The 1,153,433-nt window shown below is 37.5% G+C and overlaps 4 protein-coding genes, 2 long non-coding RNA genes and 1 other non-coding gene across 15 annotated transcripts; 4 read left to right on the top strand and 3 right to left on the bottom strand.

Annotated features, from left to right (window-relative positions):
* Nucleotides 1–35,441: 35,441 nt before the first annotated feature.
* On the top strand, nucleotides 35,442–177,727 carry NOX4 (NADPH oxidase 4). Of its 2 annotated transcripts, XM_057553476.1 has the most exons (18): nucleotides 35,442–36,036; nucleotides 38,392–38,487; nucleotides 61,420–61,530; nucleotides 63,092–63,176; nucleotides 67,405–67,502; nucleotides 70,870–70,897; nucleotides 77,404–77,476; nucleotides 79,423–79,503; nucleotides 93,672–93,888; nucleotides 96,155–96,319; nucleotides 96,442–96,504; nucleotides 112,650–112,710; nucleotides 142,228–142,309; nucleotides 160,491–160,610; nucleotides 162,164–162,272; nucleotides 166,608–166,676; nucleotides 168,061–168,161; nucleotides 170,665–177,726. In XM_057553476.1, the coding sequence occupies exons 1-18, from the start codon at nucleotides 35,980–35,982 to the stop codon at nucleotides 170,783–170,785; spliced, it is 1,737 nt and encodes a 578-aa protein (XP_057409459.1). In that variant the 5' UTR covers nucleotides 35,442–35,979; the 3' UTR covers nucleotides 170,786–177,726. The 2 variants fall into 2 exon arrangements, with proteins under 2 accessions (XP_057409459.1, XP_007168536.1); XM_007168474.3 differs by lacking the exon at nucleotides 35,442–36,036 and having other exon boundaries at nucleotides 38,405–38,487; nucleotides 61,424–61,530; nucleotides 170,665–177,727.
* Nucleotides 95,699–95,805, top strand: LOC114236140 (U6 spliceosomal RNA). The gene has a single exon (XR_003622155.1). It is a non-coding gene; the product is annotated as a U6 spliceosomal RNA (small nuclear RNA).
* Nucleotides 177,728–196,044: 18,317 nt separating the features above from the next.
* TYR (tyrosinase) lies at nucleotides 196,045–303,641 on the bottom strand. The gene is made up of 5 exons (XM_007168475.2): nucleotides 302,823–303,641; nucleotides 286,932–287,148; nucleotides 243,892–244,039; nucleotides 205,620–205,801; nucleotides 196,045–196,271 (listed from the first exon to the last, which is right to left on the bottom strand). The coding sequence occupies exons 1-5, from the start codon at nucleotides 303,639–303,641 to the stop codon at nucleotides 196,045–196,047; spliced, it is 1,593 nt and encodes a 530-aa protein (XP_007168537.2).
* An 88,895-nt stretch (nucleotides 303,642–392,536) lies between these two features.
* On the top strand, nucleotides 392,537–931,715 carry GRM5 (glutamate metabotropic receptor 5). 3 transcript variants are annotated; one of them, XM_057552874.1, is made up of 10 exons: nucleotides 392,537–392,619; nucleotides 407,571–408,432; nucleotides 597,180–597,429; nucleotides 783,330–783,565; nucleotides 833,986–834,232; nucleotides 841,753–841,921; nucleotides 846,699–846,825; nucleotides 868,706–869,645; nucleotides 911,315–911,410; nucleotides 926,848–931,715. In XM_057552874.1, exons 2-10 carry the CDS (start codon nucleotides 407,772–407,774, stop codon nucleotides 927,743–927,745), a joined length of 3,624 nt encoding a protein of 1,207 aa, XP_057408857.1. In that variant the 5' UTR covers nucleotides 392,537–392,619; nucleotides 407,571–407,771; the 3' UTR covers nucleotides 927,746–931,715. The 3 variants fall into 3 exon arrangements, with proteins under 3 accessions (XP_057408857.1, XP_057408858.1, XP_007168538.2); XM_057552875.1 differs by lacking the exon at nucleotides 911,315–911,410; XM_007168476.2 differs by lacking the exons at nucleotides 911,315–911,410; nucleotides 926,848–931,715 and adding an exon at nucleotides 870,095–870,176.
* Nucleotides 676,007–927,479, bottom strand: LOC103017033 (uncharacterized). 4 transcript variants are annotated; one of them, XR_009009248.1, is made up of 9 exons: nucleotides 927,398–927,479; nucleotides 919,982–920,032; nucleotides 903,560–903,658; nucleotides 780,143–780,208; nucleotides 777,702–777,763; nucleotides 749,649–749,738; nucleotides 740,864–741,012; nucleotides 696,546–696,609; nucleotides 676,007–676,299 (listed from the first exon to the last, which is right to left on the bottom strand). It is a non-coding gene; the product is annotated as an uncharacterized LOC103017033 (long non-coding RNA). The 4 variants fall into 4 exon arrangements; XR_009009249.1 differs by lacking the exon at nucleotides 927,398–927,479 and adding an exon at nucleotides 926,824–926,939; XR_009009250.1 differs by lacking the exons at nucleotides 676,007–676,299; nucleotides 696,546–696,609 and adding an exon at nucleotides 738,463–738,871.
* Nucleotides 931,716–1,022,587: 90,872 nt separating the features above from the next.
* Nucleotides 1,022,588–1,106,243, bottom strand: LOC103017678 (uncharacterized). Its single transcript, XR_009009252.1, has 3 exons — nucleotides 1,106,161–1,106,243; nucleotides 1,069,588–1,069,718; nucleotides 1,022,588–1,023,883 (listed from the first exon to the last, which is right to left on the bottom strand). It is a non-coding gene; the product is annotated as an uncharacterized LOC103017678 (long non-coding RNA).
* A 72-nt stretch (nucleotides 1,106,244–1,106,315) lies between these two features.
* CTSC (cathepsin C) lies at nucleotides 1,106,316–1,147,124 on the top strand. 3 transcript variants are annotated; one of them, XM_007168478.2, is made up of 7 exons: nucleotides 1,106,316–1,106,739; nucleotides 1,108,937–1,109,082; nucleotides 1,126,713–1,126,879; nucleotides 1,129,922–1,130,077; nucleotides 1,132,301–1,132,416; nucleotides 1,139,258–1,139,389; nucleotides 1,146,171–1,147,124. In XM_007168478.2, the coding sequence occupies exons 1-7, from the start codon at nucleotides 1,106,316–1,106,318 to the stop codon at nucleotides 1,146,671–1,146,673; spliced, it is 1,644 nt and encodes a 547-aa protein (XP_007168540.1). In that variant the 3' UTR covers nucleotides 1,146,674–1,147,124. The 3 variants fall into 3 exon arrangements, with proteins under 3 accessions (XP_007168540.1, XP_007168541.1, XP_007168542.1); XM_007168479.3 differs by lacking the exons at nucleotides 1,126,713–1,126,879; nucleotides 1,129,922–1,130,077; nucleotides 1,132,301–1,132,416; nucleotides 1,139,258–1,139,389; nucleotides 1,146,171–1,147,124 and adding exons at nucleotides 1,114,341–1,114,425; nucleotides 1,126,593–1,126,705; XM_007168480.2 differs by lacking the exons at nucleotides 1,126,713–1,126,879; nucleotides 1,129,922–1,130,077; nucleotides 1,132,301–1,132,416; nucleotides 1,139,258–1,139,389; nucleotides 1,146,171–1,147,124 and adding exons at nucleotides 1,114,341–1,114,425; nucleotides 1,116,084–1,118,462.
* Nucleotides 1,147,125–1,153,433: the final 6,309 nt, after the last annotated feature.

Here is a 1,153,433-nt window from a genome sequence, read left to right as displayed (position 1 = left end):
TAGAATAATATGTAAGAATAATCCTTGAAACCTTATAGTAAGTATATCTTATCTAGCACACAAAAATTATAAGTTCCCAAAACTGATAAATTTAACTTTAACATAATTTAAAACTTTAGCTCCTCAAAGACACCATTAAGGAAAAGATATTTATAGAACATATCTCATGAAGGACTTTTATCCACAATACATGAAGAACTCTTTCAACACATTAAGACAAACAGCACAATATAAAAATGGGCAAAATATTTTAAGTGATGCTTTACAAAAGAAGATTTTAAATGGTTAATAAGCACATAAAAAGTACTCAACTTCAGGGAAATGCAAATTAGGACCAAAATGAAATACCTATGGATATAGCCATTAGGATGGCTAAATTTTTTTTAAATAAAAATACTAAATATTTGCTAGATATAGAGTAAATAAAGCTTTTATTCACTGCTGGTGCAAATGGAAAACCATTTGTCTTATGAAGTTTCTTATAAAGTTAAATATACATCTATAATATTACCCAGCTATTCCACAGGTAGACATTTAACCAAGAGAATAAAAAGATATGTGCACATAAGGATTTTTACACAAATGTTCATAAATTTTTATTTGTAATAGTTCCAAACTGGAAACTAGGACTAATCTAAATATTGAGCCAAAGGTGATTATATTAAAAATGCAGTATATCCATATGATAGAATACTACTCAGTAATTAAAAAGGACAAATTTCTTATACAGGTAGCAGTATATATTAATTATAAAATGATTATGCTGAATTAAAGAACCAGACACAAAAGAATGTGATTTTATTCATATTCGTTTTGAATATAAAAGCATGCATATTCAGTATAAAAATACAAAAATTTATATTCAATATAAAAATATAAAAGTTCGCATATAAGAAATTATAAACTATTCTATCATGAGAGAAATAAGGTTAGTGATTGACTAGGGCCAGGCATTGAAGCAATTCATAAATGGCATAAAAGAAATGTTTGGTGTAATGAAAATGTTCTATATGTTGCTTGTGATAGTGATTGCATGAGTAGATAAATCCATTAATTTTCACTGGAATGTGCACTTAAAATGGGTACATTTTACTATACATAACGTGCCCTTCAACATGTTAAGTAAGCAAATCTTACATAGGAATATGAGGCAGTTCTCTGCAACGATCTGAAAGCCAGAGGAAATCAGATAAACTTTCTGAGCCTTGGGTTTTTTCACTTATAATATAGATTAAATTAGACATATTTCATTGAAATAAATGATATAGCATAAGTAAACATTTATACTTAATAGCTAATCAGTCCTTGTTAATTTCTTTCCCCTTAGGTTCTTTTAAATAATTATATCTCTTGCCTTTAATAAGTATCCTCTCAAATACTGTTCAGGAAAATAATACTTAGAACTTGAACGTACTTGACCTTTTTAGTAACTAGGCCTTAAACAGTGCTCTGCTTTGTGTTTAAGGTTAACAAATTTTCAGAAATACTTTTTGGGTTTTTGGGTCTTTTTTCGCTTTTTCTCTTTTTTTAAATTGAAGTACAGTTGATTTACAATGTTGTGTTAATTTCTGCTGTACAGCAAAGTGATTCAGTTATATATATATATATATATATATATATATATATATATATTTATACACATTCTTTTTTATAGCTACTTTATTTATTTATTTATTTATTTTTGGCTGTGTTGGGTCTTCGGTTCGTGCGAGGGCTTTCTCTGGTTACGGCAAGTGGGGGCCACTCTTCATCGCGGTGCGGGGACCGCTCTTCATCACGGTGCGCGGGCCTTTCACTATCGCGGCCCCTCCCGTTGCGGGGCACAGGCTCAAGACGCGCAGGCTCAGTAGCTGTGGCTCACGGGCCCAGCTGCTCCGTGGCATGTGGGATCTTCCCAGACCAGGGCTCGAACCCGTGTCCCCTGCATTAGCAGGCAGATTCTCAACCACTGCGCCACCAGGGAAGCCCTACACATTCTTTTTTATGTTCTTTTCCTTTATGGTTTATCACTGGATATTGAATACTGCTGCTTGTGCTATACAGTAGGACCTTGTTGTTTATCTGTTCTATCAATATATATACCAGTTTGCATCTGCTAATCTCAAACTCCCAATCCACCCCTCTCCCATCCCCCTCCCCCTTGACAACCACCAGTCTATTCTCTATGTCTGTGATTCTGTTTCTGTTTTGTAGATAGGTTCATTTGTGTCATATTTTGGATTCCACATATAAGTGATATCATATGGTATTTTTCCTTCTCTTTCTGATTTACTTAGTATGATAATCTCTGTTGCATCCATACTTTGATTTTTATATTCTCATTTATGTCTCTTCCCTCATCATGGGGGTGTCTTTTGTCCTTCCTTGTGGTTATCAATATGCCTGCCACTTGACAGTCTCTACTTTCTCATATTGGGTCTAATCTATTTTTTCCAGGTAATCCATGCACATAATTTAGTTAAGCTCATTATAAGTGATGCTAATATAAAGACATGAAACTCTAAGTGAGGCTTTCCTGTTACCCAAGAGCACAAGTTCCAGAGATATCTAGTTTACTTTCTTGAAAGACTGTTTTTCTTTTTCCTACTTTCTGGGTAATTGGTTGTTGAGAAGTACCCTGTGATAAACTGTGGATAAACCACCATGGATTGATCCTACTTTCCTTAGTAGATATTATTGTTACATTCAAGAAAATTAGGAATTTACTTTTACTTTGTGGAAAACATTTAAAAAATCCTTCAATCAATTTCTTAAGTATTTTTAACGGCTCTCATTCAAAAGCTCTAATAATTTCATCTCATTTTTTAGTGTTTTTCAAACATTTTCATCTCCCATTTTATTTATAGAATTCAAACCATTCTTTTACATCTGGAATGTGTGTTTATGTTTGCTGATGGGGTGAGAGATATATGTTTTGGAATATAATTCCTAAATATTTTGTTTTGATGGGGTTATGTAACAAAATGTTATTAAATGCTAGACATTTAGGGGAATTATTAGTATGTTTCTTTTTAAATCAGTAAATATTTATCAAGCACTGACATGAGAGTATGTACTTTTACATGTAGCAAAGGGGAAAATAAGGCTTTTTACCAAAATTTTTTTCTCAAATCCTCAGGGCAACAACTGTAGGGTATAAGTCTTTTTGTCTAGTCAGAATCACCCTTCTGTTAGAGAGCTACCCCTTCCTCAGCACTTCCCAATTCTAAAGATGCCATCAGTCACAATGCACTGTCTGTAGTAGTCCTGTTCCTTATTTCAGGATTTGGTAAGTGACATTGTTGGCCACTACTTAGCTCTGGAAATTTTGGCTTCATAAATCTCCTCTTTCAGGAGTGCTTCCCCTTGTCCTTTGAATATCAGCTGATATGCCACAGCTTCTTTGAAGATACCTTGATTTCCTTAGTTGGAGGAAATTTCCTCTTTTAAAATGATAAAAATTTGTATAGGTCACTTTTTATGTCACTTTTTACTTTTTATCCAATGTTTCATTTACCTACATTTTATCTTCTGTTCAAAACCATAATCACCTTAAAATTAGGGTGTTTTTTTGTTGTTGCAACATCTGCAAATCTCTCCATAGAACATAGCACAGTTTTATACAGAAGATATCATTTGCCTTGAAAAACTTTCCCTAATTTCCTGAAAACCAAGTGAAGTGATTTTCTTTTGTGCTTTTACAATACTTTGCATTTATTCAAGTCATAACACTTCTTATAAGGTTCAAAATTTTTCTGTTGGCCTGTCTCCCTTATTTCTTTATAATTTAATTGAAAACTTGAAATGTGTTGATTACCATTTTATACCCACAGCCTAACCCAGTACCTAGGAACATAACAGACACTTAATAAGTATGTACTGAATTTATGAATAAATGCAACGCAGTGTAATCCTATGTAAGGACTACAAGATATTCTTTACAACCTTATAATTTTAAAAAGTTACTCCAATACTCATCTTTTTGGTAAAGTTTTAGATCATAATCACAGGTGGATCTTTAAGTGGAAAATTATTTGAATGACAAATTAGAAAATTATAAAATACGGAATGAGTTCAGGAAGTTTGCAGGGTAAAGTATCACTGTATAAATATCAATTAAAATTCCATACACTAGCAATGAATAATCTGAAAATGAAATGAAGAAATCAATTCCATTTACAATAGCATCCTAAAAATAAAATACTTAGAAATAAATTTTACAAAGCACACTTGTATACTAAAAATTATAAAACATTGTTGAAAGAAATTAAAGAAAATCTAAATAAATAGAAAGATATTCCATGTTCATACATCAGAAGACTTAATATTTTTAAGATGACAATATTCTCCAAATTGATTTACAGATTTAATGTGATCTGTATCAAAATCTCAGCTGGTTTTTTTGCAGAAAATGACAATCTGATCATAAAATTCATATAGCAATGAAAGGAACCTATTATAGTCAAGACAATTTTGGAAGAGAACAAAACTGGGGGCCTCATACTTTCTGAATTTAAATCAAGATAATGTGGTACTGCCATATGGATAGACATATAGATAAATTCACTAGAACTGATAGTATGGAAATAAATTTATGGGCAATTGATTTTTAACAAGGTTGCCAAGAAAAATTAATGGGGAAAGAATATTCTTTTCAAGAAATAGTGTGAGGACATCTGGCTACCCACACACAAAAGAATGAAGTTGGTCCTCTTGCTTATACTGTACACAAAATTTAATTCAAATGAACCATAGACCTAAATCTAAGAGTTAAGGTTATAAAAACTCTTTGAAAATAGGAGTAAATCTCCATGACCTTGAGTTAGACAATTGTTTTGTAGACATGACATCAAAAGCACAAGTGGTAAACATGTACACATGTATACATACATACATAAACATACATATATACATAAATTGAACTATATTAAATTAAAAACAAATGATCCCATCAAGAAAGCAAAAAGACAGCCTGCTGAAAATATCTGATAAGGGACTGATGTCCAGAATATATGAAGAAATTTTACAACTCAATAATAAAAAGACAACTAACTCAATTAAAACTGGGCAAAGGATTTGAGTAGATATTTTTCCAAAGAAAATGTACAAATGACCAAGAATCATATGCAAGGATACTCAACATTATTATACATTAAAGAAATGCAAAAGAGATTTCACATTCAGTTGGATGACTATAATAAAAAAGACAGATAGCAATGTGTTGGCAAGGATGTGGAAAATTGGGAACTTCATACCTTGTTGGTGGGAATGAAGTGGTGTAGTCACTTTGGAAATAGTTATAGCAGTTACTCAAAATATTAAACATAGAGTTGTTGTATTACCCAGGTACCACTATAGGTATCTATCATTAATTTTGGGAAATTCACAGTCATTAATGTTTCAAATTATTTCTTCTGTTCTTTTCTCCCTTTTTTCTCCTTCTAGCATTCCCATTACATGTATGTTACCCAATTATAATTGTCCCACAGGGCTCGGATATTCTGTTCTGTCTTTTTCACTTTTTTTTTCTCTTTGCATTTCAGTTTGGAAATCTTTATTAACACTTCTTCAAGCTCATTGATTTTCTCTTTGACCATGTCCAGTGTATTAATGAGCTCATCAAAAACATTCCTCATTTTTGTTACAGTGTTTTTGATTTATAGCATTTCCTTTTCATTCCTTCTTACTTTCTATTTCTCCACTTATACTGCCCATCTGTTCTTGCATGTGTCTACTTTCTCCATTAGCGCCCTTAGCATTTCATCATAGTGGTTTTAAATTCTCAGTCTGATAATTCTAATATCCCTGCCTTATCTGAGTCTGGTTCTGAGGCTTGCTCTATCTCTGCAAAATTTTTTTTTGTCTGTTAGTATGTTTTGTAATTTTGGGTTGAAAGCCAGACATGATGAACTGGGTAAAAGTAACTGAATTAAATAATCTTTAGTATGAGGTTTTATGTTTATCTGCCTACGGATTAGACTATGTTTACTGTTTGCTGTAGCTGTAGATGTCAGAGGTTAAAATTTTCACAGGTGTCCTTGTTATTGTCTCCCTATTATCTTTGGGTTTCCCTAGAGACTTCTCAAATAAAACCCGGGACATGTGGTTCTTTTAGCTGTATTCCCTGTTATCATACAGGAACCATATCGATGTTGTGATAAGGTGTAGGGGGAAGATAAGTCTTCCATAGCCTATGGCTTGGTCTCAGTCTTTTAGTAAGCCTGTGCCCCTAGGCTGTGACTTTCACAATTGCTTTTCAGTCCCCTGCACCTTTAATTGAGACAGGAAGGCTATAGAGGACTAGAGTTGGATATTTGCCAGCTTCATGTCGAAGGGTAGAGTAGGCTTCAGTTGGGTATTTCCCTTCCCCGAAGTCGCTTAGGCTCTGGTAAAATCCCAGTTGGTTAGGCTCTGGTAAAAGTTTCTTTTGAGGGATGGTCTTGTTAAGAACAGAATTCTCCAGGAGTGTTTCAAAAAGGCAACTGTCCCCCTCCCCCTGCTAGAAGTGTGAGGAAACGTTTTCCTTCATTGTGAGAACTTTGCAAGACTTCTGGATGTAAAATTTACCCAAGTGGGGGAATCCCTTTAAGACTAGGACCTCCTGAAGTTTTTAACTTTCAGATTTGTCCACACTGAGCCTCTAGCAATTTAACAATTACAGTTTAGGTTTACCCACCCTGGTACCAGTTCCCAGAGATTTCAGCTCATGGGTTTCTGCTCCACTGAATTGTGATTCTCTATATCTACCTGCCTGTCCCTCCAATTTTGGAGTTAGTTGTTTGCCCTGAGAGCTCAGTTCTCCAATGGATGCAAAAAGAGTTGTTAATTTTTTGTTTGCTCAGCATGTTTCTTGCTGTGTGGAGAAAAGTGACAACTTCCAAACTCCTTACCTGATGGACAGGAAAGTGTAATTCTCACTCTAAGTATTATACCCTAAAAGAAACAAAACATATATGAATGTTCATAGCAGCATTAGTCATAATAGTCAAAAAGTGGAAACATCTCAAATGTCCAACAAATAATGAATGGATAAATAAAGTGTGATACATCTATACAGTAAAATACTTCACAATAAAAAGGAATAGAGAACTGATGCATACCACAACATGGGTGAATTTTCATTTATGGTAAGTGAAATAAGCTTATTCCAAAAGACCATATATTGTATGATTCCATTTAGATGAAATGTACAGAGTAAGTAAAAAGTAAACTAGTGTTTGTTGAGGTCTGGGGGTGGGGAAGCTGGGGAAAGAGTAAAGATAGGGACTAATTGCTAATAGGTATGGGATTTCTTTTTGAAGTGATAAAAATGTCCTAAAAATAGAGTGTTATAATTGTGGCACAACTCTGTGAATATACTAAAGACGTTGAATTGCATGCTTTAAACAGCTGAATTTATGGTTATGTATTATATTCAATAAATATGTAAAATTTTAAAAAGTGAACAAATAAAACCATCTTAATGACTTCCTGGAACCAGGAGCAGAGGAGGATTGACTGCAAAAAGGCATGAGGAAACTTATGAGGATACTACTAATATCCTGGAACAATTATCCTGGAAATATCTTAATTGCGGTGATGGTCCCATGGGTGTATATATTTACCACAGCTCATTGAACTGTACTATTAAGTGAGTGGATGCAGTTTATTGAACATAAATTATATCCCAATAAATTTAATTTTTAAAAACCTTTTGAGTAGCAGAAAAAATTGAATATGTTGACAGAAACACAGATTTATACCACGGCATATTTATTTAGTGATCTTGGGCAGATTACTTACCCACCTTGTACTTGTTTTCTCCTCTGTAAAATAGGGATACTAATATATACCTCACAGAATTGTTCTGATGATTAAATAAAATAAAAATTTTAAAGTGCCTCATTTATCTTATGTCAAATAGGAGGGACTTACAAATTGTATTTTTTCCCCTAAGAATGTCAGTTTGTGTTTCAGGACAATTTATTTTTAACCAGCATTCAAGTAATTGCAAAACTTAAGGTCTTTAATCAGGTTCTTTTTATGATGATGGATGTTAATGCGTCTTATTGTGGTGATCATTTCCCAATATATACAAATATTGAATCATATGTTGTACACCTGAAACTAATATAATGTTATATGTCGACTATATCTCAATAAAAAATCTAGAAGTTCTAACTTAAAATGAACTGCTTTAATGACTGAAAACGCATGGAATTTCCCTGCCTGACATCATAAACTTTGTATTCTTCAGAAAATATGTAATTGAGTTATGGAAACCTTAAACATATGACTTGATAGTGATATTCTTACCAAGAAGTTTTTCAATTTCCCATATGCAATGACTAACGAATTTCTTAATAAAAAAGATCATGTTGAAACCACAGCCAAGTTTGAATAGCACTAATACAAATCATTATATTGAGGGTTTTTATAAAGTCTCCAGCTTCTTGGATAAGGAAAGTAATGAGAAATTCCGTCTGGTATTTTTATAAGTAATTAATATGTGGTACCACCTATGCCTTACATATCACCAAAATATCAGCCTATACTTTGTGATCAGTCATTTGTATACACTGCAGGGAATGTTGCAAGGATCTAGGGTCTCTTGAACCAACCCTCTGAAAATTATAGTTTTTGTGATCCAAATGACCTGTAAATAATCAATATCACCTAAGGGACAGTAATATTACCTGCCACTATAATCCTAAACCTTACTCTAATGAAGCAGTTCTTAACATTTTTGACTTAGAAACTGAGACAAGGAAGCCATGGACTTTCTCTGTAGTAGAATGTACTTAGACACACTCGAAATTTTTGCTCAGAATTTCAGGAAGTTTATGGACTTGATGAAGCTAATCCGTGACCCATCACGTTAAAAATTCCTGTTATAAAGAAATTTGAGCATCATTTTCTCTAAAGATAGCCCTTAGGTTGGAAAAATATCTGTTCTGCAGTCTTAAATCTATGTCACATAAATATGTAATCATCCAGAACCTCAATAGGGATTTATAATGTCTGAAAAATCTACATTTCTTTTGCAGTCTATTTTATTTATTCAGCTGACTGCATTGCAAAAATTGTTTTGCTTATGTTTGAAAAATTATAAACAGATCCCTTAATTTCTGTGGCATGTCATTGTAAAGTCTCACTGTCTAGAGAGCTTTTCATTGTTTTGAATTTTTGTTTTGTGTTTGGTTTTCAATGAGATTTGAAGTCAAGTTTTCCAGGGGACCCAGTGAATTAAGACAAAGCTCTTTTGAAATTCCTTTCATCAGTGTGGTAGTATAATAACAGAGTTTCACAAATATTTCTCTGAAGGTTTCAGTAAATTCATTTATTCAGTATATTTTCAATGTCAAGTATGTTCTGGGCACTTTGCTAGATGATGGTCATGCAGTGGTGCACAAGTCAGGACAGAGCCCTACCCTAATGGTACTTGAGACCTACTATATAGCACAGGGAACTATTGTCAATATTTTGTAATAACCTATAAGAGAAAGGAATCTGATGGCACTTGCATATCTGTGGTGCTTATATACAGACCAGAACTGGCAAGTGTGATTAGTGGGAAGGAATCGTAGAGTGATTTAGAGACACATGGTAGGTTAGGAAAAGATTCAATGGTCAAGGGGTGTTTAACTTGAGATTAAAATGAACATATTGGTTTAATCAAGAAGAAATAATGCAATATATAATGAAATCCTACAACATATCAAGTAAAACAGTTCTTTTTAAAAGTGCTCTGTTGAGCTCAGTGTCAAGCTCAGCAGTAAAAACACCTACTAATGATATTTATAATCTCCAAACGAAGAAGATTGGTGGTCTTAGTGAGAAGATGTTCCTTTTATATGTTTATGAGTTCATTAAACTGTGATGATCTTAAGAGAAGTAGGGTCTGTTTGGAAACAAGTCTGAGGTATGTGTGGACCCCACGGAAAATCTGGAGAGTGGTTCTTCTCTTTGGAAAACTTTCCTTTGTCCAAATAAATGCAAGCCTCAGAGAGTATGAATCCTGGAGAATACTTTAAGTGGTTCTAAATCCTTAAATGTGCTCCAAAGAAGCAGTTTTAGGAAGGCTCTACTCCAGCTTCAAAGTTGATCAAATTCAGTATTATTTGAGAGAGGACTGTCTTCTGATACACAGGTATTTGTAAACAGGAGCCTGCCCAAATGATGTTTGCAATTAGACAGCCTGAAAAGGACTAGCCTTAAACAGTAACCCTTACTTATGAAGTTTATACCAGAAAAACCTTCCCCAAACTCTGCACTAAAAGGCGACATGGACTCCAAAAGAGCCTTGGTACCATCGCTGCATACTAACATAACACAAATAGTTATTTCTAGAAAAAAAATGATGCTACATCAAATAATCCAAAAATGTTTACCTGGGACCAGTGAAGCAGCAGCAGAGGAAGGACTGTATTAAAATTAGATGAGACTTTATCTACCCTGAGATACTGTAGGGAGTGGACTACAAACCCAAAGAGAGGCAATCACTTATTGATTTCTTTTAGGAGTGAACAAAGTTTAAATCCTGGAGTAGAATTTTTGCAAGTTAAGCACTTCCTGGATCCAAGTCAGTATTCCTCAAATAATGTGCCTACACAGCAGGTAAACCAGATGCATCTTACTGCTAAGATGGAAAAATGATCCTTTTTCAGAAAAATGTATCAAACATTTCAGACTTATGGAATGTTCTTATTTTTTTTATTTTCTCTGAATTTTTCTTAAACTGTTGGTGTCTGCTGTTATACATCAACACTATACTCAAGTATAAAACAACATCTGATTCAGTACAAAACTACATGGTTTGATAGCAATTAAACATACAATCTTTCATGTTCTTTTGTAGGAAGTACTATGATTTTGGGGCACTCTCCCATCTACACAATTTTGAGAAGCATTGATCTGGAGCTGTAGTAGTCTCTGTCTATCACACTCATAGGCAAAATGGGATCCCAGGTATACGGAAGAACATTCTGTAGCCTTCACATTTTTGTCTAGGGTGAGTTTACCTACGTTCAGCCTAGGCAAATAGAAGCTACATCCCGGGATATTTTTTATCTCTCAACAGCAAACATAGGCTTCTTTGCTCTGCATGATTTATGAGGAATGTTCCTTGTCTTCTTCCCTAAGTATCTCAAATGGTCATTCTATGTAGAATCGTAATGAAGAGGGCACCTCCTAGGATAAACCTGAGGGTGTGATCACTTTGGCAAGCCTGGCCATCTCTATCCCAGCTAGAGTCCCAATAGGTGCATTGCAGGTGGCTCTTCATGCCTTCTGATTAAACCAAGGGTCCACAGGTTCCTAGGAAGAAAGCAGGAAGCTGTCTCTCTATTTACCGCTCTGTAGATTCTAATTATCTCCATTACAGAAGGTTGTGGCATTTCTACTACCAATCACCCCCAGGTCATCTCTTTGATTTATGAAGCCAGCAGAGTCTACCATAATGGAGGTAGAGAATTGTGAGTCAGCGTTGTTCATCTTTATACAGAGTAACATCAGAGAAGGGCTGTTGGTTAAAATCAGGAGACACTGACAGATCCGAGGATTAGTTCTCCCCCAATCCCTGAACGAAAGTGTGCCCTTGGGCAAGTTACTAAACGCTGCTTAGTCTAAAATTGGTCACTTTCTGTCCCAGCGGATCCTTTCTCCATGCTTTCAAGGCTGACTCTGACTGATACATTATTTCTTCAGATATGTTGTAAAATTTAGCTTACATTCAGTAACAAACACAGTTCCAGAGGTCACGATGGTTCTCCAGGGTGGTTTTGCACACTTCTATCCTGAATTGTTATGTATTTGCTTTACAGTTGCTACTCATTTCCCTAGTGTGTGAATTCTCCATCCCCCACCCCACTTTTATCTCCATCTAATGCAAGTTGGGTCCCGCAGAGCCAGCACTAGGCAGAAGGATTTTGTCTTGCTTTGTCATTCCAGACAATTGCTGCTTCTACAAGAACGTTTACAAATGGCATTTGGGGCTGGGCAAGGCAGGCAGCCCACACTGGCCCCTGACATTATATGACACTGACCTTTTGTTCCTTTGTAGTCTATTTTTATTGGAGATTGAGACTATTTTCAATTAATTGTGCTAGTTAATGTCTAAGAGACACTATCTGTTATATTAGTAATCAAGATATATTGTTTCTTTTATACTTCCATTATCTTTTGGCCATGTAATTCTGTTGGAAGAAAGAAAGTAATTAGGTTTGCTCAGAATGATTTATTCTTTATAAATATATTCTGCTTATTGTTTCTGATTCTATTATTTCTTTTTTTGAGGAGCAGAATCATGTCATTCATCATTTTAAAAAAATAAAAGCAGTATAAGAGACATATTTTCATAAAGTCCTCAGTGACATCGTGATCTGAATTTGGATCTGAATTATGCTTCTTGAATAATATGAAAACACTCAATTTTTCCTCTATGCTGGATCTTTCTGTCTGGGAGTTTGGATAGTATGGTGGAAACCCTATGCAGTCATACAACCCTGGGTTTAAATAACAACGTTACTTTGTTGCCTTCTGAATTTGGCAACTGGCTTAACATTTCATAGCCGCAGTTTTTCTGTCTATAAAATAGGGTTAACGATAGCTACCTTACAGAATGTTGTGAGTATTGTATAATACAGCATCTATAACAGGCCTGGCATGGTGCCTGGTAGACTGTTGATATTAGTTTCCTGTCCTCACTCCTTGACTTCACCCTCATAAATCTTTGCAAAGAAATGTCCCTACGTCGGCAGTCTCTGGTCAAGTCTGAGAGAATGGGAATCTTATGACATGTCATTGGTCATATGATTATGCCTGTTTCAGTAGTTGGAATCTGGTTCAGTCCTAGGTGTATAACAATCATAACAATATAACAATCATTTTAAAAATATACATTACTACCTCTATTTTCTCAACATGAGTAATCTTAGGGAGGCTAAAGAAAAAAATGGTTCAGAGGTGACTAAATGACTAAAGTTACCATCAGGTGTATTTGCAAGCTCTGGGCTGTCTGCCCCCAGGCCAGCCAGAAAGCAGCACTTTTCAGAGAGATAGCGCTCACTCATGGGACACATCACATCTGTAGTACAGACAGGCCAACTGTGGGACCTTGGGCAAGTCACTTCTGAGCCTCGGTTTGTTCTTCTACATAATGAAGGTTTGGACTGGTGGCCTGTAAAACTGCATGTTATTAAGATTCTTATATCTAACAGTATCTTCGGGGTTAGGGAAAAGTTAATTTGTACATCAATAATTATTGCATTGTACCATTTTAAAAGCATGTTTATGTGATCTCCCTGGCTTTATACATTCTAAATGAGTGGGTGCTTAGTATAAAAATAAATCTCCCTCTATATAAACTATGAAGGCAGATACAAGGTTTGAATTGGTTTAAGTGAGAGAGAATGCTTAACTATTTGGATTTTATTTTCAAGTTATTTAGATTCTTTGACCTTTGAATTAACTGTGATTTTTCTAAGAAATCATTTTTGTTTTTAAAGTCCCATCATTGCTGTTCTTGGGAGAGAAATAATTCCCTCTAGAAGCTTACTTCTACTGAACTCAACTATGAACTCTCTAACACTTACCATGTGCAAAACACTAACTTGAGCACTGCAGAAAATGAGAGAAGAGTAAATGAAAGTAACTGCAATAAAGCAGACTATTACATAAGAGACATTCAAAGTGAGGTAGGCCCATCCATTTAGATACTGATTTGCAGAGAGGGATAGATTTGAGGATGATTTTTAACACAAAGTCACCTATATACCTATACACATATCTTTAATCTCCTTGTAATACATATACAGGCATACCTCGAAGATATTGTATGTTTGGTTCCAGACCACCGCAATAAAGCGAATATCTCAATAAAGTGAGTCACATGAATTTTTTGGTTTCCCAGTGCATGTAACAGTTATGTTTACGCTATAGTACAGTTTATCAAGTGTGCAATGGCATTGTGTCTGGAAAAACAATGTACATACCTTAACGTAAAAAAATGCTTTATTACAAAAACTGCTGACCATCATCTGAGCCTTCAAAAATCAGAATCATTTTGCTGGTGGACGGTCTTGCCTCCATGTTGATGGCTGCTGACTGATCAAGGTGGTGGTTACTGAAGGTTGGGGTGGCCGTGGCAGTTTCTTAAAATAAAGCAAAAATGAAGTTTGCCACGTTGATTAACTTTTCCTTCCACGAGTGATTTCTCTGTAGTGTGCAATGCAGTTTAACAGCATTTTACCCACATTAGAACTGCTTTCAAAATTGCAGTCAATCTCCTCAAACCTTGACACTGCTTTGTCAACTAAGTTTATGTAATATTCTAAGTCCTTTGTTGTCATTTCAACAATCTTTGCAACATCTTCACCAGGAGTAGATTCCATCTCAAGAAACCACATTATTTGCTCAACCGTAAGAGACAACACCTCATCTGTTCAACTTTTATCATGAGACTGCAGCAATTCAGTTACATCTTCAGGCTCCACTTCTAATTCTAGTTCTCCTGCTATTCTCACCACATCTGCAGTTACTTCCTCCACTGAAGTCTTGAATCCCTCAAAGTCATCCATGAGGGTTGGAATCAACTTCTTCCAAACTCCTGTTCATGTTGATATTTTGATATCTTCTCATAAATCACAAATGTTCTTAATGGCATCTAGAATGGTGAGTCATTTCCAGAAGGTTTTCAAGTTACTTTGCTCAGATCCATCGGAGGAATCGCCATGTATGGCAGCCATAGCCTTATGAAATGTAAGTCTTAAATAACAAGACTTGAAGGTCCAAATTCCTCTTTGATCCATGGGCTGCAGAATGGATGTTGTGTTAGCAGGCATGAAACCAACATTAATCTCATTGTCCATCTCCATCAGAGCTCTTGGGTGACGAGGTGCATTATCAAAGAGCAGTAATATTTTGAAAGGAATCTTTTCTTCTGAGCAGTAGGTCTCAACAGAGGCTTAAAATATGCAGTAAATCATGTTGTAAACAGATGTGCCGTCATCCAAGCTTTGTTGTTTCATCTATACAGCACAGCAGAGTAGATTTAGCATAATTCTTAGGGTCCTAGGATTTTCAGCATAGTAAATGAACACTGGCTTCAACTTAAATCACCTAACACGAGAGTCGGTATGTCCTTTGAAGCTTTAAAGCCAGGCATTGACTTTTCCTCTCTAGCTATGAAAGTCTTATATGGAATTTTCTTCCAATAGAAGGTTGTTTCATCTACATTGAAAATCTGTTGTTTATTGTAACCACCTTCATTAATGACATGATACTATACATAGAGAATCCTAAAGATGTTACCAGAAAACTAATGGAGCTAATCAATGAATTTGGTAAAGTAGCAGGATACAAAATTAATGCACAGAAATCTCTTGCATTCCTATACACTAATGATGAAAAATCTGCAAGAGAAATTAAGGAAACAATCCCATTTACCAATGCAACAAAAAGCATAAAATACCTAGGAATAAACTTCCCTAAGGAGACAAAAGACCTGTATGCAGAAAACTATAAGACACTGATGAAAGAAATTAAAGATGATACAAACAGATGGAGAGATATACTGTGTCCTTGAATTGGAAGAATCAACATTGTGAAAAAGACTATAGTACCCAAAGCAATCTACAGATTCAATGCAATCCCTATCAAACTACCACTGGCATTTTTCACAAAACTAGAACAAAAAATTTCACAATTTGTATGGAAACACAGAAGACCCAGAATAGCCAAAGTAATCTTGAGAAAGAAAAACAGAGCTGGAGGAATCAGGCTCCTGGACTTCAGACTATACTACAAAGCTACAATAAACAACACAGTATGGCACTGGCACAAAAACAGAAATATAGATCAATGGAACAGGATAGAAAGCTCAGCGATAAACCCATGCACCTATGGTCACCTTATTTTTGTTAAAGCATGCAAGAATATACAATGGAGAAAAGACAGCCTCTTCAATAAGTGGTGCTGGGAAAACTGCACAGGTACATGTAAAAGAATGAAATTAGAACACTCCCTAACACCATACACAAAAATAAACTCAAAATGGATCAAAGACCTGAATATAAGGCCAGACAGTATAAAACTCTTAGAGGAAATGATAGGCAGAACACTCTATGACATAAATCACAACAACATCCTTTTTGACCCACCTCCTAGAGAAATGGAAATAAAAACAAAAATAAACAAATGGGACCTAATGAAACTTAAAAGCTTTTGCACAGCAAAGGAAACCATAACCAAGACGAAAAGACAGCCCTCAGAATGGGAGAAAATATTTGCAAATGAAACAACTGACAAAGGATTAATCTCCAAAATGTACAAGCAGCTCATGCAGCTCAATATCAAAACAACAAACAACCCAATCCAAAAATGGACAGAAGACCTAAACAGACAGTTCTCCAAAGAAGATATACAGATTGCAAACAAATGCATGAAAGGATGCTCCACATCACTAATCATTAGAGAAATGCAAATCAAAACTACAGTGAGGTATCACCTCACACCAGTCAGAATGGCCATCATCAAAAAATCTACAAACAATAAATGCTGGAGAAGGTGTGGAGAAAAGGGAACCCTCTTGCACTGTTGGTGGGAATGTAAATTGATACAGTCACTATGGAGAATAGTATGGAGGTTCCTTAAAAATCTAAAAGTAGAACTACCATGCGACCCAACAATCCCACTACTGAGCATATACCGTGAGAAAACCATAATTCAAAAAGAGTCATGTGCCACAATGTTCATTACAGCTCTATTTACAATAGCCAGGACATGGAAGCAACCTAAGTGTCCATCAACAGATGAATGGATAAATAAGATGTGACACATATATACAATGGAATATTACTCAGCCATAAAAAGAAAGGAAATTGAGTTATTTGTAGTGAGGTGGATGGACCTAGAGTCTGTCATTCTGAGTGAAATAACTCGGAAAGAGAAAAACTAATACCGTATGCTAACACATATATATGGAATCTAAAAAAAAAAAAAAAGTTTCTTAAGAACCAAGGGGCAGAACAGTAATAAAATGCAGATGTAGAGAATGGACTTGAGGATACGGGGAGGGGGAAGGGTAAGTTGGGACGAAGTCAGAGAGTGGCACGGACATATATACGCTATCAAATGTAAAATAGATAGCTAGTGGGAAACAGCTGCTTAGCACAGGGAGATCAGCTCAGTGCTTTGTGACCACCTAGAGGGGTGGGATAGGGAGGGTGGGAGGGAGACACAAGAGGGAGGGATATGGGGATATATGTATATGTATAGCTGATTCACTTTGTTATAAAGCAGAAACTAATACACCATTGTAAAGCAATTATACTCCAATAAAAATGTTAAAAAAAAATTTGCCATCTTATATGGGCATGGTTCATGTTCCTCAAAACAAATACAATAGCAACATCACAGACCACCATAACAAAAAAAAAGAATAATAATGAAAAACGTTTGATGTGTAGTAGTATTTCACTGATGTTTTACTTATGTTATAAACTCCACACTACATTTTTCATATTTTTGTTCAAAGTAGCCATTTATATTTTAAAGATATTTAAATAATATGAAAAAATTTTTATACTTACCCATAGAGTTCTCATTTCCAATGTTTATTATTCTTTGGTATAGACATATTTCCAATTGGTATCATTTTTCTTCTGCCTGAAGGCCTCCAATAACATTTACTGTAGTGTGGGTCTGATAGTGATAAATTCTTTCAGCTTTTGTGTATCTGAGTAAGTATCTATTTCACCTTTATTTATGAAAGGTATATTTGCTAGGTATAGACTTGCATGCCTGGGTATTTTATATTAGATGCTATACATTTTATTTTACCTTATTTGATATTGGACAGTTTTATATTCCTAAATATATTCTTGAGGATTTTTTCAAGATCACAGTTAAGTTACATGGAAATAGTGATTCTTTTGTAGATTGACTTTGTTCTGTTTTGTGGAGCAACATGGCATTTAATCTAAGGCTAATCCACAACTGATCCTTCTGTGTACTCTACTCAAAATCTTGTGCATTACATATTTTCCAGACTGATTGTTGGGAAGAGGCACTATTCCTGGCTCTGTTTGACCAGTGGATATTGTTCCCTTTATCTTTTTGTAGCTCTTTTCCCATTCTCATGTGGTTTCTTTACATGCATACACTGATGAGTACTCGAGGGTGGCCTCTGAAGATTTCTGTAATTCTCTATTTGTGCAACTTCTCTTCTATGTGAAACCCCTTGGTCTCCCAGACTCTCAGTTTCATCCTGTCAATTCAAGAAGTCTCTTGGGCTCCATCTGTATCCTCACTCCCCACATCTCAACCTAGAAACTTTCTGAAGGGAATGGCTGGGGCAATCATAAGATTGACCTTGCATTGTTTCCCACTTTTAGAGATCACTACCCTTCATGACCTCATGTCCAATATCTTGAAAGCATTGTCTCATATATTTTTTCTGGTTTTTCAGTTGACTCAGCAGGAAAGCTAATTCTATTCCTTGTTTCACCATTTTGGCTGGAAGCAAAAGTCCAATGAATTGTATTTTAATATTTTTATGCTGATTACAAATGGTGACCCTATTTGTAGAACTGATAATCAGTCAAGTTTTTGTTGCACTAGTAAGTTATCCAGTTTCAAGATCCCTCTGCTTTCCTAACTTTACACTTCCATCAAATAACACAACATGCTCTCTCTCTTCACTGAACATTCTCTCCAGCTGTCTCCTTACTAGGTGAACTCTAGCCATATTAACATGCTAACCCTGAGACCTCTCCCATGCTATCCTCTCTTTCTGGAATATCCTGAATCAAAATTTTCACCTAACTAAATTCTACTTAGTCTCAGCTTAAATATCAGGTTTTTAGAGAGACTTTTCCTGACACTTGCTTCCCATTATTCCCATATTACTCTTGATCAAGCATTTTCATTTTTATTATGATCTATGCCATTTCTAATTTTATTTGTTTACTCATTTAACAGTTATCTGTCTCATTTGAGTTTAATCTTTGTCTACCCAGTGATTTTTGTTTGTATTCCCCCCTTGTGGGCCCAATTCTCTTAAAGTACTTTATGTCTAGCAGGGAAGACAAATATTAACAATTCTAACCTAAAAAGCACCGTGAAGGAAAAAATTAAGGTGATACAGGAGTTTATAATGAGGGAACTTAATCTTCCTGTGTTAGGCTTTTCTGAGAGAGTAGTAGTTAATCTAAAAGACCTAAAAGATGAGTAACAGCTAGTAAAGAGTGACTGAAGAAAGGAAGAAAGAATTCCTATACTTAGCCTGGGGAAAAGAGGCTTGTTGTGGAAGCAAGGTGGGCATAGAAGGAAAGGCGATATGCAATATTTCTACCTTGTTATGTTTGAACTCTTGCCATGTCAAAGAGGAATTAATCATAGTCTCTATTGTTTTGAAGTTCAGAGATAAGACAAGGGAATTAATTAAGATGATAATTAAAGTCAGGGGATTTTGACACAATATCAGTAAGATCTTTCTAACATCTGGAAATGTCCAAACCAACTGTCTTTAAAATGAAATAAATTCTCTGAAATTTGAGGTGCTCAAAGATTGTATGATCATTGTTTAAAGGTATAAATAAGCATAGTTTTGCAGTAGTTCCAAATGTAATATTCTAATCACAAGTACCCTGAAATACAATTTATGCTGGGACTCAGACTAGCAGTTGAATTTATTCATTCTTTTATTTGACAATTATATAACAAATACCTCCTAGACACCAAGTATTGTTCTAGGTACTAAGTGAACAGAGGCATTTAAAATAAGTCTGGACCCCATCCCTAAACCTGTAATCTAGGAAGTATCAGTCCAGATATAATAGCAAGGCTTCACATTCAATATTCCTCATTTGAGCACTGTTCTGAAACATCTTTGTGTTGCTCAGGGTGGCTAGTATAAAGCTTTCCTGGAATGGAAGAACAGTTTATAAATGAATGCTAGATTTAACTATCTCTCCCATGCCTGTTCTTTTGTCTGGAACTTTTCCTTACAACTCCTTTTACCTTACTAACTAATACTTACCCTGTAAGACTCAGCTCACATGTCACGTCCTTCAGAAAGTATTCATTGAACAACTGTCAATACTCCTAGCAAATACTTTAGTGTTTTCTCCTCCTTGGTCATTGCTGTTCCAGGACAAATGGTCATCCTGGGCAGGATGATTTGGCATCGCTTCAAAATAAGCTCTAATTTTTTGTTAAACTTTTGTTTAAGGCTAGGAGAGACTGAGCACTTCATGAGGCAAGAGTGAAGACAGAAGATCCTTCTCTTATCCAGTGGTGTTCTTTTCCATTTCATTGCCACCCTTACTATGTCCACCAACTGGTTATTTACACTGCTCAAAATTGCTCTAAGTAGAAAAACTAATTCTGTAATCCTCTGACCACAACCTCCATTGTTTTGGAGATTAGCTTCCTAATTATTTATATTACATCTCTTCTGCTATCCAGAATTCTACAGTATCCAGTTAATTGTCCTATTTTTTCTTTATCCATCAGCCTCCTCTTCTTCACTTATATACATGGCATACATTCTTTAGTCCCCTGTTTCAAGCACTTTTGCCATCTCTATATTTCCTTGCCCCTTTGCCCAGAAAAAAACATCACACTTGAGTTAATACAATTCTCTCCCTGGGTTAATGGCTCCATGTTCCTGAAATTCATTTAACTACAACTGCACAATGAAGCAGAGAGGTTGTTTTATGATTCAAGACTACCTATTTTAACTGTCTCAACAGGGACTGGCAGTATTCCTGTGTTTCTCTCATTAGCTGTCTTTCCTACTTTCTAAAACTACTATTTTAAACCTTCTCTATTCTCTTCAAACCTCTGATCTTTTGTCTCACTTTCAGCAGGTAAAACTTTTTCTATTTTGCAGAAAAAAATGGAAGCCATCATAGGGAGACGACTTCAACTTCCTGTTTCCAACTTTATAAATCTTCCTGTGTCTTTACCATCTTTTCCTCCTTCCCTTCTGTTAAAAGATGTATCCTTTCTCCAATTAAACTCTACCTGTGTTATGGATCTCATACTCTTCTATCTTTTTAGGAACATTTCCTATCAACTAGCTTCTTAATTTCTTCTGTTTTTTTTTTTTTTTTTTGTACCACCTACCTTCTATTGGATCCTTACATTGCCATTTAAAAATATCCTGCCATCATTAAAAAAAAAAAAATCCCTGAAATTTATCACCCCTTTCAGCTACTGTCCAAATCTCTTTTCAGCACTTTATAGCCAATTATCTGAAGAGGTACCCATCTCCATTTCTTATCTTCAATTAATTTCTCAGTCCACTCACTTTTGTTTTCTACTACCCAACCCGGACTACTCCTCTGAGCACTCCAATGACCCCTGTGTCAATTATATTAGTAGGTACTTTCAGTCCTCACTTTATTTGACTTTTCTGCAGCTCTTCATATAAGTGATTGTACACTATTTCTAGAAGTACCATCTTACTTTGGCTTCTTGACACTAAGTGCTTCTATCCCACCTCTACCCCCACCAGCCTCTGCCACTTCTCTTATCACTTCTCCATTTTCTTGGTTTTTCTTCCTCTTTTCTATGAGTCTTATATGTTAAATATCCTCAGTGCTCTGTCCTGGGCTTTTTCCCATTCCCTTTCCCTCCTTCTCTCTTCTCCTCTCTTTTCTTGTTATGCTTTCTACCTTGAAAACTTAATCCACTCTCATCATTTTAAATACCATATGTGCTATATGGAATCTAAAAAAATAAAAAAGGTTCTGACGAACCTAGGAGCAGGACAGGAATAAAGACGCAGACATAGAGAATGGACTTGAGGACACGGGGAGGGGGAAGGGTAAGCTGGGACGAAGTGAGAGAGTAGCATTGACATATATACACTACCAAATGTAAAATAGATAGCTAGTGAGAAGCAGCTGCATCGCACAGGGAGATCAGCTCGGTGCTTTGTGGCCACCTAGAGGGGTGGGATAGGGAGGGTGGGAGGGAGACTCAAGAGGGAGGGGATATGGGGATATATGTATACATATAGCTGATTCACTTTGTTACACAGCAGAAACTAACACAACATTGTAAGGCAATTATACTCCAATAAAGATGTTAAAAAATAAATTAATTAATAAATAAATACCATATGTGTGTTAACTGCTCACTTTATAATACATAAAACAATATATATTATACATCCCAAAAATGTCTATTAATATTTAGACCTCTGTATCCAAATGCTATTTAACATTTTCTTTACGTATTGCATAGGCAGCACAGACTCATTATTCCAAATTGAAATCCTAATTCCTCCCTTCTCCACAGTGATCATTTCTCTGGTGTAATCTAGTTTAGTATACGTTATCCACATCTGCTGGCTGCTGAAGGCTGAGAATACAGTATGACCTTTGAAATCTCATGATTCTTCAATACCAATATCCAAATTAATCACAATTTTGGTAGTTCCTAGCTTCTAAATATATGTCAAAAATCTATTCATTTATTTCCATGTAAACTATAAAATCCCTGTTAAATTCACCATTATCTCTCACTTATCTGCTACAGTAGCCTCTGATTTGGTCTTCTCATATCCACAGTTGCCACCTCCAATATTCCCCAATGATAGAGTAATGTTTTAAAAGCAAATCTGATCAGATTGCATCCTTACTTGAAATCCTTCTATCTCTTTCTGTATGTCTTTGTAGAGTCCAAAATTCATACTATGCTTATCTTTAAGGCTCCAAGTGACCTGACCTTGCCTCCAACTCCAATCTTATTTTGTACCACTTTGTTCTCACTCTGTTTGCTCCAGCAACACTGGTTTACTTTCAGCAGCTTAACTGGATGGAAAACTCTCTTCCATCACAGGGAATTTGCTCATGCTATTTCCTTTGTCTGGACTTCCCCTCCGATCCCCCTCCTTTTTGCCTGGCTATTATCCTTCAGGTATCAGCTTAAATACTTCTTAATCAGAGAAGATTCCCTAGCACTGTAGACTACAGTAAGTTTGTTTACTTTATATCTTACAGTATTGTCTACCTTTCTCGGTAGAAATTCCCACAAATGCAATTAATTATTTAATGTTATAATTATGTGTATATTTTTCTTTCCACTTCACTGTAGTTCCAGAAGGACAGAGATCATGTCTGTCTTAGTCCTTTATCTTCAGCTTTGATATAATGTGGTATCTAACACAAAATATATTAATGTGTATGTCAGAGGAGTTTTTAATGTTACGGGATAGACTAGGAAATTTATAGAATCAAAAAACTCTAAAACCAGAAAATACCTTAGTAACCATCTAGCCCACCCTACTAATCTTATATATTAAGAATATAAAGCTTGGAAAGGTTAAATTACTCATCCAAAGACTTCTAACTCCAAATTCACTGCTCTGTCCAGAATATTAGACGGCCTTCCTAACATAACATTTTCAGTTTCACAATCTGATTTTTTTACTTACTGAGGAAAACAGTACAACATCTAATACTAATGAGCTTGAAGGAGGAAATACAATTTGGTAATAATCAAAAAAATGAGCATCACTTTTCCTTCTACTGTGTTGAATATTATGGCCCAGTTATATTATTCCAGTGTTCTCCACACGTATTTCTTATTTATATTCTGTTAGAGACCATATTAATGAGTGTTGCCACTCAGATAATTATCACAAATTGAATTGGCTGCTTTTCTTATTTGAATTAAGTCTGTGTGGGAGAGATTATTTGAGGACTTATTTCTGTGTGACCTCATAATATTTTGGAATACTGCACTGTAGTATGGAATTTGCCACTGAAAATTTGGCTGTGGGTCTACAAAAATATAAAAAGGAAGTTTTAAATCTTCTACTAACAAAGCACATCTCCACAATTACCAAATACTTAGCCTACTGTTGTTGTTTCTGAATTTGCTGTTAAAATAAATGATTAGAATTTTACAGAACAAATAAATAGGGGTCAAGGGCATTTTTCATTTAGATAGAACAGATAACATGAGTAATATAATTCAATTCAAATCTAGCCCAGGGTTAGACACTAGGGAAACAAGTTCAATTAACAGGTAAAGGAGGCAGAATTAACATTCATTTAAAAAGCTGTTTGAATCATACAACCATTCTTACTTTGCCATTGTCATTATGTGAATTATTTAATTAATAAATGAAAGCAATGTGTGTTATCATGTCAGGCATTAGGATAAATATTAGGAATATGAAGATTAAGATGCAGTCCCTTACTTATCAATAAATTAAGATGCAACAGAAACATTTAGAATGTTAATATGGCTATGTTTCTCAATATCAAAAATATTCCTCCATAATCAAGCCATGTTTTTACAATCCAATTATAACACTTAGGGTATAGACTAAGCTACTGTAACAAAAACACAGTGAATTCATCAAGGTGGTAATTTTTTTTCTCTCTCATATAGGAGTCCATCCAATCTTGGTTAGCAAAGATTTTGCTCCAGGAGGTCATTCAGGGACCAAGTTTCTCCTGTTGGGTTACTCAACTATCGCTTAGAGTATGGTCCTCATTCTCCTGGTAAAAGACAGTTCATAGTTCATTGCCCATTTTGTTCTAGTTCTGAGAAAGTGGAAAGGGAGAGGAAATGAAAGGTAAGTGATTTCCTATTTAGTGAATGTGACTAGAGTTTTAACACATTACTTCTACGAACATAAAGTTGTCCAAAACTTAGTCACATGCTCTCTCCTACCTCAAAGGTAAGCTGGGAAATGCAGTCTCTTGCTGGACAGTTCAATGTTTAGATAAAAGCCTGGAGGTTCTGTTATTAAGTAGACTAGGGGAGAATGAATATCCATGGACAATTAGCAGTTTCTTTTAGTCACCCAGGTATCTATGCACCCTCATCTTTCCTCACAAATATACTCAAACCTTCTACAAGGTATACAAGGTCTACACCTAAAATCCTATCCAGTAACTGCAAGCAGCTGAAAATCCACAACCATAGGTAGTCTTTTGTATCAGGTTCTGGAAGTGGTTCCTTTTAATCTGATAACCCATCAGCTAAACACAACTCATATGTCTGCTCTAACTCCAATATACAATGATAGAATAGAAACAGGATAACTGAATTAAAAACACCCCAGTTGTGATACCCTGAGAAGGATCACAACATCACTTATGGAAATTCCAGTCAAGAACACACACAAAGGAATATTATTCAGCCATAAAAAGGAATGAAATTCTGACATATACTACAAAGTGGATGAACATTGCTAAGGTTGAATTATGCTACGTGATGCTATGAATGAATTATGCTAAGTGAAATAAGCCAGACACAAAAGGACAATTATTGTATGAGTCCACTTATATGAGGTACTTAGAATAGTCAAATTCAGAAAGAAAGGAAGTAGAATGGTTTTTACCAGGTTCTGAGGCGAGGGGAAGAGAGAGTTATTGTTTAGTAGGTACAGAATTTCAGTTCAGGAGGATAAAAACGTTCAGGAGATGGATGGTGGTAATGTTTGCACAACAGTGTGAAGGTACTTAATGCCACTGAATTGTACACTTAAGAATGGTTAAAATGGTACATTTGTGTTATATATATTTTACCACAATTAATTTTTTAATTAAAGAAGGAAGAAAGAAAACCATCCTTTCAGAAATGTATAAAATGGAAAGCTCACGGTAGTTTTTGTCATAGCAGATGTTAAATTATCCTGGGCAGGAACTGTGAAAGCTTCTTGCAAGTGGAGTAGGTTCCTTGGTTAATTCATCTGCCAGCCCTGAAATGTCTCCCCTGTTCATTGGCCCCTGAAGCTTTGCTTTTGTGTGTGGTGGGGAGGTTTTTCCCTGTCCACTATCTATATCAGAAAGCAGCAAGAAAGAGTGTGCTCCACTTAGGGCAGCTTTAGGAGACTGAGTATTGTGTTAGAAATTTAACAATCATAGGCTCTTGTACCCCAGGCTTGTGGTTTCTTTGGTAATGAAATTCCCTCAAAACCTTAGTAGAGAAATAAAAACACTAACTCAAAAAGATATCTGCACCCTCATGTTCATAGCAGCATTATTTACAACAGCCAAGACATGCAAGCAACCTAAGTGTCCATTGACAGATGAATAGATGAAGAAGTTGTGGTATATAGATACAATGAAATATTATCCAGTCATGAAAAAACAAGGAAATCCTGCCATTTGACATAACATGGATGGATCTTGATGGTGTTATGCTAAGTGAAGCAAGTCAGAGAGAGAAAAACAAATACTGTATGTGATCTCATTTATACATGAAATCTAAACAAAACCAAAACATGCACAAAAAGCAAACTCATAGAAAACTCATAGGTGGGGGGGGGGTGGCAGTGAGGAGGAGGAGTGCACATTGGCTGAAGGTGGTCAAAAGGTACAAACTCCAGGTTATAAGATAAATCAGTACCAGGGATATAAGTATGACATGATAAATATTATTAACTCTGCTGTATGTTATATATGAAAGTTGCCAAGAGAGTAAATCCTAAGAGTTCTCATCACACACACACACATGTTTTTGCTTTTTCTTTTTATTGCATCTACATGAGGTGATGGACGCTAATAAACTTCTTTTAGTAATCATTTCACAATATACAGTAGTAAAACCATTATGCTGTACACCTTAAACTTATACAGTGATGTATGTCAATTATATCTCAGTAAAACTGGAAAAACACAAGAAAAACATTAGTTAGGTTTTTTGTTTCTAGACAGTTCCATGTGGAATAGCCACACTCGAAGACATCTGCTGGACAAATTTCTGTAGCGCCTATAGACACTATTTAAAAATTTTATTGTCTCCTTTGCTATACTCAGCTCTCTTTCCCTTAACTTAATATCAGCCACCCTAATGCCATCTGAAACTAAAGTCTTGGCAAGTTGGTTGGGAAGCTAATACTCTTAAACTGATCTTTGCCCCTCGTCTGGCTCTGATGAAAATGTTACGTCATGCTCTTTGAGGAATAGAAGCAGTTGACTTTTCCAACCCTGTAGGGGCCCCAATTAATGGCATTTTAATTCATTAAAGCGCAGGTCAAGGGTAAAAAGACTCTCCATTAGTAGAGCTATATTCCCTTTCATCTCTTTGCAAATGGGCCATTTCTTGTCTAACTTTATCCCATGTCTCTTGTAGCACTTTGCTAAAAATTCCAAGCAGCAGCCGACATGCACCAAAAATCTGATATCTTTTTAGCCTATTCCTCTAGAGCTACAAGCTTGGTAGTAATGTGGTCTGTTTTCAAGTTAGCGTGTATTTTCTCTTTTTTTTTGGCTGAAATCTTGAGTGTTACATCTATTTTTTTTTTTTTAACTTTGGGTTTTAATTAATTAATTTATTTATTTTTATTTATGGCTGTGTTGGGTCTTCGTTTCTGTGCGAGGGCTTTCTCTAGTTGCGGCAAGTGGGGACCACTCTGCATCGCGGTGCGCGGGCCTCTCATTATCGCGGCCTCTCTTGTTGTGGAGCACAGGCTCCAGATGCGCAGGCTCAGTAATTGTGGATCACGGGCCTAGTTGCTCCGCGGCATGTGGGATCTTCCCAGACCAGGGCTCGAACCCGTGTCCCCTGCATTGGCAGGCAGATTCTCAACCACTGCGCCACCAGGGAAGCCCAGCTTGTATTTTCTAATGGCATGACAAAGGGCACTTCTTTCTAGCCTGGATATCTCTCCACCTACTACACAACTTGCTAAACTAATGCCACATATTTTGATTTTTATAATGATGGTGTCCCACTTCCAGGAGCCAATTTCTATAAAAATAGTGTACAAGCCAAGCAGATGTAACCTAAACTATAGTGTGTCAGAATTTTATTTCTTTCTCTCACAACAATCAAGAAGCAAGCTATATAGGTGGGCAGCTGTGACTCACCTACAAGGTAATCAAGATTCTTAATATCTTATTTCTTCGTTATCGTTCAAAGTGTCATCCGTACCTTCATTATTTGAAGTGTATTTCCAGCTGTGGGAAAGGGGAAAAAAGAAAGTGGAGAGAAAGCAATTTCCTTTGTGATAGGGATGTACACATCCCTCTGCTCACCTCACATTTGCAGAAACTTAGTACCTACTACTGACTGCAAGAGAGGCTGAGACATGTAATTGCTAGCTGGGTGGGTTTGATCCAACTGAAAATCAGGGTTATTTACTACGAAAATGAAGATGAGGAGAATAGTGGAAGATTTGCCAATCCTGCCACTCCAATGAAATCCATTGATATGGAAATATTTGGTTAGCAAGTAATTGCGTCACAGTTCAGTAATTGAACATATGTAAATTACTGAGCATATGTAAATCTGAACTAAGGACTATGAAAGACCAGTGGAGGCATTGTGCTGCCTTCAGGGGGAATCTGATTCAAAAGAGGCTCCAGATAAAGAACTGATAGAACTTGGAGAAAAAGGGAAAAAGGAATTAAGGATGTAAACCTTTTCTCTTCACCAAAAGTTCCAATTGTAGAGCATGAATCTGGCACTCCAAGACATCAGATCATTTTGCTTTTTAACATGTGATCCCATACAATATTTTTCCAAGCTATTGATTACTTCTAATCAGCTAAGCAATACATAATTGCATATGGACATAGAGACATTTAAGTTGCTTTGTCAGTATAAGCAAGAGTGAGTCACTAGGTGAGCGTGAGAATAAGAACAAGAAATGCTTTTGAAATTTCCAGCCTCAGATATTTGTAAAGTAGGAAAAGAGTTTGTCTGAAGGTTAAATTCCATGGAAAGTTGTTGAGGAGGAAGAAAAGACAAAAGCCAATTTGTTTTTCTATCATGTTCCTGAACTTGTTTTCCATCAAGTCTAGCATAAGATCTTTGCTACTGTCAACTGAAAAAAAATGCACAACCTAAAAGTTGGGAATTATGTTTTATTCAGCGGATTTTCTGAGGACTTAAGCCCAGAAGACAGCCTCTCAGATCACTCTGAGGGACTGCTCCAAAGAGGTAAGGGAGGAGCCGGGATATATAGGAGTTCACACATACAAAAAAACCCAGGTAGTTGAACATCAAAAGACTACTGCTAATTAGAGAAAACCAGGCATCTCAAGTTAATGAACTTGGTGCTTTTCTCTGTATGGGAAGATGCAAGAGTCTGGGCTCATTGAAATCATTACTTTGATATGCACCCTAACTATCTAGGGACAGTATCCTGCTTTTCTCCATCCTGAATCCCCTCAGGGTGCACAGTGGCTACTGGCTTGATGGCCGCCACATCCTTTGTTTACTGACATGGCAGGCAACATTTTTCATCCATACTATACTCTGGGCAAATAGAGTAAAATTTTGTGAGTGCTGATTTTTCCATTTGGAAAATAACCTAAACTATTACTGCATACTAGAGTTTCATTCATTGATTCATTCACTAAATATATTTTGAGCTCTTACCATACCCCAGGATTTAGGTAATGAAGAAAAATTTCCTGTTTTCAAAGCGCTCACAGTTTTAGTTGGAGAAACAACCTAGAAAATGCATCAACAAATTCAGCCTAACTACCCTGAGAGAGGGCCACACACAGTGGACACAGGCTCACAAACAAGAGGTTCCTGATCCCCCTGGGAAGAATCCATGTGAGCCTCTAAGAAGGAAGGGTTCTCATCTTGACATCTTGAGTCTGGAAACTAAGTGAGTATCACTAGGTCTGGTATGCCAGGAAGCAAGAATAGCACGCACGCTTGGATGAGACTGTGAGTAAAGAGGATATATTTGGGGAAGAGAAAGAATTCGAGAAGTATGAAATCCCATGTCAGTGTACAAAAGGAAATAGTGTGTAAAGATTATTGGAAGAGAAGTTTGGAAATTTATTGTCCTCCGGGCTTTCATTTATTTCCCTCAAAATAATTACTGAGAACCTACTCATGTTTCAAGCCCAGGGAAATAAGAATGAGCAAAAACAGAAATGTACCTGCCTTTGGGGAGTTCACATTTTATGAGAGAAATAGTCATTAATCAAATAAACTCATGAAAAAATGTATAAATACAGGCTATCAGGCTGTGCAATGGCCCAGGGGTAGGGGTTGATGGGGGAGGCTGGTGAGCTCAAAGGGCTGAGAAAAGGGTTTCAATCTCCTCTCTAACAAATTCAATGGAAGTTATAATGCTCTCCAAAGACTTTCTTATCCTGATGTTTTTTATGACTCGACTCTAAAACTCATATCATTTAGTATGGATTGCAATAGTTACGGCTTAAGATTTTTATGATATGTTTAGAAAGTGAAGTGAGACTAGGAAAGAAGTACAATCTTATTTCCTTAGCATTTCAAAGCTGAAGTGAGACTAGGAAAGAAGTCCAATCTTATTTCCTTAGCATTTCAAAGCTGTTTGAGGATGCAACCAGAAACATGCAAGCAGGTGTTAAGATAATTTTTTGGGCCTCCTGGGACACTTCTATTTAAAACTTTAAGAACAATAAAATAATGCAAACATCCAGGAATTATTCTGTTAATGGCTGCATTCAGGAAATGCCACACAATAAAAAGACAAATAATATAAATAATAGACAAGCCCGTCCTTTGAGAATGTGTACTGTCTTAGCAGCACATTGGTAAGTTCCTACACCCCTCAGATTATTGGGGGGAGTTGCCACCCATGGCTCCATTTGGGGTCTAAAGTTTTACAGCTCAGAACACAGGGAAATTCTAGTTCAACAATGACTAAATGGTGCAGAGGAGGAGCATGGGTATTGGCTTCTGGGAATCTACTACTTAGTGCCTCCGAGACCTTGGGCAAATTTGTACTAGTATCCATGTGCTTCAAATTCCTCGTGTATAAAATTAGGGTGAAGTCAAGAATGGGCCTACCTATCTTACAGAATAGATCTGAGGATAAAATAATGAAAAATAATCAGAGAGGGGAGAGAGAGAGAGGGAGGTGGGGGGGGGGGAAATGTAATGAGTTTCTGTAGAAGCTGAAGGTAATCAGTATTTCTTACAATTATTTTTGTGTAAAAAGTAAATTTTCTTTAATGAGCACAGCAATGGTATTTTTGTTTATGTTTGTTTTTCATTTTAAAAATCGTCCTTACTTGCAGTAAAATTTGCATAGTCTGTGTTGGTTTCCATTTAGTTTTTGCTTTTTGAAATTTTATTTGTCTATGATATTCAGAAGTTTGGAAAAGGGTTCTATGTAGGGCAATTTCGAACAAAAGTTCATTATCATTCAGTTTTATTCAACAAACTTTTATTAAGCCTCTTCAGTCTAGCATTCTTAAATTGCCTTCACATTAGCAAGCCTTATTTTCCAACAAAGTATCTGATCCTTGAGGGCTTCAGCTTCTTCAGTATTTCTCAGGGAATTGACCCAGCTGTGTGAGTGCACAGTAGACATTCCTAAAGGCCTGAATCAGAAGATGGTCTACACTTGTTTTTGTGTAGAAATGACAATGAGTCACTGTCTGGAACTTGTCCCCAGACTTGTGAATGTTAAGCCTTTGGGCCATTTCTTGCTGGTTCCCTGGGGGGCCCTTCTTCCTTGCCAAGGGTCCCAGGGATAAAATGTAGCTTCCTTTTCTCTTTAATATGGCCGTCAGTTATTCACAACTTTAGGATTCTCTTGCTCACTTTACCAGTTATGCTGCATACTGGGACAGAGTTTTCCTACTTTCTTCTTTTCTGTTTGTAAGAAAAACACACAGGCTCTTTTCCATTTTTGAGTTTAATACTAATGACTCCTGATAATCAGATATGGGATAACCAAAATACTAAACTCAGTCTAAGTCACAAAGGTTAAGAAAGCTTGCTGAGTTCTATCTGGCATGATTCCTGGTCTATAATTTTTGACTTCTTGACAGAAAAGCTTAGTAAAAGTTCCAACTTTTATGTCTTAAGGTGAATTTCCTCAGAAATCCTTCTCTCAGGCTGGGAAATCAGGGAAAGAAAATTAAAGTCATTTAAGTAACTTCAGGTAATAGAGTAGTCTGAATAATGACCATCCAGATATATCACATCTTAATCGCAGGAACCTGTAAATATTACTTCTTATATAAGGCAAAAAGAGTTTTGCAGGTGTAATTAAGTTAAGGCCCTTGACGTAGGGTGATTATCTTAGACTATCTGTTGAGCCCTAAGTACAATCACAGGAGTCCTTATAAGAGAGAGGCAGAGGGTAATTTGACATACACACAATGGAAGAGGCGAGGCCACGTGATCACTGAGGCAGAGAGTGGAGTGATGCAGCCATAAATCAAGGTATGCCAGCATCCAGCAGAATTGGGAAGAGGCAAGGAACAGATTCTCCCCAAGACTCTCTGAAGGGATTGGGGCCCTGTCAACACCTTGATTTTGACCCAATCGCCTGATTTGGGATTTCTGACCTCCAGAACTGTGAGAGAATAAATTTCTGTTGTTCAAATCCACTAAATTTGTGATAGTTACCACAACCCCAGGAAGCTAATATAGGTGCTCACTTGTCCCAGCTGCATATCCTGTGACTAGTGGCATAGGTGACACCCATAGCAAGAGTTCTTGCCCCGTTGGTTCTTTTCTGGTAGTTAATTATCGAGCTAAGCAGAAACTTTTCTTACATTATTGGAAAGTTACACTTGAGACACTGGAGTTTGAGGGAGGCACAAAAAGAAGGATAATATACTTAACTATTATTCATTCATATATCAAACATGCTAAAGTTCCTACTATGTAACAATCTTTGTCCAAAGTCCTGGAATAAAAATTGAATAAGACAAGATCCCTGTCCTTGAGGAGGTCAGTTGATGAGGGGAATTAGACACACACACTCACATGCATACAACTAAAATAATATGTGGGAAATGGAGTAATGATCATGTGTTAGGAGTATTATAAACACACTGAAGACTGCAGACTACAGGATGAGTCTGTGTGAGCACAGAGGTGAGGTGGGCCAGGGAAAGCTTCATGGCAAAGGTGTGCCTCTGAGCTGGTACATAAAGAAGCCGACTAATAAAGCAGACCAAAGGGGGAAACTTTTATCAATTTTTCCCCATGGATTTCATATTTTTGAGGGACACGGTCTACCAAGAAACAAAGCTTCTATATTTATTAAGTAATAAACAATAGACCAAGAACATCTCTAACTGCCAAACAGAGTTTATAATCAATGTAGGATGATCACTACTATTTTACCATTATTTCAGCCAAGAGCAAAGGTATTTGTCATTTGAATTTTTCCTGTGAAGTTTTTTCCTGGTAAAAGTGTGATTTTTATTCTTCTTGTTGTTGTTGCTATGATTTTTGGAATACTGATACAGCTACAGGATTCTCTCTTCATTACTTTCAAGGACAGCCTTCCTTATCTTGGGAAAGACAGTATCTACTCGCACTAAACAGTCGGGCCTAGAGAAAATTATATTGAAAAGAACCTCATTAATGAGAGTTCCTGCACAACACGGCAATAGCTCTGCCCCCTGGGGATAGCTTGCAGTACTGTTTCCTTGTAAGGCAACATAAACAGTTAGGACCTAGTCCCCTGTTACAGAGCTCCTATAAAATAATAGCGATAAATATAATAATCAATGTTTGTATAGCATTCTATCATGGTACAAAAGAGTTCAGAAAAGGATCTGATTATGGGCTTTTTTGAACTATAAGCAAAAGCCTGTTTTGTCATCTCAGACAGATTTCTCCTCTCTTTTAATTTATTGTTTTTCATCTTCATTGCGATGTTCGTATTCTTCCAGTTAACAATGTTTTTCCAGCTTTGTTGAGATATAATTGACATGCAACATTGCCTAAGTTTAAAGTGTACGTCATGTTGATTTGATCCATTTATATACAGGGAAATAATTATCATCCGAGCTTTAGCTAACACCTCTATCACCTCACATAGCTACCATTTGTGTGTGTGTGTGTGTGTGCGTGCGCGGAGAGAACATTTAAGATCTATTCACTAAGCTACTGTCAAGTATATAATACAATATGGTTAACTATAATCACCATGCTGTGTATTGGATCTCCCCAAACTATCCATCTTAGAACTGGAAGTTTGTACCTTTTAACCAACGTCTGCTCATTCTCCCCACCTGCTCAGGCAAGTTTCTTAGTCTCTTTAGCTTCGGTTTCCTCAACTCTGGAGTAAGGGCACTGACATCCACATGCAGAGCTGTTATGAGAATGAAGTGAGATTTTGTACATGAAGTACCCAGGACAGTGGCTGACACAGTAAGTACATAGTAAGAGCTGGATCCATTATTTTTGTCTATTTTTTTTTTTTGGAAGTAGTTAAACTTTTTAAAAAATTGTCTTTTATTCTACTGTTCTTCAGTTGCGTCCCTCCTCTCAACTCATGAGAAGAACCAGACCATTGTGCCAGTATCTCCCCAACTCCCATCGATTGAAATTGTGACTGGAGGATGGTTTCTTACGGGGGAATTTGAGGAATACCAGCGCGTCCCAGAATCTGACCTGCCTCCAGTGGTGACACCCCTGGGTGCCCCCTGTGCTCTTTTTCTTGTCCTCAGGTATCACATGGTCAATAAGAACAGGGTGTTATTCATAAATAACACACTCCCTAGCCCCAGAAAGATCTGAGGCAGTTTTCAGGTTCAGATCATGCCTGAAACAGGAAAGTCATATGTCAAAGAGATGGCAGGACTGTTAGAGAACTTTGTGAATTCTAACTGGGATCTGATACTGATTTATTCGTGTTTTGAACTGGGGGTTGCAGTCGTTAATCAGTTCACGAAATTAATTGAGATAAGTACATTGCATGTAGTAAAGGAAGTATGATTTTTATGAAATTATACATTATATATTATAATTTCATATAATTATATATCATAGCACGTGTTGTAAAATGTATTCCGCTAAAATAAAAAAGAGCTTGAAAGCCATGAGATTAGGCTACTAGTGGTTTACTTTTTCTGCCACTTATTAGTTGCTAGAGTTGAGAAAGTTCCTGATTTAACAAACATTTATCCAACACTTACTTTGCATTGGACATTCTTTCACATGCATGATTTTTTGTTTTTTCCCTACTACTGATATGCTGCAGTGTAGGCTAGGTAGCCTGTGAAAATTCCACACTTTAATCACCCTTCACCGGGCCTCTGGTACAAGTCTGAGAGGATTCTTATTACTTAACAGACTCTGATACTAGGTAGTAAAACGCACATTTCTAAATAGAGTGAATCTGAGCTTCCCTAGAGCCCCTGAGAATTACGTCAGTTTTAACCATTAACTCCCCTTTATTGAGATGTAATTCACATACCATAAAATTCACATGTTTAAAGTGAACAATTTAGTGGTTTATAGAACATTCACAAAGTTGTGCAATCATTACCACTGTCTCATTCTCCCCAGGACTCTTTATTCAGAAGTTTCTTAAAAGCTTTGCATCGGTGTTAGGGATGGGGGGTAGGAAGGCGGGAGGTAGAGGGAGGCTTTAGGTAAGGGTTGTGACGGGGGCGTTTGTTTGGGGGTGGGATGAGTTGCTGAGGATGGGCGGGAGAAGGGGGACGCTAGTACACAAAAGACAATTTCCGGCTCAAATTTCCTTACCAAGGCTCTCTGAGAGGAACCTTTGGGGGCGGGGGGAACGACCAGTCCAAAAGGACTAGGTGTGGTGTGTGTGTGTGTGTGTCCAAGGGGGCAGCGAGGGTGTCCACTCTATGTCTGAGTACCAGTCTCCACATCTTGGTGGGTCTTTCGGAGCCAGGCAGGCCGGGCTGAGGCTGCTGGGGAACGCCTCCTAGATCCCAGCCCAGGACATCCTGCCCTGCGGCAGCGACAGCAACAGGCTCGCCCCCAGACAAAGGGGCCGGCGCGGCGGGGCGGACTCGCGCAGCCGGGGAGCGCGCGCTCGGCGCAGGGGGTTCTGGCGGCCGGAGGGCGCAGCGCAGACCCAGCGAGGGCCGAGTCCGCGGCGCTCGGGAGACCCGGCACCGGGGCGCATACCCCGCCCGGCCTGGCGCGGCGCCGGCGCCGGGCTTCCATTCAGTCTTTGACCCTCCGTCCCCACCCTGCACCCCCCCCCTCCACCCCCGCCCCGCAGGCCGCACCACTGTAACCGCTGCCCCGGCGGCCGCCGCTGCTTGTCGGGCTGGCGGGCGGAGAGCGCGGCGCGGCGGGGCCGGCGGCATGGCTGTGTCCTGGAGGAGCTGGCTGGCCAACGAAGGGGTTAAACACCTCTGCCTGGTAGGATGGCGGGCGAGGCTCTCCCGGCGTTTTGTCTCTGGGACAGCGATTTTGATTCATTCTCTGAGCGAGCGCGGGTGGGAAGCTGGAAGTTTTGCCTCTAACGCAAACATTCTCAACTAACAAAAACTTTCTGCCGGGAATACCTGGAGATAATAACCATCCGCTTCCTCCCTTCCTCCAAGTGCTGGGCAACTTTCCTACACTTTGATGGGAGAGCGGATGTGGAGGAAGGGAGAAGAGATCGCTGTTAGTGAACACAGCTTCTTCCTTAACCATTTAAACATCTTTCCCCCCACTTTGCTCTTCTTCCAGATTGCTTCTGTTGGTTTTATTTTATACAGCAAAGTCCTATTTTTCATTATCTATTGTTCATACAACTGATATTTTTGAAGTTTAACAACATGCAACGCCCGGGACGTGGTGATGTCGCTCATTTCTTAGTCTCATTTTGTCCTGCAAGGGGATATCTGCGATCTTTAGGAGACCTGTTTGCATCCCAAATGCTTAATCTCAGGTGTGCAGGGGCTGAGTGAGGTCAGATAGGTTTTCCTCTGAGTGGTTTTCAGCTTGCTGGTCAATTGAGAATGCTCTCCAAAGCCTTTCCTATTCTGATGTTTTTTATGACTTTAAAACTCATATTATTTAACATGGATTGCAATAGTTATGGCTTAAGATTTTTATGATATGTTTAGAAAGTGAAGTGAGACTGGGAAAGACCATCTTCTGATTCAGGCCTTTAGGAATGTCTACTGTGCACTCACACAGCTGGGTCAATTCCCTGAGAAATACTGAAGAAGCTGAAGCCCACAAGAATCAGATACTTTGTTGGAAAATAAGGCTTGCTAATGAGAAGGCAATTTAAGAATGCCAGACTGAAGAGGCTCAGTAAAAGTTTGTTGAATAAAACTGAATGATAATGAACTTTTGTTCGAAATTGCCCTGCATAGAACCCTTTTCGAAACTTCTGAATATCATAGACAAATAAAATTTCAAAAAGCAAAAACTAAATGGAAACCAACACAGACTATGCAAATTTTACTGCTAGTAAGGACAATTTTTAAAATGAAAAACAAATAAATAAACCAAAATACCATTGCTGTGCTGATTAAAGAAAATTTACTTTTAACACAAAAGTAGCTGTAAGAAATACTGATTACCTTCAGCTTCTACAGAAACTCATTACATTTCCCCCACCACCACCACCTCCCTCTCTCTCGCTCCCCTCTCTGATTATTTTTCATTATTTTATCCTCAGATCTATTCTGTAAGATAGGTAGGCCCATTCTTGACTTCACCCTAATTTTATACACGAGGAATTTGAAGCACATGGATACTAGTACAAATTTGCCCAAGGTCTCGGAGGCACTAAGTAGTAGATTCCCAGAAGCCAATACCCATGCTCCTCCTCTGCACCATTTAGTCATTGTTGAACTAGAATTTCCCTGTGTTCTGAGCTGTAAAACTTTAGACCCCAAATGGAGCCATGGGTGGCAACTCCCCCCAATAATCTGAGGGGTGTAGGAACTTACCAATGTGCTGCTAAGACAGTACACATTCTCAAAGGACGGGCTTGTCTATTATTTATATTATTTGTCTTTTTATTGTGTGGCATTTCCTGAATGCAGCCATTAACAGAAAAATTCCTGGATGTTTGCGTTATTTTATTGTTCTTAAAGTTTTAAATAGAAGTGTCCCAGGAGGCCCAAAAAATTATCTTAACACCTGCTTGCATGTTTCTGGTTGCATCCTCAAATGGCCGTGAAATGCTAAGGAAATAAGATTGGACTTCTTTCCTAGTCTCACTTCACTTTCTAAACATATCATAAAAGTCTTAAGCCTTAACTATTGCAATCCATGTTAAATAATATGAGTTTTAGAGTCATAAAAAACATCAGAATAGGAAAGGCTTTGGAGAGCATTATAACTTCCATTGAATTTGTTAGAGAGGAGATTGAAACCCTTTTCTCAGCCCTTTGAGTTCACCAGGCTCCCCCATCAACCCCTACCCCTGGGCCATTGCACAGCCTGATAGCCTGTATTTATATATTTTTTCATGAGTTTATTTGATTAATGTCTATTTCTCTCATAAAATGTGAACTCCCCAAAGGCAGGTACATTTCTGTTTCTGCTCATTCTTATTTCCCTGGGCTTGAAACATGAGTAGGTTCTCAGTAATTATTTTGAAAGCCCGGAGGAGAATAAATTTCCCAAGTTCCCTTCCAATAATGCTTTTTTGCAATGACTAATTGAGGTTCCATTGGAAGCACTATGTCCAATGAATGTACTTGAGGTTTCCATTCATCAGGTAATGTTTATTTTTAATTTTTTCCTCTCACCCTTCGTATGATTTAGCTTATCTGGCTGTCCCTGAATGTCCTGCTTTTCTGGAAAACCTTCCTGCTGTATAACCAAGGGCCAGAGTATCACTACCTCCACCAGATGTTGGGGGTAAGTGGGACTTGGGTGACCTGTGGAATGGCTTTAATGTGGGCAGACGATGCTACAAAGCTTGGTCAGTTTTTACATTCATTAAAGAAACATTGTGTGGGTTGTTCATTTCAGAAACGTTTGTTACTCTCTAAAGGGGTCAAGTTTTCATGATTTATCGTTTACAGGGGTCCAAGTTAAAACAATTGACTCTTTTAAGAGCCAAAGATAGTATCTTCTAAAGTGAACTGTTGGGCTAGTAGTATCTGAGAAAAGTGCTACTCCTTGCCAGCTGCAAAGTGTCCTGAGGTCTCCTTCACTTGGAGGACCAACCCATGACAGGATTTTAGTTTTCACTAATCAAGACTTCAGCCCGCCCATCAACTTACAGAGAATTTCTGCACTGCTTCCTTTTACTGTCAGTTCTCGCAAAGTATGTGTCTCAGGCGGTTATTCACTGCTGGGCATTTCTCAGCTGCTTGCCCTAGGTTAATGGCTTATTATGGTGCCGGTGTTCTGGTCTAATAGGAGAACGATACTGTGCAAAACTTTGCTCTGATTTATCTCATGTCGATATTTTTCTTTTCTCCATTCCATGATGTTTCTGTTCTTATTCTTCCTCTCCTTCCCCTTCCTACTTGTCTCCTGAACAAAAGGCAGTGGCACTGAAGACATCTTTTTTGTACAATACAAGGAGACAGCTTTTTCTAAGCAAAAGCAAAAGATATAAAACATATTGAAAAATCTTAGGGCATCTGAAAAAGCAGATTTTGTCATTCCTTTTCATTGGGGAAGAAAATACATTCTAAAGAGGAGATGCATTTTTTTTCATGGTTTAATGACTATTTAAAATTCTGATTAGTTCAGATGAATTTAGTGGAACCAGCCTTCCATTTCCTGCTTTACAGTTATAGATCTCATTTATCTTTAAACCTCAGCTCCTATAGTAGTGCTTGGCACATATTAAGATTGCAATCAATTGAGGCTGAATTAATTGATTTATATTTCATTTTATACAGTAAGGTACTGTCTTCGTTATCGGTTGTTCACACAGTTGATATTTTTTTTTTTTTTTTTTTTTAGATTTTTTTTTTTTTTAATTTTATTTATTTATTATTTTTGGCTGTGTTGGGTCTTCGTTTCTGTGTGAGGGCTTTCTCTAGTTGCGGCGAGCGGGGGCCACTCTTCATCGCCGTGCACTGGCCTCTCACTATCGTGGCCTCTCCCGTTGTGGAGCACAGGCTCAGTAGGTGTGGCTCACGGGCCCAGTTGCTCCGCGGCATGTGGGATCCTCCCAGACCAGGGCTCGAACCCGCGTCCCCTGCATTGGCAGGCAGACTCCCAACCACTGCACCACCAGGGAAGCCCACAGTTGATATTTTTAAAGTTTAACAACTGTTTTTTTAAAGAATTTTTTTTTAGAGCTGTTTAAAGTTCACAGTAAAATTGAGGGGAAGGCACAGAGATTTCCCATATGTTCTCCTATCCCCACACATGCATAACCTCTCCCATTATCAACCTCCCACACCAGAGTGATACATTTGTTACAATTTGATGACCTACACTGACACATCATAATCACCCAACATCTGTGTTTTCAACTGATGGATTGATAAAAATAGTCTCAAAGATTAAACTCATTTTATTGCAGATTCCTAAATCTGAACATTTCTTTCTTTTGTCCAACTAACCTGACATCCAGCCATCCAGAAAACTGTCATGAAACCTTTACTTTTCAAATGGGCACATAGAGAGTAACACCTCCCCTTTGCCCTCAGGTTGCTTACAATCAAATGGAAACTCCAACAACTAATTCAATAAACAAGTTAAGAAAAAATTTTCTCTAAGGAGCACAGGAAGTTTTACTGGCCTATCATGTTACTTTGTTTCCTAGAAATTCCCCCTTAGGTATAAATTAGCAAACATGAGGTTTTTCAGTGAGAGCTATATCTGACCTATTATATAACTTATGAACAACTTGGAGAAAACTCTTGAGAGTTACGATGGTAAAATTTGCCTTTAAAAAATGGTAAATCTTGATCAGGACGTAGTTGTAATAATATAAAATCTAAGCCTAGACAACTTGGAACGTCATAATTGAACTTTGGATTTCAGCTCTATGACATTGTATAAGCTAAAATGATAACTTATTGAAAAATTAATTATGTTGGAAACCAACAAGTTAATTTTTTATGAATTTGGATGCTGTGTAACAGCTTCAAATTTATTTTGGTGACAAGTCAGATATGAAGAATACACACACACACACATATATAACCCAACTAATTAAAAAAATATATGTTTCACCTCTCTCTACCTCATCCCACTTCAGTGGTTTTGTTTGAATAATATGACAGGCTAGTGAGGTTCAATGGTGAGGCCTACAGAATAGCTGGCACATAGTAGGGGCTCAATAAATATTAATCAGTTGAATGAAGACAAAAATGATAAAAGGATTCAATGGAAGACTATGAGTAAAAAATGCAAGAGGCAGACTGAAGGAGAGAAAGGTCGTAAATTAGTTTTCATGGAAACATAAGAATGATCATAGTGAGTTGACCCTTAACCCATCAAGTCAGGAGTCAACATTTTATGAAGAGTCATAGTGGAAAGGAATAGCTTTTCTTCTTGTCATCATGGCGAAGGAAGAAAGATGACTTACAAACGTCTCACTTTTCAGTAATCACCTATCTGAATTTTCTAGTCATTAATTTATCTACACCATTTGGAATAGATATCATCCATACTTTTACTGAAAAAGGAACTCTATGTATAGTTTGACTATTTGTTTAATGAAGGAGTATTTAATTTTATTTGTCCTTGGCTTATCTTTTCTAATCTTTTGATGATTGTGGCATTGTTGCATAGTATAAGAATTTGCAGGCATTTTTCAAATTGCAAAGAAATACAGTATAACAATGAGATATAATTAATTTTAAAATAAATATTGCAAGCTCCCATGTTTTGCATGTTTAATAACTATATATTATGAACTTAATGCCTTAGAGCAGTTTTTCTTAGAGCCTACCAAACACTCACAAGAACATGGTCCCACCGTGATAGAGCTGTAGAAATCCTGAAAAGGACATAGGTACTCTGATATTATAAGTCCCTTTTAGGTAAATTTTAAGTTCATAAAAATTATGATGGTATTTCTGGAAATGAATTTGATTGCTACCACTTTAAAACACAAATGGAAACAGTACTTCCATTTGTTGAACATTTTGATAATGGCCTTTAGTCTAAGGTTGCTGTTATTCATCTGTAAAATGTAAGGTAATAATAAAGTTGGACTAGTATTATAGGAATAAAGGGTCCACAGGATATAGCTCATTTGCAGGAAGACATAGACATTCAGAAGCAGTAAATTCTTTGTAACGGTGGTCTGACATCTCTGCTTTCTATTGAAAGATGATTTAGTCAACTGTTTATTTATACTGATGATATACTAGTCACTTTACAAATGCTGTGTTTAAGCTAGGAAACTATTCTTCCCATTTGCACCTGGGGAAGTATAGGCTGAGGAATCTGAATGAATGATTTGCTCAGGTTCCTTTGGATGGTCAGTGTCAAAGCTAGAATTTGAATGCGGTGCTGTCTGGCCTTTTGCTTTTTCCTCATTCTACACAGATTTTCTAAACCACTTCACTGGCCCATCTCAGATATTTATGTCACTGGTTAGTATTACTCTTTATCAGTGCTGCCCAATAGATATATAATGTGAGTCATATGTAACTTAAAATTTTCCAGTAGTAATTCAAAAAAGTAAGAAGCCAGTGGCATTTAACTTTAACAATATATTTTATTTAAAATAATATATCCAAAGTACTGTAATAGACTGAAGCATTCAACATGTGGTTAGTATTTTTTAAAACTATTCCTGAGATATTTTACAATATTTTTGCCTGTTCTTTGAAATATAGTGTCTATTTTACACTTACGTACATCACAATTCAGTCACTAAATTTTCATCAGAAATACTTGACCTGTGTTTAAATTTCATAAAATTTTACAGATGAAAAAGTGGATTCACATACCCAAGTTGTTCCAAACATATTTAAATATTTTCCTATAACACAAATGAATATCAGCTTTTAAATTTGAATTAAGGGACTTACCTGGCAGTCCAGTGATTAAAGACTTCGTCTTCCAGTACAGGGGGTGCGGGTTCAATCCCTGGTCAGGGAGCTAAGATCCCACATTCCTGGCAGCCAAAACACCAAAGCATAAAACAGAAGCAATATTGTAACAAATTAAATAAACACTTTAAAAATCGTCCATATGAAAAAAATCTTCAAAAAAAATTTAAGTTAATGAAATCAATGAACCTAAAAATTCAGTTCTTTTGTGGCCCTAGACATATTTCACATGCTCAATAGCCATGTGTGGTTAGTGGCTACCATTTTGGACAGTATATGTGTTGGCTGTGGTGAGGGGAGATTTTCCTACCTTCATGGCCAAATGCATTTATCGTTTTGCTTTAAGGCAAGCAACTAGTCACCAATCAGCCCAATAAAAAGACATCAGCATATGGGTAGTCCTCTTGTTCCCTCTCTCCTGAACAGGAATTAATATTGGGTAGGAAGTTGTGCACTCTAGTTATTGGCATTTAACTATAAAAATATCTCTGACTTCTCCCTAATCTTCCTAGCTTTCTGGGGTGGGAGGCTTTGAGAATGAAGGTAAAATTCAGAACTGGAGTATCCATTTTTATTACTAGTAGCCTTGGTGACTGTCCTCAGACCAAAATTAAGGGTTAAGGGAAAAGAAGATCTTAAATGATGGAAGACAAAATAATGTTGGGATTTAATATGTCCTAGTAGGAGTTTTCATCAGAATTGTTTTTTCCCAGACTAGGCTGACCCAGGCCTGGAGGCAACATGGTCACGGCTGGTTTATGCCTGAGTTAATGTGCTAATCAGACTGTGCACTTCCTAGGAGATGTTTAATTATGACATGCTGTGAATATTGGAATCTTAAAATTAGCTAAGAGGGAAAAAGAAGTCTTTTGAGGAAAGCCAAAACAAACACCCAAACAAACAAACCAGACAATAACTTTCCTTACCTTCCCATAACGATGTTTTAAACAAAGGACTCCATTGATTACTTAAGTTGAAATCTGTCTTTGATTTATTTATTTTCAAAGAATGGAAAATGTGTATTTAGTACTTTAATAGCAAATACTAATGTGTTGTGACAGACTGAGAAATTCAGTTTCCTAAATTTTTTGAAATGTTGGGGCAGTTTAATTCAGGATGCTACCTATAGAAGCCTTCATATTCATGTTCACCTATTTCTGAGTTCTATTTCTGACATTTTAACAATTAAAGGATATAATTTAATTGATATAAACATTTTAGTTTGCGAAGAGAATGCATTTTATGGTACCAGATTCAATTAGTCTTTGTTTTATATATTTTTCCCCAAAGCTAACATTTGGGGGAAAAAACCTAGTTTTTCTCACGGTGCCATGATGAGAATTTAATTTTTTTGCTTCATCTCACAATTATTCTTTTAGATTTGCTACATGGTCATGAAGATCTTTTCTTTCTTGTTTTTAAACTCTTATTGAGATACCTATGTTGATTGGTATCTCAGTAAGAAGTTGTGAAGAAGAAAGTTGTGAGCATTGAGGTTTTTTCTAATCTTACAATGATGATCTTTGGTCAATCATTATGCTTCAAGTGATTTAGAAACATTAACAATTTACCCTCTCAAGAGTCCTAAGAGTTGTATCATAATTAACATTTTTCAGAGACAGAAGTCTGCTGTCATGTGAGTTTCTTAAGGTTGGAGATTGGACAAACAGACCTAGGATTTTAAGTCACCGTTGGTTTTACAGCTGGCAGAATTTAATTCTGCTGAGAAGGGATATATGCCTCCTGTATGCCTCCTGTCATTTTCAGAAAAGGCTTGATCATTAACTCTTTCCTTCTATTGCACAGAATACTGTGGTTTCAATTCAGAGGATACTTTTAAATAAGTTGGTTTTGTTTGTTTATTTGTGTTTATTCTTAACATTCTGCGATTTAAAACAATTTACTTCTTGTTTATTGACAGGTGAAATGAGTTACATTACATTGATGCAATCGTTATGTACTTAATCCACTTACAATAGAGACTCATATAATTTTAGACTTGAAAGAGAGCTTTGTAATCTTTACTTAGATTTCTTCCTCATTTTCCCAAATAGAAATATGAGGTTGAAGTGATTTGCTCATTATTACTCACTCAGTTAGTGGCTTGGTCACTATCCTGGTTCATTGCTTCTCTCAGTCCAATATTCAGCCTGTTATAATTAACAACTCTATAGATATATGCAAGACACATTAAACCCCACACTCTGTAGACCACTAGTTTTTCATCTTATGTGAAATGATATTTAGCAATGACGTTTAGCAATTTAAGAAGTTATGGAAAATTATTGATTTACACCCAAGATAACATATATTTCCAGTATTACAGTTGTTTTTGACAAATTGTTAAGGGTTATGAGATTTATTTTTATTTAAATTTTTTCTGATTCCATGATGTTTGGCAGAATTTTAGCACAATGATTAACCTCTTTGTTATATTCACCTAAATACCCACTGTATAATTCTCTTTTATCAATACCATCCAAAATAGCATAGAATTGGAATTTGGAATTAATTTCTGAGATTTTCAAATCTACTTCCTTCATTTTATTATTAATAGTATCAATTACATTGGTTACATTCATTGAGGACTAAGTACCAGGTATTAGTCTAAGAGCTTTGCTTGGATAAATTTATTTAATCTTTTCATCCATCCTATGGAGTAGATATTTTTAATTCTTAATTTTGCAGCTAAGAATTGAATTAAAGAAGCTCTGTAACTTGCTAGTGAGTGACAGAGCCAGATCTCTAGCCCAAACATCCTAATTCTAGAACTTGTACTCTTAACCATTGGGCTCTTCTGCCTCTAGGCAACATTAGTATTACTGTAGGCTGAACCATATGGAATTGTCATTTCGATAGAACAAAAATAATCCAATAGCAGCCATTGATGTGATTCAACCTAATAACAACTATAACCATTTGTTAATCACATATTATGTACCAGACACAGTTAGTTCTTTGCTCTTTTATAATCTCATTTAATCCTTACATATTTAATTTAATCCTTATAATAACACTGGAGGCTAAGAATGATCACTTTTTACAGAATTGAGAAACAGGTTCTGAGTGGTTAGGTAACTTCCCCCAGGTCACACAACTAACAGCTGGAGAAGCCCAATTTGAGCCCACATTTGTCTCATACTAAGACCACACCCTCAATCACACTGCTCCTCCAGGGAGGTTTCTGAGACACAGAGGGTTAGAGCCTGCAATTTTCTACTCCTATCCAAGGTTCTTATGCATCTCACCACAGTGGCTCTGGGTAAGACTGTTTGTATGTATGTTTGTGTGTTTTTGTATTAATAAGTAAATGTAAGAATATAGTGTATAGATTATTCTTAAACCTGAAGCAGACTTATACACCTCATCCTAACTGATTCCTACTGCATTAATTTGCTCAGGCTTCCATAACAGGACCACAGACCGGGTGGCTTTAACAACAGAAATTTATTTCCTCATAATCCTGAAGGCTGTATGCTTTTTCCTAGGGATCACCCAGCCTGAGGGAATGAAGCTTGTAGAACTGCAGAATGTTATAGGTACCTTAGGTATTGTTCTAGCTCATTTATCTCATTCAATAGACAGATTTAGTATTGGGAAATGCCTTCTTTATGGACTCAGTGCAAAGTTGAATGTGGACAGTAGGTCTTCAAACTCTAGTCAGTGTTTCTAGTTCATCATGCTAAGCATTGTGTTGATCATAAAATTGACTTTAAAAATGCCTAGGTAATTCTGTGGAGGAAAATTAATCATCCTTAATTCCTTATTGACAATATCATAAGCTTTGGAGCTATATGGATATGAGTTTGAACCCTGGCTCAGGCATTTATCTCCCTTTATGATTTTGGCAAATTACTTCTCTGAGGCTAAGTTTAATTCATCTTCCTCTTTGGTTAGTTGTGAAGATTCCCTGAGAAAATGCAAGTGAAATGTTTAGCACTTGGTGCATATGTGCTTAGCAAAATATAGCATTACTATAAATATTAAGTAATATTATTTAGCATTAATGGTATTAATACTATTAATAGTAAATAGTAATAGAAATTATTTATGTTTATCAATAAAAATATTAAAAGGAATTCAGAGAAATATAAAGATGGAAGGAATTTGCTGAGCATCTGGCAGATGGCATTAAGACAGAGAGACTTTTCCTTTCCTTTGATTGACCTCTGGCTGCCCCCCTGATCCTTGTGGACAAAGGAAGCCTATCAGTTGCTATTTGTAATTGGCACAAAATTTGTAGCAACTTGGTTATGATTGCTGAGTGGAATTTTATCTTGAGGCTGAACGCATTTCATTCAGAAAAGCTTGTATTAATCTTCATTGAATTTTGGAGTCTTCAGCAGATAAACAGGGAAATAATGCCTATTTCACAAGATTACTGTGAACCTTAAAGAAAATTAAAAGAAATAACCGCAATAATAGCTAGAGCCAACATTCACTGAAATGTTCTCATGGGCCAGACATGATAAATTCTTTATACATTCAGTGTCAGAGTCCTGACTAATCTACAAGGTAGGTTCTATTACAAAAGAGGAAGCTAAAGCAAGAAATTATAAATAGTTTGCTCATGGATTAAAGTACCTTGCACAAAGCCTATTATGTAATGAGTTCCAAAAATGCCAGCTTTCCTCTTTCCTCCCCTTTTCTCTCATCCTTCATATTCATATACAGCAATTCACTTAACTGTTCTGTACTCCCATTAAAACATGATGAAATGATCCCACTTATCTCAGAGTGTTGTACTGAGGATTAGGTATGACTTAACAGGCAACTACTTTGAAGAACTGAAAGCATCACAGAGGTAAAAAATAATGGTTATTATTACATATTATTTCTGTCTCCTATTCATTCCTCCCAGCTTTTAAGGCTCCAGCCATTGGTACTCTAACAGAGCTCCTTTGGGAGTCGTAAAGGACAGTTTGGACAAAGAAATGAGAAGATTTCATTTTCATGACAGAAAAGCAACAAGTGGCCCTTAACATCTAATATGCTTTACTCCAGTATTGATTATTGAAGTGGGATCTTAAAGGGCTGTGACACGTTGTAATTAATAATTACCGAGGCATGAACTAAGAGTGAGACTTTAGTATAAGAGTAAATTACCTAGAGTCGGAGTGAGCTTACTTTACTTCTTAGTATCCATGTCTTTTTTTTTTTTTTTTAAATTAATTAATTTATTTATTTATTTTTGGCTGTGTTGGGTCTTCGTTTCTGTGCGAGGGCTTTCTCTAGTTGTGGCAAGCGGGGGCCACTCTTCATCGCGGTGCGCAGGCCCCTCACTGTCGCGTCCTCTCTTGTTGCGGAGCACAGGCTCCAGACGCGCAGGCTCAGTAGTTGTGGCTCACGGGCCTAGTTGCTCCGCGGCATGTGGGATCTTCCCAGACCAGGGCTCGAACCCGTGTCCCCTGCATTGGCAGGCGGATTCTCAACCACTGCACCACCAGGGAAGCCCAGTATCCATGTGTTAATGCAGCTTTGTGATGTGATAAATGTCGATGTAATAAATAGTCTTGTGAAATGTAGTTTCTTTTCAGTTCTGGCAATGGGATTAAAGAAAAAGTAGATAAAGAAGAAGATGGTGTTTCCATGATCAGTAGAATTTGTTTACGTTTTTAGAAGCTGGGAAGTTGAATTTGACAATGACTCCTATCTGCGGATAAATGAATCCAACACATATTTTATAGGGAAAAGTTGCATGCTTTGATGATTTTCATGGATTTGGAAATTGTTAGAGTCTCCAGACACATATCAGGAATACCAGAGGTCTGATATAGTTTAAGGCAAGAAGAGATGAATGATGTACATAAAGTGAAAGCATCTTATACACCTGAGATTTTTTAAAAATAGGTACATCAACACCAAGATAAATTTAAGAAATGATCTATGGCAAATGCCTTTCTGACTATAGTCATTTTTCCTGTGATAGTGCTATCAAATAGCCGATTTCAAATTTCAAGTCCCCCCCCCCCCCAACCCGTGCTATACTTTTGGTTCTCTTTGTTGACTTCCTTTCCCCCAGTATACTCTCTGTTATGCGCCTTTCAATTAGCATTTTATCCTGAGTGAACTCCCTGTCACCCCACCTCATATAGAAACATGGATTTCAAGGATGCCCTAAGAAGAGACAGTTGTGGAGCAAGAAAATAAGAACTGTCTATTGAAAATACTGATGAGATAGGGTGATGAGCGAGTTTTTAGTTCTCACTGATTTTCCTTGGCCAAGTTACTTTTGTTAAGTTACTTTGAGCCTTTGAGCTTTGTTAATTCTCTTGGTTTGAAAAGCACAGGCTCCAAAGCACATTTGTAAAGTGCTTAGAGTTATGCAAACATAGGTGAAGATACATTTTTCTTTTCTTCTTTTTCCATAGCTCAGAATATCTAAAGGGAAAACCAAGCAAATATCATCAGTGGTCTATACTAATGGATTCCAACTGGAAAAAAAATGACATATTAAGCCACAAGAATGTAGAGCTTCAGTAAGAAAGTTCTTCTCCCACCTGAGAAATGGCATTTGTTGTTGGGCATTCTCTGTATTACATTTGTTACCTACAATAGAATTTTCTGGGGTTTGGGCCTTAGCTTGGACTACGTAGAACCCATCATTGAACTGTTGTTATTTTGATCTTGTTTGTACATTTTTTAAAACTTAAGAGAGTGATAAATGAGTCAAATGAAAATCTTGGAAAAGTTTAGTTTCCTGGATCATAATGGATCTACAAGGTTTCCTTAATTTTGGTTTGCCTGAAGAAAACTAGTCTTAGACTTATACTGTTTTTTTTTTTTATGTTTTTATTTTTTTTTAATGTGTAAATGCTCCATTTTACAGGGTACATTTTCTAAAGCTGTGGCTCTAATAACCCATGAGCAGTGTATAGGTTTTCCTGTTGGCTTCCTTTTTTTTTTTTTTAATTTTTATTTATTTATTTATTTATTTATTTATTTATTTATTCATGGCTGTTTTGGGTCCTCGTTTCTTGTGCGAGGGCTTTCTCCAGCTGCGGCAAGTGGAGGCCACTCTTCATCACGGTGCGCGGGCCTCTCACTATCGCGGCCTCTTTTGCTGCGGAGCACAGGCTCCAGACGCGCAGGCTCAGTAGTTGTGGCTCACGGGCCTAGTTGCTCTGCGGCATGTGGAATCTTCCCAGACCAGGGCTCGAACCCGTGTCCCCTGCATTGGCAGGCAGATTCTCAACCACTGTGCCACCAGCGAAGCCCAGACTTGTACTGGTTTTAAAGCTTGAATGTGTCATGTTAAAGAAGAAAATGTACTTTGTTCAACCACAAATTTTATATATATAAAACTTAATTTGTTAAAGTCTTGTGTGACATTCATTCTAATTCTTATTAAAACCAAGTGCCTGCTATTGCTTTTTCCTAGCACGGAGCAACTATTAGCTTAAATTTCAAATAAAAAGTAATATCTGTAAAAATTTCAGAGTATCAATGGCAAAAGTATAATGTAGTGAAAAGAACATGGATTTTGTGGACAAATTGACCTAAGTTGAAATCTTGACTTTACCTCTCAATAATTGTATCTTTATTGAAATCTTCAAAACCTAGTTTCCTCAATTTTAAATTGAGAATTATATTATTAGATTGAACTACATGAAAATTTCAATATTGAAACATTTTGACTTACAAAAATGGCAATTTGGCCTAGTTTAACCTAATTTCCCTCTTTTCGGATTATTATTATTATTATTATTTTGAGGAGAGGATTAAGTAAGACGAAAAAGACATGAGTGTAAAGACCACAGATTGTGTTACTTCCCTTCTTTCTAATGGCAAGTTATAGTAGACAAATTCATGACAATTCTAGACTCATTTCTTTCAGGAAACACTGTTGAAGTTAAGAATGTTTTGATATTGCAATCTCCTTGTAAATGTTTGCTAATGACTAAAAGTTTCCAGTAACTAAGAGAAGTGTTAATGTCTAATTTTGTGCAATGTATAAATTCTGAAGTATTTAAAAAGATAGTTTGCAAATTACAGTATACATTTTTTCTTCATTATGGTTTCGGAAATATTTAAGCTCACAATTAATTGCTTTTCAATTGGCAGTAGTTTTCAAATTTTAGCTCCAAATTTCTTGGCCTTTTTTAAACTTTCCATCAAGCAAACCAAAGATTGAGGTTCACATGAAGAGGACAAATTTTATAGGACACTAGCAGTGAATCCTCTCTGTAAAAACAAAGGCGTTAGAAAACTACGTTTCTGATGTTAGGTACAGAGTGTTTAAACATGTACCTCAGTTCACAGCACACTGTCTTCATGGGTCTGTGCAAGGCCCCTGTTTGCTTTCTTCACCATTTATTTGGCAAATTTTTTAATAATGTGTGGACATGTATCATTCTATATTGAATGCTGATGACACAGAATTAGAAACTTCACTTCTAAGAGATAACCAACTATATATATAAAATCTATGTCAATTTCTCTATCTATATTTATGCCTGTATATGTAGATAAACATTTATATGCATGTATATTATTAATTCAAAAATATGTCACAGGGGCTTCCCTGGTGGCGCAGTGGTTGAGAATCTGCCTGCTAATGCAGGGGACATGGGTTCGTGCCCTGGTCTGGGAAGATCCCACATGCCACGGAGCGGCTGGGCCCGTGAGCCACAACTGCTGAGCCTGCGCGTCTGGAGCCTGTGCCCCGCAACGGGAGGGGCCGCGATAGTGAAAGGCCCGCGCACCGCGATGAAGAGCGGTCCCCGCACCGCGATGAAGAGTGGCCCCCACTTGCCGCAACTAGAGAAAGCCCTCGCACGAACCGAAGACCCAACGCAGCCAAAGATAAATAAATAAATAAATAAAGTAGCTATACAATTAAAAAAAAAAAAAACAAAAAAAACAAAAATATGTCACAGATATTATTATTTCATTTCCGTTACACAAGTTTAATTTATCTTATTTTTAATGGCTACATAGTATCCCATAATGTGTATGATAATTTGTTTTATATTTCTCCACTGTTGGCCTTTTTAATTCTATTCTTTGTATCACAGATTGTACTGCAGTGAGTATCTTAGAAATTTACCCTTGGTTTGCTATTTTCCTTTTTTAAGAAAGTCCAAGATGTGATATTTTGGTCTTATTTAATGTTAGTATTTAGGGAAAAAAAGATTAAACTTTATTTACATCTTCTCTCTTATACCAATATATCATCTTGTATTTGATTTAATGTATTGTTCTACCAGCAGATGAACTAGTGTGGCCACTCAAAGTTGACCAATTAAACACTGAAGACTTTGTCAGAAGAGTCTAATCCTTAAATTTGTGTGTATCAGGAAGTTTAAGTAAATGGTCTGTAACAAATGATCCATCCATCCAGTCCATTGTTACTTTACCTACTCTGTTAGGTATTTGGGCCATTTTAATGCATCCAGAGTTCTTACTCTTAGAATTGATAACTTCTTGGAGACAGCGTATATATATATATATATCTTTATCTTTATATTTACATATATATATATTTTTTCCTCAAAGAAAGACTGAAAGAAAGTGAACTTGATTCAAACTTGGAAGTTATGGTTAAAAGATGCTGAGTTAGCTAACAGTGCTAGTATTTCAAAGACAAAGGCAGAACTTAAAGACACTTTTATAGTTTCAATTAAAAATGTTATTAACTCATAGGATTGAGTTCGGCAGTTATAAAATAGATATGTTTAAAAGTAGGTTATGCTTGACAGACATGCGAGAAAAATCTTAATTTTGAATATCCTATATTCAATATATGAGTTTTAATACATGTCATTATGGATATTCTGATTAAAATTCTAACCAAGTGAATGGGTGCCATTGCTATGAGTATTGTTTCCTTCCAAAAATTACTCCATATGCTCAGGTTACTACTATTATATCTGTTTTGGCTTCCAAATTTTAGGAGGAATATTGAGAAATTGAAAGTGGTGTGAAGATGAAGAAGAAAGATAGAAGAATGATTGTTTCTGATGAAGAGTAGCTTAGAGGTGGCTAAATACTCAGTAATTGTGATCAGATATGCTGGACCTGTGATGTAGGAGAAACAAGGCCTTTCTCAGCTTTTTAGCCAACCAATCTCTGCAAAATACATTTCACTCCTCAGTGCTTTCCCCTGTGCATGGATCATTTCTGTAGGAGGAGGAAAATGTAACAATGACGTCCAATCAAATGCTCTGTAACTCTTGAGGCCCTTGTTGCTGGGCCTTAGAAAGGAGTAGAGGAAAAGGGATAGGTGTGAATATCCACAGGGATGTCATAGATGAATTTTTAAAATTCCATTTTAATAATGTTTGTCAGCTAAAGAGGTCAGATAATTTTTGCTTTATATGTTTTTACCTTTTAGAACAATTCCATGAGGGAAAGTGGAGGACATTTTTATTACTGTTCTGTTAAATTCTTCAGTGCTAGGTTTTGGAGACAAGTGACCTTGGTAGAGGTCACAGGTGTTAGCTGTGGTAAAAATTTCATACCTTTTAATCTGGTGACTGTTCACTAGACAGCGTTGCCTTTAGAAACCCATGAACGTGTCTATATGCAGTTCTGACTGCCATTTATGTTGAAGTTTAACTTTTCCAGACAGACATATAGTCTAGAAGTGAATCTCTTCTGCTCTCTGGGCTTTTGGTACAGGAAAGGCAAGGTAGACAAAATCAGGACAGAACTATCATGTATCCATCTTGCTTTCTTCTCTCTCTGTAATAGCTACATTTCCTTCCAATTCATAATAGATTTCTAAGGAAAGACCACATTCCCACTGAAAATGGAAGAAAGTTCATCTCTAGAAAAGGTAGAATGATGATGACATATAAAAGGGAAGATTTGAGTTAAGCATAAGGATATCTGGATAAAGTATCAGGATGGACACTCTACTTTTGGTGGTCCCTTGAGCCATATGGAAAAAAAAATTTTCCCCCAGCTTCCTTCTTTGGAACTGATAGCTTCTTTTAGAGACAGTGTTTTTTTTTAAAAAAGCAGTTTATAGATGGGAAGAAAGGTCAACTTGAGTCGAAAATTACATCATAGTTAAAAGTCTCCAGGGCAGTTAGTTGACAGAAACCAGCTAGGATCATTTGGAATGAATTACAGTTTTTTATTATGGCATGAAGGGACATTCATGAGCTTTTGGATATACCCCAAGAGCACTGAATTGGTAGTCTATATTGGGATTATGTTAAGAAATAATTACTCCAATTATTATTAACGACTTTCTGGTTGCTCATGACATGTTATTCATTATTGTTTCCGTATGAAACCTTATCAAAATAGGTAATCCACTTTTGAAGTAGCCTTTCATTGAAATGTCATTTTTTTATTCATAAGTGCAATCTTGCTCCCATGGAATGCTCATCATATTCTAAATTCATATCCCTATCATAATATATTAATGGTGCAAACTAAACATTTAAATTAGAACCACAGTTTTGATTTACAGATAGAGGAAAAATAAATTGTTCCGATTTTCTGCCATGAACCCTTTTGGTTACTCTAAAGACAATTTAAAAATTCCTACCATTGCCTTGGAAATCATATAGACTACTTTATGGGGTTGTCTCTTCTTGCTCATGTATTTGTCTCATGACTACTTTCTTTGGCTTTCACTGCTAAGGGAATATTTTCCCCAAGGAGTATTTTTTTGAAGTAATTTTCTTTAGTATTGACCATGCGTTTTTGAGGTTCCCAAGGGTAAGAGGCAGTTTGGGTTTGTCCACTTACTATGCTGCCACTTGCTAGCTTTGTGGGGGAGATAAGGATAGGATAAATAGGTAAACCATTACAATATAGTGGGTTAAGTGTTCCAGAGGAGGTATGGTGAAAGGCAGAAGGGAACCTTTGAGAAGGATGCTCCAAATTTTTCAGGGTATTTGAAAAAGGGAAAAAGGTGGAGGTGTAAATGAGGATACTGTCAGGGATGTGGCCCTAGCAAGGCCTAAGAGAGAAAATGACCCTGGGCTGAGACTTGAAGAATAATAAAGAGTTCATCTGGTAGTTAGCACGGAAGTGGGTGGAAGAGGTGGAAAGCCATCACAAAGCGAAGTAATGGCCACAGCACGAGCTGTGGGTAGGCAACTGAGATACGCAGGGAAAGCTTGGAATAGCTGGTCTGGATAATGCATCCAGGAGCTGAACTGAGTCATATAATAGAAAAGTATAGCTGACTGGCCTTATGGTGTCATCAATTTGGCTTATTTACAGGCTTCTGACACAAGTTGGATCGAAAAGAAGGTTGGACTAGATGACTTATCCAGTCTTATCAGAGAGCTACAGTGACCCTGAGGGTTTCCTTCAAACTGGGTGTTGCTCAGTTCCATACAGTTGATCCCAGTCTCTAGAAGGGTGGGTGCTGGGGGAGTGGAGGTAGAGTTGGTATCCTGGGAGATGTGGTGTGCAGGAAAGAGCAGGTCCTGTGCTCTGGTCCTGGATGTTAACCAGATCTCTTGGGTAATCACTTTTGGTTTTGATTCTTTTTTCGTTTATTTCCAAAATGAGTGCATTGAAGGATCCTCTCAGAGGCTCACTCACATCCACCATATACTTATTGCACACCTACTAGATACCTAGAACTCTCTTTGACTTCTTTAGATACAGTTGAGTGGAATAAAGCTCAGCTCCCATAGCTCCAACTATAACGAGAGCTGAGGATGAAAAGACAGGCTTGGAAAGACTGATTTTCAGGAAACTATACCATAAGAGCATTTAAATTCTGTAACTAGACCTAATTTGTGGATGGCCAGGGACCAGGATGATAGCTTCTATTTACTTCTTACTATATGCTGGGTACCACACTTCATATATATATGTTCATTGAATACCATTACCCTTTGGGGTGATTATTTTCATTTTATAGATGAGGAAAATGAGACAGAAAGGGTAAGAAAATTACCTAAGGCCTCACAGCTAATAAAAGTGCTTAAAACTCAGGTTTGTCTGACTTCAAAGTGGATTCTAAAACAGTGATTGCCAAGCCTGCTTGTACCTCCTGAGGGCCCCACTCCAGATCTAAGGAATCAGAATTTCAGGTAGTACAACAGAGATATGTTTATTTTTAAATAGTCCATCAAGTGATTTCAATGTGTAGTTAGATTATGGAAATCTTAGATAAAGATTTACACAAAATGACAGGAAAACCTACTGGTTGGATAAGAGGCTAAGCAATTGAAAGAGTAAGAAAGTATTATGGTTTGGAAAGAGTTATACAAGGCATCTGAATTCACATCTCTTTTCTGGAGAGTGACCTGTCCTGTTCTGTTCTCAGGGAAGTAACAGCGAGGATAAACGGAGGCCTGGGTTCTAGTGCTTTGTGTCTTTACGAACTAACAGTGCAAATAGAGGCAAAAACGTTGGCCTGGATGATATGTAAGGCCCCATGAAAGAGCTAAGTTCTATGATTATAAAATATGTAAGAATTAGGTGTTGTATTGGCTTCATTTGGTTTGATTAAAAATATTTCCTTGGAGGAAAAGAGTCAATAAAATTGAGCTTAATGAATACAAATTTACATACTTTTTGACAAACATAAAATGCCAAATCAGAATGTAAACTCTTTAATAAACCTCTATGGTAATATTTATTTTTATTTTTTCCTGGAAATGACTAATTGTTGACCCACCAAGAGGTAGCTAGAAAATGGACCAATTATTAAAGCTTACTATTAATACTACTCTGGCCTTTTCAAATCCCTTTGAATACCAGTTTTGCGTAGATATTTACATGTAGAATGTCATTTTATATTTCCCTAAAATTGCTGAGAAAATTCCCAGCTGAGAGCAAAATGTTCATTTGAAAGTTAATTTACCAGAAAAGGTAGTTTTCAAGTCCTCTCTAGAGTCAACTATTTCAACAGAATTTTGTTACAATTTAATAGCTTTGTCAAGAACTTGGATGAAGATGAGGAAACGTGAATTTGTAAAATTTTCAGCTAAGGTAAAATTGGGAAGGAAAAATATCAAAATACAGCATTCACACCCAATATAACATAATGGGCTGACACCAATAAATTCCTACATTTATGTACCTGCTCTCTCACACCTCCGTTTCTTTGTTGCTTGATAGCAAGTCATGTGAGAAAATTGTTGTAAACACAAGATGAGCCATTATGCCGCATGGTTGCCCCACAATATAACACTGTCTTAGAATCAGCAGGTCTTAGAATCAGCAGGTCTTAGAATCAGCAGGCCTTGGACCGTGTCCTTGGTGAGGGAGAGCATGATCTTAAGTACTGAATTCTGGTGAATGGGGAAAGGTCACTGAGATGATGAGGGAGTCTTAAATGTATATCAAGAATTTTAGAGGCCTAAAGAATTGTGTTTAGCCTGAAGAAAACAAGATTGAACTAGGAAACCATCCTACTTTTACCTTCAGTTTTTTAATGTCTATTTAGGAATATTGTTATCCAGAGTAGCCTGGTGGGTAGAAGTTATAGAGACACAGATTTCATGTAAGTGTAAGAAAACAAAATAGAAGTTCTTGACAGTAGAACAGTCTGCTGTCTCTGGACACATTCAGCAGAGGGTGGGTTACCTTTGGTCAAGTGTCATAGAGGAGGTTAGTCACTGGGTGGATGGTGGGATGTGGGTTAGACCCTTTTAGTTCTCCAATCTTAGATGTATATGTTTTAGGAAATTATTTAGCAAAATAAATGTACTGACAAATAAATATTTAGTTGAAACTGAATCCCTTCTATATGTAAGGCTCAGATATAATTACCATAAAATGTAGTCCCCGTCTCAAACACAATTTCACTTCTGTGATGATTAACTACACAAAGTACTGTCATTGCCCAAATTATGTCCTTCCGATTTGTTCTCCACACTTCATTCAGAGTTATCATTACCAAATACTAATCGCTCCTTACTACCTCCCTACTCAAAACACAATGCTCTGCATTGACTTTAGGATAAAAAGATGCACATTCTTAATATGACCTACAAAGTCCATCAAGGTCTAGCCCTACCTGCTTTTCTGGTTTTATGTTGTACCCTCCTCCACTTCCAATCCAGCCATATTGGCCTACTATTAATTTCTCGTGTATACACCATGCTCCCTTTGCCACACATCCATTCTCATGCTGGTTTTTTCTGCACAAATGTCCTTCTCATTCCTAGATGACTTCTGCTCACCCTCTAGATCTCAGTTCACTTTTCACTTATCAAGGAAGCCTTCCTGACCTTCCTATTTAGATTGCATTTCCTGTTCGGCACACTCATACTCTGTATTTCTCATTCACAGCATTGGTCACTGTGTATTGGTTACAATTTACATTTGATTATGTAGCTATTTGATTAATATCTGTTTCCCCTACTAAAATATACTTCATCCTAAGGAAGAAGGCATTTTTTGTTTTTAGTTCACTATTGAACTCCTGGTGCCTTGTGATATGTGCATATCATAATAAATATATCTTGAATGAATAATGTAAGTGGAATAGATAACACTTATTATGGAAGCACAGAAGAGACCATTTAGAGAAAGGATGTGATACAGTGACCCTAATCAATAAATTAATTTTATATAGTGCTTGCATTTTTTAGACCAGTTTTACTTTTCACAAAAGTCTTGCAAGCTAAGATTATTATACCATATCATATTATATTTATTTTATGGAAAAGAAAATTTTATTCCTCTCAACTTTACGGATAAGGACAGTTAACTAGCCCAAGAAGAATAGTTATTAGGTAACAGATTTAGGATTAAAAAAAAAAAAAGTGTTTGAGATTTTAAGAAAATGACCATGCACTTGTTATACCCAGATATTACATTCTTTTATAACTTGCTTCAAATGGCATACTTTCTTATAGGACTGTCTTAGTTCAAGCTGCTACAACAAAATACCATAGACTGGGTGGGTTAAACAACAAACATTTATTTCTTTCGGTTTTGGAGGCTGGGAAGTCCAAAATCAAGGTGCCAGCAGAGTTGGTGTCTGTTGAGAGCCCTTTTGCTGGTTTGCAGATGGCTGCCTTCTTGCTGTATCCTCACGTGGAGGAGAGAGAGCGAGCTCTGGTCTCTTCCTCTTCTTAATAAGGGTGCTAATCCCATCATGGGGCTCTACTCTTATGATCTTATCTTAACCTAATTACCTCCCAAAGGCTCCACCTCCAAATACCATCATGTTAGGGTTTCAACATATGAATTTGGGGGAACGCAAACACTCAGTCCATAGCAAGGACCAAACTGTGTATTATTTATACATATTCATCTAAAATATATTTATAGTTTAAAAAAATTACGCTTGGAATTTTCAGTTAATTATGTTTGAGACCTTCACAGGTAAGATGTGAAAGGAACGCTGCCATCTAGTGATAACTAACCTGAATGAGATTTGAAAACTAGAGTAGCAGGTTGCGCTCTCTAGGAATGGTAGAACACGTCATCCACATAGAATGGGCTGGGCACATAACGTAGGCAGTCATTTCTTTTTAGTGAACATTTGAAGTAGCTGATTCTTATGAAGGTCATGAATTAATAATGACTAAATAAAACAAATCTTAGCTGTAGACTATTACCCATCTAGTAAGTAGATAAAATGGTTTCCTATGATTTTGTCACTTAACTGAGATCTGTCTCCGTTTCCTTACCCTCTTGACTGCTTCTGAATGAGGGAGTTTTGTACTCTGATAACCTAATAAAAAGAATTTTTCATCTTGGTTTAAAGAGCTAAATATATTCAGGAATAAATATACATGAGGAGATGAGTCCTTGGTAAAATTTCCAGTTAGATTTTTCAGCATCATAAGGAAGAAGTGGAATGCCAAAATAAACTCCATTCATCCTAACAGGACACTTAAAGCCACTTTGAATTAAATTACTGTATGAGTTAATGTAAGCACAGCAATAAAACACTTCCAGACATGCAATAAATGGTTAGAAAATGCAAAAATATAGGAATGCTCTTTAAAGCACTAAACTGCAAAGATAATTTGGATAATTTATTTGTAGCTCTTAAGTCCTGAACGTATATGGTAGAATTTAGCTGATATATTTTAAGTGAGTTATTGTCTTAGTACATTAAAGTTACAGATAAAATTATTATCCAAAATCCCTCGAGCTAAAATTTTCTTGTTACATGCAGATGCCATATCAAAAAGATACAATTATTCCTTCTCTGGAGGCCTAAACAACAAAACCTATCACTTTGAAATGATATTAATTTTGCTCATTGAGGTGAGAAAATTATACTTAACATTTTTTTAGATAGTCCAGTAAGGATTATTTCTACTTGTCTACTGACTGGTATACTCATTGAACTGTATCCTTGAGGTGTTCACATTTGTGGTGTAGAAATAGTCTAACTGGAAATATCAATTACTTTTTATATAACTCAATGAAAATTATGGCTTTCCTGACATGAGTTATTACTCCGTCTCCCTTTCAGGAATAATAGTTCGTATGCTGACAATAAACACTGTGTAACAGAGTTGCTATTTTGCCAAGGGTTTAGCTAGGAATCTCAGGGGCATGAACAATTTTAAGATAAGAAAAGCATCTGACTTACACCTGTTTCTTAGTTGATATCCTTAACATAAAGTAGTTTTGTGTTTATTTCAGGACAAGTGCACAGATATGACCCCATCTCTTGTTTTTGTGTGATACATTCATCATATGAAGAATGTACGAGACAACAGTAGATGTCAATCTAGCAAGAATTTGATTTAAAATTAGTTGCCAAAAGTATTGGATCATACCAAGGGGACTGATTCTTTGAAAAATATGTTGTACAGTGTGATTATGATCAGCTTTGTATGAGGCACAGCTGATCTGGGATCTCTCTTGGTTTTGGGTTGGGGAAGAACTTTTTAATTTATTTTGTTAGTTGATTTACAATGTTGTGTTAATTTCTTCTGTACAGCAAAGTGATTCTGTTATGCATATATGTTATACATATATATGTATTCTTTTTCATCTTCCTTTCCATTATTTTTTATTACAGGATACTGAATATAGTTCCCTGTGCTATACAGTAGGACCTTGTTGTTTATCCATTCTATATATAATAGTTTGCATCTGCAAGTCCCAAACTCCCAATCCATCCCTCGCCCACTCCTCTCTGCCTTGGCAACCACAAGTCTGTTTTCTGTCTGTGAGTCCATTTCTGTTTCGTAGATAATTTCATTTGTGTCATATTTTAGATTCCACATACAAGTGATATCGTAGGGTATTTGTCTTTCTCCTTCTGACTTACTTCACTTAGTGTGATAATATCTAGGTCCATCCACATTGATACAAATGGCATTATTTCATTTTTTATGGCTGAGTAATATTCCATTGTATATATGCACCACACCTTTATGGGTCAGGGGAGAACTTTAGAGGAGGAGTGCTTAAGATGAGCCCTGAAAGATGGGTAGAGTCAGTAAAGTGAAGAGCTTAAAGGTGGGTGCTGGTGTGGAAGGGAGTTGTGGGGAGGCTCAGAGTGTTCTAGAGAGAACACAAATGAAAAACCTTTGTTTTAAATTCTTGGTACCCTACCAGTGAACAAAGGATTCAACACTGCACCTGTGTGGAGGTACAGAATATACTGAAGCTCTCTAGGGCTCTTAACACCCAGAACAGTCCAGTGTGGGTACAATAAGAAACTGACCTTGCACTGAAACAATGTAGTGAGGTGATTGGAACACTAGTAGAAATGAGAGGAGGCTAAGTTTTATGGCAGTGCGGAGCAGAAAGAGACCGGTTTCTCTTTTGGTGAGAGAGAAAGTGAAGGGTTATTCAGGTCTCTTGAAGGAGTTGGCACTTGCCACAGTCCTGCAGGGTGAGGTCTGCAGCATGCTTGTAGTTTACTTTTGTCCTTGACTGTGTTTTGCCCCTTGCCTTATTCGTTCAGCTAGGATTGTGTCTAAGCAGAGCCTCCGCATCAGTTCTTAACCTCAACTGCAGCCTTATCCTCTTACCCATGTGCCGGACGCTCCTGGCTTACCTTCGAGGATCCCAGAAGGTAAGAAAAAAATCCGTCACTGATTCCAGCATAGAAATCAAGTGTAAAAGTGGCATGTTAGTCCTACTTAGTTTTCATGGTCTGACTTTCTGCTGGAGTGATTTCTTCAAAGATGATAGTAAAGACCACGTCACATGTCAAGGTGATCAGTGAGCTCTTCTACAACAGTAGATAAGGGCAGAGGATAACAGAGTATCAGGCACTGTGCTAACATCTATAATATTCACATATATTGAATACTTGTGAATCCTCACATGATTTGGTGGGTACTGCAGATGAAGAAACTGAAGCCTAGGGAGTTTAAGTAACTTGACCATGACCTTGAGACTAGTGAATGGTAGAGCCAAGATCAGCCCCAGTTCTGAGCTCCTTCTTATTCTTCACTGAGAGCTTGTAGTTTCATTTAATTAAATTCAAGTGAGCAAACTAGAGCTGTGTGGACTTTGATTAATATACAGGATGACTGCTGGTATTGGTGTTAGTTTCTTAAAACACATACCTGTTTTGAGCTATGTAAAAGGCTTGGAATAGATTTCTTGATTAAGATGTGATGTCATATATGATATTTAGTATAAAACAAAGGATTTAAGAAAACAGAAAAGCCCTTTGAAAGTTAAAATTCATCTGAAATTGTTTTTTGTTTTCTCTTATCCTCGTGTGTGTGTGTGTGTGTGTGTGTGTGTGTTTGTGTGCTATATGTGTGTTTCTTCCTTTCTTCAGTAAGATAGTTAGGCACTGCTGGATCGATACTGATATTTTAAAAGGAGTTGTTAACATGAGGTCATTTTGATGTTCTGTGAAGTTCATGTGAGTGGATTTTCTGTGGTAAAACTTCTCAACCTTTTCACGTAATTATATTTAGAAACTCTTTGCTTTTAATGCAGTAATTTGTGGAAATAACTCTTTCTGTAGGTTGCCAACTATTGCAAAATGCTAGGTTTTGATCCCTGTGGCTGGCCATTGGCTTGGTGTGAAGAAAGAGAAGATAAATGGCAGGAAATGAAAAGTGCCCACATAAGTCTCTCAGTATTTAATAAGTCTTAAAGAATTATCCCCCAGTGTGAAAGCTAGGTATTTTATTTTTGTGTAAGATCAAGCAGGCATTTAAACCTGTAGATAAAATTGCTTCATTTAAAAATAATCTTATTTTTTGACCACAAAAGGAAATTGTATATATTGTAAAATTAAAACATTCCAGAAATATGCAAAGTAATCAGTGACGGTTCCCCTAAATGTTACTCTGCCAGAACAACCACTATTTGAGATAAATGCCTGCAAATATGTTAACATACATAATGTCATTAATTTTAAACAATATAGGATCATAGTTTAGTTTATGTGTTGTAACTTTTTTTACCTAACAATATATCTTGTGTATGTTTCCAAATCAATAATAAGCCTTCTCACATTCTCTTTAATGATTTGAGTGTTCCATTGACTAAATATAGTATACTTCATCTCACCAATTTTTAATTGATAAGCCTCTGCCATATTTACAAAGACTCATGCATATATCTTATTTTCTGCATCATTTTTATCATATTAAATGATATTTATTTAGGTTCCAAGCAGGAGAACCAGAAGATTGTTGGATAAAAGCAGAACATTCCATACAACCTGTGGTGTGACTATCTGTATTTTCTCAGGTGAGAAAACCAAAAGATATTAAATATTATGTTAGAATAGCACATTTTATGAATGGTATTTTTATTGTTTATGGTTTACTTATTATATAATTTAATTTTCTCTTCTGTGTATTCATCTAGTGGTGCTACAGAAAATGGGTGTGTTTTATATATATATATATATATGTATATAAATGTGCAAAGTTTGGCCCCCAAGCTGGTAATGATTATTTTCTAAAAGTAAGTAATTTCATTTAGAAAGATTGGAAGAAAGTGATTAAAAGTTTTTAACCTCTAAAAGTAGTGATATGATAGAAAATTAAATGTGTGAAAATTAGAGTGTGAAATGTGCATTCACAGAATATGATTCTATCAAAATTATACTTGTTAAGTGTTTCTTTGATATTAACACTTGGGCAGAAAAGCAAATGTCAAAATTTGTGGAAATTTATCCTGATCAATTCCAAGTTAAAATATAAAGTGAGAACCTTGTGGTTTTTAAGAGTCATTTTAAAATAAATATTTATCCTGAGCATTTATATGATACTTTTCAAATTTTTGAAACAGAAATTAATTAACATATTAAGTACAGAAGGGACTCTGGAGACAGATTTTGTTGGATCTATCCCCAGCCGCCCTTCTGCCTTACCGAGTGACATAATCTCTCTGATCTTCAGTTTGTTGTTAACTGTAAAATGGATCGACAGTAGCACCTATCTCATGGTTTTAAGACTAAAGTAAGAACATGCCTATGAAGTTCTTAGGATAGAATTAGTTATTATAATTTACAACCTCAGGGGTAAATTATCTCAGTGGCATAGCACCTGACATTTTCATCTGTTCATTATTTGATAGGACATAGGTGTTTTGATACTTGGGACATTTGATCTGGATATGTGTGTATGGCCATTTTGAATCACAAGTGTTTCGGTATAGCTATTGCCAAGAAATCATTAAACTTTAAGCTTTTTAAAAATTGCCAAGTATTGTTGAAACAGGCATCTTCCCAGTGTTTTATCCCTCAACATCTTCCCACTGGTAGTGAGAGATGGGGAGAGGCTCAGGCATGGGCTGAAGATTCCAGTATAGCTCAAGGCTAAGAACGGAGTAAGAGTCCAGGATATGATGAGGACCAAGGGTGGGGTCAGGGTTAGGGTTGGATTAGAGCTCGAGAGAGTGAAAGGTCAAAATGGAGGAGGATCGGGAAACGCTGGCACATTCATAACTTGATTTGTTCTAAATGGTAGTTGTGTCCAAATATTCTGTTCAGTTGGAGAACAGCTGAAAGACTCAGATAGTGTGGAGTATTGCCATGAATGAGTATGTGTTCCAGAGGAATGGCCTTCTGCCATTCACTAGGGGTCTGACTTTAGGTAAGTCACCTTTCTTAACCTTAGTTTTCTTATCTGTAAAATAGGGTTGAGGGAATTCCCTGGCAGTCCAGTGGCTAGGAGTCCATGCTTCCACCACAGGGGGCCCGGGTTCGAACCCTGGTTGGGGAACTGGGATCCTGAAAGCCGAGAGGTGCAGCCAAAAAAAAAAAAAAAATAGAGAGGATTCTACCTACCTCATTGTTTTGTTATGAGAATTAAATGGGGAAATCCATGCAAAGTGCAATGCTTTCTCTCTCTTGCCTAAAATTAGAAGCCCTGAAGTCTTTTAACCTAAAAAGCCTTTTAAGGAAGGTGAATGTATCCCTTAAGGCTGTATCTCATACAGCTGTTACCTAGGACTTTTTTTCAGGAGAATTCAGAAAGAATGGTAATTCCTCTAAGGATGCCCTTGCACTTTTGAGCCATATAATATGTAATGAACATATCAACCTTGCATTTAAAATGAAGGAGTTTTTTTCCTATAGATTTTAGAAGTGCTGAAGCTACAGGACACAGGCAGTTCTGCTTCTATAATGTTTTATATCTGTGCCATAGTTGAGTCTCACCTAGACACCCTTTGTTTATTTCTTTGGAACCCTGTCCTTGCTTGTTAGTTAACCCACTTTCAGTTTCCTGTCCATTTTTCTTTTTAACATCTTTATTGGAGTAGAATTGCTTTACAATGTTGTGTTAGTTTCTGCTGTATAACAAAGTGAATCAGTTATGCGTATGCATATATCCCCATATCCCCCCTCCCTCTCGCGTCTGCCTCCCACCCTCCCTATCCCACCCCTCTAGGTGGTCACAAAGCACCGAGCTGATCTCCCTGTGCTATGTAGGTCCTTCCCACTAGCCCTGTCCATTTTTTATGGGACCCTTTTCCCTCCTCTAATTTGGTCACTGACAGGAGTTTAATCCTTTAAATAACTTTTAGGTTATTTAGCATTCTAGCCCTTCTCTCTCACTTTCATTTGTCTTTGTGTGTAATTTGGAACTCTTGGCTTACCTATGTACATCTCGTATGTTAGGTTGGAGGAGTCATAGAATTTTCTAGTTTCCAGGCCATGTCTTCTTTTGAATCTCAACACTCCATATATCAGTGTAAATTGTAATAGTTTCCTAAGCAATTTAGGTTCACTTATCTCATTAAGTCTCTTATTTCTGTCATCACCATTTTACAGAGAAGTAAACTGAGGCATTAGTAGGCAAGCAATGTGGCCAAGAAAACAGGTTTTCTAACTAATTAAATATTGTTCTTTCCCATACATTACAATGTGCTGTTAATGTTAACTTTATTTCACCTACAAGGAAAGGTTGGGAAGGGAGGAGGGTATTACATTTCTGTGCAAAATGTCATTAGCTTCTCTCTTGTCCAGGCTTCTCAAGATAATTTACTTTTCCCTGACCATGCCGAAATGAATTTGTCTTCAACTCTCTAATAACTTCCTAACACTTTTATCTCTAAGTCAGTTGACTACTCATTACTGTGCCATTGTAGGTAGGTTATTAAATGCTGGTCATCATCTTCCTGAGTTTTTGTCCCATGAAGTGGTTACCAACACTTTTGCTATTGGGTTTAAACACTATGACTTGAATCTGTGGATTGTGAAAAATGTTAACTGGTTAAAAGCCTTTTCATGGGCCTATATTTTAGGTTGAGTGTCAGTGAAGTATACAAGATATATAACAGGTTTGGAACTATGGGAGAAGTGAAAGATGTGGAAAATCTACAGTACAGCGGTTCCCCCTTATCCATGGGGGGATGCTTTCTAAGACTCCCAGTGGATGCTTAAAACTGAGGACAGTACTGAATCCTATATACTGTTTTTTCCTATACAAACATACCTGTGACAAAGTTTAATTTATAAATTAGGCACACTTAGAGACTAACAACAATTACTAATGATAAAATATAACAATTGTAATAAAAGTTACTTGAACCTGGTCCCTCTTCTCTCTCAAAGTATCTTATTGTACAAATTTAATGCCTTTTCCATCTTAACTAAACATGAGTTGCAGTTTGAGGTGTGACAGCAAAGTGAGCACGAATTTCTTTTTTCCTTCCCACTTTCCCGGATAGACGATTCATTCTTACCAAGGATCTTAGCAACCTCAACATACGAAATTTTGTCCTTTCCTTATTAAGTCAAGAACTTTCACCTCTTCATTTAAAGGAAGGACTTTATGGCTTCCTTTGGCATAAATGAATTGCCAGTATCACTACTCTTGCAGTTTGGGGCCATTATTAAGTAAAACCAGGACGACTTGATCACAAGCACTGCAATACCCCAGAAAGTTGATCTGATAACCAAGCCAGTTACTGAGTGACCAACGGGTAGGATGTGCTGGACAGAGGGATGATTCACATCCCGGGTGGGATGGAATGGGATGGGTGGAGATTTCATTACACTCAGAACAGCATGCAATTTAAAACTCATGAACTGTTTATTTCTGGAATTTTCCACTTAATGTTTTCAGACCGCAGTTGACCACAGGTCACTAAAGCTGCAGAAAGTGAAACAGTGAATAAGGGGGGATTACTGTATTCAGGAGCTGCTTAAATGAATAAATAATTCCCATATTATTATACACATACGTGTGTGCATGTGTGCCAGTGTGTGTATGTGTGTTTCTAACTCTTGACTTACTAGGGTTATTTTATTCCAGCCTTTGAAAGTTCTGTTTCTTTACATGATTTCTCATACTAAAACTGTCTATAATTAAGATTCTTTGTGCTTTTAAATCTTCCCTTTTAAGTGAACATTTTATTGCGCCCACAGCTGTCAAATTGTGACCCTGTGTTTACTTAAGGAGAGGAACTGACTCCCTTTTATAGAGCATATCTGAAAATCCCAGTGACTGGTGTGATTCTATAGGTGTGCACGTGGCCGCCCATCTGGTGAATGCCCTCAACTTCTCAGTGAACTACCGTGAGGATTTCGTTGAACTGAACGCAGCAAGATACCGAGATGAGGTGGGTAGTCTCTGTCTTCTCATTTTCCTTTCACTCGTCTTGAGATGACTAATGAGGGTCTGTGATTTTCACAGAAAATTTGTACCTTGCTGCTCCTTTTGTGTGCTTTTAAAATGCACTTGTCCAGTTGAGTTTTATTCTTTTCAGTAGAAAATATAGGTAATTACTATTTCACAGTCTCTCCTGCTGACAATGAAAGTTCGGAGAGGGTCTACTTTTTATATTCTGCAGTGTTCAGCAGGTTGCCACTCAGATCTGCCTTCTGCCTCCCAACAGCTTTTGTCCAATTGCTGTCGCTCAGTGGAGACTGTTGACAGTGCCATTACAGGGTAAAAATCCTTCAGTAACTCACACAGTGCTTGAGGGAAAAAAGGCAGAAAAGAAAGTTGACTATTTGAGGATCCTGGACCATCAGTTGATTTGACTTAAAAATATTATTGAGTTTTAGTGCTTTACTCTGTTTTATTTTGTGTTTAATCCTTATAGTAGGTGACCTTGAGCTGAATTCTATAGTGGGCAGTATCTAACTTAGGGGTGCTTTTCTCCATGTGAAGCTGCCCATGAAATGAAATTATATGTGCAGGGTGCTGGGCTGGACCAATGAGCAACACACGCACAGCCCTAGTTAGGCGTGTGTTGCTCGGCATTTTCATTATGTCCTCAGGCTGCCTCTGATTCCCAAAGCCAGGATTGCATCAACATCGAAATGTTCAGGGTCCCATGTGATCAGAACCCCACCCCGTTCTGCTAAGTGTGGTAGTGACTTAATGGATTGTTCTCCATCTTCCCCTTACATATCACCAGAGTTCTCTAGATTAATACTGCTGTGACCATGTGCTTGACCTCCCTCCCAAAACAAAACAAAGGTCAAAGTAACAACAAACAAGCGTAGACATAGATCACGAAACTAAAATAACAAGCAGCCCTGGATAAATCCCATAACTATGTCAGTATTTTTTAAGACACCAATGTAATTTCATTGATCTGGGTTAGGGCCAGGCACTAATATTTTTAAAAAGCTCACTAGTGATTGTAGAGTGTACCTAGCATTAAGAACCATGGAAAAGTCTAGCTCCTTAGTATGCCGGTGGAAGCTCTTCACATGTAATGATTTCAGAGCAGAGCTTCCATCTCCCCCTGTCTCCCATCACTTCTCTCATTCCTCTATCCTCCTCTGCCCAAATCACGTGGGGTTACTTGTGTCTTACTCCCGCCATGCAGTTTCCTTTTTTATCTTTTCCTTCTTTGCTTCTCTCGCTTTCTAAATTCTTGTCTTCAGTAACTACAATAATCTTATCATTTTATTACAATATACTTTTGTTTAATGTTCCAATATTTTAGTCATTTTAAGATTTCTAGTTATTAAATTTATTTCACTTTAAGAGAGATATAGGCTCAATGGAAAATATTTTAAAACTCCCAAGTAAATGAAAAGCAAAAGCTTCTCTTCCAAAGCTAGCCACAGTTAATGATTTTATGTTTTCTTATAAGATATTTTGAGTGGTATTTTATGATATATATGCTTCAGCAAATTGTAAATATATGTATTGTGGCTTGCTGTATCAGAAAGAATACATCTACCTCATCCTCTTCATATGAATATACCACAATTTATTTTTAGCCTTTTCCTTATTCACAGATGTTTAGCTTGATTCCAAGTTTTTGTCATGCACTGCATGCCAATAAATTTATTTTTTTGTACACTTCTGCTAGGCAGATTCATGGAAGTAGAATTTTGGTTTCAAAGTTATGCACATTTTTAGTTTTGATGGACAAATTACCTTCCAAAAAAGCTTCACCGGTTGATACACTCTACCAATTTTATCAGAATGCTTATTTCTACACTTCACTTGTTTGTAAAAAAACGTTGCTGATCTGATGGATGAAAAATGCTAACTCATTTAAATTTACATTTTCCCTTTTTTCCCCTTCCTTCCTTCCTTTTCTTCCTTCATATCTTCCTTTTTTCCCCCTCCCTCTCTTCTTTCTTGTAATAAATATTTTTGAGTACCTAGTAGGTACCAGGCCATGTACTAGATGAAGATGAAAAAATACACACATACACAAACACACACTCACACACACAGATATTGCGTATATAAATGGTTATATTCTTCTGTGAATTGTCTTTGAAAATGATGGGTTTATGACATGCACCTTATTGTTCTGTTCTGTGCTTTCATTCTGTCTTCTCCACATCTCCAATGACCCCTCCATCCTCCAGTTTGTGATGGTGGTGCACTCCTGATGGCCTAGCTCAGTTGGCCTCATCTTGTCATCTGTGAAACAGTCTCTTACTCTTCTTCTATTCTATCTTCATTCCCTGGCAATATTAATTGTTCCATCTTCTGAGTTTCCATAGTTATTTATTCATATTTCTGGTATTACCACTTTGTTCAGCCCATCTTGTATTTTTACTAATTTTTTATGTATTAGGTTACTCTAGATTAGCCTTTAGTCATGTTTCTAACATCAGTGGTAGAATTCAGTTGACCTAAACTGGATGAGGAGCTATTCTTGGGCAGATGGTCCTCGTTCAAGACCCCTAAAATTGTATCGTATAAATGGCTTCCTACTTTGTATATAGCCTGGCCTGACCCCAGATTCAATGGAGGCATGAGGAAAGAAATTCAGAAGTTGTGCAATATTAGGCACCCTTAGGATGAAAAATTAATCCATATTCTACTGGGAATTGATCTAAAGTTTTCCAGAAGACAGAAAGGGAGTTGACTTCAGTCCATTATACCACAAGAATGTAGTTTAAAGGAAATACTACAATAACAATATTAATGTGTTATATTTCTGAGTAGCAGGAACCTGTCTTCCTTATTTGAATATCATCACTTCTTTTTACAGTAGCCTTTGAAACATTTTAGTTCTCAGTATTCTCTGTACTGAATTTACACAGTACAACCCCCCCTACATATTTTATCATTTTTGATTCTCACTGTCTTGACACTTGTTAGGTGCAGTTTGGCAGTTGTGGTAGATAGAGTATATATTAACGTTTCCACAATATAGGTAAGGTATTGAGCCCCAAAATGGTCAAAGGGTGGGCTTCAGGCCAATGCCACTAGCTTATAATAGCTTATAACTGGCCATGAAGATGAAAGCCTAGGCCTTCTGACTCTTCGTCCAATATTCTTCCTTTTTCAGATAGCTAAACTTCTTGGAATTGGGTTTTGTATGTATTATAATCTCCTGTGACATTGTAAAAACATTATGAAATTCAATTGCATCTTATTTCCATTGGGAGAACAGTCTCTTACATACCTAATACATGGCTCTTATCTCTCTCAGACTCATTGCAGAATTTTATGTTATCAGTGTTTTATTCTTCAGTCAATTTTTTTTCCCTTTTTCTCAGGATCCTAGAAAACTTCTCTTCACAACTGGTAAGTTGTTACTCATTTCTGCTTCTGAAGATTCAGGGAAATCTTGGAAAATAAGCATCATCAAATTACACAACATTTCGATATATGCTAAAATATAACATGGAAAATTTGCATATGAGAACAAATGATTAGGAGTTCAAGCATAAAGTTGCAATGAAAACAGTCAGGGTTCAGATGAATGAAGAATAAAAGTAAGCAAATGCATTTGCCTTTCATATATTCTTTCAAAGAAAATAACATAATGCCTTATGCTTATTGAGGGCCTGCTATGTGCCCACTGCTTTGGCAAGTACTATTGGAGATAATACATATGGACCAGTTCTCTGTCCTCAAGGGTTAGAAAGAAACACCAAGCACTCTGAGTGTCAGTGTAGTTCTTCTAATTCAGTAATTTAGTAGGATATTTTGTGATCTTAAAACCCATGGAAAAAGAGGAGAAACAGTCATTAAAATAAGTTATCTTTCTTGAAATGTCTTCTTTCTCATTTCTAATTTACTTTTCCTTCTCAAACATATTGTCCATGAAATCTCAGTATAGACTATTCATTTGTTAAAGCACATTTGAACATCTCAAAATTTTGCCCTGATGTTAGTACAGTTCTTACTATTTTCTTCTTTTTCTCAACCTTACACTTATAATAATGAAAAGGAAACTGTATTTGAGGGATTTTTAACTTGTATTTCAGGGACAAGGACGATTGTGTAGCGGAAATGGTCTATCATAAAGGCTTGGCTGTACTCCCTTATTAAGGATCAGAATTGCATATGGGACTGAGGCATGGCTCTGTCAAATGCATTGTTTTTCTTTTGAATCAATTTTATGATGAAAATAAGAATAATTGGGGTGTTTTCCCCCTCCATGTCGCAACTACATATTTAGATTGATAATATATATATATATTTTTTCTGCCTATATTTAGATTGATAATATATATATATATTTTCTGCCTATCAATGTATGATGCTTACCAGTTGCAAAGTACTCATTTCAGTTTTCTCTTTAGGAACACAATTTAGTTTTGTTTACAAATTTGCTCATTGAAAACATGTTTTTATTTAAACCTTAAGAATTGGGTGAGAAGTAGAAGGGAGAAAAAGCAGAAAAACAAAACTTAATGTATGAATCAATGTATTTTTTGTTCATATGAATCATTTTAAGAGAAATAAACAAGAATTTTGTTTTAATATTATCTTGTGCAGCACAGAGTATAGTTGAAGACTTGGAACATTTGAAATGCTTAAAAAAGTTTAGTTTACAAAGATATAAGAGGATTTCTTATATGACAAAGATATTACATTAAGAAACTTAGTAAAATTAATACTTCTTTATAAGTAGGTGATCTCTCCACCTAGCTTGAAACACCATCATCCTATGTTCTTTCCCAGAAGTGACCATGAGTGTATTGGGCTAGGTAAAGATGATACTTAAAAACACAAATTCCTGATTCCAGCCTAGAGAGAGTCCAGGTTGGGACCTGCCAATATGTTTTATTAACCTTCCCACTACTGTTTTACCCTTTAGTGAGCATCTCATTATACTCTAGAGCATAACTTCTCACCACTACCTACCTTTTACCTACCCTCTTACTATCTTTTTCTCACCTGGTCAACTCTTGCCTATCCTTTAAGCCTCAGTTGACATGCCTATCATGCACAGATTTCTGCCAAATTTCACTAAGTAGAGCTGGTCTCTTCTTGCCCTGGGTCCCTAAAGATACATAGTGAAAATACTATGAATAATTTATTTCCTTGCATATACTGTAGAATAATTATTACCTTACATATACTGTGTTTTCCACTCAAAGGTGAGCTTCTCCAGGGTGGAAAAGGGATGCCCGTAGGGCATGCAAAGAAAATATTTTGTGTGGCATTTCTGTCAATACAAACAACTTGAATTATCCAAAATCAGCATGTCAGTATCACTTTAGTGGCCTAGTTCCATAAAATTTCATGAAAGAAGTACTGTGCTCGCCATCAGGAGCCATCTACTTCACAGGGACACAGACCCCCCTTAAGTATGAGGCTAGAGGTCATCAGGCATCTGGTCGACCCCACTGAATAGTAGCAAGTGAGAGAGCAAAGCAGAATCTAAGGATGGTAATGGGATGAGTGACACTGTTCACTTAGTCCAACTTTGAATTCACTTAGTCCAACTTTGTGTTATGAATACATCTCTGACTTGAGTCTATTTCACAGCTCTCTGAATATTGTCAGGCACAATACCTAGGAAGAATAAAGTTCCTGATGAAGAAATGCATGCATGTTTTTAGATGTTCTGATGATAAAGCATATTTTCTATTAGTTGATATAGTTCTTGAATTTTAATTTGTTTAATGTTACATAGAGTCTTCTCTCTCTGTCTTTAAAAGTTTTTCCACGTAACCTAGGCCTAAGAAATAAGGTTGTCTTGTAGAAAATAAAGCCTGTGGCAGCACAAGTGACATAAAATATGGGATTTAGACTCACTAAATAAGAAATGTTAAAGACATTTCAATTAAGAATTTATAGAATAAAATAAGTTTAATAGATTGAATTATTCAAACATTTTATAATGCTTACTACATATCTCCAAATTTGGTAGTACTTGTATGATGAGAATAAAATGCACAGTATCTAATTTTAATTAGAAAAACCCTCACAAACAAATACAATTATGTCTCTAATTATGTTCATAAAAACAGGATAATGAATACAAGATGGTATATTTCTGGCTGTATCTGGGTATGGATGAAAATGATCTTTCAGTTTCATCTAGAAATGGCAATATAGTGCAATTATTCATTTGAAGGGCTACTAATTAATTAACCTAATATGCGTAGATAAAAGAGTAATAAGAGTAAACATAACAAGCATGTTTTTTCCTAAGGAAACAAATATAGGTTTTGCTTCATAACTTGAAGACTGAGAGTTCGCAGTGTACTTCACTTTGGCAAGCAACTTCCCCCAGTGAGCTTAGACTAGTGCAGTAATTTCTAACCTGTGCTTCCTGACTCTTGGAATATGTGTGGTAATAGAGACTAATTTATTGGGACTTGGCTGCGCTGTCGTCCAGCGCTAGGTTAGGATGCCCTTTGATGTACCTCGAAAACACTCAATGCTTAGCATTCTTTCAGCACTTAATACCCTATGTTGCAGTTGCCCGCTTACCCTGTCTCCCACACTGGACTGGGATTTCTTTTAGAGCAGTATTCATTTTTTCCTCTAGCACTTAACAGTACAGTACAGATGCCTAGAAAATATTCACTGAATGGATAAAAGTCATTTATTTTTAAACTCTACTACTTGTTGCATAGATATTCTCTACAACATTCCAGATAATTGGGTGGCCAACCTGTTCGTTTAATTCCAGTAAAGAAAACCATAGCTTTTTTTTCTTTTTTTTACTGAAGTATAGTTAATTTACAATGTTATGTTAGTTTCAAGTAGACAACGAAGTGATCCAGTTATACATATGTATACACGTATATTCTTTTTCAGATTCTTTTCCATCATAGGTTATTACAAGATATTGAGTATAGTTCTTTGTGCTCTACAATAGGTCCTTGTTGTTTACCTATTTTATTCAATATATATATAGTAGTGTGTATATGTTGATCCCAAACCCCTAATTTATCTCCCCCCCAGAATCCCCTTTGGTTTTTAAGTTACCCACCCCACCCTTTTTTTTTGACCACCATAATTGTAATTTTTTTTTCATTGCTAATTATGTCAGTTTTTCTTCTTCATCGCTCTGAAGTCTGTTACTCTATAAATTACAAACTCTGTTCCTTTTGTACTTCTGGGAGACAGAAGGGAAAAGGAAAAATGAATTCTTTAGATAAAAAAGTTAACTTCATAAATCTGAAAGAACCTTAAGAAACATTGAATTGATCCTCAGTTTACAGGTGAGATTCAGTGAGCTAGGGGTTTGGCCTAAGGGACACTAACAGGACCGCAATCCCAGAATATACATACATACCCCAGGCTGTCTGGGGCCTCTACTTCATGTTGAATTCAAATGACTGAGGTCAACTATTTCACCGTCTCTAAGTCTTTCCTTTCCATGTTCTGCTGTAAAAGGTGTGCTCTAGTTAAATGTTTGAGGACGTATCTGTTCATCTTTACACTGGTTTCTTGACTTTAGTACTTCTCAGAAGCTTTACATTAATGTGCCCTGTGACTCTTCAAGGAATGGTTATAACATTTTTGAGTAAGATAAATGAATACCTCAAGGAATTAATGTTTAGATAATACCCTTTAGAAATTATAACTTTGTTCTAAACATACTCCGTTTTTTCAGGTGCCCTGATGAAGTGATTTGCAGACATTCTGTAACTAATCTTGGCATGTTCAGGACTACATAGGAAACCTTGTGTGTAGACACAGTTGACATTCATGAAGCTTCAATAAAATTACTGGAAAGGCCTCTCCAACCACAAATTTTACATTTTAGTGAAATTAGTTGAAGCCAGAGAGACAGACCTCCTTTTTTTTTTTCTTTAAATTTCTTCAGTTACAGTTGAAGCACTCTGAATTATACATATGTAAAGCATGCTACTTGATTGGTTTTGATATATGTGTACACATGTGAAACCATGATCAAAATCAAGGTAACAAATATGTCCATCATTCTGTCCTGCTCTCTACCCCTCCTAACTACAGATCTGCTTTCTATCACTAAAGAATGCTCTGAATTTTCTAGAATGTTGTATAAAAGAAATCCTAGAGCTTATGTTTTTTCAGGTTTTTTTGGTGGCGGAGGGCAGTCTGGCTTTTTTCACTAAGTCTAATAAATTTTGTGATTCATCTGTGTTGTCATGTATGCATAGCTATGTATCAGCAGTTCTTTTCTTTTTAAACTGCTGGTTAGTTTTCCAGGTACAGATAAACAATTATTTATCCATTCATCTGTTGATGGAAATTTGAATTGTTTACAGGCCTTGAGTATTAAAAATAAAGTGGTTATGCACATTTTTGAACAAATTTGGGGTGGATATATGTTTGTGTTTTGGGGGGGGTAAATTCTTGGGAGTGGAAAGGCTTGGTCATTTTGTAGGCATGCTGTTCTTTTTAAACAGTGTTTTGCTGTGCTATTTGCCCTATCGTGTGAACTAGTGTAGTTATCTTGCTCTTCTCTTACCCCCTAGGAAGTAAGTACTCACCTGGGGCAATGGGAAAGACAATGGGAAAGGGAGTACCCTACGAAAGAAGTGTAGAGAAGAGATGATTTGGATTAGGCACATCTGGGAAAGGCAAGGATTGTTAGGCTTCCAAATCTGTGTATTGGGAAGAGTGAAAGGAGAGCATACTCCAGTATTAAGTTCCAGAGACCAACTGCCTTATTTCTCATGTGTCCCTTTACAAGTGGAAACTTGTTTCTATTGTACTGGGATTTCTAACGTTATTTTCCAATGGTTCTAAACCCTCTGTGATCCTAATGGTGCACATCACTGTTGCTCTTATATTGTCCCCAGCTTGTTTGCTTCTGCTGGTGGCTTACAGTCCCTGATGGTCCTTCTGTTTCATAGGTGGTTCCTTGTCAAGAAGAAGAGTGGAGGGATGTCTATACTTTTGGAGGCAGAATTGTTTCAATACCTTTTCTACAAAAATTTAAGATGGAATCTCTCAGCTAGGTCATTTAGTACTTATTGTTGCTTGTATGATTATAAGAGTAAATAAAGGTGACTTACAGACAGAATATTTTATTTGGTAGTAATAAGATAATAAGAAATGAGGCTATTGTGATTTTCACTCTTTGATAAAGCATATCACCTATTCATCTTGGACATGCTGTATGAGCTAACACTAGATTTGTAGCAATCTATTATGTCAGTATTAATTTTGAAAATTGACATGTTTGCACACTTTAAAAAATGTTATGTACTATCAGAAGCACTGATTTCAAAATGTTTTCCATTCTGAGGGGAAATAAGCCTGCAAGTGTTCTTAAAACATCAACTCTGTAACTTTTTTCTTCAAATTCACCATTGTTTGTTCTACACTCGAAGTTGCAGTTTTTAGAAAGGTTCAGGTTTTGTTTATTTTTTCTTGAAAATTATTCTAGATAGCGAAGCCCAAAAGAAATTATTTGACATTGAAACTGAAGGAGCTACTAGTTTCGTTAAAGCGGGGAGGTGAGAGTAAGGAGGGTTTAGTACTATGGTGGAGAAAACCAAAACAACAAGGGAGTTGAATGTCAACCCTGTCCTGTTGTATTAATTACTGACTTTTGTTATAGTATGTACCTATAAAAGTATGCACATATTCACCATTCTGAGTGGAATATTTGAAAACACCAAAATGGACTCTTCTGTTAAAGGTGGAAAAGACTCTGCTTTGTCCTAAGTACCTTGAAACGTATGCTAATTCAAAAAAGGCTTTTTTAAGAGGGAACATACAAGGAGACATACAATTTGAATTGGGCTTCCCACAGATCAGCCTAGTACTTTGAATTTTAAGGTAATAACTTTTTGTACATTTTTTCTCAGCATGACTTAAGTTAAACATACTTATGTACATTTTTATAGTTCCTGGCCTGACAGGGGTCTGCATGGTATTGGTGCTATTCCTGATGATTACAGCTTCGACATATGCAATACGGTGAGTGTCAGAGCCACTATTTTGATGTTTCTTGGTCAGATTATTTAGACTTCCTTAAGATTATCTTCATTTTCATATGTAGAAAATGTCTTGATTAACCCGAATGTTTAGCCAATGCAATATTCTGGTTACTGGACTGTTCTGTGTAACTAAGAGGGAAATAGAGAGGCATTTCTAGATATCATTTCCTGTTTTTGAAAAATCTCTTTCTTTCAGTCAAATATTCTGGGTTGTAAGGAATTGTGTATGGAGACTTTCCAAATACATGTTCCAAAGTGGAATAAAAGGGGGCGGGGTGTGGCTTACTAAATATTAAAATGATTGTGCTTCAGTAACTTAAAACAGGATAGGGAATTACTATATTGTACACCTGAAACCAATATAATATTGTAAGTCAACTATACTTCAATGGAAAAAAACCAACCAGAATAGGACTTACTTGCAAAAAATGGCCAAGACGTTGAACTAAATGATAGTAGACAGAAAGTGCTGTAAAAGACTTAGCTATATGTAAGAACCTGCTAAATAATAAAGGTGCCATTACAAACTTATGAGGAAAGTAAGGCTTAAGTGAATTAAATTCTAGATAAATTACAGAGTTCACTGTAAAAAATTATACCACTAAAGATTTAGAAGAAACTTTAAGTGTATATTTATCAGCTCTCATAATGGACAAGGAAAAATATAGGAAATATTTGGCTACCTAAAAATATGAAAACTAAAACTCCTGAATGTCAATATACATTATAAAAATTGAAAAATAAACATGCTATTGTGAAAATTATTACACTCATATGGAAGTAGTACATTCTTAAATTTGAATAGTTTAACCCACAGCAATTGAGAAATATACTATAGAAATGGGTAATTGTTATGAACAGATAAGTCACAGAAGAATACAAAGTGAGTAACACAAAAATGAAATAATACCTAATTCCACTTATACAAAATACTGAAGATGTATAAAGTGGAGTCTGGGTTTGGGGAAACAGGCCCTCCTGCACTATGATTGGGTTCGTAATTTATAAACATGTTTCAGAGAGCAATAGGTAGTGTGTATCAAAAGCCTTACAAAATGTGTGTCCTCTGATGTCATAATTCCACTTCTAGAAATTTAGATTCAAAAAGAATCAGATCTGTGCAAAAACGCATACGTTACAAGGATGCTAATGATCTTGTTTATGATAGCAAAAACTGTGACCCATGTAAATGTGACTCTATTGGCTCTTGCCTAAATTGGGGGTTCCTAAAGTTTCTAGGGGTTGTTATCAGAATCATCTAAGCTTTTACGAATACCTGCCCACCACCTCCAAGATTCTAATACATGAATATCTACCGAGATATATGAAATAAAATAACTGTTAGTCTTTTTACTTATCTCAAACATTCTAGGTTGTGTTTATTATACCCATTCCTCTTCAGACTCTTTGTCCTTCCCCAGGACAATAACACAAAGTGTTACTTTAAAGTTATACACTGTCCAGGAAGATAAGAGAAAATTTTAATGAACACTTATTTAGTTTATCTCCACCTGAGTTTCCTTTGAACTACTCTCAAAATATATATTGGGACAGAAACATTGGTTGTCTTAGAAGTCATTTGCAAATTGAGAATATTGATAAAAAGGACAGCAGAAGTACGTATTAACAGACTATTGCCTGCACCTTCGCCTTACATCATAATAACTTTAATATAAACAGCTGATTTTAATTCTTTCTGTGTATCTTTATTTGAAATACAAAGAACCTTCAAAATGATAAAGCGTTACTTATAATTTTTGTCAGTTCTCTCTGCAGTGGTATGTTAATACTTTGATATTAATAGATAAATCTCAGACGAACTCATATTTTAACTTTCAATTGTGACATGTATTTGAAAGGATGCACGATATTTTTAGTGAGATGGAGCGTAAAGTGGAATTGAAATTAAGTTATTTGTTTTTTCAGAGTTTCTAACTATGACATCTTCTGGTACACTCATAATCTCTTCTTGGTCTTCTACATGCTGCTGATGTTACATGTATCAGGGTAAGTTTAAAAAAGTGTTTTCAAAGCTATGTGTGCCTAAAAATGGGGTAATAAAAGAGAAATCTATAGAAATTTTCATAGGAAATGGTAAAATTATTTGGTTACTTGGAACTGAGGGTAGTGTCAAGAGTGGAATAAATAGTTCTATTTTCGACATAGCATGTTTTAACAAAACTAGCATAAAAGTATATTAAAATGGAAAGACAGAGTTACTTCTCCCTCAATGTTGTAGTTTTTAAAGCCCCCTATAGTTATATCCTGATAAGCCCTAAAAGAAAGTGAGTAGGAACTGAAGAACTTCAAGAAGATATTTAGTGTTTGAATTTTCAGGAATGTATTATGTCTTGCTGCTGCAGAGTTTGTAACAGTGGAGTTACCAGTTTACTAATATTTGCAGAGACAGCCAAAGATTTATAAGACCCAGAGACAAGGATCTGTCAAAAACACCAGAAAATCACAAAGGGAAGAGAGATAGCATCCCAAGTTGTTACAAAGAATTTACCCCAAATACTCTGAAAAGTATGTGGACCCAAGCAGTATACTCAAATGTATGGCGCTTAAAATAATTCATTAGGTCAGAGGATGTAAATAAATAATATATTTTTGTGTATGTATATGTCTGCATGTTTACAGAGTGGACCTGTGGTTTTGTCTTGACACTCATACTAATGTGACACAATAGGCTATTGTCTGGCATCAGGTTCACTTGGTTTAGTAGAAGGATACAGGACAGGAAACATGGAATGTCAACAGGATAATGTCAGGTGCTTCTTCAGTAGGGCTCCCTCTAGATGCACAGTGACCATTTTCCACCTTCTCTCCCTTACCTTGCATGTAGTAACTCAGTTTTAAGATGAGGAGACCATATGGATACACAAGGACTACCTTGCCTTGGGAAGGCTCATGCCCCACAGGAACCAGTCTCTTGGTAACAGTCCAAGTCTCCTCAAGGGATGCCCTCAGTTGCTAGAACACACTGCATCTGGAAGCTGAGGTCACTCAGTATCCTCCAGGTCCAGATGCTTTCCATCAATAATAACCAATGCTGGCTGGTAACACAGCTGGCACTCCCTGTTTATCTTAACTCAAAATGTTTCCAGGGAAACAGTATTTGGAGAAAAGTTCAGACCTGCTGTTAATTTTTTCTTTGGAATGTTTTCTAATGTACTTTGTCAGTACAGTAAATCTTATCCATAAATTATATATTTATTTCAAGGTGCATGTTCAAAATGTTGTTCCCCCAGTTTTGGAGGCCATTGATTTAAACATCAGTATTATGTGGATCTCTGTCTCCTACGTCCCGGTTCAATTTGTTCTGTATCATGGTTCTAGAACATATAATTGTAGAGCATTAGACACATGGCCACACATAATCCCGACTTCCAGCTAGCCATGGCTGCCACACAGGGAAGAGGGCCACAGTCAGTGGAACCTCTGGGTTCTGTTCTTTTCCCTTCGTGGGGCTAACACATTCTGTAGAGCATTAGGACACCGAGAAAGCCCTTGGTAGAGAAAATCTGCTTTATATTCTGTTCTTTAAATGGCTTGCATGCCTGTCCAGGGCTATTATCATAAAAATAGACTATGAGTAAACAGATGTGCTACTAATGATAATACTAAATTAAAACATTTGCAAAGTGCTTACTATATGCCAAGCATAAATTCAAAATGATTTAGATGATTTATATTATTAAAGGATTATAGTTTTATAAGGATAAATAATATTGTTAAACCCTTTTTGTGGGTGGGAAAACAGATTTAGAGAGAGTACATAATTTGCTAAAGTTTGCTTAACTGATGTATCCTGGATTGAAATCCAGGCATTCTGACTCAAAAACTTATATTGTTATACTTTTTTTTTTGAGAGTTCAGTACTTCTAAGAATTTGGTCTTAAGTTTTTTTAAAAAGGTTAATATCTTGATTTATCTGGAATTGTTCTCTCTTCCTCTCTCTCTCTCTAGCTATAACAGATGAGAGAAAAATATAATAATTTGTTAGTATAATTTGTTATGCATTCTTTTGCCTTTATGTTGTACTAAATTAAAACTGAGAAAATCTGTTTCTTTGTAATTCAAAGTAGAGTTATTTTTCAAAGTTTCAGGAGTTCTAACAGGCTTCTGAAGGTAAAGAGAGTATTAAGAGTCCTTTCTCCATTTTTTTGGAAGTAAAAGAAGATATATTTAAAATTTGATTTTACTTCTGTAGAACAGGGGTCATAAACAGAAAGTGACTTTATTTTATGTAAAGAAATAACCAAAGACATCAACAGAATGAGTTAAATATAATCACTCTATTATACCAACGGAATTAATAGTTCTTTACATATGATTGATAAAAATGAAGAAAACAATTATTAAAATACTGAAATAACTGCTGTGCAACAAATATGCAATACTCTAAGCTTTCTATAGTGCACATTTTTTATAAAGTTTAATTTTTTAAATTGAAGTATAATTGGCAAATGAAATTGCATATATTTAAAGTGTACAAGTGAATTAACACATCTATCATTTCACATAGTTTCCTCTTTTTTTTTTTTTCTGGTGTGAACTTTTGAGATCTACTCTCTTAGCAAATTTCAAGTATACAATACAGTATTATTAACTGTAGTCACCATGCTGTACACTAGATCCTTAGAACTTATTCATCTTATAACTAAAAGTTTGTAACTCTGTGAAGTTTAATTTTTAATAAAGCTACATAGATTATGCTTCTGGTGTAGGAAAAATTATTACTGATAAATCTTACAGCTTTCTTAAAATGGAACATTTCTCAAAATGTTCCTTTTTATCTTTAAAGGATCTATCCACAAGTAAATCTATTGAAGCTATTATTTGTGCCAATGTAGAAGACTTAGACATATCTTTATTTATGAAATACCTTGATAATGTCATTCTCTAGCTTTTGGTTATACAAGTAAAGTGCAGCTATTCAAAACAAGCTTCTTGAATTTATATTGAGATTTCTGTTAAACGGTATGATTTAGGTTTGAACAGAAAAGCACTATATGTTGGGCATTTGCTTCTTTCTCTATCAATGTGGTAAGTACTCTAATAAGGTATGAAAGAACGATATAATATATGATACTTAGTCTCCCAGAATTAGTAATTGGTTTGACATTAAAAAAAAAGAGTTGAAAGAGCTAAAGACAATTTTAAACTGCATAATTTCCAAGTGTGAACATATTTTATTTTCAAGAATTCTGGTAGCCTAGAGAATTGAAGGATCAATGTGGGCTAGAAATTTTAGAAAATTTTTGACTTCAACAATGAAGCAGTTTGAAATTGTCAACTGGTTTCCTTATATAAGCAGACTTCTGTAGTAAGGAGGAACAATTTCTTCATATGATTTTGTAAAGTCAATTTTATTTTTATAGAATCTCAAACTTTGAAGGAAGCTCAAAAGATGATTTTGACCAAGAATCTTTGAGTCTCCCTACAATATTTCTAAGTAAATATATAATTGTGAAAAGCCCGTTCTGTTTTTGGAAAGCTCTCACTTTCACAAAGTCATTTCTCTTTTGAAACAGAATCTATTTTACTTTAATTTCTACCCAATGATTTAAAAGTCTGTGACTCTGGAGGCCATGGAAATTGAGTTCTTCTCCTTCTTTAAATTCTGTTCCTCTGTTACTTTCTCCTTTGAATAAATTAATAGTTAATATTCATTGAGTACTTATCTTACTAATGGTTGATTTCATTAAGTCCTCCCAACAACTCCGGTAAAATTTGCTATTATTATTATTATTATCATTCTCATTATTATCATTCCCATTGTCCACGTGAGAGAACAGGGGCACTGAGAGGTGAAGAAACTTGCTGAAAGTCATGGCTAGTAAATAGAAGAGCTTGGGTTTGAACCCAGGTATCAGATTCCAGAGCCCGCATTCCTAACCAGTAGATCAAACTGGCTACAGTTTGGCATGGCTTCCCTGTATCCCTTTCAAATCTGGAAACCAAAATTAAATACGGTGTTCTTGGGGTGTGCAATCTATATTGGCAAAGTGGAAGTCTTACCTTCTTTGCTCAAAATATTACAACTCAGTATTATTTAGGATCCAATTATCATGTTCCACGATTATGCATGCCTTTAGCTTAACCTAGTTTTCATTCCTATTACCTATGTTTTAGGTTTTTTCCATTAGTATAAGCAATTGTATTGCATGACACCCTAAAAAACCCACATTTCATATATGCTAAATTCAGATGTTCTATCAGTGTTCAAATAGATCTTTAAAATACATTAATTTTGAAAATAAAAATAAAATAAAATAAAATAAAATAAAATACATTAATTTTGGGCTTCCCTAGTGGCGCAGTGGTTGAGAATCTGCCTGCCAATTCAGGGGACACGGGTTCGAGCCCTGGTCTGGGAAGATCCCACATGCCGCGGAGCAACTGGGCCCGTGAGCCACAACTACTGAGCCTGCGCGTCTGGAGCCTGTGCTCCGCAACGAGAGAGGCCACGATAATAAGAGGCCCGCGCACCGCGATGAAGAGTGGTCCCCGCTCGCCGCAACTAGAGAAAGCCCTCGCACAGAAACAAAGACCCAACACAGCCATAAATAAAATAAATAAATAAATTAATTAATTAATTTTTAAAAATACATTAATTTTTTTTTCCTAGGAGGTCAGTATAACATGGCAATTAAGAGCTACATCACTTAATAGCTGTATGACCTTGCCAGATAATTTGCCCTTTCTTTTTCATCTATTTTATGGGATTAATAATAAAATATCTATATCATAGGGTTGTCTCGTGTTTAAATAAGTGAATGCAGCAATGTAGGCAGAATATAGATATACTCAATAAATGTTAGCAGGAAAAAAAATTATACTAGTACTAATACTAATAACTGTGTAAGGAAGAAACTCCACATTTAATTTGTTGAAGAATCGTTTTTGTTTTGATAAAGACACTGCACTTTTGAAGAGGCCAGATTTTCCTATCAGCAAAGTAATTTGATAAACATATAATGAAAACTGCTTAGCAGATCAAAAGAATAATCCTAAAGGGCAACAGTTTTTGTAATGTTGTTAGGTCTCAAAGGTTCAACTGATTTTAATGATAAAGGTTTATTTTGGGATTTGCAAGACAAGCCTTCCCCTGAGGAATTTTTTTCTGATTTTTAATACACCTTTCTAGGAGGTTGCCATTTGTTCACTGTACTGAAGATATTTCAATTCAGAAGACATTCAGAAAAAAATTTTAAAAGCCAAAAATGTTTCCTCTTTCCAGACATGAATGTAACTGTCCGTTTCTTTCTTCATTTTCATTTGAAAAACTCGTCAGGAGGCGAGATGTACTGCCATTCTCACTTACTGATAAAAGGGTATTGGATGGAAAAGCAATTATGAATGTCACAGTCTCAGCCCAGAGCCTAAGCCCACTCCTTTGAAAGGCATGTGGAGGGAAAGCATCGTAAATGAGATTTGACACCCTAGCCTTTCAATTTTAAGACAGTCAACACTCCCACTGGCTTTAGCTCTCGGAAGTGTTGCGTGGGTAGTAATTGTATTTTATTTTTTATTTACATAAGAGAGGAAATATAATGTGAGAATTCTGGGAAAGAAAGGGGGAAGGTCCTTCTCAAATGTGTAGATGGCAGTGAGAGCCAAACAATAGTGAATAACTGAGCCAGCTGGATTTCCCAGACTATATTTTGTTACAAAAATGAGACCTGGATTATTCTTTTAAACAGAGCTTTCTGCCATTTGGGACTACTGCTGGCAAGAGTTCCTTGTAGAGCATGATTTATATTCTGCTTGAATCATTTTTTTCAGAGAATTTTAAAAGGAATGATTTTCTAGGTGCATGTTTCTAAAAACATTTGTTCTTTAAACCCGAGGAACACAGTGAGCCTCCTTTGTCAACAATGACAATGAACCAGAGGTGCTGTCAGCTTCATAGGTATTGAAACTCAAGAAATTAACCCGAGGTAGACAAATACTTATGAGATTAGGCTTATTGTGTTGGTTTATCTTCCCTCTACTATGCCCTTAGGAAGAGAAAATTAAGAATATACTCTTGGGGGATGGAGGTATTTATGCAATATAGTTAAGTGTTAGAAGTTGCCGATTCCCAAGAATCTTCTCTTTTAGAAGCACTTGTACTGAGGGCTCCTTTTACCCACACTGATGTGGAAGGAGGAGGGGCTTGTGGGATTTTCCTACTGGGGAGAGGCACCAGCTCTTCTTAGAATGTCAAATGGAAACTTGGTGAAGCCAAGGGAAAGGAAGGCCCAGAAGCTGTATGTTAAGCCAAAAGTACAGAATATTAAACACTATATAAAACCTTAGGTAAAAGGGAGAAAGTCAGGTTATAGCTGAAGTTGTAGTTGAATAGTAGAAAATTCCAGTGTTCTCTGCAGCCTACCCCCATTACGCATCTGCGAGTTGCAGTATGAAAGAGAAAAGAAAATATAGCAGAGTGACATATCCTAGGTAAATTATAGTGTTTTTGAGGGTAGGACTGTTTCTTACTTATCTTCATCAGTGGAATCCCTTTCATCATCGATCCTAAGTCATCATTCACTCAGTGTTTGCTGGATTACATGGAACTGTATTAATTGGCTTTTAGCTAGGAATGTGTTATTCTTCTAGGCCCTTCCAATTTTCCTCAAATATTAAAGTATTGCAGATAGCAATAAAAATAATCTGTGTATTTATTTAAATGTAACTTGGATTACCATTTTGGGCCTGTCACTTACATTTAGTGTTATCTAGGTAATAAGTTATTTTGGCAACTGGAATATCAATTCCTGTGCCTGAAGAATTAACTTTTAAGTCTTAACTATTTTCGTTGTATTGTAGACTGGCACATTTTTGCTGGAGATTTTTGTGTGCTTCTGTGGCTAAAAATTCTTTGGATCATGGAGGAAAATTTTTCATCTCTTTTTATTTGTCTTCTTTCACTTTTTTGGTTTTTTAATTTTTTACTTAAAATATGTAGGGTGAATAAAATTCCTGAGGAATTAAGTCTTTGTTATGTGGAACTTAAATCCCCCTCCCATAATATTTACATATTTTCCATATGTTAATAAATATAGTGTTCTATACAACTACGATCTTTAGACATGTATGTGTTTTTTCCCATTTCTAATTTCCCATTCATAGGATTAATTTTCCTTCTTGTGTAAAAAATGATTTTTCTATGTAATAATTCCTGACTAAAGTCTTATGATTTATTTATTTTTGCTGATATTTTATCCTGAAAGCCAGGTAGGGGTGGGAATTGAGATCGTGGGGTATTTTCTCCCATAAGGATGCCATTTGTACAGATAGAGATGTGTAGTATATTTGAAGCATTTTCATGTAAATGAATTAATTTATGCTATAAGCTATACTTATTAATGAATTTTTAGTCTTCTAAATTGTGAGTTAACTTTCTCCCCACTTTGAGGATAGAAGTAGTGAGCTTCAGCCCAAATACTTTCTCACATAATTTTAACCTCAGTTTTTCTCCTGGGACCTTATTTATAATAACAAGGGGTTCTGGCTAGAGGTACAGGGTGAGAAAGTTGGGGAGGAAGGAGAAGGAACTAGGGCTAAATTTATTGTAAGAAATATTTTCAGTACATTAGTGTTTTTTCTGAAATGTGGAGTAATCCTTTTCTCTCCCACTGCCCTTTTAGTAAAGCCTGAAAGCAGAGGAAATAGTAACAAATATTAGATGCTTACATATTTTTTCCTTCCCAAGAGATCAAAGTCCTTTCCTTTATATACCTGTGAAGTAGAGGGTAACAGGCACTGTCTCTCTCTTTGAGCTGAGAAAACATATTAAAATGACCTATTTTACTTCACACACTTAGGGAAGGTTGGGATCTTGATCCTATGTCCTTAGATTCCAAGGCTTTGTTTTGCCAGCTGCATAGTGTCTGTGGCAGGGTGCTTAATTGCAGGGCTCACTGCAAAATGAAAATGCGGGGCCCTTTGATAGAAGATTATTAAGCATTTCAAGATGATGGCAACAGAGCATTGAACCAATTACAGTGCCCTTCTAAGATCAGGGTCCCGTGAGAGCACACAGGTCACACACCCATGCTGCTGGCCCTGTCTGTGTGGCCCAGTCTCGTACCTTGGGCATCACCACCAGCAAGAGCTAGACACGATACGTGCTCCAGTCAAGCTGCAGGTTGCGAGTACACTCAGGTATCTGTAGCAAGAGCCCAGCAAAGAATGCAGAGGCAAGTATCTGGCAAGAATCTGGCTAGACCCGACAAAGTGGGGGTGAGAGTAGAAGCTTTGGTTGGATGGGTATCCGATGCTTAGGGTTTCCCTGAGGCACGCTGGATCCTTAGTTTAGGAAAGCACTCTTATTTCTAGACGCTGCTAACAGATAGGCTTGACTCTCTCGATGACTTGTCTACCTAGGTTAGGATGGGCTCAGGTTCAGGGCAGGGCTGAGATCTCAGGTTGGACTTTGCGGTACTCAAGGGTGAAGAGGGATGCTGTAAGTTGCAGCCCTATTTAATGCTATTCCCTGCGAAGCTGAATGAACACACATGGTTTATTTTACTAAATGCCATTTGCTAAAGTCTAGACATCTTTATTGAAATTAGAATGAGTTCAAACTAACTTCTGTGTTTGTTAAAACCGGGTGACTCTTCAATCACGTGTTTCAAAAATAACCACAACAAAAAATTGTTTATATACTTCTAGCCATTTATTAATCCATTCAGTGAATATTTATCGAACACTTGTTACAGATTATAGGCACTGTTCTAGACACCAGAAAAATAGAGGCACAGGACAAATCTTTGATCTTAAGTAGTGTATATTCTAGCGGATTCCTCAGAATCCAGTGAATTCCAGTGGGTTTTGCAATATTGAATTTGGATGTATTTTCTTAAGCTCTTTTTTTGTACTTGAAGCAAAGTAAAAAGAATGGTCAGAAACAAGTTGTTATATTTTTTCTGTAAAGAAAAGAAATATTTTGTATGTTATAGAATACAAGGTAAAAAATAGATTCCTCGTGGGACAAGGATTTTTTTCTCCACTTTAAAAAAGGATTAAAATCACCACAAACATAAAGGTCTCATAAGCGACACTGCATTTGTTAGAAATTTGTAACTTGCAGTTGAAGTAGATATGATTTTGTGATTCTCTTTTTGGCAGGCATAGTGTTTTGTAATATTTAACTTTTGCCGTAAAAAGTTCTTATGATTTCTATGTTTTAACCTGGTAGGATTTATTCTGTGTACTATATTATTTTCTATGACTTTGTCACAGCCAGGCATTAAAAAATAGTAGTATAACTATAATGCCTAGGGAGGAAAAAAGGAAAGAAAGAAAGAAACCTATTTTGTGGAAACACTGTTGAGTGTTGAAAGTACATCTTGAAATCCTTATGAGTGCAAAAACAATAGTGTCCACAACCATGTGTTTTGATACACCATAAAATCCTTGATCTCTCATGATTGAAGAATGCTAGACATTCCAGAGATACTTCAAAATCTCTCTTTCAGAACATAATGCAATATACCTAAAATAAATTAGTAATAAGTGTTCCTATTCCCACATAGGCCATGTGCGCCTTCCCCAAGCCCCTGTCACACCACTGTCTTAACTTGGCAATATTCTCTGCTTACCATTCACTAACATCTTTTTCTTTTTTTTCACTTTCAAATGATTTTTCACTTAATTATGAAAGGTACAACAATATAAGAATGTTCCCTTTATTTTAACTTTTAGATGCTGTATTCAAACAAATTATGTAGTTATTATTTGCTTTTAAAATCAATTCACTAGAAACGCACTGAAGACTTACTACACACAAGAAACTTGCTGGAGGGCTGATGATATTTGGCAGTGACTGTGGTTATAAGGGGGATATATAAATGCACAAGATATTATCCCTTCTACTAATTTGGGAATAAACAATGTGCTTTTGTTCATACTACTCCCTCATATTGGAATGCCATTTCCCTAGTCTCTAACATTGGAATTTCCACATCCTTCAGTTACTTCCCCGTGAAGCCCTTTCCAGAATGTCATAATCAGAGTTCATCATCTCTATGTACTCTCCAGGGGTCACTATACATCTATATAGCATTACTCATTTTGGTTTTTAGTTGTTGTTTTTGCTTTCATGCCTAATTATACCCATTAAAGTCGTGCTATTCAATTTAGATTAATTACAATGAAATAATAAGAAAAATTCCATTTTTTGCCTGCACTACTACCTTTCAATTGCTCAATAGCCACATGTGGCCCATGGCTGGACAGCACAGATTTAGAACATTTCCACCACCACAGAAAGTTCTGTTGGATAGAAGTGCACTAAATTCTAAGCTTCTTAAAGACAGAGGCCATATCGTTTAAATTAATAAATTTCAAAACTTAAATAATAATAAATGTGAAATAGGTATATCTCAGTGGTGATGTGGGGCAAGGAAGAAGATCAGGATTATTCGTCAGATAGACACAGCTGTGCATTATTTAAAGTGTTAATTAAAGTGGGCTCTGTTGTATTTGAAAAGATTGCATTAAGCTCTAAAGAAAGACAAGTATATTATGTTTGCTGAAATAAATATAGGTACTAGGGATTCAAAGAAATCACAAAGACCACATGTAATATTGAACTCAGTTTTAACAAATGTGGTCACAGTGAAGTAATTGGATTAAAAAGATGATATCTGATTTTTATCTGTCAATCTAATATCTATAATATCTAATATACATTCCTATTCAAAATTCTTCAGAGTAAAATTATTTTACGGACTTGAAATATAATTTTTAAAGAAATATTATATTCTAGGGTTGCAAATTCTAAGAATTTCTTCAGTAGTACCAAGGAAATTTCTAAAACTTCTAAAAAGTTCTGTACCAGTACTAAAAAAGTTTTATTTTTTACTAGTACAATGAAAAAGTAAGTTACTGCATTTATTTGAACTTGAAAAATAACATAAAATTATTGGTTTGGTAGAAATATACTACCTCCTTTTCCAGATATATAACCATGTAGAGCCATAAAGTTTATTCATTCATTGCACACATTGGCCTTCAATTTCAGAATATTGTTCATAAGTAGAATGGGAATTCTGCAGGGAGAGCAGGTCTAGTACCTGGGAAGGTGTATGGCCTTTGTACTCTCTGACTTGGCTACTGACTGACAGTGTGGTCTTGGGCAGATTACTTAACAGTTCTGAATGTTTTCACTCATTCTGAGATGGGGCTACCGACCTTTACCACACAAATGTATTATGAAGTTTGTGGAAATAGGTATTGAAACATCAAGTACCTGTCTGGCATGTACTACCTATCCTTCCAATACTAAGTTCAGTACCTGCCAGTGTCCTTCCTTTTGAACCCGTCAGTATCTTTACCACCTAGTTTATCCAAAAACCCCATAGATTCCATGCTTGATTTTTTTCTGATGAATGATATTTTTTGTTTCTTATCATTGTTTGCCTGTAGATCTTTTCTCTCTTATCCATGTTTCTTCAATAGCAACAATTACAATCTGAGACAAAGAAAATACCATTTTAATGGGCATAGACAGAGGTAACCTATGCCATTAAGCTTGATAAGCTTAAAATAACATAAAACTCTCAAAATTAAAAGTGATTTTAGAATATTATATGCTACTTTATATACCAAGAATGGCAACATTGTTTATTTGATTGGGCTGTCCTGAAGGTTTGTACTGCATAGTAAAAACATTTGTCATTCTAAGGACCATTAGCGCATGGGGTGATGTCCACCTGAATGCTGTGATGACTTAGGAGAAGGAATAAATAACATTTCTTTGCCTGATGTGAAGCAGCCCCTTCACACACACACACACACACACACACACACACACACACACACACTCTCTCTCTCTCTCTCTCTCTCTCTCTCTCTCTCTCTCTCTTTGTCTGACCTAATTTCCAGGCTTTTGTTCGTTTTGAACCCCTTCCCTTGATGTTTACTTCTTTAACCAACTGATTTGCTATGCACGATATAGGTTTTTGGAGTGAGGGAGCTCAGGTTTCTGAATCCCATGCTTTGACTACTACTTAATTAATCTCTGACCTAAACAATAGCCTTGTGTTTCTCATCTGTGTAATGGGAATAAAAACACCTGGTATGTTATTTTGCTTTGAAGTTTAAGCGGGAAATAGATGTTTACAAAATTCCTGACATACTTTCTTAATAAATATTGATCTTCCCCTCCCTTAACCTTTTCAAAGGTATGTTGTGAGGATCCAATGATCCAATGGACTAACATGCTGTATAGTAAGAGGTGAAGAGCTTAGAATTTGAGTCAGACCTGTGTTCAGATCTTGGCTCTGCCACTTATTAGCTGTGTGACCCTAGGGTATTAATTTATTAAAATAGTTTCTTAATTTGTAAAATGGGAATAATAATTTGTATTTCATGTAGCTGTGGTGAGGGTAATGTGAAATGTATACAAATTGCTCTGGACTGGACCTCATGTCTTCTATACATTACTAAGCTCTTACTAAATCACTCTACTCAAATTATTATTTGTGGTCTCAGTTATGTTCACCTTCTCTAAAGATATCTTCTAAACTGGATTTTAAGTATTTGGAGGGTTAGGGGCCAGATCTGACTATCTGTAGCACCACCTAGGATAGTGCCAGTTGCATTATGCCAATGTTTGTTCAACTTAACAACCAATAAAAAAAAATGCTCGAGATTTTTGGCCTGCCCACCCGTCAGCCACTACCCTTGGGATAGTTAATAAGAGCAACAGGTTTGGGTAACTCATTACTTGTAATAAAAGCTGCATCAAATTAATGGATTTTTCAAGTATTAAAATGGCACAATTGTATTATATGACTAGAACTCTATAAAAGATTATGTACTTGGCTCACATTTATATAATATGCATTCATTTATTAAATACCTAGGCCATATCTACTGCATTACTGAAAAAAAAATGTGTGTGTGGTCTACCATGGATGTTATGTAATACAGCCACTACTTAGGTGCTCCTGACGTGTTCTCTGTGCTCTCCAGTGACTTCATAATGACTGGTTTTAGGGAAGAGAGTAAAATAAAGTGAGGAGAGAAAGGGAATTGAACATAAGCAAAAGGGGTAAAAGGGAGAATGATCAGGTTGAGTAGATGGTACATTCCACCAAAGACTACCTTAGTCATTGCTAAATCATTGACCTATTTAGTATCATTTTTCTTGTTATAGTTTTTGTTGTTTGAAAATATCATCCTTGTAAATCATTTGTAAAATTATAGCTGTGGTGAACTTAAAGATGTACTTTTTTAATGTACTAAAATTGATTATTTGAGAGCATGAAGAGTAATTTAAAAACACACTCAGACAACGAGGAAAAATAATTTTGGAAACCAAAATTTTAATATCTCAAAATTAAAATAAACATTTTCAATGCTTTTCAAATTCTTACTTTTTTTTTCAAGATTTGCTTATGCAAAAAAAAAAATTTTTAATATAATCTATGGTTTCATGCACTATCCCTGTGGGGTAGATCTTACTTAACTCCTTGTAAGAAATAAAGAGCACAGAAAGTTGAAGGCTTATCTTAAATCTCACAAAATATGAAATAATAAGAATGGTATTTTAGGGTTTTAAGTTCTGCTTCCTGATTCATTATTTTGAGCCTTTTATGTGGTCCTGTTTATGGAGAAATTGAAAAGTAAGCAGGTTTAGGGCCTGATTGCTGTGTATTGTTTTCAGATCACAGGAGATGCAAGCTTCCAGTTTCTGTTATTATGTTTGTTTAACGTTTCTCTGTAAATCAACAAGGCTTGTTTTATCTAGTCTTAGCCAAGTCAAATATGATCCCCATACTTTTCCATTTGTGTTTGAAATTATAGTGAAAGTACTCATCATTATAGTGTTTATTGAAGTGAAAACTTGTATGTGAATGTATGAATGCCTAATAGACTTGAAGTAAAGGCTGTCAAATTCAAGAATATTTGGAAAGATTGCATGTGTCTTCTCTACCATGTATTTGTGGCATTTGTGGGGGGGGTCTAAATTTTTTTATTTAGTTCCATAGTAAAGAATTTATTAAAAATTTTAAGATTTCTCAATTGCTCTTAAGTAAGATATATGAGAAGCATTTTTTTGGATAAATGCTATGTAAAGTTAACAAGAAAATAAGGTTTTTTCTTGTACTGTGTTCTCTGATTTCAATCTCTTTTTCATCTCCTTGTTTTTATTTTTTTCTTAACTTTAGAGGGCTGCTTAAGTATCAAACTAATTTAGATACGCATCCTCCTGGCTGCATCAATCTTAATGGAACCCGCTACCAGAATATTCACTTACCAGCGTATCTCTCAGAACATTTTCATGAATCTTTCCCTGGAGGATTTTCAAAACCAGATGAGCTTACCCAGAACACATTTGTGAAGATTTGTATGGAAGAGCCCAGGTTCCAAGCTAATTTTCCACAGGTCAGATTAATTCTATGTCTTTACTGGTCTCTGCAAAGTCCATGTTTCCATAACAATTGATCAACATTGTATTTAGACATGTTTTTGAAGGTAATGAAGCAATTATTCTTGCAGAAGAGAATGTTTCAGGATGTTTCAATAGCAAGTTATTACCTATTGTTTCATTATAGGCAGCCGACAGCTCAACGAGAAAGACCTACGATATTACAGAATATAGAAAATCCCTGCTTAACTGATCATATGATCTTTGCATACTGTGGCACTGGTACTTGCCACAAGAAAGGTAGCAAAGATATTTTCCTTATGCATTGAGAAAAATAAGTTGAATAAGGAAAACAATAGTGAAAGAACTAGTACTACTACTAATAATTATTATGGTATAATATTATGGTACAATATTATATATAATATTATAAATACTAAGCTGTAAAATCAATTTATTGAATGCTTAATATCATCTGCTAGGAACTATGCTAAAATATATAATATGCATAATTTTTTCAATATTCACAACTCTTTGAAGTAATTACTATCATCCTCAATTTTCTGATGAGGAAATTGTGGCTTAAATACATAAAATACCTTGACCAAACTCTACAAACAAACACGTGGGAGAAGTAGAGTGTAAAACCAGGTTGTTGATTTGCTCTTAGAAAACTTCTTTCCCAAATACCCAGCCAGTAGTTTGATAAAGGTCCTAATCTTCCCTTGTGGCCGTGGGAGCTGCCCACATGGGTATTACACCCTGTATTCTTTGTAGCAAGTGAAAATCAGGGAATAGTGATGTTGAATGTCTGTTTTAAGAAGAAGAAAGGGGGGTCAAAAGGTAGAGTTTGTAGATGACTTTGGAGTGAGTGAGTGTTAGTCTTATGTTTATTATTAATAATAACCCTCTAGATTTCTATTAGACTTTACAACCTTCATTGCTTTTCTGGGATTCACACAATGCTATATGTTAGGGAGGGCAGGTATTGGGACTCCCATTTTACTTGTGTGTGACCTGATGCCCAAACGTTGACTGTCCCAAAGTTGCAGAGCTTGTCCTGTGATACTTATTCTTCACACAGTTTCTAACCAAATGTGAGGAAGAGGCATGATTTGCGTGGAAGAATAGAATTCTGGAATAACTCCATAAATAAGATTTAAAAAAGTGACCATGAAAATAAGTTTGGGTTGGAGGCTTCCAGGTGTTGAGGGAGATAAAGTATGCAGCTGTAGGAGAAAGGTTGGCTACACAGGTTATGCAGTTATCCTGGGATCAGGGCTATCCCTCCAGCACACATGCAAAATTGTCATGGTTTCCAAATTCTAAATATTATCTGCTGTTCATATTATGTAAAAGTAAGTTGTGAACAACACATGTGGTATACCCATATTTAAAAATATGTGCATATACATATTTTACATTAGGTATACATTTTGTATATGTACATTATGCATATACATTGTGTGCATTAACAATATCTAGGGTTCTCATTTTTTTAACAAACATTGAACTGGTACATTTTTGTTAAAATCATCTTCAGATTTATTTGAGCTTTTACTTCCCTTTCTTCTCTCGTTAGAGTAAGATATTGTGTATATATACATTATATATTTCTGGTGTGCACAGAAGGATATATGAAACAATGTATGCTTACCTGTTAATGGTAGTTATACCCTTAGCAATGGCTAGAGGGTAGGGTCTTGATATTACTTCCCCTTTTATTTTATACTTTACTCTTGTTTAAGTTGCAGTGAGCATCTGTTGTTTTTTACGCATTTTTCTTTACACTTTGTTATTTAAAATACAGATTAAAATATTATTACTGTTCTCGCTTCAGCAGCACATATACTAAAATTGGAACGATACAGAGAAGATTAACATGGCCCCTGAGCAAGGATGACAGGCAAACTCATGAAGCGTTCCATATTTTTGGCCATGTAACTTGCTTTAGTCAATGGGATGCTAGTGGATGTGATGTGAGCAGAGGATATGATGTGTGTGCTTGTCTGACTGGGCTTGTCCTCTTGTACTTCTACCAGCACCATGGCAAGAGCATACCTGGGGTAGCCACTGCTCCTCAAGCTTTGGTCCTATGATGTAACACATGGAACAAACACCCCAGTTGTCCTACAGATATGTTACCAAGAAATAAGTGTTTATTATTGAATGCTAAAAAATATATATTATTACTGTAATGTGTCAAATAAGCAGTTGGGCAGGATATAAAGATTCTTATGATACAAGTGTTTCTTAAAGTGTATTTCAAAAATTCTCTGTTAGACCTGGCTTTGGATTTCTGGACCTTTGTGCCTGTATTGTGCTGAAAGGCTTTACAGGTGTATCCGGAGCAATAAGCCAGTCACCATCATCTCAGTCATAAGTCATCCCTCAGATGTCATGGAAATCCGAATGGTCAAAGAAAATTTTAAAGCAAGACCTGGCCAGGTAAGTCAGTGTCCAGAAACTTTTAAAATACCCTTTATCTTTCCATATTTTTTGAAAATTAGCACCATTAGACTATTTGAATTTCTTTTTTGGTCATTTAAAAATTGTTTGTTGCTTTTTAGTATATTATTCTACATTGTCCCAGTGTGTCTGCATTGGAAAACCATCCGTTTACTCTCACAATGGTAAGAAACTTGTTTTTGATTTTTTAATTTTTAGAATGAAATGTGTCTTTTTCTTTTTGTGTGTGTACACTCCACCTCATTCTAAAAATCATTCAAACCTGTCACAATATCCTTAATGTTTAAGTAAGCCATCTTTTTACAAAGAAATATAATTATTCAGAAACTTTTAAACTATTTTTTATTTTCTACAACTTTAAACTTCAGGAAATAGTATATTTAATTTATTAAACCTTGTTGATTCAAAATGCAGAAAATTTCCTGAATATTTGGACTCTTCCTTTTATGAAGTATGTACCAAAATATAATATGTGCATGATTTTCTTTAGAGAGATTAAAATTATAGAAAAAGAAAGTACTCTGGGTTGAGGTGGAAGCATAAGAAAATGTTCAGAAAAGAAAAAGCCCAGTATAATTGGCACCCAGGTTGTGTATGGAGAAAGGAAAGGAAAATAAGGTCAGAAAAATAAAATGGAATAATAATGAGGGGAAATCTAGCTAAATAACGGCATTATCAAATATTGTTAGCCCATTGTTTAACGTTATTTTTTTCCATTATACAAATGGCATGAGCCCATTATAAAAAAGTAAACAATTCACAAGCATGTAAGATCACATTATAACTTTTCCTCATTTCCCCACTCCCCAGTCCTTTTCTTGAGTTTGACCTATAGTCTTCCAGATATTTTTCTGTATACTTTGGCATATATAGGTGTCTGGCATTTGTTTGCTGGATCCTTTGTTTTATCATTTTCTCTTTTTACACAACAATATGTCATGGACAACTTTCCATGTTACTGTGTTTGTGTATGCCTCATTCTTTTTGATCACTGTATAATATTTCACAGTAGGAATGTACAGTAATTTATTTAACATTCCCCATTGATGATAGAGGTTAAGATTTTATTCAGTTTCTAACAAAGGTAACTGAGACAGGGACCACATGTTTAAAATATATGCTAAGATATGCAAATAAAATTGAACAAATTATGGGGGAGAGGACAGAAAAATAACTAGTGTCAAAGTGCTGAGGTTTTGGGATGAGGCTGTGCTGGGATTGGAACCGCTGTTAAATTTGATGTATTAGTCAAGTTGAAAACTTGGAAACCTTGGCCAAGTTACTTCATCTTTTTGTACATTCATTTCTCAGTGTAATATTGTGATAAAAGCAACAGCTATTCACACATTTATGAGTTTAAGTGAACTACTACAAATAAAGTATGTAGAACACAGCCTGGAACGTGAAGTGTCAGGTACATGTCGATACGTGTTAGCAAGTATTATGATTTTTATTTTCAGTGTGAACTTGCCCCTTGAGAACATGTACTTGTGAAGACGGCTAGACCAGAAAATTTTGTATTTAAAGGATAAAACAAGCAGAAAGGAAGTGTCAAACGGTTAGAGAAAAAAACAGAAGTTATTTATCCAATAACAATTCCTTAAAAAGAAAGAGAATTTTTTGCTTCATTTGCTCCAAATTTTGCATTCCGTTTGTATGTAGCAAATTTATTTATCTATTTATTTATTTTTAATTTGTCTTCCAGTTTTATTGAGATATGAATGACATATACTACTGTGTAAGTTTAAGGTGTGCAGCATAATGATTTAGCTTACATACATCATTTCATTGAAAAATGAAAATTGTATATATTTAAGGTGTACAACATGAGACTCTATTTTGAAAATCGTTTCTTCATCATAGCATTAAGTAGAGAATATGGAATAAGAAAAGAAGGCCGTTGCTGAATGTCAACTACAGAGAAGAGAGGGATTTTTTATAAAAATGTTTTTCAACATACACAAAAGTAGAGCGAATAGTATAATGAACTCCCACATTCCCAACACCCAGCTTCAACAACAAAAAAAAAGATTTTTTACTTTTTAGTATATATTCTGTCACTGAAAACTTTTATGTTTTCTCAAAACAGAAAATCCAGGAACTTTTCACCTGTGTTACACACTGAGTAGATGCTTCTAGATCTAGTCTCTTTCAGCTGGCCTAGAACTTTTTTACAGGGCAAAGGAGAAATAAAATAAAGTGTTGTGTAGAATCTGAAGGGCTTTAAGCAAATGCTTTATGTGGCCTGGTCTGCTTCCTGAAAGCTGATTGGGGAAGAGCTGTGATAACCCTGTAGCTGGCTTGAGGCACGGATGGGAGGAAAAGAAAAGAGGAGAAGGGAACGGAGGGAACAGACAGAAGAGCAGCAACTGGAAATAGGAGAGAGAGCTAAGAAAGGGAGAACAAATTACATGTGAGGTAAAAGGTAGTAAATATTCACACAAATGACAGGAACTTTAGAATTCAGTCCCAACTCTGTCACTTATTAGTTCTGTCTGTGAGTGAATCTCTGCTCTCATCAACTCCCAAATAGTAGTGTTTGGCTATGAATCAAAAGAAAAGATAGGGATAGCAGTCTAAAGATAAAACAAGCTAAAATGATATAAGAATTTTCTCAGGTACTTTACATTTTGTTGTGTGAATGAAGGACTATTTACATTCCCCACCGCCCCCCCGCCATGGAATCCTAAGGTGTAAGAATAGGAATAACAGTACATTATTCTTGGAGAAAGAATATTGGTATAGTGACTACTTTGAGAAATAGGATGTATTTGGCCGGGTGGGGAGACGGAAGAGCTTCTGCTCACCTCAGTGAAGCGCTATTAGGTATACAGTCCTCCTGAGTACCCTATGAGCAGCTTCCTACAGCAAAGGACCATCACCCTGACTCTAAAGGAGGTCTGGTAAGTCCTCAGCACTGTGTCCAGTACAAGCTTGTTTCAGAAGATTCAGGGTCAGAGTGTGTTGGATGGAGGCAAAGAGGTTGGATGCCTGGGATTCTGTATCCATCATAGTTTTTCTTCTTTCTTACTTTCTTCAATTAAGAAAAGATTTTTCCTTTTTCCTTCTGCTTCTTCCAGGCCAGTCTTCAGTTCTCTTCAAGGAACATGGTTCTCTGAAAATTCTCTAAGAAAAACAAGAAAGAAAAGACCTAAAATAGTTTGGAAAATAGTGCTTAGTGTATATCGCTTTTAAAAATTCATAGTTTCTCTTACCATATTAATGGTTTTAAGACATTCTTTAATAAATAATCCCATTAAATTTTATTCACCCATTTATTTAACCCTTTTCTACTTTCTCACTTTTAGATCTTTGTCTAGACTAATCTCTTTGCCCTAGAAACCAACCACTGCTTCTTCCACTTATTCACTCTCCAAATACCATACATTCTCTTGACCTTTTCCTTTTATAAGACCCTGTATATTCTCTTCAGCAATTAGTGCCATTAAATTACCTGTTTAATACCTGTCTTCCTCCTAGACCATAAGCTCCAGGAACCCTTTCAAAGTTATGTTCATAGCACGGCATCTGGTACACAGAGTAACCCAATATATATCTGTTGAAAGAGTGAAAAACACTTAATATATAATTCGTGTTTGGGACTTAACCTTGAGAAATACTTCATAGGTGAATTTTCTTTTCCTCCCATCTCTCACTTGGAAGGTGAAGCGAGAGAAAAGGAAAAGCTAGAGGATTTAAGGAGAAAGAGGAAATGCTTATGGCTGATGTGGCTCTCAGTCAAAGAGCAGGTTTCCAGTCAGGTTCTGAGTCTAATCTTTAAGGTCATGATGACTATTTCTCTAGCTGATAAGAGGAACGGGAAATGTACTTACGGCGGAGGTAGTTTGGGAAGAACCACCAAAGACAAAGGGAAACAATTTACTGAGAACATCTGGTTAGAGACAGCAGGTCAATTTTTCACCTCCACTTCCCCATTCTCAGGGCTAACAATGGAAAATTACTTGCTCCTAATTTCTGTTGCTTATTTGACAAATGTTATCAATATATCTTAGGTTTGCCTAGCAACCTGCAGGTCAAAATGGATCTTGACTTTGCAAGTTTAGGTTTTGTATTCACATTTATCCTTATTTTAAACATCATTTTTTGTATGTTTTGATTATGCCCTATTAAACCTCAAATAAAGGTTTAATTGTTTTAAAAAGAATTATATCTCATAGATATTTTAAATTGCAACAATAGTTGGCTTCCAAAAGAAATTTTAAGGCAAAGGAAGATTCTTTTCACCAGACCATCTGTGTACCTTGTACTTTGTGTAGGCTTAGGAAATGGTTTATAGCCCTCCCACATTTGAGGGAATTGCTAGCTGTCTCACTCATACCATGCCCCAAGGGAGTCGCTGTTTTTGTAAGAGGGAAAAGAGGTGAATGGTACTGCTGCCTGGAAATGAATTTGAGTAAAGCAAAAACATTTCTAAGCTAAATTTTACATTATGCTATTATGTTAATTTACTGTCTTTTCCTGCCATTTCCTTCTTTTTGTCCAATTACTTCTGTTTGGCACTTACATGTAAAATACATGCTTTTCAAGCATTTTCACTGGATAGTTTTAAGGGTTCCTTTGAAATAAAACAAAGCAAAACAAAGTGACTTCCCATATGCCAATTCCCACTAAAATTGTATATACACCCCATCTTTGTCAAGGATAATAGTACCTACTAATTAAATGCCTAAACAAACTTTGAAAATATTATATTATTTAGTTCTACTATATTCCTATGAGATGTGTATTGTTAGCTCTCTATGATGCAGAAAATAATGTGACTCAGAAATATTAGATAACACACAACTAATTAGTGGCACAGGTGAGATAGAAACACAGACTGCCTGGCTGAAAGGTGTATTGTCAGCTATTTTGCCCTGTCTCTCTCATGCCTCACCACCTAGCCATGTTCAGGGCATTCATATTTCTAAAACTCCTATTGCTCTTAGACATACTTGTTGGAGTCAACAAAAAAGAATTACCATTTAAAAGAGAAATTTACTGAAACTATAAAAATGTATTTTCAAGAGAAATATGAAGTTGAAAGTTTTATATTGCCCACACTACTAAGCTCTTCAAATACTGTGTAGAGTTGAAAGTCAAATTCCCCTGCTAGAAAAGTCTAATATTTACTTTAATATATTGTGTCAGTATAAGGAAAAATCAAATCTATAAAATATACATTGATCCCAAATTCAGTAGCTTGAATTTCAACTCATTTTTTAAACAGAGATGAAGCTTTTACAACTGAAAATAACAAAAAAAAGTTGGTGCAAAGATAAGGTACAGAAGCACTATAATATTTTTCATAATTTCAGTCAAAGTAAGGCTAAGTTTTGACTACTGATTTAATTAGGAACTCAAAGGTTGGACTTTTCATTACTTAAAGTGCTTCAGCATTTCTTATACTTGACATTGACTTTGCTACATATGGAAGCCATGCTAATTTGGTGGGTGTTCCCAGAAAGTTGTGATTGTATTCTGCGATAGCACTTGCATTCTCTCAGGGTGTAACCAGCAGGAACGTTTGCTGACAAAGGTTGTTGGAGATCAGAGGGCACTGTACAGTATTAGACCATAGATTTTGGAATCCTGGACAGCTGATATTGGAGACCTGAATACCCCACTTATTAGTATTGTGACCTTGGACAAGATAATTAACACACTTACCTTTGGTTTACTTCTTTATAAAACATGGATAATAATAGTAACTTCTCTATGAAGCTTTGAATATGAATTAAAAAGATATAATCAAGTGCTAAGCATGGTGCTTGGCACACAGTAGATTCTCAGTCAGTTAGAAGTTGTTTTTGTTGTTGTTGTTGTTTTTCTCACTCCAATCCCACAATTTAAAAAAATTTTTTTTTTATTGGAGTATAGTTGATTTACAATGTTGTATTAGTCTCAGGTGTACAGCAAAGTGAATCAGTTATACATATACATATATCTACTTTTTTTTTAGATTCTTTTCCCATATAGGCCATTACAGAGTACTGAGTAGAGTTCCCTGTGCTATACAGTAGCTCCCTATTAGTTATCTATTTTATATATAGTAGTGTGTATATGTCAATCCCAATCTCCCAATTTATCCCTCCCCCCGCTTATCCCCTGGTAACCACAAGTTTGTTTTCTACATCTGTGACTCTATTTCTGTTTTGTAACTAAGTTCATTTGTACCTTTTTTTTAGATTCCACGTATAAGCATTGTCGTATGATATTTTTATTTCCAATAATGAGTGGACAGTCAAAACAGGATTAAACTGACTTTTTTTGTTTTTGTTTTCTCCTTCTCCAGCATGCAATAACTGACTAAGCTCTGCCCATAGACTGGTTTAGAAACAGTCATTTGGGGGACTGATGATTTGCCTCTTGTGGTTTACTAGCCCGTGGGATGAAGGATGTTTCAGGTTGGGTTTCCAGGGAAACAGACTGGGAGTAGAGATTTGCGTGCCACAGGTTTGTTGGTTAGTGTGCTCAGATCAACACCTGGTAAGGAGTGAGGGACTAAGGAGGCAGGGCAGAAGTTGAACTGTGATATAGTCTCCGCAGAGGCCTCAGTAGCTCACACAGGAGATCTGCAGGTAAAATGATAGTTCAGAGTTGTCCTGTCTTGAAGTCAGGAGGACAAATCTTTGTACTCCCAAATTACAGTCATTGGATTTGACGCTTAGACATGGGTGGGGAAGCGTTTGTCTGTGGATGGCAATTCCTGGGGAGGGTCTCAGAAGTAGCTCTCAGCAGGCAGCACTTTGAGCAGCTGGGAGATTGAGGAAATGAGTGTTTTAATACTGAAAATTGGGAAAAGGGAGAAGGGAAGAAGACCTGAACAGTGCACCACAGTTTCCACTACACACAACACTTAGATAGATGTATTTAAATTTATATATTTATATACATTTATATACCTATAAATATATAAAAGGTGTATTAAAATATAGCTTTTGTGAGATAATTCTATTTTTAAAACTTAAACTTGAGACACATATAAATTCTAATAGTTTATCTAAAGTTATTGAACTTTACAAATTTGTAGTCCAAACAGCAGATTTACTTGTTTCTTTGCTGTGAGGGAAGGAGGTATCTAAAGCATAAATTGTTTAAAAAATCAAAAAAACCAAAGTAACACAACTGATGACAAAGTTGGAACCAAAATTCAAGTTTTCTGATTCTTCTCCTTCTTTAAACCTTTATTGACTTAAAACCTGGGTAGATTTTTCTTTCCTTTTCTTTTTTTTTTTTTTTTTGACTATGTAGTTGATCTCTTAAAGTGTTTTCTAGCTGTGCTCTGTAATTACCAAACTTTGGATTTTCTGCCAAAACAAATATATTAAGGTATGCTCTCACCTAATTTGATATGTAAATCAGAGATGATTTTAAAAAGCCAAACTTAAGAAAGCATGAAACCTATTGCTTACTACAGAATGTAACATCTCTTAGTATTTAACTGAGGTAGATATTAATTATGTTTATTAATATTTTTCATGGATTCTCAAATAAAGAATGCAGAATCTGCTTTTGTATATCAGTAATTGATTGAAGTTTGCATAAGTATCTCTGTATCCTTTCATTATTATTTTTATTCAGAAACACACATGTGCTTTCCTGACATCTGTATTTTAAATTGTATGATTCATTATTTTTAAACTTGGATAACCTGATTTCACATATTTTTCCATGAGTCACAGGAAAGTCTAGTTGTTAGTTTGTTATTGTCTGTACTTTTACATAGCATGCCTGCACTTGCCATTATTTTTCTGATTTTTGTTTTTCATCTCTCAACCAGTCACTTTGGGAATAGTCCTTCCAGTTTTCAATGAAAACCAGACAAGAATGGCCATGGATTTCTCAAGACTGGCAAACTATTTTTGTTATTATTTATTTAATTCCATGGGTTTAAATATAACCAGGAAGTCTGGATCAGTTGTTTTGATCTTGGGTCTTGATCTCATCTATTTAACTCTTAAAAATTACTTTTCTCTAGGGTTTCACAAATCTTTTGCTTGCACAATTTAGAAGCTCAGCTGGGATGGATGATAGGCAAGGACCTATAAAACAGGACCTATACCTATAGGCAAAGGACCTATACCTACAGGCAAAGGACCTATACCTATAGGCAAGGCAACAATGTGTCTTAACCACAGAGCAGGCACAGTGGTGGAAATTGCTCCAGAAGGTCACTAATGTTCAGGAAACTTAACAGGGCATCTGAATTCTCTGAAAATTAGACATTATTTAACTGCTCTAGTTTGACTTTTTTCCAGGGGAAAAGAAAATATTCCTTCAGTGCCTAATGTGATCCTACATGATAAATATGAACTTAAATAGGTCAATGTATTCAGAGCAAACCTGTTGTTTAATATTAAACTTGGTTTATTCAATTGGTATTTTTGGATGCCTCCTTTTACCTAGATACCAAAGAGAAGATGATCAACAAAAGCTCCTTTCTTGACTTAACATCTCCTTTCTGCTACTGCCCCATTTCTCAGTTCTTCCTTTCCTCTTATTCGCTGTTAAATCCACCAACTTTGTCCATACCACTCTACTTAAACATTTCTGAGGTCAACAGTGACCATGTTATTGCTAGGTCCGAGGGTCATTTCCCAGTCCTCAGTTGGACTGACGTCTCAGCTCCATTTGGCACAGCTGATCACTTGCTTTATCGACACCCTGCTTTCATTTTGCTTCCAGGACATCCACTCACCTGGCTTGTCTCCTAGGTTTCTGGGTACTTTTACTCGGTCTTTCTTTTTTTGCTATTCCTTGTCATCCCATGACCTCTAAATATCAGAACCCTCCAGCATCCATTCCTTGAACTACTTTTCCTCTCCAGCTAAATTCATTTCTCTGGTGATCTTTCCTTTTGATGTATCTGTATGCTATCATCTCCCAAATTTATATTTCCAGCCCAGGCCCCATCTCTGAAATTCAGGATCCTGTATCCAATCGTCTACCGGGAACTTCCACTTGGATGTCTAATAGACATCTTAAATTAACATGTCTAAAATTGAACTAACCTTTGGCCTTCCAACCTATCCCACCCACCATCTTCTCCCACTTCAGTTAATGACAACTCAATTGTCCATGTTGCTCGGGCTGAAAACCTGAACATCATTCTTGACTTTTATCAGTTTTTAAAAATATAGACAAAAATCCATCCACAAATTTTCTTGGTTCTACCTTCAAAATATGTCCACCATTTCCACCGTTGCCACCCCGGTCCAATCTACTACCATTGGATGGCCTCCTGACTGCTCTGCATCTGTCTGCCCTTACTCAGCTACCATTTAATCTTAACAAGCTGCCAAGGTGATTATTTTGAAATGAAAATCAGATTATGTCATTTTTCTGTTAAAAAACCAGGCAGTTTTCACCTTGAGCTATACTTGATATCTGTTGACTTGTATCTGTGTGAGTGGGTGGGTGTGGGGAGGGGTGTGAGTGGAGAAGGGAGGTCAGAGGTCAGAGTGTCTGGAATAGACTAAGGAAAAGGAAGGATGGTAGGAAATAATGTCAGAGAAGTCATGAGGAGTCAGATTATGTAAGGTTTATATGACACTGCAAGGGCTTTGGTTTTTACTTTGAGTGAGGAAGGAGCCATTGGATGGCTCTGGGTAGAGGAAGGACATGACCTGGCTTAGTTTTTAGCAGGAGCACTCCGGATGCTATGTTAAGGTTAGATGAAGGGCAGAGCAGAGAGACCAGTTAGGAGGCCGTTGTGGTCATCCACTTGGGGTATGATGATGCTTGGACCAGGATGGTGACAGTGAAGCTGGTGAGAAGTATCAGGTTCTTAATATATATGAAAGAGTTAGCAGGATTTCTTGATAGACTGGGTATGGAATGTGAAGGAAATACAAGAGTGAAGGTTTTTATTTTATTTTATTTTATTTATTTTGTTTTGTTTTGTTTTTTGGTCTGAGCAACTGGAACTGCATTATCTGAGATAGGGAGGGCCCTCCCTATCAAATTCTCATCTACAAAAACTCTCATTCTGATGAGAATTTGTAGAGCTCAGTTTGGGATATGTAAATGTGATATGGCACTTAGTCTACTTTTATCAAATATTTCCTGAGCAAATGAATGACATCTCAGCCCTACTTTCCACTGTACAGGTTATTCCTGTATCTTGAGCCCTCTTTTTCCCACCTCTACTTGTCCTACTTGTGTTTGGATTTGTGGGAGCATAGCTGCCTGACTTGTGCTTGAGGTGAGGTAATTTGGGGGTCAAGTTATCCCATATACAGACATGAACACATTTCTTCTCTTCTTTAAAATTATAAGTCCAACCTCAGCTTTCTTCTATTGTCTGTGAGGTCTCTGAGATGTAGGTTTTCCCAATGAGGTGTGAGAAAGATGCGCTTGCTTCTCAAGGTGATCCCCTTTTTGAAGGTTGTGCGATTTCAGCTTTGGAATTTTTTTCAGTCAGTTCCCAAACCACCATGTCACCCACATTTCATCTTTCAAAATATGTTGACACCTCTCTATTGTTGTTATCATTCCCTGTGTTACCTTTGATATTGTCATGTGTATTTTTATATTCATAAATTGTTATTTCAGTGTTTTGGTTTTTTTCTTTTGAGGGAGTTGAGATAAATGCACATATTCCATTGAAGTTAGCAAAAATCTCACTTACATACTTTTCCAGGATCTTTCTGTTTAATATTTAGCATTTTTTTCATGAAACCATACAAGTAAACACTAACTTTTTCCTTCAAGTAAACCAGTAAATATTGAAATGTTATGTTTGTCAAAACGTTTAGGGTCACGATGCTGCACTAATTGTGATGGATTTTGCGCTCCTGGCTCATTATCTCCTCTCTTACTTTTAGAACAGTCCTCATTTGTGAAGTTACATGAGCTCCTAGTATAGTCTGTGAAACTTTTTAATACTCAATACATGTTTGTTGAATGTTTGAATAAATTGTAGAAGAATTGCCCATTGCTGAAGTCCTTATTCATTCTCAGGTTAATTCTCCAATATTTTATTAACTGATATTTGAATGCACACCCAATAAGGGTAAGATGTTATGGAATATATGATAATGATTTAGAAATCGTTCTTGATCTCAAGACACTTATAGTATATTAATACTGGAAAAATTACACAAAATTAAAGAGGTAAACTGTAATAAAGGGCATAAAAGTCAAGTAATTTGGAATTTCAGAGAAGAGAGGGATTTTTGTAGCATGGGAAATCAAGATTTCTTCATGAAAGTGGTAGCATTTGAGATGGGCCTTAAAGAATTACCAGTGTCCAATATGAGAAATGGGAATGAAGTCATTCTAAATGAGTATACTAGTAAGTGGGAAAATGAAGAGACAAGAAAATATATTAGTTGATCCATGTTGGCTTAGCTGGATTAGAGTGAATCAAAGAGGAAAAATAGAATATAAAATTGGAAAGAATTTGGAACAAATGTGGTTGGTCAGGGACCGTAGGAAAGAAAGAATGTGCGTGTTTTCCCATAAGAGGATACGAAAGGTTAATCAGTAGGAGATTGCTGTGATCAGATGTTTTCTTTGGTAATATTATTTGAAAGGACTTGAAAATTGATTGAATGCTGGCAGGAAGAGAAATACCTGGTATTACTCTGAGATTTGAACCTCTGTTCTGGTGGGATGTAAGTTCCATGTCCAGACCTAGGGGAATTAGAAGGAGAAGATAATTTGGGAAAGAAGATAACAGCAATTTTAGATATATTACATTTAGAGCAAATTTCAAGTAGAAATTATCTAGCAGGCATAGAAAATGTGAAACTAGAGCTTTGGAAAAGAGGGTTAAAAATAAAGACCTGACAATAATGATTAAAGAACATCATATTCTGTGATCATTTTCTCTGGTTTAAGAAATTTGTTCCATTGAAAATTTAATATTTAACATAGTAACATCCATTTTAGAATTATTTTTATTTATTGTTGCAAAGCTCTTGATTTAAAATAAACACATGGTGGCTTTTAAATTCATTTTCTGTGTTGAATGAATTCCTGTGCAGTGACATCATTTTTACATTTTGTTCTCAGATGTAAGATGATTATGTAATATCTGTTTATATTTTTGTGGGACTGTTATAAAATCATTAGTCATTTGAGCACATTAAAAACCCAATGCCATTTTGAACAAATAATTTGAAAGAAAAGGTTGTTTTTCTCCAGGATATCAAAGTACACATTCCCCCAGGTCTCTTGCAAATTCTGTCATTTTATTTTCTTCTCCTTAAACTAGGTGATGTGTATTCTGCTACTTATATTAAGGTCAACATCAGCCAAACTCCATTCTCTTTATATAGGAAACTTAAGTGAGACTAAAGTAAGACTCAGGAATGTTTTAATGTTTATATTTTAAATTAAACTTTTAAAGTATTTAAAATTATAAACATTAAAAAGCTTAATAATAAATTTTAAAAATAGATGTGTATGAAATGAGTTATTTTCTCTGTCTTCAATTTTACTTCCCAGAAATTAATATTCTTAACAATGTATCATATAGTCTCATCAATGTATTTCTATGTATAGAGGGAAAACACTAATATCTGTTTTTTTTTTTTTTTTTAAATATAAGCAACTTTTTTTTTTTTTTTTTTTTTAAGATTTCTTTATTGATTGATTGATTGATTGCTATGTTGGGTCTTCGTTTCTGTGCTAGGGCTCTCTCCAGTTGTGGCAAGTGGGGGCCACTCTTCATCGCGGTGCGCGGGCCTCTCACCATTGTGGCCTCTCTTGTTGCGGAGCACAGGCTCCAGACGCGCAGGCTCAGCAGTTGTGGCTCACGGGCCCAGTCGCTCCGCGGCATGTGGGATCTTCCCAGACCAGGGCTCGAACCCGTGTTTCCTGCATTAGCAGGCAGATTCTCAACCACTGCGCCACCAGGGAAGCCCTAATATCTGTTTTTATAAATTTTATTTATTATTTATTTATTTATTTCTTTATTTATTTATTTATTTATGGCTGCGTTGGGTCTTCGTTGCTGCATGTGGGCTTTCTCTAGTTGCGGAGAGTGGAGGCTACTCTTCATTGTGGTGCGTGGGCTTCTCGTTGCGGTGGCTTCTCTTGTTGCGGAGCACGAGCTCTAGGCGCGTGAGCTTCAGTAGTTGTGGCACGTGGGCTCAGGAGTTGTGGCTCTCAGATTCTAGAGCACAGGCTAAGTAGTTGTGGCGCACGGGTTTAGTTGCTCCACGGCATGTGGGATCTTCCCGGACCAGGGCACGAACCCGTGTCCCCTGCATTGGCAGGTGGATTCTTAACTACTGTGCCACCAGGGAAGTCCCCTAATATCTGTTTTAATTTTAATAATGTGAACTTTACTACATGTCCTACAACATTTTTTAACTGAAAATTTGTCATTAGCATATTTATTTTTAATGTTCTAAGAGAAACAAGGTAGCCAAAGATATGAATACTTTATTATTTCTTCCCTTTGAGAAGTTTTCTAAACACTTTTAAAAAGATAGTGAAACAACATTAAGGAATCACTACACTGTGCTTTAGACAACATTAATGAATCTGAACATTATTTGTGCAAAGGTACTAAAATGTGATTCTAAGATTTTCAGTCATGTTTTCAAACCACACATGCTGAAGTCATTCTGTGTGCTATTCTGTGCAGGCCCCCTTCAAATCTGGGGTGATATGATTGGGCAAAGACTCTGTTAAAATCTGTCTTCTTAATTCCTAGCTAGTTTGAGGAAGTATCAGTAATTTATAAAGGCATCATTCCCAAGAGTTTGAGAGGAACAATATTGTGTTCTACCTGTTCACAACCAGATCAGCCTTAAAAGCTATCCTGATACATTTGGCCAACACTTAGAAGAAGGAGGTTTATAGGCTCCTACAAGGCCTGAGGGAATGTTAAACATCATATGTAATTATCTTTTACAATGTCTGCACTGAAAGAATAGAACAGAGTTATGAATATTTGGCAAAATGTACATTTTCCTTTAGAATACATTATAAGATTAAATCAAGCCAGATGCGCACTCAGGCATAGAAAGACTAACTTTGTTGCTCCCTATTCTATCTTCTTGGCTTAGATCTTCTTTTCGTAACCTAAGATTTAGTTCACAATAAGGGAAACATCAAGAGACATGGGAACAATCAGATTGGTAGCTTGGAACTCTGTTGGGATTCTTGCTTTCTGGCAGCTACAACTTTTACAGCATAGAAGCTCTGGCCAGCGTTAAGTATTGATAGTACGAAGTAAAAGTGGTGGTGGGTTTTTACAGATCACATCATCTTATTTGGAGATTTACTAATGACAAAACATTGCTCTTGGAGTTATTAAAAACTAGAATGTAAATTAAATAATTAAACGTTAGAGTCAGAATTATAAATGAAGTAATATCATTTTAATAATATAAATAATATTTAAGTAATATGATTTTTATATTCTTTTCATTTATTTCAATATTTTAAACTACAGTTAGTAGTAATAATCCTATTAGAAACACTGATTGTGGAATAGTGGTTTGGAAATTCCATGTTACAATAAATCTCAACCCTGAACATGTGCTTTTTAGTTTGTTTATGATTTGTCATGAAGAAATGATTAATACCTAACTTTTTATTTAGTGTTTTCACTGACCTCCAAGCTACTTATCTGCTTTGATGAGTTGTTTACATATCTCCATGGTGTCTTCACCTTCCTTTATTTCTTTTCCTTAGAGCATCCCTATGTGACCTACGTTAATTAGTCAACATAGTGAGCTCGAGGATCTTCAACTTACTTCATGTAACCCATTCTCTATCACAAGGCCCTCAGAGCCACTGGCATATTCTTTCATCTGTGCTTTAACTTCAGCCCATATTTCCCCTTAATTCATATTGTTGTACATTGATTCCACTAATTTTCAACAAATCCTTTTTTTCCCCCTACTCCATTTGACTTCTCATGCAATCCTTAGCCATTTTCCATATCTTTGCTTTAGTGGAGACAGTGGCCTGCCATAGTTACGAACTGTGTAGTCAGACAAACCCAGACCCAAACTCTGTCTTGGGCAAGTTGATTTATTTTTTTCCTTTAAAAAAATTTTTTTTATTTTTAAAAATTTTTATTGGCATATAGTTGATTTAAAATGTTATGTTAGTTTCTGCTGTATAGCAAAGTGAATCAGTTATATATATATCCACTCTTTTTAAAATTCTTTTCCCATAAAGGTTGTTAAAAGTTGATTTTAAGTCTTAATTACTCAATTTCCTTAACTATGAAATACAACTCACCAGGGTTATTGTGAACTTTTAGAAATGAGGCACTTAGCCCTGCCCTTGGTACATGATATTCAATGAACACTGGCTAGTCACATGCAGATGATCCCTTACCCATAACCCTTATGCTAGATGTATTTTCGGAATTCAGAATTTTGAGGGTTGTAAAAGGTATGCATAATTAATATATTACCTAAGATCTCTAGTAGGATATGAGGCAGCATTCTTAAACAAATGGGTATTTCTGTAGGAAAATAGTTCTGTATGAACTTTTATACAGAAGTATTAACCTCCCATCATTACCTTCCCATCAATTCAGGTCTGATAGTGCCACCAAATGTGTTATGAAAAAACTCATTTTTGAAAATTTCTGAATTTTAGAATTGTGGAAAGGGATTGGTATTCTGTAAAATAAAGGGAGATACTGCATTTTCTTATTGTGAACTAAAAATTATTCTCTCATTTTTACTATGTGGTTGTTTCCTATATTTGCTAAACACGGGACCACAGGTACTTTTTCTTACCTCCAGTACCACAGCTCACTCCCCTCCTCAGGTACCCTTGCCACTTTACTCCAGATTTCTTCTGAGAATTATGGGAGGGAATGAAATAAAACTCTTTCAGTAGGAGTTTCTTCATTGGACACAGAAAATTCAGGTCACATTGATAATTATTTTTTTCATTTCCCCGGAATTTGTTAGGATGTGAAGCATATAAGAATATCTGCAAAGAAAAAGACACTAAAATCATCAGTCTCCATTTCTTCCTTCGTGGTTAAAAGCTGTGTCCTCTTAAATACTTTAACTCAAAATATATTTAAGCAAGATTTATGGTTAGATGGAATATACTAGCCATTTTAGACTATGTGTATTTTTTGTTTTATATAATACATATGGGCTTTTCGAGAAACGTATAGTGTCTTATTGACTGGTTGGCATTGCTTTTTTTCTCCCACTAATGAGGATCTGTATAGATTTTTTTTAGTCCATTCCTTTCTATTTCTTATTGATTTTGGAGATTTTCTATGAGAATAAAAGTAGTAATTGAATCATACTCTGGTACTATATAATTATTATTCAGAATTGATTCCAGTATTTATTTATTTTTTTAGTGTCCTACTGAAACCAAAGCAACATTTGGGGTCCACCTTAAAATAGTAGGAGACTGGACAGGTATGTAGAACATAGAGTTTTAAAATATACACTTTGAAAATAATGGGTCATAACAATAATTTTGATGTCTAAGTAGTGGAATGACCAGCATGTATAGAAATGTGTATGTGTTCTCAAGCTGTTGTTTTGTTTTCCTTCTTTGCTTGTACAGTTTTAACATTCATGTGTCTTTTTTTCTTCTGTAAGATGCATTTTTGGAATTGGAATACCTTGGATATCAGTAATTAATAGTGTGTTGTTCATGTGATTGCAAATCATAGATTTCTACCTGCTTGTCAGATGTACTGGAAATAGTGGGAACACTGAAATGTCTTTTAGAAAATGTCATTTTAAAATTAGTGGTTGGTTTTACTTTCAAAATAATCGACACCTGGGATTGAGATCACACAAATCTTCCAGTTCTTGCATGACTGTCTGCATGGTATTATCTGTATATATAGCAACTCTACAACATCTTTTGAATAGTGGTCATTTATAATAGCAGGTCTGTTGGTGATGTTTTACTCTTTTATTGATAAGATTTTTTTTATTATCTGAAAGGTGCATTGTATTAAGAGTTCTGAGTAAATAAACATTATTCATTCTTATATTCCCTTTGCCCAACAGAGTGACTGACAAGTGAGTGCTCAGTAAATGTGAGCTTGTTGGCTGGTTGTTTACTTTGACTATTCAAAGGAAACGATGCAAATGTAAATAAAAAATAATTTTTAATTGAATGCTAAACTAGGAGTTGGTTTGTGAAAACTATACAGAATCAGAAAAAGGCAGATTCAGTGTAATCTCGGGCAATAAGAGAAGCTTCACAGAGAAGATAAAATTTGAACTGAACATTGAAAATTAGACAAATGAAGAAAGAAGAAGGTCATTTAAGTGAAATCCACAGCACTGTCAAAAATCAAGGAAGGTAATGATTAAACCTTATTTGAGAAGTGTGAGTCAGTCAGCCTAGCAGAAGCAAAGATATTGTTCTGGGGAGTAGTATGGAAAAACCATTTAGGGTCAGCATGGTAAAGATCTTGAATGCCTTGACAAGAAGTTAGAACAACTTAGAGATGTTAGGGAATCTTTGAAGGATTTGGAGCATCATAATGTAAATGGTATTGATAACTTGCTAGTTGATTAGATTAGGATCAAGGGAAGACTTATTGGTACTGGAAGGCAGAGGAGAAGGAGTCAATAAAGGAGTGAGGATGGAAACTGAGGACTAGAAGAAATGTATTTGCAAATGCAGCTTAAGAAGTTAGTACTGGAAAGGGGGGGACTAATTATTGTAAAAATTAGGAAAGGACAAGATGTTATGTAATAGAGAAGAGATATTTTAGAAAGGACAGTTGAAAGAGCTTATATTATACAGTTAAATAATAATAGTATGTATAAAATCCTTTGTCTCTAGAAAGAGCACTCAGCTTGGAAATGGAGATGAGAAGAAAATGGGGAAAATATGCAACATAGGATTTAATGGGCAAACAAAGAAACTAATCCAAAGATCTTTGAGCAGTGATGACCTATTTGGAATCATGAAAAATCAGGCTTAAATTCATATTATTCATTTGATAGCTTTCGGAAGAGATCATTGTAGTCCATTGTTAGAAGAATACTGGTGTAGTATACAAATAGTAATTCTCATAAGCTCAGAACTAGTTGATATAATAAAAATTGTTCTGCACTGTTTGGCAAATAAAGAATGAGCTGAAATTCTTCTCTGGTAAGAATCCCAATATAATAAGAATTAACTTCAATAATGAATGGTAATTGATAGAATTCTATATCTGAAGGGTAACAAGCATAATGAAGTCATAATTTAATTCATCAGGGTAAGCAGAAAGTTTATCAGGGCTTATTTTTTATTTTTATTTTTTAAACAACTTTATTGGAGTATAATTGCTCTACAATGGTGTGTTAATTTCTGCTTTATAACAAAGTGAATCAGCCATACATATACATATATCCCCATATCTCCTCCCTCTGGCGTCTCCCTCCCACCCTCCCTATCCCACCCCTCTGGTGGTCACAAAGCACCGAGCTGATTTCCCTGTGCTATGTGGCTGCTTCCTACTAGCTATCAATTTTATATTTGGTAGCGTATATATGTCCATGCCACTCTCTCACTTCGTCCCTGCTTACACTTCCCCCTCTCTGTGTCCTTAAGTACATTCTCTATGTCTGTGTCTTTATTCCTGTCCTGCCCCTAGGTTCTTCATAACCTTTTTTTTTTTTTTTTTAGATTCCATATATATGTGTTAGCATATGGTATTTGTTTTTCTCTTTCTGACTTACTTCACTCTGTATGACAGACTCTAGGTCCATCCACCTCACTACAAATAGCTCAATTTTTTGTCTTTTTATGGCTGAGTAATATTCCATTGTATATATGTGCCACATCTTCTTTATCCATTCATCTGTCGATGGACAGATGTCTGGGCTATTGTAAATAGAGCTGCAATGAACATTGTGGTACATGACTCTTTTTGAATTATGGTTTTCTCAGGGTATATGCCCAGTAGTGGGATTGCTGGGTCATATGGTAGTTCTATTTTTAATTTTCTAAGGAACCTCCATACTGTCCTCCATAGTGGCTGTATCAATTTACATTCCCATCAACAGTGCAAGAGGGTTCCCTTTTCTCCACAGCCTCTCCAGCATTTATTGTTTGTAGATTTTTTGATGATGGCCATTCTGACTGGTGTGAGGTAATCCCTCATTGTAGTTTTGATTTGCATTTTTCTAATGATTAGTGATGTTGAGTACCCTTTCATGTGTTTGTTGGCAATCTGTATATCTTCTTTGGAGAAATGTCTATTTAAGTCTTCTGCCCATTTTTGGATTGGGTTGTTTGTTTTCTTGATATTGAGCTTCATGAGCTGCTTGTAAATTTTGGAGATTAATCCTTTGTCAGTTGCTTCATTTGCAAATATTTTCTCCAATTTTGATGGTTGTATTTTCGTCTTGTTTATGGTTTCCTTTGCTATGTAAAAGCTTTTAAGTTTCATTAGGTCCTATTTGTTTATTTGTGTTTATATTTGCATTTCTCTAAGAGGTGGGTCAAAAGGATCTTGCAGTGATGTATGTTATAGAGTGTTCTGCCTATGTTGTCCTCTAAGAATTTTATAGTGTCTGGCCTTACATTTAGGTCTTTAATCCATTTTGAGTTTATTTTTGTGTATGGTGTTAGGGAGCGTTCTAATTTCACTCTTTTACATGTAGCTGTCCACTTTTCCCAGCACCACTCATTGAAAAGGCTGTTTTTCTCCATTGTATATTCTTGCCTCCTTTATCAAAAATAAGGTGACCATATGTGCCTGGGTTTATCTCTGGGCTTTCTATCCTGTTCCATTGATCGATATTTCTGTTTTTGTGCCAGTACTATACTCGCTTGATTACTGTAGCTTTGTATTATAGTCTGAAGTCTGGGAGCCTGATTCCTCCAGGTCCGTTTTTCTTTCTCAAGATTGCTTTGGGTATTCGGGGTCTTTTGTGTTTCCATACAAATTGTGAAATTTTTTGTTCTAGTTCTGTGAAAAATGCCATTGGTTGTTTGCTTGGGATTGCATTGAATCTGTAGATTGCTTTGGGTAGTAGAGTCATTTTCACAATATTGATTCTTCCAGTCCAAGAACATGGTATATCTCTCCATCTGTTTGTATCATCTTTAATTTCTTTCATCAGTGTCTTGTAGTTTTCTGCATACAGGTCTTTTGTCTCCTTAGGTGGGTTTATTCCTAGGTATTTTATTCTTTTTGTTGCAGTGGTAAAGGGGAGTGTTTCCTTAATTTCTCTTTCAGGTTTTTCATCCTTAGTGTATAAGAATGCAAGAGATTTCTGTGCATTAATTTTGTATCCTGCTACTTTACCAAATTCATTGATTAGCTCTAGTCGTTTTCTAGTAGCATCTTTAGGATTCTCTATGTATAGTATTATGTCATCTGCAAATAGTGACAGCTTTTCTTCTTTTCCGATTTGGATTCCTTTTATTTCTTTTTCTTCTCTGATTGCTGTGACTAAACCTTCCAAAACTATGTGGAATAATAGTGGTGAGAGTGGACAACCTTGTCTTATTCCTGATCTTAGAGGAAATGGTTTCAGTTTTTCACCTCTGAGAACGATGTTGGCTGTGGGTTTGTCATATATGGCCTTTATTATGTTGAAGTAAGTTTCCTCTATGCCTACTTTCTGGTGGGTTTTTATCATAAATGGGTGTTGAATTTTGTCAAAAGCTTTTTCTGCATCTATTGAGATGATCATATCGTTTTTATACTTCAGTTTATTAATATGGTGTATTACATTGATTTATTTGCATATATTGAAGAATCCTTGCATTCCTGGGATAAACCCCACTTGATCATGGTGTATGATCCTTTTAATGTGCTGTTGGATTCTGCTAGTATTTTGTTGAGGATTTTTGCAACTATGTTCATCAGTGATATTGGCCTGTAGTTTTCTTTCTTTGTGACCTCTCTGTCTGGTTTTGGTGTCAGGGTGATGGTGGCCTCGTAGAATGAGTTTGGGAGTGTTCCTCCCTCTGGTATATTTTGGAAGAGTTTGAGAAGGATAGGGGTTAGCTCTTCTCTAAATGTTTGATAGAATTCACCTGTGAAGCCATCTGGTCCTGGACTTTTGTTTGTTGGAAGATTTTTGATCACAGTCTCAATTTCAGTGCTGTGATTGGTCTGTTTATATTTCCTGTTTCTTCCTGGTTCAGTCTCAGGAAGTTATGCTTTTGTAAGAATTTGTCCATTTCTTCCAGGTTGTCCATTTTATTGGCATATAGTTGCTTGTAGTAATCTCTCATGATCCTTTGTATTTCTGCAGCGTCAATTGTTACTTGTCCTTTTTCATTTCTAATTCTATTGATTTGAGTCTTCTCCCTTTTCTTCTTGATGAGTCTGGCTAATGTTTATCAATTTTGTTTATCTTCTCAAAGAAGCAGCTTTTAGTTTTATTGATCTTGGCTATTGTTTCTTTCATTTCTTTTTCATTTATTTCTGATCTAATCTTTATGATTTCTCTCCTTCTGCTAACTTTGGGGTTTTTTTGTTCTTCTTTCTCTAATTGCTTTAGGTGTAAGGTTAGGTCGTTTATTTGAGATGTTTTTTGTTTCTTGAGGTGGGATTGTATTGCTATAAATTTCCCTCTTAGAAATGCTTTTGCTGCATCCCATAGGTTTTGGGTTGTCATGTTTTCAGTCATTTGTTTCTAGGTATTTTTTGATTTCCTCTTTGATTTCTTCAGTGATCTCTTGGTTTTTTAGTAGTATATTGTTTAGCTTCCATGTGTTTGAATTTTTTACAGATTTTTTCTTGTAATTGATATCTAGTCTCATAGCGTTGTGGTTGGAAAAGATACTTGATACAATTTCAATTTTCTTAAATTTACCAAAGCTTGATTTGTGACCCCAGATATGATCTATCCTCGAGAATGTTCCATGAGCACTTGAGAAGAAAGTGCATTTTGTTGTTTTTGGATGGAATGTCCTATAAATATCAATTAAGTCCATCTTGTTTAATGTATCATTTAAAGCTTGTGTTTCCTTATTTATTTTCATTTTGGATGATCTGTCCATTGGTGAAAGTGGGGTGTTAAAGTCCCCTATTATGACTGTGTTACTGTCGATTTCCCCTTTTATGTCTGTTAGCATTTACGTTATGTATTGAGGTGCTCCTATGTTGGGTGCATATATATTTACAATTGTTATATCTTCTTCTTGGTTTGAGCCATTGATCATTATGTAGTGTCCTTCTTTCTCTCTTGTAATAGTCTTTATTTTTAAAGTTGATTTTGTCTGATATGAGAATTGCTACTCCAGCTTTCTTTTGATTTCCATTTGTATGGAATATTTTTTTCTATCCCTTCACATTCAGTCTCTATGTGTCCCTAGGCCTGAAGCGGGTCTCTTGTAGACAGCATATATACAGGTCTTGTTTTTGTATCCATTCAGCCAGTCTATTCATTTTGGTTAGAGCATTTAATCCATTTACATTTAAGGTAGTTATTGATATGTATGTTCCTATTACCATTTTCTTAATTGTTTTGGGTTTGTTATTGTAGGTCTTTTCCTTTTCTTGTGTTTCCCATCTAGAAAAGTTCCTTTAGCATTTGTTGTAAAGCTGGTTAGGTGGTGCTGAATTCTCTTAGCTTTTGCTTGTCTGTAAAGGTTTTAATTTCTCTGTCGAATCTGAATGAGATTCTTGCTGAGTAGAGTAATCTTGGTTGTAGGTTTTTCCCTTTCATCACCTTAAATATGTCCTGCCACTCCCTTCTGGCTTGCAGAGTTTCTGCTGAAAGATCAGCTGTTAACCTTATGGGGATTCACTTGTATGTTATTTGTTGTTTTTCCCTTGCTGCTTTTAATATTTTTTCTTTGTATTTAATTTTTGATAGTTTGATTAATATGTGTCATGGCGTGTTTCTCCTTGGATTTATCCTGTATGGGACTCTCTGTCCTTCCTGGACTTGATTGACTATTTCCTTTCCCATATTAAGGAAGTTTTCAATTATAATCTCTTCAAATATTTTCTCAGTCCCTTTCTTTTTCTCTTCTTCTTCTGGGACCCCTATAATTCGAATGTTGGTGTGTTTAATGTTTTCCCAGAGGTCTCTTAGACTGTCGTCAATTCTGTTCACTCTTTTTTCTTTATTCTGCTCTGTGGTAGTTATTTCCACTATTTTATCTTCCAGGTCCCTTATCCGTTCTTCTGCCTCAGTTATTCTGCTATTGATTCCTTCTAGAGAATTTTTAATTTCATTTATTGTGTTGTTCATCATTGTATGTTTGCTCTTAATTCTTCTGGGTCCTTTTAAAATGTTTCTTGTATTGTCTCCATTCTATTGCCAAGATTTTGGATCATCTTTACTATCATTACTCTAAATTCTTTTTCAGGTAGACTGCCTATTTCCTCTTCATTTGTTTGGTCTGGTGGATTTTTGCCTTGCTCCTTCATCTGCTGTGTGTCTCTGTCTTCTCATTTTGCTTAAGGGGTGTCTGTGACCTTATTACGATTTTAGGCAGCCTCTCTGCCAATAGGTGGGGTTGTGTTCCTGTCTTACTAATTTTTTGGCATAGGGTGTCCAGCAGTGTAGCTTGCTGGTCGTTGAGTGGAGCTGAGTCTTAACGTTTAGATGGAGATCTCTGGGAGATCTTTCGCCATTTGATATTACATGGAGCCAGGAGGTCTCTGGTGGACCAATGTCCTGAACTCGGCTCTCCCACCTCAGAGGCACAGGCCTGACACCCAGCCGGAGCACCAAGACCCTGTCAGCCACCCAGCTCAGAAGAAAAGGGAGAAAAAAAGAAAGAAAGAAAGAAGAAAATCAAATCAAACAAAATAGAAAGTTATTAAAATTAAAAATTAAAAAATTATTTAAGATAAAATTTAAAAATTAATAAAAAAAAGTAAGTAGGAAAGAAGAAAGCAACCAAACCAATAAACAAATCCACCAATGATAACAAGTGCTAATAACTGTATAAAAAAAAAAAAAACCGGACAGACAGAACACTAGGTAAAATGGTAAAAGCATAGATATATAGACAAACTCACACAAAGAAGCATACACAGCACAAGATCTATAATCCTCCCAATGCAGACCACTAGCGTTCTCAGCCACACATGCACTTATAAATGTTATTCACTGGCTTCACCTACACGCTTGTCTGAAATTTGTGCGACATGGACATCTTCTTAGTAATCTTCCAATTACTGGCAATTTTCAAGTACACTGAAGAAGGTAAAACATGTGGCAGGTGAAGTAATGGTCCCCCAGAGCCACGGACATCCAAATCCCTGGCACCGCCTGGCTGCTGTGCAGCGATGGGGACCCGGAGCCCCATCATGGCTTATTACTAGCTATTGTTACTGAGTTTCTTCATAAAGTTATTTTCTATTGTCAGTGGCTCATTAAAATAAATGATTATCTGATTATCTCATCATTTATTTCAACCATCTCTATTAGGAACACTTAATAGTTTTAATTTTATCCTCTTTTTTAATATACAGTGCCATTGAGGGAGAAACAAGATCATTCTCTTCAGAGAGTTCAGTTCCAGTTAGATGCTTTTCAATTAATAGACTTTCTTGGTTGTTGACTTTAAATATTTGTTGATTTGTAAAAAACTGTCAGGCATTCATGCAGAGAACCACTAAATAGTTCTGCCACTATCTGGCACTTTAGTTCAAAAGACGTTTTAGCTGTCTTAAAAAAATGGAATTATAATTATCAAAGGAAAATTGGGAATATCATTGCTGAAATCAATGATTATTGGGTTTTTATTCTAAAAGAATTGATTATTAAGTCTTACTCAGTGTTAAGAGTAATAAGTATAGAAAATTCCAAAGAGATGCTTAAGAAGTTGAGTATCAAAGGTTTACTTCTCTAAACTGACTGAGAGATATTTTACAGTGACTATTTCTTCCCTGAAATATGTTCTGCCTGGGCACATCTAAAGAACAGCTTTAATACCACCTCATGGGTCTAATGTAAGGCTAATCAGCTACACCGAGCTGTAGAGTACCCAAGAAGCAAATGAAGCAGCCTAAAGAAGAGACCTGTAGTGACCTGAAATACACTTCTTGTTGTTGTTGTTTTTGTTGTTTCTATGACTAGCAAATTATAATGGTCATATCTGTGGAAGATAACATTTAAACTATGTGTAATTTTGGGTAATAATCAAATATTTATTAAGCACTTATTCTATGCCAGACACTGCACTAGTCTCTGGAGATACAGCACTGACCAATGCTGTGTTCTAGCCAGTAGAGACCTCCAAGAAACAGAAAAGCAAATCAATACATAGTGTGTTAGATAGTGATGAGTGCTATGAAAAAAATAAAGAAAGGTAAGGGAGTAAGAATGATGAAGGGTAGTAGTGCTATTTAGATAAGGTATTTAGTTATGGACTTTCTGAACAGACATGTAAGTAGATGAGGGAATAAATCAGGTGGATTTCAGGAAGAAGTGTGTTTAGGCAAAGGAAAGAGTAAGTGCAAAGTCCCTGAGGTGGGGGTAACTTTGGATAGTCAGGGAACTGCAAGGATCCCAGTGGGGCTGGAATACAGTCAGTGAAGGGGGATAGTAGTGGGAAATGAGATCAGAGAGGGGAGTTGGGGATCAGACTCTGTGGGTTACAGGAGGACTTGAATTTTAATCTGATTGAGATAAAAGGCATGATTTTGAAGTCTACATTTGAATGATTAGCCATTTTGTTCTAATATATACTACCTAGTGTTTGCCAACCCAAGGGTTTTGTGTGTGTGTGTGTGTGTTTTGTTTGTTTGCTTTGTTGTTTCAAAAAAAATACTGAGTTTAGGGAGAAGGAGGAAAAGGGGATACTTCTGAGCACTGTAGAAAACAGATCAAAAAAAAAAAACAGGTCAAATTTTTTTGGTGAAGGGGAAGGTGTATCATCATTTTGAGATGCCTTGCCTTAGTGGTGGTTCTATCTTCTGCCATATGGGCCTGGTTTATGGGTTCTGGTAGCCTCACCTACACCCTATATCCCACTAGCTTGTATGGATGATAGTAGCTTCCTGCTACTCTTTGGATTTCTCCCCTATCTTTAATATAGCTTCCCAATTCTTACCTCACCTGAGTTCCTTATATCAAATTCCTTTAATTAAATCATATAGAGCCCTTCCTGGTTTTGGCTGGACCCAGACTTAGAAGGTCAGCAGATCCTCTCTGAACAAAGCATTGAATCACTGAGAGGAGTGATATATGGGAAAGATAAGAGAAAGTGTAAACGTCCTGAAGCAGTAAAATGTTTACGTCCAAGGACCAGTAAGAAGTGCAATGTTGCTGGAACTGAGTAAGTGGAAATGTTATAAGGAATAAAGTCTGAGAAATACCCGTGGACCAGATATGATAGGCATTTGCAGACTTCAATTTTATTATAAATGTTATGGAGAACCATTGGAGGATTTTGATTAGGGGATGATTCATATTTTAAAATGGTAATTCTGGCAGCTATGTAGAGAATATGTTGGGGGGTGTCAAGAGTGGAAATCAGGAGATAAGTTGAGAAGCTCTTGCTGATGTCTAGACAAGAGGAAATGCTAGTTAAGCATAGGGTGATAGAGACTAGGTCTTGAGAAGTGGATGTATTTTGAAGGTGTATCTGACAGGTTTTGTGGACGCATTGGAGGTGGAGTGTAAAAAAGTTAGGAATCAAAGATAACTCCAAGGATTTTAGTTCAGTAAGTAAGTGGACGGTATTGCTGCTTATTGAGATATAGAACACTGTGGCATACTGGGGGGACAAGAGTAGACATTCAAAGTTCAGTTTTGTACATTTTACATTTGAGAGGTCTAAACTAGAGATCTAAACTTGGGAATCATTAGTATCTTCATGGATTTAAATCCTTGAAGCTGGACAGGGTCACCTAGGGCAGTAATTCTCAATCGTGTAAGATCCAACACCTTGTTTTATAACATTTTATATGCCCACTTTGCATTCTTAAAATTCAATTTACAGGTATTATATACACAAATGATTTATAAAAAATCAATATACCTTAGTATAAAGGAGCTATGTAAATAACTTATAGTAAATGATTTACATTCAATATTTAAATTCTTAAGCATGACTACACTAGAAGTCATAAGAAATAGGTGACTTGTACCCATATACAGAATCATCATGAATAAAACAGTTCTAAATGCAGGCTCCCAATGCAAGTCAAATACTGTGAGCCCCAGTTCTTTTATGATGTGCTTTTCCAAAATGGTGAACATCTTTTGGTTAAGTTCTAGACACAATAGAGTACAATAATATTTAGTTTACAGGGTAGTTACAATCCCAGAAATTCCAGTGCATATTTAAATCGTGCAAAAACTTTGCATCTTTTATAATTATAAATGAGTTTTTCATGTACATGAATGTCCAGAAAGTCATTTGAAAAGCATACGGGGAGTGAGACAATTTCTTGTTGCACAGTATTCTCCACAAATTGCAGGATGTCTGCTGTCTCTGACCCCTACTCTCTAACCATCAGTAACTTCTCATCATCATTGTGAGAACCAAATTGCCTCCACAAGCTCTCAAAAGTCCCCCTAAGAGGTGGTATTCTTCCATCAAGAGTAACTAGTTTAAGAAACGTGTATAGATAGAGAAGAAATCTAACAGAGGACTGAGTCCTGAGGCATTTCAACACGTAGAGCTCAGCAAAGGTGACTAAGAAGGAGTGGCCACTAAGGTAAAAGGAGAACCAGGCAAGTCTGAGTCCTGGACACCACAGGACAGTGTTTCAAAAATGAGGAATGGACCAGTTGAAACAAATGCTGCTGAAAGTCGGAGTGAAATGAAGGCTGAATTAATGACCTTAGGAATCGTGTTTTTAGTGGAGTGCTGGGAACAGAAGCCTGATTGAGGTGGGTTCAAGAGATAATAATAGTAAGAGAAGAACTGGAGATGGTAAGTATAGATAAATCCAGTGTGTTGGGGCCAGCTCCTATGAGCTCACTGGGTTATAGGGTGCTTATTTTCCAACTCAGCGTTCAGTGAAGTCAAGTTTGATAGCTTTAAATCATCCACAATGTGAGTATTCATTCCATAGAGATTGACAAACACCATAAGGTAGGGATTAAAAACATTTTTTAAAGACCCGTCTATTAAATATTTGCCAAAATACCTCTGGACAAATTCTAAGGAGTTGGGATATAAAATGAAGTAAAGAAATAGGGCAGTAGTTGAAGGGGCGGAGGATATAGGGACAAGGCACATATGAGTTTGGAGTACATATAAAATAAATATATACATGTATTTTATATATTTTTATATATACACTTATATATTTAATGTGAACTATTATGTTTATATATGTCTAAGGGCAATATGAATAATAAGATTAAAGTAGAGATGGAAACATTGATAATGCTGGAGAGATAGAGGTTATAATTGTAGGAGCAAAGCCCATGAGGGTCTCCTAATGGGTTCCAGAAGGACTGGATTACAATGTGCAAGTGGAGGAGTTGACCTCAGGTAAGGCAGCTGGGCAGTTCATGCTTTATAGGAAGACAAGAGAAGATGGTTATAGAGCATGGCTACTGATTGGTTGGTGGACTTGGAGTGAGAAGAATGGGATTTGTCTTCTGATTCCTTCTTTTTTTTTTTTAATAAATTTATTTATTTATTTAGTTTTGGCTGTGTTGGGTCTTAGTTGCTGTGTGCGGGCTTTCTCTTGTTGAGGCAAGAAGGGGCTACTCTTCGTTGCGGTGCACAGGCTTCTCATTGTGGTGACTTCTCTTGTTGCAGAGCATGGGCTCTAGGGGCGCAGGCTTCAGTAGTTGTGGCATGCGGACTCAGAAGTTGTGGTGCACAGGCTTAGCTGTTCCGCGGCGTGTGGGATCTTCCTGGACCAGGGCTGGAACCCGTGTCCCCTGTTTTGGCAGGTGGATTCTTAACCACTGCACTATCAGGGAAGTCCCTCCTTCTGTGTTCTTAGTGAAATAAATAGTAAGGTTTTCACTGAGAATGAGGAAGGGGAGAAGTACTTTGAATTTTGAGGAGAAGGAAGAAAGTGTAATGTATCATTTTAAATAGTAAATTCATGAGTGAAGCATGATGGCCTTTCTGAGTTGTGCCAAGAGTCCTACTGGGATATGTGGTCCAAAATTTAAAGTGAGAGAAGTCAGAATAATTGTGAGTTTTTTCCTGGCATGGTCCACTTCTTCAGATTAGCTATTGAGCAGGTGGGGAGTTGGATTTAACCAGCATTGGTCCACTCCTGATTAAATTCACTATAGTTGTCACTTCCAATCTATTCTCTGCACTGTAACCATAGAAACTTCAAAGCATGAATCCAATTAAATCACTGCTTTTGCCTCAAACACATTAATAGCTTTCCATTGCTCCTCAGATAAAGCAAAAAACCCTTACAGTGGCCTAGAAAGGCATCCCTGCTTGGACCCTGACCTACTCTTATCTTGATTCAGTTTTTTCTTCTCTGCACAAGAGCACCTTGGCTTTTCTGTTCCTTTTGTTTCCCTTGTTACCTCCCACCATATATATATCATGATCCATATACCCATACTGCTCTCCACCACTTCTTCCCACCCCTACCCGCGTAGGTACCTAGCATCTTTAAATCATAGCCCAGGAGCAACTTCATCTGAGAAGCCTTCTAGACACCTCAATTTTGGATGTTGTTTCTTATATGCTGCCATCACTGTATTTCTGTTTTTGAGAGCACTTATCTCCATCGGTAACTATATATTCAAAGTGTGATCATTGGTGTAACAAGTTTTCTTCGATATACTCTAAGCATTATCATGATAGAGACCTGTACCTCTTTTTGCTCACCGTTGTACTCAAGGGTGCATTAAAATGGTTGTTCCTAATAAATGTAAATATTTGTTAAGTGAAGAGAAGAAGGGAGGGAGAGAGGAAGGAAGGAAGGAAGGAAGGAAGGGGAGAAGGCAGGTAGGCAAGCAAGAAGGTGTATCCTCTGATTTGTGAAAAATCACCAGTAAGTGGGGCAGGGGTCAGATACATAATGCCATACTGTATTCACCAAAATGGAGGGTGCAGATGCATTGGGAGGGAGATTTGGGAGGCTTTCTGGGCCAAAGTGAGTGTAATGGAAAAATAGGACTTGTCTAGAGTGGGAGATTTTTCCAGGGAGAAAAATAGCTTGACTAATAGCACAGAGGGGTGAATTATCATGGAAAGTCAGGAAAATGTCATGCTGTTGGAAGGCAGGCTGGGACGGTATCCAGAGGTCATGTTATGGAGGAGCTTGTAGGAATTACTAAGAAGCTTGGTCTTTTTTCCTAAAGATGTTGGTGAAAATTGAAGGGTTTAAAACAGGAACTGAAATCAAATTTGTACTTTATATGGGTGCCCCTGCTGGTTTTTTATACGGATTGGAAAGGAGAAAGACCAGGTTAGAAACAAAGACACCAAATTAAAGGATTGTCATAGCATCAAGGAAGCTGAGGAGATAAAAAGTTCTGTGGAGGGAATGGTCTATGGTGACCAGAGAAGTAGGACTGAACAATAATTTTGGGAGGGCATCACTGCTAACTTGATAAAAACCACCTTTTTGGGAAAATGCAGAGAAGAGGTTTGAGGATGGTAGAGGTTGCTGTGAATTACTGAGTAAAGTGGAGACCAGTAAGTAGACAGAGTTAGTGTACAAAGAGAAGCACATAGCAAATGGGCCTATTTCTAAATTCTTCCTATTTCTAAATTGCCCCAGAACTCTGATAGGGATTGAATTTATATTGATCTGTCCTTTTATTAGCGGGGGGTGATGAGTAGCAAATACATATGCAATTACTTGTGTATCTATCTAGGTAAATAGATAGATACCTATTTACTTAGGGAAGGGTGAGGATTAACATATTATGTCCTAAAAAGTATGTATTATTTGTATAATGAAACACTATAACTCTAGCGCCATGTAAGTCTATGTGGAAATCATTGAGGACTATTAATTAGCTAATATAATGGAATTTAACATAACTTATTTGCTATCACAATATAATAAATCATTCGATAAATATGAGCTGTGGTTAAATTGCATATTTCATAGTCTCAGAAGTCAAGGAAATTTTTCTATCAGGGAAATGAGAAATTTGTATTACCATATAAATGCCCATCTTTTCTCAGGAGAGAGAATAAATTGTTTTCCCCTTGGTTTCTTGGTGTATGAACATGAAATCTATGCTGTCATTTTTTTTTTTTTAATTAATTTATTTATTTATTTTTGGCTGTGTTGGGTCTTCGTTTCTGTGTGAGGGCTTTCTCCAGTTCTGGCAAGCGGGGGCCACTCTTCATCGCGGCGCGCGGGCCTCTCACTGCCGCGGCCTCTCCCATTGCGGAGCACAGGCTCCAGACGCGCAGGCTCAGCAGTTGTGGCCTACAGGCCCAGCCGCTCTGCGGCATGTGGGATCCTCCCAGACCAGGGCTCGAACCCATGTGCCCGGCATTAGCAGGCAGATTCTCAACCACTGTGCCACTAGGGAAGCCCCAATATGCTGTCATTTTTTAGTAGATGATAGTTCACTTATAATGCCACAGAAAATATAGAGATTGCTTAGTAAGTGATTGGAATTCACTACTCATTAAGTTTTATTCTAGTTCAGTTATCTTACAACACCAAAGATAGGGAAAATACAAAACTTGGGGGTTTTTATCCAATAAAAAGTTTTACTTCTTATTTTTGAAAATAAGCAAATAATATAATTTCTGGACCTGGAAGTAGAGTTATTATAGCAAAGTGGTTTTTTTGCATGGATTGTTATGTTTTTATTATGAACTGTTTGTTCCAAAGTTTGGATTCTCTGTTACCGACTATTTTCTGCTTGATTTACTATATAATATTAAGGAAAATAAGAATAGTGATGGACTTCCCTGGTGGTCCAGTGGTTAAGACTCTGTGCTTCCACTGCAGGGGGTACAGGTTCAATCCCTGGTCAGGGAACTAAGATCCCACCTCCCACGCAGCCAAAAAACAAAAAAAAAGAATAGTGAGGAATTTTCTTGGTAACATAATTTCTTAAGCAATGTCAAAAATATGACAGTAATGTACTGGGTGGTCAAGAAAGAATAGGTCGGGCTTCCCTGGTGGCGCAGTGGTTGAGAATCTGCCTGCTAATGCAGGAGACACGGGTTCGAGCCCTGGTCTGGGAAGATCCCACATGCCACGGAGCAGTTGGGCCCGTGAGCCACAGCTGCTGAGCCTGCGCGTCTGGAGCCTGTGCCCCGCAACGGGAGGGGCCGCGATAGTGAAAGGCCCGCGCACCGCGATGAAGAGCGGTCCCCGCACCGCGATGAAGAGTGGCCCCCACTTGCCGCAACTAGAGAAAGCCCTCGTACGAACCGAAGACCCAGCACAGCCAAAAAAAAATATATATATATATATATATATATATATATTCTCTAAAAAAAAAAAAAAAAAAAGAAAGAATAGGTCATTTTGCCAAGCTAGTCTGGTGGTAAAGGACTAAATAATTCCAAAGCCAAAAAGACAAGGATTCTGTGCCATTATCATTATCATGAGGAACATTTTTAAGTACTCATTTGTTTGATGCGATTGCTAAGCACTTTATAAAGGAAGCTAACTGCATATAGTTCCTGTATTCTAAACAAATTGTAATTTTTAAAGCAAAATTGTAACTTAATGGATTATAATCATACAGACAGTGTTCTTTAGGGTCATCCAAATGAACACACCTAAGACATTAAGTATGTTAATCCCGAAGGAATATACTTATCTTCCATGGATTCAAAGGCAATCAAGTAAGGGAACTTTGGGAATAGAGTCTAGTAAAAATGCTATTGCCCTTATTATGATTTTTGAGCTTTAACAGAGAAGAAGGGTGGGATTTCATAAACAAATATAAATAGAATGGAAAAACTAAACTCTTCCATGAAATGAGATTTTGAGAAAATTTGGAGGTGACAAATTATGGACATGGAATGCTAGGGAACACTAAGAGATGTACTTTGGATAGATAATAAAGTGAAAAGTTAAAATGGTCTGTCGTAGAGTGATGAAGAGCTTAATAACAGAAGGCAATCTTATTTTTTGTTGGCACTGTATTGAGAAACTAGTAAAATGTCTTGAGATGTGGCCACCCACATAGTTAGAAGGAAGGGAAAGCCAAGAAGGTCCACGTAGAAAACTTGGCATATCCCAATATTTTCAATGACAATATCTAGCAGAACGTTATGCCTCTGATTGGAGCAAATAAGAAAATACATTTTAAGGGTTCGACTGTCCTTCAGGAATAGTCAAGTGACTTGTCATCCTTTCTTCGCCCAGCCCCTTCTTCTTATTTGTGATGTATTCCTCTGACATTACAATTTCACAATAACAGTGAAAACCTTTTGCTGCTGCTAGCATGGTGGACTGTTCAGTGGTGGTTTGGAATATCGTGTCCTTGCTGGTTGAGATATAGTACTCAACCATACAGACTTGCAGAGTTTTCAGCGAACATAGTGGAAAAGACAAACAAGGTTAAGATGCAAACTCAGTAGAAATGAGAATTTATCTTTTTCTTTTTTTTTTTAGGTCTGGGAATCAATTTACATAAATAAATATTCCTATTCTTGTTTCTTCCACGGAGCAGAAACAGAGGCAATATTTTTCAAATCATCCTTTAAAAAGAAGTTCTTAATTGTATTTATTATTTCTTTCTTTGAGGTCTTGGCCTGTATGATGTAAACTTCTAACAAAAAATTTCCTAAGCCTATCAAAGGCATCCATTTGGTGTTCACTACTTTTCCATATTAAGAGGAAGTCACAGAGGAAAAAGAAATGATATAACTTCAGTGAGAACTGAGAATCAAGTGATGTAAAGAAAATTAAAGATTTATTTTAAAGAATAGAAAAGTTGAAAGGGACATGCAGTTTTTTTAGATATAAAGGCAAAATATTTAAAACTCTTAATTCTTCCCAAAATAATTTACAGCCTTAATATAATTTCAATTAAAATCAGAACTCAAGATCAAAAATAATATTATTTGAAGAAAACTTCAAATATTATTTGAAGAAAAATAATTTTTTTTTTTTTTACTTTTTCAACCACATTTACTGGCTCACATGAATATCTGAAAACAAATCCATCTGTCTTCCCTTTTTGTCTCCTTGGCACAATTTCCCCTAGTTCTTAGAAAACAAACTACTATAAATATTCAGAAGGGGAAAATAAATTTATAAGGTGAAAGAGGTCAATAAATAGCCAAATATGTCAACCATTGGAAGGACTTTTTTTTTTTTAAGATTAAGCCACTGATTTGCAACTTTTATTAAAATAAATTGAACTTCTAAACACAAGATAATTGATACCTTGATCTCAACTCAAGTTTTTTTTTTTTTTTTTAATGCTATTCTTGTCTGCTTACATTCTTTTTTTTAATGTATGTATGTATGTATGTATGTATGTATGTATGGCTTTGTTGGGTCTTCGTTTCTGTGCGAGGGCTTTCTCTAGTTGCGGCGAGCGGGGGCCACTCTTCATCGCGGTGCGCGGGCCTCTCACTATCGCGGCCCCTCTCGTTGCCGAGCACAGGCTCCAGACGCGCAGGCTCAGTAATTGTGGCTCACGGGCCGAGTCGCTCCGCGGCATGTGGGATCTTCCCAGGCCAGGGCTCGAACCCGCGTCCCCTGCATTGGCAGGCAGATTCTCAACCACTGCGCCACCAGGGAAGCCCAACTCAAGTTTTGATAGCACTTGAAGTTTTACATAAACAAACTGAATAAGAAAACAATTAAAAATGAGTAACAAGAAAATCTAGAAAAATTTGAATAACAAGATAGGACTGGCTCTATTTAAACATGTTATAAAGTGAAATGAATTTTACAAACAAGCTAAGAATTTACAAGGCTAAATAATATGCGTAGGAACATGAAACTATTAAGTGGATGAGCTGAGATTTGAACTCAGGCTCATATTATGCTAAAGGATGTGCTAATTTATAATTTACTACACTGCCTCCTATAAAGTTCAAGAAGTTTAAGCACTGTGGCACTAGAGCAAAAGTGACAAGAAATATATTAACGAAGGAAAATAGCCTAGAAGCAGACCCTTTGATACATGAAAATATATATCATATGATAAAGGAAGCTCCGTAAATCAATATGAAGTGTTAGTTTGTAAATAGTTAAAGCATTTGGCACTTAACTATTTAAAAAAATTAAATCTTTACTTCAGACGACCAAAAATTACTTCCAGATAGGTTAAGTACTTTAACATAAAAATGTTAATCTGTAAAGGCATCAGAAGAAAATATAGAAATTAAACTCTCCATATGAAAGAGCATTCTATTGTGGAAGAATTCACAGAGAAAAGTAAGTAGATTTAACTACATAAAAATTTTAAAATCATGCCAAAAAATAAAAGGAAATTGAACCAAAAAATATTTATAGTAAATAAAACCTTCAATATATAAAGAGCTTGTTTAGTTCAATAAGAAATAAGCTGCAAAAAGAAATGGATAAACTATGTGAACAGAGTAGATCATAATAATATTCAAATAAATGTTAATTAGAATAACTGTAATACCATATTTCATCTATCAATTAACAAAGATTTTCTTTATTGATAGTATCTATTGCTGGTGAGGATGCAAAATATTGACATTTTCTCTCATGGATATATAACTAGGGTTCTTTAAGAGGATTTAACTTATTCTGCCTTAGGAAATCAGAAAATTTATGTGGGCATGATGAGGTGCATTTGAGCTGGAACACAGAGGTTAAAGTAGGAGCTTTCTATGCAGAAAAGGGCACTGTTGGAAGAAAGAACACATTGCCATAAAAGGCATGATGTCATAGCAAACAATAAGATGTTAATGCAGCTGAGCTTAGAATTCATAGTTAGAAATATTAGGAGATAAGGCTGCAGAGATATGTAGGAGCCAGTTGTTTAAAGAATATTCAACACCCAGCCAAACAAATTAGACTTCATTGTATAGTCCACAGGAGATTAAGAATCTCTGCTCCAGTACCTAACCTTATTATGCTGAAAATGAAAACAAAGGTTATCACTGGTAGGCATAGTTTGTGCAGGCCTCTTCAAGGAATGGGAATCTTAGCTGGTCCTGAAATCTTGGACAGGATTTGGTTAAAAGAAGGACAAGCAATCCTGGCATCGGAAATGCACATGCAATAACAAAGCCAGAGAGATGGAGGGAAACTCAAATTTACCCAATGAAACAACCTCATGAAGGAAGTGAATTCATATATTTGCTTGTTGCTCTTCCCTAATCCATCATTTCATGGGCTTGGTCTTTGACCAGGCGGTTCCTGTATTTAAGAACAGAGAAGATTCCCACTGGAAGGTTGGTTTTGATAGGTTTCAAAGGACCATGTATTTCATGCCAGTAATTTTGTTTGCCCAAGGTTTTAGGTTAGAACTTCATAAAAACATTAAAAAACCCTCCAGTTTCTTTGGATAAAATTGCCTATTCCTCCTTGAATATGCACCCAGGGGGTATTGAGTTTGTGCAGAAAGCAGGGACTGAATTAGTATCAAGCTGAGCCTTGATCACTTTGAGGTGTTTCTTTTGTTGAACGCCAACGTTGTCAAAAAAGTGCATTTGCTGTGACAAATGAAAAGAAAACATTCTCCTTAAGAGGTAGATTGTGGAAAGCTTAGTAGCAATAATGTGTGCAACTGAAAATGCCTCTGTTACTTGCTTTCACCTTCCTTAAACCTCTGTTCTTTTTTTTTTTTTTTTTTCACCCTGTCAATTTCTGTATTTAGCTTCAGTGGCAATAGAACTCATATTTTATAAGAAAGCCAGTTACAGACATTGATTCATTGATGTATTTAGAGGCCAACAAGTCTGTTTGCAGTTCTTTCAAAAGCTGATTTTTTTTGATTTTTTTTAAAAATAGTATGTTTAACAAGTAGGAACTAGAATAATGAATATTAAAGGAATAGACTTTTATCACTGGGCTTGCTCTGAAAATAAAAGCATCCATTAAATAGTTTTTCTTTGTGTGATACTGCATGGCCTACCTCCAGACCTTACACTGCTGAAAGTACCAGGTGTGGAGGCACGCAGATTGTATATGACCTTGCTGCGTTTTTCTCTTATTATGTAATCCTTAGGCAAGAAGAAAATAAGAGAGGGGGGGAGGCCAGGAAAGGGAGTACAGTATTTTCTCTCCCAAGAATGAGGCAATATAATGCAGTGGAAAAAACACTTGACTGTGAGTTTTGGGGGTTTGTTTTTGTTTCTGTTTTTGTTTTCTTTTTAAATCTCTTTGCCTCTTGCTAGCCATATGGCCCTGGGCCAGTCAGTCAGGCAGTGTGGTTTTTAGTTTCCTCACCTACAACCTGTTGCGTTGATATAATTTTCTCATTTACCAGCTCATTGCTGATGGAAGGCTGTATAATTCTTTTCAGAGAAATATATCCTAAAACGTGGATAATTTAATTCCACATAGGGTAGGAATGATAACAGATTAATTGAGGGATAGTTGAGAAAATCTCACAGGGAATATTGTGGAGGATAAATGCCAAATATGGGATTTTTATGTTTGTTTTCTTTCTAGCACCTATTAGTGTTTGTATTCATTTATTAACTCTGGTTGTATGTATTGTGCTCTATGTTCTTATCTTCTGAGTTACAAGTGTGGACTTGTTTTTTCCCCACTTGGATAAGACAAGTATAAAATTCTGTTTTTTTGTATTCCTTTGATATTGGCCTTAATATTTGTGGAGAAGGTAGTTTTATATAACCAGAGCATGCAGCTGATTGTTTTTTTCTTCTAAAATCTCAGTCCATTTCCATTTGAATTTTATCAACAGAAGATTTGTCTATATCTTTAATAGGAAAATATTCTTGCTCTGCAGCTAGATTTTCTGATTTATCTAAAATGGTATTAATGTGAATGCCTTTGATGTTGCTTTGAAAGCAATATTTTAAATAGCAACTATTGTTATTCAATACTGAGTTACCATGGTAATAAAGAACATTTACTTGATTTAAACTTTTCAGAAAAGGAAAATTTATACTCCGTATCTTTCTAGTTGGTTTGGATGTACTTCTCTCTAAGTTTGCCCTTTAATTCTCATTTTTTGAAGTCATTTGTTTCTTCTAAGATTAGTGTGCATATTTCTTTTCCTCAGGAAAATAAAACACCAAATTTTGACAAACCATTAATTTCTTTGAATCCCTAGGAGAACAGCTTTTCTTTCCCTCTTTAAGTAATGTTGTAATTACATTCTAAAATCTTTTTCAAGTAGATAGGGGGAGGAAAACTTTTTCCTTCTTCCCTTCTAGATTCTTTGGCTGGCCTAATAATTAAATTGACCTTAGCCAGATTAACAAGAAAAAAAAATTTAATTTCATATGTATGGGAACCCCAAAGAGATTAGGCTTCTTGGCAGTTAGGCAATTGAGGCTTATATGCCATGCTGAGCTAAGGAGAAGCAGGTAGGGGTCCTCAAAGGGGAGGAAGACAATCCACAGGAAGGTGGGAAGAGCAAATGTTTGGTAAATAAATGTTTCCCATGCCATGCAGATAAGTCTTTCTGTTGTGAAAAGTTATGGCTGGTCATACCTCTCTTCCTGGTAAGGCCCGTTATCTAAATTCTTTTAGGTAGTTAAGCGGGAGGTAAGAAGCTCTTCTTGCATCTTTTGGGCCTTGATTGTCTTCAGCTTGGAATAATCCACATGCCAAAGTAGCACACTCTGGGGCAGCCTGCCTTGAGCCCCATCATGGCTGTAATTGCATTGCAGTTCTTTCGTTGTCCTGGCATTTCCTTGTGATAAACAGGGCTGCCCTTGAGAATTGCAATTTGTTTTGTTCATAGTGTGTGACAAATAATAGGTACTTAATGGAAGTTTGTTGAGTGAGTGAATAAATGAATAAAGGATGCTTTAACTGATTATATAGAAGACAGCAAAAATGCTAGCAAAATTATTCATTTCATCTAACGTCATGGATAAGAAGGAATTCTTTTTGGTTTCTTTCACTTTTTTATAAAACCTCTCTGCCTCTTTTGCTTTTTATTACCGATGTATCCAGGCAAAGTTGGTGGTTCTATTCTTCTGGACTGTTAGAGTACATGTTTATCACTTATTTATTTGCAGTATACATCTCTTTTGATAACACATATGTCTTCCTTACTAGACTTGTAGTTTATTGAGGACCTAACTTGGTGCCTTATGTTTAGTACATGATCATAAATGTTTGCTGAAAAAAATATTTTCAAATATGCAAATGTTGTTTGTATATTTAGGTAGTACTTCCTAAATATTATGGGAAATATTAATTTGTACCTTCTCTTTTAAGCAGCATGTGTGTATGTGTGTGTGCATGCATGCATGCTGTTTCTGCATCAGTGTTATGTCTTCCTCAGGAGGTAGAGGAGTGGATAGTGTTACAAAAGCTGTATTGTAGGGAATGTAAATGACAAGTACCCCTGAAGGCATGTGTGTATGTGTGTGATAGTATGCACATCTATCTTTTTAAAAATGATTACTCTTATATAAGTTCTCTTTAAAATACAAACAAGATACAGATAAAATAAAAGTTAATGTCTTTTAAACTTCCATCTCAAATCCTTAACCATATTTATTCTCAACTCTTTGGTATATATGCTTATAGACGTCTTAGATATATTGTAGATGAAGTTATCCAATACCTTAGAGAGATTGGAAAGCTGAAGAGAACTTATTATATATGACGGCTATCAACCCCTTAACTAAATGCCCATGAACGATGCTTTCACTACAGATTTGAGAAGTACATTGGTGGTAGGCATTCTAGAACCCTTGAAAAGCTCTATGGTGACAGTTTGCAGGCTGAGAATGACAAACGAGAGAGGCTATCATTGGGCTTCTTGAACTCAGTGGAGATGATGAGGTCCCTGAGAGGCAGGGGTTATGAGGCAGCACTTAACTGATAAAGTCAAGCTGGGTGTGGTTACCATTATGGGCAGCATGTCCAGAGCAGTGATCAGAATGGATTGACCTGTTGAGATCTTTAGTGTTGACTGATCATGGTGTCCTTAGGACTCAAGTAGATGGACAGCCTAGTAAAGTCTTATTTGATTTGTACAAATGAAAAGAAAACTCAAGGATTGGCAAACAGAGGCATAACCGGAATCATCTCAGTAGAGAGTCACAGCCCTTCATCCAATTCCTAGATCTGAGTCAGTTCATAGATTGTGAACACCTTTAGTAAAGGGATGGTTAAGTCCCTTTGAGAAAAAACCCTTCTACATGTCAAAAATTAAACTATTAAATGATCCTCTTACCCTGTAGCCATTTGGCAGGGTGCTTGGAGCCATTTGGCAGGGTGACTGTGCATGGGTGAAAGAAATATTCCACTTTGGGGGAACTAAACATTGACTCTAAGGTGACACCATTTTCTTAGGAACCAAAACCTTACTACAGTAGACCAGTAAGGTCTTATAGGAAGTTAATAGTTTTGGCTTTAGTCTGTATCACCATAGGCCCAGTGGGTCTTTGAATCCACCTTAATTCCAGAATGCATGAATTGAATAAATACACTTAGCCACTGTCAGAATCCCCTTATCAATATAATCTCCTTTTTTTCTCCTCTTTTGTTTTTTTTTTTTTCATAATTTACTCTTGGTGTTTTGTACTTCTAGGTAAAAAGGAACATTTCTCATGTCTTATTGCTAGTCCTAAATTTACCTCTTCATCCATGCCATTGTTTCTTCTTTAACTCCAATAGGTAGACCCCATTCTTTTGTATTTGTATAAAAGTTGTCAAAGTGTATGTGTTTGAAGAGCTCGCCTCCAGTCCCTACCTCACTAACCAGAACATGGACTTGACCAGCTTACTTTCTTCTGTATAATTTCCTTTCCAAAGAAAAGGATGTCTTTGGGAACTATTGATATTATTGGGTTTTTGTGATACAGTAAATGGAGTGGGTAGAAAATGACTAGAGAAGTGAGAGAGAAGAATTTTCATTGGAAGGGATTAAGTTTCATTTTTTAAAAAAAGAGCAAGAAGAAGAAAGAACAGGAAGTTGAGTGTAGAAAGGAAAGTTAGGAGAGAAAAAGAAAAATGAAACAAGTACCTGTTCTTCCTAACATGAAAATACAAGTTAGAGACCCTTAGGGGATAAACTCTGCCTTGCAGTAGAGAATGTTGAGATAGACAATCAGTGGAAGGAGGGTAAGAGAGTTTAAGATGTTTGTGGACACTTCGAATATAATCTCTTCTCACTCCAACTCACCTTCCCATGTATTAATGGTCAGTTTTTGGGCAATTCTATAAAATTAGAATAGCTTTATTATCTTTTGATGAATAGCTTGGCACTATGCACAAAGACCAAGCCACCTGGATTCCAGTTATTGTCAAGTTATTTTTTTTCATGACATTGATCACCTACTGCACCTTCTACATATTTATGTGTTAAATTATCATCATTGGACCAGTCTTTTCATAAAACAATGAATAACTTTTGAAGTAGATGCTGATTCATTATCAACAGATTTGAGTGTTTTCATGTGTTCAGTGAAATTGTTATGGCTTCCAGGGTGGATGGCAAAATACAAACACTTTGTTCAAGTTGCATGTTCATCATCAACTTTCTTGAAAAAGACAAATAAATTTAATATTTACTTTTATTTTTAATTTTTTTAAATGTTTATTTATTTATAAATTATTTTATTTACTTATTTTGGCTGCACCGGGTCTTAGTTGCGGCATGCAGGATCTTTAGTTGCGGCATGCGGACTTCTTAGTTGCGGCATGTGGACTTCTTAGTCGCAGCATGCAAACTCTTAGTTGCGAGCTCTAAGTACAAAGTGGAGGTCTGTCAAGCCCACCTGTTGCAGGTTGGGTTCACCAGAAACTGATTCTGAGAATAATTTGTGAATATAAAATGCTTATTAGGGATCAACACCTGTGAAGGGAAGAGGAAGGCAGTGAAATTGGGTAGAGGAAGAACTTGAACCACCATGTAGTCTCTATGAAGCCTCAGCCAAAGTGGCAGGAAGTTTTGGAGGAAATTTTGCCCATCAGAGTTGCCTGTGTACAGCTAAACTACCCCTGCCTTGTTCAGTCACTGGATTTGAGCTGTTCTGGGAAAGGCATTTCCCCTGCAGACCTAAGGCAGACTCTGAAGTAACTGACAGCTGGAGGCTACCTGCTGACTGTGCTTTTTGCTTTTTTTCTTCCTTATTATTATAGTGGTAGAGAGAAGACTTTATTTTTTCTCATTCCAAGAATATATATGCATACTGTTTGTTGTTGCTATGCAAATTTTTATTGCTTTTGTTACATTCTGCATGTTGGGGAGGATTGCAGATTGCCTATTTTCCACTAAAGGGAAAATAAAGAATTTGAGTCACAGTAAATGTACAAAAAAGTTTGTTAAAATTGGAAAGAGTATTTTAGTTTTCTCATCTTTGTTTTCAAATAAATAAGTATATTGTCTCACAGTTGGTTGTCCAGGGAACCCAAATTAATGTAATTGTGTGCAGCATGTCATCCAGGTCTGGTTGCCTGAGAATCCTTTTGTTCATTGAATGAGAGAAAGAAACAGTGGGTGAAAGGCTACAAAAGCTTGTGTTAATTAAGATATATCCCCTACTGGTAGAAAATTATGGTCAGACATTATCACATCATTAGTCAACTCATCAAAATATCACTTTGCAGAAAATCCTCTGGTTCTTTTCAGTGGCTTTAATGAAATTGTTCTAAGAAGCCCTGTGAAAGGACTGAGCTCTAGTTTTTGGATAACTGCCATTTTCTTAAGAAACAGACTTTGGGCCTACTGAGAAAGCAGATCAGCTGGTGTGACATTTTACTCTAAGAAAAGAAGCATTATTTTAGAATTTTTGCTATTTAACAAGGAAACGTCAATTTATTTTGGTCTTTTCCTTAGCATCAGATAAAGAATGGGATGCTAATTAAATAGCTGAAATTTAGGAGACTAAAGAAGGATTAATGTAAGCATTTGAAACAATTTTTCATTCACTTGGACTTTTCTAAAGATAATTTTTATCATTTATTTTTATTCACATAAAAAAAAGCAATCATTATACTTTTATGGGAAAAAGTTAATTATTCTCATTTAGGAATTTATAAATATGGTATAAAAATAGAAAATTTTAAAAGGACAGTTTTAAGGTACTGTGTATATTTTCTGTTTGTGTATATGTGAGCTTTTTTTTTTTTTGACAGTCGTACTAGCTACTCAAGAGCCTTCACGTTCACTTGGTATTCCTTGAATTTATGATACTCAGATTAAAGGATGCTCCAGATGTAGGAATACTAATTATATATTTCATAGTTTGGGTAGCTTAATAAATGATCTCTTATATGCTACTTTTGCTGTGTGTGTAGGGGGTGGTTTTTTGTTTGTTTTTTAGTCCTATCAGTATAATGTCATCTCCAGAGATTTTCTTCCAGATTTACAATCAAGTGAGTTTTATGATTATATAAGCAAGGATAATCTATAGCTGTATTATATTATGGTTATTTTTATTAATAATTCTGGTTTTCCTTTGCATTTAAATCAGTTTGGAAAACATTCAGTAAAACTTGAACTGATATTAATTTTCAGCACCCAAGGATATATCATATTGAATATAGCTGTTTGATTGAACAGTTCTTTACTTGATGTGTAAAGTTCATATTTGCTGTTGGGTTTTGGTTTTATTTTTCAAGACCCATTTTAGGAAAGGCATAAATGGGGGGCAAAAGAAGGAAAAAGAGAAACACTGCAAATCACTCATTTAATGGGATGCTACATAAATTGGCAAGTAGACTGAAAAGCATGGGTCATGTTGTCAGAAAAATTGACTAGTCGTTCATTAAAATAATCATTAATTTTGTTGATGAAAAATAGCAGCATATCAGTTAATAATAGAATTTAATTTTAAAAAATATGAACTCAAATTAAAGAGTAAGTGTGCCTAAAGGAGAAAAAAATAAAGTATGCTTTCTTGGATTTGTAGACTGTAGGATACAGCCACCTCTGTTTGAATTTTCTTAGTTCCTCTCCAAGCGTACTGTAAGAACTGTCAGAGTGGTGAAAACAAAATGCAGAGTAGAGGTCAGCTAAACATCTGATTCGATCTATTTTAATAAATATTAGGATAAAATCCACATCCCGCTTCTCAGCCATACTTGGTAACCCCTGTACTCACAAATGTTTAACGTCTGGCTATTCAGTAGCCTGGAAAGGGTGAGTCATCATCAAGTGTAGATTTTCAGTATTTTGTGGAAATTGCTCACCTTCTGTTAGTGATGGATTTACTGCAGTGCAGCGTTTCAGCTTTGTACTCTGTTCTCAGCCTGATGGTGTGAGTCTGTCAAGGCTAGAGTACAGGTCCCCTGGCTTTTTATGGTTGATCGATGACCAGTGGGGCTCTTCTAAAAGGCGTTAAGGTTAACCTTGGCAAGCAGTTTTCTGTATCCAGTAAAAATGGAAGTCGGAAATAGTCTTTCAACAAATATTTATCTAACACCTTAATATGTATCAGATAGTGTTCTGCATCCTGGTGGCACAATACCCATCTACTAGGAGGAGGGAGAGGGGTGGATAGACAAATGTATATAACAGTAAAAATGTAATATGATAGATTCTATGAGAGCGTAGCACAGAGTGTACTAGGAGTACCCAGCAGGGCCATCTATTCCAGATTTGGCAGGAAGAAAGAAAGAAAGAGGAGGGATCAAGGAAGCCTTCCCTAGGGATGACTCTAGAGATAGTGACTATCTAATCCTAGAAATGTGGGATCAGTATTAAAGTGATAGATTACTCTATCAGTGCAGATAGCTTTTCGTTATAACTATTTCTAAGGTAGAACTGAGGATTCTTCCTTTCTCCACACTCCTTTTTTTCCTTCTCTTCTTTTCCGTTTCCTGTCTCACTTCTTCCCTCCCTGTCTCTTTCTCTTCCTCTTTCTTTTCCTCCCTTTCTCCCTCTTTCCTTCATTATGAATTCATGAGTACAGAATTGTATTAATCAAATTCTTGGTTCATGACCCACTGTCATCATTGGACAATTTCTGGCTCTCATTCATTCATTCATAAACTGATTTATGATGCTATAATGAATACATATGACTTTATTAACAATTTCTTTCACCTGCCTTTTTGCTTTTCTCCTATTTCATCCCCTCACTCCTTCTAAAAGGTAACCATTGTCCTGGATTGTTTATATCATCCCTTTTTTCACTGGTTTTCTTTGTTTCATATATAACATACCCAAATAACACATTGCTTAGTTAGTTTTTAACTCAACAAAAAATAATATTCTTGTATATGTAATCTGCTGGTATTTTTTTCACTCAACATCATACTAATATGATTCACTGTGTTTTTATTTGTAACTGAATTCATTGTTTCACTTCAACGAATATTCTATTGTGTGAATATACCACAAATTATCCATTCTCCTGTTTCTAGGCAATTGAGTTGTTTCCATTTATGTTGTTCTGACCAGTGCTGCTATGAATATTCTTTTTCTTGCTGCCTGAGACATATTTCAAAGTTTCTGCAGAGTATATACCTAGGGAAGGAAATATTGGTTCATAGGGTATGCAAAAGTCAAACTTAAAAGATAATACTGAATTGTTCCCCACAGCTATTGCACCAACTTGCATTTCCACCAGAATTATATAAGAGCTTATGTTGATACAATCCTAACACTTGGTCTTGTGAGATTAATTTCTGTCAATTGAATGCCACATAATGTGAATGCTACCTTATGGTGTGTGGTTTTAATTCTCATTTCCCAGGTTACTAATGAGTTTGTGCATCTCTTGGTATATTTATTGGTCATATATGTTTCCTCTAACCTTTCAATTATAAGATTTTAGTATTAGTTTATACTAATGAATACTTGCTATTTTTATATATGCAGTTGTTATGATATCTTAATTAGAAAAATATGCATAGTCATTAAAGTGAAATAAAAACCTATTTTGGTAGTACATAAAATAGTGGGTAAATTTCTAATACAAGATATGCAGTCAATATAGTTAACAAATTAAAAGAATAGGAAATAATTCTATTTTGAAATTATTTTATGACCTTTTTCATAGCCTGTTGTTTATTTTTCTTTTGACAGAACGATTTCGAGATTTACTACTTCCTCCATCTAGTCAAGACTCCGAGATTCTGCCCTTCATTCAATCTAGAAATTATCCCAAGTAAGCAATAGGAGTTCCCTAGGTATTGTGAAGGGAATGGGCGTAATGATGGGCGAGCTTTGGGAGGGCAAAGAAAAAATGTTTCCTTTTTAGGATTTCTGAAAAGGCCTGAAAAACCTAACCTAACTAACTAGAGCATCTCCTGCAGTATAAAGTCTCAGGCTCTTCACAGCTAATCCCTCATCTGGTTTCCTGTTTTCTATCCTTTAAATGTAAGGATTTATATATATATATATATATAAACATCTTTATTGAAGTATAATTGCTTTACAATGATGTGTTAGTTTCTGCTTTATAACAAAGTGAATCAGTTATACATATATACATATACATATATCCCCATATCTCTTCCCTCTTGTGTCTCCCTCCCTCCCACCCTCCCTATCCCACCCCTCTAGGTGGTCACAAAGCCCCGAGCTGATCTCCCTGTGCTATGCGGCTGCTTCCCACTAGCTATCTATTTTACATTTGGTAGTGTATATATGTCCATGCCACTCTCTCACTTTGTCCCAGCTTACCCTTCCCCCTACCCATATCCTCAAGTCCATTCTCTAGTAGGTCTGCGTCTTTATTCCCATATTGCCCCTAGGTTCTTCATGACCCTTTCTTTTTTTTAGATTCCATGTATATGTGTTAGCATACAGTATTTGTTTTTCTCTTTCTGACTTACTTCACTCTGTATGACAGACTCTAAGTCCATCCACCTCACTACAAATAACTCAATTTCGTTTCTTTTTATGGCTGAGTAATATTCCATTGTATATATGTGCCACATCTTCTTTATCCATTCATCTGTTGATGGACACTTAGGTTGCTTCCATGTCCTGGCTATTGTAAATGGAGCTGCAATGAACATTGTGGTACATGACTCTTTTTGAATTATAGGTTTCTCAGGGTATATGCCCAGTAGAGGGATTGCTGGGTCGTATGGCAGTTCTACTTTTAGATTTTTAAGGAACCTCCATACTATTCTCCATAGTGGCTGTATCAATTTACATTCCCACCAACAGTGCAAGAGGGTTCCCTTTTCTCCACACCCTCTCCAGCATTTATTGTTTCTAGATTTTTTGATGATGGCCATTCTGAATGGTGTGAGGTGATCCCTCATTGTAGTTTTGATTTGCATTTCTCTAATGATTAGTGATGTTGAGCATTCTTTCATGTGTCTGTTGGCAGTCTGTATATCTTCTTTGGAGAAATGTCTATTTAAGTCTTCTGCCCATTTTTGGATTGGGTTGTTTGTTGTTTTGATATTGAGCTGCTTGTAAATTTTGGAGATTAATCCTTTGTCAGTTACTTCATTTGCAAATATTTTCTCCCATTCTGAGGGTTGTCTTTTGGTCTTGTTTATGATTTCCTTTGCTGTGCAAAAGCTTTTAAGTTTCATTAGGTCCCATTTGTTTATTTTTGTTTTTATTTCCATTTGTCTAGGAGGTGGGTCAACAAGGATCTTGCTGTGATTTATGTCATAGAGAGTTCTGCCTATGTTAATAAGTGGTTTTCAAAATAACCACATGCTAGATATGATTTTAGGAATTTATTCTTCTTTAGCATCTTGATAACTCTTTCTTAAATGGGATAGACTTTTTCTTAGATGCCACAAGTGTACTAATTGGTTGAAGCAATGTGCCTCATCTTCCCAGAGAATAAGGAAATACCAGGTTTTTATTAGGTATTCTCTTCCCTAAAAGCTGATGTATGCTGGTATCTTGATCCTTCCTGTGAAAGCTTGGAGTACCCTCTACTTTTTGAGTAATCTGACTCTCTTTACTAGCTAGTATGCAACAGGCTAAAGAATGAATAAACTGTTATCTGAAATAGAAAAAACGGTCACCAAATTAAAGAATTAGAGCTTGGCTTACACATATTTAATCAAAACTCATCATGATGCTAAATGATTCATTCTTTGCTCAGTTTGGCAGTTTATTCAAGTATTTACTGAACTTCACCTGAGTTAGTTTTTCCCTGATTACATAGCTATGATAATATTTACTTAATTCTGGTCACAAAATAAATATATAATCTGAATTATCTGTTCATTGTTTCAGATATTAATCCAGGTTTAATCTCTAGCAATAATCTTCCAATCTCCTCCCAGTACTCACAGGGACATACATGTGCCTGGACAAGCCTTGCATGGGTACATTACTCATGTTCATGTTGGCAGGGAGCATGGAGGTGCCTGAAGAGATCCATGCATGTCTATCAGTATTTTTGCCCACAGCTGCTATTTGCAGGGGCCAGTGATACTTGCTTTTCTGCCTCTTAGGCCTACTCTCTGACTGACACCATTGTTTAAAGGAGACTTACAATGGTTTCTAAACTGGTAATCTGTCTGCAGTTGTTTCCCTAGGTTTCCTTAGCTGTATCATTTTACAAGTATCCTTCTTGTTTTCTTAGATTGCTTTTCTGATAGTGATGTGATCCATTCTAATATTTAACAGACATCATGTAACAATCCTTTGTCAGTGTCTAACCCTTGGAGTAGATATACTTTTTGACATCTGCAGATTAAAGAAATAAAAATCATCCATTGATGCCACACACACCGTATTACGGCAGTTAAGTGTGCAGACTCTGAAGCAGATTGCCTTCCCTGCTGACTTGGTGACCTGGGTGACCTAACCCTCTATGCCTCAGTTCCACCTGTGTGAAAGGAGGAAGATAATAATACTTACCACTCAAGCATGATACAAAGATTAAATGAAGTAATAAAAAAATATTTTGAACTGAGCTTGACACATAGTAAATACTGCATTTTAGCTGCAGATGTTATTTATTGCTATTTATTTAAAATTGCATCTAGAATTAACTAGATTTACATGTTTCCAAACACCGTAGGAAATAGGTTGTTCATTTATCTTGCAGGATAGCTTTTATGTCAAGATACTTTCGTCAACCCACCCTTATTAATATTTAAGGAAGTACTATTTATTCAATATTTCTAAATTACTGCGAGATGCTGATGTGAGGCACTGCTTAGGTGACCACTTAACATCTTTATGAGCTTCAGTTTTCTAAACTATCAAATGAAAATATGCTAATTAAAGGTTTCTGGGGCTGAAAATATTTACATAAAATTCTGGATTAAATACAATTAGTTTATTTAAGTTACAGAATATTAAGCATTTTCATCTTCCCATAGCTGATTTAATGTCTAGTTTGGCAGAATTTTAGGAGATGCTGGGGGACAGAGAAGGGATAATATAACTCTGTTTGTGCTGTGCCTAGGCAGTGTTGAGTTGGTCCAGGGAAGGGCCTAGGAGCAAAAACTCTGTGCGTGTAAACAATGCCCACTTAAAGAATGTTGGGGTAGAAGAGAAAGTTGTGGTAAGGGCCAATTAGTAAATGCAAGTGGGCAGGGAATCTGTGTGTTTAGACCTAATTTAAACTAATTTTGTATTATTCATGGTTTTTAATACTCTCATTTTTTCTCTCATTTATATTCACTCTCAGATATACTCTCATTTATTCATTATTGAAGATCACTAAAAGTCAAGGAATTTGTAATTTTGTGACACACAAAGATTTCTAGAAAGCTGAAAGTTTAATCAAACCGTTAGTATTTGTTGCTTTTATTCACAGTGCAGTATACCTATTTATATTAAGTTTTTTTTTTAGTAATTGTTTGAGAGTTTAATTTATTTGTATCTCATTAAAATTTCAGCAGCCAGATCTGCTTTATAGTAAATGACATTATGTTTTTATATTAATAAACATAGAATTGGCTGCTGAATTCTACCAGATAAGTTTTTGGCACTTACAGATATAACCATATTATTTTTTTTTAACATCTTTATTGGAGTATAATTGCTTTACAATGTTGTGTTAGTTTCTGCTGTAAAACAAAGTGAATCAGCTATATGTATACATATATCCCCATATCCCCTCCCTCTTGCATCTCCCTCCCACTCTCCCCATCCCACCCCTCTAAGTGGTCACAAACCACCGGGCTGATCTCCCTGTGCTATGTGGCTGCTTCCCACTAGCTATCTATTTTACATTTGATAGTGTATATATGTCAGTTCTACTCTCTCACTTCGTCCCAGCTTACCGTTTCCACTCCCCGCGTCCTCAAGTCCATTCTCTACCTCTGCGTCTTTATTCCTGTCCTGCCTCTGGGTTCATCAGAACCTTTTTTTTTTTTTTTTGGATTCCATATATATGTGTTAGTATACAGTATTTGTTTTTCTCTTTCTGACTTACTTCACTCTGTATGACAGACTCTAGGTCCATCCACCTCACTACAAATAACTCAGTTTTGTTTCTTTTTATGGCTGAGTAATATTCCATTGTATATATGTGCCACATCTTCTATATCTATTCATCTATTGATGGACACTTTGGTTGCTACCATGTCCTGGCTATTGTAAATAGTGCTGCAATGAACATTGTGGTACATGACTCTTTTTGAATTATGGTTTTCTCAGGGTATATGCCCAGTAGTTGGATTGCTGGGTCACATGGTAGTTCTATTTTTAGTTTTTTAAGGAACCTCCATACTGTTCTCCATAGTGGCTGTATCAATTTACATTCGCACTACATTAAGATTATTCTGATTCTTTTATTGACTCATTGAACATAGACTCCATTTGTGAGAAATACGTTCTAAGAGCTAAAATATGGGTTAAGAAGTGACTTATGTGCCCTGTATTACGTGGTGTCACAGAGTGATATTTACAGAGGATAATGTAGCTGACCTTCTTTAAGTGAGACTCACTCTACACTGGTTAATATAGGCTGATGAATGGACTGTGGTAATTTGGATTGGGGGTGGGTTCTCTAGTGAGCATAGTGTCCCTATAATCTTGAGCATCTTATCGAGACACCTAACGGATAATGAAACATGGAAAAGGGTGTCTTTTATTTAGGGAAAATATTCATGAAGAGAACTGACTAGTTCTTGAAATGTGTGTGTACGTGTGTTTTTTAAGGGAAAGCCATTTTTTAAAAAATGTTACCTGCGATGGTGCTGGGGAACATTGTTCTAAAATATAATAATGCTAATTAGTCACATTCTTACATTCCTGAATTCAAAGTTGACCCATTGCCAAAACCGGGCACATCCATTCTCATCAGAATGTCATAGAAGACGCTGCACCATGAAAATTCGCAGAGCAGGAATAGATGTGTCAGAAATAGACAGATGAGTGAAAAGCAGGAAATGAATGCGTACTTAATACAAAGTAAATATTGATTCATAGGTTAGAGGAAAGAAATGGAGATAATGAGCTTAAGTTTTGTTGCTCATTTCTTAGCTGTCATCATCGTTATTAACTGTGAAGGCTTTAGGTTTATAATGTATTTAGAATAGAGGGTAGCTATAAATATTCTTATCCTTGTAAATGCAGCTTCGGGATGTAAAATGGTTGAAGACATTTGGCATAATTTTACTCACAAATGACTTGCAACCATGTTGGCAATTAGGCCAGCTAAACATATTCCAATGGCTCTGAAAGTTTAATCATAATACGTATAAAAATATTGTGGAAAACAGGAATAAAATGTCACGTATCTCTATTTGGTTCTCATAAAGATCAAATTCTCTGGAATGCTTAATGTCAGAACTGCTTAGAGAGGGGAATACTATTTATGACAAAATTCAGAGCTCTTTCTTTTTGGCTTGGTTTGCCACCAGAGGACAACCTTGATTATTTGGACAATAAAAGCAATGTCTCAACTCAATGTCATTTCCAATGGGCTGTTTAAAAATGGCTTAAAACAGTGATATTGAGTAATATACTTAAATTGCAGAGCCTCAGATGACCTTTCCAGATGTCATCTATTCTCCAAATTGTCTTCCTTTCTCTTCCCAAAGAAAGTTTTGAGTTCCTCTTCTTCCAGAGACCCTCCCTCCCACTTCAGTAATTTTTGTTCAATCTGCACATTTGTAATATATTTGTTACCTGAGCGAAGTTATTCTCACTCATAATAAAAAATAGCAACATTTAACACTTTTTACATGCCAAGATTGTGTTATGTGCTTTATATGCATTATTTCATTTAATCTTTACCATCCCCTATGAGCTAGGTAGGACCATTTTCCGAATTTTACAGATTTTACAGATTAAGGGACTAAAATTTAAAGGGGTTAAGTGACTTATCCAAAGTCACATGGCAGAGCTGGGTCTCAAACCCAGGTCTGTTTGGCCCCCAAATTATACCTAATTGTGCTATACTGCCTCTCATTTATTCATCTGTCCATTTTTCCATTCTTCAAATATTTATTGAAAAACTACATGCACCAGAAGCAGTCATAATTACTGAAAATACAAAAATGATTAGGACATAGTATATGGCTTTGAGGGACCTAGAGTCCCATGGGGGAAAAGTAGAATCAGAGTTTAATGGAGAAATTAATTATAACAATATGATAAGTCTTATAAATTATAGAGAAGTACTAAATTCAATGGGAGAAGAGAAGATAAAGTGCCTTCCTGTCTAGGCAATTCATGTAAAGTTTAATTTTCCCTTTGGGGAAAATCTTGACAAGTGCTATGGAACCAGATGAAGAGGCTTTTTATAGATGGAACAAAGAGCATAACAGCATATGGAACCGTGAAAGTGGGTGGTTCATTGAGAGATCGTATTTCATATTCAGGGGAGAAGTGATAAAGGATCAATTCTGTCATAATAGTAATAGGGAAAAGCAGATAGATGTCTGAGAATGTTAGGAGGCACAGTCAGCAGAATGGGATGATTATTGGGCAAAAAGAAGAGGGGGGAGAGGATGAAAGGGTGAGGGGAGGGAAGGGAAGAGGAAGGACTTCAAGGAAGGAATTCAAGCAGTTTCACTTGTATCGCATGCTGGCTTACTGTCCCCATGACTGAGGACAAGTGGGAGGTCTTTCTGAGCATGATTTTTTTTCCCCTCTCTTTCAAATACAATATTAGCACTACAGGAAAAACTCCCTGTTTCTCCTTTACTCTCACATACCATACTTCTAACACCAGGTACGTGGGAGTTTTTCCCGCACCAGCCAATTCTTTGATACCAGATGGGTGTCTGGCAATTCAATTCAATTCTGACACTCACCAGAGTTAGTTGCAGACCCTACAGGTTAAGGGTTCAGTCCCATATGATTGCTCATTCCCACTTCAGATGCCAATCACAAGTAGTAGGTTCCCAAGTTACTTACAGCTTCTGCCCAAATTAGCTACAAATCAGGGTTCCCAGGACCCTCTCCTTGGATTCTGTCCTTCGTTCACAGAACTCAGGGAAACACGTAGGGATTTATTATACAATAAAGGATATGAAAAAGCATACAGATGAACAGCCAGATGAAGAGATACATAAGGTGAAGTCTGGAAGGGTCCCAAGTGCAGGAGATTCTGTCCCCATAGAGTTGGCGTGCACCACTCCCTTGGCATGTAGATGTGTTCATCAACCTGGGAGCTCTCTAAACCCCTTTATATGGAGGCTTCGTCACAGAGGCATGGTCATTTATTAACTTCATTTCCAGCTCCTCTCCCCTCTCCAGAGAATAGGGAGGTGGAGCTGAAACTTCCAAGCTTCTAATCATGGCCTGGCATTTCTGGTGACCAGCTGCATCCTGGAGCCCACCAAGAATTGTCTCATCAGAACAAGAGACATTCCTAGAATCAGGAAATTCCAAGAATATAGGAACTCTGTGTCAGATGCGCCTATCATGGAGGAAATTACAAAGGTCTTAGGAGCTCTGTGCCAGGAATAAGAGTCAAAGACTAAATACTAGAATAAAAGGTTTTCCTAGTACCCATATGTACAAGAGTTTAGGAGCTCTGTGTCAGGAACTAGGGATGGGTGGGTAGATAGACAGATAAGTACCATCCCTCTAACGTTGCTTTGAGGAACACACAGTGCCTGGCATAATTCTACCTCGTAAAGCTTTGTGATTGTTAAATAAAATGATGTAAAGTACCTGACCTTTTGCAAATGTGAATTCTCATTAGTATCCCCATTCCCAGCTCTATTCTACCTTTTCCCAAAGCTATGCCTCACCTCAGGGCAGGGTGAAGTTCTACCTCATGGTCTGCTTTAATGTCTTCATTCCAGTCTAGATCCTTCCAGAACGGACATGTTCTGCCCAACAATGATGGCTCTGGGTGATGGGATCTGATTGCAGAGTGATTAATCAGGAAGGGACTCTTTCTATTGTGGGCCCGCTTATGACGGATGCACAGCTGTTCTAGTAGTTTCCACAATCACAGCTAGTCATAACATTCTTCATAATGTACATAATATTAAAGGATTACTGTCTCTCATTTTCTCATCCCTAAACTTAGGTTTTCTTTTATTTAGTAGATGATATTCCAACACCTGGCTGGCAGGAGATCTAAAAAATTTGATATTTTTAGGATTCTTAATTCTTGAATATTTTCGAACCTAGGCAAGCATAATGTCGAAATTAAGCTGATCTATCCATAGATAGTAGGTCCCAGCCCCTGGGCTGGGATTCACAAGTAAAAACCCTGCCATCAGGACTGCAAAAGCAAGGTGGACCACCAAAAAAAAAAACATCGAACAATTCTACAAAAACTGAGGCACTGCTGAAATTATGAAGATTCTTCTCAGACATATGATAAGTCAAAGAACTCTGTTAGTGCAAGACTAATGGACAAGGAAGAAGGATGCGTCAGTGCCGAGTGAGAGAATAACTGGTTCTGGACTCAAATAAGAACTGGTTCAAGGATGGGGCCAAGATGAACCTGTAGCTGGGAGGTCAGGCAGCTGAAATCTTAGAACAAGTTGACGAAGTAAACACTTTCTAGGAGACTAAGTTAAGCATATTGGATTCTCCATCTAGTGCCTCTGAGAGCTATTTACTTTCTTTGTTCTGCCTCATCTTGCATTCTCAGCTGTCATACATCTTCTCAGACATCAGCTGTTTTTAGTTTTTTAATTTTTTATTTGTCTTTGACTCAGAAATTGTCTATCAGTTGAGAGAGAAAGTGGCCTGAAGTTCTTCCTTTGTTAAAAATCTTAAAATCCTATCTTAACATCCTTGGATAGAAACAACCTCCTTTTTGCATAAGGTGATATATAGCTCCTCAACAATATTCTCAGCTCTAGAAGAGTGAGATATTATCAAAGTTAAGCCATGATCTTAGAAACAGTTTATGAACCTATAGTAAAAATGAATATTAAAAAAGCAGTTAAAAATTAATCAATTCATAATGGTTACGGTAGTATAATTTTGATAATATACTTGTTTTATGGGAACTTCTTGCCAAAGAAGTTTTGTCTTTGCAACCCCTAAATTAATTAACAGTTTCTGTTGGAAAATCTTGATTAAATGATTCAGAACTCCAAGAAACAGACATCAATCAAAGCAGTTTTTCGAACAATGTTGCTTTTATTTATGCATGAGATTGTATTATGTATTAATCACTCACTCGTTAATTACGGAGATTTCTTAGCCCTCTACTGGTGAAGTTTTCTTCCTTAAGTTGTTCCTAAAGTCTAAGCAGTGTGGACCACTACCCACCACCTCCCACCAAGTCTTAACTTAAATGTTAAGGGCCTGCCTGGGTCACCATATTTAAAATCCCCACCTGCACCAGCTTACTCTCTATCCTCCTTACCTGCTCTTCTAGCACCATCAATGTCACATGGGATATTGTTAGAAACACAAGTTCTCAGACTTTACCCCAGACTTACTGACCCAGAAAATCTGGGGGTGGAGGCCAGCACTCTGTGTTTAGCAAGCCCTCCAAACAATTCTGATGCACACTAACATTTGAGGACCATTAGAGAAAGATAGAAAGATTTCAAAGACTTTCTCAGGCTTTTTAACTCCCTCCCACTCCTTGTTGTTCTTATTGATATGATTACTTCCTGGGAATGGAATAGTCTAAAACTGCAACTGTCCTTTCGAGGGAAACAGTTAATCACATTCACCTTTTTCCCAGAAACAACTGTTATATGAAGGCTGGCTCTGAACCCTACCATCCTGCAAAGCAGGAATTTCCAGGAGTTCCTTGACACAATGTGCCCTTTTCATATTTTGTTTTGCCTTTATGTATTATCCCTAACCAAAATAATTTCTAATTGACTGTAATCATTAATATGTGATCATTAAGAAGATGAGCTTTGGAGTCAGTCTTACAAGAAATTTAGTAACGCTTCTTAATAGAAACGTGGCCTTGAGGAAATTATGTAACATTTTGAGTTTTGGTTCCCACCCCAGTAAAAGGGAGATTATACCTTCCTGTGAAGGTTGTTGTGTGAATTAAGAGTGAAGGTGTATATAGAACATTTAGGTAGGTCCTGGGTTAAATTAAATGTTCAATGAGGAGTATCTATTATTATGATACCTTATTTTAGGTTTTGGGAGGTAAGGGTCTCAGATAGTTTTTTATTTTTTTTTAAATTAGAATCATTTTTAAAGTAAAAGTTAATCAGATGAAGATAACAAAGGCAAATAATTTTCCAGAAATGTACATTTGCACCAGCATTAAATGTATGTAAATTATAACTCTTTATTATTAATAATAAAATCTAACATTTATCACACGCTTACTATATCCAGGCACCATGTTAAAATATTTTATCAAATATTTGCATTCAGCTACATAAAACAGAAACATAGCTAAAAGTGATGAGGGCTTGTTTTTCTCATGTGACAAGAGGTACCAGGGTAAGTGGTGGCTTATATTAATTCAGGGTCAGCATATTACATCTGAGGTGTCTGCAACTCCCCTTTCCTTCTCTCGATTGCAAGATGCCTCTTTCAGCTTCAGCCATCGTATTCTCTTTCCAGACAGAAGAAAGAAGAGCAGAGGGCATAACAGGTGCAGGCACGCTGAGTCAGCGTCCTCCTGTTCAAGGAGCTGCTCAGAACCCCAACCCCAAACGTCTTACATCTTATTACCCTGAAGTGGGTCTTATGTCTTTGTAAGAAAGGGGGGGAAATATAGTCATTTTTTTGTTCTTAAATGGATACGTTACTGTAACGCCACCACCAATTGGGAATAAGGGAGAGAAAACAGATAAAGGGTAGACAACCAGTGGTCTTTACCTTGCCTGAATTATCTCATTTAATCCTTACAATAACCAGTGAGGTGTGTATTATTTACATCACCTTCTGTTTACAAAGAGTGTAATTGAGGTACAAAGTGATTGGTAACTTGCTCAAGGTTACACAGCTACTAGCTGGTGAAGCCATGATTTAAACTCGATTTAGAGCCTACATTCTAATTTACTATATTACTATATAGTAAACACATAGTTTTATTCATCTTCCTTAAATTTTCTTTAATAACTCTTTTAAGTTGCAATTTTCCCTCCTACTTGGATTTTAAAAGGCTATTTTTTGCTGTTAAAATCTCTGTACTGAAAGTAATTGCTGAGAAAGTTTTGAGAACAGAAAATTTTACCCTACTGTGAGCATTCTCCCCTCTAGTGAACGAGGTTGCAAGCGTATTGTCTCTAAATTAAAGGCAAATGAATGTGTTGAGCATATTTTATTCTTTCAGTACTTCTTTCAACCAAAATTTTTTAGTGCCTATTGTACGCCAGCAACTGGAGATAACGACTGAGCTAAACTATTTTAACAGTGTCCTGGGTTTTGAGTTAGTAGTAAAACCCAAGGAGGAAATCTGGTGATTCCTAGACAATAGGGCTAGCTGTATTTATAAAATATGTTTTATTTTTATGGCATTTTATTGTTTTCAAAGCACTTTCATGTGTAGTATTTTGTTTGTTTTACCCATTTATTCTATGAGTTTATCTTACTTATATAATTTACCTCTTGTTTATTAATAGCCTCTAATCAATCAAAGAGTAAGCCTAGAAGCTAGAATGATAGAAACTTATAACAGTAGAGTGATTATTTCTTTCTGTCTGAAAAATGTTGCACCTGGTAAGTTGTGTCACAGCTGAAATCCAGCATTTTTGGGTTCTGTTATTCCAGAATCACCTAGGGAGGAGAAAAATGATGGCAGAGGAAGGTGAGACAAAACATTAAAATCCATATACTCACAAAATATGGTAATATTACACTTAATTCCCAAAGGCTGTCTAACTTTATAGGTTGAGATTTTGTTGATGGTATTTCTGAACTTTTACTTTCTTGGATTATATTTTTAAATATAGTTCTGTGTCATTGTTTTGGTTTTGATTTCAGAGTCTACAGTTATATATATGTATGTATATATATATATATATATATATATATATATGTATATGACATTACTTGCCTGTCTTCCTTTTCAACCACTTTTTTTTTCTGTTGGTATTTAGTGATCATTTATCTACAATAGTTATTCTCTGTCTACTGGTAATGCTGATATGAATTATGTGTGATTTTATTTGCATTCCTTATTGATTGTACAATTTTGGGGAAGATTCACATTCAGGTAGCAGACATTACCCTCCAGATCTTGAAATAACTAAATCATCGCTTTCTATAAAGTCTCGAAGAAGATAATATTCACAGAATACAAAAGAAAAATAGGGGGGAAAATCTCACTTTATTATCAACATTAACGGAATTCTCTGGAAAGACGCGTTAGAGAAGTGCTTCTCAGACTTTAATGTGTTTACAAACCACCCAGAGGCCTTATTAAAACACAGATTCTGATTCAGTAAGTCTGAGGTTGGATCTAAAATTCTGTCTTCTAACAAGTTCTCATATAAAATTAATGCTATTGGTCCAAGAACCACACTTTGGATGGAAACATACCACATATTAGTCAAAGCCTAATGGAAGGCTTTTCATTCCTTTCAAGGTCAAATTTTATCACATCTGTAACCAGGGAAGAGAGGAGTGCTCAGCATGCTGAACAGAAAAGAAGAGAGTAGAATAAAGAAGTCTCTCGCCTCATGGTCACCCATCTTTGATAACAAAGGAAAATCTGAAAGCACACCCCACCGAGCTGAATTACCAATGATTAGTAACATCATATCTGTAACAATGTTTTTTCCTTAAAGTCTATTTTATCTGAACTAAGTGTTGACTACAAATATTTTGCTTTCGAATAAATTTTCCTCCTATATCTTTATTCTTTAATACCCTACTTTTTGGCTGAGTCTCTTGAAAAAACCCATGACTCAATTTTATTGTCTTATTTTAGTCTGACAGTCTTTCCCGTTGAGCTGAAGATGTTAGTTCATTTACGTTGAATTACATTCTACAGAATTATTTTGTGCTCATTATTTGTCCCACGTTTTGTTTCTTCCCCTACCCTCTCTTTTTTTTTTTTTTTTTTGGTCTGTGAAGACAAGATGCATAATAATGACATTTTACTTCTATTTCTTAATTGAATTGAGCTCTCTACACTAATGGAAAAGAAATGACAAAACAAAACATAGCATAAATAAATCTGAGGTTTAAGAGTTTATTCACACTAAAATTAGCCAGCAACTAAGCCAGCGAGCTATACACCTTGCTTTCAGCAGGAGGATAAGTTGCCATGTGGGAAAAAGAAGAAAACTAGGAAAGGGATGGAATGATTTGTTTGAGAAAAAGAAATTGTAAAATATTTGCACCTAAATGCAGATAAGTGGACAGAAAATAAAAAGATTCGGTTATCATCTTAATAAATAACATTCCAGAGTAAATACAATTTAAAAAATAACACTCTTTGTTGGAAAGGCTGATGTAGTATAAAAGTCTAAACTCAAAGTGTTTATTTTAACGGAATATATTCCCTCTAAAAGCTTTCAGAGGTAATTTTATTTTAGTGTGGCTTGCAGCTGGGTTTAAATATATGTTGGAATGGGGTGTGAAATTTGGCTAGGTGTTTTACTTGAAGATTCACTAGGGGTTGGTCAGCTTATAATTCGTGTTTCCTGTTAACTACCTAGTGTGTGCACAGTTTGAAGAGCTTGGTAGCTTTTCTTTTATATTATTTGAACTAGTTTTTGCATAGTAATAAACATTTCAAGTCACATATTAGCAGATCAAGCCTAAGTTAGCCAGCACAATAAAAAAAAAACAAAATCAAAGGGCAAAAACAAATTCTCCTTAACTTTCTATAGGAACTAATTCCAATAGTGGGGATCCACCTATATGTTTATGTATGTGTATGTGTGTATTTAAGAGTGAAAAATAAACATAATATAGCATACTAGATGCTCAATAATAATCTTACTAGTATAGAAAGCCTAAAAATCTAAGCACACAAACATTAGTAATTTTAATACATGTTTGATATGGTAGGAGATAAAAATAATTGCTTGGGGTCGTAACTCATAAGGAATGTCCTACCTAGATGAATAAGTGAAGTGAGTGCTAAAGCTTCTATTTGCTCCTAACATTGTAGGTATTTATCCCCCAAAGTTAGAGCTGGTTTTAACAGGCCATATGTGTGATGGACAAGAGATAAGTCCTGGGCTCTGAGGAGGGTTGGAGAGCAGATCAGAGACCCCTGCAAATGGCCCAGTGGATAAACTAGAGATTAAATAGTCGGCTCGGCAGAAGGAGGTGGTAGAGATAATTGACTTATTTTGTCCTTGGTTCTTAGGGGAATTAGAAAAGAAATCTCCCCTGATATTTAGTAACCACAAGCTTCCTCTCACTTGAGTTGAAACAGTGAATTCACAATATGTATATAGCCCACTAAACACAGAGACAAAAATTTAGTTTAAAGTGATTCCAGATTCATGGTGTCCTTTTGTGGCCTGGAAGAGGAAAATGAAAATGCTCTTTTGGAGGGACACATTTTAATCCTCAAAGTATTCCTATACATGAGGCACCAAAGAGCTCGTATTTTTTAAAACATGAAACAAATCACGTTAGTAAAATTGTATATTTAAAAAGTATAAAACAAATGTTTAATATGTCAAAAGAAATAAAAGAGAGTATTAAAATAATGATTAAGAGACGAAGGACAATCAAATTCCTCAAAACACTTTTGAAAAAGAGCCAATAGACCTTCTAGAAGTGAGAGATACAATATCATAAACTTGAGCAGTTTATCGCAGCCATGGAGAGAATAATGAATTGTCAAGTAAAACTGAAATAATTATCCAGAATGCAACACACAGAGACAAAGGTATGGAAAATATGAAAGAAAGGTTGAGGTATGGTGGATGGAGTGAGAAGTTCATGCATTCCTTTACATTAGAGGTTCAAAAGGAGAAAAAGAGAGAGTGAAGGAGATGTAATATTTGAAGAAATAATAGCTCAAATTCAGGGATCTCAATGAATCTCAAGCAACATAATAAAAATAAATTCACCCTAGGAAAAATCATAATTTACTTACAGAAAGGTAAAAGCAGAGACCAACACTTAAAAGTAGTCAAAAAAAAAAAGGGGGGGAGGGGAAGAAACAAAACGTTGGACAAACAGTACAGGTGATATTGTGGTACGTAATTCAACATCATTGAACTAAATTCTACAGTTCAAAGAAAAAGGCTGTCAGACTGGAATAAGAAAATGAAATAGGGCAATAAGCTGTTTTCAAGAGATTTGCTCAGAACATAAAGGTAAAGACAGGCTGAGAAGTTAAAGAAGGTGAAGAATACAGCAGAGAAATTCTAACCAAAGAAATATTGTTTCAGATAAAATAGACTTTAAGGTAAAAATACTTTCAGACATAAAGAGAGTTAATATTCAGTGAAAAAAGGGTTCAATTCATTATTTCTCTGGTTGAAAGGATTAGAATGAACTCCTTTTTAAGAAGACAGTTTTGATTTGTTTGGTTTCATAAATAGAAATGGAGTTCATTCTGGTGGTCAATATAAACCACTTCTTAGATGTGTGACCTTGAGAAAATATTTAAACTTCTAGAACCTCAGCTTCCTAACTGAGGAAGTAGAATAATACCACTTAACTCTTGTTTAATAATTACAAATAATTCATCTAAAGCATGTAGCACTATGCCAGTCACATAGCTCTATTGATGTCAGAATAGTCAAGGAAAAAGCTGTTGGTTTTACATTGTACTATCTTTACATAAACAGAAAGATTAGGCCTATAAATTTATTTTGGTTAGAAAAATAACCCTTGGGCTGTCTAATTTAGTTCAAAGATAGCTATTCTCTTATAGAAACCTCACTACCCCAGAGGCTTGTTATATTCTGAAATTTCATTAAAAGTAACATTTCCTTTGACATCAACCCAGATAGAATATGTGGAGGAATGTCCATTTTTGCCAAACACAGGATTGATCTGAGATCAAATCAGACATTTATAGAGATGTGTTTTGTAATCTTTAAAACACTATGAAGTTGTTCAGTTTTATTATCCACTTAATGCCAACTAAGAAAAATTATTTATTTTTTTTACCTTTATATACTGTTCTTTTAAATTAAATTGCTAGGTTTTAAAAATTTTTTATTTTACTTTTTATTTTACTTTTACTTTTTTTATTTTTATTTTTTATTTATTTATTTTTGGCTGTGTTGGGTCTTCGTTGCTGTGCTCAGGCTTTTCTCTGGTTGCAGCGAGCAGGGGCTACTCTTCGTTGCGGTGCACGGGCTTCTCATTGTAGTGGCTTCTCTTGTTGCAGAGCACGGGCTCTAGGCGTGCGGGCTTCCGTAGTTGTGGCTCGCGGGCTCTAGAGCGCAGGCTCAGTAGTTGTGGTGCACGGACTTAGTTGCTCCAGATCTTCCCAGACCAGGGCTCAAACCCATGTCTCCTGCATTGGCTGGCAGATTCTTAACCACTGCGCCACCAGGGAAGCCCTGGACAGTTACTATTTTTTAAGAAAGTTTTTTTTTTGTAATAGGAAAAAAGCTTTAAAATGGCAGTGTTTTATATATATGGGTCTTTTTTTTAACATAAAGATATCTGGAACTAGGCAGTCCATAGAGGGTATGGCAATTTTATAGTCATCAAAGATAAGTGTTTAGACCATCAAGTCAACATTTCAGGCACCAGGAAGGAGGAAAGAAGGGGACAAGGATAGAGATGCAACTTTCAACTGAGACAGCTTCCTTCAAGGAGCCTTCCAGTTTTCGTAACTACACTTCCATTTATATCACATTAGGCAGAACATAGTCACACAACCGAAATAGATGCAAGACAGTCTGGGAAATGTCGTATTTTGGCTGGGCAGTTTGCTTCCCTGAATAACGTTAATGTTTTGTTACTAAGCAAGAATGAGACCTAAATGTCCATCGACAGATGAATGGATAAAGAAGATGTGGTATATATATACAATGGAATATTACTCAGCCATGAATAATGGCTCAGAATGAAATAATGCCATTTATAACAATATGGGTGGACCTAGAGATTATCATACTAAGTGAAGTAAGACAGACAAAGACAAACATCATATGATACTGCTTATATGTGGAATCTAAGAAAATGATACAAATGAACTTATTTACAAAACAGAAATAGACCCACAGACATAGAAAACAAACTTATGGTTACCAAAGGGGAAGGAGGGAAGGGATAAATTAGGAGCTTAGTATTAACATATACACACTACTATATATAAAGTAGGTAACCAACAAGGACTTACTGTATAACCCAGGGAACTATACTCAACATTGTGTAATAACCTATAAGGGGAAATAATCTGAAAAAGAATAGATATATGTATATGTATAACTGAATCACTGGAAACTAACACAACATTGTAAATCAACTATACTTCAATCAAAAAAAAAAGCAAGAAAGAATGGGAGGATGAATACTGAGTGAATGATTTTCAAGTTTCATTGTAGTTAAGAAGGATTTCACACACATACACACACATACACACATACATTTGAATATACAATCACAAGTAGAGTAATCAGAGATTCCTTTGAGATTGTGCTCTGGCTATTTCTATACTAATAAACCTAACCAGGGCAAGAAGAGGAACAGGCTTAGTTTCTTTTCTGTTCACATGGTAAAGGTTTCAGGAAATATTTCTGCTGCTGTCTTTACCATGGAGAATAATATTATTGAATTTAGACACAATAAAACAAGATATTTTAATTTAGTCCAATATAGTAATAAAATAGATCAAAGCTTTAACTAGTCCTTAGCTAACTATCATGGTCCTATATACATTTCCCTACACTTTAAATGAATGTTTCCCTCAAAATAGGCATGCTTTGAAACAGATGTGCTTGTGTTAATATTGACAGTTCATAAACAACACTTCTTGTTCCTTTAAGCTTATCACTATGAGAAACAATGAAATGAGGCCCGAGCCATCACAAAGCCTAGACACTAGATTTATCATGTTTGCCACATATTATAGAAATGTAACTCATTTTCATTTTTTCCACCTTTGTCTGCCTTGCCTACAGGCTCTACATTGATGGTCCCTTTGGAAGTCCATTTGAAGATTCACTGAACTATGAGGTTAGCCTCTGCGTGGCTGGAGGCATTGGAGTAACTCCTTTTGCGTCAATACTCAACACTCTGCTGTATGTCATTTTGATCCATTATGTTAGTCCAAGTAGAGAACTGTCAATATTTCAGACAGCTCTCTTTCAGTAAGAAGTAATTCCTTCCAGAATTCTTTCACTTATTGTTCAAGGAACTCCATTTACTGACTGATAAGTGGAATAACTGAGTGATTCTCAATACATGGTCTGTGGCTTTCAGCGTGTTTTCTTGTAGAATAACGTCAGTATCACAATTATGCATCCCTCTGTCCTTTTCCTCTGTTAAAGTCATTCCACCAGCCTCTGTTTCTTTACTTTCTCATCAGGGGCAAGTGGCATTACTAATGCATTTAGTCAACAAATATTTTTGAGCACCTATGTGCCGATTGATCTTATAGTTTCTGGTAATACAGCAATGACTAAAGAGAGTCTCTGCCCTTACAAAGTTTACATTCAAATGGGGCAGGAAGAAAATAAACCAGTGAAAAATTCATAAATAACATTATTTCAGAAAATATTAGAACTATGATGAAGAGAAGAGAGATTAATGGGATATAGAAATAAAGGGCCCAGGTTATTTTAGAAGTATGGTCAGGGAAAGCCTTTCTGAGGAGATGACAAATGAGCACATCATTCCTTGGTCTGTTACTCAGCAAATTTATAACAGACTGAAGAATAAAAATTTCAAAGGTAAGATTGCTTAACCAGGATATACTTATTCAGTTATTTTAGTTCTAGGATTATAAGCAAAAATTAATGGACAGTAATTGTCATGAAACCCACAAACAAAATATATTCTGTTCACTTTTCAAGAAAACACAATTTGCATTAAAAGTTTGTTTTATGAAGTACTAAAAAAGAAGTAATAAGTTGAAGTGATGTGTTTGAATGATATTTTATTTCAATTTTAAATACTTGATATAAATTTGGGACTTTTTTGGAGGTTCTTAGAAAAAAAACTATATTCCAAACCAGAAATTGTTTCTGAAAACATTTTGCAAGTTATTTGGACACCTAAAGTTTAAAAAAAGGAAGAGTATTTTCTTAACCTCAAGTCTACTTCATAATTATAAGGAGGAATCCAGACTTGGAATTGTGAGTTGCTAGAATGCATTACATAGTAAGTGGTTGTGAAATCTCTTTCTTTAACAATTATTAAGAAGGGGGTAAACAACCAACTTTCTGGAATGGTTTTGGTTCATTTTGCCTGGAAGCCAGGGCAAGATGACCATTGGAGCCCTGTTGAGTGATAGAATTCGCTGAAAATAGAGAACTTTTTTTTCCTGAGATGCAGAGCTGATATTATTCTAATCCAGGAGTTTAGTTTATTGCCTTCAAATGGAAATGGGTGATATGCATATAATATCCACAAGCATGAGCACTTAAATTCATGGAGTATAGCATATCTTTGAGTCAGTATATTGCATTTTAAATAAATTTGGGAGTTAAAGTAAATGGTATGTCAGATGCTAGAATGTAAATGACTGTTTTTTCTATAGGTTACTTACTAATGAGAAGCAAAATTTCAAGTATATAGGGATTCTTAATTTTTTTGCCATCATAATCATTATCATGTTATTTTAATTTTAAAGGGATGACTGGAAACCATACAGGCTTAGAAGACTGTATTTTATTTGGGTGTGCAGAGACATCCAATCCTTCCGTTGGTTTGCAGACTTACTATGTGTGTTGTATAACAAGGTAAAATTAGGTTTGTTTTTACTTTTGCGGCTTTCTAAATTTAAAATAAATTATTTTATTTCAAATTGTAAAAGTAATAAGTGCTCACTATAGAATAAACCAGAAAATATGCAGATAAGTTGGGAGGAGGAAAAAAAAATCCCTTAAACTTAAAAAAAAAAAAGAGGTAACATCTGTTAATAATTTGGTACACATCTTTTCAGATATTGGTATCTGTGAATTTGTGTATCTAGAACATGTTTTAACATGGAATGTTTTAACATAGAAATGTATGCATATGGCTGGTGATGTGTGCATATAGGATACATATGCATGCAAATGTGAATGCATATGAGATTGTAACAGAGGACAGATAGAGGAAAACATCAACAGGCAATTACTATTACACCTTTCATCCTTTGTTCTAGTAGGTCTTATCTCTTATCTCCACCTTTGATATTCCAAGTTAGATCATCAGCAGACTTCTGGCACAGTATACAGACTTTCAAAAATCCCAAATTCTAAGTTTTATTCCTTACAGAGATGAAAACAGGCATTTTCGTCTATCCTACGTGTAACCTGTTACTTATCTATTAATGTATCTATCTTTATTTTTTAAGTTATTCAAGTAATACACATATGCATCTTTGCTACAAATTTTTCTAATAATCCACATGAAGCAAAATCCCCACCCAATCTGTGTAACCAGATGTAACTCACGAGCATTCTATACATTCTACCATACTATTTGTTTGTATTGTTCTGCACATTGCTTTCTATAAACTTATTACTATCTAACCAGACACAAAAGGACAACTGTTGTGTGATTCCTCTTATATAAGGCACCTAGAGTAGTCTAATTCATAGAGACAAAAAGTAGAGTGGTGGTTGCCAGGTTTCCAGGAAGGACAAATGGGGAGTTACTGTTTAATGGGCACAGAGTTTCAGATTGGGAAGATGAAGAAGTTCTGAAAATGGATTGGTGGTGATGGTTGCACAACAATGTGAATGTATTTAATGCTAATCAACTGTATACTTAAAAAACGGTTAAAATGATCAGTCTTATGCTATGTATATTTTACCACAATTAAAAAAAAAAAGTGCAGATTCCTGGGGCTCACCAAGGGCCTGCTAAATCAGGAGAAAAAAAAAGGGAGAGATGAGAAGCCATTGATTGGATTTGAGCATACGTATATGATTGTAGATCATCTTGAGAGTGTGTGTGAATATACCAAGCCTCGGGGTACTGCAGTTTCTAGAGGGGCAGAAGATGAGTGATCTTCTGTAAAGGAGATTGGTCAGTAAAGGAGATTGGTCAGAGTGGCCAGTGAGGTACTAGGAAACCAAGAGGTAGTTCTGTCCTTGAGGTAAGGGAGAAAAATCTTTCAAGAAGAGCATACCACTCTCAAATGTGTGGGTATTTTTTCTAGGTTAATGCCTGAGGCTGGACATCCTGAGTTGGAGGCTCTGAGGACTTTGGGAGTGAATTTAAATTTTTAATGTATACCAAAAAAATGTCCCCCAAGGAGGCTAAAACAATTTACATTTCCACCAAAGAATATAAGAGAAATTTATTCCAAACATTACATTACCAATCTTTCAAATTTCTATCCATCTCTTAAACAGTGGCGTCTCACTGTATTTTTCCCTGAATGTTACTGAGATTGAACTTCTCTCCCTGTGCTTACCAAACACTTGTATTACTTCTCAGATTTCCTAATTCTACCTTTGCCTGTTTTTCTAGTTTAAAAAAATTGTTTTGAACTGATAGAGAGCCTATACATTTTTAAATAAAAGGCTATAATTGGATCCAAGATGTGGAAAGGCACATTTGAATAATAGATGCTTTATAAGGCAAGTAGCAGGGCAGGAAAGGAATAAAGGAAAGAAAAAAATATAAATTGCTGGACATTCGAAGTAGTTCAATCTTAAGATTTCTTCTCAAATTTTTTGGTGGATATGCTTTACCCTTAGGATTCCATGGAGTAAATAATATGAAAGATTAAAACTAGTGTAAATAATGTGGTGATGATTATCTCTACACACACCTCTGTATACCTGTTTCGATTTTTCACATCAAGAGGATGAACACTGGTCCTTCAATTGTGCCTCTGAGGAAGATGTTAAAAAGAAGTCTTTTTTTATTTTCTGTGTTTGCAACTGAGTTACCAAGTTCAGTGTGTTGTGCGTGTGTGTGTGTGTGTGTGTGTGTGTGTGTGTGTGTGTTTCTTTAGTAGATACTATTGCTTGTTTTCAATGAGGGATAAGTTAAAATGGAGACATTGAAATCATTAAATACATTGTTTAAGTCTGCATACTTCTCTCTGGAGGCTGTGGGCACCAAACACGTTATTTTTTTTCTTTTTGTTTAAATTAATTTTTATTGGAGTATAGTTGATTTACAGTGTTGTGTTAGTTTCTACTGCACAGCAAAATGAATCGGCTATACATAGACATATATCCCCTCTTTTTTGGATTTCCTTCCCATTTAGGTCACCACGGTGCATTAAGTAGAGTTCCCTGTGCTATACAGTATGTTCTCATTAGTTAAGAGAAAAACAAATCTCGTATATTAACATATGAGCATATATGTGGAATCTAGAAAAATGGTATAGATGATCTTACTTCCAAACAGCAGTTATTGATGCAGGAGTTATTGGGGTGATCTCAGAGGAGGATCCTGGTAGACATTTAAGACAAAAATCAATGCAAGTCATGTGTTTTGTGAGGTGCTATCCATTACTGGCACCTGGAAGTTCCTGTTTCCTCACAATTAAAATTCATAAACCCTGATTCAATTCCTGAAGGACTTTAAAATTACTTTAGTGTTTAGGTATAACTTGAGGCAGCTGTGGTATGGAATTTAATGATTATATTTTAAGACTATTATGGGTGCTGAGAATCATCACTTATCACTTTAAAAGTAAAATATGTTTTTATTGGGATTTTATAACTTAGAGTTGCCACCTGTCAGAAAATGTATAGTTTTAGATCTGGAAGAAACCTGTAGGATAATGTCATTCAACTCTATCATTGTCCTGATGAAGAAACTGAGGCCTTTATAAGTTGAGTAACTCCCTAGAAATCTCAAGGTCAGACAGTGATGGCAGTAGAAACAAGTCTCTAGCCACCTGCCAGGTGCCCTTACTATTATAAAGGGTTCCAGAGGAGTGATGTAACCTCACTTAGTTACTCCCTGTTTGCAAAATGACTTCTTTTGCATTCCTGAACCTTCTATTTTGAGCCCCAATATATATTCATTAAAAATTATTACTTTCACACTCTGTAAAAACAGTACTTGAAATCAATTGATCCTTTCGCTGCAATAAGGTCCAGCAAAGCCATACCATCTCCAGCAAACCTACTACGCCCACTGATGCTCAAGAAATAGTTTGGCTGTTGAAGAAGTGCTGGTCTCTGCTAAGCCTTTCCTCAGGTTCTACACATCAGATACTCACCTCTGTTCTCCAGAGCACACCATGATTATTGTGTTCCTTCCTTCTCTTCTACGTTTTTTTGTTTTTTTTTGACTTTTTGACTCCTTTTTCTTATCTTTCAGCATCTCCTTATTTCAGGGTGGTGAAAGGAGGCCTTAAGAAGATTACTATTTTTTTAAATGTAGATTTCAGAAGTCAGGATTCAGTCAGAGCAAGGCCAGAGTCATTAGCAGATTCATTTTTGCCTTCTGGTAAAAGGATGCCTATGCGGACAGAACGCTTTTACCCCCTTTGCTGAATTCATTTTTCTTCAGATAGTTTTCTTTGTCAGTTTATTTTTCAAGATTTCAAAATGTTTGAGAGCTTTTCCAGACTATTTTATTTTGGCAGGTATATTTGCTGCCTCATACATTTTTATACAAGGGAAACCAGTGCTGAATAGGAAGAAGGTAGGAACTGGAACCAGGTTTTGTTTGTTTTGTTTTTTGTGATTCCTAGCATGCCTATTAAATATCACTTTTTACTTTTAAAAATTCATATTCTTTCTGAGTGAACTTTTGAGTAAAATTTAGAGGCTCTTAGGGAATCAAATAAGAAAGAATTGGGGAGGATTTAGGGGAATATTAGGGTAACATTTAACGTGTTTGATTTTGTATCTATGAAGATAACAGAGAACTAATCCTGTCCACTACCTCCATCATAACTAATTAAACCAGTAGGTGACAGGTTATTAATGTTAGAATCTACCTTGTCTGTGGTACATATATATGTATGTATATATGTACATTTGCTCATAGATGTTGGCTGTGATAAGACACGATACATCTTAACATATCGTAGAATCACGTATGTTAGGATAGGAGAGAGTCTGTGTATACAGAACAAATTTTAATGTCTATTTACTTTCATGTCCTGTCAGTTTTGGCAAGAGAACAGACCTGACTATGTCAACATCCAGCTGTACCTCAGTCAGACAGATGGGTTACAGGTATGTGATTGGATGTTATTGTAAATTAAACAAGCCTCTTGAGAATAGAAGATTTACTGTAGGGGCTGTGTGGAAGAAAATTTCTGCAGGTGGTTTGAAGAGACGTTTCCCAGAGGAAAGCCTGTTTTGGAATGTGTCCAGCAAACTCATGGCTTGTCCTTGAAGTCAACCGTATTCTCCCTTTCACAGGGAGCTGGAACAGACCTTTGAGTTCATCTCTCTTCTCTCCACAGTTGCCTCATCTAGAGATGAGGACATAAGCGAATAGTCTTGTGATTATGTTCATCGAGGGGAGGTTTTATGTGGAGAGAGAAGATAAGATCATACACAATTAAGCTTGTTTCTCTTCAAGGGTAATTAAATAAAGTAACAGTCATCACGCATTATTTACTTCACTGCTAGACGCTGTGCTCAGCATTTCATATACAGTATCTCATGTAATTCCAACATATTCAAGAGGTAAATGATCTTGCAATCCCCATATCATAGATGAAGAAACTGTTTACAAACAACATTGAAGAGCTGTATGGCCGTATAAACCTGAGCATGAATGCTTTCACAAGTTTTACTGTAGTATTTTCCATCATACGTTTTCTATAATAGTTTGAATACAAAACATGAATGCTTGTCAGTTACTTTGAAACTAATCTAAGCCTATTTTTTTAGTCAGATTTCTACCCTACTTGGTATGTAAAAACATTTTATTTTATACTCTCATGAAGCAAGTCAGTATCATTATTCCTCATGGTTTCGCTGTAATTAAGGTACAGAGCATATATTACATCTGATTCTCAGTTTGTCTGCCTGGGACTCAGACACTTTCTCCTCTCTTCTCACTTCACTCTCTTTATCACCAATTCAGATCTAATAGTCTGTTAATTGCAAGCACCAGTACATTAGAAGTTGTTTCTTGATAGATCCCAAATTTGGAGCTCTTCTGTTTTAGGCTATCATGTCCAGGATCATTTCCCCAAATTTATGGTGAAAATTTACAGTATTTTACTCATATAATGAGCCAAATATGATAACTTTGCAGTACAAAAACGCCTCAATAAAGCTTATGTGCTGCGCCTTTTTTGAGAGTAGGCAATTAGAATGCATTCTTTAACGCTGCAGTTGCTTAAAAATGATGCAACTAACTGAAGTCTAGGAAAATCAGCCATTTGTAATAATGGCATTCAAGAAGGTAATGGATTTTAAAGGGGAAGAGGGAGGAAATGATGCTTGTAAATGACTTTACCTAATAGGTTGCCATATGATACTTATATTCTTTATATCACAGCAATTTGTTAGAAAGCCACAGCACCAGCAAAGATGATGTTAGAGAAATGGGTTATTTGTCCAACTCTGTGTCATATAAAATATAGTGCTTTCTTTTTGGCAGAAGATAATTGGAGAAAAATATCAAGCACTGAATTCGAGACTTTTTATTGGACGTCCTCGGTGGAAACTTCTGTTTAATGAAATAGCAAAATATAACAGAGGGTAAGTACTATTCCTCAAAAAATTTATGTGGCTAATGATCAAATTAAAATATTCCCAAGTCATCACGTGACGTTTTTAAAGATTACTTAGTAATGTGTTTACAAATTACAGAGTCACTTAAACCCTCAATTATCACTACCAAAGGAGGGAGCAAGGCAGGAACCACCACCTTAAGCATCTGTAATGCCAAATACTTAAAATTTGGCTTAAAAATAGTCTATTTATGAACTAGACTCTCCTACCTACTTTTAAATTTACATAGATCCATATTATAAAGGGTGTTTATTCCAATAGCATAAATCAGGTAATCATTGGGAAAGTTTTTTTAAATCACGTTAGCAAGCGAGGGAGCTCTTCAAGTAGTTCTAACAGTGAATGCACTTAAAAATCGGATTTTTGGGGCTTCCCTGGTGGCGCAGTGGTTGAGAATCTGCCTGCTAATGCAGGGGACACGGGTTCGAGCCCTGGTCTGGGAAGATCCCACATGCCACGGAGCAACTGGGCCCGTGAGCCACAATTGCTGAGCCTGCGCGTCTGGAGCCTGTGCCCCGCAACGGGAGGGGCCGCGATAGAGAAAGGCCCGCGCACCGCGATGAAGAGCGGTCCCCGCACCGCGATGAAGAGTGGCCCCCGCTTGCCGCAACTGGAGAAAGCCCTCGCACGAACCGAAGACCCAATACAGACAAAAATAATAAACAAATAAATAAATAAATTAAAAAAAAAAAAAAAGAAAATCCTTAAAAAAAAAAAAAAAAAAAAAAAAATCGGATTTTTGGCGGCATGTGGGATCCTCCCAGACCAGGACTCGAACCCGTGTCCCCTTCATTGGCAGGCAGATTCTCAACCACTGCGCCACCAGGGAAGCCCAGCAGGTGGATTCTTAACCACTGTGCCACCAGCGAAGTCCGTCAGTTTGATCTTTTCAAGGCTTGCTTTTAAGATTTGTTAGTATGAGTCCAGAGCAGCCACCAATCTGGGCTAATTTTACCAACATCCTCCCTACCCTTTGCAAATAAGGTAATAACTTTTTGAGTACACTATCCATTGCCAATGTATTATATAGAGAGCTTTCCATTTTGGCTTGTGGGACTATGAATTGTTGACAGCCTTGCGTAAACTCAGAATTGTTTGGCCTACTGCTCCTTGGTAGTTCTCTACCCAGTTTCACATGGTTTCCTCTAACACATGAGGAGATTAGTACTCAGCCAAAGACTTGAGGATACTTCTCTGCAGATCTCCAGAGCTTCTTTCTTTTGATATCAAGTTCTAGCTGCTTTGGCCTTCGTGAACTCCATTCTTTTTCTCTTTAACTCAGTAAGACCGCCAGTCTCTGCATGAGTTTCCCTCTTCTGTGCTACAGCTTCTAAATTGCCTTCAGGCAACAAGAAGATTTAGCTGTCTGGCTCGCCTTGTTTTTTCTTTTTTTCTCAGGGATCACAGTTCTGTGCTGCCTGTTGTCCAGTATCTGAAAATAATTGTTTCATATGTTATTTGTTTTGTCCTATTTTTTTAATGCAGGAGAGTAAATCTCGTCCCTATTTCTCCATCATGGCTACAAGTAAAAGTTTATTTTGTAGTTCTTTGTTTCATTTTTCAAGGTGAAAAGTTTTAATAAAACTTTTTTCAGTATTTATTATAAATTTTGGTACCCATTTAAATGGATTCGCTGTCTTTTTTTCAGCAACAATTATTCTCAGATAATGAATACATACTGGATTTGTCCAAGATATGATAAGAACTGTCAATCATTTTGATATCATAGGAAGAATTCAATGCAAATCAACAAACTTTGCAGGAAATCAATGTGAAATAGTAATCATTTTGTGGGATTTATTTATTCTATTTGTTAGGGATATGTATAATTTATCTACCAAAATTTTATGTTAGCAAATAATAAAACCTGCTTGGTATTTGTTACAATTATTGTGGCACATAAATTAAAAAAAAAAATGTATCCAGATTAGTATGCTTTTTGTTTTAATGTAGATATAAAATAGTCACTTAAAATTATCCTTTCAAATTGGTAATAGCTTTCCTTTCTTTATGCTTATTCACCACTTCCCATGAAAATCCATGGGATCTTTAGGGGGAAAAAATGTCTGTAAAACATTTAGCATGAGAAGAACTGATATGGTCCAGGGTGGATAGAAATCTATTCATATGTCAAATGTGGAGCAGTTGACATCTATCAATTGCTGCTCTTGACTTCGTTTCTGCCCTCATCAATGACATGCAGACTGCTCACTCTGTCTGATAACAAACAAATATGTGCTCATAGTTATATTCTTTGAATGATCTTGATCTCTAGCATGAAAAGCATGAGGTAAATAAAATATCTTCCCAGTGGTCACTTATATTTGGTAATAATTGGAAAATTATTTGTATGCAAAGCAGCAAGAAATTAACTTTGTTAACACCTTAAACATGCTACTAAAAGATACTTCTTGTCATGTTCTGCCTAATTTTCCACCTGATTTTCCATTTTCTCCCTTTGTCTTTCCAGGAAAACAGTTGGTGTTTTTTGCTGTGGACCTAATTCAATTTCTAAGACTCTTCATAAACTGAGTAATCAAAACAATTCATATGGGACAAGATTCGAATACAATAAAGAATCTTTCAGCTGAAAACCTTTGAGATGAACAAGGACTTTAAAGAAGGAATGAGTGCAATTTCTAAGACTTTGAAATGCAGCTGGATCAAACAACTGTGTCATGCCAAAGTGTAGCAAGGTTTTCTTATTTATGATTATTTAAAATGGAAATGCAGAGAATGTGGCAAGATGACAGGTCACATTACATGTTTAATCTGGAAACCAAAGAGGCCCTGAAGAATATTTGATGTGATTATTCACTTTTCACTGCTCAAATTAAAAGAAAACTATTAGATGCACACTATTGATTTTTATGGCAGATTCAAGAACTCCCTAGTAAGTTGTTGCTCACTGAGAGGCTGATAGCTTTGGTCCTCTTTAAATTGTTTTTGGTTGAACAAATGCAAGATTGAACAAAATTAAAAATTCATTGAAACTCAGATTACATTTTCTACATGAGTATAAACAGAGAAGCTTTGATTTAGAAAAGCTCCAGGTAATTATACTAGAAGTCTGAAAATACAGCACAGGACGCCATTGATACGGGTACTTTGTGTCAGTATCTAATCTTGCTCACTACTGATGCTAATACCTCTACTTAATATCCGTAGACTTTATGCTCAATGAACCTTTTGCAGATGTTGATATAATACCTATATTTATATTTTTCTTTCTTCTTTGTTCCTTAGTCTAGGGAAATCTGCCCTCCCTTGGCATGTGTTAGACACAATGATTTAATCTGTCCTTTCTATCCCCAATTTATTTAATCTATTACTATTGCATTTTAATGAGGAAAATATCATTACTATAAATTATAAAGGAACATATAGGCTAATAACTTTTTTCCTTTTTCAGCATTTTGGCCTCTATTATTTTTATTTACCTTTTTTCCCAGTGCAGTTTATCATAGCCTCTTAAGGGGCTTTGTTTAGTTTGCACTTTGAAGACCAAAGGGTGTTATGTCTGCCAGGGTCACTGAGATATAATTTCTCTCTCTTTTGTCACACATTGGTTTATGCTGGAGACATTGAAAGTGTAGTCACAACCCTGAATAGGAAATCTATATTTTACTCTTTATACAGGAGGGAATACTTTATTTGCTTATTGAAATTTAAGTGCAGAATCAAGAATATTATTGTTGCACTGCCTGGTATTCTGGGTCCTGATAAAGAATTACTGAGTTTAAAGTCACTGTTAGGACCGTGCTGTGTGATCCTATCAGTTTATGCTCCCTGGCCATTATATTCTCAGCTCAGAGAATATAACTCACTACCTTAAAAATTAAGGCATTTTTACAATTTAGTGATTTTCTTTTGTAGACATCTATCAATTGCTATCAAATATAGCACATTGCTGAAATCAGCAGTGTAGCTTGTCGTGCCTTTGTTAAAATTTTGCATGATATAGCATAACATGATAGATGCTACTGTCATTTTTTAGCTCTGATTCACCAGTAGCAATCAAGCATGTTAAACCATCTAGCATTAAATGCCCATGAACATATTACTTACAGCTATTTCTTCCTCTCCTTGGAACTCTTTCTTCTCCTTCTCCGGAAGGAAAGTGAGTCAGAAAAAGATATGGGAAATGTGCAATGTTCCTGCAGATTTAGCTCTGAAGGCATATTTAATAACCAGTACATCTTGGCAACACTTTCTAAAATAAAAATAATTTTCATTAAAACACATAACAGGAAAAACTAGTAAAAAGAAACTTAAGTTAGTACAGGCTTGATATGCAACACTCTTTACTAATTATAATTTATTTATGTGATTATATTAATACACCTCATTTTAGTAAAACTGGTGGAAAACTTTTCAAGAAGAATGATCTTTCCAAGTAGGTCTGCTATACTAGATGAGCTTCTTTGCCTATTTTAAATTCTAGTGGATGTTCCAACGTTGAGTGTTAAACATAGGTAATTTTTGCTTCTGTAAGTAGGAATGAAACTAAGACTTCGTCATGCATGTACAAGAGAACTTTGTTTTGTTTTGACGGATTCTTTCTCTGGGGCTAATTCTTGTTGGACCAATCTTAACACAGTAATTTTAATGGCAATAAATGTTAAAATTGAAAAGGTATCCTTGAAATCTCTATAAGCTGACTTTACATTTGCAACAAATAAAGCAGGCAGAGTTTCTTCACAAGATGACACAAGTTTAAGAAACATAATTTATTTGAGTGTGCACTAGCATGAGTGGCCATAAGGATCTCAGTTCTGGGGCTGTCGATGACACTGGCTAGTGGTGTAACTGTGGCAATTGCTCCTCACTCTGGGATGAAGACTTCTCATTCGGACAAGGTCAGTAGTTAGCAGTCTTTTTAGTAATGTATATTTTTGAGAACCTGATTAAAATGAATACTATGACACACCTACAAATTATTACATATAATTTTGGGGGGCCCACAATCTCCAAAAGCAAGGATTCCTTTTTAAGAAACTCTGAACAAATAATCATCATTATAGATGTTTTTTTTATCCTATGCCTTTCTGTTCTCTGATTTTTTGGATGAAACTATCCTTTTTTTATAGGATTATACTAAGACATGAACTATATGGACAAAGGAAAGGAAATTATATGCCCCAAAACAAAGAATCCAATGGAATCTTCCATGCAGTTTTTAATCTTTTTTGGGTCTCCTGTTTTATGTAAGGGAATGCTGTGGTTTTTACATATCAATAATAATACTAAACTCAGATTCACATACACACACACCCCAGACATACACTTAGGGCTTGTTTTCTGGAGTTGTTTTTTTTTTTTTTTTACTTTTTTTTGTTTTTTTTAAATTCAAGTTAAAAGTAAAATGACTGATAGTTTTTTTATTTAGTGACTTTAAATGCCAGTAGGGTGATTGTGATAGTGCAAGCACTTAAAACAAAAAAATAAAAGCAATGTAGACAAAGCATAGGCTGAATTGACTTAATCCATATGTCCATGTTACTTGTAACCCCCCAAATCAATGTTTACTTGGAGCATTCACAGCAGGTAATGGATTTAAATTATAAGTCATTGTTAAAGTGGCTTGCTAGAAGTAAGCAGGCCATGGTTGTCATCAACAGATAATGTTAGTGCTAAAGAATGTTCATTATATTAAGGAGAAAAAATTTTAAGTAAAAAAAATTTTGTTTCTTTTTTCCTTAAGGATGATAAACTCAGCTGAACAGTGATTTTTTTTCTAAACAAACAATGAGACACATTTTAAAGTGCTACTCATGACAAACAGATTCCTTTTCTTGTGCTGTCCAGGATACTTTCATATCTGGTTATATTATAGAAACATAAAATGCTGAAGTTGGGAGTACTCTTATTTTGCAGTTGAGGAATCTGAGACCCAAAGGGAGATGGAAGCTTGCTTCAAGTCATCCACTGAGTTTGTCACAGTGTGGAAACTGGAGTCCAGCTTTTCTAATCTCTGCTACTGAAAAGGCCTTTCCCCCTCCCTGTGACATAAACATCTATTAAGTCACAGCTGTTAGTTTGAATCTCCTATAAACTCTATTTAGTGCTACATGGAAAATAAAGTATGAGTGTTAATTCCAGATTCAGATACAGAAAATAAGTCTTTTTCCCTATATATCTTCTGATTATAATTTGTTAGTCTTATATGTTTTGCTTATTAGAACCTATTTCTAGATAATCACTTTTAAAATATGACAATTGTGATAAAGGGATTATATTCTCCAGAAGTTTGTAGTGGAGAAATATGTAATAGTATAGTTTCTAGGAAATGCTAATATTGTAATTTTAAATTGATTGATAGATAGAAGTCATAACCTCACCAGCTTTCTAACCACCCAGGGAAATGTTGATATTAAAACAAATGACTGTTGTTCTCTATTCACATGACCATAACATGCTTCTTGTTCAGGAGAAGAAAGTCAACTTTTTGTAAGCTCTTGAGACTATAAATAAATGAAATCAAGCATAGTGAGATCGACATTTACTTCAGCTACCACAGAACAATGAGAACTCTCCATTTCCTTCTGTCTAAATCTCCCCTCCATTACCCCAACTTCTTTATTTCATTCTGTAGTATTCTCAAAGGACAGAGTTGCAAAAGCTAGCTAGATGAGGTTTTGCAAAGAAAAGAAGCAGACTTCCAATACTTAGCAAAGAAAGGTCCATTAAGGGAAAAGAGAAAAAAGGCCATGTGAATCACTTAAAATTAGCAGAGTTAAGCAATGTTGTTTTAGAACACACACCAGTAATTTTTTTGAAGCAAATACACAGAATTTTTATTTTCTGCTATACAAAAGTTTGATATTCTTCCTTATAGAATCTGAAAATAGATTTTTTTTATTGTATTTTATACTGTTGCAAAATCCCCAATAATGTTAATGCAGTATCTTAATACTGCAATTTAAGAATCAGTAAGGGCAGGAAATGCCTCATAGGAGCAAAACTAGGAGGGAAAAAAAGGGAGTCAGAGAAAGAGAAATTGTTTAACAGATCAGGACACGATTATGCTTTTTTTCATAACATAGATTCTCAAATGTGGGCAAAACTAGCTATTACTCTGGTTTGGGAAAATGTAGAGAATGTAGTGTTTGGTTTGTTTTTAGGAATCCTTTCACATTTTCATTGCTACTAGAATTTTAGCAGAAGCTTTACTTTTGATCAGAATTATATTTGGCTTCTATACGAATTAGAGTTTGATGAGCTACTGGTGGGCCTGGAGACAACCCCAATATTTAGGTGAGGACCAGCACCACGTAAATGCTCTAGTATATGTGGCAATAAAGAAGCCGAGGCGGCCATGCACTGGTGCAGCTACATACACTGCACATTGATGTTCTGTCATTGCAAGGTCATATTTCTCAGCGCTTATCCTTCCACCCAGGGAATGAAATCTTCCCAACAACGCAGATGCTGAGAAAGATATTCTCTCTGCTGTAGCATAACAGTGTATCTGTTCAGTTATATCAGCACATTCATCTGAACCTAGTTATCATTTTAGGATGACTATATAATTCATTTTACTGGTGAGAAATATCCACAAGGCATAAAATGGGAGCCTTGCTTGCTCCACTGGCTAGGGAGAAAGCAGTTAAATCTTCCAGCGTATCCTCTCCAGCTGAGCCTTAAGGAATGCAAAATACCTTACCACACATGCGTTGGAATGTGACCTGGGTTGCACTCCATTCTCCGTGATTGATTGGATGTGCTACACAGTTTATTCTACAAACTCCCAGGGACTATCCAGATCAGGAAAATACCAGCTCTTGAGTCAGCTTGGCGTCTTTAATCACATAACTTGGTACCCAGTAGGTACAATTACATCCGTATTTAAAGATGGCGATTATCTGCTTGCCAAATGGCGTTAGCAGGAAACTGTCTTTATGTTCTTCTCTTTTCATTAAAATTTAATTTAAATTCAGAGTTGGGAAACGTAGAAAGCACTTTAAAAAGTGGAAACAATTGGCGGCAGTTCTTCCCAAGAGTGTGCCAGTTTCATCATTTTATTCAGCCACCTCCAATGTGTGGAGTGAACAGGATCCTGGGTTAGAAATCAGAAGACTTGTAGCCTTTACCCCTGGAAAGTATTAGACCATGTGCACAAAAATAGGAATAACATTTACCTCTGCTAAACTTACAGGGATGCAGTAGGGCAAGAATGTGGGAGAGGGGAGGAAAGGGTGGTGAAGAAGGATACACTTCCTGAGCAAATCTTTAATAGGTTTTTTGATAGCACAGTCAAAATAAAACACTACAAGAGAGTGAAAACACAGGCTTTTCTGAGTCGCACTCCATTGTAACTGAAAGAACTAATATTTGTATTTTCAGGGCAAGTAAAGAAGTACTCACAAGCCAACTGGCACCACTATCTCTCTTTGTTCTTCTGAGATTTCCATAAACAAAAGTCACCTGTTTGTCCAGTATAACTGCCCTCTGAATTCTTCTTGACTATTTTTGGTCAGGCCCAATGTGGCTGGAGATAGCTGTATTGATCTATGACAGTTGAGCTAGGAATTGCTGGAGGATGCTATAAGTCACTTGCTTATTTAAGGTTTGATGGAGAAAAAAGCAGGTGTTTTTCAGACATCCTACTGGATTAAAACCAAGGCCTTTATCTTAGAACTAGAAATAATTCTAAAAAAGAAAAAAAACACTGCATCATAGCTATTTTTTCCTAGATGGAAATAAATTAATTTATCTTTTTCTTACTCTTAACAAAGATACTTTGTATCATATATTTTCATCAAAGCTTACACTATTTTATAGATATTTGTATTTAAATTATGAATGTGCATGTGTATGTGAGAGAGAGAATATTTTTACGATGGATTGAAGGAAAATTGCCTATATGAAAATTACATTCTGCAATAATGTGTAATGATACTTTCCATCTTTCATTGATAAGCATTCAATGGTGGCAGGTTCACAATTGGAGGACGTATAGTCCACTCATCACAATATGAGACACTCAGCATTCTAGGTGTGGCATTTGATTCTTGTTGGGCTAAATGGAAGTGTGAGTTTACGCGGTGCTGGGGAAGAAGCATTAACTCAGATTCAATATTTGTAAAGAATTGGAAAAAATAATGCTTACTTTTATATGTAATTGTATTGTTGTAAAGTTATGGTACGTTTGTAGAAAACCTTCATTGTTTTGCTAAACAAATAAAGCTTGGATAAATATTCTTAAAATTCCTTTCATTGTAAACTAATTGCTCACCTTTGGCAGTAATAATCAAGAATTTTTCCAGGATTTTGAGTGTGTTAGTATTGTTTTCATCCTAATGAAAGACCAAATGATCACACCAGTCTTACTTGTGAAGATATTAAACAAGTAATATTTAAGAAATGTCACTTTGAAAAATTTTGAACGTGGTATAGTAACAAGCTTGTCAACACTCTTGTAACTTTCAGTTCAGCAGGATGTATAATTGGGAATTATGGAATTCTAATCTCTAAATTTACTATGCTGGGTTTGGGATTTGGATTTTATCTTTGGTTTCTTTGTTTTTTGGTATTATTCTCAAATCTCATAATTGTGCTTATTAAAACATTGAAATATTTATACAATTTTAAGATGTCAAAACTATACATATTTCTCTTCATAAAAATTAATAAAATATAATATGTTCATTATGAATTCTAAATGTTGAGTTTTCATAGTTGATCACTGAGGATTTCTATTTTACCTAAACATTGACTATACTGTAAATATTTACACTTATATAGAAGCTTCTGCTTAAAGGATTTTGTTTATTTTTTCCAATATATCACCATCTCCCTTTTTTGAAATTTGTACATTACACAAAATAAAGAATAATAAGATAATAACTCACAGGTATGTCTGACATTTACATAGGTGGAATATGAGCCGTTTGCTCTGTCTTAGTTTTTACACCTGTGTTCCAGTACCATCTGAAAACTAGCTGTGTGACTTCCCCATCAGAAAAATGCACACCAGAATTTTCTCTAAGATTTATTCCATTTTGTGTTTCTGTGTTGGCTGTGAACACAGAATTTATTCCATTTTAGAGTGGACAGAATGAGTAAAAATGCTTCAGTACACATGATCATGGTCACATTTAGATCCTAAGGTATGCATAATTGGAAAAACTTCCTGCATCAGCAGGATGAAAAGATATTTGCTTCAGAGTAAAAGACATTATGCTATCTGCATCTCTAAATGTATGCTCTTGATATTAAATTATTTTTCATTGTCTTCTTTAATCTAAAAGTCATTCGTGGATCACATAAGATGCCACAGTGCTCTAATTTATAGAGCTTTTAGGAGTGGTGACTTGTTTGTAGGGTTTAAGCAGGTTACTTCACTACGTGGTACTGCATTTTTCTCAGTCAATTGCTACCACGTTACAATCTTTCAAGTGATTTATTTTCAGGGAATCTGCTTTCCTGAGGTGGTGTCTTGCCTCCTGTATTTTGCCAAGCTGTCATGCGTACTGTAATGGGCATTCCAATAGGTCAAGTTCAAATGCATTTAAAAAGCAAAATTAGCAGTTATGTGCTTGCATTCCCCGTGTGCATTATTTGCTTTGTGTCACAATGGGGTCATGAGTGCATGTTTTAATAGCATTAGTGTTGTAAAATTACTCATCAGCAGTGGCCAGTGGGGAAAGAACACAAAAGATAATTGGGAAAAAATATTTTGGGGCGTGTGCAAATCAAGGAGACTTTGATGCAAACCTCAATTCTGAAGATTAAAAGTTCCTCTAAAATGCCTTCCCTTATTCATATTGATTACCTTGTTGTCAGGAATGTGTTTGCCAGAGCTCAAAAATATGAAAATGTGTGACAGTAAAAGTTTCTCATCAGACTTTTTATTAGGCAATGAAATATATAAGAAATCTTTTTTAAGTGGCTTGTGTTGCAGAGGCCGTTTGCAGCTTGGATAAATATGTCATCAACCGGGAGATATAAGCAAATATCCAAAGCTGGTTTTGCATTTCACATATGGACCCTAAGGTATTATGTAAAAAATAATTTTTGACTTAGAGTGACTGTTAATTGTGACAGATTTCCAAGTTACCTTTTATGCATTTTGACAGGGTGATTTCTGAAATTAAATTCCAGGTTTGTTCTGACAAAAGACTTTGGTGGGAGGTTTTGTTTAGTAAACAAATTGAGACTTCAAGTTTTTAGAATAGCTCTCTATTTGCCTTGGGTTTCCTTTATGGTGTTGGTGAGAAATGGTTAATTATTTATTCAAATCTCTAGCAGGATACTTGGGGAAAAATACATTTGGTCTCCCAAAGTAGATGGAAATAATATGTCTAGTAATGTGCTACAACTGTGTAGGCTCTGTTAAGCTTTGCCTTTGGAGTAGTTGCCTGTACCCTTTAACCCTTATCTGTTAGTAACAGGAAGTGTGTCCCAAATTAGATTAGCTGGCAGACGAGCCATGAGAGCCACAGCCATACTCCAAAGTTGTACTGTGACTACAATTTCTCTCCTCAGTTGTCCAATATAACTCATTTCCTCACCTGTTTCCTTTTTTTAAAATTTATTTTATTTATTTATTTTTAACTGTGCCTCACAGCATGTGGGATCTTAGTTCCCCAACCAGAGATCGAACCTGCACCCCCTGCAATGGAAGCACAGAGTCTTAACCACTGGACCATGAGGGAAGTCCCTCACCTGTTTCCTTGAACTCAGCTTTAACCTGGAACATGTATCAGGAATCCTGTATATATATTTTTTCCTGTTGGTTCCTTAGCTCAGCTATAGACCATAGAACCTTGAGGTCCTATGCTATACTCAGCATAGCCTATTTGTGTGGGTCCTTAGATGAACCCAGGCTCTGCTTCTGTCTGTTTCCCACTCAGCTCCTGAATTAATTTATTATCCTTGGTTCTGAGGTTTCCTTTGCCTCAGGGCTTAGGCAAATCATCCATGCACTGGCTCTGTTCAGTCACAGCCCTTCTGTGCCCCTGGTTGTTGTAGCTGCCCATCACATACCAATGTCCTAAAGAAACAGGAGTCTTTATGGCAGGCTTTTTGGCAGTTAAATTACATAGGAAGTGATGCCTGCAGGTACAATTGAGTCCTGTTTTTTTTCTGGTAGTTCTGTTCTCTGAAGACCATACACACACACACACACACACACACACACACACACACACACACACACACTGAATTAGTGAATATTGAACCATTGCTCCCAATTAGGTTCTTGTGAGCCTCTGATCACAATATTTTTATCAAACAATCAATACATGACCTTGTTTATGTGTGTTTCTGATTGAAGACACCTTATTTAATATATATGGTTGATTCGTTAATGTTGAATTCACAGCCAACACCACTACAACTCATGCCTGAATGAAGCTTGTCTAACACACGTATATTCTCCAGAAGGCACATCATGGGTAGAGTGTGAAATTTTTATTGGTCAGCATTTATTAATAGTAGATACGGTTATTATGTGTAAAAAAAACATGCCATACACTTGTGTTCAGAAAATGTTAGAATACCAGGCCTGAGACTGCTATTTTTCTTAGGAAGTCCTTCTTGCAGGATTGGCCATCTGGGAACATAGATTCAGGAGCATTCCCACCAACCTAACAGCTAAGAGTGGCTCAGCGTACCTAAACTTTTGTGCAAACAATGAGGTTTATTCTGAACACCTGCTTTCCTTCTGAGAGTCTGGAATTTTGATGAGTGCTAGGCAGAGGGTGTCTATATGATCAACCCCCAGTAAAACCTTGGACACCAAGTCTCTAATGAGCTTCCTTGGTTCATAACATTTCACAAAGTTTGTCACAACTTATTGCTGGAGGAATTATGTATGTCTTATACGATTCTGCTGGGAGAAAGTTCTTGGAAGCTTGTGCCTGGTTTCCTCTGGACTTCACCCCACACACCTTTTCCCTTTGCTCATTTTGCTTTGTATCCTTTTGTTGTAATAAATCTTAGCTGTGAGTGCAATTATATGGGGAGTCTTGTGAGTCCTCCATAAGAATCACCAAACCTAAGTCATATTAGGCTCCCCTGACACAATCTGCATGACTTTTACTACAGTTGGCCCTCTATCCACAGGTTTTGCATCTGAGGATTCAACCAAGGTTGAATCAAGGTTGGCTTAGACTCAAGGTTGGCTGAAACCGTGAATGCATATCCCACAGATTTGGAGGGCTGACTGTATCCATTGTTTTGTGTTATTATACATAAGGGACTTGAGCATCTGCAGATTTTGGTATCCATGGGGGCTCATGGAACTAATCTCCCAGTCAAACTGAGAGACCACTGTACCTGTTCTCTCACTGTTCTTTTATGTGCCTGGGAGGGAAGTGGATGCAGGACCTTATCCCATACTTTCAGCCCTCCCTTCTATTTCTTGTATTGCATTCATATGGCTGAGCCCTTAAAGCAGGTTGCTGTGTTCTTTGTTATGTCTCTTTTCTCTCTTTGATATCTTTTCTCCATTTGACAGACCAAGGGCAGTAAGAGCCCTGATTTGGACTCATCCTTTACTAACAGCTGAAAGTTCCATTTGGAAGTATTTCTTAAGCCTCATGCACCAACCTAGGTTTACCAGAGAACCCCAGATTGGGATTAGGCACTGGCCTAGTTACTAATACCACTTTATCTCCTCTTCTAATGCTGTGTATTGTATATACCTCTTATATAATATGAGACACACAGAAGTAAGGGGTACCTGACACAAAACAGGGGCAGGGCAGGGTTCAAACATTCTTTGATTCCCTTTTTAAAGTACCATTAAAATACTATCCCAAACCCTAATATGCCTCATCTGTTTCTCTCTTTTTGCTACTCTTCTTCAACCTATCTGTTCCCATCTTTCCCCTGAGTGGATCATGGTGAATGTGGTCTGTGTTGGTAGAATTGACTGTTCTCTAAGATATTCCTTTTTCTCTTTGTTATCTTCCCTGCATTCTCCAGCCCATCACTTTTCATCAAATCTCACAGTTCCAACAATAACCTACAGAACAGGTTATATTCCCAAGAAAAACAAATTTTACTCCATCAGTCGTTCTTTATTACACTTCTGAAAACTATCACTTACCAGTTTTCCCACCAATATTTGGTTTATTTCAACACAGAAGAATCACTATACCTGAGACAGTAGTTTTAGAGTCAATACACAACACAGTGATAACGATTTGATTGCTTATCGGGTGTCATATTTTTAGTATTATACTTTATAAAGGAGCCTTTAGGTTTCTGTCAAGAGGAAGGCTGAGGATTTGTTTCAGCTGACTTCATAGATCAGTGTCTTTCTGGACCTACAGAATTCCAGCATTGGCCATATAATGCAATAGTTAGAATTCCTTTTGAGGCAAACCCTCTGGATTTTAGATTCTTACTGCTTAAGTTAAAATCTTGCCTCCACTAATGTGAGCTCTGTTATGTGTGCCATTTTTTTAAAAAAACTTTTATCAGCTTTAGTTTTCTTATCTGTAGAATGAGGGTTACGTGAGTTAATAGATATGAAGTATTTAGGGACACAAAGTAAGTACTCATTGCTATTAATAACAATGATAATTTTAATAAATACAGAAAAGTAAGTATGAAAGTCTGGAAACGGTATGGTATAGCAGGCAGGTATGAATTAAAAGTCCTAGTCCTACACTTTTACTAGTTTTGTGAACTTTGGGCAGATTTATGTTCTTCAAGTTTTTTCCTTATTAAAATTAAGATAATATATCCATTTAAGGGTATATGAGAACTAACAATTATAAAATAATGGTGTTTAGAATTATGTCTAACATATAATAGATAAAGAGATAACTATTACAATTATTATGGGAGAAATTAGGCCAACCTGAAGAAATCTGGTAGTAAATCATGGATAATTCATTACTTTTTCTGTATTATGATCTTATTTATGAAAGTGTGTTTTAAAATATTGCTCTGAGGTGATTATATTTCCATTACAATTTTGTAGTTATTTGCTTGCCTGTAACCTCCACTAATTGTTCATTTCTTCAATGAAGTGCACAGTCTTAGGGTCTTAATCATCTTTATATTCTGGTTCTTAGCAAGATATCTGATTCTCAATAGGTTCTCGGTAACTGCTAAATTAAATCTAGTTCTCATTGTGCTATTACAACTAAGGAGCATAACTAATAGGAAATATTGGGTACTGTTATAGGTACTTACAAGCATAGAAAGAATCTTAAAATTGTTGTCCTCAGGAAAGAAAACTATTTTAAAGAAAAGCTAGAAGGAATCAGTTAAGAATTCATATGATCAAAAGATTATTTTTTAGCACTTACACATTAATTACTTGACTAGCTAGGGAAAAGGTAATATCAGACTTAAAAACTTGAATATTAATTAGTTTTCTCTGTTACTTATGCCAGCAAGTCCTCTTAATTTTTCCTTTTTGGAATTTCTTGCATCTGTCCTTTTCTCTTCCCATATCCACCATCTTAGTTGTAGATACAACCTCAACACCAGCTCATTGATTCACTGGCCAAACTATAGAATAGCATTAAATTTGAGACTGCTCACATTACATAATAGAAATGATTTTTCCATGTGTATTTGAAAACATTTTTATTAAAAAATCAATATCACTAGCTCTTGGCTTTCTTTTTGACTTAATACTAGTGGCTACACTCAAAATCCTTTTAGGCAGCAACTGGGATGCATCTCAAAGAAAAGTTTCCAGGATGCTCATCCCAGTGATCTATAGTCATTTGAGGAGCAGGAAAGCATTGTTTCCTTTTGCTTTACTAGAAAATATCTCTTATTGTCAAAGGAAACAAATTTAACATTCTCAACCACACTCTTTTCTGTCTTGTCTTCAAACATTGATTCAAGACATACTAGTCATATAAATAACCAGAAAGATTACCTTAAATGTATTTTCTTCCTTGAACTTTTCTTGATGCTACCACCAGATGCACACACATACACAACACACAAAAACACACATATGGCAATAGCTATGAACATGGTATATTAGAAAAGTACATGAACTTTGGAGTCAGATGTAGGTTTGGATCCCAACTTCACACCAGCTGTATGACCTTGGGCATGGCCTCTTGGCATTCTAGTTTCCTTATCTTTCAAGGAAAGTGAGGATAATACTAAACTCAGAATTTTAGTGACAGTGGAATGAGATCAAATGCATTAAACACCAAATTCTGACATGTCATAAGATAAAACTCTACCTAAATATTAAGTCCATAAAAACTTTCAACTTTTATAATTCTTCTCCTTTGACCGTAAGCCAAATCTGCTGTATTTTTATTGTTTGTATGTGTACTTCTTACATTTCTTCCTGGACTCTAAGCATCTGAAGGGCAGAACTTCTGTCTATTCACTTCTGTATCCCCTCAAATCCAAGTCTGGGGATGCCTAATTCCAGCTCAAGCTTTCAACCACTGCTTTCTACCAAGAATGGTTCTGAACTAAACTTTTTTTTTTAAATAAATTATTCCACTGCTGTCTATCATTAATGGCCTTTTCATCATGATTTATCATGCTATGGAAGCTCTAATGGGAATCTTCACCATCTGCATCTAAGAACATTGTCTTCTAGAGCCACTAGCAGACTTATCACATTGTTATGCTTTCACCTCCTATCAAGGATTTTTTTCTATGAACAATTTCTCTCTTCTCAGGGTCACTCTTTTCACTAGCTTCAGCTCTCCATCTTCTTTTATTAGGAGTATTCCCTAGTTTTATGCAAGTGTGACTTTTTCCAGTACTATAAGCAGTCCTTACTTTTTAAAAGTCCTTGATATGCTGAGGTGGATCTGATCTTATTATTTTCTAAGTATTAACTGTGCTTATTCTATTTTTTTATTTTTATCTATTTGCTGAAGCCTAACTTCTGTGAGTTGAACTTTCATTCTTCCATTTACTATTCATCACATGCTTCCTAGGGGTCAGGCACTAGAAATATCATGTCTGAAAATCACTGCAGGACTTGTCTTCATGGAGCTTATAGTTTAGTGGAAGAAAATACATTAAACTTTATACACACAAATAGGTATATAATGAAAAGTGTGGTAAATTCTATGAAAGAAAAATAAAATACATAATGAGAGGTTATAAAAGAAAGATCTGAGTTAGATTAGGAAGGCTGTTTAGAGAAAGTGGCACTTAAGAAGAGATCTAAAAATATGAATAAGAATTTGGGGCAAGCTTGAAGTGAAGTCAGAGGGAGGTCCTAAAATGGCAGAAAGAATCACGCTTTTAATGAGCTAAAAATGTGTTATATGGCTAGAGCACTTCTGGTAAGATGCAAAGTGGCATGAGGTAGACTGGAAAACCTGACAGGGACCAAAATGGGAGGCCTTGGTTGAGGATTTGGAATTTAACTGGAGAGGAAAGTTAACTTTCTTTTTTTTTTTTTCCCCCCCTTAGGAAAACCACATGTTTATTTCTCCATGATCAACTTCCAACCTACATCCATATGTGTACACACCTTTACATGGCTGTAGCAACAGCAAATCTTCTATTTTATGCTTTTGTTTGCCTTCTAAAGGGTTATAAACATGCTTAAAAACAGCCACTTCAGTTGCTATGTGGATTAGAAAAAGGCAGTTGAAGCAAGTAGAATCCAGACAAGAGGTTATTGTAGTAGTTTCAGCAACAGATGATGATGGCTTAGACCAGAACTAAAATAGAGAGATTACTGTAATACCAAGGGCAGGTTAGACTGCAGTGGAGGTATTACAAACTTACTGTATTTTGAAGGTAGAATCAAGAGTACCACTCATAGATTAGATGTGGATTGTAAAGGAGCATGAAGTATTAGAAGGGATTTCAAGTTTCTTGCATGAGAAATGGCTTGGGTATAGGTGACTTTTATTGACTTGTGGAAGTCTGGAGGAGGAATTAATCTTTAGAAGGACATTAAGACTTCACTTTTAGATGTAAGTTTTAGTTCTTCTAGGATATTGGAGTAAATTTAAAAATAAGCAGCTAGATATATCATTCAGGAACTCTGAAAAGAAGCTTGGCCTAGAGGTGAAAACTTGAGAATCATCAACAATTATGAACATTTTGGAAAAGAAGACTCCAAAAAAAAGTAGAATGGGAAGATAAGAGAATCAATGTGTAGTAGATGCTGTGAACAGATTGCTCCTTCAGGACTGAGGCACTGATTTCCCCAGCTACTGTCAGTGTTGGCTATTAATTGCTCAGAGCTGAGTTCTTCCTCAGGAATTGTGCTCACAGAAAGGAATCCTTTGTTCCAGTTTACATCTCTTTCCTTGGGACAGCTCACATGCAATGTAGAGAAAAACAAAAGCTGAAGCCCCTTTGAAGGACTATCCCAGCTCCAGATAGCTGTTTGATCAGCTAAGATCTGAGAGGAAATCAGATGAAGACTGTTGGTTCCAGACATGGTCTTAGGAAGCAGCCTCTGAAATAGGATCTTGCTGCTGGATAACCTACCAATTAATTGGCAATGAAGACTCCATCACTAGTAGTGGTTGAAGTGTGGATAGGTCCTAGCATGCTGCAGTGGGCAGTTGTTACAAACTTCACCAGTCTTTACTGGAATAGGCTGCCAGTAGAATGGAATGTACTTGTAACTAAAGCATAACTTAGGAGTTTGAGAAGTTCAAGGCAAATGGCTCTTGTTAAGTACTGTTGATACTTTGAAAGAAGACAATGAAAGGCTGGAGATAATTATTTTAAGGTGACTTGTGAGAGCCAATGACCTTACAATTTGAGCTGAAATGTGAAAGCCAGAGATCCTCCTCGACAGAATAAAGAGAATCTCATTTCCTACAACCACAGGAGAGAAACACCTGATGATCAGTCCAGGACTTAATTATATGGGGAGCTGAGTTGCTACAAAGTTTGCATCTTCAAACTTATCAATTCTGATACCTGAAGATCAGGGTTCTGGTTAGAATAAAGTGGGATCCTGAGTCAAGAGGGAGACATTACGATTGATGCACTTGGAAATCTTGAACCATCAGCTTCCCTTTAACCTGCTGGCTGCAGAAGTGACCTACTCATCCCTCTTAAGGGCTAGCCCTCCTCTCTTGCTTGAAAATGATGCCAAATTTGCTTTGCAAGACTACACACACCTCTTTCAGTATTGCCCCCAATTCTCTTCATAGACATCAGACCAATAAGTAGGGTCAAGTGACAACATAAACTACTTGGGGAAGTCACTAGGTCATTTAAAAGGGGGAAAAGATACAGGGTGTAGCTAATATATACCCAGGGAGATCTGGAATAATATATATGGGTCTGGATCTTGAGGGAACTGGAAAGATGGGAAGAAACGTAAAGTTGGATAAGGAAGAATTCATTGAAATGGGAACATCTCCTGCAACACAGAATTTAACATCTTTGAAAGAATCCCAGAAGATGGTGCTTACATACTGCTAGGATCACTCTTGGATATTTGAGAAATTTATGGCCCACACTAAATGAAAGAGCAATGTCAGAATGTCCATGGCTGATGGTGAAGGAAGGATCGAAGAGCAGGTCAGAAAGGATATCATAGATAAGGCGTGGAAAACCACCTGCTGATTATGTTGCATGGTAAGGTTTCAAGAAACCTCTATTTACAAAAGTGATAAGGAATTGCTGATGAGAAGGACACCAGTATTTCTGAGAAGCTCAGTGACGTCTTTCTCTAAGTCAGGGCTAATTGTAGGATATATAGTTTTAGAACTGGGATCACTGATTCCAGTGGGGATCATTGTATACTAACACTATATGGCAAAGAGTATGGGACAGTGGGCACATGACCATGGAATCCAATGGTTCACCACTAAGAAGCTGCTGGTTTGTCCATTTGATGGTAAATTAACAAGTACGGCAGCTGTGTCTTGAGAATGGTTCAGAGTATGGAGGGCTCGGTCTTACCACGTGTGATGTCTTTTGCTGTGTCGACATGGCTATGATAAACTATAGTTCCCAGAATCTCCTTTCTAGTATGGACCAAGAGGAATGTTCTCTCACAAGAACTGGAGGAAGCATTTTGTAGCATACATACATTTTCTCCAGTTATTCAGTCAAACATTAATCTAAGTGCTGCTGTGAAGGGATTTTGCAGATATGATTAAAGTTTCTAATCAGTTAATTTTGTGTTAATCAAAAAGGAGATTATTCTCAGTGGACCTGACAATCAGTTGTAAAGCTCTTTAAACAGGGTTTTGGCCTTTGCTGAGTAAAGAAACTCCCCCTTGTAAACAAGTTTCACTTCATGCTCTTGGGGTTCCAGTTTGTTTATCTTCCCTTCCTAACTGCTTGCCCTAAGGACTTCAGATTTATTTTATCAGCCTCCCATAGTTGTGTCAGACAATTCCTTATAATAAACAAGTAGATAGATAGATAGATAGATAGATAGATAGATAGATAGATATAGGTATAGGTATAAATATAGATATAGACATAGATATAGATATTCATCTTAGGTGTAGAGCTCCCTGTAGGGTTGGCTGAGGACTCTATTGTATCACATTTTCTCTTACTTCCACACCCTGCTTCCCTTACTCCTTTAGCTGTGTTAATCCTGCAAGTACTTCCTAACAAATATCCTGCATGAAAATTTCTGCCTAGTCTGTTTCTCAGAGAACCCCAACTAAGAATCCTCCAATATTCAGAGGTAGAAGAGTTGAACCTATAAGAGATGCTGAGAAGGAAAAGCCGGGGTGGGGAAGAAGGAAACCACAAGGGGATTATCTCCCAGAAACCAAGAGAAAAGTGTTAACGAAGAAAGCAGTAAGAAGTTTATGATGGTGCCCAAGGGTCAAGTAAATGCGTCACAAAATGTCCTCTGATTTGGCAACATAGAGACCATTAGTGATCTTGGTAAGAAAAGTTTCATGGAGAGATGGGGACAGAAAACAGATTGGGTAGGTTGAGTAGTATGTAGGAGACAAAGAGATAACAAACACAAATTTAAAACAGTTAAGAAGCTTGACTATAAAAAAGAAATAGTGCAAAAGCTGTGTGGAAATGATATCGGTGGAGAAAATTTTCTTTTTAAATCAGCATGTCTAAATGCTGAAATGGTAAGGATCCTACAGAGTGGGAAGAGCTGAAGACACAGGGAAGGATAAGAAAAACTAATGAAGTAGAGGTCCCAGGAAGTTCAGAAGGGTTGGGATCCCAAGATTACAGAGAGATGGGACAGGAAGGACACGTCCATGGAGACAGCAGGTAATAAAAATATGAGTAAAACTGAAATACAGGACTTTTATAGAGTCTCTGGCAGAAAAATAGATTTCCTATTTCGCAGTTTCATAGACATTATTCACAAAATTCAATATTGCAACCTTATCAATAGTTCCTAATCCACATATGTATGTATATGTTTATATACATACACCTGCACCTGCATGTATATATTATATATATCTGCATCTGTAACTGTAGCTATATCTATGGCTATATCTATATTTCTATCTGTACCAAAGGACTTTATACCTTAATAAACTGGCAAAACAGTGGAATAAAAAGAACACTAATGAACTATTGTTGTCACAATTGTTAAGGTGGAATTCTTTCATGGTTTTATAATTACCTTCATCTCTCTTCAGCTACTCTGAATTTCTTGATTTACTTTAAGGCCAGGGGGCAGCAAACCTTTTCAATAAAGGGCCAGATAGTAAATATTGTAGGTTTTGTGGGCCATATGGTTTCTGTTGTTTCTGTTGTTGTGGGCCATATGGTTTCTGTATGTTTCTGTTCAATTCTAACATTATATCATAAAAACAGCCATAGACAGCATGTAACATAAATGAACGAGTGCAGCTGTGTTCCAATAATACTGCACATACAAAAACAGGTGGCAGGCAGGAGTTAGGCCATGGGCCATCATTTGTCCACACTTGCTTTTATCCATGCCATGATTTTGTTGAGACTATCAATCACCTCATCTCATGGGTGAACTTGATGAATTCAAATCAATGATCAGTTTATCTTCGAAATCTTCTATACCTCCCATGATCATATTAGCTGTACCTCTATGGTATTATTATAGTATTCCTAAAGTACCTACAATATTCCTTTGTGATAATACTTATTACGCAATAATTTGTTTAGGTATTTTACTCTGATTTCTCTGAGAATGGAGATCAAATCTTATTAACCTTCATATCGCCAGCACAGTACCAACATAGAGCAGAAATCTTATAAATATTTGTTCATTGAATAAATGAACAAACAAAGTATGAATCATTACTGTCCAACTCAAAGAGAAGTCTTTCCTGCTAGGGCAGTTGGCCTAACATGTTTATTAGATTCAAGTTCAGTACCACATTCACAGGTCGTTTAATAGCCAGCTTTTGTTTGTGAGCTGTGAGCCTGTTACTGGCATGATTTGTATTTCTATGTCTCAAGTCTTTCTCTGTCTTAAATGTATTGATATACACTTGTATTTATCGTGATATCATTTCATTAAATAGGTATGTTATATTAATGTTCATGATTATGCAAAACAATTTTGCACAAAATGTATGATTATATTTCATCTCTCTTTTTTAAAGGCAGTTTTGCTAAGTTAACGTGCTCTATGAGAGTTTATTAAATCACACTTGCTGAATATTACCTACATTTTAAAGATGCAAAAACTGACAAACAGAGAGGTAAGATAATTCACACAAGGTCATACAGCTAATGAGAGACTGAGCCAGGAATCGAATTCATAGAGTCCAACTTCAGATCCCACATATGTTAAAGGTTTTCTCGTATCTTTAATGTACTGATTATCTCAGTCTGTGGCATGTTAATCACACAGGAAGAGCAATTTATCAGCTGGCCAATTGTTACTACTTTTTAGGTCAGTACTAGGCAGAATGATGCTCTTCCCCATCTCCCCACCAAATATCCCTACCCTAGTCTCCAGAACCTGTGAATATGTTATAATACGTATATGGCAAAAGGGGCTTTTCAGATATGATTAAAGGTAAGGACCTTGGGATGGAGGCTCTAGGAGTACCAGGTAGGCCCAAACTAATTACATGAATGCTTAAAAGCAGAAAACTTTTCCTGGCTGCAGTCAGTCAGAGAGAGATGTGACAGCAGACTAACGATCAGAGTGATACAACCTTATCTGGCTTTGAAGATGGAAGAAGGCCATGTGACAAGGAATGTAGGTGGCTTCTAGAAGCTGACAAAGACAAGGAAATGAATTATTTCCTGGAGTCTCCACAAAGAACATAGCCTCACTGCCACTTTGATTTCAGCCATTTGAGACCCATATCAGATTTCTGGTCTACTGAATTACAAGATAATGGTTTGTAGTGATTTAAGCCACTGTGTTTGTGGTAATTTATTGCAGTAGCAAGAGAAATTCTATATAGTCAGCAACAAAGTTCTCTCCAGTATCAGAGAGAAAAAGATTTTCATTCTTTCTGTATTTTCTCGCTGTCTCCCTTTCTCTCTCTCCACACACATACACACTCACACAGACACATCTACTGTTCATAATTCCTCTGGCAAGAGTATTTAAAAATGACATGGTCCAATAATGAAGACTGACCAAATCCCAGGCAGAATGCAGTACTTTCTCAAAAAGCACTAAAAATAAATGGTGCAAACTTGACTTGGGCTTGGTCTTCAGGGCCTTTCCAGCCTTCCCTACCCCTGTCTCATGATCTCCTGTCCGTCCTAATAGCTGACACTGAGTCCGCTTTGATTCAGACTATTTTGATGCCTTGTGCTTATTCTTCCAAGTGTGGATTTCTGGTTTTGCTGTTTTTATTCCTGTATGATTCTGAAAGGTACTCACACGCTTCTACCTAGACAAGATGTACACATATCTTATTTGAGAACCAAGTTACATGAGTGTTATTCCCTGTCTTTCTGAAATGGCTTCAGTCTATTTTCTTCTAATTTTAATAAGAGAAAATGCTCATTAAATAGATGTTATAATTTGAAAAAGATAGATTTATGAAAAGAAGCAATACGTGAAGTGGCAAGTAGGGTCTTCAGTTCCTCTCAAAGAGACTTGCAACTCCTCTTCCTTCTTCTAAGTTCTTCACCTTTTCATTTTCTTCTTCATTCCTTTTGATCTCTTATTGTTTGGCTCCATCTCTTTGCATTCTTTAATCTATGCAACCCTTTTCAAAAGCACCATGGCAGTTCATTACAAAAGCCATGAAAGTCTTCATATGCTTTGACCAGAGATTCTACTCCTAGAAAATAATTTAAGTGAAGTCAGATGCCAAATGCACCAGGATTTTCATTACAGCACTAACCATAATTTAAAAAGTAGATGACACCTGAACATTCAGTAACAGTGAATTGGTAAATTATGACATGTCAACATAATTGAACAACAAACAATGAAATTTATAATCATGAAGAAGAACTGGATGCAAATCCCAGCTAAATTACCTAAACTACTGAACAGACATGTAAACAGGGAAGGTGCCTCTCCTATTTAAGTCACAGTCTCCTCATTTGAAAACATGAATAATACTTATTCTCATATTGATAACATGAAGATGAAATGAGTTAACATATATGATGTGTTTAGCACAGTTCTTGGAACATCATGACCACTCACTGCATTTAACATCTTTGTTATTTATTTTTAAATAAGAAATTAGAAATCACCGTAATAATGCATACAAGACTTGGTAGATTAACATGAAGTTACAAGAATAATTTCTTACACTGCTATTAAGACAAGAACTCATAAAACAATTAGATAAACATGGGCTATATAGAGTTTTAATAAGGCTTTTATTTAAAAGAACATACTTAAAATATTTCTATATGGTTTTAAATAGCTGAAGGATTTGAAAGCCTTTAAGGCCTCCAGTGGATGCCAAAGGCAATTTTATATTCATTATATTGTACAAACTGGCAAATGCTTTTGAAAATAAGCAACACAAAGTTAAAAAAAAAAAAAAAAGCTCTTTTTACTTGCATTTTAGCAGCTTTCAGAAGGAGTCTAATCAGAAAGTGAGTGGACCTTTGTTCTACTGACATGCCCCCCAAATAGCACAGGATTACAATAGGTGACCCCAATGTGGTCTTTTTTTATGATGACAAAGAAAACTGTCCCTACATATCAAAGCCCATATAAACAAGGAAAAGCCTATTTAAAAACATTCACAATCAATGCCAGTTGTCAGTTTGCTAGAGACACTGGTTGAAATGACTTGTACCCATCACATATTTATTTCTACAGATGGAGAATTATATATTTGACTTGTTGGAAAAGTTGGATTCTAAAAATACTCTTTTTTTAAAAAAAAAGTAAAACACAGAAAGAGGAACAAAAAGAGTGGCAGCTGCTTATTTCTTTCTCTGTAACAAAATGTGACATATATGTAGCAATGGAAAAAGAGCAGAGCTGAAATGAAGCAATTCAAAATATGCACACTATAAAACAATGCCACAGAATATAATGTTGATTAGAATTTAATGAAACTGCTAAGTATCTTGAAATATGTCATGTCATTTTGGTACCTTATTGAGAAAACCACAGAATGAATGTGGTGGTGGTTTTATCACAGATGTTTCTGCTACTCAAGTAGATAACTTGAGCCTCTAGAGAAACAAAATGATAGTCTATGTTGAAGCTCAGTGATAAAGGAGGGAATTGCCTTGTGATAAGGAAGAGAATAACTTTATACAGATCCCTGTCAGTAACAATGAAAATTCCCTGGGTAGACTTTTATTCTAGATGTTTTGTAAAAAATGATTTAAACACCACCTGGTCTGAAATTTTGCCTTCAGATCAAACCTAGCTAAGTAATTATTTTGCGTTCTGAGGTCAGACTGAAGGCAACCACAATCACTATTACTGTTTCTCCAGAATCTTCTTCAGGCCTTATCCAAATTTATTTTCCTACTCCTTGCTCTCAGGTTTACTAGTTCCTATTCTCAACTAAATTGAATCCAGTTTTCAAATGTCCTTGTTAATTTATTTTAAATCTTGTATTTCTGGTTATGTACCAAGTGGAGGATATAACCCCTAGTATTTGCCCTCTAATCCCACAGACCTCTTCTGTGTCAATAAATATGCTACTCCCCACCCCTTGCCTGACTTTTCTCCTCTAGGCATCAGAAATTAGATAAGCCAGCAAATGTTGACTGACAACTAAAGAGAGTTAGAAGATGAAAGTTGCTCTATAACTGAATTTCTTAACTATTAGTAATCTCTGAGAGTTGATGGCATTACTTCAACAAGAATTGTAAATTTTTATTTGTTCTAGATGAAAATTAGCCAAAATCATTTGACCAAAGTTTATAATAAGATGATTTTTGCTTTCCTCTTAATTTCTAAATGTATTCATAAACAGTCTGAATCCTACACTGCAGGCCTTATAGGAACTGTAAGATATTTTAATAAAAATGTACCATACAGGTCGGTGGGTCTTCTTTTAAATATCATCCCAGAGATGTAGAGGTTTAGGTGTCAGACCCAGGCAGGTTTCTGGGAGCTAGAATTGGACAAGTCTGTCTTAAAAGCATGGCCATCTTGAGAAAGTGAAAAGATAGTGTTTAGGGATGAGGCTGGAAATATAAGTCAAGTAGTCAAACTGAGATACGTATTTGAAAATGCTGAGCAGATACATACAAACTAAACATAAGGGAACTAAAGAGACTGGGGATACCAGGACAGAGTGATTGAGTTTGGATGAGAGAGTGAAAGTTGGTATCTGGTGAAACATCCTGAAATACTGTGGCAGAATCACAGGAACTTTTTACAGAGCATGTTTGGCCTCGCTTCTGAATGGGGAGTTGTTATGAGCCCTGAGCCAAGAATGACTATAGACTCAATACTTAAATTCTCTTTACAGAATTCAAGTCAAATTAGCCATCCAACCTCTATGTGAAGAATTCTAGAGTCAACCACTTATTATTTTCCAAGAATGTCCATTTTGGTTTTGGAAAGCTCTGAATATTGGACAGTTTTTCCTTTTATTACACCAAAATGGGTCCTCTATAAATTCCACCCACTGGTGCTAATCTTTTATGCTCTACATAGTGATAATACAAATGGAATATCAATTGGACTATTTTTAGAAATTCAACTGGACCTAAAATTTCAAGTAGCAAGATTATCTAGACATTCTAATTTAAGGTCTTAATAGCCAGGAAAAATAGAAATAAGTTATTTTACTAGAACTGCAGACAGGCTGATATTCACATAATTGTTCTCTACCATGAAATGTTTTATAGCATTTTAAACATTCTCTAATAAAGTTCTTCTTAGAAGATAAAAAAAGGCTCTATAATAAGATTATTATCATCTTCATCAACATAATTAATGAGCACATCTTGAGACAGGTACTTAGCCAGATTCTCTTCAGGCGAAGGGCCCTTGATTTCAGTGGCCTTAAAATGTACAGTCAGAACTATGGCAGGAAAGAGTTGAAGATTGTTTTCTATTTGAAGTCCATAACATATTTTGGAGCAGGAATGTAAAACATAAGGGAAACATGCTTTCTTAGGAAAATTAAAATGTATTTCTCGAGCTCAAAGGAGTCAATTAGTGTAAATTTGTTACTATTTTATTAAAATCAAAGAAAGGGGATAATAAAAGAAACATGTCATTAAACAATCCAGAGGAAAATAATCACAATTGTTCTCATATTTTATAAGAGCACTTTCATCCAGATATGACTAGCAGACCAGCACCTCCATTACCAAATGGCATCCTTTCCTTGGAAATATGGGCTTGAGGAAAACTATTAAGGGAATGATCAAAATACAGCAAAGCAAGCACAGGTGGCTTCTACCTGAGTTGGAGGAGGGGTATATTTTGTATTAAGATAACAATTCTAATAATGATCTTCATGGACACATGCCAAGGATTTCTGCTGGGACAACACCTAGGGACTTTGACACCATTTAATTTAGAGTGAGGTCAGGTTTTTTGGCCCAACTCTATTGCTTAAGCCTTTTATAACTGGCTTTGATACAACAAGCTGTGGTGGTCCTCCTTGTCCATAAGGAGTGGTTGCTTTTCTTCAGGAAGCTGCTTTCTCTTTCGATGACACAACAGGCTAGTGAGTCCTCCCAGCACGGCAGTGAGGACAGACCCTACCACGGCTGCCCCAATGAGCCATGGCCAGATCTGACTTGCTTGTTCTAAGTAGGGTTTAATGTAATCTTGAGAACTGTCTGGTCCTGAAATAGAAAGACATCCCAATGTTTTTACTATCATCATCATCATCATCATCATCATCCTTGCATAGTACTTTGGAGTCAGACGCTTGGGTTTGAAGGCCAGCTCTGCTACTTACTAGCTATAAGATCTTGGGAAAGTTACACCTAATACTCCTAAGCTTCAGGTTCTTCATCAGGAAAATAGGAAAACAATACCACCTTGTTGGGATGTTTTAAACTTCATAGATATTATCTGATCTGTAAATGGTACAGTGCCTGCACCCAAGTCAGCTACTGTAACTCTTTTAGTTATTTATTCTGTTATTTGACTCCATATTTCTAAATAATAAGCAAATATTACTACTTATTAATTCGTCAAGTTTATCTCTGGAGTTCCTCAGGTATAAACAATGATTTGGGCTCTCTTACAGTTTCCCTTTTCTTTCCTCCATATTTTCAGCATAATAATACCATGATCTGGGGTCAAATCCACATCTCGGATTTTCATTATTTTTAGTATTTAAATATTATTCACAATTGAACCAAATATTATTCTATGATTACATTTCCTTTCTTACATTATTTTCCACTTGGAATTAATAATTTATTATATCTATTTGCTTGATTTTAAAGTTCCTATCACTATTTACAAGACACTCTAAGATATTCTATATCCATTTTGTGATACAAAGGAAAGAAGAGAGTGCATCTTGGGCTTACCTAGTAGCAAATTATGGCTATGTGACTTAAGTCTTGAGCAAAAGTAATACATGTAACTTTGGGGCAGTTCTCTTAAAAAGAAAAGGTATGCCTTTTCCTTTTCCCTTTTCCCCTTTCATCTAAGGCAGATAGTATGTTGGTGAGCCACCATAGATCATGTGATCAAGGGTAAACCCTAGGTCTTATAGAACTACAAGAAACAAGCAGCTCTGGTCCCTGAAATTATGGAGCTTGTATTTGACAACATACCAAGACTGCCATTTGAGCAATAAATAAACTAACTTATTTAGGCCATGGATATTTGAGCCTATATCTGCTCCCCATCCCTATCTTCCCCCTGTTGCTGATGTGGGAACTACAACATTTTTTTATGACTTATTTTCTAGGCTACTGTTGATTAGTTCATAGTGAACCACTGACTCAAGTTGGGCCAGTCAGAATCATTACTCAGAATTCACTGTGCTGGAATTGAGAGTCAGATGACTCAGGAGCTGATAACAGTCTTAGAGCTAGAGAGGGGGTAGGGAGGGGGGAAAGAGAGAGAGGGGGAGAATGAATCTTTAGCTAGCTTAGTTTCCTGGTTCCTGCTGTTCCTCAGTCTCAGCTGCATTTTTGTCTTTCTTACATTTCAAATGTTCATTCCTTCCTTGGATTTTGTAAACCAATAAATTATCTTTTTATCTAATCTTGTTTCCTTGGAGTTTCTGCCTTTTGCACTTCAAAAAGTCCTAATTATTTTTAAAGGTTAGTTAGATTCCTACAACAATAAAAGATAGAGTAAGTACCTTAGTATATTCTGAAATTACAGTTATATGTAAGCTTCATATATCATAAAAATTAGATCAACAATATAAAAAGAAAATTAATATTTATTTAATAAAATATCTTGGAAAGAATGGGTAGCAACATGAAGTGAAATGTAAAGTGGGAGCTTCACTGATCACCATAAACTCAAGCACTCAAAACAGTTAAAGCAGGAGAATTTGTCAAAAATTAATTTTATATTAAATTCCAATCTTCATTCAAAGAAGGTAACAGTGGCGCTTCCTTGGCTTAAGTGGGGCTACAGAGCTCAAACCCCATTTCTCCTGTTACTTTCTCCTTTTTTGTCCTTAGTACTGTCCTTTTGCCAGCTGTCACTAAGATACCTCTAAAATTCTTAGAATCCATTAAGCATAATTTGAAACAATAGAGCAGATTTGTGTTTCTCTTCATCAAGAGGGGACAATAAGTTGCAAAGAACTAACATTATAAAATAAATTATAATAAAAAAGATTTATAACTTTGGATTAATATTAATTTAAATCTAAGAAATGAAAACTAACAAAGCTAAAATAAAGAAATTAAAAATGTGAAAAGTATTTTCATCAAACATAAAGGTTACCATTCTAACACATTTAAAAGTTATATTGAAAATGAAATTACAAATGCTTAGTTTGCATTGCTATTAGTCACTTCAATATATAGTGCATTTTACATGCCTGACAAAATGCAGATTACATAGAGGTTACATAATAAGTATGATTTCTTTATTGCTTAAGGCTCAGCTCAAATTCTTTCACAATTTTAAAACACTGTTTCTTTGTCTGTCCTTCTGTTCTCCAGCTTCTCTTATTATTTCTCTACTTCAGTTCATTTCAAGTGGTCTTAATTTTACTGTCACCAATGGACTGTCTTCTTTGAAACACGCTGTATTTCTCAATGGCTTCAACCTAAAATTTAGACTTGTCTTCCTCAGTTATTTGCTTTTGAGCCTCAATAGTGTATCTTTAAATTATTTCTTAATATCAAAAGTTTTCTATTTTTTTACCTACTTAAAATTCCATTTTTCTTGTTACCCATTCTCTTCAGAATAATCATATACTCTTTTCTTTTTCTGGTGCTCTGTCATTTCCAAAGCACATTCATATGCCCATTTATCCACACAACAAACACATGAGGTAGTTAGGAATCATTACCCTAATTTAACCAATTCAAAATCTGTAACTTAGAAAGTTTGCCTGTAATATTTAAACTCTACAATGTATGTATAACCTTTGGAATGATGTCTTTCACATAAAAAAGTAATTTATAACTGTTATCGATTCTTCTTACTCCATAGTAATGCCATCAATATTTCAACGGAACCAGCTTCCAGTAAGAGTTTTTCTCTCTCACTCCTGCTTTGATCACTGATTCTGCTCAGCTCTCTCTTCTGGATTCCCAGACTCTTTCTTTCATTGCTCCTTTGCGACACTTGGCACAATTGTCTACGTGTTGTAATTATTTATATGTATGTCTTACTTTTCAGGCTTCATCATGAACCCTTGAGAGCAAGTAGTATGTCTTATTTATCTTTCATTCTTCTATTCATTCATTTATTCATTCATACAGCAATGTTTACTGAGACACAATCAATGTCAGGTGGTGGTCCAGGAACTGCATGTGAAAGGCTGAGTAAGCAGAGCCCCTGGCCTGAAGGAAATAATAACTGGAAGAGGAGACTGACAAGTAAACAAATGATTTTAAGAGCAATGCTGTTCCAATGCAAGTATATAAAAGATACAATGGGATCATGGGGAAAAGACCTCCTATAACTGCCTGGGGAGTCAGAGGAGGCATCCCAGGAGACTATCCCACTGAGTAGAAGAATAAATTAGGACTTGAGTGTGGGATGCTGATGGCAAGCCATCCCAGGCAGAAGGAACAGTATGCACCTGTGTATACACATAGGGAAGCACTAGTGAACAAGTCCTCATCAAACCCCATGTGCAGAATGAGACCCTCCAGTTACTGTGAACATGCCTCCTCCTCTCATTTTTAAAATCAAATGTCCAGGTCTTTTGGAATATATTGGAAGAAGGAAGCTCTTAACAAAGTAACACCAGGCAGAAAGCAGGATTACATTTGCCAACAGCATCAAGGACTCAACCCTTCATTGCCAAAGGTTTTTGGTCTCACCTTTCAATCAGTTATGCACGCAAAAAAATCACCTGCTACTCACTTTTGAAAAACATCACTAAGTTCAATTATAAGAGAAAATGTTTGACTAAAGCAAGAAGACATCAGCTGCCTTTTACGGAAAATAATTAAGTAATTATAAACGTGAGTGCCTAAATGATGAATAATTAACTGCCTGAACTAAATTATATCAAGAAATTTTAAAGAATTTTTTAGTAAGTTTAAAGTTTAGCTTACTCTATTCTGGCATTGTGTCTCAGTATTATTGTGTCTCAGTAAACATTGCTGTATGAATGAATAAATGAATGAATAGAAGAATGAAAGATAAATTTTAAACTCCTTGAAAGTACAACAGAGGGAGAAATCGAATAATTCATAAAATAGAAAATAAGTAATTGCTGTTGCTTATTTTAAAGCAAAACTTCTCTAAAATTAGTGGCGTAAGCTCACAGCTATATGAAAAGGACTCTAAATAGATAAAACATTTTGAATCAATTTTATTTTTAAAAATTTAACTATAAATAAATAATAAATACCTTTAATTCCCTAATGTGACTCTTTGAGCCTACTTTCCCTTTTCTCCTCCAGTGGTTTCTGTTGCCTTTTCAGTAAAAAGTACCCATTTAGGACACTAGGGAAGGGACAATGAGGTGGAACATATGTGTACAAGGCAAGTATAAAGAGAACCCTCTCTTCTGTGGAGTCATGGAGAAAGGATTCATTTGGGATTCTATATTTGCCACTTACGAGCTTTGTGACTTAGAATTTGTCACTTTATCTTTCTGTTCTCAATCTACTTACCTATAAAACAGAATAAAATCACTGCTACGCAAGATTATAAAGACTGGCAAAGATAACAATTTATAGTCTGATGTCTCTCACATTAGTATCTGCAGGCAGAATCTTTTCTGAGGCTCAAGGCTACCCAGCTGCCTCAGAGATATATTTACCCTGATGTTCCATTCACCCCCTTTCACTGTGTAACAGATATCACCATGAGATTCACTCCATGTCTGGCCCTGCTCCTATTGTTTCTATCTCAATGAATTCAATCACCATTCATCATTTGCACAGGCCAGAAAGCTTAAGGGCAACTCTAATATCTACTTCTTTCTCACCTATTATATGTAATCATTTTCCAAGTTCTATAAATTTTGTTTTCAAAATAATATCAAATTTTTTTGTCCTTTCTGCCTTGCCTCTTACCACCACTGCAATTCCAACTTCCTTCGCCTCTCCCCTGGATACTCGTAACAGCATTTTCACTGGCCTCCCCAAATGTGCTTTGCAACTGACTCAAAACTTGCATCTTTTCGGATTTTATATGAATATAAGCATCAGTATATATTCTATGATGTCTGGTTTCTTTGGCTCAACATTATGTCTTTAACATAGAGGACAGACTTGTGGTTGCCAAGGGGGATGTGGGGGAGGTGGGGGAGGGATGGATTGGGAGTTTGGGATAAGCAGACACAAACTATTATATATAGAATGGATAAACAAAAAGGTCCTGCTGTATAGCACAGGGAACTCTATTCAATATCCTGTGATAAACCATAATGAAAAAGAATATGAAAAAGAATGTACATATATGTATAACTGAATCACTTTGCTGTACAGCAGAAATTAACACAGCATTGTAAATCAACTATACTTCAATAAAATAAAATCGAAAAAAAAGAACTTCCTACAAGCTGCAGCAACCATAATCTTATGAAAACTCAAATTTGATCCTTATTTGTTTAAAATTCATTAATGGCTCTGTTATCCTAGCAATATGGCCAAAATTCATAATCAAGACCTCCATTTCAACTAATTAATTCTTCCTGTTACTGATATTCTCTGAAATGTCACTTCATTGACCCCTAGAGATATGCACATCTCTAAACAAACGAGTCATTAGGTAAGTAGTGGTTTAAGGTCTTTCTCTTTCATTAGGATGTAAGCACTGTGAAGAAGGAGACTACATTGTTTACCACTGTATCCATAGTATCTAAAAGAATGCCTTGAACAGGTAGTTACTAAACATATGTATGCAGAAAGAATAAATAAACCAATAAAATCACCTAGAAAATATCTAGTGCAATAGAAGACTTGAAATACGTTAAAAATATCTAAAAATGCAAATCAAAACTACAGTGAGGTATCACCTCACACCAGTCAGAATGGCCATCATCAAAAAATCTACAAACAATAAATGCTGGAGAGAGTGTGGAGAAAAGGGAACCCTCTTGCACTGTTGGTGGGAATGTAAATTGATACAGCCACTATGGAGAACAGTATGGAGGTTCCTTAAAAAACTAAAAATAGAACTACCATATGACCCAGCAATCCCACTACTGGGTATATACCCTGAGAAAAGCATAATTCAAAAAGAATCATGTACCACAATGTTCATTGCAACACTATTTACAATAGCCAGGAAATGGAAGCAACCTAGGTGTCCATTGATGGATGAATGGATAAAGAAGATGTGGCACATGTATACAGTGGAATATTACTCAGCCATAAAAAGAAATGAAATTGAGTTATTTGTAGTGAGGTGGATGGACCTAGAGACTGCCATACAGAGTTAAGTAAGTCAGAAAGAGAAAAATAAATACTGTATGCTAACACATATATATGGAATCTTAAAAAAAAAAAAAGGTTCTGAAGAACCGAGGGCAGGACAAGAATAAAGATGCAGATGTAGAGAATGGGCTTGAGGACACAGGGAGGGGGAAGGGTAGGCTGTGATGAAGTGAGAGAGTGGCATGGACTTATATATACTACCAAATGTAAAATAGCTAGCTGGTGGGAAGCAGCCGCATAGCACAGGGAGATCAGCTCGGTGCTTTGTGACCACCCAGAGGGGTGGGATAAGGAGGGTGGGAGGGAGACGCAAGAGGGAGGGGATATGGTGATATATGTATATGTATAGCTGATTCACTTTGTTATAAAGCAGAAACTAACACACCATTGTAAAGCAATTATACTCCAATAAAGATGTTAAAAAAATTTTTTTTAAATTTAAAAATGACCTGAGTATTAAGAGGTGTGACATTTTTCTAGCAAGCTTTACTTATATGTATTGGTTAAGAGACACCACCCTTCATGCTAAATATCACTTGCATTCAAGTTAATTCATTGGTTTAGCCCCATACCAGATACCATTTGGAGAAGACTGGAGAAGCTTGCAAGGTATCAGTTCTGATTTTGTAGGGCTCACAGCCAAGGTGGAGGGGGGAAAGATTCATATGTAGAAAAATTACCATGTAACTCTAATAAAGGAGTGATTAAACATGACTACGTATATGTACACAATGATTTCATATCTGAGAGTGTGACAAATGGATATGGATCAGAATTTAGCCAGAGAGAATAGTGTAATAAAAGCATGAGCCCGTGAAAGAGTCTGTTATGTTCTGAAAATGGAAATTATAAAATCCTGGTGGTGAATCTCTGAAAAACCATTACCAATATTCTCCTTCCTTTATGAGCCGTGGGTGTTTTTAGAAGGAGAGAAAAACACGTTACTTGAGACTGCCCCTATTTTTGACTCACTGGGAGCCCCTCCCCTTACCATACCTCCACCCTCTGCAAAATCCTCTGTTCTTAGTGATCTCCAGGTTTTCAAAGAACTCATCTCCTCTACCAACCATTTTAGTATTCCTTCCACTGGCTATGGTCTTCAGATAAAGCAAAACAGGTATCGAACCCAAATCTGTCCAACTAATGGTTCCCCAAAGGGCAGGAAAAGGTTGATAAAATACAGTTTCTCCTGTTGGCCTTAAAATGTGGTTCTGCTATGCCACATACTAGCTAGATGGCCCAGGACAAGTTATTTATATTCTTTAAGCCTCTGTTTTCTCATCTATGATCAGGAAAAAGAAATAATAGTGCCTACTTCACAGGGTAATTATGAAAATTAAAGGAAATAATGCACACAGCATACCCAGAAGAGTTCCTGGCACATGAAAAGATCCATAATATATTAGCTATTATGAAATAACTCAATTTATCTCTTCAGTGTAATTTTTCATTGCTCATACTACTCAAATAGGAGAATTTAGCATCTCAGAAATACATAGTACACTTTACACCTCTATCTTTGTTATTCTATTAGTTTAGAATATTCCCTCCCCTTTTCTATCTGCCACCTGCCTGCTCATCCTTCAAGGCTTTGTCTTGTCTTTTGAGGTTGAACTACTCTGAAGTCATTGCTTTCTCCTCTGTGCTCTTATAAGATTTGGTTTATGACTCCATTATTGCACTTAACACAGCCTGATGTTTCACACTTTTTTGCACAACTGTCTGACATCCATACTGAATTTAACGCTCCTTGCGGTCTGGAGGTATGTCATTCATTTATGTGTCACTAAAGTCTAACAAGAGGTAGGAAATTGGTAAATGTCATTCATGTGTTCATTTTATTTTACTAATCTGTTTATGTTTCCATGAATTATCAGTGAATATAATGAAACATCAGTGCTTGTCGAATACCTCGTATCCACAAGCTCTGTGTTGTTTAACCATTTTTTTAGCTGTTGACCATCTTGTGTTGCAGTGGAGAGGACCCTGTAGTGTTGAAATCTGGCTCTTCCACATACTGGTGTTTGCTATTGGGAAAGTCATTTAAATTATTTTAGCATCAGTGTCCTTACATCATTCTAGGGGTAATAATACTTCCCCTAATATATGGTTGATTAACAATGCATGTATGGTATGTAGCAGGCTCACAGGTAGGGAGAGACATTACTACCTGTTCCGTATTTATCAAAAAGATACTGACATACTACTACTAAGGAAGATTACTTAAAGCCTAGATCTAGTTACAATCCTAGACTTAGTCATAGTCAGAGCAAGTATTATTATAATAGCTATTATCATTATTATTATTAACTGTGTTTAACATCAAAATGTTCACAGATTTTCTTGGTAACCCTAGCAGGAAGTTCCCAAAGATGATTTCAAAACTGCTAGATGGGGGCTTCCCTGGTGGCGCAGTGGTTGAGAATCTGCCTGCTAATGCAGGGAACACGGGTTCGAGCCCTGGTCTGGGAAGATCCCACATGCCGCGGAGCAACTAGGCCCATGAGCCACAACTACTGAGCCTGCGTGTCTGGAGCCTGTGCTCTGCAACAAGAGAGGCTGTGATAGTGAGAGGCCCGCGCACCGCGATGAAGAGTGGCCCCCGCTTGCCACAATTAGAGAAAGCCCTCGCACAGAAACGAAGACCCAACACAGCCAAAAATAAATTAATAAATAAATTAATTTTAAAAAACTGCTAGATGTTTAACTTGTGCTGACTGCCCTAGGCTCTTAATGCATTTAATTATCAAATATCTCTTTGAGGTATTCTATTCTCAATATTTTAGGTTAAGAAACTGAGATTCAGGGAACTGAAGTCAAATTTCCCAAGGTCACACAAAAGTCAGTTTATAGTGTCACGTCTCACACCCATTTTTTTTTTCTGATTTTAATTTTAGTGCTCTTCCCATGGTTGCCATATGCAAAATGCTCTATATTAAGCAGAAAGGACAGAAATTTAAAGATTCTTGCAACTTGGTCCATGTAATAATGAATCAGTGATGAGTAAAGGATCGTAATGCATTTTCCCAATTTAAATAATTTGGGGATAACATTGTAAAAACATAAGGTTTTGCACTCTCTCAAAAGAAATTGGTCACACCAGACTCAGCAATTCACCTGAAAGAAACTGAGCTTTACCTGAATCTTGTAGGTAGCTATAGTCGTAACCCAGATCTCTGGATGAAATAAAGAAATCACCATTTCTGTAGAGAGGTATAAAAGGAACCATGTAGGATTCCCGGTTGTGCCCAATGGGTGCATTGGCTTCTGGATAAACTTCTTGAAGAGGATGGTGCCTTCGAAGCCACTGTTCAAAAATACTGCAGAGGAAAGGATTATTCAAGGTCAGAAACATATGGTTAGTAAAAGAAATATTTGGAATTCTTAAAGTAAAATAACAAGGCATATCTTAAAACCTAAAGCCGTGGAAAGATGCCAAATATAGTTTTCACGCTTTGAAAATATTTTGTAAGTCACCAGTTCATGCTGTCAGGCCCTGATGAAACTCATTCATTTGAGAGAAATATTAGAGGATAACTTTGAAAGAGAAATTTCTTAGAAGATAAATGAAACTTACATGACAAGTTTAGACCCTTCAGAATGCTGCAGAGCAAGTGTAATTATTGGTTGAGTGACAATTGAGACATAGTTGTAAATTAAATATGTCTCTTATCTCAAAGAAAGTTCACCTAAAGAAAGAACATGCAAAACTAAATTGGAATCAGTACTAGAATCTGGCCATTTTTTGGTCATGGTAGGGGACTTTCAATTATTTCAACCTCCTTGTTATGTTTGGTGCAGTGTATGCTTAATGAATCTTGGTGGGAGAAAGAGCTCACCTTCCATGATAGAGGCTAAAAATACTTACTTGGAAACTTGTGGTTTCCAAACTTCCCTGGAAGCTAGAGTATGACCACATGATCAATACTCAGCCAATCAGACATACCCATCCAAGACTTTGAAACAGGAGACACTGACACAAAGAAGCAAGGACAATGGAAAACCAACATCCTGTTTTTAAGGGCAGCGAGGCCAGAGGTATTAGTAAAGGTGTCCAGGGGTACCCTGTGTTCTAGAGCAGCGGTCCCCAAACTTTTTGGTACCGGGGATCAGTTTCGTGAAAGACAATTTTTCCATGGATGGGATGGGGGGGGAGATGGTGGGGGGGATGGATGGTTCAAGCAGTAATGTGAGCCATGGGGAGCAATGCGGAGCTGCAGATGAAGCTTCGCTTGCTTGCCCGCCGCTCACCTCCTGCTGTGTGGCCCAGTTCCAACTGGGGGTTGGGGACCCCTGTTCTAGAGCATGGTTTTGGCAGATGATTGACTGCTGCCCTCCTCCCTTGTTCCCATCTGTTTCTCAACCTGCTTCTCCATGATCTCCTCACCTATCCAATATCCTTTCAGCAAATTTGTTTCCTGTTGAATCAGCCAGAGTGAGTTTCTGCTGCATGCATTTAAAAACTATAACTGGAACAAAAGCTAAAAAACTATGGGATCAAAAAGGTCTAGTAAGAATGGAAGCAAAACTAAGCTACAGCAGAATTTATAGTGGATCATTAAAGGTGTGATAAAGAGAATAGCTTTGTGTTATCAGACCATATAACATAGAGAGAAGAACACTATATTTGGAGTCAGAGAACTCCCCTTGAGTCCTAGATCTGTGGTTTAAGAGCTGTATAAGCTGTATAAGCTCATAAGCAAATCACTGAACCACTTGAAGACTTAGCCTTCTCATCCTTAAAATGAAAGTAATAATATCTGTCCTGTTTCCAAATTATCCAATGTGATAATTTTTATGAAAGTGCTAGATATATAAGCTACTGTTGTTTAGCTCTAGAATTTAAGTTCAGAGATAAAAGGTTAGTGCATGGTCAAGAGGATGGGTCTAAAAAAGAAAGTGATAATACTTCAAGCAAACAATTATTTTGAGAAACATTTTGAAGTACAATAAAGAAGAGAACAAGGAAGTCAGATGGCAGCAGTGGTGATCACTTTTTCTGTGATGAAAAGCAATTCTATTTGCTTAGAGAATCTGGACTTCAAATACTAGTTGTGGTCAAAGTTGTTTTTAATTGTGAATTAACTGAGAGATCAGCAAGCTGCTGATAAACACTGCAAATCTGGTCCATGAATACCAAATGGTCCCTAAATAGCTCAATTCTTAAATATGTTTCCTGAGTACTTACTATATGTTAAGTTTTGGAGAAATTTGAACCTGTGCAAAAACCTGAATTCTGTGGGTTGTGACAAAGGAAACTTGTAAAAGGTCTTAACCTGTTTAATTTTCCTTTTATTCATCTGCAAAATGGGAGTAGTATTTATGTCTTGAAGGTATTGTAAGGATTAATTAAGCAACCTAAATGTCCTTTGACAGATGAATAGATAAAGAAGATATTGTATGTATATACAGTGGAATATTATTTAGCCATAAAAAGAACAAAATAATGCCATTTGCAGCAACATGGATGGACCTAGAGATTATCATATTAAGTGAACTAAGTCAGACAACAAATATAATATGATATCACTTACATGTGGAATCTAAAACACAACACAAATGAACTTATTTATAAAACAGAAATAGACTCAGAAGACATAGAAAAAAACTCGTGGTTACCAAAGGGAAAGGGAGGGGAGGGATAAAATAGGAATTTGGGATTAACAGATATACACTACTATATATCAAAGAGATAAACAACAAGGACCTACTGTATAGCACAGGGGACTATATTCAATGTCTTGTAATAACCTATAATAGAAAAAAATCTGAAAAAGAATATGTATATATGTATGTATATACGTATATGTGTATAAGCAAATCACTTTACCCGGAAACATTGTAAATAAAAAAATTAAAAACTGATTAATTAAAATAACATAAGTAAGATATATGGTTAAGTGTTGGACAGATGGTAAACAGAAGCCATCCTCATCCCCATAGCATTTCTTCCTCTTTTTCCTTCTACTCATGATTCACGTTATACTGGAAGAACTCTACAACTGGTGAGAGACATGAGACATGCATAGAAATGCCAAAGCCATGTATATTTGAGCTGGTTCTTTAAAAATGGTTATTATTCTTTAAGCGGAAATGGGGAAGCAGAGGATTCAAGAAGATTGTTTTTTCTGTGTGTACCTCCATTTCTTCAACTGAAGAAATTAGGAACTGGCTTAAGTCTATTCAAGTCCTATAATTTCATGAATTATCCTTTTTATTTTAACATCTATAGTTTTCTTTTTTTCATGAAAGCATTACTTGTTCATTATATACAATTCAGAAAATATAAACAAGCAAAAAGGAGAAAAGAAAAAAATCATATGTACTTGCTCCATATTTTTGTTGCAGTTTTTAAAATATACAAGTATAACATTAAATACATATTTTAATAAAAGAATTTTATTATAGACAATATTTTATGAGACATTTTATTTGTACTAAACAATGTTTAAATGATATTTAAACATGTTTAAACAATGTTCACCAGTTTTCAAGAGGTAAACCTATTTTTTAATGAGAAGGAGACCCTCTGATAATTAATCTCTTCCCCATCCCTATTAAACTTTGACTGACTTAGAAACAGCCTAATATACAATGAGCTACTAGATAAGAGCTTGATGCAAACATTGTGCGTTTTGTTAATTGAGAAAAATTACCCCTATAGTTCAATTTATAAATAATCTTATTTCTGCCAAGAAGTAAAAATTCTTTACCTAGGTAGGACAAGGACATCAATTCTCAGCACCAAAAGATGTAATGGATGAAACCAATAATGTGCTTACCCACCTTACCAACCTTTTAAAATGAAGGTATTAATCTTGCTTAAATTCTTCATCAGTGCGTCTCATCTTCAGTTAATTTCATCAAACCATGTCTAGAATGGCTCACATCGGAATACTAATGTTTAACGTGGATAATCACACTGACATTTTGGGAAGAAAATTATCTTCTTACCAAAGATTCATTTAAACTGTATTTAGATGGTTTTCTAGAAGTCTGAGCAACAATGAAATGCACAACAGAGAATTTAGGAAAAGGTTAAGATGATCACAGATGGAAACAAGAAGGGATGTGTTTTATGTATGAAAGTAACATGGACGTCTGGTCACACCCATCCTTAAAACAAGACAAAGCTGGACAAGTAGAAAATCAACAACTTTTCTTGGACCCATGAGAGAACTGGGCAAACTGCTTCCCCCAAAACTGTAGAGATACTCTCTACAGTTTTGGGGGAAGCAGTTTGCCAGAGGACCTGCTACCAGAGGAACTCAACTGAAATTTGCTAACCAAGAGGAGAAACAGCTGGATCCATAAACTTAAACACTTTGATGAATGGCTGGAGGTTGAGTACGGACAACTTGTGATGTGAGAAACTCCTGGGAGCCATAGTCTTAGGGGGATATTCCCACACATTTGGGGGTTTTACCTCCAAGAACTCTGCCAGATTTTCACAATGAAGACCTGAGAAAGATCCTCTCCTGGCTCTGTAGGGGGAGGGAGAGAGTGACCATTGTGAAATATGCCCAGAGTCTTCTCCACACCAAAGCCCTTTAATCCAGAGGAAATAACTACCAGAGACTTATCCCGGTAGGAGGAAGGGAATTCCTCTCAGTCCAGTCCCTTTCAGCCTTCCTGTCTCACCTAAGGGGAAATAAAACATAGGCCATGGGTCAGGGCTTCAAGGAAATAGATTGGGAATGCTACAACTGGAAAAAGGAGTAGAGGACAGAGGGGGCAAAGAAACCAAAAAGCTATACCATTGGAGAAACACTCATGAAGGTCACAGCCCCAAGACACTGGCCAACTAAAAGACTGAAATTTAATCAGAATATTGTAGAACACTTTCTTCCCCTGTACTTTACCATGATACCAACAGAGCTCTAGTATAATTAGGTAGACACACTGAGTACATAAAACAGCAATACACAACTCCCTACTCCTTTTGTGTGGGCTGTGCATAGTAACTTTCCTCCAAAGAGCACAATATGGAAGGGTGGTAGAATCGTTTAGGAGTTTGAGAAACCTGAGAAATATGACAACTGCCAAGTGATCAAGGTTAACATCAACGATGGTAAGCCATGTTGATAGCATGTTCCCTTGATATCATGTGAAGAGAATAGTGCTTTGCCTCTCTCGTCTTCCTCCCCAAAACATGTAATTGCAGTCTGCAAGAGAAAAACATCAGACAAATTCGAATAGAGGGGCATTCTATTAAATACCTGAGCAGTACTCCTCAAAACTGTCAGGGTCATCAAAAACAAGGAAAGTCTGAAAAATTGCCACAGCCAAGAAGGAGGCTAAGGAGACATGATAGCTAAATGTAATATGACATCCTGGATGGGATCTTGAAACACAAAAAGATATTAGATAGCAACGAAGTAATCTTAAAGTATAGATTGTGGTTAATAATAATGTATCAATATTGTTTCATTAATTGTGACAAACCTTCCATACTGAAGTAAATTGTTAAGAATAGGGGAAACTGGATGTGGGGTATATGCAAACTCTGCAACATTTATGTAAATAAAAAATTACTCTTGAAGTTTCTTTTTAAAAACAGAACTAACAAAGAAGCCTAGTGTAGTTGGATATTAGGGAACTGATTTGATTTAGTACATTCACTGCTACAGTAAAAAATGCACAAATACTATAGAATTCTTTCTCATTCATTTATTCAATCATTTCATAAATAGTTAAATACACATATTATGAGCACCTATAATAAACTGGTTCTCTGCCAGGTATTGATGTATCTCTCTGTCCTTGTGGTACTTAGATCTATTGATGGAGATAGATACTAACCAGTAATTTCAGAAATGCATCTGTAATTACAGACTGGCAAATACTATAGAAGGAAGCAACATGGTAATGCAATTTAGTGAGGAGGCCTCATTGATTCTGCAGCCTTTGGGAAAGTCTTTGATGGTGTTGAAAGAGTATTTAGAGAAGTGGTACAAGAGTGTTTCTGAAAAAATAATAGAATTTGCAAGGGCCTTTGATGGGAGGTCAGATTCTCTCATCTGTCTCACTACTCCCATAGCTTCACTTATTATCTACAGGCTGATGGCTTCTCAACTTATAGTTACAGAGTAAATCCTGCTCTGAAATCTCGGTCCAAATACCCAGCTGCCTAAGTGGCATCCCCATTGAAATGCCTCAAAAGCATCTTCAAGCACAGCACACAGTATCTTGAAAAATCATGATATTAGCACCCCTTCTTCATGCTACACTTCTCCACTGATCTATGTCTTTGGAATAAAAATATCTGTCCAGCCAGAAAATGTAAAAAAATGACTGATGTATCTATGGAGAGAACAGTTTGAGATGAAGCTAGAGAGGAAATGGGGGCCAAATCAAGAAGGGCAGTTGAGAACATGTGAGAAATATTTTTAATTTTTCCTAAGAGCAATAGGAAGTCACTGTTTATATCTGTGATGGCAAGAGATAACATGAACAGATAACTTTTTAAAAGAGTACACACATTGCACTATGGAGAAGGGACTGAAGGACAGTCAGAATTGATGTGCAAGGAACAAGGGATGAAGAAATCAGCAAGAAAATTATATCCAGGTAAAAAGATGATGTGTGGCTATCCAAGTAGTACAGCTCAGTGGTGAGATGTCACAGAAGACTCCACATTTTCTGGTTGAAGTGAAATAATAATAATAATAATAACAGAAAAAAGGAAACAGTGAACAAAGTTGGTAAGGCGCTTAAGGTAGATGAGAACCCAGATCTTCTGGCTGATGTACCTGGGCTTCTTCCTCTGACACTGCAGTTGTCCCTGCCTGTGATTCTGTTTTCTCCTTCCTTATTCTCCCTGAGTGGGTCCTGAATACTTCTGTTACTCTCTGACTAAGCCTTGTATCTGAGGGTAGGGTTTGTCAACAGGGCTGGAAAGGTACAGAAAAACAGATGCTAGAATATCAATTAAACACTCCACTTACTTCAGAAATTATCTCACATCATCCTGTTTTCTTTCACTGTGGGAGGAACAAATCCAAACTGAGGCAGAGACATTGTTTTCAGAGCAGGCACAAGTACGTTGGAGACTATCAGTGCTACCAACTAGCTGAGAAACCACATCTTTTTTATCTTCCTTTTCTCTGTGCAGAGCACATAGTTGCAATATTTACATGATAATTGGTGCTACTCTTTTGAGTTAATAATCTAACCCAGGAGAATGTGTTCATAATAAAGCAATTTCTGTAACGCAACCTCTTGATATATCTTGCTTATTGATTTAAGCCTCAGCAAATCAAGGAGGTAACTATTTTATTGATTCCATTTTACAGAAGAGAATATTGAGTCAAAGAGCTGAAAGTTTGCCAATGCTCACTCAACTAGAATGCAGTAGAAAATCTGGCATTTCATGTCAGATTTCTGTGAGTTTTACCATTATACCCAGCTTGCAGAGCTAGGGCCAGAGCCCAGGTGTTCTATTCCAAGTTAAATACTCTTCCACTAATAAGCAAAACGTTAGCAATTAGTACTTAAAGCAGAAAGATGGACAAAGCATTAATGTTTTTCTCCAAGCATTTTAGAGTCATGCACATAAGTGGGAACTAGGCATCCTTTGTCATTTCACTTTACCTGAGAAATGAACATTTGATTATAAAATCTCTCAAGTGCAGAGAAGAGATAAATGCAGAGTTATGAAATATTAACATCGCTAGTCTAAAGACTTGTGATTTTTCTTTCTGGAACTGAAACCCTTTTTACTTCCCTCCAGAGGCCATGAGGACCCATAGACCAGCACAAGCTTAGTAGGTAACAAGTGGCAACAGAGAAGGGGACCAAAGAGAATGGCCTCTACGTGGGATTCTGGGTCTAGGCCTTGACCTAGGCATGAGGACCAGCTTAGAATTCCTCCTGAGGGAGGCCAGTGAGCACCCATGAAGTGACTCTGAAAGTGCTGAGTCTTATCTAGGCAGCTGACATTCACAGCAGGTGCGTGGGAGAGAGAGGAGCTGAGGGAAGAGGTACAGTACATGCTGTGAACATAGGACAGCCCTGCAGGATATGCAGACAAAAGGGCAAAATCCACCTTCAACCTGTTATAAGCAAAGGTTTAATAACGAGTCCTAATTTTCACCCTGGGATTTGAGGGCACAAAAAGAAGCCAGAAACATAAAACTTCTTCTCGAGAAACCTGGATAAATTTCTGGTATTGGTTTGTGAAGGGTGAGAGGATAATCCGTGTGAGCCTCAGTTTATTCATCTGCCAAATGTGGATAATAACAAACTTCAAAGTGCCATGAGATATAACTGAGATAAAGTGTACAATACACCCAGGACAGTGCCAACACACAGTAAGCACCCAACAGTGGTTAACTGTTGCTGTTATTCTTGCATACATCAGAAACCATCATTTCTGCAGTTTAATACCAGGAGCCCACTTTAATTCCCTTAGAGCAGAGGTTTTAGATTTCTGCTCCGTGGGAATTTTGGTGTACCACAAGCAGGATGGAGGTGTCTTAACAAATAAATATGTCAATGAATTTTATTTCTCATTTTTAAAGAAATTATATAAACAGAGAGTGAATAAATTGTAGAGGTTAGCTTCATAGATTCTGAAGCTAGATTGCTTGGATTCAAATTTTGGTTGTGATACTCAGTAGCTGTGCAAACTTGGGCAAACTACTTAACCATTTTGTGCTTCAGTTTCCTTATCAGTAACATGGCAATTATAATCTGGGTTGAATTATGTCCCCCCTCCAAAGTTCATATGTTGAAGTTCTCAGAAATTGGTTTTGTATTTGGAGATAGGGTCTTTAAAGAGTTAATTAAGTTAAAATGAGATCCTTGGGGTGGGTTCTAATCCAATATGACTGGTGCCCTTATAAGAAGAAGAAATTTGGACACAGGCACGTACAGAGGGAAGACCCTGTAAAGACGCAGGGAGAAGAGGGTCATGAAGAAATCATGGAGAGAGGCCTCAAAAGGCACCAACTCTGCCCACACCCACCTTGATCTTGAATTTCAAGCCTTCAGGATTGCAAGAAAATTTCTGTTGTTTAAGCCACCTAGTCTCTGGTACTATGTCATGGTAGCCCTAGAAGACTAATACATAATTGTACTTATCTGAAGGGATTCTTGTAAGTATTAAGTGAATTAATATATGTAAAACCATTTAGAATAATGTATAGAATAAAATACAGAATACTGTTATTAATATTGATATTAAAATGATACTTCCTTTGTTTTTGAGTTTTTCTTCCTTAGGATTTCCTTAAACTTTTATTCTCTACTACATTTTTTTTGCTTCTTCAAGGCTTAGGTCAAATGCTACCTCCATGAAAACACCAATCAGATTTACTGTTTCCCTCCTTTGATCATTACATTTGTCATGCTGTATTGCAATTATTTGATTATGTGTCATTCTCCAACAGTATATGGGGAACCTATTGAGAACAATGATGTTGTCTTATTGATCACTGCAAACCAAATGTCCATCACAGTGCCTACTCACTAACGAGAGGGCTAGATTCGGGTAGTTCAAAAATATGTAAAATTTATGAGAATTGTATAGTCTCCTTGGGAGAGAGCCCACATTTTTATTAAATTCTCAAAGGGAATGTGAATTAAATATTAAAGAATCATTTACTTAGCAGTTAGCTATTAGAACTGAGAGAAGGAGAAATCCAAGAGATGCTGATGATTTTGAGTTGGATATATCTATAGGTGGTGTTACTCTCTTACCCACACCAGTTAGCACAGTGTCTGGCATATATTAATAATAAGCATTTTGCCAGGAGTTGGAAATACAAAATTGTATGAAGACTTGTCCCAGTCCTCAAGAGAGTTGCGGTCTGGTCAATCACACAGCACAGTATAGTGTGAGTGCCATGGGAGAAGCAGAGGCATTAATGACTTGCATCTTGGTAGAACCGAGAAAGAGGGAGAGAGGAGATAGCATCTGATTAGGTAGGGGATGGGCAGTGTATCACTCAGAGTTCTTCAGGAAAACAGAACCAACAGGATGTGTGTGTGGTGTGTGTGTGTGTGTGTGTGTGTGTGTGTGTGTGCGAGTGATTGTGTTTACAGATTAAGGGAGAGAAAGAAAAAAAAACAGACAGAAAGAGAAAGACACAGAGAGAAACAGAGAAAGAGACAGAGAGAGGCTCAAACATTTGTGGCAACTTGGCAAGTCAAAAATCTGCAGGGTAGGTAGATAAGCAGGCTGGAAACCCAGGTAAGAGTTGCAGCTAAAGTCCAAAGGCAATCTGCTGGCAAAATTCCTTCTTACTTGGGGAGGTCAGTTTTTTCCTATTGAAGCCTTCAATGTATTGAATGAGGCCTACTCACATTATGGAGAATAATCTACTTTACTCAAAATCTACCAATTTAAATGTTAATATCATCTAAAAAATACCTTCATGGAAACATCTAGAATAATGTTTGATCAAATGGCTGGGTACAATGACCTAGTCAAGTCGACACATTAAAATTAACCATCACAGGTGGTATCAGGTAAGGCCCTTCACCTTAAGTGACACTTGAACCTAAGTTTTGAAAAAACGAGTAGCAGAAGTATGGGCAAAGTGATAGAAGGGAAAGAACAGGAATGTTCTAGGAAGCATGAAGAAACAGGGGTATGCTCTGGGGGTCTTGCAAGTGGTTCAGAAGGGCTGGAAGGAAGAATATATGTGGCTACATGTGGCTGAACCCATATACTGTTGGAGAATGACACATAATCAAATAATTGCAATACAGCATGACAAATGTAATGATCAAAGGAGGGAAACAGTAAATCTGATTGGTGTTTTCATGGAGGTAGCATTTGACCTAAGCCTTGAAGAAGCAAAAAAAATGTAGTAGAGAATAAAAGTTTAAGGAAATCCTAAGGAAGAAAAACTCAAAAACAAAGGAAGTATCATTTTAATATCAATATTAATAACAGTATTCTGTATTTTATTCTATACATTATTCTAAATGGTTTTACATATATTAATTCACTTAATACTTACAAGAATCCCTTTAGATAAGTACAATTATGTACTAGTCTTCTAGGGCTACCATGACATAGTACCAGAGACTAGGTGGCTTAAACAACAGAAATTTTCTTGCAATCCTGAAGGCTTGAAATTCAAGATCAAGGTGGGTGTGGGCAGAGTTGGTGCCTTTTGAGGCCTCTCTCCATGATTTCTTCATGACCCTCTTCTTCCTGTCTTTACAGGGTCTTCCCTCTGTACCTGCCTGTGTCCAAATTTCTTCTTCTTATAAGGGTACCAGTCATATTGGATTAGAACCCACCCCAAGGATCTCATCTTAACTTAACTTTTTAAAGACCCTATCTCCGAATACAAAACCAATTTCTGAGAACTTCAACATAAGAATTTTAGGGGGGACATAATTCAACCCATATTATAATTGTCAACAACAGCCAATTTGGGGTCTCAAAGGAAGTAGCCAGGTAATAGTTATATGACCTACTTGTGTCGAGACCACTGGAAAATCTTGGAGACTTTCTCTGGGTTTGAAATAACAGTGTCCCAGTAATTCCTTTTCTTCATGTTCCTGGCTAATGATAGAACTCATTTAAAGAAGATTTGGAAATTTTTACTGAAAAACAACACTTTTAAAAGAAATGGATACTTTAAGAGCATGAATTGTCAGGAATGAATAGCTGCAAATGAAAAGCCAGTTATACAGCTAAGTAATTCAACTTCGATTGACTATAATTCCAAATATATACTTTACAACTTCTTAGCTTAGTTGAGGAAAGGGCAAACAGGTCTTTGGGGAACGGGTAAGGGAGCAAAAACCAGATTGAAACTACTTAAGCTAGTGATGAAACTTGAAAGAACTTAGTGTACAAAACCAAAATATCAATGATAATGAACCGAAAAGAACCAATGAACTAGAAGTCTAAGAAAGAAAGGCAGTTTCAGAAGTTATTTTTTCTTTTCCCATACTTACGGGTATCATTAAGTGGCCAGGCACCCTACTAGGAACTATTTTGAGAGAGGATTAAAAGCAAGCTATAGTGCTTCCCATGCAATCATAAGGTGCACCCAGGATTGAGAGCCACTACATTAGGCAGAAATTGACTCAAATCAAATGAGCCAGGCTGCACTCACAGACCACAGCTAGTCAGAGTGAATTTGTGAAAAGGTATCTTAAAGGGCCAGCCCTCCCAGATGAGGTTCAGTGTATCTGGGAGGCAGCCTATTCATTTGGTTCTCAGTAGATGTTACTGACTGACCTTCAGATTCTCAGTGTTCTTACCTGTGAAGTGATGATAAGAGGGTTTACCTCGTTCCCTTCACTATGTTACCCATTTAATGATTGCATTAAATATTCCATCTTGAACCCACTACATGTCAAGCTCCAAGGATGGATAAGAATGGTTCCTACCCTCATGGATCTCACTCCATGTCATGATAAAGAGATACATGCAATTTCAATGCAAGGTAAACAACGCTCTTGGGGGCTTGTGTTTAAAACCTATGGGATTACAGCAGAAGCAGTTAACTGTTGGAGTCAAGGAAATCTTCACAGCAGGGCTGGTCTTTAAACTGGATAAGTAGATTATGAGGAAGGCACTGCACTCAAAGCACAGACCCACAGGGAGCCTAGGCACTGATACAACTGACAAATGAAAGTGGCTTGGTGTGTAGAAATGGAATGTAGATTAGTGAAGGATCAATAGGAAGTGAGACCAGAAAGGTGAGAAGGGTCAGATTGTGAAAGATCATCTCTCCACCGAGGAGATGGAGGGTAGTGGGGATGAGGAGGTAGTTTGAACTTGATCCTCAGAGTTAATTTGCCATCTAAGTACATTACATAAGGAGTGACCATGATTGGATTTCAATTGTAGAAATACAATTATAGTGGATATGTATATTAAAATAAATAATAATAAATCAACATCTATTACTTCCATCTGTTGGAGATCACAGTGTATCAACATCTATTACTTCCATCTGTTGGAGATCACAGTGTATCAACATCTATTACTTCCATCTGTTGGAGATCACAGTGTATCAGTGGACCAATAGTGAAACATATGCAGACAGTTATTACTTTTCTCCAGATAGCTATGCTGCCTCTCTTCCATTCAAAATTTCTCTTCCTTTAGTTCAGAATTTTCCATCACTTCCTACTATTCATCATTAGAGTGATGCTTCTGAGGTTCATAAAACGATGAAAAACAGCTAATCAATTCAGTAACGATTCCCATTTATTAGGTAGCTATGTATCTGGTACTAGGCTGGGGATTTTGACATATATCATCATATTATTTCTCCACCAGTACTGCATGAAAGGTATTAGTAATAGTAGCAGTAGTGAGAGTTAGCTTATATAACACTCACTATATGTCAGGTACCATTCTTAGTACTCCTATATAGGAACTCATTTAATCCCCAGAATAATTCTATGAGGAATGTTCTGTTGTTATCCCTATTTCACAGATGAGAAAACTGAAGCACAAAATGGTTATGATACTTGCCCAAGTTTACACAGCTAATAAGTGGCAGGATTCAAAACCAGGCAGTCTAATCTCAGTACCTGCTCTTAGCCTTAGCAAAGTATGGCCTCATGATGGTATTCACATTAAAACACACAAAAAACAAGCAACCAAAATGCAGGAATTTAAATAACTTTCTACAGTTCATGTAGTTAATAAATGTAGCAGCAGGAATCAGACTCAGATTTGCTGCACTCAGTGCTTTGCATAAGTGCTTCCAATTGTGTGTTTTGCAAACAAACACACACACACACACACAGAGGAAACCTGTGTGACTTGCACATTTTCCAATTTAGTCAGGAAAAGAAAAAGAATGTTGGAAAAGAGCTTTTGAGTGGAAAAACCTGTGGCATTATGTATTAGAAATGAAAGCTCAATCTGTTCACTGCTATATTCATAAAACCTAGAATAGCACCTGTATACAGTTGGTACTCAATAAAGAGTTGATAAGTAACTATCCCAGAAGGGTTCTAGAATCTGTCCCCTGGGGACAAGGAGACTATATATTATACATATTCAGTGAATAGTTATTGAGTATCTCTCAGTGCAGGCAAGTACAGGCAATATATATGGTAAAATTGGAGATAAAAGTTTGCAAAAGGCAGAGCCCTTCCTATAAGCAATGTTTAGGGAGGATTTATACCACTTATATATATTTTTTGTATCTTTACTTTAGCCAAGGCACTAAGACCTGTATCTGACGTGGAAAGGTGTTTTTAGGTACTTTAAAGTAAAAGTCATCATTCATGGTAATAACAGTAAGTTCAAGGTGGGCATAATTAGTATAAATACAACTTCACTGACCCAACAGTCCTATCAGGAGCACCAGACAATACTCTGTGGTTTCCAACATCCTCTGTAAATTATGCTTTTAATACCATATCTTTTTGCTGTAAGCATCACCTTTCAATATGATGTTAGCAGCTTTACTGCTTTCCCCCAACCATGATAGGATTCCCCTGATTCTTACGATTACAGTGGAAAGTCCTTCATACTTCTATTACCTGTACAGACGGAGAACTCCTTTATTTGGAATGATAACTCTTTCGACAAAAGGATATTACTACCATTTTGGCAGATTGCCCTTCAGACACAGCTTCTACATGTTCAGCCTCTCAAGGTATTGGTATTGGTTTGATGGGAACTCAGAGAAGTTATGGAATTATTCCTTCACCTAACAGCCTACATCACAACCTAGAGATACCTGCATTCACAGTTACACAAAGGCTATAATTCCATTAATCAACTTTATTTCCCTTGCTGGCTCTAAGAGTCCCTGTTAATAGAAATCACTAAGAACTTCATTCTTCATCTTGGATCACTAATAGGACATTTGTCAATTTATCAATACCCATACCTGGCCTGCATATCTCCTGGTCTCCATCTCTTCTCCAGAACATATGATGAGAAAAATGAATAGGTTACTTTGGTACATATGGATTAAAAAAACGAGTAGTGAGGACAGTGAACAGATGGGAACAAAATAGCAAAAACCTATGGATGTCAGCCTAAGGTGTGTGCATTTATTCCATACGTAATGAGAGTCTCTGTTGCCATTTGAGAAGGTGAATGACAGGAAAAAAACCTTGTGCATAGAAGGATTTATATGAAAGTGTTGTACTTTTTTTAGTTGGAGAAATTAGAGGATTTTTGGTTGGAGAGTTTGGAGGCGAAGGACTAACACATACTTATGGGTAGTTAAGTACCTAGAGCCTCTACTAAAAAGGTAAGAAAAATCAAAGGTAATGTCTGTAAGTGAAATAAGAGAGCAAAGAAGGTCACAAATGTTTGAACACCAGGGATGCCATCTGGCAGAAAGAAAATTCAGTATGAGCTTAAATGCTTCTTTTCAATGAACAGCAAATATTCCATGCATGCCTAAGAATATTTATGATGTACAATTATAGAAACACATGGAACACAAATACATAAATAATTTATGAAGTAATAATACTAATATCATTAGAAATTTAGATGAGAAAAATATATAATGTGTTCAAGTCTAGCCTAATGAACAAAGAAGATAATGTAAAACATCCTTCAGAAAGCAAATTCATCTGGAGCTGACAACCTGACATCTTAATCACAGCAAATGATTCTGACTGTTGGAAGGAAAGAGCCCAGGAAAAGATAGTTCAAGGACTGAAAAAGAGATTACTTTCTGTGTTACTTTCTCTAAAATAGTAGTTATATACCCACCTACTCACTTTTTTTTCTGTAGCTCAAATCTTCATCTATGAGTATTTCCAAATCTCTGTCCTTTTCTACTCCTCTAATCTTCTATTCCATTTGAGAAAAATTGACAAATGTATTTCTTACAAAGGTCAGTGATCTGAGTGTCACCCAATCTGGAGTCAAAAATGTAAACTGCCACTTCAGGCAAAGGAAAAATCTGTTGGATCTTGGATCTTCACTATGGGGAGGGAGCTAATACAAAAAAAATAATCCCTATCTTCTGTGCTAAGCAATGATCTATAAAAAGGTGAGATATTATTGAAACCCCTTCTGAAACCAATGAATAACGGAGTGTAAAAGACCAAAGGAGCAAATGTAGACAATTTCAGGAAGAGTCAGGAATATAAACCAAAGGGTCTATGGCAGTAAAACTTAGGAATCTCTATAAATGTCCCAAGTTATCACTTATTACCTATTTTCCCCAAGTGATTAACAGTAAAATTCATGAAATGAGAGGGACCCTATTTGCGAACATCAGGGAAATAGGAGCTCTGGAGATACATTCTGCTTAACAGTCAAGTAGCAAAGAGAGAATAATTCTGCAGGGTGGAACGAACATGACAACCATATTTGCAAACTCTTCCTTGGGTCCAGTTGACAATCCCTCTCTTCTTTTCGAAGGTTAAAGGAATGAACTTCCTGTTTGAAGCCTTTCCCCATACTACTTATACACTCCTAGACAGTGAGGGTTAATCATTCCATTTAACCCTCATGTCCCTGAGTTCTTACGATTTCCTTGTTTCCTTTTGAAAGTTGGGCTTTCCTGTGTAAGTGAGGGTTTATCACTTTCTCTTTGTGATGAACAACACATGTGAGAATCTCTAGCTATTAAGAAAATATTACTAGATATAATCATCCAAAAAATTTAAAAATTTCTCAGAGACCTGATTACCTAATGGATCCGAACTCAAAATTAATAATATAAGGATAAAGGAAGTTTGAAGAAAAGTAACATACACTAAACACATAGATATCATTCACTGAAGACTCACATGAGTGAGAAGGGAAGAAAAAGGTATTTAGCTGATTTCTTGAAGCAGTGGCAATAAAATGGCACTTTAGGAAAAGTGATTTTCCTTAGAAAGGAGAGAGAAGGTTTCACAGATGTAGAAATCACATGTTATCCCCATGTTAATATGATACATATTAGGACTTGAAAGAATGTTGTGATCTAACTCAGGAGTTGATAAATGAGTAGCTTAGAGTCATTGCAATGTTTGAAGTCTTGCCATCCAAATGGGCTCAATCACAATTAGAGCAGTTCCACTTGTATCTTGTTTTACATATAGAAATGCCACTTTAATATGTTATAATATAATAACTGACATGCCATTTAATTTTTTAAAGGGTTCTTGACTTCTGCTTTTGGAAGGATAATGGGAGGACTTCTGTGGTGCTGCTCCCCAGCAAAACAAACATAACTGGTGAAAATTATGAAAAACAGCCCCAACCATTTAAAGTTTCTGGAAATTTTTCTAAAAGCACAGCATAACACTTATGCAAGAAAATCTTCTAAACTGATAAGAACAGCGAGAGTATGTAGTATTTGAGTCATGACCCTCTCACTCCTCACTTGACAGAGATTGTTTTGAATCTGTAGATTAATTTGGAGAGTGTTGACATTTTAACAATGAGAAGTCTTCCAATTCATGAACAAGGAATGTCTTTCCATTTATACAGATCTTAAGTTTCATTCAGCAATGTTTTGTAGTTTTCAGTGTACAAGTCAAACTTCTTCAGTTAAATTTATTTCTAAGTGTCATATCCTTTCTGTTGCTAATGCAAATGGAATTGTTTTCTCAATTTCATTTTCAGATTGTTTATTGCTAGTTTACAGAAATACAATTGATTTTTATATGTTTTGTATTGTGCCACTTTGCAGAACTCCTTCATTAACTCTACTTTTTTAAGATTCATTAGGATTTTCCATATATAAGATCATACCTTATGTACATAAGGTATAAAGGAATGAACTTCCTGTTCATTCAGAAGGACCAAATTTAGTGTGAGATCTGTGGGTCAGGGACAGATGGGTGCTAAAGTTTATAGTTTTAGGTAGTCTGTCTGCTTGACATTTCTTTATCAGTGATAGAGGTTTTAAATAGTGTCAACCTTCTTGGAAAAAGAGGCTAGGAAGAGTTAGGCAAGGTACTAGTGTACTGGCCAAATATCCTTCACAACAGGGAAGAATTTGATTCTCAATATGAAGAGTGCTAAGCTTGAAAGAAAGAAGTCCAGCTGTATAGAGAAGAGGTTAATAGAATACTGTATATTGGTGGATATCTGTTCTTAAAATTCACTTTTGGCATGTCTGTGGTTATGTAAATGTTGCTAATTCTAACCCACTCATTATGGGCATGAACATAGTGGTTCTCAACCCATTAAAATGCTGATGCCCAAGCCTCCATATTTATTAAATAAGAAGTTCTGTGTCTGGGGCCTGCACCTAGGTATTTTTAAAAAGTATCCCATGGATTTATGCAGCAAGGATTGAGAACCACTTTCATAGTAGATTACCTATTCTGTCAGGTCTGATTTAAGAAATGAATGAGATAGACACTGAGCAGAATGTATTGAGTATCTCAAGCTGAGCAGGGCTGGAAAAATTATTGGCTAATTGATATTTTAAAAATAAGACATTCATGGTTCTCAAAACATTAAAAATGTGTAATTGTGTTTTGGTGAAAACAAAATCCCAAGACACTGCTCTAATTGTTTCCACAGTATTTATTTTTATGCCTTTTAATTCATTTTGAGGGTGTGGCATTGTGACAATTGGGTGCAGATTGATTGCTGTGGTGAAAAATAAAAAATCTCCTTGGATGGACTCTACCTGAACACAGATGGAAAATGTTGGGGGTTTTTTGTCTTTGTTTATTTTACTATTTATAACTTGAGGAATTATGACACCTTATATCTTGAAGTCAATAAAGAGGAAAAATTTTGTTTTCATATTAGCTGTCTGGATCAAATCAAGCAAGAATAAAAAGAAAATTAATTTATTTGCTAAAAGTCTGATGGATATAGTAACCTGTTTTAAAGAAGAAAATAAGGAAAACTTTCCATCACCTATATGTCAACATCTGGCCAAAGAAAATGTGCAAAATGGAAAAACAGTAAAATAAGCTGGAGGTGTTACTTTTTTAGTGTGAAAAATGAAAAGATTTTAAATTTAGATATTAGACTAGAAAAATATGAGGACGAGGACTTAAGTGTCACCTCCTTTGGCACCTTTGATGATGTGCATCACAGACTATATTGGGGGGGGGAATCTCTTGAAATTATGATTGGGATACTGAATCAATCAATCAATCAATAAACAAAAGCAAAACATAAGTGGGTGGATACTGGATGGATTTAAGAAAGACAGAGTGTTTTTAAGTAGAGACTCAACAAGCCCCTTTTACCCACATCTTGTGTAATTTCCACCCTGGGTTTAGGGTTGTCCCAGTTTTGAGGAAGAACTGATCTCAGTAGGAAGAACTGGTAGATCACCACAGTAGTCCTTAAGTCCTATCATGGACTGACCCTGATCATTTATATCCATTCCAGTAACTGTGCTTCTTCTTTTCTGCCATGTTTCCTTGATCTGGCTAATAACTTATTAACTTGTGAAATTCTTCTAGAATTGAGTCTCTACATATCAAAATAAAACTTCTCTTGACATTTGGGTGTCTTGCCCCAAATTAAACCTGCTTGGGTAAGCAATTTTCATTTCCAGACTGTCCCTTTCAACTGTAGCTAACAGTATGGTATCTGGCCATCCCCTGCCTAGAATAGAAGCCTTAAATTCGGCACAGTCTCCTTCTGAAATTAAGGGTCAGTGTTTGTTAATCCCCAAACTCAATGTCCCCACTGAAAATTCAGCAAATACTTCTGAGTGGCTACTGTGATTCTTGCACATAAAGACCTCAAAAAATATTGTCCCTGCACTTAAAAACACCACAGTCTGGAGAGGAGGACAGATACACGAATATGCAATTTTAATGCACACTAGGATAGAGATAAGTAAAAGATAGTAAAAAACAGAGGATGTGATCAGCTATAATTGTAGGGAAGGAAAAAGAGAATAACAATGTTTGAGCTAGAGCTCAAAAGGTTGCTAGAAGCCCAGGTGGTGAATGAAGACAGAGAGAGAAGCTGGTAGAGAATTTCAAGGAAGAGATAACAGTTTACACAAAGGTCCCCTGGAGTAGGGCACATTTGTGATGATTCCACTTAAGGATATCTTGATTCTCCATAATTGAGAGGTAGGTGCATATACTTTGCCTTCAACTCTCAGTGCCTTGAGTTAAGGTATCTACTTTTCACTCTGTCCTCAAACGTTGTATACTGCCCTTCTCTGCATTTAGAGGCCTGTAGGCAAATAAGAAGCATCATGATTCATCATGACATACCAAAATCTCTGGGGTCTGTCAGTCTAAGAGGGAGTGAAAGACGCTTTGAGAAATATTTTACTTGCCTTTCTCCATAGAAATAATTCTCAAGGGAGGAGTCTCTGAGGGAATTTATATTTGGGGGTGGTGGTGGAAACAATGCTATAGAATAATGGAATTTTATATTTAGAACCTGTGATTGTTATTAAGCTATTGCTTTACAGACCCAAATACACCCTACCACTATCAGTAATAAGGTGGACAAATCGATACATTCTATTGATGTCATTCAGCCTCTTTCCCAAGTTGCAACAATGTTTGCTCAATAAATCCATGTACAAAGTAGCCATAGTGACAGAGATGGAGGCCTGGCATGGGTTCAGCAGTATAGCTTCTCTTCTCCCTAAGGCTGACCTAGCTACCACCACTGAGTGCCAAATCTGCTAATACCGGAGATCAACTATGAGGTTCTGATAAAGTAACATCCCTTTGAAGCAGAGGATAATTCACTCACCTGGTACATTGGTTATATTGGACTCCTATCATCATAAAGCACAGCACAATTGCTTTCATCAGAATAGATGAAAATCTGCATATGGATTTGCTTTCTGTGTATTCCTTCTGCCAGTACCACCACCCATGGACTCATGAAATGTTTCTTTATTGTCACATTCTCCACTCAACATTGCTTCTGACTACAGAACTCATCTCACAGCAAAAGCAGTGCAACACAGCTATTTCCTATGGAATTCACTAGTTTTACCATGCACTCCTACCTAAAAGCAACTAGCCTAATAAAATAATGAATTGGCCACTGAAGATTCAGTTAGGGTACCAATTAGGAGAAAATATCCTAAAGAGTTGAGGTCTTGCCTTACAAAGACAGTATATACTTTGAAATACTGACCAATATTTCTCCCGTGTACATTCTCTACAGGTGCTAGAAATAAGAGTGGAAATGGGAATGGTTCTTTTCACAATAACATCTTATAACCCACTTACAAAGTTTTTTCCTGTCACCATTGTTTTGAAATTGTCTGGTTTTTAGGTATTAACTTCCAAAGTAGAAGGACTGCTTCGACATGGGTACACAGAAATATTGCATTGAATTGGAAATTTAATTGAAGAATATTTTAGATGCTTCATGCCACTGAGCATATATATATGAAATAAGGATACTCTCTTGATTAATGATTCAGTGCTGAATGATCCTGATTATCAAGGTGTATTTGGGTTTCTGCCACACTGTAGTGCAGGAAATACTATTTAAGAAATTCAGGGAATTCTCTGGAGAGTTTTTAGTGTTTCTATATTCAATAGTAAAATTTAATGGAAGACCTTAGCAACCAAAGAAAAGCAAAATAACTTAAAATTCAGATCCTCTAGGAATAAAAGTTTGATGCTGAATAGCCAATGGGTGGACTCTGCTAGTTAATAGTCGGTGTTTCTCAGTCCCAAAGATGTCTTACTCTACTTTGTGATTCTCAGGCTGAGACTCTGTAAGCTGCACATCTCCTTTGCTAGCTGGATCTCTGACAGACACTAGCAGTAGACTGGAAGAAGAAAAAGGGACTTGCTCCCTCCTGTGTATTTCAGCAACTTCTCCTTACCTTCAGAAGGGCAGTGGAGTTCAGCCTCCAGCTTTTTGTATCTAAGCTCCCAGAATCATCATCATTCCCTCTAAGAAGTTTCAACATAGTTGGTCTATAACCCCCCCACAGAAGTCTGTCTGATACCCAGTTCTGTAAAATGCTGCTGAACATTTGAAGTTATCAGGACCAGCTGACTAGAGCCCCCCACTCAGAGGTTTGAATTCCTGCTCTATGAGGCCCCTCTTCCAATGTCAAAATACCACGAGGTACTTATACTAACTGAACATTATCTCCCCATCAGAAGTCTGAATCTGCTTCTGTGAAGGCCCTCCAAATGCCACTCATCTCTAACCACTCCTTATCTCTCCCCAGCCTTAGAGGGGGTACGGCTTCCTCCAGTTCCTATCCCTGTATATATTCTTTCAGTTCCTTTTTTCACTTTTTAATTCTCTAATCTATTTAACCTATTATTTGCATTCAATTACTTCTGTTAAGATAACTGGCATTGTTTCCAATTTCTGTCACTGAATCTTGACAGCTGATATGAAACACACATACACACACACAGCTCCCTATCATTTTTGATAATAAACTACAGAAGATAAAGTTCTTCTTGGCTAATTGGTTATAGGTTAATTTTTTTTCATACAAAGTTAAGAAAAATCCAGTCAGTTATTATAGAGTATGCTTTGAGGGCATAAGACATAGGACAGTACCAGAAATACTGGAGATGTATTTAGATATCATATATTTTACAGATGAAAACATATATTCACATATTCAAATTGTTCCAGACATACAAGTTTTTCAGTAACCAATGCACACATCCATTTTTAAATTTAAATTAAAAATTACAACCTGAGTTGCACAAGCGAAATTTCGAGTGCTCAATAGCCACATAGGCAGACTAGATCATTAGCTTTCTTCCTCATATTAAACTATGATGATATAACAACCTCTGAATATAAAATTGGAGCCATATGTGGCAGTTGCATGATGCTAAGGACCAGAATACAAATTCAATCTCACTATTCAATGATATTTCCATTTTTCATCTTTGTTCTGATTTTTCATGTGCCCACAAGACAGACGGAGGAGGGAAGCACAGCCCTCCCACGTCAATCCCACAGTAATAACAGGGCTCCACGAGGATTATTCTGGATGGAAAACGGGACCACAGCAGTACCTGAGCCTTTTTTTCTTTATTTATTTCTGAGCTCTGCTACTTAACTCATGAACTTTGATTCCTAGGTTTACAGCACTCCGCTTCAGCAGTTCCTCTGACATCAATTCTGTCTCAGCGTGTGAACAAACTTTTATGTCTTAGCTATTATGCACTGCTCTCTCAGGATCCATTCCTCACTCCCTATTCTTTGCCCCAAGGTTTTTGCTTGATTACTTCCATCTTGACACTTACCACTGACACTAGTATTGTTTTCACTTTGTGACTGGGAAGAGAGGAGAAAATTAATGCTTGTCAGCAATCAGTTCTGTTTCTGCTTAAGAGGTAAAAATGTTGCAAGAGAATGTCATTCCTAATTTAACAATAAGAAAAAGTCATAATTTTTAAAAAAGATATTTTTGCCTCATCCAAGAGCTAGAGTCACAGTGAAACCAGGCAAACTGATTCCAATGGGTGACAAAACGTGTTGAGGAGGGACAGGATATGTGAACTGCTTCAACTTGGCAAAATATGAGAGGAAAGGGTAAAAGCCATAAAACTGGGTAAGAAGGAAACCACTGAAATTGTAACAAATTGATGAAGCTACATGTGGGCTATGGAACAGCTTAGGATTCCTGAGAATCCAAGACACAGAGGAATACACAACCACTTCCCACCTCTTTTCCCCAGACCTCTACTGGACATCCATGGAAAGACTGGGAGCCTTGCCTCAGCCTAAGGTGAAGGAGGTGTACCTGGAGAGGCCCATTGTTCTCCTGAGCATAGGGTGTTAATTGGTTGCTGGTGAGAGACGGGCAGGAAATCTACTCAGACCACAGGTGCAGATCTTTCTTTCACATGAAGAAAAGATGTCAGCTACTGGGAAATGGGAAATGTTGGTTCACAAACCACCAGGGGAACTTCCCAGCTGTAATCTGAAGCCAGCCCCCTTAGTAGAGAGCAGGGGGGGAGACAGAAGAAAGAGGCAGACCACTTCTGATTGGTAAGTGGCAAGTTTAATAAGCAAGGGAACTTACATTGGAGGTTTGTCTTGGGTGGCTGCAAGATGAGTAGATCTCTGCATCTGCCCACCAGAATCTTAAAATTTATAGAGGGCTTCCCTGGTGGTGCAGTGGTTAAGAATCCGCCTGCCAATGCAGGGGACACGGGTTCGGGCCCTGGTCTGGGAAGATCCCACATGCCGCAGAGCAACTAGGCCCGTGAGCCACAACTACTGAGCCTGCGCGTCTGGAGCCTATGCTCCGCAACAAGAGAGGCCGTGATAGTGAGAGGCCTGCGCACCGCGATGAAGAGTGGCCCCCGCTTGCCGCAACTGGAGAAAGCCCTCGCACAGAAACGAAGGCCCAACACAGCCAAAACTAAAATAAATTAAAAAAAAAAAAAAAAAGTTTATAGAGAGGCTTTTTTAAAAAATTTTTTTATTACTGGGCTGGCCAAAAAGTTCCTTCTGTTTTTAAGTAAAAATAAAAGACACATTTTTCATTTTCACCAAGATCTTTATTGAACAACGTATTCACCATTTTTTCTCACTACTTTCTGCCATTTTTCAGGCAACTTCATAATTCCTTCTTCCCAAAACTTTTTGTCTTTGTGAGCAAAGAACTGTTCCAGGTGCCTTTTACAGTCTTCCAGGGAATTGAAGTTTTTTCCATTAAGAGAATTTTGTAAATGGAAATCCAAATGTTCAATGTCTGGTGAATATGGTGTATGAATCAGAACTTCCCAGCCAAGCAGTAACAGTTTTTGCCTGGTCATCAAACATGCGGTCTTGCATTATCCTGTTGGAAGGTTGTGTGTTTTCTATTGACTAATTCTGCACGCTTTTCATCGAGTGCTGCTTTCAGTTGGTCTAACTGGGAGCAGTACTTGCTAGAATTAATCGTTTGGTTTTCCGGAAGGAACTCGTAAGAGAGGACTCCCAATCCCACCATATACACAACATCACCTTCTTTGGATGAAGACAGGCCTCTGGTGTGGTTGGTGGTGGTTCATTTCCCTTGCCCCACAATCTCTTCTGTTCCACATGATGGTACAGTATCCACTTTTCATCATCTGTCACAATTTGTTTTAAAAACGGAACTTTTTTTTACGTTTAAGTAGAGAATTATATTCAGAAATATGGTCAAGAAGGTTTCTTTTTCTCTTAATTTATGTGGAACCCAAACATCAAAGCAATTAGCATAACCAAGCTGGTACAAATGATTTTCAGTGCTTGGTTTGGATATTTTGAGTATGTCGGCTACCTCCAGCGTGGTATAATGTTGACTGTTCTCAATTAATGTCTCAATTTGATCGCTGTCAACTTCAACTGGTCTACCCGACTGTGGAGCATCGTCCAGCAAGAAATCTCCAGCACGAAACTTCGCAAACCACTTTTGATACATTCGATCAGTCACAGCACCTTCTCCATACACTGCACAAATGTTTTCTTTTGTTTCTGTTGCATTTCTATCTTTCTTGAAATAATATAGAGTAATATGCTGAAAATGTTGCTTTTTTTCTTCCATCTTCAGTATTAAAATGGCTACACAAAAATTCACCAATTTTGATAAGTTTTTTGTAAAATGCATGCTTGTATGTCAGCTGTCACAATACAATCTAACAAAATTGGTTCGAATGATGTTAAAGACAACTAAGCGCTACTAGAGCTATCGTATGGAAAAACTGAACGAACTTTTTGGCCAACCCAATATTTTTATTGGAGTACAGTTGATTTACAATGTTGTGTTACTTTCAGGTGTAGAGCAAAGTGAATCAGTTATTCATATACATACATCCACTTTTTTTTAGATTCCTTTCCCATATAGGCTATTGCAGTGTACTGAGTAGAGTTCCCTGTGCTATACAGTAGGTCCTTAGTAGTTATCTATTTTATGTATAGTAGTGTAACTGGATTCAGTCACATATGCTGTCCAGATGGTCTCAGTAGCACCTCACTCTCTCAAGGCTAGATCTTTGGAATAATTCCCACTGTGGGAATGAATGGTAGGCAGACTGTACGTTCCTAAGACAGGGGAGTAGGTTAGGAGCCTCTGATTGCCAGGGTTCAGCTCAAAGTTCAAACCACAGCAGTCATATCTTCTCGATGACCTCCTTCATCAGGGGGAAACATTTCACCTGCACCGCCCCACCTCATCTCTGCCTTGTTGCTAGACAAAAATTAGCTGCCTCTGAGAGAGAAAGAAGAATTTGCCACAAAACTCCATGTTGTACTGACACTAGCACAGCCCCATGATATGAATCTGGAAGCTTGTTCTGCTATCTTTTTTATCCCTGAAATTAAAGGGGCTCTGCTGCTTCTTCTTTTTTTGAAGGAAAAGAACTTTTCTTAAAAAACTGTTTTTCTTTTGGTAAATATTTATCTTTCTCCTGATAGTTTGCTTTGTATAAGGACACAGCTACAGAAAACTCTTTTCATTATGGCCGTTTGATGTCGTGAATACAGTAATGTGTCTTTCCTGAGATTCCAACAGATTCGCATCCCCATTATTATTTCTAGATTATTGTGACATTTTGTACTTGACAACAGCTATCTTAGGCCTTGTTGACTCCAGGATGGAAATAGCATTTGTATTGTACATCCTTGGTTTTCTCTGTTCTCTGCTTTGCCAATCCTATATGCAGAAATTTTGTTTTGATATTTCCAGAAACCCTCATATTATCTAAATTACCTTAATAAAACAAAGTCATATGATAAAAAGACATCTTATGAATGTTTTGACAAATGAGGTTCTGAATATAGCATTTCCTATGGATATTTTGTACATCAGTTAACATTCTTTAATTTTTCCTCTGGGGAAAATATGGGATAATTTCCCCTAGATAATGATCTTTTAGAATTGAAACCATATATCATTTTTCTTAGTTTACTTTTTAGAGCATTTCAATGTTCTTCACTTTTAATGCTTTTTTTTTCTCATTTCCTTAGCAATAACTCTCTTAAATTATAAATTCAGGCATGTATCTCTTATTGTTAAAGGGGAAAAAAAGCCTCTCCAAAAAGCTCTTTTTCTTAATTCTTCTCCTCAAACAATTTGCTGTCCTTTCTATTTTAGTTTGTCATCACACTTTTAAAACTTTGGTCTAATTTGACATTTTCAATTCCTATTCTGTTTTCATTCTACTACAGTTTGACTTTCATCCTCACCACTTGTTATGAGTTGAATTATTCTCCTCCCACCCCGAATTCATATGCTGTAGTTCTAATCCACAGGACCTTAGAATGTAACTATTTGGAGATAGGGTCTTTGAAGAAGTAATTAAGTTAAAATGAGGTCATGAGAGTGGTCCTTTATCCAATCTGACTGGTGTCTTTATAAACAGAGGGAATTAGGACATGGACATGTACAGAGGGAAGACCATGTGAAAATACTGGGAGAAGACAGACGTATGCAAGCCAAGGAGAGAGAAGCTAATTCTGCTGCTATTGTGATCTCAAACTTCTAGCTTCCAGAAATGTGAGAAAATTAGAAAGTATCTTAATGGCAAGGACCTTTTCTGTTGTGTAATTGTGTGCTAAGAACTTTAATACATATTTATAAAAATATCATATTAATTATTAAAGCTACAACTTCAGATAGGTACTAGTATTAGCAGAATTTTATGGCTGAGAAAAAGAAGGCTTAGGGGAGAATAAGCAGCTTGCCAGAGATCATTTAGCTAGATGTGGCAGCCTTGAGATTCAAAATGAAGCATGTCTGATGCTAAAATCTGTGATCTTAATCATGATTTACTGCCTCCTAGTCTCCCGATTTCTGGCCTTTTGATTAATTTTAAAGTCCTGTTCATCCCTTGAATCTGATATTTGGTGCTATTTCAGCAGATCTGAACTCTGGATCTCTAAATGATGATGGTAAGGACCTTCCTATAGTCACACTGCAAATGATGATGGTAAGGACCTTCCTATAGTCACACTGCTTCTGCCTTCCTTAGTTAAATACCCTCTGTCATGTTAAATATTCAACTCTGTCTCTGAAAGCTCCCACCTGCCCCACAAGGCCTTGAAACACTCTTTCCTCTACTTTGCAGAAACCTGTGTCCTTGGGTAGGTCACCCTTTCTGGGCCTCAATTTCCTTATTTGTTAAATGAGGGGTTAGATTATGATCTTAAAATTTTCTTTCAGATTTAAAAGTTCAGCAAAAATAATGACGACTCATGTTTCTTTATCCTCTTTCATTTGGGATTTTAAAGTTATCAACACTTCAATTTAAGCAATTTAATTTCCCTCGTACTAAGACATATTAATCCTGCAAAGAGCTGGGAGATTCCCCACACTGTAGGAGGACTAATTTTTAGGTTATTAGTTATAGTACATGGCCTCTTCATCAATTAATCAAGTGCAGCAACACTTTAGTCTAAAGTGTTTAATGATGTCTCCTATGTGCCAGGGTCTTTGTTAGGTGCTTGGATCTGTGTTTAGGTGCTACAGATGATCAATACACAAACACAACCTTAAAGGAGCTCAAGATTGAATAAGAGAGACAGTCAAACCTACAAATACATCTAGCCAAAGCAGACTGGCATCAGAGCTAAATCCACTGATGACAACACAAAATCAGCTGTGGATATATGGATAAGTACAACTATAACGGTATAACTGCTACTTGTTCTAGGGAGTTAAGTCTAGGGAGCATTTTTAAAGCTGGTCAGAATCCAACAGTATGAAAAGAAACCAAGAAACAAAGGGGTCCTCCTCTGCCATCCCGTCTGATTCCCAGAGCAGACTTTAAGACATTTCTCTGGTTTCTGAGTTCACCTCCTTCCCTAACCCTGGGACTTCTGTCTTTTTTAGCAAGCTTCGGCCTTGCTATCACCAGCAGGCAGGCAATCTGCTGTTCATTCCTGAAGCTCCAGGGAGCTGCCTTCTGCCTGGACTATTTCTGAGCTGCCTAGTTGGCAAGGCATTTAGTTTGCAGGCATGTGGGTCAGGGCAGCCTTCTTAGCAGGATGGCCCAGGGGAGGCTTGGGGAACAGAATGGAAAGGAAGCCTCATCAGCAATGACAGCCAAGAAGTCACTCCAAAAGATGTAATTAATCTGTAGCTGAGGAGTGAGGCAGACCTGCCATCCATGGAATGTTTTGCTTCAGGTTTATACCTAGCTGGGATTCCCATGCACTCAAGAGACAGGTTACAGGAGAACTGAGGAAGTGTTGTTGATCCTGGAGGGCGCTTGCAAATAGTGAGTACAGAATAAAAGTATCGCATATGCTTTATAAAAGTCCCTTATACTCTACTCTCTTTACAAGAAGCCAGTTGTCATATTATGAGTTATAAACTGTAAAGTCACATTCCTATGAGAAAAGTAATAATATTACCGCCATTTTGTTAGTGAGGAAACTGAGGCTGGGAGGAATTCAGCAACCTTCCCAGGGTCATATAAGTATCTCAAAACAGAGCCAGGATGTGCTCACAGGTATTCTGCCCCCAGGTCTCATGGTTCTTCCACCAGAGGACTTCTTATCCACACTTGGAATCTAGAAACTAGACTATGAGCTTCTAGAGGTGTCCCTTCCTGCCCTCTCTACCTCAGCCTCACTTAGTTCCTGAGTCAGTGCCTGCTCAGCCAAGGTGAGCCCAGCCCACATCAGAGGAGGGTTTAACATGAATGGATAAAGAAGATGTGAGATATATACAAATTATATATATATATATATATATATATATATATATATTATATATATATATATTATATATATATATATTCATGCAAATGACATCTTAGATGCATGGAATGCATAGAAACCTAGCATCAAAATATATTAAAATAATGATATGCCACAGGATATGTCCAAAGGATGTTTGAAGAATTTGGAAATGACATTGGAAACCTTTGCAAAGTTAAGGATCAGTTGTTCTATTTTGGGCAAGAACTAATGTGGTTGAAAACTTCTGTGTGTATATATATACATGCACACAATGGAATATTACTCAGCCATAAAAGAATGAGATAATGCCATTTTCAGCATCATGCATGCAACTAGAGATTATCATACTAAGTGAAGTAAGTCAGACAGAGAAAGATAAATATCATATGATATAGCTCATATGTGGAATCTAAAAAAATATGATACAAATGAACTTAGTGATAAAACAGAAATAGACTCACAGACAGAGAAATCAAACCTATGGTTACCAAAGGGGAAAGGAGGGGAGGGATAAATTAGGAGTTTGGGATTAAAATATACACACTATATAAAATAGATAAACAACAATGACCTACTGTAGAGCACAGGGAACTACACCTGTTTGCTGTACACCTGAAACTAACACAGTACTGTAAATCAACTCTATTTCAATAAAAATTTAAAAATCAGTTCATACTGCAGGCTTAAGCTTCTGGGCACTCTAAACTGTAGAACTTACTCCAAATATTGGCCCAGTTTTTGTTCCCCTTCACATTCCCCACCCCTCACTGCCTAGCCCCTGCTTGCCCCCTGCACTCCTCCTCCCCCCTCCACACACCCCACCCAACTGGAGCTTGCTAAATTTTTCACCAACCTGTTCTGCTTGGTCAACCGGCCTCCTGCTGCAGTAACCATGCTGGTGACTAGTGTTCAAAATAACCGCCTACCCTGTTAGCTCTTGCTCTTGTGTTGGGGTAAGAGTATATTCTCTCTATATATAGACATGCATTTCTTCTGCTCTCCAAACACTTTATGAAGCAGCATATAGTACAGTTTAAAAACATGGGTTCATATCCTGACAGGTTATTTAACCTCTCTGTGCTTTAGTCTATTTGTCTCTAAGATAGGGGTGATAATGCCACTTAACTGGTAGGATTGTTAACTATTAAATGGTTCGGTCCATTGATGCCCTTAGCTTTTGGTGTACAGTAAGCACTCAAACGTTAGCTGTGCTTTCAGTATTTTAGTTGGGTTTTAATTATGGCCTATTTCCTGAAGTTTCTATTAACCTCACACTTCTGAGGTTTTCTTGTTTTGTTCCACATGAATTGAATGTTGTTACTACCAAACTTCACGAATCAATATCCTACTCATTCTTCATAAAGCCACCGGTCATAAGAGAATTCCGAACACTGGAATCTAACAGCTATTCATTGAATATCCACTCTGTGCCAGGCAGGCTGCTAGGTGCTACAGATCCAGGGGATGAGGAGGACCATTCTTATGGTCCCCACTTCCTTGATGCTCTTTTCTTCACTCCCGCGGACTCTGGCCTATTAAACCACTACTCTTGCAGAAGTTACATTTTGTTTTATGTTACTTAGTTTTTTACATATCTGGACCAGGAAGCATTAGGTGGGGAGAAATAGTATTAGTGACTGCTGAATCCCCATGGCCTAATAGAGCACACAGAGCATAGAGAGGACTTAATGTTTGTTGAATTAACAGCTGAATGAATGCATGCATGCAGAGATGTGCTTGCTTTTGTCCACGTGAGCCCTCCTTGAGCAATGAAGTATTAAGGAAAAGGAAGTATTTCTAAAGCCCTCTCTCTGTTGCTCTGACATTTATCCATAGTGTACCATCCAGCACCAATGCTCGTCTTCCTTCCTAAGGAATTTATAAGCATAAAAGTTCCTGATTCCATGGCTAAAGCATCAGCTTTGCTTGATGGGTGTTGTAGTGTTAGGTTGGTTTAAAGTTTCAAATGTCTCCGCCTTTAGCATGACCCAAATCTGATCTTCTTGGACAAAAAGAATAAACATCCCAACACATGCGTTCTTTTAGGGTGCCCACTGTTCAATCCTCTCTTCTTGCCAGAAACTTTTTTACAAATCTGAGAAAAGCTTAGAGTCCTGTCAGACCTTAATCTGAATAGCAGAGAAAAATAATTTATACTATGAATTGGATTTATCTATATGTCAGTTACCTATTAATCATAACTAAAAGCATGATTAAGCTGTCACTAAGAAACCTGCTAAAGCCCTGTAATTGTACTAATGCATTCTACTGTCATTTCTTCAAAAACACATTATCCAGAGGATTGTAAAGTCCAGAAAGAACCATGGAGCATTAGATCAATCCACTCTTTTTACAGATGAGAATACTGAGGAACAAAGAGTTAAAGACTCTGAAGCTGTGAATAGAGATTGAATATAAAAGATGATATAAAAGATCATACATTGGGCTTCCCTGGTGGCGCAGTGGTTGAGAATCTGCCTGCCAATTCAGGGGACACGGGTTCGAGCCCTGGTCTGGGAAGATCCCACATGCCGCGGAGCAACTGGGCCCGTGCGCCACAACTACTGAGCCTGCGCGTCTGGAGCCTGTGCTCCGCAACAAGAGAGGCCGCGATAGTGAGAGGCCCGCGCACCGCGATGAAGAGTGGCCCCCGCTCACCGCAACTAGAGAAAGCCCTCGCGCAGAGACAAAGACCCAACACAGCCATAAATAAAAAAAAAAAAAAAAAAAAAGACTCAAGGGGCATCCAATCATAGGGCCTCTCACAATACTGTGAGATTTATCACCAGGAACTCAACGAGGGTCCACAGTAAATATCAGAGAAAAATCCCCTTGTAAAAAAAAAAAAAAAAAAAAAAAAAGATCATGTATTAATTTCTGAATACCAAGAAACATACCATAATATTTAAATGATGACTAAAACTGCAGAAAATATTTGTAATGTTTATGACAAAAAAGGTCAACTAAAAATTTATGAGGACTCTATACAATTCAATAATAAAAAGACCAATTAACCTAACATAAAATAGCAAAGAATGTAAATAGACATTTTAGAAAAAAGTATAATTAATCTATAACATGCCTAGGAAACAGAAAAATACAAATAAATATTTTTCTACTTTTCAGAGTTAAAAAGATTAATACATTTGATGACATCTAGTGCAAATGAGGGTACAGGGTGGCAACACACTTTCATTCTCTATTTGTGGAAATGTAGCAAGCACAATCATTTTTAGAAGGCAGTTTGGAAATATCAACAAATTTTAAATGTATTTAACCTCTCACCTTTCAATTCCAATGTGAAAAATCTATTCTTTAGCTATACTCACAAATGTTCACAATTATATATATATATACATAATATAAACACACACAAACATACACATATATATATAGTTTAAAAAAGAAAAGATAGAAAAAAAAGAAACAATCAAAATGCCTGTTAATACGTGACTAAGTGATTACTAAAGAATGGTGCATTCATACAATGGAATTCTTTTTTAAAAAAATATTTATTGACTCATTTAAAGATAAACAATGACTACCTTTATTAACACTGCATGTTAATAACATCTTAATGTTATAATGAAATTAGTGCTCATCTGGTGGAGCCCCTAAAATCTGTCTTAAAGTGCCAGTATGTTCTAGGATATGAAGGAGCCAATGAAGGATGAAATTTGGAAAGTGAATTTTATTTGACCTGGTTTATAATACCTAAGTTTGAAAAATAAGTTATAAAATTTGTTTAAAAACCTTAAAATATTCTCAATTTTGATGGCCTTACTGACTTCGCTTACTTACTGACTTTTTATTTATTTATTTATTTACTTACTGACTTACTGACTGATATATTGCTTATGGCCCTTGCCTACAATATAAAGGTTTTTTGTTGTTTTTTTTTTTGCTTTTTAGATAGCAGATATTTTCTGTCTAACTAGAATAATTTCCTGAGCTTTTTGTTGCCTGTATTATACTCTTGACTGTTTAAGAAAGAAAAAAAGAGCAAAGGTTTCTTGTTCCTCACTTATAAAAGAACTAAGGTTCTTTACAATCCTGTTACCTTCTTTTCTTTTAACTTTAAAATGCTTTATTGACACTTTCATTAAAAATATAATGAAATATTATTTCTCAGGCACTCATAATCTTACTTAATCGTGTCCAAGTTTCCTCTGACAACTTCTTTGATTTTGCCTTGCCCAAATCAGATCCTAAATATAGAAAAAGTGACATAAATCTTGTAGACTATCTTTTAAATTATCTTTGTGATTTCTGGAAAATTACAAAGGTTTGTTATTTCACCCTACAAAGAGAGAGATGCTAGAAATACTTAGGTTCATTTATTAGTTACCATTGATGAGTAACATGGGAAGAGTACTCAAATAAGAAGAGCTACTCAGCCTTCCCTAGGTTAAATTTGTATAAGTAAATGTCGTTAATTTTTTTCTAAATTGTATGCTTTACGACAAGTTCTTAGAGATTCATCAATGCCCTCACTGTCCATATCACATTTCTATTTATCAGAGTCCTGATGGTGCACTATCTGATATTAGGCAACAACAGTATAGTGTTACCACTCATAATTTCAGTTATTTAAAAATGTTAAGTAGGTCACAACCATACTTATCTCTCTTTTTAAGACTTTTTTTTAAAAGAGATGTTTTAGGCTTACAACAAAATTAAAGGAAGATACAGAGATTTCCTAATATCCCCTTCCCCCCCCCCCCCACATGCATAACCTCCCCCTTATCATCATCCCCCAGCAGAATGGTGCATCTGTTATAACTGATGAACCTACAGTGTCATATCATAGTCACCTAAAATCCATAGGTTACCTTAGGGTTCACTCCTGGTGTTATACATTCCATGTGTTTGGACAAATGTATAATGACACATCCATCATTATGCTATCATACAGTTTTTTCACTGCCCTAAAAATTCTTTGTGTTCTGCCTATTCATTCCTCATGCCCTCAACCCTGACAACTGATCATTTTATAATCTCCGCAGTTTTGCTCTTGCCAGAATGTTATATAGTTGGAATCATGCAATATATAACCTTTTCAGATTGGCTTCTCTTACTTAGTACTATATATTTAAGTTTGTTCCATGTTTTTTCATGGCTTGATAGCTCACTCATTTCTTTTTAGTACTGAATAATATCCCATTGTCTGGATGTACCACCATTTATTTATCCACTTACATACTGAAGGACGTTTTGCTTGCCTCCAAGTTTTGGAAATTATAAAGTTGTTATATACATCCATGTGCAGGGTTTTGTGTGGACATAGGTTTTCAACTCCTTTGTGTAAATACCAAGCAGCGTGATTACTGGATCGTATGGTAAGAATATGTTTAGTTTTGTAAGAAGCTGCCAAACTGTCTTCCAAATTGGTTGCACCATTTTGCATTTCCACCAGCAATGAATGAGAGTTCCTGTAGCTCCACATCTTCACCAGCATTTGATGTTGTCAGATGCTTCCAGTTTTGGCCATTCTTATATAATTTAAGCTCTTCCTTCTCTGGATTCATATACCTCTTACACTTCTTTTATAGACAGTGCTACATTGCTATTTTTTTTTCCTTTTCTGTCTTTTTTGAAGAACTATAAGCATCTGGAGGTCATTCATACCAATAAATTAAAAAGGCATGGTACCTGGCATGGGATCTAGAATATAGAAGAAACTTAAAATGTTTGATGAATGAATGAATTTTTAACGAAAATGATTTCTCCTCAGTCTAAGAGCAGTCAGAAGGAAAACTCGTCTTTGCATTTTCCAAGGAATTCTCCACAGTGGTTAGGAACATGTCTCTGTAGTAAGACTGCATTGTTGAACTCTCAACTCCACCCTTTACTAGCTGTGTAATCTTGGGACAGTTACTGAACTTCTCCAACTCTCTTTTTTAATCTAGAACATTATAGACTTGTTGGTGTGGATTAAATGAAATAAAACTTGTAAAGAGTTTATAACAGTGCCTAGCACAGAGTAAAAACTAAATACATATTCTCTTTTAAAATCATTGTATTAGATCCATTCTCTGATTTTTCCTTTTTTTTTTTTTTACTTAAAAGTGGTAGAGATAATTGAAATTACTTTATGTCTTTATTTGCCCAACAATGGCACATTTTGGTGGTGAGCTAACTGGCCACTGGAATCATCACTTTCTCTGCATATGAGACTTGAGGCATATTTCCTTATTTTGGACCCTAAGCTTCATTTTCTTCTTCAGTTCATATTTTGAGCTTGTGCTTGGTTTCAATGAGGTAAGACTTACGTTCCCAATCCTTGAATATCCATTCTTGTCTTGTAGGCCTGCTGCTCTTCAGGGCTCAGCTCATATATCATCATTTTTATGTAGCTTTCCAAGAATGTCTCCTATGACTATGCGTGAATTATAATGTACTATAGTTGTTTACTTGTTTGTATTTCCCACTAGACTAAGCTTTTTCAAGCCAGTGATCTTGTCTCATTATTCTGTTCAATTAGTGCCTAATCTAATGGTCTAGACCTTGCTAAATCTAAAACATGCTAAATCTTAAAACATATTTATATCATTGAATGATTTGTGTTTTACAAGACTTGCAAAAAGTTTTTTTTAGTTAAAATGATTTCTCTGCAGTTTCCTTTGTAGCTATGATAAATGTAACTTGCTAAGGTTGTTTTCAATCATTTATTCATTTAATAAATGTATTACACATCTACTAATTACAAGCTAAAGAAAACATTGTGAGAAAAGCAAATAGAATTCAAGGCGTGGGTCCCACCATTAAGTAGCTCAGAGATTAGTCATAGAGACAAAGCACAAATAATCAGTAAGGAAAGCACATAATCAATAAGAACGATATAAATGATGTGTCCAAAATAAGAAGTAGAGAGAGAAAGTGATGTGAGTTAACAGATGGGAGCAGCGGTATGCCGGCCATTATTTTAACAACCAGCTCTCTCAGAGTGAAAGCCCTGATTTGTAGCGCTTGCCAGTTTCCTGATGTAAATACTCCTACCAATACTGGTTTCAAGCTACAGCCTGAGGTCACTGAATGCAAAGTTGGGAAAATATGTACATAATTCAATCTTGCTAGCCAATTTGGGCTGGCTCCAACACACCGTTGGATGAGAGAAATGGTTTTAGATAGGCATGGCCATTTATCATGGAAGAGTTAAAAATTGAAACTAGTCTTGAAGATTGTATAGAAATTAGATAAGTCAAGGAAAATATGTTCCAGATTTGGAGACTGGTAAATGCAATGCATAGAAGCAACAATGAATATGGAATATTCAGGCAAATGTACTCAGCACATAGTAGGTGCTCAATAAATATATTTGTGACTAACTGAACAGCAGTGAAAAGACCATCTGATTGAAGAAATGCATCTCTATAAGAAGAGACTTGAGAGGAAAGCTCAGATGCCACAGTACTTTGTGGCAATCCGCAGGTCTCTATCCTTTATAATGATGCTTTTTCTTCCCTCTGCATCCCCAGAATCTTCATCAGCTTGCCTACAAGGGCTGAATGAGAAACTACTTTGACATTTGCTTATTATTTTTGAGTTACTTTAATAATCATGCAGGTATCTAATAGTAAGATAGGATTAACAGAGAATTCTAAGAAAGAGAAAATTTTAATTTTCAAAAGTGGGAAAGTGGCTTCTAAAAGCCGTATATCTTCATAATAGCTTTATCTCTATTAAAAAAATGCCTCCAGACATTGAATTAAATTATAGCATTTTCTGTAAATATAGATATAGGTGGGCTAGATAAAGATCAACCTTTTTCTCTTACCTGGCATATAAATATGGAATTCTCTGGTTTGGCAGGGGTCAGGAAACTTTCTCTGTAAAGGGCCAGGAACTAAATATTTTCTATTTTGTGCACTATATGGTCTTGGTTCAACTTGGCCATTGTAGCGTGAAAGCAGCCATAGACAATATGTAGATGAATGATTGTGGTTGTGTTCTAATAAAACTTTATTTACAAATAAGGTAGGAGACAGATTTGGCCTATAAGCCATAGTTTGCATATTCCTTGTCTGGGGCATCAAGGTATCTAGGAAATCTAGCTTCTTTAAAGTTCATAGGATGGCACTAAAGATCAAAAAAATGCCAAAAATTCACAAAGACAATATGATATAAAAATGACTCAGTAAACAGAGTTCAGTCTATCTGTTCTGGTAAGATGTTTTCCCCCACAATCTTCCTCCCTCCTTGATGTATAGTTTTGATGGTTTTGATGTTATAATAATTTTGGTGCTTATATACTTTCTTAAAAACTAATTTCTAAATAAAACTTGACTTGGGATATTATTTAATTCTTATAATATTAGAGTTGCCAAGAAGGCAATAAAAACCTGCCTAATAATCTTCCAGGCTAATAGTCACTTAGTTATTTGATATTATGTCCATGTTCCTGAAACATGAGTGAGGTGGAGATGGTGATAACTTCTTCAGCCATTCATCCATTGATGGACCCTTATGTTGTTTCCATATCTTGGTTATGTAGATAATGTGGCTATGAAAATGGAGCTGTCCTTTTCAAGTTAGCGGTTTTGTTTCCTTTGGATATATTCCCAGAATTGGAACTGCCAGATCATTTGGCAGTTTTATTTTTAATTTTTTGAGAATCCTCCATGTTGTTTTCCATAGTGGCTATACCAGTTTACAATTTCACCAATAGCACACAAGGATTCTCTTTTCTGCACATCCAGGACAGCATTTATCTCTTGTCTTTTTGATGATGGCCATTCTAACAAGCATGAGGTACTATCTCATTTTGGTTTTAATTTGTGTTTCCCTAATGACTAGTGATGGTGTGCATATCTTTATGTGCCTGTTGGCTTTTTGTATATCTTCTTGCCATCCGCTACATTTAAAACCAATAAGCACATAATTTATGAAGAAGTGCCAACCAACCTGTCAACAAATGCATGATGAAGAAGGAAAATGGGATCGTTGGCAGATCCCGGTACTTGGGACATCGTTCCATTCATGTAGATGTGCAAGGCATTGTGCATACTGCTTTGTGAGGCATCTGCTATCCCAGTAAGTGGACTAGCAAATCCTGTTGGCAAAAAGAAAATTGAAAAAAAAAATTAGTTTGTCTTAATGATTGAAAATCTAAATGATTTTCTCATTTGGTTTACAACTACAATTGAAAACCTGATTCAAAGTAATAACATCAACCATAAAATTCATTCTGTATTGGGATTCTGTACATTCTAGATGCCCAGTGAGTATTTAATAAATCTTTGTAGAGTTGAATGGTGTCAATCTGGTCACAACGGACTGATTAACCAATGGAATAGGCTGAACCAGTCTGTGATCCATTCTGTTGCTTCTGCCTATTATTCCTCCTTTAGATCCTGAAAAGTAGTAAAACCTTTTTATAATAATCGGCACAGTCACTCTCACTTCAGTCTGTAACAGCATGTAGAAACAGATCTTTCCAGCCTTTATGTGTCCCCTTGCTTTCCAGTTCTGGTGGTTACTTTTCATTTTTGTTTCTGGTTCCAGAGAAAACGTGAAATTTGTGACTTTTGACATTACAATTCATCTTCAACTGTCTAGAGGACATCAGGTAATGTGTTTTATTTTGCAAAATATTTATTTCAGAGTTAAGCAGGATTCCATTAAATGACTCCATTCATTGCAAAAGGAATAGTAAATATAATAAGAATTATTATTTTCTGAATGTTAATTGAGCTATTGCTTTTTGTGACATAAATCTTTCAGCCTTTATAGCAACTCTGTTGATTAGAAATTATCCCCATTGAAAAAAAGAGAAAACTGAGGCTCAGGCAAGTTCTGAGTTTCCCAAGCCTACACAGGTCGTGGTTGAGTTGGGATTTTAACCCGTATCAATTAGACTTCAACATCTGAGCTCTTGATAGTTTGTGTTCTCTCCCACATACTCCCAGGGAAGAGGTAGAGTATGATATCATTTCAGAGTCCATTCAGGGAAAACACAAAACATAAGTAGAACTCAGATTCAGAGCCAGACAAAGAAGTAGGAGTAACAGAGTTAAACTGTAAGTAGCAGCCAAGTTGAGGGACTATGGCCAAGGACATGCTGAATTTCAAAATCCAGAAATATAAGAAAACAGAAACTGTAAGATTATAACTTTTTTAAAAAAGGTAGGATAGAAACAGTGCAGGCATTAGGGCTTGGGCAGAGGAAATCTAGCTTCATTTCATACAATTAGGATTATTTTGTTGTCAACTTCATTTTTAAAGTGCAGCTCTTCATTTTTGCATTTGAAGCTTTGTGCTCTCCCACCACTGTGGCTCATAGTATTTCTGCCGCCTCAGCTGATGATTTTTTTTCCCTCCTTTTGAGCTTTATGTACTCCTTCTCTGAAACCATACCAAGCCCCATTCCCTCTGGAACCATAGCCCAAGAACATACACTTATCTCCCCTCTGAAATCTCTTGTCTATGAAAACTTTTATGACTGTATATACATGGCACTTACTATGTGCAGGAATTTTTCTAAAAACTTAACATGATTAATTTCATGTAATCTTCACAATGATTCTACAGCTTATCTTCATAATTTCCATTATACAGATTTGGATAAAGCAGTTTAGAGAGCTTAAGTAACTTGTCTAAGATTAAAAAGATTAAGATTAAAAATAAGAGAAGGCTGGAACACCAGTGTGTTTTATTCCAGAGCTTAAGCTCTTGAATGAACTAGTATACTGTCTTTCTTATTAGCAATGAGTCATATCATGGAGGGAAAAGGTCTGTAGAACAATGTCTTTAAGCTTTTATCGTTGAGTAGCACCAAATGAAAGTTTTAAAACCAAGTTTTCTGTATGCTCTCACATATTTTTAAGTAGATTCTAAGTTGCTTTAATCATAATTGTATATAGTTTCAGAGAATATAAGTTCAGGGATAGATGTTGCAAATAGTATAAGTTTTAAAGTAAAAATTTATTATCACTTTATAAAAATGTACGCACATTAAATGATCTGATATTTATCAACATCCATATCAAAAGTACCTAAACAAACTCTTCTATTATAGCCTAAGATTTTATAGTATTTCCTTTTTCACTTGATCTCATGGTTTTATTCTATTTTCTTACAAAATTATACCTAAATGTTATATGTTATTCTTGAAATGTTTTTTTAAAAAACTCATCAGCCTATCATACTTTTCTACAACAAAATAGGTATAAAAATTAAAATTACTTTTTAAAAATTTCATGAGACCATTAATATAATCTGGATTGTTATCATTATGTTTTTTAGTAATACACAATTTATTAGAATGACATAAACATTAAATATTTTACAAAATAAGCTATTAAATATAAAAAGTAAAATTTTATTGAAAATTTATTTCTTAATAATATTTGTGAAAGATTGTTAATTAAAAATTATTGCATGTATCCATGGATGAATATTACTCATTTATAGAAAAGATAAGGCTCAGCATATTTTCTATTCTAAATTTTAAAAAATAAATCACAGTCCTGAGAAACTTTATTCTCATAAAAAACTAGATGGTAATGAAAAGATTTTTGTAGGAATTCCACTTAATTACTTGAACTCCTTTTTTAGTTATATATGCCAAAAATGACATAACTGATTCAGCATCAAAATAATCTGATCCATCAGTGACAACACAATCAAGAATTCTTTGATGAAAGCAATCTTATAATTTATGGATCTATTTACAAAGGACCCAAATTTCAAGACATTTGCTACCTAGTCATTAAAGTCATTCACTTCAGCGACAATGACACCAATATTTTGAGTTCTCCACTGCTTTGGTACCTTGTAAGATTTTACCCCTTCTGTGAGTGCATAGTGATGAGAATGGATCCAGTTTAGGTGAGAGGTATGACTTTCTTCTGAAAAGTCGAAGGGAGATTGTGAAAGGGGAGGTGGTAAAGAAGAACATTCAGGAGGCTTCTCATTCAGATTCATTTTAGAAAACAATAGATGGGAGGAAGATCTGGAAATAAATTTCTTTAAAACTCTCTGTGCCATGTACCCTTTAGAGAGTCTTAACGAACCTATAGTAATGTCTATCCCAATTTGAAGATACTGCTGTATAGAAATGATTTTTAGAGCTAAGCAACCTGGGTTTAAATTCTGTGTTACTCAGTGAAAGTATTACCTTTGTCAAGTTATATTTTGTGAGCCTCAGTTTCTTCATTGGTAAGAGAGGGAATAATTAATGCCCATCTCTCATATTCTGATGAGGACTTTTTTGATAACAGGTGTGATGCATCTAGTATAGAATCTGGCACAAAATGAGGGCTTCCTGAGTAATAGTTATCATTTCTCTAAGCTTGCTGCATTTGATAAATGAGTGCCTATCATGAGAGCTGCTAGCCAAGAAGATGGGACACTCCCACTGCAGAAAAGCCTCTTTTGCCACAAATCTCCACCACCAGGGTCCATCCTAGTACCAGACACTTCTCTCCTCCTGAACTCCATTTCTCTGCAGAAACCTGCCTGCTGCTTGCCCTCAGCCAACAATAGATGCTTCAGGGTGATTCTGGAAACTAGAATTTCTATTCTAAGAGTGTTTTCAGCAGGGCTAGTGTTTCTTTACTCACTTCTTTTGCTAACTTTCCAGATGTTGCACCTAGGAAAGTCTCCAATGTTATTATGAAGGATATGTGAATAAGAAGCACATGGGGGAGAGACCTTCAGGATGGCAGAGGAGTGAGACGTGGAGATCGCCTTCCTTCCCACAGATACATCAGAAATACATCTACATGTGAAACAACACCTACAGAACACCTACTGAACGCTGGCAGAAGACCTCAGACTTCCCAAAAGGCAAGAAACTCCCCACGTACCTGGGTAGGGCAAAAGAAAAAAGGAAAAACAGAGACAAAAGAATAGGGATGGGACCTGCACCAGTGGGAGGGAGCTGTGAAGGAGGAAAGGTTTCCACAACTAGGAAGCCCCTTCACTGGAGGAGATGGGGGGTGGTGGGAGGGAAGCTTCAGAGCCATGGAGGAGAGCACAGCAACAGGGGTGCAGAGGGCAAAGTGGAGAGATTCCCGCACAGAGGATTGGTGCTGGCCCGCACTCACCAGCCTGAGAGGCTTGTCTGCTCACCTTCCAGGGCGAGTCTGGGCTGGGAGCTGAGGCTCAGGCTTTGGAGGTCAGATTCCAGGGAGAGGACTGGTGTTGGCGGCGTGAACACAGCCTGAAGGGGGCTAGTGTGCCACAACTAGCCAGAAGGGAGTCCGGGAAAAAGTCTGGAGCTGCCAAAGAGGCAAGAGACCATCGTTTTGGGGTGTGCGAGGAGAGGGGATTAAGAGTGCCGCCTAAATGAGCTCCAGAGATGGGCGTGAGCCGTGGCTATAAGCGTGGACACCAGAGACGGGCATGAGACGCTAAGGCTACTGCTGCAGCCACCAAGAAGCCCGTGTGCGAGCACAGGTCACTATCCACACCGCCGCTCAGGGGAGCCTGTGCAGCCCGCCACTGCCAAGGTCCCGTGATCCAGACACAACTTCCCCCGGAGAACACACGGCACGCCTCAGGCTGGTGCAACGTCAGGCCAGCCTCTGCCGCCGCAGGCTCACCCCGCATCCATACCCCTCCCTCCCCCCGGCCTGAGTGACCCAGAGCCCCCGAATCAGCTGTTCCTTTAACCCCATCGTGTCTGAGCGAAGAACAGACGCCCTCAGGAGACCTACATGCAGAGACAGGGCCAATCCAAAGTTGAACCCCAGGAGCTGTGCGAACAAAGAAGAGAAAGGGAAATCTCTCCCAGCAGCCTCAGGAGCAGTGGATTAAGTCTCCACAATCAACTTGATGTACTTGCATCTCTGGAATACCTGAATAGACAATGAATCATCCCAAAATTGAGGCGGTGGACTTTGGGAGCAACAATATATACTTTTCCCCCCTTTTTCTCTTGTTGTGAGTGTGTATGTGTATGCTTCTCTGTGTGATTTTGTCTGTATAGCTTTGGTTTTACCATTTTTCCTACGGTTCTGTCTGTCCATTTTCTTTTTTTTTTTTAGGTATTCTTTTTGGTGCTTATTATCATTCATGGATTTGTGTTTTGGTTTGGTTGCTCTCTTCTTTCTTTTTTTCCTCTTTTTAAATTATTTTTTAATTTTTTAAAATAATTCTCCTTATTTTTTTTTTTAGAGAGTATTTGATGTGGACCATTTCTAAATTTATTTATTTATTTATTTATGGCTGTGTTGGGTCTTCATTTCTGTGCAAGCACTTTCTCTAGTTGTGGCAAGCAGGGGCCACTCTTTATCACGGTGCACGGGCCTCTCACTATCGCGGCCTCTCTTGTTGCAGAGCACAGGCTCCAGAGGCGCAGGCTTAGTAATTGTGGCTCGCGGGCCCAGCTGCTCTGAGGCATGTGGGATCCTCCCAGACCAGGGCTCGAACCCATGTCCCCTGCATTGGCAGGCAGATTCTCAACCACTGTGCCACCAGGGATGCCCCCAATAATTATTTTTTATTTCAATAACTTTATTTTATTTTATTTTATTTTTGTCTTTCTTTCATTTTTCTCCCTTTTCTTCTGAGCCGTGTGGCTGACAGGGCCTTGGTGCTTCAGCCGGGTGTTAGGCCTGTGCCTCTGAGGTGGAAGAGCTGAGTAGGACACTGGTCAACCAGAGACCTCCCAACTCCATGTAATATTAAACAGCGAAAGCTCTCCCAGAGATCTCCATCTCAACACTAAGACCCAGCTCCACTCAATGACAAGCAAGCTACAGTGTTGGACACCCTATGCCAAACAACTAGCAAGACAGGAACACAACCACACCTATTAGCAGAGAGGCTGCCTAAAATCATAATAAGGTCACAGACACCCCAAAACACACCACCGGACATGTTCCTGCCCACCAGAAAGACAAGATCCAGCCTCATCCACCAGAACACAGGCACTAGTCCCCTCCACCAGGAAGCCTACACAACCCACTGAACAAACCTTAGCCACTGGGGGCAGACACCAAAAACAAAGGGAGCTACAAACCTGCAACCTGTGAAAAAGAGAACCCAAATACAGTAAGTTAAGCAAAATGAGAAGACAGAGAAATACACAGCAGATGAAAGAGCAAGGTAAAAACCCACCAGACCAAACAAATGAAGAGGAAATAGGCAGTCTAGCTGAAAAAGAATTCAGAGTAATGATAGTAAAGATGATCTAAAATCTTGAAAATAGAATGGAGAAAATACAAGAAACGTTTAACAAGGATCTAGAAGAACTAAAGAGCAAACAAACAATGATGACGAACACAATAAATGAAATTAAAAATTCTCTAGAAGGAAACAATAGCAGAATAACTGAGATAGAAGAACGGATAAGTGACCTGGAAGATAAATTAGTGGAAATAACTACTGCAGAGCAGAATAAAGAAAAAAGGATGAAAAGAATTGAGGACAGTCTCAGAGACCTCAGGGACAACATTAAATGCACCAACATTCAAATTATTGGGATCCCAGAAGTAGAAGAGAAAAAGAAAGGGACAGAGAAAATATTTGAAGAGATTATAGTTGAAAACTTCCCTAATATGGGAAAGGAAATAGTTAATCAAGTCCAGGAAGTGCAGAGAGTCCCATACAGGGTAAGCTAAAGGAGAAACACACCAAAACACATATTAATCAAGCTATCAGAAATTAAATACAAAGAAAAAATATTAAAAGCAGTAAAGGAGAAACAACAAATAACATACAAGGGAATCCCCATTAGGTTAACAGCTGATCTTTCAGCAGAAACTCTGCAAGTCAGAAGGCAGTGGCAGCACATATTTAAAGTGACGAAAGGGAAAAACCTACAACCAAGATTCCTCTACCCAGCAAGGATCTCATTCAGATTGGACGGAGAAATTAAAATCTTTACAGACAAGCAAAAGCTAAGAGAATTCAGCACCACCAAACCAGCTTTACAACACATGCTAAAGGAATTTCTCTAGGCAGGAAACACAAGAGAAGGAAAAGACCTACAATAACAAACGTAAAACAATAAAAAAAACGGTAATAGGAACACACATATTGATAATTACCTTAAATGTAAATGGATTAAATGCTCCAACCAAAAGACATAGACTGGCTGAATGGATACAAAAACAAGAGCCGTATATATGCTGTCTACAAGAGACCCACATCAGACCTAGGGACATATACAGACTGAAAGTGAGGGGATGGAAAAAGATATTCCATGCAAATGGAAATCAAAAGAAAGCTGGAGTAGCAATTATCAGGCAAAATAGACTTCAAAATAAATACTACAACAAGAGACACATAAGGACACTACATAATGATCAAGGGAGCAATCCAAGAAGAAGCTATAACAATTGTATATATTTATGCTCCCAACATAGGGACACCTCAATACATAAGGCAAATGGTAACAGGCATAAAAAGGGAAATCGACAGTAACACAATCATAGCAGGGGACTTTAACATCCCACTTTCACCAATGGACAGACCAACCAAATTGAAAATAAATAAGGAAACACAAGCTTTAAATGATACATTAAACAAGATGGACTTAATTGATATTTACAGGACATTCCACCCGAAAACAACAGAATACACATTTTTCTCAAGTGCTCTTGGAACATTCTCCAGGATAGATCGTATCTTGGGTAACAAAACAAGCCTTGGTAAATTTAAGAAAACTGAAATCGTGTCAAGTATCTTTCCTGACCACAACACTATGAGACTAGATATCAATTACAGGAAAAAATCTGTAAAAAATACAAATACATGGAGGCTAAACAATACACTACTTAATAACCAAGAGATCACTGAAGAAATCAAAGAGCTAATCAAAAAATACCTAGAAACAAATGACAATGAAAACACAATGACCCAAAACCTATGGAATGCAGCAAAAGTGGTTCTAAGAGGGAAGTTTATAGCAATACAAGCCTACCTCAAGAAACAAGAAACATCTCAAATAAACAACCTAAACTTACGCCTAAAGCAATTAGAGAAAGAAGAACAAAAATACCCCAAAGTTAGCAGAAGGAAAGAAATCATAATGATTAGATCAGAAATAAATGAAAAAGAAATGAAGGAAACAATAGCAAAGATCAGTAAAACTAAAACCTGGTTCTTTGAGAAGATAAACAAAATTGATAAACCATTATCCAGACTCATAAAGAAAAAAAGGGAGAAGACTCAAATCAATAGAATTAGAAATGAAAAAAGGAGAAGTAACAACTGACACTGCAGAAATACAAAGGATCATGAGAGATTACAAGCAACTATATGCCAATAAAATGGACAACCTGGAAGAAATGGACAAATTTTTAGAAAAGCACAACCTTCCAAGACCGAACCAGGAAGAAAGAGAAAATATAAGCAGAGCAATAACAAGCCCTGAAATTAAGACTGTGATTAAAAATCTTCCAACAAACAAAAGCCCAGGACCAGATGGCTTCACAGGTGAACTCTATCAAACATTTAGAGAAGAGCTAACACCTATCCTTCTCAAACTCATCCAAAATATAGCAGATGGAGGAACACTCCCAAACTCATTCTGCGAGGCCATCACCCTGATACCAAAACCAGACAAAGATGTCACAGAGAAAGAAAACTACAGGCCAATATCACTGATGAACATAGATGCAAAAATCCTCAACAAAATACTAGCAAACAGAATCCAACAGCACATTAAAAAGATCATACACCGTGATCAAGTGGGGTTTTCCCCAGGAATGCAAGGATTCTTCAGTATACGCAAATCAATCAATGTGATACACCATATTAACAAACTGAAGGATTAAAAACCATACGATCATCTCAATACATGCAGAAAAACCTTTCGACAAAATTCAACATCCATTTATGACAAAAAAAAAAAAAAAAACCTCCAGAAAGTAGGCATAGAGGGAACTTACCTCAACATAAAAGAGGCCATGTATGACAAACCCACAGCCAACATCGTTTTCACTGGTGGAAAACTGAAACCATTTCCACTAAGATTAGGACAAGGCAAGGTTGCCCACTCTCACCACTATTATTTAACATAGTTTTGGAAATTTTAGCCACAGCAATCAGAGAAGAAAAAAAAATAAAAGGAATCCAAATCAGAAAAGAAGATGTAAAGCTGTTACTGTTTGCAGATGACATGATACTATATATAGAGAATCCTAAAGACGCTACCAGAAAACTACTAGAGCTAATCAATGAATTTGGTAAAGTAGCAAGATACAAAATTAATACACAGAAATCTCTTGCATTCCTCTATACTAATGATGAAAAATCTGAAAGAGAAATTAAGGAAACACTCCCATTTACCATTGCAACAAAAAGAATAAAATACCTAGGAATAAACCTACCTAAGGAGACAAAAGACCTGTATGCAGAAAACTGTAAGGTACTAATGAAAGAAATTAAAGATGATAGGAACAGATGGAGAGAAATACCATGTTCCTGGATTGGAAGAATCAACATTGTGAAAATGACTCTACTACCCAAAGCAATCTACAGGTTCAATGCAATCCCTATCAAACTACCAATGGCATTTTTCACAAAACTAGAACAAAAAATTTCACAATTTGTATGGAAACACAAAAGACCCCGAATATCCAAAGCAATCCTGAGAAAAAACGGAGCTGGAGGAATCAGGCTCCCGGACTTCAGACTATATACTACAAAGCTACAGGAATCAAGACAGTATGGTACTGGCACAGAAACAGAAATATAGATCAATGGAACAAGATAGAAAGCCCAGAGATAAACCCACACACATATGGTCACCTTATTTTTGATAAAGGAGGCAAGGATATATAATGGAGAAAAGACAGCCTCTTCAATAAGTGGTGCTGGGAAAACTGGACAGCAACATGTAAAATAATGAAATTAGAACACTGCCTAACACCATAAACAAAAATAAACTCAAAATGGATTGAAGACCTAAATGTAAGGCCAGACACTATAAAACTCTTAGTGGAAAACATAGGCAGAACACTCTATGACACAAATCACAGCAAGATCCTTTTTGACCCATCTCCTAGAGAAATGGAAATAAAAACAAATGGGACTTAATGAAACTTAAAAGCTTTTGCACAGCAAAGGAAACCATAAACAAGACAAAAAGACAACCCTCAGAATGGGAGGAAATATTTGCAAATGAAGCAACTGACAAAGGATTAATCTCCAAAATATACAATCAGCTCATGCAGCTCAATATAAAAATAACAAACAACCCAATCCCCAAATTGGCAGAATACCTAAATAGACATTTCTCCAAAGAAGATATACAGACTGCCAACAAACACATGAAAGGATGCTGAACATCATTAATCATTAGGTAAATGCAAATCAAAACCACAACGAGGTATCACGTCACACCACTCAGAATGGCCAGCATCAAAAAATCTACACACAATAAATGCTGGAGAGGGTATGGAGAAAAGGGAACCCCCTTGCATTGTTGATGGGACTGTAAATTGATACAGCCACTATGGAGAACAGTATGGAGGTTCCTTAAAAAACTAAAAATAGAGCTACCATACGACCCAGCAATCCCACTACTCGACATATACCCTGAGAAAACCACAATTCAAGAAGAGTCATGTACCACAATGTTCTCTGCAGCTCTATTTACAATAGCCAGGACATGGAAGCAACCTAAGTGTCCATCGACAGATGAATGGATAAAGAAGATGTGGCACATATATACAATGGAATGTTACTCAGCCATAAAAAGAAACGAAACTGAGTTATTTGTAGTGAGGTGGATGGACCTAGAGTCTGTCATACAGAGTGAAGTAAGTCAGAAAGAGAAAAACAAATACTGTATGCTAAAACATATATATGGAATCTAAGAAAAAAAAAAAAAAGGTCATGAAGAACCTAGGGGCAAGACGGGAATAAAGACACAGACCTACTAGAGAATGGACTTGAGGATATGGGGAGGGGGAAGGGTAAGCTGTGACAAAGTGAGAGAGTGGCATGGACACATATACACTACCAAACGTAAAATAGATAGCTAGTGGGAAGCAGCCGCATAGCACAGGGCGATCAGCTTGGTGCTTTGTGACCACCTAGAGGGGTGGTATAGGGAGGGTGGGAGGGAGGGAGACGCAAGAGGGAAGAGATATGGGAACATATGTATATGTATAACTGATTCACTTTGTTATAAAGCAGAAACTAACACACCATTGTAAAGCAATTATCCTCCAATAAAGATGTTAAATAAATAAATAAATAAATAACAAATACCATATGCTGACAGACATATATGGAATCTTTAAAAAAAATTTGGTTATGAAGAACCTAGGGGCAGGACAGGAATAAAGAGGCAGATGTAGAGAATGGACTTGAGGACACGGGGAGGGGGAAGGGTAGGCTGGGATAAAGTGAGAGAGTGGCATGGACATATATACACTACCAAATGTAAAATAGCTAGCTAGTGGGAAGCAGCCGCATAGCACAGGGAGATCAGCTCGGTGCTTTGCGACCACCTAGAGGGTGGGATAGGGAGGGAGACGCAAGAGAGAGGAGATATGCGGATATATGTATATGTATAGCTGATTCACTTTGTTATAAAGCAGAAACTAGCATACCATTGTAAAGCAATTATACTCCAATAAAGATGTTAAAAAAAAATAGCGCATGGGGTTTGTCAGAACACATTGTGTTATGTGCTCAGAAATAGTTCAAAGGTACACGTTGGACAAATAGCCGACCTCTTTGTGATGTACCCAATTGTTAATATAGACAATCTGATTATATTAACAATTTTTAATGAACTATGTATATCTTGTCTCTTAAAATAGACTGGAAATGCCTCAGAAGCATAGACCAAAGAGTTTGCTTTGATTTTCCACAGTCAAAAACAGAGCCTTGCATATCTTTGTATTTAAAAGAAAAGTAAATATAAAATACTTCTCGATGTGTGCTATATATATATATATATATATATATATATATATATATATATATACACACACAATGGAATACTATCCAGCCATAAAAAGAGAACGAAATTTTGCCATTTGCAGCAACATGATGTACTTGGAGGGCATAATGCTAAGTGAAATAAGTCAGACAGAGAAAGACAAATACTGTATGATATCACTTATATGTGGAATCTGAAGAAAAAATACAAGCTAGTGAATATAACAAGGAATAAGCAGAAACAGATATAGAGAACAAACTAGTGGTTACCAGTGGGGAGAGGGGAGGAGGGAGGGCCAACATAGGGGTAGTGGAATAAGTGGTACAAACTATTGGTATAAAATAAGCTACAAGGATATATTTTACAACATGGGGAATAAAGCCAATATTTTATAATAACTATAAATGGAGGATAACCTTTAAAAGTTGTGAATCACTATATTGTACACTTGTAACTTATATAATATGGTACAGAAAATATACTTCAATTTTTAAAAAAGGATTGAAAAAAATACTTCTCAATCCTTCACTAATACCATGCTATAAAGATTGCGAGTAGGAAAGATAACATTTCTTTCCATAAAATCTACAAGGGACCTTTAAAGAGCTCTACTCTGCTGCTTGTTAAGTGACAAAATAAAGAAAATGTCATGGATGTGAATAATGTAAAAATGTGAATAAATTATTTTCTATTTTACTTCTTCACACAATTCATTTTTTGGCTGGTAAATCACCTTGAAAAAATAGAAATGATTACACCAACATCAGTAGTTTCTCTTGCTGAGATTTTATTCCCTTTTGGAAGCACAAGTCAAAAAGGAAATTCTAGGCACAAATAATAATAATTTCTACATCAAACTTTTCAAATGTCTTTCATGTACATGATCTCATTTGAATCCCAGGGCTACTTGTGATATGAATATTATCATTGTCCTAATTTTACAGTGAGAAGACTTAAGTTTATAGAAGTTAAAAAACACACTTAAATTCAAGCTAGAAACTGAGGCAATCAAGGAATTGACCATGGCTCTGATCGATTTCAAATCCCATACTCTTTTCTGTACACTAGAGTGGTGTAGTGTTTATACTGACTTGCTGACACATCTTGGAAACCTCCTTTTATTATGCACTATGAAATGAATTTAGTGACTTGCTATTTTCATCCATTGAATATCAGCAAGGCACAGAATGCATTATTGGGTCTCTCTTGTCCAAGGATTCCCCACAGATGGAAAGTCTAATAAGCCAGCAGGGACCTTGTTAGCAGTCACAGATGCCAAAATGGCTCAGAGTTCTTTGTGAAGGGCAGTGACAGTTGCCCAAATTACGCTGTGTTATGCCTTCAAGACTGTGTGCTACATTCCTATGGGAAATTAATAAACATAGTTTCAGGCTGATGATAAAAATAGGAAACTTCAACTTGTCCCTCCATTTCTTTTTCTCTTTCATTTCTTACCAATAGCACTCTGGAGACTTTTTGTATTTGTTTGTTTGTTTGTTTTTAATATTGATGCCTATCTCTGACCCCTGGAGATCCAGATTTAATTGGTACAGAGTGGGGCTCAGGCACTTGGAATTTTAAAAACACCTCAGGTGATTCTAATGTGTAACCAGGGTTGAAATTCACTGATGTAGGCAAAACTGCTCTCTATCTCTAAACTTGAACTTGCACTTTAAAAACTTTACCTCTGAATATATTATTTCCTTCACCTGAAATGTTCTCTCCTATATTCTGACAGTCTAAAAATGTTTCTTTCTTTAAAATTCCACATCATGAACTTCTGCCTTGAAATATTTTCCTATTGATAACTGCTCCAACGTGTACCCTTGAAAATGATGTTTAAAAACATTGAGCAACTACTACATGGCAGGCACTGGGTAGGCATTTTCACATATATCATCTTTTTAAATTCAGAATACTCCTTTCTAGGAAACCGGGCTATATAGTTGTTGCACTTTATCATGCCTGTTGGAGTTTGAAATGTGAAAAAGTACATGGTTAAATCTTCAGAACAGAGTACATTTAATTTACTTGATTTAATTTTAAGTGCAACTCTAACTTATTTTAACATTTCATAGAGTTTCAGGGACATAATTGGAGAAAAGAAACCTAAAAGAAGTTAGAAAAATGTACATTGATGCATCTAAAGATTGAAGAGAAGGGACTGTTAGGCCCCCTGGCTATATTCCCTTTAGTTCACTCTCCTAATGTGCAACTTTATTCTGGAACTGTGAAGTGCATATCCTCACAAGGTTACACACAATGATTTTATGAGGTTGTATTTAATGGCTGAGTACTTTTTAAAAGCTTATAATTTAAGCTACTCGCAGCAGAAATATAATATTGCAGATCAAAAAAGATCCTTGGATCTAAGCAAGTCCCTAGGTGTAATGGAAGCCTTAACTTTCACTCCACCTTCAAGGTCTCTCAAATAAAGTGCTAGCTCTACAGCCATAGATGTAATTAATTAGCATTTATGTTTATTAGAGAATACTTTTAATTTGACTCAGGAAATTCCTTCAACTACTGGGAACAAAGCAGTGAAGCAAATACTGTGGTGGGTGATCATTTCTTATCATATAATTATTAGATGACATATAATCACAAATGCTCCACAAATTACATGGTTTTCAAAAGTGTGGTCCCAGAGCCTGTAAATTTGTTAGAAATGCAAATACTCTAGCCCTACCAAAAACTACTGAATCAGAAAGTCACTGAGATTCATCATTTGTGTTAACAAGTCTTCCAGGTGATTCTAACGCACACTAAAGTTTGCATTAGAGAATCACTGCTCTGACTATTTTCATTGTTTGCCCAAAGACAATGGTGAATTAGTCAAAATTATAGTCATCTCCATAAACTCAATGAAAAAGAACAGAATTATTTCATGTGTTATCAGTTGAAATTATTTATTATTTTAAACATCAGACTAATTTCTCCTCTTGGTAACATCAATGTTTGTGTGTGTGTTTGTGTGTATAAAGAACATGATGTGTAATTACATGCTAAATACACAGTATATACATGATTTACACCATCCAGTGATTTTTTTCAACATTTCTTAAATCTTATTTCCAGTTTATAAACACATCTGTAAAGTGATCTTACACATTCAGAATAATGGTCCATTCTTCATTTAAAATTTGTCTGAAACTTGTTTTAAGGTAAAACTTTATAACGGCTTTCTATATTCTAAGATTAGATTTGTGCATTTGGGAAGAGTCAGGAGTCAAAGCAGAGTCATTTAGTTCACTAAATTGCACAGACTGAACCAAGCAAAGATCTTTAAAGACAAAGTGTTATTCAAGCTATATTCTCTTCCCTGCTCTTACTTATGACTGAATTGATAGTACTTGCTACAGTTGGTATATTTCACTAGGTGTGCTAAATCTTTGATAATATATTAATATTAATGCTAACTATTTTTGAAGCAAAAGTAGGGTCACCAACCATCTTAGTCCCTGTTTGGCCCAGACTGTTCTGATTTTAGCACTGAAAGCCATGGGTCCTAGGTGGAGCCAGCTTCATAAGCATGCAACTGAGTGTTCCCCACCCAGACCTGCCCATACGTGGTTTAGTGCTTTGCTGTTGCTATCTTGAAATTTTTAATAATTTTTGAACAAGCTGTTTCATGTTTTCATTTTGTGCTAGACGCTGAAAATTATATAGTTCATCCTAGTTCTGGGAAACTCCATCGTCCTGGGAAAACAAGGATGGTTAGTCACCCTGCAAAAATTCTATATAACATCCCTTCATTGGCTTGATTTGATAGGGCATTTCTATCATACACAAGTCTATTAAATCATTTAAATGTGTCCTACAAGCTCATTCATGTCTTTGCTTTTTAATTAGACAAGATCATTTAATGATATTTTCATATGCAAGTCACAGATTGTCTCTATATCCATAATTTTCCATAATGAATATTATAACATATTTGCATTACACGTTATATTTCACAAAGCACTTTCTGGCACATTTTTTCATCTGACATTCCCAGTAGTGTACTAACAAAATATTAACCAGATCTCAGAGGGAAAATGGGGTTGGTAGTGGAGAATATGTTGATTTGTAGCATCTGTCAATTTCCATAGTGTAAATATTCCCATGATTATTAATTTCAAAGTGCCAACTTGTTGTCATTGAGTAAAGGGTTGGGAAAAGACACTGTCAACTCTCAGAGCAGATATGAGTCAGCACACTTTTGGATGTTCCTCACATAAAGGAGATAGAGTAAATATCAACATGCTTATACTACAAATAAAGATACTGAAATTGGGAATCTAGATGACATAAAAAGTCACATGTCTTCTGAGTGGCTAGTTCCAAAACTGTATCAATCATCTCATTCCAAATCCCATGTTTTTCTCCTTTTGCCATTCTGTTTTTCTTATCTCTCATGTCTATAAATTTGTATATAGTGGTTATTGCTGTGAATGTATAAGAGCGCACATATGCATGGATTAAAAAAATTAACATCAAATAAAGTTAGCTACAGGGAAGCATAATTAATAAAGATTCTACTTAAATTAAGGGTAATTATTTTTTAAATGCTTTGATTAAAATCACTTGAAAATATGTTTGAATTTTTCACAGGTGTGTTTGCATTCATCAACCTTCAATTTCAAATATGGTATTCCCTATGCTAACAGATTACAAAGCTTCAACTTCACAGTTTAATTATAAATGGAAATATGATTCATACATTTTCTTATTTCTCTTTGTTACAACTTAGATTACTGCTATTACTACACTCTCAACTCCTGCATAGTAGGCATTAGGCTGTTTTATTACATCCTTACAGAACTTAATCCTCATAGTAACTCTGTAAAGAGGATACAATTAAAGCAATTTTCAGCTGGTGAAACTAATGCTCAGAAAGGCTAGGCGGTTTATCCAAGGTCATTCAACTGGTAGGTGGTGAAGCCAAGATTTGGACTAATTATCTACCAATTTCTGCTCTCAATCATTGTTACACTCTCTTAGCTGGTGTAGAGCTATTAATTGTACTAAAATATAAAATCATTAAGATGACAACAGATCTTGTTTTTAACTACAACAACACCCTTGTTTCCCTTAATTGTTTTTATGAAAAGAGATGAAAAACTACTGAGGCATCTTATCCAGCCCAGCTTTCTATAATATACTCTTTCAGGGTAGAGAAGGCCCTTAATATTATGGAGGTTCCCACTCTCCATCTTCTTTTGGATGAGTACCTTATAAGCTTCCTATCACAGGACTTCAAATATATGAAGTCAGCAGGATCAATCAGATTCCTGTCATAAAACACAGAGAAGGTTGAAATTCTTTGGCAATGCCGCCAATACATAAGGCCAGAGGTTTACCCAATGTTTGTCTCTGTCAAATTCCCTTACTGAATGTCAAAAGTTTGTAGAATATAGATATAATTGCATCTCAAAGTTTACTTTTATGAGTCTTCTAAGTAGAAAGTACTATCCTTTTGTTACACTTTGGATGTCAGCTCAATTTAGGACTAATGCTTCTCTGAAATATTTTTATCCACTGGAGGTCTCAAATACTGGTCTACTCCATTGTTTAGAATTTGGTTTCTATATGGAGCTAGAAAATTAGACTATGCATTGATATGCAAGACAGTGACTTTATTATTTAATGAAAATTTTCCATTACAAAGACTGTTCTAAGTCATTTACAGATATCTGTAAAGATCATGTAATCTTTATAACAACACATGAGGTAGGTATTGTGATTACACTCACTTTGTAAATGAAGGATTTCAAGATAGGTTAAAGTGACCAAAAGTCATCCAGTTAGTAAGTGATATTATCAGGATTTTAACCCAGGTAATCTGACTGTTAACCACTATTCTCTGTTTCCTCTGAAACTTTCTCTATTTAGAAGACTTGAGGACATGACGGACCCTGGTGATCTAATTTTTCTACCTATTAGCTGTGTGACCTTGTCAAGTTATTTAAATTCTCTGAATCTCAGTTCCTTCATCCATGGGTATAAGAATAAATATGTTATAATATATTTGAGAGGAGTAATATTTTTTAACATCTTTATTGGAGTATAATTGCTTTACAATGGTGTGTTAGTTTCTGCTTTATAGCAAAGTGAATCAGCTATACATATACATGTATCCCCATATCTCCTCCCTCTTGCTTCTCCTTCCCACCCTCCCTATCCCACCCATCTAGGTGGTCGCAAAGCACAGAGTTGATCTCCCTGTGCTATGCAGCTGCTTCCCACTAGCTAGCTATTTCACATTTGGTAATGTATATATGTCAATGCCACTCTCTCACTTTGTCCCAGCTTACCCTTCCTCCTCCCCGTGTCCTCAAGTCCATTTTCTACATCTGTGTCTTTATTCCTGTCCTTCCCCTAGGTTCTTCAGAACCTTTTTTTTTTTTTTTAGATTCCATACATATGTGTTAGCATACGGTATTTGTTTTTCTCTTTCTGACTTACTTCACTCTGTATGACAGGCTCTAGGTCCATTCACCTCACTACAAATAACTCAATTTCGTTTCTTTTTATGGCTGAGTAATATTCCATTGTATATATGTGCCACATCTTCTTTATCCATTCATCTGTCGATGGACACTTAGGTTGCTTCCATGTCCTGGCTATTGTAAACAGAGCTACAATGAACATTGTGGTACATGACTCATTTTGAATGGTGGTTTTCTCAGGGAATATGCCCAGTAGTGGGATTGCTGGGTCATATGGTAGCTCTATTTTTAGTTTCTTAAGGAACCTCCATACTGTTCTCCATAGTGGCTATATCAATTTACATTCCCACCAACAATGCAAGAGGGTTCCCTTTTCTCCATACCCTCTCCATCATTTATTGTTTGTAGATTTTTTGATGATGGCCATTCTGACCAGTGTGAGGTGATACCACATTGTGGTTTTGGTTTGCATTTCCCTAATGATTAGTGATGTTGCACATCCTTTCATGTGTTTGTTGGCAGTCTGTATATCTTCTTTGGAGAAATGTCTATTTAGGTCTTCTGCCCATTTTTGGATTGGGATATATGACAAACCCACAGCCAACATCGTGCTCAATGGTGAAAAACTGAAACCATTTCCTCTAAGAGCAGGAACAAGACAAGGTTGCCCACTCACACCACTATTATTCAACATAGTTTTGGAAGTTTTAGCCACAGCAATCAGAGAAGAAAAAGAAATAAGAGAATCCAAATTGGAAAAGGAGAAGCAAAACTGTCACTGTTTGCAGGTGACGTGATAATATACATAGAGAATCCTGAAGATGCTACCAGAAAACTACTAGAGCTAATCAATGAATTTGGTAAAGTAGCAGGATACAAAATTAATGCACAGAAATCTCTTGCATTCCTATACACTAACAATGAAAAATCTGAAAGAGAAATTAAGGAAACGCTCCCATTTACCATTGCAACAAAAAGAATAAAATACCTAGGGATAAACCTACCAAAGGAGTCAAAAGACCTGTATGCAGAAAACTATAAGACACTGATGAAAGAAATTAAAGACAATACAAACAGATGGAGAGATATACCATGTTCTTGGATTGGAAGAATCAGCATTGTGAAATGACTCTACTACCCAAAGCAATCTACAGATTCAATGCAATCCCTATCAATCTACCAATGGCATTTTTCACAGAATTAGAAAAAATTTCACAATTTGTATGGAAACACAAAAGACCCCAAATAGCCAAAGCAATCTTGAGAAAGAAAAACGGAGCTGGAGGAATCAGGCTCCCTGACTTCAGACTTTATTACAAAGCTACAGGAATCAAGACAGTATTGTACTGGCACAAAAACAGAAATATCGATCAATGGAACAGGATAGAAAGCCCAGAGATAAACCCACACACATATGGTCACTTTATTTTTGATAAAGGAGGCAAGAATATACAATGGAGAAAAGACAGCCTCTTCAATAAGTGGTGCTGGGAAAACGGGACAGCTACATGTAAAAGGATGAAATTAGAACATTCCCAACACCATACACAAAAATAAACTCAAAATGGATTAAAGAGCTAAATGTAAGTCCAGACACTATCAAACTCTTAGAGGAAAACATAGGCAGATCACTCTATGACATAAATCACAGCAAGATCCTTTTTGACCCACCTCCTAGAGAAATGGAAATAAAAACAAAAATAAACAAATGGGACCTAATGAAACTTAAAAGCTTTTGCACAGCAAAGGAAACCATAAACAAGATGAAAAGACAACCCACAGAATGGGAGAAAATATTTGCTAAGAAGCAACTGACAAAGGATTAATCTCCAAAATATACAAGCAGCTCATGCAGCTCAATATCAAAGAGAGGAGTAATTAAGATAATGGATGTGGCAAGTTTTTAGGAACTAAAAAAGTAGGGGTATATTGATGTCAGCAGTTGTTTTTAATTACAGGGACTCTCTGGGAATTTGCAAGACTATTTTATTCGGAAATTGGAAAGAATTTGTGCTTTTCTCCTTTTTCTTCTATTGACTTTGCCTGACCTACTCCAACTCACTCTTGCGGATATCAGAACCTCAGAGTTTCTCTGACAATAAACACTCGGTTAGGTCCCTCTACTTAATAACACTTATAATTCCCTCTTTTTAATCATTTATTTCCTTTAGATATTAATTACTTGTTCATGGTCCAGTTCTCAATTAGACTGTAAATTCCAAGAGAGAAAGATCTGCATCATATTCACTAGTTATTCCTAGTATATTGCAAAGTGCCTGCACACAGTAGATGCTTTATAAAAGTTTGTTCAATAAATAATTATGGAATATTTATTTCTCTTTCTAAGACATGTAACTCCAGTTGCTAGCATAATTTTAAAATCAATTAAGCTAAAATTTTTTGGAACATGCCCTTAATGTTGCAAGGTTTATGACTGAGTAAAATGGATCATGGCCCTGAATCTGGTTCTTATGCTTTTATTTAATAGGTAATTCTCTCAATATTCTCCTGATGGAGTAATTAATTACATATAGAGAAAGCCCTGAACAGCTTGTATGAAAAATAGTTATGGTGTTGCTCAGCATAAAGGAGATGATAATAGATGTTAGGAGAGAAGAGATAGGCAATTCTTCATTCAAACAAAGCATGTTAATGGAAATAATTATTCACCCATAAATCAAGGAATATATTTTGGGAGGTGTCATTGGAAAGAAAAATATAGAATGGCTAAGGAAAACAGAATTTCTTTGCTTTTTCATACTTGGTGGAAAATGAGATAAACAGGGAAAATATTATAGGAAAGAAAACAATGGCAAGTGAGAGAAAATCAATAATTTTTCTTAGCCAAGAATAGAGGCTTCAATGTAAGTGAAGCATCCTAGCCGAAAACTAAAGCTCCCAGCAATCACTGGATCCTAGAGGGGAAAAAAAATTGAAAAGACTCAAACAGAAAGACCTAACACACTTCCATTTAATATGTTCACAAAACCCATTTCCTCAAACTCCTTTATGCATAACCAAACTCATATTTAGATGTGGCCCTGTTAACGAATCGTAGACAGTGGAATGTGGGCAGAGGTAGATGGACTACCTCCAGGCTTGACCTGTATATTCCTCCTGTAGGACCCTCCAAACACTCTCTTCTCTTGTCTCCCAGAAGATGCAGAAGATCCATCAGAGAGCTGGGGGACAGTGGAGTCACTAAAAATACCATGTGAGAGGCCACTCACCAACCATTAACATCCAAACTGGACTTGGTGTGAGCAAGAAATCAACCAATTTTTATTAGGTTAGGCCACTAGATTTGGGGGTTTGCTTGTTACAGCGTCTGTATCTTGTCAGTATGGACTACTATAAAAAAGTACCATAGATTGAGTGGCTTATAAACAACAGAAATCTATTTCTCACAGTTCTGGAGGCTGGAAGTCTGAGAAAAGGGTGCTAACATGGTCAGATTCCAGTGAGGGTCCTCTTGCAGGTTGCAAACTGCTGAATTCTGGTTGTATCCTCACATGGTAGAGATCAGAGAAGGGGAGCAAGCTCTGCTGTGACTCTTATAATAGCACTAGTCCAATTCATGAGGGCTCCACCCTCGTGACCTCATCTAATCCTACCATCACACTGGGGAAGAGGTAGGTTTCAACATATGAATTTGGAGGGAACACAAACATTTAGTCTATAACATCCTAGCATGTTACTCTGATACATTCTAATTTCTTGTTATAAAAAAAGTACTCATAAGTTTAATAACTTGAGAGGTCTGGAGTAAAAGAATATTTTGACACTTCATTTACCACTACAGAATTCATGTTGTTTTATATGAAACGTAGTAGACATAATACTGTGGTAAAGGTATATGATTTTAATTTTACGCATTTCAATGAACACTAGGAAAAGGGATTGTGACAGAAACTGCTACTTTTTTCACCAATACTAATTCTCCTCTTTTTCCAAACAATGAATATACTAAATGTAGGGCACGTGGCCACTAGATGGAGACCACATTTTCCAGTTTCCATTTAGAGCAAATGTGGCCATGTCTGTGTGACCATAGGGATAAAATAGAATTGATGAGAGACACTTCCAACTTAGGTCTTTAAAGAGAAATGGGCATGTACTCCTTTCTCCATTTTGTGTTCTTCCTACTGATTGGAATAAAGACATTAGAATGAAAATCTAGAGATGGAAGTTGGGAGTTGAGGACCATAGAATTGTACCACCAGTTCTGGGTCATCTACCTCCTCATTGTTTCATGAGAACAAAATAAATATCTACTTTTTTAAAGCCACATTATTTGGGTTTTCTTTCTTACAATATTTTAACAGAAGGAGAAATAGACTAATTCAACAATGTCCTGCGAAACAAATGGCATGTGGAATCTCGGAAGGAATACTTAGAACCACAGTTTCTTTTGGTGTATATACAAGTGATGCTTCTTATCCTGATTAATTACCATATTTCAAGTATTTATTAAAACTGATCCCTTTATTAATACACTCTCTTCTACTTATTAAGCACTAAAGTTATAATTCCAAGTTCGCAAGCTTTCAAAGCTTTTATTGTCAAGTCACCTACTGTGAGGTCACTGTCACAAGATTCTGAACTTACTCTAGGATGAAAGAGAAAAATAAATACAGTTTGGGGTAAAATTAGTGACAAAAGATAACAAAATTCTAATACTTTGAATAAATCCTAAGAAGTACTTTCTTCATTGTAATATAACAGCAGTTTCCCACTTTTAACAAACATTATCTTATTTGATACTCACATGAACACTAAGAGATAGTACAGAACTATTATCTCCATTTTATAGATGAAAAAGATGTGCTATGTGAAGTTAAATGACATACACAGGGTTTCGAGTCTTGAGTTCAAGAGAGCAGAGAGCGTGTAATAGGGGCAGGGTGGCCGCCTGTGAGGTAGCTACCTTGGCTTGTAAAATCTCCCGGACAGCAGTGCCCTCAGCGACAGCTGGTGGGCAGCCCCAATGGGGAGCAGTGGCCTGTGGGCTACTGTGAGGAGAGATGGGCTACTGTGAGGAGAGATGACAATGGCGGAGGTGACCTCAGGCCTCGCCCCACACCAGCCGTCCAGCAGGTGCGACATGAGCCTGGTCTGACATCCAAGGGATGCTCTGTGAGCCCCTTCTCTGGCTGTTAACCTTTAAGAACATGACACTTTTAGATAAAAATTTGCAGAACAGAGAATAATATTTGTTTTGTTGGAGGTTTACAGGAACATCATAACCTGACCGTGACCTGACCTACGTGGACAGCTGCAAGAATAAAGGATCCAACACCAAGAAGTTTGCAACAACTAACCATGGCCCTCCCTCACCTTGCCTTTAAAAGGGCTTTCCTGAAAGCCTTTGGGGAGTTCGGGGTTATTTTAAGCCATGAGCCACCCATCTCCTGCAATAAACCTCTCTCTGCTCCAAAGTCCGACGTTTCGGTATCATTTGGCTTCACTGTGCATCGGGCACATGGACTTGGCAGTTGGTAACAGTCGCTCTTCAAGGATCTAAGTATCCTTATTATATTTCTAAGCATTTCCTGATGATATTATGAGCTCAGAATTTGGTATTGATTTTGGATTCCAGCTTTTATGATCTATGTTTGGATTTCAGCTCTTATGATCTATGTGCTGTAAGCAGATGACTTTGCCTTTTGACATATTTTTTTCATCTATAAAATGGGGGTAATTAATAGAACTCACCACTTAGGGTAAGGTTGATACAAGGTAGATAAATTGGATACTGAAATAACTAACATTTAGTAACCTCTCAATAAATGTTAGCTATTAGGTTTTTTTAAGTTTTAATTTTTAAGAGAGAATAGATTTATAGTACAGTAAAAAACACACCCCTAGGGAGTACCATTTACATTATATTTTATGATAATTTCATTCCCTAGAGCACAGTACAATAAAATTTTGATGGTGTCCCTAGAGTTGTACAATGCAGTAAACTTAATGAATTTTTTTTAACAATGGAATGGCTTTCATCTTGAGGAAAGTGGTATCTCAACACATACTCAAGCTTCTATTTCACATGTATTCCCTTGGATCCAGCTAAAGCTGTAACAGAAATTTCTGCTGAAACTGATACCTACATAAATAAAAATCACTTTGATCCTCCTAAATTTAACTGTAAAGAAGGAAAGGATAATTATTCATAGTCTCTGGCATGAAATTGATTGGCTCAAAAAAGATGGAGACTAGAGTTAACCATTGGTATTTGCAACTGTGATCTTTTAAGAGCAGATTTTCCTAAGTAAGTTTCTTGAGATTTATAAATCAAAAGTTTATTTTATTTTTTAAAATTCATTGAGGTAACATTGGTTTATAATGTTATATAAGTTTCATATGTACAACATTATATTCAACTTCCGTAGACACTATAGCAAAAGTTTAGCACCATCCATCACCATAAGTTGACCCCATTTACCCATTCTGTCCTCCTCCCACCCCTTCCCCTCTGGTAACCAATACTCTGTTCTCTCTATCTACCTGTTTGTTTTCCTTTGGTTTTGTGTGTTCATTTATTTTGTTTTTTGTTTGTTTTTTTTTTTTTAGTATAAAATCATAGAGTATTTGTCTTTCTCTGTCTGACTTATTTCATTTAGCATAACACCCTCAAGGTCCATCCATGTTTTTGTAGATGGCAAAATTTTATATTTTTTATGGCTGAGTAGTATACCATTTTGTGTGTGAGTGTGTGTGCATGTGTGTGTATGTGTGTTTATCTCATCTTTATTGCACAACCACTGATGGACACTTAGGTTGTTTCCATATCTTGTAAATAATGCTAAAATGAACATATGAACATAGGGGTGCATATATCTTTTCAAATTAGTGTTTTCATATTCTTCAGATAAATACTCAGAAATGGAATAGCTGGTTCATACAGTAGTTCTATTCTTAATTTTTGAGGAATCTCCATACTGTTTTCCATAGTGGCTGCACCAATTTGCACTCCCACCAGCAGTTGTAGAGGGTTCTCTTTTCTCCCCATCTTCTCCAACGCTTTTAATTTCTTGCTTTTTTGATAACAGCCATTATAACAGGTGTGAGGTGATATCTCACTGTGGTTTTGATTTGTATTTTACTAATAATTACTGATGTTGAACATCTTTTCATGTGGTGTAGATCATCTTTGAAAAAGTGTCTATTCAGCTCCTCTGTCCATTTTAAAATTAGGTTCTCTGTTTTTTGTTGTTTTTGAGTTGTATGAGTTTTTGTATATTTTGGACATTAACCCCTTATCAGATATATGATTTGCAAATATCTTCTCCCATTCAGTAGGTTGTCTTTTCATTTTGTTGACTGTTTATTTTTTTGCTGTGCAGAAGCTTTTTAGCTGGAGATAGTCTCATTTTTTATTTTTGCTTTTGTTTCCTTTAACTGAAGCAACATATCCAGAAAGATCTTGCTAAGACTGATGTCAAAAAGCAGAGAGGAATAAGGAAAAGTATGTCTAATCTACTTTCCCAGAAGTGGAAAACTGTGTACATTTATTAGTATATTGACTATGATTCTTCTGCTTTTTGGACATCTAAAACATCCATCATCTTCACACAAATATTACTTCTAAGATTCCCACATAGAGTGATTAGTGCTGGGCATTATAACAGATGCAGGATTGGAAGTGTATCAGAGATCTAAGTTCTGCTCTGGCAACCTAAGGAAGCCAGAATGGGACACAAAAACATAATATTTCTGCTGCATTTTGAAGTATGATGGTTACTTAAAGAAAAAGCACTTGTGTTTGTTTTGAGAGCTGAAATAACCATACTTTTCATGGAATGCCATTTTTACCTGAATGCACAATTGAGAAGTAAAATATTGTAATTCAGATTTAAGCATTTGGCAGACAATTTCTTGAAAGTAACTATGTCACTTAAAATAAAACAACTGATGATATTTTTGCCTATAGAAAATTTGAACTTTTAAGCAAAAACTAGAATTCTGGAAAATTTTATTCAATCACTGTAAGTTTGCCAGATTGTCAGTATTTAAAGACACTTCTGATGAGATTGTTGGTGATATTAATAAATGTGACTTTTTAATATTGTATAATGAGATATTACAACATTTGAAGGATCTGCATATCTCAGTGAACCAGTATTTTGTAAATGATCCAAGCTTGATATTACAAACTAACTATAGGAAAAAATTTATTCATAATGTAGATAGATCAATGAAATTTAATGTAACAAATACAGAAAGTTTATTGATATGCTTTCAGCTTTGACAGTGCAACTAAACATTTAAGAAATTACCACTAGGTTGTTTGGCCTGAAGTGACCCAGGAGTGTAGCCTACAGACTCTTTGGTGGGGCTGATGGTGGACTCCGGGAAGGCTCATGCTAAGTAGTACTTCCCAGAACTTCTGCTGCCAGTGTCCTTGTCCCCATGGTGAGACACAGCCACCCCCCACCTCTGCAGGAGACCCTCCAACACTAGCAGGTATTTGAAAAGAGGATGTATCTTCTCTTCAAGGACACAAACTAGACTCATTACTGATGCATATTAAGAAGATATTTCAAATAAAATATTGAAGTTAGAGAGGTCAGACAGCAGAAGCAAGAAGAAATATAATCCTGCAGCCTGTGGAACAAAAACCACATTCACAGAAAGAGAGACAAGATGAAAAGGCAGAAGGCTATGTACCAGATGAAGGAACAAGATAAAACCCCAGAAAAACAACTAAATGAAGTGGAGATAGGTAACCTTCCACAAAAAGAATTCAGAATAATGATAGTGAAGATGATACAGGACCTAGGAATAAGAATGGAGGCAAAGATCGAGAAGATGCAAGAAATGTTTAACAAAGACCTAGAAGAATTAAAGAACAAACAAACAGAGATGAACAATACAATAACTGAAGTGAAAACTACACTAGAAGGAATCAATAGCAGAATAACTGAGGCAGAAGAACGGATAAGTGAACTGGAAGACAGAATGATGGAATTCACTGCTGCGGAACAGACTAAAGAAAAAAGAATGAAAAGAAATGAAGATAGCCTAAGAGACCTCTGGGACAATATTAAACCAAACAACACTCGCATTACAGGGGACCCAGAAGGAGAAGAGAGGGAGAAAGGACCTGAGAAAATATTTGAAGAGATTATAGTCAAAAACTTCCCTAACATGGGAAAGGAAATAGCCACGCAAGTCCAGGAAGCACAGAGAGTCCCATACAGCATAAACCCAAGGAGAAACATGCCGAGACACATAGTAATCAAATTGGCAAAAATTAAAGACAAAGAAAAATTACTAAAAGCAGCAAGGGAAGAATGACAAATAACATATAAGGGAACTCCCATAAGGTCAACAGTTGATTTCTCAGCAGAAACTCTACAAGCCAGAAGGGAGTGGCATGATATACTTAAAGTGATGAAAGGGAAGAACCTACAACCAAGATTACTCGACCCGGCAAGGATCTTATTCAGATTCGATAGAGAAATCAAAAGCTTTCCACACAAGCAAAAGCTAAGAGAATTCAGCACCACCAAACGAGCTCTGCAACAAATGCTAAAGGAACTTCTCTAAGTGGGAAACACAAGAGAAGAAAAGGACCTACAAAAACAAACCCAAAACAATTAAGAAAATGGTCATAGGAACATACATAGTGATAATTACCTTAAACATGAATGGATTAAATGCTCCAACCAGAAGACACAGGCTTGCTGAATGGATACAAAAACAAGACCCATATATATGCTATCTACAAGAGACCCACTTCAGACCTAGGGACACATACAGACTGAAAGTGAGGGGATGGAAAAAGATATTCCATGCAAATGGAAATCAAAAGAAACCTGGACTAGCAATACTCATATCAGATAAAATAGACTTTAAAATAAAGATTATTACAAGAGACAAGAAAGGACACTACATAATGATCAAGGGATCAATCCAAGAAGATATAACAATTATAAATATATATGCACCCAACATAGGAGCACCTCAATACATAAGGCAACTGCTAACAGCTCTAAAAGAGGAAATCGACAGTAACACAATAATAGTGGGGGATTTTAACACCTCACTTACACCAATGGACAGATCATCCAAAATGAAAATAACTAAGGATACAGAAGCTTTAAATGACACAATAGAGCAGATAGAATTAATTGATATTTATAGGACATTCCATCCAAAAACAGCAGATTACACTTTCTTCTCAAGTGCACATGGAACATTCTCCAGGAGAGATCACATCTTGGGTCACAAATCAAGCCTCAGTAAATTTAAGAATATTGAAATCATATCAAGCATCTTTTCTGACCACAACGCTATGAGATTAGAAATGAATTACAGGGAAAAAAATATAAAAAACACAAACACATGGTGGCTAAACAATACGTTACTAAATAACCAAGAGATCACTGCAGAAATCAAAGAGGAAATCAAAAAATACCTAGAGACAAATGACAATGAAAACACGACGATCCAAAACCTATGGGATGCAGCAAAAGCAGTTCTAAGAGGGAAGTTTATAGCTCTACAAGCCTACCTCAGGAAACAAGAAAAATCTCAAATAAACAATCTAACCTTACACCAAAAGGAACTAGAGAAAGAAGAACAAACAAAACCCAAAGTTAGCAGAAGGAAAGAAATCATAAAGATCGGAGGAGAAATAAATGAAATAGAAACAAAGAAAACAATAGCAAAGATCAATAAAACTAAAAGCTGGTTCTTTGAGAAGATAAACAAAATTGATAAACCATTAGCCAGACTCATCAAGGAAAAGAGGGAGAGGACTCAAATCAATAAAATTAGAAATGAAAAAGGAGAAGTTACAACAGACACTGCAGAAATACAAAGCATCCTAAGAGACTACTACAATCAACTCTATGCCAATAAAATGGACAACCTGAAAGAAATGGACAAATTCTTAGAAAGGTATAACCTTCCAAGACTGAACCAGGAAGAAATAGAAAATATGAACAGACCAATCACAAGTAATGAAATTGAAACTGTGATTAAAAATCTTCCAACAAACAAAACTCCAGGACCAGATGGCTTCACAGGTGAATTCTTTCAAACATTTAGAGAAGAGCTAAAACCCATCCTTCTCAAACTCTTCCAAAAAGTTGCAGAGGAAGGAACACTCCCAAACACATTCTATGAGGCCACCATCACCCTTATACTAAAACCAGACAAAGATACTACAAAAAAAGAAAATTACAGACCAATATGAGTGATGAATATAGATGCAAAAATCCTCAACAAAATACTAGCAAACAGAATCCAACAACACATTAAAAGGATCATACACCATGATCAAGTGGGATTTATCCCAGGGATGCAAGGATTCTTCAATATACGCAAATCAATCAATGTGATACACCATATTAACAAATGGAAGAAGAAAAACCATACAATCAACTCAATAGATGCAGAAAAAGCTTTTGACAAAATTCCACACCCATTTATGATAAAAACTCTCCAGAAAGTGGGCATAGAGGGAACCTACCTCAACATAATAAAGGCCATACACCACAAACCCACAGCAAACATCATTCTCAATGGTGAAAAACTGAAAGTATTTCCTCTAAGATCAGGAACGAGACAAGGATGTCCACTCTCGCCACTATTATTCAACATAGTTTTGGAAGTCCTAGCCATGGCATTCAGAGAAGAAAAAGAAATAAAAGGAATAAAAATTGGAAAAGAAGAAGTAAAACTGTCACTGTTTGCAGATGACATGATACTATACATAGAGAATCCTAAAGATGCCACCAGAAAACTACTAGAGCTAATCAATGAATTTGGTAAAGTTGCAGGATACAAAATTAATGCACAGAAATCTCTTGCATCCCTATACACTAATGATGAAAAGTCTGAAAGAGAAATTAAGGAAATACTCCCATTTACCATTGCAACAAAAAGAATAAAATACCTAGGAATAAACCTACCTAGGGAGACAAAAGACCTGTATGCAGAAAACTATAAGACATCGATGAAAGAAGTTAAAGATAATACCAACAGATGAAGAGATATACCATGTTCTTGGATTGGAAGAATAAATGTGGTGAAAATGACTATACTACCCAAAGAAATCTACAGACTCAATGCAATCCCTATCAAATTACCAGTGGCATTTTTTATGGAACTAGAAGAAAAAATCTTAAAATTTGTATGGAGACACAAAAGACCCCGAATAGCCAAAGCAGTCTTGAGGGAAAAAAACAGAGCTGGAGGAATCAGACTCCCTGACTATATACTATAAAGCTACAGTAATCAAGACAACATGGTACTGGCACAGAAACAGAAACAGATCAATGGAACAAGATAGAAAGTCCAGAGATAAACCCACACACCTATGGTCAACTAATGTATGACAAAGGAGGCAAGGATACACAATGGAGAAAAGACAGCCTCCTCAATAAGTGGTGCTGGGAAAACTGGACAGCTACATGTAAAAGAATGAAACTAGAACACTCCCTAACACCATACACAAAAATAAGCTCAAAATGGATTAGAGACCTAAATCTAAGACTGGACACTATAAAACTCTTAGAGGAAAACATAGAAAGAACACCCTTTGACATAAATTACAGCAAGATCTTTTTTGATCCACCTCCTAGAGTCATGGAAATAAAAACAAAAAAGCAAATGGGACCTAATGAAACTTCAAAGCTTTTGCACAGCAAAGGAAACCATAAACAAGACAAAAAGACAGCCTTCAGAATGGGAGAAAATATTTGCAAACGAATCAACGGACAAAGCATTAATCTCCAAAATATATAAACAGCTCATGCAGCTCAATATTAAGAAAACAAACAGCCCAATCCAAAAATGGGCAGAAGACCTAAACAGACATTTCTCCAAAGAAGACATACAGATGGCCAAGAAGCACACGAAAAGCTGCTCAACATCACTAATTATTAGAGAAATGCAAATCAAAACTACAGTGACATATCACCTCACACCAGTTAGAATGGGCATCATCAGAAAATCTACAAACAAAAAATGCTGGAGAGGGTGTGGAGAAAAGGGAACCCTCTTGCACTGTTTGTGGGAATGTAAATTGGTGGTGGGGTTGATGGTGTGATGAATTGGGCGATTGGGATTGACATGTATACACTGATGTGTATAAAATTGATGACTAATAAGAACCTGTTGTATAAAAAATTTTTTCTAAAAAATTCAAAAATTTAAAAAAAAAAAAAAAAAGCTAAGCAGGAGGGTGTGCTACTGACCCACTGGTAGAGGCCAGGGATGTTGCTAAACAACCTGCAATGCACAGGACAAACCCACACCCCCAACAAAGAATAAAAAAAAAAATTGAAGTTATATTATGGAGACAAACTTATTTTAGAATTTAGAATATTTTGTTTTTTCTGGAATTAGTCTTTGTGATTATATAAAAAGAATTGCCAAGGAAAACTGTTGCCCCTCAGCTAATACAGGCTAAGAGATTAGACATTCATAGACTTAAATTACCTGCTTCTCTAGCCCGACAACAATTAAAACAATACCATTTATAGTTATAATATGCATTTCATCTATTGGTTAAAACCTAGAATTAATAACACTGAACCTAATACTTAGAAGGAAAGATACTCATCCTTTTGTTTTATGTTAATACTTCTAAAGAGATCTAAACCAATCCAGAAAAATAAAGTCTAGACAATTTGAAAAGCTGGACGATTGTCTCCATTTTCACTTTACTACTTCAATAAACCTAGTCACCCCATAGTGTTACTCTTTGAAAGCCTATTTCTCAAATGTACATTATAGAATCAAATCTTTGAAAGTTTAGATTTTTCTTTCTACTATATATATATTTAGATTAATCAACTCTGAAATATAATACAGCTATTTCCTACAAAGTTTGCTACCTAAAGAAATTGTATTAAATTATATTGTATAATTTCTGTCTTCCTGAATGCCACCTTCCAATTTTCTTAATCTCAGACTCTGAAAATTCCTCTCATGCTGCTTATGAAACAGTTACTATCATGAATGAAAGTGTTTTGAAAATCTTATAAAGTATAAGCTGTCTTAATGTACAATTTACTTGGATTAGTAACAACTTGCCCACATGCTTGTCTGTGTTTTGCATGCGTATTTTCGTAAAGTGCCTAATACAGAATAAGTCATGATATTTGCTGTGTTGTGTGCTATTGCCAAGACATGACTTGTAAACACTAGCAGAATTTCTGATGCAAATGACAGTGTCATTTGGAAAGACTTCCAAGTTGATATCTTTGCAGTTTTATAGATAAAGTTATATATACATATTGTATATGTAATATGTATATGTTTAATATATAGACATATGTATACATATATATAACATGTATATGTTTAATATATGTATACATTATTTTAAATTATTTAATTATTACTTTAAATTAATTGCACATATATACGTGCATATATATGCAATTAAAAACTTTTGCTCTGTGAAGGACTCTGTTAGGAGAATGAAAAGACAAGCTGCAGACTGGGAGAAAATATTTATAAATCATATATCTGACCAAAAATTTGTATCTAAAATATGTAAAGAACTCTCAAAACTCAACAGTAAAAAAAACTAAATCCAATTAGAAAATGGGCAAAAGATATGAAGAGGCGTTTCATCAAAAAAGATATACAGATAGCATGGCAACTAAACAAATGAAAAGATGTTTAACATCACTAGCTATTAGGGAAAATCAGATTAAGTCCATCGTGAGATAGCACTGTATACCTATTAGAACAGCTAAAATACAAAGTAGTGAGAATACCAAATGCTGCTGAAGATGCTGAGGAAATGGGTTTCTCGTACATTGTTGATAGGAATGTAAGATTGTACAGCCACTCTGGGAAATAGTTTAGCAGTTTCTTAAAAATCTAAACATATACTTACCATACAAGCCAGCCATTGCTCTTCTGGACATTTGTGTTGGAGAAATAAAAACTTGTGTCCACACAAAAATCTGTACATGATTGTTCGTAGCTGCTTTATTTGTAGTAGCCCCAAATTGGAAACAACCAAAAGGTCCTTCAATAGGTGATAGTTAAACAAACTGTGGTATATCGAACATGGAATACTACTAGGCAATAGAAAGTAGACTGTTGATACAGGCAACAACTGGGATAGGTCTCAAGGGCATTATGCCCCTGAAAAAAGCCAGTCCCCTAAGGTCCTATACTCTACGATTCTGTTTAATATTTTCAAAATGACAGAATTATAGAGATAGATAATAGTGCTTGCTAGGGGTTAGGGATGGTAAGAGAATGGGGGCAGATGTGACTCTAAAGAGGTAGCACAAGGGAAATCTTCCTGGTGATGGAATAGTTCTGTGTCTTGATTGTCGTGATGATTACCTGAATCTCCAAATGTGATAAAATGACATAGAATTTGGGACTTCCCTGGCGGTCTGGTGAGTAAGACTCCACGCTCCCAACGCAGGGGGCCCAGGTTCAATCCCTGGTGGGGGAACTAGATCCCTCATGCCGCAGCTAAGAGTCTGAATGCCACAACTAAAGATCCTGTGTACTGCAACTGAGACCCGGTGCAGCCAAAAATAAATAAATAAATGAAAGAAAAGGGGAGAAAGCAAAACAAACAAACAAAAAAACTCACAAGTTAAAAAAACAATGACATAGAATTTCCAGACATATGTATCAATATTAACTTCCTGGTTTTGATATTGTACTATAATCATGTAAAATGTACCCATTGGAGGAAACTGGGTGAAGGGTACCTAGGAACTTTCTGTACTTCTGCAACTTCCTGTATAATTGTTTTAACACAAAAAGTATTTTTAAAATCCTCCCGGAGTTATGTAGAATCCATAGACTATATATTAGTTATTCTTAACAAGGTGAAAAACATTGTTTTAATGAATTTATGTCCTAAAATGCATGTTAAGAGCCTGGGTTCTGGTGTCAAGTAGCCTTGAAACTCAGCTCTTTATTTAGCAGCCATAGGTCATGAAAAATAACTTATTGTCTCTAAGTCTCAATTTCCTTTCCTGTTAAAATATAATCATGGCAATAATAATAATAATAATACCTACCTTGTGGCATCTTTACAAAGATTAGAATGAATAATATATATATTGATCTTAGCACAGTGTCTGACATCTAAATATACCTCAATAAATGGGAGTTGAAATTAAAAAAAAAAAAGAAATTATCACTAATTAAGTTTCGGTAGAGAAAGAAAAAGAAGATCCAGAGTTATCAGAAGATATTTTTTAAAATACTGCTCCTATTCCAATTTTATATGTGTGAAGATGTATTTTCTTCAAGTTCTTCAATCAAACACCACATCATAATATGTTGAGTATAGAGGCAGACATAGAATCCAGATCTCTTCTTTTTGCAAATATATAAATCAGTGCCATACCATTTACTATTTTTTGAAAATATATTGTAATTATGTTATCTATACTAGCATGTAATGATTAATATTTATAATTTTAATGAATCAATAAATATTTTCAAATCTTCTCAGTTTTAGTTTTAAAAATGCTAAGTAGCCATCAATATAACTCACATAAACAAAAGCTTTGTGGAGTTCTCCAAAGAGCTGTAAATAGATACTGAAATCAAAATATCTTATTGAACAGATCAATTGCTGTAGAAGATTATAAAGCAGTCCTACGTATACATGACACATAGCCAATTTGTCTTTGGTTCCTGAAGTCTCTCAACTCATATTTGTTAAGTGAATAAATGCATAAAATAGAATTCTGCTTTTTCTTTGCAGTGTTTATCGCTAATGAGTGGTGGTATTTTCACCAAGATTTGTCCCAACGAAGTGAAATCTCCGAAGACCAAATGCTTGACTCTATATTTAGAAGAGGTACATTATTAATTTGCTCCTTAAAGATCTTCTAGGACCTTAAGTTGAATTATTGGAAAATTATATCATCCTTTAGCAAACAGCCATTTTCCACAGCAGTGAATTCAAATGATGAAAAACTGAATGAAAGCTGTCTATTATGAGTAAATACATATCATGAAGACTAGTAACTTTTGCCAAATTATAAGGGAAGTTGGGATGACTATTGAAGATTGCAGAGAAGACAGGAGTGGGGAAAAATGGAAACATATCTTGCGTATATAGTAGGAGCTAGGTATGCATACATCCTCACAATAGTCTAAATATGTAATTATTAAATACATTTTTTAAATGAGGGAGAAGATACTCATAATGTTAGAATTGATGCTCAAATATATTGCTATATGCCTTGAAAATTAGTATTTCAATCCACTTTAAAGGGCCCTGTCCCAATATGGGATGTTTTTCCTCTCTATTTCTCTAGTGTTGCTTTCTAAAGTGGTGTTTGCCAGTACATAATACCAGCACCTTTTAATTCATAGCGCAGCTGACATGTGTCTTAAATAAATCACTTTACTTTCTCAACATTCACATTTGGCAAGAACAATTTGCATGCCAGTACAACTGGTAGAAGTGGGAAGAAATGGAAGAGTCATTTAAAAATGTATAAATACATGGGGACTGACCTTTTTCTTTTTTTACAGAGAGAGCTCCAGGGTATATTACTAACACATTTGTTGCTAAAAATTTACTGAGTATCAAGCAATAATATCCCCAAACTTTAAACTACTTATTCTGTTTTTAAGGGTTTTTTTCTGAAAAAATATACAACTGTGAGTTTCTACCACACAGATGTCTGAACAATGTCAATGGGTCTAAAAAAATTGTTTCTGCAAAAAATTAAAATGCTCAAACAGTCATAGTTTCTAGCAGGCTCTCACTGCACCCTGACTAGAGAGCTTCTAGTGGCCAGATAAAATGAATATATTCTGGTCTTGCCACCCTTCAGCTTTGGGAAGCAAAGCACTCAGTAAGAATTTAAAAGGCATTTGTATATATAGGAATTAAGTTTGACTTGTTTTTTGTGAACCTAACACATAAGTATTAACTCATCCCTGAGAGCAGCTTCTTCCCTAGAAATCTTAAAAACATGCTTGCATATCCACAAAGCCTTCTCCATAATATAGCACTCCGTATTATTTCAGGCTTTTTAAAAAGGTAACATTATCTCCTAATAAAAGAATCACAGTTCAAAGCAAACCCATTTGGAAAATAATATGCAGGACACTTGTTCGAATTTCTTACATGTAATAGGAAGGGTCCTATTTACCCTAAGAACTTGGAGTAAAGAGAAAAAATGTTATTCTTCAAGTCAAATGAGTTGAATCAGCTCATTCAACTAGAAGACAGGTTGTCTCCTAAACTCATTAGAATAACTACTTCACTGAAGATGGTGCATCAGCTTAATCAGTGAATATTAAATATCTCAAGACTGTTGTGAGGATTAAGTAATAAAACACGTGGGAAATGAGAATGTCTAGCACATAGAGGTTTTTGTTATTATTATGATCAGGGTCATTGCCTGTTCAGAATATCAACAAGGTTGGCAAGGTGATAATTCTGGGGAGCTAAGTAACCCAGGCTCAGAAAGGTTCTCCTGATCTGGATGAACTCTTTCTCAAAACCCTCCACCTCATTCTGAGTCAGTGTACACCAAACTACACCAAGCTACTCAGCTTTCTGATTCTCTTAGAATTGGTAAAGAAGGTGTGTAGGGGAGGGCTTGAGCCTTCCCATCACTAGAATGTCTCACCTCACTTAAACAATCTCCTTAGCATTCTGGTTTATACAACAGTTGTCAATTTAATTTATCTTTGAGTTTGTGTGACCATTTCTGGATATGCTAAGAAAGTCCATTTCTTAGGCAGGAAGACTGGAGACTAGATCATCCTTTGAGACGTCACTGTGCCTGGCCACTGACCTTTCTCTTCAAGTATGCATACTGTTACCTTAAGACTTTATTCAAAATTTCAAAACCCCAGTTAACTTTCATGAAAGCCCAGAGCTCATTTACCCATTTCCTAGACTGCTCCTCAAGAAATTCTGGCAAATAAGGAGGTAAGATACTTCCCAGGTAGTCACAATAAAATAGAAAGGGTGGAAGGGCTACATGAAAAAATGTTCTAGAGAATCATAATAGATGGATTTTTTTAGAAGAGCTATTACATAAAGATAAACTAGATTTTTTAGTGGTGTATACTTAAGAGGACAAAACAAGGACCAATTATTAGATGTCAGTGGCAGACATTTCATAATTCTCCTCAATGTGATGCTTACCTTTCTGCCTCCTATTTAGTCATCAAGAGTTTCTGATACTCCATACTCTAGAGTCTAGAAGACTTTCTGTACTCTAACCAACTCATCTTCATCTCATTCTCCCTGCCTTGGATAAAGCCCTCACCATTCATCATCCTCCCACAGCTCATTAGTTAGTCTTTCTGCATTCTGCTAAGGGCACTAGATTCACATCTTTCTGAAACATAGATAGAATCATATCAAGTTCCTGCTTAAAAACCTCTCTTGACTCCCATTGTCTATAGCAGTGTTTCACACAAGGTATTTAGACATGTTCTTGAAGATATGAACATTATATCATGACTTTTAAACTTTGGGTTTTCAAACATATCTCTTCTACAGAGAAGATATGAATGATATTTACAAAGAATAAACGTTAGTTTCTTAATTCCTTAGGGATCTGTGGACATATTCTTAGGAGCCTATTTTTTCCCTCTCTGGAGAAGTTTTAGAAACATGGGTATTCACGGCATATTCTAAACCTTCTATACCTCTTTGTTATTTCCCACTACAAACTTAATATTCTAGCCATATACATTTTCTCATTTTGTTGTATCTAATCTTATGCTTTCAATATTTCTATTCCACTGCATATGTTGTTCCCACAGCTAGAAGTGCCTTTCCTTCTCTGCTCTTCTTGGTGAGAAATTATTGATATTTCAAGATCCAGTTCCAATTTCTCCAGGTTGGGAGATGTTTCTGGTTTAGCTCTGGGTTCCTACCTCATTTTATATTGAGCATCATATTGTGTTTTCCTTATGGCTTTGTGTGATGTTTTCTCACTAGCTGGTGAGCTCCTCAAGGTCAGAAACTGTGTAATAGTCATCTTTTCATGTCTTTGGACTTTTATAATTTCACAGAGTACCAGGTTCATGGAGGACTCTTTAAGTTGAATGCAATTAGATTTTGTCTTAACCTAAAGAACATCCTGTTCTCCCTTACGAGGTAGGTTGATCTCTGTTCTTGAAAGACCACATAGAGATACTATTATAGTGGGCATCTCAGCAAAATGAGAGATGTTGAACTGAATACATTGAGAAATGTCTTCCAACTATATGTTCCATGGTTCTAAGTTGCACTGTGCTTGGGGCTGAGAACATACCATTAAATTAGAGTTGTTCCTTGTTCCTGCACCTTCTTCTATTTTAGGTAACAGGAGCTGCCTTTGCTCTTGACTCCTTGCTTCTGGGAATTCACTCTGAAAAGCAGTAGCTTTTACCTTCAGAAATGCTCCCTCCCTGGGTCTGTCTCAAGAAAGTTCCTCTTCTATCTTTCCTCCTCCCCATTTTTTTCTCTGCACCTAGCACATCATGATTTATTTTCTCAGGATGCAGTCTATACTTAGTGTGTAAGCTAATTGTCACAGAAATTAATGACTGATAACTGAGTTGTCAAAAACTAATTCCAGTTTAACATAATAATAGCTGCCATTTTTTGAAGGAATGTTATATGTTCCTTACATGTACTATATTATTTAATCCTTACAGGAACCCTCTAAGTTATTAATTATTCTTATCTACATTTTCCAGATGATGAAATTAAGGCCCTGAGAGTTAAATAGCTTACTGAAGGTAACAGATGTAGGAAGTGGTAGAGTTTAGATCAAATTCCAGTCAGTTTGGTTGTCTTTAACCACTTCCCTAAACTGCGAGCCCACCCCATTCCCCAATACCCACAGCAGTACAATTTTTGCATTATCATTATTATAAAGTGTGAAATACGGGACACCATGGGTAGTCAGAGATTTGCACATGAGAAGATTCTTCTTTGAACCGAATAGCCCATACTCCACAGGGACCACCTAATCAGAAGACTACCTTTTATAATGTATACTAATTCTTCTTTGCTTTATGTGTCTCTTCTATACAATTCATAAATCACACATTTTCAATCTTTACTTCAGCATTTAAATCCAAGAGGAAAGCTGAGGTTACATAAATAACTTCAGTAGACAAAAATGCAACAGTTCCTCCATCCCAGGGCTGGCTGTGGGAGCTTGTTGTATGGGAAATACATCACATACTTCTCATGAGACCCAAAAGAAAAAAAGGGCAGCAATAACTGTGAGGTTCAATCAAAACTGACAATTCAATTCCACCTGCATTTATTGAGAGAGGAGAGTGCAGTGTTTGCCAGTGCTCGTGCTTCTCCAGTCCTGCTTTCCTGGCAGCTGTACTCACTTGAGCACTCCTCGTAGACCAGACATCCCACATCCCCACCTCCCATCCTGGTTTTGAGATCAAATGTGTCTCTCGAGTGAGCAAAATGTTCTCTCGACCTTTGTCTTTGTCCTTCCCCACTGAAAGGAATGAATGTTTCTTGGAGATATGGCTGATTCCAGGCTTTGGGCAGTGTAGGTACAAGGTGACTCTAGAATATTTTGTTGTACCAGAAAAAAAGAAAGAGCTAAAAAAATGATAGGGTCATGAAACAGAGACATAAGAATTGGCTTGAAGGTGTGCCCAATGGTGAAATCTGGGACCGTTTTTGTACAGTGGGGAATCTGGTCCACACGTAAAACAGGTGATCAAATTAACATCACCAAAGTGAGACAGAGGGTCATCGTGTGCCTTCAGATGTTATATGCTCTTAGAAAGACACGAAACCACTTCTGTAAAATTCTGGCTAAGAATACATTACCTGGATCCATTCTACTAAAAATTCTATTAAAAACAGGAGCATTCTGTTAAAAATGGGGGGACTGTATTCTCCAAAAATGTGAATCTCATCAGAAAAAAAAAGTCTGTGGAAATATTTCACAGTAAAAGAAGGCTAAAGAGACATGGCAACTCAATGCCATTTGACCCTAGACTGGACTCTTTTACAGAGAAGAAAATGCTGTAAAGGATATTATTAGTGTATTGGGAAAAAATGCAATATAAACAGTAAATTAGATTAAAGCATTACACCTATATAGAATTTACTGAAGTTGGTAACTGTTCTGTGGTTATGTAAGAGAATATTCTTGTTCTTAGGAAAAACACACTGAAATATCCAAGGGTAAAGGGTTCTGATCTATGCAATTTACCCTCAGATGGCTCAGAATGAGAGAGAGAGAAAGAAAAAAAACAAGATAAAGTGTAAATGGTAAGTGAATCTCGGTAGAAGGTATATGTGTGGTTTTGTACAGTTTTTATTGTTGTAATTTTTCTGTAAGTTTAAAATTATTTCTAAAGAATAGAGTAAATAAATGTGTCCCTGATCAGGAAAAGCTCTTTTTGGTGGCTCAGATCAATGTTTTCTAACATTTTACTACCAGTAAATAGGCTTCATACGACAGGTATAGACTAAGTGATGGGTTAGGTGCAATTGGAAGAGCCCTAGATATTATTTATGTTTTCATTTATCAGACACATACTGAACACCTATTATGTGCCAGATAATGTGCTACAATGTCTTTTCTCTCCTTCTCAAGAAAACGTACTAGACTAAGAGTAAATAAGGATAGTTTATTGGAAAAAAAAATAATTCACAGATATAACTTATTAGTATTCGCAAATTATTGACAATAAATGTGATGTCCTCTACTGACTTTGTGCATTAGAAACTCATTTGAAAGCCACTGGCTGAGTTGACATGGCTCGAGACAGTTTTCTTCTTTGACTTGAGGCCCAGAGAAGTGAGGCTCCCCTACCTTCTTTCCGTGATCAGCCCATGTTCCTTAATAACAAAGTTTATGCTTCCTCACTGTTAGAAAATCTGCCTGAATAACCTATAATGTACTATAATTCCCTTAAGGATGGAGCCCCACTTTATAAAGTCATTAAGTCAGCATCTGGAATCCTGCTATTAACCCCTGCACAGTCCAACAGGACGCCCAATGCACCCACGTGGTGAACACCAACTTGTCTGTGTGCCTTCGTCTAAGTCTGTAGGCTCAGAGACTCCTGGGCAGCAGGCATTGCCTTCTCGTGTTATATTATTGAAGGACTAGCTTGATATTTTCAACCTTCAAGAAACGCTCAACTCACTCAGGGTCATCAGAGTACAATGGAAAGGACTATTGGATTTTGGCACTTGCCAAATCTAGGAACAGATTTAGCTCTGCCACTTACCGAATGGGTGGTAGCCAAATTATTGATATCACTGATCCTGTTTCCTCTCTTTAAGTTGGAAATAATGATGCTATCTTCCTCAGAGGATGGTTGTAAGAATTAAGTGAGATGGTACGAGACAGAATCTTTGGCACGGTGCCTTGCACATAGAGATTACTTGGAAAACGTTAATTACTAATATTATTTAAGGAAAATAAACACAATTTTTATTCTAAAAATAAAATTTTAGAATTTTAAAATTCTAAACCTCGGCTGCGCCGAGGTTCCTCTTTAGGGTGATACTCTCCTTGTTTAAATTGCTTCTGAGGTAGAGCAAGGCCCTAAGACCTTCTGGATTAGAAAAATATAAGGAAATGAAAGAGACAGAGACACTATTCTGCACAGCTGAGCAACAGAAATTAGAGGACAAAGCAACAATCACAATGACAAGAAACAAACAAAAAAAGTTAAGGAGGAAGAAATAGGAAAAGAGAAAGTTTTGTCTCCATGGTAGGGTGCCAAAGAGTTTTTAGGAGGTGAAATGTCTAGTGTTAAATTTTGAGTTATCTGCCTTGCCAGAATTGGTCCCCTATGTCTCCCCGGAACTCAGATTAAATCTGTAACTTGAGTGACTATTCCTATTTTTTGTTTGTTTGTAGGTTTGTTTCCATAATGAAAATTGAGGTGGCAGAGATGGGTTTCATGACTGGGTCAGCGCTGAGCAGAGAAGAATGAACAGGTGCTGAAGGGAAGATGCAAGTAAAGTTGAAAGCTTTTCAGGAGAAGTAGGTAGACCTTAGAAGAGACTATGAGAAGGAATCTCTGACGAAACACAGAAATCTTGAGGGATAACGGGATGGGGCCTTAACCTTACATGGGGATTTTACCCTTATTATAGTTAAAAGAACGGACTTGTCTCAAAGAGGCTAGCATGCAGAATATTTTATTTTTTCTTTTCTTTTATTTATTTATTTTTTTACTAGCTCACCTGTTTATTGTAAAAGGATGTAACCCAGGAACAGCCAGATGGAAGAGATGCAGAGGGCAAGGTGCAAGCTACAGAATATTTTAAACTAGATAAAAATACTAAAAGTTAGAAAAATATGATAGGTCCACAGTCCTATATCTATAATTCCAAAATACAAAAAGGTCAAAAAATGTATTATTTTGTTTGGCGCCAATATTTTTTTAGTGGAAAACCTGACTTTATTCTCCATTAGGCTGCCTCTTGTCTCAATTTATTGACCTGGTGGGTACCTTCCTACATTTTGCTGAAGAGTTATTCATGTTTCAGATTATGTGTGCCCCCCACACTCTCCTAGGGTTATTGGTCATATATATACACATGCACATGCCCTTACTCAACTCAGAAAATTCTGAATTCTCAAACACTTCTGGACCCAGGATTTTGGATAAGAGATTATAAACATGAATTCAGAAAAAAAGAAAATTTAAATGAGTGGATAAAAGGGGATTACCTTCCAGTGTATTTCTAAAGCTGAAGTTGGCAGCTTTATCCATGGAACCCGATTCATACTGGGTCAAACTCAGGCAAAATTCCACATCAGCTGAGGAGGGGAGCCTTGGGGTCCTGGCTTTGTCGTGGTTTCCAGGATTGCGCAGTATCGGTCCCTCGGACGTCCCGTTGCATAAAGCGTGACGGCTGTTGTACTCCTCCAATTGGCTGCAGATGACCTGCACAAAACACCTTTATGTTAAAGGAGTGTTGTCTCCACCTCTAAGTCAAAGGGGGAAGGTAGGGAGGTTGAGGTTCCTGATTATCATATTTCTAATTATCAGGAGATTAATGTTTTAAAGTAAATTGTTGAAGGAAGCAGCTTTCTGAGGGTTGCAGAATAACCCATGAATGTTAAAATTCAGAACAGAGTTCTAGTCTTGCATCTACCACTTGAGAAAATAAATTAAATACCATAGGTCTCATCTAGCAAATGGGGATAATAATAACTACTTCATATAATTGTTGTCAAATATTTATTTGGTGGGAAAATTAATTTGACAATCATCTGTTAAATATCCATTGTGTGACTTTCATATGCCCTTGAAGCTAGCCATGGCCCAGAGTTTAGGTCTGTACCCTCTTCTTTTATTTCTCTCTGTATCTTCTTCTTTGGCTCTGACGACCAGTTTCATGGCTTACAGGCCACTATATGACAGGAACTTCCTAATTCCTATCTGAAGTCCAAAAGCACTCCTCTGAACTCTAACCCTGTATATCCATCTCCAACTTCATATTTCAATGTTATCTCACAGGCATCTCAAATGGAACACTTAAAAATCAAAAATTCGTTCCTTTGTAATAGCCTATAAGGGAAAAGAATCTGAATAAAAAAACATATATAGGTATGTATAACTGAATCACTTTGCTGTACACCTGAAACTAACACAACCTTGTAAATCAACTATACTTTAATTTAAAAAATTAAATTAAAAAAGAATTTTTAAAATAAAAAAACTTAAAATAAAAAGATTAAAAAAAAATTGTTCCACTCCCTCTGTTTCCTATACATCAACTATCCTGCAACTTAAACCAGAAGCCCATGAATCTTCATTTTTAAGCCAGAGACTGTTACCATTTGTATTTTGTTCCCCTTTATCTTTCACATTAAAACCATCAGCCAATCTTGTCAATTCTGCCTCCAGAATACATCTTGAATCTTTATTTGTTTACAAATTCTGTGATCCAACTGCTGAAGTCAGACTGGCTACTCTTCTCTGGGCATCACTCATGCTTCTCCATCCCACATCTTTGTTCTTGCCTAAGCGTGTTCACTCCTTGCCATTTATCTGATATTCTACCTAAACTTCAAGGCCAAACCAATATTCTGAAAAAAACAGACATTGTCAACTCTGACTTAAAAAGTAAATCAAAAGAGTCCAACTCTAAAATATGAAGAAATTTTAGAAATCCTTCACCAAATTATTTTGCTTACAGTTTCACTTATATGTAGGCAGAAGATTGAACTATGATAAAATTATTTGACTAAATAAGTCAAAAGGAGCTCTTTCAATAAATATGAAATTAAAATGCTAAGTGATTTAAAAAAACATTATAATTTAACTGGCAGATTTTTTCTCAGTGGTTTATAAGTTAATTCTTCATCTTAAAATCATTGATGCCTTAGGTTCCATGATGGCAATTAAGCAGGTAAGCAAGATATCAGCCTTAAACAAAAGCATAAAATGCAGGAGAGGCCACACTGCCATCCGTGACTGTTCACCGTGGGCACTTACTCTGTAGGAGGCCTGTGCCCACTGAGTAGATAAAGTGGTTGTTTGTCAAACTCAAACTTGACTCACTTTAATCTCCCTTGATAAACAGTCAGTATCACTTCCTTTAAAAAAAAAAGTAATCTCTATGAGGATAACTTTCTTTTTTTCGTTACTGTTTATTCCCAGAATCTATAATAGAGGCTCTATAACAATTTGATGGGAGAATAAACAAGTCAATGGATGAACCAGTGAATCTTCAACTACCAACACGTGTTGCACATCGTTTTTAGCCAGTCCTATTACTGATACCAACATTTGCCCTAGAAGATATTTCCAAAAATATATCGTTTGTATTAAATATATACAGAGGCCCCATTCTCAATAGGGAAGGCATCTCTGTGTACATTTTTTTAAATTCACAAATGACCTTGTAGGTTTATATGATTTTATCCCTATTTTAATGACGAGGAAACTGAGTGTGGAAGAGTATAAAAGGCTAGTAGGATCTAAAACCCTGTATTATGATTAATAATTTTATGGCAACAGGCAAGGCACATGGAACAATATTTTAAAAGTGAAGTCTTCTTGGTCAACTGCTTGCACCACAGTTAGGAATAATCAAAAAAATCCTATCAGTCTCCCGCTCCAGTGAGTTGGCAATCTATAAGAATGTAAAAGCAAATTAAATCACCATCAGATGGAACTGAATGAGCCTTGCCCCCCCGGGAATGGCTGCCACTGTGTTATACAACAGACACTTAGAGAAGTTTTTAATTTCTGGTCACTAAGATATCATTTATGAATTGAAGGGTTGTGTGTTGGAAAAGAATTAGTTTCCAAAGTCATGTAGGTGTGGGCTTCAACTCTGGCTCAGCTACTTACTAGCAATGGGGCAATGAGTATGTTATTTAGGCTTGCTGAGTCTCAATTTCTTCAACTGTAATATGAAATAATAAATATTACATATTAATGTATAATTTATTATATTTATTATTATTATATTAATAAAATAATAAAATGCAGTTTCTGGCTCAACAGATGTCAGTTTCTTCATACTTCATGACATTCCTCAATCCTTTTACCCATGCATAATTGAGAACTTGAATTGTTGGGTGACTTGTCTAAGGTCATATGATGTTCAGAGCCAGGACTAGAACATTAATCCACAGTCCTCCTGACTCCAAAGCTACATCCAGTAGATTTATGACTGCCTGTAAATGGCTTAGGGATGGTTGAATAAAGCTAACTTAACTTTTGCATTGAGTGTAATATATTGGATTCCTTTAAAATGTCGATTAACTAGACATCACAGCAGGGATATAGATGAAATCATTGTCATTCCTGTTTGAATAATAAACCATATCAGGATATTTTCAAAATATCCTACTGCCTAAAAGACTCCTACAGCAGACTCAGTTAAATTAGAGAGGATTGAATGAAACTATTTTTGCGGAAATGCCAACAACCAAGTGGCTAAATGTTCAGATGACAATGTATTAGTAACAAGGAAGAAATCTACCCCAGTTCCAGAAATAATTTGAAAAACTTAATCTCAAATTATTGTTTTTATATTTGATACAGAAGGAGAGGCAGGGTAGGAGAAAGTGTTATCACTATGGTTATCATGGAGATTGCAGTCAGACATGGTTTCCAAATTGAGCAAATTACTTAAGCTCTCTGAATATCAAGGTTTTTCATCTGTAAATGGGGGCTATAACAACTTTTTATGAAGGATCAAATAATTTTACCCAAGTAAAGCATTTAGTATATAGTGCCAAGTACAGAGTGTTTAATAATGGCAGCTATTATATTATTATTGAATACAAGACCATTGGGCAGGCCACCAAATTGTTAACCCTGACTCTGTAACACTGGATGAATAGTCATTATTATAATAACTATCATCAATATATCATGTAAAGATATATTATGATAATTTCCATACATGGAACTCAAAGAATATGTCAGATACTAAACTAGTCATTTTACATTAACAGATTTCATTGAATCCCTTTACTATAATGCTTTAAGATATGTTATTCTAATTTTAAAGAAAAAAAGGTCTCAGAATAATTAAGTAACTTGTCCAGGATTTTGTAGCTAAGTAAGTTACAAAAGTCATGTTTTTATGACTCAAAAGACTATACCCTTTCCACTGCATTATTCTACTTTCCATTCCATTTAGTATTTTCATCAACACAGAAAACACACACATATGATAATTGCACCCCATTTTTTTCTGTTGAGAAAAAAAACAAAGGTCAAAGATTCCAAATAACTTGTCCTATAACATCTGGTAAGTAGCAGAGGTAGAATCTGGTAAGTGGCAGAAGTCTTCTGATGAGGAATTTGTTCTTTTTCTGTTTCAACACAGGTGACTTATAACATATGATTTGGGGGAAACAGATCAAGCTGTCCCAAGTCAAATGAAAAAAAGGAGATATAGAAAGAAGAAACAGATGTACTAATGGAGAAAGTGAACTTAGTGCTCTCTTAAACATAAAGAAATAGCAACAAACAACCAGTTATTAAAAGCTTTAGGAGCGGGATCTTGGGGCAAGATGGCGGAAGAGTAAGACGCAGAGATCACCTTCCTTCCCACAGATACATTAGAAATACATCTATACGTGGAACTGCTCCTACAGAACACCCACTGAACGCTGGCAGAAGACGTCAGACCTCCCAAAAGGCAAGAAACTCCCCACATACCTGGGTAGGGCAAAAGAAGAAAGAAATAACAGAGACTAAAGAATAGGGACGGGACCTGCACCAGTGGGAGGGAGCTGTGAAGGAGGAAAGGTTTCCACACACTAGAAGCCCCTTCACTGGTGGAGACTGCGGGTGGCGGAGGGGGGAGGCTTCGGAGCCACGGAGGAGAGCGCAGCCACAGGGGTGCGGAGGGCAAAGCGGAGAGATTCCCACACGGAGGCTCGGCGCCGACCAGCACTCACCAGCCCGAGAGGCTTGTCTGCTCACCCGCCAGGGCGGGCGGGGCTGGGAGCTGAGGCTCGGGCTGCGGTCGGATCGCAGGGAGAGGACTGGGGTTGGCTGCGTGAACACAGCCTGAAGGAGGCTAGTGCGCCACAGCTAGCCGGGAGGGAGTCTGGGAAAAAGTCTGGACCTGCCGAAGAGGCAAGAGACTTTTTCTTGCCTCTTTGTTTCCTGGTGCGCGAGGAGAGGGGATTCAGAGCGCCGCCTAAACGAGCTCCAGAGACCGGTGCGAGCCGTGGCTATCAGCGCGGACCTCAGAGACGGGCAGGAGACGCTAAGGCTGCTGCTGCTGCCACCAAGAAGCCTGTGTGCGAGCACAGGTCACTCTCCACACCTCCCCTCCCGGGAGCCTGTGCAGCACCCCACTGCCAGGGTCCCGAAATCCGGGGACAACTTACCCGGGAGAACACATGGCACGCCTCAGGCTGGTGCAGCGTCATGCCGGCCGCTGCCGCCGCCGCAGGCTCGCCCCGCCTCCTCTGTACCGCTCCCTCCCCGCGGCCTGGGTGAGCCAGAGCCCCCGAAGCAGCTGCTCCTTTAACCCCGTCCTGTCTGAGCGAAGAACAGACGCCCTCAGGCGACCTACACGCAGAGGCGGGTCCAAATCCAAAGCTGAACCCTGGGAGCTGTGCGAACAAAGAAGAGAAAGGGAAATTTCTCCCAGCAGCCTCAGAAGCAGCGGATTAAAGCTCCACAAACAACTTGAGGTATGCTGCATCTGTGGAATACCTGAATAGACAATGAATCATCCCAAATTCAGGAGGTGGACTTTGGGAGCAGGATATATTAATTTTTCCCCTTTTCCTTTTTTTGTGAGTGTATATGTATATGCTTCTAGGTGAGATTTTGTCTGTATAGCTTTGCTTTCACCATTTGGCCTAGGGTTTGGTCCGTCCGTTTTTTTTTTTGTTTTTTGTTTTTTTTTTACTTAAAAATTTTTTTTCTTAATAAATTTTTTCTTAATAAATTTTTCCTTATTTTTTATTTTAAAAAATTAAAAAACTTTTTTTCTAAATAAGTTTTTTATTTTTTATTTTAAAAAAATTAAATATTTGTTTTCTTAATAAATTTTTTTCTTAATAATTTTTTCTTATTTTTTATTATAAAAAATTAATAAATGTATTTTAAATTTTTTTAAATTTTTTCTTAATAAATGTTTTCTTAATAATTTTTTTCTTATTTTTTATTATAACAGCTTTATTTTATTTTATTTTATCCTCTTTCTTTCTTTCTTTCTATTTTTTCTCCCTTTTATTCTGAGCCGTGTGGATGAAAGGCTCTTGGTGCTCCAGCCAGGCATCAGGGCTGTGCCTCTGAGGTGGGAGAACCAACTTCAGGACACTGGTCCACAAGAGACCTCCCAGCTCCACGTAATACCAAATGGCGAAAATCTCTCAGAGATCTCCATCTCAACATCAAGACCCAGCTTCACTCAACGACCAGCAAGCTACAGTGCTGGACACCCTATGCCAAACAACTAGCAAGACAGGAACACAACCCCATCCATTAGCAAAGAGGCTGCCTAAAATCATAATAAGGCCACAGACACCCCAAAACACACCACCAGACATGGACGTGTCCACCAGAAAGACAAGATCCAACCTCATCCACCAGAACACAGGCACTAGTCCCCTCCACCAGGAAGCCTACACAACCCACTGAACGAACCTTAGCCACTGGGGACAGATACCAAAAACAATGGGAACTACGAACCTGCAGCCTGTGAAAAGGAGACCCCAAACACAGTAAGATAAGCAAAATGAGAAGACACAAAAACACACAGCACATGAAGGAGCAGGATCAAAACACACCAGACCTAACAAATGAAGAGGAAATAGGCAGTCTACCTGAAAAAGAATTCAGAATAATGATACTAAAGATGATCCAAAATCTTGGAAATAGAATAGACAAAATGCAACAGACATTTAACAAGGACGTAGAAGAACTAAAGAGGAACCAAGCAATGATGAAAAACACAATAAATGAAATTAAAAATACTCTAGAAGGGATCAATAGTAGAATAACTGAGGCAGAAGAACGGATAAGTGACCTGGAAGATAAAATAGTGGAAATAACTACTGCAGAGCAGAATAAAGAAAAAGAATGAAAAGAACTGAGGACAGTCTCAGAGACCTCTGGGACAACATTAAACGCACCAACATTCGAATTATAGGGGTCCCAGAAGAAGAAGAGGAAAAGAAAGGGACTGAGAAAATATTTGAAGAGATTATAGTTGAAAAGTTCCCTAATATGGGAAAGGAAATAGTTAATCAAGTCCTGGAAGCACACAGAGTCCCATACAGGATAAACCCAAGGAGAAACACGCCAAGACACATATTAATCAAACTATCAAAAATTAAATATAAAGAAAACATATTAAAAGCAGCAAGGGGAAAACAACAAATAACACACAAGAGAATCCCCATAAGGTTAACAGCTGATCTTTCAGCAGAAACTCTGCAAGCCAGAAGGGAGTGGCAGGATATACTTAAAGTGATGAAGGAGAAAAACCTACAGCCAAGATTACTCTACCCAGCAAGGATCTCATTCAGATTTGATGGAGAAATTAAAACCTTTACAGACAAGCAAAAGCTGAGAGAGTTCAGCACCACGAAACCAGCTTTACAATAAATGCTAAAGGAACTTCTCTAGGCAAGAAACACAACAGAAGGAAAACACCTACAATAACAAACCCAAAACATTTAAGAAAATGGGAATAGGAAGATACATATTGATAATAACCTTATATGTAAATGGATTAAATGCTCCCACCAAAAGACACAGACTGGCTGAATGGATACAAAAATAAGACCCATATATATGCTGTCTACAAGAGTCCCACTTCAGACCTAGGGACACATACAGACTGAAAGTGAGGGGATGGAAAACGATATTCCATACAAATGGAAATCAAAAGAAAGCTGGAGTAGCAATTCGCATATCAGACAAAATAGACTTTAAAATAAAGACTATTACAAGAGACAAAGAAGGACACTATATAATGATCAAGGGATCAATCCAAGAAGAAGGTATAACAATTGTAAATATTTATGCACCCAACATAGGAGCACCTCAATACATAAGGCAAATACTAACAGCCATAAAAGGGGAAATCGACAGGAACACAATCATAGTAGGGGACTTTAACACCCCACTTTCACCAATGGACAGATCATCCAAAGTGAAAATAAATAAGGAAACACAAGCTTTAAATGATACATTAAACAAGATGGACTTAATTGATATTTATAGGACATTCCACCCAAAATCAACAGAATACACATTTTTCTCAAGTGCTCATGGAACATTCTCCAGGATAGATCATATCTTGGGTCACAAATCAAGCCTTGGTAAATTTAAGAAAATTGAAATCGTATCAAGTATCTTTTCCAACCACAATGCTATGAGACTAGATATCAATTACAGGAAAAGATCTGTAAAAAATACAAACATATGGAGGCTACACAATACACTACTTAATAACGAAGTGATCACTGAAGAGATCAAAGGGGAAATCAAAAAATACCTAGAAACAAATGACAATGGAGACATGACGACCCAAAACCTATGGGATGCCGCAAAAGTAGTTCTAAGAGGGAAGTTTATAGCCATACAAGCCTACATCAAGAAACAGGAAACATCTCGAATAAACAACCTAACCTTGCACCTAAAGCAATTAGAGAAAGAAGAACACAAAAACCCCAAAGCTAGCAGAAGGAAAGAAATCACAAAGATCAGATCAGAAATAAATGAAAAAGAAATGAAGGAGACAATAGCAAAGATCAATGAAACTAAAAGCTGGTTCTTTGAGAAGATAAACAAAATTGATAAACCATTAGCCAGACTCATCAAGAGACAGAGGGAGAAGACTCAAATCAATAGAATTAGAAATGAAAAAGGAGAAGTAACCACTGACACTGCAGAAATACAAAGGATCATGAGAGATTACTACAAGCAACTCTATGCCAATAAAATGGACAACCTGGAAGAAATGGACAGATTCTTAGAAATGCACAACCTGCCGAGACTGAACCAGGAAGAAATAGAAAATATAAACAGACCAATCACAAGCACTGAAATTGAAACTGTGATTAAAAATCTTGCAACAAACAAAAGCCCAGGACCACATGGCTTCACAGGTGAATTCTATCAAACATTTAGAGAAGAGCTAACACCTATCCTTCTCAAACTCTTCCAAAATATTGCAGAGGGAGGAACACTCCCCAACTCATTCTACGAGGCCACCATCACCCTGATACCAAAACCAGACAAAGATGTCACAGAGAAAGAAAACTACAGGCCAATATCACTGATGAACATAGACGCAAAAATCCTCAACAAAATACTAGCAAACAGAATCCAACAGCACATTAAAAGGATCCTACACCATGATCAAGTGGAGTTCATTCCAGGAATGCAAAGATTCTTCAATATATGCAAATCAATCAACGTGATACATCATATTAACAAATTGAAGGAGAAAAACAATATGATCATCTCAATAGATGCAGAGAAAGCTTTTGACAAAATTCAACACCCATTTATGATAAAAGCCCTGCAGAAAGTAGGCATAGAGGGAATTTTCCTCAACATAATAAAGGCCATATATGACAAACCCACAGCCAACATTGTCCTCAATGGTGAAAAACTGAAACCATTTCCACTAAGATCAGGAACAAGACAAGGTTGCCCACTCTCACCACTATTATTCAACATAGTTTTGGAAGTCTTAGTCGCAGCAATCAGAGAAGAAAAAGAAATAAAAGGAATCCAAATCGGAAAAGAAGAAGTAAAGCTGTCACTGTTTGCAGATGACATGATACTATACATAGAGAATCCTAAAGATGCTACCAGAAAACTACTAGAGCTAATCAATGAATTTGGTAAAGTAGCAGGATACAAAATTAATGCACAGAAGTCTCTTGCATTCCTATACACTAATGATGAAAAATTTGAAAGTGAAATTAAGAAAACACTCCCGTTTACCACTGCAACAAAAAGAATAAAATATCTAGGAATAAACCTACCTAAGGAGAAAAAAGACCTGTATGCAGAAAATTAAAAGACACTGATGAAAGAAATTAAAGATGATACAAATAGATGGAGAGATATACCATGTTCTTGGATTGGAAGAATCAACATTGTGAAAATGACTCTACTACCCAAAGCAATCTACAGATTCAATGCAATCCCTATCAAACTACCACTGGCATTTTTCACAGAACTAGAACAAAAAATTTCACAATTTGTATGGAAACACAAAAGACCCCGAATAGCCAAAGCAATCTTAAAAACGAAAAATGGAGCTGGAGTAATCAGGCTCCCTGACTTCAGACTTTATTACAAAGCTACAGTAATCAAGATAGTTTGGTACTGGCACAAAAACAGAAACATAGATCAATGGAACAGGATAGAAAGCCCAGAGATAAGCCCACGCACATATGGTCACCTTATCTTTGATAAAGGAGGCAAGCATATACAGTGGAGAAAAGACAGCCTCTTCAATAAGTGGTGCTGGGAAAACTGGACAGGTGCATGTAAAAGTATGAAATTAGAACACTCCCTAACACCATACACAAAAATAAACTCAAAATGGATTAAAGACCTAAATGTAAGGCCAGACACTATCAAACTCTTAGAGGAAAACATAGGCAGAACACTCTATGACATAAATCACAGCAAGATCCTTTTTGACCCACCTCCTACAGAAATGGAAATAAAAACACAAATAAACAAATGGGACCTAATGAAACTTAAAAGCTTTTGCACAACAAAGGAAACCATAAACAAGACCAAAAGACAACCCTCAGAATGGGAGAAAATATTTGTAAATGAAGCAACTGACAAAGGATTAATCTCCAAGATTTACAAGCAGCTCATGCAGCTCAATTACAAAAAAACAAACAACCCAATCCAAAAATGGGCAGAAGACCTAAATAGACATTCCTCCAAAGAAGATATACAGATGGCCAACAGACACATGAAAGAATGCTCAACATCATTAATCATTAGAGAAATGCAAATCAAAACTACAATGAGATATCATCTCACACATCACACATTCTGATGATGGTCAGAATGGCCATCATCAAAAAATCTAGAAACAATAAATGCTGGAGAGGGTGTGGAGAAAAGGGAACACTCTTGCACTGTTGGTGGGAATGTAAATTTATACAGCCACTATGGAGAACAGTATGGAGGTTCCTTAAGAAACTAAAAATAGAGCTACCATACGACCCAGCAATCCCACTACTGGGCATATACCCTGAGAAAACCATAATTCAAAAAGAGTCATGCACCACAATGTTCGTTGCAGCACTATTTACAATAGCCAGGACATGGAAGCAACCTAAGTGTCCATCATCGGATGAATGGATAAAGAAGATGTGGCACATATATACAATGGAATATTACTCAGCCATAAAAAGAAACGAAATGGAGGTATTTGTAGTGTGGTGGATGGAGTTAGAGTCTGTCATACAGAGTGAAGTAAGTCAGAAAGAGAAAAACAAATACAGTATGCTAACACATATATAAGGAATCTAAGGAAAAAGAAAAAAAAAAGGTCATGAAGAACCTAGTGGCAAGACGGGAATAAAGACACAGACCTACTAGAGAATGGACTTGAGGATATGGGGAGGGGGCAGGGTAAGATGTGACAGGGTGAGAGAGTGGCATGGACATATATACACTACCAAATGTAAAATAGATAGCTAGTGGGTAGCAACCGCATAGCACAGGGAGATCAGCTCTGTGCTTTGTGACCACCTAGAGGGGTGGTATAGGGAGGGTGGGAGGGAGGGAGACGCAAGAGTGAAGAGATATGGGAACATATGTATATGTATAACTGATTCACTTTGTTATAAAGCAGAAACTAACACACCATTGTAAAGCAATTATACTCCAATAAAGATGTTAAAAAAAAAAAAAAAGCTTTAGGAACAAAACTTCTATCATGACATTAGAGGTTTAGCTAAATAAAAATGTAAACCCTATGACATTCCACAGAATCTTTTTCATAAGGAAAAAAGAGGAGCTGTTAATTCACTGAGCTGTTGCCATGGTTACCTAAACCCATGACTCTCTGCTGAAATGTACCTTTTTTTTTCTTCCTACTGTTTGCTTCCATGTGATATGCTTTTCACCTGATGAGTGAATTCCCTGGTCACACTTCACTCATGCCCATCATCTTGGAAAAGTTTTTTCTCTTTATTTTGATCCATCATGACAGCTACCCTTTCATTTTTGCAGCTAGCTTATCTGCTGCTTGCATAACATTGGATCTAACTGTGTTGAGCACAGGTATTTGTACTTTAATGTTCACCCCCCACCTCCAAAAATAATGGACTGCTTTAATTGACGACAAACATGCTTCTAGTTTAAAAGCTCTTGGCATTAAACAAACCAAAAAATCAAGGAACAAATATTCAAAAAAAGCATGTGAGTTCTGAATATAGGCTTTCTATGAAAACTAACATTAAGCACATAATTTTTAATATATTATTTTATTGAATAAAAAACCTTATCAGTAAATATTATTAATCTCACTTAAGTAACACTCAGGTTGTAACTTGCCTGATCTTCTCTATGTGTGCTTTCATTTTTTGCATGCACACACACACACACACACACACACACACACATAAGCCTAGAGAGAGCTACACAAAATGTTTTATTCCAGACAATAAGTTACTGCTTATTTTGGCATAATTGTGTCCTTGGTCTTGGGGATCCAGTGCTGTAAATTATGGCTTAATGTTCTAGAAATCTAGCTATGTCTATGCAGAGTTTAATTTTTTATGTGTGTTAGCACTGGAGCTAACATTTCTATGATTTTCAATTTTGTTCAATTCAACATATATTGACAAAGCCCGTTCCATGTATATATTATGTTCCTGACTCTGTGGACATAAAGATAAATTAGAAATGGTTTCTACATTGGAGCAGATGGCAGTCTGTTAGACAAAGATAGGTTTGAAAACAATTACATGTATTGAAGAATTATAGGTACTATGATATAAATCTGTACAAAGTATAATGATAGTGCAAAAGGGTGAAGGTCAATTCTACCTGAGTAAGGGATGTGGATAAATAAACGTCTAATGGAATAATTTCACTCTAACATGAATGAAAAGGACTACATCAGAATATCTGCCCCAGTTGTCTGTGCAACTGAATTTTAAGGGAGTTAAAGTGTCTACAAGTCAGAATTTACATCCATAAATCAGTGGCTTGTTTTATCCCTTCCAAGCCTAAATGGCTCCTTAAAAATAGGAAACAACATGGTTAACTTGAAATAGCATTGGAGTCAAAGGCACTAGGGTATAGTCCTCAGCTGTGTGACCTTAAACAAATCATCCTACCTTTTGGGGGTCTCACTATCTTCTTTTACAGAATGTAGGCAGTACACTACACATCACTGAAGGTCTCTTAGCTCAGAGTTAATAAATCTTATGAGTTAATAAATCTAAAAACTCTATTTTTTTGTGTGTCAAGTAAAAGATATCTGAAATCAAGAAAAAGCAGGAGGCCTTGTACCTAAGGGGCTGAGTCTAACTAATTAAGAAGATATTAATGAACTCACCAAGTCTGGAAGATATTTGGTCTCATCATCTCACGTAAAACAGTCTAGTTCTTGATCTGAGTGTTCAATTCAGGCAAAAGCATTTAAACTAGTGGTGTGTTTATTATAGAACCTGAGTTTGTAAAGTGAAAGAGATACCAAAACAATTTCCATATTAATTAAATCAATGATTCTTAGTGGGGGCTGTGCATTAGCATTACAGTAGAAGTTTTTAAAAATACAGACACTTGGACTTCACAGTGGACCCCCTGACTATGATTTTCTGGCAGAGGGTGGATGGGTGGAGCACATGCAATTTTTTAAGCTCCTATGTGATTTAGAAGATACTGAGAACTGCTGAATTAAGTCAATATAAATAACTGATCTTCATTTTTAAAGGACTTTAACCAGAGATGCTCTGCAAAGGAATGGAAACAGCCAACTAGAATTGGGTTTGACTGTCACCTCACACAATGACACCACTCACGGTAGGTGAACGTAAATGTTCACTCATTTCACCTTCCTTATTTAAATCGTCGTTTGCTCATTTTTCTTCAGTGGTCTTTGTCCTCTGTATTTCCTAATCTTATTTTTACCACCAGTTACTACACAGTAGTTTAATCATAGAACAATATCGAATCTAATGTTGTAACAATTTCAACTTAGTGTTTACCTACTAGACCCAAAAAGTTTTATTTAGAAGTAAAACTGGACACAATTGTAAAGGAGAAAAAAAACAGAAAAAAATGTCCACTCAATAATCAATAAATGAATAGAAAAAATTAGAAACATAATTTAGGTACTTCCAAGAAGCCTACATATAATGTAATTAAGATCAATTAGTATTTGCCTATTAAGCTTCAGTGTGGATGTTGTAACTTTTTGGTAATTTAGATAATCCTCCAGTTTTTCTGGGTCAAGAAAAGCAATTAAGGAAAGCATTATAACTGACTGAAAATCCCACATCCAAGCTTAACCGTATTTTAAGCAATAACGGAGGATGTGAGAGTTAGATGAGAGTTTTGCACTTTATAGATTAAGGTAGGAGGTCTGAAGACTTATTGAAATAGATTTTTATTTTTTGAAGTAGAATTTTTCCAGCCTTTCCTGCACAAATACACTCCTTTCTCTTGGTAAATAGCTGACATTAGTGACACAAGACATTACAGTGGTCATTTTCAATGAGCTTCAATAGGCTCTATTTGGAAGGTGTGTGAACTTAGTGCAAGGGGGCGGATGGGAAGCCATCCACATTTCAAAATTGCAGAGCGCCGGGTAAGAATGCAAGATTCTTCCCATCTCATTTAAATATTGGGGTTTAGTTCCATAAAGCACTGCTAGTCAAAAGTGCTGTATTAGAAATGTTTGGAATACAGGCAGAAAAACATTCCTTCCACCTATGGTTTTAAAATGATAAATAATTAAAAGCATGTTTCTTTGGCTACCTTTTGCCCCTAATCCAGAGTGAAAAAAATCAGAATAGGAGAAACAGAAATTAAACTTCAAAATAACAATCCCTTATCTTGTACCTCAAAAGTTTGCACATATTTTGCAAAAAATTATAATTTCTTCTGCATCTTATTGAAAAAAGTGAGGTAGGTTGGCCAGATCCTTTAGACATCATAGCAGACATGTCCTTGGAAATATTGGGTTGGCCAAAAAGTTTGTTCAGGTTGTTCCATAAGATGTTACAGAAAAACCCGAATGAACTTTTTGACCAACCCAATATTATAGGGTTGTCATGCAGCCAAAGATTATCTGAGAACAAATCTTGTCTGCTACTTACTAGTTCTGCGATCTTGTACAAGTTACCTAATGTCTTTATACCTCAGGTTAGTTTTTTTAAATCTTTGAGATGGGGAATGATTAGTAAGAGTATTAAATGAATTAAGGCACATAAACACAATAGGGGCTCATACATGCTCGTTGATTGATGAATATTAGCTATTTTCATTATTTACCTGTTTGAGCCTCAGGGTCTTCATATTTTTTTAAAAGAAAATTTAATCTAAGTAATATTCCCCAAATTTTGCTGATGGTGATAATCACCATAGACATTTAGTAAATGAGGTCTTCCCAGGATCCTCCTTTGAAGATTCTTATCAATGGGATTCCTGGGATAAGGATAGGAATTTGTATTTTTAATTTGTACAATGTATAAATTTTATTGTGAAGAAAATTTCAGGAACATTGACCTAAATCATTTATTTACCTAATCATCTAAGTATTCATTCATCAATTGGTTCAACAGATACTTCATGAGCTCTTACCATTTGCCAGGTACCATCCCAGGTGCTAGGAGATACAGTGATGAACCAAGTACTTTTTATTCATTAGATTAAAATGAATAAAGGAACCAAGTAGAGGATATTAGACAAATAGCCACACAAATCTCTTTGGAACTACAATTGTGAAGTGTGCTATAAAGGGAAAATACAAGGTATGTTGAGAGCTCTTGACAGGGAAAATTTTCTAGGCTTGGCAGGAGATGGAGAGATGGAAAAGGTGTTTATGAAGATCTTCCAGAAGAAGTGATTGCTATGGTTCTTTTATTCTCTGATATTATATGTCCAGCACATCTTACCTGCCAAGAGGAGAAGAAGGATGCTGGGCTGAGTAGATTAGGGTTTGCAGGGTTGCGCCCTCCCATGTACTCATCTGTGCAAACGTCACAATTTTCTGCATCTCGCCAATCCCAGTATGGAATAGTGAAGTTCTCATCCCTTGTCAGCTTCTGGATTTCTTTTTCCCACAGCAGCAAGAAGAGTCTATGCCAAGGCAGGAAACCTGGTGCTTCATGAGCAAAATCAATGTCTCTCCAGATTTCAGAGTCCCCAAGTAGTGCGTCCCTTGACACATAATAATGCATCCAGACAAAGAGGTCATAAACGTTGATGTCATTAAACAGAGGTGTTGATCCATTATTCATTTGGCCGTAGGTGCCTGTGGGGATGACATAGTCTGGGCTGGTAGTATGTTTCGCTAAAGTGAGGTAGGCAAGAAATTTGTTCTTCTCTGGGACACTCAAATCAAAGATGTTTTTTCTCACTAAAAGTCGCCTCTCTGTGCAGGTGGGTCCCCAAAAGCCAAACTTACAATTTCCGCAATTGAATCCCATGAAGTTGCCAAAGCACTGGCAGGTCCGATTATAAAAGACGGAGGGCCAAGACTCCCGGTCGTCCACCCCTGAGAAGGGGAACTGAGGTCCAAGTGGTGCCTTGGACAGAATGATGTCCTGACAGGAACCCCGGCTTGAAAGCTGGCCACAGGGACTCCCGTCACCCTCCCATGGTGGGCAGCATTCCTTCTCCATCAGGTTCTTAGAGGAGGTACAGGCTCGAGGGAAATGGCCAGCAGAGGTCTGGAAAGTCCACAGCAGGCAGTACAAAGCAGTCAGGAGCATTCTTCCTCTAGTTCTCACAAGGTCTGCCTGAGCTGGTTAATTGAGCCACACACTTCTCTTTCCAGCTACCCCTTCAGTGACTATCACATGTTTTGGCTAAGACCTATATAATACCACTCCCACCTCCAGCATCAAACACTCTCAGTCTTTATCTTAAGCTTTCATCTTCTGAAACCCACATGACTAACTTTTCCTTGGAGTTGGCATGTATCCCACCAGTGGGATAGGCCTATGTTAAAGTGAGAAACACTATTCACCATTAATAGTTTAATTCTTATGGTTAGGATAATAATACCACTTGATCTAAATAAACCCAGTTAATTGACTATAAAATTAGTGATGCTTTACATTTGCAAATGAAAAGCCATGTCAGGAATAGAGCTTCTTTTATTAAGAAAAGTCAAGCAGTGTTAGAGATTTTGGGTGCAAGATGGTTTGTTTCTCAAAGACCGTATATAGGCCACAGCATTGGTAGAATTTGTCTTTGCAGAAAGAGACACTTTTCAGAGCCTAGAGATTATTTCTTACATCTGAAGGTTATTTATTTTATACAAAGTATCAGAAGAAAATTTTTTTTCTGATACACTTCCTGATTATCTTGATGCTAGCTGCTTGCTTGCTGTCTAATCGCTCATTTTCTGACTATTATTAATGAGAGGTCACTTTGATAGCTGGGTGGTCTGCTTTATTTTAGAAACATTTACTAGTGAATATTCCAAAGGAAACTCTTTTTTTTTTAATTGAAGTATAGTTGATTGTCAATATTATATTATTTTCAGGTGTACAACATAGTGATTCAATATTTTTATAGATTATACTCCACGTAAAGTTATTATAAAATATTGGCTATATTACCTGTGCTGTACAATATATCTTTCTGGTTTATTTATTTTATAATAGTAGTTTGTATTTTTCTTATTTTAATGCTATAATGATCTTGTTTAGCCCATAAGTTCTGGAAATCAGGAATTCATTTGAAATTTTGTTTGCAATATGGTCTTGCAAAGGAGTTCTCAATGTAGTGAGTGAATAAGGACTGATATATTCATTCAACAAATATTTATTGATCATGCAAATTTTTTCAAGATTTTTTTCTCTGTGTGTATAGTGAGCTAGATAAATTGAAATACATGGATAAAAATATTATTTTACCACTACACCAGTTTTCAAATGAGTAGTATAGAAAATAAGCACATCAGACTTTTAATGGAGGGACATATTTGTGAACTGAGGATACTGGAAAGGACTGCATAATTTTGGATAATAGTATGCAAATTTTATTATGGGAGTACCCCTTGAGCCAAACCTTGAAGGATAGACATAAGTTGGAAAGACAAATGAGAATGGAGACAATACTTCAGGCAGGGGAAACTGTAGAGAGGTGAGAGCTGTACTTCATCTGCTGAGTTGGAGCATTGGCTTCAGATACGCCCCCATGCTATAAGGAATTAAACCTGAGCCCAATCCATGGAGGGGCTTAAAAATCAAGTGGTTTGTACTAAGGTGAGTTGAAGAGTTACAGGATGAGAGTAGTCAAGTCAAAGTTGCCCCTGTGAGACTTCCTTCCTTATCCTGCTCCATACTTAAAGCTGGTGGTCCCCTGAACTTGAGGAACAAGTGAGAGAAAGTGAAAGCTCTGAGGAAAGCAGCAGTGTCTGCAGTCTTAGCTGTAGGGATCCAGGGAAGGTCATCGCTACATGTGATGCTGGAATGTCAGCCTTTCTGCTCTCTACCCATTCTGCTGGAATTTTTCTCATTATTCAGAAGAAACATCAAGTCTCCTCCCTACAACTCTCTTGAGACTCAAAGCAGCCTTTTTAGGTAGAAGGAGCAGTGTGTGTGAGAAGAAGAAGAGAAGAGAAGTTTCCATGGAAATGCCGCCTCTGGCTGGGATCAGGAAGTCATCACATGATCTCCACAAGGAGGCTTAATCTTTTTTCTTCCTTCTTTCAGAGCCACAGAGAGATTAACACAGGGCTTCTTGTCCCTGGGGAGTCTTGGTTCTTGTTACTTATAACCACATGTGGCCTTTTATAATTCTGTTGCATCTACTTGCAGACAGAATTTAACTTCTCATGTTCAGTTTAATTAAGAAGTTTGCTTTATATTTGCCTTCCGTCAGGCTTCCCAGTGAATAACTTAGAAAGCCTCCATCACACCACTGGGCTTCTGTGTCTACTCTCCCAAGTCTCTTTTTCATAATCTTCAGAGCATGCTTAGAGGAATGGCTAAAATGTACTTTGTCCTCTTAGTTTCCTTCACAAAGTTGATATCCTGACATCGACAGACCTCCTTATTACTCTCAAATATAGGACAGTATCTCCTCTGGCCTATTTGTAAAACTGTCTTATTGTTAATACAAACTTCTTTAGAGAAATGTCTATTGGTACAGCCACTATGGAGAACAGCATGTATGTAGGTTGCTTAAAAAACTGAAAATAGAGCTACCATATGATCCAGCAATTCCACTCCTGGGCATATATTCGGAGAAAACCATAATTCAAAAAATACATGCACCCCAGTGTTCACTGCAGCACTATTTACAATAGCCAAGACATGGAAGCAACTTAAATGTCCATCAACAGATGAATGGATAAAGAAGACGTGGTATACACACACACACACACACACACACACACACACACACACACACACACACACTGGAGTATTACTCAGCCATAAAAAAGAATGAAATAATGCCTTTTGCAGCAACATGGATGGACCTAGAGATTATCATACTAAGTGAAGTAAGTCGGACAAAGACAAATATTATATGATATCAATTATATGTGGAATCTAAAAATTAAAAAAATGATACAAAGGAACTTATATACAAAACAGAAATAAACCCACAGACATAGAAAACAAACTAATGGTTATCAAAGGGGAAAGGGGGTGGAGGGATAAATTAGGAGCTTGGGATTAACATATACATACTACTATATCTAAAATAGATAAACAACAAGGACCTGCTGTATAGCACAGAGAACTATATTCAATAATTTGTAATAACCTATAAGGGAAAAGGATCTGAAAAATTATCTATCTATCTATCTATATCTGAATCACTTTGCTGTACACCTGAAACTAACACAATGTTATAAATAAACTCTATTTCAGTTAAAAAAAAAAGCACAAACTTTAAAAATGTCAAACCGCATTTAGATTGCTTCCTCCCTGAACTCTAGATGTACATTCACTAGGTGTCTCTAGTTTTCAGAATTTGAAAGTGTTCTGTCCTATCCTGGGAGATTATTGTACGTGTTAACACCCGAGCTAATGTGAGACTCTATTAACCAGAATAAGGACCTCTGTAAATATTCTGCAATTATTTGTGGAACATCAATTATCAAGCATACAACGAGAGGTAGGGATGCTATGGTAAGCACAACAGAGAGGTTTCTACCCTCATGCAACATATAGCCTATTAAAATAACGTCTTAATTTTAGTAATTTTGATAATATTTATAACTATGCATATTTTAAATAACTTTTTACTTGATTAAATTTACTGTATATTGTTGATTCATTGATATTGAATTCCTGGCCAACAGCACTATGACTCATGCCTGAACAATGCTTACCTAACATGTATTTTCTTTAAGGCACATTCCTTGTGCTTAGAAACACTAGACAGCACATAAGCACCATGCTTGGAGTCAATTTTGGACCATAAAAATTACCAACAAAAAGCACAGACATGACACTAAATAGATCATGGGAAGAACATTTGTTTATAGTATGAGAGCTGAAATGAGAAGGCAGTGCATCACTTTGCAGACCTCATGCACATTGAGTGACTCCAAATTCTTTGTGTCTCTGCATATATCTGTGAATGAGTGTAAAAATGTTGTAAATATTGATTTGAAGTTTTCCAGTTTTAGCAAGTAGGAAAATATACTTCTTAAATTGATATAAAAAAATTTTTTTTAACCTATTAGGAAAGATAGCAAAGGGACCTATTTCGTCTCTTGAGGCATAGTTGAGGAATGCTTTCTGGCAGAAGTTATATTTCAAGTGACAGCCGAAAGATTAGTAGAAGTCTGTTTGGTGAAGAGAATAGTAGGAATGTGAGCATTCCAGGCCCAGGGAACACAATATGCAGAGGTTCCAACTTGGAAGCAGCATGGCATGTTCAAGGATCCTAAGGAGTTAAAGTGGCTATAACCTCCAAAGCTACGGACATGCGATATAAGTATAGAAGTGTATATATGGATGACATCATAGTCCTTGAAGCATTTGAAGCAGAGTCTTGATGTAATCATATGCACATTTAAAACATTTCACTCAAGCTGCTGAGATAAGAACAGATATGGGGTGGGAGCAAGCGTAAATGTAGAAATAATTCTTAGGAGATTATTGGAGTAACCCAGGCAATCAATTATGTGGCTTAGACCAGAGTGATGATCCCTGTGATGAATATAAGTGAAGGAATTTAAGAGATAGATAAGTGATGAATTCAAGAGGAGTGAGAGGTGAAGAGAAAGAGATTTGGGGTTGACTTCTAGGTTTCTGGTTTGTGCCAATAACTAAAATAAGAAACAATAGAGGGTAAAATGTTTGTGGGAATTGAATATGGGTTCAATTTTTGACATATTGAATTCTAGAGTTTAAGTTACAGTCTAGCCTCAAACAATTGTCCTCTCTTTTCTGCTGTTCGCACTGATAATTCACCTACTCACAGGTTTTGATCTAGTCAACCTTATTCTTTTCCCTCCCTCTGATCATTTGCCTTTGCTTTTTTATTTGATGATGGTTTGAACCTTCTTCTCCAGCTTTTTTAGCCCCCATTCTCTCAATTTTAACAGTAGCTACCATTTATTGAGTATAAGTAACATAATTAGCTCAGTTTGAGTAGCTACCATTTTTAAATAAATGTAACTATGCAAAAATGTAAAATAGATAGCTAGTGGGAAGCAGCCGCATAGCACAGGGAGATCAGCTCGGTGCTTTGCGACCACCTAGAGGGGTGGGATAGGGAGGGTGGGAGGGAGACGCAAGAGGGAGGAGATATGGGGATATATGTATATGTATAGCTGATTCACTTTGTTATAAAGCAGAAACTAACACGCCATTGTAAAGCAATTATACTCCAATAAAGATGTTTAAAAAAAAAAGAGTTAAATATATTCAAACTAGGAAAAATAATATAAGGAATTAATGTGTACACATCATCAAGCTTCTTCAACCATCATCTTTTTCTAGGCACTGTTTCTTCAGTCCCACCCATTAAAAAAAGCAAAAAATTCTTTAGTGTTTTAAAACACATCTCAGATAACATATCTTGTCTGTAATATCTCGTGTAAACTGTTAACAATTAAGGACTTAAAAATACAACCACAGTAGCAGTACAACACCTCAGACAAAAAGAGAGAAAAATAATTCATTGATATCATCTGATTTCAAGTTTATGCTCAATTTAATTATCTTAAAAGTGTTTGTTTTCAAGATCCAAACAAGGTCTATACATTGCTTTGGGTTCATATATTTCTGAGGTTTGTTTTTTTAAAATCAATGTTTCTCTTCTTGTTTTTTTTTTTTAATGTAATATACTTAAGGAACAAACCAGATTGTGTCCTAACAGAATTCCCCACGTTTTAGGATTGACTAATTTTATCCTTGTGGCATAATTTAACATGCTTCTTTATCCTATATTTCCTATCACTTCATGAATATTCAATAATAATTTCATATTTTCTATAATTAGGGAATTAGATATAGGAGATGATTAGATTCAGGTTCAATTTTGCTTTTGTTTTTGTTTAGAATGACTTTATAGTTGTTTCTGTGTACTACTTATTCAAAGACACCAGAGGAACATATTGTCTGGTTTTTGCACTATTAGTTTTTAAATTGATCAGTGGTTTGAGGTGATGTCAGACCATCTTGTCTATTATATAGTTCTCTAACAAACTTTTACCTCATGGTTTTATCATTCACTGATAATTGTTTCTTACATCCAGCATTTCAATGAAAGATTACAAAAATAGTGAATTTTGTAATTCTATCATTCTATTTACATTTATCAACTGCGATTCTTTCGTAAAGAATAACCTTTCCTCATCAACTATTTGGCTACTCTGAAATACATTCTGTACAAGAAAGGTGGGATAAATGTTCAGTTCTTACCCTTTATTTATCAATTTTCAAAATGATGATGTGATGCCCTATCAACCTCTAAACAGAACCTATGTATATATTTTAGCTATCATGAAGACTTCTGGAGTTTTATGTATTTGGTGTGTTTCTTTTAGAGGTTAAAATTGATGCAGTAGTCAGCTGATTAGTGACCGTTGGCCAAGCTACATTATGATATGTTGAGCAATGATTATTATGATATGTTGAGCAATGATTATTATGATTGTGTTTAGGTGTGTGCTCGTGTGGAGTTGAAGGCAGAAAAATGTAGCCACTAACTCTCTACAGTTTTAGTTTAAACTCATTAAATTTATTCAGTAAATATTGAGCATCTACCATGCACAAGACCTTGCACTAAATACTTGAGGGATGCAAAGTTGTATAAGTCACAGGCCTCAACTGCCCCTGGATTTGATGCCCTGGAGTCAGACTCTAAATTTTTATCTAAGGTCTATGAATTATTAGTTCTTAAGCCTTACGGTAAGAGAAAAGGGGGAAAAGAATAAGCATATACTTAGAACTTGTTCAGTAATTCCACTTATCACAGCTTCTGTGTACTCAGTCATACCACATAGGGCTCTTGAGTTTTAAATGATATAACACATGTTAAACACTCAGCACAAGGTCTGACACTTATTAAGTACTCAATAAATGTTGAAACTGTTATTATTAAAGACCACAAATTGGGTATGGATTATGTTCATTGTTATAGGTCTTACTTCTATGTCTTTTCAGTGTAAAGAGCTAGAAAATAGCATTTTTATTAGATATAATTAAATATCATTATTATAAATTGGTCCCTTCTTCTCTACCCAGTAAGCTCACTTGCTCTTTTCCTCCAATTAAAACCTTATGTTCTAAGATACTGAACTTTTGCCATTATACTGAGATGTCATGCTTCCTTAGGATTCTGAGCTTAGCACATGCTCTTTCCCCTACTAAGAATGCTTCCTTTTTTAATTCACTTCCATAATCTAGTTACACTATAAGACTCAGCTCAGCTGTTAAGGAAGGCTTTGCTGACGTACAGGCCTCCTTCAAGGGTAGGTTGGGGATCTTTCCTCTATTCTCTCCTTTTACCATGGGTTCACCTTTGTCATTGTACTCATCACACTCAACACTGGATTAGAAGGTTCATCCTGGTAAAGTGGAAAGCACTGGGCCACAGATTAGTTCAAATTAATTATGGTGCTGCCAAGTTCTGTGTGACTTTGGGCAAAACACTTAACCTCTCTGATTTGAACCTTCCACAATTGAAAGTGATAGTGCCTGCCTATCTACTTCCAAAGGTTGTTAATATGCTGTTGCTTTTGTATAGCTTTAGATAACAAAAACTCAATCTCATTGTCTCTTAAACTATTTCACCCAAAATCTGAGCCCTCATCACAGCCCACAATTTCTGATTGGCCATTTTAAACCCATTGTCTTTTGCTGAGCAGCTCCTGGGTATCCCATGATTCCTGTGATAAATAAAGAATGTAATTCCCAACATTAGTCTTACCCCACCAAATTAATATAATTAGCATATCTCTTACGGTAAAGAGAAAAAAGTAACCTACTGATGATGCTTCAACTGATATCTTTCCAAATGGATACACCAGAATAATGTTCTATGCAAGACAATGGTTGAAAAAATGTTTACCTAAATGATCTATAGAATGCTTTCCTTCTCAATTCACTTTTCTCCAAATAGTTGCATAGATTACTAAACTAAGTACGGCTTTATGAACATATTCACCTAATCTCAAATTTTGTGCCCTCTCTTTAGAGTTCAAAGAGTCCTGACTATCCTTTTTTTTTTAAAATAAATTTATTTATTTATTTGTTTTTATGTTTGGTTGTGTTGGGTCTTCATTGCTGTGTGCGGGCTTCTCATTGAGGTGGCTTCTCTTGTTGCGGAGCACGGGCTCTAGGCGCGGGCTTCAGTAGTTGTGGCACGTGAGCTCAGTAGTTGTGGCTCACGGCCTCTAGAGCTCAAGCTCAGTAGCTGTCACGTACGGGCTTAGTTGCTCCACAGCATGTGGGATCTTCCCGGACCAGAGATCGAACCCATGTCCCCTGCATTGGCAAATGGATTCTTAACCATTGTGCCACCAGGGAAACCCCTGACTATCTTTTTAAACTAATTTTATATGACACTTAACCTGATAGCCCTTTGACTGCTCCCAAGATTAATTTGCCCAGAAACATTCCTTTTAATCATCTTATGCTCTTATTTCTGGACAAACTCACATTCATTGCAGCAAACATTTATTTATATTACGCAGTGTGAAGCTTTGTACTCAGAAGAATAAAGGGCAGTGCCTACTTTTAAGGGGTCAGAATAACATGCATTCCTTACTTTTTTCATTTAATCAACCAACAAACATTTATTAAGTGTTTATATTTTGCCAAGCAACGTATGTGACAATGTAGGATAACAGTGACAAATGAGCCACAGTCCCTGCTCTGAAGTAGTTCACAGTTTGGCAAGGGATTCAAAGAAATCAAGAGACAATTACAGAACAGTCTGTTAAGTGCATATTGTTAATAATACTGAATGTGGTGTCTGTCAGGGCCCTGGCAGGAAACAGCTGACACACTCAAGTTGACTCAAGTTGACTTTCTGAGGAGGGTTTAATAAAGGAACTATTTACAATGTTGGCAGCAGGGTTAACGGAAATGAACGTAGGATAATGCAGTACCCTGGGCATCAAGGGCAAAGGGAGGGAACAATTTCTGGAAGACAGAGAAAGTCACTGTATTGACTGAGCCAGCTGGCGGGAGCTGCGGCCTTGTAGAAAGATGCAGGCAACCCCTGGCTACGTGGCAAAGAAGAATTGGGAGATTAAATACCCTGACCCCTGACTCCAATTGCCTTCTGCTTTCTGATCTTTCTGTCTGTGAACCTCTGTGGATGAAGCCAAGCTCAAGCCAGAGGAGCAAGGAGCCCATTAATACAGATCTTATAAATCAGCTACTTGGGGCCCAGAACAGGGTAGAGAAGGCAAAGAATGGGCCTGGGAGGCCAAAGGAATGATATTTAGCACAAATTCCTATTCTGTGCTTTTCACATAATGTCATTCATTTTTACAACAAACCTGCATTAAGTGGTTGCTCTAATCCTGCAGATAAAAAAAATGAGGTTCAGAAATTATAGAGGACGTATCCAAGGGCATGCAACTAATAACTGGTAGATCAGGGCTTGAACACACCAGTGTGCTTACACTATCTCTGTTCTTTTCACCAGGTCTATATGTTGGTATTTATGTGCAGGGAATCATGGGAATACAGTGGAAACACATGACCCATACTATCTTGTGAAAAGGCCTGTGGAGACAAGATTGTCAGGAAAGTCTTCCTGGGGAAAGATGATGCCTGAACTGAGATTTGAAGGAAGACTGGTATAAGTAAACAGAAGAAGGGAAGAAAGTGCAGTGCAGGTAGAAGTAGCAGCAAAATGCAGGGATGACAGATGCAATTAATTGATTATGGTTGAATCAGACAGAGCAGAAATAATGAGAAAATATGACTTCTATACAAGCAGTGTGAAAAATTGATAGGATTTAGGGTCTTTTAGGTGAGTTAAAGACTGGATGCTATTACCTCATTGTATATAGATAGTGGGGTTCATATGGACAGATGAACAGGATTATTTTCCATGAAAATAAAAGAAAAGACGATATATAGAAAGATCATCACAAATAATGACAGAGCATGCTTCCTCATTACTGAAACCCAGTTCTTTCACCATTCCTCAATTCATCACCCTCAAGGACAAGGCCATAATTTTCTAGAAGCTTCATCATGATAAAATTTATAATTCTTATTAATGCCCAGAGTATAATAATTTGTGCTATTAATGTGGCTGACTGACCTAAACTCATTAAAATATTACATAGGTGAAAAAATCAATCAATAATGCTAGGTCTATAAGGAGATTAATAAGACTTCTGGTTCCAAAGTTCTATAATAGCACATTTGCTATAGCTTGGTCCCCATACCACTTAGATATAAACTTTATGATTTTTGTCAAATGTTTCCCTTTTATCCAGTGGCCAATGATATATGGTCTTCTATATAGAGTCGATCATGATACATAGCAAAATCCAACATAAAAACAAAAATAGGCTTTGAAACAAGTGAGTCCACCATACAAGACCAAAATTTTGTCTTATACAAGCCATTGACCTCATTTTGAGCCCTGGTTTGTTTGTTTCTTTGTTTGTGGTAAAACAAGGGTAATAAAATCAGTTCACAGGATTACTGTGAGAACCAAATTAGACAATGTCTTTCTTTTCTTTTCTTTTCTTTATTTATTTTTAACATCTTTATTGGAGCATAATTGCTTTACTAGACAATGTCTTTAAAACAGAAGTCTTCCATCCCTCAACACCTCAAAATTTCCATAACTTTTCCCTTTGTATTTTATCCATTTCTTTTCTGGAGGACATGCCATTACTTGACTTATAAAAGACAGATAAATGTTTTAAAATGTAGAATTTGTATACATTCAATTTTTTCCTCTTATTAAGCAATTCTAAAAGATTATTAGGCAAAGAATATGAAAGAATTATACAGAATTTTGAATTATCAACTTCTCTCTCATCTCACATTACCTGAATTTATTAATAACTGAGCTTAGTGATAAATATGTCTTTATGCTACTAAGATTATACATCACATTATTTCTATTTTATTTGCTAGGAATCAGACAGTCTAAAGGATTAAGAAACTTTTTTCTGATCCTCTGTGTATTTCATAGTTGTAACTAAATTCCCAGGCATAGAATCCCCCATTCTTTCTGATCACTTTACTCCTCAAGGATCTGATATTTGTAAAGCCCTTTGATAGCATCAGATGAAAATCACTAATCTACACAAAGGCATATTTATGTCATATGATCAAAAGAGTGAAACACGGAGAAAACATGCTTCATGCCAAAGGTAAGCAATTCTGATGCAGCCTCAACTTTTTGGCCTGGAAGAAGCTGGAGATGAAGCAAATGCCTCACATCCAATTCATGTTATGAACTAGTTCAGAAGAAAGAGAAACTGGGAAAATCTGCTAGTTTTCCATAGAAGCAGGAACTTCCACCTACACCATGTTCTACGCACTTCAATGCAAGTGTGTCTTCCCGATGGCTTGACTGTAAAACCAACCCACTTCCTTTCTTTCATCCTGTCAAGAGATGATAGTTTGTTGTAAACTAGGAACATATAGACGCTTTCAGACAGACTTTCATGCCAACTATATGACTGAGTTTCACTTCGTTGAGTAATAATGATTAAATGCAAAGCCAAAAGAAGGCCATCCTCTGCGAAGTGTGAGTGAAGGACATCAGGGCTGTGTCAGAATGACTGAAGAAAGGGCAATTTTCCTTTGATTTGACAGCCTAAGCCCTACCTCAGAGTCAGGCTACCTTGTCTACTGTGCTATTTAGTGACTTAGAATCTTTTCAGCCAAGAGCTGGCCTAACAGACTTATCTTCCTAGTGAAATTCATATGATTTTCAATACAAAAGAAATAAGAGAATGTCAGATGTAAGCTTTTTGTTATTAGACTCCTTGGGATACATGTGGTTATTACCTTCCTTTTTTTTTCCAGATTATACATATATATTTATAGAAACATGAAGTAAAAACCTGATGCAGACCCTCAGCTTACTTTAAAATAAATTTAAATTTTGAAAAAAAATGTTTAAAAATACATTAAATGGTAGAAGTAGAAAGAAAGAAGGAAAGAAAGAAAGAAAGAAAGAAAGAAAGAAAGAAAGAAAGAAAGGCAGAGAAGAAAAAAGAAAAGAAGGTGGAGGGAGGGAGGGAGGAAGGAAAGATGGAAGGAAGGAAGAAGGAAGGAAGGAAGGGAGGAAAGAAGGGTGGAAGGGAAGGAGGGAAGAAAGAAAAAGAAAGAAATGAATGTAGGATAGGAAAACTTTTCCCTTTTTCCTTTCTAGTTTCTTAGGGTGAGTTAGATTGATGTGAGACAGATTAACAGGAGAAAAACAAATTTAATGTTGTACATATAGAAGCTCATAAAGATATGAGACTCAAAGAAGTGACCAAAGCAGGCAGCTTTTATACATTTTAGAGAAAGAACCAATTATTTGTGAAGATTTGACAAAACAAAGGGATTTGGGCTTGGAGTAGCAAATTAATTATGAAGTAACAAAGTTTGTTTATACAACATTCTTGGCCTTGAACTTCCTATCTCTAGTGATAAGGTATAGGTAGAATACCTTTACATAGGAGACTTATTTCATGCTTTCAGGGGACAAAGGAAGGTCAGAGTGTCCTTCCTGCATTGGCTATTTCTTAAGTAACTTTAATTCAAAATAACATGTCAAAGTGGCATATTTTGGGGTGGTGCATTTTGCTCCCCCTCAGAAAGAGAGAAAGTAAAGGAGGGAGGAAGGATAGATGGAGAGAAGGCAGAAAGGGAAATACTTGGTTCCAGAAATGAATAGAGAATTAAAAGCCAGTGTGGTAATCTATGAATCTGATGCACTTAGTGCCCATGAGGACAATAATACAGATATGGACTTAATGCTAGGAGATAAGGTTTTAACACCCAAGTAGGACAGGAAATTTGGCCTTTGACTTATAAAAGAAGAAGAGATGAAATGAAAAACCTTGTAACAAAGTTGGCAATGTGAAAAGGTTGCCCCTCAGGGAGAGGTTGGATGAGACATCACACCCACCAGCACAGGGAAGTTGCAAAGATGACTAACAATTACAAATGACTGTAACTTTTACAGAATTATAGAACAACGTGAGTCCTCAACTTAAGAAGAACATTGAACTGCAAGCAGAATAAATAAAATAAACTTCTAAAAATATTATAGTAAAGTAAAAGAAAATCAAAGCAAAACACAAATCCTGAAAAAGAACTTTATAAAAAAAGACAAATTACTTTTAACCATAAAATACTTAGGCAATTATAAAGTACAGAAAATAATAAAAGGATATATCCAAAGTACTAAAATAACATAGTCCAAAACATAGAATTTCATAGTTTAATTTATTATAAGAATAAAATCAAATAAAGCCATTTTGGGGGAAAGGCTGAGAATATTTACCATCAGAGCTTTTCAGTGAAAAAAATGAGTAAACAATGAATGTATGTCACTTAGAGGGGAAAACCCAGAAAAATGCAATGGTGGCCAACTGGGTAAAAGATGTGGGGAATTATAAATGCACTGACCATAAAATTAATCACAATACTGAATAATTTGAGTGGTTTAAAAATGAGGTAGAACTATAATATTATATCACAAACAACATGAACTTTAAGCTAAAAGCTTTATTAAGGATAGTCATTTCTTAAAGATGGAAGAGTCAATTCATTTACCAGAAAGCTAAAAATTTTCTCAATTTAAATACACCTATTTATTACTGAAACCAAAATCCCAAAAGTGAAGTTACCAAAAGGTTGAAATACAGAGAAAAGAAGAAGAAAACCAGGGAATTATTAACCAAAATAAATCTGTTGTAACTTTATTATTATCAGATAAAATAGAGTTTAAGCCAAAAAGATTTATTAAGGATAAAGAAAGCTGTTGTTGACAATAAAAGGAACAATTTCTTACCATATAAATTCAGGATTATTATTTATATTTAGTAGCATCTTATTTGTATAATATAAATTTTAATTGTAGTGTTTTTGTTGTATAATTTTAAATATTTTATAGTTTTGTACCAGCAACACACAAATTCTCTGTACTTTTATACTCCCCCAAATTTATAGAGTGAGCACTGACCAAATTGAACATTGATATTGAAATGTCCAAAAATCATAGCAGAGATCTCTCAGAAACAATGACACCAAAGTTCACCATTTTAGTAAAATATGGAACATTTGAATAATTGACCATCAACCAGGCCCAAAATTAAATCTCAACAAATATTGAGTAAACAAAATCATACAGAAGTCTTTTCTGACCAAATTGCAATAAAAGTAATTAGATACAAAAAGCCAAAACTACATAACGTATATTTATAAATGTGCAAATTATAGAAGAAATCAAAATAGACCTTACCTTATATTTAGAATTGAACACACAAGCTTTATGTAACAAAATCTAGAGGATGCAGGAAAAAATGTTTCTTAGAAAGAAATTTATAGTTCAAAATGCATATATTACAGTACAGGTAACATGGGGAATTAGTGATTTAAGTGTTCAGTTGAAGAAGTTAGAGGAAAAAAAGGAAGCCGAAGAAAGTAGAACAAAATAAATAAGAATAAATTAGTGATTTTGAAGACAATGAAACAATAAAGAGCTTCCTTTTTGTTTGTTTGAGAACTAGTAAGGTAGTGAAATTTCTAAGATTGATAAGAAACTCAAGTGAAATCACAAGTTAACTCTATTAAATTATAAAGGAAGCATAACTTAAATGCAGAAGGCATTAAACAAAGTCACAAAAAGAATTATATAAACATTTGTGATCAAAAATTTTAAGTTATAGATGAAGTGTATACATTTAGGGGAAAATACAATACAGAAAACTGACTTTATAAGAAATAGAAAATCTGAATCAACTCTAAAACCATTAAATTTAGTCAGTAATAAAATATCTATGTAGTTGAAGAAAGCAACATGCCCAGATGGTTTTATAATTGTTTTGTTAAAACATCCAGGAACACATATCCCCTATATTACATTACAGATAATAAAAATGGGAAACAATGCTATAACTTATTTTATGAGTCTAGTTCAGTTCATTTCAAAACCAAACCAAGACAATATGAGACAGGAAGACCGTAGGGGAATATCACCTATGGGAATCATGCAAAAATTGCAATTTTAGCAAAGAAAATTAGCAAAGTAATTGTAATTAAAAAACAACACATTAGTAATTAGTAATTAGAAGACAATTTCAAATTATCTTAGTAATTAGAAGATAATTTCAAATTATACATTCATTACTAGTTTTGGCTAAAGCATACTTAATTTCACTTACTGCTAAAGTTAAACACAAATAAATGATAAAAGGGATTCTTAAATGAATGAATTCACAAGGACATGACTAAAAGAAGAGACAGTGACACGTCTGGGAAGGGGGGATGTAAAGGATGGAGGGTAAAGGCAGCAGACCCACCAAGTTGAATCTAAGCCAGAAGAAAGGAAATCAACAAAGCTATGGAATATGGACTGTAGAAGTTCTGCAAGTTTCAAGAATTGACAACACAATGCATCTCTGGAAGTGGGTGTGGAGGGTAACCTGAAAACAGCGTGATTATGTGAAAGTCTTTTGAAGATGCAGTTTAATTCCAAGATCTTTAACCCCAGTTCTGAGAGACTTGTCTCCTCTGTGCTCCACTGTGGTGCCAGCAGAAGCCCGATGATTTTTTGAGAAGGGAGTCAAGCAGCTTCTGCATTGAGGCAGCAAGTGCACAGTTGAGAGTGGAGTATTGTATTGAAAACAGAAGAAATAGGAAAAGCCCAGCTACTTATTGAAAGACGAGCCCCCAACCTCTCCTTGGCTCATAGACTTTGAACAGCTTTTTTTTTTTTTCCTTTTAGAGAAGAGATTAGATATATTCTCTGAAAAATCTGACCAGCCCTAGAAAACAACTCAGCGTTTCCAAATGAAAATCTCCTTCAGACTCCCTGTGATTAATCTTACAGGCTACAAGCCCCTCCCAGGGGCTCATGTTTTCCAATTAGCGTTTTTTTTTTTTTTTTAATTCAAGTTGAAGTGTGAGCAAAGATCACACAATACCCAAAGAAATCTTTAATGTGAAAGAGATGAAAGCAAAGAAGTGACAGTAACTGTGAACCTAAACTAACTGATACAAGATTCTATCTTCCAGAAACTCTCAATGTCAGAAGATTTCCCCATCAGAATATAAAGATGAATATCCATGAACTTCAGACATTAGCTTTTACAGAGAAATGTGAGGCCAACCTCATTTTTATTTCTTTACAGATAACTTATTTTATCTGTTTGGAGTCTTACAAGATTCTTTTTATCTTCATAGGAAGGATCAGAATTTTATAAATATTTTATAAGAGAGGAAAAAAAAGAAATATCATTGAGTATTTGCTAAAAGATCTTTCAGGAAATTTTTGGTAAAGAAGGTTATTATGAAGTCTTGCAAGGTAATTTTCCTTTTGCTGCCTCTTTAAAATACTTCAATAAAGATATATAATTTTTTGAGATTTTGACATCAATGCTTAGTTCTTTTTGATGGAATATTATGTCTCTAAGACTGTTCACAAAGTGTCCCACTTATATTTGGGTAACAGGTGCAAGTAAGTGCCAATAATTTTTTTAATGTTTCCTTGGAATTTTTATATCTTTATGGATATTTCCATATTTGGGGGCATGGAGAGTGGAATGGTAATCTTGCATGTCGAATATAGCCTCCAACAAGAGATGGCGGCTCATTGTCCTCTCTGACAAAAACCTGGGGCTCTAAATGGGAGAATTTTAAATCAACAGGAGTGAGAAATTACCTCCCTAGCTTCTTCAGATGGATAGGACTGCCTACTTCAAGAGGTGAATCAGGAACAGGACACAATGATATTTGTTTGTGTATTGGTTTATCTTACCCAACTCTATCAGTCTTATAATTAGTGGAAATTCTTAGCTCTTAAACTGTCAGAGCCCATTAAATGATGGTATGAATATCTGTCTTTGTTCATGTCCCTATAAGTACTTTGGTGGTAAGTTTAAGAGGCTATGTCTGGAGCCTGCTAGTCTAGTGCCACTTTAAAGGAGAAGTCTAAATCATTGTTTAATAGAATTGGCAGTTCAAATTAAACATTCTAAATTAAACATTTATCTTTCTTACTAGAACTCTCTAACTCTCCAGTGGAAGAAAATGATTTGAAGTATTCATCCATATAGCGTATTTATTTTTTATCACTATGTCTCAGACTCTGTGTTTGGCCCTAGGGAAATAATTATTAATATGGTGTACGTCACGTCCCAAAGGGATAACAATCTAATGTGAAGACAGCCATGTAACAGATTAAATCCTATACGAATGGAAGGAGCTATAATAGTGGTCAGCACAGAGTAGCCTCACATACCCCAAACATAGGGAATCAGAGAGGATTTCTTGGAAAGAACAACCAGGGCCAAGCATGGATAGAGGGTTCTGAGTAGGACAAAAGGCTCCCACATACTTCTTTCTTTTTTTTTTTTTAGTGTGATGAAAATATGTTTCCCCATAATTTTTAACACCTTTATTGAGATATAATTCATATAGCATACAATTCACCTAAAGTGTACAATGTGTTGGTTTCTAATATATTCAAAGACATATGTAACCATCAGCACAGTCAATTTTAGAACATTTTCATCGCTTCAAAAAGAAACCCCATACTCTTTAGCCATTAATCCCCTGTCCTCTTCCCTCCACTTTCAGCCTTATGCAATCATTAATATACTTTCTGTCTATAGATTTCCTTGTTTTGTACTTTCAAATGAGTGAAATCATATAGTACGTAGTCTTTGCACCACTTAGCATAATGTTTCCATTAAACATAGAGTTACCATATGACCCAGCAATTTTAATCCTAGGTATATACCTAAGAGAAATGAAAACATATGTTCCGAACAAAATATGTACATGAATGTTTATAGCAGCATTATTCAAAACAGCCAAAAAAGTGGAAACAAACCAAATATCTATTATCTCCCCCACCCCCTCTGTGCCCTTCTTTGTCTCTCTGTATTCCCTCTCTCTTTTTCTCTCTCTCTCCCTTTCTCTCTCTCTCAGAAATATTTATACTTATTGAGGTTAACAGAATTCCTTAAGATTTTGCTGTCCATTTTCTAAAGCTTAGTGACACATTTCTTATTCACCTGAATCTCAGTTTCATGTACCTCACATTTGGTATAAATACCAAACATTTTTGAAGCACAGATTTTTTTTTTTTTGGAACAGTAAAGGATCTTAAAGATGATTTAGTTCCATTCACTCACATAGAGCAGGAAAATAAGGATGAAAGAGATGTAATAAAATAACCAACATTACAGTCAGATAGGAACAGAGCAAGCAATAGAACCCAGTCTTCTTGACCCTTATTTAATGCTCTTTATCCCCCGCTTGTTGTGAGAAACGTGAAAGAATTCAAGATATGAGGGCTTCAAAAATTGCCTGTCTCCCATATCTATAAACCAAGAGAAAATTTCCCATGTATGTTTTCTTATGAGGCACCTCCAGAGCCCATTTCATTGTGAGATTTTTCTCCCACACCCATTTATTCCTCCCTCTAACCCGTTAATGATGATTAACTCAGTGTCACTGCTATGCATGCAGTCTTTTACTTCTTCCCAGAGACCTCTCTGCTCACCACCAGATGTTGGTCTGGCAACAATCTGATTCCATGTGCAGTGGCTATCGCATGGCCACTCCCAACAAGTTTGTGAGACTCTAGATTCAATACAAAGAATAATTTTAGAGTGATAAAAAATAGAGCAGTATTGAAAACCAGGACCTTCCAAATACCCTCTTCCTTCTTAGTTCCTACCCTTTCACTGGTGCTTACTGTGAAAACATTCTGTTCGAGTCAACATTTACTTATTGGATAAAGGTATCTGCTAAAGAAATGCTCAAGAGGTACTTGATACGAAGAAAGAGGGAGTAAAAGCCTCTTTTCAAACTAATACAAAAAATAACCCCACTTTAGTTCAGTGATGTACAACACTTGTACCCGAATGCAGACATGACTGCAGGAGAATCACCTGCAAATTATGGCAAAATGAAGATTCCCAGGCTCCTTTTTTTTTTTTAATGAATTTATTTATTTATTTATTTATTTTTGGCTGTGTTGGGTCTTCGTTTCTGTGCAAGGGCTTTCTCCAGTTGCGGCGAGCGGGGGCCACTCTTCATCGCAGTGCGCGGGCCTCTCACTGTCGTGGCCTCTCCCGTTGCGGCGCTCAGGCTCAGTAGTTGTGGCTCACGGACTTAATTGCTCCGTGGCATGTGGGATCTTCCCAGACCAGGGCTCAAACCCTTGTCCCCTGCATTGGCAGGCAGATTCTTAACCACTGCGCCACCAGGGAAGCCCCCCCAGGCTCCATTTTTAAAGGTTCTCATTCAGGAGAACCAGGGAGAAGTCAGGAAACTTTATTTTTGAAAAATTCCCCAGATGATGCTGATATGAAGCCAGATTTGATTTCTCTCAACAATATTCTTCAGTTTTGGGCATACTAATTTTGCACATCCTTCTTGCACATATTCTGTTAGATTTATCCATAAGAAGTTCATACATTTTGATACAGTTGTAAATGGTACTGCTTATTTAATTTCATTTTTTTCAAATGCTCATTGCTATTGTATAAATATTAAACAAATATTTTTCGTGCATCTTTGAGATTTTCTGTATAATTAATCATGTCATTTGTGGAAAAAACAGCAGCTTTTATGCCTTCCTTCCCAATCCATATGTTTTTATCTCTTTCACTTGCTGTACAATTAAACCTTATATTCCTAGGATAAACTCCACTTGATGTATTTTACTATTTATAAGTTACTGTACTTGATATGCTTATATTGTCTTAGGAATTTTTGCATCCCTGTTATATACATGATAGTAGAGTTCATAGGTTAAATGTTATAGAATAAGAAAAATATTAAGTTCTAGGCTAAATTCTGGCTAAGAATATGAGATATGATTCATTCTAAGCCATCACTGCTCATCCTAACAATATTAATATAAATCCCTTGCTTTTATCATCCATTTACACTTTAAAATTTCTCTCATAAGCATTATTTCATAAGATTGTCACAGTAACTCTGTGGAGAAATATTCTTTTTCTCATTTTTCAGATAAAACAACTGAAATTTGAGAAGATAAAGTTATTTGCTCAAGTTCTCACAGTTTATTGATTTTATTAGTAATTAGTGGATTACACTTTACTATAGCTATTATTTTTGGAATATAACATTTCTAACTTCGAGTCAGTGTTTTTAACATCTTACCTTCTTACAAACACTTTGGCTTATAAGTTTAACCAGATATGTTGGTGCAAATTGTTTATTATTATGCTCCTGGCCACTGTACTCAGTACCTTTCTCTTTTTCCTACCCATGTTCAGTCCTGAAAACCTAGCTATTTAGGGTATCCATAATCTATTTATCAAATCCTCCTCACACATCACAACACATCGCAACCGTCTCAACTATTAAACCTTTCATTCATAGTTCCTTAAAAGTTATATTTCATTGAATCTAAGACACTACTGGTTATCATATGCCTTATCAGTAGCACCACTGTTTTATGTACTACCATGAGAGAAATTTATTATTGCAAATTACACTATGAAATGATGCCTCTTTATCACATTCATTATGATCCCAAGAGTAGAAATTTTAAAATACGAAAAAGGCTACTTCAGTTATTTATTGCTGTGTAATGATCCACCCCCAAATTTAGCGACTTAATATAAAAATTCATTAGTAGATTTTATGGTTCTGTGCGTTGACTGGACTCAACTGAGGAATCCTCTCTTGAATTTTCTCAAACAATTGCATTCAAATGAGACTTAAAACTATAGTAATTCAAGGGCATCCCTGGGATGGATGTCCCAGCTGCCGCACTCACATGGATGGCAGATGATCCTGACTGTTGGATGAGATATTAGCTGGGACTATGGAATAGACTACCTACACATAACCTCTCCACATGGCATGTGCTTCTCACAGCCTAGAAACTGGGTTCACAGAGAGAGCTTTCTGAAGTGTGTCCCAAAAAGAGAAAGTAGAAGTTGCCAGTCTAATAAAGGGCTGAGCCTGTAACTAGAATAGCATTATTTGACTTATAATCTATTGGCAAAAGAAGTCATAAGGCCTCGCTGATTCAAGTGAAGAGAGAAATAGACTATCTTGATGGAAGATCAGCAACTATGAATATTGTGTTGGCCAAAAGGTTCATTCATTTTTTTCCGTAAGATGGCTCTAGTAGCACTTAGTTGTCTTTAACTTCATTCAAAACAATTTTGTTAGATCATATGTGACAGCTGTCACGTCAGTTTACGTTTAAACAGACTTATCAGGGCTTCCCTTGTGGCACAGTGGTTAAGAATCTGCCTGCCAATGCAGGGGACAGGGGTTCAAGCCCTGGTCTAGGAAGATCCCACATGCCATGGAGCAACTAAGCCCATATGCCAAAACTACTGAGCCTGCGCTCTAGAGCCTGTGAGCCGCAACTACTGAGCCCATGCACTATAACTACTGAAGCCCGCGCTCCTAGAGCCCGTGCTCCACAACAAAGAGAAGCCACCACAATGAGAAGCCCGCACACCGCAACAAAGAGTAGTCCCCACTCGCCTCACCCACGTGCAGCAACAAAGACCCAAAGCAGCCAAAAAAAAAAAAAAAAAGACATCAAAATTGGTGAATTTTTTTTTTTTCCACACACACACACTGTATTTTATTTTTACAAGAGATAGATAGACTGACACCAAGCATTGTACATGGATGACCACAACAAAAATTGGTGAATTTTTGTGTAGGCATTTTAATATTAAAGATGGAAGGAAAAAAAGCAACATTTTCAGCATATTATGCTTTATTATTTCAAGAAAGGTAAAAATGCAACCAAAATGCAAAAAGAAGATTTGTGCAGTATATGGAGAACATGTCAAAAGTGGTTTGCGAAGTTTTGTGCTGGAGATTTCTCGCTGGATGATGCTCCACGGTCTTGGGTAGACCAGTTGAAGTTGACAGCGATCAAATCGAGACATCAGTTGAGAACAGTCAACATTATACCACGCAGGAGATAACGAACATGCTGAAAATATCCAAATCAAGCGTTGAAAATCATTTGCACCAGCTTGGTTATGTTCATCACTTTGATGTTTGGGTTCCATGTAAGTTAAGTGAAAAAATCCTTCTTAACCGTATTTCTGCAAGCGATTCTCTACTTAAACGTAATGAAAACGTTCCATTTTTAAAACAAATTGTGATGGGCAATGACAAGTGGTTACTGTACAATAATGTGGAATGGAAGAGATCGTGGGGCAAGCGAAATGAACCACCACCAACCACACCAAAGGCCGGTCTTCATCCAAAGAAGGTGATGTTGTGTATATGGTGGGATTGGAAGGGAGTCCTGTATTATGAGCTCCTTCCAGAAAACCAAACGATTAATTCTAGCAAGTACTGCTCCCAGTTAGACCAACTGAAAGCAGCACTCGATGAAAAGCGTCCAGAATTAGTCAACAGAAAAAGCATAATCTTCCATCAGGATAATGTAAGACCGCATGTTTCTTTGATGACCAGGCAAAAACTGTTACAGCTTGGCTGGGAAGTTCTGATTCATCTGCCGTATTTACCAGGCATTGCACCTTCGGATTTCCATTTATTTTGGTGTTTACCAAATTCTCTTAATGGAAAAAACTTCAATTCCCTGGAAGACTGTAAAAGGCACCTGGAACAGTTCTTTGCTCAAAAAGATAAAAAGTTTTGGGAAGATGGAATTATGAAGTTGCCTGAAAAATGGCAGAAGGTAGTAGAACAAAAGAGTGAAGAATATGTTGTTCAATAAAGTTCTTGGTGAAAATGAAAAATGTGTCTTTTATTTTTACTTAAAAACTGAAGACACTTTTTGGCTGACCCAATACATTACATATATAAATGTACCTCTATGAGTTCAAGAAAAATTTGAGAATATACACTGAGCTTGTTAATTGTGACTGCTGCTGGGTATAGTGTATTAGAAGGGATCACCTTAACATCTTTATAGAACTAAAACTTGAATGTTGGAATTATAACAGATTTTCACCTTTTGTGTTTTCTCCATGTTTTCCAAATACATTTTAAAGAGTATTAAAGGAACATGTTCTGAATCAGTGCTAACTGCCCTCTCCCAAGTTTTCCATGACTCTTCAAGGGATAGAAGTGAATATCACTACTGGAACTATAGTTTATCTGGATATTCCTAAATTCTTTCTCTTTTTTTAAAAAAAATTGTTTAGAACACCATTGTTGCATTGTTAGCCCTCACCCTTCCACGGGAATCAACCCATCAAAGAAGTAACACATAGTTCTTTGTTCTTCAAAGCCCAGTGCCTACATTCTTGATAAAGGAGTAAGTCTTGGAAAGATGAGGAGAGGCGAGTCTTGGAAAGATGAGTTAGGGTTACAAATCTTTGCTCCTGGGCTTCCCTGGTGGCGCAGTGGTTAAGAATCCACCTGCCAATGCAGGAGGCACAGGTTCAAGCCCTGGTCCGGGAAGATCCCACATGCTGTGGAGCAACGAAGCCCATGCACCACAGCTACTGAGCTTGCACTCTAGGGCCCGCGAGCCACAACTACTGAAGCCCGCGTGCCTAGAGCCTGTGCTCCACAACAAGAGAAGCCACCGCAGTGAGAAGCCTGCGCACCACAATAAAGAGTAGCCCCCGCTCGCCGCAACTAGAGAAAGCCCGCGCGCAGCAGCAAAGACCCAATGCAGCCAAAAGTAAATAAAATAAATAAATTTAAAAAACAAAAAACAAATCTTTGCTCTTAATCCTTTGCATTATATGGATTTCCACCATAATGAGAAGATGAAAGAATTGGAGAGGCGGGATCCTGGTGGTATTATTTAGCTATTTCAATAAATCTACTCTTTCTCAATTAGGCTTGGTCTAGGCAAGGCCATTTATCAAGAAAACTTCCTAAGATCTGCCAGGAAAATGACTTCTATTTCTTTCTAGATTATTTTTCCATCTCAGGATGTCCCCTTCCCTTCAAAAAGGCTGTATCTACTAAAAAGGGAAGGGATGGAGTGGGTACTTGTAACAGAAACACACTTGGTTCCTAGTTAGTGGAAAAAACAAGTGCTTAATTCTGTAACCACTATAGGCTCACTATAGGCATCAATATTACTATTAAATCAACTTTAATTCTTCATCTTATTTTTAGTAAAACCTCATCAGGTGAAAGAACTGAGCATTGGAATGGAGGCTTCTGAAGACTTCAAACTGAAATCTCTGAGAGTTTAAAGACTGATATGCCCCAAATCTGTCACAGAGGGCCCTGTGTTTTTTTGTTTTTTTGTTTTTTTCATTTACTGTGATGCTCTTGGCCACACTACTTTCTGAACTTCTTTCAAGCATACTACAGCAGTAGACACTGGAGCAACAAAAAATAAATTTTGCAATATTTATAGTTAACTCCCCCTTTCCTGATTTTCTCTCTCCCTGACCATGAAACCTCAAGAGCACCCACTTATCTTCTACAGATAATATTGACACTGAGTAAGGTGTATTCAGAGTCTGAGGCTGAACCTGTTATGACAGATAATAAATCACTCGAAATTCTTACTGTGTTTGAGGAGGTGTTAAAATCACTTTTATAGCAAGTTGATGACAGGGATTATTTTTCCCTCAGACAGCAAGAACTTTCACACTCACACCAATTTTAGAATGGTTACTGAACAGATGATCCATTCTCCATCAAATACTTATGATATTTCTTGTCATCTGATTTGTGGTCATGAAGAAGGCAGACTGCTGAAAGTACTGATATTGGGGGTTTTTTTTCATATCTTTTAATATACAGAGAAAGCATTCTTATTCATCTCCTAAGTACTTCCTCCCTTTTGCTTTTCTACTCAAAATCCAGTGAGATTCATTAATAATATTTCTCTCTTAGATTCCCAGAGTGACATCACTAGGGAAAACAATCCACAGGCCTGTGACCCTCTAGTCAAATACAAGTTAAATTTGTTCAGCTGGACCTTCAGTATTCCTATTCATTTTTCCTACAAATACTCCAAACCTTTTTTTTTTTTTTTTTTTTTTAATGCTTCTTCTTGGCAGAGGACTTGATCTTTTACTTTAGCTAGAAAAGTCCTCCTTTTTTTCAGAGGAAGAAGACTTTGTACCCTTCTTCCCATTCCTTCTTGCAACTTGCACTTTTGCTCTTTTGTACCTTCTCCCAAGCCCTGCCCCCATTCTCATATTGTACCCTATGGCAGTCTTTGCATTCCACCCTGAAACTCATCAAATCTTTCTTTCTTCAGTTGTAGGAGAAACTGATGAAAGAAAAGCTTTCTCTGGACTCTCTCAGGATGGCTTTTCCTTGTCTTCATTTCACAGCTCACTTTCCTTCATCCTCTAATCTGACTATAGTTTCCTTCAAGGTAGTAAACACATCTCTCACAGGTCAGCAGTAGATCCCTAGTAGCTACAACAATGAGCTTCCCCTAGTTCTCATTCTTTGACATCTCTCTGCCCACTGATCTGTTATCTTCCTCCTCTCTATTGAAAATCTCCCCACTTTGGTTTTCCGTAGTTTCTTCCCTCTCTGATCATTCCACCCACTCCTTCATTTGCTTTTCTTCCTCTTGTCATCACTTATGGGGAGGTTTCTCAAGGTTCTAGTCTCAGCTTTTTCCTTTAATCTACTTATTTTCTCTCCCTGGGAGGCTATCTAAACTTTTATAGTTTTAAGCACCTATTCTTTACAAGATATTTCCAAATCTATATATCCTAAATTGTTTCTCTTGTATTTTAGCTTCCTAAGCAAAAAAATCTAGAAGCAAGTTGTAAAACTTTCCACTCTCTCATTCTTTCCATTTAGAACAATAAACATTGAAGGGGAGCAGAACTTGCCACCCCAAAATATGTCTCTGTGCACAAAGCTTATCTTAAGCTGGCTATATTTTGGAAACAGCAGACACAGAAAAGCTCTGAAAACCAAGTAGAATTTATCTTTTTGTAAGGATAGGAAACTTACATTATAAGGGAAGTCTCTGTTTGTAAGGGTGACTGCCTCTGTAATGGGAAGAGGAGGATGACAAATTCTCTAGAAACTCTTATCGATAGTGAAGTCTAGGACTTAAACCTATGTAATAACCATGCCCTTGTTAACTGGATTTTCCTGATAGCCCTCCATAACTGGCTCTTCCCACCCCTCAACATCTTCTTTTATCTTTCACTGGAGATTGTATTTAAGGTGGTGGCTTGGGCCATTTCAGTTACTCAGTTTTCCTGGGTATCTCTCATGTATACAGGAGGTATACATGTTAATAAATTGCTGCTCGTTTTTCTCCTGTTAGTCTGTCTGTTTTTGTTTTTTCTTTTAACATCTTTATTGGAGCAAAATTGCTTTACAAAGGTGTGTTAGTTTCTGCTTTATAACAAAGTGAATCAGTTATACATTTTTTTAAATTAATTAATTAATTTGTTTGTCTGCGTTGGGTTTTCGTTGCTGCACACAGGCTTTCTCTAGTTGCGGTGAGCGAGGGCTACTCTTCATTGCGGTGCGCAGGCTTCTCTTGTTGCAGATCATAGGCTCTAGCCAAGTGGGCTCAGTAGTTGTGGTGCACGGACTTAGTTGCTCTGTGGCATGTGGGATCCTCCCAGACCAGGGCTCGAACCCATGTCCCCTGCATTGGCAGGTGGATTCTTAACCATTGCACCACCAGGGGAGTCCCAGTCTGTCTTTTTATTGTGGGAGAGATAGGGTCTTAGCCAAGAATCTAGAAGGGGGGGTTATTTTTCCTCCCCTACAACATCTAATCAAGACTCTAGCTCAAAAATACTCCTCCTTGGGATTGACATACACACACTAATATACATAAAATAAGTAACTAATAAAGACCTACTGTATAGCACAGGGAACTTTACTCAATACTCTGTAATAGCTTATGTGGGAAAAGAATCTAGGAAAGAGTGGATGTATGTATATGTATAACTGATTCACTTTGCTGTACACCTGAAACTAACACAACATTGTAAATCAAGTATACTCCAACAAAAAATTTTAAAAAAAAATACTCCTCCTTGATTCATTTCCTTTATCCTGAGTGCATTGCTTCCTCTTTAAAAAGTCATAATCTCTTGTCTGGACATGTGAAATAGTCACCTAACTGTTCTCCATACCTTTACTTTCTCATCCCTGCATCTGTTTCTCTAACAGATACTTTGCTAGAGTAGTCTTTCTAAAAATATGCTTAAACCTGTCTTTCGTTTGCTTGTAGAGCTTTTTGCAGTGGCTCTTCAAAGTGTGCTCCACTAAACAAATGTAAGATATATTTCTCTTTCAAATTATTATTATCATGTGATAAATCAGTGCCTGCTTATTTTGTCATTTCTCCAATCGGAAAAATGAAACTTGAGAGATATAAGCCTGCGTTTGCTCTCAGATCTGAAAATAGATAAGAAAATATGATTATAATCCAGATTTCATTTTTTTTTGTTTAACATGTTGATTAGTTACACTTATTCAAACTCAGACTGCTTCTAAATAAGTAAATAAACAAACAAAAAATAAGTAAATCCCACTGGCATCTGTCTTGATACATGGATACTCATTAAATAAGAAGCAGTCATAATTCAAAACAGTTGCCGTCCATCTGGCTGGGTATTAAAATCACCTAGGGAGTTTGTTTTTTTTTTAATGTTGATCCATAAGCTTCACCAGAATCTCCAGAGGTGGGTCTCTGACACACACACACACACATTTTTTTAAGATTCCCAGTTGATTCTAATCACAGGCAAGGTTGAGAATTCAGCAGTCTCCCTTGCTAGTTAAAGTGTGATTCTCTCACCAGTAGTAATGTTCCCAAATGCAAGTGAGGCCAAACAAACCAAAATGTCAGAGTTTGGAGCAGAGAAAGGTTGATTGCTGGGCCAAGCAAGGAGAATGCATGACTTGTACTAAAAAAAACTCAGACTCCCCAATGGCTTTTAGGGAGAGATTTTTATAGGCAAAATTTGGGGTGAGGGCTGCAGGATGTATGGCTTTCTTCTGATTGGTTGGTGGTGAGGTAACAGGGCGGTGCTCCAAGAATCGTGTGCTCAGCCTGAATTTACCATCCTCCACCTGCATGGGGCCCTTTGTTCTGCAGAAGAACTCAAAGATATTGCTATGTATATTTTGTCAGGAAGAACCAGGACCTTGCCCCATTGCTGCAATTGACTGCTCCTCTTTTGTGTCTGCATTCCCTCACTTCCTTGATTAGCGACTCTTGGAATCTGCCCTTTGGAACTCAAGGAACGTCTAGGAGGCTGAATGAAGCCTATTTCCTACAAACAAGAAATTGGGACATGGATAGGATTTGTACCCGGGAGAGCCCCATAGGGTCCTGCTTGGTTTCTGTAACAGTATTACTCTCAGAGCTAGTTAGAATTGCAAAATCTGGAACGTGGTCTGTGATTCTGTATTTCTGAAGCAATTTCTGAAAGTAGTCCGAGGGATGTTACAGAGAAATATATTTAAGGAGTATTGAATTATACAAAGTTAAACAGAACTGTTTAGTGCTTTTAATATGCAGATGTATGAAATGCCTCTCTAAGCACTGGTATGGTATTCAGAACTGAACAAACTCACTTATCACAGATTACTATTATTTTGTTTTTTGAATTGTTGGTTTGTTTTTCATAGAGTTTCCTCAGACTAAAATGTTCCACAGAATACACTTTAGCAAATATTGATATAGCCATGTTTCTCACAGAGAACTACTGGTATTTTGGGTGGTATAGTTATAATGGCAGTTATTATTAAAGGCCTGTCCCACACTTCTCAGGAAGTTTTGCCTCCCTGATCCTTGTTCACTAAAAGTCAGCAGAACTCCCTAGTGATTTTGGTAATTTAAAATATCCTGATAAATTACTAAACACTCTCAGGAAGGTGGTATTACCCCAGGTTGAGAGCTATCTTATAGTTAGTTGGTCATTAGGCACAAAGAATAGGAGAGATTAAGTTTACCAGTTGGGAATAATTCTCACTGCAAATCTCTGGTCTTGTTAACATTGGTCTATATCTTTCTTGTTGTCTTTGCTTGCCCATTATGTAAAATATTGATCCCTGCTAGTGCCTTATATAGATTTGTTGAGCCCTCCTTCAGAGCATTTCCAAGAGCTATAGAGGCTCAAACTTCTCAGAGGGGTTTTTGCCCTATGAAAAGATCACAAATCTTCATAGCTGATGGGGAGCGTTGCACCAATGATGCAGATGGGATTACCTGGGCCACGTCACAGTTGAGTTGCGATCATATCAACTTTAGCCTTCCATCCTCAACTTCCACGTGTTCACCAGAGATATTTCTTCCTAAATCACTAATTAGATTATGTCATTCCTCTACTAAAAAATACTTTATTGGTTTCCCTTTGCTAAAGATTAAAATCTAGATCCTTAGTGTGACATTTAAAAAAGAACAATAATATGTGAAAAATTTTCCTTTTTCACACACATTCATACACTCACACACATATACTCTCTCCATTTCCCTGTCAATTCCAGTAACATGAGCCTTTTCTGACTGAATTTTTACTATTTGTCAACTGACATATACTCTATATCTCTAAGTTTTTGCTCTTGTGACTTGGAATGTCTTTTTCAACTTGACTGCCTAATAAAATTCTTACTTAACTTTCAAAACATCTTACAAATGTCAAGTGTCACCTCCTCTGCAAAAAATTCCCCAAAATTGCTACCTATCAGTCACTTCTTTCTGTTCATGGCTTCAGACTCATACCACTCATGGCAGCAATCCGCTTGGAATTATAATGAATGGTGGGTATGGTAGTGGTGTCAGAAGGGGAACCCCTACCAGGGCCCAAGAGTGGACTCTTGTCTAACACTTAGACATGAATTGTCTGAGGAGACACATTTGCCGACAAAGCAAGAGACTTTATTGGGCAGGGGCGCTCGAGCAGAGAGCAGCAGGGTAAGGGAACCCAGAAGAACTGCTCTGCTACGTGGCTTAAAGTCAGGCTTTATGGTGATGGGGTTAGTTTCCAGGTTGGCTCTGGCCAGCCATCTTGCTAGTGCCCATATTTGGTCTGACTCAGGGTCCTTCCTAGTGGTGTGTGCGTCTCTCAGCCAAGATGGATTCTGGCGTGAGGGTTTCTGAGAGGTTGTCAGGACATATTATGGGCTGGTGTCTCCTCCTTCCTTTTGGCCCCTCCCGAATTCTCTGGGTTCGTTTTCGGCAGTAGCACTGTGTTCCTTATCGGGACCTCCTGTTGTGAGACAACTCACCCAAGCAGTTATTATCCTGCCTGGCTGAGGTGGGTGGTTTAGGTCATCGGTTCCTTAACAGTAGGAGATATTTTTTTCCCTTCCCCACATTCTTATCTGGGCTCTTAGACGAGAGTACTTCTGTAGACTGGGTGTCCTCCAGCATCATGCTGAGAAGGCAGCTTCCATCAACTGTGAATGGCTCTACTTGTCCCAACTCAGAAGAGAAAGAGTAGTTAATCTAATTTGTGAGACTCTGGCATGTAATGAGCAACACGGTTCTACTAGCACTTAGGATGACTTTGCCTAAATATTAGAAAAGACACTATTCATTTTTCTCATCTCTTCATAGACGAGAAGGAAGATCAGAGGACGAACTCTCCTCTGTTTCCTCCATGTGGTAAGAATCTTGGGTCAACGTCCAAAAACTGCCTTCCAAAAGTAGTAATCTCAACCTCTCTTTGTCTCTGTCTCTCTTTCTCTTTCTCTGTCTACCTGTGTTTGTGTGTGTGTGTGTGTGTGTGTGTGTGTGTGTGTGTGTGATTCTCTTTGCTTCCTCTTTCTCCTTGCCTCCACCTTCTCCTTGCCTGTTTGTGTATTCTCTGTCTCTACATCTTCCTCCCTCCTTTCCCTGTGAGTAACTGGTAAGTGTGGAAGGCCTCAATTATTTGCAGCTGGTGAAGTCAACTCCTCCCATAGGTTCCAGGCTGTAAATATGGGTGGGTTATAAAAGGACTCTATTTGACTTATACCTAAGCCACCATCTTCAGTATAATTTTACCTTGAGAAACTTGTTCTTTGGGGCTATTGGGGACTTTGCTTCACTGATTGAAAGGTTTTTACTTTGTTTTTATTTTCATGATTATTGTTTCAATTTTCCTCATAGAACTTGTAGAGAACCCTCCCAACTTGGTCTCCAGCACGTTGGTATATTGATGGTCACAGGGAGTGCTGGGAAAGAGGATGGCAGTAGCCCTATTTTGGTTATATTGATCCTGATTCTTTGGAAATGCAGAATAAATAAGAAAGCTTGGGTCTTCAGGAGACAACTATTATAAAGGAAACCATGTTCCATTTAAATAAGACCTGCCTTGGATGAGACTAGGAAAACTAAGATATTGATGCGGGAAGACATTTGGGCTTGATGGAGGAAGACACCGTGGGGCAGACTCAGTAAGATCTGGTGTCTAAATATGACACTATTGCCAATTTTTGTTTTGAAAGAATACAAGAGCCTTTGAGATTCCGCATATGGTTTTCCTTTTTAATTCCCGTCTCCCCAAATATCACCTATATATCTTTGTTATTTTTTTTGTAATGACAGTCTGAACGGCTCCTAGTCCTAGTTGCTAGAAGCAAAATTTTGCTCAGCATAATTTTTTTAAAGTACTATATTGTTTTTGCAATTTTTTAGAGAGAAAATGCATGTCTAGTTGTAGAGCTGATTATGGATATTCTTTGAGTCCTACTGACTTTTTAGACTCTTTATAAAAGTGGAACTTACAAGTCTTAGAGTAGGATTAATATAACTCTGAAGATGCTGAAGGAGTTATAGCTATGCTGAGGACCCCAGATATTATTTGAGAGAAATTCTTTGAGTTGAAACTGAACGTATTAAGATATTAAGTTGTTGAAAAGCTCTGATTTGAATTTTTTTAAGCCAGAAAGAGTGGGCAATTTCATTTTTTGGACTTAAACTTTCTTACTGAGAGGAGAGAATTAATAATGTTTAAACATGAATTTTTTATGTTGTAAAAACTCTGTTATTTCAAATAATCTTATGCTGCTTCACAGCAGTCACTGTCCTACATGCCCTGTGAGACCCCCTTGACTCCATGACAAGGAAAATTTAAGATTGAAAACTAAATTGGAATAAAATGTAATTAATATCCTTTTCTCACCCATTTTAGATTCATCTGAATATAAACACTGAACTACAGGCAACTCGATCTAGGAGAGTAGAGATTAGGGAACAACATGATGAAAGTGAGCACAGACCAAGCATGATTTGTTGCTGGTCTTTTTCCTTGATGGGCTTACGAATACTCCTGGTTGACCATAGATGTCGCTATTGACTATTAGGAAGAAAGAACAAAATCTGAAGAATGTGAAAGGAAACGCTTTTTTCTGATATTCTCACTTCAGCCCCTCTGGAGAAGGACTGTTGGGAAATTTGTCTTATAACCCCACTTTTCCTTCTCATTCTTTCCTGTATCAATAAGAACAAGTAATTGGACTGGTGAGAATTTGTCATTCATTCAATAAGCTGTATTCTCCTCTACAAGTTGGTGTTCTGTATCCAAACTCACTGCTCATGTAAGAGATGGTCTCTTACTTGGATTATATTTGTTTTCAAGCACAGTGGGTACTCATATTCTCTTTTCTTCTCAAATATGCATTTTTTCCATGCAATAAACATACCATCAGACAAGGACAGAGCCATCTCCTGACTTTACTATCTCCCCCTTAGAATGTGGCCAGCCATTCTTGAACTCTCCATTTTGCACTAAATTTGGCACAAGAGAAGATACCTGACAAACTGGATAAAGCTTGTGCTACAGATACCTGATCCGCATCACTGTGCCCCAAGGTTTAGATTCAAGGAGGGAGTAAGCTGGCCCACTATAACACCAATTTAAATCCATACACTCTGATCCAGTATTCCAGAAATCCTGCATTTGAGGATAACTGAGCATTAACTTCTCTGTTAATAAATTTATTCTTTGATCTCCATTTAGACTGCCTCTGTGTGTATTGTTTCTATTATTTACAACTTGGATAAGAGGAGGGCTGAAGACAGGCTTTTGTTCCCTCTGTCTGAAGTGCTTGTGTCCTAGATATTACTTGGCTTACTCTTGTCTTCATTCTGTTCTCTGTTCAAAAGTCCTTTTTCAGAATATCTTCATCTGACAGTTCTCTCCAAATTCATATGTTTGTCTTGCTTTGGCCTCTTCTTTTGTTCTAATTTTCTAGCCTTGATTAATTGGTCAATTTTGTATAGCCATGCTGTGACATTTTTCTTAATTTTTGTTGTGCACTTAATTCTATTAAAACTTTATATATATAAAATTATATTAAAAGTATATAATTATGTAATACCTGAAAAGAAATTATGATATACGTACATACACATATGTAAACACAAACACACACATGCACATTTACTCAATTAGGTTTGAGTTGAGAATATGTACAAAGACCTTAAATAGATCATGCTTAGGGTTTGAATTGTTAGTAATTACTGACAGCAGTATCTCTAACTTGCAGGAGACTCTCTCTCTCTCTCTCTCTCTTTCTCTCTCTCTCTCTCTCTCTCTCTCTATATATATATATATATATATATATAAAATTCATATATCAGATTATAGTTTGGGAAATGGTTTACACTCTAAGTCATACCCTATTTAAGGTCTTTATGCACAGCTCTCAACTCAAACCTAATTGATAGAGAGAGAGAGAGACAGAGTGTGTATGTGTGTGTGTGTGTGTTTGTGTGTGTATGTACATGTGTATTACATTTTTCTTTTCAGGTATTATATACAGATAATGTAGTATACTATATTTCTTATCTTATTACATGATAATTTATTATGAAACATATGTAATCATATAGTATACCTTACATAAATCAACCTTCATCATAAGAGCACATTTTTTTTTCAGAAATAGTGCTGAATATTTTAAAAGTTTATGTTATTCTCATCAATTTTCACTTTTTATTTATCTTCTCACTCTGAGTCTTTGGTTGGAGTCTTTTTGATTGGTTTGACTTTAATCTTTGGTTTTATGAAAGAATTATAGAATTTCAGAGCTGGAAGGCCTTGCTGAACATCAAAGGACTAGAGCCGCTTGTCTTTGAAGCAGTCAGGCTCTGTCCACCCAGCCTGGGTTGTCTGACCTAATCACGGGGAAGGTTTTAATTCATTTTTCTGCCCCACTGCCCTCAGAGAACTGTTACTTTCTCTATATTCTGCATTAAGAAAACAGAAAGAAAAGGAAGAGAAATAGAATTCAGACTCCATGTGTTTAGCTGTTATGACAAGCACTCATATTACCCCTACCAACTTGTCTTTGCTCTGATAAATTTTACCAGGTCATTCCTAGCAGCAGCTCAGAATTCCCATAGAGCTTGGTCTTTGGAGCAGCAATACAATGGAAGGATGGACAAAGGTGGTCTTAAATCTGCATGTGCATAGAATGCACACAGTTTTTATTTAGATTATATAATACAAATACACAAGAAAGGAAAGTATACTTTCTAAAAATGGCTTTTTTCAGTTTTTACATAAAGTTGAGAAAATATCCATTGTCTATATAAATTAGTATTTGGTGTTGTGATTTGGATGTTCTTGGAAATTATTTAGGCGTGGGTGCTAAGGCCCTCCACAAACTATTTTTTGGCACTGTCACTAACCAAGTAATTTGACTTATTTATTCAAAAACAGTGTAAGTTTTAATGACCAATTTCTTGCAGTATCAACTGTCAAGTCTTGACAGATAAGGGTAGTCAGGATTAGTTTTTTTTTAAGGAAATATTTGTAAATGGGAAAGCCATCCATTATACCAATAATTCATAGCTTGAGATCCAAGTGCAGATGGACAGATTTCAGCTCATCCAGGGATACCTAAAATTTGAGCAAAATTCATATGGATATGCACTTTTCTGTAGAGAGGATCTATAACTCCATAGACCATAGGATATATATAAAGCTAAATATGAGAGAAAACCAACACTTTGAAATCTTAACATGATGGAAATTTATCTCTTTCTCACTTGAAATTCCAGGCTGATATGGTGACCTTTCATCCTGAAATGGTCACAGACACAGGATCCTTTCATCTTTTGTTCCACCATTCTATGATATTTATTTCCAGATAGTTCATAAATAGATCAGTGTTTCAGCCAATAAAGAGATCCCTTCCCTTTAAAGGCAAACATGAAAATTATACCATGCTTTCAATGAACACCCTATTAATTAAAACTTAAAGTCCTCATTCTGGGTTACCATGTATCTACCCAAATATCAAGTGTTCTATTACCTTACAGGAAGAAAAAAATGGATATTAGGGAGAATCAATAGTCTCTGCCACATATATACATTGTAAAGTGCTTAGAACAATACTTGGTACATAATAAATGTATAACAAATAAATATTAGCTATTTTAACCATGGATTCTTTTAAAGAGATCTATCTTATAAAGGCTGGAAAGAAAGGGGTAGAAGCAGAGGAGCCAAGATAATATGATTTATAAATTACTCCACAAAGAATTGCCTTCTCTGTCTCATATATAATTTGTTTGAATTCTGTCTTGATAAGAATCATCTAACAGAGTGGGATCCATAGCTGTTTCTCCCACAGCGCTAGGGATGCAATAAAGGACTTGCTAGTTGACACAATTCCAGAGTGCTAACTTTAGTCTGTGATCACTGAAAAGCATTCTGCCTGGTGTGAGACTTCAGCCCTAGATATTATTTTTTCTCTACTACATGGGAACAGATATTCTAGATTTGAACTAAAGAAATCATTGTTCTTCAGTGATTATTTTTATGCCACCCACATTGTTCTATTTAATGCAAGAAGCAGGGTTCTTAACATTTTGAAAAAATTTCTCAGACCAAAGAAATACAGCTTTGTATATCTCAAAGTAGAGATATGGGGTATTATATGTCACTATGTCTAAACTCTCTTAGGAAATTATTTTTATATAAGTATTATTATTACCATTATCATTATTGATATTGTTTCTTCATGAGGAAGAAATTAGCCATCTAATCGAGAAGATGACACATCTTAGAAGATTCTGAATGTCAAAAAATCTATTTCTAAGCCCCAGGAGAAATCAGATCCATTACTTTACAAACACACTACATGTTTGGCATCAAATAGCATTACTATTTCCCTTATTCAGTACACTTAGAATTAAATATGATTTATTATTCCCAATCACTATGAAAAACATTATAATAAACACGGCACGTTAATTTGGTATTTGTTAGAGATTTTATCAAAAGCATTTAAGTGTTATATTGGGAATTAGAATGGGTGAGTTTTATTGCTCCTTTCAGCTCCAAAAGTTCATTAATTTGTTATTTTATCAGTTACAAGTCCTAGATTCGAATTCTAATTCCACTCCTAACTGTGTGATCATGGATAAATCATCCAAATTTCCAATTCTGTAAGGCCAAATGATCCACCTCTAAAATCTAAGATTTATAATCTACATGTAACCATTAGAAGTATTAATTTGAAGGGAAAATTTTTTAAAGAATGTATTGATGCAAACTTTGAAATTTTAGTTGCAAGTAACAGAAACACAGTTTTAAATAAATTAATAAAATAGGTGGAAGAGGGATTTCTTGGAAGGCAACGGAGACATTTATCTTTGAACATTTTCATGACCAGATGAATCATATTGACTAGGTTCAGGGGATAATATGATTGCTAAGCCTTGGGCACAGGTCCAGCTTTGTGCTTGCAGTAGAGTCTTGGTCTATAACCAGAGAAGAAGGAAAAGTATTAGTTGCCTTGGCTTGTCGATGGCCATCTTCATATTCACATGGAATTCTCTCTGTATTCATGTTTGTGTCCCAATTTTTCCTTTTTATAACACCAGTTATATTGGGTAAAGTTTGAACCAAATGATCTAATTCTAACTTGATTACCTCTGTAAAGATCCTATCTCCAAATAAGGCACTGAGGTATTGGGGGTTAAGGCTTCAACATATGACTTTTTGAGGGACACAATTCAACCCATAACAACTAGAATAGGTCCACATTTAAACTTCAGTTACAGATATATAAACTTCACATCTTTTTAGTAATTCACTTTTCTCTCTACCTTTCCTATGTTAGTAGAAAAACATACTATCTCTTTTAGCTTAGATTCCTCCCTTAAGTTGCATAGTATAAGAATCCCACAGTTTATTCAGTGCCAGGGGCCAGTCTGCTGGAGAATACTCAGAACAAGAAACCCAATGATTTTGATCAGTCTAGTAGGTAGCCTATTTTTCCTGCTGCCATTTGTTCTTTCACTGGCACACAATGTCACTGCTGTAAGGAGACCCCGGATAGTAAGGATGTTCTCATCACCCACTACTACAGTGGCTCCACCACTGGTCAGACAGGAGTTTCTAAAGTTATAAGATGGGAAAGAAAATGTTTCTACAAAGTATTACGCTTGGCAGTCGTGGCCATATGGACAGTTTGGGCTGTCAAGCTGACTGTCCTTGAACAACCCATGTGGATGTAGATCCCTGCACAGTCTGTAGTGACTCTTAGTTGGAGAATAGCCAGAAGCACGCTGCCTTTGGGTCTCCAGAATTACTGATTTTTATTTGGCCTTATATGCTGTGTGACTATTCCCAGAGTACTCCCTCTGGACCAAAGTAATTGGGGTGTTAGGGGTGGGAGTAGAGGGTTTTCAGCCTTATCCACACAATTTTTTTTCTTTGTGACACTCCTTTTCTCCATGAACGTTCAGTTTTGGAAGTGAGCCGGATTCACTTGCCTGGACAATTCCAAGTGAGTAGCCCTTGGATGACCTTGATTTCCTTTCTGCCAGCATTCCTCACCTGGTTGATTTCAAGCCATGGGACCAGAGAGATTTTAATAAAATTGAGCCTAAGAAGGAGAGGGATTGAATATAGGCTCTAGCTTATGTTTTTCTCTCTGAGGCTCCTTGCCTCTATGTAGATATTTTTTGACCCACTTACCAGTTATATGAAATAGATAGATGTTAACAGTTCACCACCACAACTTACCAATAATGGTTTAGTCCACTTTTTTTGCTAGAGTGATTTTTGAAAGGGCCCCCTTTCCTTTTGTGACCTTAGCTGGAGGAGAGCATTCAAGAGATTATTCCTAGAACAACAATGACATCAAAAAGGTCCACTCTGTCAAAATAAAATTTTTTAAATGTTAAAAAATGGTGATTCTTGTACAAATATATATCAAACACATTTCAAAAATTTAATTCTTTGAGGGAGCCAGCAGGGTGGTAAAGCCGGTTCAAAGAACGTTTGTTCTTTGAATCTCATGGATACAGAGAACAGACTGGTTGTTGCCAGAGGCAAGGGGTGCAGGGTGAGCAAAATGGGTGAAGGGGATCAAAATGCACAAACTCCCAGTTATAAAAAATCTAAGTCATAGTGATATAACCTACAGCATGGTGACTGACTATAGTTAATAATACTGTATTGCATATTTGAATGTTGCTAAGAGAATAGTTCTTAAAAGTTCTCATCACAAGAAAAAAATTGTAACTATGTATGGTGATGTATGGTGATGGATACATTACTGTGGTGATCATTTCACAATATATACAAATATTGAATCATGTTGTACATATGAAACTAATATAATGTTATATGTCAATTATACATCAATAAAAAGGATTCATACAATAATAAATAATAAATAAGTTATATACATAACTTGGATGAATCTCACAAATTTAATGTTGAATTAAAGCAGTCAGGAAAGAGCACATCCTCTGAGACTATATATATAATAATAATATATAATGCATATAATATAGACAAGTTTTACATATTATTTGTACTTTATATATACACATTCATTATATACATATGTATGTGTATGTATATATAAACATGTATGTGTATATATATATATATATATATATATATATATATATAATGGAAAACTAATCTACATGACTAGAAGTCAGGTAGTGGTTATCCTTTTGTGTCTAAGCTGTGATTGGAGGGGCTTCTAGGATATTTGCCATGGTCTGCATCCTGATTTGAGTGCTGGCTACATTGGGTGAGTTCAATTTTTGAAAATTCATTGAATTGACATTTATTCTTAAAACACCTTCCCCCAAAAAACCAAAGAACATTTGTAGAACATATTTATTTATGCAGTTAGAAGAGAAATGTGAAAATACATTTGCTAAGTTAGATATAAAACTGGCTAATATCCTACATGTCAATAGTACTATAACCTTTGGGGTTATCTTTTCTACTGGACAACAATTATTTTATCTTTTATGAACAAAAAATATTTTCAATTTAGGAAATTTCTGATAGTTTAAAAAGTTTACAACTGTATTTTACAGAATCTATGAACAGAGCCCTAATCAATAGTAAATAGTAAGTCAAATATACATTCACCTAGGAAATAAGATAATCCTGGGTTTTGTGTCTAATTTAGCAAACTTATTTTTGCATTCTTTTCCTTACTGACTATGTAAGTCTTTATTTCTCAAATACTCTTTGAATTCTTGGATTCAAAGTTAGTGCCTGAGTATGACATTTAAAAATATGAAATAACCTTTTTGTGTTATTTCCACATTTTGAATAATTTTATCTTAATTACTCTAAAGTCATATGCTGCATAAATAATAGCCTTTGGAAGGAAATCAATCTTTAAAATGGTAAATTCTCTCACTTAAATATAACTTAAAAAATTTTACATCACCATTCACCCAGCTATATGCTAATTATTATAAACAACCAAGGCCTTAAACTTTCTCGGTATCTACATATATTATCACTTCTCTTTCAACAAGTTAATGAACAACAAAAAAATGAAAACTTAGTTTCCTCTAAAACATTCATTGAACATCAAAAATATGCCGATTTATCATGATAGAAGATTAATCCTCATGACAATTTGGCAATGTTGGTATTAATGTGTCACTAATTCACCAAAATATTTAAGTAATTAGTCCAAGATCACTTGACCTATAAGTAGTGGATTGGGACCATAAGCCCTCAATCTTTTTCCAATATCACCTCAGAGATGACTTCTCAACAATCTGCAAGGGGGCTTGTTGGAAGAGTGAAATTTAATGAGGTGATTTTCAAGAGTTTACTCTAAAAGGTCTAATAGGATGAAAGCAATTTTGTTTGAAACGGCTAAGTGAGCGTTAAAGAATGCCAACTATTCTAATTCCACATAATGGAAAACCAATGTCTGCTTCTTTTCTGTCTCACACTACATGTCAGATATGATAAATGTGGAAAAAGAAGGGCAGAAGGTGATGTCATTAGGGTTAGGGTTACAATCATTGCTACTGGCTTGAATTGATGATCTTTAAAAACCCAGGAAGAGACTGTTAATGAAAGGAATGCAGCATGAACATGTGGACTAAGTCTGGAGTCCAAGATTCTAATCGTACTCTACCACCAAATCTGTATGGTCTGATCATGTTAATGGTCCTCTCTGGGCTTCAGTTCTTTATTGTGTAAATTAAAATAGTTGAGCTAGGTGGTCTCTAAGGACCATTTCAGTTTTAATATCCCTTGAACCCATTAAGGAGTTAATAATAGAAGACAAACAATATTTACACAGTAACATTATTTTCTTGCTTAAAATCTTTCAATGACTCCCCACTGCAGTATAGCATTGTAGTTAAGAAATTAACTTCTCTGTGTCCCAGTTTTCTTACATGGGTTGTGAGGATTTAAGTAAGATCAAGTATGTAAAAAATACCACCGTGTTTAGAAAATGGTAAACATTCGATAAGTACTGGCTATTATTGTTGACTACAGGATTAAGTTAATTTTTCACCTGACTCACCTAACAGCCTTTAATCTGGATTTTATCCACCTCATTAACATTGTCTCTCACCATTCTCTGCCTTATACACAATGCCGAAATACACAAGTCTTTATTTTTCATTCATTTTTGAAGGATCATTTTCCAGAGTAAAGAGTTCTACATTAATAGTTTTTGTCTCTCAACACTTTAAATTATTCATTCTACTCTCTTCTCACGTGCTTGGTTTCTGAGGAGAAGTTGGATGTAATTGTCTTTTTCCTCTGGCTTCTTTCAGGATTTTTTCTTTATGTGTGATTTTCTTCAATTTAAATATGATATGCCTAGGTGAAAGTTTTTGGGTTTTATCCTGTTTGATGTTGTTCTCTGAATTCCTGGATCTCTGATTCGATGTCCGACATTAAATTGGGGAAATTCTCAGTCATTATTGCTTCAAATATATTTAATGTTCCTTCTTTGTTTTCTTCTCCTTCTGGTATTCCCACTACAAGTATGTTGCAACTTTTATAATTGTCCCACAGTTTTTGGATATTCTGGGGTGTTTTTTTTTTTTTTCAGTCTTTTTTTCTCTTTGCTTTTCAACTTTGGCAATTTTTATTCAGATGTTCTCAAACTCAGAGATTCTTTCCTCAGGGGTCCACTCTATTAATAAGCCCATTAAAGATATTCTTCAGCTTTTTTTAAATCTCTAGCATGTCTCTTTTATTATTTCTTAGAATTTCCATCTCTCAGCTTACATTACCCCATCTATTCTTGCTCACTGTCTACTTTATCAATTAGAGTTCTTAACATATTAATCATAGTTGTTTTAAATTCACGGTCTGATAATTCTAACATGCCAGCTGTATCGGAGTCTGGTTGTGTTGCTTGCTCTGTCTCTTAAAACTGTAAAATTTGTTTGCCCTTTTTTATGTTTTGTAATTTTTTCTTGGTACCTGGTCACAATGTATTGGGTTAAGGAACTCCTATAAATAGGCCTTTAGTAATGCAGTAGTGAGGTAACAGGGGATGGGAAACATTCTAGGGTCCTATGATTAGGTTTTTTTTTTTTTTTTTTAAGATCTCTGTGCTCATTTGCAGGCAGTCCCTGTTTTTTTTTTTAATTATTTATTTATTTGTTTGTTTATTTTTATTTATGGCTGTGTTGGGTCTTCGTTTCTGTGCGAGGGCTTTCTCTAGTTGCGGCAGGTGGGGGCCACTCTTCATCGCGGTGCGCGGGCCTCTCACTATCGCGGCCTCTCTTGTTGCGGAGCACAGGCTCCAGACGCGCAGGCTCAGTAATTGTGGCTCACGGGCCCAGCTGCTCCGTGGCATGTGGGATCTTCCCAGACCAGGGCTCGAACCCGTGTCCCCTGCATTGGCAGGCAGATTCTCAACCACTGCGCCACCAGGGAAGCCCAGGTCTTGATCTTTTAATGAGTCTGTGCCTCTGGGCTGTGTACTTCACAAGTGCTTCTCAGTTCCCCCTGACCGCAGGTGGGAAAGGATGGCTCGAATGGGCTGGAGGTGGGTATTTCCTGTCTCCCATGTGGAAGGCGAGAAGGGTATGGAGGTAGGTATTTCCCTTCCTTCCTGTGGAAGCTAGAGCTGGGTATTTCCCTTTTCCCAGGTCAGTTAGGCTCTAATAAAAACCCCAGCACATTAGCCTCTGGTTAAATAGGTTCTCCTGAGGCAGAATGTCTTAAGAAAAACAGAACGCTCTTTCATCTTTCAAAACGGTAACTTTTCCCCTTCCTCTCCAGAAAGCGGGAGGGAATTTTTCTCCCATATTTACTGTGAAAACCTGGTTGAGCTTCTGAGTTAAAACTTATAAAAGTGTAGGGCCCTCCCTTCTCCATGACTGGGGCCCCTGGAGTTTTCTACTCAAACTTATCCACACTGAGACTCCAGTAATTCATCAATTAACAGTTTAGTTTTTCCTATCCCAGTGCTTGTTCCCTCAGAGGTTTCTGCGCATGCGTTTCTGCTCTGCTAAATTGTGATTCTCTGTATCTGCCTGTCTGTCTCTCCAGGTTTGGGGACAACAGTTTTCCCTGGGACCTCACTTTTCTGATGGAGGTAAAAGGAGTTGTTGGTTTTTCAGTTTGTTCAGCTTTTTGTATGTTGTTAGGATGAAATGACAATTTCCAGGCTCCTTACATGCCAGACCAGAAACTGGAAGTCGCCTTAGTGAAATTTGATGGCTTTGCTTGGTACACAAGTGAAGCTATCCATCAAACAACTAAAAGTTGGTGTTGATAGCTCACAAAAATGTGAAGCCTAAAGCTATCAATTTGGAAGATGGGATAGAAGTAGTATTAAGTGGATAAGCTTTCATCCTCTCTGTTTTAAAGGTTTGATCCTGAAGTCGTTTAGAATACTGGGTGTGTAAACATGATCGTGGCTATATGTGGCAATTGCACATGTCATTTTAAGACACCATTTACATGGAAAATCAACAACTCTCAGATAATAATTTCACCACAAAAGACTTCGAAATCTTGATTTCATTGACACTTTAATTATCAAGTGACATGTCTAGTCCTAAAGAAGCAAGTCTGCATAATCACTCATTTGGCTTCATGTGCTTTTACTAATCTTCAATCTGCATGCAACAATTTGAAAACCTGCCCTCTGCCATGTGGGGAGCACAGACAAGAAGATTAATACACTTATCATTTAACATTTTGACTAATTCTTTTCCAGCGGATTCAAAGCCTAGAGCAATTTTGCCTTATGAGAAAGATTTTTTATACAGTGACGTTGGCCTTTAGGTGTGTTGACTCTGTTGTGTCAAAATAATCAATTTGTTGGGGCTTCCCTGGTGGCGCAGTGGTTGAGAATCTGCCTGCTAATGCAGGGGACACGGGTTCGAGCCCTGGTCTGGGAAGATCCCACATGCCACGGAGCAGCTGGGCCCGTGAGCCACAATTGCTGAGCCTGCGCGTCTGGAGCCTGTGCCCCGCGACGGGAGGGGCCGCGATAGAGAAAGGCCCGCGCACCGCGATGAAGAGCAGTCCCCGCACCGCGATGAAGAGTGGCCCCCGCTTGCCGCAACTGGAGAAAGCCCTCGCACGAACCGAAGACCCAACACAGCCAAAAATAAAAATAAATAAATAAATAAATAAATAAGAAAATCCTTTAAAAAAAAAAAAAATCAATTTGCTTAATTTCACCTTTCATGGTCCATTTAATTTTCTTTTGGAAGATTTCTTTCCTTAATCTGCTACCATTCCACTCCTCTCAGTGATTATTGTTAAAAAAAAGGAATATTTTCCTATTTCCAGTTAGCATACACAGGTACATTTATTTATTTGGTTGGTTGTTTCATATCCCATGCCCCCTGCTCCCCACCCCTCCAAAAATTTTTGATATAGCCTCTGAGGTAATCTGTTTATATACAATACATCTGGTCTTGGAAAGAGCAAATATTTTTTCCTGACATTGAATATCAACAAGAATTTAATGCATGGGTTCTTAGACACTGAACAACAAAATAGAAAATACCTAACACCTTATCTAAACAACCTATATTTCTTCCATGACGCTTGTGATGCCAACCAATATTGCAGAAGGGAACGCCACAGCCTAGATTATCTTTGCTGCTTAATATCTTGCTAAATTGACCACTCCCTTTTTGCTTGCTAACAACTAAAGACACAATTGCATCACCTATCAAAGAATAAATGAACAAAAGTCATTTTGAGTCACGTGTCCAGATTTTCACTCCCTTTACATCTGTACCACCCAAAAGAGAAAATCTGTGGGGTCACCACTTCAAATTTTATTTCAGCATCAAAGCACTAGTCCTGAATTTTATGGGTGAGAAATCCTTGCTGGATAAAGGCTGAACCGCTGAGAGCTATGCAATGATGTTGAGAAGAGAAAAGTATATAACTTAAATACTAACAAGGCCACTTCACCTGAGAAAAGAATTCCTTCCATGGTTAACTGGTTTTATTGTAAAGTAATTAAATTACAGGATTGCTATGTTTTAGTATCTCAGTGACTCACCTGGAAAAGAAAAGGAAGAAAACAAGTAAAATGTTAAATTTTGGATGTAATTTTATAGCAGTAAACTCAGTGAAGACATTTTCATAGGTCAGTGAAAAAAGGTAAAATCTTTCGTATATGAGGCATAAAATCATGTGTTAATGTAAATTGACAGAATGTGTGGTACTGGAACAAGAATAGAGAGGACTGTGAAATAGAATAAAATTAAAAGTAAAGCCCCAATAATGTGGAACCCTAGTACATGATAAAAGTGGCATCTCAAACCACTGCTTCAAAAACGGGCTTTTTTAAAAAAATTAATTAATTAATTAATTAATTTTTGGATGCGTTGGGTCTTCGTTGCTGCACCCGGGGTTTCTTTAGTTGAGGCGAGCGGGGGCTGCTCTTCATTGCAGTGCACTGGCTTCTCATTGCGGTGGCTTCTCTTGTTGCACAGCACGGGCTGTAGGCGTGTGGGCTTCAGTAGTTGTGGCTCACTGGCTCTAGAGCACAGGCTCAGTAGTTGTGGTACAGGTTTAGTTGCTCCGCGGCATGTGGGATCTTCCCGGACCAGGGCTTGAACTCGTGTCCCCTGCACTGGCAGGCAGATTCTTAGCCACTGCACCACCAAGGAAGTCCCAAAATGGGTTTTTTAATAAATGGTGCTAGAACAATTGGTTAACCATTTGAAAAAAAATTATAAACTTCAATCAATCCTTCACCCTATACACAAAAATGTCTAAATGAATTAGCAGTATAATAGCAAACATCAAAGAAAACAAGTATTAGAAGAATAAATCCTTTTTAAATGTTTTATTCACCCTTAATTTAAAATTTTAAAATTTAAAATGCATTCCTCTTTAACCTAGGTGCAGAGAAATGCATTATAACTACGAATCAAATCCGAATACAAAAAAGTAGATAAATTTGACTGCACACAATTTAAAAAAATTGTTCATGACCAAAAAATACATCATAAACAAAGATAAAAGTCTGTTTATAAAACAAACTGGGAGAAAATGTTTGCAACACATAATAAAGATCCTTTCTTCATACCACTTGCAAAAATTAAGTCAAAATAGATTATAGACCTAAAATTTAAGAGCTAAAAACTAATAGCTAGAAGAAAACATAAAAGATCTTGGATTCAGCAAAGATATTTTAATAGGACAAAAGGAAACATGAGATATCAAAGAATAAATTTGACTTTATCAAATTTTAGAAGTTTAACTATTTAGAAGACTCATTGACAAAAGGAAAAAAAAATAAACCATGGGCTGGGAAAAAATATTTGCAAAACATGCATTTGACAAAGAAATTTACATCTAGAATGTAAAAAGAACACTTCAATTAATAATAAACAAACCAGTTTTAAAATAGGCAAAAGATTTGAACAGACACTCCATAAAAGATGTACAGACGGAAAATAAATGCATAAAAAGACACTTAATATCAATCATCAGGAAAATGCAAATTAAGACCACAATGAGTTAACACTACACAGCTGCTCAAAAGCTTACAGCTTTAAAGACGAGCCATGCGAAGTGTGGATGAACAGCCACAACTCTAAGACACTGCTGATAGAAACATAAAATGGAACAACCATTTATTTATTATTTCCTTTCCTCTGATTCTTATGGACTTAATTTGCTCAACCTTTCCAAATGTCTTAAGGTGAAAGTTGAAGTCATTATCTGAGACCTTCCTTCTTATCTAACACAGGCTTTTATGCTCTAATTTTACCCCGATTACTGCTTTAGCTGCATCCACAAATTTTAATATATCATGTTTTCATTCAGTTTAAAATGCTTTCTAAATTCTATTTTGATGTCTTTGAACCATGATCATTTTTAAGTGCGGTATTTAGTTTGCAAATATTTGGTGATTTTCTAGATACCTTTCCATTGCAGATTTTTATTGAAATTTTTATCATAGTCAAAACACATATTTATAAGACTTATTTTATAGACCAGAATATGGTCTATCTTAGTAATGTTTCATGTGCATTTATAAAATATGTGTATACTGATGCTGTTGAGTGGAATGTTATATAAATGTCAAACAGGTCATGTTAGTTGATAATGAAGTGAAAGTCTCCCATATCTCTACTGATTTCCTGTCTCCTTGTTCTATAAAATATTGAGAGACATTTGTGGACTTGTTTCTCTCTTTACTTGTATAAGTTTATGTTTCAAGTGTTTTGAAGTTCTATTGTTCAGTGCAGAAGCATTTAAAACTGTTATATCTTCATGATAAATTAACTCCTTTATCATTATAAAATGATCCTTTTATTCATGGTTATAATCTTTATCCTGAAATATACTTTTTCTGATATTTAGTTTGCCATTCTACCTTCCTTTTGATAGTGTTAACATGACATATCATTTTCCATCCTTTCATCTGATTTGTGTCCTTACAATTAAAGTGAATTTTCTTTTAGTCAGCATAGAGCTGGGCCTCTTTATAAAATTTAATATGCCTTTCATAGTTTTGATTGCTTGTTTACATCATTTAAATTCAACATGATTGTTGATGTGGTTTGGTTTAAATCTCCCATCTTGTTATTTGTTTCAATTGGTCCTCTTTTTGTTTATCACAATTTCCCTCAGTTTCTTCCTCATTTTGGATTAACTGAATATTTTTTGTCATAATTTCACTTTATCTTCTTTGCTAATATATTCGTTTTACCTATTTATTTGTATATTCAGTTGTTCTTTTAGGGTTGATATTATGCATCTTTAGCTTTCTTGAACTATTTTAGTCGTGTAAATATGTAAAGTGATAACACCAGAGCACTCCACTTCACCTCTCGGTTTCATTTTTGATTGTTTCTTTTCTATGCATCAAGTCACTATTTTCCCTCAGAGTGTATTCTCTTAACCCAATCTAATATAGTTTTCATCTCAGACAGTATATTTTTTGTCTCTAGAAATTCAGTTTTGCATATTTCTGTTTTCTGTGTCTCTCCTTAACATGGTCATGGTTTTGCCTACTTTCTTGAACATATGAGATGTACTCTCATTATATCCTTGTTTACTTATGCTATTATCTGTGCCTTTTTCATTTCTATCAATCAATTTTCCTTTGTATTAGTGGTCATATTTTCCTGCTTCTTTCATATTTTTTCTTAGATGGCAGACATAGTGGATTTTATCTTTTTGAATACTAGAAAATAGATTCCTTAAATATCCCTGACTTTTATTCTGTGGTGCAGTTAATTTTCTTAGGATCAGTTTCAACCTTTGAGGCTTGGTTTTTAGCTTTGTGAAGCCGGTCTAGAGCAAGGCCAACTTTTTCCATACTATTCAGTTAATACCCTCCTGAGTCCTCTACCCGATGCCTCATAAAGTATAATGTTTTCCATTCTGGCTAGTGGGAAGACAAACTATTTCTGGCCATTTGTGATCACCACAGATTCTTTCGCCTGCTCCTGTATGGCAGCCCTTTCCCTGGCCCTGAATAATTCTTCACACTCATGCACAGCTTTGTACTCAGCTGAAGATTCTGAGGAAACCCTCTGCAGAGGTTTTTTTTAGCTCTGTATATAGTTTTTTCCACTTTGGGCAGCTTTCTTTGCTCTGGTACCTGCCCCCAAAATTACATCTTCAAGTGTAAAATGAAGGTAAGGGGTATCATTACCTTACTGGGTTGTTGTGATGATCAAATGAGATTGACCATGATATAGATAAGGTATAATGTCCCTACCTACCAAGGGTTTACCAAATATTAGTTCCTGTCCTCTATTTTTTCTCCTTACTCAAGAATAAACGAGGATAGATTGAGTATGCACTTTAGCCTGTAGGGTAACATTATTTTTAGAAGGAAGAACTAGAGGACGATTCACCTGCTTAAAAGCTCTGTCATAAAAGTATAGCAGCAAGACATACTTTCCACTGTGCTTTGCTGGATTAGACTCACAGCTTCCACCTTTCTCCCCAAATTGCACAGAAATTAAACAGAATGAAAGTGGTTAATTGCTTATCTGTGCTCTATACATCACGTGGGCTGCCTTCACATATAAAGGTATTGAAAGTAGTCTATGACTATGTAACAGCCAGCCTCTAAGATGGACCTCAAGGATCCTCCCTCCTGATACTCAGAACCTTGTTTACCTGCCTCCAACGATATATCAGGTTTGGTAGTATTTCCAATAGAATAAAGCAGAAATAAAGAAATGACAACCTCTGACTCCGGAGACCATAGGTCATAAAAGACACTAAAGCTTCCTGCTTGCTTATTCTTTCTCTCTCTCTTTCTCAAATCATTCGCTCTGGGGGAAAGCCAGCTGCAATTGTTTGAGAAGTCATATGGAGAGGTCCATGTCACAAGGAACTGAGGTCTCCTGCCAACAGCCGTATGAGTGACTTGGAAGTGGATCCTTCTGCCCCAGTCAAGCTTCCAGATGACCGCAACTTCAGCATACACTTGACTGCAACTTCACAAGTGTTCCTAAACTAGAGCCACGCAGGTAACCTTCTCCTAGAGTCCTGATCTTCAGAAACTGTGTTAGATATTTAATGTTTAATGTTTTAAATCACCAAGTTCTGGAGTAATTTTTTATACAGACTGGATAACTAATGCTGATTTTGGTATTTGGATGTGGGAGTGCTGTAACAAATACCTAAAATATTGGGAGTGGCTCTGGAACCAGGCAGGGGGTAGAAGCTAGAATGATATTAAGAAGATTATTAGTGAGGAAACTGTCTGCCAAACATGATGGACTTTGAGAAGGCTTCTTGTGATGGCTTAAAGGGATGTGAGGATAATACTGGAAAACAGGAAGGAAGATCCCAGTTATGTGGTAGCTAAAATTTTAGCAAAATTTTTGTCTACAGTAATGTGGAAAGTAGAAAATATGTTTGTTGAACTGAATGACCCAGTTAGGGAGATTCCTGGACAAAATGTTTTTCTCCCTGTTGCTTATAGTAAATGAGAAAGAAAACAAAAGCAAAGACTGTTATACATGAAAAAGTTGGGATTTGATTGTTTTGAAATGTTTAAGCCTCTGAAGATAGAAAAGGATGTTAAAATTAATAAAATGATTTCTTAATTTTAAAAATTAAGCAATCCAGGGCACTTCCAGGAAAGCCAAAGATACAACAAATATGGTAACTGAAAAATATTCTGATAAGGTTTCAGAAAGATTGAAGGTGGTGTAAGTCAGGCAGAAGACCCTCCAGAGAGAATGGGGCTTCTAGGAAAATTAAGGGAGTTGTCCCTCAGCATTACCCAGGATTGTACAGGGACCCACAGTAGAGAAAGGCTTATCCCAAAGGGATTTGCAATTGTAGCTTTTGTAAAATGGAGTGAACTCCAGGAAGATTCACAGGGGATCCAAGAAGTTTTTAAGAGGATTATATCAGTAGAAACAATGTCAGCTTGGAGCAAAAGGGACAGAAAGAGGACAAAATGAAAGGCCTTTGGACTCCCAAACTCTATGAGTAGGAAATAGGCTGATAAGACTGCTTACCTGTAAATACACAGTAAGTCTCATAGAAAAGGAAGAACGGCTCAGTGTAAACAAGAGCCTAGAAGGCAAACCCAAGTGCTATAGAGAATAACTCCTGAACAGGAGTAGGACTATTTATATTAAAAAAACTTTCAACATTTTCCCAGCTGGATCTCAGAACTTCCAGGAAATATGACTCCTATGTGCCACTCATGTCTCCCTTTTGTGAAAAGGGATGTAAATGTATGTAGAAATTGTTCTATGCTTCTGTTGGATGCATGAGGGCAGATAACTAGTTTCATTAATTTATAAGACCTCAAATTGAAAGGAAATAACTTTAGGATTTTAACATATGAAATTATATCCAAGGATCCTTATTGGGCTTTAGTTAGATGACAAGATTATGTACTTCAAGCAGATGCTATAATTGAATGAAGCTCTGGGGGGCCTTGAATGTGTTTTGTGTATTTTTCATGTTAAGAGTGATGCGAATCATTGGATCCAGAGGGCAGACTGTGGTAACCAGCTTGTGAGATAACCTCTACTGATCCCCACCTCCTAGTACTCATGTCCCTGTATATTCCCTACTTACATTATATCACAGATGCTCTGTGTGTACAATAGAACAAAACAGAAGAGACATTGTGAAACTTTGGAAACTGTAGGTTATAAAAGACATTGAATATTCTTCTTTTTTTCTCTCTCCCCCTCTTTCTCTTTTTCCACTAGGGGAAACCACCTACTATGTCATGGGCAATGCTATGGAACTGATATTTGAATGAGATTCTCTAGCCCATGTCAAGCCTCCAGATGACTACAGTCCTACCTGACAGCTTGACCGAAACCTCATGACAGCCCTTGAATCCAAAATATTCACTTAATCTGCTCCAGGATTTCTGATTGTCAGAAACTGTGTGGGAAAAAAAATGCTGATTTAAGTTGATAAGTTTGGGAGTACTTTATTAGCCAAAAATAGATAATTAATACACCACTTATGCAAAGTAATGGTGTGTGGTATAGCTGGTCTGAGCATCACCCTGTCTTATTGCTTCACCAGATAAAAATCAAAGCAGGAGATGGGAGAATCCATTATAACCATTGAACAACAGTAGCAACTAAACATGGCTTCTGCTGTTTGATTTGCACTCAGTTATTCCTTAGAGCACTACAGGAACCTTAACTGGGTAAGTGAGATGTACTGTGATTTATTGCCCACCTGCTAAGTCAACTCTGCTTCCATCACTCTCGTGTTGCAATCCATACTTTACCCACAAAGAATTACTCATATGTCCCCAATGTGTCATATTTTTGATATGTTTCTATATGATTTTTCCTTTATCCTATTGTCTTCTTGTACAGCTAACAAATTCCTTCTCATCCTTCTTCAAATATGTCGTCTTCTATAATGGCTTCTATAATGTTTTCAAGAAAATTGGCTCATTCCTTTGCCTACTAATGTACCTTGAATATAATTCTTCCTGATATCTGTAATACTACAATATCTCTTTATTTCCAGTGCTTCCTATAGTGTCATGTACAGAATAGGTGTTATTAAATATTTTCTGGGTTAAGGAAAGAATGAACAGATGAGACAGCACTCAGGATATCTGATGGATAGGAAATATACAATAAACACTTAATAAACTTCAGTTCTAGAATAAAGAGATGTAACATGCAACTAGAAAGTGACAATTTTTATGATACTGTTTCTAAATGTACTGTTACCTTAAAATACAAATATTTAACATATCACAAAAACAGACCCCTTGATTTAATATATGGGACTGAATTTTTATTTGTGCAGAAAAAAAAAAAGCTGTATTTTCCACTCTGGAGATTATTGGTTGGGCTAGTTGAATATTATAAAGTTGCTGAATCCCATTTATATTTCCAGAGATTATAAATTATGTTTCATGACCAGCACATCTAGCAATGGCAAAAGAGAGGCCAAGCAATTGGACTCAGCCAAACTGAATCCCAGATTCCAGCACACTTCATAAAACAGCAGGCAGCAGGGCCAGGGAGAGAGTTTCAGTTGACTTCTCAGCACACATTGACTAAACACCTACCACAAGCTTGAGCTTAATAATGGGTGTGGACCCTGTTCAATAGGTTCTTACAACAGAATATAAGAAATAAGGAAATGTGGCAAATGACCCTAATAGAATGATGGATAAGATGCCATAGAGATGTAACAAATAAACAGAAATTGAAAAGAGGGAAAGAGGAATCTTAAAAGAATGGTGGATCATGAACGGCGTGATGGAGAATGTGGCATCTGAAAGAGGTTTTGAAGTATAGTTACACACCAATATATTCAATCACTCATTCAATACTCATAAAAATCAGTACAGCATAGGATTAAGAGCATCACAGTGAGAGCCAGAAAGAACAGATCTGGAACTGTGCTTTTCCTTCTTACTAACTATATGACCTTGAAGGTATGATGTTACCTTTCTGGGTCTCAACCTTATCATACGTAAAATGAAGATAATAATATTTGTTCCTAGAATTGTCAGAAGGAATATGTAAGAAAATCTGTGGAAAAATATTATACAACCTACCACATGTGCAGCTACAAATGCATCAAAGTTATTATTGCTGGTCTTATTATAGTTATTAATATTAATATTATTACTCTTATAGCCACCTGGAGACCCACAAAGATGAACTTATCTCTTTACTCATTCATACTGTTATGGATGCCAATATGATGCCTGAAGTTGAGGTAGCTTCCATGTGAAGATGAGAAAAAGCCAGGAGAATGATACAATGACAGAGATGTTCACTCTGTTTTCATTGAGTCTTTGAACCATACCATCAGCATCTTATTACAAGATGCTTGTTATATGAGAGTCACAATTCATGTATTTTAAGTCACTAGTTAACAAATTTTATTTACTTGCATCCCAAAACACTCATGGCTGATCTATTAACCATCCAACAAAGCCCTTCCAGAATGATTAAGATATAGGAGATGCTACATGGCAGGATGATTTTGGTAGGTGAAAGTAGCCGCATTCATTCTAGAAGATAATACTAATACAAAGGCTCACTAGATTCCAGGCTGGGAGTAAAGGGGACTGTTGGCTCCTGGATTCAGACTGCAAGCCCTTCCCTCCTCTTCCCCTTATCTCCATGCCCATGACAGAATCTCTTTCTTCATTGGTAAAATGGAAATAAATAATAAAGACTTTATAAAGCTGTCATGAAGAATATATACAATAATATAAGGAAATTTTCTTCCTTAGTGCCTGGCAATAGAAATCACTCATTCATTGGTAGTTATTTGTGTTATTTTAGCATCATATTATCATTTCCTAGTGGATTTTCTTGAAAAATTCCCCAGTTATTTAATATGTAAGCAACTAGGCTTCTTATTTGAAGTATAAATTCCTCCTGGAGAGGACCCAAATATTCTACTTATTTATTTATTTATTTTAATTTTTATTCATTTATTTATTTATTTTTTGGCTGTATTGGGCCTTTGTTGCTGCGCACGGGCTTTCTCTAGTTGTGGAGAGCGGGGGCTACTCTTTGTTGCTGTGCGTGGGCTTCTCATTGCAGTGGCTTCTCGTTGCGGAGTACGGCTCTAGGGGTGTGGGCTTCAGTAGTTGCGGCACACGGGCTCAGTAGGTGTGGCTTGCGGGCTCTAGAGCGCAGGCTCAGTAGTTGTGGCTCACGGGCTTAGCTGCTCTGTGGCATGTGTGATCTTCCTGGACCAGGGCTCAAACCTGTGTCCCCTGCACCGGCAGGAGGATTCTTAACCACTGAGCCCCCAGGGAAGCCCCTCTATTTATTTTTGATCCCTTTCTCTTATCACCAATCCCACCTGCCAATCAGTCAGAGCCCAGCTCAAAGGCCAGCTTATTGAACTGAATATTTCCAAATTACCTTTAGGTATAAAAGCATCACTATCCCTTTACATATTTGAGGCTGCTTCCATGATATAAATGCAAAAAAAACCTGAGAGTTTTTTTTAACATAATTCTATCATACTAATTTATCCTTGGAAGTTAAAATTTCTAAAAGTTAAATAGGAACCTAAGCTTTTCCTTGACATATACAGTTACTTCCTGGGTATAATGAAGAGAAGTTTGCAAACTGTGGGAGAATTTCATTAGAATAACTTGTTTTGATTATATTTTAAATGGTGATAATAAGGAAGCATTCTAACTAATGGCTCTATTAGCATATTTCTTGGAAGTCATGTTAACATTTTGTGACAGAGTTGAATCTAAATTAATGAATAACTTAGAGAGAAAAAGTTTCTGCTCTAACTATAATTATATTTGCAAGTTCTTGAAATTATGGAGTAGAACAGTTTCTAAGGTCACAGTCACCGGGATCAAGTAGACCTATCTGATCCTATCCTGATTCTGATTATTTCCCATGGGCTTTTGAGAGAAATTACATAATATCTCTAAGTCTCATTGTTCATTTGTAAAATGTTGATGATCCTTTTATTCACTTAATAGAGTTATGAGAATTGGATAAAACCATGTACGGAAAATACATTAAACAAAGCTGACACATAGTAATTGCTCAATAAACACTGGGACGTCATACTGTGGACTGCAGGTATAATCTAGACATTAGTTAGGCTCTCCTTTCTTCTTAATACCTGGATTGAATTAACTTGACAAGCCCCCCCCCCCGCCCCCCATTGCATACCAAATTTCTTCTCCAATATTTCTGAAATTCTGAGGGAGGTCAATTGTTATAGTCACATTTCACCTTGGACTTCGTCTATTCAATATAGTTCTCTGTGTGAATTTCAGGATTTTCCCTTTGTTGCTGTTTAGTGTTAATTCAAGCAAAACAAAGCACAGTCCCTGATTTTCTTCTGTAACAAATTTAGTTCTTTTTAGACCCTACTGCCAAACTCAGCCTCAAATTTCAGGTTTGTATAACCTTATCATTAAAAATTCATTAAGGTACTCCACCAAACAACTGGACTGCCCCACCACTTGGTTTCTGTTGCTCACCTCCTTATCTGATAATAATGTCACCGCCACCTCCCTCCCCATCCCCTCCACACATGTTAGAAAGCAGCAAGGACCGTGATTATTTTGTGTTTATTTTTTGATGTCTTTTCAGCATTTTGAGTAAAGGAAATGCAATATTGTATGTTTTTAATCACCTTATGTATGGGCAGGTTGAGTTGCTATTAAGCACCCATCTAACTAAAAGGACAGATCTTATCTTGTAAAGACCTGTTGGTCTGTTCTTAGTTATAAGTTGAGCAGCCTGACCTACTCTACAAGGGCAGGCCATCTGTTTAAAGAAGATAAGATTTATAGTCAAAATTCATATGCTCCCATTCTGGCCTTAGTATCCTCATCTGTCCAAAGAGAGAACTAATATTTTATCTGTCCAATATAGTGCTTGTGATGAATAAATTAGAAAATCAATATTAATATATTTTGTAAATTTTAAAACATGACACATGGGTTACTTTGTACTGAAGCATGGAGGAATAGAAAAAAACATGGACCCTAACATCAATAGACCTGGTAAGTGACCTTGAATGAGTCTTTTTATCTCTCTTTACTGCCTCCTAAGAATGAGAAAAATAATAATATCTTTCTACAGATGTGTTATAAAAACTAAGCATGGAAAGCATGGAAAGAAAAAGATCAATGAATTCTAGTCCTTTGCCTTTCTCATATATTTGGCCCTGGGAGTCAAGAATATTATCTTGCTTCTTGCCCAGCATTCTGTTAGTTCTCGTCCTGGGAGAGATGTTGGTAAATTTGCTGTAGCTGACGGGCGGCAGTATCCTAGCAATCAGGAGCACAGAGGATACTACTGACTTTTGGCCTTGTTTGGACCAAGGGTCAGGGGGATGATCATTTTAAGGACATTCTGCTTTCCTCTAATGCGTCTGAATCTTCATTTGTTCAGTGTCACTGTCAGGTTGCTGCCCAAAGAGATCAGTAGGTGAGAGGCTTCCTGCTTGGTACTACTGACAAAGGATGCTTTATGTCTGGTTTCTGCTGAGCATAAGGTAGAAATGAAATTTGTCATACCACATCCCCTTTTTAGAGAGAAGAACTTCAAAAATTGCCATCTGTGCTAATTGCCTTTTGTAATAATATGAAGTCTTGCAAAAAATAACAATGAGTGTCTCTAAGGTACCAGGCACTGGGCTAGTTGCTGGGATTGCAGAGAAGAACCCCACACAGTGGTCTTATTCCTGCCTTCATGTTATTCTCAAATAAGGGGAGGCTCTGAGACTCCAGTTTTAATTCTGTATAGGCTCAACTTAAGCTGGGACTCAAGATGAATAAATGTTCACCAGAGAATGAAAAAATGTTTGAGTCTTAAGCTCTCTCAGAACACTTAGAAGCCATTGTGTTGTTAATGGGGTGGAATTTAACAGGGAAGGAGTAAAGAGGGGCCACAGTAGGGATAGACATTTATGTCATGGCATCTATGTTACTTAGCAAGAAATTGAATGTTTGTTAGTAGGTAAGAGAGCTTGTTAGAAAAGTGTATCAAAATTGTCACTTTGATATACTATGCTCTCTCTTTTTTTCCAGGGCATGTGCAATTCCATACCAGTCCCAGCTCTTATAAAAGATGTTGCTGAGGCCAATGCTTTCCGCAGTGAACTCACCTCTTGACTTTGACTACCTTAGTGCTTTGTTTGAACAAGAGCTGTGGGGGAAGATCTAGGCTGGCAGCAGCTTTTACTCTGCAACCCTCTGCTACCCTCTTCTGGTAGGAGTCTATCACTGCAATTAGCCCATCAAATCCAGGTGACTCTATCATCTCTAGGTAGGGTTGGTAATGGCCAAACTGAGAAAAATGACATGGGGCAGACCTCATAGCCAGACCCAGCTCCAGGCTTTAGGAAAGCAAGTCCCATCCCAGAATTTGACATCTGAAGGCTATGGTGAGAGACTTCAGGTGGAGGGCTTAGACAAACAGTCCACATCAGGCAGTGACCCATTCAATTATTGGCATGCTCCCCAAAAAAGTGTAGGCAGGACATTAGTAACAAAAGGATTATTTTTCATTAGACCACATTAGGAAGCTAAGGCAGCAGGTCGATCAACACCTTCTCATTACACCTTTCCCGATCATCCTATTTAAAATTAGAATCTTCCCACTTCTATTTCTTTTAGTGTTTCATTTTTCTCCATAACGTTTAGTCATCTAACAGGCTATATTTAATTGCTTAATTTTGTTAATTGTCTGTATATGCTATTAGAAAACCAGGAAAGCATGGCTTTTTCTTTTTCTGTTGTCACTGCTGTATCCCTAACACTTAGATTAGTTGCTCCATAAGCACTTTCAGAATAAAGAAATATCAGTAGGAATCAGAATCTGGTCACTGGACCATAGGTTGGGGCCAGAATCTTCCATTACAAATACAATGAAGTCCTCCATTCCTGCTGCTTAGAAGTGAGAACCAGACACAAGACAGTAGATATGAATTGAATTAGCAAAACTGGGCCCAAGATTAGTCTCGCTTTTGGTAAGTGTGATTGCTGAGTTTGGCTATAGTTCTCAAAGTTTATAAGAACTACCTAGGAAGCTTGTTTAAATGCAGATTTCTGAATTCCTATCCCCAGAAATTATAATTCAGAGGGAATGGATTGTGGTTCAAACATCTGGATTTTAAACAAGCACCCCCAAGATATTCTAATACAGGAAGTCTACTAATGACACTTAGAGAAAAAAAAAAAAAAGTCCTTCATGATTCAAGATTAAAATCATTCTTAGAGATTGAGGAAGATCCTTCAGGTGGGAATTTTGCTTGGTTGCAGAGGCTGGGAACAAGTGGGGCCTGAGGGTATCACAGTAACACTGTAAGCTTGATTTCGGCACTTGTTAAAATGTACTTTCTGCAATCTTATTCTCAGGGGTTGCATTTTAATATACAACAGGTGATTTTGATGCTAGAAGTCCAAAAGTCATACTTTGAAAAATACTGGCTTAAAGGGAAGGGAAGGGAAATTAGAAAAAAAAATCTATTATGTGCAGATGTCAAACACTGGGCCAAAAGAGCTCTACACAGAGGTAAATTTTATGACCATTATTTTACAGATGAGAAAAATGAGAACCACACACTATATAAGACCCTTGAGGTCACACTGATTGGAAAGAGGTGAGCTTTGACTCAGATGAAGGAATTCCTGAATTCGCTGTCTATGATCCTTCAACTGCTGTTAGGTTTATCTAGTATTCACAGGGATTGTCTTGTAGTATTTATATAATTTGGCCAACTGTATGTAGTTGTGTAAACCCTGCCACAATCAAGATATAGAATCTTACTACATCCCAAAACGTTCCCTGGTGACGTTTTGCAATTATTCCCTTCTCCCCTCACTGGCAACCACGTTTCTATTTTCTGTTTCTATGACTAATTTAAATACCTCATATAAGCGGAATCTTGCAACTTTTGTCTTTTAGCTACGGGATTATTTCACTCACCGTAATGTCCTTAAGGGTCATCCATGTTGTAGTATATGACAGGATTTCCTTTTTGAAGCCTGAATAATAGTCATATATATGTATATATATACACACTAGATATATAATGTATATAAAATATTAGGTTGGCCAAAAAGTTCCTTTGGTTTTAAAGAGGGGGGGAAAAAAAAGATACATTTTTCATTTTCACCAAGATCTTTATTGAACAACGTATTCACCCTTTTGTTCCACTACCTTCTGCCATTTTTCAGGCAACTTCATAATTCCATCTTCCCAAAACTTTTTATCTTTTTGAGCAAAGAACTGTTCCAGGTGCCTTTTACAGTCTTCCAGGGAATTGATGTTTCTTCCATTAAGAGAATTTGGTAAACACCGAAATAAATGGAAATCCGAAGGTGCAATGCCTGGTAAATACGGCAGATGAATCAGAACTTCCCAGCCAAGCTGTAACAGTTTTTGCCTGGTCATCAAAGAAACATGCAGTCTTGCGGTATTCTGATGGAAGATTATGCATTTTCTGTTGATTAATTCCAGACGCTTTTCATCAAGTGCTGCTTTCAGTTGGTCTAACTGGGAGCAGTACTTGTTGGAATTAATCATTTGGTTTTCCGGAAGGAGCTCATAACAGAGGACTCTCTTCCAATCCCACCATATACACATCACCTTCTTTGGATGAAGACAGGCCTCTGGTGTGGTTGGTGGTGGTTCATTTCGCTTGCCCCATGATCACTTCCATTTAACATAATTGTACAGTATCCACTTTTCAATGCCCGTCACAATTTGTTTTAAAATGGAACATTTTCATTCCATTTAAGTAGAGAATAGCATGCGGATATAAGGTCAAGAAGTTTTTTTTCACTAAACTTTTGTGGAACCCAAATATCAAAGCAATGAACATAACCAAGCTGGTACAAATGATTTTCAACGCTTGATTTGGATATTTTGAGTATGTCGGCTACCTCCAGCGTGGTAAAATGTTGACTATTCTCAGTTAATGTCTCGATTCGATTGCTGTCAACTTCAACTGGTCTACCCGACTGTGGAGCATCATCCAGTGAGAAATCTCCAGCACGAAACTTCACAAACCACTTTTGACACATTCGATCAGTCACAGCACCTTCTCTATACACTGCACAAATCTCTTGTGTTTCAGTTGCATTTTTACCTTTCTTGAAAAAATAAAATAAAATATGCTGAAAATGTTCCTTTTTTTCTTCCATCTCCAATATTAAAATGGTTACATAAAAATTCACCAATTTTGATAAGTTTTTTTAAAAATACATGCTGATATGACAGCTGTCACAATACAATCTAACAAAATTGTTTCGAATGAAGTTAAAGACAACTAAGTGCTACTAGAGCCATCTTACGGAAAAAACTGAAAGAACATTTTGGCCAACCCAATATATATTTTCTTTATCCATTCATTCACTGATGGACACTTAGGTTGTTCCATGCTTGGCTATTTTAAATAATGCTGTAATGTACATGGATATGCAAATATCTCTTTGAGATTCTTTTTTTTATTATTCTTTTGGATAAATACCCAGAAGTGGGATTGCTGGATTATATGGTTATTCTATTTTTAAATTTTAAAGAAATCTCCATACTGGTTCCCAAAGCAGCTGCACCATTTTACATTCCCATCAACAAGGGTTCCAATTTCTCCACATCCTCAACAACACTTATTATTTTGTTTTTTTGATAGTGGCCATCCAAACTGGCATGAGGTGATACCTCACTAGGGTTTTGATTTGCATTTCTCTGATGATTAGTGGTGTTGAGCATTAAAGAAAATGTTTTTAACGTCTTTCGTCCCACTGGGGGTCCAGCACTCTTTTGGCACCACAGACCAAATCCCTGACTCTGGTGCCACCTCTGTGGCTGTGCCCGCCCCAGCTCCTCCCGGCACCTTTAGCGTATTTAATGGCCATATTTATATCTTCTTTGGAAAAATATCTACTTAAATCCTTCTTACTTTCTCCTAGGGATGTTCTTATCCAGCTGATCTCTCAAAAAATTCTTAGAGGGGGGACCACGGACACCTAAGGGGACGGGAGGAACCACCAGTGACCGGGTAGGACGTGGGGCGTGGGGGGAGTGAAGGGGGAGGAGAAGTGGAAGCGGAACGGGACTGGCGCCCCTGAGGGGCGGCTGGGGGAGGGGAAGGGTTCCCACACCCGAAGGGGGAAATTGGGGGACCATTGGGAGGGCAGAGGATCAAAAGGGAGCGTGGCCAGGTTTCCCCTGCTCCTTTGGGCACCCGGGAACCTGCTGAGATCCCAGGCCTGATCCTCTGCCCACCGAGGCCCCCTCCAGCCGCGCGGGTCCTGAGGGAGTGGGAGGGAGGGAAGGGGGAGCAAAAGTAAAGACCAGACCTCTGGAACCGGCACTCCTGAGGGGGGCGCTGGGGGAGGAGAGGAGTTCTACACCCAGCGGGACCCACCCATGGTTAGGGGTCCAGTGGGGAGGTGGGAGACCCTGGGGGAGATGGTGGGGGGGCACGGAGGAATGGAAGGGAAGCGTTTTCCCTGTCCACTTAGGCACCAGGGAGCCTGTTGGGCTCCTGGGACTAATTCTCTGCCCTCGGAGCCTCCCTCCTGCTGCACAGAGCCCAAGCCCTGCCCCTACATCCCCAGCCAGGGCCCTACCTCTACACTCGGAGACCCCCTTTGAGACCCCCTACAATGCGCTGGGACTAAACCCCACCCACACACCCTCACCCAGGGCCTTACCTCCAAACTCCGGACCTCCACACTCCGGAGGCCCTCCTTTCCACATGCTGCCTCTCCTCTTCTGCACAGGTCCTAAGCAGAGGCCCCACCCCACCTAAGCCCCGCCCCCAGGGCTTTATCCAGCCATGTGGGTGCTGAGCCTAGGCCCTGCCCCACACTCAAACGACACCCTCCCCTGCCTAGGAAGTGCCCCACCCTAAACCCTGCCCCTGCCTATGTTCCACCCCCACCTAAACTCCACCCCCATAGCCAGAGCTTTTTTTCTTTTTTTTCCCCCCCTCTTTTACATTAAGGTTCTGTTTTACCTTGTTGATTCATTGCTGTTGATTTTTTTTAAAGTTTATTTTTCCTAATAAATCTTTTATTTTTCTAATTTTATTTTATTCTTTATACTTTGTTAGTGATTTCTCCTTTTGGCTTGTTCCCCACACCCTCTATTTTTTTTTTTTCTGTTACTGTTGTGATTTTATTTTACCTTGTTGCTGTTTTTTCAATTATAGTTTTATTTTTCCTAATATATTTTTTATCTTTCTAATTTTACTTTGTCTTTTATTCTTTGATATTGTATTGCTCATTTTTCTCTTTCTTTCTTACTTTTTTTCTTTTTTAACTGCACCACGAAGCTTGCAGGATCTTGGTTCCCAGGCCAGAGGTCAAGCCTGAACTGCTATGGTAGGAGCTCCAAATCCAAACTGCTGGACTAACAGAGAACATCAGACACCAGGGAATATCAATCAGAGTGAGGCCTCCTGGAGGTCCTCATCTCAGCACCAAGAGAGCTCTATCCAACTGCCTGAAAACTCCAGTGCTCGACATCTCAGGCCAAACAACCAGTAAGACAGGAATACAGCACCACCCATCAAAAAAAAAAAAAAAAAAAGAAACGACAAAAAAAATATGTTATAGATGAAGGAGCAAGGTAAAAACCTACAAGACCAAATAAATGAAGATGAAATAGGCAACCTACCTGAAAAAGAATTCAGAGTGATGATAGTAAAGATGATCCAAAATCTCAGAAACAGAATGGAGAAAATACAAGAAACATTTCACAAGGATCAGAAGAACTAAAGAGCAAACAAACAAGTGATGAACAACATAATTACTGAAATTAAAAATACTCTAGAAGGAATCAATAGCAGAATAACTGTAGCAGAAGAATGGATAAGTGAACTGGAGAAAAATGGTGGAAATAACTGCCAAGGAGAAGAATAAAGAAAAAAGAATGAAAAGAATTGAGGACAGTCTCAGAGACCTCTGGGACAACATTAAACGCACCAACATTCAAATTATAGGGGTCCCAGAAGAAGAAGAGAAAAAGAACGGGCCTGAGAAAATATTTGAAGAGATTATAGACGAAAACTTCCCTAACATGGGAAAGGAAATAGTCAATCAAGTTCAGGAAGCACAGAGAGTCCCATACAGGATAAATACAAAGAGAAACACACTGAGACACATATTAATCAAACTATCAAAAATTAAATACAAAGAAAAAATATTAAAAGCAGCAAGGGAAAAACAACAAATAACATACAAGGGAATCCCCATGAGGTTAACAGCTGCTTTTTCAGCAGAAACTCTGCAAGCCAGAAGGGAGTGGCAGCACATATTTAAAGTGAGGAAACGGAAAAAACCTATAACCAAGATTACTCTACCCAGCAAGGATATCATTCAGAACCGAAGGAGATATTAAAACCTTTACAGATAAACGAGAGTTAAGAGTTCAGCACCACAAAACAAGCTTTACAACAAATGCTAAAGGAACTTCTCTAGGTAGGAAACACAAGAGAAGGAAAAGACCTGCAAAAACAAACCCAAAACTATTAAGAAAATGGTAATAGGAACATACATGTCAATAATTCCCTTAAATGTAAATGGATTAAATGCTCCAACCAAAAGACATAGACTGGCTGAATGGATACAAAAACAAGACTCGTACATATGCTGTCTACAAGAGACCCACTTCAGACCTAGGGACACATACAGGCTGAAAGTGGGGGGATGGAAAAAGATATTCCATGCAAATGGAAATCAAAAGAATGCTGGCATAGCAATTCTCATATCAGACAGAATAAACTTTAAAATAAAGACAAGAGACAAAGAAATACACTACATAATGATCAAAGGATCAATCCAAGAAGAAGACATAACAATTGTAAATATTTATGCATCCAACATAAGAGCACCTCAATACATAAGGCAAATGCTGACAGCCATAAAAGGAGAAATCGACAGTAACACAATCATAGTAGGGGACTTTAACACCCCACTTTCACGAATGGACAGATCATCCAAAATGAAAATAAATAAGGAAACACAAGCTTTAAATGACACATTAAACAAGATGGACTTAATTGATATTTATAGGACATTCCATCCAAAAACAACAGAATACACTTTCTTCTTAAGTGTTCATGGAACATTCTCCAGGACTGATCATATCTTGGGTCACAAATCAAGCCTTGGTAAATTTAAGAAATTGAAAATGTATCAAGTATCTTTTCTGACCGCAATGCTATGAGACTAGATATCAATTACAGGAAAAAAAAACTGTTAAAACTACAAACACATGGAGGCTAAACAATACACTACTAAATAACCAAGAGATCACTGAAGAAATCAAAGAGGAAATCAAAAAATACCCAGAAACAAATGACAATGAAAGCACAACAACTCAAACCTATGGGATGCAACAAAAGCAGTTCTAAGAGGGAAGATTATAGCAATACAATACTACCTCAAGGAACAAGAAACATCTCAAATAAACAACCTAACCTTACACCTAAAGCAATTAGAGGAAGAATTTTTAAAAACCCAAAGTTAGCAGAAGGAAAGAAATCATAAAGATCAGATCAGAAATAAATGAAAAAGAAATGAAGGAAATGATAGCAAAGATCAATAAAACTAAAAGCTGGTTCTTTGAGAAGATAAACAAAATTCATAAACCATTAGACTCATCAAGAGAAAAAGGGAGAAGACTCAAGTCAACAGATTTAGAAATGAAAAAGGAGAAGTAACAACTGACACTGCAGAAATACAAAGGATCATGAGAGATTACTACACGCAACTATATGTCAATAACATGGACAACCTGGAAAAAATGGACAAATTCTTAGAAATGAACAAACTGCCAAGACTGAACCAGGAAGAAATAGAAAATATGAACAGACCAATCACAAGCACTGAAATTGAAACTGTGATTAAAAATCTTCCAACTAACAAACGCCCAGGACCAGATGAATTCACAGGCGAATTCTATCAAACATTTAGAGACGAGCTAACACCTATCCTTCTCAAACTCTTCCAAAATATAACAGAGGGAAGAACACTCCCAAACTCATTCTACGAGGCCACCATCACCCTGATACAAAACCAGACAAAGATGTCACAAAAAAACAAAACTACAGGCCAATACTTCTGATGAACATAGATGCAAAAATCCTCAACAAAATACTAGCAAACAGAACCAACAGCACATTAAAAGGATCATACACCATGGTCAAGTGAGGTTTATCCCAGGAATGCAAGGATTCTTCAAAATATGCAAATCAATCAATGTGATAAACCATATTAACAAACTGAAGTATAAAAACCATTTGATAATCTTAATACATGCAGAAAAAGCTTTAGACAAAATTCAACTAGAGAATCCTAAAGACTCTACCAGAAAATTACGAGAGCTAACCAATGAATTTGGTAAAGTAGCCGGATACAAAATTAGTGCACAGAAATCTCTTGCATCCCTATACACTAATGATGAAAAATCTGAAAGACAAATTAAGGAAACACTCCCATTTACCATTGCAACAAAAAGAATAAAATACCCAGGAATAAACCTACCTAAGGAGACAAAAGACCTGTATGCAGAAAACTATAGGACACTGATGAAAGAAAGTAAAGATGATACCAACACATGGAGAGATATACCATGTTCTTGGATTGGAAGAATCAACATTGGGAAAATGACTATACTACCCAAAGCAATCTGCAGATTCAGCGCAATCCCTATAAAACTACCAATGGCATTTTTCACAGAGCTAAAACAAAAAATTTCACAATTTGTATGGAAGCACAAAAGACCCCGAATAGCCAAAACAATCTTTAGAAAGAAAAACGGAAGTGGAGGAATCAGGTCTCTGGCTTCAGACTATACTACAAAGCTACAGTAATCAAAACAGTATGGTACTGGCACAAAAACAGAAATATAGATCAATGGAACAGGATAGAAAGCCCAGAGATAAACCCATGCACATATGGTCACCTTATCTTTGATAAAGGAGGCAATAGTATAAAATGGAGAAAAGACAGCCTCTTCAATAAGTGGTGCTGGGAAAACTGGACAGCTACATGTAAAAGAATGAAATTAGAACACTTCCTAACACCATACACAAATATTAACTCAAAATGGATTAAAGGCCTAAATGTAAGGCCAGACACTCTAAAACTCTTAGAGGAAAACATAGGCAGAACACTCTATGACATAAATCACAGCAAGATCCTATTTGACCCACCTCCTAGAGAAATGAAAATAAAAACAAAAATAAATAAATGGGACCTACTGAAACTTAAAAGCTTTTGCACAGCAAATGAAACCATAAACAAGATGAAAAGACAACCCTCAGAATGGGAGAAAATATTTGCAAATGAAGCAACTGGCAAAGGATTAATCTCCAAAATTTCCAAGCAGTTCATGCAGCTCAATATCAAAAAAACAAACAACCGAATCCAAAAATGGGCAGAAGACCTAAATAGACATTTCTCCAAAGAGATATACAGATTGCAACAAACACATGAAAAGATGCTCAACATCACTAATCATTAGAGAAATGCTAATGAAAACTACAGTGAGATATCACCTCACACAGTTCCGAATGTCTGTCATCAAAAAATCTACAAACAGTAAATGCTGGAGAGGGTGTGGAGAAAAGGGAACCCTCTTGCACTGTTGGTGGGAATGTAAATTGTTACAGCCACTATGGAGAACAGTATGGAGGTTCCTCAAAAAACTAAAAATAGAACTACCATATGACCCTGCAATCCCACTACTGGGCATATACCCTGAGAAAACCATAATTCAAAAAGAGTCATGTACCACAATGTTCATTGGAGCAATATTTACAATATCCAGGACATGGAAGCAACCTAAGTGTTCATCAACAGATGAATGGATAAAGAAGATGTGGCACATATATACAATGGAATATTACTCAGCCATAAAAAGAAACGAAATGGAGTTATTTGTAGTGAGGTGGATGGACTTAGAGTCTGTCATACAGAGTGAAGTAAGTCAGAAAGAGAAAAACACATACCATATGCTAACACATATATATGGAATCTAAAAAAAAATGGTTCTGATGAACTTAGGGGCAGGACAGGTATAAAGACACAGAGGCAGAGAATGGACTTGAGGACACGGGGAAGGGGAAGGGGAAGTTGGGACAAAGTGAGAGAGTCGCATTGACATATATACACTACCAAATGTAAAATAGCTAGCTAGTGGGAAGCAGCTGCATAGCACAGAGAGATCAGCTCGGTACTTTGTGACCACCTAGAGGGGTGGGACAGGGAGCGTGGGAGGGAAACGCAAGAGGGAGGGGATATCGGGATATACGTATGCATATAACTGATTCACTTTGTTATACAGCAGAAACTAACACAACATGGTAAAGCAATTATACTTCAATAAATATGTTAAAAAAAAAAGTTCTTAGACAAAGTTTCCTCTCTGGAGACCACAAGGTAGAAGCGACCTTGCTGTCTTGCTGGCTTCATAAATATCAGCGTTCATGCTGTGTGTGCACTGATTCAGAGCTTTTAGACACCTACAGTTCTATGCCAAAAATAAGATGAAATCATCGTTTCCTAGGCAACAATTTCATGGAAAATACATAGTTTTCCTCTGAAGGTGTCTTAAATGGTAAAATTTACTATTTACTATTTTAATGTGTTCACTTTTTAAAGGAACACTCTATAAACCAAATGCTTTAGCATGCGTGGATTGTTAAATTAGGCAACTAGACTCTGACCAAGTTCTAACTTGTGCACAAGGAGGGCCAGATATACTTTTTTGTGTAAACTCTACATGGCAGATAAAAATGGGGCAGGGTGTTAGGACAGAAGGAAGGATGGAAGAAAAGAAGGAAAGAGACAAGGAGGGAGGGTAGGAGGAAGAATTTACTAATGAACACCCGTGGGATTGTTTTGAAATTTAAAACAAAATGCTCTTCATGATGCTAGTCACTTAGTACATGCTCAGTAAATGGTAACATTATTATTTTTTTATTTTGTTAAACTAAAAACAATTCTTTCTGTGTCAAAAACTTAGGCAAGCACTCAAGCGTTAACTGTATCCGGAAACATGTTCTGGAGTGTGCCTGAGATGGTATATTTTGGACTATGACATCAATGATGGTAAGGCATTGATAGACTGGGACAGACAAATCTGTCCTTTGTTGACCTAAATTGATATTAAGATGTAGAAATGTGCAGTCTGGGTGAATTTCACCCCAATTCCTCCAACTATTTAACACCTCCTGTCTAGAAGGTTTTATATGAAGTATTTTGTACGCATTAACTTTTAAAATTCTGACACCCCTAGAGAAGAAAGATATCATTGTTAATACTTTAAAGGTATGAAACAGATGCTCAAAGATTTTAAGTGATCAGATCAAGCTTGCAAGAGCTGTTTAAGTCTAGGATCCAGAATTCAAAACCAGGTCAGCTCCTTGATGTCCATCTGCACACTAATCTAGAGGTCCTTTACTTTCTCCTTTCCCCAGGTAAATTGGTGTGGCATTTCCGTAAAAGCAAAAGTAGCTAAATAATATTTGAGAAAAATGGCTTATCTAGTAGACTGAGGAGTCAGTACTACCTAATACTCCGGGCTGTAATTAGTACACAAATCAAAATTATAAATTATTTTGGTAGTACTTTCCCACCAGAGATCTTTCTTTAGAGCTAGGTTAATAATACAATGATAAGTATATTTCACAGTAATTCATGGTGTTATTATTTCAAACCTGAAACCTCCCTGGGGTCATACAGATGCCTCAGAAACACAATTGCTACAGAATAGGTTCATGGCAAACTCTAGCACAGAACCATATCCTGTCCCATTTTTCCTTCCCTCATCTTAAGTCACTTCAAAACAAAACTCAGAAAAGAATGCACTGAAATAAGACATGAATGAAGCTATTCAATGAACTGGCACCCAGCCTTCAGCTAGTTTCATAAACTGCAAAATTATTTCATTTAGTTTGCATTAGATTTTCTTACTTTGATACACTTATACTCACATATTTTAGAGGGAATAGCTTACAACAAACTTCAGGGAAGTCTTCTTGATGTACTTTTCAAACTATCAAAATATAAACGTTCTCGTCAGTTAAAAACATATTTTCCTCTATGTTTTCCAGAGTTGAGTGCAATCCTCCTATAGGCTGATGACATTGCACGTGTTTTCATTTAAGGACTGGCTTGGACAGAGACATTCAACTGGTTCAACTTTTCCAGCTCTCTCCCTTGGATAATAGATGAAAATGTTTGTTTCCCTTGTCCGTTTGGATCCATACTATTAGTGCTATATTGCCAAATAAGATGCTCTGAGAGTTGTCAGTGGATTAGACTCTGAAACTGAATATGCTTTTGCTGAAAATGGATCAAACATTTATATACCCTTTTAACAGTGTTTTAACCATATTACCTTGGGTGAGGTATGGTGAGGGTAGCCACAGATCAAGAGAGAGAAACCGGAAAGAGTTTTACCATTTTGTTACTCACAGTTCCCTGGGAAGAACACAGCAGGACACACAGTGCCATTCAGGGGAAGACCCAGAGTTGGTCATGAGGCAAAAGGAAAGAGGGGAGTTGTGGATAGTGTCTTTGTTGTGGTCTCCATGGGTAAGCAAATTTAGGATTAGCTACTTTGAATAATTTCAGCAGGCTTTAGGACACAGGAGCTGCCCCTGGTTGACTGGAATCTGGTCTTGGGACAATTAGGACAAGTGTATAGTGGCCCGGATTATGAGAACTCGATATGGGAGCAGGTTGGGGGTGTGGACTTAATTGTCTACTGAAGCGGAACTGACTGGCCTCTCCTCAGGACCTCAAAATGGGGTCAAGACAGCATTTCAAAAAATATATCAAGAACGGACATAGGGGGGCTTCCCTGGTGGCGCAGTGGTTGAGAATCTGCCTGCTAATGCAGGGGACACGGGTTCGCGCCCTGGTCTGGGAAGATCCCACATGCCGCAGAGCAACTAGGCCCGTGAGCCACAACTGCTGAGCCTGCGCGTCTGGAGCCTGTGCTCTGCAACAAGGGAGGCCACGATAGTAAGAGGCCTGCGCACCGCGATGAAGAGTGGCCCCCGCTTGCCACAACTAGAGAAAGCCCTAGCACAGAAACGAAGACCCAACATAGCAATCAAGCAATCAATCAATCAATTAAAACTTTAAAAAAAAAAAAAAAAGAACGGACATAGGAAAGAAGTTAAGGTATGTACCTTATTTGTTGTTGGTGGTGTTTGTTTGTTTAGTTATTGCCTCTCAGATCCTTCACTTCTCTTGTGGGTTAGATGATAAAGTTTCCTTGCCAGGAGTTCTACCACTCATTTCATTTTCCTCCTGGGTATAAAGGAAGATTATGTTCTTCCAACTTCCCTTATAATTAAGTTGGTCCATTTGACTTAACTCTGGTGACAAGAATGTGGGTAGAATTGATACCACTCCACTCCCTAGATATTTGGGGATTATGTACTGAAAATAAATGTTACAAGATGGAATTTACTTGGGTCCTATATTAATATTCAGCAGAAAAGACACCATTTCCTGCACCTCAATCCACAACTGCCTTGCTGTCCCTGCTAACGTGAGCAACCAATAAGTCTTTTTGAGGTTTAAGGACTTATCTGTTACAGGAGCTGGGCTTAGTCATGCGAATGATAATTAACTTGTCTATGGATTCTTGTTTTTTTTCAGAGCAATGACATTGTTAGATAGGAAAACTCACAGTTCAAATCTCATAAGGTAGAAGTTATGATGCTAGTAACATATGACACCAGCACTGTAACATTCCTACATAGTACAATGAAAACAGTATTTTTCTCAGCAAGTTTAGAGAGCTTCCTTTTTCTCCCTTGTTATTATTCTCTAATTCCTTAGTTTGCAAAAGTCACTTTGAGATAGGAATTCTCGAGACATAGAAAGGTTTTCCTGGGCCTTAGATTAGGAGATTCTAGAAGGCAGAAACTTTTCTTTTCTTTTTTTCTTTTTCTCTTTTTTTTTTTTTTTATACCCTGTATGCCAACCCAATCTCTCTCTAACCCACAAACACACTGGTCAGCATGGAGTCATGTATATAGTAGTTTTGTATTATATAGTTGTGGGTTTAATTTTCTGGACACTTTGTTAATGTTGTTTGAGCCATTTAAAGGTCTGTTTTATATCTTAGCTAGCCTGACAAGCATACTTGTGGAAAACACTACAAAGCATCACCTGCTAGATTTTAAAGCATGAGGCTATAGGAAACCCCCATTACACATCCTCTGTCATCTGTGGGGCCTATCATTGCTCCCCATGGTCACCTTTTAGATTATAAAAAAAAAACCCTGCTTCCAGGAACTATGCTTATAATTAAAATTGATTGATCTGGTAAAGCTAGGCAAAGCCTGAAAACTTTGATGATAGCTTTTCAAGTCTAGGTTTCCCGTTACTCGAAGGTTCTGAGAAGCAAAGGAACCCTTGAGAGATTATATAATATGCTCATTCCCCAGATTTTAAGACAGTTTATGTGTGTTTGTGTTATATCTGATATATATTATGCATATAATAAGATCAGTTTTCTTTGTTTATATTTAAATTCTCTAGAGCTCCTTCTCCATTCTTGTTAGAAATGACACGTATTGTTGAAGGAACAAAGCTGGCTAACCCCATTTCTCATTTTTCCTACTGGGGAGACTGAGCCAGCCAAACCAATATCCTTTCCATCTGCCTCAAAGAACCTGTTATTTCCTCGCTTGCACACATACCATTATCACTCTGTCCTTTCCAAGTCACAATTCCTTGCTCCTTCAGAAGGTAAAAGTATTTTCCGAAAAATATCATGTCACTCTGGTGTATTAATTGGATCTGTAATTTATATCTCTGTACCATTTGGATGCCTCTGCATGTTTCACAGTCCTGAGATGGAAGTGTCGTTCAGAGTAAATGTGTAATGAAAGTTTATTGAGTGGTTATTGAATCTACTTCACAGGAATATCCCCTGCATCCCTGACCACGAATACTACAAGGTAAAAACTGTGTCTGTGTAACTTGTCTCTTACCACTGCCTCAGTCCAGGACTTTATGGATTATGGATACTTCACTTATTTAATTTCTGTACTAGATTCTGGAATATTAATGATATACTAATAATATGTAAAACTAATAGTATACTATATAATAATATATAATATATATCATCATGTATTAACCAGAATCACACTATTTGTATGAGTCACAAATAAATAAATAACAATACAAAAGCTTATTTAGTTTCTATTGTAAAAAGGGTTTTAAAAGTAATGAATAGAGTATACAGGAGTATGTAACACGGAGGCCTCGCCTGGCCTGAAGAGTTATGAATGGTTTCCCTGTTGAAGTAGTACTTTAAGCTGAGACCTGAAGAATGAATAGGCCTGAGTCAGTAATTATTTTGCCTGACTTCAATATTATTCACCAAATCCCTAAATATTATTTTAATTATTTACTGTCATTTACATTGTTTTTATTGGGTAAACCTATCTGGGGCATCAGATAGTTTTTAAATTAAAAATGTGACTCAAGGATAAAAAGTAGAATGCTGTACAGGAACATAATATAAGAATTCTAAATTCCTGATTCTTTCCAAAGAACTTTCAGTGAAAGACTACATGTAATTATATATTTAGTCTATTTCTAGTGAATATAAAGGAATTTTAGGAACGTAGCAATGTCCATGTTAGTGCAGCACTTACAGCTGTGCTATGTTTGTCTTCAAGTTAAGTCGATAAATTCAGTTTTTTTTTAAGCAACTAGTTAAGAAAAGGTTTGTTTTTATTGCACGTTATCCAAATATGACCATATGCACTGCAATCAGTTACATCACATGTACAACAATGAACCACTGTTTACAACAGGCATCCTACATGTACTACAGGGACTGTTTTGAGATTCAAATAAGAAAATAAATGTGAAAGAGACATGAAAAGGATAAAATACCAGACAAAGGACATATACTATATTTGTGACATTCTTTTCCACTCTTCTGGTTACTTCAATGTACAAATGTGAGAATTTAGGAATGATTCATAAGTTTAAAGGATCAAAGTTAATCAGAAGAAAAGAAAGAAAACAAAAAGGAAAGAAGAAAAACATTCACATAAATTTTTTAAAAATTAGCAATAGATAATTTCAAGGATTACATCAAAATTATGACTAGCAGGATTAAAGTGATTATATAGCACAAAAATGGGAATATACTTAATGCCAATGAATTTTAAAGTGGTTTAAATAATACATTTTATGTGCATTTATCACAACATAAAAATGATTATATAGTTGATAGTAGTTTAAATACTAGTTTAAAGTGTTTGATCAGATACAATATGGTATTGATACAAAAATTTTAAATAAAAGATTAATAAATAGAATCTAACAGAATAATTAAAGTATAATAAACCATTACCAAATGAAACCTAGTCCAGAAGGAAAGAATGTTTTATTGTTGGGTAACCTGTTACCTAATTTTACCAAGAGTGACAAATCACAAATAATCTCCAAAAATGTTATAAAAATTATCAGAATTAAGCATCTGTTTTTGATAAAGTAGCAATAGGTAGAGATGTACCATGTTTATTAGAAAACAGTTTTCTCATTAAAACCAGGAACAAAATAAGACTACCCTTTATTGCCACTATTTTGTAGCATCATTTGTGAGTTATTGGACAATGCAGTTGGACAAAGGAAAGAAAAAGTCATACAAATTAGAAAGGATACAAAACTCTTATTCTCTATAGATCATATAATTGTTTACTATAAAAACAAATAATTTTTCCAGAATTTTTTAAAGTCAAATAAAGGTATTTACAAAGGATAAGAGAATGTATTAAGCTGAAAGTTAATTTACAATAATCAATTAGTTTAAAACAAAGTACATTAAGAAAATATAATGAAAGATTCCCATTTCACATAAAAATTAAAAGAAAGTAAATTTTATATTTTATTTATTTATGTCATTGAAGTATATTTGATTTTCAATATTGTGTTAGTTTCAGGTGTACAGCAAAGTGATTCGGATATATACATATATAAATTTTTATATTCATTTCCATTATAGATTATTACAAGATATTTAATATAGTTACCTGTGCTATACAGTAAAGCCTTGTTTATCTGATTTATGTATGGTAGTGTGTATCTGTTAATCCCATGCTCCTAATTTATCCCTCCCCTGCCCTTCCCTTTGGTAAACATAAGTTTGTCTTCTATGTCTGTGAGTCTGTTTCTGCTTTGTATATAAATTCATTTGTACTATTTTTTAGATTCCACATGTAAAGGATATCATATAATATTTGTCTTTCTCTGTTCGACTTACTTCACTTAGTGTGGTACTCTTTAAGCCATTTTGAGTTTATTTTTGTGTATGGTATGAGGGTGTGTTCTAACTTCATTGATTTACATGCAGCTGTCTAGCTTTCCGAGTACTGCTTGCTGAAGAGACTGTCTTTTCTCCATTGTATATTCTTGCCTCCTTTGTCGAAGATTAATTGACTGTAGGTGTGTGTGTTTATTTCTGGGCTCTCTATTCTGTTCCATTGATCTATATGTCTGTTTTTATGCCAATACCACGCTGTTTTGATTACTGTAGCTTTGTAGTATAAAATGATTTTATATTTTATACTTGCTATTTGAAAATAAATATTGAGGCAGACATCATGGGGATAAATAAGAACGATGTAGGACTTTTTGCCCTGTTTTAACAGATAGTTACTTGTTTTGGGTATTATATGAGTGTGTACATTAATCATTTGATTCTTTGGGGGCCTCTTAATTCATCCTGGAATAAATCTGTCCCAGTGTCCAGTACCCCTGGATGGCACTCTTTCCCTCCCCCTTTCTGTCGTATTAACCATATAGTATCCACACTGAAGTTTCTTCCTAGGGTTGAATCTTATGAACCTCAGCACAGTTGTCTTACAATGAAAATTGCATGACCTTGGTCTGACAATTTCCACTGGAGGCATACAGGATGTTTGCTTCTCTTAGAGCCCCAGCAGATCAACTGGAACTAAAATGTGTCCATCTACCTGACTTCAAGGATCATCAGCCACTACCACGTCCTTGTGTATATATCAGACTGCTTCCTATAGATGGTGATGCACACCCAAACCCAGTACAGCTTTGCCACCCTTCTTTGGTCATTGTGGACAGAGAGTCTAGTTGTATTTACTCCTTGAAGCAAGATCTACAGTGTGGTCATTTTCCATAGTATCCATGAGTTTGCATCTTGGCTGAGAATCCCAGTTAGCGTAAGAAAGGAACCAAGAAAGAGACAAAGCAGAGAGGATAAGCAGAATAACTAAAAGAGGTATTCATTAATTTATTCTAAAAATATGTTTTGATTGCTCAGTGTAAGGCACTGTACTATGTTAGAAACATTGAGAGGAATAAAGCCTGGTTGCTCTTCTCAAGCACTCAGATATTATTAAAGCAACTTTCATCAAAATTGTTTCCAAATTTTCATAGAAAGTGCCAGAGGCTTCATAACTGATGCTTTCATGCATTTTAAAAAACTCCTCAATGGCTATGTTGTATTAGTCTAGGTGTTGCTATTTGGTGGTGCCTCTTTGATATCCACTGTTAGTAATTTCTGCAGGATTACTTTGATATCATGAACCAAAGGTCCATGAGGCACTTTAAGGAAGAGAATGGGCTGTTTCAAAACCCTGAAAGGATTTTGTCATGATCCTCTTTTGTGATACTGCTCTTGCTTCCCAGTTTTATGTATTTGACTTTTAGTATAAGAAATTATGTGTACCAGTCGCTTTCTGACATTTGATCACAACATCTTAAATATGTTCTCCTGGATACCTTTGGGTAGCAGCTTTACATTGTTCTATCCTGGCACTCACCTGACCATATTGTCTCTGTTTTCTCCCTCATGTTGCCTACTAGACTGTGAGATTCCCAGAACAAAGGGTAGTTTGAATATATGGCTTAAAATTAAAATTGCCAGATTTATTAAATAAAAATATAGGACACCTGATTAAATTTGAATTTCAGAAAAAAAATGTAGCGTGCGTCCCATGAAATATTTGGGGCCTACTTAGATGAAAAAAATGATTTATTAATCTGAAATTCAAATTTAACTCAGCTTCCTGTATTTTGTTTAGCAACTCTACTTTAAAAATGTCTTAAAATCTGAAGAGCCTGTAATTCTGTTTTTAAATATTATTTAATAATAAAGAACATGATTTAATCAGTAGCAATGGGAATTTTATAAATTACATGAATCCTATTATCGAATACTGTATTCTGGGACATATAAGTATATAAAACATGGAAACAAGTCTTTACAGGCAGACAGATAGGCTTTCACATACATTGGCTTTTAGAACACTGGGCTTAGTGCACCATAAAGTAGCCTGTAGAAAAACTAATGTTCCGGGCCTGTTAAACAATTCAAGATGTATCACACATTGGGTTTAAGTCCATTCACCGAAAAAACACTGTGCCAAAATTTTCTTTCACATAGCTATAGATTTCATATTACAGGGTCTGTTTTGTTTGTTTTTTTGGGTTTTTTAAAATTAATTAATTAATTTATTTTTTTGGCTGTGTTGGGTCTTCGTTTCTGTGTGAGGGCTTTCTCTAGTTGTGGCGAGCGGGGGGCCACTCTTCATCGCGGTGTGCAGGCCTCTCACTGTCGCAGCCTCTCTTGTTGCGGAGCACAAGCTCCAGACGCGCAGGCTCAGTAGTTATGGCTCACAGGCCTGGTTGCTCTGCGGCATGTGGGATCTTCCCAGACCAGGGCTCAAACCCATGTCCCCTGCATTGGCAGGCAGACTCTCAACCACTGCGCCACCAGGGAAACCCCAGGGTCTGTTTTTTAACCATAGTATTAATAGGCATTAATTTCAGTTTCTTCATGAATCATCATTTATCAAAGTCAATGAAAATCAATACATGTATTCATTTCAGTAAAGATTTGTTAAGCTGCTAAAATGTGCCAGTCCTAACCTAAGCAAAGCCCTAACCAAACATGGTGGCATAACAGTGAGAAGAAAATGAGCATTCATAGAAATAAAATTAGCCATATGTTCATAGAAATAACATCAGATGATCCAAACAATAAACAGTTAATACCTATATTGTGGAATTCTGTGATTATAAAAATTTGTGGAACTTTGGGAACAAAATAGGAGGTCCACTAAGCACTTCAGAGCAGGAAAGTGGTCAAGTGATATGAGTGAGTTGGGGATACCAAGGTTACATAAGAAAGCCTTTAGTTTTTCCTATTATTCACATCTAAATTCAATGTATTATTTACCAGTTTTCAATTGGTAATTGATTCTTTATAATAAAATATACAGATTAAATTAAAAAATAATCGGATTAAAATATTGAACTATTATGAATCCAAAAAAATTGACATCTTAAATTTAGATAGAACATGTTTATAGTAGAAAATACCAAAGTTTCTAGGGAACTTTCTTAATTGTATTTTGCATATTATTTGATGCAGGAGAGCCATATTCAGAATGTTTTAAATTAAAAAGTTGATTATAGGTTATTAACTTTATCCTCCTGAAGCACAGCTTATGCCCTCAATATAGTTCTGTTTCCTGACTCTTTACTGTAGTTACTATGTTTCTGTGGAAGAAGGGCATCTAAGCTTAAATGCATTTCATGAGAGAAAGAAACACAAGGCTACTCTACTCTGTCTACTGTCTATTTAACTAAAAATTTAACTTGTAGAGCTCCTTACCTCTTGTTTACTTCACTGTCTCATACTTTTTTTTTTAATGAGATGATAATGTATTGCCTAAGTTAAGGGCATTTAAGTTAAAGATAATCTTCTTTGGGATGCCAAGAAGGGAAGAAAGATTTTAATTCTAAGATTCTGAAAATAAGTGATGAGAGAAGATAGATTTTTCTTATTGTTTAAAAGACTAAGAAAATAGCCACCATGGAAACCAGACATGAGTCCATGGAACATCAAGAGATCAGAAGAGAGGTCTTGAGCTGAGACTCTGAGTCTTAAATTTGGAATGCTGACATAGATTTTAACCCTCATTTGAGGATAACTTCTTCATAAACTGTGTGATTTATTTTAGATTACACAGTCTTGGAATTTGATTTTTGTGTGTGTGTGTGAAATTCTACTCTGTGCTATTTTCTCTTTTTATTTCTCCTTCCCTCTCTCTTTCTCCCTTCCTTTTTTCTTCTCCCCCTATATCACTCTTCCTCCCTTCCTCCCTCCTCTTCTTCCTTTCTTTCTTTCTTTTCTTTCTTTTTTCTTTCTTTCTTTTTCTCTTTCTTTCTTTCTTTCTTTCTTTCTTTTCTTTCTTTCTTTCTTTCTTTCTTCATTCATTATTTTTTCTGTTCTTTCGCCTCCTCCTCTATCTGTTTCTTCTTTTCTTCTTCCTCTTCTTCATTTTTTGATTAATGACCTATGGTAGGACATGTGAAAAGAAAGAAGATGAGAGAAAACTGTGGAAAATAGTACAACATATTAAAATCTAAATGAGAGTAATACTTGGAAAATATATCACTTAAATATTCTGACCTAGTGAATATTCTAGCTAGCTCAGAGTGAACTCGTAAATTTTTGTTAAATGTTTAACTTTTTTTTTTGAGGATCTTCTTATATAATTACATACGAATAAATAATAATATGTAGTGAAAAATAATCATCAGTCAGCATATTTATAAATACAGGAAATTGTTTAGAAAACAATCTCAAGTAAAACAATCAAAATACAATTTACATACATGTACAATATAAATGTAACTAGACTCTCAGAAGGTTGAGGTTATTGCACTTTGTAACCTCTGTACTTAGTGCAAGAACTTATATGTAACAGCTGCTCAGTTGATATTTGCTTAAGAAGTCTACAGATACATCAAAATACACACACACACACAGACACACACACGTATAATTTTAAGAAGTTGAAAATAAAATGCAAAAAAATAAATAAAACCTACTTTATTTCAAGTTGCTGGACGATAAAATATTTTTCTTCATTTTTTTGTTTTTACTTAGGACATTGAATCAATGATCCTGCAATATTTTGAACACTGTTATTCCTGAACATATTTTCATAAAATGTATTGTTAATGACTTTGTTTTCTTTCACTTTCCCAGAAATGAAATACCTATTTAGTTGAGATTTTATACTAAACCTATTTTATTCTAGAATACATGAACCTAGTATGTCAATATTTAAAATTTATACAATTTATGTGTCAAAAGGTAGGGGTGTTTACAGGGATAAAAGGCAGCATAAAATAATGGAAATAGCATGTTTTGGGTTTCAGGATGTTATTTTACTTTTTAGAGTTCCTATTTTAAACTTGTGTGATAGGGCAAAACTACTTCACCTCTCTGGGTTTTACCATCTACTTCCCACTATTGATATGAAGAATATTTGGAGATGATATGTGTGTTTCTGATTTAAAGTATGCCTTTAAAGTGTTTATAAATGTGAAATGTGGGAGTTCATTTTAAAAGATTCCAATACTCCAAAGAAGCTAAAAGGGCATTGATCTCATAAAAGTCATTTTATTTTCTTGTGGTCAAATTATGCTTTGCTTAATAACTTGGCACCTACACACTTATTTGATATAATTTATGCCAAGTTAGTTTAAAATAAACACAAAGGGTTTAACTAGACTGGCAGTTGTTCTGAATATTAGCTGCCCATTAGAATCATCTGTGAAGCTCTCTAAACAGCTAATTCCCTGGCTCTCCACCTGATACCAATTAAGTCAGTGAATTTTAAAAGCTATAGATGATTCTAATGTTTATCCAAAGTTCAGAACCCCTAAACTAGAAAGTCTACAGATCTGAACTCATTTTAACTTACTTTAGAATCTAGCTTATGAGAATCTGGATTGATTGATAGAATGTATTCATTAATTTATTCATTAACTATATGTCTGGTAACCACTGCATGCTAGGCACAATTCTAGGTATAGGGAATGTTTAAAATATGGTGCCTACCCCTAAAATGTTTGCATTTTATCAGAGAAGGTGGGGAGCTAAATGAGTAATTATGATTTAATATTATACATGTTATGCTAGGGCTTTAAAGCAAAGCTGTATGGTAGCACAAAGAAATGGTGGGTAGTCCTTCAAGAGGATCGGGCAGTGTTTCATTGGAGCTGATTTTGAAGCATTGGTATGCATTCATTAGGAAAAGAGGAGGATAAAAATAAGAGCCTTTCAAAAATATTTTTTACAAAGTCATGATAAAAATACATACTGTGCTAGGGAATGGCAAGCCAGTTATGAAGAGATTAAAAAAAGAGGATGGGGCCAAACAAGGAGGAGACCCAGGTGCTGTGCTTCAGAATTTGAACTCTATCCCATGGGCATTGTAGAAATGAGAGTACACAGCAGTTTGTTAAAAAAAAATTGGATTAGTAAGACCTTCTATTCTTTCTGAGTGTCCTGAAGATACCCAATCTAATACAAAATTTAGAAAGCCCAGTGTTTCATAGTTCCTTGGATTACAAATTGCAATATAATTATAGGAAGCTTTTTCAGTTGAATGATGACTGGATCTAAAGTACTTACTAAATTATTATATGCTAATAATAGCTAATATTGCATGATAACTGTGTGCAAAGCACTGCTCTAAAGACTTAACAGTAGTTAACTCCTTTAATACTAACAAAGACCTTAGGAAGTAGTTGTCATTGCCCTCTGTTTACTTATAAATAAGGAAACTAAGGCACAGAAGGTTAACTAATTGGTTCACACACACCTGGTAAGCAACACAAGCAAGAGTCAAATCCACGTAGATTGGCTTCAGAGAGCATGCTCTTATGTAGTATACTGCTTCTCATCTACAATAATTATAACTAACAATGTTTCATATGCTTACTGTGTACCAAGCTCTGTGCTTTACAAATATAACTTATTTAGTCTTCACAATTAACTTATGGAACTAGGATTTTCCCCATTTTACAGATAATCAGGTTAAGGAACAGAAGTGAATGCTGTATTACTTCAACTGCAGCATGTGCTCTTGGTCCATCAGTCAGGATTCTTGATGGATCCATGTGTCTAGCACAGCTCAACATCCCTGCTAAATCTTAAAGAAATGTAAAAAATGAATATTTAGTAACATAATTTTAATTTTTTAGTATTACTAAACAAATTTTTAGTAACATAATTTAATTTCATAGTAAACACCAATTATCAAGTTTGTCATTGCGCTGATTACTATATAACTTTAAATCATTTACTTTAGCTCAATAAGCTACTTCTAAGAAAATGAAACATTGAAAACAACAGAAATCTCCTAAATCACTACAATGAATGTTAGATATAGTGTTGGATTTCAGGTGGTTAAGATTCTTTATAATTAAACATATGAATAGATGCAACAGCTGTATGTATACCATTGACAGCATAATTGTCTCATGTATACAGTGTGACGTTTCCAAGGATTCTATTAAGCAATGATTCCAAGGCTCTGTTTTGAAGAATAAAATCCTCTGTATAACCTTACTTGGTCATTTAAATGCAAAACAATGTTGCTGCATTAAGTTTAATCTATTTTTAATTGTAGATGAAAAAAATCACTGCCTTTGCCAAAAGTATTGACTAAGAATACCACAAGACTTTGCACTGCAATTTATATGCATCAACAAAGAGATGAACTCTAGTAGACTGGAAGGTGTTTTTCAAATTCCCAAGTGTCTCAAAGAATAGACCTCAAGTCCCAAGCTACATGTCGAGTGCCTTATCCATTCTAATGTATTGATGTAAATAGCTGGAAATTTAAATAAACTAATCCTCATTCCCATCATTATCATCACCAGATATCATGCACTTACCACATTTCAGGGGCTAGACAATTGCTTCACATCCATTATTGCTTATCTTAGCAGCAAACCCACTACATAGATACTATTATTTATGTTTTAGAGAAGGAAAATAAGACATTTCTGGCCAATTTGAAAACAAAATTGAGAGGAATTTCCTTTTGTTATTTATGATCCTAATAATCCAACACCATTATCAAAATTCTTGCCTCCACATAGTATTGTACGGGAACAACAGAGCCAGATTGTGAGCGAATGTGAGAAAAAAGAAACCATGATTCACCTGAGATCTCTATAACACTGTTTTAGTTGACAAAGTGACTTTATATATAACCAAGAGAAATAGGCATTTTTAAAATTATACTTTTCATTTTCCCATTTTCAGATAAGGAAATTAGGTTTTGAGACTCAATAGATTGGCCAAGTCCCCTAGTCAAGTAAGAGCCAGAACTAGTTTTCAAATGCCCATCTGTTAGGCTTGAAATCCAGTAGGCACGAAATCCGGTAGGCACTATGATACACCCTTTGGGTTGGGGCTCAGAATCTAAGTGGATCTGGCTATTCATTCTGGGCTATCAGGGAAGTGCTTTGCCTATTGTAATGACAGTTAAGCATGGCCAAGGATCACAGAGTGAAAATGAGGACCTGTGTTTGCCACGCGTATGACCTGGTTGGACAAGGGCTTTATCCTGGAAAACACTGACTGAAGTACTTGTAGTTTCCCAAGTATTGAGAGAAAAAAAGCTCTTTTATTATTGTATTTTAACCCAGTATCAAGACAAACTAAACAATTCCCAGGGTGATATTCTAAATTTGTCCTGCCTGGAGAATAGAGACATAAGTGACACTGGACCTATGGGTAACAACTTCTTTGAGTTAAATTTCCATGTTATGCCTGGAATTATTTAGTTTAGATTGAAGTTTTATATAAGATAATGTAACATGAAAAAGGTTTTTATTTTTGCTGTAAAATCTTCACTGAAGGCATTGAGTTTTTAAGGGTCATTTATGTAAGGGTCTATGTAATAATATTAGCATTTAGAGACAGCAAGAACAACACAATTCTTTTTCTAATAATAGATGCTTTTTCTTATATTAGATAATGATAATTAGTTAAGACATTTTCCCTTTTCTTTTTGTTTGCTAGTGAACTCATCACTAAATATTTTCCGTAGACCACAGATACTACATTAGTCAAAACCACTTGGGTGTCAGCTCCTCTTTCTGCATGGTTTTCATTTTATATTTCTAATGACTTTTATATATAGTTGTTTCACATTTAGAAAGTAGGCAGATTAAAAGTATTGAATAAAATCAGATAAAATAACAAGCTCCATTTGCAGCTGAGCAAACTGAGATATACTGAAGATTGTCCAAGCTCTACTTCATTGACACCAATGTCTTTTCAGTTTTCAAAACATGGCAAGTGTTGTATTGCCTCAGAAGTTCCAACTGTCGTTCCCTATGCCTGTAAACATCCTTCCTTTCTTCCTTCGCTCTGGTCAACCATACCTCCCCATCACCAACCCACATAAACACAAGCACACACACAACATTCTCTGCATAGTTGCCTCTAATGGATCTTTACCTGTTATTAAGGCCTCAGAGAGAATTTTTTTTTTAATGTTCTATACAAACAAGATACCCAGGCCCCTCGTCATGCCCTACTATTCTTTATAACTTACCTTGTCCAATTCTTCATTGCCTTCCACCCACAAGTTGCAAGACAAATTAGTTAGTTTGTGTGTTCCTAACTTGACTTTAAGCTCCATTAGGACAGGGACTAATTCTATTTCAATCATCATTGTATCCCCAATATCTAGCTATGACTGGCACATAGTAGTTTAATAAATACCTAATCAATGGCATGAACAAACCAATAAATATATAAATGCTCATATGCACATACCTAATAACTATAGGTTTTCTAAAGTTAAGACAGTATTTACTTATTCAGTTCATCATTCTATTACAGTCCCTTGTATAGTAACTGGCAAGAAAAAGAAAGGAAAAAGTCTTGATAAGTATTCATTAAATGAATGAAAATAAAATTCCCTCAAATAAATTATTTTAGGAAGCCACTTATAATCTGTTATTTGGTGGCTGCAGATAAACATATAGTTGCAAGACCTTTAGAATCGCAATAACCCCTTTGTAGTCTAGAACATGAGCTGGTTATGTCGAGGAAGCACAAATGCAAAAACAAAATGCAAAAGGTGGGTAAGTGTGCCCAGGTTGGAAAAAAGTGTTGTCGCTTAGTAGTAGTATTGCAGACCTCCTACAAACATGATTTACTGTCAGTGATGTCAGCTGGGAAAATGAAGGGCAGCATGTAACATGTATACCTCTATTTTCATAAATATTCATTTAAACATACTTACTGAGTGGCCTCTAGGTGCTAGAATTATCTTCTGAGTGTTCGGAATACATCAGTCAAACAAACAAACAAACAAAGATTCCTTCCTTGAGGAGTCTACATTCTAGTGGAAGGGAAGGGAAGACACAGACAATAAACAATAATAACACTGAGTACATTATATAGTACATTGGACTGTATTAAGAGATAATGGGGGAAAATAGAGCTGGGTAAAAGGGATCAGGAGCACTGAGACTGTAAGGGAAAATAGTTTACAGTATTAAATATGCTAGTCTGGGAAGGCTTCATTAGGAAGGTAAGATTTTAGCAAAGATCTGAAGGAGAGGAGTTAGCACAATGATTACTTGAGAAAGAGCGTCTCACGCAGAAGAAACAGCTAATGCAAAGACCACTATGTTGGAGCATGTCAGGCTTGTTTTAAGAAATAGCAAGGGAGTCCTGGTGGCTGGAGTAGAATGAGCAAAGAGGATCATAAGTAGGAAATGAGGTCAGAAGGGTACTGGAGTGGGGACAGATTCTGTAGAGTAATGGTAAAGATTTGGGCTTTGACTCTGAGAGACATGGAAAGTTACTGGAGGATTTTGAGTTAAGCTAACTTCTTAAAAAGAACACTCTGGCTGCTGTGTTGAATATTAGCCTGTAGAGAAAAAGTGAAGAAGCTGAAAGACCAGTTTGGAAGCTACTGCTGTACCCAGATAAAAGATGATGGTGGCTTGATTCAACGTGGTATCTGTGAAGGTGGTTAGAAGTTGAAGGATTCTGGATATATTTTGAAGGTAGAGCCAACAGGATTTCCTGACAGATGGTCATGTGTGAGAAAAAGAAAGGAATCAATGGAGACTCCAAGTTTTGAACTTAATTATAAGTATAAATAGCTTTTTCATTCTTTTTTACTATTCTACATAAGAATTAAAATATTCTGATTACTAATAGCTCATCCTAAGGCAAAAGTCTTACCCTTGAGCAATTTATAATCAGAATTTGCTTTTGGGACTGAAAACAATGCTCCTTTTAATTTTAATTTTTACCTAATTCAGCACTTTACAATTATGAGATAAAGCTGTATGATAAATGTCACTGAACAATTTAAGATTATATAATATTGTTTTCCTTCTCACCTGAAAATATCACTGTTGTTCAACATGGGGAATATTCTTTGCATTATAGCTTTTAGAGCATAGGACATGGATATGTCTTGATAAACTATATAATACATTTATGGGGTGCTTTATCATTTCTGACATGCTTTGAAATATCTTATTGCATCCCATCCTCTCCATAACCCTGGGAGACAGCTGGGCTGGAAATATGTGTAGGAAATTGAAGAATTTAAGTGACTTGAGTAGCCACCATGAGAACCCCTTCTTACATAGGCTCAGCCCACTCACTTGTGTGCTTTGAGCTAGTTCCAAATGATGAAAAAAGATGCAGAACTTATTGTGTTCCATGCTCATTCAAAGCTAAGTGGTCCACCCAGGGATCAAATCTATGATCGTCTTTATCGCCAATGCCTCAGTCAGTTGGGCTAACAAATCATTTTACACATCAGACTTAATCACATTTCCAGAATCATCTAGTCATTAGTTCCCCTTTTTATTCCTATTTTTGTATTTTCTCATCTATACCATCTTTCTCATCTTTCTTATTCAGGAAGGTCAACCAGAGCTTTACTGGCCCCTCTACAAAGTACTAAAGCTTGCTTTGCGGATTGCAATCAAAGAATATCAAAAATGAACAACGCCACCATCAGAGTACACATGAAAACGGGGAGAAGAAAGATGCCATTGTAAAGATCAACGAGGTGTGATAGATGCATGTCTTTTTCTTGTTGAATCCTGAAGCTATCAAAGAACGACTTGCCTTGCTTTCAAGGGCCTTGTGGGAAACCTACATTAGCAATGAATACATTGTAACCAACCTCCTGACTTCAGTGTCCTGCTCGTTTAACCTTTCACCCAACTGCTGCAAGCACATGGCTAGGGAAATATAATGAGAAATAATAATAATTATATTGTGCAATGTCTTTCTTTAAGTCATGCGATTAATTTATACCAATCTCTTTTTTCAGAGGCAGAAATGAAGTCTGATTTCGGAATTTAAAGATAACCTCAGCATTTTTTTACAATCTTGGTCAGCTACGGGGGAAGTGGGGAAAGAGAAGCAAAGTCATTTAAGGAAGTAAACAGATATTTAATTGCTACGGAGGAAGAAATTTTAATAGACGCAGAAAGACTCGTTTGTAAGAAATGGAGACAAATGCAAAATGGCATTATTAATAAGTAATGCCATTAAAGAGACAGTTCTTTCTAACCACTCACACCTCTGAATCATCTTGGGGTTCCCTGACTTCCTGGTTTTCTCTACCCTCCAGCAGTGACGCCCCTTCTCCCAATCACTGTCAGGGGTTTAAGTGCCATCGTTAGAGAGAAGCTTATTATCTACCTGCTCCCCCAGCTTCTCTATGACTGACACGCTACCCACGCCTCCCCGCACAGCTCTTCTCCTTCCGCGGCTCCCGGAGGGAAGCCGAGGAGCTGCAGAGGGAGCCCGAGGCTACCCTCGCCCGAACCCCAAGACTACGAGCCTTCAAGACCCTCGTTACCCAGTGTGTGCGCGCCTGGCCGCTCTCCCGCCCCCGCCGCGCGCTGCAGGAGTAGGAGCCGGCCGGGCGCTGCGCTTCCAGCTGCGTCTACTTAAGCGCAGCACGCGCTCCCCGTGCTGGCGCGAGAGCGCGAGCGCCAACGCCGCGGGCCGCGAACGGAGCCGCTCCGCCTGCTGCCGCCGCTGCCTCCGTCGTCGCCACTAGCGCCCCAGCTGCAGCCCAGGCCGCTCCGCGAGCGCGGGGAGCCCGCGAGGAGCGGCTGGCTCGGGGCGCCAGGCTCCGGGCGCGCACCTGGTAAGCACCGCGCGTTTTTCTTTCTTTCGGCTCTTGGGTCGCCGCGGCAGTAGGAGCCCTCCGGAGCCCCTCCCCCAGCGCAGGGATGGAGAGCAGTCAGGCAAGGGGCGGGAGCTTAGGCGAAGGGACCCGGGAGGGCAGGTGGTGGGCAGGTGGAGAAGTGGTGGAGCCAGGGACGCTACGAGGTCCTGCAAGTTTAGGAAAGTCACCCCACAAGGACGTGTGCTGTGTGAATCAGACATGAATCTCTAGTCGGGAGCCCAGGCTACCGCGGCGTCGCTCCAATGAGAGGTTTATGAATATCATTTTGCTTGTATTTGCATAAGTGAGGAATTTAAGTGGGCTCGTTTCCATAGAAAATGAACTAAAAAAAAAAAAATTCAGAGGAGAAAAAATAGAGCTCTGAGCCAAAGGGAGCGTTTGGACACCTCTCTTCCTCTCTCTCTCTTTTCTTGCATACTGATACATGTGCACAAAGGGGTGCATTTACCAAAGGAGGAGGGCTTCTCTATTTCTGAAGCCATTAGGTGTCGGTGGGAGGCTAATAAGAGCATTTGCTGGTGCTTCACCCTGAAAAGAGACAGCAAAAGAGGGACCTGGTTGGGTGTAAATGCCAGTGTTCCATTTCTAAAATGACACTTCCATGACTACACTACCGAGGAGAGGTTTTTGAGAACAGGGGCCATTTTAAGGGGGTACACCTGCAACTCTGCACCTTTAAGCTCAAGTTTATGTACTCCAGTTGGGGCTAGGAAGATGTCCTTACCCTAGGTTCCTTTATGGGACTTTGGCAAAGGATGGGGTCAGAGAGAGGGATATGGAGGGAGAGGGAAGAAAAGAGAGCTAAATATGACTGAATGGGCTGTGTAAGGTGGTATAAGGAGCAGGAGCCTGGAAGTCAGGTTTGGCATAAATGTGTTCGTTTAGTATCACCTGGGTAGTCTCTGGGCTGTCTCTAGGAAAGTGTGTGACCTTGAACAAGTCCCTTTACCTCTGTGTACTCCGTTTCTCCATCTGCAAAATGTAGAGGCTCTTCTGTGTTTTGGGTCACTAAGGTCCCATGCAGTAGCAGTGTCTATGATTTTATGGGTTTGACGATCTGCATACAAGGAAGGAAGAGCGCCCAGAAAATCTGGATAAAAGAAGCTTCAACGTATTTTCCCTCAAAGTATCAAAGGCATTTGTAAGCTGTTGGCTTTGCTGTTGGTGTAATGCATTCTAAGAGGTCTGTAGAGATGGGTGAGAAGGACAGTCAGACACCTAGCTTGTAGCCAGGAGAACCTGGAGTCCTGAGTGCTGTCTGGAGAGGTTTGGATCCACAGAGTCTAAAGTCACATGCTTTTTTTTTTTTTTTTAAATTAATTTATTTATTTATTTTTGGCTGTGTTGGGTCTTCGTTTCTGTGCGAGGGCTTTTCTCTAGTTGCGGCAAGCGGGGGCCACTCTTCATCGCGGTGTGCGGGCCTTTCACTGTGGGGGCCTCTCTTGTTGCGGGGCACAGGCTCCAGATGCGCAGGCTCAGTAGTTGTGGCACACGGGCTTAGTTGCTCCGCGGCATATGGGATCCTCCCAGACCAGAGCTCGAACCCGTGTCCCCTGCATTGGCAGGCAGACTCCCAACCACTGCGCCACCAGGGAAGCCCATCACATGCTTTTTTAAAGGTAGCAATTAAAGAAGGAGGTTTGGTGGCAGGCTGTGATGGTCTTTGAATGAGGGTTTGGTAAAGAATCTGGAATTGATTCCAACACAAGGAAAATGAATGGCATCGTACTTTAAAGGTTGGACACTCAGGATGGCAGGACGGCTTAAGAGTGATATTTGAGAAGACTGTAATCTGGACAGAAGGGTTAGGGGAGAGAAGGAAACATATTCTTCCTGAGACAAGGGTTCCTAGACTCCTAGGAGACTACTGGCATCTGCCCAGTGTCCTTGACACCTCTGTCACTTGTCTGAAGGAGGCACAGGTACACATTCCCCCTCAATACAAGCTCCTTCTTAGAATTTAAGGATCTGAATCCCAGCCATTGAGATGAGAAAGTTCACATGGGAAAACTCAAGTCCAAGGGGATGTCCCCCAACCCTCCCACCATGTGAGCATCTGGCCGTGGAGCCGGTTTGCCCATCCAGATTCGACCCGAAGTCTGTGTTCCTAAAGGAGCTCACTGTGCCACTTGGTGGCACCAAAAAGTTGCGCTGAGAACTGTTCTCTATAAATACAAACTACCACCCCTCCCTCCGCCGCGCTCTCCCCTTCCCCCCTTCTCCCCTTTCTCAGCAGCAGGGAGAATTGCTGCACACGCCGCCCTCAGCTCTGCTGTTCTGCGCGCACGGAGCGCAGGAGATGAGCTTAAGATCATCTTGGGGGGGAGCCCGGCACTGGAGAGGCCGGCTCTGCCCCGCTGATCCGCGCGGCCCAACTTTATGGGGGGCTAGCTAGACCGCGCCTCACTGCCTGCTGCGCCGCCAACAGGGGGGTAAGCTTGCTAAGTGTCTGTTTACCCAAGTGTCCCCGGGCCCGGGAAGGATGTATGAGCTATAAGCTTGCTGGGAGCTTACAGTTTGGTTTGGGGGAGGGGGACAAGGGTGGAGCAGCGGGGGTGCCAGAACCTCGAGGATGAAGTCCGCTCCATTTGCGGATGGCTTCAGTTAAACCTGTTGGGGAGAAAGGGCGAGAGCAATGGAGTAAATGAGGGAATGGCCGCAAGGGTTGAGAAGGGGATTCTGCATGCCTTCGGAGGCGAGTTCCCGCTCCCTGAGGGCCAGGTGCGTGCTTTTAGAATTCAGACTGGGCTCCTCCAAACCACCCGAGGGCTCAGAATTCAGAGAAGCGAAGGTGGAGAGGAAGAGGAAGGAGAATCGCTTCCCAGTAGATCGGTTAGCCGCGGTGACCAGGCGCCTGCTGCAGGAAAAGGGGGGACAGCGGGTGGTGCTGAAAGCACAGCGCTTTCGCTCAGGCTAGCGTGCTTCTTTCTGAACCCCAGTCTGCGCCCTCCCGCTCTTTCCTCTCCCGTGGATGTAGCTTTCCCTTCGGACACAAAGCCTGCTAGTTACCCCGGAGTGGCAGGCAGCATGAGCGGCATGCCAAGGAGAGAGCCCCGGCTACAGCGACTTGGGGAAAGAACCTGGGGCAGGCCCACGAGCTAGCCGGGTGACCAGAGCCTACCTTGGCACTTGGGACCTCGAAGAGGGAAGTGAGGAATCTGCCTGGGGGGCTCTGGAACTGGTGCTGGATTTCCAACTGCCCCCATTTCCCTCCGGAGCGGGCGCTGTGGGAAAGGGAAATCGAGGAGAGGTTAACAAGTGCTTGTGCTTATTTAGGCACTATCTTGGTGCTGCCTCAGCTGAATCGAAAAAGCTTGAGTGGCCAAGCAGGTAGATTCTCCCACACTTTACTTTCCGCTAAGAAACTGACACAGGTCAGTGGGAAGGCAGTGGCTTCCTCCCACTTTCTTCATTCTCTACATACTGTTTCATTGTTCTACGTCCCTTGAGAGTGATCTAGAGCTAATCAGTATCCTTAATGCTAACTGCTGGCCTTTTCAGGCAGCCAAGGAAGCACTGCCTTGTGCTATGTGCAGCCCCCCACCTTAGCTGCCGTGGGGCGAAGCTTAGGTTTTCTGTAGAATCCTCTTTATACAACATTCTAGACATCCTTTTGCGTTTTGGAGTGTTCAGGTATGCTACCTCTTGTTAGGTGTGCCTTGAGCTCCTCATTCCTTTCACGGAGTTTCCTCCTTTAATTTCTCTCTTATATCCATGCAGTTACACATTTAAGAATCAGTTGTGACTATTTTTGTCCTTTATGGATGTCAATTTCTGGTTCAAAGGATCTTTGGTTGGGACTTGAAAATACTGCTTTGTGAACTCATCAGGTTAATGCACAACCCAGCCTCCACCCTTCTCCAGTGGAAACCTTTTCAGCACTCCGGACAGATCCCACAAGGTTTGGTTTTTTTGTTTGTTTTGTTTGTTTTTGAAGAATGTGAATAGAATATAGTACTTTCTACATAATTGCTTTACTGCTTCTTTAAGAGAAAAGCTTTCCCTGGTCATTTAGAATCTGCTTGACAAAATATATAATTTAGGTATTTTCACTGCACCCGCTAGATCTTTGCTATTCCATGGTAATATTTTGGCTGTAGGCTACATTCAAAAACAAACCAAACTCTTGTTTGTTTGTTTGTTTTTTTGTCCTTGAACTTTTTATTCAATATTGTACTGGAAGTCTATGATGGACAGATTCCAAGGTAGTCCCCACGGTCACCACCTCCTGATATCCTTGCCCTTGCATAATCCCCTTCCCCTTCAGTGTGCACAGGACCTGTGATTTGCTTTTATTTTTATTATGTTTTTTTGAATGTTATTTTATTTTTTTTACTATAGCAGGTTCTTATTAGTTACCTATTTTATACACATTAGTGTATATATGTCAATCCCAATCTCCGAATTCATCCAAGAAACCAAACTCTTTAATGTTCATTTATTAAAGGGCATATTGAGATTATTTGGAGGAGAGGAGTAGTATTTGAATATTCAAGTACTTGCCCAGTTCTTCACTTTACTTTCATAGGTAGACATAAGCCTCTGCCATCACATCATGGTACACATTATGGACATGATGACAAATGCCAAGGTGAAAACTGAAAAATTCACTCATAGGTATTATGTCCAACCAGTACAAAATATACAGACTTTGAGAATATTTAAGTAGCTACATATTATCTTCAGGTTACACTCTGCTTGTTGACATTGTTTTGTTCCCTAGTCAATAATTTATCTCATTAAACATGTTTACTTTCATGACTAAAAGATTTTACTAATTCTAAGTTTTTTTACATTTCTTCAAAACATGTTGAAGATTTTATAGGAGTCGTATTATATTGTCTCTTATGGAATTGTCAGAGCATTTTAAATAGAAAAACTAAATTAAGTGCCAATGAAAGGTAGGTGAAATTACAGGAAGAAAAATATGAGATAAAGTTAATCGTGAAAAATATTGCACTTATTTGTGTACCATTTTCTCCCGGGATTTCTATCCTCATGAGATGAAGAGACACATCCAACTATTCCTCCTTATACTTTTTGCTGTGTTATTTTGGTAGATAGAGTTTAAACTAACTTCATAAAATAGTGAAGACTACCTTTTGATATATGTTGATATATGCTAAAGCTGATCAGTTTGGCATTTGGATAAACTGAAGGTGTATTACTACAAAGCAGGAACATTCTACAATTGAGAAATATGTGTTATTTTTAATATTCACAGAAATGTTAATCCTAGTCCCAAGGCATCATTTAGTCATCACTTTTATTGCGTGGAGTTTGGAGAATATAAGAATATAGGAGCCGCAAAAGAAATATTTTTTAGTTTATGATGTGCTTGTATAACCCAGGATAATTTAAATTTTGAGTTTGCATTTCAACTGTCTGTAACTGAGAAAATATTTTCTTGATATTCCTTTCTCTCAGTTGGTTAAAACGTAGTTCTAAAAAACATTATGCCATAAGCTTGCTTCCATTTCCTTTAAATTCTCAAACAAGAGAAAAAATATCGAGATTTTATCAGTTCTAATCTCATTTAAATTGTATGTACCTTTAGTCGTGTATGTACCTTTGCTTGGGAAACAGGCAAAGGTCTTGGTGTGGGCTCTTCTCTGCTCTAATAACTATCATTTATTGAGCACATCAGGCACCGTGCCAAGCATTACATATCTTATTTAATACTCATAACAATCATACAGGGCAGTGATTTTTCTGTTGTTAAAATTGAGGGTTGTTTCCTTCCACTGTCATGTAACAGGGAAATGGAAAAATAAAATTATATGTATATATAATTTTATACACATACACACACACGTGTGTGTGTGTGTGTGTGTGTGTGTGTGTGTGTATACACAGATACATACATACGTCTGATTTGTTTGGAACCCAGACTTATCCTTTTTCCATTATATTAGATAACCTTTCCATTGTATTAGGTAAACACCATGGAATTGTTTCATTGTGGTTTCCAGTGACTTGTGATATGGTTGGGAGTACAGACCCTTGCACAAGATTGCCTGAGTTTGAATCCCAGCTTTGTGGCTTATTAGCTATGTAACCTCGGGCAAGTTACTTAACATTGCTGTGCCTCTCCTCCTCATTTTTAAAATGGGGAACAGGTTGTAACACTATTAGCCTCACTGAGTGATTATGGTGAATTAGTTACACAAATATAAGTGAAGTGCCAGACCCAGAGTGAAAAGTACAGAACTGGTCGTTTCGACTATTAATCACATCTAGGCCTTTGAATATCAGATGTTTCCTAGGTTTCCTATCTTATTGAGTTTAATCTTCTCAACAACCGTATGGTTGATACATAATTGCTGTTTCAAGTAGCTTCTTTTATTTTAGTCAAACTATTCAGGAAATTTAAAGGAAAAAGTTAGATGCAAGAAAATGTATTTTACGTTGATGTGATTCTGTTGGTCATATAAAGACCAAAGAATAATTCCCTAATGATTAGTTTTTACAGCTCTAGGTATAGGCCACTGACTTTAAACTTCTGAGCATAAATGTTCTGAGGAAAATTAAAAGTTCATAGTCATGGGGGCTTCCCTGGTGGCGCAGTGGTTGAGAATCTGCCTGCTAATGCAGGGGACACGGGTTCGAGCCCTGGTCTGGGAGGATCCCACATGCCACGGAGCGGCTGGGCCCGTGAGCCACAACTACTGAGCCTGCGCGTCTGGAGCCTGTGCCCCGCAACGGGAGGGGCCGCGATGGTGAAAGGCCCGCGCACCGCGATGAAGAGCGGTCCCCGCACCGCAATGAAGAGTGGCCCCCACTTGCCGTAACCGGAGAAAGCCCTCACACGAACCGAAGACCCAACACAGCCAAAAATAAATAAATAAATAAATAAAGTAGCTATAAAATGTAGCCTTTAAAAAAAAAAAAAAAAAAAAAAAAAAAAAAAAAAAAAAAAAAAAAAAAAAAAAAGTTCATAGTCATAATGGCACTAATGGGCCCTGTAATAATAATGCAGCCCATTGCATCATAATATTTTGCAGAAGAATAATTTTAAAATATTAAAAAAAAATCAATTTGTTTTAATACAAAGTATTACATAATACAGGTAATGTAGTAGAATCCTTTAAAGACCCAGAAGAACGGTAGAATAATATTACTTTTTTAAAAATAAAAATGATTTTGAAAAACCAACATGAAAATTACTATATAAAGTTATTATTCTTTATCTTTAAAAAATTATAATGAATTTTGTATTTCACATAGCCTTTGAAATGGTGACATGTACCATAGGATACTCTTCTCACATTTATTTTTTGTAATTTGTGAATATTCATAACTATGCTTAGTTAATGTAAGGCAGTGTCTTCTTTGACTCTGACAGTTTAACCTGTACTTCTCAAGTTGAAATTCCAAGCTCCAAAACAAGATAATGCAGCCAGAAACAAGTGGCAGTGTAAAGAAGGAGTAAGGCAAATCTACTTGCCTACTACTCTCCAAACTACTCTCCTTAGAATTAATAGGACATTTCAGAAAAACGCTTTGTGGGACTGACACAGCCAGATGACTCTTAGTTGTCTTCTTTTTTGATGATTACATAGACTTTGACAAGGATGAGTTTTAAGTAAATCAGCAGTTTTCAATTGGGAATGACTTTGACCTGCAAGGAACCTTTGACAGTGTCTGGGGACATTTTTATTCATCACAACTAGTGGAGGTGTGTGCTGTTGGCATCTGCAGATCAGGGATGATTCTAAACATCCTGCAATGCACAAGATGGCAGCCCCCCAAAACCAAAAAATTGTCTAGTCCAAAATGTCAACAGGTCTAAGCTTGAGAAGCGCTGATCTAAATGATTCCATGAGACAGAACTGTTACCTATATTTATTTGGTTTGTTTGTACAGCTTCCTAATGAAGCTGACTAACATTACATAAGAATTTAGTGGAAAGCAGAGTCTCCAGAATGTTTTGCAGCCAGTGCATAAGGTTTAACTAACCAACCCATTTGGTCGGATGGGAAACAGTATCATCTGATTATGTTGAGTGTGAGCTTTGGAGCCAGAGAGAATTGGATTCATGTCCTGACTCTGCCATTTATTATATGTATGAGACTTCTGGCAAGATTCTTCACCTCTAAACCTCAATTTCGAGAGATATTTAATGTAGGTAGTAATCATACCTACCCCTCAGGGTTGTTGTGAAGCTTACATTAAATTATGCTTATATATTATTTAGCACAAAGTAGGCACTCAATAAATATTAGCTATTAATAAGTAACTAGAGATTGAGTTAAAAATGCAAAACCACATTTTCAAGCACCTGATGATAGGCAATATACTATGCACCATAATGCTTTACAGTCTTGAGAGGTGTGACATAAATAACAAGAAAGCAGCTGAAGGCTGCAAAATGGGAAGAAATTTAGAATCCCTGCATGATAATTAAATTGAGACTAGTTAACAGTGGATTACATCATTTTTATTGCTTTGCTGTAGAAGGCTGTTTTAGGTCTTCATGGACTACTAAACCAGTCGTGTAATGATTTACAATGATTTAGTGAGCTTTATTCTACTGCCAGCACCTTTTAATTAATGCACAAAATTACAGATTTCACTTTGGTACAATGTTATTTTATGGCCCTTTTTTGCTTTAAGGGGGTTTCAGTTAAAATATGGCATATTTTTTGTCCTGGGCTAAATGGAGGGGGTGCTGGGATTTCTTGTTTACGAGGTCACAGATGTGTGCTTGAGATAGCTACAACAGTGGAGCTTTCCTCGGACTATAACGCTCTCGGTATCATTATACCTCAGAGTGTCTCTTATCTATGGGATGCACTGGTTTTCAGGAAAATGTATCAAAGCCATCCATGGCATATGCAACATTGACACCCCTATATGTGATCAGGTTATTGCTCAGGCAGAAGGAATCATTTTAGTGTTGATGTCCTGAGCTGTATGATTTGCTTGTGTGGGGATTAAGTTATATAAGAGAAATTTGTGCCAGAAAGATGGTCAGCGTTTGAGAAGATTGTTGAAAATAAAAGACAATGCAAGCTGTGAATCTGATTACTATGTAAGTTGTCATTTATGGTAAATTCTACCCACCAATACTTCTTTTTCATATTCATTTATTTATTTTTTTATTTAAAAAATTGTTTTAACATCTTTATTGGAGTGTAATTGCTTTACAATGGTGTGCTAGTCTCTTCATATTCATTTAGGGTACAATATGAGACCGTATGATTACCTGAGGCAAAGTACTTTCATGCATATTAAATATATATTATTTTTTATAATGGGGTAGTGATTAATTTTATTATGCTATGAACCCAAAGTATATGATATAGAACATTGAATAAAGTAGCCTAGTGCTTCTGAAAATAGGACCCTGAATTGAAATATCATTTAAGTTATACTATTTATATAAACTCCTATCATTTACTACTTTTGATCATAGATCTATAACATTTTGAAAGCTTTTAAAAATTATTGTATTAATTTCTTCCCATTATCTATACAAGAATATACATGTATAGAATATATATATTCACCTATATATGATGAATTAAAAAACATAGCTACCAACCTCTAACACCTACCACATCAGAGTTATAACCTAAAGCGAATAATTTATTATCTTGGAGACTCTGTTTTCTGATATATGAAATGGGGATAATCAGACTTTCTTAGTGGTAATTTTGTTTTAGTTTGAAATGGGAGTAAAAGGGAAAAGGCTCTGTACACTGAAAATAAAATAATATGGTTTTACTATTCCTCCTCCTTTTTTTTTTCTACCAGACTTTTGTTAAATGAATGAATGAACCTCCTGGTGAGATATCTAAGGAGAAATGGCCTCACTCAGGAACTTGTATAGAAGCAAGAGAAAGCAGGTTCATATGGAAAGAACATTGTGTGGTACCCAGAATTGACAAGCTTAAGGAGAAGGGACTGAGAGTGAAGTTAATGCCACCTCTTACAATCTAAATTAATAGATTGTAAAATGTGGAAAGATTCATGCCAGCAGTATTATGCATTTGTCCTATAGAAATAGTTTTAAAAGTAATTAAAGTGCAACATTGTTTATGATAGTAGTAAAATCGATAAACAATCTAAATATCCAAAAATAGGGAGTAATTAAATAAATATTTGTGCACTCATATAATTGAATACTATGCAACTGTTAAAAGGAAATAGAAGCTCTAAATGTGAATCTTGGCTCTGCTACTCACTTGCTTTAGAATCTTAGCCAAACTGTTCTCTCTCTCTCAGTCCCAGATACTTCAAGCATAAAATATACATAAAATGATCTATCTTACAGTTTTTATAAATGATAGTTAAATGACGTTTCATGTGAAACGCTAAGCACAGTGCCTAGAACATGGTAAGCTCTCTGTGAATTTTAATTATTCTTATCATTAACCCCATCATCAAAATGAACTAATCTCAAAAGGTATTTATAATACATTATGTAGAGAAGAATAAAAATATATTGCAATATAGATTTCATACTAATATTCCATTTAAATAAAAAATCTACGTATTAAAGGTTATATGCTTAGAAAATTGTAGAAGAACAGACACCAAGTTGCAGGATGTGATTAAATGTGGGTTTTGAGACGAGATTTTCTGGGTTCTGGTCCTAGGCCTGCTAAAAGTCATTTATTCTCCATGGGTCTCAGTTAAACTGAATCATCTACAGGACTCTTTCTATTTCTATGATGCTATTTTCCTTAATATATCGAAAAGCCATGGGGAACACCAAAGGTTTCTCCCTCCTACTTTGTTAGTCCGTACTTCTCTTTTTGATGTCCCCTGTTGCCTGGACCCATTTGAGTTTCAATATCCATTTTCCAGTTTTCCACAGTGGGGCAGGGGGCACTATCTTTACATCTCAATCAAGTAACTGACCAGAAAGCCGAAGTGCAGGCAACTCCCTTTACTTATTCGTTCATTCAGCAGGATTTATTGAATATCTGTTAATACTAGGTGTTGTGTATGGCACAGATTTAATCTTTAAAGAGTTTGAAGTCTCTTGGAAGACAAAACATGTATAAATAGCTATAATATTAGCTTAGTAAATAACATAAAAAAGTATGGACAAAAATGCCACTTGCATTCAGAATAGAGCACATACTGCAAGGTGAGGGACCTGGGAAGATTTTATAAAGGGACTATTGAAAAATATTACTTCATTCAATCCTCATTAAAACTCTCTGAAGTAGGTACTATTCTCATTCTAGTTAGGCTCAGAGAGGCTAAGTGACCAAGGGCACACAGCCAACAGATGGCAGTGCCAGGATTCAAACCCGGGTCGACTTGACTCCAAGCCAATACTCTTAAAACCTCTGCCTTAAGGCCATGAAACAAGAGCATATCAGGGCTAAGAAGCAGCGTGAACAGAACCACTGGGGCAAAGGGGTTCAAGATATATTCAGAATACCTAAAGGAGACCCAAATTTAACTTGACTAGCAGACTTCCAAGGAGGGGCAGATTGAGAGGAGATAAGACCGTAAGAGAGACTGGGGCAGAAATTTAGAAAGTAGATCCCTCAGTCCCACACTTAAAAAAATATCACAAATAACAAATAGCTTTGACAGTAGAAATTCAGAAACTTAGAAAACACAGATAAAAGCAAAGAAGAAATTAAAAATTGTGCATATTCCCATCACCCAGAGGACATCTCATTAATGTCAGTGTGTATGTTTCCCGACTGTGTGCATACACACACACTCATAATATTTCTTGTGAAAACACAGCCACATCTGTTTTTATTTTTGCTTCAATAGAACTTGAATACTTCACATTTCATCCCCCTCCCCACCACACATACACTTTACAAGATAAGGTTTCTGTTCAAAAAGTTTTTCAGTCTCCTTTGCTGGTTTTTCCTTGTGTCTGGGTCTTTGGGAGTTTAAACATTGAAATTCCCCGGGCCTCAGTCTCAGAACTAGTTTTTCTCTTTCCAATTCCTAGGTGATTTCATGCGGTTTTATGTTTTACAAAAAAGAACATCTACATTACTGATGCCTCCTTCATTTATATCTCCTATGCAGACCTCTCTCCAGAATTTCAACCTCTTATATCAGATGCTTATTAAATATCTCTTCTTGAATTTCTAACAAGTATTAAAAATTGATGTATCAAAACTGAATTTCGGTTATCTCCACCCAGATCTGTTCCTCCACAGTTTTCTCCGCCTCAGTCAACATGTCGCCATCTTTTATTTGCTCAGACTGAAAACCGTAGTGTCCTCATTGATCCTTCTCTTTCCTTCACAGCCCAAGTCAGATCTGACAGCAAACCCTTTCACTCTATCTTCAAGATACATTCAGAATCCTACCAGTTCTCACTACCTATACTACCATCTTCCTGATCCAGGCCACTGTCATCTCTCTCACCTGAATTATTGCAGTAGCTTCCTAATTGCTTTCTTGGTTCTGCCTTTGTGCCCTTATTCTTGTTGAAAAGTTGGTCGTTGTGTGTCCCTCCCCTATTGAAAACTCTTCCAGAAAATCACTCTCACACAATGTTAAAGCCAAAGTCTTTTAAAGTCCAAAAAGACTTTGATCATCATAACTAGCTCTCAAACCTCCCTTCTTCCTCTCTCCCCACTTTTACTTCACTGCAGTCACACTGGCCTCCTTGCTGTTTCTCAACACACTAAGCATAAATCTGCCTCAGGGACTTAGCATTTACTTTTTTTTTTTAAACCTGGAATGTTCATCCCCTTGTTATTTGCATGACTCATTCTCTTACTTCTTTTAGTTATTTACCCAAATTTTACTTTTACAGTTTAAACTTCTTTGGCTACATTATTAAAAATTTTTTCCATATCTCTGATACTTTCTATCTTCCTTCCCTGCCTTCTTGTTTCTCTTTAACCCTTATTACTGTATGGCATACAATATTTTACTTCCTTATCTTGTTTATTGTCTGACAAACCACCTTGGATTACAGGCTCCATGAGGGCATGAATTTGTGTCTGCCTTGCCCATAATTGAATCCTCAGGGACTGCAAGAGTGCTTAGTACAGAAGAGTTACTTAATAAAGACTTACTGAACAAATGAGTGATGCTGATAGAGCTAGGGTATACTCTACTGGCCTATTTAGAATTTATGCTGTATTGATTTCTTGGATTTTGGGAGCACGTGGGATGACTTGTTGTTTAACCTTATAATAATCTGAGTAGTTGTAGCACAATTCTGTCAAACTTCTAAGTCATAATTTATTTCAAAATATACTTTCCAGGTATCTGAGCTTCAGAGCTAGTATCAGTAAAATATAGTCACTGTGTGTATTCAAGGCAGATTATGAAACAATCATTGATTTATAAGCTGGCAGGTCGTAATCTAGTAGGGGATGCCAGGGCAATAAAAATACATTTGTGCCAGATAGTCGTACACATTTGTACCTTCTCTGTATGAATCATCTCTTTTCCTGAAATGTCCATCACTCTCTGTTTTTTAAGCAAACTCCTGTTAGATTCTATCTCCCTTGGAAGTTCAAACTGTGTTTGGGTGGCCCCTCTCACTTTTCATGGACTTTGGAAATACCTCTCTTGACAGAAGGGGTGGTAAGGTGACAAAAGATGGTAATAAGAGTATGTTATGGAGTCACTAGGCATAGACATGATTTCTAGCTCCATCATTCCATGGCTTGTTTTTAAGTTATTAAAACCCATTACATCATTAGGAAAATAGAATAAAATAATGCCTACATCTCAGAGTTGTTATAAGGATTATTGACACACACATATCACACAGACAGAGACATACCCACGTACAGACGCAGATACACAATACACATAGAATATAATATCTTCTGGGGGAATGAGAAGCATGAAAGCCTTGCATATGTCTGCAACTATAAAGTGCCCAGGACATTCTCTTTTGGCTTCTCTGACATCACATGTTCTTGCTTTCTCTCCTTACTTTCTGAGCTGCCTCTGTTTCCTTAGCTGGCTTTCCCACAACCTTACCTCTCTGTGGGGCTTACTTTTCAGCCCCACCTTTTCTTTATTTATACTTGCTCTCTAGGTAATTTTATTCATTTCAAAGGGTTTATATATTGGTGACCCTTAGTTTACATCTTTAAGCCAAAAAACTCCTCTCGGTGCACGCTTACATATCTTCTTTCCTCTTTGACAGCTATACCTGGATGCTTCCAAAGCATCTCAAATTTAACATGTTCAAAAGAAAATCATTGTTTTCCCTTGACCCCATCTGTTTCTGTTCCAGTCAATCCTATCCCTTTTAATGATACCAGAATATACTAGTTTCTTAGACTCAAAACCTAGGAGTAGACACTGATTCCTCTCTACCTTACCCACATCCAGTCCATCAGCAAGTCCAGTTGATTCTACTTGCAAAAGATAGGTGACTGTGTCCACTTCTCTCCATATCCACTGTCACCAATCATAGCCAAGCCACTATCATCTCTTACCTAGAGTATTATAAGAGTCTCAGATTTCTCAAGTCCATTATCCAGAACAATGAGCAGCTAGGAGAATCTCTTCTAAGACTGGATTGTGCCAGTCATTTGTTTACACTTCCTCAATGGCTTTCTGTTGCACTTAAGCTCCAAATTCCTTAAGAGCCTCCAAGGTCCTACATGGTCTGGCCCTTTCATATCTTTCCAACCTCATTTTGTACCATAATTGCACTCATTATTTATGCTCTAGCCACACTTTTCACATGACTGACTTCATTCTTCATTTTATTGTTCTTTGCATTCATCAGGTTCCAGTTCAAGTCACCTTTTAGAGCGGGGGTCCCCCACCCCTGGGCCTTGGACTGGTACCAGACAGTCCTGTTAGGAACCAGGCCTCACAGCAAGAGGTGAGCGGCGAGCAAGCGCAACTTCATTGCCGCTCCCCATCGCTCTCCATTGTTCGCATTACCGCCTGAACCGTCATCCCCCCCATCCCCCCCCTTCCGTGGAAAAATTGTCTTCCAGGAAACCGGTCCCTGGTACCAAAAAGGCTGGGGACCGCTGTTTTAGAGTACTGATTTGTAAGCCCCATGAGTGTAGGGAGCGTGTACACTCTGTTTTCTCTTGAATATTTGATTCCCAGGAGAGAGTCATAGCATAGGCAGGCCATAAATATATGCTTAATGAGTTAGTGAATAAACGCCTGGTGTATGATGGGCACTCAATGAAAGATAATGATGGTAATTATCAATGTACATCACTGTACTTCTTTGTTATATTAGTCTCTCCCACTCTGTAGTTAATAGATATTTGTTGGATGAGTGAAGTAATTAATTTAGCCTGTCATAGGAAGTTACATATATATATATATGTGTGTGTGTATATATCTATATATATTCTCAATACATGGGGCTTGCTGGAAATAACTCTAACAAATAAAATGCATGAGATCGATATTTTAGGTTCATCAGTTTGATGGGCCACTTCTAGTCTCTCATGTCGCTTTGATGCTCTTACATAATGAAAATGAGTCCTGTTTTGTTACTGGATTTGCTTACTAACATTCTGGATTTAATGAGAAATTGTGATTCCTTTTACTTCAGATTTTTTTTTGTCTGAAGTAGAATTCACATGACCATGATAATAAGCATTGGTCCCCAAGTCTTTGGTCTAAGTAAAGTGAAGGGAAAGCTTGAGAATATTCAGATAATTTCCCAACGAGAAAATTAATGTCTTTGCTTCCTTCCCCCTTGTCTACGATGCCAACTTCCATACCAAAGCTGATTTTTCCCCTAAATATTGCTAAAAATCTAGTTATTCTGGAACATGTAGCTATTTGATGAGGGGTGTGTGTGTGTGTGTGTGTGCATGCGTGCGTGTGTGTGTTTTAGTGTTTGGCACTGTACAGAGGGAGCATTTCTCTGTTGCCATTGGAAACAGTGGAAGGAAATGGTGAAAATGAGGGTAAGAGTGATTAGAAATGTGATTCAGGTTATATTCATTTTGTGTCTGGATTAGAATTTTTGCAGATCTCATGAGTCTTGAAAACCATTGGTATTCTTAAAGAAACATCATAATTGCATAAATTCCTGAAGCAACATCACCCGTCTTTGAAAGGTGGTGCTTAGGGAGTTAGTCACTTTAAAACAATTTGAGATCTTTGGCTGGCAGAGCTGATAACTTACAAAAAAAGTCTCTTAAACAATCCTTTAAGTAACCCAGATCACTAATTGGTCAGTTCTCTTTTACAAATCATGCTAGAATTTGCTGTAGGCAACCTGGGGCAAAATTTTCTTCTTCCCCAGGAGTTTAAACTGAAATAGATGACTATATTCATAGCTATACTAAGTTTCTACTTGGAAGTATAGTTCCGAATATGCATCCCTCCAGCCCTTTGAATCTTCATGATGTGGAAATTTTTCCTGGATCAGGGGTAAAGGACTGATTACTGTCAATTTTATTACAAGACTCTGTAATTACTTTGAAGACTCTGGAGAACTGAGTGTGTTGCCAGAGAATTTTCTGTCCTCACCACCTAGCCACAGAAGGCCCTTGGAAATTTAACAACAGAAAAAAATCATGTCTTGAATATATATAGCCATTTTCAATATAGAAAACATTTGCATAGTTGGTATCTTATATTGATTCCCATAAGGGCAGCCTAGCACATATGATCCCCATTTTTCAGATGACAGAATTCTGGTAATGAGAGGTTAAACAATTTACTAATAGTTCTTTGTAGCAGAACTGGAATTTGAACCTGAATATTCTTTTCTGCAAAAATTGGTACCATTGCACTATGTCTTTGTATTTGGGGGCATTTTACTTTGTAATCTTCCAACCCTCTTCTATCCTATAGTTCATTTAACGTGAAAATACTGATCTGGCCTCATTTGCCTTTGGTCTATATTGTATGGAAACTAAGCTCAATATTTGTTGGGGAGATTATTCAACTTGCTTTACATTGCATTTGAAGATGGGGTATGTAGGCTTTTTTTAAAGTAACTTTATTTTTTAATTGCATAATCAGTACATGCTTAATGCAGAAAATTTGGAAGGACACAAAGAGCATTTCTAAAACAAACAAAGTTACCGTCATTATTATTGGGATCACCAAAGTCTAATATTTTGGGTTTTTTTGAAGATTTTTGTTCATGGCATACTTCTTTTAGGTGCTTTCCCTCACCTTCGCGTCAGAGTATAGTTGGGCCTCCCACACATGAGATTTGGTTTTGTGTACTCCAGATGAACAAATGAAAAAAATATTAACCTAAGCCAGGTAGGATCAAGAAGCTGTATCAGCTGCTTTTATCAAATCACAGAATCACAAAGGAGACAGGCAAAGAAGAGTCAGAAAGATTTTTGGATTCTTTTTTTCAAGTTACCTACATCAGAATGACCTCTCTTTCTCTATTAGCATAGACTGTTCGAGCTTCCCAAACCGGTTGCACTTAACGTTGTTAAATCCCCATTCTATTTTTTTTCCCCAGGTTTTGAAGATCATGATCACATGGATGCATCTAACTAAATGGTCCCCGGGGACATGGTGGTCCTTTAGAGAGCACGTCTAAATCACTGGCTGATTTTTTGGCCTGCCACTCACCCTAGGACATCCCTGGATTCTATCTCTCAGAACTCTCCTAAATTTTCCCCACCATGCTGTCTTTATTAGCTTGAACTCCTTTCCTAAAATGGTCCTTCTGTTGATCCTGTCAGTCCTGCTTTTGAAAGAAGATGTCCGTGGGAGCGCACAGTCCAGTGAGAGGAGGGTGGTGGCTCACATGCCTGGTGACATCATTATCGGGGCTCTCTTTTCTGTCCACCACCAGCCCACTGTGGACAAAGTTCACGAGCGGAAGTGTGGGGCGGTTCGTGAACAGTATGGCATTCAGAGGGTGGAGGCCATGCTGCACACCCTGGAAAGGATCAACTCAGACCCCACGCTCTTGCCCAACATCACCCTGGGCTGCGAGATCAGGGACTCCTGCTGGCATTCGGCCGTGGCCCTAGAGCAGAGCATTGAGTTTATAAGGGACTCCCTCATTTCTTCAGAAGAAGAAGAAGGCTTGGTGCGCTGTGTGGATGGCTCTTCCTCTTCCTTCCGCTCCAAGAAGCCCATAGTAGGCGTCATCGGGCCTGGCTCCAGTTCTGTGGCCATTCAGGTCCAGAACTTGCTCCAGCTTTTCAACATACCTCAAATTGCTTACTCGGCAACAAGCATGGATCTGAGCGACAAAACTCTGTTCAAGTACTTCATGAGGGTCGTGCCTTCAGATGCCCAGCAGGCACGGGCCATGGTGGACATAGTGAAGAGGTACAACTGGACCTATGTGTCAGCGGTGCACACAGAAGGTAAGTTCTCTTTACATCGAGTATGTCTTGTGCACCTGATAGCTTCCCAGTTAAACTTTCACGTTTTGGAGGGCTAAAATTGTCCTAATTATTTGAGATCTTTTGAGTGGCTCAGTTATACCAGTTATACAAGAAGGGACGGGATGGCAGATGTCTAGAGCAACATAGATATAAGCTAATATGAGTGATTATGTGACCATCAGTTGGCAAAGTGGATATTTTTTTTTGGTTTACGTATTACATTATTTGTACATCTTCTATAACGATGATAGGGATTTTTAAGATTTCTAGATCTTCTTTGAACTCCTTACATTTTAACACTGTCAGGTTGCTCTGAGTACCTGAGGGTTTCTGATAGTTAAAGGGAGGTACACATAAATACACATAAGGCCTGAAGGCAGCCAGTTCTGGCCCAGGTATGTTGTAATAGAAAATTACCAGTTTAGTCTTACAACTATTTTTCAATAGAGTGTATAGTTAAATCTGAAATGGAGATGTGTATGAATTAGTTCTATCCTTCTATAGGACATTCTCAGGAAGTATAAGTTTTAATAATTCAACATTAGTTTGCTTTGAAATTTATTGCTTCTTTATGTGGAAATCATAGTGAGGAAGGAAAATATGACTGAAGTTCTATACCAGATAATAACAATATTAGCCCTTATTATTGTTGATGGTGCTTTTCAAATGCGTTTGTATACATTATTTGTTAGTTCTCAACCAACGCTGTTTGGGATAGGTTTGATTTGACCTACAGAGGTTAAGATACCCAAATTGTGAGGCTTACTCATTATGTAGCACTCTTTCTGGGACAGCATACTGCCTATGCTAAACACTACAGTATACCAAAGAAGGTACACAAGACTTTGTATAGCTCATTAGATCATTGTTAGCATTAGTTGAGATTTTTACTTTATTTTTTTAATTTATTTATTTTTTTCTGTTTTTTAAATTTTTTTATTTCTTAAAATCAAATAATAATATATTCATATCATTTAATCTCTTGTGTAAGTATATTTCATCCAGTAGAGCCAATATGGACACATTGATACATTATACAAAGTCATTTCAGTTGGATCAATTGACCTGAGAATAACGTTGAAAGTTAATTATAGCTATCAACTACTGAGGCACTATGAAAAGGGTTTTTTCATATATATATTCTATAAAGATATTTATTGATAGTACTCAAACAAACAAACCTATGAGATAGATTACATTTTGATCCCCACTTTACAAATGAGGGAACTGAAGCATAGAAAATGTAAGCCACATGCCTAATGTCAAGAATTAAGTGAAAGAGCTGAGATTCGAATGTTCGTGAGGTTCAGATCTCAGTTGAGATTTTTAAATTCTGCAATAATACTGTCAGTGTGTTCCAAATGATCTAATCTTGTAATGTGGGATTGAGTTATTGGGAAATTAATGAAATGACCAGAGTAAGACTACTTCAGAGATTGGGAGCCTGTCACCAATTAGATATAGCAAACTTTTCGTTATCAAGTGACATAACATGGATTTCACTGTATGGCCACTCTTAACAATATTCAGAGCTGCACAAACATAAAATGGCCTTCTATACTGGATTGGGACTTCTATGCCTCTGGAAATTTTCATACATAAGTTTATAGTTTACGTACAAAGATGTTGATATATAGAGATTTTGATCAATGGATAGGTCATGGGACTAGGAGACCTTTGATTTTTTTTCCTAATGCTGAGATTTTTCTTATAAAACCACTATTTCATTTGATTCTCACAACAAGCAGTGATCTAGATAATCCAGATATTTTATTCCTTTTTAAAAATACGAATGTTTTACGAGTTTATATAGTTCATCCAATAACTACCTGATAGCAACTTCAGAGACAAGAGGAGGGCTCATAGCTACTAACTGCTAATTCAGTGCCCTATTATAATTCAGCAGAATCCAATAGAATCACACCCAGAGGATATATATTTATGCAGCACATATTTATTAAGTCAAAATATACAAAAGGCCCTCTAATAGTCCTGTGAAGGACAGCCCTATGTTTTATACATTACCACCCTCAATGGGCATGCAGTCTGGCAAAGGAGATGGAACATGCACTAATACTTCCATAACCATAATTCAAGATGACACGGAGTTACAAATGTTTCTAAAGTAAATTGAAGGAGAAAAAAATCACATCCTGCTCTATGGTGGTGGAGGCCATAGTAGAAGTCTTAGAGAAGGAAATGAATTTGACAGTGGAATTTTAATAGGAAGAATACTGACAACTGGTGAAAATTAAGAAGGCATGGGTTTCCAGTAAAGGGCATGAGGAAATATGAGAAGGTGAGAAAGTAAAAAAATACGTTTGCAAGAGACCAAGGATGAAGGTATGTTTGGTTTACCTCAGATCAATCATAAATTTCATTAGGAACTTCCATCTAGCTTCAGAAGAGTAGGCCTTGGTCAGTCTGTAGGAGATGCTAATCCAAGATTGTGTTCAAAGAGAAACTCATCATCATGACCTTTGACTCTTACTAATTTAATCTGTTTTTTTTCAACCTAATTATATTCCCGTACTGAGTGATACAATAAAATAAAAATGCATCCATAAAGTATATTATTAGGTAGCTATTAAAATGAATGAGACACTCTATAGGTAATGAGATCATAATGATCTCCGAGATCATTTTAAGTGCAAAAAGCAAAGCACAGTTCTATGTAAATGGTATGTTATTTGTATAAAATGGAGTTTGTAAAAATCATTTGGTTGAATATTCATAGAATTGTTCTCAGAGAAGAGCAAAACTGGTAACAGTTGCTCCTCCTGGGTAGGAATTCTAAGGAGTTAAGGAATAGGGTGGAATGGAAGAGACTTTCTTTTATATAATTTCTACATGCAAACATTTGAAGTTGTGTATTACAAGCATAGACTACCTATTGCAACATAATAATTAAAAGAAAATATTCTATTTGTGGGCAAAAAAAGTCAATAAAAACTTGATTGCCAAATTCAGGCAAATTTAATTATTTTTTCAAAAATAGGCCAATAGAAATTTTGTTGACAAATTTGGGCAGAATATTTGGAAGATACCACCAGAATTTAGGAGAGAACAAACTTTGAATACAAACATTGAAGATTGGAAGAAATGCTTTTTGGTTTATTGTTTTATGTGGTTTAATCAAGAGGTATTTATATTGCTTGCATCCTCAGCAAGTAAGTGGCTAGTGAGGTTACATGGTATTATGTCTTAAAATTTATCGGCCTAGGAGCAGTGGAGTGGGAAGTTTTACAAGGTAAAATTTACCTCCAGGATCAGAAAAGTGCTTGAGTGACAAGATACAGCTCTGCTGGGTACCGTGGAAGTCCCCAAGGTGATGCCTGGGTTTCTGCTGTCTGGCCCTTCAGGAAGCCCCTGCGGGATTTCCCATGAAATGACAATACCAGTTCTTACTTGAGCCTCTTTCTATGGCTGGATTGGGACAGTTCTCTTTAGCCCTAGATCACCCTACCTCAGTATCTCAACCTTATGCCCATGTCTGTATAATTACCTTTTTTCACTCAGTTGATATTCTTCTTTCTTGAAGAGTATGGAAATTTCCAGATGCTTTCACACAGGCATTGAGGTCTATAAAAAGACACTGTCTTATTTTCAAAAAAGCTCTTTGTTCCCCCCACGTTGCCCATTTACTTTATACCTAAACGTGCAGTACTTTGTCTCTCAGTCCTCTTGGCAGCGAACACAAGATGTTCCTTTGAGAACGTGTGTGGCATCACAGAATTTCAGAGGAGGGCACAAGCACAAGGAGCCTTGGGTTTCAGCTTCAAGGTTAATCTCCTCCACTTGCATTTCCTTGGTTTATGTTTTTCCGTAGGCTACAGGACTATATATTTATGGTGGCTTGTTATATTATGCACACATATTGTCTAGGCCTTCAAGGCAAGGGGATTAAATGTATGAAAACAAAAAAAGAAAAAAAATACAAACCACTCTAGCTCTGCAGCTGTGAAAGGAGCGTGCAGTAACTGAGAAGAAAAAATTGTATTCTTTGTAAAGGAGACAGTCCAGCTGCCACTGTCTCTGCTCTAAGAAAATTTAAGGGGTCCTTTGCCTCCATACATTGGGAAACCTTGGTTCATGTGCCCATGATAGTACAGAGTCTATGGTGCTTGCCTGTTCAGGGGTGTGGCAGATCCATTGCTTTGGCTCTGATGATTTCCATTGATGACCCCTTTGCTTTGCAACTTAATAGTTCCCTTCCACTCTCATGCAGCACTAGCCATGTGACTGCTTTGGTCAATAGAATTCGGTGGAAATGAAGACTTTTTTCCTAGTCTGTCTGTCTTAGAACCCTGTCATCACCTCGTGAAGGATGAGTGCTGCCAGGTTTTCCAGATGAGGCCGTCTCAGACCACTTGACCTCAACTATGTGAGAGCACCCAGTGAAGAGGCACACAGTTGCCTACCTGACCCACAGTCAATTCCAATCAGATCCTAACTGAAACTATAAACATTACCTACCTAACCATAAATTCATGTGCAACAATAAATACCTTCAAGATAGAGTCCAGTATAAGCATTTTCATCCCAATGACTTTAAACTTGAGCCCCCCCCCAAATAGGATACTACGACAATGTTTAAAACTTCAAAATCAAAACAAAATAAATGTATTAACATGCGTTAATATTTTTGAGATTTCAATGGAATAATTGCTGTGGGCAAGAAAGAACATTTAAAATGCTTCACCCATACTTCTGGTTCAAAGCTAGAGGTTTGATAATTTCCTTAAAGTTTGGATGCTTTAAGTAGTCAGACACTTGTATACATTCCATTATTACATGCTTCCCCTTGATATAGCTCAGTTTCATTGAGGAAAGTAATTACAAATCGGCACAAACCATATGTACTGTACTTTATGGATGACTTACAGGATTTTCACACTTCACAGTTTTTGCTGACTTTAGTTGAAACTCCACTGTACCTGCCCAGGGCCTGTCAGAGTGCCTAGCACATAATAGGTGCTCAAAGGCTATTTGGTGAATGAATGTATTTGTGTTAAAGTGGTATCCAGCTCACACTTAATGAATATATAGCATGTGGATAAATAGCAGTCACTTGTAGTTGTTCACAGTTTTGCTTCTTTATAAAAATGAGGTACCAAAATGCCTCCCTTGATTAATTGTAAAATGCTGTTCACACCCAACTCCCTTTTTTGTTTGCACTGGTTCTTGAATTTGTTACTTCCACCTAATGAGAAATGAATGCTAATTTTTTCTAGCCAAAAAAAATCTCAGTGATGCCCTGGGGGAAAAATGTACCAGTAAGTGGTACTGGTAATGTGACATCATTAAAACATTGTCTAACTTTCAGGTTATGATACGTTTTTTCCATCGATTATTTAAAAAGTTGATAACAATCAAGCTTTGGTTGAAAGACCTTGAATGTGATTCATAGTCTATGTGTTTAGTTTACCTTCTAAAAAGTGGGAACACACTTTTTCCATCACACCTTTTCTACTAACTGTGATTATATCAAGATAACAGTTTAGTTTGGAAAGATGTGAAACGTCAGTATGGGCCCTACTGGGTACTTTTTAAGGGGATTTCATTTTGTTTCTTCAGGGGTTGAATAGTGTTGAGAGTTGAGATGACTTCAGATGGTCATGATGATAATTCAGACACAAAAACTACTGTTAGCTCTATAGAATGTTAACACTGTGTTAACAGCGTGAAATGTCTTAGGTAAGCATTTAATAACCCCTTTATCTTACATTTGAGGAAACAGTATGGACAAGTAATTTGGCCTTACTTGTACATGATTGTTAACAAAGTTGGGTCTCACAACTCAAGATTCCTGTCCAAAATTTTGTTTCCACATTCAGTGAAAGAATTGCCTCTCTTAGGAGGGAGGTAGTGAGTTAAATTCTTGGTAACTCCTGTGCACAAGCCTGGAATACAAAACCACGTGGAGGGGATGTGGAAAAATGAACTTAAACCTCAGTTGGGAGATGAGGGAGTTGGATTATTTGTCCTTTTGGTAACTCCCTTTCTTGACAACCAAATGTTGTTTAATTGAGATTCTATTATTCTGTGTGTTAAAGCATGGTCATTTATACTATATGTCATTAATTTTCTACTTGATTCATTTATCGCATAACACAGTCTGATAAAGTTACCATTTTTTAAGTTAGAGAATAGGTATGGAAAGAGAAAGTGATTTTTTTCGCATAATACTGTAGCTACTTAGTGACAGAGCAAAAATTGAACCCAAGGCCAACTCTTTTTAATTAAGTCCAAACTCCCTCCCTGTATACTGGGGTAGTTGTGGCTTCAAGGAAAAGTAGAACGCACATCTACTGATTCTCTTCCCTCCATAGGAAATAAGAAGACACTATTCGTTTCCCTTCTGAGAAAATCTTTTGAGCATATTTCATGTGTCTTTTTATCTGGCTTTGAAAGCAACACCATTCCTTGTTCCCATGGAAGGATTTAATTACAGTAAAAAGAAAATAAATTAAGGAGGAGGCATGTGGCAACAAGTTAACCTCATAGAAGACCTTTTTGTGAGCCCGATGATAAGTACAGACTGTAGGTTGTTTCTATTCTCATCTCCACTGCAGACGCCACAATCCGTCCTTCAGATGCCAATTATGGGAGGAAGCCGTATGGTATGAAGTTTTTAAGAGCAGGAAGACATATTGTTAAATGCTGTAGCCTTATGTATAAAAAACTTCTTTGGAATTCATCAGAACTAGGAGTTATAAAATCTCATCTTGGCACATTTGCAAATACTCCAGAAAGACTTCTCAATTTAAGCAAATGTTGAATTGAGGATACTTTTTGGCAAGAGATGTGATAGATATGTTCATCTTAGGGGACTTTAAAACCAGAGATCATGCCCCAGTGATGCATTTTATGCATCATTTTTCACACATACACAAAGGATTTTTTAAAAAGAGAGAATATCTAGTCAGTGTTGTTTCAAAAAGTACATCACAACCCATGAATTAATTGTGAAACCAATTTAGTGGCCTGAGACCAGCAGTTAGTATACAGTAGAATAAAATAGGATAGAGTAGAATATAAATATCAGTATATTACATGATAGTAAGAGTAGATATTGCTCTGTAAATTTTTATTTTAGTTGCGTATAGCCATATGTGTACTATGGTTACCATTTACAGTGTTTTTCTTACTATGTCTTACAGCTTAAAAAAAAGCTTAAAAGCAACTTACTGTACTTTTCTCTTTAACATTGTTAATTTTTTTATTTGCTAGAGAAATGCAAGTCACATACAAAGGTTAATTCTTCTGTGACAATGTCATTTGGTTTGTCTCTCCTAGATGGGTGGATCTTAAGCCTTATTATTAAGAACAAGCAAGAATTCTAAAGTATCCATGGTGGGAAATGGTAGAGACTTTGAGCAAAATAAAAATAATTCATATATGGTTAATGATAAATGGCATAAGCATCAATATAGGACAGTGTCGAGGACACTAGTACAGGAGGTTGAAGGCAAGTTCCCAGTCCTAGTTTTTATCAGAGATCAAGACAAGCACAGAAACATTTTATTTTTTGAGTGTCCCAATCCAGTATATTAAGAAATAAATGCCAAAAGGTATTATATAATTTTGGTTTTAAAAGTTTATATATAACACATTAACACATCTAACCCCCTCCAACACATGCATACACATAAACGCATAAAATACAATGTGATATAGTTACACTATTTATAAGGTGATTCCTTGGTTATATAGAATAAGTCATGATGCACCACGTGATGTGGTGTGTAATAAAGCACAAGTTTAAACATATAAAGTGACAGTCTTATTTAAGTTTTCTGAGTTTCCAATGATTATATGTCTTTCGATTTGATAATATAGTCAAGTCTAAATTTAAGGTCTCTTTAGAACGTGAAGATCAGGCCAAATACCATTAGTAAAATAAAGTGAGCTAAGACGTGAGACAGCGCTTTTAGGAGTAAAACTTGTTTCATGAAATAGGCAAGCTACAGTGGAGTCATGACCTTAAATTCAGTTTGTTGCAAAGACATCGACATCTCAGGAATTGAGTTTCTTAACCCTGTGGAATCACTTTAAGTAGTAGTATGAACACAGGCAGCTTTGAATGAAAATCCTGATTAATATTCTTGCTAGTTGGAGGGGACTTTGCACAAATAAGTTAATTTAATTTCATCATTATTAAACTGAGATAATAATACCTGCCCCATAAGACCGTTGTGAAAAGTAAATACAAAGCAGTTATTGTTAAGTTTGGCACAAAACAAAGTGTTCAATAAATACCTTGTAAATTAGCCTGCCAAGGACTTGCCTTGCCTTCTCTTGGACATGAAGAAAAACTCATCAATAATGTTTCAGTTTGGCTTTTTTTTTTTTTTTAAAGGATTTTCTTATTTATTTATTTATTTATTTATTTATTTATTTTTGGCTGTGCTGGGTCTTCGGTTCGTGCGAGGGCTTTCTCTGGTTACGGCAAGTGGGGGCCACTCTTCATCGCGGTGCGGGGACCGCTCTTCATCGCGGTGCGCGGGCCTTTCTCTATCGCGGCCCCTCCCGTCGCGGGGCACAGGCTCCAGACGCGCAGGCTCAGCAATTGTGGCTCACGGGCCCAGCTGCTCCGTGGCATGTGGGATCTTCCCAGACCAGGGCTCGAACCCGTGTCCCCCGCATTAGCAGGCAGATTCTCAACCACTGCGCCACCAGGGAAGCCCCCTCAGTTTGGCTTTGCTTAGTTAAAATTGATTATTGAATGAAATGGAAAATTAGCCAGGAAAATGACCAGTAAATGTAGTGAGTTTTAGATTCCTCCCAATTTTCCTTTTGGAAATTGAGCCTGTAATCATATATTACAACATAGGATGCTTAGTGCTTTGGAACAATTATAACTAGATCCCAACACCTCTCCTCCAACTGCTGAGATGCATTATGGTGTAGTAAAATGAGCAAGGTCTGGAAAGTCCCAGAGCTGCTAGACTGTTAACACCATAATCTTCAGTGTGTGTGGGGAGGGGAGGGGGGTATGGAAACAGGAGGTTGAAGATGGAAAATTAATGCTGTACTTTAAGCACTTCTGAATTGTCACTTTTATAAAAAGCATGAATATCTTTTGTAGTAAAAAAAAAATTGCACAATGGTTATATAACTTCTTTGTAAATTTCAAATTGGACATGCTCCAGCCCCATCACTAGTCAGTGACTGCAACTTTGTTAATGAAAGCTAAGTTGTAGCACATTGAGGCATGCCATAGGCTTGAGTTTAAAGACAAAAGGATATAATATGGACCTTGGAAATAAAACAGACTATATTTAAGAGCTATACTAGTTTGAAAACAAAACTGATGCTCTCTTACACATCATTATAGCTCAGATATAACAATGACAGTAATAATAACTTATTCATCAATTATTTAATGTGTTATCAGAAATTATCTGTTTTTTATAATCTATGAAGTGGTATCAAGATATAGATGTTTATGCTATCATTAGTATATTATTATTAATATTATCTGAAAGTCAGCCCTACCCGTAGCTACAATGAAAAGTAGATAGACTATAAATAGAGTAAAAAGGGTATGTCTTTGTTCCTTTTCTCAAGGACTCTAAAAACAGAAGTATTTGTGTCTTTGACAATTTCTTCATAAACCTTCTTCATATTTCTTTGGTTATATAACTTCTTTTCCAAAGTTCTATATCTGCTTTTCACCAGATGTGGGTTAGGATTTCAAGCCTTGATTCTCCTTTATGAGAGTAGAGGGCCATTTATTATTAAGGAAAACTGTATTATTGCGTTGTCATATGGTGGCTTTTTATCCCTTAGAGAAGCTGGAGAAATATATAAGTAAGACATATTGAAGTATCGTGTTAGTTTAATTTCAATTTCATGGAATTTGAAAACAATTAAATTAAAAATGAAGCTGATAATATGTTTTATTGAAGTAAATTGAGAAAAGAGAGAAAAACTATATCAAGACACTGAAAAATATTAAACAAGCTATCTGGCTATATTATTTGTAATCAAATTTAATTTGATTGTTTTCAGTTCCCAAGTTAGTACACTCATCCCTTATTACATGAGCATAATTAATTCTCACTTTTTGTTCAGAGTGAGAATATAAACAATAATTAATTTTCCTTACATTTAATGTTGAAACCTTAGGTTTTATTAAAAAATATATGCTGAAGAATCAAGCTGGCAATATTAATTACATAAATTTATATTTATATATAATTGATAACAGTAAACTGTTATTGATAACTAATAAAATGAGAAAATTCCAAATTATTTGGCGGTTTGGGAGCACTTTCATTTGCTGAATTGCATGAAATTATAAAAATAATTGAAAACTGGTAGCAAAATTGTTGATGATTTGAGAGAAAATTTTACACAAAATATATTATAAATTTTTGACAAAGTGCAGTATGTTTCAATACAACTATGTAGTATATAAAAGCATGCCTAATAGAGCTTGAGGTCCATGTGATGCTACAACAAGTGAATTAATTTACTCATTAGTTTAAACATATCTATTGGGAATATGTTATATGCTAGACTCTGTTGTACACACTATGAAAAAAAGTAAGATGGAAACACTTGTCAGCACATGGCTTTTCTCAGATGCATACCAAGCCCTGGTCTCATACTAATATAAAATGTACCTTTATAGAAAGAATAGGGATATGTGTAAGCAGGAACCCATAAAGTGACACCTGTATGGCAAGGGATGAGTGTATTAAGCAACTAGATTGTAAGAAAGAAGTCTTTATTAAGTGTAATTTGGAAAATTATAGAGAGTTTAAAGATTTTTCTCTCAAAACAATCTCCACTTCCCAGTCCTTACCAAATAATACAAGTGAGATTGTGCTCCTAGAAGCAGGACGTTTACATGACTAAGGTGACTAGGGATGGATATCTCTGTTGGAAGAAAAAAAAATAAGAAAAAGAAACAAGCAGTGTGTCATCCTTTTGTTTAACGCAATATGATTTTATAATTGCCTTGTGCTTAATATTCTGGAATTGAGAGGAGCCATGTGAAGCATCACAGGTGACCTAGTTATGCTTTTGTTTATACTGTTTAATGCCCTCTGGTCTAGTATGAAGTTTTTGTTCCATTCAAGATAGGAAGCCTGATTTAGGTGCCAATAAAATATTTTTTTTTATGAAAAGGAAAGATTTTAATCTTCCTCACTAATGGATATAGCAGGCAACCTCAAACAATAAATTATAAAATACATTGTCACTAGTAATTAAGACATTCTCTGGCTTGTTTAACAAAATTGAGATAATTTCTTTTTTTGAATTTTAGACTTCTGAAAATTACCTAATTATTTCTGTGGAACCCTAGGAAAACTTAAACACTTTTTGTCCCTTTTAATCATACTACATTTTTCTTGGTACAAACTTAACATTCTTTGATTGAAATTATTCATAATCTCATACCTATCTCTGATTTTGATGTTACTTGGTATCTGCTTTCTTGAAATTCTCAAACCTCTCCCCCTTCTCTGAGTCTTTTCTGAGTCTTAAACTCTTCTAAAATGTTTCAAGTTCTTTTGAGTAATCAGTAGAATTAATGATTGTACTGAATTGGTTTCACTTACTTGAAAAACACCTTCCTTGAAGGAGGCTGTGTTACTTTATGACTATAGGGAATAGTGATTTGGGTTTACTTGTCAGGAAATTTCTCTCCTAGCCTCAAAGTCTATTACGTGCCTTTGTTTTACCTTCACTCTGTCAGAAGACGGCAAATTATTGCATCTGATTAGAAGGTTTAAAGAGTCTGAGGACAGTGTAACACTTGTTCCATCAGTAGAAAGAAAGAGTATCATTTAGAAACATGAAGAAGAAAAATAAGCTCTCAAGTTTTTAATATACAATAAAGTGGCCATGAGTGTACTTTCAGAAATTGTACAAATTTCTGATGAAAGGCAACTGAAATAAGACTTACACATTCCGGAAGAAGAGCAGAAACTCATGCTGAAGTGACTGAATTTGAATATGGAAAACTTGACTTTTGATCCAGGTAGCGCATCGAAGAATTGGTTTTGAGATCAGTGGAAAGAGCATTAATCTTGGAATTATTCCAGAGACCATATTTGACTTCCCACTTTGGGATGACCTTGGGCGGTTCATTGAACCTTTCTGAATACACGGATCCTCATTTGCAAGATTTTAGAAGGCTATATCTGCACTTTCTGTACTCATGTTTTGTTATGATGGTCAATTGAATAATCAGTTAATGCACTTTGTAAATCTAAAGCTGCCTGATACATTAATTAATTAAATATTAAATGAACACTCACCATGTGCCAAGATCTATATGCTTGGACTATGCTTTTACAAAATATTGAGTACAGTACTGTGAAAATTAGATGCTAATCAAAAAGTTCATTAATGATATTTTCACCACGATAAAAACAGTAACAATAACAGTAACAATAACAGTTCAAAAAATCTTGGCTGTTGTTATTTTGCATTCTTTTTTCAACATCAGTTTTTGAAAAGAGAAACTCAGGTTTCAGAAATTTAAGTAACTCACCTAAGGTCTCAGAGCTCCTGGTGCCAGGACACCAATTGGGAAGTAAGCTTAATATTCAGAGAATCTTTATTTTAAAGACACTCAGTTTTATAAGCAGCTGTCTTTTCATTATAATTGAAAGCTTTATTTATTTACTGCTTTTATCATTGAGTTTAAGGGCTTAGACTCTGTGGTTAAAGGGACCAAAATTTGAGCAAGTTACTTAACCTCTGTAAATCTCAGCTTCATCAATTGTTCAATGATTGCCGATATTGATGGTGATGATGATGATAGAGAACAGTTGCAGGGCATTCACCAGGTGTCCAGGCACTTTTCTGAGTACTTGTACGTACATGGATTCATTTAATACATCAATCTTATGAGGTAGTACCATTATTATCTCAGTTTTATAGATGAGGAAACTGAGTCACAGAAAATGAGAATAATGGTTGACCTTCATCAACTATCTATTGTGCAAATTATATGAGCCTTTTAAAATATAAAAACAATTATTTATGGTGTGCAGTTCATAGTAGGCCGTCAATAAATATCATCTGTTAATACTAATTTGGTTATTATAATAATTTTTTTTTTGGCCTAGTGATGGGTTCAAATGTAACTCCTTGGGTTACATTTGCACTTTGAAGTATTCCCATCCTATCATTCTGGTGTCTAAAAACAACCTAAATGATACTAAGTGAAAATAAGGAGGGCACAAATGATATATTTAAAAACATACATTATTTCCAAATACAAAAGTAATACATAGATATTATTTAACATTTGGAAAAGAAAAAATAAATTTAAAGATCATTAATAATGCAACAGAAATAAAACATTTTGATTTCTTTTTATCTTTCTTATGCACAATGTTAATAACTAGTTATAACCAATTTTAAAACTAGTTATACATAATTTTGTATTTTTTGTTCACATTTTTTTAAAAAAAATAATTAATTAATTAATTTATTTTTGGCTGTGTTGGGTCTTCGTTTCTGTGCCAGGGCTTCCTCTAGTTGCGGCGAGCAGGGGCCACTCTTCATCACGGCGCGCGGACCTCTCACTATCGCGGCTTCTCTTGTTGCGGAGCACAGGCTCCAGACGCGCAGGCTCAGTAATTGTGGCTCACGGGCCCAGTTGCTCTGTGGCATGTGGGATCTTCCCAGACCAGGGCTCGAACCCGTGTCCCCTGTATTGGCAGGCGGATTCTCAACCACTGCCCCACCAGGGAAGCCCAACACATTTTTAAACTTAGCATTGTAAAGAGAACATTTTCCATGTCCTTTTTGAACATTATTAACCATGGCTATCTAATATCCTTTTTTCCACAGATTACAGATTTGGGGGGCCTTAGACTGTTTTTATTTTTTACAATTATAAAGAGCATATAAATGAACATATTTTATGTGGTGTTTACCTTTGTGTTTAAAAAAATTTTCTTAGCTAAATTAACAACAACAACTATAAAGACCACAGTAAGAAGGAAGATTAAATTCCTGTATTAACTTGAAAGGGTATGAACAATTTTTAAGATTCAATATTTATGACTCTTTATATGTATAATACAGCAAGAGTATAAATTTTTTAAATAAATAGTTGCTGGCATAAAAGTTCAGGTAATATAAGTATATTTTAACTAACCACTAGCTTGCTTAGGAAGCAAAACATTGCATTTCTCCCTGCCCATGTATAACCCTATCAAAGTTGCATCCAAAATAAAGTTTTAGGTACTGTAAAATAAATTTTGAAGATTTAAATATATAAAGTGTTCATGCACCAAGTATGAGGTTGTTATTAAACTATCATAGAGACCTTACCTCTATGGTAAGTCATCCTTTAATCTTCCTTCATGAGTCCCACTCTTAACCATACACATACATATTATTAAAACTCCTAGAAGAAAACATAGGCAAAACACTCTTTGAAATAAATTATAGCTATTTTTTTTGATTCTGTCTCCTATGGCAAAAGATATAAAAGCAAAAATAAACAAATGGGACCTAATTAAAGTTAAAGGCTTTTGCACAGCAAAGGAAACTATTTACAAAATGAAAAGACAACCTACTGAATGAGAGAAAATATTTGCAAATGATATGATCAGTAAGGGATTAATATTCAAACTATATAAACAGCTCGTACAACTCAATATCAAATAGACAACAACCGGATTACAAAAATGGGCAGAAGACTTGAATCAACATTTTTCCAAAGAAGACATTCAGATGGCCAACAGGCTCATAAAAGTTGCTCAACGTTGCTAATCGTCAGAAAAATGTGAATTGAAACCACAACTAGATATCACCTCACACCTGTCAGAGTGCTATCATCAAAACGAACACAAATAATAAATGTTGGTGGGGATATGGAGAAAAGGGAACCCTTGTACGTTGTTGGCGGAAATGTAAACTGGTGCAGCCCCTGTGGAAAAAAGTATGGAGGTTCCTCAAAAAACTAAAAGTAGGACTACCATAAGATCCAGCAATTCCACTCCTGGATATGTATGCAAAGAAAAGGAAAACAGTAATTGAGAAAGATACATGCACCCCAATGTTCATAGCAGCATTATTTACAATAGCCAAGATATGGAAGCAGCCTAAGTGTCTACCAACAGATGAATGGCTAAAGAAGATGTGATATATGTATACTCACACACACACAGGGATATTATTCAGCCATAAGAAAGAATGGAATTCTGCCATTTGCAACAACATGGCTGAACCTAGAGAGTATTATGCTCATTGAAATAAGTCAGATAGGGAAAGAGAAATACTGTATGTTATCACTTATATGTGGAAACTAAAAAATAAATGATTGTAAATAACAAAACAGAAACAGACCCACAGATATAGAGAACAAACTAGTGGTTACCAGTGGGGAGAGGAAAAGGGAACAGGCAAGACAGGGTATGGGATTGAGAGATACAAACTAATATATATATATATTAGTGCTATATATATATATATACACACATACACATCCTTGTAGCATATATATATATATATATATACGCGCCCAGGGAAATACAACCATTGTTTTGTAATAACTCTAAATGGAGTATAATCTATAGAAATATTGAATTACTGTGTTTACACCTGAAAAAAAAATCTTTGTAAAATTAGAACTTGGATTCATCTTCAGAAAAAGGAATCCCAAACCTCACTCATCTATAAGGCATATTTATTATTGAAAAAGCAGTTTGCATATCTGCATATAATATTCTAAATAAGAACCATCTGCTCATAAGAAAGCTAAGACAAGGCATAGCTCGCATGAAACAAAATATCCCTTTACTAAAAAATGCATGAAAAATTGAATGTTACCTGTGATCAAATGGTATCGGACTCTCAGGAATAAATCACTAATTATTAAGGAAGTCTAAGTTTTCTATTAACTTTCCCACTTATTAGGGGTGGGTTAATATATCTAACTTTCTTATATGTCACTAATTCTTTCCACATTGTTTCCTTCTTGTATTTTATTATTCCTCAAAAAATACTCTACTGACAGAAGAATCCAAAAGTATTTTAATAGTACTTTTTTTTTTAAATTAAGTAATTTATTTTTTATTTTTGGCTGCGTTGGGTCTTCGTTGCTGCACATGGGCTTCCTCTAGTTGTGGCGAGCAGGGGCTACTCTTCATTGCAGTGTGCGGGCTTCTCATTGTGGTGGCTTCTCTTGTTGCCAAGCATGGGCTCTAGGCGTGCGGGCTTCAGTAGTTGCAACACGCGGGCTCAGTAGTTGTGGCTCACGGGCTCTAGAGTGCAGGCTCAGTAGTTGTGGCACATGGGCTTAGTTGCTCCTCGGCATGTGGGATCTTCTCGGACCAGGGCTCGAACCCATGTCCCCTGCATTGGCAGGCAGATTCTTAACCGCTGCGCCACCAGGGAAGTCCTTTAGTAGTGCTTTTACCAAATAATTTTTAGCTCTCTTTTCCTCATTACCTTCTTAGGTTTATTCCTGTTATAAATTCTATAATGTTTTGATCAGAAAAAACTCCATTAGAGATGTACCAGGGCCCTTTTTTCTCTTTAACACCTGACATTATGTTGCGTGTTTATTTAATGCCACTAAATACTTTGGTCATTGATATATAAGCTAAAAAGTATGGTAGTTCAATTCTGGTATTTGAATTGTTAAAAATTCTATTGGAGTAAGGTGTTACATAGATGTTAATTGTAATTAATGAGAGTGGAATCTTCTTTCAGTAAAGGATGACAAACTTCTTTGATGTCTTTCATTGCATAGTTCTGAGTATATGATGTTGCATGAATACTTGTTGAGATTCATTTATTCAAAGTTGAATTTAATCACCATATAGTCTAATAAATATGCTAAATAATACAGAAATTTTTTCCTTTTAGGACCTAACTTGGCAACTAATTTATGAAAGCCTGGTCTGTATTGCAACCTCAGGGTTTTTGGTTTCTTACCAGTATGAAAATCTCAAACTTTGTCATAAGCTAATTTTATCTAATAAACCAACTGTTCTTGGCTTTCTTTGTTACAGTAGCCTGTTGGGCACTCTTAACTCGGTTACTAATTGCTACTAGGCTTTGAGATAGTTGAGTGAGTGGCCAGAGGTGGTATAGAACAATTAAGTATTTCCAGGCATGGCTAGTGAGCAATCATCCATTATGAAAGAGAAAGTGAAGGATGAGGAGTGAGAGTAAGCTGGTCCCTGCCCCTTGAAGGAGTATGATGAAGCCCTTTTCCTTTTATCCATTGTACAATCACTTGACCATTCTTTACTTCAAGACTTCTACTTTGTCCTGTGGGTTACTTGCAACATATGGCTTCAGTAGTATATGAAATATTGTAAGAATACTTATGACATTTAACTAGTCATAAAAACTGATTTGCCCAGATGACCGTGCATGCTACCTTGTGGATTTCTTTTTTCTTAAATTGTATTTAATTCACAGGGAAAAAAAGAATGATTATTCTACTGTATTCTTCTTGCTTTCTTCCAACAGGAACTGAGAATATGACAAATAATAATAGATCACACATTGAATGACAATCATAAGTATAGTCTTTCTTGTGTATGATCTCATTTGATATTCCTATTGACTTGTAATGCACATACAATGATTGTCATTTTAAGGAACCAAGGAAACTAAAGTATAGAGGAAACAAATAATTTTATAAGGTTACAGTATGGCTGAGGCAAAATTTCATTTTTAGGCATTTCTGATTCCCAAGACTCTTTTCATTAAATCATGCTATATTTAGTGTTCCAAATTAAAAAGCTGCAGAAGTATAAAGTATATCTATGAAAGCCTGACCCTCCAATTCCACTCACAGAGGTAACTACGATTGACTGTTTTGTGAGTAATTTTCCAGCTTTTCTTTATAACTTTTCAAAATCAATTTCTTTTTCTCCTTCTCTCTTTTTCTCTATACTTTGTTAAGTAATATTTTTAACAAAAATTCAACTCTGTTTACCTTCTTTTGTAGCTTAATTTTTAAAGCAACAACAATATATTATGGACACATTTTCAAATCATTTGATGCACCTTTTAAGTGTAAACCACTTCCAGGGCATCGTCCAGGCACTATTGCATTGCTCCTTTGTAATTTTTTTTTTTTAATTTTATTCATTTATTTATTTATGGCTGTGTTGGGTCTTCGTTTCTGTGTGAGGGCTTTCTCTAGTTGCGGCAAGTGGGGGCCACTCTTCATCGCGGTGCGCGGGCCTCTCACTATCGCGGCCTCTTTTGTTGCGGAGCACAGGCTCCAGACGCGCAGGCTCAGTAGTTGTGGCTCACGGGCCTAGTTGCTCCGCGGCATGTGGGATCCTCCCAGAACAGGGCTCGAACCCGTGTCCCCTGCATTGGCAGGCAGATTCTCAACCACTGCGCCACCAGGGAAGCCCGCTCCTTTGTAATTTTATTGACTACATTCTTTATGTCTGTATTACCTGTCTCATATTTTCACTTTTTTTTTCTTGGTTTTTTTTTTTTTTTGTTTGTTTTTTAACATCTTTATTGGAGTATAATTGCTTTACAATGGTGTGTTAGTTTCTGTTGTATAACAAAGTGAATCAGCTATACATATACATATACATGTATCTCCATATCCCCTCCCTCTTCTGTCTCCCTCCCACCCTCCCTATCCCACCCCTCTAGGTGGTCACAAAGCACCGAGCTGATCTCTCTGTGCTATGCAGCTGCTTCCCACTAGCTATCTGTTTTACATTTGGTAGTGTATACATGTCCATGCCACTCTCTCACTTCGTCCCAACTTACCCTTCCCCCTCCCCGTGTCCTCAAGTCCATATATATGGAATCTAAAAAAAAAGAAAGGTCATATTTTCACTTTTGATGAAATCCTTAGCATTTTACCTACACTTTCCTTTCCACTATGTTTCTTGTTGCCATCCTCAGCAACTTCTAAACGTATGTTTGTGTCCATCTCAGGTACTGAGCTCACAATTCATCTTTGGCCAACAAAGTATTATCACTTGAGCAGAGTACATTTTTTCCCTGGCAGTCAGGGACACAAACAGAGGTTTACCCTTCAGAACAGGAAAGCATTGTTCATGTTCCTTTTTCCCATAGCCCGCTACTCTACACATCCTCACATCTGAAGATGCAGAAGGATAAATGGAAGCCTATATAACATAAATAAGACTTTCTAGATATATTCTCACTATACTTGAATTTCAGCTTTCAGTGACTCCTGCCAATGTCTTATAGATTTCTGGCTAAAGAAAGACATCAAGAGGAGAGAAATTAATCTTTCTTGGTGGAGGATTTGCCTAATCATGGTGTAGAATTGATTTGATTACTTGTCATTTGAAATAGTCATCCATAGAGCAGCTAGTTCTGGTTATTTAGGGGATCTACTCTAAAGCAGGGCTGGGCCAAGGTGTAGAAGATAATTTATAAGTGAGTGTTAGGGCCCAATATTAGGTTTCAAGGCTTGATTCATAAATTTCAAGCTTATAGATAGCCCAGGCTATTTGATTTGTTCTTTCCAGTTATACAAACAACAATTGAAAATATGTCATTAAAAAGCTGAACAAAGTAGAACACATTGTTTTTCCAATATTGTTGGCCATAGTATATTGGAATAGAATAGAAATACTTTGTGATTTTGATTTTGAGATCTTTGAGCTAAAAAAGCGATACAGTGATGGGAGTGAACATGTCTGCTGGTATTTTGTGTTTAGTAAGTTCTATATCAATTGAAAAAGAAAATACTCTTATTGGAACAATTAAATCAAATAACTAATTTAATGCTGAAACAGGCTATATCTTTAATTGGTAAAATATCATAATTATTTGTGATATATGAATTCTGAAATCAGAGACAGACTGGGGGATATTTTAAAGTAGTGATGGTGCTGTCAGGGGCCCATTCAGCATGCCCCTCCCCCAATATCTCTAGCATGGCAGGACTAGCTGCCTGAGTCTTTATTTGTATAATGTTTCAATGAGTATCATCGGTTTAAGAGGAAAGACATTTTGTATGAGAGGGGCAACCTCAAGAGTAAGATGAATATTTTAAAATTTATTAAGGAATCCACCCTAGGGAAAAAGAGCATCAAGGAACTGATGGAACATATATGGCTGGTCAAGGAAAGACCCTGATGTGTGTGTCTGGGACTGGAGTTCCAAACTAGGCTGTGTCACCTTGAGACTAGAGAGTTTCTAATGACCTCAGTGGCTCTTGATCCCAATTTAACAGCAATATTCTATTTCTTTAATGTTATGGTAGGTAGTATGAGTCTGGGAAGTAGACGGAAGAGGACAGAAGAGTTGATAGGTCCATGTTGTATACAATGGAAATCAGAGACATGAAAGGGGTAACATTTTCCCCTAGTAGTGTAGTATGGACCATTCTCCAACTTTATTCCAATATTCTGCATCTACCCACATAATGAAAACACACACACACACGACCCCACATATCTCTTACATCCCTTTTGTTCATGCCCCATGATAGAACGGGGGCGATGCAATGACATCAGCCTGGGATACCATACATCACTGTTTGGGAGAAATACCTGGAGACTTTCATGAGAATCACCTGGCAACTTGTCAGAAATACACATTCTTGGGCCCTACCCCAGACTTAGTGAATCAGAAACTTTGGGTACGGGGGCCAGCAATCTGTGTTTTAAGCATTCCAATGCAGGCTAATGTTTGAGAAGTACTGAATTAAGCTTTTGGGAATTTCATTTTAACAATTCTTGAGAAGCATTTGCTCCTATATTTTCATTTTTATATCTTTCCAGACCCAGTTCAAAACTCACTTCTTCCTTCAACCTTCCTGTAACCGCATTACAGGAAGAGCTCTTCTTCCTCTTGATAAACTGAGAGCATTTCATACTAAAAGACCTTATAAGGCACTGTCTTGTATTAGAGTTCTGTTTGCACATATTTCATGTCCCTAGCCAGACTAATGAGTGCAACTTTGTCTTACTTACTGTGTATTTTTTTTAACCTTGTATAGCTCCTGGCTTGTGATGGATCATATTAAATAGTTGATGAATGGTGATTATGGAGTCAAGGTTCTGTAATACCAGAATGCTTGAATTTTCAGTTAGCCTGTATAGTGTACATTGAATTCTTTAGGCCATGGAAACCAGCTTTCACAAGTATAGAAAGAAAATTCATGAAGTGAGCTCCTATTGGGAGCCAGGCACAAATTCATTTAAAATTTATACTGAATAACTGCTACAAACCAGGCCTCATGTGACATACTGGGGAAAATTACGATATGGCATCTGCCCTTAAGAAACATACAGCCTATCTTTACTTATAGCTCTCATGTAGCTTTCTCAGTACCACTCCATCCATCCATGCCAGGCCACACCCAATCTAACCAAACCCTCAAGACACTATCTACCACCTAACCTTGTTTTCTTTTCTTAAGAACATTTACCATTATCTCAAAATTTCATGTGGTTTTTGTTGTTGTTGTTCTTTTATTTATTGTCTACCCCACTACCAACTTCATCAGAGTAGAGACTTTGCCCGGTATATTCACAGCTGTATCCCCCATGCCTAAAAGAGGACCTGGTCCATAATAGCCATTCATTAAATTTTTTTTTTTTAAAGTATTTATTTATTTATTTATTTATGGCTGTGTTGTGTTGGGTCTTCGTTTCTGTGCGAGGGCTTTCTCTAGTTGCGGCAAGCGGGGGCCACTCTTCATCGCGGTGCGCGGGCCTCTCACCATCGCGGCCTCTCTTGTTGCGGAGCACAGGCTCCGGACGCGCAGGCTCAGTAATTGTGGCTCACGGGCCCAGCTGCTCTGCGGCATGTGGGATCTTCCCAGACCAGGGCTCGAACCCGTGTCCCCTGCATTGGCAGGCATGTTCTCAACCACTGCACCACCAGGGAAGCCCCATTAAATATTTTTGAATGGATGAATGGCTTCCAGGGTGAACAACATTGTGAGGAAGACATCATAACTCCCATCACAGGTAAGGAAGCTGAGGTTTCAAGAATTTAAATGATGTAGAGCCTAGAATTCAAGTTAACTTGTTTCTGATTCAAAAGCTTATATTCCTTACCCGCACCGTCTGTCTCCACATGATTTTTCTCCTTTAGTGTCTGTCTCTCTTTTTTCAAGGGTGCACAGGAATTTGAGCTGTGGTTCTCATTACTGATTGCCTATCCTTGAAAACTCTCTGCTCAAAATGTTAGAGGGCTTTGCAAGGTAGCATTTCTATGAATTAAAGTACTACCTAGGAATGCCACGACCTTGCATAGAATCAGTTCTTCCAATAGTTTTGGTATATGTGCAGTCCCAGCTTGTGGAAGCTTCCTTGAACTGAATGAAGGAAGCAGAAAGATGGGATTCAGGAATCAGCTAGCCAGTGTATTGCCAGTCCAGTGAACTGACAGCAGGAACCTTGGATATGGGGTTGTTTTTAAAGAGGCCTGTGCAGGTGATGGGGTGACCTTCTTGGTGGTGATAATTTTTTCCCCTTTTCTGAATAGCTTGCTTTCTGTCCATGATACTGAGAGAAGAAGGCTTATGAAGAACTTTAGGAAGTTTTTTTTTTTTTAATAGAACTTCAAATATCCATTGAATATCATTCATTTTTGTCCTTTTATAGTATAGGCTTTATTTTTTTTTAATTTAATTTATTTTTTTGGCTGCATTGGATCTTCGTTGCTACGTGCGGGCTTTCTCTAGTTGTGGCGAGCGGGGGCTACTCTTCATTGCAGTACGTGGGCTTCTCATTACGGTGACTTCTCTTGTCGCAGAGGATGGGCTCTAGGCATGTGGGCTTCAGTAGTTGCAGCACGTGGGCCCTAGAGTGCACGGGCTTCAGTAGTTGTGGTGTTCAGGCTCTAGAGTGCAGGCTCAGTAGTTATAACGCACAGGCTTAGTTGCTCCTAGGCATGTGGGATCTTCCTGGACCAGGGCTCGAACCGTGTCACCTGCATTGGCAGGCGGATTCTTAACCACTGCGCCACCAGGGAGGTCCCTATAGTATAAGCTTTCAATCTGACCTTTTTCTCCATAGCTTCAAAATATTGAGTATCAGGTTGTTATAGTAACAGATTCACTGATTATAAACTGATGGGGTTGTGTAAAGATAACTACGACAGGGAAGTCAGGTGGTGAAATGAAGCAATTCCTTCTTCATGGGACTCTCACAGTGCTTTGGGCAGGGAATAGGCTTAATAGGACGATGTCCTGGATTTGAATCCTAGTTCTGCCACCATCGGAAAGCCATTATCCTCACTAAGCCTTAGTTTTTCTGTCAAATGAGATTCATCATGATTATATGGCAGGAATATTTGAGAATTAAGTGAAATAATGATTGTGAAGGCCCTTAGGACGATGCTTGACACATAGTAGTTATGGCATAAAGGTGTGTTGGACTTATTATTTTAACATAGGATAGTATGTAATGAATGAGCTCCCAGGTAGAACGGGTCGGTAATCCTTCAAACCTAGACTGGGGCCTGGAGCTGGAATTGATGCTATATGCAGTTCTGTGTCAAGGTCATGTAGACCGAATTACCTTCAGGTCCTGAAAAAGGCTACCTACTAGTCTAATTGAATGAGGATCATCATGGCCATACTTTGGTTTGGTTTTACTCCTCTAGATAATTGGATTTTTCTAGCTGTTAACATCCGCTAATCTTTTGTAATTCCAAGAGTCTATCGCTAAATTGTGCTCTGGTTTGCATTCTCAATATGAACCTCTATTATTTTTCTCCACTCACAGGAAAGGTGAAGGCTTAGCTTAAGAATGTTTCTTACGAGTGAGCATGCTGTACAATTTCTATGGTGGTAAAAAGAATGGAATAAATATATTATTATTAATAAAGTTGGGTCTTTGCTTAAAATATGTTTTGGTGCTAAACACATGGGACTGGGACTCCAAACACCTGGGTTCTGCCACTTGCCATCTGGTATGATCTGAGACTTGCACTACTTTGCTATAAAATAAGTCCAGTAATGCCTACTCCACAAGGTTATTATGTAGGTTAAATTAAATAAGATAATGTATATTCATCACCTTGGAAGTGAGAAATTAACAACTTAATGCTTTTGCTTACCTCCTTCCACAAACCATGGATAGCTGCACACCACCCCCTCTATGCACAGATTTTGCACTGATGAGATTGTGAGGCACGTCCTAAGGATGCTGCAGCTGCAGCCCATAAAACAGAGCTCTGTGTCTGTGTGAAGAAAATTGTAATAAGAGGGGCTTCCAGAGTCACTTCACTTCTTTCAGGCAATGCACCATCTTCCATTAAATCATACGAATAGTTAAACCAAAGGTCACCAATTCATCATTCTATTTTATGGCAGAAAAATTTCTGCAGATTCCAGCATCAGATAATTCTCCCACTTGGAAATTTGGGAAGTATCGGGGAATGTTTTTAAGATGGCATTTTCCTCTGTACTAAGCCCATATAGTATGAAATGGTAGAAGAGAGTAACTTTACAGTGGGAAAACCTAACAAACACTACTTCAGCCAGGTGATCAAGTTTAACATGAAAAGTCATAAATCGTGTTGATAATATGTTCCCTTGATATGATGCAATGAGAATGGCAGTTTCTTCTGTGGTCTTCCAAAAACACATAACCCCAGTCTAATCATGAGAGAAACAGTGGAAGAATCTCAATTGAAAGGCATTCTACAAAATACAGTGGAAGAATCTCAATTGAAAGGCATTCTACAAAATACCTGATTAGTACCCCTCAAAAATGCCAAGGTAATAAAAAAAAAGAAAAATCTGAGAATCAATCAGTCATGAGGAGCCGAAGAAGACATAGCAACTAAACATAATGTGGTATCCTGGGTGGGATCCTAGAAAACAAAAAGGAAACTAGGTAAAAACTAAGGAAATCTGAGTAAAGTATGGACTTTGGTTAATAATAATGTAGCAAATTTGTGACAAATGAACCGTACTAAAGATGTTAACAATAGGAGAAACTGGCTATGGGACATATGGGGTTTCTCTGTACCATCTTCACAATAATTCTGTAAATCTAAAACTATTCTAAAAATCATCATTATTCTAACTTATCCTTCAAAATTCAGATCACTCCTTTAGGAAACTCTCCTTTTAAGTAATCCTATAATCTCACATCTTCCGCCTCTCCCCTACCACCATGGTTTTATGAGCGTCTCCTGTCTATTCCATATTACATTGTATTATAATTGTTTCACGGGACTAAATGCTCCTTAAAGACGGAATTTGGTATTTTATCTCCATATTCTAGTGCTTTCCACAGTATTTGGGATCCATGATAGATAAATGCTCAGTAAGTGGTACAATAGATGAAGAAAATTAAACAAATCAATGTTAAAATAAATAGATGAGTTTTTAAAGTGAATGAAAAAGTGAAGGGGCAGGGACGGTACAGCCAGTAGCTGCCATGAGCTGTGATGTGCTGAGATGATGTTGGAGAAAGACAGTGACTGACAGTCCTGGTCACAGCACATTTCACATGTTATTATATCACTGATACTGTCATTACTAACAAGTGGTTCATTTCCGAGGGGCAAGGCTTCAGTCTAGGGATTGGAAATGGTACACAGATGCCTGTGGGTATTAAGCACAGATGTTTCATCTATAGATACTCTGTGTGTCCTGCCTGTGGGCTTCATTCATTAATTCACACATTCATTCAACAAATGTGTAATGACAAAGCACTACTAACTAGCATTTATTGAATACTTGCTGTATAAATATGTACAGCCATATACTGTGTTAGTTGCTGTAGTGGAAGAGCTGATTTTATCCATGCAACAACTTTGGGATATAGATTAATACTATTAATCCTATTTTATACATGAGGAAATTGAGGCAGAGAAGATAAACAACTTTGTCTCAGGGTACATATGAAGCGTCTACTATGTTCCAAGCACTGGATATACAACTGGAAGAGTGGGAGGGAGGAAATGGGGAGAGGGGTGGTAAGAAGCAGAAACAAAGCGCTACTGATAGACATGCTGACTTGGACTTTCACCTGAAAATTTGGATCACTTATGCCCTTTCTTTGAAGGAACTGAGAAACCAAACCTTCTGTAGATTTTCTTCTCAAGCTTTTCTTTTCCTTCTTCAATAGAAATTCAGTATTAAGTACTCAAGAAATACCAGGTAACAACTATGCATCTGACAGTGCTTGCAAGAGAAAGCTCATTGTTATTTTACAGGGTTCAAGCTAGAGTCCAATCATCATTCTAGTATCCAGAGTCTGCAATTAATAGCTTTGTTACCTTGGCCAGTCAGCTTCCGCCTCCTCTTTGTAAGTGGAAATTCTCATTCTTCTCTTGCAAGGTTATTGGGAGGATTAGAGATATATGTCAAACACTGGGTATATGGTAGGTATTTAATAAATGGTAAAATGGATTTTTATTATACATAGGGAGATAAGAAAAGCACAGTGGCTGGTGGAGGAGTTGTGCTGAAAGCCAGCCTTCAATTTCCATATGTTTTGCTAGGCCTTGTTTGAATTTTAATTTTATTGAATGAGCCTACCCCGTGAACAACATTCTCAATAGGGTTTATTTTGTAGGGAGAAAGTAGTATTAACAGACATGTCAACTTATCTTTTATTCACTGTACATTGTTTGCAGATGGGAGCCATGGTCATGTCCAGAAGTCCAGTAGTTCAGCATAGACGATCTGAGGGTCATACTAGAACCAGGATGTACTGATGAGTTCTTTATTGTCAATAGAGTCAACCACAGGCTTACTCTTACATATAGTCTATTCTGTAGTGACGGAATATTAAAGGTGGAAGGGACTTGATTGCTTATCAAGTTCATTCTCCTTATATCCACCTCTGTGTAGTCATCCATATGAGAATATGAATGACGTCTTGGTGTTCATTGATAGTGCCAGTCTTGCTACTTATATCTGGTAGTAAAAGTATGTAGCTTCGCTTTCTACCAGCAATTTTAAATACCCTAATTTTATAATCTCATCAGAAAGTTTATCTGCAGATGGCTATTATCCAGTTCCTGTTTGCCTGTGAAAAACTGAGTGGAAGCAATACTTACTTTAGGATGGTATGTTCAAGACTATTTTATCCTTGTATCCCTCTAGTAGAACTTGGTATCCATGTACCAAATCTCTATATGTTCCTCACTGGCTTGGCCTCTCAAAAGGAGCATGTTTACTGATATGGAAACAGCCACATGATAATGGCTTTATATTCCACCAGCTCATTGACTATAAGCCAAATGCTGGTTTCTTCCTTTCTAGAAATGGAGAAGACAATATCTACTTTTCAGAGCTATTTAAATGACTATAGAGTATATGTAAAGGACTACACATTGGCCAGCAAATGCCATGCCCTCAAAGTATTGAAATTTTGTTAATAATTTCTTTCTATAAGACTATATTTAAAGACAATATAAATCTTGTTGTTCAAAGTTTCGTATAAAGGAACATCAGTATGAAAAAATTTTGACTGGAACAAATTTTATGAAAATATGTCTATGTGGAAAACCAATATTTTTCCAAGCACATAACATATAAATATATGTATAACAAATATATATAATAAATGTAACATATGTTATCTATTATTATGTTCTATATACATGGTATATGTTATATATAAGTATATAAGTATATAAATATAGCATATAACCTATAAATAATGGTGATAGAGAGTTAAAGAGAGATTTTTTTTTTCTTTTTACCTAAACTTGCAGGGAACTCAGTGCTAAAATAAATTTTTAAACATACTATTATTTTTCCATTAGATGATTGATGCCTTTAATTCTTTTTCCTTCTAGCTGAATTTTGATTGTTCAATTTCAGCAATCTGCTCCTTTTATTATAAGTCACATTAGATCACTTTTAGAAGCAGGAAGACCTCAGCTGCAAATATGTCATACCTGATATTTCAAGGTAAAAAATGAAAGCAGTGAGGTTAAGTGACATGCTTCTGAAATCACATTGTTAGCTAATGGTGGCTTCAAGGTGAGAATAGCCAGGTTCTGCCTGGTCTTCCAAACTAGTCTGTGTAGTCACACTCAGAGTTTTAATGAAAGCTCATGAAGCTATTTTCAATCAAATAACTTCTATCCAGTCAGGAAGCTATTCTAATGCAAAGTTCAATGAACATCCTCCAAAGTACTTAACGCCTATACTAGGAAATGGCAGTTAGTGCTATCTGTGCTTTTAAAAAATACGCAGAAGAAAGTATTTGCGTATGTTCTATTTAATAGCTTCAAAAAAAAGAATTAAAGAACTGACAGTTGCCTGATGCAGAACTAGGCTCTGAGATATCCACATGAGGGCAGACTCATATCCAGAAAACTTTCTGTTTGCCCATGAGTAGCTACCTCTAAATATCACCTATAGTATACGCCTTCTGAATCCTGCCAGTGGAGCCCCATTGATTTCTTTTCAGTCATGAAGTGGCAGGAAGAAGCACAATAAAATAAACAGCCAACACATTCCCTCAGAGCTGGCACCAAAGTGATACATGAGTTATCTCACAGTGAAGGGAAACAAAAGTAATGAGATGTCTGTCTATAAATTTCATCCTGTGCACTTCATTATGAATTATTTTCCCAGGCTTATCATCAGTGCTGTTAGCTTAGTTTTCTGAAGTACCTATTCTTTTTTAAAAATTTTATTGAAGTAGAGTTGATTTACAATGTTGTGTTAATTTCTGCTGTACAGCAAAGTGACTCAGTTATACATATATATATATTCTTTTTCATATTCTTTTCCATTATGCTTTGTCACAGGATATTGAATACAGTTCCCTGTGCTGTACAGTAAGACCTTGTTGTTTATCCATCCTATATATAATAGTTTACATCTGCTAATCCCAAACTCTCATTCCTTCCCTCCCCTCCCTCTCCTATCTGTTCTCTGTATCTGTGAGTCTGGTTTTGTTTCGTAGATAAGTTGATTTGTATCGTATTTCAGATTCCACGAATAAGTGATATCATATGGTATTTGTCTTTTGTCTATAAATTTTAAATTATATGATCTGATATCACTGACTTTTTTATAATGAAGTTTACAAAATTATATAATGTAGCAATCTCATGAAGTGGATTTATGGAATTTTAGATTGGTGTTCATTTAACCAGTAAGGAATTTGAGGTTTAGACAAGCTAAGTGGCCAATCCAAGTTCAAATAAATATTAAGTTATGGAATGTTATTAAAACCCAGATCTTTTGACACCTAGTTCTGTGCTTTCTTTTTTTTTTTTTGCTATTAGCTCATTTTTAAAAAAAAAATTTATAGTAATCTTTAATTTCTATTTTTATACAATTTTTAAAGGTATACTCCATTTACAGTTATTACAAAATATTGGTTTATATTACTCGTGTTGTACAGTATATCCTTGTAGCCTCTCTTACACCCAATAGTTTCTCCCACTCACCAACCCCTATATTGCCCCTCCCTCCCTCACTGGTAACCACTAATTTGTTCTCTATATCTGTGAGTCGCCTTTTTTGTTATATTCACTAGTTTGTTGTAATTTTTAGATTCCACTTATAAGTGATATTACATAGTATTTGTCTTTCCCTGTCTAACTTACTTCACTTAGCATAATGCCCTTCAAGTCCATCCATGTTGCTGCAAATGGCAAAATTCATTCTTTTTTATGGCTGAGTAGCATTCCTTTATATACACACACACACACACACACACACACACACACACACACACACACACACAAACACACACACACACCACGTCTTCTTTATCCATGCATCTGCCAATGGACACTTAGGTTGCTTCCACATCTTGGCCATTGTAAATAATGCTGCTGTGAACATTGGGGTGCATGTATCTTTTCGAATTAGTGTTTTCGTTTTTTTCTGATATATACCTAGGAGTGGAATTGCTGGATCATATGGTAGTTCTATCTTCAGTTTTTTGAGGAACTTCCATACTGTCTTCCACAGTGGCTGCACCAATTTACAATCCCACCAACAGCGTAGGAGGGTTCCCTTTTCTCCACATCCTCGCTGAGCCATGTTATATTATGTTTCGTGTGATTCGGTTGATTGACATGAGCCACAAGCTATGGTTCTTAACAAGGTACTGGCCATGCTGGGAACCAGCCTTGGTGAAAGATGAATGGGTGCAGGTTACCTGAATGAACACCTGCAGTGGGCAGTCTGCTCACAAAAAGTTAGCCGCGCCAGAACCAGATATTCAAGAGTAATTGAAGCAAAGAGGAAGAGGCAGCCCCATTATCAGGAAAAATTAATTTAGACAACAACTTCTAAGTCACGTTCCTATCAGCTTAGCAAACTTTCTTTGTGCTCTTATGACATGCCATCATTGTTGGCCAGGGGTACAAATCATTTTCTTTACCAGGTGTTGCGATACTGTATCCCAGAAATGGTCCATGACCTTCGCAGTTTTATTTCCTTAAGCAGGCGAAATGTTTGATTAAAAAATAGAGGTTGAGTTACTAGCAGCTGTTGTGAAATGATAAGGAAAGATGTCTGTGGTGCTGTGTGTGGGTATATGTGCATGAGTGTGATGCACGCATACATATGCACTCGTGTGCATGTATATGCACGTGGTACGAGTGACTGCTAGCAATTGCCTCCAGTAGAAAGCCTGATTTATTAACGTTGGCCACTGTATCTTTCCTGAACTAGAATAAAAAATATATATAGCCTTACTAAGTCAAATCAGTTCATACGTTTCACATATAACGTACTTTGTAAGGACTGAGGGATCCCTCAGATATCTATCACATCACCTCTACTCACTAGACGTACTCATTCTAGTCACTGACCAAAGCACATACTCAGGTAATTTCAATAATCATCTGGCAGGTTGTTATAAGTGCTATAAAAGGGTTACAATTGCCGAAGGATCACAGAAGAAGGACATTAAATTTAGACTTGGGTGTGAAAACCATTTCTCAGTAGAAATGACATTTGGCTCAACCTTAATTGTGAGAAAGATGTTGACATGGGTTGACGTGCCGCCTTCACAGTTTACAGCTATTGCTGCAACCAGAAGCTGAAGGAGTCCTGCCTGAAAGTAGCGTGGGGCTAATTCTGCCCTCATAGAGCAAAGATTCGCCAGCATTTCAAAATATTTTGAGTTGTTGGGGGATTAGGGTGGCGTTTTGGTACCTGATTTTTATTATTCTCTTCTCCACTAGTATCCTGACCAAAATATGGTGCCCATAGAGTTCAATGCAGAGATCCATAAATCAGCTTTATTCAAGGTGTCAAGGTTCTACCCTCCCCGCTCTGGTGCTATTTTAAAAAATAAAAGATGAATTAGAGACAAATATAGATATTTCCTTCTAATATCCCCCAGAAGACAGAAGTATTCGTGGACGTTTTGTTCCCCTTGGGCCAAGGCAGGAACCTGGGTGAGGAGAACCTAAATATTTTTCCCTAAAATAGCTATTGACAAATATAGAAAAATGATAAGTGGCTGTTTCACTTCTTATGTTTTTCATTTATCTTACCACATTTACAAAACTCTCACATAAGGTGAGCTGACATGTCATCCTAAAGACTAATCTAATCTGAAATGAAAAGGGAAATAAAACTTCATGTATCAACTTGGTCCATAGGCACTTAGAGTCAGTGAAATATGGAAATGGATCATATTACATTTGTAATGATGCAGCTAATGAATAATGAATGTTCTGATGCTATCTTTGGGTAATCATCTGCAAACATATGTTTTTTTTTTTCAGGACTTCAAGAGATGTTGATTTTATGCAAACTAGAAATTCTCCACCATCTGTAATGGTAAACAAGTTCTCAGTGCTTCGGCTAATAATAGAGCACCAAGTGAATTTATGAAATTATTCAAACAGTATGGAATGATTTCTTTTAAGTTGTTCTTGAGCATTGCTTTCTAGCTCTTTGACCATTTGGGCTGGCTGGAGTGCTGATGCACTGAAAACTTTAAAAAATTTTAATGTTTGGTCTATGTAGGGTCTTCAGATTTTGTTCAATATTGTGTATGCTTTGAGTGCATGTCTCCTGCACATTTCCTTCTTTTTAATGTTAGGATGTGGGTTGTCAGAAGTTTCTGTGCAGCAGTAGCTCTTGCTTCTTGTAGTAGACTTGGCCCTACTGGAGATAGAATTCTGTATGCACTCAAGGTAGAATTGTAAGGAACTTATATCTTTCCACTTACCATGGATTGTACCAAATAGGCCCCAATTTGCAATAAGCCGGATAACCAAATTCTCTTAGCATGCTAGGTTAAATGGTCCAGACTCTGCTCATGGTAATTTGATGACAGAGCTCACTGGATTGGATCTGAATGCTCTGACCCAGAGAATGTGAGCCAGTTTGTTAAATTCCTGCTACCCCTACAGTTATTCACTTGCAAATATTATTTGCAGGCATATTTGCCTTCTTTTGCCCAAAACTCCATTGCAACAAAAGTCTAACTCAGCTCTATATCTGCAATTTCTTCTCCTTTGATCATAGATTTCCCACTTTACTTACTTTAAATTTATGATAATCTATCCCCCTTCCTTCCTTCCTTCCTTCCTTCCTTCCTTCCTTCCTTCCTCCCTTCCTGCCTCCCTCCCTTTCTTCCTTCCATCCATCCATCCATCCATCCATCCATCCATCTTTTTTAACCAATATGGAAAATACATTAGTTAACCTATGCATTACTGCTATCAGATAAGTAATGTGGAAGACAAAATAACTTGGTGATTAATAGAACTAACTTTGGAATCAAAGTAATTTGGAGTCTAATCCAGACTCTATTCCTTACTAGTTATGTAAGAAGTTTAAATGATTACTAGTTATGTAATCATTTAACCTCATTAAATGCAAGTTTCTTCATCTATGAAAATATCTATGAAATGGTAGTGCTATTATGTACATGTTAATAGGAGTGATAGCATATATGTAATAGCAATGTCATGAATGTGATATGGAATAAGGTATGCAATACATTTAGCAGAGTGGCTCACAGTAAAATCTCAATTAGTGGTTAAGATGCTGTGACTACTATTGCTGCTCTGGTAGTAGTGTTGATGATAGTGGTGGTGGCAATAATGGCAAAGATGGCAAATTGTGCTATTTCAAGTGTATCATACCTAGTACCATTTGAAAGTACTTTGCAGAGTCCAAGTCATCAGCGTTGGGATGCCATCATGACTGAAAAGATGAGTTAGGATTAATTTTTACGTGTGGACAAGCTGAAGCATTCTTCAGCAGCTCCTGCCAATTTCTTTGCAATTCAGAAATACTCAACTAGACACCACTGAGCTGATAATGGAGATGTCATCTCGTCTTTAAGTCATTCCTGTAAAATCTATAACTGTGTTAGCCTGAAAACCTTAATGAATATCTCCATTTTAAAAAAATTGCTTTTCCCATCCTCTACCATCAAAAACCAACATCCAAATTAACACTGCACTATAAAATAAGATAAGAAACCTGACTGTGAATTAGTGAAAGTAAAGCTAATGAAGGATTACAGGAGCTGTAAAGTGGGAAAAGAAGACTAATCCATTAGGAAAATTAAGCAGAGACACTGTGAACATTAATTACAGCTCACTGAGGTTTTGTTTACAGAGGTTAGCAAGTTCTAAGTCATTGAGTTTTCTTAGAAAATGGCCACAGTTAGCTTGGCACCATAACTTATAAAGCAGAAGATATTGTTTCTCTCTACAAATTGAACCACGTGAAATCGAACACAGATTTTCTTATTAGTCTCTTGAAAAGCAAAGGAAGGAGGGACCAAGAGTCCCTCCAGGATCCTTAACACCACTGAGTCTTCTCACTTTCTCATATCTGCGTGCCATCCTCTGCAGATACCACCTTAAATTTTGCAAACTCATATTGTGGGGTATTACATGTGGCCCTATGATATGGGAAGGAGTATTGGAATAGGAAGGAAAAGACCTGTGTTCTAGTACTGTTCTTCCACTGTCCAGCTGTTCAGCACCCCCATAGTCACTTTAGCTGTCTCTTCCAATTTTTCATCTATTAAAAAGTTGCTTGTTTTTTAATCACTATTTCTTAAACATTTTCAAAGAGAACCCCCTTTGAGAGTACCATGGGATCTATGAATTTTCATGCCCCAAATGTAGAAATTTTACAAAATATATCTATATAGAGTTTCAGTACTTCTGTGCCACCCTAAAGCTTCTACAACTGCATAGACCTTGGGCTAAGAACCCTTACTTTAGGTGATTGCTGTTATCCATTGTAACCTCATAATTCTGTGATCGTTGGGCATTTAAATTTTTTCCCTCAAATAACTTATGCTCTTTAGGGTCTGGTGGAAAAAAATGTTTGTAAAAAGGCTCCAGCAGAGAATTTTGAGACTTGGGTAAGTCCATTTTGTACTTCCTCTAGCTTTGGATTTACTGTGAGATTCGGGCAAGTTACACAGTTTCTCTGGGTTGTCTTCATAGGATAATATAGTTGTGGAAAAATCTTGGACTTCAGGATCAGACAGATCTCAATCCAAATTCTGGTTCCTTCACATATTCACTCTGCAGCTTTAAGGGAGAGTACTCTGTGGGCATGTTTTCACTGTATATAAATCTGTCTAATAGTTTGTGGTCTTGAGGCTTAAAAAATTCTCACTTAAAAACTATTTGCCCAATATTTTCTCAATCCCTTGCAACTGATCCCCTCTCAAATCTAAGAAGGTACTTACAATGGTTAGCCCTGCATCTGCTTTTCCTCCTCTTTCTTTGCGTCTCTAATCCCAGTCCTCTCTCAACTCATCACAAGTCATCCTCAAGTCACCACCTTCTATTTTGTTTTCTGTTTTGGGGGGTTTTTTGGCCTCTCAGCTTGTGAATCTTAGTTCCCTGACCAGGGATTGAACCTGGGCCCTGACCAGGGATCGAACCTGGGCCCTTGGCAGTAAAAGCGCGGAGTCCTAACCACTGGACTGCCAGGGAATTCCCAGATCACTTTCTATTTTGGATCAAGGTGTAGACTGTGATATGGTGTGCTTGCAGCAGCTCTGAATTCTTAGATAGGAGAAATAATACACATCAAAGCCATCATAAGACATTTGTAAGCCTTGGGCATCCTTACATGTAGAACTGCTTTTCTCAAAATAATATTCATAGTATAATACATTTACAGTCCACATTTAAAAAAGTTTTCTGTTTCTAAAAATGTGGAAGTATTTTTATATTTTATAATTCTGAGGTTTGAGTTTTAAAAATTTATTTTTTGTTGCCTTAATATGTGCATGCATACAAGTGTATACAGATATATATAATATGTGTGTGTGTTTGTGCAGAGAGAGAGAGTTGTAGCTAATTACTTGGTGTATATTTCAATTTGCAGATATTTCATGAAAATCATAAATTTCTGCTTTCACATTTTTATTTTATGGCTTAGAGACGATAGTTGTTTTTGTTTAGGTCTTATGCACTTTTAGTAGTCTCTACAATTTTATATGTGTTTTATTGTTACCTAATGGATACAATGGCTATGTTTTTTTCCAGCTTTATTGAAGTATAATTGACAATTAAAATTATAAGAGATTTGAAGTGTACATCATGATGATTTGATATACATATACGATGTGAAAGGATTCCTTTGATCTAGTTAATTAACAAATACATCACCTCACATACAATGACTATGGTTTGAGTCCTAGTTTTGTTATCTATTAAGTTAGTTGATCTTGGGTAAATTCTTGCATTTCTCTGAGCTTTAGTTTCCTTAATGGACTGCTCTTTGTCATTCAAGGAAGCTTAGGTTAATTAGTGATTAAAATGAAGCTGAATATAATGATCTAATTCTTGACTCTTCAGTTTTTTTTCCAAAATTAAAATGAGTTCATTCAACTTGAAAAGTCAAATATCAAAGAAGGAAAAGAGTTAAGAATAAAGCCTGTAATTATTTGATTTACAATTTAGTGTCTTCCATCTGTGTATGCTAACATGCTAACATGTCAGTTTACCTTTCTCTTGATGAATTAATTCATTTTAGAAGCTTAATTACATTTATTAACACTGAGAGTATCCTATAAATTTTAGCTTTGTTCGTATTTTGTTTTTGGTTGGGGGATGCAAAGGAGGAAGAGATACATAAGGGGGATTAGACATTGACAGTGTCTTTTATAAGGTGTTTAAAATGATAGGGCTAAAGACAATTTAGACTCTTCATTACTGATACAGTAACTTACTGTACAGTAAGTACAGAGGTATCCTTTGTCAGTTACTTATAAAAAATTATGCCAGTGCCTTTAATTGGGAAACAAACTAAAGAAATAACAGAGGCAAATGAAAGTGCAGGGGTTTTAACCTGTGCACATTTATTCCTTCTATCCTCTTAATGTACTTTCTCTTGATTGCTTTTACTGAAACCCTTACTTCCAACCCAGTTGGAAATCATAACGTATTGTGTAATGTGAAGAAACAAAATTTGTCTTGAGTTTGAATCAGAACTTTAAACTTAAACCAGGAAATATAAGAGAGTGGAGTACATCAAACTAGTTTTCTCCAGCATCAGAAATTACAATGAAATTTTATGAAAACAATAACAGCAACAAAACTATTGTGTTTTTTGACTTCAGTTACTACTGAAAAGACTAACAATTGGTGAATTATCATGTCTACTCTAGCTGTAGTTTTGAGTATATGCTATTATCAAAAACAAATCTTTTATAACCTTGATGTCTATACAATCATAGCCATGAAGAATAGCATTTAGATGTTTGAATACAGACTGTGTAGTAAAACAGTTTTACAGGAAAACAGTTCTTGTTTATTCACATATAATGGAGAGAAATAACAAGATAGAAAATGTGTTACTTATGATAGAAATCCTAGCATAGTCAAATTTAATTTTACTTGAAACATTTGCATAATTATCCAGCTAACCATAACTCTTATTTTAGTTAGTAAAATCAGCAGTTTAAGTAGTAAATATTTGCTTACTTATCAGCACTGGATAAGGGTTTTTTGCAACATAGGATCTCAAAGAATAAATTTTGATCCAAAGAGATTTCCTCTTCTCCATGCAGTACTATTTTTCTACAGATTCCTTTTTAATCAAGACTCACAAAAAGAAAAATACTATTTTATTCCATATCTAATAGCAAAGATAGGTATTTTATGAGTATATAGTAATCATACTAAAGTTTGGAATTCTGTTTTCTGAATGGTCCCAGGACTGCTTTTCCTTATTTGAAGTTATAGATGCTTTCATATTGTAAGTAATAGCTCAATTAATGAATGAAAGATCACCACTTTAACCATCCAAGTGCAGTTATTAATGACACAGCAGTTAGTCCAGGGTGATTGGAGAATTGAAAAACTCAGGACCCACAGCCCTAGTTCAGCACCTTCTTTTACTTCTCACTTTGATTCCGTAATAGACTTCTAACTGGCCTCCCTTCCTTCCCTTTGTCCTTCCAACCAGTTTTGTACTCTGAAACCAGGAAGTTCTTAAACATTGATCTGCTCACAACACTATTCTGCTTTAACCCCTTAACTGCTTCCTCTTATACACCTGGATAAAACTCATATTACTTAACAAGGCATACAAGATGCTCCATTATCTGTTCCCTTCCTACTTCCCCAAGCATTATTTTTCCTCCTTCATTGACTTGCATCTGTGTTTTATTTATAAAAAAAACTAAACGTGAAATAACAGCAGAAAAATAATAGTAACAAAACCCACACCCATTGATTCATTACCAACAATGTGATCAATCACTGGATTTGGAGTTTTCATTTATTCATCCAATCAAAAAATACTTCCTGAATGCCTATCATATACTTGGCCATATACTTAGCACAGATCCATTGGCAAGCAAGGAACACTAGTTATACAGGTCAAGCAACAGCACGTACATTCCCTGCGCTCCTGGAGTTGCAGTCTGAGGGGGTGGGGTCAGCGAGAGAATGTTATCACACAAGCAAATGCAAAGTTTCGTTTCTGTTGGGTGCAAGTCCTGGGAGATTCAATGATGGGGCATGTGACTAATCAGAAAGGATGGGGAAGATACATTTGATACAAAAGTTGAAGAATGACTAGAAATTATGTAGGCAGAGTGGGAGGTACAGGAGTGCAGTGTAGAGGTAATATGCAAAATACAGAGTAGGAGAGGGAATAGATATGTGTGAACTGAAAGAAGGCCGGAGTGGCTAGAACACAGAGAATGGGGAAAGGCGGGACATGAAAGTGACTTTTGGGAGACAGGGGACAAATCATGCAGAGCCAGTAACCCCCTCATTAATAATTTGGTATAATTTGGTTCGGGGGGCAATGGGAGGTCATTTGGGGCTTTTAAATGGAAGTGCAACTTTTTCTGGTATTTATTTTGAAAGACCCCTCTGCCTGTGTGGTGAATAGGTGAGAAGCAGGGGTCCAGTTGGATACAGGAGAGAGTTAGAGATAATGGCTAGAGTCCAACAGGGAGGATGTCAGCTTATACTTATGCTAGTTTGGAAATGATGAGTGTAAAAAGAAACATGTTTCTGGAGTAAAATATATGATCTCATTTAAGCCTCACAACAATGCTATGAAGTAGATCTTATAAAGCCCATTTTACAGGTCAGTTGAGGCTTAAAGGTGTTATATAAATTTACTTTAGTCCCATAGGGATGTGTGGCATAGTCAGGGCACAGAAACCAGGTCTCTTAATTCTAAATCATATTCTTTTTCAACCATGCCGTTCTTTTTCCGTATGCTGCCGTGCTGGGCTTCTCACATTGCTGTAACTCCTAATTTACTGCTTTCTCAAATTGTAATGCCCTTCCTTTTAATGAATTCCTGGAAGCCTTCTCCAACCACTTGCTACTTCATACTCCCAGTCTCTGTTAATATCTGTCCTTCATGATTTCATAGCACGTTTTGCTTCCCTGCTGTTTCCTTATTTCTTTCCCTAATAGTTTACAAGCTCCTAAAGACAGGGAGTAGAGCTTTTATTTTTATAGCCCTAATGCCTAGCAAGATGCCAAGTGTATAGTAGGTGAGCAAAAACATTTAAATTAAGGGAATGCTCATGATAATCATCCTAGATCAAGCACTCAAACACCTGGTGGATCCTCTGTACAGCATTCCTGCCAAATGGGCACTAAAGACATCTGCCATTACCCTTGATAATACATTATTCAGCACTTTCTAAGTCTCAAGCACAAAACTAGACACTTAGTACGTTATATTTAATACTCACAAAGTCTTTATGAAATACTAGCTATGATTACATCCATGTTACAGATAAGGAAACTGAGTAACTTATCTAAGGTCACCAGCTCCAGAATTCAAACTTAAATGGCTCTGAATTCAAACATCCTTGACCTAGATTACAATGCATCCATTCCTATTATACTTGTTTGGTCTTTTTAGCTATCCAGTGCTAGATGGGATATAACACCTTGACTTGCCTGACCCTAGTCTCACAAATTACATATCTTCTTCATGCCAAACAAACCTGATAGAAACACGGGGTTCTTTCTGACCCCTGTCATTTCTGCTCTTTCCAGCTCCTTCCACTTTTGGAATGGATAGCCTGCTTTAGGTATACAATGACATGCATTCAACTTCTGCTGAAATGATGGGAAATCTTTCAATAAGCTCTGGGCACCAGCTGTTATAAATCTCTGCCTTTTATAAATGCATTTAAAAATATAAGACATAGTAAAATATTTTAAAAACCAATTGTGGAATCTTACTTGTCAGCGTAAATCTAAAGATTGATTTCACCTGTGTAAAAGTTTTGCTAAATGTTGGCCCTGCTCCCAGCACATGAAATCCTGCAGTCATAGAAGGAGTACAGTGTCCTAAACCCAGAAGCAGTCTAGTCTGCCAGAGTGTGTTTCAGTTTCAGAGGTGGAATCATTGAGTTCTCAATTGCATGTAACCCACATATTCTCTCTCCAGGATCAAGAGCGTTCTGATGGGACTGAGGAACCGGGCAGAGCTCTGTTTGCAAGACAGCATCTCTCTATGAAAGGGAACAGGCTTCTAGTCTCAAAACATGAATTTTGCACCCAGTGTATCAAGGCATTGTAGATTTGGAGTGGATCTTAAAATTCACATAATCAAACTCCTTTTTTCATCAACCTTATAAATGGCTTCCTTGGCCATGTTTTATAGAGGAGGAAAATGATTCCTAGAAAGATAAGTAACTTGCCCAAGTTGTAAAACTGGATTTCAAAGGTAGGTCTGAATGATTCCAGAACCTAAGCTTTTAAACATTAAGACTTTGTCCTATATGTGCTTTTTCCTTCAATATCTTAGGACTATTATATTTTCCCTTTTGGTTTCAGGTTAAATATTGCCATATCCTATCAGTTTTTCTTACCTGATGTGTCTTTATTCTGTCCTCACCAGTGGTCCCCAATCCTGGTTAACTAAGGGGGGAAGAAAACGATAGCCCTCCAACCTGAGTGCAGAGATTTTTAAGAGAAACAATCAAAACTATAAATATAAAATAATGTGAGAAATTTAATTTTATTTAAATTGCAGACTGTAAGTGTCAATATTAGAGACTTTTTCAGGCTTCTTTGCATTTAATAATGTATCCCTGATAAAATCGTATATCAAAATATTGCAAACCACATTTTCTTCCTGAGTGAAGTGAGAAATCTACCTTAGAAATCTCTCTTGCAATTTAGCACAAAGGGTAATAGATCATTTGGTCCAACCTCTGGCATTTAGGAGAAAATTGTGGTATATTCATTCATAAAAAGTAGCATTTAGCACCTACTAATTTGTCAGGACCTCTGATACCTTCTGTCTTTCTAGTTGTATTCCTCTAGTACTCCCAACTCCAATAATTCTTTGGTTCCATGAGGACCTACAACTCATGACCTTACTTACCTTTTAACGTCCATTATCCTTCTCAAGTCCTCATTTCCATCTTATTTAACCTATATTTCAAGTTCAACTTTATAATCACTCATTGGCAGATCTTTATTTTCCCTTGTACATTATTCCTACCACCATACTTGACTGGCATGACTCCAGCCTTGGCTAATCCTGATTTCTCCTGTTTAACACCTGCGCCTGAACCTCTGAACAGGGCTGCAGAAAACACACAATGATACTGACTGGTTTCACTTTAACTTATGATCATCAACCTTATGTGGCCTCAATTTACTGCCTGTCAATCCTGCAACTACATTTTGTTAGTCAATTCACTCTCCCACTGTCCTAGGTTACCATTTCACACCTGTTCCTCTCTTCTGGAATCTGTACTATTTCTCTTACTCCTTATTCTCAATAATGACCTTGATTCTTACTTCACTGAGGAAGTGGAGAAAATCCGGAGAAATCTTAATTCACTCACCAACATATCCATCAGGCCCTCTGGAATTCTACCCATGGATTTTGCTTTCCCTTCTGTTATGATAGGTGAACAGTGCATAAGGTCCTAAGGATTATGTTCCTAGAGGTAGGAACATTCCTCTCCTCATGGAATGTGCCAGCTAATGGGGATGGTAGGTATTAAACAGATGACTTTGCATGACTTGATGTCAGAGAAGTTGGGCAGAAATTGTACATCTGTCATCAACTAGCTATGTAACTTTGGAAGTGGGTAAACGTAAATCCTTTAAACCTCAGTTCCTTGTCTTTTAAGAAAGAGGCAGTGACATCTATTGCCCATATTATAAGATTTAATGAAATAACAAGTGTGAATGTGTTTTGTAAATTATGGAACGTGTAGGCATGAAAAGTAGTACTGCTTTGTCAGAACGAGGGCTCCATGGTCAGCTGCATGGGCTGTGCCCTGCACTGATGAGGTGGAGAGTGGGGAAGGAGGCTTTCTCATAGATTTCAATATGATGACACCACTAAGACTTGTGCTGCCCTGACTAATCCATTCAAATAACAAGTTGTTTAAATGTTCAGGGAGAGTGTCTCAGCAGCTTCCCTTTGCAGCTCATTCTAGCTTTACAATTTGCAGAGCACTGGTAAAAATGTGTCATTAACCCTTTAAGGCCCAGTTCAAGTGTTACTCTTAGAGCTGCCCGTGCCATCTAGACAGTCCTTCCTCCATACTCCAAGAATCCCCATTTTTTTTGCATTCCTATTAATGCACACAATGTTGTCTTGTGTTTTTTTTTCAATTTTTCCTCTCTCTCTCTCTCTCTCTATACCATTACACAGTAGACAGTTTGATCCCTAAGGGTAAGGGTTTTAAGGGCTATGTTGTGTTCTGTTTGTGTTTATATCCCAGGATTTAGCAAGACGAAGAAGTCTGGCACTATAGCACATGTTGGACTGAAGTACTGCAGCTGTCTGTCTGTTTTCAATACCCTCCCCTCACCCAACTCCAGCTATTCTTCCACCATAAGAACCATGAGGGCAAAGGCTGTGTCAAGCACGTAGTTGCTTCCAAGGCTAGTATGATGCCAGGAACATAACAAGTACTAAGCAAATATTTGTGGAAATATAGCAAGGCAAGAAAAACATAAGTTCTTCCATTTAACACATTTTTTCAAGGACGTGATGTGTTCCTAGTTATGAAAAAAACTACTGAAGATAGAGCAGTGAACAAAAACATATAAAAATGCCTGCTTTTTGGAGCTTATATGCTAGTGGTGAAGATGGACAATAGAGGTAATATATGAACGCTGAAGTATATTAGCGTGGGATAGGTCAGATCAAATGTTAGACAAGGTTCCCAGGGCAGGCCTCGGTGGGAAGAGGGCTTTGGAGTTTAGTTCAAGGAGGAGAGGGAGTGAGGTATGTGGCTATCTGGGAAAGAGCATTCTGAAAAGTGGGGAAAAGTGCAGAATCCTTGGTAGAGATGGGAAGCCTTTGGAGGGTTTTAAACAGAAGACTGAGATTATCCAATTTATGCTAAAATACATATTTATACATATATACATATGTACATTTATTATATACAGATATATAAATGAAAATACAGGAAAGTACATTGATTGTAAAAATGTACAATGGTTGATTTTATTAAATACCAATTTCTGTTGCTTCTGTGTATTTTACTGATGCTGGACACATGCAAAACAAGGTTGCTCTTGTTGCAAATAATATATTTGGTGCATACATTCACCAAATACATTCATCATAAAATTGAAGAATAAAGGAGCTAGTGAACTTGAGTGAGAGGCTGTCAAAGGGATGGTCTACCAGGATTCATTGCAAAAGAGTTCTGTCTTTATGTAAGAATCAGAGGCAACAAATCTCGTTATTAACATTAGCAGCGTCTCATTTTTCAGTATTTTTTAGGAAGTAAGGACTCCAGAGCAGGATTTTCTGCATACTTTACCTAATGTTCTTAAATGGCAAGATCAATGCACATCCGGTTGGCTAAATATATCCACCAGCTCTTTCCTTGATGCAAATAACTTACACATTTTCATAAAATCCCTCAGCGCCTTGTTATGACTTTATATAAAGTATAATCTTTTGGAATTCTTAATTGTCCCTACTTTGGCATCTTACGTTTTTCTTAACCTAAATCCAGTTTTTTAAAAAAACAAGCCAAAAGTAGATAAATTTGAAATAGAAGTCAATGCACTGAAGCCAAGAGGTTTAGAAGACAATATGCATGCCAGGCACTTGCTTTACGTCCACATGCCTTTTAAAATGTTATCACCATATTTCCAGAACTCTCCTGGGGGAGAATATAGCTCCAGTTCCAAGAAATATAGGTGCTTCTTGTTTTAATATAAGTAAAAGTCTCACTGAAGTGAGAACATGAAGAACAAATAGATGTGATATTTTTGTTTTAATAACGAGTCTTCCTAAAATATATACTGTGTTTTGCTGACATTATTATGATTACTGTGTTGTTATTTAAAGTCTTTGCATGATTTATTTTTAATAAAGCAGATGCTGATGTTAGGGGCTTTGTAATATAAACTTTTAATTTTGGGATAATTGCAGACTCGCATGCAGTTGTGAGAAATACACAGAGAGATCTTCCGTACTCTTTACGCGGTTTCCTCCAACGGTGACGTTTTGCACATATCACCAGAATAGTGATATTAATGCAGTCAAGATACAGTGAAGTTCCACCACCACAAAAATCTCTCATGTTTTTTTTTCTAGCAGCATCTACCTTCCCACTTTCACTTCCTGGCCCCTGGCAACCGCTAATCCGTTCTCCATTTCTGTAATTTTGTCCTTTCAAGAATGTTATATAAATAGAACCATACAGTATGTGATCCTTTGGGATTGGCTTTTTTTTTCACTTAGCATAATTCTCTGGGGATTTATATAGGTTGTTGGATGTGTCAGTAGAGTGTTCCTTTCTATTGATGGCAGGATTCCATGGTATAGGTATATCAAGTTCCTTTAACTGTTCACCCATTGAAGGACATCTGATCTGATTCCAGTTTTTGGCCATGACTAGTAAAACTGCTACAAACATTCCAGTACAGGTTTTTGTGTCAACGTAAGTTTTCATTTCTCTAGGATAAATGCCCAGAGGTGCAATTGCTGGTTTGTATGATAATGGAAAGTTTAGTTTAGTCTTTTTTTTCCCCCAAGAAACCTCCAAACTGTTTTCCAGAGTGGCTGTACCATTTTACATTCCCGCTAGTAACATATAAATAATTAGTTGTGTCATTATTCATTTTTTTCCATTTTAGCCACTCTGTGAAGTGTGTAGTAATGTCTTAATGTTTAATAAGCATCTCCCTGATGGCTGTTGATGTTGCACATCTTTTCATATGCTTATTATCAGTATACCCTCTTCAGTGAAATGCCTCAGCAGGACTTTTACCCATATTCTAACTGGAATATTTAGTTATTTATTTAGACTGTTGAGTTTTGAGAGTTCTTTATATATTCTAGATAGTATTCTTTGGTTGGCTATGTGGTTTACAAATATTTTCTCCAGCCTATAGCTGTCCTTTTTAAAAAAACCCTTTTAATAGGATCTTGTGAAGAGAAGAGTTTTTAATTTGATGAAGTCCCATTTAGCAATGTTTCCTTTAATGTTTTCCATTTCAAGTTTAAGCACTTTTTGCCTAATACTAGGTATGAAAAAATTTTCCTATTTTTTTTCTAAAATGTTTGTAGTTTCAGGTTTTACTTTAACTTCATGATCCATCTTGAATTATTTTTGTGTGAGGTGTGGGGTTTAGGTGAAAGTTCTTCCTCTTACCCCTCCGCCGCCTCCTCCTCCTTCTTTTTTGCCTATGGGTGATGACTTACTCCAGCATCATTTGTTGAAAAAGCTCTGTTTCCTTCATTTAATTGCTCTACCCCTTTCTCACAAATCAGTTGGCATATTTGTGTTTGTGTGGGTTTATTTCTGAGTTCTCTTTTCTGTTCCATTGATCTATGGGTTTATCCCTCTGCCAGTACCAAACGTTGTTGATTACTGTTACTGTATAATAGATCTTGAAACCAGGTAAACTGACTTTATTCTTCCTCTCCAAAATTGTTTTAGCTATTCTAGTTCCTTTACTTTTCAATATAAATTTTAGAATTATCTTGCCTGCATCTACAAAAATTTGTACGTTTTGTTAGATATATACCTAAGTACATCATTTTTTGAGTGATTAGAAATGATATAGCATTTTTACTTTTTGTATCCACATATTCATTGCTAGTATATAAAAATCCAATTGATTTTTGATGTTTATCTTATATCCTGTAGCCTTGCTAAACTCACTTAATAGTTTAGGCGTATGCTTTTAGATTCCTTTGGATTTTCTATTTAGACAATCATGTCATCTTCAAATAGGAACAATTTTATTTATTCCTTTTCAATCTTTCTACCTTTTATTTACTTTTATTGCCTGTTGCATTGGTTAGAGCATCTAACTCTATGTTGAGTAAGAATGGGAAGATTGGACATTTTGCTTTGTGCCCAATCTTAGAGGAAAGCATTCAGTCTTTTACCATTAAGTATAACATTAGCTGTTTTTTTTTTTGTAGATGCTCTTTATCAAGATGAGGAAATTCCCCTGTATTCCTGTATTCCAGAGAGTTTTTTTTGTTTGTTTTTAATGAATTGATTTTGAATTTTGCCAAATGATCTTTCTGCATTGATTGATATGATCATGTCATATGCTGTATTACATTGATTGATTTTCAAATACTGTACCAGCTTTGCATCCCTGGAATAAACACCATTTGGTCATGGTCTTTAATTCTTTTTATATATTGCTGAACTCTATATGCTAATATTTTGTTTAAACATTTTTTGTGTATATTTATGAGGGATATTAGTCTTTAGTGGGTTTTTTTTTTTCTTTTTAATTTTGACACTGGTTTTGGTATCAGAGGAATACTTTCTCTGGCTTGGGTATCACAGATTCATAGATTACCAGATTCATAAAGCAAATTGGGAAGGGTTTCCTCCTCGTCTCTTTTCTGGAAGAAATTGTGTAGACTGTGTTTTAATTCTTCCTTAAATGTTTGGTAGAATTCTTTAGTGAAACCATCTGAACCTGGAGATTTCCTTTTTGAAATTTTAAATTATATCTTCAATGTCTTTAATCGAGTATTCAAATTATCTACCTCCAGTTGGCTGAGTTGTGTTTTTTTGTGTGTTTTTTTGAGGAATTGATTCATTTCATCTAAGTTGTTAAATTTATGTTTATAAAGTTGTTCATAGTATTCCTTTATGACCCTTTTGATGTATTCAGGTTTTGTGCTGATATCCCATATGTCATTTATGGTATTGATAATTTGCATCATCTCTTTTTCTTTTTTCTTTTTTTTTTTTTGGCTGTGTTGGGTCTTCGTTTCTGTGCAAGGGCTTTCTCTAGTTGTGGCAAGCGGGGGCCACGCTTCATCGCGGTGCGCGGGCCTCTCACTATCGCGGCCTCTCTTGTTGGGAGCACAGGCTCCAGATACGCAGGCTCAGTAGTTGTGGCTTACAGGCCTAGTTGCGCCGTGGCATGTGGGATCTTCCCACACCAGGGCTCGAACCCGCGTCCCCTGCATTGGCAGGTAGATTCTCAGCCACTGCGCCACCAGGGAAGCCCTGCATCATCTCTTTTTATCAGCCTTCTTAGAGATTTGTCAATTTTATTGATTATTTTAAAAGAACTAGTTCTTTGTTGCATTGATTGTCTCAATTTTTCTGTTTTCAGTTTCATTGATTTTTGCTGTTATTTTATTTCTTCCTTTTGCTTGCTTTGGATTTACTTTATACTTCTTTTTCTTCTTAAGGTAGTGGTTAACATGATTGATTTGAGACTTTTCTGCTTTTCTAATGTAAGCATTTAAGTGCTATGCATTTCTCAGCACTCCATTAGCTGTGTCCCACAAATTTTGATTTGCTGTATTTTCTATTTGATTTTTCAATGTATTTTTAATTTCTCTTCAGACTGCTTTTTGGCCCTTAGATTATTTAAAAGTGTGTTATTTGGTGTCTAAGTGTTTGAAAATTTTCCTGTTTTCTTTCTGTTATTGATTTCTAGCTTGATTTCTTTATAATCAAATAATAAATTGTGCATGATTTCAAGTCCTTTATGTTTGTTGAGGTTTGTTTTATGGATCAGAATAAGGTCTATCCTGGTATATGTTCCAAGGGCACTTGAAAAAAGAAAAGTTTATTCTGCTGTTGTTGAGTGGAGTGTTTTATAAATGTTCATTAGATGCTTGATATGTTCACTGATGGTGTTGTTAATTTCTTCTCTGTCCTTACTGCTTTTCTGTCTGGTTGCTTTATCAGTTGCTCAGAGAGGGGTGTTGAAGTCTTCTACTAAAATTGTGGATATGTCAAACTCTCCTTTCAATTCTGTCAGTTCTTGCTTTACATAATTAGTAGCTTCACTGTTTGTTGCATATGTATTTAGGATTGTATTGCCCTCTTTATTATTATATAATGTCCTGCCCTCTCTCTCATAATTTTCTTTGTTTTGAGTTCAGAGTTCTTTTCTTTCAGCCCTTGAAAAATATTTTTTTACTTCTTTCTGGCCTCCTTGGTTTCTGATAAGAAATCTACTGATCAGATTACTTTTTCTTCTTAGGTGAGTTGCCCTTTTTTAAGAGTTTTTGTCTTTATTTTCCAGGTTTCATTGAAATGAATGTCATTGGCTTTATAATGTTCGGAGTTTGCTCCAATGAGGTTTCCTGTTAATGGAGACCATGAATCTCTTTTTGATGTGTAGGCTTCTTGAATCTGTACACTTAGTTTCTTGCCAAATTTGGGAAGTTTTAAACCATTATTTATTTCAATACTTTTTCTGCTCCACTCTCTTTCTTGTCTCTTTCCAGGACTCCACTCCAGTGACATGAATGACAGGGGGATTAGGTCCCTCCTTACAGCTTGGCAAGGGTGGAGGTGTAGTCTTTCACATGGCCTTTGCTAGCGTAGATGGGGGAGTGGGGAGCAGTTTTTGCTGTAGATTTTTGCATGGAATAGAGTGATTATCGTCTAAAATTTTTCTGTTTTGTCAGGCTACCCCTTTTCTGGTCCAAGGGCTAGAGAGAGAAGGCTTTTGTTAAGGCTTTTTTGACTGTGCCCACTGGCATTTCTAGGTTTCCACCTTCTTCAGATCCAAATCTGGGATACATGAGGCAAAAAGAAAACCCAGGGAACTCACCACCATGTTCTTCCTTAAGTCTTGATGTCCACAGCAAATCTTTCTTCCTCTCTCTACTTTTAAGATTCTTTTTTATATTTGTTTTTTATATGATTCCTAAGGTTTTAGTTTTACCTAGTGAGATAAGTAAGAAAAAGTACATCTATTCCATCTTTCCAGAAGCAAAAGTTGGGACTTGGTTTTGAAAAATTTGACAGTTTGAATCATTTAGGAAAGTATACATCTTTGTAGTGCTATACAAGTTCATGTGTAAAGTGAAGAATCTCATTTGACTGGGAAGATGAAAATGGATGAAATTAAGAATTAAGATTTGTATTCTCATAACTGGTAAGACAATAAATTATATGATCTATGGGAAGGCACCATCTGAAACTTAAATTTGCGTGCTAATTCTCTTCTTGAAACTCTTCCTTTATGTAGTGGCTATGAAACATTATTCTGTTATTTCTGATACTCTACTTCATCTTTCACTATTTTTTAGCCCTAGTATTTAGTATAATCTCTAGAATATATTAGGTGCTCGAAAAAAGGTAATTAAATAATCTGAACTTCTCTGATCATATAGGCCCTGCCTTGGAACTCTGGTTGCAAGAGTTTGCCCTGCCTTTGAACTCTGGTTGCAAGTGTTTGCCCTGGTTCAGTTGGTGTGCTCGGTTTGTTTCAAAACATTTATTCTCAAAGAGATCTTATCCATTTTAATGCCTCTCAAGTGTTCAAACCCATGCCATTTCTAGGCTTTCACTTAAAAGACATATACATTATGAAAACATGGATAAATCTGAAGGACATGATCTAAGTCACAGAAGGACAAATACTGCATAATTCTACTTATATGATGTATCTAAAATAGTCAGACTCACAGAAGTAGAGAATTTCTGCTTCTGTGAGTGGTTTCCAGGGGCTTGGGGTTGGGAGAAATGGGGAGTTGTTGTTCAGTGGGTATAAAGTTTCACTTATGCAAGATGAATAAATTCTGCAGTCTGCTGTACAACATGATACCTGTAGCTAACAGTACTATATTGTGTACTTCGAATTTTGTTAAAAGGGTAGGTCTCACGTTAGGTGCTCTTACTGCAATAAATAGACAAACAAAAACAAAAGGGACATAAGGAAACTCTGGGAGGTATTGGGTATGTCCATTATATTGACTGCGGCAATGGTATCACAGGTTTTGCATATGCCCAAACTCATCAAATTATACACTTTAAATATTTTACACTTTACCATTTTACACTTTTATTTTAAAAGTGTATAAAATATTATATACTTTTAAGTATTTTTCTATCAATTGTAACTCAAGAAAGCTGTTAAAATGGCATATATACTAGATATCTTTCATCACCCCTAAATCTGCACATCTTAAGGCTTAACCAATCATTTCTTTATTAAAAACAACATGTTTCTTTTCCTTATTCCAACTTTAATGTCAAAGATACCACTTTATCCCTGCCATCAAAACTTGAAATATCAGTCAGAACGAATTCTACGCTCTCCCTCAGGCTTTGTACCTCATTACCAACCAAGTTTTGCAAATTCTTTCTTCATGATGCTCTGTCATCATTGTTTTCCCTTACCATTCTACTTCTGTCAATCAGTGTAACCCAGGTCCCTAATCTTTTGTTCCTGGAATACTATAATTGCCTAATTGGTCTTTCTGTCTCATTGCTTATCAGTCCACCCACATGAAATTGCCACATGTATCTTATAAACACAAAAATTTTCATATGATTTCCCTGCAGATAACTGTTTAATGCCTTGCTATTACCCACAAGATTGAGTTCAGCATGCTTTAACTTGGAATTCTGTGGCCTTTTAAATGTAATTCCAATTCATCCTTCCTTGCTTCTCTTTGAAACTTCTTAGACAAACATGCATATATACCTAAAGTGGAAAGAGTCCCAGAAGACAGTCAGTTTGAGTTTTAAATACAGCTCTGCCATACAGTTCTGTCCCTGAGAACTTGGACAATTGACTTCATTTGGCGACTTTTTTTTCATCTGTCAAATCAAGGCTGTAATTAGAAAATCCCTAAGGCCAATTTTAAATTTTACATTCTAAAAGAATATACAAATATAATAATATATCCTTCACCTTATTACATTTCCTCTTTTTCCTCTAGAAAACCACGTTTCTTTCCTACATTTGGATATTCAATTTGCTTTTATTTCTTTTAACCAGGAGATATGCTAGGTGAAGCCCATTAGTGGGTTTGGAAACTATTTTGTGAACAAAACCAGAATTTTTTAATGAACCAAAAAAGTATAGAACAGAACAGCATAGAAATATCAGAGTTCATTAAATGTAGTAAAAATAAATATATTTCATAAATTTTTGTTCTAAATACACACACACACACACACACACACACACACACACACTCACTCCATGAACATGATGTAAAATATATTTCTTACCATGGGTCAATGAAGTTGCAAGTCACAGCTTTAAGCCATACACCACGCATTCATAAATGCAGTGTTTAAACCATAGCAACCCTACTGGACAGTTCCACTAGATTCTAACATTTACCCTTCTTCCCATTGTCCTGTGCTTCCATCTCAGTAGCATTTGTTTCCTTCATCCTGGCCCTGACTCTTGGCTTCAGACCCCAGCTTTAATATCTGTCTCTGGCACCCTTTGGTTTGATACCATGTGGATTCTTTCCTGGCTTCTAGCATCGTTACTTTCTTGTGTAGCCTGTGACCACTCTCTCAGTTTTTGACATTCGACATATCCCAATATAGCCCCTGTCCTGATACAGCTTCTGTTACATGTCAGACATGCCCCAGAAAGCTTGAAATAGACAAATAGAGCAAGTGAGGAAAGATAAGGGGGAAGATTCAGATTTTTGAAAAAGGTAGAGGTTTCCTTTTATTATTTTTGTCTTCAAGTGCAAAGAGAAATAGTTAGCACCTGTTTATGGCATTTTGAATCCATTACCATTCACATTTGTTCAGTAATTAGTTCCAGTCACGCACAATGTTTGAGCGTATGTGTCTATGTGTGTTTGTGTGTGTTAAGGGTGTGTCGTTTCAACTTGAGCTATCCTGAATGGTTTATGAAGCCCAGGTGCACCAAATACCATCATTTTGTCTCTTCAGAGGTGCTCAAAGGAGTCCTTTGGAAGTTCATCAGCATTTTTCTTTTTGTTTTTGAAGATGGAGTATTTTTTCCAAATGGAGATAGCTTTTCTCTTGGACTTCAGAGACAAAGCCATAGCTGTAATCAAATTTTGTGCATAGAAAATAGGCCATTTTGTAGTAAGACTCTCCCACAGGGTTTTTCATGCTGAATTGAGCTGTGAAGCTAATAAATTGAATGATAATTAAAATTTCCCTGAAAAATGTGAGGCTATAAGTTCTCAACAAGTGTATATTTACTCTGACTAACAACTACATATGATTGTCCCTCTGATCTGTGAGGTTTGTTTTTGTTTTTTCTGTCTTTGGTTTTAAAGACCATGTCTGAGGTAGATGTCAATTTCTAGAATGTCTCTGGGTGAAGAAATTCAGGTAAAGAAAGCAATCATATATTTTCTCCCCCAATTCCATGCCCAAGGCTCCAGTTTATGATCACTCGTGCATTTGTACATGTTTTATCATTTGGAATTTCAAGATCTAGGACTTGCTGGGTACCCTTCCCATATTGGTACAGCTTATAAACTATTTTTCAATCATATTATTAGAAATGAGAACTGTGTTTAGAAAATGCCAAATGATTTGCACCCTGTTTATCTTGATATTTCAGTAGCCATCATAGTTTTAAACCAAGCCAGTCCTGAGGTTAAATCGTCTCTGTCTGAACTATGTCCTACAACAGTAATGCATTAAGCATCTTTTACAACATGTGGCCTACACACCCCTTCCATACTTTGCACTATATACTTCCCTGGCCTTATTTTAAGTCACATGTTCACACATAGCCTTTGCTCTGTCCAACCATTTCTTGGTTCTCCTGTTTTAGGTCCTTTCCCATGTAGGTGTCAGTTGTTTCCTATTCTCTCTGCTTAAAGGCCCGTCTCTCTACACTCACTCTCAAATCTCTCCAAGTTTTTAAAATCTTGATTGTAGTGTCATTTTTCTGAGAAATTTTGACTATCCTCATACCCACAAATCTCAAAGTTTAGGTGCTCTACAGCTAGACAGGATTAGTTTTGTTCATTTATGTATCTCCATAGTCTGGCAAATTATAGAGACATAATTAACATCCTTTAAATGATTTAATTTTAATAATGGTTATGGGAATAAATGAAAAAATAGGTCAATGTTCTGAGTATTATTAAGAGGCAAGTTATTGGTGAAGCATTTCCCAGGATAATTAAGATAACTTAAGTCATAACTCATTGCAGCTGGGGAGCTTCATGGCTCTCAGTTGAACACTACCTTGCCAGTCCTTGTATCTTGCTCCTATGGAACCTAATGTACACCTGGGACACTGGAGTAATAAACAAAGCCTTATGACATAAAGTAAATTCAAATTCTAATCCTAATCAAATCCTAATCATACCAAGAACACCAACAGAGTGCTTTCTTGTTTTATTTAATTTCCTATTTTATATAATGGTCATGGACACCTGGAAGGGTCCTGAAGACCCTTTCAGAGGATGTACAATGTCAAAATTATTTTTCTAGCAACACTTAGACATTATAAAAATATATAATAGTGACAATAATTTAAAAGTAACAATAGAAATTGATAGTAATATAATTGAATTTTTGTGTCAGGCATCTTACAGGCACTTTAAGTATTTTCTCTCATTTAATTTCACAGCAAATCTATAAAGTAAGGATAATAGTCCTTTTTTCTAATAGAAGAAGAAATGGCGGCTCAGAGTCAAGTGTCATACATCAGGTGACAGAGTTAAAATATGTGTGAAGGAGAAACTCAAATCCAGGTGTATTTTAATCCAAAGCCTATGCTTTTCCCCCTATACTACTTAACTGCTTCATCACAGTTTTGTGGAGAAGTAAACTGTGGTAACAAATCATTAGTCATGTAAGAGTATAGTATTGTTTCTGTGTAAGGTAAAGAAGCTAAAGAGTCATCAGCACTGCTGTGAACATGGTCAAGGACTAATTTATGAAAAAGATTTTGTCTGAGCTGGATGTTTAAAGGTAACTAGGTTTTATCAAGTGTAAAGAACAGGAAGAACAGAAGATCACTCTTGACAGAGTGACTAGTCCAAAGGCATAAAAGGGTTGACCCAGCAAAACACATTTGAGGAACTGTAAGGCATTCTGTACTGATAAAGGTTCAAGGGCAGCAAACCAACTGCTGGAGATGAGTTTGGAAAAGAGACAGGTGCTAAATCACAGAGTACCTTGTATGCCTAGATAAAATACTTAGTATTTGACTAGAAACAATGGGTAGGGGACAACTCTTTTTTATTTTTAATTAATTTTTATTGGTGTATAGTTGATTTACAATGTTGTGCTAATTTCTGCTGTACAGCAAAGTGAATTGGTTGTACATATACATATATCCACTCTTTTTGAGATTCTTTTCCCATATAGATCATTATAGAGTTCCCTGTGCTATACAGTAGGTTCTTACTAGTTATCTATTTTATGTGTAATAGTTTGTATATGTCAATCCCAATCTCCCAATTTATCCCTCCCCCTCTTTCCTCCTTGGTAACCATAAGTTTGTTTTCTACATCTGTGACTCTATTTCTCTTTTGCAAATAGGTTCATTTGTACCATTTTTTTTAGATTCCACATATAAGTGATGTCATATGATATTTGTCTTTCTCTGTCTGATGTACTTCACTCAGTATGACAATCTCTAGGTGCATCCATGTCACTGCAAATGGAATTATTTCGTTCTTTTTTTATGGCTGAGTAATATTCCATTGTATATATGTACCACATCTTCTTTATCCATTCCTCCATTGATGGACTTTATGTTGCTTCCATGTCCTGGATATTGTAAATAGTGCTGTAGTGAACATTGGGGTACATGTATCTTTTCAAATTATGGTTCTCTCTGAATATTTGCCCAGGAGTGGGATTGCTGGATCATATAGTAGCTCTATGTTTTAGTTTTTTAAGGAACCTCCATACTGTTCTCCATAGTGGCTGTACCAATTTACATTCCCACCAACAGTGTAAGAGGATTCACTTTTCTCCACACCCTCTCTGGCATTTATTGTTTGTAGATTTTTTGATGATGGCCATTCTGACCAGTGTGAGGTGATACCTGATTGCACTTTTGATTTGCATTTCTCTAATAATTAGTGATGTTGAGCATCTTTTCATGTGTTTCTTGACCATCTGTATGTCTTCTTTGTAGAAATGTTTATTTAGGTCTTCTGCCCATTTTTTGATTGGGTTGTTTGTTTTTTTGATATTGAGCTGCATGAGCTGTTTGTATATTTTGGAGATTAATCCCTTGTTGGTTGCTTCATTTGCAAATATTTTCCCCCATTCTGTGGGTTGTCTTTTCATTTTGTTTATGGTTTCCATTCCTGTGCAAAAGCTTTTAAGTTTAATTAGGTCCCATTTGTTTATGTTTGTTTTTATTGTCATTACTCTAGGAGGTGAATCAAAAAAGAGCTTGCTGCAATTTATGTCAAAGAGTTTTCTGCCTATGTTTTCCTCTAAGAGTTTTATAGTATCCAGTCTTACATTTAGGTCTTTAATGCATTTTGAGTTTACTTTTGTGTATGGTGTTAGAGAATGTTCTGATTTCATTCTTTTGCATGTAGCTGTCCAATTTTCCCATTACCACTTATTGAAGAAACTGTCTTTTCTCCATTGTATATTCTTGCCTCCTTTGTCATAGACTAGGTGACCATAGGTCTGTGGGTTTATCTCTGAACTTTCTATCCTGCTCCATTGAGCTATATTTCTGTTTTTGTGCCAGTACCATACTGTTTTGATTATTGTAGCTTTGTAGTATAGTCTGAAGGGCACCTGATTCCCCCAGCTCCATTTTTCTTTCTCAAGATTGCTTTGGATATTTGTGATTAAAAAAACTCTCCAGAAAATGAGCATAGAGGGAACATACCTCAGTATAATAAAGGCTGTATATGACAAACCCACAGCAAACATCGTTCCCAATGGTGAAAATCTGAAAGCCTTTCCTCTAAGATCGGAACAAGACAAGGATGTCTACTCTTTCCACTTTTATTCAACATGGTTTTGGAAGTCCTAGCCATGGTAATCAGAGAAGAAAAATAAATGGAATCCATATTGGAAAAGAAGTAAAACTGTCACTGTTTGCAGATGACATGATATTATATATAGAAAATCCTAACGATGCTACCAGAAAACTAATAGAGCTCATCAATGAATTTGGTAAAGTTGCAGGATACAAAATTAATACACAGAAATCTCTTGCATTCCCATACACTAACAGTGAAAGATCAGAAAGAGAAATTAAGGAAACAGTATCATTTACCATCATATCAAAAAGAATAAAATATCTAGGAATAAACTTACCTAAGGAGACAAAAGACCTGTACTCAGAAAACTATAAGATACTGATGAAAGAAATCAATGATGACACAAACAGATGGAGAGATATACCATGTTATTGGATTGGAAGAATCAATATTGTCAAAATGACTCTACTACCCAAGGCAATCTACAGATTCAGTGCAATCCCTATCATATTACCAATAGCATTTTTCACAGAATTAGAACAAAAAAATTTACGATTTGTATGTAAACACAGAAGACCCCAAATAGGGGACAACTCTTAACCATAGATTTTTGTTAAAATCTTTTTGGGGGATAATTTTAATTTTGTAGAACAGATGCAAAGATGGTTCCCACATACCCTTTACCCAGCCTCCCCTAATGTTAACATTTTACATATTCCTGGTACATTTGTCAAAAGTAAGAAATTTACTTGGGTTTAATATTGTTAACTAAATGACAGTCTTTATTTGGATTGCAACTGTTTTTCCACAAATGCGCTTTCTTTTCCCCATTTGAGGATCCAATTCAGGATATTATGTTGCATTTACTAGGGTTTACGAGTGTTGATACCTCCTGTGTTTGATGGTTTCTTAGTATTTCCTTGTTTTTATGACCTTGCCATATTTTTGAAGAGTATTACTTCCCCATAGATTTTAAAAATTAAACTCTTTATTTTGTGATAAATATTAATTCACATGCCAGTGTAAAAAATAATACAAACAAAAATCCTGTATCCTTTCCACCGTTTCCACCAATGGTAACATCTTGCAAAGCTATCATTTCAAATTCCCACTAGCAATGTATGAATGATTGGGGTTGTTATTTTCTATTTTAGACATCCTGATAGTTGTGTAGTGATAACACATTATGGTTTGAATTTACATTTCCCTGTAACTGATGGTACTGAGCACCTTTTCATCTGCATACGCTCTTCAGTGAAATTCCTTTGCCCATTTTCTAATTGCATTATTATTATTTTTTACCATTCAGTTTTGAAAATTCTGTATGTATTATAGATACTAGTCCTTTGTCAGGTATGGATTGTAAATACTTTCTCCCAGTCTATAGATTTTCTCTTTATTTCCTTCACATGGGTTTTTACAAAACAAAAGCTTTTCATTTTGATAAAATCCTATTTATCAATTTTCATTTTATGGATCATTTGTTTGGTGTCAAGTCTAAGAGCTCTTTGTCTAGCCCTAGATAATGAAGATTTTCTCCTATGTTTGTGGTTTGTTGCCTAAAAGTTTTATAGTTTTGTGTTTCGCGTGTAAACCTCTTATCTATTGAATTAGTTTCTGAATAAGGAATGAGGTTTAGATTGAGGTTCATTTTTATGCTTATGGATGTCTACTTACTCCAGCATCATTTGTCAAAAAGACAGTCCTTCCTCAATTGAATTGCCTTTGCATTTATGTCAAAAATTTGTTGGATGTATTTGTGTAACTCTGTTTCTGAGTATTCTGTTTCATTGACCTATGCGTCTATCCCTCTACCAATACCACTCTGTCTTGCTTACTGTAGATAAAGAGTAGATCTTAATATCATTAGCCATAGATTTTTAAAGAGATAAATCAAAAACTATCTTTATATTCTTGTTTATTGTGTATTATGAATTCACACCAAATGCAAATGATTTTTACTAACTTTATAAATCTGAAATTAGACAACAAGTTTTCTATAATGAAAGGATACAAACGGCAGCTTCTAAAAGGTTAGTTGCAATATAGCATCTGATAGGCATAGCAATGAAAGTTTTGTGCTCTTTGACATTAAATCCATTGGCCAGTTTTGTACTTTGAATGAATATTTATCCTTGCATGCTTTTGTAAGTCCATCCATTCATCATTTGGAAAATATTTGTTCACTGAGTTGTGGAGATTTTCCAAGTGTTGACATATTTTGTTATATATGTTCAAATATCTCATTTGTTAATATCACCATTGATCTCATTAGAATAGTATTTAAGTATTGAGAAGTTGTCAAGTTCTTAGCAGTGGATAAAAGTTTTCCAAATTAATTTTTTTCTTTTAATCTCAAGTTTTATTATTGGCATAAAATATGGTCAGTTGTTTTCTTTGAAATGATAGAGTCACTTTGTTAAACTTGGAGAAAATACCGACTAAATATCCAAGTCTGAATAACCATCATTTGTATATTGGTCATTCTTTCAAATAAAGTTACACTGCCATGAAAAAAGTGGCTAGTTCATCTCACAATTCAGTCTCACAGGTGCTGTTCCTAGAGATAACTGCCTTACTTTGGTATGCAGCAAAGTGCCTTATGAGTACCTGCCATTTCATTATACAGAATATTTAAAAGATGTGTTTTGAAAAGGAGGATTGATATGAATAAAACTGGAATTTTCTTTAAAATTTTTATTACAAGTATATGGTGGTAGAAAAACCAGACTTTTCCAGTTTCTTCTACTGTCTTGATTCATATTAATGCCCTAACAGTTTTACCAACCACTGCTTTTGTACCATCAATGCAAGTGTCCATATAGTGGAAAAACACTTAGTAATATTATGAAAATCATTTCAATACTGTGGATCCTCTGAAAGAGTCTTCAGGACCCCCCAGGGGTCCATGGCCATTCTTTGAAAACTGCTGAATTAAAGCACTATATAAAACAGGAGAGCACTGTGTTGGTGTTCTTAGTATGATTAGAATTTGATTAAGATTAGAATTTGAATTTACTTTGTATCAGATGGCTTTGTTTATTAAAACCATTGTCCCAAGTGTGCATTAGTTTCCTTGAGATCCAGATCCAAGGACTGGTGAGGTAGGGTTTGACTGAGAGCTATAAAGCTCCCCTGATAAAATGAGTTATAGCTTTAATTATCTTAGAGAACTGCCTTAGTTTATGCTTTGGACATTCACCTATTATTTTACCCACTCCCACAATCATTATTAAAATGAAATAATTTAGAGGATGTTTATTACGTACTTACAACTTGCGAGACTCTGGGGATACACAAATAAATAAAATGAGTCCTTTCTTGCTGTGGTGAGGTGAGATGGGGCACTTAACCTTTGGAAGCTGCGGGCGTGTGAATAGTCAGAAAGTAATTTCCAGAAAAATGATGACACTGCAACCAGGTCTTAAAAACATGTGGGGCTAAGAGAATTGAGGGTGAGAGTGGGATAGCAGATCTTCTCCCTGGAGGGAAGCATTTATGACTCTTTGTGTACTTAATCCTTAGACAGGGCCTAGTGTCAAAAGCACTCAATAATTAAGTTGAATTGAGTCAAATTGAATACCAGATGCTAAGTTACAAATAATCATGCAATCAGAAAGAAAATGAGTCAAATTGTTAAAATGGCAGTTTGACAGAAAATCTTAGATATAAATGAAAAATTTTCTTTTCATGATATCATGAGGCAAGTGCCTGATCTAAAGAAATAAAATGGAATGTTTCTTTGAGATGTTATGCCCTAAAGTGCCTAGAGGCTGTCTTTAGGTTTTCCCAGTAGTACTGCAATTCAGATCTTAGCCTTCCTTTCTCTTAGTGCTTTCAATAAACAGTCTTGGTATTACATAGATTTTAAACCCTTTCCATTAAAAAAAAGTCTCTCTTACAAGTGTAAAGTGAACTTCATTTAGTTGGGTTTTATGAACTTTAAGTTTAGGGAAGTAACTCTCTTATAGTTAAGAGAATAAAGATATTGCTAATTAGTTGCATAATAGACATATAGTTGCTATGCACCTGGAAACTTTAGGTGATAATTAAGATAAATTGAGAAAACAACCAAGGAGGAAGCAGAGTTTTGTGTGTCAGTTTAAAGCAGGCAGAGAATTGCTTTCAGGAAGAAAAGTTTATAATGAATTAATCCAAAAGTTACTATGTTCACAGTGCAAGACTCATCTGTTACTATTATAGCATACACTTAAAAATGTAAATGTGAATGCCTTGCAAAGGAAGAATTGAAAAAGCAGGCTGTACCATGGTTGTGAAGGTTAGCTAAAGTTTTAATTTCTTTGGAAGAAGAAAATCAGCAGAGAAAGGTGTAGGAGAACTATGTCCTTTGACTCAAGCTAAAACAGTGTGGATTAACTTGGACTCTACTATAAATTGTTCATTCATTCAAGACTTATTTATTGAGTACGTACTATGTGCTAGGCATTATTCAAGGGATATAAAAGCAAGTAAGTTGGATTCAGTGTCTAGCCTCAAGGTGCTTCCCCTATTGGCTCATGAATCTTTACTCTTCCAAATTGCCCCAGAATTAGTTTACTTAAAACCAACATACTGCACCAACCTAACACTATCTCATTTGTCTTCAAGCCCTTGCTCACATATACCCTAAAAGAATTACATACACTCACACACACACACAATACATACACGGACATCTTTGAGCACTTTTATGTTGTTCTCTGAAATATTTAATTATAAGTTTGAATAGTTACAAAGGATGTAATTTCTGTGATATTTTATTTATATTTTAAAATAAACCAGAACATCATTGATTTAAATGTAAGCAGTGAAATCTAAAAACTATAGTGATTTGATATACAACGTTGAGCCATTTAAAAATACAAGTACAAATTTTTATTTATATCCATAAAATTAACATTGCTCCATTTCTTCTTGAGTTTGTATTTCCATTCTACTTCTTTCACAAAATTTTATCTTAATGTAGTATATTTTTATTTTTAATCTATTTTATGTCTCTAAAACAACAAAATATGCAGATTGTGTGTGTGTTTTTCTGTGATTAAAAATTATCCACGTTTGAGTTATTCTTATAAATATTTTAGTATTAAATTTATCAGAACATCATAAATATATTATAAATTATGAAATATAATTATTACACATATAAAAGAATAATTTATTGGAAATGTTAATTTTTTTAAGATGGATGAAGTTTTTTTCCCCTTATTCATGAGACTGAGGCTAAATATTACTGAATGTTAGGATTGAGATTTACGTTAGCAAAATATTTATGCATCATTTTTTTCCTATTTTTAAATTTTATAAAGATAAGGACTATGAAATACTGTTTACATAAATAAAGAGATGGGCTAGAAGTTTTGTTATTACAATGACAGTAAATTCTTTGAACTCACTCTGAATTATTTGCCAAAAACCACGTGATGAACATAAGAAAGTAGTTTTAATGGCCAACTGATCTGATAAATCCTTCTTCAGTTTTGATAAAAGCAGAGAATTGTAATCCATTTGAGTTGCAAAAATATTGGTTCCCCAACACCAACGCCATGATTTTGAAATGCCATTTTGCTTTCCCCAAGGTCTTTACACCTTGGGGCAATACATCATGGTAAATTTAGGAAAGAAAATGCTATGTATCTTGCATTGTAGGAATACTAAGGGGAAGAAGAAACCAGCATGACTGATCAATATCAGAGTCTAGCTCAGGTGCAAACTTAATTCAGCCTCCCAGATGCCAATTTCTCCCTAAACACTTCACCTGTGTGTTCTCATTTAACCCTCATATCCATTTAAGATACAAGATCTTATCCTAATTCTACAAATGAAGAGAGTGAGGCCTACAGAAGGTAACTGCCTGTCACAAATTAAGGGCAGAGCCCAGGTTTGAACTCAGCTCTTTTCACTTAAACATGTCGCCAGTTACCACTTTCAATTCTATAATCTTAAAATAAGAACCTGATGAGTATATGGCGGCACAGTGACCTGAGAAAGCTTTTAGTTCTACATACTCTTTGAGAATAATAAATGTCTAAATCATCCAGAACAAATGACTGTCTTGGTTCATTGTTTGGATAGCAGTCCTTTGATAATTCATTCCAGTGTTATATGTATAAATGGTAAAAGATCACTATTATCTAGAATAATCTTTCGTACAAAATGTATGCCATTTAAAAAATTCAACTTTAAGGTGTACTGGTTCATTACCATTTCAAGATGGACAGTTTTCGAATCTAGGATTTGAAGTCACACAGACTTGCACATGTTAATGCTTTATTGAATATATGAGGCACCGAGCAAGTTACCTAATCTCTCTGAGCCTTAGTTTCCTCATCTGTAAAATGTAGCTAATAATAATTTCTAATTTTAAAAATTAAAAATTTTTAATGAGATGACATATCTAAAATGTCAACAAAGTGAAGGGCATAGAATCCGCGCCTGCATGTATTGACGAGGAGACAAGGGCAATCAGGCACTGATGGGAGATGGGGCTGAAAAGGCAGCAGAAACTGGATCCCAGAGTACCTTGTAGTCCTAAACAAAAGGCTTAATCTTTGAGTAGACAATATGGGTAAGGAATAGTTCCTACTCATAGATTTTAAAAAAATAAAACTCATTTATTTGGGAATAATTTTAGATTTATAGAAAAGTTACAAAGATAGTACATACAGTTCTGGTATACCTTTCACCCATTTTCTCCTAATATTAACATCTAGCATTTGTCAAAACAATGAAAGAACATGGTACAATACTACTGACTAAACTACTACTGGTCATATCATTTTTATAATGTAGGGACTACTAGGCAAGGCAAGAATCCTCTACTTTTATCAAGATAACTCTTTTGGGATGTGTTTCTTAGACCTTCATTTTTCACCAACATCAGGTGGCCATTTCAGCTGAGTATGTCAGGACTCTTCTGCCCCGCTCAATGCTCAGAAAGCAAATTCAGTAAGAATCCTCTTAATTACATTAAAAATTGTCTAAATGTAATTTAGGTCTTGTTAGTTAATCAGGCAATATTTATCTAAATTTAAATCCTTGTTTTTAACTATTTCAGTTGAGTGGGCAATTGAGATATTATATTTGTCATTAATGTTTCCAATGTCTTTAGTTTTTTTTTTTTTTAATATAAAGCTAGGAGGTAATTATCAATGTGCACAGAAGATTTAGTCAGTGGATAGAATAGTAAGTGTGCAGGATTCATACTTCTGCACAGGAAAAGCCTCCTCTTTTCACTTCCCACATTCGTATCTCCAGAATCTCCCAACTCTCTTTACCCAACATGTAAAATTTCATAGTCCTTTATCAACCAAATAACCTATACAGTAGAATGCCTTTGATTTCTGAGCTTTTTGCCATGGTTAGGCCAATGTAGCTCCACAGGAAGCGGTTGGATTGGAAAATACGTTCATGTTTGTTACAGACCTCCATGTGCCTGCTTAGTTACCCATCAATTTCAGCCCAAATCCCTATCAGGAAGTGAGTTTTCCCACAAAAGAAGTTTAAAACGGCTCCTCTATACTGTAGTGCAGGAGAGCGACAGAAGGGAATACACAAGAACCATCAGAGTTGAGCACAGAGAATGGCAGAAGCAGAGTATTTAACACATGAACTAAAAGACAACTTTGAGCAAAGCTGAAGGCCTTTCTGCAAATAGTAGGCAAGTCCCTGAGACAGTAGAAATGGCATGGGGACCTCAAGAGATGACCGGCAATAATCAGACATGTATAAAAATGAATGTCAACCCAAAGAAAACTTTATCCTAGCAAGGATTATTGTTTTTTCAAATATCTTTAAGGAAATGATTTGGAAATTTATATCAGACTCACACAACATTTATGTTTGGTACGTGTATTTATATTTAAGTTAAAGAATAAATATTTAGCTCCTTATTCCAGTACATGGCTGGTCCCTGTGTCTCAAAAAATCATTTGGTTTATTTTTTGGAATCAAGAGTTAGATCCTCCAGGTGCTATGAAAGCATGATGGTGAGACTAGTTTGACCCTCCATGATGTCAGAGGCTTCTGTTGCTTTAACAGACTGATTGCTGTCAGGGTGAGCAAAGCAGTCATCACAGAACTCCAGGGCCCTTATTCTCTTTGTCACCTGCCCATGATTCCTGCCACCACTGAAAGTCATTCATTAGGTTTAGATTGCTTAGGAGTTCCTAGCAGCATCAGGAATGAAATTGCACTGCTGAACAAGAAAATGAATTTCTTTCAGGTCTTTGTGAAACGGATTTTTATTAGACCTGGGACTGTTTTAGAGAAAGTAGGAGGTACATGAAGGAGCTTGAGACACCCTATTGTGGTGATGCCTTCTCTAACACAGTAAAAAGCTTGCAATTTTAAAGGTCTATAAGTTGAAGTTAGGAATCACGCAGTGAATCTCAGCTCTTCCACTCACTGGGTTGGCGTCTTTCGACAAGTTGCTTACTCTCTCTGAGCCTCAGTTTCCTCATCAGTAAAATGGAGATAATATACTCCTAATAGAGAATGTGAGGATTCTAAGACATAAAAGATCTGCAGCTCCTTGTATGGTAACTGACACATATAATGCACTCAAAGCATTAGCTATCCTCTTCCTTCTCTCCACCATCAAGCTTTTAGAGCAGACTAATTGTGAGGAAGATTGATCTGCTACAAGTGAAGGAACTTAACTACTACAGATGAAAATGTGCAGAATTTTCTATACAGTGGTAAATAAAGCAGATGATCTAAATTATTATAAACCAAAGAATTTATAAACAGAAATAATAAATGTCTAGAAATTACAAACTCCGTGCAAGATTTCTATGAGATTGAATGTCTTGGCAGTGGAGTTATGTTGATGGGCGAGAGAAAGCAAATCTTCTGTTTCTTACAGGGCATTCTGAAGTCAGATAACACTCCCATCAAATGCTGATACAGAGCCTAAGAGTTTTGAGGGAATTCTATGCATATTAAATGTCTTCCTATGCAAGATTTCCCTCCCTAGCAAATGACCCCTACTTAAACTCTGAAAGTGACACAGTGTGATAGTTTAAATTAAAATCTCAATCTTGTAACTGCAGAAAGTGTGCTTCTTTCCTGCTGTGGTCATTTACTAGAGCTAGTCTCAACCTAGCATATGACACTACTTCAGATATGCAAGACCTTCATATCTGATAGCAAGTAGATAATACCCTTGAAATTGAAACTTGTGCATTCTGAGTGGAACTTATTTTTTAAAAATTGAGCCCGGTTTTTTAAAGACTTTAGCTATCAATAATTATCAGATATTTAAAGGTGTCTTACTTATATTTGAAGCATCTGGGGTGAATGTCTCCAGTTCATTTAAAACCCTCCTTCATTTAGCAAAGAGACTTTTTAATATGTTCAAAGGTATTTATTGTTTGAAAATACAGTTTTGCTGGACTCTCATTCTAGGCACACCAGAAATAATATTTCATTCAATCTATAAGAAAATTATAAAACAAAGAGTGCTCCAATACTGACTAGTTTACTAGAGATAAAATTATTCATTTAATCTTTCCAAGCAGGATTATTTAGGGTTAATATGCTAAGCCTAGAGGAAAAAATCAGCATACTTAAGTATTTTTAGTGTATTTATAGGAAAACTTTAGTGGGAATAAGTCTTCACTAGCAGTTCACTAAAAGAACTTCCATTTTTATCTCTGGAAAAAGAGAAATTTATGTTTGGATTTACTGCTAAATTGCACTGTGCAATATAAAAACTTTCTCTGAATTAAGATTCAGCAAACAATTATTGTGTTGCTTCTATGTATAATAGAGTGGTACTAATAAAGAATGTAGTGTTGAAAAACTTAGCACCATCAGTTTCTTCACAGATCTATTGTGGGTGAAATTTACATAATAACAGCTATTATTGATTCCTTTTGTGCCAAGCCCTGTGTTCAGCACTTGGATTTTTAAGTGTATTTCTTATAACAACCCAATTCATTAGATGTTATTATCCCCACTTATTAGATAAAGAAACCAAGTCTTTGGAAAATAAAATTCAGGCTACCAAAGTCCTATTAAAGATATTAGAGTTTAAAAAAGGAGAGGTTATAGTAGATTCACAAGACTCATAAGACTGAATTACATTTCAATAAGAATTTAGAGCTTATTTAGAGGTTATTGTGTTGATTACAGGTACTATATAAGAAGTATGTGACATATAATTGGGGCTCAACAAATGATATTATACTTTCATTGTTATTGTTGTTATTACGTCTAATATTTTTAATGTCTAAGATCTCAAAGATTTGAATCTTTTCAAATTTCATCTGCATTCTATCTCTGCTAGTATCCAAATCAATAACGCAAATGTCCAGCAGGACATGGCTGAGATTAGAGTTCATGGTGTACAACTAGATAATTTACAGGTTGTCCTAGATTATTTAATCTAAAATAGTATCTCACATGTATTGATTCTTAGTAAAATCCAGAACAAATGTGTTACAACCGTTCAATAAGGGAGGGAGGTACCATAACGATTTTACAAAGAAACTGAGGCATAGTAAGGAGGGCAATTATGATTCTGGATATGGAACCCAACTCCTAACCACTACAGACTCTCGATGTTTCTTACCACTAGCAAACAACTTATGAATTTACCTGATTCTTCCATCTCACATTTTGACATCTTAGATGTGAGAATATTATATCTTGTTAAATGCCCTGCCAAAATCCAGGTATATTTTGCCTACAGATACTCATAATGTTGTATTTCTAAACGTTCTATTAGACGTATAATAACAACAATGAAAGTATAATATCATTTGTTGAACCCCAATTATATGCCACATACTTCTTATATATTACCTGTAATCATCACAATAACCCAGAAGGGTAAACACTATTGTCCTCCTTTTATATATGAAGGACTTGAGGCACAGAGAGGTCAAGGAACTGACCTCCAATCACACAGCCAGTTCATAGCAGTCCTGGGGAACAAAGGCCCGGGTCTATTTCACACCAAAGCTCAGATCTTTCTGTTACATTCTGCTGCCCCAATGAGATGACATTTTATAGATATAAATTAAAAGATTTTATTTTATGTTAAAACATACTATGCTTGAATATGAATAGAGTAAGTTATCTGTGGCTTCCTAAAGTTCTCATTAAAAAAATCATAAAGACTTTAATTTACTGTACATTAAACCTGAATCAATACTATGGTGGTAATTTCATGATAACCACGGAAGGCTCTAGGAATGATAAAAGATGTACTCTGTAAAGGATCTGTCTACCTTAGGCCTGGGTTCATGGGAGACAATTAATAAGTGGTAGTGATGATGATGATGATAATGATGATGAGGGTTCTTTACACTGAGCAGCCAGTGTAATTGTATTTCGTTTTGAGTTCAGGGGCTCTTATTTAAGAAGGACCCAAACAAATTGGTAATGTCTCAGAGAAGAGTAACTGGACAGGTTTCAATACTATGCCACTTAAATAAGGTTGAAGAAACTAGAGGTATTTGGCTTAAAGAAGAGTTGATTAATGGGTGTCATGATAGAGCCGTGAGAGAGACTGACTCCCAAACATCAGTAGGCTAACTTCAGTTTAAGATTAGAAAGAAAATTTGTGGAATTGGAATACACTGTCTCATTCTGGAAACATTCAAGCAGATATTAGATAGCTATCAAAAATGTGAGAAGGTTGAGGGTAAATAAACATTGGAGAGATGGCCCTACTTCATGTTACTTTCTCTCTGAAAATTTATACACATTTATATACAGTATTTACATTACACACATGTATACTCATACATGTACACACACACATCCTAGAAGTATGTATAGATTAAAATTATACTGTTTGACCAGCTTAAGGCCATGGGGGAAAGCAGTGAATTATTAAAATGTAAATTTTGCACAGCAGTACCTTCTATATCTTTAAAACTAAAAGATAATTCACTTTGAATTCCTGGTAAACCTCCTGTATCATTTCAGAACTTCAGCTGGCACAATGATAATCTAATACTGTGAAGTTTACATACAAGTTATTAAAGAGCATGAATGCAGTTATCACTGGAACAGAAGAGACAATGCATTCTATAAGCAGTGGCTGTGACTGAACCTTGTAAAACACAGAAATAATTTTAGGAAACCTCCTAGATTTAATTTGATGAGTGTAATACCCTTGAGTCTAACAGCATTGACTCAATAAATTGTTCTTCAAGGAGATCATCAGTAGTCTTGTAATCTGCCCCTGCCTTAAGCGATGGCAGGCTTCACCTATCAGGCACTTGAGCATTTTTGTAATATTATCTATATCCGTGGTTCCTTCAAGCAATATAAAATTTGAGGGGGCAAGTGAAGGCAAACAACTACTGAGTTAGGGTCAGCTTTGCTTAACTTTCCTTCTAGCACTTTTACTAACTCCCTTACCTCATGAGACCCTGAAGCTTGTCAACCCATGAGATCTAGAATGAGCCAGATCTCCCAGGTCTTGGGTGCTTTTTCTGATGTGACCCCCTAGCAGGATTACACTTGGGATCGTCATCAGAACTATATTCCTTAGCTGGCCTCCCATTTTGGCTTCTACTACACAGTCTTCCAGACTACTAGGGCAAAGCTTGTCCTAGACCCTGTCCTTTTACTATCTTTAACTCAGCCTGTGGTCATCTTTTGTGTTTTTTACCCAATTATGGGAACCTTCAGAGAAGCAGTATTTAGATATAAACCATCAGGATCTTTGAGCAGGTAAAAATGACAAAACATGGAATAAGATACCTTTAGGGTAATTACACTTGAAGTATTCAAGCAGAATCTGAATGATCATCTGACAAGAATAAAGTAGAAAATGAGACAATCTAAAAATTCCCTTTCAATTTTATAAGGCCAAAATAGCATGATGTTTCCAGCAGTACCATTCCTTCTAAGCCCAGTCCAACTGTATTCCTCTCTGACTCTTCCTTATTAGACAACAGGAAGTCAGGGTGGGTGACTCAAGAGGCAGTTCTCTCATCATTGCCCTGGTAATGTGCTGATCTATCCTGGTAATGTATTCAGTGCCATAAATGTGTTAATTAATGTAGCAGAGAGTTGTTTAGCTTTGGTGGGGTGTTTTGCATAATAAGTTTTGCTTTGATAATAGTAGTAGGCAAAAAGCTTGTAACCTTATTTGACTAATTCCTCAGGGATAAGAGGTTCAAAGTACACCTTCAGGGGACTAACTAGAGCTAAGATTGAGATGTTACTGCAGTTGTTTTTCACTGTGTAAATTAAAGGTCCATTTCTATAGAAACGGATGGTATGTTAGAGATGTGGGGGACTATGGAGTTCATCACAGCCCAATGCTTTCATTTAGGGTTAGGAAACTGAACACAGAGAAGCTCAAAGTCAGACTGCAGAAGCAGAATTGGAAAGCAATTTTTAAAATTCAATATTAAATTTAAGTCTGTAGTCTTCTGAAATTAATTGAATACTTGTATTTCCTATTTCATGAAATCCATTTTAACTGGTGAAATCCCATCTCTTAAGTCTTGGAAGGACTTGCACATTTATTGAGGAGTGAATGTGCTATTTGGGGCTTGGATGCCATTTTTTAAAGATAATGATTGATTCAATTACTCTGTGATTTGTGAGCCAACAAGAATATCCTAAACCCCTACTTTATGTCAAGTGTCATAGTGTTATTTTCAGATATTAAATCGTTCTTAAAATATGGTTGTTTTTTGAGGCAATTGATGTAAAAAGTGAAGACTAAAAGCATCAGGAGGGGGAAAGTCCTATGCATTGCTTCTTCAAGAAACAGTCAAAATATAGAAAGTGTTAAGAGTTATCAATTATCTTGATCACTTCAAAGAAAACCAATTGTTGAGGGTTTGTATCAGTTTTCTACTGCTGTGTAACAAATTACCCCAGATTTTGCAACTTAAAACAAAAAAACAGAATTATTTTCTCACAGTTTCTCTAGGTCAGGAGTCTGGGAGCAGCTCAGTTGGCTGATTCTGGCCCAAGGGTCTCTCATGAGTCTCATATGAAGGCTTGGCCGGGGGAGCAGTCGCTCCCAAGCTCATCCATGTGTTTCTTGGAAGGTCTCAGTTCCTCAGTGACTGATGTCTGGAGATTTCAGTTCCCTACCACATGGGCCTCTCCATAGGCTTCCTGAAGATCCTTACAAGTGTCAGCTAGTTTCTGGGAGACATAATGTGCCCAAGATGGAAGCTTCAGTCTTTTTATATCTTAATAATGGAAGTGACAGATCATCACTTCTGCTGCATTCTACTTGTTAGTTATGAGTCAGTCAACATTCAAGCAGAGGGTAACTAAGCTCAATTTATTGAAGGGAGGAGTATCAAAGAATTTGTTGACATATTTTAAACCATCACATGGACACCTTTGGGGAGAAACATTTGTAGACCAATATGGCTTAGTTAGGGCAGCTAATTCCAGCTTTGGGAGAAACAGTCTGGTATATAGGAAAAAGCACTGCTCAGAAGAGTGAGGAGAAGCAGTCTGGTATATAGGAAAAAGCACTGCTCAGAACATAGTTTCTTGTTCTGATATTAATTCAGTGTGCAATCTAAGTTAATGCTTCTCGAATTTTAGTGTGAACACGAATTACCTTGAAGCATTGGTAAAACATGCATTTCCAGGTCCCATGCCCAGATATTCTAATTCGGTGGGTCTTAAGTAAGGCCAGAGAGTTTGGATTTCTAAGAAGGTCTCAGATCACACTGATGCTGCCATTCTGGGACCAACTTTATATCTCAAGACTCTAATGAACTAGCTTCCTCAAAATGTGGCCCATGGGCCAGCAACAACAGCATTACCTGATAGCTGGTTGGAAATGTGAAATCTTATACCCTAGCCCAGATCTACTGAATCAGAAACAGCAGTTTAACATTATCCCCAGGTGATTCATATGGGCATTAAAGTTTGACAAGCACTTCGGTCTAGAAGGTAGGGCTCAGCATATCAGGACCTCAGTTTTATCATCTGTTGAAGTGGCAGTATTGATCTTATTTTGAATCCAACCTACTGTGGGGTGAAAAATTAGGACTTGAAGCCAGACATGTAGGAGTGAATTGATCTTCCACTAGCCTTAGTTCCCGCATGGATAAAATGGGGATTTATAATAGCATCCTCTCTTGGTTATGGTAAATAATGAAGTAACCCTATGACTGTAATGTACCTAGCTTCCATTTAAACAGTCTGACATTCATTTTTACATGAATATTCAGGACGCAGCTATCACAGAACTGTTTGTGAAATTGCTTGTTTGTTATGTTGGTTCCACCTATTTGATTAGTTAATTTGGTAAATTTAATGATGCTTTAAGTGAAATGATTCCAGTTAATGATTATTGATTTGAACCTCAAGAAGAGGGAAATAAATTGATTCCTAGGTAATTACAACTTAAAATACATACATTGAGTGTGTGCAGATGCTGGCTGATTAACGACAATGAATATTTAAAAACTGTTATAAAATTGGGGCCAAGTTGGAGGGAGGCAGATTGTGACTCAGAGAGTAATTAAAACAAAAATGAGAGATGACTGACCAAAAATTAAATGGGTTCGCCTGTCAAGTGGGGTGTTCTTCAAGCTGAGGTTAGATGCCCTGAGAATGTATGCGGTAGAGGGTATTTTACTTTGAGAGAAAGTTTAAAATAGATGATTTCCAAGGTCCCTGAAATTCTAAATTCTAATTTATAGCATCTGCACTTCTTTCTCCTGCTTATGAGGGAAGTGCATATTTTGATCTATAATTATTGTCTTCTGAGAGTTATTAATGAGGTCCCAATACAAATAGCAGGTTGTATTGTTGAGTAATTAAGAGTACATTATCAAGAGCCAGTCAGGCCAGAGTTATAATCAGAGCTCTGCCACTTAACAAGCTATGTAACATGGGCAAGTTATTATATACCTGTCGGCATTAATTTCCTCATCTGTTCATAGGCATGAGAATAGTACTTGAGTCGAAGGATGCGCTGAAGGCCGTATAAAATAAGCCATAGGAGGGATTTAACAAAGTGTGACACATGGTAAACTTTTAATAAATTCTAGCTATTCTTTTTTTTTTTTTTTTAAACAAGGCTGAGAGAGTGTTCGTTTCTTTTTCTTTTTATTTATTTATTTTTGGCTGTGTTGGGTCTTCGTTTCTGTGCGAGGGCTTTCTCTAGTTGCGGCGAGTGGGGGCCACTCTTCATCGCGGTGCGCGGGCCTCTCACTGCCGCGGCCTCTCTTGTTGCGGAGCAGAGGCTCCAGACGCGCAGGCTCAGTGATTGTGGCTCACGGGCCTAGTTGCTCCGCGGCATGTGGGATCTTCCCAGACCAGGGCTCGAACCCTTGTCCCCTGCATTGGCAGGCAGATTCTCAACCACTGCGCCACCAGCGAAGCCCAATTCTAGCTATTCTTATCTGAAATATTTCTCTGGGATATGTATCTCTTTTCAACTTTCAGAACCCTCACTTCTCTTACTGGTCTTGATAAGGAAAACACATACATTACAAGCTAAGTCTTTTCCTGCATTACATTCTGACCCTGCAAATTTCACCATGGCATTATTCTGCTGTGTCCTCATTTAATATAGCCAGGTACCCAGAAATAAAAGTTCACATTCAGCGGAACCCACAAATTTATTTCCAGTGATGAGTTTTATTTGAGTTGGAGATTTTTTAGTTAGTTTGCAAGAGGATATACTTGAGCAAACACGCTAAACTGAATTTTAGCACATATGCCCTTTCTCTTCCCAAGGCATCTCCTCATTTCCGCTCCCACAAAATATCGCCCTTTCTCTTTTTTTTCTCATATCATGCACCATTGTTCCAACTAATGTATTTCATAATCCAATCTGTGACCATATGTTACATCTTATCCTCCCATTCAAACCTAAAATCCTGTAAATTCCTTTTTAGAGTTTATATAACTGCTTCACGTATTTTCAACTGACATTTCATGGGCAAATATCATCAATGGTTTCCAAATTTCAGATCCAAGGCCTCTTTTTGATCCTCAGCCTCCAACATCCTTGTACTATTTGAGTGGTTAAGAATCCCTAAGCTCTTTCTTCTTGTGGCATTCATGGCCTCCTTCTGTTTCAGTGTTCCTTCCTTTGTTCAAGTGACAATGGCTGGTGGACTGTCAACTCTATCTCTAACCAAGGACAAATAACTTATACTTTCTGGCTTCTTTTTCCTTACTTGTAAAACTGAGACAGTGACAGTAATCTCGTACAGTATATAAAAGATCTGTACCTAAATCTAGCATCATGGTGCTTTCTATATAGTAGTAATGGCGGCTCTTGTTATTATTTCCTTATCATTTCTCTTTCAGTTCTCTACCTGCCGTTAGGGTTTGTGAATCTTCAGGGTTTTATTAAAAATTTTTTTCTTCACACTTTTCATGGTTTCTTTATCTTCTCTGTTCACAAGCATCAGCTATCACTTACATGCAGAAGAATGGCAAATTTGTATCTCATGTTCAAACTTCTCTTAGTTTAAGACCCAAATGTCTAATTCTTAACTATCTGTTTATAGAAGGATGTCCCACAAGCAAATCAAACTTCTTCTGCCTAAACATCACTCATCAACTTTACATAATCTGTTTCTTATCAATTAATCTCTTTTCCTGTGTTTGGTATTCCCATCCACTTAGTTATCAAGGACAGGATCTTCAGAATATTTACTGAGTACCTTATTAATCACTTCTTATACTTAACTGTTTACCAGGATTTGCCTTTCCCTTTTCCCCTCTCCTTTATGTGCCTACTTACTTGCCTCATTTAATGGGGTGAGAGACAAGACATTGAAGAAGTGAGAGCTAAGACAGTATTTCAACAATTCAGGAAAGAATTTAATATGGTTTTAATCTGTACCATAACAGTGGGCACAAAAAGTGAATCTATAGACAAACTGTCATGTTACAATATAAAACTTAACGTAACAAAAGGCAGATGATAGCATAGGTGTAAAAGTATTCTGAAATATCAATGCTTTTAAAATGATTCTGCATTGGGAACTATGTTCTAATAAAGCTGATATTTACTTACATGGTTAACATGATCTCAGAGTATCAGATTCATTAATCTATTCATTCACATATTCTTTCATACATGCATGAATTAATTCTGTAAGCATTTACTGAGCACATATTTAAAGCATGTGGCAGGGTCTTTAAATACAGATATAAATATTTTCAAGGAGCTAACAATCTAGAAGGGGAGATAGGCAACTACATGTAAGATACATGGTTTATTAGCCAACTCAACAGACATTTTCAATGTTTTTCTCCATTGTAATATCCACTCAAGAAGCTGGGAAAGTGAATGCTCACCTCCACAGGCACTCTTCAGCTAGATACAGTTCTAGCTACTGAGATTGAAACAGAAATTTTCTGGGGATAGCTAGAAAACTTCTGCTTTTCTGATCAAAACAATAGACTCAACTGGGATGATGCCGTTTCCTCTTTCACCACACTGCTAATCTTGAAGACAAATATGATATCTGTAGGTATTACAGCCACCTCATAAAGAGGAAGTAAAGAGCTTTTGGATAAAGGCCAAGATTCCAAGGATGAAACAGTAGAAATTTAGGAGTCTGAATCTCTCTAGAATTTTTTTTATCTTCCTCAGTTTTCATATTACTTGAGTAATAGCTCTTAACCTTCACCAATTTAATCTTCTAATTGTTAAAGGTTTTTAATTTAAAGCAGTTTCAAATTTATTAAAAAGTTGAAAAGATATACAGAGGTCTTGTGTATCTTTTACCCAGGTATGTTTGTTAATATTTCTCTTACTCTGAAAAAGTTGAGGACAAGTTTCAGATATGATGCTGTTACCCCTTGTGGGGTGGTTGCCTGTGGCTGCCATAACAAATCACCACAAACTTGGTGGCTTAAAACAACAGAAATCTATTCTTTCACAGTTCTGGAGGCCAGAAGTCCAAAATTAGCACTGCTGTGCTGACATCAAGATGTCAGCAGAATAGCGGATGCTTCAGAGGCTGTAGGGGAGATCTGTTCCTTGCTTCTTCCAGCTACTGGGGCTGCCAGCTTCCCTTGGCTTGTGTCCACATTGCTCCAATAAATGTCTCTGTCTTCACATTGTCTTATCCTCTTCTGTCTATGCCAAATTTTTCCTTTCCTCTCTCTTATAAGAAAACTTGTAATGTCATTTTAGGGCTCACCCGGATAATCCAAAATAATCTCCCCATCTCAAGATAATTAATTTAGTCACATCTGCAAAGACCCCTTTCTGTTATAAGGTGATACTTACAGGTTGTAGGTATTAGGACCTAACTCCTGTAGAAGATCATTATTCTCTCTACCATACCCTTTGATTCTCTAATATATGTTTCCTATATATAAGAACATTTTCTCATGTAGGCACAAAATATCCATAAAAATGAGGAAATATATATTGACTCAATATTATTATTTAGTCCACAGACCCTGTTCAGATTTTTATATTATTTTTTTAATTTTAATTTTATTATTTTATTTTTTTAGCATCTTAATTGGAGTATAAATGCTTTACAATGGAGTGTTAGTTTCTGCTGTATAACAAAGTGAATCAGCTCTACATATATCCCCATATCCCTTCCCTCTTGCGTCTCCCTCCCACCCTCCCTATCCCACCCCTCTAGGTGGTCACACAGCACCGAGCTGATCTCCCTGTTCTGTGTGGCTGCTTCCCACTAGCCATCTATTTTACATTTGGTAGTGTGTATATGTCCATGCCACTCTCTCACTTCATCCCAGTTTACCCTTCCCACTCCCTGTGTCCTCAAGTCCATTCTCTATATCTGCATCTTTACTCCTGTCCTACCCCTAGGTTCTTCAGAACCATTTTTTTTTTTTTAGATTTCATATATATGTGTTAGCATGTGGTATTTTTTTTTCTCTTTCTTACTTAACTCTGTATGGCAGTCTCTAGGTCCATCCACCTCACTACAAATAACTAAATTTTGTTGCTTTTCTTGGCTGAGTAATATTCCATTGTATATATGTGCCACATCTTCTTTATCCATTCATCTGTCAGTGGACACTTAGGTTGCTTCCATGTCCTGGCTATTGTAAATAGAGCTGCAATGAACATTGTGGTACATGACTCATTTTGAATTATGGTTTTCTCAGGGTATATGCCTAGCAGTGGGACTGCTGGGTTGTACGGTAGTTCTGTTTTTAGTTTTTTGAGGAACCTCCATACTGTTCTCGATAATGGCTGTATCAATTTATATTCCCACCAACAGTGCAAGAGGGTTCCCTTTTCTCCACACCCTCTCCAGCATTTACTGTTTGTAGATTTTGATGATGGACATTCTGACCGGTGTGAGGTGATACTTCATTGTAGTTTTGATTTGCATTTCGCTAATGATTAGTGATGTTGAGCATTCTTTCATGTGTTTTTTGGCAATCTGTATATCTTCTTTGGAGAAATGTCTATTTAGGTCTTCTGCCCATTTTTGGATTGGGTTGTTTGTTGTTTTGATATTGAGCTGCATGAACTGCTTGTATATTTTGGAGATTAATCCTTTGTCTGTTGATTCATTTACAAATATTTCCTCCCATTCTCAGGGTTGTCTTTTTGTCTTGTTTATGGTTTCCTTTGCTGTGCAAAAGCTTTGACGTTTCATTAGGTCCCATTTGTTTATTTGTGTTTTTATTTCCATTTCTCTAGGAGGTGGGTCAAAAAGGATCTTGCTGTGATTTATGTCATACAGTGTTCTGCCTATGTTTTCCTCTAACAGTTTTATAGTATCTGGCCTTACATTTAGGTCTTTAATCCATTTTGAGTTTATTTTTGTGTATGGTGTTAGGAAGTGTTCTAACTTCATTGTTTTGCATGTAGCTGTCCAGTTTTCCCAGCACCACTTATTGAAGAGGCTGTCTTTTCTCCATTGTATATTGTTGCCTCCTTTATCAAAGACAAGGTGACCATATGTGCATGGGTTTATCTCTGGGCTTTCTATCCTGTTCCATTGATCTATATTTCTGTTTTTGTGCCATTACCATACTGTCTTGATTGCTGTAGCTTTGTAGTATAGTCTGAAGTCAGGGAACTGGTTCCTCCAGCTCTGTTTCTCTTTCTCAAGATCGCTTAGGCTATTCTGGGTTTTTGTGTTTCTATACAAATTGTGAAATTTCTTGTTCTAGTTCTGTGAAAAATGTTTGTATCGTCTTTAATTTCTTTCATCAGTGTCATAATTTTCTGCATACAGGTCTTCTGTCTCCTTAGGTAGGTTCATTCCTAGGTATTTTATTCTTTTCATTGCAGTGGTAAATGGGAGAGTTTCCTTAATTTCACTTTCACATTTTTCATCATTAGTGTATAGGAATGCAAGAGATTTCTGTGCATTAATTTTGTATCCTGCTACTTTACCAAATTCATTGATTAGCTCTAGTAGTTTTCTGGTAGCATCTTTAGGATTCTCTATGTGTTGTATCATGCCATCTGCAAACAGTGACAGCTTTACTTCTTTTCCCATTTAGATTCCTTTTATTTCTTTTTCTTCTCTGATTGTTGTGGCTAAACAGTTTTTCACCATTGAGAACGATGTTGGCTGTGGGTTTGTTATATATGGCCTTTATTATGTTGAGGAAAGTTCCCTCTATGCCTACTTTATGGAGGGTTTTTATCATAAATTGGTGTTGAGTTCTGTCGAAAGCTTTTTCTGCGTCTATTGAGATGAACATATGATTTTTCTCCTTCAATTTGTTAATTTGTTAATATGGTTTATCACATTGATTGATTTGCATACACTGAAGAATCCTTGCATTCCTGAGACCCCACTTGATCATGGTGTTTGATCCTTCTAATGTGCTGTTGGATTCTGTTTGCTAGTATTTTGTTGAGGATTTTTGCATCTATGTTCATCAGTGATATTGGCCTGTAGTTTTCTTTCTTTGTGACATCTTTTTCTGGTTTTGGTATCAGGGTGATGGTGGCCTCCTAAAATGAGTTTGAGAGTGTTCCTCCCTCTGCTATATTTTGGAAGAGTTTGAGAAGGATAGGTGTTAGCTCTTCTCTAAATGTTTGATAGAATTCTCCTGTGAAGCCATCTGGCCCTGGGCTTTTGTTTTTTGGAAGACTTTTAATCACAGTTTCAATTTCCGTGTTTGTGATTGGCCTGTTTATATTTTCTATTTCTTCCTGGTTCAGTGTCGGAAAGTTGTGCATTTCTAAGAATCTGTCCATTTCTTCCAGGTTGTCCATTTTATTGGCATAGCGTTGCTTATAGTAATCTCTCATGATCCTTAGTATTTCTGCAGTGTCACTTGTTACTTCTCCTTTTTCATTTCTAATTCTGTTGATTTGAGATTTCTCGCTTTTTTCTTGATTAGTCTGGCTAATGGTTTATCAATTTGTTTGTCTTCTCAAAGAACCAGCTTTTAGTTTTATTGATCATTACTATCGTTTCCTTCATTTCTTTTTCATTTATTTCTGATCTGATCTGATCTTTATGATTTCTTTCCTTCTGCTAACTTTGGGTTTTTTTTGTTCTTCCTTTCTAATTTCTCTAGGTGTAAGGTTAGGTTGTTTATTTGAGATGTATCTTGTTTCTTGAGGTAGGATTGTGTTGCTATAAACTTCCCTCTTAGAACTGCTTTTGCAGCATCTCATAGGTTTTGGGTTGTCTTGTTTTCATTGTCATTTGTTTCTAGGTATTTTTTGATTTCCTCTTTGATTTCTTCAGTGATCTCTTGGTTTAGTAGCGTATTGTTTAGCCTCCATGTGTTTGTATTTTTTACAGATTTTTCCTGTAATTGATATCTAGTCTCATAGCATTGTGGTCGGAAAAGATACTTGGTACGATTTCAATTTTCTTGAATTTACCAAGGCTTGATTTGTGACCCAAGATATGATCTATCCTGGAGAATGTTCCATGAGCACTTGAGAAGAGAGTGTATCTGCTGTTTTTGGGTGGAATGTCCTATAAATATAAATTAAGTTCATCTTTTTTTTTTTTTTTTAAAGTTTTATCTTTTTTTTCTTTTTTTAATAGCTACTTTATTTATTTATTTATTTTTGGCTGTGTTGGGTCTTCGTTTCGTGCGAGGGCTTTCTCTAGTTGCGGCGAGCGGGGGCCACTCTTCATCGCGGTGTGGGGGCCGCTCTTCATCGCGGTGCGCCGGCCTTTCACTATCGCGGCCCCTCCCGTTGCGGGGCACAGGCTCCAGATGCGCAGGCTCAGTAGTTGTGGCTCACGGGCCCAGTTGCTCCGCGGCATGTGGGATCTTCCCAGACCAGGGCTCGAACCCGTGTCCCCTGCATTAGCAGGCAGATTCTCAACCACTGCGCCACCAGGGAAGCCCAAGTTCATCTTGTTTATTGTATCATTTAAAGTTTGTGTTTTCTTATTTATTTTCAATTTGGATCATCTGTCCATTGGTGAAAGTGGTGTGTTAAAGTCCCCTACTATGATTGTGTTACTGTCGATTTCCCCTTTTATGGCTGTTAGCATTTGCCTTATGTATTGAGGTGCTCCTATGTTGGGTGCGTAAATATTTACAATTGTTATATCTTTTTCTTGGATTGATCCCTTGATCATTATGTAGTGTCCTTCTTTGTCTCTTATAATAGTCTTCATTTTAAAGTCTATTTTTTCTGATATGAGAATTGCTACTCCAGCGTTCTTTTGATTTCTATTATGCATGGAATATCTTTTTCCATCACCTCACTTTAAGTCTGTATGTGTCCCTAGGTCTGAAGTGGGTCTCCTGTAGACAGTATATATATGGGTCTTGTTTTTGTATCCATTCAGCCAGTCTGGGTCTTTTGGTTGGAACATTTAATCCATTTATATTTAAGGTAATTATTGATATGTATGTTCCTATTACCATTTTCTTAGTTGTTTTGGGTTTGTTATTGTAGGTCTTTTCCTTCTCTTGTGTTTCCTGCCTAGAGAAGTTCCTTTAGCATTTGTTGTAAAGCTGGTTTGGTGGTGCTGAATTCTCTTAGGTTTTGCTTGCCTGTAAAGTTTTTAATTTCTGCGTCGAATCTGAATGAGATCCTTGCTGGGTAGAGTAATCTTGGTTGTAGGTTTTTCCCTTTCATCACTTTACATATGTCCTGCCACTCCCTTCTGGCTTGCAGAGTTTCTGCTGAAAGATCAGCTGTTAATCTTATGGGGATTCTCTTGTACGTTATTTGTTGTTTTTCCCTCGCTGCTACTAATATTTTTTCTTTGTATTTAATTTTTGATAGTTTGATTAATATGTGTCTTGGCATGTTTCTCCTTGGATTCATCTTGTATGGGACTCTCTGTGCTTCCTGGACTGGATTGACTATTTCCTTACCCATATTAGGGAAGTTTTCAACTATAATGTCTTCAAATATTTTCTCAGTCCCTTTTTTTTTCTCTTCTTCTGGGACCCCTATAATTCGGATGTTGGTACGTTTAATGTTGTCCCAGAAGTCTCTGGAATTGTCCTCAATTATTATCATTCTTTTCTCTTTATTCTGCTCTATGGTAGTTATTTCCTCTATTTTATCTTCCTGATCACTTCTCCATTCTGCCTTAGTTATTCTGCTATTGATTCCTTCTAGAGAATTTTTAATTTCATTTATCGTGTTGTTCATCATTGTTTGTTTGCTCTTTAGTTTTTCTAGGTCCTTGTTAAACATTTCTTGTATTTTCTCCATTCTTCTTCCAAGATTGTGGATCACCTTTACTGTCAGTACTCTAAATTCTTTTTCAGGTAGACTGCCTATTTCCTCTTCATTTGTTTGGTCTCGTGGGTTTTTACCTTGCTCCTTCATCTGCTGTCTATTTCCCTGTCTTCTCATTTTGCTTAACTTACTGTGTTTGGGGTCTCCTTCTCAGAAGCTGCAGGTAGATAGTTCCCGTTGTTTTTGGTGTCTGCTCCTAGTGGGTAAAGTTGGTTCAGTGTGTTGTGTAGGCTTCCTGGTGGAGGGGACTGGTACCTGTGTTCTGGTGGATGAGGCTGGATCTTGTCTTTCTGGTGGGCAGGACCACGTCTGGTGGTGTGTTTTGGGGTGTCTGTGACCTTATTATGATTTTAGGCAGCCTCTCTGCTAATAGGTGGGGTTGTGTTCCTGTCTTGCTGGTTGTTTGGCATGGGGTGTCCAGCACTGTAGCTTGCTGGTCATTGAGTGGAGCTGGGTGTTAGCGTTGAGATGGAGATCTCTGGCAGATCATTTGCTGTTTGATATTACATGGGGCTGGGAGGTCTCTGGTGGACCCATGTCCTGAACTCGGCTCTCCCACCTCAGAGGCTCAAGACTGACCCCCGGCCAGAGAACCAAGCCCCTGTCAGCCACACGGCTCAGAAGAAAAAGGAGGAAAAAAGAGAGAGAAAGAAAGAAAGAAAGAAAAAATAAATAAATAAAATAAAATAAAGTTATTAAAATGGAAAAAATTATTAAAAATTAAAAAATTAAAAAGTCATAAAAAGAGAGAGAAAGAAAGAAGAGAGCAACCAAACCAATAAACAAATCCACCAGTGATAACAAGCGCTAATAACTATACTAAAAAGAAAGGAAAAAAACCACAGACAATTAGAACCCTCGGACAAATGGCAAAAGCAAAGGCATACAGAGAAAAATCACACAAAGAAGCATACACATACACACTGAAAAAAGAGAAAAAGGAAAAAAAAAATATATATATATATAATAGGGAAGAGAGCAACCCAATCAATAAACAAATCTACCAGTGATAATAAGCTCTAAATACTAAACCAAGATAAACATAAAACCAGAAACAAATTAGAGGCAGAAAGCAAACCCCAAGTCTACAGTCGCTTCCAAAGTCCACTGCCTCAATTTTGGGATGATTCATTGTCTACTCAGGTATTCCACAGATGCAGGGTACATCAAGTTGACTGTGAAGATTTAATCAGCTGCTCCTGAGGCTGCTGGGAGAGATTTCCCTTTCACTTCTTTGTTTGCACAGCTCCTCGTGTTCAGCTTTGGATTTGGCCCCACCTCTGCGTGTAGCTCGCCTTAGAGCATCTGTTCCAGGCCAGACAGGACGGAGTTAAAGGAGCGGCTGATTCGGGGGCTCTGGCACACTCAGGCTGGGGGGAGGGAGGGGTACAGAATGCGGGGCAAGTCTTCGGCGGCAGAGGCCAGCGTGACGTTGCAACAGCCTGAGGCGTGCCGTATGTTTTCCCCAGGGAAGTTGTCCCTGGATCACGGGACCCTGACAGTGGCGGGCTGCACAGGCTCCCGGGAGGGGAGGTGTAGATAGTGACCTGTGCTTGCACACAGGCCTCTTGGTGGCAGCAGCAGCAGCCTTAGCGTTTCATGCCCGTCTCTGGGGTCCGTGCTGATAGCCACGGCTCATGCCCATCTCTGGAGCTCATTTAGGCAGCGCTCTGAATCCCCTCTCCTCGCGCATCCCGAAACAATGGTCTCTTGCCTCTTAGGCAGGTCCAGACTTTTTCCCGGACTCCCTCCCGGCTAGCTGTGGCGCACTAGCCCCATTCAGGCTGTGTTCACGCAGCCAACCCCAGTCCTCTCTCTGGGATCTGACCTCTGAAGCCTGAGCCTCAGCTCCCAGCCCCCACTCGCCCCAGAAGGTGAGCAGACAAGCCTCTCAGGCTGGTGAGTGCTGGTTGGCACTGATCCTCTGTGCAGGAATCTCTCCGCTTTGCCCTCTGCACCCCTGTTGCTGCGATCTCCTCCGTGGCTCCAAAGTTTTCCCCCCACCACCCGCTGTCTACACCAGTGAAGGGGCTTCCTAGTGTGTGGAAACCTTTCCTCTACAGTTCCCTCCCATAGGTGCAGGTCCCATCCCTATTCTTTTGTCTCTGTTTTTCCTTTTTCTGTTACCCTACCCAGGTACGTGGGGAATTTCTTGCCTTTTGGGAATTCTGAGATCTTCTGCCAGCGTTCAGTAAGTGTTCTGTAGGAGTTGTTCCACGTGTAGATGTAGTTTTGATGTATTTGTGGGGAGGAAGGTGATCTCTACGTCTTACTCCTCTGCCATCTTGAAGGCGCTCCCTCCAGATTTTTATAATAATACCAAATGTATGCTTTTTAAAGTCTATTACTCAATCCAGGGTCAAGTATTCCATTCATTGTCATATCTCTTTAATGTCCTTCAATTTGGAATAGTTCCTTGGTCTTTTCTTGTCTTTCATGTTCTTAACATTTTTGAAGCATATAGTCCAGTTACTGTGTAGGATGTCCTCCCACTTGGGTTTGTCTGATGTTTGTTATGATGAAAGAATTTGTATATTCTGGGTGAGATTACCACAAAAGTGATGCTGAGCTCTTGTCAGTGTATCTTATCAGGATGCACACAATGTTGATATGTGCCATTATTGATGATGTTAACATTTATCACATGATTAATGGTGTCTTGTCAAGTTTTCTCACTAGGAAATTCATTAATAAGTTTGTGATATTTATTAATTAATAAATAACCAAAATGTATCATTTAAGACTTACTTTGAAAGCGCATGAATGTCCTCTCATATCAATCTTTCACACACCAGATTTAGTGTCCATTGATGATATTTGTCCAAATCAGTTATCACTCCGATGATTGTTAAATGGTGATCTTCTAATTCCATAATTCATTTATATCTATTAGTTGGCATAGAAGCATTCCATTCTCTCCCATTTATATGTGTACCCATTTATGTTTTTATATTAATCTAGTTTCATGGATTCTTATTTTACTTAAAAGATTGCAACCTATCATCATCATTATTTATTTGATGTTCAAATTGTCCCAGAGTTGGCCACTGGGAGTTGCGACAAGTTGGTCCCTGTGTGCTTTTGACATGCCTCTTGAGTATTTCTGGCACAATAAGATGTTCTCAGATTATCTTGTATTTTTCCTGCTTCAGCCCTGGGGTCAGTTACATATCTTCAGGAAGCTCTTCATCTTTGGCATTTAGAAACAAATACTTGGACACTGTGTATGGTCTTTGTGACTGGGATGTCATTGTATCCATGCCTTTTCAGCAGAGTGAGATAAGAAAAAATTGTATGTAAGTTATATGTGTGTATGCATATATCTGTATGTTTCTATACCTTACCTTAATTTTAACTGGGGCTATACCATATTGGATCATATTTCACATTGATACTTCCAGTTGCTTTCCAACATCACCTCTTTTCCATATTCATAAACCCCATTTTCAGTAGTGAGAAACTTGTCTTCCATTATCCTTAATGGATTTACTCCTTTGTTCAGTCCTGTCTCTATGTTACCAAACTCCTCACCATGACAGCAGAAAGCTTGTTCTTGGGCTCACTGTCTTCCCCACAGGGTATGTTGGCTGCCCTAATTTAGGTCCTCATTGTCTCCCACCTGGGCTAACCAACTATCTTGCCTTTCCAGTTGTCTTATGCTCTCTACACGGATGCTAGAGTTTTCTTTTTAAAAATCCAATCTGACTGTTCCTACCTCTAAAAACCCCTACAGTGGCTACCCATACCCTCTAGAAGAAATTCAGTATCTCTTGGCATAGCATATAAGCCCTTTGATTACATGCCTCTTGCCTACTTATTTTTTAATTTATTTTTTAAGTGTATAATTCAGTGGTTTTTGGTTTATTCACAAAGCTGTGCAACCATTACCACTATCTACTTCCAGAACATTTCCATCACTCCAGAAAGAAACCTTGAACCCGTTAGCAGTCAGCCCTCCTGGCCTCTGGAAGCCACTAGTGCCTACTTTCTTTCTCTGGAGATTTATCAATTCTGGACATTGCATAGGATTCCATACAATATGTCCCTGCCTGCTTTTAAACTCCCTTTCTTTTATACCCCATCTCTCATACCCTTCTTTCCATCTATGCAATTCTAATTGTAACACACCATATTAATTTAGGTTAAGTACTGGGTAAGACATTCAAAATTAACAATGGCTTTAACAAGACATATGTGTATTTCCTTTGCTCGTAAAAGACTGGGCTGAGCTTTTTCACATAAAAGCCTCCATTAAATTGTCAGGGGCCCAGGTTCTTTCTATCCTGTTGCTCTACCGTCAAAGGTGACTTCCCATCGCATCCAAATTCCAACTCAAAGGAAAGGCAAGACCCAAATATGCCTTTCATGTATATTTGTTGGTCATTCATTTAATGCTTTAAGCTGCATTCCTTTTTCCCCTGTTCTGCTGTGTAATCTGGTAGATGACCTTGGCAGATAGGGTAGTTCTCCCCTCCCTGTCTGCCTTGAGTGGCATTCATACTGCTGCACTTCCTCTTGTTCCTGGTCATACTTTATATGACTTTTCCTTTTGTAAATTTAAGGTTTATTGAATTTATAGTCTATGTTGGTGAAAGCTCTGTGTGTACCTTTGAGCAATATGTACTCTCCTGTTTGGAGGCAGAGCATTCTATGATATGTAAATTAGGTCAGGTAGGTGACAAGTGTTTTTGAGGTCTTCTACAAGTGTCCTGATTTTTTGCCAACTTGTTCTATAAATTATCGAGAGGAGTATGGAAGTCTCTAACCACAATTGTAGATGTGTCTAGTTCTCCTTTCTATAATAAGTTTTTTTTATTTTTGTATTTTGCGGCTATCATATATACTTTTGTCATATATAAGCCTTTATATTTAACGTGTTTCTTGTAGATAGTATATAGCCATATGACTTAGATTTTTATCCCATATGACAGTCTTTTAACAGATGTTTTTTATTTTTTATTTTAAAAATTTTTTATAAATTTATTTATTTATTTTTGGCTGTGTTGGCTCTTCTTTGCTGTGCATGGGCTTTCTCTAGTTGTGGTGAGTGGGGGCTACTCTTCATTGCGGTACAAGGGCTTCTCATTGAAGTGGCTTCTCTTGTCATGGAGCACGGGCTCTAGACGCGCGGGCTTCAGTAGTTGTGGCATGTGGGCTCAGTAGTTGTGGCTCGCGGGCTCTAGAGCGCAGGCTCAGTAGTTGTGGCGCATGGGCTTAGTTGCTCCACAGCATGTGGGATCTTCCCGGACCAGGGCTCAAACCCGTGTCCCCTGCATTGGCAGGTGGATTCTTAACCACTGTGCCACCAGGGAAGCCCTAATTGATGTTTTTTTAGAATATTCCCACTTAATATTATTATTGTTAAGGTTGAATTAAAATCTACAAATCTGCTAGGTATTTTGTATTTGTTCCATCTGTTCTTTGCTTGATTTTTCTTCCTTTTTCTGACTCCTCTTGGGTTAACTGTGCATTTTTTAAGGGAATTTTCAGGTTTTTTTCTTTCAGCACTTGAAAGATGTCACTCCATTGTCTTCGAGTTCACATGATTTCTGAAGAGACATCATCTATAATTCTTACTCTTATTCCACTGTATATAATTTGACCTTATTCTTTGGCTACTTTGAAGAAATTGTCTTTGGTTCTCAGAAGCTTGAATATGATGTGCCTAAATATGATATTTTTGGTTGTTATCCTGCTTGTTATTCTGAGCTTCTTGGATCTGTGATTTGTTGTCTGTCAATAATTCTGGAAAATTATTATGTTTCACTTATGTCTGCAGGTATCTGTCTATTTGTAGATTTCGGGACAGCTGGTTGCCCTGTAACCACAGCACCTAGATGAGTTCAACAGAATTTGTGAACTTGCTATTTGCCTGGCTTGTTGCTGTTAGATTGAGAGTTGTGCACACTCTAGCTCTCTACATCCTTGAGCAAAATGTGGAATTTAGTGTAGTTGTAAGTCTTGGAAAATTTGGTCTTCTTTTAATCCTCTAAAAGTCCTGTCCATCCCACTCTCTCTTAAAATAGTACAGCTATCTTGGAGTCATCTGAAATAACGGTTTGGATGGGAAAATAGTTCCCTTAATTGGACTTTTACTACTGTAGCGGCTCCAATGTCACATTTTTTCATTAAAAAGATTTGGTGCCATATTCTTTTCTCCACTAAGGTGTTTTTGAAGCTTCCTAATAGGACTATTTCAGTCTAAGATAAAAAAATCAATTCAGCTTTCCAATCCATAAGGCCACAAATTACCAGATTCTCTATCAAATTAGATTGCAAGCTGCATAAACAGAATGGCTCACTTAGCATATCTGTATAGTCTTCAGTCTGTGCAAACTGTTTAGCTCTAGCTCAGCGTCATGCACCTCTCCTGGGCCTTTAGTAAAATATTAAAGAAGAAACTGATACCAATATTCTGAATACTTCCAATCATTTCCTTTTAAGCATGGACTCTCAGAAAGTGGTCTTCTTTCTAGGTACTGGGGCAAGTTTCACCAAATATTTTACCACAACATGCTGAGAGTTACCAGCTTTCCAGAATGTATTATCTGTGCCTTCACAGCCTATTCGACTACCTCAAAGACAGTGCCACACATTTTATATTCTGTTAGAGAACCATCTCGTTATAGGGTACCAAAGTATAAATTATTTAGAATATAGGTTCACATACCTTTAAAAAAATCTGCATTAGTAAATTACAAGCGGCATAAGGCAAAAGCCCAAGCTAGAAGATGTTCAAAAGCACAAAGTCATCAGGGGCCCTGGATTTTTCTATCCTATTACTCTGTCATCTCTAGCAGATTGCTTTTAATCTGCTTGATCCAGGATGGTTCAATAGTACAACGGTATTCCAGCCAAAAGGAATACAAAAGAGAAGGATATGATTCTCTCCATTTAAAACATAATATAGATATTGCATACATCACTTCTGTTCACATTCAGTTATCAAAATTTATGTAAGTGGCAGTATTTAACTGCAAGAGAGGCTAGAAAATGTAAATTTGATTTTATGTAACTATTTGCATAGCTTCCATATTTCCCATTGCCTGAAATGATCGTTTCCCTTGTTTTCAAACTTGTCAACTCATATTTCTTTTGAAACTTCATTTGTATATCACCTACTTCGAGAAATTTTTTATTAAACCACCTCTTCTCTCCATACAACATAGTTATTTTCTCCTCTGCTACCCAGTACTTTTTCTAGATTCTTTAAATTAGAGCAGAGACTATGTCTTACTCATTCTGGCATTCTATGTGTCTAGCAAAGATATGCTACAAATAAAGAGCTTAATAGTGGTAATGCATGAATGTATTTTTAATTAATAGATGAATATGTGAGTGTATCATGTGAGTGAATGAATAGACAGATTAGAAATAGGTAAATTAATACATGAATGGGTGACTGAATAAATGGACAGATTTGCAAGAGGTTCAATATACAGATGAGTGGTGGAATTAATGAGTGAGTTAGGGAATAATTAGATGGGTGAGTAGATCAATGAATTAATGGATTGTTTAGTGTGTGCATAAATGGTTAGATGAAAGGATGGGTTAGATGAATGGATGGGTGAGTGAATGGATGACAGGGTGAGTGGATGCATGAATAGATGAATGGATGAATGTATGGGTAGAAGGGAAGGTGGTGAATGATGAATCATTAAGTTGATGGATAAATGGACACATAAGTGTATTGGTGAGTGAATGGTGAATGAATCATAGCTATAGTTATAGCTACAGCTATACATATATCTAAGTTGACACTTCTGTCGTGTTGGATCAGTTTGGGAGATAGAAAAATCTGGCTGGATTTTGATCACGCCTCTGCCACTTTCTCTCTGATTTTCCCAAGTTACTTAAACTTATGCATCTTAATCTCTTCACCTCTAAAATCAAATTATAATAGATACCTTGAAAGTTTTTTGTGAAGGGAAAATAAGGCATTGTATAATGTGATTGGTACAAAGCATATGTGCCATAAACAGTAATTGCTATTGCAGTCATCATTATCATCATCAAATACTTAACTAACTCTTGTTTCCTGCACAGCATTTGACTGATCCCTGGACATATGTGGACATGTGTATGTAATCTTGGCTCTGCCTTCTAGGATCTCCCAGTTACCTTGGGTAGATAGGACATATGCATTAAAGGATAACCACCATTAAAATGAAGGGAATGCTCAGTGCCAGATGACAGATTTATGAGGAACTGAAAAAAGAGAAAGATCATAAAAAGTCAAGCAAGTCTTGGAATGTTATGTTGGAGTTTGGAAGGTAGAGAGAAGGAAGATTAAATTAGCAGGGAGCAGATGATAATATCTTGCCCATATTTCTCATTATATTGCAACTTATCTCAAGAATCTAAGAGTAAAAATGAATAAGTAGCAGGAGTTTCATTTAACTGTGCAAAAAAAATGAGGTCTCAAAACAGTTGAATGAATAGCCCAAGGACAGACAGTGACTTTGACCCTGGCACAGTTGCGAATGGCAGCGTCAGTTCTTGGCTGCCAGTGTCTCTTTGGATTTGCCAGTTTTCTTAAAATAAGCAAAATTTTTTTTAATGCTGTAACATTTCTCAAAGGACAACTTGGCTGAATTGTTTTGACTTAAAAAAAGTAAATCACTGAGAACAGCTGAGGTGCTTATACATTGTACCCATTTGTTTACCTACCTGTCTGGATGCTAAGAACAATATTCTAAAACAGTGAATTCAGATATGCTGCCTAGGCTCAGTGTTCTCCTTTACTTCCACCTGGTTCTGGTTAAGCCTCCTAGATTAACTTGACTTAATTTATTTACTTAGGTTATTCCTGAAAAATTTCTCACCCAGAGATCCTGAGGCTCCTGAACAACTATAAATCAAAGGGTTAGTGATATAACTGAGCAGTTATTTTAGGCCCTGAAGTCTAACCCAAATGGGTTCAAATCCAAACTCTGTAAGTTGTTACCTGTGTGTCCTTTAGTATATACTGCCTAATATCTCTGAGCCTTATTGGTATCCTTATAAGTATCACAGAAATGCCAGTATCTGTTGACTCACTTACTCTGATGGGTCTAGAATATTTTTTTTCATACACTAATGGAATCAGAAGTAAAAGGTGACTACCTGAATCCACTCTGGGTTTATCATTTATACTAACTACAGTCTGTAGGCTCACTTGGTTTTAGATCTGGGCTCTAATTCTCCTGGATTCCTTTACTGTTGTTTTTGTCCTGTGCCCTCTATCAAGCGCAACTAACTCTATTAGGTCACCAGCAGTGATAAACAATCCAGGATAAATAACTCTCACAGTTTCCCAATTATCCCAAAATTCTTGGATATTGTTTACCAAATTTTCTTTCTGATTCCACATTTGTTCTGCTATTGTCTAGTCTCAACATACAGTGTGTTCCTTTTATATTAGAAATTAGTTCTGTTGCATTGAAACATTAACCAGAAATCAACTTTAGTTAGCAGTGGATGTTCCTTCCTAGAAAACTTCATCCAACTGTCTAAAGGTGGTTTAGAAAGGCAATCTTGAGAACCCTATAAAGCTCTTTTTAATATTTAGCAATATTCTTTTTTTAAAAAATTGCATATATTTAAGATGTACAAGATGATTTTCTGTGTGTATATGTATATAAATGATTACTAAAGTCCAGGTAATTAACAAATCTCCTCACATAGTTACCTCTTTTATTGTGATAGGAGCACCCGAACCCTACTCTCTTAGCAAACAAAGTTGCAGTTATTTATCAATATTGTTATTGTGCCTACTTCCTAGGGTTGTTGTGAGAATTGGATAAGCTTATATAAAGTACTTGGAATAGTGCCTGACACACAGTAATTGTTATATGTGTTAATTATTGATAATATCTCTGCTCTGTTTATAATCTTTCAGTATTTCCCAAACTCATTCTTAGTAAATATAAATCAACCCACATTCTGATCCCTTCTACTTCTCTGACCTCATGCCCTCACTCCACTCATTCACCCACTTAGTCAGATTAGTCTACTTGGTCTTCCTGAAAAACTCCAAGTACAGGTCTGCCTCAGGTCCTTTGCAAGTGAAGTTTCCTCTGCCTACAACATGCTTTCTTCCAAATAGTCTGCTTGGCTTCCTCTCTTCCCTCCTCCAGATGTTTACTCACATGTCATCAATGAAAGCCTTTGTTGAACTCTGTATTTTAAGATGTTCTATGGAAAATAAGAGAAGAAAATCTTTCCAAGTTCCAACTGTATTTTTTTTTCTGGTCAGGAAGACTTCATTTGCTTTTATGATTTATTCCACCACATCTCATCTAGGCATAGAAGTCAGTACTATGATTAATAGCAATCCACTGACCTCTTATCACATTTCCTTCTTCTTGGCTGGGCAGTGGTTCTAACCCAGAGCTCTATGTCTCTGGCTGACTCAACCAAGGTCAATACCTCAACACTCTCCCAAATAAGAGGTAAAACCTTGTGTGTGTGTATGTGTTTCTGTGTGTGCATGTATGGGAGGAGTGTAGCCTCTTGATCCATTCCCAAAATAAGAATATCTCAGAACTGCTGTAAAAGAACTGCAGTTTTGAAATGAGTGTCTGTTTTTCAATTCATACCTGTAAAACTGTGTTTTCTCTGGGACTTAACATTTTAAAATTGAAATTTAAAATGCATGTGAAATGTAAAATTATTTCTAAAAATAACATGTATTCATGTACATTAAAGGTAATTAAAAATTTATATTGAGTATCTGAACATTAAAAATTATATAAGCTGAATAACTATTATTGGTAAAATTTTATATAATTTTATCGGTCTTACTCATATCTGTCTTTAATAGAGTCACTGATATTTTTCTGAGTATATTTATTTATTTCAATGTGATGTCACTGTTTTGAATTTTTCTGTAAAACTGCTACAGTCGTCTCAAAATTGCATTTTGGGTTACTGAAGTTTAAATTGTTGATACCTTCAATTGACTTTTCCATGAAGAGCAACAATTACCAAAATGTGGTCCAAAAACTTCTGGGGAGTCTCAACAATCCTTTCACAGGGTCCATGAGATCAAACCACACACACACATACCCATATATATATATATCATTACCTTTTTTGTTTTCATTCCCTCATGAATACATGCTAGAGTTTTCTACAGGCTTCTCGACGTGGTATCACAATAGACTGAATCAGAAGCAAATATGAGAATCCAACTATCTTCTGTAAATCAGATACGTTACAAAAATTGAAAAATGTAAAAAAATCCACTCTTCTTACTAAAAAGTCTTCTGTAGAAACATGCCAATCTTTATCAAAATATTTATGGTAACATGTAATGGTTTTATTATTATTTTAAGTAAGCTAATAAGTAAATATTTTGTTTAAATTTCTAATTTGGTAAATATCAATACATATCACCCACATAAACAAAAGTCATTCTTGGTACTCAACAGTGGTCCTGGTAGACATCAGAACAAATTCTGCTAAATGAAGGACATGTTCAGTTATATTATATTGAAATGTGTACATATTTAAGCCCAAATAGTCGTAGAGGTATGGTCTTTTCCCTTTCTTAAGAATATTTTCTTCAAAAAATATTTTTATAAGACAAACTCATCAAACAAGTTCTTTCTATGATTCTTTTAATTATTTTAGCAATTTTAGATTCTGAAAAACTCTATATCTTCTCAATTTCAATCCTTTGTGTTATAAGGTATAAATTTCTGAAATTAAAATAGGAATCCTTAAAAATATTCTCCCCACAATTTGAGATAGGACAAAACACAATTATAGAATTTAAAAATTAGAACATTATGTATAGTTTGAGCTTTCTTCCTCATCTTTTTTGCTTTGGTAGGATAAAGTTAAATACTTGTTTTGGTAAGCTTTATTGTCATTTGCAGCTCTACTAAAAATTTTAAAAGTCAATATTTTTGGTTCTCCAGTAATTGAATCACAAATTCTAAACTGGCATTGAACAAAATGTAACCAAAATTTATATAACTCATTTATAAAATTCATTCAGTATCAAGGAAGGAAATGGAGATTTATGTAAAATTAGTTCTTTAAAAGTTGAAATATTTCCAAATCAGATTGATGGTGGGCAGCAAAAAGACAAAGGACATTCTGCAATATGTTGAAATTTTTAGAATTCAGTATCAGCTACAATTACAAATATTTTGAAGTTCAGTTACCGTTTGAATATGTGGTTGTGCTAGTGACCACTGTAGATTGTATTGAACTGGTAGAATATAGTAGCTTGTTTTCATGCTCGTATAATTTATGTATATATCACAACAACTTGCAAGTATATTACTGATCCTTACTTTTCTTTATATAGCAAGAATATTGTTTTTCCATGGTACTGTGCTCCATCAAAATTTATACTTTCATTAGCATCATAGAAACAAGCCATTTTATCTTCAAATGCTTATCTTTCAAACTGAATTTATATCACTCACAGTACTGCCAAATAGTTCCCCTTCAGTGGAAAGAACTTTGAAAAGTTTATTCCATGAAGTGGAAGAAAAAAATAAGAAGCCTCTGATGATTCTGCTGTGAACTGCATCATTTAACTATTGCAGTTAACCTATTTACCACTACCATTTTATTTTTCTTATCTACACAAGACAACTTGAAATGAAAATGAGCAAAATTAATATTGAACACAGTTATTTGATCTAAATGAAAAGTCATGCACCTTCTGTGTCTATATGTAGGTTGCATTATTAGCTCAGGCGTAGTGTTCTTAAATTAATGACTAACTTGGGAAGCAGGTGCTGGCTTCTTCAGAAGGTTTGTGTCATCAGGTTTTCATCTGGTCAGTGATAATGACTGACTGTCATGTCAGGTGGTAAACGTTCAAAAAAGTTTAAGTAAGTTTCTATTATACATCAGTTTCTATAGAAATGGAAACCCAGTAACTTTTCAGTAAACGTGCCCTTCTATTTTTTTAGGTCATTGCTGCTGAAAGCTTACTTACAAAATAAAAAAGCATTACAGTATAAATAAATGCATGCATAGTTGTACATCGATCCCATTCACAAATGACCAAACCACTGCAGAAAAGGAGTTCAAATTACTGTCTTACACTCATCAGCAAGACTGCTTGACCTCTGTTTACTGAACATATCCCACATACACTTATTCATTTTCTACTTTTCCCCAACGCAGCTGACTGGCACAACAGACATCAGACAGCATCAAACATATCCCCTACAGCCACCCCAGACCAGAAAAAGTTATCTATCCTTAGCCACTCATGTCAAAATATGCTGTGTGTTGTCAACCAGGGTCCTGCATGCTACCCTTGAAAGAAAAGTTAATTAGTTATATTGAGTCTGAAAAGTCAACAGAGGAGAGAGGAACTGTTTTCTTTCCTATTTAACCACCTGTTACGGTGGAAACTGTTAACTGCATGTTTTTTAAAACACTTTACTAGATGAGATCATGGACAAAGGTAGAAGTACAAAATAGAGATCTGTCAAAACCATCCCAACTCCTTTAATATAGGTTTGTTTTTTTTTTTTTTCAAACAAGAAAGATGCTTTCTTTTTTCTCATGCAGGTAAGAAAGATATTCAAAGGTTGCTAGGCAGTTTGGAGCAAGTAGGTGTCTCTGCCCTGTGAGATTACTGGGGGACATAGGTTGTGTCTGTCTTGCTGCCCTCCAGTCTCTTAGGGTGTTGCCTTTATCTCACGGCTGAAGCTGGCTGATGATCACCATCCGCATTTGAGCCTGCAGGAAGGGAAAAGAAAGAAAGTGCAGGACGAGCAGTTTCCTCCTAAGGAGGTAATACTGAAGCTCTGCACCTCTTTTCTGCATACGTTCCATCTGAAAGAATATGGTCATGGACCCCTGTAGCTGCAAATAAGATTAAGAAATATACGCTGGGAAATGGTATGGGGAAAATACCACCAACTTACTACTTGAAACCAAGACTTTGCTAATTAAATGAACCACCTTATCAAAAGGAAGGAAGGAGAATTCTCACCAGCCAGGCCTCAGAACCATATTAAATTAAATATCTTACTTTATGTATAAATATGCACAAGGGCCCCTATAATATTTTCCTTGAGGTTTAGTGCAATCATTAAAATAATACTTTATTAAAAAATGAAAAATCCGAAGGAAATACTAAACCAAGGACACCAGGGTAACAAGTATGTACTGGGACAGTTTTGGGGAAACTGGGATAGTGGTCTCTGTATAATGGGTGATGGTAGAAAAGGGACTTACATTTATATAGCACCTAATACGTAGCTGGACTATGCCAGTTACTTTAAATTTGCAGCTTACTTTGGCCTCTTAGCCATCTAAGTGTGTCAGTATTATTACCCTCAATTTCTATATGAATGAACAGGAAGGGTAGGTGACCTCCTCAAAGGTCATGTACTCACTAACATATTCAAGTCTCCAAATCATGCTCTTTCCACTAGACCAAACTCTCTCAATTCTTAAATAGATTCTAAATAAGTGCTTATCAGAAAACTGAAGAGTATTACAGGATTAGATAATGCTTTAAAAGATTTCCCCCATGGGGATGATATTGCTTTTTCTTTTCATTTTGAGTAATCTTAGTATTTTGTTACTTTCAATATTTAAGTCCTGGTAACCCAGAAAATATGTCTTATTTTTTGTGTATACTACTTGAGAAAATTCTCAGGCAGCAGCATACATAGTAACCTAACCCATCTTATTGCACTAAGTTCTCCCCACTGTTTCTAACATGATCTAGTTAGGTCCCAAGCAATGATTGAAATATACTATTTATCATTAGTAATTGCCATTCAAGCATTTGTATGTCCACTTTCATTATAGTAAATGGGTGAAAAAAAGCTCATTTGAGGAATATACTTTCTTCCCATGTGTTATTATGGTGATGTCTCAACCGCTGTTACCATCATTCCATCATTTGACTCTTCCTCATCCCTCCCTCATCTCCAACCATGTAATCTATAACTAAATTTGAAGTTTTATCATAAATGGCCTGGCATCATTGAAGTAACCTCCTAACTTATTTTCGCATTTAAAACTTCAGCTCTCTAAAGTGTATTTTGTAAACTGTAGCCATACTGATCTTTGTAAAATGGAAATCTGTTCACAGCCCTCCTCTTCTGAATGTTTCTTGGATCCCTTTACCATGCATGTTCTACAGTTCCTTCTCCATATGCCTCCTGCTCCAGCTCTCCTGTGCTGTTTACAGATCTCTGAATATATTCTCCTGTGTATGTTTCCTTAATGGAAAACAGCCATCCCTTTCCCAGTGATGTCACCTGGAAAATTCCTACTCATCTTTCAAGTCTTAATTTCAACCTTGCTCCCTCTGAGAAGCCTTCTTCCACTCAGTCTGACAGAATGAGGTCCTTGTGCTTTCACTTTTGCATAGCAGACTCTGTATTCCTTGGTCATAGCACTTTTCACCTTGAATTGCAATTATTATTACTAATAATTACAGAGAACTTGTTAAATTCCAAACAATGGACTAAGTATTGTATGTATTTATGTACTTTGGCTTATTTAATCCTCACAATAACCCAATGAAGGTTATTCTTTTAGTATCCCTCATTCTAATAGATGAAGAAATAGGCTCAAGAGAAGCAAAGGGAGTTGCCCAAAATTAAATGATTAGTTGATCAAGCCAGGAAAGAAATGGAAGTCAGTGTACTTAAAGTTGTGTTTTGAACTATTATGTGATTCTGCCTCCCCTACCAGATTTTGAGTTCTTGAGAATGGGACAATGTAATACTTATAATCAATCTCTAGCCTAGCAGAGTGCCTACCATATGAATGCATGCTTAGTGAACATTTGTGGAATAAATGAAGAAAATATTTATGAAAGAAATGAAGAAAGTCATGGTAAATATGTTTCTTAGAATAATAACTGAGCAATCAAGTAATTCACTTAATTAGAATAAGTTTTATTATGATAAATGTCACCTCTCACTAAGATTTATTTTATTCTTTGCCTGCTTTACTTAAGAGTTCTGTTAAGGGAGTTGCATCCTGAACACTTTAGTTTTTACTTGCAAAGATTGTTAAGGCAAAGTGTTAGGTGATTATTTATGCTGACAGAATTATCAAGCTGAGGGAAGGGATCCTGTGCCAACCTGCTACTCGAAGCGTTGCACTTTCACATTCTCACTGAGGAGTAGTATCAAATGCTTGAGTAGAGGTTTGAATTTCTTTTGATGCTGTTTTGTGAAACTGATGGTCTAGGGTCAGTAAGACAAAAACAAGTGAAATGCAAGTGCTGTTTTCACATCTTGATTTTTAAAAATATTTTTTAATTAATTAATTAATTAATTTTGGTTGTGTTGGGTCTTCGTTGCTGTGCGCGGGCTTTCTCTAGCTGCGGCGAGCGGGTGCTACTCTTCGCTGCGTGCCTGGGCTTCTCACTGCAGTGGCTTCTCTTGTTGCGGAGCACAGACCCTAGGCGTGCGGACTTCAGTAGTTGTGGCACGTGGGCTCAGTAGTTGTGGCTTGTGGGCTCTAGAGTGCAGGCTCAGTAGTTGTGACACATGGGCTTAGTTGCTCTGCGGCATGTGGGATCTTCCCGGACCAGGGCTCGAACCCATGTCCCCTGCATTGGCAGGCGGAGTCTTAACCACTGTGCCACCAGGGAAGTCCCCACATCTGAATTTTAAAAAAATTCCTTACAACTGGTGCTGTATAAGAATCAATTTTATAGGCAGGAATTTTGGAGGGATTTCAATGGTCCTCACCTCAAGGTGCTTTTCGACTACTAACTAGTAACAAGTGCATTCAGACATATATTTATTGTGCAAAACATGATGTCAAGGTCAGAATTGCTAAGGAAACACTGAAGAGGGAGTGATGAATTCTGATGACGGAAAAGACTTTCTCTTCGTGGGAGGCATCTGATCTAGGTGCTGGAAAATGTAAGATTTAGTAGGTGGAGCACCGGTGGGAAGAGAACTCCATATATAATGGCAAAAAAGCAAGAGAGTTCAGGATAAACTTGGAACATGGAGAGGAACAAGGTGTGATTAGAGAGTAGGTGAAATGTGTAGAAATTTGATAGAAAGCATATAAACTTTTAAACTAATGAAGAAGTTGAAGGTAGAGGAAGAAGGGTGGCAAATTATTTTTTATGTGCTGGGAAAATGCAGATATTTTAAAATTTTATAATTACGTATTATATATATATATAGAGAGAGAGAGAGAGAGAGTTTTAGTTATCAAGAGGTAATATGTGTGACATACAAAATTTACTGATTTTCAAGATAGAATAATTAAACATACATACCATTCCTGTTAAACCTGAATACTTGGCATGAGATTTTCCAGTATCATCATTTATGCACAGCAGTGATCAATGTACAACTCTAAAACTTAAGTTGCACTGTTCAAAATATTTTGTAGAGCTGAGTTTTAAAGATTTTTCTCCATCCCTCCTATTCTTCCAGAATTATGATATTGCACCCCTTGTGGTTATGTCCCTGAACAAGTTCTCTTATCTTAGCTTTAGTTTACATCTGTAGGAAAACAATACAAAGTTGCTTGTTTGCTGGCTTTTTTGTTACTGTTGTTGTTGTTAATGTACAATTAAAGTGTGGGGAAGGCCATAAATCATTACAAAATTTGTCCACATCATTTTTCAGAAACTTGGTGAATAGAAAAGGCATACAATTTTACTTCAAGCGCTCAATAGCCACTGATATTGGACAGCTCAGATTTATAGGACATCCATCATTGTAGAAAGTTCTATTGGACAGTGTTAGACTCTAACATTAGGCCTGACTGCAGTACTAAGTTGTTAAGTAATCATTCATCAATTATCTATTCTCTCTGGGCATCATTTCTCTTTATATAAAATTATGATAAAATAATAACACTGGCTTTACTTACCTGAGGGAGAATACAAAGAAATATTAGCTAAAAACCCTTTTAAACATTATATTAAAAATCACTATAAAGTGTCAGGTATCACTGCATCATTTGGGGGGGACTCATGAGCTTGATGGTGGTTTTTGAGTCCTGCACTGATTTCCTTTCAGCTCTGCATAATTATATCTTAAATGGAACATTTTTGGTACAGGTAATATGAAAGGTACCAACAGGATTTGCTATTGTGCTTTCTTCACTGTTCAACTGGGAAGGGAAAGCATTTTAGCTAAACTACAGATTCATATTTAACTTTGAATAAAACTGCTGGAAAAAGGCTGAAATGTGAGCCTACCCTAACAAAGTTGAACAGCATGTTGATAACCATTCTTTGAATAGTAACTTTGTGAACACCATTTATGACCACAAAGACTGAATTAACATGAAACAGGATGTGTTTCTTTCAGTGGTATTTACAGAAGCCTTTGCTCTATGGCATGCGCATTTAGGTGAAAACACTCTTGAAACCTTGCAAGGCAGGATGCCACCTTACAAAGGTCGTATGCAAATGGTCGCTGAAATACCTTTAGTAGCCTGAAACGTCCAATTTTATAATTTTCTGCCTCGCTGTGCATTCGGACCTTTTTCTTTCTCCATAAAATGACATTTTGTATTTTTTTCCCATAAGTGATATGATTAAACAGCGTAGATTTGGGATCAAATTGCCAAGTTAGGCAACGTTGGTACTGTGGATACTGAGGATTCTGTGGATATTGTGCTCGCCTGCTGGAGGCTGGCTGACAGTGTTTATTCAGGGGCTAGAGCATCCCTTGGAGCCCTGTAGTAATGCCCATAACAAGGGGGGAGGAAGGGAAGCGAGTGAGGGCACAGGCTCATATGGTCTTATGGCTTATAAGGGATCAGGATATGTGACTTTAAGGAACCATCAGAATATATATATTCAGGTTATACTTCTGCTTAGCACACCTTCTTGTAATCCTTTAAAATACTCTATTAATGAAGAAAATATGATACAATAGGCTTTTGCAATTTAAAAAACAGGTTAGTTCTTCTTAAGTTGTCATTCCAAGAACTTATTTCCTGCCCAATTTTGAGCTAGGAGCTTTTGATCCACTTGCAGAGATGTGTGAGTGCATGCACACCTGTGTGTGTGTATACATCACAGTGACTGAATAAAATTAGTTTAGAAACTGGAGTGTTGATGGTCATGTCTTGATCCTTCCTCTTTTCTCATAGCCTTCAATCAGTAAACATGGGACTCTTACAAACTGCAAGGTGCTATAATGGGCTACAACAAATTTTATCTAAATATAACATCCAGGGGTTTTATTTCATTTTCTTTGTAGCAGTGGAAATGGTAATTCAGAAACCTGGGTGCTTTCTGAACTTTCTATTCATTTTGTCTATTACTATAAAGACAATTTAAAATTATAAGAAGTTAGGAGAACATAAGGAAAAAAGATCATCCATAGTCCTAACACTCAAATACAGTGACCATTACAATTTTACTTCTCTTTCCATCTTCTCTCTATTCCTGTTAGGAGATATTTTACAGATAAAAACAATCATGGGATAACGGATGGAAATAGATATCTATTCCTCTGTTTTGTTTTTATTCTCATGTAAGAAATGGAAACAGGTGCCCAAGGCTGTAGAGGAATTTTTCTGATTTATTTTTTTTGAAGAGATACCTATTATCTGATTTTCCTCTAGACACATGCATTGATAAGATAGAGAAATTCTTACAGCACCTGAGCCGCCATGACTTTCCAGGTTAGAACTGCTGGTGAAAAGAGCTCTCTTTCCCCAGTGGTCCTTTTCCCACTTACCATGGAATTTAGAGGAGGTAGTTGACTGAGAAGTTGATGATAGAAGTTTTTCTCCACGTTCTGGAACAGAAATTGTGCATTAGAATGTTAATTTATTTGTTCAGCCATTCAACCAATATTCATTGAGTGCATACCACATACCATTTACCGGTACAATTCACTGGCAATAAGATGGTGGGAGAGGGAGAAAAATCTCTGTGCTTGTCTAGCCTCCAGCCTTGTGTATGAGACGCACAATTAAACAGGCAATTACAATCCAGTGCAATCAGTGCTACTGCAGGGACAATAGAAGTCCACGAACTATATGGGCCCCTTAAGGAATTTAGGAGGTCAGAAAAGCCTTCAGCGAAGAAACCTGAAAAATGAACAAGAGATTTTTCAGAGAAGAAGCAAAAAGGTGCTTGGTGTTCCAGGAAGAGAAGATAGTGTGAGTGAGCTCAAAGGAAAAGCAGACAGCATGGTGCATTATACTGGTGTGTGTGTGTGTGTGTGTGTGTGTGTGTGTGTGTGTGTGTGTGTGTGTTGGAGAGGTAGACTTTGCTGAGAGCTAATACTGGAGACACTGGCAGGGCATAACCCAAAGGCCCTCCCATGAAGTTCTATCACCTTATTAAAAAAGCATGCAAAGGAAGCTGGGAAAGTTTAGTGAGTTCTAAGGAGGGAAGTGGCAGGAACAGTATTGCATTTTAGAAAGATCATTTTGCCAGAAGTGTCTTCTGTTATTTCTAGACAGTGATAGGAAAGGTTAATCCAGAGCAATCAAATCTGAATAGACTGAATGAAGCTGCCATGTTTGGAAGATGAGGTAATACATAGTCTGTTTAATGATGCATAAATACATACACACACAATGCAGACATAGATCTAGGTCAGAATCCGTAATCTGTAATCATAATGGCACTTAGTTATTGAGCATTTAATATGTGTACCAACAAATACAAATAGAATAACTTTAGCCTCTCCAAATCCCTGCAGTATAGATATCACTGTTTATAATTCAGAGAAGACTGAAGCTCAGCGGGCCTCTTGCCTGGGCCTCTCTATTAAATGAATGACACAAAAACGCACATTGTGTCAACCATACCATGATCCTTCTCTATTTAAGTGTTGACCCAAGAGAACCAATATGAACCATTGTTGAGATTTGACAGATTGGAAAAGCAAACACAACATGAGAGTAAAGAAAGGGATCAACCAGCTAAGGGGCAGAGACATGCTATCCAATCCAGGGAGGCCTGAGCTTCTGAGGAAGGTAAAAGTTCTTTCCCTTTAACCTCTCATGCTTCTCAAAATCTGATTTTTCAACACCCTGATTAGTCCACAGATAATGTCCTTATATTCCAACCTTAGCTCTTACCTCACAGTTCTTGAAAGCTGAGGCAGTTCTGGAAATGGAATTGATCCTGGAAATGTTAACCACTCTCTTTCTGGTTTGGATTCAACACAGTTTGCCTGCAAAGGAGAAAAGAAATAGATATGAATCTCTATTCACTGGTTTAAAAGAGGAGGCAAACTCATTCTCTGTCTCTCATTCTCTCTCTCTCTCTCTTTCTCTCTCACACACACACTCACACACACACACACACACACGCCCGCCATTTGAGGAAGAGAAATTGTGAAGCAGAAATCCCTAGACCAATTTTCTGTAGTAAAGAAATTTATTTTCTGGTTTCAGTCCTGGCCCTTTGTCAACAGTGGTGATATCAAATAGCTGGAATATCATTCGTGGGCGCATTTGTACACTTAGACATTTCCAACTTCTCTCACAAGTAACATCTCCTTTGATCCTAACAATAAACCTGTGAATTGAATGTGAGTTAGACCTGTGAGGTGAAAATTCTCCTCAGTGATCACAATAGAACTGGGTTTGCTACAAAATAGCTTTTTAGCTAGGTACTCAGAAAATAATGCCAAAAGAAGAGTTTTCTTGTAATAGGACAGGATGGTATTTTGGACTATATGGTGAAATCCACACTAGCTTTTCTTAGTATTTTTCTAATATCTCAGTCTTGCTCTTCTATTTGCCATTGTAACAAAAGACTGTCCCATGTCAAAGGATAGCACCTTATAAACAGTAGTGTTGTTTTCAAGGGTTGTAACTCATTTTCTGAGTCTTTATTTTTTCCTTAAAATTAATGTCTTCATTACAGAAAATTTAGAAGTTATTTTTGATTAAAATAATAAAACAAAATAAAATTTCCTCAGGGGTAGTTTTGCTACTATGTCTCTCTTTTTGACTTTCTCTCTCTCCCTCCCCCTGTCTCTGTCTGTCTCTGTCTCTCTGTGTCTCTGTCTCTCCATGCATATTATACACACACACACACACACACACACACACACACATCTCTCATACATACATAGCTCTATATGCACACACATGCATATATCACATACATATGTCTTTTGATAGGCTCTTTTTATAAATTTTTTTATCTATATTTTTCAATCGACAACACTACATAGATTCAAGTGAGCTACAACTATGTGCCAGGAATTTTGCTGAACAGTTATAGAATTGTAATTGAGAAAAAGTAGTCGTTCTAATGGAGTCCAATAGATAACAAACAGAAGACATACTGAATCATAAGCGATACATATATCATTTTAGGCTTCTAAAATATTGCTTCTGATGATTATGTGCTATCGTTGTGTGGGTATATGCATTGGATATATATATATATATATATATATATATATATATATATATATATATATACTGCTATTTTTTAAATGTTGCGATGAATATCCTTATAGATAACTCTTTAACACATCCACAATTATTTTAAAAATAATATATTTCAAAGGTTTCCTTAAGGTTAGCCTTAAGTTTCTTTAAACTAAAAGTCTGTGCCCTGTTATTTTTCTATCTGGTATCTTATAATAACTAACTGGTACTTCATGAATTGCCCACGTTACAGGGCCTCAGGCTCAACCATTATTCTGATCAATTGCTTGAAATAGTTCTTCAAATAGAATAATATTTCATGATTATACTTTCTATGGTAAAATTTGTTCATCTAACAAATGTTTATTTAGTATACCTACTACAGTTCAATAACTGGGATACACACTGGAGGTGTAATGAAAATCAACTAGAACAAAATATTTCCCTCATAGAGTTTATGGTAATGGAAGAGACATAGTAAACCAGCAGTTACGACAGTGTGATGGTTGTACTGATGGAAGACATTCAGAGCTGAAGGAGCACACAGGTAGAAAAGGACAACAGTGAAGGGAAAACAATTGGAAGAGTGTGAGCTCATACATGAAAGAAGGCAAGTTCACTCTGAATAGCACTCAGATTTAAACTGGGTTCTGATGCCTTGTCTGTTGTATTTTTATTATAAAACCCTAACCATAGTGGCCAGAGATTGCTCATACGTCTTAGGAGGGTAGCTTCAAGGGACAGCCAGGAAATCAGGTATCTGTACATCAGTCGTCATCCACACAGTAATGAAGGGGCAAAGAAAGCTGATTCTGGGCTTGATATTTAGTTGGGCACAAAGTAATGTCATTCCAGCTATAAAATGGGAAGGCAGCCATGTTTCATTTCACATCACTTGCCCCAATGGAAAGCAGTCATTCTTTTTTACTCCCTTTTCACTTTATTTGCACTTTGCCTTGATTGCTCTTCTTTCTTTTTTGTATTATATTACTTAGGTTAAATCTTATTTCCCCTTTTATTCTGCTCTTTGAATGATTTACCTGATTAACTCCCATCTCTTTGAGATGTGTTATTTTGCACATAATAGGAGACCAATAGGTATTTCTTGAATTCATGTTGTCTTTTGGAAATTAGCCTGTTCCTAATGATAATAAAAAGGAGGTGTGTTCATATTAGTGGACAGGGTACAGGGGTGAATAATAGTCTTGAAAAAAATGTTTGCTCCATGTAATAGAGACTCAAAACTTCTGGGAACTTTGTGAGATCTTTGAGACTTGGATTCTGAGTCCAGCCAGGTTAAACCTAAGTTAACCAAGAAAAATAACGCTTTCCCTCTGTCAGGTGAATTTCATTAATGTGCAAAAGAAGGAAAGAATTACTAAGGTTTCATTTTTTTCACTGTCATGGGTAAAATTTTGCTTCTTGTCATTGGAGAATTGTGTAAACTGGAAGCAGCATGTCATCCTTAACTGAGGCTCTGAAACTGTAGCCATCTGTCTCTTGTGAACCCCACTGGGAGCTTAATTAAAGAAACCTGCACCTGACACAAACTGCTTTGAATACCAATTCCTGATTCATTAATTGGGGAATGAAGTTCCTAATGCTTTGAACCACTCATGTGGGAAGTCAGAATGTTAATACGAGTAATTTAAAAAAAATCAGCAGTTTTTTTCCTTTTCTTTCTTTTTAGAAAGGGAATCTTACACAGAATGTCAATATGTAAAACAGATAAAAGTGGAACTTCTCTGCTGAGACGGAATTGGGTTGTCCCAAGGCCCCCTCCTTTGTCCTCTACCCATCATTTTTGGCCTCCCTCCTCCTTTCAGTCTTGCAGTCACCTCTGAGCATTTCCATGGAATCAGGGTTTCTTCTGATCACATTTGAAAGCCAAGGGCTGCACAATCTAATTTTTTGGCTCTGACTCCAGAGTTTAGCCCTTAAAATTATAGTCGTTTCCAAGGGCCATCTTCACACTCACGCAAATTATTGATATTATCATTGGTAGGTTTTGGATAGAGGTGGGGTGATTTGTAATAGTAGACTATTTATTTACTGCTTTTTCCTTAGCTCTGAACAAGGTTGCTAAGAAAGAGGAGACGAGCCCTGGTGTCCCCACCCAACTCCGCTCACGCAGTAAAAGCAGGTCTTCTCCTATGTTACTGATGGATGATATTGATCTGTCAACCCACCAGAACTACACCAACAGCAGAATGGGTAGTCGACTTAAAAACAAGAGATGATGTTTGAAAGTTAAAGCAGAGACTTAAATGATGATTTCACCCAGGGAAGAGTGTGTAAGAGATACTAGGAAAAGGGAGTACCAGTTGCAAGGGCACAGAGGTAAAAATAACACATTATATGTGGCTAAAACTCCGTGGTGTGCATGTGCGTTGGTAAGTACAGGAGTTCAGTCAGGAGGTAAGGCCTGTGAATGACTTTACTGTCCTAATGATAAGTTTGCATTTATCTCTGTATGGGAGGCACTGGCATGTGAGTAAATATGATTTTTTGGAGACCATTGCTGAATGTTAGCTCAGCAAACATTTTCTACAAAAAGAACAGACATACTCAAAATAGAGATTTCTATCAACTTTAACTTGCAAGAACATCAAAATATTAATGCAGGTGGTAGGATGAAATGGAAAAGCTGTATATTTAAGTCAGACGTGAGGCTTCACAAGTGATACAATCAAAGGGAATCACTTTTCAGAATTCTAGTTATAATCTCTCATTTAGTCATCCTATTAAAAGTCTTGTTAATAATGCTTTCTATTTCTTTGCTTAAAAAATTCAGTATGTTCAATCCATTTTTAAAGCCAAAGAGCATTTTACTGATGGAGTTGTAAGATTTTTCAGTGAGTCTACCTGTGCAGAGACTTTTCCCATAGGTAAACATTCTCTCTCCTATTAAAGCACAAGAAGTAATAAAGCAGTTAGATTAAGAATGCTCCAGGTGATAACATTTCATTGATTGGCATTCCATCAGCAGTGTGAATGCCATCCTGCTCTCAGCTGCTCCCAGAACCCTGTAGAGGAGCCAGATTGAATAACTAACCCAAAACAATAATAGTATTTTTTTTTAAAGCAGATATTCATTTAAAATTATTATTAATTTATTTATTTATTTTTGGCTGTGTTGGGTCTTCGTTTCTGTGTGAGAGCTTCTCCAGTTGATGCAAGCGGGGGCCACTCTTCATCGCGGTGCGCGGGCCTCTCACTATCGTGGCCTCTCTTGTTGCGGAGCACAAGCTCCAGACACGCAGGCTCAGTAGTTGTGGCTCATGGGCCCAGTTGCTCTGCAGCACGTGGGATCTTCCCAGACCAGGGCTCGAACCCGTGTCCCCTGCGTCGGCAGGCAGATTCTCAACCACTGCGCCACCAGAGAAGCCCCCAACAGTATTTTTTAAAAGGTCATGACAGATTGGTCCCTAAGATAATTGATTACTTTGTTTGCATGTACAAAACCAGAATAGATGACATAGAAAATTTAAGGAAGCCATTGCACATATATTTGGTGTTTGTATTTAGTTAACTGATAATTTACAAATTCTAAGCATCCTCATGAATTGCAGTCTTTGTTTTTTGGCTCTTTATAATCCAGTGCATCTTCTGTCTGGAATTTGAGTCAAAATGGCTAACAAGAATTATAAAATTGTTAGAGTAGAAATGTAGCTACAAGCCACACACAGCTGTCTTCTTTTAGAAAGTAAAGGAATAATTAAACAATTAATTTGTTCTCCCACTCTGATCCAACACACGTACACATACACAGACACGCACACACATAGATGTACACAATTTGACCATGCTCCTTTCCCACGTATAAACCTTCAATGGTTCTCTGTCATCCAAAATCCTGAGTTTGTCATAGAAGATCCTTTATAACCTGGCCTCTCCCTATCTTTCCAGCTTCAAGTTTAGCCTCTGTGTCTCTGCCTCCTTTGCACCTATCAAAGTAAACTCCTTGCTCACCCTGTCACAAGATAAGCCTGTAAGGATGGAACGCTCCCCTCCTAAAGAGCCTTTTCATGAGGTCACAGCAATGATCAATTTAACCTTCACCTGTATCTTGCTTCAGGTCACACGACTTTAGGAACATCTGTTCTCTGCCCGACACTCTCCAAGTGCCAAGCGTTTGACACTGATTATTCATAGTTATGATTCACAACAACTTCTTGAGTTAAGGTTTGTCATGTCCATTTTAGAAAAGAGAAATCTGAGGCCCAAAACAAGTAAGGGTGTGGGCTCAGTTCAAGATGCAGCCAGAATTTGAATGCATATCTATTGACATGATTCTAGATCTATCAACACCTACTGTTTTGCTCTTTCCTCTACACTAAGCTTCTTCCCATAATGGGTGAGAGAGAAAGAGAGGGCATCAAGAGTTCTCACTTGGAATCCTGGTGAAACATCATTCACTGATGAAGAAATCACAGAACAAAGAGCATTTCCATGGGAAGAAAATAATCTTTGTGTTTATTTTGAAATGTTTTCAGCGAGTAATAACAATATTACATACTATTGTCAAGATGGATACAGACAATAGAAAATTGGCCATATCCAGTCAGACATCAGCTTTCAAATTTCAGAATTAGTAGCCTTTATGCATTTATGTGGTGGAAGAAATGGCTGAGATTATCCGATTGCTGCTAACTCAGAGGGTAATGTAGAGAAGAGAGACCCAGATCCATTTTGTGATGATTTCTAGTTGTCTGGATAAATTTTCACCACATGGAATTTTCACAAATGAAAGTTAGGTTGGATCAGATGACTACTATAAATTTTAAAACTGTACAGAATCAAAGTTATTGCCTAATATATGAGAAGAGAGATCATATTGGTCATAGAGTTCGAGTTCTTTACTAATGACACCTATGAGAAGCCGTGTCAGACTACTTAATCTCTCTAAACCTCAAAGTAATAACAGTTATTAATAACAACAGACATAATGTGCTCACATGATACCACTTGCCCCTTGCTTCCTAGGAGATTGTAAGGATTCAAGAAATGATGCCATTTAATAGGGCAATTGGAGGTGCTTACCTGATACATGTATTAATCTAAAATTTTTGACTTAGGCCTCTACTTTGCATCCTGCAATTTATTAGAACAAAAAAATGAGAGACCCGGGATGACAACGATGTGGAAACCTATTTGTTGAGATACTAAACGAGCGAATGGCCTAGTATGAAAATCAATTAAACTCAAAACATCAAAGTACTTTCAAAGTTCAGCAGTGTCATGTTATGTTTTTGAATTTCAGTACTGTCATTTTAAAGGAAAAATGAGATATCTAGGTCATCCATCAGATCTTCAAACGGAAGATCTTGTATGCTGTGTTAAGCTTAAAAGTTGTCCAATGGGGCAACAGAAGTCCTGAAAGTGTTTTAAATAGGTCAGTGACATGTTCAGATTTAATTTATGAATAAATAATTCTGAGAGAACCTTTGAGGGACATAAGAAACTGGTGATGGGGGAGACAAGCAACCAGCCCCTAGTGCAGTTCTCATTCGAGAAGGAAATAGATGACGAACATATACTCTGGGATTTAGGATGGACAGTGATTGCCCAAATATGGCCTCTAACTTGTTTTTTTTTTTTTCATTTTGAAAAATATCAAACTAAAAAAAGTTGAAAGAATGGTACAATGTATACTCACATCTCTCTCACCAAATTCACCATCTGTTAACATCTTGCCCTGCAATTCCCTTTTGCCAAATCATTTGAAAATATCTACAGATGTCGTAGCATTTCACCCATAAGTACTTCAGCATGCATATTTCAAGAATGAGCAACTTCAGCCAACCTCAGCACCCTATGACACCTGAGAAAGTCAACATTAATTCAGTGACATCACCAGTACACAGGCCATACAAATTTCCCCAACCGTCTAAAAAAATGTTCTTTATGGCTATATTTGGTTTTGTTTTTATATTCTTGTTTTTTATTTTTGTTTTTATTTGTACTATCCCATCAAGTTTCATATATTCACATTATTTCTCATCAGTCTCTCTTGATCAAGCAACCGTCTCCTTCAGTTGCATCGTTTCTCATATCACTGAATTACTGAGAAAGTCCAGGCCAGTGGTCCTGCCAAATATCTTGTAGTCTAGATACGTCTGTCTCCTCATGAGTAAACTTAAGGCAGACATTTCAGGCAAGAACACTAATGGTGACGTTGCATGTCTCTCACAGTATGACATCACATGCACAAGATGCACTGCTCTTTGGTTAGGATGAAGACCATTAGGTATCTCCATTGCAAAGGTGTTTTTCCACTTTGTAAAATTAAAATTGATATTGTGTTCCCCAGCAATATTTCAGCCTGTGGTTTAATGATCTTGTCTGAAGTAATTATTACTACATTGGTTCCGCATTTATAGTTGGCATGTTTCTGTAAAGGAACTTCATTCTCTTCTCTTCCCTTCCCATCTCTTTTCTCTTCTCTCTCTCTGTCTGCCTGTGTCTCACTCATTGCTATGTACACATGATTTCTTTTTTCATTCAAATATGTTATATTCCATTATCATCATTATTCTTTTTGACGTTCAGTTTGTTCCAGTTTTGTTAGTGGAATCTCCTTTAAACTGTGCTTCCATGTCCTCTGTAATGTCCCCATTAGACTTTCAGCAGCTCCTAATTTTCTGGCACAACAAGGTGTTCCAGGCTCATATTGTACTTTTCCTGCCCCAGAGTGGGATCAGCCATTTCTCCAAGAAGCTCTGGTTTTATTATTAGAAAATGCTGATTAGAAACAAAGATCTAAGTTCTGGATGTTTATTTCCTCTGGTGTGTCATTGCTTTTTGGCCCTTGCAAGGGTTAGGGAACAAATGTGTGTGCACACATGTGTGCATGTGAGCACACACATGAATGTGTTTATACTGATAGTTAATGCTGAAATCCAATACCACAGGGTTCTTTTTCCCCTGCCTCCATTTGATATTTGTGTTTCTCCCCTACAGTTAATACTATCGCTCCCCAAAATATCCATATGTAGTCATATTTTTAATCCCACAATGTGCCCAAAATAGGTTCAAAATTAGACCACCAAGACCAGTACAATGAATTATCTAAATAAAGCCTAAAAGATTGTTTTTCAGTTCTTTTTATTCTTCTGTTATATTTCACATAGGTTTCACAGTCAAAATACTGTGATCATAAGTTACTTATAAAATTAATTTTTTCCTGGGTGAATATTTCATCAATTTTGCATGGAATTAGAATTACCTATTTCTATTTTTATTCACTTTTGGAGTTTTTCTTTTCATTTTACATTTACTGTATTTTTGAACAATTAAGCCATTTCCATTGTTCAAAAGTTACAACTATGTAAAATGATAAACTCAGGGAACTCTTTTTCCCTTCCTTGTTCCAATCAAAAACATCTCCTTTTTCCCAAGAAAATGAAGTAAAAAATAATTCCTGACTCTCCCTGGAGAGAGCCCTGGAGGCTGAAATGCTTTTAACAGTTGTTCCAAAAAGACAGAAACCTGGGATGAGATCACAGTATATGATCACAGTGATTTCAGATGAGGAAAAAAAGGGCCACTCAAATAATGCTGCAGATTGAAGCTAAAGCACAAGAAGAAAGAAAATTACAATCAGTTTATTTTGGAGAATTTTGGAGTGTGTCAGCTAAGGCCTGAGCCACTAACAGGGCCTGTTCTGGTATATCCAGACAGGCTTTTTAAATTTTGTGTTAAGAAACTAAGGCACCCAGGTCTGAGAGAAATGATTAAACCTCACTGAATGGTATTTGACCAAGTCAACACAAAATACACCACCTTCTACAATCTGGCTCCTTCTATTTCTGCATTTCAACTCTTCATGTTATCTTACTGCTCTTTCCGCTCAGCCACTCCAACTTATGTTCTGGTCCTTGCACACACTCTTGTATTTCTCATTTCTCTGCTTCTATCCATTGCTTAGAATGCCCCTCCTCTGACTTATATTTTCAACTGGGAGGCTACTACTTTTAAGTTCAAGTATTAATTTAGACATCAGATATTTTGTTTCCTTCCTATCTCTCAATATGTGTTTACCCAGTGGCTACTAAATGACAGGTGTGTTCATTTTATTTCAGCAAACACACACATACTCACAATTACTGTAATTTGTTTTTTTAATATTTATTATTTATTTATTTATTTTGGCTGTGCTGGGTCTTAGTTGCGGCACGTGGGATCTTTAGTTGCAGCATGCATGCGGGATCTAGCTCCCTGACCAGGGATCAAACCCGGCCCCCCTGCATTGGGAGCACAGAGTCTTACTCACTGGACCACCAGGGAAGTCCCTGTATTTTGGTTTTGTGTTTGTTTATCTGTCCTAAACTATGAACTCCTTGAGGGCAGGCCTTTAGGGCCTAGCATAATGCCTAACACATGGGGGTGTCCAATAAATATTTGTTAAAAGACCAAGTGAAAATTACCAAAGAGAAATGATCATGATTTCTTCCTTTGGATCCTGCATGTGGAGATAAAATACCCGAATTACAAGTTTCGAAAGTCCTTAGCTTCAACTGTCCTTTGATCATTTTTGGCCCTTTTTTTCTCTGGTGCTATCCCCATGAGCCATGATGGCATAATATTGGTATAATCTTGTTTGTTTGAGCTTCATGAAAATACAAATCAATGTGGGCAAACTTGGCTATTTGATGTGAAAATTAATTGTTTTGTATTCTAAAGACACTATTTTAAAGTAGGTGCACCTGGCACCAAAGTTGTGATGATTCAAAATCAAACCAAACCAAGTACAATTTTGTAAACACTTCAGACCTTAGCAGTGGCATTTGGGGAATGAAATTGGAATATATGATGTGGTGATCTCAAGAGAAGAGAAATTATTTCAGATGTGCCAGAATAAAAAGGAATTCTTGAGTCGTCCACGGATGAATTAGTCATCAACTAAAACTACAGACCATGCAGGGAAAATTATTGCAGAAGATGAAAACTGGAGCAATTGTGAATTTAAAATATAGTGCAATCAAGCACTTTTTAGGCAAATATCAGTAGGGTAGCAAACACAGCACAACTTCACAGTTATGGGGATAAAAGAGAATATGGACTAGAATTCCTGCTGCAAAGTGTTGACGGGGATGGTTTGTTTTCAAGGTGCAAAGCTACTACAACTTAAGAAATCTAGAACAAATTTAAACTACGTATTTGATGCCAACATGCGGATGTAACAATATAAGCAAGTTTAATGTCGGTTAATAAATCCCATTCACATGACCACACGGTTTTGTTGCAGGTGGGATAAGAAACAGGAAATACTGAAGGTTTTGTACAGAGGTATTGGAGAATCAGAAAGACTGGATTTGGTTCTACCACTTATTGAATTAGACAGATTGCTTCTCTGAGGCATACTTTTTTCTTTTAAAAAAAAGGAATAATAAAAATTCTCTCACAAGATTATTGTGTGAATTAAATTAGGAAATTTGTGAAAAGCATTTGTATACGACTTGTAATACCTAATACATGCCCAGTAATGATCATTTTATTTTCTTGTTGAAGATCAGGCTCTTTCTTTTAGGTAAATTTTCTAAATAAAGGATGTTCAAGCCTTCAAAGATCAAAAATATTTTTCACCATTTAAATAATAACCTATTTCTTAAAATGCAAAATAATATATTGCAAACTTGCCTGTCTTCCTAAAATGAGTAAAAAAGAGCAAAGGCTAAAATCTTATTCATGAGGCTCCTTGCTATGATTATTTGGAATCACTTTTTTTTTTTAACAACTTTATTATTAGTTAACAACTAATTGCTTTACAATGCTGTCTTATTTCCGCTTTATAACAAAGTGAATCACCTATACATATACATATATAACCTATCTCCTCCCTCTTGCGTCTCCCTCCCACCCTTCCTATCCCACCCCTCTAAGTAGTCACAAAGCACCAAGCTGATCTCCCTGTGCTATGCGGCTGCTTCCCACTAGCTATCTATTTTACGTTTGGTAGTGTATATATGTCCATGCCACTCTCTCACTTCGTCCCAGTTTACACTTCCCCCTCCCCTTGTCTTCAAGTCCATTCTCTACTTCTGCGTCTTTATTCCTGTCCTGCCCCTAGGTTTTTCAGAACCTTTTTTTTTTTTTTCTTAAATTCCATATATATATGTCAGCATACAGTACTTGTTTTTCTCTTTCTGACTTACTTCACTCTGTATGACAGACTCTAAGTCCATCCACCTCACTACAAATAACTCAATTTCGTTTCTTTTTATGGCTGAGTAATATTCCATTGTATACGTGTGCCAGATCTTCTTTATCGATTCGTCTGTTGATGGACACTTATGTTGATTCCATGTCCTGGCTATTGTAAATAAGGCTGCAATGAACACTGTGGTATATGACTCTTTTTGAATTATGGTCTTCTCAGGGTATATGCCCAGGAGTGGGATTGCTGGGGATTATGGTAGTTCTATTTTTAGTTTTTTAAGGAACCTCCATACTGTTCTCGATAGTGGCTGTATCAATTTATATTCCCACCAACAGTGCAAGAGGATTCCCTTTTCTCCACACCCTCTCCAGCATTTATTGTTTGTAGATTTTTTGACGATGGCCATTCTGAATGGTGTGAGGTGATCCCTCATTGTAGTTTTGATTTGCATTTCTCTAATGATTAGTGGTGTTGAGCATCCTTTCATGTGTTTGTTGGCAATCTGTATATCTTCTTTGGAGAAATATCTATTTAGGTCTTCTGCCCATTTTTGGATTGGGTTGTTTGTGTTTTTGATATTGAGCTGCATGAGCTGCTTGTAAATTTTAGAGATTAATCCTTTGTCAGTTGCTTCATTTGCAAATATTTTCTCCCATTCTGAGGGTTGTCTGTTCATCTTGTTTATGGTTTCCTTTGCTGTGCAAAAGCTTTTAAGTTTCATTAGGTCCCATTTGCTTATTTTTGTTTTTAATTCCATTTCTCTAGGAGGTGGGTCAAAAAGGATCTTGCTGTGATTTATATCATAGAGTATTCTGCCTATGTTTTCCTCTAAGAGTTTTATAGTGTCTGGCCTTACATTTAGGTCTCTAATCCATTTTGAGTTTATTTTTGTGTATGTTGTTAGGGAGTGTTCTAATTTCATTCTTTTACATGTAGCTGTCCAGTTTTCCCAATACCACTCATTGAAGAGGCTGTCTTTTCTCCATTGTATATTGTTGCCTCCTTTATCAAAGATAAGGTGACCATATGTGTGTGGGTTTATCTCTGGGCTTTCTGTCCTGTTCCATTGATCTATATTTCTGTTTATGTGCCAGAACCATGCTGTCTTGATTCCTGTAGCTTTGTAGTATAGTCTGAAGTCCAGGAGCCTGATTCTTCCAGCTCCGTTTTTCTTTCTCAAGATTGCTTTGGCTATTTGGCGTATTTTTTGTTTCCGTACAAATTGTGAAATTTTTTGTTCTAGTTCTGTGAAAAATGCCATTGGTAGTTTGATAGCGATTGCACTGAATCTGTAGATTGCTTTGGGTAGTATAGTCATTCGCAATGTTGATTCTTCCAATCCAAGAGCATGGTATATCTCTCCATCTGTTTGTATCATCTTTATTTTCTTTCATCAGTGTCTTATAATTTTCTGCATACAGGTGTTTTGTCTCCTTAGGTAGGTTTATTCCTAGATGTTTCATTCTTTTTGTTGCAGTGGTAAATGGGAGGGTTTTCTTAATTTCACTTTCAGATTTTTCATCATTAGTGTATAAGAATGCAACAGATTTCTGTGCATTAATTTTTATCCTGCTACTTTACCAAATTCATTGATTAGCTCTAGTAGTTTTCTGGTAGCATCTTTAGGATTCTCTATGTATAGTATCATGTCATCTGCAAACAGTGACAGTTTTACTTCTTCTTTTCCGATTTGGATTCCTTTTATTTCTTTTTCTTCTCTGATTGCTATGGCTAAAACTTCCAAAACTATGTTGAATAATAGTAGTGAGAGTGGGCAACCAACCTTGTCTTGTTCCTGATCTTAGTGGAAATCTTCGTTTTTCACCATTGAGAATGATGTTTGCTGTGGTTTCGTCATATATGGCCTTTATTATGTTGAGGTAAATTCCCTCTATGCCTACTTTCTGGAGGGTTTTTATCATAAATGGGTGTTGAATTTTGTCGAAAGCTTTTTCTGCATCTATTATCATATGGTTTTTATCCTTCAGTTTTTTAATATGGTTTATCACATTGATTGATTTTAGTGTATTGAAGAATCCTTGCATTCCTGGGATAAACCCCACTTGATCATGGTGTATGATGCTTTTAATGTGCTGTTGGATTCAGTTTGCTAGTATTTTGTTGAGGATTTTTGCATCTATGTTCATCAGTGATATTGGCCTGTTGTTTTCCTTCTTCATGACATCTTTGTCTGGTTTCAGTATCAGGGTGATGGTGGCCTTGTACAGTGAGTTTGGGAGTGTCCTCCCCCTGCTATATTTTGGAAGACTTTGAGAAGGATAGGTCTTAGCTCTTCTCTAACTGTTTGATAGAATTTGCCTGTGAAGCCATCTGGTCCTGGGCTTTTGTTTGTTGGAAGATTTTTAATCACAGTCTCAATTTCACTGCTTGTGATTGGTCTGTTTCTATTTTCTATTTCTTCCTTGTTCAGTCTCGGAAGGCTGTGCTTTTCCAAGAATTTGTCCATTTCTTCCAGGTTGTCCATTTTATTGGCATATAGTTGCTTGTAGTAATCTCTCATGACCCTTTGTATTTCTGCAGTGTCAGTTACTTCTCCTTTTTCATTTCTAATTCTATTGATTTGAGTCTTCTTCCTTTTTTTCTTGATGAGTTTAGCTAATGGTTTATCAATTTTGTTTATCTTCTCAAAGAACCAGCTTTTAGTTTTATTGGTCTTTGCTATTGTTTCCTTCATTTCTGTTTCATTTATTTCTGATCTGATCTTTATGATTTCTTTCCTTCTGCTAACTTTGGGATTTTTTTGTTCTTCTTTCTCTAATTTCTTTAGGTGTAAGGTTAGATTTTTTATTTGAGTTGTTTCTTGTTTCTTGGGGTAGGAGTGTATTGCTATAAACTTCCCTCTTAGACCTTTTTTTGCTGCATCCCATAGGTTTTGGGTCGTCGTGTTTTCATTGTCATTTGTTTCTAGGTATTGTTTGATTTCCTCTTTGTTTCTTCAGTGATCTCTTGGTTATTAAGTAGTGTATTGTTTAGCCTCCATGTGTTTGTATTTTTTACATTTTTTTCCCTGTAATTGATATCTAGTCTCATAGCGTTGTAGTTGGAAAAGATACTTGATATGATTTCAATTTTCTTAAATTTACCAAGGCTTGAGTTGTGACCCAAGATATGATATATTCTGAAAATGTCCCATGAGCACTTGTGAAGAAAGTGTATTCTGTTGTTTTTAGATGGCATGTCCTGTAAATATCAATTAAGTCCATCTTGCTTAATGTATCATTTAAAGCTTGTGTTTCCTTATTTATTTTCATTTTGGATGATCTGTCCATTGGTGAAAGTAGGGTGTTAAAGTCCCCTACTATGATTGTGTTACTGTCGATTTCCCCTTTTATGGCTGTTACCATTTTCCTTATGTATTGAGGTGCTCACAAGTTGGGTGCATAAATATTTACAATTGTTATATTTTCTTCTTGGACTGATCCCTTAATCATTATGTAGTGTCCGTCTTTGTCTCTTGTAATAGTCTTTGTTTTAAAGTCTATTTTGTCTGATATGAGAATTGCTACTCCAGCTTTGTTTTGATTTCCATTTGCGTGGAATATCTTTTTCCACCCCCTCACTTTCAGTCTGTATGTGTCTGCAGTGGGTCTCTTGTAGACAGCATATATACAGGTCTTGTTTTTGTATCCATTCAGCCAATCTGTGTCTTTTGGTTGGAGCATTTAATCCATTTACATTTAAGGTAGTTATCAATATGTATGTTCCTATTACCATTCTTAATTGTTTTGGGTTTGTTATTGTACGTCTTTTCCTTCTCTTGTGTTTCCTGCCTAAACAAGTTCCTTTAGCATTTGTTGTAAAGCTGGTTTGGTGGTGCTGAATTCTCTTAGCTTTTGCTTGTCTGTAAATGTTTTAGTTTCTCTGTCGAATCTGAATGAGATCCTTGCTGTGTAGAGTAACCTTGGTTGTAGGTTTTTCCCTTTCATCACTTTCAATATGTCGTGCCGCTCCCTTCTGGCTTGTAGAGTTTCTGCTGAAAGATCAGCTGTTAACCTTATGGGGATTCCCTTGTTCGTTATTTGTTGTTTTTCCCTTGCTGCTTTTAATATTTTTTCTTTGTATTTAATTTTTGATAGTTTGATTAACATGTGTCTTGGTGTATTTCTCCTTGGATTTATCCTGTATGGGACTCTTTGTGCTTCCTGGACTTGATTGACTATTTCCTTTCCCGTATTAGGGAAGTTTACAACTATTATATCTTCAAATATTTTCTGTCCCTTTTTTTTTCTCTTCTTCTGGGACCCCTATAATTCGAATGTTTGTGCATTTAATGTTGTCCCCAAGGTCTCTGAGACTGTCCTCCATTCTTTTTTCTTTATTCTGCTCTGCCATAGTGATTTCCACTATTTTATCTTTCAGGTCACTTATCCGTTCTTCTGCCTCAGTTATTCTGCTATTGATTTCTTCCAGAGAATTTTTAATTTCATTTATTGTGTTGTTCATCATTTTTTTTTGCTCTTTTGTTCTTCTAGGTCCTTGTTAAGTGTTTCTTATATTTTCTCCATTCTATTTCCAAGATTTTGGATCATCTTTCCTATCATTGCTCTGAATTCTTTTTCAGGGAAATTACCTATTTCCTCTTCATTTGTTTGGTCTGGTGGGTTTTGACCTTGCTCGTTTATCTGCTGTGTGTTTCTCTGTCTTCTCATTTTGCTTAACTTACTGCGTTTGGGGTCACCTTTTTGCAGGCTGCAGGTTCGTAGTTCCCATTGTTTTTGGTGTCTGCAGCAGCAGCCTTAGCGTCTCATGCCTGTCTCTGGGGTCTGCGCTGATAGCTGCGGCTCACACCCATCTCTGGAGCTCATTTAGGTGGTGCTCTGAATCCCCTCTCCTCGTGCACCAGGAAACAAAGAGGGAAGAAAAAGTCTCTTGTTTCTTCGGCAGTTCCAGACTTTTTCCTGGACTCCCTTTTGGCTCGCTGTGGTGCACTAGCCCCCTTCAGGCTGTGTTCATGCAGCTAACTGCAGTCCTCTCCCTGGGATCTGACCTCCGAAGCCAGAGCCTCAGCTCCCAGCCCCCGCCCGCTCCGGCGGGTGAGCAGACAAGCCTCTCAGGCTGGTGAGTGCTGGTCGTCAGCAATCCTCTGTGCGGGAATCTCTTCGCTTTGCCCTCTGCACCCCTGTTGCTGCGCTCTCCTCCGTGGCTCTGAAGCTTCCCCCTCGCCCACCCCCCCGTCTCCGCCAGTGAAGGGGCTTCCCAGTGTGTGGAAACTTTTCCTCCTACACAGCTCCCTCCCAGAGGTGCTGGTCCAGTCCGTAATTTTGTCTCTGTTTTTTCTTTTTTCTTTTGCCCTACCCAGTTACAAATCATGTTATTTTTATTACAACTACGCTGTGAAGATTTTTCGAGTTATTGTTGCTGTTTGCCCCTTTTGTAAATGACACTGATTGTATGTCATATAGATTTATTCATTACTCCCCATTTGGTCCACATATTCATTTCCTTTGCTTATAAATATAGTGTGTGACTCTAACAACCATCCCTTCTAATTTTCTACTTCTATCCCACAGTATGCTTGGACTGGATTTGCTTTAAAATCTGTTTATAAAATAAGAGGACATATACTTAATGTGAGTCTGGAGAGTTCTCTCAAAAGAGGTGTGCAGAGTTGAAGGATTTTGTGGCACAGAATTTGTTTAGAAATATTTTTTTCTTTTAGCTACTGAGAGTCTATTTCCTTTAATTTAGTGTTTGAGACATACTGGTGCTAGATAAAAGAAGCATTACTATGGATATGTTCATTTGGTTTATTTATTATATTACTGTTCATTTATTATATACTGATAAATGATGATATACAAATTCATATCAGAAATAAAGAAAGCTCTGTTGTCATTGTTTGTTTTGAACATGAGAAATCTATCAATTAGATTTCCAAGTCATTGTAAATGATGAAAGGAGAGAATTGTTACGAACAGCAAGTGTAAATATTGCTTTATCAGATACTCAGATTACTTTCATGTTGTTCTTGTTCTACTCAGAGAATATTATGATAATGTCATTTACTGTTTGATATTAAGCACCTTAGAGGCAAGCATATATGATAACTACCATGTTTGGTACAAGAAATCATGAGGACATTTCCATGCATGAAGGTTGAAGCAATTTGGTTCCTCTGTGCTCAAATGAAGCTCAGTACTTACCTTCTTTCTTAGAGATTTCGTGTCCAAATAAACATTCTTCTTTTTAGATGACTTTGAGTATTGGGTGTGTGTGTGTGTTTGTGTGTGTTTAACCACTCATACCAATGTCATTTATTTATTATCTTCTATAATAAATTAGAAATTATAGTATGGCCAAGATTGGAACTACTCTTTCTTTCTTTAGTAATCTTCCTGATTCGAACTTCTCCAACTCCCCTTACTTTTACTTCAAATTCTAGAAGAGTTAAGTATACCATTAATGCTCAAACTGACTAATATTTAATAAACTGTGTCTGAGCTACCTCCTTCTCTCAATGGTAGGTTTAAATTTTAATAGTCCAGTTGGTTCAAATAAAATGAACTGACTGAATGAAGTGATTGAGCTCTTTAGGTGCCTATGGCTTGTTAATTGTTTGTGAACAAATGGATTAATGATATTTCTATTACCATTCATAAGTATGATTTAAAATTAACAAGTTAAAATATTGCAGGTAGGGATCTTTAATTTAATTACAGGTAGGGATCTGGCTTTAATATCCATAAAAGCTAAAAATATATTTTTTCATCCTTTGTGTAAAGTACTTTTTCTTACCACGCGTCTCACCTAGTTATGTCAGCTTTCCTTGGTTGTATGTTAAACACCATTTTATTTCACATTGTTTTTCATGTTTTCACAACTTTCATTTCTTTCTTTGACATGATAGTAAACAGAAGAAAGTGTGAGAGACAATAATGGGAAAGAGCTGGATGACTCAGATGTGTCTTACTGCTACTGGCCTTGATAGCCAAGCCTCTGTTGCCTTCCACAAGGGCTTTTATTCATTAAGTTTTGACTTATGCTTAAAATAATGGTCTCCTGACCAATAACAATAGTCACTATATATTGACTTCTTGCCAATCCCAGGCACTTGGTTAAATACTTTACATATGTCATATTTAATTTCTGCAATCACCTCACAAGGATGGTGCTATCTGGTTGAGGAACTTAGATCTTAGGGAGTTTAAATAACCTAATCAAGTCATAGAGCTACTAGGTAGCTGAGATGGGATTTGAACACTGGTCTTTCTGACCGTTTCCACAACTGCCTACAGTCTTGCTGCTTGTATCCATTAATAATCAGCAGTTCCTCCTAACTGCCAGTAGTCAGAAAAAGGAAATCTTGGATTTACTTTGAGGAGGAAGATGTAAGAAAACCTTAAAATAGATGTAATCATTATGTCATCTAAATATTGCCAAAAGAGATCAGGATTAGTTGGAGTTTATTTTTATTTTTAATTATCCCTATCCAAAATATATGTTATACTAATCAGCCAACACTGTTTTTCCAGGAATCATAGAATGTATGCTTTTTTTTTTTTTTGGTATGTCAGGCTCTTCTCTTTTATTTTATTTTATTTTTTTCTTAACATTTTTATTGAAGTATAATTGCTTTACAATGGTGTGTTAGTTTCTGCTTTATAACAAAGTGAATCAGTTATACATATACATATATCCCCATATCTCTTCCCTCTTGCATCTCCCTCCCTCCCACCCTCCCTATCCTACCCTTCTAGCTGGTCACAAAGCACTGAGCTGATCTCCCTGTGCTATGCGACTGCTTCTCACTAGCTATCTATTTTACATTTGGTAGTGTATATATGTCCATGCCACTCTCTCACTTTGTCCCAGCTTACCCTTCCCCCTCCCCATGTCCTCAAGTCCATTCTCTAATAGGTCTGCGTCTTTATTCCCATCTTGCCACTAGGTTCTTCATGACCTTTTTTTTTTTTTTTTTTAGATTCCACATGTATGTGTTAGCATATGGTATTTGTTTTTCTCTTTCTGACTTGCTTCACTCTGTATGACAGACTCTGTGTCCATCCACCTCACTATAAATAACTCAATTTCGTTTCTTTTTATGGCTGAGTAATATTCCATTGTATATATGTGCCACATCTTCTTTATCCATTCATCTATCGATGGACACTTAGGTTATTCCATGTCCTGGCTATTGTAAATAGAGCTGCAATGAACATTGTGGTACATGACTCTTTTTGAATTATTGTTTTCTCAGAGTATATGCCCAGTAGTGGGATTGCTTGGTCGTATGGTAGTTCTATTTTTAGTTTTTTAAGGAACCACCGTACTGTTCTCCATAGTGGCTGTATCAATTTACAGAATGTATGTTTTTAAAAAATCTTTTTAGAAAGAGTATAACAGAAAATAATAGCATATGAGAAACATGAAATATATAGTTTACATATAAAGGTTATTCATCCTATAAAATTTCTATTTCCTTGAATGTTTTTGATTAGAGCATCTCCCTTTCCATTAATCCAGTGAAAGAGTGAGACTTGAAATGAGACCCATCTACTTTTCGCTCTTGGGGAGGGGCATCTGCCCATCACACTTTAGTAATGGGAGAACTTAACACCTAAACCCCATTGACAGCTTGCAGGAATCCCTTCCTATTTATTTGGAAGCATGTTTGCTCATAATAACTAGAGTGCCACTTTAGAGCTAGATCAACATGATTAATAATTCCTACTCTACGTCTTAGAACCATATAGCTTTTTCAGCCTTGTTTCCTTATTTGCAAAATGGGAAGTCATTACAAGGATTGGATGAGTGATCATTATATATATATATACATATATATATATATATATATATGTATATATATATATATATATATATGGTTACTTATCATCATCCATGTCATCTTCTCTCTCCACTATTCTATTCACACTTGTCATCTTATACACTTATTTTATTTTTGGCACCCTCTAACCTGAAAATTGACAGCCAGCATAGTTCCTTTGGAGTAAAACATGGGCTTGTAGAAAAATAAAATCAGAGTTTGAATCTCAGCTCTGTCTTTTCCTAGGTTGGGACCTTGGTGAAGTCACCTAATCTTTCTATACTCCAATTTCCTCTTTTGTCACATGGGAATATTAATAGTTGCAGATTTATGGTGTTGATGTGAATGTTAAATGAAGTTGTTAATTATAATAGAAGTTAGCACAGTGTTTGGCACATAGTAGGCCTATAGTAGGCAATTGACATATGTTAATTTGCCTCTTCCCTTTCCTTCACCAGAGCTTTAAATTGTAGAGTTTGGCAAAGCATCTTGCATATTGGTGGTCTGTTTCTGTAGCCCAGTGTTTTTCAGACTTAATGTTCAACTCCTTTAAAAGGAAAAGCATTCACCTGGGATCTTACCATTGACTTAAATTTTTAAAACTTATAATAATATTTAAAATATAAAAGCAGTCCATTATGAATTAAATACTAATGTTTATAATGCCTATTCAATCATAAGTAGAGCAGATTTTCAAATAAAGCTTAAATGAGATTAACAGCCAATAAAATTTAAATAAAATCATTTATTGTGATTGATGATGCTGTTTTTCTGAAAGGAAATCATGGTGTGCTACATGAGTATAATACTGGATATAATTTTGCATTTAGCATGATTCTATCTCATTGTTTTATGTGATAACTTGAGTCTCCTGTTACTTTTCTTTAATTATCCAAATTCTTTATTTGGGCATTAGGTCCTAGTATGACAAATTTGTAGACTTTATTGTGAACACTATTAGCATAGAATAGCAGATCACTGTTTGAAAATCCTTCCTTATTCAAAGACCAATGCAAGAATAAAAAATAAAGCCTCTCGTAATTGCTTTGATAAGATAGGAAAAACTAGACAAGCAGCAAGTTGTAGGGCAGTGTAAAGTGAAGGGCTTTTTGTTTGTTTGTTTTCTTTTGGTTTATTTTTTTTTAGTCATGCTAAAGGAAACATGACTTTTATTATGTTAAGCCTCTTTTTAAAAGAAGAAAAAGAAAATTATCAGTAAGATAAAAACCAATCTTATTACCCTAGACCTGAAAAGCCCTTTCCTTTTTTGCTAGTATCTCAGGGTACATTTTTATTTTAATAGGTCCAGGTCTGGTGCACTTTTATATTCCCTTTAATGCCTAGCACATGTAATAGATGTTCCAAGCCACTTACTGAAAGAAGTAGTGATTTTAATCTCTGTAGAATATTTTAAAAGAGGCTTTATTCTTATCTCCCTGGAGCGGTTTAGGCAGCCTATGTATAAGGAAATGAATGAATTAAATAATGTTTTTACACATGTATGATTTCTAGGTTTTGTGATTTGGATCTAATGCAAGAGTAAGTAATGAATAGGATTAGGAAAAATGTCAAATTTGATGGAGGCCATTGTGTGGTGTTAGACTGATTTTAAGACTCAGACTAAATAGATCCAACAAGTGAAACTGAGTGGAATATATGACATGGGATGATAAATGAGAACATTAATGAAAGTATTTAAAATTTTAAAAGTGAGGGGAAATGTCTAAAGAATAGCATGTTCATGGATTTTGAGAAATGAGAAAGTACAAACAGTTGAAAAGGAAGTTTGGTAATGAACAGTGAGACAGGAGAGTCACAGATAAGGTAGCAAAGACATTTGACAAATAGAAAAACACCAGCTTGTGGACTTTCACTTCACCATTCATTGCTGTTATTTAATTTTTTATTCTTGAGCCCCGCATTTAGTTAGATGTTAGTTGAGGGGAATAAAAGACACATTTCTTTTCCACTGGCAAATCGAAGCATGTGTTTAGCAAAAAGAATGGCCAAAAACATTTGAATTTCAGAGGTGAGGTATTTTCTGAAAACCTCTCAAGTTTTCTAGTTTATTAAAAGATAGGAAGTAATATGTAAAGTTTAAATGTTAATTACCTATGAATGACCTTTCTGAATTGCCCATTTGGGAGGCTTGTATCTGAGACAACTTAAAGGAATCTCAAAGAGTATGTTTTTCCAAATAAAATTGATTTGTAAAAAGGTCATCTACACGATTTAGAGACACATGAGTCAAGGCAAGTAGGTAAGTAATTGCAAATTAAATGTTAACAGTTTAGGCGGTCTTTAAGAAAAGCCTACCTGGCATTTTGGCAACATCGGGTTTTAAAAGACTTTTTATCTAAAGAATCAACAGGGCACTGAAACTTCCATGAAACACTGCTTTTTCTAGAGTGGATTTCAATTTGAAGTGAGCCAACGTGATTTAAAAATATCGGTAACCTTAGAAAATATCTAGAGAGTACCAGCTATTTATAAAACAACGAATGATTTTTAAATCACTGTAATATCATGACATAAATATAATGACACCTAACATGTTATTTATATGGCTATTTATCTCTCTATGGTCATCCTGTATATACAGATATAAAACTTGCTTCTTATTATTTATATGTTTTACATTTTGCTACTAATAGAACGATAACAACAGCTAAGCAAGATCAAATGGTCACTATGCAAGGAACTCTGATAAGCATCACTTACACATATCATGAACATTTCCATGTCACTAATTATAAGTATATACATTGTAATTTAATATCTGCATAGTAGTATGTCAGTATGGTACAGATGACCCTAACACAACTATCTCTAGACATTTATTGTATTTCTAAATATTCTGTGATAAATATATCATAAATATGTACATAAGATGATTTTTTTCAGTCAAATCTTTCATGCATCTTAAATCATTACTTGGGATAAGTTGTTAGAAGCATAACTGAATCAAAACACTTACATATTCCATTGAAACATCATTATTTTATTGTTGTGTCAGAAAGGTATAAAAATAGTGAGGTTTTGATATGATTGATGAATTATCATCCAATAATCTCATGCCAGTTTACACCCACCTTAGTAGTTCATGACAATTCTTTCCCTACATCCTTGCTGACACTGGTATTATCATGTGTTTCAATCTTTGGTGAGGCTGATCAGCCTTGAAGCCCATCCAGGTGGATATGTTTTGGAGGCACTGAATTATTACTCTTTCTCCTAATAGGTGGGTGTATATATTAGGACATTTTCATAGATGGATGAAGTAGTGGGCCCTCACAACATACACAGTGTTGTGTATCTGGAGACAGAAGGGAAGATTTAAACAGTATTACCAATTTAGTTCAAATGTGAACCGTGAAAAAAGGCTCAAGAATATTTCAGCATACTTTTTGTATAAACACAAATAACAAATGACAATAGAAGTAAGATATAAGGGTATTTATTCCTCAGATGGGGTATGATGTTGTACACAATACAATTCTCAGGTTATAATATAGAGCTAGTACAGGGGAAAAAAACAACAGCAATAACAACTGCAACTTATGTCTTCAAGAGCCCAGATGAGGGCTAAGAATGTGCACCTTTCTGTCTTTGCTCACAGTTTCCTTGGTTTTCCAGGCCTGCTCTAGGTTCCTTCCTTGTCTATTTACATTCTACTTATCAAGGGGATAAAATTAAAGATTAAATACCAGTGTCTGCTTTGTTGCTTTCTTCATCTTCCTAATTAGCACTGTTTTTTTCCCTTTTGATTTACTGATAATATTTTTCTGTCTGTTTGCTTTAGTTTTAATTTTGTATGGTTCATTGTTAACAAGGTCTTTTCTCCTACTTTGATGAAGATTCCTTGAAATAGGATCTATCTCATTCACCTTTGCAGTATAACCAGAACTTTGCCTGGCAAAACACATACTTAAAAATATTTGTTGAATGATGAACTTATATAAGAAACAGAAACAGACTCACAGACATAGAGAACAGACTTGTGGTTGCCAAGGGAGAGGAGTGATGGGGGAGGAATGGATTGGGAGGTTGGGATTAGCAGATGCAAATTATTATATATAGAATGGATAAACAAGACAGGGAACTAGATTCAATATCCTGTGGTAAACCATAATGGAAAACAATATGAAAAAGAATGTATATATATGTATAACCGGATCACTTTGCTGTACAGTAGAAATTAACACAACATTGTAAATCAACCATACTTCCATAAAATAAATTTTAAAAGAGTTATTAAATGAATAAAATATATTCAATCGCATTTATTTATAATGCTTATTTTTACAGTGCCTATAATATGCTAAAGTTCTTGGATTTTTCTTAACTGAATTATTTTCAGGAAAAGTTTTCAATTTGTTCTTTGACTACTTTCAAAGAAGAGTACATCTGTAGTATTATAGCACATCTATACATCTGTTGTGTATGTAATAGCATTTTTCTCATTCTGTCATTAGAACAATATCCTAAATGTACTTGGCCTAAATTTTCACAGCTAGAAATAATTAAATCAGAAATCACACTCCTTAACCTTTTTTTTTTTTAAAAGAAAACCTACCACCATTTCATTTCATCTATAATTGAAATGGCTTTTATGTCTAGTTGTCTACTTGCTTTTGTTCTCTACCTTCAAAGAGTTAGGAATATGACATGAAATCATACCTGAGGGCCAAATAATCCAAGTTGTCTTTCTATTCCTTTGTGTACTGTGCCAGATTATAATTTAATCATCATTTCTCTTTCCCTGAGTTAACACAGCCAGTCCTTCTTTGGCATGTCTTATTTGGGGGGGTCTTGACAAACATGGACAGCAGTAAAGTTTGGAGAGATGATAGTCTCTTCTTTGTGTCTAACAACTTTACTCAACTATTTATATATAATTTATTTATTTGAAATATAAGTCTGACGCAATTATCTTATTTTAAGGAAAATTCATGTAATAAAACAAACTAAGATTCTGGGTGTGTTTAAACATAACAGAAGTGGGTGAGAATAATGCTTGTATCACTTATACATATAATGAATCAGTCCAGATGAACTGGGGAAATTTGTTCTCATTTTTTATTCTTTTTTATTCTCTTGATCAGATTATTTATATTTAATTAGAAGACATTTATAGCACTAGCAAATGATAAATACAGTTAATTTGTTATCATTTGTAACCTATTTAAAAATAACCTGTGAAGTCTCCTTGATAAATATAGGCTAACTTTACCAGGTCATAAAATACTTACTGATAAAGAGACAAGATGTCAATGTCACAAAAAGAAACATTTATAACCCTAAATTATGTTGCCAGGCTCTTTAGTAGCTTTAAGTAGGCCATTAGCCTGAACAAAAATGTTTCATGATTAATTAGAATGACTTCAAAATTTTGATCTTGCTTTTGGTATACATAGGAAAATCTGAGTCTGAATAAATGAATTTCCTAATTAAATTTGTGTAATCCCAGTAGTTTTTTAACATCTTTATTGTAGTATAATTGCTTTACAATGCTGTGTTAGTTTCTGCTGTATAACAAAGTGAATGAGCTGTATGTATACATATATCCCCATATCCCCTCCCTCTTGCATCTCCTTCCCACCCTCCCTATCCCACCCCTCTAGGTGGTCACACAGCACCGAGCTGATCTCCCTGTGTGGTGCAGCTGCTTCCCACTAGCTATCTATTTTACATTTGGTGTAATACCAGTATTTAGCTCATGTTTAACAATGGTTAAATATGAGTGGTAAAGGAAATTGTACATGGTTGTTTGTTTTCTTTAAGTCTTGCTTTAGAAATCATCTTTTTCATTTATGGGTTTTATTGATATGAGTAATTAACTAGTTACAATTTCATTTTAAAAGGATAATTGAGTATAAGAACTTACTTGTGTCTTAGTTGGGTACATATATCCATGGAAGTGGAGATTGAACCAGTAATCCAGAACAAAAGACCTATTAGAGGTAGGCTGTAGAGTCTAATTTTTGAGCAACTACTATGCCATGATTTGGTTATTATCATCTCAGTTTCACATGATGAAACTGAAATTAGAAATGTTTATTTACTTAGTCACTTTTTTGGCTAGGAAAAGAGCTAGAGTGTAAATTTAGGTTTGTCTGACACTCAATCTTATATTCAGCAACCAAAATACCTAAGAAATAAACTCTTGAATGTATATAACATAGTTACACACCTCCAGATAACATTAAGGGAAAAAAATGTTTCCATCTACAACTCCTAATATCCTTTTACTGCAATCAACAAAAGCACATGCTAGCAAATGGTCTAAAATTTAGAGTCATATCAATGTATGTTAAACAGAAACTTTAAATTTAAAACCCCAAATTATAGGTCTTACATTTGGAATATTTAGTTACATGTTTGAACATCATGCTTATTGAGCTGTACGTAGCTAAGGGGTTATCTGGGCTAGTTCTTCCAGTATGTTTTGTCAGAGCCCTCACTTAGCTGTCATTTTTTTTTGCAGTATTTGTTGATTCAGAAAACATGTAGTGATCAAAAACTAGACTGAACTGAGGGATGCTTTTAAATGTTTTTGTATTTTATGAATTGCAGTACAATCACCATTCATTAGAAACATGTATGGGTGAGATCAATTGTCAATCCATAAATGGAGCTTGGTGCACATATGGATTCATACACTCACAAGTCCTCTTTTTAGTGCTACAGTTGATTGTAGCCCACAGCATGGAATCACTGTTACAGCCTGTTATTCTCATTTCAGATGAAGTAACTGTGGCCCAGAGGGGAAGTGATTTTTCACATTTACATCACTTGTGAGCATCCTACTACAGTTACAATCCAGAATTGCTAAATTTTGGTCTTACATGCTTTTCCCCACACTAAAGTGTCTCATCATTTTTGCTCATGGCTCTTTTAAGAGTTTGATGGACTGTTAGCCCAGGAAAATGTACCTGTGCCCATCCACATGAAGCGCTGCACGTAATCCTGAGAGAAGTCACGAACCTCTTAGAGGACAGTCGCAAGCCCAGGTAGTAACCCTCATCAAAACTACATCTTCATTTCTGAGTCAAAAACCAAGTAGTCTGGGAGGCAGAGTGAGAGCGGGCTCGTAGAACCTGGGTCTGAAGTGAAATCCCAATGATTGAGGGAAGTTTTTAGATCGTATTTTTAAGTATATTTTTCCCTCGATTTTAACAGGAAGCACTTGATATAATGTGCATTTATTAGAGACTTCATTTGAACTATAAGTAGTGTCTTGGAGAATGTTTTTAAGAAATTTAAATCTCACTCTCATTTCATTAAAGTCAATTGAACACACACACAAACAAAATCAACAACGAAAACAAGAGAAAATAAAGAGTGAAAATCCTTCCTGACTATGTTGGTGGCTTAACTTTGTGGTGTTTTCGATAATAATGCCAGCCTTTAGTGGAGGAAAGATGGAGGAGTTAACACTGTAGCTTGTAAATATTGAGAAGCACGATCTTCCTCCAGAAACAGTGCCTACCAATTCGTGTGGATTCTGGTTGCCAAGAGACAAAGTTTGGCCCATTTAAATTAAGTTTAGTGGCCTGACAAATGCCAGATTTATGATAAAATGCTAAGTCTTTTGTGGTAGAAAAATTTCTGTTTAAAACATTTAGGCCTTTTAAAATATAATCTTTCTAAATGATGACAAATATGGGCAGCTTTCAAACTGAGGGTTTTTTTCCTTTTCTCTGTCTTTTTTTGGGTTAGCATTCACATTGCAAATTCTAAATAATGATGCCTTCTCCCAGATAGTCAAAACAACCTAACACTGAGGTCTTACTTCTAGACTACATTCCTGCTGCCAAAAATTCTGAAAGCTTGAATTTTCAATCCTGGGGTATTTGGCTTTGTGCAAAGAGCTAGTAGAACTGGGGGAGGGCCAAGAGGAGGACAGAGCTTCCTGGACCACTATACTGACTTCCTTCCTTTTGGTACTTCCTCTGTCCTGGTGGACTCAGCTAAGCTCTTCCAAACCACTGAGGGATAAAGAGGGCTTTCTTTGTTCAAGACATCATGAGCCTGAAAACGAATTAATATGGTATGCCTTAAGGTTCTAGCCTTCTGAAAAGAAAGGCTAAAAGAACGGCTACAGGAAATAGGAAAGCGATAGTTCATAGCATTTTAGTATAAATGGTTTAAATACGTAAACAGTTCCATCATTATATTTAACTGTTAATTAAATATTAAATAGTTGAAATATAAGTGCTAAATATCCAATTATTTCAAGCAGAGAGGCCAGATTTACTTATTCATTGTACAATATTTGCTGAGGTGAAGAGCCATTCTAGGCCTGGGATCAACAGTGAACAGACCATGGGGCTGCCCTCATGGAACTTATGTTTTTGTGGGTTCAAGATTGAGGTACTGGGCTTCCCTGGTGGCGCAGTGGTTGAGAGTCTGCCTGCCAATGAAGGGGACACGGGTTCGCGCCCTGGTCTGGGAAGATCCCACGTGCCGCGGAGCAACTAGGCCCGTGAGCCACAACCACTGAGCCTGCGCGTCTGGAGCCTGTGCTCCGCAACAAGAGAGGCCGCGACAGTGAAAGGCCTGCGCACTGCGATGAGGAGTGGCCCCCGCTCGCCGCAACTAGAGAAAGCCCTTGCGCAGAAACGAAGACCCAACACAGCCAAAAATAAATAAATAAATAAATAAATTAATTAATTAATTAAATTTAAAAAAAAAAGATTGAGGTACTATAAGGAGTGGATTGCTCTACGATGTGTGTGCACACCCACAACCTGAGGTTATTTTAGAAAAGCGTTACAGGGCAGTTTGGAGAATTGCTTCAGAGAATAGCTGTTGATATTTCTTCTCCTCCTCTTCTTCCTCCTCCTCCTCCTGCTTCTTCTTCTTTTACATTTCTTTTGCTCTCAACATAATTTGAGATTAAGATTTTTTATTCTGTCAAGAGGAGGCGGTGCTAGCCATACCCGATGTTGTAAATATTATAATGATCAACTATTCTATCCTCTGAATAATGTGGACATTCTCTTTTTCTTAAAAGTTGATTTTTTGAAAAGCCATTATAAATCTTATGGAGGAAACTTTGATTATCTGAATATTTCCTTACTCTTACCTGAACATTGAGACCAATTAAAGATGATAATCTTTTTATTTCATTTTAGACAATTTTCAATGACTAATTCAATAAAAGGTTTTTCATTTGCCTTGTATTTTTAATTTTGTCGTGGCCCCTAGGCAGCCAGTTATAATTTCATTTTCTTATGTTTGGGAAGAGAAAAAGTAATAAATATTGCTAAGCAAAAGGAAAATTATTTTCCTTGTCCTTCTGAAGTGTGCCTTATTGACCTTTAATCAAACTATTCATACCTTGTTTGAAGTAAACAAGTAAAGTGCAGATGCGGTATAGATCCTACCTTTGGACTGAGTGGAACAAGGCAATAGAGTCGGTAAGATGGGTGCTGAGGCCCAGAACTAGCCTTAGCAACCCTGCTGCCATGACCTTGGTCTGAGCTGCCATGACCTTTCACCTGGATTTTTCTAACTGTTCTTCCTGCTTCTGCCCCTGGCTTCTGGCAGTCTGTTCTCAATACAGCAGCCCGAATGATTCTTCTAAATTGGGTCAGTCATATCACTTAGCTGCTCAGAGGCCTCTGGTTTATTATGTCACTCCTCACAAGAATATAAGCTCCATTAGGGTAAGTGAGTTCTATGTGCTTGGTCATTACTATATCCCCAGCTTTTGGAAGAATGCTTGGCATATAATAACTGTTTCTTCATATTTGTTTAAATGAATGAATTCTGGAAACAATTTGTTCCAAAGATAGAGATTTGAGTATTATCAGCCTAAAGATGATGATTGAAAACATGGAAGGAGACAGAGCAGCTACTGAGTGAATCAAAGAAAGTCAACTTTAGCCTTCCAGAGAAATTTCCAAAAACATATGCGAACTGGTTACATTAATTGATGCATGGTCTCTACACGCCATATGGTTTATCATTTTGCGTCTTGGCAGAATTTATCTCATAAGGTTGAAATGAAAATACTTTAATGAGGGGACTACATAGTGATGTGTGATCAGGGTTAAGGGACCAGCAACAACTGGAAACCAGTACCACCCACTAGAGCTGATGGGACAAGGAGAGGACTAGTAATACAAGCCCAGTGAGATATGGAGCTGTGGAAGAGGGGCCAACCAGTGGGAAGTCTACTCAAGAAGGGATGCAGCTTCTATTAGAGGTGCAGCTCTGAAATGGGAAAGGAGGAGAAAGAAATATCCTACACTCTCTCTTCTACACCCCCGTCCCCTATTGCCTCCCATTAGCCAAACCCAACTAGAAGCCAAGCAAGAAGGGATCCCAGTCGCTGCCCCCTTCAGGGGTCAGCCTTCTTGGTCACAGAGCAGGGGTATAGAGACTGGACCTGGAGTGGGGGGTCAGGGAGACCCAGCGGATATCCACCCTGGAACATAATTCTGCTTCTAATTTTCTCACTGATCAAACCACACCTGGGACACTCTGCTTAATTCTGAGCACCACTTTCCTACGTGGTCATTGACAAGCAAACACAAGCTCTTTAGTTCAAGTCATTGTGAATGTAGGAACTGGGGTTATTGAGTTTGAGAATACATAATTGAAGAGAATATACAGAACTGGCTATGTAATTTGCAAGGCCCACTGCAAAATGAAGTAGTGGGATCATTGTTCAGAAATCATTAAGACTATCAGGACAGTGACAGCAGAGAATTAAACCAAGCATATTGCCATTCTAAGTCAAACTCCCAGATTGTATGCCCATGTAGGCAGCCCTGGGAACATGTTAGCCTCCATCAAACATTTGAAGGATTGGCATGTGGATGATGGGGTCAATGGGTAAAGCTTAGTGTGTGTCTTAAGATGGTATGACCCAGATCCAAGGAAGGGCGTTTTATCAAATAGTCTTTGTTTGCTTGTTGTTGCTGTTGTTTTTCTTTTTTTAAGACAAGTTGATCTGTTTAACAGCAGAATATCCTTCCTATAAGCTGGAGTTGTCTGTTCTGAATTAAGCTATGATCTGTCAGAGGTGCTATGGAAAGGACTTTGTGTTAAGCAAGGTGTTGGACATAATGAACAACATGGATGTTTCCAACTCCAAGGATTATAAATCTAACATATTCACGTGATGAAAATATTATCAGGAGATGACGTGTTATCCTAATTAGAGACAGACTAACTTGAGATTGATATAGATAGATAGATAGATAGATAGATAGGTAGATATCAGCAATGAAGTATGCTTTTGTGGTCTTATTCCTATGGAGAGGTCTTGTAGGTTTTTACTTATATAGTCATGATGCCAACATTTTAGACATTTCCTGTCACATTATTATTGTTCTAATTTATTATATTCATATAATTAAGCCATGGCAAAAAGTGACAATGTACAGAAATATAGGATAAATGCTTAGAGGGGGAATGCCAGCCTTTGACTGTAAAGTTAGTTGAGGGACCCAAGACCAGAATCAGAGGATCTTGATTTCCAGCCTAAAGTTATTTCCACAAAATATAAGGGAGCAAAGAAGTTCCTCAGGATAAGCCAGACCCTTTTTGAAAATAATAAACATGGATTTGTTTGATGACAGTAAATTGTCCATATAGCATTATCATTACTTTAGTTATACTAAAGTAAATTTATAATTTAATGTGTTACCTTGATGCAAAAAACAAACAAATGAAACTATTGAAGAACAGAATTGTGACTTGTACTCCACAGTCTCAACTTTTTTTTTTTTTAACATCTTTATTGGAGTATAATTGCTTTACAATGGTGTGTTAGTTTCTGCTTTATAACAAAGTGAATCAATTATACATATACATATGTTCCCATATCTCTTCCCTCTTGCATCTCCCTCCCTCCCACCCTCCCTATGCCACCCCTCTAGGTGGTCACAAAGCACCGAGCTGATCTCCCTGTGCTATGCGGCTGCTTCCCACTAGCTATCTATTTTATGTTTGGTAGTGTATATGTGTCCATGCCACTCTCTCACTTTGTCACAGCTTGCCCTTCCCCCTGCCCATATCCTCAAGTCCATTCTGTAGTAGGTCTGTGTCTTTATTCCCGTCTTGCCCCTAGGTTCTTCATGACCTTTTTTTTTTTTTTTCTTAGATTCCATATATATGTGTTAGCATATGGTATTTGTTTTTCTTTTTCGGACTTTCTTCATTCTGTATGACAGACTCTAGGTCCACCCACCTCACTACAAATAACTCAATTTCGTTTCTTTTTATGGCTGAGTAATATTCCATTGTATATATGTGCCACATCTTCTTTATCCATTCATCTGTTGATGGACACTTAGGTTGCATCCATGTCCTGACTATGGTAAATAGAGCTGCAATGAACATTTTGGTACATGACTCTTTTTGAATTATGGTTTTCTCAGGGTATATGCCCAGTAGTGGGATTGCTGGATCGTATGGTAGTTCTATTTTTAGTTTTTTTAAGAAACCTCCATACTGTTCTCCATAGTGGCTGTATCAATTTACATTCTGACCAACAGTGCAAGAGGGTTCCCTTTTCTCCACACCCTCTCCAGCATTTATTGTTTGTAGATTTTTTGATGATGGCCATTCTGACTGGTGTGAGGTGATACCTCATTGTAGTTTTGATTTGCATTTCTCTAATGATTAATGATGTTGAGCATTCTTTCATGTGTTTATTGTCAATCTGTATATCTTCTTTGGAGAAATGTCTACTTAGGTCTTCTGCCCATTTTTGGATTGGGATGTTTGCTTTTTTGATATTGAGCTGCATGAGCTGCTTGTAAATTTTGGAGATTAATCCTTTGTCAGTTGCTTCATTTGCAAATATTTTCTCCCATTCTGAGGGTTATCTTTTCATCTTGTTTATGGTTTCCTTTGCTGTGCAAAAGCATTTAAGGTTCATTAGGTCCCATTTGTTTATTTGTGTTTTTATTTCCATTTCTCTAGGAGGTGGGTCAAAAAGGATCTTGCTGTGATTTATGTCATAGAGGTTCTGCCTATGTTTTCCTCTAAGAGTTTGATAGTGTCTGGCCTTACATTTAGGTCTTTAATCCATTTTGAGTTTATTTTTGTGTATGGTGTTAGGGAGTGTTCTAATTTCATACTCTTACGTGTACATGTCCAGTTTTCCCAGCACCACTTATTGAAGAGGCTCTCTTTTCTCCACTGTATATTCTTGCCTCCTTTATCAAAGATAAGGTGACCATATGTGCGTGGGTTTATCTCTGGGCTTTCTATCCTGTTCCATTGATCTATATTTCTGTTTTTGTGCCAGTACCATGCTGTCTTGATTACTGTAGCTTTGTAGTGTAGTCTGGAGTCCGGGAGCCTGATTCCTCCAGCTCCTTTTTGCTTTCTCAAGATTGCTTTGGCTATTCGGGGTCTTTTGTGTTTCCATACAAATTGTGAAATTTTTTGTTCTAGTTCTGTGAAAAATGCCAATGGTAGTTTGATAGAGATTGCATTGAATCTGTAGATTGCTTTGGGTAGTAGAGTCATTTTCACAATGTTGATTCTTCCAATCCAAGAACATGGTATATCTCTCCATCTATTTGTATCATCTTTAATTTCTTTCATCAGTGTCTGATAATTTTCTGCATAAAGGTCTTTTGTCTCCTTAGGTAGGTTTACTCCTAGATATTTTATTCTTTTTGTTGCAGTGGTAAATGGGAGTGTTTTCTTAATTTCACTTTTAGATTTTTCATCATTAGTGTATAGGAATGCCAGAGGTTTCTGTGCATTAATTTTGTATCCTGCTACTTTACCAAATTCATTGATTAGCTCTAGTAGTTTTCTGGTAGCACCTTTAGGATTCTCTATGTATAGTATCATGTCATCTGCAAACAGTGACAGCTTTACTTCTTCTTTTCAAATTTGGTTTCCTTTTATTTCTTTTTCTTCTCTGATTGCTGAGGCTAAAAATTCCAAAACTATGTTGAATAATAGTGGTGAGAGTGGGCAACCTTGTCTTGTTCCTGATCTTAGTGGAAATGGTTTCAGTTTTTCACCATTGAGGACAATGTTGGCTGTGGGTTTGTCATATATGGCCTTTATTATGTTGAGGAAAGTTCCCTCTATGCCTACTTTCTGGAGGGTTTTTATCATATATGTGTGTTGAATTTTGTCGAAAGCTTTCTCTGCATCAATTGAGATGATCATATGGTTTTTCTCCTTCAGTTTGTTAATATGGTGTATCACATTGATTGATTTGCATATATTGAAGAATCCTTGCATTCCTGGAATAAGCCCCACTTGATCATGGTGTATGATCCTTTTAATGTGCTGCTGGATTCTGTTTGCTAGTATTTTGTTGAGGATTTTTGCATCTATGTTCATCAGTGATATTGGCCTGTGGTTTCCTTTCTTTGTGACATCTTTGTCTGGTTTTGGTATCAGGGTGATGGTGGCCTCGTAGAATGAGTTGGGGAGTGTTCCTCCCTCTGCTATATTTTAGAAGAGTTTGAGAAGGATAGGTGTTAGCTCTTCTCTAAATGTTTGATAGAATTCGCCTGTGAAGCCATCTGGTCCTGGGCTTTTGTTTGTTGAAAGACTTTTAATCACAGTTTCAATTTTAGTGCTTGTGATTGGTCTGTTCATATTTTCTATTTCTTCCTGGTTCAGTCTTGGTAGGTTGTTCATTTCTAAGAATTTGTCCATTTCTTCCAGGTTGTCCATTTTATTGGCATAGAGTTGCTTGTAGTAATCCTCATGATCCTTTGTATTTCTACAGTGTCAGTTGTTACTTCTCCTTTTTCATTTCTAATTATATTGATTTGAGTCTTCTTCCTTTTTTTCTTGATGAGTCTGGCTAATGGTTTATCAATTTTGTTTATCTTCTCAAAGAACCAGCTTTTAGTTTTATTGATCTTTGCTATCATTTCCTTCATTTCTTTTTCATTTATTTCTGATCTGATCTTTATGATTTCTTTCCTTCTGCTAACTTTGGGGGTTTTTTTGTTCTTTCTCTAATTGCTTTAGGTGCAAGGTTCGGTTGTTTATTTGAGATGTTTCCTGTTTCTTGAGGTAGGATTGTATTGCTATAAACTTCCCTCTTAGAACTGCTTTTGCTGCATCCCATAGGTTTTGGGTCGTTGTGTCTCCATTGTCATTTGTTTATAGGTATTTTTTGATTTCCTCTTTGATTTCTTCAGTGATCACTGGGTTATTAAGTAGTGTACTGTTCGGCCTCCATGTGTTTGTATTTTTTACAGATTGTTTCCTGTAATTGATATCTATTCTCAAAGTGTTGTGGTAGGAAAAGATACTTGATATGATTTCAATTTTCTTAAATTTACCAAGGCTTGATTTTTGACCCAAGATATGATCTATCCTGGAGAATGTTCCATGAGCACTTGAGAAGAGAGTGTATCTGCTGTTTTTGGATGGAATATCCTATAAATATCAATTAAGTCCATCTTGTTTAATGTATCATTTAAAGCTTGCGTTTCCTTATTTATTTTCATTTTGGATGATCTGTCCATTGGTGAAAGTGGGGTGTTAAAGTCCCCTGCTGTGATTGTGTTCCTGTCGATTTCCCCTTTTATGGCTGTTAGTATTTGCCTTATATATTGAGGTGCTCCTATGTTGGGTGCATAAATATTTACAATTGTTATATCTTCTTCTTGGATCAATCCCTTGATCATTATGTTGTGTCCTTCTTTGTCTCTTGTAATAGTCTTTATTTCAAAGTCTATTTTGTCTGATATGAGAATTGCTACTCCAGCTTTCTTTTGATTTCCATTTGCATGGAATATCGTTTTCCATCCCCTCACTTTCAGTCTGTATGTGTCCCTAGGTCTGAAGTGGGTCTCTTGTAGACAGCATATATATGGGTCTTGTTTTTGTATCCATTCAGCCAGTCTGTGTCTTTTGGTGGGAGCATTTAATCCATTTACATTTAAGGTAATTATTGATATGTATTTTCCTATTCCCATTTTCTTAATTGTTTTGGGTTTGTTATTGTAGGTCTTTTCCTTCTCTTGTGTTTCCTGCCTAAAGAAGTTCCTTTAGCATTTTTTGTAAAGCTGGTTTGGTGGTGCTGAACTCTCTCAGCTTTTGCTTGTCTGTAAAGGTTTTAATTTCTCCATCAAATCTGAATGAGATCCTTGCTGGGTAGAGTAACCTTGGTTGTAGGTTTTTCTCCTTCATCACTTTAAATATGTCCTGCCACTCCCTCTGGCTTGCAGAGTTTCTGCTGAAAGATCAGCTGTTAACCTTATGGGGATTCCCTTGTGTGTTATTTGTTGTTTTTCCCTTGCTGCTTTTAATATGTTTTCTTTGTATTTAATTTTTGATAGTTTGATTAATATGTGTCTTGGCGTGTTTCTCCTTGGATTTATCCTGTATGGGACTCGCTGTGCTTCCTAGACTTGATTAACTATTTCCTTTCCCATATTAGGTAAGTTTTCAATTATAATCTCTTCAAATATTTTCTCAGTCCCTTTCTTTTTCTCTTCTTCTTCTGGGACCCCTATAATTCGAATGTTGGTGCATTTAATGTTGTCCCAGAGGTCTCTGAGACTGTCCTCAGTTCTTTTCATTCTTTTTTCTTTATTCTGCTCTGCAGTAGTTATTTCCACTATTTTATCTTCCAGGTCACTTATCCGTTCTTCTGCCTCAGTTATTGTGCTATTGATCCCTTCTAGAGAATTTTTAATTTCATTTATTGTGTTATTCATCATTGTTTGTTTGCTCTTTAGTTCTTCTAGGTCCTTGTTTAACGTTTCTTGTATTTTCTCCGTTCTATTTCCAAGATTTTGGATCATCTTTACTATCATTATTCTGAATTCTTTTTCAGATAGCACAGTCTCAACTTCTGAGCACTCTGCAACTGTTCGTTTTTGTCCTTTTAGAAAGTTACGTAGACACATGATCCTCTGAACCTCACTTTGCACACTTACGGTACGGCACTTACTTATCACTGCTCATCAGCCCCCCGCAACTGGTAGATGCTGTCACTTCAGCTGGTGTATATTAAGTGAATAAATGAAGTTTACACTTGGATAACAAATAATTTATTATTGCTAAATAGTTCATATTTATAGGTTCCCCGCTACTACCTCCAGTAAGAGCTTTTTCTTCTCCTGAAGCAAAATTGTGCCCAGACTCCAAAAGCACAGGATAAGTAAAAGTAAAACCACTGTGTCTGAAGTAAAGATAAGGAGCCCACAGCCCCCACCAATTTACCAACCCCTCACAACTAATTTTAACATCTGAGATAACCCAACATTTAAACCAACAATCCAGTTCAAGCTCCTCAATTTATAAATAAGGAAACACAGCCCAGAGAGATTTTGGTGGCTCATTTAGCATCACACAGCTAAGTAGAAACATAACCAGGATAAAAACCAAGGCTGTGAACCTCAGTGCTTTTTTGAGTATAGTATGCCACCTGGGCTAAAGTCCTGACGGTACATGAATGAACTACTCACTGTCAATCAAACAGATAGAAGAGTTTAGAGTATTACAACAGTGAGGGAAAGCTTCACCTTTAAGTGCCAAAAATCTACATGCCTTCTAATTTGTTTGTGTTCATTTCACTTGGCTTATTTCATTATTCTTTTTTTCAGTAGGACATGAGAGGAAACAGGATAGATAAATAAATAAAGATACAGACACCCACACAAGCTATGCAATTACAGTACTGAGTAGGTGAAGGACTTGTTAAAAATGGATCTTTTTTTATGAGTCCCCAGGGAGTTCATCCACTTATCCCTGTACCTGAAATTGAGTTGTGTACACAATGGGGACCAGTCCCTTTTTATTGTTATTAGACTCTATATTGTGGATTTTAATCTTTTTCATCTCTTTGGGAGCAGGTGTGTCACATGGAAAAATCAAGTGGCTGGGGAAAAAATGTGTTCCTATTTATAAGGAAACCGTTTTGTTCCAAATATTACATGAGGTATTTACTTGTTTAGGGTGTGTGCTCATTCTGGTAGAAGATTTAATCCTTAAGGGTCAAGAGGACTTTGAATTTTTCTTTCCCTCACCATCCCCTAGCCATCAAAAATGACAGAAACCAGGAATTCCAAAGCATTTCTTAGATTTCAGGTTGCATGGGATTTATGACTTTTATTTGAAACTGAAATAAAATATGTTCTGCCAAATATCTATATATTTATATCTATAACTGTATCTATCTATATCTGTATACACACTTCTGTGCATGGGTATTTCAGCTACTGGGTTCCTGCTTAAAATAGGTCTTGAATACCTCTGCTGGTTTGTCATGTCTTTGCTTATAACTGCCACTGACTCAAATATCATAGGTGGCAATATTTCACTTTGTCTAACTGCTTGACAATTTTAGACATATATATGAGGAATTGCTTCAAGCTTTTGTTTGATTCATCCCCACCTCACAATCTCAGTTAAAGGAAAAGCCAATCTAAATTACACCCACCACAATGTAAAATGGTGCAGCTGCTGTGGAAAACAGTTTGGTGGTACCTCAGAAAGTTAAACGTAGAGTTTCCATATGACCCAAATATTCCACTCTTAGGTATGTATCCAAAAGTAAAGAAGGGATTCAAAATGATACTTGTACACCAATATTTGTAAAAGCATTATTTTACAACACCTAAAAGGTGTACATAACTCAAGTGTCTATCAGCAAATGAGTGGAGAAACAAAATATGGTATTCTGTCCAATGGAATATTATTCAGCCATAAAAAATTGAGTTTTGATACATGCTGCAACATGGATGAACCTTGAAAACATTATATTAAGAGAAATAAGCTAGACACAAAAAAATCAAATGTTGTGTGATTCTATATAAAATATCTAGAATAGGTATATCGATAGAGACAGAAAGATTAGTGGTTACCAGGGACAGGGGAAGGGGGAATGGGAAATTATTGCTTAATGAGTAAAGAGTATCTGTTTGGGGTAAAAAGATTTTGGAGTTAGTGATGATGGCTGTACAACACTGTGGATGTAATTAATGCCACTGAATTTTACACTTAAAAATACCACAATTTAAAAGAAAGATTGAAGTACACCCACAATCTCTAGAGCAAAAAGAAGGAAAAACACCAAGGAAAATCTTATTTGCCCTCAAAACGACTATGATTGAAATACCTGGGGCTGCCCACTGCAGAGCTCTGAGTGCCTGATATCACATGAAAATATATTTATTTGTGTTCCTTATCTATGTGAGGCATTGCTAATGGGGACTCTGGATACAGAGGTGAATAAGACACACCTTCTGCCCTCTTGGAACTTATGTACCAGTGGGGAAAGCTGAGAAACATCAAGCAAACAGACACAAAAAGAGAAAAATGTAAGTTGTAGTAATTGCCATGAAGGAAAGAAGTGGGGGATTGAAATAGAGCATGTATGTGTGTGCTGGTGGGGCTGGGGGTAGAGGAGGATTCTCTTTCTAAAGAAACATAGGATTCAGAGTGAAACGAAAAATCAGAGAAACCACAAAGTCAGAGGAAATAGGACAGGCAAGTCGGTAGAGCCATTCAGCCACATGGTAGTGGCAGGTAAAATAGAAAGAATAATAGTAACCGACCTTGGGACTCAGTGTACCTCACACATCAGCCACATTGAAGGAGGAGGTAGGTGAGCAAGAGCAAGATGCCAGCTTCAGTTATACGTTAAGTGTAAGTGTAAGATGTGTAAGTGTAAGATGAGTTTTAGATTTCCATTAAATAGTATTTGGCCAGAGGAACCCAGGATCGCTAGAACCATGTCTTATAAATAATCTATTTCCCTTGAGGCTTCCAAGGCAATTATATACTCAACGAACAATGAATGAGAAATCAAAGTTCCACTTTAATTTTACTTAAGCTAGTGCATATAACTGCCAATTAAACTTGTTGAAAAAGCTGGATTGGAGTACGTGAATTGGTCTCAATATTCCCAAGCTAAGCTTCCTACCTCAAAGTCCAAGTCTTACCAAGCCAAATCTGGCTGCCAAGTTCAAAGTGATTAGAGTTCCTGAGCCCCAAGGTAGTGAGAAAAGGCAAAGAAAGCTAGGGTGATGGGCTTGCTTGGGAGAGTGGAGAGAAGCAAGAACCGCATGCTTTGGGGTGACCTTAACTCTTTGTTGATGTGACCCATTCAGTGGGTATCCTGAAATCTAACCTATGAGTTTAGAATCTACTCTTTGATGGCATGTTAGGTTAATCTGAGATATGAAAAGGATTTTCACAGGCAAATAAAAGGAGAAGGATAATGCATACCAGTCAGAGGGAGAAAATGACCAAAGGTTTGGGGATATATACCTAGAAAATAAAATATGGTGGTAAAAGAAAGTATAATAAGATAAGAAGCTGAAAATGGGATTTAAATCCATATTACTTTTGAAAAATAGGCCAAAAAATTAGCCTCCTTATCTTTACGCTTTGGGCAAGCATTTTCAAGTTCAGAGGAAAATAGTTACCTGACCTGGGGGTTATATGTGAAAGAGGGATTGCAGGGGAACAAGACTACGGCAGGAAGTGTAGTAAGGAAGCGGTCACTATTGACCAGACCTGAAAGGATCATTGTTATTCATATTACTAGGAAAGAGTCTAATAATTTGCTTTCTCTTTCATCATGTAAGAAGAGATGGTGAATCATGATCATTACTTTCAAAAACCTATCGTGCAGTCCTAGGCTTTTCAGGAGAAATCCCTCCTGTTGCAGGTGCCAGACAGCAGGCAGAGAGCAGCAAGTTTACTCGACTCTGAATAGCACTGCAAAATGGGCAGTGTTCACATGGGACTCTATTCACAATTATTTGTATTGCATATGCCATTTGCTCAAATACTGAAGATACGGTATTTGTAGAAAGATGACAAAACGTGGAAAAGTATAAATAAGAAACATTGCCCCAAGTTTTGTCTCATTTTGATAACCACAGTTAGTATTTTAGGGCATATTCTATTTTGTGTGTGTGTGTGTGTGTGTGTGTGTGGTATTGTTTTGTGATAGTTTTACCAGTAGTGGTCTTATTTCGCTTTTACCTCAGATAATATTGTTTCTAGTAGTGGTGGGATATTGTTTCTAGTAGTGGTCTTATTTCGCTTTTACCTCAGATAATATTGATTCTAGTAGTGGTGGGATCATGTGTAAATGGTACCAGTCACAACAGGCAGAGCATGTGAAATACTTCTGAAGCTGTGAGGACCACCACAGCCAAATTTTCTGCTATCAGATTCTGTAACGATGTATATGTACCCATACAAGTTTCTTTATATCTTTAACAGTTCCACGAGGAACACTTCATAATTACTACTCTCCAAATGAAGACACTGGGGCATAGAGAAGTTAAGCGAAATTGCCCAGATTACACAGGGAGTAAATGGCAGAACTAGGATTTAATCCATATCTGCTTGATTCCAGAGCTCTAGTAAAACCTAAATGGTAAAACCTAATACAAACACTCCATGTAATTATAATGATGTCAAATATCCGGATGAACGAAAACAGCTGCAGCCAAGTTGTGACATTTTCAAGTCATACAAACATTTAGTGATAAGATAGAGCACTAGAGGCCAGGTCTTGAGCTGTGGGCTGGCACTCTGCCTTCTATGGTGATGAAATAGCATTTTTTTCTATTTCCACCGTTGTCTCCTCTCTCTCTCTGTCAGTCTTCTCTCTCCCGGTCTCTCTCTATGTCCATGCATGGCATGAGCTACTACTACTAGCTGACATTAATGGGGCTAGCACTGTATGCCAGACAAGCCTCTAAGCATGTTATGTGTAGTTACTCAGTTCTCATAAACATCCCCATTATACAGATGAGGACACTAGTACAGAGAAGCCAAATAACCTGTGCAAGGTCTCACAGCTGGAAAAGTGGAACAGCCAGTACGTGAACTCTGGCATCTGCTTCCAAGCCAGCATTCTCCACCCATTAGCCGAACTATCTCAACTCCTCAGAGTAATTCTTAAATTACTAGAACAGCCAGACAAAATAAAGGTTCTAACTGGCAGTTATAAGTGTTCAAAATAGTAATGAGCACCTGGAATTACTTACTGCCTCTTTTTATGAATAATAAGTAACTGATTATCTCCTACCTTAACCTCATCTGGTGCGATTCCTTTCCACTTGCAAACGTGACAGCGTGTTTTAATCAGTCTAACTGTGCCATGCTAATGCACCCAGTTTTGAGCAGAGGAAGATGATGTTTAAGCAGGATTAAGTGATTTGCACAAGGTCACATAGCTAATATGTGACAAAGCTCAAAATGTATGCCACATTTCCCAACTCCAAGTCAGATGTTATAATCATTATACCCTGATTGTGGTCATTTTTAACAAAGGTAATTTCCAGTATTTGGCATATATTTATTTTTCAAAAACTTACTGACATCTGTTTCTCATAGGAATGTGGGTTTGCCTCTGCCTAGAAGGTGAAATGAAAACAGACAAAAAGAGCTTTTACAAAGGTTTTTCTCCCAAGTGGAAAGCATTGTTTCTAATGCTACTAATACCCCAGCGAGATATCTAGTGAGATAATCTCTTGACAATAACTCTTGGATTTATGTAGAAATATCCCCAAAATTTGGAGATAGCAAATAAAGTAATAAAGTGGGTCTCACCTGCTAGAAAAATCACTTGAGAGACATTCAAGTTTCAACTGCCCTATCTGTTGTGTCTTTCATCAAACTGGCCCAGTGTAAATGCTGGAAACTCCAATGTCAGAGGCAAGAGTAGCTGAAATTAACAAGCTAGTAATCTTAAATGTCTTTGATTTGATTGTCAATAAATATCAGTTATTTTATCTGCTTTACAGTGATGCTTTCAAATTAATTCATGTTTAGCAAACGTGGAGGGCCAATATAATTCAATTTCTACTTTTATATATTAAGTAGATTTAAGGGTACTTCAGAATTTTGAATGTATTTTTAAAGTTCCTTAGCAGTCTTTAGATAATGCTCTTTGTTTCTACCTTCCCTTCTTTTTATTTTTGATTTTCGGAAAAAATTACAATATACTAAGATTTGAATGTAGTGAATGTGTATGTTTCTCACCGAGACCCCACCACCGCCTTCAGCCCTGCCCACTCCATGCTTTATTATGTTCCCTTGGAGACAAGGACTCTGTTGTGTTCATTTGTTCATCTCAGCATCTGGCATTTAGTAGGTGTCTAATAAAAGCCTTCTGGAATGAGATTTTGAGAGACAGTAAAAGAGCCCTGCACTCAAAGACAGATATCACTAAGACAATCCTCCAGGAGAACCAACCTAACAAGAGATCCTGACCTCTCTAATACCGATACATTATCTTCTTGGTTCTCTGGCATGTCTTCTGCTCTCTGGCAACCTCTGCTCTCAGGCCCCTTATACATAAATATTGCCCTATCGTTGGGAATATATATACCCAGACATACTTTTTCTACTCTTTCCTACCTTCTAATCTTCCTCCAACTGAGAATGGTTTATCTGCAAGGGTAACATTTTCTTTTCCTCACAGAGTTTTCGTCAGATCAACAGATAAGACATATAAACACAACAGGCCTGAATCTTCTGATTGGATGCAGATGTATGATACATTCATTGTCCCAGTGGAACCCGTGTTTCAGTCACATAATCATATACCAATAAAAGATGACAACATTATTAATATAATAATCCTAGATGCTTAACATGTAATGCAGCCTGGTAGCTCTCCTTTGCAATCCACTTTCCTAATATATATATTGGGAGAGATATATATTAGATCTATATATATATATATCTATAAATATCTATCTATCTATCTATCTATCTATATATGTAGGAGTTGAGTGGTGGTCCCCAAAAGATATATCCACATCCTAACCCCCAGAACCTGTGAATGTTACCTTATTTGGAAGCATTATATGTACAATATGAACATGTTCTAGAGATACAATGTATTGTATACATACTACATACATGTGATTTAATAGGACATATAATGCATTACACAAGACGCAGGTATATATATATTTGCAGGCTTACATGCATATTGAGTCTCAAACCTATGGTTCATAGATTCCTAGGATTCCACCGAAGAAGTAAAGGGAGTGCAAAGTTTTTTTCAATATTTAAAAGAACCCATGAGATAGCATATGATACTTGTGATTAGGTAACACAGGTTGATGACAATCGAAGATTCATTTGCTCTTGCTTGGATTTGCTCTGGGCTAGAATGGTGATTCTGGGAGGGGGTGACATTTGTTTGCTCCCAACAATCAGAAGTTCAGATTGATGGTTACTTATGGCTTTGGTGAATAAAATATGGTAGCATGAATTAATTATAAATTCTTTTTGGTGAATAAAATGTTTTAAAGTATGGGCTCCAAGAGGAAGATAAAATAAATGGTCAAAGGTTCTCTAGGTGGTGCAGGCTTGATATCTAAACCCAGACATGCATACATACACTCACAATCTTGCACTGATCACAGTGACTTTGTCTTAATTTTCCTTTACACAAATTCAGTCTAGTTCTACTATTAATATCTCATTCGTCAATTCATCACCCTTTCCTGAACTTCATCTCTTTCAATGCATCCTTTTTATCAGCTGGCTACCAGACACTTGATTGTCTATCTGAAGCTGCCCTTCTTCCCAATTATTTATTTTATTCTCAATTGAAGCATCATCAGTTCATGTCATAATCTTACTCCAGACTCCGAAATGGCTCTCCATCTCAGTCAGAATGAAATCCATAGTTCTTACCTGGCCAACAAGCCCGAAAGGTCTGTCACACTATCATGCTCACCCTCTCCTTCTAGCATACCTAACTTCCCACCTAAACTTCCCTCCCATCACTTTCCTTCTACCAGGTGCAGAATTGTATCAGGTGCAGGAGCTAATCTGGTTAATAAAAACTCTTCTCTGCTTTTAGACAGCCTATAGCTTTACGAGAGAAAGAGAAAGCAGCATGTAATATAATAGGATGAGGGTTACAACAGAGTTAACATGGGGACCCTTTGGGAGCTTCTCAGAGGATCATCTGAATCACACAGAATAAAGAGAATTTAGCCATGTAAAGAATGAGCAAAAGGATGGGACCACTCCCAGAAGTGGGCACAGCCTGTGTAATTCCAGAGTTGTGGGAAAACATGGCTCATTTGTAGAATTCATTTTGGCTGTCTGCATAGGAGGTGGGGTAACAAATTGAAGCATTCAGCTTGTTTAGCCCTAGATTTAAGATGCATTCAGAAGAGGAGGTTTCAAAAATGTGAAGTAATTAAAAATAAATAACCCAGAAGAGATAAAAAGAAAATATCAGAAGCTATGGGAAGATCTCTGATGAGAGCAATCAAGCCGATGATCACTTTTCAAAGGCCGAGGAGAAGATGGACCTCCCTCCTAATTAGTAAGCTGGGGAATATTGCTGAAAAGTTAATGCGAAGACTTGATGGCAAAATTCCCTGCCATTTCCAGAGCTCGTTCACAAGGATGCATGTACCTGACAGGGCACAGCCTGGATCCTTGGTTACCACTGGCTTTGCTGTATTGCCAATACAGTAATTAAGAGAACATTCCGGGATGGCTCAGAGATCAAAAAACATTAAGGCTAGGAACTACCTCAGGAGATGTCTAAGCGATTTGAGTCAGAAAGAACTAGATTGGAATTCTACTTCTGTCCATTCTTAATTTGGGGATTTTATGTAGCTTACAGTCATCTCAAATTTCTTGAATATAAAAAGAGAAAAAAAGATATCCACTTTATAGGTTTGATGAGAGAAGTGAATTAATGTATGTGAAGGACTGAACAACATTGAAATCACACAATAAAAATAGCTGCTATTTTGTTATTATCCAGCCCAAACCATTTATTTCACTGATAAGGAAACAGATAAGGGAAAAATGACTTGACTTAAAGCTCACTAAGTTCACACATGGAACTCATTAATTACCTGGTCCACCAACCTCTCCATCTCACCATCACCCCAAATGGCTTTAGGTTCATTAAGGATCTTATATATGATCTAAATTTCTATTTGATTTTCAGCCTATGTTTATCATCCTTACAAAATCATGGACTTGCTTCATCTTCAAGTAAGTCTTCAGAGATCACTTCAAATATGAGGGCCGGGTGTGGTTGACAATACTAGAATGATTCTAAAGTAACAGAATCTGTTTCATAAAGTGGCTCTGGCAACACAATTTTTCCCAGAAAGCCATCCTGAACCAGACTAAGCTAAATATCCCTTCTCTGTACTGCAGGACAGGTGCTTACCTCCATGTTACTATTTGTTCCATTACCTACTGGGATTACGTATTTCACTAGTGACCTTCTCTCGAATGTCAAGGCAGATGCAATGCCCAACTCATCTCTGAATTGCCTGTTCATAGCACTGTGTCAAATACATAGTATGTGTTCTATGTAATTTAATATTACCTAATATGTACTTTGTTGCAATTATTATGAGCTCCAAAGAGAAAGTCATTACAGTGTTTTAATAACATCAGTATTACAAGAATGACTATGCAAATGTAGATATTCAAAATGATAATTTTGACCACCATTCTTTTGGATGTATAGAATATTCTACATAGACTCCTTAATATTATATCTGGCAAAATAATCATACCCTCTACACATTTATATCTAAGCAGTGGTGCATTGCAGTTTGTTCACCCCAGCTCACAAGGTCCAATTGTTCTTCTCTTCCCAATTCCATGTTCAGTGACTTCATGTTGACAGCTTGAAATTGGCAATGGTGGGAGTATTTTATGCCATAGAAATCAACAAATGCTGCATATCAGGGCCTTTTATTTTCCAGAGATCAGGTTGTTGTACATTTACCAGAATATCACTGTATATAAGATTCTTAATCCACTATAATTTGTGTAGTTTTGTGTTTAACGTTTTATCTATCTAAGGTAAAAGCTATGTCTAGTTTTCTGGCTCCACCTCATTCTTTATACCACCTAGATACCCGTAAATAATTCCCAGCAGAGTTGTTTGCATATATAGCAGACACCCATAAAATAAACAATGAATTAATATGGAAACAGTCTCCGTATTACCTTGCTCTTTTCCTAATATATCTTTTAAAGTCTCTTAGGTTTATTAAATGGCAGTCGGGAGGATCAGCTTTGTGAGTGGATCAAATTCAAAGTTCAGTGAACTGGACAAAAAAACTTTGTGGAACTGGAAAACAGTGATATTGCTAAAAGTGTAGATAAATTTAATTAGCTGACCAAACCTTTTCTTGGCCTTGTTTATTTGGACCAAAAAATGTGGAGTTAAGGTGGTTCTTTGGATTTTTTTGGAAAATATAAAACTGAGATTGTTTTACACCCCTTTACATAGGAAAGGGGTGAGGTTTTCCTCCCTTAACTTCAGATTTGTATGCAGGATAATACAAGATTATTTCAGGCTATTCCAGTATTATGAATAATTGATTCATGTCGCTAAATGAAGCCTGGATTTTGAACTGTAGGTCATTATTATAAAGCAATCTTTAGTGAAAAATCAGTCCATTTCCTCTGTCGTTACTTCAAGAATATGGGTGTGTTTTAAAATTCTATTACAATGCTGTTCTCAGTCCTTTTACTCATAAATAATCAGTGAACCTAATAGATTTTTCTTCCAAATATAGTAAATGGGAAAGAAATAATTTTTATTGCAAAATGTAAATTGGTTCCATATCTCCGCCATCTCAGAGAGTGTGAGATAGCATTTAACTGTGATTGATAGACGTCTGAATTAACCAGCAACATTACTGATGAGATGTCTCCCCATACACCCTCCTGCACAGAGTGTTGATGTCTTTGAAGATGAATTAACCTGAGAGAACAATAAATTATTTTGGCAGATATTCTAAAAGGAAACTCCTGGGAAACTGCAGTGGATACTATTAGGATTTTAAAAATCTAAGCTCATAGAATAGTGAAAAGATCTGAAGATCTCAATCAGTTAACTAGGAAACTAAGTAGTGAAGAGAAAAGAATATAAACAAAGAAATAACAAAGGAAAACATGTATATTCCTAAGATTACTTTGATACTACCTAAACTCTGACCCACCAAGAGAAACTGAGGTTGAAAGGAGACAATTTTGGTAAAGCACAGGCATGTTTCATCTATCCATCCATTTGTTCATTCCTCCTTCTATTTAATCAATAAATCCTTAGTGAGTAGACTAAGTTATGTATTGGGTATCTAAAAATTACTCTGACAGTCTCTAAGCTCAAAAATAGTAGCAAACTAGACAGACAAATAGATATGCAGTTTTAGTATAATGTAATACATGGAAATAAAGTTGCATCATGCTTTATGTGAACACCAAGGAGATATAAATATCTGGGAGAAATGTAAATGAAAGGGAAAATTATATATATTTGAGCACCTGTGATACACCAACTGCTTTGCTAGTTGGTTTTCTATATCTTATTTCTTTCACTCTTCTCAATAATACTGCAGACAGTACTATTTGCATTTTACAGATGAAGAAACTGAAGCTTAGGGAAGTTAACTAAGTTGATGTTTGTGTGTTGAATTGTGTCCTTTCCAAAAGATGTGTGGAAGTCCTAACCCCAAGTGTCTCAGAATGTGACCTTATGGAAATAGTCTTTACAGAGGTAATCAAGTTAAACGTAGGCTATTAGGGTGGGCCCTAATTCAATATGACTGATACTCTTATAAATGGGAGAAATTTGGATACAGAGACAAGCATGCACAGAAGGAAGTCAATGTGAAGACATACATGTAAGATGGAGGATTGGAGTAATACATTTATAAGAAAAGGAAACGCCAAAGGTAGCTGTGAAACCACCAGAAGCTAGAAATAGGCAAGGAAGGATTTCCCTGCAGATTTCAGCAGATCATGGCCCTGACATTTTGGACTTCTAGTCTATTGTGAGACAATAACTTTCTGTTGTACTAAGCTGCTCAGTTTGTGATACTTTGTTATGGCAACCTAGGAAACTAATAAAGTTGGGCAAAAAACATAAGGCTAGTAAGTAATGACTCACAGTCATCCTTTACTGGCTCCGAAGCCCACATGTTTCCTCCTACACAGAGGAAGTGATTTCTACCCAAATCTGAGTTTAAGGTGGAAAAGTAAAGATAGTGCTTTCCTTTATTAGAAAACTGTGAGTTCAGGCTAAATCTAAAGGCCTTGAAGAATGACCCAACTATGAAATCAGTTCTGTCTTAAGGAGTCTTTGAAGATCTCAGTTTAATTTGAACAAGTTGTTAACATGGCTGTTATTAACCCCTAGAGTTGTCATTTTGTTTTGTTTTTGTTTTTAAATTTATGAAGATAGGGACTCAGTTGACTGGTATGTAGGATGGTAAAGCTTAAAAACAAGATATTTTCTGACCATTCCAGGCAATCATCGATAGCGACCTGACCCTCAGCACTCAAGTACTTATTGTCTAAATGCCACAATTTTGACTACAGCATCCTACCTTGTAACTGTTCTGAAAATGGATGTATCTGGCTTCCTATCCATGTTTTACTGAGCACTTATCAAATGTTTCCAGACTGTACTTATATATCTCATTTTCCTATTCAGAGTCCAACTAGTGAAATTTAAAACCCAGGTTGATTGCGTGGCAACGAGTCTAGCAATTTTTTATCATCAGTGCACTTGTGTTCAGTGTCCTGAAATACATATAGGATTCATTATTCTGAGGAAGGGAAGAATTTCTTCCCCTTTATTCCTATTGATAATTAGATAAAGCCAAATGCTTCTACTCAGCTTTATATCCAAAAATAGAAGAAATTTTAAAATCATATAAGAATGAAGACTTAAAACAACTTCTGTGAGACCACATGAAGGAAATATACAATTATGTATAAAAATATATAGGCACAATTTTAGGATTCCCATTGTACTAATACTATGCTTTACATAAAAAACAAAATACCAAAACACATACGCTTTTGGTATTTTGATTTATTTTTTAAATCTTCCTTTAAAATGCAAATATTTAGCAATATTCATGCTTAATTAACATAGAAATAAATTTATAAATGAGGAAATTATCACAGACTCTATTCTTACTACCCTAGCAGGTATTGTTCTTTTAAGATGGCAAAATATTTCTTAATATATTAAGCTGCAGAAAAAAAAAAAGACATCTTAATTATATTTAGTTTTCATCAATATTTGGAAAATACACTAAAGTTTTATCTTTATATTTTCTTTCTATTCTATAGAAAAAAATCACAATTTTTAAATAATAATCTTTATTACATTTTTGACCATTTAATAAGATGTTTCACAGCTTGTTCTGGTTATTACAATAGCAATATGACCAATTAGAACATACGTTTCTTATTTTTTTCTTTCTGTCATCTCTTTGGTTCTCTGCAACCATTGGAAAGGTTCTCCACTTTTAAGGACTCATGTGATTTGATTGAGACGACCTGAATAGTCCAGGATAATCCCCCATCTAAAGGTCCTTAACCTTAATCACATCTGCAAAGTCTCTTTCCCCAAGTAAGGTAACATATTTCTTGGATCTGAGGATTAGGGCATGGACATATTTGAGGGCCATTATTCTGCCTTTCACAGGCAGAAAACAAGTTTAAATGCCAACACAAATACAGAGGTGAAAGAAGCATTTTATAATTTCTCAAGATTTGAGTTGTGAAACCTCAAACAACAAACAGAAGTTGAAGTGAAATAATATTTATTTGAAAGGCAAATAAATGAGGACAATAATGTTAACTTGGGAGGAAAATTTCTATGTCTTATGGGAATTAAGTTAATATAAATCTGAAGTCGATTTTGACGTGTTAAGGTGTATATTGTAAGTCTTACAGGAACCACTAAAAAACAAACAAGCAAAACTCACAAAAAATAAAGGAAAACTGAGTTGATTTATTCTTTTTAGATGCCAATGATTTTAGATTGGGGAAATTTATATCACAGAATTACATAACAAACTCTGTGATGTACTTTCATCATCTGTAAAGTGGAGATAATCCTGAAAACCACTTCTCAGCTAGGTTGCAGGGGTGATGAACTTGAATGAGCTTTGGCAATAGGCAGACTGGTATTTTGAATCCCAGTCTGCAGCTTTGTGACCTTGAACATACCATTTAACTTCAGGACGGCTGTTTCTTTCATTGTAAAGAGGGGATAATAACCATACCCATCTCTTATTTATACCATGAGGATTAAGTAAAATAATACATTAAAGAATTTTGCACAGATAACAATACATTTTGACTATCATAATTGGGTTGTAAAAACATTTTTGAGGGCTTCCCTGGTGGTGCAGTGGTTGAGAATCTGCCTGCTAATGCAGGGGACATGGGTTCGAGCCCTGGTCTGGGAAGATCCCACATGCCGTGGAGCAACTAGGCCCGTGAGCCACAACTACTGAGCCTGCGCGTCTGGAGCCTGTGCTCCGCAACAAGAGAGGCCGCGACAGTGAGAGGCCCGCACACCGCGATGAAGAGTGGCCTCCGCTTACCACAACTAGAGAAAGCCCTCGCACAGTAACGAAGACCCAACATAGCCAAAAATAAATAAATAAATAGAATACCATGGCCAAAAATTAGTAAAAAAATAATAATAAATTTAAAAAAAAACATTTTTGAGCTCTAAAGAGTATGAATATTGCTATTCACCGTTATTATTTTTCCACAAGCTACTTTGCTTATCATTCAGGCAAAAATGGACAGAGGCAAATCTGAGGAACCAACGTATAGTTATTACTTGGTTTCTTGGCATTTGTGCTAATCTTTAATTAATAACAATGCCAGCATTCTGAACTATTATAAATTGTCTCTGCTGTGAAAATATTTGCTGCTCAATGGCATGTACTACACAGTAATATATATCTCACATCTGTTATAGAAACCATGTGTAGGAGGTCTGCGTGATCAGATGTAATTCAACAATATTTTTGGCATCTGCTATGTGTCAGGCACTATGCTAGATTCTGAGGATGTAGAAGTAAAAACGGTATGCCTCTATCCATAGCCTTGTGAAGGAAACAGCACTAAAATTGCAGAATATTAGGATAGCATTAGAATTTGACTTGAAGGATGAATTGGAATAAGCAAAGGCATTCTAAAATGTATTACCAGCTGCCTGTTAGAGAGTACCTACAATGTACTGGGAGTATTGTACATAATATATCACTTAGACAATGACTACTCCAGTTTCATAGGTGAAGACATAAGAATTCAGAGAGGTTAAGGAATTTGGTCAGGTAACTACAGCTAGTAGATGGTGAGCCAAGGTTAAAATCTAAGCTTGCCCATCTCCAACATGTGTACATTGAACCACTGGCATACCTACAGGAATAAGGCAATTTTCAAAGAAGTATTTTAAACCTCCCCGAACATTCTAAAAGGAAAAAGGCATCACATCATGGAGACTCTGAGTTCCAGTGCACCATGCTCCAATCAACTGAACTAACCAACTAGTGCTACCGAAATCTAAGATGCCGGCATCAGTTCAATCATGACGGCTAAAGCTAAACAGTTCTTCCTTAGTGATTACCTTCATGTCTGGAAGGAAGCAGCCTTACCAAAATGACAAAGTTGAGGAGCTGCAAAAGGAACTTCAAACTTCTCCTAAATACTGAACAGGCAAGAAAAAAAAGATGTAGTTTAACAAATTAACACTTAAAAATGTTTAAAATTTTAAAACAAAGGGTTTTCAGTCCTTTTCTTCCACCTAGAACTTCTAGCTGGAAGTCAGTACTTAACAGGAAAGCCCATGACTTTCCCTCCTGGGCCCATAGTAGATATGATTAACTGATAACAAAATCTTTCCCCACTAGTCTGTAAAAAAGTCTAATAATCCTTTTTAGTACCATATGTCAGGCAACTACTACTTATCAGGTAAGATGACAGATGAAATAAATTTTTCTTCCAATACTGTTACCAAGTGAACATCAGCTATTGCTTTATGGCAGTGGTTCTCAATGGGGAGTCCTTGCTCTCCTATGGATATTTGTCAACTGGAGACATTTGTCGTAGCTGAAAGGGGTGCTACTGACATCTATTGGGTTGAAGTCAGGGATGATGTTAAACATGCTACAATGCACAGGAGAGACCCCCATAACAAGAAAAAAATTATCTGGCCCAAAATACCAGTAGTGTCAAGGTTGAAAGACTGAATTTATGGACAGTTCATTAAAGAAAAACATCATGCGATCCTATTAAGTTAATTTGTTGAAATATAGAAAGAGGTTTTGTTCTTAAAGGGCTGTGACAAGAATTACAGTGGTAACTGGAATACATAAAAATGAAGACACAGATGAGAGCTGAATTTCACAGCATCATTGTCCTACCAGCTGGGACCAAGACTCTCTTTCCCAGTACCAGTGACCTGACTGATTTTTTATAAAAGCAGACACTCCCAGTTCCTGACAGCAGTATATCAAAAGACAGCACCCATGTCAGATATTGCAGAGTCAGCCCAGTGATTTTTCTTCCACTCCAGAGCCCACGAAGAAGTTGCCTGGATAAGTGGCTGCCATTCATTTCTTCACCTAGAGAAGCTGACATATAACAAATGGCTTTTTGTACTCACTTTATAAACTAAATGAGTTTTTGTGTGTCCTGCAGCAGACAGTACATTACAATTTGCATGTATCATAAATACGATACATATTCTAATTCCCTGAGTTACACACAGCTTTCTGAATTATTCTGAATCTACAAAAGTTTTCCACAGTGTGTTCAAATTTACTCTTTAATTTCTAAGCAAGTAAAAGGGGAACATATAGCTTAGCTCACCAGATAAAATTAGGTTGATTAATAGTATTAAAGTATTAAACTTTTTGGTATTTCTATTCAAAATTTTTGCCAATTAAAAAATTGACTTGTTTGTTTTCTTATTGTTGGTTTTGAGAGTACTTTCTATATCCTGGATACAAGTCTTTTGTCATATTTATAGTTATTCAGATACTTTCTCCAAGTCTATGTTATTTGTAACACAGGAACTTTTTACATTTTGATCCATTTAAATCTATTCATGATCCTTTTTATTGTGCTTATATTTAGAGAGTCCTCGGTTAAATATTTAGGGGGAAATTCCCTTACTTTTCATGTTTTTATTTGTATTTTACATTGTACTCCTTATCCCATTACTGGCTTCTAAATTTATATCCAGTAAAATATATTCATTTTGATAAAATCATTCTTTATAAGTTTTGACAAACGCACAGATTTCCATCACCAGAATCAAAGCACAGAAAAGTTTCTTCACTCCTTAAAAATTGCCTCATGTGACTCGTGACCATCCGCTTTCCTTGTCCCTCACAAGCACTGATCTGATTTCTATCCTCATAGTTTTACCTTTTCCAGAAAGTCATAAGTGGAATCATATATTATGAACACTTTTGAATCTGATTTCTTTCACTTAGCATACTACACTTGAGATTAATCCAAGTCATTCCATGTATTCATAGTTTGATCCGTTTTATAAATGATTGGTCTTCCACTGTATGGATGTACCACAGTTTGTGAATGGATTCACATGTTAAAGAATATTTGTGCTACTGGCGATTATATGTACTTGGTGTAAATAAACATTGCATAAATTTCTATGAACATAAATTAGCAATAATCTTGGACAAATAGAGTGGGATTGCTGGGTTGTACAGTATGTTTCTTAATGATAAACTGACAAACCTCTGTCCAGAGTGGCCGTACCATTTTGTATTCCCACCAGCAGTGTATGAGAGTTCTTGTTGCTTCACATTTTTGCCAGCACTTATTATTGTTATTTTGTTTGACTTTAGCTTTTCTAATACTTACGTGAAATTTTCTCTGTTCCTAATTGAATTCCTCTAATGACTAATGATGTTGAACACCTTTTCATGTGCTAATTTACCATTCATATATCTTCTTTGATAAATTATAAATTAAATTATTTTGCCTAATTTTAAAAATGGAATTGTTTGTTTTCTTATTGTTGAGTCTTGAGAGTATTTTCCATATTTCAATACAAGTCCTTTGTCAGACTTCTGGTTAGCAAATAATTTATTCCCATCAGTGGCTTGTCTTAAAATTCTGAGAATATCTTTCATAGATCAAAGGTATTTCCTTTTGATGAAGTCCAATATATCAGTGTTGCTTTAATTTTATGAATCACATCCTGATATGATATGTAAGAATTACTTACCTACTTGTGGTCACAAAGATGCTCTCCTATTTTCTTTAAGAAGATTTATAGTTTTAGGTTTTATATTTATGTCTATGACCTGTTGGAGTTAGTTTTTTTTTAACTTTTGGGTTTATTTATTTATTTATTTATTTTTGGCTGTGTTGGCTCTTTGTTTCTGCGCGAGGGCTTTCTCTAGTTGCGGCAAGTGGGGACCACTCTTCATCGCGGTGCGCGGGCCTCTCACCGTCGTGGCCTCTCTTGTCGTGGAGCACAGGCTCCAGACGCGCAGGCTCAGTGAATTGTGGCTCACGGGCCTAGTTGCTCCGCGGCATGTGGGATCTTCCCAGACCAGGGCTCGAACCCATGTCCCCTGCATTGGCAGGCAGATTCTCAACCACTGCACCACCAGGGAAGCCCTGGAGTTAATTTTTAATAAGGTATAAATTTGGGGTAGAGGTCCATTTCTTTACATATGGATGCCCAATTATTCCAACACCCTTTGTTAAAAAGACTATCCTTTCTCCTTTATGCCTTTGTAGCTAAGTCAAACACCAATTTACCATATATCTTAGGGTCTATTTCTAGACTCTCTTTTCTATTCCATTGATCTGTGTGTCTGTACTTTTACCAGTACTATTTGATCAGTGTGACTTTATAGTAAGCCTTGATATCAGACAGTGTGAGTACTCCATTAAAAAAAAGATTTTTGGGCTATTCCAGTTTCTTTGCTTTGCCATATAAATTTAAAAATGAACTTGTCACCATCTACAAAAAAAAACTTCTGCTGGAATTTTGATGGGAATTGTGTTGAATCTATGGATAAAGTTGGGAGAAAATGACATCTTAACAATATTGAGTTTTCCAATTCATAAACATGTATCTCTCTATGTATATCTCCATTTGTTTAAATCTAATAATCTTTTCATCCATGTTTTGAAGTTTCAGTATGCAGATCCTACACTATTTTGTTCAGATATAATTTATATCTAAGTATTTAATTTATGTGGGGTGCTATTGTAAATGCTATTTTTTTTAAACTGTGAATTCTAGTTATTCATTGCTAATACTTAGAAATATGATTTCTTTTGTATACTGATCTTGTGTCCTGTGACCTTGCTAAACTCACTTATTAATCTAGAAGCTTCTTTGTAGACTCCCTAGGATGTTTTACCTAGACAATTATGTGAAACAATGTCTGTGAAAGGAGATATTTTTATTTTTTAATTTCCAATCTAAATTTATCTTATTTATTTTCCTGCCTTATTGGACTGGTTAGGACCTTCCAGTATAATGTTGAATCATAATGATAAGAAGGGATATACTTTCACTGTTCTTGATCTAGAGGGAATGTATTCAGTCTTTTACATGAAACATGGTATTATCTGCATGTTTTTGGTAAATGCCCTTTATCATGTTGATGAAGTTCCATTCTATTCCTGATATGCTGAGAGGCTTTTTTATGAGTGGATGTTGAATCTTATCTAAAGTTTTTTTCTGCAAATATTGAGAGGATTGTATTACTTTTCTTCTTTATTCTGTTAATATGGTGAATTATGTTATTTGATTCTTGAATGTTGAGCTAGTCTTGCATTCCTAGAATAAGCCACACTCTATTGTGATATATTGTCTCTTTTACATATTGCTGGAGTTTATTCATTAACATTTTATTGAGAATTTTTCTTTTCCATGTTCATTAATAGGATAGGTCTATAGTTTTCTTGTAATATCTTTTTCAGACTTTGGTTTAGGACAATTTTGGCTTTATAAAATGAATTGGGAATTGCTTTCTCTTATCCTATTTTCTGGAAGATATTGTGTAAAAATTGTATTATATCCCCCTTAAATGTTCAGAAGGTTTCAGTAGTGAAATGGTCTGAGCCTGCAGCTTTCTTTTTGGAAGAATTTTAAACATTAACTTAATATTTTACCAGATATAGAACTATTCCAATTATCCATTTTTTTTCTTGTGATAGTATTGGTAGGTAGGTGTGTCTTTGAAAGAATTGTTCCATTTCCTTGAAATTGTCAAATTTTTGTTCAGAGTTGTTAGTAGTACCCTTAAGTGTACTTTTAATACATGTATGGTATGTAGTGATGTCCTTGTTTCATTCCTGATTATTTGCGTCATCTCCCTTTTAATCACGGTCAGTATGGCTAGTGGTTCAGCTTTTGATTTCATTAATTTTTTCAATTGTTTTGCTGTTTTAGATTTTATCAGTATCAGTTCTTATATATACTATTTCCTTCCATCTGTTTGCTTTGCATTTAATTTGCTCTTTCTTTTTCTAGTTTATTAAGGTTGAAGCTTAGGTTATTGATTTAAGATTTCTTTTAATTTCAAATTTAAGCATTTAATACTGTCAATTTCCTTCTAAGCGTTGGCTTACTGCATTCCACAATTTTGGTATGTTCCATATCATTTTTGCCTAACCACATTCATGAATACAGTGAATTCTACCTGTAGACCCTTTGAGACCATGGAGACAAGGTGAGATACCCTGTAAATGTAGAGTAGACCAAGAAATGCAAATAAAACATCTCTTCTCCTCTGAATGGTCCATGTAAGAATAAATGACAATTGGCTATCAGGGCAAAAGTTTCTCAGACCAGTTGGTTTTGGGCTAATTTACTCAAAACACACTCAGAATCCTCTATAATTTGCCTTTAAGTTCTGTTTTCAGCCCAGTGACCTTCTCTTATACTATGGGATTATTCCACTTTAAGCCAAACTACATTATACAATATTGACTAAAAATGATCTTATACCCTCTTATCTTGCGTCTCTCTCTCCCTTCATTTGAAATGCCTTCCTTTTTAAAATTTTTTTTAAACTTTTTATTTTGAAATAATTTTAAACTTACAAAAGAGTTGCAAGAACAGTACAAAGAATTCTCATGTACCCTTCACCAGATTCACCAATTCTTAATAACTAATTACATTTGCTCTCACTCTTCCACATTCTCTTTATTTTTTAAAATATCTTTATTGGAGTATAATTGCTTTACAATGTTGTATTAGTTTCTGCTGTATAACAAAGTGAGTCAGCTATACTTATACATATATCCCCATATCCCCTCCCTCATGAGCCGCCCTCCCACCTTCCCTATCTCACCCCTCTAGGTTGTCACAAAGTATAGAGCTGATCTCTGTGCTATGCAGCAGGTTCCCACTAGCCATCCATTTTACATTTGGTAGTGTATATATGTCAGTGCTACTCTCTCACTTCGTCCCAGCTTCTCCTTCCACCACTGGTCCTCAAGTCCATTCTCTATGTCTGAGTCTATATTCCTGCCCTGCCACTAGTTCATCAGTACTGTTTCTTTAGATTCCATATATGTGCATTAGCGTATGGTATTTGTTTTTCTCTTTCTGACTTACTTCACTCTGTATAACAGACTCTAGGTCCATCCACCTCATTAAAAATAACTCAATTTCGTTCCTTTTATGGCTGAGTAATATTCCATTGTATATATGTGCCACATCTTCTTTATCCATTCATCTGTCAGTGGACATTTAGGTTGGTTCCATGTCCTGGCTATTGTAAATAGTGCTGCAGTGAACATTGTGGTACATGTCTCTTTTTGAATTACGATTTTCTCAGGGTATATGTCCAGTAGTGGGATTGCTGGGTTATATGGTAGTTCTATTTTTAGTTTTTTAAGGAACCTCCATACTGTTCTCCATAGTGGCTGTATCAATTTACATTCCCACCAACAGTGCAAGAGGGTTCCCTTTTCTCCACACCCCCTCCAGCATTTACTGTTTGTAGATTTTTTGATGATGGCCATTCTGACTGGTGTGAGGTGATATCTCATTGTAGTTTTGATTTGCATTTCTCTAATGATTAGTGATGTTGAGCATCTTTTCATGTGTTTGTTGGCAATCTGTATGTCTACTTTGGAGAAATATCTATTTAGGTTTTCCACCCATTTTTGGATTGAGTTGTTTGCTTTTTGATATTGAGCTGCATGAGCTGCTTGAAAATTTTGGAGATGAATCCTTTGTCAGTTGCTTCATTTGCAAATATTTTCTCCCATTCTGAGGGGTGTCTTTTCATCTTGTTATGGTTTCCTTTGCTGTGCAAAAGCTTTTAAGTTTCATTAAGTCCCATTGGTTTATTTTTGATTTTACTTCCATTACTCTAGGAGGTGGGTCAAAAAGGATCTTGCTGTGATTTATGTCATAGAGTGTTCTGCCTATGTTTTCCTCTAAGAGTTTTATAGTGTCTGGCCTTACATTTAGGTCTTTAATCCATTTTGAGTTTATTTTTGTGTAGGGAGTTAGGAAGTGTTCTAACTTCATTCTTTTACATGTAGCTGTCCAGTTTTTCCAGCACCACTTATTGAAGAGACTTTCTTTTCTCCATTGTATATTCTTGCCTCCTTTATCAAAAATAAGGTGACCATATGTGCGTGGGTTTATCTCTGGGCTTTCTATCCTGTTCCATTGATCTATATTTCTGTTTTTGTGCCAGTACAATACTGTCCTGATTGCTGTAGCTTTGTAGTATAGTCTGAAGTCAGGGAGCCTGATTCCTCCAGCTCTGTTTTTCTTTCTCAAGATTGCTTTTGCTATTCGAGGTCTTTTGTGTTTCCATACAAATTGTAAAGTTTTTTGTTCTAATTCTGTGAAAAATGCCATTGGTAATTTGATAAGGATTGCATTGAATCTGTAGATTGCTTTGGGTAGTATAGTCGTTTTCACAATGTTGATTCTTCCAATCCAAGATCATAGTATATCTTTCCATCTGTTTATATCATCTTTGATTTCTTTCATCAGTGTTTTATAGTTTTCTGCATACAGGTCTTTTGCCTTCTTAGGTAGGTTTATTCCTAGGTATTTTATTCTTTTTGTTGCAGTGGTAAATGGGAGTGTTCCCCTAATTTGTGTTTCTGATTTTTCGTTGTTAGTGTTTAGGAATGCAAGAGACTTCTGTGTATTAATTTTGTATCCTGCTACTTTACCAAATTCATTGATTAGCTCTAGTAGTTTTCTGGTAGCATCTTTAGGATTTTCTATGTATAGTATCGTGTCTTTGGCAAACAATGACAGTTTTACCTCTTTTCCAATTTGGATTCCTTTTATTTCTTTTTCTTCTCTGATGGCTGTGGCTAAAACTTCCAAAACTATGTTCAGTAATAGTACTGAGAGTGGGCACCCTTGTCTTGTCCTGATCTTAGAGGAAATGGTTTCAGTTTTTCACCATTGAGAATGATGTTGGCTGTGGGTTTGTCATATATGGTTTTTATTATGTTGAGGTAGGTTCCCTCTATGCCCACTTTCTGGAGAGTTTTTATCATAAACTGGTATGGAATTATGTCAAAAGCTTTTTCTGAATCTATTGAGATTATCATATTGTTTTTATCCTTCAGTTTGTTCATATGGTGTATCACATTAATTGATTTGTGTATATTGAAGAATCCTTGCATTCCTGGGATAAACTGCAGTTGTATGATCTTTTTAATGTGCTGTTGGATTCTGTTGCTAGCATTCTGTTGAGGATTTTTTGTGTCTGTGTTCATCAGTGATATTGGCCTATAATTTTCTTTTTTTGTGACATCTTTTTCTGGTTTCAGTATCAGGGTGATGGTGGCCTTGTAGAATGAGTTTGGGAGTGTTCCTCCCTCTGCTATATTTTGGAGGACTTTGAGAAGGATAGGTGTTAGCTCTTCTCTAAATGTTTGATAGAATTCTGCTGTGAAGCCATCTGGCCCTGGGCTTTTGTTCGTTGGAAGATTTTTAATCACAGTTTCAATTTCAGTTCTTGTGATGGGTCTGTTCTTATTTTGTATTTCTTCCTGGTTCAGTCTTGGTAGGTTGTAATTTTCTTAAGTATTTGTCCATTTCTTCCAGGTTGTCCATTTTATTGGCATAGTTGCTTGCAGTAGTCTCTCATGATCCTTTGTATTTCTGCAGTGTCAGTTACTACTTCTCCTTTTTCATTTCTAATTCTGTTGATTTGAGTCTTCTCTCTTTTTGTCCTGATGAGTCTGGCTAATGGTTTATCAATTTTGTTTATCTTCTCAAAGAACCAGCTTTTAGTTTTATTGATCTTTGCTCTTGTTTCCTTCATTTCTTTTTCATTTATTTCCGATCTGATCTTTATGATTTCTTTCCTTCTGCTAACTTTGGGGTTTTTTGTTCTTCTTTCTCTGATTGCTTTAGGTTTAAGGTTAGGTTGTTTATTTGAGATTTTTCTTGTTTCTTGAGATAGCATTGTATTGCTATAAACTTCCCTCTTAGAACTACTTTTGCTGCATCCCAGAGGTTTTGGGTCGTTGTGTTTTCATTGTCATTTGTTTCTAGGTATTATTTGATTTCTTCAGTGATCTCTTGGGTGTTTAGTAGCATGTTGTTTAGCCTCCATGTGTTTGTACTTTTTACATTTTTTTTCCTGTAATTGATATCTAGTCTCATAGTGTTGTGGTAGGAAAAGATGCTTGATATGATTTCAATTTACTTAACTTTACAGAAGCCTGATTTGTGACCCAAGATGTGATCTATCCTGGAGAATGTTCTGTGTGCACTTGAGAAGAAAGTGTATTCTGTTGTTTTTGGATGGAATGCCCTATAAATATCAATTAAGTCCATCTGATCTAATGTGTCATTTAAAGCTTTTGTTTTCTTATTTATTTTCTATTTGGATGATCTGTCAGTTGGTGTAAGTGGGGTGTTAAAGTTGCCTACTATTACTGTGTTACTGTCGATTGCCCCTTTTATGGCTGTTAGCATTTGCCTTATGTATTGAGGTGCTCCTATGTTGGGTGCATAAATATTTACAATTGTTATATCTTCTTCTCGGGTTGATCCCTTGATCATTATGTCGTGTCCTTCTTTGTCTCTTGTAATAGTCTTTACTTTAAAGTCTATTTTGTCTGATATGAGTATTGCTATTCCAGCTTTCTTTTGATTTCCATTTGCATGGAATATCTTTTTCCATCCCCTCACTTTCAGTCTGTATGTGTCCCTAGATCTGAAGTGGGTCTATTGTAGACAGCATATATACGGGTCTTGTTTTTGTATCCATTCAGCCAGTCTGTGTCTTTTGGTTGAGGCATTTAATCCGTTTACATTTAAGGTAATTATTGATATGTATGTTCCTACTGCCATTTTCTTAATTGTTTTGGGTTTGTTTTTGTAGGTCTTTTCTTTCTCTTGTGTTTCCTGCCTAGAGAAGTTCCTTTAGCATTTGTTGTAAAGCTGGTTTGGTGGTGCTGAATTCTCTTAACTTTTGCTTGTATGTAAAGCTTTTGAATTCTCCATCGAATCTGAATGAGATCCTTGCTGGGTAGAGTAATCTTGGTTGTAGGTTTTTCCCTTTCATCACTTTAAATATGTCTTGCCACTCCCTTCTGGCCTGCCGAGTTTCTGCTGAAAGAGCAGCTGTTAACCTTATGGGGATTCCCTTGTATGTTATTTGTTGCTTTTCCCTAGCTGCTTTTAATATTTTTTCTTTGTGTTTAATTTTTTGTTAGTTTGATTAATATGTGTCTTGGTGTGTTTCTCCTTGGGTTTATCCCCTATGAGACTCTCTGTGTTTCCTGAACTTGATAGACTATATCCTTTCCCATGTTGGAGAAGTTTTCAACTATAATCTCTTCAAATATTTTCTCAGACCCTTTCTTTTTTTCTTCTTCTTCTGGGACACCTATAATTTGAATGTTGGTGTGCTTAATGTTGTCCCAGTGGTCTCTGAGACTGCCCTCCATTCTTTTCATTCTTTTTTGTTTATTCTGTTCTGCAGCAGTTATTTCCACCATTCCATCTTCCAGCTCACTTATCCGTTCTTCTGCTCAGTTATTCTGCTATTGATTCCTCCTAGAGTAATTTTTATTTCAGTTATTGTGTTGTTCATTACTGTTTCTTTGCTCTTTAGTTCTTCTAGGTCCTTGTTAAATGTTTCTTGTATTTTCTCTATTCTATTTCCAAGATTTTGGATCATCTTTACTATCATTACTCTGAATTCTTTTTCATGTAGTTTGCCTATTTCCTCTTCATTTATTTGGTCTTGTGGGTTTTTATTTTGCTCCTTTGCCTGCAAGATATTTCTCTGTCTTCTCATTTTGTCTAGTTTACAGTGTTTGAGGTCTCCTTTCCCCAGGCTGCAGGGTCGTAGTTCCTTTTGAATCTTTTCTCTGCCTCCAGTGGGTGAGGTTGGTCTAGTGGCTTGTGTAGGCTTACTGATGGGAGGGACTGGTGCCTGCGTTCTGGTGGCTGGAGCTGAGTCTTTTCCCTCTGATGAGCAAGGCCGTGTCATGTGGTGTTTTGGGGTGTCTTTGAGCTTAGTATGACTTTAGGTAGTCTGTGTGCTCATGGGTGGGTTTGTGTTCCTGTCTTGTTTGTTGTTTGGTGTGAGGTGTCCAACTCTGGGAGCTGCTGGCAGTTGGGTGGAGCTGTGTCTTGGATTCAGATAGAGGCCTCCATGAGAGCTCTCGGCAATTAACCTTCCCTGGGGCCGGGTATTCTCTCGTGGTCCAGCATCCTGGACTCTGTGCTCCCACCCCAGAGCCTCAGGCCCAACTTCTGGTCGAGGGACCAAGACCCCTTAAGTTGCTTGTGTCAGCAATAAAGGAGATTTAAAGAAAAAAAAAAAAAGACTAACAAAACCCCAGACAAATGGTAAAAAGTAAAATCAAACAAACGGAAACAGTAATAAGGAAACACTCACACAAAAGAATCAAAAACAGAACCAAATAAATCAAAAAGCAAGAGAACAACCAGACAAACAAAAGAACCCAAGAATGATATGTATAACTGATTCACTTTGTTATAAAGCAGAAACTAACACACCATTGTAAAGCAATTATACTCCAATAAAGATGTTAAAAAAAAAAGAACCCAAGAATGAAATCAAACAATTAAAAAGAAAACTGACAAAAACACAAAAACAAAAAAACAAAACCAGAATGCCAACTGAAGAATGAAAGAAACAAAACAAACTGACAGAAATGATAAAAAAAAGAAAAAGAGAAAGATGAAAGAAGACAGACAACAGAAAAACAATATAGAAATAGAAATAGAAAAAAAAAATAGAAAATATATTAAAGAAAAAAAATAGACAAAACCCCGGAGAAATGGTAGAAACAAAATCGAACAAACAAAAACAAAAACAAGGAAACACACACACGTAAAAGAAACAAAAACAGAGCCAGATAAAACAAAAAGCAAGAGAACAACCAGACAAATAGAAGAACTCAGAAATGAAATCAACCAATTAGGATTAAAACTAACAAAAACACATACCCTAAAAACAAAACCAAAGCAGCGTGCCAACTGAAGAATAAAGCAAGGAAACAGAACAAACAAATAAAAATGATTTAAAAAAATAATAAAATAAAATAAAAAGGGAAAAATACAGTACAACAGAAAAGCAAAGTAGAAATGAAAATATTAAAAAATATATGTATATTAAAGAGAAAGAAGAAAAAATAAGGGAAAAAACACAGAACAACAGAAAAGCAAAGTAAAAATAGAAATATATAAAAAAATAAAAAATAGAAAATATGGTATAAAACACAGAGATTCCCAAAAGACTAAAAAAAAAAAACACTAAAACAACAACAAACAAGGAAACAAAAAAAAAGAAAGGAAAAAAAAAAGTCAGAACCAACAACAGAATGAATCAAAACATAATAAAATTAATAGTAATAATTATGTTTCCCTGGGGTCTCCACTATAAGTGTCCTTGTACACGCCGTGAGCCACAGCCCACCTCCGCCCCCACAAGAAGCTCTTCTCTGCCTCTGGGCTGGTCTCTGGACCTGCTGTGGGCCCTGTTCGGACCACTCAGGCTCTGATCTGGCCCAGTTCCTGCATGTGCTTGTCCTCAAAGTCCACAGCTGCCAGAGCTAGACAGTGTTCTTTTGTGGGAGCACTCATTGTCTGCTCAGATATTCCATAGACGCGTTGTCTACCTAGCTGATTGTGGGGATTTAATCTGCAGCTTGTACAGCTGATGGAAAGATTTTCGATCTTCTTCCTTAGTCACCCCATCCCTGGGGTTCAGCTTCGGTTTTATCCCCACCTTTGCTTGTGGTCCACTTACAGCAGTCTGGTCCTGAGGCTGCCTTGGAGCTCTTGGGTCGCCCCTGTGAGAACCGGGCACAGAGGTGGTATGACTGCTTGGATCACAGGAGCCCCAGTGGTGCCAAATGCACAGGGAAGCCAGTGGCCACAGGCACAAGAGATATGGCCCTAGTGACGGCCTTTTCTGGCACCTGGCATAAGACGTGTGAGGGCCAGCTCTGAGGGGGCTTTTCTTATTGCTCAACAGCCAGTGGGCTAGAGAGCCAGCCCTGAGCGGGCTTCTTTTATTGTTGTTGGCAGGCGCTGGAGTGTGGGGAAATAATGGTTACAGTAGTGGCTCCGCCCCCTGTCTTTGACTCAGCAGTAGCACCCTGCTTTCATGGCAGTCCCGTCTTCCTCCATAGGCATTCCCTGCTGCCGATTTCCTCCCTCCCATCCCCTCAGTCTGTCTCCCCACAGCCAGCAGCATTTCTCACTCTGGGCCTGTTCTGCAATCCCCACGCACCAGCTCCCAGCCCCCTTGCACACCTGTGAACACACGTCCCGGTCTGGGGCACATAGGGCCACAGTACGGACTGTCTGTGTATTTCTCACTCTGTCCCGTCTGCCATAGATTGGCCACTTCACCCTCTTCTGACAGCCTCAAATGCTTCCCTTCTATCCCAATTGATTTCCCCGTTGGAGAGGGGGTTTCCCCAAATTCGGGAACCTCTCCTCTGCTTCAGCTCCCTGGCCCCGGGGTGCAGGTCCCATCCCACTTCCTCTCCTACCCCTTCTCCCTCCTTTTTTCCATCCTACCCAGTTATGCAGGGATCTCTGTAGTCCTTTCTGGTGTTCAAGGTCTTCTGCTAGTTTTCCGCCGGTGTTCTGTGAGAATTGCTGCATCTATAGGTGTATTCCTGATGCATCCATGTAGAGAGATGAACTCCACATCCACCTACTCCTCTGCCATCTTGAATCCCCCCCTGCCTTCCTTTTTGAACTTTAAGTTTTATGAAATAGTAGCCAAATTCCAGTCTGCTTCTTTTACCATATATTGTATTGAATTATTATTTCCATTTTTAAGTGAGCATTTCTTTCTTTCTTTTTTTACTTTAATGTAGACTTCTCATAGTCATGGGCTGTCTCAACTTTCTGTATATGCATCTCAGTGCCCAGGGCCTCCCAATGTAAATGCTCAATAAATACTTACTGTTTAATTTCTGATCTGTCCATCTTTCAGCTTATTGTCATTTAATGGAAGGCTTTAAGATTAAAGCACTGTAATAGCATGCCTTGTCCTATAAAGATAGATCTGATTACCTTAAAATATCTTATATGGTCTATTTTGCTTTCATTAATATTCAGAATATAATTAACATATGAAATTATTTTGATCTATTCTAAAAGATTTCCCATTTAAAATATAGAGGTGCTTTTTTCTTTCATTTTAAATTGAAGTATAGTTGATATAAAAATATTAGTGTCAGGTGTATAACATAGTGAATTAACATTACAACTTGATCACCACAATAAGTCTAGTAACCATCTGTCACCATAGAAAGTTATTACAATATTACTGACTGTATTCCCTATACTATACCTTATATCCCCATGACTTATTTATTTTATAACTGGAAGTCTGTACCTCTTAATCTCCTTCATCTATTTTGCCCAACATCCCACTGCCTCCCCTCTGGCAACCACTAGTTTTTCTCTATATCTATTCATCTGTTTCTCCCTTGTTTTGTTTGTTCATTTGTTTTGCTTTTTAGATTCCACATGTACGTGAAGTCATATGGTATTTGTCTTTCTCTGCCTGATTTATTTCACTTAGACCTCTAGGTCTATCCATGTTGTTGCAAATGGCAATTTTTCATTCTTTTTTATGGCCGAGTAGTATTTCAGCATGTATGCATGCATGTGTGTGTGTGTGTGTGTGTATGTGTGTGGGTATATCTTCTTCTTTATCCATTCATCTATAGATGGACACTTAGATTGCTTCCATATCTTGGCTATTGTAAAGAATGCTGCAAAAAATATAGAGGTGCATGTATCTTTTTGAATTTTTTTGTTGTTGTTTTCTTCAGATAAATACTTAGAAGTGGAATTGCTAGATGATCTGGTAGTTCTGTTTTTAATTTTCTGAGGAACCTCCATATGGTTTTCCATAGTGGCTGCAGGAATTTACAGTCCCACCAACAGTGCACGAGGGTTCCCTTGTCTCCACACCCTTGCCAACACTTGTTATTTGTTGTCTTTTTGATAATAGCCGTTCTGATGGTTGTGAGGTGATATTTCATTATGGTTTTGATTTTCATTTCCCTTATGTTGAGTGATGCTGAGCATCTTTTCATGTGTCTGTTGGCCATCTACATATCTTCCTTAGAAAAATGTCTATTCTGGTCCTTTGCCCATTTTTTAATCTGATTTTTGTTTATATTGAATTATGTGAGTTCTTTATATAATTTAGATATTAACCCCTTATTGGATATATCATTTGCAAATAAATTCTCCCATTTAGTAGGCAGCCTTTTTGTTTTGTAGATAGTTTCCATCACTGTGCAAAATCTATTTAGTTTGATGAAGTTTCATTTGTTAATTTTGCTTTTGTTTTCCTTGTGTGAGGAAACAGATCCAAAAAAATATTGCTAAGACTAATATCTAAGAGCATACTGCCTGTGTTTTCTTCTAGGAGTTTTATGGTTTCTGGTCTTACAAAATATAGAGGTTTTTTTTTTTTAATTATTATTATTTTTTTTTTGGCCATACTGCATAGCATGTGGGATCTTAGTTCCCCAACCAGGGATTGAACCTACACCCCTTGCATTGGAAGCACGGAGTCTTATCTACTGGACCACCAGAGAAGTCCTAAAATATAGAGGTTTTGAAGGAGAAAAACATTGCAGCTTCACCTTAAGTTATCATGAATTTACCATTTAGAAGACTCAGTTTGATAAAATGCAAATTTTAAATTATCCCTGATTTCTATAATTTCTCTGTATTATAATTCTTGGATGACTGAATTTATCTCATCATATTGTGTTTGTGCATTGTTTCCTGTATCTTGACATGCTTTTCTTCCTTGGCTATTAATTTTATTTCTCATTATTCTTTGCATAAATGATAATATACTGTCTTCTAGAACATGTAGCTCTCATTAGTCGCACAAAGATTTCCAGGAATACCCTGACAATGCTAAATAAAGTTAATTTCTTCCTTTCTGTCCTTCTCATTTTTCTTCTAAGTGATAATGTAGATTTTCCTAATAGCAAAGTGATAATTGGATTTATAAGCTTCTGTGTGGTAAAATGTAAATAGTGTAGATAAATTCCAGAATCCTAATTTCGATTCCTAATATTTATTAGTTTTGTGATCTTCAGCAAGTTATTGAAGTCTTCTGAACTTCAGTTTATGTGTATATGGGATGTAACCATCCTCATTCTCCCATGGTTATTATGGAGTTACAATATGTTTAACTGCCAGTAAAATGCAGGTGAAGTCATTTAGTTTAAAATTATAACCATTGGTTTAATCTCTGTAAATTCTTTTTTAGTAAATAGCATTTTATGTTACTCTGACGAATGAAAATATCACACGGATGAAAGCTTCCCTAATGTGCTAGTGTTGATTTACCTAATTTAGATTGGTTACCTCCTTACTTCAACCCCATATACTAGAATTTTCAGTCTGTAAAGGCTCTCTGTACCTCCTATTCCTCATCTTACTATTGCACTCTGGAGTCTGATCTGTGCTCCACCACCCTCTATGATGCCAAACACTGTTTTCTTCTTAGAAGTGCCTTGTTCTTGTCCATTTCTGCTGCCTGTGTCCTATTTCAGGCCCTTGTCATCTCACAGTTGATTCCTTCAGTAACTTCTTATGAGATCTCTCACTATTCTCACCTCCAATCATCACTACAAACCTCTTCCAGGACAAAAAATAAATAATTTAATACAATTTTTATTCTGGAACATTCCTGCTTGATATGTAAAATGGTTTTGCTGTCTGCTGCATTAGCTTGGAACTCTCTACCTGGCTTTGAAACCTTTCTGTATTTTAGGGCTTTATCCCATTGTTAACCCATATAGACCCCTGTGATTCAGAAAAACCTGATGACAACTACAAACATTATTCATCTCCATTATCCCTCCCTTCAGCTCCATATAAGGTTCTGTTTCATATGTGGAATTCTCTATAATCTACTAAACTATTTACTGTCTCTACCCTTCCTTTGTGGCTTAACTAACATTCTAATACCTCTGTGAAATCATTTATTCCTTTGTCTTATACTTGTTTCTTACTTCGATTAGAATACCAGTTAGGACACTATCATTGTAAACAGATAGGAATTGAAGTCAAACTAGCTTAACAAATAACGGGAATTTACTCAAGTAATGGTGAAAGCCAGGAATGTAGTAGGAGAAACTAACAAATACAACCAGGAGTCCAATATAGACAGATCCACTCCCTTCACCTCTTAATTTCTCTCCTTTTCACGGGGGCATCGTTCGTTCTTTTCATTTCTTCATGAGTCTAGAACCATAGCTGCTGACTACTCTTGGCTCATATTTTTGCAGAGAATAAAGAGATTCCCTATATTAGCTTGAATTTAAAAAAAAGAAATCCAACCAAAAAAAAAAAATCCAGTTTAGGTAACATTTCACCCCTTTAGGCTAATCACTGAGGCCAGAGGGCTGAAGAGCTGTAAGGGTAAAGTAGACTGTACACTCATCTCAAATAAACAGAGAGGCAGGGGAATCTATTGCCAGGAAAAGGGACTATACACAGACATGGCACTAAGGCGCTTCTTGGAAGCTGGGCAGATACCATGTTTGTAGCAACAAGAATAGGTTCTTATTAAACTTAAAACATGACCATGGTCATTTCCTTTTTTTTCATAGCTGGCCTACAATTCCATGAGTTCATGACCCAACATAGTCTTGAATCCTAGGATTATTTCTAAAACGGACTCACTTTTTCAATGCAAAGTTAGGAATAGAAAGGACTCCCATATCAGGGATTTTTCTCAGCCAGAAATGCCCCCTGGAGGCCTGGGAAGATTCAAAGTTATCTTGAGGGACAGAGAGGAAATAAGCCACGCTGGCAGCCTCCGTATGCTTCAGAGAGTAATTTGCTATCCCTGTGTGTTAGGTAATCCCAAGTGGTTTACTACACTGGAGTATCCCAAAGGTATGATTAAAGGATTAGAGTGTGGGGAAACGAGCAGACATTAGTGCAACTGAGTGAAAAAAGCCAACACTTTGGTACTATCCTGGGATTTCATTAGCAGCAAAATGAGGACAAGAGAATTGGACCATGAGTGATTTTATTAAAACACTGGGTAAATCCAATCAAGATGCTTTAGCTATTAAGTTCCCTGTTGACTGTTCTAATTTGCTCTTTGAGGTGCCTACATGGGCAATAGGGATTATGTTTTTAAGAAACATTAAAATGTTGTTACTTTGTAGCAGTACTACTGAACAGTCAGTGTACCACCCTATCTAATGAGCAGCTTTAATTTTACATTTCTTGGAAGAATGCTTGGCAATAGTTGATTGAACATTTTCCAGGTATCTAACTGGAAGTATAAATTGGGAGCCGTAAGTGTTAGCTGAAGAATTGAGAATAGAGGCGACAACACAGGGAGAGTTTCTATTAAGAGGAGCTGGTCATAGACAGTGATGGCAAATACTAGCATGTAAAAAAACAGAACTGATAGAAAAAGAACTTATAAAACTGTGTATGATTAATAATAGCAATACTTGTTGAGGCTTTTTTATGTGCCAGACTTTGTTCTTAGAATTTCACATGCAAAATCACATTTAATCCTTATAACCACTTTATAAGAATTTTATAGATAAGTTAACAAAGACTTAGAAAGACTAAGCAACTTGCCCAAGTACTGAAATAAATGAGAGACGGAGCCAGGATTTGAGCCAGATTTGATTAATTCAAATGGGGTTTAAACTTAATCTAACTTTGGAGCCATTTTCTTAAGGCCTGTTTTGTGACTGCCTATTAGGAACAAAAAACAAACAAACAAAAACAAAAAAACTAAGAAAGAGCTAGGACAGGAAGTAACTTTTGTTGAGTACCTATTTTTGTGCCAGATATTGGGCTGGTGGTTGTCCTACCATATCTGATGTGATTTTAAAAACTGAAGCTCAGAGAAACAGCAAGTCTAAATAGAACAAGGGTCATAGAGGAAATAAAGAAGTTAAAAAGTTCTACTACAAAAAAGCACCAGGCCGGATGATTTCACAGGAGAACGCTAACCAACTTTTAAAGATCAGAAAACCTCAATGTTACTTTAATTATTCCAGAGCATAGAAAAAGAAGGAGGTCTTTTCTATGCTCTGGGCTCATATGCTCTGAGTTGTCTGGGCTCATCTATCTAGGAATCTGCAGATGCAAGATTCAAATTCCATCTATATTGCAAAGGCCAGTGTCTTTTCCAGATACTACGATGCCTCTGACAACAAAATTATAGTCATTTTTATCTTGCCTAAGAATTTGGGTACGTTTCGTGACTGGAAGTTTTGGTAAGCTTCAGAGGGCTGTATTCATTTGCTAGGACAACCACAACAAAGAACCATAAACTGGGTGGCTTAAGCAACAGAAATTTATTTCCTCAGAGCTCTGGAGACTAAAAATCTAAGATCAGTGTGTTAGCAGGGTTGGTTCCTTCTTAGGACCTTACTCCTTGGCTTGTGGATGCCTGTCTCCTCCCCGTGTCCTCACATGGTCTTCCCTCTGTGCATGTCTATGTCCTGATCTCCTCTTCTTAAAAGAATACTGGTCATAATGGATTTGGGACCATCCATCCATATGACCTCATTTTACCTTAATTGCCTCTTCAGAGGTTCTATCTCCAAATGCAGTAACATTCTGAGGCACTGGGGGTTAGGATTTCAACACATAAACTTTCGGAACACACAATTCGACCCATAACAAGGGCAAACAGTGCTCTGGGATCATGACCAAAACTGAACAGTCCATGTAGGATGTAATGTCCACTGCCACCACTTTCAAGTTACCATCGTTTCTCACCTGGACTAACTCACTAACCTCCAAACTAAGCTTCCTGCTTTCTCTCTTATCTAATCTCATATGAAGTAATAATGTGTCAGTGTTTTGTGTTAAAGACCACAAAGCATAATTTCCAAAGACCATCATTCACTTTGTGTTCCATGTGAATGTCAGTACTCTCTGAGCAATATTACCAAGTGGCCCTGCATACTATCATGTCTTTGCTTCCATTGTCCCCATCCTAATTCAGTCCCTTATTACTACTAAATTTGTAATTATAAAACTCTGTTGTTTCTCTCTGGACCATCACTCCACTCTCTTGTCTCATTATTGCTAGAATACTCTCTCTTAAGTGCAGTTCACATAATGTCACTGCTCTCGCAAACCCCTCCTATTGTACCTCTTTATCTGATAGAACAGAGTCTCCCCATTGTGATCCTAGCCTACTTCTGGTCCTCCCTTCTTATAGCCTCTGCAGTGGGAAGACTGGAACTTCACCACACACTTACCCACCTCAGCCTGCCTGTGTCATTCTGTATGCTCCATCTGGAATGCCATCTCCTGACTGCCAAGATCCACTCCTTCTGCAAGGCCCAACTTAAATTCTACTTTATGCACAGGCACTTTCCCGACATATTCAGTCAGAAGTGATATAATCTTCTTCTCTCCACCATCAGACTTTCACCTTTATTGTACTGGATCTTTTTACAAAGGAAGTCTCTATTATTGCCACTGTAAGCACAGTGGCCCTTTAAAAGCCCTGGAGTAACTGAAAATATGACAGATATTGGCTAGCAGAGTCTTAGGAGATTCTATTGGCATAGTCCAGTGTTGGTGCTGGCAATAACTCGTGGAAATATGCACAAGAGAATTGTTAAATTTGCAATAGCCTTTTGTTAAGCATGGCCATTATTAAACATTAAGTTATATTACATAAATTATTTTAAAGAAGTAAAATATCAGAAAATTCTAATGAAAAACATTATTACTAATGATTTGACCACATTTTACTGTTTTCTGTACTCTTTAAGCTATTTACAGCCATAGTATTTATATGGTCAATATACTATATATTGGTATGCCACTGTGCATCTTTTTCCAGCTCCATGTTCAGTCACCAACCGTTGGTAGCTTGAAATTAGTCATAGTGGGAATATTTACACCATGGAAATGGGCACGCTAAAAATCAAGCCTTGAGTTTTATTGTCTAGACTTAAGAAAGTGATGAAGAAAATGTTAATTCAGATTAAACGTAGAAGTGTGTCATGTCTGTAACCACCATGTTGGGAATAGCACAATATAAGAATATAAAGGAATATTCTAGTTTTTGAAACTATTTTCCAATTTAGCAAAGGAGTTACTTGTATCATTGATTGGTGAGCCAAGTTCTGACATACAACTTATTTGGTTTCACTTTCATCAAACATCTTAACATATATAAAATTTTCAGTCACCATTCATGTCAGAAATACACTGGTTAGTCAACTGTAACCATACATTGGCTATTGACAGAAGATGTTGGCAAAATTCAGTGAAGGCATTTTATAATAAAGAGGATTGTATATTTTATTATTTCTAAATTGTGTGCTACATTTATTTTATAATCAGTAAAATTTGTAACACACACACACACACATACCCCTCCAGAGAGGTAGTCGTTAAACATTTACCACCAGATGTCCTTCATGTCATGGGAGTCAAGCAAACTCCTTGTCAAAAGCTAAGAAACAGAGACATTTGCAAATAGTTTAAATAACGCCAGTGTTTTCCCTCTCCTGTATCAGATATCACTTAAGATATCACTTCACATCTTGACTTCACCGATTTCTAGGTCTTTGTTCTTTGTTTTACTCTCGGCCAATGATGCAGTGACCAACTTTACGTGGACTTGAAATAATTGCACATGGGTGCAGCTCAGCAGTGCCTTGCCTCCTGTCTGTGATACACACCTATGACTATCTCCTGAGGAGCTACCTTGCTAAGGCAGCGTGGAGCCAGTTCACGATAAGAAAGAATATGGGAAATAATGCCCTGTGGAGGCAATCTTTAACCATTGGCAAGTAAGAGACTGAGGACATATTCTTCTCCCTTCCTCCTCAACACAGCCTTGAGAATCAGTCTTTATGACCTCTGAAAGATGGTCCCATGAAATGAGCAATCAAACAGCCTCAGTAACCCACTCTTGTATTAGCTTCCTCTCCTTCCCTGTCACTCTTTGTTTCCCTCAGCCTTGCGTTATGGAGGAGCAAGGCTAAGATACTTCTCATAATCATGTGGGGCAGGTGGAGAAAAGCTTGATAACATCTACTTCATTTGACTAAACTAGTCCTTTGAAATAGGGCATAACTAAGCTATTTGCCATTCAAATATAAAAATTAAAATTACCCAGACATCATTGAAGAGGGAAACAGAAGGTGTAAAAGGATGTGTAGTATATAGGTCTCATCACCTGTGTCCAATTAGAAGTAATTTTTCCTTCCTTTGAACTCTAACACCTATGTCCAACCAGTACTTTGTACCTTTATTATGGTATATACATATATATGTATACGTATGTATGTGTGTGTGTATATCATATATGGATATGAATATCTGTCATACTTATACAAACATATATAAAAATGCCTGTCATTATATATATATAGACATTCTTATATCAGCCCCCTCTATATGCTTATTAATATTATATTAACAGACATATTTATTTATGTACCTGCCCCCTCCCCCAGCCTTATATAGTTTTTATTTTTTTATTCATTTAAATAAATGCCTGGACATTGAGTGGGATTCCTCTTAAAGGTATTGAATCTGGGATCAGTGGAAACTGCCTAAGATTAGGAAGCTAGTAAACTGGTCAATCTTCCTCCAACTACCCCCTTTTTTCCTCAGATTAAGCAAGAGTTTTAGTAGCATTTATCAGTATATAAAACCCTGGAGTCAACATACAAATGCTTGCAATTGGGCTTCTTTCTAGAAGAGAGCTAAAATCACAACCCTTGTGGACCCAGGCCAGGAGATTTTTGCCCTTGCTTTAGAACAGATACTCCTTGGGAATTTTTGGTATTTAAAAAAAAAAAAGCAAACAAACAAACAAAACAAAACAATAGTTGGTGACTCTGATTAACAAGGAACTGTACATTTCTTCCCCACAGGGTTCCAATTATTATCAGCAAAACTTTTAATTCTTTTAGAAATATATTTAGTGAGTTTTGTTCTCTTTGGCTTGATGCATATGGTCAAAATGCATGTCTTGTGTCTGGTGGAAAGTTATTGCCATTATTGCAATCTTTTAACAAATGGACATGAGTAACTGGAGGAGGAAAATAAAATCTTGATCAGAATAAGCAGATCTTACAAAGGGTGGAATATCTCAAAAGACCAGCTGATACTTAATATAATGTCTGAGAAATTAGGTGGAACAGATGACTGAATGAGGAGTAGTTACATAAGTAGCAGAATTTCCCACTTTAGTGAAGACTAGTTTTCATAATGTTACCAAACACCTTTCCAGTAACTCTGCATTAAGTAGAATTTCTGACTCTTGAAACATACTTCATTTTACAAAGCAAACTTAGCTTGGGAATTATCCACAAGATTCAGTGATGAAATTTGGAATGGAATGTATATTGAGAAATGGAAAATGGAATTTGAAATGGAGTATATATTGAGAAACAGAAAATTGAAATTTGAGCAAGCACGTGTAAGAAAAATGAATAAAATGGCTAAAACTCTCTTTATAATTATTACAACTTAATAAAACAATGTAGGAGGCAGATCTAAAATCCCACTTTGTGGATCCTGTGTATATTATATTATAGATAAAGAGACAAATTCACAGAGACCATGCAGGTGATAAGTTGAAGAACAAGATTTCAAACACTATCTCCTCACTCTGTCCAAGGCACAGGTTACTAAACTGTGCTGCCCTTCCTCATAGGTCTTATCTAAGTCCAGTTCTAGCCCTTTTGGGTCACAATGAATGCAGAGTAGCTTCAATACCAGAGCTTCTTTGCACAGCTATTCATAGTCACTGCTCAATAATAATTTATGAATGACAAGTCAATGAACCTTGAGGGCTATGCTAAGTGAAATAAGTCAAGCAGAAAAACACAAATACTGTATGATCTCACTTCTTTGTGGAATAAAAAAGCCAAGCTTATAGACACAAAGAGTAAATTGGGGGGTTGCCCAGGGCTGGGAACATGGGGAAAATGGAGAGATGTTGGTCAAAACATACAAACTTCATCTTATAAGTTCTAAGAATATCATATACAACACAATGACTGTAGTTAACAGTACTGTATTGTACACATGAAAGTTGCTAAGAGAGTAGATCATAAATATTGTCACCAAAAAAAATCACGTAACTATGTGAAGTGATGGATAGGTTAGCTAACCTCACTGTGGTAATAATTTCACAATAAATATGTATATCAAATCATCACATTTGCACCTTAAATTTACACAATGTTATATGTCAATTATATCTCTATAAAGCTGGTGAAAAGGTCAGTACTCATCTTCTAAAATGCATTTATTCAACAAATACTTAGGCCACCAAGGCTCTGGAGAAAAAAGGGTAATTAATTAAGATGTGATCCCTTTTGTTGATTAGCTCACAGCCTCTTAGAAAGTCAAACTAATAAATAATTACAATAAAACATGAAAAATCTTGTGACATTGACGTGAGGGTTGGCAATGAGAGCACAGTAGAGGATATCTACTTTGAATTAGGGCACTAGAGAATTCTGTCACTTTCAGCTGAGTCTTGAAGTATGAGCAGGAATTAAACAGAAGAACATCTCAAGAACAAGGAGTGTTGTGAAATTTAGAGATGTGAAAAAGCATGGTGTACTTGGTAGTCTATATATTCTTTGGTATGGCTGAAGAATGTGCCGTATATTCAATACATAAAGAAAAGGCAAGCTGTGAGGCTGGAGAAAGAGCCTAGATGATAGATAATAAAAGTCCTGGATGTCATAGAGTGTCCTAAGTAGTTTACATTCTACCCTGAAATGTACAGGATATAAAGCTTCTCTTTATATATATAATTCAGTACTCTCTAATAAAGATATAATTCTAGCCATGTGTATGATTTTAAGAAAGGGTAAAAAGACAAGTGAAATTAATTTTTAAACCACATTTTATTTACCCCAATACATCCAAAACTTTGTCATTTCAACACGTAATCAATATTATAAAATATTAATGGGATATTTTACATTGTTTTTTTCATACTGTCTTTGAAATCTATTTTGTTTTTATGCCGACAGTGTCTCAATTTGAACTAGCTACATGTCAAATGCTTATTTGCCACATATGGCCAATGGCTGCCATATTGGACAGCAGAGGTCTTATCTACAGATGACCGTCACTAAGGCCATAATCCTAGAACACAGCATGGTTGACCCCCTCCCGAATGGAGCTCAGAATTTGGCAACATTAACAACAGCACAGCCATTACACTACACTTCAGTTCCTTCTACTCATTTCTGAATCCTCCAGTGAATGATGGTCCAGACAGATATTTCCAAAATGAGTTCCTCCTCTCAATACTGTGGTAGTCACTGAGTTCTTCCAGAGGGATTCTAGCAACCACAGAACCCACACAGTGCAGCTCTAAACTGGAGAAGGTTGTGGCAGAGGCCACGAGCTGCTGTCAAAGAAGTTACTTCTTTTGAGCAAAGGCTGTCAAGCGTGAGCGGTTTTGGCTGCGCGGCAAAGGATTTTCTGCCTTCAGCTGGTGATGAGTGAATTTCTGGGTTGTCATTAGATCCAGTTAGAATCGAGGATCAGAGGTGACTAGTGAAATAAAACAGAGGCACAGTGAAAAACTCACCAACCTACCCGACCCATTGACACACAGTTCCGTACAGAGATTTGTCCTTTCTGTGGAAATGGAATCTCTCTTAATGAGACATGCACTGCAGCAGGTTTCAGCTCTGAAGTTGACAGCTTACAAAGAAAACAGAGGAAGTTGAATCCTGGAAGGTTAGAGTGGGAATTTGGGTCATAGCTTCTGTCTCAACTTTTTATTTTCCTCTAGGAAGAATAGCCAGAAAAGAATCAAGGCAAAAACACCATTTTTTTTAGGAGATTAATAAAGTGATATGTTGTCACTTGGCAAATCTCAATTTAAGCTATAGTAACAAGTATTTTAATAATTAAAATACTGTATAATTTTAAATATAAAAATCAAGTTTTTCCGTTCCCGCTGTCCCTCTGAAGTCCTTCCTCCCTCCACAGCGAAGATTTAGCTAAGTAATTAGTAACACGTGTATGGCGGGCGTGTCTGTTTCCGAAAGCCTCCTCTTATTTTACAGGTCTTTGTCTATAGAAAAGCTACAGTTAAGCATTGTATATTTTGTAGAAAGACTCTGATATTTAAATATCAATTCTCAGTAATGATATGGATCGGATCATTTAGTGCTAAATCATACATGTCTATAATATTTCTAGTAATTGGGCAAAAAACGTATTTGTTAAATACTATGTTTGCTTAGATGAATTCAATTTGGTAGTATCTGGCATTGGATTCAAATGAAATACTTAGTGGTGGGTGAGCACCTTTGGAAGGACCACAGAACTAAATTGAGCAATTCCCTCTCAGTGCTTCAAGGGTAATAATCTACTGTAGGAAAAGAGCATGGGCTTTGAAATTTAACAGATGAAAGACGAAATTCCAGCTCTTCTGTTCACTAGCAATCAGTTATTTGGCAAATTCTCTCAGCATAAACTCTCTGTTTAGAAATGTGGAAAATAATAGCTACCTCATAGGATTGGTTGGTTTAAATAATAATAGTAAGAGTTACTATTATGACTATTTTTATTTGAAGTGACTAGTACAGTACTTGGTACATATTATTAACCTTTCACCAGTTAATTCCACAAGATCTAGATAAATGTTGTTGTTGATGATGATGATGGTGATTAAAACTATCAGGTACTGTGAGTGCTTACTCTGCCCCATGTTCTGGTCTAAGCACTTTCCCTAAGGTACCCCTCTCTAGAAATAAGCAAACAAAATCCCTCCTTTGATTTCCACATTCTCTCCCAATTACCATCATACTTCTTTGCTCTTCTTCACTGCCAAACATCTCTCAAAAAAGTTGTACAAATATACTGTCTTCACTCTCTTGACTCCTATTACACACAGTCTACTCCTTTATGGCTTTGACTGTGTTGCCAAAATCAGTGGATTTTTTCCACTATGCATCTCACTTTAATAGTCACACTGTTAATGTCCAAAAGAAAGTAAAAGCACGTTGTTATTTTCGTTCCCATAACAATACGTTCTCTTGGTTTCTTCTTCTCCATTGTCTTTGTCAGCTTTGCCTTCTCAATTAATGCATAAATATTTGAATTCTTTAGGGTATAATCAGAGCTCTCTTCTTTCACATCCTACACTTTCATCTATTACTGTTGCTATCCATATTCTGATGATCCCAAATAGTTCCAATTTTAACTTCTATTTTCTGAGCCGGAATGTCCTTATTCAATTTCCGATTTGGCATTTCTACTTGGCAGAAATTTTAAAGTAAATTAAAAATAAATTCTAAAACTTGATTTTTTCTCAAAACTTGATTCTTTTTCAATTTTGTCTTTCTCAGTTCAACACAATTGTATGAACTAGAGTTATTGGAGGGACTAGATATCACAACTTTTGATTCCAAGGTTCAGCAACCTACATTACTGAACCAAAGATGACACTCATACTTGCTGTAATTGACATGTGTGACAGTTATAACTCTCATATATTTTTATTTCATTGATTTGATTTCATGTCATCTGCCATGTATGAATTTGAATGGTCAACTTGCACCTTTGCGCTGAAGATCAAACTTCTTTTTCTAGCCCCATTCCTGGTAGCCAAAAGAAAAATTCAGCAACATAGTATACCACTCAGTAATGCACTTGGCACTTACTTTTCTGACAATATCTAATATCCCTGGTTAGTATTCCCATAAATAATATTTTTATATGTAGTTCAAAATCCAAGTTACTAAGTTATGCTCTACTAGCTTTATTTTTCTGAATTCATTATTGGAGTGTTGCTCAAATGTTGCTTACATACTCCATGCCTGGTGTAGTGCCTAAAGTGAATTCGCTAAATGAAATCCTTCTAGTACTTCCAATAATAAAACACCCTGGATGAGATTCAGTAATGTCCTGCCTCACACTGAGTACTCTGCTATGTGGGTCATGTCATAGAAAAACTCGAGGGTAAAATATGAAAAAAAAAAAAAAAAAAGGAACCAAAACTTGGAAATCTGTTCGTTAGCAAAGATTTTCATGGCAAAGGCATTTGCCATAATTTGTGGAGTCTTGATGAGAGTATATGATATATTTATATATAGTTTTGTTGTGAGGATAGAAACACCTACCTTGAAGAACTTTGTTGTCTAGTGCCAGGAAGTAAACATAAACAAATGAATGCAATATAGAGTTTGAAATTGCCATACTCATTGTACATGTGGCTATATTGGGAAAAGACATACATTTTTGAAAAAGGAAACATCTTTATAAAGAGACAGTAATAAAATAAGAAGAGGTGTTTATCTCTCTAGCTTTTCTCCCTCCTGGCTGTTTAACTAACCACTAGCTTAACTAGGACACAGCACACTCAATATGGGCAGTTTTGGCTAAGATCCCTTGATGAACACTTATGGCCCCATGAAAGGATGGGAAGTGGTGATGACACTGACTGATTAATCCTGCCCACACATATTTTAGGGGGATGGTATCATGCCAGGCAGTAACTCCAATGAGGAATGGCAGCATTTTCCTTCACTAGTAGTTGTCAACAAAATACACTGTTTATAATAGCAACAGGATATTAGGAGTAAAAGCCATTTGGAATGTATTTATAAATTATTATTTATATTGAGAATCTTAATTTCCTTTTTGAAAAAAAAAGACAATTTGGGTCAAATAAAAGGGAAAAAAAACTCTAATGTGGAAGGCCAAGCTCAATAGTTTTTTTAAAAGTGAATTAAATTTCCTAAAGTGAATACTTTCTGAAAGAGTAGTTTTTACATTTTTTTAGCATCCACTTGATGATTGTATTTGAACAAATAAATTAACTCTTCCAAAATTTTACTCTTATCTTTCTGTACCATATTTTCTGTTCAAGAAATCCCTGAATAACTATTATGTGATGATACATAGTTAAATGAGTGCATTTAGTACTCTCAAGGGGCTTACAGTTCTGGAAAATAGAATATACAAATATATCCCAAATATAATAAATAAATATATAAAGCAAGTAACATAAATATATGTACAGAATATAGAATACAGAATTTATATTTCGAATTAAGTCTAATACATTATAATACTTAGCACCATAACTCATTATCTGACTCTGGGAAATCTCCTTAGGAGTCCTCTAATGAAACACATTATATGAAGTGGATTATGTTTTCCTAAGGAAAAAAAAAATTAATATCATGGGTTATAGTTTTAATCAAATTCTCAGTATCAAATAAATCATTAGTATGATCAGCCTTGTCATAAAGGTGAAGGAGGGACTTCCCTGGCGGTCCGGTGGTTAAGAGGTTAAGACTCTGTGCTTCCACTGGAGGGGGCCCGGGTTTGATCTCTGGTGGAGGAACTAAGATCCCATACGGTTAAAAAAAAAAAAAAAAGTGAAGGAACTACAATTGTAAACTTTTCTAGCAATTATAAGTAACAAAAATTATGCCCTTCAGTATTATAAAATAGATCACTAGGCTAAAATGTGTAAATATCTAGAGTCTCCACGTGCCTAGTATCATACCTGTACGTAATTAATTAATCCTTGAAAAGCATGGTGGAGTATGTCAGTTTAGTTCCACAAGCATCGCTAGGTGGCGCTATGGAGAAGATGTGGTCTATATCCTAAGTAAGTTACAGTCTGGGCAATTGAGTTGAACCAGAAAGAATGGGTAAGATTTCAACATAAAGAAATGGGAAAAGGGTATTCCAAGTAGAAAGAACATCATGAATAAAAGTAAATAAGTGGGAACATGTGAGACATCTGAGCTACACATGAAAGAGCATAATAAGAAGTAAGACCACCCCCTCCAAAATGAGACATAGGAGATGATAAGAGGTAAGTTCCCAAGTAAGTTTCTATGAAGGGAATAATGAGGGTCTGATTATGGTGGGAGAAGTAAGAGTACAATGGAAAAAAGGAAACGAATGTCAGAGAAAGGAAAATTATTATCTTTTTAGTATGATTCTATTAATTTAATTTTTATTCTTACAATCAGTTTCTTCAACACACATATTTATAAATTTGAGCCATATCTCCAATAGATATTTTGCCAGAAAAATACCTCATTTACCAGATGTAGCCTATCTATGTTGCCATTCTTTATTATCTTTATCCAGAAGTATGTTTAAGCCGCAGTAGCACAGTATTTACTGAAAGTGAATTGGTGTCACCTGAAATAGCAGTGGTCTATGGTTATGCATTGCATACTAAAGGATTGTTCCATGCCTGTGCCTTTAAACATAAAGTGCAAAGAATCTCTCTTAGGTTAGAAGAAAGATTTAAAGTTATTCTTTAGCAAGTCTTGTTTGCATTGTGTACTTTGTAGGCACAAATGGAGTCAGATGCTTCCAGATCCCAGCTGACATAATACAGGTCAAATAGTACTAGTGAAAGCAACTAGCTTTAAATAGCATTTGAGTTTAAAATATTAGAATCTCTTATTATCCAGGGGAACATTGAAGCCATTGGAAAAAACTCTAGATGTTCTGACTGTTTTGACTGTTGTACAATTCTGTCTTTCAGATTTTAAGTGGAATAATATTACATAATCACTCAATAGAGTGATACATTCTAGACACAAATGTTGCAATTCTGATGACAGGTAGAATAATTAATTGCACAAATATTTTCATCTGGCAAATTCCCACTTGGTGCTGATTACTTAGTACCACTCATTCGTTCACTTATTTTTTTACTCAACTTGTGTTAGTTATCTTCCAGGCCCCTTTGAGGAATTAAGAATACACAAGAGAATAATATTTATGTCCCAAAGGTATACAGTCTTATAGGAGCAGACACAAGTAAAGACAATTTTCTATTGTAAGATCAAATGAGGAACGTAGGAAGGGATACATAGGTTGGGCAGACTTTACAGAGGAATTCCTTGAGCTTGATATTAAAGGAACAGTAAGTAGAAGGTGATTTGACAGGAGGAAGGAAAATTAACTGGACTTTTTAATTTTAATTTAGATGTGACATCTTGTTGAAAACCATCTCAATTGTAAAGTCTGTCTGGCATACTAGAAATGACTAATATGATTTTAAGTAGAGCATCTGCTCTTAGAATAAATGTGAATTAAGCATTCTGCCATGGCTTAAGGATTGGTATTTTTCATGATATAAGAAAAAAAATAACCTTGATCCTATTTTACATTTTTATCCATTAGGCTCTCATTCTGTGGTTGAAATGGGAAAAAAAAATGCGTACAATATAGCCAAATCTAACTGATGTGATAGAAACATAGAACCAAAATAAAGTGATATCTAAGTAATTGTTTGAGATAAAATTTGATTCTGATCAATTTTGCTCTATAATAATACTGTTTACAAAATTAGCTACCCCCAAGTTCTCAAGTTATTTTCATTACAGAGATTGTATTTTAATAATTGCATGTGAGTATATCTCACCAGAAATATACAATGATATCTAAAAGTTATAAATTAATATTTACCCTTACATTTGATTTAAGGAAATTATAGGAAAATTTTATCCTATCAGCATGCTGAATTTCTTTATTCAGTAATGTTCACCTGGCATTCCATTTAAAATTTTCCATATCTCTCTCCAATTTCAATAACTTTTAAGTCTGTTATTTAAAATTTTTTCATCAAACTTGTACTTTAATATTTTTCAAAACCATGTCATGCAGAATGGCTTAAAGTAAGAAAGAGCACTTTACGTTCTTCTTTTCTGGTTTTCACCTTCATATTTCTAAGTAGTATGAATATATGCTTACTTTTTTAATTCCTACTTTTTAATTTATGGAAAGTAGACATCTCTTAATTCACATATATTCTTATTTCTTCTCAATATAATTGTATTATTAGATTAATCTCATATTTTTCAGATTCAAATAATTCTGTTAATCATCTCTCTTTTGTTTTCTGTATATCTTGACTTCCAAATAGTGAGTGGAGTATTTTAATATCCTTCCCTTTCTCATCAACTCTCCCTGCTTCCACATCTCAACCTAAAATCTTCCTCTGTTGTAATTTTCATTGGAAAGACTGGTAACATATATTTTCTATTGCATAATAAGTTTTCTACCTTGCCTATATGTGGACTTATACAGTTGAAAATTAATAATTGACATTTGCATCATTACAATTATAGTGTGAGCTAAGAGTCAAGTCGGACTACGATTACATTTTCTTCTCTTAATTCCAAGCCACAGACCCTCTGCTACTTAAAGAAGAATGTCTAATAGATTCCTTCTTACTTTTGCCAGATGTTTAGTTGAAGCCACAGACTAGTTTCATATTTTACACCATATCTTCCTTTCTCTATCACCTTTGTTTCCTTGTTGGAAAAATAAATCTTTGCTTCCTCGCCTTTTTTCTCATTCTATACAGTGCTTGAAATCTATTTCATTTTCTTCAAGAAGCCTATGAAATTTTTATAGTTTCTCCTTTATTTTTAAATATACAATTCTAAAATGTAGTCATTATATCAACTACTGAAAATCTAAACACTTCAAGCTTCCCAATTTTATTGGAATACATATTCCCATTTTTAATTCCCAACTTAGAATGGGTTTCTTTTATTAACTCAAAATTAGTAGTCTGCAGAAATTTTTATGTTGCACATATATTGCAACTGTTTCCTATTTTAATTTTAAAGAATAATTCTTGGGCTTTGCTCTAACAAAATCATATTTCCCCCATTAGTTTAAGCTTATTTTTTAGTCTAATGTTCAGTATTAATGCCATTTGCTCCATGATTTGTTTTAGTTGCTCCAAGAGAGGGCATCTTAACTTTGTCTAGAATATTCTTTATAACCCCAATATGTGCAATTAATTAGGTTCAGGCTATCTATAAGATATTTTACATACATAAAATATAATATACAAAATACTCATATATTAGGCAGTGTTATCTGTGATTTTTAGGTGATAAAGCTGAGATTTAGAACAACCCAAGCTAAATTAGAACTCAGATCTCTCTAATAACAAAGTTCTCTATTGCAAGCTGCTTCTATATATAACTTACTGTATAAGCAAAAAAAAAAATGTTAAAGCAAGGCTGTTGGGGAGGTGCTAAAGATTATAAATCTGTCAGGTATTTTTTGTTGCTTAACTATGAATATATTGAGAATTTTCATTATTGCCATCACAATCACTATGCACCTAATATCAAATTATTTATCCAAATGCCCCAGCGTTAATTAAAGCATCAAGTGCAGGGTAGTCAATTGAAAAATAGAGTTGGCTAAAAGTAATCAGAAAATAATAGATTACTCAGGTTAGGGTAAGACTAATAATTTAGTCCCCTTTGCACATTTTTTCAGGAAGAGCCCTTTAACCTTTGTTAATTGCAAAATAACTACATCGCCTACCTGCCATCATCATAGAGGTTTCTTGTTGCTTTAATTCTGGAGAAGAAGGAAAGATGCAGCTGGGCCTACCAGTGTTTTTGGCTGGGACTCAAGCTGGCCTGCTCTGCTTTGCCCTTTACATTTTGTTCATGAGGATAAACCTACGCGAAAGCCCACCCTCAAAGTCTGAGGCTCTCATTTGCAACAAGGCACCCCTGCTAAGATGGAGCACACACAGGGCCAGGAGGGAGAGGATAGATTTTCAAACCAAGACTCTGCCATCTACTTGTTAAACGCGAACTTCAGTTTTATCATCTGCGAAGGGAAGATAATAGTACCTTTATCACAGAGTTGGTGTAAGGAGCGTGAGCTCAGATATATGAACTAACCTTCCAAACATCAAAATGTTACATGAGTAGAGTTATTTATAAATTATCTCTATTATCGTCATACAGTGAAATGTATGCAATCGAATGACTTGTACTTCCTTATTCATTTGAGATTAACTCCTCCTGAAAAAATGCCATTTCCTAGGTCTAGTTGATTGCTAGGCCACTTACATCCCACAGCTTGGTTGTCTTGTAATAGTCTCCTATATTTCTCAAATCAATCGCCCTTACCCACCTAATCTTTTGAAAACTCAGAAAATGAACCCGTCGTGATTTATAGGGCCTCAGAAGGCTCCCAAAATATCTAAACTTGAAGCATCATGACCTTTAAATAGGAAAGAGAAATGCAGATATAATTGGGCTTCTGAGTCTCGTAAAAGTCAGCCGTAGAAGAGTGGAGGGGGCAGATTCTGCACTCTTAGACAGATCTGTGAATGGAATGGAACTTTCCACCTACTGGGGTTATTAACTCTGGGCAACTGTAAACCTAACTGCTTCATCTGTTTTCTTATCTGTAGAAGGAGGTCATAATATATTTCTCAATATATTATTCTGAGAGTTAAATGAGGTCACATATATAATAATCTTGATACACTTCCTGGCCTATAAGTGATTGTCAATATTGATCCCCATGTTCCGTAATTTTAAAAGACCACCATCAGTCCTTAACCCCAAAATGTTGCAAAATACTTTGGAATTTTTCCCCCATATATCGGTAACTTTTCAATGGTTATATATAATAAAACTTTAAATGTTTTACATGAGCTAATATATTTATCTGTGACAAGACTAAAATCTCAATCAAGGATCTGGAATTTTCACTTGGGATAAAACCACAAACTCTCATGATTATTTATAAAATATATGGATAATATTCTATAAAATAAAATACTCTAAGATATTTGTATGTCTGTACTATATAAAGTATATGTATTGCATCTGTGTGTAATGTCTTTAAACACAAAAATTTGAATCGGTGGGGTAAGAAGATCATATAATGAGAAACAAAAGGAAGTGAGACAGAATGAAAAGATAGCAGATAAATATTTTCCATCATCTCACATTAGAATATGAGCTTTTTTGAGTCAAAGGGGGAGCCGAATTGCTTGTATTTTTGTAATGTTCTGTCTTAGTGAAAAAGTTTTAAAAGATCAATGCATATATGTATCCTGTAGTTTCATTGTAAATTACCCAGATAAGCAAGTCAGTGAAAAAGCAAAACCTCACTCAGGTCATCAGGTTCCAAATCCAACACTACCAGGTGACCTTCACGCTCCCAGCACTTCTGCATTCCAACTCTACCCAATGAATCCAACATTCTCCCCTCTGCTTATGTGTTTCCACACAGGCAACTATGGAGAAAGTGGGATGGAAGCGTTCAAAGATATGTCAGCCAAGGAAGGGATTTGCATCGCTCACTCTTACAAAATCTATAGCAACGCGGGGGAGCAGAGCTTCGATAAACTGCTGAAGAAGCTCAGGGGTCACCTGCCCAAGGCCCGGGTGGTGGCCTGCTTCTGCGAGGGCATGACAGTGAGAGGTCTGCTGATGGCCATGAGGCGCCTGGGGCTGGCAGGAGAATTTCTGCTTCTGGGCAGGTAAGTGACAAGGAGAAAATTCACATGGAAGTCAAGTCAGGAATTTGGGAAAATCAAAGGGTGTCTTTTGGTGCCTAAAGACAGATGCTTTGGAAGCTTAATCTGTGTAGTGGAAGCAGAGCTTAAAAATCATAAAACATCAGAGCCTGAAAATAATCATGGAAAATAAGTAGATACGCCATGTGCTGATTACTGATAATAACAAGAATCAACATATGAAAATGATGAGTCCTTCAGTCCTCAAAAACTAATTGTAAGGAAATGAGAAGGATTTTTAAATTCTTGCATAATCCCCTTGGAGGTAAACACATTTCAAACTTGATGCTGTTGCTTCTGAAATTGATTCTGAGAATGGCTATGCAAGCTTGTTTTATAAGATAGAATCTTAGAATTTGGGGCTGGAACGTGAGGAATTGCTTCTAGAACTAATTGTAAAAGCGTTCGTAATTTGGCTCATTATTTTATATTGCAAAAGTGTTATCACATTGCCTGGTCACTCACATTGTTACCAGACCAGTTTCTAAAAGATTAACTTCTGCAGGGACTGACTTTTATTATCTGGATAATGCACTTGATTGGCACAGCTCAGCTCATTTCCCTCCTGATCCTGTTGAATCAGTGTATTAGTTGGGGTTCTACAAAGAAATAGAAACAATAATGTATGTCTATGGAGAGAGATACCCAGGAGAGTCAGTGTTACAGCTCTGGTCTGAAAGCTGGCAGGCTTGAGACCCAAGAAAAGCCAATGTTCCAGTTCAAGTCTGAAGGCCAGAAAAGACTAATATCCCAACACAAGCAAGTCATGAAGGAGTTCCCTCTTACTCAGCCTTTTTCAGGTCTTCAATTGATTGGATGAGACCCACCCAATTTAGGAAGAATAAACGTCATTACTCAGTCTACCCATACTAATGTTAATCTCATCCAGACACACCCTCGTAGACAGAATAATGTTTGGCTAAATGTTTTGGCACCCTGTGGCCCAATCAAGATGTCACATAAAATTAACCATCACGGTCCAAGTCAACACCATAGTTTTAACAGGTGAATGCAGTTCACCATTTCATACCTTTAAAAAGTTATCATGTTATCACATATCTTTTCTCAATAGGTAGCCAACTTAAAGAACAGAGAAAACCTTCAGAACCATTGCATCTTTCTCAGTATTACTGTCCAAAATAAAAAGCCAACTCACTTGTTATTAACTTTTGCTGGCTCATTATAGAAAACATGCTTCCTTTATTTTCGAAAATGTGTAACTGACCTTCTGTGATCAGACTTCGCTCCTACTCGGCTACATTTTATGACAGCCAGTTTATGTACCTAATTCTTTTCTGTCTGAGCTGATGGCAATAGATTGATGGGACTGTTTTATATGAGGCCAACCATCCTTCATAAAAATGATATTGAGATTCCTTTCTCATCGATGCCATACATTTTGTCTAAAATCACCCCTAGTTGGCAAGAGTGATGCATCAGTTCATTTCATGTAATCCAAGAACACTCTCACTGCCAATATTCTGAAAGTCCAAAGTGCAGTGTTACCAGTGGGATAAAAAGAACAAGAAAGAAAGACGCTGGCTTTAAACAGTCCTGTTTTTCCTTGGGGGGGGGATGGGGGATAAGGGATTCTGTAGCTCCTATCTGCTGCTTTGCCAACATTAATAAAACAAATCAGCAGCACTTGTTTTTCAGCCATATGTTTTGTCACAAACAAATGTTTTTTGATCACATGTACCCAAGAAAAATAGATTGGTATTTACTGTATTTGCCATTTTCCATCTACATTTTTTGCCAGCAGTATCACAAGGCCAAAATTCAATATTTTGTATATTTAATATTTTATTCTGTATATGCTGTTTATAAGAAGTTCTTTTCAAATCATTTCATCCATGAAATAATAGATTTATAACCTTTAATTATATTTCCTAATTCTCTCATTTATTGGCCAATAATAATTCAACATTTGCTTGAGCACCAGTTCATCTTTGAGCAATGTTGTTAGAAAACTCCTCCTTTCTCTGAATTTTAAAAATGTCTCTCTGTAGTTTCCACATCTTGGATCATATTATTTTCTTTGCAGGTGACATGTGATACTCTTTACAATATTTGGAAACAACATTATGGTCCTTAGTCCCCTTCATCTTCTCATGAAATTCCCACTTCTTCCATTCCTACTTCTTCATAGTGAAAAGGCACTGTGGGTATTAATAAAACCATTTATCAGGACCATTTATAGGATCATTTATCAACTGCTGTGTGCCAATTACTGCACTAACCACTTTACATGCATTGTTTCATTTAATTATTCATTTGACAAATATAGAGTGGCTAGTTTCTGTTAAGATGCTTGGAATTCATCAGTGAACAAAATAGACAGTAATCACTACCCTTATGGACCTTACAAATGATAAGTTAGATAGAAGGAAATAAGTGCTGTGAAAAAAATCTGAGAACAACTTGCATGATGAGTACTATTATCATCTCCATATTATAGACAAGGACTCTTAAGACTCAATAAATGCTGAGAAATAATAATATGATATATAGACGTATGCCATGAAGGCAAAATTTAAAATGTCTATGTAAGTCTAGAGACAGAGCAGTTAGCACTATGTTCTGCTGCTTCTTAGTAAGTTTAAAATATTCCTGTTAGTAAAAGTGGAGGTCTAGGACACTGAGCAGAAAAGCAGAACTTAATAGTTGTAAGAGAATTTAGAACATCTATTCACTCTCGTTTTACAAGTGAGGAAACTGATACCACAAACATTTGAATGACATGGTCAAGGTCACACAAAAGCCCAATTACCATGACTCAAAATCTTGTGCTTTTCTCTACTGACCTGTCTCCTATAGAATAGAAACAGGGGAGAAGTTATAATCTGACAGCAAATCCCTGGTTCTTCATAGATCCTCGGTGGAGAAAAAAAAAAAAACTATCCTAGATAATTCCAATTGAAGTTAACATTTTTATATTAATGTTCCCTCCTAAAAACTCTTATTCAACTCACCCTATACTCCTCCTAGAACTTTAAGAAAATTTTGTTTGCATATACTCCCCCAATCTCTCTTTATGTTCCTTCCTTCCCCTACCCCCAACACAAACTTGGGTGGGTAGTTCCTATAAACTGGAAGTCAAAGCTAAGAGAAAGACTCTATATTCAGAACTTCCTAGAGGTTTCCACATTTAACAGCTATAGTTACTTAAAAATCTATCCAGCTGCCTTGGGACAGGCATGTTTAATAGGTCATTCAACTAAAATGTTAGGCAGGTCTAAGAACTCTGCTGCCAAGGCAACCTCATCTATCAACATATCTCACCATCTGTGTTGCACATCTGTAGAATGTTAGAGTGACATAGACCTGGCCACTGGGTCTTCTTATTTGAGCTCTGGTTAATCTGTTGTCTTACTGCCAATAAAAATGTCCTCTCCAGATCCCGGAAATAGTCTTGCTAAACACTTTAGCCCTGGCAGCAGGATGAGATCAATAATCTGAATGGTAATGACATTTCTAAAGGGGCTTATTTTTCTAGAATGGATAGTGTTTTAGATCTTGACTTGGGAAATATTATTTGAGATGTATTATTTACAAGTTGTAAGCCTAAATATTAATGTGGAAACAAGGACCAATTTTTAGCAAATTAACAATGTAAAGATTGTTTTATCTAATCTATGATTAACTAAAACTATTTAGCTATTTGAATTAAGATTCTGTCCTTCAATGTTATGTAGGTTACCAGGACGCAAGAAAAAAATGTACTTAAATTTCAAAACTAATTTGGAATTATTACCAGTGTTTCTTTTCTTTATCCAGAGGTTACTTATTTCAAGCTACTTTTTTTTTTAGCTTTTAAAATGTTTTCTTAAATTGAACTATAGTTGATTTAAAATGTTGTATTAATTTCTGCTGTAGAGCAAAGTTATTCAGTTATACACACACACACATATATATATACTTTTTTCATATTCTTTTCCTTTATGGTTTAATCTCAGGATATAGAATATAGTTCCCTGTGCTACAAAGTAAGACCTTGTTGTTTATCCATTCTACATATACTAGTTTGCATCTGCTAACCCCAAACTCCCATTCCATCCCTCTCCCACCCCCGCTTACCCTTGACAACCATGAATCTGTTCTCTGTGTCTGCGAGTCTGTTTCTGTTTCGTAGATAAGTTGATTTGTGTCATATTTTAGATTCCACATGTAAGTGATATCGTATGGTTTTCGTCTTTCTTTTTCTGACTTACTTTGCTTAGTATGATAATCTCTAGGTCCATCCATGTTGCTGCAAATGGCATTATTTCATTCTTTTTTATGGCTGAGTAATATTCCATTGTATTGATATATATGTACCACATCTTCTTGAACCATTCATCTGTTGATAGACATTTAGGTTGTTTCCATGTCTTGGCTATTGTGAATAGTACTGCTGTGAACATAGGGATGCATGTATCTTTTTGAATTATAGTTCTGTCTGGATATATGCCCAGGAGTGTGATTGCTGGATCATGTGGCAACTCTATTTTTAATTTTCTGAGGAACCTCCCTACAGTTTGCCACAATTGCTGTACTATTTCACCTCTCTAGTTGGTCACAAAGCACCAAGCGGATCTCCCTGTGCTATGCAGCTGCTTCCCATTAGCTATCTGTTTTACATTTAGTAGTGTATATATGTCAATGCTACTCTCTCACTTCGTCCCAGCTTACCCTTACCCCTCCCTGTGTCCTAAAGTCTGTTCTCTATGTCTGCGTCTTTATTCCTGTCCTGTCCCTAGGTTCATTAGAACCATTTTTTTTTTAGATTCCATATATATGTGTTAGCATACGGTATTTGTTTTTCTCTTTCTGACTTACTTCACTCTGTATGACAGACTCTAGGTCCATCCATCTCACTACAAATAACTCAATTTCGTTTCTTTTTATGGCTGAGTAATATACCATTGTATATATGTGCCACATCTTCTTTATCCATACATCTGTCAATGGACATTTAGGTTGCTTCCATGTCCTGGCTATTGTAAATAGTGCTGCAGTGAACATTGTAGTACATGTCTCTTTTTGAATTATGGTTTTCTCAGGGTATATGCCCAGTAGTGGGATTGCTGGGTCATATGGTAGTTCTATTTTTAGTTTTTTAGAGAACCTCTATACTGTTCTCCGTAGTGGCTATATCAATTTACATTCCCACCAACAGTGCAAGAGGGTTCCCTTTTCTCCACACCCTCTCCAGCATTTACTGTTTGTAGATTTTTTGATGATGGCCATACTGACCGGTGTGAGGTGATACCTCACTGTGGTTTTGATTTGCATTTCTCTAATGATTAGTGATGTTGAGCATCCTTTCATGTGTTTTTTGGCAATCTGTATGTCTTCTTTGGAGAAATGTCTATTTAGGTCTTCTGCCCATTTTTGGATTGGGTTGTTTGTTTTTTTTGATATTGAGCTGCATGAGCTGCTTTTATATTTTAGAGATTAATCTTTTGTCATTTGCTCCATTTGCAAATATTTTCTCCCATTCTGAGGGTTGTCTTTTTGTCTTGTTTATGGTTTACTTGGCTGTGGAAAAGCTTTTAAGTTTCATTAGGTCCCATTTGTGAATTTTTGTTTTTTTTTCCATTTCTCTGGAGGCGGGTCAAAAGGATCTTGCTGTGATTTATGTCATGGAGTGTTCTGCCTATGTTTTCCTCTAAGAGTTTTATAGTGTCTGGCCTTACATTCAGGTCTTTAATCCATTTTGAGTTTATTTTTGTGTATGGTGTTAGGAAGTGTTCTAATTTCATTTTTTTTTACATGTAGCTGTCCAGTTTTCCCAGCACCACTTATTGAAGAGGCTGTCTTTTCCCATTGTATATTCTTGCCTGTTTTGTCAATGATAACGTGACCATATGTGCATGGATTTATCTGTGGGCTTTTGATCCTGTTCCATTGATCTATATTTCTGTTTCTGTGCCAGTACCATACTGTCTTCATTCCTGTAGCTTTGTAGTATAGTCTGAAATCAGGGACTTGATTCTTCCAGCTCCGTTTTATTTTCACAAGATTGCTTTGGCTATTCGGGGTCTTTTGTGTTTCCATACAAATTGTAAAATTTTTTGTCCTAATTCTGTGAAAAATGCCATTGGTAGTTTTATAGGGATTGCCCTGAATCTGTGGATTGCTTCGGGTAGCATAGTCATTTTCACAATGTTGATTCTTCCAATCCAAGAACATGGTATATCTCTCCATCTGTTTGTATCATCTTTAATTTCTTTCATCAGTGTCTTATAATTTTCTGCATACAGGTATTTTGTCTCCCTAGGTAGGTTTATTCCTAGGTATTTTATTCTTTTTGCTGCAGTGGTAAATGGGAGTGTTTCCTTAATTTCTCTTTCAGATTTTTCGTCATTAGTGTATAGGAATGCAAGAGATTTCTGTGCATTAATTTTGTATCCTGCTACTTTACCAAATTCATTGATTAACTCTAGGAGTTTTCTGGTAGCATCTTTAGGATTCCCTATGTATAGTATCCTGTCAATTGCAAACAGTGGCAGTTTTACTGCTTCTTTTCCGATTTGGATTTCTTTTATTTCTCTTTCTTCTCTGATGGCCATGGCTAAAAGTTCCAAAACTATGTTGAATAATAGTGGTGAGAGTGGGCAACCTTGTCTTGTTCCTGATCTTAGTGGAAATGGTTTCAGTTTTTCACCATTGAGAACGATGTTGGCTATGGGTTTGTCATATATGGCCTTTATTATGTTGAGGTAGGTTCCCTCTCTGCCTACTTTTTGGAGAGTTTTTATCATAAATGGGTGTTGAATTTTCTCAAAAGCTTTTTCTGCATCTATTGAGATGATCATATGGTTTTTATCCTTCAATTTGTTAATAAGGTGTATCACATTGATTGATTTGCATATATTGAAGAATCCTTGCAATCCTTGCATTGATTGATTTGCATATATTGAAGAATCCTTGCATAAAACCCACTTGATCATGGTGTATGATCCTTTTAGTATGCTCTTGGATTCTGTTTGCTAGTATTTTGTTGAGGAGTTTTGCATCTATGTTCATCAGTGATATTGGCCCATAGTTTTCTATTTTTGTAACATCTTTGTCTGGTTTCGGTATCAGGGTGATGGTGGCTTTGTAGAATGAGCTTGGGAGTGTATCTCTGTCTGCTATATTTGGAAGACTTTGAGAAGGATAGGTATTAGTCTTCTCTAAATGTTTGATAGAATTTGCCTGTGAAGTCATCTGGCCCTGGGCTTTCGTTTGTTGCAAGATTTTTAATCACAGTTTCAATTTCAGTGCTTGGTTGGTCTGCTCATATTTTCTGTTTCTCCTGGTTCAGTCTTGGCAGGTTGTACTTTTCTAAGAATTTGTCCATTTCTTCCAGGTTGTCCATTTTATTGGCATATAGTTGCTTGTAGTAGTCTCTCATGATCCTTTATATTTCTGTGGTGTCAGTTGTTACTTCTACTTTTTCATTTGTAATTCTGTTGATTTGAGTATGGCTAATGGTTTATCAATTTTGTTTATCTTCTCAAAGAACCAGCTTATAGTTTTATTGATCTTTGCTATCGTTTTCTTCATTTCTTTTTTATTTATTTCTGTTCCGATCTTTATGATTTCTTTCCTTCTGCTAACTTTGGGATTTTTTGTTCTTCTTTCTCTAATTGCTTTAGGTGTAAGGTTAGGTTGTTTATTTGAGATGTTTCTTAAGGTAGGATTTTATTGCTATAAACTTCCCTCTTAGAACTGCTTTTGCTGCATCCCATAGGTTTTGGGTCGTCGTGTTTTCATTGTCATTTGTTTCTAGGTAAGTTTTGATTTCCTCTTTGATTTCTTCAGTGATCTCTTGGTTACTCAGTAGTGTATTGTTTAGTGTCCACATGTTTGTATATTTTACAGTTTATTTCCTGTAATTAATATGTAGTTTCATAGTGTTGTGGTCGGAAAAGATACTTGATAGGATTTCAATTTTGTTAAATTTACCAAGGCTTGTTTTGTGATGCAAGATATGATCTATCCTGGAGAATGTTCTGTGAACACTTGAGAAGAAGGTGTATTCTGTTGTTTTTGGATAGAATGTCCTATAAATATCAATTAAGTGCATCTGGTCTAATGTGTCATTTAAAGCTTGTGTTTCCTTATTTATTTTCATTTTGGATGACCTGTCCATTGCTGAAAGGGGGGTGTTAAAGTCCCCTACTGTGATTGTGTTACTGTTGATTTCCCCTTTTTTGGCTGTTAGCATTTGCCTTATGTATTGAGGTGCTCCTATGTTGGGTGCATAGATATTTACAACTGTTATATCTTCTTGTTGGATTGATCCCTTGATCATTACATAGTGTCCTTCTTTGTCTCATAATAGTCTTTATTTTAAAGTCTGTTTTGTCTGATATGAGTATTGCTACTCCAGCTTTCTTTTGATTTCCATTTACATGGAATATCTTTTTCCATCCCCTCACTTTCAGTCTGTATGTGTCCCTAGGTCTGAAGTGAGTCTCTTGTAGACAGCATATATAGGGGTCTTGTTTTGTATGCATTCAGCCAGTCTGTGTCTTTTGGTTGGGGCATTAATCCATTTACATTTAAGGTAGTTATTGATATGTATGTTCCTATTACCATTTTCTTAATTGTTTTGGGTTTGTTATTGTAGGTCTTTTTCTTCTCTTGTGTTTCCTGCCTAGAGAAGTTCCTTTAGCATTTGTTGTAAAGCTGGTTTGGTGGTGCTGAATTCTCTTAACTTTTTCTGGTCTATAAAGGTTTTAATTTCTCCATCAAATCTGAATGAGATCCGTGCTGTGTAGAGTAATCGTGGTTGTGGGCTTTTCCCTTTCATCACTTTAAATATGTCCTGCCACTCCGTTCTGGCTTGTAGAGTTTCTGCTGAAAGATCAGCTGTTAACCTTATGGGCAATCCCTTGTATGTTATTTGTTGTTTTTCCCTTGCTGCTTTTAATATTTTTTCTTTGTATTTAATTTTTGCTAGTTTGAGTAATATTGTCTTGGATTTATCCTGTATAGGACTCTCTGCGCTTCCTGGATATGATTGACTATTGCCTTTCCCATATTAGGGAAGTTTTCAACTATAATCTCTTCAAATATTTTCTACGACCCTTTCTTTTTCTCTTCCTCTTCTGGGACCCCTATAATTCAAATGTTGGTGCATTTAATGTTGTACCAGAGGTCTCTGAGACTGTCCTCAATTCTTTTCATTCTTTTTTCTTTATTCTGCTCTGCAGCAGTTATTTCCACTATTTTATCTTCCAGGTCACTTACCTGTTCTTCTGTCTCAGTTATTCTGCTATTGATCCCTTCTAGAGTATTTTTAATTTCAGTTTTTGTGTTGTTCATCACTGTTTGTTTGCTCTTTAGTTCTTCTAGGTCCTTTTTAAACATTTCTTGTATTTTCTCTATTCTATTTCCAAGATTTTGGATCATCTTTATTATCGTTACTCTTAATTCTTTTTCAGGTAGACTGCCTATTTCCTCTTCATTAGTTTGGTTTGGTGGGCTTTTACCTTGCTCCTTCATCTGCTGCGTATTTCTCTGTCTTCTCATTTTGTTTAACTTACTGTGTTTGGGGTCTCCTTTTCGCAGGTTGCAGGTTCGTAGTTTCCTTTGTTTTTAGTCTGGTCCCAGTGGGTGAAGTTGATTCAGTGGCTTGTGTAGGCTTCCTGGTGGAGGTGACTGGTGCCTGTGTTCTAGTTGGTGAGGCTGGATCTTGTCCTTCTGATGGGCAGGGCCGTGTCCAGTGGTGTGTTTTGGGGTGTCTGTGAACTTAGTATGACTTTAGGCAGCCTCTTTGCTAATGGATATGGTTGTGTTCCTGTCTTGCTAGTTGTTTGGCATGGGGCATCCAGTACTGGAATTTCTGGCCATTGGGTGGAGCTGGGTCTTAGTGTGGAAGCGGAGATCTCTGGGAGAGCTCTTGCTGATTGATATTACGTGGGGCTGAGAGGTCTCTGCTGGTGGTCCAAAGTCCTGGACTTGGCTCTCCCACCTCGGAGGCTCAAGCCTGACACCTGGCTGGAGCACCAAGAGCCTGCCAGCCAGCCAGCTCAGAAGCAAAGAAAGAAAAAAAGGGAAAAAAACCAAAAACAAAAACAGATAGAACCCCAAACCAAATGGTAAAAGCAAATATAAACAGACAAAAGCACACAAAGAAACACACACACACTCATAAAAAGTAAAGAAACAAACAACCAACAACAACAAGAAAACGAACAGTGAGAACCCTAGGACAAATGGTAAAAGCAAACCTAAACAGATAAAATCACACAAAGAAACATACACATACACACTCACAAAAAGAGAAAAAAGAAAAATATATATATAAATAAAAATTTTTTAAATAAAATTTTAAAAAAAGGGACCAACCAAACCAATAAACAAATCCACCAATGATAACAAACACTAAAAACTAAACTAAGATAAAGAGAAAAACCAGAAACAAATAGATGCAGAAGGCAAATTGCAAGTCTACAGTTTCTCCCAAAGTCCACTGCCTCAATTTTGGGAATATTCGTTGTCTATTCAGGTATTCCATAGATGCAGGGTTCGTCAAGTTGATTGTAGGGATTTAATCTACTGCTTCTGAGGCTGCATGGAGAAATTTCCCTTTCTCTTCTTTTCTCGCACAGTTCCTGGGGTTCAGCTTTGGTTTTGGCCCCGCCTCTGCATGTAGGCCGCCCTCAGGTGTCTGTTCCCTGCCCAGACAGGAGGGGGTTAAAGCAGCGGCTGATTAGGTCTCTCTTGCTCACTCAGGCTGGGGAGAGGGAGGGGTACGGTAGTTATAATTGGCATGTAGGCCGAGCCTGTGGTGGCAGAGGCCGGCATGATGTTGCAGCAGCCTGAGGCCACTGTGTGTTCTCCCGGGGAAGTTGTCCCTGGATCTCAGGACCCTGGCAATGGCAGGGTGCACAGGCTCTGGGGGGTGTGTGGGTAGTGACCTGCGCTTGCACACAGGATTCTTGGTGGCAGCGGTGGCAGCGTTAGCGTTACATGCCCATCTCTGGGGTCCGAGCTGATAGCTGAGGCTCACACCCATGTCTGGAGCTCATTTAGGGGGTGCTCTGCCTTCTGTGGGTACACGGAGCAGGAATCCCCTCTCCTCGTGCATCCAGAAACAATGGTCTCTTGCCTCTTAGGCAGGTCCAGATTTTTTCCTGAACTCCCTCCTGGCTAGCTGTGGCGCACTAGCTCCCTTAAGGCTGTGTTCACCCTGCCAACCCCAGTCCTCTCCCTGGAGTCTGACCTCCAAAGCCCGAGCCTCAGCTCCCAGCCCCCACCTGCCCTGGCGGGTGAGCAGACAAGTGTCTCAGGTTGGTGAGTGCTGGTCAGCACTGATCCTCTGTGTGGGAATCTCTCTGCTTTGCCCTCTGCACCCCTGTTGCTGTGCTCTCCTCCATGGCTCTGAAGCTTCCCCTCTGCCCACCCCCTGTCCCTGCCAGCGAAGGGGCTTCCTAGTGTGTGGAAACTTCTCCTCCTTCACAACTCCCTCCCAGAGGTGCAGGTCCCGTCCCTATTCTTGTTTTGTTTGTTTGTTTTGGGGTTTTTTAAAAATTATTTATTTATTTTTGGTTGTGTTGGGTCTTCATTGCTGCGCTCGGGCTTTCTCTAGTTGCGGCGAGCGGGGGCTACTCTTCGTTGCAGTGTGTGTGGGCTTCTCATTGCAGCGGCTTTTCTTGCTGTGGAGCACGGGCTCTAGGCGTGCAGGCTTCAGTAGTTGTGGCACACGGGCTCAGTAGTTGTGGCTCACAGGCTCTAGAGTGCAGGCTCAGTAGTTGTGGCGCATGGGCTTAGTTGCTCCATGGCATGTGGGATCTTCCCGGACCAGGGCTCAAACCTGTGTCCTCTGGTTTGGCAGGCGGATTCTTAATCACTGCGCCACCAGGGAAGCCCCCGTCCCTATTCTTTTGTCTCTGTTTTTTCTTTTGCCCTACCCAGGTACGTGGGGATTTTCTTGCCTTTTGGGAAGTCTGAGGTCTTCTGCCAGCGTTCAGTAGATGCTCTGTAGGAGTTGTTCCACATGTAGGTGTATTTTTGATGTATTTGTGGGGAGGAAGGTGATCTCCACATCTTACTCCTCCGCCATCTTGAAGGTCTCCCATTCAATTTAATTTAATTGTAATGTGAAAAAAAAGTTGTTTTTTGTAAGATATTTATAATTTATTTACAATTCCCCCCAGTCCAGATTCAGTGTACCAGTCAGGGGTCATTTTTATCAAAGGCAGTAATGCTGGGAAACAGTTGACATTCTACTTTTACCAAGTTGCCAGGAGTACAGTGCTGAACAGTTAGGCAGAAGTTAAATACTCATGCAGAAGGGTTAAAGGCATTGGCTAACACTTTACCACAAATGTATCACAGTTTATTCAGCCAGCCGCCATCTCTATGGACCTTTTGGTTGTTTCCAGTCTTTTATTCCTATAAATTATGTTGTAATATATAACCACAGGCATGTGCTTTTTCATATTTATAGAGATGAATCATCATGGTAGATTCTTGGAAGTGGGATTGGCTAGATCAAAAGAGAAATGCAGATGTACTTTTGTTAGATAGTGTCAAATTCCCCACCATAAGGGTTGAACAATTTTGTTTTCCCTTCAGTAATATATGGAAAGTAGCTCTTTCCCTTCAGCTATTCTGACAGGATATGTGTCAAGCTTTTCATTTATGAATCTGATATTTGAAAAATAGTATATCAAGGGAATACAATTTGTATTTTTTTTTATGCACAAGGTTATACCTTGTTTTCTGATGCTAAAGTACAATTATATACTTCTTTTTAATGAACCATCTATATACATCTTTTGTCCATCTTTTATTAGGTTAAAAAAAAAAGTAATTTTCATTGAGTTCCCATTATGTGTTAGAGGACAAGGAGAGTGGGAAGGAGAGGAGGGGAGCAGGAGAGGAAAGGGGGGGGGAACTTAATGTTTTAAGTAATATTGGATGTGTCAAGTTTTAGATGCCTTTAAGTTTGCTAATAATATCCCCATTTTATAGGGGAGAAAATTGAGACTCAAAGTGGTTAAATGACTGGAAAAGATCACACTAGTTTCTTATCCTAGTGGCCATTCTAAGTATCACAAAGAGAAGTCTTTTAGCAACATCAATGTTTGTACGTTTATGATAACGTCAATTTAATTTTGATTCAGTTTTGTTTTTGTTGTTTTAGGTTATATTTTGAAAATTAAATAAACCTAGTAAAATGCCTTAAAATTTGTTGGAAGTTTTGTGATACATTTGTAATGTAAATAAAGCCAGCCAAACTATGTCCCACTTTGCCTGGAGTTGTTTTACTCCTTATCTTCATTTGAGTTGGGAAGACCAACTAATTGTATAATGTTCAGTCTATAAACAGCCTGTTCGTTGTTTAGATGCATCTGCCTCAGACCGTATGCAAAACTCTCTAAACCATATGGGTTGAGCACAGAGAATAAGGAAAGCATGTGTGAAGAAATTTGGAGAGGAACCTAGGAGACAGTATTTTCAGCCTTGTAGTACTTTGATATTTATTTCATCATTGGAGAAAGCTTTTTTGTGGGTATGAGAATATAACAGGTGTGATTTTCCAAAAGATAATCCTGGGATATGGCTTATGGATTAGAAGAGGTGAGATGGATATAGGGGAACCAGTGTCCCTAACAAAAATTATACTGTGATAGACTAAGGCAGTGTGGATGATGAAATGGAGGGCAGACCATGATCTACTTACTAATTAAAATACGATTATTACCTTGTTTGTGATGATGGTATCGGGGTATATATGTATGTCCAAACTCATCAAAATATATTCACTAAATATGTGCAACTTTTTGTACATTATGTACAACTCAACAAAGTTGAAAAAAATCTGTAGGAGCTGCTGATGTGTTTATATTAAGGAGTGTAGGGAAGATATCAAGGGTGATTATCTAGATTCTTACATTGTATAACAAAATAGATGATGGTACCTTTATTGAGATGAAGACAATTGGACAAGAACTAGGTATGATGTAGAGAGCAGATCATGAGTTTGGTTTTAAGTAAGTTAACCTAAGGTGCATTTCGAACATAAAAATAGCCAAGAAAGCAGGAAAAGATGTAAGTCTGGAGCTCAAAAGAGATAAATATGCTGTAAATAAAAATGAGCAAATCATCTGAATAATTTAGCTTTATTAATGGAAGACATGGCTGTGTAGAATTAAAAGAGGAAGTCTAAGAACTTAGCTTTGAGGGACCTCAACATTGAATGATTGGAAAAAAAGATGAACTTGGCAAAGGAGGTAGAGAAAAAGCAAATTCAGATATCGGGGAGGAAAACCCAGAGAGTGCTGTGACCAATGGAAGAGCATGTATAAAGAAGAGACCACCACCCAGTGGTTAGGACTCAGCGCTTTCACTGCTGTGGCCCCAGGTTCAGTCCCTGGTCTGGGAACTAAGATTCCACAAGCCATGCAGTGAAAGGAAGGAAGGGAGGGAGGGAGGGAGGAAGGAGGAGAGGAAGAAAGGAAGGAATAAGAGACTACCGTGTCAAATGATTCTAGGAAATCAAGTGCAAATAATTTTGAGAGGGCCTTTTGGATTTATTGCAGTGGAAGTAATTGATGATTTAGCAAGAGTTGGCTGAATGGAGAAATAAAAACAGAGTCAGAATGAAGTGGCTAAGGAGTAGGAAGTAAGAAAATGAACCCAGGGCATATAATCCCTTTGGGGATTATATTATCACTGCTTTGGGAAGTGAAACTAATAAGGAAAGAAGAATGATAAAACTCTATATTGAGAGAAAATGAGGTACAGAGAGGTTTTTAACATAATATTTTAATCATTTTCCAAAAATGTAATTTATGATCATGAAAAATAATTTAAACCGTGAACAAAGCTATACAGTAAAAAGCACTTATTTCCACATCTATATCAACACAGGGTACTATTCAATTTTTTGGTGTTTGCTAATGTTATAGGTGAAAATTGGCATCGTAATGTTTAATTTGTAGTTCTTTAATTATGAGTGAGATTGTACATCTTTCATATTTCAATCAATAAGTGATATATATTTATATTTTCTGCAAGCTATCTAATCATGCACTTAGTCGATTTGTTTCTGTATATTTTTCCCTACTGATCTATACAGAAGTGCTTTTATAAATTAAGGAAAGTAGATAATTGACATTTGTAGCAAATATTTTATCTCTTGTCATTTAATTTTACTTTATTTATTGCATTTTGGACAACGCCAAACTTAATTTTTTAGCTATTTTCTTCACATTTTTCTCTTATGATTCTTGGGGTTTGTATATTGCATACAGAGGCCAGTCACAGAGGTTTTTGTTTAATTGGTTGTTTAATTTTAGGATCCAGGTAGAATAGGAGGATTTAATAAATGAAGGGGGGAAACAATTTATAGTATAAGTCCCTAAAAATGTGAAAATGAGTGACATTTAAAGCATAGGTAGAAGGAGCAAGTTGAGAAGGTCAAACTCCAGAATTGGAACAGAAATAAAAAATTGTGTCGGGGCAAAGGTAGGGTTTAAAATTTTGAAAATAGGAAATACATTTAGTAACTCCCCTTTCTTTGTAAATTTGGAGGCAAGAAGGGAGTGTGTGTGTATATGTGGGTGTTGCTGAGGGCGGTACCAGTGGTCTTAAAAGTTATCAGAGATTAGAGAACCAGGAAAACTATACTGTTAATAAGTGGTTTTATATATCATCTTTATTTTATATTACTCCATCTGTTATAAACAATGGGGAGAGGAAGAAGATTTGGCTATACTGTAATAAAGAAATGTTCTTGAAATAACAGCAAATTTAACATTTGTACGCGTACTGTCGCATCAAGTATTGTAATGAATTCTGTCTGTTAGGGTTTTAAAGTTTGATTAAAACAACAGCCTTGATTCCAAATTAAAAACCAACAGGAATGAGTCACGGAGATTAGTGTATCTTAGCTACTTAGAGACCAAGTCTTAGGTCTGTGACCAAATGGACCTCCTAACGCTGCCCTGAAACCTCAGAGTCACAGGCAGGGCTGGACAGTGCAGAACTTTCCTGCTTTAGAAGATGGCCTTAAGAATGACAACAGGAAAACTCTTAGGTTCAGAGCGACAGACGGCTTCGAAAAAGAAGAGGCTGAGTCCCACATGCTCAACTCTTTCTCCAGTCTCCCCAGACAGATGTCAGTCATTCCCCTGAGCCGAAGAGAGGGCGATGGAGGAGAAAAGCTGTGTGTTTTCCTTCCATGCTTTTTTTTCTCCTGGAGAGTGGGAAAGCCCTCTGAAGTCCTCCTTTCTGAAATGTGAAGAGTGAGATATATTCTTCTGAAGCAAATAGATAACATTAACTTCACTTTTAGATGAAGACTCTGACTCTCAGAGACATCACTTGTCTCATCAATGTCATCATCTGAAGTTTAAATGAAACCAGTTGCTTTGTAAGGTGCCATGGATCTGACAATGGGAAATGCCCAGAAGGAGAACAGAAGGTCTTGAATATTATTGGACAGAGAAGGATTCCTGTGTGAGAGATGAAACTAACTGATGTCTTCAAAGGCTCTTCCAGTACTTGGGCTTGTGCTTTAGAGGCATCTGCAGCTCAAAGGGGTCTGGTAGATTTAAGGCCGATTGCACTTCTAAAATTTTGTTTAGATGAATTTTTTAAATTATTGGATGGTAATAATAGCTCTTTATGGAGTGCTCTTTGTGTCGCAAGCACTGTTCTAAGTGGTTGGGTTTCATGTATTTATTTATTGACTTTTCGTAACAATCCAATTTGAAAGCTATTGTTATTAACATCATTTTATTGCTGAAGTAACTGAGGCACAGGGAGACAATGAATTTTCTCAAGATCACACAGGCAGGATGTGGCAGAGAGGGCATTGGACGATAGTCTGTATCCTTAATCACTGTGGTAAACTATCTGGATCTTTTATAATCTTCAATCTCAGTATAAATTTGATCTGTATGGTATAAAATATTTTATTTTTCTCCATCTTTATTAAAGAAATAATAGTAATTAAAGGTGATTCTGAAAGAAAGATTTCTTTTTTTAAGTAAGATAAATAAAGCCTGGAGCAATCTAACCTTCTGTAAACTGGAAAACTTCAGTGATTAGATGGACTGTTCAATCTGCATTACTATTTTTCCATGCACAACTTATTAGGAAAACACTCTGGTAAAATTTAGCTTTCAGGAAAGAGAAAAGTTTAAAGTTGTCTGTAAGAATGATCAAACATCTATGAAGAAACAAAGGCAAACATAAAATGTTATTCTGTGGTGAAACCAGGTGAAATTCATTTGTTCTTCCACTGTTTTCCAGAAGACTAATCTGCTTTGGTAGAGTGTCTTGTGTACATGTTTCTTTTAGTTGGAGGACACTGATATACCATTCTAAAGCAGTGGCTGGCAAACTTAGCCCATGGGTCAAATCATATTTTTGTAAATAAAGTTTTATTGCAAAACTGCCACACTCATTTACACAATGTCTATGGCTGTTTTGGGGCTACAATAGTACAGTTGAGTAATTGTAACAGAGACTGTATGTGTCATAAAGCTTAAAATATTTACTGTCTGGCCCTTCGCAAAAAACGTCTATTGACCCTTGATCTAGAGGTTTTTTTTTTTCATCTGTGAATCTGGCTCTCCTTACTTACACAACTCATCAGGACTTAGGCTTTGAATATTTATTCAGCAGTACTCATGGTGTGCACATAATTTCCACTTTCTTTTCAATTCTTCTTGAGGTTTAAAGGTGCCTACTGGGACTTCCCTGGCGGTCCAGTGGTTAAGACTCTGCGCTTCCACTGCAGGGGTCAGGGGTTCGATCCCTGGTTGGGGAACGAAGATCCCGCAGGCGGCGCGGCCATAAATAAATAAATAAAATTTAAAAATAAAAAAAAAATAAAGGCACCTGCTGGGTCATGGGATCAGATAATTCTAGGAGTATTGGTCGAGTCGGGTACAGGTCTGAGTGCTGTGTTTAACAGTGGAGAGGAGACCTTGAACAAAGGAGCTTTTTTTGATTCAACATCCTGAAACATAATGTCCAAAGCAACTGGAACATACAGTGCATTGGAAATACCTCCTTTGAATACCTATTCAATCCTGAGTGATTTAATTTTATCTAAAATAAAAGAATGTGCTAAATTTAATAAGGAATGTACTGTTTAGGTATAAATGTTAGTCTTTGTAATAAAGTTATTTTTAGTCCTCTCATTTGCTGACATGGAGTGATTGATGACATGGATTAAAAATTCATCCTTCTACCTCTATCCGTCTTCCCCATTTTCCCAAGAGTTATTTTTCTCAAAAACAAATTTAATTCTGTAATCCTCCTATATAATCATTTTAGTTGACTCCCCTTTTCTTTCATATTCAAATCCCTAATCTGGCATCCATGGCCCTTTAAAATATGGCCCAATCTGCCAATTATTACCCATTGTACTCAGAGATGATATTAAAATATTTAACAGTTAGTAAGACATGGGTCCAATTAGAACAGGTGAAAATCATGAGCAGTGGGTAAATCCATGCCGATGCATGTCACCTAGGTATCAAAACTGATACAGATCTATATATCCTTCCCACCACTACCAAATCTTCACCTCCCCTACATCAAAAGTCTTATAATTCCCCAAACATACCAGGCTGACAGTATCACCTACACTGTCTTCTCCCTGGAATGACCCCCTTGTCTTTTACCAGTGAAACTCAAGTTTATCATGTAAGACATTCTCCAGCAGTTTTGAAGACTTCCTGAACTCTACTGGGACTTCCACTGACCCCTGAAAATCCCTGTGACTTTTCATTTCTAGTTTTCTGTTTTCCTCCTCCTCTTCTCCACTGGCATGTGAGATCCTTGAAGTGTGAGCAAAGGTTTATTGATCTTTGTTCTTCTAGTACCTAATATATTATATATATTTGAGGATGGCTGGGGCTGCAAAGGACAACCATGTGTAGCAGTTATGTAGAGGTAGGAAAAGGTTCTCTCCAACTCCAGTCAGCCTAAGTAAAAGGCAGGTTTCTTGGGCTCTAACAGAGTAGGAAGGCAGAATGAACGCATGCCACTCTGCAAGGAAGCCAACTGAAAGTGCATAGTAGAGGGCAGAGGTAAATCCCTGGACGCACTTCCTATGATTTTATGAAAGAGTTCCGTTTCAGAGGTTTTAGTACTAGAGTGGTGAGCTTCTGGCCTTCACAAAACACATCAGCGAAAAATGAGGGACTTTCCAAGAGTCTAAAACACCAATAACCAATCAATCACTTGCAGTGGGAAAAGTCAAATTACTAGTAAAATGGTGAGACAAGGAATACCATGAACATGTTTGAACACATGTCTGTGCTGTTTCAAAGGAAGGCTTCCAAGGTTTGAGTTCCATTCAAAGGGAAACAAAGTTTTAGTTCCTTTAGTACTGTGAACTTGGTTTAGTCTTGCCAACTAAGCAGGTGAATGTTGATTAGAAATGGTTCAATTCTGTGTTCAGAACATTTTAAAACTTTATTGTCTTCTACTGTCTTTCAAGACATAAATGCAAATCTTTATTTTTCAAGATGATTTATAGAGATTCTCTCAGTTTAACATTCTTAGGCCGCTAAATCTGTTTTCTTATCTGTTTTTTTTTTAATTTATTTTAACAGACAGTTTTTAAAGCAGTTTTAGGTTCATAGCAAAATTGAGAGGAAGAGATTTTCCATATTCTCTCTGCCCACATACATTGGTGGGGGGCATCATTATCAACATCCCCACCCAAGTGGTACATTTGCTACAGTTGATGAACCTACATTGATACATCATTATCATCCAGAGTCCATAGTTTACAATAGGGCTCACTGTTTGTGTTGTACATGCTATGGGTGTGGACAAATGTACAGTAACATGTATCAACCATTACAGTGTCATACAGAGTATTTTCATTGCCCTGAAAATCCCATGTGCTCCACCTATTCATCCCCATCTCCCCACTAACCCCTAGCAACCAATGATATTTTTACTGTCTCCATAGTTTTACCTTTTCCAGAATGTCATATGGTTGGAATCATACAGTAGGCAGCCTTTTCAGATTGTCTTCTGTCACTTAGTACTATGCATTTGTTTCCTCATGTCTTTTTGCAGCTTGATATGTCATTTCTTTTTAGTGCTGAATAATACTCCATTGTCTGGATGTACTACCATTTATTTATCCATTCACCTACTAAAGGACATCTTGCTTGCCTCCAAGTTTCAACAATTATGAATAAAGCTGCTATAAACATCCATGTGCATAAGTTTTCAGTTCATTTGAGTAAATACCAGGGAACATGATTGCTGGATTGTATGGTAAGAGTATGTTTAGTTTTGTAAGAAACTACCAGACTGTCTTCCAAAGTGGCTGTACGTTTTGTATTCCTATCAGGAAAAAGTGAGAGTTTCTGTTGCTCCACAGTCTTGCATTGGGTCTTGTCAGTTTCTGGATTTTGTATTTGTTTATTTTAATATGTTTTTACAGATACTGTATAGATGTAACAGAAAGTCAAGAAGACTATTTCCAAAATCCAATCTCAAAATCAAATACTTGTTTTCATTTCATTTGCCTTTTCAAATTTAAGGCTTTGAAATATGCCCATTCATCGTTCTAATGTGTAGTAGTAATATAAGTAGACATTAGGCTAATGCATATTTCCCCATTTTTCCAGTATTTCTTTTTTTTTTTTTTCCTTACATCTTCCTTCTCACTCTCTCTCTCTCCCTTCCTTTCCTTCTCCCCAAGTAACCAATATGAATAACTTGGCTCTTTTCTTCTCACATTTCTTCTTGGTCTTATAATCATTGACATACATATTTTCTTCCAATTTTGAAGGGTTTTGACTATGATTATGTTAAATTTTGTCATCTTTTTGTGTATGTAATCAAATATTGTTCTTTTATAGCTTCTGGATTTCCTTCTTTGATGAAAAAGATTTCTCTGAAACCAGGAGAGTATTGTTTGTTCTTTTACCTTCATTCATTTAATCCAACCAGCAGTTTTTAAATTAAATCTATAGAGTGAGAAAGCCAACATTATTTTCTTTAAGATAGATGTGCCTGCATGATTTATTAAATAAATAGTCCTTTCACACTGAAATAACAATATTTCATATATTAAATTTTACATCTTAAAAAGTATATATTTTCTGTATACTAGTATATAATTTTAGATTCTCTCTTTGGTACCATTGTTTTATTTGTCTTTTCTAATGCTGGCAGCATAGTGTTTTTTTACACTGTCTTTCTAGTATACTTGAATAACTAGTAAGGTATACCACCCTAATTATTCTTATTTCCATAATTTTATTATTTTTATTAAATACTTTTTGTCTATAAACACTTTAAGATTACTTTTCTAATTATAAGAATAGGTTTCTAAATATTAATTTTGGAGAATTGAAATTTTAATGATATAAAATGTTCTAATCCAAAAATAGGGAATGAGTTTTATTCAGATTTTTGCATCTTTCCATAAAGATAGATTGCTTTATAAAGATTTTGTATTTTTTGATTTATTACTGTGCTTTATACCTTTTCTTAGCATGTTTTTTTTATTTCAAGCTAGTTATTGCTAGTATAGAGAAAAGCAACTTGATGTTTATATAATTCAAGTTCCTTTTTTATTATTTGTAGGTTTTTCCAGAAGTTTTGGATTTTCTAGATATGCAATAATTTTATCAAGGCAAACTAACTGAGTCACTTCTTCTTCATTACTTATACTAATTATGCCATTTCCTGAACTTACTGCATTCACTAAAATCTCTAAAATGTTGGTGTATAATTATAGTGATAACAAGTATCCTTTTCTGTACTTGATTTTAATGGGATTAGTTTATTATTTTACTATTTAGAATGAAATATTATATTTTTGTCCTTAGCATATTTACTTATTTTTTTCTTCTTACATTGTTGTTTTAGTCATCCTGGATGCTCACATCTTCAGATCTGAATACACAAGTTAAAGAAAACACACACACACACACAAACTCAACAAGCTAAACACGCAAGTTTAGACTCCCAAATATATATCTTCCCCCTCCCCACCCATGTCCTATTGCCCTTCTCCTCTTTCACTCCAGTCTAACCACAATGGTCTTCTTGCTGTTCCTCAAAAAATCCTAGTCCCATTTCCACCTCAGGGCCTGTGCATTTACTATTCCCTTTGCCTGAAACAATCTTCCTCCAGATACCTCATCACTGGATTCTTTATCTGAAGTCTTCACTCACATGTGACCTTCTCAGTGAAACTTCCCTGAAAACTGTATTTAAACTTGAATCATACACTCCTACCCACACTTCCCACTGTCTACCCACTTTATATTTGTCAGTGGCTCTTACTACCTTCTAATATGCTATGTAATTTTCTTATTCACTCAGTTTACTGTCACTGTAGTCTGTGCTAAGAAGATAAGCTCCAGGAGGGCAGAGATTTTCATCTGTTTTATTCGTTGCTCTATCCTCTGTCCCTGGAAAAATACCTGGTACATAATAAGCACCTACTAAAATCATCTTAAACAAGCTGGAGAACCCTTAACCCATATTTTGGCAGGTAGAATTTTTAACAGAATTTCCTGGTTAAAACCCTGAATGAGCTGAGATCAGAGATAGTGGAGTTGGGAGAAGAAGCAAGTTTCACATCACCAGACAAGTGTGTAGTTTTATGATCTCAGAACAGTTGAGCTAGTTCTCTTTTTCTCACCAGCCTCAAGTCACCTGAACTCTCTTTGACCAGCTGACTCTTTCTTTGTCCCCAGACAAGCTTTGGATAGGAGGAGAGGGCTGATATGTTAGGAGAAAATTAAAAGCTAAGAGTTCTAGAGATCTCCATGAAATATGAAGATGTGTGTGGGGATGAGTCATGTGAGTCCTATAAAGATGAGATGTCCTTGAAGATTAGGGTATGAAAATGCAACAGTGCTGGTGTGGAGCAGTGCCCGGGTCATGGCCCAAGAGGTGGCACTAGGAGAGGGTGACTGAATTAATGTAGAGGTGAAAGATATTGCCGTTAGGTCACTGATTAAGTTATTTGCATTAAATGTTGAATTTGCTAGGGGTCTCTGTGTTTGTAGTGTTCAGATGTCCTCATATTTCAAAGAAAAAGACATTTGTCATGTGCACAAATCACTTAGCCTGAGAAGAGAGCATTATTTTTTTAAAAACTCATTACAAACAAACCTTTGTTCCCTACAATAGAATCTTAGTTCAGATGACATGCCCCAAAACTTTTAAAGATGTATTTACATTTAGTATGGTAGTCTCAAGAGATGGTTATAGCTTGACAATTCCAGTTTTACATTTTTGCAGTTTCTATAGCAGGCTAGATTATGTGGCAAAACTATTGAAAAAGGCAGTGGTGAAAACTCCTGTGGGGAAACTTCATTTCTAAAAGTGCTACATAATCTTGATTTCTAAGTACACAAGGAGGATTTTTTTTTTTAGCTTAGAATTTACTACTGTGCATTTGGAGGCAATATCATAACCATAGCAGTGCTAATACCTTATACTTCTGTAGTGCTCTACAGATTACAAATGCTTTTATATGCATTATGCCATTTAATCCTCCTTGTCCAGTAAATGCATGACAGTCATCAGTAAAAGTATGTCCAGATGGCTGAAAATGGACATCAGCCACCCAAATAAACACTAGACTAGTCGCTACCAAATACAGGCCTACAGGCCCTTAGAAAGCTTTAATGAAAGTTTCAAAGGTCCAAAATGAAATGAAATAAATAGATAAATAGATAAATAAATACATAAACAATTATATGTACATGCATCCGGGAATGTGTGTATAGTTACTGTCTGCCCTTATTTATTTATTTATTTATTTATGGCTGTGTTGGGTCTTCGTTTCTGTGCGAGGGCTTTCTCTAGTTGTGGCAAGTGGGGGCCGCTCTTCATCGCGGTGCGCGGGCCTCTCACTATCGCGGCCTCTCTTGTTGCGGAGCACAGGCTTCAGACGCGCAGGCTCAGTAATTGTGGCTCACGGGCTTAGTTGCTCCGCGGCACGTGGGATCCTCCCAGACCAGGGCTCGAACCCATGTCCCCTGCATTGGCAGGCAGATTCTCAACCACTGCGCCACCAGGGAAGCCCCTGCCCTTATTTTTAAAAAAGGTATTTTTCATTTATTTATTTCTTCAACAAGTATTTATTTGGTACTATATTACAGGCATCATACACTGAATATAATATAGCAAAAATGACCAATATAACACTGTCCTTCTGCAGCTTAAGGTCTAAGTAAACAATAAATAGGAACCAAATATTTAATTTTAATTCTATGGTTTTTAGCTTTATCGAGATATAATTGATATATGAAAAATTGCACAAATTTAATATATACATCTTAGTGAGTTTGGACATATACCTAACCTGTGATACCATCACCACAACCACGGTACTAAACATCTATCACCTGCAAGAATTTCTTTTTGTTCTTGTGTGTGTGTTTTGGTAAGAACACTGCCCTTTTAACATATTTTAAAGTGCACAATATTGTACTGTCAACTGTAGGTACTGTGCTGTACAGCAGATCTCTAGAACTTACTCATCTTGCATAACTGAAACTTTATACCCGTTGAAAAATAATTCCCCATTTCTCTGTACCCTAGGCCCTGGCAACCACCATTTTATTCTCTCCATCTATGACTTTGAATGGAATTATGTAGTATCTGTCCTCCAGTGACTGGCTTATTTCACTTAGCATAAAGTTCTCTAGGTTCATCCATGTTGTCATAAATGGCAGAGTTTCCTTCTTTTTTAAGGCTGAATAATATTGCATTGAATGTATATACCACATTTTCTTTATCTATTCATCTGTCAATGCACATTGAGTTTTTTCCATATCTTGATTATTATGAATAATGCTTCAGTGAACATGAGGGTGCAGATATCTCTTCAAGATCCTGATTTCAATAAGCTTGGACATACACTCAGAAGTGGCGTTGCTGGGTCATATGGTACTTCTATTTTTATTTTTTTGAGAAACCTCCATACTGTTTTCCCTTGTGGCTGCATCAATTTACATTCCTACCAACAATGTACAGGGTTCCAGTTCCTCCACATCCTCGCCAATACTTATTATTCTTTGTTTTTTTATAATAACCATCCTAACATGTATGAAGTGATATCTAATTTTGGTTTTGATCTTCATTTCCCTAATGATTAGTGATGTTGACCACCTTATCATATACCTGTTATCCATTTGTATGTTTTGTTTGGAGAAATGGCTGTTCAAGTCCTTTGCTACTGAGTTGTATGAGTTTTTTGCAACTGAGTTGTATGAGTTGCTTATATACTTTGGATAGTGTATGAGTTGTATGAGTTCCTTATATACTTTGGATATTAATCCTTTATCAAATAGATGACTTGCAGATATTTTCTCCCATTCCATATGATGCCTTTTCAATACGTTGATTTTTTTTTGTTTGTTTGCTGTGCAGAAACAAAGTTTAATAAGTACAGTGAAGAAATCTTTTTTTTATTTTTGGAAATAAAATATCCTTTTTTATATTAATGATGATAATTAATGGTAATTTGTTTTGCTAAAATATTTTTCAAAATAGAAAATTGAATTGCCAATGTTCTGTTGGCTCTAAAATAATTTGTAACCATAATGGTATTTGTAAACCACCATTCAAGGCTGCCAGTGATGTGCATGTACCTTTAAAGATACTATTTCAGAGGGAGTAATGATGAGTTAAGAACCAGCTCAACACCTACAGTGAGACTTGTCCTTTTCTTTTACGTAAATATAATTACTTCTTCCTAAATAATCCAGTAACTATCTAAAAAATATGATATATTTGTGTTCTAAATTAGAATGCAGAGTATGGTTAACATTTATAATAGTGCTTCAGTAATACAGTGTTAAAGGTGAAATAAAGTTAGGATGAATGAAAATATCAAAGAAACCATGTAGTATCATTCGCACTAAAACCCAAGCTGCCTTAGTTTCTTTTAGTGTTCCTTCAGATATATATAGATGGTGATAATCTTTCTTATGACTAGAGCTAGTATTTGCCCTAATTAATTTTAATTCCAAAAGCTTTAACCATTCCAGTCCAGCTTGTCTTTTCTCGTTCATATTTTAAGTGATTTATTCATATTTAAAACACATAGCAGCTTTTTCAGATGTCTAGCATTCACTGCATCCTGCTTGTGATTTATGTTGTCAGTCTCATTTTATAAGGATCGTTGAGGTATTATGAGAGAGACCCACAGCTGTATGTCAAATGATATCTAGTCCTTCATCTTGAAAAAAGTAATAGAAAAGGTTGATTTGCTGATTTAAGACATAACTTATTTCTAAATTAACATAATTATGATGGCAGAGTGGTAAATAAAGCAAATAAGACTGCCTCTAGTATTCCTTAACTGATTGGGCTAGTGCTAATGTAATGCCACTGGATGGAAAAACTGAAGGCAACTGATAACATAGATGAAGTGTCTAAAACCTTTTGACCTCATTTGGGTGGCATTCACCTTGTTACCACTGGCACAAACAGTATAAATCAAGGAAGAAGAAACTCAGCAATAATTAAGAAAAGAACACACCTTAACTCAAACAAAGGATTAAAGATCCAGCTTAGTTGATCTTTATCCTGTTAATTGAAGGTATGGATAATCCTTACCTGAAGGTAAATTGAATAACCAACAGAGAGGTAAAAAAATAAAAAGTTGCAGATGAAAATATAAGGAAAAAACAAATGAACACATCAGACTAAGGCACTAAGAATTGTGTAGGATACAGAGTTTCAGATTGCACTCGTGGTCAGAAGTGGTAGTTTTCACATGAACTCGTAAGTATTAACTCATGTGTTTATATATCAAAGATTAAAACATAGGTTTACACATACGGTTCTGCATGCAAGATCTGTAACTGAAAATGAGACACAAGAAATATATACGACTCCTGAAGGATAATGGTAGTTAAGGATGTTCAGTTCAACGTACACACATACATACTCATACATACATACATGCAGAAGCTGGTTAATGATTTAGAGCTTTCAAATAAACCACAGTGCTTGTCTACGGGCTGGTGGGAGGAAGGGCAATGCATATAGAGGTTCAAAGAGATGAAACTATCCCTTCATATAATCTAGCCCTGTAGTTCTTGATGCTTTCATCAAATATTAAATCACTGTGCTGTACATCTGAAACTAAAATAATATTGTATGTCAATTATAATTCAATTTTTTAAAAAACTATTATCTGCAGTCCTAGACAGGCTCAGACACAGTGTCTCCAACCTTTTTTTTAATGTCCCACCATTAAATATGAAAAGACCATTGTACAACCCCGGACATCTGAGAAAAGCCTCTAACGTGGAAGACAGAGCACAGACACAATCAACACAAAAGGTTGTTTGGAGGAAACAGGGACTCTTCAGGGAGATGACAAGTTCAAATAAAGGACTGACCATAGTATCTCAAAGACATGGTAAGCTATTGCATACTTGAAAATAGAGGAAAATACTGCACAAAGGAATAGAATAAGAAAAAGACCTAGAAATAAAAAGCATATGTACTAATAGAAGTAAAACATTTAATAGAAGGGTATGAATAAACAAATTGAGGAAATATATGAAAATGTAAAACAAAAGGGCAAAGGAATGATAATATAAGAGAGAAAATACAAGAAAACTAGATAACTGACCCAGGATGCTCCAACATTTAAATAAGAAGAGTTTGAGAAAGAACAGACAAAAAGGGGAATACATCATTAAAACTATATTTGAAGAAAATTTCCCAGAACTAAAGAACATGAATCTCAAGATTGAAATGGCCCTATGAATAGCTCAATGGGTGGAAATCCCTCCCCCCTCTCCTGATATTGAGGTATGTTTTTGTCAAATTTCAGATAACTGGAAAAAATGAGAAGATATATCAAGTTTCCAGAGAAAGAAGGTGAGAGATTGGAGGGGGTTGGAGAGAAGAGAGAGAGAGAGAGAGAGGGGGGGGGGGGGAAATAATTTAAAGAATTACGAATTAGGAATCACTGAGAAACATTGAAAAATACTTAAAGAAATGAGAAGATATACCACGATCAGGGATTGGAAGAATCAATATTGTGAGAATGGCAATTCTACTCCAGCTCTGTCTGCTGCCATACTTTCTCACCACGGACCAGGTGAGCTATAACTGTTTGAGTTCTTAAAATATACCAGGCCTTTCTCTGCCTCAGAGTGTTTGCATATGCTATTCTTTCAATTTGAATGCTCTCTCATAGTTTTTAGCTCAGCTAGTTCCTAATTATCCATCAAATATCAGTGCAGATGTCACTCCGTCAATGAATTTTTATGTTTTTACTTAAAATAACTTCACTCCTGTTGCATGATCTCATATTATCCTGTAGTTTTTAATCATTGCATTTATATAATTTGTAATTATATATGAATTGGCATTTTTATCTTCAGTTTTATTTACAAGATTATAAGCTCCACTAAACCTAAACCATGGCTAGGATCACCTATCAAATTATGGTCCCCTATCAAATTATGAGTCATCCTATGCTGAAATTAACTATTTTTGTAATCTCTTTCCAAATGAGACACAAATTCCATGAGGCATCAATTATGCCTGTTCTGTTTACCGTTGCATTCTCAGTGTCTGGCATTTAGTAATTGCTCAGAGAATATATGTTATATGAAGTCACTTAAATATTTGATCCAAACAAAAGTCGGAGAGAGAAACTATCAAAAAATATTTGAGTAACAACTTCCACTGAAATTATTTCCCATGAAAAAGGCATCAAAAAGGCAAGCTTCTCCGTAAAGCATTGGGCACAAGCTGCTTCATAATAAAATTTGTGTATCAAATAAAGGGAATCTATTATTCACTAGTTCATTCAGCACCAAGCATTTCTTTTTTTAAATTATAGTTGACTTAACAATGTTGTGTTAGTTTCAGGTGTACAGCACAGTGAATATATATGTATTCTTTTTCAGAATTTTTTCCCTTGTAGGTTATTACAGAATATTGAGTATAGCTCCTTGTGCTATACAGTAGGTCCTTATTGGTTATCTATTTTATATATAGTAGTGTATATGTTAATCCCATCCTCCTAATTCATCCCTCCCCCCTCCTCCTTCCCCTTTGGTAACCATAAGTTTGTTTTCTATGTCTGTGGGTCAGTTTCTGTTTTATAAATAAGTTCATTTGTATCTTTTTTTTAAAGATTCTACATATAAGTGATATCATATGATATTTGTCTTTCTCTGGTTTACTTCACTTAGTATGATAATCTCTAGGTCCATCCATGTTGCTGTAAATGGCATTATTTCATTCTTTTTTATGGATGAGTAATATTCCATTGTATATATATAACACATCTTCTTTACCCATTCATCTGTCGATGGCCATCTATTTCTTATAGACCTACCATGTGTCAGGTCCAAGAGGGGCAAATGAGTTCATGGTGGAAAAGAGGTGAGGTATGTGGGTAAATGCTATGGTCATTTCATGCAGACTGCACCTCTCTGTCTACTGCCTTCAGTCATATCTGAACTTCCTTCATGTCCTGGAATTTTCTCACCAGTCATCTTGGTTTATCTAGTCCCTCTCTCCTTCAAAGTCACCCTAAGGGTCTAAATCTTCTCATGTCAAGCCCACTATCTCTCTTGAGACAGGGGGTTTTGTTGCTCATTTTTGCTTCCGTTACTGTTTTCACTGGGAACACTAGCACCTTTGCTCCTCTCCATAATACCTACCAGTTTTTAAAGAGCCTGCCTTTTCAAGTCCAAATTCCCTATGGCTGGAGAAGATTCTGGAAACATATACTAAGTTCAAAATTAGAGTTCATTTTTTTCCCAGGTTAGACTTCATCCTGAAGGCAATGGACTTATGGAACATTTTAAGCAGGGGAAATACAGGAGCAGATTTGGTATCTTAAGGATCATTCCAGCAGTAAAATGGAAGTGGATCAAAAGGAGAGCCAGACTACAGATGGGGACAGTCAGCCGGGATACCATTGCAACAATTCAGGATCTGCTAAGGGTCTGAGGTATAGTAGTAATAAGGGAAGAGTGGAGAAACTAAGGATCGTGGCTGTACAGCATGGAGGAACTTGGCAGTGAAAACTGAGCTTCTACCTGTCTGGGGCTGGTCCGGGAACTGAGGGCTACCTGCTCAGGTGGTAAACATTTTAGACCTATGCCCACTCTCCCCTTGCCTTATTCCTCCCTTTCTTTTTGGCTCCTCAGGAGAATTCCCAAAGATGCAAACAACTCGAAAGATTTATGAGCATCTTTTTTTTAATAGGAAACAGGAAGCCAGCAAATTTAAGGAGCCCAAACTCTGTGCTTTCTCTTCTCTCTTTTTTTTTTAAATTTATTTATTTATTTATTCATTTCTGGCTGTGTTGGGTCTTCGTTTCTGTGCGAGGGCTTTCTCTAGTTGTGGCAAGCGGGGGCCACTCTTCATCACGGTGCGCGGGCCTCTCACTATCGCGGCCTCTCTTGTTGCGGAGCACAGGCTCCAGACGCGCAGGCTCAGTAATTGTGGCTCACGGGCCCAGTTGCTCCGCGACATGTGGGATCTTCCCAGACCAGGGCTCGAGCCCGTCTCCCCTGCATTGGCAGGCAGACTCTCAACCACTGCGCCACCAGGGAAGCCCTCTTCTCTCTTTTTGATGCTTTTCTCTTTTGTGCTTTCACTTACTCTCAGAAACTTAGAACAGCCTTTTTCAAATGGATTCTCAGGACACATGCTTAATTATCTTGTTATTTATGGCCATTTTAGCACTGATGTAGAGACCTTTCGGGAACTCGGCTGAGGCCATCAGATCATTACCTTTGCTGACAAACTTCCTGACTTCAATGATGCGTGTCTGCAGGCAGTGCCCTCTATTTGTATATATTTCTAAAATGAGATCCTACATGTCTGAATAAAGAGAATTTTGCCTTTCCTGTATGAGGCTAAATTGTCTAGTGCCCCAAGGAAAAGGCCTGTTGACAAAACCAATTTGGGTGCTTTTGTTGGCTTATGCAAATTTTAGAAAAGTCATTCTCTTAGTATTCACTGTATTTCCTAGTTAGAATATATGTTTAGGAAATCATGCCTTTAAAAGGTATACCTGGAAATATTTCATTCTCTTTCAGAGAAGAAAGGGAGAGGAGGAGGGGAGAGAATGTAAGGGGGATAACATTTGGTGTGGGTCAGACATTAACTAAATACTAACTAAATGCACATATTATTTCATTTAATTTTCATACAAAACAGTCAAATTAAACATTTTCTGCATTTCTATGGATGAACAAGCTAATTCTCAGAGAAGCCAGGGCTACTTGCATGATTAATATAATAAATGTCAGAGCCAGGTTCAAATCATAGTTTTTCAAACTCCAAAGTTCTTTTCCTAATATCTAACTGCAGATGAGTCAATTGACCAGTGAATGCCTCATTTTCAAAAGGTTTGTAGTTGAGAGAGAAGGATAGAATTAATAGGAACATTAATTTTGCTGATTATATTTATATTGGCTTATTTTCAAAAATTTGGTTTTGGGCCCTTAAAAGGGGAATTATATGATACACAGGAATCACATGGATTCACTAAGAATGACTTAAGCCAAAGTAATGGATTTTTTCTTTACATTTTTAATGGTATTGCCATTAACAACATGTATTCTTTCAATCATTCTTTCAAAAAATGGCAATTGAGATACTGAATTTAGCAAGATATCTGGTAAATATCTGTACAGATATTATTCATGATATAAAAATATGAGTTTAGGTGAGTTGATAGATAAATGTGAATTTAGATGAATTCATTACTTAAATAATGTTTATACATTAATATCAACTAAAAGATGTCTTCAGTGATATATCTACTGTATGATATGAACACCATCTGTACATTTATATAGTCATTTGCAGTTGATGAGGTATTTTCATATTTTTCTCACATTATCTCTGTTTCAGAGGAAAAAGCTATGACTCACAATGTTATACATTTTACCCAAGGTCACAAGCTCAGAAATTATGTCATCAAGCCTCAAACCTAGTTATTTTGATTCCAAGATCTATGTTCTTTCCTCTCTACTTAGACTGTCTTTCTTTCCTTGGAAACATTTATATTAGTGATTTGTATGAAGTCATGGAAGTGTTGCTTATCAAATTTGTCCTTCACACAGAGCTGCAAGTTTCAGCTAATGTGACTAATGACAGAATCAAAATCTGAAGGAAGAAAACCTTCCTGACTGAAAAGTTGAACTTAAACTAGAAAGCTGAAATTTAGTAAAGATAAATATAAACTCTAGCAATTAGGTTCAATTAATGGATTCAGCCACCTTGGAGGTCCTGTCCAACTATAAGAATTTTTTGAGTCCACAAAATATTTAATGCTTTCTTTTTATTTCCTTTCCTACATTATAGAATTGAAATCTATATTTACCTTTGATATATACTGTGCTGCTTTTATTTAATATTTATATAGGAAACCATGATTTAGAGAGATATATGATTATTAGCTTTGTTCTGCAAATGAACTGATTGATTATAGCTATTTTGAGGAGGACAGTGAGCTGAATGATTATAGCTACTTTGAGAACTTGATGTAGAATGACTTAGGGTTGAATAATGCCTACTACATACATACAAATTGAATATGTCATTCTGTTACAATTCATGAAACAATAATTCCTATGTAATGAACGTTTAACAGCAATGAGAAAATTGTATGACTATCAAAGCAGCCATACATTTATAAGTCTACTCTTGTTACCAAAAAGGGCATGACTTAATCACATTTGAAAGACACATTCATCATTCGTGAACATACTTTAAAAATATAGGTTGACCATACTTATGCACAGAATAGAGGCATTTATAGAATGTCAAAGGCTGATTTTTTTTCCCTGTCAATATCTTGAATACAACCTATTACTGAATAAAGCCAGAGATAATGGTGGCAGGTAAACTAAATATGCTATTCCAATTTAGATGTACAGGATTCTATCTGTCTTCCAAAGCATCATCAAGATGAGACTATTACAGATCCTTTAGACTTAGTTCATTTTCATTTTTTAAATATTTTATAATGGAGGTGGCTTTGTTGTTTTGTATGTTTATGTTTCATAAGCTATCTTACTTTTCTTTTTTTAAAAAATATTTATGTATCTGTCTATCTATCTATCTATCTATCTATCTATCTATCTGGCTGTGCCGGGTCTTAGTTGCGGCATGCGGGGTCTTTTTTTTAGCTGTGGCACGTGAACTCTTAATTGTGGCATGCATGTGGGATCTAGTTCCCTGACCGGGGATCAAACCTGGGCCCCCTGCATTGGGAGCGCAGAGTCTTAGCCACTGGACCAGCAGGGAAGTCCCTATGTTACTTTTCAAAGCGAAGAGGAATTGAGGTTTTGATCTATTTAAATAGTGGAAATGTCAGTGTACCACTTGTTCGTTATTATAATAAGTATTCTGTGAGTGTTTACTACTTCTAAGTTACCATGAAAGGTGAAACTATATAAATGAAAGAAATGGACTTAGGGAAGTGCTGTAGCATGCTGGCTGAAAACACAGACTTCAAAGTAGAACAAAGCTGATTTCAGTTCTTAGCTCGTGGATTACCAGTGAGATCTCAGGCAAGTTATTTAATTTATCTGAACCTCATTTTTCTCATGTTTAAGGATGATTATCAGTTAATCTCATACTTTTTGTAGTAGAGGCAAAAAACATAAAGAACTTAACACAAGGCCTGCCACAAAATAGACACTCAATAAATTGATAAATAACTGAATATTATTATTTTTCCCTCAAGGAGCTTACAGTTTGTTTCCTCACACATTCAGAGTGATTTTTTGCTTTTGTTGGTTGGTCGGTAGGTGGATGATAAAAATATCCTTAATTAATTGATATTATTTTTTAAAACCATTAGAGAAATTAGAACCCAATGTAAAAATTTAAATATGGTAAAATATTAGTACTTTTTGAGTTGATATAATATAATGACACCAAACTGGAAATTAATTCTTCAGCGTTTGGAAATTGTTTTAAGTACAGCTGAAAACTGGGTAGGTCACAAGTTTAAGGCCATCTAGCAAGAAAGAACATGGATAAAAAAGGAAGAAAAAATTGCTTAATACTGTCCAATATTAAACTTTCTTAAATCAAAAGGATATTTTGTACATTGGTTACACTTCAGTGGCAGAACTAAGCAAACATATCCAAAATTATTTGAATTATTTGTGGAAAATTCCCATCTGTGTTTCTACTGTAAACTTCCAACCCAATTCAAGGACATTTTAAGACCAATCAACTATATGAACCACAACTACAGAGCATTACAGAGCCAAATTTTGTCTTGAAAATTTGTTGTTTAGTTTGTTGTTATATTTCATAGGCATTAATTTATTTTGTGTACATACATGTATATGTTTCCTGGTAATATTTTGTTAATGGCTTTATTAAGGTATAATTGGCATAGAATTAACTGCACATTTTAAAATATACAAATGAGCATATCTGTAATCCAGTCTATGTGCCCTTAATTTCTTTTTCTTATCTTACTTTATTGGCTAGAACCTCTACTATAATGTTGAATCGGTATGTGGACAGCAGACATCCTTTTCTTCTTCCTGATCTTAGGAGGAAAGCATTCAGTCTTTCACTAATAAATATGATATTAGCTTTAATTTTCTTGTAGATGCCCTTTATCAATATCCCTTCTATTCCTAGTTTACTGAGAGAATTTATCGGGAATGGATGCTGGATTCTGTCAAATGCCTTTATTGTGTCTATTTAAATAATTATATTATTTTTATTTATTTATTTATTTATTATTTTTTTAAAAGGGAACTTTATTTATTTATTTATCTATTTATTTATTTATTATTATTTTGGGGCTGCGTTGGGTCTTCGTTGCTGCACGCAGGGTTTCTCTACTTGCGGCGAGCGGGGGCTACTCCTCATCGTGGCGTGTGGGTTTCTCATTGCCGTGGATTCTCTTGCTGCAGAGCACGGGCTCTAGGCACGCGGGCTTCAGTAGTTGTGGCACGAGGGCTCCGTAGTTGTGGCTCGTGGGCTCTAGAGCACAGGCTCAGTAGTTGGGGTGCACAGGCTTATTAGTTGCTCCGCGGCATGTGGGATCTTCCCGGACCAGGGCTCAAACCCGTGTCCCCTGCACTGGCAGGCGGATTCTTAACCACTGCGCCACCAGGGAAGCCCTATTATTTTTATTTTTCAGTGTGTTAATATACACTATTAAATGGGTTGGTTTTTGTATGTTAAACCAATCTCAAATTACTGTAATAAACTCCAGCAGTGAAGCAATGAGCTGTTTTTTGTTTGTTTACTCAAAAAGTTTTAAATTACAAATTCATTTTTTAAATCACTACATCTACTTGAGTTAATCTATTTCTTCTTGAATGAGTTGTGAAGGAATTTTTCCATTTCATCTATTTTGTTAACATTATTAAAATAAGGTTATTAATAATGCTCCTTTATTATCTTTTAATATCTGTAGAATCCATAAGAATGTCACCTCTCTTATAACTCATATTGGTAATTTGTGTCTTTTCTTGCTCTTGTTTTTCCTTGATTAATCTGGCTAAAGATTTATCAATTTTATTGATCTCTAATAAATAGCTTTTGTTTCATTGATTTTCTCAGGAGTTTTTCTGTGTTCTCTTTTATTGATTTCTGCTTTGATTTTTATTATTTTCTTTTTTCTTGCTTACTTTTAATTTCATTCATTCTTCTAATTTCTTAAGGTGGAAGACAAGGCTTTTTTTTTTTTTTTTTTTTTTTTTTATGACTGTGTTGGGTCTTCGTTTCTGTGCGATGGCTTTCTCTAGTTGCGGCAAGTGGGGACCACTCTTCATCATGGTGCACGGGCCTCTCACCATCGCGGCCTCTCTTGTTGCGGAGCACAGGCTCCAGTCGCGCAGGCTCAGTAATTGTGGCTCATGGGCCCAGTTGCTCCGTGGCATGTGGGATCTTCCCAGACCAGGGCTCGAACCCGTGTCCCCTGCATTGGCAGGCAGATTCTCAACCACTGCGCCACCAGGGAAGCCCGGAAGACAAGGCTTTTGATGTGTGACCTCTCCTCTTTTCTAATACAGGCATATAATGCCCTAAATTTCCCCTTAAGTAGTAGTTCTCTATTGATATCCGTAAATTTGATATGCTGTGTTCTTATTTTCATTTATTTCAAAATACCTTCTAATTTCTATTATTTCTTCTCTGATGTGTTATTTTAAATGTGTTATTTAGTTTTCAAATAAAGAGGGATTTCCCCAATATCTTTCTGTATTGATTTCTAATTTAATACAGTTTTAGTCAAAAGTCTATACTTTGCATGACTTAAATTGTTTAAAATTAATTTATTGAGTTTTTAAATTTTTAAATTTTTTACACAGTTTTAAAGGTTACACTCTGTTTACAGTTATTACAGAATATTGGCTATATTCCCCATGTTGTACAATACATCCTTGTAGCCTATCTCTCCATATATATACACATACACACACATATATATACATATATATTTTTTATTTGTTCTATTTTATTTGTTGTATTTGTTGTTATTTAGGGATAAAGTTCAGTTAGTTGGAAGCAGCTTGGTCCTTACTGGTCTTGTTTTATCAATTTGTTAGGCAGGGCTATAGCTGCGTTTATTCTGCAGGTAAATATTCACCACTACAGAGGCATGAACTTTCTGAGTATTCTTCTCAATGGCTGTGAATTATGAGTTTTTCCATTTGGCTTATGGGAACAGGCACTATTCCAGGCCCTGTATGTTCACTGGGTACTGTTCAATCTAATACTTTTGGATGGTACATTCCACAGCCTTTACTAGATAGCTAATTTGCATGGACTGAACAATACCCTGCTAAATACTTGAGGCCGACCCTCTGTAGATCTCCAGGGTCCTCTTCTCCAGTCCTCTGTCTTGTAATTCTGAGCAGCCTTTATCTCCCCAGACTCCTTGTGCAATGGTCTGGAAATTCCCTCAAGGCAGTAGGCTGGGGAAATTATAGGGCCTATCTTGATTCTTTCCCATCTCTCATGGATCACTGTCATTTATTGTTTGATACACAGTTTACTGAAAATTTTTTTTTTATATTTTGTCCAGTTTTTTGCTATTTCAGATGGGATTGTATATCTGATCTTTGTTAGATCTTGGTCAGAACTAAAGTCCAATGGCACTGATTTCTGGATAATTTATTAGTTGAAAATACTATTTCATCCTAGAAGCAACTTGAATTTAGAAAACCAAATCTTGCTTTTCTTTATCTTTTGGATTAATGGTTAAATGAGAAAGTAAATGTTATTATAAAGATTCAATGTGAGATATAGAGGTAGAGTCAATTGAAATGGAATACAGCATATTTCTTTACTAAATATTTTTCAGCTACTTTATTGAGCATTGTACATTCTTGCTCAAGCATGGAATTATCTGGATAATCGAACATTTTACCTGAATCGTGTACTGTATATGGAAGTGTGTATGCACAATTTGTGTATCTCTTTTGCTTAATTTCTAAGGACACTATGAATTAATTCAAAAGGTTCATAGTCTATTTCACTTTTATCATGAAGCAGTTGTATTATAAAATCATGACTTGTCAAGATATATTCAGAAAACTTGCACTGGAAAGAGATGAGGAAACTAGAAGACATTCTACCAATGTGAGCCTCAAAATGGTTTTAGTATAAGGCAGACTGTTGTTTGACATTTAAAAAAAATTAGTTGTAGAAAATTAAAGTGAAGTAGATGATAGTAGAAAAAATTAGACTGGAGCTGGTTGTAAAGTGGTACCTGAAGTGCGCTGATTAAAAGATAGCAAACAGCCTGGGGTGCTGTCCTTCGTGCTGTCTCATTAATCATTCATGCACTTAGCAGGCTGTATGAAGTAGCCCCTATCTGCAAGTCACAGGAGACACAAACATGAATAAAATGTCAGTGACTTATTGGAGGACTGAAAGACAATGTTTAACACATTGATGCAAACCTGCTAAAAATCAATCTCTTGGGCAAGAAATTCAGGATTTTGTAAGATATTAGAATGCTAAAGCAATGTACCAGAAAAAGAAAAAAAGATAATATTACAGTGAGATAAACATAACGTCTTATACTGGGGTTAAAACAAAAATCAAATATAAATATATTAAATTGTGGATAAGGATAAGGATGTGGGACAGGAAAGCAGGGCTTTACCAGCATTTAGGTAAGTAAGGATATAATGCATAGACTGAGATGCAGAAACCCTGGATTTAAGTCATTTCTAGATGTGAAAACATGTCCAAACATTTAAAATATTAGTGTTTCCATTTCCCCATATGTAAAACTGGGTGTGTATTGTTCTATTCTAGCGTCAAAAGGAGTATTTTAATTTCTAGAGTTCAAAGCCTTCTGTTTTAAAACCTAGGTTTGAGGGAAAAAATGGAATTTTGACTTTTATTATTGAAAGTGTTTTTTAGGGTTTTTTTTTTTTTTGCATCTTCTTATAAATATCTTCAAGGTATAGACACAGCATCATCTGTATCTGTATTAATAATAATAGTTTATTGCTGGAAAGAATTAAGTCAAAAGAGCTGGTTCTGGACCATCTCCTCCACTTACTGGACAACCCTAAAGAAATAATCTCCAGGTATCAGTTGTCTTATCTCTCCAAAGAACGCATTAGAAATGATCCTCTTCAACTAGAGCATTCTAAAATTCTAGGATTCTTATTCATTTATAACTGAGCAGCTCTCACCTGTATGCTTTTGGTAGTTGATGTATCACATGTAATTATCCCAAGTTTGTGGGGACTCTTCAGGGCTTCATCACTTAAATGGCTTTTCCTGCTGAGCTAACTACAATATATATGAATATTGGGACAATTTCTCTCGGATATTTATGGAACTACTATTGAAATATAGTGTTTCTTTTGGCAGAAAAATAGTTAATATTGTATGTAGGTTATCATTGTAATATTGCACTGTTCAGACTTATAAAACATATAACTTCTGAAGCAAGGGAAATTAACTTAACCTTCCTCTTGTTACCACTTAGCAGTATCACCTAGATATTGCCTAGAAGTGGCTTAGCGTGTGCTCATTTCATGTTGAGTCTTATATAACTGATCTAATTCTCCCTCTACACTCTGGAAAAAACGACTGTCTTCAGAGAAAGAATCATTTCATTCCTGGCCAGTATCTCTGAAAGTGTCGTAAATTTGTACCACCGGGCGCTGGTTTTTTGGGTATGCTGTACTCTTGGAAGGAGACAGGCATTAGGCCTGAAAGGGTAGATTTGATGATTTGATTGGAGAAGGGAGGAAATCACCATTTATTGTGTGCCTGTGGTATGCTTTGTGTAAGATAGCTCGCTTAATGATTAGACAGTATATATATATATATGGTATTATTACTTCCCCAACTTGTCAAACCTGTATTTTGTTCTATAGGTATTAAATTACAGATGTAAATGTCTCTAAATTTGAAAAATCCATTCTACTTTCACTATTCAAGACAGAGTAGGCCCATTCAATCTGCAGAAGTGCACCAGGGCTGATGTCAGACAAAACCATTTTCTTCTCTGCTTCTCAGGGAGGCCTCCAAGAATCCTATCTTCCCTCTGTGTCTGGAAGGACCAAGACTCAGAGTTTTTGTATGCATACAGAATACTAGAGAATACTGTGCGTTCCATAAAAGGTCTTTTTTTAATAAAATATTCATAACTGAGTTTGATTCCTTTTTCAGTTTACCAAAGTCCTTGTTTCTTTACATTTTACATTTCATTTTAAGCCTCTTATTCTCTCTATCCTCTTTCTTAAGTCTGTCATAAAGTCTACTAAAAGTTATGAATGTTTTTCAGAAAAGATCTTTCATTACTTGTCCTTAATGACACCAGTTTAGTCCATGTCCTGCTGGAGACACATTTGGATGACTGAATTATTGTCCTTCTAAGTGTCTAACTTCTAAATTATCCTTCTAATTTCTCAGAGAATCATAGTATGGAAAGAACAATAGAGGCATTTCTAGATCAATGGCATTTTCAAGTTAGGAAACCTAGAATATTAGAGCTAAGATAATTTTTGCTCAAACCGTATCCAATTTAGTCTTCATGATCTTTCTCGAAGTAATCGTATTCCCATTTTACAGGTGAATAAACTCTGTTAACATGTTAGTTGCAGAGTCAGGTTTCCAGACTCTAGTTCTTTTTCTCTCAAATACTGAGATAATTTTGAAAACTCTTCGAGGGCAAGGAGACCATCTGCCAGTATTGACTTCCTTCTTGGACATGGTTGGCTGGTTGGTGACAAACAGATTAGGAAAAACTCATATACAACAATCCTGGGTAACACGGATTATCTCTTTATTTTACAATGAATTTCATCATGAGTATTCTATCTGACAACATATAAAATTACTGACACACATATAAGCTCTCAATGAAAGTTGTTTCTTTTCTTCCTATTTAGTCTCTTTGTTGGAGAAATAGGGAAGATTCATTTTGTCAGTTGATGCCTGCTGCAGCATGCTGACTCTAACAAGCCCCCTAGCTGATCTTCAGAATCTTCTTTCCTGACTCAATCCCTGGTTTCCAAAAGTCTCACTCTAACTTGCTTATTATTTATGGGCATTTATGCTCATCTTAGCTGTTTCTTCCTACAATACACAGCTACAGAGGATATTAGTTCAGCACTGATGTTTAAACTCAGCCTCATATTTTGATTTTTGCTAATGCTGCCAGGGAGAGACTGATCCTGCTTTATATCTCTTCCGATTCCTAAATCCTACTCATTGTTCAAGATTCTGCCCACGTTCTTTTCATCAAAGCCTTTCTCAATACCCGAACCTCATAATTACTGGCTTTCTTGGCTCCTGATGAGACTACCACGGTACTCTTCCATTAACTCACACTTACTGGTCTAGACTTCAGTTATATCCAAATAGTTTTATCCAACTATTTTGCTCTGAAATCTTGTGCATACTTGGGGCCTAATCCCTAAGACTGAGGGTCATCATATCAGAAATCTAACCCAAACATAGAAATCCTATTATATAAGTTTCTCCGGTGGTTTCTATCCTCAGTAGCAAAGGCCTCTCTAACCTTTATTTCTTGTAGGTGAAGTTCCCTGAATAGGGATGTCAAATAAAATGATACCTACTTAAATTTGAATGTCAGATTTAAAAAAAAGAAATATTTATTTAGTATAAACTATGCCAAATAGTGCATGGGAAACACTTATGCTAAAAAAAATCATTACTTTAATGACATTCACATTTAACTGGTAATTCTATATTTTTATTTGCTAAATCTGGCAACCCTATCCCTGAGGAATCCTCCCAACTTTTTTGACATATTAATTGCATGATACCTGGTCTCAATCAATCTTGATTTAGTGACCTTATGTGATGCAGTACCTTATATCTCAGTAATGTTGCATTGTTTTCAAAGCACATTTATTAACTTATTTGTTCCTCAAAGTTGCCCAAGTGTATGGTTACTATCTTTACCACTTATTAACTGGCTTGCTTAATATCTCATGGTTTTAATTTTCTAAGTTATATCACAGAGTTAATTACACCTACTTTGATCAATGGTTACAAAGAATAAATGGGATGAACTACATAAAACAAATTCCATGACAGATAAAAAAAACAAATGATAAAATGAACCTATATAAACTCCACACTCCTCTGTCATCACCCTAATTAGCTTACTTAAGATCACAGAGCCAAAAAAAAAAAAAAAAGATCACAGAGCCAACACATGGGGAAGCTGGGGCTTAAACTTGAGTGAGCTGGTGACAGTTAAAGACTTTTTGGAATATGCTCCACAGTGTGTAAGAAAGTCTGACATGAAGGTTAAGAAAATACACATAATCATCACCTTCCTTCCTTCCCTTGGATATTCCCCTATCTTCATGATGAGACTATTTTCCACTTAATTTCTCAATTATAAGAAATATATGAAATAATGTTCTTAATTTGAAACAGTTTCTTTTCAATGACTTGAGAAATTTTTTTTAAAAAATGTTTTTAAGGAGTCTTGGGTGAATTAATTGACAATCTCTACCCAGGAACAAACAGGTTATTCAAAGGTAAAGGAAGTGGATTGTAAGTCTGTGTCCCTTCTCCTCCAGTAATCAAGAATGTTAATTAGTAAAACACTGATGCCAACAAATGCAAAGACCTGTCTCTCATAAATCTTTGTGAAATGTGAAAAATAAAAATATATCCTGGGGAGCAGAACGAATTCATGTTCAAAGATCATATTTCAAGGTTCTTGGTTAGTATTCATGAACAGGGCATGAGCAGAATTCAGAGATTTATGCCAGGCCAGCAGTTCATCTAGGGAGCTTGAGAGATTGAGGAGCTGGTAAAATAGCTAATTTTGATGCTATTACTATTAGTATTTTTCCTGCAGTGATATTTTAGATTCCAACATATCATGCTGACGCCTGGGAGTGTCATTTTCTACAGTCACTGTGTTGAAATGTGTTTTGAGAAGTTGGTCACTTCTTAATAAATTCTAGGGAGACTAACTTTTTCACTTCACAAAAGCTATTTTTCACAATGCCAGCCATTTGACTTTAAAGATCCATGCCATTCTCTGCTTTTCTCTCCCTTTTAATGTGGAGAAATTAAAATAATGCAAATACAGCTTATAATTTCAGTATGTTTTCTGTTCAGTTCTTTGTGCCTGCACATTCTTTCAAAAAGCAGTTTGTGTAGTAAATAGACACTCTACTTATTGCATCTAAAATTCTATGACTATAAAGTATATATATATACAGTGTGTAATAGATTTTCTTATATGTTGCTGATTTTTTAGAGTGTTATAATTAGAAATTAGAAATTAATGTCAAAAAAAAAAAAGAAAAGAATGTCATTCCAAAATTTATTTTCTGGCAGAAAATCCAAATATAAGATATTAGGTAACAAGACTTTAATACATATGTACAAGTGCATTCCATGTTTATATATAGACTATGTAAATATGTCTATGCTATAAATAATTGCCAGTATATAGTGTATATACCATAACAACCAATATGATTAAATAATAGATATTATAGTGTTATTTGTATATATGCATATTATAGAATAAATAACCCTCAACTAGAAATTCATAATTGAATATTTTACTAAAATACTTTACCAAAATATGATATAAAATGTCCAATGTGCTTTTTTTTGGATTAAAATTAGCACTCAACAAATGATAACAAATACTAAGAAATAAATGTTCTAAAGTGTTAGAAAAACTGCATGGCAAGTGAGATATGGCTTGTTAATTGGATAGTAGATACAATTCAACTTTTTAGCACAGTATACTCAAATAATATAGAAGGTCTTAATTGAAAGTTACATTTCCTAACTTTCGAATTCTTAAAACTTAAGAGAAACTTCCTGCTTACTCTCTAATTATTTTGGGAAACACTAAATGCAATTTGCATATCAGATCTCTCTCAGCAACAGACTTGCTTAACAGCCTGATGGCCAATAATTACTTACCGTTTGTAGGTTTCTCAAAAAGATGACAGACATCAATCACTCCTGACTCAGGGGCCCAGCAGTGAGCGCTTACCGGAGCAGTGGTATCCTCTGGTCGCGAGTGATTGATGGTAAATGTCACATTAGCCCTTAGCAGAGCAGGGAGGTGTTTCATATAACAATAGCAGAACAGTATCATCCTAAGTACCTGGGAAATATAGGTCCTCGTCTTGCTGTCCTAGAGCACTAGCCCAGCCTTGATTGCCTCCCATTTGAGCAAAAGTCCCCTAAACAGTCTCCTTTTCCTGTCTCCTCAGATTTCATCCTCACTGTAAACAGGACAATCTTTCTAAAATAAAATACCGTGACAAGATTTTATTGAGTGAATATTAGGACCTAAGGTCCGAACATTAGGACCTAAAGCAGTGTTCAGTGCTTGAAAGGGATTGCTTCTTTAATCCTTCCAGTAGCTAACAAAGGAGGTTATGAACTGGCTCTCAGAGTGTTTAAGTAACTTGCTTCAGGTGACTCTAATAAGTAGCAGAGCTGCTATTTGAATTTAGGTTTGTCTTATGTGAGAGGCTTTTCTCTTTCTGATAATGTCATTTCCCCTGATGAGAAATCAAGTGGTTTCCCACTGATGCAAGAGGACAGAGTTCAAACTCAGTTGTACACCCTGAAAGCTGTACATGACCTGCCTCCATCCTATACCTTTTCAAAGTTTTCTCCCACCAGTGGAAATATGTATGAACCCCATACATGTTTTACTCCCCTCCTTGCTTTTGTATATGTATCCTCTCTGCTTGGAATACCCTTCCCAACTCTCTGCTTATTCAAATACTATATTATTTAAAGATCCAATTCAAAGTTCATTCTTTCTGTGATTCCTTTCTTGATCACTTTCTCCAAATCACTGTAGAACTTTCTTTGTACCTGAATTACAACATTATATTACTATTATTCAGTTATGTGTTTTATCCTTCCCACTAGACCATAAATTACTTGAGGGGAGAAGCTACTTCAGACTCATCTCTGCATCTAACAGTGTCTATCTTGAATGGGACTGCGGACGCAGTTGGCCTGACTAAATAAAGGCATGAGTGAATGGATGCTATGTCTTTGCCTGAACAATCTAATCATTTGATGATACAATTTTTTTCTTTCAGAAAATGTAGAGTACAAATTTACCAATTTGTTCAATTGTGAGGGGATTTTTAAAGTTCCCTTTTAAAGGGTGCCTGAAGTTTTATGAAAGTTTGTAAAAGTTGTCTGAAATTCTCGTTTTATCCATTCACTCATTTGTTCAACCAGCAATTTTTGAATGCTGACTCTATTCAGGAATTATGATTGGCAATGCAGATACAGAGATAAAAAGGCAATGTCTTTACCATGGAGAGACTTCTAGTGTAGTGAGAAATCCATGTCAGCAGATAATCAGTGCAACATATAAAATGCAGAGGCAGCTCAGGGGAAGTAGAACTTTGATTTGCTTAGCCAAGTCAGGGAAGACTTCACTGAAGTAACATTTGAATAAAGTCTTGAAGGAAGAGGATTGATGTATTGAAGTTCTTTTAAAATTTACAATTAGGGCACAGTTTAGGGTAGGGAAATGAAGAGGTGGAGAGGGAACAGTATTAGATATTAATGACCCTGCAGAACAGTTGATTTATTAGGACTATAACATATTAAACCAATACAGGTACAAAAATTTGTGGGTAAGTGTCATAGGATGCCAAAAAGGTAGCCCGAGACGCTGCATTTCCTTGTGGAAACTCAGGACAAGGGTGTTGAAGGTAAGAAACGGCACCAAAGTTGGTGGATTTGATCCACACCATACGTAGGTATAAATCCAGCTCCTGAGTAGTAGTAATAGTAGTAATAGTAGTAAAGTGACCTGAATAGTACTAGCCACAGAGCTAGATTCTCTCCATCATCAGTCAATTCTCGGAAGCTAGTTAGTGTTCACAGTGGAAGCCAACTGAAATGGAGAGTGTACTTTGCGTATTGCTTCCTTGGCTCCAGAACTTGATTAGCAAGAGGCAGAGACCAAAGGAGTTAGAACTCATGTGTTAATAATTAAATTGACCATTAAAATTTATGATTAATAGGATAATTAAAATTAATGGTTAGATTAATGTTGAAACAGCCAATGCATTCCCTCCAGAGGATTTAGAATAATACAGAGTACACCATTCCTGTTTAATGAATCCTTGTCAAATACATGATAGAGAATTCTGAAAGTTCTAGGATTTCCAACTTATGTTTGAAAGAAATTTATGGATCATCTTAGAAATACTGATGTTTATCCTGCCTCCCTCTCCTCAGGCCTACTGAATCAGAATCTCTGTGGAAGGACCTGGGCTTGTGTATGTTAATAGAGTCCCACAGGTGATTTCAATGTGCCTTCCTGGTTAAGAACCACCATTAAAGATCATTCTCTATATTGCACAGATGAGGAAACTGAGCTCCAGAGGGATTAAGTACATTGTTTAAGCCCATACAGCCAGTAAATGACAGAGCTGGGATTTGAATTGTTATTTTCCTTTCCGGTACTCTTGGCAGTACTCCATAGCTGCCTCTGAAGGACTTGACCACTAGAGACATGGGGAAGAACTAGCAAATCAAAGCTAATTACAGAATAGAAACCCTGATCAGAAATTTTAAATGGCAGTGTCAATGAAGCAGGAAAGCAAAGAGAAAAGACTACTCCCAAAAGATCAAAGAACCCTTAACTAGAACAAAAGGTGGAGAGATGGATTCCCTCATTGAACAAACATCATTGAGCATTTATTATGTGCTAATTCCTGAGAACAGGAGAAAGGAGAAGGCAAATGACGAAGCCTATGCTTTACTCTCTGGGGTTTTAGAGTTTTTTTAAAAATAAAAGTATTTTTGACCGGAAGGGTGAAGATTCATATAGATCAATAATGTTCGATTTGCCTTGAAGTCTCTCTTTTGCATGAGTAAAGCTATGCAGATGGTTAACCTGTTCTATTTTTCTGGAAACCAACACTGAGTGTACTAAGCAGCAGCATTTTCTGTTTTCTATCATTATACAGAGAAATGCCAGCACTCATGAGCTGATACATGTGAAAGCTTATGAAATACAGGAGAACTTTAGGCTCCGGCTCCTTAATAAGCCACCTACTAATGGTTGCAACGGTCTGCATTAGGTCTCCACTCCATGCATTTATAGGGAAGACACCTGGACAAAAAAAACACCTGGACACCTGGACACCTGGACAAAAATAATTTGTTACATTTGAGCTTTTGGCATCAACTTCTATTTGGAATGTCTGTTTTTTATGAGCTGAGCTGGAAGTCATAGAGCCTTAAAGCCTAGACCAAATGCAGAAGAAACGTTATTCTTGGTCCTTTGTCCTCTATGTCCTTAGTCCTAAATCTTGATCCATGGTCTCTTATCACTCTCTTTGCAAGAGCTGAAAAACAAACAAACACATAAATTCAAGGAAACCAGGAAAAGGGTGAGAATTTGTCTCCCTGAAGCTTAGAAGATTTATCATCAAGCATCCTTCCACTTTTCCTTTCCCCACACTTGTCCCTGCTTGGCCAGCCAAGGGAAGAGGTTTTCTGCAGCCTGGGAATATTCCTGGCCCTTACTGAATCATGCATATGGAAGCAACCAAGGAAGAGTTTAACCTCTGCTCAGAACACCAAAATCTCTGGCTCCTGTCAGCATGGCCTATATGAGCTTTTCTCCTCATTCAGGTTATGAAATTTAACTGAGACTGTATATCTAGTAAATGGCAGGACCCGTATTTAAATCCAAAGTTAGGAATACCCTCCGTGTGAAAGAAATCTAATTTTCCTATTATATGGGTTTATTGCCTATGCTTTACTTTCCCTGCACTGTCCTCTTGCTACATGCCTTTGGCGCTTAAGAGAAAACTAATGAGGCTTTAGAGATCAATTCACAGAATTTAGGTTGGTTGGTATACTTAGAGAGTCCTAATTTTTCTTCTAATAGGACTTAGATGGATGATTATTTACAATAGATTTATTTGCTCCAAAGAACTACATTGGTCTCTGTACTTACAGCAGGATGTTGAGGTTCTTGAATTTAGCTTTTGCAATGTCGCCTATGAAAAAGGGAACCCAGAAGCCTGTGATATGGAGTAGTTTACTGCTGTATTGAGACACAAAACAGGAATGTCCAATCCAGAGTTATAGGAACAAGTCCTTTGGCCAATTGCCAAGTACCTGCATGGAAACATCCTTTCTTATCCTCCATTTGCAATTATTTATGCATTTTAGGAAAAAAAAATTCTGGAATTTACAGCCTTTCACGTTTATGGGAATCCCAAAATCTGTGGATATATCACTCTCAAATGTCAGAGGTTGACTGATATGCCTCTGAACTGTCATTCTCGAAGGACTATATAACCTATGACTTTGGATTTCTCAGCAGGGCATACTTGAGACATAGGTCATATACCAGTAGAAATAGTTCTAAATGTTGCATTTTGTACAATGGCATGCCCTGTAAAAGCCAGACCATGCTTAAAAGCCCTCTGCCTATACCCACATCCCTTCCATTCATGTAACAGTTTGCTATTAATAAAAATATTTTTAATTTCAGATGTTTCACATTTGATCCTCATGGCCAAAGTGGGAGGTAGAATAGCAGGTATCATTTCTTCAGGTTTATTGATGAGGAATATCTTGCTCAGGGCACTTAAGAGTCTTGCCTAAAATCTTGCACTTAGGGAGTGATACAGATGAGACTTAAATCCAGGGCTCTTAACTATCAGAGCCAACTCTTTCCATCATTTCATGATATCCCTTGGTTAATGCATCAAGAGTTCCTCTCATCACCAGCTATAATAGAAAAAAAATCATTTATTCATTTATGAAATATTTACTGAGTGCCTGCTATATTCTGAACAATGTAATTGGCACTGGGGATTTGAGGTGAATAAAATATGATTCTTAGCCTCAAGGAACACATAATTTGCTATGGGAGATAAATAAATACATAAATAAATAAAGCAATTGTGTTTTGCAAGTAATCTAACAAAGGTTTAAAAAAGAGTACCATATAACCACAAACTATTACATAACTCTGCCTGGGATGATCCAAAAAGGATTTGATATGACATAATCTCCTTTTGTCCAGAGAATTACATGGCCCACAGAAACAGTAGTGTTTTAGCTTAGGAGTCCTAGATAAGAACTGTACTAATTTGGGGATCAGGAGATTTGATTTTAAAGAACTAATTTACAGAGTGACTTTGGCAATTTTTTCCCCTTTTGGGCCTCAATTTCTTCATCTGTGAAATGAAAGGATTAAGCTAAATGATAGGTAAGTTCCTTTCCTGCCCCAAGGCTTTATTTTATTTTATTTCTTTTGCTTTTCTCACAGATGTGCATAAACTCCCTGTAGGGCTGTTTTCAGAAATTGCTTCTTAGATTTTTTTCAAGTAGAAACTCATTCATGATGTCAGTGTCTCTTTTCACTGGGAGGTTGGCTCTAATTCCCATTGTCTATCAGCCCACAGAGCCTGTTGTTTGCCAGGAAGTCTGGGACCAAAGCCCAGACTGTTTCAGTTGGGATTACTGATATGTGCTTCACTGCATTATTCAGTATTTGGTTTGAGCTGGGCACTTTCTAAATTATTCTTGCCATTCTCATTTCTGTAGGTAAAGGATAAGAAAATGTGGATTGAGAGATCTTTTGACTTCTATTATCCTAGAACTGCTGTGACCATAGGTAAACAAAAAGCCAACATTGCTCCTCAGAAACCCAAGGCAGGTGGCCATGTTATGTCCATATGCAAAATTAGACTGAAATCGTATCTGCTTCCCATTAAAGGTGCTGAGGGTTGTATTTTATGTTTGGAATGTCTTTATAGTATGCACTTCTAATTATTTATATTATTCATTTCATTGTCTATTTATCCATATTATCTATAACCTCACTCCCTCAAAAGAAATAGGACTAATAATTTGGACCTTATCCTTCAAAACTCTCCATGTACATACCTATGGATATCACAATTTATCATATATATAATAATGTATAATTCTCTTGAAATACACATTTGCATAGGCTTTTATGAAAATGAGATAACACTACATATACTGCTCTGTAGTCCCTAATTATTGCTGATGAGTTGCCATGTTAAATGGTTAGTTTTAAATGTTCACTTCTAATCTTCACAAGCAATTTAGAAAGTCAATAATAAAGATTTAGGTTGGATCAAATGTATACTATTATAAATAGAAATGCAATAAAAATTCTCATATGAAAAGATGCAGACAGTTTTCTTTAAGACCAATTTCTAACAGCAAACTGAATTAAAGGCTACTCACTTTTTAGAACTCTTATGCACATTACCAATTTGCCCTCAAATAAAGGACATGAGAGTCTCTGCTTTCATATCTTTGTCAACACTGGATACTAAGTAGCAATTAATTTTAGGAAAACAAAAGCCTACCTGTTTTTCAATATATACCTTTCTCACTTAATATACATGTAGAGCTATCTTAGAACAAGTGTCAAGGTTGCACCCTTGACTCCTCTTGAGTCTTCTCTAGTTTTTCATATAGACTAGGTTCCACATTGTACTTTTTCATGCTTTTAGAAGATTAATAGAGCACAGCAACACAACTTTGACTGAAAAGCCAGGATTTTAAATCCCAACTCTTTCCCAAACATCCCTATCTATAAAATAATTATGACCATCTTAATAATTTTGTACAGCACCATATGCTTTTCAAAAACTTCCCGTATTTATTCTCTCATTTGTTTTCTATACCAGTGTTGTTAAAACTGCAGAAAAGATCTGACATTTAAAGATTAGAAGTTCACTTTTGTTGAACAGAGAATCATGAATTTAACGATGCGATTTGAAGACTGCTGTTCTCTGTCCTGCCCAGTCACCCGACAGTGACCAACTTTCCCTTTAAGATTTTTCTTTAAAGTGAGCTACATTTTAAAATGTCCTTGACTTATTGCAAGTTCCCACTCATTCACACCACAGAACTATTTTCTATGTAATATACCAAACTTAGAGTCAAGATTCCTAGCTCCAAATACAGTGCCTCGTACAAAATAAATGTTCAGTAAAGCCTTTGGAATGAGTGGATGAAAACTAGTAAGACATAGTACCTACCCTCAAATGATTTTTCAGACAAGTGGAGAGGACAGAAGGAAAAAAGTTAATTAAATGATGTTGTCATATTCAGTGATAAGATCGAGAGCAGAGTTGAATGCCACCTAACACTGATTTAGGTGGGAGGAAAGCATTTAGTGTCAGAAAAAATTTCCATCAGAAATTGATATTGACCAGGGACTTAAGGCCTGAATAGGAGTTTGTTACTTGCTAAGTGAGAGAGGAAAGACCAGACAAGAAAGGTAATGGGATTTCAGCGAGTGAGAAAAGTACAGGGTAAAAAAGTATTATAAAATGCATAGATGGAAAAAACAGCATGGTATTGTATCCTACACCACAGTATTTTAGGTTTATTATTTTGTATGCTTATGTCATACCTCCAATTAAGTTTATTATTTTGTATGCTTATGTCATATCTCCAATTAAATTCACATGCTATGAATCAGGCATGTATAATGCAGGACCCCTGAAAAACATCCTGGCACTTAAAAAATAAGTGGGGCATGGTTGGGGGGGGGAGAAAGAGGATCAGAGAGAGGGAGAGAGAGAGAGAGAGAGAGAGGGAGAGAACGCCTGTAAATGTTACCAGCAATTCATGAAACTGTTCATTTAAGTATATACTGTAAATTATACTTTCAAAATCAATATAGGAATATAGGTATCCCAACACCCAGCTCAAATGTCTTATACCACACTAGACTCCTACTTTGTGACAAGCAGGAGGACCCAGAAAATTTAGAACGTACTTCAAAAAGTACTTCAGTGTTGTGATGCCTGAGTTATTAAGTTTTAGATTTGGTGGCTCACAGAGTTTTTGGCATGGTCTCAAGCAAATCTTAGAAGAATTTAGTGGTAAGACCCTCTGGGCTATTGCTTAGATCACTTAAGACATGCTTATTATACTTGGCATTTCTCAGGAATTAGTTCTTTGATTTGCATTCATTTTAAAGAAAACTGACTCGATAATGAAAACCTCCATCTTCTCATGTTGAACACCTAAATTTTTCAGGGATGGTGCCCATGCCACTGGAATTAATTTGGCATTCATTAATTCAATAGCAAGCATTTCTTGGTTGCCTACTGTGTACCAAGAAATAATCCAGATTCTAAGAGTGTAATAAAATCATGCCCCTTTCCTAATATAAATATGTATACCTTCCTCCCACCTAATTCATCAGGAAGAGAGATGCAGGCACCTGTTTATTCTGCATCTTCCCTAGACAGCAATAGTACTTCATGGCCCTCACACGAGATAACTTGTGACAAAGGAGAAACGCGTATGACCCTAACTAAAATCTCAAGGATATTGTTTTCCATCTACCAGGTTCAAATGTTTCTAGGCTATGAATCAGGCATGTATAATGCAGGACCCATGGCAGATATAGTTGATTCCTCTTTTGTGACGTCTCATGCACAATGGAAATCAGTCATGAAAAACATCCTGGCACTTAAAAAATAATTACATTCCTTTACCTGACTGTTTTTATCATCATGAATTTCTACAGAAGTGACAATATGGAATTGAAGCCATATGTGGTTTTCTGATCCAGTTCTCTATCGCATAAAACTGCATTAATTCACTAAATTATGTAGTGAGTGTCATGTATGTCTTTTAAATTGTGTCTTCCATAAAATTTGGAAGAAAATATTATTTTTTATAAAAATCAAATTCATTTATTTGACATATATTTATTAAGCATCTTTTGTTCCAACAACAAAAGATGGTAGCTGCCCTAAACAAAACAAAACAAAACAAAAAACCCTTAGAGCTTGATGATTATTTTAAATGGGTGATTCCTAAGAACTAAAATATATAGCAGGAAACCCAAATGCTGGAAACAGTTCAAATACTGACCTTGCTTTGCTTTCATTAGCTAACCACAGGACTGATTCCTTAAACCACATTTTGCTCATGGATCTTGTCTTTCCCACCACTTACTTTTAATTATGCTGGAAATGCAAGCAGTCCTGAAGATCAGTAATAGTGTTTATGCTAGCAGTAATAGTACACTAGGCAATTTAATTATATCCTTGAGATGATTTTCTGGACCAATTAGTTGAACCCTTTTTCTCTGAGTAATTCATTGTAGTCCATTTCAGATTACTAATACGTTTCATTAAATAAGTAACAATCCAGAAGATTGGCTAATTGTTTTTGTTTGTTTTACCAAGAAAGCTTCTGAAATGTCTCTCTAGGGCCCTTCTATGCAGTAGGGACATACATAACTATGAAATGTTTTGTTTTCTCAGGCTAAGAGACCTACCATGGTATGCACATTGGCAATGTAGCAAAATGGCTAAAAACATGGACTGAGTTCCAAGTCTCAGTACATGCACTTACTAGAGAAATTATTTAGGGCAAGTTACATAATCTCTTTAAACCTTTGTTTACTCATTTGTAAAATGAGTAATAATAATAGGATCTAACTGATAAGGTTGCTGTAAAGATAGAGTAATATCCAGGCTAAGAATGTATCACAAAGCCTTGCATGAAGTAAGTGTACAATACTGTAGATACCATTATTATTATTATTATTACCAGTAATTAGTTATTTCGAATGACTTCACAGATGTCTTCAAGCAGTAATGTCATGAAGAGTAATTCTTTATTTACCTTTCCCTATTAGATAATCCATCTTAATAGACTATATTCATGGTCAAGTTACTTGCCCTTCTTTTCCAGCTGCATGGTCCAGTTCAAGCCTTCCCTCTGTGGTGTCCCTGTGGGAATCACAACACTGCTGCTTGAACTTGAATAGCTACTGTTATGTAGTATGGAGGGCATTGGGATGTGCATCAAATTGGATCAAATACAGTCAGCAGCTGTCTAACCTTGATCAATTCACTTCCTCCTCTCTGGGATGCTGCTTTCTCTTGTGAAATAAAGGCCCCTTCAGTTCCAACCTGCTGTTATCTCTCTTGTGAAATTCTACCGATGAGGATCTCCATTCCTTTCAACTCATTCTCATATTCCTCTAACAGGGGTCCTACCATCTTTCCACATGTTCCAGCTCTGAGTATTAAAATACTCTTGCTCATCCTTGCTCATTTTTGTAAATTCTACTCATTTCAGTTTGGTCTTTGGTCATTATAGCCACATAGCCAAAGTTAGTTCTCATGTAATGCACCTTGGAGGATGGTAATCAGGCCCTATCAGAGTTCTCTGGGCTTTACATCCACAGTTGTCTTAGCTATTTCTCATATCAGCTGGGCTCCAGACTCATGGAGAATATGGACCCTTCATGTAGTCCATCCACGAGGTAGATCCATGAGGATAAGAATGTACTTTTGGGCCTATTTATTTATGCAACTTGGCAAGGCACAATGACCCTACAGTGACAGGATGTGACTCCTCACCTCAGTACCCTCCCTTAATAGTACCTTCATCCTCTTCATTGTTCAGCCTTGAATCTCCTGGAAGGTACATATATTTTGTTTTCAAGTTTGGTTGAGTTTACCTCCATGATGTTTCTCACATCCATTCCCACTGATTCCCTTTACTTCAAGTTCTTATCTCAATTGTAATAAGTTTTTCACTGGTCACTTTGCTCATAGTGTCTTCTACCTTGGTTCATCTTCTAAAGTTCTAGCAGAATATTCCTCTCAAAATATCATTCATCCAAAAGTCTGTGATCTGACCCCAACCCGATTCTCCAGACTCACCACTCTATCCCAGATCTGCCAGAGAATTTTAAGCCATGGCAAATAATTTTGACTTAATAAAAGCAAAAAGTACCTGCAGAAGAGTTTTTCAAAAGGGAATAAAATAACATTATTAGAAAGGTTGTTTTAATTTCAGTGCAAAGAATGGATTGAATATGGGTAATAGGTAATATGAGAGTCAGATAAACCATTTGGGAGGTTGTTGCATCAGTCCACGTGAGAGATGCTTGTGCCCTAAAGAAGGGTAACACAGATGGGATTACAAAAAAATGGGCGTGCTCCAGACATGGTGAGGATTCCAAGACCAATATTAATTATTCCACCTTGTCTGTCCTTTCCCACCTGTTCCTGGTGCCTTCGGTCCCCTCTTTTTTGCCTCACTGCCTGAATGTGTCTGTATTCCAATGTGAGAACATATGATTGGCTCTCCTGGTAGGTTTGTCCTGGCTCTAGTTCTACAATATTAGACAATGACTATATAATAAAATAGAAAGAGAGTCTAAACTTTACTCAGAAATACATTGTAATTTTTATCTCCATATCATGTTTGGCACTTTGTAATTTTTAAGGAATTTTTTAAATGCATGCATATATTCTTAAGTCTATGAGAATTTTTTTAATTCTATGAGAATAGGGAGTGGTATGATTCCTTATAAGACCACTAAGAAACTTTTTTTCAAGACAATACTATTAGATGGCAGTAGTTTAGGATCAAAGCCATGTCTTATACTTTTCTTACCTTTCCGAAAGTACCAAAATATATCAGGTGGGACAGGCTAAATGTTGGGTACCAACTAAATCGTGATTGAGTTGTTGATAGAAATTCCTGACTTTAAAATTTCCTTCTTAAAACAGAGATGTAAGTTGGAGTTTTATTAGTCTTATATCTAAAAAGTCCCCTTATTTTCAATGTCACGGTCATCTGTACCAGAAATCATAGAAGTCCTGTCGTAGACAGGTTTTGCTTTTTTGAATGCAGTATGTTAATGGCAAGTCATAAAAAGAGTAGTTTCCCCTGGCCACCACATTTGTTTAGTTCTCTTCTACTTCGAGATTTGGCACCAGTTGTGCTAATTCCGGCCCATAAATAGCTCAAATTAGAATAATGGAACAAATATCTCAAGTTCCCCATGACTGATTTTGCCCAGGTAAAATTCATACATGCAGACTCATCTAAGTATGAGATGGACTATTTCTGGAGCATAAATGTCTGTGAGATTTGTCAGGTCCCCACTAAGTAAAGAGTGCTATTGGTTTCATTGTAGGACTCAACCCTCTAATGCCTCCACAAAAACAAGAGAAAAATCACATTTTGGGTAATAAAATTGGCCCCTGAGATGAAGCAGCCTAAATGCTGTCTTGTTCCTGGGATTCTACATTCTATCCCACTTGATCTCCCAGCTTTCTTTGATTTCCACAGATGTCCTTCTGCCTAGTTTGCATATAATCAGGTAATGGATGCCTTCAAATCCATTTTACTCTTCTTTCAGCTAAGCTAAAATGGGATGTTACAAATAATTGAATAGGAAATAAGTGACATAAAAGCCCCGGAGAAAAACAAATGAATTTACAGAGCACAAGGTAAACACTAATTAAATGAAGGAATGCAAACTTCTGTCCGAAGATTAAGCATGAATCAGCGTCAGCTCCATTTCTGACTATGCCACAAAATTGTAAGCTTTTAAAAGATTGATATAATGCCTTAAAATAATTTAAACCTCCTTTATTTAATACTACTGTGTCCCCATGTACTTCAGTATATATTTTAATGATGACGATTTATTATGTATCGATATTTCATAATTCTGAGATAATAGGAAAAAACCCAGCTGTCCAACTTATCTATGGTATGTCCGTCTATTGAGCCGCTACTTTGTAACAGGAGATTTGCATCTGTTACCTATCTAATCAAGAGAACTTGGAGGTAGCTCAACATTAATGGAAGCAGCTTAGCATTTGTTGAAGAAGGTTCCAGGCTTTAGGTTTTAAATAAAGAATACAGAGAAAATAAGACAAGGTTACTCTTATTAAGCATCTTATTATGTTTCCCCACATTTATGTTTTCAACCCACAATTCTCTCCTGAGATCTTCACCCACATATGCAATTTTCAATTCATTTTTCATAGGCACCTCAAACTTAGCTAGAATGAAGCAAAGTTATTATCTTAATATCTAAAGCTCCACCTGCCTTCTTTGGAAGTTTCAATCTTGAAAAATGAGAGTCATTGTAGAAACTTTTTTAAAAACCTTAAACCTAAAGTCTAATTCATTCCTGTATGTTCATTCCTCTGCATTTACACCACCCCTGCTTTCAGACCTTCATTACCTCTGGCCATTGCTATTGTTTCGTATTTGGTCTTCCTGCATTCCCTCCACCATCCTTGCAATTCATCTTCTTTATTGCTGCCAGAGTGATCTTTCTAAAATTTAATTCTACTGTTCCAGTTTCCAGAGGCTCCCCCATTGCCAACAAGATAAAGTTCAAATATCTATCACTGCATTTAGAGCTCTTCATAGTCTAGCCCTTGCCATCCTCTCTAAACCTGTCTTTTGCTGTGTTCACTCTTGATGTTACATGTTCCAGCTTCACTTTTTCAAAGTATATCACGTTATTTCCTACATCCAGATCATTACCTTGCCTAAAATGACCTTTCCCCGTATCTTTATTCTTCATTTTTACTTCATGACTTTTCTCTATCTTCCATCTTAGGTATCCTGTCCTCTCATACTATCCTAAAAGTCTATTTCCATGTCATAGACATTTAAACCCATATATTTGTTTTTAAAATGACTTGCTACACCTTATCTCCCAGTGATTTTTTATATTTCAAAAGAGAAAGTTTCGTGCTTCATCTAAAGTTATAAATCTGATAGGGTGAGGTTTTTCACGGAGTGAATATTGCTGATCAATGTGGCTGTTACACAATAATAATATATAAAATTATTTCATGCGTAGGTTTTTTGTTTATTTGCTTATTCAATAAAGATGAGTAAGACAGAATCTAGGTACTTAACAAATTTAGAGTTTGATGGGAAAAACAGTCACATAAATAGGTAAGTACAGTACAGTGTGGTATTGTGTGCAAATAATATGAATCATATATTATGAGTGAATTAATGGGTAGATGGATGGGAAAATAAAATATAGTGCAAAAACTACATAGAAGGTCTGGAAGAACACTTAGAAGTTGCCTGGCACATAATAAATGATCAATAAATAATTTTGAGATGAATAGGTTTTAGACATTAGTTAGTGATTTTAATAGCATCAAGGAAGACTTTATTTGGTATGTAGTACTAACTAAACCTTGAAGAATATGCAAGGTTTGTGTAGAAATACAAGGAAAGGAAGTATGGTGTAGGCCAGAGGAGTGGTATGTGCAAAACATGAGGGCATAAAAAAGAGCATGGGAAGCAGCAAGTACTTTGACATCACTACAGCACAGAACTTACTATAGGGAGAAGTGGAATAAAGATCTCTGGAACTGGTGAACTTTTAATTTTGTCTCATAGCTATTCTGTCGACTAGGGAATGCCACAAGTATGTGGTCTGAAGACTTAGAAGTTTTCCCTTGAGTTTTTAATATGGTACCAGAAGGAGGTAGTTAAGAGGTTTCTGTCACTCCAAAAGATAGGACTCATGACGAGACTTTAGAAATGTTTACAAATTCTCTTGTATATTAAAAAATCTTTAAAAATGGCTAAATATAATAAACTTGAATAATAAATGTTGTTTCAACTTATGACACAAAATGAAAAGTATTCTATATGGCAGATAGCTTTAACTGACAGATAGGCTTTACCTAAATAACTCATTCTTAAATTTTCACTTAAAGAAGATTTTGGTTTTTGGCTTCTGTGCTACTTAAATTGAACATTGCCTCTAAACCCTGACAGTTTATCTCACTACCCACAATTTCCTTCTTATTAAGGATATTATCCTTCTTTACTTCCTGGGTTGCCATTCATCTGTCAGTCATAGATTATTATAGCTAGAAGGAACTTTGGCAATTATCTGTCCTGTATTCCTCCTTATCCAGATGTTGTAACTGAGGACCAGAGAGGAGAACTAACTTTACTAATTTCACATCTGGGCCTGGTTTGGAGCATGGTTCTAATTCTTGGTCCGGTGATCTTTCCTTTAATGATGTTATTAATCCAAGAAGACCCTGGCTTTTCTTCTAAGTTAATCACCCTCTTTATCAATACACTCCCCAAGAGGCCAATAAGAAGATGGATGCCCACACAAGTACTGATAATTTATGGTAAAAGTGCCATAGAATCTCCATCAAAATATCAATTTTGATATTTTGATATTTTTCAACAACAAAGAAAAACAAACAACCCAATCAAAAAATGGACAGAGTATCTGAATAGACGTTTTTCCAGAGAAGACAAACAGATGGCCAACAGGCACATGAAAAAATGTTCAGCACCACTAACTGTTAGGGAAATGCAAATCAAAACCACAATGAGATATCATCTCACACCCGTTAGAATGGCTGTTATCAAAAAGGCAAGAAATAACAAGTGTTGGAGAGGGTGTGGAGAAAAGGAAACCTTTGTGCACTGTTGGCGGGAATGTAAATTGGTGCAGCCACTATGGAGAACAGTATGGAGGTTCCTCAAAATATTAAGAATAGAACTACCAGATGATGCAGCTATTTGACTTCTGGGTATTTATCCGAAGAATACAAAAACACCAATGCAAAAAGATATATGTGCCTCCAAATTCATGACAGCATTATTTACAATAAGCAAGATAAGGAAACAACCTAAGTGCCCATCGAAGGATGAATGGATAAAGATGTGGTATATACACCCCCCCCAACAAACACACACACACTGGAATACGCTCAGCCATGAATAAAGAAGGAAATCTTGCCATTTGTGGCAACATGGATGGAACTTGAAGGTATTATGTAAGTGAAATACATCAAATGGAGAAAGGCAAATACTATATGATTTCACTCATGTGGAATATAAAACAAGGCAAAAAACAAAAATAAACAAACCAAACCAAACAAAAACAAACACATAGATACAGAGAGAAGAGTAGGGATTACCAGAGGGTGGAGGTGTGGGAGGACGAAATGGGTAAAGGGGTCTGACAAATGGAAACTAAACTTTTGGTGATGAGCATTCTGTAGAGTATACAGAAGTCAAAATACAATGTTGTACACGTGAAACTTACATAATGTTATAAGCCAGTGTTACCTCAATTATAATTGAGCTTTCATTCTCCCCTTAGGCTATTCTGCATTTTATTGTCTCTGAAAAGTTATACCTAACTGCTTACATCTCCACTTGTATTTTGTAATATAGCTTTCCATATACAATTTAATAGCCCTTTTTCCAGTTTCCCTAGCAACTGACCAAACTGGAAAACAACATAGTTGCTTTAAACAGAACTGGAAATTAGGGAAAAAATTATAGCCTGTTCCCATCATAGTCACATTTTCTGAAATCTCAGATAATTTAAACGTATTTTTAAAAATCTGCTCTCACTACTTTTACAGCCAAGTACGACCATGTCTCTCTTTGTTCATAATTAGAAGAGATGTCATGTGAAACACAGCTCCTGTGGAACACAATATAAAACCGTAATTTCAGTATTTTTGGTAATGGAATTATTAGATAAATATGATTTATTTATTCATAAAAGTCCTTTCCACCACCCCAACGTTTTCATATACTTTACCATCTCACACTGTCCCTGGCCTCTCCCCACTCTATTCTTACTCTTTTCTGTTCCTCCAATTTAAAATTCTTCATATTTTCTTTCTTTTTTTTTCTGTTTTTAAAATATTTATTTATTTACTTGGGCTGCATATTTTCTTAACATACAATTTTACCCCTATGTTTGATCTGCTTTCTTTCTTCTAAAAACTTACCATCAGGTTTATCTGTCGTATCCAAAGGGCCCATCAGGTTTATTTTACAAAACAAAGAAAAATCTTTTTAAAAAGTTATTCTGATCTAAGGAGTAAAGAAGAGTAAGGAGATGTTTCTTTCAAACCTAACGTTCAGCAACCTCAGCTACTAAGACAGTAGGATGTAAAGAGAATAGTATTTGCAGCAACATATAAAACACCCACTTTGCCGGAGAGATGAATAAACTATCTCCCCTTGAGAAATGCACAGCTTAATGGTGAAGACGGGCATAGCTGGAACCTATATATCCACCTACCTACTTGACTTGGATATTACACAGGCCTTTCAAACTTAAAATGTCAAAAAAAAGAAACTAGATGTCCATCCCTTTCCCCCTAATTGGGTCAGACTCCCCATTTCAGCAAATAACATTATTACATTACAAGGCCAGAAAATGGAAAGTTCTCTCTTTTCTTCAGCTCTCAAATTCAATCCACCAGCAACATCTGTTAATTTATCTTTAAAGTAGGTCTTAAATATACTTACTTCTCACCATTGTTTCTGTTATCCTTCTAACCCAAACTGTTGGATCGCACCTAGACTGCTATAGGATCCTTCTAACTATTATCCTTGCTCCATCCTTGCAACAGTCCCATTTACTCCCACATAGAATCCAGAAGACTGATTTTAAAATTAATAAGAGATTATACCATTTCCTTAATCAAAACCAATTAACACCTTCTAAAAAGTCCTCACATAAATCCCAATACCTTCTCATGTCTCCTAAAGCCCTGCCTGATGTAGCCTCTACCAAAGGCTTACTCATCCCACTGTCATCCATCCCTCTCCTTTTCAGTTGTCCTGGCAAGTAAAAAAAATTTTCCAACACTTTCCTCCCTAGACACTTATACGTGCCCCATCCCTTGTTTTGATTGCTACCGATCCCTGCTCACCAGCTCTATAGTGTTCCATCTTAGACATTAGATCTCAGGTAAAATATCATCTCCTCCAAGAGAGATGACTGCCCTAAATAAAACACACACACACACATGCAATATTTTTAAGTAAAGAACTCTTTATTTCCTTTATTGTATTAATTACAATCTGTAATTAATATGTTTTTATTCTTCTGTATGTTGTCAGTCTCTTACATCTAAAGGTCATCTCTAATGGGCATGTGAAATATTGTAAGGGCTTAATATGTATTTTCAATAAATAAATACATGATTTTAGTTTTAATTTATCCTATAAACATTTATAGAGTACGCCCCAGAAACTCTTCTTGGCCCATGGAGATCCAGCAATGAGCAAAACGAAGAAAAGTCCCTGACTTCATGGAGCTTACATTCTAACTTATGGTAAATAAAATTATTGGATAAAAATATGATATACTTATCCATAAAAGTCCTCTCCATCACCCCAACTAACAGTAGGGAGGGGAGACAGATGATAAACACAAAAAAGTAAAGTATGTAATGTAAGTAAAATAAAGCAGGAAAAGAACATTTGGAAAGTGCATGTGAAGGTGGTATTTTTAATAAGGCGGTCAGGAATGACTTTACTGAGAGGGTGATATTTGAGAAGACTTAACGGATGGGTGGGAGGGAGCTATGCTGGTATCTGTGGGAAGAGCTGTCCAGGCTGAGGGCACAAGAACAAAGGCCCAGAAGTAGAGATGGTCCATATATTTCAGGAGCAGTGAGAAGCCCAGGGTGGCTGACACGGCATGAATAATCAGAAGAGTTGAAAGAGAAAAGTACAAAAACCCAAAGGGAGTGGACTGAATAATGAAAGAATTGTGGCCACTTCAGCTTTTACTTTTAATAACATGGGAAGCCCTTAGAGAATTTTGTGGGGGTACCTAATTATACCAAATCATGGCAGTGCAATACATTAAGCATTCTGTGAGCTCAAAGGTATCACCTCCGATTCATTCTGGGTGGTGCAGGGAGGCCAGAGTCAGCAAAGAATTCTTGGAGGAAATGACAGCTGAGATGACTTTCATTTACCTATCAAACCCCTACCCATCATTCAAAACGCATCCCAAGTGTTGCCTCCTCATGCTGCCACTGTGTCTTACGCATACTTCCATTTCATTATGCCACATGTTTATAATCTCTTTCTCTCTTAGGCCATGAGCTTCTTGGTGCCAGGGACCAAGTCACATTCCTGTCTGCATGTTCAAAACCTGGTGCAGTGCACGGCAAACACTTGATGTCTCACGGACAAATAGGCATAAGAGTGGAGATTAGAAAATGTGTGCTTCCTATTGGTGCTTATGAATTAGCAGGTTTTCAGACTAATTGATTGGGCATCTCATCTGATGTGTCAATATACGATTAGATGATATTGCATTATCTTTGAACCTGAGGCGAGCATGAGAGTGCTGATAATAAAAGCACAGGATTAGCCTGTTTTCTTTCCAGTAGTTACTTTTCACCCTGCCTGCAGCCAAATGGTTCACAGTCACTATCACTGTTGCTAGCCATGTCAAAAAAGACAAAATATGGATACAATAAGTCCCCTGCATACGAACCTTCAAGTTGTGAACTTTCAAAGAAGCGAACGTGCGTTCACATGTCCAATCACGTAAGTTAGTTCACGTGTCTGGCGTACATTGTCACGTGTGTGCATCGTCTACAAGTGGTTGTGCTTTTGTGTACTTTACTGTACAGTACTGCATAGAGTACAGTAGTACAGTATCTTTATTTCAAGCCCAGGATGTCCAGAAGCAAGCGTAAAAGGAGTGGTGATGTATCTGGTAGTAATGTACTTTTCAAAGTACTGTATCATAAGGTTAAAAATGTTTTCTTTATTTTTTGTGTGTTTGTTTGTTTTTTATGTATTATTAGTGTGAAAAGTATTATAAACCTGTTACAGTACAGTACTATATAGCCGATTGTGTTAGTTGGGTACCTGGCCTAACTTTGTTGGACTTACGGACAAATTGGACTTACAAATGCACTCTTAGAATGGAACTCGTTCATATATAGGGGACTTACTGTACTCTTTTCTTGCTAATTTCTTTAACGCTAAAATTATCAATAAAAATTTGAGGCTTCATTTCATCAGTTACAGCAAGCCTTTCCTAGACATTTATTATTTGCAAATATCTTTAGTAAAAGTGACTAATTGGGTCAAGCAACCGAATGCTTTGACTGCATAATACTGTGTGTATGAGGATTATATATCATTTACCAAAATGTGTTTTGAATAACAAAACTACACACACGATATTCTTAGATATGATTGCTCAGCAGCCTTAATTGCCCAATGGTTTTTCTTAACGTGTAGATGTTTTGAAGTCACGAGGAATATGACAGTACAAATCTTCATTCCATCCTTCTCAGTTCATTTCTTAAAAAAATTTTAGTCCATTTCCTTTTGCTCTATTCATCTCCACATTGAGCTTTAGCATAAGCTAACCTTTCTTCTTCAGAATGGAGAAAAGCATTTAGAGACCATGCTCTCTACATTTAGAAACTGAGTGAAATAACTACCAATACAGAAAGAATAAAATTCTGGTGAAGTATGTAATTTGTTCACAGAACTATTTATTTGAAGGTCGTTAATTATAAGGGAACATAATTGCAATTTTAATGTTACTAAGTAACCAAATGCTTACCATGGAATCATTTCAGTTGAGATAGAAAGATAATCCCATACACTCTACCTCCACTGACAATCCTCTGCAGAATATATTTGGAATCTTTTAAGAGCTCTGTCTAATGCTAGTAATCAAAATGTTCTGCTTTTTGAGTGCATTAGTTACCATAGTGTGATAAACTGAATGTAGAATTTTACATCTGAAGATCTCTTGAGAATGGTTTCAACATGTTAGCTTCGGTTGGGTCTTGTGAATTATATGGCATAGAGGGAGCTGTAAAAATATTTCAAGATAAAATTGCCAGAAGGGATTATATGATGGAGATAACAGTTAAATATTTGTAGCATGTGACCTTTATCTGCTAATCGGGTTTATGGACTTGCCTTGTATTTTGGATAATTCTGAAAGGAGAAATGCATTCTGCATTTACTGAATCTTTTTTTTTTAACTTTCATTTCCTAATGCCTCTGTTATCTTCACGCGTAAGGTGAGTAACATCTGCCCATGTCAACACAGTTTTGATTCAGCAGAATGGGAGAGGATATAATATAGTGATAAAAAGTACAAGCTCTGGAGTCTAACAACCTGTGTTCTAGCCAGTCAAGTTCTGTGATATTGGGTTATTCACTTACTCTCTCTGGACTTCATTTTCCTCCCCTGTATTTAGTGGAGGGCAATATCTACCACACAAAATTACTGTCATAATTAAACGTGATTCGCATTCAAAGCACTCAGCACAAAATCTGGCAACTAAGTAAGAGTGGGCTCAGTGGAAAGAGAGCAATGATCAAGTACTCCTCCACTGGGCACAAGAATGGAGAGTAGAAGTGTGCTCCCATGGGTGGTTGTGAACAAGCAGATTTTTTTTTGTCCTTTTTTTTTTTTAACATCTTTATTGGAGTATAATTGCTTTGCAATGGTGTGTTAGTTTCTGCTTTATAACAAAGTGAATCAATTATACATATACATATGTTCCCATATCTCTTCCCTCTTGTGTCTCCCTCCCTCCCACCCTCCCTATCCCACCCCTCTAGGTGGTCACAAAGCACCAAGCTGATCTCCCTGTGCTATGCGGCTGCTTCCCACTAGCTATCTGTTTTACGTTTGGTAGTGTATATGTGTCCATGCCACTCTCTCACTTTGTCCCAGCTTACCCTTCCCCCTCCCCATATCCTCAAGTCCATTCTCTAGTAGGTCTGTGTCTTTATTCCCGTCTTGCCACTAGGTTCTTCATGACCTTTTTCTTTTTTTTTTTTTCTTAGATTCCATATATATGTGTTAGCATACGGTATTTGTTTTTCTCTTTCTGACTTACTTCACTCTGTATGACAGACTCTAGGTCCATCCATCTCACTACAAATAACTCAATTTCATTTCTTTTTATGGCTGAGTAATATTCCATTGTATATATGTGCAACATCTTCTTTATCCATACATCTGTCGATGGACACTTAGGTTGCTTCCATGTCCTAGCTATTGTAAATAGTGCTGCAGTGAACATTGTAGTACCTGTCTCTTTTTGAGTTATGGTTTTCTCAGGGTATATGCCCAGTAGTGGGATTGCTGGGTCATATGGTAAACTATTTTTAGTTTTTTAAGGAACCTCCATACTGTTCTCCATAGTGGCTGTATCAATTTACATTCCCACCAACAGTGCAAGAGGGTTCCCTTTTCTCCACACCCTCTCCAGCATTTACTGTTTGTAGATTTTCTGATGATGGCCATTCTGACTGGTGTGAGGTGATACCTCATTGTGGTTTTGATTTGCATTTCTCTAATGATTAGTGATGTTGAGCATCCTTTCATGTGTTTGTTGGCAATCTGTATATCTTCTTTGGGGAAATGTCTATTTAGGTCTTCCACCCATTTTTGGACTGGTGGTTTGTTTTTTTGATATTGAGCTGCCTGAGCTGGAACAAGCAGATTTTTACACTAAGTGGCTGGGCATCGTGTCTAATGGATTGGTATATGATTAGATGACATTGCCTTATCTGTGACACCTAAGCAGAGCGTGAGATTGCTGTGAACCCAAACAGGATATCTGCTTACTTGCTTTCCAGCAGTTGCTCTCCACCCTGCCTGCTGCTGTACGATTTCCCAGACGGAAGAATATGGAAGGTAAATCGTGTGTTGTACTGGTGAACGTGTAGCAAATGGACCTCTGGGAGAAAAACAGGGAATGGGGAGGTGACATGGAGGGAGCTTGGTCTGTAACATTATGAGAACTCGGGAAGAAATGTGCATCAAAGTGGGTTCCTGTAAACTGGTGTGAGGCTGGCACAGCACTTCACTGATTATGGGGAATTATTTTTTCTTTTGTGTATAGAAGGATTCACTGCTAGCAGACTTATGGGATCAAAAGATGGAATGTAAAAGTAATCACTAGCGTTTCCTATGTGCCAGCACGTAAGGTGCTTTGCAAGCACTCACCCATCTAATCCTCCCAAAACCCTGTAAAATGGGTGTTTTATACATTTTAGAGATAAGAGAATGAAAGTTAAGAGATTTTCTAAGTGCAAATGAAAAAGTAAGGACTAGAAATGCTCCTTCGATTCTGTCATAATATGTCAGCTGCTGCCTCAGTCATAAGGATGTTCTAGCATTCAAGATGAACATGGGTAGAGTTGTCCTCCTTACAGAGAGAGGAAAGGAAAAAAACATTAGTATCAGAAGTCAGGCTTCCGGAAAGTCACGGTTATTGTGTAGTAGACCTAACTCTGGGATACACACACTGCTCAAACTACTACCTCTGCTTCATTGCTTCCTTTGTCTTTGCTTTTACTCTGATTTCTGCTCAGACACACCTACCTACCTGCATTCTTTTCTTTTTCCTCTTATTGCAGTGTTCCAGAGCCTGCAGAATTTTAAATAGTCAACTTGTATTGACAAACAGACAACATCTGGGGCGACAGACTATTATTATGTAATGGAAGCTCAGTCATAATGTATATGGGCAATGAGGAAATGACCCAATATTTAATACTGGATTGTTTACAGGATCCTAAAGACTCAGGGATGATTCTAATGAGCGAATCACTTGAACTAAGTCCATCACATTGAGTTTAATTTGAAGATAGCTCCAAATTACTGTAAAAGGATGGTTAAACTTCACTAAATCTAAGAGACAGCATCCATATCTCTAACTATGTGTAAAGATGCCTTCACTCTATTTTGGAAAGTGTGGAAACAAACACAGTGTTTAGAAAATAATTAATTTGGGTATGAGTCAGCTGGATTTAGTGTCCAGCCTTTGGAGTCAGGAAGATTTTAGTTTCAGTCCTGGCTCTACCACAGTCTAGCATGGTGATCCCAGGCAAATGGCTTAATCTTCAAACCTCAGCTGTCATCTGTAAAATGGAAACAATATTAACTTTTAACTAATAAATTTGTTGCAAAGATAAAAGCCAACAATGTCTGTAAAGGGCTCAGCACTCTGCCTGGCATACTTAATGAGTGGTCCATGAGGGTGTGCTGCCATTATCACTACTGATGTTTCCTTGGAAACCTGTTGGAACCGCAATTGATCAGTCTTGAACCATTTGAATCGACATTTTAACTATTTGGGCATTACGGTAATAAGGACAATTTTTCCCCCATAACACGGTGAAACCTAACATTTTCCAGTACCCAGAGCATAGAGAGCTATAGCCTCGTTTACAATAAGGACAATCTTAAATGAGCCAATACATGTAAAATCACAGGGCAGTGTCTGGCAAAAAATATGTACTTAGTAAAAGGTAGCCATTGCTATTACTGCTACTACTACTATTACTACTACTACTACAAGTATAATTGATGTTTTCTTATTAAAAATTCAATTTTTTCTTAGTTTTTGAAAAAATTAGACCTAATATATTTTCATAATTATCATGTGATACAAGGAGAAAAATCTATAAAAACCTAAATAAATACAAATTATAATTTTGTGAATCACAATATTTTGTCAGTGCATAAACGCAAAATTTTTATCCAAGAGGGACAGCATATGAAGAAGCCTTGGAAATGATGTGTGTAAATCCAGTACCATGTCAGTGAGATTCTCAGGCTCCTGCTGTCTTGCAGCCACGTTGTTGGCAGCTAGGAGTGACCCTGATTCCTCTGCACAGCATGGGATCTCAGCTCTGTTGGCCTGTCAGTTTCAACAGGTGTCACTGAGCTAAGAGGTGATTAGACCCAGGACGCTAGTTCCCCTGTGAGGCCAGAATGCCATGCCTGGGTTGTTGTATGGTTAGCACCTTGAAGGTTCCTTTCTATGTTCACACTTAGCAGGAATCCAAGGACCCTTCTGAAAGTCACCGGGCAGCAGAACAAGCTCACTATTTGCCTGACAAATGGGCCTGGTTGGAAGCAACCAGGGGACCATCTGTGAGAATCAAAGGTAGTTACAATGACTGGAATCATGGCCAGGAAAATCCAACCTGCTTGGAAATTCCAAGCAAAGGGCTGTACCCCTTTGCTTCACTTAACTGTATATCCGACATAATATGTGTGCAGAAGTGTGGATAGAGCGGTTTGAGTTCTGCATGTATCTGTGAACAAATGAAAGATGCGTGCCTACACAATAAGGACTCAAATATATCTTGTGAGGTCCATCTCTGTTTACGTAGTGTTTTCAGTTTTCGGAGTCAGATGTAAAGAGTGCTGATAATCAGAGAGACAGATGTTAAAAATGTTGAATCTTCTCTTCCCCTTCATGCTTTCTTTCTTAGCTACCCCTACGCCCCACATACTCTTCAAAATAAGCCTTGCAACAAAAGATTACATCAAAAGAAAATACAGAACACAATAGCTTGATTGCTTCTCTACTGTCCCGTTAATTTGTTTTTTCAGTTCTGAATGCCATATGTACAGCTTCTCAGAAAGACTAGGATCAGCCTAAAGTGATTTTCAAGAAGTTTTAAGATTTCCTAGTGAAAAAAAATCTCCATGTTTTAATGACTACAGAAATGAGGTGTGTGAACAGCTCAAAGAACGATGCAAATGTGTCTCACTCTTGAGATCTGCTCCCATTGGTAATGGCAGTTTATTTTTGAGAGGTTGTCGTATTTTCTCTGTTTCTAAGAACTCATCTGAGATATATTTATATACCTCCTAAATATAAAGATATTCCAAAAATTCAAACTAATATTTGATAACATTCATGGACATTATGTATGTACCCTCAAATATATTACCTGAATTCACTCTCTTCACTCTAAAATAGATTCAGTGATATTATTGTCCCCATTTTCCAGATGAGCAAACTGATCCGCAAAGAAGTTAAGACACTTTCCCAGTATTATATGACTGGAAAGTAGCTTGGTCAACCCTATCTAGACAGGCTAAGAAAAGGAGTCTAAAACCATAACTAGTCTAAACCGTGCTCACAACCATCTGTAGTGGGAGTTAAAAAATTAAAAAACAAACAAACAAAACAGTTAGTACTTTTACTAGTATTTTGGAAATTTTTCAAAGATGGAAGTAATAGAGGAAACCCTTGATTAGAAAAAGCAGCACAGTATAGTGGAGAAGCAGCCTGGCATGATATTTAAGAGCATTCCAGCAGGGAAGGCAAGTACTAAAATATAACTGCACAATTAATTGTTATCCTTATAAGTGCTACAAGGAAAACACACAGGATACCATCAGAGCCAATTCAAAGAGGACTTTCCTAATCTCCCTTATTTCTGCAGGAAAGGATTCTGCAGAAGAATCGACACTTGGAGAATGGGTGAGACTTTGCTGGAGAAAGGAGGTATAGGGAGAACATTCCAGGCATAGGGAGTAGCATCTCATTTTCTAGGGATGAAGAACCCAGAGGGGCTAGAACATGGAGAGCCAGAGGGAGAAGCATTAGTAGCACTAGTCCAGGAAGAGGTGCTGAGGGCCACGACTGGGGCGGTCCCCATGCTCACGAGGGACAGGATGTGAGAGACATCACGGAGTCGGCATTCATGGGCAGTGCTGACCTGTGTGGTGAAGAGGGTTGAGGTGAAGCTGCGGCTTTTGATGAGCTATGGCTTTTGCTTTTTTTTTTTTTTTTAATTAATTTATTTATAGCTGTGTTGGGTCTCCGTTTCTGTGCGAGGGCTTTCTCTAGTTGCGGCGAGTGGGGGCCACTCCTCATCGCGGTGCGCGGGCCTCTCACTATCGCGGCCTCTCTTTTTTTTTTTTTTTTTTTTTAAAGGATTTTCTTATTTATTTATTTATTTATTTATTTTTGGCTGTGTTGGGTCTTCGGTTCGTGCGAGGGCTTTCTCCAGTTGCGGCAAGCGGGGGCCACTCTTCATCGCGGTGCGGGGACCGCCCTTCATCGCGGTGCGCGGGCCTCTCCCCATCGCGGCCCCTCCCGTCGCGGGGCACAGGCTCCAGACGCGCAGGCTCAGCAATTGTGGCTCACGGGCCCAGCCGCTCCGCGGCATGTGGGATCTTCCCAGACCAGGGCTCGAACCTGTGTCCCCTGCATTAGCAGGCAGATTCTCAACCACTGCGCCACCAGGGAAGCCCTCGCGGCCTCTCTTGTTGCGGAGCACAGGCTCCAGACGCGCAGGCTCAGCAGTTGTGGCTCACGGGCCCAGTTGCTCCGCGGCATGTGGGATCTTCCCAGACCAGGGCTTGAACCCGTGTCCCCTGCATTGGCAGGCAGATTCTCAACCACTGCGCCACCAGGGAAGGCCCTGGCTTTTGCTTTTTGGTGACTAAGAACCCAAATAAGGAAAGCTTTTAGTTGCAGTATAGAAGTTAGGAGGAAGAGCAGTTTCAGGGGTGAAGACCCTCTTCCAGAGCTGTATGTGTAGGCAGGCATGAATGTGGGTGTGTGAGGATATTAATTTCTTTAATTCTGGAATTAGAAAGCTCTGATGTCATTTCCTCTTTCTCCTGAAAGAGCATAGAACAAAATGCTATTACTGAAACCTTCAGATAATTGGGGGTTTTCTAAATAGCAGGAAAGTTGAACACCAATCCAAACCCAAGGCAGTGTTCTCCTGTTTCCTTAGCCTCTGTGGCAGTGTGATCCTTTATCCCCAGCACAACCTGATAAATTTAAGACACCAGAGAACAAAACATGGTACGCTTGTTTTCTTCAGAGCAAATGCCACCCTGGCTAGATTCAGCCAGATGAAGAATTGAAGGGATCTCAACTTGTCTGCTGCTCCCAAATAGCTGTGAAAGGCTAAATTATCCTTTCTGGGCTCCTATTTACAGCTCCAGCAGCTTAGCTGGACACTTCTGCATGCATCCAGGAGGCAGTTGAGAACAGTGGATAGAACACAACTTGAGACTGAACACCCCACCATTTTCTCACTAATGTGGTTACTTCAGTGGCTTTCTGAGCCTCAGATTCTTCACCCATCAAGGATTTTGGTGAGAATTAAACTCCATAAATTCTGCAAGTTATTTATTATACAAAACGCAGCCCTGGTCTAGATAGAGTAAGCACTCAATAAATGGTAGCTTCTTTTATTTAACGCAGAAGAGCAGCAGGCAAGATCCTGCCTCAGTAGGGAGCCGTGAATGTGTTACACAAAATATATTTAAACTCCATGAAACCTAACTGAAACTGTCCTAAATGACACATAATTTCAAACAACTCCCCTTCCCATTTTAACAGAGAAACATCTTTGCTTAAAAATACACAGATTAACTAAGAACAGGACCTTGAATTGATCATATAAGTTCTGCGGGCCATAGTTTCTTCCCTGATACAAAAAACAAACAAGCTGTCCAACAGAGCCACATGTATAATTTTAAATTTTCTAATGGCAACGTTAGAAAAGTGAAAGGAGTAGGTGAAAATTTTAATATTATATTTAATTTAATAGATCTAAAATATTACCATTTCAACATGTAACCAATATAAAAATTATTGAGCTATTTTTCTTTCTCTTTTTTGGCACTAAGTCTTCAAAATCATGAGTTTGTTTTACACTTTCAGCACATCTTAATTCAGACCACCAGTCACATGTCACATGGCTAGTGGCTACCATACTGAACAGCTCAGGGCTAGAGGGTCTCTAAAAATCTCTCATCCTACGGTATTAACTACATATGTAGCCATTTGTTTTTCTTTTTTTATTGAATGTTATTTTTCATAAGCACATGGGTTTACAATGGAGCGAGGGATGAAATTCTGATTTAACTGAGTTAAAAATGAGAAAAGGACATTTAAATTGCTTAGCAACTGCCGAGTGGCAATATGGTCATATCTGTCCAGGAATCCATTCTGAGGCTAAGTGACAAATGTCCCTCTGTTATTCTTTTTAGAACTGAATACATTATAAAATGATTATATTTAAATTAACACTCTGCCAAATTCTACTAATACATGTGTTGTAAATGATTTAAATCATTAGATGCCCCAGAATTGTAACCCTTATCAATTTCTGTCAAGAATACATTCTTTGCTGGAAGCATATTCTTGTTACTCCTTTCATGTGATAAAATTCTGTTCAGTTTTAGTGACACATACTATCAATCATAAAGTAATATAACAAATGTATAATCAAGCCAACACAATTTCTGATTTCCATGTTAAAACAAACTATTTGGAATTTTCATCTATTAGGTTAAAAGCAAGGAATTTTTTTCAATAGATTTCTTTATGAATAGACTACTTTTTAGAAGTTCTAGATTTATAGAAAAATTGAGCAAATGGTTCCCTATTACCTCTGAAACACACACATAAACAATTTCCCCTATTAACATCTTTAAATAATACATTAATTGTAAATAAATATGGTACATTTGTTTAATTAAAACGTTGATACATCATTATTAAGTAAAGTCCATATATTAAGATTTCCTTAGTTTTTACCTAATGTCCTTTCCCTGTGCTCAAATCCATCCAAGATACCACATTGCATTTAATCATCACATCTCCTTAGGCTCCTCATGGCTGTGATGGTTTCTTATACTTTCCTTGTTTTCTATGACTTTGAGAATTTTAATGAGTCAGGTCTTTTGTAAAATATTCCCAAATTGAGATTTGATTGGTGTTTTTCTCATGGTTAACTGGGGTTATAGATTTTTGGAAGGTAGAGCATAGAGGCAAAGTACCATTTTAATCACATCATATCAAGGATGCAAACTGTCAACATGATTCGATATATGACTGTTGATGTTGATCTTGATCACCTGGCTGAAGGAGTGTTTATCAGGTTTCCCCACTGTAAAGTTACTCTCCCCTCCCACTTCCAGCCTTTACTCTTTGGAAGAAAGTCACTACACATACTCTCACTTTAAGATTATAGAGTTTTGCTTCCCCTTCTTTATGGTGGAATACTTACATAATTTATTTGGAATTCTTCCATAGAGGAGATTTGTCGATTCTCTCTCATTTATTAATTTAATCAATTATTTATTTACACTGTATCAGTGTGAACTTGTGGCTATTTATTTTATACTTTACATTATAATCTAATAATACTTTTTTGTTGCTCAAATTGTCCTGCTTTGTCCATTGGGAGTCCTTTCAGTTGGCTCTTGTGCCCCTTCGATATACCCCCGTCAATTTGTGTGTGTGTGTGTGTGTGTGTGTGTGTGTGTGTGTGTGTCTGTGAGCACTTCCTAACTTTATCATGGTATTACAGTATGCTCCAGGCTCATCTTTAAATATTTTCTGCACCTAGAATCAGCCATGTCTCCAAGCAGCCCTTGTTACTTGTGTTGGAGAATGGTGATAGAAATCAAGATCTGGATGCTAGGTGCGCTCATTACTACCAGGCTGTTTCAGCCACGAAAGCAAAGAAATGTATGTGTGTATACTAAGCTGTGTATATACATATCTATAAACATTTCTATGTGTAATTATCTGTATGTCTATTAAATTAAACATGAGTTCTTATTGATGTCTCCAGTTCTAATCTATTACATAGGGATCATTATAGCCTCCTCACCTTGCTGATCTATAAAATCCCTCCCCAACAGTGAGAAACCAGGCTTCCATCATCTGCTATCCATTTACTTAATTCTCAGTTGAGGAATACTTATATATCAGTATCATCATACTTAAGTCATATTCCCACAGTAAACAGCTTCACTGGCTTCAGCACAGTACTTCTGTGCAATTCCTTTTGCCTTATAGGCTCCATTTATTTCCAAATATACTTGGGCCAGTACCTCCTTCAGTGAGGTTGTTTCATATGCTTTTAATAAAGTCAGATACTCTTGTTACAGTCTGCATTCTTTCCTGGTATCCCCAAAATCCTAAATGGTTTTTTATTAAATTGTTTGCATTAAGATTCACTTTTGTTTTATCAATTTCTATAGATTTTTGACAAAGGCGTAAAGGCATATATCTACCAATATAGCAGAGGTCCGCAAGCCCTGGGCCGCAGACTGATACCAGTCCGCACCCTGTTTAGGAACCAGGTTGCACAGCTGGAGGTGAGCAGCGGGCGAGTGAGCGAAGCTTCATCTGCCGCTCCCCATCGCTCACGTTACCGCCTGAACCATCCCCCCAACCCCCGTGGAAAAATTGTCTTCCATGAAACTGGTCATTGGTGCCAAAAAGGTTGGGGACTGCTGCAATATAGGATCATACAAAATAGTTTCACTGCCCTAATAATCCCTTGTGTTTTATATATTCATTCCTCCTCCCTTCCCAAACCCTTAGCAACCACTATACTTTTGGGTGTCTCTATGGTTTTGCCTTTTCCGTAATGTAATACAGTTGAAATAACATAGTATTTAGCATTTAAGACTGCTTTGTTTATTGGCAAGTCATTTAATGTTCTTCCATGTCTTTTCATGGCTTGAAAGCTGATGTCTGTTTATCACTGAATAATACTCCATTGTATGGATGTACCACAGTGTATTCATTCTCCTATTGCAGAACATCACAGTCATTTCCTATTTGGGGGCAATTATGAATAAAGTTGCTGTAAACATTTGGCTGCTGGTTTTTATGTGAATTAAGTTCCCAACTCAATTGGGAATAAACCTAGGAATACAATTGGATCATATGGTAGCTTTGTAAGAAACTGCCAGTCTTCCAAAGTTTACTATTTCACATTCCCATCAGAAATGAATAAGAATTTCTGTTGCTCTACATCCTCACAAGCAGTTGGTATTGTCAGGTTTTTTTTGTTTTTTGTTTTTTGTTTTTAATTTTAACTATTCTAATAGGTATGTAGGGGTATCTCGTTATAATTTACAATTCTCTGCTGACAAATGACGTTGAATATCTTTTCATATATTTATTTGCCAACTGTGTACCTTCTTTGGTGAAGTGTCTGTTCAGGTCTTTTGTCCAGTTTTTAATTTGGATTGTTTATTTTCTTATTGTTGAGTTTTAAGGGTTCTTTGTATATCTTGGATACAAATTCTTTATCAGATATGTCTTTCAAATATTTTCTCCCAGTATGTGGTTTGTTTCTTCGTGCTCTTAAGAGTGTTGTTCAGAGAGCAGAGTTTTAAATTTAATAAAGTTGAATTTACCTTTTTTTTTTGTCCATGGATTATGTTTTTTTGGCGTTGTAGCTAAAAACTCAGTGCCAAGCCCAAGATCACCTAGATTTTCTCCTATACTATCTTCTAAAAGTTTTATATTTTTGCCTTTTACATTTATGTTTATGACCCATTGTGAGTTAATTTTTGTGAAAAGTGTTAAGGTCTGTGTCTACATTCATTTTTTAAATGGGTGTCCAGTTGTTGCAGCACCATTTATTGAAAAGATAATCTTCTCTCCACTGAATTTCCTTTGTTCTTTTTCATAGTAAGTTGTCTCTATTTGTGTGGGTCTATTTCGGGTCCTCTGTTTTACTTCATTTATCTGTGTGTCTATTCTTTCACCAATACTATGCTGTTTTTATTACTGTAGCTTTATAAGAAGTCTTGAAGATGGGTAATGTCTATCCTCCAACTTTTTTCTTATTCTTCACTATTGTGTTGGCTCTTCTGGGTCTTTTGCTTTTCCATACAAAATTTAGTATCAAATTTTTAATATCCACAAATATCTTGCATACAGAGGCTAAAACTGAAGGGACAGAAAAAAATATTCCATGTAAATGGTAACCAAAAGTGAGCAGGATTGGCTACACTTATGTCAGATATAATAGAATTTAAGTGAGAAGCTGTCACAAGAGACAATGAAGGTTACCATGTAATAATAAAAGGGTCAATTAATCAGGAAGACATAACAATTATACTTTAAAACAACTATGTGTGTGTTTTTTCTGCATCAACTGATATGATGATATGATTTTTCTTCCTTAGCCTGTTGATGTGATGGATTACAGCACTTGATTTTCAAATGTTGAACCAGCCTTGCATACATGAAAATCATCTGGCTGGGTAACTTCTTTTCCAGGGGAAGGTTATTAATTATTGATTTCATTTCCTTAGTAGTCATAAACCCATTCAGAAATACTTCTCCTTGCATAAGCTTGTGTGAATTTTGGTAGTTTGTATCTTTCAAGTAATTGGTCCAGTTCACCTAAGTTATCAGATATGTGGGCATAGAGGTGTTCATAATACTCCTTTATTATCTTTTAATATCTATGGTATCAGCAGTTATCATCCTGTTTCATTTCTGATATTAGCAAGTTGTGTCTTCTCTATTTTTTATTGGTTAGCTTGAATAGATGTTTATAAAGTTTAATAGTCTTTTCTAAGAACCAGCTTTTAGTTTCATTTATTTTCTCTGTTGAGTCTTGCTTTCAATTTCATTGAGGTGCACTAAAATTTTATTACCTCTTTTCTTCTGCTTTCTTTAGATTTAAATTCTCTTCTTTCTTTGGTTTTGAAGGTAAAAGTTTAGGCTACTGATTTTAGATACTTCTTCCTTTCTAGTATGTGCATTCAATGCTATTAATTTCACTCTAAGGTCTGCTTTTGCTGCCTCCTTCAAATTTTGATATTTCATTTTCAAAATATTGTTTTATTTCCCTAAGATTTCTTCTTGGACATATATATGGGAAACATCTGACACTGTACTCTAGCATGTATCTACACTCTTGGAAAGAGTTTTGATGTCTTAACTTTTCATTATCAAGAAATGGGATGCCAGTTTAGGGGCCTATGGTTTCAATAAGAAACAGAAGGTGAATACAGATGGAATTTTCTCATTAAAAATATTAAAGAGGGTATCTTGCTTATAGAATCACAGTGTTACACTGATGGTACATTTAGTATGTACCATCACTTTAATCTCTAAATTTCAAAAAATGTATAACATTTTTTAAAATTCTGCTTCAATTGGATAATCTCTGTACCTAAAAATTCCAGGGAAAATATAAGTTCTAAAGTGTGTGGTTAACAAAGTTTGCAATTTCCTGGCTAGATTTCTTGACTTCATTATCACTTTAAAATTTTTATATTGGCAACAGCAACCGTAATTCTCCTTCATTCTCAAATGCTTATATGCTATATATTTTCTCTGCTTACAATTAGCTTTGATGTGTGAATGTACAGAAAATGGTTATTCTAGCCATATAACAAGAGATCAGGAATTCTGGAAATTTATTGTAAAGTGCATATAATAAGACTACTTATCTCAAAGAGTTTTTTAAGAATTAGAGGAAATAACACCTGAGTTGAGGTGTTTGTTGGGACATGCTAAAGAGGACAAAGAGGAGGGGAGGGAATCTGAGGATTAGCAAACTCACTGCAAAGGCTGGAAGCAAGGGGGGGCCATAATGGTCAACATTTATTGAGTGCTTACTGTATACTAGTCTCTCAGCAAAGGGTCATTTCTTCTAATTCTCAAACAACTCTTTGAGATAAGTAGTCTTATTATATTCATTTTACAAATGAAGGAACTGAGACACAGAGAGGCTAGAAAAATTGCCCAAAGTCACATAGGTAGTAAATGGAGAAACCAAAACTTGTTTAACCTAAGCTAATGCCAGAGACTTACCATTTGATTATTTTGTCTCCACAGAAAATGAAGATCAAAGGTTAACTGAAATGCTAGAACCAAGGAAGCAATCTAGAACAAGGGTTCATACAGGAGTATATGTCAAAAAATAGAAAGTCAAATCACAATGGTTAATTAGAACTTTGGAATATTAATTCAGAAAACAGAGAATAAAGCAAGGCGGGTGATCATAGGTCATCCAGGAAACAAAGTCAGGAAGCTGTTTTCTATCCCAGACATAAGTAATCAAAGAAGCTTCTCAGTGAAGTGTCCCTGTCTGGCTAACCCTGGCCACATTAGTGATAATTCCTCATCTTACCATACCAGAGACATCCTGACTACACTTCACAATGAAAACTGGTTTTACCAACTTTTGAATATCAAATAAGTATTAAATAATATTAATAAATGATTCTTAATACTTTACTAGGTATGATTATGATATTATAAAATATATATTTTTAAAATATCTATTAGAAATAAATACTAATGTATTGCAGGTAAAATGCCTTGATGTAAAGGATTTGCTTTAAAATACTAGAGCAAGAGAGAGAGAGTTTAGGAGAGACAAGATGATTGGCAACATTTTGAAGAGTAATGAAGCCTGTGATGGATAAATGGGGATTCATTATATGATCCTGTCTCTCTTTGTATATGTCTGAAACTTTCTGTAAGTAAAAGGTTAAAAAGAAAAGTGGTTTCATTTCAAGATTTTATGCTTATTGGTGATGGAGTTGGGTAATTTTATCTCAAACAGTAGGTGTCTGTTCGACAGATTTCAATTCAGCAAGGTAACTTGAAATGAAGTCTTATTTAACATATATTAAAACCCATTAAGCATATCAAACTTTGTAGCTAAGAATACCCATTTTTGATCAAGGCAAGAAAAATACAATTACTTTTATGATATTTGAATATTTTTGAGGTCAAATTATACAGAATTTTTATATGCAAGACTAAAAAGAGGAAAAGGAACATTTTTGAAAAATATTATTTCCTTCAAATAGTCTGCTTCTAATCCCAGTGGGAAACCAAAATAAGGAGAACTTAAAATTTCAAATCACTTAATTCAAGGAAGTTTCCCTTCAAGCTTGTTTCTCAAAATGAATTTGATTTTATTCTGAATTTAAATCTGTACCTAAATTTTATTAGTCCTTGCCCTTGGACCACTGGTGTCATTAAGTACTCGTCTACTTAGAGTTTTCCATTTTGGTCTCCTTAGCGGAGGAAGATCTATCTGCTGCTTCTATATTTTGAAGCATTTTCTTAATTTCTGTTGCCTTCCCCAGGGACTAAGGCTCACTGTCACCGGCTCTTCCTCTAGACTGGATTCTGGGTTGTGCAGTACCTGCAAAGGAGAAAATCAGTTGAGAGAAATGTGGTATGAGAGAGATGAGGAAATGAGATAAAGGTTACAAAACTTTTTAAACAGAATCATTTGGGAGATCCAGTCAGTTGAAGTCAGTTGGCTCCTGTTCCCATCTATCGTACAAAGGTTGGGATGTTTATAGACAAAGTTGGGTCCCAGGTCAACTGGATATTATCAGACCCTTATGGTTTATCCATGAACCACTTCCTCTAGACCTTGTAAGTGTGCTTCCCTCTTGAAGGCCTCAGGAGGTTCTCAGCATGGGAAGAAACTAACTAAATAAAAAAGCCAGGGTTGAGGGTGGATGCTGGAAACCCTTTGCCCAGAGCTTGCCTATAGCAGCCCTTTGCCACCAATATCACTACTGATATGGGATGTGTCAGCAGTATGTGCAGTACCATCCTTGATGTTGAGGAGAATATAAAGAGGTATCCAAGCTTGCCATCTTCTTGGGGACACAGGGCCGGCACAGAGCAAAAATCCTTGGAAAGGTTTGTATAACAGGATATATAACAAGGTCAAGGTCCACATGAATTATTCAGACTGAGAATGTTATGGGAATTCAGTGGAGATTTAGGGAATGTCAAGAGATATGAGCAATAGAGAAGCAAAAACAGGGGCTTTGGAGCCTATAGACCTGGATATTAAATCTGGCTTTGCCACTTCTTGAGCATGTAACCTTGTGAAAGTCACTTAACCACTCTGCAATGCATTGGTTTTTTTATCTGCAAGGCCTGATAATGGTTATACTATCAGATATTAATAAAAGTAAATTGCTATTATTATAGAGCCAAGCATATAGTTGGTGTTCAGTCAGTGGGGGCCAGCATTATTAATCAATGTAGTCTAGTGGACTTGCTTAGTTCTAAATTGGCATGTAGATATATGACTATTCTGGGATATTTTGAACTTACCCTGTCTTAAAACCCAACGGTCATCAAATGCTTGCATATTATTTTTGAGATTTAGAAAGTGTCTCTGATAGAATTGTTATGGGTTGATTTCTGGGTCAAGAATAAACAAATTCCTGAGACTGGAGTCCAAGCCTCTCACTGGCACTGGTTCATCAAATGGACCAGCCATGATTCCATTCCTGCAGGACAGCATGGAGTGACAGGATGGGCTCTGCCACTTTTCTGAAGCCTTAGTTTTCTCTAGTGTCCTGGGACAGTGACACCTGCCTTTCAAGGCTTATATGGGGATTGAATGAGCGGGGTCTGGGAAAAGCATAGCAATGTGTATTTTTCTGCGATAGATACTTAATAATTGTTAGTTTCTTCCCTCCTCTTCCATTCCCTATTTCTGGGCTTCAGTTGCAGAAGCTGTAAAATGAAGGGGATGGATTTTGTAACTTTTAAGGTCTCCACCAGCCTATAACTCAATGGTTGCTGAATATCTACTTACAGCAAAGGTGACCTTGTCATAAATAATGGTTTGCTGCGCAGAATGTCTGGCTGTTAATGTCTCTCTGTCTGTTTGTAATGCATTGCTATTAAGTCTCAGTATCATTTTTTCTTGTCCTGCCTTTTTTTTCCCTCTAGCCTTTCATTAGTATTATTCAGTTGGGAATATTTAATGTAAATCAAATTGCTTTCATTGCACTTTCTACTAGGCTGTGGTGCAAATTTATTTATCTAACGATGGTCCTAGATTTATAAATTCAGACCTTAGTAAATGGAGGGTGCATGATTATTCTCCTTTTGTAATTATGATATAGAAGAGAATTTTACTAGCATGTTTCACATACTAATGTTCATTTGACAGACCTGCAAATAGCTCCGTTGTTCACCAGCTTTCAGTATCATTTCAATCTTTTCTTGAAACAGCTTTGAATTTTGCTCTTGATATTTGCCTAACTAGTCAATGTAAGCTTCATTACCATTGGCAATTAACTGCAGTTCCTTCCAGCATGTATAGTCAAATCAGTGTGTGTGGCCAATCATCTAGAATAAATTAGAAGTATCTGCTGCTTTGGGGGCTACAGTCTGCCATTTTTGGTTAGTGATTAATTGTGGAAAATTGTTGTTAGGTTTCTGATATGATGCAATGTGATTTTACTTTCCTTACATCTCTTCCAGACAGGCTGTTTGGTTTACTTGTAATTTGCATCCTGGCAAAATGGCCCAAAGCCTATACTAAGGCTTTACAGTCATATCCCTTTCACTGTCACTGAATCCTGCAAGCCTGCTCAGACTGGGGGAGCCCCCAAAATGAAAGAGACAATGTCCTAGAAGAGGTCACCATTGAGGGTCATTTTGGGAAAGGCCCAGGCTTTGTCATTTCCAATCATCCTGAGTGTATCCAGCAGTGGAGAGGCAAACTGTTTAGCATAGGAGGTAAAGTGTGCAGATCCCAGATGTCTGGAAATCAAGGTGGGGTAAAGATCTAACAAACTCAGGTTATCAAATTATCATCTGCCCACTACTCTCCTTTCTCCCCCAGAATCCTGTGTGCCTCTAAAAAGCTCCTGTTTTTTAAATCATGATCTCTATTGTGTACCCAGATTATGTGCCCAAATTCTGTGCCAGTGACAGCTTGGGTGATTATTTTCTGTTGGGGTTTTCCTCAGAGCTTTGCACATTTACTTACCTATCAGAGTCCTATGGGGAGGGTGAGATGGTTCCTAACCCGCTTCCCTGAATACCTTAGGTCTGATGTCATAGCCCATGCAAGGGCAGATATGGAGTTTATATAAAAGTCTGGTGTAATGGGTGGCAATCTCTTCATGAGAAGCAGAGCTAAGGAGAGTTTTCTATTTTTTTTTTTAACATCTTTATTGGAGTATAATTGCTTTACAATGGAGTGTTAGTTTCTGCTTTATAACAAAGTGAATCAGTTATACATATACATATGTGCCCATATCTCTTCCCTCTTGCATCTCCCTCCCTCCAACCCTCCCTATCCCACCGCTCTAGGTGATCACAAAGCACCGAGCTGATCTCCCTGTGCTATGCGGCTGCTTCCCACTAGCTATCTATTTTATGTTTGGTAGTGTATATATGTCCATGCGACTCTCTCACTTTGTCTCAGCTTACCCTTCCCCCTCCCCATATCCTCAAGTCCATTCTCTAGTAGGTCTGCATCTTTATTCCCATCTTGCCCCTAGGTTCTTCATGACCTTTTTTTTTTTTTTTTAGATTCCATATATATGTGTTAGCATACGGTATTTGTTTTTCACTTTCTGACTTACTTCACTCTGTATGGGAGTCTCTAGGTCCATCCGCCTCACTACAAATAACTCAGTTTCGTTCCTTTTTATGGCTGAGTAATATTCCATTATATATATGTGCCACATCTTCTTTATCCCTTCATCTGTCGATGGACACTTAGGTTGCTTCCATGTCCTGGCTATTGTAAATAGAGCTGCAATGAACATTTTGGTACATGACTCTTTTTGAATTATGGTTTTCTCAGGGTATATGCCCAGTAGAGGGATTGCTGGGTCATATGGTAGTTCTATTTTTAGTTTTTTAAGGAACCTCCATACTGTTCTCCATAGTGGCTGTATCAATTTACATTCCCACCAACAGTGCAAGAGTGTTTCCTTTTCTCCACACCCTCTCCAGCATTTATTGTTTGTAGATTTTTTTGATGATGGCCATTCTGACTGGTGTGAGATGATATCACTGTAGTTTTGATTTGCATTTCTCTAATGATTAATGATGTTGAGCATTCTTTCATGTGTTTATTGTCAATCTGTATATCTTCTTTGGAGAAATGTCTACTTAGGTCTTCTGCCCATTTTTGGATTGGGATGTTTGCTTTTTTGATATTGAGCTGCATGAGCTGCTTGTAAATTTTGGAGATTAATCCTTTGTCAGTTGCTTCATTTGCAAATATTTTCTCCCATTCTGAGGGTTATCTTTTCATCTTGTTTATGGTTTCCTTTGCTGTGCAAAAGCATTTAAGGTTCATTAGGTCCCATTTGTTTATTTTTGTTTTTATTTCCATTTCTCTAGGAGGTGGGTCAAAAAGGATCTTGCTGTGATTTATGTCATAGAGTGTTCTGCCTATGTTTTCCTCTAAGAGTTTGATAGTGTCTGGCCTTACATTTAGGTCTTTAATCCATTTTGAGTTTATTTTTGTGTATGGTGTTAGGGAGTGTTCTAAATTCATTCTTTTACATGTAGCTGTCCAGTTTTCCCGGCACTACTTATTGAAGAGGCTGTCTTTTCTCCACTGTATATTCTTGCCTCCTTTATCAAAGATAAGGTGACCATATGTGCATAGGTTTATCTCTGGGCTTTCTATCCTGTTCCATTGATCTATATTTCTGTTTCTGTGCCAGTACCATACTGTCTTGATTACTGTACCTTTGTAGTATAGTCTGCAGTCAGAGAGCCTGATTCCTCCAGCTCCGTTTTTCTTTCTCAAGGTTGCTTTGGCTATTCGGGGTCTTTTGTGTTTCCATACAAATTGTGAAATTTTTTGTTCTAGTTCTGTAAAAAATGCCAGTGGTAGTTTGATAGGGATTGCATTGAATCTGTAGATTGCTTTGGGTAGTAGAGTCATTTTCACAATGTTGATTCTTCCAATCCAAGAACATGGTATATCTCTCTATCTATTTGTATCATCTTTAATTTCTTTCATCAGGGTCTTATAATTTTCTGCATACAGGTGTTTTGTCTCCTTAGGTAGGTTTATTCCTAGATATTTCATTCTTTTTGTTGCAATGGTAAATGGGAGGGTTTTCTTAATTTCACTTTCAGATTTTTCATCATTAGTGTATAGGAATGCAAGAGATTTCTGTGATTAACTTTGTATCCTGCTACTTTACCAAATTCATTGATTAGCTCTAGTAGTTTTCTGGTAGCATCTTTAGGCTTCTCTATGTATAGTATCATGTCATCTGCAAACAGTGACAGCTTTACTTCTTCTTTTCCGATTTGGATTCCTTTTATTTCTTTTTCTTCTCTGATTGCTGACGCTAAAAATTCCAAAACTATGTTGAATAATAGTGGTGAGAGTGGGCAACCTTGTCTTGTTCCTGATCTTAGTGGAAATGGTTTCAGTTTTTCACCATTGAGGACGATGTTGGCTGTGGCTTTCTCATACATGGCCTTTATAATATTGAGGAAAGTTCCCTCTATGCCTACTTTCTGGAGGGTTTTTATCATAAATGGGTGTTGAATTTTGTCAAAAGCTTTCTCTGCATGTATTGAGATGATCATATGGTTTTTCTCCTTCAATTTGTTAATATGGTGTATCACGTTGATTGATTTGCATATATTGAAGAATCCTTGCATTCCTGGGATAAACCCCACTTGATCATAGTGTATGATCCTTTTAATATGCTGCTGGATTCTGTTTGCTAGTATTTTGTTGAGGATTTTTGCATCTATGTTCATCAGTGATATTGGCCTGTAGTTTTCTTTCTTTGTGACATCTTTGTCTGGTTTTGGTATCAGAGTGATGGTGGCCTCGTAAAATGAGTTTGGGAGTGTTCCTCCCTCTGCTATATTTTGGAAGAGTTTGAGAAGGATAGGTGTTAGCTCTTCTCTAAATGTTTGCTAGAATTCGCCTGTGAAGCCATCTGGTCCTGGGCTTTTGTTTGTTGCAAGATTTTTAATCATAGTTTCAATTTCAGTGCTTGTTTTTGGTCTCTTCATATTTTCTATTTCTTCCTGGTTCAGTCTCGGAAGGTTGTGCATTTCTAAGAATTTGTCCATTTCTTCCAGGTTGTCCATTTTATTGGCATAGAGTTGCTTGTAGTAATCTCTCATGATCCTTTGTATTTCTGCAGTGTCAGTTGTTACTTCTCCTTTTTTCATTTCTAATTCTATTGATTTGAGTCTTCTCCCTTTTTTTCTTGATGAGTCTGGCTAATGGTTTATCAATTTTGTTTATCTTCTCAAAGAACCAGCTTTTAGTTTTATTGATCTTTGCTATCATTTCCTTCATTTCTTTTTCATTTATTTCTGATCTGATCTTTATGATTTCTTTCCTTCTGCTAACTTTGGGGATTTTTTGTTCTTCTTTCTCTAATTGCTTTAGGTGCAAGGTTCAGTTGTTTATTTGAGATGTTTCCTGTTTCTTAAGGTAGGATTGTATTGCTATAAACTTCCGTCTTAGAACTGCTTTTGCTGCATCCCATAGGTTTTGGGTCGTCGTGTTTTCATTGTCTTTTGTTTCTAGGTATTTTTTGATTTCCTCTTTGATTTCTTCAGTGATCTCTTGGTTATTAAGTAGTGTGTTGTTTAGCTTCCATGTGTTTGTATTTCTTACAGATTTCTTCCTGTAATTGATATCTAGTCTCATAGCATTGTGGTCAGAAAAGATACTTGATACGATTTCAATTTTCTTAAATTTACCAAGGCTTGATTTGTGACCCAAGATTTGATCTATCCTGGAGAATGTTCCATGAGCACTTGAGAAGAATGTGTATTCTGTTGTTTTGGGATGGAATGTCCTATAAATATCAATTAAGTCTATATTGTTTAATGTATCATTTAAAGCTTGTGTTTCCTTATTTATTTTCATTTTGGATGATCTGTCCATTGATGAAAGTGGGGTGTTAAAGTCCCCTACTATGATTGTGTTACTGTCAATTTCCCCTTTTATGGGTGTTAGTATTTGCCTTATGTATTGAGGTCTCCTCAGTTGGGTGCGTAAATATTTACAATTGTTATATTTTCTTCTTGGATTGCTCCCTTGATCATTATGTAGTGTCCTTCTTTGTCTCTTGTCATAGTCTTTGTTTTAAAGTTTATTTTGTCTGATATGAGAATTGCTACTCCAGCTTTCTTTTGATTTCCATTTGCATGGAATATCTTTTTCCATCCCCTCACTTTCAGTCTTTATGTGTCCCTAGGTCTGAAGTGGGTCTCTTGTAGACAGCATATATATGGGTCTTGTTTTTGTATCCATTCAGCCAATCTATGTCTTTTGGTTGGAGCATTTAATCATTTACACTTAAGGTAATTATCGATATGTATGTTCCTATTACCATTTTCTTAATTGTTTTGGGTTTATTATTGTAGGTCTTTTCCTTCTCTTGTGTTTCCTGCCTAGAGAAGTTCCTTTAGCATTTGTTGTAAAGCTGGTTTGGTGGTGCTGAATTCTCTTAGCTTTTGCTTGTCTGTAAAGGTTTTAATTTCTCCATCAGATCTGAATGAGATCCTTGCTGGGTAGAGTAATCTTGGTTGTAGGTTTTTCTCCTTCATCACTTTAAATATGTCCTGCCACTCCCTTCTGGCTTGCAGAGTTTCTGCTGAAAGATCAGCTGTTAACCTTATGGGGATTCCCTTACGTGTTATTTGTTGTTTTTCCCTTGCTGCTTTTAATATTTTTTCTTTGTATTTAATTTTTGCTAGTTTGAGTAATACTGTCTTGGATTTATCCTGTATAGGACTCTCTGTGCTTCCTGGGCTTGATTAACTATTTCCTTTCCCATACTAGGGAAGTTTTCAACTATAATCTCTTCAAATATTTTCTCAGTCCCTTTCTTTTACTCTTCTTCTTCTGGGACCCCTGTAATTCGAATGTTGGTGCATTTAATGTTGTCCCAGAGGTCTCTGAGACTGTCCTCAATTCTTTTCATTCTTTTTTCTTTATTCTGCTCTGCAGTAGTTATTTCCACTATTTTATCTTCCAGGTCACTTTTCCGTTTTTCTGCCTCAGTTATTCTGCTATTGATCCCTATTGAGAATTTTTAATTTCATTTATTGTGTTGTTCATCATTGTTTGTTTGCTCTTTAGTTCTTCTAGGTCCTTGTTAAACGTTTCTTGTATTGTCTCCATTCTATTTCCAAGATTTTGGATCATCTTTACTATCATTATTCTGAATTCTTTTTCAGGTAGACTGCCTATTTCCTCTTCATTTGTTAGGTCTGGTGGGTTTTTGCCTTGCTCCTTCATCTGCTGTGTGTTTCTCTGTCTTCTCATTTTGCTTAACTTACTGTGTTTGGGGTCTCCTTTTCGTAGGCTGGAGGTTCGTAGTTCCCATTGTTTTTGGTGTCTGTCCCCAGTGGCTAAGATTGGTTCAGTGGGTTGTGTAGGCTTCCTGGTGGAGGGGACTATTGCCTGTGGTCTGGTGGATGAGGCTCGATCTTATCTTTCTGGTGGGCAGGTCCACGTCTGGTGGTGTGTTTTGGGGTGTCTGTGGCCTTATTATGATTTAGGCAGCCTCTGTGCTAATGGATGGGTTTGTGTTCCTGTCTTGCTAGTTGTTTGGCATAGGGTGTCCAGCACTGTGGCTTGCTGGTCGTTGAGTGAAGCTGGGTCTTGATGTTGAGATGGAGATCTCTGGGAGATTTTTGCCGTTTCATATTATGTGGAGCTGGGAGGTCTCTTGTGGACCAGTGTTCTGAACTTGGCTCTCCCACCTCAGTGGCACAGCCCTGACACCTGGCTGGAGCACCAAGAGCCTGTCCAAGGAGAGTTTTCTTGAAGCAACGTTTGCATAGCAAGCTTCCTGTTTTTATATGTCTTTTCAAGCATTGCAAACAGAACATCGAAAAGATACCTGCATTCCCATGTTTACTGCAGCATTATTCACAGTAGCCAAGGTATGGAAATAACCTAAGTGTCTGTTTACTGATGAAAGGATAAAGGTTATATATATATATACACATACACAAACACACACACACACACACACAGTGGAATATTATTCAGCCACAAGAAAGAAGGAAATCCTGCCATTTGTGACAACATGGATGGACCTTGAGGGAATTATGCTAAATGAGATAAGTCAGACAGAGAAAGACAAACACTGTATGATGTCACTTACATGTGGAATCAAAAAAAGCTGAATCCTTAGAAATAGAGTAGAATGGTGGTTACTGGGGGCTGGGAGATGAGGGAATTGGGGAGATGTTGGTCAAAGGGTACAGACTTGAAATTAGAAGATAAATAAGTTCTGGAGATCTAATGTACAGCATTGTGATTACAGTTAACAATAATGAGTTATATACTTTGAAATTGCTAAGAAACTAGATATTAAATGTTCTCACCACAAAAAAATGATAATTATGTGACTTGATAGAGGTGTTAGCTAATGCTATGATGGTAATCATATTACAGTAATATAAATGCATCAAATTACCATGTCATATACCTTAAACTTACACAATGTTATATGCCAATTACATCTCAAAAATTTTTTAAAGAGGCAAAACAAAAGGGTTGATGGACTTCGTGGAAGAGCTAAGGCCTCTCCAGTAGAAACTGAGTGCTTCCTCTTCACCTTTCTTCTGCTTCATCTATTCTGATTAGGGGGAGGGGTTTTATGATGACAGATCTTCCAAATCTTTGTAGAAGCAGTTCTCAAATTTCAGTGTGCATCAAAATTCCCAGATGGGCTTGTTAAAAATGCATTCCTCACACCCCCAGATTCTCAGTTAGAAAGCCTGAAGTAAGGATAAGAATGTGTCTTTTTCAAAAATTCTTCAGGAGATGCTCAGATGGGTGTTCCAGAGGGGTCGCACTTGGAAAGACTTTCTCTATATGATGCTACTACTCCCCCTCCTCATAAACTTTCCATAGAGACGACAAGGTAGATAGATAGGGAGTTGCTAAAAGAGAATATCAGACTGTCCATTTCAAAGTATAAGTTGCTCCTTGGTTAACTGGCACATGGAAGGATTTGGTATATGGAGAGAATGCTGGATGAGACGTTAGAAACCTTTATGCCAGACTTGGCTCTACTTCCTAACTTTTTCTTCTCTAACCATGAAGTTTTCGGGCTCCTTTAGTTTCCTCTTCTGGGAAAGAAGGATTTTAATGATATCGTTTCTGCTTATCTCACAAAATTGTTGTGAAGATCAAAAGAGATAATGGTTATGAAAGTGCTTTGTAAAGTATTATGCAAATGTAAATAATTATTATTATACCTTGTCTAGAATTAGAAATGATCAGAGATTGAACTCCATGGCCGCCTAGATCTTTTGCAGCTCTAATCCCTGTTATTAGGGAAGGGGTTACACAAATGTCATTCCATGCCATGCTTGACAGCTATTTAAGGGTCTGTAAATATGTCTGCACAGCTTAACCTTCCTTCCATTTCACCATAGCTGAACATGCTCATCAGAGATGGTAGTGGTGGGGGCTTGATGATGTTCTTTCACTGAGGTGGTCATCTTGCTTGCTGGGCCACTTCATTTTTTTAATGTCTTTGCATTTATAACAAGCGTGTACTTCTGTGGGTGCTTGTCTCAATTTCTCAGCCTCGATTATCCTCACAGCTGGATCTATTTCCTCCATGAAATCTTCTCTTAACCCTCCTACCCAGACACACCACCACAAGTTTGAGTCTCTGTTCCCTCCTATGTGCACTCTGTGTTTATTACTGGAGCACTGCCTCACTAGAATATGAATTTTCTGAGGGTGTAGATCGCATCTTGATCATGGTCTATTCCCTGTGTTTATGCATGGCTCACTGTAGGCACTTGATATAGAGTGAATGCATGAATGTAAGAAAAAATGAATGAAAGAGCCCCATCTATAGGTTCAACTATATCCAGTTCTTGAGTCATTTCCTGGCAGATTCAATAAGAAACTCAGCAGTCTCAGCCCCACCAAAAGAAATTTAGTGTGAAGTCTAATCACCCCAAGCCAAACTCTGGCTGTGAAATTACTGTGCCATGACACCTACCAGAAACAGGTGCCTTGAAGGTTGTGTGGTTTCCAAGTTACAGTGTTCCTTTTTCTCCTCCTGTGCTGGCCCAGGTGTGGGACTGAAATTTTGCTTTCATTCTCTACTCTCTAGTGTGCCTAATTGCTCGCCTGATATTTCAGACCATTGATCTCATCTAGTTTTGACTAGCCTTATTTCTAGACTTGGATATTAAGTCTTTTCATCATAAATATCATTGAATTACTTATCACTGAACTCCTCTTAAGTGTAAGTGGTTGCTGCCTAATTTCCCAACTCTCGGTCTGCCTTCTAGATTTGACTGATTAACTGCCACCGGTGTAGCCGTTCTCACACTCTGCACCCAGGTACACACTCCTGATCAGTTACAGCAATGAGCCTGGTTAAGACAGCACAGCAGGAAGATACTACCAATAGAACAGATTTGGGACATGATGAGACCATCCCCTGTTGTATCTCTGATTGCTTTACCATTCTTGCTAGGATCTGCCTGTACAGCTAGATGTTCATCCTCCAACTTGCCAAGTCCCTCACCCTTGTGAGCAAATTCTGCCTCTTGGTCCCATGATACTGAGATCCTAGCAGGCCTTATGCACTTACTGACCTTGGCTACAGACATGTGAATGACAAGAGAGAGAAAAAGAAAACTCCTCCTGATTCTCACCAAGCCTTATTAGAGGAAATGTAGTATTTTGGTTAAAAGCATGGGCTCTGGAGCCAGACTGCTGAGATTCTAATCCTAACTAACTCTGAATGACTTGGGCAAGTTATGTAAGTTTCCTGTGCCTCAATTTCCTCATCTTTAAATATTACCTACCTCATAGGGTTACTTTGAAGATTAATGAGTTGAAATGTATGGAACATTCAGAACAGTACCCATCTGAATCCTAACCATATAGTCTCTAAAAATATATGTGCTGCTCCAACATATATTTAATTCTATTAAAAATATTAAGTGGAAAATATTCATGAATAAATAATAGAATTAAATAATTGAATATGAGTAAATGAGGGATGAGGTGGAAAGATATTCCTCATGGTAGAATTTGAATTAGTGAGTGTTGAAAGAGTGATGAAAATAGAAAAAAAAATCATCAGCTGGTAAACATCATAGTAATAATTGTTTCAGGCAAGTATCATCAGTGGATGCTAAAATTTGTGTGTTAAAGTAATGAGAAATAGGATATTTTCATATTCTGAAAGCATCTCTCTACAATGTACTTAGCTATTACCAAGGAGAAAACAGTAACTTGATATCAGAGAGGCCAGACAAAAATCATCTTAACCAAGTGATGAACATCAAAATGAACATCATTAATGAGACATATCAATATCATGTACCTCTTGATATGATTCCCTAGGAGGGATCAAAATAACTTCTGTGGTATTCTTACCAAAAGTATGCAATCTAAATTTAATCAGGAAGAAATGTAGACAAACCCAAATTGAGCAATATTCTACAAAATGACTGGCCAGTATTCTTCAAAAGTGACAGCCATCAAAAATAAAAGAAGACTGAAGATCTGTCTTAAAGGAAACTTAAGGTGACGTGACAACTAAATGCTGTATACGATCCTAGATTGGATCCTTGTCCAGAGAAAGGTCTTTAGTGGAGAAATTGAAAAACGTTGAAAAAACTCAGTAGACTAGTTATCAGTTTAAAATTGAAGTCAATTCCCTGGTCTTGAAAATTATACTTGCTTATGTAACCTGTTACCATTTGGGGAATCTGGGTGAAGGTTACATGAGAATTATTTGTACTACTAGGGGGATTTTTATAAGTCTGAACTTATTTACCATATGCCAAGAAGGGTACTAGTTCTACTTCTGTGATAGTTACATAAAGCAAACATAGGGGTTTATACTCTAGGAACTAACAGTCTAGTAAAAGATATAAAATGACAATGTAAAAGGTTCTAAATGCTATGAAATGTTTAACTCTATGTGAAGGTTAGAAATAAAGAGATCTTTTCTAATGGGAATAAAAATACTTCATGAACAAGGCAGCATTTTAGTTGCACTTTGAATGATATCTGGAATCAAAACATGTAAATTTAGGAGAAGAAGGGAAGTCTCGGTGTAACAGTGGCATTACCAAAGAGCCAAGAGCAGGTAATTTCAGTGAGACGTTTATTGTGGAGCATGGGGAATTTGTAGGAGGTAAGTGGGACGTGGGTATTAAAGTTTCATTGAAAAGGGTCTTGAAAACAGTGACAAAATGTAATTTCATCCAGTCGTCAATAAGGAGCCATGGAAGGATTTTGGACAAGATGATGTCAAGATCATTAAGTAGAGAGGTACAAGGGTGACTGTGTTATGAGGTGGAAGTGAAGATCATGGCATAAAACACTGACTACTTTATGTTATTTATTTATTTATTTTGCATTTTAAAAATTTATTTTTTATTGAAATATAGTTGATTTATCAATACAACTTTGTGTTAGTTTCAGGTGTACAGCAAAGCAATTACACCTTACAAAATATTGAGTATACAAAATATTGAGTATAGTTCCCTGTGCTATACAGTAGGTCCTTGTTGTTTATCTATTTTATATTAATATATAGTAGTATGTATATGTTAGTCCCAAATTCCTAATTTTTCCCTCGCCCCCCCCCCCCCAACTTTCCCCTTTGGTAACCATAAGTTTATTTTCTATGTCTATGAGTCTGTTTCTGTTTTGTAAATAAGTTCATTTGTATCATGTTTTTAGATTCCACATATAAGTGATATCATATGATATTTGTCTTTCTCTGTCTGACTTACTTCACTTAGTATGATAATCTCTAGGTCCATCCATGTTGCTGCAAATGGCATTACTTCATTCCTTTTTATGCCTGAGTAATTTTCCATTGTATATATGTATCAATACCACATCTTCTTTATCTACTCATCTGTCGATAGACATTTAGGTTGCTTCCATGTCCTGGCTATTATAAATAGTGCTTCAATGAACATGGGAGTGCATGATATATGCCCAGGAGTGGAACTGCAGGATCATATGGTACAACATTCAGAGAAGGAAAAGTAGTCTGCAGGTATGAGCATTGCTTTCTTAACTGTGAAATAGTTGCTCATGTTTAAATTGACCAGTCAAGAATTGTGAACTCAGAGATCTTCACATTTGCAGAGGCAGATGGTGGAATTGAAAAAGAGTCCTCTTATGAGCAGCTCTATCACTAATACATTTGCTCCTCAGCTATCCCAAACAATATATGGGGCAGTTTTAAGTAAAGGCTTGGAAGTGGATGAATATTTTATTATAATGCAAATTTAGGGAAGGCAGCCCGTGAAATGCAATTCAGGAAACAGAGGACACCATGTTACTGAGGTTCTGTCCATTGATTTCTCTATAACGTTTCTTAAATACCCATTTATTGCACAAATGTTGAAACATAATACTTAGGTTACCAGCTTTACATTATATAATGTCTTTTTATACTCTATTCTTACGTTTTATATTCAGAAGAGATTTTATAATTATGCTAAAATACAAATAATAAAATGATAATACTATAAAAATACAGAAACATGAGTTTAAACATTTCAAAAATGCCCTGTGATTTCAAATGTTAGTAAAACTAACTAAAATGTTAGTTTGCTTCAAAACTACTCTTTGAATAGCTGAATTTTTAAAAATCTATTTCCACTAGATAAAATTTCCAACTTTCTTCATTCTAGTTTATTCATTTTCATATGCAAGTTTCAAAAATATTGTAATTATGAATTCTGCGTACCACTTTTTATCACTTTAACATTTTAAAGATTTTTCTGTGTGTTATGCTTTTTCTTATATATTGGTTTCAGTGACAGCAAAATATTACATCATGTAGCTAAACATATTTACCTCAATCATTTTACTGTCACTGGAGATATAGGTTATTTTTACTAATTGTTATAAGCAGTGCTAGAACAAATACCATTGTGCATGTAAATAGTTTTTTCCTAAATTAAAAAATATTAAGTATTTAGAAGTATCCACTTCTAAAGTGATGTATGTTCTAGTTCCTAAAAGTAAAGTTGGTTTATTTAACTGATCAAAAAATATATGGCATTTTTGCAATTGGATTAATTCATGTAATTTAATTATCAATAATAATTAATATTGTTCAGTTTGATGGAAATTATTAAAATAATGAATACATTTGTTCTGAAGTCCAGAGAAGGAAATCTTCCAAAGATATGAAGCAAATTCACACAAAAGATAGGAATGTAAACTAAGGTTTCTACTTCTTGTTTAACCTTTCTTTCAAAACATTTGTTTAACTGCATACCATGAATCAAAATCATCATTGCTGTCTCTTGGATACTAGGATGAATAAGACCATCTTTGCCCTCAAGAAGGTTACAGCCTATGGTGGAAAATGAGCAAGAACATTCATTGTTAGTGTAGTAAGTTCTATTGGAATAACATACCCAAGTATCATTTGACAATAATTATTAATATCAATTTGAGTGTTTGGTATTAGATTCTTGATGTGTGATTTTAATCCTCATAATAATCCTATAAGATATAAGTAAAATTAGGCCCATCTAATAGACAAGGAAACCAAGAATTAGAAAGGGCAAGTAAATTGCCAAAGGGCAAGTCAATAGTCAAGATTCAAACCTAAGTTCATGATTCCAAATTCTCTTTTATTATTGAAAAACCAGCACTGTTGTGACTTGTGTAATTTTTTTAAATTGAGGTCTAATTGACATATAACATTATATTAGTTTCACATGTATAGCGTAATGATTCAATGTTTGTATACATTGAAAAATGATCACCACAATAATTCTAGTTAACGCCTGTCACCTTAACATAGTTAAAAAAATTTTTTTCTTATGATGAGAACTTTTTTTTTTTTAATTTATTTTTGGCTGTGTGGGTCTTCGTTTCTGTGCGAGGGCCCTCTCCAGTTGTGGCAAGCGGGGGCCACTCCCCATCACGATGCGCGGGCCTCTCACCATCGCGGCCTCTGTTGCTGCAGAGCACAGGCTCCAGACGCGCAGGCTCAGCAGTTGTGGCTCACGGGCCCAGCCGCTCCGCGGCACGTGGGATCCTCCCAGACCAGGGCTCGAGCCCGTGTCCCCTGCATTGGCAGGCAGACTCTCAACCACTGCGCCACCAGGGAAGCCCTGATGAGAACTTTTAAGGTCTGCTTTCTTAGCAACTTTCAAATGTGCAATACAGTATTGTTAACTAGAGCCATGACACTGTGCAGTATATCCCCATGAGTTACTTGTTTTATAACTGGAAGCTTGTACCTTTTGACCCCCTTCACCCATTTCTCCCAACCCCACCCTCTGCCTGTGGCAACTACCAATCTGTTCTCTGTATCTATGAGCTTGGTTTGAAAACTAGCATTGTTGATTAGAGTATTATAACTCCCCAAATAAACTTTGAAATATAGGTCCCTAATTCCTTAGAGTTTCTCGGGGAAAGTAACAAATCCATTACATTTCTCCTGTGCCCTTTTTTTGCAATTGGGTCATAGTTTTTCTTTGCCTGGCCCTGCACTGTCCAGTTGGTGTGTCAACCATATTAATGCCGTGGCACATTGAGAAAAATGGTAATGTTTTCCCCGCATAATGCATACACAGATGGCTGCAAGTGTCTGGCTCGTGCTCTGCCCAAGGCTGAGAGGGTCCATATCTCAAGATGAGCCAACCAGCATACCTTAGGGTGACCACTTTCACTTCTGAAAGTGCCATTAATAATTATGCCAGGACAACAGGCTTAAATCCAGTCATGCTGGGCAAACCAAGACTGTGGAGACACTAATTATGCAACAGCAGTTAGAAATTCTGGTCTGTATTGTTTGTTATTAGTAGAAGGAAAACAAAAGTTTCCAATGAAAATACTCCTGTGTCAAAAGCAAACACTAGAAATTCTCCCTGAATTAAAACCAGCGTCTCTGGTAGTAGCTCGTTTGTATAGTTACCTTTGTTTGAAAGGTTCATGGACATAGTAACTAACCGTGCAATTTGGGAATTACATAACTGCTGCTCCCATTTATAAAGCTCCCAGATATAACTTCATAACATTAAAAATATTTTCAAGCTGAATTTCATTTAGTCTTTTAAAATCTGTTAAAAAGGAACATGTATCCTGTAGTATAGCTTGATGTTAAAGAAGATTAGAGACTAAAATCATGACAAGATGCCCCCCACCTTTTAGTTTCCACACACCTGGAATAAAATACCACAAGGCGTTCTGTACAAGTCTCTCATGTAGCTCTCCTCTTGTTGACATGCCTCGTATGATATGCCTCTATACTCCCATATCAGTATAGACGACAGATCACTACACGTGAAATTAAAAAACAGTGATTCTTGCTTTACCAGTTATAGGCATTGTGAAATATCTGAGGCTCAGTCTTTTTGTGAAAAAAGAAAAGATGTGAAAGAACCTAACATATATTAAACCTCTTCTATATGTTATACATGCCCCTAAATTTCATCAGGTTTCATCAACATTTAAGTATTTGTTGAATACCTCCTGGATGTAAGGCACTGGGGCTTCCCGAGAAAGACACCATTCCTGACTTCAACTTAGTTGTGGAGGTTGGACCTGCAGGGTCTATTCAACTCTTAACTCTGCCTGTGACAAGGCTGAGACCTAGATGTGCACCCTAATGGTATTGAACTGTCTGAAAGAACCATCAATAACGAAATCTGGATCTGAACATAAGAAGCAGCATTTTATAGATCTGACTATTCTCTTAGCAGACATGAAATTTTTTCACAACTTGAACTTGAAATTGCAGGCTCATATCCAGACATAATATCTGGGATTCATATTCTCTCTTTCTCTAGTGGCTTTCTCTTTTTAAAATCCTGGATTCCACAATCAATTTATTTAGGTAGCTTAATGGGCCAGAATTTAGTTTGAGCTATCCAGTGCATTTATTTCCTAGATGAACAGACAGATTTGGAGGCTACACGACAAGACTGCACAGCCTCAACATGGGAGCTTTGGGACAGGGGCCAGAGGTTTTCCAGTACTCTTGTTAAACTGTGCTGCCTCATTCTCGGTATACTGATGATAAATAATTTTGCATCCTGATGGAATGACTACTGATACCATGAAAGGACCACTCCAGCTTTGTCATGGTGTATTATATCGTTGCCATGCAAGGGGATTTAATGACAGAGGATCAGAAAATTATACAGTTTCCCCATCCATTGTCATCCTGCAGAGAAACATGCCTGAGTGGGCCAACTGAAGGCACCACAAAAAAATGCTAGCAAAGCAGGACCCTGCCTTCTTCACACTCACATATTTGTAAGAAAATTGGAAAGGAAAGCAGGGAACATCAACTCCACTATGTAATAACAGAGGCTTCTTGGTTGAGGAAATAGCCTTGTTGGAAAGGGGACCTCCAGAGTGAAGCTACAGGAATCAGCTTGTTCTGTCTTTGAGCTGACTCAGACCTGTACACCTAGCTTCTTGCAAAGCGATGCCAAGCAAGAGACAGAGAGAAAATAAGCCTCCAGGGCCATCAGAACTTATTTTTCTTCACCTGTGTAAGGTCGGGTAGACATAAAATCAATTTGCACGTGAAAACACAAAATCCCTGGAAAAGTTAGTCTATGAATCCAAAATTAAAGCAAATTTCATATTATTACTCGGGATGGGCGGATTTCAGGAAAGTTTTGTTTTGGTTTTGGTTTTCAAAATCCCTTGTTTGTTTTTCTGTGTACTTGAGGTGGGCTTTATTTCTTGCAGAATGTTAGAACTGTAAGGGTCTTTAGAAATCATAGTGTTCAGTCCCTTTGATTGTGGCTAAGAGAGGTGAAGAGGTTTTTCTAGGGACATAAATAGAGTGACCACAATTTATTGTCTAAATCAGTACAACTTTGAGAGTGCTCAAATGTATTATCACTCTGGGAGAACAGGCATCAAGGGAAATGTCACAGGAAAACTAGCCCGCATGGTCACTCTAGGCATAAAAGAAATTACTAATTGTGTCTTTTGAGTTTGGTTATCAGTTTTGCAAGTGTACCCCCCTCTGGACTGTGGGTTAGAGCCTGTGGCTGGATGTACGTGTTGGGTGTCGGCAGGATGGAGAATGGCATTACCCCAGGCTATATCACCTGCACAGTCTTGACATTTTGACATTATGACTTTGCAGATTTGAGAATAGGGTGAAAAAATGATGAACTGTTTTCCAGTTATAAACTAGGGGAAAAACAAGAAGCACACACAGATGGGTGTTCGTGCTAGTGTGAAGCTGCAGCTCAGTGTACACCCAGGGGCTGCCTCCGTACCCAGGATACTGGGCGTGGGGAGAGCAGACACATTTCAGACCCTGTTTACCTGTCAAAGGGAAGGAGGCCCCAACCTACTTCCAGATTCTTCTTGGCTCAGGGTCCAGAGAACTAAGACAGGACTAAGAATAGCCTCTGGGCAGGCTACTATTACAGACTGCTGTGTGGAAATAAAGCTGGCAGGGATGAATAGAGACAGGTAAGAAGTGACATGGAACAAAATAAAAGTTTTACCCATGCAAAATCAAACAAGTTAATGGACATGGAAAATGTTTATCCTGAGCACTTGTTTTATTTCATTTTCCGGCAAAATGAAATGCTGGCAGAACTACATTTTCAGGCTAAGTTTACTGCCACTGCCCATAGAGAGCCAGGGAAGCTGAGAGATTTCATTTCACTGTTAAAGTAACAGTTATTTTTGGGCAAATGCAGGAAAAGCCCATGAGACAAGGGTGAGAATGTGGTGAACATCAACATTTTAAAAAAATACGACTAAATTTAATATATTTCTTAGCGTTATATAATGAGATGATTTCATTAGAGTGAATAACTCGTGTTATAAAAGCAGTGATAGATTAAGATAGGTTTACTTTGAATGTGCACATTGAATGTAGAATCTCAAAAATATGAGACCAGTTTATGAGTATATTATAGAATTCATTTATTTTCATATAGTGTTATCTTATTAAATGTGAATTTAGTGAACCTAGACTCCATGTACGATGTCACTCTCTGATCATCCAGCACAGCCATCTCGTTCCCAAACGCTATCAATTACAACTCTGGAATCTGTTTCCAATTTTCTGTACACATCATCAGTCACAGGCTCTTTAAAAATGCCTAACTTGCTGCCTTTATTTAGCACCTACTATACCAAGTAGTGTGGGTTTTTTTAAGAAAAATGATACAGAAAACTTTCGTTTTAGGTTTCTAGCCTTAAAAGAAATGATCCAAATAGTCTCAAATTTAAATCAGGTTCACATGCTGAGGAAATGCAACTGTGGGAGCCTTTTATTTCACAAAGGAAGTTGGGAAATAAAGACTACTTTGGTCAACTTATTCTGTAACCTAGTGTTTCTTAAATGTCAGTCACGACTGTTTCATTTATCAGAAATAGTTTTTCATATCCATGAAAAACTACCTATACTAGAAGTTCTGTGTTGTTTCTGAATCAATCACTTCTATATTGAAATAAGTTTTTTAGAAGGAGAATTTGCTTTACTTCTATAAATGGAAGAATGCAGTTATTTTAATAAACATAACCATAAAAAAATGCATGGCTGTTGAAATAAAAATATCCATCAGTAAGTACCTAAAATCATCTTGTATATTCCCAGTGGTCTTTACACCACACTTTAGTAAACATTATTCACTCACCATCTTAGAAATGCAGAGCACACAGGCATCAGGAGACTTGGCTGATTTAGAATGTGCAGGAAACCTGTAAGGTAGGGGTAGGGTGGGTTATAGGCACTCTTTTTTCTGTACTTTTCTTCACTACTGCATTTTGTTCTTACAGAACCCAATTGCCTTCTCTAAAGCTTATTAATTCCCTTGAGCTTCTCCAGAACCATGAACATTTGCAATAGTAAAATCTACTCGGGTTCCTGAGAAGCTTCTCTGCTATTATGTAACACAGACAAGCAGAGAAAACATCTGCAGTCCTTTGGGGTCAACTCCCAGAAATCTTAATATCTAACCACAAAAGCTTTGCTATTTCCAGCTTTTTCATGTTCACTTGTTAATGTGTCTAAAACTACCATAGTATATAGATGGCAGCATTGCTCATTTCTCTGAAAAGAGAAAAATCTCACAGTTAGAAATTTGCTGGGCTCTCAAGGTATGCCATGTATGACAACACCTAGCCTCCAAGATGCTTAAATTGCAAACAGAGAGGACTGAGATTCAGAAAATGTGGGTTCCAGTCCTCACAATATATGGAATCTCAGTTTCTACACACACACACACACACACACACACACACACGTGTGTGTGTGTGTAATGGGAAAAAGTATTCCTCATCTCAAAGTGTATAATTTTATGAGGCTTTCTAGAACCTTCAGGAACAGATGGGAGACATATATATGTTTTCATTATTCAATGACAGACTTTTATTTACATCTATTATGTTTAAGATACTGTTCTAGATGCTGGGGATGCACTGCTAAGGAGAATGTGGTTCCTGTTTTCAAAGAGCTTACAGTATAATGAGGAAAATAATGTATAAATACCCAGAGAAATGACACACAATAATACAAAGTTTGCTTGATCCTATAGAAACTAAAAATTTTTCATCTGCCATTACATCTATTATTGCTAAATAGTTTTATCGGGCCATCCCTATGAAATCTATTTGGCAAGATCAGTAAATTGTACTAAAATTTAAATGTTCAGAAAATTCAGAAAAAAAAAAAAAGAGAGAAAATGCACTTAAGTAATCAGAGCTTTGAAAAGATTCTTTGACAAGGATCCTAATCTAAGGCATCTCTGATGTCACCCAGTCCTAGAAAACTATCACCAGGACAAGCCTTCCAGGTTCTCTGGGGTGGAGTGAGTTCTATCTGCTTAGATATAGAGAGACGGTTGGGGACAGTCAAGGGGATAGAATGAGACTTTGTGTTCTGAGGCCAACAAAGTTTTGCATGGGGAGGAATACTTTTGACCCTTAATCGGAAATCCCTTCATCTTTCTCTATGGATTCTCTCCCATTCTGAATATTTTTCTCTTCAAATAATAGTCTCTCAATAGCAGGAAAAGGAACTTTGGTGTCAGACATTTCTTAAATGTATAACCCCGTTCTCTGAATTCATGTTTCCTCATCTGAAAAATAAGGTGATTGTATCTACTTTGACAGACTATTATAAAGATGAAACAAGGTAATACTGACAAAATGCTTAGAACCCAGCATGGTACATAGTAGACATTCAGTAAATGTCAGTTCTTCCCCAGAGCCAGTGTTGGAGATTATATTGTATTTTGCAAATAGTGTGGATTTCTTTCTTTTTATATATTTATAACACCTATTCGTAACTACACTCTACTTATTCTTATTGTACGTATGGTCATTGGTTCATTCATTTGAAAAGTATTGATGGATGTGTCCATGGAATAGATTCTTGGGATTTAGAGATTAATGGAACAGAGCCCTGCCCTCAGTGAGCTTGCAGTCAAACAGGAGAGACATACGTTTCAACAAGTGGTTTGAATACAACTCGGTAAGTGCTGTTATGGCAGCGTGTACAGTGTGTGGTAGAGCGCAGAGGAAGGAGTGCTCACATTTGGTGGCAGGCGGGGATGTTTCAAAGAGTGAATGGATGAATACTGATTGTGTCAGTCAATGAAGGAGGAACTAGGATGCCATCCAAGAGAACCTGGACAAATCTTACTTTTGGTCTCATTTTTGTGAGGTGTCTAACAACAAGGGCCTCGATTCAGTGGTCCTAGGTCAGTTTAGACTGAAGCTGGGACATAATGGGACATATCACCCCATTCACAGTCTAGAAGATATACATGCTGGCAGCTGTTGGGGAAGTCAGCAAAGTCATACAGACACACACACACACACACACACACACACACACACTATTTATGTATTTACATTGAAGTATAGTTGATTTACAGTGTTGTGTTAGTTTCAGGTGTACAGCAAAGTGATTCAGATATACATATACATATATATGTTCTTTTTCAGATTCTTTTCCATTATATGTGATTACAAGATACTGAATATAGCTCCCTGTGCTATACAGTAGGCCCTTGTTGTTTATCTATTTTATATATAGTAGTGTGTATATGTTAATCCCAAACTTCTAATATAAGCCCTTAAATTATCAAGGCTGAACAAAAAAGGAGGCTGTGATTATTTCAATAGAAAACTCGAGTAAATCTGACCTTGCTTAGTACCGTTTAGCATTGATCATTCAGTTAATCTCAGTAAACTTAAGTCAGGTGGCTATTCCATGCCAGGCACTGAAGACAGAGCAGTGAACAAGACAGTTTCGTCACTGATGTCACTCCCAGTCTCAAGGGAAGATAAGAAGATAAAGAAAAATATTCCAGTAATGTTGGTGTAATTTGGTAAAGGATATTCAGTCTCATTTGTTAAATATTTGTCGAACATTTGCACCATGATATAGGGCTACACAGAGTGACGTGGCAGCAAAGAGATACACCTAGCCTCAGCTGGGGGTTCATAGAAGGCTTCCTGGGGAAGATTACACCCAAGTTGTATCAAGATTCACCCAAGTTGTATCAAGAAGAATGACAGGTGATTTGCCAGGCAGTGAGGCTCTTTCAAGCAGTAAAAGAAGACTGTGCAATGTCACAAGGCTGTAAAACAACATAGCGCCTGTGAGGAATAGCAAGCAGTTCAGTCCAGCATTACTGGATCATCACACATAAGGCAGGTGATGAGGCTGGAGAAGTAGCATGAGTGAGGTCATGAAGAACCTTGTACATGGGGCTATGTGTGTCTGAGAAAGGACTTTGTCAACTTTCTGGAGCCATTTAAAAGATGGCAATTTTTCTGGATAACAGACGTTTCTGTTTCCAGTAGTGCACTGATAAAGATTTTCTTTTTAATTTATAGTTACTATCTGGAAGTGTAATATTTATATCAATATGTTTGTTATCCATTCATGTACTCAATATATGTTTATTGGTTTCCTGCAATGCCCAATCACTGCGACGGCTTCTGTGAATAAAGCAGAGAGTAAAATACACGCGATCCTACCCTTCTGAGACATACTGTCTAGAGAGGAAGATAAATTCAAATAGATTACTATGAAATAACAATTATGAGACATACTGTGAAGAGGAAGTATGGGGTATTAGGAAGCCAGTAACTTTAGAGCCCAACGTGAGCAGAGTGCCAGGGAAGGTTTCCTGGGAAAAGGTCAGTCTGGTGGAGACCTGAAGAATGAATATGATTTCAGTAGGTGAAGACGGAGTGAAGGGGCAGACAGGAGAATGAGGAGAGCACGGAGGATGTTTAGGGCAGTGAAACTATTCTGTAAGATACTATAATGGTGGGCACATGTCATTATACACATGTCAAAACTCATAGGATGTACAATACAAAGCCTGAAGTTTAATGTAAACTTTAGTGGACTTTAGTCAATAATAATGTATCAATACTGGTTCATCAATTGTAACAAATACACTACACTAATGCAATATGTTAATAATAAGGGAAACCAGGGGTGCAGGGAGAGGGGATATATGGGAACTCTGTACTTTCTGATAAATTTTTCCATAAACCTGAAACGGCTCTAAAAAAAAGTCTATTAATTTAAAAATATAAATAAATAATGGCAGAGCCACGAAATGCTAGAAAGCCCAAACTAAACAATTTTGTCATACGGCAAACAATGGGAAATTTCTGGCTTTTTGCCCAGGGATCTCCCTTGTCCCAGTGCAGAGAGATTCATTGTGCTTGTCCCTCCCGGACAAATGTGAGAGATTTAGGAAGTAGAAGCAGCTGCACTGAGAGTTCTGCATGTTATGGCCTCTGAAAAATATAAAAGCTACCATGAAGTGATTCCTCACACTTCTGGGTTTTCCTTCTCCTCAACACTTAGAGATGTGACCAAAAGACGGTCACAGCAAGGGCCCGGAGCAGGATGGAGCAGTGTCAAAAAGCTCGGTAGTTTCCCCAGGAAGCTATAAGTGTTGCAGGTAGATGCTACATCAGGCCCTCAAGGCCCTCTGTGGCAGTACCAACTCAAATGATCACAATTTTACAGGAGCGGCTTATTAGTATCATTCTGCTATTCCATACCTCTCCCCGCCAAAAGAGGCCAAAACCAGAGAAAGGTATAAACACAATGTCAAATATGGTTACAAGCTAAAAGCACAGGTGCTAATTGTTAGCGATTCTCAGGCATGCCACATAATCTTGACTAAATGTGGACCAAGAGAATATTCAGTTATTTGATGTTTTCTTCTAATTGCTTTGCTAACTGATTCAGAAATGTGAATTGACCCAATACTCAGGGACGGGCCATGTGTTCAGCTTGTGATAATTAGGTATCACCAGTCACGCATTCACACCTTACATCCCCAGTCTGTTTTTCTGGAAAGAAATTAGGAAGCAATGAGGTGTGTCTTCATGAAAGTGAACAGTCTTTCAAATTTGCATCTACTATTGTGAAGAACAAAAGTTGTCTTTTCCTATGTCAATTTCTTTTCACATATTTGATAATCTTGGTACAATAGGACAGTCTTGTCTACATTAACCACGGAAGCATAAAATTTTCATTACAGAGAGAGACTTCATAGGTGCTCTGCATTCATTTCCAACAAACTGTCAGTGGCTGGACGTCAGTCACAAACTGTTCAGTTACTTAGGTGGCCCGTGATAAAGCTGGGTATGCGCATGTGTAAGAGTATGATTCTCGTTTGGAATAATTGCTGATATTTATCTTAAAAGTATAAGTATACATGATTAACGCCAATTACAATGAAAGATAATGCCACAACTATGTTAAACTACGTTCTTATAGTTGCTAATTTGCACTAAACATGTTTTTCTGAGTTAGGAAGAGAGCTCCCACTTTTGAACAGTTCCTAGTTCTATATTCCTCAGTTAATAAAATCAGGAATACATGAAACAATGCATTATTATGTTCAGATTCCCAAATGTTGCTGAGGTGGCTGTAATGAACAGATGCTGTAATGATCAGAAGGGTCCGTGGACCTGTCTCAACCCCATGTTCACACCAAAAAAAGTTCAATTCCTAGAAAGAAGGAAAGTTAGCTGCTCTTTCCATGACAGAAATACTATTATAGCTAACTGTTGCTGAGCTCGCTTCTGTGTTGCAGGGCATGATGCTAAATGTCTTACGTGTATTCTCTCATTTAACCTTCCACAATCCTATATTAAAGTTCTATTATTACCAAATTTATAGCTGAGGAGAAAAAGTTTCAAAAAGGTTAAATAATGTACTTAAGGTCAGGCAGGAAGTAAAATGGCAATGCCAGGATTTGAACCCACATATTAAAATGCTACATCATAGCTATCCTATATTAACCACTGTGTATTTGTTCTACCTTATGGAAAAACACATCTGAGGTTTCATAGACATTACTGAAAATTTGTCGCTCTTGATAGGGACTGGTTTTGAGCCCAGAATGATTTTAAGCTCAACATGGAACATCCCACCAACCACACACACACACACACACACACACACACACACACACACACACACACACACACACCCTAGTAATGATTGTCCTACAGAAACTACATGAGTCTGAGTCCATAGAATGGTCTTCAGATAGGGCACAAAACAATTTTTCAGAGAGGTTAAACAGAAAGATGCTCTCCAACACTTTTTAACTTTTTCTAAAATGTGTTGACTTCAGTTTGGATACACAGGATATGTCTCATTACAGAGAAAAGAATGCCCAGTGGTCTTTTATAGCAGCCAGTCTGGTTTTATTAACTAAAAATGGGAAAGGTCTGAGCAAGCAATAGGTCATGTTAGCTTCATATTGCCGAAAGGAGAGAAGGGGGTCAGCGAATGTTCTAAAACAAATGTATCTTTTGTTACTGCTCCCAATCTGTTGCCCAGGCTGTCATGTCAGTGAGGTACCTCAGCTAGTTACCTCAGGGTCTGTTTCTCATTCCCTTTATCCTGGTGGACTGCAGGGAGGAAGCCTAGTGCTCTAAAAGGGGCTTTGTTGAGATCGTACCCTGTCGAGGATGTGTATCTGGTTATACCTGCGTTAAGTATATTTCAAGCTAAAACTCTTTTGGCCAGGATTCGTGGGGTATGACTTTACAGCCTTCTTCACCCAGCTGATTGTGTGAGAGGCAGGGTCTAAGCAATTTTTTAAGGTGAATGGCAGGCTGTTGGGCAGATATTCCCTCAAGTACCTTGGGAGTGGCCTCTTAGTAGGTCATCTACATTTAATGAAAGGATGCTCACCCTTCCCTTTACTTAATTGTCCGCTAGGGACAGCTAAGATTCTGATGAGGTCTGCACTCATCCGTCAATATAAAATACTCCCACTCAAACCTCTTTCCAGGGTAGTATCTTGAGTTCACTGCCACTCATTGGTTGTCAAAACAATATTCCAGAAGAAGGCTTAGATTTGGTACAGCAGAGCCATGCTACTCTTCCCACCTCCTGTGGATCTCTCCGTAATTTTGTACGTGGCATTCATTTATTCCACAAATATCAACTGGATACCTCCTGTATACCAGGGCCTGTTGTAGGCTCTAGGGATATAGCAGTGAATAAAAGACTCATATCTCTGTCTTCATACAGCTGATATCCTAGTAAGGAGAGACAAGCAATAAAGAGATAAGTAATGTGTATACTAGGTTAGATAGTAGTAAGTACTAAGGAGGAAAATATAACAGGGAAGGGACAGAGAGTGATGGACAAAGGATAGTATGAGGCCATTTTACACAGGATGGCCAGGCATGCTTTACTGCGTAGGGGCATTGGAATAACAACTGGAAGCAAATGAGGAGTTTGGTCAAATGTCACCTTCTGGGTGAGGTCTTTTCCAGAGTCTGTGAGTTACCTGAGAAAGGAGTCCTGTGCATGTTCAGTCATCACAGGATGTACACTGTGAGTTAGGTCTTTAGAGTAAAATGTCAAGCAGACCTTGTGCTCTCCTTCACATAAGAGCATGGAAAACAGTCATAAGTAAATAATTGCAATGCACTGAAATATGTAGAGATAGAGGCAAAAAAAAAAAAAAAAAAGCTAAATGGAAAACAGGAAGATAGAGGAGCAAACTGGGCCCAGGGGAAATATGGATACAAGAAGGCTTTAGGAAAGAGGTGATATTTGAGCAGAGGATTAAAAGATAACACCCAATAATAACAACTAATCTTTTCCTTTCTGTCAGAGAAAATTTCAACAAAACATCTTTTTCTCATCTTCATATTTCAAATTACCTAGGTAGTATATGAATACACTTCCACTGTAAAACTTCCAAACAGACACACATATAGAGTAAATGTGAAAGCTACACACCACTCTTCCAGTTCCGCTGGCTTTAAAGCCTGGACCTAACCACTTTGTATGGAGGGAGAAGTAGGTAAAAGAAGACCTTTTATTTACTCAAAAATATGTATTGAAGGCTTACTGCATAGCAAGCACTGTGTTGGGTAATTGAATACCAGTCTTAAGACAACATGACCCTTGCCCTCAAAATGGTTACACTTTGGTGATTCCAGGCAAATGGAACCCCATGTACAGGCATTGACTTAGGAAGAAATGTAGCACCCTCAAATGGTTTGATAAAACCAGAGAGTAGAATACATCTCAGAGAGAGTTTTAGGGATTAAGTCTTGAAAGATACCCAGAGGCTAGATTTTATAAATCTGGAAAGAAGATAGCTAAGGTCTAGGTTATACAGGATCTTGTATGGTATTTAAGGCATTTGGATTTAAAAATTACTTTCTGTGAGGAGCCTTTAGAAATTATAAGTAAAAGAGTGATACTATTGCATGTTCATTGTTCTTTTGCCTAAATAAAAGCCTTCTCAATATTTTGATAAATTTCCTTATAATCTTTCTAATACGTTAATAGATTTTATTTTAATTAGTAACATATAATTATCCTTCCGACTATAAATAGTTATTATAGAAATTATGGGAAAACACAGAGAAGTATTGGGCAGAACACAAAATACATCTGTAATTCAACCACACAGACAAAAATGCTAACACATGATGTATTTCCTTCAAACATACGTTTTCCTAAATGTTTATATATGTTTTTCTATGTGTCATATGAATTACTGCTGTACCATGGACATTTTCTCACATCTTTAAATATTCTTCAAAAACACAATTTAATGACTAGAGCAGCGGTCCCCAACCGCTTTTTTGGCACCAGGGACCGGTTTCGTGGGAGACAATTTTTCCACGTAAGTGGTGGTGGGGGACAATGGTTCAGGCGGTAACGCGAGCGATGGGGAGCGATGGGGAGCGGCAGATGAAGCTTCACTTGCTCACCCGCCGCTCACCTCCTGCCGTGCGGCCCGGTTCCTGTGTGCACTGCTACCAGTCTGCAGCCCAGGGGTTGGGGACCCTTGGACTAGAGAATAATATTCTGTTGTATGGAAAGATCTATTTTATGTACTTGGAAATAATTTAGGGTGGAGTTTAAAAACATGGGCTGAGGAGTCAAACAGAAGTAAGCTTGAGTCCTTGCCCTGAACTTGCCCGCTGGATGTCTCAAGGAACTCAATTTCTATAAACCTCCATTTCCTCATCAATAAAATGGGCATCACAGAGGGATCTAGTTGATAGTCTTCTTATGAAGATTGAACACATTGTGGAAAAATGTTTCAAAGCATAGTGACTGGAGATAGTAAACATTCAATAAATACATGTTAACTACTATCATGGTTAACAATACTAACAAATGTAATTATTATATGTAATAAAATATTAACAACTGTTTTCCTGATGTTTCGATAACGCAATCTTAACATACACAAAGACTAACAGATGTTTTTTATTAGTATATAAAAATACTCAATAGCCATTAATATTGGCTTTCTGTGATAAAGAGAACTGATTCCTATTTAAGCGGCTTAGTCTATGGTACAGAAGGCCATTTTTGTACTGAGTTCTTTTTCTCTAAAGAAAGGAAGCAATTGCATTGTGTAGCTTTGCTAGTAAGGCACAGACACACGTGATGATTTACTACTTTTCTAAATAGGAAACATTAGAAATACAAGCAACTGGACGGGCTTAGTTTTCATAATTAGTCTAAGTCACTCCAAGTTAGACTAACCCGAACAAACAGTCTAGGGAATCTACCTCTGGCCTCAGCCACTCAGGATTTGGGCTGGTGCTGGCCCACGTTGCCCATGACTTTCCAAATCAAACTCTCCTCCTTACCAACAATTCTCATCCTTTTTGCCCTAATGTTCCTTCTTAGAGCAATGCTCTGCTGGCAGAAACATACATCTTTTTATGACTATTTTTGTAAGAAGCTTTTAGAGTAACAGAAAATCACAGACTTCTAAAGCTTGGAAGGGATTTTAATGTGCATCTAATTCAGTGCTTCCTAAATGTGGCTGTGAATCATTATGATCTAGGGCTATGATCAAGACAGAAATTCTCAGACCCAATCCCAGAGAGCCTAATTCTGTATTTTTAATATGCTCCATGGGTTATTCTTATATGCAACCAGGTTTAGAAAACACTGATTTGATCCATCTTCCCACCTAAAATAAAGCTGTAAGCTAATTCAGGCAGGAATGGTATCTTTCCTCCATTATGTCTCTGATCCCTAGTACCACATACCCAATGCAGAAATCCAGATTTGGCACCTAATAAATACCAGTTAAAATGAATATGAAACTACAGCATATCCTCGGAATTACTTATTTGTTTATTGTGTTTACTCATCCTTGTTTCAGAAAGGATTTAAGGCAGCTTACAAATATCCATATAAAATCTCTCTCCATTCTGAATCAAGAAAGGATTCAATTGTAGAATAATCCAGGAGGGATGAGCAGCTCTGTCTGCTTCCTAGATAAATTCTAATTCTCAATTAGTAACATCTCCCTTTCTGAGAATTGTATATATATTTTTTCTTTCATGAAAAGTGTCATCATGGAGAGGTATTATGACATAGTTGAAAAATCATGTGTTGTGCAGTCAGATAAACCTACCTTCACATCTTCCTCTATGCACCATGCCTAGCCCATGGTAGCTCTGAAATACATTTAACTGTTCTTTACTACTGTTTCTTCAAACATAAGATTTAACTCAAATCGTTTTTATCTCACAAATATTTATTGAGCATCTATTACGTGAGGTACTATATTAAGCACTTGGACAAAACAGACAACGACCACTACCCTCAGGATGCTTTTATTCTACAAGATATAATTATGCCTATTTCAGAGAATTATTATGAGGGTGAAATGTACATAAAGGTTTTGTATATTCACAAGCATTCCATTAAGGTTAATTCTCTCTTCCCCACCTTTGATTCCCTTCCAGTGATACACACACCTCAAAATACCACTGAGAAAATAATTCTCCCTAATATCCCTTTTCCAAAACACTTCTAATTCTGAAGAAGAATCAGACAGAGGCTGGAATTCAAAAGAAAAGTCCCTTGACCTGTGTGTGGGCCCTTTCTTCCATGCAGAACTAGTGGAATTTACAGCCACGTTTGGAATTTTTCAACTTGACCGATGCCAGGGGAAGAGCAAGCAAGTAGTCACATCTTTACAGAGTTCTAAATGCAGCTGCACTATAGATGCATTCAGTATACATCAACAGAAAACACACATCCAGACTCATTCTCGTGCTCATGAAGCTCCATTTCACAAGATAATTTATGAAGTAACCGCAGATGCACTTGCAAGCAGCAGAGGCAAACTGATTACCATCAAGATAATGATCAAGCTGCAACTATTGATACATCTCAAAGAAGGGAACATAGTGATTTGTAAAACTGCCTGGCTCTTCAGTGTTATATGGCCATACCTGTGAGCTATAAGACATGCTCTAGATTTCCATCACTGTTTCCCAGAATGTCTCCAACAAAATAACTTTCTTCCATTTTCACCCTGAATGAATACAGTGCTTCTAAAGTCAGTGATGTTTACGTCACATTTTGAAGCTGACTTGCTAGCTGACACTCCCACTCCAGCACCTCCATGCATGCCTAACATTAGGCATGCCTTTCCTACTCTTTGAGAAATCTTCGTACCCCTCCCCTCCTACCCACCACTGTTCTAATTGTCCCCAAAGCCTAGTTCATGGCCTACATCCTTTAGAAAACCTTCCACAGCCCCCTGCAACCCACGATGGCTCCTTCACCTTCTAAATGTCTCCAAAATTTATTCTCTGTGCTACTCCTTCACTAGTTAGCTGGAGCTATAAAACAAAACCCTTAGATCTATATCAAATTAGGAACCATGACTGAAAGAGGTAAAAACTAAAATCCGTGTTCTTTGAACAAAAAAATGCACCTATTTGAAATCTAAAAAAAAAATCTTTGATAAGTTAATTATAGCCCTTAAGATTCATAAATCTTAAAATTTCACAGTGTCAATCTTGTCCTTGTATTGTCTTTGGAAAATGTACTGTTTTCAACGGAAAGAAAAAAATACTGTTTGTTAAAGTTTTATGGAGAACCATCAACAATTTGGGGGATTTTTAGAAATAATTGGGAGTGTTTGTCTCCTATAGCATTTTAAACATTTAGGCCCCCAAATCAATTAAAGTCTCCAAAGATGGCCCTGAGTGCCTGAGCCAAATTTCACACGCCTGCAGAGACGAAGCTGCATACTTCCTACTGCTCTTCTTCCCTCCGTGGAACATATACAGCATCACATTCATGACTCTGACACTGGAAGCTTTGGTACACAGCAAAACATGTCTGTACCCCAGGATAGAAAAAGAAGATGGGTAAAGATTCTCTAGATGCCCACACCACCTCTGTTCTGTCACTATGTAGCACATGTCATGGTAAGATCTGTTTCTGTATGTGCCTTTCCTAATAAAAATTTTAAATGCCATCATTACTTGAGCACTTATTATGTGACAGACACTGTGCTCGAGCTTTATAATTATCAACCTCTTTCATCTTCACAGCAACCTTAAGGGGTAGATACAATTATTATCCCATGACATGGGATATGGCATGACAAAAATGGATGCTTGGAGAGAAAGGATCAGGTTATTTACTCAAAGGTCTTACTCTTAATTGCTAGACTGTAATAAACCATGAATTCCCTTGGGAAAGAGGACATTTTTATTAATACTTACTTAGAGCTCAGCTGGCTAACAGCAAGTGGCTCTTAATACATGCTTAGTAAATATGTTATTTTGAGTAAATGTTCAAAGTGAATTAGAGGCACAGTGTGGCACTATGCTTTCTGGAATGCAGTTGCAAACTCTGAGTGTTCCCAAATTTTGCTACTATCTGCTTAGATCTGCCCAAATCTAGGAGGGAATGGAAGGCAGGCATTTCTTTTCCTACACTAGGGACCTTTCTATATCCAAAAACAAACCTAGATGAATAGCAAAGGCACCAAATAGGAAAAACAATGTATAACTGTCAAGTTTTTACAAACAGAAAGATAACAGCGTTTGGGTTTTGCATTGGTCTTCATATTTTTTACAGCATGCTCACAGATAAAATTGCATCTTATTCTAATGCCATTACTGAGATGGTGGCAAAGCAAGTTATTATTTTCACTTTATAATTTAGTGAAATTTCCCTGTCCTACCATCAATGATATGGCTAAAGTCTTCTAACTCCTCATCTACTTTTTCCTTATGGATTTATTGACATCAAACTATGAATAGGATTCATTCTAAGACCATTCTAAGATCTCGGATCACTAAGTAACCTCTGTTATCATTTAAGATGCCTATCTTACTCCCATGCAAGTAAGACATTAAGTCACAACTCTGGTTCTACTCTTGCAGCCTTCAATTTCCCAGAGAAGCTCCAGGCTGTATACACACTCAATGCCAGAGGAAATGAATAAAACTCCAATGAGACCACTGAAAGATACTTTGAATGATGCATCATTCCTCCAGCAAATAATAACAAAACCCTATAGACTGCAGAGAATGTTGACTCTAGTGAGTTCCCTACAAGCTATAAAGCATCTCTACTTCCTGTATATATGGGATGGGGAAGGGGATGGGGAGGGGCTTCAGAAATGGTGACTCAAATATTTCAACCAAAGTAATGGACCTCAGAGCAGGCATACAATATGTCAGTTGTTTAAAATTTATTACTAAATCTCAGTACCTTCTTGAAGAAGCCAAGTTACATTTTGTTATTTATAGCATTATTTATACAGGATAAGAGAAAAGGAATTTAGGCTTTCAAGGGATGCTCTCCTCTCCTCCAGTAATTACTTCTGTACTTTCTGTCACAATGCTTTATATACTCATCCATCAAACATTTACAGAGCAAAAATGGTGTACTATCATGGGTTCTTGAATGCAAAATAATCCTTGCCCTCAGGAAGTGACAATCTTGTGGGAAGGGGGGGGGTGACAAGCAAACGTGTAGATCACCATTGTTAGAGTTGGCGTGTTGTAGTGGAATCTCTACCCCTCGGTTCTGTCATTGACTAGTTGTGTAATTTTTCAAAAAGTCTCTAAACTTCGCTTCTTCATTCTTTGAAATATCAATAATATGAATAAGGAGAGTCAGCATTTTTGTAATGCCTACTATTTGCCAGACACTGCTCTAAATGCTTTAATGTATTATTGAATTTAATCCTTTCACTAGTCCTAATCAAAAGTTACTATTATTAGTTCTATTTTATAGATGAGGAAACTGAGAGATTAAATAATTTGGCCGTGGTCTAACAAGTGGTAGATCCAGGTTGTGAACCCAAGCAATCAGAATCCAAAGCCTCTGTACTAGAGGACTGCACGCCCACATGAGGACCCTGGGAACTAAAAGGCAAAGGTTTCTAAGCCCAGAAGCTTCCATTGCTGTTAAAAACATATTCCTTTATCGGGACCACCCCTTCCATTGGTCACTCAGATTCACAGTTGCCTCTTTTCCGCCCCACCCAATGCCCTGAAAGCTGACACACACGACTGCATCATGGGCTTTTTCGCCTTCGGCTGCAGAAGGATTCAGCCAGTGGGAGGCACCAGCAAGAAGCTGGAGGAAAGAAGGAGAAAGAGATCATGTTGTTTGATCCTCTGGTAGACTCTGTGATGTTATTTTGAACTGGCTGCATCCTTTCCCAACATCTCCTGCCAGGGGCCCTCTTTACTCAGACCTCTCGATCCCTGGGTCTCTGTAAGGTCACAACTCCCTCCCCTCACTCCTTTGCTTTAGAGCTGGTAACTAGGCTCCACTATTACTAGGATCTGGGTATTGCAGTGTCCCTAATGATTTCACCACACCCTGCCTACACCTTCATAAACAGCCCCTTTATTAACCTTCCTCAAATTCTCCTAATTATCCAAATCTGAGTGTCCCATCTGTTCCCTCCTGAGATGCAGACAAATACACTGGGTTTATAAAGCACTAAATGATCAGCATCTCTGGCCCCAGCTCACCCTTAACAGTGTAATTTTTCTATCTCAATTTTCAGTGCTCCTGTAACATGGGCCTTTTCAAATCCTCAAACTTGCCTGGGCCTTCGTTTTGCAGGGACTTTGCATACCCTGCTCCCTCTACGTGGAATGCCCCCTTTTTAATACTAGCCCCTCTCCTCCCCCAACCCGCCGCCACACACACTCATACCTAATTACATAAGCCTACCTGTTACATAGAATTTCTTTTTTTCCCCACAAATTGTGGTTAAGAAGTGTCTTATCCTTTTTAAAAAATTTTATTTTATAGTAGAGTATAGTTGATTAACAATGTTGTGTTAGTTTCAGGGGTATAGCAGAGTGATTCAGTTATACATATACATGTATCTATTCTTTTTCAAGTTCTTTTCCCATTTACATTATTACAGAATATTGAGCAGAGTTTCCCGTGCTATACAGTAGGTCTTTGTTGGTTATCCATTTAAAATACAGCAGTGTGTACATGTCAATCCCACACTCCCAATCTATCCTCCCCCCCCACACCCTTGCCCCTGGTGACCATAAGTTCATTCTCTAACTCTGTGAGTCTGTTTCTGTTTTGTAAATAAGTTCATTTGTATCATTTTTTTAGATTCTGCATGTAAGTGATATATGATATTTGTCTTTCTCTGTCTGACTTCCTTCACTTAGTTTGATAATCTCCAGGTCCATCCATGTTGCTGCAAATGACATTATTTCCTTCTTTTTAATGGCTGAGTAATATTCCATTGTATATATGTACCACATCTTCTTTATCCATTCATCTGTCAATGGGCATTTAGGTTGCTTCCATGTCTTGGCTATTATAAACAGCACTGCAATGAACACTGGGGTGCATGTATCCTTTTGAAGCATGTTTTTTTCTCCAGGTATATGCCCAGGAGTGGGATTGCTGGATCACATGGTAGTTCTATTTTTAGTTTTTTAAGGAACCTCCACACTGTTCTCCATAGTGGCTGTACCAATTTACATTCCCACCAACAGTGCAAGAGGGTTCCCTTTTCTGCACACCCTCTTCAGCATTTATTGTTTGTAAACTTTTTGATGATAGCCATTCTGACTGGTGTGAAGTGATATCTCATTGTAGTTTTGATTTGCATTTCTCTAATAATTAGTGATGTTGAGCATCTTTTCATGTGCCTTTTGGCTATCTGTATATCTTCTTTGTAGAAATGTCTATTTAGGTCTTCTGCCCATTTTTTGATTGGGTTTTTTTTTTTTTTAATATTGAGCTGCATGAGCTGTTTGTAAATTTTGGAGATTAATCCCTTGTCAGTGGCATCATTTGCAAATATTTTCTTCCATTCTGTGTGTTGTCTTTTTGTATTTTTTATGGTTTCCTCGGCTGTGAGAAAGCTTTTGAGTTTAATTAGGTCCCATTTGTTTATTTCTGTTTTTATTTCCATTACTCTAGGAGACAGATCGAAAAATATATTGCTGTGATTTATGACAAAGAGTGTTCTCCCTATGTTTTCCTCTAAGAGTTTTATAGTATCCAGTCTTACATTTAGGTCTTTTTAAGTTTATTTTTAAGTTTTCCTTCCTTTTTAAGTTTATCCATTTTAAGTTTATTTTTGTGTATAGTGTTAAAGAATGTTCTAATTACATTTTTTTTTACAGTTATCCCAACACCATTTATAGAAGAGACTTTCTTTTCTCCATTGTTTAGTCTTGCTTGCTTTGTCATAGATTAACTGACCATAGGTGTGTGGGTTTATTTCTGGGCTTTCTATCCTGTTCCATTGATCTACATTTCTGTTTTTGTGTTGATACCATACTGTTTTGGTAACTATAGCTTTGTAGTATAGTCTGAAGTCAGGGAGCCTGATTCCTCCAGCTCCGTTTTTCTTTCTCAAGATTGCTTTGGCTGTTGCGGGTCTTTTGTGTCTCCATAAAAATTTTAATTTTTTTTGTTTTGGTTCTGTGAAAAATTCCATTGGTAAGTTCATAGGGAGTTATGAAGGAGTTATGAGTTATGCACTGAATCTGTAGATTGCCTTGGGTAGTATAGTCATTTTGACAATATTGATTCTTTCAATCCAAAAACATAGTATATCTTTCATTCTGCTTATGTCATCTTTGATTTCTTTCATCAGTATCTTATAGTTTTCTGAGTACAGGTCTTTTGCCTCCTTAGGTAGGTTTATTCCTAGGTATTTTATTCTTTTTGATACAATGGTAAATGGGATTGTTTCCTTAATTTCTCTGATTTTTTCGTGTTAGTGTATAGGAATGCAAGCGATTTCTATGTATTAACTTTGTATTCTGCAACTTTACCAAATTCATTGATGAGCACTATTAGTTTTCTGGTAGCATCTTTAAGATTTTCTATGTATAGTATCATGTCATCTGCAAAAAGTGACAGTTTTACTTCTTCTTTTCCAATTTGAATTCCTTTTATTTCTTTTTTTCTCTGATTGCCAAAGCTAGGAATTCCAAAACTATGTTGAATAAAATTGGCAAAAGTAAACATCCTGGTCGTGTTCCTAATCTTACAGGACAGGCTTTCAGCTTTTCCCCATTGAATATGATGCTAGCTGTAGGTTGTCATATATGTCCTTAATTATGTTGAGGTATGTTCCCTCTATGCCCACTTTCTGGAGAGTTTTTATCATAAATGGGTGTTGGATTTTGTCAAAAGATTTTTCTGCATTTATTGAGATGATCATATAGTTTTTATTCTTCAATTTGTTGATGTGTATCACACTGATTGATTTATGGATATTGAAAAATCCTTCTATCCCTGGGATAAATCCCACTTGATCATGGTATATGATCATCTTAATGTATTGTTGGATTTGGTTTGCTAGCATTTTGTTGAGTATTTTTGTGTCTATGTTCATCAGTGATATTGGTTTGTAATTTTATTTTTGTGGTATCTTTGTCTGGTTTTTGTATCAGGATGATGGTGGCCTTGTAGAAGAGATTGGGAGTGTTCCTTCCTCTGCAATTTTTTGGAATAGTTTCACAAGGATAGGTGTTAACTCTTCTCTAAATGTTTGATAGAATTTGCCTGTGAAGCCATCTGGTCCTGGACTTTTGTTTGTTGGAAGATTTTAAATCACAGTTTCAATTTCAGTACTTTGTGATTGGCCTGTTCATATATTCTACTTCTTCCTCGTTCAGTCTTGGAAGGTTGTACCTTTCTAAGAATTTGTCCATTTCTTCTAGGTTGTGCATTTTATTGGCATATACTTGCTTGTAGTAGTCTCTTATGATCCTTTGTATTTCTGTGGTGTCATTTGTAACTTCTCTTTTATTTCTAATTTTACTGATTTGAGCCCTCTCCCTTTTTTTCTTGATGAGTTTGCCTAAATGGTTATCGATTCTGTTTATCTTTTCAAAGAACCTGCTTTTAGTGTCATTGATCTTTTCTATTGTTTCCTTCATCTCTATTTCATTTATTTCTGCTCTGATCTTATGATTTCTTTCCTCCTACTAACTTTGGGTTTTGTTTGTTCTTCTTTCTCTAGTTGCTTTAGGTATAAGGTTAGGTTGTTTCATTTGAGATTTTTCTTGTTCCCTGAGGTAAGACTGTATTGCTATAAACTTCCCTTTTAGAACTGCTTTTGCTGAATCCCATAGGTTTTGGATTGTTGTGCTTTCATTTTCATTTGTCTCTAGGTATTTTTTGATTTCCTCTTTGATTTCTTCAGTGATCCATTGGTTGTTTAGTAGCATACTGTTTAGCCTCCACGTGTTTGTGTTTTTTACATTTTTTTCTTGTAGTTGATTTCTAATCTCATAGTGTTGTGGTCGGAAAAGATGATTGATATGATTTCAATTCTCTTAAATTTACTGAGGCTTGCTTTGTGGCCCAGCATGTGATCAATCCTGGAGAATGTTCCATGTGCACATGAGAAGAATGTGTATTCTACTGCTTTGGGATGGAATGCTCTATAAATATCAATTAAGTTCATCTTATCTAATGTGTCATTTAAAGCCTTTGTTTCCTTATTAATTTTCTGTCTGGATAATCTGTCCCTTGATAAAAGTGGGGTGTTAGAGTCCCTCACTATTATTCTGTTACTGTCTATTTCTTCTTTTGTGGCTGTTAGCATTTGCCTTATGTATTGAGGTGCTCCTATGTTGGGTGCATATATATTCACAATTGATATATCTTCTTGGTTTGATCCCTTGATCATTATTAGTGTCCTTCTTTGTCTCTTGTAACAGTCTTTATTTTAAAGTCTTTTTTTTTTTCTGATATGAGTATTGCTACTCTAGCTTTCTTTTGATTTCCATTTGCATCAAATACCTTTTTCATCCCCTCACTTTCAGTCTGTATGTTTCCCTAGATCTGTAGTGGGTCTCCTGTACACAGCATATAGAGAGGTCTTGTTTTTGTATCCATTCAGCTTGTCTATGTCTTTTGGCTGGAGCATTTAACCCATTTATGTTTAAGGTAATTATCAATAAGTATGTTCTTACTGCCATATTGTTAATTGTTTCGGATTTGTTTTTGTTTTTTTTCTTCCCTTCCTCTTTTGTTCTCTTGTTATTTGATGACTAACAGTGTTGTGTTTGGGTTGCGTTTTCTTTTTTGTGTATCTATTGTAGGTTTTGATAAAGCAGTCTATACATAAACAAGATTATTTTAAGTGGCTGGTGTTTTAGTTTCAAGTGCATTTCCAATATCCTGCATTTGTACTCTCCTCACAATTGCTGGGTTTGATATCATATTTGTGTATGGATGATTTGCTACCTTTACTGTATGTTTGTCTTTACCAGTGAGCTTTTCCATTTGTAATTTTCTTGTTTCTAGTTGTGGCCTGTTCTTTTTCACCTAGAGAAGTTCCTCTAGCATTTGTTGCAAAGTTGGTCTGGTGGTGCTGGATTCTCTTAGCTTTTGCTTGTCTATAAAGCTTTTGATCTGTCGAATCTGAATGAGAGCCTTGCTGGGCAGAGTATTCTTGGTTGTAGGCTCTTCCCTTTCATCACTTTAAATATATCATGCCACTCCCTTCTGGCCTGGAGAATTTCTGCTGAGAAATCAGCTGATAACCTTATGGGAATTCCATTGTATGTTATTTGTTGCTTTTCTCTTGTTGCTTTTAATACCTTTTCTTTGTCTTTAATTTTTGTCAGTTTTATTACTATGTGTCTCGGCATGTTCCTCCTTGGGTTCATCCTGTATGGGACTCTGCACTTCCTGGACTTGGCTGACTGTTTCCTTTCCCATGTTAGGGAAGTTTTCAGCTATTATCTCTCTCGGGTCCTTTCTCTCTCTCTTCTCCTTCTTGGACCCCTATAATATGAATGTTGGTGTGTTTAATGTTGCCCCAGGGGTCTCTTAGGCTGTCCTCATTTCATTCTTTTTACTTTATTCTATTCCATGGTAGTGATTTCCACCATTCTTCCAGATCACTTATCCCTTTTACTGCCTCAGGTATTCTGGTATTGATTCCTTCTACTGTATTTTTTATTTCAATTATTGTATTGTTTATCTCTGTTTGTTCTTTAGTTCTTCTAGGTCTTTGTTAAACATTTCTTGTATCTTCTCAATCTGTGCCTCCATTCTTTGGCTGAGATATTGGATCATCTTTACTATCATTACTCTGAATACTGTTTCGTGTAGTTTGCCTATCTCCACTTCACTTAGTTGTTCTTCTGGGGTTTTATCTTGTTCCCTCGTCTAGGACATATTCCTCTGCCGTTTCATTTTGTCTGACTTTCTGTGATTGTGGTTTCCATTCCTGCAGGGTTGTAGTTCTTCTTGCTTCTGCTATCTGCCCCCTAGTGGGTGAGGCTATCTAACAGGCTTATGCAGGCTTCCTGGTGGAAGGGACTGGTTCCTGCCCACTAGTGGGTGGAGCTGGGTCTTGTCCATCTGATGGGCAGGGCCGTGTCAAGGGTTGTGTTTACCGGGCAGCTGTGTGCTCAGGAAGACTTTAAGTGGCCTGTCTGCTGATGGATGGGGCTGTGTTTCTGCCCTGTTGGTTGTTTGGCCTGGCTTCCAGCATTGGAGCCTATAGGCTGTTGGGTGGGGCTAAGTCTTGGTGAGAAAATGGTGGCCTCCAGGAGGGCTCATGCCAATGATTACTCCCCAGAACTACCACTGCCAGTGTCTTTGTCCCTGCAGTGAGCCACAGCTTCCGCCTGCCTCTGCAGGAGACCCTCCAATACCCTCCAGCAGGCCTAGGCTCTTATGAGATCACTGCTTTTTTCCCTGGGTCCTGGTGTGCACGAGACCTTATGTGCACCCTCCAAGAGTAGAGTTTCTGTTTCCTCCAGTCCTGTGGAATTCCTGTGGTCAAACCCCACTGGCCTTCAAAGCCAGATTCTCTGGGGGTTCCTTCTCCTGTTGCCAGACCCCCAGGCTGGGGAAACTGATTTGTGGCTCAGAACTTCAATCCTATGGGAGAATTTCTGTGGTATAAATTTTCTGGTTTGTGCCTCATCCACCCAGCTGGTATGGGATTTGATTTTATTGCAATTGTGCCCCTCCTTCCAAACTGTTGTGGTTTCTTCTTTATCTTTGGTTGTAGGATATCTTTTTTGGTAGGTTCCAGCGTTTTGTTGTGTTCTGTGTTTTTCTTTTGTTTGTTTTTTTTTTTTCGATGGTTGTTCAGCAGTTAGTTGTGATTTTGGTGTTTTTGTAAGAAGGGTGTGAGCTCACATCCTTCTACTCTGCCATCTAGTCTCCGTGCAGCAAATATAATTTCAATGATATTTTTGAATTAATTAATGGACTAGGGGCCAAAAAGAGACTGCTTTCTTCAAGTTTTTAGCAAATAACTTTGATCCTTTAGAGTCAAATAGCTCATTATACTTTGCAAAGCGATATATAATAATATGCTATATTTTCATCCACACGTATTCTGTGAGGGCAGAGAAAATGAGTTCTGAGGATCTTTAGTGACTAGTCTAGGATGCTACAAGTAGTAAGTGACAGAGCCATGATTTGATCCCAGGTTGTTGGGAATTCATGTGCTGCTATTACTGCTTCCTTGGGCTCTTGAGGAAGCCAGTCCCAGGCAACACAGTCAGTTGCTCAGCAAAGTTTCTTTCAGGCCCTAAAAAATAAAAGGGCTTCAATAAAATTTTCTTAGGGATGTGCTGGAAACTATTCTTCTCCAGACCTTTCTTTTTTTTTCTATTTTTTTGCCAATATGTTCTTCCCACCCACCATCTTTATGAAACCAAACAACACTTTCTGTGGTGAACACTTTGCAAGTGCTTTATTTTTGAACAGATGAAGGAACAATGCCTGTCTTTAGGGAATCTTGTTTGAAACCTCTTTTTTTTTTTTTTTTAATTTTTATTTATTTATTTATTTTTTTTTTTATGGCTGTGTTGGGTCTTCGTTTCTGTGCGAGGGCTTTCTCTAGTTGTGGCAAGCGGGGGCCACTCTTCATCGCGGTGCACGGGCCCCTCACCATTGCAGCCTCTCTTGTTGCGGAGGACAGGCTCCAGATGCGCAGGCTCAGCACTTGTGGCTCACGGGCCTAGCCGCTCCGCGGCACGTGGGATCTTCCCAGACCAGTGCTCGAACCCGTGTCCCCTGCATTAGCAGGCAGACTCCCAACCACTGCGCCACCAGGGAAGCCCCGTTTGAAACCTCTTGATTGAGGAGTGCCACAAGGCTGAGAAACATTAGCTGAGGTAATTCAACTCCTGGGGCAGTTTAATTTGAAATGTTTGGAGTTGTGAATGCGAGTACGCAGCACTTTCGCTCTGGTTGGCAGAGGAGAGAGAACCGAAGGGGCCTTTAGCAAGAAGCTGCAAGAGGCAGCTTGGTAGGCAGCAGAATTGTTACTTGCTTTCTTTCGAACTTCGTCCTGCCAACTCCAGTGGCACAGTTGTTTCCTATTTGAGAGCAGATGCCATTTGTACGGTGCATGTTTGTGAAGAGAGAGATTTTCAGACACTCAGATATAATGGGGCGTTCACACATTCAAAGCCCCTTTAAATTTTCCCCCAGGGCACATGGCGATGCTGCCAGGAGCACACACTTGCTTAGAAGTGGTCATGGAAATACAGCCTCTGTTGACTTAGGTTGGTTAGGCAAATAACCCAGCACATGCTGGTTTCTGCTCTGACCAGTCAGCATGACACTTAGGCAGCTTCCTTTCTAGAGCACTTCCTTCGTAACCTCACTCCAGACAACTGGGTTTGAATTCCATTTCCAAGAACGCCCTTCCTCATTCTGGTCCTCACTGTCATTGCCTACTTTCTTTCATGCCAGCAGTCCAGGGAAATCTATCAATATTTGCAAATCCAAGCTTGTCAGACCCTGCTTAAAAGATTCCTTATTGCTCATCAGATCAAGTCCAGATCAATTAACCTGGCTCTATATGACCTGACCTCCAACTAACCATTAGCCTCATGATCAATTCCTTCTTCATTCTCCCCCATGCTACTGCTACACAGAACACTTCACGGGGCCCTGAACATGATTACTAATCAGATTGTGTCTTTGCACATGCCACTGTCTTCCTTGCTTTCTCCTTCCTTAGTCCACTCACTTATCCCTCCACATAACTAAGCATCTTCTCCTTTGGGAAGCTTTCTCTGATGTCTAATCTCTCCTACCCTTCCCAGAGCAGCCTAGACTTATTTCCAAAACAGTATTTACCATGTTTATCATGTACAAGGTGCTATCAAATGTAAGTCACATTTCACAAAAATGTAAAAAAACAAAATCATGGAAACTAGAATTGATAAAATATGGTACCATAATTTTCTGTTTACTTGCCTCTCCCATTAGACCTTTTGAGGGCAACTATTCTATCATTCATTTGCATAAAGCAGCTCCTACCATTGTATCTGCTTCATATTGGGATCTTGGTAAATGTTTTCTGTTTTTTAATAAGTGAGATTTTATGCGTGGTTAACCAGGTGATGTCTCTAAAGTGTCCAGGTGTGATACACAGTAGAGCCAGGAAAGCCAGTCTTTATCACTCCTAAAATTTGGGAGCTAAAATCACTTTTCCCATGAAACTCTTTAAATAACTTTAGAAAGAATAAGTCAGAGAATAACCAGAGTTATATATAACCTACCAAATGGCAGGCATTGATCTAAGTGTTTTGAGATATTAACTTAACATAATAACTATATGAGGTAGGTACTACTAATATTTTATAGATGAGGAAACTCAGGCATATTAAATAATTTTCCCAAGATTACACAGCTAACAGGTAGCAGAACTAGGAGTTGAATCCCAGACATTCAAGTACCAGTGACCATATTATGAATGACTAAGCTAGGACCAGTCAGATTATCCACTGGTGTTCCCCTCGAGGGACTCAGAAAAGAGGTACACAGAGAGATGCAGAATTATTCCTTGGGTGTCATCTAGCAGGAATAAGAGAGAGACAGGGTTCAACTTCATTAATCGTCAAACACTGCAATCTGTATACCAAGTCAATCAGCAATTATCTTTACTGTAAGATCACCGATTTCATGAGCTTTCTCTTAACAACGCCAATGATTTGTCACCACTAACTAAATACCATGTCCTTTAACGAGACACCAATTCTATACATGACTACTAATTTTTGATTTAAACTTAGATATTAGAAAAAGTATAGATGTTGTAGAATTAAAAGCATTTGTACCTTGGAGAATTGGTACAAACTTTCTTGCAAAATAAAAGGATTCACTTGAAGGTAGATCAATTTCAGTATTCTGTCCGAGAGAATATGATTTTAAGACATGGGGGAAATCACCTTAGCAGTTTTAAAAATAAGGTAACTATACATCCAGGTTTATACCTACTATCCCTGGACAGCTGTTAATAGTGCCCTGTTTCACCCTCAAAAATGTCCTGGGTTGGATGATAAATTATATGGCTACTCTACAAAAACACCCCCTGTCAGAACTTTAGTCTCAATTGCAGTGGATGATAGCAATACAAGATGGAAGACACCTCCCCTGCCCTCCAGGATTTCACAAATTGTATTTCACTCCACTTGGAGGGAGATACATAAAAATTACACTATAGTACAATAAATGCCAGGATAGAGATGTTGAGACAGGTGCCTGGATAGCAGCAGAGAGGTACTGAAGGCAGAGTGAAGTGTGAGGGCTTAGAGACTGTTTCTAAAAGAGAAGACACTTTAGCTGAATCTTAAAGGTTCAAAGATATTAATCAGTATCTGATGATCTGGTGAAAGATGAACTTTCAAAACAGAACAACAAATGAACTTTGATAAGATATGTGAGAGAGGCAATAACATAGTGGTCATGAAGCGCAGAATTTGGGATCAAAGCGTCAGATTTTGAATCCCAAGTCCATGAAATTCAAGCTGTATGACTTTAGGAGGTTACTGAACCTCTCTGAGTCTTGGTTTTATCGTGGATAAAACAGAGAACAATGGTATCTAACTAACTCATAGCGTTGTTGTGAGTCTTTAATAAATTAACATATGTAAAAACCTTTAGTTTAGACATGTAGTAAGTGCTATAAAAGACCGGTTATTACTGGTTTAATAAGACTGAAATATGTAGAGTGTATGTGAATATAAGTTGGGAGAGGAAGGCAGTTCCTTGTGTGACATACCCCAGGAGTTTGCACTTGATCCTGAGGAAAACAGCAATTATTGAAGGGGAGTGACATACAGAGGAGTGATATGATCAGATTGGATTGCGAAAGATTATCTTTCTTGGCAGTGTACAGAGGATGGATTGGAGCTGAGATTAGCAGGAGGCAGAGAGAAAAGCTACTGCAGTAGATGATGCGTGGCAGCAAGAAGGAGAAAAATACCCCTGTTCTATTTAGGCGGCATCACCTAACTCCACGTCAAAACCTTCACTACACTGGGGGCAAATCCTCACCACAGAAGCTGATTAACCAAATTAGGGGTGTGGAGATGAAATCTGAGCCTGCCACAGAGTAATACTTTTAGCATCTTTTTAAATAAAGGTTACATTTAGGGGTGACTGAATGTTAAAACCATAAAGGACCAAAAGAAATCCTCCAGTCCAGTGGTTGTCTACACTGACTACCATTAAAATCCCCTGGGGAAATTTCACAAAATATCAATCCCCAGGTCCCACACTTGATCAATTAAGGAAGGGTCCCTGGGAGTGGGGCTCAAGCTCTGATGTGTCTTCAGACCTTCCCAGGTGATTGGGATGGGCAGCCTGGAGAGACAACAACCATTGATCTCATCCAAACCCCACTCTGGACACATGCGGAAGGTGAGCTCCAGACTTCTTTTAGGATGTGGGTAGCAATCGTGTTACCTGTCTTACCTATGATATATAAATATAGTTTCTTGGGTATTTATAACAAGATTAGAGCCTCTTGGACACTGGATATGGAATCGTATTTTGTAATAAATGTATGCTGATGCTAGAAATTGGGAGAATAAATAAGGCCTGAAAAGAAAATGTGAAAATAAGAAAACAGCGAGAGGAAGAGATTTATGTAAACAAAAGGAAGTGAGACCACATATGCATTCCACTGACCTAGGGTATACAGGGTTTACTAAGTTATGCATAATTGGTTTCTTCCTTCGGTAGGTTGAGAAAAAGTAATTAGGAAAGAATAGAAAAAGCAGAGATAAGAAAAAAAGTCCTACGAAAGCAAGGGGTTGTGTCTGTCTTGTTCACTTTTGCATCCCCAACTTCAAGAGCAGCACTCTGCAAATACACTAGTTCCAGGCCTTTGCTATGGACTAAATAAGTGCAAGAAAGGAAGGAATGGAAGGGGAACAAAAGGATCAGGCAGAGTCACGCATTCGCTTTTTCTCGTAGGCCTATTAAATCTTTCCGATTTTCAAAATGTTCAATTCCTCTTATACTCTGGGCTTCTCTTTCTGCCAGAAGCAGCTTTCTTTGGGAGAGGAATATGCGATGGTCCCTGTCCTGGGTCTGATGCTCTATGTAGAGAAGACATTTATTGATGCTCTGTGTATAAAAGTGTAGGCTCGGCAGAGAATAAGTTCTGAATTTAAAATCAGGCCCCTTGCTTATCATGTGACCTGAGGCCAGGTCCTTAAGTGCTTTTACCAACAGTTTCCTTAAAATGGATATTTCTATGGGCTGAATGCTTGTGTGCCCTGCCCCACACACACACCCACAACCCAAGTTCATATGTTGAGGCCCCGATATGGTAGTATTTGGAGGTGGGGCCTTTGGGAAGTACTTAAAATTAGATTATGTCATGAAGGTAGATTCCTCCTCATGGGATTAGTGCCCTTCTAAAAGAGAGAGAGACAGGAGCGCTCTTTCTCTCCCTCACCCCCATCTCCCTCTCCCCCCTCTCCCCCTCCCTCTCTTTCTGTGCATGCACTAAGGAACAGCCATGTAAGGGCATAAGAAGACAGTCGTCTAGGCACCAGGAAACAGCCCCTCACCAGATACAGAATCTAATGGCGACTTGATCTTGGACTTCCCAGGCTCCAGGCCATGAGAAATGAATGTTTGTTGTTTAAGCCACTCAGTCCATGGTATTTCGGAATAGCAGCCCAAAGGGGCTGACTGGTATACTCAGATTATTATAAAGGTTAATGAGGTGATGCATATAAAGTGATTAGGACCTTAGCCAGAACATAGTAAGTGTTCATAAATGTTAGATGTTGTATTATTGTACTCTAATTGTTGTATTGTTATTTTAATGATAATTATTATTAATTATTATCCCACTTCTTACGGAAGAAAGCAAAGAACCAGGATGTGAGAAACTACAGCTATTACAAGGAGCTCATAGGGGTAGCTGCAACTTTAGTGTCCTTTGCCCGGCCTTTTACTTTGGACTCAAAACTCCTAACTCGGCTTGGTTTGGCCTGCCTGTAGTCCCACTGTGATCATAGATTGGGGATCGGGCATTTTAAGGTAATACTAGGTGTTCCTATCCCATTCTTCAGGTGTCCAATCCTAGACACAAGGTGATAAGTTTCTTGGAAAGAGATTGCAATTCTTATTCTTTAGAATATAATCAAAAAAGTAGGGAATATTAAGACGAAGAAGAGACTTCTTTCTCTCTTTAAGTATTTGCTTTAGGGATCTTGATTATTCCAAGCGAGGTACCAACACATGCCAGGGAATGGTTATCTGGTGGGACCCAGACCTTTCTCCTGGATATTGACATCTACTAATGATTTAGAGTTTATATACAGCAAGATTTTAGACTGAATTCTCCATTTTGAGTTGGCCATCTTGAGAAAATATTTGCTTATTAAATCAAATAGGATCTGCAATCCTCTCATTTAAAACATCCCTGCATGTATTAGTTTGCTAGAGTGGCCATAATGAAATACCACAAACTGGGCCTTTAAACAACAGAAAGGATTGTTCTGGAGGCTGGAATTCCAAGATCAAGATGCTACAGGGTTGGTTTCCTCTGAGGCCTCTCTCCTTGGCTGGCAGCTGGCCACCCTTTTGTTGCCTCTTTACATGGTCATCCCTCTGTGCATGCACACCCCAGGTGTCTCTCTGTGTCTCCTAATCTCTTCTTCTTATAAGGCCATGACTCCAATTGGATTAAGCACCCCCCAAGACCTCATTTAAACTTAATTACCTCTTTAAAGACCTTATCTCCAAATATGTTTATATTCTTAGATACTGGCGGTCGAGACATCAACATATAAATTTGTAAGGGACATAATTCAGCCAATAACACCTTAGTAATGAGTCTTAATTCAATGAATTATATAGCTTTGACCCTAAGAAATGGTCCCAAAGCACCTTTTAAGTTACCCTCAAGTACACGTCACCTTCCCATAAAGTCAAATAAACACCAAATATGTAAGATTAGCTGAATTTCCTTTGGGGATCATAACACAATGTCATAGGCTGGGTCTCCAGGATACAGACACCAAAAATCTGAGGATTTTGTAGGAGCTTTACTGTAGGGTATTCTTGGTAACAGCACCTATGAAGGATGAGCAAAGGAGAACTGGACAGAAAGAGAAGCTAAACTGTGAGGCAGGTGGAACAGAACACTTTCTCTGATCCTTTAGTACTCTTGAGCTTGATAACCTTTCCGCTTTTGAAGCAAGTTGTCTCCCTTTGTACCTCTAAATCGCATGACTGCACCTATGGATGAGGTGTACCTTGGACAAAGCAGCTTCCCTGCATCTACCACAGTCTGTTCCCTGTACCATTTGAATCTAGTTGCTTCATATACTGAGTTGACCAGAAATAGCTGTGCCAAGATTTTGATTGGTCTACTGTCCTGGGGAAACATACCAAAGGGAGGTTGGTGGAACAAATTAGAGGCCCCATCTCTGATGCTGACCTTGAATCCTTAACTGACTCAATCCTTCCTCAATCCTCTATCCTTCTTCTACTACCCATTTTAGATTTCCCTCACTCTTGGCAAGCACCCTTGGCTATGCTTGTCCTAATGGCTTACCTACTGATGGTGATCCAGAGCTTCATCCCTGAGGGATCTGAGCTCCTGAGCTATGACTATGTCCTTCATAGTCCATGCACTTGATCATTTTCTGTCAAGATAGAACAGGGAGGTACCAGAAGACACTCCAGTGATTCACCCAAGTGGCAATCATACTCTTCCCTGTCATTATGGCCATTGTGTATTGGCAGCTCTTCCTCTTCTTGGTGATTGGGTCGATTATTCAGGTCAAGATGGTGGTTCCTTTCCTTGCTTGCGGATCTCTTCACCCAAGAAGCCTAAAGTGACTAAGTGGCAGCTAAAGCTAAAAGTTTATTAGGATACTTGCTTGTCCCAGCTGGAAGCATCCCTCTTGGGGAGCCAGGACCTCTAGAGTCACAGAACCTAGATGTCTAGGGCGGCAAAATACAAATACCCAAAGTGAGACACTTGGAGTGATGGTAAGTGGGTGGTACCTCTCATAGTTCCAATGCTTGGTTGATGAACCAATGTATTCTATCTACTAGAGACAGAGCACCACTTCATACATCAAAGATGTTCACTAAGTCTTAGAGAATGATATCCCATCCTTGCAGGGCATTGTACCCAAGCTAATACCTCAGTTGTACCTTCAGGATGCTATCCCATTACTCTATAAGGCGGGCAGCTTCTGGGAGGTGCAGTATGTGATAGGACCAGTGAATCTAATGGATATTTGACCACTGCCACACCTCTTTGGCTGATCAGTGAATCCCTTGCTCTAGTGCAAAATCATGCAGGAGCCCGTGTTGGTGGATCAGACATTTTGTGAACTGTCATTTAGTGATGCTGGCTGAGGTCCTGTGGGCAGGAAAGGTAAATCCATAAATGGATTATGTGTTGATATCAGTGAAAATAAATCACTGCCCATTTCAAGATGGAAGAAGTACAACACAGACAACGTGCCATCAAGTGGCTGGTGGGTCTCCTTGAGCAACATTGCCACACTGGGGACTTGAACATGGTCTCTGTTGCTTATAGGTTAAACCTTGGACACTGCCAGTAGCTAGATCAATCTTGGAGGATGAGAGCCCATGCTGTTAGACACATGCATAATCAGTAGGTACCCTTCTTTTGAGCCCCTTGTGCCCTGTGACAGAGAATGACAGCTATCAAGTGGTTGTTTGGTGCCTGCTCTGTGATGGATGCTCTCTGATGAACTTTAACGTGCAACACAAAGCTCTTCACACTCTGGCCACTCTCCTAGGTCCATACACGTGTCTTTTCCCCAGATCTCCTTGCTGTTGATTTCCTTTTCTTTCCCTTGCAGGCCCCTGATTAACCAGACATTCAACACTGTCCAATAATCCATATATATTCTACTTTAGGCCACTTTTCACGTAAGTGAATATCCACCAAACTTCTGCCCACTGGGAGGATTTTCTCTCACCACCATTTTTCAGGGCCACCCTAAGGAGGTTTGTGGTGTAGCAACAGCCCAGTTTTGCCTTGTACCCATACACCAGTTCATCCATTAAGCAAGCTTAGCTTTTTTCTCTTCTGTCATTGGGTCAAGAGAGACTCCCCATGCAGACATAGGTATTGGCTTTGGGAGAATTACTGATTTAATAGTAGTGGATGACATGGAATCTGGAGCATCTACTTATTTGGCACATGAGTGCTTGCTGGGCTTGCTCATGCCTGATCCAAAGTGTACCACTTTTTCATCTTACAGTGGATTGCTACTTCACCCCTCAGAGTTGTCCCAATTCGAGTAACAGGGTCTGCCTTTGTGCCTCCCCATCTAGCAGTCACTGGAAGCGGGGTGCTCGCATGGATGTTGAGTGCCTGGTGCGAGGCAGCTTCCTCGCTCCTTTAGTTGAGGTAACTGTTGGGAGAGGGGCTCAGTTGGGAGCCGTCAGCAGTCAACACTCCTGGCAGCTGAGAGAATGAACCCCTTGGTCCTGGAAAGTGATCTTCATTGCACCCCACCGCAACCACTGCACATATTTCAAAGGACAATACTGACAGAGATAAGGCCTAGAAAATGAGGGAAGTTTGGTACCTCTAAACCTTGCATGGGGTCTGATTCCACAATCAGTTTTTTATTTATATACTTGAAAAAAAGAAGCTTCACTAAAAAGTCAGATCCAGAGCTTCTTTTTTTTTTTTTTTTTTTTGCTTTTAAGCCTTTCATATTTATTTTCAGTGAACTGCTAATTCCAAATTCCAATTGTTCGCTCAATTTTCTATTTCTTCTTTTTCTTTTTTAACATCTTTATTAGAGTATAATTGCTTTACAATGGTGTGTTAGTTTCTGCTTTATAACAAAGTGAATCAGTTATACATATACATATGTTCCCATATCTCTTCCCTCTTGTGTCTCCCTCCCTCCCACCCTCCCTATCCCACCCCTCTAGGCGGTCACAAAGCACCAAGCTGATCTCCCTGTGCTATGCGGCTGCTTCCCACTAGCTATCTATTTTACATTTGGTAGTGTATATATGTCCATGCCACTCTCTCACTTTGTCCCAGCTTAACCTTCCTCCTCCCCGTATCCTCAAGTCCATTCTCTAGTAGGTCTGCATCTTTTTTTTTTTTCACACACACACACTATATTTTATTTTTACAAGAGATAAACTGACACCAAGCATTGTAAATGGATGACCACAACAAAAGCAACAACGATTGCAATTACCAAACACGAAACACACTCATACTATGTCATAATATTGACATTCAGTCGAGTAATCCTCCACTGTAACAGCTCCTTTACTTTGCAGTGAAAATTCATTTGTATATTTTTTGCCTCTGAGTCCTTGTGGGATTTTTTTTTTATTCAAACGGAAAGTCACAAACATTATAAGCATCCTCATCATCGCTTCTCGGCCTTTTGGCTAAGATCAAATGTATAAGCATCCTCATCAGTTCACTCAGTCCCATGTAATTAATTTTTTTTCATCTTGATCTTTGTTAGGACTTTTATGAATTCATCAGTTTTCCATTAGAGTTCTGAAAATACTTATTCATTCAGTTTAGCAGTATAGTCAGTTACCAGAAACCTGAACTTGTCAGAGTCTTTTCCATGAATTCCTTGAAGATGAAACCCTTTTATAGGAACATTTTTGCAAAAGCATCAGAGTACACCCGGAACTGTCTGTAAATAACAAAAGACTTAAAAATGACCACGGTCAAAGATTTGATGAAAGTTCATAATAATGCAATTGACAAGGAAATTTAGTTATTTCTGAGATATACATTTTAAAGTAATAACTAGAATTATGACATAACATTATACGAGAACATATAAGATTTTTAGAAATTTCATGTAATGTCTAAAACATTTATATTAACATATTTCCATACAAATAACCCAAAGAAAGTTTAGTATTAGTTGTTTTTTTTGTTTGTTTCTTTTTTTATACTGCAGGTAATTAATCATCAATTTTATACACATCAGTGTATACATGTCAATCCCAATCACCCAATTCAGCACACCACCATCCCCACCCCACCGTGGTTTTCCCCCCTTGGTGTCCATACATTTGTTCTCTACATCTGTCTCAACTTCTGCCCTGCAAACCGGTTCATCTGTACCATTTTATTAGGTTCCACATACATGAGTTAATATACGATATTTGCTTTTCTCTTTCTGACTTACTTCATTTTGTATGACAGTCTCTATAGATCCATCCACGTCTCAACAAGTGACTCAATTTCGTTCTTTTTTATGGCTGAGTAATATTCCATTGTATATATGTACCACAACTTCTTTATCCATTCGTCTGTCGATGGGCATTTAGGTTGTTTCCATGACCTGGCTATTGTAAATAGTGCTGCAATGAACATTGGGGTGCATGTGTCTTATTGAATTATGGTTTTCTCTGGGTTTATGCCCAGTAGTGGGACTGCTGGATCATATGGTAATTCTATTTCTACTTTTTTAAGGAACCTCCATACTGTTCTCCATAGTGGCTGTATCAATTTACATTCCCACCAACAGTGCAAGAGGGTACCCTTTTCTCCACACCCTCTCCAGCGTTTGTTGTAGATTTTCTGATGATGCCCATTCTAACTGGTGTGAGGTGATACCTCATTGTAGTTTGATTTGCATTTCTCTAATAATTAGTGATGTTGAGCATCTTTTCATGTGCTTCTGGGCCATCTGTATGTCTTCTTTGGAGAAATGTCTATTTAGGTCTTCTGCCCATTTTTGGAGTGGGTTGTTTGTTTCTTTAATATTGAGCTGCATGAGCGGTTTATATACTTTGGAGATTAATCCTTTGTTCGTTGATTCATTTGCAAATATTTTCTCCCATTCTGAGGGCTGTCTTTTCGTCTTGTTATTGTTTCCTTTGCTGTGCAAAAGCTTTGAAGTTTCATTAGGTCCCATTTGTTTATTTTTGTTTCCATTTTCCATTACTCAAGGAGGTGGATCAAAAAAGATCTTGCTGTGATTTATGTCAAAGAGTGTTCTTCCTATGTTCTCCTCTAAGAGTTATATAGTCTTACGTTTAGGTCTTGAATCCATTTTGAGTTTATTTTTGTGTATGGTGTTAGGGAGTGTTCTAATTTCATTCTTTTACATGTAGCTGTCCAGTTTTCCCAGCACCACTTATTGAAGAGACTGTCTTTTCTCCTTTGTATATCTTTGCCTCCTTTGTCATAGATTAGTTGACCATAGGTGCGTGGGTTTATCTCTGGACTTTCTATCTTGTTCCATTGATCTATGTTTCTGTTTTTGTGCCAGTACCATATTGTCTTGATTAAAGTACCTTTGTAGTATAGTCTGAAGTCAGGGAGTCTGATTCCTCCAGCTCCGTTTTTTTCCCCTCAAGACTGCTTTGGTTATTCGGGGTTTTTTGTGTCTCCATACAAATTTTAAGATGATTTGTTGTAGTTCCATAAAAAATGCCATTGGTAATTTGATAGGGAATGCACTGAATCTGTAGATTGCTTTGGGTAGTATAGTCATTTTCACAATATTGATTCTTCCAATCCAAGAACATGGTATATCTCTCCATCTGTTGGTATCATCTTTAATTTCTTTCATCAGTGGCTTATAGTTTTCTGCATACAGGTCTTTTTGTCTCCCTTGGTAGGTTTATTCCTAGGTATTTTATTCTTTTTGTTGAAATGGTAAATGGGAGTGTTTCTGTAATTTCTTTTTCAGATTTTTCATCATTAGTGTATAGGAATGCAAGAGATTTCTGTGCATTAATTTTGTATCCTGCAACTTTACCAAATTCATTGATTAGCTCTAGTAGTTTTCTGGTGGCATTTTTAGGATTCTCTATGTATAGTATCATGTCATCTGCAAACAGTGACAGTTTTACTTCTTCTTTTCCAATTTGTATTCCTTTTATTTCTTTTTCTTCTCTAATTGCCGTGGCTAGGACTTCCAAAACTATGTTGAATAATAGTGGTGAGAGTGGACATCCCTGTCTCGTTCCTGATCTTAGAGGAAATGCTTTCACTTTTTCACCATTGAGAATGATATTTGCTGTGGGTTTGCCGTATATGGCCTTTATTATGTTGAGGTAGGTTCCGTCTATGCCCACTTTCTGGAGAGTTTTTATCATAAATCGGTGTTGAATTTTGTCAAAAGCTTTTCCTGCATCTATTGAGATGATCATATGGTTTTTATTCTTCAATTTGTTAATATGATGTATCACATTGATTGATTTGCGTATATTGAAGAATCCTTGCATCCCTGGGATAAATCCCACTTCATTGTGGTGTATGATCCTTTTAATGTGTTGTTGGATTCTGTTTGCTATTATTTTGTTGAGGATTTTTGCATCTATATTCATCACTCATATTGGTCTGTAATTTTCTGTTTTTGTAGTATCTTTGTCTGGTTTTGGTATCAGGGTGATGGTGGCCTCATAGAATGAGTTTCAGAGTATTCCTTCCTCTGCAATTTTTTGGAAGAGTTTGAGAAGGATGGGTGTTAGCTCTTCTTTAAATGTTTGATAGAATTCACCTGTGAAGCCATCTGGTCCTGGACTTTTGTTTGTTGGAAGATTTTTAATCAGAGTTTCAATTTCATTACTTGTGATTGGTCTGTTCATATTTTCTGTTTCTTCCTGGTTCAGTCTTGGAAGGTTATACCTTTCTAAGAATTTGTCCATTTCTTCTGGGTTGTACATTTTATTGGCATAGAGTTGCTTGTAGTAGTCTCTTAGGATGCTTTGTATTTCTGCAGTGTCTGTTGTAACTTCTCCTTTTTCATTTCTACTTTTATTGATTTGAGTCCTCTCCCTCTTTTTCTTGATGAGTCTGGCTAATAGTTTATCAATTTTGTTTATCTTCTCAAAGAACCAGCTTTTAGTTTTATTGATCTTTGCTATTGTTTTCTTTGTTTCTATTTCATTTATTTCTCCTCTGATCTTTATGGTTTCTCTCCTTCTGCTAACTTTGGGTTTTGTTTGTTCTTCTTTCTCTAGTTCCTTTAGATGTAAGGTTAGATTGTTTACTTGAGATTTTTCTTGTTTCTTGAGGTAGGCTTGTATAGCTATAAACTTCCCTCTTAGAACTGCTTTTGCTGCATCCCATAGGTTTTGGATCGTCGTGTTTTCATTGTCATTTTGTTCTAGGTATTTTTTGATTTCCTCTTGACTTCTTCAGTGATCTCCTGGTTATTTAGTAACGTATTGTTTAGCCTCCATGTGTTTGTGCTTTTCACATTTTTTTCCCTGTAATTCATTTCAAATCTCATAGTGTTGTGGTCAGAAAAAATGCATGATATGATTTCAATTTTCTTAAATTTACCAAGGCTTGATTTGTTACCCAAGATGTGATCTATCCTGGAGAATGTTCCGTGCACACTTGAGAAGAATGTGTAATGTGCTGTTTTTGGATGGAATGTCCTATAAATATCCATTAAATCTATCTGGTCTATTGTGTCATTTAAAGCTTCTGTTTCCTTATTTATTTTCATTTTGGATGATCTGTCCATTGGTGTAAGTGAGGTGTTAAGTCCCCCACTATTACTGTGTTACTGTTGATTTCCTCTTTTAGAGCTGTTAGCAGTTGCCTTATGTACTGAGGTGCTCCCATGTTGGGTGCATATATATTTATAATTGTTATATCTTCTTCTTGGATTGATCCCTTGAACATTATGTAGTGTCCTTCCTTGCCTCTTGTAACATTCTTTATTTTAAAGTCTATGTTATCTGATATGAGTATAGCTACTCCAGCTTTCTTTTGATTTCCATTTGCATGGAATATCTTTTTCCATCCCCTCACTTTCAGTCTGAATGTATCCCTAGGTCTGAAGTGGGTCTCTTGTAGACTGCATATATATGGGTCTTGTTTTTGTATCCATTCAGCAAGCCTGTGTCTTTTGGTTGTAGCATTTAATCCATTCATATTTAAGGTAATTATTGATATGTATGTTCCTATGACCATTTTCTTAATTGTTTTGGGTTTGTTTTTGTAGGTCCTTTTATTCTCTTGTGTTTCCCATTTAGAGAAGTTCCTTTAGCATTTGTTGTAGAGGTGGTTTGGTGGTGCTGAATTCTCTTAGCTTTTGCTTGTCTGTAAAGCTTTTGATTTCTCCATTGAATCTGACTGAGATCCTTGCTGGGTAGAGTAATCTTGGTTGTAGGTTCTTCCCTTTCATCACTTTAAGTATATCATGCCACTCCCTTCTGGCTTGTAGAGTTTCTGCTGAGAAATCATCTGTTAACCTTATGGGAGTTCCCTTGTATGTTATTTGTCATTTTTCCCTTGCTGCTTTCAATAATTTTTCTTTGTCTTTAATTTTTGCCAATTTGATTACTATGTGTCTTGGCGTGTTTCTCCTTGGGTTTATCCTGTATGGGACTCTCTGTGCTTCCTGGACCTGGGTGGCTATTTCCTTTCCCATGTTAGGGAAGTTTTCGACTATAATCTCTTCAAATATTTTCTCTGGTCCTTTCTCTCTCTCTTCTCCTTCTGGGACCCCTATAATGCGAATGTTGTTGCGTTTAATGTTGTCCCAGAGGTCTCTTAGGCTGTCTTCATTTCTTTTCATTCTTTTTTCTTTAGTCCATTCCGCAGCAGTGAATTCCACCATTCTGTCTTCCAGGTCACTTATCCGTTCTTCTGCCTCAGTTATTCTGCTATTGATTCCTTGTAGTGTAGTTTTCATTTCAGTTATTGTATTGGTCATCTCTGTTTGTTTGTTCTTTAATTCTTCTAGGTCTTTGTTAATCATTTCTTGCATCTTCTCAATCTTTGCCTCCATTCTTATTCCAAGGTCCTGGATCATCTTCACTATCATTATTCTGAATTCTTTTTGTGGAAGGTTGCCTATCTCCACTTCATTTAGTTGTTTTTCTGGGGTTTTTTCTTGTTCCTTCATCTGGTATATAGCCCTCTGCCTTTTCATCTTGTCTATCTTTCTGTAAATATGGTTTTTGTTCCACAGGCTGTAGGATTGTCGTTTTTCTTGCTTCTGCTGTCTGTCCTCTGGTGGTTGAGGCTATCTAAGAGGCTTGATGGGAGGCTCTGGTGGTGGGTAGAGCTGACTGTTGTTGTGGCGGTCAGAGCTCCGTAAAACTTTAATCCATTCGACTGTTGATGGGTGGGGCTGGGTTCCCTCCCTGTTGGTTGTTTGGCCTGAGCCAACCTGACACTGGAGCCTACCTGGGCTCTTTGGTGGGGCTAATGACAGACTCTTGGAGGGCTCATGCCAAGGAGTACTTCCCAGAACTGCAGCTGCCAGTGTCCTTGTCCCCACAGTGAGCCACAGTCCCCCCCCCCACCTCTGCAGGGACCCTCCAACACTAGCAGGTAGCTCTGTTTCAGTCTCCCCTGGGGTCACTGCTCCTTTCCCTGGGTCCTGATGCTCACACTACTTTGTGTGTGCCCTCCAAGAGTGGAGTCTCTGTTTCCCCCAGTCCTGTCAAAGTCCTGCAATGAATTCCCACCAGGTTTCAAAGTCTGATTCTCTAGGAATTCCTCCTCCCCTGCCAGAGCCCCAGGTTGGGAAGCCTGACGTGGGTCTCAGAACCTTCACTCCAGTGGGTGGACTTCTGTGGTATAAGTGTTCTCCAGTCGGTGAGTCACCCACCCACCAGTTACGGGATTTGATTTTACTGTGATTGCGCCCCTCCTACTGTCTCATTGTGGCTTCTCCTTTGTCTTTGGATGTGGGGTATCTTTTTTGGTGAGTTCCAGTGTCTTCCTGTCGATGACTGTCCAGCAGCTAGTTGTGATTTTGGTGTTCTCGCAAGAGGGAGTGAGAGCACGTCCTTCTACTCCACCATCTTGGTTCAGGTCTGCATCTTTATTCCTGTCTTGCCCCTAGGTTCTTCTGACCATTTTCTTTTTTTTGTTTTGTTTTTTTTAGATTCCATATATATGTGTTAGAATACGGTATTTGTTTTTACCTTTCTGACTTACTTCATTCTGTATGACAGTCTCTAGGTCCATCCACCTCACTACAAATAACTCAGTTTTGTTCCTTTTTATGGCTGAGTAATATTCCATTGTATACATGTGCCACATCTTCTTTATCCATTCATCTGTCGATGGACACTTAGGTTGCTTCCATGTCCTGGCTATTGTAAATAGAGCTGCAATGAACATTTTGGTACATGACTCTTTTTGAATTATGGTTTTCTCAGGGTATATACCCAGTAGTGGGATTGCTGGGTCGTGTGGTAGTTCTATTTTTAGTTTTTTAAGGAACCTCCATACTGTTCTCCGTTGCGGCTGTATCAATTTACATTCCCACCAACAGTGCAAGAGGGTTCCCTTTTCTCCACACCCTCTCCAGCATTTACTGTTTGTTGATTTTTTGATGATGGCCATTCTGACTGGTGTGAGATGATATCTCATTGTAGTTTTGATTTGCATTTCTCTAATGATTAGTGATGTTGAGCATTCTTTCATGTGTTTGTTGGCAATCTGTATGTCTTCTTTGGAGAAATGTCTATTTAGGTCTTGTGCCCATTTCTGGATTGGGTTGTTTGTTTTTTTGATATTGAGCTGCATGAGTTGCTTGTATGTTTTGGAGATTAATCCTTTGTCAGTTGCTTCATTTGCAAATATTTTCCCCCATTCTGAGGGTTGTCTTTTCACCTTGTTTATGGTTTCCTTTGCTGTGCAAAAGCTTTTAAGTTTCCTTAGGTCCCATTTGTTTATTTATTTTTGTTTTTATTTCCATTTCTCTAGGAGGTGGGTCAAAAAGGATCTTGCTGTGATTTATGTCATAGAGTGCTCTGCCTATGTTTTCCTCTAAGAGTTTGATGGTGTCTGGCCTTACATTTAGGTCTTTAATCCATTTTGAGTTTATTTTTGTGTATGGTGTTAGGGAGTGTTCTAATTTCATTCTTTTACATGTAGATGCTACCAGAAAACTACTAGAGCTAATCAATGAATTTGGTAAAGTAGCAGGATACAAAATTAATGCACAGAAATCTCTTGCATTCCTATACACTAATGATGAAAAATCTGAAAGTGAAATTAAGAAAACACTCCCATTTACCTTTGCAACAAAAAGAATAAAATATCTAGGAATAAACCTACCTAAGGAGACAAAAGACCTGTATGCAGAAAATTGTAAGACACTAATGAAAGAAATTAAAGACAATACAAATAGATGGAGAGATAGATATACCACGTTCTTGGATTGGAAGAATCAACATTGTGAAAATGACTCTACTACCCAAAGCAATCTACAGATTGAATGCAATCCCTATCAGACTACCACTGGGATTTTTCACAGAACTAGAACAAAAAATTTCACAATTTGTATGTAAGCACAAAAGACCCCGAATAGCCAAAGCAATCTTGAGAAAGAAAAAAGGAGCTGGAGGAATCAGGCTCCCTGACTTCAGACTATACTACAAAGTTACAGTAATCAAGACAGTATGGTACTGGCACAAAAACAGAAATACAGATCGATGGAACAGGATAGAAAGCCCAGAGATAAACCCACGCATATATGGTCACCTTATCTTTGATAAAGGAGGCAAGAATATACAGTGAAGAAAGGACAGCCTCTTCAATAAGTGGTGCTGAGATCCAGAGCTTCTGTTCTTCTGTTTCTGTCTACAGGTTTAAGTCTCTATCCCAAATGACCTACTGAATGTAGATAACAGACTATCTCAAGCTACAGAAGCTTTCATCCCAAAAGCTTTTAGACTGCATAATCAAGAATGATCCTTAGAGATTAATCCAACTCTTTTATTTGTAAGAATAGGATACTAACACATAGGAGGAATGGTTTATCTCTTTGCTGTTACTAAGCCTCAGTTTTCTTCGTCTGTAAACTTGAAATAACAATAGTTACTACTCATAGGTAGTAACCACTTCTAGAACACAGAGACTCAGAGGGACCCAAGACCACATAGCTAGAAAGTGAATGGAGAGGGCATTTGATCTTAGGGAAGGTGGCAGGAAATCTTTCAATTTGTTCAATCCACTACAGAGCTATCATTTCTACTTCTAAAAACCTTATAGTTCAATAGAAGAGACCATCCATTCATTCTCTCAGCAAATACTTACTGATGCCTCCTCTGTACCAGGAAGAATGCCAAGCTGTGGAAATTCAACAATAAAGAGTACTTGCTTTCATGAAGCCTAGAGTCTAATTGGAAGGATTCACATTTATCAAAAAATCACAAAGTAAATAAAAACGTACAATTGTGATAAGTGCTCTGAAATAGGGAAGTGTGGTTCCATGAATGTGTATATAGTGGAATGGACCTAATCATGGGGGTCATGGAAGATTTTCCTAATGTAATGTCTACTGCATGTAGAAATGAAGCATTACTACAATTAACTGGATGAACAAAATAAAAAGGAGTATTCAAGGCAGAGGGAACAATATGTGCTGAGGCCCTTTGGCAAAAGAGGACATGGCACGTATGAAGGATTAAAAGAAGGTTATTCTGGCTGGAGTGTGCAGCATAGCAGGACTGCAGGGGTAAGCAAGGGCCACACCATACATGGTCATGTTCAGGACTTTCGTCTTTCCCTGAGAGAACTTATTACTAAATCATCTTAATCAGGGAAGGATGTAATCAGATTTGCATGTTTAAAAGGTCCCCTAACTGCCCTGTGGAGAATGGACTGGCAGAGAGGACAAGACTGGATGATGACAGAGTTACGGGGCTATTGCAGCTGTTCTGATGAAACATGACGGTAGCATAGACAAGGCTCAGCTGGTAGAGCTGGAGAAAAATGAATGGGTTTGAAAAGTATTTAATCAGTAAACTCGACGGCACTTGATGCTAGATTACATACGGGAGAGATGATGTCTAGAATGACTTTCTAGGTTTTTGGTTATCATAACTGACTGGAAATAGTGCCAAGATATACACATATAAACATTTTCAGGCAAAATGTGATTAAATATTTAATGAGTGGACTTGCATACAAAGAGAATTCTATGAATTTAGCACCTTGGTCTTGAATATGGTCCTTAATTTTTGAATTGTGGATTCTGTAAGAAACTGATGAAAGTTATGAAACCTCTGTCCAGACAAAAGCACTTTCCCATTGACTCACAATTTTGCACTTATGTTGTAGTCAGCTTCATCCATGTAGATTTAAATTCACGTGGCATGGGACTTCGCTGGTGGCGCAGTGGTTAAGAATCTGCCTGCCAATGCAGGGGACACAGGTTCAATCCCTGGTCTGGGAAGATCCCACGTGCCACGGAGCAACTAAGCCCGTGTGCCACAACTACTGAGCCTGCGTGCTGCAACTACTGAAGCCCGCGCACCTAGAGCTCAGGCTCCGCAACAAGAGAAGCCACTGCAATGAGAAGCCTGTGCACCGCAACGAAGAGTAGCCCCCACTCGCCGCAACTAGAGAAAGCCCGCGCACAGCAACAAAGACCCAACGCAGCCAAAAAAATTAATTAATTAATTAAAAAAATAAAATAAAAAAAAAATAAAGTAAAATAACTTCACATGCCATTTATGCAGTCCATGAATCTGAGGCCAAAAATACTCTACTAAATCTTTACTCTATAACATGTGCCCTGTTGTGTCACTTGTATACTGCACCACCCAAAGTTGAAAGATAGATAGGGAACATTGGCTTTGCACGGCTGGGCTGCTACAGTTATCCATTTATTGTATTTTACTATTGCTTAACAAATGAGTATTGAATGGGCACTTGCAAAGTGCTATTCTAATCCTCACAGGGAATCAATCACAAAGCATAAATGCTTCTCTGGGAAGCCATACACAAGTACATCAATCCTTAATGACAGAACCAAACACAAGGGTCACTCCAGCACCACTGTCAGGAAAAAGCAGCTCTCCCTGAGATAAAAACTGCCTTCTGTCAGCTCCTCTTCATGTTCCTGGCTTCTTGTGGCCTTGGAGGGAAAATAAAATATTTCCTTCCCCAGGGAAAGATTCATTTGGATGCAGCTGCATGTGAAAGAGAATTGCTGACTTAGGATCTGATTCCATGATGAGCATTTTATAAACATACTATATATAACAGTTATATATGCTACATACTGAATACACACGAGACACAAATTATATGCTAAATCAGCTCCTGTGCCAATCCGGAAATAATGGGAAAAAAATAAGGGCTTAAATTGCAGCTGGCAGGCTTGGAAGGAAAAACATTTTAAAGGAAAATCACACACAAGGTACACTATCACCTTGTCCAGAAAACCTTTTAAAATTACACAATCGTCTGATGTGAAATTTAACCATAATCTTCTCTGGAGTTTAGGGATAAGTTTGATGAAGTTCAAAGATTTCTTCTACTTCTCTCCTTCAAAGGTATTAACTCCAAATACATATTGAGGGCTTACTGCATGCCAAATACTGCACCATACATTATCCCATTCAATCCTCACAATCATTCTATGAGGTAGGTACCATTATAAAACCCATTGTACCGAGGAAAAAACTGAAGCTTAGGAATGTTAGATAATTCTCCCAGCGGGACTCCATTATCAAATATCAAATGCCATAATCAAACCCAGGTGTGTCTGACTTGGACTGCCCAAGCATGGTCTTCTAAATGACCATTTCACCTAAATCACACATCCCACCTAAGGGGAAATGATGATGAGTAGTTTAATATCCGAATCGTCTGTCATTCTTAACCATTATTGTAACACAACTACCAAAAATATGTGTTGATTCCTTGATATTTGTAATAAATTACAAATATTCCTTTAGGACCACTGTAATTGAAGGACACCGAAAAACCCCACCAGGAAACATTCAAATATTAAAAGCAAGTGTAGTCTAAGTCACTATGTTAGAATCCTATCACTGCTTCTGTGGGAATGGGAAAGGTAGAATTACTTGGGATCTAGAATTCCTCAAAAAAGAAGTCCCAGTTATTTCCTAAAAATACTGACCTGGAGCCTTTCAAAGTAGCAATATGACCACACAAAGTCAAAATAAGCTCTTGTTTGAAAAATTTCTTCTTAGTGAATCTCAGTATTTTGTCTTAGAAAGCAAGGGGGACATCTGCACTGTAGAAGTAATGGAAGTACATCTTTGGAACTAAGAACTGTACATTTTTAAAAGATAAACTCACTCCTACACATTACATAATCACTTCTAGAGGCTGTTAAGTTGCAATCAGACAAGTCCCTTCAGCCTCCTTCTAAAACTATATTTGATGGAAATTAAGAGGCATGCAAACTCTCTGTTATCTTCTTTCTCCTTATCAGATGTCACACCTCGATGGCTGCAAATAATCCCTCCCGATTATTCTATAGCCATTGATCCAGACACATAACTTATCTCCCTGAACTCAGCCATTAAACTGACACAAAGCCGAGGCTTACATGGTTAAGTTCAGAGCTCATTTAAGAGCAGGTACTTCATCAGGAAGCGTAACATCATTTCCATTTGAAAATCTCAGTTTGTCACTTAGTCTTCGAAAAATAATCTGTGTGACAGATGCCCTTTGGCATTCTAACATATTCATATACCAGAGAAATAGTTCATCTTTCCCTAATAGTCACAGGTAATCAATAGCCTAAGATGATTCTATAGCCATAAACATTTATATGTATATAATAAAATAAAAATACCCATAACATTGCTTTCTAAAAGACCAAGAAAGTGTACTCCCGACTAACCTTCAGCTGTGTGGTCATAACGGTCTTCTGAACGTTCAATCATGCATTTATAGGCATTTAGGGTCCTGACGCATTGCAGATCCCCTTTGCCGGTTTGGTTTAAAGCTTGTTCAGGCTCATTAGCCTGGTCCCATCGAAAAAGTTAGAAGCTCTGAGAAGGGTGGAACTGAAAATGATATTATGCCCAGTGTTCTTTCCACCCTCATGCCCCTTGGCAGTCTTCATTTACATGCACACCACTTCACTTCGACTGTGTCAAATCCTTGCTCTTACCTCTACACTTTTTTGGTGCTATTCATCATACCTGCTGTGCTTGTGGTGTTCTTCTCTCCTGCTCCACAAGTTCAAACCAGAGTCTTCCTATACGCTACAGAAGTATGGTGGATTAAATGTGTTTAATAGGTCCAATTCACTTCGAGCAAACCCAATACACAGGACTTTGATCTCACCAAGCTGAAAACTTAGGAAGAAACAGATATTTAATAAAACTCAAAATCCCAAAGTCACTTTGTGGAGAAAGTTGTCCAGTTATTTAACATACCCCCAGAGTCCAGTTACTCTGGCAGTTGACATAATCACGGCTACTATGTATTGAGTTCAGTGAAATGGGTACTATTATCTCCAACTCGGAAGATGAGAAAACCAAGGGTCAGAGAATGTAGGTGACTTGTTTGCATCAAGAAAAAAATTAGCATCAGTCATTACATTATTCCACCTGCTCAGAGCTTGCTTACAAAGTTCACGTTCAGCTGTTCCCCTCCCCAGTCTTTCATCACTCAGATCCCATCATATGTTGGGAATGTTTCTTTCCTACTCCTAAGATTTTCTTCCTCAGACGGAGCTTAATTAGCATGGCTCTGGGCTTCTCTCTGAGGAGGTAGAGTGACTTCTCTGATTGGTAAGTTCGGGAGGAATAACTAGGATCAGCTCATCTTTGCCTTCCTTCATAGGGAGTGATCTTTATTTTTTAGGGCAAGGGCTGTCCTGGGTTCCTAAATCTCACCTGGCACCTTGTCCATGTGGAGAGGTGTGCCCAGTCCAGCACTACCGTGGTAGGCAGGTAAGTCTGCCTAATTCCAGGGAACAGTTTCACCAACCCCACTTGGCTCTTCACTAGACTAGTCTCCCAGCTAGATTCTATATTCTCTGCAAAGCTTTTCCCAAACCCCAAATCAGAAATCACCTTTCCCTTTCTCTTCCCACCATATTTTGTATTTCCATACAGCCATTATAACAAGTTTATTTCTATTAGTGACACATTCTACTACTACTTATGTGAAAGTGCAGAGGCTTGGACCTATTTCCCATCCATTCATTGATGTTCCTTCCACAGCACTGAATGTAGTGTTCTATATAGACAGTAGGACCTCAAAAAGAGGTTTGTTGAATTGGATTGGATTGAATTGCTTTTAATGCCATGTCATCTTTGTATGTAACTTTAAACTGTTTTTAAAAATGTGCACGTTCCTTAATTCCCTAGTTGGTTAAAAACGGTGAGAAATACAAACTCCATTTTCTCTCCTCTGCATTGGACCACTCATTGCAGTGATGCAGGTCCAGTAAAGAAACTGTAAAACTGCCAGCCTGCTGACTGACAGTGAGCCACTAGACTGTTTCCGTTAGGAGAACTGCCTGTTTGCCTCTTTCTCCCATTCACTCTGATTACTCATCCTGCACCGGCCCCAGGTGCAACCATCATGGAAGGTTGCCCTGGAGTTAAGAGTAGGGACTTTGTGTCTCAGAAGTGGTAACATTCCCATGTTTGAAGCTGAGGCATCTTCGGGCATAGCTGGGAACCAGCTGCCATTATGTCTATTTCAGGCAAGAGGGAACCTAGCATTTTTAATTGAAAATGGAGTATAGTTGCCTATCTTATAGTTTTATTCCAAATGAATATGAGCATGACAGTGTTTCTGAAGCAATGAATTGAACACCTAGCATTTTAAGGGCTTGCACTTACTGCTGAAGCACTAATTAAGCTTTACAGATGAGAGACTAAGTGACTCATTAGAGGTCACAGAGAACATTAGTAACGGGGCCTTTAGAACGTCATGAGGGCCTTGTGTGAAGGTTGGATTCTGTTCATTCAGCATTATTTTTTACTTGAAGTTCATTCTGCAACTAATCATAATCTAGGTCATTCATTTACTCACTCATTCATCCATTCCTGTGTCCATGCCCTAACACAAAGAGCCCTTATTGAGCACTTGTACTATGCAAAACCCAATAGGAGGTGCTAAAGACAGAGAAAAACAAATCATCACTCCTGCCCTTAAGGAGCCCTTAGGGAAAGACAGATGAGAAAAGGAAGTATTAGAGCACACTGGCTATGAGATAAAGGTGCTAAAGGAGGATGAAAGAGAGTCTCTAACCTGCCTGGGGTCTAGGAAAATTTCCTAAAGGAGATCAGGTTTGAGCTAACACTGAGGGTTTTCACAGGAGTTTTCCAGAGACAAGAGAAAACGGTGCAGAGGTTCCAGTGTTTCCAGAGCAGATTATCCCTCTGAGAAGAGACAGAGCAGGTAAGGACTGAGTAAGAGATGGGGCCAGCTTAGGAAGAGCAGCATAGGACACGGTAAGACAGTAATTTAGACTTTGTCCTGCTGCTCCTAGGGAGCTGCCTTAAGCAGGAGGATGATGTCATCAATGACATCATAAAAATTTCATTGTAGAACCATGTGACTAGATCGTAGGGTGTTGTAGTATTCCTGTCTAATCGGAATCAACGGGATGGAGAAGAGACTTGTCTGAGGGACATTTATGATAGAATGACAGGACTTGGTTCTGATTAAATGCCTATTTTATTGGGAGTTCATAGGAAAGACAATAGAAAAGAAGGTGGGAACTGTGAATAACTCCTAAAATTCTGGCTTAAGTACCTCGGTGGGTGGTAGCATCTATTAACAGTATTACGAAACACAAGATGACAAGTAAGTTTGGGAAAACAAATGCTAAGTCCAGGTGTTGAGATTGCAGTGTCTGTGGAATAGCCAAGTTGCAGTGGGCAGACGTAGTAGACAGCAGCTGAGGAGTGTGGTCAGGAAGTATAAAATAGCCATCTATATAGAGATAGTGGTGGCCAGCAGATGGATGTAGGTGGGATCTATTCTGCAGGCAACCATATTTCTAATTGCTTTGACTGCATAGATAATGCTTCTTACTTTTAAAAGTATAATAAGCAGGTCACTCTTGGGTCTTCCTACATGGCTGAGCAAAGTAACTATTATTCTTTAGAAAAACCAAACACCAGAATTATGACACATCTACACATTATTCACAGGAATATAGAAAAATGACTACATCCATAAGGACAATAAGTAAAATAAGTTAAATGTGATCCTTTCTCTGCTAATAGAGAAAAAAATAAAACTATGGTTATAGAAGAAGAAGTATTTGACTCAAGCCCCTATTTGACTTTATTAGAGATATAATGTCCTCTCCTACACCACTCTTTCGCTGCTCTCCTTATCCTTCTCCAGTCGCATCCTATCACCGTATGCAATTTGCAGAACTGCACTGCAGTTGTAGCCCTCTCTTCAAGTGTTAGTGGCAACTTATTTAAAAAAGAACCAAAAGGGCAGGGGCCTCTTTGCTTTCCACAACCTTCACACGTCAGGTTAGGTATACTTGTCCATATGCTGGTTTTAAATTGGTTCTCTTTTGCACAGCAAAGAAAACCATAAGCGAGACGAAAAGACAACCCTCGGAATGGGAGAAAATATTTGCAAACAAAGCAACTGACAAAGGATTAATCTCCAAAATATACAAACAGCTCACGCAGCTCAACATCAAAAAAAAACAAACAACCCAATCAAAATATGGGCAGAAGACCTAAATAGACCTTTCTCCAAAGAAGATATACAGATGGCCAAGAGGCACATGAAATGATGCTCAACATCACTAATTATTAGAGAAATGCAGATCAAAACTACAATGAGTATCACCTCACACTGGTCACAATGGCCATCATCAAAAAATCTACAAACAATAAATGCTGGAGAGGGTGTGGAGAAAAGGAACGCTCTTCCATTGTTTGTGGGAATGTAAATTGATACAGCCACTATGGAGAACAGTATGGAGGTTCCTTAAAAAACTAAAAATAGAACTACCATATACCCAGCAATCCCACTACTGGGCATATACCCTGAGAAAACCATAATTCAAGAAGACACATGCACCCCAATGTTCATTGTTGCACTGTTTACAATAGCCAGGACATGGAAGCAACCTGAATGTCCATTGACAGATGAATGGATAAAGAAGATGTGGTATATACACACACACACACACACACACACACACACACACACACACACACACACAATGGAATATTAGCCATAAAAAGGAACAAAATTGGGTCATTTGTAGAGACGTGGATGGACCTAGAGTCTGTCATACAGAGTGAACTAAGTCAGAAAGAGAAAAAAAATATTGTATATTAATGCATATATGTGGAATTGAGAAAAATTGTACAGATGAACCTATCTGCAAGGCAGGAATAGAGACGCAGATGTAGAGAACGGATGTGTGGACACATGGCATGGGGTGGTGAAGGGGGGTGGGATGAACTGGGAGATTGGGATTTACATATATACACTACCATGTGTAAAACAGATTAACTAGTGGGAACCTGCTGTATAACACAGGGAGCTCAGCTCGGTGCTCTGTGGTGACCTAGATGGGTGGGATGGGGAGGGAGGAGGGAGGTCCAAGAAGGAGGGGATATATGTATACACATAGCTGATTCACTTCGTTGTACAGCGGAAACTAACACAACATTGTAAAGCGACTATACCCCAATTAAAAAAATGGTTCTCTTCCAAACTCCTCATATGCAAGTTCCATCTATAAAGCTAACCCAAACCACTGAACAAAGAGATGAATAAAGAGGTGAGATCAAAACTGAATGTGGGTTCAGTGACTGTAGAATTTACTTTCAAGGCTCAATTCAGGTTAGTCCTCTGGCCCAGAAAACCTTCTATGGCTCCTCTCATTCCCAGCCCCAGTGTGATTTAGAAGAGCCCTTTACCATACCACACCAGAACAACTTGTATCTCTGTGACTAGACTGACAGTTCCTTGAGGACAGGGACCATGCCATCCATTTCAGTTCCATCAGCACCTTGTGTGGCATCGAATACAAAATAGGAATTTAGTTATTCGTCTACCAGTGCCAAACGGTGACAAGTCATGTGAATTAGGAACTATTTCTTTTACATAAATTGGAATTCATTCCAGAATTCATCTTTTTAAAAAGATAAATCAATGTAAATAAAACTGTCATTGGCGAATTGCATACAATATCCTATTTTAATGAATGAATCTATTTCATTATGTCCGTTTCTTTGTTCAAGGTTTATAATATGCTTTCCCACAATGATGGAGTTTCTCTTCTGCCCCCCCCCTCAAAAAGACTGAGTTCTGTTCAAAGAAATAAAATGTGAGCTATTAAGTTAGAATAAAATATTCTGAATCATTTATCTGAAATTCAGGGTCAAGAAAACTGCTTATATTCTAAAATTATTTCTGTAATATAAAAGGATTGATTTGGCCATAAATAAACAGAAAATAACAATACTGTGATGCCTGATATATGCATTTGTGTTACATTTACTCAAAGGACTCTTATTTATCTGCATTAGTAAACTGACTGCTAGATAAGAATCATCTCTGTGTTACTAGACCTTTACATAGATTTTTATCAGCGCCTCTCTTGCTGTGCTATCCATTTGTTTTCATGTCATTTACCCAGCTGGATAACGAGCTCCTGAAGGACAGGTTGTTCTGATTCTCCAGCATCTATGACGGTGTCTGGCATAAAGAAGGAACTTCAAACATATCTCCTCAATTAATAAAAAAACAAAAAGTCTCCTAGGTTAAGGACATCAGGACCACTTTTACCTCCCCAGCTTCGTCTTGGATGGTGTCTGGTGATCAAGTATATCACCAAGCTCCACAGCCGAGCCGCTGTCTTCATGCCAAGAGCAGTGCACAGGAAGGAAGCCAGAGAAGGGTCATGAACTGATGTCAGACACCAGCAGGAATAGACACAAACTCAAAGCTGAGCAGGTAGAAGACAAACAGAGCTGGGGATCAGAAAGTGATCTGCTAAAGCTCAGTCCAGATGCAAGTGAGAACAGTAGTGCCTGAGGGATCCAGAGAGGTTAGTGGGATAAAAACTGAGGAAAATTAGCAAGTATATTTGCAGTGTATAATTTCCTCACTGTAGCCATATAGACCCATAATGAGCAGGCTTTCTCTAGTGTTTAGATTGTTCCCTCCACCTATAATATGCTTTCATCACCCCAGTTCTTCCACTGTTTTTGTAGAGGCTCATGCATCTCAGTCATTCTCTGAGAAGTCTTAACAAATTCCTCAAAACTAGGTTGGCTGCTTCCTATAAGTTCATGTTGTTCTTTGTGCTACTGAACTCATCACAGTGTATGGAAATTGCATATTCAGGGACCTGTTTTACTAACTTGTCTGAAAGTTGCACACATTCACTATACCCAGAGCCTAACACAGTGCAGGCATTTGATATATATTTGTTGAATGAAATAAGGATGAATGTTTTGTTTTTACATGTGGAGAACTGTTGAAACACTGGGTTGTCTTTTCAGTATGGCAGTGAGCAGTTTCTAGTATTCATTCAACAAATATTTCTCAATATAATTAGGGGCCAGGTACTGTACTAGATACTGTGAACATTATGGTATGAATTTTTATCCTATCCACACAATGACCCTTTCATGTAGTGTCTGTTTTGTATGGTGCTTTTTGTATTTTAACACTAATTATAACAATAACTATGTAGAGGTGGTGCTTTTGTCTCACATATTGCAAATGATGAAAGTAAGTTTCATGGAAGTTAACTGCTCAAGATGTAATCTTCTAAAAAGTTGAGGAGGCGGCTGGAATCAAACTCAGCTCTGTCTGATTCAAAGTCAATTCTATTTCTACTACGCATCTATGAATATTTATTATAATTAATATAATGCATATAATTCATATAATTATATAATATATTATATAATTAATTATATAATTAATATAATATAATATACTTGGTGAGCAGATAAATTATAGAGATTGTGTCCCTCTTTGATATCTTTGGGACAAGTGAATAAAATATTTGGGTAATCTTTTTTCCTTTAGAATTTGTCTATATAACGAAGAATAGTCTCAGGATAACTGAAAAGTTTTCTAAGTGGATTATTTCTGTGTGCCTTAAAAATTGACTTTCACTAGGCAATATTTCATTATGAAATAAAATAAACTTTGTTAAAATATAAGACATCCCACTCTTGGTCAATATTTCATGAATGCTCTTGAGGTCCGTACTGAAATTTGGAGAATATAATTCTGAGTTAGAGTCTGAGCATCAGAAAATAACTCGTTCATTGTCCACTTGCACCTTAATTATAGCTACTGGGAATACAATGATTTAAGATTAAATACAATTAAGGAAAATTGAAAGAGATTATGTAACAATGAGGTGTTAAGATGTAAACTTTATTTTATCCACTATTCAGTGCCTTTGGGACATTTATTTAAATACCCAGTGATCTGATCCTCAGAGTTGAAGTCTTTAGTATTTGAGTCCAGTACTGAAGGTAGATCTTTATAGCGCTTCACTTTACAGGTCTGTAATCATACCTGTCATACTGCCCTTCTCACTTCTCATCCAACACTTTTCCAGATGGCCCAGCCTGTTTGACCACTTCATGTAAATGAGTATGTATATATAAATGCCTGTGAATGTGTGTATGTAAATACACCTAGTGAAAGGAAGATTAAAAATTAAGTCAAGGCTAAAATGAAACATTTGGGGCTCCAGAATAAGCTGTTAGAGTGGAAGGAAGATTGCAATCATAGGGACTTCTGGATCTGACTCTCAGTACTGTCACTATCTTGCAATTTAGATAAAATTTTTAAAGGTTCCTAATGTTTACTTTTCTCATACATAGTAGTATAATAATACTAACAGTTAATTAGCATGAGAACTCTAATGAGTTAATTAAATAATGTTGGTGAAGGGACTTTTCTGAATATAAAGCACCATATAGACATACATATGGAATTGAAAATTCCCAGTTTTCCTAGTGAAACTATATAGAAATACATTTAGATGCAAAGTATGTATAATTCATTTTCCACCATCATGAGTAGATAGGTGTGAAATACATATTTTTTAATGATGGACATCTGATTTGGCTTTCCTTTCCTGGGAGAACCTAAGTCTGGAGTTATACCAGAGCCTCATTTAGATTGGGAGGCTAGGGAAGGTTTGAGGGAGGAAAGGCCCTGCCCAATGAACACGTGTAGGCTAGATAAAATGCTGGGGGAAGAGCAGGGCTTGGGAAAGGAAATAACATTTCCAGGCAAACTGATCAGAAAGTCGAGAAGCTTCCAGGTGGGACTCTTGTCTGAGGGTCTCGTAAAGGAGATAAAGATAAAACATAACTGTAACAGAAAGCAAAATCTAGTCAGTGCTGTGAGAGCGCCCTGAGATGGGAATTTGAAGGGAGTTTGGAGAAGGTCCACTTCCAGCTGAGCAATCAGGGAGGAGGGTGTAGGGGTCTGGGAGGATGGGGAGAAGGAGGGGAGGAAGGAAGAAGGAGGGAGGCTTTGTGAAAAGCAGAGTACAGCTGTCCTATGCTCTTTGCTTTATATTCTCATTTTTCCTATGGTTTTGAAGGCCATCTCTCTTGCTGCTGATTCTGAAATTTATCATCTCCAGGCTGGAACTCTCCCTTTGAGCTCCAGACTCGTCTATTCAGCTGCTTTCTCAACATCTTAACTTGAACGTCTAATAGGCATTTTATATTTAGCATATTAATATAGGTAACTTGATCTGTGCCTCTAAACCTTGCTCCACCCCCAGACATCTCCACTTTAATTCTGTTTCTACCATGCATTGTTCAAGCCAAAACCTTTGGGCTCCCCCTTTACTACTCTCTACTTATCACTCCTCATATTCAATCCAACAACAAATCGTACTATGTTTAAGCTTCAAAGTACACATCCAGTGCAATAATTGGTATCACCAACATTTGTACCTCTCAGTTCCAAGCCATCATCATTCCTTACCTGGACTACTGTATTAGGTTCCCAAATGAACTCTCTAATCACGTTCTTGATTCCCTGTAGTACAGTCTCCACAGAGTATCTGGAATAGTCCTTAAACATAAATCAGACATGTGACTCCTCTGCTTAAAACATCCAAAAGGTTTCACATCACATTTAGTATAAAAATGGCCTACCGGTTCAATGTGATTGGATCCCTGGCTGCATCTTCAAAGGAATCTCTAACCCACTCTCCCTTTGTTCATTATGCTTCAGCTACGTTGTTCTTCATTCTATTCTTAGAAAAGAATGCTTATTTCTGCATCAGAGCCCTTGCATTTTTTCTCTGCCCGGAATATTCTTTTCCCAGACTTCTGTGTGACTGCTCCCTTTTCATTAGTCAGGTCTGAGTTCAAATACCATAAACTCAGAACACTCTTTCCTGATCACTCTAAATAACGGAAATACCACTGTCCCCTCCACGATATTATTTAATCCACTGCACTTTACTCTTATTAGAGCAAATATTGCTATCTAAAGTTATTATATACGTGTGTGTCTGTATTTGTTTTTTCTGCCAGTCCCCCTTTAATGCACTTCAAAAGAGAAGCCACCCTTCTTATCCCTTTACTCCCCTGATTTGCCAGTGCCTAGGTCAGTGCTTGGCACATAAGAGGGCTCATTAAATATTTTTTTAGCTGTTGAATGATTTTTTTCCTATGTAACCAGTTTTCATTTATCCAAAGTAGTTAATTGAATCTTGCATGAGAGCACAAAGACTTTTTAAACTACCAATCATAAATTAATTTATACGGAAAACTAATTTACAAATAATAAAACTTATTAAGAGATTTTGAGTGGGTATTCAAGAATTTGAGGACAATGCCAACTGACAGACTGCATTCTGATAATTCCATGCATAGCTTATCACATTGTAACTAGGAAATCATGAACATGTTTTAGTCTAGCAGAAGAAAAATAAATAAGTAAATAAATAAAATTAACAGGCACAATATAAAATGCTTAGGTAATATAAGATGATTGTGTGCATAGTTCGACATGATCTGCCACTAGTCATTGTTTTTCCTGTTGACAACTTAGTGGGAAGGACTTCTTGGTAAAGGACTAGAGTGCAAGCCGAGTAATCAGGAAACATCAGGGATTCACAAACACTCATACCTCATGAGGGTATTGACAATACCATTAATAAACCACAGTGTGAAATTAATGCACTGCCTTGTGGCGACAATGATCCCCTGAGACCCACCTGTGGTGGCATTGTTGCTATGACTCATTGTCAGAAATTGTTAGGAGGAAAAAAACCTTGAAAATTGGACTAAAACTTTATGAATAACATAATGTTTACATGAGTTGGGAGAGAAGTATTTTGCTTTTGTTTCAGAGTTGAGAAATTAACTATTTAAGTTAGTAATGAAACTGACATCATTGAAAATGCTTGACACAAATGGTTGCCTAATATGTCAGCCGATTAATAAGACTATTCAGTTTAAACACCAGTAAGCTATTGAGCAGCTATAATGAACCAGACATGGGGAAAATACGAAGAAAGAAAGAAGAACGAAGGGAGCGAGAAAGGGAGCAAGGAAGGAGAGAAGGAGAGAAAAAAGGAAAGATTGAAGGAAGGAAGCCTCCTTTAAGTCATGGAGATCACAAATTAGTGATAGTATACACAAGTAAACACCTAACTATACCCTGTCCAACTCTAATTAGAAGTAACTGCATTAATAGGCATACAAACGAAGCATCACAAGCAGGTGTATGAAAAACTGATTCATTATTGAGACAGAAGGGAGGACTGGATAAAGTGTCAGGAAGTAATTAATACCAGAATGTGTACTTGAAGAATAAGTAGGATTTAAAGAGAAAAAAGAGATGGTACACAAACATTTCTTTTTAGTGTTTGAATAACTGATAGATATTACAGTGGTAGTTTCCATAGAGCTAAATAGAGAGGTAGTCCACAGTCCTATATATTATTGCAAGACATGATTATATATAACGCCATACCTGATTATAATCAGTGTTTACTTTTTACTGATTTGAGTTGTAAGCTCAGTATTTTTATTAAAATAATTATTCTCCAAGGAAAGACTGTTGCTAAATTTTTATATTATATTCACAAGAAAGTTGCATGATGCTGCTTGCATCTTTCAGGCTCTTCCTCTTTACTTCAGCCAACTTGCCAGTAGCCCCATAGACGTGTACCGATACACAGGGAAATGTTACCTATTCTGCGCCCTGACTCCTAGTTTACTTAAAATCAGTTTATTGGATTTAAACCATACAGTAACCATAAATTTTAAATTGCACTAAAAATATTGGTAATCTTGTTCTATGTGAACACTAGATTTTTCATGGGTAAATATGTGACAGGCAGTTGGTGGCTACAATTTGGATAATTCAATAAGTAGGACAAGCAATTATCATGAGAATGGTAAGACTTCTCAAGAGAAAGAACATGTAATATGATTAACAAGAAGAGAGGTGCTCAACCTCTAGAGTGTGTGGACAAGAGGGGAAATGTAATCCAGAAATATAAAGGAAGAAAAGGAGTAGAAAAGTAACTCCAGGTCAAGTAGCACTGGATCGTGAAACCAAAGAGAGGAAGGAGTTTCAAGTAGAAAGGGCTCCAGAGAGTCAAAGGGAAAAAGGACAAAAATTGCAAAGAAAAAAGTCAATATTTATTTACTTTGACAAAGCAGTTTTTGGAGGAAGAGTAGAAAGGAAGATGACTTTTAAAAAGTAAGGAATTGGTGAAAAAATGGAAGTATAAATTGTGCTTCATAATGGATGTTTGAAAGTGAATAAAAAGGAATAAATATGATGTAACGGGCAGGGACAGGAGCAAATTAAGACGGTTATATTTTTTAAGATGTTGAGACCTCTGCAAATTTGAAGATCCAGGAAAGAAGGGGATACAAAGAGAAAAACTGAAATGCTTACAAGGATTCTGAGAGCAAGTCCACTCAAGTGTCTTGAAGAGGAGGGTCTAAGATGCAATGAAGGACACTGAATATGAGACTTAGAATTAGTCATGAGGATGTCTTACAAAAGCCACAGAATCTTGCAAAATTCTAGTTGTAATCTCATCTATAATTTTCAACTACCTTTTTCACATAGTATTTGACACCATGATGAATTTCCGATTTCCAACTTTGTTCCAACATACTCTCTTCCTTTTGTTAAGTGATGTAGGCCTCTTCATTAAAGGGATCTCTCAATCCAGCTCTAGATTAGAAAAAAAAATCTTATGTGTAAAGAAATAGCCTCTTTGGGACTTCCCTAGTGGTCCAGTGGTAAAGAATCCACCTTCCAATACAGGGGACGCAGGTTCAATCCCTGGTCGGGGACCTAAGATCCCACATGTCGCAGGGCAACTAAGCCCACGTGCCACAGCTCCTGAGCCCAGGCACCTCAACTAGAGAGCCCTCGGGCTGCAAACTACAAAGGCCACGTACTCTGGAGCCCACGCACCACAACTACAGAGCCCACACGCTCTGGAGCCCGAGTGCCACAACTAGAGAAGAGAAAACCCACATGCCACAACTAGAGAGAAGCCCGCGCGCTGCAATGAAGAGCCCTCGTGCCACAACAAAAGATCCTGCATGCCTCAACGAAGATCCCACCTGCCGCAACTAAGACCCGACACAGCCAAAAAAATAAAAATAAATTAACTTAAAAAAAAAAGAAGTAGCCTCTTCAAGGACCTCCTAAGAGTCAAGTGGGACATTTATATCATGAGGTACTCCTGACGGAGTGGACCCATATCATCATTCCTCCTTCACCATCTTTCTTATACACTTCTTTCTGAGTGCTTTTCAGAACATCAGGAAGGCTCAAGAAGGAAAATGGTGAGCGTGATGTGACAGAAGTGAGATGTAAACATGATGAAAGATCAAGAAGATGTGAAATTTTGGTTTAATGCTGAGAGTGTCACTGAAGTGACTGTTCATAGAACACCAGCACAGCATCTGAAGAAGCCAGGAGAAAGGTAATAGGCTTGGTTTGTGTAAGTAAATCAGTGGTTTAATCATTGAAACTGTAGCAATTCTCAGGACTTTGGGGGTTTTGTTTCTTATTAAATGGATGAAAAGAAAGTGAAGAGTAAGGAAGGTGCCATGAAACATAGGGCTGAGGGAGTGAGTTCCAAGTTTAAGAACTCAGAAGCAGAAAACTGCCTTACTTAAAATGCGTTTGTCCAGCCTGTGGTCAAGCTTGTGTCTTACTGAATTTAATTAATACAAATCAAATATGGTGAAGTCAAGTGGCATCAATAGAGTTGTTCCTCAGCATAATGTCACTTGTTCGACTTACCTTCCACATAGTTTTCAAACCAATTTAATCCAACTTCCCTCCCAACTTCTAAATTAAAGGAGTTAATAAAATATTTTGAGCCCCAGGTTATAGTGATAATGTGAAGCCAACTCTATGAGTGGACTTCTCAGTAATGTAAGGCAACAGAATTCAGATAGATAGATACTTAGGCAGGCAGGCAGACAGATAGACAGAATAGTTAGGATACATACATGTACTTACACAGTTAGTTTGTATTTGGTTTCTTTTATAACCTGAAAGTCTAGAATCCTCATTCTCAGGTTCATGTCTCCAATGCAAAGTCTCTGGAATCCCAAACTAGCATATCTAACATCTCTACTTGTATACTAGAAAGTCACCATATTTAAAACAGAATTCTTCTCCCCCAAACTGATATTCTCTGTGGACCTTCTCTCAATGAATGCTACAAATAGCCCTCCAGTTGTTTAAGCAGGAGATTTGAAAGTCATATAATCCTCTGTTCCTCTCCATATAGCCAACAAGTCTGAAAATCCCACGATTCCATGCTTCATTATCTCTCAAATTTCTTCACTATGTTCCATCTCCACTACTATCAATCATCCAAGCTACAGTGATCTGTCTCCTGAATCTGTGCAACTGCATCTTCATTTGCAACTGCATCTTCTACTTTTGCCTCTCATCACTAATTTTTTTCATATTTTAACTAGTATATAGAGTGATGCTTCTAAAATGCAAATCTGATTGTGTCACTGCTTACATGAAACTCTTCGGTGACTTTTCTTGTCTTTAGGACAAAGGCTAAAATCTTTAAAGTGGCCTGTGAGGTTCCTATGATATGGCTTCTGGCGTGCTGTGCCATCCTCCCTCTCACTCTCTGCCCTGGCCGTCTCTCATTTCTGTAAATGAGTCATGCTCCTTCCTATCTTAAGGACTTCAAATAATGGCTTCAAGTAGGCTACTTCTTCCTAGGATACTGCTTTACCTGGTTAATTATTACTGGCATACTTCATTACTTGGTTAATTATCACTCATCTTTTGAGCTCAGATTAAACACTGGCTTCAGAGAAGTCGTCTTGGTCCCCAGACATGGTCGAGTCAGCTTCTCATATTTCTTCATTGTACTTCTTTCCCTTGTTGTAATCAACTTGTAATTAAAAATTATTATGTGATCTTGATGTTAATAATTGTATTTACTGTTATGGCCTCAAATATATCTTTCTTGTTATATTGGGTGTTTTGTACATAAGTTCATTGCATAGCATTTAGGAGCTACTAAATAAATATGTAGAATGAATGAATTAATAAACAAATGAGAAAATTATAGAGAGGAAAGAATTAGCCAATTGCTGAAGTATGTTAAAAGCGTGAAAATCAGTGCTGATGGCCAGCGGACTAAAGAAGCAACAATTTGGATGGTGTGGTTCAGATAATGGACAAGTGAGGAGAGGTTCAGGGTGGGCTAGACCAATTAAAAATCCATCATGTTTGTAACCTTAAGTCCACATTCTTCTGTGTGTTGTGATTTTTAATTAGTAAGGATCACAAGTTCATTATCAATACTACATATTAATTCCAATATTTTGAAACATATACAGCATAATTGTCAGTAACTGATTATCTGGAAGTAGTAATAACACTCCATGTATGGTGATAATATGCAACATTAATCTAAAAACTTGCCAACTTTTAGTATTCAATAAAATGAAAGTCTCTTTTTTCCAGTTAAACATTTAATGTAGCAAATCACGCATAAAGATACAGCCTTATGGTCAATGATGAATTAACAGCCACATTTCAATTTAACACCTACTTATAACATTTAATGTTTTTGTTTTTGATACAAATAGCACATAATTCAACATAGACTGGTTTCAGCATTAAAGAGGATTGACTACTTTGTGTAATTAAAAAGTCCAAGGTGGTCAGGGTTTGGTATGGTGTGACCAGGGCTCTGACTCCATTTCTTAGTGACTCTTCGTGTTTCAGCTCCACACTCAGGACGGTTTCTCTCTCGTGGTGGAAGAATAACATTCAGCAGCTTTACAATCTCATGTGACATTGTCCAAATGGACAAAGAGGATATATGCATCCCACATTCCCAGCAAAGGTTCTGACTAGGTCAGGATAAATATAAAGTCTAATTATATTGACTAAGGTTATCTAAATCAATAACTGTGGCAACAAGAGAGATTACCCTGATTGACTGAAACCAATCAGCCCACAGCTTTGGAGTTAAAGCATGTGTTTAATACAGGAGAGAACAAGAGTGAATATTGACAGGAAAACACTACCTACTCTAAGTCAGGGCTTCTGGATAATGCGGCAAATGTACAATTAAAAAAAGAAAAAACATACACACACACACACACACAAACACATGCCTTCTAATCACATAAATGCATATAGTAAAATTAACTTTATTGGACATTATCATAAATAAAAATATGAAATTACAGGTTGTCCACCAATAAAATACTTTTAAAAGTTATTCATTAATTTATACAGCAACTTGTTATCATCTCGTTACTCTAACTGCATTTCCACAGATTTCAAGTATGTTTAAAGCAGTTAGGTAATCAGTATTTTCATTTCTCAAATATATATTACTTTTATATGATTTCAGATGAATAATCACTGAGTTATTTCAACAAAAATGACCATGTCTTGGTCACCATTTGACCACAAACATTAAGTGCTTTGCCTAGCACACAGTAGGTTCTAAACAAATAAATAGGTGTTGATTAAATTAATGAATTTCCACTTTAAAAATAATCACTTTTATTATCTAGCAGCTTGAATGGTGATGGAGTACTTGAGTTGAGGATTTCACTGTGTCTAATTCACTTACTTATTCTAAAATTTATCAACTAAATTGAAAATCTGCTCTCTGAAATACACTATTCTAGGTAATAAACAATAAAGTAAGTAATACTAATACAAAAGTAATAGAAAGTCATTATTTCCATATTTCTTATAGCATCCTGTGCATATAAATGCAATCATAGCATTTATAATGTTTAATTTGTCATGTATTAATTCAATAAATATTTATACACTGTTTACTATTTGCCAAGTACTCAGATATAAATATAACAAAGATACAATACCTGTCCCCAAGGAACTTAAGTGTGGGTGGCATGGGGGTGAAGGTGGATAAAGAATATGTTATTTGTCATTGTAACTCAAATGATAGCATAGATATATAGTAGGTGCCTAATAAACATTTGTTAAGTTTACATTATAATCATTGAAGACTGAATTAATAATGTCCTTTGGAGAATTTTACAACTCACTCACTTCTTCTGGAAGGGATTAGAGTGGAACTACAGTCAATCACGATTCTAAAACCAATCAATTAGGAATTAGGGGGATGAAACACTGAATTAGACAGACTGAAGTTTATGAGAGTGTTAAAAATAAAATTCAAGACATTAAGTTTTATGGAATGCTGGTAAATTCCCTAAAGGATAACATACTTTGACTTTCCTAATGATCCTGGTTGCCAAGTTCTTTGTTATAATTAACCTCAGGGCTTTAATCAAGGGTTCATGAAAACAGAACTGCCTTTCCCAGAACCTGATGTTTCTCTCTCCAAACACTGATCATCTTGCATGTGAGGATGTCCAGACCCTCAGTTATGACCAGCTATTCTTTCTGCATTTCCAAACTCAATCCATCCATCCCTGTGTTTAACCTTCACATGGTCACACTGGACTCCCAATTCTTTTGTTGATTCTACAGACATTTATAGAATGCCTATTATGTGCCAAAACCATTACTTGACTCTGTGAGGGATGTGTGAGAATGAGTCAAAGCTCTGACATCTGGGTGACTTGAAAGAAGTCTAGACAGAGCAACTGACTAGGGAAGAAAGAAGATGAGTTTGAGTTTAAATCTAGAGTTTCAGATGACGATGGGACATCTAGATAGAACTACCAGGAAAATAGTTATAATTGTGGGACAGAATCTTTGGAGAGAATTTGGATCTCCATAAATGCAATAGTTAAGATGGAATTCTTAACCACCACTCACACATGCCATAAAAATCTCCATCCTTGTACCTGATGGTCCCTTTGCCTGAAAAATCCCTTTTTTCTCAACCTATACAAAACCTATGGATATATCAAAACTTAGTTCAAGTCCTTTCTTTTCTTTAGAGCCTGCTCTGCCTATCCTTATTCCTGTAAATATTCCCTGTTGCTAAACTTCTCTTCTAGTGTGTATCATAACACTTGTCATTTGCTTACAGATAGCCTTAGGTTGTTCTAAATTAATTTGTGTACCAAAAGTTTATCAACCAAGAAGACTTTAATTTTCTTGAAGACAGAAAATATTACTTCCCCTCTGAAACCGCCACAGGCCTTAAACCTCAGCCTGTCTTCCAAAATCATTATCCATTTAAATTGCTAGCATATCTCTTTTTTGCTTGTCACAACAAAGTCCTTCTTCCTTAACAGGTGCCACACTCCTTCCTTTTATCCAATACTACGGAGTCCCTGTTTTACTGACAAACAATGGGTTATGTGCTGGGGCTATAGAACTAAAACAACATCCTTAAGAAGTTCACTATTTCTTGAAGAACAGAAGCATATAGGGAATTCCCTGGTGAACCACTGGTTAGGACTCCGTGCTTCCACTGCGGGGGGCACAGGTTCAATCCCTGGTAGGGGAACTAAGATCCCGCAAGCCGCACAGCATGGCCAAAAAAAAAGTATATATATATATATATATATATATATGTGTGTGTATATATATATATATATATATATATATATATATACAATTGAAATGCAATGCAATGTATGCTAAATTGGAATTAAACACTGGGAGTTTTAAGGTACAAAAATGAATATCTCTTTCAGACTGATCAGTCACAAAAGGCTTAGAAGAGAAGGCTCTGAAATGAGGTTAGAAAAACAGGTAGAAGTTAATAAAATGAAGGGAAGAAGAGTGTGACTAAGCAATCATTAGTGATTATTAAAACTGGTAGTTGCGAGGATTAATAAGAAACCATAATGTCTTCTAGGAACTTAATCAAGGCATACAAAAAGAACAGGAGAATGATGAGACATAATATTGAGCAAGGACAATATCATGAAAGATCTTATGTGATGTTAAGGAGTTTGGAGTTTATTTAAAGGCAAAGAGAGCCAAAGAAAATGTTTACACAGAGATGTAGTATTATTAAGTTTGTGTTTTATAAATCTCACTGATAACAACAAAGGAAGACCTGCACACCTATTCCAAGTGAGAAAGGATGAATTTCTAAATAAACTCATCATGGGAAAAGGAATAGGTTCCCAAGATAATAAGGACATGGAATCACCATGACTTTGTTTCTGGAAGGAGAGGATCCCTGGTAAGGAAGAGTGACACTGCCCCTCCCTCCCCTATGGCTCTGATTTAAACAATTAGTGGAATAATGGTAGAATCCATCTAGGGATGTACAGTAGAAAAGGCAACCATTTTCTGTCAGGGGAAATGACGAGGATTGTAGTTTGGGACAAACTGTATTGGAGGTACCCTTGGGTTGAGCTGTCTCATAGGTGTTGAATACTCTGATTTAGAGCTTGGGAAGAATAACAAGGCTGGATGTAGATATTTAGAAGTAATTAGAAAAAAATAGCAGTTGAAGTTATAGCATGAAATGTAAATGAGAGAGTATATAAAAGTACAGGTAAAAAATACCAAAGACAAAAGAAAATGCAGTATATATACACACAATGGAATATTATTCGGCTATAAAAAAGAATGAGATCTTGCCATTTACAACAACATGGATGAACCTTGAGGGCATTACGCTAAGTGAAATAAGTCAGACAGAGAAAGACAAATATCATATGACCTCACTTAAATGTGGAATCTAAAAAAAAAAAAATTCATAGATACAAAGAACAGACTGGTGGTTACCAGAGGTGGGGGGATGGGGGGGCAAAATGGGTGAAGCGAGTCAAAAGGTACAAACTTCCAGCTATAAAGCAAATAAGTCATAGGGATATAATGTAGAGCATGTTGACCGTAGTTATAATACTGTATTGCATATTTGAAAGTTGTTAAGAGAGTAGATCTTGAAAGTTCCCATCACACACACAAAAAATTCTGTAACTATGTATAGTGATGGATATAACTAGACTTATTGTGGTGATTTCACAAGGTATACAAATACTGAAGCATTATGTTGTACAACTGAAACTAATATAATGTTGTATGTCAATTATATCTCAATTAAAAAAATAAAAAAGACAAAACCCCAGTGAACACTAATACCTAAGATGCAGGTGTAAGAAGAGAGGCTCGCCCAGAGGATGGAGAAAGCAGAGGGCAGTGAGAAGAGTACCAGGAAGAGTATGGTACCACAGAAGCCACAGGATAAGAGATTTTCAAGGAGAAAGTGATCAAACATCTAAAATGCAGCAGAGGTCAGTGGCCCTCAACACCCCTTCCCCAGCCAAATGTAGCACAGAATGAGTCTCCACTACACTCTAATACTTCTTAGATCCACCATGTAAATGATATGCTGATTCTTCCCTCATACTTCTCTGAATCTTCTCAATGCTTCTTTATAAGGCTATGTGCCTTGTCTTCACATCTGCTTGTTTCAAATGCTGCAACACAGTCCCACATAGATGCTTGATAATTACACTTTTTTTTTTTTTAATACTGTGGTATTTCTTGGTCTGAAACTACAGATATTAAACTATGAACCATTTGGCCCTGTCTACCTCTTCTCTGTTCTTCTCTTATTGTCTGGGTCATATTTTCTACTAAAGATAAAATATACTTCCCTTAATCCCTTTTTCTCCCTTTCTACTTCTGAAACATGACTTTTGCTCTAACTGGATATTCAGGCACACACAGCTAGTACATTTAAACCATTTAGGGACAGTAGCAAACTAGAAAAATGATTTCATTAGCCTAAAAAACATCTATAATAAATGAATTTGGTAAGATGAGGAAGAAATGAGTCTATTTCTCAGAAATAAATTACTCTTAACTTGCCAGGCTTCTCTAGGGTGACTTTAATAATAGACATGGGTCCAGAGAAGAATGACTGAACTGCCTCAATTCACAGTGTTATTTTGTTGTTGTGGTTGACCCTTCTGTATTGAATTCTGACTAAAATCTTGTACTCCTCATTGACAATAATTTTACTACTGCAGATCATCATGTTGTCCCACCTCTTTGGAACAAATGATTTTCTTTCTGCCCCTTTCCAAAATATCCTATAAGGAATAATGTCTCAAATGAGGTGAAAATAACAGGTTCTGTTTTTCTTGTGCAAATGTATGTGCATCCGTGTGTGTGTGCATGCATATAAGTGTGTCTGCATGTGTTAGTATGTATATTGATGTGTGTGCATGTGTCGTAAATCCACTATCCTTCTTTCTGAATAAGCACCCTTTTATCAGCTCTTAATTTCACTTTTACCATCTAGTTTTTGCTTTTGCTGTCTCTCATTTTCACTGCTCCTTCATATGCCCTTGCTCTCACAGAAGGCCCTTGTTTTATAATTTCTCCATTTCCCCCCAATATCTCAGCTCTTTCCAGGCCAGCCAGACTTTCTTAGTGATCCTACACCATAGTTAATTATTCAAACCACTTTCTCAGCCAAACCCTCAAATCTCTCATAAACCTGATCATTTAGCAAAATCCATTCCATAATCCATCTTCTGCACTCCTATCTCTAAACCATTTACTAGAGTAAAACATACAGCAGGATTCTGTCATGATCCACATCAGCTCTGTCTTCTTCCTCACTTCTCCTTCAGTCCTTCCTCCACTAAAATCTGGCTTCTGTCCTTACGTTTCCACCAAAACTCCCCAGTCATGCTGCCAGCTCCTAAAAACTGTTTTAAGTCCTGTGCTCTCTGCTGGATCTGACACTGTCGGCTATATTGTTCCTTTTGAAGCCCTTGCCTTTCTTGGCTTTGTGGTAGCACTCCACTCCCCATCACTACTCCCCATAGGCATTCTCTCCCCTCTATACCTTTTCTTTATCAAGTTCCTAAAACAATATCTTCTTCTCCATGTATTCCTTAAGTATTGGTACTATCTGGACTTCTACATTTATCCCTTGCTTGTATTATGCAAAACAGTATCATTGGGTGATCATATTTCTTCTAATAGTTCTACCAAGTATTGATTTGTTGACAGTTAAATTAAATATCTGACCACATTTCTCTAAGTTTCAGATTACATGTGTAACTATATTCTTGACATAATCCACTTGAATGTCTCACAAATATTTCAAAGTCAACATATCTAAAACTGAACTCCCCTAACACACATTTCTCATTAGTAAATGGTATTGATCACTCAAGTAAGAAAATTCGGTCATTCTAGACTCCTTTTCCTACCTCACACTCCAAAGAATACTGATCAACAACACTGTCTCTTTGAACCTCTAAAAATAGTGTTTCTTACTTTAGTTCATTACTTTTCACCCTATGATGACTTCTCTTTATCAAACCCTCATCAGTCCTCACCTGAGTTACTGCAGTAACCTCCTAATAAGTATGCCTGCCTTTCTTTCTTCAAATTTATTTGTATAGAAGAACCATCTAGCAAAACTGTAAATTGAACGTGTCATGTTCATGTTTAAAATTTCTATAGAAACTAAACTGCTGGCCAGAGTGTCACCATCAGGATGGAGACACAGGCAGTTCCGTATTTCATTTGTGCTCCAAGAAATCCAGCTAGCAACTATCCATCGACAAGACACCAGTGTGAAAATCTCAGAACCTAGGAACGAGGCTAAAGCCCTCCCTCTTCTCCCAGAGCACAGAGACTGAGAAGGACCCCAACAGAAGGTTAAGAGGAGCAGCTACACTGACTGCATCACCCCTTCCCCAGGCAGGCACAGTACCACAGTGAGAGGGCTTCCCTGAGCCTGTAGCTTCTCCAGGGGGAAAAAAAGAGCCGAAGGTGGTCATCCTGCTCCCCCAGTGTTACAGGATACTTTCCAGCAGGTACACTTGGGTCCTGCCTCACAGAGATCAGTGGGAAATCTGTGGGACTTGACCACTGAGGATCAGACAGAAACAGAGAAGGACAATGGGGAAGCAACTAGTGCTCAGATCTTGGCAGACCACATTCCTCCTTGCATCTGTGCCCCAGTGGAGACCCCAGCCAGTGACTCTGCCCATCTGCAGAGCTGAGCCGGTTGCCCTGTCTGGTCAGGGGTCCAGTGGGCAGTCCTGCCTGGCTCGGGTCCAGGGAGCTGTGCTGGCCTTGGAGCTTGTTCTACAGCCGCACTCCAGCAGGAAAACGGATGTGAAGCCCTACCTTCACAGAGTCCAGTCAGTGACACCATCTGGTTGAGGATCACAGCCTGAGACTCTACTCGACCAGGAGCAATTGCTGAGCCAAGCCCACAGCCCTGCCCAATCTAGAAATCCAACCAGTGGCACTGCACTGCCAGGGAACAGAGCCAGCAACCTCACCTGACCAGAGGTGGAAACTGTCAACCAAGAATACTATACTAAGCAAACCTGTCCTTCAGAAATGAAGGAGAGATAAAGACTTTCCAAAACAAACAGAAACTAAGGAAGTTCACCGCTAGACTTGCCTTAAAAGAAATTCTAAAGCGTGTTCTTCAAGTGGAAGTAAAAGAATGCTAATTAACACTTCAAAACATATGAATGTGTAAAATTCACTGGTAATGTCAAATACATAGTCAGGTTCTCTAATATTGTAATGATGGTGCATAGTTCACTTACAACTCTAGGTTAAAAGGTTTTTTAAAAAACAGCATATTAAAAATATGCAGAAATACAAAGCATCCTAAGAGACTACTACAAGCAACTCTATGCCAATAAAATGGACAACCTGGAAGAAATGGACATATTCTTAGAAAGGTATAACCTTCCAGGACTGAACCAGGAAGAAACAGAAAATATGAACAGACCAATCACAAGTAATGAAATTGAAACTCTGATTAAAAATCTTCCAACAAACAAAAGTCTAGGACCAGATGGCTTCACAGGTAAATTCTATCAAACATTTAGAGAAGAGCTAACACCCATCCTTCTCAAACTCTTGCAAAAACTTGCAGAGGAAGGAATACTCCCAAACTCATTCTATGAGGCCACCATCACCCTGATACCAAAACCAGACAAAGATACTACAAAAAAAGAAAATTACAGACCAATATCACTGATGAATATAGATGCAAAAATCCTCAACAAAATACTAGCAAACAGAATCCAACAACACATTAAAAGGATCATACACCACGATCAAGTGGGATTTATCCCAGGGATGCAAGGATTCTTCAATATACACAAATCAATCAATGTGATACACCATATTAACACATTGAAGGATAAAAACCATATGATAATCTCAATAGACGCAGAAAAAGCTTGTGACAAAATTCAACACCCATTTATGATCAAAACTCTCCAGAAAGTGGGCATAGAGGGAACCTACCTCAACATAATAAAGGCCTTATACGACAAACCCACAGCAAACATCATTCTCAATGGTGAAAAACTGAAAGCATTTCCTCTAAGATCTGGAACGAGACAAGGATGTCCACTCTCACCACTATTATTCAATGTAGTTTTGGAAGTCCTAGCCACAGCAATCAGAGAAGAAAAAGAAATAAAAGGAATACAAATTGGAAAAGAAGTAAAACTGTCACTGTTTGCAGATGACATGATACTATAAATAGAGAATCCTAAAAACGCCACCAGAAAACGACTAGAGCTAATCAATGAATTTGGTAAAGTTGCAGGATACAAAATTAATGCACAGAAATCTCTTGCATTCCTAAACACTAATGATGAAAAATCTGAAAGAGAAATTATGGAAACACTCCCATTTACCATTGCAACAAAAAGAATAAAATACCTAGGAATAAACCTACCTAGGGAGACAAAAGACCTGTATGCAGAAAACTATAAGACACTGATGAAAGAAATTAAAGATGATACAAACAGATGGAGAGATATACCATGTTCTTGGATTGGAAGAATCAATATTGTGAAAATGACTATACTACCCAAAGCAATCTAGATTCAGTGCAATCCCTTACAAATTACCAATGGCATTTTTCACGGAACTAGAACAAATCATCTTAAAATTTGTATGGAGACACAAAAGACCCCGAATAGCCAAAGCAGTCTTGAGGGAAAAAAACGGAGCTGTTGGAATCAGACTCCCTGACTTCAGACTATACTACAAAGCTACAGTAATCAAGACAATATGGTACTGGCACAAAAACAGAAACATAGATCAATGGAACAAGATAGAAAGCCCAGAGATAAACCCACGCACCTATGGTCAACTAATCTATGACAAAGGAGGCAAAGATATACAATGGAGAAAAGACAGTCTCTTCAATAAGTGGTGCTGGGAAAACTGGACAGCTACATGTAAAAGAATGAAATTAGAATACTCCCTAACACCATACACAAAAATAAACTCAAAATGGATTCGAGATGAAAACGTAAGACCAGACACTATAAAACTCTTAGAGGAAAACATAGGAAGAACACTCTGACATAAATCACAGCAAGATCTTTTTTGATCCACCTCCTAGAGTAATGGAAATAAAAACAAAAATAAACAAATGGGACCTAATGAAACTTCAAAGCTTTTGCACAGCAAAGGAAACCATAAACAAGATGAAAAGACAACCCTCAGAATGGGAGAGAATATTTGCAAACGAATCAACGGACAAAGGATTAATCTCCAAAATATATAAACAGCTCATGCAGCTGAATATTAAAGAAACAAACAACCCAATCCAAAAGTGGGCAGAAAACCTAAATAGACATTTCTCCAAAGAAGACATACAGATGGCCAAGAAGCACATGAAAAGATGCTCAACATCACTAATTATTAGCGAAATGCAAATCAAAATTACAATGAGGTATCACCTCACACCAGTTAGAATGGGCATCATCAGAAAATCTAGAAACTATAAATGCTGGAGAGGGTGTGGAGAAAAGGGAACCCTCTTGCACTGTTGGTGGGAATGTAAATTGATACAGCCACTATGGAGAACAGTATGGAGGTTCCTTAAAAAACTAAAAATAGAATTACCATATGAACCAGCAATCCCACTACTGGGCATATACCCAGAGAAAACCATAATTCAATAAGACACATGCACCCCAAGGTTCATTGCGGCACTATTTACAATAGCCAGGTCATGGAAGCAACCTAAATGCCCATCGACAGATGAATGGATAAAGAAGATGTGGTACATATATACAATGGAATATTACTCAGCCATAAAAAGGAACGAAATTGGGTCATTTGTTGAGACGTGGATGGATCTAGAGACTGTCATACAGAGTGAAGTAAGTCAGAAAGAGAAAAACAAATATCATATATTAACACATGTATGTGGAAGCTAGAAAAATGGTACAGATGAACCGGTTTGCAGGGCAGAAGTTGAGACACAGATGTAGAGAACAAACGTATGGACACCAAGGGGGGAAAACCACGGTGGGGTGGGGATGGTCGTGTGCTGAATTGGGCGATTGGGATTGACATGTATACACTGATATGTATAAAATTGATGACTAATAAGAACCTGCAGTATAAAAAAAGAAACGAACAAAAAAAACAACTAATACTAAACTTTCTTTGGGTTATTTGTATGTAAATATGTTAATATAAATGTTTTAGACATTACATGAAATTTCTAAAACTCTTATATGTTCTGGTATAATGTTATAAGTCATAATTCTAGTTATTACTTGAAAATGTATATCTCAGGAATAACTAAATTTCCTTGTCAATTGCATTATTATGAACTTTCATCAAATCTTTAACTGTGGTCATTTTTAAGTCTTTTGTTATTTACAGACAGTTCTGGGTGTATTCTGATGGTTTTGCAAATATGTTCCTATAAAAGGGTTTCATCTTCAAGGAATTCATGGAAAAGACTGACAAGTACAGGTTTCTGGTAACTGACTATACTGCTGAACTAAATGAATAAGCATTTTCAGAACTCTAATGGAAAACTGATGAATTCATAAAAGTGCTAACAAAAGATCAAGATGAAAAAAAAAATTAATTACATGGGACTGAGTGAACTGATGAGGATGAGTATAATTTTTGTGACTTTCTGTTTGAATAAAAAAGAAAAAATCCCACAAGGACTCAGAGGCAAAAAATATACAAATCAATTTTCACTGCAAAGTAAAGGAGCTGTTACAGTGGAGGATTACTCGACTGAATGTCAATATTATGACATAGTATGAGTGTTTCAAGTTTGGTAAGTGCAATCATAGTTGCTTTTATTGTGGTCAACCATTTACAATTCTTGGTGTCAGTTTATTTATCTCTTGTAAAATAAAATACAGTGTGTGTGTGTGGAAAGAAATAATAAAAAAATAAAGAACTGCTACTTAACAGGAAAAAAAACCAATAACCATAACTACAATGATTTGACATTGGATACATAATATAAAAATATGGAAATTGTAACATCAGTAACCTAAAATGGGAAGGGGAAGAAGTAAAAGTCTAAAATTTCTGTATGCTCTTGAAGGTAAGTTGTTATCAGCTTAGAATAGGGTGTTACAAATGTAAGATATTTTATGTAAGTCTCATGGTAGCCACCAAGGAAAAACCTGTAGTAGATACACAAAAGATTATGGTAAAGGAGTCAAAGCATATCACTACAAAAGGTGATCAAATGACAAAGGAAGATAGCAAGAGAAGAAGCAAGGAACAGAGATCCAATGATACGCTGCCTATAAAGGACTCACTTTTGTTTTAAGAACATGCATAAACTGAGAGTGAAGGAATGGAAAAAGGTATTTCAAGCAAATGGTAACCAAAAGAAAGTGGGGACAACTGTACTTATATCAGACAAAATAGACTCTAAGCTAAAAAAGGACAAAGAAGGTCCGTATATAATTTAAAAGAAAAAGATCAATCAATCCGGAAGATATAACAATTTTAAATATTTATGCACCCAACATGTATTATGTACCTAAATAGATAAGCAAATACTAACGGAACTCAAAGAAAAAATAAACATCAAAACATTAATAGTTGGGGACTTTAATACCCCACTCTTAACAATGACCAGGTCATCCAGATAGACTATCAATCAGGGAACAGAGGATGTGAACAACACTATAGATCAAATGGTCCTAACAGACACATATAGAACGTTCCTTCCAACAGCTGCATATTTCACATTTTTCTCAAATGTACACAGAACATTTTCTGGGATAGGTCATAGGTTAGGCCACAAAAAAGTCTCGACAAATTCAAGACAATAGACGTTATATCAAGTATCCTCACATAAGGCAATGGAATGAAACAAGAAATCCATAACAGTAAGAAAGCTGGAACACATTCATCAAAAGGAACCAATATCTTAACTTCTAACCCTATAGGTTAGTATTGTCCTCTTTTAACTTTATATAAATGGAATAAGTTTTTCTCCTTTGTTTATATTTTTCACTCAGTCTTATGCTTATGTGTTTTACTTCACGTAGCAGTAGTTTGTTCATTTTCATTGCTATCTAGTATCGCATTACAAGAATAAATCACAACTTATTATCCTTTGTGCTGGTGATGAGCATTTTTGTTGTTTATAATGTAGGCCTATTGCAGATAGTGCTAACATAAACATTCTTCTACACGCCTTTAGTGCAGCGGTCCCCAACCTTTGTGACACCAGGGACCGGTTTCATGGTAGACAATTTTTCCACAGATGGGGGTGGGGGATGGTTCAGGAGATAACGCGAGCAATGGGGAGCGGCAGATGAAGCTTTGCTCGCTCACCCGCCGCTCACCTCCTGCTGTGCGGCCCAGTTCCTAACAGGCCACGGACCACTACCGGTCCACAACCGGGGGATTGGGGACCCCTGCTTTACTGTATCTGTGATAGCATTTCTACTGGGGACATATCTAAGGGTGGAATTGCTCCATCATAGTGTCTGCTTATATTCACTTGTCATAGACACTGCCAAATAGTAGGTTACACCAGGCTATACATGTCTATCAATGTTTGAGAATTACAGTTGCTCCAGCTTTTATTTTATACTGTGTCAGTCTTTTTGACTTTAGCCATTCTTGTTTGTGTGTAATGCTATTCATAGTGGTTTTACTTTGTGTTGCTGTAATGAATAAAGTTGAGCATTCTTTTTTATCTATTGGCCATTTCAATCGTATTTTGCAAGGTGTAAAGTGTTCAAACTTCTTGACCCTTTTTCTCTATAGGGCTTTTTTTAATATTAATTCATAGAAATTCTTCATATATTCTAGATATGAATCCTTTCCAAATTATCTATCTACCTACCTACCTATCCATCTGTCATCTGTCTATCCACCTACACATACACACACACACACACACACACACACAGAAACACACACACACCACGTAGAGATCTCCTAAGCAGTGGTGTCTTTTGATAAAAATAAGTTATGAATTTTATTATAAATACATTTAACAACCTTGATTTTTATGATTAGTCCTTTATATGTCCTGTTTGAGAAATCTTTCTTATCCTAAGATAATGAAGATATTCTCCTTCTGTTATATCTAGAAGCTTTTTGTTATCATCTAAAAGCTTTATTGCATAATCAGCAACATTTAGATCTACAGTCTACCTAGAATTGATTTTTATGAGTGGTGTGGATTAAGTATCAATGTATTTTCTCCCAAAATATAAATTTACCCAGAATCACTTTTTTCAGAATCATTTATTTTATAGAACTGTTTTTCCTACTTCTTTGCAGTGTAGCTTTTGTCAAAAATCAAGTCTCTATATACATGTAGGATTCTGTTCCATTAGTCTATTTATCTCTACAAATTGTATATCGTTGTCACTTCATAATGTCTTACTGTCTAATACTGTATTTCCCCAGCTTTGTTCTTTACCAGTATTATCTTGGCTATACTTGGTCCTTTATATTTCCATACAAATTTTATAATTTGTTTATAAATATCCTCCACACCCCACCCCCCATCCCCCCCCCCAAAAAAAACCTGCTGGAATTTTGATTCGGATTGCCTTGAATCTATAGATCAATTTCAGGAAAATTAACAACTTTACATTATTGACTCCTCCAGTTTATGAATGTGGCACTTCCTTTATTAACTTAAGTCTTCCATAATTCCTCTTACATGCATGGAGAAATCCTACATATCTTCTTTAGATTTATTTCTAACAATTAGGTGGTTTTTAAATAGTATATTTAAAATACTATTTTCTAATTGTTTGTTCCAGATATATAGAAATTAATTTATTTATGTAGGCTGAACTAGTATCCACCAAACTTACTAAATTCATTTACTACTAACTGTAACAATCTGTATTTTAGATATAATTTCAGATTTTCTATGTAAACAATCAAATTGTCCTTGAATAATGATAACTTACTCCTTCTATTACCTTATTGAATTGGTTAGAACATTCAATAAAATATTGAACAAAAGTGGTAGGAGAAGATATCCTTTGCTTGTGGAAGAAATCTTTCAACATTTCATTGTTGTGTATGATCTTTACTATAAAACTCTTGCACAGATTAAGGAAGTTCTCTTTCTTAGCAAGTTTGCTACGGACTTTTTATCAGAATGATGTTGAATTTGTCATATTTTCCTCCATTATTCTGATAATGTGGTAAACTGGTTGATTTTAGAATATTAAACTTCATATTTTCTTTATCCATTCATCTATTGATGGACATTAATGGATGTTGTTTTCACACTGTGGCTTTTGTAAATAATACTATAATGAACACGGGGGTACATATCTCTCTCTGACAACCTGATTTTAATTATTTTGGATAAATACCCAGAAGTGGGATTGCTGGTTCATATGGTAATATATTTTAATTATTTTAGGAAACTCCGAGCTATTTTCAATGGTAATTGCACCATATTGCCATATATGACAACATGGATGAACTTTGAAAACATTAAGCTAAGTGAAATAAACCAAACAGAAGGACAAATGCTGCATGATTCCATTTATATGAAGTGTCTAAAACAGTCAAATTCATAGAAGTAGAAAGTAAGATGATTAATTGCCAGGGGCTGAGGAAAGGGAAAAATGGGGAGTTACTGCTCAGTGGGTACAAAGTTTCAGTTATGAAAGAATAAGTTCTTGAGCCTCACGTGCTGCTTTTGATCCAACTTCTTAGCCTCGCATCCTTGACTTTCAGTGAATTTGTCACATACCTCAAGGGAAAGTCTTACCTCAGTATATATTTTTTTCTCCCCAGGATCTTGGACACTTGAGCCCCGGCTGCCTACATAGCATTCTGATAGCTTATATAGATTTTTTTAAAGTTTATCCAGCCCTTCTAGTTGTTTTCAGAGGAAGGTTTGTCTAATCTATCATAGCTAGAAATGGAAGTAGCTGTTCAGTTTCTAATACATGATTTACAGTTTCAGTCTATTTGGATTATTGGGCATGTCGCAACTAAATTTTTCAGGCTTTCAGGGTCTGACTTTTGTCTGGATTCTTACATAATGACTATTTCTAAAACTTAATCTCACACCCTGAACAATTTTTGATTATTTACTGGTCTTCTATAGCTTGTAAGTGTTCATTTGTAAACCATATCTGATAGATGTGAGAAGTTAACAATAGACTTGGTTTCAGTGGGTGTCATGGGGATAATTTGTCAAGGAAGAACAAGTTGCCTCAAAGTGAAATGTGAAGAGAGTTCATTCTGTGTTTATGTACAGATATCAAGGTCTCTTGAGCATCTTCTAATAGCTCTTTACCTTGTCAGTAGAGAGACTCTTAATAACTTTGCCAGTGTATTCTAACACTACAAAGATGGCCATTTATCAGAAGATGAATGCAATGGTTTAAGACAATTCTTTGTTTATAGTCTCAGAAAGGAAAAAAAAGAAAATAATTTGAAGGTGTGTGTGTGTGTGTGTAACAGAAATTAAAATAACTCTTCTCTCTGCAGTTTCATGGACAAAGTCAGATAAGTTTGAACACAGATTTGGATCAAAGACCACACTGATAGGTTGCACTGGTTCAGTTTTGGTTTCTAGATTTAGGCAGACTGAGTTTGAATCCTGTTTAACTCAGGGTTATTTCCTACTTTTCAAGCTGAAGATTCCTAAAGTGAAATGTGAAAATGTTAAAAAAAATATATATATATAGATAAATAGATATATGTCGATATAAATATATATACACATATATATAGGCAGAGAGTAAGCGTGTGTGTGTGTGTGTGTGTGTATGTGTGTGTATATATGTATATACACACACAGTGCCTAGAACAATGCCTGGCAGACAGCAAACCCTAAATACATGATCACTGTTATCACTCTTAAGTTTTCATTTGCCCTACTCTAATGTGGGTAGGGAATGCCAGTTTTTCTTCTCTTTATTGCTCATATGCAGTACTCTGTAGGGAAATTGGCATGTACAGTGTCAGCCACTAGATTTAGCTAAATGAAAGAACAGTATCAAATACTGGAGGACGTTGAGGAAAGTATAAGAAAAACATCATAGATCTGAAATTATGAACTCCCTGGTGACCTGTTATAAGGGGTAAGGGAAGAAAACAGATTGGACACTGGGAGTTATATTCACTAACATCATCATAAAGTCTGCCTTACTGCATGGAATTTAACAGAATAAATAAATTATTGATTGTAATAAATAATAAATAATTATTGACTATTTGGCTGAACATTGTGCTCAGTTTAACAGCATAAAAGAAGAAATCAGCGCAATTCAGCAGGAAGGAGTTTGCAGACTGAAAACTAGAAGGTTATCCTAAGTAAGGAAGCTTCCAGAGAAAACATAAAAAAGGTTACGTAAAGCGGTGGATACAATAGCTTACCATAACATGCTTTCTCTATTTAACTGAATCATTTCGCTCACTATATTGCACACTTTACACAATTGCCACAATTTCTGCATTTCCCCAAATGGCTATAATATGACAAGAGAAACAGTAGATTGTGTAATTCTCAAAATAATCTATTTACAATGATTTTTCTCTGTGAAGGATGTGTTTGGTAAGGAAGCATCCCTGGAGGGACAAGACTTTAAACCAGAGGGGAAAATGACTACCTCAATTTAAAGCCTAAATTGAGACAGGATGGACGTTCCAAGTATTCTAATATGTGTAATACTCTCTGTTATTTTCTGTGATCCCAAAGTCTTTGGAAGTTTGTCTGCTCTGACCAAACCCAGAATTAGGTGAGACCTCCTAAGATTATATCACTTCTCTTCTGATATTAACATGCTTTGGCCTTCCAAGTGAGGAAATGTAGAAAAGAGGTGGCGAGTGAGTAATAACTTTCTACTGCTGTGTAACAAATTTGGCAACTTAAAACAATATTCGTTTATTATCTCATACTTTCTGGAGGTCAGGACTCCATGTATATAGCATAATTGGGTTCTCCACTCAGGGTTAAACAGGCTGAAATCAAGGTGTATTCCTTTCTGGAGGCTTTGTGGAAGAATCTGCTTCCAAGCTCATTCCAGTTTTGGTGGAATTCAGTTCCTTTTAGATGTAGGCCTGAGTCCCCATTTCCTTGCTGGTGTCACCCAGGGGCACACTCAGCTCCTCAAGGCCACCTGCACTCCTTATTGTACAGCTCCCTCCATCTTCAAAGCCAGCAATGGAGCGTCTCCTCCAGCTCTCTCATGCCAAATCCTTCTCATGTTTGAATCTCTTTTGTCAGGAAGAGGTGGTCACTTTTCAGGGACTCACCTGATTAGGTCAGACCCATTACGAATTATCTCCCTATTTCAAGGTCAGTTTTCTTGGGATCTTAATTATAGTTTCAAAATCCCTTCCCAGCAGTCCTGATCTAGATTAGCGTTTGATTGAAAAAGTAGGAGAAGGTGTGAATATACCAGAGCATGAGAATCTTGCCCGTGTATTCCCAGCCTGACACGTTGCTCCCTGTCCTCCATCACACGCCTCTTAACTAAGATCCCCTTAACAAACATTTCTCACTGCTGTCGTCACTGTATGTCATTATTTTGGAGGCTCCATGAAGTATGGAAAGTACTGGAGTGTTGGAGCTAGAAAGATCTGGGTTGAAATCCCCTCTATGCTAGCTGTGGGATTTTGAGTAGGCTATTTCATTCCTCAGAGCCTCAATTTCCTCAATGGTAAAAACTAGGGCTAATAATAATTATCTCTAAGGCCTGTAGAGAATCAGGAAAGCCATATAATGGAAATCACCTGACTTGCACAAGAGCAAACTTTAGATTCCTGACTTTTCTTCCTTCTTTTGAATGTTCTGATATAGCTCCTCCAATTCACACCTACTTATCCTCAGACATGGGAAAAATTAAGATTTACAAGCCCTGGAGATAAAGTGATTTTCAGTAAATAACCTAACAATTTTCTCAAAAATTCTACATTGTATTTCATTTTGGAATCAATTCATTAGTGTTGACTGGTGTACATTCATAAGAACTTTTACTTAAAAGCTCAATATCCTTCTTTGTTTTCACTATTTTTTTTAGAGATTCTAAGACCTTCTACTCCCCCAGGGGAGGAAAAAAAAGGAATATTATATGAAGACAGCCAAGCAGTCAGTAGACAGACTCCCACTATTAGGAAAAAAAAATCCCAAAATACCTGTCAGAATGCTACTGGTAAGAGATTTGGCAGGGTGATGATTATGATTACATGTGAGTAGAACAGCAGTTTCCATAATAAATGTGTGGGTTGTGAACAGATTTTGAAACAAAAAATGCTGGGATGCAGCCTAATGAATGTACTCATTAACCTTAATAGCATCAGGTAGAGAAGGGAGACGACCATTTTGGAGGGGGGAATGAATTCAGCCTTTCAGAGTCATTTTATAAGGCATATCAAACAGTGCTGCTTTCTCAATTAAAAATGAATATATGCAGCTGGGACTTCCCTGGTGGTGCAGTGCTTAAGAATCCGCTTGCCACTGCAGGGAACACGGGTTCGAGCCCTGGTCCGGGAAGATCCCACATGCCGCGGAGCAACTAAGCCCGTGCACCACAATTATTGAGCCCACGTGCCACAACAAGAGAAGCCACCGTGATGAGTAGCCCGCGCATGGCAAAGAAGAGTAGCCCCTGCTCGCCGCAATGAGAGAAAGCCTGCGCGCAGCAACAAAGACCCAACACAGCCCAAAAATAAATTAAAAAAAAAAAAAAGAATATATGCAGTTATCGGAAAAGAATTCTCTAAAATTTGAAATTTGCCTTTTAAAGTCTAATTTTCTAATCAGTTATATTAAACATTTAAGTCCTTAGTATGTTCAAGGAATTATAATAAACATAAGGATGAGATGTCCAAAACATAAAATTTACAGTCAATTTAGGGAAAACAAATAAATGTACTTAATTTTAATATGATGACAAGTGCAAAACTAAAAGCATCAAAATGTTACCTCTATGAGAGCAGAAATCTTGTCTTCTTGTTCACGACTCTACTCCCACATAACTAACAAGTTATTAGTTATTAGTTACCCAATACTTGTTCAGTGAATAAGAAATAAATGTCACAGTATTTTGGAAGCAGAGAGGAAGGAACTATTACGCCCAGGGGAGCTTGAGAAAGGTTTTAATAAGTTGTATTCAAGTTCAGTCTGTCTGCTTGATAGATGAATTGGATTTTATCAAATCAGGAAAAATGTAAGCAGTTGAAGGGATGACTCTCTGTGCAGAGGGAACAGCATACTCAAAGGCTTGGAGGTACGAAAGTCTGATGTATTTGAGGAGTGAGAATCAAGTGCAACGTCTCCAGTACACAATATACGTGTGATAGTTTTAGCAGTGCCAATACCATCACACTAAGCGGGACTAAAGATTTCAGTGATCAAGAATAATTGTATGTGCCTGGCATACACACGTCCCCCGCCCCTACCTCCCCAATGCATAAACTCACACCTCCTGACACAAATTTAACGTCTGCTAACTGCTAGGAACAGTCATTCTGATGCCTACATTTTTGGTCTGGTATTGCTCCTTTTGAAGCAGACTGAGATGATTTATTTATGTTGTTTGCCCCCGGCAGACGCCTCCCCAAGAACTCTGCGGAGTTATGCTAAGTAACCATGTTGCCATTTGAGAGTTCAGCTAATGAAACCCGTACCCACTGTATGTGATTAGTGTTCCAAGTAAATAAACCAAGGGACTGTAAATGTAAGAAGAGTGTGGAAACACCCAGGATACTAATTGAGGGGATGGGGGAATAATCTCAGGAAGGCAGGACAGGAATGTGATTTTCATAAGTGATGATTCAGTGACTGGGAACCTAATGAATTGTACTGTTAAGGGGAAGACTTGAATAAAAAGAAAAGAGGATGTTCAGTCTGGAGGATAAATGAGGAAACTTCCAGTGGGCTGGAAGTCAGCAATGCGCATTCAGGCAGGTCATACATAATGGACTGCTGAGGACATGTGCTGGGACCTACCACGGTGTCTGTGCAGTTTGCCTGCACAGAATATGCATTCAAAATGCTTACTGTATTAATGCATTAGAATGAAAAGAACATGGAGACTGTTACAGAGGATCACCCGATGCAACTTTCTGTGCGACATAAATTTTTTTGTTTTCCACAGCAATAACTTAAAACGAGGACAGGAAGGAAAGAGTGTATTGTCTGCATTGTACAGATTTAGATTTTGATAAGAGAGACAAATTTTTAAATTACTGACCATCTCTATTCTAACATTTGATAATTACTAAACCTTTTTTCTTCAGAATTTTCCAAGAATTTTTTATGCCCGTTACCATGTATCCTTAGGGGCTTCTACATTCCAGAAATATATTCTGACATTAAATCTACTGATTGTAAACCCTGCAGTAATCATATTATAACCATAACCATTGGTCTGCTTCAAATATCTATAAGTTAATACAAAAATAATAAAAATAATAATTCTAAAGTTAAAACGTTTATAAGGATATAATTGTATAGAGCATCAGATCTTTAGAGTTCTATAATTTTCATTATTTCTCTCTTTTTTTTTTTGAGTGCCAACAGCTATTGCTCAGCATACAAAACCCTAAATATAATAGAATAGGGTGGGTTAATATGGTACTGGACCACAGGTAAGAAAATTGTTAACTTGTATTTTTTTTTAACACTCAAATTAATTTTATATGTAGAGAACAGATAGAAATCCAGGAGAAACAAAGTGCTAGAGAGCATATAAAGGGAAATCTGATCATTGTAGATCGCTACTTGTATTCATTTTCTTCCTTTTTCACCCCAAACCTATTTTCCTGTATTTTACAACCGAGGACATGGAGCTACAATGTCACTTACAATATCACTAATGTCTCCCATAAACCAACAACATCCTCCTTTACCCCCTATTCTCCACGTATCTAGTCCTAGGGACTCTGAGAATTCCTTACAAATAGGCTCTTCATTCCCACTCCTTTAATACAAACATCCATTAGATCCCTTAACCACTGTAACAACTTTTCTAACTTGATCCTCTAACACTCATCCACAACCTTTCTTATCTGTCACTCGCACTGCTACCACGGTTCATCCAGTTCTCATCGTCTCTTCGTATCACTTCCCACTTTAAAAGCCACCACTGGCTACCCTTCACCTGAATGATAAAACTCAAAACGTTTGGAATGGCCCAGAAGACCATTCATAATTGGTCTTCCTCAGCTTACTTTTCATTAGTCACTATCCAGTGCACTCTATATAGCTGCAATGCTTAATATTCACTATTCCCTGATTCACAAATACCTACTTGTTATCTAAAAAATAACATTTCAAAATACAGTTATCACTCCATTACCCATATTTTTCAAACTCAATTCAAATCTTACCTTTCTACGAAGAGTTGGTCAATTATTTACTGATCTTCTCTCTCGATGCGTTCATTTCATACCTATAACAATATTCGTTCGTATGTGGTCATTTATTTACATGTCTCTCCTCCTCTCCCATTCCTCCACTAGACTGTGAACACCTGGAGTGTAGTGTCTAAAACCTAGTTAACATCGAGCTGATCTCCCTGTGCTATGTGGCTGCTTCCCACTAGCTATCTATTTTACATTTGGTAGTGTATATAGGTGCTTTGTGACCACCTAGAGGGGTGGGATAGGGAGGGTGGGAGGGAGACGCAAGAGGGAAGAGATATGGGGATATATGTATATGTATAGCTGATTCCCTTTGTTATCAAGCAGAAACTAACACACCATTGTAAAGCAATTATACTCCAATAAAGATGTTAAAAAAAAAGGAAAGAAAAAAAAAACCTAGTTAACATGTTTTTCTAAGTTTAAGTACAATTTCAATACACAGTAAATGTGATAGATTGCATTTCCTTCACAATATGCACTGATCCTCTCTGTGGGAAAAACTGTACACACCTGTCCCATTCAGATCAGGTTTGGCCGTATAACTCGCTTTGGTCCGTGAAATGTGAGCAGAAGTGACATATGCCACTTCTGAGCAGAATACTTAACAACCACTGCATGGGTCCAGTACACTCTAGAACCACTGCATGAGTCCAAGACACTCTCTGTTTTTCCCTTCTGCAAGATAAGCCATGTCCCAGAAAGAATGTCTCAGAATGAAGGTGCAGAGTTATAGGCCATCTGCAGTGAACCTAAAGGCTGAGCAAGAAATAAACTTTTGTTCTAAACCACTGAGACACAGGAACTGTTTACTGCCACAGAATAATTTAGTCTAAGATAGGTAGGTATTTCATAAATGTTGAAGAAAAGAAGGAAAGTTATAGAGATATAGAAAATGAATTTTGGCTGGAGAATTCCAGAGTCAATTTTGTTTGAAACAAGAACCTTCTTTTGAAAAAAGATAAAAATTAAACTTTCATGAATTGCTAATTATGAGAAATAATGGAAATTGGGGGTTGAGAGGAGAAAGAGAAGAGGGTAGATGGTAGAGTAAGAGTATATATTTTAGTAATGCGATATTGGGAAGAAAATGAAAGTAAATTCTTGCTAGATGAGCATGTCCTTAAGATGTCTGCAGGCAAGATTTAAAGGAATCTGAGATTTCTACTGAGGAGGTATTTTGAGAATGGGTACGTATTTAAGATTTCTCTTTTAGTTATGTCAATCTAAGTAAGTTTAAATTATTTTTTCCTATTTCAAATGTCTAAAGTACTGTCTCTATGGCAAAAAAATTGTTTTAAAAATTAAAAAACTGGGGCTTCCCTGGTGGCGCAGTGGTTGAGAATCTGCCTGCCAATGCAGGGGACACGGGTTCGAGCTCTGGTCTGGGAAGATCCCACATGCCGCGGAGCAACTGGGCCCGTGAGCCACAGCTACTGAGCCTGCGCGTCTGGGGCCTCTGCTCTGCAACAAGAGAGGCCGCGATAGTGAGAGGCCCGCGCACCACGATGAAGAGTGGCCCCCGCTCGCCGCAACTAGAGAAAGCCCTCGCACAGAAACAAAGACCCAACACAGCCATAAATAAATAAATAAATAAATAAAATTTTTTTAAAAATTAAAAAACTGGAAACCTGACCATAACAACATCCAAATATATATATATACATATATATGTGTGTGTGTATACATATATATATATATCCACTTAATTCTTGCTATTCACAGTAGGTATATTCTATAAACAGGCACCAAACACTGAATTAGTGAATACTGACCATCACTCCTAGGGGAAATATAGGTTTTAATTGTCATGAGCCTCTAGTAACATTTTCATCAACTAGTCATTACATAACCTTGCTTTATGGTGTTCTGGTCTAAAGACACTTTATTTAATATTTAATATCTAATATTGTTGATGAATTAATTTGAATTCACAGAAAACAGCATTTTACTCATGCCTAAATGCAGCTGCCTTTTTTTTTTTTTTTTTTTACTTTTTAAGAGTATATGTATTATCAACCTACGTTTTAAAATAAATATTTATTTATTTAGCTGCACCGGGCCTTAGTTGCAGCCCGCGGGATCTTCGGTCCCACATGCGGGATCTTAGTTGCGGCATGCCAGATCTTGTTCCCTGACCAGGGATCGAACCCGGGCCCCCTGCATTGGGAGTGCGGAGTCTTAACCGCTGGACCACCAGGGGCAGCTGGTTTTCTATGTAAGGTATAGCACAGCCTTCTTGCACTTGGGAACTCTAAATAATGTATCAGTACGATACTTGGGGATATTTTAAACAGCAAAATCAATTTAAAAAAACACATAAAAATGCAAAAACTTGGCACTTAATAGACCATGAAAAGGACACTTCTTTAGAGTATCAAAGCTGAAACAAGAAAGCAGAGGTTCACCTTGTTCAGCCTCAGCCGGGTATATGCACATCAGAAGAATCAACTCTTTTGCCACTCTCTGTATATCTGAAAATGACCATAAAAGTGCCATGAGTATCAGTATGGGGGTTGCAAATAAATTTTAGCAAGTAGGTGAATTTACAAATACAGATTCTGCAAATAATGAGAAACGACTGTAAATCAAAGATTTGGAAAGAAAATAACGAAATGGATTATAAGGAGATGGGTAAAATGCCCATCAATGAGAAGAAATTGGATGGATGGATGGATGGATGGATGGATGGGTGGATGGATGGATGAAGAGATAGATAGATAGATAGATAGATAGATAGATAGATAGATAGATGATAGACAGACAGACAGATAGATACTAAATCTAGAAACTTGACTGAAATGTGGTACATTTTCAGTTTCTTTCCTTATCTTCCTTCCCCCTTTTTCCTGATTTGGTAAAATATATGTCACCCAAAAGCATTAAAGTAGCGCCAGAATCTTGATAGTCCACTCTAACAATGCAATGGAAAGCATCAGATAGTAGAAAGGTAAGCTCAAGTTTTCTTGGCTATTCACTTATGAATTTATTATTCCTTACTTAGACATACCCTATCATCTTAATGCAAATCTTAAAAGCACATTTTTATGAAAATGTTAATATTTAATAAGCTAAGGTCAATATAGCACCATCTAACTTAGCCAATATGGATTGAACTTTCTTGAGACTTACACAGCAGATATTCCCCCATAAGCTTAAACAGAATAACCATCTTTTGCCACACAGATACTGGAATTTTCTGTTTATATACGAACTCTTTTATGGTTTTTATTTTGCTGTTGAATGGAAATATCTGGAACAAAACTGTTTTAAAAATCACCACTCTAACCTATAGACTACTAAAAAACATTATCTTTTGCTAAATTAAATGTAGAGATTTATACATGGAAAAGAAAAAGCTAAAGAACATGATGAGAGATGAGTAAATTAACACACTACGGTCCTGACATTTTTTTTTTTAATGGAAATATCACCTCCAAAAAAGTTTATCAAGACAGGCTTTTTACAATCCCCATTAAATTCAGTGAATGAATTGTGAAGGGTAAATTGGACCCATTATGATCTTACATTTCTTATGTAATATTCATAATCACAGCGTTACATAAGAGCGAGCTCGCATGAATAAAAGGAGCAATTTAAATTCCCACTTCCTTGGAGAACGGGGCTCTGCTTGACAAACAGGGTTTCCGGTCCCATTTGCAGCACGCCCAAGCATCTCCTCGAGTGCCAGTGAGACCCACACTCTCCTATCAGTGATATAATAAACCCTCCAAAACAGAGCAAGAAAATGAAGCAAACAAGCCCACTTCATTTCAACTTGTCAGCTTTAAATAAAATCTGTGCAGCTGAGATGAGAAACTTCAGGGAAGATAATGTGTGAAGTAACCACATTCAACATTGGGACAAAACGTATTGCATTAGTTTTTTTTTTTTTTTTTTTTTTTCCTGATTTGCCACAAAAGTTTTTGAAATTTCAACATAGATAATTTTCAATGAAATCTCTTCTTGTCAAGGAGGACTTGGAGGAAGAAATGGTTTGTTTTTTTCATTTGTTTATTTTATTCTCCTCCACCCACAGATGCCTTAGGAATATCTCAAGCCCCTATGATATCTTAATGAGTAATATATGAACTTGGGAACAACTCTCATTATCAATTTTTAAGTCAGAGCATACTGAAGAAAGTACATGCTTTTTTTTACTTATTCTAATTAATTCCTTACATAATACCTTCCCTGGCACAGATTTATGCAAAATATTGGAGCATGCTCTCTGCCTCCCAAAAAAAAAAGTATAAAGGACAAAAATGCATTGGAAGGAAGATTAAAAGAAATTAAAAAGAAATTAACATTCCAATAAATAGAAATATCTGAACATTGATGAAATAAACAATGATTGTTAATGTAAATCCTTTCATTCACACTTTCCCCAGTATATACTCCCTTTCACCCAGCTAATCTCCAAAACCCTTCCTGCCTTGTGTTCAGGAGGCTCTATTCTGTTCTTCCCTTCAACTGTCTCCATACCTTCTCTTCCCTCTTTGTTGTTACTTTTTTGTTTGCATTGTTACATTTCCCTTGACTTTCTTTACTTCTCCTGAAAGAGCACTTGCACCTCTTCAAAGGAAGGATAGTACCACTGGGTCCCAGCAGATGCATAGCACAAGTTGTGCATATTCCAAATGACAGAGAGGGTGGGAAAAGTCAGAGACACTTTTTTCCTAAATGCCCCAAGGTGTGTCCAGATTTGATATAAACACCTTTTCTTGTCTTTTATTTCCAATGTTGTGTCTCATGTGTTTTGCAAATAAGCTTAGAATATTTTTCCTTATTCTGTTATACTCAGGAACTCTCTGATTTCAAACTCTTTTATTTTAAAATTCCTACAGTACTTTGAGTGATCAGTGCATAGCATGATATTAATATTGAGGAGTATGATCCCTGTCACCATCTTTGATGGCCTATTGCTAAGAAGTTCTTTCAATCACTCTAATGTAAAACATGACTTCATATGCGTTATTTTAAATGTGTTAGAGAAGAACCGTGGGATAGGAAAGAGGAGTATGGAGTATAAGGACTTCAGTTTGAGGCTCTGATGAATCAATATTTAATAGAATGACCATAATCAGAAAGTTTTTCTTTTTTAACCTATCATCACATGTAAACATGGAAACAAGTGAATATCCTGTCATAGGATGGTTAAATTAACATTAGGTATATTTTAGAAATATTTTTCATTTTTACTTTATGATAACTATAATGATTATGATTAAGTAAAGGAAAAGAATGTATTTAAAGTTAACTTGTCGTAGCTATTAAACGTTCAGTAAATAGTGTGAATGGTGATATTATGCAGCTTCCATGCATATACTATATATTCTACAACCAGTAAAATTCTGCCAAAAGCATAAGGTTATTCTCTGCAGTTCAAGGTAAGTGAGACTGGTACCTTTCAGCATTCTTAGATCCAAAGTTTCCATTGTGTTTTGCACTTTTTATCCTAGCAAGTTGCTGTCTCTAGAATCACGTAGTATGGCCTGAGTGCCATTTAATGACTGTTTTCAAAATGACAGCAAGTAGAATAATTTTCTTAGAAGATGTCTGTTCTAAGCTGAGGGGTTTTTTGTTTCCCCACAGTGATGGCTGGGCTGACAGGTATGATGTGACAGATGGATATCAGCGAGAAGCTGTTGGTGGAATCACAATCAAGCTCCAATCTCCTGATGTCAAGTGGTTTGATGATTATTATCTGAAGCTCCGGCCGGAAACAAACCTCCGAAACCCCTGGTTTCAAGAATTCTGGCAGCATCGTTTTCAGTGCCGGCTGGAAGGGTTTGCACAGGAGAACAGCAAATACAACAAGACTTGCAATAGTAAGCAGATTTATTATTTCATTTAAAGTGGATATGGCTAAGGCTCCAATTTAAGTAAATTGTGTCATGGGGATAGTGGCTGTAATCTGTTAGAGAGGAGGACTCTTACATAAAGTGGGTATTGCTTCTTAGAGTGGTAAGAAAAACATATGAGGGTAAATGTTCACTCTATTAAGATTTCAGACAATTTATTTATATTTATATCATTCAGGAAATTGGTACTGTGCTTAAATGATAATGTGAGCTCCAGAAAGAACTCTTCGTGACATCTTTGAAGGCAAGAACTACATTCTGGTCATTTTGATTATCTTTAGCGGTTAGCACAGTGTAAGGCACATAGCAAGGGTTTCATGTAATATGTCTGAAGAATGAATGAGTGAATGTTGAAGGACAGAGCCAATTCCTACTTCCATCAATAAACTACAAAATAGTAGCAAGGATTTGCTATGTATAATTATGATGTTTCAGGAGACATAACCTAAGCAGAGCCATTCACTCAGTTATTCAACAAATACTTACAAGGATTCACAACGTGCCAAACATTGCTTTACTTTTAAGGGTATCAAGATGAGGAAGACTAGATCCTGCCCTCAAGGAGTTTAGTGTCTAGTTAGGGAGATCGTCATGCAAACAAAAATTGTAATTCAGTGTTGTAAGCAACATAACATGGGTTTTAAACAAAGGGTTTGGTTAGTTTTATTTGTAGCACATCCAAAGGGTATCTTGACTCTAAGAACCAGGTAGGGTCAATGCTGATTTGTAAGTCAAAGTGTAAAGGTTAAGGTTTGTTAAAACCAATAAGGGATTTGTTGAGACTGACATCCCACATTGTGTAACATGCACCTCATATGCATTTGCCAAGGAGTAAAATGTTTTAGTTGGCGGTATAATGTCTTTATCATCATGATGCTGGAACAGAAGAGTGCACTGGGGCAGTGAGGTTGAAATCCTGGCCCACGAACTAATTCCAGTCCACGGAGAAGTGGGCTCACCAAAATGAGGAAAATAGGAACAATGTAGTGAATTTTTTATAATGCATTTCCTCCCTGAGTTCACATCCATACTATGTTTCTTCTATCAGTTCGTTCTTTTGTGAAAATGAATGAGGTAGTAAGTGGTGATTTGTAATTATCTTTAAATGTCAGTACAAGTAAAATGAGAACTTGGCAACCTTGTGTCAGTTCCTCATTCGGCAGTGGTGGAGGAGAGGGATGCTGGAGTGTGGTGTGGTACTGCCCAATGAAATCCAAAAATCATAGAAGCCTGGTATGAGACTACATTTGCTTCTCTCTTGCTTTAGATACTGCTAACTCTTGTCCAAAATCTTCAAATGCTTATTCATTTCCTTTGTTTTTATTTTTTACTTTCATGAAAAAAATGTGTGTGAATACACAGGATTGTGACTTGTGTTTCACAATTTCAATGTTTATAGCCAATTTTATATTTTTCACAGTTCTACCCAGTTTCTGAAGGACACAAACTTCTTTCTTCTCTTGAGATTTGGGGAGTATGTGGTCTCTGAGTACCGATTCTATGATTGTGTAGAGATTACTCTATGGAGCTACACTGGAGGAGTTTTAGAGGGTCAGCAGTAGATCCAGTCTCCTCTCCAGTTTCTCTTTACTAAGGAGTTAGTGACAACCCCTAACCAGTGTGACTAAGTGAATTTTTCCAGTTGGTCTTCACCCTCTTTTGTACTAATGTTCTTCCTTCCCCACTCCTTTTTGTCTGAAATGTCTTCTCCTTGAAATAATTCTTTGTTTCTCTTACTTTTTTTTTTTTTCTATTGGAGGTCTTATTGAGATATAGTCTTGAAAAACTCGTTGACTGATTTCCATAGAAACATTATTTCTATGGAAATTGTTCTATAAAATTCTCCATTTGAACTTGTTGCTATAGCTCTCTGTCTTTCACATGAGCACCCTGATGCAACTTCTCTGCACAGGATCTGTTCCTTACTCTAGTTCTGGAAAGCATTCTTTAGTCCCGCCCCCTTGGAATCTTATCTGTCAACAGATGTCATTTTGTACATAAAAATGAACAGTTATATGTAATACCTCTGTTATTCTTCTCAATGAGGGAAATACTATTATTATCCTTACTTTAAAATAACAAAACTAAGATTTGGAGAGACAAAACAACTTGCTCAGGAAAACATTAGAACTTAGAATTGAGCTCAGATTTGTCTAAAGTTTAACCAATATGCTATTCTAAAGAGAGAGAATATTATAGGTTTAAAAATCACTATCAAATTTGCATTCTATAATAGTTAACATATAGGTCCTCTAACATATAGAAAAGAAAAATAAATCTTAAAATTATTTGGGTACAACTATGGAATGCGATAATAGATACCCTGATATTCCGTACTTTCTACTTTTTTTTTTTAAAGTGATTTTTTTTTTTTTAAATTTTATAGCTACTTTATTTATTTATTTCTTTATTTTTGGCTGTGTTGGGTCTTCGGTTCGTGCGAGGGCTTTCTCTAGTTACGGCAAGTGGGGGCCACTCTTCATCGTGGTGCAGGGACCGCTCTTCATCGCGGTGCGCGGGCCTCTCACTATCGCGGCCCCTCCCGTTGCGGGGCACAGGCTCCAGACACGCAGGCTCAGTAGTTGTGGCTCACGGGCCCAGCTGCTCCGTGGCATGTGGGATCTTCCCAGACCAGGGCTCGAACCCGTGTCCCCTGCACTAGCAGGCAGATTCTCAACCACTGCGCCACCAGGGGAGCCCCGTACTTTCTGCTTTTGACCATATTTCCTTATTTACTCAAATGTCCTTTCAGCATCCCAGTCCATATCTTCAAAAAGACCCCAGGCAGTTTATTCTTATCTGTAACACTACTGAATATGAGTAGCGTTTTCCTAAATATAATGTACTTTCATCAAGCGGTGTGCATAAGACAACCATTTCTGAGCTGGAGTGGTAAGCTGGAGCTTATAATTCATGGATGGCAGGCAAGAAATCTTCACCTTATTCACTGTCTACAGTACCTAAAACCTAATAGATAGTTCAGTAAGTAAAATGGCTTCACACAAAGAGTGGAAATACCCATAGCCGAATTACTGCTTATTTTTCTTAGAAGCTTCTTGAAAGGCAAAGTATAAAAGCTAGGAGAGGTATCTGAATTTGGTACTCCAGAATTAGCAGTAGCCTTATACAGAATGAGGTATAGAAAAGCTCTGAGTAACCAGAAAGTTAAAGGAAAACACTTAATATTGAATAAGTAACAGAGCCATCTTGGAAACGGACCAACTCCTAGAAATTAATTCCGAATAGATTAGAGCTAAGTGATTATAGGTGATTCACTTTGTTGTACAGCAGAAACTAACACAACATTGTAAAGCAACTTACTGTAATAAAAAAAAAATTTGTAGATTTTTTTGATGATGGTTATTCTGACTGGTGTGAGGTGATATCTCATTGTAGTTTTGATTTGCATTTCTCTAATGACTGATGTTGAGCATCCTTTCATGCGTTTGTTGGCAATCTGTATATCTTCTTTGGAGAAATGTCTATTTAGGTCTTCTGCCAATTTTTGGATTGGGTTGTTTGTTTTTTTTAATATTGAGCTGCATGAGCTGCTTGTAAATTTTGGAGATTAATCCTTTTTCAGTTTCTTCATTTGCAAATATTTTCTCCCATTCTGAGGGCTGTCTTTTCATCTTGTTTATGGTTTCCTTGCTGTGCAAAAGCTTTTAAGTTTCATTAGGTCCCATTTGTTTATTTTTGTTTTTATTTCCATTTCTCTAGGAGGTGGGTCAAAAAGGATCTTGCTGTGATTTATGTCAAAGAGTGTTCTACCTATGTTTTCCTCTAAGAGTTTTATAGTGTCTGGCCTTACATTTAGGTCTTTAATCCATTTTGAGTTTATTTTTGTGTATGGTGTTAGAGAGTGCTCTAATTTCATTCTTTTACATGTAGCAGTCCAGTTTTCCCAGTACCATTTATTGAAGAGGCTGTCTTTTCTCCATTGTATATTCTTGCCTCCTTTATCAAAAATAATGTGACCATATGTGTGTGGGTTTATCTCTGGGCTTTCTATCCTGTTCCATTGATCTGTATTTCTGTTTTTGCGCCAGTACCAAACTGTCTTGATTACTGTGCAATAAATGCTGGAGAGGGTGTGGAGAAAAGGTAACCCTCTTGCACTGTTGGTGGGAATGTAAATTGATACAGCCACTATGGAGAACAGTATGGCGGTTCCTTCAAAAACTAAAAATAGAACTACCATACGACCCAGCAATCCCACTACTGGGCATATACCCTGAGAAAACCATAATTCAAAAAGAGTCATGTACCACAATGTTCATTGCAGCTCTATTTACAATAGCCAGGACATGGAAGCAACCTAAGTGTCCATCAACAGATGAATGGATAAAGAAGATGTGGCACATATATACAATGGAATATTACTCAGCCATAAAAAGAAATGAAATTGAGTTATTTGTAGTGAGGTGGATGGACCTAGAGTCTGTCATACAGAGTGAAGTAAGTCAGAAAGAGAAAAATAAATACCGTATGCTAACACATATATATGGAATTTAAGAAAAAAAAATGGTCATGAAGAACCTAGGGGCAGAACGGAAATAAAGACACAGACCTACTAGAGAATGGACTTGAGGACACGGGGAGGGGAAGGGTAAGCTGGGACAAAGTGAGAGAGTGGCATGGACATATATACACTACCAAATGTAAAACCGATAGCTAGTGGGAAGCAGCCGCATAGCACAGGGAGATCAGCTTGGTGCTTTGTGACCACCTAGAGGGGTGGGATAGGGAGGGTGGGACGGAGCGAGATGCAAGAGGGAAGAGATATGGGGATATATGTATATGTATAGCTGATTCACTTTGTTATAAAGCAGAAACTAACATACCATTGTAAAGCAATTATACTCCAATGAAGATGTTAAAAATAATAATAATATGAACAAAACACTTGGAAGACAAGTGCTTAGGTACAACCTACAAAATAAAATCAGTTATTTGTGAAGTATTGCCATGCATCTACACACGTCTTAAATAAATCTATTTTGTATTCTGCAATAAAGTCTTTTTAATTTTGTTAAGAAAAAAATCTGGATGGAAAACCAATGTGACTAATAACAGCACAGTGTTAATGGCAAAACCACTAATACTACCTTAGTATAATTTTCCAAGTACAGTTTATTTTTCTTTAGACTAATGATTTATTGTAACACCTGGACAGCAGTCTTTCATATAGCCTCTTCCAATTTCTCACTAAAGTACTGATGAATACATCAATAACAAAAACAATAATCTTAACTAAGAACGTCAGCCATCAGAATGCCAGTGCCTGGAGGACTTCCACTAAATAGCTATAACTCCTGTGAAATCAGATGTTGGTGCAAATGGCTAACTATTGAGAAAAAATGTTGGTGGAGCCTCATGTCACAACGTGTATACATGTGAATACACACACACTCGTATACATACACACACACTCTGATGAGTAAAACAGTTAAGTGTGAAAAAGAAAACTAGAGACAAAAGAAGCTACTGTAGGGGGATGAGGAAGGTTATACTCAGAAAACAAATGATAAAGCATATGAGATTGGGAATATTTGGTGGTTTTAATTAAATAAAAATTTTAAAGTCCTTGTGTTAAAAAGGAAAAAAAGGCCAATATGACAGTCTAAATATTGATTTTCTTACAAGAAAAACTCATCCAACTTTAAAATATAAATATTAAAAAACAGATAAATGTACAATGGATATATTGTACTTTGTAGAACAATTAGAAATGAGTAATAAACATAAGAAAAAATTCACTCCCACTGTTAATCATAAAAATACAAATCTTTTTTATCTTTCTGGATTTTTGAAACATTCTAAAATTAGGAAAAAGTTATTTCTTATCCAAAAAACAAAAGAAAAAATAACATTTTCAAATGATCATTTTAGGATGCTTTCCTCATCCCCCACACACACATTTTCAAGGAAGGCACTTTCCTTTATGTGTGTGTGGTGTGTGTGTGGTATGTTGTAGAATAATGTATATATAATGTACATAAAGCACACAAATCTTAAGTGAATTTAACCTTTATACATTTTTACATATATATATATACATCTCTGTAACTACCATCCAAAGCAACAATATCAGAAAGTTCTCTCACACCCCATCCCAATCAATATCATGCTCCATTAACATAAATTTTTTCAACGCCCATCAGTTTTGCCTACCCTGTACATCATATAAATGGAATCTTACAGTATTTGCTTTTTGTGTCTGGCCTTTTCCCCTCAAAATAGTGTTGTGGGATTCATCCCCATTGTTATGTGTATCAGTATTTTATTCTTTATTGTTGTGTAGTGTTCCTTTGTATGAATACACCAGAATTTATCTATCAGTTCTCCTATAGATGGAAATTTGAATTATTCACAGTTTTAAGTATTATAAATAAAGCTTTTATGAACACTCTTGTACATATCATCTGGCAAACATATATCCTAATTCCTGTTAGATGTGTACCTGGTAATGGAATTGCGAGGTCATAAGCTAAGCATATATTTAGCTTTCATAGATATTGCCAAGCAGTTTTCCTAACTAACTGAACTAACAAACTTCCACTGAAATGCATGAGAGTTCAAGTTGCTGTGCACCCTTGACAACAGTTGGTATTATCTTTTTTTACTTTAAACATTCTGTCAGTGTTGGGTTATCATATTGTGATTTTGATTGGCTTTTCCATCATACATTATGAAGCTAAGTTCCTTTTCAAATGCTTATTGGAAATTTGGGCATCCTCTTTCGTAAAGTATCTGTTCCAGTCTTTAGCACATTTGATTACTTTTTAATATCTATTTTAAGAGTTCCTCATATACTATGGATATGAGTTTTTTATTAGATATATGTATCATGAAAATCACCCAATTGGGAGTGTAGCTTATTACTATTTCCTATTTCTCTCATTTGCTACTTGTTATTTGTCCAATTTATTCTTTATTTTTGAAATATCTATCTATCTATTTATCTATTTGGCTGCGCCAGGTCTTTAGCTGTGGCACGCGGGATCTTTGTTGCTGCATGCAGAATCTTCACTGCGGCATGCAGGATCTTTTAGTTGCGGCATGCGGAATCTAGTTCCCTGACCAGGGATCCAACCCAGGTCCCCTGCATTGCGAGCGTGGAGTGTTAACCACTGGACCACCAGGGAAATCCCTATTCTTTAATTTTTTAATTCTTCCTTCCTATTGTCTTCTTCTGGATTAATCAATATTTTTTATTATCCTATGTTGTCACCTCTATGAACATTTTTGTTTCATCTCAGTATAATCCATTTAGAGTTTTCAATAAAAATTCCTAAATGAATCCTTAATTTAATACAAACTATTTTAAGTTGGCTCTTGTTTATATTCAAGAATCTTACAAATATTTAAGTCTATTTATCCCCTTTCACTGTTTTTTGCTATTGCCATATAATTTACTTTTATATGTACTATATATACTACTTTGTTATGATTTATTTGATTTGTTATAATTGTTGCTCTGAATGGTCAATAGTCTTATATTTACCCACGCTAGTGTTCTTCATTCCTTCTGCTACTTCCTTGCTTTCATCTCTGATTCCTTCAAGCTGAAGAATTTCCTTTAGTGTTTCTTATAATGTAGGCTACTGCCAACAAATTATATCAGCTTTTTTTCTCAGAATATTTTTATTTTCCCTTTATTTATTTTTTCAGTTTTATTGAGATATAATTGACATACAGCACTGCATAAGTTTAAGGTGTACAACATAATGATTTGAATATCATACATCATGAAATGGTTACCGCAATAGCTTAGTGAACATCCATCAGGTCACACAGATACAACATTAAAGAAATAGAGGGCTTCCCTGGTGGCGCAGTGGTTGGGAGTCTGCCTGCCAATGCAGGGGACGCGGGTTCGAGCCCTGGTCTGGGAAGATCCCACGTGCCGCGGAGCAGCTAAGCCCGTGAGCCACAATTACTGAGCCTGTGCATCTGGAGCCTCTGCATCTGGAGCCTGTGCTCCACAACAAGAGAGGCCGCGATAGTGAGAGGCCCGCGCACCACGATGACGAGTGGCCCCCGCTTGCCACAACTGGAGAAAGCCCTCACACACAAACGAAGACCCAACACAGCCATAAATAAATAAATAAATAAATAAATAAATAAATAAATAAATAATTTTAAGAAAAAAAATTTTTTCTTTGTGATGAGAACTCTTAGGATTTACTCTCTCAGCAACTTTCATTTATAATGTATAGCAGTGCTAATTATATTTATCATGTTGTACATTACATCCCTAGTACTTATTTATCTTACAACTGGAAGTTTGTACCTTTTGACCACGTTCATCTTAACCCCTCTCCTCCCTCCTCCCACCTCTGGTAGCCACAAATATGATCTCTTTTTCTATGAGTTTGTTTGTTTTGAAGCATAATTCACCTATAACACTATGTTAGTTCCTGGCACATAACATAGTGATTTGATATTTCTATACATTTTGAAATGTATTGTTTTTGAAGGATATATTTACTGAGTATAGCATTCTATATTGGCAGGTTTTCTTTTGCTTTGTTTTGTTTTTTAAGTTTTGTAGAGTTTATTATGATGAGCTTTATAATTTATGTATTTATTTTTTGGCTGTGTCGGGTCTTAGTTGTGGCACGCAGGATCTTTTGTTGTGGCATGCAGGCTATTCGTTGCAGTGTGTGGGCTTCTCTCTAGTTGTGGCACACATGCTCCAGAGCACGCACACTCCAGAGCACATGGTTGTGGTGTGTGGGCTTAGTTGCCCCACGGCATGTGGGATCTTAGTTCACTGACCAGGGATCAAACTGGCGTCCCCTGCATTGAAAGACGGATTCTCAACCACTGGACCACCAGGGAAGTCCCTGGCAGGTTTTCTTTTGTTTAGTATTTTTCTCAGTTTTTTTTTTCCTTTAAAAACATTCCATTTGTTTTCCTGAAATCCATGATTTCATTGAGAAGTTAGCCGTAATTCTTAATGTTGTCCCACTGTTGGCAATATGTCTTTTTTTTCCTAGGCTTTTAAGATAGCTTTTTTTAAAAAGTTTTTGTTGACAATGATGAAAGTAGGTGTGATTTCCACTGCATATGTCTTTTATAGGTTTCCAGAGCTTCTTAAAACTGTGGATTAAAGACTTGGATCTGTGTTGAAAAATTTCCAGATGTTATTTCCCGAAACAGCCCTTCTGCCACATTTCTCTCTCTGCTCCTTCCAGTACCCAGTTACACCTGTGTTACATCATTTGACTATGTCTCACATGTGATGTTTTCTCTAGGCTCACTTTCTTTCTTTTCTTTTCTTTCTTCTTCTTTCTTTCTTTTCTTTCTTTCCTTCTTTCATACTCTCTGTGCTTCAGTTTGACTTTTTTCTACTATTCTTTCTTCAATCTCACTAATTGTATCTTCTCCTATGTCCAGTCTGCTGTTAACCATAATAAAAAGTTCTTAATTTCAGATATGGCATTTTACAATCCTAGAATGCCTATTTAATTCTTTTTATAGTTTCCAATTTTCTGTTGAAGTTCTCCTTCTCATCCATTTATTCAACACTTCACTTGCTTGAAAATATTGATTATAGTTATTTTAAGGTCCTTTTTTTCAAATTCTAACACCCAAGATCTTCCATCAGTCTACTTCTATTGACTTATTTTTCTTAGTTACTAGTCACATTTTATGCTTCTTGACACATATGCAATATGTTTTCTTTTATGCCAGACATTGAGTATAATGTAACCATAAGGACTGAATTTTATATTTTTTCCCCCAGTGATGGTTTGCCTTTTCCAGATTCAAAGCAAATGAGATGGGGTAGGTTGCAGCAGAAGGCGGAAGCAGTCAATCTCTGGTTAAGAATATCTTTACAGGACAATTGGCATGGAATTTTAATTGAGAGTCTTGGCTAGTATATCCCCTGCCCTGGATTACTGACTCAATCAGATTTTTACATTTTTGAGTTTCGCCCTCTAGCCTCTTGCACCATACTGTTTCTAAATTGGGCATGAGAAAAAAACTAATTGACTAATCGAAGTTTGAGCAGTTTTCATTCCTCAAGTGGTGCTTTTCTGACAAGTATTACAAAACAATGGGAGATTTCAGTCTTCTTCAAAATCATGAGCCTCTCATGAAGCTTCCAGAATCAGGAAGTGAAGCATGAGGTCAAATGGCTGTCATACATTTAGGGCTCCTGGAGTTTACAAACTGACATACCAGATCATTTCATTATCCAAATGTTTTTCCGGTTTCTCTTTTTTTCCAGCAGTGTCATATACTAGGTGGAATTACATCTCCCCCTCCCCCAGCCCCAATTCATATCCTTTCCCAGAACCTCAGAATGTGACTTCATTTAGAAATAGTGTCATTGCAGATGTAATTAGTTAAGATGAGGACATACTGAAGTTGGATGGGCTCGTAATCCAATATGACAGGTGTCTTTATAAAGAGAGGAGAAGGGACACAAAGACAGAGAGACACACAGGGAAGATGGCATGGGAAGACACAGCAGGGGCTTGAGTGATGCAGCAGAAAGCCAAGGAATGCCAACGATTAACAGCCGCCACCAGAAGCTAGAAGAGGCAAGGAAGACTCTACCCAGCGTCTCAGGCGGAGTATGGCCGTGCTGACAACTTGATTTCGAACTTTTAGCATCCAGAACTGGGAGAGAATAAATTTCTGTTGTTTCAAGCCACCTAGTTTGTGGTACTTTGTTATGGCAGCCCTAGGAAACTAACGTCCCTTCATCTAGACCAAGCTGGATCGTCAGCCTGGGTCCCTAATCTGCAGATACTCTCGAACAATAAAGCAACTGGTGATACCTGTCCATTTTTGCAAGTTTCCTCTCTGTTAGTTGATTTTGTCTTTGTTGCTTCCATACATCTTCATTGCCTTTAAATTTTTTGGTTTTTGCATTTCTTTGACGTTTTAAAGTTATGCAGTAAAAGAATTTTCATTTGCTTTCTTCTCCATTCTAACACCAGAAGTTCCTCCTTTACTCTTTATTCTTAATTGCCACAACCGTGCAATCCCAATTTTGATGTAGAGATAAAGCCTGCAATTTATAATGTCTAAAATGTTTATACTTTTGTTAATTTTTGTTTTATTTTTAAGCATTTAAAAACTTAAATCAAAATATAACTATATCCCTTAAGTGTTTTAACTATGTGGTACTGTTAGAACACAGATTTTATCTACTATTAACAGTGAGCCTGATTTCAGTAAATTTTACTTGAAATGCACAATTATTTTAGACTTACATGATAAATTAATGAATAATAATTAAAGTATTAAGAGTATAATTTAATTATTCTAATTGTTCATTTAAATAACCCAGTAATAAAAGCTACAGAGAATTGAAATAAAACTATCTTCTAGTAACTGTATGCTATTCTATTTTGGAACCAATTTAAGGACCCATTTCCTTTACAGTTATACTCTGTCACCCACTGACATTCATTTACCATCTCTTTTCTATGATTTCTCTCTGTCACCTCCAGTAACTTCTAGAGGTGTCATTTATGACATTAACACACAATTATTCTCACCTCCATGTCCTGAGGGCACCTCAAACTTATATATCTAAAACTAACCTCATTATAACTTCTCCAACCACAGCCCCAAACTTTGAGTTCCTTCTTTTTTGCATCTCCAGTTTAAGTAAATGATACACTCATCCACCCTGTCGCCCAAGATATGGGACTAAGGGATCCTCTTGTGTCCCCTTCTCTCATCCTCACAGCCAACTGGTGACCAAATACTGTTAAATTCTAGTGTTTGAACATCTTCCACATCTGTTCCCTCCTTTACATTGCTGCCTGAATTCAAATCTTTATACTACTGCTGTGGTTTAGATCATCATCTCTTTACCTCGGGTATTAAAATAATCTCCATATTGAATCTTCTTTTTGACACCAGCTTCTTCCTGCTCCATTTTATGCTGAAAACTAGTCCCTAAACTGTCCATCTAAAGAACAGGTCTCATCATGTTACTCACATTCTTAAAGATCTTCTTTGGTTCTCCAGTGTCTACAAAAAGGAATCCCAACTCCTTTGCTCCAGTCAAAACTCTTCAAATTCATCATTTACATTTTTCAAATCTCATCTTTTATTTCTTAAACCCATGGAATCTATGCTCCAGCCACTTCCTGATTGTGTTCCTCTGTTTTTAAGTGGCATGCCCACTTAAGTCCCTGTGCTTTTGCACATGCTAAGTCTTGCTCAGTGAAAAGCCTACCTCAAGTTATTTGTCAATTCCACTGAGCTCACATCCTCCTGGGTTTCTAATAACTCCAGCTGCCCATTCTCAAAGAAACTCTGTTTCCCTCACATTTCACCTCCTGTGCCTTTTGTCTTCTTTTTGTCACATACAATCCAGATACTAAACATAGATCTTCCACTTCCTTTAGCTTTATGCCACCAAGTAACCACTCACACAGGCATCTATGTGTGTGCCAAACTACTATCAACAAAATGAGGAGGAGATAAATGGGTTCAGAGCAACATAAAAGTACTTTGGCCCCAAGGGCATTTCTGGGGCTCTAATAATGTTCTACTGCTTGAGCCAGGATGTATTTGTTTTGAGAAAAATTAATGTATGGTTATGATTTTTACCCTTTTCTGTGTTAATGTTTTAATTTAATAAGAGTTTACCTTAACCACCCCCCCATCCAGATAAAAGTCCTCAGGCCACTATATCCAGTCTAACATTTCTTCCGGTCCACAATTTACCACAGTACTCACTCCCACTCCCTCACCAGCTTTCTGCCACCATGTTGACTGATTCTTCTCCCTTTCTCTCTCTATAATCCTTACTTACTTTCTTCTCAATATTTCTACACACCAAAATAAATAAGTTCCTTTGCCCCACAGAAGGCCATTTACTCCAGAGAAAAAAAAAAAACAATGCCATCCCCATAGGGGATAAAGCAGCTACAGCAATGTGATTTTTTCCACGGTATTACACCAACATACAAACAGAAATTTCACATTGTTACACCAGCATGTAAACATGTTATGTTCCTCCTTCTCCATCAAATTATAAAGTTCTAGAGAAGAGAAAATGTCTTACTCATCTCTGCTTTCCAAATTCCTAGCACAATGCCTTGTATACGGCAAGTATTTGATAAATATTGCTAAATAAATGTGACTTTATTTCTCTTAGACCTAGGTGGGGTTACAATGGCTATAGAACCTAGAACAGTGGTTCCCAATCTGTGGGCTGCAAGTCCCAGGAGTCACTGTTGATCTGTTGACTGGGTCTAGAATTCTTAGGTGGTTGAGCACTGTCAGTAGACCGAACTTTGTCTTGCATATCCTTGTGTGAACATGTGTGTGTTTATACACACATGCACCTTATTTTTATGCACAAGCTGTTGCAGTTAACAAATTATAAATTAATTTTTAAATTACTGAAATCATAGTAATTTCTTTTTTTTTTTTTTTTAATATTTATTTATTTATTTATGGCTGTTTTGGGTCTTCGTTTCTGTGCGAGGGCTTTCTCTAGTTGTGGCAAGTGGGGACCACTCTTCATCACGGTGCGCGGGCCTCTCACTATCGCGGCCTCTCTTGTTGCGGAGCACAGGCTCCAGACGCGCAGGCTCAGTAATTGTGGCTCACGGGCCCAGCTGCTCCGCGGCATGTGGGATCTTCCCAGACCAGGGCTCGAACCCGTGTCCCCTGCATTGGCAGGCAGATTCTCAACCACTGCGCCACCAGGGAAACCCTGTAATTTCTTTCTACTATGTGTTTTCTACAACAAAAGATACTAAAAGTACAAATAACATTTATGGAGTGTCTGGAATATTCTGACATGAAAACAATTTCCTTTATTTAAAAAGGCTGGTTCCACTAGCATGGCGGTGTTTCTTTTCCCTTTCTGTTACAGTAAGTTTCGAGATGGAGGTGTCCACATTTTCTCTAATAAAAATGTCTCATGAGGGATTTGAGGTGGGTTAGTTACAGGTTACCTCCTTATGCATCAGAATAGTTTTCCTGCCATCTTGTTTGCTCTTAAAATGGTTTTTAGTAGTTTAGCCATTACTCAAAACATTTCAGCATCTCTCAGTATGAAAACATGGCTGGAAAAGCCAAAACAGTGCATTGAGAGGAAAGAATTGTCTGGTCAGAGTAGCTGGACTATAGGAAAACTTTGACAAGGGCTAAACAAAATAAACTAAGTGTCACAGCTACCCCCAAATTAGAGGTTTCTTGTCATAATGTACACCAACCTGTTGAAAAAGGACAAATTTTGTTGTAAAAAAATTTATGTATCTTTCTTTAATCTAGCGTCTCCTTTTCTTTGTTTTACTATGTATGAACTCATCTTTTTATGTAATGCTGATTAGCACATACTTCAGGAAAGACTACACTAGAACAGTATTAATAACCATACATTCAAGAAGAAATTTCATCACATTATATTAGTGTATATGGTGAAAACTGCTGAACAGAAGCCCCTGTCTTTCTATTAGCCAAAGAATTAAGTTAGAATTTGACATGACAGTTTTGGCTTAATATAATTCTTGGATTTTTTATACTCTGATACTTCTCATTGCCAGGGGAAATAAAAATTTCTCTATCTTGGAGTCTGCTTTAAGGAAATGGAACATAGAGCCAGATCATGGCCTCAGATACTAACATATCAAAGCTTTGAGAAACATAAGTTGTAACATTTCTTGTTTCAGTCCCAGAGTTTAAGAAATGAGGGTAATTATCCATCCAAGTAAGTGTTAGTGCATGTAATTTTCCATGATGAAACTCCACCATCAAAAAGTACTCAAAGAGGGCTTCCCTGGTGGCACAGTGGTTAAGAATCCACCTGCCAATGCAGGGGACACGGGTTCGAGCCCTGGTCCGGGAACATCCCACGTGCTGCGGAGCAAATAAGCCCGGGCGCCACAACTACTGAGCCTGCGCTCTAGAGCCCACGAGCCACAACTACTGAGCCCATGTGCCACAACTACTGAAGCCCACATGCCTAGAGCCTATGCTCCACAACAAGATAAGCCACCACAATGAGAAGTCTGCGCACCGCAAAGAAGAGTAGCCCCCGCTCACCGCAACTGGAGAAAAAAAAAACCCGTGAGCAACAACGAAGACCCAATGCAGCCAAAAGAAAAAAAAAAAAAAATGTACTCAAAGAAATCCCCAGAAGAAAGTCCCTTGAATTCGAAACTGCAAAGGCTTCCAAACTCTTAATACACTGGAACTGAAACCCAAGATGTATTAAAAATATTTAAAAGAAACCAAAGAGAGACCTGACAAGCTTGCTGAATCAGGTCAAGCAGGTCAATCAGGTGAGGCACTGGATTTAGACCCAGAAGATCTATATAAAAAAACTTAATCTGTAGCTGATACTAGGTCTCCGTGAGTCTCAGTTTTCTCATGTGTGAGATGGGGATGATTATTAAAAACAACACCTAACTCACAGGACTCTAGAGAGGCTTAAATAGGATGATGTATGGGAAGAAAATGCCTGCTTCCAACAAAGATGAAATAATAGATCCTAGATTTATTCTCCTGCTTGAAATAACAACAACAAAATAAGACAAAATATGTAAAAGAATAGTTTTCAAGACACTGGACATCAAGCAGTGAAGGACAGTTATTCTTAAGAGACAGAAAATAAATGAGGTGAGCCCTCTGAGCTGAGAAGATGGAACTGTGAGTTCAGAGAGACCAAGGAAGCTAGAGTTCGCAGAGCACAGGAACAAAGAGGAGAGAGCGGCATGAAAAGAGAACTCTGGAAATTTGCGGAGGCTCCCTCTTGAGTATTCAGCTGAGTGTTCATCACTACATGCATGGGAGGATAATACTTGAGACCCGGGAAAGAACCACCCCAAAGGATTAGAGAGAACAGTGCTCCTGGCACCGACATGGGACAATGAACAGTGTCTGTCCCCAGCAGTTAGACTGGAAAAATTTACAATTCTTTGGGCTAAAACAATACTTAGGGGAAACTGTATAGCATTAGCTAGATATATTAGAAAACAAAAATATTTCAACTCAGTGACCACAGATCCACCTTAAGAAATTTGGAAAAGAAGAGCAAATTAAACTCAGAGTGAGTAGAAGAATGAAAGTAATAGATCAGAGTGAAAAATCAATGGAATCTAAAACAGAAACACAATAGAGCAAATCAATGGAACTAAAGCTTGGTTCTTTGAAAAGATCAATAAAATTGAAAAAATAGACTGATCAGGAGAAGAGAGAAAACACAAATTACCAACGTCAAAAATGAGAGAGGTAACGTCACTACAGGGTCTACAGATACGAAAAGGAAATATTTTTTAAAACAACTTTATCCAATAAATGTCAACTTAGATAAAACAGAGAAATTCCTTGAAATTCACAAACTATGTATGAGAGTTCACAGAAGACAGCCTGAACAGTCTTATATCCAGTAAAGAAACTAAATTTCTGGTTAAAAACTTTACCACGCACAAAAAAACCCTCTAGGCTATATGGTTTCACTGGTGAATTGCCACCAAATATTTAAGGAGGAACTGCTACAAATTCTACATAAACTCTACCAGAAAATTAGAGAGGCAAGAATACTTCCCAATTCAATTAATGAGGTCAGCATTACCTTGATATCAAAATCAGACCAAGATGATCACAAGAAAAAAAACTACAAACCAATATACTTCATAAACATTGGTGTAAATATTCCAAACAAAACTTTAGCAAATCATATGCAACAAATGTAAAAAGTATACTATATCATGACTAAGTAGGATTTATCCCCAAATGTAAGGTTGATTAAATATTCAAATATTGATAAATGTTTTTATCAATATTTTATGAAAAACCTACAAAATTGTTAAATGTGTCAGAACCTAATATTGATTTCTGATAAAATTCTCAGCAAACCAGGACTAGACAGAAACTTCCTCAAGCTAATAAGATTTTCCGCTATGATCAGGCAAAGAGATTAGCTCTTACCACCAGAGATGCTACTCAGTGAAATATACATCAACTAAATAAATTAAAGGCACCCAGGGCTTCCCTGGTGGCTCAGTGGTTGAGAGTCTGCCTGCCAGTGCAGGGGATACGGGTTCGAGCCCTGGTCTGGGAAGATCCCACATGCCGTGGAGCAACTGGGCCCGTGAGCCACAATTACTGAGCCTGCGCGTCTGGAGCCTGTGCTCCGCAACAAGAGAGGCCGCGATGGTGAGAGGCCCGCGCACCGCGATGAAGAGTGGCCCCCACTTGCCACAACTAGAGAAAGCCCTCACACAGAAACGAAGACCCAACACAGCCACAAATAAATAAATAATAAAAAATTAAAAAAAAAAAAAGGCACCCAGATTTGAAAAATAAAACTGTCTTTATTAACAAATTGCATGATTTCTTGCCTAGAAAATCCAATGGTGTCTGCAAAAAGTTCTAGTGAGTTTATTGTTTGCATTATGCAAGATTAATACACAGAAGTTCTATACAATAACAGTAAACAGAAAGTGAAATTAAATTTTAGTACTACTTAGGGAGATTGGTTCAAGATGGTGGAGTAGACGGACGTGTTCTCACTCCCTCTTGCGAGAGCACCAGAATCACGACTAACTGCTGAACAATCATCAACAGGAAGACACTGGAACTCACCAAAAAAGATACCCCACATACAAAGACAAAGGAGAAGCCACAATGAGATGGTAGGAGGGGTGCAATCACAATAAAATCAAATCCCATAACTGCTGGATGGGTGACTCACAAACTGGAGAACACTTATACCACAGAAGTCCACCCACTGGAGTAAAGGTTCTGAGCCCCATGTCAGGCTTCCCAACCTGGGGGTCCAGCAACGGGAGGAGAAATTCCTAGAGAATCAGACTTTGAAGGTTAGCAGGATTTGATTGCTGGACTTCGACAGGACTGAGGGAAACAGAGACTCCACTCTTGGAGGGCACACACAAAGTAGTGTGTGCATCGGGACCCACGAAAAGGAGCAGTGACCCCATAGAATACTGAACCAGACCTACCTGCTAGTGTTGGAGGGTCTCCTGCAGAGGCAGGGGGTGGCTGTGTCTCACTGTGAGGACAAGGACACTGGCAGAGGCAGTTCTCGGAAGTACTCCTTGGTGTAAGCCCTCCCAAAGTCTGCCATTAGCCCCACCAAAGAGCCCGGGTAGGCTCCAGTGTTGGGGCGCCTCAGGTCAAACAACCAACAGGGAGGGAACCCAGCCCCACCCATCAGCAGACAAGCAGATTAAAGTTTTACTGAGCTCTGCCCACCAGAGCAACAGCCAGCTCTACCCACCACCAGTCCCTCCCATCAGGAAACTTGCACAAGCCTCTTAGATAGGCTCATCTAACAGAGGGCAGACAGCAGAAGCCAGAAGTACTACAGTCCTGCAGCCTGTGGAACAAAAACCACATTCAAAGAAAGATAGACAAGATGAAAAGGCAGAGGGCTATGTACCAGATGAAGGAACAAGATAAAACCCCAGAAAAACAACTAAATGAAGTGGAGATAGGCAACCTTCCACAAAAAGAATTCAGAATAATGATAGTGAAGATGATACAGGACCTTGAAAAAAGAATGGAGGCAAAGATTGAGAAGATGCAAGTAATGTTTAACAAAGACCTAGAAGAATTAAAGAACAAACAAACAGAGATAAACAATACAATAACTGAAAGGAAAAATACACTAGAAGGAATCAATAGCAGAATAACTGAGGTAGAAGAACAGATAAATGACCTGGAAGACAGAATAGTGGAATTCACTGCTACAGAACAGATTAAAGAAAAAAGAATGAAAAGAAATGAAGACAGCCTAAGAGACCTCTGGGACAACATTAAGCACAACAACATTCGCATTATAGGGGTCCCAGAAGGAGAAGAGAGAGAGAAAGGACCCGAGAAAATATTTGAAGAGATTATAGTTCAAAACTTCCCTAACATGGGAAAGGAAAGAGCCACGCAAGTCCAGGAAGCACAGAGAGTCCCATACAGGATAAATCCAAGGAGAAACACGCCGAGACACATAGTAATCAAATTGGCAAAACTTAAAGACAAAGAAAAATTATTGAAAGCAGAAAGGGGAAAATGACAAATAACATACAAGGGAACTCCCATAAGGTTAACAGCTGATTTCTCAGCAGAAACTCTACAAGCCAGAAGGGAGTGGCATGACATATTTAAAGTGATGAAAGGGAAGAACCTACAACCAGGATTACTCTACCCGGCAAGGATCTCATTCAGACTCGATGGAGAAATCAAATGCTTTACAGAGAAGCAAAAGTTAAGAGAATTCAGCACCACCAAACCAGCTCTACAACAAATGCTAAAGGAACTTCTCTAAGTGGGAAACACAAGAGAAGAAAAGGACCTACAAAAACAAACCCAAAACAATTAAGAAAATGGTAACAGGAACATATAGATGGATAATTCCCTTAAACATGAATGGACTAAATGCTCCAACCAAAAGACACAGGCTCACTGAATAGATACAAAAACAAGACCCATACATATGCTGTCTACAAGAGACCCACTTCAGACCTAGGGACACATACAGAATGAAAGTGAGGGGATGGAAAAAGATATTCCATGCAAATGGAAATCAAAAGAAAGCTGGAGTAGCTATACTCGTATCAGATAAAATAGACTTTAAATAAAGAATGTTACAAGAGACAAGGAAGGACACTACATAATATTCAAGGGATCAATCCAAGAAGAAGATATAACAATTATGAATATATATGCACCCAATATAAGAGCACCTCAATACATAAGGCAACTGCTAACAGCTATAAAAGGAAATCAACAGTAACACAATAATAGTGGGGGACTTTAACACCTCACTTACATCAATGGACAGATCATCCAAACAGAAAATTAATAAGGAAACAGAAGCTTTAAATGACACAATAGACCAGATTGATTTAGTTGATATTTATAGGACATTCCATCCCTAAACAGCAGATTACACTTTCTTCTCAAGTGCGCACGGAACATTCTCCAGGATAGATCACATCTTGGGTCACAAATCAAGCCTCAGTAAATTTGAGAAAATTGAAATAATATCAAGCATCTTTTCTGACCACAATGCTATGAGATTAGAAATCAATTACAGGGAAAAACATGTAAAAAACACAAAACACATGGAGGCTAAACAATACGTTACTGAAAAACCAAGAGATCACTGAAGAAATCAAAGAGGAAATAAAAAAATACCTAGAGACAAATGACAATGAAAACACAACACTCCAAAACCTATGGGATGCAGCAAAAGCAGTTCTAAGAGGGAAGTTTATAGCTATACAAGGCTACCTCAAGAAACAAGAAAAATCTCAAATAAACAATCTAACCCTACACCTAAAGGAACTAGAGAAAGAAGAACAAACACAACCCAGAGTTAGCAGAAGGAAAGAAATCATAAAGATCAGAGCAGAAATAAATGAAATAGAAACAAAGAAAACAATAGCAAAGATCAATAAAACTAAAAGCTGGTTCTTTGAGAAGATAAACAAAATTGATAAACCATTAGCCAAACTCATCAAGAAAAGGAGGGAGAGGACTCAAATCAATAAAATTAGAAATGAAAAAGGAGAAGTTACAACAGACACCACAAAAATACAAAGCATCCTAGGAGACTACTACAAGCAAATCTATGCAAATAAAATGGACAACCTGGAAGAAATGGGCAAATTCTTAGAAAGGTATAACCTTCCATGACTGAACCAGGAAGAAATAGAAAATATGAACAGACCAATCACAAGTAATGAAATTGAAACTGTGATTAAAAATCTTCCAACAAACAAAAGTCCAGGACCAGATGGCTTCACAGGTAAATTCTATCAAACATTCAGAGAAGAGCTAACACCCATCCTTCTCAAACTCTTCCAAAAACTTGCAGAGGAAGGAATACTCTCAAACTCATTCTATGAGGCCACCATCATCCTGATACCAAAACCAGACACAGATACTACAAAAGAAGAAAGTTACAGACCAATATCACTGATGAATACAGATGCAAAAATCCTCAACAAAATACTAGCAAACAGAATCCAACAACACATTAAAAGGATCATACACCCTGATCAAGTGGGATTTATCCCAGGGAGGCAAGGATTCTTCAATAAACGCAAATCAATCAATGTGATATACCATATTAACACACTGAAGGATAAAAACCATATGATCATCTCAATGGACGCAGAAAAAGCTTTTGACAAAATTCAACACCCATTTATGATCAAAACTCTCCAGAAAGTGGGCACAGAGGGAACCTACCTGAACATAATAAAGGCCATATACGATAAACCCACAGCAAATATCATTCTCAATGGTGAAAAACTGAAAGCATTTCCTCTAAGATCTGGAACGAGACAAGGATGTCCACTCTCAACACTGTTATTCAACATAGTTTTAGAAGTCCTAGCCATGGCAATCAGAGAAGAAAAAGAAATAAAAGGAATACAAATTGGAAAAGAAGAAGTAAAACTGTCACTGTTTGCATATGACATGATACTATACAGAGAAAATCCTAAAGATGCCACCAGAAAACGACTAGAGCTAATCAATGAATTTAGTAAACTCACAGGATACAAAATTAATGCACAGAAATCTCTTGCATTCCTATACACTAATGATGAAAAATCTGAAAGAGAAATTAAGGAAACACTCCCATTTGCCATTGCAACAAAAAGAATAAAATACCCAGGAATAAACCTACCTAGGGAGACAAAAGACCTGTATGCAGAAAACTATAAGACACTGATGAAAGAAATTAAAGATGATACAAACAGATGGAGAGATATACCATGTTCTTGGATTGGAAGAATCAATATTGTAAAAATGACTATATTACCCAAAGCAATCTACAGATTCAATGCAATCCCTATCAAATTACCAATGGCATTTTTCACAGAACTAGAATAAAAAATCTTAAAATTTGTATGGAGACACAAAAACCCCCGAATAGCCAAAGCAGTCTTGAGGGAAAATAACAGAGCTGGAGGAATCAGACTCCCTGACTTCAGAGTATACTACAAAGCTACAGTAATCAAGACAATATGGTACTGGCACAAAAACAGAAACATGGATCAATGGAAGAGGATAGAAAGTCCAGAGAAAACACACACACCTATGGTCAACTAATCTATGACAAAGGAGGCAAGGATATGCAATGGAGAAAAGAGAGTCTCTTCATTAAGTGGTGCTGGGAAAACTGGACAGCTACATGTAAAAGAATGAAATTAGAACACTCCCTAACACCATACACAAAAATAAACTCAAAATGGATTACAGACCTAAATGTAAGACCGGATACTATAAAACTCTTAGAGGAAAACATAGGAAGAACACTCTTTAACATAAATCACAGCAAGATCTTTTTTGATCCACCTCCTAGAGTAATGGAAATAAAAACAAAAATAAACAATTGGGACCTAACAAAACTTAAACGCTTTTGCAAAGCAAAGGAAACTACAAACAAGACAAAAAGACAACCCTCAGAATGGGAGAAAATATTTGCGAACGAATCAACAGACAAAGGATTAATCTCCAAAATATATAAACAGCTCACGCAGCTCAATATTAAAAGAACAAACAATCCAATCCAAAAATGGGCATAAGACCTAAATAGACATTTCTCCAAAGAAGACATACAGATGGCCAAGAAAAGCTACTCAACATCACTAATTATTAGAGAAATGCAAATCAAAACTACAATGAGGTATCACCTCACACCAGTCAGAATGGCCATCATCAAAAAATCTACAAAGAAAAAATGCTGGAGAGGGTGTGGAGAAAAGGGAACCCTCGTGCACTGTTGGTGGGAATGTAAATTGATACAGCCACTATGGAGAACAGTATGGAGGTTCCCTAAAAACTAAAAATAGAATTACCATATGACCCAGCATTCCCACTACAGGGCATATACCCAGAGAAAACCATAATTCGAAAAGAGTCATGGGGACTTCCCCCGCAGTCCAGTGGTTAAGGCTCTGCCTTCCAATGCAGGAGGCATGGTTTCGATCCCTGGTTGGGGAACTAAGATCCCACATGCCATGGGGTGCGGCCAAAAACTTAAAAAAAAAAAAAAAAAAGAGTCATGTACCACAATGTTCATTGCAGCACTATTTACAATAGCCAGGTCAGGGAAGCAACCTAAATGCCCATTGACAGACGAATGGATAAAGAAAATGTGGTACATATATACAATGGAATATTACTCAGCCATAAAAAGGAATGAAATTGGGTCATTTGTAGAGACGTGGATGAATCTAGATACCGTCATACAGAGTGGAGTAAGTCAGAAAGAGAAAAACAAATATCGTATATTAACGCATATATGTGGAACCTAGAAAAATGGTACAGATGAACCGGTTTGCAGGGCAGAAATTGAGACACAGATGTAGAGAACAAACATTATGGACACCAAGGGGGGAAAGCGGCGGCAGGGTGGGTGGTGGTGTGATGAATTGGGAAATTGGGATTGACGTGTATACACTAATATGTATAAAATAGATAACTAATAAGAACCTGCTGTATAAAAAAAATTTTTTTAAGTTAGTACTATTTAAAATAATATTAAAAATGTGTAATACTGAGGGGTACATCTGGCAATAGACATGCAAATCTTTATTCTGAAAACTACAAAGCGTCGCTCAGAAAACTGAAGATGACTTAAATAAATTTTTAAAAAAAGAGATACACTGTGTGTACATATCAGGAGACTCAATAACGTTAAGATGTCAATTCTCCCAAATTGATCTATGGATTTGAAGAATTCCAATTAAAATCTTAGTAGCCTTTTTTAAACAGAAACTGACAAACTGATTAAATATATTTTATGGAAATGAAAAGGAACTAGAATACTGAAAACAACTCTCAAAAAAACAGAAGAAAGTTGGTGGATTAACACTACCTGACTTCAAGACTCAGTCTAAAAATAGAGTAATCAAAACGGTGTGGTAACAGCATAAAGACAGAAAAATAGATCAACACAACAGAATAGGGAATTCAGAAAAAGACCCACATGTATATGGAAAACTGGTTTGACAAAGGTATACAAGCAATTCAGAGAAATGATGGCACTGGAAAATTTGGATGGCCATTAGTCCAATGGAATATTACTCAAATCAACAGAAAGCAGTAAACCATGGATACACCTAGCAATGTAGCAAATCTCAAAATAATTATGCTGAATGAAAGAAACCAGGAAAAGGAAGATAAACACTGGATGATTCAACTTCTATGAAACTTTAGAAAAATACAAAGTAATCTAAGGTGACAGAACACAGATCAGTGGTTGCCTGGGGATGGGAGGCATTAAGAAGTCCATGAGGAAAATCTTGGAGGTGATGGATACATTCATTATCTTGTTTGCTGTAATGATTTCACAAAAGGATACATAAATGAAAACTTACCAAGTTGCTCACTTTCAATATGTCTTCACTGTATGTCAATTTTATTTTAATAAAGCTTTTTTAAGAGGCATTTAAGTATATATATAGTATATAAATTATATAACAGTATATTATATTTTATACAAATTATATAATATATAATATTAGAATATGTATAAAATATATATTATATAAAAAAAATTTTTTAACAGATTTAGTCTCAGGCTTCAGAGAATTCTAGCAAATAACTGAATTCTTACTCTCTTATATCTCTTGTAATTTTGATGCCCATAGTGAAATAGACATTTGTTCTAGAGAAGGATTTTTTTCCTCTTGCTTTTAATCCCTAAGCTCATCCCTTTTGAGCTGCACAGTGCAGCATTCTCTCCTGGAGCTGACTCAGGAGGCTGTGCTGAGTAACAGACAGAAGAGCTTCGGAGTGAGGACCTGTGCTAAATTCAGCCCCACCACTCACTCACTCTGTAACCTTGGGCTAGTCACTTAGCCTTGCCTTCTTTATTTATACAATTTAGATAATACTTATACTTTAGATTCATCATGAAGATAAAACAAGATGGTATATGTAAAAATTCTATAAAAGGATCTCTAGAAATGTTCTATTGTACCTTATGCTTATCAAGTTATCACAATAGAGTGTGCTTTAGAAAATACTGGCATTTACATTATTGTGAAAAAGAAATGCACCATGTGGTATTAGTAAATATATTTTCCAATAATCTCATGGCTAGAAGTGATGATTAACAGCATTTTATTAGAATACAACATAAAAAAAACACACAAATGTTTCCTCTGCCTGTTGGTGGCCCTAGTCTTCATATTAATATAGGTGTTTTAGTCTAGTATACCTGCCTTATAACCAATGCCATTCCCTGAGGCACTATATAGAGCTAATCTTAACCGTAATCTTATGGCTCAGTGTCAGATGCTATATAGAGTTTACCCACATCACCACAGCAACTGTGTGGGATGGCTGTCACCACAACCCACATGGTTAGCCTGGAGTTTTGACATTTCAGTAATTGCCAGTGTCACAACCTTTAAAAATTGTAGACAACTGCCACCCAGGCCATATGGCTACTAAATAAAGAAGCTATTGTCCCCTAAAGCTGTGATGGGTATTGAGGTGACAAAAGAGCTTCTGTCAAAGACATGGTCACTGAGAAAATGATGTGAAGAGCTTGACTATTAAAAGATGATGTGTATTAGCAAATTATCGTTGCACCCTTATAACATGCTGGGGTGGAAACCAGAGGAAGCATATGATCTGGTACTTGACTTCAGGGTATCAATATAAAAGAATAAAAGATGTACTATTAAAACTAGATAACTTATTTATCTCTTCAGCAAATACTTACTAAATGCCTATTATGTGCCCCTCATTATTTTTTTTAGGTGCTGGAGCTATAGCTGTAAACAAAACAGACAAAAATACCTGCCTTAATGGAGCTTACATTCCTGTTAGAGGAAGATAGAGTAAAACAAAATAAGTAAGTTACACTATATTAGATGATGATAATTGCTAAGAGAAAGATAAATTAAGGAAGCAGGATTTAGAACATTAGAGAGAGCACAATTTAAATAGGGTAGTCAGGGACTTCCCTGGTGGTCCAGTGGTAAAGAATCAGCCTTCCAATGTGGGCGAGGCAGGTTCGATCCCTGGTCAGGGGACTAAGATCCCAAATGCCACGGGGCAACTAAGCCTGCGCACCACAACTACTGAGCTCGCGCGCCTCAATGAGAGAGCCCGCATGCCGCAAACTACAGAGCCCACGCGCCCTGGAGCCTGCGCACCACGACTAGAGAGAGAAAACACGCTTACTGCAACTAGAGAGAAGCCCACGTGCCACAATGAAGAGACCACGCTGCAATGAAAGATCCGGAACGCCTCAACGAAGACCCCACGTGCCACAACTAAGACCTGACACAGCCAAAAAAAAAAAAGAAAAAGAAAATAAATAAATAAATATTTTAAAAATAAATAGGGTAGTCAGGCACAATCTTACTGAGAAAGTGACTTGTGTAAATGTCAGGAGGAGATGAGGGAGCTACATGGGGGCAACAGGTAGACACAGGGGAAGATGATTCCAGGAGTAGGAAACCACAGGTACAAAGTCCAGAAAGGGTCATGAGCTGCCATATTTGAGAAAGTCGTTGGAAGGCCAGTATGGCTGGAGCAAAGTAAGTTCGGAAAAACTAGTAGATGATGGCAGAGGTAACAGAGGGTGAGATCTTGTAGAGTCTTATTGACATTGCACTGACCGTGGCTTTTACTCTAGTGAAACATGAAACCATTAGAGGATTTGGGCAAAGGAAGGACTTGTACTGGCTTTTCTTTAAGATCACTTTGGCTGTCATGTTAAGAATAGATGGTAGGTGTGGGCAAAAAAGCAATCAAGGAGACAATTAGAAGGCTATCATGGGACTTCCCTGGTGGCACAGTCGTTAAGAATCCGCCTGCCAGTGCAGGGAACACGGGTTCGATCCCTGGTCTGGGAAGATCCCACATGCCATGGAGCAACTAAGCCCATGCGCCACAACTACTGAGCCTGCGCTCTAGAGCCTGCGAGCCACAACTACTGCTCCCACATGCCACAAGTACTGAAGCCCATGCACCTAGAGCCCGTGCTCTGCAACAAGAGAAGCCACCGCAATGAGAAGCCCATGCACGGCAAAGAAGAGTAGCCCCCACTCGCTGCAACTAGAAAAAGCCCGCACACAGCAACAAAGACCCAACGCAGCCAAAAATAAATAAATTAAAAAAAAAAAAAGGAGGCGGCTATCGCAGTAATAAGATGAGAGATGATGCCTTGGATCCGCACAGTAGCAGTGGAAGCAGTGGGTATTTTTAATTAGTGAAAGTCAAGCAGAGGGAACCTCCATTTACTGAGTTCTTCTCTATGCCAGGCCCTTGAACTGCAGGGACATTCAAGTACAGTTCTATCATTTATTCTTCATATAATTCTATTGGGTAGTAGTAGCATAGCTATTTTGTTCAGTAGGAAACTAAAGCCTGGGGAGGTTCACTAGTTTTTCCAAGACAGGGTGCACCACAAGTACTGAATTCAGTCTGACTCCAGAGTCCACACTCTGCTTACCCTGCCACAAGGCCTTTCAGGTTTAAAGCATTGGGGGAAAGTGTGACTCAATTAGTAAGAGTCATGGTAGTCTATGGATAGGAGAAATCAGCACAGATCAGGGTATCCAAGGATAACTGGAAGGGACAGCTTGGATGTGATATGGGTAAGTGGAGAGGAGGGGTCGAGCCAAAAGAATAGCCTGAGCAAACGAGAAAGCAGTGCTGGAGTAGAAGAGTCCGTTATGAAGAGGGCTTCTACTTGTTTAGGGACAATAATGAGTCATTAGGGGATGCATCTGTTTCCATGGTGACTCCCACTAAGCTGTTGCTTCCAAAATATTTACTGATTAATTCAAGGCTTCATGACTATCAGAGCAGTTATTAAATATGACCTAAGTCGAACATGATTTCTTTTCAAGAAATAAAGTATTGATACAAATTCAGGGCATTTATTAAACTCCTATTACAGCTTCTTTATTAAATTATCATTTTTTTGAACACCCATTAAGCAAGATCATGAGCTAGTTCAAGGGTTGTAAGAGAGGGTGCAAAGATTAGCTAGTGGTTGATCTCTTCCTTCAGGTATATTATAATTTATCTGGGGATACCTTTAAAATAAGGTTATATATGTTAAGTAGAAAATGAGTGAAATGGGTCTTAAGAGCTCTAGGCTCATTAGAGAGGGTAGAGAATGCTTGTGTCTGGGGACATTAGGGCTTAATGATATGGTTAGCATTTGAGTTGAGTCCTGAAGTTTGGTTGGGCTGTGAGAGGGAGAGTTTGAGGCAGAGTATTCCAAGTTTAGAAGACTAGAAAAATTGGAGAATGGAGTTGAGAAAATACAAGGCCTGTTCAGGTGATGGAGGGTAAACTTGTTCAACCAGAGTGGAAGTGTCATATGTCACAACAGATAAGCCTGGAAATGAAAGTGGGGAAAGATTTCTTAAGGATCGCATATGCTAGGCCATGATATGGGGAATTTTCTTCTACATATTAAGTAATTTATGAATAATTTTGAGCCAGAAAATTATATAATCAAAAATCACGTTTAGAAAGGTTAATCTGACAGTATCATTTGGAGTTTATTGGATGAAATAGAGGTTAGTATTGGATGTGAGCAAGAAATAAACTTTTATTGCATTAAGCTACTGGGAATTTGAGGGTGTAACAGCATCTACTGTCGGATGACAGAAGAATGGCATAACCTTGGTGATCCTCTGCAGGGTTGAGGGGTGGGAGAGGAGTCAAGGGTGACTTCAAGATTTCAATTATAGGTTATTGAGAAATTTCGTTAATAGGGGAAATAGAAAAGGGGCATAGAGTGGGTAAAGAAGATGAGTTTCACTCAAAATATTTCAAGTTTGAAGTTACACAGGTAGAAATATGTAAAGACGAATAAGAGAAGTGGAACTGGTGCCTTAGTGACGTGCAGTGCTAATGAAGAACCCCTGGAGCAAAATTACTAAGTCAGTAGAAAATTAGAAACCTGGATGAAAGCACGAAGAACTCAAAGCTAGAAGCCAATGACAACTGTCCTTAATATCTATGTTTCAGACAGTAACTGCAGGAAGAGCAGGGACCATGAGAGACCTAAAAAAGTTTCACAAAGAAATATGAGGTAAATTTATATATTGATGAATATGACAAATGTGCTTAAAATGATTCTTGAGTGGTGGATTTACATAAATGGAAAGTTAAGACATCACAGTAGAGGGGCAAGCTTTGGCATTTGACAGGCTAGATTTATATCCTGGCTCTGCCACTTAATAGCTTTGCTACACAAGTTGCTGAAACTCTCTTTCCTCACTTTCTTTGGATGTAAGTTTGGGGTGATAGTAAATGCCTACTTGATAGAGGTCTTATGAGAAGAACATCGACTAGTACCTATGAAGCACTTAACGGTGTCTTAGTCAGTTCAGGCTACCATAACAAAATAGAGTAGACTGGGATGTTTAAGCCCAACTGAGATCAGGGTGCCAGTATGGTTGGATTGCGGTGAGGACCTCTTCCTGGCTTGCAGACAGCCACTTCCTCACATGGCAGAGAGAAGGAGAGCAAGCTCTCTGGTGGCTCTTCTTATAAGGACTCTAATCCCATGATGAGGGCCCCACCCTCGGATCTCATAGGCCCCATCCCAAATACGCCCCAAAGGCCCTATCCTAAATATCAATACACTGGCAGCTAGGACTTCAACATGTGAATTTTGAGGGGACACAATTCAGTCCATAGCACATAGTCTCCAGCATTCAGTACAATTCAATAAACCGTATCATTATTAGCATTTTTCTTCTGCACAATATTTTTCTCTAGCAATTTCGTAGAGCTAAGAATCTCAACACTTCAGGATAAATAAAAGCATGTGATCCTAAGAAAGAATTCAGCCAAAATTCACACTGTATGAAAAATGCAACTCAAACAATTGTAAGTCACAAACCTCTACAGGGCACAGTAGAGAGAAACACAAGAGGTTTGTGCATTTATAAACCATGTGCAAACTCTTGCTTCCACAAATGTTAAAATGTTTTCCACATTCTGCTTGAATTGGCATATGTTACATCTAGAAAATTCTAGCAAAATATAAAAACAATATTCAAGGGTGCTTTATGGTTAGGACATTTTAACTAACATATAGTAAATTGCTTCAAAGGGGGGGAATGTTTTTTAAACCCTGGATAACTAGCTGTAATTGGACACCATGTTGGAGATTTGGACAACAAAATTGGTGTTTGAACTGACCGTCTCAGAAGCACATGGCAAATTTTCTTTCCTAGGAGTTCCCTTGATGCCTGGAATTTTCAGTTTCCAATTGCACTTTCTCTGTTGTTATTTTTCCTTCCTTCCATGTCTCTCAGTTTCTTTGGATAAGGTAAAGAAGTAGGCATGGACCAGGGTTTCCTTTTATGCTCTAAGGCAGTATTTAATTAAACCTCAATTAGTGATGAGAGAGAAGAAAATTCATCTGGTGATTCTTTCTCTAAACTGAATTAGCTGGTTCAAATGGTCACAGGTAACTGGAGAACGTTCTCCATTGTGAAATCAGCTTCCACAGTGCAAGGCATCTGCTATCCTGGTGAGGAATTGTGAATTAAATTTGATGTCTGCATTCTCTTTGTCAAATAATTCAGCTCTGGAAATCTTTTGGTCCATGGTTCTACTTCAATATAAAATTCAATAATTTGCCTCTGTTGGAGTGTAGGCACCCATATAAACCCATAGAATACTGGATAAAGTTAAACGAGTAATTATCATAAAAATTAACAGTAGAATTGGAATTCAAATAATTAGTAAGTAGCTGCCCAGCTGATAACAGGTTGCTTTTCCAAACAAGAATTGGACTTATGTCAGGATCTGGGTTGTAATCACTGGAAACCAATGTTAGCTTGGCTCTCTTAAGTAAAATAAATAAATTATAAATAAATACTATTATTTGGAAGAATATTGTGGCCTCCCAGGATCTACTGGTAGCTGGAGGACTAAGTTTGGAAACTTGGACCAGCTCCCAAGGGCCATGAAGCAAGAAACTCAGCTTTTAGCAATTTGGCCAGAGTATAACTGCACTTGGACCCACTCCGCTCACTTCACTGTAAATAAATACTGGCCATCCTTTGATTTACTTCACTTTCTCCAGATTCCTGGGAAGGAGCTTCCAATTCACTGAGCCTGGGTCACATTCCTATTACCTGGCAACCAGGGCATGGAGAATGCAGGAAGATAAGGCTACTTCAATTTCCCTAATGAAAGGAATATACAGCCTTCTAGAATCTAAGTACAATGAGGAGTTCATCAATATTAGGAAGGGATTTGGATTCTAGGCAGCCGAATAGTGAAGATTACTATACCTTAATTCAATAACAGGAAATGATATAAGTGGTCTCATTACCATCATCATTATCATAATTAGCATTTAATAAGCAGTTATTTGCTTGCTAGGCTCTATCTCATTTTATGCTCCCAACAATCTTATGAGACAGCTACTCTTAGTGTCCTTTTATTGAAAATGGAAGAAAAAATACTTAGTGAGGTTAAATGACTTGCCCAAGATTACACACATAGTAAGTAGTAAAGCAGTCTCAAACTATAGGCTGTGTAACTCCAAATAAGCTAAACCATGTGCACACACGTGGAATTGACTTCCCTGCTTCCACTAGTCAATTTTATAGATTATTAAATACACTAGGTGCTTAACAAATACTTGCTGAAAACTCAGCTAGAACAGCTCTGATATATAGCTGGTGCTCAATAAATACCTGTTGAACGAATAAAGGAATGTATTTTACATGTTTACTAAAAGACCAGGTGTCAAGAGACAGGTGTCCCCTCCCTTCCATAGTTCCCCGCCAGCATGCAGCTCTGAGCCTTGTGCTGAGTTGGTGATCCCATGAACCAAAGGGACTGAAGTCCAGGTTATAATGAAATCAAGGCATATTCATAATGGTACAGTAAACTGTATTTAAGCAGTTGCTTATCTCTATTACTTCTAATACACGGTAATATCTTAGAAAATGGCTTTTTTAGATAAGAGATTGTATACAGTTGAAATGTCTTTGTGAATCCTTTAATGTTTTAACTCCATGGTTTTCCACTCTGCTTTTAAAAAAGTGGATCAATCCTGGAGACTAAGCAGAGAAGAATATTTCAGACACTGCGCAGAGACATCTATGGATGGGCCACAGTTAACATATCCAAGGACAGGTCTCACCTTGACCTCCAGCAATAATTAGACTTAAGAAGCAGGAATTCTTTTCAAAGGACAATAAAGTCTCAGTTCTGAATTGCTTCACTGTAGATAGTTATCAGGCCAGAATGAGCCAGCTCACAGATTTCTTTGGAGAACTGGTATAACTTTGTTCTCAGATCTATAGATTATAAAATAATAATACTAATTTATTAGAATTGTAAAACAGTTCATGGTTTCCTCTTGCTCATTCATTCACTTGCTCTCTCTTGATCCTCAGATATTATTATTGTTGTTGTTATTTTACAGATGAGCAAACTAAGGCTCAAAGAGACTTCCTGGCTTGCCCAGGCAAGGACATATAACTGACAAATAAAGAGCTAAAGTTTGAATCTATGTTCTTTTAATTATATTGTGCTGCCTTCTGTAAATGCAAAACAAACCCATGGGACACAGAACCAAACAAGTAATTATTATAAAAATGAACAGCTGAATTGGAATTCAAATACAGTAATTAGTAAGTGGTTGTCCAGTTGCTAACATTGAGCCACCACTGAATCCAATATGGAACTTTGCAGAATGATGGAAAACAAGAAAAATCAGTCTCTCACTGAGTAGTCTCAAGGAGATTTAGTCTAGTGCTTCCCATGTTTTTGGGTTTTGACTTCAACACACTGTACTAGATACCAATCCATTGGAAAAGACCTAGGGTGTGTTGTATCTGTCTGGTGCTCTGATGGCATGTCTGGTGACATGACGGCATGGAGTTAAGTTGGGACTGAGTCTAGAAGATAAGAAAGTTAATACTTCAAAGAATGGTTTCTTATATTATACCCCTCCATGATTCTCTATGTTAATACAGTGCTAAAGTGTCTGAAAAATGTTCAGTCCAGATACTAGCAGTGCTTTACAATTTGATGTGTTTTCAATCTATTAGTCCTTAGAAAAATTGTTTCATGTCTGCGAACCTCAGTTTCCTTAAAAAAAAAAAAAAGAGAGAGACTAATGTTAACATTAGTTAACATATCCAAGTAGTAGCAGCTACTTACAGAGCTTTTGTAATGGCTAAATTAGAACAACAGTAATTTCTCAATAAATATTGCCCATTACTATTAATCAGAATCTTTTACATATAACTTCTCATTTATTTGCTCAAGTGCTATCCTCAGAAGTTAGTAAGGATGATTACTCTCATTTTCAAGTGAAGGAAACTGACATTTACAAAAGTAACCTTGTTGTGTTTATTAAAAGGGGAGATACTGGTGCAGAAAGGTCAGTCTGTAGAGCCAGATCAAACTGAGTTTGAAATCCTGCTTTACTCAGTTTTAGCTTTCTGTTACTGGGCATTTTATTTTAACTCTTTGAGCTCAAATTTTCTCATCTAAACAAAGGCAGAAATTAATGCTTAGCTTTTATGTTTGCTGTGAGGGTTAAATAAGGTAACGAATGTCAAGCACATAGCGTCTAGCATGTGTGGGATACCTTCTTCTTCCATCTCTTCTCCGTTAATGACTGCCTTTGAATAATTCAAAATAAAATGGTTTATAGAAAATAATCATTGTCATGGTCGAAAGCGACATTATTGTGATTGTAAAGTAACATCTATAATAAAGAAGCTAGTACAAGTGACACAGTAACTAGCACAGTCAGAAGAAGGTGCTTCATAAATACCTTTTGATAAAAATGATCCAATGTCTCATTTTATACAAATCCTTCTACCCTTCAAGTCTCTTGTATTAGACATGATAATTAATCTTCCATGTGTACAATTTGCAAACTCTGCATCTTGTGGCTGAATTATTTGCAGGTTCATACACTGCAATGTAATTCTTTTTTTCAATTTTCTACTTCAATTATAGTGCTTACTATATGAGATAGGGTTTTCATTTAGCATGCTTGTTATATTTAATTAGAAGTAAAAGGTTTAATGGAACTTAAATTTTTAGCATCACTTATTTTCAGAAGCATAAACTCTGGAACATTTTGTGAATAAAATATACAGTAATTCTCAAATTTTCAAAGGTACGGAGTGCTAATTTTACAAATATCTTAGACTAATCTAGTGACTTCTTGTATTAAATTGTACTAGGTATACAACAACAGCAATAGTTTCCTATGTAGTACCGTTATGGAGTCTTGACTTCTACATGTATTGTCTCTAATTGTCACAACTCTACAAGAAGGTATTATTTTCTTTATTTTCCAAATGAGGAAGCCCTGGAAAAAGAATTATCGAATTCTACCTGAGAAACTCTAGCAAGGCTTCACAGTAAAGTGACCATTAAACCATGTTTTAAAATATGATAGGAAGCTCATCATATAGAGATGGGAAAGCCAAGTCTCCAGGAAATATTATGAAACACGATTAAAATGAAAAAGAATAGTGGTGAAGATGGACCAATGGGTAGAGCCAAATAAGAAAGGTCTGACCTAGGAGTCTGGTCTTAGTATAGGAAGGAGAGTGGAATGCTATGGCTTTTTGCCACATACTTTTTTTTAATAATATCATTACCACCAGCCTTCATATCCCTGTGGAATTCTTCCTTCATTTACATACCATATGGAAGTTCCTCAAAATACTGTAACGTGAATGAAAGAGATATGCTATCTGAAATAACATATCCATCAGAGGGCTGCCAACCGGCTGTTCATGGTGAATCATTTAAATTTAAAATTTGGTGTTCTGCACATAGAAGTGTACAATCTCTGTTGAGTTTCTGTAACTCCCTGAAGACACGTCTTCTTTCTGCAGATGCTGCCTTCATTTGCATTTCAATATGAGCATTTAGGGGGTCAACTGCCTGTATTTCAGGCACAGTTTAAATTGGAGTAGCTACGGATATTACAAACTTGTGTCTCTCTAGGCTTATGGCTACAGCTCTGGGTTCCCAGTGTTGCCATGCTTCCTAACACAGAAGAGCCCACATACAGTGTTGGGGAAAAGGCTGAATGATTTATATGATGTCATCAGTTTCTTTAACCCTTTTGTAGTCTGTTCCTTCCAGCTTGACATCACTAGTCTCTGTCCAAGCCCTACATCACCTAACCAGTTTTTTATTTTACTAATCTTAACCTATGTTCCCAAGAAGCTACCTGCATCTGCATCTTCATTATAACATTCATTTCTCTGTCTGGATCACTATACAGTAAGTCTATTCGTATTCATCCATCATTCATATGACCCACCAATATATTAGTGACAATATTGACCATTGTCCTGGGTGCTGGAAATACAATATATGCAAGATCAATGTGGGCCCAATCTGCATGAAGCTGATGGTCTATTCTGAACTAATCCCTGAATCTCATGATATGTTTAGAGGCTTTTGCAGAAAAGAGGTGCTTAGTAAATGTGAAATGAAGGAATGGATTGCTCACTCTATGCCACTGTGTTAGGAACTGTGGAGGATACAGTATAAACAAGACAGTTTTAGTCTTCAGGATGCTCATACTCTGTGGTGGGCACACACAAGCACATAGATAATTCTAATGCATGGCAGAAAGCATTACGTGTCATAATAGAGGTATAAGCACATTTCTGCATAAGCACATGTAATGGCAGAAGATTAATTCTGGCTTGGGGGATGCTCTGCCCTTCTGTCACAGCAGGAAACAAATTATTGTCTTATCCACTGAGCATAAATGGAATCCGTCTGCCAGATGCATAAGGAATGAGTAGATTTGAAAAATAAATGAGGGTGGGGAGAATTTGTTTCACTGCAGTTTTTTTCATTGCAATGTTACAATATGTTATCCAATGGACTCTTGTAGATTTATAATCTCCTTCCCTTGAATCTCTTTCCTTACATCCTCCTTCCCTTTACTATCTTTCCCCTACTGGTGGGTAGAAAGGAAGTAATGAAGACAATCCCAAAGTATTTCAGTATCTAGTATAAGGGCTAACACAAGGAACTAACTTGGGATTTTTTTTTTAATAAATTGTTGCTGGTTTCATTGCTCTATGGTCATAAGTTCATTTGCTGAAAACAATGTTAAATCATGGTTTCCTTTGCCTCCCATATGAAAACAGCACTAGTCCAAGAGTTTGGACACAAAGGGTCTGAGGCCAGCTGCCACTAACCAAACGTAAGACTTGAGGGAAGTACTTTTCCCTCTCTTGGCCTTATTTTCCTCCATTGAGTTTATTGGACCAGATTATGAGGTCCCAATCTCCAATGAGTACAGAGCCAAAGAAATGATGTAAAACACAGAAGTAGGTCAGCATTTGCCATGTGAGAATCTGAAGCCAGTATTGTGATATCTTCTGATCTTTCCAAGAGAGCCTAAAAAGCTAGATTTTTATGTGAAATTTCCATAAAATGGTACTTAGGCCAAACAAAACATAACTAAAGGCCAAATTCAGCCCAAGAGATTGCTTTCTGCAGCTTCTAGAACTAGATGCTTTCTAAAGTCCCTTGTATCTCAGACATTCTCTGATTCTCCATTAAGACAGTCTGATCTCCCTTTGTTTAACAGCTACTTCAAAGTTCCGGCTCCCCAGATGAATTAAAGAACGTGTTTTGAGTGCTGTAAAATTATATTGTAATCACATATTGAAGGATTTCAGTTTCTGCTTATCCCTTTGGAGCCTTCTGATTTGATTAAACAATAGTAAAATTAGGATTGAATGTTAAGTGTTCTAAATCAGGGAATCCAGTTTTGAGGAAAGAAACAAAGAGGGAACAGCCATCCTTCCCTGCTTCCATTTCCTCTCTCCAGGCTGCTGTGGGGCAGATCCAGCCTGAGAGCAGCTGGCAAGTTTGGCCTGGCACAAATCCTCATGCCTACAGTGGGCCTGGCCTTTAGTAGACCCTAAAAAATAATCCTTGAACAAAGTAAATAACTGCTAAATGAAGTCTAGTTCTTTTGTGCATTAACATGCCAAATAATTAACATGCCCTCTCTTTCCTACCACTTAGTAGATGAGAAAAGAGGGCTGGATAAAATGAGCCATTTCAATATGTGCACTCAGGACTTTAAAACTTGCCTAATAAGGTGAAACTCCTTGGGCCCATCACAAACTTCTATCACTGAGCCAGTCCCTTATAGGCTGAGTGTTTCTGAGGATAGAGATACCATGTTACTCATGTTGGTATTACCAGCATCCAGCAGAATGTCTGACATACAGTAAGGACTCAATAAATGTCTGTTTAATCAGTAACTTAATTAATCTCTGAATGAGTCAACAAATAAATTACCTAATGAGCCAGAATTTCTCTCTAGGGCCTAAGCAGCAAGAACAAAGGAACTGAATATAATTCTGAGTTCTATTAAGACAGCTAAAGAAAGGCTGTGTCAACCAAAGGAGAGTAGACAGATTGGAAATGTAGACAGAAGATCAGTAAAAGGTGGTGGGACTCTTACAGCACCCCCCAAGTAATCAAAGACAGTCCCTTTACTCCAGGTGTCCTCTTATGATTCTAGATATTTCAAATGTAATGTTATCTTATAGAGAACATTGATCTTTAAAAAATGGGAAATCAGCCTGGTTTGCTTTAGGCGACAAGTTCATAGCTGCCTTCTGTGGGCTGTGGTCCCATTGTCAGTGCAGTTTTCAAAGCCTTTGCGGATCTATCAGAGTTTACTGCACGTGTGCCCCCCCCACTGAGTGGTAAGTCTTGGACTTAGGCAGTGTTCTATCCTGTAGTTCACTTCTCAAAACTCTGGTGTGCTAAGTAGGGTCAAATCCATGGCTGCACAACTCACTGGGGAGCCCAGGAGTTCATATTCAATTTTGTGTGATCATTTTCTTGAGCTCCCCCCTCTCCATGGTCTCCCTGACACTTTTCAGCTCCTAGCCTCTCCCATCCCCTTCTTGGTCCTCTGGGCAAAAATCTAGGCTTTAGTTTCTACCTCTGCCTCACACATCCTATTCCCCAACTAGACTGCCATGGGAGCCAAGTGGGGGGAGGCTAGAGAGAGGAAAAAAGCAATCGGGAGTTTCCCCATACTTTTGGGACAGTTCCTTTGGTCACAGACAAGGGTTTCCACCCTGAATTATAGGCGCTTGCACAGCCACCATGGTCTTTGCCACACCATCTCTGCAGGGCTGCCCGGGGGCTTGCATAGGAAAACGAACAAATAAAAAACAAACATGGAATTTCCCCCACTCTCTCTGACTTGTAGGGTGCCCCTTTTCCAGTCTTCAGACCAGAAAGGACAGCATCTCATAGAGCTCTTTCTGTCTGGTGCACAGTTCCAAGTTTTGGGCTGCCTTCGAGTCTAGGCCTGGAGACTCTGGAGGAGAAGATCCAAGAATCTCACGCATGGCTCAGTGGTGTTTTCAAGTCTGGTTTCCTTCCCCAGTCCACTTGTTACCACTTACTTTTCAGAATCCTCAGAAAGCTGCTCCAATCATTCCACTCGGGGTTTTCAGCTGCATTCCGTGGGAGAAATATGGCGGAGAGTGCTTACTCCATCTTGATTAGACCAGAATTTTTCGCATGAAGTTTGATTAGATGGTGAAAGCATAGAGGATGGCTTAATGGGATTGTATGGGCCACCTGGCAGATTCTGCTGTAAACTGCCATTGCTGTTTAGTTTTATTTAGTGCCATTCTACAAAGCAATGATTGCTCTAATAAACTGATTTGACAGTCTGAAGACCAGACCTGGTATTTGGTGACACCCTTTGAGACATCCTGTCACGCATCAGGCCTCATTCATATTCTTAATATATATTAATAGCGCCAATTATGTGTCAGATGCTGTGGAAGGCACAAGGGCTACCTCTGTGAATGGCACAGAATCTTTGTCCTCAGGGAGCCCACAGTATACTAGAAATCAGCCATGGGTCGCCATCAGTGCTACAAGAGGACAAAGCAGAACCTTAAGTCTAGATTAGGGACAGATGTGTAAACAGGAAATTTCTTTATAGGGTGCTTAGTATATGATAAACATCAGCACCAGTGCTATAGGAGAACAGAGCAAAACCTTAATTCTGAACTGGGGGAGGGTCATGAACAACTTCTGAGTGGAGGTGAGTCCTAGACACACACAAATTAATAAGTAGAAAATCTACAAGAAAGTATGTTCCAGATGTATGGCGGGAAATGCACAGATGCCCAGATACAGGAGAGAAGAGTTTATTACGTGGCGGTCAGAAGTTCCAAATAGCTGGTGCATAGAGTATGATGGATCAGAACAGAGAGGTAAATAGAGGGCAAGATAGGAAAAGGTCTTGAAGGTCAGGACAAAGTATTTAGGGTATAATTTGGTTATCAGTTGAATGGTTTTAATAGAAGACTAACAAAATCAGTATTGCGCTTAAGAAAGACCACTCACTGTATATCTACACTGGAAATACAAAGGTTTGAGCAGGACAAGATTGGAGGCAGTCAGATCTGTTAGGAGACTGTTGTAGTAACCCAAGCAAGAAATTGTAAGACATTCTGAAACCCGTAAAAATATATCCATACAAGGAAACACTATACAGCCAGTAAAATTAGTCTAGCATCTCTACATATTTTGAAAGAGTGATCAGGAACTCAAAAAGAAGTCTGATATCTGCGACAGATCCAGTCAGTCAGCGGGTCACGTCCGTTCTATTTTCCAAGCATGTCCTGAATCTGAACACTTCTCACCGTCTAGACTGCTATCACCCTAATCTGAGCCACCAATATCTCTTGCCTGGTCAACTGCTTTGGACGCTGACTGATCTCCCTGTTCAACATGTCAGACAGCACTTCTGATTCCACACCCACACCAACCTATTTCTCACACTCAATGTCATTCTAGTCCATCTAGTTGCTTAAAAATGAAAACCTGAACTAATCCTTGATTCTTCTTTTTCCTTAACACCTCACATCCAATCCACTAACACATCCTATTCTCCCTGCTTTCTATATATAATTAGACTCCTATCCTGGACTAAGCCACCATCAGCTCTTAGTATCCTATTTCATTATTCCCTAGGTTTTCCCACTCTCATTCTATTTTCCATCCTCAATGTAAAATTTTTTAAATGAAAACATGATCTTTCTCTGATAAAAACACTCCAAAGCCCTATATCATACAGCCCTGTCTGGTTGTCTTACCTCGGATCCTGCTTCTCTTCCCCTTACTCACTGTTTCACCCTTTCTTTTATTCCTCAAAGAACACAGTAGTTAATGTCTCTGCTTGGCAACATACTTCTTCCAGATCTTTATATTTTGAACCAAAAGAAACAAACCAGATCATTAGTAACAGAACTTGGGTCAGGGACCAAGTAACATAGATCAATTTATTTAATCAAATGCTTAAAAAGTATAAACTCATTTAATCCTTGTATAAATCTATTAGTAAGTTACTATTATTAAACCCATTTTTTCAGGCACAGAGAGGCTAACGACCTTGGCCAAAGTCACACAGCTGGTAAGTAGCAGAGCTGTGACTCTAACCTGCTGCGTTGTTCCAGAATCTTATCCTCTTTGCTCTGCTGCTGTAACACAAAGTAAGACAGCATCGTACAGATTCACCCGCTTCAGATGTGTGATTTAGGGAGGGGGTGGAGATAGACAGAGATCTAAGTCTAAAGAGATAGGAGGCACAAGAATTCCCTAAGTAGCCAGTATCTCCCCCATAGCTACAAATACCGAGTCTGTTGCATAAATTGCTTTCAAATGTGGGTACCAGACCCTGCATCCACAAAAAGATAAGCTTGTCAATTACTGACAGTCATCTTGATTTCCTTAGTTTCTTCATCTTTAGTGGAAATAGCTCCTAGCTCATTGAGTTTTATGATATTTAAGTGTTTTATAAAGTATTTATTTTGTTAGCACACATTTTAACAGAGCTCTCTTAGCTACCTGAAGGTCACAGCCCATCCATGAGCTGCTTCTTCTAATGGAGGAAAAAGACTGAAAAGTAGATGAAATGATGAAATGGTGTAAGCAGAATTCAAACTTGAATTTCACTGAATTGACCCCTGTTGCATCCTGAATGCTAAAACAGATCAAGATACCTTTCTTTAAAAACACATGCAAAAATACTGAATCACTATGCTGCACACCTGAAACTAACATAATATTGTAAATTAACTATACTTCATAAAAATAGATAGATAGATAGATAGATAGATAGATAGATAGATAGATAGCTAAAATCAGTGAAGGGGGGAAAAAACACCTGCATCAAAATGACTTAAGGAGAAATTACAAAGGTTAAACTTCCATCACTTTTCTTCTGGCAGATTTTTTTCTATTTTTTTTTTTTTTTGAATTTGCAATCATTTGGAATGTTTGGGTGACAAGGGAAAATAGTCACCAGGAACTTCCTCAAGACCCTAATGCTGCCCAAAGAGGCCAATTGTTCCCAGATGCTCAAACAACACCAAAGGACTTGGCAGGCTGTGCACAAACGCGTGTGTCATTTGGTTTTCAAGCTCTTGCTCTCGGTCAGCTTCTGGGCCCAGGTCTTAAGCAGAGCTAGTGGGCACTATTTAAGGAAACAAAAAACACAGCACTTTCCAGGAAAGATCTAATCTTGTTACTGGTTTGTTTTCCCTAACTTTATGTCTTAATCAGAGTATTTTTAAAACGTGATACAGTAATATTGTTCAGGGAGTGCATATTTCCAGTAAAAAGCAATATAGTAGCAAAAAGGACATTGATCTTGGTGTTAGAAATTCTTGTCTACTTCTGATTTTTATTATCTCTGTGACCTTGGAAAACATACTTGACCTGTCTACAACTCCACTTCTTTATCTCTACAGTGTGGATAGAGTATTGATGCACATAACTGATATATGCAGAAATTATTTTTTAAAGTGTCATACAAATACAAATTTTCATACTTGCCCCCATCCAATTCAACAAGCAGTACAGTAAGCAGGCCCCGAGCACTGTGATTTGATTTACAAATGAATAAGGCTCAATTGGCCTTTGTGCCAATTGCTGTCCCTTGTCCACAAGGCATAAAGAAAAATCAGGAAGGGAGCCTGACAGATGACGGCCAGAGAGCTCTCCTGCGCGTCACATGAGGAGAGACCTTTGGCTTGGTTTCATTCTCCAAAGTCTTAACCACAAAACACAGTGGCTAAAGGTTATTATGATTTACATTTTGGTACAGTTACTATTTTATGAAGCATCTACCTTGTGCCAGGCTCTGTGCAAGGTATGGATGGCTTTTCTATAATATTTCATTCTCACATCCCCTTTGCAAGATAAAGGTCACCATTTAAAGGTGATTAAACTGGAATTTTAGAGAATTTAAGTAACTTGTCCAAGTCACAAAGCTAGGAAGACGTCAAGCAGGAATTTAAACCTAGATCTCTCTCTTCTGCTCATTAGAGGAAAAACAAAAGAATGAGAATCAAACTATCTACTATCTTTTAATAGCCACGAAAGCACCTACTGCTGGACCTTGATAGTTGGTTAGGAGGCCGAGTTGCAGTACCTGGCTTAGGCTCAAGGTCAAACCTCTAAGCATGGCCTCAGAGGCTACTGCTGCCCAGTGAGTTTTCTGGAAATAGAATCAGTCAGGTAGAGTAACTCTGCCTCCATTTAGGGAGTTTCATGGAAGAAGGTAGAGATGGACTGACTTGGGAACTGGATGTTTCAAATTCTCCTTTCCCTAAGTATGCCCACATTTCTATAATATAGTGTGTAGGGTACCTGGCAGAGGTACAGGCAGACCTATGAGATACTGCAAGTTCGGTTCCAGACCAACACAATAAAGCAAATACTGCAATAAAGCAAGTCACACAAACTTTCAGGTTTCCCAGTGCATATAAAAGTTATGCTTATACACAGTACTGTAGTCTATTAAGTGTACAATAGCATTGTGTCTTAAAAAAGGTGTACATACCGTAATTTAAGAATTCTGTATTGCTAAAACATGGTAACCATCATCTGATCTTTCAGTGAGTCACAGCAGTAGCAGCAAAGAACACTGATCACAGATCACCATACCAAATATAATAATAATGAAAAAAGTGTGAAATTAGGATTACCTAATTAGGATTACCAAATGTGACACAGAGACATGAAGTGAGCAAATGCTACTGGGAAACTGGTGCCTATAGACTTGCTCAACACAGGGTTGTGAAAGACTTTCAATGTGTGAAAACCACGATATTCACAAAGAGCAATAAAACAAGGTATGCTTGTATAGAGAAAGTGATAGAGAGTTTGGAAGAGAAAGCTTAATTTTGGTATCTGCAACCATGGTGGACTTCATGAAGGAAGTGCTCTTGGGGCCCTGAAACATGGATAGGATTAGTGTTAGTAGGGTTAGGGAGGAAAAGAAAACAGAAGGGATAGTCTAAGTTAGAGGGGACAGTTCTTTAATTCACTCAACAAATATTTATTGAGGACCTACTATGTGCCAGGCATTGTTCTAGGAACTGTTCTAGATGGTGGTAAGGAAAAAAATAATGTCGGGAAAGGAAATAGGGAGTGCATTGGGGGAGTGGAATGGAGATGAGATTTAGACAGGATATCAGAGAAATCTCACAGAGAGGATGATATTAGAGGAAAGACCTGAATTGGGGAGGGAACAGCCCTGCACATCTCTGAGGCAGATATTCCAGGTAGAAGGAACAGCAAGTACAAGGGCCCAGAGGCAGGAGCATGCCTGGAATGCTTGAGGATCAGGGAGGGGGTCGGTGTAGCTAGAGAGGAATTATTTATTTGTTTATTTATTTATTTAACAATCCATTTTTATTAAAATACAGCTGATATACAATATTATGTTAGTTTCAGGTGTACTACCTAGTGATTCAACATTTATGTACATCAGGAAATGATTACCACAATAAGTTTAGTAACGTCTATCCCTATACAAAGTTATTACACTATTATTGGCCATATCCTTTATGCTGTATATTATATCCTCGTGGCTTATTTATTTTATATAACTGGAGGTCTGTACCTCTTAATCCCCTCTACCTATTCTGCCCAATGCCCCCACCTCTACCCTTCCCTCTGGCAACCACCCATTTGTTCTCTGTATGTATTTTGTTTTGTTTTGTTCATTTGTTTGTTTGTTTTTAGATTCTACATATAAGTGAGATCATATGGCATTTGTCTTTCTAACTTATTTCACTTAGCACGATACCCTCTACGTCCGTCCATGTTGTCGCAAATAGTAAGATTTCTTTTTTTTATGATTCAGTAATATTCCACTGTCTATATATATATACCACATCTTCTTTATCCATTTATCTATTGATGGACATTTAGGCTGCTTCCATGTCTTGGCTATTATAAATAATGCTGTAATGAACACTGGGGTGCATATATCTTTTCAAGTTAGTGTTTTTGTTTTCTTTGGGTAAGTACCCAGAAGTGAAATTGCTGAATGTATGATAGTTTTATTTTTACTTTTTTGAAGACCCTCCATACTGTTTTCCACAGTGACTGCACCAACTTACAAGCCCACCAACAATGCACAAGAGTTTCCTTTTCTCCACATCCTTGCCACCAGTTGTTATTTGATGCTAGCCATTCTGACAGGTGTGAGGTGGTATCTCATTGTGGTTTTGATTTGCATCTCCCTGATGATTAGTGATGTTGATTATTTTTTCATGTGTCTGTTGGCACTCTATCTGTACTCTTTGGGAAAATGTCCGTTGAGGTCCTCCACTGACTTTTAAATTTGACTGTTTATTTTCTTGATGTTAAGTTGTATCAGTTCTTTATATATTTTGGATAGTAACCACTCATCAGATATATTGCTTGAAAATATCTTCTCCCATTCATTTTTTCATTTTGTTACTGTTTTCCTTTTCTGTGCAAAAGCTTTTTAGTTTGATGTAGTCCCATTTACTTATTTTTGCTTTTGTTTCCCTTGCCTGAGGTGACAGATCCAAAAAACATTTCTAAGACTGATGTCAAAGAGCATACTGCCTATGTTTTCTTCTAGGGGTTTTATATTTTCAGTTCTTACATTTAAGTCTTTAATCCATTTTGAGTTTATGTTTGCATATTGTGTATGAAAGTGATCCAGTTTCAATTTTTTGCAAGTAGCTGCCCAGTTTTCTCAACACCATTTATTGAAGAGAGTATCTTTCCCCATTGTATATCCCTGCCTCCTTTGTCATAGATTGCCCATGTAAGTGTAGGTTTATTTCTGAGCTCTCTATTCTGTTTCATTGATCCATGTGTCTGTTTTTGTGCCAGTAGCATACTGTTTTGATTACTGTAGCTTTGTATGATGATTTGAAATCAGAGAGTGGGATACCTCCAGCTTTGTTCTTCTTTCTCAAGATTTCCCTAGCTATTCAGGATCTTTTGTGGTACCATACAAATTTTAGGATTATTTTTTCTAGTTGTGTGAAAAATACCATTGGTATTTTGATAGAGATTACATTGAATTTGTAGATTTCCTTCAGTAGTATGGTCATTTTAACAATATTAATTCTTCCAGTCCCTGAGGAGGGTATATCTTTCCTTTTGTTTCTGTCATCTTCAGTTTCATCAACGTCTTATAGTTTTCTGAGTACAAATCTTTTACCACTTTGGTTAGATTTCTTCCTAGTATTTTATTCTTTTTGATGTGATTTTAAATGGGATTGTTTTCTTAATTTGTATTTCTGATAATTTGTTGTTAATATATAAAAATGCAACAGATTTCTGAATACTAATTTTGTATCCTACAACTTTAATGAATTCATTTAATACTTCTAATAGATTTTTTTTTGGTGGAGTCTTTGGGGTTTTCTATGTATAGTATCATGTCATCTGCAAACAGTGAAAGTTTTACTTTTCCTTTTCCAGTTTGGATTCCTTTTATTTCTTTTTCTTATCTGATTGCTGTGGCTAGGATTTGCAATGTGATATTGAATAAAAGTGGCAAGAGTGGGCATCCTTGTCCTTTTCCTGATCTTAGAAGAAATGCTTTCAGCTTTTCACTGTTGAGTATGATGTTGGCTATGGGTTTGTCATATGTGGCCTTTATTATGTTGAGGTACATTCCCTCTACACCACTTTGTGGAGGGTTTAATGGACGTTGCCTTTTGTCAAAAGCTTTTTCTGCATCTATGGAGACAATCATATGACTTTTATTCTTCAACTTGTTAATGTGGTGTAGCACATTGATTGCTTTGTGAATACTGAACCATCCTTGCATCCGTAGGATAAACCCCACTGGATCATGGTGTATGATCCCTTTAATGTACTATTGAATTCAACTTGCTAATGTTTTGTTGAGGATTTTTGCATCTATGTTCATGAGTGATATAGGTCTGCAATTTTTTTTGTGTGGTGTCTTTATTTTTGGTATCAGGGTGATGCTGGCCTCGTAGAATGAGTTCAGAAGTGTTCCTTCTTCTTAAATTTTTTGGAATACTCTGAGAAGGATAGGTGTTAACTCTCCTTTAAATGTTTTGTAGAATTCACCTATGAAGTCATCTGATCCTGGACTTTTGTTTGTTGGGAGGTTTTTGGGTTTTTTTTAAATGACTGACTTAATTTCATTACTAGTAATTGATCTGTTCATATTTTCTACTTAGTCCTGATTTGGTCTTGGGAGACTGTATGTTTCTAGGAATTTATCCATTTCTTCTAGTTTGTCCATTTTATTACCATATAATTGTTCATAGTAATCTCTTATGATCCTTTGTATTTCTGTGGTGTCAGTTGTAACTTCTACTCATTCATATTTTATTTATTTGGGCCATTTCTCTTTTTTTCTTGATGAGTCTGGCTAAAGGTTTACCAATTTTGTTTATTTTTTTCAAAAACCAGCTCTTAGTTTCATTGATCTTTCTCATTGTTTTTCTAGTCTCTATTTATTTTCATTCTGATCTTCAATATCTTCTACTGATTTTCACTTGTTTTTATTTTCTAGTTCCTTTAGGTGTGAGGTTGGTTGTTTATTTGATATTTTTCTGTTTCCTGTGGTAGGCCTGTATCACTATAAACTTTCTTCTTAGAACTGCTTTCGCTGTGTTTCTTAGATTTTGGATCATTGTGTTTCCATTTTCACTTATTTCCAGGTTTTTTTTTTTGACTTCTTCAGTGACCCATTGGTTGTTTAGTATCATAATCTTTAGTCTCCAAGTGTTTGTATTTTTTGTAGTTTTTTTTTCTTGTAGTCAATTTCTAGTCTCATACTGATATAGTCAGAATTTTATTTATTTATTTAATAAATACTAAATTTATTACGGCTTGTTTTATGGCCTAGCCTGTGTTCTATCCTGGAGAATGTTCTATGTGCACTTGAAAAGAATGCATATTCTGTTGCTTTTGGGTGGAATATGCCATATATATCTATCTATTAAATCCATCTGGTCTAATATATCATCTAAGGCCAATAATTCCTTATGGATTTTCTGTCTGGATGATCTGTCCATTGATTTAAGTGTTAAAGCCCTCTTCTACTATTTATTGTATTACTGTCAATTTCTCCTTTTATGTTTGCTAGTATTTGCTTCATATATTTAGGTCCTCCTATTTTGTGTGCATATATATTTACAATTGTTATATCTTCCTCTTGGATTGATCCCTTTATCATTAGGTAATGTCCTTCTTTGTCTCTTGTTACAGACTTTGTTTTAAAGTCTATTTTGTCTGATATAAGTATTGCTACCCCAGCTTTCTTTTTGTTTTCATTTGCATGGAATATTTTTTTCCATCCCCTCACTTTCACTCCATGTGTGTCTTTAGATCTCAAGTGAGTCTCTTATAGGCAGTATATAGATAGGTCTTGTATTTCTATCCATTCAGTCACTCTATGTCTTTTGACTGGAGCATTTAGTCCATTTACATTTAAAGTAATTGATAGGTATTCACTTATTGCCTTTTTGTTCTTTGTTTTGGAGTTGTTTTATAGCTCTTTTTTGTCCCTTTTTACTTTTTTTCTCTCTTGTCTTATAATTTGATGACTGTTGTTAGTGTTATGTTTGGATTCCTTTCTCTTTTTTGGTTTGTATCTATTATAGGTTTTTGGTTTGTGGTTACCATGAGGTTCATATATAGCAACGTATATTTATAGATGACTATTTTAAGTTGATGATCTCATAAGTTTGAATGCATTCTAACAACCTTATGCTTTTACCACCACTACCCCTCCACCATTTTATGTTTCTGATGTCACATTTTACATCTTTTAATTTTGTGTATCCCTTAACTACATGGCAGGGAATTTGGGTTTTACTTTCAGTAACAACGGAGCCACTAGAAAGTTTGATCAGAGGAGTATCATAATCTAACTCTTATTTTAAGAGAATTTTTATGGCTATTGAATTAAAATTTGGCTGGAGTAGGTGGAGAATAGTTTAAGGCAGAAAGAAAGAGTCCAGTTAAAAGACTATCGCTGTAATCCAGACAGAAGATGATATATCTTAAACCTGGTAGAAGTAGATTTGTGTGAAACAGTTTAATTCTGGATATTCTGAAGACAGACCAAATAAGAGTTAACAAGGAATGAAGGAAAGAAAAAAGTCAAAAGTGACTCCCAAGTATTTGCCTTAACACCTGGAAGAATGGAGTTTCTAGTGGTATGAGGTGAAATGTGGAAGTTTGAATAGAGTCTGTATAGAAAAGGAAATTGTAAGATTTGGTTGGAAAGTGGCCTAGGGCCAGTGTCTAGTCCTGAGATGGAAACAAGATTTCCCATCTTATACTTATGCCGGTTTCCCTAGGAGCCTCTGTGCCTCTACAGTTTGAAAGTCATAAAAATCATGTCATCTTTGGAGAGTTCCTATTTATCTCTCTTTAAAAAACTTCTCCCCAAATGGCATGCTCTGTCCTTAGCTCAGCTGTTACCTTTACCTTATACCCATGCTCTTCCTGTATGTTTCAGTCCTCTCCATTCCTCAATCACCAGGCCTGGTAGTAGATTCCACCTCCTAAACACTCCTGTCCATAATCTTGGCCTCTACCCTCAGCAAAGCCATTTTCACCTATCACTGGGATTGTTGTATTACCACTTGATGGGTCTTCATAATTCTACTCCTATAGCCCTTTAAATCTTTCTCTAATGTACCCAGATTGATCTTTCTAAAACAGAAATCTGATCGTGCTCCTTCCTATTTTAAGCACTACAAAGGATCCCAGTGCTTATGATAAAGTATAGTGATCTTAATCTGGCCAAAGCAATCCTGCCTTCCTCTACTACTTCAGTTCTCCCCATTCTCCTGCCTCCTACCCCATGTTCCAAACATTCCAACCTTCTTAAAGTTTCCCAAACATAGTGTGCTCTACCTCATCTATGAACCTTCAAACATGCTTTCCTCCACTCTTCATCCAGCTGATACTCAGCCAGAATGCTCAGCTTCAGTGAGTTTCTTGGTCTAGTGCCCCTCCCTATTCAGTCCTGCCCTAGCACTTAGCCTGCTTAGATGCTCTTCTGTCCTCTAGACTCTAAGTAAACAAGAGCAATAATCATGTCTATCTTATTCTACATTATGTCCCACACTTCCAGCAAGTTCTGAGCAGTCAGAACTAACAGGCACTCATTCCATATTTGTTTAATCAGTAACTCATACCAAATGTTCGTTCTTTAATGAAACATTCCCAAGAGCCCTTCATTGGAAGAGACGGCTTCCTCTTTGGGCCTCCACTGAAAGGGATCACTCCCTCTTTGGGCCTCTATAGATTTTAACTACACATCTATTACAGATTTATCACCTTCTACCTTTAATGTAGTTACGTAACTTCTATTACTGAACCTGTTTCCTCTTAAGTGCAGAATCCATGTCCAGTTCATCTTTGTATTTTCCCTAGATCATCATACACAGAGCTTTATGTATACTCAGACTCCAATAAATTTTATTTAATTAATGAATGAATTAATAGGGCTTAAATATTATACTTCAGAATTTCCAAATAGGTCAGTTTATAGGGCACATATGCTTTGAGGTAGGAAATGATGGGTGATAAATCCCAATAGGTAAGTTGAGGCAAGATGGGAGGGGATCTACTTTGCTCAACTAAGACTTAATAATTTGGAAACTGGAGATTTTTTTTTTTTTTTTTTTTTTGGAACTGGAGATTTTCGGAGGATAAACCAAGGAGATATATTATCACAGCTGAATACTTGGGAGATTAATCTGTCCTTAAGATAAATCTTGTGGTACAGAAATGGAGTGCTATCCTGCATTTATCCCTAGAGTGTGGTAATAGAGGAAGTGAATCTTGGTACTGGTGAGGATTCAGCTCTGTCTTTTAGGTCTTGGGGAAAAAAATTGGGTATAGAAAACAATTATTAGGCATACTATTTTGGCACCTGTTCTTACTATTTCCTCTGGTTTTAACTCTTGATAAATTGTTCCAGTGCACTCTCAAATTATTCAGAATCCATAGAGATAGCTATAGTAGAAATAAATCTCAAAGTTAATCCCTAATTTGTTTTCCAACAGGTTCTCTGACTCTGAGAACACATCATGTTCAAGACTCCAAAATGGGATTTGTGATCAATGCGATCTATTCCATGGCCTATGGGCTCCACAACATGCAGATGTCCCTCTGTCCAGGATATGCGGGCCTCTGTGATGCCATGAAGCCAATCGATGGACGGAAACTTTTGGACTCCCTGATGAAAACCAATTTTACTGGGGTTTCTGGAGACATGATCCTATTTGATGAGAATGGAGACTCTCCAGGAAGGTACTGTTACAATTCACCTCTAGACAATAGAGCCTGATCAAGCTATCTCTTGATCCTCAGGAGCCTGTTTCTCTCCTTTGTGGTTATCTAGGCTTCCTGGCCATGTCTGGCTAGTTCTGACATCACAAAGTGAGTAAAGACAGAGAGGGGAAGCCCCATTTCCTGTGGCCAGGAAAAAATATTAATGCTCATGTCTAAAACGTGCTCTTGGAATCATCACCACATTTCAGAGACCCAAACTTAGAGGCAGGAGCCTCACTTTATCATAGATAATTAAAAGCCGGCTCTATGGTTTCCCTGTACATGTTTGCCATGTTATTCCATGTAGTCTGATCTCTTCTTAGGCCACAGAACTATTCTGAAACAGGAACAATTCCATTTCTGGTAATCCAGAAATAGGGCTGCGTTGTTATTATATTGTTTGCTGTACCTACAGTAAGTTACAAGTCATTTTAGTTTAGTATCCTCCAACTGGAACACTTTCTCCCTTCTTGAGGACTAAAGTGCCGTTCTCTCTGAAATTTTACCTTTCATTATTTATAGAGAGGAACCTGAGAAATATGAACTTACTCATAATTATAGGTCAGCCTCCAGGGAAGTCATTAAGTACCTAGAACTTACCAGTATTCACATCTATCTCAGACTCTAAACTCTTTTTTTTTTTTTTGCCTTCTTTGTGCGTCTATTTATCGGCACGTGTTTCCTATCACAGTCCTTTCGAATAATAAGAGCTAATGTTTATCTGACACTGCTTATGTGATAGACCCTATTCCAGCTAGTCTAAAAGACTTAACTCATTTCATCCTCACAACAAATCCTTGGGGCAGGCGCTGCCCTGGTCCCCATTTGATGGCCAAGGAGACAGATGCTTTGGAGAGGAAGGATCTTGACTGAGGAAGTCACTGCATCTTTGGCAATAGCTGTGATGTGTTCAACACCAAAGTCCAGACTCTAAATTCTTAAGTGACTCTTCACATGAGACTTTTAATCCATGAGGGATAATGTCATTGAAATGATATTCTGACTTGTAGCAGGGCTGGGTCTTTAATCTGCCCTGCATTAGGACAATCAGGGTCCTTTGGTCGCCTGCTGTAAAATCCCTGGTATTTTTCCAGCTACAGCTTTTGCTTGACAGGTGTGCTTGGAGAGGGTGTGTTTACACTCTTTTTGCAGCTGATCCTGCCAAGAGAAGGTCCCATGAGTCCCTCCATGACTCACATGCCATGTGCCCACACATTGTACCAGCCACCTTGGTCTAGCTTGTTTCCATATTCCTGATGTGAACTGGAGTTTGTCCCTGATGCAGCTGTTACTGTCTCACGAGCCAGACTTTTTAAGTGACAGCAGTTCCAAGTCATGCAGCCAAGAGGAAAGCTGGATATTTTCTCTGTTTTAGAGAGTGGAAGAGTATTGCTCCAAGCAAGCTGTTTGTCAAGATAAGATTTTTCAAATATTGTTTTCTACTTTTTGGCTATTCAGTACATTCATGAGAGTGGGGGCAGGAATACAAGCATTTTCCCAGGGCCATAGGGAACTTCATATTTGTTGTAAGGCTTCTTAGGGCAGGTCAATGAATGAGCTCAGTCTTTAGGCTCAGGTCAAAGCCTAGGCTCTGATATCTTCACATGGATTTATTATTCCTGTGTGCACCCCTAGATCACTGACATCACCTTGGGATTTGTTCATAGACTTTGTTGACTGAAGTTCCATCAGTTCAAACAGTTTTCATGTCATATACCCAAGCCAGTTCCACAAACCAGACAGTGAAGAAATGGCTCAGATGGCTCAGCTCTATTCCAGTGGGAAACCTTAATAGATCAGAACATCACTACCTCATTCACAATCCTCCAAATATGCTGGAATGGGGTACATTTAGGACATTGGTTCTTAACCATTGGGGGAACATGAATCTCTTTAAGTTAAATGAAATTTATAGATATTCCCTCAAGGACAATATCCATAAAGTTCTGCAAACAATTTCATAGTTGCTTAGAGACTTTTCATGTATAACTAAGGTTGGGTATTACATTAACCCACTAATAAATGATCAGAATCTGCCTCTGAGGGCATAAGCCAAACTCAGGAAAAGGTGCTTTGCAACTTTTCTGTTTTTCCAATTAATCCAGTTATAGTTACAAAATAATTATAACTAATATTTACCATGTGTGTTCTGAGCCAAGTACTTAGCTAAATCCTCTATATTTTAATCCTATGAGGTAAGTAATATTATCATGTTCTTTTCTAGCCGAAGGCTCACAACTGAGGATTACAAAGATTAAATATCTTGCCCAAAGACAGTCTAATACATGAAAGAGTCAAGATTCTAACTCAATCTTGTGGGCTTCAATTCCTGACCCTGTACAACAGCCTGCCAATTACAGTATCAGAATCAAAACACCACTATTCTCCTAGAAATGTATTTGTAGGCACTATGTTGTTATTTCTCTGGAGTAGAAGTTGCAGCTCAGCTGGATCAAAGACATTCCAACCTGGGCAATGAACTAGAGGAGACTAGGGTGATTAGGAGTTCCCCTAAAATGCCAGAGTCACAAGAGGAAGATCCTAAACAGAGGAAGCTGGGAGAGGTGACAACTCATTCTGGCACACATACCTATGGATAGTTAGAGTCTAATTTAATCATTGTTTTTAAGCCTCACATAATCAGACTACTATCAGTACACACATCTTTAATGAAACCCTTGGGTCAATTGTGTTACAGAATTCTGAATTTTTTTTTTTTTTTTTTTTTACTGTAATGAGCTTTTTGTTTTTTAACATCTTTATTGGAGTATAATTGCTTTACAATGGTGTGTTCGTTTCTGCTTTATAACAAAGTGAATCAGCTATATGCATACATATATATCGATATCCCCTCCCTCTTGCATCTCCCTCCCACCCTCCCTATCCCACCCCTCTAGATAGTCACAAAGCACCAAGCTGATCGCCCTGTGCTATGCAGCTGCTTCCCACTAGCTATTTTACATTTGGTAGTGTATATATGTCCATGCCACTCTCTCACTTCGTCCCAGCTTACCCTTCCCACTCCCCGTGTCCTCAAGTCCATTCTCTACATCTGCATCTTTATTCCTGTCCTGCCCCTAGGTTCTTCAGAACCATTTTTTTTTTTTTAGATTCCATACATATAGTGTTGGCATACGGTATTTGTTTTTCTCTTTCTGACTTTCTTCACTCCATATGACAGACTCTAGGTCCATCCACCTCACTACAAATAACTCAATTTCGTTTCTTTTTATGGCTGAGTAATATTCCATTGTATGTATGTGCCACATCTTCTTTATCCATTCATCTGTCGATGGACACTTAGGTGGCTTCTGTGTCCTGGTTATTGTAAATAGAGCTGCAATTCTGAATTTCTGATTTTACAAAAGTCATATAATGCCTCCTGCATACCGTGGAGCACACTTCTTAAACAACTCATTAATATTTCTACAGTAAAACATATGAATATTCATAGGAAGTGTGATAAATAGAGTATAAATAGTCTCATGACAGTGTGGGTCAAGTTCTGTCACTAGATAAGTTGAGAATGGGTCATGTTTTGCTGCCAAGTGAGTTATGAAAAAACTTATGGTTTTCAGAGCTCTGAGGATTTCAGGAATTATAGATAAGAAATATGGACCTTTACTGTTTGCCATCGAGGGGACAGACCACAGGTTGGCAAGCTATGGTCTACAGGCCAAATCAGGTCTGCTGTCTGTTTTGGTAAATAAGGTTTTACTGGAACACAGTCTCTCTCATTTATTTAGAGACTATCTGTAGCTATTTCATGCTACACTAACAGTGTTGAGTAGTTTCAACAGAGGCCTAAAATATTTACTGTCTGTCCATTTATAGCAAAAGTTTTCTGACCCCCGATAGATATACAGAGAGTCCACTGACGGCTAAGGTTTAACAAGCCTAGCTGTTGCCTAGGACTGACCATAAATGGGCAGAGGAAACATGGAGAGTCAACATCAGCCCAAGTACAACTGACTATTTAAGGCAAAAATGTTAACATTATATTGTGGGGTTTATAAGTACGGGGATGTAAAACATTTGACAATGTGGCATAAAGGAATGGGGTATAAAATTATACAGGGGCAAGTTTCTTATATTTTACATTAAGTGACACAACATTAAGTAGAATAAGTTAAGTTAAGAATGCCTATTAAATCCCTTGGGCAGTTAAAATTTTAATACAAGAGAAATAACTAAAAAGCCAAGAGAAGAATACTTTAAAAAAAAATTGGTTAATACAAAATAAGGCAGGAAAAGAGGAAAAGATGGACAAAAACAGATATGACAAGTAGAAAATAAGGCTGGAACACTAGAAATTCGCAGATGCTGACCTGGTTTGCACACAGATTCTTAATATGTGACTCTGTCCACAGAAGGACTTAAAAAAGCACCTTAGCCTCAGAACTGTAGACTGAGAGGACCTTAAGGGTCATATAAATCTAGTACTCTCCATAGTCCCTTCCTCCAAATGATGTTTCAGTTCCCCTGACAACAACCTTGCTTCAGCCCCTTGGGTAAAGAGAACCTCACATCTTATGAGGAAGCCTGCTCTAATTTTCAGAGTTATAACCACTTAGAAAGTTCTTTATTTCTGTTCAACTGAACCCTGCCTTCCTCTAGTTTCTATTCTGTGCTTTTTTTTTTTTAAAACATCTTTACTGGAGTATAATTGCTTTACAATGGTGTGTTAGTTTCTGCTTTATAACAAAGTGAATCAGCTATACATATACATATATCCCCATATCTCTTCCCTCTTGAGTCTCCCTCCCACCCTCCTATCCCACCCCTCTAGGTGGTCACCTAAATAGACATTTCTCCAAAGAAGATATATAGATAGCCAACAAACACATGAAAGAATGCTCAACATCACTAATCATTATTTTGTGCTTTTAACTGAACTTTTTTCTCTTTGGTTGCAATACATTTTATCTGGTTTTTTGGGTTTTTTTGAACACTTTAGGAAATTCATTCGAACAAATTTTCAGTATATTTCAACTCTAAACTGTGGCCAGTTAAGGAAGAGACAGACGTGGGGAGGCAGAGAGAAAGGGGAAAGAAGAAAGAGGTATTAAAGATGACATTACACAAACCCACACTCAGTGATGAGAGAAAAGGTTCAGGAGCAGAGATGGAGAAACCAAGGGGCCCAGTGAGAGAGGGCGAGAGAGCAAGAGTGAGAATGAGAGAGAATTAAACAATGGGTTACAATGGCAGAAAGCCATTATGTACTTTAATTCTTATCTAAAATTTAAGTAAGAGTATTTTTCAAATACTCACTCTCACTTTTGATGGAGAATAAAATCTATATCCTATCTCTGAAAACTAAAAGAATTCATATTAATTGACAAGAGAAGGGAGGAGGGGTCTTCTTTTACAGAGAATTATTCTGAGCTATTTCTTTTTTTCATGTACTGCTACCAAAGATTTTTACAATCATGTTGTATTTTCACAGCTATAACCACTAGTGATAATATCTCTGTGGTTGTCTGGTAAGTAAGAAATAATTACCATAAATCTAAGGGCTAATTCCAAAGGGAGGATTCAGTATCTGTAATAAATTTAAAGTAGGTTGATTGGTTTGAACCAAAATTAAGGTTTAACTTTTCTCACAATCACTTCCCTGTCAAATATGACATTTTCCATTCTACAGAGTTATCATGTTTATTTTTCAAAAATTGGATCCCTTGACTTTTTACCATTTCTCCAATATAAAACAGATTTCTACAACAGTTAAGCAATGGAAGTTGATCTTTTAGCTCTATTGAGTTTATTTGGAGTAGTCTAACGGAAAAGAACCAACAGCAGACTTGAAGTATTAAGAGTGAGTATAGACTTGCATTCTCTCCAATCTGGTATCACTCATTACCTCACCAAGCTTCAGGTCCATTATCTGTACAATTGACAGTTTGGACTAGACCTCATCAAAGTTAACAACTGGTAGAAATGGGTTGATGGCTCATTTGGGGGTGAGCAATGAAACTCTCTTCATATCTCTTCAAATCAGTAGCAGCAAAGAAAAAAAATCTTCCTGACACTAACATTTCTTCCTTTCTCCCAGCCTAGAACGTTCAAAGGTCATTTGCTCACAGGCAGTCAGTCACCTTTTGAAGCCTTAGAGGCCCATGTAGCCAATTTGAAGTAGCCAATGCCATAATGTATGAGTTCTTTTTACCTCAGTGCTCTGTGTTCTAATATCTCAACTCACTGCATGCTTAGTAGCCACTGCATAACTGTGACAGAGTGGAAATGTGTTAAGACTCAGCTCTGTATCCTACAGATTGGTACTTTTAGAAGTGGAATTTAGACAGTTACTCAAAATTGCTACTGACTGCAAATAAAACACTGTAGGATAACACTGAACAGCTAACCAAACTTAAGAATAAGTTAACATTCTGAAAAAAACACTACAGTAAAAAAATGTGATTGGGAGTGAAAACAGAATAGTATCATTTTCAATGTAGGTCCAAACAGATTGATGTCAGCTTTGTTCTTAGCATTTCTGTACTGAGCATTGGTAATCTGGTCACTTGAACCCAAAAGCTAGAAAGTTTTCCATACATATCAATTTTCAGATAGCTCAACATGCTGAGCATGGAGGTTGAAGGAAGAAGCATTTAGAAGAGCCCGTCTACCAATCCTACAAGTCCTGGAAAATAAAAGCACAGGGTACTATGTGAAGACACTGTATACCTAAGACATACCTAGAGATATGTCTACAGGAACTGACAGTGGTGGTATTGCTCATCCAGTGACCTCAGATTGGAAAATTATTTCAGAAATGCTTCTCTGGAAATGTGTGTGTGTGTGTGTGTGTGTGTGTAAAATCCTATAAATAATCACATTAACTTTCCCTCTTTACATCTCTATCCCCATATAAACGCTGAGAATGCACGAGGTTCTAGTATCTTCCAGCATTTTTACATTGCATGAGGTGCTTTATAAGCTATCGATTTTCAGAATTATTTTAAACATCATTCCTGAAAGTATCTTTATACAATGAGTTTAGCCATTGATAAAGGGTAAAATGAGAAAGGCAAAATCAGGTCGTATCCAAATTACCTCCTCATTCCCTAAAGCTGAAGACAAGATTAAAGATTTACCAAAATTCTCCCTTGGTTATTAGCAAAGGAAAATTTACCATTTTATTTGAGTGGAGATGAAAACCTTGCTATCTTTTTAAGAAGCCTAAAAGTAGTACTTGTTTAAACTTCTTGAAGTTATTCCAAAACTGTCTTTCATCATGCTGAGGTCAAGTCACCTTCTCACATGGGATTATTTTCTATTTCAGGTATAAGCTTGAAAGTTTAAAAAAAAAAAAAAAAGGTCTCTGAAGAGAAAGTGAAACAGACAGGCTTTTTGTTATTCTAAAGTGTACTGTCATGGAAAATTCCAGTGTCACCAATATGACAATAGGTACATTTTGGAGGACAGAAATCTATTGCTTCTTCATAGCTGAATATTTACATTTTTAGCTGAATAATTATTATATTCTTGTTCCTAAGGTATGAAATAATGAATTTCAAGGAAATGGGAAAAGATTATTTTGATTATATCAATGTTGGAAGCTGGGACAACGGAGAATTAAAAATGGATGATGATGAAGTATGGTCCAAGAAAAGCCACATCATCAGATCTGTGTGCAGTGAACCATGTGAGAAAGGCCAGATAAAGGTAAAGTGGAGTCTGTGTTTCTTTAATTTTTGTTGTAAATTCAAAAGTATTCATTAGCATTGACTGTTTTTAACAAGTTTAGATATTTGTTTTGCCTTTTCCACTGAAAGCTTCTAATTTTTAGAAGAAATTTTTTTTTAATTCTTTTCTCATTAATTCCTTATGATATCTAGTAAAACCCACAATAGCCTTAGAAGTCGGACTGGCTGAACCGATTGATGAGTCATGCCCACACCCTTTCTACTCATGTAAGCCTTTAAAGACATGCTTCCTGGGAATAAATAGTTCACAGCTGGAAACCACACCAATTTCTAATTAACTTAAATATTTACCAAACTCCTACTAATGTAATAGTTTACATTAATGGGACAAAAATAAGTCAGACACATTTACTCTTAGAAGATTTATAGCGTAGATGAGGAAAAATATCATGGGCACAGATAAGTAATGTCATGTGAAATGTGATGACTTCATTAAGAAAGAAAAAAAAGGGAGCTAAATAAGTTCATACAAAAGAAAGGGACAAGGACTTCCCTGGTGGTGCAGTGGTTAGTAAGACTCCACACTCTCAATGCAGGGGCCCCGAGTTTGATCCCTAGTCAGGGAACTAGATCCCACATGCATGCCGCAACTAAGAGTTTGCATGCCACATCTAAGGAACCTGCACGCCACAACTAAGGAGCCAGCAAGCCGCAACTAAGGAGCCCAGGAGTCGCAACTAAGGAGCCTGCCTGCCGCAACTAAGACCCAGCACAACCAAATAAATAAATATATATTTTAAAAAATGAGTTAATATATGTCAAATAGTACAGTGTTGTGTACATGGTGCAGTAAAGGTGCAATAAAAATTTTTTTAAAAAGGGACAGATTTCTTCTGAATAAATGTCAGACACTGAACCATGAAAAATGGATATGACTTCAGAGACATGTAGGGAAATGATCATTTATGTAGAGGGAATAATAACAGGTAAGGTACAGAAGTAGTCAGATTGTTCTGGAATAACAGTGAATAATCTAGGGGGCTTTGCTCTAAATGGTTATTGTAAAAGAGAAAGTTGCAATGATAGATTGAAGCCACATTTGCGGAGAGTTTTGGATGCCATACTGAACAGGCTGAACTTAATTTTTTATTAACCAGGAGTCTGAGAATAATTTTGACCAAGATGCTGACATATAATAGGTGAAGATGCATGGGTAGAGTTACAAAACATAAATAAAGAAAGAAGAGACAAGTTAGAAGGACACTGTGATAGTGGTGACAAGGTCCCTGAATTATGGAAGAAACAGTGAGAATGGAAAGGGGGTAGGGGAGGTATTTGAAAGAAACATTACAGATGTAGCCTCAATCAGCCCTGGCTATGAACCACAAAGCCTAAAATATTTACTATCTGGTCCTCTGCAGAAAAAGGTTGCCGACTCTTAATATTCAGTGATGGTCTGCATCTTGGCCAGTCATCTTGCAGTTAAACACTTCATGTGAAATTCTTTTTAGACTCACTTAGAATATCAGTTGTTCGTAATTTCCAGTTCTTCCCAGAGAAAGATTAGCCTGTATAAATTACTACATGGAAGTAGTCTCTGTTTTGACCCTTCACAGCAATATAGTTTGAACCAGTAACTTCAAAATATTGAATGTCTGTTTCAAGAGATTTCTTTATATATACTTTGCTACCCCCTTCTCCTGGGAATAACTTACCCAGTGGAAGAATCTGACTCCCTATTATCATATTTTCAATACTAGTTAATTTGTTAAAATGGTTATAGAGTCTTTTTTTAATCCCAAATTCTATTCTCCTAACCAGATCTCATTTTCACTCCATTAAATATACAATTGACTACATTTTCTTGATATGGTTTAATTAGGTCACTGAACAACTTCACTAATGATATCAACACATCACAGAATTGTTCAGATTTGTTAACTCAGTGCCCACGAACGGACACTTAGTCTAGCAAAGGTTCAAATATATAACATACTGTTATTCATAAAGAAAGCATCACTACTTCCAGGGTGCTTTTTTACACTTTTAAAAAAATTATTTATTTATTTATTTATTTATTTTTGGCTGCGTTGGGTCTTCGTTGCTGCACACAGGCTTTCTCTGGCTGCAGCGAACATGGGCTACTCTTTGTTGCGGTGCGCAGGCTTCATATTGCGGTGGCTTCTCTTGTTGCAGAGCACAGGTTCTAGGCGTGTGGGCTTCAGTAGTTGTGGCTCGTGGGCTCTAGAGTACAGGCTCAGTAGTTGTGGCACACGGGCTTACCTGCTCCATGGCATGTGGGATTTCCCGGACCAGGGCTCGAACCCGTGTCCCCTGCATTGGCAGGCGGATTCTTAACCACTGTGCCACCAGTGGAAAAAAATGGAAATTAATCTGAAAGAGAATTGTCACCACCTCCTGTATTCAAAATGAGCGTGAGGGGCTTCCCTGGTGGCGCAGTGGTTGAGAATCTGCCTGCCAATGCAGGGGACATGGGTTCGAGCCCTGGTCTGGGAAGACCCCACATGCCACGGAGCAACTGGGCCTATGAGCCACAACTACTGAGCCTGCGCATCTGGAGCCTGTGCTCCGCAACAAGAGAGGCCGCGACAGTGAGAGGCCCGCACACCGCGATAAGCAGTGGCCCCCGCTCGCCGCAACTAGAGGAAGCCCTCACACAGAAACGAAGACCCAACACAGCCATAAATAAATAAATAAATAAATAAATTTATTTTTTAAAAAGTCTGATAAAAATGAGTGTGAAACAGAACATAAATAACAAATGAAAAAAAGTAAAACAAATCAGTTCTGAATGATCAGAAGAAGACAGTAAGTTGTCACTATTTATTCAAAAAAAGATTGTAATATTGGAATTAATCTTGGAAAAGGGCATGAACTTATTCTGGTAAAAAAACTGAAATTTACAAAGCAATGCAAATTGAATCACAGAAAGTTAGCACATTTCTAAGAGGAAAAACGCAACTACTTTTGTTTGCCAGGCTACTAAGAAAGAATGCTTCAGCATTTGAAATGTGCCTCCTTGCATTACAAAATCTAGTAACTGTCCAGTGATAGTTTTATCAAGTGTGGTTGAAGTCACCCTGAAAATGAAATTCATGTCTCTATATGGATACTTATATGTATATTACTAATAAAACAGTTAATATTTTTAAAGTGTTCGACAGTTTCCAAATCATTGTGATATTCTATCTAATCCTCAGGAAACTCTATAAAGGCAGGTATTATTTTAAAAGCATTAGTCTCGGTTGTATGAAACAGGATCAGCTGCGAGACTGCTCAAGGCTGCACATTATTTAGTGGCTGTAAGTAAGACTAGAACCTTGGTGCCTCTTGATTCTCAAGCCAGTATTCTTTCCTCCACATCTTTCAAAATATCACGAACTCTATCTTTATACAGACCAATAAGGCTCAATATTTATAAGCATGGCCACGAAGTCCAACAGGCATTATTTGATCCCTCGTTTACCCACGTGTTGTGTGAACTCACTACGTGCCTTAGTTTTCATCCCGAAAAAAAAATGAATAAAATAAAACCAACCGCCTTATACAGAGCTGTTCCAATGTTTCAATGAGATGACACGACATGGCATGCACTAAATCACCAGCAAACAGTCAACATTATTATGAAGAATGCTTTCAATAGATTAAGCAGGTCTAATTAGCAAGTTTACCTAATTGATCTGGTTATTTTAGGGAAAGGATGTTTCAGGCCCTTCTGTCATCATTTCCTACTTGTATTGTTGCGATGTCAAGAGTCAGCACAAGGGACAGTACACAACAGAAGAAAGGGGTGCCAGCCTACAACTGTATTTGGCTATAGGTACCTAGACATTATTATCAAAGGTCATTAACAGAGTCAGCATCTAAGACAAGGATAAGAAGTGTAACTACTCCTGCGTCTGCTTATTAATCAGAGTTTTAATTATTTATAGGAATGTTTAATGAATGCTATCTCTATTCCACAGAGGCTACTCATGCACCAGTGGTGGAAAAAAGATAAAAGACATCCACGTCGAAAGGATAATATCTAGGACTCTTTCAACTGTTAAATTATTTCCATTATTTTCCATTGCCTTAAAAAAAGTAAACACATGAAGAGGTATATAATAGTCTCAGTGACCTTAACCATCTTCATCCCAAGCAAATCAAAACTACTAGTATAGGAAGGAATGGGCTGAATTATTGAACCAGATTTTTTAGTAGAAACAGTCCAAGAGGTGATCTCCAGAAAAAACTTCATCTTCTGCTTCTTAATTCAAAATAAATTCCTAATTATTTTTTATCAATATGGATAGATTTTTGAACTTTAGCAGGTATACAATGTGGGTTTTTTGGCTAACAATTATTCAACTAGTGGAGGGAAGCCAAGGTAAATCCAGAGAGCAAAAGTTCTTAATTTGAAGCAAAGAAAGGCACAAACTCTGAGAAAAATTCAGTTACATACACACATACAGAAATGTATATATATTTACATGTGAGCACAAACACGGACGCTTAATACAGGTATCTAAAGCTAATTACCAAAGATTTGCACTTAATTTCATTCTTGACCCTGTCACCAACAAATTTTATGATGTTGGACTGGTTGCTTAAACTCAGCCTGTTTCTTTAATTATAAAATGACAATGTTAATACTTACACTGCCTCTCCGAAAACATTTGAAATAACTTATGTGAAAGCCCCCTTCTGCTTTGTAAAGCAGTACATCTGAATAAAGGATTGCTGGATTTTTATCTATGTGAAAAAATAATCAAAATTTTAAATATTTGCCTTAGGTGATCCGGAAGGGAGAAGTCAGCTGCTGTTGGACCTGCACACCTTGTAAAGAGAACGAGTATGTCTTTGATGAGTACACCTGCAAGGCATGCCAGCTGGGGTCCTGGCCCACTGATGACCTTACAGGTACATGTATCACAATGTCAGCACAGGTACATCCCCCAAAATCAACTCAAAAAGGACACAGACATGGGAGGAGGGGGGTTACATCTCCAAGCATTTCTCATCTTGGTGGAACTGTTTATGCAACAAAGAATTCCCTTAGGAACAGACGCCTTCCCAACACCTGGGCTAATCATGAAAATCTTTAGATCGCGCGGAAAAATCGGCCTATATTCCTGCCCTCACCCCCAGACTAGATCAGAATCCTTAGGTTTTTCTACTGGGCATTTTCAGTCCATCTTCAGGATATTCCCAGAAGTTCCTAAGCAGGGCCCCAGTTAACTGTGATTTGAGGTGTAGAGAGAGAAGTATTAGCCGGAAGAGACTAAAATATGCCATGACATAGCCAAGAACAAAAAGGTAGCACAGAATTAGGTAGAATTTGGTCTAAAACTCTTTGTTTCTCTTATTGCTTTTCCTTAACCTAAACCAGAAACTTACAACTAATGAGTTTTCAAATAATGTCAAAACAGGGTAAGGCTCATCTCTGCTTGGTTTGGGGGGAGTTTGGGGAGGGGGGTTACTTTTTTTTTTGTTTCTGTGGTGTCTTGGTTTAGGAGTTTTTTCCTCCAAAAATGTGAAGGAATTATTGTCATTGTGTTCTCAATATGACATTTCATAGCTATTTCTAATCTTTACATTATGAAAACAGGATACCTTCCATCTTTCCTTCCAATTCCTTCAATAAACATTTAGCAAATGCATATTAGATGCCTATTTGCCTACCACCGATATAAAGACGTAAAAATGAAGCTATGCCCTCTATCGTCAAGAAGTTAATGAGGGAGGTAAACAGTGAAAATGTGATTACAATAAAGGACACAGGTTTGCGGACATAGAGTATAAGGAGGGGACCTGTGAAACTAAGTTTTCCAGGGAATTAAGAGAAAAAGACGTTCCAGGCAGAGGGCCCACCACGTGGTATGTCAGGTCACCTAGTGGTTTTACAGTTAAGGTGGATTAAGCACAAACTCCTAGAGGCTAGAGAATTATAACATCATCAGTGTTAGACTCGACCCCTCATAGCCCAAGAGATTATCCATGGTAGTTGTATTAGCTTATTCCAAAAACCTGGTTCTAAAAATCCTGTGATTCTGGGCCTTTTGAGGCCAGCTCACATTAAGACTTGTTTTCAGTGACTGGCATTTATGCAGAAGACATTCCTTTTCTTAAAACAAAAAATTTAAAAATTCTGATTTAATAAAACACCCAAGTACCTTGTGTCCTATTTTCACCGTTAGATGATAAGCTTTCTGATACTCATACATCCTGCTATCCCCAGAGCCAAGTCAGTGCTGAACACAGAGTCTTTAATAAATTTAGTTTACAGATAAACTAAAGCACACACACGCACACACGCACGCACACACACATACAGTAAAAATGTAAGAAAGAAAAAAATATGATTGGTTCTCTTGTGAGGGAAATGAAGAGCAGTTTTGGTGATCTTTTCCTTTATACTACTCGTTTACTTTTTCTAATTTCTAATTTCAATACGGATTATCATTAAACTGAAAAACTATTTCACAGATTCAACTATCCACATGGCTAAGCACCTTGAACGTGAATATGCAGATGTAATTTTTTGTCCTATGTTTTGTAAAACTATCACAATGAACATGGTCTGCTTTTTCATTCATTCAACAGAAAAGTATTTTGTTATTACTATTTGCACTATAATAATAGGTGCTGGAGAAATTGGGGTTAAAAATAGACATGGTTCTTATATCACTTACCATCTTGTTGGGAGAGAGACATTTCTTTCTCTCTCTCTCTCTCTCTCTCTCTCTCACACACACACACACACACACACACACACACACACACTCTCTCAGACACATACAGACAGGCATGGACTAATTGTGTTAAGTAGTATGAAGTAAAAGAACAAGAGTAAAAAAAAATGAAAATATTAGGGGAGACATAATTTAAATTTGTGGTCATAAAAGATCTCTGAAGAAGTGAAGATTAGCTGAGACCTAAATGATAAATACAGAAATAGCTATCAAAACATGATGAGAAGGGCATTTCTTGCTGAGGCAAAAGCATATGTGAAAGTCTGTTTATGGGTAAGCCAATGGAAAAACGATGTCAGAAGAGATCAGAAAGGTAGCAGGGGCTAGATCATATACTGTATAGCCTTGTAGAACAGGTTCAGGATTTGAGTGTTTAATACCAAGTACAATGAGAAACCTTTGCAGGGACTGTAGGAGAAGAAGAAAACATGATTGGACGTATAATTTTAAAGCATTACTCTGGTTGCTGTGAGGGAGAATAATTTGGATAGGGATGGAAAGTGGAACCAGGGAGATAGGCAGGATGGTTACTGCAGGTTGCCACTGCAGGCACCAAGAGCTCTTGGTGTCTTGGGCTAAACAGTGCATTGGAAGATTTCAGATATACTTTGGAGTAGAACCAACAGGACATACAGATGAATTGGTTGCAACAGATATTAAGTAAGGCTACCAAATTTTCTGCCTTGAGGAAAATTTGTATTCTTTGATAAGGATCAATAGTTTGGTTTTAGACAAGATCAGCTTGAGATGCCTTTGAGATTTTCAAGTATGAATTAATTAATTTAACAAATTAAGGCCTTAGTTTGTGCCAGAAATGTCATAGAAACTGGAAATGTAAAATTTAGTCTAAGTTTCCAAGAAACTTATAATCTAGTGGGAGAAAAGCATATAAATAAGTAACCATGCAGTAGACCAAGTGCTGTAGGTGAGAAATAAGCAGAGTATTATGGAAAAATGGAGAAGGGCACACCTAACCCTGGAGAAATTAGAGAAGGTTTAGTCTTGAGGCATAATCTTTCAGCGCATTTTTAAAAAAGTGAAGAAGATCCTATTGGGAAAAGTGCGCAGCACTGAGGCTATGAACGGCACCAGCATCCTCCTAATTTCTCCAAACAAAAAGAAGTGAGTCATCTGAACTCTTCTCTCTTCTTGGCAACCCGTATCCAGTCACTTAGCAAATCTGCTTATTTGCATTGCTAAATATTCTTCTCCCTCCTTCCTCTCCATTTATTGGTACAACTCTTCCCTTGACTAAGTTATCATCTCACGTTTGACTACTGCAGTAATTTCCCAGTTTATTTCCCTACTCCCAAATTTATGCCACATGCCTCCAAGTTTGTTTTTCATCTTGCTACTAGATAATGTATCCAAAATACAGATTTGTCCCTTTCATTTCATTGCTCAACACTGACCAGTGTTTTCATATCTCTATGGGATATGTCCAAGTTTTTCAACATGGCATACAAAATTCCCTCTCTCCCTCACCCTCCTATGATCTTTCTAATTTCAATCACCACCACTTTATTTTTTTATTTTTTTTAAATTATTTATTTATCTATTTATTTATGGCTGTGTTGGGTCCCCGCCTCCGCGCAAGGGCCCTCTCCAGTTGCGGCAAGCGGGGGCCACTCCTCATCTTCATCGCGGTGCGCGGGCCTCTCACTGTCGCGGCCTCTCTTGTTGCGGAGCACAGGCTCCAGACACGCAGGCTCAGTAATTGTGGCTCACGGGCCTAGCTGCTCCGCGGCATGCGGGATCTTCCCAGACCGGGGCTCGAACCCGTGTCCCCTGCACTGGCAGGCGGACTCCCAACCACTGCGCCACCAGGGAAGCCCCACCACCACTTTATAATTCTCATTTTACATCCTAGTATCAAGGGCTGCTTATAATTCTCATCTACACACAATGCTATTCGACTTTTCCACGTCCGTACGGGTGTTACCTTCCTTGCCTGGAATGCACTTACTCCACTTTGATTACTCCTGCTCACCTTCCTTACTCAGCCCAGATGTCACCTTCTCTATGATACCTTCTTTGTGGTACTTAGACTAGTTAATCCTCTATTCTGTATTTCTTAAGCAAATTCTGCTTCCCTCTTTACATCATTTTCAAACTGGATTTTAATGGTCTATATCCTTATCTGCATCCCCTACTGAATCATTAGTTTCTCAAGGACATAACCATCTCTCAATCACCTTTGCATTCCTAGCATCTAACACAATGCCTGACAGAGTAGGCACTCAGTAAATGAGTGTCAATCTGCAGTAAATGATGGGGAGTGTTACAAATGAAGATGGAAGTAAGTATTAGGGCCATCCTCTGAAGACAGCCTTGAACTAAGGAGTTTGGACTTTATCCTAGAGACAAGTGTGAGGCCAGTGAAGTTTTTCAAACAGAAGAATGAAATGATTTTCCTCTGGCTACATGCATACATATGAGGGTGTGTGTATATGTGGGAGGGGAAAGAAAGTGGGAGGGGAGAAGGGAGAATAAATACCAAACCTGAAAAGGTCTCCACATTGATATTATGTGAGATTTAACCTTTCATTAAGATCTCCAGCACTTTTCCAAAGAGCCTATAGCTGTTTGCAGCCCATCTCATTGACTCTGATTCAAAGTAACTTGGCACTTGGGCACTGCTAGCTAAGCCAGAAGACTGCTCTGATGGCTTCAGCTATTCCAAAGCCTGCCACAGAGATGCTTGGGGCTGGCTTCAGAGGATACTGTAAGTCTTTCTTCTACCCACCCGACTTACAGTTACCCCACTTCAGCCTATAACGTGACAGCTCAGGTCACTTTGGGTCAGTGCCCCCATTGTGATAATGGCAACTAACACATACATGTTTCCTGTGTGCCAGGAACTCTTTGAAGCATCTTACAAATGTTAATTCATTTAATCCCAACACAGCTCTATAAGATTGTTAGCACAGTTAGAAATCTTAGAATTGAATAATTGTTTAGAAAAACAACTAGGAGTGGCAATCAACTGACATTAACGTCTATATTCTATTTAGCCATTTACTTTTATATATTCATAGAAAGATGTCTGAAGTGAACATTACCTTAAGAAAAAATGTTTATGGGTGGTGAGATTGCGGGTTACTTTTTTGCGCACACACATACACACACACGTATGTGCGTATAATATTGAATTATATTAAGAGTATGTATTTTCATCAATATATCCATTAAAATAAATTTTAAGCTAGCCATACTTTTAATAGTCATCATAAATTGGCAGGAACCAGGAACCGGGAATTAAGAAGAGAAAGAAAGAAAACCAGGCATGAAAACCAGGAAGAAAAGAAGGAAAGAAGATTTTAAATGGAGGATGAGGGTAGCACCTAACAATATTCCTAATTCAAATTATTTTCATTAAGTACAGCAAGTAGTTATTCTTTCTCTAACAATCTTCAGGTATCCATGTTAGCAGTGAATAGGATAAACAGGACCCCTGCCCTCAAAGTGATTATCATCCTAAATATTGACAAGTAATAATAAGATGCTGAGCGTTAACAGAGAAGACCAGAATGGTGTAGGAGCCGGTATCAGTGGAAGCTACTCAGATGAGGTTTAAAGTTGCCTCTTCAAGGAACTGTATACATGCAAGAATTAAAGTAAAGATGGAAGTTGGCCAGATTCAAATGAAAGAGAAGAGTGTCTTGGACACAGAATACAGAAACTGAGGAGGAACTGGGAGCACGGGGGCATGGGGGGAGGGACTGAGACAGGCAAGCCAAGCAAAGGCCAACTCTTGCAGGGCTTCGTAAGCCATGGTAACTATTTTAAAGTTTATTCTAAGGGAAATTAAAAGCCATTATTTATTCATTCAGCTATCTATCTAGTCATTCACTCAACAAACATATAACTAGCACTTCCTCTGTTCCCGGCAATGTTCTAAGTGCTGAAAATATTTCTCTGACCAATACATAAAATTCTCTGCCCTTATAATGTTTACATTCTAGAGAACAGTTTTAAACAGGGCAATTATTATCTCCAGGAATATCCAACAATTGAATAAGAAAGGAAATGCAATCATGATGGACTGCTTTATAAATATTATGCACACAGTCAAAATGCAAAGTGTAAATATTGTTTAAAAACATGAGTAGAAAGGATACTGATTTCATAATGATGGTTTCATCTGGAGAGAGATGGGAGGGAGTCAGGTAGGATTTACAAGAGAGGTTTCAATTATATCTGCAAGCTGTGTGTATATGCAATTTGAAACAAATATGACAAAATATCAACATTTGTTAAATCTGGATTTTTACGTTTGTTCTGCACTTCCCTGCATATTTAAAATTTTTATAATTTAAAATACTTCATATGATCTGAGCTATTCAAATACTGAATACTAGAAGATAAAATTTTTAAATAAAGACTAAATTGGGGACTTTAAAAGAAGGAAGAGAGAAAACCACAGGAAGGAAATTTTGCAAGTCACAATGTGAATCTGTTGGTGGTTTGAACTGTGATGATGTAGTGGGAATAAAGGGCAATGAAGAGATCAGAAATTTAAATCAACAGGAGGAGGGCATTGTTTCGCTGAGAGAAGAACTGCAATGTGGTCTGGTTTGAAAGAGGAAGGAGGAAAAAATAGTGGAAGGCAACAATTTGGCTAGGCACTCAGATAATTCCCTACAAGATTCTGCCAAGACAACTTTTTCACTGCACACCGTTCCCCACCAGATATGTGCAAAAACTGTCCTAGAAAGAATCTTTGTTTTCTCTCAAAGAATTTGGGATGGGTTATAAGTAGCAGATCTTTAGCTGCCCAGTCCAAAGCTAAAGCCATGGAAACCCTTTCAGGTGGGTTTGCCAACTCTGGCAACCTTCCAACAAACCCAAGTAAAAGGAAAAAGAAAAAACAACACGGCTTTCAAAAAGTAACTCAGTGGGAAGCTTTATGACAGAAAGTTAGAATGATTTCCTGCTTCTCACGCGCAAAGAAATGTATCTTATTTATTTTAAGTGCAAAGCTGTAAAATGGAAGGAGGGCAGTGCCTATCAACCTTTGAATGTCAATAGGAACATTCTCTAGGAAGTTCCTTTCGTTCCCTAAGTTACCTAATTGCTTGGGAGGTTGGAACCTTTGTATCTTCACTTCAGGGGCAAAAAGAGAACAGAGTCAAACAAAAGGGAGTTGGTGGGAAGCTGGGAGGGAGTGGAGGATGAGCTCCAAGGAGGCAGAACCACTGACAAGTTTTACAACTCCAGCATTTGAGTTACTCTCTTCCTATAAATACTTCCTTTATTTGTGTTCCTCAGTTTGTCCCGCTTTTCTTGGGACTTTTTTTTACCTTTTAATAAATAAGTAAATAAAAACGTGGGGAGAAGCGCTTTTCATCACCAATATTTTTTTAACATCTTTATTGGAGTATAATTGCTTTACAATGGTGTGTTAGTTTCTGCTGTATAACAAAGTGAATCAGCTATACATATACATATGTCCCCATATCTCTTCCCTCCTGCGTCTCCCTCCCTCCCACCCTCCCCATCCCACCCCTCTAGGTGGTCACAAAGCACCGAGCTGATCTCCCTGTGCTGTGTCATCACCAGTATTTTTAACTATCTTATGCATTGTCCTTTTGAATCCTATGAGGTAGACTTTATTATTTTACAGCTGAATTAATTAAGACCCAGGAAGATTCTATAAGTTGCTCAAGGTCACAAAACTAGTGGAAAATCAAACCCAGGCACTGTGATTCCACCATTTTCTGCTACACCACATGCCTTTCTTCACAATCACGTCTTGGAGCCCCATATTTCCAGGAAATTACAGAAAGAGAAAAAATTCAGCTTTCAAGCTGGTCACATGTTAATTATCTCCAGGTTGCTATGATAGTTTTCATTTCAAATGTGTGTAAAATGTGCTGCCCATTTGATTACTACAATTCAATTTGGATGAGGAAAGGGTAAAAAAACCCTTTCCATTTATTATGTGTTTCTGATTCTTTAGGGGAAATCTGTTACGAATTTAGATGAGAAATATGTGTTTTTTATTATTACAATTTTAATAAATAGTTCCTGTTAATATTTTTAAAGGAACAGGTTTTCATAATGGCAACCTCTAATTTCTTGGCTTATCTAGGTTACATAATAATCTGAATAGGAACACATGCTCTACAAGGTGGTTATCCTATCACTCATTCGTTCAGCAGAAGTTGTTTTTTAATCAAGTTTCTACACTGTTTTCAACACTGTGCTAGGTTCTATTGATAAAGATACAAATGGAAGGTGTCTGACCTTCCATTTCCATGCCATCAAATGTCCACAGTAGAAGAAGGCTGACTTACATAATTGCATTAAAAGTATAACATATGATACATACGATAACTGAATTGTGCATTGGTGGCACGCAAGATAGAAGTACTCATTAGCAAATAGCTCCAACTTGGTTCAAACAAAGCACTGGGCACCGGACACATAGTGATCATGCAGCCACAATTCCTACCCTCGAGTATCCCAGGGCCTGGCAGACACACACACAAATAAAGAGCAATTTCAATACATTAAGTATGCCAGGCATATAGTAGAAACTGATTTAATGTTTGTCCAATAAATAATGAGAGAGAGGAGGAATAAGGGAAAGAATGAATGAATGAACAGACCAAGAAAGGGAAGGAATGAAGGTGCAAGAAAATAAAGTGCTAGCCTGAGAGTAAAAACTAATTACACTGAGGAGAGAAAATTAACCAGGTCTTGGAAGTTCAGTGGTACCTTCTGGGAGGAAATGGAAATAATGCATGTGAAAATGAGAAGTTAACCAGGTAAAAGGGAGAAGAATTTTCAAGGAGAAAGAAAAACCCTAACGAATATATCTAAGGAATGTGTATTCAAAAATATTTTTCCCGGGCTTCCCTGGTGGCGCAGTGGTTGAGAGTCCGCCTGCCAGTGCAGGGGACACGGGTTCGAGCCCTGGTCCGGGAAGATCCCACATGCCGTGGAGCAGCTAAGCCCGTGCACCACAACTACTGAGCCTGCGCTCTAGAGCCCGAAAACCACAACTACTGAGCCCGTGTGCCACAACTACTGAAGCCTGCACGCCTAGAGCCCATGCTCCGCAACAAGAGAAGCCGCCGCAATGAGAAGCCCACGCACCACAACGAAGAGTAGCCCCCGCTCGCCGCAACTAGAGAAAGCAGCAACGAAGACCCAACGCAGCCAAAAATAAATTTAAAAAAAAAAAAAAAAATATTTTTCCCAACATAACCAAGCTGTTTTGAGTCAAGTGAATCACTATTTCACATTCACTTTTCCTATCAAAGCCTATTTATGGAAACCATCCTTTTCTACAGACCAAGCATCATAATGGTGACCAGCTGTAAAAGGAAGTGACTACTTTGCTTAACGATAGAATCCCCCCCCCGAAGGTCCCTAAGCACGTTCTAGATTTACCTTACATTCGTTACATAGACTCACCAATACTATCTAAGGAAGGTGAAATTTATGACAAATGTAGTATTAAAAAATACAGCTGAAATTTTTGGCTGAATGTGAGACATGTCCGGAACAATTCATCTTTATTATCTTCCAATAACATAGTGGTTTAAATCTCAAAAGGGTTGGAATTAGACACATCCATGTTGAAATCCACACTCCACCAATGACTCACTGTGTGACTTTAAGCAAAAATAAATTTCCTTCTCCGAGCTTCAACTTCCTCTTACATAAAAATGGAGGTAACAGTAGTAACTAGGTTCACAGAATTATTGGAGAGGTTAAATAGCACACAAATAGTTTGGTACCTGTTAACAGTTCAGTTATATTAATGATTATCACTCCACTGTTAATTAAGTTTAAAAAATATAGTGATGAGAAATGAATATAGAGATTAATTGATTGATTTAAAGATAAATGAGAAAATTTGGAGAAAGTTCCAACCTCTATTGAAAGTCTTCCCCATTTGAAAGTAAGATCCTCTAAGTCAATGATTGTCTAGCCCAGTAAATGGCACAGAATAGGCAATGAATTTGCATTTGTTGAACTAGCTTACTATTATAAACATCTCTTTTAATGTCACTTACATTACCTTCTTAGCTTTCTGATTCCAAATGAATGGGTTACACAAGGTTAACGTGATTTGGAAACTCCAGAAAGATAGTCATGAGCCACAACAATACTAAAAGGCATCTGGCATGTTTCTTTTTTTTTTTTTTTTTTTTTTTTTTTGATTTCTTGTTGTTTCCCATTTATTTCTTTTGGGTTCTAGAGTGCTGATAAATTCAACTACAGTGCCCACTCTTTACTGTTTTTCTTTAGATTAATATATTTTGCTGCTATTTTGTTATCAATGCCGGCATGACAAGAAGTACAATATCACTGCTTGTACATTAACAACTGGACACATGAACTAACCACGTTTGTTATTTTCTGTTAATGTTGGTTGTTTCCAGTTTGCCGAAGGACATTAAAAACATATTATGTGAACACTAAAATTAACATATTTCAATACAGTTACCTGTTTTTGTCTTCCATTCTAAATTGAAATCTATTACTAAGACTGATGTTTTATTCCTCTTATGCTTGAAATTGAATTCTTTTTCTTTTCCTGCCATCTTTTTTTTAATCACTCTCCCTGATCAAAAGTTTTTCTGGTTTCAGTGGATAATAATGGCATCATTATCCACTTTTTCTGTTTTCCTCAATGACAAGAAAAAAAATTAACCTTCTCAGAGGGAATCTAGCATCTATTGCCCTCAGTGTTTTTACATTTATATCTAACTCTGTGTTTGAAATAAAAGTAAGAATAGAGTTTTGGAGTGTCCCAGGGCTCAGTCTTCACCCTCTTTTCTATCTACATTTGCTTCACTGGTGATCCTACCCAGTCTCTTGTTCTCAGTTACACACTGAAGATTTCTGAATTTAAATATGTAGCCCAGACTTCTCATCCAATCTCCAGACTTGAATATTCAACTGCCTACTTGACATATTTATTTAAATGTGTGATAGATATATCAAATTCTACATTTCCAAAACTGAAATCCAGGTCTTTACCTTCCTGATCCCCAAGGCTGCCTATCCTTAGCATTCTATATTTCACCTGACGGCAAATCCATTCTTTCAGTAGCTCAGGCCAACAACTTTGGAATCATCTTTTGCGTTTTCTCATATCCTTTGGTCAATGGGTCAGGAAATTCCATTGACTCTTCCTTCGAATACAGAAGTCTACCACTTCCCATTACCTCCACTGTAAGATCCTGGTCCTGGCAATCATTGTTAATCACCTTACTAGTGAAATAACCTCCTAATTCATCTTCCTAATCCCCCCCCCCCCCCCCCCGCCTCTACCTACAGCCACTTGTCAATAGCCCGGGCAGAGATACCGTTTTAAAAAGTAAGCCAGATCACGTTATTCCATTGTCTAAGAACCTACAATAGTTTCCTCTCATTCAAAGTCAAATTTATGTTGTATATGACCTAGCCCTTTGTTATGTATCTGGACTATTTTCCTCTTTATTACATCTCCCTCTATCCCCCAACACATTGGTCCTTTTGTTCTTCTGTTAAGATATCTGGAAGGCTGTTCTCCTAGGGTCACTGCCCTAGCTGTTCTCTCTGCCTGAAATGCTCCACCGCAGATACACATACTGCTGCTATCCTTGCCTCCTTCAAGTCCTTGCTCAAATGTCTACCTTGACCAATGTGTTTAGTACTACAAACTGTCCCCCTTTACCCTCTCTTCTACCTCTTACTTTCCCCACTTCATATATAACCTTTTATTCCATTATATTGTTAATGTATTAACTTATTTTTGCTGATCATATATTGTCAGTCTCCCCAGTTGGAACACAAGCTAAAGGGTAGGGGGTTTCTGCTTGTTTTGTCCACTTGGGAATAACAAGCTCCTAGAACACAGCAGACACTCAATAAATATCTGAGTCACAAAATCAGAAAGGACATTTGGATGGAAGATCAACCACAGGATGAAAATGCTTTTTACTATACAGATTATTTGCAAAAAAAAAAAAAAATGACTGACTAAAACCAGAGGAAAGGGAGCCTGAAAAGAGTCTAGCAAACCAGGAAATTAATTGAAATTAATTGTAAAACACTCATTATAGCTCAAATCATGTGTGTAAAATTCCCTTGATCCTCTATTGGTTTTAAAGTGATGACTTTAATGTTTTATTCTAGTAAAGTACAAAAATAGTTTTAAGCATTTTATTTTCTCAGTCCTGAAAAATTGCTTCACTGCCATTTTTCAGGTAATCAGTCTTTAATTCCTCATACGCAAATTCTTCTACAAGGGTTTCTCCAGATTAAAACCCTCATTATAGGGAAGGGAGTTCTGTATTTCTATTTTATGTATAGAAAAATGGAGACACAACTAAAACATGCAAGGACAGTTCAAATGTAAAGAGATCCTTGGTAACAGTCATCCACGGGCAGAAAGCAGGCTGAAGAAGCTACCTGGTTGTAAAATGTGCCCTCTCTCATAAAGATGGAAAAAAGACTCAGATGGAAGGATCCCCATCCAATGAAAATATCTCTGAATGCTCATTGTTACTAAATAAATTCCAAAAAAGTAAAAAAAAAATGGAGACACAAATAACTAGAGGAAGCGTCTCGTATTCACCAGAAATATTTGTGTGCAAGCTGAAAATGAAGTGCATGTCTCCTGATTCAATTGTTCTCTCCTCCATTAACGTAATCATTCATTCATTCAACCTGTTGAACTGCGTGTTGTGTACTGGCTACTGGCTTGGCACAGCAGAGCAAAAGGCAAACAGTCCCCTGCGCTCAATTTGCTCTCCGTCTACTACATGAAACAGACAAGCAAGCTCACTCTGAGCATAACAGTTGTGCTATTATGTGCAAGCGCTGTGATAGACACCGGCACAGGGAACTGCTTGACCACATGGGAGGAACCTGTCACTCCAGGAATCAGAAAAGCCATCCTCAAAGAAGAGCTGGAAAATGAACGAGGAATGAGTTAGCTAGTGAGGGGAGAGGGGAAAGGTAAAAATGGAGCAAAGTATTCCAGTCAGCACATTTTATTTAAAAATTCATGTGCTGTGTTTTTCCTCTCTTATTCATCTGCAGTATGACCGGAAGTCATATTTTTCCAAAGCTGGTCCCTACAAATGTGCATCTGTGATAATCCTTCCCCTCAGCACTCTGCAGAACTATTAAATCATTCTTTATGCCTAATTATGAAATTAATCTTTGCATACAATTTCAAATTCCCCTATAAAATATAACCAATAAAAAAATATAAAAGCTAAATAAAAACTATAGCCCTGAGTTGTCAGCTCTTTGAGGGAATTTTATTAAGGGAATCTAAAACAAAAAAATATGCAATAAACCTTGAAGGGCGTGAAATAGGCTGGGTCCAATGATAAATGGGTGGCTGTGAGTCCTCTATGTGGCAATGTTAGGAATGTCCTACGATCAATCCTTGTTCTCGTGTGCTGTGGGTACTTGGTGCCCATTCAGGAAAAAAAAGTTCCACACTAGAAAACTTTAGGGACACAAAAGTAAAAATTTACCAATCAGTGTCTGGCTAGCAACCCTCAGGACAGGTAAGCCAGGATGAGAACCTTGCTGAAGAATTTGAACCAATGAGATTTCTCAGAAGGGAGCATGGATCTATGTCAAATATTTATGTCAAATGTCAAATACTTATGACCACTAGCCCCTCCTTGCACATGGCAGACATTGCTAATTATTCATGATTCTCCTTCCTACTAAGTAACCTCAAGGCCCCTTTGAAAGGAACACTTTGATCAGTTTGTCTCTCCTGATGTAACATAAGTCAATCAGGTAATCAATCAATCAAAATGTTCACAGGGTTTTAATCTCAGCCCCAAAATGTCAGATTAAACCTCATATCCTTCCTCTGTAAAACAGAGTTAATAATACCTACCTCACTTGTTTATTATGAAGATTACCTAAAATATCTAGGATAACACCTGACATTTAGTAGGCATTCAATAAATGTTAGTTTCTGCCCTTTTTTTAATGCTGGCATAAACAGGAATAAAGTGGCTTCCCATTGAGGCAGTTTCCATAAAACCTACCAAACATTTTGGATAGAGACTAAATTTTCATTTGAGGGAGGAATCATGGTTATGTTTTATTTCATGCCAAGGTAATGGTAAAATCAATCAACTCTAGAAAATGCCTTTTTGGGAATGCCTTTTTTTGTTTTTTTTTTTGAGAGAGAACAACTCCAAATTATCTTTTATTTATACAAAAAGGGCATATTTAGCAAAAGACACACTGAGAAAAGAGTCACCATGGCCCAGGAGACAGGGCAGGGAGGCGACAGGCCTTCTGAGGCCCTGCTGGGGAGAAGGGGTCCGGGAAAAGTGGTGAGAAGTCCTGGCTAAGTGCTGAGTGGTGGGGGCCACAGAAAGGAGAAAGCTCCAGTTGGATCAACACTGTTGGCAGGTCATGGGTGGGATTCACAGTGACCTCGCTGCTAACTCTTTTGGGGGTTTCCAGTTAGTGCTGCCGACTGGAGTGAGAGCTGCCCACTGGTTCCTGGAGGGCACCCACCAAAGGACACCAAAGGACAAAGGCTTCCCTGGTGGTGCAGTGGTTAAGAATCCGCCTGCCAATGCAGGGGACACGGGGTTCGAGGCCTGGTCCGGGAAGATCCCACATGCTGCGGAGCAACTGAGCCCACGTGCCACAACTACTGAAGCCTTTTTGGGAACAGTGTATCTGAACTTTATACTAAACGACACTTGTTAAAGAATGACTTCTGTTACTGCCTCCCTCTTTCTTCTGCTCATAATTCCCAGATCCAATGAATTACTCAAAATTAGATTAATCAGTCAATCACAAACACTGATCACTGCCAAATTAGTACCTGGAATATTTCTAATGTGAGACATGTCACACCCCTAGGCAGAAGGAAGCCTTTGAGGTGCTTACTTAGTTTTTCCCTCTCTGGTTCAGAATCCTGACTCTAAACTTCAGGTGTAATGTACTGAATTTAGATTTCTATCTATAACAGTACGTAACAGTTCTGCAACTTGGACTTCCTAAAGGCAACAAAAAGGTTTGCTGAGAATGACTTGATCCAGCCACCAGAATGAGAATTTGATTATACTTTGATTATATAGTAGATATATTAATTTGTAAATTGCTGTACTAACCACATGAGTGAGGCACCGTGCTCAGTACCATGGTTCCATTCGTGAGCAAAAGAGGCAAAGTCTCTGACATCAGGGTGCTTTAGTGAAGTAGGGAGGATAGACCTAAACAATATGACGTCTCTCTCAACCTCTCTCTCTCTCTCTCACACATGCACATATACACACACAAAATAGATTAAAATTATAGTAAGTGCTACAAAGAAAAATAAGGTACCTAAATATAACACGCACACACACACATCACTTCCAGTTCTTCTGAAATATGGAAGTAATGAAAAACTTTAGCTTAGGCTAAGTGAAGAGAAAATATTAAATGGGCAGGGTTATGAACAAGGCAGAAAGAATTCTGAGTCTGCATCACTCTGCTATCTCTAACCAACACCCTAGAGATCCAAATCCAGACACGTAAAGAAGGGAGGAGAGGCAGACAAATGGTCTACTGATGGAACAGATTGCAAGCAGGCGTGATGTTGTTAGTCCCCAGTCAACACCGTGTACTCTGGGCAGATCTATTGTTCATGTATGAGAGGAGAGTTCCACAACAGCCCCGAATGAGTTTCATATACCTGAAATGGCCTGACCAGCAGCGGACAACACATACATCTGACTCTCAAAGATTCTCAGCAGCAACTTCCCTTCCTCCAAAATTATACAGGAAATATGGAGCTTGTTAAGGAGTTCCTGCCTAGTCAACTTACAGAACATCAGGCAACTGTCCCAGGATCTCTGACTCCTCATTCCTTCTGCCTGAACAGACACTTGGAAGAGGGTTTGAGAATGCAACAGTCTAGGAACTATTAACTACAGGAATATTACTCCTGCAAGACTAATACCCAAACAGTAAGCATGAGTACCAGTTATTGCTAAGCAGTCATATCATTTTTAGGTGTCCAGGAAATCAGTGAGCCATCCATCTCCCATTAGATGTATGGGAAGCACAGTAGTGGAATCATAGGATAGTGTGGATAATAGTTTTGGCGGCTCTCCTTCCCTTTAAAAAAAATTGTTGTATTTTCTGCTGGAGAGGGTGCGGAGAAAAGGGAACCCTCCTACACTGTTGGTGAGAATGTAAACTGGTGCAGCCACTATGGAGAACAATATGGAGGTTCCTTAAAAAACTAAAAATAGAACTATCATATGATGCAGCAATCCCACTCCTGGGCATACATCCAGAGAAAACTCTAATTCAAAAAGATACATGCACCCCAGTGTTCACAGCAGCACTATTTACAATAGCCAAGACATGGAAGTAACCTAGATGTCCATCAACAGATGAATAGATAAAAGAAGATGTGATATATATATACACACATATGTGTATGTGTGTGTGTGTGTGTGTGTGTGTGTGTGTGTGTAATGGAGTATTACTCAGCCATTAAAAAGAATAAAATAATGCCATTTGCAGCAACACTGATGGACCTAGAGATTATCATACTAAGTGAAGTAAGTCAAACAGAGAAAAACAAATATACGACATCACTTATATGGAATCTAAAAAACGATACAAATGAACTTATTTACAAAACAGAAACAGACTCGCAGACAAACTTATAGCTACCAAAGGGGGAAGGGGGTGGGGGAGGGATAAATTAGGAGTTTGGGATTAGCAGATACAAACTACTATATATGAAATAGATAAACAAGAAGGTCCTACATATAGCACAGGGAACTACAGTCAATACCTTGTAATAAACTGTAATGGAAAAGAAAAAAACTGTTGTCTTCAATACATGTCACCTCAAGCTATGAAAGGATGAATTATACTGGAGAATCACAGAATACGGATCAAGCATGAAAGGGGAGGAAAGTGAGAAGTGGATAGCCACCTAAATAGATGTCATCAGAAAACAGGTCTTGATTTTATAATTTATGCCTCATATGCATTTCTGGAAAGGAATGTAATAATATTGTGCATCTTCTAAGAAACTCTAATATGCTTGTTAGGAGGGAACTTCACCAATATGATCAAGATCCTTTAATCTAAAATATAAAAAGCATACACCAAACTGATTATATTAAAAGTATAAAATATATATTCTACAGATTGTTAGTTAACTTCTACATACCCTTCCAGTGATAACTTACCAGTACACTGAGTACCTCCAATACTGAGTACTTACCATTACACTAAGAATGAAACAGGGATAAAAAAGAAAACCATTAATGCAGAAAAGGCCCTAATTCACAGAAGAAAATAAGGAAGAGATTTAGGAAGAATAACAATGTATTCAGATGTTTGTAAACCAATGCAAAGTAGGCATAGTAATTAATGAGAATCTAAACTTATATCATAATAAGGTTAGCAGTATCTCAATATTCTGAGATTTGATAGAACTTGTTCATGATACCACCCCCTGTTCAGAGGAAACAGAACTAAAAGTAGTAAAGGGGGAAAATATAAGAGAGTGATATGCCACAAGGAGAGATATCTGGAAAACTGAAGCTCAAAGCTTTGTGCAAGCTCTTTGGGTAAGGATTTTTTAAAAAAAAAGAAAGAAAGAAAGAAAAACTGAAGTGACATGGTTAGAGGAGGATACGGTGGGCCATCCAATTAACCACTTTCCTTTGGCTTCTGACACACTTCCTTCCTTCTAGCTGATCTAGCTTATGTCTTCCCTGACATAGCCTCTTCCTCTGCCCTTCCTTAAGTTCGGTGTCATACCAGACTTCCAGGCTCTGCTCTCATCTATATCCATGAATTTCCTTATTGATTACATTTACTTCCATGTCTCTTATTTCCACCTATAAACAGATGACTCCTAAAGCTATAACTTCTACCCTGATATCTCTTCTAAGCTTCTGCTCCCATCTGCTCTACTCGTCATAAACATTTCAAACACAACATGTCCAAACTGGAACTAGATATCATTCCTATAAAATGTGACGCTTTTCTTCCCACAGCCTGCATCTTAGTTAACAGCACTGCCATCAGCTTGGTTAGAAGCCTCTCTCCTGACTCTGCTGTCTGTCTACCTCATCATTTCTTTCAGTCCTAGCTCTGAAATGTCTTTACCAGCTGAATGTTCTCAGGACCGTGGCTTTTAATTATTGCCCTAACATCCCTTGCCTGTCCTATTGTGATAGCCTACTAACCATTTTATTCACCTCCAGTCTCTACCTGCCATCCAGACCTCCTGTCTTTCCAGTCTATCTTCCCCCACTATTAATCCTGGCCTTGAGACAACATAGCTCATGGAAAGCCTTAGGTAGGGTTAGGGTGATTGCATCTAGTAATTATCATATAAGACATTCACACACTGGATGAGGAGTCAGCCTGATAATCTCTAAGGTTGGGCTGCCAACCAAGGACCAGTTGTATAGTCATTGAGCTTGCTGATTCAAAACAAAATTCTTTTGTCCCACCCCAAATGTACTGATTCGAAATCTCCTGAGTTTAGACTCCTGAATTGTATTTTTGTAGACTCTCCAAGTGATTGTGATGCACATCCACTCTTGGAAACTCTAAGATCTTATCCAATTTATAAGATTCAGTGATTATAACACTATAATCAGAATCCAATATTTTCTATTCCAAGAGTTTCAAAAGTATTTTGTGCAATGGCAGCATCATTAAACTGAAGTCTTTGCAGTGGTTCACGTTAAATGAAAAAAACATTCATTTGAATATATAAATTCTGACAACTTTGAGAAAATAATCACAACACGTTAGAGACATCCCTTATACACATTTCTTCCAACACATGTATCTAATGGAGATCTCTTAAGTTTCACACATGATGTTAACAGGTTGCACATGAAGAGTTCAAGAATATATTTGACATAAAAACAGTGGTGAATGTTATCATAGAGAAAACATTCAGTAATTAGGGTGCTAATGACGTTTAGATAAAAGCAGTTAAGATTTAGCAGAACAACAGGGGGGAAAAAAAGGAGTAGAGTGAAAGCCCTTAAATATTTATATATTTTTTCAGGTGATTCTCTTTAGCTGTTGAAAGGATTCCTGCTTCATGTACCACATAACATCTTTCCTATATCAGTAAATTACTATGGACATTTAGTAGCTCATGACCTAGCAGGGGAAACAGACCCCTACAGAATTAACTGCAGTAGATAATGAATTTCATTGTCATATCAGTGTTATAAATAAGCTGTTATGGAAGAATAAAGATAGGAATGATTAGTCCCTATTTTCTTGTCGTAAAATAGTCTCTGTGAAGAACAAATTTGTAAATATGAACCTAAACCCTATGGTATACTAAAGTCTCAGAAGTTGATATCCTACATAATAAGCAGCATATGTGAACACAGGGGCCTAAAAATATAGATACAGGTATATTCATTAGCAATGAGATAGGCATTTATTTATAATCCTATACACTATATAAAATAACTGTCATATTTAGTCTGGGCTATCCACATACACATTTTTTAAAGTTAAAAGCACAGGTTTTTAAACTAAGCATACATTTTCCCACAGAAACTATTCTGTAAAGTGTGCTGAGGATCCTAGGCTAACTCACAAATCCTATTAAACCCCTAATGCATCTTACTATAAACTAATAGTACTATCTGAAACCTAAGATCTTGAAGAAAAAGACTAGCAAGGCAGAAATAAGAGAAAGAAGAAAGAATGTTTTCGTTTCTTTCTACAACAGAGCTGCCCTTAGACATATTTTGAAAGAACCCCATGCTTCTTTGTCATTGTCAGGGAGGAAGAAATTTCCCTCTACCCTTCTAGGTTCTTCTGGCTGACATCAAGAGAATTAAATTGACATGAGACATTAAGAAGAGAAATCAAAGAGTTTAACAACCTGTAGACATGGGAGAGACTCAGGGAAAATGAGTAACTCACCAAAATGGCCAAAGCCCTCATCTTAAGTACCATCCTCAGCTAAAGACAATAGAGGATGTTGAGGGTGGAGAGAGTCAGCTAGGGGAGGAAAAGCACAGTAAGGGTAAAGGTTTTTACGCAGATTCAAGTCTTTGCCTTCTCCACTGACAAGAATTTCTAGAGATTTGGTCATCCTCCTCTTCTGTACAGTGAGGGTGCTACCCTTCCAAATGGAGATTTCCCTTAGGAATGCAAATGTTTCTTACAAAAGCGTGTCTCTCCTAGTGGGGTTTTCAGAGTTTTTCCCCCATCTGCCGTTTCTTAGAAAATAACCAGCTGAAAGTAATTAATATCTCAAAGAGACATATTTGGGGATGGCAAATTCTGCTCCCCTACGCCATCATTACATACTGTTATTGTTGTCTCCCTTACCTCCTAGTAGCCATTGATATTCGAAGCCACTTACTACAATACCCTTGACCAGGAGATACAGGAAGTTACAGCTATATCCATTAGGATTTGGTTTGGCTGCATATATAAGGGAAATAAAAGTTGTTTAAACAAGGTAAATATGATATACACAGTCCAGAGCTAGTCAGTGATTCCACGGTTAACAGGGACTCAGGCTCCCTGCATTTTTCTCTTCCAAATCCCAGAACATGTTTTCTGTCCTTAATGTTACCTTATAGTCCAAGATAACTGCTGGAGCTCTAGCCATCATGTGTATAGTCCAGTCAACAGAAGGAGAAAGCCAGGAAGGGCAAAAAAGGTACTTTCCAAGATGAGTCATTTTCCTTGAAGGAGTTCTCCGCTTACATCTTTCCGGCTAAAACCTATCACATGGCACACCTGACTGCAAAGACTGCTGGCAAATGCAGCGTTTTAGCTGCATCCTTTACCACCCCAAATGAAACGGAGATCTGTTGCTGAGCATAAAGGGGAGAATGGATACTTGCAGGCAGTTAATAATCTCTGCCACATTGCTGAAGTGTCCAAGGCTCCAGATTACTCACTCCTCTCCTACTCACTCAATAAAGCTATCTCAATTCTATTTTTAAAATCTAATTGACAAGAATGATCCTTTCAGAGCAATGGTTCTCAACTCTGGCTGCAAGTTTAGAAGCACTTAGAGTGCCTTTTAAAAATCCTGACGCCCAGGCCAATGAAATCAGAAACTCTGGCACTGAAACCCAGGCCACAGTACTTTTTTTTTTAAATATCTAAGTGATTCCAGTGTGTAGCCAAGTTTGAGAATCACTGCCCTAAAGAAATTTAAAGAGAAGGCACATAACCCAAATGACGCCAAATTGTCATGGTTTTTTGCAGTGGATTCAAGGACCAATGTTGGTCATCCTTGATGCCTCTGTCTTTCACGTATCCCCACATGCATTTAAACAGCCTATACTGCTTCCGATATTTCTCAAATCCCTCTACACCTTTACCTCATCCAAAATCCACACAGCAACCAAAATAATGTTTAAAACACACGCACACAAATCTGACCATGTGATTCCTCTTACTCTACAGAGATCCCTCCAGTGACTTCCCATTGATCTAAGACTCTCTGCCCTGCAAGATCCCCTCCTGCCTACCTTCCAGACTTACCTTAGGCCACTCGTCACATTACCGTATGGAACCTGCTTTCATGCCTCCAATGCCCCCTAGCTCTTTCCTTACAATTAATTTCTAGTTGCCAAACCTACCAAATCCACAAATTCAGCCAAACCACAACACTTGCATTTGCTAATTCCTGTTGAAGGAGATTTTACTGCTCCCACAGACTGAGTCAAGGTCCATGCTCTACTTCTTCATGGTCCTTATCCCACCTGTAAGTCATTCTATAAAAGTCCCCCTTACCCCCACCAATTTTTTTTTTTTTTTTTGGAGGGCAGGGAATATGTTCTTCATCATTTTGTTTTCAGAACCTAGAACAGCTCCTGTCACAGAGTATGTATTTGATAACCTAAAGATAAATATTTTATGACTGGGTATATGAAGAAAGGAGTAGTATGGGATACTGAGATTAGAAGGGTAGACCGGAGACAAACTCTGAAGGATCATAGGCAGCTGCTTCTAACTTAGGCACAAGTGACCCCAGTCAATATTTCTTCCTTCTTTTTCAATATGTGTCTCTGTCTCTGCAGGTTGTGATCTGATCCCAGTACAGTATCTTCGCTGGGGTGACCCTGAGCCCATTGCAGCTGTGGTGTTTGCCTGCCTCGGCCTGCTAGCCACCCTGTTTGTCACCGCAGTCTTCATCATTTACCGTGATACACCAGTCGTCAAGTCCTCCAGCAGGGAACTCTGCTACATTATCCTTGCTGGCATCTGCCTGGGCTACTTATGTACCTTCTGCCTCATTGCAAAGCCCCAACAGATTTACTGCTACCTTCAGAGAATAGGCATCGGTCTCTCCCCAGCCATGAGCTATTCGGCCCTTGTAACCAAGACCAATCGCATTGCAAGGATCCTGGCTGGCAGCAAGAAGAAGATCTGTACCAAAAAGCCCAGATTCATGAGTGCCTGTGCCCAGCTAGTGATTGCTTTCATTCTCATATGCGTCCAGCTGGGCATCATCATCGCCCTCTTCATAATGGAGCCTCCCGACATAATGCACGACTACCCAAGCATTCGAGAAGTCTACCTGATTTGTAACACCACCAACCTGGGAGTGGTCACTCCGCTTGGCTACAATGGATTGCTGATTTTGAGCTGTACCTTCTATGCTTTCAAGACCAGAAATGTGCCAGCCAACTTCAATGAGGCCAAGTATATCGCCTTCACAATGTACACCACCTGCATTATATGGCTGGCCTTTGTGCCCATCTACTTTGGCAGCAACTACAAAATCATCACCATGTGTTTCTCAGTCAGCCTCAGCGCCACAGTGGCGCTCGGCTGCATGTTTGTGCCGAAGGTATACATCATCCTGGCCAAACCAGAGAGAAACGTGCGCAGCGCCTTCACCACGTCCACGGTGGTGCGCATGCACGTGGGGGATGGCAAGTCCTCCTCGGCAGCCAGCAGATCCAGCAGCCTGGTCAACCTGTGGAAGAGGAGGGGCTCCTCTGGGGAAACCCTAAGGTAAGAGTTTTGCAGGTGTTGTGGAGCACTGGGCCCTAGGGCGGGAGCAGCGGCGTTTGTTTCCCAGGCCTTTTAGATGCGAAATACCTGAATAACTGAAACTAGGGGAGGCAGGGTGCTGGGAAAGGGCTTTGGACATTTGCACTGAATGGTTTTTATGGAGTTAATTGGCAATGGGCCTAGTGACTTAACCTAAGGCCAGAAACATAAAAGTTGAGATAGAGAAAAAAAAGCAAAGACTTACAACAAAAGGGAAGTGAGGTCAGAGGGACAGGGAGAGCACAGCTAAATCACTGAGGCAAGGCAAGGACCTCTGGGTCCTGAGGGGACAGAGATACACTGTGGACTAAATTCTAATTCACCCTCATAGAACAGAGACAATTAGTGTTAACACAGATTATGCTGAGAGCAGAGAGCCAAGAGCCTTACACATCTGACTGCACTTACAGGTGCCTGAACCTCTCTCAAGCCCAGAAGAACCCTTGACTGCGCATCCCACAGAGGCACAAGAAATGTAGAATTTATACTTTCATTCTTAATGGGCAACTTGAACTCTTTGGGACATGTCTAAGTAGCTGAAAGGGGCAAAACAACAAAGGGGCTTTGCATACAACCTCCCTAAACAACCAGCCAGTTTCCCACTGTCTCTGTTGTCCATAGTCCCATCCCATCCACCAAGGCCAGTATCCCAGGTAGTAGTTATCGGCCAATTGCCATCTGAAAAGAATCTGAAGCCAACAGCCAATGATATCCCTCCATGTGGAGGACTTTCTTATGTGATAAGTGCCCCCTAAGGCACTTCAAAAGCCAATGAGATCATCTTATCAGTGGCTTGAGAACAAATTTGGAGGTGTTAAAAAGGCTACATAGATTGTTACTGGGAGTAATATTTAAGAAAACACATCAAAAGAGCTAGTCAGAGCATCAGTCTGCAAACTCTACAGAGATTTGAGAATTTTCCTAAAATCTAGACAAATAAGTGGAAGATAAACATTTTTCAAATGGAAGATAAATAGCTAAATACTAATCCTTGAACGATTCTCTTATACCATCATTTAGCCTGCCTGAAAAATCCTACTTTCCTATCAGCCCTGATTCTTCAAAGCCTGAATTATGGGTGATGGTAAAGGTACTGTGTCTGCTGAGGACTAAAAAGGACTCACAGGATACTTGGGAGTTTATCCGCATGGCCCAAATTCATTTGCATTATTAACTTGTATCCTTGCCTCTCTCAATTCTTTTCTGATTCCTATATGCCTCTCATCTCTTTCCACGTACACTGTGCAAGGTATTCAACTAAACTGTAAACCTTGGGAAAAATAACCTCTTCTACTTCCTCAATAAATCCTGGGTATGTCATGGCCTGTACATAGAAGACCTTCCATATATCTAACTGCTGGCATATTTTCCATCTGTCTTCCTGACTTCTAAAACATTCTTTTTCTGCAACTTCTGCAAGATAAGCCTTTTATTTTGTCCAAGAAAATTTATTTTTTCCAAACTTTTATTCTATCAGCCTTTCTTTAAACTCTCTCTTCAAATAAAATCTTCCAGGGCATCCTGATAGATAAAACAAACCGGTTGCTGGAGGGACGGAATTGTGAGACTGTGCCTAAACACCCCAAAAACTCACCAGGGCAGGCTCCTTGGAGAGGACATGGAGCAATGGTGAAGAGCACTGGCCTTGTAGCCAGCGTGTTCTGAGTTTGAACACTGGCACTACCATTTCTTGTCTCTGAGCCTCGGTTCCTTCATCTGCCAAATTGAGATCATATCACCTACCGCATAGGATAGTCAAGAGTGAAAGAAATAGTGTGTGCAAAGGCCGAGCACACAGCAGACACTTTATTGGAGGTAGCAGAGTGCAGAGCCGGGCAGCACTGGGATTAAACATCCCAGTTAGCTGGGCGGCATCACTTACTCGCTGTATAACCACAGGCAAATCACTTAACGTCTCTATGCCTCTATTTCCTCCTCTGATGAATGGAGTTAATGAAATATATATCACATACAGTGGTTGTAAGACTAAATAAGTAAATACATGTAAGTGTATGCCACACAGTAAGTACTTCTTAAGTGTTTGCTATTATTATTAACAAAGTTAACAGCTGTCAGTCTTTTTCCATACCTGAATGTCTCTGTGTCAGGTATGCAATGAGGATGATCTTCATAACAAAGAGAGCATCATATAAGGCAGAACAGACCTATACATACATTGATTGTATACCTGGGCTTTCTAGAGCATCTCCATTTTTACATTGTCTAGCTTCTAGCCAGACAGTACAACATACCCTTTGTCCCAGTCTAAGCAGGATAAGCTTGGGAGTGGAGGCCTTGTCTACCTTGTTCATCACTGTGCCTCCAGGGCCTAGAAGTACTGAGAAGGGTGCTTGACACATAGAAGACACTCAGTAATCATTCACTGATATGTTTGTTGAATGAATGGACTGGAGAATGTAGTAATGTGGTAGCTACTTTTTGCTTGTCTTCAAGTGTGCACGCTACTTCCCCCTAGTGGTTCTACTAACTTTCATAAGATTAAGCCTACAATGATCAGTTGTTTTTTGTTTTAATTAATTTTTAGTGGAGTATAGTTACTTTACAATGTTGTGTTATTTTCTGCTGTACAGCAAAGTGAATCAGTTATACATATACATATATCCACTCCTTTTAGATTTCTTTCCCATTTAGGTCACCACAGAGCACTGAGTAGAGTTCCCTGTGCTATACAGTAGGTTCTCATTAGTTATCTATTTTATACATAGTAGTGTATATATGTCAGTCCCAATCTCCCAATTCATCCCACCCCCCTTCCCCCCTTGGTAACCATAAATTTGTTCTCTACATCTGTAACTCTATTTCTGCTTTGCAAATAAGTTCACCATTTTTCTAGATTCCACATATAAGCGATATTACACGATATTTGTTTTTCTCTTTCTGACTTACATCATTCTGTATGACAATCTCTAGGTCCACCTTCGTCTCTGCAAATGGCACTATTTTGTTCCTTTTTATGGCTGAGTAATACGCCATTGTATATATATGTACCACATCTTCTTTATCCATTCCTCTGCTGATGGACATTCAGGTTGCTTCCATATTCCTAGCTATCATAAGTAGTGCTGCAATGAACATCAGCATGCATGCATGCATCCTTTCAAATTATGGTTTTCTCTGGATATATGCCTAGGAGTGGGATTGCTGGGTCATATGGTAGCTCTATTTTTAGTTTTTTAAGGAACCTCCATACTGTTCTCCACCGTGGCTGTAACAATTTACATTCCCACCAACAGTGTAGGAGGGTTCCCTTTTCTCCACACCCTCCCAGCATTTATTGTTTGTAGATCTTTTGATAATGGCCAATCTGACTGATGTGAGGTGATACCTCATTGTAGTTTTGATTTGCATTTCTCTAATAATTAGTGATGTTGAGCATCTTTTCATGTGTTTGTCGGCCATACGTATGTCTTCTTTGGTGAAATGTGTATTTAGGTCTTCTGCCCATTTTTTGATTGGGTTGTTTGTTTTTATGATATTGAGCTGCATGAGCTGTTTGTATATCTGGGAGATTAATCCCTTCTCAGTTGCTTCGTCTGCAAATATTTTCTCCAATTCTGAGGGTTGTCTTTTGTATGGCAACACAAAAGACCCCAAAGAGCGAAAGCAATCTTGAGAAAGAAGAATAGAGCTGGAGGAATCAGGCTCCCTGACTTCAGACTATGCTACAAAGCTACAGTAATCAAGACAGTATGGCACTGGCACAAAAACAGAAATAGAGATCAATGGAACTGTATAGAAAGTCTAGAGATAAACCCACACACCTATGGCCACCTAATCTATGACAAAGGAGGCAAGAATATACAATGGAGAAAAGACAGTCTCTTCAGTAAGTTGTGATGGGAAAACTGAACAGCTACATGTAAAAGAATGAAATTAGAACACTCCCTAACACCATACACAAAATTAAACTCAAAATGGATTAGAGACCTAAATGTAAGACCAGACACTATAAAACTCTTAGAGGAAAATATAGGCAGAACACTCTTTGACATAAATCACAGCAAGATCTTTTTCAATCCACCACCTAATGAAAATAAAAACAGAAATAAACACATGGGACCTAATTAAACTTACAAGCTTTTGCACAGCAAAGGAAACCATAAACAAAGCCTGCTGTGATCTGTATTACAAATATCCCCTGCACTCCTGTGGTCATCAGTTTCTGCTCAAGATTCCCATCCACTGATCTCATGTTTTGCTATAATTCTAACAGTCCTCTAGTAACATTAGATTACTATTTTCAACTATTTCATTTCTAATTTAGTAAATAAAAGGGCAGCATAAGCAACAAAATTCACTGATAATGCCAATAGAAACAGGAATTCTTAGGATTTGGGGTCCTATTTTAACTTGTTTTCCCTACAGAGTCATGTAGTTGGTTTTTGTTGGTTTTTTTTGGAAGTTCTTAAACAGAGGGCTTTATTTTTATGTTTATTTTTTCATACAGCAGGTTCTTATTAGTTATCTATTTTATACATATCAGTGTATACATGTCAATCCCAATCTCCCAATTCATCACACACACCCCACCACCACTTTCCCCCCTTGGTGTCCATACGTTTGTTCTCTACATCTGTGTCTCTATTTCTGCCCTGCAAACCAGTTCAACTGTACCATTTTTCTAGGTTCCACATATATGAGTTAATATACAATATTTGTTTTTCTCTTTCTGACTTACTTCACTCTGTATGACACTCTCTAGATCCATCCACGTCTCTAGGGTCATGTAGTTCTTAATGATTGGATTCTGTAGTCAGTACATCTGGGTACTAGAATATGAAAGAAGGTACAGAGAGACCTTTGGCAATTGTTGGCTTTTCTGTATGAGGTCTTGGCAAATGCTGGTCTGTCTATATGATTATAGCTGAGACTGCCTATCCTCTGATTATACAGAGACTTCTTTTTGCCGTTAACCAGGATATTCACACTGGAACCTGCTTCTGATATAGAGAAGAAGAAAGGCCAGAGAAAGCTGTAATACCCTTGCATCACATACATCCCATAGCTGCTCCCTGCTTTGAAGCTATAATTCTAAGAAATCAAGTTAGATCCAAACTAAAATTCCTCTATACCTCCCATGAGCTCTCAAACTAAGTATTCCTTCTCTGTGATCCAAAATCAAGATGTTCAGAACATTGTAGATATAACTGCTTATGTATGGATTTATCTCTCCTTTTAGTTTATAGTTTTATAAAGGCCAGTATGTATCACATTGCCTTTCACACTGGGGCTTAATTAATGGGGAACAAGTGAACTTGGGTGCTCCTAATATTTTCACATTTTAGTCTAAATTACCTTCATTAGTTGTGCTTCTCAGGCTTGAATTCTGTAATATGCCAATAAGCCTATCTGTTGGGATCTAGAGTGACATTAAATACGTAACCGAAATCTTTGGATGTAGGTCTTTGGGGAGAAGCAGCTGCTCTGCTCAGCCTAGACTGGTTCTGCTTGCTTCCATCTAGTGTATGGTGAAGTAGGCTGCTATAAATCCAGATTGGGTTTGGGCCCTGTTTCCGAAAAGGCTTATATATGTCCCTTCCACATCTCATGGCAGACGGTGAGGGCTCCATTTTAAAGAGGACACTAATTACCTAATTTAGAGTGAAAAAGATAATAATAACTTTTGAGGTTATAGTAACTATATTTCCAAAAGTTAGTGCACACTCTGCATGAATTTGAACAAGGTACTTCCGTCTGTTTCCTCACCTGTGAAATGGTAGATAATAACCCCTGTTGTGAGGAGTAACTGAATTTATATGTATTAAATGCTTTCTATCAGCACATAGAAAGCACTCAATAAATGGTAGGTAAGTCTTTAGAAGTGTGTTCAGCTGCAAGTAAACCTGCTTTTCAGAGATTTACATGACTTGTTTGCATTTCACTTTCCTCGTGTTACAAGAAATATGCAGATAGCCTGCTCCTGGCATTCCTCCAGGGCTCAGTGATGCCAGAGCCAACATCTCTGCTATTCTCTAGGCCTTTTACTGATGAATGCACAAGAGCTCCATGCATTGTACCCCTTTATGAGGGAAAACAATAATCTTCTCAGAGTCCCCTAAGAATTGCCTTTATGTCTTATTGGCCCAAACTGTCTCAATATAGCTACCCCTAGCTGCAAGAGAGTATTGGAAAACATGCATTTAGCTTTTACATCTTCTGAAATGGCGACTGAAAGGGAGGAAGGTGTCAAGTGTTTGTTGGATACACCAGTGAATAGTGTCTACCATGGAAAGTGAAGTACCTAGTAGTATTAGTGGCAGTAGTAATATTAACAGAATTGTCTAGTAGTCACAAAATACTGAAAGGAGAAACAATAATCATTCCCATTTTTCAAATGAGGGGTTTGTGGTCCAGTATGGTTAGAACACCTGTCCATGGTCTTATGACTAGTTAAGTTACGGAGCAGTTTTTAACTCAGGCCTTAGCTTTTTGGCATCGGAGTGGAGCATCTCCCAGAATGTATTCTTTGGAAAACTAGTCTGACAAAATTGCTCCTTGAAAAAAAGTTATTTGGTCAAACAACCTTGAAAAAACTCTGACTATTCTTTTACTGGAGATAAACACTGAAAAGTCTTGCAGTGTATAAACCAATCATTCATGTGTTAATTCTTTTCCATCCTTCCCCAAGCTTACTGAACACAACACTACTTTTTCAAGTAACTCCCTTAACATTCTGGAGAATTGATACTACAAGGGTGATTCTCTTTGGAAACCATCATCATAGCCAAAAGAGAAGAAAGGTTTCTGGGGGCCTGAAGAGTAGTTCATATCTTCAGTGAGAAGGGGGCTAGAAAGAGCCAATTCCACCTCCGATCTTGGAGAGAGAATCACTTTTGTTCTCTGAGTACCTAAGGGAAGAACAGAGCTAATTCTAACAGATCTGAGCAGTTTTCTGAGAAGTTAAATAGGCTCACCCTAGAGCACAAAAAAGAAAGGTGCCCGGAGTCAGTCATTCAGTTCACTGAAATAGCCAAGGGGAGATTTTTATTTAAAAGGGAGTGAGTCACTATAGATTTTTTTATAGAGAAACATACTATTTATGCCATCAATGTATAGAGGTCCCTGTGATTAACATTTTGGTTCTAGACACTAATTTTCCAGCACGACATGGTGCAGCATCAAATCACTGTCAGGCAGATAATGCCATGCTTCCATTTAGGGCCTTCACTTCAGCTGCAAATTGACAAATGAACACAAAACCAGTTCTGACCTAAATAAAGCATTGAATTTGATGAGTCTAAAGTTCTGGCTCTACAACATTCAGAATTTCCAGGGTCATGGAGCTGAGGTTCTGAGAAGCAGTGGGCCTTTCATGGCTAAATTAATGACAGAGGCCTATAGTCCTCAATTATAAACTTTATCAGAAGGTAAAACCCTCCCCAGGGTTTCTAGTCAGGTGGCAGAAACATTAGCATTGTCTCCACCTTAATTTTAGAAACTATCATTTGCTACTTTTGTTTTAATTAACTAATTAACTTGGCTTTAATTAACATTGGCGTGAAGGCCCACTTAGGCTATTTGCTAAAGCAACTGCTAGTCCTTTGACATACACTGCCCACATTACAATTTGCCTGGAATTGGCTCTCTTGTGTGAATTCCAATATACCCAACTATTATCAGGGCTTTCATGATTTCCAATTGCTTAGATTTCATTAAGTGGTGATTAGTCTTTATGAAGTGATGTTCATGCTATTTCTCCCTCTTTAGAATCCTCTGCCTCTTTCTTCTCTCTCTCCAGATCTTTTTTCTCTTCCAAGGCCCAGGTTCCTCAATGAAACCCTATGAGATTAAGCCTATCTCACAGACTTTCCCTCAACTGGACTCAGAACATTTAGCAGACATTCCTCACACCTTCTTCAATTATTATGTATTCACAAACATTTACTGAGAACTGAGCATTCCCAGACACATCCTGGGGATGTGAGGGTTGTTTTGTGTATGTATGCAGTAGTTTCACAACTATCTAATGAGATCTTAAAAGTATTTGGATTAACATATACACACTACTATATATAAAACAGATAACCAACGAGGACCTACTGTACAGCACAGGTAACTCTACTCAATATTTTGTAATAACCTATAAGGGAAAAGGATATGAAAAGGAACACACACACACACACACATATAACTGGATCACTGTGCTGTACACCTGAAACTAACACGATATTGTAAATCAACTATACTTCAATTTAAAAAACATCTCCCTCAATGCCAAGCATAGTGCGGACACACAGCAGTGCTCGGAGATAGATGGATTATGAATCTGGTGGGCATCAGCTCTTAGGGATCACACTGCCCCCGTGAGAAAGACCACTCGGTTCACTGACTTGATTGCCCAGATTTTAGCTGATAACGCTTTGCTCTAGAAATATAAGAAGAAACACATTTTCCTAAAATTAAACCCTGTTTTTTAATCGAGCCTCCGTGAAGTGCCTGCTCTGTGCCAAGCACTGTTATAGATTCTGTGGATACAGAGATAAATAAAACATAGTCTTTGAGGTGCTTTCAGTCTCCTGAGACAGAATTAAAAACAGGTAAGTTCAATAAAGGGCTACAGGGCCGTGATAGGAGTCTACAGGGAAACAGCGGGGCCTAAAAGTAGCAGCAGTAAATTCTACATGCTGGGAATTAGCAAAACTTTCCAAGGGAACCAGTTCAAATGATAGAAACTATCTAAACATTTTAACCTCTGCTAAGATGTCTTCAGGGCTTCTCTACTGGCTAACACAGGATACAGCCAAACTCTCATTACCTGGCAGGAAAGGCCCCTGGTGGTATAACAACTCCTTCCCTGGCCAGACTTGCATCTAGTCACTCCCTGCTTGACTTTCCATACTGACCCACTCACAATTTTCTTGCTTTCAGGCTTCTATCAAGGTGGCTACTTTGGTATAAAATATACCTGCCCCACTCACCTTCAACTCTCACTTGGCCAACTCATACCCATCTTCAATATCACTTCTACTGGAAAGCCTGTCCTGACCATCTGGAACTGCATTAGGTCCCTCTCTTCATGGTCCAAATGAGCATGTGCTTCTCCGTGTAGAGCACTTATCAAGTTTGTTAAAATTACCTGCTTAACTGTAAGTCTCCCTTACCCACGCACGTATGCACATGTGTGTACACACACACACACACACACACACACACACAATACTGTGAATTTACTAGGCACAGGGCCATGTCTTACTCATTTTCTGTGCCATTGGCACCCAACACAGTACCAGACACATAGTCAGCACTCAAAAATACTTGTTAAATGAATGCATGGACAGATGGATAGATATACAAATAATGATGTTTGAGCAATTGATACCCTGGCATTTGACAATGAACAAAGAAGGACTAAAGATAGTGAATAATTATATTTATTGAGCACTTGCTATGGGCCAGGCACTGCTTAAACCCCTTACAAGTATTAAGTCTTTTAATCCTCATTTTATAGATGAGGAAACTGAGGCAAGCAGTCGAGAATTTACTTGCTCGAGTCCATACAGAGTAAGTAGAAGACGCAGGATTAGAAGAGAGGCAGGCTGGTTTCAGAGCCCAAGCGGATAACCATTAAACGGATGTTCCCCATTCCAGCTCTTATACATTGTGGCCTGAACTGAGAAAAACTGAGATTGAATGAGTGTGGAGACCGACTCTCCTCCAAGGAGTTCCCCTGAAAACTTCTCCCTGGTTCTTTACTGCACTGTACTTTCTCGACATGGTCTTACCTTCAGCTGAGCCTGATAGGACTTACTTTTATGCTGTATATGAATAATGTACACAGAAGCCTCTGAGGTAAAATTTGAACTTTAAGGGCTGCCTGAAATCTTTTCTGTGAGTGGCGATATTTAAGTATCTGTATAGATGTTGCTTGTAAGGAAAAAAAAAAATCTGACTGACCCACTTTTACTACTTATTATAACTGGGAATTATAAAGATTTACACTAGTTTCCTGTATAATAATAATTCTTCTCCTCCCACTCACCCCCCCCTCCTCCTTCTTCTTTTTCTTCCCGTCTAATCTCATATACAACCTCATGAAATAGGCAAGGAATCCTGATGTTTCCCACATTGGTCCAGTCCAATTTAATTCCAACCAGAGTTACTAAAGTAATCCCTTTACACTGGGAGCACTGCTGAATTCTAGGAATATAAAGATAAATAAGACAAAAACCCTGCCCTTAGGAGCAGCTCACAGAAGAGTGGGGAAGACCGGCCCATACACAAATCATTAATTTTTATAGTGTATGAAGTAATAAAGGAAAGAATGCACAGAGGAGGCAGAGGTCACTAAAAAGGGCACTCTGTCCAATCCGGAGGTTTCAGGAAGGCTTCCTGGAAGGGTGACACCAGAGTTGAATCCCAAAGGCTGGAAGATAAGTGAGCCACATGAAAACCAAGGGGTACACTGTTCCGGGGAAGAATATGAATGACAGCCCAGAGGTATGATCCAACTGCTGTGTGCAGGGAATTAGAGTGTGTAAAATGTGGGTCAACAGATGACAGGAAACGGGCTGGAGAGGCTGATAGGAAAGAGGTTTAGCCTGAGGATCTGTCTGCTGACTACCTCCCAGCTCCCTCGATTCCCTTTCAATGACCTCTTTGTTTAACACCCACTTTAGGTATCTAATTTCCTCACACTCACTGCCACCTCCCAACAGCAACTTGACGCCTCCTCACCCGTCCCCAAGCAAAACTTAGGTGTCCTCAACCCTCTCTCCCTGCTAGAGAACAGACAGATTCATTTGCGCTTTTACAATAACAATTATCAGTGACCTGCTTCATTCTTTATGTAGTGAACACTTATTGTGCAACTACCTCTTTACAGAGACTGTGCCAGGTACTTTGATATATATCATCTCATTGGATCCTCACACAATATTATATAATAAAAAGCACTACCCACATCCACAGGTAAGAAACAATAATAAGTGAGACATGGAGAGGTTAAGCTACTTTAAGTTAGTGCCTATTTAATGAGTAGTAAGTTTCTGATTCAAACCCAGGTCCATAGGTTTTCATAGCTTTTTTTTCATTCTAATATTGCCTTCCTGCAGATTCATTTTCTCAACCACGTATCTCATTTTATTGCTGTTGTTCATAAATAAGGTCACTGTGAATGTACTTCTGCCGCATAAAATATTCATATTTTGATTCTGATTTTCCACCCAGGGAAATGACCCCAAAGGTGACCTTTTTTTTGGTACACAGACAGACCAGTCGAGGTGACATCATGGAACAAGGTAGCCCGTCGGTGCCACTTATGTTCCAAGTCAGCAGAAGTAGCGCGGTACGGGGAAGTGAGCCTGGTCGGCAAGGACGTGGATTCCAGTCCTGGCTCAGCCACGTCCAAGCTGGGATCTTAGACAAAACACTTAACTCTCAGAGCCTCTGGCCGGCGAGGACAGTAATACACATCACTCTCTGTATTATGCTCACCGGGTCCCTGTGAGCGTAACACAGAGTATGTCCCACAGTCCAGGTTCATGAGCTGTGATCCCTAATCATGGGGTCACCTCAGCTCCTGTCGACCCCGTACACAGCTCTGGGGACATAATATGTGGAGGTTCCATAACCTCATTCTTCGGGAAAATTACTGAAATAGAAATATTTGACCTTGGAAATCTGGCCTGAATTACTAGGAAATCACTGCTATATCCTGGGGCCACTTGCCTTCCAAATTTCCATCATATTCTTAGGTGGTGGGTTAAGAAGTTTCCCTTAAACTAGTGTTTTACAAGTTAGGCTTTCCTCAGAGTTTAAAGGTGATTCGTGGTTTAGCCATTTTTCTCATTCTCCTTGTGGTTTTGGTAGTGCATTTATATTTCTTCATGAAAAAAAATTTTGACTTTTAACTTGACCTAGAATATATGGCTCCATTTCACCTAATGTATAGAAATGAGATGACGAATCACTGTGGTAATATTTATACATAACATAACATGAAGCTCTCTTTGGTGAGGCAAGTGTGTGCTCACATTGTTCACTTACGTTTAACCAAAAAAAAAGGAATAGATGGAAAGAACCACAACATCCCTCACATGCACAAGCTTGCTGCCCCGCCTGGCTCTGAGGCAACACAACTGATACCCAGGATGGTGGGAGCTGCCAGAGAACGTGACTCTCTCTGCTGAGTTAAAATGGCAGAGCCAAAAATGCAAACTAATAACACTATTTTCTCTAATTTGTTATTCATGTGGCTTTTTTAGTTGGAGAGAAAAAGAGAGACCATGACTTGGTAAACAAACAGATCTGTCACTGACCTTGCTCTTCCGAGAAACAAACAATAACTGAAAACAAAGTATGGTAAACCTAATGAAGCTCCCAGGGAAGATAAGGAAAATTACAACCCACATTTGTTAAGCAAGTCCCAACTACCTGTGACAGGTAATACTGATTAATATTGATTAATGTGCCGCCGACACAGGCCTCACACTTTGAGAACCACAAATTTCCATATTCTAAGCTCACAACAACCATGTGAATTAGATATTATCCTTCTTCTCTGCTTCAAAAGTGAGAAAACTGAACACCAGAGAGTTAACTGATTTGTCCAAGACTGCACAGCTGTTAAGGGAAACAGGTGGGATTCAAACCCAAGGTCCTCTAAGTCTAAACACCATGTTTTTTCCATAACAGCATGACTGATAAGCTCTAAAGGGGATATATCAAGTGGATGATTGTTCCTTCTTCCTGTTTGCCCCATATTAGGACTTCAGCTCTGCGGACTCATTAAACTCTAGGGCATGGTCTGCCCATTCTCTTACCTAGGGATAAGAAAAATCACACTGCTATTACAGGAGGCTTGCTGTTGGTTGGATTATTAAGCATACTTTCCACTCTCTGCTCATCTAGAGTCAGAGATGACTCTAAAATGTTCTTCCACCCCCTTCCCTTCCGGCTGTGGGGCATACACATCTGCCTCCCTGAAGCCAACATCCGATCAGGAGATCGGCCACCATTCCTCTACACTCAGGTCCAAATACACAACTGCACCAGTGCCAAATGGGGGGACGTGGTTAACTCACAGGAGATGTGAAAAGGCCTTGGGATATGAATTGGCCAGAATTTCAGTATGTGGTCCTCACATGAAATTGCCCTAAGAACAAAAGCAAGAGCAACCAAGCAAAGACACTTTCTTTAGTCTTAGATGGCATGGACAGAACAAAGGAGGTAATGGAGTGGTACAATATCAGCATGGATGTCCTCTGGGGTGGGCAGAATAATGACTCCCCAGCATGGTAACATCCCACTTGCTGGAACCTATGAGGATGTTCCCTTCCATGGCAAAGGGACTTGGAGGATGTGCCTATGTTAGGGCTCTTGAGAAGAGATTATCCTGGATTATCCAAGTGGGCCCAGCACAATCACAAGGGCCCCTATAAGAAGGAGGCAGGGATATCAGTCAGAGAGATCTGAAGATGCTGTTCCGCTGACTTAGAAGATAGAGGGAGGGTCTAGAGGTCAAGGCCACTGCTGGGAGTTAGAAAAGGCAAGGAAATGAACTGTCCCCTAGAGCTTCAGAAGGCATGAGGCCCTGCTAACACCATGATCTTAGCCCAGTGAAAGCCATTTTGGACTCCTGATCTACAGAACTGTGAAATGATAAATTTGTATTGTTTTAAGTCACTAAGTTTGTGGTCATTCATTACAGGAGCAATGGAAAACATACACCCTCTGTAAGATCTGGAGAACAAATACTGACCACAGCACTCCCAGAAAGATATCTTGCCTCAGGCAGAAAGAGAGGAGATTTGGGCCTTCTCCACACAAAACTCCTGTGGGGTTCCATGACATTCATGACATTCTCCAAGGTTTTACTCTGGTCAAATGTGACTCTCTCTCTCTCTCTCACACACTCACACACACACACACACACACACACACACACACACACACACACGCATGCACGTACGCACTCTACCAGAGATCACTGAGGCAAGAACATTTCTTTATTCATCCCAAGGTTGGATCTGAGCAGGAACTCAGTAAACTGTCATTGTGGTCGCACAGGAGATAAAAAGGAGATCAAGCCCTACTGAGGCCCTACTTTCGCTCCTCTAAGTATAAAAGGGCCCCACTGTGCTACACCATCCATCTCAACTTCTCCCTAGGTTATGTCCTGTCCACTTCACTCTGGATCCCACCAGAGTCCTGGCCAGAAACTGAGGGAAGCAGGGCCCACTTGACTCACTGGTGAGAGTCTGGCACACCGGAGAGCGTGTTCTGACTCAGACAGACACCTTGTGACATTGCGGGAGTTGGGGGGCGGGGGTGGGGAGGAAGGAGCATCTGAGGGAAATGAGAGAGAACCTGAGTTCAAAGCGAACTGCGGACATGTCCCTCAGGGACTATCCAGCCACTGGGTACAGCCAAGTGTGCGGCCAATCGCTGAAGAATGGTCCAGGGCAAAAGTAGGCTTTTCTCCTCCAGGCACAGAGCTAGTGGCTGCCAGCATAGCACAATGAGAACCAAATGCTCCAGTCCAAACGGACTAGCAAGCACTTTTCTCTTTCGATCGTTAACTAATGAAAATATAAGAAAAAAATCGATTTCAACCTCCACTCACAACACGAGTCTAACTTTAGGAACTTGTTTTAACCTAAAGGATGTTGGAAATATCTGATGATACTTGAGAAAAACTGAGCAAACTGACTTCAGTGAAGAACTTGCAAAGACACATCAGCAGAATGTTAATGTGCCGAATGGGAGCTGAGCAGATGCAGACTTCTGATGTCTTGCCTGTCTCTTTCACTTTCAAACTCCAAATCCCTGCATCAAAGCACATGTTATCTAATTTCCCCTTGGATATTTCCAGAGGCTTTCGTTTAATTGTAGTCACATTGTGACTGCTTCTCTGGGGAGAAGAGAAGACCTGTGGAGCTGAAAGGAGCAGACAGCCTTTCAACTCCAGGGCATTTCTAACCATCCTCAGTGATGCTACTGAAGGCCCAGACTCTCCCCTTCTTTCCTCCTTTCCTTGTCCCCCAACCCTCGTCCCCAACCCTCCAGCAGTCAGCGGACTAGATCCCCCTCCTGCCACCAGGTGGCAGGCGGGGGGTCTCTAGGCATCTCCGGTGGTAGAGAGCGTTTCCGTTCTAGATGCCCTCAGCTTGTGTAGCAGTGATAGAGAACTGCCACTGTGGGCTTGGACAGAACTTGATGCACGCAGCCAGAGGCAAACTTCTGCAGAAGCAGCGCTAACAGTAGACGCACTGATTCCCAGCTGTACCAACTGAAGAAGACTCCTAATACAAACTTGTTGGTTTTCTCGTCATTGTTGATATCACATTTCCACTCCTATAAAAATGGTATGGCATATAAAAGCTGGGAAAAAGCAGTATTATTTCCTAGAATATGGATGCCAGATTTTTATAACATACATATTATTCTCATACATCATAGAGGAGCCTTGCCTAAATATTCTCCCACCACTCACTTTTGCCACCAGAAATGCCTTTCAAATCCAATAGGTCATGTTCCCAGTGTTCAGTCTTCAGGAATCAAACTGACTACTATCAAGATCTTCCATTTACTGAGGATGCACCAAGTGCCCATGAGTGCTATTTATTTAATCCAATTCATTTCTTCCAATAACCCTGTTCAAAAGTGTCATTGTGCCCATTATACTGATGAGGATTAGAGAGATGAACATACTTGCCCAAAGTGGTGAGTGGCTAACCCAGGGCTTGAACTCAATTGTTGCAGTTAAGAACTTCAGCCTTAAAATGCGCTAAAATTTTAAGGCTTTCTCTAAAGCTTGACCATCAGAATCAGAAGCCAGTCTGCCCTGTCACAGGCTTAGTCACATCATTTCTGGAGAGGAACAAAGCATGATAAAGGGGCAGGAAACCTTTCACTTCAGTGAAAATTAATGAGTTAGATTCTGCAGCATTTTATATCTGGGGCTCAGTGCAAGTGAGGTGGGGCTGGGGTCTGCTGGCGGGAGGGGGATGAGAAAGGACACCGAGGATGGGGTCAGGCAGTCACTGATTCTGGATTTAAAATCAAGCTTGTAGGCACTCCCGCCGAAAGTTTAAACAGGCAGAGCCTAGAAAAGAGAAGGTGAAATATAGGATGTAGGAAAAGGATAACCCCAATGATGCTGATGACGACAGCTTACTTTTATTGAACATTTACAATGTTTCAGGCACGATTATCAGTGCCTCATAAACATTCACTGAATCCTTAAGACAACCCTGTGAAGTAGGTAACATTAGCAGCGTCATTTTATAAATGAGGGAATTGAGAGACAGTGTGGTAAAGCCAATTGGCCAAGGACAGATATCTGGAAAGGATTTGGACCTTGAATTCTAATCCAAGCAGTCCACGGCCTTCACTATCAGAAATTACAAGCACTAAGACTGTATTTGAAAGGGTAGTAAAGAGTTTGTATGTAGGAATCAACAAAAGGTCAGGGTTGAGAAAGACTTGAGAAAGTGTCATCATCACTGTAATCTGATTTAGGTTGGATATCCTCCTGTTTAACTTCCTCGACAAACTAAATGATTATCCGTTGCCCCATTTTCTTTTGTTAACCGCTTCCCTCACTACTTTCTCTTTCTGTGAGTCTTAGAGCCACTGTCTAGCACACCCCGCTGAGTTATAATCCAGTTACGGCCCAAAGCCAATCTGGCTTGGTCATCAGAGCAAGAACACATGAGAAGGACATTTCAGTTTCTTGGCTAAAATGTCTGCATAAGGCAGACAGCACTGACTTGAACTAAACTGCTCCAGGAATGGGATATGTCTCCTAAAGGCAGATTCAGATTGAGTATATGGTTTCATTCTTCTCAGTTATGATTTATGTTTTATGATTTCTTTTTATTCCCTTTCTTCAAATGAAGACTATTTCTAAAGTTGCCAATTTAAAACTGTTTGAGATGGTGAAGGTTTCTTTTAAAAGTGATTAGATACAGTTAAAATTCACCAGACATTTCTTAAGCACCTACTTTATGCAAATATTTAAGTCAAATTTTTAGAATTAAATGTATTTGACATCCTGGATAATTACAACATCTAAGAGAGAGAAGTCATCAGAGGAAAGTATTATTTTGACCAAGAAATTAAATAATGATTTCATCATCACTTGTGGAAGTGCTAAGTGAAAGAACTTGTCAGAAACTATGTACAATTCTCATTGCCTCAAAAATGGGTCTGTTGCACTATCTCAGAGTATATATTTCTGCAACTTAAGACTTGGTACTAGTTTTAATACTTGATACTTATTGCCCCAACAGCAAGTTTGGAATTACCTTGCATATAAAAAAAAAAAAATCGACGTTGAATAAAATGAAAACTTCTCAAAAAAAAAAAAAAGTTATCATTGAAGGCTCTTCTTCCTCTGATATTTCCTCTCTGCATAAAAGCTACACCTTCAACCTACTTGCCCAACTCTGTGTCATTCCTGACTCTTCACTTTCCTCAACCATTTTCTCTACTTGTTTTACCTTATCTTTGGCATTCTCGATGATAGTACCCTGGATCAGGACCCCGTCACCTATTGTCTGAACTACTGACAAAATGTCCTAAATCTCTATTATTGATGTACACCCTGTCCCAACAGCTGCCGGAGTGACCTTCCTAAAGTACAAATTTGATCACACTACCCAGCCTTCAAATTAGTAGGTATACATGCCTTAAAATATAAAAATCATAAACTCTTTCACATGGCTCACAAAGCCCTTTAAGACCTGGCCCTTGAAGACTTGACCTCCTCAACCTGAGGCCCGGCCACCAAGCTGCTCCACCAATCCGCCAACGTTCCCGCCTGACTAGTGCTCCTCCAAACACATATTACATATTACATATTACATATGCTAGCAATGCCAGCCTGCACATAGTTCCCCAAATATTCCATGCCTCAGCCATTTCTTTGTCATACTCCTGCTGTGTATATTCTATTCTTTCTGCCTCTACTAATATCTGCATTTCTCTCTCATCCTTTTACCTAGAAAACACCTTCTTACCCTCCAATTTCTAACCCAAATATAACACCTCTTTTATAAACTGTATTTCCCCTGGACTTTCTGGATCTCCTCATATAGAACTCTTCAAGTTGTATTATAGTGTTAGTTTGTGTCTTTCTCCCTGGTAGACTGTAAGTTTCTTGTAGGCATTGCCTTCTATGTCTCCATCACCAGCAACTAACACAGTGCCTTTTTAAACAAGCTCTCCAGTAAATATGTGTTGCGTGAGCAGCAAAAATTCACTTCTCTAGTCTCTGGTGAAGACCTAGTCCCTTCCCGAATGGTGAATCAGCACTCAATGGTAGTTCATTCTCCAAGAGAATAAGTCAACTTTTCAAGTCTTGCTCTACCACTGCCTAACAATATACCATTTAAATGTATTTCTGTCTCTCACTGGGCATGTAGAAAGCAAATGCTAAGAAGATTTAGATCTGGTGGGTTATAGTATTATGAATGATATGTTTCAGGTGTTTAATTTGGGGGGCGAGAAATGCTTTGAAATGATTAATTAAATGGTTTGGCTCTGCAATAATTGAAGTATATTTGTGGAGCTATAAAAGGCTATGTCTGGATGATTTTGATGAATTGCATCTAAAACACTCCCTTTGTATAATGAATTGATATTCTTGAATGCTGCGATTACAGTGAATTTTAATTTGCATGTGATGTTAGTGGTCTCATTTGTTACTACTTGAATTTAAATGTTTTTGATTAACTGATATAAATTGTTGGATGGTGGGGTAAACTAAGCATTTTTTTCAGAGTTCTGTTTCCAGAAATGTTCCTTTTATTTGCATTAGCCCTGCTTGGCCTAGCTACACCATATCTGGGGCATGCGAGTCATATCTCTTGCAGAACATACCAGAAAAGAATACGGCTCAGGTATAATTCTGTGAGTTAACAATTCCTTCTCCTCCCTCAAATCTAGTAATCTAGTTTCCCTTAGTAAAGATGGAATATCTTTTTCTCTAATTTCTTGGCTAAAATAAGTTCTCTACCTTTCCTGAGTCATTTGCCCTGCCCCCATTTGCCTGGCATTCCTCCCAACAACTCCCAACACATACACACATACAAGAAAAGAACAAGCTCCTTCAGTGTGCTCTTTGGTCTTACGTGTAATATGTTATGTAATTTGTACAGATTCCGAGAGATGAAATAATTTTTCTAAGATTGTATACTTCGCTTGGGACTGAGCTGATCTGATCCCATGACTCCGGGCGACTCCTCAAGCTCCCTGCACTGTGCCCTGTTATATCCTCCATTACTCCTTAGCTGGAAAAAAATTCCCGTCGGTCTGCAAAGGGAGAATCAGTCATAGAATTTCAACTCTCAGTGATATACTAAAGAAACTCACAAAGGAGGTAACATGGAAAAGAAAGATTAGTAGGAGTGTTTGAGTTGCTTAGGTGGGGGAAGAAGTTCCAGCAAGAGATAATAACAGACACAGAGGTTCAGAGTTCAGGGCTGTTTGGGGCCACTTCCTGTCTCCTAGCTGTCTGTGTTCACTAAGGTCAATCCATGGTCTCTGGCTCCTTTCTCCTTGTGTTCTCTTCTTTGGAGAACTCAGCCATCACTGTACTTTCAAGTCTCAAATATTCTTCCTTGAGCTCTAGTTTTGACTATCCAAATGACAATCGGATAGTTCCATCTTCGCACCTGGCATCATCTCAACATCAACACATCCAAAAATCACTCTTTTATAGATTCTTCTATAATGGTTTGTTTTTTCTGTGTTTCTGTTAAATGTTAACAAGTGCTACTTCCCACCATCAAAAAGTTAGCCATGCTTAATTTGTCCTTGTCCTTAACTTAAACATACTTAATTAGAGATTAGACGCTATTGAGACATTACATGCTATTTTAAATGTTTTTTAAAACATTTTTATCCTCATTTTTATTTCCACAGCTACTATACAATCCAATACCTTATCTCTGTACACCTGAATTATTGCAGTAGTGATAAACCCAATACATTTGACCAGCTCAAAAACAGCACTTCCTCAGTTCCCACATGTTGAAAAATACACTACTGACAATTCAAAGCTCTTCAGAATGTCTTCAGGTTATCTTTCTTACCTTTTCAACCTTACTTCGTTCTCCTTCTGAGCTTTAATCTTCTGCATAAATCAAGCTGCTTCACGCATGGACCCCAAACACTCCTTGTACACTGCTGCGTCTACAGATGATTTACTGACCATGAAATTCATTCGTCCTCACCCTTCTTACCTGATCCACCTTATGCCATTTATAAAGCCATTATTCACCATCTGGTCCACAGAAGTTCTCAACATATAGAGCCCATTATTAATGACTTCACCATTCACTTAGATGGAGATACGTATGTGTTTGTGTGTGTGTGTGTCTGTGTGTGTATATGTGTATATATATGAGATAGAGACCCTTTAAGTTATTATAATGTGTGTGATTTCTTATCTCTGTAATAAAAATTTTTAACTTCTTCCATACCTTCAATCTTTATGAATTCTCCATAGTACACAGAAAAATTGTCTTAGTTTTGAATGCTATAGTTTTTATACAGACATCTTTCTAAAAGGAAGAAAGTTTTATTTAGACAAATTACCAACAAACTTCATTACATTAACTATTCTACTGCAATAAAAGTACTAATACATAATACATTATATATATTGCATGTGTGTGTGTGTGTGTGTGTGTGTGTGTATACATATATATATATATGGTCCCACTGAAGATAAAGCAAAAGTTATGTGACAGAGGAGTTGGAATACGTTTCAATACCCTAACTTTGTTCACCACTACACCCAGCAATTATTCACTGAGAATGTGCTGTGTACCAGGATCTGTTCTCTCTTTGAGGATAAAGTGGTAATGAAAACAAAATCTCAACCCTCACAGAACTTCAACTGCAGTCAGAGAGAATGACAATAAAAAGTAAACAAATGCATAATACAACTCCATATAGGTATAACTCCTATTAAAATAACGAAGAAAGGTGAAGAACTAGAGTGGGCTGGATAAGAAGTGATTTTAGACATTTTTAGTTATGGTGTCATAACAGCCTCTCTGAAGAAGTTGAAGAGAGAGCAAAATGAAGAGAGAAAATAACATACATAAAGATCAGAGAGGTGGAGGGTAAGTGTTCCAGGCAGAGGGAACAGCAAGTGAAAAGATTTTGAGGCAAGAATCAGATTGTCATTTTAGGGGACAAGCAAAGTCCACTGTGCATGGAATAAAATAAGAAGGTGAGAGGATGGTAAGAGAAAATTGTAGATGGGCACTTGGAGATCCGATGAGGTGAGGTACAGATTTTGTACTTTGTCCTGAGTATGATGGGAAGCTTTGGCAGGTTCGAGAAGTTACATGATGAGATTAATATGTTAAAGAGATCCCTCTGGTTTACACAGATAGAATAGAACATGGAGTGGAAAGAAGAGAAGGGAGAAATCAGCTAGAAGACCATTGGGATGGGCTAGGTAAGAGATTATGATGGTTTCAAGTAGAAAGTTTAACGACAGGACTTAATCATTGTTATGTTGTATGTGAAGAAAAGAGAAAAATTAAAGATAAAGATGAGCCCTAGGTTTTTGGCCTGTATAAATGGGAGAATTGGGACCTGTGTAATTCAGACTTGGGGAGGAGAAGCTTGAAGGATAAAATCAAGTGTGAAGTTTTGGAGATGTTAATACTATGCCCCATGAAATCAGCGAAGAAGTCCAGGAGGGACATTAAAATAAAAGGCTGGGGGAGCCATTCACATTTGACGATAATCAGGCTAAATGAGCAGAAATTTGGGACCAAAGATGGCAAGGTAAAGGAGAGAAAGTCTGAAGAAAAATGAGCTCCGTTTTGGAATTGTTAAACATGAAAATCCTAAGAGACATCTAAGTGAACAAATCCAAGAAGCTGCTAGAAAAACTGGCCTGCAGATCAAAAGAGTTTGGTGGTTGAAGTACAGTTTGGAAGAGCAAAGGGCAGAGCCCACGGACTAGATAAAGGAAAGTCTGATAAATAGACAAAGAATTCCTGAATGTTAGTATTAAGTACATCTGAGACCTAGATACAAGTGATAACACAAAAGAAAAAAGAATGATCCATACATGAAGGAGTGATCAATAGTTCCAGTGTTACAGAGAAGTCAAATTAGATAAAGCTAAGAGTCATCACCACTGGACATGGTAACCAGATATTGGTTTGGGCTTTAACAACAACAACAAAAAAAACACTGAGGCCCCAGCTTTTCTTTTAAAAAAAAAAAAAAATTATTTATTTATTTATTTGGCTGCATTGGGTGTTCGTTGCTGCGCACGGGCTTTCCCTAGTTGCGGCGAGCGGGGGCTATGCTTTGTTGCGGTGCGCAGGCTTCTCATTGCAGTTCCTTCACTTGTTGCGAAGCACAGGCTCTAGGCGTGCGGGCTTCAGTAGTTGTGGCACGCGGGCTCAGTAGTTGTGGCACGTGGGCTCAGTAGTTGTGGCTCACGGGCTCTAGAGCGCAGGCTCAGTAGTTGTGGTGCACGGGCTTAGTTGCTCCGCGGCATGTGGGATCTTCCCGGACCAGGGCTCGAACCCATGTCCCCTGCATTGGCAGGCAGATTCTTAACCACTGTGCCACCAGAGAAGTCCGAGGCCCAACTCTTTGAGGAAGTTTGTTATATCACAGAGGCCCAAGCAAAGATGGAAATCATCATCCATTTATCAGGTAGAACACTCTCATTAGTCGGATGCTGGATTCCATAGAATAAACTTTGACGTAATATGCAAACTACCAAAATGCAGGTGGGATACTCACAACTGAGGATCCTCTCGGTACCAAAAGCACTGAGATCCCATGGCAACCTCCTCAAAACCTCCACTTGTGGTGGGTTTCAGTTCTTGCCAGCCTCCTTGCTTGCTTATGCCCCAGGTTCATATTCCTAAACCCATTATACTAGACAGCCACAAGTTTATAAACTGGGGGCTGCAGGAGCAGGCATAGGAGCCTTGGGGGTTGGCAGCCCTGCCATAAGCCCAGCAATCCCAACCAAGGTCTGTACAGCCAAGTGCAGATCAAACTGGGTTCCGAGAAGTATGTGATGAACAAGGCCCCCTAGAGGGCAGCAGAGACCCGCAGGAGGGGGCAGAAATGCCAAAAAGGGGTTCCGGCGCAGTTTCACTAAAGGAGACACAAGGGAGCAATACACACTTTTATGGAGAATGGAATCAAAATTAAACTTAGTGAATGAAAGGGAGTCGGTAATACAAGAGGTAGAAAGATGTAAGCCGTATAGCAGGCAAGAAAAACAAGTTAGAAAGAGGAAAGTTGGGCAGACGTGAGTCACAGGAAAGCAAGGTTCTCTACTCAGTGATGTTTATTATCCAAACAACAATAATAATTAGGTACTCTTTGCTGAGAATCTATTATTCATCATGTTGTCTGTTGAGCTAGCTGATATTTTGGGCACTAGAGATATAAAGATGAATACAATACCTTCCTTCCCCTAGATAACTCCCCTCCTCTTAGTAGAGCCAGAGATGTAAGGAAATAATGTCAGTAGAGAGTTGCAGGAGGTTTAAGTCTTTGTAGGGGGTCTGCAGGGGCACAGAAAAGGAAATAGTTACATAAGAGGAGAAGGGAAAGGCCTCAAAGAAATGATAACATGATGGTATGGACCCTGGTTGTCATGTTTTTTTCTGTAGGTCTTCCCTGAAGTAATCTATCTTTTTTTCTCATTCATTTATTCTTTCATTCAGCACATTTCTTCATTGAGCCCTACCAGACTCCAGTCACTGCTGTGGGCATTGAGACACAGATGTAGTCTCTGACCTAGCATTAAGTGGCAAGGCAGTAAGCTTGCCCCTCTTGGTTTCGCCCTCCTCCCCTCTCTGCACCCTGCCCTCTCTCGAGGGATGAAAGGGAAAGCTAAGCCCTTCAGTTCTAATAGGTCCTGTGTGAGGAGGAAAGGTAACAGAAAAAGAACTATGTCTTTTCACTTAACTAACTCTGCTTATCACTTATACATTCAACAAATAGTGACTGTGCACAAGGTACCAAGCTTCAGACTCACAGGCCAGGTGAGGTTCAAGGTCTGCCGTGACATCTTCCATTGTAGTCCTAGGATCTTTCCTTTCTAGCCACCCACACAATAGGTGTTGTTACCTTCACCATGAATGTAGTGTTCTCTTCTTGTTTACAGCACCCATGTTTGTCATCCCCGTTAGATTCTAAGCTCCTTGAGCTCAGAGGCTGTGAAATGTATATTTCTCAAAGCCAACTACAGAACCAAGCACTATGCTACAAATCTGGATGCACAATATGTGCCTGGGTGTATTATTTATAATCAGAAGGACCTAGATTGAATTGCAACATCAACATTCATCAGCTATGTGAACTACAGTTCTCCTTTTAAAAAGGTCATCTCTACCCCTTCCCAGGGTTGTAAGGATGTTTTGAGACAATGTATAAAAACGCCTAACAGTGCCTGGCACATATGCTTCCTCTTTCTCCTTTTCCTATTCTTTGGCTTCTCCTTGATTTTTTTAAATTGAGTTTTATTTTCTCTTTTAGTCATCCCTTTGGCAATTTCGGTTATTTTCTTTAATCTAATGTTCTAGAGTACAAGTGTTAGAGTTCAACAGCCCAGGTATGTGTCTGACTTTGCCCCCTCTGACCATGTGAGTTTGAGCAAGTCATTTAACCACTCTGTGAATCAGTTTCTTTATCTGTAAAATGGGGTTGATAACAGTACCAACCTCATAATGTCTTTGTGAAAATAAATGCTAAAATCCATGTAAAACATCAGTGTTGTGAGTCAAGTAGCACTGCTCTCATTATCCAAAGATGAAATTTAAGAAGTTATATAAGTTACCCAAAATCACACAGTGAGTAAGTGGTATTGCTAGGAATCAAACCCATGTTGATTCACTCCAAAGCCAGTACACTCAGTTACCATGATGCACTGCCTATCTCAAGCAAACTAAAGCCCAATGCATTTAGAAAAACTTGGAGAATTACTGTATATCTATCTGTATGTGTGTATTTGTGTATGATTATATAGAGATATGTGTGGTATTTTGTGTGTGTATATGTGTAGTGTGCGTATATATGTATATACATGTAATATACATGATGCTGTATAACTGTATACATTATTTTATTACACTGTATCATTATAAACTCCTGAATTTCTAGATCACCATGCAACTACTAGTTCAGTATCTGGTATATAATAAGTACTTAAGAAACACAAGAGACTAAACACTGAAGATAAGACCTTAGAGCATCATTTTTATGTAATGTTTCTTTGGTTATCTACCATTATGAAATTAAATCTCACTTTAGATTTACTGTGATAGACACTGAACAATGAGGAATCTGCTTAGAAATGGCAAAATTAGTAAATACATCTGTTGTAATTATATGTGATTATAATAAACCACAAGACATCATCCTAAGACCAGGAAAAATATAATTTCCTCTATTAAAATGATACTATTAAAACAATGGGATGAAGAATAGAAGGAAAGTGGACAGGCGGTCCCTAGCCATAGACCTGTGATTAATACCTTGTGTCCAGTATAATGCAGTGGAGATGGTTCTCCTGAAGCTCATGTAAGAGCACAATCTGGCAGACCCAGGACTTGCTGAGACTGCTTCCCTCTCTTTGGGTTCCATTCCCACTCTTAGGCAACTGTAACTGTCCCAGTAAGCATGCCTTCGCCCAGCCCTCGCCCCTCACATACATACAGGGACCAGGAACTCCCCAACCTCCCTCGACTACCACTACCTCATCTTGGTCTTATCAAAATCAAGTGATTTTAAAAGCTGAGAGAAATGGGAACTAAGATTTTTTGCAATATTTGGAAACACTTTTTTTTTTTTTTTAAACATCTTTATTGAAGTATAATTGCCTTACAATAGTGTGTTAGCTTCTGCTTTATAACAAAGTGAATCAGTTATACATATACAATATATTCCCATTTCTCTTCCCTCTTGCATCTCCCTCCCTCCCACCCTCCCCATCCCACCCCTCTAGGTGGTCACAAAGCACCGAGCTGATCTCCCTGTGCTGTGCGGCTGCTTCCCACTAGTTATCTATTTTACATTTGGTAGTGTATATATGTCCATGACACTCTCTTACCCTGTCACATCTCACCCCACCCCTTCCCCATATCCTCAAGTCCATTCTCTAGTAGGTCTGTGTCTTTATTCCCGTATTCCCGTCTTGCCACTAGGTTCTTCATGGCCTTTTTTTTTTTTTTTCCCTTAGATTCCGTATATATGTGTTAGCATACTGTATTTGTTTTTCTCTTTCTGACTTACTTCACTCTGTATGACAGACTCTAACTCCATCCACCTCATTACAAATACCTCCATTTCATTTCTTTTTATGGCTGAGTAATATTCCATTGTATATATGTGCCACATCTTCTTTATCCATTCATCTGTCGATGGACATTTAGGTTGCTTCCATGTCCTGGCTATTGTAAATAGAGCTGCAATGAACATTTTGGTACATGACTCTTTTTGACCTATGGTTTTCTCAGGGTATATGCCCAGTAGTGGGATTGCTGGGTCGTATGGTAGTTCTATTTGTAGTTTTTTAAGGAACCTCCATACTGTTCTCCATAGTGGCTGTATCAATTTACATTCCCACCAACAGTGCAAGAGTGTTCCCTTTCCTCCACACCCTCTCCAGCATTTATTGTTTCTAGATTTTTTGATGATGGCCATTCTGACCGGTGTGAGATGATATCTCATTGTAGTTTTGATTTGCATTTCTCTAATGATTAATGATGTTGAGCATTCTTTCATGTGTCTGTCGGCCATCTGTATATCTTCTTTGGAGAAATGTCTATTTAGATCTTCTGCCCATTTGTGGACTGGGTTGTTCGTTTTTTTGTTATTGAGCTGCATGAGCTGCTTGTAAATCTTGGAGATTAATCCTTTGTCAGTTGCTTCATTTGCAAATATTTTCTCCCATTCTGAGGGTTGTCTTTTGGTCTTGTTTATGGTTTCCTTTGCTGTGCAAAAGCTTTTCAGTTTCATTAGGTCCCATTTGTTTATTTGTGTTCTTATTTCCATTTCTCTGGGAGCTGGGTCAAAAAGAATCTTGCTGTGATGTATGTCATAGAGTGTTCTGCCTATGTTTTCCTCTAAGAGTTTGATAGTGTCTGCCCTTACACTTAGGTCTTTAATCCATTTTGAGTTTATTTTTGAGCATGGTGTCAGGGAGTGTTCTAATTTCATACTTTTACATGTTCCTGTCCAATTTTCCCAGCACCACTTATTGAAGAGGCTGTCTTTTCTCCACTGTATATGCTTGCCTCCTTTATCAAAGATAAGTTGACCATATGTGTGTGGGTTTATCTCTGGGCTTTCTATCCTGTTCCATTGATCTATATTTCTGTTTTTGTGCCAGTACCAAACTGTCTTGATTACTGAAGCTTTGTAATATAGTCTGAAGTCAGGGAGCCTGATTCCCCCAGCTCCATTTTTCGTTCTCAAGATGGCTTTGGCTATTCGGGGTCTTTTGTGTTTCCATACAAATTGTGAAATTTTTTGTTCTAGTTCTGTGAAAAATGCCAGTGGTAGTTTGATAGGGATTGCATTGAATCTGTAGATTGCTTTGGGAAGTAGAGTCATTTTCACTGGAAACACTTTGTGTGTTCCTCAGTAGCCTAAGAGACAGAGGAATAGAAAAAAGAAGGAAAAGTTTTGTGTGCGGATGTGAGATGGGAACAACCAAGGTGAAGGAAGAGGACTAGAGGAAGAAAGGAGGGTGACAAACAAAACAACTCTGTTGAGATAAGAAGAACTGGTGCATGACCGGTCTGTGTAAAACAGAAGGGGAGAGCCGCTTTAGTTGGAGTCAGGTTTGGATAAATATTACTGCCTGACCTTTGATAAATGTTGTTGCTTTTACCATCTTCGTGGCTGCACGCGTGCAGAAAAGCATTTGTTGAGTTGCTACTATATGCCAGGCCCCATGCTAGGCGTTTGTGAAAAGAACAGACGTGACCCTGCTCCCATGAACTTTACAGGCTAATGAGCAAGACAGATCATAAACTAGTCAGCAAACTGATATCTAGTTATAATTTGAAATGAGGGTATGAAGGAAGAGAACAGGGTTCTATTTGAGATTAACAGGGGTGACAGGCTGAGATAAAATAAAGAGAACATCACCTGTCTCCAGATCATTTTCAAATCCAGCCTAAATCACAGCAGCCTAAGTTAGGACATGTGGGAGCATGTAAGCCAGGTCTGGATGGTGTTAAAAATCAAAGATTCATTAACCCACAGGATTTAATGGAGAAGATACAGGTCATATCCCATAGGAGGACTCACAGTTTCATAAGTATTAGGGGACATGTAGAGAAAACAGGACAAAATATTTTGTATCAGAACTGTCTGGGGAAAACCTGCCGGGACATAGAAGTTATTAGAATGACAGGTAGGAAAATAACAGGAATAGGCACCTACTAAGATCAAGAATCTTTCATAAATTACCTCACCTGATCCCCAACATTTTTCCATTTTGCAGATAGGGAAATTGTAACTCAGAAAGCATCAGCAAGTCTCCTAATATAACACAGCTAGTTTATGATATCCTTATGAGATGGAGGCAAACTCTGGGAAGCAGGGGTAGAGTCAAGTTTTGTGAGACTTAAAGTTCATGCAGTTGGGGTGGGCGGGGGGGGGCCTCTATTTAAGAGAAAGGTTGAAAAATGTGAATACAAAAGTGGGAACAGGGCCTTGCAAGGCACTGCTGTGAATGAGGGGCCCCGATTCCCCATTAGCTTCAGAGCAAATCTGCTTCCATAGAGAAGCACTGAGGTGTGGGCTCCAATGGCTCTCAGATGGAGAAAACCAAGTTGCTAAGGGCAAACTGTAATCGAGGTCAACACTGAAGAGGGATCAGGCTTCCAATCTTCTAGGGTAGTAAGGGTCAAAAAAAAAAGCAAAGGCAGCGGCTCAAGCCAGGAGATCAGGAAAAAGATGAAAAGATTTGAAAAATAGCACACTTGCCTGTGTACCTTAAGCCATTTAAAATTTAAAGACAGAATAGCCCAACAAATGGCCCAGTTAGTGTTTATAACCAGCATTTTAGTGATAATATGCATCATAGTTAACCAATCCAGTAACCTTGGGCAAGTTACTTAATCTCCCTGTGTCCTAGTTCTTCCTCATTTGTAAAATAGGGATAATAGAAGTACCTAATTCAAAGGGCTGTTGCAATGATTAAATCAGTAAACTTTGGTATAGAATGTGTCTGGTCTATTCCAAGGGCTCAGTAAATATTGGCTCTCACTGTCATTATTACCCAGCTTGGTCTGACTCCAAAGCTTTTCCAGTTTCCATGCACAAAAATGTTAGGAAAAATTCCTGCTGGAAAACTACTCATCGGTCTTTAGGAAGAATAAATTATTTTGTCTGAAAACTCCTCAACCCTAAGATAGCAACAAGCAATTTTAAATTAATGCTACTGCAATGTTTCTTTCGGCGGATCCTGTTCTCATATGGAGACCCTCCTTCTGGTCAACATTTTGCTCCTCCCTGAAAAGTTTTCCCTATCAAGGATGTTGTGTAAGCTTGTAAAGCACCTTGGAATTAGTTTTAAAATCTGTATCTTCCTGAGTTTCTACTGATTGTGAAACAAGTAGCAATGTCAAAGGAAAGTACACAGCGAAAAGGCAATGACTTAAGATGATTCATATCTGAAAACAAGTTCTTATCCTAAGTGGGATTAAAATACAACCTTCGAGAGTTCTCTGGAAGCTAAATGAAAGGCTTTACTCAATACAAAATTTAACACATTTCCATAATATTGCTTTGCTGTAATTTATTAAACTATTCTCCAGTGGTTTGTTTTTTTCTTGTTTTGTATAGTTTTTGCCATTTTACATATCACTGAAGGGAAAAATCTTTGCAAAGGAGCCTTCAAGCTTCTGTTGAATTATTTCTTGAGGATAAATTCCTCTGAATAGAATGACTGGGTCAATATAGCTGATTCTTTACATTTGAATTGCTGATTTGCATCGCTTCCCCAACTGTCAACGTCTACCTTCCTTTTATTTTATAAAGGACAGGGTACTATGTTCCCTGGTAGCTTCTCAAATACTTCTGCAACTTATATTCATTGCTGACATTATTTTCTGGGCCTATTGATCGTGCTCAGTTTTTGTTTTTAATCTGAAATCTCTGAATGAATCAAATTGACATTTCAAGTCTGGGCAAATGCTGTTTTTCTGTACATGGAGACCACAAGATCTGCCAGAATATGTAGTGAACCACTCTAATATGTTTACTTATGTATGGGCACAGAGAGGGCAGAAGGATGAGACCGGAGTGGGGAATTCCTTTGCAAGATTACTTTGTGATAATGAACTAGATTCGGCCTTACTCTTCCTCTCTGAAGATTCACTCATGAGAACTTCCCTTCTGCTTACATCTAGAATTCTCCTTTGACCAGTTTGACTTGAAAGGATGACTTGGGCTTTCCTTCAGCTCTCTTTGTAACACCTTAGAGTGGCTGAAATACCCTGCCACTTCATCCTGTCTGTCTTCTGCTGTCACAAAGTCTCCCACACATCAACGCTGATCTTCTTCTCAGAGATGCCTCTTTCACAGCCTTCAGACTTTTGTGTATTCCTGGGTATACGCAAACTCCTGTCAGAGAAATGGTGGGGGCCTGGAGGGTGATTTGTTCCACTCGGCCACTGTGTAGTCAAATTTGACCTTTGAAAAAATAAGTTTATATTGTGCTCAAAGCCTAACTCTACTAAGTACACACGGCTACTTTCATGTGTGACCTTTTCAGTCTCTCAAATGGGTCATCAGATTATTTAGATAAGGGGGTTTTTTCAGCATAAAATGAAGAAAAAGGTGAGGCGTTAATAAGGAGCATGATATCTGGAGGTAAGACGTCTGGTTTCTAGCCCCATTTCTGTGACTTACCGCTTATGGGGCCTTGGTCAGACTGGGAAGCTTTCTGAGCCACAGATTCCTTATCTGAATAATAATTACATTACTTAAGTTTGTTGAGAAAATTAAATGATATAAGAAAAGCTTTCTGCAATATTTTAAATGCTATTCAAATCTATTTCATAGTTTCTCTCCTTACTTTATCACTGTCAGGATAACAGTAGGACGATCCTAAGGGTAATGGGTCAATAAATCTGAAAAGTAAAATGTAGTGTGTGCACTCTGCCTCATACATCTTAAAATCAGAAACTGTGTTTCTGGGTGATCGCTAAAGATATCACCTAGGGTAGGTGTTCGATCCGAACTTGGCCTGGAGTCCAAAGGTCTAGCCTGGTGTTTGAGTAAACCAACACAGGAACAAGGTTGAATGCTCCCAGAGCTGCTAGAAAGGTTGCACTGGTACAGAGGGAAAGTGGGGACAATGACTGCACCGAAGTCAACATTGAAAACTAAAGGCAGAAACATCCTGTCCAAAGCCAGGGAGGCAAAGGGAAAGGGAGAACTGAGAAACAAAAACTGGCTCCTAAATTGGCTACAATCGGCTCAAATAGGATGACGCCTGGAAGAGAATTCCAAAATCCTCACTGAGTAAAGCCAGGACCACTTTTATGTGGATCTATAACTGACTAGGTAACGGATAAGTGCATAGGGACACTAAGCTTTGTTTTCTTCATTTGTCTCTTCTTTGTTTTTCTTGACGTTTTCCTAGTCTAGTGACATGAAAGGTAATTGAGGGAAATATCTGGCAAATCCATGCCGGCCAATACCAATTCTGCAAACATATGCGACCAAAAACTTTATCTAAGTCCTTGTAAGTGCTTGAACTTGTGATAGTTCCCACTAGTTAATCAGTTTGAGAATGCAACGCTGAACAGATAATAACTGGTTATTCTGGGTTCCTGGACTCAGTTCCAATTATGGGCGGGTTCTCCCCACACCAACAAGCAATTCTTTGAACACCAACTGGGTGTCTGACAATTCAACTCAATTGTGACACTACCTACCTGAAGATAACATCAGATCCCACAGGTTAAGGGTTCAGTCCCACAAGTCTGCCCTCCCCTACAGCTGTCACCAACCAGCTATAGATTGGAGGTTCCCACGACCCCTACCTTGGAAGTCAGAGCCAGTCCCAAGTCCAAATTGTATTTCTGACTGACTGGCTATAAATCAGAGGTTCCCACAATCCCCTCCTCAGCTTGGATAAATTTGCTATAGTGGCTCACAGAACTCAGAGAAACACTGTACTTACTAGATCACCGATTTATTGTAAAAGGATAGAACTCAGAACAAGATGGAAGAGGTGAATAGGGCAAAGTATGTGGGAAGAGACACAGAGCTTCCAGGCCCTCTCCAGGCAGTGCACTCTGAACATCTCTACAAGTCACCAACCTGGAAGTTTCTAAACCTGTCCTTTGGGTTTTTATGGAGGCTTCCTTACATAGGTATGATTGATTAAATCACTGACCATTGGCAATTGAAATCAATCTCCAGCCCCTTTCCCTTCCCTGGAGGTCAAAAGGGTGGGATTGAAAGTTCTAACCCTCTAATCACATGGTTCGGTCCACTGGGCAACCAGGCCCCATCCTTAGCTGAGTTCCAAAAGTCACCTCATTAATATCACAGAAGACACATTTATCACTCTCAATACTTAGGAAATTCCAAGAGTTTTTAGAGCTGTGAGCCAGGAACGGTGGAGAAAGACCAAATGTATATGAAAAATATATTTTGGTCATCTGAAATCTTATAAATCACAATACTGCTCTAGTTTTGACTACAGTTAGCATAGCTTCTGATACGTGAACAGTGGTGTTTGTACCATGGTTATAAGGGTGAACTGTTTAGGCATTCTCTAAATGTGGATTATTGAGAACATAATACTTTGTTTTACCCAGTCTATCTCCCTCTTTTTTTTTTCTATACAAATCTAACTCTATGAAGACTCTCACACTTTTTATATACAATAATATGTATAAAAAAGGAACACTATTTAAAAGAATACAAATGGTTAGGTAAGATAAAGTATTTGGTAGTAACTTGCTTCTTTAGGGTTTTCATAACACACACACACACACACACACACACACTTATAAATAGCTAAGCATAAGTAAATGCTATAAACAACCTTAGAAATTCTTGGACTCAGCCTTGGTAGAGAAAGTAATGAAGCAAGGTAAGAGGCAGGAGGGTGCTGGCATTAGAGAATCTAAAATCTAATTCAGAGTGGCTTACATTATAAAGAAACCAATCTCACATAAAAAGAAGTTCTATGGTTAAAGAGGCTAATTCAGTGGCTCAGAGACATTGCCTAGGACCTATGTTCCTTTAATCTTCCATGCCACCATTTTTTGGAATGTTGCCTTAACTTCTCTCATGCCCGCGGCATGGTTGTAACATTGTCAGGTATCACATCCAAACAACTGTCCACAGCAAAAAGGGACCATGTTTTCCAGTGTTTTCTTGATAAGACTAAAAAATTCACTAGAAATGTCCAGAATACCCTCTCTCATGATCATTGGCTGAAACTGATAAGTAAAATGGGTTACCATTATCACCTTAGTCTAATCAGCATCTAACTCCTCAATGTCAGAATGGGACAGCTTGGTATGAAGAATGGGGCTATATGAAAGAGAGGCAAATACTTTTTTTTAAATGAGGATCTTTTGTACAACCTTCTGTGTTTTACCTGCCAATCATTTTCCTTAGATTTTTTGCTTACTCCATAAGCTTCCTGCCCAAAGTGGCTATTTCACTTTTCTACCCATACTTTCACAAACCTCAAATTCCACCCATTCTACTCTCACTGATTATCATTCCAACTTTGAGAGATCTCATGTCGTTTAGCACGAGCTTGCTCATCTTTCCTCCTCCCCACCTGAATATTTTCCCATAACATGGTTCTCCTTTTATTCATTCATTTATGCATATATTCATTCAACAAATATCATCACCTGTAATAAGCTCGGCAATGTCACAGGCACCGGAAAGACGGCAGTGAAGAAAACAGTCTAATATCATGGCTTCATAGAGCTCACATTCTTTTGAAGATTCTACTGGGAAAAAAGACAGTAAATAAAACAAATAAGTAAAATATAAATTGTGTTGGATAAGATAAAAGCAGGAAATGGTACGAAGAGTGAGGTCACAGTTGCATTTTTAAACAGGGTGGTCATGGCAGGCTATATTGAGAAAGGAACATTTGAGAAAAGATTTAAAGGAGGTAGTCTCAAGATATTTTGTGGGGAAGCACTGAAGGCAGAGGAAATGGCCAAAGCAAACGGCACTTTAGTGGGAGGATGGCTGGTGGCTTCAAGCAGAACAAAGTGGGGAAGGGGGAAAAAAGTAAGTTATGGGATCAGAGAAATAATAGAGGGAGAAGATAATATAGGACTTTGTAAACCGTTATAAGAAATTTAGATTTACTCAGGGAGATGGGTTGAGCAGAGAAGTGATAAAAAAGATGTTTGTATTGACAGGATTATTCTGGTTGCTGTGTGGAGACTGGATGGGTTGGGTGGTGGGGAGGGTTTTCATAAGGACAGAAGCAGGGCCAGTTTGGGAAGCTAGTATAATTTTCATTGTAAAAGATGACAGTGGCTTGGACCAGGGTAGTAAATAGAGAGGGTGGTAAGAAATGGTCAGATTCCGGGTATGGTGTGAAGATGAAGCCTGCAGTATATGCCAACTGGTTAATTATGAAGTATAAGTGAAAAAAGTGTGTTCTTTCCTTTTTTTCTGTAATTGTTTTATCTCAAAACTCTGCATTAGGTATTCCCTTTCCCCAAACATCTTTAATTTTTTTTCTCTCTTCCTTGGTCTCTTGACCTAAGTCTACAAAGTTGCTTCAGTTTCCACTTAATAAAAAACAAACAAAACAAAACCAAGCAAAACAAACAACAACAATAACAGCAAAGCCCTTTGGAGATTTGATAACCCCCCAAGTTACCTTTCCATTTTATTCATTTATTCATCCACGTATTCATTCACAAGTTTTATTCACTCATCATCTTTTTTTAATTCTCTAGTTTTCTAGGTTTATGCTTAACCTTAGCCTCAAAACTCTGCCTTCTTGACAGCAATTTTGGTGTGAAAATCACTTATTGGGTTTTCTGTGACAAAGTGATTTGTTCTATAACTACTTCAATAATTTCTATTTTTGAGGAAAAGACTCTTTCCTTCCATATCATTCATCTCTGCTCATACCATACTTCTATTCTGAATAGCAGAATGCAGTTGAGGAAAAAGAGGATTTAAATTTACTTCGTAAATGGGATGCATTTATAATGGTTTAAATGAGAGATTTCCTTTAAAAACACCCGCCTACACACTAACTCCCCAATCCTTCTCTCCTGCCCTGTTGGTGACCATTCCATATTGAATTTACACAGAAAACATACATGAAATTTCCAACATTTTCCATCTTCCTTTCATTGACCTCTAAGAGAGACCACTGTTGGGTTTTTTTTTTTCCTCTAAATATTTTAAAGGATGATAGAATAAAGTAAAATATGTGTACAGTGGTTTCTACACAAAGGAGAAAATGTCTCCCTGTGGTTTGCACTAAACTGAATGATACCCAGTGTGGGAGCAGAAAATGAGCTGGGCGTTGTTAAGAGTTCAGAAGAATTAGCTCAACGCTCCTTCAAAGAGTAGAGTATGCGGCATAGTGTGAGTCAGTGTGGGAGAGAAGATGGTAAAAGAAAACTATTTCTCAAGATACTTTTAGTTACTGGAAGGAACAACACTTTGGGCAGGACAAGGCCTTGACTAAATTATGGAGTCAGGGAAATGTGCCTCTGGCACCTTCAGCTTTCTCCTTTTCTGTCCCTTTTTTCCCTCTACTACTGAGACCTCTAGGATCTCAATGCTGTTTTTCCCCTCTCATCTCAACCACATACTCAGAGAGTCTGCAATATGTATCAGAAAACATCCCTCCAAATATGCCATGGGATGTCTATTCACAACAGCACTTGCTTCCTCAGCCTCCTCGCTCATGGATGATGGAAAATCTTTGCACTTGACATTAAGGGAAGGTGAGAGAATTTACCATGGAATCTTCCTAGCATCTCAGAAACAGTATCGTGTTGGGAAATTCCATTTACACATACTGGTCTTTGTTTCACCCACTGGACTTTTCCCTTCCAAACCATTTGAAGGCTCTGTCTGTAATCCCTATTTCTTGATAAAGACCCTCCTTCAACTTCAACCTTTTCACTAAACACTCCATTTACTGTATTTTCTTTACCTTAAAACCTGGTTCTCTCCTAAGGACATTCCTTCCCCTGTAGGCCTTTCATAGAAGGTTACTTATCCTTCCACATCACATATTCCTCAGGGCACAGAGCTGGGGGTCAGCAACTCCATGCTACTTCCTGACATATTCCACATGTCATACAGAAATGTAAAAGCGAAAAACCGCCTTCATTGAGGCTCTTGACATCTAGTTCTCCCTCTATCTTGCAACTTTCTTTAAAATTACTATTTACTACCAACTTCTGGGTAAAGAATTTCTGTCCACCCCAAGCTCTGCTATCATTCTGGGTTACTTTAGTGCCTATATAAAGAGGAAACCATCACCATGGGCTCATTTCTCAATTGTAATGATTAAATTCTAATGCAATTAGAATTATCATTTTAGCCATCCTACCTCTGGTAAACATATTACCTGAATCTCCCTCCCATAAGGAGTTCTTATGTCTAATAGCAAACTCCTCTTTTCCTTCTAGCTTCAGGCATCATCCCCACAATACCTGCTATTTCACCTAATATACACATTCTTCTTTGAATTTATTCATTTTATTCTGGTCTTTCACCTCATTCTGGACTCATTTATCCATTCTGGACCACGTAGCCTATATAGAAATTTCAGTAATCCAGTGTCTAGTAGATATTGGCAGAGACAGGGGAAAGGGAGTAAAGAAATGGAATTTTTTATTCAAATGATTATGGAGAAATTACATTTACTATCCAATCCTGAGTGATTACCCCCATATCTTTTAAATTCACCAGATGAACATGGGCTCTTGTAGAACTGAGTAAAGAGGAACTAGAGCTTCCTGGACAAAGGAGGTACAAAATGAACCAAAAAAAAAAAAAAAAAATCTTCATAGACGGCAACTAAAGCTAATTTCAGAACAAATCATTCTTAAATCTTTTAAACCTATTGTGACAGTTTTTCATGCTAAGATTATGGCCCAGAAACCAAAGTGTCAAAGCTATATGGAGCACAGATCTACAAGTCTGGAGACTGTAAAGGGAAAAAAATAGCAGATTGAAGAACCCTGAATTCAGTATCTAGCATATAGCAGGTACTCAGAAAACATTTAGAGGGAATGCTTCCATTAACAGTGTTATAGAAGTTTGTGAACAGGTAGAATGAGCGAGTCTGTAACCCTTCCCTCCACTACCCCATAGTTTACCTGCTCTCTGTGGGCACTTTCAACCATTCTCGTGGTATTTGCAGTCATCTGTATGCTAATGGCTCCCAAGTACATAATAGTCCCCTAACTTCTGGATTCTTAAACCCATGTGCCTACTGAATTTGCCCAATTTTTTGTTCCACCAGCATCTCAAACCCAATATTCCAAAATGAAGCTTTTTATTTCTTCCTCCAAATATACTCCTTCTCCTATATTTTCTTAACTTAGTTAAGTGCACCACCCAAGGCAGTAACTGAGGTAGCATTCTACACCTCTCTCTCTTAAACTCATCGATAATCCTACTCATTCTACCTCCTAAATATTTTTGAAACTGTTCTCTAATTTTCCTCCGTATTATCACTACCCCAAGGAATTATCTCATCATCTCTCACATTAACTATTGCAACAGAATGACTCGCTCTATCTCTAGTTCCATTCCCTCAAGTCCATAGTATTTTATCTAAATGTCAACTCTGACCACATTTTTTTCTTAGCCTCTCCATCCACACCGTGCATTTTACCTTGTGTTATTTTTTATTTATTTATTTATTTATTTATTTATTTATTTATTTATGGCTGTGTTGGGTCCTCGCCTCTGCGCGAGGGCCCTCCCCAGCCGTGGCAAGCGGGGGCCACCCCTCATCGCGGCGCGTGGGCTTCTCACTATCGCGGCCTCTCCCGCTGCGGAGCACAGGCTCCAGATGCGCAAGCTCAGTAATTGTGGCTCATGGGCCCAGTTGCTCCGCGGCATGTGGGATCTTCCCAGACCAGGGCTCGAACCCGTGTCCCCTGCATTGGCAGGCAGACTCTCAACCACTGCACCACCAGGGAAGCCCTACCTTGTGTTATTTACCCTAGGTTACAGTAAAAAATACCAAGCACTGTTTCCCCGTGTACACCATGCTGTTTGCTCTTGATTTTTCTTCTGCCTGCCTACCCATCTTTTCATACTGCCTTCCTACTCATCTTTCAAGATTTACCCTAGGATCATATCTCACTGAAGTTTTGCCTGCCATTCTAGTATGGGTTAGGAGTCCTTCTTGTATTCGTTTCTATAATAAAACTTCTCACGTTGTTTAAAAATTATCTGCTTACATTTCATCCTCCCACTCCAGGCTATGACCTTATCAACGGCATAGAGCTATCCACGTGCTCCTTATCACAGTGCCTTGCACGTGGAGTATTCAGTAAATGGTTTGAATGCTGTAAATTAGACATATGTAGTGCATCTATAGGAACCCAAATGAGGGAACACAATATAAAGTCCTACACTAGCTCCTCCACTGGCCATCCTTATTAACTCTACTACTTATTTGCAAAATGGGGCCTAGAAGAGAAAAGGTAAATAATAAGTCTTCATAGTTTTGTTTCTAAAATTACTGACACTGTTACTTATATGGAAGATGAATGGAAATAAGATGAGCTTTGGAGTCAGAGAGGCACATTTTCTAATACTGGGTTCCCCATTCATAAACCTTGTAAGCTTGGGCTTACGGACCCTGATCCTCAATGCCTGCCTCTTTGGAGTAAGGATAATAGCACCTACTTTGTAGGGTAGTTTTAAGAATTGAAGATAATATACCAAAAAGAACCTGGAACATTCAATATTCTGTTATCATTATTATTTCTATCATGACCTTGAATATAATCACAAAGCATTTTATTTGAAAACTGAGTTAATATTTGTAAAGCACGTAAAACAGTACCTCAAGAGTATGTGTGTACATGTGTGCATAACTGTGCGTATATCTCTGCTTTAGTAAGTGCCTAAAGGATATATGAATTTATTATATAAGAGAAGTAATTTTCACTGATATTTTATTAGCTATAAATTCTGAAAAGCTTTAACTATTTTAATTGACAGTTCTATAGTTCTGAAATAAGCCCAAATGGAAAGAATTATACACCTGCAGCAGAGACTGTAAAAGCATCATTAGCTACTTTAAACAGTACATTATGGTGAATGGAATAATGAATAAGTGAATGAATGAAAATGTGGTTTATTTAAGTATCTGGTAAACATAGTTAAGCTGTAATTATAGTTATAGACAGGAAGAAGGGTCCCATCCAAAAGCAAAGATAAGCTTCCCAATCTGTAAATGACATTTTCACCTTGAATACAAGAACTATGTGAAAGTTCTAAATAAGTCTAATGTACCTCTTGCTTTATTGGAATAAGTTGGGATTTGTATTTTTTATTTTGTTTTGTAAAATCTTTTACCAAAAGAGAGTGGGTTATGAGAGAATAAGATGTTTCATAAGCAGGGGCACCTGGCAGAGTGTGTGTGTATGTGCGTGTGTACATGAGAGAGACAGACAGAGAGACATAGATAGAGACAGAAAGAAGAGCTTTGGGGCATGAAGAGTGTAGATGTCCTAAATTAGCTATGAAAAAATTTAAATTAACTGGAAATTAGCCTAACAGAAGATATTCAAAAATACTTTTAAGGACCCCTTTGTAAGGAACCATGAATACTTCTATTATTCTGTTAACATTAATATTCTTTTCATTTAAGCTCTAGAGCAGCATTCTGACTATGCCACCCAATTCACAAATAAATACAAAATATTTTCTATTGAAATGTGGAATGTCCTTCAATGATTGGTACTTCACAAGGGATCCTCTTCCAAGGTGTTTTCTTTGGTGAAATAAAAGCTGCTCAATCTGGTTTGGTCCGATGCTTTATCTTCTCAAAGAAAGTCTTCTAAGTTCTTTTCCTCTCTTCTTTATAGCTTAGACCTAAAGTTACTGTGTACATACTGTCTTCTCCCCTTCCTTCTCCCATGAGACTGTGAGCTCTATGAGGCAGGACCTGAGGATTACTTATCTCTCTATCCCTAGGACAAAGCCCATTGCCTAGAATTTAATAGATGCTCAACTAATGTTTACTGAAGAAGGTAATCCATTTTGCTTGATTTAATGAGCCATTTCACTTTCACTCGAATACTAAATACTTTTCACATCTTAGAAGAGAAAAAAGTTATGAGGAAGCCCTTTGTCCCAGGACAAATAATGATTTTAATTTTGTTGCCTTTTGTTTTACTTAACATGAATTTTGAGACAGCAGGAAAAGAAAACTTTTTTAAAAAGTGACTATATCAAGGGTAAACAGGTCTTCTGATAGTCACTTTATCACTACCTGCTGAATACCAGGAACATGGATGAAGTGGCACCAGATCAGGCTCCAGATTTAGAAGGGAAAATGTAATAAAGATAATAAACCTTAAGAGTCTTGGACGCTTGCAAGCTCTACTGACTATTATTCTCTACTCACTAGGCTTGTGATTTTGGTCAAGTCAGTTAAGTAAGTCTCAGTTTCCTCATTTGGCAAATGGGGATAACAATGCCTCTTTAATTACCCCACAGGCTTAAACTGATGAATTAAAAAAAGATTATTTCTGTGAAAGCATGTTGGCTCTGAAAACTGTCATACAAATATAAGGGTTCATCTTGATGCACAATGTAGCAGACAAATTTTGGAAATCTCATAACTTATTTTAGATGAAACTTCTAGTACCTTCCAGGTGTGGTGAATTGCTAACTCTGATATAAAAGCTGTTTTAAGCCACTCACCACAATGCAAGCAGCCCAATACTGACTGTCACACTTCAGCTTAATGGTTATGTAAACCTCTCACATCCAAGGAACGTCTCTTTTCTCTTTGGGCATCACCAGTCTCTACTATCACGCTCAGACATAGTACCGCTCAATGAAGGTTCATTAATGATAAGAATGACTTTTTAAACTAGAAGGCAAACACATTATAATGGCTAAAAGTGTAGGTTCTGAACTTAGATTCCTGTGTCCAAAATCCTTGATCAATCTACTTAATCCTTATAATCTTAGGTGTCTGCTTCAGTAAAATGGATATAATAATAGCAGAGGCTCTGCCACAAGTTGTTGCCAGGACTACATTTGGGTCAAATTCCAGCACCAGGCCTGGCATATGGTAAACACTAAATAAATTCTAATTTACTGATATTCATCTTTTTCTTAGATGCTATGAATTACATCCTTTTTACCACTGACTATTAAGTGTGATCAATAGGCAATGTAAAAGGGTAGATCACATGTGGCTCAACCAAGGAGTAACCAAATTACCCCCCAGTATTATCGATACACCATCACAACCATCTATAGCATCACAGGCCAGCCACCGCAGTGAAAGCAGGAGCCCTGTGCGGGCGAGGGACCACCCTCTGCAGCCCCAGCTCTGCCTCAGCCCGGCCAGTGAAGCACACAATCACATCTTTCTGTTTGCTCCTGTCCTTGTTCATGCTCACCAGGTACAAAGACAGGAGACTGGCCCAGCACAAGTCGGAAATAGAGTGTTTCACCCCCAAAGGGAGTATGGGGAATGGTGGGAGAGCAACAATGAGCAGGTAAGCAAACTGTGAGTGGCCTGAGGTGGCGTGAACTACATGTACGCAAGCTACAGGAACAGGTGGCTCCCTGGCCTGGGCCCTCACTCAACCGCGCCTCCCATGCAGTGCGTCCAACCTGGGCCACCCCTGGGTTTCTACGTGCGTTTGATTTGCAAAAACCCACGCTGCCCTCGTGTTAAGTGATGGGAGCCTCCTGTCCCGGACGCTGCTGTTCCCCAGGGTTGTGCGCTTTGCATGTCTGAAGCCTTAGCTCACAGTCAGTGTTCCTGCGGGTTTTAAATGACTGGTTACACGCTTCTGTGGAGTTTGCAAAGTGGAAGAGATTGGAGGAAATTCACATTTCAGGACTGTCCAATTGCTTAAGAAAAACAAATGCAAAAGCCTAGGACTGGTTTTGAGGGAAGGACTGCAGTGGAGGGGAGACTCCAGCCCTGATCCCACAAGCCTGGGAATTAACCTGACTTACTTTGAATGAAATGTCATCTCACGGCCAAGGGCAGATGCCAGGCCAAACGAGTGAACTGTAGAGGCCAGAGGCTTTTCATGAACTGAAATCAGGAAAGCTAGTCCTCCTCTAGCTACCATAGCTTTGCAGCTCCCTTCCTTCTCTGTGTTTGGTGGTGAACACACCCTGTCGCTGCGCTGTGCATGTTCCGTCATACCAGGCCCTCCCAACCAAGCTGTGCCCAGGAAACTGGGGTAGCTGGAACTATAAGCATCGACTGAGCTTCGTTTGCATGAAATAAACGTGCTTTATTGCATGGGACTGGGTTTCAAGAAAAGGGCTCTGGAGATAAAGACGGCCAAGGCTGGCATTAAACAGTTCCAGAAGGCTGGAGGAGCCCTGAGTTGGGACATTGTCCCCCATGAGCTAACTCCCCACCTCTAATTTGTTGTGGCATTTCCCAATCCATCTGTGGTACTGAAGTGTGGGAGGGAAGCTCTCGCAAATCAGCCTGGATTAAAGGAAAGGGCAAGTGCAGAAGGTACGGTGTGTACATATGTGTGCCCATGTGCTGAGAGCAGAGCTTGAGATCCCGCTGCAGAGCAAGAAGAGAATCTAATCCCGGGAACTTTCACCTCCAAACGTTGTTTGATTCCGCAGTAGTGGGTGCCTTCTGGTTTTCAAAATAATGTCTAACTTTCTACAAGGACACTGCACAACTTCTGGGGGCCGTTCACATCACAGTCTGTGAAAATGATGCCCTGAACTGTGCAGTGTACAGCCTGAGCCATCATTCACAGCAGCCCTGGTCAAGAGCTTGGCTGACTTCGTTCACAGCTCCCAGAGACAAGGCAGTGAGAGCATGTGTACACGTGTAGGCACATATGTGTGCACACTGGTGTATCTGATAGTCTTATGACCACAATCCCTTTATACAGCTTTCTTTGGATCTCAGTGTGTCTGGAAGATAAGCCTCAGTGGATCATTTTGTGGCGGGTAACTCAACAGACTGCTACTGGGGCTCCTAGTTTCCTTCCATTCAGATATGACTAAGTGGCACAATTCCTCTACTTGAAAATCATTCAGACAGCATCAGAGTTGACAGGACAAGGTGAAAACGACTGCATCAAATGAGCGCAGGGGCTCTGTCCAAAGTGACTTGTAATTTGAGGCACTGTCTCGGACTGGAGTTCCCAAACATAGCAAACTTGGCTGCCTATCAAACATCCTAAGGCAAAATCTTGGGCAGCACAACCTAGGAATCTGTAGTGTAACAAGTTTCCAAGGTCATTCAGATTTAGTCAGTCCATAAACCGATATTCTGAAATAATCCACTTGTGTAGGAGATGACGTGAAGCTATTCGTGGCAAACATAAGGTCTCAATTCCGTCATGCGGTATTCTTGAGAGAGTTCAGTCAGTGCTTGGAACTCTCAGATCTGATCAGCCTAGCGATTAGATTTGCTCAAGGCTGTCTTGTTTGAGAATGGGGGCGGTGGGGGGAGGAGGGAGACAGGAGACAGTAAGGGGACCCCAGTTTCCTTGGGTCAGGTCCAGCTCTACAAAGGTAGCCACTCAATGTGTCTACACTGTAACGGTCTAAGTTTCCCTACAACAGTAAGATACCATTTAGCATTTGTTTGAATATAGCCAAGGTAATGGCAAGGCTTATTACACTGATATGTCCTGCTAGGCAGAGGGGAACAGTGTATGCTGTAGTTAAGAGAGTTCTGATGAAGCAAACACCTCAGCCTCACAGATAAGCATAGTTAAGTAGAAACAAATGATCTTCCCTTCCTACTTTTTCTTTCCATTTCTTTAACATCAAGTAAAAATTGACAAAGAGAGAGAAAGCATATATGGGAGGAGTCCTTCTATTTGTTTATACGAATACACACACAAAATATTTATCCAAAAGAAATAAGTTTAAAATGACTATTAAGAGAAAGATATTAAGATATCAGAGAGGAGACAACTGCAATGTAAACTATTTCTAAATAAGGGGTTAGAGTAGTTAATCCCAATTTGCTTGCTCTGGAATAGAATGGAAGGGCTGGAAAAAGAATAACTGTATGAGACTTTCATAGATGCTTTTAGTACCAGCTGATAAGGCCCTCTTTCTTATCCATTCCCACTCCTCCTCCCAGTTGCTTCCCAGAGTCACAGTCAAGCATCATATTTACTCTGCAAACATCTGGGCCGATTCTGCGGCCATTACCAAACAACCAGTCCCAGGGAGGGGCTGAGGAAAGCTCCAACAACCACAGAAAACCAGCAGTGTCGCCCGGCATCTCATTTGCCTATGTTTTCTATGATGAAACTACAGAATGGACCAGACCCTATGAAGTCATGCCTGGGGAGATTCTTGCAGAGCCACGTTGCCTGGCAGGAGAGAAGGAGTTTTACAAGGCATGCAGTCATAGCACAGCAGAACAGCATGACCTTATCTGCAACATTGGCAGGGCCTTAGAGACACCCCCTCACATCTCCCCCCCTCCTCCCCCACTCGGAAAGGAAAAGGAACATTGTATGTATCCATAACACTCTAGCTTCCTGAAATACTATGTCGCCGTTTTCCCTTTATGTGAACATTCTTTTTCTTTCTGTCTGACTATAGCATAACTTGTCACCTTGTCATATTTTCACAGTGGACAGTCTAAGTGTGTTTCAGAGCAGAGTCTTCCTGATTGCAGGAGAAGTGAGAGAGTGTCCTAAACAGGGAGGTGCTCTAAGAACCAGAAATTCTCTAAGCCCTGTTACGTGGGAGTTCATACGAAGATGGTCTGCTCTCGGGATTGGCTAAATCCTCAACAATGAATGTTACTATTGCCTGTCTCAGCAGGGGGATTCCGCCCCAGTGCTCCCTGGAATCTGCATTCTGATGTGCTCATGTTATAGCCCATGAAGGAGAGGCACAGACATTGAGTCTCCCAGTCTCTCTTTGAGAAAGGGCCCCCTTAATTGAATGATACAGATCTAAAGCCCCCATTCAGTGCTTGAAGGAAGGAGGGTGGTAGGGGGTTATTTTTACTGTTGCTACGTCATGGTATCAATTATGTGAAAGATCAACCCCTAGTCAGTTGAGTAACTGATTTTCACCTAGTAGATGCAGCATCTAATTTTAGTGGGTATAATTGTACAATAACACCTTAGGGAATCTAGTAGCAGCGATGTAATAATAGTCATTATTAAATGAGTAAGGAACTCAGATTTGAAAGTAACCCCAAAATGTGATATCTGTGTTAGGATTTTTTTGCCTCTCATTCCTTCAATTAATTCTTCCTCCATGTAATGATCATTTACTAAGCACCTACTATGAGCCAAGCACTGACAAGACTCTGGAGATAAGTGGATGACCAAATCAAGACTAATGCCCTTGAAAATCAATTGTCTATTGGAAAACAGAGTCAGAAAAACAGATCACTGCAGTGCAATATGGAAGCCCTCTCCCATAGAACAATTATTTATCAGATTAACTCCTCATTTAATATCATAAACAATAACCTATGCCAGTGCAAACAGAATTAAGAGTAATAGAAACTAAATAATAATAAACCTGAATCGAGTGTTCAGAAACAGCTAGGCACACAGTTATATACAATTCAGAGTCTATAAAATGCTCAATCTAAAGACACAGAGTGGCAGATCCGATAAAAATACAAGAGCCTACAATATGCTGCCTACAAGAGACCCACTTCAGGGCAAAGGACACACACAGATTGAAAGCAAAGGGATGGAAAAAAGGCATCTCATGCAAACAGAAATGACAAAAAAGCAGGGTCCCAACACTCGTATCGGACAAAATAGACCTTAAAACAAAGGCCATAAAGAAAGATAAAGAAGGACACTGTATAATGATAAAAATTCAGAGTCCACGGAAGAGAAAGAGGCTGCCTTTGCAGCACAGCAGAGACCAGCTGGGCGCTGAGCCATAGGTTAGGATGGCTGCAGTAGTCTTCTCTTCACTCCTCCCCAAAGTCAACTTCAAATTAATGTTATAACTTATATTTAGAGATGTTCTCAAACAAGTAAGACTAATAATAACAATTGCTTCCATTACTGTAATTACTATGCATCAGATACTGGGGTAGTCCCTTCGCAAATGTTATACATTAAGTTCTCACAAGAACATTATAAGCAAGATATTTTTCCTTTCCATGGTATATATGAGATCATACAGTATTTGTCTTTATCTGCCTTATTTAACTTAATATAATGCCCTCAAGTTTCATCCACGTTGTCACAAATAGCAGGATTTCCTTCTATTTCAAGGCTGAACAATATTTTCTTTATCCACGTTTTCTTTATCCATTTGTCCATCGATGGACTCAGGTTGCTTCCATATCTTGGCTATTGTAAATAATGCTGCAACGAACATTAGGGTACAGATATCTTTTCAAGATATTGATTTCATTTCTTTGGATAAATACCCAGCGTTGGAATTGCTGGGTTCATATGGCAGTGTGATTTTTAACTTTTTGAGGAACCTCCAAACTGTCTTCCACAGTGGCTGCACCAATTTATATTCCCACCAAAGTGTGCAAGGGTCCCCTTTTCTCCACATCCTTGCAAACGCTTGTTATTTCTTCTCTTTTTGATAAGAGCCACTCTAACAGGTATGATGTGATATCTCACTGGGATTTGGATTTGCATTTCCCTGATGATTAGTGATGTTGAGCACCTTTTCATGCACCTGATGGCCACCTGTATGTCTTCTTTGGAAAAATGTCTCTTCAGAAGGGACACATTTTCTTTATCCATTTATCCACCAATGGACATTTAGGTTGTTAGGCTACTATGAATAATGCTGCAATGAACATGGGGGTGGCTAATACCTCTTTGAGATCCTGATTTCAATTTTTTTGGATATATACCCAGCAGTGGGATTGCTGGATCAGGTGGCAGTCTGTTTTCAATTTTTTAAGGAACTTCCATACTGTTTTCCACAGATGTTGCAACATTTTGCATTTTGCACAAGGGTTCCAATTTCTCCACATCCTCACCAACACTTGTTATCCTTTGTGAGATTTTTTTAATAGTTATCCTAACAGGTGTGAAGTGATAATACTGTAATGTACACTAAAAAATTTAAGAGGGTAGGTCTCATTTTAAGTGTCCTTACCGTAATACAAGGAAGGAAGGAAGGAGGGAGGGAGGGAAGAAGGGAGGGAGGAAAGGAATGAAAAGATACATCATGAAGCACGTGAAGCAACCCAAAGGGAATGGAACTGGAATTGACTTAGTGCCTCACATCTGTGGCATGGCCCATTTTATGCAATAAGAAAAAATAATCCAGAAAATTGCTTTCTTAAATGAGGAGCTTTGTATATGTAATAAGCATGTTAGTGGTAGATGTCCAATCAGGATTCAAGCCTCGAAACCAGAGTACTCTTCATACATCAGATTTAAGTTACATGCATTAGCTGAGGTGCTTTAACTAAGGTCAAAAGGAATATTCTGTCTAAACAGAAATCATTTTTTCAGCAACCACTGTAAAATTCCGGGGACATTCTCTTATCCTACAGTCCCTCAGGAGTCATCTCTGCAATGTTCAGGTGAATGTTGACACAGAGCTTTGGAATTTATTATCAGGTCATTTTATGGACACAAACTTGGGTGTTGCCATTTCCCTTGCTGCTCCACAAAGGTATGTCTTGTCAGCCTTTGGTTCAGTGTGTATCTTGGCCCTCAGCACAGAGACAATATTGCGTGGTGGCAGTGATCTGGATTTAGGGTCATATTTGAGGCACTGTTCTGCCTTTTATTTGAGTTAGACAACTTAGTTTAAGTTCCATAAACCTCAGTTTTTGCATCTATAATACAGGTTAATAATACCTGTCTAAAATAATAATAATAATAATACCTGTCTATACCAAGCACTCAAGGTGAAAGAATTTACTTCATTTGCTTGACACTCCCAGCCCACCTACTCTGCAGCAGGTACCATACTAAGCACAGGAGATGCATGTAGGTGCTGCCCTTGGAGTGTTCCAAGTTTTGTGCAGGAACAGACCTATAAATACGTCATTAGAAGTGCTATGTCAAACAGCTGTTGTGAAGGTCAAATACAGTAATACAGGTGAAAACACCTTGTGAAGTAGAAAGTTCTATTCAAACGGGAGCTACTAACATTACAAGACTCTCCTTTGACATCAATCCCAATCCCATGTTTTATGCAAGGTTTAAATCAAGCTGGATTCTTCCACAAAGTCTTCCTGGCAGCTTCAGCCCACAGGCACGAAACAGCTGTGTCTTCTTTTGTTCTTTCTTTACTCACTTGCAATCTGGGCATTATAGTGATTGCTGGGGGAAAAAAAAATCATTTCCTGTTTTGGAAAAAAAAATCTTCTAATCTTAGTTGAAGCACCTCAACTAAACCTAGAACTTATATCTCAGTATGAGTTTAGTTTTGAGTCTGGCTTACTGAATTATGGATCGAAAGAAACAGCTTAATTTGAGAAAGAAAACTCTGTGATGATCCAACAAACTGCCTCTGCTTGGCACATGCTCCTGCATGCCCTTCGTTAGATGCTTCCTCTTTATAAGAACTTGGGGGAAGTAGCAGCAATCCTAGACCATCAGGCACTTTAATAACCCACCCTGATTGGACATGGAACATTCTGAAAAGGGCTCCGCTGCTGTTAGACCAAAGACAAATTAAAATAGGGCTGAATGGTTCTCCTCCCGCTAGGATTTTATTAGGGACTAAATGCCTACTATGGGATGTCCTCTGAGGGAATTATCTTAGAAGCATGCCGCCACTACTCCCGCTCCAGCTACTTAAGAGAGGTGAAAGTCCGCCACGGGGTTGTTGGAAGGGTTTCACAGGGCTAAACACACGAATTAGCTTCTTTGCCGTATATGCAAGATGTATATTAACTGGATCTTGTTTATCCATGTTATTTTAACATTCCCCAGGCTTTAAGGCCTCAGTAAGCTCCACTTTATTTGCAAATCCTTCCTTGAAACTTCTTTCCCCCGTGAGCAACCCTTTCTCTGAATTCCTCTAATACCAACAAGAAAAACCCAAAGCGCAAGGACAAATGTCTTTTTTTCACAATGGTTTTCATATCAGTATGTTCCTTTCCATCCTCATTTTGGCCACAATTGTTAGCATCTTACACTGTATCCCTGCACTATTAAAACAAGCTCTTAAATCTACTCTGGGTACCACTATTGCTTGTGTCAATCTTCCGGGTTCCTCATTGCCTGAAGGACTAATTAACTTAAATATTAATTAGTCTTGAACGTTTTCCTGAAGTAGGACCAGGACTGGGGCCAGACAAGGAATAAAGTCAATGGATGAAGCTGAGGTGAAGGTTTAGAGAAGATTATGGCATATATGGTTCCTGCGCTCAATTGTTTTTGTTGAGCTCGAGAAAGAAGATCAAATGCATAAAATATTAAATAACAACAGAGAATTCTTACAGCTGAAGAATAACACAGAAAAGCGATGGGTACTCCTTGATATATTCATCTACTGATTGATCAAGCATGTAGATTACATATGCATCTAATAATCAGACCATCTTTCTGGTCTAACATATTAGACCACCCATTTATTCCAGACACTAATAAGAAGTCCAAGGCTGATTACTCATGAGTTATTAAAATAGCAAAAGAAAGTATTGGGTTGGCCAAAAAGTTCGTTCGGGTTTTTCTCTAAGATGTTACAGAAAACCCGAACGAACTTTTTGGCCAACCCAAGAGAAGAAAGAAGATTCTTGTAGGTCAGGGGTGGCCAGGAAGAATTTTTACAGCAGACAAAAAAAGTCTAAACTCTACCTTCTGATGCCTTAACTTCTTACTCTATACCCACACAGTCAAACTGGACTACTGGTTATTTCCTGGAAAATTCTTTGCGGATTCCTGGACTTCTGTCACTGCTATCCTTCCTGGAGAGCAATTCTTAGCACTCTCTTTTTGGATTTTGCCATAACCTACTAATTATTCAAGGCCTAGGTGCAATCTGTCTCCTGTAGGCAGGCAACATTCCCTGGCCAACCCCCTCCCACTAGAAATGATTTCTTCTTGTTGTGAAGTTCTGAATCCCTTGTGATCTGTCCCCTCTAGGAACTCAATGAACTGAATGCTTGTTCCCATGCTCCACCATCCCTCACTCACCTCATGTTTAGCATCCTTCCTCCTGGCCATCTGCTTCCTCATTTCAAGGTCCTAGGTAAAAGAAAAACCACCTCTATCAGAATACTGTAATTCATATTGTTAGCCTTCTTCTGTAAGTATTTTCTCTTGACATCAATTATACCCTCTTTGAGGGAAGTCTCTTACATCAGTAACTCTCAGCCGCAATATCAAAAAGCACTGATGAATCAAAATCATTGGCAAAGGTACCACAAATCACTTACTACCAATATTAGTTGGAATACCAAAATTTTCAAAATAGTGCAGATTTAAGATTATCCCTGAAATTACACCACTCTCATTGACTGGTATTCCAAAATAAGTCAGAGAGAAAATAAGTGTGCTATACACAGGACAACTGTCTTCTGTTGAATCACAACATGAAAAAAAAGGCTGAAACTGCCTTATAATATTAATGTATATGGCTGTAAGCTTCAAGTGCCTTCATCATCAAGGCATCCAATCATTATCCTTGACAAATATAGGTGCTCAATCAACCTGTGCTATTTGAGTTAGCAACCAAAGAGAGATGCAGGGTGTTTTCTCGAGACTGCAAAATATACTGCAGTGTCAAGATTAAGAAATAAAGCAATACAGGGTGAGTAAGAGAGAATATAAATCAAATTACTACTAACTTATCTACTTAAACACACATACCATCACAGGTAACATCTGAGACTCTCTGCCATGGAATAAGGAGAGCTCACTTCAAAAAACAAATATGGACAGTGTACTGTCATGGAAAATGGAATTGAAAATCATGACATATTAGTCCCTGCTTTGTCATTTTCTGTGTAACCCTGGGTAAATCACCTATTCTGAGTCTCGGTTTTCTCATTTTTGGAAGGAGGATAAACACTTTGAGCCTATCAACCTCTGACGATCAGTGTTCCTAAAAGTGCTTTATAAAGCACTAGGAAAACAGGTGGTATTGCTTTGATTATTATGTCTCTACCAGGTAATTTAGTCCTTGACTTCATTTCCATTTACCCAAGTGTTTTTCTCTATATGTGCATCTCTAATGCATACATCATCCTGGCCATTTAAATTGTTTTTGACAGCAAAATAGCTATTTACATCCATTTATGCTATAACTGGGTAAATTTATATAGATGATTCTGCCATTTTCTTATATATTACGGTGTGTTTTTCAGTGTAATTGTCAAAATCAAGATGTCAGGTTTTAGGCAAGGCTCAGAAAGAAATTCTCCCACCTAATTTAGAATGTCTGAATATAAACAATATCAGATTCCTCAGTATTTTTTAAAACTATCTTTCCATATGTTGTAGTTCAAAACAAATTACTGAAAGCAAAACAGATTGACTTATAAAAGTTTAAGATAAAGCAGAAACTAACACACCCCTCTAAAACAATTATACTCCAATAAAGATGTTAAAAAAAATTTTTAAATAAAAGTTTAAGAAAATGTGCAGAAAATGGAACTGAAATTGCAAATTTTCTGCTTCTAATATTCTTAATTCATAAAATTATTTTATTGACCTAATACTGTCTGATGTCATTCCAAAGACATATTTGCTAATGATGTTACAAGGTTTTTGTATTTTTTTAAATACGTTTTTGTAATAGGAAGCTCATAACCTTACTATACCTCTCTCCTGGCTACCCCTGAACTCAAAATCACAAAAAAGAGAGGTTTAGTAATGAAGATAATTTTTTCATAAAAATAATTTTTTGATTTTCAGAGGATACATTTGATTTTTCTTACGCCCTGAAACTATGCAACTTAGGAAAGTATTAATAAACAATGTCATGTAACAAAAGGAGGATAAGGGCCTAGTTTTTTTTTTTTTAATTTAGTGAAATATTCTGAGAATTTTAATTGCTTATATGCCATTAATAAAACCCTAAACGAGTTCTGAGGGAAAAAAAATCGCACAGATCATTCAACAGCCATTTAAAATGAACACAAAAATTCTAAATTCCTGGATTTTTTGGACAGTCAAACTCTCTCTTTATTAACAGTTGCTTCCTAACGATGGTGTACCATGGCAGTATGCTCTAATGCCTGCAGGTTTGGGCAGATGAGTAGAGAAATTGGGGGAGGTCACTGAGCTGACATTTGGAGCCTGCTTGAAATGAATAAGTTAGTTAAGTGTCCCACATGGGAGAGAAGAGGGAGAACAAACTTCTGAGAATAAAGGTAGAAGGGGTCATTTTGGCAAACCCAAAATATAAACAAAAAGCAAACAAACAAAAAAACCTAACCCTCTAATAACCCTCTTTCTTACTGAAAGGCTGAATTTTGTTGTTTTTGTTTTTCCAGAAATAAAGAGCAAATCCTCATAAAAATGAGAACATGAGACTACATAGTATTATATATGGCAAAAGGGCTAATTGGTGCCTGCAAAGACCAAGGTTTTTGTGTTGTTTTCTTCTCTTTTGTTTGGCCAGTTTGTCCTCCTTCCCAGATGTAGCAGACCATTGGTTCTGTCTCTCCCTCCAATCTTCTTTCCTCTTCCTCCTTTTCTAATGCCCAAAATATTAGCTGGGGAAGGTGAAGTGTTGTAGACAGGTAAGGAAGAGTTTGTTCCTTTTTCTTACCTCAGGCCCTAGGACAAATGTATAATCCTGATGTTTAAAAAAAAAAAAATTATCAGCCTAAATACTAATAAACAACATTTTACCTCCATTGAATGGAAAGTTTGATGGTGATAACCCCTTGCAGAGGTGCTATGCTTTATAAAGCACCCTAATGTATATTACTCTTTTGGTTCCTCCCAGAAATCATGTGAGGTGAGGAAGCGTGGTTCACTTCTTCTATTTTTTACCAATAAGCAAAGAGGTTCAAAGGTATTAAGTGACTTGCCCAACATCAATCAAGGCCAGATCTTGAAGCCACATTCTGGGTCCCCTACTGGTACTGCCTCAATAAACTGTCATCACTGAGAAGTTTCACTAAAACAGATATATACGAACTACAAACAAGAAATCAACACTTCCTTTGTGATTTTCATGATAGATATCAAGATCTGTCTTGTTGTACTTAGTTTGTGAAATACCTTTTCATACATCCTTTTCAGTGCACACTGAGTACTAATGATTACATTGAGTTATGTAAGAAGTAGATGGATCCTCAAGACAAAAGAATTTCCTTAATACTGAATTATTTTTAAAACTTAATTCTAACAAAAGTAATTAGTATGAATTTTCAAAAATGGAATGCATTTATCCACTCATTAGCCAAAAAATATTACTGAGCAGGCAATGCACTGGGTATTGTGGATATAACAGGAAATGAAGAACCTTCTGTCTCTGCCTTCAAAACACTCCATCCAGCAGATGAGATGGACATACAACAAAGAGTTATTCAGTGCCTATGGCAGGGACAATGGGAATCTAACCCAGTCAGGAGAGGGGTCAGGAAAGCTTCCTTCAAGAAAAAGCAATTAAGGTGAAGTCAAAAAAAAAAAAAAAAGATAGGAAGTACTTAGGTAAAAAAGAAGGAAAAGGCAGAGGAGGCAGCTCAATGAAAGAGCAGGAAGAAGTAAACTTTGGAGGTGGAATAAGAGAAAAGACACATCGCAGATAAAACCCTCTGTAACTCCAAAGCTGGGTACAATCAGTCAGGGTAAGAAGGAACAACCAGAAGTATGTTATGGCCTTACCATAAATATTTACTTTGCACTGAATTCTCTGCTCCTCAACCAGAGCTCAAAACAGCATTGGGTACAGTCGGCCCTTCGTATCCCCTGGGTATTAATTCCAGGAGCCCCAGCAGAGACCAAAGCCCAAGCTGCTCAAATCCCTTACATAAATGGCATAGTACAATGAATACAGTCGGTCCTCAGTATCCTCAGGTTTCGCATCCGTAGATTCCACCAACATTAGACCTGACTGCTTTGAGTTGCATCCGCAGATGCGAAACTGCAGAGGGCCGACTGTAATATATTATTTTTGTTTCTTGAAGCTTAGTATTCACACAGAATGCAAAAAATAACATCTTAGATACCTTCTCCTTACCAGAACCTTTCACTTTCATTGTCTCATTTAATCTCCTCACAACAATCTTCACCAAATGATATACTATCTGCTTTTTTTACTGAGGCTTAAGGAGATTATTATTTTCCAAGCATCCAGAATGGCAGATCCAGGATTAGAATACAGATTTTAGGATCCTTTGTCCATTGCACTTTCCATACACCACACAACAGGCCTGTTGCCTTAAGAATCCTATTCATCCATCAAATGCTTATTAAGATTTTGCTGTGTGCCAGTGAATAAGGTAGATAAGGTCTCTGTCTTCATAGAAACTACATTCTACTCATAAACAGACTAACGTCTGTTGTAGGTCAGTTTTTTCTTAAGAATCTCCATTTGCTTTGGAGAAAAAAATATTCCATGACCCAAGAAATGAAATGAAGTGCTCAGATTTGGACTCCATGTCTCTGGTGTGTCCTGTGTCCATTTCCATTGTTATTCAGATTGTCTGGTGCTCTCTCTCCCAAGTGGCCATAGACCCTGTGACACTGTGAGCAAAGACATGGCCAGGAAAGATGGCAGTACTTTGTACAGATTGTTTGGTTAGGACAGTTTCCTTCTGCCACACTGAAAACCCAAAGGTTTTTCAATCTGCTCTCATGTTTCGGAGCCCGGCTACACGTGATTCCAATGACTGTCACTGTTAAAGTTATGTTCCATCAAAACCTCTCTGTGCTGGGAGCAAGAACTTTCCTAGAGCTTGGTAGAATGAATCCAGTTATGCTTCTAGCCCATGCTTTGTGTCAAAAGTGGCCTCAGCTACCTGAAAAACTAATTGTCCCTCAGACATGTCTGTTTCTTATCTTGCCAGTAGGAGAGAAATGGGGTTGTTGGCAACCATCCTCCCAATCAAATCATCTGGCCCATTTCTTCTGTGCCATGTTCCAGAAGTTAGTGGACACTTGGGAAAAAGAAAAGTAATGCACTGAAAACATAAAGGGTGGCAGGTCAGGTTAATGCAAAAACATAAGAACAAACCCTGAAACTCTCTGGAAAGGAAGTTAACAGGTTGGCAGGGTCCCTTCTGCTGTGCTGGGAATGCACAGCAACCTCCAAACTTGGAAATAATTTGTTCATTATTTGCAGGAAAAGAGGTGAGGGTGGAGGACATTTCACATTCAAGAATTTTGAAGGGCAACAGGTTGCAAGACACTGGGTGTATTAAATGGAATGAGATTTCAGTGCAAGGAGCAGAGAAAGGAAGACCACAAAGTGGAAGGGGACAGATGAAGACATGGGAAGCAGTGTGGGAAAGAGGCAGGAAGCATGTTGTTATAGGGGCTGCAGAAACAGTGGTCCCTTATTAAGGGAGTGGGCGTCTCAAGCAAAAGAGAATCTCGAAGTTGCAGTTTGCAGTCCCAAGGCAGGTGGGCTCCAAACACAATTCAGTCCCTTGTCTGATAAAGGCAGGTCAGCCCTCCAGCAAGGAGGCCAAGGGAGCAATGGGAACCCAGAAAGAAAGGATAACTTCTTGTTAGAACTTCTCAGTTTGTGAAGATTCTGCTGCAGAATCACTTTACGGAGCAGGGGGCAGAGTGCTTGTAAAATGCATAGATCCGTGGAACCCAATCTGGACAATCAGAATCTCCTGGGGTTCACCCGGGTATTTGACAAATACCCCAGGTGAGTCCTATGCACAATTCAGTTTAATAACCACCAGCTGAGATGATAAAATTGAGTGGTCAAAGCCTTTGTTCAGAGACTGCCCAAGGCTATCTCTTGGTCACAGCACCTAGAACAGAGCTGTCTGGATGTAACAGACCCCCTAGTTACAGAGATCTTGTATTGCTTTGTGGGAAATCACACGAGGATCTCTCCATATAAGATCCCTAAAGGTCAGAGCACATCACCTGACCATAGGTGAGGCTCTCGATAGAGAGTTTGTAGTTCCAGGTGATGAAGGCACAGTCAGGCTCTGAGGCTGAGGCATCAGCCTCATTAGAGGCTTTCTTCACCAGAGCAGATTTCAGTTCCCAGAGTGGAGATGAAAAAGGACTACTTGGGAAAAAGAAGAGGGAGAAAGGTCCTAAGAAACCATGTCAGTCAGACAACACTCATCGAGACCCTAATTCGAAACTATATGCTAGGTGCCAAAGGCAATAATACTGCATGCTCCCTCACAGAATTGTTATTCAAGTTTTAGGCCTTCAAATAAATGCGTGAGGAAATTTCTACCAAGTAGAAAAGTTCTAATTAATTACAAATTAGTGTATGTGTTCACTGAATTTGTATCTTCCACCAGATAAGCCAGACTAAGTACAAACATGTTCAAAGCCAGGAGTTCTTAGAGAAATCCCTAGTTAAATGCACCAACCATGGGCGTGCAGAATAAAAACTGAATTGGAACCACTATCTACTTCCTGGTAACCCCTGACTCCTACCCATTCCCTGCCCTCTGATCACTGGGTTGAGCTGAGGTCCTAGTTCTATTTCCTTTCAGAGGCTGCCAACTTCGGGAAGCCCGTGCCCTGTCCCGGGCACGTCTGCACACAACCGCAATACTGCAAGCCCTCGCTTCTAGGTTTGCAGCCTAACCAGCTGTTGCACTCACGGGTGGTCTCAGAACTACTGCAGAATCCCCATACACAGCCCTTATCCACACTAATATCCCCTTTGACACACTTCCGTGGTCATGATGAACGGAAGACCAGATACAAGAAAGCAGCCTTTCACTCAAGCAAGCAAAAGCCACGTCCAAGATCTCTTTCCCTGGTGTCCTTTGATGCCTTATTTCCTGGGAAAACAAGAAAAGTCCTCCCCAGTCCGAGTCCCACGGCCGCCCACCACCGGGGAAGCCCTCCCGTCCGGGGCCTCGCGCAGTCACCTCTTGTCTCCCTTCTCTCCGCAGCTCCAATGGAAAATCTGTCACGTGGGCGCAGAACGAGAAGAGTAGCCGGGGGCAGCACCTGTGGCAGCGGCTGTCCATCCACATCAACAAGAAAGAGAACCCCAACCAAACGGCCGTCATCAAGCCCTTCCCCAAGAGCACGGAGAGCCGCGGCCTGTGCGCGGGCGGCGCGGGCGGTGCGGGCGGCGGCGCGGGCGCGGGCGGCGCAGGCGCCGTAGGCGGCGGGCCCGAGCCCCCGGACGCCGGCCCCAAGGCTTTGTACGACGTGGTGGAGGCCGAGGAGCACTTCCCCGCGCCGGCGCGGCCGCGCTCGCCGTCGCCCATCAGCACGCTGAGCCAGCGCGCGGGCTCGGCCGGCCGCACGGACGACGACTTGCCGTCGCTGCACTCGGAGCCCGCGGCGCGCAGCAGCTCGTCTCAGGGCTCGCTCATGGAGCAGATCAGCAGCGTGGTGACCCGCTTCACGGCCAACATCAGCGAGCTCAACTCCATGATGCTGTCCACCGCCTCTCCCGGCCCCGGCGCGGGCGCCCCGCTCTGCTCGTCCTACCTGATCCCCAAAGAGATCCAGCTGCCCACCACCATGACCACGTTCGCCGAGATCCAGCCACTGCCCGCCATTGAGATCACCGGCGGCGCGCAGCCCGCGGCCGCGGCCCCGCCGGCTGGGGGCGCTGCCCGGGAGCCCCCGGCGGCCGGGCCCGAGGCTGCGGCCGGCAAGCCGGACCTGGAGGAGTTGGTGGCTCTCACCCCGCCGTCCCCCTTCAGAGACTCGGTGGACTCGGGGAGTACCACTCCCAACTCGCCAGTGTCCGAGTCGGCCCTCTGTATCCCATCGTCTCCCAAATACGACACACTTATCATAAGAGATTACACTCAGAGCTCCTCGTCCTTGTGAATGTCCTTGGAAACCACGCTGGGTTCCCAAACGGAGCCGAGACCTCCGGTGTTCCCACAGACACAGTCGCCTGATTAAGACCCGAGGTGGAAGACGCCAAGTACACCTGTAATGGAAACAAGAGATTAATAGTGCTATTTAACATCAACCGACGAAGACACCAACTACAAATCTTTTGGCAGATCTTCTTCTAGTGGCCTTAGAAAACATGGGCTTTTAAGAAACACTGCTTCTGTTTTTGAGGGCTGACAAGGAGTCTGTTGAAACAGTTACATACTAAGTGCTTTGCTGTAGGGAAGCACTGAGTGTGAAACAGCGTAATGGAGGGGGAAAGGCATAGTTAATAAGCAACTGTAAAAAAATGTTTTGTTTGTTTACTTTCATTCTTTTCCCAGAAGATTCTTTGATTCACCAAACATGAATGTACATTTTCTAACAAACTCAAAATCTGGGACCAAAACGTCAACTTTTCTCTTCCTCTTTTTTTTTTTTTTTTTTTTTTTTTCGTTTTTTCTTTCCTTTAAAGACCTTGGAAAGCAGTACTTGGGCCCAGTATTTACTGAGGCCTTGATGTGAGTGTGTCCCATACACAACACACAACTGTATGAAGAGGGCTGCGCTGATGTATGTAGGGCTTTTACCAGACTTTCCTCTCCAATTTGGTTGTGACATCCTCTTCCAAACGCCTGCATCTTGGATTCCACCTAGTTATTTCAATTCACCTCCATTAACCAAGAAAACCAGTGGAAGATTTCTTGACTATTTCACCATGTTGCCAATCAATACTGGAGTAGCAAAAAATATTTTCTGGAATACTGTTTTGTAATTCCCTCACTGGGATGCGTTGTGTAGCTGGAAATTCTCTTTATAATAATAATAATTCTTGAGCTCCAGCTTGGCTATCTCTTTCATGAAATGTGGCCACTCCTCATTATGAATGCATTGCCAGCTAAAATATTTAAAGTATGCATTTGGGCTTCTTCATTCCTTTCTTTTGAAAACCTGATGCACAAAGAGCTCCTCTGTTCTTTTCAAGTCCCACCACTGGAAGAACGGTCCATAGACCCAATGAAGACATTGTCATGATTGGAGGGACTGTTCAAAAAATTAACACAATCTTAATACACTGGAAATTTTAAACTGTGTCAAGTCGGCGTAGCAGAGATTTAGCTATGCCAGTGAGCAGTGATTTTAACTTTTCTTGGCTGCTTAAACAGGGCAGCTATGAACTATGACAAATGTAGATTTTTCAGAGCAATACAGAAAACTAAAACAGAGGAACCTTAACGAATATAAACCACACAATCTTTCTTAGCCATTCCAAAAAGAGGCAAAGCAATTATGAATATTTTCCTTTTTAAAATAATTATTAATATAATTTTGTGCACTTCATACTGTCACTTTTTAAAAACTGCAGAAAAGAGATTTAAAGTTATAATAGAAATACCTGTGCTTTGATAGGCTGATACAGGTAGAATTCATAGCTCAAGACCTGCATCCACTGTCATCTCTTTCTTCCTCCCATTACAGCTATCCTCAGGTGCCAAATGTTTTTGATTTTTAAATAAGGATAGTAATAAAAGGAGGAGGTGTCCTGTAAATTTAAATTCAGTTGACCCAGCCTTATACTAAAGATAGCCTTATGAAAAAGATTTGCTCTGAGGCAGAAGTATATTTTTAGCAGAGAGAAAGATAAATAAAAACCTTTTTCCTTTAGCTCAATATCCTTATTTTGGTAAGTATTTTTTATCTCACATCTACTTAAAAAAAGGAATTGAGAAATGGAAATATATCCATTAACGTAATTTATCATTCCCCACTTTTAAAAGTTATAATAAATATACTGCTCCACTTTACTCGCCTGATAACTGTTCTTATATTAAATTATATTAAATCAAATCTCCCAATATAAAATATTAAATGCTAACATTAATTTACTAAAATATAAAATGTTTTAAATCAGACCTCCAATGACAATTTAAAAATAGCATCATCAGAGCCCCTCGATCCCAAATATTATAATAAGACTCTTGAAACAGTGAATCTAGCTAAGTGTTATGGTTTCATTGAAAGCAAATGTCTGCCTCTACTTTAAAAACAAATGTAAATATTTCGAGTATTAATATCCCTGGATTCTCATCAAAAGGGTGGCATTCACCTGGGGATTACTGTCTTTATGTCTTAGGTATCGAAACCTTTCTAAGTATGCTCTATCTGAGTTTTAAAATATTGTTTCATAAAACACTTACGTTGGTTTCCATTGTATTCTTAAGTACAAGTTTCACTGTGTTGACCAATAGAAGAACATTTTTTAAACTTTCTCCATGATCAAATTCCTTTCTAATTGTTTAGTAACATATTTCTTTTAAAAGTACACTACCTTGTGAGAAAATCCATTAGAAATTAAAATGTAATGCAAATAAACTGCCATCTGATAATTCCATATGAAATAATAGTCAACTGTAATAAGAAAAATAACTTATCCAATTAGAGGAGAACAAGATGTATTTTTCTGTGTATTTATATAACCCTTTGTCACTTCATTCAATCCATTGTATAATATATAATATCATTAGTAATGCATTCTTGGGATCTTTTATTTTGGAATGATGCTAACTGTCTCTTTGCCAATTCTAATACCAGGTTCCAAGTAATAAATCTACAATACAAAGAGAACTGAATATTCATTCTAGGGCTAGGATATGAACTTCACAATTCATTTGAGTACCTATTTTCATTGAATTTCCTTGAAAACAGTCTGTTCCTGGTGCCCAGTGATAATTCAGTCAGGACCAGCATGACTAAAAGGAAGGGGAAAGTACAGTGGAATGCTAAGTTTCAGAAAAGTGACCCTAAAGGACAGTTTGGTCCCAGAATGAAAAAAAGAAGACCTGGTTTGATCAAATTATACGGACTATCTAAGAAGTCCACCCTTCTTCTGTTGTGGGAAAGAGTGGTGGCAGCCTGAGAAGACTGCAACTGCATTGGGAAGAACCAGAACCATCTCTCTGGGGTAGGGGTGGGGAACAGAAAGGGAGTGTGGAAAGGAAAACGGTATGAGATTTGATTGAAGCAAAGAAAAAAAAGAAACCCCCCCAATGTGCTAATCCTTGTTAGTAACAGTCTTTCCCAAGTTTCTTCTGTTACCAGCATGTAATCAGGAAGACTAGGAGCTATTTCTGACTGTCCATGAATTGTATAATGGCTCTGCTGCAGTTCTGTGACTTCCAAACCAGGAATTAAACACTTTTTAAGGAAAAAAACATTTCCTGTGCTAGTCTCCCGGCAAAATGTACATGTTTTGGAGACTTCAAAGATATTACCTGAGTTCACATTTAGCCACAGCTTATTAATAACCCTCAAGCTGTCAGAATCTCTATAGTTACCATTTACAATTTTATACTGTGAAAAAATACAGATCAGTGAAAAGCATAAAGATAAGTCGGAATTCACTTTAAAGAGGGTCTGAGGCCTGGCAGATGCTCTACTATCTGTTGAAGAACGAGGCATGTATAAAATAGTTGGCTGAATTTCACTGATCTTCCCAATGTGAACAAATATACTATGTATATTGTGTGTATTTCTAGAATTCAATGGCAGCTGCTGGTGGTGTTGTAATTAGAAATCTATATAGAATATAGATGTTTTAGAGAGATGGTGCCAATCCTAAAAGATTTGTGTGGGCTACAAGTGCTTGTACTTACTTTTTTCTGCACTTTAACTGATTTGGTTTTAAAATGATGTGCGCATATCTGTCTTTTTTTCTGTTGTTGCAGCTTGTGCTATTAAAACGATAGAGAATGTTAAATTATTTTGATGTGAATTGCAAATGATTTTTTTTCATAAAGTTTAACATTTTTATCAGCATTGTTTTGCTTTGTACTTGTATAAATGTGTTTTATTTTAGTATTTTAAAATACACTTGCCTGTTTCTCAGTTGTCTAAATCATGTTAGAGCTGGTGTTTGTGAAGTCAGTTACTTTTTGAAATATATTAAAAAAAGAAACTATGATATGACTTTAAGATTCTTCCCCTTAAATGTTTAGATTGTTGTCTTAATAGCGTTTTCTATGACCCAAAGAGCCATACTATTAATTCATCTTAAATTCTGAATGATCTACACATTCGAGTTATGGGGTTTACAAAGCAGCCTGTGGACAACAGATTAAAATGAAAATATAAACCAACCACAAACCAACCAGAGATGCTGTCCCCAGAGGCACCTACAAATACCTTTTCAGACATAAATAAATAGTTATATTAAAACAAGGAAGCATGTAGGGAATATAAGTTCTTTCTGTGTCTGGAAATACTAATACAAATTATAGGTATAGTTCCACAATTATCTGTGTTGATAGATGTAACGTCACAAAAATAATATAGATTATGCACATGTGTGTATATATATGTGTATGTGTGTGTGTATATATATATATCTGTGTCTGTATATGCATACAAACACACACATCAATATAGATATTTTACTTTGAGTCCATCTGTATATGTTTATATGTGTATGTATGTATGTATGTTTGTGTGTGTATGTGTGGGCATGTCTATATAATTTTGCCAGAAAAAAAAAATTACTTGTCAAATCACTTTTTACTTTGATAGATCCTTAAGCAAATTTACACCCCCTGAACACAACTTAGCTAAAACCTAAAAGCATAATGTAGACTATATGAATGATGTATGGAAGAGAAAATGTAAATTTTAAAATATAGCCTCTCTCTGCTTCCCTACATTGTATTATTTGTACACATTTAATATATATATATACATATATTCTTATATAAGTTGATACAAACTATGTTTGAACTTAAAAAAGAAAGCCATTTTTTGGTCAGACTCTCTAATTCAGTGTCTTCTATTCTGAAGTAATCCAAATGGGCATATGTTTATATAAACTTGAGGTTGAGGTAAGATATCTGGACTACATACATTATCTCCTAAAGATCAAAAGAGTTTTGTAAGACTCCATAGAACCAATGGAAGCCAGATAAAACCAGCTGATGCAATAGAAATAGCATTAAATAGATGTAAAAGTCAGGCTCTATCTCCCTGTCCCATATGATATTGGATAAATTACCTTGACTTCTCCATAACTCAGTTCCTCTTTATTTAAATGCTGACATGAGTTACAATAAGCTGTGAAGTTTATTTCATTTCCAGCATTCCTGGTATGTGGTAAATGCTTAACAGGTGATAGCTGTTAGTTGCAACATAGTATTTATTATACAGTTAATATCCAGCAGGCAGCTTAGATATGTTATGTCCAATATTACTTGTGGAGCTGTAACAAATTCTTGTCCAACTTAAAGCATATATCATTGGGGGAAGAGACTATTGAGGCTTGAACTCACATACAACCTTGGAACTGTCCATCTAGGATGAGTTAGGAAATTGATCTTAAACACCACGGAAAGAATGCTTTTCTTCTGTTATAGCCTATGCTGAATGCTGGCCAGTTTTTTGGTTATACTGTACACAAATAATCAGTTTTTAAAAATAAACAGTTCTCAGACATTTACTTTTTTATGGTAGCTAGCTAGGTAGGTAGGTAAATAGACAGAATTATATTAATGAAATAATCTCCTTAAACAAAAGCATAGGAAGTACATTTTTTTCTCAAAGTATTTTGAAATTCAGAATCAGTTACTACATTATTTTTTTTTTTTTTTTTACTACATTATTTTTTAAGAATAATTTCAGTAGATAAATTCTAAGAAAAAACCTTTAGACTCAGCTTCTCTGGCCAGGTTTAGACACCTAAACAAACAGTATTACAGGAAAACTTAGTTTAACCTCCACAAGAATAAATATTTTAAATTAGCTTTTACTCCAGACCCAACACATTTGGTTTTGTCATGACATCTAAGTCTTTTTGTATGAACATTTATACAAATAGGCTAGTTATGTGGTATATATATCAGACACATTTGGCTTATTTATATATAACTTGTATTTTTACTCATTGACATAAAACAAAGCCTTACATAACTAGCATGTTTCTATAACAGGATAAATGTTATATAATAAATTATATGACTGATACGTCCATGAAAATCGCAATTTAATATAGTAAATTGTCTTTTCTGAACTGCTGAACAGTAATAAGTGTTTCACAAAATAAAAGTTTTAGATTTTTAAAAGTTTGGAAATCATAATAACTCCAAGTTGGATGGCTGCCTTCACCTCAGAACTTGCCACTCTTCTTTAAATATGCTAATATGCATTAACCCTGGAAGTTTCTTTTTTTTTTTTTATGAGTAGTCTCCTCAGAGTAGAACTTCATAGTATGAGTTTTGGAAATGCTATGATATAAAATTTATAATTTGTAGACACTTTTTCCTTTAGTCTTGAAAATTAATTGCTATTTCCATGATGATCTCCTAAGGATTTTGGAGAAGAAAACATGGATTTATATCATCAATCATTTCAGAGCCATTCTACTGAATCATGGAAAGCCTTGCTACATTTTATTATCCATTTTCCTCCTATTTTCTGATTTCTCAGAGCTCTACCAGCACATTAACTTTACTCCCAGGGGTCAAGCTGAGGATTTTCTTTTTCTTTTTCTTTTTTTCAATCAACATGTTGGATGGTTTCCTTAACTCCCAATAGCCTCAGATGAAGCAATATGTGAGATAGTAGCATTAGTAGATGTTAAGTAGCCAGTGAACTATATTCCAAGAGTAGTAGAAGGCTATTGGAGTATCATCCAGAAGTTATTTAAGAAACATTTTTCACATGTTTTCTAATTTACCTAAGTAATCAAAATTACACGGCCACATCTAACACATGTACCATACTAATGCATTTCTACTCCTGCATGTTCAAAATAATGATTTCTACCTTTTACTTCCCTGTATGTTGTGGTACTCTCTGTCATATGCCTTCTCTCTCTAAAGAGCTCAAATCACATCATTAGCCCTAGTGCATTAGCCCACTCTTCAAGGAAGCATGAAACACTCTAAATGTATGCAGAGAGAAAAAGTCTTATTCCGGAAATACAAATACCCACTCTAATAATACAGGACAAATCAGCAACAAAATCAGGGGAATATCCTGACTAGTTCTATTCTGTCCATATGAGAGCAAGAAGGCTTTCTTGCTCTTTGCATGGTAACAAAAAGCCCCAAAATCAATTTTTAAAATATAAGAGAAGCCTGAGATACAACCATTTCGAACTGACAAAGTTGGGGTCAGGAACCCAAGAAAAATGCAAGTAATAATGACTAGGCTAATAAACAGATAAAAAGCCTGAATACATTAAAGGAAGCTGAGAGGCCCTAAAAAAGAATAATGCAACTGTGTTACTGAGTGATGTTATTTGCTGAACCAGCACCATCAGTTAACCCAGCCCTAGTATATGCAAAACACTGAGAGAGGCAAATGCAAAATAAACAAATGTGGGTATAGGAATATTAATGTCTGGCAAGAAGTAATTCAAAATTAAATTTATGAAAAGGGCCAAAAGGGATATTTTAAATTGATAAACATCTACTCAGAAGACAGAACAGTCATGGACCAATATGTGCTTTAAAATATGGCTTTAAAGCATACAAAGTAAAGATTAATAGAAACACACACACGCACACACACAAATTCCACAATCACAACAGACCTCTTTAATATATTTAAATCACAAATACATCAAGAAGCCAAAAAAATAATAGAGGAATCGAGTAACAAAACCATGAATAATCAAATTTATTTAGAGCTTTGTTCGTATTAAACAGAGAACAGACATTCTTTTCATCATCCATGAAACATTCATAAACATTAACCTTGAATTTGACCATGAAAGAGACCTTAACACATTTCAAAAGGCAAAAATCATACAGGCTACATTCACTGACTAAAAGTCATAAAATTGTGAAATTAAAAAAAAAATGATATCCAAAAGAAATCCTGGGGATCTCTCATCTAAGAGCATTTTGGGACTGAAGAGGAAAACTTAACTAAAATTATATTCTACATAGCAATGAACTTAGTGAAAACCCTGCATACAGTACTCTAAAGAAAATGTTTTACTCTGTATACATTAAAAAATAGACTAAAAAGAAATTAACTAAAATTTCAGTTGAAGATGTTGAAAAATAAACAATAAAAAACAAAGAAAATATAAATAACATTGATTAAATTGAAATTAATAAAAGAAAAAAAATCTACTCAAAAATTTAAAGTGATCATTAAAACCAAAGTCTTTTAATTTGAAAAGACCAACACATTGACAAATGTTTGTCAAGCTTAATCAAGTAAAAGAGAAACCACAATTAATATTGTGAGAAAAGAGTCATAGCTACATATATACAAGATATAAAAGAAAGCACTAGGTAAAACTTTGAACAAATAAATTTGAAAATATAGATGACATGATATTCTAGGAAAACATAAATTATCAAATTGAAACAAATACAAGTTGAAAATGCAGATAAACCAATAATGATAGAATATCATGAAAGGGAATTTAAAAATATTTAACTCTAAGTGGCATATGCCTAAACATTTTAGGAGAATTTCATCATGGTATAGAACATGGAAGTACATGGAAATATCTATAGCTCATTTTATGAGGCTTTTATAACTTTGGTACACAAATCAGATAAGGAGGGACATAAATAGAGTTATAAGCTATTCCCATAAACATCGATTTTAAAATCCCAGATAAACTATTCACACATCAAATTGTGAAATGTAATAAGCTAATAATACTTCATGACTAAATATAGTCTACCATAGGATTTTGTGTTGTTCAATATTAGGAAATCAAAAATGTAGTTTACTACATTAACATATTAAAAGAAAAATTAATCTATACAATAGATAAGAGAAACATTTGATAAAAGTAAGCACCAATTCCTGATTAAAATAAAATAAAACAAATTAACAACTAAAAATAAAAGGAAAATTTCTTAAGATGAAAAAATTCTATTAAAAACCTATTGCCAACATGATACTAATAGAAAAATATCAGAAGAGTTCCCATTACATCAGGAATGAAAGATGTATTCCATACATGCACAGTTCTAAAGTAACAATGAAATTTTTGTCTCAAACAACACATTTTCTGAGAGTTAAATAAAGTGCAAGCATCAGTTGTATTGAGGCAGTGGATTTATTTGGGACAACTGCTTATACCTGCACTGTCCTGAGCAAACCAGGACACAGGCCCACTCTAAATCACTACTATTTAATATGGTATTTGATGTCCTAGAGAAAACTCTAAGTCAAGAAAAAGAAAGTAGATATTAATATTTTGAAGAAACAAATCTACTATCAGCAGATTCATCAGCCTATAAAATCTAAAACAATCAAAAGATAAAATATTAAGATTAAAAATAAAATGTTAAATGTAATGATATGAACAGGCAAAAATAACTAGATGAGCTACATGACTTTGGGCAAGCAATTTCCTATCATGGCTTGTTCAAGAGCATCATAAAATCTGCTAAACTAGTAGGAAAAGTTAAAGATATAAAGAATAATTTTTTAATTGTGAAAAATACTGTAAAGTGTGCTTGACAAAGAGGAAGTAAAGGGGAAGAACGTAGGTGAGAACAATATCTTGGAACACTGCCAAGATTTCCAAAGAACAGAATTTTAAAGGGTCGGTAGATGCTGACCAGATGGATACAAGAGAGGAAAACATTCAGGCACAGGGAACAGCCCATCCACTGACACAAGATAGTGCATGGAGTGTTCAGGGAAGTAGCATTAGTTTAATAACTAGAGCTCTTCGGGAGGCTTGAACAAGATAATGTACATTACGTGCACAGTGTTGTGCATATGGAGTATGTTCCTTCGATGCTATAGCTGCTCTAGTAGCAGTACTGGCAGTGCTAGATATTTAGATCTAATGGAATACTATATAAAATACATGTAATCACGCATCTATGTAAAACTGGTTATTCTACTTTTATTCCTGAGCATATATACATCATTCTCTAACAACACAAATAAATTCAACCATTCAGAACTCAGAAGGATCCTAATCTCTCATGATCACACACGTGCATGCAATTGTTTGCTATAGCAAATATCAGAACTAAATGTAAGAAAGAACTTGATATCGACATTTACAATCAAATTAGACGTAATGAAAAAGTGAATTAGTAAATCACCTATGCTTCGTAATTAATAAAAGTAAAAAAATAATACTCAATAACAACAAAAAATGCAGAGAATGTAACAAAGGCATGGCATTTGAATCAAGATATTTAAAACTGCGAAGGAAAAAAAAGAAAGGACTTTAGAAATACATAAACTACATTGTGTATGACTTTAGTCAAGCGTCTCCTTCAGTTCTGCAGCCTCCTCTGCTCAGATAAACGCCCTTCTCTAGATCTTCTTTTTTCTTCTATAAGCTGAAACAGTTGTCTTAGATCAATCTTTCCAAGATTTTCAAAGTTATTCTAGGGCCTTCATGCAGTATAATTATCCATTTTAATCTCTGTCTCTTTTTTTTTTTTACTGTGGTGATAACACTTATCATCAGATCCACCCTCTTAAAAAAATTTTAAGTGTACAATACAAGACTGTTAACTGTAGGCAACAACTATGTACAGCAGGTCTCTAGAACTTATTCATGTTGTATAACTGAAACTTTATAACCACTGAATAGCAACTCCCCATTCCCCCCTAACTCCTGTCCCTGGCAATCACCATTCTACTCTCTGCTTCTATGAGTTAGACTATTTGAGATACCTCATATGAGTGGAATCATGCAGTATTTGTCCTTCTGTGACTGGCTTATTTCACTAAGCATAATGTCTTCAAGGTTTAACCAGTTTGTTGCATATGGCAGGATTTCCTTATTTTTTTAGGCTGAATAATGTTCCATTGTATTTATCCACCACATTTCCTTTTTCCATTCATCCACTGATGGACATGTAGGTTGTTTCCACATCTTGGCCATTGTGAATAACTAAAAAAGAATTAAATATTCAAAACCATGTTGCCCAAGACCCTCCTAGAGAGTACCTTTTTTATTGTTTGTTTTTAGGGAAGTCTGTGACTTTACTTGAAGGGGATGAAAGGGAAGGAGTGGGTGACCCTGATGCCAAGCCAACTGTGGTCCATGGGCCTGTAGGTGATGGAGTACTCGCTCAGGTAGCAGTGGATCATCTCAGGCTTGATTTCCAGCTGGCTGAATGTCTCGCGCTGTGTGGACACCCACCGTGCCACCCACTGCCTCGCACAGAATGATCACGCCCTGCAGGTGCACCTTCACCACCTCTGGCTTCTCCGCGGGGGCCTTGCGCGGGCCCATAGGCAGGAAGCGCTACCTCCCCTACAGGTTCCGTTCAGCAGTCACCATTGGCTGCTGATAGGACATGCCCAGCAGCTGGTCAAGGTCCCCACCACGTAGGTCAACCTGAGGAAGGCCCACCCCTTCTTCTACTCCACTTCCACCATCCCAGCAGTTGTTCAGAAAGATTGTTTTGTTTTGTTTTCACTGCATTTATTAGTAACATAAAGAAAACATTGAAACCAAAAAAAGAAAAAAAATTCATTCTCAGTTCTCCAAATGGCTCTCCTCCCTCCCTCTTGCCCATATAAACTCCGAACCCATTTCCTCAGGGCCAGTTCAAAACTGGACCTGTTTACTGCCATTTTCACAGAAACCAACCAATGCAGAGAGCAGCAGTACTGTCTAGATTCCACACAAATGTAGGCTGGGGGAGGGTTACAGAATTCAAATGAAAGGGCTGGTGACCTCACAGTGATGTAGTCTAACTAAAATGGGCTGGACGGGAGATAGAGTAAGCCTATCAGGGGCCTTACAGAACATCTCATGGGCCTGAGTCAAACCCAGATTCACAGACACCAGGAGAAGGATGCGAGGACCAGGGATGCAATTTTCTTGTGGAAAGTTTCACAATTCTCCCATGTTGGGAGGTGGGGAAAGTCCAGAGGTCACCAAGAGCCTCACTCGTTTTGGCAGAAAAACTTACTCTAGTGTTGGGAAGTCACAAAAATGCCACGGATACTGAGAAAGGCTAGGAGGGGATTCGCAGCTAAGAATGAGATGTGTGGCTTCATTACACCTTCATTCAGGCTACTAAACACTATTAGGTATTGAGTTGCTTTTGACTATTTTTCAGCTTAACATTGGTTTAAACATAAATGTGTCTGGCTTAATTTAGAAACAAATCATGAACATTATAAATATAAGCAATTTGATTTTTTAAACTTCAAATATACTTCCTAACATCAGATCATGAAAGCAAGTTGTTTTTGCCATAATATGTAGTGTCATTTCAACATACCTTTAAATTACATTCAATATCTAAACTACACATGAAATAACCCCAAGTCTTATTTTGTCACCAAAACATGATTCCTCTTGCAAATATAATTTACAGTAAATTTTAAGAAGCTTTTTGATAAATGGAAACAAATTGAAATTTGCCTTTATATACAATTTATTCAAACAACAAATACTTAATGGGTGTCTGCTATGTGCCAGGGCACTTTTCTAGATTCTGGGGGTCCAGCAATGAACAAAACAAAAATTATGTTTACATGGACCTTACTTTTATTATGTGCATGAATATGTGTGTGTTGGTGGAAGAGACAAAAAACACAAAAATTATAAAGGAAACTCTAGTATATATTATAAAATGATAAGTGCTATGGAGAAAAATATGATGGATAAAGGAGACATAAATTCAGGAAAGGGGAGTAATTTTAAATTCGTTTATCAGGAAAGATTTTACTTCTAAGTGATATCTGAGCAAAGACTTGAAGAAGGTGCAGAAGCAAATCATGAACATATCATGAAAGAATATGCCAGGCAGAGGAAAGAGTAAATGCAAAGATCCTGAAGAAGGGGTAAGTCTAGAAATGTTAGGAACTGCAACGAGTGTAGTATGGCTGAAAGAGAATGAGCCTTGAGTAGGATAGTAGGAGCTGATTTCAGTAAGTGCAGAGTCAACTCGTACAGAGCCTTGGAAAATAATAATATAAGGAAGTTGGCTTTTATGCTGAAGGTTTTGAGCAAAAGAAAAACATCTGGTTTATTTTTAGAGGAGCAGTATGGAAGCCCTGGAATAAATTGTTAGGAGGCAAAGTTAGAGGCCGTGAGGCTGGTAAGAAGCTCTTGCAATAAACAGACAAAATGATAGTGACTTTTAGACCATGGTGGTGGCAGTGGAGGTCATAAGAAGTGGTCATAATTGTCTACGTGTATAAGATAGACTCATCAAGATTTGCTGATGGACTGGATGTGGGACTTTAAAGAAAGAAGAGTAGAGAATGGTGAAGGTTTTTTGGCCAGGATGGAGTTGCCCTTAACTGAGTTAGAAAAGGCTGCATGCAGTTAGAGCAGATTTTGGAGCAAGGATGAAGACATGTTGAGTCTGAGGTGTCTTTTAAGGAAGATAGTTGGGTATTAGAGTTTAGAACTCAAGGAAGAAGTCTAGACTGGAGCTGTAAAACATATATTAATTACTGAAGATAATAAGCAAATTGAAGATAAGAGCAAATCCTACCATATTATATAAAATTATTATATAATACATAAAGATCAAGATTAAATTATCTAACTTAAAGCTACTTCTTAATCATTTACCACCTAAAAATTATGATTTTTTAATTCTAAGGGATGTTGTGAGATTACATATCACTGTGAAAGTGATGGTATTTCATCCAACAGAACAGTGCACCTTGCTCTAGGATATGCCATCACCTGAAGCATAGGGGCCACTGGAACCCTTAAGACACTCCCAAACAAGTTGCAGAGGTTGTGGTTATCTGGAAAAGTTCCCTGGAGAAGGTAATGCTGGAGGTAGGACTTGAAGGACTGTTATGCAGAGGATATTCTTGGCAAAGGAAATAGCACGTACAAGTGCATGAGTGTGAAGTTCAACCATCTATGATACACATGAAGGGACTTGGTAGTACTCAATATAGAGTGCATGAGGAAGGATCAGGAAAATGGCTAAGAAGGTTAAAAAAAAAAGAAAGAAAGAAAGGAAGAAGAAAGGAATAAAAAAAGAAAGGAAGGGAAGGAGAGGAGGGAGGAAGAACAGAAGGGAGGGAGGGAGACAAAGAAATATGGGCTTACATGCTTTGTTAAGGAGTTTAGACTTTAAGGTGATAATAAGCCATTGAAGGTTTTATAGAGTAGTTGGCATGGACAAGTTTTTTTTTTTTTTTTGTAATATATGATTCTGAGAAGAGAAAACAATGGAAAATAAATGGGGAAGGAGAGCTAGAGACAGGTGGATCCATTGGGAGGCAATCTACTTGACAAATAATGAGAATAGGAACTGTGCAGATGGTGAAGAAGTGGTAAATTTAGGAAATCTTATGAAGGAGAATTGATATAAATTAGTGACTGGCTGGATAAGTGAGATGGAGAGGACAAAGATGACACCTGGGTGTCTGCGGTGGTAATTAATAGAAAGTAGCATCTATTACTGAGTCAGGCAACACATCAGGAAGAGCAGGTTTGTGATGAGTTCTGTTTGGGAGTTGAGATGACTGTGAAACTACAGTCAACATGTCCAGTAAGTAGTGTACAATACAGGTAGAGCTCAGGAAAGAGAAAAAGTTAGGATCTCAGCAAATAACACGTGACCAATGCAAAAAGGTAATTGAAAAGGTGTTACTAAAGGAAATATTTACAAAGGTATGAGCAGGGCTAGGCAACTAACTAGGGATTGGCAGGGACTGGTAAGAGTAGGAAGTGGCCATGACCCTTAGGACTGAGGGGGTAAGAAGAGAAAGGGTTTACTGAATGGGTAAGACCTGCAGCTGTAGGAGAGGGTCACCTGAAAGGCGCTGTGGTCTTTGGGATCTGGGCGATGCCACATTCCCCCTATTCAAAACTGCCCACGCATCTCAGATGGGCTGCCTAGAACTATGGCAGTTGACTGCATGAGATACACTTACTCAGGAGGGGGTAGTCAGTCAACTCTAACAGCTGGTCCTTTGCAACAGCCTAGGTAGACTGCCCATTAACAACACTTGAACCAATTGTCCTTGCATTAAGATGGCATTACATTTCCAGGTAACACTGATAACTGTTCATCTATATAATCCTAACTGCCTGATAACCAGTGCAATTAGTTAAACCTCTAAATCATTAAAATTAGAAGGAACTATAGAGACCACCTGCTGAAGTTTATTATTACCACATCTCTGGATGTGCATGCTGTCTAGGAACTAACACATAAAGGGAATACATAGAACCAGAAAATAAACACAACTATAAGGCATTCATTTTATAATAAAACAATTACACATACACTGTAGGATAGAATGCAACTAAATCCGTATGAATTTTAAAGATAAAACAGAAGACTTGAAACAATTTCAAGCGTTCATGTTCCTCTTCCACGAGGAAGAATTTGAGAAGCATTATTTCCACTTTTCTCATTGGCCTTGATATTGGACCCTACAAACCCAACTCTGTCGATTTAAAGTTTCCATGACTTTGGGAAAATTATTAAAATTCTCAGAGCCTTGGATGTCTCATTTGTCTCATGATGATAACCTAAACACAAGTGTTGGTATAAGGATGAAATGAAATAATTTATGTTAAACACCCAGCATAGTGCTCGGCAACATAGTGTCTAAATGTGCGCTCTTTCCATCATCAGCAATTCTTCCACTAGAAATGTGGTTGCAGAGTGTTGCTGATGTGTACAATGCCACAATTAATTCATGAACGAAGACCAAGAAAGAGAAAGATTGAGCATCTGCTATGTGACTGCAACTGGACATGGAACATACTTAATGGCATTTAGTCCATACAAATGCCCTTGTGAATTAGACTGGAACCCACTTCCTAGCTCCCTTTCCAGAGGCTTTCTGCTCCAGCATGCTGATTCTCTTTGGTTTGGATCCTCTACTTATTCAGTATGTAATTGCATTAACTTCCAATGACAGAGAAGCCCACGAAGACATTCACATCTAATTTGCCCTCTCACTGCAGCCTCTCTCCTGCTTACCATGGTGACAGGTGGCTTGAAAATCATAAGTGGATGGGATTCTGGAGAAGCAGAACAGAGCAGCTGGCAGGCCAAGGTCATAAATAAAGGCACTCAGATTCAAATGATTTTAGAATATTGGAATCAGATTTGAAAATCTTTCTTCTTCCAGCTTCTTTCCTAGAGAGAATAATCTAGGATGGTCCCAGATGACTTCTCACTTTTCTTAACTAGAGAATATCATAGGCTTATGCAATTGCTAACTTGAAAAACACTAGCATCAAAGGGGTGAGACATGGTGTAGAGCAGTATCTCCCTCAGCATACTCCAGAGATGCGCCTGACACACTTCTGGCTCAGAAGCCCTGGTCCAGGGATTGTAGCCCCTGCTAACATCATCCATTTGTGGACAATAGGCTAAAGATTTGTTCTGCCAACAGATGGCAAGGCTGCATGGGATAGCATCTGTACACTAAGGGAAAATGGTCCTCTTTCAAGATTATTCCATTATACCCCATCTTGCCCTCCCAAGACTACTGTGATTAATTTAAGTCAGTTTTGCCAACACTGCTGCTCAGGAAGGACATGCGGAGCATCAAGAGGGACATTCAGAGTGCTGAGGAACATGCAACTATCTGAATCAGGCAAAGAACTCAATATAAACTCACCTTGCCAGATGTCTGGCCCTGACTGAAGTGACAAATTGTGTCTGGACAAAGGATGGGAAGAGAGGAAGAAAAGGGAGAGGATAAAGCTTAGCAAGTTTTTAGCTAACATTTTTATTTCAGAGTTTTCAATAGATCAAGAGTTCATGAATCGTAGCCAAAATTCTTGCAAATGAAAGAAATAGAAGGTTGGCCCAAGTTTTTCAGAGGACTAAGTATGACAAGCTTTCTACAAAGAGCAATGGACTTAACACGTCCTCAGCTCTGTTTACTAACATTGTTTACTAACAGTCTCAGAATTCTCATCAGTAAGATATCCTCCTTTGCAGGATTAGTGGCAGCTAAAGCAAAATAATGTTTGCGATCAACGTCATTCATGAGTTGTTAGTTATTATTATTAATTTTAATAATATACAATCCCATTCTAAATAAGACTTGTATCAGCTTTTTGACAGGAACGTGATCAGACAGCTAATACGCTAAAATGCTAAAACTTGAACTAGGTCTTCTAACTTTCAGTCTGGATATAAGGGCTACCTCCGTGACACCCATTCCCTCCTCTTTCTAACTGAACTCTTGCTATAGCACAGCAATTTGCAAAGGAAGTTGCACTTTCAGGTCACAGATGTACATGGTTAACTGTGTCAATTTCTTAGAGAAGCAGAGTCACGAAGTTAAGCCTTTCTCTCTCTCACCTTTCCCCTCATGTCTGCATCTCCCCAGAATGGCATTAGCTGTCACCTGCTTTGGTTCCATAGGTTGGAGTATGAGAAAACAGTGTGCAAGCAGAAGTACTTTTAGTTTGAGTAAACACTGGATACACAGCAAATTGAAAGGCAAACAGACTGTGACCTGGATTGGGGTCCAACAGACCTGGGTTAAATTTCGTGTCTCATCACCAAACTAGCTGTGAGATCTTAAGCCAAGTAATTTAATTTCCCTGAGCCATGTTTTATTTTCTGTAAAATAGGAAAAATAATAGCGCCAAGCCTATCTCAAGGTTGCTTGGATGATAAAATAATGTAATAATATATACAAACGCCCTTGTCATTATAAAGAACTATAAAATGATTGGCCGTTAGCTGTTATGGTAGGCATTAAAATGCTAAAATGTTTCTGCTCAATCTGCTGTCAACTCCATTCTTCTAATTGCTCAGCCAAAAACTGCACTCTTGACTCCTCTCTTTCCTTCCTTCCTTCCTTCTTAACTTTTTCATACCTTCATAACTGTCATTTGATCTACATTCAAAATACATACAGAATCAGAACACTTCACACCAATCTACTTCCATAACCTCTTGTCTGAATTTCAGCAGTAGCATTCCGACAGGTCTCTGCTTCCACCTTTGCCTCTCTTCCTCCCCTTCCTTCCCTCCCCCCACCCCAATTTCTTCAGCACACTAGCCAGAGCAATTCCTTTCAATACAAGTCACGACACTCTATTGCTCAAAACCTTCTGGGATCTTCCCATATTACTGGGAATAGAACCTGAAATACCTACAATAGGCTTCAAGGTCTTTTTATTCCTTTAAGGCTATCTTGCTAATGAATCAGAACATATATGTCAACACAGTTTGTGGTCTCTGAAGACTAACTAGGAGGCAATGAAACCATTCACCTCCAGCTTTAACCTTCCATGGGGCTGGGACAGATCTCAAGCCAGTTTCCTATCTGTTATTATTTCTTTGCTAGTCGACAAGATGTGGTTTTGCTCGAGGCTCTCAAAGTCCTAGAAACCAACCTTTCAACATAAGCGACATCTGGCACCCACATGGAATCCTCCAAAGCTCAGGGGAATCACTTTACAGTCAAGTCAAGGGAAGGAAGGGTTGACCTCTGGTCCAAGCCCCAAAGAGACCACGCTACAATGTCAGGCCTCTGTGTCTAGGTGTGTGGTGTTCCCTTGGCCTGGACTGCTATTTCTCGTTCGTCACTTGTCAAAATCCCACCCACTAGCCAAGGCTGACCTTATATAACACTGCCTTCCTGGGTCCTTACCTAATCTATCCAGTCAAGAGCGGTTGTTCCTTCCTCTGCCCCACCAAAATTTCTCCTTCTCAGTTAGTTTATAAATAATTTTCCCCATCTTAAACTACTGAGCAAGTCTGCTAAGTACTGATAGATTGTCACTTCCTTGAAGACAAAATTAGTAACAGTAGCTCATTATAACATTAATTCTCAATGCGAGTAGGCAAAAGCTCCTTCAGAATTTCATAGTGGGGATTAAAGGATGATGAGAGAAGACCACACTTTCCTGCAGGGTAAAATATCCTCTCAAAAGATCTTTGCTCTCCTCTCCCCGCCAAAAGTGTCTCTTCAATTTATTGACTCGATTAGGATGTTGAAGGCTGTAGACTAGACCAGCAATTCCCAAAAGCAGGTCAGGGCTAATTGTCCAGCAGAATCATCTGGAGTAAATTTTAAATACCTGGATTCCTGAGCTACTTCTCTAGAAGTCCCTAGAAATTCAGATTAAGTATAAATTAAGATTAAGATTAATTAAGATTAAGATTAAGGTCCTGAGCCAGGACCTAGGTATAATATTCAGCATCAAATGATCAGCAAAGTTTGGCAATAACTAATTTAGGGGTGAATTTTAATAGATTTTTAAGGGAAAGGGAAGACTATAAATGATAGAGGAAAAATAAATAAAAGGAAAAAGCAGATGTAGAAAGTCATCAGTGTGACTCAGCATGGCACGAGAGAGAAGGTGACCTAGGTAGAGGATGCAATTTTCCAACTGAAGCTGATTTTATTTTCTTTGTCATGGAGGTGGGGAAAAATTTGGTTTAGGCTTAGGTCACCACAGGGAATAAATATGTGGACCAAAGATTATGGTGTTCTTTCCTTTGGAAGTTATATTTCTCAGTGTACATTAATAAATTGACAACCTAGTAACTATACGTTAGTCTATGTGGGATTGTTTACTGTCTGTTCTAAGAGACAAAATTAGGTTTCTGAATCTGCAAACCTCCAGGCCTTGAAAAAGAGGACCAGGCAGAGATTCACCCCATTAAAAACCCATACATTGGCACATGAAAAGCTGCTCGACATCACTAATTGTTAGAGAAATGCAGATCAAAACTACAGTGAGGTATCACCTCACACGGGTTAGAATAGGCATCATCAGAAAATCTACAAACAACAAATGCTGGAGAGGGTGTGGAGAAAAGGGAGCCCTCTTGCACTGTTGGTAGGAATGTAAATTGATACAGCCACTATGGAGAACAGTATGGAGGTTCCTTAAAAAACTAAAAATAGAATTACCATATGACCCAGCAATCCCACTGCTGGGCATATACCCAGAGAAAACCGTAATTCAAAAAGACACATATCTTTGACCCCATTGTTCATTGCAGCACTAGTTACAATAGCCCGGTAACAGAAGCAACCTAAATGCCCACCAACAGACGAATGGATAAAGAAGATGTGGTACATATATACAATGGAATATTACTCAGCCATAAAAAGTAACGAAATTGGGTCATTTGTAGAGACGTGGATGGACCTAGAGACTGTCATACAGAGTGAAGTAAGTCAGAAAGAGAAAAACAAATATTGTATATTAACGCATATATGTGGAATCTAGAAAAACAGTACAGATAAACTGGTTTGCAAGGCAGAAATAGAGACACAGATGTAGAGAACAAACGTATGGACACCAAGAGGGGAAAGCGAGGGGGGTGGGGGAGGGTGGGATGAATTGGGAGATTGGGATTGACATATATACGCTAATTTGTATAAAATAGATAACTAATAAGAACCTGCTGTATATAAAAAAAGTACATTAGTAACTGGTGGAAACCCCTAAGTACCCTAACATGCTTTACTCATTAATATATAATTAATACACAAGAAATGAATAATAGGAAAGATCTGGAAATCTAGATACAGGTCTTGACTCTGTGACCAACTTGCTTTGTAATATTGGTCACTAGTAAGTACCACTTATATACTCAACTCCTATGTCCCAGAGTTTTAATTATCCCACCAACCCTACAAAAGAGTTATGTGGCATATACCACCAGATTCCTACACCTTAGCAATTCTCTCCTTTGTACTTAGAAAGAGAGCCCCAATTTGATTTCAGGTTCTTGATGCATAGAATGTACACAAAATGACTGGAACTCTAGCAGCTGTCTTGGACTCTAAGATGACTTTAAGGATGGAAGCCACTTGCTAAGGATTCAGAACAGAAATAACCTGGGTTCCTGATACTAGAAGACACTATACATTCCGTGGATGATCTCCCTCTGTAATTCTTTTACAAAAAAAATAAATAAACCACTGTAATTTTGGATTTTCTTTTTATGCTGCCAAACATAATCCAAAGTGCTACAGAATTGGATTCTCAGTTTAGATTTAGGAAACCAGATACAGAGAGGTTATGTAATTTACCTGACATTACATAGCTAGTGAGTATTGAACAGAAATTATTCACCTGGCAATATGTTTCTAAGGCCAGTTTTCTTGAATCTATGCTATAGGATCTCAAAAAAAAAAAAAGATATTTTGCTTTTATGTTTGGTATAGAAGAAGCAAACTAATATCTATTGACACGGTTTATGTGCTAGGCATTATGCTAGGTATTGTCAGATATATTATCTTGTTTGCCTTTAAGCTTGGCTTTCTCTATGTCTAAAAATTAAGTGATTTAGTTAAATTATTTCTTCATTTCATCTCTATAAACCAAAACCAAAGACCTTTCCTACAGTCTAGCAGGGAACACTTGCCAATCTATAACCAATGTTTTCTCCAAGTCAGGCAGCTCCACAGGAGAAAATGATCTCTTCATCTTTGATAAACACTCATACATGAGAGTCAAACAAGCCAAACTTGTTCTTTTCCTCGCTTTCCTTTCAAAGCCACTCTCACACTGTAGAAGTGGTATTAGAACCTTAACACCCATTGGAAAGAGGATGAAAGATAATAGAAATAAACAGCTCTCCTGCCAGAGGAAAGAGATGAAAAACAAAAGAGAAAGGCTCTTTCTCCAAAGCAGCAAACTTCACATCACAAGGTTAAATAAAGAAGAAATGCACACACAACACACACACACACACACACACACACACACACGTGTACATACCACATAAAAATAGAGCAAGTAAAAACTGAAACTAGAGAATTATGAAACCACCAAACACCATTCTACATTTAAGTACAATTAAAGTGTTAAATGTAAATATAATTAATTAATTGAAATTTTTAAAAAGAAAAAAATGATTAAGCTTGAGATAAAAAAGGACTTTCTAAGTTTAGAAGCAAGGAAGAGATCACAAAGGGGGGAAAATCAATATATTTGATTTTTTTTTAAATTAAAAGAAATACAAATGACAAATGGGAAAGAGTTGAATTTTATGAGAAATAAAAGAATTGCACATTACAATGATAAATAATAATTTCTAACACATTAAGCAAACATATTTAAATGATAAATCTTAATGTTAGGCAAAAGATAATTAAACAGGTCCCACTGAGGATGGGGAAATAAAATATACAGCATCTGTAAAAAGAATTTTGGCAATGACTGACTATTTACCCAAGAATTCAGACCAAAATTTCTATAATAAATATTTTCATTTTTTCAAATATTTTATCAAGTATGAACTTGGACTCTTTCTTTAAATAAAAAGCACTCTTAAATTATAAATATTTACTTCCACTGAAGATATTTATCTAACAAAATGCACGACAAGCTCTGTAGACTTCCAGAAATGATGGTAATGCTAGATTTATCATAAGAAGCGTGAAGTTTCCCAAGGGGGCTACCTGGAAGTGTTCCAGGTAGCCCCCTTGGGAAAGGATTTATCTACAGGATAAATCCTTTAGAATGTGAATGTTTTAGTATGATGGCTAGCACAAGAGTCTCACCCATTCATTCACTCATCCATTCAACTAATTGTTTTTGATTATCTACTATGTATGAAGTATGGTGCTAGGCACTATGGATGTGATGGTGAACAGAAAACATGTCAGTTGCCACCCTTGTGTATCATCTAGTGCAGTGATACAGATAAATTAATCAAATTATTACACAAACTAATGGGAAGACTGCAACTGTAGAGATGTCCATGTCTTCAACGAAATTGCATGGTACTCAGAGAACAGATACTAGAGAAATGAGGCAATGACAAACTCTCATTTTGTTGTAAGTGTAATAGAAACTTTACATTCACAGATTTGAAGGTCTTGATTTCAACTATTCCCTGACACACTTGAAGCTCTCTGTTATTTAGCTAATGAATGAGCCTTCCTCACTGTGGCTTTGCTGTTCTCTCTTCAAGGCTTTGGAAATTTGTGAAAATATCTGAATTCATCCCTTATGAATCACAGGGTCTATCCTACAGCTAGTATTTCTCCCAGGATTGGAGCTGTCTTGAAATTAAGGCTTTAAAGAACCTACTGTCTTTAATTGCCATGATATCAGGATCTGTCTTATTCACAGCTGTATCCTCCCTCTACACCTAGTGCCTACCATATACGTAATACATGATTCTTTGTTGATGAGCTATTGGGATGGCTGATTTAGAAGAGCCATAAGAAGGTTCTGAAAAAGTGACTTGCAACACTGTCTGTTAGTCAGAATTAGCTGGTGGGCTTAAAAAAGAAAGAAAAAAGAAACTGTGTCCACGAGTACTGACTCCTACAAATATGGAACCAGGATCTCTAGGCATGGAACTCAAAAATCTGTATTTGTTACAGAACCAAGGTGATTCTGATGCAGTCCATTGGAAAACTGTGTAAAGGAACATTTTGGGGGGTTTAAGGATTACTGAGTATTACTCTCCTTTTATTTTATTTTATTTTTTTTACTGACCTTAGCACTGTGATGAAATTAATGGGATACCATTAAATATGACACTAATGATGTAACAAGGTAGAAGAGTGCCCCATGTGAATGGCCAGAAATGCAGAGAAAAAGAAATAGAAAGGAATCTATTTGTCTACAAGAAAGGCTAGATATAATTCATTTTTCAAAAATAGAAAGATAGTTATTGTCAAACTCCACATGCCATTTATTTCCACAATAATCAAGTCATAAAGTATATATTGAGTGCCAATGAGGTTTCCTGAACCTGCCTATGCTGGGAGTGGGAAATCTGATTTTATAATATTTGTACCTCACATCCTGAGGGCATTTAAATAGGGATATGGATACTTATGCAAATACACGACTGAGAAAATAATATATGATGGGAAAGGAGAACAGTAGAAAAGGTCTTAGATTCTTTGAGCATTAGGTATAATGCTGGGTTTTGATGATGTTGAGTAATCTACAAATATCTCATTTAAGGATTTGATAATAATCACTTTAGAGATGAGGAATCTGAGCTCTTAAAATGAACTGAGATCAAGATGGTGGAGGAGTAGGACATGGAGCTCACCTTCTCCCCACAGATACATCAAAAATACATCTACATGTGGAACAATTCTCACAGAACATCTACTGAACACTAGCAGAAGACCTCTGACTTCCAAAAGGGCAAAAAAAAGTCTCCACATAACTGGGTAGGGCAAAAGAAAAAAGACAAAAAAAGAGAGAGAGAGAGAGATAGAAACTGGGATGGGACCTGCACCTCTGGGAGGGAGCTGTGAAGCAGGAAACTTTCTGCATACAGGGAAGTCACCTCACTGGTGGGGGCAGGGCGGGGGTGAGCTTTGGAGCCTCAGAGGAGAAGGCAGTGGCAGGTGTGAGGAGAGCAAAGCAGAGAGTAACCAACACAGAGGGTTGGTGCTGACCAGCACTCCCCAGCCTGAGACGCTTGCCCGCTTGCCCACTAGGGTGGATGGGGGCTGGGTGCTGAGGCTCGGGCTTTGGAGGTCAGACCCTGGTGAGAGGACTGGGGTTGGCTGTGTGAAAACAGCCTAAGGAGGCTAGGGTGTAGTGCACCAGAACTGAGGGAGTCTGGGAAGAGCCTGAGCCCACAAGAGAGGAAAGGGACCATTGTTGGGGACTACACAACGAGAGGGGTGAGCTCACCATAGGAGCTTCTTTGTTCAGTCACAGGCAGCAGGGCACTGCCTACATGAGCTCCAGGGGTGGGCGTGAGCTGCAGCTACTATCTTGGACCCAGAGGTGGGCGTGGACCACTAATGCTGCCACCGCTGCCACAGAAGGTCCTGTGAGCAAGCTCGGGTCACTGCCCACACCTTCCCAGGAGCCTGCACAGCCCGCCACTGCTGAGGGTCCCGAGATCCAAGGGTCCCACGATCTGGGGCTAACTTCCCTGGGAGAACACATGGTGCACCCCAGTCTGTTGCAACTTCCTGCTGGCCTCTGCAGCCACAGGCACTTCGTGCACGTCCCAGTTGTGCCCACCTTATCCCTCCCTGGCCTGAATGAGTACGTGTACCCCAATCAGCCTCTGCTTTTGCCCCCTCTCACCTGGGTGGGGAACAGACACCTGAGGATGGCCCACATGCAGAGGTGGGGAAAAAACAAAGCTGAGCCCAAGGGACAGTGCAACTAAGGAAGAGGAATGGAAATCTCTCCTTGCAGCTGCTAAAGGCACAGATTAAATCCCTGCAATCAGACTGGTAAACCCTGCACCTGTGGAATATCTGAATGCACCATGAGTGTTCCCACAACTGAGACCAGTCTAGCCTTAAAAGCTGTGGACTTAGGGGCAAGTACACATGGGAGTTGGGCCAGGTCAGAGTGTGATCTGCTCCCACAGTGCCCACAGCAGGTCCAGAGACCTACCTAGAGGTATTGGAGGGCCTCCTGGGGAGGTGGGGGTTGGCTGTGGCTCACTGTGGGGACAAGGACACTGACAACTGAGGCCCCAGCAAAATATTATTATTACTCTTATCTTTTTGTTTCATTTTGTTCTGTTGTTGTTTTTTATTATTTTTTTATTTTTTCTTTTACTTTTTAATTTTTAATATACTTTCTACTTTTATTTTACTTTTTCACTGCTTTGTGTTTTTTCCCTGTTTTTGTTTTTCTTCTTCATTTTGTTTTTATCTTTCTAAATATATTTTTAATTCTTCTATTTTTACTTTACTTTTTCATTGTTCTGGGTTTTTTCCTGGCTTTAGTTTTTTTTTCACTTGTTTTGTTTGTATCTTTTTTCTTTTTTTGGTCGGTTTTTTGTGTTCATTTTATGTTTTCTTTCCTATTTTTATTTTTTTTACATTTTTTAATACTAAATTTTGAAACCTGGTATGTATTTTATTTTATTTTCAAATTTATTTTTGGCTGCATTGGGTCTTCGTTCGCTGCTGCGCACGGGCTTTCTCTAGTTGCGGCAAGTGGTGGCTACCCTTTGTTGTGGTGCACAGGCTTCTCATTGCAGTGGCCTCTCTTGTTGCAGAGCACAGGCTCTAGAGCACAGGCTCAGTAGTTGTGGTGCAAGGGGCCTAGTTGCTCTGTGGCATGTGTGATCTTCCCAGACCAGGGCTCGAACCCATGTCCCCTGTATTGGCAGGCGGATTCCAAACCACTGTGCCACCAGGGTAGTTTCTGCTTTTTTAAAATTGCTTCCTGCTTTGGTTTTGGTTTTTTGTTTTTGTTAGTTTTGTTTTTATTGTTTGTTTTTGTTTTTCTGTTCTTGTGTTGCTTTGGTTCTGTTGGTTTTTGTCTTCTCTGTTTTTGTTTCTTTTCTTTTTCTGTGTGTGTTTCTTTGTTTTGGTTTTGGTTTTTTGGTTTTGTTTTTACTATTTGTCTTGGGTTTTGCTTGTCTGCTTGTTTTCTTTTCCTTTTTTTAATTGTGTTGTTGCTGTTTGTTTGCTTTTGTCTTTGCTCTTTGTCTTGGGTTTTCTTTGTCTGTTTGTTTAATTCCCCCCATTTTTTTCCCATGCTGTGTGGGTTGTGGGGTCTTGGTTCCCCAGCCAAGGGTCGGGCCGGAGCCTCCAGGATGGGAGCACCACGTCCAGGATGCTGTACCACCAGAGAATCCCTGGCCCCAGGAAATATTAATTGGCGAGGGTTCACCCAGAACTCTCCATGTTGACACCAAGACCCAGCTCCACCCAACTGCCTGCAGGCTCCAGTGCTGGAAGCCTCACTCCAAACAACTAGCAACACAGGAACAAAACCCCACCCATCAGCAGACAAGCTGACTAAAGTTTTACTAAGCTTGCAGACACCCCAAAACACACCACCTGATGCTACCCTGCGCATCAGAGGGACAAGACTCAGCTCCACATACAAGAGCACAGGCACCAGTCCCTCCCACCAGGAAGCCTACACAAGCCCTGGACCAACCTCACCCACCAGGGGCCAGACACCAGAAGCAGGAGGAACAACAAACCTGCAGCCTTCAGAAAGGAGGTCTCAAACACAGTAAGTTAAACAAAATGAGATGACAGAGAAATATGTTGCACATGAAGGAGCAAGGTAAAAACCCACCAGATCAAATAAGTGAAGAGGAAATAGGCAATCTACCTGAAAAACAACTCAGATTAATGATAGTAGAGATGACCCATGATCTCAGAAATAGAATGGAGGCATGGATCGAGAAAATACAAGAAATGTCTAACAAGGACCTAGAAGAACTAAAGAACAAACAAATAGTGATGGACAACACAATAGCTGAAATGAAAAATACACTGAAAGGAATCAATAGCAGAATAACTGAGGCAGAAGAACAGATAAGTGAGCTGGAAGATAGAATGGTGGAAGTAACTGTCATGGAGCATAATAAAGAAAAAAGAATGAAAAGAAATGAGGACAGTCTCAGAGACCTCTGGAGCAATATTAAATGCACCAACATTCACATGATAGCAGTCCCAGAAGAAGAAGAGAAAGAAAGTGTCTGAGAAAATATATGAAGAAATTATAGTCGAAAATTTCCCTAACATGGGAAAGGAAACAGCCACACAAGTCCAGGAAGCACAGAGAGTCCCATACAGGATAAACCCAAGGAGAAACATGCAAAGACACATATTAAACAAACTAACAAAAATTAAACACAAAGACAAAATGTTAAAAGCAGAAGGAAAAAGCAACAAATAACATACAAGGGAATTCCCATAAGGTAATCAGCTGATTTTTCAGCAGAAACTCTGCAGGTCCGAATGGAGTGGCAGCATATATTTAAAGTGATAAAAGGGAAAAACCTAAAACCAAGATTGCTCTACCCAGCAAGGATACCATTATTCATTATCAAGATTCAACAGAGAAATCAAAAGCTTTACAGACTAGCAGAAGCTAAGAGAATTCAGCACCACAAAACTGGCATTACAACAAAGGCTAAAGGAACTTCTCTAGGTGGGAAACACAAGAGAAGAAAAAGACCTAAAAAAAAAAAAACCCTAAACAATTAAGGAAATGGTAATAGGAATATACACATTGATAATCACTTTAATGTAAATGGATTAAATGCTCCAACCAAAGGACACAGACTGGCTGAATGGATACAAAAGCAAGACCCATATATATGCTGTCTACAAGAGACCCACTTCAGACCTAAGACACATACATACTGAAAGTGAAGGGATGGAAAAAGATATTCCATGCAAATGGAAATCAAAAGAAAGTTGGAGTAGCAATACTCATATCAGACAAAATAGACTTTAAAATAAAGACTGTTACAAGAGACAAGGAGGGACACTACATAATGATCAAGGGATCAATCCAAGAAGAAGTTATAATGATTGTAAATGTTCATGCACCCAACATAGGAACATCCCAATACATAAGGCAAATGCTAACAGCAATAAAATAAGAAATCAACAGTAACACAATAGTATGGGGACTTACACCCCACTTACACCAATGGACAGATCATCCAGACAGAAAGTTAATAAGAAAACAAAAGCCTTAAATGACACATTAGACCAGAAAGACTTAACTGATATTTATAGAACATTCCATCCGAAAACAACAGAGTACGCTTTCTTCTCAAGTGCACACGGAACATTCTTCAATAGATCACATCTTGGGTCACAAATCAAGCCTCAGTAAATTTAAGAAAATTGAAATTGTATCAAGCATCTTTTCTGACCACAACTCTATGAGGTTAGAAATCAATTACAGGAAAACAAAAAACTGTAAAAAACACAAACACATGGAGGCTAAATAATATGTTATTAAATAACCAAGAGATCACTGAAGAAATCAGAGGAAATAAAAAAAATACCTAGAAACAAATGACAACAAAACACAACAACCCAAAAACCTATGGAATGCAACAAAAGCAGTTCTAAGAGGGAAGTTTATAGCAATACAACCCTACCTCAAGAAACAAGAAAAATCTCAAATAAAGCAACTAGAGAAAGAAAAACAAACAAACAAAACCAAAGTTAGCAGAAGGAAGTAAATCATAAAGATCAGAGCAGAAATAAATGAAATTGAAATGAAGAAAACAATAGCAAAGATCAATAAAACTAAAAGCTGGTTCTTTGAGAAGATAAACAAAATTGATAAAACTTTAGCTGCTCTTAAAGAAGAAAAGGGAGAGGACTCAAATCAATAGAATTAGAAATGAAAAAGGAGAAGTTACAACTGACACCACAGAAATACAAAGGATCATAAGAGACTACTACAAGCAACTCTGTGCCAATAAAATGGACAACCTGGAAGAAATGGACAAATTCTTAGAAAGATACAACCTTTCAAGACTGAACCAGGAAGAAATAGAAAATATGAACAGACCAATCACAAGCAATGAAATTGAAATCGTGATTAAAAATCTTCCAACAAACAAAAGTCCAGGACAAGATGGCTTCATAGGTGAATTCTATCAAACATTTAGAGAAGACCTAACATCTATCCTTCTCAAACTTTTCCCGAAAATTACAGGGGAAGGAAAACTCCCAAACCAAACTCATTCTATAAGGCCACCATCACCCTGATACCCAAACCAGACAAAGATATCACAAAAAAAGAAAATTACAGGCCAATATCACTGATAAACGTAGATGCTAAAATCCTCAAAAAAATACTAGCAAACCAAATCGAACAACACATTAAAAAGATCATACACCATGATCAAATGGGATTTATCCCAGGGATGCAAGGATTCTTCAATATATGCAAATCAATCAATGTGATACACCATATTAACAAATTGAAGGAGAAAAACCATATGATCATCTTAATAGATGCAGAAAAACTTTTGACAAAATTCAACACCCATTTATGATCAAAACTCTCCAGAAAGTGGGCATAGAGGGAACCTACCTCAACATAGTAAAGGCCATATATGACAAACCCACAGCAAACATCATTATCAATGGTGAAAAACTGAAAACATTTCCTCTAAGATCAGGAACGAGACAAGGATGTCCACTCTCGTCACTATTATTTAACATAGCTTTGGAAGTCCTAGCCATGGCAATCAGAGAAAAAAAAAGAAATAAAAGGAATCCAAATTTTAAAAAAAGAAGAAGTAAAACTGTCACTGTTTGCAGATGACATGATATTATATATAGAAAATCCTAAAGATGCTAGCAGAAAACTACTAGAGCTCATTAATGAATTTAGTAAAGTTGAAGGATACAAAATTAATACCCAGAAAACTCTTGCATTCCTATACACTAACAACAAAAGATCAGAAAGAGAAATTAAAGAAACAATCTCATTTACCACTGCAACTAGAAGAATAAAATACCTAGGAATAAACCTAAGGAGGCAAAAGACCTGTACGCAGAAAACTATAAGACACTGATGAAAGAAACCAAAGACAGATGGAGAGATATACCATGTTCTTGGATTGGAAGAATCAATATTGTGAAAATGACTATACTACCCAAAGCAATCTACAGATTCAATGCAATCTCTATCAAATTACTAATGGCATTTTTCACAGAACTAGAAAAAAAAATTTCACAGTTTGTATGGAAACACAAAAGACCCCGAATAGCCAAAGCAATCTTGAGAAAGAAAAACGGAGCTGGAGGAATCAGGCTCCCTGACTTCAGACTATACTACAAAGCTACAGTAATCAAGACAGTATGGTACTGGCACAAAAACAGAAATATACATCAATGGAACAGGATAGAAAGCCCAGAGATAAACCCACACACATATGGTCGCCTTAACTTTGAAAAAGGAGGCAAGAATATACAGTAGAGGAAGGACAGCCTCTTCAATAAGTGGTGCTGGGAAAACTGGACAGCTACATGTAAAAGAATGAAATTAGAACACTCCCTAACACCATACACAAAAATAAACTCAAAATGGATTAAAGACCTAAATGTAAGGCCAGACACTATCAAACTCTTAGAGGAAAACATAGGCAGAACACTCTATGACATAAATCACAACAAGATCCTTTTTGACCCACCTCCTAGAGAAATGGAAATAAAAACAAAAATAAACAAATGGGACCTAATGAAACTTAAAAGCTTTTGCACAGCAAAGGAAACTATAAACAAGACAAAAAGACAACACTCAGAATGGGAGAAAATATTTGCAAATGAAGCAACTGACAAAGGATCAATCTCCAAAATATACAAGCAGCTCATGCAGCTCAATATCAAAAAAACAAACAACCCAATCCAAAAATGGGCAGAAGACCTGAATAGACATTTCTCTACAGAAGATATACAGATAGCCAACAAACACCTGAAAGAATGCTCAACATCATTAATCTTTAGAGAAATGCAAATCAAAACTACAATGAGGAGGATAGAGAAGATGGCGGAAGAGTAAGATGCGGAGATCACATTCCTTCCCACAGATACAGTAGAAATACACCTACACGTGGAACTGCTCCTACAGAACACCCACTGAACGCTGGCAGAAAACGTCCGACCTCCAAAAAGGCAAGAAACTCCCCCCGTACTTGGGTAGGGCAAAAGAAAAAAGAAATAACAGAGACAAAAGAATAGGGACGGCACCTGCACCAGTGGGAGGGAGCCGTGAAGGAGGAAAGGTTTCCACGCACTAGGAGCCCCTTCGCGGGCAGAGACTGCGGGGGGCGGAGGGGGGAAGCTTCAGAGCCACGGAGGAGAGCGCAGCCACAGAGGTGCGGAGGGCAAAGCAGAGAGGTTCCCGCACAGAGGCTCGGCGCCGAGCAGCACTCACCAGCCCGAGAGGCTTGTCTGCTTAGCCGCCGGGGCGGGCGGGGCTGGGAGCTGAGGCTCCGGCTTCGGTCGGATCGCAGGGAGAGGACTGGGGCTGGCAGCGTGAACACAGCCTGAAGGGGTTAGCGCACCACAGCTAGCCCGGAAGAAGTCCGGGAAAAAGTCTGCAGCTGCCGAAGAGGCAAGAGACTTTTTCTTGCCTCTTTGTTTCGCGGCGGGCAAGGAGAGGGGATTCAGAGCGCCGCCTAAACGAACTCCAGAGAAGGGCGCGAGCCGCGGCTATCAGCGCGGATCCCACAGCAACAGGGGCGCAGAGGGAAAATCGGAGAGACTCCCGTACAGAGGCTCGGCGCCGAGCGGCGCTCACCAGCCCGAGAGGCTTGTCTGCTCCCCCGCCGGGGCAGGCAGGGCTGGGAGCTGAGGCTCGGGCTGCGGTCGGATCGCAGGGAGAGGACTGGGGCTGGCGGCGTGAACACAGCCTGAAGGGGTTGGCGCACCACAGCTAGCCGGGAGGGAGACCGGGAAAAGGTCTGCAGCTGCCGAAGAGGCAAGAGACTTTTTCTTGCCTCTTTGTTTCGCTGCGCGCAAGGAGAGGGGATTCAGAGCGCCGCCTAAACGAACTCCAGAGAAGGGCGCAAGCCACGGCGATCAGCGCGGACCCCAGAGACGGGCGTGAGACGCTGGGGCTGCTGCTGCCGCCTCCAAAAAGCCTGTGTGTGAGCACAGGTCACTCTCCACACCTCCCCTCCCGGGAGCCTGTGCAGCCCGCCACTGCCAGGGTCCCGGGATCCGGGGACAACATCCCCGGGAGAACGCACTGCGCGCCTCGAGCTGGTGCAACGTCACGCCGGCCTCGGCCGCCACAGGCTCGCCCCGCCTCCTCCGTACCGCTCCCTCCCCGCGGCCTGGGTGAGCCAGAGCCCCCGAAGCAGCTGCTCCTTTAACCCCGTCCTGTCTGGGCGGGGAACAGACGCCCTCAGGCGACCTACACGCAGAGGCAGGTCCAAATCCAAAGCTGAACCCCAGGAGCTGTGCGAACAGGGAAGAGAAGGGGAAATCTCTCCCAGCAGCCTCAGGGGCAGCGGATTAAAGCTCCACAAACAACGTGATGTGCCTGCATCTGCTGAACACCTGAATAGACAACGAATCAGCCCAAATTCAGGAGGGGGACTCTGGGAGCAGGAGATATTAATTCTTCCCCTTTTCCTTTTTTTTGTGAGTGTATATGTATATGCTTCTGGGTGAGATTTTGTCTGTATAGCTTTGCTTTACAATAGCTTTATTTTACTTCACTATATTATAGCCTCTTTCTTTCTTTCTTTCTATTTTTTCTCCCTTTTACTCTGAGCCGTGTGGACAAAAGGCTCTTGGTGCTCCAGCCAGGCATCAGGGCCGTGCCTCTGAGGTGGGAGAGCCAACTTCAGGACACTGGTCCACAAGAGACCTCCCAGCTCCACGTAATACCAAACGGCAAAAATCTCCCAGAGATCTCCATCTCAACATCAAGACCCAGCTTCACTCAACGACCAGCAAGCTACAGTGCTGGACACCCTATGCCAAACAACTAGCTAGACAGGAACACAACCCCATCCATTGGCAGAGAGGCTGCCTAAAATCATAATAAGGCCACAGACACCCCAAAATACACCACCAGACGTGGACATGCCTACCAGAAAGACAAGATCTAGCCTCATCCACCAGAACTCAGGCACTAGTTCCCTCCACCAGGAAGCCTACACAACCCACTGAACCAACCTTAGCCACTGGGGACAGATACCAAAAACAACGGGAACTACGAACCTGCAGCCTGTGAAAAGGAGACCCCAAACACAGTAAGATAGGCAAAATGAGACGACAGAAAAACACACAGCAGATGAAGGAGCAGGCTCAAAACACACTGGACTTAACAAATGAAGAGGAAATAGGTAGTCTACCTGAAAAAGAATTCAGAATAATGATAGTAAGGATGATCCAAAATCTTGGAAATAGAATAGACAAAATGCAAGAAACATTTAACAAGGATGTAGAAGAACTAAAGAGGAACCAAGCAATGATGAAAAACACAATAAATGAAATTAAAAATACTCTAGATGGGATCAATAGTAGAATAACTGAGGCAGAAGAAAGGATAAGTGACCTGGAAGATAAAATGGTGGAAATAACTACTACAGAGCAGGATAAAGAAAAAAGAATGAAAAGAACTGAGGACAGTCTCAGGGACCTCTGGGACAACATTAAACGTGCCAACATTCGAATTATAGGGGTACCAGAAGAAGAAGAGAAAAAGAAAGGGACTGAGAAAATTTTTGAAGAGATTATCGTTGAAAACTTCCCTAATATGGAAAAGGAAATAGTTAATCAAGTCCTGGAAGCACAGAGAGTCCCATACAGGATAAACCCAAGGAGGAACACGCCAAGACACATATTAATCAAACTGTCAAAAATTAAATATAAGGAAAACATATTAAAGGCAGCAAGGGAAAAAAAACAAATAACACACAAGGGAATCCCCATAAGGTTAACATCTGATCTCTCAGCAGAAACTCTGCAAGCCAGAAGGGAGTGGCAGGATATACTTAAAGTCATGAAGGAGAAAAACCTACAACCAAGATTACTCTACCCAGCAAGGATCTCATTCAGATTCGATGGAGAAATTAAAACCTTTACAGACAAGCAAAAGCTGAGAGAGTTCAGCACCACCAAACCAGCTTTACAACAAATGCTAAAGGAAATTCTCTAGGCAAGAAACACAAGAGAAGGAAAACACCTACAATAACAAACCCAATACATTTAAGAAAATGGGAATAGGAACATACATATCGATAATTACCTTGAATGTAAATGGATTAAATGCTCCCACCAAAAGACACAGGCTGGCTGAATGGATACAAAAACAAGACCCATACATATGCTGTCTACAAGAGACCCACTTCAGACCTAGGGACACATACAGACTGAAAGTGAGGGGATGGAAAAAGATATTCCATGCAAATGGAAATCAAAAGAAAGCTGGAGTAGCAATTCTCATATCAGACAAAATAGACTTTAAAATAAAGACTATTACAAGAGACAAAGAAGGACACTATATAATGATCAAGGGATCAATCCAAGAGGAAGGTATAACAATTGTAAATATTTATGCACCCAACATAGGAGCACCTCAATACATAAGGCAAATACTAACAGCCATGAAAGAGGAAATTGACAGCAACACAATCATAGTAGGGGACTTTAACACCCCACTTTCACCAATGGACAGATCATCCAAAATGAAAATAAATAAGGAAACACAAGCTTTAAATGATACATTAAACAAGATGGACTTAATTGATATTTATAGGACATTCCACCCAAAAACAACAGAATACACATTTTTCTCAAGTGCTCATGGAACATTCTCCAGGATAGATCATATCTTGGGTCACAAATCAAGCCTTGGTAAATTTAAGAAAATTGAAATCGTATCAAGTATCTTTTCCGACCACAACGCTATGAGACTAGATATCAATTACAGGAAAAGATCTGTAAAAAATACAAACACATGGAGGCTACACAATACATTACTTAATAACGAAGTGATTACTGAAGAAATCAAAGGGGAAATCAAAAAATACCTAGAAACAAATGACAATGGAGACACGACGACCCAAAACCTATGGGACACAGCAAAAGCAGTGCTAAGAGGGAAGTTTATAGCAATACAAGCCTACCTCAAGAAACAGGAAACACCTCGAATAAACAACCTAACCTTGCACCTAAAGCAATTAGAGAAAGAAGAACAAAAAAACCCCAAAGCCAGCAGAAGGAAAGAAATTATAAAGATCAGGTCAGAAATAAATGAAAAAGAAATGAAGGAAACAATAGCAAAAATCAATGAAACTAAAAGCTGGTTCTTTCAGAAGATAAACAAAATTGATAAACCATTAGCCAGACTCATCAAGAGAAAAAGGGAGACGACTCAGATCAATAGAATTAGAAATGAAAAAGGAGAAGTAACCACTGACACTGCAGAAATACAAAAGATCATGAGAGATTACTACAAGCAACTCTATGCCAATAAAATGGACAACCTGGAAGAAATGGACAGATTCTTAGAAATGCACAAACTGCCGAGACTGAACCAGGAAGAAATAGAAAATATGAACAGACCAATCACAAGCACTGAAATTGAAACTGTGATTAAAAACCTTCCAACAAACAAAAGCCCAGGACCAGATGGCTTCACAGGCGAATTCTATCAAACATTTAGAGAAGAGCTAACACCTATCCTTCTCAAACTCTTCCAAAATATTGCAGAGGGAGGAACACTCCCAAACTCATTCTACGAGGCCACCATCACCCTGATACCAAAACCAGACAAAGATGTCACAAAGAAAGAAAACTACAGGCCAATATCACTGATGAACATAGATGCAAAAATCCTCAACAAAATACTAGCAAACAGAATCCAACAGCACATTAAAAGGATCATACACCATGATCAAGTGGGGTTTATCCCAGGAATGCAAGGATTCTTCAATATACGCAAATCAATCAATGTGATACACCATATTAACAAATTGAAGGAGAAAAACCATATGATCATCTCAATAGATGCAGAGAAAGCTTTTGACAAAATTCAACACCCATTTATGATAAAAGCCCTGCAGAAAGTAGGCATAGAGGGAACTTTCCTCAACATAATAAAGGCCATATATGACAAACCCACAGCCAACATTGTCCTCAATGGTGAAAAACTGAAACCATTTCCACTAAGATCAGGAACAAGACAAGGTTGCCCACTCTCACCACTATTATTCAACATAGTTCTGGAAGTCCTAGCCACAGCAATCAGAGAAGACAAAGAAATAAAAGGAATCCAAATCGGAAAAGAAGAAGTAAAGCTGTCACTATTTGCAGATGACATGATACTATACATAGAGAATCCTAAAGATGCTACCAGAAAACTCCTAGAGCTAATCAATGAATTTGGTAAAGTAGCAGGATACAAAATTAATGCACAGAAATCTCTTGCATTTCTATACACTAATGACGAAAAATCTGAAAGTGAAATTAAGAAAACACTCCCATTTACCATTGCAACAAAAAGAATAAAATATCTAGGAATAAACCTACCTAAGGAGACAAAAGACCTGTATGCAGAAAATTATAAGACACTGATGAAAGAAATTAAAGATGATACAAATAGATGGAGAGATATACCATGTTCCTGGATTGGAAGAATCAACATTGTGAAAATGTCTCTACTACCCAAAGCAATCTACAGATTCAATGCAATCCCTATCAAACTACCACTGGCATTTTTCACAGAACTAGAACAAAAAATTTCACAATTTGTATGGAAACACAAAAGACCCCGAATAGCCAAAGCAATCTTGAGAACGAAAAATGGAGCTGGGGGAATCAGGCTCCCTGACTTCAGACTATATTACAAAGCTTCAGTAATCAAGACAGTTTGGTATTGGCACAAAAACAGAAATATAGATCAATGGAACAGGATAGAAAGCCCAGAGATAAACCCACACACATATGGTCAACTTATCTTTGATAAAGGAGGCAAGCATATACAGCGGAGAAAAGACAGCCTCTTCAATAAGTGGTGCTGGGAAAATTGGACAGGAACATGTAAAAGTATGAAATTAGAACACTCCCTGACACCATGCACAAAAATAAACTCAAAATGGATTAAAGACCTAAGTGTAAGGGCAGACACTATCAAACTCTTAGAGGAAAACATAGGCAGAACACTCTATGACATACATCACAGCAAGATTCTTTTTGACCCAGCTCCCAGTGAAATGGAAATAAGAACACAAATAAACAAATGGGACCTAATGAAACTGAAAAGCTTTTGCACAGCAAAGGAAACCATAAACAAGACCAAAAGACAACCCTCAGAATGGGAGAAAATATTTGCAAATGAAGCAACTGACAAAGGATTAATCTCCAAGATTTACAAGCAGCTCATGCAGCTCAATAACAAAAAAATGAACAACCCAATCCAAAAATGGGCAGAAGATCTAAATAGACATTTCTCCAAAGAAGATATACAGATGGCCGACAGACACATGAAAGAATGCTCAACATCATTAACCATTAGAGAAATGCAAATCAAAACTACAATGAGATATCATCTCACACCGGTCACAATGGCCATCATCAAAAAATCTAGAAACAATAAATGCTGGAGAGGGTGTGGAGGAAAGGGAACACTCTTGCACTGTTGGTGGGAATGTAAATTGATACAGCCACTATGGAGAACAGTATGGAGGTTCCTTAAAAAACTACAAATAGAACTACCATACAACCCAGCAATCCCACTACTGGGCATATACCCTGAGAAAACCATAGGTCAAAAAGAGTCATGTACCAAAATGTTCATTGCAGCTCTATTTACAATAGCCAGGACATGGAAGCAACCTAAATGTCCATCGACAGATGAATGGATAAAGAAGATGTGGCACATATATACAATGGAATATTACTCAGCCATAAAAAGAAATGAAATGGAGGTATTTGTAATGAGGTGGATGGAGTTAGAGTCTGTCATACAGAGTGAAGTAAGTCAGAAAGAGAAAAACAAATACAGTATGTTAACACATATATATGGAATCTAAGGGAAAAAAAAAAAAAAAAAGGCCATGAAGAACCTAGTGGCAAGACGGGAATAAAGACACAGACCTACTAGAGAATGGACTTGAGGATATGGGGAGGGGGTGGGGTGAGATGTGACAGGGTAAGAGAGTGTCATGGACATATATACACTACCAAATGTAAAATAGATAGCTAGTGGGAAGCAGCCGCATAGCACAGGGAGATCAGCTCGGTGCTTTGTGACCACCTAGAGGGGTGGGATGGGGAGGGTGGGAGGGAGGGAGATGCAAGAGGGAAGAGAAATGGGAACATATTGTATATGTATAACTGATTCACTTTGTTATAAAGCAGATGCTAACACACTATTGTAAGGCAATTATACTTCAATAAAGATGTTTGAAAAAAAAAAAAAACTACAATGAGGTATCACCTCACACCAGTCAGAATGGCCATCATCAAAAAATTTACAAGCAATAAATGCTGGAGAGGATGTGGAGAAAAGGGTACCGTCCTGCACTATTGGTGGGAATGTAAATTGATACAGCCACTATGGTGAACAGTATGGAGGTTCCTTAGAAAATTGAAAATAGAACTACCATATGACCCAGCAATCCCACTACTGGGCATATACCTTGATAAAACTATAATTCAAAAAGACACATGCACCCCAATGTTCATTGCAGCACTATTTACAATAGCCAGGACATGGAAGCAACCTAAGTGTCCATTGACAGATGAATGGGTAAAGAAGATGTGGTACATATACACAATGGAATATTACTCAGCCATATAAAGGAACAAAATTGGGTCATTTGTAGAGATGTAGATGGACCTAGAAACTGTCATACAGAGTGAAATAAGTCAGAAAGAGAAAAACAAATATTGTATATTAACGCATATATGCAGAATCTAGAAAAATGGTACAGATGAACCTATTTGCAAAGCAGAAATATAAACACAGATGTAGAGAACAAATGTGTGGACACTAGGGGGGCGGGAGAAGGGGGGTGAGATGAATTGGGAGATTGGGATTGACATATATACACCACTAGTTGTAAAATAGATAACTAATGAGGACCTGCTTTATAGCGTAGGGAACTCTACTCAGTGTTCTGTGGTGACCTAAATGGGAAGGAAATCCAAAAAGAAAGGGATATATGTATACATATGGCTGGTTCACTTCACTGTGCAACAGGAGCTAGCACAACATTGTAATGCAGCTATACCCCAATTATCAATCAATCAATCAAATACCAAAAAAAAGAAAAGAATTGAATCACAAGACTATTTCATTCCTGAGTCTATGCTGTTTCCTCAAGGAGACACAAAACTAAGATGACACATCCTGTTTTTCCTTGGGACAGTCCCATTTTATGCCTATTGTCTCAACATATCTTTGACAGCATCCACTTTCACTCTCAAAAATATCCCAATTTAGTTGATAATTATGTGGTCTCTACATATGCTTAAATATTAGATATAAGTAGACTATAGATGTCAAAAATGGGCAAGATTTGGTGGACCTCTATGAGACATACTTGGAGTCAGACAAATCTACATTCTAATCGTTGCTCTTCCACTTAGTAGTAGTACCATGTGTTAGACAGTTAGTTTAAGTGGAATCTTGGGCCGGTGACTTCACCTTCCCAATACTCAGTTTCATCAACTACAAAATGGAAATAATGATGCCACCTTCCTCATAGGACTGTGGTGAGAATTGAAATTTCAGGAATAACGTTTACATGACACAAACTAAAGGGTAGATAAAGAAAATAGTTCCTCTCCAAGACATAACAAGGACAGTTTCCCAACTGACTGTTGACCTTAAATAATGGAATGAGACCCATACTGTTGAAAAGGGGCAGGGATAATCATTCAAACATGACATGCTTAATGCCTTGTGGGAAAGCACTTCAAATCACAAAGCACTTTCACTTCAAATCACTATTTTGTTCAACATGTCTGGGATGTAGTTTCTTTCCAGACAACTAGCATTTGACCTGAAGATGACACATGCACAAGGCCTTCTCTTTTTTTTTTTTTTTTTTTTATAAATTTATTTATTTTATTTATTTATTTTTGGCTGTGTTGGGTCTTCGTTGCTGCATGTGGGCTTTCTCTAGTTGCAGCGAGTGGGGCTACTCTTCCTTGCAGTGCGCGGGATTCTCATTGCGGTGGCTTCCCTTGCTGCGGAGCACGGGCTCTAGGCACGTGGGCTTCAGTAGTTGTGGCTCGTAGGCTCTAGAGCGCAGGCTCAGTAGTTGTGGCGCACGGGCTTAGTTGCTCCGCGGCATGTGGGATCTTCCCGGACCAGGGCTCAAACCCGTGTCCCCTGCATTGGCAGGCGGATTCTTAACCACTGCGCCACCAGGGAAGCCCAAGGCCTTCTCTTTTTATCCGGTAGAAAACAACATGGTTTAAACTGTCCAGTGTTTATCTCTTTTCAACCTTCTTCTGTGATTTGTTTTGGGATTAAAAAAATATCAAGTTCCTCAGTTGTAGCCTTTCAGCAGCATGTTGGTTCACATTACCTGAGAAATGAAGTCTACCCATCTAATGTCTGCAAGTTTTGCAGGCTACCAGTGAGCATATAAAAGCCAGAAAAAGAATGACAAGTGTTAGGGAATTTTTTTCTCTCTGAATTATTGTCACTTTAGATATTACTGAATCCGGCACATGAGAAATGTCACCTTAGGTCTCAGCCTTCCACACTTTTTACCTCTCCCAACTGGCCTTTTTGTTGATCTGAGTTTAACCCCATTCTACCCTAAATGCTTGGTCTTGAGGCAATAATTGAAATGACTGTAATCCCATTCCCAGGCCAGTCAAGGCTTGAGGAATGGGTGTGAGACACTAATCAAGCCTATGAGGTCCTTAAACATCTTTCCATACAATATCCTCAACCCCCTGCCATAGTTCTCTATCCCTTTGTCCATTAGGATACTGCCAGATGCAAATACTAGCACATGTCAACTCCACATGGCTTACACTAGAAAGAAATGCAAGATCTTAACTAACAAAACATCCAGAGTGAAACTTGGTACCAGGATTGTGACTCTGGTTCTCTGAGATGCCATCTTCCTCTCTGAGAATTTTATCCTTGGATAAGTAGTAAGATGGCTTCAGCAGTGCTAGGTGTGACATACAAATATGCCAATGCGCAGAGAAAGAAAGAGAATGTGTCTTCCTAGATCACCCTCTTACTAGCAGATAAGCCTTTCCCAGAGCCCATAGCTGACTTCCTTTATACTCATGGGTTTGAATTTTTCTGATATCAGTTCCTCAGACCTTGACTGGCATGGGAATGGGATTATATAGTTATTATCTTATTGCCTCAAGACAAAGCACTTAGAGTAGAATGGAGTTAAAAATCTACCACATGACCACTGCTATCCTCTTACTTTCATTCTATTACACTGTCAAAGTTTGTTGTTTGTGTGTTGACTTGTCTGTCACTTTATCACTGAAATTTTAGACTCTCCCACATAGTTGGCCCACAATAAATATTTGTCGAATGATTATTTTGATATTATCTGCAATAAAGGTCACTTCCTAATTGAAAGAATTTTTATGACATTTTACATTCAGATGAGTACCATTACACTTAGCTTGCAGCAAGTTAAGAAAATGAGGCCATAAATGCATAAAAAAATAGGAAACGGTAGGATGACATATGATCAACCCCATGCTGAGGAATGTAATGCAGACTTCCCACAGTCTAGCCTTCCGAGAAAGTAGTTCTCTCTAAGGACAAGGACGTTCTTTTTTTCTGGAGGTCGTTCAATTTGAGTCCAAATTTATTTATTGGCAAACAAGAGGCAGTGAGCAGAGAGGAAAGAATCTGTGTCTTATAGTGAGACTTGGCCTGTAAGTCTGCTTAACACTCTCTGTCAGTGATTTTGGTCCTTCCTCTAGCACTCACTCTGAACCTCAGTTTCATTATCTATAAAGTAGGAAAACAGTCATAACCATACAAAGTTTGCACACCTCATGGATCTACCCACAGTCAGTTGTGATCAACTAGGGTCACTATAAAAAGAATTTTTCCTGCGAGTTATGTAGATTCTAGGTAATTGACTTTACTTACCCGCACCTTTTCCTCAGTTTTTTTCCTCTGTGTTTGCTTCTGAGTCTTCTGATTTTGCATCCACCTAATTTTTTTAAATTCAATGATTAATTTTTCCTAGCCTTTGACCTAAGGTGTACTTGTGGATTCTACTTTGACTCTCCCCTCTTTGGTTTGTGATGATATAGATTGCCTTCTGGAAACCACTACCTGTATCAAAATAACCCCTGACACTTACTTTCTGTACTCTGCCCTCCCAGGTAAGTTAGCTTAACCTGATATTGGGGCTAGACGCAGGCAAAGTCATATATGGAAATAGCGTTTCTGGCAGCTGTTATAAACACTATAGCAGTAGCTCTCAAACTTGAGTGGGCATCAGAATCACCTGGAGGACTTGTCAAAACATTAATTGTTATATCTTGTCCCCAGAGTTTCTGTTTCAATAGGTCTGGCATGAGGCTTGAGAATTTACAACTCTAATCAGTAACGTATCAGGTGACACTGATACTGCTTATTGGGAGACTTTGGGAACCACTACCCTAAGGACCTTACAAATGTTCATTGTAGCTGGAGAAGGAGCAGCAAAGTAGACCTAGAGAGGATCTTTCCCCTCAAGTTCAGTTACATCAGCAAACAGAGAGAGGTAACTATGTGCCAGGTATTAAGCTAAGTATAGGTTTACTAAGGTGAAAATACAGTTCCTGCCCTTAGGGAGCTTATAATTTAGAGAAGTGAACATGTGAACAGATGTTGTCCAGAACACACAAAAAAAGCCTGTGCTATAACTATGCACAGGGTACTATGGGAGAGAGGATGAAGGGAGATAACCTAGAAGGGGGGTCAAGGAAGGCTTCCTGAAGGAGAGGATGGCTTAGCTGTCTCATTAAGCTTACAGTATAGCTTAATGGTGGAGAGAGGTGTATGGAAGTAACCACTGTACCAACAGAATTAAGAAGGGACATGATGAGGGTTTATGAGAGGTAGATGCACAGCGGAAGGATCATCAGTCAGCCTGGGACATTCTGAAAGGCTTCTTGGAAAATAAAGTTTGTGATTCAGCCTTAGGGAATGAATAGGATTATTACAGGCAGAAAAGATTGCAGAGGGAACAAGTTATCAAGATATGGAAGATCTATCAAGACACAGATTTAAGGAAAGTAAATAATCAGTCCAATGAAGGTAGAGTGTAAGTGATGTCAAGTATACATTGGAAAATGAGAACTGAATGCTGCATAGGGGCCTGATCATAAAGGACTTCAGACTCTAGATTAATAAGCTTGGACACTCTTCTCTACCTGAAGATTCTGGGGAATAGGAGAGCGCAATGGTCACCTGTTACTCAGATATGGCAGATCAGCCCCATTCTACAATGCTGTTCTGTGCCTACAGTTACCTGCTCTGGAACCAGTGTAAAAGACAGATAGACACAGATCTGCAGTCTAACAAGCCTTGTGATGAAATGAGGCTATATGGAGGAGGACAGTAGCAAAGCATCACAATGCTAGAATCAGTAGGACTTAGTGACTGATTAGATTTGGAAAATTAAAGAAAAAGAGAGGGCAGATGATTCTGATTTTCAAGTTGGATTGTTTGGAAGATGATGATGTCCGAAGCCACTTCAGTGGCTGGCCATTTTGACCTGGCATAAGCTCCAAAGGGGAATTTATTATAAGCAGAGTAACACCTAACAGTTATTGAGCATTTACAGTGCCAGGTACTACTCTCAAAGCATTTTAGTTATCTCATTTCCTTCCCAAAATAGTATTGATGAGCTGGGACGATCTTCATCCCCATTTTACAGAGAGGAAAGTGACACCAGAGCTTTTTTTTTTTTTCTTTTAAATTTTATTTATTTTATTTTTGGGTGTGTTGGGTCTTCGTTTCTGTGCGAGGGCTTTCTCTAGTTGCGGCAAGCGGGGGCCACTCTTCATTGCGGTGCGCGGGCCTCTCACTATCGCGGCCTCTCCTGTTGCGGAGCACGGGCTCCAGACGCGCAAGCTCAGTAATTATGGCTCATGGGCCTAGTTGCTCCGCGGCATGTGGTATCCTCCCAGACCAGGGCTCGAACCCGCGTCCCCTACATTGGCAGGCAGATTCTCAACCACTGCGCCGCCAGGGAAGCCCCGACACCAGAGCTTTTAACCAAGGTCACATAGCCAGTAAGTCGTAGAGGTAAGATCTGAATCCAAACAGCCCAGGCCAGAGTCTGTGCTCTTAATCACTAGTCAACATTTCTTTGCCACAGCTAATCTTTGTCTCACAGAATACTCCCCTTCCCCGAAGGAATATTGCCAGCTCTCAGGAAGGGCTGAAAATAGAGATGGGAAACTGCTGGCAAAAAAGTGGTGCTCATCTTTTATAGCCACCTGGTGTAGTATGGTGATACTGCAGGAACATGGCTGCCCGTAGTTCCCAAGTTTACATGGCCGAGTTTTAGCCACAGTGGGTCTCTGGCTCTTTCTCTCTCAATTTTATTCTTATTTTTACTCTCTCTTTCTAGACTCCAAATTCCTAGCAAAAGAATTCTGGCTGAACTATGATTACATGCCCAACTGTGGTTTAGTCATTGGGGGCTGGGAGGGCTACTAACACAGCTGCTTGAGGGACCATCTCTATGTGTAAGAGGCATTTTATTCCTTGACAATCACTGTAAATTGTATAGAGAGTTCCAAAATGTTCTATTATCAAACATCCTTGGACTTGAAATTTAAAAGGCCTGATTTTAGATCTGTTTTATACAAAAGCCATTAACAACAAGTTGTTTATTCTCTCTGGGTCTTCATTTCCTCAAAAATAAAGTATCCATAATCATCCTTGCCCAGTCTACCTCACAGGGTGATTGTGAGGACCAAACAGAATAACTCCTCCTCCTCCTCCTAGTATAGCCAAGGCGAGTAAAGTACTTATCATACATAAGCACTATTTTAAGTCCTTTACATATTATTGACTTAACTCTCATTAATCCTATGAGATAGGGGCTGATTTATTCCCATTTCAAAAATGGAGAAACTGAGAAACAGAGAAAAGAAAAACTTGCTCAGGTATACAGCTATAAGCAATGGAATATAGCTTTTGAGGCCATGTTTCAACAACTCCTATCATGGATGTGAAAACACTTAGTAATCTATAAAGCACGACTCAGACATGAGAGATTGTTATTACTCTTAAGCACCGCATTTTAATACCAGAAAACAGTGTTATGGTCAGAGGATCAAACAAATGAAATGTGACTGAGCGTTTGAATCTTTGTTTATACAAGTTTTTCATACGCTGATGTTGTCCTATTTTGGTAGTAGTAGGAAAGAAATGTTTTCAATTTTGGCTCAAATTATTCCATGGAAGTCTTTTGGGAAACATTGTGTTTGGCTTTTGTGATAAATATTTTGATGCCTCCATCAGAAATTTTGGGTTCATTCTGTTTCATGGCTTATAAAATTTGCATAATTTATTGCTGTTTTGGGACCTCCGTCTCACTCAGTTCTAGTTACAGAGTAAGGTCCCATGGCAAAAGAAAAGGAAAGTGTGAGAAAAATGCTAACGGTGACTGAGTCAAGGAGCAAAGAGCCACAGGACCATGGCAGGGAGCCAGGGAGGTGAGGAGAATCTCTACCACTTCCCAAAGGAACATGCTCTCTTGAAAAAGATTAATCAAGACGCTTTTTATTTATAGGAGAGTTACCAAATTAAGAGAAAAGGGCGAGGGTGTTGTCAGGATACAGTGGGGCTCAAAGAATGATGTATAGGCCCTGTGAGACCACTGGGCACCTGGAAGCTGGGCTGGAGCTCGGAGGAAAGGGCAAGAGTGTTGACCAGAAGGCCCACCGCTAATGTGATTGTGGGCACAATTTGCCTTTCTTTTCTGCGTTTAACTAATTTAGTTCATCAATAAGGATGAACCAAATTTAAACTACAGTTTATCTTTTTGCAGCAGTTTGGATGGCCAAACTTTGATCCAGGCATTCACCCTGGACTAATCAGCTGTTTCCCAAGTGGATATTCAAGGTGTGCCCAGTGTTCGCTCAGCCAGAACTGTGGGCAAAGGATATTCTAGTAGAAAAGGTTGTGGCTGGGTAAACACACTAAACTATCCAACACCATTCCCTAGCCCTGACTAACTGTGCCTTTATGTAAAGGTGGAAAGATAGCACAAGGCAGATCATTTTTCTTCACAAAACTTGAGCTTTCTTTTGAAAGATCAGAGTATCTAAACAAACAATAAAACAGAATTAAAAGAGAAATTGATGACTATGAAACACTTTATGGTGCAGTAAAGACAGCAGATGCCATAAATATTTGGAGAAAATGAATCCAAATGAACAGAGTGGTAGGAGAGGGCTTCCTAGGGGAGCTTGGACATGCCCTAGACCTGGAAGGACTGCTGTGTTTGGAAAGAGATATGAAAAGGCCATTCCATGTAGGAAAGAGTGGGAAAGGGGAGGTTTCTTTGATTCGTAGATTCATTTATGCAACAGGTATTCATTGAACTTCTCTTATGAGGCAGATCCTGTGCTGGGATGTGCAGATGTGAAAGGGTGATCCATACATTCTTTATGAATGGATCGATGGAGAATCTGCATAAATTGGAGAGATATGTTAGAGAAAGTAGAAGATGCAAATTTGAGATGAGGCCAAGTAATATAGAGAGGCTTGAAAGCCAAGCAATGGACTGTTAGGAAACAGAAACCTATTAAAGATGCATAACTTAAGAAATATCAGGATGAAATTGGCATTTAAAAAAGATGAATTGAGCTGAGATGTACACCCAGGAGGTAGAGAAAGCAGCCAGAAGAATATGGCCACAGACTAGGTATGAATTATTGAGAACCTGGTCCAGAGCACAGAGAGAGGAAAAGACTGACATGAATGATATTCTAAAGGAAGAAGACAGGAGAAGATAAATCAGTTATCTTCTGAGGTCTTCCTGCCATAACTAGAGGTGGTAGACAGGTTAGAGACTGAGGAATTGGGAGGAAGGGTGTGTTTGGACATCTTCCTAAATGTGATGTGATACTAACAGAAAATAGTAAACACTTAAAGCCCCGATTATTACTCTGTTAATGACATGGTTGGGGTGTTTCTTTTCTTGTTCCTTTCTATTTTTTCCTAACTCATTTCTGGTACCTGATTTCCAGTGGATGCAGAGAAAAGAAACAGGTCTAACATCAGGCTTCTTCACAACTTTCGTGAATGACAAGACTGCATTTAGAAGTCCTTGTGAAGAGGATGGCTGTCCCCAAGTTGAAAAGTGTTCCTATGTGGTGTGGAACAGCTGGCTGTTTCCTCTAGAATACACAGTTCTTTCATTGGCTCATTCCAGCAGAGGCCATCACACTGAGTTAATGTCTTTGGCTGAGCAGGTGAGAGGAATGGGGAACAATGCCCAGTTACCTAGGATGAATGCCAGCCTTATTTCACCCCACCTCAAAGGAAACATTTGTTTGTTACTCACCCACAGAGTAAGGTGTGCTCCAAGAATAGAGCACCAAGGATGTATATCCAGATTAGAGCAGAAAAGTTCATTTGAGCCAACTTACTAGAAAAAATAAAATTAAAAGTATATTACTAACTGCCAAAATACTACCTTTCTTGCCCCCAAATGTTTCCAATTCTTAAGCCTCCTTGTTTAGCCAAAGTAGAAGACTGCCATGCCATGTTCCTTCTGATCTCTATTGCAAAACTCTTGTTTTCCACCAGAAAGTAAGTCAAGCATCTTCATAGAGAGCCTAACCCAGAAACTCTGTCTCACAGGCATTGTCTGGGGAAAACAAGTGCTGTGTGTTGGGATCCCCCAAAGTTCACTGTCAGTAGAATTTCAGTTTTTGAACAGAATAATTTTAACCCAAACAGAACTGGGAAACCATGACAGCTAGGCTGTGGATGGCACCAAATAAATCTGGTTGAAACAGGGACAATTCAATCCTGCTGATGTCGAATTTTTGGAACATGTCTCTCAAGTGAGCTTTTGAGTCCATTTGGTCAGGGCAGCTTGGGGAATGATTATATGTTTCACTTTACAGTAAATCCTTACTCAGATTCAACCTCATTCTTAGAGTGAGATAAGCATCTCTAGCCATTGCGGTCTCTCCATCTTCAGGTGTTTCCCAATCTTAATCCATCTTGAGTGCATCCATTAACTGCAACTCTGCTAGCAGCTCATCAAGGCCTAAAACACAAAGTCTGAACTTTACAACCTGATGCCCTCCACAGCCCAACCCAAATCTTTACTCTTCATCTGTCTTCCCAACACAGGCTGTATCTCACCACTTCTCTCCACTTCCTCGTCATGTTTTTCCTGCTGCCTGGAAAACACTTGCGTCCTGATTCCAAATATTTACATGAAATCTTTATTTCAAACTCCAAAGTGTGGAGATGGGGGAAAGGGGGAGAATCGTCATTAACTACCTGCAAGACACTATGCTGTGTACTTTATATAATTATCTCATGTAATCCCCCCAACACCACGATGCTAGTATTCCCATTTTAGAAAAGATGTAAATGAGGCTCGTTGAGCTAGAGTAATTTTTCCTGATATCGCAGCTAAGATTCAAAATCAATTTGTCCAAAGCTTGAGCCCTCATTCTCTTTGATGCTGTTTCTTTGACTTTTATTAGCCTGTGCCTGGGATCAGCCCAGTTCACTCTCTAACCTGGCCCTGCTGGTAGTCACTGACTGCATCCTCACTATCCCCTTCACCACGGAATTCCCTTCCCCACCGACAGCTCCTTGAACAAAGAGCCTCTGAAGAAGGCGCCTTTATGCTCATACTCCCTGTAGGTGTTTCAGAGTCCTCTCTTTTTGACCAGTACCCACAAGGACCCAAATGAGTCCATCCTTACTTGATTCCTAGGGTTGTGCTGTTTCAAAGGCCAACCCAAGGAAGGCCCCAAACTAAAACACATCTGACCATATTTAAACAAATTAATAGCCAATGAGTGTCAGCTTTGTGGTTTCAAGAACATGGGTTTCTAGAAATTTTTTTATTATTTATGTACTGATATATTTAGGTATTTATAATAAATACATAAGACAGTCCATATCAGAAGTGTAGGCTGAACACACAGATGTGTAACCATCACCCTAGAAGCCCACCTCATGCTTCCTTTTAGTCTCTGCTTCCCCTAAATATTAACACTCTCTTGACTTCTCATATTCTAGATTTCCTCTTTCTGTAACTTATATAAATTGAATAATACACTTTATACTATTTGTGTCTGGCTTCTGTCAATTAATAATGTATCTGTGATATTCATTCATGTGGTTGGAACATTTGTAGGTCATTCTTATTGCTCTTTGGTTTAGCACTCTCTTGATTTGCTTAGTTTTCTACTTAGAAATGATGAAAATGCTTTACTTCCAAAGGTTAGAAGAATCCCATATATCAAATGTGCAATATTTAATACATAACTAGATTTTCTAATTTTTTAATTATACTGCTTTTTGGTCCAGCTTTATTGAGGTATACTTGACACATAAGAACTGTATATATTTAAGGTATACAATGTGGTGTTTTGATATATGTAAAACATTGTGAAATGATTACCAAAATCAAGCTAGTTAACATATCCACCACCACACATAGTTATGATTTTGTGTGTGTGTGGTGAGAACACTTAAGATCAAATCTCTCGGCATATTTCAAGTATGCAAGATGGTATTAACTATAGTCATCATGCTGTACATTAGATATCCAGAACTTATACATCTCTTATTCAAACTAAACCTTTGTGCCCTTGGATCAACATCACCTGATATCTCTCACACCCCTACCCTTGGCAACCATCATTCTACTTTCTGCTTTTAGGAGTTCAACTCTTTTAGATTCCACATATAAGTGAGATCGTGCAGTATTTAATTTTCTGTGTCTACTTATTTCACTTAGCATAATGTCCTCCAGGTTCATCCATGTTGCTGCAAACGTTGCTGCAAATGTTGCAGGGTTTCTTTCTTTTATAAGGCTGAATGTTTCATTGTATACACACACACACACACACACACACACACACACACACATTTTCATTTAGTGAACTATATAGTTAGAAATTGATTAATAAAATCATAACGTTGAAATATTCATTTGCTTGTTCAAATATCATTAATCAAAAGCTTCCTCTGTGCTGGAGAAATAAATATTTTTGTCCCACTATTATAATCTTGTTATTTTGCCCTCCCTATTATGTCCCGCAGAGCACCTCGATTCTGTGTTAATGAGTACATTTAAATGAGAATTATACAAGTACCAATAAATTCTTGATAAGAAATTAATAATTCCATTAAACCAAACTAATTTCTTTTTTTTAATTGGAGTAAAATTGCTTTACAATGTTGTGTTAGTTTCTGCTGTACTACGAAGTGAATCGGCTATAAATATACATATATACCCTCCCCCTTGGACCTCTCTCCCATCCCCCTCCATCCTGCCCATCTAGGTCATCACAGAGCACCGAGCTGAGCTCCCTGTGCTATACTGCATGTTCCCACTAGCTATCTATTTTACACATGGTAGTGTATTTACATCAAACCTAATCTCCCAGTTCATCCCACCCTCCCCATCCCCCCTTGTGTTCATATGTCCATTCTCTACATCTGCATCTCTATTCCTGCCCTGGAAATAGGTTCATCTGTACTATTTTTCTAGATTTCACATATATGCGTTAATATACGATATTTGTTTTTCTCTTTTTGACTTACTTCACTCTGTATGATAGACTCTAGGTCCATCCACATCTCTACAAATGACCCAATTTCATTCCTTTTTATGGCTGAGTAATATTCCATTGTATATATATGTACCACATCTTCTTTACCCATTCATCTGTCAATGGACATTTAGGTTGTTTCCATGACCTGGCTATTGTAAATAGTGTTGCAATGAACATTGGCGTACAGGTGCCTTTTGAATTATGGTTTTCTCACTGTATATGCCTAGTAGTGGGATTGCTGGGTCATATGGTAGTTCTATTTTTAGTTTTTTAAGGAACCTCCATACTGTTCTCCACAGTGGCTGTATCAGTTTACATTCCCACCAACAGTGCAAGAGGGTTCCCTTTTCTCCACACCCTCTCCAGCATTTATTGTTTGTAGATTTTTTGATGATGGCCATTCTGATCAGTGTGAGGTGATAACTCATTGTACTTTTGATTTGCATTTCTCTAAAAATTAGTGGTATTGAGCATCTTTTCATGTGTTTGTTGGCAATCTGTATGTCTTCTTTGGAGAAATGTCTATTTAGGTCTTCCGCTCTTCCGCACATTTTCTGATTGGGTTGCTTGTATTTTTGATATTGAGCTGCATGTGCTATCTGTATATTTTGGAGACTAATCCTTTGTCCATTGCTTCGTTTGCAAATATTTTCTCTCATTCCGCACGTTGTGTTTTCACCTTATTTATGGTTTCCTTTGCTGTGCAAAAGCTTTTAAGTTTAATTAGGTCCCATTTGTTTATTTTTGTTTTAATTTTCATTACTCTAGGAGGTGGCTCAAAAAAGATCTTGCTGTGATTTATGTCAAAGAGTGTTCTTCCTATGTTTTCCTCTAACAGTTTTATAGTGTCCAGTCTTACATTTAGGTCTTTAATCGATTTTGAGTTTATTTTTGTGTATAGTGTTAGGGAGTGTTCTAATTTCAGTCTTTTACATGTAGCTGTCCAGTTTTCCCAGCACCACTTATTGAGGAGGCTGTCTTTTCTCCATTGTATATTCTTGCCTCCTTTGTCATAGATTAGGTGACCAAAAGGTGTGTGGGTTTATCTCTGGGTTTTCTATCCTGTTCCATTGATCTATATTTCTGTTTTTGTGCCAGTACCATACTATCTTGATTACTGTATCTTTGTAGTATAGTCTGAAGTCAGGAACCTGATTTCTCCAGCTCCGTTTTTTTTTTCAAGATTGTTTTGGCTATTTGGGGTCTTTTGTGTTTCCATACAAATTGTAAAATTTTTTGTTCTAATTCTGTGAAAAACGTCATTGGTAATTTGATAGCGATTGCACTGAATCTGTAGATTGCTTTGGGTAGTGTAGTCATTTTCACCAGAAAGAATTAGAAAGTATAAACAGACCAATCACAAGTAATGAAATTGAAACTGATTAAAAATCTTCCAACAAACAAAAGTCCAGGACCAGATGGCTTCACAGGCGAATTCTGTCAAACATTTAGAGACGAGCTAATACCTATCCTTCTTAAACTCTTCCAAAAAATTTGAGGGAGGAACACCCCCAAACTCATTCTACTAGGCCACCACCACCCTGACACCAACACCAGACAAAGATGTCACAAAAAAAGAAAATTACATACCAATATCACTGACGAACATAGATGTAAAAATCCTCAACAAAATACTAGCATACAGAATCCAACAACACATTAAAAGGATCATACACCACGATCAAGTGGGATTTATCCCAGGGATGCAAGGATTCTTCAATATATGCAAATCAACCAATGTGATACCATATTAACGAATGAAAGAATAAGAACCATATGATCATCTCAACAGATGCAGAAAAAGCTTTTGACAAAATTCAACACCCACTTACGATAAAAACTCTCCAGAAAGTGGACAAAGAAGGAACCTACCTCAACATAATAAAGGCCATCTACACCAAACCCACAGCAAACATCATTCTTAATGGTGAAAAACTGAAAGCATTTCCTCTGAGATCGGGAACAAGACAAAGATGTCCACTCTCACCACTATTATTCAACATAGTTTTGGAAGTCCTAGCCATGGCAAACAGAGAAGAAAAAGAAATAAAAGGAATCCAAATTTTAAAAAAAGAAGAAGTAAAACTGTCACTGTTTGCAGATGACATGATACTATACATAGAAAATCCTAAAGATGCCACCAGAAAACGACTAGAGCTTCAATGATTCTGGTAAAGTGGCAGGCTACAAAATTAATACACGGAAATCTCTTACATTCCTATACACTAGCAATGAAAGATCGAAGGAGAAATTAAGGAAACAATCCCATTTACCATTGCAACAAAATTAATTTCTTGATCAGTTTTCTATATAGTACACTTACAATATTTCCAATTTTTTCATGTGAATAAAAATATTGAAATTAAAAGAAAAAAGTTAGAAGAATCTCACATGAACATTATCTTAAGGGAAAAGAAGCCTAAAAGTTTAGAGATTGTTAGGACGTATGGCCCATTGGACCCAATATTTTTCAAACATTTTTGCATACAACTAAACTTAGTGATGGTATGCCCATGGGCAAGTCAACTGACCTTATCTATAAAGTGGAGATGCTTCCTATCCCAGAGAGTTGCAAACCAGATTACAAATTATGATGTTTGTGCAAATTCCAAGTAGTATGCTTGACATATAGTAGAGACTCAAGTTTATATATATTGAGTTAGCCAAAATGTTCGTTCGTTTTTTTCCATAAGATGGCTTTAGTAGCACTTAGTTGCCTTTAACTTCATTCAAAGCAATTTTGTTAGATTGTATGTGACAGCTGTCATATCAGCGTGTATTTAAAAAAATACATCAAAATTAGTGAATTTTTGTGTAGCCATTTTAATATTGAAGATGGAAGGAAAAAAGCAACATTTTGGGCATATTATGCGTTATTATTTCAAGAAAGGTAAAAACACAACTGAAACGCAAAAAAAAGATTTGTGCAGTGTATGGAGAAGATGCTGTGACTGACCAAACGTGTCAGAAGTGGTTTGCAAAGTTTCATGCTGGAGATTTCTCGCTGGACGATGCTCCACAGTCGGGTAGACCAGTTGAAGTTGATAGCAATCAAATCGAGACATTAACTGAGAACAATCAACTCAAACTATCCAAATCAAGCACTGAAAATCATTTGCACCAGCTTGGTTATGTTCATTGCTTTGATGTTTGGGTTCCACATAAGTTAAGCGAAAAAAGCCTTCTTGCCTGTATTTCTACATGCGATTCTCTACTTAAATGTAATGAAAAACTTCCGTTTTTAAACAAATTGTGATGGGCGATGAAAAGTGGATACTGTAGAATGGAAGAGATCGTGGGGCAAGTGAAATGAACCACCACCAACCACACCAAAGGCCGGTCTTCATCCAAAGAAGGTGGTTATGTATATGGTGGGATTGGAAGGGAGTCCTCTATTATGAGCTCCTTCAGGAAAACCAAACCATTAATTCCAACAAGTACTGCTCCCAATTAGACCAACTGTAAGCAGCACTCGACGAAAATCGTCCAGAATTAGTCAACAGAAAACTCATAATCTTCCATCAGGATAATGCAAGACCACATGTTTCTTTGATGACCAGGCAAAAACTGTTACAGCATGGCTGGGAAGTTCTGATTCATCCGCTGTATTCACCAGATATTGCACCTTCAGATTTCCATTTATTTTGGTCTTTACAAAATGTTCTTAATGGAAAAATTTTCAATTCCCTTGAAGACTGTAAAGGGCACCTGGAACAGTTTTTTGCTCAGAAAGATAAAAAGTTTTGGGAAGATGAAATTATGAAGTTGCCTGAAAAATGAAACAAAAGAGTGAACATGTTGTTCAATAAAATTCTTGGTGAAAATGAAAAATGTGTTTTATTTTTGCTTAAAAACCGAAGGCACTTTTTGGCCAACCCAATATTTCAAATATATCTGGGTAATTGTGCTTGTCTGGTCAACCTCACTCAACACTTGTGGCCATCACTATAAATTACCAGTTAAAAGCAGGGAGGCAGTATGGATGTGCTATAAAGAAAATTTGTCTTCATTTCTGAACACCTGAATTTTATTACTAACTTCCCCTCTTCCTACATAAGGCTTAACATTTTGAGCCTCTATATTATTATTTGTTAAATGGGGATATCTTGCATATATACCTCACAGATTTATTGTAGTAATATTTGCATGCAGAGGTCTTCGTAAAATAAAATGCTTTTAAAATCCAAATGATTCATTTTACTATAGAAAAGACTACAGAGAAATACTGTGGCATCATCACTTAGGGGAGAAGCCAGAGTGGTTTTAATTAGATTCTTAATAGCTACACCTTATAGAGAATCTACAGTATGCCAGTCACTGTTAAGAACTTTATAAAAACATTCACTAAATTCTCACAACAATCAGGATTTAGCATTTCTCCCATTTTCACATGAAGAAACTGAGGCTCAAAGAAGTTAAGCATCTTATTCAAGGCCACTTGGCAATGAGTAGGACCAAGGCACAAGTCCAGGTCTGTCTGGCTCCAAGGCCCATGCTCTCTGTACCACGTGGCACGGCTACAGCAATGTGAAATAACAGATGCTGCCCAAATTAAAATTACTTGGAGTTATGGTAAGAAGATTGGCATGGGCTGTGCAAGGTGGGTGGGACAGATGCTAAGACTGGGCAGAAGTATGTGTACTGTCTGAGGGAACCAGGACAAACAATCAAAGAACGTGCTTATGAAAAAAAAATCTGGTGCTCTCAAAATGTTAAAACATTTTGTTTGAATAGAATCCTCATTTCACTGTAATGAGGAGCAGTCAGAGACTCAGTGAGGCAATCAGGAACGCTGTTGAAAGTTACAGCGTGCCTGGTCTCAGATAAACCCCCTAAGTAGAGAGTGACCTTTAAATGGGCCTCATTTAAATGTGACCCTGCAGTCCATTAATGTCTCCTTTGCCAGCATTTTTAAATTGCTTGTAAAAATGTCACACAACTATTTAAAAGAAACATGGAGGAGATTTTCAACCCTCTGGCTAATACAGTCATAGAATATCTCAGGAATAAAAGATGTTTTATTGGAAATAGCACTCTTTTTTCTTTTTTTTAAATTTATTTATTGATTGATTGATTTTGGCTGCTTTGGGTCTTCGTTGCTGCGGGCGGGCTTTCTCTAGTTGTGGTGAGCGGGGGTTACTCTTCATTATGTTGTGCCGGCTTCTCATTGAGGTGGCTTCTCTTGTTGCGGAGCACAGGCTCTAGGCGCTCGGGCTTCAGTAGTTGTGGCTCGTGGGCTCTACAGCACAGGCTCAGTAGTTGCAGCTCCCCAGCTTTGTTGCTCCATGGCATGTGGGATCTTCCTGGACCAGGGCTTAAACCCGTGTCCCTTGCATTGGCAGGCAGATTCTTAACCACTGTGCCACCAGGGAAGCCCACTCTTTCTTTTTAAATTGTGAGTAAAGGTACTAAAGCAACTTCATTAATTTAGCTAAAGTTGAATTTTAAAGGAGCAAAGAAACTACTCAGTTTTGTCTATACTACCTGGTTGGACAGTTCTTCCTGAAAATATCATAAAATGGAAACTTTAAAAAGGAACCAAAATGATAGGGATTCTCTAGGAAAATCTTTGTTGTATCTTCCAAGCAAATTTTAGAGGAAGTCATTTCCTTTTCTTTTCTAAATATCAATTCGGCTCTGCTGTGTTTTTAGTGATCATAAACAATAATGCATTCTTGCTGTAAATATTTTATGTGATACCAAGATTATACAGAAAAATGTCATCATCTAAACATAAACATTGTTAGCATTTTGATGAACATTCCTCTGCACACACGTATCTTCTCTGTCTCTCTCATGCACATGCTCTCACACACATGCACATATATACACATAATCCTATATAAACAGAATTGAACACATGTAACACATTTTATTGACCTTCTTTGCAAGTGTCCATGGATATCTTTCCAAGTTTTTATTATCATGTTTAGTGTATGCTTAGCATTTCATTTTATGTATAGATGAGGCTTATTAATAGTACTGATTAAATATGCTGAAATCAGAGTCCGCAGTTTCTATCAATTCATAACAAGTCCCTTTCTCTCATACCTTTTTAAGGTCTTTACCTATAAAATAAGGAATTTGAAGTAGGTGATGTACCTAATGCTGATATTCCACACTTCTTGCACATCGTGCCTTGAATTTCTCTTTCCACTTTTATGTGCCCCATCTTCCCTCACCTCCCAGAATGAGAGAGACAGAGAGAGAGAAACAGAAAGAGAAGGTAGGGAGATAACTTGATTTGAGAATCAAGAGATTCCCATGGAGAGCTTTAAAAAATACCATGACTTTGGAGAACTGGTAGGACTGAGCATGTGGCAGGATGTAGATAAAGGCATTTGAAAAGCGGCAACAGCACAAATATGGGCACTGAGGCAGGATAGAGCATACTGGTAAAACTGACGTAAAGGCTACTTAGAGGAAAGTAACAATGAGGAGGCTGGGATCATCTTATGGAGGAAATTCGTAAATTGGGGGAACTGTGAGAGTGGGAAAGAGAGGGATAGGTGATGAAAGTTTTGAGGATTTTAAGTGGGAGGAAGATAAAATAATAAGGTCAAAAGAATTTCTCTTGCCCCCGTTCCCTCATCTTTTTCGAGTGGTTCAGAAGAAGAGAGTTACTAGATGCAGAAAGACCAGTTGGGAGATTGCAGAACATGATGGTATTAGCAGTGCTCGGATGGGCAGGCAGCAGAGGTTCCCCACAGCGCAGTCAGTCCTTAAGAGCACAGCTTCTTTTGAAAAACAAGGATAATACTATCGTCTACCTTCATGAGAGTCTCATAAGGATTAAATGTGGTAATGTTTGTGTATAGCAAGCACTATATGTGTTTGGCAGAAGTCATATAAAGAAGTGAAGAATGAAAGAGACATTTCAGAAATAGAGTAGGTGGGGCATTTAGGGGAAATTTTTGATGCAATCAGATAAGGAAAGTAAAGATGACTCCAACATTTCTAGTTAAGGTTACTGAGAAAGAAAGCGAGCTAGGAACAAGGGAAACCAGGTTTGTAGAGGGAGACCATGAATAATATCTGATTCATGCTAGGTGAATTTTAAGGTATGCAAAGGATATTCACATGAAATATGCAGCTAGAGACTTGAAACAGACTATGGGACTCAGGAATCCAAGGAGAGGTGTAGATTTTGGAGTCATGAGCTTCGTGTATCATTAGGAGTGATTTTCAGCTTGGGATGTGATCAGTAGAAAATTCTATGTGTAAAGAGATAGAATGCATGCAGCCATCCAATAAATATATATTAGAGGTATCTAAGATGTGCATGGTAGGAATATAATTTTAACATTGGTCCTGAATAACAAGGATCCATTTGACACACAACATAAAATGGTCTGTTATTCCCTCCAAGAAACATGAATGATACTGTTTTTATGACACTAGACTAGCCTGTAATTTCCAAATGATGATTTTCTGACTGGACTGCATAAAACAATGACAAATTCTCTACTTAATGGGTCTCAATGCAATCAAACCATAGACACATAAGAGAATTCTACTGCACTATCACCAGAGACAAAATAAAAAAAACTGCACTGTGATGATTAAATGAACTTGATAAGTCAATTAAAAGTTAATTTCCAGGAACTTCCCTGGTGGCGCAATGGATAAGAATCCGCCTGCCGAGACTGGTACAAGATGGTGGAGTAGAAGGACGTGCTCTCACTCCCTCTTGCGAGAGCACTGGAATCACAGCCAACTGCTGAACAATCATCGACAGGAAGACACTGGAACTCACCAAAAAAGATACCCCACATCCAAAGACAAAGGAGAAGCCACAGTGAGATGGTAGGAGGGGCGCAATCACAATAAAATCAAATCCCATAACTGCTGGGTGGGTGACTCACAAACTGGAGAACACTTATACCACAGAAGTCCACCCACTGGAGTGAAGGTTCTGAGCCCCATGTCAGGCTCCCCAACCTGGGGGTCTGGCAATGGGAGGAGAAGTTCCTAGAGAATCAGACTATGAAGGCCAGTGGGATTTGATTACAGGACTTCAACAGGACTAGGGGAAACAGAGACTCCACTCTTGGAGGGCACACACAAAGTAGTGTGCTCATCAGGACCCAGGGGAAGGAGCAGTGACCCCATAGGAGACTGAACCAGACCTACGTGCTAGTGTTGGAGGGTCTCCTGCAGAGGCAGGGGGTGGCTGTGGCTCACCGTGAGGACAAGGACACAGGTAGCAGCAGTTCCGGGAAGTATTCAATGGCGTGAGCCTTCTTGGAGTCCACCATTAGCCCCACCAAAGACCACGGGTAGGCTCCAGTGTTAGGTCACTTCAGGCCAAACAACCAATAAGGAGGGAACACAGCCCCACCCATCAGCAGACAAGAGGATTAAAGTTTTACTGAGCTCTGCCCACCAGAGCAACACCCAGCTCTACCCACCACCAGTCCCTCCCATCAGGAAGCTTGCACAAGCCTCTTAGACAGCCTCATCCACCAGAGGGCAGACAGCAGAAGCAAGAAGTACTACAATCCTGCAGCCTGCAGCATGAAAACCACAATCACAGAAAGATACACAAAATGAAAAGGCAGAGGAATATGTCCCACATGAAGGAACAAGATAAAACCTCAGAAAGACAACTAAATGAAGTGGAGCTAGGCAACCTTCCAGAAAAAGAATTCAGAATAATGATAGTGAAGATGATCCAAGACCTCAGAAAAGGAATGGAAACAAAGATCGAGAAGATGCAAGAAATGATTAACAAAGGTGTAGCAGAATTAAAGAACAAATAAACAGAGATGAACAATACAATAACTGAAATGAAAACTACACTAGAAGGAATCAATAACAGAATAACTGAGGCAGAAGAACGGATAAGTGACCTGGAATACAAAAAGGTGGAATTCACTGATGCAGAATGGGAACAGAACAAAGAATAAAGAAAAAAGAATGAAAAGAAATGAAGACAGCCTAAGAGACCTCTGGGACAACATTAAGCGCAACAACATTTGCATTATAGGGGTCCCAGAAGGAGAAGAGAGAGAGAAAGGACCCGAGAAAATATTTGAAGAGATTATAGTTGAAAACTTCCCTAACATGGGAAAGGAAACAGCTACCCAAGTCCAGGAAGCACAGAGAAACCCAAGGAGAAACACGCCGAGACACATAGTAATCAAAGTGGCAAAAATTAAAGACAAAGAAAAATTATTGAAAGCAGCACGGAAAAATGACAAATAACATACAAGGGAACGCCCATAAGGTTAACAACTGATTTCTCAGCAGAAACTCTACAAGCCAGAAGGGAGTGGCATGACATATTTAAAGTGATGAAAGGGAAGAACCTACAACCAGGATTACTCTACCCGGCAAGGATCTCATTCAGACTCGATGGAGAAATCAAAAGCTTTAAGGACAAGCAAAAGCTAAGAGAATTCAGCACCACCAAACCAGCTCTACAACAAATGCTAAAGGAACTTCTCTAAGTGGGAAACACAAGAGAAGAAAAGGACCTACAAAAACAACCCCAAAACAATTAAGAAAATGGTCATAGGAACATACATACCGATAATTACCTTAAACGTGAATGGATTAAATGCTCCAACCAAAAGACACAGGCTCACTGAATGGATACAAAAACAAGACCCATATATATGCTGTCTACAAGAGACCCAATTCAGACCTAGGGACACATACAGACTGAAGGTGAAGGGATGGAAAAAGATATTCCATGCAAATGGAAATCAAAAGAAAGCTGGAGTAGCAATACTCATATCAGATAAAATAGACTTTAAAGTAAAGAATGTTACAAGAGACAAGGAAGGACACTACATAATGATCCAGGGATCAATCCAAGAAGAAGAAATAACAATTATGAATATATATGCACCCAACAAAGGAGCACCTCAATACATAAGGCAACTGCTAACAGTTATAAAAGAGGAAATCGACAGTAACACAATAATAGTGGGGACTTAACACCTCACTGACACCAATGGACAGATCATCCAAACAGAAAATTAATAAGGAACCACAGGCTTTAAATAACACAACAGACCAGATAGATTTAATGGAAATTTATAGGACAATCCAACCAAAAACAGCAGATTACACTTTCTTCTCAAGTGCGCACTGAACATTCTCCAGGATAGATCACATCTTGGGTCACAAATCAAGCCTTGGTAAACCTGAGAAAATTAAAATCATATCAAGCATCTTTTCTGACCACAATGCTATGAGATTAGGAATCAGTTACAGAGGAAAAAACGTAAAAAACACAAACACATGGAGGCTAAACAATACATTACTAAGTAACCAAGAGATCACTGAAGAAATCAAAGAGGAAATTAAAAATACCTAGAGAAAAATGACAATGAAAACACGACAATCCAAAACCTGTGGGATGCAGCAGAAGCAGTTCTAAGACGGAAGTTTACAGCAATACAAACCTACTGCAAGACAAGAAAAATCTCAATCTAAACTTACACCTTTAGGAACTAGACAAAGAAGAACAAACAAAACCCAAAGTTAGCAGAAGGAAAGAAATCATAAAGATCAGAGCAGAAATAAATGAAATAGAAACAAAGAAAACAATAGCAAAGATCAATAAAACTAAAAGCTGGTTCTTTGAGAAGATAAACAAAATTGATAAACCATTAGCCAAATTCCTCAAGAAAAACAGGGAGAGGACTCAAATCAATAAAAGTAGAAATGAAAAAGGAGAAGTTACAACAGACACTGCAGAAATACAAAGCATCCTCAGAGACTACTACAAGCAACTCTATGCCAATAAAATGGACAATCTGAAAGAAACTGACAAATTCTTAGAAAGATATAACCTTCCAAGACTGAACCAGGAAGAAATAGAAAATATGAACAGACCAATCACAAGTAATGAAATTGCAACTGTGACTCAAAATCTTCCAACAAACAAAAGTCCAGGACCAGATGGCTTCACAGGTGAATTCTATCAAACATTTAGAGAAGAGCTAACACCTATCCTTCTCAAACTCTTCCAAAAAATTGCAGAGGAAGGAACACTCCCAAACTCATTCCATGAGGCCACCATCACCCTGATACCAAAACCAGACAAAGATATTACAAAAAAAGAAAATTACAGACCAGTATCACTGATGAATATAGATGCAAAAATCCTCAACAAAATACTAGCAAACAGAATCCAACAACACATTAAAAGGATCATACATCATGATCAAGTGGGATTTATCACAGGGATACAAGGATTCTTCAATATACGCAAATCAATCAATGTGATACACCATATTAACAAATTGAAGAATAAAAACCATACGACCATCTCAATAGATGCAGAAAAATCCTTTGACAAAATTCAACACCCATTTATGATCAAAACTCTCCAGAAAGTGGGCATAGAGGGAACCTACCTCAATATAATAAAGGCTATATATGACAAACCCACAGCAAACATCATTCTCAATGGTGGAAAACTGAAAGCATTTCCTCTAAGGTCAGGAATGAGACAAGGATGTCCACTCTCATCACTATTATTCAACATAGTTTTGGAAGTCCTAGCCACGACAAGCAGAGAAGAAAAAGAAATAAAAGGAATACAAATTGGAAAAGAAGTAAAATGGTCACTGTTTGCAGATGACATGATACTATACATAGAGAATCCTAAAGGTGTCACCAGAAAACTAATAGAGCTCATCAATGAATCTGGTAAAGTGGCAGAATACAAAATTAATGCACAGAAATCTCTTGCATTCCTAAACACTAATGATGAAAAATCTGAAAGAGAAATTAAGGAAACACTCCCATTTACCACTGCAACAAAAAAAACAAAATACCTAGGAATAAACCTACCTAGGGAGACAAAAGACCTGTATGCAGAAAACTATAAGACACTGATGAAAGAAATTAAAGATGATATAAACAGATGGAGAGATATACCATGTTCTTGGATTGGAAGAATCAATATTGTGAAAATGACTATACTACCCAAAGCAATCTACAGATTCAATGTAATCCTTATCTAATTACCAATGGCATTTTTTACAGAACTAGAACAAAAAAATCTAAAAATTTGTATGGAGACACAAAAGACCCCAAATAGCCAAAGCAGTCTTGAGGGCAAAAATGGAGCTGGAGGAATCAGGCTCCCTGACTTCAGACTATACTACAAAGCTACAGTAATCAAGACAATATGGTATTGGCACAAAAACAGAAATACAAATCAATGGAACAAGATAGAAAGCCCAGAGATAAACCCACGCACCTATGGTCAACTAATCTATGACAAAGGGGGCAAGGATATACAATGTAGAAAAGACAGTCTCTTCAATAAGTGGTGCTGGGAAACCTGGACAGCTACATGTAAAAGAATGAAAGTAGAACACTCCCTAACACCATACACAGAAAGAAACTCAAAGTGGATTAGAGACCTAAATGTAAGACCGGACACTAGAAAACTCTTAGAGGAAAACATAGGAAGAACACTCTTTGACATAAATCACAGCAATATCTTTTTTGATCCACCTCCTAGAGTAATGGAAATGAAAACAAGAATAAACAAATGGGAGCTAATGAAACTTAAAAGCTTTTGCACAGCAAAGGAAATCATAAACAAGATGAAAAGACAACTCTCAGAATGGGAGAAAATATTTGCAAACGAATCAACGGACAAGGGATTAATCTCCAAAATATATAAACAGCTCATTCAGCTCAATATTAAAGAAACAAACACCCCAATCCAAAAATGGGCAGAAGACCTAAATAGACATTTCTCCAAAGAAGACGTACAGATGGCCAAGAAGCACATGAAAGCTGCTCAACATCACTAATTATTAGAGAAATGTAAATCAAAACTACAATGAGGTATCACCTCACACCAGTTAGAATGGGCATCATCCGAAAATCTACAAACAACAAATGCTGGAGAGGGTGTGGAGAAAAGGGAACCCTCTTGCACTGTTGGTGGGAATGTAAATTGATACAGCCACTATGGAGAACAGTATGGAGCTTCCTTAAACAACTAAAAATAGAATTACCATATGACCCAGCAATCCCACTACTGGGTATATACCCAGAGAAAACCATTATTCAAAAAGAGACATGCACCCCAATGTTCATTGCAGCACTATTTACAATAGCCAGGTCAGGGAAGCAACCTAAATGCCCATTGACAGACGAATGGAAAAAGAAGATGTGCTACATTTATACAATGGAATATTACTCAGCCATAAAAAGAAACAAAATTGAGTTATTTGTGGTGAGGTGGATGGACCTAGAGTCTGTCATACTGAGTGAAGTAAGTCAGAAAGAGAAAAACAAATATCGTATATTAACGCATATATGTGGAACCTAGAAAAATGGTACAGATGAACCGGTTTGCAGGGCAGAAATTGACACACAGATGTAGAGAACAAACGTATGGACACCAAGCGGGGAAAGGGGCGGGGGTGGGGGGTTGGGGGGGGCGGGTGATGTGATGAGTTGGGAGATTGGGATTGACATGTATACACTGATATGTATAAAATGGATAACTAATAAGAACCTGCTGTATAAAAAAATAAATAAAATAAAATTCAAAAATTCAAAAAGAAATCCGCTTGCTAATGCAGGAGACACAGGTTTGAGCCCTGGTCCGGGAAGATCCCACATGCTGTGGAGCAACTAAGCCCATGCGCCACAACGACTGAGCCTGTGCTCTAGAGCCCATGAACCATAACTACTGAGCCCGCATGCCTAGAGAACATACTTTGCAACAAAAGAAGCCACTGCATTGAGAAGCCCGCTCACCGCAACTAGAGAAAGCCCACACGCAGCAACAAAGACCCAACACAGCCAAAAAACAAAAAACAAAAAAACAATAGTACCTTATCTTTTAAAATAAAAAAAAAGTTAATTTCCAGAACAAATTTCGAAGGCTACAGACTTCTGGTATGACAGGGTTGTAGGTAGTTGTTTAGTTCTGACAGAATGAGAAGGAAATAATGGAAAAAGTACTTAGCTAGGATTTAGAAAAACTGGGTGTTTGCTTATGCTCTCCAACTAATTTCATGACTTTGGTCAAATCTTTGTATTTCTCTAAACTTCAAATTTCCTTATATCAAATTACACTAAAATATCTTTGTGATGAACATAAGTGAGATAGTGAAGGTAGAGATTATTTTGTAGTCTACTGATCAGTTTTCTTAACACATGCAGGGACCAGGTGGGGTGGGTCTTTGGTGTCTGTGGCAAAGAGGGCGGGCCTAGGTGCCAAGAAACCACCTCACAATTTCACTATCACTTTGGTGTGTTTAACTTACTATGCCTCAAGGTCTGGACCTCAGCCTTGCAGGCTCAGCACAGGGGAACAGATCCATTTCTCAGTGGCAGACTCATATACACAAGTGAATAAAATAGGAAAAAGACCAGAATTCCAATGTTCTAATTTATAACAAGACATGACGATCAATGAGAATTAAACACTTTAAGTAGAAATTCCATCATATTCTCTCTTCTGGCAGACTTTCACAAGAAGACAGATATTGATAATTTTAATATATGGAGTTAAAAATATGAGGAATTACATAGAATGCAAAGTATCAAAGTATAACTGGGTGACATTATACACTAACCTGCTGCAGGAGTCTCATAATAGAGAAGGTCTTGACTTGGTGAAGTACCTTGGGTGGTACTTAGGTGGTCATGGCTCAAAGCTTACCTCTGTGATTCTCCTTTGCTAATCTTTAGTGACTGATCAAACACCATTCTAAAAGTCCATCATTAATATATTATTATAATCAAGCATCTTATAGTTAAGTCTATTGGCTGGGGAGCCACTACCACTAGATCTTTCATTTCTGTGATAGGATCAAGCTGGCCTTGATTCTACAGGTTCCTCCTCAGAGGAAAATCTTATTTCTAAGCTCTTGAGGAGCTTGTGCTCCCCCCCACCCCCTGCATAAGTATATGGTAGCAAAATTTTTTCCTTTCTACCCAGTTAGGCTGACTATGAGATTCCAACGAGCAGAATGAGGTAGACCAGCAGTGCTGTCCAATAGAACTTTCTGTGATGATGGTAATACTCTACAATCTGGGTGGTACAATATAGTAACCACTAGTTGTATGTAGCTATTGAGCACTTCAGGTGTAGCCAGTGTGACTGAGGAACTGACTTTAAACTTTATTTGATTTTAATTCAAATGTAAGTAACCACATGTGACTAGTGGCCAAGCTATTGGACAGTAAAGGTATTATGGTATTTCCCAAAGTCACTGAACCAGATAACTTTGTGAGCAGGCCTCAGGCATCTCTACTTTAAGGAAAAAAAAAAAAAAGCTTCCCAGGGAACTCTGATGCACAACCACCTTTGGAAACTTCTCAAGAAAAAGTAGTGTACTTAGAATAGAGAAGCCTAATCCTACCTTTGATCTTTTAGTTTTGGACAAGTAACTTAGCTGATCTGATTTTCAGCTTCTTTTTGTGTAGAGAGAAAATTACCTTGGGGTCACTGTATATATTATTTAAATTAATACTTGTGATAAATTGTTAGGTCCACATTCTTGGTAAGTCCCAAAATTTCTAGCACAGTAGAAGATGCTGCATAAATGACTGAATGATTTAAACTATGCTGCGAGAAAATCCCTAACAAGATACTTCTTAGTTGTTCATAAGCATCATCTAGCAATAATACTTAAATGTGTTAACCAGTTACCATACGCCAACCAATATGCGAATAGTTAACTCGTATTGCTCTGTGTAGGAGATATTTTGCAGGGGTGATGTCTAAGATTCAAGGAGGTTAATTTTTTTACCCAAGACCACACAGCTAACAATTCACTGGGAAGGGGGTCAACTCCATATCCAATTGAATGCAGTACCCATGTACATGATCAATAAACACTACTTCAATTTCATGGTATCATCAGCTCTTCTTCCATTGGGATCTAAATTAGGGCAATAGAAGAAGCAGCACTCGGGATTCAGCTGCTCATATCCTGACTGATTTGAAGTCGCCATCAAAATGAAGAGACTGGATGTATTCAAAAGCAGAGAGACTTGGCAGGAACCACATATGAATTGAGAGTAGAGTCAGTGGCAGGGCACCAGCAAGCTCTGGAGGTGAGTGTCAGGCTTAAGGAGCCTCCAAGCATCTGTGCACATCAGCCCCTGGTAACTCCCTGCCCAATTCTTAGTTTTAGTTAAGATATCTGAAATCTAACTCTGACAGATTTTTATGAACGTGTTACAGTCAGGTACCAAATTTTCCCAAAGTTCTCTCAATTTTGACATAAGATATTTTACATAATTCAGTTTTGTCCCTTTTAAAAATGTCCAGTTTCCTCCACCAGAATTTCTCTTCTGTCAAATACCGCTTTGCCATACATTATAAAATCTTGGGCAGTTTCTCTATTTATGCTCATGTAGCAGTTACAAGAGACTGACTTGTATAATATTAATTTCTTGCCTGTTTCTACCGTGGAGGCTATAAAAACTAACTAGTCAATTTCCCACTCCTTCTAGTGAGGAGCAATCGTTATCACACTGGCCCAGGAGATATAAGCAAAATTCTAGTTTAGATGCACCTTTGCCCCTTTTACCCTTCATCACACTTTAACCCTTGGAGGCTGGAAGTGCAGGGGCCATGGAAGTGCAGGGGCCATGGAAGGAAAAGCCATGGAATAGGAGAGCTATTGGTTTGAACTTTCAAACCTAGGGAACTAAGATCAGCAACCCCCTGACTTGGGCATGCTTGTTTTGAGGCTAACATAGCGTTTATTTTTATCCACTGTAGTGAGGTTTTCTAATATGTACAGTTAAAAGGATCCCTAACTGCTATAACTAGCTTTATAAAATGAATTGGGGTATTATCCTTCTTTTCAATGATCTATAACTATTGACCACTGGAATTATGTATGTATGTGTATATATATATATTTGTTTAAACGTCTTTATTGGAGTATAATTGCTTTACAATGTTGTGTTAGTTTCTGCTTTATAACAAAGTGAATCAGCTATACATATACATATATCTCCTCCCTCTTGCGTCTCCCTCCCACCCTCCCTATCCCACCCATCTACGTGGTAACAAAGCACTGAGCTGATCTCCCTGTGCTATGCAGCTGCTTCCCACTAGCTATCTATTCTACATTTGTTAATATATGTAAGTCCATGCCACTCTCTCACTTCGCCCCAGCTTACCCATCCCCCTCCCCGTGTCCTCAAGTCCATTCTCTACGTCTGCGTCTTTATTTCTGTCCTGAACCAAGGTTCCTCAGAAGCTTTTTTTTTTTTGATTCCACATATATGTGTTAGCATACGGTATTTTTTCTACTCTTTCTGACTTACTTCACTCTGTATGACAGACTGTAGGTCCATCCACCTCACTACAAATAACTCAATTTCATTTCTTTTTATGGCAGAATATTCCATTGTATATATGGGCCACATCTTTTTTATCCATTCATCTGTCCATGGACACTTAGGTTGATTCCATGTCTTGTCTATTGTAAATAGAGCTGCAATGAACATTGTGGTACATGACTCTTTTTGAATTATGGTTTTCTCAGGGTATATGCCCAGGAGTGGGATTGCTGGGTCATATGGTAGTTCTACTTTTATTTTTTTAAGGAAACTCCATATTGTTCTCCACAGTGGTTGTATCAATTTTCATTCCCACCATTAGTGCAAGAGGGTTCCCTTTTCTCCACACCTATCCAGCATTTATTGTTTGTAGATTTTTTGATGATGGCCATTCTGACCAGTGTGAGGTGATACCTCATTGTACTTTTGATTTGCATTTCTCTAATGATTAGTGATGTTGAGCATTCTTCCATGTGTTTGTTGGCAACCTGTATATCTTCTTTGGAGAAATGTCTATTTAAGTCTTCTGCCCATTTTAGATTGGGTTGTTTGTTTTTTTGATATTGAGCTGCTTATAAATTTTGGAGATTAATCCTTTGTCAGATGCTTCATTGCAAATATTTTATCCCATTCTGAGGGTTGTCTTTTTGTCTTGTTTATGGTTTCCTTTGCTGTGCAAAAGCTTTTAAGTTTAATTAGGTCCAATTTATTTATTTTTGTTTTTATTTCCATTTCTCTAGGAGGTGGGTCAAAAAGGATCTGGCTGTGATTTCTGTCATAGAGTGTTCTGCCTATGTTTTCCTCTAAGAGTTTGATAGTGTCTGGCCTTACATTTAGGTCTTTAGTCCATTTTGAGTTTATTTTTGTGTATTGTGTTAGGCAGTGTTCTAATTTCATTCTTTTACATGTAGCTGTCCAGTTTTCCCAGCACCACTTATTGAAGAGACTGTCTTTTCTCCATTGTATATTCTTGCCTCCTTTATCAAAAATAAGGTGACCATATGTGTGTGGGTTTATCTCTGGGCTTTCTATCCTGTTCCATTGATCTATATTTCTGTTTTTGTGCCAGTACCATACCTTCTTGATTACTGTAGCTTTGTAGCATAGTCTGAAGTCAGGGAGCCTGGTTCCTCCAGCTCTGTTTTTCTTTCTCAAGATTGCTTTGGCTATACAGGGTCTTTTCTGTTACGATACAAATTGTGAAATTTTTTGTTCTAGTTCTGTGGAAAATGCCATTTGTAGTTTGATAGGGATTGTATGGAATCTGTAGACTGCTTTGGGTAGTAGAGTCATTGTCACAATGTTGATTCTTCCAATCCAAGAACATGGTATATCTTTCCATATGTTTGCATCATCTTTCATTTCTTTCATCAATGTCTTATAGTTTTGTGCATACTCCTTCGGTAGTTTTATTCCTAGGTATTTTATTCTTTTTGTTGGCATGGTAAATGGGAGTGTTCCTTAATTTCTCGTTCAGGTTTTTCATCATTAGTGTATAGGAATACAAGAGATTTCTGTGCATTAATTTTGTATTCTGCTACTTTACCAAATTCATTGATTAGCTCTAGTAGTTTTCTGATAGCATCTTTAGGCTTCTCTATGTATAGTATCACGTCATCTGCAAACAGTGACAGCTTTACTTCTTCTTTTCCAATTTGGATTCCTTTTATTTCTTTTTCTTCTCTGATTGCTGTAGCCAAAACTTCCAAAACTTTATTGAATAAGAGTGGTGAGAGTGGGCAACCTTGCCTTGTTGCTGATCTTAGTGGAAATGGTTTCAGTTTTTCACCATTGAGAATGATGTTGGCTGTGGGCTTGTCATATATGGCCTTTATTATGTTGAGGTAAGTTCCCTCTATGCCTACTTTCTGGAGGGTTTTTACCATAAACGTGTTGAATTTTGTCAAAAGCTTCTTCTGCATCTATTGAGATGATCATATGGTTTTTATCCTTCAATTTGTTAATATGGTGTATCACATTGATTGATTTGCATATATTGTAGAATCCTTGCATTCCTGGGATAAACCACACTTGATCATGGTATATGATCCTTTTAATGTGCTGTTGGATTCTTTTTGCTACTATTATGTTGAGGATTTTTGCATCTATGTTCATCAGTGATATTGGCCTGTAGTTTTCTTTCTTTGTGACATCTTTGTCTGGTTTTGGTATCAGGGTGATGGTGGCCTCGTAGAATGAGTTGGGGAGTGTTCCTCCCTCTGCAATATTTTGGAAGAGTTTGAGAAGGATAGGTGTTAGCTCTTCTCTAAATGTTTGATAGAATTCGCCTGTGAAGCCATCTGTTCCTGGGCTTTTGTTTGTTGGAAGATTTTTAATCACAGTCTCAATTTCAGTGCTTGTGATTGGTCTATTTATAGTTTCTATTTCTTCCTGGTTCAGTCTCGGAAGGTTGTGCTTTTCTAAGAATATGCCCATTTCTTCCAGGTTGTCCATTTTATGGGAATATAGTTGCTTGTAATAATCTCTCATGATCCTTTGTATTTCTGCAGTGTCAGTGGTTACTTCTCCCTTTTCATTTCTAATTCTATTGATCTGAGTCTTCTCCTTTTTTTTCTTGATGAGTGTGGCTAATGGTTTGTCAATTTGTTTACTGTATCAAAGAACCAGCTTTTAGTTTTATTGTTCTTTGCTATTGTTTCCTTCATTGCTTTTTCATTTATTTCTGATCTGATCTTTATGATTTCATTCTTTCTGCTAACTTTGGGGCATTTTGTTCTTGTTTCTCTAATTGCTTTAGGTGTAAGGTTAGGTAGTTTATTTGAGATGTTTCTTGTTTCTTGAGGTAGGATTGTATTGCTGTAAATTTCCCTCTTAGAACTGCTTTTGCTGCATCCCATAGGTTTTGGGTCATCGTGTTTTCAATGTCATTTGTTTCTAGGTATTTTTTGATTTCCTCTTTGATTTCTTTAGTGATCTCTTGGTTATTAAGAAGTGTATTGTTTAGCCTCCATGGGTTTGTATTTTTTACAGATTTTTCCCTGTAATTGATATCTAGTTTCAGAGCATTGTGGTCGGAAAAGATACTTGATACAATTTCAATTTTCTTAAATTTCCCAAGGCTTGATATGTGACCCAAGATATGATGTATCCTGGAGAATGTTCCATGAGCACTTGAGAAGAAAGTGTATTCTGTTGTTTTTGGATGGAATGTCCTTTAAATATCAATTAAGTCCATCTTGTTTAATGTATCATTTAAAGCTTTTGTTTCCTTGTTTATTTTCATTTTGGATGATCTGTCCATTGGTGAAAGTGGGGTGTTAAAGTTCCCTACTATGATTGTGTTACTGTCGATTTCCCCTTTTATGGCTGCTATCATTTGCCTTATGTATTGAGGCGCTCCTAAGTTGGGTGCATAAATATTTACAATAGTTATATCTTCTTCTTGGATTGATCCCTTGATCATTATGTAAAGTCCATCTTTGTCTCTTGTAATAATCTTTATTTTAAAGTCTATTTTGTCTGCTATGAGAATTGCTACTCCAGCTTTCTTTTGATTTCCATTATGCATGCAATATCCTTTTCAATCCCCTTACTTTCAATCTTAATGTGTCCCTAGGTCTGAAGTGGGTCTCTTGTAGACAGCCTATATACGGGTCTTGTTTTTGTATCCATTCAGCCAGCCTATGTCTTTTGGTTGGAGCATTTAATCCATTTACACTTAAGGTAACTATCGATATGTATGTTCCTATTACCATTTTCTTAATTGTTTTGGGTTTGTTATTGTAGGTCTTTTCCTTCTCTTGTGTTTCCTGCCTAGAAAAGTTCCTTTAGCATTTGTTGTAAAGCTGGTTTGGTGGTGCTGAATTCTCTTAGCTTTTGCTTGTCTGTAAAGGTTTTAATTTCTCCATCGAATCTGAATGAGATCCTTGTTGGGTAGAGTAATCGTGGTTGTAGGCTTTTCCCTTTCATCACTTTAAATATGCCCTGCCACTCCCTTCTGGCCTGCAGAGTTTCTGCTGAAAGATCCACTGTTAACCTTATGGGGATTCCCTTGTATGTTATTTGTTGTTTTCCCCTTGCTGCTTTTAATATTTTTTCTTTGTATTTAGTTTTTGATAGTTTGATTAATATGTGTCTTGGTGTGTTTTCCTTGGATTTATCCTGTATGGGACTCTCTGTGCTTCCTGGACTTGATTAACTATTTCCTTTCCCATATTAAGGAAGTTTTCAACTGAAATCTCTTCAAATATTTTCTTAGTCCCTTTCTTTTTCTCTTCTTCTTCTGGGACCCCTATAATTCGAATGTCGGTGCGTTTAATGTTGTCCGAGAGGTCTCTGACACTGTCCTCAGTTCTTTCCATTCTTTTTTCGTTATTCTGCTCTGTGGTAGTTATTTCCACTATTTTATCCTCCAGGTCACTTACCCGTTCTTCTGCCTCAGTTATTCTGCTATTGATTTCTTCTAGAGAATTTTAAATTTCATTTATTGTGTTGTTCATCATTGTTTGTTTGCTCTTTAGTTCTTCTAGGTCCTTGTTAAACGTTTCTTGTATTTTCTCCATTCTATTTCCAGCATTTTGGATCATCATTACTATCATTACTGTGAGTTCTTCTTCAAGTACACTGCCTATTTACTCTTCATATGTTTGTTCTGCTGGGTTTTTACCTTGCTCCTTCACCTGCTGTGTGTTTCTTTGTCTTCTCATTTTGCTTAACTTACTGTGTATGGGGTTTCCTTTTCACAGGCTGCAGGTTCATTTTTCCCGTTGTTTTTGGTGTCTGCCCCCAGTGGCTAAGGTTGGTTCAGTGGGTGTGTATGTTTCCCTGTGGAGGGGACTAGTGCCTGTCTTCTGGTGGATGAGGCTGGATCTTGTCTTTCTGGTGGGCTGGAGCATGTCCGTTGGTGTGTTTTGGGGTGTCTGTGACCTCATTATGATTTTAGGCAGCCTCTCTGCTAATGGGTGGGTTTGCGTTCCTGTCTTGCTCGTTGTTTGGCATAGAGTGTGCAGCACTGTAGCTTGCTGGTCATTGAGTGGAGCTGGGTCTTAGTGTTGAGACGGAGTTCTCTGGGACAGCTTTTGCCATTTGATATTACGTGGAGTTGGGAGGTCTCTGGTGGACCAATGTCCTGAACTCAGCTCTCCCACCTCAGAGGTACAGGCCTGACACCTGGCTGGAGCACCAAAACCCTGTCAGCCACATGGCTCAGAAGAAAAGGGAGAAAAAAAGAAAGAAAGAAAGAAAAAATAAAATAAAATAAAGTTATTAAAATAAAAAATAATTATTAAAAATTAAAAATAATAAAAAAAGAAAGAAAGAAAGAAGAGAGCAACCAAACCAAAAAAGAAATCCACAAATGATAACAAGCACTAAAAACTATACTAAAAAAATAATAATAATAAAATAAAATAAAAGCGGACAGACAGATCCATAGGACAAATGGTAAAAGAAAGCTATACAGACAATATCACACAAAGAAGCATACGCATTCACACTCAGAAAAAGAGAAAAAGTTAAAAGATATATATATTGTTGCTCCCAAAGTCCACGGCCTCAATTTTGGGATGATTCTTGTCTAATCAGGTATTCCACAGATGCAGCGTACATCAAGTTGATTGTGGAGATTTAATCAACTGCTCCTGAGGCTGCTCAGAGAAATTTCCCTTTCTCTTCTTTGTTCGCACAGCTCCTGGAGTTCAGCTTTGGATTTGGCCCCAGCTCTGCATGTAGGTCACCTGAGGGTGTCTGTTCTTCTCTCAGACAGGATGGGGTTAAAGGAGCAGCTGATTATGGGGCTCTGGCTCACTCAGGCTGGGGGGAGGGAGGGGTACGGAATGCAGGGTGAACCTGCAGCAGCGGATGCCAGTGTGACGTTGCAACAGCGTGAGGTGCACCATGTGTTCTCCTGAAGAAGTTGTCCCTGGATCATGGGACCTTGGCAGTGGCGGGCTGCACAGGCTCCCGGGAGGGGAGGTGTGGATAGTGACCTGTGCTTGCACACAGGCTTCTTGGTGGCTGCAGCAGCAGCCTTAGCATTTCATGCCCATCTCTGGGGTCTGCACTGATAGCCACGGCTCGTGCCCATCTCTGGAGCTCGTTTAGGCGGTTCTCTGAATCCCCTCTCCTCGCGCACCCAGAAACAATGGTCTCTTGCCTCTTAGGCAGGTCCAGACCTTTTCTCGGACTCCCTACCCATTAGCTGTGGTGCACTAGCCCCCTTCAGGCTGTGTTCACACAGCCAACCCCAGTCCTCTCCCTGGGATCTGACCTCCAAAGCCCAAGCCTCAGCTCCCAGCCCCCACCCGCCCCGGTGGGTGAGCAGACAAGCCTCTTGGACTGGTGAGTGCTGGTCAGCAGCGATCCTCTGTTCAGGAATCTCTCTGCTTTGCCCTCTGCAGCCCTGTTGCTGCACTCTCCTCCGTGGCTCTGAAGCTTCCCCCCTGCCACACCACCATCTCTGCCAGTGAAGCGGCTTCCTAGTGTGTGGAAACTTTTCCTCCTTCACAGCTCCTTCCCAGAGGTGCAGGTCTGATGCCTATTTTTTTGTCTCTGTTTTTTCTTTTGTCCTACGCAGGTATGTGGGGAATTTCTTGCCTTTTGGGAAGTCTGAGGTCTTCTGCCAGCATTCAGTAGGTGTTCTGTGGGAGTTGTTCCACATGTAGATGTGTTTCTGATGTATTTGTGGGGAGGAAGGTGATCTCCACATCTTACTCTTCTGCCATCTTGAAGGTCTCCGGAATTATGTATATTTTAAAGTTAGATCTTAGCTATGAATCCATCTAGTCCTATTGTTTGTTAAAATGATGCATCTTAGTCACATCTCTTCTTGGAAACTGGTTGATTCAAGTGACATATGAGGCGGTCATTTTTGTAACATATATTGTTTAGAAATTATATATTTCTTCTAGATTTGAATGTTTGAGTTTTGGGCCAAAGAGTTCTACATAGTATTTTTATATATGGTTTCCTCATTTTCAAAAAAAATTTTTTTACTACCTTTCATACTACCTGAGATTTTAATATATTCAATCTCTTTACTTTTGACTAAGTGAAAAAAATCATTTATTAGATTATGTTAAGGAATGAAGATGATTTATTAGAATATCATATTTAAATTAGTTGCCTTAATTTTATTAAATTATATTTTACTACTAATTCAGAGTTTTACAGATATCATTGAGCCAACTTTCAGAACTCAATAAATTAAAAGAAATACAAAATTTTGTTATCCTTTCATGTTTCATCTTATAAGCACATTTTCATATTAAGCAACATAAGCCTCTAGGAATTGTTACTTTGTTTTGTTTCAAATGGTATGTAATGTTTCTTCATTTCTAGAGTTTCACTTCTCCTTCATGGATTCTTTGTGTTGATTTATACATTCAATCATTTTAACTGTTTACTGAATTAATCTTTGAGGTTTATTACTGATATGTCTCTTTTTGGTAAAGAGAAAAAAATGAGCACATTTGTGAAAATAGCATTTAGAAAAGCCAAATATAGCTTAAAATTTATTTTTCAAATTCTTAATGACTTCCATTTCATAATTTTCAGCAAACTGAATATATCCAAGGGCTGATACCATTTCTAAACCACTTCTTCAGCTACAGCAAAAGGAGCTGTCAATTTGGCTTACATATATATTCTTCCAATTTCCAATTTCTAGACCCTCAGACATATTATTTAATCCTCCTTGATGTTTATGTTTTGACTAGGAATAAATATAAAGTTTATTGAAAAAGAGGATTGAAATGATTTACCTAATTATTGCATGATCTAGAGATACTTTTATTTGGAGACAGTGCCAACTAAAGCATCTGGAAAGTTTCAGAATCTTGGCTGAAACTCCCATCTCTCTCTTTAGCATATACTGCACAAAGATTTAATACTGTTTTCAAAGTTCTCAATAATCCCATTTTTCTGTCATAAATAATAAAACTAGATATATTATTTCAGATAATGTCCTTTCCAGTCCACAGCACCAACACAAACCATAAAAATCACTTCAAAGTTATAAATTTTACGTTTTAAGTAGTTTTAAAACAAGTGAAACAGATGAAATATTGTTGATGGTGACTAAGTTTTTAAAAGCATTTCTGAAGTATAACAAACACACATAGGGAAGTGCACACATTATGAGTTCATAGCTCTGTAAATTATCACAAAAGAATGACGGTTACTGACTGTTTTTTGGAAGCCTTCCCTGACTATCCCATATGAAAAAGAAACTCCAAACTCAATGTCTCCCAGCACTTCTGCTTCCTTTTCCCTCTATAACACTTACTGCCATCTCACGTAGAATGTATTTCCTGTCTTATTTGCCTGGACTCTTAAAATAGCCACCTATTATACTTCCACCCTTATACTATCTTGGTTTTTAAGTTATCAAAAATTCATTTTACCATTTCAGTACTGAAATGGCCACACTGTTTAGTTTTGTTTTTAATTGAAATTTGTTCATATCACTTGGTAACTAATGTAATAGTACTTGTGGTACACAGCAAGGTTAATTAATAATAAACATTATGACTTCATGGGTTTACGCTGATCATCTTAGGATGCCAGATACTGCTTGTGGATTGGATTCCCGTCATGGTGGCATCTGTGAAATACTCAACACTGCCTTCCATTTGGCCTAAATCATGATTAGTTGCAAGGCTGCTCCAAATATTGTTTATGAAACACTCTGTGCGTTAAGTGAAGCACCAATTCATCATTATCCTTGAATTATGCTGTGAATAATACTTCTGAGTTTAGATGAATCCTCTTAATGTATAAGCGAAAAAAAAATGACATTAATAATGAACTAGTCTAGACATTTTTCTGATATTGTGCAAAACTTAGAAAAGCCTGGAATATCTTTTGATGATGTGGAAGTTAGTAAAAAATAAAGACAAATTAATTTGTATTTGGGGGAAGAAAAACTAATTTATTATTTTAACCAAAAATATGAGTGACTTATAATTGCTAGTAACATAAAGGTTGGATACAAATGACACTCAAAAGTTTTATCATTAATAATTGAAAGTGCTAAGCATTTATTATTTCTCTCAGGATGCCACTCATGTTCTGCTTAAAATTTATGGTTCAGATAAAGAATATATACAATTATCAATGAGGAAATTTTCTTTAAAAGAACATGAATCAGTTTCACATAATAAAGCAGTCAAAAAAACAAAAACTTGGGAAAAATTCTTAACCACAGATGGTCTACAAACCCTATTGGAGACGATCTTCAAAGCATCTTCTTTCAGATGAATTTTTGTCTGTCTAAAAGGTTCTATAAAACATCACCTTACATATTTTTGGTGTCTTAATAAAGGACCTCACAGCCTTACCCTAATTTTGATCTTTGACTGGAACCCATTTCTTAAATTCAGAATTTTTCAACATCTGGAGAAGTTGGGAATGAGATGCAGTTATTTAATTTTTTTTTAGCATCTTTATTGGAGTATAATTGCTTTACAATGGTGTGTTAGTTTCTGCTTTATAACAAAGTGAATCAGTTATACATATACATATGTTCCCATATCTCTTCCCTCTTGCATCTCCCTCCCTCCCACCCTCCCTATCCCACCCCTCTAGGTGGTCACAAAGCACAGAGCTGATCTCACTGTGCTATGCGGTTGCTTCCCACTAGCTATCTATTTTACGTTTGGTAGTGTATATATGTCCATGCCACTCTCTCACTTTGTCACATCTTATGCTTCCCCCTCCCCATATCCTCAAGTCCATTCCCTAGTAGGTCTGTGTTATATTTTTGAACCCTGAAAGTCCTGATTCCTTTAGATTTTTTTTTTCCTTTAACTCATCTGTTTCCTCTCACATTTATTATGACAGTGAGAGAAAAACAGGTGGCACTTTCAATACTCTTCCTGGAAACCTCTGTGACTACATCATAGAGTTCATTAGGTATGTATCTTATTTTCCACATTGACGCAGGTGACAGTGTTGCCAAACTCTCCACTACTAAGTAACAAGGATCCCCTTTCCTCCAACTACCAATAAATGTTACTCACTTTCCTTCAAACCTTCACTGATGGCCTCCTCAAAACTCTTGACTTCACTAAAACTCCTTTTTTGAGTCCCTCTGACTCTCACTCACTGCATAGTTCCGAAGTTAATGATCTCTGTTTTAGGTTTTTGTTATAGTAGTACGCAACTTCCGGTACCCAAATCTCATCTAGTTACTCTTTTGCTGCATAACAACTCCAAATCTAATGACATAAAGCAACTACCATCTTATTATAGTCATTGATGCTGTGGGTCAGGAATTCAGAAATGCTACTGCAGGAACAGGTTGTTTCTACTCTATATGTCTAGGGCCTCAGATGGGAAGGCTCAATGACTAGGATTGACTCAGCAAGTGAGATCTGGAGTCATCTGAATGATTACTCACATGGGTAGTGGATTTTGCTGACTATCAGCTGGGACCTCATACCTACATACAAACACCTAAAGTGACCACTCTGTATGGCTGATTAGGCTTTATCATGCCTGGTGTCTGAGTTCCAGGAGGGAAAGTCCTCCAAGAGAATAAGGAAAGTCCAAGAGAATAAGGAAAGAGCTGTGTCACGTTTTCTGACCTAGCTTCAGAGGTCATACAGCATCACTCAGCTGTCACAAACCCAGCCAGTGTCAAGAGGAGAGAACATAAGTCTCACCTACCTATGGGAGGAATGTCACATTGTAGGAAGAGCAGGTATGATGGGAAGATTTTTGTGGCTGATTTTGGAAAATACAGTCAGCAACAAGAGTATTTCCAAACTAAATATACCATAATTTCAAGAGTTGAATCAGAGAGGAATCCAGCAGAGATGGCATATATAAATTATAAATTTTGAGAAGAGTTTACAAGGGACTATTTGCAAATGTGCAACTAGGGTATACTAAAATTTCAAGGAACAGTGTACTATCCAAGGCAGGGCACTGTTACCACCCTTAAGTTGGAAACGGCATACCTAGTTCTGAATTATGCTATCTGCATTATTTCATGTATTGCTCCTTTTTTTCTTCAGCAGTATATTTGTAAGATTCATTCACGTTCTTGCATGTAGCTCAAGTTTATTTTCCTAACTGTATAGAATTCTCTTTTATGAATATAGTACAACTTGTCCATCCTCCTGTTGATGGCCTTTTTTTTTTTTTTTCTAGTTTTGGCCACTGTGAACCAGGCTGCTCTAAATTTTTTTTTTAATTAATTAATTAATTATTTTTGGCTGTGTTGGGTCTTCGTTTCTGTGCAAGGGCTTTCTCTAGTTGCGGCAAGCGGGGGCCACTCTTCATCGTGGTGTGCGGGCCTCTCACTATCACAGGCTCTCTTGTTGGGAGCACAGGCCCCAGACGCGCAGGCTCAGTAGTTGTGGCTCATGGGCCTAGTTGCTCCGCGGCATGTGGGATCCTCCCAGACCAGGGCTTGAACCCGTGCCCCTGCATTGGCAGGCAGATTCTCAACCACTGTGCCACCAGGGAAGCCCCTGCTCTAAGTATTCTTAAACATGTATCCTGGTGCACATATGCATGGATTTTTTTAAGGATATATACCATGAGTGGAATGACTGCATCATAGATCATGTGAATCTTCACCTTTACTATTATAATGCCAAACCATTTTTCTGTGCAATTGGGTCAATTTACAATACCAATAAGATGTTATTGTGAATAAGATTATCTTTTGGTTGACATCCTTGATAACACTTAGTATTCTCAGACTTTTCTATTTTTGTTTACCACTCTGGTGTAGTGGTGTGGTTTAATTTTTCTTTCCTGAGTACTGATACAATTGTGGTTTTTTTTAATGTGTATTGACCATTTGGATTTCCTACTTATAGAAGGAAATAACAGTTCAAGTCTTCGGCTTAATATTCTGTTGAGTTTCCTGTCTTACTCGTACTGTTTTTTCAGATATTTTAAATACTCTCAGACAAGCCCTTTGCCAGGTATATGTGTTGCACATATCTTTTTTACTTTCCTTAAGATGACAAAGGTTATTTTTTTTTCTTTTTTGTTTTGCTTAAGCAATTTTTCCTTAATACTAGGTGGTGATATTTTCTCATGTGATCTTCAGAAAGCATTATAGTTTGTCCGTTTTTATTTAGGTCTACAGACTATCTGAAGGAAACACTTTTGTTTCATGTGTGGGAAGCATCCAATTTTATTTATTTCCCTATGAATACTCAATTGTCCAAAGCATTTATTGAAAAAGATGTCTTTTCCCCATTGCTCTATATTTCAATAAGAGAAGAGTCATCTCACATTTGCTGTAACAAGTGATATACTTGGTTTTATTCCCTGCATTTTACTCTGTGTTCATTACATAAGTTTTTCTTTTTATTCATTAAAAAAAAAATTTAGTTTGGTTTTCTTAAATATTCCTAACAGTGAATCTTCTAATTATTGCATCAGTTGCAATCTGGATAGGTTGACAATGTTCCAAATCATGAAGTCCTTGTTCCTTTTTGCTTAACAGTTCTTCCCTCAATCTCTCTTCCTTCTCATATTTTACTAAGCAACAGGAAGGAACCAGGTCATACCATCAATCCTTTGCTTGGAAAGGTACCTGGGTAAATATCCAATTTCATTGTTTACAGGTTCTGCTTTCTGCATAGCTGTAGGATACAATTCAGCTAAGCTTTCTGCCACTATATAACAAGGCTCTTCTTTCCTCCAGTTTCCAATAACATGATCCTCAGTTTCTCCTGATCCTTCATCAGCAATATCTTTAATGCTCATATTTCCACCAACAGTCCCTTTATAATTATTTATGTGTTCACTAAGACAATATAGGTTTCCTTTACCATGACTTTCACTTTATTCTGAGTGCTCACGAGAAGAGTTGTAATGTCCACATTTATACTAACAGTCTGTTCAAGGCAATGTAGACTTTTTCTATCATGTGCCTCAAAATTCTTTCATCTGCAGCCTACTGACCGATTCCAAAACTACTTCCACATTTTTAGGTATTTACCTAGCAGCACCCCACTTCCAGGTACCAAAATCTGTGTTAGCTTCCTATTGCTGCTATAACAAAATGCCACAAACAGTGACTTAAAACAATACAAATTTATTATCTTATAGTTCTGGATGTCAGAAATCTGAAATAGATTTCATTTGATTAAAATCATGGTGTTGGCAGGGCTGAATCCCCCTGGAGACTAGGGGAGAATCTGTCTCTTTGCCTTTCACAGATTCCAGGGGCCTCCTGAATTCCTTGGCTGATTACCCCTTCCTCCATCTTCAAAGTCAGCCAGGTAGCATCTTCAACTTCTCCCTAACTCTGCCACGCCTTCCTCCCTTGTGATTATACTGGACATACTAGATGATCCAGGGTAATCTTTCCATCACAAGATCCTTAACTTAATCACCAAGTTCCTTTTGCTTTCTCAGCTCAGGTAACATAGTGTATTATTGAGGGTTCTCCAGAGAGAGAGAGAGAACCAGTAAGATACACACACACACACACACACACACACACACACACACATATGTGTGTGTATATATATATAATTTTTTTTCTTTCTTCACTGGTGAACATCAGTTTTGTTTTCTATTAAGACCTACTCACATTACAGAGGATAATCAAAGTCTACTGATTAAAATGTCAATCTCATGTAAAAAAAATACCTTTACGTATGTAAAATAATATTTGACCAAATAGCTGGCCTAGTTGACGCATAAAATTAACCATCACACATACAGTCTAACTTCATTTTATTGCACTTTGCTTTATTGCACTTCTCAGACACTGTGTTTCTTACAAAATGAAGATTGGCAACCCTGCGTTTTTCAGGTGATGCTTAGCATTTTTTAGCAATAAAGAATTTTTAAATTAAGGTATGTACCTTTATTAGACGTAATGCTCTAAGACACTTAATAGACTACAGTATAGTGTAAACATAACTTTTATATGCACTGGGAAACCAAAAAATTTGTATGACTCACTTTCTTAGGATATTCACTTTACTGCGGTGATTTGGAATGGAATCCACAGTATCTCCAGGGTATGCCTGTAGTAATAGGTTTCAGGGATTAGTAGTTGAAAATCTTTGGAGGGCCATTATTCTGCCTACCACAGTGATGATTTTAAAATGTGAAGAATGCAAGGAGTGAAAGAAGACAAAAGTGACAGGGAGGGGAGCACAGGTATAAACAGAGTTGTAAAAGAGCATTTCAGACAGATAAAATGTGATTTGCAACAGTGTGGAGGTGTGGGGGGATAGATGGGAATGTGGATGTCAGAAAAAGTGACAAGAAACAAAGCTGTTTGTAGAGGTGGCCATGGGCCAGCTTATAGACGTAAGGGGTTTGTCTTTATACAGGGTTTTGATTTTTACCCTAAAGTGAATGAATTTTGAATTTTTACCCTAAAGTGGGACTATCCATTCTGTATCACTAAAGAGTTTGAAGTAGGGAATGATGAGATCATAATTGTGTTTAAGGAAGACCACTCTGGTACCAGTGTGAAGGCCGGCCTTCCAGGGAGAACCATTGTGGGTAAAGGAAAAATGAACAGTGACTGAAAAAACACTGTAACAATGGCACTGAAGGGAAGGAGCACAAGGCATGATCAATAAGACTTGGTGATGGATGAGTTCAAGAAGATAAATCAGGAAAAATATGCCTGCCAAGCATTTTAAATATTATGTTCCTATCCGAGACAGAAATGTGATTATAAAGACAATTGATTACATTAGAAGACAATGTAGGCAAAAGGCAATGTTTTGTTAGAGTGATGATATCTGTTTACATTCTAGGAAAATGTCATGGTTGATTGGTAGGAAATGATGGGGTCTTCTCATTACCAGAGACTCTCAAGGGAATTTCAAAGAGTCTGCAGTTAAGATTGCTTTTTTGGTAGTCCCAAGGTGAGAGTAGAAAAGGAGGGTTTGTTGAGGATCCTAAGAATGAAGTGGAAGCAATGGAAGTCTTCCACCTTATAAGACAGAGAAAATGTGGAAAAGACTCACTGACATTTAGTACCTATTTGTGATGCACTGTCACAGGCAAATTACATATACTATTTTAAATCTTAATAATAATGACTCATCTTTTATTGAGCATGGTGTCAGGCTTCAGCAAAAAAGTTTGCATGCACTTATCATTTAATATTTACGTATACCTGGTATGGTGTATATGTACTGTTAGTATTACCATTGAAGCTTAGAAAGCTACAGCATATTACCCCGAGTCACATAGTGGAGAAACAAGAATTCAAACTGAGACCTCTCAGACTCTAATAGCTGTTTGTTTGGTTTTTGTTTAAGGAAAGAAAGGCAGGTTCCATCTTTCTTTACTGACAAGGTCTCACTTGATCTGAATAATGGGCCAAATAGCAGCTATGGTGTAATGTACAAAAAGCATAACCAATAGCCTCAGGGTTGCATCTACAAATAGACAATGGCTAGCTGTGCAACCTTGAGCAAGTCTTTACTCTCTCTGTGTCCCATTTTCCTCATCTGAAAATTAAGTCTGTTTTCCATCCCACTGATCCACTGACCAGTAGAGCAAATTGTTTACCCTATTGGGACTATTCCTCTCACCATTCTTCTCTGTGGGAGTGTAAGGCTCAGATTTCCCTTCTTCCTGACACATACTCTATATTCCACTTGGTGGATGGTGACCACCGAGTCTGCAGTATGATTTGGTTTGTAAAATATCAGACAATGGATCCTTGAAAGTCCCTTCCAGATCATAAAGCCTAGTAATGTGATGTAGCTGACAATTTTTGCTTTTTCGTAAAAACTGTAAATGTATTCAGCTGTGAAAGAGAAACACTATTTACTGAGACTCTTCTGAAGGTGCATTTCATTTTGTGCAAAGGAGAAAGCCCACCGGAAGAAAAAAATAAGGCTGGGGGAATTTTTTTCTCTATGGGAGAGATTATAGAAATGCTAAAGTTCATCAAGGACAATGGAATGTAGACAATATAGATTCACTCCAGAACTTTGAGATGTCCTCATACTCTGGAATTAATTATAGAGTGGATAAAAAGAAATAAAGGCTTCCTGGAGTGAACCCAGAAAAAGTAATTTGACATTTGCAAAACTCTTTGGGCCTGGATCCCCCAAAGATGAATTGTTTATTTTACTTAGAAATTTAATTTAATTTAACCACAGCTGCCAGTGACATGGAAGTAGCAGGTGGGCTTTTAAAGGTAAACACTGAAGTACAGAAAGCTATTATACCAAGGGAATCACAATCTGTGACAAGCTGAAAAGCAGTACCTTCCTTCAGTAGAAGTGTATGACAGGGTTTGGGGCTGTTAAACCATTGAAGTTCCTTGTAATTGGGAAATTGCCTCTTTCACACTGTCTCTCAGACACTCACTTGGCTGTTTTTAATGGAATATGCCGATGGAAAGCCACAAAGGTGGCAGTGGGGTGACGTTTCCTTTAATGCCATCCTCAAACAGACAAAAGTTTGAGCTTTCCAAGGGGAGGCATCACCCCTGGGCTGGAAACAGGCAGGATTATAGCGCAGAACCTGACCGTGCAGGAGAGAGTTCTACAGCCCAGTGACTTAGGGATGGGGCTCAGTGGGTAAGTTGTGTCATTGCCGCTTGTAGATGGATTTTGTGTCCCTCTTCCAATACCTCTCCAACTCTACCTACTCCCTGGAGAAAGAATGCAGAATATGGAAGCAACGTGTACTTCTGTTTGAGAATTTACATAAGTGGAAAATAAGGAGTGGAAAGAAAAACACAAGTTCATGTGTCCTGGCATGAAAAGTGGGTTAGAGAGCCGAGGAACAACTCTTTTTGTGGCCTTTCACAATGTGACCTCCGTTTTGTCATTAATGAGAGAATTGCCTTAGATGATGTCAAAGTCAGCCCTAAAAGTTTATTTCTGTGGATTAATAATTGCTTGTTTATTTTAGTTGGGGAGAGCAATTTGAGGGATAAAACAAGAGTAAGTATGTAGGAATTGGGAGGTCCTTTTAAGAAATAAAAGAGAAAATTGACCTAAATTGATTATGGTGGCTGGTGATAACATGACATTGTACCTACTGACTGACTCTTGAACCCGCCTCCCTGTCTCCTTTGATCAGCTACCCATCACTATTCATTGTCTCAACCATTACAAACTTCCCCATGGATTTTCCTGCCTCTCTCTATTCTTATCATCTTCCAATTTGTTTCTATACTGCAACTGCTACCGAGTCCAAGCTCATACTGCTTGTTGCACGACAGGCCAATAAACTGAGAGATGAAGTGCTAGGGCAAGGAATAGTGACTTTATTGGGAAAGCCAGCAACCAAGAAGATGGCAGACTAGTGTTCCAAAGAACCATCTTACTTGAGTTAGAATTCAGACTTCTTTTATACTAAAAGGGGAGGAAAGGGGTGGCTGTTTGTTTAAAACTTCTTGGTGCAGGAATCCTTTGTCCTTATAGCTATCCACCAGAGGTCTGGTCACAATGTTACTGTAAATCTCCAACAAGACAAATATTACTCTCTGTCCTGCAACTTTTTACATCTATATGAAAGGAAAAGTGTTATACCTTTAAAGGTCAGAGCCTGGAGAATGGACTACCATGTACCTTTCAGGCTACAGGCAACATTCTTTCAGTCATTCTTAGCCAGCATGACTAAACACAGGCAACAGAGAACAAGGGTTAGAGCTAAAGGAATACATCCAGTATGGAGTCAGGTTTGTTCTTCACTGTTACATAACCAGAGAGATATTTCCCAAAATGCAAATCTCCCCATGTCACTCTTTGGCTTACAAATCTTAAAATGTTCACCATTAGCTTCAAAATAAAATCCAAACTCCTTAGCATGTTGCACAAAGCCTTTTGTGATGTGGTCTCCAGGAAGTGCCACCAGTGGCAGGGCTAAGGACAAAACCTGCAAGGATTGTGAGTTGTACTTATCTGAAGTACTCTCAGAAATATTCTTGGGAGAGGGAACAGGAGTCATGTACAAAAGGAAATGCATAGCAGCTAGCAAAAATGCCTAGCATCAAATCTGAAGGGTTGAGGGGAAAACGCATGAGCCCAGATTAGAAAGAACTGAAGCAGAACATATAGAACTGGTACAAAGAATGGGTAGCAAGGAAGCTGCTGGACAGTTCTGTAAGGTGAAGGTGGAGCTCTTCACTTACGTGCTATCATCTGTCTGTTGTGGGACAGAGTGAGAATGTAAGGGGGGGCAGGAAAGTCTCCACAGAGCATCCCTTTCCAACCTCAACTCCTGCTGCTTGCCCCCATCTATGCTCTCCTCCTTCAGTGAAAGAGGATACTGAAAAGTACTCTGCTCTCTCGCACGACTTTGCTCATGCCGTCCTCACTCTGGAATAGACTTTGTTTTGTTTTGTTTTCTTCTGCCTAACAAACTATTTTTCAATCTTCAAGACATGGCATAGATTTCAAAAACTGAGTGAACCCTTCTACAGGCCCTGACACAGTTAATTGTTCCTTCTCTGTGCCTCAATAGGACTTGTACATACCTAAGACATATCACTCATCACATACTATTATTATTTGTTAATGTAGCTGTGTCCACACTAGAATGTAAGTTTCTAGTAAGGATATGACTTATTCAATATACTAAATGTAGAAGAGAGTATTCAATATACTAAATGTAGGAGAGGAGAGAGAAAGGCATTCTCCTTTCTCATTGATTGAACCCAAAGGACTAAAATCGAGTTCTATATTAAATATTTTTATTTTTCTGACTTCATATAACCTCAGGGAATGTTTTCTTCTGATTTAAAACAGCTATACCAAAAATGTTCTTTTCCTCTACCCATTAGAGGGAGACCTGCATAGAAGAAAAGGTTAAGGAAGCTAAAGGACTTTAGATCAAAATTCTAAAGATACGGGGTAGATTCCAACTTGAATCTGGTACTGCATTGACTTAAAGAAATGGTTTTAAACTGCCTCCCAGAGAAAGATGACTTAGCCTGCCTTGGGTGGGGGGTGAGTAAATAGTAAAGGGAGCTGGAGTTGGATCTAGTACTGCTCATATCTCAATAATACCTCCCTTGGGATGAGAGGCTACATATCTAGAAAGCTGGATTTGGGGAGAGAAAGCACCTCAAAAGACATGAATATCAAAAATCTTAGATTGATGGTTTTTTTCATTGCTCTATTATCTTTCTGGGTTGAGGAGAATATTCACTGTGAAGAAGGATTCATTAAAAAAAATTTTTTTTAATTTTTAAATTATTTTTAAAATATTTATTTATTTTTGGCTGTGTTGGGTCTTTGTTGCTGCACCCAGGCTTTCTCTAGTTGTGGCGAGCGGGGGCCACTCCTCATTGTGGTGCGCAGGCTTCTCACTGCAGTGGCTTCTCTTATTGCAGAGCATGGGCTCTAGGCGCGCAGGCTTCAGTAGTTGTGGCTCGTGGGCTCAGTTGCTCTGCGGCATGTGGGATCTTTCCAGACCAGGGCTCGAACCCGTGTCTCCTGCATTGGCAGGTGGATTCTTAAACACTGAGCCACCAGGGAAGCCCCAAGAAGGATTCATTTTAAGTAAATTCAATTCTGCATCTATTTATTGGGTTTCTACTGGGATAAAAATTACTGTACTAAGTTGGAATTATAAAGGATAGATGGAGTCATGTTTGAATGAATGAATGAGGCAATACAGAAGAATGATTAAATGCTTTCGCTTTGGAGCCAGATAGATGTGGGCTCACAAGTCAAGTCTTCCGTTATTCTGTATAATATATCTTGGTGTTATAAGAAAAATTAAAAGACTGAGGCATGTGGATGGGTTAAGGTGATTCTAGCTGAAAGTAACAGACTACCTATCTAAAAGTGGCTTAAACCATACGGTAACAAAACATCTCACACAACAGAGAAATCAAGAGAAAAGGTGGTGCTAAGATTAGTGCTATGACTTATTGACATTAACAAGGACCATATCGTCCCACTGCGTTGTGGGTTGTTGTGCCCCTGCAAAAAGGTATGCTGAAGACCTCTTCCCCAGTGCCTAAGAATGTGACCTTATTTGGAAATAGAGTCTTAACAGAGGTAGTCGAGATAAAGTAAGGTGGGCCCCAATACAATATGACTAGTGTCCTGATAAAAAGGGGGAATTTGGACACAAAGATAGACATTCACAGAGGGAAAACGTGGTTAACAAACACAGGGAGAACACCATGTCAAGACGAAGGACTGGAGTGATGTATCTACAAGGCAGGGAAAGCCAAAGGTTGCCAACAAATCATCAGAAGTTAGGAGCAAACTAGGAAGGATTCCTGTACAGGTTTCAGAGGAAGCATGGCCCTGCTGATACCTTGATTTCAGACTTCTAGCCTCTAGAATTGTCTAGAAGTGAAAAAGTCTGGATTATTTTGCCCAAGATGGATGGGCAGGATAAAAGAAAAGGCACATTGATTTTTTTTCTTTTATTCCACTTTTTAAAATTTATGATTGTATCTCAAATCTTCTTGATGCAAAAAAAAAGTATTCACCTTGTAGAAATACTTTTTTCTTACATGATAAAATGTTAGAGATTCTTGTATAATTTAGAGAAATGAGACATATCTAATATTTAAATAGATATTATTTACTATTCTATAGATAGTAAATTTATTCCCACTTAGATAACTTAATACTTTTTAAAAAAGTTTATATAGTGGGACTATAAATCCCATGTTTTATAAACTCTTTGAGATATTCAGTGGCTCAGTAGTCTTTTGTTATTGACTCTCAGTTTTACATTAAAATAAATTATCTCAACAAATATTAATGATCATTTTTTAAGCACAAACCCTATGCTTAGCATTAGGAAAAGAAAGATAGCAAAGTTCCTGCTTTCAAGGAACTCATAATCTAGGATGGGATACACATATAAATAAAATTAATCATAAAATACTGAGTTAAGTACAGTAATAGGACTGCAGAGGTGTGATTATTTTATTGATGTTTCTTTTTTAATGAATTTTTATCCCCATGTCTTAGTTTTCTTTCCTGCCATAAAAAAATATAAGAAACTTAGTGACTTAACACAATACCCATTTGTTATATCAGAGTTCTGTAGATCAAAAGTCTGGGTGAATTTGAATGACTCCTCTGTTTAGGGTCACATAAGACAGAATTGAGGTGTCTGTAAGTCAGGCTATTATCTGGAGGCCCTGGCGAAGAATCCACTTCCAAGATCATTCAGATTGTTGGCAGATGCAGTTCCTAGAAGCCATAGGACTAAGGTCCCCGCTCCTTTCCTGACTATCAGCTAGAGATCACTCTTGGCTGCTAAAGACTAGTCCTCTACACTGGCAATTCACAACATCGTTGTTTGCTTTCTTCCATACAAGCAGAGCCTCTCTCTCTGATGTTGTCTTCTGACCTTGCTCCAATTTTAAGGGTTCATGTGGTTATGTTGGGTCCACCTGGATAATCCAGGATAAACTCTCTATTTTAAGTTCAATTGATTCTATTTTTAATCTCTTTGCCTTTCTTGTGGGTGATTTTATTAACTTTAACTTCCAAACATTTTTCTTTTACTTTGAATACTATATTTTAATTTCTGGGAACTCTTTCTTACTTTCTGATTGTTCAGTTTTAAAGCTACCTGATCACTTCTCATGGGTACAATGTCTTTCCTTATCTCTGCAAGTATTAATTTTAATCTCTTACAAATTTTCTTCTACTCCTTTCATAGTCTCTGTTTCTTCTGAGTATCCATCACTTTTCTCGTTTATTTTTTGTTTTGATTTCTCTATTTTATTTTGGAAGTACTGTGTACATATTCAGGGCTTCTTGACTGATATATATCACTCTAAACTAACTGGAAAGTATTCCAGCCTTTATGTTTGGCTTCCCCAAATTTCAATATATATTGGTCTTTTTCTGTGTCAGTTAGCGTTTTTTTCCTCTAGAGAAGAATCTTCCAGTCTTCCATCAGGGATATAAGCTTAGCCTTCTTTCTTTCTTTCTTTCTTTCTTTCTTTCTTTCTTTCTTTCTTTCTTTCTTTCTTTCTGCCTGCCTTCCTCCCTCCCTCCCTCCCTCTCTCCCTCCCTCCCTCTCTCTCTCTCTCTCTCTCTCTCTCTCATTTATGGCTGTGTTGGGTCTTCATTTCTGTGCGAGGGCTTTCTCTAGTTGTGGCAAGTAGGGGCCACTCCTCATTGCGGTGTGCGGGCCTCTCACTATCACGGCCTCTCTTGTTGCAGAGCACAGGCTCCAGACGCGCAGGCTCAGTAATTGTGGTTCACGGGCTCAGCTGCTCTGCGGCATGTGGGATCTTCCCAGACCAGGGCTTGAACCCGTGTCCCCTGCATTGGCAGGCAGATTCTCAAACACTGCGCCACCAAGGAAGCCCCTTGTTTTTCTTTATCAGCCCATACTGATGACTTCTGAGATGCTCCTTGACCTAATACCCATGATCCCACCCTCCTGATTCCCTGGGGCATAGGCATCTTTTCTAATTTGGGTAATGACAATGGTTGCTATCCATGCTCTTTAGGTGCACTACACAGGTATTCTCTCTGTGATCTGGGGAACTTCCTGGAGGGTGGTCATTAGTTGGACATGAGACAATGGACCATGAGAACAAAGAAGAACCATAGCTTCTGTTTCCCAGTTTAGAAAAAAATTTATGAGGAATGAATTAGCTTGACCATTTTTTTTGAAATGGGAAATGCAAAAATAAGAAGTGAACAAATTAATAGTTTGATAAATTATTCTGCCACACACTACTACTTTAAAAAAATCTGGTCACTTCAGCACTCTATACAATGCCACTGATTTTTAAAATTATGTCCTGTTGTTCTTCACTGAGGCGACTTGCAACTGTACAATGTGAATTGCTTCTTTGGAGAGCTTTGCAATCTTTCTAGTAGACTTCCCTTCCAGATGTTTCATGATGCTGTGTCATGACTTTTTTTCTCTGAACCTCTTGAAATCTACTTCTTGAAGCAAACTTCAGACTGCTGTCTTCCTTTCTCTGGCTATGAGATCAACTAACAAACCTGGCAGCTTCTACCCAAAGGCCACTCTCTTTCTTTTCCCTATATGTTGAGGCCCCAAATATCAGTTCCCTGAGACACTTTATCTTCTTCTCCAGAATGAAATTATCTAAAAGACAGTAAAGACAGAAACTCTTCTTTGAGCCAAAGGAGTGTTTTGACAAATGTTACACGTTGGCTTTGTGTCCTTTCTTGGCCAAGATGTGTTGTTCATTTCTGTAGCTGGTTCCTCATGCTTATAATGGGCACCCATTGTGATACACCTCTGTTTCTCTCCTGCCATCCTCATGAAAATGGACTCTAAAATCTAATGGGCAGATTTCCACAGTGTATACACTCTTGATACACAGAACTCCAAATCCCAGCATTAAAAAAATAATAATAATAAGGCTCACACTTAAGTCACCATATTCCAATCTTGAGTTTCAACCCAGCAAGTCTCAGTAATCCTTATAAGATTAATATTTATCATCTGAGGTAATAATCTCCATTTCATAATTTAATATATAGGTTTTATCCTGTTTATTACTTTTTTTTTTTTAATGAGCTGATACTTGATATATTTTCCTTTCTTCACTTTATCTCAATGTATTTTCACTCACTCTCTCCCTGGTTTGGTGCTGTTTAATTGACAGATAAACTATCTAGTAGACCATAAATTCTCAAAGCTCACAGTACATAACGAGCATCTGTAGAATGAATTTAGAGTTGCAAATTCAATGACTTCTAATCCCCTTTTCCCAATGGGCTCAGTAGGTTTACAGTAGGGGCCAGGAATTGGTATTCTGGGCAATAATTCTGATGCAGACTACCCTTTGAGAAGTACTATTCCAGACAAATACTCCCCCTTTAGTGAGACAGGCTACATTATCGAAGAAGCCATTGTCCCAGTATCTTAAGCTACTGTCCAGAAATCCAAATGATTGCCAATACCATCTGTGTAGCCAAATGTTCAGCTTCAAGACAGTTTTTCTCTTCTAAAATCTTACGGATAGAAAAATACGTTGAAAATACCTCCTAGGATTTGTAGTCCCTTTACTTCCTTCAACTTCCTACCCAACACTTCCAAAAGAATTCTATTTTCAGATGTCTTTAATCCCGATAAAAGTCAGCAAGAGTGAGAAATGGTTAGCCATCTTGCTAAAGCTATCCTTCATATCCTTCCCTTATACGATACATGCTTTGGAAAAAACAAGACATATCCTAAATGATAAAGATCTTTTTTTTTTTTTTTTTTAATTAATTAATTTATTTTTTGGCTGTGTTGGGTCTTCGTTTCTGTGCGAGGGCTTTCTCTAGTTGCGGCAAGCGGGGGCCACTCTTCATCGCGATGCGCGGGCCTCTCACCATCGCGGCCTCTCCTGTTGCGGAGCACAGGCTCCAGACGCGCAGGCTCAGTAGCTGTGGCTCATGGGCTTAGTTGCTCCGTGGCATGTGGGATCTTCCCGGACCAGGGCTCGAACCCGTGTCCCCTGCATTGGCAGGCAGATTCTCAACCACTGCGCCACCAGGGAAGCCCCAATGATAAAGATCTTTACATTCACCTGCATCTAAATGAGTCAGCAGGAAGTTACCAACAGCCATGCCAACTTATCCATGCCTCCTGTGATCAATGTCAAGCTTTCCTTTTCCCAACAGTGATTGAAAATCATACTTATTGGATCATGTCTTTTCCAAAAGATCTGAAATCTCTAAGTCAGTGGTTCTAAACCAAGTGCAATTTTGGCCCAGGGGACATTTGGCAACGTCTGGAGACATCTGTGATTGTCACGAATGGAGCTAGGAGTGCTACTGGCATTTAATGAGTAGAGGCCATAAGTAAACATCTGACAATGCACAGATAATAAATATAAATTGTACTGATACTGAGAAACTCTGCTCTATATAAAAGAAGCCTCACACCTGCCATGAATACACAGTAACTATCATATGCTCTTTAACAATTTTTGTTGCTTATTAAGTATATACATCCCATTAGATCAGTATTATAGCTTCTCAAATTTCATTCTCATGTCAGCTGAAGCAAAATGCACAACCTGATTATGTTTTATTCAGCGAACTTGCTGAGGACTCAAGCCCAGAGGACAGCCTCTCAGATAGCATTGAGGGACTGCTCCAAAGAGGTAAGGGAGGAGCCAGGGTACATAGGAGTTCAAACAAACAAAAAACCAGGTAGTTGAACATCAAAAGATTACTGCTAATTAAAGAAAACCAGACATCTCAAGTTAATGAATTTAGTGCTTCTCTGTGTATGGGAAGATGCAAGAGTCTGGGCTCCTTGAAATCATTCCTTTGATATGCACCCTAACCATCTGGGGCCAGTACCCTGTTTTTCATCATCCTGAATCCCCTCAGGGTGCACAATTGGGGGTGGCTGCACCGCTGATGGCTTGATGGCCTCAACATCCTTTGTTTACTGATGCGGCAGGTGGCATTTTTTTGTCCACACTTGTAACTCAGCTTTTGGCTTCCTTATACAATCTTTTAATTCCATACGTGCCTCTTTTTCTTCACCTGTCTATATTAGAAACATGACTGTGGACATCTTTGTTTTTGTATGTCCAGCAACTCTTCCTTTGGAAGAACAGTATCTCGCCTGCTTCATCTATGTGATTTTTACAAGTCTGACGTTCACGTAGTTCCCTGCTCTCCCGAACACATGGGTGATCATGGGGCCCAAAGCTAGGCCAATCTGTCTTTTTCTACTGGCAATGACACACTTACACACTTGTGTGAAGACACACAAGAGCACAAGATAGTTGTAATTGATTTATCCAGTAGCAGCACTAAAAAGAGGAGTGTCATACATTGCTGCTGTTACAAGCTGAACTGATTCCTCTATCTGTGAACTATTCAGAATCCTTCCACTAAATACCCTTTCCTAATTTAAAATCATTAGAGACCCACACTACTGCTAATAGCCAAAGAAACTACAGTGAAACAAAGCAGGACGCTATGGTCCTCCCCACCCCCTACCATGTCCTCAGCCTGCCTTTTGTCTGTAGAAAAACTTGAGCCAAAAAATAAGTTTAATCAGAGAGGTGAGAAAATGCAAAAAGCAAAGGAAAGCAGTCAAACAAGACAAAATAATAATAGTTTGGTCGTTAAGCAAAGTCAAGGACCTTTAGTTCCTCCTCACAGGTTATAGGTAATATTCTGAACCATATCCTGTGAGCTGTTTTGTATACTGAAAACCCCACCAGGTGGAAGAAGTTAACTACATGATGCCCAGACTGTAGCCATGACATAAGCTGTCACAATTCCGAGAACTGGCCTCAAAAAATGGAAATAAACTGACCCTGGAACTGAAGATTAACTGTACTTAAAACAATCAAGATGACGCTGATCAGACCACTGCGTGAGCAATTTCAAGATGACTGTCGGAGCTGAGCGTGCTGTTTCTGCATGTAGCTCCCTTCCCTCCACCTATACACCTCTAAACTCCCCTTTAAAAGCTGTTGCCCACTGGTCGTCAGGGAAGGAGTTGGCCTTCGGACATGAATCCGCCCTCCCTGCCCCTTGCTTCTTCATTGGCTTTAGAGCAGCGAGCAGATCGGACCCCACTTTCGGTAACAAAAGGATACATTTTTCTTTATCACCGGTCTGCCGATACAGAGAAGAAATATTCTCCCAACTGCTTCACCTCTTTTTTTGGAAAGAAACCAGCTTGAATTAGTTCACAATTAGTTAGAACTTACCTCTGACGAGGAGAAAAAACTTCGTAGGCACCCCTCAAAGCTCTGAAGTGTTTGTCTCAACGTCCGCTCAGGGAACAGAGTATTTCAGAGGTGCTACTCAAAAGCTGGTCTGCTTTCCAAGGCCATCAGCTACACCTGTGGCTTGTTAGAAATGCAAATAAGGAGCTGACTGCAGTGGTTCTCAAATTTCAGCATGCTGAAAAATCACCTGGAAAGCTTGTTAAGGATCCCTGGGGGCACCCCAGAGATTTAGTAGGTCTGGAATGAGGCCCAAGAATTTGCTTTTTCTAACAGGTTCCAGGGTGGTGCTACTATTGCCCTTTAGACCACATTAGAGCAGAACAGGGAGACTTTGTCACTTCTTCTGCTTCTAACCTTTATCTTATCTGACATAAAGCTCAGCTGCTTTCAGTGGCAAATAACAGAAACTGGCTTAAATAACAAACGGAATTTATTTCCTCATACAAATTGTAGTTTAGAGGTTTAAGGGCTTCAGCTGTAGCCCAGTTATGTTGCCAGCTATCTGGTTCTTTCCAAGTAAATGACCTCTTTTTGAATGTAACTGAAAACTGTGAGGCGCCAGGTGTGGACGTACTTACCAACTAACCACCATTCCTCAAATTTATCTTCAATCCTACTCACAGAGCATTTTTAGCACATTTTAGGGCCTCAAAAAAAGTAAATGTTAAACTGTCCTTCCTCCTCCTTTAAGGATGTCTATCTATTATTTCTACTCCAAACAATTTCTTTTTTCCATTTCCACCTCCTTTTGCAGTACCGGAATAATTCCTATGCATAGAGAGTGGAGAACAAACAGACATGGTCCTTCTTTAAATAGCTTTAAAGTCCAGCTCAGATGACTTCCTAAGTTTTCTTCACCCTCTCCCCAAACCAGCTTAGGAATCCTTGCTACTCCAATCTTTCCTCTTATACAATGTATCACATGTTACTATGTATATATAATAAATGCTGTGTATATAGAAAAATATGAATAGGTATAAATTAGGCTCAATCATGTAGAAATGTTACCTGAAAACTGGGTTAGCCTCTTGGTGGTGTCGCCAAAAGACACAACCAAGCCAGATTGCTGGAGAAGGACTTACTACTTGCTGCAAGTAAGGAGAATACCAGGGGTTTTTCCCAAAGAAGTGTCTCTCTGAACAGCGAAACTGGGGAAGTTTAAGCTATTGGTACATGCATATTCATGAAGGGGCTTGGATGATAAGAGTCCAAGCTTTAGTTGATTGAAGTCATGAGGGTCAGAAAAGGTCACCGTCATCATCCCTTCGATTCCAGTTGATCTGGTTGTTGAGATTTAAATTCTGCAAAACAGCCAAAACAGAGCTTTAGGTTAGTCTTTACCAATGAAAGAGAACTGGGAGTCTTTACAACTGATATATTATCTTTGCTCTTGTTATTTCTCTCGCCTGATAACTGTCCTTTGTTTCTGCATTCTTTTGTCCCCTTAAGATCATTTATTACTGAGACCTGTTCAACGTCAAGCATTATGGCCAGGCTTAGATCACAAAATGGCTTAGGCCTAAAATGGCTTCTCTTATGTCAAGAAAGCCATGCTTGGTTCTCTTTCTCCAAGGACCCCCCTACGCTATCTGCCTACAGAAAGAGATAACTGGGGGAAAATGACAATGTTCCCATGAATGAGGTTCCCATGAATGACAATGTTCCCATGAAACCCATGAATAAGCCATGGGTTTTTGTAACTTGGATCAGGATCTGTTCAGTTGATCTTAGTGGGATACTCTCACTTTGAAATATGAAACACACAAGAGTGATAAAGATTGGTAAAACATAAAAATCCCATAAAAGAAATCATATTATGTTTTATTAAATCCAAATCTTAAAATATCTGATGGTGTCTTGAGAAATCAATAACATTGTATTCTTTTTTAACAATACACTTCTGCCTTGGGATAGTTAACTATATTAACTGTTATTTCTCCATGTAAGCAAAAAGGAAAGAAAAAGCTATAAGGTCCTTAATTGGATATGTCTTCAGTTGAATAAATGCTCTGAAGAGTACAAAGTTGATTTATAACTCCACTTGAGCCATTTGCTTTACTGATGGTCTTTTCTTCTTCCATCCAGCCTGGTAAAGCCCTGTCAAAGAAAACAAATGACTTGGACTCTGTGTGTCCTGTCAGTGTCTACTTTATCTGGAGGCCTTCATGTTCTTCTCTTGTGCATGTCTAACAGTCACCTCTCAAGGTAAAGGAGAGAGTGAGCACACATGGCTGAGCAAATGGGAAATAAAACTACGGAAGTTTTCAGAGAAAGTGCTGAAAAGGAGAAGCTGTCTCACCCCCAACTCATATTGCCTTTAGGTTTCTCCTTTTTGTCCTTTCCTTCTCTCAGCTCATTAACTCAGGCACTGGCATAGCCAAGATGACCTTTTTTTTTTTTTTTTAACATCTTTATTGGAGTATAATTGCTTTACAATGGTGTGTTAGTTTCTGCTTTATAATAAAGTGAATCAGCTATATGCATACATATATACCGATATCCCCTCCCTCTTGCGTCTCCCTCCCACCCTCCCTATCCCACCCCTCTAATGGTCACAAGCACCAAATTGATCTCCCTGTGCTAGGCGGCTGCTTCCCACTAGCTGTCTATTTTACATCTGGTACTGTATATATGTCCATGCCACTCCCTCATTTCGTCCCAGCTTAGCCTCCCCGATTCGTGTCCTTAAGTCCATTCTCTACGTCTGTGTCTTTATTCCTGTCCTGCCCCTAGGTTCTTCAAGACCATTTTGTTTTTTTTAGATTCCATATATATGTCTTAGCATACGGTATTTGTTTTTCTATTTCTGAATTACATCACTCTGTATGACAGACTCTAGGTCCATCCACATCACTAAAAATAACTCAATTTCGTTTCCTTTTATGGCTGAGTAATATTCCATTGTATAAGTGTACCACATCTTCTTTATCCATTCATCGGTCAACAGACACTTAGGTTGCTTCCATGTCCTGGCTATTGTAAATAGAGCTGCAATGAACATTGTGGTACATGACTCTTTTTGAATTATGGTTTTCTCAGGGTATATGCCCAGGAGTGGGATTGCTGGGTCATATGGTAGTTCTATTTTTAGTTTTTTAAGGAACCTCCATACTGTTCTCCACAATGGCTGTATCAATTTTCATTTCAAGCATCAGTGCAAGAGGGTTCCCTTTTCTCCACACCCTATCAGCATTTATTGTTTGTAGATTTTTGGATGATGGCCATTCTGACCAGTGTGAGGTGATACCTCATTGTAGTTTTGATTTGCATTTCTCTAATGATTACTGATGTTGAGCATTCTTTCTTGTGTTTGTTGGCTGTCTGTATACCTTCTTTGGAGAAATGTCTATTTAGGTCTTCTGCCCATTTTTGGATTTGGTTGTTTGTTTTTTTGATATTTAGCTGCATGAGCTGCTTGTAAATTTTGGAGATTAATCCTTTGTCAGTTGCTTCATTTGCAAATAATTTCTCCCATTCTGAGGGTTGTCTTTTGGTCTTGTTTATGCTTGCCTTTGCTGTGCAAAAGCTTTTAAGTTTCATTAGGACCCAGTTGTTTATTTTTGTTTTTATTTCCATTTCTCTAGGAGGTGGGTCAAAAGGGATCTTGCTGTGATTTATGTCATAGAGTGTTCCGCCTAAGTTTTTCTCTAAGAGTTTGATAGTGTCTGGCCTTACATTTAGGTCTCTAATCCATTCTGAGTTTATTTTTGTGTATGGTGTTAGGAAGTGTTCTAATTTCATTCTTTTATATGTAGCTGTCCCGTTTTCCCAGCACCACTTACTGAAGAGGCTGTCTTTTCTCCATTGTATATTCTTGCCTCCTTTATCAAAAATAAAGTGACCATATGTACGTGGGTTTATCTCTGGACTTTCTATCCTGTTCCATTGATCTATATTTCTGTTTTTGTGCCAGTACCATAATGTCTTGATTACTGTAGCCTTGTAGTATAGTCTGAAGTCAGGGAGCCTGATTCCTCCAGCTCTGTTTTACTTTCTCAAGATTGCTTTGGCTATTCGGGGTCTTTTGTGTTTCCATACAAATTGTGAAAATCTTTGTTCTAGTTCTGTTAAAAATGCCATTGGTAGTTTGATAGGGATTGCATTGAATCTGTAGATTGCTTTGGGTAGTAGAGTCATTTTCACAATGTTGATTCCTCCAATCCAACAACATGATATATCTCTCCATCTGTTTGTATCATCTTTAATTTCTTTCATCAGTGTCTTACAGTTTTGTGCATACAGGTCTTTTTTCTCCTTAGGTATGTTTATTCCTAGGTATTTTATTCTTTTTGTTGGCATGGTAAATGGGAGTGTTTCCTTAATTTCACTTTCAGATTTTTCATCATTAGTGTATAGGAATACAAGAGATTTCTGTGCATTAATTTTGTATCCTGCTACTTTACCAAATTCATTGATTAGCTCTAGTAGTTTTCTGGTAGCATCTTTAGGATTCTCTATGTATAGTATCATGACATATGCAAACAGTGACAGCTTTACTTCTTCTTTTCTGATTTGGATTCCTTTTATTTCTTTTTCTTCTCTGATTGCTGTGGCTAAAAATTCCAAAACTATGTTGAATAATAGTGGTGAGAGTAGACAACCTTGCCTTGTTCCTGATTTTAGAGGAAATGGTTTCAATTTTTCACCATTGAGAACAATGTTGGCTGTGGGTTTGTTATATATGGCCTTTATTATGTTGAGGTAAGTTCCCTCTATGCCTACTTTCTGGAGGGTTTTTATCATAAATGAGTGTTAAATTTTGTCAAAAGCTTTTTCTGCATCTATTGAGAGGATCATACGGTTTTTCTCCTTCAACTTGTTAATATGGTTTATCACATGGATTGATTTGCATATATTGAAGAATCCTTGCATTCCTGGGATAGACCCCACTTGATCATGATGTATGATCCTTTTAATGCACTGTTGGATTCTTTTTGCTACTATTATCTTGAGGACATTTGCATCTATGTTCATCAGTGATATTGGCATGTCTTTCTCTGGTTTTGGTATCAGGGTGATGGTGGCCTGGTAGAATGAGTTGGGGAGTGTTCCTCCCTCTGCTATACTTTGGAAGAGTTTGAGAAGGATGAGTGTTAGCTCTTCTCTAAATGTTTGATAGAATTCACCTGTGAAGCCATCTGTTCCTGGGCTTTTGTTTGTTGGAAGATTTTTTTTTTTTTTAATTAATTTATTTATTTATTTTTATTTATTTATGGCTGTGTTGGGTCTTCGTTTCTGTGTGAGGGCTTTCTCTAGTTGTGGCAAGCGGGGGCCACTCTTCATTGCAGTGCGCGGGCCTCTGACTATCGCAGCCTCTTCTTGTTGCGGAGCACAGGCTCCAGACGCGCAGGCTCAGTAATTGTGGCTCACGGGCCCAGTTGCTCCGCGGCATGTGGGATCTTCCCAGACCAGGGCACGAACCCGTGTCCCCTGCATTGGCAGGCAGATTCTCAACCACTGCGCCACCAGGGAAGCCCTGTTGGAAGATTTTTAATCACAGTCTCAATTTCAGTGCTTCTGATTGGTCTCTTTGTATTTTCTATTTCTTCCTAGTTCAGTCTCGGAAGGTTGTGCTTTTCTAAGAATTTGTCCATTTCTTCCAGGTTGTCCATTTTATTGGCATATAGTTGCGTGTAGTAATCTCTCGTGATCCTTTGTATTTCTGTAGTTTCAGTTGTTACTTCTCCTTTTTCATTTCTAATTCTATTTGATTCTAATTTCTAATTCTATTGATTCTTTTTTTCTTGAGGAGTCTGAGTAATGGTTTATCAATTTTGTTTATCTTCTCAAAGAACCAGCTTTTAGTTTTACCGATCTTTGCTATTGTTTCCTTCATTTCTTTTTCATTTATTTCTGATCTGATCTTTATGATTTCTTTCCTTCGCTAACTTTCAGGGTTTTTTTGTTCTTCTTTCTCTAATTGCTTTAGATGTAAGGTTATGTTATTTATTTGAGATGTTTCTTGTTTCTTGAGGTAGGATTGTATTGCTATAAACTTCCCTCTTAGAACTGCTTTTCCTGCATCCCACAGGTGTGGGTCGTTGCGTTTTCATTGTCATTTGTTTCTAGGTATTTTTTGATTTCCTCTTTGAATTCTTCAGTGATCTCATGGTTACTAAGTAGTGTATTGTTTAGCCTCCATGTATTTGTATTTTTTACAGATTTTCCTCTGTAATTGAAATCTAGTCTCATAGTGTTGTGGTCGGAAAAGATACTTGATACAATTTCAAATTTTTTAAATTTACCAAGGCTTGATTTGTGACCCATGGTATGATGTATCCTGGAGAATTTTCCATGAGCACTTGAGAAGAAAGTGTTGTTTTTGGATGGAATGTCCTATAAATATCAATTAAGTCCGTCTTGTTTAATGTATCATTTAAAGCTTTTGTTTCCTTGCTTATTTTCATTTTGGATGGTCTGTCCATTGGTGAAAGTCCCCTACTTTGATTGTGTTACTGTTGTTTTTCCCTTTTATGGCTGCTAGCATTTGTGTTATGTATTGAGGTGCTCCAACGTTAGGTGCATAAATATTTACAATTGTTATATCTTCTTGGATTGATCCCTTGATCATTATGTACTGTCCTTCTTCGTCTCTTGTAATAGTCTTTCTTTTAACAAATATTTTGTCTGATATGAAAATTGATATTCCAGCTTTCTTTTGATTTCCATTTGCATGGAATATCTTTTTCCTTCCCCTTACTTTCAGTCTATATGTGTCCCTAGGTCTGAAGAGGGTCTCTTGTAGACAGCATATATACAGGTCTTGTTTTTTGTATCCATTCAGCCAGTCTTTGTCCTTTGGTAGGAGCATTTAATCCATTTACATTTAAGGTAATTATTGATATGTATGTTCCTGTTACCATTTTCTTAATTGTTTTGGGTTTGTTATTGTAGGTCTTTTCCTCCTCTTGTGTTTCCTGCTTAGAGAAGTTCCTTCAGCATTTGTTGTAAAGTTGGTTTCGTGGTGCTGAATTCTCTTAGCTTTTGCTTGTCTGTAAAGTTTTAAGTTCTCTGTCGAATCTGAATGAGGTCCTTACTGGGTAGAGTAATCTTGGTTGTAGGTTTTTCCCTTTCATCACTTTAAATATGTCCTGCCACTCCCTTCTGGCTTGCAGAGTTTCTGCTGAAAGATCAGCTGTTAACCTTATGGGGATTCCCTTGTATGTTATTTGCTGTTTTTCCCTTGCTGCTATTAATATTTTTTCTTTGTATTTCATTTTTGATAGTTTGATTATATGTGTCTTGGCATGTTTTTCCTTGGATTTATTCTACATGGGACTCTCTGCTCTTCCTGAACTGGAATGACTATTTCCTTTCCCATATTAGGGAAGTTTTCAAGTATAAGCACTTCAAATATTTTCTCATTCCCTTTCTTTTTCACTTCTTCTTCTGGGAACCCTTTAATTTGAATGTTGGTGCGTTTAATGTTGACCCAGAGGTCTCTAAGACTGTCCTCAATTCTTTCCATTCTTTTTTCTTTATTCTGCTCTGCAGTAGGTATTTCCACTATCTTATCTTCCAGGTCACTTATCCATTCTTCTGCCTCAGTTATTCTGCTATTGATCCCTTCTAGAGAATTTTTAATTTCATTTATTGTGTTGTTCATTATTGTTTGTTTGCTCTTTAGTTCTTCTAGTTCCTTGTTAAACATTTCTTGTATTTTCTCCATTCTATTTCCAAGATTTTGGATCATCTTTACTATCATTACTCTGAATTCTTTTTCAGATAGACTGCCTATTTCCTCTTCATTTGTTTGGTCTGGTGGGGTTTGATCTTGCTCCTTTATCTGCTGTGTGTTTCTCTGTCTTCTCATTTTGTTTAACTTACTGTGTTTGGGGTCTCCTTTTCGCAGGGTTTAGATTCATAGTTCCCATTGTTTTTGGTGTCTGCCCCCAGTGGCTAAGGTTGGTTCAGTGGGTTGTGTAGGCTTCCTGGTGGAGGGGACTAGTGCCTGTGTTCTGGTGGTTGAGACTGGATCTTGTCTTTCTGATGGGCAAGACCACGTCCAGTGGTGTGTTTTGGTGTGGGTGTGATCTTATTATGATTCTAGGCAGCCTCTCTGCTAATGGGTGGGGTTGTGTTCCTGTCTTGCTAGTTGTTTGGCATAGGGTGTCCAGCACTGTATCTTGCTGGTCGTTGAGTGGAGTTGGATCTTAGAGCTGAGATGGAGATCTCCAGGGGAGCTTTCACCATTTAATATTACATGGAGCTGGGAGGTCTCTTGTGGACCAATGTCCTGAACTGTGCTCTCCCACCTCAGAGGCACAGGCCTGACACCTGCCTGGAGCACCAAGACCCTGTCAGCCACACGACTCAGAAGAAAATGGAGAAGAAAAGAAAGAAAGAGAGAAAAAAAATAAAATAAAGTAAAATAGTTATTAAAACAAAAAAATTTAAAAATTATTAAAAATAAAAAAAAATTAAGAGTAATAAAAAAGAAAGAGCAACAAAACCAAAAAACAAATCCACCAATGATAACAAGTGCTAAAAACTATCCCCCCCCCCAAAAAAATGGACAGAGAGAACACTAGGACAAATGGTAAAAGCAAAGCTATACAGACAAAATCACACAAAGAAGCATACACATACACACTCTCAAAAAGAGAAAAAGGAAAAATATATATATATATATTTAAAAAAAGGAAGAGAGCAACCAAATCAATAAACAAATCTACCAATGATAATAAACTCTAAATACTAAACTAAGATAAATATAAAACCAGAAATAAATTAGATGCAGAAAGCAAACCCCAAGTCTACAGTTGCTCCCAAAGTCCAGCGCCTCAATTTTGGGTTGATTCGTTGTCTATTCAGGTATTCCACAGACGCAGGGTACATCAAGTTGATTGTGGAGATTTAATCCGCTGCTCCTGAGGCTGCTGGGAGAGATTTCCCTTTCTCTTCTTTGTTCACACAGCTCCTGGGGTTCAGCTTTGGATTTGGCCTTGCCTCTGCGTGTACGTTGGCTGAGGGCATCTGTTTTTTCGCTCAGACAGGATGGGGTTAAAGTAGCAGCTGATTAGGGCGCTCTGGCTCACTCAGGCCGGCGGGAGGGAGGGGTACAGAATGTGGGGTGAGCCTGTGGTGGCAGAGACCAGCGTGACATTGCAACAGCCTGAGGCGCGCCGTGTGTTCTCCCGGGGAGGTTGTCCCTAGATCTCAGGAACTTGGCAGTGGTGGGCTGCACAGGCTCCCAGGAGGGGAGGTGTGGAGAGTGACCTGTGCTTGCACATAGGCTTCTTGGTGGCTGCAGCCTCAGCCTTAGCGTTTCATGTCCGTCTCTGGTGTCTGCGCTGATAGCCGCGGCTCACTCCCGTCTCTGGAGCTCATTTAGGCGGTGCTCTGAATCCCCTCTCCTCGCACCCCTTGAAACAATGGTCTCTTGCCTCTTAAGCAGGTCCAGACTTTTTCCCAGACTCCCTCCCGGCTATCTGTGGCACACTAGCCCCCTTCAGGCTTCAGGCTGTTTTCACGCAGCCAAATCCAGTCCTCTCCCTGGGGTCTGGCCTCCGAAACCCGAGCCTCAGTTCCCAGCCCCCACCCACCCCGACGGATGAGCAGACAAGCCTCTCAGCTGGTGTGCACTGGTCGGCAGCAATCCTCTGTGCTGGAATCTCTCTGCTTTGCCCTCTGTACCCCTGTTTCTGTGCTCTTCTCTGTGGCGCTGAAGCTTCTCCTCCACCACCCCCCGTCTCTGCCAGTGAAAGGTCTTCCTAGTGTGTGGAAGCTTTTCCTCCTCCACAGCTCCCTCCCAGAGGTGCAGGTCCTGTCCCTATTCTTTTGTCTCTGTTTTTTCTTTTTTCTCTTGCCCTACCCATGTACGTGGGGAGTTTCTTGCCTTTTGGGAAGTCTGAGGTCTTCTGCCAGCGTTCAGTAGGTGTTCTGTAGAATTTGTTCCACATGTAGATGTATTTCTGATGTATTTGTGGGGAGGAAGTTGATCTCCACATCTTACTCCTCCGCCATCTTGAAGCTCTCTCCAAGATGACGTTTACTGGTTGCATTTTAATCATTTTAATGGTTGCTGTTAACAGTAATGATGGAGATTGTGATCTGGTGAGTTGGACAAGAGCCAAGAAAGTGCCAAGACTTTACAGTGAGAAACACAGACTGTCCTTCTATTGTTTGGGTCATTCACCCTGGACAGATGGGCAAACCACAACTAAAGCAAAGTAGTGAGACACCTGCCTGCTATTTATATAGGAGAGGATCAGTATTTTGTGGGACCAAAAGTTCTTATAATTTGGAGCACCTAAAAGGACACAAAATAACAAATAAAAAAAATGGGTAACAAAGTGTTTAGAAAATGGCAAAAGTAATGGGGAAAATTACAAATATAAAAGGGCTGACAGATACTATAACCATCACAAAATCCAGAAAAATAACATAATATTCTTATTAATAGGCTGTCTCTTCCACCACTATAATGGTTCCCCCCCCCCATATATATGTCCAATTCCTTGTGCCATATATGGAGCACTTTTATATCACAATAATTCTGGCCCTGCAGGTTCTGGAGTTAAAAGACACAATCGACTTAACTGATGTGGTTAAAATGTATTATGACTGCAAATTTTACAAGGCATATCAACATATTAATAGTGCTCCTAGAAGATGACCTGGAATGGGCCTGCTGTAGACTGAATGTTTATGTCTCCCCACAATTCATATGTTAAACCCTAACTCCCAATATAATTGTGTTAAGAGGTGGTGCTTTTGGAAGGTAATTAGGTCATTAAGGTGGAGCCTGCATGAATGGGACTAGTGCCTTTATAAAAGAAACCCCAGAGAGTTCCCTTCCCCCTGCCACATGTAAGGACACAGTGAAAAGACAGCTGTGAACCAGGAGGCAGGATCTTAGCAGACGTCAAACCTGCTGGCACCTTAATCTCAGACCTTTTAGCGTACAGAACTATGAGACATTTCTGTTGTTTATAAGTCACCCAGTCTAGGGTAGTTTGTTATAGCAGCCTGAACAGGCTAACACAGGGCTCAAGCAAGAGAGGGGCCCTGATGTTTTAGGTTCATTATCTTTACAGTAAATCCATCCCATGTACTAAGTGTACTTTGCTAGGAACTTGACTGTTACAATTCAGTGACTATTTTGAGATCCTGTACTAGAAAAATTGGAGAGATTTATGAGGCACATGACAATGTGGAAGGTATCCTAATTATTTATTTACTTTCATCTTAGAATTCTGATCTATGTGAATGCACTGCATATTCAAAAATTAAGTAAATCATTTTTAAGTAAAAATTTAAAAAGAAACTTATAAGACATGGTTCTACTCTCCCCCTTGATAAGTTTCTTCAAATTATGCTGGGGTGGTAGAAAAGAAGAAAAAAACTGAGAAGTTTGAGAACTCTCAGGAATCTAACAGGGATACAGACTCTAGTTCCTGTGAAAGTATCAGGGCATCTCAACTCCCTCTTAGTTCTGATCTGAAGGAAAGAGGATGAGAGCAAACAGGATAGAAAGGTCGTCAAGAGGGGCCACTGTGGCCTCAGGAGATCAGTCCATTCACAAAAGTCCATTCATAAAATCTGGTTTAGAGTGAGAATAAAGGCCCAGACAAGACACTTGTTGCTAAACAGGGGTTCTGCAACTGGAAGGTCATGTGAGGCCCAGTTGAATGGGCTGGACCAAGGTAACCAGAGGAGGAAGTCTGCCTCCAAGAAGACTCTTGTCCCTGGCTTGCCCCACGCACCCTACACAGATCAAGTGGTCCACCACAAGACAGATTCTACACTCAATAGGAGATAGCCTTAGGCCACAGATGTGTGGCAGGCTTCCTCATCACTCCTGTATGAGCTCCTGACCTACACAATCTGTAAACAAAATAAAATAATTGTCAGTTTAAGCCACTACCTTTGGGGCAGTTTCTTATATAGCATAGTAACCAGAACACTTTTCTCCATCCATTTATTTCTGAAGCAAGATACTTGGTAGGCACTTTAAATTTATTTAAATTTAAATTTATTAGGAACATAAATTATTTTTAACATGTTGTTAGGTGAGTACACTGAGAAGCAGTGTAAGACCAGCAGTTGCTCTAATTCCAGAGGCGGAATGCATTCCAGTGCTGCTGTACAAGCGCATTCCAGGAGTGCCGAACTCCCACCCACCACCTCTCCAACCCCGCTGTGTTCTTGTCTCTCTCTGTCCTACGTGCATGCCATTCCTTTCACCAGGAATACTCTCCCCTGTATCTCATTCCTTCCATTATGTTCCTGCCTTCCATCACCACCTTCTTCTTTATCCAACTCCCTACAGTATAAATGATCCTCTTCTGATTGCACAGACCCCTGCTTTCGTCATTGTGAGTGACCAGCACACAGCATAATAACTGCCTTTTTGCATATCTCTCATATGATTATGAAATTGTGAAAGAATTTCAATCCAAAATGGAACCAGATGATATGAAATGGAGAAACTCAGACATGTGCCTTCAGAAGAATGGAACTTAAGAGCTGAGACTGATTTCTGTATATGTCTGATTTACTGAAAACCAAGACATCTCCTGACCAATGATCATTTGCTAAGAATCTGTCCCACCCTCAAGCCAGTGAACTTACTGCCTGGACTCTGGCGGGACTTCTCCCTCTTCACACCATTGCCCATAAATGCAGCCTGCCCCAAATCCTCATGGACTCACCTGTAACTTGCTGCAGCGCACGTTTCCTGAATTGCAGTTCCTCTGCTATTTTCAAATAAACTCAATTTCTGGTAATTTGAGCTTGCTCCAGTTTACCTCTTTATTTATGGTTGACAAAATCTTTAAAAGGTGTGGGAAAATTCTTGTTCATTGTCATACTTCTAAAGCTCTAACATGCACATAAAATTTGGTATATAGTAAGTGCTTATTATTTACTCGCTAAAAAGATTAATGAACTATAACATGTCCTTTACTGCAGGGATTCAGTTAGGTGACTCCTTACCCCAATATAGTTTTTCTTAGTATGTGCTGTCCAAATGGAACTGAACCTTCATTCCATTCTCAGAGAAGAGCAGGAACCATTCTGTGAACCAATATGAAGACGTGGGCTGGTAAAAGCCACTGGATCTATTGATCTGGTCATATAAAGCCACTGGTCATATTGACCTGGCTCCTTACATTCTCTGACCTCCCTATAATGGCCCAATATGAAGGGAAACCCAGCAATCCTGTTGGAAGTAATGAGGGCACCTCTCATAATCCCTAGGAAGGATTGGTTCCAGGACCTCACTGATACCAAAAGTCATGGATGCTCCAGTCCCTTATATAAAATACCACAGAGAGACCCTCAAGATGGCAGAGGAGATGTTGAGATCGCCTTCCTCCCCACAAATACATCAGAAATACATCTACATGTGGAACAACTCCTACAGAACACCTACTGAACGCTAGCAAAAGACCTCAGACTTCCCAAAAGGCAAGAAACTCCCCACATACCTGGGTAGGGCAAAAGATAAAAGAAAAAACAGAGACAAAAGAATAGGGACAGGACCTGCACCTCTGGGAGAGAGCAGTGAAGGAGGAAAAGTTTCCACACACTAGGAAGCCCCTTCACTGGCAGAGACGGGGAGTGGTGTGGGGGAACCTTTGGAGCCACGGAGGAGAGTGCAGCCACAGGGGTGCAGAGGGCAAAGCGGAGAGACTCCCACACAGAGGATTGGTGCCGAGCAGCACTCACCAGCCCGAGAGGCTTGTCTGCTCACCCGCCGGGGCGGGCGGGGGCTGGGAGCTGAGGCTCCAGCTTCGGTCAGATCCCAGGGAGAGAACTGGGGTTGGCTGCGTGAAGACAGCCTGAAGGGACTAGTGTGCCACGGCTAGCCGGGAGGAAGTCCGGGAAAACTCTGGACCTGCCTAAGAGGCAAGAAACAAGTGTTTCGGGGTGCACGAGGAGAGGGGATTCACAGCGCTGCCTAAACGAGCTCCAGAGACGGGTGCGAACCGCGGCTATCATTGCGGACACCAGAGACGCTAAGGCTGCTGCTGCAGCCACCAAGAAGCCTGTGTGCAAGCACACGTCACTATCCACACCTCCCCTCCTGTGAGCCTGTGCAGCCCGCCACTGCCAAGTTCCTGAGATCTAGGGACAACTTCCCTGGGAGAACACATGGTGCACCTCAGGCTGTTGCAATGTCATGCTGGTCTCTGCCACCGCAGGCTCACCCCACATTCTGTACCCCTCCCTCCCGCCGGCCTGAGTGAGCCAGAGCCCCCTAATCAGCTGCTACTTTAACCCTGCCCTCTCTGAGCGAAAAAACAGATGCCCTCAGCCAACGTACACGCAGAGGCGAGGCCAAATCCAAAGCTGAACCCCAGGAGCTGTGTGAACAAAGAAGAGAAAGGGAAATCTCTCCCAGCAGCCTCAGGAGCACTGGATTAAATCTCCACAATCAACTTGATGTACCTGCATCTCTGAAATACCTGAATTGACAACGGATCATCAAATAATTGATGTGGTGGACTTTGGCAGCAATGATATATATATTATTTTCCTTTTTCTCTTTTTGTGAGTGTGTATGTTTAAGCTTCTTTGTGTGATTTTGTCTGTATAGCTTTGCTTTTACCATTTGTCCTAGGGTTCTGTCTGTCCTTTTTTTTTTTTTCCTTGGTATACATTTTAGCGCTTGTTATCATTGGTGGATTTGTTCTTTGCTTTGGTTGCTCTCTTCTTTGTTTTTTTTTTCTTTTTTAATAAATATATTTTATTTTAATAACTTTATTTTTTCTTTTTTTCTCCCTTTTCTTCTGGGCTGTGTGGCTGACAGGGTCTTGGTGCTGCAGCGGGTAGCAGGCCTCTGCCTCTGAGGTGGGAGAGCCGAGTTCAGGACACTGGTCCAATAGAGACTGCCAGGCCACATGTAATATTAAACAGCGAAAACTCTCCCAGAGATCTCCATCTCCATGCTAAGACCCAGCTCCACTCAACAACCAGCAAGCTACAGTGCTGGACACCCCATGCCAAACAACTAGCAAGACAGGAAAACAACCCCAACCATTAGCAGAGAGGCTGCCTAAAATCATAATAAGGTCCCAGTCACCCCAAAACACACCACCGGATGTGGTCCTGCCCACCAGAAAGACAAGATCCAGCCTCATTCACCAGAACACAGGCACCAGTCCTCTCCACCAGGAAGCCTACATAGCCCACTGAACCAATCTTAGCCACTGGGGCAGACACCAAAAATAACAGGAACTACAAACCAGCAGCCTATGAAAAGGAGACCCCATACACAGTAAGTTAAGCAAAATGAGAAGACAGAGAAACACACAGCAGATGAAGGAGCAAGGTCAAACCCCACCAGACCAAACAAATGAAGAGGAAATAGGCAGTCTACCTGAAAAAGAATTCAGAGTAGTGATAGTAAAGATGATCCAAAATCTTGGAAATAGAATGGAGAAAATACAAGAAACGTTTAACAAGGACCTAGAAGAACTAAAAAGTAAACAAACAATGATGAACACCACAATAAATGAAATTTAAAATTCTCTAGAAGGAATCAATAGCAGAATAACTGAGGCAGAAGAATGGATAAGTGACCTGGAAGATAAAATAGTGGAAATAACTACCACAGAGCAGAATAAAGAAAAAAGAATGGAAAGAATTCAGGACAGTCTCAGAGACCTCTGGGACAACATTAAATGAACCAACATATAGGGGTCCCAGAAGAAGAGAAAAAGAAAGGGACTGAGAAAATATTTGAAGAGATTATAGTTGAAAACTTCCCTAATATGGGAAAGGAAATAGTTAATCAAGTCCAGGAAGCACAGAGTCCCATACATAGTTAATCAAACTATCAAAAATTAAATACAAAGAAAAAATATTAAAAGCAGCAAGGGAAAAACAATAAATAACATACAAAGGAATCCCCATAAGTTTAACAGCTGATCTTTCAGCAGAAACTCTGCAAGCCAGAAGGGAGTGGCAGGATATATTTAAAGTGATGAAAGGGAAGAAACTACAACAAAGATTACTCTACCCAGCAAAGATCTCATTCAGACTTGATGGAGAAATTAAAACCTTTACAGACAAGCAAAACCTAAGAGAATTCAGCAACACCAAACCAGCTTTACAACAAATGCTAAAGGAACTACTCTAGGCAGGAAACACAAGAGAAAGAAAAGACCTACAATAACAAAACCAAAACAATTAAGAAAATGGTAATAGGAACATACATATCAATAATTACCTTAAATGTAAATGGATTAAATGCTCCAACCAATAGACACAGACTGGCTGAATGGATACAAAAACAAGACCTGTATATATGCTGCCTACAAGAGACCCACTTCACACCTAGGGACACATTAAGATTGAAAGTAAGGGGATTGAAAAGGATATTGCATGAATAATGGAAATCAAAAGAAAGCTGGAATAGCAATTCTCATATCAGACATAGACTTTAAAAGAAAGACTATTACAAGAGACAAAGAAGGACACTACATAATGATCAAGGGATAAATCCAAGAAGATATAACTATTGTAAATATTTGCTCACCCAACGTAGGAGCACCTCAATACATAAGGTAAATGCTAGCAGCCATAAAAGGGGAAATCGATAGTAACACAATCATAGTAGGGGACTTTAACACTCCACTTTCACCAATGCACAGATCATCCAAAATGAAAATAAATAAGGAAACACAAGCTTTAAATGATACATTAAACAAGATGGACTTAATTGATATTTATAGGACATTCCATCCAAAAACAACAGAACACATTTTCTTCTCAAGTGCTCATGGAACGTTCTCCAGGATACATCATATCTTGGGTCACAAATCAAGCCTTGGTAAATTTAAGAAAATTGAAATAATATCAAGTATCTTTTCCGACCACAACGCTATGAGACTAGATATCAATTACAGGGAAAAATCTGTAAAAAATAGAAACACATGGAGGCTAAACAATACAGTACTTAATAACCAAGAGATCACTGAAGAAATCAAAGAGGAAATCAACAGATACCTAGAAACAAATGACAATGAAAACACGATGACCCAAAACCTATGGGATGCTTCAAAAGCAGTTCTAAGAGGTAAGTTTATAGCAATACAATCCTACCTCAAGAAACAAGAAACATCTCAAATAAACAACCTAAAGTTACACCTAAAGCAATTAGAGGAGAAAGAACAAAAAAACCCCAAAGTTAGCAGAAGGAAAGAAATCATAAAGATCAGATCAGAAATAAATGAAAAAGAAATGAAGGAGACAATAGCAAAGATCAATAACACTAAAAGCTGGTTCTTTGATACAATAAACAAAATTGATAAACCATTAGGCAGACTCATCAAGAAAAAAAGGGAGAAGACTCAAATCAATAGAATTAGAAATGAAAAAGGAGAAGTAACAACTAACACTGCAAAATACAAAGGCTCATGAGAGCTTACTACAAGCAACTCTATGCCAATAAAATGGACAACCTGAAAGAATGGACAAATTCTTAGGAAAGCACAACCTTCCGAGACTGAACCAGGAAGAAATAGAAAATATAAACAGACCAATCACAAGCACTGAAATTGAGACTGTGATTAAAAATCTAACAAACAAAAGCTCAGGACCAGATGGCTTCACAGGTGAATTCTATTAAACATTTAGAGAAGAGCTTACACCCATCCTTCTCAAACTCTTCCAAAATATAACAGAGGGAGGAACACTCCCAAACTCATTCTACGAGGCCACCATCACCCTGATACCAAAACCAGACAAAGATGTTACAAGGAAAGAAAACTACAGGCCAATATTACTGATGAACATAGATGCAAAAATCCTCAACAAAATACTAGCAAACAGAATCCAATGGCACATTAAAAAGACCATACACCATGATCAACTGGGGTTTATCCCAGGAATGCAAGGATTCTTCAATATACGCGAATCAATCAATGTGATACACCATATTAACAAATTGAAGGATAAATACCATATGATCGTCTCAATAGATGCAGAAAAAGTTGTTGACAAAATTCAACACCCATTTATGATAAAAATCCTCCAGAAAGTAGGCAGAGAGGGAACTTAGCTCAACATAACAAAGGCCATATGTTGAGAAACCCACAGCCAACATTGTTGTCAATGGTGGAAAACTGAAACCATTTTCACTAAGATCAGGAACAACACAAGGTTGCCCACTCTCACCACTATTATTCAACATAGCTTTGGAAGTTTTAGCCACAGCAATCAGAGAAGAAAAAGAAATAAAAGGAATCCAAATCGGAAAAGAAGAAGTAAAGCTGTCACTGTCTGTAGATGACATGATACTATACACAGAGAATCCTAAAGATGCTACCAGAAAACTACTAGAGCTAATCAATGAATCTGGTAAAGTAGCAGGATACAAAATTAATGCATAGAAATCTCTTGCATTCCTATACACCAATGATGAAAAATCTGAAAGAGAAATTATGGAAACATTCCCATTTACCAATGCAACAAAAAGAATAATATACCTAGGGATAAACCTACCTAAGGAGACAAAAGACCTGTATGCAGAAAACGATAAGACACTGATGAAAGAAATTAAAGATGATACCAACAGATGGAGAAATATACCATGTTCTTGGATTGGAATGGTCAACATTGTGAAAATGACTATAACTACCCAAAGCAATCTACAGAGTCAGTGCAATCCCTATCAAACTACCCATGGCATTTTTCACAGAACTAGAACAAAAAATTTCACAATTTGTATGGAGACACAAAAGACCCCGAATAGCCAAAGCAATCTTGAGAAAGTAAAACAGAGCTGGAGGAATCAGGCTCCCTGACTTCAGACTATACTACAAGGCTACAGTAATCAAGACATTATGGTACTGGCACAAAAACAGAAATATAGACCAATGGAACAGGATAGAAAATCCAGAGATAAACCCACATACATATGGTCACTTAATTTTTGATAAAGGAGGCAAGAATATACAATGGAGAAAAGACAGCCTCTTCAATAAGTGGTGCTGGGAAAACTGGACAGCTATATGTAAAAGAATGAAATTAGAACACTCCCTAACACCATACACAAAAATAAACTCAAAGTGATTAAAGACATAAATGTAAGGCCAGACACTATCAAACTCTTAGAGGAAAACATAGGCAGAACACTCCATGACATAAATCACAGCAAGATCCCTTTTGACCCACCTCCTAGAGAAATGGAAATAAAAACAAACATAAACAAATGGGACCTAATGAAACTTAAAAGTTTTTGCACAGCAAAGGAAAGCATAAACAAGATGTAAAGACAACCCTCAGAATGGGAGAAAATATTTGCAAATGTAGCAACTGACAAAGGGTTAGTCTCCAAAATTTACATGGAGCTCATGCAGCTCAATATCAAAAAAACAAATAACCCAATCCAAAAATGGGCAGAAGTCCTAAATAGACATTTCTCCAAAGAAGATATACAGACTGCCAACAAACACATGAAAGAATGCTCAACATCACTAATCTTTAGAGAAATGCAAATCCAAACTACAATGAGGTATCACCTCACACCAGTCAGAATGGCCATCATCAAAAAATCTACAAACAATAAACGCTGGATAGGGTTTGGAGAAAAGGGAACCCCCCTTGCACTGTTGGTGGGAATGTAAATTGATACAGCCACTATGGAAAACAGTATGGAGGTTCCTTAAAAAACTAAAAATAGAACTACCATATGACCCAGCAATCCCACTACTGGGCATATACCCTGAGAAAACCATAATTCAAAAAGAGTCATGTACCACAATGTTCATTGCAGCTCTATTTACAATAGCCAGGACATGGAAGCAACCTAAGTATCCATCGACAGATGAATGGATAAAGAAGATGTGGCACATATATACAATGGAATATTACTCAGCCATAAAAGGAAACGAAACTGAGTTATTTGTAGTGAGGTGGATGGACCTAGAGTCTGTCATACAGTGTGAAGTAAGTCAGAAAGAGAAAAACAAATACCGTATGCTAACACATATATATGGAATCTAAAAAAAAAAAATTGGTTTTGAAGAACCTAGGGGCAGGACAGGAATAAAGACGCAGACGTAGAGAATGGACTTGAGGACACGAGGAGGGGGGAGGGTAAGCTGGGACGAAATGAGAAAGTGGCATGGACATATATACACTACCAGATGTAAAATAGATAGCTAGTGGGAAGCAGCCGCATAGCACATGGAGAGCAGCACGGTGCTTTGTAACCACCTAGACGGGTGGGATAGGGAGGGTGGGAGGGAGGGAGACGCAAGAGGGAAGAGATATGGGGGTATATGGATATGCATAGCTGACTCACTTTGTTATAAAGCAGAAACGAACACACCATTGTAAAGCAATCATACTCCCATAAATATGTTAAAAAAAATAGCATATTACCATGAAGACAGTCAGCTCTCCATATCTGTGGATGTAAGCCCACAGAAACAGATGGCCGCCTGCACAACTTGAGGAAGATCTGTGCACTCTCTCCTTTAGGCAGCTCTTAGGTTAAGCCTGGGCCAGTATGGGCCGTGCCCCTGACCTGGTTCCATAATTGAGACCTTTAGGTAGCTGAGGTGAAGGGAAAGGTCTGGCCCTACAAAGGCCCTGAAAACCCCAAGCTGCCCTTGAATGAGATTGGGCAAGGTCGTTCAGTGGCCTCAGGTAGGGAGAAATCTATAATCAAATCACCTGACCCAATATTGGCTCTGCCACATACCTCCTATGGAATGTGGGGAGTCGAACTCATTGATAAAATGAGTCAAATAAGAATAACAACATCACAGAAGTCTTTTTGACATTAATGAGCTGATGACTGGGTAAAATGTTAATCCTTTTACAAATGTTAATTATTGTTGCAAGCAAAATGGTAGGTAAAACATAGTAATAAAACATCAGCAAAAGATGGAGTACTATCTCTATCTATACAGCAAATAAATGGCTCTACCATTTACCAAAGGCCTTGGGCAGGTCACCTAATTTCTGCTCAGATACAAAATGGGGATAAAAGTTGCATTTACCTACAACGTTAATACATGTAAAATGTTTAACCTAGCACCTGACATACACTAAATTCTCATCATAGATTCACAAAACATGACTATGTACTCTTAAGTCCTATTTGGAAGTTTAGGGGAGGGAAATATATATATATATATATTTTTTTTTTAATTTATTTTTTGGTTTGTTAGAATTAGAGGAGGCTTCATGATGAAGGAAGTATGTTGACTGTGTTTTGAAACATAGGTATCTTTTGACATAGAGAAAGCTCCCAGAATTTGCTTCTAACCCAGAGCAGTAAAGAGGTACATGTTGCCAGCTAGCTGTCTTTCTCAAAAAGTTAGGATGATATTCTAACCTTTCACTATAGAATATAGCAGGAAAGAGGCAATGGGGGGAGGAGGGGAGGGGAGGCAATCTGGGGATTTCTAGTCTGTCCAGCCCTTAGCATTTCACAAACTGGGACCCTGAGAGGCAATGTAGGAACTGGACCCAAAGCCTTTGTTCCAGGGAAATTTCAAATAGAGGATCAAAACTTAATTTCAAAATTGTTCAGTGAATCACCCACTCTGCTCTGAACAATTGGAAATATGATAATTAACTTTTCCTACATCAGGGTTAGACAGACAGACAGACAGACACACACACACACACACAGTTTTACCTGCTCATCAGCGCAGGAATCCTACTCTGACTGGCTTTCTTACTCTACCACCCACCCTCCCTTAGGCAACTTCAGCCACTCCCAGAAAAAGACCTAGCTAATAGAAGTGTAGCCCAAACAAATACTTTACAAAAAAAATGAAAGAAAGAAAAGGCAAGAGAAATGTTATTGTATATCCCTGTGAACCTAACCAGAATTAAAACTCTAAAGTAAGCTTTACTCTATTTCATAGGCAACAATTCTATTTTTAAAAGGAAATCTGTTAAGGGTAAGGGATTAGGAAAATGGTAATAAAACGAAAGAAAAAAAAAAGTCCTCGAGGGGGTGTTTCACAAAAGAGAGAGTTGCCTGCTGAGGAGGAAAGGAAATTGCTGGCTTCTCTGAGCCACTTTGGAGGATGGGGCAAGGGAGATCAAGGTAGATACTCCTGCCTTGCTAACAGTGAACTCCTTTAGGACTTGCTGGCAAGAGGAAGCTGTGGGCGAGGTGTTTGCTAGGCAAGTCTTCTCAGTAAAGTGATTCCTTAAGTCTTCAGGTTCCTGGAGGTCATGTGACAGGTTATTTCCTGGTGTCCAATCTGAAGACTTTGGGGCCAAAATTAGCTGTCACCCCACCTCCACCCCCCACTGCCACCTTGTTATATTTCCTGTGCTTGGGGCTTTTTTTTTTTTGGCTGCATTGGGTCTTTGTTGCTGCACGTGGGCTTTCTCTAGTTGCGGCGAGCGTGGGCTACTCTTCGTTGTGGTGCGCGGGCTTCTCATTGCGGTGGCTTCTCTTGTTGCGGAGCATGGGCTCTAGGTGCACGGCTTCAGTAGTTGTGGTGCACGGGCTCAGTAGTTGTGGCTCGTGGGCTCTAGAGCGTAGGCTCAGTAGTTGTGGTGCACGGGCTTAGTGGCTCTGTGGCATGTGGGATCTTCCCCGACCAGGGCTTGAACCCGTGTCCCCTGCATTGCCAGGCGGATTCTTAACCCCCTGCACCACCAGGGAAGTCCCGCTTTGGGGCTTTTTGACTAAGAAAGAATTTTCACTTGAGTTAAAAGAAATAAACACATGAAGACACCACCCTCCCAAATCCCAAATATACTTTAATGTAGGGCTAGAGTGTGGCACATACTTTTGAAATTCAGAACAGGCCTCACTGAAAAAAAAAAAAATGCATTCCTCTGATTTTTACCTATGGCTTTCTCTGCTGGTTCAGTTTAAATCCTCTGTTACCCTATTGCACAAAACTGCCTCTTGTAGGTTTCTCTAATTTTCTGCAAAGGTTCCAAATAATTGTTATTTTCAGACCTCCTGGTCTATGAAATCTAAATGTACAAATGGAAAGAATCTTAGGGATTACCTGAGGTTGTCCAACCCCTTCAGACCTAACCAGAGGTTTGATTTTCCCAAGCAGCAGAGCTCAGAAAGCCCTTCAGAGAAAAGATGCTGTGACCCTCTCTGGGCATGATTTCGGGGGGCAGATGTCAGTGCTTCAGACCTCCGTACCCAGGCTCTTTGCATTCTACCTCAAAGCCTCCCTGTGTTCCTGACTCCTTGTATTAGGGGCTCTCTTGCCCCTGCCTACATCCAGCCCACTAGCAGGAAGGCTGAGACCACTTACCACTTGGTTTGGATTTCAATACCAATATTCACTCTGTTTATGGAAGAAGATTTGTCCCTTACTTGGAGGATTTTTAGGCACTTCCCATGAATATGATCAGAAAGAGGGGTTTAAGAGAAAGCCTCAAAATCACACCAGGAGAGTATTTACTCACTTGCTGCAAACATAAAGCAGAACTTGGATGAGGTAAAACATAGGCCAAAGAGAGTTTGGGAATTTATTCCTCCCTGTATCCCGTGTGCCTCCTTAGCATGGACAGTCAAGCTGTTTCTAACTGCCAGCAAACTTGTCCTGACATCCTGTTCTCACGCACTCAGGCTCTTTGCTTTCTCTTTTAATTCCCGACTGTCTTTATGCCAGCTAGAAATTCTGCTGTTACAAAAACTAAACATGACTCAAAAAAAAAAAAAAAACCACAAAAAAGCAAAACAAAAAAACCCAACTCCTTTCTCCCTTCTCAAGTTCACATCTCTGCACAGCCTGTTCTTTGACTACCCATGTGACCACAGTTGCTCATCTGGTCTTGTCTGCCATTAAGGCCGGGGTGGCCCTCCCCTGGAGTCTCTCGCAGGCTCATTGCTGTTTTCCATCTCTCCATAGCTTCATTCTGGGCCAGAGGGCAGCATTTTCTAACCCCGACTGCCTCCTCTGGGCTTGCAGAAGTGAGGCCTAAGCCAGATTATGAAATCTTCCAAGGTCTTTGGGTCTTGGCCTTCCCACGCTCTTTGGTACTCTTTTTCCAGTTGGAAAATCAGGCAGGTGTATTATGTAAACACCTAAGTATACTCTCTTATATGAGTTGTAGTGTTACTAAGTTAGCAATACAGTATGACATAGGCAGAATGGGAAATAAGCCTTAAACATTTCTTAATTATCTCTAAAATATTTCTCTCCATTCTCACTACGTTGTTCTGGTCCAGACCTGTATCATCTTTTACTTGGACACTAGCATCCTGAGAAATCTCCGTGTTTCCTGTCTGTCTCTAGCCTCTTTATTCTATGCATTTCACACTGCCACCACTGTAATCTATAGAAAATGAAGGTCTGACTATAATGAATCCTCTGCTTAAATGCCTCCGTACTTAAAAGACAAAAGCTAAGATCCATAGCATGGCATTCAATTCCCATCTCCTGGTCCAATCCAAGGCACACTTCAGGTGACAGGAACTGCACACATAATATTGTTTCTTGACCACTCCATGCTCTACACACCCTGGGTCCTTCTCCTGGAATGTCATTCCCTAAGTTCTTTCCTAAAGAACTTTTTATCCCTCTAAGCTAAGCACAGAGATTCTACCCAGGCATCATTTAATTCAGAAACATCCACTCACATAACATCCTGTGAATAACTTATTCATAGCACTTGACACTTTATATTTTTCTTAAAATGTGTTGGGCTACTTTACTATCAATATTTATAAAATGTATTTAGGGCAGACGATTTGGTAAATACAGGAAAATATGAAAAGAAAGCCAAATGAAAGCATCTAGCGATAGTCTACTAACGGTTTGAGGTATATTTTCCAATCTTTGGCTCTATGCATAGATTCATATTTTCTTCTCTCTTGTTCCTTCTCACACAGCACACACATATACACAAAAACACCCACTCGCCGATCTAACATATTTTGTAATCACTTTTATCTTCCACTTAAAAATACATTATGAGCTTTGTTACAAATCCTTAAGTGTCCAGAGAGTAAGCTCCATGAGGGACTGGAATGTGTGTGTATAAAACAAATACGGACAGACATTTAGATGAGTGAATAGCATAGGCTCTCAAAGATTATTTGTTGAACGAATTTAATAAAGAAAATGATGAAAGGAGAGAGCAAAAAGAATATGAGAGGAACTAGAGCACATGGAAGGTAGAGAGACAAAGAGAGGAAAGTCAGAAATCATTTGAGCAGGGTGTTTTAAGACTTTTAAAGTTTTTATATACTTTATAGTTGATGACCACAATAGCCTTCTGAAGTAGCTATAATAGTTATTTACAAATCAGGAAAAGGAAACTCAGAAAGGTTAAGTGACTTGCCCTAGCTTGTGCACTTAATAAGTTGCCGAGCTGGTTGTGGGAATCCATAAACTGCATTTATCTTACTCCCCATGACTTCTGAGAAAGAAAGAGCAGCAACAAGATCCCTGCTGAGGTCTGGGAGCTCGGAGAGGGGTTCCTGCCACCTGTTGTGGCACCTGGCACATAGTGGGTGCTAAGTACGTGACTTTTGAACTGACTGAGGAGAAGGGGTGAGAAAGAACTAACAAGCGGATGATGGTCAGTATCTGGGGTTAGGCATCCTCAACCCACTTTTCTTCCTCCTCACCACGCTTGCCTGATCTGACAAAGCAGGAGATGCTAAATGCCTGCTTCCAGTCTACGCCACTTTCATAATTTTCCATAAACGCAAACTGATTATGTTCAATGTACTGGTTCCCTTTGCCCTTGGAAAATGTTCAAAATATTCTCCCAGCTTAAAAGTCTCCTCATGATCGGACCCACAGTGTCCCTGTCTTTATGTCTCATTTCTGTTCTCTTCTTCATTCCAGATACCTCTAAATCCCTGAAAGTACTGGCACATTCTTCCCCTGCTCTTCTTGAGTAACTATTACTTTGATCCTTTCTTTACTGACTGTATTAGTTTTCTATGGATGTGTAGCACATTACCACACAGGGAGCAGCTTTATACAAATCTCACTGCTTCTCTGGGTCAGATGCCCGGCATGGTGTGGCCGAGTTCTTTTCTTAAGGTCTCACTGGTCTAAAATCAAGGTATTGGCCAGGGCTGGGGCTCTCCTCTGCAACTGAGGTTGCTCTTCCAAACTTACTGGTTATTGGCAGAGTTCATTTCCCGGTAGTTACAGAACAGTGGTTGCCATTTCCTTGTTATGTTGTTCCCTTCCTCTTCAAACCAACAACAGTGCATCAGATCTTTCTGGTGCTTTGAACCTCTCTGGTTTCTGCATCTGCCTCTCTCTTCTGTTTTAAGGGTTCATGTGATTACATTACACACACTTGGATAATCAAGGCTAACCTCACTATCTTAAGGTCATCTAATTTATTTTTATTTATTTATTTTGGCTGCGCCATGCGGCTTGTGGGATCTTAGTTCCCCAACCAGGGACTGAACCTGGGCCCCCGACAGTGAACGTGTTGAGTCCTAACAACTGGACCTCCAGGGAATTCCTGGTCGTCTAGTTTATAAACCCAATTAGATCTGCAAAGTCCCTTTACCATGTAACATAACATATTCACAGGCATAACACCAGAGGGTGAGGGTCATGGTGGTCAAATTTCTGCCTACCCCACTGATCACTCCAAATTTGGCTTAGTGTCCTTATAGGACCCATGCCCATTCATTTCTGGACTGTAAGCTTCATGAGGGCAGCGACTGAATCTATTGCACAAGTCAGTGATGTGTTGGAGCCAGCTTATACCAACTAACAAGTGCCTATCAGTAAATATTCAGACATTTTGCAATCCGGCTGTTAAACACAGATATTATCAAGAAACAAAAGTTTGTAATCAAATAAATTTTATTTTCAAAAGGGAATAAATAATCAGACTCAGCACTTCCTATTTATTGTACTCCTGTTTACTCTTATCTTTTCTCTTGAGGTTATCTTCATTGATTGTGTCTCTGTGGTGGAAACACTATTTATTGATGTGCACATCTCTTCCTAACTCCCTGTTCAGTGATGTCACATTGGTAGCTTGAAATTGGCCATAGTGGTTGTATTTATACCATGGAAGTCAGAAAACACTAGCTGATGGCTTGATTTATTGTTTATTTCTCTATTTTTTTTTTTTTTTGGCCGCATCAAGGGGCTTGCAGCATCTTAGTTCCCTGACCAGGGATTGAACCTGGGCCCTCGGCAGTGAGATTGCAGAGTCCTAACCACTGGATCACCAGGGAATTCCCTAGTGTTTATTTCTTTTGTCATAGGTGGAAGAAACTAGGTAGGAAGGGTAATACGTTTGTCCAGATTCAATCAGCTAATATAAGGTAGAAGCCAACGTGGTCTGAACCCACAGCCTGGACTCTGAACGACTACACTGAAATTGAAGCGAGAACTCAAGGCTTCTTGAGTAGGTAGAGTTTAAAGCCTTGCTCCTGGCAGTGTGTTCAAAGGGCCGGAAGAGGCAGCACCTGGGAACCTGTTAGAACGTTGACGTTCGAGCCCCACCCCAGATTTACAAAGACAAATGCTTTTACAATATACCCTAGAAATTCCAATGCACCTTAAATTAGAAAACCACTGTTTTGGGAGGCAGATGTACCAACAGGTGACTACGCTACGGACTGCCATTAGAGCTAAAGAGGTAGAGAAATACTGTCGGGGGTTTTGCAAAATTGAGGTGGGTGCTTCCTCTATCCTGTGGCACATTACAATCACCTAGAGGGCTTTATGTAATACCGGGGCCTTGGCCATTTAAAACTAATTCCAATATATAGCCAGGATGGAGAACTTGGCAGAAGTGCCATGTTACTTACACCAGGCTTAGATGGATACAGTCATCCCCAGTTATCAAAACAAACAACCAAACCAATGTCTGTGGCTCTGACCTTGGATCTTAGAGGCTCCAACCATCTCCTGCCCAGGGCTGTAATTGCCCCTCTCCCCCAGAGTGGTTTCCTGGTCTTGCTCTCCATGCAAACAGCCTTGCCTTCCCACCCCAAACAGACCCTCTGGCTCCTAGGATTTCACATCACATGCCCCTCACCTAACACATCCATTTTTCTCCTTGCCGCTAAGCCATGTCCTTTCCTTTTTTTTTTTAGCTCACATGACATCACCTCTGTCACCAGGATCAAATTTTACCACGGATCCTTGAAAACAAACTGTACAAAATAAACAGAAAGATTTAAGGGAGCCTACATAGTTGTTTGTTCAAATCAAGCATTCTCCTTTTTTAAAAAAGCTAGATTCCTTTTGTCTGGGTCCTGTTGTGTGGTAACAATCCAAGGCCCACAAAAGAGTGCCGAGCTCCCTCCCACACGTACTGCTTTTTCTCCAGTAATAGACTGTGTTCTGGTCAACCACAAAGCAACAATACTCGACTCCTGCTGGCCAGCTTTCAAAACAGGTCTCAGAAGAAGCCAGGAACAAATTGATGCTTCTAGTTTTCTCCCAACAATCCCTCCCCAGGGTTCAGATTTACACATGGACTCCTGTTATCAACTTTGATCTCTTTAAAGAGGTGCCTTGTCTCTGTTTGAGTGATACAGAGCCTCTGTGAGAATAGCAGTAAGAAAGCTTAAGATCTTCCTCTCACATGATCAACAGACTGATTGCATCTTCTGGTTTAGCAACTTCCTCTTTATTCTCGCCAGCTGCTGAACAAGTTGCCAGTAACCCTGATTGGGGATGTAATTGGTTCTTTGGATTTTGTTCCATTCCTAACCATATTTCAAGCTTGTAATTAGGTAGTGGGTTATGTAGACTGAAAAAAATGGTTCAGCTGAGTGCAAGAGAAAGTCTTTCCAGGTTATTCTTTCATCCTAAAAATTCATTAAGGCATGCAAACCAACTTCACTTATTTCCTCCGAGAAAAGGTGTTTTTTTTGTTTGTTTTTTGGGTTTTTTTGGGGGGGGATGGGTGTTAGAGGTGATGGGTGGTGGCTTACAGAAATTCTAGGAAAAAGACATGGAAATGAATTATATTTAAAACAAGCAAACTGAAACAGCCTCTAAGAAAGAAGTCCAGCAAAACTCCTTTTGACAATTGAAAAGTTTCAGCTTGATATGAGCCCTCGCTTGAACTTTGTTATTTAAAATTTCCTATATTTAGATTATAAATTCTAGGAACATAGATATTTATTTATGCATACATACATTTAACCATGAATTCATTCATTTATACAATAGATATTTACTGACTGTTTGATATAAACGATAGGTTCAGAGTAAACAGAAATAAATAAGACATATTCTCTGCCCTCAAGTAGCTCATAACCTAAAGGGATAGAAAAGTGTAAAGATATAAATTCTCTAATATCTTACGTGTGCTAAAATGGACATTTCTAGAGAGTACAATGGGATCCCAACAATCAACAAACACTGTGATCAACTCTATAATGGTGGCAGTAGCTGGGTGGGAAATTTTCTTAATAAAGCGAAAGAAATAAAGAAGAGGAGGAAATTTCTAGAAAAAAAAAAAACTTTAAGATCACCTTTCTATAATCAAAACTGAGGTGCTCAGATATTACATCTCGCTTGCCCCATTTTTTCTGCAGATGACATCACAGTCCTGACCAGGATCAAATTGTACCACAAATCCTCAGAAACAAATTTGTACAAAATGAACAGAAGAATTAAAGGGAGGGTATATAGTTCTGTTTGTTCAAATCAAGTATTCTCCTTTTTATTTTTTTTTAAAAAAAGCCTGTCTAGTGCTGTCTTTTACATGATAACCATACGTCAACTGGGGTAACCCTACTCCTTGAACTAAGACTACTCAGAACTCCCATGCCACGATCAAAGCCGTTTCTAAGAGTTCTATGAATCCCTGGAGGACTCAGGTTTCCATTGTCACTTCTAGCTCTGAGTTCCTGCTCCCACAAATCAGCTCTATTTAAGCATTATTTCACCTTCCTTGCGTAATGCCCCCGATTTACACCACTTTGGCTCAGGTATAGAATTTCAAATCTCTTCCTTGATCTTAAAAAGCACCACCAACAAAATCATGTTGGTAGGGTTCTCATACTTGTAACAACAGTGTAAGGAGCAAAGAAGCAAATCCCTGTGAGAACCCATGACCCATTTGAACCAGTCCACCTTTGTCTTTTGGCCACCAGGACACAGTGGTGTCACTTGCTTATTTTTCATCTTGGTGGTGTCCATCTGCCTTTCCCACTCTCTTCTCCTTCCAGGTGGGCCTCCTTGCTTGCTCCTAGGAACTGCAAATTCTTTTTACACTGTTCATGATAATATGGTACTCTCCAGTCCCACTCCCAAAATTCAGCTCTAGGTTACTTTTGCTTATTCAAAATCCTACAGGGTCTGAGTAACCCTGGGATGGTGCTTTTGTTCTCAAGAGAAATTACACCTCTAATACAATCTGCTTTTCTTAGAAGGTACTTAACAGTTTTATATAGCAATCTCCTCCTACATTACACCCAGCACTCTTCACATTTGAGGATGACATTACTATTCATCAAACCCTGCATTCTTTTCTTCTTACTTTTGTTCTGGTTTTCTTTGGAACTGGTTTGCAAGAAATCCAGTTCTGTTACCATACAGCCATGCCTCACTATGAACTCCAAACATAGTCAGATCATGATTTTGTTGAATCTGGATGCCTTAACTCTCTAGACACCCAAAACACCCAGGAACAAGTATTATCCACCAGTCATGATATTTAAAATGTGCCTCTTATCTCTGGATTAATTTACTTGTTCTATAAACTTGAATCATGCACCATACTTTAAATTAATCTTTGTTCCGTTCTAGATGAGTTCACAGTGTGACCAAATATAAATCCCAAAATGCTTTAATGAAAGGCACCCTCTTTGGAATTAGTGCAAAGCCTCTCAAGGGGGTGGCTTTAAAGGGACAATCTTCTTTTGTAGCCTATTTCCCAGTTCATTAGTTAGAACATTAATTCCATGCTTTGCAGTTGTGCCTCGTACTACACGCTCTATCTCCTGGGATAGAATGGTGGAATACCCTTTGAAAAGAAAAAAGAGTTGTGGAAATGGAAGGTTTAAGATTCTTCCCCCACCCCCAGTTGTGACTTAGAAAATCCTCTGCAATGTTTTTACAGAGCCTGAAGCATTATAAATATTACTCTATATTATAATCATGCAATTACTTGTCTGTCTCCTCTCCTAGACATGAACCTCTGTGGGGCAGGGTTAGGGTTTACCAAAACTCAGTTCCTAGCATAGGAGACTGAAACTGGCAGTGTACTCACAGGAGCTTTATGGAAGAAAAGGGAGGGGAGGGAAGAGAGAGAGAAAAGAAGCTATTATGACTATCCTTTGTGGGAGGGAGATTATTCTACACAATTGCTTTGATTTGGCATCTGGGAAAATCTCCCTGCAGCGGTGTGGTCAATCTTATAGTTTGTGGATGGCTTAGTACCATGATCTCAGTTGTCAGCTACCTCAAGCTGGGTATAGTCTAGGCACTGGGATTAAAGATCTTTTGTAAGATGGGCAAATAATATTAAAGTCTTGTAGATATTAAAAAAAATTTTTTTTGGACATGTGGGATCTTAGTTTCCCGACCAGGGCTCCAACACGCACCCCATGACGTGGAAGCTTGGAGTCTTAACCAGTGGACCGCCAGGGAAGTCCTGAAGTCTTGTAGATATTTTATGCCAAACTCTACTACATCATACTCCATGAACATCACTGCTGCTGGTGACCAAAATGGGATTCTAACCCTAAGTTTTATTTTGTTAAAATGTTTTCAATTTTTCATATCTTAGTGTTATCGGCTGAACTTTGTCCCCACTCCCCAACTGATATGTTGAAACTGTTACCCCCAGTACCTCAAAATGTGACTGTATGTGGAGATAAGACCTTTAAAGAACTGATTAAGGTAAAAAGAGGCTTTCAGGGTGGGTCATAATCCATTTGACTGTTGTCCTTATAAGAAAAGAAACCAGGACACACAAAGAGACACCAGGGACACATGTGCACAGAGGAAAGACCATGTGAAGACACACACAAAAACAACCATCTGCATGCCAAGGAGAGGGGCTTCAGAAGAAACCAATCCTGCCAACAGCTTGAGGACTTCCAACCTCCACAACTATCAGAGAATGAATTTCTGCTTAAGTCACCCAGTCTGTGTGGTATTTTGTTATAGCAGCCCCAGCAAAGTAACACACTTAGAAATAGCACTGATCTCTAGCAAAAATTATTAAGGTTAATCTTGGTTCTTCCATTAACCAGAAAATATTCACTTTTTAAAATTTAACTTTAAAAATTGAATGAATGGAGTGAGTTACAAAGTACAAGGATCTAGAAAAATACTTCCAAGTTCAAATTAAAAAGAAACCTACCTGGATGCTCCCAGATAAATCTCTTATCTTTGGAAAATCTGAGTTTTCTCATTTCTGAAACAAGACTGTTGGAAAGATAACATTTTATCCCTTAACTTTAAGAGTCTGTAATTTACTGCTAAGTATATCATTGGTAATGCTGGTTCTGATGGTGGTGGTAAAAAGTAAAGGGATTCAAGCCAGGATTTCACCAGCCATGAGTATAAGAAGATTTTATAATCAACATATGGCATGTGTTTGCATTGACTTGAAGACTATCATTAGAAACTAACTTTTTCAGAAGACTAGGAATCTATCATGTGATTATACTTTATTACCATCGGCTAGATTATGCTTCAGTAACAACCAACCTCTGAATCTCCATGGCTTAACAGCTGACTTATTTCTCTTTTCACTGTACATTTGCAGTGTCTCTCAGCACTGCTCATACTACTCACTCAGGGGCCCACACTGATGAGGGTTTAATCTTCAACAATTACTTTGGCAGGGAATAAGATGGGGCAAATTGAGCATGGCTCTTAAAATTTCTTCTCAGAAGTGGCCATATGCCACTTTCATTCAGATTTCATTGGGAAAAGTAAATCACATGACTATGCCCAATATTAAAGTAGGTTAGGAGTATAATCTTTCTATATGACAGAAAGGACAAGAAATGAAATATTTGTAAATAGCTTGGAGATGATGACAGCCAAAATGCTAAAGGATACTCCCCAAATCTGATTGTATTCACGGGTAAACATAATTTGGAAATTTTAAGCTATCAGCTCTAGGAAATGCTGCTTTAAGCTTGAGAGTTAATTTTACTACAAGAAGAAGAAAAAGAAGGAGGGGGAAGAGGGGGAAGAGGAAGAAGAGAAGGAGGAAGAAGAGAAGACGTATTCCACATACTAGGAAGTAAGCTTCTGAAAGTCATTACTTCAAGAGGTGGTATAGACTGAAAAATGGCTTCAGAAACAGTCTAAATTAGTACATGGAGTTGAATACATGCCAACCAGTAATGAGACAAAATTTATGATATCCCAATGTCGCCAGTCATTGAATCACTTAGTTTTGTTTTGTTTTGTTTTAAGCTGGGCGTTAACACATTAATATCCAATGTACTAATAGTAATTCAGTAGTAACAGCACTTCTGGGTGCTCATAGAAACAAATATAATGTCTTGAAATTTGAATTTTCTGTCAGCTCATGTTTTATTTATTCAGTCAGTGAAGGGGGACAATTTCGTAGCGTAAAATACAGCGTTGGCAAAAAATCTAGGAAAGCAGCTCTCAGAATTGTTTATTATGTAAATTGTTCTGAATACGTAGTGGATGTAGTCTCTCTGCTAGGCACTTCACACATAGTATAATGTTCACTCTTCTCCTTAACCTGGAGCTGCAACGTGCATGACCCTGAACTGTTCCTAGAGGCTTGTAGGGCCAAGACTGATGGACACCTGACATGAAACCATCCTCCCTTTTTGGGAAAAATTTGGGTTTGATCAACTGTCATTAGTGGGAGTAACCTAGGGTACAGTATCAAAAAAGCCATTGCCCCAAAATTACTTAGATAATTAACAAGGAAAGAAAATCATGTCCATGAATTATCAACTGGGCAGACTTTAGTCTCCACTCCCTAACTTAAGATAAGAAGAATATCATTTCAATACACCTTTGAAAAAAAATAAAGAATTCTCACCAGAGGCGGGCCAAGAAACAAACATAAGAGATATCTGAAAAGATTCCTTTGATGATATACAGCTCTTGAAATTCCAAAGTTTACACTGTTTTGTAAAAAGAACAAATTAGTTAGCTAATTAGTCTGGCAAAAGAAAGAGTCTCTTCTGATCATTGACCAAGACTCTGTGAAAAATGTTATGGGGGCTTCCCTGGTGGCGCAGTGGTTGAGAATCTGCCTGCCAATGCAGGGGACACGGGTGCGAGCCCTGGTCTGGGAGGATCCCACATGCCGCGGAGCAACTAGGCCCGTGAGCCACAACTGCTGAGCATGCGCGTCTGGAGCCTATGCTCCCAACAAGATAGGCCGCGATAGTGAGAGGCCTGCGCACCGCGATGAAGAGTGGCCCCCGCTTGCCCCAACTAGAGAAAGCCCTCGCACAGAAACGAAGACCCAACACAGCCAAAAATAAATAAATTAATTAATTTATTTAAAAAAATAAAAGGAAAAACAAAACCTGCCAAAGTGTTTTAAAAAAAAAGTTATTGGTTCTATTTTACAGATGAAGAAACTGAGGCTCAAAAAGGTCAAATCATCAGTTCAAAATCCAAAGTTGACCTTCTTTGTTTACCTCCTTCACCTTCTGAGCCCTTTTTACTTCTTCCTATCTACCTCAAATGCCTTTCTTTTTCTGCTCGCTGCTAGAATTTCAAAATCTGGGATCAGAGAAGACCCCAGTGGGCTGCATTCTCAAGAAACAATGACACACATCACTCCAGCTTTTCCCCAGGCCCTTTATTTGCTTCCTAAGAGATTCAGACAGAATTTTGCTTTTTAATCCTTATACCAGGATTTGCATTTCAAAACGAAGTTTGAGATATTGATTGATTTTTGATGAAAGAAGGAATCCTTCATGGTGAGATTATGAACTTCAGGGAGAGAGAAACGTCAGTGAGGGCTTTCCTGGTATCCTTGAAATCACACCACCACAGCATCAGCCTACACAGAGGGATGGGCTTGCTCTGATTCTTCCAATCCAGGCACCAGAAATCTGCTAGGCAAAGACAGTCATTCTTGAGTAGGGCCCATGAATCAAGAAATTTAATCCCTCCCGCAAAAAAAAAAAGCTTTCAAAAAATATAGGGCATGAGGGAGGTGATTTCAGACACCTAATCCGACCACAGTGTTTAAAAAATGGGAAAATCCACAAGCATCCATGTTCTCATCTGCTCAGAGGTGAGTCATCCACTCTTTTAGCCTTTTCTGTCATTCACTCAGCCTGTGATTCTCCTCTTATTAAAACATCTGGTTACTCCTACAGATGTTTCCAGACTGACTAGTGTACCCTTTCTTCACAGCTGGCTGGATCCCCATCTTGTAAAAGAGTCTGATCTCTTTCAGCTGGTGCTCAGGAACAACTCAACACAGGACTAGCATAGGGATAATTTGAACTAATCAGAGGTCTGCAAAGGAAACAGCTATGTACCAAAATTTGTGCTATAATCCAGTCAAAGAAAGACAGGGACATGAATAGAGGGGCTACTTGCCAGAAAGCTCTGATCCTGCCCTGCTTTTCCCAGAGCTATTTGGCAAACAAGCAAGCACTTGAGTGTAATTTCTTCATTGGTACTTGTCTCCTTTTATTCCCCAGTGATGCAACTCGCTTACTTACCTAAGTCTCAACAACCCACTTAAGCAAGCAGAAATGGGAATTTCCATGGAACATATTTCTAGAGAACTTCTGATGTTGGTCATTGAACTGGAAGCAGCTGTGTTATCTAATGTACACAAAATGCTAATTAACCCCTTTTGCTACCATCACTCTTCCACTCCAATATTTTAATGTTCAACCAGAGAGACTAAATTTAGAATATGCCTCTTTCCTGGGAGCTCTAAGTACATCTAAAGAGCTAAATCTGAGAAATAAAATCAGAAACTGAGACGTGACCTGGAAACGGGATTTTTCTGGGGCTCCTCATTAGATGTCTTGGCTCAGGGTACTTTCTTGGCTCAGGGTACTTTCAGTTAACTCACAGCTCAACAAACTCCTGTGGAAACCTACTATGAGCTGTTGAAATAGTAACATGGATACAAGGAGAAAAAGACCAGTCCCGGACTAATGTTTTTCAGTCTGATGGAGAAGATAAGTAAAATAATTCGTATCTATACACTAGATGATTCTAGAAGGCAGACCCTGCCAACTGGTGTTAAAAATCATCTTCAGAGAAGAGCTCTAAGCTCCTCAGTCCATGATGCTGATGATGTGTGTTTCTTGATGTCAGCATGCTCAGTTTGTGCAGCTACATGCATTTTTCTGTATGAATTTTTTTATGTATATCTGTATTCTATATGTACTATTTTAATTCAAAAATGTTTAAAAACCCCTTCGACTAATTACATAAATTTGGCTCTAAATCCCCAGCATTGTTTCTAATAATCATCCTAATAATATTTAACATTTGACCAACTTAAATACTTTTGTCCAACAAGGAGGGATAAACACAAGTAAGCAACAACAACAATGACAACAAAAATGGCTTCTTTGATTAAATACAACGGTGTGCCAGGCACCAGACCAGGCACAGGAGATCAAAAGTCACAGTGCAGGGGGGAGAAGTCTCTTGGCGATCAGAGGTCTCAAACGGAGACTTAGACTGCCTGTGCTATTTTCAAGCATACAGTTCAAAGCAGGGAGGTGGGCAGAGAAAGAAGTATTTGAAGATTTTGGGGTAAAGCATGCTCTTTCTGGTTAATTGCTAACCACATGACTAGCTAGTGTCATGTGCCTGCCTGCTTCACACACTTATGCCCACTTGCAGGGCCCCAACTAGTTCTAGGCTATTCTATTCTCAGGGTTGCCATCTGCAATTCTAAGTCTCATGTCAGCATCAAGCTCTATGAGGAATCACTGAGCAACCTTTAAGATCTTCAAGCAGCAATTGTGCAGTTAACACAAATCTATAGGCCGGGCTTGGTAGTGACCACACCAATAAAACAAAAATCAACCATCCCCTTTATAGGCGGTGTGGAAAGTCCAGTGGATCTCTCATGAACCTTCTAGGTAGCCGCGGTCATAGAGTCAGCACTAACCATCCTCATAAAATGAAGGAGTAAAAGTAAAAATCATAACCGATCTTTACTATTGTTTTTTTTTAAGTGGTGGACTTATTTGTATCTCAGGAAATTGTAAAATGTTTTCTCTTGCCCTTGTCTTTTTCATTTTGTCTCCATCCCGGCTTCCCTCCCCCAGCCATCGCTTCTGCTCCAATTGCCTTGTTGCTGTTTATGTGGCCACCTAGCCTGTGAGGTGGAAGATGGCAGTAATTTTATCTTCCCCATCTTGTATGCCCACTGCCTAAAACACTGTTCAAATATCAAGCAGTCACTCAATAAACATGGATTAAATGAGGAAGAAAATACAAAGAGCAATCAAATTATGTGAGACTAAATATGCACGGGGACTTAAAACATAAGAATCCATTTAATCTGCTAGAAAATTCTAGCCCTCAATAAAATGTTAGAATTGGAAAGGATCTTATATATCATTTGGTCCAATATCCTTATTTAAAAAATGAGGGTCATGTGCACAGAAGTCACAGAGCCAGCCAGGGCAAAGCAGGCACAGACCTCCCTCCAGGAGTTATGTAAATTTCTTCACCTCAAAAGTAGTCTTTTCTGATTAACTTCTTATTCTCATCACTTGTACCTCTGGTATTGTCTCAGTCAGCCATCCAAAATGGTCTCAGGATTTTTCTTCTGATTTGTTTTAATTGTCAGTTAATGTGGTTTTGTTTTTTAATGAGTCACACTCTTCTCGCTAACTGTAGTGACCTTTTCTCAACCTTCCACTACTTCTCTTTTGTTTTAAATGTTCTCTAAGTTGCCTAAATTTTCACCATCCTTTTCAAGTTTAAGGGGGAAAAAAATCATGCAGAGTGGAAGGGGGTTTGGAAACTCTATTGTCAAAAATGATGTGAATTGATTGGGGGTGGGGTTGGCAGTGGGGGGAGGTGCAGTGTCCCAGACTGGTGAGGAAATACCAGAGCCTAGAAAATGCCAAGCCAGACGGGATAGGGCACACCTTCAAGATCTGGCGAAGAGGTCCCAAAGGACACTTTTTGCAAAGGAATAAAAATAAATGGATGAGAAAGCTCACCTGGGATATCTTTCCAAAAAAGTAAGCAATGTAAAAATAAAACAAAGCCCATAGTTGGTAAATTCATTCAAATATTCATTTATTCAACTGACATTTAGACGGCACGTTCTTTTGTATCTAACCTCATACTAGATGACTGGGCTATAGTGGAAAGAAACAAACCCTTCCTCAAGGAGTCCAGGTTCAAGAGACAAAGAAATGTTAAAGGAAAGTTCTCAGATGCACTGATTTTGAGCAAAGGTCTAGGTTTATTTGAAACTTGCCACATGGGTACTAACTTCAAAGAAAGCCTGTTCAAATCTTGCTTCCACAAAGAGAATCTTTAAATTGACAGAAATAAAACAAAACAAAAACACTGTCTTGATGAGATTGTTAGTCTAGGTGCTAGAAAGGAATTCTAAAAAAGGTTTATTGATCTAGTCCCAAGATTGTTTAACGGGTTTAAATTTGTAAAACTATCATACGTATATCCATTTTTGTAGGCTAAACTCTAATTTCACTGACCTGGGAATTAATCAGATAGACTACCAATTAGGAATGAAAGATTGCTCAAGTATGTTATCAAAAAGTAATTATGTTTTTCCTCAGGTTTGAGGCACTTCATTTCTTGTTCAATTCCTAAAATTTATCCTCAGAAAAAGGTGAGACAATATAAAATGAACATTATAATGTATACTCTATCATGAATAAGGATAGTGACAGAAGTTTTTTGTGACTAATAAGATTAGCAAAAACAAAAAATAATAGTATTAAATATTCAATGTCTATTGCAACAAGTTATGAAGACACATGATCAGTCTCTATTAGGAGAACTTCAGTGGTTTTCTATCCTCTACCACACCCTAGATGGAATGTTCTATCAATTAACAAATTCTCTTCAATCTGACTCATTCACCGAATAGTCTTACCAGTATTTGACTGTCAGTAAAAAGTACTTTGTGGGCAGGGAGACCTGGTTTGAATATCTGCCCCACCAATTAACCAGGTTTGAAGGTTAGAAAAGTTATTTAAACCTTTGAACATCAGTTTCCTCATTGCTAAAATGGAAATAGTTTCTCACTTAATAGAGTTGTTAAGGTTACATAAAATAATGCACGTGAAAGTATTTGGCACAAAGTAAACATCCAATAAATTATAATCATTTTAGTTAAATCATCATCATCATCATCACTTTTTTTTCCAGGCAGTGTGGGTACACCCTGCCCATTGCATGGGGCAGAAATCAAAGCATTAGATTTGAATCTAAGCTCCATAACTTATTAGCTATGAGATCAAGGTAGATCATTTAATATTTCTCATTTAAATTCCTCATCTACAAAATTGGGATAAAGTAAGAACTACATCACAGAGTTGTGGTGACAAGTAATTGAAATAATACAAGGAAGTGCCCATTAATGAGTGGTTCTTCACTAAATGATATTCCCCTTACTCAGCATGTCCAGATCTGGCATTCTGGCTAATGGAGAGGCATTCCTATGCTATCAATGAATACATTGCCATTTAATTTGTCAGTTCAGTAGTTAAGTATTTTTAGTGTGAGGTTTGTCCTCTAGAGCCTCTCGGGACTGCTCATCCCTGGAGAAGGTGATCAAATCACATTAAAGAACCTGCAGAACTGTGGACAAAATCAGTTATATTACCAATCCTTGTCCACATAAGTCCTGTCCCATGAAATCATCTGTCCTCTGGTTTAAAATGAGTATAAGCATATTAAAAAGAAATGAAAAACAGAGTACTGAGTTCCACATTGTACATCTTAGAGGGAAAAAAATGGTTGGAAAATTCCTGTGGGTAGAGTCCAGGAGACTGAGTCCAATTTGGGGTTCAGTTGGTTGCTAGGCATGAGAGTAGTTTCTCAGGAAGTCGCACCCTCTGTTGTTACACCCCAGGCTCATCCCTGGGCCCCAGGCATTGATCTCTGCTGCATGCTCCAGTCATTCTGAACTACCTGCTATTCTCTGATGATTTTGTGATTCCTCATTTCAATGCCTTTGTACCATCTAATCCCTCTAGTAGAAGTGGCTCGGTGCCCCTTTCCCTTACCTTTCTTCTGCATCTGCATATCTTTATGACTCAGCTCAAGGGTCACTTCCTCTGGAAAGACTTGTTTCTATCACACCATCAATACCCTTGTCTGTGTTTCTTTGGACTCTGTCTTGACTTTCACTACAGTCATCCAGGGAATATCTTTTTAGTCTCCGTCATCTTTAAAGCACTGAATGTAGATACCATGTCTATTCCCCACCCCCCACCCCCTTTTTTTTACCTCAAGCCTAGCCCACAGTAAGTTCTCACTAATACTTAACTGGAGACTGACTGGTCAAAAATAGAAATAAAAATATGGTCAAAGTTCCAAGCAGAGGTAAAAGTAAGCAGCTTTATCTTTAATTGGAGGGTGGAGGGCAAGTGTTGGGATTTTCCAGTATGTTATTCTTAGCAAGTTTTCTGTTATCTGTCTCATTTTGGTTTTACTATGGGGCACATGTTTTTTAATCTCTAAAAGGGGAATAATAATTACTGTTCAAGATGACTGTAAGATTTGAAAAAGATAACATATGTGAATGTGCATAGTGTAGTACCTGAACCAAGGTAAGGGGTCAAGAGATGTTGTTATTCTAACCAAATTATCAGTAGTCTTTTTATAGAAAAACAACTTACACACAATAACTAGTGACTGACATAGACCTTACTGAAGGTTTTAAGGGAAAAATAGAGAAAAATGTTTACGTGTCACTCCCCACCACAAACCACAGAAAATCCACAGTGGAAGACCTCTTTTTGGCCATAATACCATTGGAGATTTCCTCTTGGACCTTTGAGTAACTACCCAGGAGTAGAATGTCTGGATTATATGATAGATGAACTTTTAAAAACATTGCCAAACAGTTTTACAAAGTGATTGTGCCATTCTACATTCCCATGAAGAGTATATGAGAGTTCCAGTTTTTCCACATCTTTGCCAACTTTTGGTTTAGTTGGTCTTTTAAAATTTTAGCCATTTTATACCTGATATCCATAATGGTCTTATATCTCTAATACAAAAAGAACTGCTTAAGTTAACATGAAAAAAACAAAAATGGTTATGAGTCTTGAATAAGCACTTAACTAAAGATGAGACAGCTAATTCATCTGCTGAGAGTAGGAGCAGGAAAATCCTAAGGAGAAAGATGAAACTTTAAATTAAGCCACGAAAGGAATGAGAACAGTTCATGACCAGTAGAACACAGAAGGATTCCATGGCAACACTGGGAGCCCTGTTGAGGCATTATTCAACAAGGCTGCACAATTTCTCCAACACTGTTCAGTCTGTTGGGAATAGCAGTGGACAATCAGGGTCCAAGTCAGAGATAATGATCATCACAAATTATTCAGCCCGGCATATCAGGGTGGGATAACTGCTGAAAGAAATAATCCCCAAATTCCAGTGATTTATCTCAAAATAGAGTTTGTTTCTCACTTGACATTGAAGTGTAGGTCAATGGATGGTCTCTGCTCCACACAGTCACTCAGGTACCCAAGATCTTTTTATCTTGTCTCTCCTGCAGGCCTTTTAAGTTCTCTTCATTCATCCAATGGATGCAGTAAAAATGCTAGGATTAGACACGGAAGGCCTTAATGAGCCAGGCCTGGAAGTACTGCTCATCGCTTCCACTCAAACTTCACTGGCCAGAACTTTATCATTGGTTTTCATCTAATTGTCAGGCGAAGCGAATAAAGAAGTTGTACGTCCTGGAGATGAGGATAATAAAGCTACTGGTGACCATTTTCAGTCTCTGACACACAAGGCAAAAGTCAGGTACCAGAATATTTTTCAATATAAGATAAAAACAGAGACATGGGAATTTTTCAAGATCAGTTCATATAATGACATCTCTCATTTCTCCTGAAAGTCGGTTCATGCCCCCACCTTCTTAATTTCCTTCACACTTAGTGCCCAGTCTTCCTTTTTATCTTATTCTTGGCCTCATTCTCAGTTGTACATTAGCGTTCAGGTAACCTGATCAACTCTCAGCTCTGTGCCAAGAACTCACCTTTATGCTTGAGTTCATTCCCTTTACAGAGATCCATTCCAGCTGCCTGTGGTCTTATTTACACTTGTGCTCAGGTAGTTGGTTTCCTCTGACCTTTTCTTTGCCTATTCAAAATCCTATTCACTCTTCAAGGCTCAGCTTAGTTCAAAGGACACTTCTCTGGAAAGCTTTTCCATAATAACCAAATATCTGGGCCGTAGACATGCTTTTTGATTCTAGATCTTTCATTTATTTATTTTAATCTTGGATTGTGAACTCAAGAACTTTGAGGACCTTTTTCATTCATTGTCAAAATGGAAATAAGAGTTGTTTTACATAATAATGGTAACTATTCAAACCTAGTATATAAAAGTGCAAAGTATCTAATGTATAATAGATACTCAAGAATACTAAATGATAACATCTATTCTGCTCAGAACTTCTTTGGCATTTTTATTTTATCAATCCTTTCACATATTACCACATTTTCCTTTTATTGTGGGTGTCTATGCACTTGTCCTCTCTTTGTATTGAATTCTGGATCATGAGCAGATGCTTTTTCTTAAGTGTGTGTGTGTGTGAATTCTTAATTTTACCGAGCACATGTATTCATGGCACAGGTCCAATAAATGTGTTCGCATCAGAAAAGTTCTGAGATTCTCATCCCAAAAGGAGATGGTGAAAAGACTTAAGCTAATGTGTAGAAACACACAGAAATTCTTTTTTAACAAGAAAGAATCCTGTATAAGCAAGCACAAAATATATCTCAGTAAACATGGAAGTACTATATGAACTCTATCATGTTACACAAATACAAAGGATTATTATTACAAAGTAGAATAAAACTGAAGTTAAAATTTTGTGTGTTTTCCAGCTACCATTAAGAGTCCAGTTCATAACTCCTTTTTTTTAATAGTTTTCCTTCCCAGGAAGTGAGTCAGAATGATTCCCTGTTAAGAGAAATTAAACTTGTTGGTCATTTTCCACCAAAAAATTGCTTGATAGAGCCAAATACAATTCTGTAAGCGTTCCTCTTTCCTAAATACTGCAGGAAAGCCCCATGGGCATCTGGTTTAAGCAAATAGAGGGAAACATGTGACCAATTATGCATGTAAGCAGGAGAGAAACTTGACGAAAGATTCAGAAATTGAGGGTCCACAGCAAAATAAGTGGTCTTTACCATGTTTTGTGTATTTCAGATACATAGATTTTTTTCCATCATACATGAAGCTGAAAAAAATAAATATACTGAACTCTTGAATTGTATGTAATGTTCATCTTTTTATAGATCTTGTTTCCAAATTCGCTTTTCAGGAAGTGGATTTACAGCTTTGAAGTTGCTGCTCCTTACGTGTTTCTAAGAAGCTAAAAGTTACCAAGTTAGCAAATGGAATTAAAATCTGGGGCTCAAATAAAGAATAAAGACAACTAAAAATATTTCATGCCCTCATTTTTTTGGAGCTTTGAAGCGATTTTTTTTACGAGTTAATGTTATGGCCCTAGTTGAAAATACTTCTATCATTGTCATTTTATTCTGTACAGCGTTAAACTAACATGGAATCTAGGTTGCTTCTGATTAAATAAAGATTGGAGGAGACAGAGCCTTTTCAGGTTTCAAGGTCTCCTGCCTACTCTAGGGACTTTGGTAGTTAAACAAAATGCAAGGGTATCAAAAATGTTTATATAACTTAATTAAATTAAAATAGATTCTGATAATTAACAGTAACACCTATAGGGCAAAATGCGTCTGCAGAGTGCTCAGTCTTTTACATGTATGCACTGGCATTCCTTCCATAACAACAATGATATATTAAGCACCTACTATACGTGAGGCATGGTAAGAGTTGCCTTGCAGATTACACCTATTGGCCAGAGTGCAATACCCCACCCTCTCCACCACTCATCAGAGCACAGACACTTCCATAAAAGAAATTCTAGAACCAGTCATCTTGGGAAAAGATATGGCCAGCTAAATCTATCACCCTGTTTTTCTTGGTCATGTCCCAAGATTTAAGGCTCTCTGCTCATCTGCCCTTTTAGGTACTCAGTCACTCTTATCCATCCATCCATCCTTCCACCCATTCAAAATGATTCAAAAGTATGCATTCACTTAGTGTGAGTTAGGCACTTCTTTAAGGAATGCAAAACAGATATGGTTCCTATTCCCACAGTACTTTAGTAGAAGAGATAGTAATTAAAGTTACCTAAATGCCTAAGTAGTTATGTACTAAAATAAGAGCTATGGTAGAAAGATATCATATGCTATGAGAGAGAATAACAGGGAGGTCTACTTTAGTTTGGGGACTTAGAAAAAAAAACTTTAAGAAAAGAGCATTTAAACACATATATATGGAATCTAAAAAAAAAAAATTGGTTCTGAAGAACCTAGGGGCAGGACAGGGATAAAGACACAGACATAGAGAATGGACTTGAGGACACGGGGAGGGGGAAGGGTAAGCTGGGACAAAGTGAGAGAGTGGCATGGACATATATACACTACCAAATGTAATATAGCTAGCTAGTGGGAAGCAGCCTCATAGCACAGGGAAATCAGCTCGGTGCTCTGTGACCACCTAGAGGGGTGGGATAGGGAGGGTGGGAGGGAGACGCAAGAGGGAGGGGATGTGGGGATATGTGTATACGTATAGCTGATTCACTTTGTTATACATCAGCAACTTACACACCATTGTAAAGCAATTATACTCCAATAAATATGTTAAAAAAATAACAAATTGGGTTAATATAATAAAGGCCAGGTGTGAGGGATTTGTTCTGCTGATGTGACTCACAGCAGAGCAGAGAGGTTACAGAATTGGCTGTAGCAGCACCTTCTTGATTCAACAGGAAGATTCCTGATCATGATGGAAGCAGCAGCATGTAGAGGTACAGTTTTTGGGTTTTTTTTTTTTAACATGTGGGATATTAGTTCCCCAACCAGCGATCGAACGCATGCCCCCTGCAGTGGAAGGATGGAGCCCTAACCACTGGACTACCAGGGAAGTCCTGAGGCACAGCTCTACGCTGAAGCTTTGGGAGTCATTGTTAAAAGTTCAGCCTAAAGTCTGTTACATAATTTATTCCCAGATTTCTGTAAGTCATTTAACACACATTAGTAAATTTCTTTCTCTTTGCATTAGCTACAGTGGATTCAGTACTATGCAACCAGAAAGACAAAGTATTGATTTATAAAAGGAAAACATGCCTAGGAAGAGTTGTGAAAATAGTCGAAGTCAAAATTTCCCAAACTGATCTGAAAATGGTAGTGATCTGAGAGATGTTTAAATAGGTATTTAAGAATAATGGATTTCTTTTCCATAGGACTTCTCAAAAACTTTGAAATTGTCAATTTGTGTTGTAAATCACACTGTGCATCAGTTCCCCAATGCATTTCACCAGGAAATTATTCATTTCAGGGGAAACCTATTATCGGCTTGAGAAACACAGACAGAGTTTGTGAAACATTGGTCTAAATAAAATACCCAGCAGTCTGAGCCAACAACCTTTGCTTTTGTTCCAAGTCTGTTTGTTCCAAGCAATCTGTTTTCAGACTTTTTGTTTCCATATATCTTGTTGTCATGCTATAGTAGGCAGTTTTCTGTATAGGGATATCAATATCCAAACAGTATAAAAAGTATATACACATTTTGTAAGTTGGCAGCATTATTTATTTGGACAAAGTAATTTCATTTCAGTTTGTCTAGAGTAGTGAAAACCAGATACAAAAGGAAGCCCAGCTTATTTTATGACCCCAAAGAAATCAAAGTGAAAACATTAACATAAATATATTTTGTCTTTATTTCTCAGCTTACTTGTGGTTCCAGAAGAGTTCAATGGGGATAAGAATTTTACAAGAGACAGAAGGTACTGAGTGTTTTTGTGGTGAGATAGTATTTGAATACTACATTTGAATACTAGAGCTTGTAAATGTATAGGCTTGGGATCAGCCTTAGCTTTGCAAAATTAATGTCATTCTAGTGTAATGTCATAAACATTGTCATTTTCTAGAATAGAGGGAAAAATTAATTCAGCCTAAAGTGATAAGGAAAGACCTCCTCACAGAAGATGTGATGTTTAATACCTAGAAGGCTTGTTAGAGCTTGTGTTGTATAGGGTAGAGTGGAATGTAAATAAGATGACTGAGGGTGGGTCAGTGTGATTTCGGACCCTGAATGTAATTTCTGCATGTCTAATGGATTCTGAAAATCACAGTCAAGGCTTACACCTTGGCCATATAGCATCATGTGAATTAAGTGATTAGAAAAGAATCATAACGTAGAATGTCATTACTATGATTAATTATTGTGAATAAACTTAATTTTTCAGCATTCCTGCTCCCCTCCATGTTTTTGTTTTTGTTTTTGTTTTTTCTATCAGTGTCAGCTCTTGGACAGGGAAGAGTTTCCTACCTATCTCCCAGTAGTAGCTGAACTCTGCTTTGTATCAGTCCAGGAACCAGGGTCCAGGAGTTTTTCTTTCACCTTTCTCAGAGGCAGATACCCTTCGCCCAGAAGGAGAGGATTTTTTTCCCTGGGTTCCAGGGATGGGAGAATTTCCTATTTTTCCTTGGGAACAAAGAGCTTTTACATCATCACTTTCACTTAAGTAGAGAACCTTTTCCTGGGCCCTACGCATCGGAAGGGGTACTGACCCTCCCCCAGTGGGTTAAGAATTGTGTTTTATGTGAGACATGTTTCCAAGGAAATGAGTGCAAAATTTGCAACTTTGCCCCAATGACAACCAATCACTAACTGAACACCTGCACACTAGTTTCCCCAAGGGGTCTCTGTGCTGCCTTCAGCCATGCAACCAGTCTTACACAGGAACAGCTCTGGAGACCTGTGGAATAGAACTTGTGAGTTAGGGTGAACTCTCCTTGTGTCTAGGTTCTCGCAGTCATTCTAAACTGATAAGCTCTCCTACACATTGATTTTAAGTATTTGGTAGCTGATTTCCTCTTTACCTGCTTTGATGACAGCAATACTTTCCTCTAATGTTCTGTCAGGAATGAAATCATCCTTTAGATTCATCTCTTCTCAGAGCCGTATGCCATTCATTGGAATTCAGTTGGTTTACCTTGCAGTCTCAGCTCTCCTATGGTTTCAAGAAAATTTATGATTTTACAAATTACATAACTTTTTCACATTGTTAAGCCAGTAGTGACATTTACTTGCCACTTTCTACATCCTAAGCTGACTTGGAAATCCTCATCCACTAGTTTTAGCATCAATTGACAATTCTTGCCTGAGACTGTTACTACTATTGTGTTCACAAATTTTTCTAATTTCATCATTCTTTCTCATTTATTAATTGACATTTGAGAGCTTGTGTTTTGGGAAAAAAACAAGTGGGAAAGGGTTGTCAAGTGTCAATGAGTAACAAGGAGGACACCCACATTATGTTTCCTGAGATATATGAACTATGAAGAAAAAATAATGACTGCTGTCAGTAAGATCTAGGAATCCCGGAAACACCACTGACTACTGGTCAGTTTCTGTTAACCTCTCTTTAATTAATTAATTAATTAATTAATTTTAAACATCTTTATTGGAGTATAATTGCTTTACAATGGTGTGTTAGTTTCTGCTGTATAACAAAGTGAATCAGCTATACGTATACATATAACTCCATATCTCCTCCCTCTTGCGTTTCTCTCCCACCCTCCCTATCCCACCCTTCTAGGTGTTCACAAAGCACCCAGCTGATCTCCCTTTGCTATGCGGCTGCTTCCCACTAGCTATTTTACATTTGGTAGTGTATATATGTCCATGCCACTCTCTCACTTTGTCCCAGCTTACCCTTCCCCCTCCCTGTGTTCTTAAGTCCATTCTCTATGTCGGCATCTTTATTCCTGTCCTGCTCCTAGGTTCTTCAGAACTATTTTTTTTTTTAATTTAGATTCCATATATATGTGTTAGCAGACGGTATTTGTTTTTCTCTTTCTGATTTACTTCACTCTGTATGACAGACTCTAAGTCTATCCACCTCACTACAAATAACTCACTTTCATTTCTTTTTATGGCTAATATTCCATTGTATATATGTGCCACATCTTCCTTACCCATTCATCTGTCAATGGACATTTAGGTTGCTTCCACGTCCTGGCTATTGTAAATAGAGCTGCAATGAACATTGTGCTACATGACTCTTTTTGAATTATGGTTTTCTCAGGGTATATGCCCAGTAGTGGGATTGTTGGGTCATATGGTAGTTCTATTTTTAGTTTTTTAAGGAACCTCCATACTGTTCTCCATAGTGGCTATATCAATTTACATTCCCACCATCAGTGCAAGAGGGTTCCCTTTTCTCCACACCCTCTCCAGCATTTACTGTTTGTAGATTTTTTGATGATGGCCATTCTGACTGGTGTGAGGTGATACCTCATTGTAGTTTGGATTTGCATTTCTCTAATGATTAGTGATGTTGAGCATCCTTTCATGTGTTTGTTGGCAATCTGTAGATCTTCTTTGGAGAAATGTCTATTTAGGTCTTCTGTCCATTTTTGGATTGGGTTGTTTGTTTTTTTGATATTGAGCTGCATGAGCTGCTTGGAAATTTTGGAGATTAATCTTTTGTCAGTTGCTTCATTTGCAAATATGTTCTCCCATTCTGAGGGTTGTCTTTACATCTTGTTTATGCTTTCCTTTGCTGTGCAAAAGCTTCTAAATTTCATTAGGTCCCATTTTTTTATTTTTGTTTTTATTTCCATTTCTCTAGGAGGTGGGTCAAAAAGGATCTTACTGTGATCTATGTCATCGAGTGTTCTGCCTATGTTTTCCTCTAAGAGTTTGATAGTGTCTGGCCTTACATTTAGGTCTTTAATCCATTTTGAGTTTATTTTTGTGTATGTTGTTAGGGAGTGTTCTAATTTCGTTCTTTTACATGTAGCTGTCCCGATTTCCCAGCACCACTTATTGAAGAGGCTGTCTTTTCTCCATTGTATATTCTTGCCTCCTTTATCAAAGATAAGGTGACCATATGTGCGTGGGTTTATCTCTGGGCTTTCTATCCTGTTCCATTGATCTATATTTCTGTTTTTGTGCCAGTACCATACTGTCTTGATTACTGTAGCTTTGAAGTATAGTCAGAAATCTGGGAGCCTGATTCCTCCAGCTCCGTTTTTCTTTCTCAAGATTGCTTTATTTGGGGTCTTTTGTGTTTCCATACAAATGGTGAAATTTTTTGTTCTAGTTCTGTGAAAAATTCTACTGGTAGTTTGATAGGGATTGCATTGAATCTGTAGATTGCTTTGGGTAGTATAGTCATTTTTACAATGTTGATTCTTCCAATCCAAGAACATGGTATATCTATCTCTCCATTGTTAACCTCTCTTTAGTTTTTCATCTGAAAAATGGGGAAATAGTACCTATATAATTAAGTGATTAAAACAAAATACAGAGTGTTTTAAAAATAAGTATTATGTGTGACAGAATAATAAATCAATTAACCCTTAGTTTCCTTTCCATTTCCCCTTCCATCAAGGATCTTGATTTAGTGCAAGTGAAATATGTATAAGTGTAGCAGTGCTCTGACAAGAGATGTACAAAGGGCTATCCTAACACAGGGGAATTATTTCTTCCCAACCGGGGAGAAGATTAGAGAAAGATACACAGGGCAAATGAGCCTGCAGTGCTGGAAAATGCATGGCCTAATCTGTCTACTTGAAATGAATGATAATAATCACAATCTAACGCTGACTTCCTCTCAATCTTCTCAAAATACTTCACTCACATTTGGAGATGGAGCTGCTATATAAGCCTTGATAATAGTTTTAAAAAGCATTAGACCCTGGAAACAAAACTTTTTTCATGAACAAACTGTTGTTGGTCCTGACTCTGGACTCTGCTGTCTATTGTTAATACAGAGAAGACCACTCTTAAGTCCACTCCAATTGTCCACTCTTAAGAAACTAATAGATGGGATCCCTGTCCCCTTTAGGTCTTTTATGCCCTGCAAAACATCTCAAAGTCTATTGCCTATCTTCCTCTTCTGTATAGTTTATTTTTTCTAGCAACATTCACTGTTGTACCAGATGCTAAAAAAGGCGTTGGGAATACAGGAGCAAGTGCAAGTGTATATCCTGCTCTGGAGGAGTGTACAGATGAGAGAGAAGTCAGACAAATGAACAGACAGTCTTTCAGAGTGCTATGGATTCCAGGCCCTTCTTCCTCCACACTTCCATCTCTAAACAAACACCACCAGTAAAACATGAGCAAACTTCATGTTTCAGTCACATTTGATAAAGTGTATAAAATTCTTGGAACTTTAAAAAAAAAATAGGACATTACAGTGAAATTATCTCTCTCTTATCTGGCACTAAGATACCCTTAGTTCTGGTTCAGGAAAAAGCTACAGAACCGGAAAAGCAAATGTGACTAATCCTGCAGAAAAAGAGACAGAACTTGGAGGCAGGAGAGAGCAAAGCTGACTGGCTCAGAATCAGTTTAGATGACAATATAAACCATTTGATATAATCTGAACCTAAGGCCAACATATTTCCTGTTCTCATGATTATATGAAGTATCTTCCCTAGTGGAGATGAGAGTATTGTTTTAGTTTTTTTAGGCACTCCTATGACTCTGCTGACTGAATCCCTAAAGAATCGACATCAATCAGCTGGATTCCTTAAGCAGTGGCTGTTAGTGTAATTTCAATGAATTCAGTGGAATTACTTCAATAATGCTTGACCCAGTCACACTCTTTTCATTCCCAGTTTGTTGACTGCACTGTACTCAAAGGGAGATGGAAATATCTTGGCACATAATTTCCTATTGGTGAGACAGAAAGTCGGGGAGGAAGGCTCTTCCTCACTTTGAATATTCTACATCCCTCCCTCATGAAGATGAGACAACTGATCCACTATCAATGGTTTTCCTATTTTGCACGTTTGTGACCAAAGACTCACATTTACCAGATGGCCAGCCAAGGTTAGCAGTTCATTCTGTGACCACAGATTAGTTTTTCTCTCTATGCATAACAAAGGAACTTCTGCAGACACCAAACCTTGAAAACATCATGTCTTTACTGGACAAGATCATAATTAACTAGCCCAGACCCCTGAACTACATAGTTATTTTATCACCACAGCTTTGAAATCAGGAATGATGTAAGTCCCCCAATTTTCCCAAAGAAAAATAAAGTTTTGTGTCAGAGGGAAGGTACTGACACTTTAAGGGGAAGACCATGATTGAATCAGCTTTTTCAAGACTTCTTTTCAAGTAGTCTCAGAAGAAATAGGTAGGTTTCATAACCTATGCCTCCTTGGACCTAAGAGCCAAAGGGAGAAGATCATACTTATCACTTAGAATTACGTGAAGCTTGTACAAGAAGGAGAGACCAGAGTTATAGCTTCAACAAAACAGACTTCTGAAGACACCAACTGGAGAAAAACTTAAAAGGTAATTTTAGGATTTTAATTTAAAAACTAATAGAAATAAATGTCTTTGTCATGATGTATGTATGTATGTATAGTGTTAGGGAAATACTGAAGTACTAGGCTATAAGGTTTATTCTCTTCATCTCCAAGAGTGGTTATAGAAAATGTATTGATTTCTTCACAATTCCTTGTTTGGAGAGATTGCAAGTAAACATGATAAACATGATAAATGTACACCCAACCCCTGACTAAACTAAAGTTTTACTAAATAGTTTCACTTTGGAACTCTGTGGACCTTTGAAGCCCCATCCCATTTATTTCATCAGTCTCATGCATGGCTCATTAAAAGTCACATTAAGTCATTTTATTCAAGAAAAATATATGAAATATGTACCTTGTACAAGGCATTATACAAGACCTCATTTGGGAGAGAAATATAGAGATAAATTACATATATATGTATATATATATACATGTGTGTATATATATATATCAGGTACAGATACAGATAAAGGAAATGATGGAGAGGAAGAAATCATTGCTGCTAGTGGAGCTGGATAAGGAAGAACCTTAGGATTTGAATTGGCTCTTGAAGGATGGGAGGATTTGAACATGGAGAGAGAGAATAGGACATTCTGAAGAGAGAAAAGAATATGAGTAACAGCATGGCTCTTGGGGGCTGAGACATATATTTGAAAGAAAATATTCAGCAACATGTTTGGAAAGGAAGATTGGGGTCCAAGAATACTGAGCAAAGGGCAGGAATTTCACCACCAGTGAGAACTGGAGCTATGCTCATATAAAACAACTTGACTCTATAAAACATACTGTCTTCTTTTCACTCAGGATCTACTTTTTTGAGTTTATTCCCTTTGTCTGAAATTCTCCCCCATCTTCTTGATGAAATAAAAATTCATATTTTAAGGTAAGACAAGAAAAATTTAAACATGACGTTTTCTCTGCCTATCTGGAGTCCCTCCCTCTCCTCTAGGGTACATTGTGCATCTGCATGAAGCATAAACCAGACCTCCTCAGTGGCAGAAATACCTGCTTAACCATAAAGGTCAGTTTTTCTTCTTCTGGCACCAGCCATGTAACTCCTTAGAAGATAACATTTCTTTCTCAATCCTATAAGTGGTCACAATGATCCATCATTCATCTTGTATGTGCAGACATCTTTGGTGAACTCTTTGTACAGTGCCAATAGATCGTTTCCCTTGAAGACAGCAACTGGTGCAGAACAGACTGGTCAGACAACCTGGGAAAATACCGGGCTGCACCTAATGAAAGTTCTTAGCTTAAATACTTACTTATGACCTTATTTATGTTACTAGCTATATTACTTGTATTCTGCCTATTTTATAAGATTATTGTTTCTTGCATTACCAAATATGTGACTGAGCCTCAGATAAAATTAATGATGATTGGGTACTTTAAACGATTGCTCAAATATATAGTTCTATAACATCAGTAATTGTAATAGTGTAACTCTAAGATATAGGAAGAAGCAACAAGAGGGAACCATTTCCTGGACCATAACAGACTAGTTAGACAGGCGGCCCAGAGGCTTTTGATTACTGTTCAGGGCCTAGTCCAATAATAGCACATCGAGTGGCCTATCAATGAAATCCTCTCCTGACCTGGGGATGAGCATTCTTAGCACCGGGGGACAAACTGGTCATGAAATGCTTCCCAAATCTTGGTCAAAATTAAGACTGAAAGGGAGAGGATTATAAAATAAAGAATGTTGCCACCATCCAGTTCTACAAGAATCAAGTCATTAGCCACTGCAGTCGCTGGAATTCAGTGCGAAATCAGGATGAGACACTTTGTGCTCTGGGAAACTGACAGAGCTGGCCCTCAGACAGTTGGATGTTTTCAGGAGAAAATTTATGAACCCAGTTTCTTGCATCTTCCCATATTTAGAAAAAGCACTAAAACCATTAATCAAGATACCTGTTCCATGTGAATAGTGGTAACCTTCTACCATGATGAGTGCTTGACTGCACGTACCCCTTTGCCAAAATCACATATATAGTGGCCTCCCACTTCACCTCTTTGGAACAGTCCTCAGAGCTTTATGAAAGACTGTCTCCCAGGTTATAATCCTCAAGTTGGTGCAAATAAAATCTTCCATTTCTTTTTTAGATGCTATTGATTAAATTTTCATCAATATTCTCATCCTCCCACCTCTCTCGATATCCCTGACCATTTTTTTCTACCTAATTCATATCCATTCTTTGGGTGTCAGTCTAAATATCACTTCCTCAAGGAAATGTTCCTTAGCTCATCTGATAGAGTCCCTTTTTGTAAGCAGTCATAACACCCTGCTTCTACATAGCAGATATCAAATTTTAATTACATAATCTTTACTTAATGTTTATTTTTTCTGCTGTATTCTAAAGCTTCATGAGGGCAGGAATAATTTTTGTTTTACTTCTGTATATCCAGGGCCTAGTAAATTGTCTTGTCCATAATGGAGGTTCAATAAATAGTTCTGTAACAAATGAACAAATTAAATGAAGATATAAAGACAATAAGCAATGTGATAAGCTAAAAGCAGAGAAGATAAAAACTTTTAGGATTCACAAAAGCATAGGTAAGCAATGTGATAGTATAATTTTTAGCCAGGGCTTAGCTGATAGATAAGCCTTTAAACTACGTGCTATAAGGAATTCACTAATTGGAGCAAAATCAATTAAATACCAAATCTGTAATATACATTTGAGGAGGTACTAAGAGTATAAAAAACAAAATAATAGTTCCATATATCAAGAGCTTACTGCTTACCAGGTTATCCATGCATTACCTTATACAGAGATGAATAAGACATGATACCAGCCTGAGGAACACATTATTGAGAGGAGAAATGGTAATGGGTAATGCAAATAATTATCTCTAAATTAATGTGTAAACATTATCTCTAATTTAGGATAGAAGTAATTACAGTGAGTTTTAGAAAACAGAGAGCATGGGAGAGATTAGTTCTGTCTGGTAGGAACAAGGAGAGATTCAAAGAGGTGGTATTAAGCTTGGCCTTGAGTTCAGAGGGTAGATAAGACAGAGTATAATTAAGGCTATTTTTGAGAAAAGTTGCCTGAAAAAAGGCATGAAGGTTTGAGAGTGGTTGGCATATTTCAGGAATGAATGAGTAGTCTGTTGCAAAAGGGAAGAGAATGGGGAAGTACAAGATAAAGGAGGAAAAATAAAATTGGGGTCAGATTATGGAAGTCTTAGCATATGCTGCTAGAGAGTATGGACGTAGGGCTTCCCTGGTGGCACAGTGGTTAAGAATCCGCCTGCCAATGCAGGGGACATGGGTTCAAGCCCTGGTTTGGGAAGAGCCCACATGCCACAGAGCAACTAAGCCCATGAGCCACAACTACTGAGCCCACGTGCCTAGAGCCCAGCTCCGCAACAAGAGAAGCCACCGCAATGAGAAGCCCGTGCACCACAATGCAGAGTAGCCCCCACTCGCCGCAACTAGAGAAAGCCCACGCACAGCAAGGAAGACCCAACACAGCCAAAAATAAATAAATAAAAAATAAAAATAAATTAAAAAAAAAAAAGAGCATGGACTTGACAATATTCCATAAACTGTGTGGAGACTTCTAAAGTTTCTTTAAGTGAAAGACTGAGTGAGATCAAATTTATGTTTTAGAAAGAGCTTCCCCTTTGATCCAAGTCCTTGTGATAACTAAAAGCTTAAGAGGAGATCCCAATCAGAAAAAGGCTGGAACTGGTTTATATGCAGGATAAATATCACATGATTTTGGCAGTCGAAGACAGCTGATTCTACACTAATCTTTCACTCACATATCTGCACAAAGATCACAACTACCCTCAGCAATACCACCTCCACAAATCAAGAGTAAATATACAGTCATATATCCTCTCCCTTTCTTATATTGAAGAAGTCAGTATTCCAAGGTTCACAACTGTTAATAAATGTATTATTTTTCATGTCTATATTCCCTATAGAATTGTAAAATCTTAAAAGATAGAATACAAATTTTGCATAATTTGAGCACATAAAATGAAATTAATATTTTCTCCTTAGATTTTTTCTTTTTAAAAAAGAAAACACGTTTTTAGAATATTCAAGCAACCCGTTAGTTGCTTACCCCACTCACCACTGAAAAGTACCAATGACACTTGCTTTAATGTATTATCATATTTTTTTATGCATAGACAGACATACCCACATATTTTCTTTGAGAAATAAGTTTGCCAGACCATGCATATTTTTAGCAATCTAACTATTTTTTAATTCAACAGACTATCATGGATAGTCAAGTTAATATTTGCAAATCTGACATATACTTTTATAAATAACTGTAGAATTATACAGTTTGAACATATAAATACACTATATAAATATAAACAAACTATTTTTAAATTAATGGACATTTAACTGGGTTTCTAACTATTAACTCAAAAATTACACTGCAATAAATATTATTTGACTATATTTGCACACTTTCAAGTATTCATTCACGTGCTCATAATCACTACTCTTAGCATTGTGTCTGCCTTTTAAATTTTGATTTTTCCAAATCACTCTTCAAAACAGGTATATGAATTTATACTACCACAAAAGGTTTAATGGACTGCCCATGTTGCTACCTGTGCTGTCCCACATGGGAGCCACTAGCCACACGTAGTTGCTTAAATTTAAATTAAATAGAATTAAAACTTCAATTCTAAGTCACACTAGCCATTTTAAGTGATCAATAACCACTTGTGGTAATTGGCTGCCATATCAGACATCACAGATATAGACCATTTCAATCATCACAGAAGGTTCTATTGGATAGTGCCACTCAAAACAGCTAACACTGGATATTATAGAGCTTTTATATTTTGGGCAATATAATACATTTAATAAGGTCTCATTTTAAATTTTATGTTTTTATTCAAATTGTAAGCATTTTAAATGTGTTATTGATTATATTTCTTTTAGTAAGTGGCTGTTCATAGTCTTTCTCCATTTTTCTACAGGATTGCTTGACTTTTATTGTTAATATGCAAGGTAGTTATTAAATGACAATATATCAGAGCAAGAATAATTTAAATAATATTACAGTGACATTATTTGACCCATAAAAAGGTTTTTGCTTCATGATAAGTTATAAATTATTTATCTATTCATCAAAATAATTTTCTAAATATCTTAGATCAAGACTTGATTAATAAACTTGAGATTATAAATAGAAACTAAACTGCTTTTCTTAAAGAATTAAATACGTCTTAAATAAGCTTAACTTTATTCCCAGTTTTCCATAACTAGGAAGGCTTTATTGAATTGAAAGACAAAGAGGCTAGATAAGTCCTCAAATATCTGGAAAAGGACCCTACAATAAAGATGATGTTGTAAAACCCTCTCCCTCAAAATATAAGTAAATGTGTACCTCTGTCTGGTGTAGATGTAGAAGTGTAGAAAAAAATCAAAACATGAATAGGATTTTAATGCTTTAGTTTTGTTTTTGTTTGTTTGTTTGTTTTGGCTGTGCCACGAGGCATGTGGGATCTTAGTTCCCCGACCAGGGATCAAACCCGCGCCCCCTGTGTTGGAAGCGCAGAGTTTTAACCACTGGATCGCCAGGCAAGTCCCAATGCTTTAGTTTTTTTCTTTTTTTTAATTTTCCTCTTACTATATTTATTTTTTTATTAAAAAATTTTTATTTATATTTTTATTGCATATATATAATATACAATATTTATGTTATATATTTATAGTATATATATATATATATATATAACAAAATTTACTATTTTAACCATTTTTAAGTGTACAGTTTTGTGGCATTAGGTACCAATGCTTTAGTTTTAATAATCAGAATTTTGTGCTAAGAGTTACTAACAGCTGGGTGGAAAACAAACAATAACAATTTCAACATTTCTACAGCACTTTATAATTTTCAAAGCATTTCACATAAATCACTCTTGAGCCAGAATAGACTGAAGACAACACTTAAAGTTTTGGGAAAGCTTGAAAGTGCAGAGTTAGAAGGTTGAAAATTTAAGTTACAGAAAACAGAAAAGACTTTCTTGGAATCTTATCCTGGCCAACATGCAAGAAACAGAGGCTTGTTCTGATTGGTCCTGATAGCACTCAACAGAGGCACTGCCCTCCAGGATGTCAAGGAGCAACTGAGCTTCTAGTTCTGAAGGCTAGAAAAGCACCAGGAGCACCGGGGGCACTCCCAAGGAAGTCAGGGGAGATGAGAAACGAGTCACAGTTGAAAAGCAAAGTTCAAGCCTGGGATCAGAAAGAATGGACAGTATAACCCAACATGGATGCTATAAAGGTTTTTAGACCTGCAAAATAATAATGATGGTGATGATGATGATGATGATGATGACAGCCCCCTATGCTAGGTAGCCACACTTAATATTCACAACAATTTAATGAAAAATATAATAGCTTTGTCATTTTACAGAACTAGCTCAGAGGTGTAATACATTGCCAAGATCTAATCAGGAGCAGACCAGTGATTTAATTAAAATCTTTTAACTTGAAGTTCTATGCCCATAACCACCAGTCTCCTGCCTCTGGAGGAGTAAAGTAGGTTGGCATAACTTAATATTAACTTAATATCCTTAGGCACAACTGAAATGAGTGACAAGCCTGTCCTTTAATAAGTGAATATGCACAGTTTGAACTCCAAGATTCCAGATGCTGTTGGGAAGCAGTCTGAACCCTCTTTGGTGGACGTAAAAAAAACCCCCATGGGTTCTGCAGAAGAGAAGGAGAAAGACCACACAGTCTAGGCTGTGGCCTCTGGTGGGGAGAAACCTGTTCTTCATTTAGGTGTTTTTCAGAGGCAGAATGTGTGGCGCTTTGTGTAAGGAATGGAAGCTTCTATTTAGGGGTGATCTCAGCCTCTCCGTTAAACTCATGCCTCCTCTTTGCCTTTGCTCCCCTCACATCAAGTACCTCATCGGTGCCTGGTCCTGTGTTCTTTTCATCCTTCTTGCTTCCACCAAAATGTAAAGGGAAATTTGGGGACAAATGAGGGAAGAAGAATTACTTGATCCTACCTAAGGAGAACCAACTGAGGATGTCCAGGGTTGTGGTAACAACAATCAAGGAAAACTTGCCACACAGAGTTCATCCCCACTTGACTCCCGTACTTGGGTGGGGATGCATTTACTATCACAGTGAGATGGCATCACTCAGTAGTGTTGCTTGACACCCTTGCTAACAGCCTGTCAAGTCAGTCCCGGATGTGAACCTAAGGCTTTATTTTCTCTGAATTTCCTCAAATATAAATTTGAGATATGTATCTAGCTGGAGCTTTTGGAGGATTAAACATAATGATTATGTAATCATTAATCAAGTTCCTGAATTGAAAGAGGCAATTTAGAGTTGCTTTTTTTTTTCTAAAAGTAGTAGTGAATCATAAAATGTATATCTCAGAAATAACTAATTTTCTTGTCAACTGCATTATTATGAACTTTCATCAAATCTTTAACCATGGTCATTTTTAAGTCTTTTGTCATTTACAGACAGTTCTGTGTGTACTCTGATGATTTTGCAAATATGTTCCTATAAAAGAGTTTCATCTTCAAGAAATTCATGGAAAAGACTCTGACAAGTACAGGTTTCTGGTAACTGACTGTACTGCTGAACTGAATGAATAAGCATTTTCAGAACTCTAATGAAAAACTGATGAACTCATAAAAGTGCTAACAAAAGATCAAGATGAAAAAAAAGAAATTAATTACATGGGACTGAGTGAACTGATGAGGATGAGTATAATTTTTGTGACTTTCTGTCTGAATTAAAAAAAAAAAAAATCCCACAAGGACTCAGAGGAAAAGAATATACAAATCAATTTTCACTGCAAAGTAAAGGAGCTGTTACAGTGGAGGATTACTGGACTGAATGTCAATATTATGACATAGTATAAGTGTGTTTCATGTTTGGTAATTGCAATCATTGTTGCTTTTGTTGTGGTCATCCATGTACAATGCTTGGTGTCAGTCTATCTATCTCTTGTAAAAATAAAATACAGTGTGTGTGTGTGGAAAAAAAAAAAAAAAGTAGTAGTGAATCATATCCTCCTTACAAAATCTCTCTGAACTTACCTTTCTCATTGGTAATATAAGAATACTAATACTGTAGTGTTATTGTGAGAATGAAAGTAGGTGTATATGCAAAGTGCTTGGTTAGTCAGAGATACACAGGAAGTAAAAGGTATCCATGTAACTGATTCCCTTCTAGAGTAGACCATTCACTGAGAAAGGGTACATATATCCTAAATGCTCACCTATAGGGCAATAATTATGTCCATTTTGGGACTTCTTTTTGATGGAATATTCAAAATAATAATTATTAAATTAGGTAATAAAATGTTAGGAAAAATAGTAGCAGGTATGAGCTCCATGCAAGAGTGAAGAAAAACATGTGTGCACACAGTCTGTTAGCTCCATGAGAGCAGAGATATGTGTGTGTGTGTGTGTGTGTGTGTGTGTGTGTGTGTAAGCAGAGATGTGTGTATTTGCATATATACTGTAGTTGTCTGGCAAAGTTCATGGCATAGATAAAGTATTCAAATAATATATGTGGGGGGAATAAAGAAACAGAGAAATTTAAAAAATTACTTTAAATGCATTAAGGTTGAAATTTTGCTTTAAACGTTTTCTTTGAGCTTACAATATAAAAATTCAGGTGATAAAACCCATTGCCTCATAGAATATTAGAGATAGTCCTCATTTAGAAGATTGTGGTGCATGCATCTCAGCTTCCCCTACCCTCCACCTCAAAGCAACGATTGTTAAGAGCTTTCTGGTTATCTCAGACAGACAATTTATTTCTTTGTATATACAAACCTGAAATTACACATATTCTTTTATCAGGTAACTTTTCATATCATGCATTATATCCACCTTTCCATGTCTATATGTAAAGCTCTATCTTATTCTTTTTTGAACAGCTCCAAAAATGTCCATAGTACCCATTTTCCTTAATTTACTTAACCACTCTTCTATTACTCACCATTCCACTATTATAAGCAATGCTATAATGAACCCATAACCCATGGAAGTGCAGTGTCAAAGCACTATATGTCCTTAAAATTTTTATCAATACCGTCAATTGCTCTTAAGAAAGGCTATTTCCATTGTTGTGCCCATCAATAATGCAGCAAGGTACCTATTTTCCAACATCTTAACCCAAAGTGGATATGATCAGTCTCTTTATTACAATTTTATCACCTTTATAAGCAAAAATTGATATCTCATTTTAATATGCATTTTGAATTAATTGGTAAAAATTAAACTATTTTTATTTCACTTAAACTGCTAATTCATATCCGTGGTTCATTTTTCTATTGGATTTTCTTTCATTATTAATGAAGAATATATATCTGTTCAAAAGGAAGATTGAAATGAAATCACTAAAGAGCCCTGTTAAATGTAAGTCTTTTCCCAGGAGAAATAAATCATTTACAGCTGGGGAGTAAAGAAAAGTCCAAAGGGGAGCACGAAAGATTCAATTTGACAATTATAGCAAGAGCTGGCTTTGCGCTTATTCCTTCCCTAAAAGCAGAGAAACCCTCTCGTGCTTGAAAACAAGCAGAAAGTTGAGGACTGGACTGGGGTCTCAGTTTTCTACTGGGGAAGGAAGCTTCTACCAATGTTTCAGGTACTTCAGGTTGAAGAGATGTCAGTTCATCCACTCATTAGGTAATTGCTAGTTAACAGGGATACTACAGGACAAAACAGCTGTGACTTAGTCCTCAAAAGCTGGGGAGAAAGATAATTAGAATTCTTCTTTCCTTTTTGCCTTTTCTTCAGTAGAGGTTGGGGCATAAGGGCAGGTGGATGCATGAAGAGCAAAGGTGGAGAGGGCTAAACATACAGACTGATAAATTTTGGGAAACTTGTCAGAGTGGGGAGAGACAAGATGCAGAGCTGGTGAATGTGTTTGGGTTATGAGCAAACATAACAATGGTAAAATAGTTCCTGAACTATGATTCTTTTATCTAGTTATTTTTAATGATCAATTACTTAGCAAAGTTAATCGAAAACAGTTCCTGCATTGTTTTTCTCTTATCTGGTTACGTTTTCTTTGGGTTAAACATCCATGTTTTCCTCATCTCCATTCCACAGATGCTGATGTTTGCATTCAAGAAGTAGACAACTCTTAAAACAGTATTAATCTACGTGGCTGTATTAATTTGTCAGAAAAAAAACAATAGATGCTTGGTACTTTCCATGCTTGGAAGAAATAAGCGTGTTTCTGTCTATCCCTAAAAATGTAAAATGTTTTAAAATGTCTTATACATTACTAACAAAATAAATTTCTAAATTTAAAACTGTGATTTCAGCCTACCAAAACTAAAAGAATAAACTTAGTCCAATTCTCTACTTTTAGAGAGAAGAAAGCAAGACACAAAAATTTAAAATCTTTTCCCATATAAAAACATCCTACTTCTTTCTTTCAAACCCTTCATTTGTACAAGAAAAGGTGAAGCAAAAGAAAAAAAATAAGTTAAAGGGAAATTCATACCGGGTTTGGGTGGCATGTATATTTTGATTGGGCATGTGAGAGTTTTGTCAGCATCTACAGAAACCATTTCCTCTTTTCTTAAGGCCACTCCAGTGTCAGTTTACTCTTCCCCTGGATCCCTACCCCACCTTCCAGAGCTGCTCAGCCCCTCTCACAGCCACAGTACACCCCTGTGAGCTTATGGGATCTACTGGGGTGGTATTTGCTCTCATTTCACAACAAAGAAAGCTAAAAATGACTCCACTCACCAAAAAGTGAGAGATCTTGCAGCTTTGGGAGCTCTGCCAGACTAATTTTGAAGTTTTCCCTATGAAAGAGATACTTGTTAAATAATAATAATATTTCTTAAACTGTTACAGATTCTCAAGGGATAATATGCACAGGGAAATAGAAGCTCACAGTAATGTTAGATAATGTTAGATTTTTCAGGTCTTGTGGGATAGGAAAGTTTAATTTCATTTTTATACAATAAAAATTTGGGTGCATAAGGCATGTGGTATAATGAAAGAGCATGAGAATTGGACACTGACCTGGATTGAATGCTTACCACTACTTACGAGCTGGGGGCTGTCTGCAAGGTGGTAATGTGTACATTGTTACACTTATTTCAGGTTTTTATGAGGACTGCATCTTTTAAAAATTAATACAAAATATCTGAATTAGCAGGTACTATCCTATTTGTGCTGAGATTCAAATAACAAAATTTCAAATGGCTGGAATTTTGTTAAGTCTTTATACAGGGAATTATCATTCTTAAATCTAATTCAGAGACTTTCATGATTACAAAATACTCTTTCCTGATTATCCTAAGCCACATTTGACTCACACAGAACAGTTAAGCCAAGGCAGACCCAGTGAGGCACGGTGACTTAGCCAAGATCGCCAGCTAGATAGTAGTTAAGTTGGGCCTGAAATCTGGTTTTCCTCACTCCTGAGCAGAGAATACCAAAAGCTGCTTCTCAGGAGCTATGCAATAGTCCTTTCCACCTTTTCAAATATAAAATAACCACTTTAAATAATTTTTAAAATGTCACTGACAACCTCCATTTCACCTCTATCTTATTAGCCGTACCTTTAGAGTTAGTTGCTAAAGAACATACATTTTGGCACTTCCCTGGTGGTGCAGTGGTTAAGAATCCGCCTTCCAGTGCAGGGGACGCGGGTTCGAGCCCTGGTCCAGGAAGATCCCACATGCCACGGAGCAACTAAGCCCGTGCGCCGCAACTACTGAGCCTGCGCTCTAGAGCCCGCAAGCCACAACTACTGAAGCTCGTGCGCCCTAGAACCCGTGTGCCGCAACTACTGAGCCCACGCACCGCAACTACTGAAGCCTGTGTGCTCTAGGGCCTGCGTGCCACAACTACTGAGCCCGCATGCTGCAATTACTGAAGCCCACACACCTAGAGCCTGTGCTCTGCAACAAGAGAAGCCACAGCAATGAGAAGCCTGCGCACCGCAACAAAGAGTAGCCCCCGCTTGCCGCAACTAGAGAAAGCCCACAGCAATGAAGACCCAACGCAGCCAAAACAAACAAAAAAAAAACATTTTGACTAAACATTTCTATAAATTGCCTCACAAATTTGTATCTTATTAATCACAACAGGATCCATTAATACACACATATGAAAAAGAGCCATGCATATGAATATGTGACGTATTACCTATTCACATACATATTGATGCATTTTGCTCCCTACATCCCATCAAATAACTTCATATGATTTGTATTTGGAAATTATGGTAATACAGTTCTTCTTCTTTCTTTTTTTTTTTTTTTAAAGAACACGAGTTTGTTGAAGGCACGGAGGGAAGATTCTTGGAAGAAATATGAGGAAGGTCGATGTTGTTTATTTTGCTCCATTTCCCCTTTTTTCCTATCTAGCTCTCAGGAAACCTCCCACACTTGAGGGCTCTCCTGCTATGATGCTCTCTCTGCACTTTACCCAACTCTGAATCCCCTTTTCATCCCTTTTCCTAGTATCACTAAGGGGTTGTATAGGAAAAATAATCTTAGTCAACAGTGAAATTAGAAGTGATTTAAAAATTTTTTTTGGTGGAGAGATTATGATTTAGGCATGTTTTGTTGTAGTTTTCAGAAATGTTTGCATATTAACCAGGGGCAGTTCAATTCAATAATCCTTTATTAAAACCTAGTCCAAGCCTGTATAGTACTAGTTATGGGTGTCCCTTCCCACATATGGAATAATAACATGGCAGAATTTAAAGTAGACTAGAGAGTAGATAGCCGACTAGTCTTGAACTGTCATTTAATAGAAACCGGAGCCCAGAGAAGTTGTTACAACTAATTAGTGGCAGAAACTTCCCTAGATTGGCTAACACTTATGGGTCACTATGTAGCCAACTTTCCATTTTTCACACTACTATGAGTATTATGTGCTTGTTATAATAATCTCTGCTGAAACAACACTAAGAGTTATTATCAGTTAAAATGATAAAAATAATGAAAATAACGGCTTTGAGGAGACAATTCTCCATGGCATTTCTATACATCTTGTGATAGATTACTTTTTCAAGATTGTTCTCTTGGCAAAAAGCCTTGGAAGCTAGAAATACTGTCTCCCTAGAGGCCGAAGAACAGACTTGTTTGCTGACCAGGATAGTAAAGATGAGATGATTCCCTCTTCTTCCTGGAGACATTCCAGACAATAAAGATAATATCTTTCTTTGGAGGAGAGGTGAAGCTGATCTGCCAGTAACCCTACAAAAGATCAGGATATCCTCATCTGAGAGTTCCTCAGCTGTGATCCAGATCCATGGCGTGAGCAGTATTTACCTGGACCCACCCCTGCCCTGCCCCTGCTTCTTTTAGTACTATAAAATAAATTATAACAATTTTAAAAATATTATTACAAACTCTTCATAAACAGACTTTTATTAGCTGTATGTATTTCCTAATTTGCACACACTATATTTCTGCTCATCTCTGTATAGGCATTTTCCCCCTGATTTTCCTGTTACAGATGCACCTTAATATCTTTGTTCTTAAATTTTTTCTGTATCTTGTAAGATTTTTGGCAGGATAGATAGCCAGATATGAAATTGTTGACTCAAAGGCTAGAAATATTTTTTGAGGTTCTTATTTCATGTTACCAGAACACTTTCCAAAATGTTTGAATCAATTTACATTCTCACTAGCCATGTCACACTGTGTTTTCATAACTACTTACCTTTCACTTCTTCCCCATCACTCATCATGATAGCTATTCTGAACTTTTCATACTTCTTCAAATTCTTCCTGCCTTTCTATATGTTTTCCTTACTACATAGAATGTTGCTGACATATACAATTCTTACCCTGGAGATCTCAGCTTATGTGTCATTTTCTCAGAGAATTCTTTCCTGACTCCCAAACTACCATGTACTACCATTACATCTGATACTTCCCTTTGTGATATGCATCCACATGTAGCTGTTTAATTTTTCTTTTCTTGGCTTGAATTTAAGCTCCAGGAAAGCAGCAACCTCATTTGGCATGTTCTCCACTGAAGCCCTGGTGTTAGAACAGAGCTTGACACACAGTAAGCACTTAATAAATATTTCTTGAATCAATCTTTTCAAATTTCATAACAATCCAGTGAAGTTTCAAGGGAAGAATCACAGGGATAGTTTGAATTGATCTCCTCAAGATCACCATGTGAGGGGCTTCCCTGGTGGCGCAGCGGTTAAGAATCTGCCTGCCAATGCAGGGGACATGGGTTCGAGCCCTGGTCCGGGAAGATCCCACATGCCGTGGAGCAACTAAGCCCGTGCACCACAACTACTGAGCCTGCACTCTAGAGCCCGCAAGCCACAACTACTGAGCCCATGTGCCACAACTACTGAAGCCCGCGTGCCTAGAGCCCATGCTCCGCAACAAGAGAAGCCACCACAATGAGAAGCCTGCGCACCGCAACGAAGAGTAGCCCCCACTCGCCACAACTAGAGAAAGCCCGCACGCAGCAACGAAGACCCAACGCAGCCAAAAATAAAATAAATAAATTTATTAAAAAAAAAAAAGATCACCACGTGAGTTAGTGGCACAGATATAATTATAACCCAGCTTTCCTGGCTTCTGGCAGATATAGGAAATACAATCAATGCTTCAGGAAATTTTTGAATATTTTTATCATTAAAAATAACATATCTCATGCAAATTGAGATCTTAATTAGAGATAATCATAGAGATTCTCTAAATATATTACTGTCTCTGTAGAGATGTATCATAATACCTCTGAATCAATTATTTCCCTATTAATGGATTCAGCTGAACCAAATCAGGAATTATATATAGAGGGTACAATTGTTTTCCTGGTCTTCTAGGGAGCCAGAATGTTGAACTTAACATTGTACAGGAAATGAAATTATACTTTCTTTTTGACTTTGAGACATGTCATGTGAATCATGTGCAAATGACCTTTTTATTAGCTCTTGCAATTATGCAACAGGTCTGCTGTCTATAGCCTAAGTTTTTCAGAGAAAAATCAATAAAGAAATTCAAACATGGCACAATAATTCCTGTTTATTCCTATTTATTCAGGTTCTAAGCAACTAGAAAGTTCAAGCTATGGTAATACGTCTGCTTCCTTTTATAAGGATATGCAAATGATAGCTTGATGTGAGAAATTTATTTTTTAAGGCAACTCTCAGCATGTGCCACATTGTGGTATACTGGTATAATGGAACAGGACAGCTTCAAGATGCTACTCAATCTATATCTTAGAACCACAAAATATGAGCCAATGCTTGTAGTAATGTCCATCAGGAATGGCCATGCTGCAGTCTCAGGTAGCTCTCAGTTCTCTAGAGGATTTCAGGACTGTCAACTCCAGGTTTCTGATCAGTTTTGCAAAGAGCTGGGGTCTCTGCCCTGAACCCAAGAAAGAGAACACCAATTTGGCATGTGGTCCTGGAAGTAGAAGCTAAAATTGGTTCTGACTTGGGAATGGTTGAAGCAAAAACTCATTCTTCAAATTTTAGACACTCAAAACGTCCTCTTCCTCGCTTTCAACATAGTATTAACTTTCTTGGTCCTCCTTCTGATTCTCTTAATTTTTCCTTCATGAACTCCTGTTCTTTAGCTTAGCCCTTACATTTCTGCTAATTGTTAAGCTGTCTTCAGCCTCTTCCCTCCACTTTCCCCTGTGTTCTATGGGCTTGCTTTGGGTGACCTCTACTCCCACGTCAACTCTCATTTATTTGGTGAGGACTAATAAAAACTGTATTCAGCCAATACCTAAAGTAGTCTGAATACCCTTGCAGCTATTCTCATTGCCTGTCTATGCCCTGAATAGAGTAGATGCCCAATAAATATCTGTTTTATTGATCTGAATGACTGAATGACCCCTTCCCAGAGTAAGCAATATTTCCAGCTTATCACTAGATATCTCCATTCTGACATCCCACAGGTACTTGAAATACATGTCTCCATTTGTCTTTACTTTCTTCCAAAAACACCTACTCTACCATCATTTCCTCTTACTTCGTGGCTGTAACATTAGTACCACGTTGAATATATATTTATTAAATAAATACAGTTTCTATAGTTAAAGAAGTATTATGGTTTTTATTTATGGACAACTATTTATTCAGAATATCCCCTTAAGTCTGCATATAAGTAAGGTAGTGTGGTACAGTGGGAAGAACTGGGCACTGGGACTCAGACATACTTTGGGAATCAGCCAAGCTTTCTAGCTCAGCCACTTAACATGTATGACATTTACCATGATACTTAATCTCTCTTTTCTAAATACTTTTTCATTTCTAAAATGAAGTGAATAATACCTACCTTATGTGCAGCTGTAGGGAACAGACAGTGTGCACACATACATAGTGTCTACACATAGTAGACATTCAATAAATGGTAACTGTTATCATAACAAGTAATTACATCTGCACATTTTGCCTCTCTCCATGTCCTCACTTTCCATTCAATATATCTGTTCCTCTTAGTTCACTACTAATACTCGTCAGTATTCTGTATTCTACACTGTTGAGAAGGCCTGTTAAAATCATAAAAATCAGGGAGGAAAATATATATTAAATGAAAAGCCTAAAGCACCTAATAGCAGTGTGAATTTGCATTTCAAGCATTCTCTCCCTCTAAACTTAATCTTAACTAGGTCTTGGAACAAGACAACACCCAGAGAGGCAAGTAGGAAAAGGTACTTTTGAGGTTGCAGGCCTAGGTAGAATTTCTAGAGGAGACGGCTATTGTGGGACACCTATGAATAGGCAAAAAGCATAGGTTTCAAAGTAGATAAAATATGCTTACATGGAAATGTACCAAATAACAATGCAATTAAAATATTAAGAACAAAAGAGATAAATGAGAAGTTTATTAGAATAAAGTTACCTTGAGATATTTCAATTGATCTTTTAGAATTGAAAGATGTAATAGACAAAAAATTAAGCATGGTCATAGAGCGACTTAATCACTTTGAGTGTATATCAAAGTTCTTTTGAGTAGAGAAAATGTAATTTTTAAATGTTTCTTTTATAAAACTCAGCCATACATTAAGCCAGAAAGATATTATTAATAAAATTTTAAATGCTGATATTATACATGCCATATTCTTCAAACATAATCTAATAAAAAGAAGAAAACAAACTAATATAACTAGGTAAAATAAGAAATGAACTTCTAAATAACCTATGGAATCAACTGGAAATCAAACCTAAATTATAAACTCTTTAAATTACAAAGATAAAAAAAGTATGTCATGTAATAACTTGTGGGATACAGTTAAAGCTTGCCTCAGAAGAAAACTGTGAGGCTAATACACCTTTATTATTAAAGGAAAAGACTGAAAATTAGGTGCTAAGCACTCATACTAACAAAATGAAGAAAAGAAAAATAAAATGAACCAGATAAAGTAGGAACAAAACATTTTTCCAAATAAAAGATGAAATCAGTTAAACAATAAACAAAGATGTTCAGATGGATGAATATATCCAAAATTGGTTACTTGAAAGTAATATCCCAAATTTAATTTCACTGAATGCTCCATTAAGTTAAAAAAATAGTAGAGAGGAGATTGGTTCAAGATGTCAGAGTAGAAGGACGTGCACTCACTCCTTCTTGCGAGAGAACTGTAATCACAAATAACTGCTGAACGATCATCAACAGGAAGACACTGGAACTCACCAAAAAGATACCCCACATCCAAAGCCAAAGGAGAAGCTGCAATGTGATGGTGGGAGGGGCAAAATCACGATAAAATCAAATCCTATAACTGCTGGGTGGGTGACTCACAAACTGGAGAAAACTTATACCACAGAAGTCTACCCACTGGAGTGAAGGTACTGAGCCCCATGTCAGGCTTCCCAACCTGGGGATCTGGCAATGGGAGGAGGAATACCCAGAGAATCGGACTTTGAAGGCCAGCGGGATTTGATAGCGAGACTTCAACAGGACTGGAGGAAACAGAGACTCCACTCTTGGAGGGCACACACAAAGTCTTGTGTGCACCAGGACCCAGGGGGAAGGAGCAGTGACCCCACAGGAGACTGAACCAGACCTACCTGCCAGGGTTGGAGAGTCTCCTGCAGAGGCGGGAGGTGGCTGTGGCTCACCATGGGGACAAGGACACTGGCAGCAGCAGTTCTGGGAAGTATTCCTTGACGTGAGCCCTCCTGGAGTCCGCCATTAGCCCCACCAAAGAGCCTGTAGGCTGCAGTGCTGGGTCATGTCAGGCTAAACAACCAACAAGGAGGGAAGACAGCCCCACCCATCAGCAGACAAGAGGAGTAAAGTTTTACTGAGCTCTGCTCACAAGAGCAATACCCACCAATCCCTCCCATCAGGAAGCTTGCACAACCCTCTTAGATAGCCTCATCCACTGGAAGGCAGACAGCAGAAGCAAGAAGTATTACAATCCTGCAGCCTGTAGCATGAAAACCACAATCACAGAAAGATAGACAAAATGAAAAGGAAGATGATTATGTCCCACATGAAGGAACAAGATAAAACCCCAGAAAAACAACTAAATGAAGTGGAGATAGGCAACTTTCCAGAAAAAGAATTCAGAATAATGATAGTGAAGATGATCCAGGACCTTGGAAAAAGAATGGAGGCTAAGATCAAGAGGATGCAAGAAATGTTTAACAAAGACCTAGAAGAATTAAAGAACAAACAAACAGAGATGAACAATACAAAACTGAAATGAAAAATACACTAGAAGGAATCAATAGCAGAATAACTGAGGCAGAAGAACGGATAAGTGACCTGGAAGACAGAATGGTGGAAATCACTGCCGCAGAACAGAATAAAGAAAAAAGAATGAAAAGAAATGAAGACAGTCTCAGAGACCTCTGGGACAAAATTAAATGCAACAACATTCACATTATAGGAGTCCCAGAAGGAGAAGAGAGAGAGAAAGGACCTGAGAAAATATTTGAAGAGATTACTGTCGAAAACTTCCCTAACATGGGAAAGGAAATAGCCACCCAAGTCGAGGAAGCACAGAGAGTCCCAGGCAGGATAAACCCAAGGAGAAACACGCCAAGACACATAGTAATCAAATTGACAAAAAGTAAAGACAGAGAAAAATTATTGAAAGCAACAAGGGAAAAACGACAAATAACATACAAGGGAACCCCCATAAGGTTAACAGCTGATCTTTCAGCAGAAACTCTGCAAGCGAGAAGGGAGTGGCATGATATATTTAAAGTGATGAAAGGGAAGAACCTGCAACCAAGAATACTCTACCCTGCAAGGCTCTCATTCAGAGTTAAAAGAGAAATGAAAAGCTTTACAGACAAGCAAAAGCTAAGAGAATGCAGCACTAGCAGACCAGCTTTGCAACAAATGCTAAAGGAACTCCTCTAGGCAGGAAAGAGACTAGCAACTTAAAACAACCTTGTACATATACAGATTGCTGTATCGAAACCTCATGGGAACAGCAAACCCCAAAACTACAGTAGATACACACACAACAAAGAAAAAGCAACCCAAACACAACACTAAAGATGGTCATCAAACCACAAGAGAAGAGAACAAAAGAGGAAGGAAAGAAAAAAGATCTACAAAAAAACCCCAAAACAATTAAGAAAATGGCAATAGGAACACACATATTGATAATTACCTTAAATGTAAATGGATTAAATGCGCCAACCAAAAGACACAGACTGGCTGAATGGATATGAAGACAAGACCCATATATATGCTGTCTACAAGAAACCCACCTCAGACCTAGGGACACATACAAACTGAAAGTGAGGGGATGGAAGAAGGTATTCCATGCAAATGGAAATCAAAAGAAAGCTGGAGTAGCAATAGTCATATCAGAAAAAACAGACTTAAAAATAAAGATTGTCACAAGAAACAAAGAAGGACACTACATAATAATCAAGGGACCAATCCAAGCAGAAGATATAACAATTGTAAACATAATATGCACCCAACATAGGAGCACCTCAATACAGAAGGCAAACACTAACAGGCATAAAGGGAGAAGTCTACAGTAACACAATGATAGTGGGGGACTTTAACACCCCACTTTCATCAATGGACAGATCATCCAGACAGAAAATCAATAAGGAAACACAGGCCTTAGATGACACATTAGACCAGATGGACTTAATTGATATTTATAGAGCACTCCTTCCAAAAGCAGAATACACATTCTTCTCAAGTGCACACAGAATGTTCTCCAAGACTGACCACATCCTGGGCCACAAAGTGAGCCTCAGTAAATTTAAGAAAATTGAAATAATATCAAGCATCTTTTCCAACCACAACGCTATGAGATTAGAAATAAACTACAAGAAAAAAACTATAAAAAACACAAACAAGTGGAGGGTAAACAATATGCTACTAAATAACCAATGGATCACTGAAGAAATCAAAGAGGAAGTCAAAAAATACCTGGAGACAAATGAAAATGAAAGCACAATGATCCAAAACCTATGTAATACAGCAAAAGCAGTTCTAAGAGGAAAGTTTATAGCAATACAATCTTACCTCAGGAAACAAGAAAAACCTCAAATAAACAACCTAACCTTACACCTAAAGCAACTAGAGAACAAAGAACAAACAAAAACTAAAGTTAGTAAAAGGAAAGAAATCATAAAGATCAGAGCAGAAATAAATGAAATAGAGACAAAGAAGACAATAGCAAAGATCAATGAAACTAAAAGCTGGTTCTTTGAAAAGATAAATAAAATTGATAAACCTTTAACCAGAATCATCAAGAAAAATGGGAGAGGACTCAAATCAATAAAATTAGAAATGAAAAAGGAGAAGTTACAACTGACACCACAGAAATACAAAGGATCATAAGAGACTACTATATGCAACCGTATGCCAATAAAATGGGCAACCTGAAAGAAAAGGACATGTTCTTAGAAAGGTACAGTCTCCTAAGACTGAACCAGGAAGAATTAGAAAATATGAAGAGACCAATCACAAGCACTGAAATTGAAACTGAAATTTAAAAACTCCCAACAAACAAAAGTCCAGGACATGATGGTTTCACAGGTGAATTCTATCAAACATTTAGGGAAGAGCTAACACCCATCCTTCTGAAACTGTTCCAAAATTTGCAGAGGAAGGAAAAATCCCAAATTCATTCTATGAGGCCACCATCATCCTGATACAAAAACCAGACAATAATACCACAAAAAAAATTACAGACCAATATCACTGATGAACATAGACACAAAAATCCTCAACAAAATACTAGCAATTCAAATCCAATAATTCATTAAAAGGACCATACACCATGATCAACTGGGATTTATCCCAGAGATGCAGGGATTTTTCAATATCTGCAAATCAATCAGTGTGATACATCATATCAACAACTTGAAGAATAAAAACCATATGGTCATCTCAATAGATGCAGAAAAAGCTTTTGACAAAATTCAACACCCATTTATGATCAAAACTCTCCAGAAAGTGGGCACAGAGGGAACCTACCTCAACATAATAAAGGCCATATACAACAAACCTACAGCTAGCATCACACTCAACAGTGAAAAGTTGAAAGCATTTCCTCTAAGATCAGGAACAAGACAAGGATGCCCACTCCCACCACTTTTATTCAACATAGTTTTGGAAGTCCTAGCTATGGCAATCAGAGAAGAAAAAGAAATAAAAGGAATCCAAATTGCAAAAGAAGTAAAACTGTCACTGTTTGCAGATGACATGATACTATACATTGAAAATTGTAAAGACACTACCAGAAAACTACTAGAGCTCATCAATGGATTTGGTAAAGTTGCAGGCTACAAAACTAATACACAGAAGTCTGTTGCATTACTATACACTAACAATGAAAGATCAGAAAGAGAAATTCAAGAAACAATCCCATTTACCACTGCATCAAAAAGAATAAAATACCTAGGAATAAACCTACCTAAGGAGACAAAAGACCTGTATTGTGAAAAGTATAAGACACTGATGAAAGAAATTGAAGAAGACACAAAGAGATGGAAATATATACCATGTTCTTGGATTGGAAGAATAAATATTGTCAAAATGACTATACTACCCAAGACAATCTACAGATTCAATGCAATTCCTATCAAATTACTAATGGCATTTTTCACAGAACTAGAACAAAAAATCTTAAATTTGTATGGAGACACAAAACACCCCGAATATCCAAAGCAATCTGGTGAAAGAAAAATGGACCTGGAGGAATCAGGCTCCCTGACTTCAGACTATACTACAAAGCTATAGTCATCAAAAGAGTATGGTACTGGCACAAAAATAGAACTATAGGTCAATGGAACAGGATAGAAAGCCCAGAAATAAACCCACGTACCAATGGTCAATTAATCTACGACAAAGTAGGCAAGACTATACAATGGTGGAAAGATAGTCTCTTCAACAAACAGTGCTAGGAAAACTAGACAGCTACATGTAAAAAAATGAAATTAGATCATTCTTTAACACCATACACAAAAATAAGCTCAAAATGGATTAAAGACCTTAAATGTGAGACCAGACACTATAAAACTCCTAGAGGAAAACACAGGTAGAACACTCTCTGACATAAATTGCAGCAATATCTTTTCCAATCTGTCTCTCAGAGTAATGGAAATAAAAACAAAAATAAACAAATGGAACCTAATTAAACTCAAAAGCTTTTGCACAGCAAAGGAAACCATAAACAAAATGAAAAGACAACCCACAAATTGGGAGAAAATATTTGCAAATGATGTGACCGACAAGGGATTAGTCTCCAAAATTTACGAACAGCTCACGAGGCTTAATATCATCAAAACAAACAACCCAATCAAAAAATGGGCAGAAGACCTAAATAGACATTTTTCCAAGGAAGACATAAGAATGGCCAAGAGGCACATGAAAAGATATTCAACATTGTTAATGATTAGAGAAATGCAAATCAAAACTACAATGAGATATCACCTCACACCAGTCAAAATGGCTATCATCAAAAAATCCATGGGGCTTCCCTGGTGCGCAGTGGTTGACAGTCTGCCTGCCGATGCAGGGGACACGGGTTCAAGCCCTGGTCTGGGAAGATCCCACATGCCGTGGAGCAACTGGGCCTGTGAGCCACAACTACTGAACCTGCGCGTCTGGAGCCTGTGCTCTGCAACAAGAGAGGCTGTGATAGTGAGAGGCCCGAGCACGGCGATGAAGAGTGGCCCCCGCTTGCCGCAACTGGAGAAAGCCCTCGCGCAGAAACGAAGACCCAACACAGCCAAAAATAAATAAATAATTAAAAACAAAAACAAACAAACAAAAAAAACCTATAAAAAAATCCACAAACAATAAATGCGGGAGAGGGTGTGGAGAGAAGGGAACCCTCCTACACTGTTGGTGGGAATGTAAATTAGTACAGCCACTATGGAGAACAGTATGGAGGTTCCTTAAAAAACTAAAAATAGAGCTATCATATGACCCTGCAATCCCACTCCTGGGCATATGTCTGGAGAAAAACATGGTCTGAAAAGATACATGCACCCCAATATTCACTGCAGCGCTGTTTACAATAGCCAAGACATGGAAGCAACCTAAATGTTCGTCGACAGAGGAATGGATAAAGAAGATGTGGTACATATATACAATGGAATATTACTCAGCCATAAAAAAATGAATGAAATAATGCCATTTGCAGAAACATGGGTGGACCTAGAGATTGTCATACTGAGTGAAGTAAGTCAGACAGAGAAAGAGAAATATCATATGATATTGCTTATATGTGGAATCTTTAATGATACAAATGAACATATTTACAAAACAGAAATGGACTCACATACTTAGAGAATGGACTTATGATTATCAGGGGGGCAAGGGTGGAGAAAAGGGATAGTCAGGGAGTTTGGGACTGACATGTACACCCTGCTATATTTAAAAAGGATAACCAACAAGGACCTACTGTATAGCACAGGGAACTCTCCTCAATGTTATGTGGCAGCCTGGATAGGAGGGGAGTCTAGGGGAGAATGGATACATGTATATGTATGGTTGAGTTACTTTGCTGTGCACCTGAAACTATCACAACATTGTTAATCGGCTATACTCCAAAATAAAATAAAAAGTTAAAAAAAATAGTAGAGGGGTAGCCAAAACATACAATTTTAATTGATACAGAGTGGGAGCTGAGAAAAATATGAAAAAGAAGAACAGGAAGCGAACTTACTTTAAAATCAATCAGTAAAACAAAACAAAACAAAACAAAACAAAATATTCCGGTACTTATAGGAACTGAATATATTCAAATTTGGTGTTTAAATTTAGAGGCAAAATAAGGTTTATTTTATAAACAGCACCGCTACCATTGCCTAAATAAAAAGACCTGTATGATACCATACACAAAAGCAGACCTTAGGTGCTTCCAAGATACAAATTTAAAATTAAATGACAGTTATTTAAAACATTTCAACCAATTTAAAACAACTTAAAATATCAAAATTTAAATTTACAACAATTTAAAAGATTTAAAACAACTCAGGAAAGAAAGTAAGCTTATAAGGAAGGTACATGGTTGTCACTTTCCTATGGAAAGAAAAGCAGCTGTAGAAAGGATGTATATTCAAAAATTCTTACTGCAATGGCAAAAAATAATAATGCTAAAATACCTGGAAACAACCCAAATGCCCATTTAATAATACTTAGATTTGTTACATGCCTTAAGTATTGTTTAAAAACAAAATTCAACCTGTTAGGGAACTGCTGACAGAAACCATCTGCCTTGGCCGGGCCTGCTTGCCTGAGTTGTCTCAGGATAGGAGGTCCGGATAAGGAACACAGTGCTGCCGCTGAAAACTAATGGGAGAATTTGGGAGGGGCCAAAAGAGGGAGGAGATGACCAACCTCCCAGAGTCCTCCCTGGAATCCGCCTTGGCTGAGAGATGCGCACGCCACCCGGTAGGACCCTGAGTCAAGCCAATTATAGGCCAAGCAAGATGACTGGCCAGAGACAACCCGGAAACTAACCCCATTACCATAACATCTGACTTTGAGTCATGTCGCAGAGCAGTTCTCCTGGGTTTCCTTATCCTGCTGCTCTGCGAGAGCCCCTTTCCAATAAAGTCTCTTGCTTTGTCAGCACGTTTGTATCCTTGGACAATTCATTTCCCAGTGTTAGACAAGAGCCCGCTCTTGAGCTCTGGAAGCAGTCCCCCTTCCTGCAACAAACTGAGTAAATCTGAAGACCTGATTGGCTTTATTTAAGGATTCATGAATCTTGCAGCATCACATTTAGTAAATAGAAGAGAGCTCTGAGAAGTGGCACAAAATGGAAGGCTTTTATAGAAAGGAGGGTGGGGCAAGAAAGTCACTAGCAAAAAAACAAACAAAAAAAAGGTTCTTTTGGGCCAGGACATCTGTTTTGGAGGGCAGGGACTGGCAAGGGTTTTATCATGCAGATTGCCTCTTCTTCCTCTGAGGAGTAGGCTGGAGAGGGCTGAGATTACCTCATCGGTTCTAACCAGAAAATTCCAAACTGGTTGATTAAGATTACATTTGGGGGGAAAATCAAAACTGCAGTTAAGTTACATATTAAATCTAGGTCTTGGTATCATGGGCTTTTAGCACATGTGATGCCATTTCGGACCTGTGGTTTTTTTTTTTTTAGCAGTACCATGCAGCTATTTTCCTTAAAATGAATTCAATTTCTTGATGTGAGGAAACCTCTGTTATGTGTTTTTAAGAATGAATTTCATTAAGAATGAAATAAGGTTGACAAGAATGAAAGAATGGAAACTAGGTGACAGCATTGTTCTAAGCATTTCACATTTTAACTCAGTCAAAACTTCACTACAACCCTATGAGGTAGGTCCTATTATTATCCCAGTTTTGCTAACAAGGAAACTTGAGTCAGGGGAAATAAATAACTTTTCTAAAGTCACACAGGCAGTAAGAAGTGGTATCAGGATTCAAACCATAGCATTCTGGATCTAGACATTATGTGCCCTGCTCCTTATGCATATTTTAAGTGGCCGGGTAATTTTAGTAAAAAATTTGTAAGTATACACACCAGGGAGGGAACATAGGTTGCCTTGCTTGGCAGGGTATAGATGGAAAGAAAAAGGGGGGGGGTAGGGGAAAAAATCTGTAGCACAATGGCAAAATATATTTAATGTAATTTATTGAATATTATTATCTCATCATATAATAAAAACATAAATACGTCCTTTTAAAAAAAGGACTAGGAACAAATGAAAAAGATAAATTTGAAGGCTTTTTTACTCAATTTGCTACCTTAATTGTATATGAACTAAAGTTATTTATTTATATATTGAACTATTTCTAAATTCTAAGGGTTGTTTAAAAAATGAGAGAAATGCATAAATCAGTGTGATCTTGTCAATTAAATAAGTAAAAAGTAATAATAAATAGTAAGTCAGCTTATTTTCAACTTATTAAAATGAAATATTTTAAATATTCCCATACCATTACCTGGGTAAGTAATGTGATTCTTGGAAAAGGAATGCCCTTTCTCAACTTGGAGAAACTGATAGTCTTGACCTTTAAATCAGTCACCCTGTTCTGGTTTTGTTCTCTTCATGCCAAGACTCTCTACAGTTTGCTATTTTAGAATTTACCTTGTTTGACTTCATATTTCCCTTTCAGCAATAACCTAAAGAAGGGAAGTCAAATTGAACTGCAAAACTTTGAAACTAAAATGCTAAGACATGGTTTAGCTTTCCTATTGTCCAACATGTGTTTATAACCTGACTTCCTGATAGCATACGAAGTAGTTTTAGGTCAACTTCTACAACTTACAAACTAATCCACACAGGCATATAAACTTAAAATTCCAGATGTTGCTGGGGCTGAAAAGTTGGTCCCCATACTAGTTGAATATCTCTGAAAGTGAACAGTAGATGAGAAATATAAAATTTATCATCTAGTGACTTAACATTTGCCCCGTGAAAATTTGCTTCCAATAAACCTGATTCTTAAAGTTGGAGAGTAAGGAGTTTCAATCAACATTTAATAAATATTTATTGAGCATCTACTATGTCCTGGTAATACAGTGGTGAACAAGACAGACAAGGCCCAAACCTCATGGAGTTTCTGTTCCAGTGTGGCAGATACATAATAAACAAGAAAGTGCAATAATTATGGGCATTTATAATTTTTATATAGAAATAAACAGAGTACTAATAAAATGAATAGCTAGAGAAGGCCACTTCAGATAGCATGGCTAGAGGAGATAAAATATTTTTCAGTGAGAATGTCATATAGTGAGAATGAGCAGTCATGGGAAAAACAGCAAATGATTTCAGGCAAGGAGGATAGCAAAGTGCAAAGGTAATGGAGACAGAAGGAATCTAGAGGGTTTGAGGATCAACAGAAGGCAAGGGTTTCTGGGACAATTGGGAGGATGAAGGGATAAGTTAGGCATATTGTACAGGGTCTTGCAGAATTTTATTCAAAGATGATACAAAAGGTAACCTATTGGGAAGTATTCCACTTGTCAATATTGGGAGTACCTTGATACGGTTTACATTTAAATAAAAAATAACAATGGTGAGAGTAGACTCAGTATGATACATTGGCTGATCAGCTTGGGGTGGGGGGGGGCCTGGGGGAAGGAAGAGTCAAGGATGACACTTAGGTTCCTGGCTTTTACATTGAATTCAAGAAAAAGTGTATGAAATTATAAGGTAATTTTGGTTGACTAGCAAGAAATGACAGCCTATTGGACCAGAGTGGTGTGGGTGAAAAAAGAGCAAAATAGAGATATTCGTTAAGTTCATTGGCTCTTTAGGGTTGCTCTTACTCTGTGTAACCTATAGGATAATCCTGGTGTATCACTAAAAAGTAATGCTTCTCAAAATTTTCATTTCAAAAACATGGTTTATTTATTTTTTATTTTTTAAATACACATTTCTTCTTTTATTTATTTATTTATTTTATTTTATTTTTGGCTGCGCTGGGTCTTCGTCACTGCGCGCAGGCTTTCTCTAGTTGCGGAGAGTGGGGGCTACTCTTCGTTGCGGTGCGTGGGCTTCTCTTGTTGAGGAGCACAGGCTCTAGGTGCGTGGGCTTCAGTAGTTGCAGCACACGGGCTCAGTAGTTGCGGCACGTGGGCCCTGAGCGTGCGGGCTTCAGTAGTTGCGGCATGTGGGCTCAGTAGTTGCAGTGCGCAGGCTCTAGGGCGTGCAGGCTTCAGTAGTTGTGGTGCACGGGCTCAGTAGCTGTGGCGCGCGGGCTCCAGAGCACAGGCTCAGTAGTTGTGGTGCACGGGCTCAGCTGCTCCGTGGCATGTGGGATCTTCCCGGACCAGGGTTCAAACCCGTGTCCCCTGCGTTGGCAGGCAGATTCTTAAGCACTGTGCCACCAGAGAAGTCCTCATGGTTCATTTAACAGAAGTAAATAATGAAGTGAGAAAGGGATCAAATAGTAGAGATCATCTCGGTAATTCCTAGTTTCACAGCTGCCTCAACATGTATCTTCTGTAGAACTTTTCTTTCTCTTAATTTTATATCTGACTCTATCAAGAAGCAGACAAAGCTTCACTTGCTCAATTCCATTCTAACAATCTAACTTAAAAACAGAAGCCTTTTTTGGTTATCAGATCTATACTTACTAGCAGTTTGACCACGGAAAAGTCACTTATCCTTTCTGAGCTCCAGTTTTCTTATCTGTAAAATGGGAGTAATACTATCTGGGAGATTACTATCAAATGGACATAATATGTGAATGTACTGTGCAAATGATGATGAGCTTCCTTCCCACTTATCTTCCCGCCTTCCTTCCTTTCTTTCATAAATTTTATTGACAGGATGAATGAGTAAATATTGGCTACTGGCTAACTCTGACAAAAACCTTGAGGTACAAAAATAATATAGTCCTGCTGTCAAGAAGCATGGACTCTAGTGGAAAAGGCAAATAATTACAGTGAATTGTGAACTCAGGAACATGAGGTCACAGAAGAGAGAGTTTTGACACCTGCCTAGGAGATCAGAAGGACAGAAACAAAGTACAGTACTTGGGGCATCACAAGACCTGAAGAAGTGGTGCTCTCTTTCTCACACAATTGTGTAATAATTAAATGAGATGATATATGTGAATTACCTTGGTAAAATGTAAAGTCCTAAATAAATGAAATTATTATGGTTGTTATTCTGACTACCAATGACAGAGGTGTATACAATACCAAATGGCATTCTACATTGATATGTCAAATTTTTTCTCTATTTCTTTGATGCTTCTTTGTTTTGATATACATTCCTGAACAGTGGCTTTCAAACTTATTCACAAGGCAGGGAATATGGGAATCATGATGCTTTTTGCCAAACACCATGAAATACAGAAGTATTTATGTCCATGATACTATTCATTCATTCAACAGATATATGAGAACTTACTGTGTGCCAGAAATTATTCAGGGTGGTAGGATTACAAAGGAGAACAGGATTTGGAATCTACTGTCTAACTAATAAGGATAGTTTTCTAGTAGAGAGATACACAATAATAAATGTAGTCAGTCAGTTCTCTGTAGAATCTGTATGAACTCATTTAGTCTTCTCAAAACTGGAGGAGGTAGTCATAGGTCTATAACAATTATGCACATGTTATAGATGAGAAAACCAAGGCACAAAAAGAAGTACAATAACTTCCTCAAGATCAAATAGCTGGTGAGTAGCAAAGCCATGCTTCAAACTTAGGCAGTGTGACACAAGTCCTTGCTGTTCATCTCTAAGCCAGGGATTCTTAAACTGTAGCTGTGTCAGGATCCTCTGAAAGGGGATTGTTAAAACATAGATTGCAGGGACCTGATTCAGTAGGTATGGGGTGGGGGTCAGGAATTTGCATTTCTAGCAAATTCCAAGGAGATGCATATGCTGCTGGTCCTTTTGGTCCTGGGACCACAGTTTGAGAACGACTGCTAAGCAATGCTGCTTCTCTATAAACCTACTTATAATGATCTGAGACTAGTACCAAAATCTGGTTTGCATATAAACTGACTTTTATATCATTTTAAATATACCAAATTTTTAGGAATGCAACTTCTAGATAAATCAACAGGAAGGTACTTTGTTCTGCTGGGAACTTGACCAAGAGTTTTCTAGCATGAATAATGGAGGTATGACATTTGAATGACCATCTGATAAGGCAACTGTGACATTCACCAAGTTATTATTATCTCTGGATCTTCATTTCCCAAGAGTAAAATGAATCCATTAGATTATGGGGTATTTGAGTTATAGCTCAGTGAAAGAATTTCTGTTCTCAGAAGAAAGGTACCTGTCAATTTTATTGTGATTCTACAATTTTACATAGAGACATAAAGTGCAAGTATTTGAATGTCTCTTTCTATTTTCCAGTACATTCATACATGAGCCTTTTAGATAATGAAATACATGCGTTTGTATTAGAACTTTACCTAAAATATCTTTTTTTCCTCAATATTTATACCTTTTTTTCTTACTTTTCATGGTCTTATCGGTGAGGTTTTTTTCTGTTTTTATTTTTTTTGAATATCTTTTTGTCTTTCGTATTATTTGGTATTTTCTTTTTATTTTTAAGCAAGTAACATATATGAATTTCATTTCAAAATACCAAAAGGTCTCTGTAAAATATTTGTTATAAAAATAAAACTTTAGGTCTGATCAATTTGAGAATCACTAATTTTTCTCCCTGCTAATGGAGAGAGGGCTAGTAATAGTTTGGGAATTATTAGATTAGTGGAAATAAACTAAATTGAAATTCAAAGTACCTCAGGTTTATTCCTAAATCTCAGTAACTGGCAATGTGATGTTCATCAAGTTATTACGTTATCTCTGGATCTTCATTTCCCAATAGTAAAATGAATCTATTAGATTAAGAGGCTTCCAAGATCCTTTTCGATTTTATTTAGTCATTGAATAGAGATGTGTTTTCAACTTTCTTCACAATTGTTTGTGCTACTTTGGTCATGCCGTCAAAGAAATTTCCAACTTGACTGTTCAGCTCTTCAAAATTGATGATCTAGTGAAAGTTTTAACGTTTTAACAACCAATGACACATTTTCCCAGAGATTAGGAAGGCAATGTTACTCTGTCAGTTTATCTCTAAACAGTAAGTGTGCTAGTTTAATTATATGCTTCAGTTTTTCATCCTAAGTAACGGGGAATAAAACCTAGAAGTAGGGTGTTGGCTCCACCCTTGCCTTTGCAGTTTGTGACTACATTAGAGAGCATTTTCATTTATGAGCTTTCAAGGGAAACGCCTTTTGCCAAATCAAAATTGGTTTTCGAGCCTAGAAACCAAGATAAGGCTATTAAGTACATTTATTTTAACATCCCAGGACACTTCCTAAGTATTTTCAAGCCAGAATTTGGAAGACAAAGGTGAATAATGTGGACTTGCTCCCTTCGAATGCTTACAATCTGGTGGAGAAGGTGGACATCCAAGTATTTATTTGTAACCAGTGTTTTGAGGGCAAAATGTACGTGCCCTAGAGGGCAGGGGCACAGAAAAGTCTGTCTTGTTCATCACTTGTCCTTGATGTTGCACAGGGCCTGACACCTAAAAGGCTCTGTGCACAAAAGGAGCCCCAACTTCCAACAACAGCCAGGAAAGACAGAGGAGCTCTCACAGAAAAGGATGATAATTAAACTGAACGAGGAGGCACCTGGCAATAGTGCTACCTTATAATTACTGGCGATCAGACTGGCACCCTGCAACCTGCTCGTAAGACCAGCATTCTCCCACCAGCTCCCTTCCTCACCCTGGGCGACTTGTTTCCTCTCTCTGGGCCGCCTGCTCTTCAGCTGCAAAACAAGGGCTTTAGTGCCTGTGCGTGTTTGTGTGCGCGCGTGCGCGCAACTAAACCCTATAACGTTAGCAGGCGGAAAAAAATCCTAATACACAAAAACTGCAAGTTTGCACTACAACTGAATTCCCCTGTGGATAACAGGCAAGCAACATTAACAGGAAACCGACAAAACCCAGCAAACAAAAGGAAGTGAAAGTTTTGGAAAACGGAAGGAAGAGTAGTTCTCAAACAGCTGGGCTGGCTCGGGGTCGCACGTAAAATAGTTCTGAGGATAAAATTTAACTGAGTGAGGACGAAGTGGGAAAGACAAGCAAGTAAAAGAAAGCTCCACTAGTTAGGTCGCTCTCTCTCTCTGGGCCTTTTTCCCACCTTCAGTCCCCCCTCCCCCCCGCCTCCCTCACCTCGCTTCTCTCGGTCTCTCGCTGACATTTAGCCTCCCCTCCCCCTCACCTCTCTGTCTCTGTCTCTCTCCCTCTTTTTCTCTTAGTCTCTCTCTCTCTCTCTCCGTTACTTCTCAAGGAGCGAAGGAGCGCAGTCTGGGGCGCGCACGGACCAGCTGTGGCTCAGCAGTCCTCTTCGGAGGTGTCCCTTGGCAACTGAACCTGATGCTGGGCTCTCTGGGCCTGAGGTCCGACGGCCGCCAGGTAACGGGCGCGCTCTCCAGAGGCCCCCACCTAAGGGGCGGCGCCACTGGCAGGCGCCCAGCCCACCGCGGCCCCGAGACCCCGCCCCCCGCCGGGTTGCCGGTTTCCCGCACCTCTATTTTAAGGCACGAGCACAGCAGCGGTGGCCTCAGTCCCCGCCTGCAGTGCTTTGGCTCGCGTCCCTTCCCCACTTCTCCTAAGGGCCTTGCCAGCATGGGTCCCTGGCCCGGCTCGCCGCTCGCCGCCCTCCTGCTGCTCCTCATCCGCGCTAGCAACGTGCACTGCGACACTCCTGCCAACTGCACCTACCCTGACCTGCTGGGCACCTGGGTTTTCCAGGTGGGCCGCAGCGGTTCTCAGCGCGAGGTCAACTGCTCGGTTATGGGTAAGCCGCCGGCGCCCTTGGACCCGCTTCCTCCCTGTGCCTACCCGGGGCTTCCCTTCGGTCCCTGAGCCCTTCTCCCCGCAGCGCCCCCGCTAGCGGGAGGCCGGGAGGTCCTGGCTGGACTTGGGGTCCATGGGGGGCGTGCCCTCTCCCGCTCCAGGGCAGCGACGTCAACGTGGAGCTGCTGAGAACGTCTCACTTCACGCGGTCTTGGTTATTCCCGGGCCCCCAACACTACTTGCAAGAACCTTTTTTCCTCCCCCTTGATTTCCGTTTCTTGTTTTGGGGTTTGTTTGGTTTGTAAGAGAGTTGAGACCGTGCAATCTTATCTCCCCATCCCATCTGCAGTATTTTATTGTGCCAGTGAAAAATGAGCTCAAAGACTCTTGAGAATATAGCTTTTAAAGTTTTCTTTTATTAGGTTGTGGGAAAGAGCCCTTAAGCCCAGAGATTTTGATGTGGACAGTTTCATGTATTGCGGGGGGGGGGGGGGGTAGTGATACCCACCAGGGTTCTTGGCCTTCGCCAATCAGAAATTGACTACAGGCCAGACAAGAAGTTCAGGCAAGGTTTTATTGGGCCCCTGCTGCATCAGGGCTAGTGAGAACAAATAACAAGCTTGTACCTTATATGGGGTGAGGGTAGGGGGTGTTCCATTGGTGGGGGGGAGGGGTGGCTTGGGTTGTTTGCCCACTCCTCTGGGGGTGTTGAGTGCAGGGGGCATGCTCAATACCCAGTGTTTGCTCCAGACACACAGTTTTTGCTCAGGGCTCTTCAGAAGTGGCAGTTAAGTTTTCTGCTTTTTTGTATCTTTTTGTCCATAATGGGGCCCAACTGTGCATGCACGCAGTTATTTTTAGTCCCATATAGTTTCTTTGTATTTTGTTGCTGGAGGAGGTTTGTCCAGGTGCAAGCATTGCAGCACTTCAGCAAAGGGTCCCAGGTCCCAGCCTGTCTCAGTAGTATATAAAAGTTTTTTTTTTTTTTAATACCTCTTTGGCCAATAATTATATTTTGAAATGCCCAGAGCCAAGCACAGTGACTAGCTCATGGAAGGCTCTCAATAAATATCTAGTATTTGAACACTCTGGAACATTCCATATGCCCTCAGATAACATGGCTATCCCAAGGACAAAGAATTTAGTGAAGGGAGAAGGAAAAACACACAATCTTGGGGTCAGGAGAGGCACTCTCGTTCTGCCCAAACCTTTACCACACTGTGGCTTGTGCAGAATGAGTGAAGCTCTCAACTGCAATTTCCTTGTTAACAGAACAGAGACTGCCAGGTCATCTGTCACTAGACAGACTTACTCAACTGTCCAACTCCAAATGACTGTGTGGCATTTCATAGTACTGGGCATTATAACCATTTTCTCTTTTAAAAGTTGAACTTGGAGATCCAAAGCAGAAGGGAGATGAGGATTTGCAGTGTTGTGTCCCATGGAATCTCCTATTTCTGAGCATTAATCTGAAACATGGAAAAATTGTCCAAAGTGTGGAAACCTCCAGACTGGACACAGCAGAACCCTTTTCAGGCAGCCTCTGCCTATATTCCATACCTTTGACCTTAATCTAATCAATTAAAGACACCCGCAGATCTGAGTCCCCATTTTCTGAAGGTTAAAAGTTTAGTTCCATTCAGCACAAATTAGCTGTATAGGATAAAAACCTTGAGTTTGCTGAATACTTTGAAAGGGTTCAGATTCCAAGGTTCTGAACTGTACAGCCATTTAGAAGAAAGATATCCCATTTCTTCTCTGAAGAGATCATTTCCTTTGTTCTTATGATCTGGTAGCAAGTCTTTTTATATTTCCACTTTTTGATTACCATTTTGTCTTCTCATTTCTGCTGGTCATTTTCAACATTCCCCATTTCTCCTTTTCTTCAGTGGAAAAATTTCTTCAGTGTTTGGATGCTCTGGGAAGGTAGTAGCTGTACTTTTTGGGGTCTCTCTGCCTGCTGGGCTACTTGGACATATCTTTTGAGCCTTTGCTTCACATTCTTGCCTGAGACCCCTCTGGGATTATGCAGAGGGAGGCAACAAAACAGGGACTCTGATACATTCACAAGCCAGATCCACCCACATTCAGTAGCATGAAAGGAAAGCAGTTTAAAAATAATGGAAATTATAGAGGAGCTTTTACCTCCCATTGAAGTCCACATAATTTTCCTTTGTTGTGCATTTTCTTTTTTTTAGGACCACCAGAAAAAAAAGTAGTGGTGCACCTTAAGAAGTTGGATACGGCATATGATAGCTTTGGCAATTCTGGCCATTTCACCATCATTTACAATCAAGGCTTTGAGATTGTGTTGAATGACTACAAGTGGTTTGCCTTTTTTAAGGTTAGTGTTGTTGGAATATACATTCATATTTTCAATGATTTGATAACTGAAGCTTCTTCTAATGAGGAGACCCTCAGTATTTTAATTTTAGATTAAGAAGATAACCAGAATTGATACCAATTTTCTGAAGAGAAATTAGATGGTGTAATTTTGCCACTTTATTTAAAATTATGACTTCAGTAGGTTTAAATAAAACACACATCTGTATTTGAGTATGTATGATCCATCTCTATTTAAATTTACATTTTGGTAAGTATGACTAAATTCTTTATTTTCTTTATTACTGCATCTTTATTTCTAATTGTTGCCTTAGTCACTTGGCTTTGTACCGAATCTGTTGGAAAGATAGGGTTTTTATTATTATCTTGAGGTTATTATACTGTCCCTCTTATCATCGTTTGTTAGCTTTGAGAAATTGACCTAAATGACTCATTGAAGTAGTATAATGTACTAAATTTATTTATGTGAATAATTTATTTGACTAAAGTGCGACAGAGATGGAGAGCCTTGGAGTTACTCGTTGGGCTAATTAAAGCAAAAGGTAGCCTAGCCAGCCCAGCTTGTTTTCTTCTCTCACTAGGGAAGAACTATTGTCCATTCTTAAGGTCTTACACATTGCTTCTAATTGCAGACACAATCTAGGGTAAAATAGTTGAGCACAAATTGCAGTCCATCCCCGATATCCGTCTGAAGTTGGAACGTTTCCTATTAGCAGGGTATTAAATGGTTTAACTAAATTGAATATGCAAACCTGAGACTAGCTATTTCTTTTTTTTTTTAATTTTTATTTATTTATTTTTGGGTGTGTTGGGTCTTCATTTCTGTGCGAGGGCTTTCTCTAGTTGCCGCGATCGGGGGCCACTCTTCATCGCCGTGCGCGGGCCTCTCACTGTCGTGGCCTCTCTTGTTGCAGAGCACGGGCTCCAGACGCGCAGGCTCAGTAATTGTGGCTCACGGGCTTAGTTGCTCCGCGGCATGTGGGATCTTCCCAGACCGGGGCTCAAACCCGTGTCCCCTGCATTGGCAGGCAGATTCTCAACCACTGCGCCACCAGAGAAGCCCTAGCTATTTCTTATTCTAAATAAAGTATAAGTAAAGACAGTTTTTCATGGGTTAGTGTCAGTAGCCTTTAAAACATCTGGTAAGAGTTGGCCAATTACAGGAATTTGTGGGAAGGTGAGAGAATGATTCTGTTAAAGATTATGAAAGACAAAGCACCAGCAAAAGACTAATTTCTAAATTTATTGTGATTATTCATGTGGGTTGTGGCTTAATCACTAACTAGGATATGTTGTTAACATCAGAGCCAACCAAATTTCTTAGAATAGTAATGCCCAATACTTTTCTTTTTTTTTTAACTACGAGGACCCCTTCTTAATTGAAAAAAGAAAAGAGAGACGGGAAAAGTTGTCTCCCCTCACCTGGATTGGCTGTCTGATATTCAGCTGGTGGGAACCAATCCATCCATGCTGGCCATTGAGGGCCAGCAGTCTATTTTATTAGTTGAAGGCCATGCTTGACCAGTTATTAAATATTTTTAAATATCACCCCTAGATACTATGTATTTTTAAAAATCATAGCAGTATCTGTATGAGTTTTAAAAATTGTAGTGTGTATGCAATAAATGTGATTCCATCTGAATATAATTCTTGGTCTGCATATTGATGAGCCTAGGGCCTTGTAGGCCTCTTGTAGGTACTCTGTTACAGTCCTTCAAAAGTTCTTTGCCTTCAGGTGGGGACTGAATTGCCTATGGAATTGAGGCACAAGGAAAGAAATATTCAAGACAGTTGTTACCGTGTACCTTCCTCCTTCCTCCACTTCTTCCTCTTGCCCCTCCTTTTTCCCACCATTCCCTTCCCCTTCTCCTTTTGTTGATACAAAATAGATAATCGATATTTATTTAAAACATGAAAAAGAAGTAGAATTCAGTTGAGAAATAGGTTGCATAAATTACTTAAGTACAAGATAGGGTGTAGTATATAAATAGATGAGTGAATAGTTTTACCCATTTGGCTTAGAAGACTTTTCATTCTTCACTTCTGTAGAATTGGAGAAACTGGTGGTGGAACTTCTAATGACACCATTAATTACCTGAGACATAATCAGAAACAGGCAAGGGCAGTTTCCCTCCGGTAATATTTTCCCATCAGTCTGTCTGCTCTCAGCTTGAATAGGAGTCAGGAGATGGTGGGGACAGAGGGAATGGCTGGTAGCTGAATGAGGAATCGGAACACTTCTTTGTACAGTTGACCCTTGAATAACACAGGTTTGAACCGCGTAGGTCCACTTATACAGAGATTTTTTTTTTTCAGTAGTAAATACTATAGTAAATATATACACAATCCGAGGTTAGTTGAATCTGCAAATGGGGATCCAAGGTTGGTTGATTGCTTAGATGTGGGAACCCGTATATTGAGGGCTGACTATAAGTTATAGGTGGGTTTTCAACTACTTGGAGGGTTGGTGCCCCAAACCCTGCGTTGTTCCTTTGTTCAAGGGTCGACTCTCCTTCTCTTTAAATCACAGTATAAGCAAATTTGGTATTTTTCTGTAGCCTCAGAACATTAGTTGCAGGTCAATAAAGGCTTTTGAAAGCCAAATGAAGTTGTTAAGTGTTCTCAACCATATGTGGGAAGAGTCAGTGTATACACTGCTGTAGGGTAGAACCCTACCTGACTATATGCTTCTGGACAGCATTCTCTTATTAGGAATAAAAGTAGAAGAGTGTTCTTCTGCTACTGATTTCAGTGTATTTTTTAAAGTGTCCATTTGACCAGAACCATTATCAGGACCATGTTTTCTTTTCCTCCTAAAAAATCAGCCACTCTGGTCAGTAGTTAGATCATGTGATAAGGATCATAATTTCAATAAGCAGAGCAGAACATACACAAGATACTTGATTTTAAAATTTCTCTTAACACAATCAAGTAGTTCCAGATAAACATATTTTGCAGAGTGATAAAATGCCATGTTCTTTTAGCAAATCCAACTGAAAAAGTAATGGGGAATAGCAGAGTTGAACATATTTAAGAAAAATGATAAAGTGGAGTTGACTTTACATAATAGGGCAGTCAAACACTTTTTGGAGTGATACTTGTTAACATAAAAGGCTTGCTGGATTTTACCGTAAGCCTCAGGGTATTTCCAAAAGTGGTGCTGGGGAATCCATGCTGGGTGTGTAACTCAAGAGAGCTCACCTGTTTAATGAATAAAGCATGTGAGATTTTTTTTCTACAGATTTTAGAAGTATCTTTTCAATGAAAAATAATTTATTTTTAAAAAAGAAAAATTAATCAAAATATAAGCAGTGTTTTACTATTCAAGTTTAGGTGTCTTATGTAAACTACACCATAATCCACTCAACCTACTGCTATTGCAGAAATATCTGACAGATTTTTGCCATTTATACTCTCCACTGTTATTCTACAAATCAGTTGGATTTCCAGGTGTCTCCCTTAACTCATACCAGACCCTACCACTTGTTTCCTTTTGCCCTCTTCAGATAGGCTTTCATGAGGTTGTTTCTTAGAGTTGTTCCTGCTGGTTTGCTAAGCGGGTGTTACATGCAAGGTATTCTATTAGGTTCCTGCTCCGCCTTCTGTTCCCCCAGATCAGCCCGCAGCTCAACGGAACAGACAGCTTCCACATCATTCTCCCTGCATTCCAGCTTCGGAGCAGTCGTGACACCACTTTTATTGCTAGGAACTTGCTTTTATTAAGTTCTACTTATTCAGGCCTCACCTGGAAAATAAGCAGAATTTTTCATGAATTGAGGTTCTTCGACCTTTTTTTCCTTGGTTTTAACTGCTCAAGAAATTGGGAGTGGAGCGGGGATGGTTTTGTTTGTTTTTTTTTTTTTTTTTACATAGGACTTCAAGCTAGATAAAAGCTTGGAAGGAAATCTTGACACTGGAAATTTATACATAGTTTGAGTTAGGCAGGAAGCACTAGGTTTATATTTTTGAAAGACACTTTTTTTCTACTCAACTTCCAGCATAGATTCAGTTATCAGAAGAGTTTGGCGGGGTTACAAACTCAAGTGAATTTAGGGCTCACCCAGGCAGATACCTAAGCATTTAAAACAACTTTTGTGAAACAATAAGGAGTTATTCAACCTATGGCAAAATGGAAACTTACCTAGAGACATTCAGATTCAGTTTTCCTTTAAAATAATGCGCTGGCCAAAATAAAAGACTATCTACACAAGCCAGTTTCTAAGACTATCAAATTTTAATAGCATTACCATTTGATTATAATTGGCACACTCCAATAAATTTGCACCCTTTAAAAGTACCTGCAGATGCAAAACAACCAACCTCTTATATAGAAACACACAATGTAACAAAACAATGTAAAGGATGTTTGATTATGGCTGACTTTGTGATGGGTGGGTAAGCGATTGTTTTTTTCTTCTTTACACTTCTGTGGAATTTGTTCATTTTTTACCATGAGCATGTATAAAGCTCCTCTACACCATCCTCTACCGAATTGCCAAGGAAGGAAGTGGTATGAAACAAACTCAGCTTCAAAGAATACCCTCAAGTTGAATAAGCTTTCTAACCTTTTACTGTTTCTCATTTTACTTTCTCTGAGGCTGTAAAAGGGGGCAGTAGCGAATGAACTCAGGTTTTATTTTGACATTAAGCTACTCAAGGGCTGAAGATGCATAGAAGGGAAACTAGACTCATTAGGCTGAAAACTGAATTTGGGGATAGTTAAGCAGACTTCACTGATTTCTAATTGAGTTTTTGTTTGGGACCTACCAGTCTTAGTAGAACTATAAGCTAAAAACACTACTGTGAGTATTTCTAAAGCAGGTTGGTACTCAAAACAAGAACAGTATGTTGGGAAATCCATACCAGAGGATTTATTTACCCATTTTGTGTGCTAGTGACTTACAAATTTCAAGCTTGTCACAACAGTTAGAAATGTGAATCATGTGTTCCTACAGTAAAGGATTTGGGAGTCTCGTGCGATTTTTCTGTTGTGCCTTCTGGGTTCATTTTTAAGATATAACAAACTTTCAGAATATTTGTTATTGGGATAGATTTACCTGTTTTATTATAGATTCAACACATCAAGATGAGTTTGTCTTTTTTTTAAAAAATAACTTGATTTTTACTTTTAAAAGTGTTTAAATTGAGGAAAAGAATCAGAAGTTAAGCACTTAACACATGTCTAGCTATTTGTTTTCTTTCATGATGTTGCTTAATCTCAACGTAATGACTCAGTTTTCCATTGTAAACCCTTCGTAGGATGTCACTGATTTTATCAGTCAGTTTTTCATGCAACTGGGAACTGTGGGGATATATGATATGCCACATCTGAGGAACAAACTGGGTGAGCTCCATTGAAATATTTTTAACTTTCTTATTAAAAGCAAGCTTCCCTCCTCCTTGGTGGCGTATGCAAATTAATGTTTGTTTACTCATCAGGGAGAGGAAGATGGAGAACAGAGAAATTATGGTTTTCTTATAGATTTCTTGCTTGAGCCTGCTTATTTGCTACTTCTGATCTGCCTGCACTATTTTCATATTAGTATGTTCTGTTTGCACACATCAAATTAGCTTTCTCAAGCATGATGCTCATAATGTAAGTGGACATGAAACCAAAAAGATAAAGACCCAGTTAAGGAAAGGTTGGCTCAAATTCAATTCACATCCTTGAAGTAGCTATGCTGCCTGAGGTTGCTCATTCTTTTCTAAAAAGACTCAAGAGGGACCCATGTGAACCATGGCATTTTAGTTGTCTTCCAGTAGAGAAGGTGGCTCTTCCAGAGAAATTGACGTACCTGTCAGTTATCCCTTTGAGACATCACCTACCTTTTTCTAAACTGGTTCCTTCTCAGAACAGACTATTGACCAGGGAGAAGAGGATCTTTTTCACTCTGTACATTCTCCTCACACTTTCAGAATAGATGTTTTAATCATTGCTCTCTCTGGATCCATAAATTTAGATGTCTAAAATTTTGATGGAAAAATGGGTGGTTAGAGAGAAAAAGTTGATAGGGACTTACCCTCCCTTACATTTCATAAACAAATTTTCCCCTTTCCCTTCCTCTTTTACTTAGCTCTTAAGTAAGGAAGTAAGATATGAAAAAGGGAACTGGGGCAAGTGTTGAAAGCACCATAGCCTTATCCTGTATCAGCGTTTTTCAAACTGTTTAATGGGCCAGCGGTGGCCCACACATGTGCCAGGAAGGAATTGCTCATAAGTTGTATCACTTCATCTTGTTAAGCTTTAAAGGTTGTTCTAGGCAGCCACTAATAACACATCAAAGTGAAACTTAGAGCTGAAACCAATAAGCTCTTTCTTCTGAATTTATTTCTGGTAGTTGAATAAGTGTAGCCTGCATTAAATAGTTTCCTTTCAGAACTTCTCAAAATCTTTAATATACTGTATGGTGGTAGCTGAGGAGGGAGGTATAATAGGAAGGTTTTCTAAAATAAGTTTACCATTATTTCCTCACAAAAATTTAAGGTATTCTCAGAATGCAGCTTACAAAATTCTGTCTTAAAACTTTCATTCTTTCTCCTTATTAGGGAGATGCTTCTACCAGCAGAAAAGACTGACCCTAGTATTTGCTCTGTAAATGGGATAAATAGCCTTGTACCTAGAAATACTGATCGAAGTAGCATTAAGCCTACATTGAGAATTTGTAAGGTGTACATGTTATTATGTCTCGGTTGCTAGATTAGCCTCTTTATTAACTACATTTCAAAACTATATTAGGCTTATTTGGTAGCATTTAATTTAAAATGCATCTGCATGTGCTTCTTGAGCATGTTGGCTGCATGCACAATATGTATTGCTTAAGCATTCAGCTTTTGAGAATGGCGACTTTTTGTGAATGTCTTAAATAGCATTAAAAAATACCAGCATCTGAAATACTAAATACTAGTATTTTTTTTTTCACTTAAAGAAATTAATATGTTTAAATTTTTAAGAGACAGTATGATCCTTGTTGGCTTGTAACTCTAGTTTTTATTGTCTTTTAGTTATTAAATAGAGCATCTGTTGAGGGCCTCTTTTAAAACCACAGCCAAAAACAGACTTTGGGGCTAAGAGGCAAGAGGCAGAGCAGCATGCGGCAGTGGACCTACCTACCTCTAACAGCTAGCAGAGGCCTCTAGCAGCTACAGTCCCTTCTGGAGTCTTTATGTGCATGTAACATACAAAGGAGTCCTGGTAACCTACCTCCAAGGCAGCTGCCCTCCTGAACACTTCCTTGGAAAGCAGCAACTGCCATTTTGGAATGTGAACAACCAAAGACCAAGCAGGAAAAAGAAAAAAAATCTGGAAGTCTTAGGTGGCTTCACCATTCAGCCTTTGAATAAAAGGAACAATATGCAACACACATTTCTTTCTTATTTTCTCTTTTGAAAACTCTTCTGTTGAAATGATTTTTTCAGACTGCTTTTAGGACTTATTTGTTTTATTTTGTTAGCAGTGCAAATTTTACTCACAGTTAAATGGACTTCCCAAGTGCCTTCTCTTTCTCTAATGACCTTGAGGAACCCCAACACCTATTATAAGAATAAAATTAGGCTTCAGCATATCTTGAGATGCACAGATACATTATGGGTGGGAAGATGGTCCCAGGGGGACATGTTTGGGGGAGGAGGCTTTCTGAGATAAACCAAACCGCTGAAGGGTCTCTTTTTATAGATCATAGATCTGCAGTACCCCTGTCCAGAAAGATGGTATGATTAATACATTTTTTGGGGGTGTTTTTTACAATTAGGTGCCAGCCTTGTGCTAAGAACTTGACATGCTTTACGTTACAAAAATCCCATGAAGTAGATATTACTAGCTTCAATTTTCAGATAGGGAGAATTAGTCTCATACAGTGCTTAAACTCACACAGCTTCTAACTGTAGAATGATATGGGCTATTTGTCAAGTTTGTTTCACAAAGAAGTATTGGTACTTGAAGTCACATTTGGGCAGGTTTTCTGGTGAATCCTAGTCTGTAAGCATCACAAATGTTAGTTCAGTGCACTGCATTGGCTCTTGCTGAAATTTTAGGAGAAGAATTGGCTTGAACCTTAGATTTCCATACCAAATGAGGCTACTGACTTTCTTTCCTAAGCCCAGATCCCTTATTCAAGACAAAAATTTACTTTCTCCATCTCTTTTTGGTTCTCCAAATTGAAGGAGAGCTTTGTAAACTTCAAATTAAGTACACTTGCTAAATTTACTTCTCTTAATTACACTATTGTTCAAACTGATTGCTGTCTTTTAGGTCTTTCCTGCTAAGGAACAATGGACTAGTTTCCTCCTCATTTGTTTAGAGCTGATTAAACATCAGCCTTGGCAAACCAAAAATGTGGGGCTACACCTAATTCTTATTGTCTGGGAGGACTTGTCTGCATCCCTGGAATTGCTTCTTGAGTGGAGGAGTCTTTCTCTAGATAGTAGGTTGTCATCATTACTTTATTGGTTCAGATAATTATTTATATCATTTGAGAGGCACTGGTCTGCTGTTTTGGGAAGGTTATATCTTATAAAAACTAAATAAGAGTACATCCGACTGCCACCTGGATACTTTCTTCTATCCTGATAATTCTTTATCACTCAGGATCTTGATGCCACCTCTGTGAAATTCCCCACCTTTCTCCCTTACTGGGAGGAATGCCATTATTTTGGTTCCAATTATACTTTGCAGGTATCTCTGCCCTGGTAGTACTAACTCTGCTGTAAATGGAATGACTTGATAGCGTGTCATCTTCTTCCAGACTGAAGATCTGTGTATCTTCAGCACCTAATGCATGTAGAACTTTATCTTGGAACTTTAGTTTGGAAAATTATCCACATTTCTTTTGTCTTTTCAAAGACTTCAGAAGTAATGCCAGCTTACAGAGAATTAATTCTATAGGGTTCTAGAAGCCAAAATTAGGAACGGTGCTATGTTTATATTTTTGGTCCTCTGTTCTAAAAAAAATATTAGGTTACATAACTTACAGGGTTCTGTAAGAGTTGTGTGTTTTCAAACTGATTGTCCGGATGTAAATACTGACAAAGCAACCCATGTGTTTAAGAATATATTTAGCAAGGCATCTAAAATCACCCCTACTAAAGTGTTTTTTTCCCCCTGTTTCTTTGAGTATCTTTGCATCTAAATGTTTGTTTTGATTATGGAAGAGAAAACTTGGGTACAAAATTGCAGGTATTTGTGTTAGTAGGCCCCATAATAGATTACTGTTTAGCATTCTCTGTTGTTAATAGCCTGTTTGTCCTTTCCTCTGGCCTTTAAACTCCTTGAGGGCAGTGATCAACGCTGTATTAATGACCATTTTATTCCTTATGTATAGTTCAATATGTGATAAATAATAGGCCTTCAATAAATATTTGTAAGAGAAAGAAAATTGAATGATATACCATTGTGTTGTTCTGTTGTTTTATTGTTGTGTTTCTGAAAGTATCTTTACCTTTGTGTGCTTAGAGGCTGTGGTGGACCCTCAGGCCATAGTTGTTGAATGACTTTGTAGAAAACAGATGAGACTTTAACATTTTATTCTGCTTATATATTATATTTTAATTTTTGTGTGAGACTGTAGAGGCTAAGATAAACCTCAGAGTTAAAAATAGTAAAGTTCTAACTTTCAGAATTACTAAAAAGTAAATTAGCTGTCAGGGGAAATAGTGAGCTTTATCTGTGACTGCAGTGGTTCCCCAAAGCCTGGATAACCAAGGACTCAAACTAGCCTAGGGTGCTGTGGGTTGTACCCCCCCCACCTTAAGAAGCACCAGCTAAAGGTGAGAGTCGATGAACTCTAAGATTTCTTCCAACCTTACAGTTTAAGAGATTATGAGCAAGTAAGTGAGGAATGAGCCAAGGGACTTTGTCTACCTTGCTGGGTGTCAACTTGCTGTTTTCTTAACTGGTTCTGGAACATATGTTTTGGTTTAAATGGAACATCTTTTCAGCCCTGGAAATAAATTTATGATCCTCCATTTTCATATGTAAATCTGATTGCCAGTTCCTTCAGTAAAACGCTGGAGGTTATTTGGTTGCAACCACTGCAACAATTTCCTGGCAGTTTCACAATTCATTAAAATTCAACTTTTTAAATAAATGGTTAAGTCTGGTTAGTGGGCAGAAAAGGAAAGCTAATCCTTGAAACTGACAGGGAAGTTTGTTTCTGAGGTAAGATGTGACACTCTTGGTTGGGTTGGAAAAATATCAATTTAGGAAAATATGCCTTGTTCTCCTTTGTTGCCATCCAATGGCTTCATTCACACTCCAGACCTGACAGCAGATGGAAGCAGTTAATTTGCACTTATGTAGACATATACAGTAAACAAACGGCAAAAAATTGAAAAAACACTCTTTGTTCTTCAGTATTACTGGAATGTAATCTCTCTATATGTATGGTGTATCATCAAACCATTTAACTTCATGCAAGGTGTTCTTTTCTGAAATGGTGAATGATATTGATGGATTAGACCTAGATGTCCAAATTTTTAACAGGTATTCCACAGTATGTATACATACATTTAAAAAATTATATACATGCACTACTATACTAACATGTTTGCTATCGAACATGAAATAATATTAAATGATTAAATATTTGATTTACTTATTGTCACAAAAGCATGTCCTGCCAAAATATATCTCATTATGATATTCTTTGGAAACAATGTAAAACTATGTTTCATTATCATGATTTTGTTGCCAAAAGCAATGTAAGGATTTCTGTTATCCCATCATTTTTATTACTGCGAATTTTCAACATTTGGAAACAATTTTCTAGTTAAAATGTTTCAAGTAAAGAATTTTAATTTTGACACATTTTGTTAAAAGTATGAAAGTGTCACTGGTAGAGTTTAGAAGAATTACTGTTTGGTATTTAAATGATGTTAAATGATGTTTGGTGTTAAATGATGACAATTCAATGGGCAAATTTTAAAACGGAGACATTTGCTCTATTGATAAAACAGATTAAAAAGTGAATACCACAACGATGGAACCATTTCAAAACATGTTTTCAAAAACTCGTACCAGGAATAGGGCAAATGTAAGCTTTGTTATTTTCTTATGTTTTCTTATATTTACATCATTAGTATTTGCAAATCCTGGTTTCTTTGCAAGTATTATTTTAAGCCACTTGTTCATTTTGTGCGAGTTAGCTTAATTACATCAGATGTACATAAGTGAGTTTAAGCAGGCACATGTAAAAGGGAATGTGCTGTGTCCTAATAACCATCTTTAGGCAGCGTACTGCATATAACAGGTGAACATCTGACATTGGAACTGAGTGGGGTTATCAGTGTTGCTTTGTATATTAAATAATAGTGGAGGTTGGTTTTCAATTTTATTTCTATGTTACAAATAGAAATAGAAATTATAAGATTTTTCTTTCTAATATTTTAATGGATTGTCTTCTCATTTTGGAAAATCACTTGTTGACAGGATAAAACCCGTATCAACTGCTCAGTTGACAGTTTGGGCTAGAGTATAAGTTCTTTGACAGCATGAGTAAAGTCTTAAATGGCTTTGTATCCCATGTGGTAACAGTTGGTAGTGTTTATATTGTTACTTGTTTAGTGTTTTATAACTTTTTAAACTCCTCAAACTTCAGTGTCATCCTTATCCTCGATAGGAATCCAGTGAAGTAGATATCATTCCCATTATCAGCTGAAGAAACTGAGGCTCCTTAGTTGTGACTTGCTCAAGGTTACGTAAATGATAAGTGGCAGAACAGGGATTTAAAGGGCAAAGTCCTTTTTTACTAAAGTGCATTTTTCTCATAGCTAGTGCATTACATAAAGGAAGTATTCAAATATTTGCTAAGTATAATCAGGAAACCAGTGGAACAAAAGGTATAAGTGGTTTTTTCCCCCCCTTAGTGTCAAAAAGCAGTTGAGAAAGAGATCCAGGATAAATAACTTAAGTTCTAAAATATCCCAACCTTTTCTTTTTCAATTGGTTAACATTAGTAGGTAATTGGATGGAATTGGAGAATTGATAAGTGAATGGGAAATTGAAGAAAGGTGGTTTCAAGAATGTTTGGCAACCCAGTGGTAATCTTGAAGAAGCAAATGGAGATTTACTGAATCCTAGTAGTTTTCTAAACTCAAGTGCTAGGGTTTGGAATTTCTTCAGATTTTATGCAATTATCTACTTGTTGCAATAGAAGTTGGCATAAATGAATAGAAACTTAAATTATGCCATCTGTGCAAGGCAGTATTCAGAGACTGATGTTTATATAAATAAAATAAATGAAAACCCTTAGAAAAAAAATTAAGCTACATTTCAAGCTGGATAGTGTGGCCAAAACTTCAACTTCTTAATTGGTAATAATGTCAGAAATCACAAAAGATGCATTTTACAATAGCAGGAAAAATGACAAACATTGAGAACATTCAAATCAAGAAAATAACGGGGGCACAGTGTGTGGTCCTCTCAAATTAAGGTACTGAGTACTTGGCTTCTGGGGGGGTTAAATATCTTTTCTACTAAGTTGTAGCTGTCCTGCATAGTGGTATCACAGTCCTGTCCTACCTTTCATAAGGTAATTTCAGGTTCTAAAAGAAGACTGAATTGTTTTAGACTGGGAAAACTACAGAATAAAATAAAATAAAAATTTTAAATGGAAAATAATTCCATCAATTTAATGTATAAGAAGTGGTACATAAATGGATAGCACCTCTTAGTAATTTGCTTAAGTAAAAACAGTTGTAGTGTTTTAGGATTATTTAGGGTTACTTAGAATGTATAAATATTCTATATAAGTAAGGAGTATGTCTAACTTATTTACCTGGCTTTGTGAATAATAAATAAGAAATCCACAGATGTAAGGACTGTGTAATTAGGAAACTTGAAGGGATATTTTGGAACTTTCAGGTCAATTTAAATTTACAAGTAGGGAAGCTGAGGTTTGGGGAGGAAAACTGACATTTCTGAAGTAATACGAGAAGTCAGAACTTGGGTCTCTGTGACCCACTTCTATTTACTGATTGATTGATTGATTGATTGCTGGCTGTGTTGGGTCTTCGTTTCTGTGCGAGGCCTTTCTCTAGTTGCCGCGAGCGGGGGCCACTCTTCATCGCGGTGCGCGGGCCTCTTACTATCGCGGCCTCTCTTGTTGCGGAGCACAGGCTCCAGACGCGCAGGCTCAGCAATTGTGGCTCACGGGCCTAGTTGCTCCGAGGCATGTGGGATCTTCCCAGACCAGGGCTCGAACCCGTGTCCCCTGCATTAGCAGGCAGACTCTCAACCACTGTGCCACCAGGGAAGCCCCTGACCCACTTCTTTTAATTATAAATTTCTTTTAATTATAAAAGTGTCACACTTCTTTTAATTATAAATTTTTCTAAGTTTCTTGTGTTATTGTTTAAATAGGACTTGGCATTTGTTGTTCTTTCTATTATTCATTTATTTATTCACTCATTCAATAACTAATTGCTTTCTAGTGCCAGTGTCCTAGTTAATGAATAAACAAAAAATCCTCTTCTCACAGTGGTTATGTGGAAAGAACAACCCTCACAGGCTATGAAAATTAAATGGGTTAGTATATATAAAATACAACCTATGAGGTTGAGTCTGTTATCATCATCCTGATTTTATAGATGAGGACATTGAAAGTACAGAGAGGGTAAGTAACTTGTTCAGAATCACACAGCCAGTAAGTGGCAGAGCTGGATCCAGTCCAGGTAGTCGAAGCTGCAGACCACGTCCTTTACCTCTGCCCTGTATCAAAAACCCTTGACAGAAAGGGTAAAAAGACTGGACTAGCCAGGACAACATAGACACCTGAATAGTGGGAAATCACCATTAGGGCTACTGGAGAATTTAGGTGACCCCTAAAAAGGGTCTTGGGCAACAATTTGGATCTGACTCATGAGAGCCAATTACTTTCCAGCCTTTTTTTTTTAAAAGGAAATAATGAATAAAGCAATGATTCTTGTAACCTTTAAACTCATATTTTAATTCTCTGTTCTCTAACTTTGCAAAGTCACTTTTTTTTTTCCCATGAAAAACATAATGCCTATTATCCCGAAAGATCATTGTGAGGCTCACATGATATAGATGAAAACCCTTTGCAAATTGCTTAAGCCTTTCCTGCATGGTTTCTAGGTATCTCCTCTCCATGTTTTTGGCAATTGACCTGTATGTTTATTTCCCTAGCACTTTGTGAGAAGACAAAGTGTATGAAGAAATGTTGCATGGTATTTGGGAAGAATGCTTTGTTATAAATTCTAGTTCAACCATCTCTTTTAGGTCTCTTTTTTTGTCCCCTGAGACTGTATTATCTTTATGTTCTCTTGAACCTCTAAGATTTCTGAGTAATCTGTAAAATGTTTATAAAGTATGATGTGATAGGTAAATGGTAAGGTCCTGTAGTTCTGTAATATTGATGGTGAAGGGTATAGCGTTGTTGAACAAATATGAATGGTAAGGATCTTTAGCACAATCGGTCATGTTTCAGTGATATTTTTCCCCCTCCAATCAAAATAACAAATCAGCCTTTCCCTCACAGGGGAAGTTCATTTGGTGTTAGCCATCATGCTTATAAGTTGTGCCAACTAGGTGAACAAAAACCACACTGATGAGAAACATGGGGCCCATTTCTTCTAACTTGAATGCCCCTGACTCTTTTGGTACATTTGGAAAGTCATTTCATCTGTGATCTAAATTTTCTGCTTAGGTGGGGAAATTTCCCAGGCTTTTTCAAGCATGGTTAACTTGCTGGACCACATGATTTGGGTTCAAATAAATAACCACATTATTTACATGTTTATTTATTTCGTTGAATTCCCAGCGTCTTAAGGTCTGGGGCTGCATCAATACATATGTGCATGTGTGCCTAGCACCTAGCACCTAGCATGATGCCTGGGAAATATTATGTGGCCAATAAGCATTTGATAAATAAGTGAAAGAACTTAGCAAAGTACAAAATAGGTTATATAAATCATGGTTTTTTTCAGGAAGTGTAATCATAATCCTAGACAGGTCAGAGTTAGTCTCTAGCAACATCTGGACCATCCTTCGTAGGTGTCCTCTTCTAGGGCTTTGTAGGCTATGTTTCTTATCCTTAGGAAATAGGAATATTTTTTAAAGTGATGAATTTCACGAAATGTATATAACTATCTTCATTTTGTAAATAACCAAGAAAATCTGACCCAAAGACCATTTTCACCTTTCATTTTTTAAAAATCGTATTTCATAAAAATTTTACTTATTTGCACTCCACTTAAGTACTATTTTGTAGTTTTTTCCCTCTTAATACATCATAGGTTGTTTTTCTTTCTTTCTTTCTTTTTTTTGGCTGCACCGCACAGCTTGTGGGATTTTAGTTCCCCAAACAGGGATCGAACCTAGGCCCTTGGCTGTGAGAGCGTGGAGACCTAACCACTGGACCACCAGGGAATTCCCATGTTTTCTTTTTTTTTTTTTTTATTGTTCTATGCAGAGAGGTCAGCAAACTTTTTCTTAACAGGGTCAGATAGTAAATGTTTTAGGCTTTGTGAGCCTTATGGTCTCTGTGGGAGCTCCTCTATCCTGCTGCTGTAGCACCAAAGCAGCCAGAGATAAGATATTCAATACTATAAACAAGTGGGTCTGGCTGTGTTCCAGTAACACCGTATTTATAAAAGCAAGCAGCCTTCCCTAGCCTCTTCTACTGTAATGAACATCTTCCTGTGTTTAGCCTTTTTTTTTTCATTTATGTGTATTTGACAATTTCTACAAGTGCATCATACGAGGTTGCCAATATCGAACAGTTTTTGATCTATAAAAATAGTAGTTACAGATAGTTCAGCATAATAAATATAAACTTTATTAACCTTTTCACGCAACATACCCTCTGGTGTTGCAGCCTGGTCATGTCCTAGGGGCCTTTATTTCAGTGTTCCTGTATCCTGAGTTGGGGCTTTAACAGGGAAATAAGGAGTGGTGAGCCAAACTCATGCTAGTGGAGATATTCTTAGCCAGAGGTAGGGAGACTGGCTTCACAGTGTTATGAACCACCAAGGAAGAAGCAAAATGTACATATGAATAGCCCAAAGTAACTTATCTTGTGTAGCTTAGTGGCAGTGAATCCCAGGATTCAAACCTAGCTCTTTTGAATTCTAAGGCCATACATTTTTAACTCTATGCCTCAATATGATTTGAATTCAGAGTCCGATGCAGTAAGGTAGTTTTACCTTTAAGTGTAGTTTAGTCTACACATTCTTTTAAACTTGGGGTTTGCAAACTATAAGTCTGTTTTTGTAAATGAAGTTTTATTGGAACACAATGTAGTTCATTCACTTATGCATTTCCTGTGTACCTTTCACACTGCAGTGGTAGAGTTGAGTGGTGACGACAGAGGACTGATAACCTGCATTTACTGTTTAGCCCTTAAAAAGAAGTTTGCCACCCCCTCAGCATAGGTAAAGTAGCATCCATTATATTAGATTGAGTCCACAAACTACATCTTGAGGGCCAAAACCAACCGTGTACTTTTGTAAAGAAAAGCACTGAAACACAGCTGCTTGCCGTGCTGATTCGTTTGTGTTGCCTTTGACTGCTTTTGTGCTTCTGCTCCGTTAAATTAAGTCAATGCCTGAAATTGTCTGTATCCAAGTCCCTTCATAAAGAAATTTAGCGTGCATTGTTTTCCTTTCTTCCTCCCATGCTCTCCGCTCTCATTCTGGATTATATATCCTTCCTCCATGAGGACATGTTATAACATGAGGGTTTTTAGGCTCTGGAGCCGAAGCATCTGAGTTCAGATCCTAGATCTATCACTATATACAGTTGACCCTTGCACAACATGGGTTTGAACTACGCGGGTCCACTTATATGCAGATTTTTTTCCCATAAATACGTACTTCAGTACTACATAAGCCGAGGCTGGTTGATTCCTTGGAGGCAGGGCCCAGGATAGGAATGGCTGACTATAAAGTAGTATGTGGATTTTCCACTGTGCAGAGTCGGTGCCCCTGCGTTGTTCAAGGGTCAACTGCAGTTATTTTTCAGTGTTAACATCGACATAAGACAATGGGCCATATTAGTGAAATAAAGTAGAGAGAATATTTAATAATCAGGTTACTTTAACTTCCTCATGATTAGAATATGCTAATAAATTGGGAGGTTAACAGAAGAAAAAATTTTCACCATATGTTCTTGTATTTTGCTGGAATATATCTTCCCTGAGTGGAAAAGTATAGTCTGACAAACTGAGCAGAATTTTGTTTCTGTCACTTCACAGCTCTGTTACCTTAGGTAGGGGCTACTTATCCTCTCTGAGCTGAACCTCCACTTACGCACTGGTAAAATGGGAATATTGGTGCCTGTCTCCTCATAGGCTTAATGAGGTAACTTTTGTAAAATGCCTGGAATGGGGCAGATGCTCTAGAAATGTTAGTTTCTTTCCCTGCCTTTCGTTCCTCAGAAGTGTTTGTTGTGTATGTAAATTTTGCTTGGTAATCAGTGATGCTAATCGTAGAAAAGTTTATTTCTCTTCCTTTTCTAGAATAGTTCGCAAACTGAAACCTTTTTGTTTTGGTTGGCAGTGGCTGGTGCCTAAGATGAAATGAAAAAGGGGCATCTTTACTGTGAATGGGAGACAAGGAAGCAGACCTGGGAGAGGAGCACAGATTCACATGGCTTTTCCTTTTCTTATTTGATTGCAGTATAAAGAAGAGGGCGGCAAGGTAACTAGTTACTGCCATGAAACCATGACTGGCTGGGTGCATGATGTGCTGGGCAGGAACTGGGCTTGTTTCACAGGAAAGAAGGAGGGAAATACCTTTGAGAATGTGAACGTGAACACAGCACACCTTGAGAATCTCCAGGAAAAGTGAGTTGTCGTAAATGAAAGATACATTTAGTTTTTTATAATATGTATAAGTATGTGTCTATATTAATTCTTGGAAACTTTAATTTGATTATATAAAATTTATTTGACTTAGAAGCATAAGCCATGTTATGTACAACTTTCCTGGAAAAATACGTTGAGTCATATAACAGAGAAGCAAGTAGTTTTTCAAAGTACTTCAAAAGTAATGGACCAATGACAGGTTTAAAGAATATTTATATAAAGGACCACAGAATTGCAATGACTTTTACAGAAAAGTAATTTTATTATTGCCATGTAATAATATGTTGCATAATACTTGTAGATACGGATGTTTATGTTGCAACAAATATAGGTGATGCTAATTGAACATAAGTTTTAAACAAGGACATAAATAACTGAAATTAAAGTTCTTAGTATTTATGTAGTATATTAGTTTCCTGGGGCTGCCATAACAGAGTACCACAGACTGAATGGTTTAAGCAACAGAAACTTGTTTTCTCAAAATTCTGGAGGCTATAAGTCCAAGATAAGGTGTCAGCAGGTTTAGTTTCTTCTGAGGCCACTGTCCCTGGCTTGCAGATGGCTGCTCACTGTTGTCCTACGTGGTCATCCTGTCTGTGTCCTAATCTCCATTTCTTAAAAGTACACCAGTCATGTTGGATTAGGGCCCACCCATATGACCTCATTTAACCTTAATGTCCTCTTTAAAGGCCCTGTCTCTGAATACAGTCACATTCTGATGTACTGGAGGTTGGAACTTGAACTCATGAATTTGAGGAGGACACAATTCAGTGTATAACTCTCAGTTAAAGTTTTTGTTGAGTTAGGTCCAGTGTAAGTAACTATGAACCACCCAAGAGATTTCAGACTTTTACTAGTTTGGAAGGAAAAGATAAATATTAGCAGTAGCAAATTTTGTTTTGTTTGGTTGTGAAATCCACTGAAAGTGTACACAAACAAATCATCCAAAGCCAGACCACACTGGCAGTGAATGACTCTGCAGCAGAGAAGGTGGGGGGGACATGAGTTCAAAGAGGACAAATTGCACTTGTCTGGGGAAGTATTCCCCAAGATTTAGACTAATTCATCCCCTCCATTTTGAACTTAGATTTTAAATTGCTTTGTTTGGATTGATCCTTGAGCAACACATTTCCTATGAAGCTGTTCACTTTTCACCCTACCACTTAGGATACATTGTGTACTATGTACTTTGCTGACATTTCAAACATTGCCTCATTTAGTGAAGAAGCTACTAACCGGAGTGCTGAGAATCTATGTTGCCTCACTTGTAAAGTAAGCATTTAGGACTAAATTACCATCAAGGCCTCTTTCAGCTCTTAATGATCTGATTTCAAGATAGACATTTACAATTTAAAATATAGTCCTGTGTCTTAAGAAACAACAACTGTAACTGGCTTTTGTTGTGTGTTAGTGTTGTCAGAAATAGAATACAGGCAGTTTTATAATCTATTTAATAAAGGTACCTCTCTGGTTTCACATTTTGCAACAAATGGGAAAGGATTTTGATAAAAACATTAAAACATTATCAATGTGGTTGCACATTTTTCTTATTATTTTCAGTGCTCCCAGGTTTTTTGACTATATCAAAATACTCTTGTCTGTGAACATCTAAATTAAAAGAGAAAGAAAAGTTCAAAATATGCCTAACATGTTACTAAGGTTAGGTATATCTTGCTTTGCATAACTGAATGTTAATGAAAGTCTTGGATACTGAGTCACACTTAAGTTACAGAATGTTATTTATTTATTTATTTATTTACTTACGGCTGCGTTGGGTCTTTGTTGCTGCGCGCGGGCTTTCTCTAGTTGCGGCGAGCGGGGGCTACTCTTCGTTGCGGTGTGTGGGCTTCTCATTGCGGTGGCTTCTCTTGTTGCGGAGCACGGGCTCTAGGCACGCAGGCTCAGTAGTTGTGGCTCATGGGCTCTAGCGCGCAGGCTCAGTAGTTGTGGCTCACGGGCTTAGCTACTCTGCGGCCAGAATCTTTTTTAGTAGAAATAACATGGTGAATTCTGTAATTCCTAGCACCTGGCACATGCGTGAGATACATGTTTAAGTTAAATGAATAATCAACTCCCTCAGTTTTTTTGCTTTGTAAACATGCTCTTTGTGTGTTAGACTTGTTTACATCGGTATCCAAGCATTTGGCATCAGGTAAACCAGTGCCTTTCAGATTTTAATGTTGCTGTGAATCATCTGGGGATCTTGTTAAAAATGTAGATTCTGATTCAGGTGGCCTGGGTTGTATACTTAGAGTCTGCATTTCTAGCAAGCTTCCAGGTGCTTCTGCTGGTACCGGCTCAAGAACCAAATTTGAGTAACAAGGATATAAACCAAATGTCCCTATGGAACCATTTTTTTTTTCCATCATGTGGTTATAATGCTTGCCATGCTTATATATATATTGTATACAGTTTTGCTGTCCTCCCCCCCACCTTTTTTTTTATTATTACAAAGTTTAAAAGGTACATTGTAGAAATTGTAGTGGGTGGGGGAAAGATGATGATCCTATGTTACCACTCAGAGATAACCACGGTTGTATGTACTTATGGTATAAATATAAATGTACACTTTCACAAAAATTGATTAATTCTGTATAAGCTTCTTTGATATTCTGCTTTTTTGTTTAATATAGCATGAAGTCTTCCATATCACTAAATAATCTTCCAGACATTTTTACTGAATAAACTATATAGCAAATGAAGTACCATTATTTATTTAATCCATCCCTTATCTTAGAATATATATGTTTATAATCTATCACTAGTATAAAAATGTTTCACTGAACATTCTTCTACATACATCTTAGTTCACTTGAACTTTTATTTTCATAGGATGCATTCCAATTCTAGGCTATTGATACAGATACAGGTGTAGAGATATAGAGATTGACATATCCAGTTGCCTTCCTGAAAGATTATACCACTTTCCACTCAGGCCCACAGTATAAGAGTGCCTATTTTAATGGGATCTATTTACATCAGTAAAGAGTGTATCTGAAGCTGTCTTACTTTTGCTGGCAGGTATTCTAATAGGCTCTACAAATATAACCACAACTTTGTGAACGCTATCAATGCCATTCAGAAGTCTTGGACTGCGACCGCATACATGGAATATGAGACTCTTACCCTGAAAGAGATGATTAGGAGAGGTGGTGGCCACAGCCAGAGGATTCCAAGGTAATAAAGCACATCTCTTTATCACTAATAAAGATATGTGTATCAATTGATATCCTCCTCCCTGGGCTGTTCATCATTTTATTGGTCATCCTAACTTAGACTTTTATGTTATCTTTCCTCTGACCATCTCCCTTTCCTATTCATACATACTCGGATGTTCTCCAAGCCCTGTTTATGGGTTTTGCTTTCACAGCATCTGCCCTTTCCTTTACTCTCTTTCCATTTTCTACACTTTGGCTTAGGGCTTTGTCATCTCTATCCTGTATGATGGGTCAGCTTCCTGCCTTCTCTCTTTGGTTTCTACCCCTCCCTGTCCCCATTCTTAGCCATTACATGAAATACTGCCTGTTACATCTTCTTATACCCAGCTATGATTGGGATACTACCTATTGTCTAATGAATAAATTTAGCCTGGTAATCAAAGCCACCTAAATTTGCCCATAACTGTATTGACTACCTTGACCTGCTTTCAAATAATATGACAGAAAATTACTGAAAACTTTCATCTGCCTCCATTCATGACACTCCCTTTGCCTCATATACCCCTGAACTTACCTATAGAAACTGTCAAATTTGCCACCTGTAAAAATCTCAAAATCCTTTCTCTGTTTTTAGGTCCAGCAAAAAATATTCCATATTTATCAATATACCTCTGCTACCTTCAGCCAGAAGTGGCATTTCCCATCTTTAGTTTATATACCCCATGGTGTATTTCTTATGGAAAATTATATCATTCTTTGAATTTATATAGTCAGGAATTTGGTAGATTTATTCCCTCAAAACTATAGCTGGATTTAGCAGACGATGTAGTCTCTCTCACAGTTCTACCCATATCTAAAAAGAATCTTATACAGTGCTTCTCAAAGTGTATTCTGAGGAATGACTAGTCTATGAGATGCTCTGGTTAGTCGAAATTGGGAATGGGAGCATATCGTATTCCTTCTCAGATTCACTAAAGTGAAAGAGCCATCCTGTATCTGTGTGAGACAAGAAGTTGAGACCTGTTCAGTAACAAGCCAAAGGAGCACCCGGAGGAGGTGGGGTCAGCATTGGCGCCTCAGGAGACTGGGACTCCTGCCTGGAAGATTGAGCCTCAGACCCAACTGCTTTGCCATGTGTCAGGCGCCATGTTTCTGAAGAACTCTTGTAGAAAAACGTATCGTTTATGGACATCTGAGTCCAGAGCTTTCTCCAGATTCTTAAAATAATCTGGACCCAAATGATTGAGAGCCAATAATGTATGGTGTGCCTGTGACGTTTGTAATTCTCACTTCTCCATCTCCCTAATTTCTCTTTCACGGTCTTCATTTTCACACCATTCAGCTTTGTTGTCACATTGCTTTTGTTTTATCTGTGTGTGCATTGATGGGTAAACACTCTGCCTTATAGGATGTTAGGAAGAAGGAAGTTAACAATTGCCTGTTTTGTGCCAGATAGTCACCTAAATGTATCAGCAGCATATTTAGTCTTAATGACATGGATGATGATGATGGTGGTGGTGATCATCAATCATAATAGCTTAATAATTTAGTTAGGACTTATCAGAGACAAGGCCATGTTTTAAGCACTTGTTAATCATTATTACATTGAATTTTCATAACAATCCTTTGCAGTAGGCATGATTATACCCATCTTAATAAGAGGTGATCATAGTTTTGTGATGTTAAGGTTTTTGACGAATGTTACACAGTAGTGTAGTAGTAGCAGTAGTAAGTGGTAAAGCCATTTGTGGCCATCTTTGTGTCTTACTTTCATCTGTTTATGGAGCTAGTCTGCCTGCTTCTACTTAGATATTTTATTTCTGTGCCTTCACTTCTTTTACAGCTACCATCGCCACCATCTCCAGAGTCAAACATCAGTAATTCCTCTATTTTCTCTAAATCCTTTGTAGGCCATCTTCAATTTCTCACATCTGCTTTCTTGGTCAAAATCTATTAAAAGTAAGAGAATGCAGCTATTTAGGCATACTAAAATTAGCAATGGCAATATACAAACCCAATATTATTTCACTGGGGAAAATTACTAGATCCTGAAAAAGAAATGGGTAATTTATACAACTTAGTTGTATAATTGACACGTTGTATAATAGACACATTGAAACACTGATAGACAAGTGCTCTTTGGATCTGAATCTACATTCTAGCCAGCCAGGTGGTTGAAATCATGGAATCATCCTCAAAGGAAAGAATATATATTGACATCAAATGTCTATTTCCATCCTAGGCCCAAACCTGCACCAATAACTGCTGAAATACAGACAAAGATTTTGCATTTGCCAGCATCCTGGGACTGGAGAAATGTTCATGGTACCAATTTTGTTACTCCTGTTCGAAACCAAGGTAAAAAAGAAGTCTGATTTTTTTTTTCATTAATTCATTCTGAAATATTTATTGAACATTTACTATGTGCCAGGCTCTCAGATTTTGGGGATGCAGAGGTGAATAGGTATGATCCACTTTAGTAAAGAAATGGAAAATATATAACTAATGAATACTCACTTCTTTTTGTGTCCATGACAGACTTTGGTAGTAGATAATCTCTCCAGCGGAGCTCAGCATTTCTTCAGTATCCTTCTCAGTATGTTCCAGGTAGCTAATGAAATTAGAGTGATAGGTAAGCCAAACTCATTTGCCCTCCTAGTCACAGAGACTTGTGTAGAAACAAAGAATTGCATGCAGCCAAAATTGGTCTTCCTTGTCTTCCTTCTGCAAGTGGTTTGGTGGAATCCTTTTTTTTTTTTTTAAATTGAAGTATAGTAGATTTACAATGTTGTATTAGTTTCAGGTGTACAGCAAAGTGATTCAGTTTATATATATATTCCTTTTCAGATTCTTTTCCATTATAGTTTATTAAAAGACATTGAATATAGTTCCCTGTGCTATACAGTAGGTCCTTGTTGTTTATCTATTTTATATATAGTAGTGTGTATCTGTTAATCCCAAACTCCTAATTTATCCCTCCCCTTTCCCCTTTGGTAAACACAAGTTTTTTTTCTATGTCTGTGAGTCTGTTTCTGTTTTGTAAATAAGTTCATTTGTATCATTTTTTAGATTCTACATGTAAGTGATATATGATATTTGTCTTTGATTTACTTTACTTAGTATGATAATCTCTAGGACCATCATGTTGCTGCAAATGGCAATATTTCCTTCTTTTTTATGGCTGAGTAATATTCCATTGTGTATATATACCACATCTTCTTTATGCTGGAATCCTTCTTTACTACCTGTCTGCCCACTCTACCCCCTTTTCCTCCCCCATCATTTAGTCTTTAATTACTATAGGAGCCCAGAAAATGAATCCTTAAATTTTTTTCTGGTAAAGTAGATTTTTTTGAGCTGTGTAAAGACCTTTCAATTAACTTTACCCCAGGATAAGACATACAATGGTAAGTATTAACTCAGCTTCCTGAATGGTGGGCTGGAGGCAGAGCCCAGGTTTACCAAAATTATCACTATAATTGCATTTTATCAGTTATTTTTGGAAATTGGATACAGGATGAGTAGATTTAATAACTTTTCCTCTAATAGCACTTGAGAGCAAATTATCTTATCCTAAATTTTAGCCAACAGTGATTGGAGAATCATTTATATAATACTCAGGTTTATTACTTCTAAGCTCATTTTGAAGATAATTACTGTACACATGACTGCTTTGTTACTATAAAATGGGTGTAGTATTTACTGTCTGGAAACATTCTGATTAGTGTCTCCTGAGAGAGGATTATAAATTTGTAACACCCAAAGATAAATTGTCCTTCCCCTTTCCTAAAATTCAGTGCTCATCAGCCTCTCCCACTTCTCAACATTCACCACCAACCCTTCAGTTCATCCTCACTGAATTCTTGCAAAGTGTTCTGAATATCTGGAGCTTTGAGCAGGTCTTACAGCAGCAGTGTTCCCGTCCTTCATCTGACACCAGAGGTCTCATCTCTTTGTCTTTCCTTTGTACCAGTTATTCTGGGGCTCTTTGGCTCTAGAGAAAGTGTGGGTCCTGAAATCCATCCCTGCCTTTTCTGGAGATAGCTTCCTTGGACAGGAGGGATTGGAAATGAGAGAAATTTGAAGGTAATTGAGAAATGAATGGAAAGTCGATTAAAGGTTTGACATTAAGAGAGGATTAAAATTTATTCTGTCATCAAACAGGTTTCCTATCCTTATTGGAGAGGATTAAGTAAATACTGCATGTCAAGTGTTGGTTATTGAGGGCTTGGCACATGGTTGTTTCCACTGTGTTGCAGTGTTTATAGAGTATCTAATATGTTAGCAATTTTTTTTTGGCTGCGTTGGGTCTTTGCTGCTGCGCGTGGACTTTCTTTAGTTGTGACGAGCGGGGGCTACTCTTAGTTGCAGTGCGTGGGCTTTTCATTGCAGTGGCTTGTCTAGTTGTGAAGCACCGGCTCTAGGCACGTGGGCTTCAGTAGTTGCAGCACGCAGGCTCAGGAGTTGCGGCACACAGGCCCTAGAGCATGCGGGCTCAGTAGTTGTGGTGCACGGGCTTAGTTGCTCTGCACGTGTGGGATTTTCCTGGACCAGGGATTGAACCCAAATCCCCTGCTTCTTAACCACTGTGCCACCAGGGAAGTCCAGGAATTTTAATGGCTGAGGACATAAAGACCAATATGACATGGTCCTCCTCCTAGAAACTACAGTTTAGCAAGACCTGCAAGCAAAACATTAAAATACAATATGATAACTGCTTTAACAGGGCATTTTTAAAATTCTTTAGGAAAAGGTTGAAAGAAATATTTAGTTCCATTCACTTTGCAAAATATATGATTGGCTACTGATGAGATAATAATTCAGGGGAAGGAAATTAGACTTTCTAAAGCTAGATCCTTTGACAATGGTTTTCTTGTGACTTAGTTAAAGGTATTGTCATCTCTAATATTCCATATTCTTTGAGTGTTATAAATATGGTTTGTACAGACATGGGCAATTTAAAAACAGAGGGCTTTGACAGATTAATTGCTTTTAAATTGATCCCTCATCTGTAGTATCTTGTTAGGTGTCTGAGAAAATAATGTACTTAGTTGTTCCTCTTTTGATTTCTTTTTGGTTTTCTGTACTTTAGGTTGGGAAAAAATTATTTTCTGTTCCTACTAACTGGGCTACTTGGAAATTTCCACTAACTTAAATACACCAGTGTTCTATATAACCTAGAATTCAAAATTACCCACAGTTAAGGGAATTCACAACTTTTCTCTATTTGGAGAGCAAATCAAGATTAATGAAAAAAAAATATAGCGGGGGGGAGCAAATTCTTGCCTTTACACGTATTAACATCTCTAAGCACGAGCCATGTAGCCAGGATTTACTTTGATGTGTGAGAGGGAAGAGAGCTAGGAAGTTGCAAGAGATGGACTTTCTTTGTTCTTCTCCCAGCTGTGCTGGCTTTATTTATTATTGTATCTTCAAGAGAGAAGGGGAATGTCTTTCAGGTCACATTAATTAGGAAATGCAGAGGGTTTTCCTAACTTTAAAATCTAGCTCGTTTAAGTCTTGTTCTAACTACTGTTTATATTAAAGCTGGAAGGCAGGGGCCATTAAACTGCTCCACCCTATTCCTTTTACACACAAGATAAAAAGAAATGCCAAAAAGGTCAAGTGACTTGCCCAGAGTCACACAGCTGAGTGACAGGGTGCGAGGGAAGGGAAAAAAAGAATCCTGGCTCCTTACTCCCAGTTCAGTGTTCTCTCCACTGTTAAGAGGTTACAGCTGAATATAGTTAAACCATGAGACAATCACATATCTATTTGAGATTGTGGAAGTTTGATTACTGTAGAGCTTTCTCTGGATCGGCTCCCCTTCTTCTTCTTTATTGCCCTTTAGTCTTCTTAAGAGAAAATGGTCCTTTTATTTATTTTTATTGTTTATTTATTTACTTATTTGTTTACTGAAGTATAGTTGATTTACAGAATCTAGACTCTGGCCCTGACTTTTGAAGAGGCATTAATTACCTTGGCAGCTGACCTTCTGGGAACATCAAGGGCTTGAGGAAGGTTATCTCCTTTCCTCATTCCTGTGATTTCTCTGTTAACAGAGCACATTCTGAGCCCTTGAATGTGCATGTGGCCTGTCCCTCCCACAATGCTGGATGGTCAGATGATGAGGGTTTAATAGTTAATACCAAGAGAGATTATTTCTGTGGCTGCCCTGGGCCAAGAATGCTAAATGGCCAAATTGGGGCCATTTCTAGACTCTTGTGACGTCAAGAAAGGAACACTGGCCTTGGCCATTTACTGTCACTCATCTAGTTCTTTGACATTCTGTCATTTGAAAGAGGAGTCCTAAGGATATTATATTGGATGGTTTTGAAAACAAAATGTGCAAGTTAATTTCATTCTATCTAGTAACTAGAAGACAGGGAAAGGAAATTTGAAAATTCTTTAAAGTAGATACTGATCTATAAATGGAAAAAGACAGTGCTCTGCATTAGGAGACATTTAGATGCTAGCTCCTGCCACCCTTTATTTTTGTGACTTTGGACAGGTCAGTGCTTCTTTTTGAATCTCAGTGTATGTATTATTGAGTAGGTTGTACACTAGATGAATCCCAAGGCCCCTTTCCAAATATTTCTCTTCTAATCTTCATAATTTAGGTGATCCCTCAGTGGCAAAAGCAGTATGGATAAATCTGAGATGTTTATGGGGAGAATTTTGGGGACCATCAGAATGGTAGCAGTTACAGCGTGATAGGGGTCTAATGGACTAAAAGTAAATATTAACTGTTTCCATTGAAATAACCTTCTTTCCTGGATATGAATATGTATCCACTTGTTCATAATTTGACTCTTCTTTCTACAAAGATGCAATGAGTTCCTTCATTGCATCAGGGATCAAGGTGAAGAAAACAGATTTCCTGTAAACACTCAAGGAAATTCACAATTTAGTTTGAGGAAAACGGTATTAGGTAATTCAAGTAGGCTTAAGAATGTTGGAGGCTGAGCATAGAGTATCCTGGCTTTCCTTTGTACTCAGGGAGGGACATGAATGAACAGTTACCTGGAGAAGAGAAAAACAGTGCCCCTCATATTTTTAATTCTTCTTAATACTTTTTGGAGGAAGACATTCACTAACTAAATTCAGACTTATTAAAGAGAACAAAGGCAGCATTCTCTTTATGTAGAATGAGTGTTTTGAATTGTAATATTGTCTGTTCGTTTGTCTTACTTCACGTGCACAAGGGAGTGCTTACCATTCAAGTAATTTGGTAACTAATATATTAGTAACTTGAATAACATATCAACTTGGTTTAATACCAGTGTCTTGGGTTTGGTGCAAGCATATCTCCAGGTAGAAGTTGTATCAGTGGCAGAGGTGAAAGAGGCTGTATCATAATAGGGATATTAGGTTCTGTTCATTTCTTTCTATAATTGTAACAAGTGGAAATCCAAGTTTTGTTACATACATTCCATATTTTATTCTATGTATTTATTTATTTCTTCTACTCACACATATTGAAGAAACAGATAAAAAATATTTTTATATAAATTATCTCATGATACAATATTTTTTCTTCTCTTGAAGCAGCAACTATATTCCTAGCATATGATTCTTAAGTAAATTTATTTTCTCTTGCCAGAGCATCTACATATTAAATAAAGCTGTTTTCTTTTCCCTTCTCCCCTACCTCCATACAGCTACTTTTCAATTTATTTTCCATTTCACTACCTCCATCTGCTTTATATCTTTACTTCCTTATTGGCCACCTTAAATACCATAACCATCATTATAATTACTCTCTTACCGTCTTGGACTTTGTTGTATTTTGCCTCCTTGACCTGGTTGAATCCAACTCTCTACTATAATACATACATACCTGAGCCATTATTAGGGTTAATTCCACCCAACAAGGGCTTTAGAAAATGCCTCTCTGGAGATATTTAAAAGCTTAGCTCATATGTGTCCCTCCATTATTTTCTCTCAACTTGATGGCTCAGAATGTTGCAAATGTAAATCATTTCTGCATTATTAAGAATACTGTTAGGGGCTTCCCTGGTGGCTCAGTGGTTGAGAATCTGCCTGCCAATGCAGAGGACACGGGTTCGAGCCCTGGTCTGGGAAGATCCCACATGCCACGGAGCAACTAGGCCCATGAGCCACAACTACTGAGCCTGCGCGACTGGAGCCTGTGCTCCGCAACGAGAGGCCGCGATAGTGAGAGGCCCGTGCACCGCGATGTAGAGTGGCCCCCGCTTGCCACAATTAGAGAAAGCCCTCACACAGAAACGAAGACCCCACACAGCCAAAAATAAATAAATAAATAAATAAATAAATAAAATTAAAAAAAGATAATATTGTCAAATGGAAGCAACCTAAGTGTCCATCGACAGATGGATGGATAAAGAAGATGTGGCACATATATACAATGGAATGTTACTCAGCCATAAAAAGAAACGAAATTGAGTTATTTGTAGTAAGGTGGATGGACCTAGAGACTGTCATACAAAGTGAAGCAAGTCAGAAAGAGAAAAATAAATGTTGTATACTAACGCATATATATGGAATCTAAAAAAAAAAAAAGGTTCTGAAGAACCTAGGGGCAGGACAGGAATAAAGACGCAGATGTAGAGAATGGACTTGAGGACACAGGGAGGGGGAAGAGTAAGCTGGGACGAACTGAGAGAGTGGCATGGACATATATACACTACCAAATGTAAAATAGATAGCCGGTGGGAAGCAGCCGCATAGCACAGGGAGATCAGCTTGGTGCTTTGTGACCACCTAGAGGGGTGGGATAGGGAGGGTGGGAGGGAGACGCAAGAGGGAGGAGATATGGGGATATATGTATATGTATAGCTGATTCACTTTGTTATAAAGCAAAAATTAACACACCATTGTAAAGCAATTATACACCAATAAAGATGTTTAAAAAAAAAAGAATACTGTCAAATGCTTTGCAGAAGTTAGGAGGTTTTTTTCTCCCAAAATATTTTCAAGGAAAGCCCCGTATAGTAATGTTTGCCTTTTGGTGAAAAAAACTAAAATCTTAATGTTTGCCTGTAAGGTCAGTAGCATTCTTTGATTGAACCTTCTTTATTGTGCTGATCCTTATGAACGAAAACAGCAACACTCAATATAAATATATTAATGTATGTCATGCGCTTAAGTTTTCTATGATTCTTTTAGAGTGCGTCAAAGGTCTCTTGGGTTATATAACTTTCTTTTCTATCACCAGGGTCTTGTGGAAGCTGCTACTCATTTGCTTCTATGGGGATGATGGAAGCAAGAATCCGTATACTAACCAACAATACCCAGACCCCAATCTTGAGTCCTCAGGAGGTTGTGTCTTGCAGCCAGTATGCTCAAGGTATGTGTTGTATTTCAGGCACTGTTTACCTGTGTGTAGTTTGCCACTGTTGGCAAAGCCATAAGGATGGGATAGTAGAGAGAGCACAATGTCTTCTGTCAGAAAACCTGGGTGCGATTCACAGAAAGATAGACAAGATGAAAAGGCAGAGGGCTATGTACCAGATGAAGGAACAAAATAAAACCCCAGAATGAAGTGGAGATAGGCAACCTTCCAGAAAAAGAATTCAGAATAATATAGTGAGGATGATCCAGGACCTCGGAAAAAGAATGGAGGCAGAGATCGAGAAGATGCAAGAAATGTTTAACAAAGATCTAGAAGAATTAAAGAACAAACAAACGGAGATGAACAATACAATAACTGAAATGAAAAATACACAAGAAGGAATCAATAACAGAGTAACTGAGGCAGAAGAATGGATAAGTGACCTGGAAGACAGAATGGTGGAATTAACTGCCACGGAACAAAATAAAGAAAAAAGAATGAAAAGAAATGAAGACAGCCTAAGAGACCTCTGGGACAACATTAAACGCAACAACATTCACATTATAGGGGTCCCAGAAGGAGAAAAGAGAGAGAAAGGACCCGAGAAAATATTTGAAGAGATTATAGTTGAAAACTTCCCTAACATGGGAAACAGCCACGCAAGTCCAGGAAGCGCAGAGAGCCCCATACAGGATAAACCCAAGGAGAAACACACCGAGACACATAGTAATCACATTGGCAAAAATTAAAGACAAGGAAAAATTATTGAAATCAGCAAGGGAAAAATGACAAATAACATACAAGGGAACTCCCATAAGGTTAACAGCTGATTTCTCAGCAGAAACTCTACAAGCCAGAAGGGAGTGGCATGATATACTTAAAGTGATGAAAGGGAAGAACCTACAACCAAGATTACTCTACCCAGCAAGGATCTCATTCAGACTCGATGGAGAAATCAGAAGCTTTACAGACAAGCAAAAGCTAAGAGAATTCAGCACCACCAAACCAGCTCTACAATAAATGCTAAAGGAACTTCTCTAAGTGGGAAACACAAGAGAAGAAAAGGACCTACAAAAACAAACCCAAAACAATTAACAAAATGGTCATAGGAAAATACATATCGATAATTACCTTAAACGTGAATGGATTAAATGCTCCAACCAAAAGACAGAAGCTTGCTGAATGGACACAAAAACAAGATATATATATAAACACACACACATATATACCCATATATATGCGGTCTACAAGAGACCCACTTCAGACCTAGGGACACATACAGACTGAAAGTGAGGGGATGGAAAAAGATATTCCATACAAATGGAAATCAAAAGAAAGCTGGAGTAGCAATACTCATATCAGATAAAATAGACTTTAAAATAAAGAATGTTACAAGAGACAAGGAAGGACACTACATAATGATCAAGGGAACAATCCAAGAAGAAGATATAACAATTATAAATATATGTGCACCCAACATAGGAGCACCACAATACATAGGCACCTGCTAACAGCTACAAAAGAGGAAATCGACAGTAACACAATAATAGTGGGGGACTGTAACACCTCACTTAACACCAATGGACAGATCATCCAAACAGAAAATTAATAAGGAAACACAAACTTTAAATGACACAAGAGACCAGGTAGATTTAATTGATATTTATAGGACATTCCATCCAAAAACAGCAGATTACACTTTCTTCTCAAGTGCGCATGGAACATTCTCCAGGGTAGATCACATCTTGGGTAACAAATCAAGCCTCAGTAAATTTAAGAAACTTGAAATCATGTCAAGCATGTTTTCTGACCACAATGCTATGAGATTAGAAATCAATTACAGGGGAAAAAGCGTAAAAAACACAAATACATGGAGGCTAAACAATACGTTACTAAATAACCAAGAGATCACTGAAGAAATCAAAGAGGAAATCAATACCTAGAGACAAATGACAATGAAACGACTATCCAAAACCTATGGGATGCAGCAAAAGCAGTTCTAAGAGGGATGTTTGTAGCTATACAAGCCTACCTCAAGAAACAAGAAAATCTCAAACAAACAATCTAACCCTACACCTAAAGGAACTAGAGAAAGAAGAACAAACACAACCCAAAGTTAGCAGAAGGAAAGAAATCATAAAGATTAGAGCAGAAATAAATGAAATAGAAACAAAGAAAACAATAGCAAAGATCAATAAAACTAAAAGCTGGTTCTTTAAGAAGATAAACAACATTGATAAACCATCAGCCAGACTCATCAAGAAAAAGAGGGAGAGGACTCAAATCAATAAAATTAGAAATGAAAAAGGAGAAGTTACAACAGACACTGCAGAAATACAAAGCATCCTAAGAGACTACTACAAGCAACTCTAGGCCAATAAAATGGACAACCTGGAAGAAATGGACAAATTCTTAGAAAGGTATAACCTTCCAAGACTGAACCAGGAAGAAATAGAAAATATGAACAAACCAATCACAAGTAATGAAATGGAAACTGTGATTAAAAATCTTCTAACAAACAAAAGTCCAGGACCAGATGGCTTCACAGGTGAATTCTATCAAACATTTAGAGAAGAGCTAACACCTATCCTTCTCAAACTCTTCCAAAAAATTGCAGAGGAAGGAACACTCCCAAACTCATTCCATGAGGCCACCATCACCCTTATACCACAACCAGACAAAGATGCTACAACAAAAGAAAATTACAGACCAATATCACTGATGAATATAGAGGCAAAAATCCTCAACAAAATACTAGCAAACAGAATCCAACAACACATTAAAAGGGTCATACACCACGATCAAGTGGGATTTATCCCAGGGATGCAAGGATTCTTCAATATATGCAAATCAATCAATGTGATACACCATATTAACAAATTGAAGAATAAAAACCATATGATCATCTCAATAGATTCAGAACAAGCTTTTGACAAAATTCAGCACCCATTTATGATCAAAACTCTCCAGAAAGTGGGCATAGAGGGAACCTACCGCAACATAATAAAGGCCATATACGACAAACCCACAGCAAACATCATTCTCAATGGTGAAAAACGGAAAGCATTTCCTCTAAGGTCAGGAACAAGACAAGGATGTCCACTCTGACCACTATTATTCAACATAGTTTTGGAAGTTTTAGTCACAGCAATCAGAGAAGAAAAAGAAAAAGGAATCCAAATCAGAAAGGAAGAAGTAAAGCTATCAGTGTTTGCAGGTGACATGATACTATACATAGAGAATCCTAAAGATGCCACCAGAAAACTACTAGAGCTAATCAATGAATTTGGTAAAGTTGCAGGATACAAAATTAATGCACAGAAATCTCTTGCATTCGTATATGCTAATGATGAAAAATCTGAAAGAGAAATTAAGGAAACACTCCCATTTACCATTGCAACAAAAAGAGTAAAATACCTAGGAATAAACCCTACCTAGAGAGACAAAAGACCTGTATGCAGAAAACTATAAGACACTGATGAAAGAAATTAAAGATGATACCAACAGATGGAGAGATATACCATGTTCTCAGATTGGAAGAATCACTATTGTGAAAATGAGTATACTACTCAAAGCAATCTACAGATTCAGTGCAATCCCTATCAAATTACCAATGGCATTTTTCACAGAACTAGAACAAAAAACCTTAAAATTTGTACAGAGACACAAAAGACCCCAAATAGGTAAAGCAGTCTTGAGGGAAAAAAGCAGAGCTGGAGGCATCAGACTCCCTGACTTCAGACTATACAACAAAGCTACAGTAATCAAGACAATATGGTACTGCCACAAAAACAGAAATATAGATCAATGGAATAAGATAGAAAGGCCAGAGATAAACCCAAGCACCTATGGTCAACTAATCTATGACAAAGGAGGCAAGGATATACAATGGAGAAAAGACAGTCTTTTCAATAAGTGGTGCTGGGAAAAGTGGACAGCTACATGTAAAAGAATGAAATTATAACACTCCCTAATACCATATACAAAAATAAACTCAAAATGGATTAGAGACCTAAATGTAAGACCAGACACTATAAAACTCTTAGAGGAAGACATAGGAAGAATGCTCTTTGACATAAATCACAGCAAGATCTTTTTTGATCCACCTCTTAGAGGAATAGAAATAAAAACAGAAATAAACAAATGGGACCTAATGAAACTCTAAAAGGTTTTGCACAGCAAAGGAAACCATAAACAAGACGAAAAGATAAATCCTCAGAATGGGAGAAAATATTTGCAAATGAATCAACGGACAGAGGATTAATCTCCAAAATATATAAACAACTCATGCAACTCAATATTAAAAAAGCAATTAACCCAATCAAAAAACGGGCAGAAGACCTAAATAGACGTTTCTCCAAAGAAGACATACAGATGGCCAAGAGGCCCATGAAAAGCTGCTCAACATCACTAATTAGTAGAGAAATGCAAATCAAAACTACAGTGAGGTATCACCTCACACCAGTTAACAATGGGCATCATCAGAAAACCTGCAAACAACAGATGCTGGAGAGGGTGTGGAGGAAAGGGAATCCTCTTGCACTGTTGGTGGGAATGTAAATTGATACAGCCACTATGGAGAACAGTATGGAGGTTCCTTAAAAAACTGAAAATAGAATTACCATATGATCCAACAATCCCACTACTGGGCATATACCCAGAGAAAACCATAATTCAAAAAGACACGTGCACCCCAATGTTCATTGCAGCACTATTTACAATAGCCAGGTCATGGAAGCAACCTAAATGCCCATTGGCAGATGAATGGATAAAGAAGAAGTGGTACCTATATACAATGGAATATTACTCGGCCATAAAAAGGAACGAAATTGGGTCATTTGTTGAGACGTGGATGGATCTAGAGACTGTCATACAGAGTGAAGTAAGTCAGAAAGAGAAAAACAAATATCGTATATTAACGCATATATGTGGAACCTAGAAAAATGGTACAGATGAACCGTTTTGCAGGGCAGAAATTGAGACACAGATGTAGAGAACAAACGTATGGACACCAAGGGGGTAAGCGGTGGAGGGTGGTGGTGTTGGTGTGATGAATTGGGAGATTGGGATTGACATGTATACACTGATGTGTATAAAATGGATGACTAATAAGAACCTGCTGTATAAAAAATAAATAAATTAAAATTTTAAAATTCAAAAAAAAAACAAACCTGGGTGCAAGTTCTGGCTGTATCACTTATTATCAAGTGGTTTCTCACGGAATTCACTGCACCATCCAGCAAGATGTCAATAATTGCTGTATTTTGAGTAAGCACTGGCTCTTTGGAGCCTCTTACATGCATTACCCAACAGTGCTCAAACCCTGAAAAGAGTAGCTGTTACTCTATTTATAGACAAGGAACAGACATGAAGTTGTTCTATAGTATTTTGAAGGCCACTCAGCTTCTAAGCATGAATTTCAGTTCCAAATAAGGTCTCATTCTGAAACCTAATTCTTATTAAAATCATACGAAACTGGTTTCTCTCCAGAAGGATTTAAAAATTGTGTACATAGGCTTCTAGAACAGGCTATACGTAAGGAGTGTAGAAAGCCCAGCTGCCGTTGATTCAGGGAGAAACATTCTCATGTTAAAGTTTTCTGCTGTCAACCCCAGGTTTGGCCACTAGAGAGTTTCTCAGTTCACCAGTGAAACTGCTGGTGAATGATTGTCAGTGAGCCTTTCCTTCTTTCTGAAATACTTATTAAACTCTGACATTGTGACTTTTGGGCCCTGGGGACTCTGAAGTATCAAGAGAGTCCTTACCCTCATGAAGCTTACAGTTAAGTGAGGAAAATAGAAATTAAATAGTTATAAGAACAATGAAGAAAAAGGGTTCTAGATGTGTATACAGGCATACCTCATTTTACTGTACTTCTCAGATACAGCATGTTTTTTTTTTTTTTTTTTTTTTTTTTACAAATTGAAGGTTCGTGACAACCCTGCATTGAGCAAGTCTGTCAGTGCCATTTTTGCAACAGGATTTGCTCACTTCATGTCTCTTTATCGCATTTTGGTAATTCTTGAAATATTTCCAACCCTCTGCCCAGCAAAAAGATTATAACTCATTGAATGCTCTGGTGATGGTTAGCGGGTTTTTTTTTAGCAATAAAGCATTTTAAAATTAAGGTGTGTGTACTGTTTTTTAGACAAAATGCACACTTAATAGACTACAGTAGACTGTAAACATAACTTTTATATGCAATAGGAAACCAAAACATTTGTGTGACTTTATTGTGATATTTGCTTTATTGTGATAGTCTGGAACTGAACCTGCAGTGTCTCTGAGATATGCCTGTAATAGGGCCAGGACTGGAGGAAGGATATGGGGACCTGATTTAGACTCTTCTGCAAGAGGTGGTCAGAGAAGACTTCCTTGAGGAAGTGTCTGGCTATTTAATAATGACAATAATAGCGAACTTTTATTGCTTTTACATGAAGTAATTAATCCTACAAGGAAGGTGCTATTGCTATCTATATTTTACAGATAAGTAAACAGAGGTACAGAGAAATGATCAATTCTTAACCCAGTTTTGGATTGAACCTATATAGTCAGGCTTCAGAGCCTCCCACTTAACCACGAAGCTACCTTCCATATCAGGTGCCGAATAAATGTCTGTCAAATAGATGGCTGATGGATGGATGAATGAAGTGGTATTTAAGCTAAGAAACAACTTCTAGGGGTGACATAAAGAATAATTAATGGCGTAGAAAAGAAAAAATATGAAATGGGACAGTTTCTTTTGTTACCCCTTTCTAATAGAGGGTAATAATAACTGTGTGTTCTTCATCCTCAGGCTGTGAAGGTGGCTTCCCATACCTCATCGCAGGAAAGTATGCCCAAGATTTTGGGCTGGTGGAAGAGGCCTGCTTCCCCTACACAGGCACAGATTCTCCATGCAAACTGAAAGAGGACTGCTTCCATTACTACTCCTCCGAGTACCACTATGTGGGCGGTTTCTATGGGGGCTGCAATGAAGCCCTGATGAAGCTTGAGCTGGTCCATCATGGGCCCGTGGCAGTTGCCTTTGAAGTCTACGATGACTTCTTCCACTACCACAAGGGGATCTACCACCACACTGGTCTGAGAGACCCTTTCAACCCCTTTGAGCTGACCAATCACGCTGTCCTGCTGGTGGGCTATGGCACTGACTTGGCCTCTGGACTGGATTACTGGATTGTTAAAAACAGCTGGGGCCCTGGCTGGGGTGAGGATGGTTACTTCCGGATCCGCAGAGGAACCGATGAGTGTGCAATTGAAAGCATAGCACTGGCGGCCACACCAATTCCTAAATTGTAGGGTGTACCGCCCAGCGTTTCATACTGACCACCATCAGTCGTGAAAGGAAACTGACTTATTCACAGACTAGAGACTTTTACAGTATTGCTACTGCAATGTCAAAAGGTTACAAACAGATTCCTATGAAGATTTGTGCCTTTAAAATTAAAACTGCCCTTGACTGTAATATACTTTACCATTGAACACCAGCCTGCTTTTTCCTAAGTATTCAGTGAAATGAGGTTTTTATGGATGATGGTGAACTATGAAGTAATGGATTTTGCTAATCATTTGTGATTCAAACCGATGCTGTATTTTAAAAAATCTGTGTGAACGCACAGGCTTATTTTTAAATTGTATAAATCATGAGACAATATGGCAATGATTATTAAATTTAAAGAGTTTTTGTAAGTATTCAGGTGATATGTATTATGAAATTTATGTATGTGCTTAAGAGAATTTTTAATCTTGACTCCTTCAGTTGTATTTACTTGTCTCACTTATGTAAATACTTTAAAAAGGAAAATCATTTCAGTGTATTTCAACTAAAAACAACAAAATTATGAACGTTTACAATAGGGGGTATACTCAGTTAATGTCTAGTGAACCCTGAAATTATCTCCTGGATATTTGATGAGACAGAGATTATAAAGAAAAGATACAGGAGTTTTGATAAGAGTCTGGTTATTGGTTAAACCTTATGGTGTATCTTGCATTTGGAAGTATTGGTTAGCCTTCATTGGCTGAGCAGTAATAGCCTAATTAGTGGAATATTAGCAGTTTATATTTGGTCAGATCTTTGGGATCTCCAAGGGATATTTCACAGTGATATGAAATCTCCACACTGAGTAAACAGATAGGATCCATTAGAAATAATAGATTAGGCAAAATTAGGCAAATTAGAGCTCTGAACTATAAACAAGAACTACAAGGCTTTTAGAGCTGAAAGGGACCCTGGAGATGGTTCAGTGTAACTTCCTCTTAACCAGAAAAAGACACTGAGGCTTATACAGAGGGCAAGTGACTCATCCAAGGTCACACAGCTGGTAAATGATGAGTCTAGATTAGAACCTAGATTTTCTAAGTCTGGTTCTCCTTGAGTGACTTAGACACTGAACATCTGTGCTTTCCAACAGAGTATCCAAAATCACCAGGGATACTAGATGCATAGTTGGAAATTTCACATTGACATGTTAAGTCTCAGAGTTTTGTCTTAAACCTCATGTACTTTTTGTATTGCAATTCACTACAATGACATTTTTACTCTTCTTAAACTGAAGGGTTATTCCAGGAGTTTGCCTCGTATTTAAAGTGTGGTTTCTTGGGCCTCCTGGTACATGGCCACATACCTTTGACCTTTTTACCACATGATGACAAAGAAGCAGACACTCTGAATGGCAGGCATAGCCAGAGTCCTTATTATCTGGAAGGCCTCCAAGGAGGTATATTTTCTTTGTTACTGTTACTGGTGGGATGTCATAATTATAATCCTAATTTATGACTAGACTTGTTGCTACATGAAAGTGTAAATAGACTTTGAAATCAAGCAGGAATTTATTTTTCACTAAAATTTATAAAGATATACTACCTGTCAGCTTAACAGCTAAGATTTTCTTTAACCCGTTAAGTGTGAGCTCATCCTCTGGTATTTACTTGGACAGCAGTCAGTTGACACATGTGAGAGCAAGTCCTGAAGGTGAAGAGCACCCATGCTTTTGCACAATTTCATGGGGGCCCTGGCTGAGCTCTGAAGGAAAATCATTGCTCGTATCATTCTTCAAATACTCTAGGAAATATTGAAAGACTAAATGATAGTTGTGAACTTCACTGGCAATGGGAAGCAGGTCTCACAAGCATGATTAGTTGAGGACAAACAATGGTTTGAAAAGGCCCTAAGTTTTCAGAGGTGCACACAGGATTGCCCAGAGAGCTCAAGTTACACTGCCCTTCAACTTGCATTTTTCTGCTGTTCGAGGTCTGCTTTTCCTATCGCTCTACAAGGGAAAGATCACCATTTCATCCACAGTGGTGGAATTCATTCAAGACGTTGACTGAATCATGGTTCCATCACGGTTCCTTAAGCCACGTAATTAAACTGCTAAGCTATACAAAAAGCAAATTTCATTATCTGAAACTTGTTTGTATTGGTGCTCACAGAACATATCATCAGAGTCTGTTGAGAAATGAGCTCTGGAAAAAAATGGGTTGGGAACTCTGGCTAACCTCCCCAAACACATGCCCAGAAAAGCTACAGTAGTGATGTGTGTGGATGACACGCTTGGCCACAAAGCAAAAAATAAGTTTAGCTGGGCCATCTAGCACAAGCATGGTCCTGACCCTGATGCTTCAGTGCCTGGGTAAGATTTCTTGCTCTGCCACACGAGCCATGAGAACTTGGGCAGTTCACTTAACCTATCAGTGCTTCCGTTTCCTCATCTGTAAACTGGGGATAATGGGATAAATATCTATCACCGTCTGAACTCTCCCTAAACTCTTGCTATTATAATAAAGGAACCAAAAGGGTTTACACTTCTGAATGACATTTATTTGGTTTAAGGTCAGGCCTTATTACCCCATCCCAAGTGGGGAAACTAACGTAAATTCAGATAATGAAGTTTCCCTGGCCATTCAAACTTGCTCACTGAACTCTGACTTCTAAACACTGACCTCAGGAACTGAATAGATTTGGATAGTAAGGGATATGTGTATCTACTTCACAGAGCTCTGAGGGTTAAACGCCTTCACCTATGGAAAGTAGTAGGTACACCAGTGCTTGGAACGTAGTAAGGAGTATATAAGTATTAGTTACTGTTCAAGTCATCTTTTTCCCAATTCAAATTGTAATCTTTTGCTATGAGGAAGCAGCTCAGATGTATTCTATTAATAAACAAGCTGTACTCTGAGCGGGTACAGGAGGGGCTTTGGAGATTTTTTTTAAAGGGAGAAAAAACCAACAGAGGAACATGGCGCAAAGAAACCCACGGAGAAAAATCTTCGAAAACGTTATGAATTAGGGAGATGATTTTGATTTTCTGGTACAGAGGTTTTTACAACCCGCACCACATCATTGCCTCTGCTGCTGCCTGTGTGGAAAGAATAAGTGTGAGAGGCGATGATCAGGTTTAGACTGCTACAGCAGAGATGAAAATCAGGCCCCAGCTGAGAGCAAGTAACTTTGAAGCAAAAAAAAAAAAAGACTAAAGGTTAAGCTAAGGTTGTAACAATTTGATTTTCCTAATCAGGATTTTCCTATCAGGATAAGCATAGCAGATTCACATAACAATAGAGCTGGAAGGTCGTCTAGGCCACCTCTGTCATTAAAATAAAAATGGGTTCAGTGAGGTGAAATAACATGCCTGGGGTTCCGGCTAATAAAGATAAATCTAGACCCCAGTGCGTCAAGAACTTCCTACTGTACCTGCTGCCTCCCAATTAAGAAAAATGGAGACAGAAAGATAAATGTTATGAGACAACCTGACCTTGTACTGTAAAATCATTTCTAAGATCCTTTCCAGTTCTCAGAAATCCTATTCTGAACTCTTGGTGGCAAGTGCTCTAAGCTCTAAATCCATGTGTGGTGGTTTCGGAGGTTTAATCTAACAGTTTTCCTCTAAATATAGTGATGTTAATACTTATATTTCTTAACTGTAATAAAGATTTATTTTTGGCCTAAAGTTAAGTAGAAACTTCCAGACCAAGACGGGAGAGCTTTAGACATAACAAATTCTTCAGTTCTGATGGGAAGTGCATGCACTGGAAATTGTACGTTGGTTGTGCGTTAGTTAGCCATTAGGCCTTAATTTCATTAGCTGTAAAATACTGACTTCATTGAATTGTAGTTCTGATTGAAAGTGGATTTGCCTAAAATCGCCTGGACCGTAAAATAGTTGAATCCTTAGCAGACATTAGGACTGCCCTGCACAATGTCCTCTTGATGACAGCAAACCAAAACTGCAGGAGATAAACTAGCCCTTGGACAGAACATGCAACACATGCCTTTGTTGATGTCTTTATTTCTCCCTTCAGAAGTCCATTTATCAAGATCCCTTTTCCCCACATGCCTTTGAAGAGCTAGCAGAAGTAAGAAATTTAACCTCTCCTTTTCCGATTTTGAGGGTGTGATGCTGATACACTCTGATTTTGAACTTTTGGTCCTAAAAGGCAATTTATAGAATTGAAATTCAATTCTATAGGTAGTTAAATAAGGAAAGACTGTGATAAACGCCAACCCCCCCCCCAAGTTGAGGGGAAAAAAGCAGACTTGTTTCTTCCTCTAATGCAAAAGGTCTAAAGTGATTGAAATCCTAGCAAATCAATTGAAAAGAAGTAACTTGGAGAAACAGCCTTCCCCTGGGGAAATGAGGGAAATGCCAGGAAGCTAAGGCTGTGCATTAAAGTAATGATTGAGATGATTTGTTTTTTTCTTGTAACGTATTTTCTGCAGCTTCAAAAGTATTGAATAGTTTCAAGTGAAGTATAAGATAAATGATAGAAAATGAATACTTTTAGTATCATATTTTTATAACCCCCATTCTCTCATTTTTGGGGTTTCTGGAGAGCTAAAAGAAAAGCCTGTTTTCCCTGTAGATAACTATTCCTATGCCACCATAAGAAATGCACAGTATTCCCAAGAGACACAATCGCAGTTCTGCAGACTAAAATTCAGTGGAGTAACAAGGATGGGTCTATGGAGAGAAAGTAAACAAAATAGTGCTGAAGATATCATGAACTCAGATATTTTTGATCCTCTAGTGTTTGTTATTTAGACCTTAGTCCAGTTATCGAACATAGATCTCTAGTCTTCAGCGTTCACTTGTTAAAAGGTGATGCCAAGGGCAGCGTGGCCAAAGCCAGGGCTGGAGACACGGACACAGCCAGAGCGGGGCGCCCGTGTTGGGAGGCGAGTGGTGGCCGAGGTCTGTCTATGGATTTTGAGCATCTGAAGGTGATCTCTGAAGTTAAGCATTCCTTGCTGCTCCCTCACCCTTAAGAAAAAAAAAAAAAGTTTCAAAGAAGCTGTGAGTGTTTATATATTACCTGCCTTGTAAAAAAGGTTTACAATGGTAAAGGTGCCGTACAAAATAAGTTAGAAATAAGTGAGCGAACTGAAGCAAAAAGAAGATAAAGGTAAAAAAATAGGATGTGGCCATGAATCAAGTCTGCACAGAGTCTAGCACATTACCTGATATGTGAGGATCGTGCTTCAACAGTAGGTCTGAACCAGAAGTGATCTTTGTCCCTCATGGGACATCCGGCAATGTTTGTAGACATTTGGGTTGTCACACTGGGGGAGGAGATGCACTCCACCATGAAGAATTATCCAGCGCCAAATGTCAACAGTGCCAAGGTGGAGAAAGTCTGCACTACGACATGCCAACTCCTTTATGCTTTCTTCCCCACCACCAAATGAATGTGATGGACTTTGGTGGAGAGAGAGAACTCTGAGGGTATCTCGGAAGCTTCCAGAACTTGAGCTGAACTTTGAAGCATCAAGAGGAGTAGTAAAAGGCAGGGAAGGCCCACGGAGTGGGGGCACATTGAAGTTGTGAGACAAGATAAGAGCACTGCCCCTCAGTTTCAAGACAACAGGCTGAGCCCATTCTGTAGTAGCCCCACCCAACAGGAACCCAGTGATAAGTTCCAATAGGAACTTATTAAATATATAGTCTTAACTTACAATAAGAATGGGGCTCATTGATGGATCAGAAATTGGATGAATCCTTATTTTAAAAAAGGAGGAGGGCAGCAAATGGGAAGGTAGGATCATAATTGGAGGCCCACGTGTGTGAGAAAATTCTGCCATAGAAGATGAACACACCATCTCAACCCACCAAACATTTGATCAAGATAACGATAAAAAGAAGAGAGGTTGTAGTATTTTTGCTTACAAAGAGCATTTACTTGGGATTTGAACCCAGGTCTCTACGTTGTAGAACCACGGCTCTTAACTACTCTATACTTCCTCCCTCAAGATGTCCTTCCTGTGTTTCTCCTGTGGTGTGTTGATTTTTCAGGTCCTGGTCCGTTTTATTCTTCTTTGTCATTTTGTAGGTAAATATTATACTTGCTCAAGCCCTGAGAGATGCCTTCATCCTAAACCAGGATGAATAAATGAAGGGTGGTCTCAGAGACAGAGGTTAAGTCAGGAGAGGAACGGTGAGAAAGGAATGACATACTCTATCTTAAACATGTTGCATTTGACCTGACCACTGCAAAAGCAGGGAAAGCTTTTCTTTCAACAAGTGTCTCACCAGAAATGTGATAGCTATTCTCAGGAAGGATTTGGCAAACCTAATATTTAGCAGATTTGCAACAATAACTCTAAGCTCAAATGGAAGATATTTTCTGGCAGTGCATCCAGCCCTCCAAGGGAGGGTGGATTCTTTTACTTGGAGTGATATGGCAAGGAACGTATTAAGGACAGTAACTTCTTTCCAATATAAAATTAATTAATTAATTATAGAAGAAAGATGACTGAGGGCTTCTCTGCTGTATTCCATGTACCTCGGGATGTTGGTAGAAAAGGTATCAATGCAGGATGGGTTCACAGAACACATTTGGGTTCACAGAAAGTTTAAAGTCAATCTGGGCACTCAAGAATTTCTTTCTGTATATTTGAACTGCCTACCTGTTGGGATTTTAAAGTTTGGGATAATAAAAAATAAATTAAAAAAGAAATGGCTCCTGCAATTTTTGCGTAAATTTTTACCGAATTCAGCTCAGAGCCCTTCAGCATGAAGAATGCTGGCTTTGGCAATCATCCAGAAAACACCCCTTAGGA

Source organism: Balaenoptera acutorostrata, chromosome 9, assembly GCF_949987535.1.
Source record: "Balaenoptera acutorostrata chromosome 9, mBalAcu1.1, whole genome shotgun sequence".
Classification (NCBI taxonomy): Eukaryota; Metazoa; Chordata; class Mammalia; order Artiodactyla; family Balaenopteridae; genus Balaenoptera; species Balaenoptera acutorostrata.
This window is presented reverse-complemented; position numbering and strand designations above follow the sequence as displayed.

Bases quoted from the DNA above. Each gene is read 5' to 3' on its own strand.
- NOX4 (XM_057553476.1), top strand. From the start codon at position 35,980: ATGGCTGTGTCCTGGAGGAGCTGGCTGGCCAACGAAGGGGTTAAACAC. The intron at 63,177-67,404 runs GTGAGAAAACCA...GTGATTCTATAG, and splicing joins GACTATCTGTATTTTCTCAG to GTGTGCACGTGGCCGCCCAT. The intron at 70,898-77,403 runs GTAAGTTGTTAC...ACATTTTTATAG, and splicing joins AAAACTTCTCTTCACAACTG to TTCCTGGCCTGACAGGGGTC.
- TYR (XM_007168475.2), bottom strand. From the start codon at position 303,641: ATGCTCCTGACTGCTTTGTACTGCCTGCTGTGGACTTTCCAGACCTCT. The intron at 287,149-302,822 runs GTAAGATGTGCT...TGTTTTGTGCAG, and splicing joins CCTTCTTCTCCTCTTGGCAG to GTCATCTGCAGCCAATTGGA. The intron at 196,272-205,619 runs GTAAAGCTCAGT...TTTCTATTTCAG, and splicing joins TAGCTACCTACAAGATTCAG to GACCAGACAGTTCTCAAGAT.
- GRM5 (XM_057552874.1), top strand. From the start codon at position 407,772: ATGGTCCTTCTGTTGATCCTGTCAGTCCTGCTTTTGAAAGAAGATGTC. The intron at 408,433-597,179 runs GTAAGTTCTCTT...GTTTCCACACAG, and splicing joins GTCAGCGGTGCACACAGAAG to GCAACTATGGAGAAAGTGGG. The intron at 869,646-911,314 runs GTAAGAGTTTTG...CATGCTCACCAG, and splicing joins TCCTCTGGGGAAACCCTAAG to GTACAAAGACAGGAGACTGG.
- CTSC (XM_007168478.2), top strand. From the start codon at position 1,106,316: ATGCTGGGCTCTCTGGGCCTGAGGTCCGACGGCCGCCAGGTAACGGGC. The intron at 1,106,740-1,108,936 runs GTAAGCCGCCGG...TCTTTTTTTTAG, and splicing joins GGTCAACTGCTCGGTTATGG to GACCACCAGAAAAAAAAGTA. The intron at 1,109,083-1,126,712 runs GTTAGTGTTGTT...ATTTGATTGCAG, and splicing joins AGTGGTTTGCCTTTTTTAAG to TATAAAGAAGAGGGCGGCAA.